Source organism: Panthera onca, chromosome B2 (assembly GCF_046562875.1).
Source record: "Panthera onca isolate mPanOnc1 chromosome B2, mPanOnc1 haplotype 2, whole genome shotgun sequence".
In the NCBI taxonomy this organism is placed as follows: Eukaryota; Metazoa; Chordata; class Mammalia; order Carnivora; family Felidae; genus Panthera; species Panthera onca.
In genome coordinates this window covers 97,524,330-98,677,762 of record NC_138343.1, presented here as the reverse complement: position 1 = coordinate 98,677,762, position 1,153,433 = coordinate 97,524,330, and the positions used below count along the sequence as shown (strand labels likewise).

At 40.2% G+C, this 1,153,433-nt stretch overlaps 12 protein-coding genes, 4 long non-coding RNA genes and 3 pseudogenes across 51 annotated transcripts; 10 read left to right on the top strand and 9 right to left on the bottom strand.

The window, feature by feature from the left end:
- Positions 1-25,439: 25,439 nt before the first annotated feature.
- Positions 25,440-26,930, bottom strand: GPR6 (G protein-coupled receptor 6). Its single transcript, XM_060614528.1, has one exon. The coding sequence runs from the start codon at positions 26,928-26,930 to the stop codon at positions 25,842-25,844; it is 1,089 nt and encodes a 362-aa protein (XP_060470511.1). The 3' UTR covers positions 25,440-25,841.
- A 101,329-nt stretch (positions 26,931-128,259) lies between these two features.
- Positions 128,260-259,755, bottom strand: FIG4 (FIG4 phosphoinositide 5-phosphatase). Of its 5 annotated transcripts, none has more exons than XM_078447201.2 (24): positions 259,460-259,754; positions 241,984-242,082; positions 241,280-241,330; positions 240,630-240,753; positions 232,235-232,391; positions 228,254-228,304; positions 222,222-222,370; positions 218,763-218,891; positions 216,052-216,152; positions 214,394-214,556; positions 213,859-213,956; positions 209,598-209,731; positions 207,550-207,666; positions 205,185-205,230; positions 204,373-204,521; positions 203,271-203,437; positions 192,576-192,714; positions 183,605-183,663; positions 182,050-182,197; positions 178,922-179,005; positions 176,988-177,183; positions 174,641-174,723; positions 170,207-170,293; positions 128,260-128,594 (listed from the first exon to the last, which is right to left on the bottom strand). In XM_078447201.2, the coding sequence occupies exons 1-24, from the start codon at positions 259,523-259,525 to the stop codon at positions 128,417-128,419; spliced, it is 2,775 nt and encodes a 924-aa protein (XP_078303327.2). In that variant the 5' UTR covers positions 259,526-259,754; the 3' UTR covers positions 128,260-128,416. The 5 variants fall into 5 exon arrangements, with proteins under 5 accessions (XP_078303327.2, XP_078303329.2, XP_078303328.2 ...); XM_078447203.2 differs by lacking the exon at positions 259,460-259,754 and adding an exon at positions 243,944-243,961; XM_078447204.2 differs by lacking the exon at positions 128,260-128,594 and adding an exon at positions 164,285-165,685 and having other exon boundaries at positions 259,460-259,755.
- A 492-nt stretch (positions 259,756-260,247) lies between these two features.
- On the top strand, positions 260,248-393,396 carry AK9 (adenylate kinase 9). 2 transcript variants are annotated; one of them, XM_078447206.2, is made up of 40 exons: positions 260,248-260,603; positions 270,706-270,833; positions 272,117-272,180; positions 274,447-274,499; positions 274,599-274,695; positions 281,683-281,795; positions 284,346-284,534; positions 288,999-289,127; positions 291,989-292,063; positions 294,788-294,886; positions 296,604-296,743; positions 296,820-297,000; positions 300,856-301,000; positions 304,613-304,711; positions 304,798-304,893; positions 310,461-310,609; positions 321,715-321,871; positions 322,680-322,794; positions 326,942-327,015; positions 330,509-330,667; positions 336,858-336,947; positions 337,415-337,615; positions 337,988-338,109; positions 344,337-344,549; positions 346,004-346,270; positions 347,416-347,540; positions 351,230-351,449; positions 355,782-355,847; positions 367,227-367,433; positions 368,015-368,233; positions 371,127-371,340; positions 377,704-377,905; positions 379,870-380,016; positions 380,120-380,340; positions 385,344-385,540; positions 387,107-387,276; positions 387,509-387,607; positions 389,660-389,762; positions 390,927-391,041; positions 391,452-393,396. In XM_078447206.2, the coding sequence occupies exons 2-40, from the start codon at positions 270,717-270,719 to the stop codon at positions 391,652-391,654; spliced, it is 5,652 nt and encodes a 1,883-aa protein (XP_078303332.2). In that variant the 5' UTR covers positions 260,248-260,603; positions 270,706-270,716; the 3' UTR covers positions 391,655-393,396. The 2 variants fall into 2 exon arrangements, with proteins under 2 accessions (XP_078303332.2, XP_081651898.1); XM_081795772.1 differs by having other exon boundaries at positions 296,601-296,743.
- LOC132666533 (large ribosomal subunit protein eL28 pseudogene) lies at positions 365,698-366,674 on the top strand (annotated as a pseudogene).
- Positions 393,397-401,043: 7,647 nt separating the features above from the next.
- ZBTB24 (zinc finger and BTB domain containing 24) lies at positions 401,044-420,368 on the top strand. 8 transcript variants are annotated; one of them, XM_060616360.3, is made up of 8 exons: positions 401,044-401,253; positions 401,559-401,740; positions 401,931-402,901; positions 405,888-406,055; positions 406,537-406,620; positions 407,312-407,395; positions 411,010-411,091; positions 416,782-420,368. In XM_060616360.3, the coding sequence occupies exons 3-8, from the start codon at positions 401,959-401,961 to the stop codon at positions 416,783-416,785; spliced, it is 1,365 nt and encodes a 454-aa protein (XP_060472343.3). In that variant the 5' UTR covers positions 401,044-401,253; positions 401,559-401,740; positions 401,931-401,958; the 3' UTR covers positions 416,786-420,368. The 8 variants fall into 8 exon arrangements, 5 of the variants coding, with proteins under 5 accessions (XP_060472343.3, XP_060472341.3, XP_060472340.3 ...); XM_060616358.3 differs by lacking the exon at positions 416,782-420,368 and adding an exon at positions 412,193-413,308 and having other exon boundaries at positions 401,687-401,740; XM_060616357.3 differs by lacking the exon at positions 416,782-420,368 and adding an exon at positions 412,193-413,308.
- LOC132667485 (uncharacterized) lies at positions 409,785-421,197 on the bottom strand. The gene is made up of 3 exons (XR_013555707.2): positions 420,865-421,197; positions 410,469-410,589; positions 409,785-409,956 (listed from the first exon to the last, which is right to left on the bottom strand). It is a non-coding gene; the product is annotated as an uncharacterized LOC132667485 (long non-coding RNA).
- A 275-nt stretch (positions 421,198-421,472) lies between these two features.
- On the top strand, positions 421,473-433,288 carry MICAL1 (microtubule associated monooxygenase, calponin and LIM domain containing 1). Of its 6 annotated transcripts, none has more exons than XM_060616354.3 (25): positions 421,473-421,621; positions 423,143-423,486; positions 423,588-423,795; positions 424,075-424,179; positions 424,511-424,615; positions 424,736-424,891; positions 425,757-425,857; positions 426,597-426,854; positions 427,125-427,240; positions 427,432-427,558; positions 427,700-427,781; positions 428,310-428,490; positions 428,924-429,114; positions 429,250-429,338; positions 429,463-429,516; positions 429,745-429,828; positions 429,956-430,112; positions 430,431-430,507; positions 430,790-431,066; positions 431,195-431,295; positions 431,591-431,704; positions 431,831-431,924; positions 432,108-432,207; positions 432,307-432,380; positions 433,003-433,288. In XM_060616354.3, the coding sequence occupies exons 2-25, from the start codon at positions 423,229-423,231 to the stop codon at positions 433,149-433,151; spliced, it is 3,258 nt and encodes a 1,085-aa protein (XP_060472337.3). In that variant the 5' UTR covers positions 421,473-421,621; positions 423,143-423,228; the 3' UTR covers positions 433,152-433,288. The 6 variants fall into 6 exon arrangements, with proteins under 6 accessions (XP_060472337.3, XP_060472336.3, XP_060472335.3 ...); XM_060616353.3 differs by having other exon boundaries at positions 421,512-421,621; positions 423,176-423,486; XM_060616352.3 differs by lacking the exon at positions 421,473-421,621 and having other exon boundaries at positions 423,176-423,486; positions 428,343-428,490; positions 429,475-429,516.
- A 126-nt stretch (positions 433,289-433,414) lies between these two features.
- On the bottom strand, positions 433,415-436,802 carry SMPD2 (sphingomyelin phosphodiesterase 2). Its single transcript, XM_060616362.3, has 10 exons — positions 436,209-436,802; positions 435,888-435,984; positions 435,699-435,775; positions 435,250-435,343; positions 435,018-435,107; positions 434,692-434,774; positions 434,431-434,563; positions 434,234-434,338; positions 433,921-434,074; positions 433,415-433,820 (listed from the first exon to the last, which is right to left on the bottom strand). The coding sequence occupies exons 1-10, from the start codon at positions 436,256-436,258 to the stop codon at positions 433,432-433,434; spliced, it is 1,272 nt and encodes a 423-aa protein (XP_060472345.1). The 5' UTR covers positions 436,259-436,802; the 3' UTR covers positions 433,415-433,431.
- Positions 436,803-436,840: 38 nt separating this feature from the next.
- On the top strand, positions 436,841-468,899 carry PPIL6 (peptidylprolyl isomerase like 6). 6 transcript variants are annotated; one of them, XM_060616363.3, is made up of 8 exons: positions 436,841-436,975; positions 440,646-440,741; positions 443,940-444,128; positions 447,226-447,288; positions 447,426-447,573; positions 452,818-452,874; positions 463,474-463,609; positions 468,700-468,899. In XM_060616363.3, the coding sequence occupies exons 1-8, from the start codon at positions 436,841-436,843 to the stop codon at positions 468,809-468,811; spliced, it is 936 nt and encodes a 311-aa protein (XP_060472346.3). In that variant the 3' UTR covers positions 468,812-468,899. The 6 variants fall into 6 exon arrangements, with proteins under 6 accessions (XP_060472346.3, XP_078303325.2, XP_060472348.3 ...); XM_078447199.2 differs by lacking the exon at positions 468,700-468,899 and adding an exon at positions 466,474-466,805; XM_060616365.3 differs by lacking the exon at positions 440,646-440,741.
- A 9,980-nt stretch (positions 468,900-478,879) lies between these two features.
- On the top strand, positions 478,880-494,811 carry CD164 (CD164 molecule). Its single transcript, XM_060616368.3, has 6 exons — positions 478,880-479,176; positions 481,967-482,050; positions 483,623-483,694; positions 485,832-485,867; positions 489,587-489,643; positions 492,242-494,811. The coding sequence occupies exons 1-6, from the start codon at positions 478,996-478,998 to the stop codon at positions 492,406-492,408; spliced, it is 597 nt and encodes a 198-aa protein (XP_060472351.1). The 5' UTR covers positions 478,880-478,995; the 3' UTR covers positions 492,409-494,811.
- A 7,112-nt stretch (positions 494,812-501,923) lies between these two features.
- Positions 501,924-679,078, bottom strand: LOC132667472 (uncharacterized). Of its 6 annotated transcripts, XM_060616336.3 has the most exons (49): positions 678,527-679,078; positions 677,559-677,724; positions 657,590-657,738; positions 654,473-654,545; positions 653,967-654,077; positions 649,865-649,978; positions 648,432-648,626; positions 646,905-647,058; positions 645,678-645,835; positions 643,781-643,933; positions 641,716-641,817; positions 637,324-637,485; positions 627,550-627,662; positions 627,032-627,167; positions 626,572-626,775; positions 612,472-612,664; positions 610,374-610,501; positions 603,073-603,273; positions 602,221-602,342; positions 599,971-600,199; positions 596,365-596,567; positions 593,931-594,086; positions 591,658-591,751; positions 590,824-590,961; positions 585,153-585,310; positions 583,971-584,082; positions 582,538-582,587; positions 581,757-581,933; positions 573,056-573,173; positions 570,200-570,365; positions 565,262-565,400; positions 557,524-557,677; positions 555,051-555,146; positions 553,824-553,994; positions 542,022-542,251; positions 540,739-540,877; positions 539,170-539,290; positions 528,674-528,783; positions 521,144-521,293; positions 520,197-520,250; positions 519,390-519,557; positions 517,381-517,533; positions 516,479-516,613; positions 515,496-515,648; positions 513,602-513,811; positions 509,798-509,918; positions 506,619-506,746; positions 503,942-504,063; positions 501,924-502,254 (listed from the first exon to the last, which is right to left on the bottom strand). In XM_060616336.3, coding segments are annotated over exons 3-49 (6,606 nt in total). In that variant the 5' UTR covers positions 657,721-657,738; positions 677,559-677,724; positions 678,527-679,078; the 3' UTR covers positions 501,924-502,253. The 6 variants fall into 6 exon arrangements, with proteins under 6 accessions (XP_060472319.3, XP_081651896.1, XP_060472321.3 ...); XM_081795770.1 differs by lacking the exon at positions 501,924-502,254 and having other exon boundaries at positions 503,636-504,063; XM_060616338.3 differs by lacking the exon at positions 501,924-502,254 and having other exon boundaries at positions 503,636-504,063; positions 516,479-516,610.
- A 1,012-nt stretch (positions 679,079-680,090) lies between these two features.
- Positions 680,091-755,526, bottom strand: CEP57L1 (centrosomal protein 57 like 1). 4 transcript variants are annotated; one of them, XM_060616346.3, is made up of 12 exons: positions 755,444-755,526; positions 710,459-710,541; positions 709,078-709,243; positions 706,485-706,664; positions 705,026-705,147; positions 690,599-690,715; positions 687,584-687,661; positions 687,028-687,114; positions 683,920-683,997; positions 683,559-683,803; positions 682,169-682,313; positions 680,091-680,342 (listed from the first exon to the last, which is right to left on the bottom strand). In XM_060616346.3, exons 2-12 carry the CDS (start codon positions 710,459-710,461, stop codon positions 680,124-680,126), a joined length of 1,440 nt encoding a protein of 479 aa, XP_060472329.1. In that variant the 5' UTR covers positions 710,462-710,541; positions 755,444-755,526; the 3' UTR covers positions 680,091-680,123. The 4 variants fall into 4 exon arrangements, with proteins under 4 accessions (XP_060472329.1, XP_060472328.1, XP_078303321.1 ...); XM_060616345.3 differs by lacking the exon at positions 755,444-755,526 and adding an exon at positions 755,127-755,213 and having other exon boundaries at positions 710,459-710,534; XM_078447195.2 differs by lacking the exon at positions 710,459-710,541 and having other exon boundaries at positions 755,444-755,525.
- LOC132667477 (ubiquitin-conjugating enzyme E2 D3 pseudogene) lies at positions 684,841-685,635 on the top strand (annotated as a pseudogene).
- LOC132667997 (ubiquitin-ribosomal protein eS31 fusion protein pseudogene) lies at positions 715,477-715,978 on the top strand (annotated as a pseudogene).
- Positions 755,527-755,835: 309 nt separating the features above from the next.
- Positions 755,836-871,166, top strand: SESN1 (sestrin 1). 3 transcript variants are annotated; one of them, XM_060616342.3, is made up of 10 exons: positions 755,836-756,903; positions 855,982-856,047; positions 856,827-857,027; positions 857,651-857,833; positions 860,027-860,269; positions 863,858-864,005; positions 865,705-865,817; positions 867,859-868,049; positions 869,292-869,436; positions 869,992-871,166. In XM_060616342.3, exons 1-10 carry the CDS (start codon positions 756,625-756,627, stop codon positions 870,076-870,078), a joined length of 1,656 nt encoding a protein of 551 aa, XP_060472325.1. In that variant the 5' UTR covers positions 755,836-756,624; the 3' UTR covers positions 870,079-871,166. The 3 variants fall into 3 exon arrangements, with proteins under 3 accessions (XP_060472325.1, XP_060472326.1, XP_060472327.1); XM_060616343.2 differs by lacking the exon at positions 755,836-756,903 and adding an exon at positions 848,910-849,121; XM_060616344.2 differs by lacking the exon at positions 755,836-756,903 and adding an exon at positions 850,129-850,407.
- Positions 785,855-824,542, bottom strand: LOC132667478 (uncharacterized). The gene is made up of 5 exons (XR_009605168.3): positions 823,211-824,542; positions 806,567-806,717; positions 788,931-789,031; positions 787,959-788,013; positions 785,855-785,970 (listed from the first exon to the last, which is right to left on the bottom strand). It is a non-coding gene; the product is annotated as an uncharacterized LOC132667478 (long non-coding RNA).
- LOC145715501 (uncharacterized) lies at positions 831,994-837,675 on the bottom strand. Its single transcript, XR_014137715.1, has 3 exons — positions 837,052-837,675; positions 832,647-834,292; positions 831,994-832,491 (listed from the first exon to the last, which is right to left on the bottom strand). It is a non-coding gene; the product is annotated as an uncharacterized LOC145715501 (long non-coding RNA).
- Positions 863,313-995,266, bottom strand: ARMC2 (armadillo repeat containing 2). 4 transcript variants are annotated; one of them, XM_078447193.2, is made up of 19 exons: positions 995,032-995,266; positions 987,568-987,828; positions 987,020-987,092; positions 977,837-978,008; positions 970,750-970,957; positions 956,904-956,980; positions 951,865-951,963; positions 947,565-947,740; positions 941,733-941,835; positions 940,202-940,425; positions 922,128-922,273; positions 918,880-918,979; positions 906,124-906,439; positions 902,710-902,832; positions 902,288-902,401; positions 899,576-899,708; positions 898,885-899,045; positions 872,007-872,078; positions 863,313-863,414 (listed from the first exon to the last, which is right to left on the bottom strand). In XM_078447193.2, the coding sequence occupies exons 1-19, from the start codon at positions 995,169-995,171 to the stop codon at positions 863,395-863,397; spliced, it is 2,718 nt and encodes a 905-aa protein (XP_078303319.2). In that variant the 5' UTR covers positions 995,172-995,266; the 3' UTR covers positions 863,313-863,394. The 4 variants fall into 4 exon arrangements, 3 of the variants coding, with proteins under 3 accessions (XP_078303319.2, XP_078303320.2, XP_078303318.2); XR_013555705.2 differs by lacking the exon at positions 863,313-863,414 and adding an exon at positions 892,128-892,343 and having other exon boundaries at positions 872,005-872,078; XM_078447194.2 differs by lacking the exons at positions 863,313-863,414; positions 872,007-872,078 and adding exons at positions 891,928-892,343; positions 989,468-989,514 and having other exon boundaries at positions 995,032-995,136.
- On the top strand, positions 985,819-991,358 carry LOC144616407 (uncharacterized). Its single transcript, XR_013555706.1, has 3 exons — positions 985,819-986,105; positions 986,998-987,121; positions 991,270-991,358. It is a non-coding gene; the product is annotated as an uncharacterized LOC144616407 (long non-coding RNA).
- Positions 995,267-1,153,433: the final 158,167 nt, after the last annotated feature.

Sequence of the window (1,153,433 nt, the reverse complement as noted above, 5' to 3'; positions counted from 1 at the left end):
CCTGGTTTAATTCTAGCAGAGTTTCTGCAAGGAAGGAACAATTAATTAAAGATGAGAAATAAGCTGATTCTTGAAGGGAAATTGCCTTGGGTAATTTTCCCTTTTTTTCCTACCAGCTATGGGAAAACCAGATCAGTGAGCTGCAGAAGTGACCCAGTTCACACTGAGCAGCCTAATGACATAGGAAAGCAGGACTGGGTTATTCTGTATTAATGTCAAATCATACGCTTTAGAATGAAGAGGACAGGGTCCATTTGCACAAGTATCCCCAAATGATGACTAGGAAGAAATCCAAAGGTGTTAGTAGTTATTTTTACATAGAGAAGAGAGTGAAAATGAAATTAGACTTAAAAAAAGAAACCTGGAACATTTAGAAATTTGGATTAGGTAAGTCTGGGGTGGGGAGGGGAGCACACATTTCTAAAAATTGCCAGGCAATCATGAGGCTGCCACTCAAGGGCCACACTTTGAGAACCACTGATTTAGAGAATTTTCTAGCCCTTGGCTGTCCCTTTGTCATTCCTGATATTTCCTCCTTCTTTTCCCCCCCAAAAAACTTCCAGGGAAAGTCAAGAACATGTCCTTTACTTTCTTAAAAAAATTTTTTTTAATGTTTATTTATTTTTGATAGAGAGAGACAGAGCATGAGCAAGGGAGAGGCAGAGACAGAGAGAGACACAGAATCCCAAGCAGGGTCCAGGCTCTAAGCTGTCAGCACAGAGCCCAAAGCAAGGCTCAAACTTGAGAACCGTGAGATCATGACTGGAGCCAAAGTCAGACACTTAACCGATTGAGCCACCCAGGTGCTCCTGTCCCTTTCTTTGCATTAGCTCCATAAAACCATCCACACACACTTCCCCCGATACTTACATTTCACAAGGGCCTCATTGCACAAAAATAGTTTTAAAATTATTATTACCAAAATGTTTTTAATAGGATCGGTACCGCCCGATAAAATGGAATTCGCATCTTTGGATAGAGAGGTTGTTGGGATACTACTAGTGAAACATACATAAGCATCTAGTCCTGTTACTTTACAGTTCCTCCTAACTAGCACCTGTATTTCCATGGAAGTTCCTAGACAGTGAATGGGGGGTGCATAAGTTGACTGATACCTAATTTCTTCCGGCATCTTCCACTGAACTCAGAGCAAGTGGGAAATGGAGGGAGAGAGATCGGGTGTGTGGTTCAGGGGAGTTAGGGGAGGGACCATTCCCTTTTCCTTTCTAGTTCACTGGATGTTTCCTTTCCCCAACCCAAATATTTTCGGAAAGAATGTTTGTAGCCAGCACTGAAAGAACTTTATTTCTGTTCAGGTCAGAAACCTAAGCTTTCAGTCATTTGTTCATTCATTCAAAGAGGGTAAAGTAACAAGGAAAAACCCTTGAGGCAAATACTTTCTCTTTTGCCTTAGAGGTGGTAACAGTATGAGTCCTCAGTCCAGGGTGCTCAGAGAAGGGTGCCTTTGGGTTCCAGGACCTCTGAACGAGAATACACTGCATATGACCTTGACCAAAGAAAAACCCAACCAGACAAAAAAAAAAAAACAAAAACAAAAAAAAAACAAAAAAAAACCTTCGTGAAAAGAATGCCACAACTTCCATCAGGAATGTATTTTGGTTTGAAATGGTAAAAATGTGATGAATCCCCCTTCCCAGCCTCCACATGCTCCCACTGGTGGCACAGGATGGTCCTCGGGTGAGCCCTGCTGGTCACACTGTACCAATTTGAGACTTCGCTGAACTCGATGTTTCTCAAAAGGCCTGTCAGAGACATTCACCTCTGAAGAGAACTGAAGGCGGGGGAGGCTTTGTTGGTGATGCAGCTGTCACATCCTATTAGTGCATGGGTGGGTCTCACCGGGTACAGGAGGTATGTCATTTATAGACAGAAATTGCATAATTAAGCTTGATAGAATTTTGACGCTTTCTTGGCAGTGCAATTTGTTCATCAAAGAAAAAGCCTTTAGGAAGCTGGTCACATGGAATTTGAAACTCCAGAGTTCAAGACTAGGTAATCTTTCCCAAGTGGGACTTGGAACTTGGGAGCTGATTTGATTTGGGGCACTAATAAGGGCCCTTGGAAAGACTGTCTCTTGTCTTTGGCTTCTAGCCTCATACATCCCGCTCTGAATGGGCAAAAGGAAGAAGGTGAAGCCAGATTTTTTTCCCCCAAATTGTTGGAGAACGTGGACCATATGCATTGATCTTAGTTGCTTCCTATTTATTTTTTTTTTAAAATATCATTTTGGGGGCGCCTGGGTAGCTCAGTTGGTTAAGCGCCGACTTTGGCTGAGGTCATGATCTTGTGGTTCAGGAGTTCAAGCCCCACGTCGGCTTGTGTGCTGACAGCTCAGAGCCCGGAGCCTGCCTTGGATTTTGTGTCTCCCTCTCTCTCTGCACCCCCCCCCCACTTGCTCTTTTTCTGTCTCTCGCTCTCTCTCAAAAATGAATAAACATTAAAAAGATCATTTTGTTGTTGTGCTGTTGTGAAGTATAACCTCCATACAGAAAAGTACACCAAACAGGAAACACATAGCCCACGTCATGATTACAAAGCCAGACCCAGTGTATCCACAATTGCTGGAGACTTTTGAACTTTGTTTTGCAAGCAGACTCAAACAGTATATATTCTTTTGTGCCTGGCTTCTTGCAGGCAACATTGTTTAAGACATTCACTCATGTTGTTGCATGTAGCAATAGCTTTTCATTCTCACTGTTGTGCAGAAATCTGTTCTGAGACTAGACGTAATGCTGACAGATATTGTGGTTGTTTCTGTTGTTTGACTACTAGCGAATAGTGCTGCTATGCATATTCTCGCACATGTCTGCCTATCTGAAGCGTTTGATAGACTCACAATGCCTGGGCTCCACCTTAGGAAACTCCAGTTTTGTGGCAACGACAATAGCTGGGGTGCAGGGTGTACCTATGTCCAACTTCAGTAGCTAAACTATTTTTTCAAAATACTAAAATATTTTAGTAGCAAAATTGTTTTTCAATTTTTTTTAAACGTTGTATTTATTTTTGAGACAGGGAGAGACAGAGCATGAACAGGGGAGGGTCAGAGAGAGGGAGACACAGAATCTGAAACAGGCTCCAGGCTCTGAGCTGTCAGCACAGAGCCCGACGTGGGGCTCAAACTCACGGACCGCGAGATCATGACCTGAGCTGAAGTCGGCCACTTAACCAACTGAGCCACCCAGGCTCCCCAGCAAAACTGGTTTTCAAGGAAACTGTAACCATCAGTGAGGTAGCGGTATTCAGGATCTGACATCTTTTATTACTGGTCATGCCATTTTAGGGGCACCACCAGCAGGTGACCACTGAACATATCTCAAGGTGTATACGAAAATTCTTGTTTAGTGAGGAGACTCAGCTCTGTTTCTAATTACAGGCTTTTAGAAATGTCTCCAGAAGAACTTGTTGGAATGGCTTTGTAACAATAAGCAACCAGAAAAAAAAAAAAAAAAAGTATGATTTGATGCTTCGATGCTTCACCTAAGATTAAAAGGCAAAAGATTTATTCGATCTGAAGAGAAACCAGAGTATTGCTTCACCTAAGATTAAAAATGTCTTTCAGTGGTTTTTTAATATTTGGCCATAAGTGAATTTATGTTTTTCTATAGGCTGATGGGGGGGGGGGGGGGAATCCTGTTTTGAATTGCAAAAGACGTAGGGTAGAAAAAGCACACATTGCTGGCAACAGGGTATTCTGGAACACTGGGTGGAACACTATACCGGCCCCTTTTAAACCTTTGTTCTGGTAGAACAAAGAATTTCGATATAAAGAGCAATAGAACCCTGGGCAGACCTGGTTCCTGTGAGAGCCGTCACTCGTGTGGGGAAAGGACAACAGGGAGTTCTTGTCCCCCCCATACGCTTTCCTAATAGATCCAGAGGTTGATATTGGCATGGATGGGTTTACACGGCAGTTCTGTGTAGGAAGCCAAAAGATTGATCGCCCCTCCCAGTGCTGTCCCAGCGGTATGGACAGTTCCACCAACTGTAGGCCAACATCAAACAAACAAAGAAAAAAGCCAACACCACCTTGAGTGTTCAGGGAACTTGTGCTTTTTGGCCTCTGCGTCATTTTGGATGAAGAAGATGGACGACCTGCGCTTTGGCCCCTTAGCGTGCCCCCAGCAGCATCTCTGGAATAGCAGCACTTACCATTTCCACGTGAGCTTTTGGCGCATGACTGTGTGCCAGTCTTCCAGCTGGCATTTTAATTTGGGATTGTATACCAGCCAAGATGGGGAAGAAATCCAAAAGGCAGCTTGTTGGGGAAAGAGGAGGAGGAAGAGGAGGAGGAGGATTCATCAAATGATAGAAGGACCCCTCTGAGGACTTTCAACAAGTCAGCAGATTGACCATGTGGCCCCAAAGCTGGCTGAGACCACGTTGGGATCTCTTCCTGTGCGGGGACGATGCTGAATAATCAGGTTGTTAAAAAATCCTAGTGTATGAGAAGATCACACTACTGTCATGGATAAATTAATTGAGCTCCCACATTCTCAAAAGGGAAGGTTCATAGAATTTCCCCAAATAGGTTGTCAGGAACTGCTTTTAAATATTTGGCAAACTCCATTTGGGCTAGAGTGATTAGGAGTAAAATCAATCAACGGTGTGTATGAACAGCTTTGGGAGGCAACGTTGTGCAGGGTTTCAGAGAGTAGGTTCTAGAGCCAGATGCTTGGGATTGAATGCTAGTATTGTTGCTTCCTAGTTTGGGTGACCTTGATAAGTTACTTAACTACTTTCCGCCTCCGTCTTCTCAGTAATACCTGCTTTATAGGGTTGCTATGAGCACTAAACAATAAAGCTGGTGCCTAACACATAGTTCCACAAATGGGAGTTGTTAATGTTAATGTGAGAGCAAGAATGCTGTAGGCACTGAGAAGATCTTGGTTATGATCTAAAGGATGGCCTTCCAGGGTTACTCAGCCTGGGTCCCTCAGAGGCAAGTTCATATTGATAGAACAGGGTAACCTGTCCTGTTTTCTGGCATCTTGCCGACATACCCACCAACACCCGGTGGCTTCTGAGATGACTACTCCTGGGGCTCTTTGCCATGAGCCCACCAGGAGCCCACTCAGTCCCACAAGTCTAGTGAGACTAGTGAGCTGGTACCACTCAGAATAAGGACCACAGCCCTCTTCCCTCAGCACGCAGCTCTCCCTTTCCCCTCTGAACTCAGATCGCTTTCATTTCTAGAATTTCAAATCGTTCCTCTTGCTTTGCTATGACTTGTTACCCATTCATGTATTTGAACGTATTTATTGGACACTGGCTATGTTCCAAGCACAGCGATAGGCACTGGGAATATCATAGTGGGCTTTTAGTTCTTGTGAGGGAGTTAGCAGGCAAATAAATAAATGATAAATGATGAGAGACATCATACTAGGAAGGAATCCAGCAACAGGTTGAGAGACGGAGGAGAGGAAAGGGGATGCTAATTTGGACTGGACGGTCAAGAAAGGGCCTTTCAGAAAAGGTGGCAGTACTGGGTTCCCTCTGATCAAGAGGAAGGAGCATCGGTGTATCGTAGGTGGTATGGAAAGGGCACCCTAGCTGGAGGGGACCACATGGAAAAGGTCCTACAGGGGAAATAAGCTTGGGATGGGGACAGCAAAGGGGCCAGTGGGGCAGAGCAGAGTGGGCCTGGGGGAGGGCAGGGAGAGGGGGACAGAGCAGATAGCGTGGGGCCTCGGAGTAGCAAGACAAGGGGATTCCCCCGTTCTTAGTGCAGTGGGCTGCCTGGCTCTTCTGGCGGGGGGTGTGTGCTATTTTTCTTCATGTATCACAGTCCCCCGCTCTTGCCGAAACTGGTCCTATCACGTAGCACAATGCCGTGGCCATAATATATACGATAATAGTTGCCAAATACAATGGTAACCTCTGGTGGTTTGGATCTACATTAAAGGATGAATTAGTCCAAAAACTTGGAAAATGGGCGCCGGGAGAACTCTCAGCTGATCATTCCTCTTTGCACTTGATTTTACATTTGGAAATGTCTCTTTCGGAAAGATAAGTACTGGATCTTGCCTAATGCTGGAGATGATTCCCTGAGAAAGCTTTGTGTAGACTAAATTCTATTTTACATACCAGGGGGCTGGCAGATTGAAGAAATCCCACTTTCTGTCATTTTCTATAATACAGAGCTATTATGAAATTGAATAATGAATCCTCCATCATTCAGATACAAGTCTATATTTTTGTACATGTCTAATGCATGACCTGGGTTTGGTGTCCTTGGTCTGACCTCACTGCCCAATTTGTTGTGAATATCCTCCACCTGGGTATGGCTCTCCTTGACCAGGGATGGGAAGAAAGTGCTGCCTTTCATAGCAAAAAGCTGGCAGGAATGAGAGAATTTTTATTCCTTGCCACATGGGGAAGGCAGGTAGTTTTTAAAAAAAAATATTGTGCATTGGGGACCCACAGGCATTGTATTAACTGCATTATATGCATTCTTTATTTCATTTCCTATTTACCAGGTGAGGAAGCCAGTGCTCAGAGACATGAAGGCTGATCTCTGAGCCTACATTAACTCCCAGACTTTGAACCTGTTTTCTCTGGTTTGAATTTAACTGCTCCTGGGCAGCCCTCACAGACACCACGTCCACCATCACACTGGCCTGGGGGTGGTGTTACTTCACTTCTCATATGTTGGCACGAGCATGGATACACAACTCCTAGGACACAATAGAGTAGACTAGAACTTCAAACAAAGCTATGCTATGGGCTGGGGGATGACAACAGGGACAGAGGCACAGAGAGGACGAAATAGTTTTTTTATATTTATAAAATACACTGCATTCATCTTCAGTCCATAGTGCCTCTGTCTAAGTGATTTCCACCTAGAAGAACTTTAAAAAAGACATTTCCGGGATGCCTGGGTGGCTCAGTTGGTTGAGTGTCTGACTCTTGATTTTGGCTCAGGTTGTGATCTCACAGTCTGTGAGTTTGAGCCCCGCGGTGGGCTATGTGCTGATAGTGCAGAGCTTGCTTGGGATTCTCTCTCTCTCTCTCTCTCTCTCTCTCTCTCTCTCTGTCTCTCTCTCTCTGTCCCTCTCTCCTTCCCCTGCTCACTCTCCCTCTCATGCATTCCTGCACCTGCGCTCGCTCTCTCTCTCTCTCTCAAAATAAATAAACAAACTTAAAAAGAAAAAAAAAGACATTTCCATTCCACTCTTAGAGATTGGCCCATAAGACTGGAGTGGAGCCTGGGAATTTACATATTTAAAAAGGTCTGTCCCAGGACCGGTGTGTGTAGCCAGGTTTAAGAATACAAAGTACCTTGGGGCACCTGGGTGGCTCGGTCGGTTAAATGTCCGACTTCGGCTCAGGTCATGATGTCACGGTCCGTGAGTTCGAGCCCCGCGTCGGGCTCTGTGCTGACAGCTCAGAGCCTGGAGCCTGTTTCAGATTCTGTGTCTCCCTCTCTCTCTGCCCCTCCCCTGTTCATGCTCTGTCTCTCTCTGTCTCAAAAATAAATAAATGTTAAAAAAAAAAAAAAAAGAATACAAAGTACCTTGCCGCTTGGCCCCCAGACTGCTTCACTAAGGCATAATCCAGTTTCCCTCTAACACCCAGACCATTCTTGGAGAGTTTTGGATTACTAGAACACCTAATTCAAGAGAGATTAAGAGTTCTTTCTCCCACAGTTATCTTGTTTGTTGCTCAGGGCAATTTCTTCTTCAAGGGAATAGTATCCATCTGTCTGGCCCTATTCAGATTTCAACCCAATGTTTAGACAAGAGACATACTTCAGGCCACGGGACTAAGGAGTCATTGTGTCATCATAACCCAAAGTCCAGAATATCCCATCCTTTTCCTCTTATGAAAAATTGTCTTCCTGGGCAATTCACTAAGAGTCCTGTTTTTGTTTCTGAGGCTGATAAACTAATATGTTGATGTGTCATTGACTTCTGATACATTAGGATCAACATTTGAATAGCTATTGTCCTTAGATAATAATGGGATGAAAGGCCTTGTTCTAACGTTAGTCTTGGAACCAGATGAATATAGGATATAAACTACCTGTAAATTTCAAGACCTCTCTGAGCAATTCCTTCCTGAATAGGATAGGAATGAAAACATTCACTTCACGAGATTTTTTTTAAAACATGAAATGAGATTACATATGCAAAGCACTGGCTTTTCAACTTGGGCTCCTATTGGAATCTTCTGGGCAATTTTTAAAAAAATACTTCAGCCTGGATTTTATCCCTACAGATTCTGATGTAATTGATCTGGGCTTTGACCTGGCCATTAGGAGATTCAAGAGGTATCCTGGCGACTCCACATGCAGCCTGGTTGGTGCCTGAACCATTGAGTGTACAATCAAGCAGGCCTACGTGCAGGGGTTTGGGGACAAGACCGATGGCCAATGCTTCACAGATAATTTGGAGAATCATCTTTTGTCTGCATGCTCAAAACTCATTTTCTAGGCTGTGCCAAATGGCTCTTAAGAGTCCTTTGTTTATCTGCGACCACATTTACTAACTTTTCATTGCTCCTGTTGGTTACTATATTAAATGTTCCCAAGCTTCTGTAATGAGAGTTACTTTAGTTAACGGACAAACTGCAGGTCTCAGGGACACAATGAGGGTGGGGCCTGGATGTAGGCATCCTTGAATTCTTAACACAATGTTAATACCTAGCCCTGATAGCTGTTTGATAATGTTGAAGGGGAAAAAATGTGATTTTAATTTCTTAATCCAGCTTAATTTGGTGTGAAATGAATTCCCACCGTTTCCATGATCCTTGGGCTCCTCAGGCTGGAGTGGCTGTGTCTGCAGCATGCCCTGCCCTGCTGTTACCCAGGCAGGTCAAGCTCTAATTGCCTGCAAACTAACAGGAGACTTTTGGCCAAGTGAGGTTTCATCTATGCACTGATTATAAGTGGGTGTAATGGAGTGATAGCCCTGCTTACGGTGCTCAAGCAGAACACTTTTTCAACTTTTTAGCCTTTGAAGGGCCAAAATCATCTTTGGAGATTTGGTTCCTTTTGCTCAAGTTTAGCAAGAAAATTTCTCCTACTATTTGATTCTGTGACTTCTCGATGATGGGTGATGAGATGACAAAGAGGAAATCAGACTAATCTCCAGCAGAAAGTGTCCTTCCAGGCAAGAGGTATCAGAACATCCATACTTACATGTGTCCTTGCAAGGCATGGGCACCTATTTCCATGGCTAAGACCAATCTGAGGAGTCTTGAAATCAGAATTTGAAGTGTATGTAACTGAGGAAGCATACAATTCTTAACAGGGCAACTTCTCTGATCTGAACCACATTTCGGTTAAAAGCAAATCTAACATTCTGTATATAAATAGGAAAGTTCCTCATCATCAGCTTGAGTGATGTGAGCCAACTGAACAAAAGGGTCTCATGACAAGGTGTTTGCCTTTTTTATGCAAATATAAGATAAATATTCATGGAGCTTTATTTTAGGGAGAGAAATTTAAAATGGCAAAACTCATTTGAGTTTTATTTCACATGTGCACAAATATCTTAAATCCTTTTGGGAACAAGGTAGGGGTATAATTATACATTTTCAAATGTGCATGTGTAGGTGTGCTTGTACATATTTGTCCATTTTCGGTGAGAATCAGGTATTGAATCATGGTCAAACCAATGAGGGGCCTGATGGCTTGGAAAACCACAGAATCATTTTTGTATGGAAATCTCATAGTGTTCACCCATGAATTCCTTGGGCCTAATCACATCTGGATGGCAGGTGGGCTGAGGCTGCCCAGAAACCACCCAGATGCTGTGGACAAGAAACCCCAAGCCACCAGTATTCTGGGACTGACTCACCTATGCTTATATGGTGAGTCTAGCAAGCCTGATGACTCAGTTCTGGCCTGAACTGTATGAACCATCTGTAGATATCCACAATATGGACAGTGAATATGTCATTAAAAAAAAATGAGGTTAAGGGGTGCCGAGGTGGCTCAGTCAGGTAAGCATCTGACTCTTGATTTCAGCTCAGGTCATGATCTCACGTGTGGTTCATGAGGTTGAGCCCCATGCTGTCAGTGTGGAGCCTTCTTGGGATTCTGTCTCTCCCTCTCTCTCTCTCTGTTCCTCCTCTGTTCGCTCTCTCTCTCTTTCTCAAAATAAATAAATAAACTTTTAAAAAGTGAGGTTAATTAACAACAGTTCAGATTCACTTTTCCTTTTCTGATGCTAAACTCCTAATTTGTCTTATTTTCTTTCAGCTGTCTTCAACATAAATAGTTTTTCCTTTTCTCTTTTTATTATGGAAAAAGTTAACATACTAAAAGCCGAGAGAAGAGTGTAACCAATCCCTATATTCTCAGCACCCAGCCTCTGCAGTTCTCAACTCAGTCTTTTTCATCCTCCTCTGGATTAGTGCAAAGCGAGTCTCAGGTATTATTTAGTCAAACCTTTTGTTTTCTAAAACAATATTTAAATAATCAATCATTTAGAAGTCAAAAGTATTAACTAATTGCTGTCCAGTTATAAACTGTTAGATGTGACCAAATCTAGTTGCTAGGGGAAATAAACTAATTTTGGGGGCTGAATTTAACTTCTTTTTCCAAAATAGTTTGTGTAGTCAGATACAACCACTGTTTGTAAACTCTTCTGAACATAAAGTAATAAGGCGCTAAGCCAATTTTAGATTAGAAAATGTTAAATACTAACCCTCACCTTCCAGATGAGTCTCCTAGATATGCTTCTGTCTACATTTGTGTGAGCAACTCCAGGTCCTTGGTAATCCCACAAGATACATGAAACTTTTTTCAATCTGTAATTTCAGCTTTTCATCTGTTTGTGATTTACAGAATGTGAAAATTGTTTTTTCAGTGTTTTAAAATAAGACTACAAGAGAAAAATTAGGACAACGAGCAAACATTTGTGAAGCTTTCGTAAGCTTTGCTGGGTGTTGAATGTATTGGGGTACATTTTTCAATTAAAATGTTGTTTGATATTTTGAATTTGACAAAGAAAGCCTTTAAAATATAATTCATATCTTGAGGTCATAAATGGTGATTATGCCCTTAAAAAATCTTCATTTTACATAAATAGTTTTTAAACTATTCAGTTATCACTGATTTAATTGTAATATAATACACAGGGGGAAGGAGAAAAACTTCTCATTAACATGGACAAACTGAGGTGGTCAGTATGAATCCAAATAAAGAAATACAACTTTTTCTTACTATTTTTTATGTACATAAAATGCAACTGAATTTCAGATGCGTCCACATCAAGAGTAATGAACAGAAAATACATATCTGAGTAGCTTCTATTTGTACAGAAGGATTTCAAAGGATTTTATTTATATTTTTTGATAGGCAAACTACATGTATCTCGCTGAAGTCTTATTTATGCTATTAGTTTGCTTGGCAAACCCTTTCTTTGTATGTTACACTAAGGCAAAATTTTAGTTATTTCAACTGGGATAGAATTACCAAAAATTCTGAACGAATTGAATGCAAATGAATGAAAATTTAAATTTACGAAAAAAATTATAGCTACTTAGATACCAGAGAGTAAGTCATTTCAGGGATCCAAGTTTTCTGGGTGGTTGAGGCTTTATCCTTTCAAGAAAATTAGAGGAGGGGAAACTGAGTTTTTAAGGACTTTTTTCTAAAATCATCCAAATACTTCTCTGTTTTCTTAAGGAGAGCTAGCTAACCATCATTTTCCTTTTCTAGGTTATTCAAAGCTTATTTTTTGAACAGCAGTTATTTTGTCATTGTTTGGGGTGCTCTGAAGGGGCCTGGGCTGTTCACCTGCTGGAACCGAGACTCAGGAAGTGTATCTGTGTGCGCATGCGTGCTCCGTGAGGTTTCCCCACACAAACCTTCATCCCCAGGCCTCACTATTGCTGCGGTCATTGTATCCACCGACGGTAAATCCTATCGTCTTCTATCTCCTTGGGAAGTTAGGTGATCACATTTATTAGAAAGGTGTCTAAAGTAAAGCAGTGTGGCTCTGTGCACGCCTGATGGCTCTCCTAAGAATTGAGTACGGGATGCTAAGTGGGGGTCTTTAGTACTTTCTGTTTTGGAGGTTCAGAGGTCATTCCTGCTCACCTCCTAGTTCTTAACTGGGTCCCAAATAGGTAAGGGCTAAGGCAGCAGTGTTCCAAGCTGGAGTGGTGTTCTGGAAGTACTATCTTGTGGTTCCTCTTCGACTGGCAGAAAGGGTGCTGATCAAAATCTTACATTTATCACACAAGTCAGAGGGCACGTATGGAGGATGTAGTGATGGTTAGAAATATCGAGATTTTAGGATACAGTAGATTCATTACGAATCGAGAAGACTCCATTTAATCAATACTTTAATTTTAAAGCATACATTTTCTTATCATTTAAAAAAAAGTGTTGGCCTTCATAGCTGAGACAAATGCTGCTTTTATTTAAAATTTCCATCTCTGTCAGAAAAATTGATGAGGCTATTAAAATGTGAGTCCTTTCTAATTCGGGCACTTTTTTATTGCCACATTGTAATATAATTATTACATATAACATATACTAAAATACTTTTGTTAACTACAAAAATGTTTCCTCTCTTTATTTTCAGAAGTTTTGTTCGTTTTAACCAAATAGAGAATTTTGGTATACATAGTGTGGTAGGTGGGACAATGACTGTCCTCTCCCCCCCCCCCAAAGTTGTTTGTGTCATATTCCCTGGAACCTGTGTTACCTCATATGGCAAAAGGAACTTTGCAGAACTTTCTAATTAAGTTAAGGATCTTGAGATGGGGAGATTATTCTGGATTAAGTGCATGGGCCCAATATAATCACAAGGGTCCTTATAAGAGGGAGTCGGGAAGGTCAGAGTCAGACAGAGAAGGCCATGTAAGGATGGAAACGGCAGGAGAAAATGCTGGGATGATGAACCAAGGAATGATAGTCTCTGGAAGGTGGAAAAAACAAGACCTGTGTTCTCTCCTACAGCCTCTGCAAACAGCCTGCCCTGCTGACTTGAGCCCCGTGAAATTGATAGCAGACTTCGGCTCCAGAACTGCAAAAGAATAAGTATGTGTTGTTTTAAGCTGCTAATTTGTGATTTGTTACAGCCACAATGGGAAACTAACATGTGTAGGAAATAAACTCAAAGGTACTAAAGACCTCCAGTTTAAAAGTCAGCAGACATTAACTGAACACAAAATTCGTGTGATCAGCTCAGATTTTACCTTCCTCATTCTGTTTATTCTTAAACAGAACAGTAAACATGAGATTTCTTGTCTTTTTCAATTTCCAAATGAATTCTTAATTTAGAACTAATTAACTTAAAAGAAGAAAATGTTCTCAAGCTTCTTAAAGCCTCCGTGGATAAAAGCTGGCCTTTCTCCTCAGTGGACTCCCATGGACTATGGCTTCCACTATTTGCTGGTATGACTTTCTGTAAAACTCCACCAGCGAGTGTATTTTTGAGTGACTCATCCTTAGTCCTAAAATGTGTTACAGGGTGGTTGTTCTTACAGAGAGATGATTGCTGTGAGCCCACGCCATCCCAGCACTCGCTATGATGATTAAGAGTTGATTAAGAGTTGACCTTGCTACTGTGTGTGGAGAATACTGGCAGGAAATTGAACTAGAAATTTGGAACAAGAGGCCAAGTACTACATTTGTAACTTTTGTAAGAAGGTCACAATACTATATTGTCTTTAATACTAGACAATATATCCCCCATTTTATAATTTCTTTATTATACCTTTTTATTTCTATCAGGAAGGTGCCACATCATAAATAGCTTGGAATACAGAAAAGATAATGAGAAATCAAACATTCCCCATATTTTGTTTAATGTTTATTTATTTTTGAGACAGAGTGTGAGTGAGGGAGGGGCAGAGAGAGAGGGAGAAACAGAATCTGAAGCAGGCTCCAGGCCCTGACCTGTCAGCACAGAGCCTGATTGGGGCTCAAGCTCAGGAACCGGGAGATCATGACCTGAGCCGAAGTCGAATGCTTACCCGACTGAGCCACCCAGGCGCCCCAAACATACCCCTAACTTAACGTAAACACTCAGCATTTGGTATGTTCTCTTGCAGTCTTTTACCCTTTGCAAAACAGTTGTTTGTAGTTGTTTGTTTTAACCCAAATGCTGTCAATGTACCTATGATTTTCATCTTTTTTAAAAAAAACAATACTGTGTGGGGCACCTGGGTGGTTCAGTTGGATATGTGTTAGACTCTTGATTTCGACTCAGGTCATGATCTCACGGTTGGTGAGTTCAAGCCCCGTGTCAGACTCAGCGCTAACAGTGTGGAGCCTGCTTGGGATTCTCACTTTCCCTCTCTCTCTGCCCCTCCCCCACTCGCTCTCTTTATTTTGACTTCATTTTTGTGGCAATAGGGAGCTAATGAGGGTTTAAGCAGAGGAGCTGACAAGATCAGTTCACTTTTCTATTCTTCATACACCTTTCCCTAATGTGGTTGGAGCTTTATGGTGAACTTCTAGAACATGAAATTCCACCAATTTTCAAAGCATTTCTGCCTAAGTCAGAGGCAGAAAGCACAGAATAGCCACTGGATGTGATGAACCCCCTCCCAAGATATTTAAGCAAGGGATCCCCTGAGATCCTGAGGAATAAGCTGATTCTCAGCCAACACGGCATCTCTCTATGCTCCAGGACAGATAGGATCTTGGCTGGTGAGCTGCTCAGAACAGAGTGGCAGGGGTAAAAGAGAACTTAGAGCTCATCAACATCGGAACTCCTCATTTTGCAGTTGAATTAGCTGAGGTCCAGAGAGGTGGAGAGCCTCATCTAAGGTCACACAGCCACTCAAAGGAAGAGCCAGCATGGAAGTTCAAGGTGCCATCCTCCAGTGAGCAGAAATCACACACCCCTGATGTACAAGGACCTTACTGTATAAACCTGCCTCCTGAAGACTATGGAGAGATCTGGGTGTCTAGGGCCTCTGTCTTTACGTTCCTCACCCCAAAGATGCCCAGAGTGATGATTCTAAAGAGGAGTGTGTAGCCTAGGGTGGGGGCTCTGTGTGCCTAGACAATCAGCAGAGAGGTCCATCTGGAAGTCTGGCCCCGCCCTTCCCTGTGTGGAAGTGGGAGGAGTTGGGGCACAGATGTGGGCAGGTGATTAAGCAGAGACCAGGTGAAGGTGCACAGGAAGGGTGGCCCATCCCCACACTTGTTCCAATGCCTAGTATCTAATGTGTCCCGGAGAACTGTTGGAGTCCTTTTCGTACCTTTCCACTGCTCTGTTTCTGGCACTTTCCCCAGTGTTGAGGTGTCAGGAGTCTGAACAAAAGAGAAAACCAAATCGTGATTAAAATGATCAGGAGACCCTCAGCCAAGAAGACTGAAGGAGATGCAGTGTCTTGATGGCTCGTCAGCGGAGCACAGGGGGACTGGTGCTGGCCCTAAAAGCCAATGTTCAAAGGCAAAGTGAGAAGCTGCAGGCAGAAGAGAGGGAAGAAAGAAGGGGCAAGGGGAAGGCCCAACAGACATCGGAGGAGGTGAGAGACACAGGAACAGCTGCCACGGTGCCGCCATCCCACCCAGAGAGCAGAATGGCCATGAGTCTGGGGGAGAGACAACCAGTCGCTAGGGCATCACAGCTCTCAGGCCACATGCAGTGTGGCACAAAGAGCCCTCTGTGTGCCCCAAGAAGTCCTGAGTGCAACACTGTATCAAAGCAGACTGCAATGGATAATTTTCGTAATGATGCCACTGAGTTATGTAAAGATGAAGCTGGGGTCGGCAAACGTTTCCTGTGGAGGTCCAGATAATAAAGCTTCAGACTCTGTAAGCCATACGGTAACAAATCTGCCTTTGCAGTTCAAAAGCAACTGTAGGCAACATATAAATGAACGACTTAGCTGTGTTCCGAGAAAACTATTAGAAAAACAGTGTGCTCTGTCTACAAAGACAGGAAAATAAGCTATATACCTTCTTAGGAGCTATTCAGTTGCTAGACGCTTAGCCTATTTAAACTAGTAGTAAAGTCAGTTTTTGTTTTTAAGGATTTAACGAGGAACTAACCTTGTAGACATCCAAAATGGGAAACGACACACAGGCCGACCCGCAAGGACCAGGTCCAGAGAATCAAGGAGATAAACTACTTCTGTCACCTCTGGTGGAGCCACAGGTCAGGTCCATTCTCGGATTCTCTCTGTGCCGATTCTCCTCGCTTAGCTCTCTTAGGGCAAAAAAAGTGCTGAAGGTGGTGGAACCAGTCCACCTCTGACTTGATATAAGCTTTCCATTCAAGTGTCTGCGTCCTCTAACTGGGTCTTTCCCAAATTCTTGGTGGAAAATATCTGATTGGCCTTGGTGTCCAGGTTTGTTCAAGGAACTGTGGCCTGTGGGGCCAGTTCATGGGGCGAAACTAAGGAGGCCAGAGCAGCAAGCAGGTGTGCGTGTGGCACGGGCGACACCACAGTGATTAGCGTCACTACTGTATCTATTCCGCTATGTGGAAAATTCCAAATACTGCTACTTCTGTGATACTGGACAACTAATATAGAGATAAAGCCATTTTGGAGAACAATAAGCACTACTGAGTCAAATTCTGAGTCAAATGATCTAGTAATTCTGCTCCTGGGTGTATGTAATTCACAGAAAATTTCAGGCTGGCTAATAAGGGGACATACCTGGGAATGTTCATGTCGATACGATTTGTGGTTGTAGAAAGTTGGAAGCAAGCTGAGTGGCATTACTGGGAGACTGGAATGTGGTGCAAGCTGAGATGAAGCAGCGAGTAGCACAATCTTTAGTCGACAACAGCCGCGATGACAGCCGAAAGGCATGGCGCTGAGAGAAACAGGTAAGAAACACAAGGTGATTCACGCCGCACAACACCATCAATGTACATGGTGCTGTACATGAAAATACACGCATAGAAAGCAGACAGTCTGCAGGAATACATCCAAACAACATGACAAGTCATTGCATTCCCTCATTAAAAACATACCAGGGGCCTATGTCTATCACAGAGACCTACCTCGTGAGAAACCACTTCTTCCACCGAGAACTACCATATAAAATATATTTGAACATGGCTTTACTTAGGAAAGGGGTCTTTGTAGATGTAATTAAGGACCTCACGAGATGAGATCATCCTGGATTATCTGGGCGAGCCCTAATCCAATGACAGAGGTCCTTATCAGAGACAGAAGAGAAGACACACACAAGTTCTAGACGGCCATGTAAAGATGGAAGCGGAGACTGGAGGGATGTAGCCACAAGCCAAGGAATGCCTGGGACCACCAGAAGCTGGAAGAGGCAAGGAAGCCTTCTCTCCCAGAGCCTTCGAAGGGAGCATGGCCCTGCCTACACCTTGATTTGACTTTGGCCTTCAGAACTGTGGAAGAATAAATTCCTGTTGCTTTAAACCACCTAATTTGTAGTAATTTGTTATGGCAGCTAAATGAAACTAATACAGCACTCTTACTATTTCCCAAACAATGCAAAGACCGTTTTTCTCCAACATGCAGTTTTTTTCCCAATTCACAAATTTCTGCTCTTAGGCAACCAAGTGTGATTGCCGTCTTACATTTTACTTCTATGTATATTGTAAACTCAATGAGACAGTGTGATTATTGTTTTGTGAATATTTGATAATTTCATTTAAAAACGACCTGACTTGCCAGGTGAAAAATGGCATCTCGTTTTAATTTACATTCTTTGGGTAATATAATTGAACAATTGTTTATCTTCCTTTGTGAAATGCCTTTCATGTTTTTCTCCATTTTCCTGTTGGGTTCATTAACATTGTCTCGGTTTGTAAAAATTCTTCAGATGTCAGAGAGTAATCCTTTTGTCACATATAGTTTTAACATATTTTCTTTACTATGTTCTTTTTCTTTTAATTTTGCTTATGGCAGAATTTGTTTTAGCACACATACTTCAATTTCTTATGTACCTTATAATTTTGCTCATTGCTTTTTAAACTCAGAAAGTCCTAAAAATAAATAAATAAATAAATAAACTCAGAAAGTCCTCCCTTCTCTATATATGTCATGGATAGGTACGCATATTTTCTTTTAATTTTTTAATAGAATAAAGATTTACCTTTTAATTCATTAATCTACATTAAACTTAATTGGGGGAGGTAAAAAAAACTCTTGAGTGATTAGGCTAAAACCTTAACCTAAAGTCCCTGAGATAGTCAACTGCATGATTGAGTTGTTGAAGATGGCATTTTAAGCACCAAACGACACACAGAACAGCTGTTGGATTGAATGACCGGGCACAAGAGAGTTTGGCTCTGGTGTTGGGGGCAATGACTCAGCTTGTCTACCAACTCATCGGATGCTTAGCCAAAAAGATTGTCATCCCCAACAATGGAGCTGGAAGCTGCCACCAAACTCTGCTTCCTGGGTGGTATCATTCTGTCTTGTGGGCTCTGACGGAAAGAAGAAGAAGCCAATCTTTGAGTTTCCAATGAATGATAAGCAGAGTCTGGGGTCAAAATTCCCTTCCCCCATTATACCAAAGAACCTGCACTCTGAAGTGGTGGGACCTTAGGTTTGTAGTCTGGAAGAGAGAATGTCAGGCTTTGCAAACAGTTCCATCAGTGCCCTCCTGCCAACGGTCAGGCCTGGGTCATCACCCCTATAATGCTTAGAGCCTAGTCCAGGCACTGAGGTTGGTGGGGTGTCCTGGCCCAACGGCTTTTCTAACATATAAGGAAGGGACATCTCTGAGCACACAAGGAGGGGCAAGGAAAGGCCGCAAGACAGATGAGAGCACCCCTGAGTCTGTATGGTTGACAGATCACCAAACACCTCATGTGACAGGGAAGAAAAACCAGGAGACTTGGATAAACTGAGTTCCAGATCTGTCTTCCCTGTTTAGTAGCGCCGCAATCTTGGGTAAGCGTCCCGCTTTCTCTGAGGCCCAATATCACCATCTGAAACCCACGGAAGCTGTACAAAATGTCCTCTAAGGTCCCTTCCAGCCCTCACCCTCTCTGATGCTACAACCCAAACTGCCAGCAGACCCAGTGGCTCTCTGGACAGAGAAGGTGGTCCCAACATGGAGAGGAAGGGAGACAGCCACAGGCTCCTGGAATTACATGCAATCTGCAAAGTCCAGGCAGGTTGGTTTTCACATGCACATTGCATGGTATAGAAAGTTCTGCTGGTTTGGTACCAGCCTATCCAGTGATACCCGTCACTGATTAAATGTCGCAGCAACAAAAGATAATGTTATCAGCTGTTGCCATTTCAGTAATAAAGTGGATGTGCATTCATGGCGGTGGAAATGTGATTTATCAAATGTTATGAAACAAATGATTATTTAGCTGTCTTTACCTTCTGCCATGGTTTTCAGAAGCATCTTTGTGTAAAATATTTGCAAAACAGATTTAACACAGTTCCAGCAAAAGAAAAAATGCTGTCTCATGCTTATTTACTGTGTGTTCCCATTAATAACAGTAATAATAACGTCTGGGGGCAATTATTCTTTTAATATAAGGCTTATTTGAATATTACAGTAACACCCCACCATCAGGCACTATAATCATTCTTGGATTTGATCACACCATGACTTCCAGGACGCAGCTCTCACCTGCACACCAAATGGCCTGTAATACATAGACCCTTTCTCCCTAACATAGATAGCATTCCCAGACTAAGTAACTGTGCTCAGAGGATTCTCTTAGTGATGATAAGTCCTTCTCCCCACTTCCTTCCACTTGCATGGCTATATTCAAATGTATTCATCTAGCCACCACTCTGGCTGGGAATGTTGACTCTGCTGGTTATGTACACGTCTGGGGTTGATCCTCCTAACAAATGTCTTTCTTATGGCTACAATTCTCTAGAAAATAATTCGGTTCTGCAGAGCATCCTTGAACACGAATGACCACTGGATGTATCCTCTTAGTGAGTGAACCTTGGGAATCATCGTGTGTGTGTGTGTGTGTGTGTGTGTGTGTGTGTGTGTGTTAAAGAGGGACAGAGCAACAAAGACAGAGAGACAGAGAGAGAATATGTGTGTGTTTGCTGGTTAGTTTTTTGTTTGTATTTCTGTACAAAGAATCTGGTTTGAGGGAAGCTGAGGTGACATAATCAGTGTCAATGTTATCCTGTTCAAAGATGCCTAAGTATCAAAGTTCTACTTGAAAATCAAAGATCCAATATTTTATAGCAAATATGTAGATCTTAATTTCAGTCCACCCGAAAAAGTGGGCATAATATTGATTTGGATCGCTGTTTTGGAGATGAATCTTCACTATGTGTCAAAAATGTTATACAAATATCCATATGTTGTATTCATATTATTTTCAGAGCCATAGTTAAAGATAATGGAGTGACAATTTTTGAGATATATACATTACTGAAAACAGATAACATAGAAAAATAAGAAAGAGGGAAACTTGAGAAGCAAAAATGCACTTAAGGCTATGAAATCTAGACTAGGTGAAATTCAGCATTCATAAAGCTTGATTAATAACAACATCAACAGGGGCACCTGGGTGGTTCAGTCGGTCGAGCATCCGACTTCAGCTCAGCCCCGCGTCGGGCTCTGTGCTGACAGCTCAGAGCCTGGAGCCTGCTTCAGATTCTGTGTCTCCCTCTCTCTCTCTGCCCCTGGACAGGAGTTCTGATCCAACTGGTCCATCTAGTAAGTTGCCAAGTGGATGATGTCTCTTTCTGGCTGGAGTTGTAGAGACAGCAGGACTCCTTGTCTGCAGGCTTGGCTAGTTCCTTTCGCCTATCCTCCCAGGCATATATGCTTTGTTTCTCTTGGCTAAATACTTACAGGAGTGGAATGGCTGGGTTGTATGGTAAGCATACGTTTAACTGTTTAAGAAATTACCAAACTATTTCCCAAAGTGTTGTACCATTTTACAGTCCCATCATCAATATATGAGAATTCCAGTTGCTTCACAGTCTTACAATACTTGGTATAGTCTGACCTTCAATTTTGATTAAATGATCGTTATCTCAAGTTCATAGCTTTGTTCCCAATGTTGTTAACTCAGGTTCTTGATACTTCTTGATACTTAACTGGCACTCCTCCTTCAGATAAATTGAGGTTGTCAGATAGGAACTCTGTGCACTTCCTCCCACCACCTATAAACTTAGCTCTATCAGTACCAATCATTCCCACCTTGCCTCCTGTCAGAGCAGGGGAGCTATGTCTCCACCTCCCTCTGCCTAAGTCCCTCTCTCCCTGTGACACTGTGCCCTAGAACCCATTCTCCTCCTCTGAAGCCTCAGTTTGTCAGCCATCTTTCTTCTTTTTGCTATCCTCTGCTTTTCTAATTATATAGTACTTGCCTCTCAGTCTAATAATGTATTCAATTCTTGCCTATATTTAAAAAACAAAACAAAGACTATCTTGTGACCCCTGATTTTTCTCTAGCGACTACTCTATCTCCTTTCATTTAAAGTTAAATTTATTGAGGGGCGCCTGGGTGGCTCAGTCGGTAAGCGTCCGGCTTCAGCTCAGGTCACGATCTCACGGTTTGTGGATTTGAGCCCCATGTCAGGCTCTGTGCTGACAGCTCAGAGCCTGGAGCCTGCTTCAGATTCTGTGTCACCCTCTCTCTCTCTGCCCCTCCCCTGCTTGCACTCTGTCTCTCTCTGTATCTCTCTCTCAAAAAATAAACAGAAAAAAATGTTTAAGCTACATTTATTGGGAAAAAATGGGAAAATTTCCATTTCCTCCTCTGTTCACTGCCATCTAGGCTTCATCCTGCTTTCCACTGAAACTACTTTCACTTAGGTTCCCATGACCAACATATTCCTAAATCTAACACTTTCTAAATCCTTTCTTACTTCACCTCTGGGCAGACTTTATGCAACTTGCTCACTAACTTCTTAAAACATTTTTCCACTTGACTTTCCAAAGGTCTCCCCTGGCTGCTGCTTCTTAGTCTCCTGGTTTTTTGGTTTTTGTTTGTTTTGCTTTTTTTTTTGTTTTTTTTTTGTTTTTTGTTTTTTGGGTTTTTTTTTTTGTTTGTTTGTTTTTTGTTTTTGTTTTTTGCTTCCCTGCATTGTGCTTTGCAGATGTTATTAAGGATCTTGAGATGGGGAGCTTATCTTGGATTACCTGGGAGGGCCCTTATTATAATCCTAAGATTTGGCTACAGAAGATGGCAACATGACCATTTAGGCAAAATAATATACCGAAGATGGAGGAAGGGATCAGCGACTAAGGAATGCTACTTTAAAATATGGAAAAGGCAAGGAAGCAGATTCTCCCCTTAGAACCTCCAGAGGGAGTTCAGCCTTGCTGATACCTTGATTTCAGTCCAATGAAATTTATTTTACACTGATCTCCACGACTGTAAAAGAATAAATGTGTATTGTTTTAAGCTATCAAGTTTGTGTTCATTTATTATAGCAGCAATAGAAAACTGCTATGGGCCATGTAGGGCCCTTCATACCTTAGAGGCCCCTGTCCTAGGACTCTTCCAACTGTGTTCTTTCTCTTGGGGTCAAAGTCTATGTCCCCGCTTGCAGGCCAGGCATCAGGTCTCCAGGACCTCAGAATTCTTTACTCAGGAAATTCTTGCTCAAGTCCTATTTTCAGGCCTAAATACTTCTTTCCCCACGTTTGTCCTTTTGAGACAGACTGCGCTGCTGGTGGGGTCATGCCTGGATCCAAAGGGTGGTCAAAGGAGCAACTGCTTGTGAGCGGTGAGCCACTGTGTAGACAATAGAATGAAGGGCACAAGAACTGAAGCCAGGAGACCAGAGGAAGTCTTCTTTGGTACTTCCGGCATGAGATGATGATAGTGGTGGCGATGGGGAGAAAAGACTGGACTCTGGGTATATTTTGAAAATAAAGACAAGTTTTGCTGATACATTGATAGGAGGTATGAGAGAAAGAGAGGGGTAAGTGTAATTCCAAGGTTTCTGGCCTGAACAGGTAGAAAGATGGCATTGCCATTAACCTAGATAGGAAAGAAGGGAGAAAGAGCAGATTTTGGGTAAATATTAGTGGCCCAATTTTAAATGTGTTACATTTTGGATGCCCATTACACAGCAAAGTGGGTAGGCAACTGGATGTTTAAGTGAATCTTGCCTTTTTCAAAGAGTGTATACTTCCAGCAACTAGCATAGTGTCTTGAAACAGGAGAGTCTTAATATTGGATACATCAAGTGAATATGTGACATTCCTCCATAGAAATATTTCAAGACCTACTCACAGTTTTATATCTGCACATCATCAAGTTGGTTAATATGAAGCCTACTGACATTACACAGCTTGGCCAACTGCGTAAGCCAGGATATTAACAACCTGATTGTTTAGCATCTCCTTGTTCTTGGCTCTCTCAAACATTTTGATTAGGACTAGGGCTGAAGTTGAATATTAATACCAAATAGATTGAAGTCAGATCCATGGTCCCTCTCTTATTATCCTAGTGTTGAACTTACTTAATTCACTGATTGCAAGAAATTTTTCTCTGTAATTATAAAATGTATAATAATATTGACTTCTTTGTTCCATCTCTAAAATTCTATTTTTTTTCTCCACCACATGTTTGGAAACGTTTGCAGCCAGGGCTTTTGTTATTTCAGTCTGCTTGAATGCATTGTGGATACTGATAGGGCCTGAAAGTGTCTGACGATGCTGAATAGTCTATGAAGGTTAGTTTTTTATAAAATGTTAATTTGATGAATGAGCAATAACACTAATCTTCCTGGCTCTAAATTTACAGACACTATAAAACCATTTGCCTATAAAGTGTACTATATTTTATAGTGTTAAAAAGGTCATACTTCTGTGGCAAGATGTTGGAGACTAGGTTGCCCATGCATTTTCTCTTGTATCTTTTATAGTTAAGCTATTTTTCCCCTTTACTCTCCAGAAGTTTCTCTTGTCAAGTTCACCAATGATATTGACATGAAAAAAATCTATAGTCATTGTTTTTAATCCTCATTTTCCTTATTCTCACAGCAACATTGACACAGTTGACTACTTCCTCAATAAATGCTTTTCCTTCTTTATTTTGTATCATTGTGCTCTCTTAGTGTAATAGTTAATTTTATGTGTCAACTTGACTAGACCACAGGATGTGCACATTTGGTCAAGCCTTATTCTGAGTTGTTTCTGTTTGGGATTAACATTTGATTTGGTAGGCTGAGTAAACAGATTGCATTCCCTAATGTAGGTAGGTTTTAGGTCTCATCTAATCAAGTGAAGGCAGAAAAGAATGATGAGCTAAAGTAAGAGGGAATTTCTGTTGCCCAATGTATCGAGCTCGAACACTGGTCTTTTCTTGCCTTTGGTCTCAAATTAAAACATCAGTTTTTCTTGGATCTTGAGCCCATGGGCTCTCCTGGTTCATAGGCCTTTCAAGACAGACTGGAACAATACCATCAGCTTTCTTGTGTCTCCAGCTTTCTGACTACACATCTTGGGACCTCTCAACCTCCAAAATTGCATTGATGAACCAATTCTTTGTAACAAATATCTGTGTGTGTGTGTGTGTGTGTGTGTGTGTGTGTGTGTGTGTGTGTTTATTTGCTTGTAGGCCATCTCCTCCATGAGAATGTAACACTATGAGCACTGAAACTTTTTGTCTACTTTGTTCACTTCTGTATTCCAAGCCCTGGAATTGTGTCTAGCAAATAGTAGGCATTCAATAAATACTCCTGGACTGTATGAAAAAATTCGTTTGTGGTATTTTCCTAAGGCCTAAGACCAGTAACAATTTGTGCTTGTGTGCGTATTTCTTCATAGATGCTCAAAATGTCCATACGTGTTATCTTATTTATCCTCACATCATCCTTTAAGAAGGAGGGGAGGGGGCCATTTGATTATGACTCATATCCATTGGTGGAATGGGAATGTTTGGTCCCCGGGAATCTTAATGCCCAGTGTTTTGAAGATAAGGCTGCTGAGCATACCTTCACTTACCTCATGAACAATGTATCTTGGAATCCTGTCTTTGAAGAATTTATTTCATAAGGCTGTGCATTTTGCTACAAGAACTGGCCAGCAAAAATATACTCAGTCAATATGAATTTTAAACATTTAAAATTCTTTCCAGTTTGGAAAAGCTACAACTAAAAGGGTTTCAGAATTGCACATATGGTAAGAGGAAGGTATGGTTTCAGACATTCTCTGGAGTTTGTCTTCCAAACGCAGAAACCAAGGGGCAGATTAATTTGCATAGATAACACCAATAACCCTTTAGTGTCCTATGAATACTGCTATGTGAATATATTACTCCCTCTCAGCCTCCCACTGCAAATCTGTGTTAGGTATCTCTGACAATTTATGAACAATGTGCAAATGCATGATTTTGTACATTAAGATTTCATAGGAGGGAGATGATACATAATAAACTTTTTAAGTAAATGTACTAATAATTCAGCTCTTAAATAGTAATTCGGTAGTCACATGCCCAAAATTACATTTTTATTATGTGTTTATTTGTGTACAAAATACGTTGTAATTTACTGACGCATGTGCAGCAAAATATTCTATCACATACAACAAAAATACACCTTTTACTTTCCTTCCCCTGCCCCTGAAAATGGCAACACTGTTTTGGCAGTTCAGCAGCTAAAAATAAAGTGCTATAATTAAGCAGTATTGGGATGTCTTCACTTGACAAATGTGATGTACAATTTGAGTATACAACCACATCTTAGTTTTTTCACAGAACAGGAAATTCCACATCCTGAACACCTCCAGAAGATACAAATATTTGTATATATATGTACACATGTATACACTGTATATGTAAAGTGCCAACGAGCCTCTTTGTCCTTTGTGAGTTTGATGTATTTATGTTTATTCTTTCTTTCTCTTCCCAAAGCCAGATTCACACTATTGGTGTCTCAGTTCATCAGCAGGCACCGAGAAGCTCACGGAAGGCTGGCTTGTTGGGGGTGTGGTGTTGGTGGGAGGACAAAGAAAGCCTTCAGACCTCACTGGGGGACCTAGAACGGAAGGGCACTTTGGACTGGAAACAGCCACAGAACAGGAGCCACAGGGCACGCTGAATCTCCTGGTTGCGGAAGGCATAGATGATAGGATTGATCATGGAGTTGTAGGTGGCGGGCAGCAGGGTGGCGTAGGTGTAGACTGCCGGGTCCTCGCGGCTGCCTACCACGCAATAGATGGCGAAGGGCAGCCAACTGGCGCCAAAAGTGCCCAGCACCACAGCCAGCGTACCCACGCCCTTTCTGGTGGCTGCGAGGTGGGGCGGCGCCAGGCAGTGCTGCTGCAGCGCGATCTGGTGCGCGTGGCGCCAGACCACCTGGCAGATGCGCATGTACAGGTGCAGCATGATACCAAAGACCGCAAAGAACGCGGCGGACAGCAGCGCCACGTGGCTGCGCGTCAGCGGGCGCACCACGCTGCAGGTGGAGCGCTCCGCTAGGCAGTTCCAGCCGAGCACCGGCAGCAACCCGAGGCCTAGGGACATCGTCCAGGTGGCAGCGAGCAGCAGGTGCACGCCCAACAGGGTCCGGCGCGAGTAGTAGGTGAGTGCGTTGTAGAGAGACAGGTAGCGGTCCACTGTGATGGCCAGCAGGCTGCTGACCGAGGCAGCGAAGGAGGCCACGAGGAAGCCCACGGTGAGCAGGCTCACCGTTTCTGAGGGCACCACGTACTGGAACACGAAGTGAAGGATCAAGCCGCAGCCCGCCAGCAGGTCGGCGGTGGCTAGGCTGCCCACCAGCACGAACATGGGCGTGCGCAGCGCCGGGGTGGACGCGATTAGCGCCACTACCAGCGCGTTTTCGCCTGCGATCACCGTCCCCGACACGCACAGGAGCACGTCCCAAGGATTCACCGCCGACAGTAGCAGCCCCGGCGGCCCCGCGGGCAGCTGAGAAGACAGCTCGAGGGACGCGTTAGCCGCGCCGCCGCCCCCCAGCGCCGCCGCTGCAGGGGGCCCCCATTCGCCGCTGTCCCGCGCCCCTGCCGCTGTGGCCGCCGCCGCCGCTCCCTCGGTGGTCACTGCCACCACCTGGGAGTCGTTGAGCGAGGAAGCGCTCGCGTTCATCGCTGGCTGACGCTGCACCCCTGCGTGGAAAAGGGAGAGCGAGCGTCAGGTGTGTGGTTCACGCTGCCAGGGAACTTTCCCCGGGCGCGGGTGCCTCGCTCATATTGCTCATCCTACCCCAGGACCCCAGAACAGAGCAAGGAAGCAGTGGCTGAGAACCTAAAATTAATAAATACCTGTTGAGTACGGAGTGAGCGTGTGAGTGAAACGCACACGACTGCTCCACGGATATCTGAGTTTTTGCACAGATATATATATACACAGAGAACATGCGCTTGCATACACACAGATCAGTCCCGTAAGTGTGCCCGTAACTGCAACAGGCACCCGTTTGCACCTGGCTAGGTAGGGGCATCAGCCCTGGCGAGTCCTGCCCTGGGCTCTGGCCGACAGGGTTAGGCTTTTTCCTAAACTAGGTGGCGGGAGTCGCTGTCCGCGGTGCTGAAAGCTAAGTTTCAGAGGTCGCGGAGTCCAGCGGGCCCTGAAGGCCACAGAGATCCCTGGGAAAGGGGTTTGGGGGAGGGAAGCTGGGGGTCTGTGTGGGGGAAGGGTGTGGAATCAAGCGTGGCCCTATTTCTTCTGCTTCAGGGAAGCCCCCTGGCCATCCTTCACCCCTTCCCTTTTCAACACCCTCAAAGTTCCTCTCGGGTGTCGGGTGCTCACCTGGGGAGTCAGGGCCTCAGGAAGTCGCTGATCATGAGCGCTGTGGCGGGGCGCAGGCTGCGCTCCCCGCGCGGACAGACTCTCCGCCTGCGGGGCGGCCGGGCCCGCGCGGAGCAGAGCGCGGGGCGCCTGTCTCTGTGCCGGCGCCGCCGAAAGTGAGAGACACGGTTAGAGGCAGAAAAGGCGGCTACGAGCAGCGCGCCCGCGGAAGACTGACTGGCAGGGAGCGGTGACGTCAGGCTCCCGGCTCCCGAGTGCGAGCCGGCACTCATTCCCCTCCACCGCCCATCAGTACCCCCCAGCTCCGTCTCTCCTCCCCCAAAGTACGTCTCCGAAGGTTCAAGGAGGGAGGAGAAGACGGAGCGGCCACCTTCTGTCCAGAACCTCCAGGAATGGGATGAGGGAACGAGGAGAGGAAGAGAGGGGTGAAGTCTGGGGGTAGGGAGGGTGAGCTGGGAGGAGAGGGGCGAGGTGTGAGCTGCAAGGCCGGGCTGCAAAACCTTGGGCCAAAGGCCACCAAGAGGGTCAGGTCGAAGTATGAGCCCTGGAGAGGGAGGAGGTTGGGGCAGGGAGATCTAATGGCAGAGTTGCTACCTTAAAAAAAAAATACAGTACTGTGTTGGGGACAGGAATGAATGAACTGGGGGTGGGGGTGGGGCGGGCGATGAGCTTTTTGAGAAGATGTTTGTGGTACAGTGTCAGTTGAGTAGAGCCAGAGGGGAAATGGAAAGTTGTGGGAAACAGAGAAAAGATGGAACATTTGAGGGAAAACAGGGTTTTTTTTGAAGTTACCTGTGCAATTCCATTCTCTCTCCCTCTGTTCTTTCCTCTCTCTCCTGCCGTCTTTCCTGTACTCTACACAGCAGGTTTCACCATGATTTCCCAGCCCAGTGTTCCCCAGTTTCAGTGCTGATAGTGCCCTTGGAACTTGCTCTTCAATTAAATACCAAGTCTGTGTCTTGTTAGAAAAGAAGAAAACAGCAAAATGTGATTTACTTTCCTGGCAACAGACTTGCCCTGTTAATTAGTACCCTATAAAACAAATTACAGGATGAAAATAGTGATAATTCAGCTGCACCAGACTTCAGTAGGCAGGAGTTTTATTTTCAGCCCAGATAAATCATCCTTTTAGTTTAAAGGTGTTTTGTTTTGTCAGTAAAATACAAGTAGTAGACTTCTTCTTTTATTCAATCAGCCAGAATCTCCAATAGTTGTACTTAGGCAAAAGCTGAAATAATTAACTCCTTCTAAAGCTCTAAAATAAACGATTGCACTTTGGCATGATGGCATTATACTGAGGTCATAGCCATGCTTTTCAGGGACCACATGCTTTGGGCAAAGTGAAAATAGACGTTTGTTATTGGTGCTTCCTCTACTTTTCCCTGTGTATCTTCTTCCCTTTCCTGGCTTCACTTTGCCTCTAGCCCCATGGGCTCTACAAGGAAAAAACAAAATAAAACAAAATTCAGACTGTCTATAGGCTGGGGTGGGAGGTAGATTTTTACTCTGGCTCTTTTCCTTTAAACATAGTGCCCGAGTTCAGATTCCTCCTGGACACTCTGCCTTAATGCAGCTGAACTTAAGTAGAGGAAAGAAGGATAGCTATAGGACCATTCAGTTCTTTGCTGGAATAGCCAATGTTGGACCACAGAATGAGTTTATACACATTTTCTCCTTTTGGGAAGTTTATAAAATTTTCCAGCCACCGTTTCCACGAATCCCCAAATTGTCTGAAGTTCTAAGTTTCCGAAAAGAGCTATTTTGGGTTTCAATAAAAGATTCTCACGTAAAAGCCAAGAATGTTATTTCAGAGCTGTCAAATGAACTGCCAAACCACATGTAATAACATGTTAATTACAAATTTTCCAAACAATTAGATAAAGGCCCAATAAAGGAGGGGAATTCTTAACGTCTGAATGTCATAATGCAGCAGAAAGTGTGAGATTGAACTTGAACAGAGATCCTGTGTTTTGGACACCCTCAGGCACTCATCATTGCCAAGAGTGGACTTTCTGGTGGTTTCAGGAGGAAGATAGCCCATGTAGAATTATGTACATAAATGCTGGTTGAGGGTTCATAGGCTATTTTTTGGTCATGCCAGTCTGTGTTTATTTCTCTCATATGCTAGGCTGAACATTGAAAGTAGACAGAACATGTTCTTTCAGGCTCCTCCTTATCTCCCTCATGCCTGTCCATCTCCTGGGAAGCAGAAGATGGGAAAGAAGAAAAGTGTGTGGTTCATTGGTAATGAATGAGTATTACATGTACTTCATTATATACTCTGCCAACAGATCCTCGCAAGTATCTGCCCTTCCAGTAGTCTGTTCAGCCTATGAACAAGATGACATTTTCCACTCTCAGCCTAGTTTATGGAAGGAGATTGACACCTGACCCAAGGTGAGATAAGACCAGCCATCCTTTGCTGGACCAGTGGCCAGATTCCTCTTCTTGAAAATTTGAACCAAGATACTTTGTGACAATCGTCAGTCAGTGTTGGGCTCTGGACCTAAGAGATCATAACAGATTAGAGCTGGAGCACTCATGTTGAGCCTTGTGTGATATGAGTAATTGGAGGAATCCAGGTGCAATGAAAGAATAAAGCAGATGTGTAGAAAGGAACAGAAATGAAGATCAAATGACTGAGAGATGGAGGGGATGACTTTAGTCATTGTCTAGTTCCTGACTCTGGGAGTCTGGATCCCTAGATGTCTTGAAATTGACATTTGTGTCTCTACTACAAACCTTCCTAATCTTGAGCTACTTTGAGTGAGTTTCTATTCTGAAATCCTTGATACTTCATGAAATATACTATTCATCTACCAGCTTGTCTGGTTTGGGTTATGTTTTGGGGCATGCAAAATTTTGTTTTCTGGCTTGTAATCACAGGTTGAACTCATCTTTGCCAACCCTGTGACATGCCCATCATATCCTCTGGCGCCTTTCTATTCTAGTACTATCCAAGCATGAACATGAGAATGCTATCCTTGTCAGAGGTTATGCCCAGAAATTACGACCTCTCAATCACAACTCTTTCTCTGGCTTCCCTGGGTATCTCTTGCCCATTTTAGCCTAAGTCAATGATTCCCAACACTGGCTGTGCATTAGAATTACCTAGAAAGCTTTTAAAAACTTTTTTTTTGGGGCGCCTGGGTGGCTCAGTCGGTTAAGCATCCGACTTCAGCTCAGGTCACGATCTCGCGGTCCGTGAGTTCGAGCCCCACGTCGGACTCTGGGCTGATGGCTCAGAGCCTGGAGCCTGCTTCCGATTCTGTGTCTCCCTCTCTCTCTGCCCCTCCCCTGTTCATGCTCTGTCTCTCTCTGTCCCAAAAATAAATAAACGTTAAAAAAAATTAAAAAAAAAAAAAAAAACAAAAAAAAAACTTTTTTTTTTAAGTTTAAAAACTTAAAAAAAAAAAAACTCCTGGATCCCTCACTCAAAGATTCTGATTCATTTGGCCTGGAGCGAGGGCTCGGCATCAGGTTTTCTATAGTCTCTAATAGAACCAGGGTTGAGAACACTCACATAAGTGATCATTCAATCTCCTTTCTTATCAGTTTAGCATGCAGGAGAACTCCTGAAAGAGTGAACTGGAGTTTGGAATAATTGCAACAAAGGAATTATAGCAACAATCCAGTCACTTAGTTTAATTTCAGATTTAAGGCACTAACCAGATCTTCTCTGCAAACCTTTGATTTTCCACACGAACCTCTTTTATGGCCCAAGATCAATGCTGACACTTGGTTCCCATTTGGCTCTGATGAGCTCAATGGCTCCCATCAGGGTCTAAGCTCTGGTTGTTCTGGACCCTCCATTTTTCTGTAACTTTCAGTATACCTCAGCATCTGCCCCCTTCCTTGTTCTTAGTTCATAGCCATTTCCCAGGTGTGCCCTCTCCTGGCCCAGATTTTTGCAAATCAATTCTGTTTTACAAAATTAGACCTACAGTCAGACAAGCTGTCTAAACCTTATAAAACTAGGTTGGAAAGACCCACGCTAGCAATTCTGGCCTATCTCTCTAGGCATCTGCCAGACGCCCCTATAGACACACACACACACACACACACACACACACACACTCCCTCTACATGGTTCTTAGAGACAAGTCGTCTAGTTTTCTACTGGGAAATTTGTCTATTTGGTGATACACAAACACTTATTCTGATAGCTTTGGAAGAGATCAGATGTTTAGTGAGATGTATGAAGCTGTTATTAAGGAAGATTGTTGCTGAAAGAGGCAGCAATCACAAAGGGCCATTGAATAGCCTACACTGTTTGTCCAGATCCAGGATATTGGATGGAGTGTAATCTTTTTGGAATACATCCTGAGGCGGATGAATGATATTCAAAATATCTCCATTTCTCTGCTTTCACCTGCCCCTAGGGTTACTTCTCACCCCAGGCATTGGAGGCATGTCATAATGTTCAAGGTACCTATCTACTGCAAACACATTAGGGATATTCCTGTTTTATGCCAGGTGACTGGTCTTTACTCCAAAGGGCTGTTATTCTGGAAGGTCAGCATAACCTGATGTTCCCACCAAATTTAGAAAAGGAGCATACCACTATTATTATGATTACATGCCCATAAGATGCAGAACATTGTGCAGGGCAGTTGAAATTTTTTTATTTAATTCAGTGGTGGACAACATTTTTTTTTTTTTTGCATGAGAAACAAATGAGGAAAAATAGTAGCATTTAAAGACATATGTCCTTTTTCATAAAGAGCAAAAATAACTTTCATGGAGTTTCATGGGGCTATGTATAATGTTACAATTTAGATTCAGTTAGATTATATTAGTACTGACTTACTGAACACGAGAATGATAAAGTTGGGTCTACTGGTATTTTTGAAAGTAACACAGAAGAAATCTAATCTGTCATGCCCTATATTTTATTTAATTTTTTAAAAATGTTTATTCATTTTTGCTAGAGAGAGAGAGAGAGAGAGAGAGAGCATGAGTAGGGGAGGGGCAGAGAGAGAGACACACACACACAGAATCCGAAGCAGGCTCCAGGCTCCGAGCTGTCAGCACAGAGCCCGAAGCGGGGCTTGAACCCACAAACCGTGAGATCATAACCTGAGCCAAAGTCAGAGGCTTAACTGACTGAGCCATCCAGGAGTCCCTGCCCTACATTTTCAAAGTGCTGTGGACCTCACACAGCAAGTCCATGCTCTATCTTATTTCATTCTCTGAAACAATTACATGGGTTTTGGCATTATTTTCTTTGCAAGTGGGGCAACTGAAGTTCAGAGGGGTGAAGTGAGTTGTTCAAGGGTACACAGGACACTGGCAGGCACATTATGTACAAGATAGCAGCAATCTCATGGGAAAGCAAAACAAACATCAATTCAATGTGTGCAAAGGTGTGTAACTTCCAACACTCAAAGAGGCTTTACTTGGAATAGACAGGCATATCCAAAATGATGCAGGTTGTATTTTATAACTTCAATATTACTGTGAATAGCTGTTTATAGATGACCTTAACATTCACAAGGATGGCCCCATCTGGATTCCTCATCATTCCTGCCCCTCCACCTGTCTTCGCAACCCTCTCTATCTTTGTTCCTGACCATCTCTCCTCCTCAAATAGCTACTTTCTCTGAAATCAGCCTTGGCCTCTCAGCCATCTCTCTCCCCTTCAGATCTCTTCCATTTATAAGGAAAAGCTCTCCCTTGAACTTACATCTCTGTCTAGCTTCTGCCCTATTACTCTCTTCCCCTTCAAGCCAAACTGCACTCCCCTTTCTCACCCCTCATTTACAACCCTTTCACTCCAGCCTGGCTGCCTGCCAGTCCTGCACTTTCAATGAAGTCACCAATAAAATCAAGTGATTGCCTTCTAATTCTTTGGGAAATTTGAGGAGGAGGACCTTAGTTAATAGACAGTAAATGAAAGGGGTCTTTACAGTTATCATTTTGATGGCTGTTCAGTATTACATTAAAGACATAGAGTGGCGTTTAATTTACCATTCTCCTACAGTTAGACATTTAGGTTGTTTATATGTTTGCTATTGTAGATAACTCCGCAAAGATTACTTTCATGCACATAATTATTTTTATTGTGTATGATTATCTTGACATGAAAATTGTCAGCCAAAGGGCAGAAACATTTCATGGCTCTTGAAATGCATTGCCAAATTGCTTTTCAAAATGACTACAATAATTTGCAATGCCAGTAGCACTCTGTGAGTATACCAGTTTCTCTTCAGCTTTTATAGCACTGAGGTTTTTTAATTTCAAAATATTCTTTCAATTCAAAGGGCATATGTGGTACCTCATTAATGATTTAAATTATATTTGTTTGATTTCTACTAAGGTAGACCATTTGTCTCTCTTTCTTTAAACAATTTGAATTTTCTCTTACTTGAATGATCTATTCTTAACCTCTCTTTGGACTTAAATCTGGTTTTATATAGCTGATCAAGTCTACTGGAAAAGATATTCATCTTTTGCATGTCAAACTTGAGGGAAATTTTTCCTCTTTTCCCTTTAGTTTTGATTGTTCTAGAGTATTGTGTTTTTATAACGTCTCACTTCTTTAGAAAACATCTCAGCTCTGGAAAGCAGACCTGAGATGTCTTGACTTCCCTGCCATGTGTGGCCTGAGGAGAAGGGAATCATTTGGGGGCAATGGGCAAATTTTGGAGGGTCCCACAGGTCAACTAGAAGAATTTGGACTTGGTGCAAGAGGAAATAGGGACTCAGGGCAGATTCTGAGCAGAGAGATGATTCGAATTGATGCTTCAGTAAGCAGTGGAGAGCAGAAAGTGGCTGCTTTTCTGTGACACACTTGTGGGGATCGAGCAAATAAAGCAAGCTTACTCAATGAGAGCAAGCAGGAATTGATGCCTCTTGAGTTGCTGCTAAGATAACTCACTGCTCTGGATGCTTATCTGAAATGTAATCCCCTGATCTTTTGAGAAGGATTCTAAAACCTAGGAGAGTTGCTAAGGGAATAAAGCCCTAAGTATCATAAACAGCTGAATCCATAAAATAATTTTCCCAAAATGTCATGAGTTGAATAATCGAGCCAGCAGTATTTGAGGGTTTGGCAGGAGTGAGGAGGAAGCCAGTGTGGCTCTGGCCTCTCCCTCTCCCTCCAGACATCCCTCCTGTGTGCACAAAGGATAGTCCTCACCAAGGGTCCTCTTTATGCCTGTGTTCTCAGGATTTCTGTAGTCCCAGGTGTTCCTTCTGCTAAGGACCCTGCCCTCTCGTAGGTTCTAACACCTGCCAGCTTTTTACCTGATGTAGATTACATCCCCACCCTGTACCCCAAACTGACTGATGCTTTAAGCAGGAATAATTGATTTGAATGACTTGGATCACATGCTTATTTTATTAGGTGGAGGTGGATTAATTAGACTTTTCTTTTGAGCTTTAAAAAAAAAGGATAAATATCTATATATAGTCATAAAGAGACATTCCTAAAATGAAAACGAACAAAAACCCAAACAGTGAATAAAGAATGGGCTCAGTTTCATAAAAGACGTTATATGTATATATATAAATATATGTGTGTATATAAATATGTATATATATGCTATATATCAAAATGTTAACAGTGATTACCTCTGAGTGGAGGCTATTTTTTATCCTTTTAATGTTGTATTTAATGCATTGGCAGAAACCAATCGCTATCTTCCGATATCCATTCTCCCTTTATTCTGGAGTAATGGAACCTCCCATTTTAGCTGGGCACATTGCCACCTAGCATAAAGCATGTTTCTAGGCATCAAGTGCAGCTCAGTGTGGTCATTCAACTGTTCTGCCCAGTGAGACATAAATGGATGTGTTATGTGGCATCGTTCGAGAAAGTGTTCTTGAAAGGAAGGGGCATGCCCTTCCCTTCTCTTTCCTCCTTCTTGCTGGCTGGAATTTGAGCATGATGGTTGGAGGCAGAGTCGCTATCTTGGGTCCCGAAGTGGAAGCCACATGCTGAAGGTGTTGGAGCAACAGAGAGAAGAAACCTGGGTCCTTGATGATCATGGAGTCTCTATACTAGCTCTGCACACCCTATACCTACGTGACGTAGAATTATTTGTCCTCTTCTGTCTTGTTTAAGTCACTACTATTTTGAGTTTTCCATCACTTGACAGCTTAATAAAATCACAGATAATACATTTGTATATTTTTAAAGCCATGAAATACATAAAGGTATATTGAGAATTCAAGTCCAAGTCCTGTACATGAAATGATTTTTCTTCTTGCAAAATTTTTCGTTGAAACCACTTGTCCCAAATTTCACTCATATCTGCTCTCACACTCCACTCAAACAATTGCATCAAGTTGGCACTTAGTGCTATGTTCAGTTTTTTATAGAAAGACACGTTGCCCAATCTTTAGTCCCCAGGTTGTCTTAATTTAATTCAAAAGGCTTCACAACTGTCCTGGGAATAAGATATTGAAGTGACTGCCCTGTGACTGGAGACGTCGTAAGCTGTGGCAAAACCAAAGTTGAGATGGTCTAGGTGGCCCTTTCCCTGTCCACATGAACTGCTTCCATCAAGACTTTGAGGCTAGGGCCTGTGAGGACCAAGAGTCACACTGTGTGTGTGTGTGTGTGTGTGTGTGTGTGTGTGTCTGCGCGCGTGTGTGTGTGTTCGGTCCATCTGTGTGTTACACGTGCTTTATGTGGGTGTGTAGTGCTCATGTGTTATTGGCACATGGGTGATGTATACATGTTCAAGAAGTGTCTGTGTGTTCATGTGTGTTTTGTGGACATGTGTTTGTTGAGACTGTGCATCGTATAGGCGTGTGTGCATACAGGGATGTGTACTGTACTCCTGTGTCACACGGGGGTGGGTGTGTGTGTGCATGCATATTATGTTGGTGTGTGTTTGCAAGTTTCTGTGTGTGATCACACGCTCGCACACACACATGTGTAGTGATGTGTTATATGACAGAGGAGGTACCTAGCATTGCGGGGTCCTGAAGAAGGTTGCAATTGCTTTAGAAGCCGGGCCAGAATCAGTGATACAGAAGAATCCCTACTCTTCCACACCCCCTCATACATTTCTAGGTCACAGGTGTCCCCATTCATTCCTAATAATAATGCAATGTTTACATTACATTTACTTATCTAAACTGTAGGCAAGTACCAGCAATTCAGTTTTAAGTTGGCTTTAATTTAGCTGGTACTTTCGCTTTTGCTGCCCCAAATGACGAAAGTCATTTTTTTTAAATTAAATTTTTTCCAGGCATTTGTTTATACTGTGAAAGGAAAATTATCCTGAAACATAAGGAATACTCAATATAACAAAATAAAAGGGAGATATCAGATGAAGAAAAGCAGATGTCACTGAAACATAGTGTTGACATTTCAGCTATTCTCACACATTTGGTGTGAAAAACGTTTTTTAGCATCCCACACATCACCACTATATCCCCACAAAGAATCCATCATCTTTGGCTCTTAAGTTCACTTACTAATGTGGCTGTCACTCCTCAGCAGGTCTGGGATCTTAAGGACCCTCTATAAAAGGGGGGAAAAAACTATTCCCGTGTATTTGTAAATTACATCTCTATGTATGTAGAGATGCCTGACTCCACAGGATCATATTGCCCTTCTGAAGTTTTTTCACACACAACATGAAGGTGCCCATGGCCTTGGGGGTGTCTGAGGAGAAAGCGCCCCCCACTGATTCTGCATTTCCATGTTATGTTGGGGAATGGCCAGGCCACCCCTAGGTGGTGCTGTTGAGGACTGGCTGGGAAGTACACTTGCTACATTTGAGATAAGGAGGAAGTAGGGTGGGGAAGGCTTTGGGAGAGTTTCTACAGCCATTTATGTTCCTCCTGGCTGGTTGTGGCCATGTCTGAAAATATGTCCAGACTGTAGACATAGGATTGTTAGCATGGGTCATTATGCACATAACCCTATGAGGAAGACTGTTATCCACATTTTAAACTGAGGTTGAAAGCCCCTTGTCCAGGGTTACACAAATAGTAAGTGTACATGTTGGGCACTTGAGGGGGGTTTGAATGTAGGCAGTTTGGTTTCAGAACTCTGCTTTTAACTAAGGCTCCCTCCCAAACACTTGCAACCGGGACCACACAGGAGCCAGGTGGAGAGAGGGGGTTTTATTGAGGCATAGGCTTGACACCTGTTCTGAGAGGCTTAGCTCATGAATGCACTTGGCCAACAGCCCAGCATCTTGGTGTGATGTTGCTGTTCATCTTATTAGGAAAAATCTCATGAAGTGAAGAAAATGCTTTTTACTTCTGGAAAGTGTTTAAAATGTTGACTTGTCACATAGGGAGAAACATGGCCCTCTAGAAAAGCTTCTTTCAGCTCCCACAGGTAATCAGGGAATCCATCAGGACACCCTTTAGGTTCTACTTTCAAAAGAAAATGAGAAACTGAGCATGCTTCTCCTCCTCCACATGGCTAACTCTCACCACCTTTGTTCTATTCTCAACTCTGACCAAGTTCATTTTGTTCCCAACAGAATAAAGCTTTTAAGATGAAAGTTAGATTCTGCCCCGCCTCTGTTCCAAAGTCTCAGTGACTCTCATCCTGCGAGGTCTTGCGGTGGCCACATGGGCTCCAACTGGCTTGCCTCTCACTCTTCCCTCTCTGAATACAGCTACTGCTTTCCTTTTCCCTGACTCGACTGTAGTCCTACTAGTCTTTTCTTCCTCTGACACACAGACATACTCCCAACCCAAGGCCTTTGCACTGGCCATTCCCTTTCCCCCCATAGATATCAGGTCTAACTCCCTCACTTCCTTCAAGTCTGCTCAAAGTCACCTCCTCGATGAGGCCCACTGGGACTACTCTATTTAAAATCGCAACTTGCCTTCTCACCCCTTGCTTTTCCCTTTCCTACCTTTTCCTGCTCTACCTTTTCCCCATGGTCCCAATCAACTTTTAACATAAGATACAATTGAATTATTTATTGTGTTATTATTTATTGTCACTCCCCCACTCCCACCCCCACTAGAATGTAAGTTCTTAGAGAGCAGGGATCAGTGCATCATTTATTAATGTATTCCAAACACCAAGTACAGGGCCTGACACATGCTATGGGCTCAGTAAATGTCTACTGAGTGAATGAGGGGGGGACCTGCAGCCTACAAATGTTCTCCTTTGTGGAGATTCCACAAAGCCTATTAAAGTCCAGATGAGCAATGGTCCAGGGCTGACAAAGATTCCTGGGCTTAGTGGGAAGCCCTGTGTATTCTGCACAAGGAAGGCGGAGTTGGGTTGAACCATCACTGTGTCTCTGCAAAAGGGAAAGACTTTATTATAGCTTCACACTGCATCTGGACACTTTTTAAAATAAATATACTAAGAACAGGAGGTTATTGGAAAATGCCATTTTTGTCTTATTCATGCAGACTGCCTTCAAGGAGGAAATGTGTGTCAAATGCTTAGCACTGTGCTTGGTGCATTTTAAGTGTCCCATAAAGGTTGATTGTTATCATGGCTATCTATCTGCCTATGTATAAGGGAAACCTGGTTACTGCTGTGAGCTTTTCTCCCTGTTTTTCCAAAGCAGCTCCCTTTCTGCCTCCTCACGTTGGAGCTATGCTGGGGCTCAGCACCCAAGTGCTGTCCAGGAAGTGACCAAAGCTGAAATGCACCATATATAAACCCACGAGTCTTCTGAAAACGTTGGCTCAGCCAAGGGGACGTGCATGGTCAGGAGGCAAGACTGGGGAAACACATCCCCTCTTTCCAAGCCCAAGGGGATCATTGGTAGATGACTCTCTGGTTCAGTGGCCTTCTAATAGCCTGAGGGACTGAAGGGGAACAGGGCCAATTTCTTCAGCATTCATGGATTCCATCACTGAAAAACATCCATCACTCCAGACCATCTCTAGATACCAGACCGAATGTCTTGGTAGCCCATCCAACTTCTTCTAGATGCTTGCTTCATATGTTGGCACAGGTTTTGCTCTAAGGTAACAGGAGTAGCAGAAGGCTCCATTTCCATGATGTTTCCTATTGGTTATTTGGGAGAAAAGGGCTTTAAAAACCACAAATTTATTATCTTAAAGTTATGTAGGTTACAAGTCCCACATGGCTCTCACTAGGCTAATGTCAAGGGGTTGGCAGGGCTGCGTTCCTCTCTAGAGGCTCTAGGGGATAATATGAGTTTTTTTGCTTTTTCCAGCTTCTAGTGTCTCCCCCATGTTTCTTGACTCCTGGACCCTCCCTCCATCTTCAAGAGCAGCAGTGTCTCTCATCCGACCCTTCCTCTGTAGTCACATCTCCTGCTGACTGTAGATTCTCTGTTTTTAAGGATTCATATGATTAGGTGAGGCCCACCTGGATGATCCAAGATACTCTCCCAGTCTCTAGGAACTTAACTTTAATTGTATCTTCAAAGTCTCTTTTGCCAGGTAAGGTGACATATTTCCAGGTTGCAGGGATTGGGATGTGGATATCTTTGGGGGCCATTATACTGTCTGCCATAGCCATCAAGATTAGGATTGTCTTTGAGTTATAAAATTATCTTTATGTGCATAAAAAGCTATATACCCCAATTTCAACTCTCATTTTCTCCAACTATGGCCGTGTTTTTTTGTTGTTGTTGTTGTTGTTAACTATTGATAGGTTTTTAGAGGATATTGTCAATTGATTTTGTACAGAATCCTCCTATCCTGACAGCTTCACATCTTCTATTAGGAGGAACATGCCATCTGACCACCATGTAGTGTTGCTGAAGTTCACCAGGGACCCTTTGAAAATGCAAAGGTGAGGAGCTCCAGCCAGTTCTGGGGAGGACACTGCATCATTAAGAAACAGCAAAGGGGTCTGGGCATGGTAACCAGTTACTTCCAGGAATTATCTGGAATGAGTGCCTTGTAGGCAGACTCCCAGTGAAGGGCAAGTCCAAAAGGGGAAAGAAAAAAGCAAAATCTGCCTTGGCTTGTCCATTGCTATGGTAAATAGACATGGAGAAAAGGGACTGATAAGTGTCTGGCTAGAAAAGTAGGTAATTTTTAATGGATCGCTCCCGAGACAGGTCTTTTGCAAGATCCGAAAGAGGGGATTTGTCCTCTAGATGCCCAAATGGCTCAGAAATATAAAATAGTTCATTTGCTGCCTTGGGTCAGAGTAGATGCCAGATTAAGGTATTCAGGTGTGGAAGGAGCAAAAAAGAAGGTAATCCCTGGACAGAAGTGGAAAATGGTGAGAAACATTAGTGAGGACTGAGATGGTATCAGAGAAGAGCAGAGTCTGAGGAGGAACTGACAGATCCCTAATGAGTCCTAGAAACCTCCTTCCTCTACTTTTGGAAGTTTGGACCAACAGGCTGACTAAAATTCTGAGGATCATCCTCCCCATCCTTCCACCCCCATTTCTGAAAGAAACACTGACTTTCTCAAAAGTTGATTTCAATTACGAGCTGTACGATATCACACCAGCTGTCTGGCAAGCTCATCTGTCATGACCCCAGACAACTGATGCTCCGCATTTTATGTACAATGGTCCTTCCATGTTAACCATAGGCAAACCTCTTTCTAGAACCTACTTTAAATCTCATCACAATGAGTAAAATCTTCAATTTTATTTTGAAGCTGCATTTGAGAAAGCAAAGAAAGGGCCTGTGACCATGTTCAGAAAGGACAGCTAGTATCCTGACCAGCAAAGATGATTAAACTATCATAACCGGGGGCCTGTGGGTGACTCAGTTGGTTAAGTGTCTGACTTCAGCTCAGGTCATGATCCTTGCGGTCCATAAGTTCGAGCCCCGCATCGGGCTCTGTGCTGACATCCCAGAGCCTGGAGCCTGCTTCAGATTCTTTATCTCCCTCTCTCCCCTTGCCCCTCCCCTGCTTGTGTGTTCTCTCCATCTCAAAAATAAATAAATAAACAAACAAAAAAGAACTATCGTAACCAGACACAGACACGGAGAGTAACATAGCTGGGACTCCAGTGGAGGAGCAAATATCCTCTGCCTCCAGACTGTCTGGGGGGCTTCCTCTCATGTCACTTATGAGAATGACCTGGAACTCATCAGGAAAAAGTTAATTTGAGCATTTTTTAGGAGGTTGGAGAGTGTGCTATGTGTTTTCGAACTTCGCATCAAATACGGTTCATGTAAAAATACTTTAGAGTTGAAGCTACTGAGAAACTCAGCTACCTGGGGATGACATATTCCCTGGGAGCACTTGAGGCCAAGATTTCTCTGTTCCATGGGAAGTAGCCGTGAGCAGGGGGTTCACACAAGTGTGGCTATTGAAGCCACATGAAGCCATCTCATGACCCCTGAATGGCTCTCTGAAGTGTATCTGAAGACATTCTCAGGTTACAGAGGCTTTGCCATGCAGTAGAGGCTAAAAACCTGGGAGTTGACCTTGACTGACTCCTCTCCTCATTTCATTTTATTTTGCCTCATTTCATTGCATTCTATCTCATTCTGTCTCATTAATTGATTAATTAATTAATCCATCCAATGTTGAATGCTAACGGTACTGTGTGCCAGGTACTATTCTAGTGCTGGGGATATATTTAAAAAATAGCAAGTCCCTCAATTTCTTATATCTTAGGGAGGGAATATAGACAATACACAAAACTCATAGGTAAGAAAGCGATAGTCTAGAAAGTGATAAATTCTATGAAGAAAAATATAACAGAGAAAAAGAGAGGGCTCAGCTTCCCATTTTAAATAGGGTGATCAGGTAGCCTCATTAAGAAAGTAATTTTTGAGCAAAAATTTAAGAGATGAAGAAGGGAGCAAGTATCTTAGAGAAGAACATTCCAGAGAATAGTAATTGCAAAGGCCCTGAGGCAGGGCAACTCCTGGTATGTTGAGGAGAAGCAAAGCAGCCAGTATGGCTAGAGAACAGAGGGAGAGAAGAGGAAAAGGTCAGAGATTTAAGGGGCAGGCTGCATTGGTACTCATAGCCATTAGGAAGACCTAGGCTTCACCATTTGGGAGGCAGGGAGCCTTTGGAAGGTTTTGAAAGAAAAGAGGCAAACTCATATGTTAACAGGGTTACTCTGGCTTCTGTATTGAGGAGGAAAGAGTAGAAGCAGAAAGACGAGTTAAGAGACTCTTGCAATAATCTAGGCAAACGTTAGGCATATAGACTAGGCTGATAGCAGTGGTCCGGGGGACTGAGATGTAGGAGGCAGTCACAACAGAACTGGTTACCTGTGTTGTGAGAGAAAAACAGAGACATCAAGGATGACTCAAGGCATCTAGAAGGACGGGTTGCAGGGGAAGATGAAGAGTTCAGTCCGAGATGTGGTAACTTTAGGATGTCTATTAGATGTCCTTCCATGTACGGTTGTTAAGCAAGAGTTGGATTTACAAACTGGGGTTTGGGAACAGGATCTGGGCTGGGGATATTCATTTGGGAGTCACCAGCTTGCAGATGGTATTTAAGACCACAGGACCAGGTGGGTTCACCAGGGGAGCAGGTGGACATAGACAGAGGAATGAGAGGGTGCAGCCCCAAGCTCTGGGGCCCTCCTATGTTGAAGGACAGAGAGATGTGGAGGAGAGAGCCAAGGAGCCTGAGAAGGAGGAGCCAGCGAGGCAGGAAGAAAAGTGGGAAAGTGGGAGGGTGCGATGTGCTTGAAGTCAAGGGCGGGAATCTTCCAAGGAGGAGTTGCTCAAGGACACCAAATGCTGCTGTGTGTCAGGCGACACCGGCAGGGAGGCCCTGCTGCTAGAAGTTTCTTGAGCGGAAGTGGCTCTTTCTCCAAATGACCTCTCAGATCAACCCTGCTGCTCCGCTGGTTGTCTCAGGCCCCACCCTCTTCCATCTTCCCTAGCCCTGGAATGGCTGGCACCCCTCAGCCAGCCCTGCCTCAGCTGGACCACGCTTCACCCCACAGCGGCCATTCGTCCCGCGTCGCTCCTGAGCACCTGAGGGGTGTCCAGCCTGAAGTGAGATGCACAGCAAGCACACGCTGGAGGTTGAAGACTTAGAACAACAAAAGGGATGTAAAAACATCTCATTAATAATTGTTTATATTGATTCATGTTGAAATGGCAGGATTTGGGGATTTTTGAATTCAATAAGACATATTATTCAGGCCAATTATACCTCGTTTAAGTTGCTTTACATTTTACAAATGTGGCTACCAGAAAATTTTAAATTACATTTGAGATTTGCATTTGTGGCTTGCGGTATAGTTCTTTTTAAATATATATATATATATATATAGAGAGAGAGAGAGAGAGAGAGAGAGAGAAATAATTTTTATCATTTTTATTTTTGAGAAGGAGAGAGTGTGTGCAAGCAGGGGAGGGGCAGAGAGAGAGGGGACAGAGGATCTGAAGTGGGTTCTGTGCTGGCAGCAGCGAACGCTGTGTGGGGCTCGAACTCACGAACTTGCGTTATATTTCTAATAGATAGCACTGAGATACATACACCCTTTTTCACTCTGCACCCAAAGTAATCTTTTAAGAGGGCAACATCCTCCATGTCAGTGTCATGCGTATTCCCTTCAATAACTTCCTGCTGCTTCAAAACACCTCATCTTTAGCCCGATCCCTGAGAGCCGGGCCTGCTGTCAGCCTCGGCTCCAGAACCTGTCTTCTTTCTCGTCTGTGCTCAGGGCAGGCCGGCCACATTCCTTCCCACCTGGGCTCTGCTCTGCTGCGGCTCTCTGGCTGGAGCCCTCTTCTTCAGCGTCTTTGCATTGTTCATACGTCTTCCAGACTCAACTTCTGTCACCTCCTTAGGGAATCTTTCCATGGTCTTCAAACTAGGTTAGGCGCTCCACTTGTAATCTGACCGCCTCCTGAACTCTTTCTTGATAGCACTTGTCTGACCTGCCCATCGCTGCATTTATAATCAGTTTTGCTCTTTCTCCAGGAGGCTGCAGGCTCCAGAGACTCAGCCGCATTGCTCATTAGTATCCTTTGCACCCAAAACGAGAGACAGAAAGCAGAGTTTAATGTTTCATGTTACATTGTTACATTATATTCTCATGTTGAAATTAATTGTGCTCTTCTCCTCTTAAATCGTTATATCAAACCTGATGTGGTGCTGCAGAGTTTAAGAAATACTCTTTTTTTTTTTTTAAAGACTTTAATTTTTTAGAGCACAAATTTTAGGATCACAGCAAAATTAAGGGGAAGGTACACAGATTTCCCCTGTTCCCACACAAGCATAGCCTCCCTCATTATCAACAGCCTCCACCAGAGCAGTTCATTTGTTACAATTGCTCCATCTAGTCACCCCTCCCCTTCTCCAGATCCTTGGCAACCACTGACCTTTCTACTGTTTCCATAGTTTTGCGTTTTCCAAAATGCCATACATTTGGAACCATACAGAATTTAGCCTTTTTAGTTTGGCTTTTCTCACTTGGCAATATGCCTTTAAGTTTTCTCCATGTCTTTTCATGGCTTGATAGCCATTTCCTTTTAGCACTGAATAATATTCCATTGTTTGGATGTACCACAGCTTGTTTATCCATTCACCTACTTGGTATTCACCTACAAGGACATCTTGGTTGATTTCAAGTTTTGGCAATTATGAGTAAAGCTGCTATAAGAAACGTCTGTGCGCAGGCTTGTGTGCATATAAGGTTTTAACTACTTTGTGTAAATTTAAAAGATCTTTCGAAGTTGAAGAGAATTGTTTGCTGGTTTGTTTTGCGGGGTGGTTTTTGTAATTTTTTTTTCTTGCTCTTTTAAAAACTAAAACATTCTTCGCATAGAGAGAAATGCTCCGATATCAAGTGTATGATTCTCTTTTGGCAAATCAATACGTTCATATAATCAACATTCCAATCAAGGTATTGAAGATTTCCATCACTCTTGGGGCACCTGGGTGGCTCAGTAGGTTAAACGTCCGACTTTGGCTCAGGTCATGATTTCACGGTTCATGAGTTCGAGCCCCATGTCGGGCTCTGTGCTGATCTCAGAGCCTGAAGCCTGCTTTGGATTCTGTGTGTGTCTCTCTCCCCCTCTCCCGCTCGTGTTCTGTCTCTCTCTGTCAAAAATAAATAAACATAAAATAATTAAAAAGACTTCCATCACTCTCAAGAAGTTCTCTTTACGTCGTATAGGCAATTCCTGCCCTCAAACACAATCACTCCCCGATTTATACCATCATGGATTAGTTTTGCCTCCTTATAAATAGATTTATATAAATAGAATCAGACAGTATGCACTTGGTTGTATCTGGCTTCTTTCGCCCAGCATCTTGTTTCTGAGATTCGTTCATGTTGCTGCTGAATCAATAGTTTGTACCTTTTTATTGCTGAGTAACTGCCTTGATATATTATGATTTTTCTGCTTGCCTCCTGATATTTTTGGAGTGTTTGTAGTTTGGGGCAATTATGAATAAAGTTACTAGAAATACTTGTGTCTGAGTCTTTTGCATACATGTTATCATTTTCATAGTAAATACTTAAGTGTGGGATGACTGGCTCATGTATAAGTGTGTGTTTAAGTTCTCAAAAAGTTGTCAAGCCAATTTATGACAGCTTCAGTTTTCCACATCCTCATTAACATTTAGTTTTATTAATTTTCAGTCTTCTTAATCTCAGCCATTCTGGTGAGTGTGAAGTGATATCTCATTGTGGTTTTAATTTGTATTTCTTTGATGACTAATGACGTTGAGCATTTTTTCATGTGCTTGGATAGCCATTCATAAATTTTCTTTTGTAAAGTCTCTATTCAAATATTTTTCCTGTTTTAAAACTGGGTTGTCTTGTTCATGTTGAGTTGTAAAAGTTGGGTTTTTTTTTTAATATTCTAGGTAAAGTACTTTGTTTCAGGTATATATTTTATAAATATTTTTCTCCCTATCTGTGACTCAACTTTTTATTTTCTCAAATGTGTCTTTTAAAGAACAGAACATATATTGATTTTGAAGTCCATTTTATCCATTTTTTTCATTTACAGTGAGCACCGTTTGAGTCCTAAGGAATCTTTGCCTACCTCAGAGTCTCAAAGATTTTTTCCTATATTTTCTTCTAGATGTTTTGTAGACTTTACATTTAGGTCTTGACTCAATTTGAATTGATGTCTGTAATGGTGTGAATGAGGTTTAGTTTAGTATTTTTGTTTTGTTTTGTTTTGTTTTGTTTTGTTTTGTTTTTGCCTCTAGGTAAATACCCAGTTGTCCCAGTACCATTTATTATAAAAATGATTTCTTACCCCACTGAATTCGGTTGATACCTTTGTGGGGGTGGGGCGGGGGGGGGGAGGTTCTGGACTCTCTATTCTGTTCCATTTACCTATATACCTGTCCTAAAGCCAGTATCACATTCTTTTGATTTCTATAGCCTTAAAGTAAGTTTTGATTTCAGGTAGTATATATAGGTCCTGCAACATTATTCTTGTTTTCAAAATGGTTTTGACAGTTTTAGGCCCTTTACCTTTCCATACAAAATTTAAAATAAAACTCAATCTTAACAATAAAAGCCTGTGGGAATTTTGATTGGGGGTGTATTAACTCTATTGATCAATTTGGAAGGAATTGACATCTTAACGATATTAAATGTTCCAATTCATCAACATGGTATCTCTTTCTGCTTATTTAGGTCTTTAATTTCTCTCAACAATGTTTGGCAGTTTCCAAACTCTTAAGTTTTTTTTAATGTTTTTTGCTGCTATTTTAAATATCTAAATTTTTCATTATCCAAATTTTGTTTACCAGAATGTTTTTAAAAATTAGTTTTTGAATGGTTGACCTTGCTACTTTGTGACTTTGCTAAATTCACTTATTAGTTCTAGGAAATTTTTTGCAGATTTCTTAAGATTATCTATAAAGACAACTGTGTTGTCTTTGAATATCATTTTGCTCATTCCTTTTCAGTTTCGGTGGTATATATTTCTTTTTATTGCTGCACTACACTGGCCAGGACCTCTACTAATGTGTTGAAAGGCTGTGGACACTCTTTATGTTCTCGATCATAAGGGGAACAAGTTCTATATTTCTCCATTAAGCACTGTGTTAGCTTTATCAAAATAGAAGTTCCCTTATTTCCTCAGTTTTCAGAGTTTTTATAATGAATAGGTGTTCAAATTTTAACAATGCTTTTTCTTTATTTGTTGCCATAATCATGTATTTTTCTCCTTTATTTTATTAATATGGTGGAGTTTTTGATGTATTTTTGAATGTTGAACTAACTGTATATTGATCATAAACCAATAAAGGGATAAAAAAGGAGAAACCTCCCTCTCATTTATTGCTCAATTCTATTTTCTAATCTTTTGTTGTATACAGGTTTGCATTTAGGTTCACGAAGATTATTGATCTGCAATTTTCTTTTCATATAACGTCCTTATTACATTTTTTAAAGAAGTTTATTTATCTTGAGAGAGACAGAGATAGCACAAGCAGTGGAGGGGCAGAGAGAGAGGGAGAGAGAGAGAATCCCAAGCAGGCTCTGCACTGCCAGTGCAGAGCCCAACACAGGGCTTGAACCCATGAAACTGTGAGAACCTATGAAACTGAAACTTGAGCTGAAACCAGGAGTCAGACACTTAACCCACGGAGCCACCCAGGCGCCCCCGTTATTAGATGTTTGTATCAAGATTATAGAGGTTTCATCTAATGAACTGGGAAGCGTTCCTTCCTATTTTCTGGTGGAAAGGTATAGCTTTACAGAGATGAGAAACAGAGGCTGCAGAGGGGGCTAGAATGTGTGGGACAACGTGCACAGGGGAGTCCCCTTGGGCCCTGGCCAGGGAGCCCTGGGGGGTGCAGGGTGTGGTTCATGAGGCCTGAAGAGGGCAACGCTCAGGGGGCTGAGGACTGAGTGGAGATTTCAAAGACTGCACAGGCCAGGACACCTAGGAGTTTGGGCCCAGTCTGACCAGAGCAAACTTGCTGAGAACCATAAGTTATGAACTGAGAAGGAAAAGTCTACCTCTTAAGAGAAAGAATCATGCCCTGGGGGAAGGGCTCTGCCTTGAAACAAAGTACAAACTGAAACAGACGAGTCCATTTCCTAAACTTGGTTGTTTTCCTAGATGCCTCTTCTTCCTCTGCCCCAATAATACTAATAAGAGCCAATCTGTGGGCTGCTTACTATGTGCCAGGGAGGCTGCTCTAAGTGTTTTACTTTTGTTGATTCAATTTATCATCTCAGCAGCCTTGTGAGGCAGGTAATTAAAGATGCAGAACTCAAAATACTAGAAGATGATGCAACTTGCCCAGCACTACAGTTAGTAAGTAGCAGAGCTGGGCCTTGAACTCATGGGAGCTGACTCCAACATCCACATTCTTCACCACAGTCGTAGACTGAAATATCTCAAGTGTCCATTCCCCTTCTCTTCATGTCCTGTAACCACAGCCTTGGTTCAGACTCTCCTCATCCCTTGTCTAGGTGTTTATCATCTTCCTATAGATTTCCTTGCCTCTATATTTTATCAGAGACACATTTTCTAAACTGCAAATCTGATCATACAAAATCTTTTTCTTCCTGCTCAAAATCCATTAATGATGGCACTTAAGGTCTGTTATGATCTGGTGTCCACCTTTCTAGCCAGCATTTTCTCCTTCCTCTTTCTTTCTCTCCCTCATTCTTCCCACCCCCAACCCAGCCTTATTGAGGTATAACTGACAAATAAAATTATAACACAATATATAATAATAATATATTGGAAAGGATGCCCACAATCCTAAAATAAATTAATTAACCCATCACCTCACATATCTCCCTCTTACGTTCTACTCTTGTTGCAAATTTCAATTATACAACACAGTATTAACCATAATCACCGTATTATATACATTAGATCCTCAGACTTTATTCATCTTATGACTGAAAGTTTGTACCCTTTCATGAACGCTCCCCCTCACCCCCACCCCCCAGGTCAGCAACCACCATTCTATTCTGTTTCTATGAGTTCCACTTTTCTCTCTCTGGCCACCTCACCTCCTCTCTCAAGCCTGTCCAGACTCCTGCCAGGCACACTTAAGCCTTCTTTCCTGCACAGGCAGTGAGCATGCTTCCCATGAGCCCCAGCATAGGGCCTGGCAGGTCTCTGGTCCCTGGTTAGCTCACTGCTGGGTCCGGGTCACGTTTCACTTATTCCTGGCACGTGCTGGGCACATAGTAGGCACACGAGAAATGCTCCTTGTGATGTGGTACACAGCAAACTCCCAGCAGCAGCTGAATGATGTTATATTGTCCTTCCCTCATGTGGGTGGAAGTGAGGGTGAAGAATGTCTTCAGAAGCCTGAATGCATCAGGGAAGGGGAGGGGGTGTGAGATGCAGAATGTGTTTTGGTTTCACAGCGTTCCGGTGGCTGGCCTTGCTTTATTAGCAGCAGGCCAGCATTCTCCCAAGAACGAGAGATTTTTCTTCCTTGTTTTTGGACAAAGCTGAGATCCCACTTAAGTGTTTCATTGTTCTCTGCCTGCCTCCTTAGCCTAATTTCTTTTCTTGAAATTGTCTTTGTGAAGGCAGCTCTCTCAAGACCCAAGCGATTACAAAGAGCTGGGTAGTACTTCCTTGCAGGGCGGCGGTGGGGGGGGGGGGGGAGGTCCTTGGCCCTGCTGTGTTCTAGCAGAGGAGCAGGGGCCCCGCACACTATGCCTATGTCCTTCCTCTTGCCCAGAGCATACACGCCAACAGGAAGGGGGCTCTGTTAACAGAGGTGCAGCCGAGTGGCTGGCCCCCCTTCCCGCTTGAACTTGTCAGAAAATTGTGTCATGGCATAACTTTTGTTCTTGTTATTTAAAAGTTTTTTCTCCTTAGGGGTGCCTGGGTGGCTCAGTCAGTTAAGCATCCGACTTCGGCTCAGGTCATGATCTCAAGGCCCATGAGTTCAAGCCCTGTGTTAGGCTCTGTGCTGACAGCTCAGAGCCAGGAGCCTGCTTCAGATTCTGTGTCTCCCTCTCTCTGTCCCTCCCCTGCTCAAGCTCTGTCTCTCTCTCAAAAATAAATATTTAAAAAAAATAAAGTTTTTCTGCTTTAAAGAAATTTTACTAAGTGCTGAGTGGGTAATTGACTAACATGCAGCTTTGGGGAGATGGGAGAGTGTCCACAGACCCTGATGACCCACGTGGGGGCAGGAGCCTTAGCCAGGGCTTACCCGGACCGATTTCACTAAAGCTTGGCTGTCATGGAGAGGGCAGTCATGGACTCAGAGGGAAGCTGGCCTGTCAGTTGGCCCCATCAGTTAGCTCCAGATTTCCCCAGCCTGGGTCAGGTACACCATTACACCCCCTCTCACATGCTGTATTTTTTCTTCATGGCACTACCAGAGTTTGCATCACATATTTGAAGGATTCTCTTATCAATGATTTCCTCCTCCAGTGGACCATGAGAGCCACAAAGGAAGAATGTGTCTGTTGTATCCAGACCCCAGTCCAATGTCTGGCACCTAATACTTGAATGAATGTTTGAATGTATGAATGAATGTTGAATGAATGAATGTTTTCGAGCAGCCTCTGCAGCTTGGAAGAGGAAGAGTTTTATAACATTCTTTTATCATGATATATGGGCCCTCATTCACCAGCAAGATGCTGACGGAGACAAGGCCTCTTCTGACCTGCTGGTCCAGCAGTGGAGGTGGTTGGGATTGATACATCCACAGTCTAAGCCAGTGTCCCCATCTTTGCTGTGGACTGTACCAGGCACTATGGTAGGGACTTGTTTCAGAGCTGAATTTTGTTCCCTCAACATTCATAGGTTGAAGCCTAACCCTTGATGTGACTGTATTTAGCGATAGGGCCTTTAAAGAGGTAATTAACATTAAATGAGGTCACATGACCTAACGCAGTTAAAGGAGGTCCTAACCTAACAAGACTGGAAAGGCTATGGGAAGATACAGTGAGAAGGTGGCCACCTACAAGGCGAGGAGATTGACTTCAGGAGAAACTAATCCTGGTGACACCTTAGCTTTGGATGGCCCACCTCCAGGACTATGAGAAAATAAAGTTTTGTTGTCAAAGCCACCTAGTCTGTGGCTACATTTGTTAATGTAGTCCTAGAAAATGAATACAGGGCTTCCCTGTAAAAATGAATGAGAGGTACGGAAAGGTGAGGGAGAGAATCATTGCTTCTGTGGGGTCTGGAAGACTGAGGAGGAGGTGGTTATAAAATCATGGCTATAACATAGTAGAGCAGTTTGAGGAAGAAGGGGGAGACTCTTAATTAACTCTTACCGATGGAGAAGGCACTGGCTTAAACCCGCCTAGCAAACTATACTAAGCAACCGTTGCTTACCATACTTTTCCTGGTTACCTTCCCATAACTCCTCCCCTCCCCTCCCCAGAAGCCCCCAATCTCTCTTCCTTTATCTGGCCTCTTGTCCATACCTTGTCACCCTTTGGGGTGACGTATAAGCTCCCAAATTCTAATTTCTTTAATGTTTATTCATTTTTGAGAGAGACAAACAGAGCATTGGGGGGATAAACTATCATAGTGGGGGGAGAGGCAGAGAGAGAGGGAAACACAGAATCTGAGATAGGCTCCAGGCTTTGAGCTGTCTGCCCAGAGTCTGACACGGGGCTCCATCCCACAAACTGTGAGATCATGACCTGAGCTGAAGTCAGACGCTTAACCTGCTGAGCCACCTAGGCTCCAAGCTCCCAAAGTCTAAATGCTTCCTTGAGCCACATTTTTCTTTGTGAACTCCTGTGCGTATATACATAATTAAATAATTTTCTCTTTTGTTAATCTGCCTTTTATCAGTTTGCTTTGTGGGTCCCAGCCAATGAATCTACAAAGGTAGAGGAAAAGGAAAAGTTTTCTTCCTCCCTACAGCTTTGGCAGCCATGAAGGACAGCTGGGACACTTTACTCACTCCAGGGGCTGCAGCTAAAGTCTTGGAATGTCTGACAAAGGGTAGAAACTCTTACTAAGTCAGCCTCACAGATCTCGGCCTACAGAATCCAATGGACAGAGGGCAGTTAAGAGCCTCTTTGTCTTGCTCTTGCCAAATTTAGATTAACAAGAGAAAAACATTGATAAGGATTCATTATCTGCATTATGACTCTTGTGAATTTGGTTTTGAGTACTTATTCATTATTGGTCTTTTCCTTCCCAGGGATGGTCACTGCTTTCCTGTTTGTCTTCCTTCACGTCCTGCGAGTTTGGGTTGGCTCCTTACCTGGACGGGCACAGGTTGGTAAGCCAGTGTCTGTAGGTGGCCAACCGTCATGTTGGGGGCCCCACAATTTTGTTGACAGCCAGACAGAAATATGGGTTGTACCCCATTGTGGCTGACTTCCTACTGACAATTTCCAGCTCTCAGAAGGTTCACCTAAATCATTCTCCTTTTTGGATATCTTTGGGAGTGACTTTGGATCATGAGAGCTGCATCTGTTGCCGCTTCTTTGGGAAACTTCTTGTGTCCATGGTTAAGCTAGAAAAAGGCTTATTGTTTTTGGTTTTGAGTCACAATTGAAATAGGTATACCTTTGGTTTTAAAAAAAGCCCCAGATCCCTTTTCCCTTGTCTAACTTCTTCTCCACCTTCTGTGCCCCTTTGGGTTGGTACATAAGCCCCAAATTCTAACCATCTTCACACATAATAAAAATGATTTTTTTCTCTTGTTAATCTGTCATTTGTCAGTTTAATTTGGAGGGTCCCAGTCAGAGAACCCAGGAGGATGAGGAAAAAGGTTTTTCCCCCCTTCCCTACAGGAGGCATTGTGTCATTGATTGAGTGAAACAAAACAAAACAAAACAAAACAAAACAAAACCCAACCAACAAATGAATAAAACCAGCTTCCTCAGTTCTGTGGTCAAAGATGAACACGTTACAGAATTAAGAAGTAAAGTATTAAATAACCCACACTCACCCCTACCTCAGTCTTTTCCCTCTTTATGAAAAGGAGGTGAGTGGCTTCCATAAGGAAGCTTGCAAAGGTTGCCCCATGCTGCGTCACCTGCTTTATTCCACATCCTCACGTCCCTCTAGTTTTCAAACCTCATTTGCACAGCTTCAGTGTATACAGGATTAAGGAAAATGTCAATTAGCCAAGAAAGTGCTGTTTAGCAGCCTTTAAAAAAAACAACTGGAAGATTTCTCCCAAATATATCTAAACATCTTGCGTCTTTTCTGTCTGGATTCCACCCCAACACACACCCCACAGCCTCATCCCAAAGGACAGCATCCTTCGGTACCCACCATCCCTCTTCTCTCTTTCCCTGCCCATCAAGGACGCTTTCTCGTCCCAACAGTCTCTGCTTCTGTCTAGAAAGTCTGTCCCGCTGAAGGAGCTGTGGTCCCAGGAGTGTGGATCAAGGGGCAAAGAGCCAGCAGTTATGGAGGGCCACCAATGGCCAGGCACTACCCTAAATGTTTTCTCTATTTTTTGTATTAAATCTTTACAATAATCCTGTAACAGAGAAACCCTGTTTGAGAAGCAAGAAAGCTAAAACTCACAGATATTAAGGGATTTGTTCTCTGTCACACAGCTGGTAAAGCCCCCAGCTGACTTCCCCTGCTCCTCAGTCAGGTCTTTCCATTCAGGGTAGAGTCCCCAGAGCAACAGGGTCTTGCTAATCCTCACAGCTATCCATGACAATCTCTGTGGCTCAAGAATTTAGACCGAGGAAAATGGAGGGTGGCAGCTGGGGTTTCAAGCCCAGGTGTTAACATTTGCAATTAGCTGGCAAACAAAATAGAACTGACCAGAGAGCCCAGAATAAGGCGGAAGCTTAAGAAAAGCCAGCAGGAGGTGAGCAGGTTTCTAGCCTTTCTGTTCCTTGGTTGTCCTTAGGAGATTTTGGAAATGCAGCCTTGAGGACCCTGGCTGTGCTTTCTGAACGGGTAGATCTGGAAGCGAGTGGAAGTTAAGGTATGCCTGAGAATGTGATCATTTCTGTTTCAAGGAGAGCTTTGGTCTGAGGAGGAAGAACGTGGCTGCTGTATTCTGTGATCCAGCAGGAGCAGCGGACTTGAACTGCCATCTTCTTGTTGCTATAGGAACACTTTCCTACACATTTTCTGAAACACTCAGGCCTGAGTAAACTGCCATTGTCAGTTCCTGTGCTTCCACTGGTTCACCTGGAAAAGAATGACCAGGTGATCACCTACCAAAGATAGAACCTGAAGACCTCCTTCCCGACTTGAAAACCAATTGGCAATCCCATTTCTAATAACAGAGGTGCCTTCACACTCTGCCCGGTGGTACACTCAAGTTTCCCCTTGGGCCTGTTTCCGAGGTGAGCAGTGATTGTGAGGGAGATGCTGTTGGTTCAGTTCAAGGAATGCATCCTGTTGACTATGACTCATCCTAGGAGCCTTGGTTCAGTACAAGCACAAAGGAGATGCAGATGAGGAGTGTTGTGTGCATGTACTCACGTCTCTCTCACTCTCTCCCTCTCTCTCTTTCACACACACACACACACACACACCCCAATTTGTTGTTGTGCTGTACCATGTTCCTTTCCTGGAGGTCACATCACATTTGGTAGGCAGAAATCCACCAGACCTTAGGATTCAGGCAAAGCTTCCTTCTCCCTGCATTGATATCCACAGTCTGCACACCATTCTTAATTTGCACTGGTGTTCAGGACATCTAATTTTTTCAAGGAAGATGAGGACATTTTTCTCAAGGTGGAATTCTCTATGTGGAAGCGGCTTCAAATAAGTGGAACGAGAACTAGAATAAGACTCATCTACCACTGATCTAGCAGTAGGACCTTGAGGAAGTCATGTAGCCCAACTGGATGACATTTTTCCCATCTATAAAGAAGGATGATCAAGGCTTCTTCACAGCCAGCTTGATATAGTTAAGTAAATTGATTTATTCATTCGGTAGTTATCTAGGGCTGGGGATATTTCAAATGAGCATGAGACAAAATGTCTGCTCTCATCCTAATGTACATAAATAAGTGAAAAAGTAATAAGTAGGGAGTAAATAGTGTGCAGATGAATAAACAGAAAAGTGTGATAGAAGGGATTGGATGATTGCTTTAGAAGGGGGGAAGGGGTCAGAGCAGCTATCTCTGAAGAAATGACATTAAAGCTGAGATCTGAATGGCAGGGAGGAACCAGCCATGCAAAGATGAGGTGGGAAGTCCTTTAGTAGAAGACACATGTAGTGCAAAAGGCTACACTTTTGCCTGCTGCTTTTGAGGCTGCTGAGGCTCCTGTTAAGGAGCTAACTTGGAGTATTTGAGGAACCAAAAAAAAAAAAAAAAAAAGAGTAATATGCTTGGAGCCTGGTGGGTGAAGGGGAGAGGGACACAGGTACCTGGTCCTGTAACTCTTTGTAAACCCAGGCAGTGAACTGAGATTTTATTCTAAGAAAGATAGAAAGTCATTAGAATGTTTTGGGAATGGGTGGGGTGGGGTAGGGAATAGCATGAATAGATATTTATTTTTAAAAGATTTCTCTGGTCACTCTGAGGAAAGTGGAAACAAGAAAAGCAGACAGGAGGTTTTTGTAGGAGTCCAGGCTGAAGATTATGGTAGACTTGTGTAGGGTGATAGCAGAGAGAGAGAGAGAGAGAGAGTGAGAGAGAGAGAGAGAAAGAGAAAGAGAAAGAGAAAGGGGGAGGAAGAGAGAGAAATGGATGCTTCCGAGCTATGTGTTACAGATAGATAGTACAGAGTCTTGCTGATGGCTTGGGTATGTGGGGAAAAGACAAATAGAGGGTAGGTTAGATTTTTGGTTTGCACAGCCAGTTGAGTGAAATGGGGAAGACTAGGAAAGGAACAGGCTTGAAGGGACTAAGAATTTTATTTTAAGCATGTTAGGTTTGCAGTAGGTCTTTTAAAAATCCAAGAAGAGACACTATCTAGGCAGTTAGGCATAAAGGTCCAAATTTCAGGAGGCAGGTCATAGCTGGTAGAAATGAGGAATAGAGGTGGTACTTAAAGTCATGGACTATATGAGGTCACCAAAGGAGAGAGGATATGCAGGGACTGAGTCATGGAGCTCTCCAACATTCAGATGATGTTGAGGAAGAGGATCTAGCGAAAGAGACTGAAAAACAAGTCACTACAGTAAAGCAGTCACAGAGGAAAAGCAGAAGAGTGGTGTCCTTGAGGGCAAGAAAAGAAAAAAGTGTCAGACCAGAAGGACTGAGTGGTTCAGCTGAGTGTCCAAGTGATTAAATAAGAAAAGCAACCCTGAATTTGACAAAATGGAGGTAGCCTCATCAAGCAGGTGTATGGAATGGAAAAGTGCTTTGAAAACCACGATGGTGCTTCTTCAAAGGAGCATTTGTGCAGAATAGTACCCAGGGAGGGCTTTTTCAAAATACACATGTCTGGGTCTCAGTCCCTGATCAACTGAATCCAAATCTTTGGGGTGTTGGAAAAACCTCTGATGCAACTCTAAGAGCCACCATTATCCAACTGTAAGTTATTGTTACTCTTCCCTCTATGTCCCACTCCCAGGTATGTCCTGTGTCATGTTTGCCCTTTTCACAGATGTCTTATAAACCTCTCTGTGGGAGGGCAGTTTATGTTCTTTGTCACCATACACACTGGTAATGTCTCACAACCATGTTCAGTGGCAGTACGGTAATATTGCACATCAAAGAGATTTTTTTTTGCCTTTTCCAAATACCCTTGGAGCTCTGGAATTAATAACTGAAGTGTTCACAGTAAGTGTTGCGGACAGAAGTCTCTGAATTAGTTTGTGAAACTTCGCTACTCAGACATGAATTCCAGTTGGTTTAGATGAGAAAATGAGTAGGTAGCCAAAAATGTCAGTCAGTCACCTTTCAAGGCACAGCAAACCAAGAGTGTTCCAACCTGTGGCAGGTAGCCACAAGTGACCCCGCAGAAGGCTTGCTCAATACCTCTCTTCTCTTTCTCCAGCTCTGTACCTTTGACTTTGGTTTTTCTATTCGTCCATTTTCAGGGCTCTGGATAAATGAGAATATGTGGACTAGTGAAGGGAATATTTTTGAAAGATCTCTTAAGTGTTTTATTGATTTAAAAAAATTTTTTTGAAAGTAACTAATAATTGTATGACAATTGCTTCCGAGGAGGCTGCTGAGCCTCTGGGAACATGGTTATGAACACATTATTATGTCAATTATCACACAAATAATCAAATGGCCTTCTTCTCACATTCATACACCTGGATGTGGCTCAGGAGAGCTGTCATGGGAGTTGCTGTGCTGTGATATCTTTATTAATGAGCAAGAGACAGAGGTAAATATTGTGCTAATTAAATCTACTGTGGATACTAATCTGGGAGGCACAGCTAGCCAGGGGGAAGCAGAGATCCCACCCTAGCTCACTCTGAGCTTTTAAGTATGTGGAATGAGAACAATAAAATGAGCTTTGACGACAGAGAATGAAAATGAGGGGGAAATATCCTAGATGCATAGATTATCGGCAAGATGATAGGAAGAAGGAAATCCCAATTATTGGTCTTATAACTCACCAAGAACACGGAACTAGTATGGCCCTGCCCACAAATCAGATCTCCAGAGAAGGCTGGAATATTGGTTAGAAAGTTAGTTTGCAAGGGCAGGAAGGAGAAACCAGGTGGCTTGAGACCATGTTTACAGAAATGGAGGTTGTTGAGGTCCAGGCAGCAGGACCCCGGAAGAAGTAGAGGCCGGCTGAAGCAGCCTGCCTTGGTGGCAGAAGTTAGGAAGCAATTGAAGAAAAAGAGAACTGATGTAGGACCTCTTTCCTAGCAGGCCCAATGAGACATAGCACCATCTGACATAGAGGCAGAGAGTTTAGGGAGAGAAGAGATTACCTTCTCACAGTGACATGGCTGCTGTGTCCAATTTCCTTAGACCTGGAAAGTTTGTTTGGGAGTGAGGTCCATGAGGAAAGACCTGACCCCCTTGGCCCCCCAGTAAAGAGCTGCATTCATTCACTCAGTGTAACTCTATACACATTTACTGGGCAACTGCTACTGTCAGGGTCTGTGTTAGGATCTTGGGACATGAGGAAGCAGGAAGAACAGATACATCAATAAACGTCAGCATGGAAAGGGAAGCTCACTGACTTGTCCATGTCCTAAGAGCGTTGTGGCACTAAGGAAGGTGCCAGCCATTCATCGTTGGGGCCTAAGGGCTGTCAAGGAAGGCTTCATAGAGGAGACACTCAGCCTGGTTTCTGAAAAGCAAGTAAAGAGAGTTTTCCAGATGGTGTGTTGACAGAAAAAGAGAGGCTGGGAAATAGGGGAAAGTAGAGAGGAGAGAAGCATTCCAGAGAGTGGGAAAGCATGTGCAAAGGCACAGAGGCATCGCAGGGCAGGGTATGCTAAAGTGGCCACAGGTTTTTGGAATACCTGGGGCGTTAGGGGCACAAACTGACATTGCTAGTGTTCAGCAGTATTTGGTTCTCCTCTCTTTCCCAGCATGTTTGAGATTACGCTTTCTACCTTCTTTGCAAGCATGTGGTATGTTGAAACATAAGACCTGGGGAGTTGTTTGTTACTCTAGTATATCCCAACCTATCCTGACTTGTAGAGTACCTGCGGGGAAGGGCGAGAAGTGAGACTGGAGAGATTGGCAGGGGATAGATCTTGGGTGGGACATTTGAGGACAGTTTCTCTCTGTGCCAAAGAGTTTGGGTACTCTGGGCCATGGAGAAATGTGCAAGGTGCTTTGGACCTAAGCGTGACGTGATCAGGTTTGGTGGCTGCGTGGAAGGATATGACGAAGGCAGAGATTGGTCAAGAGGTGACTGAAGCAGCTGAGTAGTACTGAAGGCTTGAACTAAGGCTATGGCAGTGAGATAGGAGAAGGCTAATCTGGTAAAACTAGAGGACTTAGTGGCTACTTATATAAATGGAGAAAAAGGAAAGGAAGAATGAATTTAGAATATTCTTCGGTCTTTGGCTTAGGTGACTGTATAGGTAATTTCAATATTAACTGGGACTCTGAATAGTGGACAGGTATGGACGATAGGTTGTTCATTGTTTCCCCCCCCCTGTTAACTTCCCAAAAGAGCTTAGTGTTACACCCAGTAAAAGGTTCAGTCCACAGGTTGTAGCTTCCAGATTCTTCTTCTACAGTGTTTCTCAGCCATAGCCTGGGTCCAGTCCCACAGCTAGAATCATTCTTAATGAGTCTTTCAGGACCCTGCTGCCACACTGAGGGAGAAAATGGTCAAGGCATCCCTCCAGAAGTTTGGGTGTGAAATCAGAGTTTACTCAGGATTTGCCACATGCTTGTGGCAAGTCATACCACCTGGAACAACAAATACAACAATCCAGACCCTGTCAGACTCCAAATGCTCAGATGGCACCAAAAACTAAAAGAAGGTTAGCCAGGTATGATCCTTGGCCCAGAAAAGCCACCCCATAACAGTAGCAGAAGGAATATCCTGGCTGGTGGCTTAGGACCTAATGATCATCAAAAGCCACAAGGCAGTGATTTTCCAGATGTTACTTGATCACGCATTCTCCCCACCAGTCCCATTGGTCTTTGAAATCCTATAGCTAAGTTTGTAGGTCCTGGCTATTGCTTGAAATGATCACATACCAAACCTACGAATGTATATAGTACTACCAATAATAGTAATGATGAACACTCATTGAGTATTGGCCCAATAGAAAGAGGCACCCAGAACCTGGGATCTTTGGTCAGCTTCCGTAGGTGGGTAGGTACATCCTTACCCTAGGACTGGATGTCTAGATTTGTACAGGGTTCAATCTAGGAGTTGCATGAAGAGTGGAGGGAACTGGCCATTTCTGGTTGGGATTGGCATGAAGACCACGAATCTGGTCAGAGACAAGGACATGGGGAGAAGGACAGGAAGTAAGGGAGAAAAGGTGCAGCTTGGTACCTATATAAGTGCTATCGGGCTGCCATGGGTTATGAAGGTGCATTCTAGCCTCTGCACCCTAAAAGCATTGGCCTGCTTGGCCTGTCTCTCCTGGATTTGGGAGCAGGAGAGGGAGAGGCCTGAGTCTGTGGGTGGCTGGACACCAGGGTGAACAGGGTCCAATGGTGACTTCTGGGAACTCAGTGAGAAAATACCAACCCACAGTACAGGGTAATTATTCAACCCAACAGCCTTTCTAAGGTCCCCTTCCTCAGAATAAAAAATATATGGGAATTAGGGGGTGTGACAGTTACCAGACTCTCGGAGCTAGCTTCTGTGTGTGCTTTGTCCCCCTCACAGGCTTTGAACCTCAGTACAGCGGTTAAGAGCACAGGCTGACTTCACTATTTATGTAATATCTGAAAATGGGCCTATCACCCTCTCTGAACCTTATGTTTCTCTCCTAGAAAGTGCAGATAACAAGACCTGCCTCATAGAATTACTGTTGTGAAGGGTAAATAAAGTAAGTCATGTACAGGGGAAGACCTGCAATCCCACCAACAACTTCATGTATGGAAAGGTGGGTCCAAAAAATGGAGGATGGGGGAGCCACCACCTTGGGCAGCTTTTAATCATAGAAGAAGAACTTGGAAAGCAAATATAGGATGGACCTGGTGGCCATGGACTTAGGTCAATGGGCCTTTACTCCTCTCATCTCCCAACTACAAATCTCTAGTATAAACTTTGTCAGAATCTGCACCCAGAAATCATAATTTGGAGTTTTCTTTCATTCTTGGTTGCTATGAATAAGTTCCACAGATGTAATGAATTTTGTGCTTGTAACCATCTCCACTAGATTCAATACACATTACCTCCGGCTGCAGCTCGCAGTTTAACAAAGTCTCTGAGCTCACTCCAGAGAACACGTTTCTGCTCATACCTGCCACCCCCGACATGAGCTTATAACACCAAACGGGACTGCCATTTCAAAGGAGAGATGAAGGAAAGCAGGAGGTCCAGCCTGGCTGAAAACCTAGCTGACTAGCAAAGCAGTCAAGTTGTCCAAAGATCAAGTGAAGCAGAATCTCCCAGATGTTAATATTCACAAACAGCCTAGCACAATGTTGAGCATGCAAGGGGCACTCAGTACACATTAGTTCCAAGTTGTTCAAAATGGCGCTAGTAACAATGGGAATTTGGCAAATTCAGCACAACTGCAAATGAATTTGCCCTTTGCCCCAGTCAAGTCCACCTCTAGGATCCTACCTCACAGACACATTGGAAGCAATACTTGGTGATGTATGAAGGAAACTAGTCACTAAGCGCAAAGACTGAAAACAACCCAAATATCCATAAACAAAGAATCTGTTGAATAAACTATGCAACATACTTAAAATACATACTTAAAATTGGACACAATGCTGCTGTCATAGAGAATGAGAAAGATCGCCACAAACTGCTATGGAGTAATCTCCAGGATACACACACACACACACACACACACACACACATTTTTAAAAAGTTACCATTGGGGACAAGACAGGACAGGACAGAAGGGAGTTGAATAGAGGCTAGGCCTCTCTGAACGTACCTTGTTTTTTTGTTTGATTTTGGAACCAGTAAATGTTTTACTGAATTTTTAATTAATTAAATAAAAAGAATTCCCTAAAAATGGACAGTGAACTAAAAACAAAAAGAAAAACAAAAAGAGCTTATATATCTAGCTTATATATCTAGAGCTTATATATCTAGTTGGTGGTATGCCTGTAGGAGGCATATTTCAAATGATTACGCCGCAGTATTTGCACTCTGCACCCCTAGTGGGATATATCCCAAGGACAAAAAAGAACCACAAAGATATCCAGAGACTTTACTCTGCATTCTGTAGTCTAGTTGTTTGTAGTAATATTGATATTATTTTGAAACCAGAAAATAGGATAAAACAAATATGTTTGCCCTAATCTTATTAAAAAGAAACCAAGGTTTTCAGTGCAAGGAGATAAAACATAGACATGTAAATGAATACAATCAGGAAATTTAAACAAAATCCCATTATTCTTACTTCAAATTGAAAATATCAGTATTAACTCATGATTTATTTTCCATTGTCTAAAAATTTGGTATTTCCTAGTGATGTTCACTGAAAAGATTTGAAAGCAGTGATAAGTCAATAACAACAAACACCCCAGTTCCCAGATTGTAGTTTCTAGATGCCATTTCCCACTGAAGGGAACAAGGGCGCCTTGAGCTGGAACATCTTGTCATGCCTGAAAAAAAAGGAGCTGTCAAAGATTACTATGATCACATCAAATGTCATGGCAGTCAACATGAAGGGCCCCCCACTTGCCAAGGATAAGACAGTCTGAACATAAAAAAAAAAGTACTGCAATGGATTGAAATATGGAAAAGTCCTGGGTTCATCATGATGCTCCATATGCCTGCACCCCTCCCCCACTGCCACAATCGGTAAACCCTCCTTAGTTACCTTTGGAAGTTGCCAGAACACCAACTCATTGTTCTGAAAATTGACAAATAAAGGAAAATAATCTAGTACTTATCCTGCCTTTCTCAAACTGCACCTCATGGTAACCAAAGAGCTGCTGTGGGGAAGCTCTTTACGGAAGACATGCAACCAGTCAGTGCAGTAGGAATGATAACATTGGGAACTCACTGGTTTGCAAACCCTAACAAACTGGTGAGGTAACAGTCACCAATGGCTGCTAAAGCCATTAGGTTAAATGTTGCTGGGGAATTCTATAATGTATGAATCAGGTTGACACCATCTGAACCCAAAGATGAAGGATAAATGAAGCAGGTGTCATGCACATCCTGACGTGATACGACAGCAAGTATACAACATCACCTATGAAGTATTTATTCTCCCCGCTCCCCAAAAATGAAGACTCTGAATGTAATCAAATACTAGATGTAATACCTAGTTCTCAGGAAATAGGGGGGTATAGAGGAATATGTTAAATGACACCATGAGTAATTTAACCAGAAATATTAAGTACCTGGGAAATCCTACAGGTCAAGTGACTTTAGTTTAATCTGGAAATAAATGACATTTCTTAAAGAGAAGTGGAACAATTATAGATGAAAAGAGATTTTAGACACATACCAAGATGCATAGTGGACACATACCACAGATTTTTATTAAAAGATATACAGGTGCTGGGGCACCTGAGTGGCTCAGTTGGTTAAGCATCCAACTTTGGCTCAGGTCATGATTTTGTGGTTCATGAGTTCGAGCCCTGCGTCAAGATCTGTGCTGACAGCTCAGAGCCTGGAGCGCGCTTTGGATTCCGTGTCTCTCTCTCTCTCTCCGTTTCTCCCTTGTCCACACTCTGTCTCTGCCTCTCTCTCAAAAAATAAATAAACATTAAAATCTTTTTTAAAAAGATAAACAGGTGCTAATTTATACTATTCTTTCAAATTTTCTGTAGGTTTCAAATTTTCAAAAAAAATGTTTAAATCAAAGTGAGAAAAAGACTAATCAACCAAATGAGGTGTGTGGCTCACAATTGGATGCTGATTTGAACAAGCCAATTTATTTATTATTTTATTTTATGTTATTTTACTTTATTTTATTTTATTATTTTATTTTAGAGAGAGAGAGAGTACAAGCAGGGGGGAAGGGCAGAGGAAAAGAGAGAGAATTCTAAACAGGCTCTATGTGGAGCCTGACAAGTAGCTTGATTTGGGGCTCCGTGCAAGGCTGTACCCCACAACCCTGGTCTCATGACCTGAGCTGAAATCAAGAGTTGGACGCTCAACTAACTGAGCCACCCAGGAGACCCTGAACAAGCCAATTTAAAAAGAAATATACGAGACAACCAGGGCTTTATTGTGAAGTATTTTTAATTTTGTTGTATATGACAATCATATTGTGGTTATGTTGAAAAATCCATCATTTATTGAAAGCGCATAATGAAGTAATAATAAATGAAAATATGCTAACATGGGCTAAAGTTGTAAGGTACAGTAGTAAGAATATGTTGGGTGTAGTTAGAGTTTGAAGCTGGGCTCACATCCTGGCCCCACCACTTTTTAACTGCGAGAACTTGAGTGAGTTAAACTGCGAGAACTTGAGTGAGTTAAACTGCGAGAACTTGAGTGAGTTTCTTGTGTTCTCTTAAATTCAGTTTCCACCAAATACTACCTGCCTTGAGGATTAATGAAATAATGTTTATGATAGTGCTTAACCCATAGATGATATTTGACACAACTTTTCTTTTTTTAATATAAAGGGTTATCCCAGTATAGATGGATTTGTGTTTAACCAAAGACAATATCTTTATCTAGTGGTTCATGTTAGATTTTCAAGCATTCACTATAGGTTAATGACTAAGCTATTCTTTATAGCACAGGAGCCCAGGTCGCCTATAAGGGACAGAAATCAAGGAGAGACTTTAAGAAACGGGCAGCCCCACATTGGGCATATTAGTGATGTGGTCACATAGTGGTCTGATGAAATGATTTTCTATATGTAAAATGCTTAGAACAGGGCCTGGCTCATGGTAATATTACCTAAGTATTTACTATTATTATTATTAATGACTAAGCAGAAGGTAAGCCGATTTTAACGTCTGCATATCTCTCCTTTTTCTGTTTCTCTGAACTTCCTCTCAAGTACTGAGGTGACAATCTATAAATTGATATATTTTTCCTAGGCTTAGAAAGGATGACTCAATCTCTTAATTCACAGATTCTGCTCTTGTCTTAGACTTGAGCCATTTTGAGTTTCCATTTTGACTGCATTATCACTAATGGGTCTTTGGCTGTCATAGTTAACAACTGCCTTGACCCATAATGATGAGGGAATCAATGGTCCCCATGGGGTACTCCCTTCGGCCTCATCCTGCTGCTCCAAGGGAAGTCTGGTCCTCATTGCAGTCAGTGGTAATCAGGGATAGAGACACGAGTCCTTTGCTAATACACCAAGAAGTTCTCAGAGAAGAGCCTGGACTAACTAGCACCCTAGGCAGTCTGCCAGTTCGTAGCCTTTTTGCTAGAGAGGAAATTTCTGTGTGTTTCAAATTCCTCCCCTGACCATGGGCTGCATGGTATAAGTCTCTATGTAACATGTAACATGTGAGTTGCCCTGTAAGTGGCCACTCTGGGCTTGAAGATGCTGAGAACAATGAATCTGGACTTCTGCAGGAGGATTTTGTACCGTTGGTAAAATACAGCATCCTAAAACAGACCTATGATTCGGGGGCCACATCAGTCTCAGAATATTTCATTGTCTTCACCTCACCCTGAAATTGCAGAACTTCCGCTCCCTAGAACCCATTACTGCCTCAGTTATTCCCAGGTTCCCTCAGTCTCACAATCCCAGCTTTCTTCGCAGAGTGGTGGCCAGCATTAGCCTCCTCTCTCTCTGGGTTCTCACCGCCATGTCTGCTGCCAGGCCTATGATGCTGGCCCAGAAGGAGCGGTTCCAATGCTACTACAAAGCCTCCTGAAGGCCACTCCCCTCCTTTCCCTAACTATGATGCTGCCCAATCCTCTGATGTCATGTTGCTTTAAATGAGCAGATTGGGTGATGGGTGGTGCTGGCTGGTTTGGAGAAATGCATTCAGGTAAGATGATTGGGTAGCTGGATGGCAGGTTCAAGGAGCCACTGGACCACATTTGCCGGTGTTGATTGGTGAGGCCAGCTCAGGACTTGGGTTTCAGGAAAGGAGGTCAATGGAGCCTGTCAAAGAACTTTGAAAACGTATGAGAACATTTTAATCTGACCCAAATGGCAAGGAGGAGCCCTCTGCTGAGAGAAGCCAGCACAAGCAATAACTCTGCTGGGGTTCAAGTTACCTGGCTGCTGAGTGGGGTTTTCTGCCTAGCACCCACTTTCTAGGAAAGACCTAATCTCCCCATGCGGCAACTTACACACCCATCCAATCAGCACCACCTATACCTATCCATTTCATAGTCTAAATTACACTACCCAAATTCAAATCCCAGCTCTACCACTTAAACAATATGCCTCTCGACTTATTATTTAACATCTTTAAGTCTCAATTTCATTATCTGTCATTTTTTTTGAAAGACAATAATTATACCTGCTCTGTAGTGTTGATTGGGACATGAGATATGTGCAAAGCACTTGGCAGAGAACCTGGTGCATGGTAACCGTTCAGTGAATCTCTTGATCATCATCACTACCACTAAGACCAACATCAACATTTTGATTACCCCCTGAATTCTGTACATTTTTGTATCTGACATTAATAAAGCCCCACATGGCCTATTCTCTGCATGGAGACATATTGTCCAGGAACCAACATTAAATATAAAGGTATTCCAATATTTAGTCACATTTCCTGAAGAACATTGAAGAGATTCCAGTCAATGGCCCACCCTAGTCCTTGGCAAATCCCACTTCCTGTCCCCCCCTCCCCCCCACCGTTTCCTCTAGCCCAGCTTCTCCAGAGCCTCTTCCAACTGACTTGCCACCCAACTCTCTCCCACATCTGGCCTGTTAGTCTTCCCTTCTCCTTCCCTCCCACCGCTGCCTCTTTTACAACCTTTGCAGCCTCTCCCATACAGTGTCTTTGAACCCTATTCTCCCTCCTAAAAGATGTAGACCAGAGCTGGTTAGCAGCAGGCTGGAGGTTTTCTAATGAACAAAAATAATGTCATTGGACATGTATGTAGTACTTTATCATATACCTTCTAGTTTAATTCTGAGTGGATAAAGGCAACATTCTCTTTCATAGGTAGGTGGAGAAGATAGGAAAAGTCAGAAATCCCAACAGGTTAATAAATCTTGGCCCCCGGCAATACATGACATCACCATGCCTTGGGGCCATAATTGATTGGTCCAGGCTGAGTATTTGACGTCAGCTGTCTGTCCATCCAGGGCTTTCATGGAGACCCTTAGATTGAAGACCGAGAGGGTCTTTGGAAGCCAAAACTATAGATTGTAACACTTGGACTTTTTAAAAGTCCTTATTCCTGGAGGTGTTACTATTAATTATGAAGTTTCCAGTATAGGGAAAACTTGCTGACAATATGATTGTGTTTAAAGATTCAGAAGAAAGAAAGAAAGAAAGAAAGAAAGAAAGAAAGAAAGAAAGAAAGAAAAAGATTCTGTCAAATAATACCAGCCTCCTCTACAACTGAGGTCACCAGTCAGAGTAAAAAAAAATGTTCTTAAATGCTATGAGGCATATTTTTAGAGATTATAGTTTAGACTTTGTTTTTTTAGAGCAGTTTTAGGTTCACAGCAAAACTGAGCATCAAGTACAGAGCGTTCTCACATACCCCTCCCCCTCCAACCTCCCACACCGTCAACACACCTTGCAGAGTGGTAGTTTTGTTACAACAAAAGAACTCACAAGGACACATCGTAAGCACCCGAAGTCCATAGTTTACATTATGGCTCACTCTTGATGTACATTTATTGTATGGGTTTGGACAAATGCATGATGAAATGTATCTGATACAGAATAGTCACACTGCCCTAGTCTTCTGTGCTCCATCTATTTACCCTCCCTCTCTCCAAACCCCTGCAATCCCTGGCCTTTTCACTGTCTCCATGGTTTTGCCTTCTCCAGAATGTCATATCCTTGGAATCAGACAGAGTATAGCTTTTTCCAATTAGCTTTTTTCACTTAGTGCTATTTAAGATTCTTCCATATCTGGGGCGCCTGGGTGGCTCAGCCGGTTTAGCGTTGGCCTTTAGCTCGGGTCATGATCTCACGGTTCATGTGTTCAAGCCCTGCATCGGGCTTGCTGTCAGCATAGAACCTGCTTTGGATCCTCTGTCCCCTCTCTCTCTGCTCCTCCCCTGCTCATGCTCTCTCTCTCAGAAATGAATAAACATTTAAAAAAAAAAGATGCCTCCATGGCTTGATGGCTCATTTGTTTTTATTGCTGAATAATATTCCACTGAATGAGTGTCCCACGGTTTGTTTATCCATTATGTACTAAAGGATATCTTGGTTGCTTCTAAGTTTTGGAAATTATGAACAAAGCTGCTATAAATATTTGTGTGCAGGTTTTTGTGTAGACATAAGGTTTCAACTCCTTTGGGTAAATACCAAGGAGTGGGATTGCTGGATCACATGGTAAGAGTATGTTCAATTTAATAAGTGTCCTTAATACACATCAGCTCGTTTTATCTTTAAGGTAAAACTGCAGGGTCATCTAGATGAATCTCACACTTTCCAGTTTAGCAAACTGAGACTCCAAGGGGTAAAGTGAGTTCCCTGTGGTCGCCAGACTGAACTGTGTACTTCCTGACTGAGAAGAGGAAAATGTCTTCACCACTGCTGAGTCACAGCCCCTGCCAGGTCCTGGCTCCTGCCAGGTCCTGGCTCCTGTCAGGCGGCCCTCTTAGCTGGGTCTCTTCAATGTGCCTCTCTCACACTGTGGTTGGCCAGGGTGCCTAGAAATTGGGGTCCAGCGAACCCCACCGCCCACCTCTGGCTCAGGGATTGCTTGTAGTAACCCTTTCCCATTGCTCACTGCGTCCTCCCCAGCCCACACCCCACAACCCTTCACCCCTGACCTTGGAGGAACAAGAGACCATTTTTCTCCCAAAAGGCTTGGGGAGCTGCCTGGCTCCCCACACATGGGGCAAAACTGGTTCAGACCACAGTTATCATGGAGATGGAAAAACCCTTGTCCAGCAGCGCAGTGTCCTGTAGGTGGCGCCATTCTGGGGATACCAGATGAGAGCTTGTATGACACAGGGATGAAGGGAATGGGGGTTGGGAGGGGAGTGTGAAGGGAGTGAGGCCGAACGGCAGAAAGAGAATAGTGGCTTATGGCCATTTTGCACACACTGGTTGGCAATAGAGGGAAGTTTGAACCTTGTTTTCTCCTTGAAGGACAAGCAACCTCTGACAACAGGCAATCATTTATCTTGTGGGTTTCTTCCTTTTTTTTTTTTTTTTAAGACTTTCAAGCTCTATTCTTTTGGCAATTATTTGTTTAAAATCGTTTCTTCAGAATTGCCTGTTTATACTCCCCTAATGTAGTACTTTGTGCTTCCTGTACAGTATGTCCTCTTCAGAGAACATAGAGAAACCATGCTAATGAGGGCTATGCACATTTTGTTCTCTTAACAATTTGTGTCTTTGTGTGTGCGTGCGTGTGTGTGCGCGCGCTCGCGCGTGCATGCGCGTGCACCTGGACCAATCACTCAGAATCTGGAAATTTTCTTTTTGTTAAGATAGATGGGAAAATTGCTTGTGCTATGATCAGGCTTTGTCTTTTCACAATTGTGACTGAAATCAATTTATCCAGCCCGAGTAGCCATGGGAAAATAAGAGGGAGGTGCTGTAGGAAGACACAGCCACTCATTCCTCCTCCACCTCTTGAGTTCTTTTTATTCCATGCAGTAAGGGGACAGATACAAAAGAAGGTGACACAATGCCTCTTAAAACATGGACTAAGCATCAAGCACATCTGAATCCATGGGACGGAAGTTCCTATGCTGGGGACCTCCTCACCCCCAGCCCAGGCCTGGCCCTGTTCCGTTTGGCTCTTGTCTCTTACCCGTTGGACTGTTCCTGAGTTGCATCCTTTATAAACAAAACTGTAAATGTGTGTATGTGTGAAATATATGTGTTAAGAAAAACCATTAACTAAGCATCCGGATATATTGGTCACTATGATGAGGGTGGTGAACGTGAGCCTTTGCAGCAGTCGGAACTTTTAGAAGGCAGGAGGGTAAAACAGAAGGCAAGGACAGGGACAATGACCGGCCGTCTCCGACAACGCTCATCAGTCATCATGACAGAGCGTCTTTCCGGCACGTAAACGTGGCACGCGGCCTGCGGCTCAGGGGCAGTGAGCATTGCGTTTCTGGTGATAGGGATTTATCGGGGCTGGTGACACAGGTGCCGGGAATTCCATGTGCCTGCACTAAGGGGAGCAGGAGAATTAGTGGCCGACTCTTTCATCCAGGGATTCAGGCACCTGTGGACTCAGGGGGCACGGATAGGGCCGAACAGGAGAAGCTGGGAGGGAGTGGAGCTCGGAGGGCCTCACGGTGGAAGTGACTTCTCTGTGGGGTTTTAGTCGAGACACGGTGCATCTTTGGAGGAGGGGAGGAGAAGGCGAAGCTGGCTGGGCTGGTGTGCCATCCAAGCTGACGACAGTCTTGGGGACACAAGGAGTCTTGAATGGTGTTAGATGGGGGACAGTGAGAGCGCTGTCATTCACACTAGGTAAGCAATTATTTACCTTTTAGGCCCAGAACTCTGCCATTTGAAAATGATTTGCGAATGGTAAAGAAACTATGTTAATGCTGTTGCTATTAGCCAACGGTTTTATTTTTGCTTTTTTTTTTTTTTTTTTTTTTTGCTTTTGTTTTGTTTTTGCAGAAGCAGCACAGGGAGTTTCTGCCCTTCTTTCGTTCCTTTCTCCCACTTAATAAAAAAAAAAGTGCTACATTCACCTGCGGCAGGAAACGGAACTTGCTGAACTGAGAGTGCTTGCTGCCAGCCCCCGGGGAAGTTTAAAAATGTGTTTTAAACCCTTTAAATATGTAAGAGAGACTTGCAGGATGCTCATATTAGTGTGTATTTATTTCAAAAAAATATTTAGAAGAGCTTATGATGCATGATTATCCCCCCGCGGGGTGCTGGAGATTGGGGGCATCCAGGGATTAGAGTGGGAGTCAGGACACAGCTACCTGCAGTGGGGCAGGATCAGGCTGCAGGGTGTAGACAGGAGGCCCTGACCATGGGGGAGCCAACCCTGAGCCTCCCCCTCTGCCTATCCGTCTCTGCATCAATAAACACACTCTGGGCTTTCCCTGCAGGAAAGAACCTCCTCTCCCTCAGGAGACACCATTGGCTCTTTCTTCACCCTCTGGCATCTGAAAAGGGAGGTAATAATGCCCATCTCACAGAGTTGTGTGAATTGAACAAGCGAATACAGGGAAAATGGTCAGAATGGTGCCTGGCACATAATACGCATCCAGTAAATGTGTGCTATTGCTATTAACGCTTAGGAAAGAGTGGAGGCAAATGCATCTACTCAGTCCGCCCATCTGAACCAGAACCTATTCTGTGTCTATTGGCATAGAAAGAGTACCTATTAAAAATTTTGGGAGGCGCCTGGGTGGCTCAGTCAGTTAAGCATCTGACTCTTGGTTTCCGCTCAGGTCATCATCTCAGCCCCACGTCGGGCTCTGCACTGACAGTGTGGAGTCTGCTTGGGACTCTCTCTCTCTCTCTCTCTCTCTCTCTCTCCCTCTGTCGCTGCCCCTCCCCTGCTGGTGTTCACACTCTCTCTCTCCCTCGCAAAATAAATAAATAAACCTCAACAGATTTTTTAAGAGAAAAAAATTTTAAAGCAAGCTACAAAATAGTTATTACAGTATGATTTCCATTTGGGGGGAAAGGTATGTTTTTACATAAAGATTAGTAGGCTGGACTGTGTACCCCCCAAATTCCTATGTTGGAGGCCTAACCCCTCGTTCCCCAGAATGTAACTATATTTGGAAATAAGGCCTCTAAGGAAGTAATTAAGTTAAAAATGAGGTCATTAGGGTGCATCTTAGTCCAATATGACTAATGTCCTTCTAAGAAGAGGAAATTCAGACACAGGCATGAGCCCAGAGATACGACCATGTGAGGAGACAACAGGAAGGCAGTCGTCTGCAAGGGAAGGAGAGAGGCTTCAGAAGAAACAAAACCTGCTGACACCTTGGTTTTGGACTTCTAGCCTCCAAGACCGTGAGAAAAAAATTTCTGTTCTCTCTATGTCCCCCAGCCCGTGGTTCTTGGTTGTGGAAGTCCTGGCAATTGAATACAATGAGGGAAACGTCGAAGGATGCGCTCCTAGTGGCTATTCTCAGAGTGGAGGAATTTCGGCAGGTTTCAATTTAACTTATTTTCTGATTTGAACACAACCCAGTGTATCTTATCAACAAGTTTTCACAGAGGATGTCAAGACAAAGCAACACCCTCAGACTGAGTTCCCTGCCTGGTTAGATTTCAAATCCCTGTTTGCCACCATCCCGTCATCTCCGCTGGCTCTCTGCCATCTATGCATGGGGCTGTTTACAGGAGGGACCGGCCTGGGGCCAACCCACTGAGGTCCTGCTTCACTGTCATGGGAATGAGGAGCATCCAAACCTGTAAGATTTTACCGGCAACTGAGCAGGGTTTCTGAAAATGATTCCATCCAAAAGAAAGCGATTCCATTCAAAACAAAGGATGGTCTATTTTTCCCTAATGAATATTTGAGTCTTGGTCACATATATGGTGTTAGCTTTTTCTGCGGGAATTCTTCAGGGCCCTCCAGAGAGCCGCACAGCCTGGCACTCGTCCCCGGGGTTGATTGAGCGCCAGTGCCCACATTGATAGTGGGTTTTCCGATTCCTCACCTGTTGAGGTCACTCCGAATGAAAAGATGTCAGTCTCTGAGTATCCTCTGCCCACAAAGTTCCCATATACCTTTGCCTTTTCCTTGCACAAAACAGCTTTGACCCTTCTGCAGGCAGCTGGACTTCAGACAAATGGTAGTGGCGGTGGGTGGGTGGGTACATCATGGAGGGCTACAGAAGCCTCCTCTTTCCAATGTTTCCTTTGATCCCAAGAGAAAAAAAATCAAAAACATGAAAGCAAATCTGTGAAGGAAGAAAGCAAGAGTGCAGTTTGCCTCAAGGGCCTGGCCTCAGTCTATTGCATTAACCCCTCCATGGGGCAGCACGGAGGAAGGGGGGTGCTGGCGGCAGATAGTCCCCCATACCCCACGTACCCCCTGCTCCAGCTGCTCCCCTGGCCTGTCAGCAGTGGGAGATGGAGGAGGAGATTCTTTCCACCTGGTAGATCCGTGGAGTTTCTGGAAACTGTCAGTTCCTGAGCCATTTGTAAGGAGGGGCACACAGTTTCTAGCCGGCAACAGGTGTTGAGAGTGCCTGCTGGTAAGAACAGAGCCATGGTGGGGGTCAAAGGGATGATTGGGAAGGCTGCCCCAAGTTGCCTTCTGCCTCCCTGACTGCTCCCTGAGCCAAAGAAAGCCAACCACGTCCAACATTATCATGGCTGAAGGTTGAGGATTGGTCCCCAGCATTCCTTTTCCTATCCAGAGCCCAGCAGTGAATGCTTCTTAGGGAGAGCTTCTTAAGTAGCCTCTATCCAGCATTACCTCATATCAGACTACAAGCTGGGAGTTTCCCACCCATAGTGTCCTGTAACCCCTGTGCTTGTGCTATTGTCCTGAACTCACAGTCTTTGTGACTGGACTCATTACTCAAGATTTTGCAGCCACAGTTTCTTCATCTATAAAATACAAATAAGAATGCACATACCTCACGAGTTTGTCAGGAGGATAAGCTTTCAATAAATTAGCCAGGATTAAAAGTAACGAAGGCACCTGGGCACCTGGGTGGCTCAGTGGGTTGAGTGTCTGACTTCGGCCCAGGTCATGATCTCACAGTTCGTGGGTTCCAGCCCCGTGTCAGGCTCTGGGCTGATAGCTCAGAGCCTGGAGCCTGCTTCGGATTCTGTGTTTCTCTTTCTCTCTCTGTCCCTCCCCTGCTCATACTCTCTCTCTCTCTCTCTCTCTCTCCCTCAAAAAATAAAAAACCGTTAAAAAAAATAACGAGTCAGGACTGTATGTACCAATATGGAAATAGCTATAAGACATCTTGTTTAAAAAGAGAAGGGGCATGCGGCAGCAGAAAACTCATGCAGTAAGTTCCTATTTGTATAAAACAAAAAAATGTATGTTCAGCCCTGTGTGGCTGAACAATAATTTGAGGTTTTAACTTGTCTTTGTTCTTGTATTTTCCTCCTTTGTCTTGGGCTGGCCAGGTGGAAAGAGCCAAGAGGGTGAACTTGGCAAAGGCTTCTGCACTAGGAGCTACCTTCAAGGCCCTGGAGCCCTGGGTGGGCCAGTGGTGACTCCGGAGCCAACAGCCCCAGCACCCCTTGTTGGGGACCAAGACAGCCATTCCTTAGGCCAGAAGCCTGGAAACAGGACTCCTACATCCCAGCCAAGTACCTCTCTCCATCCCCCTGGATGACCTCTGGCTGTGCCCCCATGACTTGGCTCGCTCTCTGACCAATTTAATGTATCCTAATGTGATTATATGTACGTACCCTCCACACCCCTGTAGTGTCCAACTATACCCAAGACTAGTGGGTGAGATCTGGATACCTGGGGAGGGACACCCGGGCCCTCTTCCCCCGGCTGTGGAAAGACATGATGACATCTCAGTTGTGGTTTTCTGGAAAAGGGCACTTGGGGAGCTAAGATGGGGCAGATTCCCCTTTCTTCTCCTTTTTGGGTCCAATTCCTGGGGGTTACCCTCTTTTAGGAGCCTCCCCAGCTTCTGTTCCTCCTTCACGACTCACATCTGCTCCAACGTGGTGTGGCTTGAGGGCCTGAGGGGCCTGGCTTTGAATCTCAGCTCCATCACTGTCGGGGCTCATGAACCAATTATTTGATCGGTTTTCGTTAGCTTCCATATCTATAAAATGGTGAGAATTATAGTACCTAGTTTACAGGGCCTTAGCGAAGGTTAAATAAAATAATGTAACATAACACAGTGGCAGGCATATAGCAAGCATTTGGTAAACCTTAACCAGAAATCTTTAAACCAGTGGGATAATCTAATTATGAGAGCACTAAGTACAATGGTCAGAGAGGAGAGGAAGGCCCCACAGGACACAGGGTTGCTCTCTGGAAGCAAGCAGAACGTTGTCCTGTCAGAGATTGGCTGAAAAAGAGCTGAGGTGACCTCCTGTGGTACTCCAGCTCTAGGCTACCTGAAGAGGAAGACTGTGCCTGACCCAGGGCTGGTCCTTAGTAAAGTTTTATTGGATAGTATTGGGGAAATATAAAACCTGGAAAACCTCTCCATAAAGGTAGTAGAGACCGATACCACAAAGGTAGTTGAGTAAGCATTAAACCAGAATGTGATGTGCACTGAAGGGGTTCAAAGTATGCCACCCCAAATTATGCCACTCTGGCGTAATGATTTCTTTCAGCTGGAGGCAATTGAGAAAAAGAAGACCCAGGAAAAACTCTCTGCCCTCCCCTTTCTACCAGGAAAGGCAGGACAATTCTTAGACTCTTACCAGCCTGGAGAGAGCACCAGAGGATACACATCACAAACCTTACTAAATAACTTATTTAGTTATGACAAATATTTACATACATTTGAGAAGGACAGAGAAAGAAACAAAACAGTGAGGAAGAGAGAAATCTCTTTCCTTATTTTCAACAGGGGGAATCAAGCCTCTTATTTTTAATTTGTACCTGCTCTTACAATTTATGATAAAAACTACAACAACTACAAAAATCATTGAGAGGTTGCTAAAGGACAGATAGTTGTTCATCGGTTTAATATTCACAAAATCCCTGTAAGATCCATATGAGTATGGACCCATGCTACAGATGAGGAAACTGAGGCACAAGGAGATTATTTTACTTGTCTAAGTCACTGAGAGGGAGAGCCAGGATTTATATCCAAGCACTCTTGCTGAGTGGATTGATGAAGAGAGGGAAAGATGGATGGATGGGACCTGGAAAGGGATGAGGAGTTTTTCAAACTGCGATTGAATTTGGAAAATGCTGCCGAAGGCTTGTGGGAAGTCTACAAGATAATGCACCTGTCTGAAGATCGATATTGTCTCGCGGTTCAGCAAGGCAATTCCTTTCTCATGCTCTCTTCATTCCAGTTTCTGGGTTCAGTACTCATCATCTCCAAAATGCCTCCATCAGTAACCATTTTTGATGTGTTTAAGTGGAAATATTGCAAAATCAGATGGTTGCTGATTTTAATCTTTGTACACATGTCACGCCCTCGATGATTCGTTTTATCCAACGTTTGCAGTTTGGGAGAAGGAAGCTCGGCTGGGTTTCCAGTTGCAGCACGCACGTGATGAGGCTGTTGTTCTCCAGGCTACCCACCGTTTGCAGGAGAGAAGGGCTGGGCTTTACTTTTAACACCCTCTTACCTTTAATTTCCCTTCCCCGTGATACAAAACTATGTCAGAGGATTCACTTAGGGGAGGAAATCTCTTCCTTTTCTGTTCCCAGAAATAAAGTTCTGCATTTTGGAAATATTACTTTAAAAATGTTTTTCATGCTGCTTTTTTAGAAATATTTTCCCCAAAGAACATAAGATTTGCTGAATGGCATTCTGGTACTGTGCAGTGTAGATTGTGAAATTCAAAATTGTGTTGCATCCCGTCTACAGGCTGACATTTCCATTCTAACTTACCTATGGGTGTTTTAGGGAGATAGGTGTAAAAGGCACAGGGTTACAACTGAAATGCATTTATTTTTTACTGTTTTAAAGATTTAAAAAAATGTTTATTTATTTGAGAGAGAGCACAGGCGGGGGAGGCAGAGAGAGAGAGAGAGAGAGAGAGAGAGAATCCCAAGCCGGCTCCGTGCTGTCAGCATGGAGCCCAGTGTGGGACTTGATCACACGAACTGTGAGATCGTGACCTGAGCGGAAATCAAGAGTCAGATGCTTAATTGACTGAGCCACCCAGGCGCCCTGCCACTGAAATGCATTTAGTAGGGCCCCCGGTGCATGAAATACTGCGACTGACTTGATACTGAAAGTTGCTCAGAGTGGTTTCTGTCCTGTCTACACTCTAGGAGAACCGTGAGGCAGAGGACAGCCTGAGAGAACAAGAGGAAGGACAAGAAGAAAAGAGGGTGAAACAATGAGCCCATTTATGAGCAGGCCACAAAGAATCATCACATAGAAGCTGGCCCAGAAGTCAGCACAGGAAGAACCAGTTTATTGACGAGGTGGACTGCTGTGAGTGGACTGTGTAACCACTCCCCTCCCTGCCCCCCAAAAAGATATACTGAAGTCCCAACCCCCAGTACCTGTGACTGTGACCTTATTAGGAAATAGGGTCTTTGATTATGCAATCAAGTAAAATGAAGGGATTAGGGTGGGCTTTAATCCAATATGACTGGTGTCCTTCTAAGAAGAGGGAAACTGGGCACAGACACCCAGGGACACCATGTGAAGACGCAGAGACATACAGACACAGAGGAAAGACTCCATGTGAAGATGGAGACAGAATGGAGTTACGCTGCCACAAGCCAAGGAATGAATATCTGGGACCACAGAAGCTGGAAGAGGTGAGGACGGATCCTTCTCGGGGGCTGCAGAGGGAGTATGGCCCTGCCAACCCTTTGACTGTGGATGTCTATGTTATGGCGGCCTAAGGAAACCAATGCATGGATTCTGTAGGGTATAAGCAAAAATCAACTTTATTCTCTTCCCTGTCTTTCCATACCCACACTGTTAGGCTATTCATGCCCATCCCTGATGAAACCTTAGATCCCATAGTTATCCTGGCCATTTTGAGATATGAGAAGTTTGATTCTGTCTAATACCAAAATTTCAGTCCACATCCCATTTAAAAATTCTTCCCTTTCCAATTGTAGGTTTAACTCAAGCTTGGAAACCTGCAGTGGTAGAAGGCAGCATAGTTGGTTTCTCCACTAGTTCCCCACCTGACTGGCTACCTCTTTTCCCCCCTCACTCACCATGTTGTGCATGGTTGGTACAAAGGGGCAGAGGAGAAATGGGAACAAAAGAATCCTTATTTGATATGTGCACTTATTATCTGATGGTGGATTCTCTAGATAAGACAGATGTCCATAGTCCAGCTCCTTCTTTGGTGGGGCACAGTTTCTAGACATTTCAAAATAATGGGTCCATTTTGCAGGCCCTTGTTAACTGGGGCCTTCATACGGGAGGGTACCCTAGTATGAAAGATGCTCACTGGCAGATCATTTATGACCCAACCCCCATGATACACCACTAGCCCTTATTTATGTTTGCCTCTCTCCTCACAGGAAGCCACAAAAGACATATTCTTATTTACACAGCCTTACATGGGCAGTTCTCTAAAGAAATAGAGAACTGGCTTTAAAAAAAATAGAAAAAGAATGGAAAGGAATGGAAGGAAGGAAGGCAGGCAGGAGGGTGGGTAGACAGGAGGGAAGGAAAGAAGGAGGGGAGGAAGGAAGAAAGGAAGTAAGAAAGAAAGAAAATGTTGAACATAGTCATTAAAAATGAAAATTAAGTTGGGGCGCCCGGGTGTCTCATTTGGTTAAGGGTCTGACTTCGGCTCAGGTCATGATCTCACAGTTCGTGGGTTCGAGCCCTGCAATTGGCTCTGTGCTGACAGCTCAGAGCCTGGAGCCTGCTTCAGATTCTGTGTCTCCCTCTCTCTCTGCCCCTCCCCCCACTCACACTCCGTCTCTCTCTCTCTCTCTCTCTCTCAAAAATAAATAAACATTAAAAGAAATGAAAATTAAGTTTCTTTTCTGAGAAAACACCAAATGGTGGATGACACCAGTGCCATGAAAGGGCCCAGGGGCCTTGGATACAAGAAGCCTGAAAAAAAAAAGTAAATGAAAACAAGTTGCTTTCACTCTTATGTGGATCCTGAAAAACTTAACAGAAGACCATGGGGGAGGGGAAAGAAAAAAAAAAAGAGAGAGGGAGAGAGCCAAACCATAAGAGACTCTTAAATAAAACTGAGAATAAACTGAGGGTTGATGGGGGTTGGGAGGGTGGGGTGGGTGGGTGGCGGGCATTGAAGAGGGCACCTGTTGGGATGAGCACTGGGTGTCGTATGGAAACCAATTTGACAATAAATTTCATATTAAATAAGTAAATAAATAAATAAAATAAAATAAAAATAAAATAAGACAAGTTGCTTTTTTTTCATGTGTCAAATTGAGAGAGATTGTAAACCATTAAACTATGCAGGTTTGGTAAAGATGTAGGTACCCTTTATTCTCCAGGTAGGCATGTGAATTATAACAATGTTCCTGGAAGATAGTTAGAAATACTTATCAGAGTGTTAACAAATGCACATCAGGTGGCCTGGGGAATCTCACATTCCGGAAAGCCTTGCATTCTTATTTACACAGTCATGTGTATTACATTATTACAAGCCATGAATAACAGTTTTTCTGAAGGACAAAAAGGGGACAAATCTCTGCATCCTTAGTGAGCCTCAAAGTCAGGAACATCTAGCATTTATCAAAATGACCCAGCTGCATCCCATCAAATTGCTGATGCACACAACTTGAACTGCAAAGGTTTCCCTCTTTGTTCTGGGGGTCCGTTGTTCTGAGAGCTGGAATCTGGCATGTGCTTTGCTATTGCAAGTAAAAATTCTACTCAGTACTCAAGAAACGGTTCGGGGGGGCGCCTGGGTGGCTCAGTCGGTTAAGCGGCCGACTTCGGCTCAGGTCATGATCTCGCGTCCGTGAGTTCGAGCCCCGCGTCGGGCTCTGTGCTGACAGCTCAGAGCCTGGAGCCTGTTTCAGATTCTGTGTCTCCCTCTCTCTCTCTGACCTCCCCCATTCATGCTCTGTCTCTCTGTCTCAAAAATAAATAAACGTTAAAAAAAAAAAAAAAAGAAAGAAACGGTTCGGGTTTTCCTCTTCTTTTGTAAAATGTATTTGTGTATTAATGAGGGAAAAAACGAAAGTGGTATCTCAAAATGACAAAAGGGAAAAAGAGGGGGGCATCTTTCTTGATCACGTCCAGAAAAACTAGGTTTAGGTGTTCTGCAATTACCAAAAACACAACACAAAACGGAAACCACATACCTCTATAGAGCAGGTCTGTTCTTAGTGTTCTATTCTAAAGCAATTGTTCGTTATAGTTGCTTCAAATCTCTGTCAATGGAGGAGGTAACGACTAGTCAATTCTGCCAGTTAGCTCATGCAGTTAAAATGCCAGCCTATTTTTCTTAATAGTCAAGGAGAAAAAAAAAAAAAATCTCACCAATTGACACCTCACCAAAGAAGACATACAGATGGCAAATAAGGACAGGATGAGATGTTCATGATCATGCATCCTTAGGGAATTTGCAAATTAAAATGATCATGAAACATCATCACACACCTATCAGAATGGCCGATATCCCAAACACTGACAACACAATGCTGGCAAAGACAAGGAGCAATAGGAATTCTCATTTGTTGCTGCTGGGGGTGCAAAATGAAAGCCACCTTGGAAGATGGCTTGTCTGTTTCTTACAACGCTAAGCACACTCTCATCCTATGATCATGCAATAGCATTCCTTGGTTTTTACCCCAAGGTGTTAAAAATGTCCACACAAAAACCTACACAGAGATGTTTATAGCAGCTTTATTCATAATTGCCAAAATTAGAAGCAACCAAAATGTTCTTCAATATATGAATGGATAAATAAACTGTGGTGCATCCAGACAATGGAATATTATTCGGCAATAAAGATGAATGAGCTGTCAAACCACAAAAAGATATGCAGGCAACTTAAATGCATGTTGCTAAGTGAAAAAAAAAGACGGTTTGGAAAGACTACATAATGCATGATTCCAACAATACGACATTCTGGAAAAGGCAAAAGTATGGAGACAGTCAAATATCAATAGTTGCCAGGGGTGAGGGGAGAGAAGGAGGGATGAATAGGTAGGGCACAGAGGATGTTTATGGAAATGAAACTATTCTGTACGATACTGTAATGATGGATACATTTGTGAAGCCCATAAAATGTAGAGTACAAAGAATAAATCTTAATGTAAACTTCTGTATATGTAAACTTTATAAGCCTAATGTGGACCTTAATTAGATAATAAAAATTTTAAACAATAATAAATAATAAACATATAATATTTATATAAATGTAAAATAAACTATAAATATATAATATAAACAATATATCAATATTGGCTCATCAGCTGTAACAAAAGTACCTCACTAAAGCAACAATTAATAATAGGGAAAAATGTGTGTGAGGAAGTGAGGGATGGGATATTTGAGGACTTTACTTTCTGCTTAATTTTTCTGTAAACCTAAAACTGCTATAAAAAATAAAGTTGGGGTGCCTGAGTCAGTTAAGCGTCTGACTTCTGCTCAGGTCATGATCTCATGGTTTGTGAGTTCGAGCCCCACATCAGGCTCTACGCTGACAGCACGGAGCCTGCTTGGGATTCTCTCTCTCTCTCTCTCTCTCTCTCTCTCTCTCCCCCCACCCTCCTCAAAAGAAACAAATAAACTTAAAAAAAAAAATGCCTAGGGATGCCTGTGAGGCTCAGTCGCTTAAGCGCCCAACTTTGGCTCAGGTCATGATCTCATGGTTCACAAGTTCAAGCCCGGTGTCAGGCTCTGTGCTGACAGCTCAGAGCCCGGAGCCTGTTTCAGATTCTGTATCTCCCTCTCTCTCCGCCCCTCCCCTGCTCGCATTCTGTCTGTCTCTCTGTCAAAAAATAAATAAAAACATTAAAAGAATTATTAAAAAAATAAAAGTCCACTAATTAAAAAAAAAAAAGAATCAAGCCAATTGTTTCACTGAGTTGGCATTTCAAAAAGTAGATCCAGTCTGATGTGGTTCAGGAGTAACTATACTCTATGGGATGTTATTTTTTTTTAAGGCCTTTGACATATTAATTTCACATATTAATTCTGATTTCACATATTAATTCTGTTGTGAAAATATCCATAAATTTGCTATGGTTAATTGGGAAATTTTTAGGACCTGAAAGAGTGAAGAAGTGGTTTCTCTATGAAAGTTTGTTTGTCATTGTCCTCAGGGTCAAGAGTCTCACCATCTCTGTCTCCCTGCATACCACCCCCACCCTGGAACAGTCTGATCCTACTGATGGAATGGCATTGGATTTCCTGGCTTGTCCTGAAAGCTTGGCTTCTTTGGGCCTTTTCCTCTTTCACATGCAAGAAAAAAAGACGTACAGTATTACCGGGTTCCCGTAAAACAGTCTGCTCCCACCCCCAGAGTATATTCAGGTTGTAACTGTGCATACCTCGACATTGGGCAGCCCAGGAGAACACCCCAGGTGAGGGTAAATCAGAACCCAGAACATTTATAGTAATGGCTTCACAAAAAGCTGTGAGACTGGACCTTGGAGAAGGGTTGGAGAGAGACGTGGCTGTACAGTTCGTGCAGATGTATTGGTCCTGGGCTTCCAACTCCATACATGGGCACAGTCTTGGCATTAAATGTGGGTAGGTCAGCTGCAGGAAGATCCAAATCCCAGCCGGTCCTCACTGTGAGAGGAGATAGCAGGAGACATATGGCACATTTCTTTAAATTTTTTTAAAAAAATTTTAAATGTTTATTTTGAGAGAGAGAGACAGAGTGTGAGCAGGGGAGGGGCAGAGAGAGAGGGAGACACAGAATCCAAAGCAGGCTCCAGGCTCTGAGCTGTCAGCACAGAGCCCAAAGCGGGGCTCCAACCTGCAAACTGTGAGATCATGACTTAAGCCGAAGTCAGAGGTCTAATTGACTGAGCCACCCAGGTGCCCCAACATGTGGCACATTTCTGAAAGTTTCCCCTGAAGGGCACCAAGCTTTTCCAACCTCCTGGGCTCCCAATCTCTAAGACTCCCTGGCCAGCCTGGTTCTCCTACACCTACTCCCTTTAGTTAAGTAGAACGAGGAGAAATAAGTCGAACTCTTCTTTAGCTCCTTGGTCTTCTTTTCCTCCTGTCTTTCTATACCTCTTTTTTACAGCTCTCTGATTTAGTAGCTGAAATTATAAATGGGAAGAGAGCTTCTAAAAAAAGTTTATCTGTCTGAAATTGACAAGTAGACTAGATCACGGAAGTGTTCTCTTGGCAGCGCACCTGGGTGGCTCAGTTGGTTAAGCAACCAACTTTGGCTCGGGTCATGATCTTGTGGTCTGTGAGTTCGAGCCCCACCATGGGCTCTATGCTGACAGCTCAGAGCCTGGGGCCTGCTTCTGATTCTGTGTCTCCCTTGCTCTCTGCCCCTCCCCCATTTGCACTTTGTCTTTCTCAAAAATAAACATTAAAAATTTTTTAAATAAAAAATAAATAAAGCATTAAAAGAAAAGAAAAGAAAAGAAAAGAAGGAAGGAAGAAAGGAAGAAAGGAAGGAAGAAAGACAGTGGTCTCGTGGCAAGCATGTGTCCCCTCACCCAATATGCATCAAGGCCCTCCCACGGGTGGGAATCTATACTTGGTGCTAAAGACAAAGTGAGGCATAGGGAAGTGCTGCCCCCTCATCCCAGCTCTAGAAGCCATGGGAGAGACAGACACTAAAGAGATGATGACAGTGACAGTTCTCCAGAACCTTAGTTCTCCTACATGAAAATTCTAGCATATATCTTAGGAATTCCAGTCCCAAGGGAGAGAACAAGGAAATTGGGAGCTTCCCTCAGGAGGGAGAGAAGTGGAGACGTTTATCAGAAAGGCTACCAGAAAGTACGTGCATGAAGTTATCACAGTCAGAGCCAAGGCTAAATGATCTTGTGTACCAGAGGAAGAAGTTGAGATACATCTACACAGCTAGGCTTCTCAATTCTCCAAGCTATTTTGAATAAGCGAGAGCTGGATGTCAGCAGCCAATAGCTCTAAATACAAAATCAGAAAAGCTTTGAACATTTGGGTGTCAAAGCAGGCAGAAGGCAAATCCATTTTATTGGGCATACTCATTTATAAGAAAGTGACATTTTTGCTTTTAAGCATTCCACTGAAACATCGAGGAAGGGAGGGCTTAAAGATTTTTCTCTTAACAACTGGATGTTAATCACACAATGTACATTACTACTCATGCAGAAAGTATAAATGTCGTTAGTATTCTCTTGATCTAAGATGTGATCTTTATTATTTTATTTTAGTAGATGTAACAAAATAGAGTCACTTAAACTACTTTCCAATTTGTATTTTCATATAAGGTGTTAAACTCCTAACTATTGGATTCTCTAGGGATTTTCTGATGCCTATGTTACATAGTTGGAGAGAAATCTTAGGATAGATACTATTGGAGAACAAAGAAAGGCAACCCCCTGTTGACCTGGGGCATTCAAAGGTGTCTTCTCAGGAGGTGATTTTTTAAGCTGGGTCTTGAAAGATAGAGATGATATTAGCCAGAAGACTATGATGGAGATCAGGTCCTTTTCACAACTGGGTCCTTGTCACGGCCTTCACAAAACCATTCTGCCCTTACCTGGCTGTGTTTTCAATTTAAGAGGGAGTTGAATGGGGCATCAGAGAATAATAAAAATATTAACAACCCACCCCTGCTTACATAATCTCATTTGAGCTTCATGAGACCTTATGGATAAATGCAAAGAGTTCAACTTATAAATGAGGAAATGGAGGCCCAAAGAAGTTGAACAACTTGTCTAAAATCATGCAGGTAATAAGTAATAGAGCCAGGATTTCTCCCAGGTCTATAATGCTCACACATGTATGTATATGTATATATCAATATTAGTTCACTATTACCCTACGCACGTCAGAAGGAATATACCATATTGGCACGGATGTAATCTATTATGAGCAGAAGGAGACTGGATAATATTTGGAACTATTTTAGAATGGAAAAATCCATTATTTGAAATCTTAAAAAAATATATTTTGACGCAAATGACTCCAATAAACGACAGTAAGCAAGGCAAGGGGGGAAAGAGACAGGGCCAATGCCAGCATTACATATTTAGAGTCATATTTGTTGAGCCAACTTTTACAAACCAACAAAAAGGAAAAAGTCAAGAGAGCATCAGAAATCGATAACACAATTTTAGTGTTAGCTGCATTTAAGTGAGACAGCTCTGACTCATTCAACATGTGATGTCAGGCCAAGCAGGTTTCAAGGGGCAAAAATGTATTTTGGGGAAAAGTGGAAAAAGGAATGATACATTTGAAAAGACCACATCTTGGTAATGTATCCCTGTGATGGGGATGCAAGAAATCATGAAGGACCTTCTCGGAACCCTGAGGAACCTGTACTCTTTCTTAAATCTCCAGAGCAGGACAGAGCATGCCTCGCCCTATAGGAAGCCAAGGCCATATGCAAATCACTGACAAACAAGTGGAAGATGAACACTGGGAAGTCAGAAATTTTAGGGACCAAAACAAGAGTCCTTAAAGCCCCAGTGCCTTTAATCCCTGCAGACAAGGAATGATCTAGAAAAAGAAATGACATAGAAAAAGAAGGAACTATTTAACTGCCAAGAAAAGGAGGGTTTCTGATGGTTTTTGGTGGTCCAATCCACAGTTTAATAATACTTGACCTCAGAAAGGGTCTTGTGTTATATTAACTTAATCCCGTGTTTACAATTAATATATAATTTAAGCAACTACCCTGTGGTTGGAGTCCTTATTTTTCTTTTCTCATTCTTTATCTTCTTGAGCTGACATCTATGGCAGGACTCCCTGGGTATTGTTGTTGGGAGACAGGACTGGCATATCACATGACTGATGTTGCTGTTCTACTTTGGGAGGCATAATTTGACCCAGAACTCTCTGGAGCCATGCAACAAAAGATCAGTGTAGGTTTTGTTTTGTTCTATTTGTATTTGTTATCATTTTTGGTGGGAAGGATGCTTCATCCAACAATATTAATGAGTTCGTTCCTTAAATTATAAAAATCTCTGTTACAAATATGACTTTGTTGACTATTATTTCTCCCTGCAGATTCCACAGAGCATAGAAAAGAGTGTTATGATGGTCTATGAGATTCCAACAGGCCAGAGAAGATGGGCTCTAGGGCAAAAGATATGTGCACACTGCTCGGTTTATAGCAAAATTTATAGCAAGTTCTAAGGCTGTGACTTCCAAGAACAGGGATCCCTGCGCAGGAGGAAATTTAGAATGGGCCCTTGGCTTCCTTAGAATGAACCAAGCTTAAGTCATCGCTGGCTCTCAGAGTGCCCTTCAGCTGTAAATCTGCAAAAGGTCACAGCAACTTGACTGTGTCAACAGCCGTCTGGGTTACTGCATCCATGAACTCAATGTCCATGCAATGCCTCTGGACTGACAGACCCGGCCAGTTGGCAATGGTAACCGCAGGCCACACAACTCCTTACTTTCTAAGCTGTTCAGGCTTCCCATCTCCAGCACTTTCTTGTTAGATAACTGGGACCTTGGGGTGTCATGAAATAACCAATTTTCTTTTGAAATTCATTCTTTCTTCTTTACCTAGAAAGGGGCAAATCCACCCATGCTCTTGGTGTAGGCTCTTAGGAGACTGGGAGTGATTCATCTCCACTACAAAATGAAGTGTTTTCCAGGATATGAAATACTGTTTGCATCAAGAAAGCTGCTAGATTGTTTATTCTCCTTCACTTTATTGAATTTTTTAAATACAAAAGTTATCCATGCTTGTCATTACAAATCAGACAGGGAGGAAGATGACATTCGACAGTGGTGTCCTCTCTCCACCCCCACCCATCACCCTGCAGTCAGGTGTGTCCTAGTCTGGTGTGCATCCTTTCACGCCATTCTAGAAGCACGTCTGCACGCATTGTAGCCTACCTACACGGACAGCACAAAGCTCGAGTTCTGACCTCTTCTGCGGGCCTCTCCCACCTTCTCAGCTGGAAACCAGGCTTTTAATCCTTTCTTCTTCCTAAGCATTTCTACCATGCTCAGAGTTTCTGGAGTAGCCATCACTCAGTCTGCTGGGGAAATGGGATGAAGCGTAGTGGACGAGACATAGTCCTGGGCTCCCTGGGTCGGTGTTCTCTGCTTCCTGAGGGACCAGTGGTCAAATAAATGGGGTCATTGAGTCTCTCTCTGGTCTGAGCTTGTCAAAGGTGTGAGGGTTGATGCAATGAGATACCTGTGTTGACCCTGGTGCAAAAAGCAGACTCTGGAGACATCCGACCAAGCAGGAGAAGCTGGGGAGAAGATGGTTGTTCTCCTTTGATAGCTGGTTCTGGAATATTCTGCAACAGTGAGTGGATTATTCAGGACTCTTACTTCTCCTCCTTGGCCTCCTACTGAGGACAGTGTCAGGGCTCATTAGCACTTCCACTAGAGGCGAGCCCTTGCTGCGAGAAGAGGTGAGAGCAGTCAATTTTGCCACTCATTAGCAACTCTGGACAGATACTGGTGGGAAGATTGACCCCATTGGCAAAATTAGAGTCTGCTTCTCTGGGGGCACAGCTATCCATCTAGTCCTTTTGCCATCCACATGTCACCCAGAGTTGACTATCTGCTGGTCTCACAGAGCAATGAGCAAGACAGTATTTTTTAAGGTATTAGTCACTTTATATAGTACAATAACTCTATGAATCGCCAGTGTTGTGATCCTCAATGTAATGGTGAGAAGGCAGGAGGAAGACTCTCTAAAGTAAACCAGACACCACGACCATCCTGGTACCTCATTGCTCTGACCTAAAGAGTAAGGATTGGGGGGGCGCCTGGGTGGCTCAGTTGGTTAAGCGACCGACTCTTGATTTCGGCTCGGGTCATGATCTCACGATTTGTGAGATCGTGCCCTACATCAGGCTCTGTGCTGACAGCATGGAACTTGCTTGGGATTCTCCCTGTCGTCTCTCTCTCTGCCCCTCCCTCACTCACGCACACACACAACACACACACACACACACACACACACACTCTCTCTCTCTCTCTCTCTCTCTCTCTCTTTCTTTCTCACAATAAATAAGTAAACATTGGGAAAAAAAGAGTAGGGATTGAATTTGAAACAGTTTGGGCTGCTTCAGATTTATTCACGTGCCCCACAAGATCCCACTCTGATCAGACTGCCATGATATTTGTACAATAATTTATAGTGTGCAAAGCACTTTAGCAGGTCCTTCAATTCTTACCACAACTCTGTCAGGTCATGACTTTTATCTTTATCTCACGGACAAAGGAAGATCATAGTAGTTGGAACTGAGTTGCCCAAGGTCAAGCCCGGGGCTCTTTCCCTGAAACCAAAGTACATATATTGAGATATACCAGGACTTAATAAACAGAGAGAGGAAGGGCCTCTGTTAACATTGTTTGAAGACATGAGGAATGAAAGGAATACAAAGGAAATCAAAGTGCACCCCTGTCCTCTAAAGGTGAAAATCAAACCTCAGTAAGATTGGTCATCCAGGGTGCAGGTGGACCGTTGAACCAGCTAAATTAGGTGGGAAGGAGTTCTTTTTCTTGCCTAGTCATCTTTGAAACATTGACTGGTTTTCATACAATGTAGCTCCTCATGCTACATGAATGAAGGCAGAGGACATTTTGCTAAGTGGAAAATGCCAGACGCAAAAGGGCAAGTACTATCTGATATCACTTACCTGAGGGATCTGGAGTAGACACACTCATAGAAAGTGGAGCAGACGGCTTGAAGAGGCAGAGGAGAGAATAGGTGAACTAGAAGATAAAGTTATGGAGAAAGAGGAAGCTGAAAGAAAGAGAGATAAAAAAATCCAGGAGTATGAGGGGAAAATTAGAGAACTAAGTGATACACTAAAAAAAAATAATATACGCATAATTGGTATCCCAGAGGAGGAAGAGAGAGGGAAGGGTGCTGAAGGGGTACTTGAACAAATTATAGCTGAGAACTTCCCTGAACTGGGGAAGGAAAAAGGCATTGAAATCCAAGAGGCACAGAGAACTCCCTTCAGACGTAACTTGAATCGATCTTCTGCACGACATATCATAGTGAAACTGGCAAAATACAAGGATAAAGAGAAAATTCTGAAAGCAGCAAGGGATAAACGTGCCCTCACATATAAAGGGAGACCTATAAGACTCGTGACTGATCTCTCCTTTGAAACTTGGCAGGCCAGAAAGGCTTGGCACGATATCTACAGTGTGCTAAACAGAAAAAATATGCAGCCGAGAATCCTGTATCCAGCAAGTCTGTCATTTAGAATAGAAGGAGAGATAAAGGTCTTCCCAAACAAACAAAAACTGAAGGAATTTGTCACCACGAAACCAGCCCTACAAGAGATCCTAAGGGGGATCCTGTGAGACAAAGTACCAGAGACATCACTACAAGCATAAAACATACAGACATCACAATGACTCTAAACCCATATCTTTCTATAATAACACTGAATGTAAATGGATTAAATGCGCCAACTAAAAGACATAGGGTATCAGAATGGATAAAAAAACAAGACCCATCTATTTGCTGTCTACAAGAGACTCATTTTAGATCTGAGGACACCTTTAGATTGAGAGTGAGGGGATGGAGAACTATTTATCATGCTCCTGGAAGCCAAAAGAAAGCTGGAGTAGCCATACTTATATCAGACAAACTAGACTTTAAATTAAAGGCTGTAACAAGAGATGAAGAAGGGCATTATATAATAATCACAGGGTCTATCCACCAGGAAGAGCTAACTATTATAAATGTCTATGCGCCAAATACCCGAGCCCCCAGATATATAAAACAATTACTCATAAACATAAGCAACCTTATTGATAAGAATGTGGTCATTGCAGGGGACTTTAACACCCCACTTACAGAAATGGATAGATCATCTAGACACACAGTCAATAAAGAAACAAGGGCCCTGAATGATACATTGGATCAGATGGACTTGACAGATATATTTAGAACTCTGCATCCCAAAGCAACAGAATATACTTTCTTCTCGAGTGCACATGGAACATTCTCCAAGATAGATCATATACTGGGTCACAAAACAGCCCTTCATAAGTTTACAAGAATTGAAATTATACCATGCATACTTTCAGACCACAATGCTATGAAGCTTGAAATCAACCACAGGAAAAAGTCTGGAAAACCTCCAAAAGCATGGAGGTTAAAGAACACCCTACTAACGAATGAGTGGGTCAACCAGGCAATTAGAGAAGAAATTAAAACATATATGGAAACAAACGAAAATGAAAATACAACAATCCAAACGCTCTGGGATGCAGCGAAGGCAGTCCTGAGAGGAAAATACATTGCAATCCAGGCCTATCTCAAGAAACAGGAAAAATCCCAAATACAAAATCTAACAGCACACCTAAAGGAAATAGAATCAGAACAGCAAAGGCAGCCTAAACCCAGCAAAAGAAGAGAAATCATAAAGATCAGAGCAGAAATAAACAATATAGAATCTAAAAAAACTGTAGAGCAGATCAATGAAACCAAGAGTTGGTTTTTTGAAAAAATAAACAAAATTGACAAACCTCTAGCCAGGCTTCTCAAAAAGAAAAGGGAGATGACCCAAATAGATAAAATCATGAATGAAAATGGAATGATTACAACCAATCCCTCAGAGATACAAACAATTATCAGGGAATACTATGAAAAATTATATGCCAGCAAATTGGACAACCTGGAAGAAATGGACAAATTTCTAAACACCCACACTCTTCCAAAACTCAATCAGGAGGAAATAGAAAGCTTGAACAGACCCATAACCAGCGAAGAAATTGAATCGGTTATCAAAAATCTCCCAACAAATAAGAGTCCAGGACCAGATGGCTTCCCAGGGGAGTTCTACCAGACATTTAAAGCAGAGATAATACCTATCCTTCTCAAGCTATTCCAAGAAATAGAAAGGGAAGGAAAACTTCCAGACTCATTCTATGAAGCCAGTATTACTTTGATTCCTAAACCAGACAGAGACCCAGTAAAAAAAAGAGAACTACAGGCCAATATCCCTGATGAATATGGATGCAAAAATTCTTAATAAGATACTAGCAAATCGAATTCAACAGCATATAAAAAGAATTATTCACCATGATCAAGTGGGATTCATTCCTGGGATGCAGGGCTGGTTCAACATTCGCAAATCGATCAACGTGATACATCACATTAACAAAAAAAAAGAGAAGAACCATATGATCCTGTCAATCGATGCAGAAAAGGCCTTTGACAAAATCCAGCACCCTTTCTTAATAAAAACCCTTGAGAAAGTCGGGATAGAAGGAACATACTTAAAGATCATAAAGGCCATTTATGAAAAGCCCACAGCTAACATCATCCTCAACGGGGAAAAACTGAGAGCTTTTTCCCTGAGATCAGGAACACGACAGGGATGCCCACTGTCACCGCTGCTGTTTAATATAGTGCTGGAAGTTCTAGCATCAGCAATCAGACAACAAAAGGAAATCAAAGGCATCAAAATTGGCAAAGATGAAGTCAAGCTTTCGCTTTTTGCAGATGACATGATATTATACATGGAAAATCCGATAGACTCCACCAAAAGTCTGCTAGAACTGATACATGAATTCAGCAAAGTTGCAGGATACAAAATCAATGTGCAGAAATCAGTTGCATTCTTATACACTAACAATGAAGCAACAGAAAGACAAATGAAGAAACTGATCCCATTCACAATTGCACCAAGAAGCATAAAATACCTAGGAATAAATCTAACCAAAGATGTAAAAGATCTGTATGCTGAAAACTATAGAAAGCTTATGCAGGTAATTGAAGAAGATATAAAGAAATGGAAAGACATTCCCTGCTCATGGATTGGAAGAATAAATATTGTCAAAATGTCAATACTACCCAAAGCTATCTACACATTCAATGCAATCCCAATCAAAATTGCACCAGCATTCTTCTCGAAACTAGAACAAGCAATCCTAAAATTCATATGGAACCACAAAAGGCCCCGAATAGCCAAAGTAATTTTGAAGAAGAAGACCAAAGCAGGAGGCATCACAATCCCAGACTTTAGCCTCTACTACAAAGCTGTCATCATCAAGACAGCATGGTATTGGCACAAAAACAGACACATAGACCAATGGAATAGAATAGAAACCCCAGAACTAGACCCACAAACGTATGGCCAACTCATCTTTGACAAAGCAGGAAAGAACATCCAATGGAAAAAAGACAGTCTATTTAACAAATGGTGCTGGGAGAACTGGACAGCAACATGCAGAAGGTTGAAACTAGACCACTTTCTCACACCATTCACAAAAATAAACTCAAAATGGATCAAGGACCTGAATGTGAGACAGGAAACCATCAAAACCTTAGAGGAGAAAGCAGGAAAAGACCTCTCTGACCTCAGCCGTAGCAATCTCTTACTCGGCACATCCCCAAAGGCAAGGGAATTAAAAGCAAAAGTGAATTACTGGGACCTTATGAAGATAAAAAGCTTCTGCACGGCAAAGGAAACAACCAACAAAACTAAAAGGCAACCAACGGAATGGGAAAAGATATTTGCAAATGACACATCGGACAAAGGGCTAGTATCCAAAATCTATAAAGACCTCATCAAACTCCACACCCGAAAAACAAATAACCCAGTGAAGAAATGGGCAGAAAACATGAATAGACACTTCTCTAAAGAAGACATCCGGATGGCCAACAGGCACATGAAAAGATGTTCAACGTCGCTCCTTATCAGGGAAATACAAATCAAAACCACACTCAGATACCACCTCACGCCAGTCAGAGTGGCCAAAATGAAGAAATCAGGAGACTATAGATGCTGGAGAGGATGTGGAGAAACAGGAACCCTCTTGCACTGTTGGTGGGAATGCAAATTGGTGCAGCCGCTCTGGAAAGCAGTGTGGAGGTTCCTCAGAAAATTAAAAATAGACCTACCCTATGACCCAGCAATAGCACTGCTAGGAATTTATCCAAGGGATACAGGAGTACTGATGCATAGGGGCACCTGTACCCCAATGTTTATAGCGGCACTCTCAACAATAGCCAAATTATGGAAAGAGCCTAAATGTCCATCAACTGATGAATGGATAAAGAAATTGTGGTTTATATACACAATGGAATACTACGTGGCAATGAGAAAAAATGAAATATGGCCTTTTGTAGCAACATGGATGGAACTGGAGAGTGTGATGCTAAGTGAAATAAGCCATACAGAGAAAGACAGATACCATATGGTTTCACTCTTATGTGGATCCTGAGAAACATAACAGAAACCCATGGGGGAGGGGAAGGAAAAAAAAAAAAAAAAAAAAAAAAAGAGGCTAGAGTGGGAGAGAGCCAAAGCATTAGAGACTGTTAAAAACTGAGAACAAACTGAGGGTTGATGGGGGGTGGGAGGGAGGGCAGAGTGGGAGGGAGGGCAGGGTGGGTGATGGGTATTGAGGAGGGCACCTTTTGGGATGAGCACTGGGTGTTGTATGGAAACCAATTTGACAGTAAATTTCATATATTAAAAAATAAAAAAAAAATTAAAAAAAAAAAAAAAAAAAAAAAAAAAAAAAAAAAAGAAAGTGGAGCAGAGATGACCAGGGGCTGGGGTAGGGGGAATCAGGGGTTATGGTTTAATGGGTACAGAGTTCGAGATAGTGCCAAAGTTCTGGAAATGGATAACGGTGAGGGTTGCACAACAGTGTAAATGTGATTAATGCATTGAATTGTACACTTAAAAATGGTCAAAATGGGGGTGCCTGGTGGCTCAGTTGGTTAAGCGTCTGACTCTTGATTAAGGCTCAGGCCATGATCTCATGGTTCCTGAGTTCGAGCCCCACATCAGGCTCTGTGCTAATTGTGTGGTGCCTGCTTGGGATTCTCTCTCTCTCCTTCTTTCTTTTCCCCTCCCCTGCTTGCTCTCTCTGTCTCTCTCAAAAATAAATAAATAAACTTAAAAAATGGTTCAAGTGATACGTTTTATGTTACGTATATGTCACTATAATTTTTTAAAAGAAAAACTTACAAAAATGTAGTTTGATGCAAAAAAACTTGACTTGAAGATTCTTTACAAAACATATCTATGGCAAAATCTGTGCTGCAAATGAGTTGAACTACTTCCTTTTCTGGTTGAGCAAACACTTTGTTTTTAAAATATTTCCCCCAAGGTTTTTTTTTTTTTTTTCTATTAGCTATTTTGTTTGTTTTCTTCTGTTTTTGTTTCTCACCTCAGACAAAAAGCTCTTTTGAGTTCATAGAATTACAGGTAGTTAGGTAGTTCCTCTGAAGAGAATCATTTTCTCTTCGCTAAGTGATCATTTTTTTATATTAAAAAAAGTGACAGTTAGGGGCGCCTGGGTGGCGCAGTCGGTTAAGCGTCCGACTTCAGCCAGGTCACGATCTCGCGGTCCGTGAGTTCGAGCCCCGCGTCAGGCTCTGGGCTGATGGCTCGGAGCCTGGAGCCTGTTTCCGATTCTGTGTCTCCCTCTCTCTCTGCCCCTCCCCCGTTCATGCTCTGTCTCTCTCTGTCCCAAAAAAAAAAAAAAAAAAAGTGACAGTTAGAAAATGAGTTGAAATTTCCACATGATTAGAAGCAAATGTCTCATTAGGAACTTAACCAAGTTTGGGAGACCCTTTAAAAAATACCTGAGGATTGAATCACTATATCGTATACCTGAAACTAATATAACACTATACCTTAATCATACTAGAATGTAAGAAAATAAATGAAAAAAAAAAAAACTTGAGGAGAAACTGGAGGCACCACAACATTTTTTTTTCAATATTAAAACCAAGTTTTATTTCAATCTGTTAAATTGGAGGCATACAATGACCCAGACACATCCCTTTAAAATCCTTTCCTTGAGATGCCAGAACTTAGATATGAGGGATGAACAAAGAGTCTGGCAAACATGAAAACAGTGTGTGCAAAGGGCCTGTGGCTGGAGAGAGCCTATGATATACCGCGGTAGCAGCACATCCTGAATGTGGGACTTCTTTGCTTTTATCATCTGGCAAGTTTGACATAAGTGCAGTTTTATAGATGACTCCACCTGCTCCTATTGTGATATCGGCATACTTCAATTAATAAAAGAAGTATTTAAATGTGGAAAAAAATAAACGAACTCAATAACAATAAAAAAAATAATAAAGTAAAATAAGATAAAATCCTTTCATTGCGGGGCACCTGGGTGGTTCAGCCGGTTGGGCGTCCGACTTCGGCTCAGGTCATGATCTCCCGGTTTGTGACTTTGAGCCCCACGTAGGACTCTGTGCTGACAGCTCAGAGCCTGGAGCCTGACTTTGGAATCTGTGTCTCCCTCTCTCTCTCTGCTACTCCCATGCTCATGCTCTGTCTCTCTGTCTCTCTCTAAAAAAATAAACATTAAAAAAAATTTAAAAATAAAATAAAATAAAATAAAAAATAAATAAATAAATAAAATAAAAAATATAAAATATAAATCTATAAAAATAAATAAATAAATATAAAAATAAATAAATATATAAATATGTAAATATATAAAATATAAAATAAAAAAATAATAAAATAAAATAAAATAAAATCCTTTCCTTGCAAAAAAGCAAACGATGGCGTAAAAGGAGTATTTCTGAGGTTTGATCAGAGTAACATAGAGCAGGACCTTCGGAAAGGTAGGCAAGGAAGCTGAGCCAGGATGCGCCAGAGCTGAGGTGGTTGTTTATCATTATCATTATTATTATTATTGTAAGAAAACACATAATAGGAAATTGCTCCCTTAAGTGTACATTACACTATTGTCAACTCTATGCATACGGTACAGCAAATCTTTGCTTTTCTGTCTTGCGTGACTGAAACGCTATACCCATTACACAGCAACTCCTCCTCTTGCTCCTCCCTCCTGCCCCTGAAACCACCATACTGCTTTCTGCTTCCATGAACGTGATTTCTTCAGATACATCCTGTGAGTGTTATCATTGCAGTATTTGTCTGTGACTGGCTAATTTCTTTTTTTTTTTTTTATAAATTTTTTTTTTTTTAACGTTTATTTATTTTTGAGACAGAGAGAGACAGAGCATGAACGGGGGAGGGTCATAGAGAGGGAGACACAGAATCTGAAACAGGCTCCGGGCTCTGTGCTGACAGCAGACAGCACAGAGCCCGACGCGGGGCTCGAACTCACGGACTGCGAGATCATGACCTGAGCTGAAGTCGGCCGCTCAACCCACTGAGCCACCCAGGCGCCCCTGTGACTGGCTAATTTCACTTAGCATACTGTCCTCAAGGTTCATCGTGCTTAGCCCGTGACAGAATTTCCTTTTTTTTTTTAATTTTTTTTTTTTAACGTTTATTTATTTTTGAGACAGAGAGAGACAGAGCATGAACAGGGGAGGGGCAGAGAGAGAGGGAGACACAGAATCTGAAACAGGCTCCAGGCTCTGAGCAGTCAGCACAGAGCCCGACGCGGGGCTCGAACTCACGGACCGCGAGATCATGACCTGAGCTGAAGTCAGACGCTTAATTGACCGAGCCACCCAGGCACCCCTAAATTTTTTTTAATGTTTATTTATTTTTGAGAGAGAGACAGAGACACAGTGTGAGTGGGGGAGGAGCAGAGAGAGAGGGAGACACAGAATCCGAAGCAGGCTCCAGGCCCTGAGCTGTCAGCACAGAGCCCCATGCGGGGCTCCAACTCACAGGCCGTGAGATCATGACCTGAGCCAAAGTCGGAGACTCAACTGACTGAGCCACCCAGGCCCCCCAGAATTTCCTTCTTTTTAAAATGCTGAATAATATCCCATTGTATGTAGTACATACCACATTTTCTTTATCTGCTTATCTGTCTATGGGCATTTAGGTTGTTTTCACTTCTTGACTATTGTGAATAACATTCCTTTTGAAGAGCAGGCTGCTTCTTTGGGGACGTATTCTGTCTCCAAAGCTATTAACTATAGGATTTGGGGGTGGGGTGGGGGGGAGGGATAGTTTTTTTTTTCTCTTTCTGCTGAGTTTGCTTTTTGCTGTTTACTTATTTTTATTTCTATTCTTCATGTTAAAAACTTTACTCAAACGTCTGAGAATACTTGGGCTGTTCACTGACCACTGAAAGGTTGAACTCTGTGTGCTGTGGTGAGGGTAGGGAGGACCTTGACCATGGATGTGTAGGGTTTAGGGCAAGGATCTGTAAGATGATTCAGGGAAGACTTGGGTTTCTTTTTCACTTTTGCCTCCAGAAATCCCAACTGTTATTATCTTCATACCCTTTCTTTGGGGCCATTCATTTCCTTCATAGAGAATGTACTAGTCTCCTACCTGAGGGCTCTATGCAGGTGTCCACCTCCTGGGAGTGGGGAACGAAGGGCGGGGCTGAGAGCTTCCTGGGTCGGATGCCAGCATTCCCTGTTAGAACAGCATTTTGCCCCTCACCTCTCTGCTGTGACTGTGGCCCCTCCTGGCCCTCTTCTCCAACAGGAAGTCCCCTACTTGAGTGCTGACGGGTGGCCCCTGCTTGCTGCTCCGATGGAGAGTGAGCTGGGATCGAATTTCTCCTTAAACAGAATTTCAACCAAACCTCTTGTTTTTCACCTCATCTCCACCACCCCCTCCCATCCTTCATAGTTCTGGGGTTGCTAGTTCTCCACCCTCCAGTGGGCACTTGCTGGTCAGTTCTCTGTTCCTCTATTTCCTCTCTTCTCCATCCTGCCCAATCTGATGGCATTTCTCATTTGTTGTGGGCCATTTTCCAAGTCTCTGCCCTTTTTGATGCATGCATACATTTTTTCTTTCTTTTTTAAGAATGTTTATATATTTATTTTGAGAGAGAGAGCGTGAGTATGTGCAAACGAAGGAGAGGCAGAGAGAAAGGGAAGAGAGAGAATCCCAAGCAGGCTCCACTCTGTCAGTGCAGAGCCAGATGTGGGGCTCAAACTCACAACCCTGGGATCTTGACCTGAGCCAAAATCAAGAGTTGGACGTTTAACCGACTGAGCCACCCAGGCGCCCCACATACATTTTTTCTGTTACTCTCATTTTACTGCATTTTCAGAAGGAAGCAGAGATAAACATTCATGTTCAATTCACTGTGTTTCATTGGAAGGTCGTTCTGTCCACCTCTTTAGCACACAGGTGTTTCTGCATTACACTCGGTCTCTAATCCATTGTTACTTGCCTGCCTTCCTCATAGACTGTGGTTTTTCTGAAGGCAGAGGTCTCCTTTGCCTCGCCAGCCCCTAGCATAGAGGGCATGCAGTCATTATTTACTCAATTGGAATAAATAAATATTTATTTATTTAGTTGGTGCTGCCCATTGGAAAGCTGGAAAATAAAGTAAATGACCACATAAAGCCTCACCATTCTCCCATCCTCTATTAAAGATGGTCCTGATGAAGGAAGTTTTTCCAGATTGAAGCAGAAATAGCAAAATCCTACTCATACAGTGCCTTGTTTACAGTATATACAGATTTTCTGACTTGTTCAGAGAAGTGCTTATTTTACTTAGAAGTAATTGCTTTTCAAAGGCTGGCAATTCTCATTAGTTACCAGGTGAGTGAATCTAATAAGAAAAGTCTCCTGACTGAGCTAGGAAAAGCAATGGAACAAAATGTATAGTGGGGATTTTTTCCCACCTTGCAAACCAAATAGCTCCTGTGCTACCCGTAATTGAAAGAAAATTGACATGTATTATCTAAGATGCATTTTTTTCCGTGTGCGCAGAGGACTGGGCACGAAGGGGAGAGACCTTTAAGGCCCAGAAAAGGGCTGTGCTGAGGAGAGCGTTCGCCTCTTACAGAGATGTGATGGGGCATCATCGTGATGCTTCTGGGGGAGATTTCTGAAAGGGCCAGTATGAGTCTCCTAGGACTGTTGTAACAGATCACCACAGACAGCGTGGCTTAAAACAACAGGCTTATTCTCTCACAGTTCAGGAGGCCAGAAGTCTGGAATCAGTCCCCAGGGTTGCCTTCTGCTAGAGGCTCTGAGGGAGAATCCATCCATGCCATGCCTCCTTCCCAGCTTCTGGAAGTGGCTGGCAGTCCACTTGGGGTCCAACTGGCATTGCTTTGCCAGCAGCTGTATCACTCCCATCTCTGCCTCTGCGGGCGGATAGTCTTCTTCCCCCTGTGCGTGACCCCAGATCTGTCTTTCCTTGTAAGAAGATGGGCTTTAGGGTCCATCCTAATCCAGCATGACCTCAGCTTACCTTGATTATACCTGCAAAGACCCTAACGAGATCATATTCTAAGGTTCCAGGTTGACATGAATCTTTTGAAGACCCGATTCAGTCCAGAAAATGGCCCTAAACCCGTATTCTCCTGTCTCCTACTTCTAGTTATAATGTTGGAGACTACGTTTGTAGCAGAGTACTTTCAGACAGCTGATGTGGGAGAAGACACAGAGAAGGTGCCTGGAAGATGAAGAAGATGAACGTTACAGGTGAGGCTCCCACCCTTGGGCAGAGGCTCTTAACCTTGGTTGCACACCAGACTCGCTCTGCCTTTGTACTCCTGCTGCCATGCATCAGGTGTTTTTGTTTGTTTTTTTAAACATTTGTTTGTTTTTGAGACACACACACACGGAGTGTGAGCGGGGGAGGGACAGAGAGAGAGAGGGAGACACAGAATCTGAAGCAGGCTCCTGGCTCTGAGCGGTCAGCACAGAGCCCCATGTGGGGCTCGAACTTGTGAACTGTGAGATCATGACCTGAGCTGAAGTCTGATGCTTAACCGACCGAGCCACCCAGGCGCCCCCCGCCTCAGTTGTTTTTAAAGCATCCGAGGTGGTTCCAATGTGCAACCCAGATGCAGACCTCAGCTCCAGGCACTGTCCCCAAAACACCTGCGGTAAGGCCGCCTTACTGAGTGAGCCCTGATGGCCTCTGTGGAAGCGGGTCTTGCACACGTGTGCTCTTGCTGACTGCTGAGCAGTTAGCACCGGCACGTGTGGATTTTATTTCTCCTTCATTGGCTTTGAAGGAGAACAGCTTCATCTGTACCGAACACTCAAAAGTTAATAGGGAAAAAGAACATTTGTAGGGGGATGTGGCTAAGAGGGAGGTTAATATTTAATTTTATTTTTCAGAAATAATTTTTTGTACTTCTCCAAGTAGCCTGTGCTCACAGAAATGTGAAAACCCCATAAAAGCCGGAGAAGAAAAGAAAATCACCTATAATTCTATCCCTCTGGGAAAACAATGGTGTGGTGAATATTCTACGAATGAATGAATTCTATGAAAGAATGAATTCTTTCTCTGCATGTATAAATATACAATGTGTGTTTTACAAATAAGGGATTATGTGATTTTGGGGTTTGAGTTCTTCATTTAGCAATATAATGTTAAATATACATCAATAAATACATAGCAATAAATATTCCCATTAAGTAGCCCTCAGATTTTGAATGGCTAAATTTTATTCCTTTGTGAAGAGAATAGACCATCATTATTTAACCAATTACTACAAGAGAATTTCAAATGGAACTTTTCCTATTGTCTGATTCATGGTGCAAGACCCAGTGCTGAGAAGCAGAGGCCCTATCTCTCCATCCTCAAGCGGGCTCCCAGACTCACTCCCACAGTGCTCCACTAACCTCCATGCCACCCCCCACCCAGTTTCTATAAACCCAAGATGTGGGAATTGGAGGCATTGGATAGGGAGTTCCTGGCCTAGGGCAGAGTGCTCCCCTGACCCCAAAGCCAGATGGATCATAGGATTTGGGAACGTCTGTGTCTGCGGGGAGAGACAGGCATCCTACTTCTGAACATGTGCTTAGAGTGCAATTGCTGATCTACTCCTTGTCTGACTGAGCAGGAGGAAAGGAACTGGTTAGACCGGAACAAAAAGAGGGAACAGCCCGCCTTGCCCCACCCCACCATCTCCTGTGATAAGGAGGCCTGAGCTGCCTGTGGCCAAGTGGATGCCATGATGGGAAGCCAGGCTGTGCGGTGTTTCAGGCACCCTGCTCGGAGGACCGACTGGCTACAGGGAAAAGGGCCAGCAGCAAAAGTCTGTGGGTTTTCCAGTGGGGGCTGGAATTGGGGGGGGGGGAATGAGGTCCAATAGAGGCACACCTCCCCCCGTGAAGGGAGGCATCCCAAATAATTTATCACATGCTTGACAAGACATTGATCACCTGGATGCACAATACTTAAGGGACATGCAACCCAAGACAGAAGCACACCAAGTATAAAGACTTTTGCCCCACACTCTGCTCCAGGGGACCTAGAAGCAGCAGAATGAGGAGGAGGAAAGAGCATGAAGGAACAGCTCAAGCCCTCTCCCCAAGCAGCTCTCCAGGCCTTGGGGGGAGGGGAGGGCGTTGAGTTAGTGATGCGATACAGCAATCTGGTCATGTGGATCAATAATAATAATCAATAATAAAATATGCATGTCATTTAACCCAGCAGATCCATCTTTAGGAATTAATCTTAGAAAATAAATGATCAAAGATGTGGGGAAAGATTTATTTGTAAGAGAATTGCTGTACACAAAAAGTATCTCCCCACATCCTGAAAAGCCATAATTTTTTATGTTAAAAAAATCACCTGTTCTTTCAATAACTAAGAGTTAACAAAATTCTGAGGTCTGATATTATATACAGTGGTAATACCACAGCCCTTATAATAAACAGAACTCAGATTAAAGAAAGAGTTTTAGAAAGCTGGCATTACATAGTGGCACTGTGTTCCAGTTGCTAATGCTATGAAAAACTACCCCAAATACAGTGGTATAAACAACGGCCCTTTGAATATGCTCCCGGATTTTGTGGGTCAGGAATTTAGATAAGATACAGCAGGAATAGCATGTGTCTTCTCCAGGATTCTGGAGTTTTAGCTGGGAAGTTGAATGGCTGGGGTGTCTCAAACATCTGGGGGCTGGAAACATCTGGAGGCTTCTTCACTCACGTGGCTGGCACCTGGCAGGCAATTGCCAGCCGGGCTCAGCTGGGACAGTCAACCAGGGCACCCTCGTGTGGCCCTGTTAGCTGGGGCTTCTCACAGTGTGGCAGCTAGGTTCCAAGAAGGGACATCCTCAGAGCAAGATTTCCAAGAAAGAACCAGATGGAATCTGCATGATGTTTTATGATGTAGCTTTGGAGGTAAATGGTGTCACTTCCACCATACTTTATTGGTCAAAGCTATTACAAACCTGCCCATAGAAAAGGGAGGGACATGGACCCTATCATCTCTCAAAAGAAGGGGTGTTAACTTGCCATAGACAGAATTCTTCATCTTTAACAACTGGAGTAAAGTGTACAGTTATAGTCAATTTATGCTTCATGCCTTTTCTCAATGATTGGTATACATATGGGGTGTCTTTTCTCCAACAACAAACATGATATTCTCACACCAACCATCGTCCAATTCTCTTACACCGATTGGGTGTCCAGCAATTCAATTAAATTCTGACACTGAGTATCCAGAGTAGCACAGACCCAAGTTAAGGGCTCAGTTCCACAAGTCTGCCCCTCACTTCAGATGCCATTTGCAACACCAGAGTCCCCAGGCTACCCACACTCCCATCCAACTTGGCTACACATTTGGGGGTTCCCATTACTCCCTCCCAGATTTGATAGCTAGAATGACTCAGAGAACTTGGAAAAGCACTTTGCTAATGATTTCTGGTTTATTATAAAGGATACAATTCAGGAAAAACCAAATGGAAGAGAGGCATAGGGCAAGGTATCAGCGGTGTGGAGATGCAGAACTTCCATACCGTCTCCGTGCGTACCGTCCTCCTAGCACTTTCAACGTGTTCTACAACATGGAAGTTCCTCCTCATTGTTTCAGTTTTAATCAAGACTTCCCAACCTAGACTTGACTGATCAAATCGTTTGCCATTGGTGAATGAACTCAATCTCCAGATTCTTTCCCCTCTATAGGCATTAGGGGGTGAGGCTAAAAGTTCCAACTCTCTAATCACATGGTTGCTTTTCTGGCCACCAGCCCCCATCCTGAAGCCTTCTAGGCCCCACTTTGAGTCAGGTCATTAGTAGGCAAGATATTCCTATTACTCAGGAAATGCCCAGGGTTTTAGGAACTGTGTGCTAGGAACCAGAGAAGAGCAAATATATAGCACAACATAATATGCCCAGCTATTATGGAAACTCCAAAATCTACTGGAAATCTAAAAAGGAAGATGGTACGGTACTTGCTTTGAGGATCTCTGAATGTAATGGAGCGGACAGGAACGAAACAGATTTCTGCAAATGCTGTGAAATACACACCTACCTGGACTCAAAGGAAGAGTGACTAACTGTAGGCTGGGAAACAGGTGCTTTTCAAATTGTTTTCCACTAAGGAAGAAAGTATTTACTTGTTAATATTCCCCTGACTGTTCAGAACTCAGTCATAGGATTTTATCATCAACACATTGCTTATAAAGTCACTGCTTTTCCTACAACTGTAAGAGTACAATGCATTTCCAAGTCAAACGATGGAAAATCGGATAGGGAGGAATAGAACACTCAACAAATAGAAATGATCTCTATATACAATGTTCTTTAAAATAGCCAGTAAAGGGGCGCCTGGGTGGCTCAGTCGGTTAAGGGTCTGACTTCAGCTCAGGTCACGATCTCGCGGTCCGTGAGTTTGAGCCCTGCATCGGGCTCTGGGCTGATGGCTCAGAGCCTGGAGCCTGCTTCCAATTCTGTGTCTCCCTCTCTCTCTGCCCCTCCCCCGTTCATGCTCTGTCTCTCTCTGTCTCAAAAATAAATAAACATTTAAAAAAATAAAAAAAAAATAAAATAAAATAGCCAGTAAAAATGCAGAAAGGCTCTTGATGTGAAGATAGTTGGGTTGTGTATTTTGTACATGTGGTCTGTGTGTACTTGAGCATTGCACCCGGAAACTCCACGCAGTAGTACAAAGGAAGGCCTGTACCCACAGGTCTAACTTTCAAGAAGATATAAATCAAGCTAATAAACTGCCCAATATATGTTCTATCCTCCTATTTTGACAAATATATCTTCATAACTACTTGGACGGACCAGGTTCAAGTTTAGGATACTCTTTTGTACAACAAAGTAGAATAGAAATTAGTGACCCTACCCTCAGTTTCTCTGTTCTTACTTGTGATGCGCCTTTCCAAGAAATTGTTCCATATCTTTGTCAGACAGCCTCACATCTGGCCTTTCAATTTACTTTGAAGATCAGCCAGTGAGAACCTAGGGACATGGTGGGTTAGATTATACCCCATAAGACCGGGAAAGAGGAGCCCATCTCAGTCTCTGATTTTTAGAGGGCCTACCTCTGGTCTTCCTTCTATGCTTCTCCCTGTGGACAGGAATCTACTGAGTCAGAGGGATGTGCCAACTCAGAGCCTGAGAGCCCTCTTCTTCTGGACCAGGCACCAGGTACCCAGTAGCCAGCATTCTCTATCTGCTATGGACTCAATGTTTGAGTCCCTGCACCCAAACTCACACATTGAAAACCTAGTCCCCAGTATGGTAGTACCCAGTATTGGGAGGTAATTGATTGGAGGGAGGGAGCCGTTATGATGGAATCAGTACTCTTATAAGAGACATGATGGAGATGATCTCTGTCTCTACCATGTAAGGACACAGCAAGAAGGTGGCCATCTATAAAGCAGAAAGAGGGCCCTCATAAGAGATGAATCACCTGGCACCTTGATCTTGGAATTCCCAGCCTCAGAAGTATGAAAAATAAATGTCTGTTTTTGAAGCCATTCCATCTATGGTATTCTGTTAGAACAGCCCAAGCAGACTAACTGGGGACTACTCCGGTGTCCCTGAGATCACTTCTGGGCCCTGAGCGGGCCTCTTCCTCAGGCCATCAGCCATGACTGACTGCTACAGTGGCACCTGTATCCCTGGGCCTGAGGGTAGCCAAAGGTGGCTGTTTGCACAGGTGTGGACATGCAGGTTGGGGCATCCACTTATGTGGGAGATGAAGTCAAGCATGGGACAACAAGGATGGCAGGAGGGGCGGGTGCCACAGGCCAACCCTTGCTATCCTACCACATTAAAAAATCACAAAACTGTACTTAATGGCAACATAAAACTATCCAACAGGGAAAGAAGGAAAAACACCTCTGTGACATAAAGAAATATGGCTCCCGCAGAGGGATTACAGCCCATATCACCAGTTGAGACAGAGAATATTTTTTAAGGATACAGAGATACGTGTTGTAGTAACAGGACAGAGGGGGGATTCAAAGTGCTAAATGGGCAGACTATTTTTGGAAAAGAACTTGAAGGGAGCACTGAAATGGAAGAATAAACCCTATTCCATAGCAAAAACTGGCCTAAAAGTAATACGAAAAATGGTACAGTCAAAAAAAAAAAAAAAAAAAAAATTAGGGGCACTTGGGTGGCTCAGTTGGTTAAGCGTCTAACTCTTGATCTCGGCTCAGGTCATAATCTCACAGTTCGGGAGTTCGAGACCCACATCAGGCTCTGCACTGATGGTGTGGAGCCTGCTTGGGATCCTTGCTCTCTTCCTCTATCTCTTCCCCTCCCCTGCTCATGCTCTCTCTCTCTCAAAATAAATAAAATAAACCTTAAAAAATTTTTAAAAAGAAGAAAGTGAACTTCTTGCTCTTCTCCACCCCCCTCAGGTATTGCTTGGATTCCCAGGTGGGTCTCCCATGTGCTCATGATCCCAGCCCTTGCACTCACCCAGCCACAAGCCCAGTCTCCCCTGAAGGTTTGTTGAGAGACACTACAGTTTGAGCGTGGTGGTTAAGAGCTCAGGATCCAGGGCTGAAATGTCCTGGTTCCTCTACTTAGAAGCAAATTACTTTTCTCTGGGCTTCAGTTCCTCTTGCATCAATGGGATGGTAACATTATTTATTTCAGAGGATTGTTGTGACAATTAATCGAGTTCTCACACATCAAATGTTCAGAACAGCTTTTGGTACATAGTAAGTGCTCAATATATACTTGTATTTTCACCGTTAGAGATGGCTGATTCTCAAAGACCGCAGGGCTCTCATGAAAGAGGCAGAGAGTGTTTATATCTCTGCAAAGTGTTTATTTGTGTTTGTATCTGTAGTGCCTAGCACCCACCTGACAAAGGATAGGCGGGTGTTTGGTGAACAAATGAATTAATGAATAAATAAGTAAAACAAACAAGAGCCCCGGCTGGATGGAGGAAAGCTGCTAACAGGGAAAACAACCAGAGTGGCACCACCAGAAAGACTCAAAGTCATTGGGTGGGCCCTGGGAGAGGAGAGGAGGGGCCAACAGGAAGTGCAGAACTCTGCTCAGGTCACCCCCTACATCAGTAAATCCCCTAGCCATACACCCAACGTAAAGCCAACTTGCATCAGACTCACATTTGGCTCCACTGTGATTGGCTCCTATTCTCTGTGCAGCCCTGTCCTCAAAGGGCAGAATCTAATGCTTTTCCCGGGGGGAGGACAACAGTTAGGCAGGGCCTGGGTTGGGACCTTGGGAAGGGATGCTACAGTTATTGAGGACTTTGAGTTCCTTGTACACTCAGTTGTATGAAGTTTCACTCTATTTCTGGGCTTTATGTGACAATACAGACCGAAAAAAAGTTTTCCATGGACCCAGCATTTGGACAGCTGGAGTTTTCAGACCCTACTTGCATGTATGGCAAAATTTCACTGCACATATAGTTCCTGTTCCGCCCAGGGACATGTTTACCATCATGTCTAGAGGTCGGTGATCTGGGTGACAAGCTGTGGTTCCTGAGAATATCAGCATTAGTCCAGGCTCCACAAGACCCCACCCTCCTCCCTTTCCTCTCCTCCTCTTGCCTTTCTCTTTCACCACCTACCTGCTATAACTGTATAGCTTTCATTTCCTCATCTTCCCTGCTGGGAGGTGGGGGACTGGACCACACGTCTGGAAACACTGTCCTGGACCTAGAAAACAGAGATATGCTCCTGGGGAGAAGCAGCTGGCAGCTTGGGTGCTCAGGAAAAGCAAGCGGCAGTCATCATGTGTGAACGTCATTGTCCTCCTTATCCCTTGGTTCCCACACTGCATCATTCATTGAAAAACATTAAAACTCATCATCTTCCCCGGAATGAGGCTATAGACTTGCATTACAAGTATCAGGAAAAGCAATGACATTTTAACTCAAATAGATTTTTTTCCCTAAAGGAGTCTTACCTCATTTGATCTAATGTCGTAAAGTAACAGTTGAAATTTTCTTTCCCAGTGAAGCCAGGGTTGGAAAGTCATTACATAAGTCTTAGATGCCCTGGGAGCAGTTTCATGCCAGAGTCAAACACCGAATTTTTGGGGCTACCTTCTACCGTGGTTGTTTTGCTTTGCTTCCTCTTGCTAATGGCTTTGACCCAATAAGCACTCCCCTCGGCTTTGTCCCAAACAGAACTTGACAATCTCACCAAGTTCATCTCAAAACGGATTCACCCACAGTTCCTCTAATCAGAGGCAGGCATAATCTGATTTTCAAAAGAAAGATTTAGTGAAGCACACTTGAAGTCTGAGCTTGGTGTGCTTTGGCAGAATGTGGGTAGGTGCTAGGAATATTCCCAGTCTCTCTTTTACCTTCCTTTCTACAGAAGAGTGTCCAAAAGGCCATGGACACTTGCTTCTTGAGGCCACTTAATCTGGTGCGGGAACGTCAGGCTTTGCAAGATTTGCACTGGTAAAACAGCTAGATGCTTTGCAGGAAGGCAGCCTTGCCCTGAGGTTCCAAACTTTTCAGTTGGTAGCCATCATGTGGGAAAAACTAGTTGGTACAACACAGTGCTAGTTAAAAAGATAGATTTACATCAACTGAGCTCTGGAGCAGAGCCAGCTTCATGGGTGTGGGACCTGTGCGAGCACCCAGAGCCTGACTCTTATGAGGGCCCCGGGCTAGGTCTAATGTGCTATTGTCTCTGCCTGGAAATTCTTACTAATTTTGCACTGGGTAAGTTACAGAACCAATTCTGCTCTGGAATCAGAACTTGTTTGAACTCTGATCTACACTTCTTGTTATTACTATTACCCTGCTAGCTATTATTTACTGAGCACTGCTTTCCAGTGCTTTCCAGACGTCACTTTAACGCTGTGCTAGTTACCATTAGTGCCTTCATTTCACAGATGATAACACTGAGGTACAGGGAAGCTAAGTAACTTTCTAAACTTGTGTATGATCCCACACAGTTTAATTTCAGAGCCTGTCCTCTTAGCCACTATACTATTAAGTCTTGCTTACTTTGTGAATTTGGGTAAGTTACTTAAGCCTCTCTAAACCCAAGATTTCCTAACTGTCAAACAGGTATATTCTATGGTGGTGAGAATGGAACAATCCACTCCCACACTCAGCCCACACACCCAGAACTGAAACCACCCTTACTGTCTAGTTAACGTAAGTCTGCTGTCTTCATTGCCAAATCTTGAGCATGTCTTCGTTAGCATGACTTTACTTTTTAAGGACCCTCCTGCTCAGGCAAAGTTTGATAGCGCATTACAGGAACTTCCTGTAAGACTCATCAACTCTTCAGTGGAAAGCATCAACGGAAAAGATCCCTTGAAGCCCTCTTCTCCAGATTCTCACCTTGCTGTTTCCACGAATCCTGGGCTATCATATCATGATTCTTACCCAGTCCTAATCAGCTCCTACGTTGTAAGACCCATCTTAAGCCAAATTTCTAATTCTCAATAAATTCTGACCTTACCTTTCCCTCATCTGAGACACCACCAGTGTGGAGTTGGTGTTCTCTCCTACTGTGTTAAAGATAAATTCAGCTTCATTTTATCAACAGATACTCTTGAGGGTCTTTGGGGAGGCAGCTTGTGATGGTACAGATCTTGGACCACAAACTCAAGTGTGTACGGAATAGATCTCTTTGCTTCCCTGTAACTCCATTTCTATATTTGGTCCCCATATCCCTTTGAGTTGTTGAAAACTTGCTTTCCAAGACTTTGTGTTGTAAGGGAGGAATGACTTCCTCTACCCTCTTAAGTTCTGTGACTGGACCTGAGAATTAAACTGACAAAAGACAGATTAACAGGAGAAAAGCACACTAGTTTTATTTGATGTTAATATTTTTATATGTCCATGGCGACCTTCATGTACAAGAAATGAAGACCTAAAAGAAGTAAGTAGGCCTAAGAGCTTCTATACCATTTTAACAAAGAACAACACTTTGTGGAGCTGACAAGACAAGGGAAAAAGACAAGGGCTGGGGCACGAAATTGTGCGAAAATGACTTGGAAACATATGGGGGAAATTAATGGAAGATTAAGGTTATTTAAGTGGGCTTGTTTATGCAAATTCATCTCTGCTTTGACTCCCCATTTTCCAATGATAAGAATGTTCTTCCCTTCCTAATACAAGGAGGTCACTCACCTCACCAGGAGGTCCAGGAGGTCAGGAAATTTATGCCCTGCTTTTAGGTACAAATGGGGAGGTCAGAGAGCCGTTCCTGCCTCTGATGTTTCTCAGCTGTCTTCAGGTCAAAATTACCAGTATGCCAAAGTGGCATATTTTGGGGTGGCAAGTTCTGATCCCTTCCAGTGTCTTTGCCCAATCATATTTTCCAGAATTGTGTCCTTGCCCACATTTTACTGGGGAACATGTGGGTCAATGTGCTGGGGAAGGTCCTACCTGGTTCTCAATGTGCTAGAACATCTGTCACACCCTCTGTGATCAGCCATTGGTTGGCACAAGTCACCGCTAAGACTCTCCCATTCCTTTCTGCAAGCTGTCCACATCCATTGGCAGTTTGTGACTTCTAAGTCTCTCTTAACTTGGGACTTGCTAGAACAGAGTTCAGGAATCTCCCTGGGGAAGTCAAAAGGCCAATCTGCCTAAGAAGACCATGTAGCCATTTCCCTTCTAGGCCTTCTATCGAGGACACTCTATATGCATCCCATCAGCCTTTTCCTTCCAGGTCCTGGTAGCCTACTGCAGGGAAGATAGTGAGCCCTGGCTGAGCCCACACTCACGGAGACTCAGAATTCCCACCTTTGTTCCTTCTTGTGTCCAAGATAACTCCTCCTGAGACCACCTTGGCCTCCTGTGGGCTCTTTATGGGTATGGCCCACCACGAGACTCTTGGTTTTCCTATAAGCAAAGCCAAAGAAGCATGTTTGCATCACCTCCAACTAGGAGCTACTATCCTGATGACTGCTGGATACGGAAATATAAAATGTTTCTACCTTTTCTCAGCACAATGGTTCTCCCCTGGGACTAAGATTTTGTTGCTAGTCTCTAATCTTGGGAATCCAGAAGGGGTTTGTGCTGTGTGAGCAGCACAGCCAAGGATTCTTAGTTGTGCCTCAGTTCTGAGAGGTTTACATGTTGCCAAGCATTTGGTGGGGCTGCAGCAGAGAGCAGCATTTGGTCTTCTCACCACATGGCCTCTGTCCACAAGGACTTTTTCTGAACAACCCTGTCTTACCTTGGTCATCTGACCTCACAGGTGACCATTTCTTTCCATCTCTTCCCATCCATGCCATCCTCGAGGGTAGAGGAATTGAATTGTCCTGCTAATTCCAGAGCATGCTAAGTTCTAGAATCTGAGAGGCTTCCCAAAGCCCTATCTACCACCATGCAGCCATCTGTCTCTGAAATCTTACCCCCAAAGCTCTCAGGAAGCACAGATCCTTGGTTCTGGAATCCTCTAACTCACCAATAGGATCTCAGACTTTCCTCAGCCTTGGAAAAAAAATGCTGGGCCCTGTTCTGGTTATTTCTGCATAATAAATTACCCCAAAACTTAGTGCCTTAAAGAAGCTATTGTATTATGTTCATGGAGTCTCTATAGGGACACCTTACCTCTCTCTGCTCTGATGTCTGAGGCCTCCCAACTTGACACCTGGGAGCTGGAATCATCTGGAGGTTTCTTCCCTCACATGTGTGGTTGTGGATGGCAGAGGGGACCTCAGGTGGGGCTGCTGGCCAGAACACATCTCCATGGCACCTCCCTGTGATCTGGGGTTCCTCACAGCATGGCTGCTCAGGGCTCCACAGGTAAGTATCTTGCCTCCCAAACAGAACTTCATGGCCTTTTAAGATGACTCTCAGAACCCCCATAATGCTACTGCCGTCACAGCCTCCAGCTTGCCCAGACTCAAGGAGAGGGGGCATAGACCCCATTTGTCTCTGAGAAGACTGTCACGGTCACATTGTAGGGAAAGCATGTGGAATGGGGGACATTGTTGTGACCATCTTTGGAAACTGTAACCTGCCACGGCCCCTCCAGGACCTTCCAAGTTCTCTTCTTGTTTCTCCATCATCTTTTTCTAGTATGTGGGGGGTGAGGGGGTGGGAGAAGGGTGCAAAAAGGATTCCTCTTTTTTTTTAATCCTCAAACATTTTGGTGATTCTAGTAGTCCTCTCTTTTTGCTTCTGTCACTGGCTCGTGGAAACCAACACAGAAATGCTCCTCTTGTTCCCTTTGCAATCAATGGCTGTGGTCCCTAAATGACCTGGCTGTGAGGAGAGAGAGAGAGAGAGAGAGAGAGAGAGAGAGAGTACAAGAGGGTATCTCTGCAGAGATTCTCCCACCACAAGGAAAATAAAAAGGATCTCAGAGACTTGTAAGAAATTTAAGTGAGAACACACGCAAGGCCCTGGCAATCAAACTTGAACTTGAACCTGTCTGCCCTTTCCCTGCAGAGACAACCCCACGCAGGGCATGGCCCAGGAGCGGAGCTGCTGCTGCTGCTGCTGCTGCTGAGCAGGGTTGACTTGAGGAGAGTGAATTAATATCAACTTGGACTTGATGGTAGAGACTCATAAGTAGTCCTTCAAGAGCATCTGGAGAGGGAAATGCTATTTCCTAAGGCCCTTTATGGCTCTAAACTGCCTCTCCGGCTCTCAGAGTCCATTCCACTCACTGCCTTCCCAGAGCCCCGAGAGTCACCCTGGCAGCTCCTCATTTCAGACTAAACCATCTGTGCGAGCTGACAGGGAAGCCCGCTTTGGGGGGCATTTGGCTTAGCGGTGAGTGGTGCTTTTTCAAATTCAGCGTCTCGGTCCCCCAAGAGCAGAGGCTTCAAAGCGTTCCAGCCTGTGAGGTTACTGCTAGATACCACACCTGAGGGCAATAAGGCTCAGAATATATGCAACCCCCTTCCCCCTCCCCAGGTGGGCCGGCCTACAGGAAGTACACGGCCGCTGTTTGTGTTTGCACACGGCTCCTGCCTTGGATAATCTGTTGCCTGCAGTGACAAAGAGTCAGTTAATATCTCCTCTGCCCTCTCTTCAGAAAGTGGGAGTAAAGTCAAACTCTCATCATGAAAACAATTTTTCAAAAAAAGTGCGTGGAGAAATTGTTTGGTCATTTATGGCCACAGTTTGCCTAAATCCTTCTATTGGGTGAGCGGTTTACCCTCTCAGAGCAAGGAAGAGGCGTGTAATGAGCTCAGACTGGGTTGTTGGTTGTTAACTGATGTTGGAAGCAGAAAATGTGACACCTTTGCCTCTCTGTGGTTTAGACTGCAATGTGGTAATTCTCAACTGTATGTGTGTGTGTGTGTGTGTGTGTGTGTGTGTGATCACAACATTCTGACACCAAAATCTTTGGTGATATAGGCGAAGGTGTTGAAAGATGACAACCAATACAACACCAGTCAACAACAACCTTTGCAACACAACCTTTGACCACAACACAGCTCAAGTGCTCTGGGGCCAAGTTCTCTTGCGTCCAGTAGGTGGAGTCCTCTCTGCGGAGGGGTCTTGACTGTGCTCCACTCCTCACCTCTTACCTGTGCAGCAGAGGTACCTGCTCCACATCACCCAGGCCCAATCAGCCCAGCTCCCCTTCTAACAACACAGCCCTGCTGTATGAACACTCAGCGGTCATTAAATGAGTTCTACGCACCGCGTGAAAACCAACAGCACATTTGTGAAGGGATTCCTGCACATCTGGATAATGTGTCCACACAAAGCCTTGTTTTAAGTATTAATCTCTACCTACAGCAAAATTGTGCTGGCCTGGGTGCCCTCCTGCGTGCTCTCCCCTGATACCCTGTACTTAGCAGATATTATGATGTTTGGCACTTGCCCTTTCCTCACCTGTCTTCCCTATCTGACCGTAGACGCCTTGAGGAAAGCAATGTTTGTCTTGCCATTGTATTCCCAGTCTCTAGCAAAGAGCTTCGCACATAGTAGGTGTTCAGGTCTAATCCTGTAATTAATGGTCCTACCGTGTGCCACATGGCAAGAGCTGCCTTTTCCTTTTGGGAACTGGGAAACACACTGGGAGAGGCCTGGTCCCTAATGCTACAGTCTTTGCTTCCATTCAGTGTAGCACATAGCAGATACATTAAAAAAAAAAAAAAAAAAAAAAAAAAAAGTGTGGTGAATGAATTAGCTAGAGGTGTGTTTAAGCTAAGAAGTGATGGATGCACTCATGTTACTAAGGCAGCCATCTTCTCATAGTCTTTAGGGGCCTTAGTTGGAGGAGGATGGGGACCTCCTAAGACAGGAAGAGTCACATAGAAGGCTGGTGGCTGTGTGATAGGGGGTGGGAAGGGCCAATGCCCAGAAGCATCTGGCTCAGAAGCCCCTGGGAATGCTCATCTCTGGAAGTGTGTCTGGAAGGGGAGATTTGTGGCTCACTCCTAAGGCTGAGGAGTTATTCAGGGTTCAGGTTTGGCTAGTTGGGCTACCTCCCAGGTACTGGGGCTCCCATCAGCCAGATTGGGCACCATGGCTCCACCTTCCCGCAGTGTTCCTCCTTTCATGCTCTTTGGCAGGCAACCCCCACCCCATGAAGCTGGGCAGAACTCTCCATTCCACATGGGCCCCAGAGAATGCTGCTTTCCAACAGAAGAAGGGAGTCCTCCTACGTATTTCTCCACAAGAAATGTCTGTCACACTCCAAGTTCCACATGCTGTATCATGACCTATTTCCCAAAGAAACAGCTAACACTGTTGGCCTCAGAAGTTCCATTCAGAAAGCCTTCTCATGTTGAAGAATGCATATCCATTTTTTCAAATATGTAGGCACTTTTAAATTTGAAAATGACCTCAGTGCACTGTTACGTACAAAGTAACTGCCTCATAGCCAGTTTTCATTCAAAACCCATGGAGTTGACATGTACTAAACAGGACAGTCACAAAACTGGGGCAACCGAGAGCCCCGAATCCACTCTCCTCAGAGTCCCATATTGCATGTCAGACAGACCAGGCTGCTCTGGCTCCTCTAACAATGAGCAGCTTCTAGTCAGAATTGGGCCTCAAACTGCATTTCAAGATCTGCCCCTCAGCACATGTCTGGCACCTGATAAGTACTCAAAAAATGTTTGTAGAACTGGAGGTAGACCCTCCCATTTGGGCAGATTCCAGTTGCTTAAAAGGGAATATATAATTTTAAAATGACCTAAGAATGCTCACATATAGGGTTTTTCTGGGTGCCGGATGAGCTGATCCATGACCTTAACAGAATGACTTCTTAAAATGAAAAGGAAATGGTCTCTTTGAAGTGTTAAGGGAAGCATCCAACCCCTGGTGAGGAGTTTTGCTGCCCTCACTGGCATATGCTGTTCTAAGCTTGGCCTGCCATAGTGAGCAACTTGGTCCTGTTGGCCTCCTCCAGTTACTCAGGGCCTGGCTTGCCCTGCCCCCACCCCCAATAAAGAGAAACCTCCCCCTTTCTTTCATAAACACATGCCATCCCGAGGAGTTGGAATGCCGACGTTCCTAAGCTGAGGTTAGGGGCTTATTCTATTTGTTCCCTTCTCCCAGAGAAGTTCTTGGTGGAGAGGGCCCAAGGGGTGGACTGTATCCAAAAGGCTGGAAAGCATCCTGTCCCATCCTTATCTGTGTGCTTTAAGTGGAGGGAAAGTCTTGGGGTCATTTGTCCTGAACTGTGCAGTCCAGCCACCAGAATGTCTAACTCCTGTGGTTCTGGAAGGTGCTGCATGTCTGGTCAGAGAAGCAGTCTCAGCTGTGCTTCACAGTGCTGTGGCCCAGGAGGACGGCACCAAGTCTGCAGCCTGGCTAAGGAGAGACTGGGTTGCTGTCACCACCGTTGCCCGCCCCCCCCCCCCCCCCGCAGCCCTGCAGAAACAGGTTCTAACCCAAGGCGTCAGCCCCTGTCACTGTGCCAGCTTTTGGGGAAGCTGTGCGTAACCCAAATACAACTTGGTTACCTCTAGGACCAGTCTCAGTGAGGGGCGCCTGGGTGGCCCCTGGGGTGCCTGGGTGGCTCAGTCAGTTAAGTGTTTGACTCTTGATTTTCGCTCAGGTCATGATCCCAGGGTCATGGAATCGAGCCCCATGTTGGTGTGGAACCTGATTAAGACTTTCTCTCTCTCTCTCTCTCTCTCTCTCTCTCTCTCTATCTCTATCTCCTTCCCTCTCCCTCTGCCCCTCTCCCTCACTCATGCTCTCCCTCTCTCTCCAAAATAAAATTAAACAAAAAAAAAGTAGTACCAGATATATTTTTTTGTAAAATAGGCTTATTTTAAAAAATACACATACACTTGAAACCTGGTGAAATGCCTTCTTGAACTCATTTGTTGACAATCCTTTTAAGACTCTTCTATCAGTCTCGACCTCAGCCTTCCTTCCCTGCACACCATCCCCCAGTGAAGACTTCTCTTGCCATTATGTGCTCCGTGTTTGCTTCCCCACCACGCCTCACTGCTCATGCATTCCATGCTCCCAGCATGTATATAATCTTCTTCTGGCGATTTTCCTCATGAGAATTTGCCCCCTGGGACTGCAGTGAATAAAAATGCTCCACTTTGCTCTATGCATATGGATAAAGCCAACCAATCATGCCCTCCCTGCAAGGACAGGTTGCCTCCTATCTAGTTCAGGCTATCCTTCTGAGCCCGTAACATTTTCCCCAAATCCCAGTCTTGGCAGTTCTGTACCCTTTACTTTTGCAAATATTTCCTAGTCCAGAAAAGAGTCTGGGGGGCTTGTATGGATGAAAGAACCATTCTAGGCCCCACTTTTCTTGGATATATATCCACTCGACAAGAGCACTGTCAATCGGCAGAAGTTTAGTGACACCCATGGTGGGAGGGAGGGATGTAGGGGGGAGGGAGGGAGGGATGGGTGGATGGATAGATGGGTGGGTGGATGGGTATATGGATGGAGGGATGGGTGGAGGGATGGAACAATAGGTGGATGGATGGGTGGATGGATGGAGGGAGGGAGGGATGGGTGGATGTCTGAGTCTGGACCCCTGCTCCTCAGGACCTGTGTGTTCACACTGTTGTCAGAAACTTTCTTGAGATCAGCTGCTTCACCTCTCACCACCTCCCACTGCACATCTCATCTTTAAATCAGAGTGGAACTGGGTTCTGAGCTGTAGAGGACTGCCTAATCTTTGTAGACTTCTCAAACTTTCAGCTAAGTATTCCCCAGCTGTAGGATGTCCGATGGCCTTGAGTTTCCTAGTAATGATACTAATATTTAAAGTGCTTGTTACAGGCCAGGAATTCTAAACTCTTTATATGAAATGTCTCATGTAATCCTTATGGTAAAGAAAATGAGGTTCATGCTATTGTAAAAGTCTTCCTATGCCATGTAATAGAAACAGAAAACTAGGCCCACAGAGGTTGAACACTGTCCAAAGTCGCAGTTCCCTAAGCACGGGACCACGGATTTGAACCCAGGATCTCTGACTCTAAATCCTATACCCTAACCACTATGTACGCTGCCTCAGAGAAGTAATCATACCTTTTGAAAGTCGTCAGCAACCTAATGGCTGAGCCTGGGCCAATAACATATCCTGAAATTATAGTATGTCAGCACCGCTACCTTCCTACACTGTATTAGAATTATTTCCTTCTGTTTTCCTCCCTGCCCAGCTAACCATAAGCTCCTGAAGACAGGGATGTTACCAGGTCTTACTCATGGTGGTAGTCCCTGCGTGGATACAGTCACGGGTACTTAATAAATGGTGCAGAACTCTGTGTAGTGGTGACTGTGGTCACCATGCAGGTCACCATTCAGATCTACCTTCGAGAATTTGCTGTCTAGCTGTGAGGAGTGCAGTTGGCTGACAGCCCTTAGCTGCAGCTGCACATCGTTGGAGCTGAGATGCTCTTTGTGGACAGTCTCTAGTCAATGATGGGGCTGGTGAAGGTACTAGGGTCTAGTCATCTCTTTTCAACATGGGGCTCCTTCCTGGGCAATCTTTCTCTGGAACTCCCCTTCGGGTTGGACGGAACTTTGTCATACCTGCATCACGGTCATAGTCTCTGCCAAATTCTGCTTCCTTCACTGTTTCCTCGCATGGAGGTCAGATTGACGTTGCAGTCTGAAGGCTTTCACTGCCCAGTTTTGCTTTCTGTCCTTCAATCTGTCACAGCCTTGCCTCCAATAAACCTCTCACATTCCTCACTTGGTACTGCTGCCTTAAGGACCTGAACTGACAGTGTGGCAGGGTCCCCTCCCTAAGGAAAGAAAAAAAACTTCAAGGCAACCTGGCTATATGCACATGTGACAACATCCCTCACAACCTTGTAACATGAGATCACTTGAATCAGACTACATGTTTGTGTTACCGTATACGGGACACAAGTAAAAAAATATATATTAAAAAACTACACTACACGGCGTTTGGGGCTCAGATGTTTGGGGACGAACCCAACGGATCGTTGCTGGCAGGAATAAAGTTGCTTCCTGGAAAGAAAAGCCTCAGTGTCAGGACTCTTTTTTTACGAGAATCCTGCTACACACAGTGACCAGTCTGAGGCTGTTCAGATCTCCTTCCACGGGGAGCATAGTTGATTGACAGCCTCAGCTACCGTCCCTCTGGGATCACCATTGCAATTTGCCAAGGCCACATTCCTACTGGCTGCTTCCAGATACACTGAACAAGGTCGGCGGGGGGGGGGGGGGGGGGGGTGATGCAGAACCCCTCTGATGGGTGATTTTGGCTTGAGGACTCCCCAGCAGCCTGGCCAAATCCTCCTTGAACCGTGCAGGAGTCTGGGACTCTTCTTACGCAATCCTTTTTCCGTCCCTCTTCCCCTTCACAGGTGTCAGAGACTTCTCTGGGTCCATCTCCTTTATCCTTCACAGACACATCCCCAGTAAACCTATTCTGCTTCTTGGAGACCCGAACTAACATAAGCAGTACTGGGAGGACGGTTGTCAGGTTTAGCAAATGAAAATACAGGATAACCTGTGACACTTGAGTTTTAGATTAATAAGACATTTTTAAAGCGTAAGTATGTCTCAAATTTTGCATGGAATACAGTTATGCTAATAACATTCACTGTTAACCTGAAATCCAAATTTAACTGAGTGTTTGGTATTTTCTCTGGAAACCCTCGCCAGGAATAACTCAAGAAAACGGGCATTAAGATAAATTCACACACATCCTGGTGGGTAAAGGGGATGTTGTGCTCCATATACCCGAGCGGTGCACAAATGCTGAAGATTTCATCGGTGGTGACCTGGGGAAAATGTCCTGGTAGAGGTGAAAGCCCACGCGGGTGTGGTGACGTAGGCACAGGGAAGACATGGCTAGAAGAGTGCCCACAAGAACAGTGGGGATGGCTGGTTACTGCCGGGTGGAACTGACGCTCTACAAGGGATAATGAGAAATTGCAAGCCAGGAACAACCAGCGAAAAGCTGAATGTGAGAGCCAGAGGGTCTCTTGGGTTGCCGAAGAGTGGCCTTTCCCTTCAACAATGGAAGAGCAGACACAGCCAAGCAGCATAGTGAGGTTTAAAGAGTTGAGTCACAGAGCTCCAGAAATGCTTAAATGCTCAGTCAAGGCAGGTTGGTTATGCTCCTTGGTTGAGAAACTCTGGGACTCTGAAATATGGGAAAGAAACATCGAGATGGATGCCTCTGGGTGGATACTGGCTCTGTAGACCTCCTGAACTCTCAGGGCTTGCAAAATTCTTGTTAGGAAGAGCTAGCACTTCCCTCATGCTAGAACGTTCTGCAGAGGCCTGTTCCTATCAAGGCAACAGGCGACCCCTCAGGAGTTGCCCTTACAGCTTCTGGCCTGGTCACCGGGCCTATAATCAGGGTTAAATCCCAGTATAACCTGGTTGGGGATGTGCTAGGCAGGTGAGGGATAAGAGGGACTCTACACCAAAGGAGCTATAATAGTCAGAGTGGGTGGTAGGAGCCAGGAGAGTGCGTTGGAACTGGATTTTGATGCCTAAATCATTGTATCTATCGAGGGGCTTGATCAATAGGCCAGAATGTAAGACTAGGTAAGCAAGAATACACTGACTTGGGGACTCTTTCTCAGGATACAGGATTTAGTTCCCTGGCAGGGAGCCTATAGGATGAGGCAAAATGGCCGCTAGGATGGCTATTAGAAGCCCAGGGAGAGTGATGATCCATGCTGAGCAAAGTGGAAATGCTTGAATTGCCCTGGTAGTTATTAGAGGAAGGAATAAAGAGACTCAAGGAAATGGAAATCCTGGAATGGATTTATTATTTTGTGAGGCCAGAAGACATACCCGTCAGCAAGGCCATCGGGAATGGGCTGGTGAGAAGGACACTGGCATTGCTGAGAAGTGCTGTAGAGGCCTCCTATGGCAGGCTGGGACTTCACATAGGTAGGAGAAGTGGTCGCAGAGCTGAGCTTGCTGATAACCAGGGGGTTGGTGGGGGTCAGCGGGCAGCCCTTACCTGCCCGAGCCAGGAGGCCACGATTGCTGCGATGATCAATAAAGTGGGACCAGCAGCTAAGGGGCTCGCCCCACGAGGTAAAGGTGAGAAAGCATGACGTCCTTGGGGGAAAAGTAGATGGGCGGCCAGCAAGGATGCTACTTAACAAGCAGAGAAAGAGTGAAGGAGCAGGAGGCTGAGGACACCCCAATAAAAAAAAAAGGTCACAGTAAAAATAAAAAGCCACAATCCCTTGCTCAGTTCCCAGACCTGAGTGACTTCATTTCTAGGACCCACTGACTGAGGACGTGGCTGCATCTGCAGAGACAAGGGCACTGCCACACACAGCACGTACATTCCATGGCAGTTCCTCCTGACTTCCCTCAAAGTCACCTATGGCCGTGTGGTTGCGTGACAAGACACCGGGGAAAGAGAGTGACCCAGACATTCCAATGACTCTCAGACCAGGAGCTGGGTTGACACTGACATCTGGAGATGCAAACTGTCATCGTTCCCCCGCCCCCTTGCCCCCCCCCCTCCCCCGTTAGAGTGAGTAGCCCCTCACAGAGGCCAGGTAATAAATGCAGACTACAATATAGTCCAGCTCACCTTGTGATCCCACTGGATCTGCGGTGGCCACTTCCCCAGACCTTGAGTGTGTAATTGGAACTGATATACTTGGCAGCTGGAGTAATCTCCACACTGGATCCTTGGACTCCAGGGTAAGAATTCTCAGAGGGGTGCCTGGGTGGTTCAGTCGGTTGAGCGTCCGACTTCGGCTCAGGTCACGATCTCATAGTTTGTAATTTCAAGCCCCACATCAGGCTCACTGCTGTCAGCCTGTCAGTGCAGAGCCCTCTTTGGATCCTCTGTCCCCGTCTTTCTGCCCCTCCCTCACTTGCAGTGTCCCCAAAATAAATATTAAAAAGAAAAAAAAGAATACTCAGAGTAAGCATGGCTGAGTGGAAACCCTTACAATGGCTCCCTCCCCATGAGCCAAGATCATGAATCAAAAATACCGCACCCCTGGGCATAAAAAGGAGATTAGTGCCACTATTAAAGGAAAGAGTAGTTTCCTATTTGTCCTGGATTGGTCCCAGCCCCTTGGAGTACAGGAAGGCTCCCGGGTAAGTGTTGAGTGGGACATTTCCACTTACATCAGGTCTGATTCAGATTTAGACGAGTCCTTTTACAGCACTGCCAACCCCTACAGGTTGATTTTGTTAAAAAAAAAAAAAATCTTAAGTTCACACTGATAAGTATGTAAAAGAGAAATCCTTAATGCAGGTAGTAATTTGAGTTTCCTGAATAGACAATTTTTTTTTTTAATGCAGAAGACTGAGGATTTATAGAGAAATTTAATTCCATTATCCCAAAGATTTCAATCCCTGTCCCCAAGATTTCATAAGGAAAAGATAAAATAGATTTTTTTACATAACCTTAATTGACCTAAAATGATGATTAGAAAGGTCATATACTTCCATTTACTAAATGTTTTCTGTGAACAAGCTGACCTGTGAATTTCTCTCTCTGAAGATACGGACAAAATTAAATGTTTTATTGAACTGAATTAAAGATGACTTCATAATCAGGGAAGAGAGATTCATAAAAGCTTTTATCACACGTGATTTGCCAACATGTGGTATCTTTTCTCAAATTGGTTTTTCAGAGGCATTAGACTTTATTGAGGCAATGCCAAATGTAACAAAATTATTATCCATATCTCTTGGAAAAACCCAGACCTTTACAGTTCATCTGGAAGTGGAAAGTTATGATATAATTTTCCATAGTTCAGTGAATAGTTTTTAAAAAAGCACACTAATATAATCTCTAGAGTACATTCGCTGCTAAAAAGCCATCAAAAGTAAATACCTAGGATAAAAACATATACAGTGAAGATTTTTCAACTTTATCAATACTGTTACTGTTACAATGACCTTAACCAACAAAGTTAGGGTTCAGCACTGGCTGACTCTTTTGGATGTGATAAATAAAATTAAAATCTGTATTCACATAAATCCCTTTTCTCCAGAAAGACAAGACTTATGGTCCATACACAGCACACCCCTGGTGGTAGCAGATAGAGGCATGTAACAGGTTAGGGAGTGAGGGCTTAAAGGAAGATATAGTCAAATCTCTCTTGGACGTCTTTTAAAGAGGAATGAATTAACATTGTTTTCATGGGTTAGACACTCGAAGACAAGAGGATGATTCAGGTCTCCTGCTGGTTCTGAGCTGGTCCTGAGCCTCCACTGTGTCATATGGTTGCCAGAGTCGCCCTCAAGCATTCACTTGACAGTGTGCACTGAGTGACAGCTAGAGGGACTCTGGGCTGGGAGATGCAGAGGAATGTGTCTCAGCTCTGCTCTCCCAGCACTCCATCTTCTTGGGGAGATAGACACCTAACACAGTCTACGGAACACAGCGGAATGTCAACATTTGGAAGATCCGCCTATCTCGGTGAACCAAAATTTTCCAAATGACCAATGCATGATGTCACAAAATCAAGCTTGGGTGAAAGATCCATTCTAAGATATACCAATTTTAATGTCACAGACAATGAAAAAGTTCCTTGATGTAGTTTCAGATTTCACAATACAACTAACCTTTAAGAAACTACCACTTACTGAGTTTGGGAATAGTAAGAAAGAATATCCACAACAATCCCAAAGGACTATTATTAAACTACTTTTCCTTTTGTCAACTTTGTGTCTGTGTGAGGATGGATTTTCTTCATATGCTTTAACCAAAACAACGTATTAAAACAGACTCAATGTAGAAGGTAGTAGACCCCAGCTGTCTTTCATTAAGCCAGACATTAAAAAGATTTGAAAATGTAAAACAATGCCAATCTTTATTAAAATTGTTTTTTTGGAAAAGTTAATTTTCACACACACAAAAAGACATTTCTGTTGATATGTGATGGGTTAATTTTTTTGTTTTGTTTTGGAAAGGTTATTTTTTATTAAAAATATACTATCTATGTTACCATGGGAAGGTTCTATTATTGCTATTTTTTAAATGTTTATTTATTTATTTATTTATTTATTTATTTATTTATTTTTCAGAGAGAGGGAGAGACAGATCATGAGTGGGGGGAGCGGAAGGGAGAGAGTAGGACACAGAATCCGAAGTAGGCCTCAGGCTCTGAGCCATCAGCACAGAGTCCAATGCAGGCTTGAACTCGTGAGCTGTGAGATCATGACCTGAACCAAAGTCAGATGCTTAACTGACTGAGCCACCCAGGCACTCCTATTGCAATTTTTAATGAATTCATAAACATATAAGAATTAACAGTTTCTGAATGTGGTAAATACTGGTAGATAGGACCCATATAAATAAAAGCTCTTTGGAGGTCTTGAATAATTTTTAGGATTGTAATGGGGTTCTGAGAATAAAAAGTTTGAGAACCACTGCTATTAGCCTATCAGGCCCTTCACAATCTCACCTGATGTATCTTTCCAACCTTTTTCCTGACCTTTCCCTTCCCGTCACCTTCCTTTCCTTCCACCACCATCCCTCTGTCCAGCAATGCCAAATGAGTTTCTGGTCCCCCAAATAGGCTGCTCTCCTTGCTCCTACTGTTCTTTTGAATGCCCTCTCTGCTATCCTTCCTTGTCAGGTTTCTACTCATTCATTTAAAATCAAGTTCAGTAAAGAGCACCTGAGTGACTCATTCGGTTAGGTGTCTGACTCTGGATTTTGGCTCAGGTCATGACCTCACAGTTTGTTGGGTTCGAGCCCCCACTGGGCTCTGCACTGTAAGTGCAGAGCCTGCTTGGGATTCTTTCTCCCTCTTTCTCTGCCCCTCCTCCCACTCACTCTCTCTCAAAATAAATAAATAAACTTAAAAAAATCAGGTTCAATAAAAATTTCCCTCATTGGGGCACCTGGGTAGCTCAGTTGGTTGAGCATTGCCTCTTGCTTTTGGCTCAGGTCATGATCTCAGGGTTGTGGGATCTAGCCCTGAGTTGGGCTCTGCCCTCAGCTTGGAGCCTGCTTAGGATTATCTCTCTTTCTCTCTTCCTCTTCCCACCTGCTTAGGATTCTCTCTCTCTCTCTCTCTCTGAAAAAAAAAAAAAAAATCCCCTTACTATCTTGCAAAGCTAATCACCAGGGGCTTTGCGCAGAGCAGTGATCTTGAGAAATCATTTTGTATGAGATTGTTTAGGCGTCTGTCTTTCCCTCTATGCTGCAGGCTCCTCAGGGCAAGGAACAATCTTCTTCACCCTTAACTCATTAAACTCCAGCAGCTAGCTTGGTTCCAAGCATACTACTGATGCTCAACAAATTCAAGAAAAAAAGGAGCAGAGGAGAGCAATTTCTTCTTACTCTCCTGCCCTGCCCCGACGACTCTGGGTCAGAGGGAAGGATCATAGTGGGAGGAGTGGAAAGGCACTCCACAGAAGAGGGTATAAATAGGCACACACTTGAACCCTAGCTGTCCAGCACACACACACACCTTCTTCCTCCCCCTATACACTTCCGGAAGTGTCTTCTAACATAAGCTAGAGATCCCTACGTATTCCCTCCCCAGGGGAAATCATCCAGAATCCCATCCAACTATAGTCACCAGAGATGATGTCATGACACTACTGTTCCCTGACTGCTGGATCTTTGGGATATGCCCATCTTAGATAATCTGCCACTTTGGGATGAGATGGTAAATTTTATCATCAGCCTAATCACCTCCTAAGTATAATGATTGATGGGTGAGGAGAGGGACAAGGGAAGAGAAGACAATTTTGTATTTAAATTATAATTCCCACTGTAAAAGGAAAAATGGTTACTGGGGGGAGTGCTGAAATGATTTACCTTTCAGCAGCAAAGAAAGTGCAGATGGTGGCACTTCCCTTGTTTCTGTAACTAACCTTGGGGCAACAGGATTTGTGACCTTCTTCTGGTCAGCCATGCCATGTTTCTTTTTTTTTTTTTTTTTAATTTAATTTTTTTAAATTTAAATTAGCATATAGTGCAACAATGATTTCAGGAGGAGATTCCTTAATGTCCCTTACCCATTAAGCCCATCCCCCCTCCCACACCCCCTCCAGTAACCCTCAGTTTGTTCTCCATATTTATGAGTCTCTTCTGTTTTGTCCCCTCCCTGTTTTTATTATTTTTGTTTCCCTTCCTTATGTTCATCTGTTTTGTCTCTTAAAGTCCTCATGTGATTGATGTCATATGATATTTGTCTTTCTCTAATTTCGCTTAGCATAATACCCTCCAGTTCCATCCACGTAGTTGCAAATGGCAAGATTTCATTCCTTTTGATTGCCAAGTAATACTCCATTGTATGTATATACCACATCTTCTTTATCCATTCATCCATCGGTGGACATTTGGGCTCTTTCCATACTTTGGCTATTGTTGATAGTGCTGCTATAAACATGGGGGTGCACGTGCCCCTTTGAAACAGCACACCTGTATCCCTTGGATAAATGCCTAGTAGTGCAATTGCTGGGTCGTAGGGTAGTTCTATTTTTAATTTTTTGAGGAACCTCCATACTGTTTTCCAGAGTGGCTGTGCCAGCTTGCATTCCCACCAACAATCATGCCATGTTTCTCTTGCTTTGATCAGCATCTTGGCTGCTGCCTAGTTTAGCAAATCCTACATTTACTGAGTCCTTTTTTTTTTTTTTCTCTATAAACTAATACAAGTGGTTTAGTTTTGTGATTTTATTTATGAAAAGTCTTCTTCAATTACAGAGAATCAGTTCAGACTAGTTTTTATTTATCAGTTGGATGGCAATTACATTGGAGTCCACTCAGATGAACGGACTAAAGAAATGAACCCACAAAATATTTTGTGTGTGGGTAGCAAGAGTTAAGTGGTAGCTTACTGTTCTTTGTTAGTAAATGACCCTCCAGCTTGTGAAAATGAAAAGGGGACTCAAGAGTGTTTTGGAGAAAGCTGCTCTTGTGCGTGCAGACCTGATCCTCACTAGGAGCACGTCAGAACACGTGCAGTTTCCAGAGTGATCCATCACCTCTTGCAATGGGAGTGAATTAAGTCTCAATAAAGAGGTAAAAATAGATCATTTTTCCTTCAGTAAAGGATTCATTTAGCCATAATAATAATCAGTTAGCCCTATTGTTTGTCAGGCAGGAGAGATTCTGAGAGGCAGTACAGATCTCAGCAAGAACAAATAAAACATGCCAGGGGGGCAAGCCAGAAAAAAGGGAATGAATCTTTAGATCGATTTTAAAAAAGCAAAACGTGACTTGCAAGAAAAACATGGTTGGGATGAGAGGCCAGCTTTGCCTTCGCTGGCTACTCTGAGCAATTTATTCTGACCAGCCGGCCCCAACGGCACGTGTGAGGACGACTGTAAGGCACATCGTTTCCCAAAAGGAGAAAACACTTCTGACTCAGTATGCGGCAAATTCTAGGAAGGAGAAAACTCACGGAGTTGGGGACAAAAGCTTAACTGTGAAACATATAATAAGATACGGTATGATTTTCAAACTCTCCACCTGCCGAAATCCAACAAAGTTGGAATCTCATCTTCGAGTGGCAACTGATTTATTCACATATAAGAGAAGAATAAAATCTATTTGAATTCTGACAGTTGTTTTTTTGTTTTTTTTTTTTTTTATGGAGAAATGGAAGTCACATAATATAATTTCAATATGGATCCACAACATCTAAAATCATACTCTTCTGAGGACAGGTAACAGTCAGAGGGATTTTGCCTCACGATGAAAGAATGATTTTTCATGCTGGATCATTTTTGCAGTTGATGCTTCCAGCCTTCTCAACAGCACGACAGCAGCCATATAAGCTGGAAAAGCTCAACCAAGATCAAAAGCATCTCTCAGTTTGACAAAGTAAGACATAGCTTCCACTACTGTGGTGTCTAGACAGATACAAAGTGGCTTTAAGAGAGCATGTCTCCCGCTACCACTCCTAAGAAGTTCACACTGAATTTTAATGTGAATGTTTTTAGTTTGCTCTTGGGTGGGATAATACGGTCAACAAGATTTTATTTCATAGAATGTCATCATTCTTTGCTGATATTTCAATTTATGATCTACTGTGTTTCAAGGCTCATTCATACTGCTTGATTTAAAGAATTAAAATCGACAATGCCAGGCGGAAGTAGGAAGGCTTCTCCTGTCTTAGTGACTATGGCATGGGGAGAGTGGATACATGGTCTCGCTCTGAGAGGATGCTCGGCCACCAGGTTGGCAGGTGGTGGCGAATACACATTATCAGTGATCTTATCAAGCTACATTTACTGAACATTTACCATGTGATAGATACTACGCCCAATGCTTTATAGGTATTCTCTTATTTCTTTCAACCACGCTCTATACTAGATGACAACACTGAGGCTTGGGGATTACTTATAAGTGATAGGAGTCACAGCTCATGCTCTTCACCAGTATGTGTTTCTTTTCTTTGGGTCTAAAAATTAGAGCAGCCACTACACTTTCTTTCACATATTAGCTTTTTAGTGTCTCCGTATGTGTGTTCACTTCATTTACGTGCTCCTTGGGGTCATGAACCTCTTTCCAGAGGTTTAATGTTACGTCTACTTTGCTATCAATTTGTAAGGTCTCCCTTGTACAGCTAGAGTTGAAGTAATCTGAATTAATGTCAAAATCAATAGTTCGGTACCGTCTTTGTTATGTCAAAATAATGTTAATCTGTTATGTTAAAAATCATGTTAATCATGTTTAAGCAGCTGCCTTACGCTGAGAACACTGTCTGCACGGCCACCATCACCAGCCACCCCTACTGCATCACAGCAACTATCCATTTACTGAGCCTCATTTACAGGCCAGGAACCGTGGCTACATGCTTCACATACATTACCTCTAAACTCCACATCGACAAAGTAGGCATTCTTAGCCTTACTTCACAGCTAAAGAAGGTTAGGAAAGAAGACTTTGATTCCAGATCTTCACGAGGACTGTATTCTCATCATAAGGAGATAGACCTCCAAGAAGCCATGTTAAAAATTAAGGTCAGTGGTTGAACTTGACATTTCTTAAGGAATTTGGGAATATTTTTTGACTTGGGAAGACTCAGGTGACCTCCTACATGCAGCAGCAAGCTATCACGGTAGATAATAAAACTACGCCAACACGAATTTTCTGTTGCCTGTTGTCACTCTCTAATCCTGGTTTTATGATGACATCGACTCAAAATGTCTGCTAGTTAGGGGCTTTTTCCCTGCAGTGTAGAACCTTCCACAGAATTCCAGCATCTCAGGGTTGGAGACACCTTAAAAGTCATTTAGACAGTCAGTTTTCCTTCTCTCATTAGACAGCTTGGTTTTCTTCCCTATTTTATTTATGAGAAGGGAGAACTGAGACAACTTATCAACCAAGCATAGGTGTAATGAGATTACACCATTTGTGTTAAACTGTCGGAAAATGCAGGAAGTTGTCCGTGTTACGTTTGACTATACAGAGAACAAGCCATGTGCACGTGACAAGTCACCCGACTGGACACCAAAGGTCACACTGGGCAACACAACTGCACACCACAAAGTTATGCAGGGAAACTCATTTTTAATGTTTTATTTGGATATCATTTCATATTTATGGAAAAATTACAGGAATTGTTCAAAAAATGCCATTTACTCTTTCCCAGATTTACTGATTGTTAAGATTTTGCTCCATTTGTTCTTTTTTCCTGAACCATTGGAGGGCACTTTGTTGACATCTTGTCCCTTTATCCATAAATATTTCACTGTTTAGTTCCTAAGGACAAGAGCTTTCAAAAAACACAAAGTTAACATACAATTTTTTTTTATCAAAACACAAAGCTAACATAAAGTCAGAATACATAAAAAAATATGTTAACTACAAAGAAAAATAATCTGACCGCATTTTACATGAGAGATGGGTTTTTTGGCCTGTTTTCCTTACTGTGATACTCCCAGACTCTACCATAGTGCCTAGCACACAGCAGATACTCAACAAATACCTGTTAATTTCTTAATTATGGTGTGATACTATATTGACTGCATTTCTTTTTTTTTTTTTTTAATTTTTTATTATTTAAAGAAAATTTTTTTAACATTTTTTATTTTATTTTTTGAGAGACAGAGAGACAGAGCTCAAGCAGGGGGAAGGCAGAGAGACAGGGAGACACAGAATCCAAAGCAGGCTCCAGGCTCTGAGCTGGCAGCACAGGGCCGACTATGGGGCTTGAACCCGTAAATGTGAGATCATGACCTGGCCCAAGTTGGACGCTCAATCGACTGAGACACCCAGGTGTCCCTATATTGACTGCATTTATAGAAGTATTTCTAAAATAAAGCAAAGGCATTGACAGCAAAATATTTAAGCATTTCTTTATTTCCTGTAATTTGTAGTTCACCAGTTACAAAAAGAGGAAAAACTTTCAGATGTAAAGGACTCCCGGGAAATTAATGTTTTAAGAGGAGATAAAACAGATTACAATGTAGGCAAATTCATGGGGGGACCTGTTTTCTCTTCACAGGTAGCGGTTCCTGATGTATTCTCGGTACATGGAAGTATCTTCCTTTCCAAGAGGCTGCATGATACCTTGACTGGCCTGGATGTGGGCTTGGAAGATCTCTGTAGATTTTCTGTCTACCCTTGGAGGCTGTACTTCATAGATGTTGTCTTGTGAGAAAGCTGAGATAGGTGTTCTATAGAAGAGAAGAGGAGACATGGCTACATTAAAGAAAATAAAGGAACCACAGGGAGCTATGACTGCAAAGCATTCAAGAGCCACTGACCTTGAACATGCAGACTTAATAATAAGTGGTGGTGGTGATCTCCCCTGTCCCCTCCCCTGGGCTGGCTTCCTCCCTTGCCCAGAGGACAGAGCTGGGCCAGAGCCTGCCCAGGGAGCCTTCCCTGAAGCGCAGGCTAGATGGGTACCTTTCTCTGTTCCTGTGCCTCAGGTACACCTATGTCTGTGCACCCATCTGCCTCCTTCACTCGACTAGAGTAACTTTAGGTGGGGGCTATAAATTTTTTGTTCCTTGACACACGATAGGAACCGAACTTTTTTTTTTTTGTATATTAATTTTGTAACCCTGAAACTTTATTGAGTTCATTTATTTGTTCTAACAGTCATCAACAGTTTTTAAAGGAAGATTTAGTAGGAATCAGTAAAGGGATACTAATTTCTTCCTTACATTGATAAGAAGAGCAAATAAGTTTATATGTATAATGTGCTCACTTAGCATAATGCCTGGCAAACTGTAAGTGCTCAGTAAATGTGAACTATTGTTAATGGTTACAGGTGCATAGTAATTCCTTATCTGCAATTCTGAAATCCTACAAGCTTTAATAACCAAATGTCACGTTGGTGGTAAAACTTGACCCAATTGAAATTCATTTGGTGGCACATCTAACCTGAACCAACAATACTGATCCCACTTCATGTGAATATTAATGTGTTTAATTATCAGACAAGTCCTCAGATCACACTGGGGATGTACCATCTTGTTATGCTAACAAGTCCAAAATTCTGAATTCTGAAACACATCTGGCCTCAGGCTTCTGATGAGAGATTTTGGATCTGTAACAGGCAGCTTCCTTCCTTTCTGGGGCATGGAAAAGCACACAAGAATCTCTTCATCCAAAAATATCCCTCCATTCCCATCCACCTAGCCTAACTTAATGCTTGAAATTTCCATCTATCCATTGGGGAAGGTGCTGTCTCCAGAAAAGCCTTGTCAAAATGCAGCGTGGTATCTGACACAACCTTTACTCATTGAAGGCTGAGCACCCACTAGTCATTGCATCCTTAGCTGAGAGCAGGCCCTCAAAGGATGAGTCAACCAAGTCAGGTGTGATGCAGAGTGAGCATGTGTGTAGAGTGTGAAAGAAAGGTCAAGAAGGGGGCTACTGATGGGGACGATAGTAAACTAAAATGTTGTTGGGGCATCTGGGTGGCTCAGTTGGTTAAGCGCCCAACTTCAGCTCTGGTCATAATCTTGCAGTTCGTGGGTTTGGGCCCCACATCGGGCTCTATGCTGACAGCTCAGAGCCTGGAGCCTGCTTCGGATTCTGTGTCCCTCCCTCTCTCTCCCCTCCACGCCCCCCCCCCCCTCTCAGAATAAATAAACATTGAAAAAAAAAAAACCTAAAATGTTGTTGTGAGGGACTTAGCCCAGGGATGGCCCTGTGGGGTGGGGGGTACTTCTTCTGCCAGGGAACCAAAATAACACAGAGACAAGATCTGAAGAATCTACTGTGCTGGGCTGGGACCTAGCCTTACTCCTTGTAGCAGAGGCATCAGGAAGGCATCCTGGATGCGTTAGCTGGGACCCCTGAAGCAGGGGGGAGATTCCCTACCATCAGAAGCAGAATTGGGCCTCAGCCCCAGCTAGGTCTGTACTAGGAACGTCAGCATTTCAAGAGACATTTGGAAGTGCAGACACACAGTGGAAGACAGGAGCTGTACTGTAAGGCCCCCATCCTCAAAGGATACATTTCAATCAAATGTGGGTCTTTCTTACCCAGAAAGCAAAGCTCACTGTGCTTTGCCTTTACACATCCTGCCACGGCTGGAGATGCATTAAATTACATTAAAATAAAATATAACTGGAGGTGGAATATTCTTTCTGGAAGCCAACCTCAATGGTTTTCACTTCAAGGTAAATGTATTTCAATTCAAATCTGGTATATCATTTGTCAAACACTCCCCTTTTTTCAAAGCACTTAAATAATTTCACACAATCTTAGAACGTAACCTTATTGAAGTAAAAACCAAAGGAAAATGCTTTACACAAAGTTAAAAAAATGAAAGACCAAGGTGAAAGAGTCCTGAGACATCTGAATCTCAATCTGTCCTCCAGCCTGGTTTCAGTGCGTTCTTCAAAATACACAAATTACAGTTCTTCTAATGTCTGTGGATAACACATTACAATGATGAACAATTAGGATGATTAATATGTGAACTATTCTCCTCAATCTTCCCTCACAAAAGCACAGCAACTCTACAGTCATTTACATAAGTCAAACTGAAATGCTACAATTCTTTAGTGGGTGATAATATTCAGGGTCAAACCTTTTAAACCTGAACCATTTTAAAAATGGAGACTCCACCAGGGTTTCTAGAGATTGTCATCAAAGCACCAGCCACAGCAACTACTCTTGAACCACACCATCTATACCTGTCTAGTCTCTTTCTCTTCTCAAATCTTACTTAATTTTCACACTCATCCTGGAAGGCAGGAAGCATTGGGATTATACTCTCCATTTTAAGATGAAATGCTTAAAGTCAATTTAAAAATGGGACTACTGGTTTCTGTCCTGTCTTTGAAGCCGGATCTTTGGCCAGAACTCTTTGTGCATTAACAAACACCTCTCTGGCAGGAATCACACCAGACATCCCTAGTCTGAGCACTAAACCTTAATGAGTTGAGAAAGGGTGGGAACCCTCTTGCACTGTTGGTGGGAATGCAAACTGGTGCAGCTGCTCTGGAAAACAGTGTGGAGGTTCCTCAAAAAATTAAAAATAGATCTACCCTATGACCCAGCAATAGCACTGCTAGGAATTTACCTAAGGGATACAGGAGTGCTGATGCATAGGGACACTTGTACCCCAATGTTTATAGCAGCACTTTCAACAATAGCCAAATTATGGAAAGAGCCTAAATGTCCATCAACTGATGTATGAAGAAATTGTGGTTTATATACACAATGAAATACTACTTGGCAATGAGAAATAATGAAATATGGCCCATTGTAGCAACATGGATGGAAATGGAGAGTGTTATGCTAAGTGAAATAAGTCATACAGAGAAAGACAGATACCATATGTTTTCACTCTTATGTGGATCCTGAGAAACTTAACAGAAGACCATGGGGGAGGAGAAAGGGGAAGCAAGTTACAAAGAGGGAAGGAGGCAAACCTTAAGAGACTCTTAAAGACTGAGAATAAACTGAAGGTTGATGGGGGGTGGGAGGAAGGGGAAAGTGGGTGATGGGCACTGAGGAGGGCACCTATTGGGATGAGCACTGGGTGTTGTATGGAAACCAATTTGCCAATAAATGTCATATTAAAAAAAAGAGAGAGAGAAAGGGGACATGCCAAGTGACCAAGTAATTGTTTTATCCTTCAGAGGCCTCAGCTGAATATACAGGTGGGCAGGCTGTGGGAGGTAACAGCACCAGGGCCTGCCAACTGCCCATGGATGTAGGGCCCGGACAACTGTGATAAGGGTCACAGACCAGCCACTTCTACCCAGTGCCTTTGCTTTCTTGCCAGTAAATCGGTCAGGAGTCCTCACCCTACTTCTTGGTACACTGCTTCACTGCAGCATAGAATAATGGGCACTATTACAAACACTCAATATGAAATGCCAAACATCAGCCTGAAATGGTATCAGATTGAGTGGCATGTGGGTTTAGGGCTCCAACGCTACCTCACTCTGGTGTCAAAACAAGTAGGGAGTCAGAAAATGCATTAACTATTGCCTTTGTCTTTTTTGTGCTTCTAGATTCAAAGTCTCTTTCTATTCTGAGGACTGCTAGGGCCCAAAGGGAGATCCCGGTATTGAGCCTTCCTTCTGATGCCTGTCCATGCCAAAATGAACTTGTCTTCCCCAGTGACTCTGCCTCAGACCTCATGAAGGTCGCTGGTCATTCTCATTGTCATTTGGCCCCAAGTGACTGCTGTCTTTGTGCCTTGATGCTGGGGGCACTTCTCTTCTGAGTAAAAGTGAATTGGGGATATCGTAGAAGCCCTGTTTTTTGTTTGTTTTTTTTTGATGTTTATTTACCTTTGAAAGAGATAGAGAGACACAGTGCAAGCATGGGAGGGGCAGAGAGAGGAGGAGACACAGAAACTGAAGCAGGCTCCAGGCTCTAAGCTGTCAGCACAGTGCCCAGTGCAGGGCCCGAACCCACAGACTGCGAGATCATGACCTGAGCTGAAGTCGTACACCTAACCGACTGAGCCACCCAGGTGCCCCGAAGCCCTGTTTTTTTGAAGCAACCAAAGTAGTGGGGACTTGCTCAGCACATGTGGCCCGCATCCTCTGAATCCACTGTTGCTCTTAGAAGGGTCATTTAGGGTTTAAAACAACCAGGGTATGTCGGGGGAGATGTTTCGGACCTGAAAAAACAAGAAGGTGTCAGGACATGTATGGTAACCACGCAAGGACTAGAAATCCTAAACTCACCACCATGATCTGTGAAATAAAACCAGGAGTGGTATGGAAATCTAGTTCCTCAAATAGGAGAGCCTGGAAGCCTACTGGAGGCACAGACAGGGCCCACCCTTCTGGCCTGCAGGCAGACAGCCTGTCTCTTAGACAAGAATGGTGAATGCAGTAGCATGCGAGGCTGGACTGGATGTCAGGCTAGGTTGTGACAGGTCCTGGGGGCTACGGTCGTGGTCAAAGGGTCCTGCAGGGGAAGAGCGGGTGTGAGCCAGGCTCCAAGCTGAACCAAATCTCCACTTGGGAGCATGTACCAGGTAGTGAGGACTTTGCACATAGAGCAACAGGTAGTGAGGGTTTTGGGGGTGAAGGGTCCTTTCAAGCATGCTTAGGCTGGGACCCCCATCTGGACTTCAGGGACACAGGGTACAGCCTGTCCCAGTCATGTGGACGGATTCTGCTTGCTGACATGTGGATCCATCCTGCTGTTAGCCAACAACTGCTCTCTAGCAAGGGCTTGATTGAGCCTTTACACACATCGTCCCCTGTTGGTGACAGCAGGGACAAGGAAACACTGAAGACGTCCCAGTGAGGGAAGGGCGTCCTCAAGGACTTGACCCCAGTCAAGTCCCTCCCACCCCTGCCAGTCCCAACCCCCCCCCCCCCCCCGTAGGGTCTGTTGAATTGTTTCAAACTGAATTCAGTCCATTTCCTAGCTCATAACTAGTCAAAGTGCCTGGTAGCTTGGCTGCTGTGGACGAGTACACGAAATTGGATTTACGGGGCACCTGGGTGGCTCAGTAGGTTAAGCGTCTGACTTTAGCTCAGGTCATGATCTCATGGTTCGTGAGTTTGAACCCCACATCGGGCTCTGTGTTGACAGCTCAGAGCCTGGAGGTTGCTTAGATTCTGTGTCTTTCAAAAATAAACAAACATTAAAAAAATTTTTTTTTAAAAAATCTACATCTGCAAAGTTTTTGTTGTTTACCTAAATCAGCACATGGAGGCTACTGGACTATACCTTGGGTGGTTGATCACCTTATACCTCGAGGCCTGGCTGGTTATTGTTCCTGTGTTGTGTGGTTTTGTAGGAAGAGCTGACAGGCCTGCCTGTCCCTGTTTCCAATTTAGATTCTCATAGGCATCTCCTGACAAAGATACTTAATGATAGTTCTGCTGGAAATTTCTAAATAATAAAATACAAGGCCAAAATGGTGGAAAAAAACCCCAACAAAATGATAATGAAGAAGCTTAAGACATACCCAATATTGTTGGCATAATCAGAAAAATGAGGAAGGAGAAACAGAAACACACAAAACACTTTTGTTTCTTCATTTTACTTGGCCATCAAGAAGCCAGTCTCAAGAAGCTCCCCATGGTCTTAAGGCAGTGGTTCTCCAAGTGTGGTCCCCAGACCAGGAGCACTAGCATCATCTGGGAACTTGTTAGAGATACAAACTCTCACGTCCTCCTCCAGACCTACTGAATCAGAATCTCCGAAGGTGGGGCCTAGCAAAGATGTTTAACAAGCCTTCCAGGGATTCTGACACTCACTAAAGTTTGAGACTCTGGTCTAAGGAGACCAGAATGGATCTAAAATGCTAAATAAGATCTTACTTGTGGTCGGTCAGCAGTACTGAACACGTTTAAACAAGAATTCTCCTTTCAAATATATACCGTGCTAACCTTCCATCGAGAACCCTAATTTGACGTCTAATTGCAAGATACAAGCAGTAATATCAGATGCACCACACATTTCCTGATGAGGAACACGTCTGATTTCACCATTGGCTTACACATTTCCAAGGTGGGAAAGAAATATAAAAACCTCCAAGACCCTCACAAGGGGCTGCCGATCAGCACCTTGTCTCTGAGGGTACTGGAAAGAGACAGAATACCCAATAATGCTCTCAATACTACACAGAATAGTCTTTTTATTAGCTTCGATGCCATCTGTTTCTAGATGAAAAGACCAGTATTTAAACACCAAATGATGTGGAAATTGTGAAACTACTTTCTTTTATTCATTCCAGTAGAGAGAGTTGGCCTTTTATTGCATTTTCATGGTGGAGAAAATGGTTCCACTTTTCCCTCCTGGCCATAAACACAGGGAATTTTTTTTTTCAACTTCTCCTCACAGCCCCCAAAGGGATAAAACCTACTGCCCCTAATTCAAATGCCAGCAGTATTTCTGGAGATAAAATATTATAATTACAAATTTGCAGGCTCATTTCTTTTTATCTACAGGACCTAGTTCCATCCTCAAGAAAAGCTCTGTATTTCCCCTCAAGGAATGTTAAAGTCTTATTTAAAATAATATATTTGCCCGTTCATTTATGGGCTACTTAACCCACATTGCTCAGTGCGCTCAAACACCAAGGATTGATGACATTTAGCCTTAACTGCAGTTCCCATTCACAGAAGAGAAACACTTCAGGCAGAAGTTCATAAGACACACCACGTGTTTTTAAGGAAAATGCTTTCTTTGGTGCCCTTTAATACTCTTTCTAAAAAAAAAATTAATGTTTATTTATGTTTGAGAGAGAGAGTGGGAGAGAGAGAGATTGCAAGTGGGGTAGGGGCAGAGAGAAAGGGAGAAACAGAATCCAAAGCAGGCTCCAAGCGGTCAGCAAAGAGCCCAACGTGGGGCTCGAACTCACGAACCTTGAGATCATGATCTGAGCCAAAGTCGGCCACGTAACCGACTGAGCCACGCAGGCGCCCTCATGCTCTTTCTTAAATGTTGTATTACTTGCTTGGTTATAATACGACCATGTCTGATAACAACTGTATCTTACACTTGCATGCAGAACTAATGTTTGAGTCCCTTAAATTTTTTTTTAAATTTTATTTATTCTTGAGAGAGAGAGAGAGAGAGAGAGAGATTGAAAGAGAGAGAGAGAGAGAGAGAGAGAGAGAGAGAGAATGAGTGGGAGAGGGCAGAACAAGAGAGGGACACAGAATCCGAAGCAGGCTCCAGGCTCTGAGCTGTCAGCACAGAGCCTGATGCAGGGCTCGAACCTGACCCCAAGTTGGACGCTTAACCAACTAAACCACCCAGGTGCCCCTAAGTCCCTTTTAAAGTTCAATTCCTGTTGAGGCTTTTTTTCTAACACATATTGAATAGTCAATAAACATGTTGATCTGACAAGAAAACATTTAATTGGTCAGATGGAAACATCTTCTGAATTTAGTGATGTCATGATAATTTGTGGCTGGTGATTGAAAAACTGGACAGCATTTGTATAATTTAAATAGTATTATATATGTGATACTTTTGCATATGATTAGCATTCTGGCATACATCAAACACCATCTGACATTTCCAGAAAATTTAGTAATGGTTCTGGTCACAAAGTATCTTTCCCTTCTGTTGCTACCACAAACTTCAAGTTTTTTTCCCCCAAGGTTCTTTCTTTCACATTACCAAATGATTCTTTGTTGGTCATAACTGAGTCACAGTATCAAAAGACTACTAGATCTAAAGAGGACCTTACAAAAGATCTTGACCAACCCCTTTACTTACAGATAATGGGCATTAGGTCATTTCTTTCATAATTTCCTCTGCTTTCTGAGGAAAACCATAACAAGAGCAGATTCAAAATTGATCAGATGCTCTGGTCTCAGAGGAACAAAACCTCAGCAAATGCCTTAATAGTACCAGCCCTTGATTATTGGTCTATTTGTCTTTCTGCAGGTTTTAGAATTTCTATTAGAAAATACTAGCCTTTATCACATAACCAGCAGAGGGGTCTATAGTACACATCACCGTGAAATAAATCTCTCTTTATAGCCTTTAATACTCCTCAGAGCCTTTAGCCTTCAGTGTGTGGATGCCATATATAGATATATCTAGATATATCTATATATGGCATCCACACATATATATCCACAAATATATATATATATATATATATATATATATATATATATATATAATCGTCCATTGCTTCTCTTTAGCTGTCTTATTAGATTGCTTGTATCTTTCCAGTAAAGTACTCATATATTGAAGCCTAGTCATGAATCTATTTTACCAAAATGATAGAGAATGTGTTTGCTTTATCACATTAAAAATCTAGAGAACATTGCATATTGCTCACATTCTGTGCATAAGTACAGACACCACATTCTGTGCTTAAGTATAGACACCTAACTCCAAAACATAGCTCTCGAACTGCACCTGTCCAATATGGCGGCCGTTAGCCACATGTGGCTACTTAAACTTAATTGAAATTAAATAAACTTTAAAAGTAGTTCCTTAGTAGCACTGGTCACATTTCAAGTGCCTGATAGCCACATGCAGCTAATGGCCACTGTTTTACATAGCGCAGATATAGAATTATTTCCATCACCACAGAAAGTTCTTTTGGTCAGACTGTTTTAGAATCTCTTTCCTATTTTTCCTCATGAATTTTGGGTTCTTTTATGTCTTTCTATGCCCATTATCCTAATATATCTATAGCATTTATCACTTTCTGATCTTTTATTTATATATTTATATACTTACTAGGAATGTAACCCCCATTTTGATCACCTCTTTAATTTCAATGCCCAGAAGAGCACCTGGCATACAGTAAGTGCTCAATAATTATTCATTGAATGAATGAATGATGTCTGGTTACGGAATCAGATTTTACCTTGGGTTTCTAAGTTCAGAACATGAATTTAGTGTGTTTTGAATTATTTGAAATGATAGGGAAGCTGTCATTTGACAGGATGGTGGGAAATGATAGATTTCCCATCAGAAGATTGCTCTTAAATTCCTTTCTTCAGATACTCTATAAATGGACAAACTGAAAGGAAGTTGGAGTGCTTTCCAGTGGGGTATAAAGCTATCAAGTTGCTCAAAAAACACTGGTGAGGCAGAAGGGGTGGGTCCTTATTCTTCTTTAGAGGTGAGGAAACAGTGACTCAGAGATGAACAAAGTTACTAGGCTGAAATCAAGAGGAACGTGTCAATCTTCAAATCACCTCTAATAAAACAAAAAGCAAAACAGACCCCTGTAGTCTGGGATCCAAGAAAGCAGGCACTGCCTATACTCACTTTGACATACCTGTCATGCCAAGTTCAACATGGGAAATATAGGTAAGCACTCACATTATCTGCTGCCTTGCCCCTCCAGGACATTTTCACATGTCTTTGGGTAGATAGAATAAAGGTGACAGGCTTCAGGGGTAAGCGCTTAACCCATGTACTGGGAAATTAAACCATGTTATTAGCTGCTGGTGACATTCTAACCATTATCAAGGTAAAGAAAACTTAATTTCCTTTTTATTCCTACTAAAAGACAGCAAGTCTATATTAACACACAAAATGCTATGACTCTAACACATGATCCCTAACAAAGTCCAATCATTTCGGCCTATGCCATTGACAGCTAATGAACATGACACAGAATAGTGAACAAATCTGATTTCTTTATGTACAAACATTTCCAAATCCTTTTAATAGGTGCTATTATGACAAGATGATTGGACTGTCCTTTAGCAGAAACCCTGAAAGGGAGGTTAGAAATCTCACAGGCAGGTTAAAATTCCTTCAAGAGAAGATGACAATAATGCCAGTCTCTAAACAACCCACCATAGAAGAAGCAATAGGGGCGATGAGAAGGAAGTGAAGAATACAATCTGTGATGGCGGAACATAGGATGTATCCACCTCACAAACCAGAGATGCCGGCTGCTGTCTGTAAATGAGGCCCTTCAAAGGCTCAGCAATAAGGAACCTCAACTCCACAGAGCAGACTAAGGTTGTGATTGGAGAGAAGGAGGTGGCATTTTGGTAATGGAGAGAGCACGAGGACAGTGAAACTGTTATTGTGTGTTTCCCGGACACTCATCTGCCTTCAATCTGTCAGGGAGCCATGACAATGACAGGCCAACCAGAAGGGCACTGCAGTGTCACAAAAGTGAAGGATTTTATGCCTAAGCTTAGGCAACCACAACACAGAACAATTATAGAACACAATGACCTTAATGTATCTCAAGGAAGTTATGCATGTGTAATGTCTAAGGCTGCTAAACCCTGTGTTTTGAAGACTCATTTGTCATTTCTCATCAGATCACTAGATGAAAAAATAGCAAATGTATGTTTACACACAGACATGCTACATATATAGATAAAATACTTATATACAATATATATTTATGTTTATATACACTAACTAACTAAACTATTATATATTATATATTATAATTATAACATATAATATATAATATATATATGTATGTATATATATATACATATATATATACACACACATATATGTATATATATGTGTATATATACATATATATGTGTGTATATATACATATATATGTATATATATACATATATTCTTTAAACATAATGCCGAGGAAAGGGCAATTCATACATTTCGGCCCTCCCCATAAAATGACATGCAGTAAAACCTCGGTTTGTGAGCATAATTCATTCTGGAAACATGCCTGTAATCCAAAGCACTTGGATATCAAAGTGAATGTCAAGAACCACTGGCTCAGTTGTGATCGTGTTACGTTCAGTGTCGTGTACGACTCGTATTGCAAGACACCACTCGTTTAGAAATGTATTAGAAATATTTGTTCATCTTGTGCGACACTCACAGAGCGAGTTACTCGCCATCCAAAGTTTTGTACTTCAAATGAGTCCATGTGAACTCATTTTTACTGTGTCCATTTAGTGGACATTTACAATGTGTAGATACTGGAACAAAAGTATTGCTGATGAGTGGTTGGGGTAAAGGAGCCAATAAATCTAGACAACATATCGAAACACTACTTCTTAGATACAGTTGGAACATCTTGCTCTTAAAGTGTGACTTTTTACACTGTTATATATAAAGTAATCAATGTAATACACATAAAGGCCTTAGAGGCTGTTTACAAGCTTGTCAGGGTAAAGTTTTTGGTTACATTATATCACTGCCATATATTAATGTCAATTAAATATAAAAAAATAACAATGTTTCCCTAATATTTACCATGGACAAACTACTGTGCTTCAGAATTATCAATGCATTTCACCTTTTTATTGTAAAATAAAACACAGATACAGGAAACTGCACAAAACAAACACACAGCAATATTATAAGGTGAACACCACCAGGTCAAGGAACAGAAATTCCAGCAGCTGGGCTCCTTCCATGTGCCCCATTTTTATCACAACCATAGCAGCCATTGCCCTGACTTCTATACCAATCACTTCTTTGCACTTTTAAAAACGACTTTTTCATTCACATGGGCAGCCTTAGGCTATAGTTTAATTTTGCCTGTTTTCAAAAGTGGGATATGATTTTTAAACTACAGATTCTCTTTCTTTTCCTAACAATTAATTAGCTGAAGGATCCAGGTTGTGGTTTCTCTCAGCCTGGATTTTGCTGACTGCATATTCATAATGCAGTTCAAAATGTTCCTCTGTCCTTTGTATTTCCTGCAAGTCAGCAACTGCATCTAGAAGCTTGGTGAGAATCTGCTTTGGCAAGAGTATAGGAGGTGGGTGAGTTGTTTCATCAGGAGGCCCATACTGTCTAGCTGTTTATCGTTTTTCATGTTAACAGCCAATAATGCTAAATGCTTACATCTGTTAATTCACTGGAGATTGCCAATGCTAATTATCCTATTTCTTTTTCATTTAACACTGTTTTTTTTTTTTTTTTTTTAATTTTTTTTTTCAACGTTTTTTATTTATTTTTGGGACAGAGAGAGACACAGCATGAACGGGGGAGGGGCAGAGAGAGAGGGAGACACAGAATTGGAAACAGGCTCCAGGCTCCGGGCCATCAGCCCAGAGCCCGACGCGGGGCTCGAACTCACGGACCGCGAGATCGTGACCTGGCTGAAGTCGGACGCTTAACCGACTGCGCCACCCAGGCGCCCCAACACTGTTTTTTTTTTTTAAAGGATGCTTTCCCTCACCTCTTATTTTGTTATCCAGTGGTACCATTCATAAGATTCAGAGTGTCACATGCTTCTTTCCCTTTATTTTCTAGTTTTCCAGATAATGATGGTTCCCTATAATCCTTCCAAAGTGACCAGAATTAAAAAAAAAAAAAAATTATAAACTCATGAGTTTAAACATATTTGATGAGTTCCATTCCACTGCAATTATTATTATTATTGAAGTTCAAATGATCCTATCTTTATCCAGTGGGAGCCTCTTCAAGTTCACTCCTGAGTCCTCTTGATATGACCCCAGTAATCTTTAATAGCTTTCTTGCTATCCAGATTGACAAACATGTTCCAGATTCCTTTTGTACACTGACCTGGAATCAGCTACTTCTCCCAGAGCCCTGGTTCCTGTTAGTGATGAACTGGTATTTCAAGACCACAAAGTGGGCACTAGAGGTTCTTCTTGTTACTGGAACATTGTATGTGTACATACAGCAAGTTCTTACTTGTTGATAACACTTTGTCTCTGCTTTTATACTTCAGAGATTTCAAAATAATATTCTCAGTTCACATTTTTTTCCTTGAGAATCCTAAATATATTACTCCATTTTTTTGACATAAAGTGTTGCATCTAAAAAGTATGAGGATAATCTAATTTTATTTCCCTTAGAAGTCTTCCCTTTTATTTAGATGTCTAAAGGTTTTTTTTTTTTCCCCCTTTAAGGTCTAGTTTAAAATCAAAACCACACTCAGATATCACCTCACGCCAGTCAGAGTGGCTAAAATGAACAAATCAGGAGACTATAGATGCTGGAGAGGATGTGGAGAAACGGGAACCCTCTTGCACTGTTGGTGGGAATGCAAACTGGTGCAGCCTCTCTGGAAAACAGTGTGGAGTTTCCTCAAAAAAGTAAAAATAGATCTACCCTATGACCCAGCAATAGCACTGCTAGGAATTTACCCAAGGGATACAAGAGTGCTAATGCATAGGGCACTTGTACCCCAATGTTTATAGCAGTACTCTCAACAATAGCCAAATTATGGAAAGAGCCTAAATGTCCATCAACTGATGAATGGATAAAGAAATTGTGGTTTATATACACAATGGAATACTACCTGGCAACGAGAAAGAATGAAATCTGGCCTTTTGTAGCAACATGGATGGAACTGGAGAGTGTTATGCTAAGTGAAATAAGTCATACAGAGAAAGACAGATACCATATGGTTTCCCTCTTATGTGGATCCTGAGAAACTTAACAGAAACCCATGAGGGAGGGGAAGAAAAAAAAAGAGGTTAGAGAGGGAGGGAGCCAAAGTATAAGAGACTCTTAAAAACTGAGAACAAACTGAGGGTTGATGGGGGATGGGAGGGAGGGGAGGGTGGGTGATGGGTATTAAGGAGGGCACCTGTTGGGATGAGCACTGGGTGTTGTATGGAAACCAATTTGACAACAAATTTCATACTTAAAAAAAAATAATGTCTAGTTTAACTTACTATATTGTATCATTCTGGGTTACTATTCTCATGTATATGGTGTGCTCTCTCAATATATAGTTTTAAGTAGTTATTTATTTCAGAAGGTTTGTTCTTTTTTGCCATTACAGTTTTAGTATTTTTTTTCTGTTCTCTTGCTTTATTTTTCTTCTTCAGGACTCCTATTATCCATGTTAAATCTTTGCCTGTTGCCAGTATAGACACTTTCTCTTAAATCTTTGTGTTGCTTCATTTCTTTTTTAAAAAAATTTTTAATGTTTATTCATTTTTTAGAGAGAGAGACAGAGTACGAGTGGGAGAGGGTCAGAGAGAAAGGGAGACACAGAATCCCAAGCAGGTTCCAGGCTCTGAGCTGTCAGCACAGAGCCTGACATGGGGCTTGAACTCACGAATCACGAGATCATGACCTGAGCTAAAGACACTTAACTGACTGAGCCACCCAGGCGCCCCTGTTTTTCTTCATTTCTTTTTGAGTTTTTAAGTTTTGTATTTTAAGCTCATTTTGAAATAGCATGCTTCAGTTTTAATCTCTTTTCCTGACATCTTCCTGCAAGGTCTGCAGGGAAACATCCCTGCTCTGTATTCTTCTGTTCTCCTCGTAACTTCATATGGGACTGGATCTTGATACCTTTCTGATACTCATTATACAAAATTCGTTTTCCTGAACCTTTAGAAGGTGTGGTTCAAGAGAGGTTGACTGACTTGACCGAACTTCTTTGGTTGTCTTTGTGAGGGATTTAAAACGGCGGCAGACTGCTTTCTGAGATCTCCCGCACCTCTCTCCTTTCTCTCCTCCTCTCTTCCCTTCATGTCTGTCATGGTCCTGCTCAATTTTGAGTCCATGGAGAGTCAGATGGGTCCCCTGCCCTGGAAGGGACCTTTGGCTGTTTGGTTTCAAGGGTTTATGTAGCCCAGACTGCCCCAGCTCCCTTCAGAACCCACCCAGAAGCCCCTGCACTCAGCTAGTACTGAACTGGGTAAAACATCCCGCTTTCAGCGGCTGTGCTCAAACGGGCCTGCAGTCCTCTCCAGTGCACTCCTGTTGGCTATTCCGGTGTGTCAGATACCCTGCTGTTCCCTCCCCACTTCTTCCTCTTGTACAAACGCTGACATAATGCAGGTCTGGTGGCTGTTGGTGGGTTACCTCCACCACCTGCTTATTATACTTAGGGATTTCTGGAGACACCTTATCACATAGTTTTGAGGTAAATGCGTACGGGTATTTGGTCTTGCTACCTAGTTCTGTTTTCTGTGAGGATTCAGAGAGTTTAAAACTATGTTGTTGCTGTCTTCTTCCTGGAACCAACTTGGTATAGTTATCTTAAAAAGAATATTTTTCATCTACCCCTGAGGCTGATTCCTAAATCTGGTATGTCCTTGCCTGCGTGGCCATCCTGTCCTTGCTGCTGAAGTAGACACTGACATGACACCTAGGGCTGTGCTCTGGGGGAAAGTCTACTCCTGCTCGATGCCCGCATCTACTCCATCAAGACGCGGTCTCCTCCGAGACAGCTGTATGCTGCAGATGTCCAGATGTGGAGGCTATTCAGCAACGCAGAGACTCAGGGGGAGTCGGCAGCAGGTGGCGGAACCCTTAATCTTGTGGTTCATCTGCAGCTGGCTCCCTAGGCGGTGCCTATATAGCAGCAGTAGTTCCAGCAGAGTTAGGACAATCAAAAACCACCGCCTATCAGCTACACTTCATTGCAGTGGATGGGAGAAGGCTAGTATCCCAGCTGGATTTGGGTCATGGGGCTTAACGGGCAAGGCATTCCTTCCAGAGGGCTGCCCAAGGACCTCACTCTGCTTCCTGAGCCAGGCGCCTTCACCATTCTTGCCTGATGGGAGTGATGACTGCTAATGTGAAAATGACATTTCCAATGCTCTCCCTTTCTAAATGAGGGTTTTTTTATTTTCCTTTGCAAGCACTGTATATTGGGACAGACAGGTAGTCTTTTTGTTTATAGGTCAGCAGATTACAGAAGCCTTATCTGGACCTGATGAAGACAGCTGCACAAAACCCAGAGATCCTGGGCTTTGAATGAGATGCAGTAACTTGTGGGGGAGGGAGTGGGTTCTGCTGATAACAGAGGAGTATGCATGGATCCACGGGTGGCTACAGGGACAGACTGTGGCAGATAACAGCATTTAGATTCCCCAGTATCTATCTGAAACCCCCTTCTAGTGTGCAGGGGCTGAAAAGCAGGGGGAAAATAAATCCCATAGTCCCTTGCAGTTCAGGTTCAAAATGTGATTTAGGTTCTACCCACCACCTTGTACTCACAGGAGGCTTTGATTTAGAATGGGGGCATATGGAAGGAAATAAGACATAGGGTATCAGTTCTGCAGACTGGCCACAGCAGTGATGGCTTCCTAACTAGAGCTGAAGAGGCTGGTTTTGCACCCAGCAGCTACTTGGGATAGTTTCCTGATCAAGGCAAATGTGGAAGCCATTCTGAGGGTTTGCCATATGGTTTGGGGAGTTGTTCCTAAAAGCTGTGTCTAGAGTTTTCTTCTTCAGCCCTCCAGTGATTCTGAAAGTCACTTAAAATCCTATAATGAATCACTCTGTGTTTAATCTACCTAAAATGGATCATGTTTTCTGCACCTGAACTCTGACCAACATAGCCAGCCAATGAGCAAAGCACATGCGGCTCTGCTCTCTCTCGCTTTACCAAGGGGCGGGCAGCCAGGCTTCCCAGGTGACCCCTATTCCTGGAAGGGCCTAGCAGGAAGGGGATGCTTCCAGCAGTTGGACATAGTTGGGCATGCGTGTTTGCCACCAGAGGAGACAGAAGCAACAGTCTACCACAAGCACATATGTGAGTGGCAATGGTGGTCCTTTTCATGTTTCGGCCACAGCCATCAATATTCTTATTGGCCGAGGTCTGGCAGAACAACACTGTACATTCTCTCCGAGAACTATAAAACAAAAATGTCATTTGTGTTTTTCAAAGAACTTTTGGGTTTACAGAAATGAAGCGGGATGATTTTCAGACCTAACATAGGTAAGATGCTTCCAATTTAGGATGCAATTTATAAACTGCATGGCTTCCCTCCTGTTTGTAGGGCATATTATCTATCTTAGTATAAAAAGAAGTGCAGTTTTTCTGTTTCAGACATCGGAAGAGCGGCTGGCAGTATTTGACTGCATTGTTTTTGCAGGCTACAACTTGAATGTTTCAGTTGTATAATGAAAGGACACTTGGCTTTGAGCCACAGGCAACAGGGACTGGTTATCCTGCACAGCACTAAGGCTATTGTGCTAACAAGGGACAGATTGCGCATTAAGAACATAACAGCTGTTCTCAAAGGGCAAAGAGTGTAGTTGCACCTCCCAGAGTCATCCTTTCCCTTGTGCGGCCTGTGTAGACTCTGGAGCAGCTAGTCATCTATCTGACCTTACGTGACCTCTGAGAGCAATCTGTCCCTTCTGTCCTCAAGTTTCCTAGAAGAGCAGCAGCAATGGCCGGTCCCTCCTGGAAACTCAGACCAATGGGTTACAGTAATGGTCGTGTATCTTTTCTCCCTCACAGAGGTGATGACACCCAACTTCTATTCTTCACGCCCACTCTGATATTTTTACCTTTTCTATTTACAAAATGCTATCAATGAGTTTGCTATGTCATATCGTTACATTTCTGTGATCCTGCATCTTTTCTCTAATAAACGTTTTTTTTTTAGAGCTTATTTATTTTGAGAGAGAGAGAGAGAGAGAGAGAGAGAGAGAGCGCGCTCATGCTGGTGAGCAGGGAAGGGGCAGAAAGAGGAAGAGAGAATCCCAAGCAGGCTCCATGTTGTCAGCGCAGAGCCCAATGCTGGGCTCAACCCCACGGAATGTGAGAACATGACCTGAGCCAAAATCAAGAGTTAGATGCTCAACAAACTAAGCCACCAAGGCATTCCTCTAATAAAATTTTAATTTTAGAACCTCTTCAAATTTGTACAATGATTGTGCAGAATACAAAGAGTTCCAACATAGCCACACCCAGTTTCCCCTACTATTAACATCTTCCATTAGTATGGTACATCTATTGCAATTAATGAACTGATCTTGACACATTATTATTAACTAAAAGTCCATACTTAGTTTCTACTTGATGTCTCTTTTCTATTCTAAGGTCCCTTTCAAGATACATTACATTTAGGTGTCATGTTACCTTAGGTTCTTTGTGGCAGTGACAGTTGATTTTCCTTGTCTTTGATGACCTTAATAGTTTTTAATTTTTTTTAAGTTTATTTATTTTGAGAGAGATAAAGAGAGAGAGGGAGGGGCAAAGGGAGAGGGAGAGAGAGAATCCTAAGCAGGGTCTGTGCTATCAGCACAGAGGTGGGGTTTGATCTCACAAATCCTGAGATCATGACCTGAACCAAAGTCAAGAGTTGGACACTTAACCTGAGACACCCAGGCACCCCAGACCTTGATAGTTTTGAAGAATACTTAACCTACATCTTTTCAGAGTTGTTTTGGAAGGAGGTATCAGTAGGATCATGAGTCTTCAAAAGAAAACCTAACAGTTCTGAGTTTTTAGAAAGACTCAGGCTTATGGCTTCATCTCTGTCAATATTCATCTGTGACAGAGTGTTGGGTGCACCTGCCCAGTGGATATTTAGACAGTTCCTGAGAGAACTCCTCTGGAGCAGGGGCTCCCCAACCTGGCTGATCACTACATCCAAATGGAGAACTTTACATAAAGTATAGATTTTCAGGCCATAGCCCAGTTGTACAGACTCAGAATCTCTACCAACAGGGTCTTAAATTCTGAAATTTTTATCTTTTAAAAAATAATAATAGTGCTAATTATGTTTTTAATATACAAAATTATAATGCATGGCCCATAGTCTGTTAGTATTATTAATATAAATAGAAGTATGTATGTAGAAAATTTAAAGAGTAACTAAAAGTCCAATGCCTCCCTATAGTCATTTAACCATTTTCTGGGGACATTTTGGTTGCTCCCTGTTTTTATTGTTGTCTTTCGTTTTCTTGGGGATTTGTATTTCAACAAGTTTCCCAAGATATTCTGGTGTCATCAGAAATTTAGAACCCACTACTACAGAAGAAATTCACAATTCAGCTGTGGGAGAACAGAATGGCCCTTTCAGCTGACATCCTTTATAAAATCATAAAGCCCCACTCTTCCCCTTCCTCCCCTGTTGAACAAGTCAGCCTTAAAGCTATTAGAGGGGGCAGAGCAAGAAGAGGCAGCCTGTAACAGCCTGGGGGGTGTCTAAACCCATGCGGCATAAAGAGGGCACCCACACTGGGAGGGACAGCTTGGAGAGGGTAATCAGAGCCCAAGCAGGGTAAGTCCCTACAGAGGACAGACAGAGGGGAGTTAAGGCCTGAGTGGGTGAGGAGGGCATTCATGTGCAGAGGCAGCCTGAGGTAGTATGTCAGGGCCTGGGCAGGGAGAGGCAGGCGTGGGTATCCACGCGGAGGGGTGGCCTGGGGCCCAAGGGGATGAGGAGGGTATTCATGGAGGTGGGTGCCTCTGCGATGGAAGTCAGAGCCTGAATGGAGGGCATCCATGTGGGGAGAGGGGTGCAATGCAATGGTGATGGAAGGCTGATATCAGGGGATTAATCAAATAAATAAATATAATAAGGGTAACAAAAGCCAAGTTTCTCACTACTGAAGAAAGAAGTCACTAACATGGAAAGGGAGTAGAAAAGATAGAAACTCTGGATACCCTACAATTAGAGATATCAGTATGAACTTACAGATTTAAATATATGTATATTTAAATTTGCTATATTTACAAATATATGCATTTGGATTAATACATAAAAACATATGTACTATATGCTCATATATACACATACGTATATTTGTGCAGTCTGTATTTATACATATATGTCTATCTATACATATTTACATAGATACATATGTAAATGTGTGCATGTCTTTTGAGTGGGCCTGGGAGCAGCAACACCCCCAATAGCAACAGACACACCTAGTGCCCAGACCTTGGCTTTAATACCATTTTCCACTAAAAAGAACCAGGGATCCTTGGAGAAATGACTGCTTTCAGGGCTGGGGCAGGCAAAGAACATGATGAGCTTAGAACATTTTGTGCCAAAAATCAAGGGACGTGTTCAAAGAATGATGAGGACATGTCAAAAGAACACAGGAGCCAGGTTGAAGGGGCTCAGGTGAAATTTGGGACAACTTGAGCATCAAAATAAATAATGAGTGTAACAGATTATTCCCCAATGAATAAACTAGGAAGCTGCAATCTCACACTGAGAGAAATAACTGAAAAAGTTGTATTGTAAGTTTGATAAAGAATGGGAAGTGTACATAGTTTGAAAGTATCTTCCACAAATATATTCCTCAATTAAAAGGAAAAAGAGCAACTTCACAGGGGAGAAGTCCAAAAGATACCTCTTTTAACCAAGGGATGGAAATAAAGGTCATCAGTAACGGGACAAATTGAAATTGTGTGCCATCTGTTAGGATGCAATGGAAAGAACCCACCATCGCTTCTGTGATCTTCCTGTGTATATTCATTTTGTACCTTAAGCCGACAAACATGTACTATGTCACAGTTTCTGGGGGTCAGGGATCTGGGAGTGGCTTAATTAGGTGATTCTGGTTTAAGGTCTTGAACAAGATTGAAGTGAAGTAGTCATCCAAGATGACAGTCAACCCAAGGTTTAACTAGGGCTGGAGAATCCACTTCCAAGCTCATTCAACATTGTTGGCAGTCCTCAGTTTCTCACTGGCTGTTGGCTAGGTGCTTCAGTTGACATGCTGGCCTATCCGTAGAACTGCTCATGACATGGAAGCTGGCTTCCCACAGAGCAAGTGATGCAACAGGATCACTTCATAATTTAATCACTTCTATATGCTCTGGGTCACAAAGATCAACTGTGGTATCACGTGGGAGGAGACTGCACGAGGGTGGGAATAACAGGAGGTGGGGCCCAATTTGAAGGCTGGCTACCACACTGCTGGAGGCTCATAATCTGAAGATCATCATGACAGACCCAAATCCATGGGCAAGGAGATGAAAATCAAGGAAGAATAGGGAACTGTTCCAGAGCGGGAGAGATTAAAGTGACAACTAAATACAACGGGCGGCACTGAACTAGACCCTTTTGTGATTAAGGACATTATTGGGACAAATGGCAAAAACCTGAATGAGGTTAGAGGATTCGTTGGTAGCAATGCACTGATGTTGATTTCCTGATTTTACTAGATTGCATTGTGATTTTGTTGGAGAATGTTCTTCTTATTTCCAGGAAATACCCACTCAAATGCTAGAGAGAGAGAGAGAGAGAGAGAGAGAGAGAGAGAGAACATCAGGTCTGAAACTTACTTTCAAATGGTTTGGGGAGAGAGGATGTTCTTCTGTAATTGCAACTTTTAGGTAAGTTTGAGGTTGTTTCCACATTAAAAATGTACATGAATTATAAAAACCGATGACACAAATTCAAGTGTCTAAGGGAGAAAATCCTAATTCTGCTGTAGGTAGAATTATATAATGGTGCTGCTTTTGTAGGTCAAAAATGTGTGAATGCTGGTAATTTCATATGGTTCAAGCTAACACAAGAATATCACAATAAACTGATCAATATCAAAGATAATGAAATTATGCATTTCCATAATTCAATTATGGAAATTCAATAATTCAATTTCATAAAACAATTCACAGCGTCCTTTCGAGGATCTCTCTTCTGCAACAGCCCACTCCTTGGCTAGCATCCCTAGCGTCTGCCTCTCTGTCGATGCCCTTCCTTCAGCACAAAGAAGTTGCTGGCAAAACCCGACCTTAGAAACAGTCCCTTGATTTCCTATTCCCCTCTGGATACGTTCCTATTCTTTGCACTCTTTTCCAGCATGTTCTGAAAGAATGGGTTCTATTCCCCGTGTCCTCTTACTCCCCATTTTCCCCTAAACTCACTGTAAATGGGTTTATCAAGCTACCACCCATAAACAGTTGCTCATCAAAGCCATCAGGTACTTTCCTACTGACTCCTCAGTCTTCAACACTACTGCCCACTTTTTCCTTCTTGAGACATTTTCTTCTCTTGGCTTCTGTGAAACCACATTTCTCTGGAGTTTCCTTTTCTCCTCTTTGCTTGCATCCTTGCCCCCTACGATTCATCCCCCAGAAAGTATGCACAGTCATCTTCTACAGACGTGAACCGGAGCATGCCATTCAACCGAAAGCCCTGCAGGGGCTTCACTGGACAGGGTAACGCTAAGCTCCTGGGGGAGGTCCTGTGAGATCTGGCCCCTACCCAGGCCCACTCCACCCCACACGCGTCCCTCTGGGCCTCTCACTCAGCCTTCTGCTCACTTCTCAAACCTGCCAAGCTTGTTCCCATCCTGCTCTTCCAGGCAGGTCTTCTCTGCTTCAAACGCTCTTCCCCAGTCATCTCAGGGCAGACACTTCCTCTGTGTTCTGTCTTAGCTCACATGGTAACTTCTCAAAGAGACTTTGCCTCAAAACCTAATTTCAAACAGATTCCCACCCTTACCTGCACCAATCCTTCTCTCCCATCACCCTGGTGTGTGTTCCTCAGAGCACATATCTTAATAGGAAACGGTCTTCTTTATTTGTGTATTAGTTCAGCGCTTGTCTGCCTCCCCTAGAACACAAGTGCCCCGAGTGTCTTGTCAGTCTTGTTCTTTACTGTGTCTCCAGTGTCTAGAACAGTGCCTGACACATGGTAGATGCTTCATAAATACTTGGTGAGTAAATGAATCCCCTGCTTTCTGTTTCAAACTGCTAACGATTTCAAGCCATCAGATGTCTCACGGCTATGATAACAATCACAGAATTTAAGAGATGACCTTCCTTCCAAATCATTGTGTCCACACTCAGATCAAATGAAGAACCTCTTCACAACACTGCTGACAGAGGGTATATCCAGCCTCTGCTTGGGTACTCTCAGTAATGGGAGAACTCACGATTTTCCATAATGGAATGTTTACATGTCATTGCTGACAGCACTATGTGTTGGAAGGATTTTCTCTTCAGTGACCCTAAATCTTCCTCCCTCTCTGTTCCACTTATATTGGTCCCGAAAGCAACTTAAAAAAGCCCTGCTTCACCTGACAGTGACTCAAATATTACTTGAGGGAGGGATCACATGAGTCCTACTTCTCCTCTCCGAGATAACGCTTTATGTGACATGAAAAATGAACCAACACAGCACCTGAGAAAGGCCTGCAAAATTTGAGCAACTTGGTTTTAAAACAGCAAAACCTTTCTGACATCTTATCTGAAAAATAAAACGTGAGAGTGCCCTTGAGTGTTCAGAGAACACGGCCTCATTTCTCATGACTGTCCTTCTGTTGTCTTAACAGCCTGCTTCTCCGCATCACGGCCTTCCCGGTGCTGAGAGAACCGCGGCAGTCACAGCCAGCCAGGCCCAGGAGCATCTTCTCCGAGACAAAGACCCATCTTGGTCAGAAGAGAATTGTGGCTCTATGTTCTCATCTCTGGACAAATTTTACATTTTAAGAAGGTGAGAGAGAACTCTTGTGATGTCACTATTCGTTAATGAGCCTCGTGGCAAGGGCTCTTTGCCAAGGGAATTAAACAATTTATTCTATGAGGGAAAAACCAGTTTGGATCTTACTCCCCTTTGGGCTTTCGGTGTGTATGTAGCACAGGAGGAAGAACAGATGGTTGTGGTTAAACAGGCAGCATTCTAGTGCGTATCTGTACCCTTCCCTGTGACTTTCATAAGGGAGTAAGCACTCTATAAATACTATTGAATGAAAGAGTGAGAGTGAATGAAGAAACCAGTGAACCAGAGGGTCTCAGAACTAGAGCTGTAGTCTGAGCCTTCCTTTTACAGACAAGGAAGTATGGCCATAGGGGAGTCAGAGCCGAGGAATGCCACATGCAGGACCAGACCACAGTGCTCCTGGGTCTTAGGCTCCGAACACTTGCTGAAGATTCATGCTGCCTCTCTTACCAGGCAGCTGTACAAATGAATTTCCAGTTAACTGAATAGGCACACAGGACTTTTTGTTTTGTTTTTAATAACCAAATCACTGTGGATGATTTCCTCATATCTGGGTCCCACAAAATGATTATTTTTAAGCCAGTCAGAGTAAGCCCATAATCCTTGGCAGGGACACATTTAAGGACTGGATGTGACCCCATCCTGGCCATTGAGGCATCAGAAATCTGCTAAGGAGTCCCGGGACCCCCTGCCTCTAAGGAGGAGACATAGGGAAGATGTCACTGTTCTCCCTCTGGCACTATCACGTCTGATGGTGGACCTGCTTGCTGTAGCCATCTTGCTGCCAGTCTGAGGATGAAGCTTCACTGAGGACGGGAGCACAGAGAGATGGAAAGAAACTGGCGCTTCAGGATCTTATGAAGTTCCTCAACCAACAACTCTGGAGCCTGCCCTATCTGCAATCTTTCAGTGAGGTGAAATTATAACTTATCATTTAAACCAGCTGAGTCAGATATGCTGTTATTTGGAGCTGAAAGTATCCTAAGAGGTTTGAATTGCTTAAAAAAAGTTTTTAAAAATATTTATTTGTTTTTGAGAGAGAGTGACAGAGCGCGAGCGGGGAAGGAGCAGACAGACAGGGAGACACAGAATCCGAAACAGGCTCCAGGCCCTGAGCTGTCAGCACAGAGCCCGACACGGGGCTCGAACCCAGGAACAGCAAGAGCATGACCTGAACTGAAGTCAGAAGCTTAATCGACTGAGCCACCGAGGTGCCCCGAAGTTCAAATCATTTTTGATAGAAACCTTGAAAATGAAAATATTCGCTTTCTTGATTTCTTAAACGATAAAAAAAAAAAAACAACACAGAAAATAAACATTTCTTCAACTAGTCAGGGACATCACTCTGCTGGCGAGGACTGAGCAAGGCCACAATGCAGTAATGCTTTGATTGCCTCCATGCTGCCTACTAACACAAATGCTCAAATATTCTATGCCATTAAGGTCTCAATCTTTTTAATCACAGGACCCCTTTACGCTCTTAAAACCATTACCAAGGACCCCAAGAAGCTTTGGTTTATATGGGCTGCATCTACTGATATTAAATTAAAACTAAGAAATTAAACTAAGAAATTAAAACTAAGAAATTAAAAAATATTTATTCATTTAAAAGTAACCACAGTAAACCCAATAAATGTTAGCATAACGTATTTTAATGAAAAATAACTACATTTCCCAAAACAAAAGAAAATTAGTGACAAAAGAAGTAATGTTTGACATGTTCATGATCTCTTCAATGTCTTAATATCAGACAACTGAATTCTCAAATATGCTTCTGGCTGAATCTGTCACGACATGTTGTTTTGATTCAAGTATATGAAGAAACTCTGGCCTCACGGAGATATGTAGTTAGAAAATGAAGGAGTATTTTAATCATTGTTCCAGATAATTATAAATATTTGTCTTTGATTCGACCATAACTTGACAAATTTCTAAAAGGCTAGCTGCAATGGAGATACAACACAGTATCAACATTAACAAAAGTTTGGAAGAAGCTGAGTCCAACCCTGAAGGATGACTCTGAGGGGCTCAGTGGGGGAAGTAACTGCAGAAGTGGTGAAAACAGCAAGAGAACTAACTAGAATTAGAAGTAGAGCCTGAAGATGGGAGTGAATTGCTGCAATCTCATGAGAAAACTTGAGCAGATGAGGAATTGCTTCTATGGAGGAGCAAAGAAAGTGGTTTCCAGAGATGGAATCTACTACTCCTAGTGAAGATGCTGTGAAGATTGTTGAAATGACAACAAAGGACTTAGAAGATGACATAAACTTAGCTGACAAAGCAGTGGCAGGGTTTGAGAGGTTTGACTCCAATTCTGAAAGAAGTTCTATTGTGGGTACAATGCTATCAAACAGCATCACATGCAACAGAGAAATCATTCATGAGAGGAAGAGTCCATAGATGTGGCAAAACTTCATTGTTGTCTTATTTTAAGAAACTGCCTCAGCCACCCCAGCCTTCAGCAACCACCATTCTGAACAGTCAGTCAGCAGCCATCAACATCAAGGTTAAGACCCTCCACCAGCAAAAAGATTATGACTTGCTAAAAGGTTAGTATTTTTTAGCAATAGAGTATTTGTTAAGTGAAGGTCTATACATTGTTTTTTTGACATAATGTTATTACACACTTAATAGACTACACTGTAGTATAAACATAACTTTTGTATGCACTGGGAAACAAAAAATTCATTTGCATTACTTCATTGCAATATTTGCTTTATTGCAGTCGTCTGGAACCAAACACATAATATAGCTGAGGTATGCTAGCAATTTTATTTAGAGTTCCCAAAAAGATACCTAAAATTACATTTTGCTCTTTTGCTATCTGCTAAACATTTATTGACTCTTCTGAGATTATCAGAATGTTTTTCCTAGCTCTAGTCTATTGTTAGAAATAAATGTACCTAACATATTAACTGTAGTCAATTTACTTTCCTATTTGCTAACCGAATAATAAAGGAACTATTAATTTAGCAATTCTCTTTTGAAATAAGCCTAAAAGAGTTTTATTTTCAAAGAAATATTACTTTGATGTACAGTGCTGGTTGACTTTAACATTAAGTAATGAATTCCTAACACAATTATACATAGTAAAACAAAATGGTTAAGAAAGTCAAGATCCCTTTTTACTTCTGGAGAGGAAAGGATACATTTTATTCAGGTACTTTGGTGCTTAATTAGTGTTTTGGTGACATCACACATACAGAGTAGAAACCATGACCCTTTACTAATGGATGTAAACCATCTTAGGGTTTTTTTACACGCTAATGGAATGTGGGTTTGAGAGGATTTTTAAAAATGGAAAAATTTTCATTCTTTTCAACTGAGATCAAACTGCTATAATTTTTTTTAATCATAAGCCTCTAAGAGTAAGTTAAATACAAAAACAAAGCAAAACTTTTAGAGCTTCATGTAACTTGAAAACAACAGACAAGTGGAAATTAGGAAATCATGGTTCTATTCTACGCATGCTGATCACGGGATTCTAAGAGCCAGTTACATATGGGGAAGGAATGCTTTTGAGGAATTCTTTTGAAGAGCTGCAGCAATTTGGTAGCAGCAGGGAACTGAAAATCAGGCAAGTATGGATCAAGATGGTGCCACAGATCATTCCTGACCACTCCCCTTCACAAGGCCAACTGGCAAATACCCACAGACAAGACAGCTCTGTGAAAATCTCAGGACCCAGGGATGAGGCTAAAGCACCCCCTTGGAAAAACAAAGATTGAGAAGGATGACCTTACAAAGGTTCAGAGGAGTGGCTACACTCGGACCACACTGCCCCTTCCCAGGACAGCACAATGCCATACGAAGAAGAGTCCCCTGGGAGAGAGCCAAAGCATAAGAGACTCTTAAAAACTGAGAACAAACTGAGGGTTGATGGGAGGTGGGAGGTGGGGAGGGTAGGTGATGGGTATTGAAGAGGGCATCTCTTGAGATGAACACTGAGTGTTGTATGGAAACCAATTTGACAATAAATTTCATATATTAAAAAAAAAAAAAAAAAGAGGAGTCCCCTGGGCATATGGTTTCTACACTGGGGGGAAAAGAGCCCAAAGTGGACATCCAGCACCCCCAGCGTGGCAGGGCCCTTCCCAGGAGGCCCATTTGGATCTTGCCTCACAGGGATCAGAGGAAATCTGCAGGGCTTGACCACTGAGAAGGTAGGCAGGGTTTATAGGAACCAGGGCTCAGTCTTGGCAGACTACATTTCTCTTTGCAGCTGCGCCCCTGCAGAGATCCTAAGTGGTGGCTGTGCTCATCTGCATAGCCGAGCTGATGGCCCTGTCTGGCCAGGGGGCTTAGTGGGCAGTGGAAATAAAAGGATGCTAATTAACATTACAAAAACATATGAATGTGTAATATTCAATGGTAATAGTAAATATGTAATCAAAGTCAGATCCTTTAATACTGTAATGGTAGTGTGTAATTCATTTGCAACTCTAGTTTAAAGTTTAAAAAAAAACATATCTAAAAAACATAACTATAACAATTTATTTTTGGATAGACAATATAAAAAGATGTAAACTGTAACACTGGTAACCTAAAATGTAAGAGGAAGATAGGTAAAAGTATAGTTTCTGTATGCTATTGAAGTTGTTATTAGTTTAAAATAGGATGTTATAAATATATTTTATGTAAGCCTCATGCTCACCACAAAGGAAAAACAACAGTAGACATACAAAAGAAGTCAAAGCATACTACTACTACAAAAAGCCATCAAATCACAAAAGAAGATAGCAAGAGAGGAAATAAGGAACAAAGAATCAACAAAACAGAAAGCAATGAACAAAATAGCAACACTAAGTCTTTACCTATCATTAATTACTTTAAACATAACTGTATTAAATTTTCTAATCAAGAGACATAGAGTGGCTAAATGGATAAAACACAAGATCCAACGATATGCTGCCTACAAGAAACTGGATTTGTTTTACGGACACACACAGACCGACAGTGAAGGGATGGAAAAAGACATTTCAAGTAACTGGTAACCAGAAAAAGCAGCAGAGTAGTTATATCAGCTAAATAGACTTTAAGTTAAAAATTATCAAAAGAGACAAAGAAAGTAATTATATACAGAAAAGGGGGTCAATCCACTGCAAAGATATAAGAATTATAAATATTTATGCACCCAACATCAAAGCACCTAGATATATAAAGCAAATACTCATAGAACTAAAAAGAGAAATAAACAGCAACGCAGTTACTACCCCAGTGTCAACACACAGATTATCTACACAGAGAATCAATAAAGAAATAGCAGATTTGAAAAACACTGTAGACCAAATGAACCTAACAGACACATATAGAACATTCCATCCAACGGCGACAGAGTAAGCATTCTTCTCAAGCATATAATAAAACATTTTTAGGATAGACCACGAATTAGGCTGTAAAATTAGTCTCAACAAAGTCAAGAAGCCTGAAATTTTATCAAGTATCTTTTTCTTTTTCTTTTTTGTTTCTACCACAATGGAATAAAACTAGAAACATCAATAACAGGAGGAAAAGTGGAAAATTCACAAAGACATGTAAATTAACACACTGCTGAGCAACCAATAGATCAAAGAAGAAATCAGAATGGAAATAAAAATACTACGTTGAGGCAAATAAGAATGGAAACACAACATACCAAAACTTATGGGATGCAGCAAAACCAGTTCTAAGAGGGATGTTCACAGAGATAAATATATTCATGAAGAAAAAAAGAAAGAGCTCATATAAACAACTAACCTAACACCTCAAGGAGTTATAAAAAGAAGAACAAAATAAGCACAAAACTAGCAGAAGAAAGGAAATAATAAACATTGAAGCAGAAATGAGACAGAGAATAGGAAAATAATAGAAAAGACAGACAAAATCAAGGGCTGATTCTTTGAAAAGATAAACAAAATAGACAAACCTTTAGCTAGACTCACCAAGAAAAAAAGGGAGAGGACTCAAATCAATAAAATTATAAATGAAAGAGGAGATGTTACAACTATTATCACAGAAATACAAAGAATTTTAAGAGACCATTATGAATAACCATATGCCAACAAACTGAACAACCTAGAAGAATTGGATAATTTCCTAGAGACATACAACCAACCAAGACTGAATCATGAAGAAACAGAAAATCTTAACAAACTACTAATGAGTAAGGAGATTGAATCAGTAACAAAAAACCTGCCCCCAAAGAAAAATCCAGAACCAGATGGTTTTACTGATGAATTCTATTGAAGAAGAATTAAAGCCAATCCTTCACAAACTGTTGCAAAAAAAAAAAAAAAAAAAAAAAAAAAAAAGAAGATCAGGGAACACTCCCAAATTCATTCTATGGGGCCAGCATTACCCAGATATCAAAGATAGATAAGGACACTACAAGAAAAGGAAACTACAGGCCAGTATCCCCAATGAATATAGGTGTGAAAATTCTCAAAATACTAGCAAACAGATTCACTGGGACATTAAAAGGATTATACACTATGATCAAGTGGGATTCATCCCAGAGATGCATGCATGCATGGTTCAACATATGCTAATCAATCAACATGATGCACTACATTAATAGAATAATAGATGCAAAAAAAGCATTTGATGAAATTCAGCATCCATTTATGATAAATTCTCAATAAACTGTGTATAGAAGAACATAATAATGGTCATTTATGATAAGTACGTAGCTAACATTAAACTCAATGGTGAAAGGTTGAAAGCTTTCCTTCTAACATCAGAAACAAGACAAAGATGCCCATTTTCACCACTTCTATTTGACACAGTACTGGAAGTCCTGGACAGAGCAACCAGGCAACAGAAAGAGAGGAAAGGCATTCAAATAGGAAAGGAAGAAATAGAATTATCTCTTTTTATGGATGACATTATCTTATATATAGAAAATCCTACAAGACTCCACCAAAAAACTGTTGAACTAATAAATCCATTCAGTAAATTTGCAGGATATAACATCAACATACAAAAATCAGTTGCCTTCCTATACACTAAAAACAAATTATCTGAAAAAGAAATGAAGAAAACAATCCTATTTATAATAGCATCAAAACCAATAAAATACATAGGAATAAATGTAACCAAGAACGTTACATGTAACCAAGAAGAATAAACGTAACCAAGAATTGTATACAATGAAAAGTGTAAAACATTGAAAAAAGAAACTGATGATAAACAAATGGAAAAATATCCCATGTTCATGGACTACAAGAATTAGGGCTGTAAAAAAGTCCAGACTAACCAAAGTAATCTATAGATTTAAGATAATCCCTATCAAGATTCCAATAGCATTTTTTACAGAAATAGAACAAATAACCCTAAAATTCACATGGAACCACAAAAGACCCAAATAGCCAAAGCAATCCTGAGAAAGAAGGACAAAACTGAAGGCATCACACTTCTTGATTTCAAACTTGTGTACAAAGCCATAGTAATCAAAACAGTATGATGTTGGCATAAGAAGATATAGACCAACAGAATCGTACTGAGAGCCCAGAAATAAACTCATGCATACACAAATAATATTTGACAATAGAGCCAAGAATACTTGTGAAAAAAGACAGTCTCTTCAATAAATGGTGCTGGGAAAAGTGGATATTTACATGTGAAAGAATGAAATTGGACCCCTATTTTACACTGGACACAAAAAGCAACTCAAAATGGAGTAAAGACTTAAATGTAAGATCTGAAACCATAAAACTCCTAGAAAAAAACATAGGAAAAAAATTTCCTTGACACTGGTCTTGGCAATGATGTTATGGATATGACACCAAAAGCCTAAGCAACAAAAGCAAAAATAAACAAGTGGGACTACATCAAACTAAAAAGTTTCTGTACAGCAAAAGAAATGATCAACAAAATGCAAAGGCAACTTATAGAATGGAAGAAAATATTTGCAAACCACACATCTGGCAAAGGATTAAAATCCAAAATATATATATATAAGAACTCATACAACACAAAAGCAAAAGCAAAACAAACAAAACCCCCAAACAATCCAATTAAAAATGGGCAAGGGACCTGAATAGACATTTTTCCAAAGAAGACATACAAAGTGGCCAACAGGAACACGAAAGGGTGCTCAATATCACTGATCATCAGGGAAATGCAAATCAAAACCACAATGATATATCACCTCATATCTATTAGAATAGCTTTTATAAAAAAAAAGAAATAAAAAGGGTTTGTTAAGATGTGGAGAAAAGAGAACCTTTTTACACTGTTGATGGGAATGCAAATTGATACAGCCACTATGGAGAACAGTATGGAGGTTCCTCAAAAAATTAAAAATAGCAATATCATATGATCCAGCAATTTCACTTCTGGGTATATAGCTAAAGGAAAGGAAATCACTATCTTGAAGAGTTATCTGCACCCCTATGTTCACTGTAGCATTATTTGCAATAGCCAAGACATGGAGACAACCTAAATGGGTATCAATGGATGAAACAAGAAAATGCAAGATGTATATATTTATGAAACGTGTGTGTGAGAGTGTGTGTATGTAATGGAATATTATTTGGCCATTAAAAACAAGAAATTCTGTCATTTGTGACAACATGGATGAACCTTGAGGGCATTATGCTAAGTGAAATAAGTCAGAAAAAGACAAATACTGCATGATCTCACTTACATGTGGAATCTAAAAACTCTGAACTCAATGAAACCAAGAATAGAGTGGTGGTTGCCAGAGGCAGAAGGTGGGGCTAGGGAAGTGGGTGAAGGTGGTCAAAAGCTACAAACTTCCAGTTATATACTGTATTGTATATATGAAAGTTACTAAGAGTAAATTTTTTAAAATTCTCACCACCCATGCACACACACACAGACACACACACACGTAACTATCTGGGGTGATAGGTGTGATAACTAACCTTACTGTGGTAATCATTATATAATAGATACATATATCAAATCATTATATTGTAAACCTTAAACTTACTCAATGTTGTGTCAATTAAATCTCAATATAGCTGAATTGAAATAAAATGAAAAAAGAGTATCATGGCCCTATTTTAACTTGTCCTAACATAAGGTACAAGTTAACCAATAGGGATAGAAATATTTGTCAACTGAGAAATTGATGAGATACCTGACAGGAAGTTTGAGTTGCTACATCTAAACCTGAAAATAAACTACAGATGACCCTTGAACAACATCAGTTTGAACTGTATACATCCACTTACAGACAGGGTTTTTTGTTTTTATTTTTTTATAAACATAATACTGTAAATGTATTTTCTTTTCCTTATGATTTTCTTAACAATTTCTTCTCTCCAGCTTACTTTATTGTAAGAATTCAGTAGATAACATATAAAACATATGTTACTTGACTTTATGTTATTACTAAGGCTTCCAGTTAGCAGTAGACTATTAGTAATTAAGTTTTGGGAGAGTCCACAATTAAACACAGCTTTTTGACTATGCAGGGTAGGAGGTGTTGGACCCCAACCGCCATGTTGTTTAAGGGTCAAGCATACAGTCAAATAAAAACTTAAGAATATTTGTCATTTGTCTTGCCGTTTTCTCCAATTGGTTAACCTCGGTATTTCTCCCTCACACCTAACTATTGCATGATATTACTAAAAAAGGTAAAATGATTAAATATTGAATATTATGCATTCATAATTTATTTAATGCCTGCTATGTATCAGGTATCCCCAATAACCTGGGTATACAAAAACAGATAAGCCCTGCCCTCAAGTAACTCATAGTCTTTTTATTTATTTATTTATTTATTTTTTAAATTTATTTTTTAAGATTTCATTTTAGCAATCTCTACATCCAACATGGGGCTCAAACTCACAACCCCAAGACCAAGAATTGCATGATCTACCAACTGAGCCAGCCAGGCACTCCCTAGATTGGTTTTAGATTAAAAATACCACACGTTGGGTTCTATTTACTGAGGGCTTTCTATTCCCATTAAATTGGGAGGGAATGGCAGAAGGATGTTTATAAAATATGAGCAGACTTCTAATTATGAAAACATAATGCAACTGATTTCTACAGTAGTACTCCTCAAATTTCTTCATAAGACCATAAGGAAAATGAGTGATAACATAAAATGATAAATAAGGAAAGTTACTTATATATCATTAAAAGACTACTGATGCCTGTTGGTGAAATATTAAACACAATCAGGACTTAAAGGAATTTGTACTTCATTTTTTAAATCATGTGTAAAAGCACGAAGGGGTTCTGCGTAACACAGAGGACAGTACAGCTTCAGTTAAATATAAAATTGAGAGTACTTTTTGTCTTTCAACCAAAAATTTATCTTAACTGAAAAGACTTCTCATATATGATCAAAGAAGACAAGGGCAATGAATACATCATACCTGGGCACACATTTTCGTTGTGCAAAAGTAATAGCTGTTAGGAAGCCGTGGTGACATAGCACAAGGCTCAGTAATCACTCTATCTGTCCAAAACCATCCCACTCACCTTACATACACAAAATTGTTGATAATTTGGTAAACTAACAAAATAACAAAAGGTTAAGCAGTTACAAAATGTGATTCCTGCATACAGAGCTAAGAAAACCAATGAGTAATACCCCTCACATGGCCATATCAGATATCCAAATCTGTTCCCCCGGGATTAACCTGCTTGCTTATGTAAAAAATTAGACTGTGTTTTACAGACTAAAAATACATTTAAAGCCATAATAAATTCTTCATCTCTGTCAGGAATTGAAGTATTTTCCCCCTCTAAACCGAACATGGGTCTCCAGAAAATTTTAAAAGCATGTATAATAAACTATTTCACTCGGATCCCTTTAGAGAAAGAAATTTAACTTGCTTTTTAACTCAAGAGCAATAAAACTCCCAAACTTAAATTTATCTAATCTCTGTAATCTAAAACCTCATGAATCCCAGACAAATCATCTTATATGTGCTATTACTGTCATGAATGCAACCTTAGCCCCCAAACTTAAGGATGTCATGTATCTTCATCCTGGCAACCCAGAACTAGTCAACTACACCAGAAAGTGCCAGCCTCTCACATGTTCCTCACACCCAATCTACTACACCAAGTTTTACGAAATGCTATAGATTCCACTTTTGCAAAATAATCCCTCTTCTTTATTTTCAGCTGTCAATAGCACACTCCAATCATTTTCTTGTCCTGATGTTTCTGACAGATACACTGTTTACCTCCCTGCCTCCAATCCATTCTCCAGGCTTACTTCCAGAGTGACCTTTCTAAAATGCAAATATAAGCCTATCACTCCCCTGGTTAAAACAAGCTTATAGGACCAGGGTCACTGTCTCTCACTTAGCACCTCCACCCAATTTTGTCTCTACCTGTGTTATGTCTCTCAGTGACAATCCCCTTGTATTAGACATAGGATTACGTCTGGATCTCCAAAAGTAGTGCATGGTCTTGAGCCTCTGCCCAAAGCCTTCTTTGTCTTCTTCAGCCAAATAACTCCATCTTTCCCTTAGAATTTGCCTGAGAATAAAGCCTGCCCAAGAATCTATGTCTGATTTGGGTTCTTCTGTACACCCCCAAAGTCTCCTCTGCTGTCCTCTTCATAGCACCTCCCTAACACCTAGAATCACCAACCCACAGGTCAATGCAAACCCTCAGAGGCAGGGACTATAACCCATTCAACTGTGTACCACAAACATCAAACCGGCACATGGTGAGCACGCATTAAACATCTGTCATTTACTGCCTCTGATACCCTATGAATAAGGTCCGTATACCTTACCTTACACAAGAGCTATGTTCCTAAAACTGACAACAAAACCCATGTTAAGGGGGTACTTAAGACTTCATGTGAACCTGTGAAAGCCCCCATAAGTGGGAGTTACCAAAATAAAACAGGTAATATGCACAATTAAAAAATACATAAAGGTGCCTGGGTGGCTCAGTCGGTTAAGTGTCCAAGTGTCCAACTTTTGATTTCACCTCACATCATGATCTCACTTTGTGATTTTGAGCCCCACGCAGGGCTCTGCACTGACCTTGCACTGCCTGCTTCAGAGTCTTTGTCTCCTTCTCTCTCTGCCCCTCCCCCACTTGCTGTCTCTCAAACAAACATAAAATAAACATTTAAAAATATATAATAAACATTTAAACATTTAAAATATACATAAACATTTAAACATTTAAATAAACATTTAAAAAATAAACATTTAAACATTTTTAAAAAATAAAAATTTTTTAACATGTTTAAAAAATAAACATTTAAAAAATATATAATAAAGGCATTTTGATACCTTAAGTTAATAACTCAAGTACCTACAATTAAATTTACATTTATTATTCTTTATATGCTAGAAACCTTCCAGGATAGCCCTCTCTGAAAGTTTCAACAAATTCACCTTGCTCCATTAAGTTCATCTTAACATAGTATGCAGACGCTATTGTAGGTAATATTCCAATAAAGAGGCATTCATTTTATCTAAATATCTAATGGCTCTTCTGTTCTTTCAGCTTTGGCTTCTTGCCACTTCCTTCCCTTACATGCCCATCCCAGATCTCGATTCATTTTAAGTAACGAGAGTATATTTTTTCAAGGCCTGCATTTATTTTACCTATGATGGATATACCACAGAATACTCTCATCTCTTCCTAACTCTTCTGTCTTGCTGACCTCTCTTTTCTGTTTCTAATTATTCCCAAGAGAAATCACTCAAACACACTTTCATTCAATCAACAAACATTTATTAAATACCTACATGCCAGGAACTGAGCTAAATTTTTTAAGTCATGTGGTTCTAGAAAAGGTGCATTCATATAAATCCAACCTGTGACTGTTACCTACAATAAGAAATGCACTTTGCACAGCAAACCAATATATAGCTTATTTATGCAGAGAAATAAAATGCCACTAAACAAGACAACTATACTTTTCACCATGCACTGGAACTCTCTTTTGGATTCAGTTTGGTTTTATTTTATTTCACTGTGTGGGGGCCCACTCAATTAACTTCATGGCTCACTAATGAGTCAAGAATTACAGTTTGATATGAGGGAAATACATGAGGGAAACTTCTGTTTTGGAGAGATTACTGTATTACAAAGAAAAAAAAAATTAAAAATACTCAGGAGAGATGGAGAGAGGATGGTGAGGGAGAGAAGAAGGTAAAGTAAAAAGAAACAGAAGGGGAAGGAGTGAACAGAAAGGGGTCATCTAGAAATAGAAAAGGTAAAAAGGAAAAGCCAAAGAGGGTAAAGAAAAAGAAGAGAACGAAAGAGGAAAAAAGACTGTCGTGGTAATTTCTGGGGTGAGGAAGAGGTCACAGACTAGTTTCCTTGGGCTGAGGAGTGTTGTCATTTCTCATCTCTCGCCTGTGGAGGGAATTAGCTGATTAACCATTGATCACTGCCTCCTAACTGTGCTAAATCCTTAAACCTTTAGAGACTGTACTACGGGTGTTTAGGAAAGATAACAAGAGTTACCCGTGAAGGTAGAAATACTTACTAGCCTGCAGCACAGAGACCAGAGCACTGTCTGCAGAGGACTAGATGAAATCAGTGCGGGGGGACCCCAGAGAGTGACTCGTACGTAGGGAACACAGCATTGAAAACGAGTCACGAAAAGAAAACAAAGTTGAATTAATCATGGCCACTGTGTCATGTTCATCTCATCAGTGGGAAAATGTGATGAGATGAAAGTACCCTGTGATTTGTGAAGCCCTTCCCCTAATAGAAACCCTTACCTGTGGGCATTCACCATCAGGTCAGTAAATGCTTCTTATTATGATGTGGACTTAGGGAATAAATTCAACCTGATGGTTCTGAAAGAGTAAACACACTTATTTACCTTATATTACATTTCAGCCTATCCTGTGTTGGAAGAAACGTAAGTTAGGCAGCATTTATCTAAACTCTATGTCTTATATTTTGAACAATTTCTTAGAGGTAATTTCTAAACGAGTGAGACATCTTCCTGGAATAGGTAGGCCACAGAATAGCAGGCACTAATAATATGTGTGTTCATGTTCCTTTTAACCTACACTGATTGGCATTTGTTGCTTGGTTAAAAACTCCCAGAGAACTGGTAGGAGTGTAAAACGAGAACAGGTTGGTCTTGCATGAATACAGTGAATCACCGCAGGGCCACGCAACACCTCCCCCCTGCCCTGGCACAGCCAGTCCTTCCACTCGGGTCTTTTCATTCTGCATTTGGTCCCGGGTGCAAGGGGAAACAGGATAGAGGGGGAAAAAAGCTGAAAATCTCATGTGCTTAACTTTTTTCTTCTATCAGAAGGGAACAAAGAAGTACAAGAGGGCAAAGGGCTTATGAGCAGGAAAGAGAATAGTGGAAAAACTAAAGAATGTTCAAGGATGTGGGGAGAAAGGAGCCTCTGGGAGTGTGGCTGAAAACCAGGGAGACGGTGGTGAGGTGGTTTATGGGCAGGGATGCTCAGGGGGCCTCATACAGATTCTGGCAGAAATGGGAGGGAATGGGAACGAGATTCAGTACATTTCAACAAATATTTACTGAGCACACAATTTAACAAAGTATTCTGGGCACAACAGGGGACGCGAAGATGGGCTTCCCTCTAGAAAGTTAGAACCTAGTAGGGTTGCAGTCATCGTGAACAGCAGCAGTGGCTGTTCCTATGGTGGCTAAATGACCTCCATGCCATAATGTAAGTCAAGCAAAGTATGCTTGTCCAAGAAGCATGTCCACATTAGGGACAATATGCTGGGTACTGGGAAAGAATAAAGGTATATTATTTTAAATATTATATTTAAATATTAAAACAAAATTCAAGATTAACGGAGCAGAGACATTATGTCTGCATACAGAGGTGTCTACAAACCCAGATGATGTCAGAAGATCAAAGTGAGGGCTGTCCACACTAATTACTCAGTATTCCTACCACAGTGGTTATAAAAGCAGCTGGTAACAGTAGGCATTTATAGCTTAGAGATGGGGAGTCAGCCTGTCTGGGTTTGAATCCTGCCTGGTTCTTCCCCCTGCTAGCTGTTAGACCTTGAGCAAGTTACATAACTTCTCTGTGCTTCAGTTACCCCATCTGTAAAACGAAGATGATAGAAAGATCTACTTCATAGGGTTACTGTGAGAACTGAGTTAATTCAGGTAACGGTGCATAGAACACTGCCCATCACATGCTGAGTGTCAGTAAATGTTGGCTCATGTCACTTCCCCCTAGTCACCACCCATACACTCAAGGAGTGGTAGGAGCTGAAGGGAGGGGTCACACTCAAACGAAATACAGCTTTGAGTATTGGGCTAACAGTGTAGAACACTGACCAGTTTGGATTTAATATCTACTTCTAAGAAATGTGCCCAGAACCTTGGGTGAAAGTGTCCAGCTCCTCCACCCAAATTTCTGCACCTCTGTTTCAGGGGCTCCTGCTATACTGGCTTCTTGCCAGTTGTTTACTGTCAGTAATTCTTCTATTTGGTGTTGTATTTACCTCACATTTCGCAAGGGAATACTGGTTTGCCTCAAGATCTCAAGAAAAAGTGGTAAGACTGCAAATTATCTGAAGATGTATATAAACTTAAAATTATTACTGTTTTAAAATATACTAGAACCTAAAACAAGGTGAGAATTTCAATAATCTCATATAAATCTAACTGCTCTTGGTTTTGGCATAGCTTTAGAACTCTAAAAATGAATAGTTGACATTTTAAGAACCTAGTTAGAGAATTTCAATTTACAGCAGGCACCCATGGACACACACAAAGACACGTACACTCCCAAACAACAACCCTCTTAGGCAGTTGCCATGACAACACAAGGCGGAACCTATCGGGCTCTCTGTTATCCTGTTGAAGGTACTGTGCAAAAAGACACTCATGTTAGATTCTTTACTAATTAAGTGGAAAAGGTTAAAAAACAAAACAAAACTCTAGATCCACAAGGTTTTCATATGGGCTATGACTCAGAAAAACAAATACTAAATATTTTCAGAAAAGCATTTAAAAGTAGTAACTGCAAGACCAACTGAGATACAATATTGAAGAAAAAACACAAAATACTTTTATTTTGAAAGCTATATTCATTTCATCTTTTTCTCCCAAGTTGTGCCATATCATTAATGGAATAATCAATTTGTATAATAAATTTCATTAATAGAGTCTATTCTTTTACTAACACATTTAAACACTTTCCTTTTTGGGCCACATCTACATCAATTCATTTGGGAGCCCAAACTTCCTTAAGCTAATTAGACTTAAGAAAGAAAAACAGTCTCTAAATTAATAGGGGTTTATATGTTTTTTTTTTCTTTTTTAAAAGAGGGGGAAAAAAAGAAAAAAAATAGTGACAGGGGAGAGAAGGAAGGGATAAGTAGTCCTTGATAAGGATGTGATAAACAGTGTCATTCCCTCCCCTTCTCTGATTAGCTATCTCTGCCTCCTCTGGAGTTTTCTCTCTGTCTCAGCTGTTAGATCCCCTCAAGACTCGATAGAAGACCTTTTCTCACTCTATTCTCTCTTTTTTTTGTCAGCTTATTTATTTTATTTTTGCACACATTACTTTTTTTATATTAAATATAATTTATTGTCAAGTTGGTTTCCATACAACACCCAGTGCTCATCCCAACAGGTGCCTTCCTCAAAGCCCATCACCCACTTTCCCCTCTCCCCCACCCCCCATCAACCTTCAGTTTTTTCTCAGTATTTAAGAGTTTCTTATGGTGGATAAAGAAGATGTGGTTTATATACACAATGGAATACTACTTGGCAATGAGAAAGAATGAAATCTGGCCGTTTGCAGCAACGTGGCTGGTACTGGAGGGTATTATGCTAAGTGAAATAAATCAGGCAGAGAAAGACAGATACCGTATGTTTTCACTCATATGTAGATCCTGAGAAACTTAACAGAAGACCATGGGGAAGGGGAAGGGGAGAAAAAAGTTACAGAGAGGGAGGGAGACAAACCATAAGAGACTCTATTCTCTTTTCCTAGGTGGCCTCATCCATAGCCACTGGCTTTAATTATCACCCATATGCATGTACATCCCCAGAAGGAAATGACCATCACCATTTACATCCCCAGAAGTTCCGGATCAGTTGACCTAACTGCCTCCTAAACATGGCCACTCTGATGCTACTTTAAATGCAAACTGGATTCTCCTGTAGCACTCCTTAGCTAGTAAATGAAAGCTTTGAATGATTCTAACATAGGTGTAGTCAATACCTAGCTGCTAAATGAATAAATGTATCAAGCAAGCAAGCAAGCAAACCTGTTATACAAACCAAAAAATCTAAGGGCCATCTGGATAAGGCCACCTTTCTCTCCCTCCATGACAAGTTAGTATCCACGTCTCATTTCACCTCCTAAACATTCCCCAAATCTATTCCATTTCCTAAGTCTTCCCAGCCACCAGTCTTTGCCCGAAATTATTATAACAGCCTCTTAACTATCAATCAAGAACGTGCAGATGTAGTACACAGAGAAGTTAGGCAATCAGTATGTATCAAATAATTTATTAAACAAACTGATAAAGTTGCTCTAGGAAAAGGGAACAGAACATTTGCTAAATGTCAACTATATGTCAGACACTAATCTAGACACCTCACGTATACTACGTCATTTAATATCCACAGTGACTCATTTTCTAGAAGAAACTCAACTAAGCAGATGGCTTTAGGAGACTCTCCCGGTCATAACCTTTGCTTTGTTTGGTCCCAACAAGCAGACGATAATGATGAACATGAAGATGATCACAACTTACTGAGAACTTTTTACCAGATATTGTTCTCAGTACGATGAATGCATTATTGTGTTTAAGCCTACCACTCTCCTACAGAGTATTACCATCCCATTTTGCAGATGAGGAAACTGAGCCACACAAACTTAATCAAGGTGAAAAAAAAAAAACCAAAAAAACAAGAAGAAGTAATAGAGCTGAGATCCAGGATGTGAACCTGATTCTGTTTAAGAATTTACTAAACACCTGTTTAACTTACAGCAAAGTTATTAGAACCAGTGGGGATATTGAGCAGAAATGACAAACCCATCACTGCTCCTGAGGAGCCTGTCTTCAGGGGCAGTGCTATTTTGTCATCCCACCTCTACCCACTGGAGAGCAGAGTTTATGGAGGGAAGCTTCCACCAACTCCAATCCCACCTCCAAAGGGTACATTTCAAGTCAAAGCTTCAGTCTCTTCCCCATGCCCACAGCTACCCAGTTTTCCCTGGGTAACACACCGGGAGGAGATGCTTTAGTGCTTATAGTGGTTAAGACTGAATAGTTTCTTAAAAAGTCTTTTTAAAAAGTACTATGAATGGCATGAATACAAAGATTCTTTAAAGGTCTAATCTAGTACTTACAGTTTTATAACTCCATCTGGGCACCTGGAACAGAGTTGCTGGCTGCTCTTGTCTTGTTTATGTTGACTCTGACCCAGCTGAACAAATCTACAAATTAAATGGATAAAAAGTAAGCTAAAGAAGAAACTATTTGCAATAAATTCAGTAGATTACACAAAATGGTATGAGCTTTCAAATGACAGTAGCATGCTTATTTCAGAAAAGCACACACGAGTGCCCTATGTAGCATAAGACTGTAATTACAAACGGGTACCTGATTTTACAGTGGGTTTGTTACAAATGAAGGAAGAAGAATTCTGTGTCTCAATTTACTTAAATGTGTTCTTGAAGCCAGGAAGATGATCTTTCAGGGCCTCACTTACCTAAGGGTGACTGCAGCAGGAAGCTGGGAACACAAGGGGAGGTATTTGCAGTGAGACAAATGACAAGGGAAGAGCAGGATCAGGCCAGGGATCCATCTCCCAAAGCAGGGACACTGTTGAAAACCTAGCATGTGGATTCTGTTTCCACAGGACCACAAGAATCCCCAAGTGTACTCCAGCCCCTCTTAAGAGTACTTTGAACTGTGAAGGAGGGGACTGAGGAGACCACCTGCTGAGCCTCACTGCCACACCACCCCTCCTTAGAGGAGACTGGAACAGCACTAATCCAGGCTTGAAGCTAAGAGTCACAGGGAAATGCCCCCAGCCAGCTCCATAGGATAGGAGGCTACCTAGCAATGGGCCAATGGGCTGATGGGTCAAGGACCACCTACTATTTCTCAAGTGCACACCTGTCCTAGTGTGGTCTGTGCTACATGCCTTCATGTTCCCCTCAGGGACATGGCTTGTAGTTTTGTTCTAATGTGCCCCTGGAAGGTTAGGGCGCATGATGAAAGGGCTTCCCACTTTTCTACTGTTTAAAACATTTTCTTTTAGGGCCCCTGGGTGGCAGAGTGGGTTGAGTGTCTGACTCTTTATTTCGGCTCAGGTCATGATTTCAGGATCGTGGGATCAAGCCCTGAATCGGGCTCCACACTGAGCATAGAGCCTGCTTGAGATTCTCTCTCTCTCCCTCTGCCCCTCTTCCCTGCTTGCACTCTCTCAAAAAAAATATGTATCATATAAATTTTTTTCTGATTATTGATACTTTTACAATTAAATTTTTATTAGCTTTTTTTGAAGGTCAAGAAAAGTACTGCAGAACTAACAATTACTAACTAAATCATTACATGCTACTGGAAAACTTTTAAATAACTTACTTTTATCTTCAGCAAGTAAAGATTTTTGATTCATTTTGGGAGAAGAATGTCACATGATACCTGTTATTTGTACAGAACCTTAACCTTACCTAATCATGTACACAATCACTGTCAGAATTTGTTTTTAAAAAGATTTGGCTCCTTCAAAATATAAGAGACTCTTAAAAACTGAGAAAAACTGAGGGTTGATGGGGGGGGGTGGGAGGGAGGGGAAAGTGGGTGATGGGCATTGAGGAGGACACCTGTTGGGATGAGCACTGGGTGTTGTATGGAAACCAGTTTGACAATACATTTCATATTAAAAAACAAACAAAAAACAACACAAAACAAAAACAAACAAAAGATTTGGCACGGGCCTGAGGCTTGGCGAGGCAAGCAGAAAACTTCCAGGCCTGGTTAAGATAACACACCAAAGATATCAGAAAAGCTGAGGGCAAAGGAAGGCATAGAGAACAGGGCTAAGCAATTAGAAAAAAACTATAAAACCAAGAAATCTTCAGGAGATTGAAAGTGGTTGAGACCAAACGTAGGAAAAACAGGCGGGAGAGCAGGAAGCTAGAAGACAGGCTGTTGGCTCCAGTTCCAGCTGCCTCCCTCCCTTCCCCACACTGTTCTGTGGTTGCCCAGATGGGAGCTGTGACAGGCAGGCCAGGCCAGGCCAGAGCACTGTCTTTACATGCACAGTCTCTGGTGGATACTAGCCCACTGGTTGCAGAACTGCAGTGGGAGAAGGCAGAACTTTTTTAGGTCAATTTAGGCCAGAACTACATGGGCTCTCGCCCTGCCCTTGAAGCTCTGCCATCTGGATCAGAGGAGGCACTAAGAGACCCCAGAGCCCCTAACAGAAAGAATGAAATCTTGCCATTTGCAACATCGTGGATGGAAATAGAGTGTATTATGTTTAGCGAAATAAGTCCGTCAGAGAAAGATAAATATCATATGATTTCACTCATATGTGGAATTTAAGAAACAAAACAGATGAACATAGGGGAAGGAAAGGAAAAATAAGATAAAACAGAGAGGGAGGCAAGCCATAAGAGACTCTTAAATACAGAGAACAAACTTATGGTTGCTGGAGGGGAGGGGAGTGGAGGGATGGGCTAAATGGGCAATGGGCATTAAGGAGGGTACTTGCTGGGATGAGCACTGGGCATTATATGTAAGTGATGAATCACTATATTCTATTCCTGAAACTAATAATAATAATAATAATAACAACAATAGAGACACCCAGAGCCTGGCTGGGGCAAAAAGTTCCTGAACATCCTTGGCCACCCCCCAGATACTGATGGAGGGAGGCTTCCTCTACCATAGCAATGACCACAACAGACAGAGATGGAAGATGCCCATGCCCCCTGTAGGGGCAGTCTGCCCACGGTCAAGGGTTACTCACACAGAGGGGAAGAGATGACCAGACCTCTGTTTCTCCCCTTCCCCCTAGGTCTACATCATAAGCAGGGGCAGCTGATATTATCAAGAAAATAAAGAGGGCTACACAGTCTAAAATCACAGATACCCACAAAGCACGGGGAAGGTCTCCTGAATAAGTCATTGAGTGGCACTTTCCATGCTGTTAGCCTCTAAAGAGGGATAATAATATCTTCTCAGCCTACTACAGAGTTGTCTAAAGAAAAATAAAACACTGCAAAGTGTTACACAAATCAAAGGAGGGGATGTTGTTCTTCAGGATATCAAACACAGAATCTTATTCCAGGACATGGATTCCTTCCTCCCCTGCAGTAATCCTTTCCCTATGGGCCTACCCTTGTACCCTTCTTAGACTGTTTCCCAGGAATACTATGGCTGAACAGGGCTGTATCTCACTCCCAGAGAAAGGAGGACGAAAAGTGGGCTTCAGAGGCAGTCTGCGCTACAAAGGCTCCAAGCAAAAGTCACACCTGAAGCACGAGACACTTTCTTTTTTGCTTAATTAACGTGAGCCATAAGTTCAGTCCCTGACACTCACACTGTCTGCAGTAAGCGAAGTCATATTATGCAGTCACGAACCCCAGATAATTCATTCTTCCAGACCATGTTGCTTATAGAGGCTCACTTCATATGCTGGAATTCATCTATGTTGTAGGGACAGCTGTGATGGATAAGGGACTGTGCACCTGTGTGTCCAGGGCTGAGAAGAGTGTGGCTGAATTCTGAATGGCTAAGTTGGCTTCTGTCAAGATAGTAATGCAGAGTCGTACCAGTGCTTTTGTAGTTAAGAAATGCTGTGCATTTTTATGTTTTACATATTATGTAGCTGATCTTACTGGTTTATATTTTATATTTTACATATTATATAGCCAATCTTACTAGTTTGAAGTAAAAAGGTGTCAGTTTCCAGTTTGATGGATTCAGCAAATGAAATACTCTCCTTAAAAAAGAATGGAAATCTGGGGTGCCTGTGTAGCTTAGTGGGTTAAGCGTCTGACTCTTGATTTCAGTTCAGGTCATGATCTCAGGGTTTGTGATGACTCTTTCAGCTTAGTCTGCCTAAAAAAGGTCTAGAACATTCTGACTTGACACCCTTATATCACCACTTCCTTCTTCCTCCTCAGCCACCACTCCCACCAGCACTCTAGAGCTAATGCAAATGCAAGGTCCACAATCGTCAATATCCTAGGTTCATTTTCTAAGAAGGTACCTGATCTTGGGACTTTGCTAATGCAAGAATAGAGAAATGTATGTGCACTTCAGTTTGCAGCTTATATATGGGCAGTGAAAATGCATGGACACGTCGTAAATTTTTATCATTTAGGGCACTGAGAGTCTCAGGCAGTAGTAGGTCCTTTAACTCCAAATAGAAACCAGTGTTTCAGAATTTGACCTCCTAAACACTATTACTGTATTGCAAGTGGAATTCATTTCCTTCTGTATTACCAATTTCATTTTTTTTAATGTTTATTTATTTGTTTTTGAGAGAGAGAGAGAGACAGAGAGAGAGGCAGAGTGTGAGTCAGGGAGGGGAAGAGAGAGAGGGAGGCACAGAATCTGAAGCAGGCTCCAGGCTTCGAGCCATCAGCACACAGCCTGATGCGGGACTCGAACTCATGAACTGCGAGATAGTGACCTGAGCTGAAGTCGGACGTTCAACCGACTGAGCCACCCACCAATTTCATTTATTAGAAGTTAGACCAGATATAAGTTATTGTAATAATACATTTGCATATTTTCTTAATTTCTACATGAAAGTAGTTTACCTTGAATAAATGGAGAGATCTTCTTCTGAGAGACCATCTGAGAGGTTAATTCCATATACTTCTTTCATGGGCTGGACCACATTCTGGGGTTAAAAACGACAAGGAACAAGGCAGAATTTTTAGACATCTAGCATAATAATTATTTCCAAAGGTAAAGAAAACGAACCTGTGAGATTTTCCACAAAAGTAATCACAGTATTTCTTCAATCTATTCATTAAACTTCTCAGTTAATGGTTTTTTAAAAATCTGATTTCAGTTCACTAAAAATAACTTTGTTTTAGGGTCAAAAGCTATTCAATAATTACTAGTTTCTTTGGTATAATGCAGGAATTAGAAAACTTTTTCTGCAAAGGCCAGATGGTAAATATTTTAGGTTCTTTGGGTCATGGCACTCTGCTGCAACTACCCAATTCTGCTGCACAGTACAAAGGCCGCCAGACACAACATGCAAACAAACACACATGGCTGGGTTCCAATCAAACTTTATTCACAAAAACAGGCAGTGCACTGGATTTTGACAGTTGGCTGTAGTTTGCCAACTCCCGGAATAATGAATTCAGTTCTTATCACGCTTTATTTGCCGTATCTATCTCTACGACTTTTGGCTATTTTTTGAAATTGCATGTCCCTAAAGCTAGATTTGGTTCTTTTGTAGTTTACTTTCCCTTATGTTCCCTTGTATTGGTAATGTCAAATTGAGCAGGTGAATTTCCCACTAGGGCTAGGCAAAGATTGTGAGGCTCAGGTCCAAACCCTACATTCCAGCAATGTGCTGAGTGAGGAAATGAATGGACCTCAAGTGGATGTGCTGCTCAAAATGAGACCGGATTCTCTTAAAAAATTCCGAAGTGATAAGAAATTTGCTATTATACATGGGAGCAAAAATACCGATTTCACAATGAAACCATTTCAATGAGACCTATGCTAAATGTATTCATCCCTTAATTACCAAAATGTGAGACCTGAAAGCATAAAACTCCTAAAAGAAAACACAGGCAGTAATCTCTTAGGCATCAGCCTTAGCAACATATTTATGGATAGGTCCCCTCAGACAAGAGAAACAAAAGCAGAAATAGACTATTGGGACTCCACCAAAATAAAAACCTTTTGCACAGCAAAAGAAACCATTAACAAAATGAAAAGGCAACCTGCTGAATAAGAGAAGATATATCCAATAACAGGTTAATATCCAAAATATGTAAAGAACATCTACAACACCCAAAAAACAAACGAGTCAATTAAAAGATGAGCAGAGGACCTTAATAGACATTCTTCTAAAGAAGACATCCAGATGGCCAACAGACACATGAAAAGATGCTCAACGTCACTCATCACTCAGCATCAGGGAAATGCATACCTAAACCATAATATCACCTCACACCAGTCAGAATGGCTAGTAACAAAAAGACAAGAAATAACAAGTGTTGGTGAGGATGTGGAGAAAAGGGAACCATCATACCCTGCTGGTGGGAATGTAAATTGTACAGTATGGAGTTCCTAAAAAAATCAAAAATAGAAATGCCATATGATACAGTAATTCCACTACTGAATATTTACCTAATAAAAACCCCAAAACAATTCAAATTCAAAAGATATATATGCACTCCTATGTTTACTGCAGTATTATTTACAATAGCCAAGATAGGAAGCAACCTAAGTGTCCATCAATAGATATATGGACATGAAAGATATAGTATGTATATGTATGTACACACACACACACACACACACACACACACAGTGGAATATCAGAATGAGATTTCTGGCATTTTCAACAACATGGATGCATTTCAAGGGTATTATACAAAGTGAAATATGTCAGACAGAGAAAGAGAAATAACATATGATTTCACTTACATGTGGAATCTAACAAACAAGTAAACAGAAACAGACTCAAATACAGAAAACAAACTGGTGCTTGCCAGAGGAGAAGGTAGGGGCATGAGTAATAGAAATACATGAGAAATAGTAAAGGAGATTAAGGGATACAAACTTCCAGTTATAAAACAAATAACTCACAGAGATGAAAAGTACAGCACAGGGAATACAGTCAATAATATTGTCGTATGGTTACAGATGGTGACTACACTTACCATGGTGAACACTGCATAATGCACAGAATTGTGAAATTATATTGTATACCTAAAGTTAATAAATATTGTATGTCAACTATACTTCAATAATAACAAAAAAAAATATTCATCTCTGGAAGTGCCTCAAACACCACATATTAGAATGGTGTGCATGTGGCCTTTTCTGACTCTAAGTCTTTTAACAGAAAGTAGAATTTTAGAGATCATTCTCTAGAGCCTAATGCCGGACCACACAAGCTCATCTCTTGCACACCTCAGTCACTTTGGTACTGTCTCCCGTGTCGGTCATCTTCACTGGAGTGGAGCGCTGAGACACAGAGCCCTCTTCTTCCCGGTCGGTCCCAGAGTCATCCTCAGAGCTGCTGGACACAGCCTCCTCGCTGGGGGGAGGCGGGGCACTGGCTGCTGTTTTCCGCTGTAATACAGCTTCTTCTCTATTGCTTTTGTTCCTTTAAAAAGATGAATATTGACATAAAGCATCTTTAAATCGATCCTTTGACACTCACTATGCATGACTGTCCAAAATCCTAGTGCTAGAGAAGCACAAGAAAATGGCTGTGAAAAACCAGTTTTTGGATTCAAGTTGTGATTAAGAGAAAACCTTAGCATTTTACCATGTACATGTACTGACCTTCTATGAAGTTAAGCCCTGTTATAAATTCAGAAAATAAACCAGTAAGTGGGTGTAAACCAGTGCAGAAAAGTCTTCTCACCACTTGGTTACTGTGCCTTCCTTTGGTAACTGAAACCAACACTTTCAAAATTTGTGGTACAATAATAGAAAACCATAAGTTTGGGATATTAGTAATGTTATCTGTAACCTGTAAAAGCTTCAAGAAAAGGTCAATAGCCAAATCCATGTAAATTTCCTTCCCTTATATGATTTTTATCAATCATAGCACCAGCCGATGATTTGTACCATAGTAATGAGCAACTGATGAACACAAACTAAATTTTAGTATTTGTATTGTTAGTAAATAGCTATATTTGCTAGACATTCCTTCTAATAGTAGGGAGTAGATGGAAAAAAACCCCAAAAAACTCAGAATTATGAAAGTATTTACTTTCAGTTCCAAACATGAGAGTGGTAAGAATACTATTTTTTTTAACTCAGATAATATTTTATTGTAATATTTTTGGCTTTAATGAAAAATACTTAATATTTCACTCTTCAAAAAATACTCTACAAAAGACTTAAAATATCGTAATATTTGGAAATGTTTTAGGAAAAGAAAAGGAAATACTATCTGACCATGGGTTACATGTTATAGAAAATAAACTAGTTTCTGACTTTCTGCCAAGTAAAAATTAAAAGTCAATGGTATTTCTGTGCTATGCAGTAATGTAGCTGGTCATTTACGTATTTGTTCCAGGAACTTCTTGAATCCTGACTCCTGAGGACATTTCTTTTAAATTCCTTAGTTTCTGGTCTAAGGCTTAGCATACAGCAATTTAAGACCACATATTTAAGCCACAGAAATGGTGTATCAGGAAGTAGTAATATATATCCCACTGCATAAACCACACGTAGCTAAAATCCAACCAGGATCCCATTCACACTCCCAAATACAATTAGGACTCAGTATCTACAGTCTGGCCAGGGTTTCTGGTCAGAGTCTAGAAAACATCTTATCACTGGGGTTATTCAGGTCAGTGGCAGTAGTAACAGATTCTTATGCTAGAACACATCACATTTCACTCCAGTTTCTAAGCATGAAGATGTAAATAAATAGTCTTCCCCAGAACAATGGTACAGTAATACACAGAATATGTATTAATTTCTCTACCTGAACATATTTGCTTTAATGGTTCCTTGGGATGCCAACAAAAATACAAGAAAACGAATAGAAATTTTTACCTAAGTATTTTATGTCGTGGGAAACAGAGGACACTGAGTTATTTATAGGACATAACACATAATATCTGTTACCTGTGCCTATGCCACCTGTGATATTCCTAATTTAAAATAATAAAATGCACCATGTTGCTGAAACTCCTACAAATTCTTTCAATGTTGAATTCTTTAGTAATCCCAGTGCTATGAATAAACTACCTGTAGAGATGCAATAAATGGAATGTGCTCCAAACGATGTGACTTGAAGTTATTCTTTTTGGTGTAAATTATACTGCAAGTGCCATATTATTTTACATGAATCTTTAAAATTTCATTCTATATGCAAATCTTACCCCAATACCGATTTTCCTGTTTCATCTGGTTTACGCACTGTAAATGGACTTGGATCAATGCCAACGGTCTTAGGCATAAAGTCACTGGAGAGAGGGGAAAGAAATTCCATATGAATCACTGTCCATCCTGGTTTCCATTCAATTCACATTCTTACACTATTCCTTCTTAGCCCTCAGAGCTACATATATTCTGAGCCAAATGTTCAGGGGAGCTCAGGTGATCAAAAGGCCATAAAATCCCATGAATTAATGGCACCAGGTAACTTCAATGTTATCAGTCTTCACTGTGAATTTTCTTCATGATTATGGGACCCAATGGTTTTGAATTTAAGATTTTTCTCTACTGGAACAGAGTTGATATCTAAATTACTGCTAAGATGTATACACTTTGTTTATACATCACAATTACTTCTGAGGTAAAATTAAACTCATAAAAACCCATGGCAAAACACTAAGCCACTCAGTTTTATGGACAATGTTTTTATTACACTATACCACCTAGGGATGCCGACATAATGTTCAAAACCACAGCAGTATCCATTCGAGTATCAGCATCTACCTCATTAGGCTGGGGTTAATTCATTAAAACACTATTGGAACACTTGAAATAGAAACTTTTTGTTCACCACGCCCTAAGATAAGCTGAAGCTACTCTGGCACTGTGCAAGGCCTACCTCACCATTACTGCTGAAACCGGACCAAACTCCTCAGAGAAGCCAAAAAGGCAAGAGGTGCATGATTCATGCTGATGAGACTTAGGGCTCTAGCAAGGATTCTGCTCCAAGTGCAGCCATTACATTTTTGGAAGGAAAACAAAATAATATTGAATTTGACCCAAAATGCCTATTTGACAGTTTGTAAATATTGTTTTAAATATATAAGTGGTTTAGGGGCACCTGGGTGGCTCAGTCAGTTAAGCATCTGACTCTGGATTTCGGCTCAGGTCATGATCTCATGCTTCATGAGATTGAGCTCCGCGTCGGGCTCTGCACTTATAGAGCGGAGCCTGCTTGCGATTCTCTCTCTCTCTCTCTCTCTCTGTCTCCCTGTCTTTCTCCCTCCCTGGCTCATGTGTGCACAGGTATAGACACACACACTCTCTCTCTCAAAATAAATCAATAAACATTTGAAAAAAAATGTAAGTGGTTTAGGGCCACCTGGGTGGCTCAGTCAGTTAAGTGTCCAACTCTTGATCTCGGCTCCAATCACGATCTCACAGTCGTGAGACTGAGTCCCACGCCGGGCTCTGCACTGACAGTGTGGAGCCAGCTTGGGATTCTCTCTCTCCCTCTCTCTCTGCCCCCCCTCCCCTGAGCACTCTCTCTCTCTCTCTCAATAAATAAACATTTTTTAAAAAATTGTAAGTGGTTTAATTTTTCTTTATTTTTGAACATATATAGTCGATCCTCATTATTTGTGGACTCCTTATTTGAGAATTTGCTTGCTCACTCAAGTTTTTTCATAACCCCAAAACCAATACTCAGAGCTTTTGTGATCACTTGTGGACATGTGCATTCCCAGAACAGTGGAAAATTAGAGTAACCCAATGTTCACGTTCCCAGCTGATGGAGAACAAGGCGGCACTCTGCCTTGTTTATAGCTGTCATGCTATAAACAAGTGTCCTTTTTACAGTCTATGTACTGCCATGTTTTGCACCTTTTTGTGCTGTTTGGTGGTGACCTTGTTGTCCCAAATGACCCCAAGCATAGTGCTGAAGCTCTCTAGTGTTTCTAAGCACACGAAAGCTGTGTGTTGGAAAGAAAATACGTGTTTTAGAGAAGCTTTGTTCAGGTAGGAGTTATAGTGCTCTTTGCTGTGAGTTCAATGTTAATGAATCAACAATATACCTTAAGTAAGGCATCTTTAAACAGAAACATACAACATGGTTATGTATTGACTGGTTAATGAAAATGTTGTGACCAGAGGCTTGCCAGGAACCTAAACCTGAATTGCAATGATTCAGTATTCTCTAATTCAGTTATTACAGGAACTTTATAGAACATAACTCATGCAAGTAAATAATCAACTATACAATATATACACATATGCATAACATCATTCATCCTTTGCTGAGTTGAAATATTCTGGAAATGACAATGACCTCACAGTTAAAACTTCTAAACTTTTAATAAGTTTCACTCAAAATCAACCAAGTAAATATTCTCAACTTTCCATCTGAAACTAAAGCAAAATATGGAGTGGTTTCTAGGAAACAAAACCATAGGATATGTTTCTACATGTACATTAAGTCTAGGCATACATATATCACATTGGAAGAAAATGTAAAATACACAAATGTAAACTTTATTATAAAAAATGATAATCAAGAAGTTATTTGCTTTGCCTAATTTTCTTACTCTAGTCCCATCACTTTTCTAAAGATCCCACAAAACTCTAACAGAGACACAGAAAAATGAAGCATATTCAAAAGTGACATACCAAGATGAAGAGTCTGAAAACAATGTCATGTGAATTATGAAAAGAATGAAGGATATTTACCCTAAAAAAATTAATACTGCTTCTTCAAATATCTGGAGGGCTGTCATACAGAAGAGGAACTAGACTTGTCCTATTCCTAATAAGAATAATAAAATAATGATAGCCACCATTTATTAGTCACCCACCTAGGTTGGTCACTCCATTAAGGCATTTGGCATGTACGCGTATATATGTGTGTGATACACATGCCCCTATCTACATAAAAGAAGAAGCTGAGACTCAGATAAGTTGGATAATTTTCTCAAGGTCACACAGGTAGGCAGTGGCTGATCTACAATTCACAGCCTTGCTTTTCTAGTGCCAAAGACTATGCTTTATTCTACTAATTTATGCTGGCTCTCAGTTTCTGTTCAATTTTAAAAAGTGAGTTTACTCCAAATGACAAACTAGGACCAATGGGAGGCAGATTTCAACCTACTAAAGGGAAGAAATTAACTCCAGTTATCTAACACTAGAAGGGACTATCTCCTAAAGTAGTGGGCTACTTATCACAGGGGGTATTCAGAGGCTGTACAATCCCTGCTAGCAGCCTTGCAGAATGGACTTAGGACAAAGCAAGGCTTATCTATATAAACTAGGAAAACTAAAGTTCCCAAATCTTTACAGTATCAGAGCACTCACAACATACCGTGCTGAACTTGTCATAGCCAAGCAAAAGGTATCATCAAAACTACTCAGTTCGTATGGTCGAAAGAACTCGTTGTGGATGTCAATCTCTTCTTCATATTTGTGGAATTTCTTCACTATCAACTTCTTTAAGTTCGCGGCACAGATAACTAAGAGAGATATGCCTGTTACTCTTAAAGTCTTTAGATTACATCTAGCCAACGAGGTTCAGCTCCGGCCTCTAGCACTCAGACACTTGACAAAGAGATGAGCTATGTGCACAGAATATACAGTGCAGAGCCGAGTGTGATAAGCTCCAAGGGGGCAGGAAGGCCTCTGGAAGTCGGGGTGGGAGCAGGGAGTTATTTCAGAAATCAAACATCTAGCTCTTTGAATTCTGTTTTGCTTTGAAATAAATACCCTCTGCCTTCTAGATATAAATTGTGCAGCTATTTCACTAAATTTTCCTTTATATTTCAAATCTTGTTTAAGGCCAATGTTAGACTGCTATAGTTCTTTCCTTTCTCCTGGAACAACAAATCTTCTTAGCAATAGGAATTATGATTTTTCCCAGAATTTCAAGGTTACAAATACTTTTTAAAAGTTAATTAATAATTTATTAAAAGCTAAAAATCATTTGCAATCTTCTTAGTTCATGGCCTTTACTATCAAAGTTGGAATGCCTAACCATGACTAGATGGAATCCTCAACTGGAATGTTCCAGACTGGCAGTCAATCTTACCTACTGCCTTTTCACAACTGAGAAATCTGGCTTGTTCAAGGTCAGAGGAATCAGTAACAGAATGAGGGCTACACTCTATTTAAAACTGGGAAATTATTTCAATTTGGAAACATCATTTGAATGTATTGTACATTCGAGGTTATTCATTTAATAAAAAAAATTTCTTGCCTTTCTGACAAATATACGAAATGAAATTTAAACTTTAGTGACTAAAATGTAATTTTATATACATATCTGTATATTTTTTCACTGTTTAGACACAGGAAAAGTTTTTATTTTTCCTTATGAATGGGTCTTTACTTCCTTCCCATTACCCCCAAATATTTAGAAACATAATAAGTACTAGTTTAAAATGGTAAACTAATATATTATATCCATTAAACATTTAAGGAACATACTTAACAACTGTAAAACACAATAAAAGAAATATAACACAATCCCTGGAAGTCATCTAAGATGTTAACAATCCCCTATAATAACAACAACATAAAACTGAGTAGTCATTAATTTCTTTTTAATGAAATATTATATGCAAATAATTTAATGCTTCAAGTTCATTTAGAAATATTTCCAGAATTTGGCTATTGTTGAGAGTGCCGCTATAAACATTGGGGTACAGGTGCCCCTATGCATCAGTACTCCTGTATCCCTTGGATAATTTCCTAGCAGTGCTATTGCTGGGTCATAGGGTAGGTCTATTTTTAATTTTCTGAGGAACCTCCACACTGCTTTCCAGAGCGGCTGCACCAATTTGCATTCCCACCAACAGTGCAAGAGGGCAGAATACGTTGGTATAAAAACTATATAAAAACTAAAAGAGAAACAGTGTACCTACCTTCATCATAAGGCAGCGGTAAATGTTTTATTACCTCTGGTGTCCACCAGTAAGTGTAACTATAAAATTAAAAAAAAAAAAATAAAAGAATAAGGTGAACCAATTGTAAACACTGGTTTTCTACAATTCATTGGATAAAAGGAGTTGAAGGTCTATAGTAAGCTGCTGCCTCCTACTTTAAGGTTAGTTTTTTTTTTTTCTTTTTAAAACATGTTTGTAAAGCTTGGGGCATAGTAGGTCTCCAACATGGCTACTGCTTTCCCAAACTTCTTATTTCAGCTATGTCATTGATATACAAAAATTCCATGAACACATCTGAGAGTCAAGTGCTCTGATGTTACTTAATTACTGTTAGCTAAAAAAGATTTGGGTATACCAAGCCAGACTCTAGGAGCTGCTGTTTACTTCTCCCCAGATTGTTGCCTGCATTACTCTGCAAGCCAGCGAGCAGCAGGACCTTGACTCAAGTTCTACAGCCAAGACTCTTACACATGGTTATCTGAGAATTAGATTACTTCTTCCACTCTGCTCTGCATGTATGGGTCTGTGTATAGTTAATTACAATAGTTAACCAAAATCATTAAGTGAATGGACAGTCCTGAAGAACAAGTTCCCTTAGAAAACAATATAGGCCCTGTTAATCTTTAACTATAAATATTCACTACTTGATTACAGAGGCCAGTTAGAGGAAGGTAGGGAATTTCAATCATCTGGATTTCTGCCAGAAGACTCATCTACTGTGAGCAGAGAATCTGAAAACAACAACAACAAAACCTTGAACTGCCCTCTCTCTGAACATTGGATATGTTCTGATAATCAAATTTTGATAAATTGGGTCTTCAGGGGGAAAATGCTATATCAAAGTTCATGAGCACTAGGAAGGAGAGTAATGTGAAACAGTATATCAAAATATATTAAAAACACAGATTTTCAAAACATTTATTAAAAAAAGCCTATGACCAAAAGTGCTAAAAAGATAATTTTAAATAAATGAAAGCTTTCTAAAAATAAAATGCTGACATTATAATCTTGAATAATCCCAATTATGAAGAATAGGGGTATTTAAATGAAATAGGCAACAGAGAGAACTTTCCTAGAGATGGCAAGCAGAATATATAACCAAGGATAATGGAAAAAAGGAACATAATGCCTAATGAACTGGGGGGGAGGGGTGCAGAAAGTGAGATGATAACAGGAAAGGCTCTTCAAGTTTTGCTTGAGACTGAAGTTATGTTTTAGAATAGTGCTTCTCAAAATTCAGAGTATACAAAAACAGACACACAGACCAATGGAATAGAAAAGAGAACCCAGAATTGGACCCACAAATACAAGACCAACTAATCTTTGACAAAGCAGGAAAGAGTATCCAGTGGAAAAAAAGACAATCTCTTTAGCAAACAGGACTGGGAGAACTGGACAGCAACATGCAGAAGAATGAAACTAGACCACTTTCTTACACCATACACAAAAATAAACTCAAAATGGATGAAGGGACCTGAATGTGAGACAGGAAATCATCAAAATTCTATGGGAGAAAGCAGGCAACAACTTCTCTGACCTCAGTCGCAGCAATTTCTTACTTGACACATCTCCAAAGGCAAGAGAATTAAAAGCAAAAATGAACTATTGGGATCTCATCAAGATAAAAAGCTTCTGCACTGCAAAGGAGACAATCAACAAAACTAAAAGGCAACCAATGGAATGGGAAGAGATATTTGCAAATGACATATCAGATAAAGGGCTAGTATCCAAAATCTATAAAGAAGTCACCAAACTCCACACCCAAAAAACAAATAATCCAGTGAAGAAATGGGCAGAAGACATGAATAGATACTTTTCTAAAGAAGACATCCAGATGGCCAACAGACACATGAAAAGATGCTCAAAGTCAATCCTCATCAGGGAAATACAAATCAAAGCCACAATGAGATACCACCTCACACCAGTCAGAGTGGCTAAAATGAACAAATCAGGAGACTACGGATACTGGCAAGAATGTGGAGAAACGGGAACCCTCTTGCACTGTGGGAATGCAAACTGGTGCAGCTCCTCAGGAAAACAGTGTGGAGATTCCTCAAAAAATTAAAAATAGAACTACCCTATGACCCAGCAATAGCACTGCTAGGAATTTACCGAGGGGATACAGGAGTGCTGATGCACAGGGGCACATGTATCCCAATGTTCATAGTAGCGCTTTCAACAATAGCCAAATTATGGAAAAAGCCTAAATGTCCATCAATTGATGAATGGATAAAGAAGATGTAGTTTATATATACAATGGAACACTACTTGGCAATGAGAAAGAATGGAATCCTGCCATTTGCAGCAACGTGGATGGAACTGGAGGGTATTATGCTAAGTGAAATAAGCCAGGCAGAGAAAGACAGATACCATATGTTTTCACTCATATGCAGATCCTGAGAAACTTAACAGAAGACCATGGGGGAGTGGAAGGGGAAAAAAAAAGTTACAGAGAGGGAGGGAGGAAAACCATAACAGACTCTTAAATACAGAGAACAAACTGAGGGTTCATGGGGGGTGGGAAAGAGGAGAAAGTGGATGATGGGCATTGAGGAGGGCACTTGTTGGGATGAGCACTGGGTGTTGTATGGAAGCCAATTTGATAATAAATTATATAAAAAAAACAAAAATAAAAAGCAAAAAAAAAAAAAATCAGTGCACACACGAACATTTAAGGAGATTCTGTTAAAAGACAGATTCTGATTCAGTAGGCAGTGCCTGAGATTCTGCATTGATGACAAGTTCCCAGTGATTCCAGAAGGGGTGGTCCTCAGGCTGCTTTTTGTTCTTTTTTTTTTTTTTTTTTTTTTTTTTTTTAATTTTTTTCCCAACGTTTTTTATTTATTTTTGGGACAGAGAGAGACAGAGCATGAACGGGGGAGGGGCAGAGAGAGAGGGAGACACAGAATCGGAAACAGGCTCCAGGCTCCGAGCCATCAGCCCAGAGCCTGACGCGGGGCTCGAACTCACGGACCGCGGGGCACGAACTCACGGACCGCGAGATCGTGACCTGGCTGAAGTCGGACGCTTAACCGACTGCGCCACCCAGGCGCCCCCTCAGGCTGCTTTTTGAACAGCAAGGTTTTTGAACATGAAAAGAACAAAAAAGAGTTATGCCTGCTGCTTGCAGATAATTCACATTTATTTTCAACATTTAGTAAGCACCTACTGTGTCAAACACCATTCTGTGTCTTAGAAATGCCACGTTGAAAATAATGACAGAGAAAAGTAAAGCTACTTAATTCCAGCATTGTTTCTATCTTCAACAGACATGGTAAGTTTCATGCTGGAAAGAGAAAAATGAGAGAAGAGAGAAGCATGTATAGCCCAAGAGATGGAAGGAAGCAGTGGAGCATCTCTTAAGAGCATTCAAGTGTCCTGGTCTACAGATGGGATCAATAATCTTTTTAAGAAGAGTGAAGAACGGAACTTATACTAAAAATGAGCAAATGTAGTCTTGATGCTCAAAAGTGAGAGGGTAATAGATTACAAAAACTATACATCAAAGAATGTGATGTCAATTTCAGCAAGATAACAGAATCAAGTATTAAACGGAGATGTGAATAACCTAAAAGGATAAAAGGATAACTTCTATGACTCCACATCCAAACCACACCAATCTAATCTCATTTTCTTTTCTTTTCTCATAGGAGAATCAGACTATCAGATCAGAAGAATGAGAAAGCATGGATTAATTAAGGTGTGTGCACGCACATGCATGCACATGCATGTGTACACAGGTGTAAATTCCATTTTGTAATCACTTAATCTTCACAGAGGAGGAAAATAAAGAAGGTATCAGCTAGTATATAAGAAATTGCCTAAAGAATGATGCTCACAATTAGCTTATCTAAGATAAAGCAGTAAACATTATAAAGAATACGTTTAAACTCAAAACATACCACGTGGAGGAAAAGAATTAAGAGACAGTCCTGTTTTAGCAACTTGAAACAGGCCATAGATGTTTTTCTGAATATTATTAAATTGTAATTCCCTAAGCAAGATAAAAGTAACTTAATACTTTTGAAAAGTATTTTGGATTTTGAAAAGTCCAGCTCCTCTAGGTAGGTCTCAGCACAGAAGCCCATGAGAAACACCTGCCCCAGGGAAGAAGAGCTGACACAAATGGAAGATGAGAGCATCTGAGAGGACTCAGCCCAGGACAGGGAGGATCTCTGTTACCTCCACCTCCAAGTACATTTACTCAGAGGAAGAGTCCTGCAGCAAGGTAGAACCTGTTCTGGGACCAGGGATCAGAAGACAGGAGACTGCAAGTTGGTGCCACTTCTTCCTTTGCATAAAATACCTAATATGCCAGTTGCTCTGCTCTTTTTCAGTCCCTAGAATTGAGTACTCAATTCCACAGGCTCACATAGGAAGGTGAGGGGGGACTAAAAAAAGACTCTTTTTTAATTCCCCTAGCTAACTTGGGAGCTCTCTGAATTAATATATATATATGGACTTCAGCAAAGCAATCAATCTTTGTGAATAAGATAGAGAAATGTGGGCAGGAGGACAGTACAGTTAAATGATGACAATAGATTAAGTTACAGCCATTTAAATAAGTCCTACCAAAAATCAGGTTAAGGTACAAGGAGTTGTCTGGTGGTGCCCCATACAGCTCTGCCATCTACCTTATTCTACTCAACATTTTTCATCAAGTATTTTTATCAGGATCAAGATGGCCAGCTGATTAAATCTGAAGAAGCTACAAAGATACAGGTAATACTTAATAAAAAGGATACACGTTTAACCCCCCTTTTTGGAAGCAGGCAAAGCACAGAAGACCAAGAATTCTCAAATGAGCATACAAGAATGGTACAGATAAGGCACGATATCAGGACATGTTAAAGACACTTGGGAGTTCTAACAGACAGGAAGCTCAGAGAATCAACATTATGATGGCATTGCTGAAAACAGCTAATGCAATCTTAGACTTGATAATAAACAGAGTATCCAAGACAAGAGGAGCAATGGCTCCAATGGTCCCACAATATTTGGCACAAATCAGATCAAACTCTGACCATTACTGAACCCAGGTTTGGGTACCACAATTTAAAAAGAATATTGGGGCGCCTGGGTGGCTCAGTTGGTTGAGCGTCCGACTTCGGCTCAGGTCATGATCTCACAGTCTGTGAGTTTGAGCCCTGCGTTTGGCTCTGTGCTGACAGCTCAGAGCCTGGAGCCTGCTTCAGATTCTGTGTCTCCCTCTCTCTCTGCCCCTCTCCTGCTCATGCTCTGTCTCTCTCTGCCTCAAAAATAAATAAAAACATTAAAAAAAAAATAAAAAGAAAAAGAATATTGATGTTGACTGGAATCCATAAGAGGAGAGCATTCTGAAGACAATGGGGTTATTTAACCTGGAGAAGAAGAGATATTGAGATGGTGTGAACTTCAGGTTTTTAAAAGACTATAAAGTGGATAGAGAAATCGTGTTCTTAAGGTCTCAGGGGGCTGAACTAGATTAGTAGGTAAAGTTACAGAGAAGCAGATCTCAGCGTGATAGGAGAAAAAATTGTCTGAAAAGAACTGCCCCCTCAACCAGACACATCCCAGATAACAAACCAGGACTAGTCAAGCACAGGCCAGATGACCTCTCCTGGGAAGACACCAAGGGAGCTCACATATCAGACAGTGACTAGAGCCGGGCAATCTCTCAACTCTGAGTCAATGAAGTGATTAATGTTTAATATCTAAAAACATCTTGGTGACATGATAAACACTGATTCAATAAATAACATCTTAGATGATGTATCTCCTATTAACCTAATGCAGAACAAAGTTTCATTTAGTGGTTGTAGGCAGATCAACGAAAGTGAGCCCTTTGAATAACAGAAGTAGTTACCTCAAGAGAACCTGATTTGGATGAACTCTAGTCAGAGGTAGGTTTACTTTCCCTTCCCTTATCATTCAATAAAAATATATCAGAATAATTCATTGGTAAACACAGTGTAAAATATAGGATAGTCACCAAGTTTGGAAACACAAGCAAATACATATAAAGTTTTTATTGATATTATATTATCATAAGTGATAAAATATTATTATCTAAGTTTCCAGATTTTATGGTCATCCTGTTTGATTTTTAGTAAATGTTACAACTAGGGAATGTAATCTCCTTTAAAGAACAGTAACAGTACTAACACCTATTTGATTTATGTGCTAAGCATTTATATTACTTCATCTGATGCTCAGAAACATGTACAAGTTAGGACAGTGCTATTATCTCTATTTCACTCATAATGGCAACGGAGTCTTAGACCGGTTATGTAACTTGCCCACAATCACAGGTTTTAACTGGAGGCCATCTCTCCTGAGCCTGAGAGCTTCAGAATCGTGTTTATTCTGTGTCAGACCTAGTACCAAAGAGTTCTCACACATCGAACCCTCAGAATGACCCTGTGAGTTGTGCATGGTCACCTCCATTTGACAGATGAGCAGAAAGGGTTTCCAGAGTTTAAGGAAGAGGTCTAAGGTCACACATTTGCAGAAATTCTAAATCGGCCCCACCCGACCCTGAAGTCCACACTCTCACCCAGTTGACTGCTTCCGGCTAAACTGTTCCTTTTATCTGAGAGTTATGATACTGACTTAACTGTCACCAAAATAACCAGTATAGGTGGGTGACAACAGAAAGTCCAAAATAAAACAGTGAAATTTACCTTACACACTTTGTAAGTACTGTTTTTGAGCAGTATTTACTGTTGACAACATTACCTGATTTTTGGAATTTTGACATTCTGGAGGAAAAAAAAAAACCCAACAACACAAAAACAGGAGAACAAACCAACGGAGAGAGGCATGTTATCTACTGTGATAAAACTTTATTTTCAGTGGCAGGCTTGCAGATGATTCTTGCTGAATCATCTAACTAGCTAAATATCTCAGTCAAGACACATTTCTCTCCCTTCTCTCTGCAACCTCAGTTTCCTTTTTTTTTTTTTAATAGAAAATGGGGATATAACAGCAGCTTCCTTTGTTGCCATAAATAAGCTCCACCACTGTCTGTCTTAGTGATCAGTTATGTAACTCGAGGTGAGCAAGTCGTTTAAGGTACACTTGTTATACACTAGCTAATTTCTGCAGGAGAAAATTGAGTGTTGGTTGTTCCCAAGTTGTATGTTAAGCGCTTTGATACTGGAGGGGCCCCTGGGTGGCTCAGTCAGCGGTAAGCATCTGACTCTGGCTCAACCATGATCTCTCAGGTTTGTGGGTTCAAGCCCTCTGTTGGGCTATGCACTGATAGCTGGGAGCCTGGAGCCTGCTTCAGATTCTGTGACTTCCTCTCTCTCTGTCTGTCACCCTCTTGTGCTCCCTCTCTCTCAAAAATAAATAAATATTTTTTAAAAAGAGCTTTAATACTTGGGGTGCCTGGTGGCTCAGTTGGTTAAGCGTCAGACTTCGGCTCAGATCATGATCTCACAGTTCATGAGTTTGAGTCCCGCATTGGGCTCTGTGCTAACAGCCTGGAGCCTGGAGCCTGCTTCAGATTCTGTTTCTCCCTCTCTCTCTCTCCCCCTCCCTGTGCTCGCGCTCTGTCTCTCTCTCTCTCAAAACTAAATACAACATTTACAAAATTTTTAAAAAAAGCTTTAATACTTGAAGGTAATATAAAATTCGGAAAATCACCCACATATACCCATAGTGAATTGCGTCACCAAAGCTAAATACAGGTATTTACACTCATCTCTCACCAAACCAACACAATTAGTTCCAAATTTTTTGTTTATCAGCAAAAATTCAGAGGCAATCATTTATTAATAGTAAATTTAATGCTTCATTTATAGGGAAAGTAAGCTCAAATAATACGTTGGTTATTCCACTAATATGCACTTACAGGAACAAATCTGAGAAACAGAAATTCTGACACATCCCTAATATTTTAAACATTCCTGAAGCAACACAGAATTTGGTAATAACTGCAACATCAGCACTTGCTAATTCACCAGTTGTTTGTGGTCTGGTCACACAGACAGACTGGCAGTGACCCCTGTAGTGTTTGGGAGGCACTGTTGCACAAAGTAAGAGCTATATTGAACCGATGCTGTAAGAGAAAGGCATGATGAGAGAACTTGATATTGTAGGCCCCTGAGCAGAACGCACCAGTCTCCAACCTCATATGTGTGAATTGTCTTGCTCATGTGGCAAAATGGACTATATTAGTACATGACGCCTCAATCACAACCACTAAACAGTCTTCTCATTAAACCCTCACAATGACTCTGTGAGGTATGTCCCATCATTTACATTTGCAGATGAGGAAAATGAGACTGGGAGAAGTTAAATAACTAATCGTAGGTCACATGATGACAGAGAGTCAACCTGACCCTGAGGCCACACCACACAGTGTCCTATCAAAACATATCAGGTAAACACTTCATTTCTTTTGAGAATATTAGTATCAATTTAACTGTCATCAAAATAACCCAAAATGGCTAATGAATCTAGAAAGCCCTGAGTAAAAGGGGTGATGAGAGTAGTATCTGTCACTAGAGTCACTATTCTGGTTTCCTGTCTTCACCAGAATCACCCAAGAGCTGGTTATGCTTCCTGAAGGGAAGAGCACTGGAACATTCGAACTCTGGAATTCCAAAGTGATGTTCACTTGAAAACCAAAGATTGACTCCCCACATGTGAGGGTTCTTCAGAGTTCCCCATCTGTAGGAAGCACTCGGAAATAATGTTGATAGTTTGCTTTAGTGGAACTACAACTTACATTCAATGATGAAGTTCTGAAACTTTCTATCTTATGAAAAATGCAAACCACCAATTATTAATGACAAGTTCCCAAAACTACCATCAGGACACCAACAATACTGAATTCCTCATGGCAAACATGTAGTAAGACTGACTACTTTAGCCTATGTGATTATTTCTCAAAAATGAAAGTATCTTATATTCAAAGTAACATCAAATCTGAGTTTACATAAAATACTAGGACGAAAAATACCTTCTTCTTGTTGGTAAAAGTCTCATCGTATTTTTATGATGCAAGTAAAAATCTGTTGGGAGTTCCCAGAGATGAGGTTTCCCTTCAGTGGGATGAAAAACTCCCAGGAAGAGATTAATGGAATCTTGTCTATCAGCATCTAAAAAGCAAAAATAGGCATTTCAGGAAATCCGCTACTGAGATATACAACTCAGGAGAATGTTTTCTCAGGAGGATAAAGGGTACAACTGTGATTTCATAACACATACCTTTGAAAACAACAGTATTTATACTCCAAAAGTCATACACATACCCCAAATCTAAAATAGTCACCAAGATTTTGAGCAGAATTAAAATCTTGCTTCAAAATGCTTCATGTTTGTTCCATCCCTTTCATAATATGGAGGAGACGGAACACAAACTGCTTCTTGAATTTTGAGAGACTCTTAAAAATCTTTAAGAACCGCCATAATACCACAGTGATTTTATTTTTAGGATAAGAACATATTTTCGCTATTCGTTATTCTACCTCAAACAAATACATCTTCATTTTATTACAAAGACAAGGAGAGATGTCAGAAACAAACAAGATGGCTCAACTCCTATCCATATTCTGTTGCACAACTTTGAACAAGTTAGTTTGCACAGTTTCCACTTTTAATCCTTGAAAAGGTATCTACTCTTTCTTTAGTACCGACAACGTTTACAACATTTTCTGTCCCCCTCAGTTGTGGGCCTGGCCCATTCCCTCCTGTGTTTGATAATGAAGGCAGAGTGGGCACATAGATAACAGCCTCATTCTAACTATTCAACCACCCCCAAATTACTAACTTATGTATGCATATATATTGTGTTTCCTTCCTTTCCTAATTATATTTTGATAAAAATGATGATAAGCATGAAAGGGTCTCATGAAGCACCCTTCCCATTCTGCACTGGCGTCCTTCATTCTTTCCCCTCATTTCCTTCTTTCCATTCTTGTCTCGGAGCCCTGTATATTCAAGTTTGGGGCAGGCAGCCACAATATAAATAATAACCTCTTTCTGAAAATGAGCACAGAACTAAAGACAGCCCAGTAGAAAGGGCTGCTTTTGAAACAAGATAACATTACCATAAAATCAATCTTCCAACAGCTACAGTGAACACAGATATTTCTGAAATTAGCAACACTGTTTTCATGGACTGTTTGGTCATTTCGGCAAAAGCAACAAATGAAATATGGTACATCAAACATGTATTCCCGTTACTAGTATTTTGACAGGAAGTGTTCCATTAAAGCAGCATTTACCTTTCAGGCCAAAAGTAATATATAAAAGGGATGTGTTCATATGCTGAATATATTTGGAGACTTTTTGCCACTTTTGAGAGAAAACAAGTATTAAATGATGCAGACATTACCGCCCCAATTAGCACCCTCTTTACACAGTACAAAAGTAAACAAGCTGCTTTTATAGTAATTACATTCTTTATGCTTCTTGAATAGCCTTGATGGCACTTAATAACTCATACTATGCAGGACCTCAAAATATCTTAATACTATCTAGAGAAGCTTTCCATTTTTCAGCTGCGTTTTCAAGGAGTCTTTCATTTTTTAAACCGGATAGTTGCTTCAATTTTTAGCATTTCACATTTGATAAAATGTGAGATGTGAGAAACATAACCAAATAAAAGATATGTCTTCAAAGGATCATAATGAAGACTTGTTGAATGTGCTGCCGTTGCTATAACTTAAAATATATCTATGGTGTACATGGTCCCTGAGGACTCCAAGGCCGGTTTAATGAGCCTGAGGTTCTTTTCCTGCCTACTTTTGACTGCAAATAAGACAATCACCCTAAGGAAGACAGTAATACTTTGGATATGGATAAGGGCTTAAAACAGGTAGGTTCTCTGTAGTTGTAGATAACAAGAGGACAATGATTACCTATTTTTGTACTCAATCATGCTTTAAAGGAAAAAAGAGTAATACTCCATTCAAACTCCACTCAAACAGCTAAACACTAACCAGTTTATTATGTATGTATGAAACAGATGATGCTTGAATATAACAATCCTTTTTAATTATTTTTAATTAGTGAAAAATTATTTTGGAACTAGAATATTTATTATGCTAATACTAAATTAAGTTTGTAATGAAGTAGCCTCTGAAATCAGTAATGGAAAGGAATGTTATTCAATAAATAGTACTGTTTAATTATTGCAGAGGAGGGGACAATAAAATTAGATCCCTACTTCATACTATTTATTGAAATAAATACCAATTAAATGTGAGAAAGACAGAGATCAACACTCGAATAGAAAAAGAGAAACATGCAATTTTCGAAAGAAACAGAAATGGACAATGAACATACTAACATTCAACTTTACTAGTTATCCAACAAATATAAATTAAAACAATATACGATTTCTTACCTATTTAAGGTGGCAAATAGTTGTCAAAATGGGCACTCCCATACTCTGCTTAGGGAACATTAACTGCTCGACGGTATCCATTCTCTAAGGCAATTTGGCAACACAGATATTCCTTGCTTTCTGAAAGTTTGCATTATGCCTCTTGGCTTAGGAAAGACCTACATTAGTGCCTGTTAATGCTAACAGAAAAATCTGAAGAGGATTTTAACTTTTATGAAAATAGCTGTTACTAACGTAGGACTTTCCTAAAAGCAAAGTGGTGTAACTCAGACTTCTGGCAAGTGGGGGATACTCTTCACCTTATGCCATTTCAGCTTACCAAAGTTTTCACAGGAACATTCTACTTTCCCTGAAATATCTATAGTCTCTGACCTGATATGCTTCTGGAACTTTCCTAACATCAAAAATATGCCAAAAAAGAGTGTATGTTTAAAAGGAAACTAAATGCAAAGTAATAGCAACTAAGTTACGATGTTTCTAAATGATAGACTGCCATAAGGCTGCTAAAAATCATGTTGTAGAAGAATATTTAAGGTCATAAAGATTACTCACATTATCTAAAAGGGCAAATGCAGAATATAAATATTACATGTATGGAAGAGTCATGTTCTCCTAAATATGAACAAGTGGCTATCTTTGGAAGGTAAAGATTATATGATTTTATTGTGAGCTATTCTGTACTTTCTATAATTACTTTCATAATTAAAAAAAAAGAACTACCATTCATTCACTCATCCAAGAACCTATATGTTCCACACCGGGGAAACACTAATATATAATACTCTGGCTCCAGGTGGGGTTCACATTCCAATTGGCAAATAAAAATATACACAAGTAAATAATGTATAAGGTACATTCAAGGGATGTAAGTTCTATGAAGACACTGAACGAGAGCAATATGGGAGCGAAGGGAGGGGACAGAGCCACTTAGATTGGGTAGTCAGGGCAGGGGTAGAGGCTGAAATGTCTGAGGAAGTCACATTTGAACTGTAAAAATGAGAAAGAGGTGGTCACACAAAGCTCTGGGGGCTTTGTGCTCAAGCAGAACAGACACAAAGTCCTGCTGGGGTAACAAACTGGGAAGCTCCGGGAATAAAGAGAAGGCCAGAGAGGGTGGAGGGCAGTGGACCAGGGAAACAGGCAAATTAGAGACAAAAGGCACCAGGTCACACAAGGCCTCGTAGGTTACAGTAGAGAGTTTTATTTTATTTTAAAGAGGGAAGTGATACTGTCTGACTTCAGTTTTGAAAAGATCCCTCTGGCTGCTATTTACAGCAGGGGCAGAAGCAGGGAGGCAGGAGGTGGATCAGGAGCTAAAACAGTTGTTCAGACTGCTTGCACCAGCATGGCAGCAGTCAGGATGAAACACAGCAGAAGGATTTACAATATATTCTGGAGGTTGAGATGAGAGTTGCCTAGAGATGGGGCTGGGGCGGGGGGAGGGGGAGATAAGTAAGGAAAATAAAAGGAATCGGGGATGATTCCTAGGTTTCTGAACTGAGCAATGGGTGCTGAAGTGGAAAAACCAAGTGGAGAAACACATTTGAGTCAGTCTCAAAAATGATCACTTGAGATTCTTACTGGATACCTGTGGTAGTTAGTGCATTTTTCACAGAGCTAGAACAAGCAATCCTAAAATTTGTATGGAACTACAAAAGACCCCAAATAGCCAAAGTAATGTTGAAAAAGAAAACCAAAATGGGAGGCATCACAATTCTGGACTTCAAGCTGTATTACAAAGCTGTAATCATCAAGACAGTTTTGGTACTGGCACAAAAACACATACATTGATCAATGTAACAGAATACAGAACCCAGAAATGGACCCACAAACACATGGTTAACTAATTTTCAACAAAGCAGGAAAGAATCTCCAATGGAAAAAAAAACAGTCTCTTCAGCAAATGGTGCTGGGAAAACTGGACAGCGACATGAAAAAGAATGAAACTGGACCACTTTCTTACAACATACACAAAAATAAATTCAAAATGGATGAAAGACCTAAATGTAAGACAGGAAACCATCAAACTCCTAGAGGAGAACATTCGCAGCAACCTCTTTGACCTCGGCCACACCAGCTTCTCACAAGACACATCACCAGAGGCAAGGTACACCAAAGCAAAAATGAACTATTAGGACTTCCTCAAGATAAAAAGCTCTGCACAGCAAAGGAAACAATCAACGAAACTAAAAGGCAACCAACAGAATGGGAGAAGATATTTGCAAATGACGTATGGATAAAGGGCTAGTCTCCAAAATCTATAAAGAACTTATCAAACTCCACACCCCAAAAACAAATAATCCCATGAAGAAATGGGCAGAAGGCATGAAAAGACACTTTTCCAAAGAAGACATCCAGAGGGCCAACAGACACATGAAAAGATGTTCAACATCGCTCATCATCAGAGAAATACAAATCAAAACCATGATGAGGGTCCACCTGACACCTATCAGAATGGCTAAAATGAACAACACAAGAAACAACAGGTATTAGGGAGGATGTGGAGAAAAGGAAACCTTCTTGTACTGTTGATGGGAATGTACACTGATGCAGCTACTCGAGAGAATAATATGGGGGTTCCTCAAAAAATTAAAAGTAGAACTACCTTATGACCCAGCAATTGCACTATTAGTTATTTACCCACAGGATAAAAATACATATTCAAAGGGGTACGTGCACCCCAATGTTTATATTTATAGCAGCATTATCAACAATAGCCAAACTATGGAGAGAACACAAATGTCTATCAACTGATGAGTGGATAAAGAAGATGCAGTAGAGGTGCCTGGGTGGCTCAGTCGGTTAAGCGTCCGACTTCGGCTCAGGTCATGATCTCACGGTCCGTGGGTTCGAGCCCTGCGTCGGGCTCTGTGCTGACGGCTCAGAGCCTGGAGCCTGTTTCGGATTCTGTGTCTCCCTCTCTCTCTGACCCTCCCCCGTTCATGCTCTGTCTCTCTCTGTCTCAAAAATAAATAAACATTAAAAAAAAAAATTAAAAAAAAAAGAAGATGCAGTATATGTAGACGATGGAATATTACTCGGCAATCAAAAAGAATGAAATCTTGCCATTTGCAACAATGTGGATGGAACTAGAGTGTATTATGAGAAGTGAAATAAGTCAGTCAAAGACAAATCCATATGATTTCACTTCTATGCGGAATTTAAGAAACAAAACAGATGAACATATAGGAAGGGGGAAAAAGAGGACAGAGGGGAAACAAACCACAAGAGACTCTTAATGATAGAGAACGAACTGAGGGTTGATGGAGGGAGATGAGTGGGAGATGAGCTAGATGGATAATGGGTATTAAGGAGGGCACTTGCTGGGATGAGCACTGGGTGTTGTATGTAAGCGATGAATCACTGAATTCTACTCCTGAAACCAATATCTGCACTGTATGTTAACTAAAATTTAAATGATAAATAAATAATTAATTTTTAAAAAGATATCCATGGTAGTAAGAAATCTGGCCCACAAGACCTTTTTCTCTCTAGTGTCACACACATAAATATTTTATATCACATGGCAAAGGGGACTTTGCAGATGTAACTGAGGTTACTAATCATTGACTTCAAGATAGGGCAACTATCCTGTATTGTACATGGGTGGGTCCACTGTAATCACAAAAATCCTTCAAAGGCAGAAAAGGAGAGTAGAAAGGAAGGCAGAAAGATTAGAAGCACAAGAAGGATTCAGTGTATGGTTGCTAGCTCTGAAGATGGAGTAGGCCACAAGTCAAGGAAGGCAAGGAGCCTTTGGGAACTGAGAATGACCCCAGCCAACAGCCAGCAAGGATACAGGGACTTCAGTCCTTTAACTGCACAGGATTCTGCCAACAACCTGAATGAACGTGGAAGCCTCCAGGTAAGAGCCCAGGTTCCCGACACTGACTGAATCTTGGCTTCATTTCACTTCATCACCTTCATTTTTACTTCAGCCTTGTGACACCCTAGGTGGATAACACAGCTGAGTAATTCTGTGCCCAGACTTCTGGCCCACAGAAACTATGAGATAATAAATGGGTGTTGTTTTAAGGCACTAATTTTATGGTAATTTGTTATAGAACCTACAGAAACCTCATACAACATTCAAGAAGAGATGTTAGCTAGGTCAGCTTTTAGATAAACAAGTCTGGGACTCAACAGAGAAGTCAAAGGTTAGAGATACAAAGGTGAGTGTCAAATGCATGGTACTTAAGAGCTGAATGAGATGCCCCTAAGGTAAAAATGCAGAAAGAAAAGAAGAGGGTTTAGAAATGGGGCAGGAGACATCAATAGGGAGACTGAGTGAGATATTACACAGGTGAGTTTCAAGAAAGAGGGAATGGTCAACTGTGAGCAAAGCTGGTGATGGGCCCCATAAGATGAAGGCAGAAAAGTGACCATTGGCTTGGCAATATGGAGACTCCTGGTGATTCTGAAAAGCACAGGTTCAGTGGCATGATAGGGTGGATGCCCAGTGGAACAGGTAGAGAGAACAGGATACAAGAGGAAACAGGCAGGCAGATAACTAGAGAGGTTTTGCTTAGGAATGCAAAGGAAAAGGACTGTGGACTGAGGATGGAAGGAAAAGTCAAAAGGAAAATACCAAGGAGTGCTTTCGTGCTAATGGAAATGAAGCAGTAGAGAGGGGGAAACGGATTATGTGCAGCAATGAAAGCTACAGGGAAAGCATGAAGGGATGGGATTCAAAGCATGACAGAGGGGTTAAACTGAGAGTACTTAGTTGCAACTTTTTCTTCTGCCAAGTTTAACTGCCTTGGTTGCAGGAAAGGTGAATAGTTATTGTTATTTAAAATGTTATTAAAACAAAAATTATTGCCAAGTGTCTTCTTCCTGCTATAGCCAAACACAGCTAATTCACTCTAAACCTCAGAAGGATCACCTTAGAAGGCTGTCTCACTAGTCTTGATAAACTAAAATGTTCTCCCTCGTATGCCCCTGTTCCAGTGGTGAGCAGAAAGGGAAAGAAACTGTCCCACTACTTTACAGCACTATCATAATGCTGTGTGGTGCCATCTCCATGTGTTTTCCAAGTATGGTAGGCTTTGTGGTCTTCACCTTGTGAACTTTTCTTTTTTTTAAATCTGTTTGAGAAGGATCTGATTCTCCCCTATGCATGCATGCACACACATACATACACACACAATAATTATAAATTTCACGTGTGTGCCTGTCTGTATGTATTTATGCATGTGTACAGATCTGTTAACTGCTGAAGGTATCATATATCTTCTCTTTCTTTCTTATAATAGGATTTATTTTATTTATTTTTCTTTTGGGGGAGAGAGAGAGTACATGCACGCGAGTGGGGGAGGGGCAGAGGGAGAGGGAGGGAGAAAATCTCAAGCAGGCTCCATGCCCAGCACAGAACTTGACATGGGACTCAATCCCACAACTGTGAGATTATGACCTGGGGTGAAATCAAGAGTTGGACATTTAACAGGCAGCTTAACCATTTCACCGGCCACTTAACTGACTGAGCCACCCACCCTCTTATAATAGGATTTAAATTCAACAAGCTTCAGTGAAAAAATTCAGCTTACCAAAGTAAATGTAAAAAAAAAAAAAAAATAAAATAAAATTTAGAAGGAGCTTAACAAGGTCCTTCAGACAGTTATAATTATAAAGCTCTTCCTAACACCTGAAGGGAGTATCTAGGTATCTCTTCTTTCCTTATTGGCATCCTCCAACTGCTGATGTAACCAGCTATGTTGGAAACCAAAGACAAAGCTCAGAGCATGCTAATATGTGAAGCTTCAGAACAATTTTTAAAATGAGCCTGAAAGAGACTCAGGTGGGTTGCCCATATAGCATCAATCTGTCTACACAAACCAACAATAAAATTCCTAACAACCTAGGGCAACAAATAAACAAATGGGACTACATCAAACTAAAAAGCTTTTGCACAGTGAAGGAAACCATCAACAAATGAAAAGATAATCTACTGAATGGGAGAAGATATCTGCAAATGATATACCCAATAAGGGGATAATATTCAAAATATATAAAGAACTCACACAGTTCAATATAAAAAAAAAACAAAACAATTGATTAAAAACAAACAATTGGGGCACCTGGGTGGCTCAGTCAGTTAAGTGCCCAACTCTTTGATCTCAGCTCAGGTCATGATCTCATGGTTTGTGAGTCTGAACCCCGCACTGGGCTCTGTGCTGACAGTGTGGAGCCTGCTTGGGATTCTCTCTCTCCACCCTCCTTCCCCATCTCTCTCTCTGCGCCTACTCCACTTGTTCTCTATCTCTCAAAATAAATAAATAAACTGAAAAAAAAAAAAAAAACTGATTAAAAAATGGGCAGAGGACCTGAAGAGAAACTTCTCCAAAGAAGGCATATAGATGGCCAAGAGACACATTGAAAGATACCCAACATCACTAATCACCAGGGAATGCAAATCAAAACCACAATGAAATATCACTTCACATCTGTCCGAATGGCTATTATCAAAAAGACAACAAGCTAACAAGTGTTGGCCAGGAATCAGAGAAAAGGGAATCCTTGTGCACTGTTAGTGTGAATGTAAAATGGCTCAGCCACTATGGAAAACAGTGCAAAGGTTCCTCAGCAAATTAAAACAAGAACTACCATATGATTTGGCAATTCCACTTCTAGGTGTTCAAAGAAAACAAAAACACTGATTCAAAAAGACGCACCCCTATGCTCACTGGAGCATTACATACAATAGCCAAGATAGTGAAGTTGAGCTTTCTTTCATATGTTTGGAATCCATTGCATTTTTTTCCCTACGAACTGTACATTTCATTTGCCTATTTTTTTCTCTTAAACTGTTGGTCTCTTTATTTTGGCTTATTACATCTAAAGGAAATACTGGCTCTTTATATCTAAAGGAAATTAGCATTTGATGGTAGGTTTCAAAATTCTCCATAGCTTATCTTTTGACTTAATTTGCTGTTTGTCTGTCTACATAAATTTTTTTGGTAATGAGAGGAAAAAAATTCCTAGCAACTTAATTTCAAGTATCTTCCTGCCCACCCCAGAGGAATAACGTAAGGAAGTTAAGTTTTGTAAAGTTATCTTGAGTGCTTTAAAGAGAATGGTTCTATAAATATATTGTCCTAACATAATATCCACTGTATTTTTAAAATAAGTTGTACACCCCAACGACACCATGCTTCTCAAAATAAAGTTTGTTTTAGCTACATTATTCATAAAATAATTGCTTTCATAGTAGTTCTTCTCACAGTTGTGGACAATTTTGTCTTATCTTTCCACGACCATTTTCTATCTTTTAATAGTACTCCTTGCTTTTTAAATAATGTACAGCTACACATTCATTCTCTCTGTCCCCCAGTCTTATTAAAAAACACTTTACTTGGTCCTTATATATCAATAATCATTCCCATTATAGGGACAATGATAACAGAGTACAGAAGAGTGGATGCTCCCTTTCCATCAGAACAGTTTTCAACCTTTTCCATGGTAACCCACCCCCAGAGAGATAGGAACATATTGGCAGACTACTTACACAAGTGTTACAGGTTGAACTGTGTCTCCCCAAAAGATATGGTAAAGCCGTAAGCCCTGGGACCTGTGAATGTGACCTTATTTGGAAGTTGAGTCTGCAGATATGATCCAGTTAAGATGCAGTCACTCTAGGGAAACCTAGGTGGCTCAGTTGGTTAAGTGACCTTCGTTGGCTCAGGTCATGATCTCATGGCTTGTGAGTTTGAGCCCCGCGTGGGGCTCTGTGCTGACAGCTCAGAGCCTGGAGCCTGCTTTGGATTCTGTGTCTCCCTCTCTCTCTGCCCCTCCCCCACTCACACTCTGTCTCTCTCTCAAAAATAAACATTAAAAATTTTTTTAAAAAAAAAGACGCAGTCACTCTAGAGTAGGGCAGCCCATAATCCACTATGACTAGTGTCCCTACAAGAAGAGAGGGACTCACAGGGAAAGTGCCATGAAGACACAGACACAAGGGGAAAATGCCAGGCAATGTCAGAGGCAGAAATTAAAGTGCCGTACTTGCAAGCCACGGATCACCAGCAATCATCAGAAGCTAAGAAGCAAGTTAGGATTCTCCCCTGGAGCCTCCAGGGAGAAGGAGCACGGCCCTGCTCATATCCTGATCTTGGACTTCTAGCCTCCAGAACTGTGAGACAACAAATCTGTTGTTGAGCACCTTCAAAGTAAGATTCTATTTTATTTAAACTTTCAAAATATTTAATTTTGATTTCACTTAGCCAGATTGCTTAAAAAAGGAAAATGCATAAGAAGAAAAATGCACATCAGGTAAAGTTGTAGAAATGCTTATTATTCCAGAATTACCTGAAAAAGCATTGCTGTAATATCTAGACAGGGTCTGCATGATGTCTTTTGAGTGCTGGGTCCATGGTGCTATCTTTCTGTAGGTTTTGACACGGTGAACAAGTTGAGAACCACCATACTGAAGGGACAGGGTATCCCCATGATCTTCATAGAGTTCCTCAAATAACCTAAACCAAAGAAAAACAAACATTAAAAAATTTTACCGAAAGTGTTACACACACTCTTCACTTAGCCACCTTTGAATTCCTAAAAGCCTTTCAAGTAGACTCTTGATGATAAATGTACGTGCAAAATATACACTATAGTAATAATCTAAAAAGTAACAAAATCAAAGAAAACACTGAAAAGGAAGTAAGGGCACCAAAAACGTAACCCACCAAAGCCAGACCACGGTGGTTCTAACCTTATTGAAAGACTTCTAACATTTTTCCTCTTTCTAATTGATTTTTCAGATCAATTTATCTCCCACAACAGAATTTTCTGCCTTTCTGGGACAGACAAACCATATTCTTTCCTAAGAACACATTTGAAACTCGTATTTCTTCACGTGCCTGTTAAGATTTTCAGTGCAGCGGTATCTGTGGATTTGGCCATTTGGAAGCTGATCTCTTTGCTCAACAGAGCCTTTATGACTCCATCAGATGACCAATAACAACCATCATTGTATTTTCAAGAAACAGCACTTCACGCAGTGCCATGGATCCAATGAGCAATGAAGACACAGTAATCCTTAATGAAGAATCAATCTTTTATATGCCTTATATTTTTAATTCCAAATGTACGAAGTCACATTACTTTTTCTTTCTAATGCAGTCTGAATTTATTTTTTTTTTAAACCACTAGTCTGTATTTATCTAAAGCACTTTGGATTTATCTAAAGAGCATAGTGTTTACTAATAATTAACACCAACAAAAAATAAAAACCATGGCAATAACACACAGGTCTTTAATAAAAGTATTTATTACAGAATTAATTTGAATAGTTTTAGCAACATAATTTTTGAGAAGCTAAATGAAGAAACGAGTCCATAGAATTCCTTATTACTAATCAGTTTTGCTTTCTGTCATTACCAGCACTCAAAAGGCAGAAAAGAAGATTTACCTAACTGCATCTGTATCAAACTGTAGATTAGGCTTGTCGATCAGTCCCAAGGAGTACAGCTGATAAGCCAAAGCACATTTTCCCACCATAAACTGTGCCGTGTTGGTGCGGTCTAAACAGTCCACACAGTTGGTTCGAAGAACACCAGTCTAAAGAGAAATACCTTAAGACTTTCCAACCATTATTCAGTGACCAAAACTGCTTCTATCCCACTTTAGATTTCTTTTCTTAAAAAGCAGAAGAAAAGCTGTAGGCAGGGTATTATTCCTGCACAAATAATGAAGAACATTATAAAAGGTTACATTTGCTGCTCACTTAATATTGCTGCAATGGCATTGTTATACCTTCTAGTCTATATTTGAATTTTCTTTTTGAGTTTAAGATAAAACAGATAACTAACATTTTCCACATGTACCGATTAGTAAAATATGTTGCTTTTTCCATGATAGATCTTTTATTGTAGAAACCAAATATTCAGTGGTTGGGGCCTTATTTTTATTAAAGCATGATTAATATATATGGTGATTGTATCTGGGTCATTTTCCAAAGTGATTCGAATTTATTCTTTTCCCATTTGTTTATGTTTCAATTTCCAATAATAAAAATTATAATGTTTAAGAAAAAATCCACAGGCCATTATTATTTTAGTTGCACATCATTTGTAAGAGTTAAACACTAGCAGTAAGGCTTTTAAAAATCCTGATTAATAATTTTGCATTAAATAAGAAGTATATCTCTCTCCACAACTACTTTCAGAAAACATCATGCACTGCGAATAGAGATTCTATTCACTATTAATATAATATCTATACCTGCAGGCGACCAGTGGGAATCACACATCCTCCTAGTTCATTCCACCTGTGTTTAAAAATAGATGCTTTAAAAAAATTTTAATAGCATAATCTATATTCATTTTTGGTACTAGCTCTTTATAAAGAATCAAAGTAATAGGGCTGAATGCACCAGAATGACCAGCTGATTCTGCTTACTTTCATTCTTTCTGGTAAGTGAATATGCAAATAACCAAGATGGAATGCTATCCCTGCTCTCCCTCCTCACGGAGAACCCAGGGAAACCCAGGAAAGAAGCAACTTAACTTGCCCCAGTGTCGCACAACTCAGGCATTTATCACCCATGTTCAACCAAAATCCCTGTTGCATTAATTTAAGCCTATTTCCTCTTTGGTCTCTACAGACATGAATAGTAATTGCAGGGGATCTTTCTAATAAAATCTTCCAAGCCTTATCCTCCTTCCCTCAGTGTTAAGATTCTCCACCTCCTCTAGCTTTATTTCATGGAGTTTTGTTGCATACCTTTGGTTGTTTTTGCAGACTTCCTTATTATTTTCCCTCCTTCTTATTTTCTCCATGTGCTAATGAATGCCTGGGGGTATGTTCTAAGTACTATATAATGAAATTGCTATTTTATTTTAATTATTTAAAATATTATAATTATTTAAAACATTTTAATTTCTTAAGAATTAAATTTTAATTTAACAATTTATTAATTTTAATTATTATTTTTAATTATTAAAAAAAAAATTTAAGTTTGAGAGAGACAGAGACAGTGTGACCGGGGGAGGGGCAGAGAGAGAGAGGTAGAGAGAGAGAATCCCAAGCAGGCTCTATACTGTTGAGCCTGGACCTGGGGCTAAAACTCATGAAACCATGAGATTGTAACCTGAGTCAAAACCAAGAGTCGGACATTTCACCAACTGAACCACCCGGGGAACCCCCAAGATATTTTAATTATTTAAAAGAAGGTGCAGTACAGAAAAGAGTTAACAGGTCTGACTGCTTTCCTCAGAAAGGCCTGCTAACACAGTTGGTCCTTGGCTGGCATCTGGGAACTTGTGTTCTCATTCCCCGACAGACAAGAGTGCCTCACTGTACCTAAACTGTCTGTAGAGACAATATGGTTTTGCTGAACAACCTCTTTCCTTACGGGAGTCAGGAATTTTGGTATGTGTCAAGCAGAGCCGTCTAGGGGACCAGCCTCCAATAAAACACCCTGACGCTGAGTATTTAATAATCTTCTCTGATTGGCAACATTTCACACATGCTGTGACAACAGGTTGCAGGGGGAGTTAAGCATGTTCTGTGTGACTCCATTAAGAGAGAACTTTGAAAGTTTCACCTATTTCCTCTGGACTTTGCCACATATGCCTTTTCCCTTTGCGAATTTTGCTTTGTATCCTTTGACATTAATAAATCACAGCCATGAGTACAACAATATGCTGAATGCTTTGACATTTCCTCATGAATCAAGGATCCTGGGGATGGTCTTGAGGACCACCGTCACAGATATCCCAAAATTCAAACTGTAACAAAAGGATGCTTTCTTTTATTATTTTTTTGTCTATTTATTTTTGAGGGAGAGAGAGACAGAGACAGAGAGACAGAGTGTGACCGGGGAGGGACAGAGAGAGAGACACACACACACAGAATTGGAAGTAGGCTGCAGGATCTGAGCTGTCAGCACAGAGCCCAACACGGGGTTCGAACTCACTCACGAACTGTGAGATCATGACCTAAGCCAAAGTTGGACACCTAACTGACTGAGCCACCCAGGCGCCCCAGAAAAGGATGATTTCTAAAGATATACACACGACAGTTGGTTTTTGCTCTGTGCGGTTTTTTGGTTTTTACCATTATAATTAACTTTGTTAGCTGAAAATAAAATGCTGGGAAGGTATAACATTAGTTCATTAAAAGACACATAAAACAGGATCCTTGATCTGAAGAAGCTCACAAAGTAGTAATGAAGAAAGGTTTGTGAACAATAACTATAATACAGTGATAAACATGATTTTCATAAAAATGTCATAGGAAAAAATTTACATTTCATAAATGTATTTAGTCTATGGAAAAAAATTCCTGCCCTTAATGCTAAAAAATAGAATTCATTGCAGAAAATTTTACTTGGCAGAAACATCTGATGTAATGTCTATTCCATGAATAAGAGACATTCTGTGGCTTCCATCAGAAGTCTATACAACCGCCAGAGGAAATCCCATGCCGATAGTGAAAGTTCATTCCACAATCACATGAGTAGCTTGTCTTGTCTCCCCAAAGAAATAAATTCATCCATCTTTCAAGTAATACAAACTGCTCATATTTATAATATTTTTATCCACAAGAGCAAAATTCTTGATTTAAGTTTTCACACCATACATACTTTTCATCTGGCCGCAAAATGCTACAGTAAGAATCAGGGCGGTTTACAAAGAACCCAGTTTTCTTCACCACACTTTCTGCAATCACATTCAGTCGATCAAGAACATTACACAGCTTGCTGAGGAGAGAAGGAAGAATGAGAAAACTGAGAAGAGACAAGTCTAATGTATACTTATCTTTGCATCAGAAGCAAATAAAGTCTACAGTAATGACAGGGATTTAAGGTTTTTTTTTTTAATATGAAATTTATTGTCAAATTGGTTTCCATACAACACCCAGTGCTCATCTCAACAGGTGCCCTCCTCAATACCCATCACCCACCCTCCCCTCCCTCCCACCCCCCATCAACCCTCAGTTTATTCTCAGTTTTTAAGAGTCTCTTATGGTTTGGCTCCCTCCCTCTCTAACTTTTTTTTTTCTTCCCCTCTCCCATGGTCCTCTGTCAACTGATGAATGGATAAATAAATTGTGGTTTATATACACAATGGAATACTACTTGGCAATGAGAAAGAATGAAATATGGCCTTTTGTAGCAACGTGGATGGATCTGGAGAGTGTTGTGCTAAGTGAGATAAGTCATAAAGAGAAAGACAGATGGGGCGCCTGGGTGGCTCAGTCGGTTAAGCGGCCGACTTCGGCTCAGGTCATGATCTCGTGGTCCGTGAGTTCGAGCCCCGCGTCGGGCTCTGTGCTGACAGCTCAGACCCTGGAGCCTGTTTCAGATTCTGTGTCTCCCTCTCTCTGACCCTCCCCTGTTCATGCTTTGTCTCTCTCTGTCTCAAAAATAAATAAACGTTAAAAAAAAATTAAAAAAAAAAAAAATAAAGAGAAAGACAGATACCATATGTTTTCACTCTTATGTGGATCCTGGGATTTAAGTTTTAAAATGTCCGGTTTGTATTCAACAGGAACATTGTAACAATTAATTTCTGCAATATAATGTGTGTTCAATAACTAGCAAGATTTGGTGCAAGAGACATGAAGGGCCTGTATCAACTCTTGGCAAGCCTTAATCTTGGCACATTACACCCCCAGGAGAGCTTCTCCCAAAGCCTTTCGCTACTTAAGAGTCAAATCAGTCAAGTCAATACGCATTCATAAAATGTGAGCAGAATACAATGCACAGTGCGGGTGGCAGGGGAAGGAAACACTGGAAAATAAATATAAATGGTGTCAACCTGTAATGAGTCTTAGACTCTAGGAAAATGTGTGCATGTGTGTGTGTGTGTGTGTGTGTGTGTGTGTGTGTGTGTGTGTGCATGGGTATCTAACTACACAAAATGAGTTAGAAAAAAGTACAATGAGTTAAAGTACAAAACAATACGGTAACATTAAAAAAATGAACAACACCTCAGAATAAACTTAGTGTTAATATGAACGCCTAGTAAATGAGTAAAAGGACAACGTAAGGTTAAGGAAAGAAAGTTCCCTGGATGACCAGAGTTTTGAGTCAGGTCCTTGACAGGTAAAGTAGAGGTAGGAATGCACCCCAGGGAGGTGGGGGTCAAACCACAGAAGAAAAGGCTCAGGAATGGGACCCTGGCTGCCACCCTGGGCGCTGGGCATGCAGTTTCATCTTCTAGGAAAAGAACAGCCCGGGTATAAAGAAAAAGTTACTACATTCTGGAATGGGGCTTTCACACTACACTAAGAGTTTGAATTGCCTATGAACAGTCAGGAGTCACTACAGGTTCATCCACAAGCCAGATCTGCCAAAAGTGGTATCTGAGAAGGTGACCAAATGGGGACAAGATGAAACAGGGCACAGTGAAACTAATGGCTGTAAGGGAAAGCGTGGAACAGAGATGTCCTGAAGTGACTAGTTACTTAAAAGAGAATGTGCAGGTGGTACTGGTGGTGGGCAAAGAAAAGAGTTTGGTCAATTAATTTAAGCACTCAGATTACACATCAGCACCAAAACAGCCCCTCAGTGGGTTCATGAAGGAAATTAAAAGAGAACATTCACTTTACCATAGAGAGCAGCTTCCGGCTACTTTATGTCACAAGAAAAGGAAAATATCAGAACCAAACATATGGACATCTACTCACCTCTTGGTGTACTTGGCCATATCCCAAGGAATATAAATAATGGTGTGCTCAGGAGGCAAAAACTGGTTGAGGTACGTCACAGCAGCTACAAGTTCTTCACTCAGAATTCTCTCATGCTTTCTTTTCTCTCGTTCCTTTATCAAAAATGAAACATTTTCAGGGTTCTAGTTACCTTAAGTCAGAGGAAGAGACTTTCAACATTTTTACTTTTCAGCTAAGGCAAGAAGCCTAAGTCTTAAATATACTGGGAAAAAAAGCCTAAAATAAAAATAATATAAATTCAAAGAAATAAATACTTCATTGAATTAAAGTCAACAGATAATTAGCTTCAAAAATTCAAGGAGATGAGATTTTTTTTTAATAACCTCCTGCAGCTCCAAGATGCTCGGTTCACCCTCCCAGGCCTCGTCTCCACCCTCCACACCCCACTCTGTCAGAAAAGAACTCCCCAAGGACCAGAAGAACGAAACCCTGAACTCCAGCCCACTAAGGACAAGACAGAAATCCACTAGGTCTGGATGGATAATCTCTAAACTGGCTGAGAGTGTTCTGCAGCCTACATGTGTTTCTAAATTTGATTCTTAAACACCCTGTGAGGTAGCCAAGCGAGGCACTTTCTCCCCTTTCAACACTGTGGTTGAACTGAAGTTGAGAGGTGTTCATGGACCAAATCTTACCTTCTGCCTCCCTGCCTGCTGTACCTCCTTACATATTACATGCCTCTCATTTAAGAGACATTAATGCAGGGGCGCCTGGGTGGCTCAGTCGGTTAAGCATCCGACTTCAGCTCAGGTCGTGATCTCGGGGTTCATGGGTTCGAGCCCCACGTCAGGCTCTGTGCTGACAGCTCGGAGCCTGGAGCCTGCTTCAGATACTGTCTCTCTCTCTCTCTCTCTGCCCCTCTCCCACTTGCTCTCTATCTCTGTCTCTGTCTCTCTTAAAAAATAAACATTAAAAAATTTTTTAAAAAAAAAGGAGAGAGGCTAGTGTGTTCCAGTATAGCTCTGTGGCTGGAATGCTGGCTCAGCTGCCTGCTAGCCACATAGCCTTGGGCAAGGTTCTCACCTTTCCAGGGCCTCTATTTCTTCATCTATAAAATGGGGTAACAATAGTATCTCCCTTACAGCGATGATGTGAGGTTTAAAAGAGATAAAACACAGTAATCTCTTATCAGAGTAACTGTCATGTGAGAACTATGAATAACAATCAGCCATTTTTATTGTTATCCTGATCAGGACTTCACTTAGAAATAAAGAAAAACAATTCAGTGACAGTGACACCAACATGGTGTTGAAGCACTATCGCTGGCATCAAAATGGGTCTCTGCTGTTTTCAGTCACGGTAGTAGTTATTAATTGTCATGAATGTAATTAGATAGCCACTGTGGAAACAAAAAGGGTATCTCTTCTGCACAGCTGAAAAAGTCAAATGGAGGAATTAGAAAAGAGTTGATTAAGAACAGTGTTAAATCAGTTTAGGATGAACATGTATTTAGCTGTTTACATCCGAGAAAATTAAATTATGTATCTGGAATTTTTCTCAGAAGCACTTTGAATCAACTAGGGAAACAAAACCTTTTTGAAATTTTTTGATCAAATCTGACATTTTATGAGAGGGAGAGAAAAGGTTATTTAATCAACCTTAGATCATCTCCATGTAAAAAGAATCTGCTTTATGCCTTGTCTGTCCATCGTGGATTAGTGGTAGTGGGTTTAGTCAACCTCCTTTGGGTCGCAGAGTCCTATTACAACCAGATGAAAACGTCACAAATGTAAGTGATTTTAAGTATCACTTCAAGAAGTCAGAGACTCCCCCACTGCCTGTCACCCACGGCCCCCAGACTAAACACGTTCAGTGCTTGATTCCAGGTTGACTTCCTATTGATTCCTCAGTAGTGGTACTGACCGTGCATGGATTGCTACAAAATGTCAACCAGCACCTCAAACTTCCACAACTAGGGAAGGTGGGGTAGGGGTGGGATTACAACACAGGGTAAAAAAGAAAAGAAATCAAGAAAAGCATTTCATTTTAGTGACTTCATACAGAGGCAGAATAAAGAGTGAACATCCTGGGGTGCGGCTGACTGGGTGGCTGACTCTTGATTTCAGCTCAGGTCATGATCTCATGGGTTCGTGGGATCGAACCCCACATCGGGCTCTGTGCTGACAGTGCAGAGCCTGCTTGGGATTCTCTCTCCCCCTCTCTCTCTCTGCCCCTCCCCTGTGCACACGCTCTTTTTCTCTCTCTAAATAAATAAATAAACTTTAAAAAAAAGTGAATATCCTTCAGTATCATTCAATACACACAATTGCATTCTTTGACTCTAATCACAAATTAGTACTTTTTCCAAATGAACTGAATAAACATCTTTTAACGTATGAATAAAATAACTAACAGCAAAAACAACAAAAAACTTTTTTCTATTCCACAAAATAGCGACTTAATCTCCAAACTATTTTCTACTTATCTCTAATTATTGTCAGGATTTTTAGGACAATGGAATGATGAACGAGTACAATTTTTTAAGTCCCCTGATTAACCTTTAAATATTAACAAATATATTTTGCTAATAAATGTACATTTGAGAAACCTGGGTAAGCACACTTTACAATCACATGTATCAGATGTTATTTTTGAATCTGCGTATTTAATACAGAATTACTTCAAACATCATAGACTGAATGTCCATTTAGCCATAGCTTCTAACCATATTGTACGGACTTTGTATACCATGAAGAAGAGCCAGCGTTCCCTATTTTGGTGAATGGCATCACCATCCATCCACCTGAGTAACCAGAAGCCCAGGGATCAAACCTGACATCTCCCTCTCCCTCATCTCAAATCTAGCCCATCACCGAGTCTACTGCTTCCATACACTTCTCCTCAGCTCTACCATACCACCCTGGTTTAAACCAGGGTCACCCCTTTTCTGGATAACTAGAATAACCTCCTATGTGGCCTTCCAACATATTCTTTAACCTTGTGCCAATCTACATGTTCTCTTTGTTGAGGTCAGGATGACCTTTTCAAAATATACATCAGACCACAATCCTCGCAATCATGCAAAACCTTCAATGGTTTTCCATTACACTCCCAGGATAAAGACCACACTCATCAACACACCCTACAATGCTCTGCATGGTCTGGCCAGAACTATCTCTTCAGCCTCGTCTCACAACAGGCTCTCTGGTCCTCATCAGCAAGGCCCCTGCCATAAGGCCTTCCCTTCCTCAAAGGTACCATATCCGACCCAGGGCCGTGGTACCTGCTGTTCTGAGTTGAATATTACTCCCTCTCTTCTTGGCCTAGTTAATGCCTCTTCCTTCAGTCTGTGCTGACTCATCATCTCCTTGGGGGAAACTTCTCTCCCATTATAAGCTCTCATAGCACCGTTTAGCCTGTCTCAGTACCTCTGCATTACTTCACCATCTCCTCCATTAGACTATTAGCTCTGTGAAGGCAGGAATTGTTTCTGTGACTGCCTTGGCACAAAGGAAACCTTCAAGAATACTTGTTAAATAATGAACTAAATGGACACAGGATTCCTTGGTGTTGATTAAATTAACATTTCTTAATCAACCTCTCAGAATAACCTCAGACACTACTAAGTTGTTGGCCACTGCTGTGACCATAACAAAACCCTTGCTCTTCATGCTTTCGGTGTCTTCGTGGCTGTGGACTGAGATTCTTTCAATGCAACAGATATAGATACAATTTATTACCTGCTCTCCCTGCTCTCCATCCTAGGCTAATGACCTGAGTGCCTACTTATATACACGAGGTATGTTGCCCAGACGCCTCTCACAAGGAAGCACAGAACTGTAAGGCCATGCCACCACTTTGTCCACCTGGTCCTTGAACCACAGTAGTACCCCAATTTCCGAATCTAGCCTTTAGACCCTACTACTACATATTAGCTTTCCTAAGAGATCTCTGGATTGTCTAGGGAATGGGGTGTATCAAGACTAGGCTGTGACTGTGTGATCTCCATGCTTCCTTCTCCGATCTGTCCTGGAAACTCAGAAGACGGGCAGACAGCACCACCCTCTTCCCTTGAAGACATACTGCTGATTCTCCCAGTTACCCAGGGAAGAGGCCACACAGAATCTAAGGCCAAAGGACAATGCCTTCGACAATCAGACACAGTGCTCTGTCACAACACAGAAAGTCTATAAAGCAAGCTTGTTAAACCCCTTTGTGCCAAGGAAAGATTTTTCTGGTGTGACTGAATTTCCTAAGCAAACAGATGAGCACACCATACCTTCACTAAATTCAAGATGATGATGGGGGAGCCAAACCTTTGAAGCATCTGGTCAAAGTGAAGGGCAGCCACGTGTGCAAACGGATCTGCCTGATCCACTGAGGGGGATAAAAAGGATGAATAAATAAATACCAAAATAAAAATTATAAAGCAAGAATAAAGACGCATAGGGCTTGGTTTTGTTTTTTAATGTTTAAAAAATGCAATACAACTAGTAGTTTCAATTAATTAATTCAATTAATCTAGTAGTTTCACTTCCCAAATTCCTCTTGAGCTTATCAGACACTCCTTCTACACGTATTTATTGAATTTGACTGATTCTTACATTTCTGAAGTAAAATACAATTTACTAGCAGTCAAAATTAAAGAAAACTTATAAAGTTATTGAATAAAAATAACAGATGTCCTTCTTCTAAATTATCTACCTTCCAGTAGCAAAACTTGGTTAAAATCTAAGAATTTATGAGATTTCTGTTCATCATCTCTAAATGTGGGTTAAAAAAAGGGTTACTATTAAAAAGATTGTTCCACGTACACGTAATAGGTGGTTTAGGCATCATAGTTGAAATGTCCTGAGACCAGTATAAAGGCACTGATCCTCTAACTTGTACATAAGAAGAATAACTTCCTGCAGTAAAAGACATCACAGAAGCATCACAGAGTATTTGTTCAGTCTCCACTTCATTTGCAACATCGCCCTGGAAAGAAAGGTGGCATTTAAAGATATTTTATGTTCTCAGAATTTTTTAATGGAACAAATTTCCAAGTATATAATGAAATTATAATTCCCATTTTAGAACATTTTAAAGAGGTAAATGTTGATCAATATTCAATGTGCACATTAGAAAAGGAAAGCCATTAAAATGCAACAACAAAAAAGGCAATTAAAAATAGCCAAGAATAGATTAGGAAAAAATCAAATTAAATAGCTAATAATACAAGTAGCAGACAGAGAACAGCCTGAGTGATATAAATGGCAGAGAGGGACAGAAAAGGAAAACAATTACATGAAATTATACTGGAGGTCAGCAAGACCAGCAGAATATAAAACTTTAGTTCTGAAGACTGGGGAGGAATGGAAGGGACAAAACAGTGAGATTCAAATAATGCCTGATGGAAAGAAGCAAAAAAAAAAAAAAAAAAAAAAAAAAAATTCTTGAGTTCGCTTTACTTGTAAAAGTATATAAGGATATGATGAAGAATAATTTTCATGTCTGTTTGATTATCCTTAAAATATTCAAAAGTAAGTAACATAGCAAAATTCCAATTTTTCTTAGAGCACCAGTTATAAATATTTTCATTGTGTTGATATAATTTTAAGAACAATGTTGCTATTTTTGCCCTGGATTAAAGCCCAGTGTCTCACTCAATCTGTCTACTCAAACACACATCTGCATAAGACTCAAGCTGTCTACTGCAAATGGAGATGAAACACTCAGAGGGGATTACATGACTGATGGCAGGACGGAATTTCTGTTGTGGTTATTTTCCAGGGGTGAGCTGAATAAGGAGCCTCCCTTGAGCCAACCTAAAGCAGAGGGAGTGGAATTAAGGGTTTCCATGCCTTGCTCTACTTTGTCTTCTCATCAGGGAGGCATTTCCGGGGCACCTGGGTGGCTCAGTTAGTTAAGTGCGGACTTCAGCTCAGGTCATGATCTCCCAATTCGTGGGCTCGGGCCCCACACCCGGCTCTGTGCTGACAGCTCAGAGCTTGGAGCCTGCCTCGGATTCTGTGTCTCCCTCTGTCTCTGCTCCTCCCCCACTCATGCTCTGTGTGTCTTTCTCTCAAAAATGAATAAACATTAAAAAATATTTTTTAAAAAGATGCATTTCCAGCAAGTGCTCCCCTCCACTTATTCCTCAGATGGAGGAGCTTTGCTATTTTAGTCTTTACACTAAATATGCACTACATTTTGTCATATATTACTGAAATGGCTCATTGTCCACAACGTTAGACTTGTCACAACTCCCCAAGGCATTGCATAACTTGCTCTAAGATAGCTGATTTTCCAGAACATCTGTATATATTAGTCATATTTCCCAAGTTTCAGACACTCTGGGGAATTAATTATTCTCTTGATCATGTCTCAAACTAACAAATGCCATCTTCTAGAATTCCACTTTGCTTCCTCTGAAAGCAAAGCAGATGTGAAAGGTGAAAATGTCAGCAGCACTGTTGCTTCTCCATCTTACCTCACAGTTTGCGCCTCTCTTGAGAAAGCGGGTCCCGGCAAACTTACTGGATCTTCTAGCTATTAGAGTGACATAGACTGGTCGTCCATAGATCAACAGCTCTTAGAAATCGAGTTAAAGCTGTCAGAGCATTCACACCGAACGGTCACACCAAACCAAGAGAATCATTATACCTTCAATATGCACTTAAACATACCTTGTCCAGAAGGTTAAACAAAACCAAAAAGCTCCACCCAAGAATGGAATAGCATTGGGTCTAACGGTTCCTCCAAGTTATGCAGGTATTAAAGCAAAAACAGGCCTACCTAAGGAGTGGTTTCCATGAATTCTAGAGGAAACGGTAATCAGGTATAGGGTTAGTGGCCAAGGGAAGACCTGGTCTCACCTTACAGCCAGCTAAAGGATGTCAACAGGTACAACTAATCCTTCCTTAGTCTTCAGAGATCATATACTTCTCAAAGAGAGCATATCTCACTTAACAGGGGGTTTAAACTATGAAGCAATATATGATACTTAGGGGATGGATAAGTTTAATACAGTAAATGCTTAATGCTATAAATGCTACCCAAATTTGTCACCTAACTGCAAAAACTAAACACTGTGAACTGTTTAACCTCTATACAGCTTCTGTCACCTTATTTAACTTTCTGAGCCTCAGTTCCATCTTCTGTAAAGTCGTGTGAGTACTAACAAAGTAACTAACTTTATTAGATGGTTGGGAGGACTAGGCTAGGTAATGTGTGTAAACCAGTGCCTGTCCTATGGCAAATGCTGAATAGATAGCAATTCCTTTTATTATAAAGACTTCCAAAATTTATTATATGCTTGATAACGAGGAAACTAGATTCATCATCTAAACTAATGGGCTTTAAAATTATAATCCGGGGCGCCTGGGTGGCGCAGTCGGTTAAGCGTCCGACTTCAGCCAGGTCACGATCTCACGGTCCATGAGTTCGAGCCCCGCGTCAGGCTCTGGGCTGATGGCTCGGAGCCTGGAGCCTGTTTCTGATTCTGTGTCTCCCTCTCTCTCTGCCCCTCCCCCGTTCATGCTATGTCTCTCTCTGTCCCAAAAATAAATAAAAAACGTTGAAAAAAAAAAATTAAAAAAAAAAAAATAAAATTATAATCCATGGTGCTATTCCTTATTCTAAAAACATAAACATTTTTACTGTGCTTAATATATGCCTGGCCCTGAGTTAGCTCTTGGCAATACAAAAGTTTGGAACTACCTTTTAGAAAATGCCTTTAGAAACTGTGGCACATTCCTTTTTGCGCTCTTGGTGGTGAAAACCTTGTGTTCTTTCCAGGTAGATTTCACTTTGGGAAACAGAGAAAGTAATTTGGAGCCAAATCTCATTATTCAGTGAATACACCAAGCAGATAATACTACTCACTGCTTGAAAATGATTATAAAGTAATGATCTCAAGTGTCGCACATAAATCTCACTCATTCCCATTTCAAACCTCCTCTATGTCCTCAGCCAGCCTCCCTTCTTCCCTCATTTGCCATCAAGAAGGCACCACCGGCTGCCTTTAAGGCTAACCTCTCTAGATATACCCCTGGATCCCACTCCTCCCGAATGCTCTGGTGCAAGAAGGAATATTAATTAATTACATTTACCCACTGAATGGTCTCAAAACAAAAAGTCCTTTAAAGTTTTCACTCTAGGTCTTAAAAAAAAACCAAGGCACAAGAATGTCAACCAGAAAATAAGCTAAGTGTACAAATGCCCTACATGATATCGAAAAGGGACAGGAAAAACCTAAATACCACTCCTAGAAAGTATACACTGCCTTTCTAAACCTCGTAGCATGACAGCACTTTCTTGAAAGGCTTCAACCATAGCTAGAAATTAAGTAAAAGGAAAAAAAATATTTGTAACATTGAACTCGAAATCACCTTAACCCAAGGTTCAACCTACTTCTTAATCTGTTATGTCCCTTCCCAATCCAGGCTTTTAGGACATTATGCCTGAATAATCTGTTACTTAATCTGTTATGTCCCTTCCCAATCCAGGCTTTTAGGACATTATGCCTGAACCACTGCAATGTCTTCCTAACTCATGTCCCTGTTCTAGTCTCATTTTTCTTAATCCAGCTTGAAAACAGATGTCAACTCAACCCTCCTAAGTACTCCTATCTACATTACCCTCTTGAAAAAACTTTCCAAAATTCAGGTACCAAACCCAAAATGCTTACTTAGTCTGACCAGCAAAGCAGTCTGGTGACCGGCAATCTGACTCCCCACTACCCACGACATTGTACCTCCCAGGGATTTTACATGCAGAATGAAACTACTCCCATGACTTTCTCTACCCCTACGCTCATGATGCTTCCCCCCGACCTGTGTGCTCACTCCTTGCTTGCTGCTAAGGTCTGACTTTTGTTTAGAGCCCAGGCCAAGCCTGCCCCATCCTCCCCACCTGTCAGTGATTCTGCTCCTCCTCTCAAATAAGAATGATACTTACTGCCTATATCCCTTACTGTGCATGCAGCATTTTCTTCCCTGTTGTTTATCCTTTTGTGTACAAAATAGACCTGTTCAAATGGATTGCATTCCTCTGTATTTCCACTACCCGGTATCATGGGCAAGTTTTCCTGCTGGGTGCATAGAATGGTAAATATAATCTTATAATTCATATATGGTTTCCTACAGACTGACACAGCGTAAGTTTAATAATATATATCTTAGTTTTTTTGAAAAAGGATACTTGACTGTCCACAGAACCCATGAATAATATACAACAGCCAGTCACGATGCACAGTATTCTTAATTATATCCAGAAGTTCACCGTTCCACACATACTTCATATAAGGCTCACTGGAGATCCCAAATACTCCTGAAAAATAAAACTTGGTATCAGAAAGATAAGGAAATGGGTCAACGCTCCACTCATTTTTGAGTTCTTAAGTTTTTAACTTCAAAATAAAATGCCTGGTTAATAGCACTGCCATTTTCAGTGGATATAATTCACGTCATCACTCAGAACAGCACAGAACTGTGCTGATCCTGTATAAAGTAAAAGAATAAACACATTTTTCTGATTTCTAAACACATTTTCCTAGCTTTTAACCTAGGAGAAAGGAAAACAATAGGGAAATTAAGGACACATGTACAAATACATGACTAAGGCCAAGAGACAGCACTTAAGCTGGCTGGAAGCATTGCTCTGGGGTCAGGCAGCCGGGGTCCAAATACTGGCTCTGCCTCTCATCAGCAGGATGACAGGTGTGACGAAGAGCGTTACTTACTATCTCAATGCCTCTGCTTCCTCAATCGTACCTGTGTCATGTGGTTGTTGTAAAGATGAAATAAGTTGGAAATACACATAAAGTGCTTTGAACCAGACTGGTGCCTTACTGATACTTCCATAAGTGATATAGCTATTATCACATCAGGTTTTTTCTTTGTGAAGAAATTAATTTCATCAAACATGATTTCAGCATATCCAGATACATTTATTAAACACCAACAAGTTTTATGAAACTTACATAAAGTACAGCATAAGAAATAAGTATAGTTAAAAGATAATGGCTTAAAAGACTAAAAAGTTCTGGGTAGCAGGCTATTTTCCTTCTCAAAACATGGTATGTTAAGAGTGTTTATATACTACGACAAATACACTTGGTTTGATTCATAAAAACTAAATCTTCTCTGCCCTTTCAATGCTTTACGCAAAGCATGAATAGTACACACATGAACTAGAGTCCAGTCTTTGCCACCTACCAGACTCTGTGACCTCTGGTGAGTTGCTTAAACATTTCTGAACTGTGAAATGATGATACTACTACTCACCTCAGAGATATGTTCAGATTAAATTAACATACCCAAAGTAACTAATACACTGCCTGACAGAGTAGACTTTTTAAAAAATGTATTATTGTTTTTGTTTTCTACCTACCCCATACCTTCTACCCTTACTCTCTGTTTCCTATCAGCTTCCCCCTCTGTGGTAAGAGAATAGTGTACCCACCAAAAGATGTGTATGTCCTAATCACCAGAACATGTGAATATGTTATGTTACATGACAAGGAGAAATTGAAATTCAGATGGCATTCAGGTTGTTAATTAGATGACTCTGAGATGGGGAGATTATTTTGGATTATCTAGGTGAGCCCAATGTGATCACAGGGTCATGGTAAGGAAAAGAGGAAAGCAAGAATGTGAATGTCAGAGTGACGTAACGTAGGAAAAAAACCTCACTGGCCATTGTTGGCTTTGAACACGGAAGGGACCCCAAACCAAGGAATGTGGGCAGCCTCTAGAACACGGAAATGGCAAGAAAATGGATTTTCTCCAGGGTGTCAAAAAAGGAACACAACCCTGCCAACACCCTAATTTTAGTCCACTGATACCTATTTGGAACTTCTGACTTCTGTAACATAGTACATTTGTATAGTTTCAAGCCACTAAGTTTGTGGTAATTTGTTATAGCAGCTATGAAAACCTAATACACAATGTTATTCATATCTGCCAAGTAGAACTACTCTAGAGAGAGTAAAAAAATTAAGTGGCTTTTAGAGGCTTAATTAGGATTCCAGAACAAATATTCAAATTCATATTTAGGATGACAGTGCAAATTTAGTAATACTTTAGCTTTTCTATTACGAAGCTTGGTATTTAGAAGAAATGATACAAACAAATATTCAGGCACACATTGCCTTATCCTCCACCTGTGTCTGGCAGTATAGGTTACAATTGGGGAGTCTGAACCAGGGCAAATTTATGTGGTCTGGATGTTCTGAGGTACGTGGGGTGTACTGAGTTTGGCCTCAGTATAAGAGAGTCAATCTAATAGGTTAATAATAGTCAAGGGCAATGCCAGGGATGATATCCAGTTTAAGTAACGCTCTAAGTCTACTTAGAGTGAACAAGAACCTTTGGCAAAATGTTAATAGGGCACAGCCTCTTCTTGAGTGTCCTGCAAGGACAAACTTTCTGCAGCTTTAGATTACATTCTACCTCTCCACCCACATCTTCATCACCATTATTTAAGTTGCACAGAGCAAGGAGACCAAGACACCATTGACTTACTATGTCTCCATAGTAAATCCAATTCAGCTAAACTACTTTAAGCCTGAAACGATTCCTTCACAATATTCACTTTAGCTGTGCCCCTGGCTTTAGAGTTCTAGACCAACCCAAAAATCCAGGGATAAAGGTACCAATTCTGTTGTGTGACCAGTTGGTCTAGGATTTCCAGGGTGACCCTAGACTAGTCACATGTGGTCCTGCAGTGATCCTCCAGTGGCCCTGACATAAAAAGGCCTGTCTTGATACCATATGATTTCACTCTTATGTGGATCCTGAGAAACTTAACAGAAACCCATGGGGGAGAAGAAAAAAAAAAAAAAAGAAAAAAAGAAAAAAAAAAAAAAGTGGAAGAGAGCCAAAGCATAAGAGACTCTTAAAAACTGAGAACAAACTGAGGGTTGATGGGGGATAGGAGGGAGGGGAGTGTGGGTGATGGGTAGTGAGGAGGGCACCTTTTGGGATGAGCACTGGGTGTTGTATGGAAACCAATTTGACAGTAAACTTCATATATTGAAAAAAAATAAAAATAAAATGAAAAGGCCTGTCTTGCTTGACTCTTGGGTCAAGCTGGGACCAATCAAAATAAGAACAGTTTTTGATATGCTGTACTGGTTCCTCAGCACACTGGCCATGTGATCTTAATCTCTACACCTAGGTTTTCCACTTAGTATTTATTTCTTTAAAAGTGGCATCATATCTACTGAGAAGAGTTTTTATGAGAATCAGAGATACTGCAGCAAATGTCTAGGACATAACAGATAACCCATGATGAATTTTTTCCAAAACTCTCCAAGAAGTAAAATAGTGGTGTATTCTCCAATATTCAAAAAAACCAATTTCCCTTTCAAACTTCACCACAAGTCTAGACCTAAAATGTATTCCATTAAAAGTACATGGAAATTTCCTAGGAAATGTCAGCACACAATTTTCTGGCTGGCCCACAAATGAAATCACATCATGATTAACGGTCTCTCCAAAAATGAACTGGTTAAGCTCATGTATCTGGAACAACCTCATGTAAGGACAAAGAACAATAAGGGATAGGGAAATATGAGGGAAATGTGAGTTAATTTCATGAGATGCCATTTCACGGATGCTGTATTAACATGCGTTAGATGTGCTGAAAACCACCTACCACTTCCACCCTGTGTAATTAATCCTTCATCTTCAAAGATGTCGAAACTCTCCTGGCGAGTCTGGGTTGTTTCTGACTTTAACATCTCCAGGGGCATTCGCAAGACAGTGAGATTATATTGAAGTGAGTGGGACAAATCATAGCTGTAACTAAGAACATAACTGAAACTTAGTAAGAATTATAAAAGCAAAACATATTTCAGTCTTGGCTCCTATATGGAATCAAAAACTGTCAACTATATTAGCACCTGTTCTGTTACTTGGAAGTGATGCTATTCAAGCAAGCACTATAAAACCATGAATGTAACTGGAAATTTAAAAATCACTGCATCCCTAAAAAAATTAAAAACAGAAATACTTTCAAGCCAGTAATTCCACTTCTGGGTATTTACCCAATGAAAACAAAAACACTAATTTGAAAAGATATATGCTCCCCTATGTTTATTGCAGCATTATCTACAATAGCCAATATATAAATATGGAGGCAACCTAAGCGTCCACTGAAAACAATAAAAAAGAATGAGCTCTTGCCATTTGCAACAACAAAGATGGACTTAGAGGGCATTACACTAAGTGATATAAGTCAGACAGATAAAGAGAAATACTGTATGATTTCACTCAAATGTGGAATCTAAAAAACAACACAAACAAAAACAGAAACAGACTCATAAGTGCAGAGAACTGGTCATTGCCAGTGAGGCAAGAATGCAAGATGGGCAAAAGAGATAAAGGGGATTAAGGGGCACAAGCTTAAAATTATAAAGTAAGTAAATCACAGGGATGAAAAGCACAGCATAGGGAATACAGTCAATAATATTGTAATGATGTTGTATGATGATAGATGATGACTATACTTACCATGATGAACACTGAGTAATAAGCAGAATTGTCAATTCATTATGTTGTACACCTGAAACTAATATAATATTGTATGTCTACTATGCTTCAATTAAAAAATAGGGCACCTGGGTAGCTCAGTTAGTTGAGCATCCAACTTCAGCTGAGGTCATGATCTCACAGTAGGTGAGTTTGAGCCCCGCATTGGGCTCTGTGCTGACAGCTCAAAGCCTGGAGCCTGTTTCAAATTCTATGTCTCCCTCTCTCTCTGTCCCTCCTTCACTCACGCTCTGTCTCTCTCCCTCTTTCTCTCTCAAAAATAGATAAACATTAAAAAAAACCTTTTAAATCACTGCATGACTTAGGCATTTGCACAATTAGAAATATATGAGAAACCAACATTCACTGACTTGCAATGTGCATTTTTTGCTTTACAGTGAGATCGGTATAACATCACAGCCTTGTGCAAAGCGGTCACACTCTCATACATATCTGAATAGAGTTGTATAGATGTTACAGTATCTACGCAATAGTGCGTGGTCTGTACTCTAGTTTACCTATGAACAAAAATAATTCTATTAATTTTTAGTGGCAGTTCCATTAACTGACTTCATAATAAAACAGGAATAAGAAAATAATACAGGGGCATCTGGGTGGCTCAGTCAGTTAGGCATCCAGCTTCGGTTCAGGTCATGATCTCATGATTAGTGAGTTCAAGATCCGCGTCAGGCTCTGTGCTAACAGCTTAAAGCCTGGAGGCTGCTTCGGATTCTGTGTCTCCCTCTCTCTCTGTCCCTCCCCCATTCTCTCTCTCTATCTCAAAAATAAATAAATATTAAAAAAATGTTTTAAAAAGAAAATACAAGCCATTATGATAAAATTTGTTTTAGAAGAGTAATACTCATCCAAAAAGTTATCACAGTCTTTGCAAATAAAATTTGGCTTTGAGGCCATAAGAAACCCATTTTACAATTCTGATTTCACATAATTAATAATTTTTAAAGTATGTCTAGTTATATATTTTAGCACAGAATGTCATCTAGAATTCATGTGTACCCAAATTCATAAAGATGGCTGCAATTTTGTCTGAAGACTCACAAATTATTTCAATTATTATTTCTTCTTTAATTTATTCATATAATTTGATTGAAATTTATTTTTTTCATTTGTGAAATTCAATTTTACTACATTTGCTAAATGAAGCCATTAATTTTACTAGTATCTAATCTCAGGGATAAAAGTTGTATTAAGAAGTTGGTTTTTCAATCATATTTACAATAGCATCAAAAAATAAAATACGAAGGAATAAATTTAACCAAGGAGGAGAAAGATCTTACACTAAAAATTGTAAGACACTGATGAAATAAACTGAAGATACAAATAAATGGAAAGATTCCCCATGTTCATAGATCAGAATTAATATTGTTCAAATGTCCATACTACCCAAAGTCATCCACAGATCCATATCAAAATTCCAACGACATTTTTCACAGAGGTAGAACAAACAATCCTAAAATTTGTATGGAACCACAAAAGACCACCAATAGCCAAAGCAATCTTAAGAAAGAACAAAGAGGGGCGCCTGGGTGGCTCAGTCGGTTGGGCGGCCGACTTTGGCTCAGGTCACCATCTCGTGGTCCGTGAGTTCGAGCCCCGCGTCGGGCTCTGTGCTGACAGCTCGGAGCCTGGAGCCTGTTTCGGATTCCGTGTCTCCCTCTCTCTGACCCTCCCCTGTTCATGCTCTGTCTCTCTCTGTCTCAAAAATAAATAAACATTAAAAAAAAAATTAAAAAAAAAAAAAGAAAGAACAAAGATGGAGGCATCACACTTTCAGATTTCAAACTTTTTTACAAAGCTACAACATTCAAAGTAGTGTGGTATAAAAGCAGACACATATGTAGATCAGTGGAATAGAACTGAAAGCCCAGAAAGAAACCCATGCATACAGAGTCAACTATTTGACAAGAGAGCCAAGACGACACATGGAGAAAGGATAGTCTCTTCAATAAATGGTGCTGGGAAAACTGGATAACCACATGCAAACAATGAAGTTGGACTCTTGTCTTACACCACTCACAAAAACTAACTCAAGATGGATTAAAGACTTAAATGTAAGACCCCAAACTGTAAACTTACTAGAAGAAGACAAAGGGGAAAAGCTCTTTGACATTAGTTTTAGCAAAGCTTTTATGGATATGACACCAAAAGAACAGGCAACAAAAGCAAAAATAAATAAGTGGGACTACAGCAAACCAAAAAGCTTCTGCACAGAAAAAAAATCAACAAAATAAAAAGGCAACCTATGTAATGGGAGAAAATATTTACAAACCATGTATCTAGTAAGGGGTTAATATCCAAAGCACATACGGAACTCATATAACTCAAGAGCAAAAAATTAAAAAATAAAAAATAAAAAAAAACCCAAACAAAAAAACACAACACAAATCACCAAAACGAAAACCAAACAATCCAATTAAATAATGGGCAAAGGACCTGAATAGGCATTTTCCCAAAGAAAATGCCCTACAGACACATGAAAAAATGTTCAACATCACATCAGGGATGCAAATTAAAAACACAATGAGAGTGCAACTCATATCTGCTATAATGGCTATTATCAAAAAGACAAGAGACAAGTGTTGGTTAAGCTATGGAGAAAAAAGAACACTTGTGCACTGCTGGTGGGAATGTAAATTGGTTCAGTCACTGTAGAAACTGTATGGAAGTTCCTTGAAAAACTAAAAATAGAACTACCAGGGATGCCTGAGTACTCAGTTGGTTGAGCATCCAACTTTTGATTTCAGCTCAGGTCATGATCTCAAGGTCTGTGAGTTCGAGCCCTGCATCAGGCTCTGCGTTGACAGCACAGAGCCTGCTTGGAATTCTCTCTCTCCCTCTCTCTCTGCCCCTCCTCTGCTCGCACTCTCTGTCTCTCAAAAGAAAAAAATAGAACTGCCATATGATCCAGTATTCCCACTTATGAGTATATAGCCAAAAGAAATTAAATCATCATCTTAAGAGATATCTGCATACCCATGTTGACTGAAGCATTATTCATGATAGCCAAAACATGGAAACATCCTAAGAGTCCAGAAATAGGTAAATGGATAAAAAGGATATGGTGCACGTACACACACAGGTATCATTCAACCATAAAAATAAAAGACAGAAACCCTGCTATTTGCAACAACATAGATGGAACTTGAGGGCAGTATAGTAAGTGAAATAAGTCTGATTATTTCCATATGTTCTCACTTCTATGCAGAATCTAAAAAAGCCAAATAAGCTGTGTACTGGTCACACGGTACAAACTCCCAGCTATAAGACAAAAAAGATCTGGGCATCTAATGCATAGCATGGCAACTGTAATTAACAGTAATGAATTACAACCTAAAATTTGTTAAGAGCACATCTGGAATGTTTTCAACACACACACACACCCTCATAATTATGTGAGGGGATGGAGGTGTTGACTAACCTTATTGTGGTAATTATGTCATACTATTTATGTGTATCTAAACATCACGTTGTACACCTTAAACTTATAGATGATATATGTCAGTAATATCTCAATACACGCAGGGGTGGGGGGGGGAGGGATGTTGATTTTCAACTTTTAAAAATCAATTTTTTCCTAGTTAGGGTAACTGCTTTATTCCAGCCGAATCTTAAGAATGTAGTATATGCTTTTTTAAACTTACTTATCAGACACAAAAACCTCAACCAACATATTTTACTTATGGGATGACTTGGCCAGAGAGCTCAGTGTCAGGATACAAACGAAGTTGAAATCATGGAGCAGAGGACCATTTCTAACAGCACCACCAAGTTGCAGTGATAACTTGCAGATGCTATAAACATAAAATTAAGCAACAAAGACAGAGAGGCAGATGACTGAGATAAACACAATGGAAATATACATTCAATAAACATTTGAGGAAGTGAAAGTTCTTTCTTTAGGAGCCCTTCAATATATACTACTGTTAAAATAATGAACTCCCTTCAGTTTTATGAAGACATAACCCATTCTATATAGTAAACACGTTTTTCTTTATTTCATAGGTAAACAAGTGGTTAACTGTATAAACAATTTAAAGGGGCGCTGGGGTGTCTCAGTTAAGCATCCGACTCTTGATCTCAGCTCAGGTCATGATCTCACGGTTTGTGAGATCCAGCCCCACGTGGGCTCTGTGCTGATAGCACTGAGCCTGCTTGAGATTCTCTCTCTCCCTCTCTCTCTGCCCCTCCCCTGGCTCACACTTACATGTGCTCTCTTTCTCAAAATAAATAAATAAACAAAAAAAAAGTGGCTAATGTTAAAAAAAATTTTTTTAATAAATTTAAAATAATGCATCAGTGCATGGCATCAGGAGTTACAACACTCTAGGCCCTCATTTAGTCCTTAGCACTCATGTCCTTTTTGGTGCATGCTATTTTGTGTTCTACCTTTTTAGTTTAGATATTACAGCTGAAAGAATTTTCCACTTAGCACAATAACTCTGTATCTCCTAGGCCTACATATTGGCCACATCAGTGGTGGTATAATACTCTATCACAATGCTCTGTTAAAATTTACTTGCCTGTCATTCAACTATTGGTATTTGGGTTGTCCCTGCATTGGCTGGCTTGCTCGCTTGGGGCTATCATAAACAGAGAAGCTATAAGTGTCCCTTTATAAACAGGAATTAATATTTTCTCTCCTAATTTATTTTCTTAGGATATATTTTCACAAATACTTAATGCTACATTCCTCTTCAGGAAAACTATTAATTTACAATGCCATTGGCGGTATCTTGGTATTGCAATAGTTCTTCCTATCCTGAATTTGTTTTTAATTTTGCTAGATGGTTAACTAAACATTGAACTGTGAAATGGTTACTCTGTATTAGAAGCTGAATGCAAATTTCATTTTGTAATTAAAAATTACAAAATAAGAATATTTCATTAAAATTCCACCTAAAACCAAGAGGATGTTTATAGTGAGAACAGTTACCCTTTAATTTGCCCATTCAATATTCAATTATAAGATTTTTAAAGGGAAGAAATACCTGTACCTTTATGTTTTTAGATGAAATAATTTGGCCAATAAAAAAAATAAAGGAAGTACTATTGTGTCCTCTGATTTTGTTTTTACTTCCTGGAAAATAATATAAACATTTAAGTGACTAACAAGAGAAAAACTAAGTTTAGACTTACCTAAAGTAAAAATTGCTAGATAGGTCCACATTTTGAAAGATTCGTAGATACCTAAAAAACAAAGCATATTACATTCACATAATACTATTATTTTGCATAGCTTAATTATACTCACATATACATTTATATTTGTGAATACTCTCATTACTACTGAGGAATTCAGGGGCCACCTGGCTGGCTCAGTTGGTAGAGCATGCAACTCTTGATCTCGGGGCTGTGAATTCAAGTCCCATGATGGGTGCAGAGATTACTTAAAAATAAAATATTTTTTAAAAACCCTGGGGAATTCAATCCATAGCTGCAGTGGGAATTTCATCTGAAGCAATTTCTAAGTCTGTTGATTGTCCCTTCAGAGACCCTTAACTTTATAGTTTGACCACTTCCTCATCCCTGATTGTGCCAGAGAGGGAGAGTCATGTACTGAGATGTGGAGCACTTAGACTCAGGGCAAGACAGAAGTAAATACTGTTCTTTTTTTTACAATTTTGTGCTTTGCAAATGCTTTGAGGTTGGAGAGAGGAGAGTAATGAAAACAAGCAAAAATGTTCGTGGGTCACCATGATTTTAAGTTGTAAAGTTTTTCAACTGCAAAACAAACAAACAAAAAAACAAACAAAAAAAAAACCAAACGTACAGAATAAAATATCTGCATATCTATCCCTCAGGATTAATACATGTTAACATTTTTTCAAATTCTTTCAACTTTTTAAAGACTTTTGATCACAAACGGGTACTGAGTTTGTTAAGCATATTTTCTACAAATATTGAGATGATCATAGTTTTCCCCAAAATATTTTAATGTAGTGAAGTGCTCCAGCAAAATTTTCTAGTGCTGATACAACCATGCATTGCAGGGATAACCTCTACTTCTCATTTTGTATAAAATGTTGAGTTGTACTGTATTTGTGTTTCCTAATATTTTACCAAGTCTTTTTTTAAGTTTATTTATTTACTTTTTAGTAATCTCTGCACCCAACATGGGGCTCAAACTCATGACTCAGAGATCAAGACTTGCATGCTCTTCCAACTGAGGCAGCCAGGCACACCACCAAATCTTTTAACTTAAGTGACTTATTGCATTATATAGTTTTATAAATACGTTACAAGTTTTACCTATCTAGTAATACTACTTCAGCCTACCTATAACAAACTATTAATATAATTGTATCTTGCTCTGGATAATGTCCACTGCTACACAGTATTAATCCTACAGTAATTTCACTCTTTATTTTAATAAATAATTTTAATTTTTTAATTATTTTTAAAATTTATTTATTTTTGAGAGAGACAGAGTGTGAGCTGGGGAGGGGCAGAGAGAGAGACAGAATCTGAAGCAGGCTCCAGGCTCTGAGCTGTCAGCACAGAGCTTAACGCGGGGCTTGAATTCACAAACTGCTAGATCGTGCCCTGAGCCAAAGTCAGACACTTAACCGACTGAGCCACCCAGGTGCCCCAGTAATTTCACTCTTTAAAGACAGTCAAATCACTATATAGAACAACATAATTTGTTTTACCATTCCTGGCTAAAGAATCATAAAGATGAGGTTTATAAGTAATAACCTCTTCAACTTTTTCTCACCCCTTAGATTCACATGTGCTGGTCTGATTTACTTTTTAAAAAAAATTTATTACTGAAGTATAGTTGACAAAAATGTTATATTGGTTTCAGGTGTACAACATGGTGATTTGACAATTCTGTACATTACTCAATGTTCACTATGCTAAGTGTACTTACCATCTGTCATGATACAACATTATTACAATATTATTGACTATATTCCCCATGCTGTACTTTTCATCTTCATGACTTATTTATAACTGGAAGCTTGTACTTCTCAATCCCCTTCACCTATTTCACCCATCCTCCCACCTCTGCTCCTATGGCAACCACCAATTTGTTCTCTGTATTCATGAGTCTGTTTCTGGTTTTGGTTTGTTATTTGTATTGTTTTTCAGATTCCACATATAAATGAGATCCACATGGCATTTATCTTTCTCTGTCTGACTTATTTTACTTAGCGTAACACCTTCTAGGTCTACCCATATTGTCACGAATCACAAGAGCTCATTCTCTTTATGGCTGAGTAATATTCCATGGTGTGTGTGTGTGTGTGTGTGTGTACACGCATATGCACCACATCTTATTTATCCATTCATCTATGGATGGATACTTGAGTTGCTTCCACATCTTGGCTACTGTAGATAATGTTGCAATAAACATAGGGGTGCATGTATCTTTTTGAGTCAGTGTTTTTGTTTTCTTTTGGGAGTACCTAATTTACTTTCAATCAACATACTATGTCTTCCTGTAAGATATGCAGGATATAATGTTTTTCAGTTAGTATAAGACAAAGGACTACTTTGTTAAATTCTTATTTAATCTGAATAAGTAAATAATCTGAAACCAATTATTTTTTGACAACTCCATTTCCATATATCATCAAGGACAGAATCATGAGAGTCCAAAATCCACTAAGAGGTTCTTAAGCAAGAGAGCCACACCACCTTTAAATTTTGGCTCATGTATCTAGAACAACACTATAAAAGTATAGAGTGTAACTAAAATTTAAACTTAAAAACAAATAAGCATGCCTAACTTTGTTCCATTTTAACCTTTATTATGTTCATAATAAATAAATTTATGTATTAAGATAAATCAATTCTATTCTTTTCTCTATCAACTTATTATCAACTCTTTTCTCTATCAACTTATTAATAGCCTTTTCCCACATTCCCAAGGCTCCCAAGGCTAATTTCCCTCCAAAACGTTTTAAAGATTTCAAGTCTACAGAAAAATTGGAAGGAAAAATAGTACAATAAATCCCATTATGTCCTTCGTTTGAATTCACTGTTAGATCTCTCTCCTTAAACACACACATGCACATTCCCTCTTTTTAAATACACAAGTACGTTTTATTTTCCTAAAGCATTTTCAGTAAGTAGCAGGCATGATGACACTTCACTCCTAAATATTTTAGTATATATCTATTATGAACAAAGATAATCTCCTAAAAAAAAAGAATATCATTTTTACACTTAAAATTTAATATTGATTCAGTACCTCCTAGTATATAATCCACGTACAAACTGTGCACATGAAGTTCTTTGCAGCTCTGTGTGTAAATGCACACACCTGTGTACGCACACATACGTTTTAATCCAGGATCCAACAGATATTCATGTGCTGCATCTGGTTGTCATGCCTGTTCTAAAATCTAAAACTGTCCTCTGGCTTTTTCGGTCTTTGATGACACTGTCATCTTTAAAGAGTTCAGGCCAGTTGTCTTACAGAATGTCCCACAAGATGGGTTTGTCTGATTATTTCCTCATGCTCAGATTCAAGATAAATATTGCCAGAGGGGAGGGGGTTGGATTGGAGGATGGGTGAAACAGGTGAAGAGGATTAAGGGGTATAAACTCCCAGTTGTAAAATAAATCACAGGGATGAAAAGTACAGCACAGGGAATGTAGTTAATAACACTGTAACAATGTCATATGGCAACAGACAGGAACCACACTCATCATGGTGAGCACAGCATAAAAAAACAAATACATATATATTTTTAGCAAGAAAACTATGCAGGTAATCTGTGTCCTTCCCATTGCTTCACACTGAGAGGCAGATAATGTCAGTTTTGTCACATGATGCTAAGTTTGAACATTTGGGTTAAGTATGTTTGCCATTCTTTTTTTTCTTTGTAAATAAAAAGATTCATGGAGTAGATGTTGAGACTGAGTGAATATTCTTCCCTCAATAACATTTCACCTAATGCCTTTAGTAGCTGTTGTTGATCCTCACCTGAATCAACTGTTGTAACAGAGGTTAATAATAGACCTTGGACAAAACTACAGAATTCTGAGCTAGTATTTTGCATCTTTAACATAATACCTATAATATTTTGACTGTATTTTGTTCCCTAGTTGGTCTACCACATTTAAAAACAACAACAACAACAAACAGTAGTTACCACTGCTACATACCGGGCTTCATCAGGATGAGTAATTCGTACAGAATCGTTGGGTATATAGATCATATTTGTATCTTCAACCTTATATATTGCATGACCTCCAATATCTGCCATCTTCCTCCTTTTAGTTATTAACACAATATAATAGCCTTCTAGAAACCTCACAAAACCTATGCAACAAAAAGAAAAAGTTTCCTACACTTAGTAATGCTTTTAGATATATATTTAACATTTATTTATTTTTGAGACAGAGAGAGGCAGAGCATGAATGGGGGAGGGTTAGAGAGAGGGAGACACAGAATCTGAAACAGGCTCCAGGCTCTGAGCTGTCAGCACAGAGCCCGATGCGGGGCTCGAACTCATGGACCGTGAGATCATGACCTGAGCTGAAGTCAGCTGCTTAACCGACTGAGCCACCCAGGCGCCCTAGATATATATTTAAAAGGCAGAAGTTTTCTGACACATTTCCTACTTTATTTCTGATTCACAGCCATACAAATTTTCAGTGGTATTATAATTAATCTCCATACTGACATATATCTCACTTAAAAAATACTACTCTAAACCATTTTATCTCAGTCATTCTTTTGTATTTAGTCTCATTCCAAGTAGGATTGATGTGCTTTAAGCAAAAATATACATAAGATTAAGGGGAGTTGGTTATTTAATAGGTATAGAGTTTCATTTCACAAGATGAAAAGTCCTAGAGATCTGTTGCACAACAAGGTATGTATAGTTAACATTATTATACTGTACACTTGAAAATGGCTAAGACTGTAACTTTTATGTCATATTTATAAACATATGCAAACTAAGTCAATATATATACTAGTAAAAAGTACATAAAAGCAAACAGAAAACCAAGTAAGTTTTCAGAAACTTACAGTACTGTGCTAACATGCACCTGTGAATCTCGATGGGGGATAAAGATTAAGAACCTCATCCTCTTTTTTAAAAAGAAATTAACCAGGGCACCTGGGTGGCTCAGTCACTTGAGCATCCAACTTCAGCTCAGGTCATGATCTCACAGTTCATGAGTTCGAGCCCCTCATCAGGCTTGCTGCTGTCAGTGAAGAGCCCGCTTTGGATCGTCTGTCCCCCTCTCTCTTTCCCCTCCCTGACCCCCACTCACAATCTTTCTCTCTGTCAAAAATGAATAAACATTTATTTTTTAAATAAATAAACAAATAAAAATAAAAATAAATTAACCAAAGGATAAGTTCTGAGGAACATACTTTGGGACATGTTGCTCAAAAGGAAGAATAAACTTCATAGATTCTTGATTACTAGTAGCAAAACCCAACTGGAGCCACCTTTAAAAAAAGAAATTTATATTAAGGGTACTAAGGTGATCCAAGGCACCAATGGGCAACAATATGATTGGGCCTCCGAAAAACACCTAGTGTCAAGATCTGAACATGTGCTCCATTCTTCTCTCTATATATAGACTAGCCTCCTCCACAGACCAGCCCCCTCCACCTCTCTGGAAACGTGGTGGGAAACACAGCTGCTAACAGCTCTAAGTTTTACACCCAAAAGCTTTACTGGAAAAAACAACTTTTTTTTTATCAAGTTCAATTCCAGAATTCCTAGGAAAGGACGTGGACTGGCCCAACTTGGATTGGGTGCCCAGCCCTGGACCAATCAATGGTTGCCAAGGAAGAGAGTAACACCGCATTGGAAGCCATTTATACAATAATGAGGTGACTTCAATGGGACAGGGAGAGGTGGAGCCAGATCCCAAAAAAAGTGGAGGGTTTCAGCAAACAATATATCCAGTAAATTGCATATCCTTCATGCAATCTTCCACAGGTATCAACTGTGATAGTTAAGCTTGAAAGTTGGAGCATTATAAAACTATATTTTCTGTCAAATCATTGAAGTGCACATGTTGTACATGGGTGATTAAAGACCATATGTGTTATGCTTAGTAGCACTAAGTTCTTAGCAACACCCTACTTATTCTATAGTCTTGATTAAATTTTTTTTGGCTCCCAGAACTTTTGCTTTGGGAGTGAAAACTAACTCCCTTTGGGGGGAAGGGTCATTTCCAAAATGGCAAAATGAGGAGAACAGCAGACCCTCTCTCCAGTGAAACAAACAAAACTGGTAAAATTTATAAAAACAAAACAAAACTTTTAAAGTTTCTGGAAATTGTTCTAATGGCATATAACAAATGGAGAAATATTTATTCAAGAAAATCTACTAAACCTTGGTAAGAACAGCAAGTGTGTGACATCTGAACCATAACCTACTTCCCTTTCACACCACTCTCCCAGTCTGGTGTGAATGGATATCAACTCTGGGCAGGTGTAACCAAGAGGATAGTGTTTTCCCTCTCTCCCTAGTTCTCAGTCTAAGGCCAAGGTTTCTGCTCAGAAGGTGCAGGCCACCAGAATGTCTCTTCCCCTCCAGCTCTGTGTTATAGGAGCTCTATTCCCAGGTAAGCTCTGCTGAGATTGGGGAATTCCTTCTTCTCCCCAGCTCCTACTTGTAGAGACTCTACCCCAGCATGACTGGTCAAGGATACTGGGTCCCCATTGCCCTCACCCCAGCTCACTGGTAGCAAGAGTCAGATACTATCATACAGCTGACTTCCTATCAGAAACGATGGAGGGCACAAGGCTGTAGGATAATATATTCAAAGTACTGAAAGAAAGAAAAAACTGTCAACCAAGAATCTTATATCTAGCATAATTATCTTTCAAAACTTTCTCATGTGTACATGTGCATGTTCTCACACACACCTGCACTATCTCTCTCTCTCTCTCTCTGAGTGTTATATTCTGCAACGTCTGAGCTAGGATCTTGATACTATGAATTTTTTGTTCTAGAATTGACAAATACCTAATGTCTGTGTCTTGTTATTCTCAGCTGACAAAAAAAGGAAACTAGGAATTGACTATATTAACATAAATGAGCTAAAATATACAAGAGAAAAAGCTACTGAGGAAAAAACACCATTAAAAGAGTGAAGCATACTTATATTTTAGAGATCCACAAAGTGCAAAGTGCTTCTAAAAAAAATGTTCATTTACTCCTTTCTTTGCCTTAGAGACTGGCAAAAAATTCCCTGACTAAAGCTGAAGGACACAGGAATAGGGAGGAAAAGAGCTAATGACAATCTCATTAAAAGCAAGTAAAAAAGAAGCTATCCTTTTACAAGGATAAAACTCATAAAAGTAAAGCCCTTGGAAGCAGCAAAAAAACATTCAAGGGTTTAAATAACAAGTATTTCCAAAATGAATGAGTTTTCCTTTCATTCTTGCTATATATTTACTTTTTATTGAAAAAAAATCTCTAATAATTTCTCAATCTATACTCCAACTGAATTTTAATTTTATGTGTTTTAGCTCAAGACTATTTATACCATTCTACCTTTCTCTTCATAATCTGAATACAGGGAAGTAAATATATTGCACAAAAGAGACTCTTCTACCAGCACAAATGCCTTCGGTTTATTATAAATGAAATTTTTTCCTTCTTCCTTTTTACCACCAACTGGAAATGTCACTCTCATTTTAAAAAAGTTCCTATCAAATACAGCCAACAATTAAAAGACATCAGAAAGGCACAGACATCTGCCAGGAGTTAGCCTATTCACCACTTTAACACACCAAAATCAGAACAAGTTTTTTCATCTTCATTCTGTGTACTTATGACCCCAGACCAATTTCACTGAGCACTTCTCAGAAGCCATGATGACAGTCATCTTGCAAAAGTGATTTCTCTCTCTCCCCATAGAGAAGGCATTTTCATTTGAAATGGACACCGAGCAAAGTATACAGAAAAGGACAGTATAAAAGGATGCAGTGGGAGTTCTGGTGGCTGGAGAGGACCCCACCAGCCCACCAACAGAGAAGAATGCAGTATCCCACTTCAGGGGTCACCACCATGCCAGCTAGTCATTATCTTAAAAGCCTTTAGGGAGAACAGCACTCTGGCAGAGAAGCATGAAAAACCTCCATAAGGTACATAGGATCTAGGCACAACGGAGCCCTCTAGAACCAAAGTGACTCTCTAACACCAAATCTACTGGTCCCTTACTGGTCTGAGGCTCACACTATGTTGCTGTTATCTTCATTATTATCATGGATCTGCAATCCATTTCTTTTTTTTTTTTTTTAATTTTTTAAATGCATTTTTGAGAGAGAGAGAAAGAGAGAGGAGGGCAGAGAGAGAGGGACACACAGAAACTGAACCAGGCTCCGGACTCTGAGCTGTCAGCATGGCTCGCGCTCACAAACTGTGAGATCATGACCTGAGCCCAAGTCACCCTGAAATCCATTTCTAAGTGTGCTGCTTTAAATAACAACTGTGTCTTAGTCTACAATGATACTTATTCTACTACTCCCCTTCAATATGCTAGAAACTTAGAACAGTATCCTCTAACAGGCAGAAAAAGGACATTGACCTGAAGCTATGTAGCAAAAGGGCCTGGGATGTCACAGAGCTAAGCCTAGTAAAGACTATAGGTAACCAGCCACCAACTCCATCCATGTGCCCCAAGATCAAATAAAACAACTTTGGGAGGAATGCTCTCAAATGGGAGTGATCCCAGTCAGTGGTTGCCCAAACCTCCTGCTGGCTATCAAATAACAATGGAGTGGGTCAGAAATGTATAAGGTAGACATATGACTAGATTGACTCGTATCTAGGGACCAGCGACGATCCATGAGCTTTTCGTGAGTACCATGCCCATGAAAAGACAAGAAAACAAGTGGAAAAAGTAAGGATTTAGAAACTTTAGAGCAATTTGAGATTGCTACAACATCCAAGTGTGTCATCAATGAACTTGCCTTGAATAGGGCATAGACTAGTTTGGGTCTTACTGAACTTGTGTGATAAGTCACATGTGCTCCAAGCTGCAGACTAGTTATGCACAGTAGGATCATGTGTTGGTCGGTGACATTTCTGTAGAAACAATCTGGTCCATTACTGCAGACAACTGAGAATCACTGCTCTAGATTCTTACAGATGATGAACTAAATTAACCGTGATAACAGTCTAAAAACATTCCAGCAAAATACTATTCACAAATTACACATGCTGAAAAAGTTAACTAAGAAAATATTTTGGTCACAGAACAGAAGACAACCATGCTAGTCACTTCTCATATGTGTTATTTTGACAACCAGACTATATATTTTTCAAAGATAGGCACTTTGCGTTTCACTGTTTCAGTATCCCTCACGGTTTCTAAGACAGGACTTACGAGACAAATCATAGATTTCCATTAACTCTCTATTTACTCTTTCAGTGATCCTAAGCTTCACTGACATGGTCGAACAAGAATACATAAAATATATTTCCATAAAACCAATACATCTTTACTTAGTACATTATTGTGTCACTTTACTGGTAGGTCAGTCTGTCAGTGACTTCATTATCCAAGGATAGTCTCAATCTTAAGAGGTCTCTAACCGCAAGAGAAACAGCTACCGCAACACCTACAGATGTCACCTCTATGAGAGACAAGAAGACACCTTCAGCCTTCACCCAAAGTTTCCTAATACTTGTGTATAAAATAAATTATCTGGTTACAAACCTGGTTATCAATTGATAAAAATCAAGCTCTGGTTTCATAAGTTTAGTTATCGATAGATAACTCATTTTAAAACGAGGCAAGGAAAAAATAAATAAAATAAAACGAGGCAAGGAATACTGCTAAAAGCAAATATGCCAAGAACAATGAAGGATGACTAAAGAACCATAAAAACAAAACAGTATAATGGTCTAGAGACCATTTAATGTAAAGGCAAGCTGCCCAATTCAACTCCAGAATACCCAAGGGTAGCTATTTTTAAACAGTTCAATAACTGATCTTCACTTCGTTACTCTTAATCATCGAGGAAGGTTCAATTTTGGATAATAAACCCTGGCTAATGAGGCATTCAACATTACATTCACCTTAGGAAATTTTCGTTTTAAAAAAGTATAAGTATCAGCATTGAAAGGAATAAGTTTAACCTATTAAGTAACTAATACTGAAATTAAAACCTACTATATTTTTTTTTTTTTTTTTTTTTTTTATTTATTTTTGGGACAGAGAGAGACAGAGCATGAACGGGGGAGGGGCAGAGAGAGAGGGAGACACAGAATCGGAAACAGGCTCCAGGCTCCGAGCCATCAGCCCAGAGCCCGACGCGGGGCTCGAACTCACGGACCGCGAGATCGTGACCTGGCTGAAGTCGGACGCTTAACCGACTGCGCCACCCAGGCGCCCCAAAACCTACTATATTTAAGACACATTGTATTTCCAGGGTTTTTTGTTGTTGGGTTTTTTTTTTTTTTTTTTTTTGCCTTTAATTTAAAATATACATGGGGCACCTGGGTGGCTCAGTCGCTAAGCAACCGGCTTCGGCTCAGGTCATGATCTCATGGTTCATGAGTTCAAGCACCGCATAGGACTCTGTGCTGACAGCTCTGAGCCTGGAGCCTGCTTGGGATTCTGTGTGTGTCTGTCTCTCTTTCTCTCTGCCCCATCCTTGCTTGTACTTTGTCTCTCCTCTGTCTCTCAAAAATGAATAAATGTCAAAAAAAATTTTTTTTAATAAAAAAATAAAAATAAAATAAAATAAAATAAAATAAAATATATGCAACACTGGGGCACCTGGGTGGGTTAAGTGTCAGTTAAGTGTCCAACTCTTGATTTCAGCTCAAATCATGATATCACAGTTCATGAGGTCAAGCCCCACATCAGACTCTGCGCTGACAGTGTGGAGACTGATCGGGATTCTCTGTCTCTGCCCCATCCCACTTGCTCTCTCTCTCAAAATAAATAAATTAATTAAAAAATATATATGTGACACTTAAAGTGGAATTTAACACTTACGGCATTCATGGAATTTAATTAAACACATGAACTCACTTGACATACACAGACGTGCAAACATCCATAAACATTTATCTGTTAAACATGTAACTTCAACATACTTGTCAAGACTGAGCAGAAGGTGTAAAAAAGGGGCCAGTCCAAAGAAGAAACTAAACACACCTACCACTCTTGACCTTCCCTGACAGCCACTTAGACACAAAATGGACCTGAAGGGATTATATATGAAGAGCTATGAGAGCACATGCAGAAAAACTTCAAATATGGCAGAATATAATCAAAGTTTCAACAAATAGTGTCCCAAAATAGAAAGTGCTAGTCAGAAAAACATAAGCATTTGAAACTACACAGCACAGTTAAGTCCATATTAATTTTGTTAACATCTATAGATACTAATCACTCAGTTAACATTGCATACAGTCCAGCTGGTTTAAAGAGCACAAACAGAAAGTTGTTAAATGTTTAAAAAAAAAATGCAGACTCAAAATAAGGCACTGCCATCAGAGAAGCAATCCCATACAATTGTCCTCTGCCTGGCTTCCAAAGTCCCATGCAGTCTGGCCTCACCCAACTACGTGCCAACATTCCAGGACCCAGGGATATCTTCAAGCCTGTGCCCCTGCCATCGTCCCTACTGGGGTTCTTTCCCCCTCTTCCCCACATCCATCCAAATCTCGTTCCTCCTTCAAGGTCCAGCTGGAGTCTCATTTTCCCCAGGAAATCTTTCCTGGCCATTCCTGGTCCAAGTCATCTATCTCTTACATAATCTCCACCCCCATGTAACTTTTCACTACACAGCTTGGCTCTTAACCACAATAGTGGACTTGTCTTGCACGTATTAGATTTTGTCCCTCATCCTAGTGTAGTCAGCCTAAGACTCCCAGAGACAAATCCATAGTACGGCAAAGCCAGGTGTACTGACTCATTGCAATAAGGGATGATGTACACATCAGAACTGTGGGGCATCTCACTACTGTCCCAAAGCTAGACAGCAGAATCCATAAAAGCCAAAAGTATATCTACATTTGTTTGTGAATAAATGAAGTAAAGGGGTTATGACTGAATTTGGGGGAAGGATGCAGGCTCTGTGCTGACAGCAAGCCTGACGCGGGGCTTGAACTCATGAACCATGAGATCATGACCTGAGCCGAAGTCAGTCACTCAACCGACTGAGCCACCGAGGTGCCCCAGAAATCCCTGTTAATTTAAACCAGTTTTACCAGTATCTGTTTTTCCAGCTGATGAATGGCAGGGCAGATGTTTATAACCCAAGCTAATTTTTTTCTTTTTCTTTTTCTTTTTTTTTTTTTTTTACTTTTTCATTCCTCAACATGCCCGACAACAGACTTCTTAAAGGCCCAAACCATTTCTATATTTATGCTTATCCTATATGAAATTGAACAGCACTTAGCAGATACTGTAGGCTATTTGATATCTGATTGATAGATAATGAAATTGAAACAACCAAAGCCACAGATTATGGGTTATAATTACATAACTACATAAAACTATCTTTTAGTAGTCTACGTAGAGGAAAAAAAAAAAAGTAGTAAGAAGGAGATATATTTCTTACCTACAACACCAAAAGCTGAAACAGCTCGAAATAACCCAGAGGATCCTTTCTGTCCCATCTTTGTTCTATTTCCTAGATCCAAGCGGCCAAGAAGTTCTCTCACTTCTTGCTGAGTATATACATGCTAAAAATAAACAAATTCAATCTGTAAGATTGTACTTATTCTTAAGATGATGTATTGCCTATAAGAATCACTAGCTATTTCATAGAGAAGCATATAATAGTGCACAACTAAGCTATAATTTTTAAAAGCCAACAAATTCTTTAATATTAGCAATTACAGGTAGTTATTGGATCACATGCTGCTTTACCAAAAACGTGTCAAAACTTTATCTTCTAAACCATACACTTAAAGGCTCCACAAGACAAATTTCAAGAAATCTATGAACGCCTTAAGACTGTGTGCAAAGGTTTAATTGCACAAATATACTTTTATTTTTATAAGGCCCATAGCTTTTCTTAGATTCTCAAAGGAATCTCTGATCAACCGCTTCTATCTCCAAGTAAAACCAAGAATCGATACAGTATATTAATAAAAACTCCCAGAATAGGAGAGTGAAGAACAACCTTATCCACGAATGCAGGAAATCACAATATACAATCTATCTAAAATTATTATAACACAGAAAATAGATTTACAAAGAACTTACTGAAAATGGGTTCCAAACTGTAGCTACCAACATATTTGAGAAGCCGGCAATCTACATGGATTCAAAATGTTCACAGACAGAACTTCAATACAAAGGGAGTTAGGTTCTTTCATTTGAAAGAGTTACAATGAACTGTTCAATATCACCACACTGTATTTCACTTTTGACTAACAGTCTCACGTTTTTGTGCCACCTGAATGAAGTCTGTATTCCTGCTCTAGATAATATAACATCTGGAAAAGAACAGCTTAACATTTCTCTCATGCATCAGAACATCACCTAGAGGTGATTTTTAATAGAATAAAAGTCTGCAGCCCAGACTTAATATGAAGTAGCTTCATATCAAAGCATAGTAATAAATAATCTCTTCGGTAGATGCAATATTAAGAGTTACATTAAATCCTTAAAATGTCACTTCTAAAAGAAAATATACTCATTATCTTATCCAAAGAGTTTGCTTGGTGAAACAAATCAAAATGTATCAAAGCGCAATTCCGGCATACTTTTTAACACCAATAATTTCTAGAAACCAGATTAGAGATTTAAATTCCAGCCAACCATAAGAAATAATTGTAATTTTCAGATGCCTGATTTAAAAAGGAAAAAAATATATATACATCACTAAGAGCTGTGAGGCTCTTTCATATCCTTTAAACAACAGGTACAAAAGTTTCTGTTTGTATTCAGGTTTGCAAGATACTTACCCTATCATCAATTATGACCAAATCTTTCGGTTCTGTTCTATCAATCTTCAAAACACGATATTTTGTTTCTGCATGATTGCTCCCAACTAGAAAGTATCTCTATAAATGACAAAGAAATGTCATTAGTTTTTGAATGTGCTTTGCCTTATACACATTTTATAACTACTTTGGTTTTTGAAATTAAATACTGTAATAACGTCACGTTACTTTAGAAAAGAAATATTTCTGTTAAATATAACTGGCAGATTCTAAAAGTTCAATTTTAAAATTGAAATATTCTTAGTGATGTCATGATAAACATTAGTCTGGTATCTTAAATGTATGTGGTAACCAGGTCAGATTAATTTAATCATATTATATAGAGATTAACCTAACTGATTTAGAGACTGATGTTTAAACTTTGCCAGGAAGAAGCAGCTCTATAGTAAGAATTAGAAAGCTCAACACACAATTAGTAATGTTTAGACAATTATAGCTATGAAAATATTGAAATTTTATCAAATAAATCTTTACAAATTTTCTGTACAACACCGAAAATAACTTTAATATAGCAACTATAAAAATCCCAAAGTCCTATAAAAGATTTAAAAGAGTGTAGTTTCCTAAATGGCCTTTTGAGGCTACAGGAGGAAATAATAAATATTCTTTTTTTTCTGAAATACTTCTTTGGTGCATTATACCTAAACACTTTAGTCTTCTTAAATAAACATTCAGAATAAAATTAATTGATAATGTAAAAAAATAATCTTAAAGATAAAAATACTTTTTTAAATTTTATTATTATTATTTATTTTTGAGAGAGAGAGACAGACAGACACAGAGCACAAGTCGGGAAGGGGAGAGAGGAGGAGACACAGACCTGAAGCAGGCTCCAGGCACTGAGCTGTCAGCACAGGGCCTGACGCAGGGCTCGAACTCACAAACCTTGAGATTATGACCTGAGTCGAAGCTGGACGCTCAACTAGCTGGGCCACCCAGGCACCCCTAATGAAAAATGCTTTTAAGAAAACTTAAACAAGGTGAGTAATTTTTAAGTTGAATTTAAGAAAGTAAAATGCGTTAGGAAAAATATGTCATTTAAAAATATCTTGCTCTACACTGCTAGGAATTTACCCAAGGGATACAGGAGTACTGATGCATAGGGGCACTTGTACCCCAATGTTTATAGCAGCACTTTCAACAACAGCCAAATTATGGAAAGAGCCTAAATGTCCATCAATGAACATTGATGGATAATGAACATTGATGAATGGATAAAGAAATTGTGGTTTATATACACAATGGAGTACTACGTGGCAATGAGAAAGAATGAAATATGGCCTTTTGTAGCAACGTGGATGGAACTGGAGAGTGTGATGCTAAGTGAAATAAGCCATACAGAGAAAGACAGATACCATATGTTTTCACTCTTATGTGGATCCTGAGAAACTTAACAGAAGACCATGGGGGAGGGAAGGGGGAAAAAAAGTTACAGAGAGGGAAGGAGGCAAACCATAAGAGACTCTTAAATACTGAGAACAAACTGAGGGTTGATGGGGGGGTGGGTGATGGGTATTGAGGAGGGCACCTTTTGGGATGAGCACTGGGTGTTGTATGGAAACCAATTTGACAATAAATTTTATATTAAAAAAAATCTTGCTATGGGGCGCCTGGGTGGCTCAGTCGGTTGAGCGCCGACTTCGGCTCAGGTCACGATCTCGCGGTCCGTGAGTTCGAGCCCCGCATCGGGCCCCTGTGCTGACAGCTCAGAGCCCGGAGCCTGTTTCGGATTCTGTGTCTCCCTCTCTCTGACCCTCCCCCATTCATGCTCTGTCTCTCTCTGTCTCAAAAATAAAATAAACGTTTAAAAAAAAATTTATAAAAAAAAAAAATCTTGCTCTAAAAATATCCTTTAAAAGTGGTGCCTTTGTCAACATAGCAAAAATCAAGGGAATACTGCTATGATCAACTGACATCTTACCATTTCATTGGTCAGTTAGGAAACAGATACACAGGGGTGCCTGGGTGGCTCAGTCGGTTAAGCGTCCGACTTCGGCTCAGGTCATGATCTCGCAGTCCGTGAGTTCAAGCCCTGCGTCGGGCTCTGTGCTGACAGCTCAGAGCCTGGAGCCTGTTTCGGATTCTGTGTCTCCCTCTCTCTGACCCTCCCCCATTCATGCTCTCTCTCTCTCTCTGTCTCAAAAATAAATAAACGTTAAAAAAAAAATAAAAAATAAAAAAAGAAACAGATACACAAAACGACTAAATAACAAATAAGATCCTCTAGATTAATGGCCAAACTGAAGTATGAAGACCATGGGAGTTCAGAGCAGGGAAGATTAATGCAGGGTACTTATTACAAGTGCAGAAAATGTCAGAGGGGTCAGGACTTGAATTAAGCCTTAAAGGATGGGTAAGATTTTTTAAAGTAAGACTTTAGTGTGTATCAGAAGATGAGCACTTGGTTATACTGTTTTAACACTAGATTGGCAAAAATAGGTGTAGTTTTTGTTATTAAATATAAATCCATTTATAAGGTTGGATCTAGACTTCCAGGTTATATAGAACAAAACTGTACGTTAAAATAGGACTAGTTCTGGGGGCTCCTGCCCCAGCCCCTGCACCATCCCTGCTGCTGCCAGACAGGAGGAAGGGGGGAGCATGGTACCTGTAATTATTAAACACGAATTCAGTTAAAAGATGATTGGTTAGGGGTGCCTGGATGGCTCAGTTGGTTGAACGTCTGACTTCAGCTCAGGTCATGATCTCGCCATCCATGAGTTCAAGCCCCGCGTGGGGCTCTGTGCAGACAGCTCAGAGCCTAGAGCCTGCTTCCGATTTTGTGTCTCCCTCTCTCTCTCTGCCCCTCCCCCACTCATGCTCGGTCTCTGTCTCTCAAAAATGAATAAATGTTAAAAAAAAATTTTTTTAAAGATGATTGGTTGCCCAATCTTAAGAGGAAAGCTAGCCAAAAAATGGAATCCCTTAGCTCCGAGGAGAGGTACAGTCTGAATGACACTACCACTTATAATGAAGTAGAAATAGAGCAATTTTGGTAAATATTAGTAAACTGACTTGAGACAGCCAGTGACCAGGACTTGATGTACTGGGGGAGCAGCCAGAAGGGCAGAGACAATGAGAGGGAGGAGATGGCAGGTTCTCAGCCTAGCCTCAGCTAATTCCTGTCTCTGAGACCCTACCCACCTCTGAGAGGAGGGGTGGATAACCAATCTGAAAAATTAACTTCAGAAGGATGGTTTGTAAACTCTACATGTTTGTTAACAGAAAAGGAAGATACCTTCTTGAGCACTTGAGAAAGTCCCCATGAGAGGAAATACCAAGTGCAAAGACCTGAAAGGGGAAGAGCTTGGTGCATTAGAGGAACAAGGTTGAGTGAGAAAGTGCTCATAAAATACCTAACATAGTAAACAGTATTCAACACAAGGCACTCAGTAACAGTTAGTTCTTTTCCTCTCCTTTACTTTTTAAGATGTCAGTGAGTCTATGCCACTGCATTTAGAAAGAGATTGCATGTAGAAACAGACGGAAAAAAGAGAGTACTCTAGAAAAAGAAAATCACATGCAGGACCAGAATGGAGCCAGAATGGGAGAATGCACAAGTCTATTAGTAATCGGTCTTTGTCCTCAGGAGAGTAGCACGCAAATTAACAACAGTGGACAGCGTGCCGTAAGAGAAGGGTGAACTGGATGATGGCAACATAGGAAGGGCACTTCAGCCATCTGGGGAGGGTCAGAGCAAGCGATCCAGAGGCTGGTGACCTGATGCTGAATTTGGGCTTGAAGGACCTCACAAAAGGACTCCATGTACTGAGCCATGACAGGATGAGTGATACCTATGATCTCCACCTGAAACAATCCTTTCTCACCACCTGCCTCCTCCCAAAGCACTTTCCTTTGTATCTATAGCACTTACTGTTGAAGGCCTTATCTAAATTTGCTTTGGACATGTCTGCCCCTTCACCTAATTATAAGCACCTCAGGAGACTTGGGCTAACTCCCTGACCTCTGTGGTTCTTGTTTCTAGTCTGGTAGCACAATCTGGTTCCACAGGCATTGAATAAATGCTAGGTGAAAAACCACCCCCTACCCCAGATGAATCATGTAATTTTCTGGGTAACTTTCTACAAGGTTTATGCGAACCCGTCTTCTTTGGGTAAGTCATTCTCTCAGTAAAGAAGCACATCACAGCTTTAAGAGAGGTAAAATCCTTGGGTGAAATTCCTAGAATTTTAATAGATCCTAGGACATTTATAGAGTAACTGCAGTAGGACAATGATTTGGCAGTTTGTCATAAAAAGACAGTTGTAATTCCTGAGTGCTAGGAGGTGTTATGCCTTGTTGGCTGATAGAGTACAAACATGGGAGGGCAAATCTGTACTTCTCATACCCAGGCTCTTCCAAAAACTCCATGAAGCAGAGGACCCAATAGCTAAAATCCCAGAATTTACAAACAGACCTGAAAGGGGAAAAAGAAACAGGAAGGAGTATAACTATCCACATTCTCTCTTCTAAAGTGGTCTAATAAGCCTAAAAATATTTTGTGCAGAGAAAAGCGACCTCATGTGGAGCCAGTTAGGTGGGAGAGGAAACAACAGCTCTTGGTTGGCCTGCTGTGGACAGAACCACTTGCCTGTACTGCCCTCTGGTGGGCAGTTGCCTGTCCACTTCCACACATTTTTTTTTTTTTTTTAAATATAATTTACTGTCAAATTGGCTAACATACAATGTGTAAAGTGTGCTCTTGGTCTTGGGGGTAGATTCCTGTGGTTCATCACTTACATTCAACACCCAGTGCTCATCCCAGTAAGTGCCCTCCTCAATGCCCATCACCCGTTTTCTCCTCTCCCCCACCCTCCCATCAACCCTGTTTGTTCTCTGTATTTGAGTCTCCTGTGGTTTGCCTCTCTCCCTCTGTGTTTGTAACTGTTTTTTCCCCCTTCCATTCCCCTATGGTCTTCTGTTAAGTTTCTCAAGATCCACATATGAGTGAAAACATATGTCTTTCTCTGACTGACTTATTTCACTTAGCCAATGACTACTGGATAAAGGGTTAGTTTACACCAATTTTTTAAGGAGAATAATCAATCCAATTACTTTTGTCTGGGCATGGTGGTGCCACTTACTGATGTGGGGACAGCTGCAGGGAAGCAGGTTTGAGGGGAAACCAAGAGTTCTGTTTACAACATGCCCAAAGAGATCAAACGGGAACTTCTGAGTCTGGAGCTCAGAGGAGAGATCTCAGTGTGTGTCAGCAGCACATACATGGCATTTAAAGTCACGTGACTGGATTAAGCCTCGTAGGAAGAATGAAGATAGAAACAGAGCACAAAAAAACTAGCCTGAAGCACTCTAAATAAAATTATTTTTAAAGGCCAGATATAAATAAGGAATCAGTTTAGAAGACAAAAAAAAAAAGGGTCAGTGTTTTGGGAAACCCCAGGACAGCATGGAGTCATCAAAGCAAAGGAGATCAGTTAGAAAATGAGGGGGCAGTCACATCCACATCAAATGCTGCTGAGAGGTCAAGTAAGATGAGGGCACAGAGGTGCCCAGGGGCTCTGACAACAGGATCTTGTGAGTGACCATTCTGTGTGCAGTCTCAGTGATACAGTGGTGGGGGCAAAATCCACAACGGAGTTGTTTGAAGAGCAGACGAATGGTCTTCTGGGTAAAGATGGAAGAGTGAACACCTCTGTTCTTCCCAAACACCTTACTAAAACTGTAGTAAAGTTTTTTATGTTCATTTCCTTACACATAAGCCCAAGGGCAAAGGGAAGAGTGGAGATAGCAACAACGACAAATCATTTGAACCTGAAAAGCATGCCCAAGAAAGCTGAATCCTAAACTGGCGTTGGGGAAGTCAAGAAACAATCCAATTTATACTACAGAACCTCCAAAAGGTGTGGAAATTTGTGGCATGTCTTATCTCTGGAGGTAGGAATGTAAAATTTCAGAAAATTGAAGTAAAACACAGCTCAAGCTTCCAAAGAGGAAAAAAAAAAAAAAAAAAACAGGCTTCAAACCAAAGTTCAAGAACAGAGTTAACATCAGAAATTCTCAAGAGCAACAAGAGAAGACAGAAACATGTCGTCTTCGAAATTCTAAGGGAAAATTCATTTCAATCTTTATTTTGACATTAAATCTGTCAATCAAATGTGAGAATGGAATATGGACATCTCAGAATGCACGCGCTCAAAAAAGTTACTGTCTGTGAACCCTTTCTCACGAAGCAAATAGCAGAGGTGCACCACTAAAACGAGGGCGTAAATCACTAAAGAGGAAGACGCTGGATCTGGGAAAATAAGGAAATCATCACAAGAGAGGCTACAGGATGATGTAAGGGGAGATCCCAGGAGAGCAGCAGTGCTGCAGGCCTTGGGAGCAATTAGTCCAGATGTGAGCCACAGTTTTAAGAAGATGAAACCCATAAGAACACCCACCTCCTTCCCTCCCTACTGTGTATGAATGCACTGAGAGGTTTACCTATCTGGGAAAGTTGGGGTTAAATTCACCATGAGTCCTTAGAAGGAAAATATTGGCAGCCTGAAGTTCAAACGGTGAAAAACGAGGTAAATGAAATGCCCAAAACAACGGGGAAGGACAGAGGGCAGTAACTGAAGTGTACAGGATTTCCATACATCAGGCCTGCATCAGCTAGACTGATGCCTGGACTGCATCAGCCTGAACACACACGTACACGCAGGCACACAGGACTCAACACTGCTGGGGAAAACGTTTGTGTGTTTGTAGACATGTTGGGGGAGTGGGGTCAGCAGGAATCGGGGTAGAGAAGTAAGATACTCCAACAAAGCTACATTTCAATGCCCATTCAGATAGTCTTCCAAAAGTTAAGCATCGCTGTGCAAGAAAAAGCTGAAAATTTCATTATGTGGCTGTAACCATGGTGACTTGGTATGAAGATGAATGTGTTTCTAAAATATATACATGAACTGCAAATGGAACACAATAGGTAATCCATTTAACAGGAAATTCAGTATCTACTAACATTATTATCTCCTTTTATAATGACAGGCTAATTAATCACTCACTTTTCCTCTGAGAGAAGAAAATCAGCTTTCTTCAAAGAGAAGAAATTTTAGGTTGCCTGACAGCTTCAATTAATGTTAAACTTCACTTGAACTTTCAGAATAAAGGTATTTTTAAAGATCACCATGAAGTTACTTCTCACAATCCAACAGTATTGCAGGCCTGCCTCTTCACCTATTCCAGCAATCCCACAATCAGTAATGCAGCTCGAAAGAAATAAGCCTCTAATAGTCAAAAAGGGATGTCTCCAAGTTCATTCTTTACAGCTTCAGGGCTTTACTGATGGTGCAGCTTCAAATCCCCAATAGAAAGAAGTGGAAACTTGGTCATCTTCAACCCGCCTTCTAAATCTGCTGTAATCACTATGCTTCTCTCTCCCATTTTATATCATTTGCTTCCGTGCTCCAATCCCTTGGTCAACCACATCTTACACTGTTCTCTCCCATTCCCTCATTACACAAACCAAGGCTACCATCAAGGCTAATTAAGCTGCATTCTTCATGATGTGGTTCTTACTCACATTATTCTATTTTGTATGACAGGGTAGAAAGGAAGGACAAGCTTCCTTAAGTCCTTTTGGAACAAGGTAGGAATTAAATAAATTCACACACACACATACATACATATTAACAATTTTGAGCTAGCAAGAGTAAAGATTATCCTCACCCCTACTCATGCAGACACAAAAATCCCCCAGAGTTCTGTTCAGCTACCAATTTTAAACTCAACCACTATGTATTAATTTCTTTGATCACTTACTGCAATGGTAAGACCCCTACCGCATTATATATTAAGTAAGGGCTATAAATTGGAAATCATCTAATGTAAACTGCAGTTTCATCCAGCATAACTTCAGGTTGCTAAATCTTCTGTGGGCAACTCCAATTGCACTGGGCCATATGAGCAGTAAGGCTGGATCTGACCGCAGTTTACCTGTAGGCCTGGGTCACAGGACAGACAAGGGCCATGGCATCATCACAGGAGCCAAAGGGCAGCGTGAAGGCACTGGGCACCAGAGAGAACAGGTAAGTTTGGGAGGAAGCCAACCCTTCACAAGGCCAGAACTGCACCTCCAGCATGCTATCTACCAACCCACCCCCCCTTTCCCCTCCAGAGTCCTCAAAATCCACCTCCAAACACAAGTAACAATGACAGGCTGAATGTCACCTCAGGAGCAATCCTGCCCAATTATCCTTCTAAATGAAGGCTCAGGACAAGAGGCAGCTCATCTTGTCCACTGTCTCCTTTGTTCTTTTGTTCCCCTAATTCTTTCATAACCAATTAATACACTCTCACCAACCAAATTAAGAACGCACTGGGGCATCTGGGTGGCTCAGTCAGTTAAGCATCTGACTTCGGCTCAGGTCATGATCTCGCGGTTTGTGAGTTCAAGCCCCGCATCGGGCTCTGTGCTGACAGCTCAGAGCCTGGAGCCTGCTTCAGATTCTGTGTCTTGCTCTCTCTCTCTCTGCGCCTCCCCTGCTCACACTCTGTCTCTGTCTCAAAAATAAATAAAACATTAAAAAAAAAAAAAGAATGCACTTATTCTGACTCATACACCTTGCCAACAAGGACTTTGGTCAATCTTTCCAATCTTTGCCACTTGGATAGGTGAAAAATGGCAATCTATTTTCATTTTATTGCCTTAGTTATTAGCAAGTTATGTATCTTTTTATATTCATACTTCTTTTTTGTCAGATTACCTATTTGTGTCCTTGTCCTTTTTTGTTGGGTGTTTTATTTTTCAGACATAAAATAATAAGCAGTATTATTTGTTGTTCAGGCTACTAATACTTTCTTCATAGTCTTTTGACTCTTTCTATTTACATTTACAGTTTTAAGTGCTTTCTATTAAAAAAGAAAAAATATGTCAATGGTCTAAATTCCTACTTCATAAATCTAGAAAAAGGTTAACTGATTAATCCAAAATCCATTAAGAGGAAGAAAATAATAAGCCTAAGAAGAGAAACTGATTAAATAAAAAACAACAATAGAGAAAATTAACCAAATCAAAAGTGGGTTCTCTAAAAAGTGTACTATAGTTGATAAATGCCTAGCAAAATGGATCAATAAATAATGAGAAAGAACACAAAATACCAATGTCAGGAAAGAAAAGTGAGAGTTTTACTACAAATCCTCCAGAAATCAAAAGTTTAATGAGAAAATATGAACAACTCAATGCCAATAAATTCAACGACTAAGATGAAATGGACAAATTTCTTGAAAACTACAATTGATCAAGTGTGATTCAAGACCTACTGAAAACCTGCATAGCCCTATTATTTACTATAGAAATCGATTATCAAAATTTGTCCCACAAAACAACCCCAAGCCCAAATGCTTTCAGAAGTAAATTCTAACAAACATTTAAGCAAAGAAATAACACTAATCTTATACAACCACCTTCAGAAAATAAAAGAAGGAGCACTTCTCATTCATTTATGAGACCAAGTTACCCTAATGCCCAAATCAGACAAAGATGTTAAAGAATGATAGACTAATATCCTGAACATAAAGGTAAAAATCCCTAGCAAAATATTTGTAAATAGAATCTGGCAATATATGAAAGCAATAATACAGCATGATGGAGTGTGGTATACCTCCAAAATTCATGGTTCTTTTAACCTCTGTAAATGAATTAATGTAATCCACCATACTAAACAAGTAAATGTCATATGCAGATGCAGAAAAAAACATGCAACAAAATTCAATATCTATTTATGATTTTTTAAAAAACTGTCAGCAAACTAGGAATAGAAAAGAATCTTTCTGGGGCGCATGGGTGTCTCAGTTGGTTAAGCATCTGACTTTTGATTTTGGTTCTGTTCACGATCTCACAGGTTCATAAAATTGAGCCCTGTGTCGGGATCTGCACTGACAGTGCAGGGACTGCTTGGGATTCTCTCTTTCTCTCTCTCTCTCTCTCTCTCTCTCTGTCCCTCCCCTGCTCGTGCTCTCTCACTCTCTCTCTCTCAAAATAAATAAACATTTTTTAAAAAAAGAAAACAATCATTTTCATTCTGATAAAGGGCATCTCTGAAAACCTATAGCTAACATCACACTTAATACTGAGACTGCTTTCCCCATAAGATCAGGAACAAAACAAGAAAAATGTCTGTTCTTGCCACTTCTATTCAACTTCGTACTAGAGATCCTAGTCAGCACCAGAAGGCAAGAAAAAAATAAATAAATAAAAGGCAACCAGATTGGGAAGGAAGTAGTTCCCCTTCCTAAATTATATGATTATTAATGCATAACGCTAAGGAAATGGACCCCCCCCCCCAAAAAAAAAGCTACTAGAACTAATGAGTGTGATGAGAAAAATGACTATTTTGTGTTGAGGACTAGGTATTTGACAGTATGATAACCCTGTTCACACCAAGTCTAAACATTTAGATAAGGACCTGAGTTTAGGATTGCTACCATAATTTCCCACTTTGCTCTTCCTATGATACCTTTTTAAAATAGCCACTTAGAGTTAAGCCCACAAAAAGTTAATGACCTCTGCTCCTATCACCTGTTCAGTCATAGGTATTTGCTACCCTGCTCTCTATCTCCTGCTCACAGTGCCTAGGACAGAGGACTGCTTTCCCCCCAGATCATTCCCTCCTCTCCCCCAACACTCCCACCTCTGCCATTTCTAAGAGTTGTAGCCCTACTTCCTTTCTGTGGGTGTACTGAAACTGTGCCTTCAATCGACCCTGTGGGTTTCACTTCCCCAAAGTAAAAGTTTGATGCTGAGGGAGCTATCTGCCAACCCCATGTGAGTGGCCTGTGCCCCTCAATTCAGCCGGTCACAGTCTGCATTATTCTTAATTCAACACACCAGCTCCAGCTTCTCCACATGGTGACTTTAGCAAGGTTTCAGAATATAAGGTCAATGTACAAAAATCAACTCAATTTCTGTATGCTAGTAACAAGCAATTATTAAATCAAATTTAAAATTCCATTTGCAATAGTATCAAAACTCTTATAAGATACTCAGGAATAGGTTTTTTTTAAAGACATAAAATTTCAACACTGAAAACTATCACATATTGCTAAGAGAAAATAAACCCCTAATAAATGGAGAGATATACCATGGATTAAAAGATTCAATATTACACGATCCTGCAATGTATAATTTTAGACAGTCCCAATTACAAACATTTTAAAAATTTAATCTGTAGGGGCACCTGGGTGGCTGAGTCGGTTAAGCGTCCGACTTCAGCTCAGGTCATGATCTCACAGTTTGTGAGTTCGAGCCCCACATCGGGCTCTGTGCTGACAGCTCAGAGCCTGGAGCAGGCTTCGGCTTCTGTGTCTCCCTCTCTTTCTCTGCCCCTCCCCCACGCGCACGCGCACGCGCGCGCGCTCTCTCTCTCAAAAATAAATAAGAGCATTAAAAAAATTTTTTTTTTAATTTTAATCTGTAAAGCAAAGTCCATGTGTTCTAAACTGACTGAAAGAAAATGGTCTCTGTACACATGGTTGAGTGTTCTTCCAGAATATCATCACCTAAAGGTAGCTTTATTTTTATTTTTCCAGAGCAAGGTTTACTATGCTCTGTTTTTCTTTCTTTGCTCCTATTTTCTCCATTATTATTACTATTACAATAGAGGTTTTTGGCTTAATCTTGTTAGTTTGTTTGCTTGCTTATTAAATTTCTTTATAAAACAAAGTGCTCTATAAAGCAAAAATGAAAAGAAGAAAATCTTCTTGTAGCAGGACATGGGTGTGGAGTTTCATTTTATATATTTGAATTATACAAATATGAAATATCTTAATAATTCAAATATTAATAAATCTTCATTTTATATAAGTAATTTTATGATAATATTTCAATTAAAAATAATAAATAACTTCCAATTTCAGAAAAAGATTCAATATTACTAAGATTCAGTTCTCCCCATATTGGTCTATAAATTGATCTATAAATTCTACAGCTTACCATATATGAATGACTCAAAGGTAATACCATCCTCAATTATGAAAAACTGAGAGTTTCCCCCCAAAGGTCAGGAACACAACAGGGATGTCCACTCTAACTACTGTTTTCAACATACTACTGGAGGTCCTAGCTTCAACAATCAGACAACAAAAAGAAATAAAATACAAAATAAAAGTTTGACTTTTATTCTTTCACTCTTTTTCATTTTTCATTCTTTGCAGATGACATGATACTCTACGTAGAAAACCTGAAAGACTCCACCAAAAACTGCTAGAGCTGATACATGAATTTAGCAAAGTCGCAGGATATAAAAACAACACATAGAAATTGGATGCATTTCTATACACCAATAATGAAGCAGCAGAAAGACAAATCAAGGAATCGATCCCATTTACAATTGTACAAGAAAAACCATAAGATACCTAGGAATAAACCTAATCAAAGAGGTAAAAGATCCATATGCTGAACATTATAGAACACTTATGAAAGAAATTGAAGAAGACACAAAGAAATAGAAAAACATTCCATGCTCACGTACTGAAAGAACAAATATTGTTAAAATGTCTATACTACCCAAAGGAATCTACACATTCAATGCAATCCTTATCAAAATAACACCAGCATTCTTCACAGAGCTAAAGCAAATAATCCTAAAATTTGTATGGAAACAGAAAAGACCCTGAATAGCCAAAGCGATCTTGAAAAAGAAAACCAAAGCAGGAAGCATCACAATCCCAGACTTCAAGCTATACTACAAAGCTGTAATCATCAAGACAGTATGGTACTGGGACAAGAACAGACACTCAGATCAATGAAACAGAACAGAGAACCCAGAAGTGGACCCACAAATGTACGGCCAACTAATCTTAGGAAAGAATATCCAGTGGAAAAAAGACAGTCTCTTCAGCAAATGGTGCTGGGAAAACTTGGACAGCAACATGCAGAAGAATGAAACTGGACCACTTTCTTACACCACACACAAAAATAAACTCAAAATGGATTAAAGACCTAAATCTAAGACAGGGAACCATCAAAATCCTAGAGGAGAAGAAAACAGGCAGCAACCTCTTTGACCTCGGCCACAGCAACTTCTTACTAGACATGTCTCCAGAGGCAAGGAAATCAAAAGCAAAAATGAACTCTTGGGATCTCATAAAGATAACAAGCTTCTGGGAGTACCTGGGTGTCTCATTTGGTTAAATACCCGACTTTGGCTCAGGTCATGATGTCGCGGTTCATGGGTTCGAGCCCCACATCAGGCTCTGTGCTGACCTCCTAGAGCCTGCTTCAGATTCTGTGTCTCCCTCACTTTGCCCTTTCTCCACTCACACTCTTGTCTCTCTCTCTCAAAAATAAAACATTTAAAAAAAGTTTTTAAAAAGATAACAAGCTTCCGCACAGCAAAGGAAACAATCAACGAAACTAAAAGGCAACCAATGAAATGGAAGAAGATATATGCAAATGAACTATTGGATAAAGGGTAACTATCCAAAATCTATAAAAAACTTGTCAAACTCAACACCCAAAAAAACAAATAATCCAGTGAAGAAATGGGCAGAAGACATGAATAGACACTTTTCCAAAGAAGACATCCAGATGGCTAACAGACACATGAAAAGATGCTCAACACCACTTATCAAGGAAATACAAATCAAAACCACAATGAGATATCACTTCACACCTGTGAAAATGGCTAAAATTAACAACTCTGGAAACAACAGATGTTGGCAAGGATGCAGAGAAAGGGGAACACTTTTGACTCTTGACTGGGAACGCAAACCAGTGTAACCACTCTCAAAAAAAAATATGGAGGTACCTCAAAAAATTAAAAATAGAACTACCCTACTACCTAGCATTTGTACTACTAGGTATTTATCTAAAAGATACAAAAACGCTGATTCAAAGGGGCACATGCACCCCAATGTTTACAGCAGTACTATCAACAATAGCCAAATTATGGAAAGAGCCCAGATGTCCAACAACTGATGAATGGATAAAGATGTGGTGTATACACACACACACACACACACACACACACACACACACACAGGCATGCACATATACAATGGAATATTATTTGGTGATCAAAAAGAATGAAATCTTGCCATTTGCAACAACATGGATGGAGCTAGAGTACATGATGCTAAGTGAAATAAGTCAGAAAAAAACTGATACCATATGATTTCACTCGTATGTGGAATTTAAGTAACAAAACAGAAGAACATAGATAGGGGAAGGGAAGGAAAAATAAAATAAGATAAAAACAAAAAGGAAGGCAAAACATAAGAGACTCTTAAATACAGAGAACAAACTAGAGGGGAGGTAGGTGGGGGGTGGGCCAAATAGGCAATGGGCATTAAGGAGGGCACTTGTTGGGATGGGCACTGGGTGTTATATGTACGTGATGAATCACCAAATTCTAATCCTGAAACCAATACTATAATATATGTAACTAACTTGAATTTAAATTAAAAAAATAATAACAAATTCTATTGTTTAGATTTGCGCATTCCAACTTATTTAAATTAAAAAAAAGAACCTTATAAAACAGTAAGTGGTAGGTGGGGAGTGGAACAAGTTATAGCTAATAAAGGTAATTCAGGAGCTGGTGATGGATATGTGGGTGTGGATATGTGGTGTGGATATGTGGGAGTTTACTATTCTGTTTATTTTGTATTTGCTCAAATTTTCCGTAACAAGCTAAAAAAACAAACAAACAAAAAAACACAAACCCAAAGACACACAAACCACAAACCCATGTTCTAAATTAACTGATTCATCAGATATACAATTACTTTGTCAAATAGCTATAAAAGTTTCTAATCACTGACTCTCTGTTTCTGTATGTAATCCGTCCCAGTCCAGTTACAAACTATCTATGCTGGGCACCAATTGTCAGACCACACTCTCAGTAGCACTACTGATCTTCTCTGCCTCATTCTTTTCTTCACTGAACAATAGTAGTAATAGTAGTAGTAACAAGATTTACTTCTTAGAGGTTTTATTAGGATTAAATAACAAAATATATGTGGAGTGCTTTGTGACCAGTGGCTGGCATAGAAGTGTTCCATAAGCATTAGCTCTATTATTCTCATTAACACAACCTGCTACAGTTGGGTTTTTTTTCCTTTTACTTCCTAGGACCTCTTTACTTACCGACAATTTTATGCTTTTTTTCTGAGTTATTTATGTCCCTTAAACTTTGAACTTATTACTGAAATAAATCTTTCTGCTTAAATCTTTATTTTTTTTATTTTTTAAAAAAAAATTTTTTAACGTTTTATTTATTTTTGAGACAGAGAGAGACTGAGCATGAATGGGGGAGGGTCAGAGAGAGGGAGTGACAGAATCTGAAACAGGCTCCAGGCTCTGAGCTGTCGGCACAGAGCCTGACGCGGGGCTCGAACTCACGGACCACGAGATCATGACCTGAGCCGAAGTCAGCTGCTTAACCGACTGAGCCACCCAGGTGCCCCTCTGCTTAAATCTTTAAATCCAAATATAAAAAAGAAGAATCACATACTTTACTGATGAGGAAACTGAGATTCAAAAATTAAATTCAGCAGACATTTCTCAGGGTGGTTGCCTTGGCCCAACCATTCCTGAAAACAAAAGTCATTACTGCCAGACCCCATCCTGGCCACGATGATTTGCCCACCAAGGGGCAGATTCCCAATCATAGCTGAGTCAATCATGTTCCTTCTCCTAATGCCTATGGTATGTCCTCAGCAACACCCTGAGTGGGTTCTCTAATACTGCTCTCCTATTCCTGCCTTTCCAGAAGCTGAAGAGTTAGCCTTTTCCAGTGATTCCAAGCAGTGGCTCCTCCAGCATCCTTCTGATAAACTCGCTTTTTATCTCTAAGCTGGCTGGAGTTAGTTTGCATTGCTTAGATGACTGAGTGGGGTCACAACCAAGTTCTGGAATACGTATCTCTTTACATTAGACACTCTCAAGTGTATCTAATGGAAGCCTACTGTTTACAAGGCACTGTACCACCATGTGTGCTGTGAGGACCAACAGGTTATGACAGGACAAGAAGGGGTGGGACTTTACTAGGAAAGAGCTGCAGAAAAGACACTAGGTAGGTATAAGGAACTGAAAGCAATACAGATTTACCGCAGAATAAGGCACATAAAGGCACAGCGTTAATCCTCAATAAATATTTGTTGAATTGATATTAAATTAGACATAAAATCATACAGGCTGATGACAAATCACATATAGTTTTCAATGCCAAACTAAAGGATAAAGTGTTTACTCTCCTCAGAATGGGAGCTACTGAAGGTTTGTGAGCAGAAGAGCCCTGAGTTATGCTTTGAAAAGAATACTAACATCTCAGACAGTCCTAATGAATGCTCAGCTGATTAATGGGCTGAAGTTTCTGTGTTTTGAGTGTAGTATTTATGTTTCTAACCAGGGACATTTACCAGCACATTGTACAGAAAGCAGAAGGTTTTGTTTCAATGTCAAAATGATACTTCTGTATGACTCTCCTCAGAGAACAACTCAAGATAGCTACAGATATTTGATAATTTCCTCTTCTGGCGTGGATCTAATCAAATGAAGTTGACAACAAAATTAACTTAGGTTCAACAATACTTCTCCATTAATTGTGACCTGAGGCAGACCTGATATTAGAACCAGGTTATAATCGAGAAACTGTTAAGTACCTACTTTATCAATGGAAGACAACCCAGGTTCCATTGAATGTGCCCTATGAAACACTCTACAGCATACAGGCAGGCTTCCAGCATAAGCAATCTTATTACTACAAGTGTAATTTTAAACACAGACGCTAACATTACTGTTACCCCAATTCAAAAAGTTGTACTTTATTTTCCAACCACACAAATGACAATGTGCTCCTATAAACACTATTCTGTAAATCTTAGGGACCCAGTAATCTAAACACAAAAACTGATCTTATCCTATAGTAACTATTTACACGGCCATTTGAAGTAATGAAACAAAAAGTGCAAAAAAGTCAAGTGAAAAAGCAAAATAATGTTACCCAAACAAACCAGTCTTTAAGCAAAACAAGTTTTCCTTTCCTTTCAAATAAAGAGAACCAAATATTTTAGCAATAAAAGCGTACGTAATTAACAGTATAGTAATTGGTATGCCATGGAATCGGAAAACACACAAATTACTCATTCAAAGGTCAAAAATATTTTTTCATACCCTTGCCTGTACTGTAAGTAGCGAACTACAGAACAGACTCTGAAAGTTGGAAAGAATCCATACTCGTTCAGAACTTTATGAACAGTTTCTGAGATACACCCACAAGCACCTGTTTCCAGTGTATTTCAACTGTGGCTTTTAAATGGAAACATGTAAAGGCAAAAGCAGCAGTGCCCTGGGTGCGATAACAAGGCGAAGCCCCCTCAGACACATGCCCAAGGCTGGGATTAGGGACTTAGGGAGGAAGATGCTGTCGCCGTCCTCTCTCGCGCGCCCCGCCGCGCCCCGCCGCGCCCCGCTGCGCAGGGAACTCACAGCTCTGGTCTCGTACAGAACCAGCTTCTGGACGGAGCTTATGATGGGGGCAGCGGCCGCGGGCATGGTCGGAAGAAATGGGGGCCCTCACGACAGGGCACCAGGCCGCGGCCCAGAGTGCGGCAACCTCCAGACTGCTCCAGGAGCCCGGGAGAGAAGACACCTCACACCCTGGACATCAGATCCAGACGGAAAAAACGCCCCTTGTGCACTAAACAAACAAGACCGGGAATAGCTCAGGTGTTTCCGGATCCCGGATCCCCACCTCCGGGCAAGTCCCGCCCCAGGCACGTCGGGGGCGGAGCTGGAGGATATATCATAGAGAGGTCGCGTAGAACCTGCGCGTTGTTTAGGGAGGAAGCGAAGGGCGCCATGTTTGGTGCGGGCGGGAGAAAAAGTGGGCGGAGAAAAAGTGGACAGGTTAGTCTGGGCTCGCGCTTCATCTAGTCCTCTTTGGAAAAGGAGTAGGGTTTGCGACTGGATTGCTTCTTTTGAATCGGTTCTCTGAGTTGTAGATAGATCCATTCGAAGTTGGTCTCTTTTTTTCTGCCTACCTCTGCCTTTATTTTCCTGGAAATATATCTGCTAGCCCTTCGCTGTGTGCCGGTGTTTTTCCCCTTGCGTCTCTTTATCTGTATTAACTCTTAGGAGAGTCAACAAAATCCATGCTGTCTGAAAGCTGTGTTGTTCAAGGAATTTTTTTTAAATCACCTTTTTAAAAAAATCACCGAAAGTTGGAGATTTTGTAAATTCTACAAACGGACTGTCGTGCAATGTTTAGTGCAGTGTGGTGTGGCACCGACTTTGAGACCGGCAGTTCTGGGTTAAAATAAGGCCTCTTCCATTTGATATGTGTGAACCCAAGTGGGCAATGTACATGCCCTCTCTAATCATCATTCATTTTATATTTGTCAAAAGGAATGTATTAAAAATACAAAGTTAAGTGAAAAGTGAATAAGTAAAATTATTTTAAAAAATCAATAAATTACAGCCCCACCTACAAGACCCGGTCCCCCAAGAGGCACTGCGCGAAGCCCCGCCAGGGGTTCCCTAGGCAACCGCTGCACCGACACAGCAATACCAGAGGCGGCTGCGGTCCGGCAGGTGGGGTCCTTTGGGCTCCTGGGGACTCCTCTGTGCCCAAGTAAGTAGGGGTCGTAGTCCCCCTCCCCGTCGCGTTTTGTGTCTATTGAATGGAACCTTACCTCCTGCGGGGACCCCAGGCCAGTTCCTTTTCCTACAAAACTAAACTTAGGGATTTCTCAGTAAATTACTTTTTAAAACAATTTTCCCTTCCAACCACTGATGTCATTCCACAAATATTTACTGAGCACCTACTATGAGAGTATAAGACATCGCCTAAGTAGAAGTGGTAGGTTTCCCAGGAGATGGGCCCCCTGTAAACCGCACAACCCACCTGGAGAGTTTCTCAACGGCTTAAAAGGTGAGGGAACTTGTAAAAATTCTATTGAATTATAGTATAAACCTATAACATAATGTGATATTAGAGATTATATTACATAACAATGAGATGTTAGAGATCATGTTGTAAATTTAAAATTGAGAAATTACCAAATTAAAAAAAAATAAATGTTTGATTATTTAGTATTTTAATTTTCTTTCATAGTTTGGTCCTATTTTATTAAGAACTAGAAAGATGGCCATGTCAGTTCTGGCATTTTACATTGACTTGGATCTTCCAACTGGGAAGAATATTTAGTTGTGTTTTTTTCATAGTGGAAACCAATTCTTCTGAATATGAGTTAAATATCTGCACTATGTTTTTATTTAGGATAACAACTCTTAAAATATGTGTAGAATTCTGGTTTCCAATATTTAGTTTTCAATTATTTATATTATACTGTAATATTGCTCTTCATTTGAACCTTGTCTTAGGTTGGTTCACCTGGAAGCACATCCTGAGACAAAAATTCGAGGGCAAGTGGTTCATATAGGAAGTAATCCCAGGAAACATCAGGGAACAGAAGGAAGCTGATAAAAGGAATATTATCAAGCAAATTTCTCTGTGGGCTGAATTCACTGCGGAATACTGAGATATTTGTCTCAGAGTAATTCCCTCTTAAGGGCAAAGGAGCTGGGGCATTTGTTCACTGCCTCCCATCAGTTATTGGCTGAGGCCTGCTATGGCGGAACATTAATTTCCTGGAACTTGTGATCTGCCTGTGCTCAGGCAGACTAGGTATGGCAGCTGGAAACATTCCTTAGGCAAAGAGCCACACGTGCTAGAAGTTAGAAGTCAGACTGACCATTCATGGAAAAGTTACATGTCAAGTGGTTATGGGCACTAATAGCATCTGCTACGTTCCAATGAGATATACTCATTTGCACTAGTCATTTCCACTCCCCCCCCCCCCCCCCGCCCACATTAAGTTCACACCATCCCCTCAGTGATTCTTCTCAATGGTGGTTGGTCTCAATTTCTGAAAGAAAAGGACTCACCAAAAGATGATTAGTGGGACAAGCTATAGAATCCACTACTGCAATTAATCCGAGGTCTGAAATTGATAATTCATCACTTGCCTCCTCTACCACCCATTCTAGATTTCTCTTACCCTTGGCCAGCACTTCTGCTGAGCTCAGTTGTTTTCCCAGTAGGGTAACCAGTCTTCATCCCTGAGGGCTGTAAGCCTCTTCTTACCATGTCTTTGTCAGATCGGGCTTGCTACAATTACAAGAGGAGTCTCAGAGAATCCCCTGAGTTCAAGACATACATCTCCTGCTCCAAGCAGTAAAAGCAACCCTGTCCTCACCTGCCAGTGCAGTAACTCCTTATGGGCATGTGGAGCCACAGAGGACCAGGCAGCGGTTTTAGGTTTAGTGAAACCCACCTAAAGGGGTCTCCTGATAGAAGCATCTCTCTCCCCTCAATCAAAGCCAGGACCTCCAGTCCAGCAGAGCCTGAAGTCATGAGGAAGGATGGTACAAATTCCTCATGTCAATCACTGAGAGGGATGGTAGTGTCTCAATCCCACACAATCTCAAACTGGCATTTTCATTGTACCTTTAAGAGGCCATTCCAACATTCTGTCAGACCGGTAGCTTCTGGATGAAGAGGTATGTGGTAGAAGCAGTGGATCCTTCCTATCATACCTCCTTTACTAAAAAGAGGGTCTTTTGATCCAAGGCAATATTATATGGGATCTCATGATAAATGAGACACACTCCAAACCCTTAGATAGTAGTGCTAGCCAAGGCATTGTGGGTAGGAAAAGCACACCCATACAAGGACACATGTCACCTGCTGTATTCTCCAAGGTGAAGGAATTCCATGTAATCAGTTTGTCACTGAATGGATATACCATTTTGAGGGCTTAGCCTCAGTCTCTGTAACAGGTGAGATGCTTAGTGATAGAATTAACTAAATCAGCCTGTTGAGAGGGAGATGCGTCATTGAACCTATGCAATGGCCTCCATCACCTCCATCCCTACCACCATGCCTCCTCCATTTATGAGCCCATTTTGGAAGCATTGAGGTGACCAGGGATAAAGACTGGCTAGTGTTTACTGGAAAATCAGCCTGCTTTGTGAGACTCAAAAATCCACATATTTTGTGTCCACTTGTATTTTTTTACTATGTGGTATAACAAAATTACCACAAATTTAGCAGTTTAAAACACATAACATATATTATCTCATAGTTTCCATGTTCAGGAGTCCAGGCGTAGCTTAGCTGGTTTCTCCACTGAGGGTCTCACAGAGCTGTGGTCAAGATGTTGGCTGCACGGCATTTTCATCTGGAGACTCGACTAAAGAAGAATCTGCTTCTGAGCTCGTTTAAATTGTTGGCAAAATTCATCTCTTTGTGGTTGTTTCTTTTCTTCCTGGCTGTTGTCCAGGGGCTCTCTCCATGACTGGAGGCCACCCACTGTTCTTTGCCAGCAGTCCTTTCACATCATGGCAACTTAATTCAGAGCCAACCAGGAAGTCTCTCCAGTGTGCTAAAATAGGATCTTACATAGTACGATGTAATCACAGGAATGGTATGTCTAATACCTTTGCTAGATTTAGAAGCAAGTCACAGAATCCATCTTCTCTTAGGGAATGGGATCACACAGGGTGTGACTTGGTAGGGCTTGCCATAGAGTGTGTTTGCTATGCCCCTCTCATAGGTCCATTCGCATGCCTCTTCCCCAGAACTCTTTTTCTCTTATCTTTCAATCTTGCTCCTCCCAGGCCTTTGACCAAGCCATTCAATACTGTCCTCCAAACTGAGGACCTAGGTACACTGCCTAAAACTCTGCCCACAAGGAGGATTTCCCTTAATCATCATCTTTCAGGGCTGCCTCTGAGTGGCATTAAAGTCTGGAAGCATTCCATTTACAGTTTGCACCAATATATCATGATTCATCCATGACTTTTTATAAGTTCCTAGGGAATTCCTTATGATGTCTGAGCTGAAAAAGAGACATTGATAAGCAAAAGATAGATGACATGGTGTCTGGGCTGCTTATTTATAAAACTCATTTGTACCCTCCAGACATGCTTGGACCTGATCCCAGCGTTCCATTTTTGTCATTCAGTGGATTGCCCCTGTGCCTGCCCAACTTGAGGACTAGATCTAATGTACCCAGTTCATGATGGGCACTTCCAGTTGCATAGTCACTTGATGTCCCATGGCCAGGCATTCGTTCTCTCCCAGAGCCCAGAGCATTGCCAGGAGCGGCGTTTTGAATGGGGAGTGGTTCTCTGCTGCAGACAGCAATGATCTACACCGAGAGGTTTCTGTTGTGGCTTTCCTAAGACTCCAAAAGTATTCTCACCTACTGTAGGTGTCTCCCTCTAGCATCATGGGATCTGGCCAGGTATATGGCCCAAGAAGCAGGCCTCTGGTACCATAGACTAAAACTGCTACAGAGCTCTCTGTTGCTCTGAGGTTCGCTCAAAACTGACAGCTTTCCAAGTCACCCATTATATGAATCAGAACAGTATTCCTAAGTATGCTACAGGCTGTCTCCAAAAACTAAAGAGACATAAAATACTGCACCTCTTTTTTTTTTTTTTTTTTTTAGAGGTAGAAGGTATAAGGTATAGTAAACTTGTCCTCCACCTTGGAGAGAACATCTCGGAATGTCCCAGACCACTGGTCTTTTAAAAACTCACCAAAGTAACAGGGCTTTAAATGTTTGTAGATTTATCTTCCACTTTCTGCTGCTCATGTGTCTTATGAAGCCATCCAGAACACTTGCCACTTCCTGCTCACAGGCTCTGATATTATCAATATTGATAATATATCAACAAGGGATCAAAAAGACCCCTTTGTACTATAGCTGTTAAAAGAGCAGGAGAGTCCTGGGGCAAGCCTGAATGTTCCTTGCTGACTGTTCTAAGTGAATACAAACTGTTTCTAATCTTTTCTGAGGGGGATTTTAAAAAAACACAACACATTTGCCAGATGAGTAGCTGCATACCAAGGACAAGAAGCTGTGTCTGACTAGTAAAGATCGCATCTGCACAATTACGAGTGGGGCTATCACTTGGTTAAGTTTTCAGGAGTCCCCCATCATCTGTCATGATCTATCTGGTTTTTATAACAAATCACACTGGAGAATTAAGCAGGGCTATCTTTTAGATAGTTTTGGGTAACACCTTTCCATTGCATTTGGAATGACTTACTATTTATTTCATGAGCTTCCACTTGGCTTTTCTACCACAGTGGTGCTTACTCCACAGGCAGGGAACGACTGGGAAGATTTTGCCAGCTGCAATCCCCATCACATAGTCAGGGACCAGGAAAAGAACCACGAGGTGATCCTGCAGATCCTGCACTGTAAGACAGACTTGAGCCAAGACTCCATTTATTACTGGTTCTCCATTTGCTTTCACACCAGCAGGAGGCCATGATGGCATTTTGTATCTGCTGGTGTTGGTGTCAGCTCAGACCCTATGTCCTGTAGGCTCTGAAAGAGGAGGATAATCCCATTTCCACAGTGTGTATTTCCCCAGTTAATGGTTGTAGGTTCCCTTGGAGAAGGAAGAATTGGGGAATCCCTATTGTAAATAATTGTTACGGTGTTGTAGGGTCTATTCTCGAGGACTCCTTGCCTCCCCTTGAATAAATGGGCTCTGGAGCTAAGAACTAGGCAAGGATCATGATTTTCCACTGTGGTTGCTGACATCAGCCTTTGATTCACTTGTCCTTTGTCATTTTTAGAAAAGTAAGTTAATGAACATTTTCGTTCACTGCTCATCCATTTCACCCCCTAGAAATTCCATGGTTTATTAACCATTGCCATAGATTTCTGTGGATCTTGCTTGTTGCCATTCTGGACTTCCTGCCCATTGTAGTAATTACACCTACTTTGTTTCTGATGGTTAAGTGCTGCCATCTGGCCTCCGCTCTTCAAGACCCTGTCATCCCCACTGAAACATGGAACCCCAGTATCGTAGCAGCCTTTCCCCTACCTTCAGTCCTGGCCTACAAAGAACAGCCACCACTGAGCTTATTAAGGATACTAGTGCCCCCTTACTAGTTCATTCCTTATAGCCTTAATGAGGGGAGTGTCCTCTGGCCATCCCAACAAGCAGAGTTGGCTTATGAGTTCTCTAGCCTCATATGTGAAATCCATTTAACATGTCACCTCCTCGAGCCTTTGACACACTACTCTATATTCTACCAAGGCAGTTCCAGCATTTCCACCACATTTACTACAGGCTGTTGTTCTTTTCCAAGCTTCAAGGAACCTTACCAGCAGTGAATCAGGACCCACCCCAGGTGTCCTAGTCAGGATGTTAACACCTTGAGTCATGGGAGAGAGCCCACGTATCAATAAACTCTCATCTAGTCTCCATTCCCCCACTCAGCACCCTCAAGATCCTTTTGTAGGTATGTTCTCCTGATTCCTGTTGGTACGTCATAGCCAGGCCCTCCAATTCTTTAGGTGCACAATACCTTTCTTCCTGTACCAGTGCCTCCACAGCCAGGCTGGGCTGATGCTTGACCCCAGTTACTGGTCTAAAAGCTATGAGGAAGTTGAAGCAGATCTTGTGGAGGGCAAGCATTGTTTTCTGAAGTGTCTGCCTCAGGTGATGCAAGGAGAGGCTGCTATCCTTCCAGAGATGAGGAAGGAGCTACTTCTGTCAGTGCAAGGCATTCCAGGTGCTACTGAGTGTTAGATGGAAAAGGGAAGAAGCCTGAGTTCTTTTTGCCGCCACAATAAAGAATTACAGGGGAGCGCCTGGGTGGCGCAGTCGGTTAAGCGTCCGACTTCAGCCAAGTCACGATCTCGCGGTCCGTGAGTTCGAGCCCCGCGTCAGGCTCTGGGCTGATGGCCAAACAGGCCTGGAGCCTGTTTCCGATTCTGTGTCTCCCTCTCTCTCTGCCCCTCCCCCGTTCATGCTCTGTCTCTCTCTGTCCCAAAAAAAAAAAAAAAAAAAAAAAAGAATTACAGGACAGCAAAGGGAAAGTAAAGCAGAGCAAAGTTTTACTCAAGTACACTCCAAGGGAGGAGCGGGCCAGTCAAGAGAGACAAAGGCCCCAGAAACCCCAGGGTGTAGGCTTATATCAGTTTTTTTTTTTTGAGTGGGTCCTAAGGTAGCAACATTTGGGTAACAGGCCTGGATTATATAATAATTAGCCAACTGAACATACCCTTTCCCAAGATGTATTCAAAATGCCTGCACTAGGTAGAAAACAACAACATTATTTCTATTCTAGAGGCATACACCAAATAAGGACAACAGGGTGCTGTCTGCACAAGTGCAACAAGCACAACAAACTCAATTCTTCCTCTGCTGGGATGTTGTGACCTTAGATGGGTGGAATGGGGTGGTCCCCAGGTGGTTCTCCATTGGGCATCTCCATCAGGACGTCTAAGGTCCATCCTCCTATCACTCACTCATGCCTAGCTTCCTGCCTCACACACATAAATCTTAGGGTTCGAAGTACTCAGATATCCACCTAAATGTCCCCACCCCAGGCCTTAGGGCCCTGGTTTTAGTGTACTTAAAAGAGACTCTTTAATAAATGCACCACCTCTATAAAAGGTTTAGATGCATTTTCTCCCTTATAATTAGATTTTATAGTAGCATTACTTGTTTTTTTGGTACTAAAAAAAGCTTGAAATTTTAGTTCTTTTGTCATGAGGTTTTCTTCTCAATCTTTTTAGTATACTGGTAATAATTCTTATTATGTCTTTTTTTTCATAATGACACTATAAAATAATATTGGTATATTAAGTCCATTTGAATAGTCTTAAATTCCACAGAGAAATATAATCATATCCCTTTACCTGGAAGCATATAGCCCCCATAATCCATTTTTTATTGTTTCATGAACAGCATTTCAGACCGCTGGTTCCATTTTTGAACTCTGCTCATTAAAGTCATTTCATAAGATTTTGTCATTTTTCCGTAAAGAGTTTGTATACGTTTTATAATATTTAATCCTGGTTACTTTATTATTTTGCTGCAAAAATAAGTCTTTTTTATCTTCAGTTACATTTTCTAGCAAGTCGTGGTGTATAATGGTGTATAGAAATGCAACTGGGGGCACCTGGATGGCTCAGTTGGTTGAGCATCCAGCTTTAGCTCAGGTCATGATCTAGCGGTTCATGAGTTCGAGCCCCGCTTTGGGCTCACTGCTGTTGGTGCAGAGCCCACTTTTAATACTCTGTCCATCTCTCTCTTTGCCCCTCCCCTGCTCACGCTCTCTCAAAAATTAAAAAATAAATATTAAAAAAAGGGAAATGCAACTGAATTTTGTATAATTTTGAATCCAGCAAATTGGGTTATCAGGCTAATTCTCAAAATTTATCTGTGATATGTTTGTTTCTCATGTAGACAATCATATCAACTGGGAATAATTAGTTTTCTTTCTTTTGTCTTGTTATTACCTGAAAAGAACATTTTTTTAAAGTTTTCTAATTTGTATTTTGAGAGAGACAGAGACAGTGCAAGTGGGAGAGGGGCAAAGAGAGAGAGAGGATCCCAAGCAGGCTCCACACTATCAAGCACAGAGCCCAACATGGGGCTCGAACCCATGAAACCACGAGATTATGATCATGACCTGAGCTGAAACCAAGAGTCAGATTCTTAACCAACCCAGGCACCCCTGAAAAGAACATTTTTAATATTTAATCATTAAATATGTTTGTCTTTTGTTAATACCTTTTATCAGATTAAAGAAATTCCCCTCTTTTCCTAGTTGCTAAGAGATTTTTATTAATCATTAAAGGGTGTTGAATTGTGTTACACTTTTTCTACATCTATTAAGATGATCGTGGAGTTTTTCTCTTTTGTTTTAATATGATAAATTAATTTCTCAACAACCTTGAGTTCCTGGGGAAAGCCCAACTTGGTCATGATGTTATTACCTTGTTCATATATTGCTGGATTCAGTTAGCTAATGTTTTGATTAGGATTTTTAAAATCTTGTTCATGAATGAAATTGGTACATAATTTTGCTTTCTCACACTCTCTCTGGTTTAGGTAAAGGTTATATGAGATACGTAAACTGATATAAGAAGTCTCCACTTTATCTTTTGTTTGAAAGAGTATCTGGAAGCTTGTACGTCCGGAGTTCTTCAAAAAACCATCTGGTTTCTTTTATTTTTTCCCCAAAGACACAATTTATTTTCAAACGAAAGAAGCCAAGGAGACTTTGGCTACCCCCATCCCCTTCCTGAGCAAAAACTGACAGAACAGAGGTGGCTCTCCACCTCCTCATAAAGTCTTTGGTCAAAATAAACTATGAAATTGGGGCCCAGGGCCTCTGTAAAGACCCTGGCAGGGCAGAGGCCTCCCTAAGAGAAACACACTAAGCCCCACCTTCTGGTCCTCTCACCCACTTTCCTCCAATTATACTTTTTGTGGGAAGATTTTTAGTTACTGACTCTGTTTCCTTATGGTTATCCACTTAGGTTTCCTCTTTTTTTTCTTGAGAAGTTGATTTTTCTAGGAATTTATCAATTCTTAGAAATAATATCAGTTTATTTGGGATAACCTTGTTTGTGGTATCCTCGCATTATCTATATTCTATCTGCAGCATTGTTATTCTGTAGTCCATTTAAAGTACACTGCATCAGACATAAATCACATATCCTTCTCAAGGAATCAGGGAACTTTTTAAAAAGCTACCATGCACTTGGGGTGCCTGGGTGGCTTAGTCGGTTAAGCGTCTGACTTTGGTTCAGGTCATGATCTCACGGTTCATGGGTTCAAGCCCCGCATCGGGCTCTGTGCTGACAGCTCAGAGCCTGGAGCCTGCTTTGGATTCTGTGTCTCCCTCTTTCTCTGCCCCTCTCCTGCTCATGTTCTCTCTGTCTCTCAAAAATAAATAAACATTAAAAAAAAAAAACAACTACCATGCACTAGGCCACGAGGCAAGCCTCAACAAATTTCAAAAAGTTGAAAAATTGAAATCAGAGAACATACTCTGATTAACGAAAGTTAGAAATAAACAACAACAAAAATAGACAAATCTGTTTTAAGATATAAGAAACCATACTTCTAAAAACCTAATGTCTAATATTGTTTAATTGTGCCATCTGTTTTCTTTACTTGAACAATCTTGACAGAAGTTTTCTATTTTTACGTTTTTTCAAAATACCGCTGTTTAGCTTTGGTGACCCTCTCTCTATATGTTTGTTTTCTATTTTATTAACTTCTAAAATATATTTTTCTATTTTTCCTGGGTTTTTTCCCCCTAACATCTTAAAAGTGGTGAGCTTATTTCATGTACTTTTCAGACTTTCTTTGGCTCTAATGTATTTAATGCTTCTAAATACTTTAGCTACATCTTATAAATATTGTTATATATATGTTCTTTTTTTTTCAGTTCTACATATTGGATTTGGATTTCTGTTAGACCCATTAGTAGTCCCTACACATGTACACACACACACACACACACACACACGTGTGTGTGTGTGTAACTGCATAACATATATGTGTATAGCATATGTAATTTGATCTTTAATTGAATACACACAAATATGTGTATGTTTGCATGTATGTATTTTTCCCTTAATTTAATCTCTCTGAAACATTTTGTTTTAGCTGTCTTGTATAATGTATAACTAGATTTTGGTTTTTGTCTCAAACTAAGCTTATTACTGTTTTAATAGATGAGTTTAACTTTTTTGTCAGTATGGGAAAAATCCTTGTGTTTAGTGGTGTGGAATGGCTTTGGGGCTAAGTAAATTCTCAGGATATTCTCATTTTCCCTAACCTGCCTGCCTTTTCCAACTGAATTAGTCACTAAAAATCTCATTTTTTTCTTATTGTAGTATTTTATATTATGAATTCTGAAGAGAATACAGAAGAGTATCCTTTTGCAGATATATTTAATGAAGATGAAGCTGAATATAACTTTTTGCTGTCTAAACCTGTTTGCTTTGTTATATTTGGGAAACCAGTAAGTTATCTCTTGTAACTTATTATTTAATATTTTTTTATTTTAAAAATCATAATATTATGTTACCATACAAGAATGAAAACTACATAGTATGATGACTTCTTTCAGTGTTAGACTTTAGTTGTATGACTTAAAAACTAATATAATATTGGTGGTAATTTCATAGCTTTCTCTTCTCTTCTGCACTTATAATTGGAAAGGAACTGACATTGTACTTATCTTTGTTTTTATATTATGAAGAAATTAATTAAAACATTGCACCATGAAAATTGTTAGTAGTCTGTGATCCAGGTTATTTTAGACACAATTGACATATAAAATTTTCTGTTTAATTTGTTGTGAGACTCTCTGAGTATTTGAAGGCAAGACACTATGGAGTCAAACGGGGAGCCTCTCCCATTAATATCTGAAGCTACTGAGAGGCAATGTGCCTCACCTTTACTCAAAGTGCATTAGCAGACCTATATATTATCTTTCCACAAAATAAAAAGAAACCAGAACTGGCTGTCATAAGATAGCCTGCCTTTCTAGGCATTTCTAGTAAGGACCTCTAGATGAGAGGTATTTTTAGCCATTGAGCTAGTTGGTAGTTACCATTAGAGAAACTGAGCTGGTTAATTAAAGAGGCCCCCCAGAATAGCAGAGACCGAAGGCTGAATCCCATCCTTGATTTAATTTTATGTAGACCCTGGGACAGGTACCAAGAAATAGTTCCAGTAATTTTCATTATGTTTCTTAACATATAATAGAGTTTTAAGAGTCAACAGTAAGAGCAGTCAGGTACAAATGTTACTTCATTAAAGTGATCTTTTCTCTTTAAAAGATGACACTTTTCAAAGATGTCCATTAAGAAGGAATTTTTTGCTCTTGGAAGTTACTAAATGGAAGTCTGTCAAAACATTCATAGTTATAAACTTTAGAAAGGAAATAAAGTGACGGGTTTCAGTAGAATCATGATATGTATTCAAAATTACAAAATTTGATAATCAAAAGAGGACAGTACCTGTAATGCCATAATGGTACAGCTTCCTGGTTTCAGGGATATTTTCTTAATTTAAAAATGTTATTTAAATCATTTCATAAAATGTGGCAAATGTGACTCTTATAGAGAAAAATTATGCTATAAATATCTAAGGTCTGCTGTTCATTTTTTTTGCCGACAAAAAATTTACTTGATAATATTCATGTATTGTAACCATGAATATAATCTTTTAAATGTGAATATCTGTTTCTCTGGCAAATGACTGTTCTTTTGGGTTTTAAATAACATCTTTCTTTTTTAGGGGGTTGGGAAGACAACCTTAGCCCGTCAGATAACACAAGCATGGAAATGTATTCGTGTAGAAGGTAAATTTTACCTCCCCCCCCAATATTTTATTATAAAACTTTCAAATATGCATAAAAATGTAAAGAATTGTACTATCTAGATTCTGTTATTAACATTTTGCCATAATTGCTTTATCACACGTCACTATAAACCCAGTGAATATCATTTTCATAATATCATCTTCATAATCTTCATAGCATCAGACATATTTTGCCTTTCTGTTAGTCCTAGTTTTGTTCATAGACTTTAGGATGGTTTATGAAATGTCTTTGACTCCATTCTTCTGCCTCCAATTCTCTAATTTTCTCATTTAGACCTGCTGGGGACATGTGTGTCTTAAGTGTCTCCCTATGGAAGATGGGAAGAGAAGGAACGCTCACAGCTGCTCTTGGGAGCATGTTTCAAGACTTAATATTTTTGATGATAAATTTTATTTTTTATTTTGTTTTGCATTCTTTGCAGTATATAAAATGAGGACTGACATCTTTATATAAAATATTCTTTTAATCAATACAGCTGTATATGTCCTAATAGAAAAATAAGCAGAAGGGGGCACCTGGGTGGCTCAGTCGGTTAAGCGGCCGACTTCGGCTCAGGTCATGATCTCGCAGTCCGTGCGTTCGAGTCCCGCGTCAGGCTCTGTGCTGACAGCTCAGAGCCTGGAGCCTGTTTCGGATTCTGTGTCTCCCTCTCTCTGACCCTCCCCTGTTCATGCTCTGTCTCTCCCTGTCTCAAAAATAAATAAAACGTTTAAAAAAATTGAAAAACAGTTTAAAAAAAAAAAGAAAAATAAGCAGAAGAATGAATAGCAATTCATAAAAGTAGAAATAGGGGCACCTGGATGGCATGCTGGTTAAGCGTCCAACTCTTGATTTCAGCTCAGGTCATGATCTCACAATTCGTGGGATAAAGCCCTTCTTTGGGCTTCATGCTGACAGCATGGAGCCTGCTTAGGATTTTCTCTCTCTCCCTCTTTCTCTGCCTCTCCCCATACTCATGCTCTCTCTCTCTCAAAATAAACTTTTTTTTAAGTAGAAATAAAAATAGACAAATATATGAAAAAAGAGTTTAACTCCATTTTTATTCAAAGAAATGCTAATTAAAATAATACTGATTCATATTCGCCTATGAAACTGACAAGGAATCTTTAAAGTTCCTATAATCATTTTTGGCAAGAATGGTATGAAATGAGGATTCCATGTGCTGTTAATGAAATTGCAATCTGGTACAGCACAATCCATTGATTACTAGCAGCTGGGAACATAATTTCTGAGTCCTTCCCTAGGTCATGCCCCTGTCATTTCTGTCCCAGGATGTCTTCCACAAGGGATGGAATATTTCCTCTTAAAAAGGAAACAAATCATTGGAATTCTAACCTCAGGCCCCCTTTTTCTAATCAGTGCTTATCTATTTACATTTCTTGATGGCATTCTTTCCTTTCATATAATCAGAGTGCAAAATTAATGGGTTCTAGATATAACTCTGTGGTTATAAAATTATCTGGACTACTACGATGAGCACTGGGTGTTGTAGGTAAATGATGAATCACTGAATTCTACTGAAACCAGTATTGCACTGAATGGTAACTAAACAGAGTTTAAACAAAGACTTAAAAAGAAAAAAAGAAAACATAAAATAAAGGGTTTGACATAAAAAAAGGAACTGGACTAATAATACTAGTGTATTCTTTTGAGTAACACTTTATAATTCCAAATCACTGTCATATACACAATGTTATTTCATCCTCATATTCTCTTGCATATGATACAGGGCATAAGCATGCAAAGCCCAAAGTATTTAAGAAGTTAGCTTCCTCAAGATCCTTTAGCTATCCGGGGGCAGAGACAAGTTCTCTGTGGAATACTTTCTGCTGCCTCATGCTTTGGATAGGCTTAAATGACATAATGTATGTAAATGTGTTTTGTAAACTCTTAAAGTGATATACAAATATTTAACTAATCTTTAATTAACAAAATTAATCTTTATTACCAGTTATAAAAGACACAAATATGGGGTGCCTGGATGGCTCAGTTGGTTAAGTGTCCAACTCTTGGTTTCAGTTGGGGTCATGATCTCAGAGTTCGTGAGTTGGAGGCTGGCGTGGACAGCAGGGAGCCTCCTTGGGATTCTCTCTCTCTCTCTCTCTCTCTCTCTCTCTCTTCTTCTCCCCCACTCATGTACATGTTCTCTCTCAAAATAAATAAACTTAAAAATAAACACAAATGTGTTTCTTAATTTGGCAATTCTAATATCAGTTTGTGCTAACATTTTGAATTCATATTTTAGCTTTACCAATTTTGGAAGAACAGATTGCCAGTGAAACTGAATCAGGAGTTATGGTAAATCTAAGTTTCAAAGTTATTAGAATTTTTGTTTAAAAAAGCTCTGTATCACAAATATATTATATTCTAATGTGTGGTATCTGTGCATGTTCTTAGTTGCAATCAATGCTGCTCAGTGGTCAAAGCATTCCAGATGAACTTGTCATGAAGCTAATGTTGGAGAAGCTCAACTCCCTGGAAGTTTCTCACTTTGGTATGTTTATTTTTATAAATTGGTGGCTATCAAAGCAGCCTTAAAATTCATGCTTTATCTGAGGCACGCATAAGTTCTGGAGTTGCTCTTTCCTTTGCCCTCTTGCAGGAATCCCAGAGCCTGAGTTCAGTTAAGCGGTTTAGATACTTTTCTTTGCTTGTTTACTTCATTATTCAGATTCAATTCAATTATTCAATATTCTTCAGATTCTACCCTTGTAACGTAAATAAATAGATAAGTTTAAATTGTTCAATCTTCTGCGAGCATCGTGTTATCCAGCAAAAGCATCGACACTCTGCTGTGGTACTTCTCACGGTGGTGACAGCCTCTGCTGACTGCTTTCCCATTCATTCAGTTTTATTACTAAGTCCTGTCTATGGCTAGGCTTCTCTGCATTAACCCATACTTACAAGGCAGGAGTGGGACCTAGAATGGCAACAGCTTAGCCTCTGGCTCCAGATATTGGCAGGCTTCAGTCTGTTTATCCAGTCTACCCTCTCACTCTGGACCCAAGAAGTCTCTCTACATTCAAACAGATGCTCAGCAGGGGTTTGGGGCCTAATTTCTCAAGACAAAGACTACCGAAGCTCAGAATGACTAAACAGAAAAGAACAAATCCTGTGACATTTGCAAAAGAAGGAAGAAGAATAAAGATTTGCTGGGAAGAAAATCAGCTACCTGAAATAGATTTATTGAATGAAAGAGGAAAAACTTAGAAAGCTGCGTTATAGAGAAGACATGGTGACTATTAAAATAGAGGGATAAAAATAAAATGCAGTAAAGTAAAAACCATGATTACAGAAGCAAATCAATAATGGAAGTAGCAAAAGCAACTTGTCACTGCAAACTATGTATCATTCGTATCTATAGGTAGAAAGATTTCTCTACATATAGATGATGTATGGAATGAACAATATCTATCCATCCATTCATAGATATATATGTATATCTAGTATATATATTGTATATATACTTACACTCTATCAGTCTTTCTGTTGTTCAGTGATAAAGAGGATGAACTTGGGAAAAACACCCAGAATGTGGGAGGTTAAATGAGTAAAAAGGTAAAAAGGACAATGACAGAATTCTAACACAGGTCAATAAGTGACCTTAAATAGCATAATGATTGAAACTGACACATGCATACAGATAGGTAGGCAAATATCTTTTTTGTTTACACTTCATCACACCTTCTTGAAAAATTTAGAGTATTTTACATGGTCAACACAAAGATGGTATAAATTTATAAATATTGGCAAAAAGAGAAAGAAAAAAATGAAAAAATAAACCTACTCAGCTATGCCATTTATGATGGTTATAACCTTTTTAACCTCTTATGGAAAATGTCGAACAAAAGTAAAGAGATTATATAAAATTCCCCCCATGTATCCCATCACCCAGCTTCAATGATAACTCTCATCTAATCTTGTTTTATGTAAACTCCTACCCACATTTGTCCCAAACCTACTTTATTTTGAAACTAATTCATATCATATCAGTTCATCTTTAAATGCTTTAGTATATACCTCAGAAAGTTAAGGACTATTTTAAACCTAGTTTCACATTACCATACCTAAAAAATTAATAGTAAATTACCTACTAATCACTCTGTGATTTCATTATTTGCCTTGTGTATTTTTTTTTCTAGCTGATTTTTGAGTTTTGTTTTTTTTTATTTTTGTTTTGTTGTGTTTTGTTTTTGGAAGCAGGATCCAACCAAGTTTCACGCATTGCAATTGATTGGTATGTCTCAAATCCCTTTTAATGTATAAATGCCCTCTACCTCTTTCTATCACCTTGTGTTTTCTTTTTTGAAAAAGCTAGTTATATGTGTTTAATAAGAGTTTCCTACATTCTGGATTTTGCTGACTGCATCCCCTCGTAGCATTTAATGTATTCCGCTTTCCCCTAGACATGCTGTGCACTGGTGTGTGTCCTGGGAGCTGGCAGTATAAGTGATTTCTTGAATCTGAGGGCCACACTCTCAGCATGTAATTGCATGCCTATGATCTAGGCATGCACAACTGGGCTCATTTAAAGGCTGTAGTGGGGGCAGGACCTAGAGTCTCTTCTGCCCGGACTCCCCTCACCTATTGTGTAACGTCCCCAGAGGAATTTCTGTGCAACCTTGCACTCTACTAAATGCAGTTTAAAAGTCTCTGCTCAGCAAGAATTCTTTCTGATGTCTGGTCCTACCCAACAGCCTGGTAGAAACAAAAATTGAAACAAAATTGGAAGTGAAGAGCTTTCAAAACAGGGATATTAACTCTGGCCAGGGTCTAGGTGAGGCGGGGTAATTGATGACTCTAAAATCCCTAAAGACAGATAGATGTGCACTGCTGGGAACACTGCCCAGTAGAGTATTGCCAGATTGAATCTTATTTTTTTTTTCTATACCAGAGCCTTTTATACTTGGAACTTTTATAGCTATTTAGAAGGAACTTACACAATCTATAATTATAATCCTTTCATTCACAACCTGTCATGCTGTGTTGGCCTTGGGCCAAAATCAGTTTCCTTGAACTACATCCTCACCCAAGAGAAAAAGGTAGAGCCAATGCCTGGGCATCCTAAGAAGTCCCTTTCTGCTCCCTGTTTCTGGACTCCAGAAAACTCGTTTTCTCCAGTAAGTGATAGACAGCCCTAATCTGGGCATTCCCTGCCCCAGGTGTATCACTTAGTAGATTGTCTTCGAAGTCATTGGTCACAAGTGTATCCGCTCATATCAGGCTGGCATGACATCAGGTATATGTTAGGGCTGGATGGACATAAGTTACCTGATGTCTCGGAATCTCGCGTCACTTCAGTCTGAAAGCAGTAGCATGCCATCTTCAGTTTTGCAAAAGTGGGAATTCATTCTACTGAACCAGGAAGTGAGGACAAAGTGATGGCATGGGCCAGTCAGTTTCCCCTGGGCAGCCATATGGACAGTATTTCAGCTTTTCCTTGGTGGGGGTGATGCAGGCTGAGCACTAGACTGCAGAGTGTCTATTCTGCCCATGATAGTACATCAGAGCCTTGCAGCAAGGAGTGGTGTGAGGTCTTTCATTCCTCCATCTTCAGCATTGAGGGTAAGGGCTTGGTAACGGTGTCAAGGAGATATGGGACACGGAGGGGAAGTCCTCATCTATGCTTCCATCTCCACACATGTCTCTGGGGTTAGAGAGGTTGGCAGTGGGGTTGGCAGCTCTGGTCCATCTATCAGGAAGTATCCTCATGATGTCTTTCCAGAATTGGGTCTAGAGAACTAAGCCCTTCCACTCTCCCACATCTCTTCCATAGATACATTCCTAGGGTCTGGATATTATGATACTGGCTACCTCTCAATGGGTAAAGCCCTAAAACTCATCACTCAGAAAATTCAGGCAGCCCAAATACTGGCCTATCAGGTGAGAACCAAACCCCATGGAAACAACCCATTTTTCTGCTGCTTCCACTAGGAAAGAGAGCAAGTTTTTTTATTTTATTTTCGAGAGAGAAAGACAGACCGTGAGCAGGGAAGGGGCAGAGAGAGAGAGACAGAATCTGAAGCAGGCTGCAGACTCTGAGCTGTCAGTACAGAGCCCGACACGGGGCTTGAACTTGTGAACCATGAGATTATGACCTGAGCCGAAGTTGGATGCTTAACTGATTGAGCCACCGAGGTGCCCCAAAAGAGACCAAGTTTTAAACTCATTCCAATATACATGTACGCCTGAGGTTTAGGATACCTACAAACAGTTGCACTTGGGATGCCTGATAAGCTGTTCAAGCACTGGCAGCGATTGTAGTAATACACAGGGTGCTGATGAGCACAGCACACGGAGTGTCAAGCTTCCATCATTCATTTGTAATACACAGATGTTGGGCAGCATTGCCAGCAGAGGGAATGAGAGGGACAAAAGTATTGTGTAATCCCCCTGTTGTTTAGAAGAGGAAGGCATGAACTCTGGAGACTGATGTTCTCTGGCAATATGTGATCAGGAGAGATGATCTGGACAAGAGTTGAATTCCACCTAGGGCTAGACCATGCAGTCCCCTTCACCACAGTACTCACCCTCAAAATGTGATGGCTTAATGCCAGCCATCACATCTCAATACCTTGACAAGTTCCAATAAGGTTGTTAATCAAGTGGAGGATAATTTAGCAATAGAATCCAAACCAAACTAGGGAAGGGGGAAGCCAGGGGAACAAAAAGCAAGAACAGCAGGAGGAAGCAAGTGGAGAAAGGTCTGGCTCAGTTCCCGAGACAGTGCCAATGCATGCAGTGGCTAAATTTTTGCAGGAGTGTGTTGGGTTCATTTAAGGAACCTTGAATAGAATGGATGCCTTAGCAAACCGTAAGAGAGTCTTAAATACTGAGAACAAACTGAGGGTTGATGGGAATGGGGTAAATGGGTAATGGGCATTAAGGAGGGCACATGTTAGGATGAGCACTGGGTGTTATATGTAAGGGATAAATCACTGGGTTCTACTCCTGAAACCAAGACTACACTGTATGTTAACTAACTTGAGAATAAAAAAATAATAAAAAGAATGGATGCCTTAGAATACGACCATATTTCAGTCTTTTAAAGACAACAGCAAAAGCAAACGAATAAGCCAAGTTGGAAATTAAAGATTGTATCAAGACGGGAGGGAATCATAATTATAGCTCATATATCCAAAACTAAAGATAATAAATCTCCCTTTCTGCCTTTTGAAGTCAAACTACTTAGGACTGCTTCTCTGGGTAGCATCCAATACATAGTGTTTGAAAAATCTTAGGAGAAATGCCTAAGGATTTCATGAGATTTTGGATTGCCATGATAGTTTTCGGTCTGCTTTTGTAAAATTGAAAAAACGAGTATGTAATAAGCATGTTCTCAAGTGAGGATTTTGAGGTTGGCTTATTAGACACATTCATTCATCTATCAACAGATGCTTAATAACTGTTTCTTTAGTCATACTATTCTAGACATTGCATAGCAGTTCTCAAACTTTTTAGTTTTAAGACTCCTTCATACTTATAAGATTTGTTGAGGCCCCAAAAGAGCTTTTGCTTACTTGGGTTATATACATCAATATTTATCATATTATAAATTAAAACTAAGAAATGTTTAAAATATTTGTTTAAAAATTGTAACAAAACATCACATGTTTGCATTAATAGCATATTTTATTAAAAAAATAATTGTAATCTTCAAAACAAAAAACTTAGTGAGAAGAGTGGTATTGTTTTATATTTTTGCAAATCTCTTTAATGTCTGACTTAAGAGAAGACCTAGCTGGCTGGATTCTCCTGTCTCCTTCTGCTTAATCTGTTGCAATTCATTGTTTCTGTTGAAATGTATGAGGAAAATCCAGTTTCACAGATATGTAGTTAGAAAAGGAAAGTATATTTTAATAGCCTTTAGAATAATTGATCCTACATCAAAACTCACCAAGGGTAAGTTTCTTAAAGGTTATTTACATTATAGAATCTGAAACCATATCAAGGACCTTTTCTAACTCTGTTACATTAAAATCCGTTGGTCTAAGGGCACCTGAGTGGCTCAGTCAGTTAAGCATCTGAGTTCGGCTTAGGTCATGATCTCAGGCTTCCTGAGTTTGAGCCCTGCATGGGGCTCTCTGCTGTCAGCACAGAGCCTGCTTCAGATCCTCTGTTCCCCTCTCTGCCCGTCCCCCGCTTGTTCTCTCTCTCCCCTTCTCTCTCTCAAAAATAAATAACCATTTAAAATAAATAAAAAAATAAAATCCATTGGTCTACCTTGAACTTGGAATGCATGCATGATTTGGAGGTGTACTATAGAGTAATTATTAGGAAAATATTAGTTTACTGAGTTGTGCAGATCTTCCAAATGTCAACACTTTTCATTATACAATACCAGAATATCACTTTTGTTAATTTCACCACCAAGTTCATCAAGAAAAGTTTAAGAAAAAAATTTTTTGATGTTTGTTCATTTTTTGAGAGAGAGAGACAGAGAGTGAGCAGGCGAGAGGCAGAGAGAGAGAGGGAGACACAGAATCTGAAGCAGGCTCCAGGCTCTGAGCTGTCAGCACAGAGCCTGATGCGGGGCCTGAACCCATGAACCATGAGATCATGACCTGGCCAAAGTCAGGTGCTTAACCAGCTGAGCCACCCAGGCGCCCCCATCATCAAGAAAAGTTTTAAAAATCAGGAAGTTGTAAAGCTTATGGCAATAGATACATGTTTTCTAAAATTTGAGTTTTTGCTTGAATTTTAGAATTGGCAACAAATACTGTCAGTTGAAATGACCAGCTCACTCCATTCACTTTTTATAAAATGTCTGCCAAATATCCAAAGCTGAATAACCATGATTTGTCCGTTCTTTCAAGAAAAAAAAAGTCCTATTAAAACAGGAGAAAAATTGACCTAAGTCCTTTAATTTTGAGAAAATTGAGACTTTATTAACAAGAGAAAATTTTCTCAAGCATAAGAGTGACATAATTAAAGAAATATATTAAGGAAATTAATGTGATGATGGCAAACAGGGTGAATTTCCATGAGAAGATTTAGGTTTCTGGGTAGGAATGCAAGCCAGTAAGTGTGCTAAGCAAAAATCGTATTGATAATGTTCTGGTTTTTAAACTGTATGAGGAGGTTCATTGGTGTTTTATTACTCCCCATAACTTATATAAATATTATGTACATATATATTACCCTTACTATCATCACAGGGCTTTCCTAACTGTTCAAAGAATTACTAGCATGGAATTTCCTTCCCTAGGCCCCTCATGTGCTTAAAAGAAATTGATTTGGAATTTTTTAAGATGTTTCCTCCCAGCTCAGTGATTTTATTTCTTATCAGACAAATATTATTCATAGTTATACTTCATGTGGCAATAAAATTAACTATTAATTAAAAATATTTGACAGATGATTTTAAGATCTACATTAATATTCATCAATAAGCAAAGGAGATTTATAAAGTAATAACAAGTCCATGCTCTCATATATTGGTGGCATTATAAAACTTTAAAAATTATATTTTATTCAACAGGTTATATTGTCACTGAACTACCATCACTTTCACAGGATGCCATAACTACTTTGCAGCAAATAGAATTAATTAAAAATTTAAATTTGAAACCTGATATAATAATCAATATTAAGGTAAGTTGTTTTTCTACCATAGTGAACCATTCTTTTTAACAGTGGTGGAATTCAAGGAGTATCTTCAAAAATACTAAGTAGTTAAGGAAATAACTGTTTAAGTGTCCAATGTCTTAAATGTTGTGTTTATTTTTGAGGAAAGAGAGAGAGAACGGGCAAGGGAAGGGCATAGATAAAGGGGGACAGGAGAACTAAGCAGGCTCTGAGCTGTCAGTGCAGAGCCCAATGTGAGGCTAGATCTCAGAACCATGAGATCGTGACCTGAGCCGAAGTTAGATGCTTACTCAACCCAGCCACCCAGGCGCCCCAAGGAAATAACAATTTATGTATCAATCATAGGGATTGAGTTATTCCTTCTCATGCCTCTGTGCTTTTACACCTGCAGTTCCATCCAAAGGAAATCCCTCCCGGCCTTTTCAATAGGCTTAATCATAGTCATCTTTTGAAAGTCAGTTCAGGCATCATCTGTTTCCCTGATGACCACCTCTTCCACACCAACACACATATTAACTAACTCATTCTCTCTCATTCTTTCTCTTTCACTCTCACTTTCTCCTTCTCTCTCTCCCTCCACCTCCTCTCCCTCTCTCTTCCTCCATGTCCCCTATACCTTACTACAGGAAAGTAAAATACTTCTCTGATGACCATTCACATTGCTCTCTTTTATCATAATATCTTATTATGTTGTAATTGTCTGTTTTCTTCTGGACTCTGCCTTACTCGAAGGCAAGAACTATGTCTTACTCATATAAACATCAACTAGCACAAGATAGTGTGCCTAGTAGACACCTGATAAGTTTGACAATTAAATACAACGAAAGAAGGAGCAAATGATTTGGTCATATGAATGTTAAAGAACATCATTCAGCCTTGATTAAGAGTCAGGCTGAGTCCTATCCCCAATCTCTCTATCAACAGAATTTGTCAAATCACATTTAAGAGGCTTGATTTCTTCTTTACAAAAATAGTAACTGCTTCATGTGAGAATGATAAGACTTCACTGAGGCCAAGTCTGTTTGTTTATATGAAAATTGATTATAAGCTTTTATATTCATAACTGCCTGGTTCTCCAAAAGTTTTGACAGCTCAAGATAAATGGGATGATTCTCAGCTCAGATGTTGGGACCCGGGAGTGTGTTAGGGTTAGCTGTGAGAGAGAAGAGGTATTGCAGTGCTGACTATGGTATAATCTGCCGCCTGCCACAGGTCGTGGTTGGAGACCAATCAGAATTCCTACATGGACCTTGAGAGTGTCACACATGTGAACGTGTGGTATAAGGGAGTGAAGAAAAGATCTCAGACAACTAAAACCAAATATAAAGTCTAAGCCATGGAAAACATAGATTGTATAGAACAAGAGTGTACAGATATACAGACCATTACCCTCCAAATGTTTACTAAATTTGGGGCATAACTTCTGAGTTTGATAAGCCAAAGTAGAAAGAGGAAATGTGACCATTTATATAAAATTCACATTGTCCATGAAAAGACAAGCCATTCCTCAGGAAGAAACAAAATGAGAGGAATTAGAATTAAAATTTTAAATAAGAGAAATATCTTACATGGGTGTCAATATAAAAGATCGTTAACATAGAGAATGAAGCCCTTCACCGTTTTTATGTTTTAAGTGTGATAGTGGGTATCCAAGGAAGTTTTCTATGACTAGAATGTCAACAGAGACCTAATGTGAGACAGAGCTCAGTACAACACACATTTCTCTGATGGTTTGTCCTTATTTGGGCATAAATCTTGGAATTTCTAGAGCAGAAATTCTTAGCCTGGGATCTATGAATCCTTAAGCATCTATGAAATAATAACATTTAATTATATTAATAATACATAAATTATAATAATATGAAATTATTTTATTGTGTATGTCTGCTTTTCTGAAGCAAAAGCCAATGGCTTTCCTCGTATACTCAAGGGGTCTGTATTACAAAAAAAAAAAAAAAAAGATGGCAAAGGGCCAGTGATCTACTATAGCAGTGGTTCGCAGAGTACGGTCCCAGAGCCAACTGCACCAGCAGCCCTCAGAAGTTTGTTAGAAAAACATATTCTCAGAAACCACCCCAAAATGAGTCAAGAACTCTAGGGAGTGGCATTCAGCTATCTGTGTTGCAAAGCCCTCTACATGAGTCTGATGCCCACTGAAGTTTGAAGACCACTGCTCTGAGGCATGTCCTTCAGACTCACCCTTATGGTAGTCAGTTTCTGCAAGTGAAAATAGGAGACATTTGAAGGCAGTCGTCTCTGTCAAGGGCCCACAGTATGGTTATTCTGGGTTGCTGAGTAAGGAAGGGCAAATACACATTATAAAGATGATCTGAGTGGATTGAAACCTTTCTTGTGAAAAATTAGGAAGCCTGTAGAAGTCTGTCCTCAATAAATACCCATCCCATCTCCACATGGAGATGGCCTAAAGAAATCAGAAAATGAACCAGGAAGGTTCTAAAGTTTCCTGCTTCCTTTGTTTCTTAAAGTGTGGTGCATGCACCGTCAGCATCAGAATCACTGAAGATGCTTGTTAAAATTATTAATGTTGTTCCTTAGTGCCCCGACTACGATTTATGCCAAAGAATTTCTGGGCAAAGGCAGCACAGTAGTACAGGGTACATATACAGAAGAGATCAGTGGGATCCTGAAGTCATTGAAAATCGCAGGAAAAAGAGGAAAGAAGCCCAAAAAGAAGGAAAAGGAGAAGAGGAAGGGGAAGAGGAAGAAGAGCAAGAAGAAGAAGAGGTAACATCCCAATACCATATACTACACTTTTAAATTTGCTACAATTAGATTAAACAATAGCAAGGATAGAGAAAATTATATTTCCTTTAAATTTTCATTAAGTCTGGAGGAAATAGAAAAAATATTTCATGTTTTTAAGAACTATTAGATCATAATCTAGAGGCCATCAAGTTCAACCTTCTTGTCAATATGGAAGTCCTTCCACATCCTGACAGCTAATCAGCTTCATGTCCTAGCAACAGAGACTGATTTGTCACCTACTGTGTGTCAAGCACTATGCAAGCTAGAATGAGAAGTCAGAGCAATAAAAAACAAAGGGTAATATGGGGAGCAAGTAGCCCAGGCATAATCCAGTTTATGAAATTAACATAATCCCAATTCCAATGTCTAGCAAAGAGCACGTGAAACAAAAATCGAAAGCCCAATTCACGTATACATGTTATTATAATAATCCTAAAGTCAGCATAATGCAATGGGGCATCAAAAGAATTTTCTACCATGACTTAATGAGGGAAACTTTGATGTGAAGAAATCTGTTAACAGGTGATGGGCTGGATTTGGTCCACCGGGGCATGTGGGCCACAGTTTGCTGATCCCTGCTCTACTGAAATATACCTGTGATCTCTGTTATAAATTAATTTATTTATAATTTTTAAAGACCTTCATATATTTTTGTAATTGCTACAATTTACAATTTATTATAAATGTATTATAAATAAATAGTATTTCTACTAGGGCAAAGTCAGATATTAACTTATAGATGGATACATTGCAAATCATTTGTCCAGTAAAAAAGATAACCCTCAAAGGTTACAATTTTATTGACTCATAAAATATTAAGCGTACATTCGTACACAACTTTGCAGTCTTATTTCAGTGATAGTATATACCTCAGCTTTGTCATCCTGTTGGTTTCCTCACTAATGGGTTAAATGAATCTTTGACATTGTTCTTTAGTCGTAGATCTTAAATGTTTTCATCACAAGAAAAAAAGTTGTAACTGTGTATGGTGATGAATGTTAACCAGACTTATTACGGTGGTCACTTCTCAATATATACAAATATTGAATCATTATGTTGTACACCTGAAGTGAATCTAATATTCTATGTCAATTATACCTCAATTTTTATTTTTTTAATTTAATCTTTATTTATTTTTGAGAGAGAAAAACAGCACACGTGGGGGAGGGGGAGAGAGAGAGAGAGAGGGAGACACAGACTCTTAAACAGGCTCTGAGCCGTCAGCACAGGGCCCGATGTGGGGCTTGAACTTACAAACTGCAAGATCATGACCTGAGCCGAAGTCGGACGCTCAACCGACTGAGCCACCCAGGCTCCCCATATCTCAATTTTTAAAACCATTTCAAAAGCTAAAAGAATCTTCCCTGTGCAAATAAGGCACTAGGCCATAGCCAACATCTATTCTATATTTTGTTTTTAAAAAAGAAAACCTCATAGCAAATGGGAATAAAAGGGGGTCATTTTAGTATGAATAAAGCACACCATCTTAAATCAAAGATAGTGAGATAGGGGAGTCATAGCCCACTTAGTTACAGGGGTCGCAGTTATGTCAGTTTGTGATGTCAGTCAGGAACATAATCAGGAAGAGTGAGGAGTGGGGTAGGCTAGGACTACACTCTTCAATATAGTAGCCACTAGTCCTATGTGGCTATTTAACTTCAAATTAATTAAAATGATATAAAATTTAAAATTTAGTTTCTCAGTAACACTAGCCATATTTCAAGTGCTCATGACCAAATATGGCTGTGTCTTCCAAATTGGACAGCACAGATACACAACATTTCCATTATTGTAGGAAGTTCCACTGGACAGCTAGAGGGTTCATGCCCTTCTTCAGAGGACAGTTGCCTCTCAGCTCCAGCCCAGACAACTATTGTCATGTGGGAATGCCAACCTATTCTTACCAGGTGGTGTGGTTTCTCCAGAGAATCCAAAATCAGCATTTAAAAATAAAAGTAGTTGGCAACTAATCCAAAATTTCAAAAACACAATGTAGGCCAATGCTGTGGGATATAATCAAATTAACGTCCTCAGACTGAACTCAGTCCCAGGGGCCTGGTTTGCTTATGATGTCTGCCTAGAAGCACAGCCATGTTCAGAAGTCAAAAATGCAAACATGCTGCCCCCCTTGGGTTGATGACCAATATCGGCATGAAAGCGTTCACCCTTATATATACATAAATATAAACAATGTGCCTTAACTGCTGTAATAGCTTTGTATATGTTCTCTTGGCTTCCACTTTCCTTGACCCTCCGCATCCATTCCATTCTTTGCAAAACCCAGAGCCTTGTTTTAAAAATATGACCCTTGGGGAGCCTGGGTGGCTCAGTCAGTTGGGCATCCAACTTCGGCTCAGGTCATGATCTCGCAGTTTGTGAGTTGGAGCCCCACGTCGGGCTCTGTGCTGACAGCTCAGAGCCTGGAGCCTGCTTTGGATTCTGTGTCTCCCTCTCTCTCTGCTCCTCTTCCACTCACACTCACTTTCTCTCTCAAAAATAAATAAACATAAAAAAATAAAAATAAAAAAATAAAAATATGACCCTTAGTGACTTTCTATTACCTGTAGAGGAAAATTCAAACACCCTCGCATGGTTTACAAGGCCATGGACCTGGCCCCCCTGATCTTATCCCTCCCTGGCTGTCTCTTCCTGCGTGTTCATTGTATTCCAGCTATTCCATTGGCCTTCCAGTAGTCGTCACCTATTCTGGACTCAACCTCACCTCCAGCCTTTGCACTTACTCTTTCCTCTTCCCTCTGCCTACCACACTCTCTTCCAGACCTTTGTGTGCCTGCACCTTCTCCTTGCCCAGGTCCCACTCCGTGGATAGCATCCTCAGAGACCATCCAGCAAGCGACTATATAACCCAGCACTGTGATAGAAATGTAGTCCCACCATATGTAACTTTAAATGTGCTAGTAGGCACTTTTTTTAAAAAGCAAAAAGATACAGGTGAAAATAATTTCAATGATATATTTTATTTAATATATCCAAAATATTGTGTAAACATATAATCAACATAAAGATTCTGAGAGAGACATCTCTTTTTCATGCTAAGTTTTTGAAATTTGGTGCATTCCAATTCACACTTGTCACATATCACGTGCTCAGTAGGTCCGTATGGCTAGCAGCTATTGTGCTGGATAGCACAGGCCTACCCCTTTCCTCTGCTTTATCTTCCTCACAGCACTTACCGCTTTCTGAAATTATGTTCTTTGTTTACTTGCTTATTATGTGTCTGCCCAATGTAAGCTCTATGCCGCAAGGACTATATCCCCTGTGCTTGTAACAGTGCTTGGCATACAGTAGGTGCCTAATAAGCTGTGTCCTAACTGGACACACAAGTGTGCCTGTCTAGCCCTCTGCTAGAGAGAAAAGAAAAATAGCATCTTTTGAAAAAGTCAGTGTATATTAAGCCATTTTGAAATGTGTAATCTTTGGTCCAGTAATTCTACCTTTAGGAACTCTTCTAAGGAAGAATATTAACAATATAAAGATTTATCTACAAAACTATTTGGTGAAATGTTATTTATACTTATGAAAAATTTGAAATATTCTTGTTCAACTATAGAATAATGATCAAATAATCATGTATTTAGGGATATTAATCTATTATTCGACCATTAAAACAGTATGTAAGACATTACAAAAAGATTATAAAGTGGCTTCTTTGATAGATAACATGATTCAAATAATATAAAATGTAGATGTATGTGCATTTGTAAAAACTAGAATTAGAAATTAGATAACGAATTATAAATAATAGGATAAATATGATCTGTAACACAAATGAGGCCTTGGGCTGAGAACTTTTATGTATAGGAGTCCCTCTGCCTTCAAATGTCACTTCTTCAGAGAACCCTTTCATGACCACCTGATATAAAAAAGCACTTTTACCCATCACTCTCCGTCTCCTCCACCCTGCATTTTTTCCCCTAGTCCTTATCACCACCCAACACATTTTGTATTTACTTGTCTACTTATTTGTGCTCTGTCTTCCCCAGCTGGAATGTGTGCTCTGTGAGCCCCAGGCTCTTAGCTGATTTTGTTCACTGTCTTATCTCAAGCTCTTAGAACAGTGCCTGGCACTCATCAATGAGTGAATTGATGAATGAATGAATGAATGAATGAACTGGAAGCTCAGTAAATCTGATTTCTTCATTCTCTCTCTAAAAATCAGATATTCTTCCCTTACTCTTCCCTACTTCTTGAGGAGCAAATAAATAAATAAATAAATATCCAAGTTAATTTAAAGTTTTATTCCATCTGATAAAGACCCCTTACGGTATTTAGTGTCTCTTAAATAAAAATCTTCAGTCTCCCTTCTACCTGCTTCTCTCACCCCAAAATGGCTTGTAAGTGTAAGGAGGGAGGGATGACACGGCTTGTGGATTAAGTAATCATTAACATAAAGATGTTAAAAATCTCATCTTTTTCATTTAGGCATTTATTGCAGAAATGCAGATGGTGGCTGAAATTCTTCAACACGTAGTCCAGAGACCTGAGGATTATTTGGAAAATATCGAGAACGTTGTGAAACTTTACAAGGAACTAATTCTTCATTCTTTAGAAGTAAGAACAAGATATATTGATGCAAATGGGAATATTGATATTTGTGTTCTATCACTGATGAAATAGCTTTCACATTTTTTCATCCCCCTGTATTATCTATCTGATTCTCCACCACTTAGTTTGATAGAATGCTATTAGAATTAAGCTTGCATTCCAAAGGCTGTTTCACAAGACAATATTATTTTACTCTTAATAAGCAGCAGTATTGTTGAAAAGTGATATATGAACCGCATTTTTCAAAAGTCACTACAGGAATTTATTTATGGTCAGAAGTTGGAAAACCCATGTTAAGAGACTATTTTGTAAAGACATTTTCAATCTATAATTTATGGATTTATCAAAACAGCTGTACATTTTAAAAGGAACTGTTCATTTATTTAAATTGCAATCTAAAAAATTATCCCCAGATTGGTTTCTATGGTTATCTCATTCAAAGCTGATTACATATAAACATGATTAAGACCATTACATATTAGAATAAGACAGTTTTAATTAAAATAATTAGCATTTTAAAAATATGATTACTAAAGTTACAATTTGTGAAAAGCATATTTGATTATGGTCTAAAGTCCAGGATAGACTCTGCCAAATTTGTGTTGGAGATATTCAACAAACATTTATCAAATTTGGGTATTTGGCCACACACCATGCTGAGCAACAGGGTACAAAGACAAATAAAAAAAATAGGACTCACATTGCCTCTTCCCATCTGATAGAGAAACTAAAAGAATTTATTTCATGCTTTTTTATGAAGTTTATATGTGTTTAAAGGCAAATGAGTGGATCGTTTTCATTTTCATTGTCCACCCCAAAAGAGGAGCCAAATTTAATTGTTTTCTTATGTATGACTTATTCCTCCCTACCTCCTTTTCTATCCCTGGCCTTTAAATTTTGCTTCTTAAGAGTAATTTGCATGTCTATCTATCATGTTCTTTCTTCCTTCAACAGAAATATCCTGCAGACTCCTTAAGTGGCTGGCATTGGGTGTAAAATAAAGCATAATTAAAATCAGATTCAGAAAATTAGAAAACTACATTCATGAGCATGAGATAGTCTTTTTAAGGATAAGGACCAGGTCTTCCATCCTGGAAGCCAAAACTAGACTTTAAGCTGACATGACACTTGCTGAATAGTAAAATAATTGCCTTTTATGGTAATTCCGGTGTCCTGGGGTGTGTAGAGGAAGGTGGGGAAAGCCATAAAAGGTAGGAGCCTGCAATTCTAGTCTCCTCTGACCTGGCTCAGGTGTCAATTCACTTTGGAGGCCAAGATCACCAAAATTCAGTGCTCCTCCAAAAGACATGAGGAAAGCAAGTGGGAGCATCATTTTCTGGTTTATATCTTGCTTCACCAAGGCCAAGTCCTCATTCTTGCCTGTCTTTGAATCCCAACCTAACTCCTGGTCTGATGTGGTGCATGTATCTTTAGTCTTATACTTTGGCTTAGTAAGTCCACTCTTAATAATCCTGCTTAAGAAAAGAATCTGAAATCCAGAAAAGCATTATGTACTTCCTTGTTCAGAACATGGCTATTTATGTTTAAATAAATAATATTGGCATAATGTGGTGTCTAAAAGAAAAAGAAGGGCTTAGAACCCAACCTCACATAATATTGTGAAAAACAAAATGCCTGCACAATTTAAGGAGATGATTTGTTCAGATTATTGCAATAAGGAGAACATTCATTAATGAGAACCTTCTCATCAAGGAAAAGAAAGGGAGATCTGGGGTTTTATGGATGGAGGCAGGTAAGCAAAGGGGATATCCTCGAGTCTTAGGAAATGATGGAGAAGGATGAAGACAGATCTTATCTGAGTCCTTGAGAAAGGATAGAGATGGGTCCTACCTCTCAATCATCCCTACTTCCTGGAAATGCAGGGCTCAAATAGAGTTCATCATTGCCAATGTACAAACATAAAATCTGGCAGATTTTAGATTTTAATATTAAAAACAAAAAATAATGGAAGAAAATTGAGAACACTAATATAATCTTGAGATAGAGAAAATCTAATTTAAGAAAGAGATCCAGAAGCAATGAAAACAGATATATTTTATTATAAAAATATTTTATTTTAGAGAAGATTCCATAAGCAAAGTTAAGAGATAAATCTTTTTTACCTTTAAAGGTAAAATATTTGAGGGGCACCTCGGTGGCTCAGTTGGTTGAGCATCCTACTTCAGCTCAGGTCATGATCTCACAGTGAGTTCAAGCCCTGCGTCAGGCTTTGTGCTAATAGCTCAGAGCCTGGAGCCTGCTTCGAATTTTGTGCCTCCCTCTCTCTCTGCCCCTCCCATGTTCGTGATGTGTCTCCCTCTGTCTCTCAATAATAAATAAACATTTAAAAACATTTTTTTTTAAATAAAGGTAAAATATTTGTAATTGATATGGGTTAAAGACTTCCCATGAATGTTAGAGAAAAGAAACAATCTAATAGAAAAATGCCCAGATGTTATGGTTAGACAGTGTTCAGAGATGGATATCTGAATACTGACCTCATCCATAGCCAGGGAAATAAAAAGTAGAACAAACCAATGTCATTTACAATTATCAGTTTGGCAGAAATTATTTTATGTATATATGCAGAGAGATAGATGCCCCCAAACTTTTTCTATTTGGAAGGACTCTAAAACTTTGGTGGAAAGAAAAACTGGAAAAAAAAAAAAACAGAAAGAAAATAAAATTCATGGTAAGAAGATTAGTTTAGGCTTTTGCAAAAGAGCGCTTAAAATAATGCACATTATATCATGCATAAAGCAAACAATTTAGCTTTAAAGATTTATTCATAGTATACTAAGATTCTGATCTTGTATTCAGTTTTGCCAAGGATCTGGATTATAAGGGATCTTTTCTATTTTTTGCAGGAAGTAATGGCTGAACACAATTCCCAGTATCTCATTGAGCTCGATGGAAATAAGCCCCCAGAGGAGCTCTTCATGGTAAGTGCAATGTTTAGTAAGAATATCCCACAGTTTGGAAAATCAAAAAGTTACTGACTGGATTGTACTTATCTTCATAAATATCAAAAATATATTTACATTTTAGTCTGTTTGAAAAATTCCTTTTGACACTTAAAAATTTGATGTTATATCTATTCATCTATCCATATTTAAATCAAAAGTACATTTGAATTTAAAATCTCTGTGTGATGGGGCGCCTGGGTGGCTCAGTCGGTTGGGCGTCCGACTTCGGCTCAGGTCATGATCTCGCGGTCTGTGAGTTCGAGCCCCGCATCGGGCTCTGGGCTGACAGCACAGAGCCTGGAGCCTGTTTCGGATTCTGTGTCTCCCTCTCTCTCTGACCCTCCCCTGCTCATGCTCTGTCTCTCTCTGTCTCAAAAATAAATAAATGTTAAAAAAAAAATTTTAAATCTCTGTGTGACAAAAAGTGTCTCAAATAACTGCCGATAAGCACATGATAAGATGCTTAACAGGAGCCATTAGGGAAATGCAAACCAAAACCATAATGAGATACCACTTCACATCACTAAAATGACTAACATTTAAAAAAAAACAACAGTAGTAAGTGTTTGTGAGGATGTGGAAAAGTTGGAACCTTCCTATATTGCTGGTGGGATTGTAAAATGGTGTGGCCACTTTGGAAAATAGTTTGGTAGTTCCTCAATAAGCTAACTATGGAATTACCACATGACTCAGCAATCAACCCCTTGGTATCTATAGCCAAAATAGTTGAAAACAGGTGTTCAAACAAAAACTTGGCCATGAAGGTTCATAGCAGCACTAATCACAATAGCCAAAATGTTGAAACAAGCCAAATATCCACATATTGATGAATGGACAAATAAAATGTGGTGTACCTATACACTGGAATATTATTTGGCAAAAAAACAGAATGGAGTTTTGATACATGCTACCACATGGATGAATCTTGAACACCTACTCAGTAAAATAAAAGTTACAAAAGGTCCCGTATGATTCCTTTTATATAAAATATCCAAAATAGGCTGATCGATCAAAATAGAAAATAGATCAGCAGTTGCTTGGGGTGAGGGTTGCCACAATGGGAGATCTCGGGATGAATGTGAAGTGATTACTAATGGATAAAGGGTTTCTTTTTGGGGTGATTAAAATGTTCTAGGATTAATTGTGGTGATGAGTGTGCAAATCTAAATATACTAAAAACCATTTAATTTTAGCCATGCTATACTTTAAATGGATAAATTATACTTAATGTGAAATGTATCTCAATGAAGCTTTTTTTTAAATAAAGAATATACTCCACACTGTATAGTCCATTCTACCTCACTGAACATTCTACACTCTCTCATCTGTAGAGCTGGAGAATCCCTGAGCTCGCTCCTTCTGCACTCTTCTGTCTGCCCTACTAAGTGCTGTTACTATCCCAGACCTTTCCCCTGAATTCCATGCCTATATAATCAGCTGCTACTCAGTGTATCCAATTGGCTGTCTAGTAGTTATCTCAGATTTAGCAAAAATCCCCAGATCCACCATCACCACCACCTGCCCCAGATACACTCCTGTCACAGGTTTCCCCTCTCAGTAAGCATCTAATCCACTCTTCAATCTGCTCTTTTCTTTTTTTTCACATCCCACACCCAAGCAGGCTTTTCCTTCAACACATATCCAGAATTTGGATTTTACACACCAGGACACTTTTTCTCAAGGTAGAGGGCAGAAGCTCCAATAGGCCTTGGTTGAAACTTCCTAAGCCTGTTAAGGCTTCAATTGTCATTGGCACCCTGGTCTTCCTGCCTATTCCATTGGCCAAAACAAGTTACACGGAGAAGCTCAATATCAGTGGGATAGGGAAGTGTATTCTACCTACGGTGAACTAGGGAATTAAAAAGGGAAGGGAGAGAAGGGTAAATTATGAACAAATAACACAATCCACCACAGATTACCATTGACCATCAGGACTTTGTCAGTCCACCATCTCTCATCTCAGAGTCTATGTTTCATGTTCTTCTGCATAATGTCCCTGTTAGTTTCTAATTCTGCTGTAGCAAATTAGGTGGCTTAAAGTGACAAAAATTTTATTTTCTTATAGTTCTAGAGGTTAGAAATTTAAAAAATCAAGGTGTTGGCCAGGCCTTGCTCCCTCCAAAGCCTCTAGGGGATGATCCAACTTTGCCTTTTCCAGCTTCTGGTGGTCCCAGGCATCTCTTGGATCATGGCAGCGAACTCTAAGATCTGTTTCCATCTTGACATGGCTGTATTCCCTCTTCCTGAAGGGCTGTATTCCCTCTTCCTGTATTCCCTCTTCCCACAGAACTAGATCTCTAAGGACATGAATATTTGGGGACCAGAGGGCAAACTGTTATGGATTGAATTGTGTACCCCCAAAAGATATGTTGAGGCCCTAACTTCCAATACCTGTGAATGTAACCTTATTTGGAAACAGGATCTTTTCAGATGTAATCAAGTCCAGATGAGTTCATACTGAGTTAGAGTGGGTCATAACCCAATATGCTGGTATCCTTGTAAGAGAAGAGACTCGACACACAGGCAGAAGATAGCTATGTGACATCAAAGGCAGAGATTGGAGGAACACCAAACATTGCCAGCAAACCACCAGAAGGTGGAGGCAAGGAAGTATTCTACTCATAAGCTCATCACTGTTACAGAGTATTTGAGATGTTCAAATGCCAATGTATTTAAATATTTGTTTTTTAACAAATTTAGACAGTTATGGACCGACTTAAATATCTGAACCTAAAAAGAGCAGCTGTTTTAACTAAACTTCAGAGTGCAGAAGAAGAAATTAATGACATAATGGACAATGTAAGTTATTTTTAACTGTTTGAAAGTCTATCTTTTCACTATATGTTGTGGCCTTAATTTAATGTATTCTTTCAAGGTATAAAAGGAATTTCAGGATACCTTTCACAAGAATGGGTTTGATTTTTAGGAAGAAGCTGTAATAATTAACACAAATTCTAGTAAACACTAAACACAACAAAACTCTTGATGGGGGTCCTGGGTGGTTCAGTCGGTTAAGTGTCCAACTTCAGCTCAGGTCGCATGATCTCACAGTTCCTGGGTTTGAGCCCTGCATTGGGTTCTGTGCTGACAGCTCAGAGCCTGGAGCCTGCTTCGGATTCTGTGTCTCCCTCTCTCTCTGCCCCTCCCCCACTCACACTCTGTCTCTCTCTGTCTCTCAAAAATGAATTAATGTTAAAATATTTTTAAAAATAAATAAATAAATAAAATAAACACAAAAGTCTTGAAACAAAGACAATAAAATCAAAACAACCACAAGAATAATGAGAAAGAAACTCAAGTTCATTTTAAAAATCTTGCAACACCAAAGAAAGCAGAGACATCATAAAAGCCCTCCGCTCTATAAACACTCATTTATTCCTTCAAATCATTGAACCCTTTTTTCATATAACTACTGTGTTCCTGACACTATTGTATTATGGATGTGACAATGGTTGAGAGAGGAGCGTGGTCTGCCATTCAAACACCCTTTCCTGGAGAGAATGCTCAGCGTCTGCTTTTCAAATACTTTTCCCAAGTTTGGACAGGAGGTAGAGATGATAAGGAAAGAGTGACCGCCTCCTGGCTTAACTAGATACGTTTCAGTCCCTGGTTCGTTGTCTGTAGACTCCATCGAGAAGGGTGGTAGCCTAATGTGGCCCACTGATTAGGTTATTGGTCTCATGCACCTCCTCTAAGCAACGACAGTCTCCTTAACAGTTAGCTACTTCTTTCAACCTTCAGTTTCCAACATTCATGCAGCATCCTCCGCAGTGTGCATGCCTCTTTATTCTCTGATGCTACAGAGGTCCAGGTGAGACCCCATTCTCACCTGTCCTCCACAGTCAACTCTGGAGCCAGCAGATACGTGTGAGATCTACATCTGAAGGTTGGAGAGAGCGTACCTGGATCCTTTTCCCCCCGGCAGTTGCTCACCATGCTCTCTCTCCCCGGCTCTTTCGTCCCCTGCTAAGGTAGCATGAGGACAGTGAACCCCTCAGCAATCTGCAGTCTGTGGAGAAGTGGACCTAACTTCTCTGGAGGGCACCAACAGAGGAATACTGAGGGGGACTTTTTATTTTAAAAACAAAAGAGCTAAATAAATGCAAAAAAAAAAAAAAAAAAAAAAAAGCAAGCTGTATATAACATGTTACTATTTAAAAACTTAGTTAAACTAAGAATCTGGTGCATTTTCAAACCTTTTCAGTAAGAATTTTTTTCAAATCAGGTAATACAAGAAGATCATAAAAAACATTCTATCTACATTATAGTCTTTCTACTTCATAGCACAAAATGCTTGATAAAATTTAAACCAGGGTCATAATAGAAATGACAACTATTTGTCTTATTACATTTTGGACAAGTACAGAATGTTTGCAATTAAGAAAAAAGCCAACATTTTCTTAATAAATTCTTTCTTAAATAGCAAAGCACTACCAACTAAAAAATTAAATACTTCATACTGTTAATTTTAGCAAAACGATGCCCACATTTTTAGTGTGGTATTTGTGATTAGCAGGATGAGCTGTTCCGTACTCTTGCATCTTATAAACTTATCGCACCAAGGTATAGATGGCAGAGAAGCAGATGGGGACGTACATGTCCTGTGACTTTAAAAGAAGGTAACATTAATCCAGGACTACCAGACTTTTCCGTGAGGTAAGATTTTCACAACTTAAATTTAAAACTTGTCCGTACCTCTTTTCAGTTGTTTATGATTATGGCATATTTTAAGTTTTCTAGGTAAAATGTACTGTCTTTCATCAGAAGAAGCATTAAAAAAATTTTTATTGAACCCACGTCCCTATCTTCTTCCGCCTATGCCGGCACCACCATTTAAAGTATTCATATTTGGACCTCAGTCTTCAGGGAAAACAACACTTAGCAATTTGCTTGCAGAAAATTACAAAGGAAAGGTAAGTACTCATTCAGCTAGCTAGCTATCTACCTACCTATACTTGACTATAATTTGTAGGACTTTCGGATTCACAAGATTTGTATTTAGTGTTCTTAATTTCACACCGTCAATTGGGTAATTGTTTCACTGGGTTTGGTGTGGGGAAAGCCTCCCCCTTGCTGCTTATTGCAGTTTCCGAGTCCACAGCCTTTCCCTGCTTCCCCAAAGCCCCCAGGTTTGACTGCTATGTCATGTGGACTGTGCCACCCATTACCTGTTTTGGTTTCATTCATCTCCTGTTTCCTGGGCCACAGTCCTAGCTCACCATCCCTCTCTCCATGCAGTCACTCCTGCCATCATCCTTAGTATCTGCCAAGATGACCCTCTGTGGTGACAGACACCCTGGCCTGTCCATTCCTTGGCCTCTCTCCCCAGAGATCTTGTTCTCCACCCTCAGTAAAGTGAAGAGAAATTATGTGTAGTTTAGACCAGAGTGATAGCAGTAGAGGTGGTAAGGTGTAGGCAGATGGAGGGTATAATTTGAAGGCAGAACCCAAGGATTCGGTGAGGGGTTAGAATGGACAGCAGTTCTGCGAAGGCCAGTGTGCTGGAGTAGAGAACACAAGGGGGAAGGCAGAAGATGATGAGGGCTGAAGATGTAGTCAGACAGAACACTGCAGCCCTGAGAAGAAGGAGTTTGGATTTATTTCAAGTGCTATTCCTTTGAACTCAGGGGTGACATTTTCTATTTGCTTTAACTTTTTACTCTAACATATGACAAACAAACAGAAAAGTGAAGCTCAGTGAATTACCACCAAAAAAAACCCATATAACCACCACCCAGGACAAATATGGAGTTGCCAGCACCCTGAAAACCCCCTCATGCCTCTTCCCAATGTTGATCCTCTTATTCCTTCCACAAAGGTAAGTTCTGCCCCGAACTTGATGGTATTCACTCCTACTCTTTTCTCTTATGGTTTTACCTTGGAAGTGTACATCCAATGCCATAGATTAGTTTGCATGTTTTTTTTTTAACTTTCTAGACTTAGACAATTTATGTTCTTTGTGCCTGGCTTTTTTCACTTAACATTATGATTATGATATTTATGAGTGTTGTTTATACATGTTACTGCATATAGCCTCGATCTATGTATTTTTTATTGCATTATATTGATTGTATTATATTATAAGTTATTTATCCACTTGAGTGTTAATAAAATTTGGATTGATTACAGTTTGAGTATTATGAATAATATTGCTATAAACATTCTTGTACATGTCTTACGGTGCACACATGGTATCTTTATATGTTTTGGAGATATATCTAGTAGTAAGATTCCTGGGACATTGAGTATGCAACTTGTGTAGAGAACGCCAAACTTTTCCAAATGAATTCTATCCATTTACAACTTGATCAGCAGTGTGTGAGAATTATGTTATTCCACATTCCTTCCAACTTTCGTTATGGTCAGTCTTTTTAATTTAAGCCATTCTAATAGGTGTATCTCCCTGTGGTTTTAATTTGCATTTCCCTGAAATGAATGAGGTTAGACATTTTTTCTTTGTTTATTGGTCATTCAAATATTCTCTTTTTGAAGTGTTTGCTCAAGCCTATTGGGCATTTGAAATTTTTTTTTTTTACATATTATTGGTAGGAGTTCCTTAAATTGTCTATATGCAAGGTCTTTTTAGATAATAAGCATTATGAATATTTTCTACCACTCTGTGGTTTATCATTACCACATATGGTTTGTTTACAAACCACAAACATTATATTAAAGTATGTGTCAGACAAAGGAATTATAAGTTTAAAATATAAAGAGCTCTTACAAACCAAAGTACAGATGAAGCCCTAATGGAAAAAAGTAGCAAACAAACAATTCCCAAAATAATAGATACAACAGCATAGCCATTAATCAAGAGAAAATGGTTATCACCTCCCTGATAACCAGAGAGATGCCAAAAAACCCCAGAGATCTGTCAATCTCACTGTTGGAGTTGAAAGATCACTGTTAATACCCAATATTGATGTGTGGCTAGGATGTGGAGAAGTACATTTTCATATAATGCTTGTAAGAGCATAACCATTAGGGATGGCAATTAGAAATATGTAAGAGCCTAAAGTCCTTTGCATATCCTTTGAACTGCCAATCCTATTTTATAAATTTTTGGTAAAGAAACTGATCAAAGATAGATACATAACTGTGTTCATCATAGCCTCGTTACTATTATAATAGTAAAAACATGTATACCTAAATATATATTATTAGCATTTTAGTTAAATAAGGCATAATATGTTCATCTAATATCTAATACTGTGCATCCATTAAAAATGACAGTGAAGATGTATATTTATTGGCCTGGAATAAAGTAATATAAGCATATTGAAGGAAAAGTAAAATGGAATCTAGAAGTGTGGAGGTATTATTTAAACTTAAGAGGCATATAGAAATATATTTCTAACATCCCGATATGTAGAGTATATTATCTACTCTACAATGGTCTTATATTCAGAATATATAGAGAATTATTACCCGGTTTTTTAAATGACCAAAAGTTGAACATATGAATAAAAACAGAAAGCGAGTGATTGACCAACAGCACCCAAAAAAGAAGGTCAAAATGAATTGTGATCAGGGAAATGTGAATTTAAACTACAACGAGATACTTCTTCACACCCGCTACAATGGCTAAAATTTAAAAGATTCACAAAACCAAGTGTTGGTGAAGATGTGGAGTAACTGTAATTTGTATACATTTGCTGGTAGGAAAGTAAAGTAGTTCAACCACTTTGGAAATGGTTTAATGGCTTATTATAAAATCAAATACACATTTGGGGCGCCTGGATGGCTCAGTCAGTTGAGTGTCCGACTTTGGCTCAGGTCATGATCTTACGGTTCATGAGTTCGAGCCCTATGTCGGGCTCTGTGCTGACAGCTCAGAGCCTGGAGCCTGCTTCGGATTCTGTGTCTCCCTCTCTCTCTGCCCCTCCCTCGCTTGCACTCGGTCTCTCTCTATCTCTCTCAAAAATAAATAAACATTAAAAAAATTTTGTTTTCAATCATATACACATTTACAATATGACCCAGTAATTCCACTTCTAGGTATTTGTCTAAGAGAAATAAAAACATATGACCACAAAAAGACTTCCTCACAAATGTTCATTGCTAGTTTATTTATATAACAGCCCCAAACTGGAAAAACCCAAGTGTACATCAATAGATGAATGAATAAAAAAAAAAAAAAAAACCTGCAGCATATTCATTCAGTGATACTGCTTAACTATAAAAAGGAACTGATTACTGATGTATGCAATGACACTGATGAATCTCAAAAACAGTGTATAAAGGAGAAAAGGTTGGAAAGATTACATACTAAATGGCTCTATTTATATGAAATTCTAGAAAAGGCAAAACTAATATATAGTGACAGAAAACAGAAAGTAGTGTCCAGGGCCCAGGAACTAACTATAAAGAAGCATAAGGGAACTTTCTGGAGTGATATAAATGTTCCATATATTGATTATAGTTGTTATGTGTATATATTTGTCAAAGCTCATTAGACTGTATACTTAAAATGGATGCCTTTTATTGTATGTAAGTTATCCATGAAAAATTGACTTAAAAATATGTAACTTGAATATATATTACATGATACATACATATATAAATACATCATACTACATGGAAAGTATGTCTGAATTTCTATGAAAGCATGTACTCAAAAACATTGAATTCCGAAAATAACATACTTCAAGCAGCATTAAGATGTTTGAGATAGGTAAGTATAGATCTAGAAATAGATACAGGTGAACAATGTGTTTAATATTCATGTGATTTGTGCTTTTGTTGCTTTTCTCAAATACTCTTTGCAGGTAATTGACTATGCCAAACTTGTTCAACCACGTTTTGATAAAGCCCTTCAGTCATTAATAAACGATACTATCGCTGAGGCCACCGAAGCAGCGATTAAAGCTGTGAAAGAACAGCTTCTCACAAAACTACAAGCTAAAAGACAAGGTGAACTATCTCTTTTAAATGCGTGTTCTAAGCTTAGGTCAACAGTTCAGCCTGGCTGCCTGAGGGCTAGGACCTGGTTTGCTCGCCTCGATCCCCTAGCATGTTGTACAGGGCAGCCTCTTAATAATGGGTTGAAGACATGAATATACATAAACCTGATTCATGAACAGAGAAAAGATTTCAGTCCTAGGCTTCTAAGGAAAGGAATCAGAAAGAGCTTCCAAATTTGGATTTACTATTATGGATTTGCTGGCTGGGCAGAGACTGAGTAGAATTTATATAACTTCATTTACACCAATTGTGACAACACTCCGCCTGATTCTTGTGGAGTTTACATTGTTGTTGTTGTTGCTGCTGCTGCTACTTTAGTATGTAGGTGTGTATGTCGGCCCCCATTGTAATTAAGTTTTTCTGGGGCACCTGGGTGGCTCAGTCAGTTGAGCATCTGACTTCTGATTTGGGCTTAGGTCGTGATCTCACGGTTCTGAGATTAAGCCCCACATTGGGTTCCATGCTGACAGTGTGGCGCCTGCTTGGGATCCTCTCTCTCCCTCTCTCTCTGCCACTCCCCCACTCATGTGTGTGTACGTGCCCTCTCACTCTCTCAAAAGAAATAAATAAACTTTTTTAAAAATTATTTTTTTCTATTTGGGGAATTTTAATTTCAAATTCAAAACAGTTACAAAGAGGCACCTGGGTGGCTCGGTCAGTTTACCATTGGACTCTTGATATTGGCTCAGGTCATGATCTCACAGTTTATGGGATCAAGCCTATGTTGGGCTCTGTGCTGACAGCATGGAGCCTGCTTGGGATTCTCTCTCCCCCTCTCTCTGTCCCTCTCTTGCTTGTGTGCGCTCTCTTCTGTTTCTTAAAATAAATGAATAAATATGAAAAATTTTAAAACAGTGAAGCTGGAAGAAGCCTTAGTGATCAATTAACACAGTTCTGTAACTCTCCAGATGAGGAAAACTTTTTACATAAATTGGAAAGCTTCTGTCATTTTCTATGCTTGAAATTATTTAAATAGCAAGGAAATTATCTCTTCCTACGTGGCACTGTTGAACTTTTGCTAGGAAAAAAACAGGTTATTTGCCTAACGAATCTGCCTCTCTCCTTTCTCATTAGCCTACAAACAAGTAAAAGAGTCCAACACGGTGCCCAGGGGATTGCAAAAACAACAGCAAAAAGACCAGCCTTTAAATTACCTGCCATCCAAAAGATCATCCAGATGATTCAGAATGAATTTAAATTTTAGTATGTTATCTTCAAAGAAAAACCAAAAGTTTTTAAAATATTCATGGACAACTCACAAACTAAAGCTTGAGAAATATTGACCAAGATGGCTTGTTATTCAACTTATTTAAGGCTTGACAAAATGAATTCATTAACTCACTCAACTTGAATACCCACTGTGTATTACACATGATTTAGGCACTGGGCCACAGCAGTTAACAAGACACAGAAACTCCTGTCTTTGTGATTGTTACATTTTAATGAAATACAGAGGAGGAAAAAAGAAACAAGTGAACAAATGGAAAAAATATAACACAGTAGTAGGTCAGGCGGTAATGAGGCAGGGGTGCTGGAGTGTTAGGATGAGCAGGGAAGAGAGGACATTTAAATGAAACCTGGATCAGGAGAGCAACTAGTTGGGCTCCAGTTAAGAAGAGTAGTGATCAGTAATGTTTCTTGGAGTCTGTAGTGAGTCCTTTCATATCAAATTACGGCATGAAATCATAGATTTTAGGTCTTGCCACGAATTGCTTTCTTCCACTGGAATTTAGAAACAGAGGCCATCTCTTATATACTGCAAACTTAAAAATCTCTTCCTTTCCTTTTTCAAATTCAGTAATTATTCTAAATCTGACAGTAGGGTTCTTAAAATCATTTTAATTGGAATTTTCTTGCTAGTTCCACCAATTTCCTAGTTTTGCTAATTTCACTCCCAATATACTTTTTTCTTTCATTGTTGTTTTTTTTTCAATATATGAAGTTTATTGTCAAATTGGTTTCCATTCAACACCCAGTGCTCATCCCAAAAGGTGCCCTCCTCAATACCCATCACCCACCCCCCCCCCACCCCCCATCAACCCTCAGTTCTCAGTTTTTAAGAGTCTCTTATGCTTTTGCTCTCTCCCACTCTAACCTCTTTTTTTTTTTCCTTCCCCTCCCCCATGGGTTTCTGTTAAGTTTCTCAGGATCCACATAAGAGTGAAAACACATGGTATCTGTCTTTCTCTGTATGGCTTATTTCACTAGCATAACACTCTCCAGTTCCATCCATGTTGCTACAAAGGGCCATATTTCATTCTTTCTCATTGCCACGTAGTATTCCATTGTGTATATAAACCACAATTTCTTTATCCATTCATCAGTTGATGGACATTTAGGCTCTTTCCATAATTTGGCTATTGTTGAGAGTGCTGCTATAAACATTGGGGTACAAGTGCCCCTATGCATCAGTACTCCTGTATCCCTTGGGTAAATTCCTAGCAGTGCTATTGCTGGGTCATAGGGTAGGTCTATTTTTAATTTTCTGAGGAACCTCCACACTGTTTTCCAGAGTGGCTGCACCAATTTGCATTCCCACCAACAGTGCAAGAGGGTTCCCGTTTCTCCACATCCTCTCCAGCATCTATAGTCTCCTGATTTGTTCATTTTAGCCACTCTGACTGGTGTGAGGTGATATCTGAGTGTGGTTTTGATTTGTATATCCCTGATGAGGAGTGACGTTGAGCATCTTTTCGTGTGCCTGTTGGCCATCCGGATGTCTTCTTTAGAGAAGTGTCTATTCATGTTTTCTGCCCATTTCTTCACTGGGTTATTTGTTTTTCGGGTGCGGAATTTGGTGAGCTCTTTATAGATTTTGGATACTAGCCCTTTGTCCAATATGTCATTTGCAAATATCTTTTCCCATTCCGTTGGTTGCCTTTTAGTTTTGTTGGTTGTTTCCTTTGCTGTGCAGAAGCTTTTTATCTTCATAAGGTCCCAATAGTTCATTTTTGCTTTTAATTCCCTTGCCTTTGGGGATGTGTCAAGTAAGAAATTGCTACGGCTGAGGTCAGAGAGGTCTTTTCTTGCTTTCTCCTCTAGGGTTTTGATGGTTTCCTGTCTCACATTCAGGTCCTTTATCCATTTTGAGTTTATTTTTGTGAATGGTGTAAGAAAGTGGTCTAGTTTCATTCTTCTGCATGTTGCTGTCCAGTTCTCCCAGCACCATTTGTTTAAAGAGACTGTCTTTTTTCCCAGTATACTTTTAAGAAAAATTTGTCAGTGGAGAATATTGAGGGTTTTTTTAACATAGAAAATTCTATAATAACACAGGGAATGACAGCCAACATGGATTAGGCTTCCTGTGTGCCAAGCATTTTCTAAGTGTTTGCTTCTATTATCTCATTTAATCCTTACAACAGTGCTTTCAGTTTGATAATCCTCATTTTGCCCAATAGAAATTGAAACAGAGATCAAATGATTTGCCAAAGCCACACTGTCTGAATCAGAACTCACACACAAGTCTGTCTGTCTTTAAAAAGCGGAGGATTTAATCACTATACCTGTCTCCCTACCCCCCGACTATATTTGCTAACACAATCCATTACTATCTTTCAACAGAGTCAACTTTAAGAGAACTTGAAAGGAAGGAGTATGACAAGTTCCCAACTGATGTGGATAAGAGCTTAGAAGAGATGCAGTCTTCATTTGATGAAGATGGTAATAAATATATTGCTGATGTTCTTAGCCATATCTTTCCCACTATAAACAGATTAGCTGATAAAGCATATTATTCTTTCATGCAGTGTTCACTCGTGAATACCAAAGAGAAAGCTCTTTAGAAGACAGTGAAGACAAAAAGAATTCAGAAAATATCCTCGGTGATCAAGCCTCTAAAACTGGTAAAGATGGTAACAAAATGAATGTGACTCATGCCATGCTTATGGATCTTATTTCCATTTATTTCATATTTTATCACGTTTGTATTGAAGCTTAAAATTATCCCCCAAATTGGACACTTACGTTGACATAGTTGGAATCACTAGTTTAATGAGTATGAACTTTTATAGACAGAGTCAGATTGCTTTGCACAAAAGTTATTCCAAATAATGTTCCCACAGTAATATACAAAATATGTGCTATTGTTTTCTTGATATATTCTCTTTTAAATATAATTTCTTTTTTTTTTAATTTTTTTTTTTAACGTTTATTTATTTTTGAGACAGAGAGAGACAGAGCATGAACAGGGGAGGGGTAGAGAGAGAGGGAGACACAGAATCTGAAACAGGCTCCAGGCTCTGAGCGGTCAGCACAGAGCCCGATGCGGGGCTCGAACTCACGGACTGTGAGATCATGACCTGAGCCAAAGTCAGACGCTTAACCGACCAAGCCACCCAGGTGCCCCATGATATATTCTCTTTTAAATATAATTTCAATTTTCATTTGACTATTTCTGAAATATAATTTTTAATATTTGTTAACCATTTATACTTCTTCTTTTCTGAGTTGACCATTTTGGTCTTGTGCTAATTTTTCCAAATTGTTATATCAATTATATGGTTCCTATAATAACTTGCTATATTAGTACCTTATTTTTTATATTTTTTTCCACATTGGGTGGTTTGTCTTTTAAATCATTTTGCTGTTTTTAAAGTAGAGGGATTTTTCATATTTTTGTAGTCAAATCATTACTTTCACTTTGTTTATTTCTTCCATTTACCTTCAGACCTTACAAAACCTTCATCTCAACCAGAGATTTAATATATACTTATATGCTTTTTTTTCTATTGGTCCAACCTTTTGATATTTAGTTTTAAAATGCATCTGTAGGGGTGTCTGGGTAGCTCAGTCGGTTAAGCGTCTGATTTCAGCTCAGGTCATGATCTGACAGTTTGTGAGTTCAAGCTCTGCGACGGGCTCTGTGCTGACAGCTCAGAGCCTGGAGCCTGCTTCGGATTATGTGTCTCTGCCCCTGTCCTACTCACACTCTCTTTCTCTCAAAACAAACATTAAAATAAATAAATAAATAAATAAATAAATAAATAAATAAAATGCATCTCTAAGTTATTGTGTTTTATGATATAGAGCTGGGGTTTTTTTTTTTTTTTTTTTTTAATTTTTTTTTTTTCAACGTTTTTAATTTATTTTTGGGACAGAGAGAGACAGAGCATGAACGGGGGAGGGGCAGAGAGAGAGGGAGACACAGAATCGGAAACAGGCTCCAGGCTCCGAGCCGTCAGCCCAGAGCTTGACGCCGGGCTCGAACTCACAGACCGCGAGATTGTGACCTGGCTGAAGTCGGACGCTTAACCGACTGCGCCACCCAGGCGCCCCTAGAGCTGGGGTTTTGTTTGTTTGTTTGGTTGGTTGATTCCTCCTGATTCAGACAGATGTATGCTTGGCTGTGGTATATTTTAGTATCATAGAAATTGAACTGGGCACTGTCAGACAACTATGTATGGCACTTCTCCAACACGCACACGCACACACGCACACACACACACACACATACTTCACGGGAAGACCCCAGACATTAAAATTTTGGTCAAGTAGCATCTGGGAGCCCCATCTCAGCTGCTGCAGAGTTCCTAGGACAAATACACAAAGACAGCCTCTTCCCCATACTGTCTGTTTTCTCTTTGAGGGAGGCAGTCCAAGGTAGAAGCAGGCATCAGGGCCTCTACCTACTGCTGGAGTGATGCCAGCACTTGCCAGTATGCCCACATATAAAAGCATTCTCCCTGCCCTATCTGTCTGAGATAAGCACAGCCTTTACCTGTTGGAGCTAAGAGACTGTTAGTTACAACAGGAAGGGCAAATTTGATTTTTTTTTCCAATTTAGATCCATTGGCATTATATGAAACTAAAATTACTCTTGTTTTGTTATAGGTTAAGTCACTATCTTTATTTTTCACTGCTGATATTATGTGCCCTATTGTTTACCTATTTGATTACTATGATTGTAAATTTAATTTAAAAAATTAGGAACACGAGTCCTGGCTCCCTGGTCCCATACCACACTCTTCTTTGGGAATCACCTACAATTAATACTCTTCTTTAGGTGTTAACAGAGTTTTATTCACAGATGAAACCAGTGGAACATCTACATTTAAAAGAAGTTTCTAAGCTCTAGTCAAGATCTTAAGTTGCGGACTTCAAGCTGTATTATGAAGTTATAATCATCAAGACAGTATGGTACTGGTACACAAACAGACACTCAGATCAACGGAACAGAATAGAGAACCCAGAAATGGACCCACAAACGTATGGCCAACTAATCTTTGACAAAGCAGGAAAGAATATCCAATGGAATAAAGACAGTCTCTTCAGCAAGTGGTGCTGGGAAAACTGGACAGCGACATGCAGAAGAATGAACCTGGACCACTTTCTTACACCGTACACAAAAATAAACTCAAAATGGATGAAAGACCCAAATGTAAGACAGGAAGCCATCAAAATCCTTGAGGAAAAAGCAGGCAAAAACCTCTTTGATCTTGGCTGCAGCAGCTTCTTACTCAATGCATCTTTGGAGGCAAGGGAAACAAAAGCAAAATAAACTATTGACACCTCATCAAAATAAAAAGCTTCTGCACAGCAAAGGAAACAATCGGCAAAACTAAAAGGCAACCGACGGAATGAGAGAAGATGTTTGCAAACGACATATCAGATAAAGGGTTAATATCCAAAATCTATACACAACTTATCAAACTCAACACCCAAAAAACAAATAATCCAGTGAAGAAATGGGCAAAAGACATGGATAGACACCTCTCCAAAGAAGACATCCAGATGGCCAACTGACACATGAAAAAATGCTCAACACCACTCATCATCAGGGAAATACAAATCATAACCACAATAAGATACCACCTCACAACTGTAAGAATGGCTAACATTAACAACTCAGGCAATGACAGATGTTGGCGAGGATGCAGAGAAAGAGGATCTCTTTTGCACTGCTGGTTGGAATGCAAACTGGTGCAGCCACTCTGGAAAACAGTATGGAGGTTCCTCAAAAAAATTAAAAATAGAACCACCTTATGACCCAGCAATTGCACTACTTGGTATTTATCCAAGGGATACAGGTATGCTGTTTCAAAGGGGCATGTGCACCCCAATGTTTATAGCAGCACTATCAGCAATAGCCAAAGTATGGAACGAGCCCAATTGTCCATCGAAGGATGAATGAATAAAGAAGATGTGGTGTGTGTGTGTGTGTGTGTGTGTATATATATATATATATATATATATATATATACACACACAATGGAGTATTACTCGGCAATCGAAAAGAATGAAATCTTGCCATTTGCAACTACATGGATGGAACTGGAGGGTATGATGCTAAATGAAATTAGTCAGTCAGAGAAAGATAAATATCATATGGCTTCATTCATATGAGGACTTTAAGACACAAAACAGATGAACACAAGGGAAGGGAAGTAAAATAATATAATAACAGGGAGGGGGACAAAACATAAGAGACTCTTAAATATGGAGAACAGAGGGTTACTGGTGGGGTTGTGGGAGGGGGGATGGGCTAAATGGGTAGGGGGAATTAAGGAATCTGCTCCTGAAATCATTGTTGCACTATATGCTAACTAACTTGGATATAAATAAAAAAAATAAAAAAAATAAATTCATCTTTAAAAACAAGAAACAAAACAAAACAAAATACCTAAAAGAAAGTAGCTCTCAGCCACTAATATTTAATATTTAAAAAAATCTTAAGTTGGACCCCTAAAAAGGTAAATTAATATTTGGGTTATTTGGTTCACTTCGATTGTGGATCTAAAAATCATAAATAATTTCTTAAGAATTTTGAAGGAGAAAGATGTGATTTAAAAATAACATTATTAATGTTCTGTCTTAAAGGCTACTCTATGGTGAACAGTTAGACATGCAAGAACACAGAAAAAAAGAAAATGTGATTTATTGTTTTAGTGAAACAGGGACTCTATCTTTCTGTCCTGCCATCCCTGGCATGTGGCTACCAGAAAAAGTTACAAGATGGCCAATGATGCTCCAGCCATCATAACAGTGTGCTTAGCAGGAAGAGGAAAAATGTAAGGGACAAAAACTGGCACTCCACCCAGCTGAGGTATTCCTCTTTATTTTTTAAAATTGTTTAAAAAGTTTATTTATTTTGAGAGAGTGAGAGCATGTGGGGGACAGGCAGAGAGATGGGGGAGAGAATCCTCACTGATAGCACGGAACCCCCGAGGAGCGAGGCGGGGCTCAATCTCACCGACCCAAGTGACATCATGACCTGAGCCAAAATCAAGAGTTGGGCGCTTAACCAACTGAGCCACCCAGGCGCCCCACCACTTTTCTTTTGAATTATTCTTCTTTAATGAAGTGACAGGAAGTCTCACCACGAAAAAAATATGCTCACATCTTACCTATGGGCTATCTAAGCTATAAGGGAAGTTGGGAGATGTAGTGTTTTTAGCTGGACACATTGCTGACCCCAACAAAATCCGGATTCTGTTACTAAGGACGAGAAGAATGGATAATGAGTGAACAACTAGCAGCTTCTAGAGCATTTGGTATCTTTGCCTGGCTCTTTCTGCCTCATCATGCCCCCTTCCCAAGGCTACAGGAACATCATGGGTTCTTGTCTCTTCCACTCTGGTTCCCTAGGAACTGCTGGCTCTCTCCATCCCTAAGAACAGATTCCTCACTTCGCAGCAGAGGGCAGCAGAAGCTGCTCATTGAAAGCCCTTTGGAGTTTTTCTGGGCTGGGATAAATTATGCTCTAGCAGGAGACCCTGGTGGATGGAGCATTAAGGCAGCAGCTCAGGAAGCACAACTGGAAAGGCAGAGGTAGAGGAGTCAAGTGGAGCTGCCAATCTCTTGCCTGATTAGAGGAATAGATGAATGTTTATATCATGATGCAGTCTATGAACCACCTCAGCTGTGTGAGGAGGCATTCAGCATGCAATGAGGACAAGAATGAGGACAAGAGTGCAATGAGGACAAGAATGCAATGAGGACAAGAATGAAGTATAGCACTAGAAAAACCAGCCTGTGCCACCCATTCTTCCATCTCTGCCAACCTGCCTGCTTCTTATCCACTTACTGTTTCATGTGGTCTTATGCTTATAATTGGAAGTATTCATCTTGTTTTCTGATTAATTCCCTAGATGTGCATATTTTAGCTTGAGCCCTACAATCCTTTGGTTTCTACCTCTTCTACCTGGCTTCCTGGGTTTTGACTCCTGCTGGACGTGATTTTCTTCTTACCTCATTCACTTTTGTTCCAAAACACTAGCTATAAGCCACTGCTCTGATGTTTTGTGTTTCCTAACTTAACATTTCCTCCCTAGACTATTTCCCCCTTCTTGGAGCATGTACAGCAGTAAACACAAAGATACTATTTTGGGGGGTCAAGTATTAACTATCATGTTCTATTGCAAATGGCATTGTCCACTAAAATTATTAATGGCATTAGGTTATTTTACTTTAGATTCAACAGAAGACTCAATAGAAGAGGTAACTGCCGATCATCCAGAGGTTCTTTCTATAATAGAGGAGACTGTAAAAATGACAAAGGATATGAACTTTGAACATCCATATGAAAAACATGCTGAAATCCTAGAGGAAATCATCAAAGAGGTAAGAAATCCATATCCAAACCTTTAATGCTTAGTTATTTTTAATTTCAACAACTATGCAATATAATTTCATAGCTTTGGAATTAATTCTTTATTAACTTTTGTTTAACTGAGTTCAGTTGGTTAAAATATGGTGCATAGGAAGCCAGTGCCAAAACAGATATTTCATCTATGAGCTAATTAGTTGTTAACCAAGACAAATTTTACTCCAGAGCTAAATTATTTCATCCAACCACCTTGAACATGTGTTCATAGGGGAAATGGATGGACACACAAGTGATTTTCCAATCTAAGGGGAAAATGAAGCCTCAGATGCTTTGTCTTACTGATGGTAAACCAGGCTTATCTCTGGTTTTATAAAGAACAAGATATCCATATGGGTCTGTTTTGTACAGGGACCTTGAGTAAGCATTCAGAGCAACAGCCAAAGACAACAAATCTGTTTTGGACTCTCAATGAATTTCTTTGGTATTTCTATGTAATTTGAAAGTGATATAATTAAATGTTGGGAGGAGAAAAAAAATATTTTGAGAGTATAGCACCACTCTATAACACATTGGGTAGGCTCCTTGAGTCCCAGACTGTACCCAGGATGAATTGCTGTCCCCCTCTGAGCTTCCCATAGAGATCTTTCAACTCCTTCTGCATGTCTTCAGGTTGTTTTGTCATCAACTGATTCCTTCAGAAACATTCTGACGGGTGCCTGGGTGGCTCAGTCGGTTAGGTGTCCAGCTCTTGATTTCAGCCCAGGTCATAATCTCATGGTTTGTGAGTTTGAGCCCCACATTGGGCTCTGCACTAACAGCACAGAGCCTGCTTGGGATTCTCTCTTTCCCTCTCTCTCTTCCTCCCCCACTGTGCTCTCCCCCCTCCCAACCTCCAAATAAATAAATAAACTTTAAAAATGTTTAAAAAAATAAACCTTCTGAGAACCTACTGCTTGCCCTTTAATATGCTAGATTCTAGGGCTATGAAGATGAATTAAATGCAACTCTTTAAGGAGCCATCAGTCAGGTGGGGAAGGCTGATGAAATGAGCTATCATGTACTAAGTGATAAGTAGATATGTGCAAGGTGTAGGAATCCCACTAAGGTCAAGATAGTCATCTCTGCATGGAAGGTGAGACAGAGCATCCCAGAGGAGAGACATACAAGTGAAGCAGGTCTTTAGCATGATGGAAGCCCCATCCTGACCCTTCACGGAAAAATTTCTCCATTCTCTTCAGAGTTTATTCTGGAGGATACAAATCTACAGGGAGTACCAAAGCATTTCTGATATATATAGGAATGTATGTAGTGTCACTAGATGATAAACTGCCACTCTGGGATTGTGGAGGAGTTTAAGTCACATTAGATTTTTTTTTATTATTTATTTATTTATTTATTTATTTTATTTATTTAAAAGAGAGAATGCATGAGCGCCAGTGGTGGGGGAGGGGCAGAGGGAGAGAGAGACAGAAAGAATCGTTTTTTTAACGTTTATTTTTTAGAGAGAGTGAGAGAGAGAACATGCACAAGCGGGGGAGGGGCAGAGAGAGAGAGGGAGACAAAGAATTCATAGTAAGCTCCAGGCTCTGAGCTGTCAGTGCAGAGCTCAACACAGGGCTCAGATTCACAAATCATGAGATCATGACCTAAGCCGAAGTCAGATGCTTATCCCACTGCACCACCCAGGTGTCCTGAGTGAGAGTCTTAAACAGGCTCCATGCTCAGTGTGGGTCTCGATCCCACAATGCTGGGATCATGACAGCAATGGACAGATCATCTAAGAAGAAAATCAACATAGAAACAATGGCTTTGAATGACGCACTGGGCCGGATGGACTTGACAGATATATTCAGAAAATTTCATCCTAAAGCAGTGGAATACCATTCTTCTCGAGTGCACATGCAACATTCTCCAGAATAGATCATATCTGGGGACACAAATCAGCCCTCAACAAGTACAAAAAGATCAAGATCTTACCACGCATATTTTCAGACCACAACACTATGAAACGAAATCAACCACAAGAAAAATTTGGAAAGACAACAAATAGTTGGAGATTAAAGAACATCCTACTACAGAATGAATGGGTTAACCAAGAAGTTAAAGAGGAAATTAAAAAGTCCATGGAAGCCAATGAAAATGATAACACCACAGTCCAAAACCTCTGGGATGCAACAAAGGCAGTCATAAGAGAGAGGTATATAGCAACCCAGGCCTTCCTAAAGAAGGAAAAAAGGTCTCAGATACACAACCTAACCTTACACCCTAAAGAGCTGGAAAAAGAACTGCAAATAAAACCCCAAACCAACAGAAGATGGGAAACAATAAAGATTAGAGCAGAAATCAATGCTATCGAAACCAAACAAAAACAAAAAATCAGTAGAACAGAGCAATGAAACCAGGAGCTGGTTCTTTGAAAGAATTAACAAAATTGATAAACCCCTAGCCAGTCTGATCAAAAAGAAAAAGGAAAGGACCCAAATAAATAAAATCAAAAATGAAAGAGAAGAGGTCACAGCCAACTGCAGAAACACAAACAATAATAAGAGAGTATTATGAGAAATTATATGCCAATAATTTGGGCAATCTGGAAGAAATGGACAGATCCCTAGAAACATACAAACTACCAAAACTGAAACAGGAAGAAATAGAAAATTTGTACAGACCCAAAACCAGTAAAGAAATTGAATTAGTAATCAAAAATCTTCCTAAAAACAAGAGCCCAGGGCTGGATGGCTTTCCAGGGGAATTCTTCCAAACATTTAAAGAAGAGTTAATACCTATTATTTTGAAACTATTCCAAAAAATAGAAATGAAAGGAAAACTTCCAAACTCATTCTATGAGGCCAGCATTACCTTGATTCTAAAACCAGACAAAGACCCCAGTAAAAAGGAGAACTATAGACCAATTTCCCTGATGAACATGGATGCAAAAATTCTCAACAACATACTAGTCAACCGGATCCAACAATACATTGAAAGAATTATTCACCATTATAAAGTGGGATTTATACCTGGGATGCAGGGCTGGTTCAATATCTATAAATCAATCAATGTGATACATCACATTAATAAAGAAAGGACAAGAACCAGATGATCCTTTCAATAGATGCAGAGAGAGCATTTGACAAAATACAGCATCCTTTCTTGATAAAAACCTCAAGAAAGTGGGGATAGAAGGTTCATACCTCAAGATCATAAAGGTTATATACGAAAGACCCACCACTAATATCATCCTCCATGGGGAAAAACTGAGAGCTTTCCCCCTAATGTCAGGAACATAACAGAGATGTTCACCCTTGCCACTGTTATTCAACATAGTGTTGGAAGTCCTAACTTCAGCAATCAGACAATACAAAGAAATAAAAGGCATCCAAATCAGCAAGGAGAAAGTCAAACTTTCCCTCTTCACAGATGACATGATACTCTATATAGAAAACCCAAAAGATTCCACCAAAGAACTGCTAGATAAAACTGCCAATCCATGAATTCAGCAAAGTGGCAGGATATAAAATGAATGCACAGAGATTGGTTGCATTTCTATACACCAATAATGAAGCAGCAGAAAGAGAAATCAAGTAATCGATCCCATTTACAATTGTACCAAAAACCATAAAATACCTAGGAATAAATCTAACCAAAGAGGTGAAAAACTATACACTGAAAACTATACACTATAGAAACCTTATGAAAGAAATTGAAGAAGACACACAAAAAAATGGAAAATTATTCCATGCTCATGGATTGGAAGAACAAATATTGTTAAAATGTCGATACTACCCAAAGCAATCTACACCTTCAATGCAATCCTTATCACAATAACACCAGCATTCTTCACAGAGCTAGAACAAACAATCCTAAAATTTGTATGGAACCAGAAAAGACCCTGAATAGCCAAAGCAATCCTGAAAAAGAAAACCAGAGCTGGAAGTATCACAATCCCAGACTTCAAGCTATATTACAAAGTTGGAATCATCAAGATAGTATGGTACTGACAGAAAAACAGACACCTTGGTCAATGGAACAGAATAGAGAACCCAGAAATGGATTTACAAACATATGGCCAACTAATCTTTGACAAAGCAGGAAAGAATATCCAATGGAATAAAGACAGTCTCCTCAGCAAATAGTGTTGGGAAAACTGGACAGCGACATGCAGGAGAATGAACCTAGACCATTTTCTTACATCATACACAAAAATAAACTCAAAATAGATGAAAGACCTAAATGTAAGACAGGAAGCCATCAAAATCCTTGAAGAGAAAGCAGGCAAAAACCTCTTTGACCTCAGCTGCAGCAACTTCTTATTCAACATGTCTCTGGAGACAGGAAACAAAAGCAAAATGAAGTATTGGGACCTCATCAAAATAAAAAGCTTCTGCACAGCAAAGGAAACAATCAGCGAAACTAAAAGGCAAACAATGGAACGGGAGAAGATATTTGCAAATGACATATGGATAAAGGGTTAGTATCCAAAATCCATAAAAAAACTTATCAAGGGGCGCCTGGATGGCTCGGTCAGTTAAGCGTCCGACTTCGGCTCAGGTCATGATCTCACGGTCCGTGAGTTCGAGCCCCGTGTCGGGCTCTGTGCTGACAGCTCAGAGCCTGGAGCCTGTTTCATATTCTGTGTCTCCCTCTCTCTCTGCTCCTCCCCTGTTCATGCTCTGTCTCTCTCTGTCTCAAAAATAAATAAATGTTAAAAAAAAAATTAAAAAAAAAAAAGACTTATCAAACTCAACACCCAAAAAACAAATAATCCAGTGAAGAAATGGGCAAAAGACATGGGCAGACACTTTTCCAAAGAGGACATCCAGATGGCCAACTGACACATGAAAAAATGCTCAACATCACTCATCATCAGGGAAATACAAATCAAAACCACAATAAGATACCACCTCACACCAGTCAGAATGGCTAAAATTAACAACTCAGACAATGACAGATGTTGACAAGGATGCAGAGAAAGAGGAACCTTTCTGCACTGCTGGTAGAAATGCAAACTGGGGCAGCCACTCTGGAAAACAGTATGGAGGTTCCTCAAAAAATTAAAAATAGAACCACCCTATAACTCAGCAATTGCACTATTAGGTATTTATCCACAGGATACAGGTGTGCTGTTTCAAAGGGACACATGCACCCCAATGTTTATAGCAGCTAATGGACAATAGCCAAAGTATGGAAAGAGCCCAAATGTCCATTGATGGATGAATGGATAAAGAAGATGTGGTATATATATACAATGGGGTATTAGTCAGCAATCAAAAAGAATGAAATCTTGCCATTTGCAACTACATGGATGGAAATGGAGACTATTATGCTAAGTGAAATTAGTCAGAGAAAGACAAATATCATATGACTTCACTCATATGAGGACTTTAAGAGACAAAACAGATGAACATAAGGGAAGAGAAACAAAAATAATATAAACACAGGGAGGGGGACCAAACATAAGAGACTCATAAATATGGAGAACAAACTGAGGGTTACTGGAGGGGGTGTGGAGGGGGGATGGGCTAAATGGGTAAGGTACGCTAAGGAATCTACTCCTGAAATCATTGTTGCACTATATGCTAACTAATTTGGATGTAAATTTTTAAAAAATAAAATTAAAAAAATAAATAAATAAAACTAAGGCCATTAAAAGTAAAAAATAAAAATAAAAAAAAATCAGTCAAAGGGATGAAAAGTGCAGCATAGGGAATGTAATCAGCACTATTGTAATAACTTTGTATGGTGACAGAGGGTGACTACATTTATATTATCATGGTAAAAAATTATAAACTTTATTTTGTAATGTATATAATTGCAGAATCACTATATTGTATAGCTGAAACTAATATTATATTGTATGTCAGTTGTACTTCAGTAACAAACAATAATAAATATATACATACATACTTTTACATGGATTTTTTTAAACCCACAACATGAGCATCAAGGTTCATTTTTTTCTAATACAAATATCCAGCTGTATTCCGGCACCATTTATTGAAAAGACCAACCTTTCCCCACTATCATAAATCAAGTGACCCTGGGGCGCCAGGGTGGCTCAGTAGGTTAAGCATCCAACTCCTGATTTTGGCTCAGGTCATGATCTCCTGGTTCATGAGCTCAAGCCCTGTGTCAGTAACAGCACTGACAGTGCAGAACAGCCTGCTGGAGGTTCTCTCTTTCCCTCTCTCTCTGCCCCCCCTCTCGCATGCTCTCTTTCTCTCTCTAAATAAATAGATAAACTTTAAAAATAAATAAAAATTAAAAAATAAATCAAGTGGCCCTATCTGTGTGGTCTATTTCTGGACACTCTATTCTGTTCCATTGACGTATTTGTCTATCTGTGTTCCAGTACCACACATACTAACTACTGTAGCTCTGTAATTTCTCCCAGCATTGTTTTGTAGTTTTCAGGATAGAGGTCTTCAGTATCTCTCATTAGGTTTATTCTTAGGTATTTAATGTATTTTGATGCTACTTTAGATACCGTCGTGGTTGTATTTTATTTTCCAATTGTTCCTGCAATCATTTTTGTATCCTGTTTTCCCATTTTGCTTCCCACTAATTTCACTTTCTTATCTGAAGCTCACAGCCCATGTGCAGAACAGGTGCACTTGGGCCTAATGGATGATCCAGTCCAGGAAAAGGGAATAAGTTTTATTTCATTTGCAAATGGAACAGTTAGGCATGGCTCCCTAGAGTGATGGGTTAAGGAGGCTTCTGAAACCACATCTGTATCTCGGTATTTTTAGAATCTTTTAGAGTTATAGTTTAACAGTATTTTAAAGTCTTAAAAATACAGAAATAATGATAGGTATCATTTCTACCAAAGGGAAATAAGAGTCACCCCCTTGCAATGGCGAATGCACAGAAGTTTTTTCCATGCTAAATCATTTGCACTTTTCCCTGGTTTCTGTCTTGACTGGCTACAGAGCACACAACAACAGAGGCTGGGGGACACTGGGAACTTTTTTCTGCTCCTATTGCTCTGCACACTTGTGATAACTGAAGCTGTTACACAGACTATATCAAAGGTATTTGCCCAGTACCTAGCAGAAAAATGTCTCGAGAACAACGTCAAGGGAAGTGGGGCTTTTGTGTCGAACCTGCCGCTGTATGTTGTCCAGCCCATGACTTATCTGGCTGCGTATCATATCCACAACCTATTTCTTTAGTCACTGTAGTCTTCTCTACGTGATACATTAGTTTTGCTCTGCTTCCATGGTCACACAGCTATTGCTCTAAAACATCTCCATTTCTGCCCTTGTACCTGTGTTCGTCACATGGTCATTATGTTTTTCTGTCTCTCTGTGTCATGTCCTGCTTCCTCTGATTCTCCCAGTCCCTTCTCTCAATCTCTCTCTCTCTCTCTCTCTAGATATTTTTCACAGTGATAAATATTTGTTTATACAAGTGAGAAACATATATATATATATATCTGTATATAATATATATATATTCACAAGTGATTAAAAGTAAACATGAAATAACATAGAATAAGGGAATCTAAAACAGCATTAAATACAGGGAAAAATTTATTAAGTTAAAATCACAAAAGGATAGAAAGATGAATAGTGCATTTAAATGTTACGTCATTTTTCTAAATATTACTTTCTCTCACTCACCCCTTCCCTGAGGATGTCCAAAGAGAGTGACACTATTTTCAGCACTCAGACACCTGAAAGCCCACTTCTGTGACTCTGGTGACAGCAGGGCCAGACACAGACCAAGCACAAAGGGGCCCCCTCCCTACCACTTGCCCTGCAAGGCACAGTCTCCAGGCTCAGAGTCCCACCTTCACTCTGCTGGGCCGCACACTCAGGAGTTCTTTCAGATATGAAATCCTAAGGCAGGTTCCCCCTTCTTTCCACAGTGATCTCAACTGGGGAATCTCCCTCAACAGATTCCTACACCGAAGCTGTTTTACCTATACATCCAAAACGTGTATCCTCAGGCACCCAGGTCCTTGCCTCCTGAAACTTTCCTCCCCTCAGCTTTGAAATGTCCAGGCCCGAGTGCCTTGTGCCACTTCAGCAACAGCAGCACCTTCCCCCTACCCTGTTTCAGTGACTTCCTTTCCTGAAGCAGTGTCATGTGCCCATGTTTCACTTCTCTCTTCCCTTAGAGTCACTTGAGGTCAAGTCAGAAATATAACTTCCGCATTTGGACCTGCGCAAACACAGTGGGAAAACTCTTCAAGCAAAATCTCAACAAAGAGGCTATTTAATAGTGATTCTCTCTATGAAGAAAAAACAAACAAACATGAGAATCATAATTTTAGGACAAAGATCAAACTAGGGCAAGCATTTATAATAAATAATGACATATTAATTCCTTAATATAAATATTTCTCACAAATCAAGGAAAATAGAGTACCCTAATATAAAAGCAGGCAAAAGGTATAAACAGATTATTTCATCAAAGAAGAAATGCTAATGGTTCATTGAAAATTTTCATGTTCAAATTTTGATAAAAATATGAAACTTAAAACTTTGGGATACAGATTCTTACCTGTCAAATTGCCAAAGATTTTTTAAAATGCATAATAATCTATACTAGTGAGGCTATAATGAGATAGTCACATAGAGAGAGTGAAAATTGATACAGATGTTTTGGAAGCAATGTGTCGGTGTGTGTGAAAAGCCTTTAAAATGTTCATTCTTTTATGCCTTTTGACCTAAGGAATCTGACCTGAAGAAATACATAACATTTGGGCAAGGATTTATATATACAGATGTTCATCACAGTGTTATATTAAAATTGTAAGTGATGTAAACATTTAACAGTAAGAGAATAATTAAACAAAATAAGATCTATTCATTTGATAAAATACTATGAAGGGTGGTGCCTGGGTGGTTCTGTCGTTTGAGCATCCAACTCTCAATGTCAGCTCAGGGGATGATCTCATGGTTCGTGAGTTTGAGCCCTGCGTTGAGTTCCATGCCGAGTGTGGAGCCTGCTTGAGATTCTCTCTCTCTCACTCTCTCTGGCTGCCCCTCACCCTTGCCCATGTGCTCATTCTCCAAAATAAAAAAATATATATTACGAAGGTATTAAATTTTTCAAATCCATTGAGTGAGATGGAGATATTATAAATTGCATCTCGGTGTTGCTTTAATTTTCATATCTTGAAACTGGACAGTATAATTTTCATTACCCATTGGGGCACCTGGGTGACTCAGTCGGTTGAGCATCCAGCTCTTGATTACGGCTCTGCTCATGATCTCACAGTTCATGAGTTCAAGCCAGCATCAGGCTTCACACTGACGGTGCAGAGCCTGCTTGGGATTCTCTCTCTCTCAGCCCCTCCCCCACTCACATGCTTGCTCTCTTTCTCTCTCTCTCTCTCAAAAATAAAAACAAAAATAATTTTTTTCATTAACCATTTATATTTTTTTTTCAGTTTTACTGAGTTCTTTTTGTTTCTTTTTAATTTTTTTTAATGTTTATTTATCTCTGAGGGAGAAAGAGACAGAATGTAAGCAAGAGAGGAGCAGAGAGAGAAGGAGACACAGAATCTAAAGCAGGCTCCGGGCTCTGAGCTGTCAGCACAGAGACCAACACTGGTTTCGCACTTACAAACTGTTAGATCATGACCTGAGCTGAAGCCAGATGCTCAACTGACTGAGCCTCCCAGGCACCCCTGTTGAGTTGTATTTGACATATAGCACCATATTAGTTTAAGGTGTATAACATCAGGATATGGTTTATGTATATATTGCAAAATGTTTACCACAATAATTTTAGCTAACGCCCATCACTTCACATACTTAGTGTGTGTGTGTGTGTGTGTGTGTGTGTGGTGAGAACTTCTAAGATTGACTCTCTTAGCAACTTTAAAATATACAATATAGTGTTGTAAACTATAGTCAGACCATGCTGAATATTACATCCCCAGGACTTATTCATCTTATAACGGTACATTTGTACCTTTGATCCCCTACACTCATTCCCCCACCCTGACCCCTGCCTCTGGCCACCACATATCTGTTTCCTGTTTCTATGAGTTCATGTTTTTAGATTCTACATATAAGTGAGATTGTATAGTATTTGTCTTTCTCTGTCTGACTTATTTTCATTTATACTTCTTTTTTATAGCTTTCTCTTTTTCTCTAATTCTCTATGTTAAGAATTTCAAAGTGTTTAAAATTCTTTTTTTAAAAGACTCTTCACTGAGATGGAGATTCGAAAAGTAGGTGATCTTAAATTCTGCAGAGGCCAGGGAGTTATACCCATCCTCGTGACATCTCTTCCCCTTTCACTTCTAACATCCTATGATTACCTGGTGACGCACAAACTTGAAACCCTCAGAGTAGGTGTATTCACAGATCCACATCACTAATTTCCATGCTCGTGTTGAGGCTGTTGCTACTGCACTGAGGGAGGAGGGTTGGGGGCAGAGTTTAGCAGAACTCCCTAAGCACCTGCAAGCTTTGTTTTGCCCCGATTCCTCTTACTGCTTTTAGCAACCATCTCAGTACATTCTCAGCTCTCACAATGAGGGATGAAGAGCAAAAGGGAAATGAAGAGTGTTGTCACTAAAACAGGCAAGCTGGACTGGGCCCTTGCTACTCAAAAGGTGGCCCAGGGACAACTGTCACCTGAGAGCATGTTAGAAATGCAGACTCATGGACCCTTGGTACCTAAAACCTCCTAAGTCAGGATCTGAATTCTATAATACTAAATAACAGGGGTGCCTGGGTGACTCTCTCAGTTGAGCGCCTGACTCTTGATTTTGGCTCAGGTCATGTTCCCAGGGTTGTGGGATTGAGCCCCACATTGAGCTCCATGCAGAGCGTGGAACCTGCTTGAGATTCTCTCTCTCTCTCTGCCCCTCTACCACTCATGTACGTGTGCACGCACATGCTCTCTCTCAATACTGAATAGCATATAGCAAAAATGTATTGTTCTATGTATTTAATAAAGGCTTTTGCTTCCCATTCTTAATTTTTAAAACTTAGTTTATTTCTTTAAAATTTTCTCTTTTAAAATGAACTGATTCTTTTTTTTCTTTCCAGTGAGAATTTGAAAGATAATTGGTTAAGGTCCACAAAAATGACACATCAGAGAAGTATCCTTGACTTCTGTGGCTGTGATGGTAATACCAGTGTGTCATTCTTAACAGGCTGTTGAAGAAAACACAAATAGGTCTTCTAGCGCCCCAAAACATGGAGGATGGATCCTGGACAACTGCCCTATTATAAAAGAACTGTGGATAGTCTTAGTCGAGAAAGGAATTATACCTGATTTAGTAATCTGCTTATCAGATACAGGAAACAATGGTTGGTATACATTCATCATGTAAATTTGAAAGTGAAGTTTTTCTTGATGATAATATGTTTAGTTACAATACAAAATGGAAAACTCTCCACTCTCCCTAGGTACATATTCCACCCCAACAATCCCTTCATGACTTAGAGGTACACAAAATGAGACATCCATTCACCAAGTAGATGGCCAGGGATAGCGTGCTGGACCCCTGGATGTTCCATCAGGCCCGAACAATTATTCTTTGGTGCTCAGTTTAACACCCCATTCCCAGTCAGCACTATAACTTCTAAATGAGAAATATATGAGGCTGAGAGTAGAGACTATATACCTGTTCTTATTCACCTCAGATGGGAAATATTAAGTATGTAAAGATAGAAGAACTCAATTTTAACTATTCCATCCCTTTGGACAAAGCTATAATAATCAAAGCAGTATGGTACTGGTATAAAAACTGACCCCTAGAATAAAGAGCCCAGAAATACACCCCTACACATATGGTTAACTAATTTTTGACATGGGGGCTAAGAATATTCTGTCATCTTGCCTTTTAAGGAAATATATTTGAAAAGAGTTTCAAGGGGGGGAAGTATATTATCTCTTTTCATGTTTTAATTATTTTTAACATGCCAATATATATCTCTTAGAAAGGATTTGAGATGGTCTCAGGATTTTAAAGAACCTGGGCTCTACTTAGATAAATGCTTAAAGGAAAATGTATTTGGATTTAGGCAGAAATAATTTTTCATTGTTAATTTCCAAAATATATCTCACTGTATTTTATAGAGCTTCAAAATTAATGTTATTCTCTTTATATTTCAGGAAAATATTTACTGAATAGACTGTATTTAGAGAATAAACCTGAAATTGACTCTAAGATTTTGGAAAGATTATTAGATGAACTACAAAAGAAAAAAAAAGAGGAAGAAGAAGCAAGGTAAAATCTGCCTGGCTTAATAAAACAAGTTAATGAATCTTTTATGTCTATTTACAAGCTACATTTATGAAATATCTTTAATAACAAAACAGTGGCCCACTAAGTAGATCCAATTCTTAAAAAACAAAACAAAACAAAAAAACAGTAGTTTTAAAAATACTTTCAGGGGCGCCTGGGTGGCTCAGTCGGTTGGGCGTCCGACTTCAGCTCAGGTCACGATCTCGCGGTCCGTGAGTTCGAGCCCCGCGTCGGGCTCTGGGCTGATGGCTCAGAGCCTGGAGCCTGTTTCCGATTCTGTGTCTCCCTCTCTCTCTGCCCCTCCCCTGTTCATGCTCTGTCTCTCTCTGTCCCCAAAATAAATAAACGTTAAAAAAAAAAATACTTTCAGATTCTCTAAAGTACCGAGTTGGGCATGTTTTCTCAGCCCAAAATCGAACTTAGTCTAGATCAGATGTTGACTCTCAAAAGACACTGTAAAAAAACTGAGCACAAGCAAGACTTTTTTTTACCATATTTGTCTGTGACTTAAATAATTTCGCTGACTAGTATCCACAAATTGAAGAATAACATGATAAAAAGTAAATGAAAGTACACTTGTGTGAAATAACTAAAATCTGAACCCTGACTATGTTCTACATAAGGAGAAAACAAGACTAATTATTTATAGTTGGCAGGCTCAACATCAAAGTTTATTTTCCAGTCTGGGTGCAATGAAGAGCTTTTACAAATGTGAGCACCTATCTATTTGTCCATGGCAGGGTCAAGAACTAAACTTGAATAAACTATCAGGTTCTTCAGACTGGAGAATAAAATATGAAAAGAAGCAGTGACTTAATTTGCTAATTGTTCTTTCTTGCTGAAACGTGCTTTAGATTGTAATTCATCCACTGGGATTCCTGCTTCTCAAAGTGATAATGTAAGAATTAAATTTCTTCATGCTAATCCACCAAAGTTCCTGCCGTTAAGGACAACACCTATAGACAGGACTTTCTCGAATGCTATTTCCTTTTCCCCTCAGATATCAGCAGTTAGAGCTGGGATTTAGGAGCCTCTTTGAACTCTAGAAATTACGAAGCTGGGAGGCACATAATGAGGGGCAGGGGAGGCAGATAACTGATAAGTGTATGTCAGAGGGATTTTTTTTTCAGTGTTTACTCTTCATCTAAGTTAGCCATTCCTTTAAGAACTCAATACCAAAATATATGCAGTATAATTTAGTTAGGTCATTTAATAAAAGTGTTTGATATATTGAGTACAAGATATTGATTCAGACAATAATTACAAATGTATTACATTTGCTTTCAACTTTTATAAATTTTCTTATAAATGGAGCTACCATCTGCTAAGGTTTAAGGGATTACCTAATTTTTTCCCAGTGTATGAGAAAAGGAAATATTTGAGAACAGATGAAGATTTTAACACAAGAGTAAAACAAAGTTCATGTGGGTTTTAGACTGAAGGTCTGCAACATTTTAAGGAGATAATTTAGAATACATACTACATATACATGTATCTTTTTTTTTGAGAGAGAGAGAGTGAGAGAGAGGGAGGGAGAGAGTGCATGCATAGCAGGGGGAACAGAGGGAGGAGAGAGAGAATCCCAAGCAGGCTCCACTCTGTCAGTATAGAGCTCAACGCAGGGCTTGATCCCACAACCTTGAGATTATGCCTGAGCCAAAACCAGGAGTCGGGACACTTGACTGACTAAGCCACCCAGGCGCCCCACATGCATCATTTTTTTAAAAAAGGAAAAGAGAACTCCACTTTCTCCCTACTCTACCTTCATTTCCCTTTTATCCTATGGAACTCTGTGAGCTGTCTCTATAATCAATTGTTACCTCTTTTGATTCCAAATTGTCACATCTTTGTAAACTTCTTTTTTTTTTAATTTTTTTTTTTTTAACGTTTATTTAATTTTGAGACAGAGAGAGACACAGCATGAACGGGGGAGGGGGAGAGAGAGAGGGAGACACAGAATCGGAAGCAGGCTCCAGGCTCCGAGCCATCAGCCCAGAGCCCGACGCGGGGCTCGAACTCACGGACCGCGAGATCGTGACCTGAGCTGAAGTCGGGCGCTTAACCGACTGAGCCACCCAGGTGCCCCACATCTTTGTAAACTTCTTACAGGCAAAGATTTGCCCAGCTTTTATAGCAGCAGTTTACAGATGTGCCAGTCAAGTCCAAGATAATTTCTGTCCTTCCATTTTGTCTTTGACTCATTTATCCAAGTGGTTTTGTAGAAGTGACTAACAACAGACAGCAAAATTCTTCCTCATTCTTGTCAAGTCTTAGATTCTTAGCAGTGGCTTACTATATTTAGGCTGTGGACAAGGAAAGGTTCACAAAAGAGCCCTGCCTGAAATAAACAGGATGACTGCTGATGGGCACGCAGTCAAATGGAGAAGGGGTGAAGAAAGAATATCCAGGAGTCTCAGAGGTCCTTCCTCTGGTCATGAACAAAGAGAACTCAAATTACACCATGACTGCAGGCGAGATTGCAGGATTTAGAATACCTAAATGAGAGAACATTCCCTAGTAACAAGAAATACATCTGTTGGCAAAAGAAGTATAGCAATGTCTTTTGAAAAGAATAGAAATAATTAGATTTTCACAAGATGGAGAAAAGGATGCAAAGAGCACTGAATATGGAGAAGGACAGATTTACAGAACAGTCAGAAAAACTGCCCCAGAGTGGGCAACCAGTATGAATAGGCTCTACTTAATTCATCCCCTGTTGGTGAATACTTGATACAATTTTTTGGCTTTTTTTTTTAAATGCAATCGACATTCTTATTCATGTGTCTTTGTGCAGTAGTATGTCAATTCTCGAGAGTTAATTTCTAGATATAGAATTTTAGGCCAAAGGTATACAAATTTTAATTTTAACAAGTATTGCTTTACTTCATCACTTTACTAACTTTCCTTATACCTGTCTTCATCATGAAGGCAGGCTTAGTGCTTCAACCCTAGTGAAAAACAGATTCCCTCCAGATATTTATATTTTTATATTCCAAGTCTCCACATTTCATTATTACTGTGTTGAATGGAAATGAGATAATTTTTCTGATTACAAAGATAATTATCTATTTATTCAATATAGAAAAATTTTATTTTATTTTATTATCATTTTTTAAATGTTTATTCACCTTAGAGAGAGAAGAGAGAGACAGCACACAAGCAGGGGAGGGGTAGAAAGAGAGGGGGAGACACAGAATCGGAAGCAGGCTCCAGGCTCTGAGCTGTCAGCACAGAGCCCGACACGGCCCTCAAACTTACGAACCGTGAGATCATGACCTGAGCCGAAGTCGGACACTTAACTGACTGAGCCACCCAGGAGCCCCTAGAAAATTTTTAAATGCAAAAAGTGGTAAGTAAAAGAAAAAATTCTCATAATGCCAGCATCCAGAGATAATTACTGTGAGCAGTTTGACTAGTTTTCTTCTAATCTTTTGATCATGATTTATATAAATTTTAAGTACAAAATTAAAATTAGATTATACGTAGTTTTATATTATGCTTTTTTTGTCACTTAACATTATTTTGTGAACATTTTCCACTTAATCTGAAGGGAAAATGGTACAACTTCTCCCATTTACCTTTTCAAATTGGAGTGAGACAATCCTTTATTAATTTTGACAAATTTCCCAATTAACAGCCAAAGTTTTTTATTTTTTTTATTTATTTATTTTTTTAAACGTTTTTTATTTATTTTTGAGACAGGGAGAGACAGAGCATGAACAGGGGAGGGTCAGAGAGAGGGAGACACAGAATCTGAAACAGGCTCCAGGCTCTGAGCTGTCAGCACAGAGCCCGACGCGGGGCTCGAACTCACGGAGTGCGAGATCATGACCTGAGCCGAAGTCGGCCGCTTAACCGACTGAGCCACCCAGGCGCCCCCAGCCAAAGTTTTTTAAAGTGTAACATTGCAACTTTGCTTACCAAAAAAAAGAAAAAAACTGGGGAAACAAAAACCTGGAAAATTAACTGATTTCAATATCAGGAAAGTAAACATTTACAGTGTAAAGTTAAAAAGTATAATGAACATTATACACAACTTTATTTTTTACCATCATAAGCCTCAATACTGTAACATTGTGAGATGTCTGAATTTCCAAAGATGATTAAATTTTGGACATTTTCGTTTCAGAAAAGCCACTGAAGAGGCATTGAGAATACAAGAAAACCAAAGCCTGTTGGAAGCTATGAATGAGAAAGCAAAAGGCAAACACAGATTTATATCACTAATAATGTGTCATTTAATTTTGTATTGTTACTGCAGGAAACTGCAGTATTTCAAGTGAATTACAGACAAGGTGACCATATATCCCTGTTTGCCCATGAGAGTCTAGGTTTATGCCTGTGGTATTGAAATATTTATTTGATCCACTTTCATTCTCAGTGTTCCAATTTAGATAATAAATTATATGGTCACTAGAGTAATGGAGTCATAGGAAAAGAGCTCCCACACAGATACCTACGTGTGCACCCTCTACATGGATCATATGCAGCATGTCGTAAAACAGCTGCCCTCGTCATGTATGACACACGGCTGCTGGAATTCTGGTAGAAGGATTCCTGGGGAAGTTGAGAAAACAGCCAATCTCCTGCTATACCTATTTTCTTTGAACTTAAACTTCTATCTCCATTATAGAAGAATTTACTCCAAAAGTTTCTTTTACGACTGAAGCTCTTAGCCTAGGGTTCATGGATAAAATTCAGAGGCCTGTGAGCTTGAATGGGAAAGTAACTACAACTTTATTTTCCCTAACCTTTATCTGAAATTTAATATTTCCTTCAACTGGTAATTAATATAGGCAACAAACCATAATAGTATCAGTAGTATTGATACTACAAGATATCAATAGTATCTTGACTTTGTCACCAATAGAAACAAAAATACTTTCATGTCACATTATGGTTTTATATATCCTGGTTATGCTTAGCACTATTTCAAAATGATGGTAGTTATTAAACCAATTGCTACCTGTTGTTATTTAATGCATTAGTAAAGTTCACAAATTTCCTACAGCACAGAATTTATTTTGATATCTTCATACCTACATTTCAATATAATTGGATTCTTACGAATTTTATTTTATGGGTTTGAAAGCATTATTCTAAGGAGGGCCCATAAGTTTCATCAGACTGCCAGAAGGGTCCATGATTCAAAAGAGTAAAAAGTGTCTATTTCAGTTTTCCTTTGCTGGCGACAAGCCACACCAAAACTTTAAAAGAGCTACATTTGTATTCCGTACACGTTTCTGTGGGTAAGGACTTAACTCAGGGCTAATCTCTCCCTGCTCCCTGGGAAGCTCATTCAGGCTTTGAGTGGCCACCTCAGAAGTCAGTCCTCCAGCCCCAGACAGGTTTTCAGAGACTGCAGCCTTGACCAACACCTTCATTTGACTTCATGAGAGACCCCAAGACAGAGCCACCGGTCAAGCTACCCCCAAAATCCCGACCCCAGGACCTGCAAGGATAACATGTGATTATTGTTGTTTTAATCACTAAATTTTGGAGTTCTTTATTATGAAGCAATAGACAACTAATACAACACATACTTAGTAAAATCGCAGATAGTATAAGGATCTTAACACATTTTTCAATCCATTCCTGACTTATCTGGTACACAGATTAGCCATTAGAATTCTAGAAAAAGTATTAGAACTTTTTACACTTCTCAGCATCATTATATAAACTCTTCATTTGTATATTTTATAAAGTACCTAATATGGAAAAGAATTCAATTTATAGGGGTACCTTGGGGGCTCAGTCGGTTAAGCATCTAACTCTTGATTTTGGCTCAGGTCATGATCTTGCAGTTGGTGAGATCGAGCCCCAAATTGTGCTCTGCACTCACAGTGCAGAGCCTGCTTGGTATTCTCTCTCTCCCTCTCTCTCTCTGTTCCTCTCCTGCTGGCACATGCTCTCTCTCTCTCTCAAAAATAAATAAATTTTTTTAATATTTATTTATTTTGGGGAGAGAGAGAGACAGAGAGTGAGCAGGGGAAGGGGAGAGAGAGAGAGAGAGAGAGAGAGAGAGAGAGAGAGAATCTGAAGCAGGCTCCAAGCTCTGAGCTTTCAGCACAGAACCTGATGGGCTCGAACTCATTAACTGTGAGATCATGACCTGAGCTGAAGCTGGGCACTTAACCAACTGAGCCACCCAGGTGCCCAAAAAATAAATAAACTTAAAAAAAAAAAGAATTCAACTTAAAAATAACTACATGTATGCATGTTAGGCATTTGATAATTTTTTTTACTATGAGAAGATACTCAGTTGAAAGACATTGTGAGTTTCGGCCGTACAGCACATAACGTCATGCCAAGCCCTGGTCAGATTCCGCAAACGCTACTTCTTCCTTGTATGCATCACCATAAATTCCTCTATGTAACACGAAAGAGTCACCACAATGTAAGTCACCTACTTGGAAGCCACATGCACTGTAGTCCTGGTACAGACCCAGACCTATAAGAAAAAACACTTGGGGTTGCTTTGCTCTGGGTGCTTAATCATCCAGATTTAGATTAACATTCAGATGCCTGAGGTATCTCATACCAGATAGTCTTGGAAGGTAATCAGTGGAGGAAGAAATTTCCACAAGAGTCCAGAAAACAGGCTCATTCATTTTCTCATATCATCTGCATAGAAATATCTTGTTTTTTAATTTCATGAATATATTAAAAGGAATTGAGGAGATAGGTTTTCTTTCTTTTTTTTTATTTTTATTTTTAACGTTTATTTATTTTTGAGACAGGGAGAGACAGCATGAACAGGGGAGGGTCAGAGAGAGAGGGAGACACAGAATCTGAAACAGGCTCCAGGCTCTGAGCTGTCAGCACAGAGCCTGATGCAGGGCTTGAACTCACGGACCACGAGATCATGACCTGAGCCGAAGTCGGATGCCCAACCAACTGAGCCACCCAGGCGCCCCAAGGAGATAGGTTTTCTGACACAGTTCACCGCATCTTCTTCTTGAAAGATTTACATGCAACTCCATAAAACTTGGAATTATGCTTTCAAAATTTACATTTGACATACGAATCAACATATTCCATTATTTGCAATTAGGTATAAGAAAATCTGTCATGTATACGTTAAATCTAGCCTCATGCTGCCCAATAGAAATATAATGCAAGTCACATATGTAACTTTAAATTTTCTAGTAGCTACATAAAAGCAAAAAGAAACAAGTGACATTAATTATATTTTACTTAATATACACAGAAGATTATTTTTTAACATGTAATCAGTGCAAACATTTCTGAATGTACTTTGCATTCAGTTTTTCATACTAAGCCTTTGAAATCCATTGTGTATTTTATATTTGCAGCACACCTCAATTTGGATTAGCCACATCTCAAGTGCTCAATAGCCACACATAGCTAACGGCTCCACATCAGTGCAGTTCTAGCCATTTCCTTATTGAATGGACTTCTGGGCTGTTTCCAGTTTTTTACTGTTAAAACCCTTAGCCCCATATTCCCCTAGCACTCCGAGCACATGACTATCATCTTTTACCACTACATTTTAATAGATAAAATATGTAGACATTGTATCTGTCTCCCTCATTAAACCCCATGTTCCAGGAGGGCAAGGCCATTCCTTATTCTTTGTTTTGGCCTCAGCACTTATCAGAATCCTTGACATCCAATTAAATATTTGTTAACCTAAACCGAATAATAATTTTTTTCTCCTAATTTTTTTTTTTAGAACTAGAAGAGACTGATCCAGAGACTGAAGAGGAGATTGAAGGTGAGGAGTCTGAAGCTCAGGAAGTGTCTGAGGCCCTGGAAGTAGCTGAGGAGACCAGGGGATCCTTACCTGAGGAACCTGAAGTGCCAGAGGTCCCTGAAACAGAACCTGAATCAGGTCAGACTCTACTGAGGCCATGTCCTTAATTCTACTTATGTCCATCGGGGTATGTGTGTGTGTGCACACGCATGTGTGTATTTGTGTCTTTTCTATGTTAATAAAATGGATGCAGGCTAAGAATGGTGACATGAGCTTCCAGAGAGCAACCATTTAGTCCAAATCACATGGGTTGCAATGTCGTAGAAAGGCCAAATCTTCTCTGCCCTGGTACTGGCACTCAGGAGCAGGGCTAGCTATGTAAAATGTGAGTCTCGTGGTTCAAAAAGCAGGAAAATGTGCCTTTAAATGTACTAAAATATGAAGCTTTTCCTTTTCTTCCACAGACTCTCTCTCAATTTGTCATGGTGCTTTTGGTTTGCTATTTAATCTCATTTTAACTAAATAAAAATTTTAAATTTTATTCATTAGCATGGATTTTACTGTTCATCTTTATGTCGTACAATGCCATATTTAAATGGAAATATAAGAGCATTTAACTCATGTGCAGAGTCACCAAAATTATACAATTTGTATTTTGCAGCTTGTACATGCATATGCATTTCATTCTTAACAGAATACTGTATCAGTTCCATGCATAAAACTAGCTCAGCTTTTTATTTTGCTTCTTAATATGCACATATATTCTATCAACACTCTCCAGCTTTCTAATGATTAAGGGAAGACTGAAAGAAAGGGAACTCTGGGTTGCCCTGTTTTTTCCTTTACCTCTACATCATCCTTTTCAGCCTAAATGTTTAGCTAATACAGGAAAGTAACATGAGTAAGAAAGTTTCCTTGATTATTCATGTCTCTTTGAATGCTATCACCTTCTTTCAGTATCTGAAGCAAGTTGCAGTTCAAGGGAAAGCATGGTCTCTCATTGCTGCCAGAGTCCTCCCTCCCCCCCACAACACTCAATCACATGACTCCTTCACAAATAGGTCCCTTAGGATTCTACGCTCATGATGGGGAGTCAGGAATGTTCGTGAGAACTTGAGAGCAAGGGATGGGAAACACATATTGTGCATATCTCTACTCGCATGCACTCTCTGTTGTCCCCCTGGAGTCCCTTTTTTTTTTTTTTTTTAATTTTTTTTTCAACGTTTTTTATTTATTTTTGGGACAGAGAGAGACAGAGCATGAACGGGGGAGGGGCAGAGAGAGAGGGAGACACAGAATCGGAAACAGGCTCCAGGCTCCGAGCCATCAGCCCAGAGCCTGATGCGGGGCTCGAACTCACAGACCGCGAGATCGTGACCTGGCTGAAGTCGGACGCTTAACCGACTGCGCCACCCAGGCGCCCCAGGAGTCCCTTTTGATTTTGCTTAAAAAAAACAATTCAAAGGTAAAATTACTAAAAATTTCAAAATGACAACCAAAGACCATTAATCTAAGTGTGAGGCCATTCTAAGCAAAAGACATTGTGCAAGTGCACGGGTCACACACTTGTGAGCCAGCCCTGCCTCACAGGTCCAGTTTGGTGGACTAGTGCAGGGCTCTAAGAAGGAGTCTGTGGACAATGCAAGTTACTCTCAGGAGAGTGTCTTAAAGCAGCAAGACAGGGGACCCCACTGTGGTGGGAATGAGGCACATAAATGCTTTCAAGCATGGTTAGTGTTGGATTAGAAACTAATCCTACAAACTAAAGGCCTTCAGATACCTGCAGCTACATGCCAGCCTGGAGTAATTAAGGGCTGAGAACCCGCTGTTAGCTGTAAAAGGACCAGGACTAAGAGGAATTTTTACAGTGAGAAATCTCAAGTTCAACATAAATCATTTTTACTATAGGATTGGCATTAGCTTTATGAGACAATAAGTACAAAATCAGATCCCTTGTGCCAAACAGCGGGGCCAGCAGGATGAAACATACAATTTCCTTTTAGGAGTCCCACACCTCTATTGACTTCAGCTCCTACCCAGAAACTTCATTGTTTTCTTCAGTACCTAATCAATTTGACTGATGATTCTTGTACCCACCTACCTTTCACAAGAAGACAGGCCATAAAATACCAAAAGAAAGAAAGGAAACTGACATCCATCAAATATGACATGTCAAACATATCCCTATAATTCCAGTGTCCACAATAGCTCGTAATTAGTATTTACTGATGTTATAGGTCTATGGGACAATTCAGTGTTGTTGCCTTCTATCTGATTAATTCCCCCCAGAGAACCTACTTTGGATGTTCTAAAGCCAGCATCCTATTCTAGTTAGGGTCAGTTCTAGCCCAATTCTAGACAATGTTGACATGACTAGGCTTCTCCAGAGCTGGTTTGCTTCTGTAAAATGGGTCTCTTTGGCCATATTAAACCATATTTTACTTCACAGAGGGGCTTGCATCTGGTTTAACTAGTGATTACTTCTTCTATCTAAGGGTCTCTTTCTTCATAAAGTCTTCTCCTCTAAATTACTTAAGGAGGCAATTATGAACACAGCCCAAGTGTCCATTGATAGAAGAATGCATAAAGAAGATATGGTGTGTATACACACACACACATACACACACACACACACACACACACACACACACACACAGTGGAATATTATTCATCCATAAAAAAGAATTAAATCTTACCATTTGCAACAACATGGCTGGATCTAGAGGGTATAATGCTAAGCAAAATAAGCCTGTCAGAAAAAAAAATAAATACCATATGATTTCACTCATATGTGGAATTTAAGAAATAAAACAAATGAACAAAGAGGGAAAAAAGAGACAAACCAAAGCACAGAATCTTCACTATAGAGAACAAACTGATCGTTATCAGAGGGGAGATGGGTGAGGGAATGGGTGAAGTAGGGAAGGGGATGAAGAATACAATTATCTTTTTTTTTTTTAATTTAAATCCAAGTTAGTTAACATACAGTGTAATAATGATTTCAGGAATAGGATGTAGTGATTCATCAGCTCCTCCCAGTTCTCCTTTCAACAAGTGCCCTCCTTGATGCCCATCACCCATTTAGCCCATCCCCGCACCCAACACCCCACCAGTAACCCTTAGTTTGTTCTCTGTATTTAAGAGTCTCTTATTGTTTGTCTCCCTGTTTTTATCTTATTTTTGCTTCCCTTCCCCTACGTTCATCTGTTTTGTTTCTTAAAATTCCACATACGTGTGAAATCATATGATATTTTTCTTTCTCTGAATTATTTCACTTTAACATAATACAGAAGAGTACAATTATCTTGATGAGCACTGAGTAAGGTATGGAATTGTTGAATCACTATATTGTTCACCTGAAATTAGCATAACACTGTATACCAACTACACTGGAATTGAAATAAATATAAATTTTAAACCTAAGTTTCTTATTTTAAAGGCTCCTAAGCTCCACCCAAGTCCTGGTTGAAGCAAGTATAGGATGGAGTTTAGGAATCTATATTTTAATGAACACCTCAGGTGATTCTTATACTTGCTCACAATTGAGAACTGTCATAGGGGAAAAAAAATTAGGCTGAAGAAAAGTTTTATTAATGGTTGCCTTACATCATGGAAAAAGCTCAGTATTGTACTTAGAAAAACCTGGTCCTGAAAACTTACACTCAAGGGTGACTTAGCTGCATACTGTATCCACAGGTCACAGTGAATTGATATATCGAATAGAATATAGACAAGTTGAAATTTAGAAAATGTCTCTCAGACAGTGATCATGGTTCTGATATACTTGACATTAAATTGTGTATTTAAAAATCACTCAGATATCCAGTCAAGTTTGACGTGACATGATAATTATAGGAAACATACAAATAGAAAGATGGGAGAAAATCACCATAGTCCTGCCAGCAAGAAGCAACAAATTTTTAATATTCTGATATAATTCCTTTCAGTTTTCCTAAGCTTGGTATTTTGTTTTGTTTTGACCTGTGACTTGATTGGACTCAAGCCTAAGAGAAAGGTTTTCTCTGGGACATTTCTTTTTTTTTTTTTAATGTTTATTTATTTTTGAGAAAGAGAGAGAGACAGAGAGAGACAGAGAGACAGAGTGCAAATGGGGGGAGGGGCAGGGAGACACAGAATCCAAAGCAGGCTCCAGGCTCTGAGCTGTCAGCACAGAGCCTGACGCGGGGCTTGAACCCACGAACCATGAGATCATGACCTGAGCCAAAGTCGGAAGCTTAACCTACCGAGCCACCCAGGCACCCCCATGTTCTTTTTTCTTTTCTGCAGAGATGCTCAGAAGATATTCTTCAATACCATTATGTTTTTTAACTTTGCTAGTATGTGAGCGATTTTTCCTGGAATTCAGTGAGCTCTTTTTATCTTCATACTAGTCTTTGTCTAGCTTAAAATGGTTTTCTTCAATTATACCTTCACTTATTGCTTCAGATTCCTTTTTCAGGATTACTTTTTATTATTTTTGGGTAGTTTCTGTTTCTCAACCACATTAATCTTTTCCCTGATAGTTTTGATGTCTTTTTTCTTTTTCTCTGTATTCTTTGGAAGGTTGTTATCCTCCACCTGAGATTTATTTTCTGCTTCTTTGCCTCTATCCTGCCTCTATCCTGATGCATATTTGAATCTGCTATTGCATTTTACATTTCCTTGCATTGCTTTCTTATTGGAACTAGCTTTGTTGCATTCCTGCCTTTATCTTAGGTTGGTCTCTCTTTTTTGCTTCATGATTCTTATTTCATAAGCTATGTTGTCTTCCTGTGCTTTTTGAGTATACCAAGCATGTATTTTCTAAAATTTACTCTGCTTCATAAAAGAAATCCTTTTCAAAAGCAAATTCTTCATCTAAATCTTTGGTTTAATAACTCTTTCCCTTCACTATAACATCTTTTCAAGGGCCTTGTCATTATGTTGTTGTTGTTGACTTGTCCTTGAATGGAGCAGATTATATCAAGCTCTAGCAGGTAGAGTAGGGAAACCAACAGGAAGAATAGGTGGAATATTTATAAGAATCATCCCCCAATCCACACACATGCTTGTGCATGCACACACACACACACACACACACACACACACACATTTTGCTTTAATGTTTTGCCTGGTACTCTCAGATATAGACCTGAAGGTAAAGTTAATGTGCATTGGCCTAGTTCAAGTGGTGATATTTAGTAAATATTCATCTTATCTGTCTCTCCTGCACTGCGCTGGATCTTCGTCATCTCTATTTCATTCCGTAATTAGCCAGAGAAGCTAAGACAGTTTAGAAGTCCCTGTATGTTCTCGGTGTTCTTCTTATCTTCGTCATGATTTATAATGCTTTTCTTTAGATAAGTGAGCACATTAAAATTAAACATATCACCACCAGACCAGCCCTAGGTTTGTCCTCTTCTATACCCTACTCCCTTGACTATTTTTTTTAATGTTTACTTATTTTTGAGAGACAGAGAGAGACAGAACATGAGTGGGAGGAGGGGCAGAGAGAGACAGGGAGACACAGAATCTGAAGCAGACTCCAGGCTCTGAACTGTCAGCACAGAGCCCGACGCGGGGCTCAAACCCACCATGAGATCATGACCTGAGCCCAAGTCGGATGCTTAACCCACTGGGCCACCCAGGGGCCCCTCCCTTGAGTATTAATTATAGAATTCTGTAGAAAGAGGACCCAACTGTTACTTTAGCTTGGAAGACAGTTTCCAGTGTTACAGAATGGAGCTATATATAGAATATTACATAAATATGTTATATATTTGGTCTACACAAAATTTCCATTTCAGAACTAGGAGAGACTATAAAGTGAGAAGATAAACAACTAGTTCTTCCTTCCTTGAACCATCTCTGCTGTATCTGTATGTGATGCATGTCTTCTAACATCCAGGAAAATAGTGTTCTATCTATATCTTCAATACACGCACAGCTGGAACTTTGATATGTCATTGTCTTTCATTGTCACTTTATGATTTTTTGGTGTATTTTCATGGGTGGATTAAGAAATTAAAAGAAATATCAGGAACTCCTAGTCTGATGCCATGTGAACAGAAGTCTGAATAATATTTAACAACAGTTATCAGTCAGAATTATATGTGCCATGTGTATATTATTTTGGTCAATGTCCTTTTATATATTTTTAAATATTCTTCATTTTTCACTCTATATTATTAAATATTTTATGCCATACTTTACCTGACAGGAACTGTATTTTCACTTAGACATAGTATACACAATTAAACTGTGTTTTGAAATTTTCTTTGTGCCAAAAATTTCATAAAGGAATAGTGTTTTAAAATTCAAACACTAACTATTAGCTTTATTTTTTAAGTATCTGAGCCTGGAGAGGATACTACAGTTGGAACAGACATTTCAAAAGGATCCAAAGAGGCCCTGGAAATTAAAGAATTGTCTGAAACAGGTTAGATTATAAAAGTACTTACTGTGTGAAAGTACTTTTCAAATTCTTTTACAAAGGGCGTAGTCCCTTATTTTAGGCATAGTACCAATTTCCTACTTATTTTTTTGTATGTTGTATACCAGTTGATATGTATTAATTTAGCTTATTACATTAAAAAATATGTAGCCAACTTATAGTACTGTTTTTCATCAAATTTTATTTTATACATTAACAGTTAAAGTTGCTATATGAAATTATTAATAATTATCCAAATAATTTTGATTTTATTAATAATTCATCTAAGCCATTATAAAAAACAAAGCATAATTAAAATATGATTTGTGAGCGTAATATTATTAATTAGAAAACTAAGTTTATTTCTTTCAAATGTTATTAAAATACTATAAAGTATAAATCATTTTCTTAATATGTCTAAAGATATAATATTTGAAGATTCTTTTTTCTTTCCTTTAACCTTTACTCAAAAGTTGTACTCCCTGAGTTTCCAGAAGATGCTTATCCTGATGTTCCTGAAATGGAGCCAATTAAAGAGAAGGTTAAAAATTTCAACTTTGGCTGGAAACAGCTGGAACCAGCAATCCATGAGTCTTTCATTCAAATTTTAAACTTGGAGATTGCTGACAAAACACCAGAGGAACTACTTCAAAAAGTAGTTGAGATTATGGAAAGTAAGAGCCACAATCATAACATTTATTGTCAAGAGCAGGTAATATTATTAAAAGCACCATGAAAGTTTAAAGTCTTTCTTGATGGTTTAGGAAGTAAAACATTCAGTATATTCAAGGTTGATATTTAAAATATTTAGCAACCTCATCTTGCAGGCACCTGCCAATCATAACAGTTCCGGGGCACAAAGCACTGGCCAAATTGGCCGGTTGTCATTTAAAGAATTTGTGAAGACCTGTTTGCATACACATTTAAACTAAGATCAGTCATTATAATCAGATTTCCTAATCTTTGACTACTTTTTTATGCTAATATCCTTTTATTCTAAAAATATCTTCCCAGAAGTTACGTCTTTTTTTTTTTTTTTTTAATAGAACCCTTCCAGTATGCAGGATGGGAGTTAACTGTGGAAGATTATGAAGAAGAAACAGAAGACTATCAGGCCTACGCTGAAGTTGAGGAGGAGCTAGAAGAGGAAGAGGAAGAAGAGGAAGAGGTATATGACTCCTTTATTACCTCTCATTCACATTGGTCACATCATTGAAAGTGCACATATCCAGAGTGGTAACTAGCACTTTTGGACCCCAAGAAAACAAGCAGGCATCCTCAATGTTATCAATAAGCATTTTCAACACACTTTGCCTCTACCCACGTTTGCTTGAACCCTGAAATGCCAGGGCTAGTTAGACAATATTTTATACCCATGAAGAAAGAAAAGGGAAATCTTTAAAAAATTTTTTCCACGGAAACATTTATAGGTATCAGAGACAGAAATATTTAACAGAAATGGGCGTTTTATGTAAAAAACAGATAGCAATGGCCTCTTTGGGAAGCTGCTAGTATGATAATAAGTAGCAGTATTCTCAAGTGGAACAAGTCATTTTCAGGCATTAAACTATTCCCTTAGCAAGAGAATTTTGATAAACATTCTCATTTGATAGCCACACAATTCAGGTATCTATCAATAATAAAATAAGAAGTGATTCTTTTAATTTTAGGTTTTATCAATTCTTTTTTTTTTTAATTTTTTTTTAACATTTATTCATGTTTGAGAGACAGAGCATGAGTGGGGGAGGGGCAGAGAGAGAGGGAGACACAGAATCCAAAGCAGGTTCCAGACTCTGAGCTGTCAGCACAGAGTCAGATGTGGGGCTCAAACTCACGAACTGTGAGATCATGACCTGAGCCGAAGTCAGACACTCAACCCACTGAGCCACCCAGGAGCCTCATAGGTTTTATCAATTCTTTTGAGGCTCCTAGACCCAGTTCCAACATGAGAGGAGGTCCTCCCCAACACAACACCTAGCAGTTCTCAGACACCAGCAGGGTCTGAGGATTCACTTCAATTCTGATACTGTCTACTTGGAGATTCCAGAGGTTAAGGGTTCAGTCCTAAAGGACTGCTCCCCCCTCCCAACCTAGATGCCAGTCACAGCCCCAGGTTATTTCCCATGCTTCTGACTGACGGCTACAGATTAGGGGTTCCAATAACCTCCTTAGGTTCAATTACTTTGCTAAAGCAGCATACAGAACTCAGGAAAACACTTACCTACATTTACCAGTTTACTAAAGGATGAGATAAAGAATACAAATCAACAGCCAGATGAAGCAATACATAGGACAAGGTCCTGAACAAAGAAGCTTCTTTCTCTCCTTGTGGAGCTTGGGGCCCTGCTTGGTAGGACACAGAAGCTCTTCTAAAAGAAAAGACCAAAAAGCTGTCCTCATGGATTTTTATGGAGGCTTCATCATATAGTCATGGTTGGCTAAGTCTTTGGCCATTGGCTGATTCAACCTCCATCCCCTCTCCCCCACCCCACCTGGGAAGGTGGGGGATAGAACTGAAATTTCCACCCTTCTAATCGACATGCAATAACCTGGCTGAAACTAAAAATAATTACGTTAAGAGAAAGAAGCCCAACAAAAAAAGAATACATCCTGTATGATTCCATTTACATAAAAATTTAGAAAACTAATTATAGTGCTAGAAAACAGAGCAGTGGTTGCCTGGGAATGGGGCAGGTGGGAGGCAAATAGGAGCAGGAGGGAGAGATTTTACAAAGAAGTGTGAGCAAACTTTTGGTATTCATGAATATATCCATTATCCTAGTTGTGGTGATAGTTTCACAAATGAATACTTGTGTGAAAATTTATCAAATTTTATACTGTAAATATGTGCAGTGTTTTAATGTTAGTTATACCTCAGTCAAGCTGTTAAAAGTATTAATGGTGGTTATATCTCAATGATGAACTTACAAACAATTTTTATTTTTTAAATATATTATCTGATTTTTTAACACTAGAAATATATAATTTTCACATTAGGAAAAATCAACAACAAAGATATTTCCCTTTTACCAAACAGAAAGTACAAAAAGAAACAATAGTTCTACTGCTACACCAGAGTTCAGGAATCACACCAAGATAGGCCCAAGTGTCTCTCTTTTCTTATCAATCTTGCCTATACTTCGCGTGCATTTAAATCTGTGTATTATGTCTTTCTGTATCTGTGGGAAATTAATTATTGCCTCTTTTCCATCTCTTCCTTTTTTTCTTCCATAATACCTAATACTAATTAGGTCTCTTGGATCTATCCTCCAAATATCTGTATCTTTTCCCTCAAATTCTCCAACTCTTTACTTTTTTGTTCATATATTTGTAGATATGTCTTCCATTCATTCTTCTCATTTAAGACATTCACTGGAGTCCTACTGCTGTTATAACTAACTACCACAAAGTTAGTGGCTTAAAATAACAAAATTATCATACAGTTCTCAAGGTTAGTTCTCTGAAATGAATCTTACAGGGCTAAAATCGGTATTAGCTATGTTCCTTCTGATAGAGGAGAAGACTTTTCCTGTCTTTTCCAGCTTCTGGATGCCACCTGCATTCTTTGGTTTATGGCTTCTTCCTCCATCCTCAAAGCACATTATTTCAGCCTCTGCTTTCCATCATGTTATCTCCTCTTCTGCTTTGACCTTCTTGCCTCTCTCTTATAAGGAACTTTGTAATTACATTGGGCCCACTTGGATAATCTTCCCATCTCAACGTCCTTAATCACATATGAGGTTCTCACAGGTTCTGGGGATCTTTGGGGGCCATTTTTCTACCACAAGTGGTCACTCTCCTCTTAGGCTCATTTATGTATTTTGTTGGTGCCCATGAACTCTTTCTACTGTTTATTTGCATTTCTATTAATGTCCTCATCAATTTTCTCCTCAGAGATTGGGTTCTTTCCATCTGTGTTGCAAAGTTTTGTGGTCTATTTGATCTGACTGAACTTTCAGTTAACTAGGCTCCCTTAGATGGGTGGTGGTTTTCTTTCTTCTTTTTCTTTTTGTATTCAGTAGGGTTCAGAACTGTTGCTGGAGTGCTTTAGGTGACAACATTCTCAAAAATTATAAAAGACAAAGTGACTTCTCTCCCCATAGGTCAGGAGTATAGAGGCAGATAGGGCACATATTGATTGCTATGTGTGCCTATGACAAGCCCACGTTACCCAGATTCCTCATACTTGCTCAGATTCAGGTTTGGGGAGGACTCTTCCCACCCATACAACTCCTTCTTGGTCTTCTGTGGACCAGAGAGACCACAAGCACTTCCCTGGTCGTTGCTGATGCTAACATTCCCCAGGAAATCCAGAAACTCAGGAAAACAAAATTCCTCCTAGGACTTAACATCTTAATACTCTGTCTCTCTGATGTTTGTCTCCATGCACTCATCCAGCCCATAGTGGTAAATAATGCCATACAGTTCCCTCCCCTAGAATGTTTATGGATACCAGTTGCCTGCCCCAGCAGTTACGTTTAAGAGAAAGGAAGGGAATGTCTTCATATCACCATTTTCCCAGAATCCCTTGTTCCAAGACACTCCACACATTGCCTCTATACACATACCTCACATTCTGTTTCTAAAATTTATTTAGGGATAATTCTGGACCCACCCATTGTAAGGAAAAACTGGAGTCAATGAATGTAAGCCATTTACAATTAACTAAAAAAAATTTTTTTGTTTAATTACTCAAATGGATTGAGATATAAAAAACAAATGCTAACAAAAAAAGAGAAGCATTCTGGATATCAGTAAAAGTAGAATTGAAGGAGAAATGCATTAAAATAACACAACAAGATACTTTACACTGTCAAAGATAAGCAAAACTGGGCACTGAAGTGGTAAGGACAGGTTTTAATCAATACAGAAAAAAGTCCAGTGTGAACTGAACTCTAATTTGGACAGAGGTAGGTGGAGATTTTAAAAGCAGAATTAGGGAGTAGGAAGGGGAACAGCAGGAGCCCTGGAGATTCAGGGAAGTAAAAACTTGCCAGTGTCCATTGATGGATGAATGGGTAAAGAAGTGGTACATTCACACACACACACACACACACACACACACACACACACACACACACAGGAATATTATTCAGCCATAAAAAAGAATGAAATCTTGCCATTTGCAACAACATGGGGGATCTAGAGGATATAATGCTAAGTGGAAGAAGTCAGTCAGAAAAAGACAAATATTACATGATTTCACTCATATGGGGAACTTAAGAAACAAAGCAAACAAAGGAAAAAAGAGACAAAAAACAGAGTCCTTAAATACAGAGAACAAACTAGTAGTTGTTAGAGGGAAGGTGGGTGGGGAGATGGGTGAAATAACTGAAGGAGATTAAGAGTACACTTAACTTGATGAGCACTGAGAAACATATAGAGTTGTTGAATCACTATTATTATATACCTGAAACTAACATAACACTGTATTTAAATTATACTGGAATTTAAATAAATAAATACATGCATACATACATACATACATAAAATTCTTAAAAATGCTTTAAGTAAAAACAATAAAAATAAAATAAAATTCTCGTGAAACAAAATTATATTGACATACACATAGGTCAGAATTTATACTTTCAGTATCATTTGAGAGCATATATTTTTACTGCAAATTCAACAATGCTTTGAAATAAAATTGCATCTTATAATTGAATACATTATAAAAATCATATAAATGAGAACAAACATTGAAGAATTCAACACAATTTTAAATGTTACGTGGCCTTATCTCAGATTTATCAAAATCTTTAATTTTGAGAGATTATACATTTCAGCTTCAAAATAAAAAATGTATATATTCTTTTTTCTAGCCCTTAGCCCTTCAAAAAAAAAAAAAGATTACATATAAATGCTTTGCAGTATGGCAGAAGTAGAAATTAGAGTTACCAGGAAAAAAAAAACCACATGATACCCAGTTATATTTGAATTGCAAATAAAAGAATCATTTTTATGTATGGTACATACTTATACTAAAAAATTATTTGTTATCTGCAATTCAAATAAAACTGGGAACCACATTGTTATTTTTTAAGTCTGGCAACCCTAATTTAAGTGGATTTATTAGCAGGAAAAAGTTAAGCAGTGAACTCAAGAATCCGGAAAAAAAAGCACAACAAAAGAAAGTAGAAAGGAGAGTAAAGTCAAAAATTAACAAAATAGAAAAAGAAGACAAAATAAAAACATTAGACCTAATTTCAAAAAAATGAAAAGTTGCGAACACTTGGGTGGCTCAGTCAATTAAGCATTCGACTCTTGATTGCACCTGGGGGTCGTGATCTTGCCGTCCTGAGATTGAGCCCCTCCATGCCCGCATGGAGCCTGCTTGGGATTCTCCGTCCCTCCCCTGCTTGTGCATGCTCTCTCTCTCTCTCTCTCAAAGAAAAAAAAAAGAAAAAAGAAAACTTGGTTCACTGGGAAAAGTAATAAGATAGACAAACTTCTGAGAAGTCTAGGTAAAAAGAAGAAGCAAATAACATTTGAAACAAAAATAGGTATATAATCAAGATTTTAAAACAAGATTGTTTTAAATTACAGGAACTTTATACTAATAAATTTTAACATCAAGATTAAAAAGATTTTCAAAATATGAATTACTAAAATTTGCTTAAGAAGAATGATAAAAGCTGAAGAAACAAAAATAATAGAGGAGAGTTACAAATTATTTCTAATATGCCTTTGTTGATCAGATAATTCCTATGTTGTTTAAAATCTTCCACATCACAGAAAAATAGCAATACCTCCCAGCTCATTTGAAGTTTACATACCTCTCATACAAAAATTGACAAGAATGGTGCAAGAAACGTATAGATTAGTCTCATGTTTGATCCTTTACAGAAAGTTGTTCATTATATCTTGTTTTGGAGAATAAAAGAGGTCTGTTGTAGAATAGTCATGTAAAGTATTATTCCACTGGTATTTTTTAAATACTGTATTTGTGTCTAAATATATGTCTCGTTTTATATGTATATCAGTAAGATATACCTTGAAAAAGTGGTCTGGAGGGGCGCCTGGGTGGCTCAGTCGGTTAAGCGGCCGACTTCGGCTCAGGTCACGATCTCACGGTCCGTGAGTTCGAGCCCCGCATCAGGCTCTGTGCTGACAGCTCAGAGCCTGGAGCCTGTTTCAGATTCTGTGTCTCCCTCTCTCTCTGCCCCTCCCCTGTTCATGCTCTGTCTCTCTCTGTCTCAAAAATAAATAAACGTTAAAAAAAAAAATTAAAAAAAAAAAAGAAAAAGTGGTCTGGAAGGAAACATAAAATTGTGGATTGTTTTAAAGGCATCTTATTATGGGTTAAGTATTATTCAAGATGCATTTTTTAATTACATTTCAGTCTTGCATCAAAATATTTATAATACTGTTCTCCAAACTGAATAATATTTGTAGAATGAAGAAAGAATTAAAGAGAAGAGAAGGAACTTGGGAGATAGCAAGCACTTTTGTCCAGTGGTTCTCAAAGAAAACTTCATCCTACAGCCAGGCAGCATAGAAGAAGCAGCTAAATATCGAGAAAAGATCTACTACTTTTCAAGTCCTGAGGCTAGAGAAAAGTTTCTGGAGCATCCTGAGAAGTACGTGGCTCATAATGAGCCATTAAAGGTGAAAACAATACTCCTATCCCAATAATCACTCCTGAGTACTTATTCAAGGACTTCCTGCCAACCTTCATCATTTTACTTAATAGTGAAGTCCCCGATCTGATATTAACAATATGGTGAAACTATCTAAGTTCCAAGAAGAACTTTTTGGAATATGCATAAAATAGTTATCTATTTTGATTTTTATAGTAATGCCTTGTGTCAAACCAACACGGACTATCTGTCTTTTTAGTGGAAGTAAAAAGACACAGCTGAATTTATTGCTTATATGTTAAGGGCCAGCTGTGCTGGTTAGTCCGTGTAGAGACTTCAGAGCAGTCTGCTGATCTTAAGACAGGGATTGAGTGGGATTCAAGGATTGGTGGACTTTCAGTGGGTTGACATTTGTAGAAGTGTGGTTACTCAAGCTCACACTCAGAGGCATGATCATAGGGGCACGTCTGTGCCTGACTTGGTTGACTCTCAGGAGCAAGGGCTGAACTGGTTCATTGGATTGAAAAAGAGTCCTGTTATATGGCTCTGAAGCAATCCATGTTTTCCTAAATTTGTGGTAACACTTTTTATTCTTATTTATCACCAATAATAAAAGAGCACACTGTGGTAATATTTTATCCATTTAAAAAATAAAGCACACACATAATCACACCAGGTTTAGACAAGAGCTTTCATTTTTAATTTTACTTTCTCACCCTATTCTACATGGATGTATTTTCTTTCTAGTGTATATAATATTTTATTATCTGTTTTTTTACTTAACATTATATCAATGTAAGTTTACATATTTCTACATAGATCTCATAATGCTTAATTATTTAACATACCATTTTAACATCTATTTGTTAGACATTTTTCACAGTATTTTTCATAGTGTGATTTGTCATTGTGGATATGAATTGTGGATAGTAATTCCACATTTTGGATATCCACATTGTGGATAGTAATTAGGAAATCTTTGGGCCTGTCATTCTTTTTTTCTCTTAAATTATTTTATTAGTATAATTCCCTAGCATGGGATTACAAGATCAAAGTATACAAATCACTATAGATTGTCACTTATACTTTTGAGGACACCAATGCCTTCTTTCTTCTTCTTTTTTTAGTTAATTAAGCTCCACCCCCACAGTGGGGCTTGAACTCACAGCCCCAAGATCAAGGGTCACATGCTCTACCAACTCAGCCAGCTGGGTGCCACTGACACGAGTACTTTCTTAAATAGAACATATGTAACATATAGACCATGATTTAAACTCTTCTGAAGTCCATTTCCATGAACTTCAATTTTTATGTGGTACCCAGGCAGACCATTGAAATATGTGGATGGTTGTGGCTTCTGATGCTGCTGGTGTTGTGAAGTGATAATTCAGTCTTAGGGCAATCAATAGGCCTAATGTTTTCTAAATTACTCAAAATTCCTTTTCTTCACTCGCCTCCTACTCTACCTCTCTCCTGTGGCAGGCTCCTCCAATAAGAATATGCCTTCTGGGCCCACATGGCTCTGGTAAAACTGTCTGTGGAAGATACTTAGCAGAAAAATTGGGCGTTTTTCACATTCAGTTTGAAGAATTTCTTCAAGAAAAACTAATGCTCAAAACTAAAACTGAAAAGAAAATAGGAACTGAATTTGAAGAAGATTCTGAGGAAGAACAGTTTGCAAAACAAGAACTTGAAGAACTTGCCATTCAGGCCAATGTCAAGATTGAAGAAGAAAATACAAAGAAACCGGTAGTAATATTAATACTCTATTTGCAGATAATTATGCTTACTGGTATTACTTTTGGAAGTAGAATATAAGCAGTGTAAAACTCTATAGTGAGTTAGGTCATCCTCCCCATATGTTATTTACAAATTTTACTGCTCATCTAGGATACAAAATAGTAAGTTTTACATGACTCCAGTAAAAATCTGAACAGCTTTCCCTGACAGGACTGTTTATAGCATTTATTTGGGACTATGTTATTTGATGTCTGACCTAGACTATAAGGTTTTCCAATATCATGTTCTCTGTTTTCTGACAAATACAAAAATCTGCCCCAGTACCAGCAGAGATCTCAAAATATTAATTTCTAATGATGCATCATAAGAAATTTTATGTCTTTTAGATGGTTTCTTCCTGGGGTTGTAAAGAGAAAGTTCTTCATTCGAACTCACTTATTTTTAGAGAGAGAGAGAGCGTGCGAATGGGGGAAAAGAGGAGAGGGGCAGAGAGAGAGAAAGAAAGAGAGAGGGAGGGACGGAGGGAGGGGGAGAGAGAGAGAGTCTTAAGCAGACTCCATGCTCAGCATGGAGCCTGACACGGGGCTCAATATCATGACTGTGAGATCATGACCTAAGCCAAAATCAAGAGTCGATGCTTAGTGGACTGAGCCACCCAGGCGCCCCATATCTAACTCACTTTTTAATCATTTCTGATATAGCTAGACCCTTTTATTCTCAAGTGATCCCCTGTAAATGGACCCATATAGATTGTATTCTAGATGACTGCCTGGCTCGCCCATCCTTTAGTCAGGATCTAGATTGAATAATTATAAGATAAATGACAAAAATTTGTTAAGCCTTGTGGGTGTGTGATATAGATTGAACAAGGTTTTAGCAAAAAGTAATGAGACAGATATCCGGAGGCCATGTGTGAAAGTCAGTCATGCTAATCACTAGTAACTCCTCTTAGCTATAACATATAATTTAATATTTAAAACCATATTAAATATTGATTTAAAGAAAAGGGCTCAAGTTTTAAAATGTTAACAAGTAGAGGTATTAAAAATGACCTAAAGAAAAAAGGTCTCATCCTAACCAACTATGTAATTTATAGATTATTTATTAATACAGAGTTTTAAATTTTTTGTTTTGTTTTCTGATTTTTGTTTTAGTCTCCAGAAGTACAATTTACAGAAGAAGAAGAAGCAATCAGATTAAATCTAATGGAAAATGAGCCACTGCCTCCCGAAATTCTTGAAACAATTCTTTCTGAGTGGTGGCTTAAGGAACCAATGCGGTATCTTATTTTATATAGAATTATACAATTATTGACTTTCATCTTCTTTATTCTTAAAAGTTAAAAATGTAATCCAGCATAAATTTAAGATTTTTTTTTTTTTACTTTCTTGTAAATGAGTGATTATACACATTAAAAACATTTGGGAAATTAGTTTAAAAATACTGATGCCAGGGGCCCTACCCCAAAACAACTGAATCAAAATTTTTAGAAGTGTGAGGGTAAGCGGCGTCTGGGTGGCTCAGTCAGTTAAGTGTCCAGCTTTGCTCAGGTCATGATTTCACGGTTTGTGAGTCTGAGCCCCAAGCAGGGCTATGCACTGGTAGCATAAAGCCTGCTGGGGATTTTGTCTCCCTCTCTCTGCCCCTCCTCTGCACGAGCTTGCGTGTGTGCGCTCTCTCTCTCTCTCTCTCTCTCTCTCTCTCTCTCTCAAAAATAAATAAGTAGGGGCGCCTGGGTGGCTCGGTCGGTTAAGCGTCCGACTTCGGCTCAGGTCATGATCTCGCGGTCCGTGAGTTCGAGCCCCGCGTCGGGCTCTGTGCTGACAGCTCAGAGCCTGGAGCCTGCTTCAGATTCTGTGTCTCCCTCTCTCTGACCCTCCCCCATTCATGCTCGCTCTCTCTCTGTCTCAAAAATAAATAAACGTTAAAAAAAATTTTTTTTTAAATAAATAAATAAGTAAACATTGGAAAGAAGAAGGGAAAGAAAGAAAGAAAAAGAAAGGCAAGAAAGAAAGAAGGAAGGAAGGAAGGAAGGAAGGAAGGAAGGAAGGAAAGAAAAGAGAAGAAAAAAGAAGAGAGTATGAAGTTGAGACCCAAGCATCAGTAGTTTTGAAAGCTCCCCAGCTGATTCCAATGTGTAGGCGTGGCTGACTACCCATATTCTAAACTCACTCACAGTAATGATGGGCTGGACTCTTTTCCTTACAGCCTTTCACCAATTACACTTAAGACTACTTAACAGCTGTCCATAGTATTATCCCTTTCTTAAAAGCCAGGAACAAGCCTGACCTCAAACAGGACAAGTTTAGGAATCTCCAGGGCATCACAGTTTAAAACTTCACCTCAATTTCCTAACCAGAATATCTTGCTTTGGTATCCACCAGAAGAAAGAGAAATAGCAAACACTCACATGGAACTTACTTTGTGCCAGGTACAGTTCTACTATATTTTATTCACATTAACTTGCTTAACCCTCACTACTATCCTATGGAATAGAAACTTTTATTATCTCACTTTGAAAATAAGGAAACTGTATCACAGACAATTCAAACAACTGGCTACTCCCAATGCACCTCTGGGCAATCTTTTTCACCTAATCTGTGGCATAAATAAGTGAGTGAGATTATTAATCATCAACTTTAATTTTAATTTCCTATTGCCTAAGTTAGATCATTTGTTTGATTAATTTAGGCAGGTTGACTGCAACAATGTAGTCACGGGTTGTTCTTTGTTAATTTAGCTCCTAGCCTCACAACATACATTAAAAAAATATTTAAAAGAGCATATGGATTGAAGAATTAAAAGTAAAAAGTGAAATTGTAAAAGGCCTAAATAAAATAGCTAAATATTATGCAACCATTAAGATGTATTGTAATGAAGAATTTTTAATAGCATAAGAAATGTTACTATATAAAGGATGCAAAGTTATTTACAATAGCAAGGTGGACACATGAGGAACAAACCGCAGAGAAATAAAACAAAATGTCAGTAATCTCTGGGATATGAGATTATGGATAATTTTGCCCTTTTCATGCTTTTCTATATTTATTTATTTTTATTTATTTAAATTCAGGTCAGATAATATACAGTGTAGTCTTGGCTTCAGGAGTAGAACCCAGTGATTCAGCTCTTACATGTAACACCCAGTGCTCATCCTGAAAAGTGACTTCCTTAATGCCCATCCCCATTTGGCCCATCCCCCACTCCCCTCCCCTCCAGCAACCCTCAGTTTATTCTCTGTATTTTAGAGTCTCTTGTGGTTTGCCTCCCTGTCTGTTTTTATCTTATTTTTCCTTCCTTTCCCCTACGTTCCTCTGTTGAGAGTCTCAAATTCAACATATGAGTGAAATCATATGATGTCTGTTTTTCTCTGACTGATAGTGAAGTGAGATGTTTTTCTTCTATAATCAGGAAAAAATCAACATATTTTTTAAAGGCTATTGCATGAGTCCTAGAGAGAGATAATAAGGGCCTGATCTTAGGTGTCATAACAGAAATGGAAATGTGGGTAGGGAGAGGACATATCAAGGCTTTACTCCTATGTGTGGGATGCAAGTAGGAATTGGAGGAGCCATCCAAATGTCTCTGACGTTTGGCACCCGAATACCAGTGAGTCAGAAGCAAGAGCAGTGTGGAAGTGTAACAACGGGTATGATTCTGACAGTATGATACACGAATGCTTCCTAAAGGGCACTGCGATGAAGAGATTAAGCAGCTTTTGGAAAATCCTGAATTGAAACTCAGAAAAGAAGCTGGGTATAGAGGTAGAGATTTCGAAGTCACTGACAAAAAAGTGTGACAGCTAGAATGGTAGGGATGAAAATGTTCCTCACAGAAAAGACTATGCTGAAGGCGTCTCTAAAGAAAAAGGCATACATCTTACAGCCAAAGTATAAAAAATTGCCCTCTTAAGAGTATGGGACACATTTTAAAATATCAGGTAAGAACTCAAACTGTCAAATGTTCTTAAAAGTGCTGTTCATATTAGGAAGAAAACATATATTTAAAGATAAGTACCTAAAACAAACCCAATTTTATTTTTTTTAAGTTTGTTTATTTATTTTGAGAGAGACAGAGACAGCATGAGTGGCAGAGGGGTAGAGAGAGAGAGAGAGAGAGAGAGAGAGAGAATCCCAAGCAGGCTCCACACTGTCAGCACAGAACCTGATGTGGGGCTCAAACTCACGAAACCATGAGATCATGACCCAAGCCGAAATCAAGAGTCCAACGCTTAACCAACTGAGCCACCAAGTCTCCCCAAACAAACCCAATTTTAGATAAACAGGATAAACTCTCATTCAGAAGGGGACCAATACTGACTCTCTCAGATAAAGCCAAGTTCTTGAAGCCTGATTGTTTTATAAATATTTCATAATGAAAATGTAGTCACATTTCAGTTAGTTTTCTGATCCTTACAGTTTCATCATACTTGGGCAAGTTTTATAATTCTATTTGAATGTAATCATCTTACGCATATGAGCCAGTATATATACATTAATAATTGTCATTGATTACAAGGGGACCCAGGGAAGAGAATACAAACTGTCTCGTGAGAGGAAGTATTACTAGAAGAAAAACTACAAAAAGGTGGATTCCCACAAAAGGTGGGCTGGCCAAACCCACCTTCACATAAAGGGTGACACAGTCATTAGGGTTGGCATTCCTCCCAAGCAGAGAACTTATTTCCTATTGATTTTTCATCAAATATTAAGACTATTTACAATTTAAGAGAACTTATCTATCCTATAAATATAAGTATAAAATATTACCATTTTAATCCAATTCAATACATTTAGAACACACACCATGTTTACACAAGTAGAAATATTAAAAGACATAAAAGATACTACACTAAACTTTTAAAACTATTCATTGCATATCATATATAAACTTGTGATTTATTAATTTTTTCATTTTAAATATTTATAATAGTATTTTAAGCAAATAAATTATGAAATTTCCATCTAGTTCCACAGGTTTTATATTAGATGGTTTCCCACGATATCCTGATGAGGCCCTGTTTCTGGGGGAACATGGGTTTTTCCCAGATGCTGCTGTTTTCATACAAGTTGATGATCAAGATGTTTCTGATCGCCTCCTTCCTTCCCAAATTGAAAAGTGGAAACTGAAACAAAAGAAGAAATTAGAAAGGAAAAAACTCATCAAAGAAATGAAGGCAAAAATCAAGGTACATATCCAATAAAAAAAAATATGGGAGTAAATTTGTTCAGAATCTATTTAGTTTTAAAGTGGTCTTTATAAAAATGTAGTTTTCTGATTTTAATGCCACAGTCAATATGAAAACACTTTTTATCAAATATTAAGACTATTTGTAGGGGCACCTGGGTGGCTCAGTAAGTTAAACGTCCAACTCTTGATTTTGGCTCAGGCCATGACCTCACAGTTTTGAGCCCCATGTAGGGCTCCCTGCTGAGGGCAGAGCCTGCTTGGATCCTCTCTCTCCCTCCCTCTCTCTGTGCCCCTCCCTAACTCACTCATGCTCTCTCTTGCTCTCTCTCAAAAAAAATAAATAAACTTAAAAAAAAAAGACTATTTGCAATTAAAGAGTTACAAAATTATTTGAGGCCTATGTGATTTTTCAATGTGTTAATGCTTTTCTCTCCAAGGCAAATAAAATTCAAGATAGTGGTAGCACCAAAGTATCCCTACACCAGACACAGGAGCAAAGTGGGAGAGGCATCATAATTAAACTTTTCAGTGGCTTTTTCACTAGTTCCTGGAATGATGACCCTATCCATCAAGGCCATATTGGCCTATAGTGAAACAAATCTATATATTGGTTTAGAACATCTTTTCTGAAACTATAATCTGAGGAGTATTACATAAAATCTTCAAAAGTGTCATAGGGAATCCAGCAATTCTACTTTTAGGAATCTATCTAACAGAAATACAAATAGATCCACATAAAAATTGATATATGAATGTTCATAACAGCATTATTCGTAACAGCCAAAAAGCAAAAACCACTCAATATCCATCAACTGATGAATGGATAAACAAAATGTGTTAGACATCCAGATAGAGTGCCCTAGGTTCCCACCCAAGATGGCAACATAAGAGCCTCCTGAATTCATCTCCTCCCACAGACACACTAAATCCACAACTACACATGAAGCAGTTCCCTCTGAAAGAAATTCGGAAACTAGCTGAATGACTCCTGTACATTGAGCAAATGAGAAAACACCCATATCACCCACATCAAAACAGTTGCTGCCTGAGAGTCCAGCTTCCAGTCAGCCTATGCTGTTGGCTATCCTCCCCTTTGGGACACTGACAGGTTGTGACCGCCCTTAACTACTGGGAGCTAGTGAGAGCAAAGAAAGTAGGTCCGACAATCACACAGGTTTGAGAGACAGCCAAGAACTCAGTCCAGGCTGACTGATAAGGTTCACCTCCTACCCAAGCCCACTCTGTGAAGACTAGGAAATGTGGCCCTTTGTCTAATGTGCAGAAACCAACCCAGAGTCAAAGAAAATGAAGAAGCAGAGGAATATAGTTTAAATAAACACTCCAGAAATAGACCTTATTGAAACGAAGATAAGTGATCTACCTGATAAAGAGTTCAAAATAATGTTCATAAAGATACTCACCGAGGCAGGAGAACAATGCATGAACAGAGTGAGAATTTCAACAAAGAGATAGAAAATACAGGAAAGTTCCAAACAAATCACAGAACTGAAGAATATGATAACTGAACTGAAAAATTCAATAGAGGAGTTCAATGGCAGACTAGACACATAGATCAATGGAACAGAACAGAGAGCCCAGAAATAACCCCATGCATATATTCTCAACTAATTTATTAAGAAGAGAGCCAAAGATACACGGCAGAGAAAGAATAGTCTCTTCAGCAAATGCTGAGAAAACTGGACAGCCACCTGCAAAAGAATGAAACTACCCTGTATATATTATACAAAAAATCAACTCAAAATAGACTTGGACATAAGACCTGAAACCATAAAACTTCTAAAAGAAAACATAGGGGGCAAGCTCCTTGACATTGGTCTTAATTAGTTTTTTGGATTTGACACCAAAAGCAAAAGTCAACAAATGGGAATTATATCAAACTAAAAGCCTTCTGCACAACAAAGGAAACTATCAATGAAATGAAAAGTTAATTTACTGAGTGAGAGAAAATATTTATGAATCACATCTGATTTACATCTGATAAGGAATTGAAATCCACAATATCTGGAGGACTTGTATAGCTCAATGCAAAAAAAAAAAAACCCATCTGATTAAAAAAATAGATTGAAAATCTGAAAAAAATCAGATGAACTGAATAGACATTTTTACAAAAAAAAAAAAAAGACATACAGATGGTCAATAGGTACATGAAAAAGTGTTCAAGATCACTAATCATCGGGGAAATGCAAATCAAAATCACAATGAGATATCACCTTATACTTGTTAGAATGGCTGTCATCAAAAGACAAGAGATAGCAAGTGTTGGCTAAGTTATAGAGAAAAGGAAACCCTTTGCACTGTTGGTGGGAATGTAAACTGGTACAACCCCTGTGGAAAATAGCCTGGAAGTTTCTCAAAAATTTTAAAATAGAACTACCATATAATCCAGCAATCCTACTTCTGGGATAAGTATCCACAGGAAATGAAAACAGGATATTCACACCTCCATGTTCATTGCAGCACTATTCACAGTAGCCAAAACATGAGAGCAACCTAGGAGTCTGTCAATGAATGAATGGATAAAAAAGACATTGTGTTTATATGTACGAGATATTATTCAGTCATGATAAAGAAGGAAATCCTGCCATTTGCAACAACATGGAAGGACTTTGAGGGCATTATGCTAAGTGAAATAAGCCAGACAGGGAAAGACAAATACTGCATGGTATCACTTATATGCAGAATCTAAAGAAATTCACACTTACAGAAATAGAAGAAAAGTGGTTGCCAGGAGCTGAGGGGTGGGAGAAATAGAAGTTGGTAACAGGTACAAACTTTCAGCTATAAAATGAATAAGATCTGAGGATTTAATGTATAATATGTGACTATAGCTGGTAATACTGAATTGTATAATCAAAATTTGCTAATAGAGTAGAACTTAAATGTTAAAAAAAGATAAATATGTGAGGTGATGGAAGTGTTCATTAGTTAAATGGGAGGAGTCCTTTCACTATGTATACATATATTAAATCATCACAATTTACACTTTAAATATCTTAAAATTTGATGAGGCTGGATGAATGAATGAATAAGTCAATGAAGTGAATGAATAAGTGGTATATCTATGTAATGTTGATACTATTCACTATTAAAAATGAACTATTGACACACCCTACAACACAGATAAAAATCATTATGCTTAGTGAAAGAAGAGCCAGGCTAAAAAAAAAAAAAAAAATAGTACATACTATATGATTCATTCCATTCCATTTATAAGACATGTCTTAAAAGAGTGAATCTATAAATCTGGGCTGGGGTGAAAAGAATGGGGCTTTCAAATCTGGAACTAGGAAGACTAAGATGCAACATGAGAGCAGTGTTAAATAATTTGAAGGGCTTTCATGCTGAAGAGAGCTTAGTTGTTCCATAGGGCCACAGGGAAGGAACTACTATTGGTAGGAGGAAGGTACAAGGAGATGTATTTCATTATTAGTAAGAGTTTCAAAAAAAAAAAAAATACAAACAAAACCCAAAATTGAAGGTAATGAGCCACTTGTCAATAGATAAGCTAATCAACTACTTCCAATTCTGAGATAATATGACTTAAATTATTCAATACATTATTAGGCTATTATATTTTATTATAATGATAAAAGATTATCAAACTTGTTTTTAAGTTTACTTATTTTGAGAGAGTGAGAGTGTGAGCAGGAGAGGAGGAGAGAGAGAGAGAGAGAGAGAGAGAGAGAGAGAGAGAGAGAGAATCCCAAGCAGGCTCCAAGCTGTTGCACAGAGCCCAATACAGGGCTCGAACCCACAAACTGTGAGATCATGACTTGAGCCAAAATCAAGAGTCAAATGCTTTACTGACTGAGCCACCCAGGTGCCCCTAGATTATCAAACATTTTTAACAAATTACTTCCAACTATTTCCTTATTTCTCCATATACATAATCTACCTAATTACCAAAGCAAACTAACAGATGATAAATTCAAAAAGGTGTTCTAAAATTTGTAGGAAGAGTGGCAGCCCCCAAATGTTGTTTATCCCTCTGGAGGGAAATCGCTGATCAAAAGTTCCAGAGCTACAAGGATATAGTAGCATAATTACTACCATCACATGCTTTTCTGGAAATTCACCATCCTTCCATCCAAATGCTATTCCCACCTTGGGAAACATATACATACATACATATACACATGTATGTATATATGTATGTATATGTATGTATGTATATATGTTTATATATGTATATGTATACATGTATATATGTGTGTATATATGTATATATGTATATATGATATACATATATATTAATACACAAAAAGTAATTTTATCCATTAAAATGTTTTAATGTCTCCTTCTTTAACAGGATGATATGATTTCTAAAAGAAGGGCTGAACTTATAGCAGAGAGAGAGAAAAAACAGAAAGGGGAGGTAAGTAAATAAAACTGCTGCCTTTTAAAAAAAGAATATCCCTAATATAATGTTTATATATATTATATATGTTTTTATATATCAACAATATAAAATAAAAAGACGCATAGAAAAAGTCTTGAGGGGTATATGGGTGACTCAGTTGAGCATCTGACTTTTGATTTCGACTCAGGTCATGATCCCAGGGGCGTGGGATAGAGCCCCCCTTTGGCCTCCATGCTGAGTGTGGAGCCTGCTTAAGATTCTCTCTCTCTCCCTCTGACCCTCTCCCCTGCTCACTTTCTCTCTCTCTCTAAAAAAAAATAAATTAAAATAAATTAAAAAAAGAAAAAGTCTTGAAAGAAGTACAGAGTTTACATATGAGTAGTAAGATTATATATCACTGTTTTTCTTTATACTTTTTGTTTTTCCATAATTGTTTACAATGACCCTTTATTATTTTTATAATCATAAAACTGAACATTCTTAAAGGAAAGAAAACCACTAAAGAAGTTTAAATAATCTAATTCAAGATATAATACCACATTAAACTATGCTTCTTTTGGATTTTCATTTTTGCATTCCAGCCTTCCAGCCCATGCACAGGGAGATAGGCTGGGAGCCTAGGACTGAGGTCTAGACAGAGAGACTGTAAAGCTGTGTTGGAACTAAAATATAGATTATGCTGAGATAAAGAATGGAATGAGGCAGCGCCTGTGAACCCTCAGACTCATATATTGTACAGGCTGCTCAGTGCAGCTCCTCTTCTCCACCGGCTGATTTTTTGAAAAGATAAACCTTGAAGATTGTAGATTTTGTTTTGTTTGGAGAGGAACTATTCCCAAAATGACGTAGCCTACCCCAGTGCTACAGCCATGCTCACTCAGGGTTATAGAATTTAAAGAGGAGATGTGATGAGACATGCTAGTTCTGTGAAGTTACCTGGGGCTCATATGTATAGTCAGCTTACAAGTAATCCCCGTAACCAAGGCAAACAATGAGATGCTTCCTGCCTTCTCCCATTTCCTTCTGACCATCTTTTCAACACTGATTCTCAAGACTATGATCTGATACCTAAATTGGTATCCTTTCTCCAGTTCTTGCTGACTTTGTTCATTGCTGGCTCTCCAGTGCCTCACATAGTGCTGACACATAGTAGGCACTCACCAGTTGTTTTGTTGCTGTTGTATAACCTTGAGCAGGTTTCTTAATCTCTCTGAGCTTAGGCTTTTTCGTTGTAAAATGGAACAAAATTAACAATATCTAGTTTCCTGAATTAATAATACTTTAATTTCCCTTCCCTACTATTCTTTTTTTTAAAGTAGCATTTATTGACAAATTGGTTTCCATACAACACCCAGTGGTCATCCCAACAAGTGCCCTCAAATGCCCCATCACCCATTTTCCCCTCTCTCCTACCCCCCATCAACCCTCAGTTTGTTCTCAGTATCCAAGAGTCTCTTATGGTTTGTCTCCCTCCCTTTCTGTAACTTTTTCCCCCTTATTCTTTAATTAAATCTTTTTCTTTTTTTAAATTTTTATTTAATTTATTTGTTAATTAAATTCAAGTTAGCATATAGTGCAACAATGTAAATCTTTTTCTTAAGAAAATCAGTTTTCAGGATAAATTTTAAATGTTCTTGATTTATCATTTTTCTATTTGTTAACATTAGAATGGTGGGATTTCTTACTATTTTTCATTTAAAAATTCAATATTCTATCTTATAAATTAAATCGTGGTTTTTTTAAATGTTCATTTATTTATTTAGAGTGAGAGAGAGCACACAAGCAGGGCAGGGGCAGAGGGAGAGAAAGAATCTCAAGCAGCCTCCACACTGTCAGCACAGAGCTCGATGGGGGCTCACCCTCGCGAAACCATGAGATTATGACCTGAGTTGGGCACTTAACTGACTGAGCCATCCAGGCACCCATAAGTAGGTTTTTATAAGTTAGCTCTCCCAAGACTTGATCTTTCACAAAATTGGCTATGTAGCTCACACAATTAATTTACACAAACCGACTTTGGGAAGATAATTCCTGAGATTTTTGGTGAATCAAAGATGAAAACTGTGTATTGACCTTTTAAAATTTCTTTGATGAGAATTTTATATGTCCTGCTACTGCCTCAGACAAAGAAAGACTAAACAAAATGTAGCATGTCTAGGTTCACGCAGTGTGATCACTATAACCAGTTAATGTGACTTCCTGACTCTGCATAGATGCTGGGGCTTGCTTTCAAAAGAACAGAGACCTTCTCATCATTTGCCTTTTGTATAGGATATGCAGCTCCATTACTCACCTTTTCATAACAAATTGGGGAACCACGTACAAATAAAGCCCCTCCCAGGTTTGTCTTCTCATCCTTCACAAAGATCATTGCCCTTACTGTCTGATTTTTTTCTGACTTTTTTTAACATTAGAAATGATCTTAGTCTCAAGGGAGCTACTTCATTAATTTCATAGGAAAATGTTGCCATCTTGTGGAATTTTAGTCTCCAAGTGTGACTGATGAATAATCTCTAAGCCAACCCCTTCTCATGTTTAGTTTGCATACTTTCCAGCTCCTCAGAGGCCTTGCTTCTACTCCTGTTTCTTGCTTCAGAATCTTGGTTCTCTTCCTGTTGTTCGCTGGCTCCTTCTCTGGTGCCTCAGTCTCTTCTGTCAAGTTATGCATAGCCACAGACAGGAGAAAGCCAGAAACAGCCAGTATAGTGAGCCAGGGCTGCAAGTCAGCAGAATGGTGAGGGACTACACCCAGATAAATAGTTAATTCAGATAAATACCGTAAGTACTAAGGGGAAGCCGAAGCCAGGGTCCAAATGAGGTTGAAACAAGGTTAAGGACCAAGCACCAGGCCAAGACCATTCTTGAGGCCTTCTAGGGAGAAGGCAGGGTGTATAGGCCCCCAGGTCTATGTGCAGAGAGCACTTTGGGATGGAGCAGAAAGCTAAGGTTGGGTGGGAGGGTGGGCGGAGGGTACAGGCTGGGGATTGAGTTCTTTTTAAGTTTTTATTTAAATTCTCATTAATTAACATACAGTGTAATATTAGTTTCAGGTGTACAATATAGTGATTCAGCACTCCCATAATCTCCCAGTGCTTGAGTTTTAAGGTTTTGAAAACAAACGGTTTGGAATAGTGTCTCAAAATCCAGATTTAGAAGACAACCTCACCCTCCAGCACCCCCCCCACCACCAGCCATGTATCGTAAGGGAATCTAGTGTCTGACTAACATGCATCTGTATTGGGAAGCCTCAGAACTCTGACAAGTCTTTCACTTCTCCTCTATTTCTGCCTATCTCATTTCCTCCCTAGTTGTAAGCGTTCTGACTGTAACCTCTACCACCCTCCTGGCATAACCTTCTACTCAGTTATAGCCTTGCCCCTACTTTCTGGTACTGCTAGAAAGCTATGAGACAGTTTACCCCAAAGCTAGCCCTGTTTTTCAGAGACCATGAGTTTTGTTTCCTGTTGTCCCCTTTCTTTTTTCTTTTCCCTTTCCAGCCTTCTCTGGGATTGGTTGAATGTATTTTAGGAATCCATTTTATTTATCTTTTGGCTTTTTAGTTATACCTCTCTGTGTTTTTCTAATGGTTGCTCTCTATTACATATACATCCTTACCTTTTCCCACTCTACTTAGAGTCAATATTATTCCATGTAATAATGTAGAAAGCTGTGACTGTATAAATTCAGTTACACCCACCAATATCCTGTATGTTCTAGTGGTCATTTGTTTTACAACCAAGTGGATTATAAACTCCATAAGAAAAAAAATATATAGTTTTTGTTTTAAATAGTCATATGTATTTTAAATATATTGAGAGGAAAATAAATCTTCCTTTACATTTATCCAGATATTTAACCTTTTCTGTTGTTCTTTATTCATCCCTCTGGTGTGAGGGAAATCAGAGGGATGAGAAGAACGTGGTCATCTGAATTGTTTTCCTGTATGATTTTTCTTGGCTGCTTTCAGCCAAGAAATCTTTTTCAATGGTGTGATTATGATATGCCAACAGGTCATTTTCTTTATATTTATCTAGTTTGGGGTTGACTAAGCTTCTTTAATCCATAAATGTGTGTCTTTAACTAAATTGGGGGAAACTTTGGACATTATTTCTTCAAATACTTTTTCTGTCCTACTTGCTCTCTGTCTCCTTCTGAAAATCAATTTCACATAGGTTAGATCACTCACTATTGTGCTACATGATCTTGGGACTGTTCATTTTTTCAATCTTTTTTCTCTCTTCTTTAAGTTTGATAATTTATTTTGATCTATCTTCAAATTCACTGATTCTTTCCTTTATCATCTCCAGTCTATTAAATCCATCTGATATTTTTTTTAATTTCAAATATTGTATTTTTTTAGTTCTAATTTACATTTTGGTTTGTTTTTATTCCCCTCCTGAGATTTCTTATCTTTTCATTTATTATGAGTGTATTTTCCTCTTCCTCATTGGTCATAGGGATAACAACTGCTTTAAAGTTCTTGTTTTGTAACTCTAGTACCTGGAGTGGGTATTTGTTGATATCATTTCTTATGAGAATGGGTCATGTCTCATGATCCTTTATACTTTGAATAATTTTGGATTATTATAACTTTTGAATTATGAGTGTCATGTTATGTAGATTCTGAATTCTGTTAGACAGCTCCACGAGTGTTTTTGTTTTAGCAGGCAATTTATTTGGTAAGACTAAGCCTGTAAACTCTGTCATACTAACAATTCAATTTATACTGTTCTCAAACAGTCCATATGTGCATGGTTCAGAGATGTGGAAAGTCTGTATAAACTAATTTGTTGTTTCCTTCTCTGGTTCTCTCAATTCTGAAGTTTACCCTCACTCTCCGGTATCCTGGTTGTGTCTCCTTCCTCTGGTTGCTCCAGCTGGAAAGACACTAAAGTTTCCTATCAGAATTTTAGTCTCCCTGTGCCACCACCACTCTAATGGAGGCTGCCCTCTGAGCAAGGGCACAAAATCAGAGAATTCACCTTTAACCAACTGCTCACTCCAAATTTTTGCTGCTTTCCAAAATCTGCCTTTGTTTACTCTCCAGAGCTTCTTAAATGAGTGGGAGAAAGTGGTGTGTGTGTGTGTGTGTGTGTGTGTGTGTGTGTGTGTGTTGGGGTGGGGGGAGGGGTGTTCATGGTTTATGGTTATTATCTGCTAGAGGCTAAATTAACTTATTCCTTCATACTAGAGGCAGATCTCTGAGACCATGAACTTTAGAAGATATATCTCCTAACATAAGGCCTAAAAGCTATAATTTATCAGAAAAAAAAAAAAAAAAAAGCACTGTTTCAAGATCAAGTTGCCATTTATGGAAAAATAAAAATTTTTTCCCTAGGAAGAATTAACCTGTGGAGATTTTTAGGATGTTAACCTTTAAAAAAATTCAACATTGTACTAAAGAAACTAGTGAAAGTAATACAAGAAAAAAAAAGAAATAGCATACATGTTGAAAAGTAAGGACAGAACTCATTATGTGCACATAATTTGATTATCTATTAAGTCCAGGATAATTAACTGCACACAAATTATTTAAGGCTGCCCCACCATCTCCTTATGTAACAATGACATCTGCCCCCATGGGGAAAAAAAGGCAAATAATTTCTGAAGCAAATAATCTGCCTAGAAGATAATAAGTGCCAGGGATGTTGGTTGGTGTCCTTCATCTTTTGGAGCAAGATCCAACCTGCCCACCTCTTCTCATTCTCACATCTTAAATGGAAGCACAATACAACCTGCCCTGCTCACCACCCAGAGTTTGAAGTTGCTTTGAATTAAGCAACTTGGTCCTCCATTCATAAAAATGGATGAACAACCAAGGATTACCATATACTTGAGAAAAATTATCAACACAAAGGAGCAACAAGATGAACAGAACAACTGACCCTAAAATGAATAGGCAATTCAGAAAACCTTACTAAACATTTAAAAAATTCCAATCTCCCTAAGAAAATTCAAGAACTTGTATCCATAAAACAAAAAACAGGATGCTATAAAAAATCAGAAAGCAAAAAAGAGTTCACAGAAGCTAAAATGTATCATGTAAATTAAATTAATTAAAAGTTTAATAGAGGCTGGCGCAGTTGGTTAAGCATCTGACGCAGGCTCAGGTCATGATCTCAGTTTGAGTTCAAGCCCAGCATAGCTCTGTCAACACAGAGGCCACTTCGAATCCTCTGCCCCCTTTCTCTGCCCCTCCCCCACTTGCATGGATGGCCTATGCTCACACACGTGCTCTCTGTCTCTCTCAAAAATAAATAAGCAGTTCTTAAAAAGTTGAAGAGAAAAATTAGAAGTAAAAGCCAAAGGAGTTTCTCAAATATGGAACAAAAATACAAGAAATAGAAAATATGAAAGAAAAACTGGAGATATGTGGGGTCAGTCCAGGAGGATCAACATCTAATTTGCATTCAAAAAGAAAAAAAATGAAAAGAGAGCTAATATAGGAGGAAATAATCTTTAAAATATTGAAAGAAATGTCCCCAGTATTGAAGAGAGCAGAGGATCTTCAAATTGAAAGGGCTCAATGAATACCGAACAGAACAAGTTAAAAGAGATGTACGTTAGACACACTCTCATGAAATTTGAGATTGCTAATTATAAAGAGATTTTAACTGTTTCTAAAATGAAGAAAAGATAGCTACAAAGGAATGTGGATACGTTTTGTGTCAGATTTTTCACCAACAATACTGGATGATGGAAGACAAAAACAATGCCTTCAAAATTCTGAATGAAAATGATTTTTAACTATTTATAATGTATGAGGATGAAATGGAAATATTTTTAGATATTTAAGATCTTTGAAAATTAGCCTTCTGTATATTCTTCCTGAAAAAAGTAAGCAATTGATTTTTATGAATAATACTTCTTCCATCTAAAAAACAAAACCAAACCAGAAATATGGGGTGGGGGTGGGGGACAAGAAAAGCATTATCCACATATGGGACAAATTAAATTATGCATTATTTTGCATAATAAGAAAATACAATGTTTGACATTGATACTTTAGACATTTTCCTCAAAATGGTACATGTTTGTTGATATAGAGTTGCATCCCCTCTGTCACTATCTGTGGGTGTTGTGAATAAAGGTTATATAATTAAAATATGGCAGGTGCTGTTTACTGGGTTTCAATTTTCAGAATTAATCACTCTTTATTTGCTTTCAATTCTTAGAATCAATTTTTGCATAAAGCACTAAATACCTAAGTGCTACTTAAAAACAATCATAGGACAGGAATGTAAATGTGGTAATGCTGGAGATGGAAATTTAGAAACTGAAGAGAGAGAAAAGAGGAAAGAAGAGTAAGGACATTCTCTTGAATTGTGGAGAATCAAAACATATATCTAGAAGTAATAGCTCAAGAGAAATTTGGAGATAATATTTAAAGTTATAGGCACTCAGTTGCAGAATTAAAGAATTAAAAATATGACTAACACTGGGGGATAGGCAGAAGAGAAAGAAAAGAAGAGAAATGTAAGTTAGCCAAATCCCTCATCATCACTGATATAAGAGAGAAAACAAATATCACAAGGGTCAAAAGTGTCTACCTTTCACTGTTTACTTTGTTATTTCCTAAACTGGTTTTCCCATAACAACCAAAAAAAAAAAAAAACCAAAAACAAACAAACAAAAAAAAACAAAAAACCACCAACCTTTTTAAAATGCAAGAATGGCTAAGAATGATGAGATATATGTTTTTATATGGAAAGAAACTTAAATGCATTGCTAAATTATATTTTTAAAAAGCAAGTTGTACAATATGTATAAATATAATTTTGTGTGGGTATGTGTGGGTGTAAACATCTAAAAGGATCTTAACCAAATTGTTAACCAAAATTATTTCTAGGTAGGAAAGTGGAAATAGAGATGGGAGTGTGAAGGGAGATTTTTTTTACCCTATACAATGCTGTATAATTTTATCTTTTTAACAAAAATGAATCTATGTTTAAACTTACATAGTTTAAATTTTTTTTAATTAACAAATAATTTGGAAGAGCTATTAAGTTGAGCCAAGATCTGCAACTGAGACATCTCTCATTTGCAGTGTGGACTCATCCCACCATACTTCCAATAATCCTTAGAAAATCAAATCTGAAGATTTTTTTTTAATTGTCAAAGGATAAGGAAAAGGAAAAGAACCAAATGGCTTCAAAATTTAAATAAAAAAAGAACCAGAACTGAGAAACACTGCCCCATATCCAAGCTTCTTTTGGAGAGGGAGGAGCCTGGGCACAGAGCAGGAAGGGACCCTCTCATCCTCCTCCCTGCACTTGCAAGGCCAAATTCCAGCTCCAGGTGCTCTTTAAAGGAACCAGGGTCTACTAAACGTGAGACAGGACACCATCAAAACCCTAGAGGAGAAAACAGGCATCAACCTCTTTGACCTCAGCCTCAATAATTTCTTGCTTGACACATCTCCAAAGGCAAGGAAATTAAAAGCAAAACTGAACTATTGGGACCTCATCAAGATAAAAAGCTTCTGCACTGCAAAGGAAACAATCAACAAAACTAAAAGGCAACCGATAGAATGGGAAAAGATATTTGCAAATGACATATTGGATAAAGGGTTAGTATCCAAAATCTATAAAGAACTTACCAAACTCAACACCCCAAAAATAAATAATCCAGTGAAGAAATGGGCAGAAGACATGAATAGACACTTTTCCAAAGAAGACATCCAGATGGCCAACAGACATATGAAAAGATGTTCAACATCACTCATCATCAGGGAAATACAAATCAAAACCACAATGAGATACCATCTCACACCAGTCAGGGTGGCTAAAATTAACAACTCAGGAAACAACAAATGCTGGGGAGGATGTGGAGAAACGAGAACCCTCTTGCACTGTTGGTGGGAATGTAAGCTTGTGCAGCCACTCTGGAAAACAGCGTGGAGGTTCCTCAAAAAACTAAAAATAGAACTACCCTATGACCCAGCAATAGCACTGCTAGGAATTTATCCAAAGGATACAAGGGTGCTGAGTCATAGGGGCACGTGTTTATAGCAGCGCTTTCAACAGTAGCCAAATTATGGAAAAAGCTATACGTGTCCATCAACTGATGAATGGATAAAGAAGATGTGTTTTATGTATACAACAGAACACTACTCGGCAATGAGAAAGAATGAAATCCTGCCATTTGCAGCAATGTGGATGGAACTGGAGGATATTATGTTAAGTGAAATAAGTCAGTCAGAGAAAGACAGATACCATGTTTTCACTCATATGTGGAGCTGGAGAAACTTAACAGAAAACCATGGGGGAGAGGAAGAGGGAAAAATTGTTACAAACAGAAAGGGAGGGAGGCAAACTCTAAGAGACTCTTAAATACAGATAACAAACCGAAGATTGATGGTGGGGGCAGGGGAGAGGGGAAAATGGGTGATGGGCATTGAGGAGGGCACTTGTTGGGATGAGCACTGGGTGTTGTATGTAAGCGATGAATCATAGGAATCTACCCCCAAAGCCAAGAGCACACTGTACACTCTGTATGTTAGCCAATTTGACAATAAATTAGATATAAATAAATAAATAAATAAATAAATAAATAAACAAACAAACCAGGGTCTAATCAATAGAAAGATTAGGAAACAGCGGGATAAGCAGGAGATTGCAAGCATCAGAAAATGAAAAGGCAAACAGCGGGGGTGAGGGTAACTGGAAAGGAGAGAATGTAGGGCGTTGTTTAGGATAACAGTCCTTGGAAACTGGATGTGCAGTAATGGAGAGCAAGGAGTAAGGAAAACTTCCAGGTTTCCAACTGGAAGGCAGTACTCCAACTGATACAAGGAATACTTCTGGGAGAAGAGTGTGGAGGCGGCCCAGTAGCCTCTATGTTAAAGGCAAATGTTAACGCCTATATGGCACCACTTAGTACCAATATCCTGCCATGGGTCTTTAACAGTCATTTGTGTATTATTCTCCTTTCTTCAGATGGACTATAAACTCCTAAAGGGCATGTAACTGTTCTATTAATACAGTGCTTTATACAAAGTGACAAATAATAGCTATAATGGCACAATAATAGCTATAATAGCTATCATTTCATGCTTGCCATGTGCCAGACACTTTTCTAAGTAAGGGCTTTGCATGTATTAAGTAATTTAATGCTCCCACCATCCCTGTGAGATAGGTACTTTGTTATTCCTATTTTACAGGTGAGGAAACTGATCTTGTCCAAACTGACAACAGCTAGTGACTGAGTTATCCATTTTGAGTGACTTTCAAATACATGTAACCTTCATGGATGGGGCTAGAGACTCTAATGCTAAGCAAAATAAACCAGTCAGAGGAAGACAAATACCATATGATTTTAGTCACATGTGGAACTCAAGAAACAAAACAAATGAGCAAAGAAAAAACAGAGAGAGACAAATCAAGAAACAGACTCGGGCTCTTTCTGACTTCCCCAGGCAGTAGTGAGAGGAGCTGCTGCCCTGTCCGCCCACCTGAATGGTTGGTCATGCAGAACTGCTCCAGTTTTCTGATCAAGAAGAACATGCAGACATCCAGCACCCAGCCCAATAACCTGAAGGCTCGCGACACCTTCCACCAAATGGGCTGATTCACCACAAGACTGTGGGTTTGGAGGCAGCAGCCTATGGCAAAGACGTAATGGTCATGAAGTAGAGATTTGGCCAGCGAAAACCCACTGCCTCCTACATGCGGACCACCACTAACAAGAATGTCTGGGCCACTCTCAGCAGCATCAAGCACATGACCTGCAAAAACAAGTACTGTCCAGATCTGCACACGGCTGCCATTTGCAGGACCAGTCCATCTTTCTCACCAGAAGCCTGTGATGGTGAAAAGGAAGCACCCCACTAAGAACTGCTGAGCACCTGCCCCCCACCTCCAAAGCAATAAAGATGTCAACCACCTGAGGAGGTGGGGGGAAGAAGAAGAAACAGATTCTAAATTATAGAGAACAAACATGATTACCAGAAGGGAGGTGGATGGAAGGGATGGATTAAAGGGGTCATGGGGATTAAGGAGTGCACTTGTCATGAGCACTGGGTGATGTATGGAATTGTTGAATCACTGTATTATACACCTGAAACTAACATGACTTTGTTACCTAACTGCAAGTAAAATAAAGACTCTAAACAAACAAACAAACAAACAAACGGAACTTTCTGGCAACCATAGACATAAATAGCATTTAATATCTTGTTTATGTATTTACTATGTGATCAGTATGTTGTCAGAATCTTGAAGGAATTAAATTTCTGGGTGCCATATATTTAAAACTTTACTATGTTACTAAATAAATGTTGCCATTCCATACCAACCAATATCCAGTGACATAAAATATTCCAGATGATTAGTTAGCAGAGTCATTTGGTGCATATTCTATCTGTAGAGTAAAAGAGAACATTTTCTTCCTTAGACACATAGGGAAGATGAAGATTTTAGTGAAGAAGAGCCTGAAGAAGAGGAAGATGATATTGACAACATCCTTGAAGATGAATTTCCAAAAGATGAGGAAGTGATGAGTGAGGAAGATGAAGAACAGGAAATTGATGCACTTGAACGCCTGAGAGGTGAACTGGGAGAAAAATTTGAAACAGATATGAATAATTTACAAGTAATACAGGTTATTACTTTTCCTTTTTTCATAATTCACAATGTAACATTTGAGAATGAAAGAAGTGTAGTTGGTTTATGTCTTGGTTTCTTTTTGACATTTCAAAAGAAATGTGTATCTTAGGACTATCTTCCCTTTTGCCAGCACCGCTTGCAATTATGAAAACAAATTAATAACTCAAGGGCAACATGGAAGCCACAGAGAGTCAAAAGTTTTAACTGCCAATATGCAGTCACTCAGAAGCTGAAAAATATTTATTCTCTTGACCGAAGTGGTCAGTTACCAGCAATGTGTATATGCTGTGACCAGACTTGGTCTCATTAAAAATATTTGGTTTGGGGCACCTGGGTGGCTCAGTACATTGGGTGTCCAACTTCAGCTCAAGTCATGATCTTGCGGTTCATGAGTTTGAGCCCGGCATCGGGCTCTGTGCTGACAGCTCAGAGCCTGGAGCCTGCTTCAGATTGTGTGCCCCCCCTCTCTCTCTGCCCTACCCCTGCTTGTGCTCTGTCTCTCTCTGTCTTTCAAAAATGAATACACATCAAAAAAAATTTTTTTAATATTTGGTTTTTTTATTTGTTTTTCATCAGGATGAATGTGAGAAGCTTACGATACCAGTAATTCTCATTAATGGAGCTCGGAAAATCCATATTGTACAATATAGTTTGAATATGAAACTGAAACCACTGGTAGAGAATCGTGAGAGCATTTTTGAAAAATGTTATCCAATAACATCACACCTTGCCCAGAAAATGCTGAACTACACCTATAAGCATATAAGTGCATTTGGCTACTGGGACCCTGTAAAGGTAATGTCGGCAAATGCACCTGAAAGCTGTGTTCTTTCTTTTATTTTTGTTAAGTATGTCTATGAAAAAGACAGGATAATTTCAAAAATTGTAAGCATTGTACAGTACTCAACTAGCTATAAAAACATGATTGTTTTAATTTTCTGACATCTGAAAAGTAATCAAAGGGTTTAATTTCTTTCGTGTATATCTGGAGAGATAACACAATTCCAACTTGGTTTTAACTTGGTAGCAGAAGAAGATGGGTAGTAGAAATATTTTCAAAGGACACATCTAAAGAGCTGAGCTCTGGTACTAATTTGTTACCCAATTTTAGACAAGTCATTTAACCTCTTTCATTCTTTAATGGAACCAGGCCTAAGACCTTGTACTAAGACCTAGTTCTGTACTAAGACCCTGAAAGAATAATACCAACAGGCCACTGTGATCAAAAACGAGAGTATAAAGAGTATACAGTGTGAGACACAATATGAAATGTGACATTGATGTTCATAACAAGCATTCTAAGTACAATATTTTTATGCACGTGGACAGATTTACTCCAGTTGGAATTTACTAGCCTCACATGTGGGATGATTTTCAACAAATCTTAACTAAGACCGTTCCAGCCACTGTTCTAGTCCTGGGAACAGAGTAGTGAACGAAAGGTTTCTTTTGTCATGGAGCTTACATTCTAGTTGGATTGGGGAGTGAGGATGGGCATAAATAAATAAACAGAAAAGTATATTCTTGAAAGATAGTATTAAGTGCCATAAAGACAATAAAAGAATGTCATGTGATAGTTACCTATTCACTTGATCAGTGTACCTTTTTATTTCCATCAATGATATAGCACAGTGGTGAAGATCATGGCCTCTGCCACCATTTATTAGTGACCTTGCACAAATCATTTAACCTCTCAGTCATTCCTATTTGCATAATGGGAATAAGAATAGTTTCCTACCTTATTGTATTGTTACAATGATTAAATGAGTTAATTACTATAAAGTGCTTACAACAGTGTTTTGTTTTTTGTAAGTGTTCAATAAAAGTTATTGTTATTAATACATATTACTATTATTGGTCACTGATAAAAAGTATTTTGGAGGATGGGATCCAAAAAGGAGCCATGTGCATGTTACTTGAAACCTCCTTCTTGGCTGTATTGACACAATCAGTTTCAATTTTACTTAATTGTGCTATCTTCTTTATCTTAACCATACATAGGATGTCAAGAGAAACCTTTTCAAATATCATGCTGGAATATAGAAACATATGGCAGTGTCCTCCATAGAGAATTGGATAGAGTTAAGCGTTAGAATGGCCTGGAAAACTTTTGCAAGATAGTCATGCCCTTTCTCTGAGATGAGTGAGAAAGGGGAAGAAGCAGACAAAGTCAGAACTCTATTTAGGGAGGAAGGTTTCATGTCTAAATATAATTAGAATTGTACAAAAATGTGTTATAGAGAAATGAGTGCATGGTCATAAGAAGGGTTTAAGCATATAAATAATCATTTCTCAGGGCTGTTGGGAATCTTTCTGGGTGCATGACAGTTCGATATTCTGATTTGATGACACTATGGGTATTCTGACCTACATAGGAGAAAGGATACATGCTAGATATTTTGAGCAACAGCAGAAACTGCTGTAAGGACTCTCATTTAATCTGGGAATTTGAAATAGAATCATTAAACTTTCAGCTTTTTGTATTACCAAGTGTAAGACAGAGCAGACATTCCTACACCACCCCTGAGTTTCTTCTTACTCCCACTTACTCCCAGCCATGAACTTCACTCCAGCCCAAGAATGATAATGTTGACAATACCATTGACCTGTGACAACTGTCCTGGTGTAGCTTTGGGGAAGGAGCAATCTTGAATCACATTGCTTCATACCTACTTTGTCAAGTATGGGCCGATACTTAGCCATCTAATGCTCTAAAAATGATATCCAAACCTGACTTTATTAATGACCCATTTGTCATCTTGAACAAATAAACAGATGTGGAACCACTCCTCCCAATCCTTCCATATCTGTACCTTAAGCTGCCTTTTAGGTATTTTTCCCTTTTGTGGCTGCTCTGGATATTTACGTGAGTGGGATTTTGCCTATATAAAATGTGGAAGAGAAACCTATAGGATTTGTCCTACCACTATGTCCCCAAACATAGCCCAGGACCCCATCTGTGTTAGTCTACTCAGGCTGCTATAACAAAGTACCACAGACTAGGTGGCTTAGACAACAGAAATTTATTTTCTCACAGTTCTAGAGGCTGAAAATCCAAGGTCAAATTGACAGCAGAGATAGTTTTCTGGTGAGGCCTCTCTTCCTGGCTTGAAGATGACCACCTTCTCACTATGTCCTCACATGGCCTTTCCTCTGTGCTTATGTACTCCTGGTGTCTCTTCCTCTTCATATAAGACACCAGTCTCGTTGGATTAGGGCCCCACTCTTATGACCTCACTTAACCTTTCCCTCCTGAAAGGCCCTGTCTCCAAATACAGTCACTTTGGGGATTAGGCTTAAACCTTTGAATTTCGGGGAACACATTTCCATCCATAACACCACCTTAGGAATGCACCTTTTTATGAGGATAAACTGGCCCATGAATATATCCAAACAACTTTACATTCCTTGGCAAAAACATACACTAAAGACATTATAAGGAAGTATAAAGGAAGTATGGGAACTATAATGGTCATAAACTGAAATGTATTTCAGATTTCATCAATTGCATGTGGGTATAAAATAAATTGTTCTTTTTATACAGTTTTTAATATTAAGATTAAGTTATAATTAGTTTTCTTATTTTGTAAGAAAGATATTCTTATTTTACAAATGTATTCAAATGTATTTGGGGGAATGCTGTATAACTTAAAGCTAATTTATGAATTCAACTGTGTACATATTGCAGCTAAGGGAAGGAGAGACAATAAAGCCAATTGAAACTTCAGAGAATCCAGTTTATGCTGTAATCCATCGTCAGTATATTTATTTTTTATCTAGTAAGGAATCTAGAGAAAAATTTATGAAGAACCCAATCAAATATATCCGCCAACCCAAACCTAAGCCTACTATGCCCATTAGGATTGCAATTCTGGGGCCTCCAAAATCTGGGAAAACTACAGGTAAGCATGTGTTTGCCTTTGTTATTCCTTTTTTGTTCCCCCAGTGTAGCTAACATACAGTGTTATGTTCATTTTAGGTGTACAATATAGTGATTCACCAATTCCATATATTACTCAGTGCTCATCAAGATAAGTGTGTTCTTAATCCCCATCACCTATTTCATTCATCCCTCTACCCACCACCCATCTGGTAACCATTAGTTTGTTCTCTGTATTAAAGGGTCTGGTTTTTGTTTGTCTTTTTTTCTTTGTTCATTTGTTTTGTTTCATAAATTTCATATATGAGCAAGATCATATGGTATTTGTCTTTCTCTGACTGGCTTATTTCACTTAGCATTATACTCTCTAGACCCATCCACGTTGTTGCAAATGGCAACATGTCATTCTTTTTTATGGCTGAATAATATTTCATTGTATAAATATATGAAGTATATAAATAAATATACGTGGTATAAATATACCACATCTTCTTTATTCATTCATCTATCAATGAATACTTAGGTTGCTACCATAATTTGGCTATTGTATATAATGCTGCAATAAACATACGGGTGATGTATCCCTTTGAATTAGAGTTTTGTATTTTTTGGATAAATACTCAGTAGTGCAATTATTGTGTCATGGGTAGTTCTATTTTTAATTTTTTGAGGATCCCTCCATACTGTCTTCTACAGTGCCTGTACCAGTTTATAATCCCATCAACAGTGCACGAGAGTTCCTATTTCTCCACATCCTTACCAACACTTGTTGTTTTGTGTATTTTATTTTAGCCATGCTGACAGGTGTGAGGTGATATCTCATTGTAGTTTTGATTTGCATTTCCCCGATGATGAGTGATGTTGAGCATCTTTTTGTGTGTCTGTTGGCCATCTGGATGTCTTCTTTGGAGACATGTCTGTTTATATTTTCTGCCCCATTTCAGAACTGGGTTATTTGGTTTTGGGGTATTGAGTTGTATAAATTCTTTATATATTTTGGATACTAATCCTTTATTAGATATGTCATTTGTAAGTATCTTCTCCTATTCAGTAGGTTGTCTTTTAGTTTTATTGGTTGTTTCCTTTGCTATGCAGAAGATTTTTATTTTAATGTAGTCTTAATAGTTTATTTTTGCTTTTTGTTTCCTTTGCCTCAGGAAGCATATCTAGAAAAATGTTCCTAGGGCCAATGTCAGAGAAATTACTGCCTGTGCTCTCTTCCAGGATTTTTATGGTTCCACGTCTCACATTTAGGTCCTTAATCCATTTTGAGTTTATTTTTGTATATGGTGTAAGAAAGAGGTCCAGCTTCATTCTTTTGCATGCAGCTGTCCAGTCTTCCCAATATCACTTGTTGAAGAGATTGTCTTTTTCCCATTGCATATTCTTTCCTGCTTTGTCAAAGATTGACCATGTAATTGTTGATTCATTTTTGGGTTTTCTATTCTGTTCCATTGATCTATGGGTTGTTTTTGTGCCAGTACCATACAGTTTTGATTACTACAGCTTTGTAAAATAATTTGAAGTCTGGAATTATGATACCTCTAGTTTTGTTTTTCTTTTTCAAGATTGCTTTGCTATTCAGGATTTTTATGGTTCCATACAAATTTTTTAGGATTGCTTATTCTAGTTCTGTGAAAAATGCTGTTGTATTTTGATAGAGATTGCATTAAATCTGTAGATTACTTTGAGTAGTATAAACATTTTAACAATATTATTTCTTCCAATCCACGAGCATGAAATGTTTTTCTATTTCTTTGTGTCATCTTTAATTTGTTTCCTCAATGCTTTATAGTTTTCAGAGTATAGGTCTTTCACCTCTTTGATTAAGTTTATTTCTAAGTGTCTTATTATTTTTGGTGCAATTATAAGTAGTATTGTTTTCCTAATTTCTCTTTCTGCTACTTCATTACTAGTATGGAGAAATGCAACACATTTCTGTACATTGATTTTGTATCTTGCAAGCTTACTGAATTCATTTATCAGTTCTAGTAGTTTTTTTGGTGGAGTCCTTAGGGTTTTCTATATATAGTATAATGTCATTTGCAAATAGTGAAGTTTCACTTCCTCTTTACCAATTTGGATGCCTTTTATTCCTTTTTCTCATCTGATTGCTATGGTTAGGACTTCCAGTACTATGTTGAAAAAAAGTGGTGAAAGTAGACATCCTTGTCCTGTTCCTATCTTCAGCTGAGAGCTTTTCCCCAATGAATATGCTGTTAGGTGTGGGTTTTTCATATAAGGACTTTATTATGTTGAGGTATTGTTACCTCTAAACCTACTTTGTCGAGAGTTTTTATTATGAATGGATGTTGTACTTTGTCAAGTGCTTTTCCTGCATCTATTGAAATGATCATATGGTTTTTATCCCTTCTGTTATTGATGTGTCCTTTGTTATTCTTGAGTATAAAAGAATCTCCTGAAAGCTAGTGCCACTTCACCAGAAAACCAACTCTCAGAATTGACTCAAAAGGAGATAGAAATCCTAAATAGGATAATAAGTACTCAAGAAAAGTCATTAAAAAATATAATCCCATTCCAAAACAGTCCAGGCTCAATCAATGATTTTAGAGAAAAATTGTATCAAACTTTCATAGAATTAAAAACTCAAACAATTTCTGTGTTTTTGAAGCTTTTTCAGTGCAGAGAAAAGAAGACAATAAGTTTCCCAATTTATTTCCAGTTTCTTTTGTTATTAAGGAGTGTAGTCCTCAATAAATATAAGCAAATATTTTTAAAAAATTAAAAATATATAATCAAATATTTATATGGGCAGAATTATAGTCAATATAATCAAAAGGTTATAAAGAGTACAAATTCATTTTTAAGTTAGCATAATGGTGATATCAAAACCTAATAAAGATAATACAAGAAATTATAAGTTAGTATCACTTATAATTACAGTCAAATAACAGCATATTAAGATTATGTTAGCATAAAATTATATTAAGATATTTTAATATAAGATTTTAAAAGATGGAGACATAATCTACTGTATTAATAGTTTAAAGAGTAAAAATCCATTATCCTATCATTGCTGAAAAAGACATACTCCTATAATGTTTGAATTTTGTATAACTTTGGACTGTGCCTTTTTTTTTAAAGGCAAATAGTCCAACAAAACATTAGTTTTCAAGATGACATAACAACATGAACAATGGTTGGTCACAATAAGAATTGAATGGAAAGGACAGATACAGGAGGTATTTCAAAGGAAAACAATAGGACTTAATGACTGACTAAATCGAGAATGAAGGGGAAAGAAGAGGTCAAAGAAAAATTTGTCACCAGGCACAATAAAAGGGAGTTTTGTGTTCCAGCTCTTCAGATGAAAAGTTTGTTTTGCCCATTTAAACCTCATAACATGATGAGTCTTTAATAGTCACATTCTAAATGTTCACAAACGTAATATTTCCCAAAGAAACCGAATCATTGACATTTGAAATAGGATCCCACAACCAGAGCAAAAGGTGAAAATGTGGATAAACGTTCTTATTTCTCACTTATTTTTCTGTGTGCCTCTTAATCCCCATTCACTATTTCACCTATCTCCCTACCCCACTTTGGGCAACCACCAGTTTGTTCTCCGTATTTACGAGTTTGTTGCTGTTTCTTGTTTGTTTGTTCATTTGTTTTTTTCAGATGCCACATTTAAGTGATTTCATAATAGTAGTTATCTTTCTCTGTCTGTAGGTCCATCCATATTGTCATAAATGGCAAGATCTCATTCTTTTTTTTTTAATGCTTATTTATTATCAAGAGAGAGAAAGAGAAAGGCAGAGAGAGAAGGAGACAGAAAATCCCAGACAGGCTCCATAATGTCATCACAGAGCCCAATGTGGGGCTCAAACTCATGAACAGTGAGATCATGACCTGAGCCAAAATCAAGAGTCAGACACCAAACCGAGCCACCTAGGTGCCCCAAGATCTCATTCTTTTTTATGGCTGATTAGTATTCCATTGTGTGTGTGTGTGTGTGTGTGTGTGTGTGTGTGTGTGTCACATCTTTATCCATTCATCTATCAACAGACACTTAACGTTGATTCCATATCTTGGCTATTGTAAATAATGCTGCAGTAAACATAGGGTGCATATATCTTTTCAAATTAGCATTTTTGTTTTCTTTGGGTAAATACCCAACAATGGAATTACTGAATTGTATGGTATTTCCATTTGTAATTTCTTGTGGAACCTCCATACTATTTTCCACAGTGGCTGTACCAATTTAAATTCCCAGCAGTGTAAGTTTCTCTTTTCTCCACATCCTCATCAACACTTGTTGTTTCTTGTCTTGTGATACTAGCTATTCTGACTGGTATGAAGTGATATCTCATTGTGGTTTTGATTTGCATTTCCCTGATGATGAGTGATGTTGAGCATCTTTGCATGGCCATCTCTATGTCTTCTTTGGAAAAAATGTCTATTCAGGTCTTCTGCCCATTTTTTTAAAAATCACATTATTTGATTTTTGGTATTTAGTATTATTATTAGTTGACTTGTGGTATTATTAGCTGATCTCTATATATTTTAGAAATTAGCCAATGGATAATTTAGTAGGTTGCCTTTTGTTAATGGATATATCCAGTTTAGTAGGTTCCCTTTTGTTTTATCAATAGTTTCCTTCACTTGGCAACAGCTTTTTTTTTTTTTTAATTTTTTTTTTAACGTTTATTTATTTTTGATACAGAGAGAGACAGAGCATGATCGGGAGAGGGTCAGAGAGAGAGGGAGACACAGAATCTGAAACAGGCTCCAGGCTCTGAGTGGTCAGCACAGAGCCTGACGCGGGGCTTGAACTCACGGACCGCGAGATCATGACCTGAGCCGAATTCGGACGCTTAACCGACTGAGCCACCCAGGCGCCCCTGCAACAGCTTTTTAGTTTGATATAGTTCCAATAGTTTATTTGTGCTTTTGTTTCCTTTGCCCAAGGAAACATGTCCAGAAAAATATTGCTATGGTCAAAGTCCAAGAGATTGCTGCCTATATTTTCTTTTATGAGTTTTATGGTTTCAGGTCTTACATTTAGGTCTTTAATCCATTTTAAGTATAGTTTTGTATATGGTGTAAGTGATACAGTTTTATTCTTTTGCATGCAGCTGTCCAGTTTTCACAACACCATTTATTGAAGACTGTCTTTTCCCCATTGTGTATTCTTCCCTCCTTTGTCATAAGTTAATTGACCATATACACACAGGTTTATTTCTGGGTGCTCTATTTCATTCTATTGATCTGTGTGTCTGTTTCTGTGTTAATACCATACTGTTTTGATTTCCCATTTCTTTGTTGAAACAGAGGTGAACTTTTAACAAGGTATCAAATTATAAAAGCCTTATTATTATTAGAACTTTAAAAAGTAGGTCTGATTCCAACATTTATGGCAAAGCTAAGATTAAGGGCTCTGTAGCTCTTGCAAGGGCTTCCCTTTGGGGTGGCCCTAACTGTGGTCGGTTAATCTGCATTCCCTGTGAGATAGGATGGGCTCTCTCAGTGTCCTCTACACTCTGCTGTTTTCAGACACGATGAGGCAGGGTATATAGACCATTATAGAGCATGCCTACATTTAGTAGTTACGGAAAGCCTTTGCCTATGGTCTCATTTAGGTGAAGCAGAAGTCAAAATGGATCTTGTTTCAACCAATGGCAACACCTATGTGACTTTGGACAGATTATCCCATTTTAGTGGGCATGAGTCCTCTCATCTATAAAATTAGAATTTCAATATTCATTCTATCCACCTGATGGAATGGTTGAAAATGTCAAATAAAGTCACAGAAGAAAAATTGCCTTGTGAGTTATAAATTACTATTAAAATGTCAGGTATGCCATTATAATTTTTAAAAATTATTTCCTATAGGATTAACTGAGACCTAACTGTGTAGGGATATGCTATTCTGATTGAAGCATGGATTCCATAAATAGATAGATGAGGAAACACATAGTTTCATATGTTCGGTGACACAGGAGTATTAGATTATTATTTTGGACATAATTCCAAATAGAAATAGTACACAGGAGTATTATATTATTAGAGTATTAGATTATTATTTTGGACATAATTCCAAATATAAATAGTACACATATGATGCCATGTAAAGCTCTCAAAAATTTGCTACCTTGTGCAGAAGGAAGAAAACACTTAAATATTGGTTTCGTTATGAAAAAAACCCCACAGATTTGGCTCATTAGCCACATACCTGAAATATTAATAATGATTAACCTTTGACAGTATTAGTTCAATAAAATGTAACAATTTTGACTTTCAAAATTTCTTCAGGGAATATGAAGATTAGCTCACTGTGGACATCAATTAACCAGAAATTAAAAATAAGGTTGACTGATGAATTTGTGAAATGGAGTAAGTTTAAAGTTTTAATGTTTTTCAGTTGCCAAAAAAATTTCAAGTGAATATGGCTTAAAGCGCCTGTCAATAGGAGAGGCGATGCGTTATGTATTAAACAGCCAACCAGAAACAGAGCTGGCGCTCATGTTAAATTGGCATCTTCATAAAGGAATGACAGCACCTGATGAACTGGCTATTCAAGCCTTAGAAATATCTCTGATGGAAAGTATATGTAATACTGCGGGGTAAGTGGGAGTGGGCGGTGGGGAGGAAGTTAAATCAAGAAATCACTCACAGAATTTAAAACACTTATCTTCAACAAGGTTTAAAGCTCTTGTAAAGGGTGAGATCTACTTCTCAAACCTTGGGCACCTACATGGTTATATATTTTTAATTTTCTGTCAGGCTAAAACTTGGCTTGAACACTTATATGCCAGAATAGCAAGCTGGCCACTTCATTCCCTGTAGCAACCTGTGTATCGTCTAAAAGTTTCTGGCCTTACACTGCTGACAAAGGAGGCCAGTGTGACTTCCAGAGCCTAGTAGACCTTCTCACTGCCCCATGGAATGATGGAGGAGTGGCCTTCCCCTGCCCCCCAGATGGTACTGGTCTAACAGAGATGGTCTCGCACTGGCCCAGCTCTCTGCACAGGTAGCAGTGCCCCTCCCTTAATGCTACATCTGGACAGGAGGGTCCCTTTCCTGAGCTCTCTCTTTAGTTTACACTTCTCTGCTCAACCATTACTCTCCCAACACAGCCACCGGCCAAACCCAGTTATAAAAGCCAGGGCAAGCCAAGGCCCTGCTCATGAGCCCAGGTTACTGACCTAGAATCCCACCAATTTACTTACAGTTGTCTTACGGTAGGAGCCTTTATGCCCTTCCCTGCCTCTGCTCTTTAACTAAGTCCTTGGCTGGTTCTCTTAATTTCAGTTACAGAAGAGCAGATTCTGGGGTGTGAGATTTTTCCCCAGGGAAGGCCCTGGGACTTACACAAACTGAGTTACCTCCTCCCTGGTGTTTAGCTTTGCATGCGAGGGATCTCAGTGAACACAACCCTGAGTCACAAATGTTTTATTTCATCTTAACACCAGGATAGTGACTGCCTAATCACCCTGAATGTTTCTAATCCTGACGGTCACTCAAGCAACCTTTCACAAGCAAAGAAATTGAGCTACTCTCCATTAGAAAAGCCTCAAAACATCAATGGCACTCCCATAACATTCTCTATTAGGTTTGCCTGGCTACATTAATTTACAGTTCTCTCTGCCATGGAACTTAGAACTACTGCCTAGAGACTTGGCCACAGAGCACTGAGTGAGGGGGTCCTGTGACTTCCTCTAAACCAGCCCCTCTTGAAGACCACCAGCTGGCAGGCCCAGCCTGCTCCCACCTCAGAGGGAGTTTCCAGACCTTGGGGGTCACTCCTCCCAGAATTTGTGGACAGCCTTTATTCCTCATCTGAGTTTGATAGTAATACTCTCATTATCTCAGACTGTTGGACTGACTTAAATTCTCTGTCATTTCTGCTCAGAGGCATGATGGGTCCTGATGGAACATTCTTTCTCAGATATCACAGGGCTACTCTCACCAACTCCCTGTCTCTCCTCCCACTTGCCGGCCTCCCCACAGAACTTAGTATAAAAGCAAGCTTAGAGCACCACTGTTTTCCCATATTTGCTTAATCTCTTACTAGGGTACTATTCATTGTGCCAGTTCCTGTTCTAGCTGCGTTACATACTAGATCTATAAGTCTTTAAGACGACTGTAAGGGTTAAATATCATCTCCCCTATTTTACTAAAAACTGGCACTCAGAGAGGTCAAACTAGGTCTCAAATCTAAGTCTGTCTGCCTCTGAAACCTATACTCTTTCCGCTGTTTCATTTCTTAAAGTAATAGCACCAATTGAATAACACAATGCTCAAGGTATTATGTGTGTTCTCTTGAATTCTGCCAAAGCCTAGCTCTGTGATGCTAAGTGTATGAATTCAGAGCTGTGTCTGTATGTATGCTGCCCTACACCTGGCTCTTGGGCTGACCGAAGTTAAAAATATAGAGATAAAGAGGGCAAAGTACAAAGACAATAAATCAAGTTACACAAGGAAGGCCAGGGGGCTACTCCTAAAGAGATGGACTGCTTCTAGAAAACAGGAAGGAAGGTATGAGAGAAAAGAAATCTGGAATTATTTTCATGTTTCCCCTTGTTAGTGTTGTCATCGATGGCTATCCTGTAACTAAGTATCAAATCAGCCTCCTGGAATCTAGGTCAATCATTCCCATGGTCATCTTTGAGCTGGATGTGCCTTCCAAGGAGATTTTCAAAAGATTGTTCCTGGAAAAAAAAAAGGAACCAAGGTAATGTGTGTGATGAAAGCAATGATAAAGAAATGAACTTTAATCATCCAGGAAACAAGTATGTTTTTTACAACTTTTTCCATTCATTCTGTTTCTTTATTAGTTTGCCTTATCCACTGCACAATAGCACACAAATTATGGCAGTCAAAAACTCAAAACACCGCAAAAATATTAATGAGATTAGGCAATATTATCAAGAACAACATCAGAACTGGTATGTGATTGATGGATTTCACAGCAAATGGTGGGTGTGGAATGAAGTCATTAAGAAAGTTCAAATGGTGAATAAATATATGCAGACATACCTGGAAAGAATAAACGCAGGTAAGAAAACACCTTGTTATTAAAATATAATAAAATATTAAAGTCTACACATGCCTGACTCTTGTTACCATAATTCACTCAATTTGAACATTTGTTCCCACGATCTTAATCAGCATTTTAAGTATATGGTACTATCCAATTACTGGAGCATGTAAACTGTTCTAATAAATGACTGCCACTACTCAGGCTATCATTTATTGAATTCCTGTGTGAACCTAGCACATAAAAGTAATACATAGCCTCTCACTAGAAGAGTTTATAGTGTTTGGAATGCCACGTAAGAAGCTAAGTTTCAAGAATGCTAGTCATACGAAAGCAGTGGTCTGTGGAATGACATTTGGCAAAATTTTGTTTATGAACCTAGAATTAAAGTTATTTTTAGTATTTATATCCGTTTTGGTATTAGATAAATGTTGAGTCTATAAAAAACTAAATGTAAGCATAAATGCCTTTTAATATATATTTGGAATCCATGAAAGAAAATATATTCCTCTAAGTTACTTGATTTTTCTCTAGAAATACACAAAATAAAAGGAAAGTTATCTATATCTGATATCTCTAAAAAGAGTGATAACTCCAAAGAATTCATCTGTAGAGACATTTGGTTAGCGACTTTGTTTAACAGAGAAGATGTAATGAGGTACAAGAGCAACGTGACTAAGAGAATCTTGTACAAGGAAAAATGCAATGAGGATTCTGCATCATTTAGTCTTGATTTGCTTCATTATTTGGGTATAATCAGTATCCCTGGTTCCTGTTTTTCTGCAGACCAGGAATTTGTTTTTCCCTGAGGATTACACGGCATGACGAGTACAGGGAAAAAAGAATTGAGTTTTGAGAAACCTACTCGCAATGAGTTTTGGCTAGCATCACACTAGTAAAACACTACATCACAGACTTTGAAAGCAAAAATTGTGAATCATTCATTTCTGTTTCCCGATTTCACCCTCCTTGCCTTAGATTCGGCTCCCTGGAAACAGATTCCAGATTAAAAGTTGTGTCCAGAAGCTTAATCAAAAAGTATTCTCAGGATTTGAGTTGTCAGATTAAGCAAACAAAAATACAGAATCCCCAGTTACATTTGAATTTCAGATAAATAACAAATAATTTTTTAGTGTGAGTGTGTCCCAAATATTGCCAATACTCTAATACTAAAAAAATACTGAAAACTCATCATTGTTAATCTGAAATTTAAACTCCCTTAGCATCTTGTATTTTATCTGGCAACCCTAATCAGGAGATACACCTGAGGGGAGTGAGGACACTGGAATTGGACGGAGGGAGAAACTGACCTGCCGTGTGGTGCAAATAGAAGCCTCAACAGATAGGGGAGCCCTGGAGCTAGGATGGGCCTTCAGAGTTTCCCAAATTGAGGGGAGGACCCAGGTTCTGTTCCCTCCATTGGCCTGCCACTCAACACAAATCACTCTGGAGGGTGTGGGGGGAGGGGTTAACCTATGACAGACGGGCAATTCCCATTGCGGCTGTGACCCATCAGCACTGATGTTGCCAGCATCTGGGGGATGGTCGCGTCAGCCCTGAAAGAGGGATCTGGATGAGGCACCATGGTATCCACTTTATTACTCCATATATACATGCCTCTGCCTTGAATAGTTTGATCCAAGTCTACCCTGTTGATCTTCTGCTTCAACTTCCACCTAATAATCTAACCTGTACCTGATTGTTTAAAAAAATTTTTTTTCAACGTTTTTTATTTATTTTTGGGACAGAGAGAGACAGAGCATGAACGGGGGAGGGGCAGAGAGAGAGGGAGACACAGAATCGGAAACAGGCTCCAGGCTCCGAGCCGTCAGCCCAGAGCTTGATGCCGGGCTCGAACTCACAGACCGCGAGATTGTGACCTGGCTGAAGTCGGACGCTTAACCGACTGCGCCACCCAGGTGCCCCTGTACCTGATTGTTTAAAATTAGTCTTGACTTGTTTTTTCATTCCACATTTCCTTTGTATGCTTTTCAAATGATCTTCTCCTATCGGGGAGCCAAAGTTTACTCTAATGATATGGAGCAAGGTCAGGGCTAGAAGATTAAAGAGACTCTTCTTCATTCTGCTTATTACATCAGAATAAGATACGTAGTTATTGCCAGATGTCATCAAGAATACCCCAAAATCAGGGGCGCCTGGGTGGCTCAGTCGGTTAAGCATCCAACTTTGGCTCAGGTCATGATCTCGCGGTCGGTGAGTTCGAGCCCCGCGTCCGGCTCTGTGCTGACTGCTCAGAGCCTGGAGCCTGTTTCGGATTCTGTGTCTCCCTCTCTCTCTGCCCCTCCCCCGTTCATGCTCTGTCTCTCTCTGTCTCAAAAATAAATAAACGTTAAAAAAAATAAAATAAAAATAAATAAATAAATAAATAAAGAATACCCCAAAATCAGAAGAAGAGATATTTGAGTATCTTTTAGGACTTGTAGTCATATGATTCTCAATTACCCTGTCCCTGTCATGGAACCTGTCAGGATTGGTGAGGTTAAGCACATCTGAGCTAAGAGCAATCTAGGATTGTAATACTGTAGTACCATATAGTATAATATTATAGCACTATGTAATACTATATTCTTTAATAATACAATATATTATTATACCATAGTACTGTAGTATTATAATAGTTTAATATCCTTTGTAGGGAAGGAATATTAGGGCTTAGCCTTTTCATCTGTGTCATAAACAACAGGTGAATAGTGTATTAGTTTATCTATTGCTGCATAACAAATTATTTTAAAACTTAGCAGCATAAAATACACACACACACGCACGCACACATGCACGCACAATTTCTGTGGGTCAGGAATCCAGGCACAGTGTAACTGGCTTCTCTGCTTCAGGGTCTCTCACAATCCTAATCCAGGTATTGTCTAGGATTATTGTCTCACCTGAAGGCCCAACTGAGAAAGAATCTACTACCACATTCGTTCATGTATTGTTGACAAGATTTTGTTCCTTGAGGATTGTTGGGTTGAGGGCCTCAGTTCCTTGCTGGCTGTTGGCCCAGAGACCACCTTCAGTTCCTTCCCATGTAGTCCTTTCCAACATGGCAGCTTGTCTTATCGAGTGAACAAGCTGAGAAGGCAAGAAAGAATGCCAACAAGACAGAAGTCATGATATTTTGCAATTGTCTTAGTTTCCTGAGGCTGCTGTGACAAAAGGCCTTAAACTGGGTGTCTTAAACAACAGAAATTTATTCTCTCATAGTACTGAAGGCTAGAAGCTCAAAATGAAGGTGTGACCAGGGCCATACTGTCTCTGAAGTCTCTAGGAGAGAATCTGTTCCATGTCTTTCTCTTAGCTTCCACTGTTTCCAGAAATCTTCTGCATTCCTTGGCTTATAGATCATCACTTCAATCCTAAGGATAAATTTTATGTTTACATCGTCACATAATGAAGTATGGGTTATGCTTCATAATTTTATAGTTAATTTAAGATCTTCTGAGGCATAATAATAACAAAGTATGATTTATGCTTCATAATTTTGTAGTTAATTTAAGACCTTCCTAGTCATAATAATAATTTTTAAAAGGTAAAACTTCTCACTAGTTAAAGGGACCATTAAAATGTATTGGGGGGGGGTCAAAATTTACTTACTGTAACTAAGCTGTATAAAAAATAATTTCATTTTCTAGAACATCTCATATTTTTTTGGAATCCCCATTCCAGTACGGTATTGGGGAGAAAACTCTTAAAACTGTTCATTGAAGGACCTGGGGCTCTTCCTTTTTAAAATAGACTCTTTAGGGGCGCCTGGGTGGCTCAGTGCGTTGAGTGTCCGGACTCGGTCATGATCTTGCAGTCTGTGAGTTTGAGTCCCACGTCAGGCTCTGTGCTGACAGCTCAGAGCCTGGAGCCTGCTTCAGATTCTGTGTCTCCCTCTCTCTCTCTGCACACACTCCTCTCTTATGCTCTGTCTCTCTGTCTCTCAAAAATAAACATTAGAAAAATATAAAAAATAAAATAAAATAAAATAGACTCTTTTGGGGTGCGTGGGTAGCTCAGTTGTTTAAGCGTCCAACTTCAGCTCAGGTCATGATCCCATGGTTCATGGGTTCGAGCCCGTGTGAGGCTCTGTGCTGCCAGCTCAGAGCCTGGAGCCTACTTCAGATTCTGTGTCTCCCTCTCTCTCTACCCCTTCCCCACTCGTGCTCTCTCTCTCTCTCTCGCTCTCTCTCTCAAAAATAAATAAACTTAAAAAAAATAGACTCTTTATGGTAAACCTAGTCACTTTTGTAAAATGTTTCTTCCCTTCTCATCTGAGCACACGGGAGGTTTGTGTCAGTAGCATCATGTCAACAAACTATTGGCACTTTTGAAATCTACCCCATGGAAAAATTTAAAATATGTAGCAAATTAATGTGTGTGTGTGTGTGTGTAAGTGGGTATGTATATATGCATATACATATATATGTGTAGATATTATATATGTATGTGTGGATATATATGTATAATATCTATACATATATATGTATATGCATATATATCCACACATACATATATGGCTTATAACATATATATAATTTATAAGTTAAGAATTAAAAACAAGCAAAACATTCATCAACAGATAAATGACTAAGTAAACTATATGTATATTTATACAATAGAATACTAAGCATCAATTAAAAGGAATTAGGTAAATCGTATAAAATGATATGAAAAGATGTCAAAGACCACAACTAACTGATAAAAGCAAGTTGCAGAATAATGTTTACAGTATAGTGGCATAAGCATACTATATGCAAAAAATAAATGTGTATATGTAAGTATATAGAAAAAAAAGTCTGAAAGAGATACAAACTCAACAGTGATTACTCCCTGGAGGAACGATGAATTGAGAAGATGAAAGTGTGAAGAGAAACTTTTAGTTTTTACTCTATCGTTTGGAATTTTACAATGTGTATGCATTTGTATGATGCATATGTCCTTGCATTTATTTTAACTTCTAAAATCACTGTGTTTTCTATGAAAAAAAAGGATAATAATAGTTAATCTGTTACTAATAGGAAAAGCTGCATGCATTGACAAGTTATGTATCACACCTCAAGAACTGATTTCTCGCCTGGGGGAATTTGGACAGTTCTGCCCTATCAGCCTGGCCGAATCATATGAGCTCGTTGATTGTTCTGTAACTGAGTCACTGAAATTTGCAGCAGAGTTCAGAGGGCACTATTATAAAATGAGTTCTCAGGAAAATCTGAATGTAAGTTTGTTCCTAACTCTAAATACTTACTAGGGAAAGAAAATGCCTATATCGGGATTCATCAAATAGGAAAGGGTGGGTGCAGCTGGGAACACCCAGGAACTGGAGACCGGGAGCCCCATTACTGGAACCTGTGACTTTAAGACCAATGAGGCACCTCGGAGGCCAGTCCTGAGACTGCACCCCAAGATATATTTTGGCACAAAGCAGAGATTCAGGATCAGTGAGGAGCCCTCAGCTTAACAGGTAGAGAGACCCAACAGCAACTCCCACCAGTGGTGGGGATGCTGAACATCAGGACCCAGCCCACAGGTGGTTATGGTTATGGTTGTGGTTGTGGTTATGGTTATGGTTTATTCATGGTTATGAATAAACAGTATTTTTTAAACCACCTTTGAAAGAGTAGTTACTCTCCATCCAGGAGATATTTCCCAATCAGGTCAGGTTGCCAAGAAAGGACATAAAACATACTGCTCTAGATGTGCATCAGTCTTTATAGCAAGCCCTTCCACAGCACATCCTCTCTAAGAAGGAGAACCAAATGGAATATTTCCCATGCTCTGCAATCTGGCCCACTGCAAAGAAGGGGGGGTCTCTGCACTCCCTCCGTGGCAGCCTCCCTTTTCCTCCCAGTGGCAGCTGCTTCTGGCTCAGCAGGCACTCAATATGTCACAGTGAGTTCAAGTCAACAGCTGAAGGAATCTGTCTTGTTCCTGATGATTGCAAGGTCCTTACAGTCCCGATAGTCTGCTTCTTCCCAAAATGCCCAAGTGTCCACAGGGAGTCATCATAGCTTCCGTACAGGGAACCATCATTAAATGTGTCTGTGTACTGTGAAAAAAGAAAAAAGGTAGGCAGCTAAGGGATTAAGGTCCTAGAGTACAGAAGGGAAGTCACAGTCAGTGGAAACTTCTTCATCACTAGAATTCCCTATATACCTTATATTTCTGTTTAATGCAACGGAATACAAATCTGTTCTAATATTATGTCTGTAATTTTTTGAGATAAAGGTTGGTAGCTGAAAACTAATCAGATGCCTCTGGACATTTTACTTTCCCCTGAAGAATTAGAATTTTAAAATTTTATTGAGGCATTTATTTCTTCCTGCATATTTAAATGGCAATCACAGAATTGCAAAACTGGAAGTGACAGTGCAGATCATGTATCTGGTCAGCCGCCTCCATTTTACGGAGTGCTAACTGAAGCTAGACGGCTTAATTCACCTGCCAAACAGCACCCAAGTAGATAATCACACTGCAGAGCAGGGAGACAGGCCAGCAAGAGACTGTGCACTCTCTGGTGCCTGGCGCGTAGTATGAGCTCAATAAATGTTTTATATGTGAGTGAGTGAGTGTGAGATCAGGAGAGAGATCTTAGATGTCATCACTTCAGAGCATTACTATAAGGATCTTGCAGTCAGGGAAACGAGTTACTGTAATGCAGAAAGTGGCTCTCAGATGGTTTGCTGCTGAAAACGGAGAGAACAGCAGGAGAGCCTCGGTGGATCTTTGACTGGCGTAGCACTCCTGTTTTAAACGGTCTTATTGGTGTCATCATTTTCTTTAGAAATTTTTGCAGAACCCAGAATTGTATGTGCCTCCGTTAGCACCTCATCCTCTACCACCTGCTGACATGATCCCCAAAAGGCTGACGCTGTCGGAGCTGAAGAGTCGATTCCCTAAGTGTGCGGAGCTCCAGGGCTACTGTCCAGTGACCTATCAGGATGGAAATCACAGGCAGGTCCTCACCCTCGTGGGAGTTTAGGGTGATATCTCTACTCAGAATAGGTAGTTCATATAACATTCTTAATATTTGGGTCAAAAGGTCACTATTATTTAACTATAAAATGTTCTGTTTCTTCTTCGAAGAAAATTAAACATTTTTGACATTTTATTTACACGATACTGCATAGTAATTATACAACAGGGTTTTTTTTTTTGTTTTGGGTTTTTTTTTTTAATCTTTCAGATATGAGGCCCTAATACCTGGGAACATTAACTATGCTTTAGAATATCGTGATCGTATATATATTTGTGAGAGTCAAGAAAAACTCGAGAAATTTTTGAGGTGAGACCATTCACTAAGTTACAAATATTGAACATCTTCTATATTCGGTGCACCATGCTCGGGGAGGTGTGTGCGTGTGTGTGTGTGTGTGTGAGCAAAATATATATTTTGTGTACAGACACACATATGCATACATACATATATACATGTATATATACATATATACATGTATATATGTATGTATGTATATACATACATATGTATGTGTATGTATATATACGTATGCATATATATATATATATATATATATATATATATACACACATACGTATATATACATGTATAATGATGAATAAGAACTGGTCCCTGTTGTCCCAAAGCCTGAGGCTCCGGGGTAAGATAGACTTTACGTACCTATTGACAAAGAATGTGATGGCATTTAGAGTGGGGAAATGCCAGGAGTTCTGAAAAAGTGTGGCCCCAAATTCTGATTGAATTGTCTGTGGAAGTGAGGCCTGAATGAGGAGTGGGAATTGAGTGAGTGGAGGGAAAGAGAGACAGGTTCCAAGCAAACAAACCTGGCCCAGGGGAATCACAGAACTGCCAAGAAATTCAGCATGACTAGACGTGATGTGGAGAGGAAAAGGATGGAGAGGTGAGGCTGGAGAAGGTGAGTGGGGCCAGAGGGTGGAAGGTCAAGTAAAGTTACCATAAATCATTGGAACTTGATCCAAAAGGCAGAATGAATACATTGCCTGTTATAATCAAATCTGCTTTGGAGAGAGACCATCATTGGAGTGTTGATAATGGTTTGGAGGCAGGAATGCCAGTGCTGAGGCTATTGGGATGATCCTGTCCAAAATAATACAGCCTGTTTGAGGTCAACCATGAAGACTAGTGTGGGCAAAGCAGTGGGCTTCTGACCAACCAAGCCCCGAGAAACACCAACACGCAAATGTGAGAAGAGCTTGCAAGGAGAATGATGAAGAAGAACGCACAGAGAGGTGAAGGAGAGCCAGGTCGGGGAGGCTCTGGGGAGGAGGGGAGAGAGCCGGGGGGGAGGGGGCGGTGGCCAGCAGGTTTAAATGCTGCTTAGAGGTCAAGCAAGACAAGAGCCGAAATGTGTGTCAGATTTAGGTTATAACAGGTCATTGGTGATCCTGGCAAGAATGGTTTCAGTGGAGTGAGGTGAGTAGAAGCCAACTACAGCATACCACAGAGGGGATGCAAGGTGAAGAAATGAAGACCTTGCCTAGTCCCGAGGTGACACACACAGCAGCTGAGAGGGTGACGCACCTGAGGGCAGCGGGATGGAAGTGAGACCACCGGACATGGTTGCACGCTGTAACTTGGACCGTGCATGCCCCAAGTGAAGGGAGTAGCAGCTGCTCATCTACCGCCAGACATTTCTTTGTTTCACAGGAAGTTGGGAACCAAAGTTCTTTTTAAATTTTGTTTACTTTTGGTTTTTTTGAAATTTTGATACAAATTTCTAAAACTAACATGTGGATCAGATCACATAGTATTCCGAAAATACTACGTGGAATTTGTGCCGTAGTTTGTGATCTCCACTAAAGCTCACTGTTTGAAGAAGTGTATAAGGAAAAGACACTAGTTGCTAAAAGTGGTAGAGAACTGATGGAGTGAAGGTAGTTTTTCTTTTTCCTTGTATTTTTTAATGGGGACAGTGTGAGCATGTTTAGATGCAGATGGATGGGAAAGATCCAATAAAGAAGGAAATGCCAAAGGTGGGAGGCAGAGAGAAATTACTAAAGAAACCTGGAGACAGGCCAGAGGGGGATCCAAAGTCTGGTGGAGAGGGTGGGGACAGCTCTTACATGGCAGGTAAGCTCCCCCACGGAAAGAGGAAGTGTGTGCGCCTCTGCTTGTGGTGAGCACTTGAGGAAGTGCCACTCAGATGGCTTCTCTTTGTGACGTGGCACCTACCTCTAGGAGCTCCGAGCTCTGACCTTCTCCCTTGTCACGTTCTCCCCAGTGGAGAAAACCAGCTGCTGAACTGTACCTCTTAGTCGTCTCCTGTACATTCACATTCCTATGTACTCACGGTGAGTATATGTGTGAGCATCCATCTGATGAACTTTGTGTTCTTAGGTTGCCACAGAAATACTGGAATCAGAAGCTTCCATACAAACTGCCCCCATTAAAGGAGCCCATACACCTCACAAGTCTTCCTTTGCCTGGATATCTGGAACAGGTTCAGTTACATGGTTGTCTATGTTCATATATTAGTAGAGTACAATGATCTGTTTTTTAACAATTTTTATTTTGGTAACAATGAAACTGAAGGCAGAGTTTTCTGATTTTTAAGCTGTAAATCCACTCTTAACCTATTTTGATTATGGGTGGTTGTGAAAACAAGAAGTGAGAAAAACCCTTGGTTCTCTAGCTAATCCCCAAATACCTGCAGGAAAATGAAGAGAGAGGAGATTGTCATGAAATTATTTACAGTTGACCTTTGGTTAGATTCTTATTTAAATTTTCTTATTTTTAAATTTGTAATATGAAGATTCAGTCTCTGAGAGGTTTAGTCACTGCTCAAAAGTGTGAGTTGCAAAAGCACCACAGCTAAACCACCAAAGTCATATTTTGCCCCAAATCTAGGGGCAAATGCCCCCAAATGCTACTCAAGTCACACTTTATTTATCTAAATATAACTCTTTTTACACAGAATAAAATTCACTAATAATCAACCACTATTTTAAAATTTTTTTTAATTCTATAAAATTAATGCCTGGGGCATAAATAATTTCATACCTTTCTCACAAATTCTTAGCCACTTCATTTTTTTTGACTTTCCTAGATGGTGAACCTTCAATCTGGTTTAGTATCAAAAGGCAAGATGAGGCTCACCCAGAAAGGAGTATTCTCATAAAAGGCCACATTTCACCAGGAGGGCCTCACATCTTCTCTGCCCGCTCAGGGCTTCAGAATCTACCGTAGTGACAACTGTGGTCTCTGGAATTCCTTGCCAGGTGGTCAGGAGTCCTGATAGCAGAGGCAATCTGGTCAGCTCTGGCAATGGAAATAGAAAATGGGCCGAGACAACTCAGAGCCCAGGAACCCCTTCTTTTGTCTTTAACATTCGGTTATGGAAAATGTCAAATATAAAAATAGAAAGAATTGTGTAATGAAGTCCATGTATCTATCACCTTCCTGACATTCAGCCAAGTTGTAATTTTCATTCTTCCTAATCAAATGTACTTTGTATTCCTTTCTTGTTGGTTAAGTGGGCATTTAACCACCTTTATAAACCCCAGGAGGCTATTAGAGGCAAAGAATAGCCTCTTTATCTATTTGCCACTAAGAGAAGAAACCAAATTCAAATATACATATGATTTACATTGTTCCCTACCTGCAGGGTATTGCAACTTCACTAATTAAAGCAATGAATGCAGCAGGATGCTTAAAGCCCAAATTCCCCTTCTTAAGTGTAAAGAGATCTGCACTGCTATTTATAGCTTTTCACCTAAAAGGTATGTCTTCCTTAATGACATGATACTTGGCACTAATTTAACATTAATTGTAGTATATGTGATAAATGCATAGGATTGTTGAGCTGGATTGGTTGTTTGCATTGGTGTGTGTGTGTGCGTGCGTGTGTTGATAGCAAATATTTTGATGAAAATATCAAAATTGAGTTTCTAGTTTTTAAAGCAAGGATTACAAGTAATATAATCGGCTCTCCATAATCCATGCCACAGAGAAAGGTGAATAGAGGCAATTATGATCTAAAATGGATTAATCCCTAAATCTTACGTGTGATTTGAATATCTTCTCAGCTATAGCTGTGCAACTGTCTCACACATGTAGTTCTCTTTCTTTTTAATTTAATGACTCACTAACCTAACAGAAAACATTTACAGTTCTGTGAAATTTTCTGCAGCCTACAATCCCAATGGTTCTGAATATACAAAAAGGAAGTATAAGAAGAAGATGGACCAATTTTTGGAGAGATGTGAACTCATTACATATCTGGGTGCCAAGATGACCAAAAAATACAAGGAACCTCAGTTTAGAGCCATTGACTTCGATCATAAATTACAGACCTTTCTCTCTCTTAAAAACATAGACCCAGTTAATGGATAGTTTGCTTGGGTAACTGCAACCAGAATGTCAAGAGTTATCTGAAAGGGATAGAAGGAAATAGGTTGAAAATCTGGCCCTATCGGCAGTACTTTTCCCTTCTGGTGGACTCAAAGCACTGCCAGCCAGGAGTGCGTGCACCTTCCTCTATTAGCATAAGTCTTAATATAATTTACAAATTATTGTGTGAACATTCTTCCTTTAACAAAATAGTTATTCCATTTAGAGTAAGCAACTCATTTTACTTAATAAATTTATTGTTCAATTTCCTTTTTAACATTTTCAGTCTCCATTAAAGAAAATTGCTCAGTAGGTGTTAGAAAGCTTCAAGAAATGAAATTAACATTGATATAAATAAAATAGAAAGATTGGTTACACTTTCAACGTAAAGAGTTGTTTGTAAACGTCATGAACTAGGACATGTTATCAATTTCCCAACAAAATAAATGCATTTGAGATAACTAAATGGCTGCCTCTTTTCTTTTTCCTAAGTATTCAAGAAGCAAGCTGTAAACATCATTTTGTAATTATAAATCACCTGCAATTTTGAGAATGGTGAAATCTAGAGTCTTATCATGTGACATTAACCCAGAAGTATGTTAGAGGAGAATTTACTAGATTGAATTTGAATGAGATTTTAAAAATAAGATTATCAATTTTTCAGCAGCAGTATAAGAAACCTAGGATATGAAATAGCAAGATTAGCTCTTCAAAAAATAAAAAATGCAACCATTAACTGTGTGATCTTAGGTAGATCTTGGTTTCTCTGAGCCTTTGTTTCTTAATCTCTAAAATGAGTGATTTAGTTCTTTTTTTCCAGCTTTATTGGCATATAATTGAGAAAATTATATATATTTAAAGTGCTCAACGTGGTGATTTTGATATAGGCATATATCGTGAAATATTTCCCACCATCAAGTTAATTCGGCTTATCCAACTCCTCACATACTTTGTGTGTGTCTCTATGTGTATATAGCAAGAACCCTAAGGGCCACTCTGTTAGCAAATTTTAAGTATACAATACAGCATTATTAGCTGTAGTCCCACACTGTACATTAGATCCTCAGAATTTATGCATATTATAATTGAAAGTTGTACCTTTTGACCAATATCTCCCCATTTCTCCTCCCACCCCCCACCAGCCCTTGGCAGCCACCATTCTAAACTCTGCTTCTATGAGCTTGACCTTTTTTGTTTTTTTGGATTCCACAACATGTATGATACCATGCAATATTTGTCTTTCTCTGTCTGGCATATTTTACTTAGTATAATGTCCTTCAGATTCATCCATGCTGTCTTTGATCCCTATCATTTCAACAATGTTAAAAGCTAGAAGGCTGTTCTGTATATTTTTTGTATATTTTCATAATAAAATGATGTTTAAATAAAAGCTAGAAGCCTATTGTAAAAGTTAAGAAAAAAACCCCAAAGCCTTTGAACTATTGCGATATACCCATAAATGAATCTATACCTTTTCAAGAGACTGGGAGCTGTCAGCAGCTACCAAGTTTTGCGGACAACGTAAGGCCCCAACCACCCTTCTTCCCTTCCTAGTTCTTAACACCTGTAATTTACCATCTTTCCATGATAAAGGAGAACTTTTGCATTCTTAACCAGATACTACTGTCCTCAACCTTCCTCAGCCTATGGTGTAAGGAGTTTCCTTTAGCAATTAAAACCAACTTGATTGCTTCCGTATCCTCCCCTTTATGATGGGCAGCAGCCCCTGCAAAATGCCCGCAAACATTTCTTGGGGCCTCCAGAGCTACTGGCTTTATGTACCTTATCTCATTTAATTCTTTACACACTGCACTTATACATAGAAGAAGAGGTTCTTACCCAAGATAACATGAGTAGTAGAATCCAGATTTAGCCTAACCCCAGACCCTTGCTCTTTCCTTAACATCCCCTATACTGTGAGCACAACTTGGAAATCACTGCCATGGTGTCAGTTCAGTGCTCCTAGGGCCCTTCACTGGCCTGATTCCTCTGTAGACTCAAGCGTGCATATGCGTGTGCGCGTGCACGTGTGTATACTTTAAGGTATAAAAATATTATAGAAAACTCAGGAAAATCTCCCTGGAGCTCAAGAACCCCCTAGCTCCACCCCCTATGTGTACTTACACCCCACCTATAATGTTTGCAAGTTGTTTTTTTTTTAGCAAGTTAGAGCCAGGGGTCTGTGTCCCATGAAGGTAGAATAGCATTTCTGCAATGAAAATGGAGAACATGCATCATTTTAAGACATGTTATTGAAATCCTCCTTTTGTTCAGAAATTATGTTTGCATATCATTATAAATCTATCAACCAGTGCCCCGAATATGATGAAAGAATATTCTGACTGGGTGTTCCGAGCCCCTGAATTTTTTTCCCTGAGTGAAGCAGTAGGAGGGGGAGACCAGCCCACTGTGTTCACATTGGCTCAAAACTCCCATCCTGAAGGCTGCCACCCTCAACTGACAGCTTCAGGCCAAGGCTGAGGCAGTGCCCTTACTAGGGCAAGAGACACCCTTCAGCCAGCCTGTGCTTTTCTGCATTAATTGTCTAGATGTCATTTTCACTACAACTAAAAAAATGCATAATTTCGCCCAGGGAAGAGAGATAGTATCCATTTGATAGACCTTAAGACAAAAATAACATAAGTACAGTAAATAAAGGGTGGAAAATAGGGAAAGGATTTGTGTATTTCCTTTCCTTTCCTTTCTTTGTTTTAATGGTTCCAGTCAGATCCATCAAGTAAATATACTATATCTGACCATTCCTGGTGCTGGACTGTGTGCTGTCATACTATATTAAGAACCTCTGTGCTGAACCTTTTTCCCCCATATTTGGGATTCTTAGCCTGGTACAAATTTGGGGAAATAAAAGTACTAGGTGAAAGGGCATGAATTTAAAAAATGAAGAAGATAATGCCAAATGATAGTAAAGGAGTAATAAAATTGGAGCCTTTGGGTGCTCTTGGAAGCAGCATGAATGGCTGTGGTCATTTTGGAAGGCAGTTTAGTGATAGGAATTGTGGTCCATTAGAATAAATGGGTGAAAAGCAGCCCCTGTTGCTTTCATTTGAATTAATAGCAACACTGGACATTCTTACAGATGTTAATCACCAGTTGCATTTCCTCTTTCAAGAATTGTTTCTTCCTGCCCTTTGCCTCTTACTCATGGCGTACTTTTTAATTTTTTGCATGAGCTTTTTATGTAATATATACATCAATCCTTCATATTTGCAGCAAATAAATCCTATTTTTTAAATCAAAGTAAAGCCTGTTCATCTTTCTTTTATGATACTGAATATTTTTCTAAGCTCTAGAAGTTCTTCCATCTTCAGAAATTTAATAAATATTCTACTCTGTTTTCTTCTACTGGGTGCGTGCTTGCGTGTGTATGTGTTTATACTGAATTCTTTAAGGCTTCTAGAATTCATTTAGGGATATGATATGAGCTGTGGTTTTAAATTCATCAAAACTCAAAGCACTAAATACTGTCGTTTTAAAACATTTTATTTTGGGGCGCCTGGGTGGCTTAGTCAGTTGAGTCTCCAACTTTGGCTCAGGTCATGATCTTACGGTTCCTGGTTTCAGGCCCCATGTTGGGCTCTGTGCTGACAGCTCAGAGCCTGGAGGCTGCTTCAGATTCTGTGTCTCCCTGTCTCTGCCTCTCCCCCACTTGTGCTCGCTCTCTCTCTCTCAAAAAATGAATAAACACTAAAAATAATAAACTTTTATTTTATTATGTATATTTCACTTATTCTCAATTCATTTATTACGTTTTCAAAAATTTGGTGGTGAAGGGGAAGGAGTTAAAGAACCGAGAGAGAATGAGAGATATATTTTATATATGCATGCCTCTGTCTAGTGTTCGGTGATTTTTTGTTTCATCTTTGTTTTTGCTTTTACAGATGAAGGCTTGACTAGAGATAGATCTACAAAGCCCGAAAGCCTTTAATTGTGGGTGGTTCTGGGAAGAATTCTTAGAGGGGTAACATCTGAATTAAATTGACCTTTCAGAATCAAGGCAGGTAAAAACAGAGAAAAAATAAAAATTGAGATTCTAACCACCGGGTGAAAGACATTCCAAGAATATTTACCAAACCTGTGAACCAAGCATGTTGAACGTTGCTCAGTCTATACAAGCATGTGTTTATTTACAAGAAACTTCCCCAGTCAAGGGTAGGAAATAAAAATGTAAATAGGTACACATCACCCCTATCAGATGCAGAAGAAATGGGGCCTTGAAACTGGAGCACTACTGAATTAGTGTTGTAAAATCTCTGTAAAGTGCTATATTGTCCCTATATTGTCCCTACTGGCACTGAACAATGTCAATTACTTTTCTGTTCCCCTCAAACCCATTTAAGACATAAACTTTGGACTGTAGTTTCTGCCTTGCTACAGTCTACTGTTATAGCCTGCAAGGATGTTTTGATGCCCTTCATAATGACAAAGGACTTCTACCAACCTCCAGTTGCTAGATGATCATGAACTTCTCCTTCCTTTAAACTCCTCCTGGGTTTTCCATTGACCCAATTCACCCAGAAGCCAGTAGATACTGGGCTTTGTTGTAGTCCTTGCAGCTTCCAGGGCCAAAAGATGGGGAAGAAGGGTGGAGATTGAATTTGGAGGGGAAAGAGAAAAAAAACCTGGATAGCCTCTTATCCATCGATATTCACTCTGTAAGTGATCTTATGATAACTTAGAATCTATACTCTGATAACTCCAACATTAATATTAATGTCTCAAGTTCTGCGTTCACCTCTGAACTCCAGACTCTTCTCTATATCTGCCTACTGTATATCTTTACTTGGTTATCTAGTTGACATCTGAAATTTAATATGTCCACCCCATACTTGCTATTCACCCAGCTTCTCTTTTTCCAGTTTTCTCTCAGATTAGTTAATGGTAATACTGTACACTCAGTTGATTTGGTCCCAAACAGGGATGAACCTGAATTGCATTCTTTCCTTGACTCCCCACATCTACTCTCTCAGCAAGTCCTATCAAAGACTATGTCCATGAGTCTGGGCTCTTCTCATGTTTTGTACTGCCCTCACCGACTTTCCATGCTTCTGTTCCTGTTCCTCTGAGATCTACTTTCCATCTAGCACCTGGAGCAGTCTTTAAATAAATAAATCAGGTTTCATCATTCCCTTTGAAAAACCTTCCAATGGCTTCCCACTTTAATTGAAGTAAAATCCAAACAATTTTCTCTGGTCATATGTGTGGTTAATTGTGTATGTCAACTTGGAGGGTATTTTGGGATGAGATTCAAATGTAAATCAGTGAACTAGACTAAGAAGATTACCCTCTATAGTGTGGGTGGGCCTTATCTAATTAGTTTAAGGCCAGAATAGAACATGAAGTGCAGCCTCCGTAAGAAGGAATTCTCCAGCAGTCTGCCTTCAGACTTCATTTGCACTACCAAATCCTCAGGGTCTCAAGCCTGTCAGGTGACACTGCAGATTTTAGACTCCCCAACCTCCATAATCATTGAGCCATTTCCTTTCAATAAATGTAAATCTCTCTACATATCCCCTTGGTTCTGTTTACCTGGAGAACTCTGGCTCGTATAGAATAAAACACCTTGCATGGCCTACCTCTGCCTAACTTTTCAACATCTTCTCCATTCTTTTTTATCTGTTCCCTCTTTCTTTTGGACTGACTGGAACTTTTTAATTCCATGTCTCTGCTAAAGTTTTCAAAGGTATGCACTCTATTTCTATCCACTGAGTATCTGTCACTACTCTTAACATGCATGCTTAGTCTGAAGGTAATATCTCTGTCCTTAAAACATTTACTACTATTCACCGACTTGCCATCTTAAGTGCTATTTTATTCAATATTTCGGATATAGTTTATTATCCAAATCAAACATTTTCCTTTCATAATCAGTGTTTGTTTAGATTCCCCTCACGTTTGCTGTTTTTCTCTCTGTGAGCTCTCCATCTTACATCTCAGACTTCCCTTGTAGGGTTATTTTCCTTCCTATAATAGGGGTTTGTTGGGGGTTAATGCTCTCAATTTTTGTTTTTCCTACATTGTTTTGATTTTGTCCTTGTTCCCTATGATAATTTTATGGTATATAAGAAATAGAAATAGACAATCTCAATGGTTATATCTATTTTAAAACTTGAATCAGAATAGAAAGTACCAGGCCCAGATGGTTCGCTGGTAAATTCTATCAAACATTTAAGGAAGAAATTATATCACTTCTCTACAATCTCTTTCAGAAGACAGAGGCAGAAGGCTATTTCCTAATTCATTCTATGGGGACACCACTACCCTAATACCCTAATACCAAAACCAGACAAAGACATTACAAGATAAGAAAACTATAGACCAATATCTTTCATGAACGTGGATGTAAAAACTCTCAACAAAATATTAGTAAATTGAATCCAACAAGTATAAAAAGAATTACACACCACAACTAAGTGGAATTTATCCCAGGTGTGCAAGGCTGGTTCAACATTCAAAAATCAATTAATGTAATCTATCACATTAACAGGTTAAAGAAAAAAAACCCCATATGGTCATATAAATAGATGAAGGAAAAGCATTTAACAAAATCCAACACTCATTCATAATAGAAACTCTCAGTGAACTAGGAATAGAAGACAACTTCAACTTGATAAAGATCATTTATAAAAACCTGCAGTTTATACCATACTTGATGGTGAGAAACTAGAAGCTTCCCCACTAAGAACAAAAATAAAGTAAGGATGTTCCCTCTTAGCACTCTTTTTCAATATCATACTGAAAGTCCTACCTATTGCAGTAATACAAGAAAAAAAAAGTGAAAGATATATTGATTGAGAAGGAAGAAATAAAATTGTCTTTGTTCACAGATGACATGATCATCTACATAGCAAATACAAAAGAATCAACAACAACAGCAAAAAACCTGCAATTAATAAGTTATAGCAAGGTTGCAGTATATGATGTTAGTATATAAAAGTCAGTCACTTTCATATATGCAGCAATGAACAAATAGAATATGAGTTTGAAAACACAATAACATTTATATTAGCATCCAGATAAAATACTTACGTGTAAATCTAGCAAAATATGTACAGTATCTATATGAGGACAACTTCAAAACTCAATTGAATGAAATTGAATAACTAAATTAATGGAGAAATATTCCATGTTCATGGATAGTAAGACTCAATGTTGTCAAGATGTCAGTTCCTCCCAACTTGATCTGTATATTCAGTGCAATTCCAATCAAAATTTCAGGAAGTTATTTTATGGACACTAACGAGTGGATTGTAAAGTTTATATGGAGAGGCAAAAGACCCAGAAGAGCCAGCATAATATTGAAGGAAAATAACAAAGTCAGTGGACTGACACCACGCAACTTCAAGACTTAAAACAAGGCTACAGTAATCAAGACAGTGTGGTATTGTCAAAAGAATATACAAATAGATCAGTGGAACAGAAAAGAGAGCCCACATAATTATATACAGTCAACTGATCGTTGACAAAGAAGCAAAGACCATACACTAGAGCAAAGATAGTCTTTTCAGCAAACGGTGCTGGAACAACTGGACATTCCACATGGAAAAAAATGCATCCAGACACAGACTTTACACCTTTCACCAAATCACCTCAAAATGGATCACAGATCAAAATGTAAAATGCAAAACTATAAAATCCCTAGAAGATAACATGGGAGAAAACCTAGATGACCCTGAGTATGGCAATGACTTTTCAGGTACAACACCAAAGGCATGATCCATGGAAGAAATGATTGATAAACTGGACTTATTAAAATGAAATGAAAAACTGCTCTGCAAAGACCCTGTCAGGATAATGAGAAGATAGGGGTGCCTGCGTGGCTCAGTCGGTTAAGCATCCGATGCTTGATTTTGGCCCAGGTCATGATCTCACGGTAAAATTTTAAAAGGGGCTGGTAATCACATCTTCAGTTTCAAACTCTCGGAGGCTAATATGATGGCCTGCTGGAGATCTGGACGTGGGTGTTGCAGGGGATAAATTGCAAATGGTCCCTGACTTCTGACGGTTTGACTTACAATCTCTTGATTTTACAATGATGAGAAAGCAATACACATTTAGTAGAAACTGTACTTCAAATTTTGAATTTTGATTTTTTGCCCGGCTAGTGATAGGCAGTGGGGTTGTCTCTTGTGATGCTGGTCAGCGGCAGCGAGCTGCAGCTCCCAGCCAGCCACACGGTAGTGAGGGTAAATAATTTACAACCACTCTGTACCCATACAACCGTTCTGTTTTTCACTTTCAGTACAGTACTCAATAAATTACATGAGATAATCAACATTTACTACAAAATAGGATTTGTGTTAGAGGATTTTGCTCAACTCTGGGCCAATGTAAGTGTTCTGAGCATGTTAAAAGGTCGGCTAGGCTAAGCTGTGATGTTCAATTAGATTAGGTGTATTAAATGATTACGATATTTTTAATTTATCATATTTTCAAATTACAATGGATTGATCATGACAACACCCCATTGTAAGTGGAGGAAGATCTGTATAAGCAATTAGGTATTGGTGAAACCTAGACTGAGAGAGTGAAAATGCTGAAATAGTTGGAGAGAGAAGTAGGAGGGGACTGAATTTGGCTGGGGCTTGTAGATGGTGTCAAGAAGCTTGGCCTTTATTAGGAGGGTACATGGGAGCCACAGTGGATTCTAATCAGGGGAATGCCTCCAGTCTCTGGGTGTGATCTGTACTTGATGATATCTCCCTACTTCTGTGTATTGGAGGGAACAGCACGCAACTAAGACTAGTTAGAAGCCCTTAAAGTCTATAGAAGAAAGATGATGAAAGTCTGAGTAGCAAGATCATTTTAATCATAATAGATATGAATTAAACCAGACACTAAATCCATTACCTCCCTAATCTTGTTTACCCCACAGCTACCCAACCTAGCTGACACCAGTGTTAACATCTCCATTTTACAGGTAAGGTAAACAAGATTGAGAGGATAAGCAATCTGCCCAAGATTACTCAGTATTCAGATCTGTCTGCCTAGATAGGGCGCCTCTCTTCACTCCCTTGGACTAGGCATTCTAAGTGGGATGGAAAAGGAAAAGACAGATGTGAAAAATAATTAAGAGGCACATAATAATGATTATTCTATTAGCATTACATGATGACAATGATGGTAATAGTACTGAATGTAAAGGCGATTTCATTCACTCCTCACGTATTGGAGCCTTAACGCAAGCTTCGGCATCTGGGAAGAAACAAAACTGATTAAGCTGTCGGTGAGATATATCTAATATGACATAAAACTTCCGCAATTGCCGAGTGACAACGCCACGCCCCATCCTCCGCTCCCAACTCACCGCAAACGCAAGACCCGCCGGTGATCTCTGGGCGGTGCAGCTCCGCCCCGGGCGCCTCCGCGGGCCACGTGGTCCGGCGTCCGCGCGCAGGCTCCCGGCGCCGGCGCTTCCGGGTTGGCGGCGGCGGCGGCGGCGCAGGGACAGAAGCCCGGACGACGCAGGTACCCCGGCGGCGGATTCTGCCACCCAGGGGGCCTGGGTGGCCTTGGCACGGGTGCGCCATCCAGGCGGCCAGGTGGGACGGCCGCGATCCGGACCCCGCCGGGCACCCCGACAGGTAGGTCCTCCCGAGCCCGCGGTCCCGGGCCGTGGTGAGTGCTGCCCAGCCGTATGCTCCCCTGTCCCGCCTAAGGGGCCCGGGCCGGGAGTGGGGGGCCTCCCCCGCGTCCCGCTCACCGCTCCGCGGGCCCGGGTCTCCGGGGAATCGTCCGCCCGCCCCTCCGTGCGCTGTCTGGGGACAGCCTGGGCGATCGTGCTATGCTTCCGAAGCGAGGCCCGATGAGCCTTAGGTTATTATTTCATTGCAGCTACCCCCAAATTCATTTCGTACATTTTCTTGGCCCCTTTTATATGTTTTCACAGACGAAATGTTTAATAATGCGTGAAATCGAGACGCTGTGGTTCCCATTCTGATTGTGTGCGCAGCTATGGAAAGTTGGTGCTGGGGAAGGACTTTAGAGATGGTTGATTCCCGTTCCTTCATTTTACAGAGGAGAAAACAGACCCTGAGAGGCAACAGGGATCTTGGAGACTCACCCAACTAGGTAACAGTACAAGAATGACAATCCCAACCTAAGATTTTCTTTTTTTTTTTTTTTTTTTAAATCACCTTCTGCAAGTGGCAAATGGTAAAATTCAGATAACCATGTGAAGTGAATACTAGGTTTGTTTGGGCTAGGATTAACTTTGTGAGATGATGCTTCCTCGTTTTTAATCATTATTTTCTTATTTCAGGCTTTATGCTTCTTGGCTTCTAAAGAAAATGGCAGAAACATCATCAGAGCCTTCTGGGCAGCTTGTTGTACACTCAAACACTCACAGTGACACTGTTCTGGCCAGTTTTGAGGATCAGCGGAAGAAAGGCTTTCTCTGTGACATCACTTTAATCGTGGAGAATGTGCATTTCCGGGCTCACAAAGCCTTACTTGCTGCCAGTAGTGAATACTTCTCCATGATGTTTGCTGAAGAGGGGGAGATTGGTCAGTCCATTTATATGCTGGAAGGCATGGTTGCTGACACGTTTGGTATGCTGCTGGAATTTATCTACACGGGTTGTCTCCAGGCCAGTGAGAAGAGTACAGAACAGGTCCTGGCTACCGCTCAGTTCTTAAAAGTCTATGACCTGGTAAAGGCTTACACGGATTTCCAAAATAATCATAGCTCCCCAAAGCCAACGACTTTGAGCACTGCTGGTGCCCCAGTGGTTGTTATTTCTAATAAGAAAAATGATCCTCCAAAGCGGAAACGGGGAAGGCCAAGAAAAGTCAACAGTTTGCAGGAGGGGAAATCACAGCTGCCTGCAGAGGAGGAAATACAGCTGAGAGTAAACAATTCAGTTCAAAATAGACATAACTTTGTGGTAAAAGAGGGAGACAGTGGTATACTGAATGAACAGATTCCAGCAAAAGACGCAGAAGATTGTGAGCCAGGGAGAGGGGAGGAAGTGCCTGCTGAAAAAGATGAGAATTGTGATCCCAAGACCCAGGACGGGCAGGACAGCCAGAGTCGGTACAGCAAGCGGAGGATTCGGAGGTCCGTTAAACTTAGAGATTACAAACTTGTTGGGGATGAAGATGAACAGAGTTCAGCCAGAAGGGTCTGTGGAAGGAGAAAGCGGCCTGGTGGCCCTGAGGCCTGTTGTAAGGACTGTGGCAAAGTGTTTAAGTACAATCACTTTTTGGCAATCCACCAGAGGAGCCACACGGGTAATTATACTTTTCGCAGCTTGCTGGAATGTGTTTGGGAGTAATGATGATAATGACAGCTTTCATTTATTGTGCAACTTCTATGTGATGGGCATTATAATAAGGCATTTATACATGTTACTGCATTTAATTCTCACGACAGTCCTATGAGGTAGGGAATGTTATCCCCATGGTACAGATGAAGAGACTGAGTCCTAGAAATAACTGGCCCAGGTCATCCATGTAGAGACAGAGCTGGGATTTGAACCCAGGTAGCCTGATTGTAGAACCCTGCTCTTACTTAGAGTTGTTGGTTCAAGGCTTTCATGCCCAGGTATCACACTCTAGCCAGATTTATTCTTCTTTCTGAGTCTTGAACATTTTTCATCTTGACCACAGCTGTGCTTTTACCCAGGTCTGTCTGGACAGCTTTCTCACTCAGCTATCTAGCTGTGAATGTCTTCTCCTGTTTGGTCCCTCTAACCGAGCTCTGGCCAATAGACCCTTTTGTGAGGATGGAAACGTTCTGTATTTGCATTGTCCAATATGGTGGCCACTAGCTACATGTGAGTGTGACTGAGGAACGGAATTTTTTGGTTAATTTAAATGGTACCATATTGGACAGTGCAACCCTGGCAGAAATCCCTTCCTCCTTTGAGTCCTCTCTTACACACTTAACTCTCTTTTGGGTCGGGCTGTAGTTACCAGTTAAATAACCCCTAAACCTAATTGTAAGCTAGGGACTAGTAATTAAGTCTCCTCTCATCCCTCAGCTTGCTGTCATCTGACCCAGCAGCATCTAGCCCCGTGGTTCTCACCCTGGCCACACATTAAACTTTTTTTTTAATGTTTATTTTTGAGGGAGAGAGAGACACACACACACAAAATGTGAGTGGGGGAGGGGCAGAGAGAGATGGAGACAGAATCTGAAACAGGTTCCAGTGTCTGAGTTGGTCAGCACAGAGCCCTACGTGGGGCTTGAACTCCGGAACGGCAAGATCCTGACCTAGGCCAAAGTTGGATGCTTAACCAGCTGAGGCACCCAGGTGCTCCCTGGCCACACATTAGAATCACCTAGGGAGCTTCTAAAACTACCAGTGACTGGGCACCAGCCCCAGAACTTCTGATTTAATTGGAGCCTTGGTTCGAAGGATAGATTGACAACCTTGAATTCTGGTTCTTTAAACAAAGTAGACATTTGGGAAATATTTGTTGAACTGTAACAGAGTATGGTTTAAACAGTTAAGTAGTTCTGTAAGATTTGTTAAGGAAAACAGCATCTAATATGTCCCCTCTTGCACCCAGTGTTCTCAAATTTTGCAGTGAATCACTTTAGTGTGGGTCTGTTTTCATCCATTTTGGTGGCTAATAATAGATCCACACAGGTTGGAAACTCTGTCTTTCAGTTCCAGAAAATTTTTGGAAAGTATCTCAGGGATGATTTCTTCTGTCGGTTTTCTATGCTGTTTCTTTCTGGAACTCCCTGCTATCTGGATGTTGAACCTCCAGACCCATCCTCCAATGTCCTTATCTCCTATTTCCCATCACTATTGGCTCTACTTTCTACTTTCCCCTTTATCTTTCAACACTTAAAGATTTATTTCTACTCTCACTGTTTTACCTCTAGAAGCCCTTTTTTATTCTCTAGATTCTTTTTTTTTTTTTAATTTTTTTTAATGTTTGTTTATTTTTGAGAGAGAGACAGAGTGCTAGCGAGGGAGGGGCAGAGAGAGAGGGAGACACAGAATCCAAAGCAGGCTCCAGGCTCCCAGCTGTCAGCACAGAGCCCAGTGCTGGGCTCGAACCCATGAACTGCAAGATCATGACCTGAGCTGCGGTCGGATTCTTAACCGACTGAGCCACCCAGGCGCCCCTTTTTTTAAAATTATTGTGAATCCTCTTTTTGGTTCATGGTGAGCACGTTAATAACAGCAGTCTCTTCTTTGTTAGTTTTTAATGTTTTCTTCCCCTTGGACAGCTTCTGTTTTTTGCAAATTGCTTTTTTTTTTTCTTACTTGTTTTGGTATCTGTTTCAACTACTAAAAGCCTTCCTTGAATGGTGGTTTTTTAAAAATCATATTTGGGGTGCGTGGGTGGCTCAGTCGGTTAAGCATCCGACCCTCGGTTTTGGCTTAGGTCACAATCTCATAGTTCATGAGTTTGAGCCCCCGAGTCCGGCTCTGCACTGACAGTATGGAACGGAACCTGCTTGGGATTCTCTCTCTCTCTCTCTCTCTCTCTCTCTCTCTCTCTGCCCCTCCTCTGCTGGCACTCTCTGTCTCTCTCTCTCAAAAATAAATAAAATTAATTAATTAAAAGTCATATTTAATCTTATGTTGGAATGGTTGACTGAAAGTTCCCGTGGGTATGGAGAGGGCCTGTAGATGACGGCCTCACTGGGGGTGGTGTGGCTGCACCCCACTTCCTCACTGACACCTGGCATCTGCAGCCCTCCTACCCAGGCCTGCCACATTCCAGAAGAAAACAGTCCACCCTCCCAGGCTGCCCGCCAGTGTCTAGAGCAGGAGCAGGGAAGAAGGCCGGTTATAGTCTCATCACTTCAAAAGTAAACTTGGACTTGCTGTCCCTGGGACAGTCCCCTTCCACTGTGCCTGGAGACCCACAGTGCAGAGACTGTTTTACCCTCTTCAGAGAACAGTCTCCGGCCTTGTTGGGGAGCTGGCAAGTCTTCTGGGGGGTCTAACTTTAAACTTCGAAACAGACTGTCATTGATCTCCACCCCCATCTTCAGAGGTAACAGGGGCTGCCAATTCCTGAGCATTGTGAAGGCCGTGTCTTAGGTTCCGTCGCAGCCCTTCTCACTGCTGGCATTGGATTCATCTGTTCCAGCTTGCCAGATTTTATTGCTGCTGTTTTCTCTCCAGTGCTGGGCCTTGTGGATGTATGCTATGAAGAGAAATCCCTTTATTGTCATTTTAATTTAGTAGGAAACAGAAAGATGTGCATATTCTTCCTTACACTGTGTTTCTGGGGCTCTTAACTCCAGGGGAGCGGCCTTTCAAATGTAATGAGTGTGGAAAAGGCTTTGCCCAGAAGCACTCCCTGCAGGTCCACACCCGGATGCACACTGGCGAAAGACCCTACACCTGCACGGTGTGCAGCAAGGCTCTCACCACCAAGCACTCCCTGCTGGAGCACATGAGTCTGCATTCAGGTAGCTGGGGAAGCACCAGGGGGCCACCTGCCACCGGGTTCTGGGGTGGGCGCTACCCGCGATCAAAAGGGGCTTTTCTCAGCCTGGTGTCACTTCCCACCTGGTGTCATTGGACGGCAGAATTGTGCCTTTGCCAGACTGTAGGTTAGAATTCTGCACAGCATTGAGTCTTAAAACTAGGGCTTATAAATCGGCTCTTGGGAGCTCAATGTGCAGACATTTGTTTAAGAATTTGGTGATTTGGGGGGAAACTTGAGCGTTCCACCTTTACCCCAGTCTCCACCACTCCCTACTGCCTTACATACCTTTGCACGTTTATGTTACTGTGGTGGACTCTGAAGGCATTTGGGTTTGTAGGCAAACCCAAATCATCCATAGAAAATGGGGACCTGGGCCCACTGTGTTACTTACTTTATCAGTGAACATTCTGGTTCTTTCCAGTTTTTGTGTGTTTTAGTGTCTTTATTTTTTTATTTGGCAGGACAGAAGTCTTTCACCTGTGATCAGTGTGGCAAATATTTTAGCCAGAAAAGACAACTAAAGAGCCATTATCGAGTTCACACAGGTACAGTAAAGTGAGAGAAAATTTGGATTTGGATCGATGGGGAGAAAAGCAAATACAAATTACTTCTGAAACACTAGGGTCATATTGTGGAAGATAGATTAGCATGTAAGGAAAGAATCTTAAAAAGATCTAAATTAGTTGTCTTTTCCTTGTGTTCTTCTCCACTACCTTGGGATTTATATTTAAAAATTTTGTACTACGCTTTTGGTAGCACACACAGAAACCCAGCAGAATTGGCATCTTTCAGAAATGCCACTTGCCTAAGAGGGTGCCAGTTGACTGTTTTTAATGGTGCCTGGACAGAAGTATCCTTACCCCGTAGCTGTCCGTCCAGGCCTTCTCCCACCTAGCTCTGTCCATTGTCTTTTTTCCTCTCCTGCCAAGTGATAAGAAATAAATGAGGGGTTGGGAGTGACATTTGAGACCAGTTGGCCACAGTCACACCAGCGCTTCAAGGGAAGAAGGAGATTATGTTTAGGGAGGTTGGAAGAGTCCCAGCTCTCCCAAGTAGTGTGTTGAGGTGCATAGGAAAATATTAACTGTTACCAAATTAATAAAATTACTGTTGTGTTATTAAAGTACCATATTTAAAGTGATTATTTTTCAGGGAAGTGCTTTAACACAAATCACTGAAGAAATGCAGGGAGAGAGCGCATACATGCACTGACACTTTTTTTATTGTTGCGACAAGGCCACTCATTACCGGAATGCAACCACTGCCATCGCAAATTCATGGATGTGTCTCAGCTAAAGAAACATCTACGGACACACACAGGTAAAACTACCATCTCGTCCCTCCTTTCTGGTACACTTCATGGTTTTAGAAGAGTGAGGTCGAGTCCTCCTCAGGCTCCATTTATTATAAATTGGATGGTGATTTTACGAGATCAAGGTGGAAGGCTGTCCACACCATTCTGTGGGGAGATCCCTTCTCTAATAGCTCAGCAACTTAGAGATGGCTTACAAGTCTGAGTTTGGTTGTGTTTCAGTCTTAGTGTAGTTCAGCGTGGGAGATGGCGATCGTTGTTTTTAGAAAAGGAAACAAGATGAAACAAACACAAAGGTAGCATAGGCATGGGGGTCTCCCCTTTCCTGCCCCAGTACCAGTGGTTATAACACAAGCATCGCCACCCCCAGGAAAATCTGTTCCAGGGATAAAGAGGAGGCAGGATTGATCAGGGCGGGTATATCAGATTGGTTTATGCTGCTTTGGACATTTTCTTCTTCAAACAAAGTTTTTCTCCTTGTTTTCTTAAAATAAATGTCTCATAGGGTAGGCATTCTGTGAAAATGGAGCTCTATACATTTTTTTTTTTTTAACGTTCATTTATTTTTGAAGGAGAGAGAGACAAAACGTGAGTGGGAGAGGGGCAGAGCGATAGGGAGGCACAGATTCCGAAGCAGGCTCCAGGCTCTGAGCTCTCAGCACAGAGCCTGATTCGGGGCTTAAACTCACAAGCTGCGAGATCATGACCTGAGCTGAAGTTGGACACTTAACCAACTGAGCCACCCAGGCGCCCCTCTATACATTCTTTCAATAGATATTATCGTGAATAGGTTCTGTGAAGTTTAATTCGCTCGTTTAACACATATTTACAGAACAATTACTGGGTGCCAGGCACCGCTCTCCCTAGGTCGTGAGGATACAACAGTGAATGAGGTGGCCAGAGCCCCTGCTGTTGAGGGGTTACCATTTGACCAAGGAAGACAAAGAACAAATGACTATATAACATGTTAGGTGGGGGTCAGTGCTGTGAAGAACTAAATACTGGGTAAGGGGGCAGGATGTGGGAAGGTGAGCTGCCCTTTTACATGGGGACTTGTGTGGGAAGGCCTCACTGATGAGGGGACACCTTGGATAGATATCTGAATGCTCTGGGAGCAGGGGCACCTGGCCAGCTCAGTCAGTAGAGCATGTGGCTCTTGATCTCGGGGTCATGAGTTCAAGACCCCCGTTAGGTGTAGAGACTGTTTAAATAAATAAGCTTAAAAGAAAAAAAAAATTTGTTTTGAATGCTATGGGGAGTGAGCCAGTCATTGTCGCTGTCCAGGAGAAGAGCATCCCAGGCAGGGGGAACAGCAGGTACAAAGCCCTGAAACACAAGAGTTTCTGACTTGCCAGAGAAATGCCGGGAGGCCGTTGTGACTGAGGCTAAGCCAGGGCAGTAGAGGTAGGAGGGCTCGGGTAGGTGGATAGCAGAGGTGACTGGAGTTTGTATAACACAGGGTTCCTCGGCATAGCTGCATGCTTCAGTCACCTGAGAAGCTTTAAGAGAGAAAAAGCCTGGTCCCAACCCCAGAGATTCTGACTGAACTGACCTGGGGTAGAGCCTTGAAAGTATTTGTAAAAGTTTCCTTGGTGATTCTGGTGTGTGCACTCAGGCTTCAGAATGTTGGAGGCCACGGTGAAGACTGGGTTTTCTTCTGAGCCAGAGGACTAACCAGAGCAGTGATAGGAGGTGCCTTAGAATTTTAATAGGATCATTCTGGCTTCTCTGTGGGGTGAAGTGAGACAAGGGTGGAGAGACCCATTAGGAGGCTGTTGTACTAATCAGGGGCTTGCAACGTGTGGTAGCAGTGGATGTGGTCCAGGTGGTCCAGTCCGGATATATTCTGAAGGACTATGTTCCTGGAAAGAATTTCCATTGTTTAAAACATATGTCTGTCAACAGAAAGACTTTCTGAGATGTCATAAACCCAGATAGCATCAAATGGTAATGTGAACATTGTTAATGTTTCCCACACAACTTGACAAGCAGGTAGTCAGTCATGGAGTCTGGAAACAAACTGGGAACAGGGTGGGCCCTGGCTCTGGTTTGAGAAGCTATGGAAAGATAATGGCAGTGGCCTGGCTTTCACCTTTGGAGTGGTGGGAGGTGATCATGCAAAGATGCAGATTCACCCAAGCTGGCACCCGTGTCCTCTGCCCAGATGGAGCTCGAAGTGATGTGTAGCATGCGTCTTCCAGTAAATGCTGTAGAAGGGAAGCTGCCTGGCTGCACTCCAGGTTGCCCCCATCCCTTGCTGCTACCTACTTCAGTGGGATTTTGTTCTTTCTTTTCTTTAAACTCAGTTCCCTTGCCTGCGTTAGGATCACTTAATTTTGTTTCTGGAGGATGGGACAGTCTGTCGGTAGTATGTGCAGCATACAGGCTAACACCGCATAAATGCTTTTGAAGCGTTGTGCATTCCTCGTGGAGTCTGCAGCAGTCAGGTGTGGGCCTTCGTTTGCATCCTGTGAAATTCATTCATTCATCAGGGATTTCTGGAACAGCGTGCCAGGCCCAATTCTAGGCATTGGGGTACTAGGAGTGGACAAGCCCACAAATTCTTCTCCTAAGAACGGGGGAGACAGGTGATAAATAACAAGTACAGTGTGTGAGGTGGGGATAGCATCATGAGAAAATGGATTCGGAGAAAGGGACTAAGGAGTATTAGGGGTTGGGGGACAGGGCTTTCGGTGGTGAGGAGGCCTCCTCGCTGGTAAAGTGACGTTTGAGCAGGGACTTGAAGGCAGTGCAGAGGGCGAGGGAGTCCCCGAGGGGAGCTGTGCTGGGGGATGACTGGTGGGAGCAGGAGTCCCCTATGGGGCCCACTCGCTCAGGGTGTGGTGTCCAGTGACTCTCCAGCGTGTCCGGGATGCTGAGCAGCGAGCAAAGGGGGAGTGCCCGGTGAGGTCAGAAAAGTTTAGAGCGAGGACTGGTGTGGGCGGACAGACCTGCGATGCCTCGTAGGCTTGGGGCTTTAGCTTTTATCTCTGGATGGGAGCAGGGAGCCTTTGGAGTGTTTGCAGCAGAAGTGTGAAATGATCTGACTGCCTGCAGGGTCACTGTGGTCGCAGCACTTACTGTGGGCAGCAGGGAAGCTAGAGCAGAAGTGGGGAGACCTCTGAGGCTGCCGCGGAGACAGTGGTGGGCCTGGACCAGGGGTGGCAGTGGAGGTGTTACAGGTGGTCAGATTCTGAATACACTGGAAGGTGGATAGAAAAGTCAATAATACATGAGTCACCCTAGTGCCCCGGGGCCCTTGGGGAGGTGTCAGGAGGGCTACCTCACCGAGCAGGAAAGTGTGACAGTTGTGCGTTATCTCAGGGTGGACCTACAGGAGTAAAAGGTCCTTTTGTTTCCTGCGTATAATCGTATAATCACGTATCTCCTTGTTTCCCTTTGTAAGGGAAGGAACCATATCTTACACTTTCTCTGCATCCTCTTGGTACTTAGCACTCAGTGCTTGGGTACACAGCAGGTGCTTGGAAAGGGCTTAATTCATTTGTACTCACTGAGGAGTCAGGTGCTGTCCCCTTTTGTTTTTTATACTGTGAACTGTGGGGTGATTATTCCTTTTTCCTTTATGTTGGATGTATATTTCTAAATGTTTTCCCTTTCTTAGGTGAGAAGCCATTTACTTGTGAAATCTGTGGCAAATCTTTCACAGCAAAGAGTTCTCTTCAGACCCATATCAGAATCCACAGGTAAAGATTTGCAGGTATTTTTCTCATATGGGAGTCCTCATTCAACCCTGGCATTCAGTTGGGTGACATGTTACCTATACAGTCCTTTTCCCTAATTATTACACTGGTAGAAGTTTTTATGTAGTTTACAGTTATCTTTTCAATAAAGCAGTTCCCCACTTAAGCCAAATCAGGAAAACTGGCTCTGGCCAGCAAAAGTTTATATGATTGATTTCATTTCTTGAATTTTTATTTTTGGGCTGGGGACTGATCCAAAGCTTAAGTTCTTCAGTCAAAGATAAATATTAAATTTAATGTTTCCGAATAAATGTTTTTGTTCACATAGCTTCTAGATTTGATTTAATACTTTTTTTAAAATATGTTTATTTTCGAGAGAGAGAGAGCACGAGTGGGTGAGGGGCAGAGGGAGAAGGAGACACAGGATCCGAAGTGGGCGCCAGGCTCTCAGCTGTCATCACAGAGCCTGGGAACCTCAAGATCATGACCTGAGCCGAAGTAGGACGCTTAACCGACTGAGCCACCCAGGCGCCCCAATTTAATAGTCCTTCTAAGGCAAATAATTAAGGGTTACTCAAGTTTTTAATATTGAAGTCCATCATATATACTTAATTGGCCACAAGAGTCCGAAAGTTGGCAATGAGGGGGTGCCTGGTTTGCTCAGTCGGTGTAGCACGCGACTCTTGATCTTGGGGTCGTGAGTTCAAGCCCCACATAGGGTGCGAAAATTACTTAAAATTAAAATCTTTAAAAAAGAAATAAAGTTTGCAATGAGAACTAAAACCAAAAAGGAACTTTCTGTGTGATATATAAATATTTGCTTTCTTATCTGAAATATAGACTATGGAATCATAAAATTTTATCACATCTAGCCCAGCCCCATCCACCACCCTTACTCAGATACCATCCCCACCTTTTCTTTTTCTTTTAGGATTAGAAACTAAAACCCACGAAAGTTGGGACTTGCTGTGACTCCTTAAGTTAGTAGAAGAACCCATGACTTATGACTCCCAGTCAAGTTAATTTTTCCTCTATTCTTCTTCTCCCTAAATAATCAGGAAGTAGCAAATCTGTTTTTAAGATAAAACGTGTATTTTCTTATAGAGGAGAAAAGCCATACTCCTGTGGCATATGTGGCAAATCCTTCTCTGACTCCAGTGCCAAGAGGAGACACTGCATTCTGCACACAGGCAAAAAGCCCTTCTCCTGCCCTGAGTGTAACTTACAGTTTGCTCGCTTAGACAACTTGAAGGCTCACTTGAAAATCCATAGCAAAGAGAAACCTGCATCAGATGCCAGCAGCGTTTCTGGCAATAATAACACTGAAGAGGTCAGGAATATTCTTCAGCTGCAGCCCTATCAACTGTCTGCATCTGGAGAGCAAGAAATTCAGCTTCTTGTAACCAATTCTGTACATAACATCAATTTCATGCCTGGTCCTAGCCAAGGAATCAGCATTGTCACAGCAGAGAGTTCTCAGAACATGACCGCGGACCAGGCCGCTAATCTCACCCTGCTCACGCAGCAGCCAGAACAACTGCAGAATTTAATTCTTTCAGCCCAACAGGAGCAAACAGAACACATTCAGAGCCTCAATATGATTGAAAGCCAGATGGAACCCGCACAGACCGAGCCAGTGCATGTAATCACACTCTCCAAGGAAACCCTGGAACATCTTCACGCCCATCAAGAGCAAACAGGGGAGCTCCATTTAGCAAGTGCTTCAGATCCGGCTCAACACCTGCAGCTGACGGAGCCTGCTCCCCCGACACCCACCCACCATGTGCCCCCACCCCAACCACTTAGCCAGGAGCAGAGCTGACCTGTAAATGTGTGTGATCGATCGGTCTCCTCCCAGTGAGCCAGCTGTAACTGTGCCGGAAGGCAGGCTTTCTGAAACACTCACAAGTCTTTCCAGAGGTGTGATGGCTAGCTGCTAGTTCTGATGCTTTCCATCCAGGCAACAAGACGTGTGTATCGTATCTTGTATGTAGTCCGGATTTGGATTTAGCATTCATTATTGATGAATGGTTTTCATTTTCATCCAAATCTCTTAAGGTGTTGGATGATTTTTATTTGGGGGCATTGATTTAGACTTCTCTAAGTCTTGAATGTCCATGGCCACAGCTTATGGCCTTGTGACCTTTCCATTTTTATTTTTTAGAAAAAAGGAAGTCCTATGTTGGTTGAATTGGGTAGAGTGGTTTCTTCTTTATTTCTCTTAGGCAACCCGGTTGCTTCTATAAGACAAGTCAGGGCTGAATACAGATAACAACTTTGGAGAATCTGTCCTTTTAATACTTTCTAATCCCCTAAAACAGAGTAACTCAACATTTAATCTCTGTGGTACGGTGGGCTCTTCGTGTCAGGTTTGAGGTAGATTCAGAGACATATAAACTAAAAGTCTATTTTAAATCAAAATGAATATAACAAGAAAACCAAAAAGTACAGGATTATTTTAAAAATTCTGAACTCAATTTTTCTGAGAAACATGGATTTACATATTTTTGAGGGGGTTTACATATTTTTTTAAAAGAAGGTTATTGAAAATTTAATTTAAAAGTCTAATTAAAGAGTGAAACGGATCAAGACATTCAACCCATAAATTACAAATTTTTGTCAGCAGTGATAATTGTTCTTTCTGATGAAGTTAAAGCTTTCTCAGTTATCCTGGAATATAAAATTCTATTCAGTGTATTTTAAGTATCAAATATACTCTCCTGAATTCTAATTGATCCTGAAAATGATCTGTGTATTATGTCTGATAACTTTCTGAAGATGGGACCTTATAATATATTTTTATTGCAAAGTAGGTTAAATCTCATAAAATGGACACATCATTTTAAAAAGTAAATATCTTCTACTTTTAAAAATAATTTGAGCCTCCAAACCATAGTGGCCAATCTGTAATTGTTGTACAGTTTTAGATAATTGTCAAAAGTTGAAGTTATGTTTGGGTTAGGTTTTCAAGCCCAGTGTACTTTATTGGAGACTTTGATTACTTTCTCTTAAGTAAACTGATAACAGATTTTGGAGAGAAGAAAATGGGCACTAATCTAAGTTAACATAATGCTGGTGGAGCGTAGGGGTAATCTACCCTAAAATTAACAGGATCATTACATCAGTTACTTATTTTCTCTCTGTAGACATCTTTGTTTGATTTCCACCTGAGTCAAGAACGTTTTTTTGGAGGTTAAAATAATGGGATTCTTCAGGTTTGAGAGAAGATAAAAGCTTTTTTTTTTTTTAAACATATTTGCCAAACTATATTTTAGTATATATAATTCACAAAATTTATAAAATGATATATATCTTACGTATACCAATCAAGTAATGTTCAAGTCAGGCCTGACTAGAGCCAAGATAGTAATTTTTACAAATACAGTTATGACCTAAATATTATTTCAAATTCTTAGTCATTTAAACTACTTCAATCTTACTCTTAAAATGCAAAGTTTTTGCCAGTTTTTCAAAGCTTAGTGGCCCACAGTTTCTTGAGATACAGAGTATTAATATAAATGAATTTTCAGCTACTCACTCTGGAGAGCTAGAGAATTTATTCAGGAAGTACGGTCACATAAGTCAAGTTTAACTAGCTTTACGACAGTCTACCTCTGCACTAGGAGAAATACAATGTGGGCCTCACGTAATTTAAAATTTTCTAGTAGCCACATTAAAAACAAAAAGGTGAAAATTGATTTGAGTAAAATTATTTAATACCACATTTTCCAAATATTTCAACCTGTAATCAGTATAAAAACGTATTAATGAGATATTTTTTTATTCTTTTTTGCATACTAAGTCTTCAAAATCTAGTATACACTCAATCTGAATGCTAATATTCTTTGGACATACTTGACCTGTATTTAGAATTCATGCAATTTAGAGTTGAAAACCTAGATTGACATACAAGTAGTTGCACACTGAATTTTTTTTCAATAACTGAAATGATTATCAGTTAAATTTATATTAAAATCTGGGGTGCCTGGCTGGCTCAGTCAGAAGAGCATACGACTCTTGATCTCAGGGGTCATGAGTTCAGGCCCCACACTAGGCATTAGAGATTACTAAAAAAACAACAAAAAGCCCACCACCGGTTCCTTAGTCACACTAGCCATATTACAAGTTTTTTTTTTTTTTTTAATCTTTATTTATTTTTGAGAGACAGAGACAGAGTGTGAGCGGGTAAGGGGCAGAGAGAGAGAGAGGGGGACACAGAATCTGAAGCAGGCTCCGGGCTCCGAGCTGTCAGCACAGAGCCCGACGTGGGGCTCAAACTCCCAAACTGTAAGATCATGACCTGAACAAAGTCAGACGCTTAACCAACTGAGCCACCCAGGTGCCCCGCCATAATACAAGTTCTTGACAGCCACGTGTGGCTGGTGGCTCCTGTTCTGCATGGCACAGGCCTACCTGCTTCTAACTTGAGAGCCAGTTTCAGCCATAAAAATATCTTCCGGAAGAGTTCTGGTTTATTTACCTGTCAAAGGGAAAGGAGAAAATGATAGCTTTATAAATCTAGCTTCTCTTTTGTGTCCCCAAAACACCTTCTGCCCTCCGAAATCCCAAATTCTAAAGTTCAGTGACTCTGTATCCAAAGGAAATGTCATGCACGTAAAAATGTCTCTTACGTGTTTGAGAAATTTTTGGCTCAGTGTTTCACAACTTATTTTGTATTAAACTTGTACAGTTTTTAAAATTGTTTTAATAAGTGCGGAAATACAAAGTGTACTTCTTAGGAAATAGAACATTATGCTTTGGGTTACTGAAATGCACCTTATCGCTTTCAAAAGTGAGTCTCTGGTTTTCTCTGAGTTAGAGGGCTAGCTTTGGGAAGACTCGAGCTCCTGCCATCAAAATAAGTTATTTACACATGTGCTTGTCTCTGCTTCTTGAACATTTTTCTACCTCTACTGTTTTCTGCAGTCAGTTCCTGTGTTTAGGAACTGTGAGCAACCAGTCACATAATGCTGAAAAATATAGTGATATTCCCGTTACAGATGCTTACATCTAGGTTTTCATGAATTGGATAATAATATCTGCCACATACTGAGTCTTTATACTATAGGCCAGGACTGAAGCCAAGTGTCTTAGGTCTGTACCTTGGTGCTCCTCAACGTTCTTTTGTGTCGTGGCTCACAAAGTAGGATTTATGCAGCACCCTGCAATTAGGGGACTCCAGTGCCCTCGGGCCAGGACTGGCATATTTGCTTGCTGGGGCTGCCATAACGAATACTACGGACTGGGTGCTTAAAGCAACAGAGATCTATTTTCTCAGTTCTGGAGGCTAAAAGTCCAAGATCAAGGTGTGGGCAGGGTTGGTTTCTTCTGAGGCCTCCTGACTATCTTTTCCTCCCTGTCTTTGCATGGTCTTCCCTCTGTGTGTTTTGTCCTAATCTTACAAGGACACCAGTCAGTGTTGGATTAGAGCCCACCCTAATCCTAATGACCACATTTTCACTTAGTTACCTCATTAAAGGCCCTATTCCCACACAGTCACATTCTGAGGTACTGGGGATTAGGCCATCCACATGAATTTGGTGGGGGGGACACAATTCAGCCCGAAATAACTGGCACCTGGAATGAGCAGTGTCTGGGATGCACCTATAGCCTATCTGAAGCAACATTCCTATTTTACTTAATCTTCATGACATTTGTATGAGCTAAGTAATATTGCTATGCCTATTTTACAGATGAGAACATAGAGGCCCTAACAGATGAAGTCCATTGCCCATGGTCACACAGTAATTGGCAAAGCCAGAACTGCTGCACAGCACTACTCTGATTCCGCCAGATGGGCTTAACTATCACCAGACTTTTGAAATTGAAGCTGAATTTCTCTTCACATACGATCCGCTTGATGTAATGGAAGGTTTTTGGCTAAAATTGAGGATCTGGGGCCCCTGGCAGGCTCAGTCGGTAGAGCATACGACTCCCAATCTTGGGGTCTATGAGGTCAAGCCCCAGGATGGGTGTAGAACTTACTTAAAAATTGATCTGTGTCTGACATTTTAGCACGATCAAACGTTGTACATAAAGCAATAATTGTAAAAGATGTATGGTCTTTCTATAGAAACGACTACCACATTAATACTTATATTAGTATTTTACCACTATTGGTTTAAAAACTTAACAGAAATTTACCAAGTCCATGAAAGTTACTGCTGATGTGAAAATGTCTTAACTAACATGAGCCTCTGTGAGCCCTTTTTTCGAACTCCTGACTAAGGATAGTTTATGTTTAGGGCGGACTTGTTTGACTTTTTGCTACCCTTATTTGTTAAGTATTGAGGTGAATTATCACCCTCACTTTTCAGACTAAATTAAGACTAAATTTTTTTTTAATGTTTACTTACTTGAGACACCGCATGCACACAGGTGGGGGAGGGACAGAAAATGGGGGAGAGAGAATCCCAAGCAGGCTCTGCACTGTCAGCACAGAGGCCAACATAGAGCTCAGTCTCATGAGATCATGACCTGAGCCCAAAGAGTCAGACATTTAACTGACTGAGCCACCCAGGGGCTGCTAAAATAAGCCTAAATTCTTAAAAATTAAAAGAAAACTCTTGGTTTCACTTTTGTAAACAGCAGGCTTGGAGTGACCTCTAAAAATTCCCCTTGCCTTTTGTAAACATCAGGTCTCAAGGAATGACCTCTAAAAGAAACAGGAATGTCACTGTGATAGATGATGTAACTTTCAAATTTTGTGCATGTAATTAAGCAACAAACACTTTTGTTGGCTATAATATATATATAATATATACATACACACACTAAGTATGTACATGTATATACACATACACACACTATATTTAGAATCATTCTCACGTGAAAGGTACCACACTGGGAGAGCTTTTAAACTAAAGTTCAATCATACTTTCAACACAAAATGTAGGAACTTGAACACATTTTAGGTAACATTAGCAAGAGATCATAGCCTTTTTTTTTTTTTTAACATCTGAAAGAAAGGGAAAAATCGGAGCTGGGGTCAAGTCAGGGAACTAACTTTGTTGGTCTCAGAGTATGGATTTATCATTTATTTTGAATTTTAGTATCCATAGATTAATATCTTCCATGTCCATTGGATCATTTAAAATACAGATTTAAAGATACTCCTAAAGAATAGTTTGGCTTTTGGTTTTAGTTCAGGTTACTTTTATCCTTGTTGGATGCAGGGTTAAACTGAAGCTTCCCTTAGGCTAAATTGGAGTTAAAACTCCACATTTTTTAAATCTCCCTCTCATGATTAAATGGCTTCTGGACAAGTTTGATCTATAATCTTAGCGTTTGAAGTATAAAAGTGCTCATTAACAAAAACACAGGAAAATATTTCATCCTGAGCCTGTTTGTATTTTTAACCTTTGTCTCCTGTGTTATCTTGGTGTATAAAATCAGCATGTTTTCACCTCTGGAGACCGTACCGGAAGAGAAAGCAGCATATAGAGGAATAAGTTTGCAAGGAAGAGTAGAAATGAATGAGGGACCCAAATATGCGGTTCAGTCACTCTTGTCAGCTGAGAGAGAAAGCCGGAAGCCATTCTTGACAGGGCCCTCGTCTCCTGCTATATGCCCCAGCGATCCCCACATTAAGTCAGTTTTGCCTCAAACGGTTTTGAATCCATCCACTGCTCCCATCTCCCCTGTTGTACCGTCACATCCTCTTGCCTGGGTTCCTGCCAAGTCCTAACTGACCCTTTCTGCTCCTCCCCCTCCGCCGCTTTCTCCCCTGGAAGTGGTGGTGATCTATTTGGGCTCACCATTGTGCCTTTAGCAGCGTCTCGGTCAATGAATGGATATTGTGTTATTAAGGCAAATATGATCATGTCTCTACTTCAAATCCTTCTGCAGTTTCCCACTGCACTCAGAATAAAATCTGAAATGCAGCTTCCTCTTGGGCCTCTTCCCCATTCTCACTTCTAGCCACTGTCTCCCTTGCTGTTCCCCAAACATCCAGCAATTTCCTGCCTTAAAAGCTGGCGGCGGGTGGTTTCTCAGGCCTTGAAAGGTTTCTGCACCTACTGTGATGTCTGCTCAGCTGTCTGAATTCAGTGTGTCACTTCCTCAGGGAGACCTTCCCTGACTCTCTAATTTCAATCAAGCCACCCTGTCATATCTGTTCACAGCACTCTACACTTTGCACCCAGTTCATAATTATGTTTATATCAGGAAATGTGTCTGCCTGTCACACTGCAGCCATAGCTCCCAGCCCAGGACCGTGGGTGTGCTGTTTGACCTCACAGACCTATAGGTACAAGGTCATATTACCAGGTGGCTGAGATACGTCACCTACAGTGTGAGGGAAGGCACTGCTGGGACACAGAACGTGATACGGATTAGAGGAAAGAGATCCTGTCTTCATGGCTTGGAGTCTGGGCCTTCTAGTCTCTGTACATTTCTTAGGGTCACCAACATTTTAGAATTGAAATGAGCCCAGGAGGTTGAGTAATTAAACTGCCTTCATTTAGAAATGATAAGGCTGAAGCATGGTGGTTGGTGACTTTTTCAAGGTCACACTAAGCTGGTGAAGCAAAGCTGGAATCTGACCAGAGCTTCTGGATTACAGATCAGTAAGTATATTACCCACTGCTTTATGCTCCAGTGTGTATCTTTAATTAGCAGAAAGTGAAACTCCGAGTCAGCAGATTTTCAGCATTGGAGTCATTATTGTTCTGTGATCTTTTAAAGACAAATTTTACCATTTATCATTCAGAGGGCCACATAATCCTTTCTGGCTGCAACAGCAAAGTCATCGAATTAAGGGCTAGATCCTGTGGGGCCTTTGCAAATACACTAAGTTGGAGCGGCCAGTTTTTTACCATCTGCTAATAAAAGGGACATGGGACGGTTCTAAAAGCCTGGTAACCCATTTATAGTGGACTTAAGAATACTTTTTACACTGTGTATTTAAATATGGGTGTGTCTAATTTTTGGCACATTCATTTCAAGCCAAATAACGAGTCATACTCAAGAGCTAGGAAGGGCCCGGCTGGGAGGCTGCCCTAGTTTCCTGAGTGTGACCTGGCTGAATTCCCTGCCTCTTCTGGCAGAGAGCAGGCATTTCCCCTTGCCTCCCTTCCCTTGCCTGCCTCTCAGCTAGAGCCGGGAGCAGTGAGTGTTCAGGTCTTACTGGGTCTCTGAGGGTTTCCAGAGGAAAGCAAAGGGAGAATAAAGAGGAAGGGAGAACCACAGGGCACCCAGCTCTTTCTGGTCCCTGGATCTCAAGGAGAGGGACCCTCCCATTTATTCCTCTGTTTTGTGAGTATTTCTCACATAACTGTGTCACTTCCTCTAAACAAGAAACAGCTTCGTATGATGCCAGGCTTTCGTCTGTCAGGTTGCATCCACACTGGCGTGGTGGAGCCCAAACACACCTGGGCCCCATACTAGCTCTGTCACTTGCTGTGTAACATGTTGCAGGACAAAGAATCTCCGTGACCCTCAGTCTCTTTTCCAGTAAAATGGGACTGTTTTGATCACTGAAATTATGGTTATACTCATAGTAGCTGCTCAATAAATGAGAATTGATGTATATTTAATTCGTTGAATGACCGCGGGTGCCTTCACATTCAGCCCCGTTTCCTTATCAGGAATATGAGGAAGTTGATCCCAAAGGACTCTCAAGCCCTTTTCAGCATTGACAGTTCTGCAGGTCCTCACTCCAAAGCCTGCTTTTAACACTGGGGATCTAGCCTCTCTCCCACACACCCCTCCTTTTCCCCTTTAGTAGTGGTCTAACGACACCCCCACCCCCCACCAAGACCCTCTTGCCCTCTCACTTCTCAAGCCGCTTGTTGAAGCTGCAGAGTGCCAGGTTCCCCGGACTTCAATCCGTGCCCATTGTCCTCAGCCCGGGTCTTGGGACAGACTTGTCGCAGGGCGTGGCGGACCCTAAGCCTGGATCCATCGTAGGGCGCCCGGGCCATGGCTCTCCTGGTAGGAGAGGTGAAGAGAGCACAGACGTTCCGGCGCCACCTACGGACCCGCCAGCTTCTGCAAACTTCTTGCCCAGCCCTGGCGCCCTATCCGCCCGGCGCTCAGAAGCCGCTCGAAGAGTTGGTACCGCTCAAGGGTGGGTGGCCTCGCCTGCCCGGGAACGGCTAGCTCTGCAGACGCGGGGACCGGGATGGAGGCCGCGGTGCGCTGTCGGGCGCCGGGCGGCGCAGACCCCGAACTTCTCAGTCCCAGTCAGCCCCGCCCGGGTCTCCGACCCCCAAGCGGAACAGGGCATCCGCAGCTCCACGCCCTCGGGCACCACCCTGCAGGCGTGGGCGGGCCCTGGGCCGCCCGGGCCCCAGATCGCGGGGTAATGAGATGCTAATGAGGCGCGAATAAAGGCTCACGGGCCGCGCGCCCGGCGCCAAAGCTCTTACCCCGCCGAACTCCCCTGCCCCGAGCAGCCGGCGCGCCGCCCCGCGTCCGCCGCTTTCCCCTTGCGTCTCCTTCACCTCCCCTTCCTCCGCCCCCGCCGTCCCACCCACCCCCTGGGACGCCCGCCGGGCAGGAAGCGGCCCCTCCCGGCTCGTGAGAGGCCCGGTAAGTTGTCCAGCTGAGCCAGCTGTTTGCCCCCTGCCCGCGGGGGGTGAGGGTGGGGGCTCGCTTCCGGGGAAATACGATCCTGGGCGCTCGGGAACTCGGCCTGGCGGGTCCCCGCCGTCTCCCCTCGCCCCCTGCCCTGTTCAGTTCCTCTCCAGACTTTATCGTCCAGAGCGTGGATGCCCCCCCCCCCCCACCCCAGTGCCAGTGGTCCAGCTCCCTCTCCATCCTTCCACACTGCTCCGCCCCTGGCACATCCTTTGTCCTGGCGTTTGCAGGCTGAGTCGCCCCTTCTGTACGCATTTGCTGAGATCTTCCTCCTTCCATTTCCCCTACCCCCAAGAGAGACCTTTGCCTTTTCCGGCTGCCCGCGTCCAGGTGACACGCAGCGGGTAACTTTAGTTTCTTTCTCCTGCCTCGGCCTGGTCCGTTGGGCTCAAGCTGGGACCGGTAGAGTGGCCGAGTGGGTTCGGGGGAGGGGATCATCTCTGAGGGCATGTCCTTATTGATGCCACCTAATTTCCCCGGGGGCAGCCCCGTCCTCTGTACCCTCTTCTTTCTCCCAGCCCCAGCGTGAGAAGGCCCCCTCGACATCCTTCAAGTTGTGTGGGGGCCCGAGCGAGGGAGAGGGGGACAAAGAGAGGCCTTGTCTGGGGAGATTCCTGGGAGAGCGCGCCCGGGGCGCACGGGGGAATGGGGCGGGGCCTCGATGCGAGTGGGAAGAAGCTGGGAAGAGGGAATCCGGCTGTCACCCTCACCCCCCACCGGCCGCGAGGCCCACTGGAGCAGCAGCCAGTCACAGGGGAAGTGTTTTGACCACAGTGAGTCAAATAGACCTAATCCTCCCTCACCCCAGTCAGTCGCAACATCCTCCGGCTGTTGAGGTAGTTTGGCGGGGAGGAAAGTGGAACCTACGCAGTTAGAGGCTGCCTCCCCCTCTTCAGGAGGCAATCACGAGTGCTGAGGAGGAAAACTTTGTTCCTGGCATAAGACACACCCCACACCCAGCGTGGCACTGAGGTCATGGAGGGGCGCCCGCACAGGGAGGCAAGGGGTGAGATGGGGCAGTCGGTGTGCTCTGTGGCTGGGATGGCAGGTATTAGGTTTGTCCCTGTCTGCAAGGAAGACTCTCCCTCTGGGCTGCCTGCCCTCTCCACGTCAGAGAAATTCTCCCACGCCCAGCTTCCAGGGCCTCATAAAGGCAGGATGAGAATTCCTGCTCCCAGCGCCCCAGAGATGGAGGGGAGATTGGAGCTCCCTGGAAAGGAAAGCTGAGCTGGAGATTCCCTGTCTTCCTGCCCGCCCGCTGTGCCTAAGACTGCTGATTTCTCATTTCCAAATTTGGCAAATTTCACTTGGAGTGAAATCCTTGGAGTAGAAGGATAGCAATTGTCTCTGGAGCAGATTGGGAGTGGGCTGGGAGAAAGGAGCAGAGCCAATCTGGGGTGGACCCAGAGCCCCCTGAGGACACCAGCCTGCTTTTTTCTCCTCCCCATCCTTCTCCTTTCGTCCTTCCTCCAGCCTCTTCCCCTTCTCTTCCCTCCTTCTCTCCAGCAGCCGCCTGCCTCTGTTCAGCTGCTCCGGTCCCTGGGAGCGTCAGGGGCCTCATGGCTTCACCCACCTCCACCAACCCAGCACATGCCAACTTCGAGAGCTTCCTGCAGGCCCAGCTGTGCCAGGATGTGCTGAGCAGCTTCCAGGGGCTCTGCGGGGCCCTAGGGATAGAGCCCGGTGGGGGGCTACCCCAATATCACAAGATCAAGGCCCAGCTCAACTACTGGAGTGCCAAATCGCTGTGGGCCAAGCTGGACAAGCGAGCGGGCCAGCCTGACTACCAGCAGGGCCGGGCCTGTGCCAGCACCAAGGTGGATATGCGCTGCCAGGGATGGGGCTTGGACAATTGGGGAAGGGGGGGTCAGAAGAGGGAGATGGGATGCCATGCCCATACTGCCTTGTGTGTTCACAGTGCCTGGTGGTGGGCGCGGGACCTTGTGGGCTGCGGGCTGCTGTGGAGCTGGCACTGCTGGGGGCCCGTGTGGTGCTGGTGGAAAAGCGCACCAAGTTCTCTCGCCACAACGTGCTCCACCTCTGGCCCTTCACCATCCATGACCTGAGAGCACTCGGCGCCAAGAAGTTCTATGGGCGCTTCTGCACAGGCACCCTGGACCACATCAGTGAGCACCACGTGGTGGCCTAGAGGGGTGGGTGAGCCTGGGTCTAGAGACAGTGGGGGGCTGCTGGGACAGACAGCCAAGAGGCCGAGTGGACAAGATTCACTTCAGCCAGGTGACCTGAAGGACTCAGGTTCCTCATCTGTGTAAAATGGGCAGTTGAACTGAGTGATCTCCAAGACCTTTTGCAGCTCTGACCACGAGAACACTAGTGCTGGGGGGTGGGGGAGGTGGGGTTGTGTGGCCCTGGGGTCTCTGGTCTTAATCTCCTCTCTCTTCCAGGCATCCGACAGCTTCAGCTGCTTTTGTTGAAAGTGGCATTACTCCTGGGGGTGGAAATTCATTGGGGTGTCACTTTCATTGGCCTCCAGCCCCCTCCCAAAAAGGGTAAGTACTTCTCTACTCCCAAGACTCCCATCTGCCAAGGGTATTTTGGTCTATGGAAGAAAAAAGGATGGGGTTGAGAGTCACTGGGTCACCCTTGCTATAGTGTGGCCGTGTACAAACCACACTGAACCTCATTTTGAACATCTGTACAATATGTCCTTCCTCAACTACTTTCCACGTTGTTGTAAAGGTGTAATTTGATAGCGTGTCATTGCTTGCTAAACCATAAACTGCAAAGCACCTTATGCATTTGTTTCGCTGGCTTGTCCTGGGAATGTAGGGGCCCTTTCAGACTTCCACACCTTTGTGCCTCTCATACCTCCTGCCCCAGGTTGTGGCTGGCGTGCCCAGCTCCAGCCCAGCCCCCCAGCCCAACTGGCCAACTATGAATTTGATGTCCTCATCTCTGCTGCTGGAGGTAAATTCGTGCCTGAAGGTGAGTGGTCCTTTCCCTCAAAGAAGTCAGCATCTTGGGCTCCTCCTGGGCCTTTCTAGGCTATCATACCGCTCATTTTGTTGCCAATACCCACCTACCTCCACTTGCGTGCACTTCTAGGCTTCACAGTGAGGGAAATGCGTGGCAAACTGGCCATTGGCATCACGGCCAACTTTGTGAACGGGCGAACGGTGGAAGAGACGCAGGTGCCTGAGATCAGCGGTGTGGCCAGGATCTACAACCAGAGCTTCTTCCAGAGCCTGCTCAAAGCCACAGGTTGGGACCTCCCCCTGTAAGATCTCCCCTCCCTCTGGCTGTCTGTGGGCTGGCTCCTTCCTCTCCCTGCCCACCCTGTTCTCAGTCCAGGTAACCCCACACTTTCCAACTTTGTGGTCTTGGCAGCAAAGAACCTGTGCCCCGGGTGATTCAGTAGGCATAGCCCCGCTTGGCCATCCAGCGTGATAAGTCAGAAATCTCTCACAAATGCATGGGCTTTTGCTTTGTGCTTCATTATATATGATTTTTTTTTTAATTTTTAAAAAAGTTTTATTTATTAGAGAGAGAGAGAACATGAGCAGGGCAGGGGCAGAGAGGGAGGGAAAGAATCTCAAGCAGGTTCTGTGCCGTCAGCGCAGAGCCCAACACAGGGCTTTGACTCACAAACCGTGAGATCATGACCTGAGCCAAAATCAAGAGTCGGATGCTTAACTGACTGAGCCACCCAGGCGCTCCTCTTTATGTATGATTTCACATAAAAATGATATAGATTAAAAATGAAAGCGGTGCTTCCAGAAGATGCTCTAGATTTACTTTGGCTTTGCAATGCCATGCCTCCCTGGGGTGTACACACCCGTTTGAGAAGCCTGGCTCTCATCTGCAAGCATGGTGCAGGTCTCCTAGCTGCCACCCGTCCAAGTTTCTCTCTTTACTCCCAAGTCCTCAGGCCTCCCAGGCCCAGGACAGATGGTTCATCCATTGTGCCACCAGAACTCACGGGCCCCTGTGCAGGGGACACCCACTGCAGTCTAAGCTGTGATCCCAGCTCTCAGAGGTCAAGCATGGCTGAGGTGTTTGGAGAGGTGACACAGGATAAGGAGACACACCTCCCTTTGTTTTGTCTTCCCCCTGACCCAACCCATAGGCATTGATCTGGAGAACATTGTGTACTACAAGGATGACACCCACTATTTTGTGATGACAGCCAAGAAGCAGTGCCTGCTGCGGCTGGGGGTGCTGCGTCAGGTGGGGCCCGGGCCCTGGCAGGGAGGGGCTGGGCAGTGGGCCCTGAGAGGTAGAGGCCAGCCCTGGACACAGTGTTCCCCCCTGGTGTGGAGGAGGGAGCCTGTCCTCTTCTGCCTGTGCCCTGACATTTTCTCCACAACGAGCTCTTCTCCCCTGGGATTTCCATGGCAACCTGAATCCTATTCCCATCCCCTGTACCAGTCATGGAACTACATGTGTAAGCTCCATGAGGGCAGGGGTTTTGTCTCTTTGTCCTTTTTGTTTGCTGATGATTCCTAGGGCCTTGAAGGGTGCCTGCTGTGTAGTCAGCACTCAGTGAATATTTGCTGAATGAACTAGTTGAAAACCTATGTGCTAGGTACTGTGTTGAGAATTTTATATGGATTTTCTCGCCTAAATTCTCATAAGTACCTTGAGAAGTTAGGTAGGTCATCTCTAAATGATGGGGAAACAGCCTGAGAAGTTCAGAACTCAGTCCAAAGCAAGTGCACGATGATAACAGTAATGGTACGAGGCCTTGAGGGCAGGGTGGGGCTTGGGAGCCCCCTAGCAGGGTGAGTGCTGAGGAAGGGGCTGGAGGATGGCAGGCAGGATAGTATGTTCGCATTCTGGTCCAGCTCAGTCTTCAGCTGCTATATAGTCTGAGGAAGCACTGTCTTAGGGCCTCCGTATGTGCACCTTCTCCGCCCAAGGGGATGGGCTGCCCAGTTGACCCTGCTGGTTCTGATGTGTCCTGTAGGACTGGCCAGATACCGACCGCCTGCTGGGCAGTGCCAATGTGGTGCCCGAGGCTCTGCAGCACTTTGTCCGGGCAGCTGCTGACTTCGCCACCAATGGCAAGCTTGGGAAGCTGGAGTTTGCCAAGGACGCCCACGGGCGGCCTGACATCTCTGCCTTTGACTTCACAAGCATGATGCGGGCAGAGAGTTCTGCTCGAGTGCAGGAGAAGCACGGTGCCCGCCTGTTGCTGGGGCTGGTGGGGGACTGCCTGGTGGAGGTGAGGAGGTCAGGGCTCCCTGATTGGGGGAGGAGGAGGGACTTCCAGAAACAGCCACTCCTTGTAAGGAGGCACAGGGGCTTCATGGTTGGGAGAGGAAGGTTGCCTCCTGGGAAGGAGGGGGGTAAAAAAAGGTTTGCTCTTTGTGGGGAGGAGTGAGGGCTGCTTGGTATGATGTGTGGTCCCCTCAGCTATGATTTTGGGGGCACTTGGGCTTGGGACTCCTAGCAGACTCTCACTGAACCATTTCCTTTCTTTCTGACCCTGCAGCCCTTCTGGCCCCTGGGCACTGGAGTGGCTCGGGGCTTTTTGGCAGCCTTTGATGCCGCCTGGATGGTGAAGCGGTGGGCAGAGGGTGCTGGGCCCCTAGAAGTGTTGGCAGAGCGGTGAGGCCTGAGTTGGGGGGTGGGAAGGGCGGGGGTAGAAATAGGACTAGGATCAGGAAGAGGGTGGGGGTGCTGGGTGAATAGGGTGGGGGGCACAGGCAAGAGGATAAAGAAAGGCCTGGTAGTTCTTGAGAGATGGGTGCTAATTCGTGCTCCCGCTTGTGCCCTTGCCTTTGCACTTACTCCCCCAGGGAGAGCTTGTACCAGCTCCTCTCACAGACGTCCCCAGACAACATGCACCGCAACGTGGCCCAGTATGGGCTGGACCCAGCCACCCGCTACCCCAACCTGAACCTCCGGGCCGTGACTCCCAATCAGGTCAGACCCCCTGGCACCTACCAGACTCCAGGCCTGCCCTGTCATTGCCCCTGTGGGTGAGCCCTACCCCAAGCAGGCCCCTCCCCACTGGGCTGAGGCAGACTGTCAGCCTGCCTTGAGACCTGAAAGGGGCTGCCTTAGGTACGAGACCTGTATGACGTGCTGGCCAAGGAGCCTGTGAGGAGGAAGAGTGACAAGATAGATGGAGGAAAGCCAGCCACAGGTGAGCAAGCTCTCCTCCGGGGGCAGTGTCCCAAATATTTACCACCCAGTGCGGTGCATGCACCAGCCATCAGCACAGTTTGCAGCCTGAGGCTGGGAACAGAGCGCTGGGACACAGCCGATGGTGGGGACGTCTGGGGGCCTCCTGCAGAGTGGAGAGGCAGCAGGGCACCAAGCAGCAATCGCTTGCCAGTCTGTGTGCACGATATCAGTATTTCAACAACTGCTACCGCCCCGACAGCCAGAGTGGCTGATGGCAGCCGTGCTGCCCTTCCAGCCTTGCAGACCCAGACCTGCCCTCCCTTTGAGTCTCTGGACCCTCCTTGTCCCCCAGTTTGTAGCTTCCTGCCCTCTGTGCCTAGCAGTGATTGCACCTGATTCATCCCTTCACTTTATTCCAAGAAGAGAAAATTGGGAGGAAAGCAGTGATGCTCAGTGAGCACTGAGTTGGTGCCCCTGCAGGGGTGGGTCCTGCCTCCACCTCCCATACTGACCCCCGTGCCCATCACCCGGGTTGCCTTTGAGCCAGGGCCCTTCAGCACAGCACAGCCTCCCCTCTCAGGGTCGACAGGCACCCAGGAGGAATTGCTACGCTGGTGCCAGGAGCAGACGGCTGGGTACCCAGGTGTCCACGTCACCGACTTGTCTTCCTCCTGGACTGACGGGCTGGCTCTGTGTGCCCTGGTGCACCGGCTGCGGCCCGGCCTGCTGTGAGTTGCAAATTGGGCTCAGGGGTCCCTGGCAGTCCATCCCTCTTTCATGCCTCTGTTCCTCCTCCCACCTCAGGCAGTGTGGACTGGTGGGGAGACCACTGTGTAGGAGTTACACAGTTGAGTCCCAGGACTGCCAGTTTCTGGTAGTCCTTCTGCTCACGTCACTTCCCTACCTGGGTTTTGTGAGAGTCCTGTGCATTCAGTAGGGGAGGTTTGTGAGTGGTGGAGCACCCCCCAACCCAGGCCAGAAAGCCATCACTGGGCGGGTGGGGAGCGGGAGGGGGTGTGTATAGCAGAGAATCATCCCCCCCATGCCCTATGCTCCCTTTACACCCCACCAGCCCCTGCCTGCTGCCCTCTCCCCTCCTCTCCCGCTTCAATGGGGTCAGGTTCTGGTCTCCCATTGGCTTTTCTCCCCGACATCCCACAGGGAGCCCTCAGAGCTGCAGGGGTTGGAGGCCCTGGAAGCAACTGCTTGGGCACTGAGGATGGCAGAACATGAGCTGGGCATCACGCCCGTGCTGTCTGCAAAGGCAGTGGTGACAGGGAGCGACCCGCTGGGCCTCATCGCCTACCTCAGCCACTTCCACAGTGCCTTCAAGAGCATGCCCCACAACCCAGGTAGCCTGGAGGGTAGGTGGGTGGGAAGGGGGTGGGGAAGGCACCCTCCAAGGGACAGCTAGGAGACATACCCTGGACTGGACTGTAAAGGTCTGTTCCGGAGGTCCAGTTTTGGTTTCCCATCTGTGCTGACAGGCTCTGTCACTCAAGGCTCTCTGGGGACTTCCAGTGCTGTGCTATTCCTTGGCAAACTGCACAGGACCCTGCAGCGGACCCGTGCCCAGGTGGGGAGTCTGGGCAGGGTTGCAGCTGGGCAGCGCGTTGCTAGTGGGAATCCTTGGGGTGATGGGAGGACGTTCAGAATCGGGGGAGGGCTGGGGGCTCAGAGCTCCCATGCTTAGAGTGTAGGACTTGTTGCAGGAAAATGGGGAGGATACTGGTGGCAAGAAGCCGCGCCTGGAGGTAAATGCATGTAGGGGCTAGACAGTCCCCTGCTGTATTCCCTGGGTCCTGTCCTATGTTCTGTCCCCCCATATCTTGCTCCCTACCCCATGCCCTGTAACCCACCCCCACCTCCCCCCCACATCTGGGTTCCCTTCCTGTCTTGCTTCTTTTCCAGCCCTTTCTATTCTGTGCATACAGCCACTCTCCAGCCCCTCTACCTCCCTGCCCGAACACTTACCTCCTTAGGTAGATGCTAAGACCCCAAGTACTGAGGAGCCACCTGTCCCAGAGGCTGGTGTACCCCTGACACCCCCACCCCAACACCAAGAGGTGAGAAAGGGGGCCCTGTCTGCAGGCAGAGGCCTGGGGAGGGCAAGGAGGGGTGTTTCAAGGATCGGGAAGATCTTTGCTGCTGGCCTCGACTCCAGCTGACCCTGTGGTCTGGGGTTCGGTGCAGGCTGGTGCTGGGGACTTGTGTGCACTTTGCGGGGAACACCTCTACATCCTGGAACGCCTCTGTGCTGACGGCCGTTTCTTTCATCGGAGCTGCTTCCGCTGCCATACCTGTGAGGCCACACTGTGGCCAGGGGGCTATGAGCAGCACCCAGGAGATGGTAAGTTGGCGTGGGAGATCTCCACAGACACTTTGGGCCTGTCCCTGCCTGAGGGCAAGGATCTTGAAACTGCAGGGGAAGTAGGGTACTGGGCATGAGGTGGCAACAGGCTCAAGATGGCACTTGAGTTCCCCTGGGTTTAAGGTCTCCTCTATCCCCTCCAAATCTCTAAATGTGGGGTTCTAAGGAACCAGGACACCAGCAGAAATTCACCTGCAAATCCAGAGTCCTGCCACCCCCGCCTTCCCTGATAAACTGAGTATCTGGGCATTGGGCTGCCTACATCTTATGTCTTCTCCCCTCCTCCACCCTTCCCAGGACATTTCTACTGCCTCCAGCACCTGCCCCAGACAGGCCACAAAGAGGATGGTAGTGACCAAGGCCCTGAGAGTCAGGTAAAAGCTGTGAAACTGTTGGGAGTGTGGGAAATAGTAAAGGGATCTAAGCCCCAGCTAACTTTGCTGGGGGTAACTGGATGTTCTCCAGGAAAAAAAGCTCCATGAAGGTAGGGTTTTTTATTTTACTTATTGATTTATCTCAAATGTTTAGAACACTGCCTGAACCGTTGCAGTAAATGGCATAAGTGAATGAATGCCAGAACCCACATTTATCTAAAGGGGCAGCCTCAACTCCACAATGGGCAGATCACTGACCAGACTACATGGTGGCTTTTCCAGGACCTTCCCACACCTGATGAAAACAGCATGCCATCAGGGCCCTCAGCTTCTGTCACCCCCCAGGAGGGGACCGGTCCTGTCCCAAGCACCAGCCGGCCTACCCGTCAGCGGATCCGCCTCTCCAGCCCGGAACGCCAGCAGCTGTCCTCCCTTAATCTCACCCCTGACCCGGAACTGGAGCCCCCACCCAAGCCTCCCCGCACTTGCCTTGCCGTGGCCCGCCAGGCCCTGGAAGGCAGCTTCGTAGGCTGGGGAATGCCAGTCCAGAGCCCTCAAGGTGACTGCTTTGCCCAGACACGCACACCCAGGGTGGGGATGCCATGGGTGGTACTGGGATTCCTGAAAGGGGAATGCTGGGGAATCGAAAGGGAGGTGTGGGGCCCAGGCCATGTCTACTCTGTTCAGTTCCTGTGGCTCTGGAGGAAGAGGAGGAACAGAGTCCCTCCTCCAGTGAGGAAGAAACAGAGGAAGAGGAAACTGTGACTTTGGACTCAGACACAGAGCAGGTGAGTAGGAGGAACCTGGCCACCTATTCCACTGAAGCCAGCACGCATCCACCAAATATGCCCCACGGCCCACCACAGGAAAAACCTATAGAATGCCCCCTCCTTTGAGCCAGTTTCTCAGAATGTCTTCTTACCCAGTGTGACTCCAGTCTCTAAGCCTCTTATCTTTTCTACCAGAACTTACCCTACTTACCTCCAGCTCAGGAAGCTTTGGTCCCTTCCAAACAAAGCTTCCCCAGCCCCTATCCAACACTGGGGCCAGGCCCTACCCCTGACCGGCCTGACCCTGCCATAGGCTCTGAAGATCTTGGCCAAGAACTCAGGCACCATGAGCAAGTACCCAACATGGCGTCGGACCCTGCTGCGCCGTGCTAGGGAGGAGGAGATGAAGCGGTTCTGCAAGGCCCAGGTGAGGGGTCTAGGGGTTTGCAGAATTTCTGATAGGGTCAGAGTTCTGACGTGGGATCAGACTTTCTCCGGTGCTCTTTCTTGAACAATCCAAAGACTCCTGGGCCTCCTGTCTTGCACCCCTCAGGCTGTCCAGAGGCGACTAAATGAAATTGAGACCGCTCTAAGGGAGCTGGAGGCTGAGGGCATGAAGCTGGAGCTAGCCTTGAGAAGCCAGAGCAGTGAGTAAAGATAGGAAGAACAAGCCGGGACACCCCTCTGCCTCCTAGCTGTGCGTTCAGCCCCAGCAGTCCCTCACACCACCAGGCCCTGCTTCCAGCAGACTCCACTCCTCATGCCCCTGACACCTGTGACCCTGGTTAGGGACTGCCTGACCACCACCCCTCACTCTTCCTTCCCATCAGCATCCCCAGAACAGCAAAAGACACTATGGCTAGAACAGCTGCTACAGCTCGTTGAGAAGAAAAACAGCCTAGTGGCGGAGGAAGCTGAGCTCATGATCACGTAAGGGGAAGGGGGTGGGGACAGTGGCACTAGCCAGACCCCAGCCAGCAACTTGGGCACCTGGGACAGCCGTGCCTCTTCAATCTCTGCCCTCCACAGGGTGCAGGAGCTGAAACTGGAGGACCAACAGTGGCAGCTGGACCAGGAGCTACGAGGCTACATGAACCGGGAAGGTAGGTGGGGTGTAGAGAGGTGGACATCATGAGGCTGGTGTTTGCAGCCTTGTGACCTCAGACACTGATCAAGCAATGTGGTCCTCTAGTCTGAGTGCCTCTGAAACATTTCAGGAGGAAGCCAGAGAATGGGGCTTCAAGCCCCTACTCTGCCTTCAGTTCAATCAGGGCTGCACAATTAGGCTTTTATGTAAGATTGCTTTTAAAAATGGTGCTGCTGCTGGGGTGCCTGGCTGCCTCAGGTGGAAGAACGTGCAACTCTTGATCTCGAGGTCATGAGTCTGAACCCCACGTTGAGTATGGAAATTACATATGTACATACATACATATGTATATGTGTACACACACATATATATAATTACATATTATATGTATACACATGTATCATATATATGTATATATACAAACCAATCAATCTAAACTAAAATAAAAATGGTGCTACTACTAAACAAGGCTAGAAACCACTGTTTGTTTTTTTTTTTTTTACAGTGCTCTTCCTCATTTTACAGATGAGGAAACTTACCCTACCTAGTTGTGGAAGTCACATAGGCCAGGATTAAGTTGTGCCTTTCCTGCCTCCCTGTCCGGTTCCCTGTTCTCTAAGCTTTGTCTTCTTCTTCAGAATTCCTGAAGACCCCTGCTGACCGGCAGGCTGAGGACCAGGTCCTGAGGAAGCTGCTGGATGTGGTGAACCAGCGAGATGCACTTATCCGCTTCCAGGAGGAATGCAGGCTCAGTGAGCTAGCCTCGGAGCCGGGGGCCCAGGGCTAGAAGGGGGGGGGGGGGGGGAGGGCTGCCTGCCCTCTTCCCTATGAGGAAGACCACCTCACCCGAGGACTATGCCACCCTGTTCATCTGGGCTGCCTGGGAGGGGCCTCATTGTTTACAATAAAAATGTTCCTGTCACACACAGGCCTGCCTGCAGGTGAGATGCAGGGAGGGCAGATGTATAGGAGCCTGACAGTTTATATTATGACAGTCACACTGACCGACCCTTGACCCCAATCACTGCTTCTACAACAAAAACACAGAGCCACAAAAGTGTCAAGCTTTATTGTTCCTCAGATCTGTCCCCCTCCTGCTGTCCCAGGAACAGGGCTGCCTGAGACTCTGGGTCCAGGTCGTGGGCCTCCCTTGCCCTTCCCAGCATATGCTGGAGCTCAGCCCGGGCCCTAGATAAGCCCTTGGCTTCCTGCATGTGGAAGAGGTAGACTGCACCTGCCCCCAACAGTAGTCCTACACTGGGAGTCCAGAGCATTATGGCAACCTCCCTGACCCCTCCCCCGGCTGCCAGAGCACACAGCAATGCCAGAAGGAGCAGCCCTAGACCAATCACGTAGCCGGCGAAGGTGGCCCACCAGCGAGCTTGAGCCATGCCAAGGTCCAGCTCTGCCCAGGCCTCCTTTAACACACTGATCAACCGTGACCTTTCTGCTGGTCCTAGAACAAGGCAGGGTAGTGGGGCAGGAGAGAGAGGGTCAGAGTGGAGGAGCCGCCTTATGGTGGGGAGGGACCTGGGGAGAGGGTGGGGGTGTCTTACCATGAGTAGCGCTGGGGGTGTGCTGGGGGGGGCTGTGTCTCACACACAGAGTAGCCATCAGGGCCTCATGATCAGAGAGGGGGGTGCCACTGTGAGGATCATGGCCAGTAGTGGTTCTCAGAGTCTTACAGGAGATGTAGAACCCAGAAACTGCCTAGGAAAAGTAGGGGCCAGAAAGAAACATATTTGAGGCCCTCTTCCCATTCTCAAGCCATCAGTAATCTACGACTAGACCAGATGGACAAAAGATTAGCACAAGCTGGTGAAAGACAGAGACACAGTGGGTGAAGACACATTGATGGGAGGGCCTGACCTTATATAGCACATAGTCAATACGGATGCCAAAGGGAAATGCCTCTAACTCCCTCTGATTAACGTAGCAGTTCTCAGGTACCATCGTACAGCCTTCTTCAGAGCCCTAGGCGAATAAGTGGTTCATGCTAGGACATAGGGGAGGAGGAGGAGAGAAGCTGGGGGTGTAGACATGGAAATTATCAGGCAGGTCCTCACCTTGAAGTCCCGGGTCTCAAGGTAGGCATCATGCAGCCCTGTCCACTCCTTCAGCAGGCGGCAGCCCAGGTCCTTTGGGTGTAAGTTAAGGTCCCCACACAATAGAACCACATCGGCCTTCTTGGATGTGTGGCTGGGGGAACCAGGTTGGTGAGGCAGGAGTTCTCTCCTGACCAGCTGTGCCCACCTAGAAGTGGGGCCCTGCCACCCCTCAACCCCTGAACCCATCCCACTTCCCCTGTCAAGCCCAGGCTCACACACTGGATGAACTGGGCCAGTTCCCAAGCTTGGGCCACACGATGTGCTAGGTAGATGTCCTTCTGTCGATTGTACTCGGCATGGAGCTGAGCAAGATAGGTCAGATTATAGCAGTTGAGACGGGGGGGGGGGGGGTCCCAAAGACAGGTCTGAATCATGCTGGTGTCTGTTACTTGGCATGATACTTGGTTAAAAGATGGGCAAACCTTGTCTACTGACCTTAGGAGATCCTGCCCCCACACCTCACTCCCAGGAAGCCCAACCAGAGGAGTCCCATCTCTCCCTCCCAGGACCAGGCCGCCTGTCCCGGCCCCGCCAGCTTCACTCACATGGGTCACGTAGGCATTGAGTACCAATCCACTTAGATGAAGCACCAGCAGACCCACAGCCTTCCCACAGAACCAGTCTCCGTGATGGATCTGCAGGCAGGAGGGAGCTAGAACCCAGGGCACTGCCACCCTCCTTCTGCCCGTTCCTGCAGCCCAAGAAAGGCTGCCTCCTTTACCGTGTGTTACTGGGGGGTGGGAGAGGGTGGTGGAAGAAATCTGATCTAAGGCTTACCATGTAGGGGTACCCATTGAGGGTGTAGACGTGCTGGGTGAATTCCTGAATTGGATGTTTGGAGAAGACGCACAGGCCACTGCCAATGACGCCACTGTAAACCAAGTTCTGGTTAACAGCCAGAAAAGCAGGAAGAGAAATACCCAGCTCTCTTCTCCCTGGTCACCCAGCTTGTATCAGCTACTTTTTTCCTCACTCTGTTGCTGAGATCAGCACCAGAGGAAATCTCAAAGCAACAGCCTTTGTGGGGTGATACAATAGAGTGTGACTTGGTAAGGCTGGGATGGGCTGAAGAGATAGGATCTTCCTGGTTCCACCTAGTCCTGCACCCACACACAGAGGAGAGGACTCGGGAAGACGGAGGAGGGTGCAGGTGGGATAGGGAGGGGCTGGCAGGGCCAAGAGCTTCCAGGTCTGAGAACAGACTTCCAGACCGGAAGGTTTCTCACCTCCTGAAGTAGTGTGCCGCGGGGTAGGTGGGCAACAGCTTCTGTCTCAGGTACTGGAAGTCCTGCTCACTCCACACCTGAGGGAAGGGGTGAGGATGCCTGCCTGTCTCCCCCGGGGAGAAGTCCTCTCCTGCGCCCCCAGCCGCCCCCGTCCCAGCCAGGGTTCCACACCAGTTCTGCCCTGCCCACCTCTTCCAGGAGAGCTAGGTCGAAGCTTTCCATGTTTAGAAAGTCTCCCAGGCGCTTCACGCGGTCACCCCGGTGCTTGCTCAGGTAGGGAATGCCCCTGAGGACGAGAAGGGTGGGGGGAGGTGACGGCTGGAGGCGCTCCGCTTCTCCGTGCACCACCGGAGCTGGGACCAGGTGCGGGCCTGGAGATGCGGATGCCCCCCGGACCCGACACCTTAGGGCACGGTGGAGCCGTGGCCCGGATGTGAGGAAGGCCTCCTCCCTCAGACTGTGGGTGCAAACGGAGCTGTGGCCCCCGGCCCACCCCGCGGGCGCTCTCACCAACAATTGAGGTTAAAGATCCTCAGTCGCAGAGAGAAGTTGGGCTTCATGGCGAGCGGTCCGGGGGCGCGGGACGGCGCTGCCTCCCTGGCGACGGCCGGGGCGGGGGCGGGGGCGAGCGGGCGGCACCTCCTCCCGGGGCGGCGCGCACAGGTGGTCGGCTCCGCCCCGCGCTCCCTCGAAGGCCGCGGCCTCCCAGCCCGCGCCGCGCCGGCCCTGGGCCCGGGTCCGAATCCGCGTTACCCGGGCAACCGCCCCACTGGCTGCCAACCCACCCGGAAAGGCGATCTGCTGCAAAGTTGGGCGCTGCCGGGAGGCGAGGGCCGCGCGCGAGGTCCCTGAGGGGGGATACCAGAGAGGAGTTCGGGCGGGCGTCCAGCCGAGTGAAGGCACACGGGACACGGAGCTCTCCGTCCCTTCGCGCGGAAACTCCGTCCCTGGCCTCAGCCGCCCGCGAGCCCTCTTTCGCCTCTCGCCCGGCTCAGCAGCAACAGGCGCGAAGTTGAGAAAAGACCCGCCCGTCGCCGCCCTCCCCCTCGCGTCCTTCCTCCCAGCAGGCGACGGGGGCGGGGCCGCACGGTTGCTCTGGCGACGCGCAGTGTTTGTGCTCGGAGCAGTCCCCCAGCGCCGCCATGGCTAGCCAGCAGCAGCGCGGGCCGAGGCCGGCCCCATACTGCTCGAAGTCACCGCCCGAGCAGCCGCTGCAGGTGAAGGTGGTGGGGCTCTTCAAAAGCTCCAGCTTTCACATCGCGAAGAGCGCGGCCGAGGTAACCGCGAGAAAACCACAAGTGCGGATGGGTCTCCCGTCTCCTCGGGCTCGCGCTTCCTGGTGACCCGGGTCGAAGTTCGGGGACGTAGGGAGGTGTCCCTGGCGGGCAGCGTCAGTCTGTACCTCCCAGGGGTCAGGGTCGCGTCGGGCGGACGTTCCACTACCAGAAGGGCTACCTTTAAAGGGGGATCCGAGCAAAGGAAAATTCAGAATCTTGCTGGAAGGAGGGTAATTGCTATAGACCCACATTTTATTTCCACATTTTTACGTGAATTATAGATTTTAAAAATTCATGAGAAAATGTTTAAAAATAAGTGATACCGCATAACTACAGATTTTGTTATAAACTCCCTTCCCAAGTTTTTGGAAACTTCATTTGGGAAGGCTTCTTTTCCCTCTAAATTTTCTATAGCAGTTACTGCATTCCAGTCGAATTAGGTGCTTAAGAAATTTCTTAACAAATGACCCACAAGTGCTTTGGAGAATCCAGATATTACTTTGCAAACACACAGACCGATATAAAAGGAAAAACACTTTAAGCAACTGGAAGAATTTGGCTGGGTCAGTAATGGTGCAGCACACCTATTATGCAAATGCGTAAGTATTTAAATATAGAAATGCAGAATTCAGCACATCTCTGGGGTTTGCTCCGGGAATGCCACTGTAGGATTATGCCAAAATCCTCTCCTTCAAAACCCTGCTAGACTCCAGGACCATGCACTACGTTTGTATCTCTCAAAGTATCCAGCCAGATACCTGATACAAAATGTTCTCAAACAGAAGAAATCTTAAGCAATTCCTGCCTTGTTGCCTGCTGTAAGTCCACAGTTAAGAAAAGTTTGTAACTGCATCAAATCAAGAAACAGTAACTGACCTTAAAACAGCCCGTTATTTTACCAGCAAAATGGGCTTATTTGGTAATAACACAGGAATTGCAATATGAGACATAATAAGCTATGGCAAACCAAGGGCAATATGGGAGATCAAAGGAGAGGGACATAGATAAAAGGAAGAAGCTGGTAGGGGCTGCTTTGATAGAAAGGTGAGAGTTCAGGGTGGTGATGGTTTCTCACTGGTTGAGTTGTGGTATTATCCTATTGGCCAAGCTTGTTGCAGAGTAAGGAGACATTCTCCCTTCCTTCTGCTGGAATAGTAAAATAGACTTCTTCCTGTAGGGAATGCATGGTGTATCTCTTCCTGACCTACTGTGGTCTGCAATTGAGTGGTGGTAAGGCATGAGAGCTCCCTCTTCTGGCCTCCTGACTCCATTAAAAAAAATTTTTTTTTTAATTTTCAATTTATTTTTTCTGAGAGAGCGCGCAAAGGGGAAAGGGGCAGGAGAGAGAGAGGATCTCAAGCAGGTTCCATATTCAGCACAGAGTCCGACATGGTGCTCCATCTCACGACCGGGAGATCATGACCTGAGTCAAAATCAAGAGTGGGATGTTCAACCGACTGAGCCACGTAGGTGCCCTCTGACTCCATTTTAAATGAGGCTTCCTTTATTCAATTTCACAGAAACTAATTTGAGAAGTTGGTGAAGTTTACATCAAGAGGAAGAGAACAAGTGAGAAGTCTGTTTAAATGATATGTGGATCATCAAAATAAATAGAAATTATGGACTGTTAGCTGGGCTGAGGGGATCTATAAAGTTTATGGCTTAAGTTGTATTTAAGGAGTTTAAGGGACTTTTTTCCCTTGTTTTTCTTTAGCTCCTTTTCTGAAGGCACATGTTTTCTGTGCCTGCTCCACACTGTAGAGAAGGTGTTGGCAATTTTTTTTTTTTCTGTGAAGCCTAGATATTAAATTATTAGGCCTTCAGGGCCATAGGCTCTCAGTCACAACTACTTGACTGTGTCCTTGTGCAAAATCGACCACAGACAATATGTAGATGAATGGTGCTTTTAATAAAACTTAATTAAGGATACTGAAATTTGACTTGCATATGATTTCACATGACATGGAATGATTCTGTTTCAACTGCTTAAAATCTAAAAATTCTTCTTAGCTCTCAAGTCTTACAAAAACAGGCAGTGTGCCAGATTTGGCCTGCTGGCCACAGTTTGCCACACCCTGTTGTAGAGGATACTAAGTCAAGAAAACAATGTCTTTGTTATATTAATAAGATTAACTTTCCCTTTCTTAAGCTTTTGCCTACTGTACCCCTATCTGAATATGAAAACATATGGATGTAAATTCTATTAGTTTATCTTAATAAAGGATCCTTGAATAATTTCTCAACATGATCATTTGGTGAGCAATCCTGAATATCTAATATGCTGACAGAGATTTAGATTTGTGAAGAGTAAGTATCACATAGATTCTGTTTTGGATGTAGTCTGTTCTAGACACTAAATTATGAAGAAAGTATGATTAAGTATGCTTAATTTGAAAACTACGGGGCTTATTAGTTATTCTAGGTGGTCCCCCAGTTAGAAACACAAGGGCCTCAAACTGAGCATGGACACTGGAACAAAGGACACATCGTCATCTGTTGGTTGGGCAATAGCCTAAGAAGGAAATGACCCAATTGCTATCGCCCTCTTTGGCTCCCCTTGGTCCCAAAGGCAGGATACACTCATGCCCTCGCTCTCTGCCCCTTGGAATATCCACCCCAGATGAAGCATGCCACGCCGTTGTCCTCTTTTAGACCACAGTAGGACCTCTAAGCACCTTCTTTAGTGGAGAAGGAGCCAAGTGCAGCAGCCAGCTGTCGTCCCTTTTCCCTAGTGGGCATACCTACTCGGACCCACTCAGCAAGGTGATCCCCAGTGGACACATCTACTCAGACCCACTCAGCAAGGTGAGGCCTAATTGGTATTGCCTTACCTGCCTTCTCTTGCTTTACGAGGAGGCAAAGTGCGACATGTCAGGACTCAAAACTTTTTTTGACAGGAATTGTTAACCAGTATGAATTTTCTCTGATTCATATAGACAAATTAATAAACGTGCTCAATACCTAAAATATTTAATATTTAGTATTCTCTATTGTTGTGGGGTGTAACCACAACAATATCCTTTTAGTCATTCTCTACGTATCAATAAATTAAAATAATAACATTTATTTATTTTAGTTAAAAGTATCTGTAGAGGGAGGAGGTGGGGGTGGCTGAAATAGGTGATGAGCACCAGGTGATGTATGGGACTGCTGAAGCCCTATACTGTACACCTGAAACTAATAAAACACTGCAGTTAAATAAAGTAACATTTTCTTTTCATTAAAAAAAAAGTTTAGATCCACTGAGGTTTAGTAATAATTTAATTTAGGAAAAAACTGGTTCTAAAAGAACATGGCAAATTACAAAACTATTGGCATAAACTCATTTATTTGTTCATTTGTTCATTCATTTGCTATGTGTGGATGGTCTACTATATGCCAGATGTCAAGGCCAGTGGGGGTACAGGAAAACTAGGATGTAGTCTTGGCCCTCAAGAAGCTTATACTCTAGAAGTGAGACACATAAGCCAGAGCCCCAGTGTGAACTGGGTAGTGACTTACTGGAGATCAGCACAGGGGTCTCTGGGAGCAAGCAGGGGGCAGCGAAGTTGGACTGTATGCCTGGGTATCCACTGTATAAAACCTCTCGAAGTCCCCATAAAAATTGGGGGAAAATTATTTCTACTTTAAAAGAGAACTTACTCTATAATTATTCTGTTTTGAAACCTAGAGTCTGAAGAGTAATTATCCAACCAAATTTGAAGATCCTATAATAGTTCCTCTTCAAGAATTTGCATGGGATCAATATCTACAGGAGAAAAAAAGGGTAAAGGATATTCGGGATATGGGAAATGAGCAAAGTTTTGCCTAAATTATTTGCGCATTGTTTGGGAAAAACTGAAGCAGTAATTTTAGAGCAACTAGATTTGATTTCTCTAAATCGTACACTTTCCCTAAATCATTTCAATCATTGTACTGGGCTGATTGTAAGAGAAAGCAAAACATTCACAGGATTTTCTTTTGAAAGACAGGTGATAGAGGCGAGTTTTAAACTCTCAATGCTGCTATTTACCCCCGCTGATGGTTAGCCTCCTTCCCTGCGCTTCACATACTCACACTTCCCGTGACACCTTGGCACTCTTGGCCCTTCCGTGGAAGGTTTTGGTGGTGGACAGCACAGACACAGCCGAGGGCTGGTGTGGGGCTGTGGCCTACAGGAGCTCCGATGACAGGCACCAGGACCCCACAGGGCAGCCTTGTCCTAATTCAAGCTTTCTTCTCTGCATTCTCCCCACTAACAGCACCCTTGGAGAACCTCAGGCCCCAGGGCTAACAGGCTTTGTCCCGGGACAGCAGTTTTCTCCTGGGTGCCAACACTGATCATCTGGTAATGCTGCCTGGAACACGTGACACGAAGGGTTCCAAGGTGGTATGTGGCCCAGCAATACGTCATGTTGGAGCGAGCCTGGAATGGGGCACACTTCTTGCTTGCCATCCCCGCCTGGTCTCCCTGCCCCACTCCATCTCCCCAGTGGCTGATGAAATCCCATTTCCCCTGACCAGGGCAGTTTTGATTGTTCTGTTCTTTGTTGCACAAGGATGTCCTGTGATCCTGTGGTTATCACATAGTGTTGCTTTATGGGACCACTTCACTGTGCGGTCACAGAAATGCTGCAGGACTGAGTCAAGAATACCATTTGTTAAGTCTCATGCCATTTTCATAGCCATAATACATTTTAATTGGGATTCAGATAGAATAGTAGCCAACACAGTCATATGCCAGGCACTATTCTCTTGACTTATGTATATATTAACTCCAATCCTTACAACAATTAGGGCGACCAGTGGTCCCGGTTTGCCTGGTGCTGAGGGGTTTCCTGTGATGCAGGAATTCAGTGCTAAAGCTGGGACAGTCCTAGACAAACTGGGACAGCTGGTCAGGACAGTTAGTCACCTTAACATAAAACAATTATGTTGTTAAATTTCTATCACCAAACTACCTACACTGCCTACCAGTATCATGCTCTCCACCTACAGGAAAGCCATGATCTCATGCTCTGTGGTCTGCACCCATTCCTCTTATAGAGTCCCACTGTATTCTTAAAGATAGGTGTGGATTTCATTCCATAGTTTCCCTCCATTTTAGCCTGGGTTACTAACCTTGGGATGTTTTGTGTTCTCTTCCTCCAGCTTTTCTCACGAGGCCTGAACGAGGCTTTCTCCATAATCACTGCTGCTTCTTTCCACCTATTCTTTATTGCCTATCCTTCCTTCCTCCCATCTCCCACCCTCATCTCTTGGATACTTGTCACCTTAACCTTCTGTTGTTTCAGGCCAGTTTTTGTCTTTCAATGTAAGCATTGTGCTTTGGGTCATATGTAGTACTTACTTAGCACACTTGAGGTTAGGTCTGAGCTGGAATTAATGCTTCAGCAGAATGTAATGCCACCCTTAGTGATGGCTTCTGGGCCTTTGGAAAGCCCTTTCTCTCCCCTCCAAAAAAAGGCAGCATCTTATATCTCTGTGCTGGGAAGCCGCAGAAACCACTGGGTCCAGCCCACTGACTTGAAGCAGGTGAGGAGGCCTCCTCATGTTCAGAAAACACACAAAGACAAGGCATCTGCACCCCCAGCCTCTGAGTAAAGTGCTTCTTCTACTGCCTTACTCCCACCAGGCTAACTAAATATCCACATTAGCCATACCCAGGCTAAATAAATATCCCTTTTTAAAGTTCTGCATTCTATAATATGTGATAACACTGATAAATCTAAACAGTTTAGGGACTCTTGACCTACAGGCTTCTATGAGTAATTTATAGTTCAGCATGAACAAGTTTATTCTTTTCCTCAGACCAGGTTTTGATATGGGCGCAGGAATAGGATATGAAATCTGGGAGAAGATGTGGGAGTGCAGCAAATTGGCAAGCTGAAGCAAGCTGTTCCCCCAAACAGCATTTCCCCAAGTGTGGTCTCCAGACCAGCAACGTCAGCATCTCCTGGGATGCTGTTAGACATGCAAATTCTAGGGCCCCATTCCAGAATCAGAAACTTTGGATGGGGCTCAGGAATCTGTAATTCTGCTTGACTGCTAAAATTTGAGAAAAGCTGTCCCAAATTATTTATGCTTTTCCCAGGACTGGCCCTGGGTAATAATAAACCAGATCTCTTCAGAGGGAGCATTACTCAGTGGCCACACACTGGAATTTAGAAGGTTGACCATTAGTGTGTGGATGAACACAAGAATGCGCTTCATTTTAAGGGGCTTAGCACTTCAAAGTGTTGGCAAAGGTGGGCTCTCTCCCTCAGTGCCCCTGGGGTGCACCAGAAATCCCCCCAGGAGGCATTTCCTCACTCTGACCCCTCTCCCTCAAAAAAGCATTCTTTTCATCCTTGATACTGAAAATCATGTATTACTCAGAGCTCCAAGCCTTTCCAAGTATACACACAGTAAAATGTACTTCACAAATGAAGCCAGAGACTACATTTTGTTTTCAAGTTAACATAACAAGTATGCTATGCACATAGATTTTTATTACCAGATAACAATCTACCTTCTATGTGTGTACCATTTAAAAAAAATTTTTTTAAAGTTTATATATTTTGAGAGAGAAAGAGAGCTGGTAAGGGGCAGAGAGAGAATTCCAATCAGGCTCCATGCTGTCAGTGCAGAGCCTGGTGCGGGGCTTGAACTCACGAACTGTGAGATCATGACCTGAGCCAAAATTGAGAATAGGATGCTTAACCAACTGAGCCACCCAAGTGCTGTTAATTTTTTTTTTTTTTTTTTACTGTACCATTTTTAACACTACTTTTAGGCCTTTTTTTTTTTGCTTTCAGTGATGTCAGATTTTTAAAAATGTTCTTAAGTTCTATTTGAGAACAAAATTCTAAAAGATGGCAAAAAAATTATTTTTTTAAAGATTAGGCTATAGAGTCAATCCCAAGCTCTGGCTTATGGGTTTAGCAAGGTTGGTTGCCTCCCCTCCCCCTCTGCCAATACAGCTTTTTATCCTTTTTCTTTATAGGAACTCAAGAATGAGATCTGGGAGTATTCTTCCTGCGTGATGTGTTTTGTTAATGATCAGTTCCTGGGTGATGCATTTGATCTTCAGAAATGGGCTCACAAGATGTGGGATGTAGTTGATTTTAAGCCCCCTGCACTTTATGAGGCACTTACTGTGGATTATTCTGCTAAATTCTTAAGAGACACCAAGGCAAGTTACACTAATTTTTAAAGAAAAATAGTGGAATCTTTGACCATTTATATTGATTCAGCACTAATTACTGATATCCTAACGAAGGAATATAAACAGTAGGAGACTAGGTTTTAAGTTCTCAATGACCTCTAATCCAACTGCAAAGGATTACATATAATATTACAGGGTTTGGCTCAGCGGTGTGTAAAGCAAGCATATCTTACAGCATGCAAACTGCAGGGAGTGCGGGGGAAGCATCCCTGTTCAAACATTTCTATTCCGCATTAGAGATTTATATGCGTTGATTATCCATTTTAAAACATAAAGACACCTCCCCCCGCTTCAGAGAAGGTAGAGCTTACCATCCATTCACCCTTAGTATGAAAAATTTTAATTAGTACCTTCTAACACCTGAGAGGTACTGCACTAACAGAAGGGGAAGTTTGAGAAGAAAGGTGACATTTTAAAGCATGACAAGTTGGCAAGAGCTGGACCAGGCAGGCTATGGCCCTAGGGGGGTTTCCAATGGCAAAGGACAGTCATGAAGCTTAAGGTCCAGGAGAGTGAGAGACAGACATCAGGGTGGAATGACAACAGAGGTAAAAGCACTTGGTAATTCTGCTCAGAAACTCTGTTATAGCAACAAGCACCACATGCTGAAGATCATTTCATGCTCATAGATGCCTGTGCCCACAGAAAGGCCCAGTGCTAGGATTTTACAGTGCCAAGCTGTAAAAAGGCAAAGACCTTGTTTTGTTTATCCTCACTTAACTGTACTGCCTCAAACACAATCTGAAACATAGTATAAGCTCAGGGAATGTCTGGCTGAACAAACAATGCACTTGGAAAATATTAGAAACTGCGGGTTATGGGAAGGAATTTAATGCTCACAGAAGGACAAGGGTCCCAAAGGACAAGGTTCTAAAAGTGCATGGTATATTCAGGGAATGGCAGGGGATAGCAAGGAGGCCATGATTAATAGGAAATGAGGCTGGGAAAATGAGAGTATCAGTCACCAACAATACCAAACTACTTTGATTAACTTAAGGAAAAAAAAGGTATGCCTTGAAAGGATATTGGTAACCTCACAACTGGCAGGAAAGCCAGAGAACCAGGTTTTGGGAAACAACAGGAAAACGTGGCTTGAGTCTCATCCCAGAAATGTGCAACTTCGATGCAGCTGCATCCCGACTGGCCCTGGGTTCACACTGCCACCTTCACGGAGAATTACTTCTTAACTGCTGTCTTTGCATCACTCCGAGATCCAAGGCCCCAGGCAGGAGCACCTGACTAATCCAGCCAAGGTCATATCCCCATAGCTCGGCTCTCACAGAGTGAGGAGAGGGAGAATCTGGCCCCTTTAGTGTCTTTAGGGCATAGTGGGTCCCTGTAAGACATTCCCTAAATAGGAAAGGTATTTAAATGTTAAGGAGGGGAAAAGAACAAAAACATCCACTAAAGAAAGGTTGAACTTACTGTCCATTCTGAACTAAGGAGTTAGATTTTTTTCTAGAAGAAAGTTGAGCCAACAGAACTTTTCATAAAGAGTATGACATAATCTTTGCTTTTTAAGAAAAAGTTTTAGGGCAAAAACGGGGCGGAATGGGGAAAGCTTGGTGGCAGGTTGGCCACTTGGAACACTGCTATAGTAATGTGGGCTAGAGATAATAACAGCCTGAATTAACGGCAGTGAGGAAGGAGGACCTAGATTCCAGAGAAAATCCTTAAATTTTTTGTGCAGAGGTGAGCTTTTTCATGCTGCAGGGACTTGTTTAGTTCTGGGTTGGAATGATATAGGAGACAATTATGTTTGCATGTTTGGCTGCTAGGTGACATTACCTGGTAGTGTGCTCATTTGCTCTTTCATTAGAATTTTCAGAATTATCTACTCTTGACAACTGCATAAAGATAATATAGTGACACAGAGGGAAGTTTAGTGATGCCTGAATGGACTTACCCATTTCATCAATCAATCGTAATTTCCAATATATCATCTTTTCTCCCAAGCCCATGAAGTTTACTATATTATGCCTCATAATAAAGTTATAATATTCTTTTATAACTCAGAAATTGTAGTACAGAAGCTGGGAGGCACAAAAAGCTTAAAATTATAATTGCTATGGATATAATACTTCATTCCTGGATGCCAGATAGCATAACATTAATGCAGTCTTTTAATTAAAAAAAAAAGGTTAAAGTGACATAAAGTAGTGACAGTGATATCCTAAAAGCTGGTTTCATCTATGTTTCCTAGACTCTTAAGAAATAGGGTAGGGTAAGTTATGTAGCTTGTTAAATCAGGTGGCATTTTTGTGCATGAGAATGGTGCCCAAGATCTAGAATGTATCCAATTAGATGTGCTCTGCTCTGCAAATTAATGCTACCACGATGGAGACTGGTGTTTTCATTTTAGATGCTCCACTGTTGAGCTAGACGAGGTCACACAAATGTTAGCTGTCTCTACCAGAAAGGATGTCAATTGAAAATAAGAGCTGGGGGCATCTGGGAACATAAGGACAGGACTGAAATAACGCCAAAGAAAGCACAGTATATTCTCTTCCCTTCCCCTGATAACCATACCTCCTATGTATATGGTGCCTCTGTTTTCCCACTCAGAAAGGATGTGTTCTGGCTTTGGTTAGCTAATCTGTGCTGACTCTGGAAATCCAGAACATACAGTAACCAAATCCATGGCAATCACATTGGATGTTTCCCAGAATTACTCAGAATAGAAAATTCCCAGTCTGTTTCTTTTTCCAAAGGGACCAACTAGCGTTCCTTCCTCCACCTAGCTTACACAGTAGGGGATATCTAGGCTACATGTTCTCAGTCTGGCGTGACAGGTTAATGTGACACAAAGCTTCCCTACCAAAGGGTTTTAACAAGTGTATTATTTAGGTTGTAAAGATCTGATGTAATCAAATGAAACAAACTTCTAAAAAAAAAAAAAAGAAACTTCTTTGAGTCAGTCTTTTAACTTTGCTGTTACCTTTCTACTGTTAATGCTTTTGAAATCTTATCACTGAAAGCATTATTTTGTGGTATTTTTGGTCATTTCTAAACCTTTCTTCCAAGACATTGACCTGCATTATCTTTTTCTCCCTAATTTTAATAGCATGGTTTTGTGTTCTTGGACATTTCTATTGATTTTCATCCAATTGGAAGGTTGGTTTTGGAGGTAAGAGGTTTTTTTGTTGTTCTTTCTTTCTTTATTTTTGTTGTTGATTTTTTAATAAGTGGGGGATGGATGTAGGAATCTGTCACTGTCAAAATATTAAATATTTAATCTTTGAAACCTTGTATCTTTATTTGTAGCTATACTATGATGCATGTCCCAAAACATGTAGAAATTTTCAGGTCTTGTGCACAGGAAAAGCAGGGTATTCTCAGCGTGGCATCAAGCTACATTACATGGGTTCAATTTTTCATCGAATAGTACAGAATGGTTGGATACAAGGAGGAGGTAAGTTTAAAATCTTAAATGCAATTTAATTGCAATGTGAAATCAGAATGTCTAAAGTTGTATTTACCTACCTTTGTGAAATGCATATAGAATTAGATATATTTAATATTAGACATTGTATATATTGAAAGGGTATTTTATTGGCCAAATGATTAAGATATTCATATTCTTTTTAAAAATGCCCAAGTTTTGAAATAAACCAATCTAAAGTTTTGTCACCCAGAATATTCCAAATTAAAAGGGTTAAGGTTAAGCTCTTGATTTTGGCTCAGGTCATCATCTCATGGGTTCATGAGTTCGAGCCCCACATCAGGCTCCTCGCTGACAGTGTGGAGCCTGCTTGGGATTCTCTCTCTCTCTGCCCCTCCCCAACTTGCACATGCATGTGCATGTGAGTATTCTCTCTCAAAATAAATACACTTAGAAAAAAGTGGTATAAGAAAAATAACATTTTTAAAAAATATTTTTTTTGACTTTGAGAGAGAGAGAGAGAGAGAGAGAGAGAGAGAGAAGGAGGGGCAGGGACAGAGGAAGAGAATCCCAAGCAGGCTCCGCACTGTCAGCTCAGAGCCCAACACAGGACTCGATCTCAGGAACCACAAGATCATGACCTGAGTGGAAATCAAGAGTCAGAGGCTTAACCAAGGGAGCCACCCAGGTGCCCCAGGAAGAGAACATTTCTAAAATCAAAATATAGGGAGGCCTGGCTGGCTCAGTCATAGAGCATGCAACTCTTGATCTCAGGGTCATGAGTTCAAGCCCCACACTGCCCAGTTGGGCCTACTTAAAAAATCAAAATATAATTTTAAATGCTCACCTAAATTAATAGGAGTACTTAGAAAATACAGTGATTTTAAAAGACATTCTAAAGGTAGGAATTTGAAAAAAGAAAGGAAAACAAATTTTTTCTTATCAAAAATGTTAGTTGTTACAAAGTCAAATTAAGAGTGAAAGCATTTTGGTCTCCATTTTTGCTTTCTTTTCAGATCAATCCTTTGACTTCACACAGACTAGGTTTCTGACTAACAGCACAAAATTAAATTTTCGAGGCCTTTTGGGAGGTATCCTTTTGGGAACAATCAGGCAGCAATTTAAAAATAATTGGCTTAGTGTGTAAGGAGGTTTGCTTGAATTTGATGAAATACGCAGAGGCTTAAATTAATAATGTTTATTTTTCTACAATCTGGAACACTCTGAGACTGATGAGAAAAATTTAGATTTAATCCAAGCATTCGTAGGTAAATCAACTATTTTCCCTCAGTTTCTCTATAATGAAATCACATCACCCATATTGTTATCTAACCTCATTATTTTCCCTCCTTCTCTGCCTCTCTCCCCTCCCTCCCTCCCTCCCTCCCTCTCTCTCCCTACCTATCTATCTATCTATCTATGGTATATACCTTCCTATGTCAGTAAACATAAACATATACAGTTTTTAGGGTCTACCTAAGTTTTCATCATACTGCTATACCAACTTATAGTTGGCCCTTGAACAGTAAGGGGTTTGAACTGTAGGGGTCCACTTAAACACAGATTTTTTTTACAGCACAGTGCTATAAATATATTTTCTCTTCCCTATAATTTTCTTAACATTTTGTATCCTCTAACTCACTTTATTATAAGAATACAGCATATAACACATATAACACACAAAATATATGTTAATTGTCTGCTTACATTATGAGCAAGGCTTCCAGTCAACGGTAGACTATTAATAGTTAAGTGGGTCTTAATATCTGGGTCTCCTGAAACTTAATTTAGTGTTGCCTATTATGTGCTGGGCTCTCAGATGCTATGTTCTTTGTTGTTTTATTTTTGGGTTTTGGTTAGAGGTGCCCCCTCCCGCTCCCGAGCCCCAGAGCAAGATTTGGGAAATGTAGGTCATGTTACTTGTTTGTTTACTTATTTGAAATACAATTTCCAAATAGTAAAATGCACAGATCATGATTTCAAATAATGAGGCAGCAATGTTAAGGACGTTTGGAAACAAATGCTGATTACTAGATTCAAATCCACCTGATACATACAAGTTGTGTACCACTTGGCACTTAGACACTTAGCATCTCTGAATCAGTTTCTTAATCATAAAATGGGGAAAACTATAATATCACAGGATGTGGTGAGGATTCAGTGACATGGTATATCAGGAGTACCAAGCTCTATAAACGTTGTCCTTTCACATATCGGATACCCAGAGGGCTGTGCGGAGAATTTTGGAATATGGGAGCTAAATGTGGTTTTATGCTGTGCCTAAGCATGCTTCCCGACGCTAGGGCTTGCCCGATGGGACCAGCAGGGCCTACATGGTCTGCACTGCCCCCAGCCTCATCCCATTCTCTGACATCTCCCCTGGCTCTGCTCCACACACTGGCCTCCTTGCTGTTTCTTAAGCACATCAAGGATACTTGTGCCTGAGGTTTTCTGCTGTTTCTTCTGCCTGGGACATAGCCCACCCAACTATGCCTCCAGATGGCCCCTTGCTTCAATTTCCTATCTGTTTCGGATTTTTGCCCAGGCTTCATCTCAGCAAGGACTTACCTGACCATCCTATTTAGAATGGCCACTGTCCTATCCACACAGATCTCTGCACCTCCTTCCCTGCTGCTCTCCTAGCCTCTTTTTATGTTTTTTTAATCTTTATTTATTTTTGAGAGAGATAGTGGGGGAGGGGCAGAGAGAAAGGGTGACAGAAGATCCAAAGAGGGCTCTGAGCTGTCAGTGCAGACCCCAATATAGGGCTCTAACCCACAAACCGTGAGACCTTGACCTGAGCCAAGTCAGATGCTTAACCAATTGAGCCACTCAGGCGCCCCTTATTTTTATTTTTACAATCAAGTATTTTATTTTTTCTTCATAGCACTTTTCATCACTGGACATACTACTACATATTTCCTAGAGAATTTGTTTAGTGTCTGTTTATCTTCACTAGACTATAAGTAAGTTCCATAAGGCAGAGGATTTTATCTATTTTGTTCGCTGTTCTATCCCTGGGTTCCAGATTGGGGCCTGGTATACTATATATAGGTGCTTAAAAAATATTTGTTGAAAGACTGAATGAATAAATGAGTAGATAAACCGGAAGCATACATTCTATTCATTTCTAAAGTACAAAGTGAGAGAAGATATCAGTTGTGAAGCCACTTTGGGGGAGATTCTCTGTGGCTCCCATAAGGCCCACTGTCTTCTGAAGGAGCTCTTGAGATATAGTTTAATACATTTTATCATCACAGTCATCATCATCATATTAAATATAATGATGGAGAAGATGATGATAATGAGAAAATGAACCCCATTAGCATGCAAGGCTGCAAATAATGGCCACTGATGAATGAGCAGGATGCTCTGCCAGGCAGTGCACTAAGTGCTATGAGTAGAACATGTATTTGTTTAGTCCTCAGAATTAACTGGGAGGCACTTACCATTATTCCTGTCTATACAGATGACGAAACAGGCTTGGAAAAGGTAACTAACATCAAGATTTAAATCAAAATCATCTGATTTTATTTATTTCTTTTTTCTTTTTGAGAGAGAGAGAGAGAGAGAGAGAGAGAGAAAGAGAGCAAGTGGGAGGGGCAGAGAGAGGGAGACAGAGAATCCCAAACAGGCTCCACGATGTCAGCATGGAGCCCAACGTGGGGTTTGATCTCACGACCAGGATCATGACCTGAGCTGAAATCAAGAGTCAGATGCTTTGCTTAAACTGACTGAGCCATCCAGGAGTCCTATCATCTGATTTTAAAGTTTACTTTGGCCCCTCCCCCATTCATGCTCTGTCTCTCTCTGTCTCAAAATAAATAAATGTTAAAAAAATAAAATAAAATAAAATAAAATAAAATAAATCAAGTTTACTTTGAATCACTACTCTGCATTGCTGAATTTTTTGTCAGAAGTACAGAAATAACATAAGATATATAAGGCTGAATTCAAGTATTGACTAAAGTGGTGTCAATATAAAATATTTACCTGGGAGATGTGAAGAAAAGGGCAAGAGGAATGGGCAAAGGATGTTCAAGTGAGATTAGTAAGGGTGGGGAACCACACGCAGATTTGTCTGAGCGAAGCAAACTCTAAGATCTGAAGGAATTGGTGCTGGGGGACCCTCAACTTCTCCATTTCTGGATTTAGCCTTCAGCCACTGCAGAGATACTCTCAGAGATACCTGAGAGGTACTGAGGGCTCTGGAGTGAATCATGAGGGGAGTATCAGACGGAGGAAAGTTGAAGACTTCAGGCTTAACGTGAACTTCTGAGCCCATTTTGTGAATGTAATTTAAATGCTGCATGCTTGTACTGAATAAATTATCTCCATATGCTTGCTGTTGCATCTGATTGTTAAAAAAACAGCATGCTTTTATACAGGTAAATCACTCACACTGAGTTAAAATGGCACAGTCTTTCAACAGATACGCATTGTACACTGTACTCAAGGAGGGTGAATGAGAGAGGGGAAGAAGTAAAGAGGGGCTGATGGGGGAGCTGGATATGCAGAGCTCAGAGAACTTTATTTCCACCAAGAGTCTGATATTTGCATTAGTCAGCTTTGTTTCCCTTTTAGTTGTAAATAGAGAAAAAGTAACTTGTGCATGGAGGATGTTTATAGCAGGAGCGCTGACTAAGGCAAAATATGTACATGGTACATATACTGCAAAATGAGACATAACAAATACTTTAAAAAATACCCACTTCATTATATTATAAAGGAACTTCATTTCCAAAATACTGGCTAAATAAACGAATGATCATTCTAGGGTTCCAAGGAATGAAAATTTGAACACTGATTATTTTCACAGCGACTATTTTTATTCCTGTTCCAAAAAGACCTTATTGTTCCTATTCCATTCTCTCAGTTTCATCTTTCCATTTTCCTTAAAAGCAAGATGGACTATGGAACTATGGAATAACCCGTGGAGCAAGCAGAATTTCTATGAACACTCTTCCTTTTAAATTGTGGCCACAACTGTAATTGGATACTTCATCATTTCAAAGGTTTTGCATTATAATTTAACCTACCTCAGAGAGTTATTATCAGGGGAAAAAATAAGATCATGAATGTTAAAATGCTTACAAAATATGAGTGAAAGCGTTATAGTAATATTTTCACGGTGTAGGTATTGAACAGTTATGTATATTATAACTTACTCTAGTCACTGGTATAAGTGGAATCATAGTTTAAAGCACACCCCCACCATTACTATGCTCTATTTTAGTCTCAAAATTCTGATGTTTGTTTATTGTTATTTCTCAGATATAGTAGCTGGAAAAGGAGATGATGGCGAGTCAATTTATGGACCAACATTTGAAGGTCTGTATCTTTAAATCTGTCAGTCATGTATCAGCTGATAATTCAAATCTAACAAGACTGGACAGTTCAAACTCCAAATAAGATGGTGTTTGAGGTAACATGCTAAATTATATTATTCCATTAGGACAAAGTCCTAGAATCAGTATTGTATGGTCAAAGGGAATTTATAATTTTTAAGGCTTGTAATTTGCCATGCTCATACCCAGAATTTGGTACTTTGATAATCATCCCATTAAGACTGCTACTGGGGATCCTGGGAAGATGGTAATGGTGATGGCATAGTTTTTGAATTTTTTGAAATTCCAACATAAAAACAGACCACATAAGTAGATAGAAAAACTAAAAACCCATGGATAACACTTACAACAAAACTAGGTGACAATGTATCCACATGAATTCTTAAATACAAACAGATGAGGACAAACTACCAACAGCTACGAAATCTGCATGGCGTCAGGGTCTGTGTGGGAGAAAGCAGGACATCCAATAGAGGTGAAAACAGGAGAACCCCAAAATAGCCAGCAGTGGGTGAGTGCAAGGGGTCCCTAGTAAGATTTGAGAGGCTGGAGCAGCCTAACCTCTCTGAACTCTGGAAACTGATCTGGAAGGGCACTCTTCCAGGACAGGTCCACAATGAGGAGGAGGTGCCATGAATGGAATCAGAGTCATGCAGGATACAGGGACAACGGGGACAGAGCCAGGAAATGTCAAAGAGCAAGCTGCCATTCTTCTGAACACTACATGAAAACAACACAAGAGGGAGCTTTGTGAAGGTAGAAAAGCTACCTCCCTTCTAAAACCACGCCTCCTTCTAAACGTTTAGCAATCCTAATTTTACATAAAAATAGGCAATTTTTATGTAGAAGAAATTTCAGGATTATTAGAAGAAGTAAAAGAGAATAAGGAGTAAAGGAACATCACTACGGATAATAAAAATACACTGGAAAAACATGCTCAAAAAACAGATCAAAACTGTAAAAATTTTAGGATTAGCCAGAAGACATTGAGAATAGGATACAAGACAGAAAAAACTCATAAATAAGATTTAGAAAAAAACTTAGACATGAGGTTACAGAACTAGGAAAGAATTAACAGTAAAAGAAAATTTCAGAAATAAACAAACTAGAAGGACCATATGCCAAAGAAACATGACTAACGTGTCTTAAAAGAAGTAAAAAGTAGAAGGAGGGATTTTTTAACAAGAAGAAATGAAGAAAAAACACAAGAAAGTGACAAAAAGGAAAGCTATAAAGAGGAGATCCAACATACAGATGATAAGTATCCCAAAAGAATTAAACAAATACACAGGAATAGAACAAATATTAAGAATTAATATTGAAAAAACTGTAGTGAATTTTAAAAGGGTTTGATGTTCTATCTTGGGTTTTGGTGTTGGTTCCACAGCTATACACAACGAACTGTCAAAATGCATCAACGTGAACATCTAAGATTTATGCATTTGATTTTATGTTTATACCTCAAGTAAAACTATATACATAAAAACTAGGGGTGCCTGGGCGGCTCAGTTGGTTAAGCATCTGACTTCAGCTCAGGTCATGACCTCACAGTTCATGAGTTCAAGCCCCGTGTTGAGCTCTGGGGCTCTGTGCTTACCGCTCAGAGCCTCGAGCCTGCTTTAGGTTCTGTGTCTCCCCCACTCTCTCTGCCCTTCTCCCGGCTTGCATGCTCTCTCTCTCGCTCTCTCAAAAATAAACAAACACTTAAAAAATATATATGTATAAAAACTTGACACTACTTACTGAAAGAGAACATTGCTACCTGGTAATATTAAACCAGAACAACCAACACTAAGACATATTTATTAACATCATTGGACAGTTCAGAAAGTAAAAATTCTTTGGGCAGGTAGGCAAAAAAAGCAAGTGATTTACAAGGGAAAGCAAAGTAGGTTATCATATTCTTTGACATCATATTATTATGCCACAAGAAAATGGAGTAATATACTCATGATGTTCAAGGAAAGGAAATGTGAGCTAAGGATTTTATATCTAGCCAAACAATCTGAATTACAAAGGGCACACATACTTTTCAAGATGTAAAACTTTAGAGAATAATGTTGTCACGATCCCTTCCTGATCTTGAGGAATTGACAGTAAAATGAGTTTCACACAAACAAATTGTAAGAGAGATCTTGACATAAGGATTGGTGACAAGCAGTAATCATAGTGACTTGTGAAACTAAAATTTAGTGAGGCATAAAGGGTGAGAGTATGACACGTAATGACTGAATCTGTAGTGTACCTTTTTAAAGCTGGAAGAAAGTGGGAGAATATATGCAAAAAACTGCTTTAACTATTTTCAGTAATTATACTGGTGATAGTATTATTTATTAATATTGTTATTCTGAGACTGTTGTATGTGTAATATGGAAAAAGTAAGTAATTATAGAATACTCTAATTTCACCATTTTGTATGTCCTTGAGAATTAGGATTTTCAATGTGGACGAAGGGAGACACAATGAAATATGTGAAATATTCATAGAGGCTAATAAGTAAAATATTCTGTATCGGAAATACCAGTTTAAAATCATGCAGTACATATCTACATATGTAGGTCTGTCCACTGAACTGGTCTACAATGACCAACCTAGTAGCCTTCTACGTTCCTAGCATTTAGATTGTTGTTTTGAAATGTCACTTCTCACTTGAAGAAACCAGGGCTCCTGGGAGAAATGGCAGATTCCAGTTCCAGGACAGGAAATTACAAAATGAGCCTGGAACCTCATGTTCAGTCATGCTATCATCAGATAGCAAGAAAGCTATTAAAGATTTACTAGGGTCATGTCAAAGGCCTTGGGAGACAATTTGAAGAGGCTCTTGCTGGCCAAAGATTTGAGCTTCAAAAAGAGCCATAATTGCAAATAATTGAAACCCAACCAATATTTTAAATCCATGAGTTCATAATGATATCATATCATAAAATAAAGCCTAATAGTTTATCTTTGGGGGAATGATGAGAAACAAATTCATTATCTTAAAAATGGATAAATATGAGCAAAGAATCAAGCATTTATCTTGCCTTTCCTATATGAACTATACCAAATTGTAGATAAAATTGCTAGTTATAAAAGCATTCCAATAAATAAGTGAGAAGGAAATAATAGAATAGCACCATTTTGCTGCCCCCAGTGAAATAATGGATCTAGGCTTTTGCTGCATTGGTATCTACTAACTTCACAAAAACAGAGAAAACCAGATATTATGAGCTTTCTGGGGAGACAACACATCACCAAAGGGACAAAACACGAGTCCGATTAAGGCTCTGGACCCAGCTGCCAATTTGCAGGAAATAAAACCAGTTCTGATGTAATATGGTCTTAAAGATCTCTGCACGATGCAAAATCATGCAATAAAAACTATAGGACTTATGGCAAAAATGAAGTACAAAAAAAATCCCTTCCTCAGTGACACACTGAAATATATAGCAGCCTGATAAAAATAGTAACACAGTGTTACATATATTTTATGGTCAAGAAACACATAAATACTATAATAAATTTGGCACCCTACCTTGAAAGCTCTCTGATGTTCCTGGAAGTGGCGTGGGAAGAGACGCAGCTTGTGAATGACTGTGAAGTGGTAGGAGGAGGGTCCTCTGAAACTGGAGGCAAGTTGTAACATCAGATGTGGGTGGATGCCGCTCATACGTGGTGACCTGTGAGATGTCTGAGGTGTGTGTGTACCTGTGCAGCTCGGTTCAGCTGGGTGCCATTTTCCACATTTCCCTGGTGTTTCTCCTAGACATTGCACATAAACATGGCTGAGATTCATTACGCTCAGTTGTTCCCTAATCTTTCAATCAAGTTGAAACAAACTTGCATTTTCAACAGAAGTATTAGAGCCCAAAGGACAGGATGCAAAGCAGAGAAACATACTGAACTGCACGTGCAATCAGCAAACTTCAGACTGGGAAAAATTCTAGAGGTTAAACAGCTCAGGTTCATTAACAGATAAAAGTAAGTAAAGGGGAAAGAGGCAGAACTTGAAGATTAAAGGAGACTTAAGAGGCGTAACAACAATTTTAAAATGGTAAAGACTAAACCATACTGCCTGGTAAGTACTAATAGCTGTTGACTAACTGCTAACACTGTCGACCTGAAGATTTACCAAAAACATAAATAGTCGATTAACATATATTTTGTATGTTTTATGTATTATGTACCATATTCTTACAATGAAAAAGGTAGAGAAAAGAAAATGTTAAGAAAATTGGGGTATCTGGGTGGCTCAGTGGGTTAATTGTCTAACTCTTGGTCTCGGCTGGGGTCATGACCTCATAGTCTGTGAGTTTGAGCCCCACGTCAGGCTGTGTGTGCAGGGCCTGTTTGGGATTCTCTCTCTCTCCCTCTCTCTCTGCCCCTCAACCCCCCCTCCCCAATAAATAAATAAACTTAAAAACAATGTTAAGCAAATCATAAGGCAGAGAAAATACATTTAGAGTTATGTATTGTATTTATTGAAAAACATCCACATATGAGTGGATCCCCACAGATCAAAGCAGTGTTGTTTAAGGGCCAACTGTATAAGGAAACATTAAGTATGAAAGTATGTAAAAGTCAGGGGAGTGGTTACTTTTGAAGTATTCAAGGCACTTTGGGGGAAGCTGGCAAAGTTTTTTCTTGGCTTGAGTGGGGATTAAATGGGTGTTTGCCATATAATAACTAATAATAATTCTAACTATACACTAGTTTTCTATAGCTTTTTGTGTCCATATTTTAATACAATGAAAAGGTGGTTTTTTTTTTTTTTTAAATAATATTGAAGGAATACCAAAGTGAAGGGAAAAAGAAGTCATTTTTCTTCTAAATTCACGTGGAGCCAGCTTTATTAAATGAAGCCATCCAAGTGACACCTTTTATTTACTTACTCATTAATAAAACATTAAACTCCTAGTTAGGGGCCTACATGGTGCCAGGGCCTTAGGAAAGAAAGATGATACGACCAAGTTTCCGGCCTCAAGGATTTTAGGTTTGGTGCACACAGATCTTTCAACAGATTAGCTGCAGGCACTGTGCCAATTGCTGTTACAGAGGAAGAACGGAGTGCTGTGGGAGAGAACCGACAGCTGCCTGGGAGAGTTGGGGGCGGTGGCCCAGAGTAGCTTTTGAGTTGGGTCTTAAAATAAAACATTGCAGATGGGGAAGGGACATTCCTGGAAGCTTTCTTGATACCCTTAATCCCTGATGAGAATCCACCATCTCTCTCCACCCCACAGCTGCTGTCAGATCACCCAGACTCCTGTTTGGAGGCAGAGGCTCAGACAACGTGGGCCTTCTGTCCAGCAGGAGACGGATCTCTTAGCTCAACTCCCTGCCTGCCCCCGGGGACAACCCCGTGCCTCCGTTGATTATCCCTCACTTCTACGCTCAGACTTTTGGGGAGATTTAGTCTCCAGATGGAGGCCTAGCTGTCCTCTGGTGCCTGGGGAGGCCCAGTGTGTTTACGGAGGCCTCCATTACTCAGTATGTCTGCAGGTGCAGAATTAGAAATTCAGCAACCCATCAAACGAAAACGAGAGATGCCTCTGAGGGAGAGATGAGGACTGTGCTCAGAACAGCAAAACATGGGTTTCCCTCCCTCTTTCACGCCCTGTGGGATATTTACACATCGGACAGCCAGGCCTTCCTCTGCATCTCTCTCATTGAACCCTATTACCACGAGCTGCAGAATCGAAACCAAGGGCTTGCTAAAAAAAAAAAACAAAAACACAAAACCTACAACCACAAAACTCACTTTTATTAAGGTTAACACAGTGAATTTAAAAAGAATGAAATAAATAATAATTTAACTGGATGATTATTTTATAAATTGGTTTATCATTTTTTTAACTTGAAGAAAGTCTGTTTTGCTTTGTTTTGAATCACTATTTCTTAAATTGTCTTCCCAAATCCTATTCTTAATGTTACAAACTGAATATTAACCCCTTTTTTTCTCCTTGTATTCCTTGTATAATATTCCTAATCCTTCCCACTGGCCAAGGATTGGCGACTAGGTAGTTTGGGCTGACTAGATAAAATGTCATTTATACAAAAAAAAAAACAAAAGAAAAAAGGTATATATTTTAAAATACTGTATTATCCTTGTTACATTATTAGCTTGTGCCCTAATTCACAGATACAACAGTTAAGATCCATTTGTCCAATTCTTAGATCTCCTTATCTTTAAATGAAAGTGGACATTAATAAAAGGCAAAGAACCTGATGTATTGTCAATATTCAATAATGCAACTAAAAGTTATACAAAAGTATTTTTTATTAGAAATGAGAACTGAAAATAGTATGGTCTGGGTAGCCATTTAAGGGCTATTTTTTTTTTTTTTTTAATGTTTATTTACTTTGGAGAGATAGGGAAGAGCATGAGCAGGGGAGGGGCAGAGAGAGAGACACAGAATCCACAGCAGGCTCCAGGCTCTGAGCTGTCAGCACAGGGCCCGACGTGGGGCTCGAACTCACCAACCGTGAGATCATGACCTGAGCCGAAGCCAGATGCTCAATGGACTGAGCCACCAAGGCGCCCCAAGGGCTATTTTTTTTAAATTGTGACACATATATAGAAAGTGCATATGTACAATTAAAACATTATTATAAAGCAAACCCCCACATTATCACCCTTGTCAAGAAATTAAAACTGCCAGCATGCCAGAAGCACCCCATTTGTCCATCCTCAGCAATAACTCCACCTCCCTCAGAGGTAACCACTAGCCTTTTTCCTTGCTTTTCTTGATAGTTTTACCACCCATGTATATATTCCTAAACAATATAGTTAAATTTTCCCTATTTTTTAATTTTATGTAAATGGAATCATACTACAGGCATTCTTTGTGTGGCTTGCTTCTTTTGTTCATCACTGCCTATGAAATTCATTCATGTTGTCTATATAGCTGGAATTCTCTCATTTTCACTAATGTAATATTATAAATATACTGTATTTATCCACTCAAGTGTTCAAAATGCTGGCTATTCATTCCTAATGTCACACACACAGTCAACATGCTTATAAATAAGTACTTCATGAAAGCAATAATTAAAACATACTAAGCATACTTTCTTTTTTTTTTCCTTTAAAAAAAAATTTTTAATATGAAATTGGTTTCCATATAACACCCAGTGCTCATCCCAACAGGTGCCCTCCTCAATGCCCATCACCCACTTTCCCCTCCCTCCCCCCCCCCCCCCCCAATCAACCCTCAGTTTATTCTCAGTTTTTAAGAGTCTCTTATGGTTTGGCTCTCTCCCTAACTTTTTTTTTTCCCCTTCCCCTACCCCATGGTCTTCTGTTAAGTTTCTTGGGATCCACATGAGAGTGAAAACATATGGTATCTGTCTTTCTCTGTATGACTTATTTCACTTAGCATAACACTCTCCAGTTCCATCCATGTTGCTACAAAAGGCCAGATTTCATTCTTTCTCATTGCCAAGTAGTATTCCATTGTGTACATAAACCACAATTTCTTTATCCATTCATCAGTTGATGGACATTTAGGCTCCTTCCATAATTTGGCTATTGTTGAGAGTGCTGCTATAAACATTGGAGTACAAGTGCCCCTATGCATCAGCACTCCTGTATCCCTTGGGTAAATTCCTAGCAGCTAAGTAGCACACTTTCATGTACTTTTATATAACAACAAATAATTAGTGAATAACTATTATTATTTAAATAGAATGGTAAAAGTAGAACAGTGGGCTTACAAAACTGATATTGCTGGATTCAGGTCAGATTTGTACTTGATATTATTGCCTTCAGCAAATTATATGGAAATGTCCTAAACTGTCTGATGATATTTTTACCAGAGAGAATGCATGGCAGTTTTCCCAGACTTACAGTATTTGCTTCCTTTATAACCATCGGAATGAGCTTTATTTTAAACAAATTCAGAAACTGATTTTCTTCAGCACATAAATTTCTGATTTCTCTTTCGGTTACATTTTACTCTTAATGTTGTATATCACAAATGATGCCAGTTTTGACCACAGAGCAGTAACTAGATTCCATATCTTCCATATCTTATGGTAAATGGCAGAGGCAAGAACTCCTGAGTCACAGGCAAGGTAATGAAAGGGTTTGGAGTTCCTAACATAGCTTTTAAGCTTCCTTCCACGCCTCAATTAACATGACCTAAAAATAAAACTATTACTAATTATGCTGTTAGCTGCACTCAAATTTAAAAATTTTCCTATTTTAAAGATGTTTTTTGTTCCTCCTACCTCAAAGCATTTTTTTTTTTTTTTTTTTTTGTATATTGTTGAAATTTTTCTTTTCTATTCAGGGCTACCGATAGAGTTAAAATAATTTATAGCAGTTAATTAACCCACTCAGACAAAGTGAAGGGAAAAAGAAAAAAGGTTTGGTTGACTTAATGATCAGTAGTTTTGTTTTTCCTGTCCTCAAAAAAATGTGAGCAGACTAAATTTACGTTTTTTTAAATGTAAATCAAAAGCATTAAGCTCCTACTTAGCACTCAGGATACACTAGGCATTCAAATAATATTTATCAAGGGGAACCTGGGTGGCTCAGCTGGTTGAGCAACTGATTCTTGATTTCTGCTCAGATCATGATCTCATGGTTTGAGTTCAGTTTGTGAGCCCACTGTCAGTGCGGAGCCTGCTTGGGATTCTCTCTCTCCCTCTTTCTCTGGCCTTTCCCCGCTTGTACTCTCTCTCTCTCCTCAAATAAATAAACTTAAAAATTTTCAAAAAATATTTGTCAAATGAACAAATGTTGAATTAAACCTGGGATTTTCATTCTTCATCTTAATATTGTTACTTGTAGGAAAATATCTCTCTCCCTATTAATGTAAAAATACTATTCAGATATCCATTTCTCAGGAAAGCTTCTCTAAGGACAGAGTTTTATTTTGAACTCTATTATGCCACTGGCTCCCATCTTTAAGTGGATAATATGCTCCAGCATGGCTGGGGGCCACTCATTCCCCAAGTGAGCTGTGAAGCAGGTACCAAGTCTTAGCTGCATCTCATGCCAAGCTATGGGAAGGGTCACTACAGCTTATTATTCATGGCGAAGGCCTCCACCAGTAACTGTGTAGAGAAGGGGGTGGGGGGCGGGGTGTTGGCTCCCTTCCCCTCAGTGGGATGCTTTCCAGAAGCAGGAGCAGGTCAAATTCTACCCAAGGACTTAACTTGGTTGTGGCACTGTCACTGAGGGGTTTGGAAGCAACATAGCCTCAGGTCCCTACATTCCACATCAACATTCTGTTAAAACAATTGTTAACATAGTTATTTAATTTTCGCACATCTTTTGAGGTGAACACACTTTAAATTTGTAAGTCAGGGGCTGCCTATACCTATACATTAACTTTTTAAAAGTTAATTAAGTTAATTAAGCTTTAACATTTCGCCCATAATCACAGAATGTAAAAATGTTACAACCCTACAAATTTTCTTATTGCTTACAGAATTAAAGAAAAATTTATCATAATATCTAAGAACAATGACAAATGCTATTTTGGTAAAACTCTGAATCTTTGGGCAGATTTCTATTCCATGCGATTTTCTGTAAAATTAATGGATTATTTCTCAATTCCCCTGAAATGAATATAGAGCATTAATGTAATTATATAGGACCATTTACACAAAAATGCTTTATATGCATTTCATAAGATTTCAGAGGTTTTTACTCAGTTTGCAACTTAACAAGCTAAAAGTAACTACCATAAATATGGCTTAATTGCTTAGTTGGTTTAGCTTTGAAACTAAATACTTAGCAACTGCAGTTTCAGAAAAGCTTATTGACAGTTAGTGTTCATATCTCTCAATAATTCCCAGAATTTTATAACGTTATTGACTGAAAACTTTTAGTGAATTCCTCTTCTACTACTTCCTTCTGTATTCTGAGTTTGGAGGTCAATCTTATTTCATGCTAAAAATGGCACTACCTGAAAATGGTAACCTAATTTACCATCATATAATTCTCTTTACTTGTTAACCTTACACTAAAAAAAAAAAAAAAAAAAAAAAAAATCACTTTCCACTTGGTCCATAGATGGTTTGAGATTAAAATTTATTTGAAGACTAAAAATCAGCATGAATTACTTTCATCATCAACATTTAAGACCACATATATGCCAGATAAGGTGCTAGGAGGCCCTAGGAGTTAAGCTATATTGAGACAAGGTCCCTGTCTGCACATACTAGAGAAGAAAAAACCATGTAAACAATCACACAGTGTTATGAATACTACCACAGAGGTCTGTATAAGATGCTATGAGGGGAAGGGTCATATCCGAAAGCCTTCTCAAAGGGGATATTTTTAATGATCACGCTGGTAGGCTGAATGAAGTCCTGTTGCCAAAACAGCACGAGAAAATTTGCTGACCTTTATTCCTCAGCAATGTACTTCCTTTTACATTATTAATTTAAAGTACTTCCTTTTACATTATTAATTTTCTTAGCACACTTCTTTTTAGCTACAGTAATGATAAACTAAAGGTAAAGAAATGTTCAAATAGTTCTAATAAGACTTTATATTATCTTTTTTAACAGCCCAGTTGAGTGAAGTATGAAACAGAATATTCACAATTTGGAAATATTTTAATGACCTACTATTTATTGTATTTTCTAGATGAAAACTTTTCAATTCCTCATGATAAGAGGGGAGTTCTTGGAATGGTCAACAAAGGCCGTCACAGCAATGGGTCACAATTCTACATCACACTACAACCAACGCCCTATCTAGACAGAAAATATGTGGCTTTTGGGTATGTGTGCTGTACGTTTGTCTGTATAATACTCATATATGGGGGTGCCTGGGTGGTTCAGTCAGTTGAGCATCTGACTCTTGGTTTCGGCTCAGGTCATGATCTCACAGTTCATGGGTTCAAGCCCCGTGTCAGGCTCTGCACTGATAGCACAGAGCCTGCTTGGGATTCTTTCTCTCCTCTCTCTCTCTCTCTCTGCCCCTCCCCTGCTCATTCTCTCTCTCAAAATAAACAAATAAACTTTAAACAAAAAAAATTATAATACTTACATATGTAAAAACGTGTTTCCAAAAGATTTGGTATATGGTTTATGAGTAACTGAGGATAGAATTTTAAAGCAAAAATAATATAAATATACACAAACATTTAGAATGAATATTTCATAACAAGCTTGCTATCTTTAAAAAACAGAGGGGTACCTGTGTGGCTCAGTTGGTTAAGTGTCAGACTCTTGATCTCTGCTCAGGTCTTGATCTCAGGTCGTGAGTTCAAGCCCCGCTTTGGGCTCTGTGCTGGTTGCAAAGCCTACTTAAAAACATACAAACCACAGAAACCATTTAGGCACAGCTGTTATAATGTTCTGACCATCCATCCATCCATCCACCCATCCATCCATCCATCCATCCATCCACCCATCCTTCTATCTTCAGCCTCAAGGATATTATCTTCCTATTTATTATGAATAATACCATAGTGCTTAATAATGTAGATATATCTAGATGCAAAAATGAGGTGAAGCCATTTAAATACTGTACATGAACATTTTGAAGAGATAGACGAACACTCCAAATTACAAGTAACTTTTTTAACTGAACAACTTAAAATATGGAAACATCTCAGGTAATAATTATTAGAATATATTATCAAGTTGCTTATAGGCATGTGGACCTAAAATGGATGACGAATATACTCTTTATCAATCTAATGATGTCTTACTAGTGAAGTCAATATAAATTGAAGTTTACTTGGTCTTCCCTGAAATGATGCAGAGCATTAGAACTTTTCTGAATAAGTATTAGATTATTCCAGCCACTTCATAGAAATAATTGCTGACTCTTCTTCCCATGAAATTTCACAGCAGTTTTAATTTTAACCACAATTATTCCTTCACTGTAATGCAAGTGATATTTCTAGATTGAAAAAGCAGAAAGTATATTTTCATCCAAAGATTTCTTTCAAAAAAGAGATGATTTTATATTAATCAACGCATAACCTAAAAGGATGTGTTGTCTTCAATTTTCCCTGGTCCTAATAAGCTGCATTCTAATTTTGAAAATGAGCATTCTTCAATTATTTTGAAATCCAAATAACCCTCACAATTTCCTGGATCATTTAAATATCCTCGTGCCATCTTAATCACATGGTTAGGTGATCCTTCACATCTTTCCAAAAGGTACCTCTTTCATCACAAACATGACTGCTTTAAAAGGTTTAATGCCTCCTCCTTCACCACCCCCCCACCCCCAGATGCATTCAGCTTAGAGTCTAGAGTGGCATTCAGGGCTTTTACTGTCTGGCCCCACATATTTTTTCAGCTTTCACTTCTGTTAGCCTCCTGATTCATTCATTCAACCAGCATTTTATTAGATACCTACTATATGCCAGTCATGGTGCTCAGTCCTGGGGAAAGAGTGAAGAGGCACAATTTCTGCCCTTTAGGGAGTCTCCAGTGTGTTAGAAAACCAACAGCTATAAGTCAGTCAGACCTGGGCTATGCCCGTTCTGTAAAGAGTGCACCAGGGATACAGGAGAGAGAGAGAAAACAACACCCTCCAACTCCATCAGTAAAAGTGAACGCAGATCCCTAGAGGGTGGCAGTGGAATGGAGGATGTGATCTCCTTTTGATGATTGCTGTTTTCCATGGGATTCACCATCCTCCAGGGGAATCTTGCTCACTCATTTTTGTTGTTACCACCACACTGGTTTTAGGGAGGCACTGCACCTCTTTTATTGTTCTAGCTCAAGTATGAGCTCAGTTAATCCCTGAAATCTCCAAATCACAGTGGAGTCTGAACTGAAATATTTAAACAAGACCTTAAAGACACTAGGCAGAAGCAGACAGATAATACCATAATAGGCAAGTAGATACTCCAACAAAGTGTAACTCTTTCAGGGGTACCATCCTTCCCCACTATAGGACTGCCTCTAGTGTTAATGCTTTCTCTTCCTATCATCTCAGAGCATTCCCAGGTTTATCTGACCTTTTGGAAGCCCAGACATGATTAGCAAGGTCTAGAAAGAGAAACTTCCCCTCCTTTTGAGCCCTAGTTTCTGATACATCAACTTGCCCCTTCAGATAGATGGATAACACTAGGAATTGCCTTCAGAGGAGACTGTATCAACCCACAGTCTTACCCCAGTGGTTTCACAGGGAAAGAATATCAAAATACAAAGCTGTAAAATCTCCATTCATATATGCATAAGTAGAAAGGGTGTATGTTGGGGACAGTGGTGGGGGGAATTAATTTCTTTATAGGGGATGCCCAAATGGGGGAAGGGTCATAGAAAGCTTCATGAGAAGGTGAGATGAGTACTGAAATTCACATAGAAGTTAGGCAGAGAAGGCTGGCATCAAAATGAGTAAAATAAAATTTTAAGAAGAGCAAAGAGCTTTGGCAGAAGGCTTTAAGAAGTAAGGAGAGCATCTTATCTACAAGTCATTTGATCTGGCTAGAGCTTAGTACCTAGTGGAGAATGAAGAGAAAGGAGAGTGGAGAAGAGGAGATAGGCCCAGGTCCCAAAGGGCTATGAATGCCATTCTGCTGAGCAGAGATTCCCCACCCAAAGGGGATGGGAAGCCACGGAAGAATTTTTAATTGGGAGCAACGCGACCAGGTTCTTATTTTGAAAAAAATCTTTTTAGAAGAAGCGAGGAATTAATTGGCAAAGGATGAAAATGAAGGCGGAAAGGCCAGTTAAGAAGCAATGATAATAGTGCCATAAATGAAGTCCTGGGCCACAAGGCACTGGCAGTACAGGTAAGCAAGGGAAGAACAGAAAATTCAAGAAGTAGTTGGAAGTTAGATTCAACAAGACTTTATGACCATTTAAATGGTCGTGGTGAGGTCATGGGAAGAGTCTAGAGTGGTGGTTATCTAACAGAATTTTCTGCAGTGATGCAAACGTACCATAATCTGTGCTGTCCAGTATGATAGCCACCAGCCACATGCGGCCATTGAGCACTCAAAATGTGACTAGTAAAATTGAGGAACTAAATTTTACTAAATTTTAAATTAAAATAGCCTCATGTGGCCAGTGGCTACCATGTTGGGCAGTGAAGGTCTAGAAAAACAACTAGGATTTTAGAACTGATTGGATGGTTGGTGCCATTCACCAAGATAGAGACTACAAGGAGGATATGGGAGAGGTCATGAATTCAGGATGGACAAGTTGTGTTTCAGATTAGGATACCTACACTAGAGGCAGGTGGCAACTCTGGAATACCAGAAGTGGTTATTCACACTGGGCAAAGGCTGGAAATGGAGATTTGGAAACTCAACATGGCAACTGAACTGCAGCCAGCCAGAGTACCCTCACTCGCAGAAGAGCCTCTGGGCTTTTGCTTATCTTGTTCCTTTCTACCTCCCTCTAGTCTGCCAAAATCCTGTTCAGGGCTTAGGTCAGAAACTTCCTGATTACCAAAATCAAACTGCTTCTTTGTCCTCTTTGGCACAGTGTGAAAAAAAAAAAAAATGCATCTTCTGTCCTAACACCTGTCACAGTGGAGAGATGCACACAGGAGGTGTTTCTTCAATATTTGTGAAACCAATTTGTAGAACAGGCTTCATTCACATCCTCTTTAGTCAGAGGTCAATCTGTCCATTTATCCCTTGCTCTTCATCCTCAGACTGTACCTTGTGTCAGGCTCTGTGTCACGGTTTCTGCCAGAGGCAGACAAAGAGATGACTAGAGGGTGATCAGTGTCAGCACGGCCATGTCCTTATAAAGGCTCATGTAATGGAAATCTCACCTTCCCCTCAGCCACTGTTTCCGCCCAAACACTGGCAAAGGGCATTAGTCCTATGTTTAGGGTTGACTCTCTGGTCCATGTTGCTCTCTTTCAATTGAGAGAACCATCAGAAGTCTAGCTCTACTCAGGGAAATTCCAGCTCATGGCTGGTGAATGTCTGGAGATCCAAACTACCATGGCTTTGAACTTTTAGTCATGTATTCAGTGGATGTTGATTAGGTGCCTACATTACGTTAGGCATTGAGTATTAAGTAAAAGCATGAACCATGTCTTCATGGGAGAATCAAAAATTAATCAAAGAATCATACAAATAAATGTCAAATTAACCCTGATAATTCCCATAAGACTGGGAGCTTGACATAAGCAGAGGTGGGCTCTGGGAAACTTCCCTGTGGAGTGATGCTGACGGAAGTGGGCGGCAGGAGCAAAACAGACAGATGTGGCTGGAAGGCAACATGGGATACTGAGGTACTGAAGCCAGTCCAGCTGAGGCAGAGAACGAGGGGAGCACACCATAGGACAGCACTGGAGGGCAGTGGGGAGGCCGGCCATGGCAGGCCATGGTAGACATTTTTGGTCTTTATCACAAGAATAATGGGAAATTATTGAAGTGTTTTAACAGGGAGGTGAGATCAGACTTGCATTTTTTTTTAGATTTGCATTTTTTTTTTTCAACGTTTTTATTTATTTTTGGGACAGAGAGAGACAGAGCATGAACGGGGGAGGGGCAGAGAGAGAGGGAGACACAGAATCGGAAACAGGCTCCAGGCTCAGAGCCATCAGCCCAGAGCCTGACGCGGGGCTCGAACTCACGGACCGCGAGATCGTGACCTGGCTGAAGTCGGACGCTTAACCGACTGCGCCACCCAGGCGCCCCTAGATTTGCATTTTTAAGAGATCATTCTGCCAGCAGTGAGAATGACAGATTTCAGTCTGTTCTGATCCCAGAACAGATGTGAAGGAGCCATGGCAAAGTGGACACATCTACAGCTATTTATGACAGGTGTTAATCTAATTCATACAAAATAGCCTCAGCTAAACAAGATAGGACTCAATTTAGGAATGGAAGCTAAGTGTGAAAATTTATGACTAAGTTTTCCATTTTTTCCTCCTACATAGGCAATTGATTGAAGGAACACAAGTTCTTCGAAAACTAGAATTGGTTCCAACAGAGAATGAAAGACCAAAACAACGCTGTATGATTGTTGACAGTGGAGATCATTATGCCTGATTTTCATACAATATTTTCTGACAACTTATTATTATGCGTCTGATAAGCTGTTTCTGTATTTAATTAAACAGTGCCTGATAAAATTTAATTTGAAAGCTGTGCAGACCGCTGTAGGTTGGCCCACCCAACACCTAACCCCTCCCCATTTTTCCTTCCTGCCTCTGCCATAGAGACTATAAAAGCAAAACACTTCACTCCCCAGCCTCCTTTGCAGCTAGTCATGGCCATGGGATACCATCTGGCCAGTGACACAGGAGTAGAATGCCAGTGGTCCTGCCCCTTCCCTTCATCCAGTCTTGAACGCAGACAGCATGGAGCTGTGAAGGAAAGGTCAAGAAAACTAGAGATGTCAGTCCCAGCTCTTGAGCTGCAGAACCAATTCCAGCAAGCACCTATCTCTGGACTTTTTCCTGTGAGACAAATAGACCCCTGCTTGCTTATGTTACTATTGGTTGACTATTTTGCTACTTGTAACCAAAACCATTCTTAATTTAGCAGGGTACCTAATGGCCTTCCAATCCTAAAACATTTTTAGCAGAATTATGTTGTTTATAAAATACATTTTCTACCCTGAGAAACCTGGTAAATGACCAAATAGAAAAGAGGCAATTGATAAATTCATTGTAATATTTCACTGTTTATACACAGCATGCAGAAAAGGGCATATACTTTCGATGTTTCTATATGACATGAAGAGAATAGTTGTCTCTGACCATACCAACCAAATGAAAACCAAGAGCTTGGACTGTTCATCCCAACCCAAATCAACCCTGTGGTGGTTGACACTCCTGTGATGTTATTGGGGATCTAGCTTTATCAGCTGTTCCTTAATCTAAGATTCTCAAACCCATCACCTGGGGAACATTTAAAACAGAGACTGCTAGACCCTGTCCTTGATCTACTGAGTCAGAGTCTCCAAATATGGCGTAGGGACTCTGTGCATTCATTCAGCTCAACCTGGAGCTTCTTAAGTCAGCTGGGCACTAGTCATTTGGGATTCACTGCAAGACATAAGTAACTGGTTTCAGCCCCTTCTGTGTAGTCACTGAAGTGCGTGACTCTGTTAGTGGTGACCTCGCTCAGCTGCCTCCACCACCACCGCCGGTGCATTCATGCTCTGCCCAAAGCCATTGATTGAGCTTTTCTTACCCTTAGTGGAAGGTCTGTCTTCCAAGAATGATCTCTCTTTAAGCCAATCTTAAGGAGACAGACCTCTCATTGACTTGGGGGTTGCCAAAAGTAGGCATATGCTTTTTACTTTTCAGTTTGAAATGAAATAGTACATTTCATAGGCAAAAATAGTACAGAGCAGTCTTGTGTACCAATCACCCAGGTTCTCCAATGGACATTATCTTACACAACTATAGTATAATATCAAAACCAGGGAACTGACATTGGTACCATGTGTGTTATCATTTCATCATGTGTAGGTTCATGTGACTGATGCCACAGTCAAGACACAGATCTTTTCAAAAAGACCTCCCTTGGGCTACCCCTTTATACCTACTCCCCTGCTCCCCACCACCCATCCCTAACTCCTGACAACTGGAATATGCTTGCCTTTTTTTTTTTTCTTAAATAACAGCTTTATTGTTATTTGGTATATGCTTTTATACTAAGATCGGAGATGGGTGGGGAGAAGGCATGGTGCACATTCTCAAGTGACCCAGAGGCAGTATAGTGTTAAGAATGTGTTATGGAGCCAGACAGCCTGGGTTTGAATCCTAGCTCTGCCATCCCCTGGATGCATGGACTCAGGCAAGAACCTCACTGTATCTCTATTTCTTCATGTCAAAGCAGAGGACCTACCACATAGAGTTGTTGTGAGGGTTCACAGAATCAATAATTTGTATGCAGGACCTAGAATAGGACCTTTTATGCTGTATACGCTCATCAAATGTATGCTTGACAAATTACTGGGTAGAACTTTCAGGGTGTGGCCTGGGAAGTTGTATTTTTTAAAAGCTCCTCAATGACTGATTAATAGCCAGATTTGGGAAACACTGAAGAGGAGATACCTCCTCTTCCTCTATTCTGAAGAGTTTCAGCCAACCTGAGAGGTTAAGCTGTTTGTATGAAGTCCCCAGATCCTCTCTGGGCCTTTGGATGGGTTCCTCTGGTCACACTGGTGACATCTCAAAGTGGGGCTAGGACTGCCACAGAGACTCTCACCAACTAGTGAAGCATGTGATGAATGAAACTGATGCTTTGCAGAGATCCTGCTTAAAACAAATTACAAGCATTAGTCATGTAATAACAAGCAGCAGAGCAATTCTTACTGGCAATGAACCCATATACTAGGTAATTAAGCATTTTATCTGATATGAAAGAATTGTGGTATCTGCATGGGTTAAGAAACGGATTCCACCTCCCTTTATTTTTCAACTCACTTGAAAGGTAAAGGTAGAACTCTGCCAACCTTCTAAAGGATGGCAAGTTCATGGTCCCTTTCTTTGCTTCCACTTCCTACTCTCAGGCTGTGTGGAAAGTTTAATCACAAATCTGTATATGCAGTGGTTCTTATTACCACCATTTAAGGGTACACACTGTGGGGCTCCTGGGTGGCTCAGTTGGTTGAGCACCTGACTTCAGCTTAGGTCATGATCTTGCGGTTTGTGGGTGTGAGCCCCACGTTGGGCTCTGTGCTGACAGCTCAGAGCCTGGAGCCTACTTTGGATTCTGTGTCTCCCTCTCTCACCTCCCCTGCTCTCACTCTGTCTCTATCTCAAAAATAAACATTAAAAAAAATTAATGAAGGTACACCCAGTAATACTTCTGTATTAAAATGTATTCTGTATTGGGGTGTCTGGTGGCTCACTTAAGTACTGACTCTGGATTTCAGCTCAGGTCATGATCTTACATTTCTTGAGTTTGAGCCCCATGCTGAGCTCCATGCTGGCAGTGCGGAGCCTGCTTGGGATTCTCTCTCTCCCTCTCTCTGCCCCTCCCCTGCTTGTGCTGGTGTGATCTCTCCCTCTAAAATAAATGAATAAACTTAAAAAAATGTATTCTGTATTAGGATGATGTATGTTTAGCCATGTCATTTGGAGAAACTGGTTCAAGGACTCAAAAGCTTATCCCAATTAACTCCAAGTTTTGTTTAATATAACAAAATTTTAAGACTCTCCTTTTGATTAAACAGAAGGAATTCTAGATTCTTCCATGTCTACAAATAAGAGAGTAAAGGCATTCTGGGGACTTATATACAAAATGTTAATTTTGTGACCTTTCCCTAATTGCTAGTATGGCAAAGTCTAACATGTATGCCGTGTCTTACATTAAGCCATGTGAATAAGGGGAGTGTGGTATCTGGACATTTTTCTTATTTTGGGAAATTTGAGATAAACATTTAAAATTCTATCTACCTGGGAATGCAAGCTGGGGCAGCCACTCTGGAAAATAGGATGGAGGTTCCTCAAAAAACCAAAAATAGAACTACCCTATGACCCAGCAATTACACTACTAGGCATTTATCCATGGGATACAGGTGTGCTATTTCGGAGGGAAACATGCACCCCCATGTTTATAGCAGCACTATCAACAATAGCCAAAGTATGGAAAGAGCCCAAATGTTCATCGATGGATGAATGGATAAAGAAGATGTGGTATATATAAATATATATATATATACACACACACACACACACACACACACGCACACACACACACACAATGGAGTATTACTTGGAATCAAAAAGAATGAAATCTTGCCATTTGCAACAACGTGGATGGAACTAGAGGGTATTATGCTAAGTGAAATTAGAGAAAGACAAAAATCATATTTCACTCATATGTGGACTTTAAGAGACAAAACAGATGAACATAAGAGAAGGGAAACAAAAATAATATAAAAACAGGGAGGGGGAGGGGGACAAAACATAAGAGACTCTTAAATACGGAGAACAAACAGAGGGTTACTGGAGAGGTTGTGGGGAGGGATGGGCTAAATGGGTAAGGGGCACTAAGGAATCTACTCCTGAAATCATTGTTGTACTATATGCTAATTAATTTGGATGTAAATTTTAAAAAATAAAAAATAAAAAAAAAATAAAAAAGTGTGGAAACTTAAAAAAAAAAGTGTACTAACCATATGCACTTCTGTGAGTTACTTCTTCAGGAAATTTAGCTATTTCTTTATAATAATGTAAATATTTTTCCAATATAGCAAAGACATTAAGTCTTTACCTATGTTAGTTTGAATAAATATTTCCCACCAATAAAAAAAAAAAAAATTCTATCTACCATCTCACACCTGTCAGAATGGCTAAAATGAACAACTCAATCAACAACAAATGTTGACGAGGATGTGGAGAAAGAGGACCCCTTTTACACTGCTGTGAGAATGCAAACTGGTGCAGCCACTCTGGAGAACAGTATGGAAGTTCCTCAAAAAATTAAAAATACAGCTACCTTATAACTCAGCAATCGCACTACTAGGTATTTATCCAAAGGATGCAAAAATGCTGATTCATAGGGGCACGTGTGCCCTAACATTTATAGCAGCTCTATCAACAATAGTCAAATTATGGAAAGGGCCCAAATGTTGTCCATTGTCTGATGGATGGATAAAGATGATGTGGCATACACACATACACGGGAATATTACTTGGCAATCAAAAGAGTGAAATCTTGCCATTTGCAACAACGTGGATGGAAACAGGGTGTATTATGCTAAGCAAAATAAATCAAAGATAAATATCGTATGATTTCACTCATATGTGGAATTTAAGAAACAAAACAGATGAACATAGGGGAAGGCAAGGAAAAATAAGAGAAAAACAGAGAGGGAGGAAAACCATAAGAGACTCTTAAATACAGAGAAGAAACTGAGGGTTGCTGGAGGGGAGGTGGGTAGGGAATTGGGCCAAATGGGTGATGGGCATTAAGGAGGGCACTTGCTGGGATGAGCACTGGGTGTTATATGTGAGTGATGAATCACTGTGTTCTACTTCTGAAACCAATACTTACTCTATGTTACTAGCTTGGATTTAAATAAAGTAAAAAATAAATACAATAAAAAAATTTAAAAAAATGAAATTCTATCTAAAGAATTTGTTTGCTCCAACTGCAAACCATGCCAGTTATCTGTTAATGAATGAATAGTCTGGCAACCTCAGGGTTCCATATTCTGAGTTTTTGCATTTTGTACATATTTTAAATTAGGAGTGTTTTAGTCCCCGTTGCCTAGCAATGTGGCAGTCAAATCACTTAGCCTTTCACTTTCCCCAGTCATAGAAAGAAAAGATAGAAGTAAAGAAGATATTAGCTCCCTCTGCCTCTAAAACTTTAGTGATTCTCTGACTAAATTTATAAAATCAGTAACAACTCTATCAACTTTTGGGTTTCAATTTCATTAGTAAAATAGGGGTGCTTGTATCTCACAGCAGTTTGATGATTAATTGAGATAATATGTGAAGACACTTCTGCTGATGCTTAACACACAGCAGCTATTTGATAAAAATTAGTTTCCCTTCTGGAACATTAACCTGCAAAAGCCAGTCAAGCTGCCACTGACAAAAAATATCATCATCACTTCAAGAAACATCAAGTCCCGCTTATGTTCAGTCTTAGCTATTGTCCCTAACATCACATTCATTTTCAATTGACTAAATTTATTAAAACGTATATACTCAAAATTAAAATGGATCTCCATCCTTCAGATTGTGTGCTGACAGCTCAGAGCCTGGAGCCTGCTTCAGATTCTGTGTCTCCCTCTCTCTTTGCCCCTCCCGTGATGACACTCGGTCTCTCTCTCTCTCAAAAATAAACATTAAAAAAAATTATTTTTAATGGATCTCCATCACACCTAGTGATATGCTCTCCCTATGGAAACTCATTTTTTAAAGTACTATAGTAATTATATTATCAACCACCCTTCCTAAAATGGAATCTTAAATTGGCCAATCTAGTCAGTCCATATCTGAAATAAATTTTATATCATACAAAACGTCTGTAACAAACTCAACAGAAACATATACCACATAAAGTACGAAGTGTGGAATTGATTAGAGAGGGCTTTGAAAATGTAGATCATAGGTTCTTTTGCTTCAGTATGAATAAGAAATGCTTGAGCCTATCAACAAAATACAGGTTCCTGAGCCTCACCCCCATTTCCGATTCATTGGGTCTGGTGAGGGCCAGAGAATCTGCATTTTTAACACTTTCCAAGTGAGACTCATGCTGCTGGTCTAGAGACCACACGTTGAGAACCTCCATGATGTATTAAAGACATAGATCTATGAGACCTGTGCCTTGCAGGTATGTGGAAGAAAAAGTTACAAAATACAAAATGGACTACAGAATAGAATGAGGAAAAACGATGAGACGAGAAACTTTGATTTTGTCAAGGTAGATGAAGATGGCATAGAGGTATGCCAACACTGCTCGATCAGAAGGGACAGTGACTGGAGGCCTGGTTCAGGGTCCTGGAGCTCCTGCTGGACTGGAACTCAGGCCTCCCGCCGCAGGAGAGGCAACAGGCAGAGGCATCTTGGGATGGGGGTCTGGGACACTTTGGCGGCTCAGGGCAGTGCCCTGCTAGCAGTCAGTACAAAATCACTTGAATATTTTAATAACCAGAATGTCCATCTGGGAGTGTTCTGGCTGAAATCAGCTCTCCAAGAGAGGATCAGGAGGAACACAATGAATACCTAGGCACAGAGGGAAGCAGTAGCTAGTGCAGGGTATCAGAAAGCTGCCTGGGGTGTAGTTTAGCTTGAACTGGGGTTGTTCCTTAGGAATATGTTAGAAAAAAGGATTCCATTTCCTAAAGGACTAAGTCATATAATGGAAAAAAACTCTAGCAGACCGGGTTTGAAGCAGAATAGAAATAAAAATAAATACGTCTCAGGTGCCAGCCTAGACAGAACCCATATCCAAGAGTTTTGTGTTTGTACCCTGACCTTACATTTATTTGTAATGCAAAACAAAACAAATAAAAACTTTACAGAACGTTTTGCTTAATGTCATCTTGTAGATGATTCACTATCAGGAACTGCAGCAATTTAGATACCTAGAATAGTTCTCCACAGATTATAATAAGCAGGCTTCTCAAACTTTAAAACACATGTACACATAGATGTTGAAAAAAATGCAGATTATCATTCAGGAGGTCTGAGGTGAGGCCTGAGATTTTGCATCTCTAAAACATTTTCAGGAGGTATGAGTGCACTGGGTTCATGAACCATACTTCGAGAAATAAGAGTAAAGCTGTGGTTTTCAACCTAAGTTGCAAAATTTTTTTTAACGTTTATTTATTTTTGAGAGAGAGAGAGAGAGAGAGAGCGCGCGCAGGGGGGAGGCAGAGAGAGGGAGTTTATTTATTTTTGAGAGAGAGAGAGAGAGAGAGCGAGCAGGGGAGGGGCAGAGAGACAGAGGGAGACACAGAATCTGAAGTAGGTTCCAGGCTCTGAGCTGTCAGCACAGAGCCTGACAGGGGGCTTGAACCAATGAACTGCGAGATCATGACCTGAGCTGAAGTCTGCTGCTTAACCGACTGAGCCACCCAGGCACCCCAACCTAAGGTGCAGATTAAAAACATGTGGAGAAGGGCACCTGGGCGGCCCAGTCGGTTAAGTATCCGACTTCAGCTCAGGTCATGATCTCACAGCTCGAGTTCAAGCCCAGCGTCTGGCTCTGTGCTGACAGCTCAGAGCCTGGCGCTTGTTTCGGATTCTGTGTCTCCCTCGATTTCTCTGCCCTTCCCCCCCACTCAAAAATAAATAAAGACATTAAAAAGATAAATAAATAAAAACACGTGGAGAGCCCAGGCATTTTTCCAGACTAATTCAATTGGTACTCTGGCATCAGGAATTTTCAAAACTTCCCAGGTGATTTCTATGTTCAGTCAAGGTTAAGAATAACTGCTGTCAAGTATAATGCTCCCTTCTGAAACCCTGGAATAGTTATGGAAGACATATCCATAGCCAAAGTGGAGAGCCTCCTAATGACAGGATCTCTAGTTTATCATCAATCCTAATCACAGTGTTAATAATAAGAAATTGAATCTATAATTTCAGCTTACTATTAATCTTTGATTTATTACAATCTTCTTTGTTGAAACTTATTTAAATATTACAATGTTTAATATATGTTATCAAAACTGTGCTACAGGGGTGCCTGGGTGGCTCAGTTGGTTAAGCATCTGACTCTTGATTTCAGCTCAGGTCAGGATCTCAGGGTTCTCACCCCGCGTGGGGTTCTGTGCTGACAGTGCGGAGCCTGCTTGGGATTCTCTCCCTCTGTCTCTCTGCCCCTCCCCCACTAGCTCTCTCTCTCTCTCTCTCTCAAAATAAAAACTTAAAAAACAAAAACAAAAACAAACTGTGTTACAGATGCCAGTCCTTGCTACGGAACACTGAAATGACTTTGAAAATCTTCCTTGAGCTAGCTTAACAGATGTCATGTAAAATAAAATAAGCCAATGCTTCTCTAGTTTTAAAACGAGAGTGAAATGTTCTCTTATCAAAAATCTGAAGACTAGAGTTGAACATCCAGGTGACAAATCATAAAACAATGGTCTCCACAATGGGGTGTGTTCATCCTAGGATGTAAACAAGTTGATCCACTGGAGTATAGGAAGAAAACAGACTTCTATTATATTTTTAACTTAAAAAAAAAAAAAAGTTTACTAGTGCCTTCCTTTGGGTGTCAGACAGCTGTATACATGCTGTGGGAAACATACCGTGAGAGAAGAGCAGCCAGTTCACTAAAGGCCGATAATGGGACCTCATTTAAGTACTTGGCTGCACTCTCATTCTTCCAGCCATAGGTTGGATCAACCATCATCAGTTTCTTATTTACATCCAAGCAAATCTCCAACTAGTGTAGTCAATAGAACAAATGTTCATAGTCATCAGGGTACAAAAGAGCCCCACTGGTTAGATCCTAGAAAGTAGTGAAGATGTGAAGTTGAGGAAAAAATGGTAAAATGTTTATGAAGTCAACTTTTTTGTTTTTTCATAGCAAAGCAGATCTCAAAAAAAGCAAATAACGTTCGCGCTATTTTATTAGGGTTAAATGTGAATAATTGAACTTGCATGATAAGTACAAATAACTGAAAACAGCATTAAAATACCTTTTATAGTCTAATTTTTACTATTTAATATAAGCACGGATGCAATTGTGAATATTTTGTGAGACTGGGCATCAGATGGTGCTCACCCTTACTAAAAACCTGAGCAGTGACAGAACATTAACAGGCATTTCGAAATTCAGCCCTGTTGCCAAGCACCGTTTTTCGGTCAAGTCACTTTTTCTGAGTCTCGGTTTCCTCACCTGCAAAGTGGGGGTGGGAACGGACCAGACGGATTTCCAACCCAGCTTGTCTTTGATTCTCTGTGTAGTGGTGGCGTTGACTGGCTTCTGCTACCAATGGCTGAAATAGAAATTCAGAAAAGACAGGTTGGGCAAGTGTGATAGAGGTAGACGGTGTTCGGCTCTGGCTCGAAGGCAGGACGCTTTCGGCGTTTTAGCCGCTCACCCTAGGTGGGCGGCGGAGCAGAAACTCAACCACGTGGTTTCTTCATTTCCCTGGGGGATCCCAACACGGGGTTATTTCCAGAAAAACCAATTTTCAAAGGACAGAAGCGCGGGTCCCACTAAAGTTCTGTGCAAGCACCCTCGGAATGCGGGAACACACCACAAACTTAATTCACGTCCTGATTCTAAGTGCACTCCACGAAAACCACAGCCGGGCGGACACAGATCCTGGAGGCGAGGCCCAGAAAGTCACGTGGGACCGCGCATTTACAGCCTAGCTGGTCGCTCGGGTGGACGCCGAGCGCCACCTCATGTAGGTTGTTCCATTCAAGCCAGGGTCGGAGCTTACCCTATCGCAGGAACTAGAACAGCCCAGCGGCGTCCTGGGTGATAACCTGAAGGCAAAGGAAACAGTTTACTGCATCTGCCGAGCTTCTTCGCTATATTTCAGTTGCTTTGAGGGACAGCGTCCCTCGATTTCCTCTCGATGCCCGTTTCCCCTCCCGTAGGATTCCAGTTGGTATCGTCCGCGGTCCGCCCCCGCTCCGCCTCGCCCCCGCACGCCGTGGCCTGGGGCCCCTCACGTGACCCCGTCGCGATCTCGCGGGGGACCAGACTCTCCGAGGCGGTGCCGCAGGGGACAGAGGGACTGACGGAGCGGAGTTCGCAGCAGCTTTCGCCGGAACATCTGCGCGGAGGACGTGATGTCGGGGCTCTCCCGCCAGCTGCCGTGGGCCGCTGCCTGCCTGGCCGCGCTCTGTGTGCTGACCGCGGCTCAGGACGTCTCCCCGGACCCGAACGTGACTGCAGTTACGACTTTAGCGACCACCAAGTCAGTTCCGACGTCGGTGACGACTCTAACGCCGGTCACCGTTCCAGCACAAGGTGGGGGCCGGCCCAACGGGCTTCCCGCACTGGCACGCCCGCCGAGCCGAGCCGCCTGTCCTGCCCGCGGTGCGCGCGGGGCCCGGGCGGGCCGCGCTCCAGCAACATGGCGGCCCGTCCGAGTCCAGCCGGGGCCCGGCTCGGGGTGGCGGGGGTGGGGACCGCCCCGGGGAGAAGGGGCGGTCGAGCCTCCGTGGCCTTTGCCACCCCGAGTGCCCTACGCCGACATGCTTTTAAAAAGTGCCTCGTAATCCCCAGTCTCACTTCACGCTCGGAAGAGGGGACGTGGCTTCCTCCCGCGGTGGCTGCAGTGGGGTTGATCATGGGGCGAGGCGACTCGCCTCCAAAGTTGTTGATGAAGTCGAACCCCCCTCTCTTTGGGGTTAGCCGTTTGCCCACCCAGGTCCTGCCTCCGAGAGGAGGCTTCTCCGGAAGTTGGCGAAAGAGGGAAAGAAACCGTAGACGTTAATGCTGCTAGTGTCTCCGACTTCGGTCTGAGAAAATAAGTTGCCTGGGATCTAACTATATTGATTCTGCGGATAGGTATGAGATATACTCGAGGGTTGGGCATTCGATTAATTAAAACTTTGCTATGTGCAAAGAAAAAAAGTAACCATTCGTGTACTCAGTGCTTCACGTATCCTTTTTGGTATTTAAGGCTAAACTAGAAGATAGGCAGTGAAATCTAGGAGGAAGATGGAGTTAAAGTAACTGCGAGAAGCGTAAATTTAGTTGATTGTGAAGCTGGGATTGGAACCCAGGTCTGTTGGTTTTCCAAAACCCGATCAGGAACACACCCTTTGTTAAGCTCTGCAGTAGACTTGGGTACTGGTTGAGGCATACATTGAATTGGCAATGTCTTTACAACACAAAAGAGAAGGGAAGATAAATTTAAGGTAGAAAGGTGAAGGAGCCCTAGATATTTAAAACCTGCAATTTAGTATAATTGGTGATTGTAGTTAATATTGAGTAAGGAGTAACTGGCATCTTGACCAAAGAATTGCCGTGGAGTGTCAGGATATTTACCGTGGTTTCCCCCCCCCCCGCCCCATTCCCTCAGGCTGATGATACTATTTTGCAGTGTCTTCCTTTGGTTTGTTTTATGAAAGTTTAATAAAATGTATAATTGTTTATAAAGATGTAATAGTAAAATTCAAAAATTGTTAAATGAGGAAAGTAAATTGCAGTACAATACTGGATATTCTGACTGCACTGTTTTTAAGAGGATAGAGCACAATGTGTATTGTCTCCTGCTGATTTTGCAGTTTTTTCCCAGAATTGTAGTTTTGGAGTGTTGTGTGTTATTTTTCCAAGAGAAGCTTGGAGATTCCCGTTAATTGCCTTTTTGTAATTGAAAGTTGTGCAAAGATGTTTTGTTTTCTGTAAATAGTAGTTGGATAAGCTTCAGTCTAAAATGAAAGGTCGCAAGTTTAGTTCATTGTAAATAACATTGATTATGCTATTCAAACATTAATTATCAGGCACAAAAGATTTTAGACAACTAGCTTTTTTTTTTTTTTTTATCAGTATACAAACGTCTACAGAATTTATTTTCTATTTTGTGAACACCTTATTCAGGGTATTATATATGTCCCAGTCCCTGATGAATACTAGTCATAAAATATTGAAATGCGTTGCCTCTATGCAGAACTGTTTTTTTAAGGCATGGGGAAAGCAAATATGAATGTTTTGGGGGGCATCAACCTTCCAGGAAAATGGATAGAGCCCTATTCTAAAGTCTTTTGGTCATTTGGTTTAAATTATTGACAAAAACCCTGCTAACTTGTTAAATTATGTGTACATGGATGTTGCTCCTTCCAGGTCTTGTTGTTTCTTACCCTCCATTCATGGAGGACCTTGGAAAGAGCAGGCCGTTTATGAGTTCCGAATCTCTTGAGGTTTTCAGAATGGGCATCATCAGAGCTTGGGTTCAATCTGTAACAAATCTTTATTACTATTAAAAATCCCAGTGTCTCAGCTGATGTTTTAGGGCAGTGATTTCCCTGTGTGTGGTGTTGGCCTTATAACATAGCCTTTTTTCCCAATATTTTTATTTTTTATGGATGTTTTAAAATGGCTCAAGAAACCCTGAGTGTCTGTGAAATAGCTGACCTGTGAAAAAGGGTTGCCTAGATAGGTACTGAGCCTTCTCACTAGCTTGTGGGGTTTTTTCCTTCCCTTTCTCTTGAGTTTATTTCAGCTTCTTCAGTCATTTATAATGATAGGAAATTTTTATTAAGCCAATTTATGAAGTGTTTTTGTGTGTGTGGTTAAAAAAAAACCCATCTAACATGAGGTCTACCAATCCAACAAATTTTTAAGTGTAAAGTACATTATTAACTGTAAGCGCGATGTTATACAGAGGAGCTCTAGAACTTTTCATCCTACTTGAAACTATACCTTGCTTGACCAGCAAATCTCCATTTCCCCTCCCCGCAGCCATCATTCTACTTTCTGCTTCTGACTGTGACTGTTTTAGATACTTTATATAGGTGGAATCATGCAGTGTTTGTCCTTTTTTGAATGTCTAATTTCACATAATGCCCTTAAGGTTCATCCATGTTGTAGCATATGGCAAGATTTCCTTTTTTTGTGGTTGAAAAATACTGCAAAATGTATACACTTTTTTTAATCCATTCATCTATCAATGGGCTATATAACGTTTTACCACTTCTCTGAATTAGTAAGTTCAGTATCATATGTAATGCTCACATTTGTGTAAAAAAGGTAAGTGATGCAAACTCAAAGTGAGTTATCAATTGATTGGTTTTATATGCCCCTCCCCACCAGGTATCTGTGAAAACCGCAACAGCTGTGTTTCCTGTTTCAATGCTAGCCTTGATGCTACTACCTGCTTTTGGATAGAATGTAAAGGTAGGAAAAGATTGCTTCAATTTTGAGGCTGCAAACTGTTTTGTTTTAACCTTTTAAGGTATTCTACAGGGCATTCCTGAACATTTGAAAATTATGTAGAAAATTTGGTATAGTGTGTTACTATTTATTTTGCAAGTCAAATACTTTTTCGTTAAAGTGCCCGTGGCTTCACATTTCCCCCCAAAACTCTGGTCTCCCATTCTGTCCCCACACCTTTAATTCCTTAGAGGGATAATTAAGGTTCAGTAGTTTTTATTTTTTTAAGTTTATTTATTTTGAGAGAGAGAGAGAATGTGCGTGAACACGTGAGCAGGGAAGGGGCTGAGAGAGAGAATCCCAAGCAGGCTCTGTGCTGTCATCGTGGAGCACAATATGGGGCTCAAACTCAAGGACCGTGAGATCCTGACATGAGCCAAAGTTGAGTGCGATGCTTAACCGACAGCCACCCAGGTGCCCCAAGGGAAGAGAGATTTTAAAGATTTGGAAGATGGAATGGTACAGGTACACTGAAATTAGCAGTGAAAGAAAGTTGTAAAATTTTCCCCTGAAAATAGTTGTCTAGAAAAAGGAGGCATTTATCTTCTGTCACCTACTAGATGAACTATGGAGACCTTATAAAACTTTGTTGGATACTTAAATATGAAAGAAGAATGACATGGGAAGAGAGTAACCTTTAATTTGAGGGATAAAGAGCTACTTGAAGATACTTTGAAATGCCAATAAGGTTTTTGTTAGGACTGCGGAATTATAGCATGTTCTGTTTTTTTAATGGAAGGTAGTTGCATTTTTTTCTTATCAGTAAAACAGTCTATCTGGTTTATATGTATATAAAAGAAAAAGCTAACACTATATGTTAAGCTTCTTTGTGCGTTAAAAAAATGTAAGAATTGTGGATATATCACTACATAAAAAAGTTGAAAAACTTCTTTTAAAATTAAGGTATTAGCTTAGTTTGGGGTAAAGTTAATTTTTTGTTATTTAAGAGTCCCTTTTTTTAAAGTCATAAAATGGAATTTAAGAGCACACGCCTCTTCTCCTTGGGACTTGGCGTATTTTTTTGGGCTCCAATACTTTACTATAGGATATGTTGGGGAAAGGTCTCCCTTACTCTTGTTACAAGTCTGACCATCTAGGAAAGCAGTTTTAGAAAGTGTAGATGACCAAAGCAGAGATCTGGAACAGAGGTCCTGCTGCTGCTATCCGGGCACCTCCTGTGGTGACTAAGCCTTTATTAAAGATCTTGACTGTTTCTCCCTACTGACTCAGCCCTATTTGTAGATTCTAGCAACCTTCCCTGTATGGTAGTCATGCCACAGTTCTGTGATCTGAGTGTTTTCCGATTTATCTGTTCAGTATATTTATGATGAGTTTAGAAGAATATTTGGAGGGATCCTATGTATTACTTCTTAAACAGTGGGGAAAAGAAAATAAAAGTTATTTTATCAGTCTGTGGACTTATAAAGTATTTATCCTTGAGTTTGATTTTTGGAAGCAATTCTGGAGCTTAGTAACAAAGTCAAAGATAATATAAGCAAGTGATTGGTGCTCTGTGTCTTTTCCTCCCCGTAACAGACAAAAGCTACTGTTCCCATAATTCAACAGCTAGTGATTGCCAGGTGTTGAATGGCACAAAATTCTGTTCTGGTAAGTATTCACATTGACTGTCGGGGAAAGTGGCCAGAGAGGTGAGGAAGATCTTTGCCTCAGGAAGCCTTAGTTCAGTATTTGGTTTGCCATTTCCATAATTCTAATCTTGTTAGAAATTTGGATATAAATAACATATTCATACTGATACAAAGGACAGTGTTTTGTATCTTAGTTTAGTGATTTGGCTGCACTGTGGAATGCTGCAGATAGAGAGATACCTCCTCATTTACTTTTTTTCTTTTTTTTTTTCTTAACTCTTCTGGAAACTCCCTGCATTTTAGACCTTCTCTTTATTTGCATTTTACAGGCCTAGACAACCTTGTTCTGGCACTTTTCTTGGTTGTGGTGCTGGTGATTGTCACATTCTCTAGCATAGTTTGTATTAATGGTTGAATTTTTTCTGTATTCCTCTGTTTTCTCATTTTTTTTTAAGTTTATTTATTTAGAGAGAGAGAGCAAGCAGGGTAGGGGGAGAGGGAGAGTGAGAAAGAGAATCCCAAGCAAACTCTGTGCTGTCAGCGTAGAACAGGGCTTGAACTCCCGAACTGTGAGAATGTGACCTAAGCTGAAACCAAGAGTCATACGCTTAACCTACTAAGCCACCAGGCCATCCCTCTTTTTCTCATATTTGTACTTTAATTTGAGGAAATTGATTACTCTTTAACCATAACTCTTTGTTCAGGAAATAGTTTAAATTCCTAGATGAAACAACTGATTTTTTAAATAAGATTACAAATGGATAGGGAAGTCAATTTGTAATTTGGTGCATAGGTAATAATTAAATAGAGCAAAAGAGGTTTCTGGAGTGTGTCAGTAGCCTTGAATGACTACCGGTAACAATTTACCTTTAGTAGGCATTTTCCCATTCGAACTTGAACTTTGTGACTGAGAATTTCACTAGTGTGAGGTCCATTATCCCTTATGTACAGTGAATATAGTATGGTTTAGGTGGTAAAAGAGCAAACAATTTTAGTATCTATTTTGGTATATATTAGAAAACACTAATAACTATAATCAGACCTGTGATTTCATGATAATACTTTCTAGAAACAAGTATTTTAAAAAAAAATTTTTTTTTTTTTTAACGTTTATTTATTTTTGAGACAGAGAGAGACAGAGCATGAGCAGGGGAGGGTCAGAGAGAGAGGGAGACACATAATCTGAAACGGGCTCCAGGCTCTGAGCTGTCAGCACAGAGCCCCACGTGGGGCTCGAACTCACGGACCGTGAGATCATGACCTGAGCCGAAGTCGGCCGCCTAACCGACTGAGCCACCCAGGCGCCCCAAAACAAGTATTTTTTTAAATGCTTGTTTATTTTGAGAGAGAGCGCACGCGTGTGCATGCTGGTGGGGAGGGGGTGCGTGGAGAAGAGGGAGAGAAGACCAAGCAGACTCCGAGCTGTCAGCGCTGAGCCTGAAAAGGGGCTTAGTCCCATGAACTGTGAAATCATGACCTGATCCGAGATCAAGAGTCAGATGCTTAACTGAGCCACCCGGGTGCCCCAAGTAAGACATTTTAAAAGATAGTGATTTAGAGAAAAATCAAATAAGTAATTATACTTATTTGAGGATGTATCAGTTAGAATTAGTTTGGGCTATGAAAGATAGGAAAACCCAAATTAGAGTGGTTTAAGCAACAGACAGACTTCACTCTTATGTAAAGGAAGTCTGGGCTCAGGTGTAGCTAGAGGGCTAGAGTAGCAGCTCTACAACCATTAGGAACTCGGGCTCTTTACTGGCATTCCTCAAGAATATCTCTGACCTTACTCTCTAAGGTGAGTGCTCCTATTCCAGCCATCAATTAGTCTTCCTGCCAGCGGGAAGAGGAAAGAGAGAGGCCCACATCTACCTTACAGATGCTTTCTAGAAGTTACACTTGACTACCTAGCTGCAGGGGAGGCCAAAAAAATGTCTGTCTTTCCTCAGGGGAGGGAAGTGTCAACTTAGATTGGTGCTTCCATTTCTAAAGAAGGGGAGATGAGTATTCAGAGCAACTGTCAGTCTCCTCCGCAAGGTGGTACTTAAATGCAAAAATTATAAAAGTGGTATTCAAATGACTGCAATTTGGAAAATAGTATAATAGATTGTGATATTTGAGATTGCTTGGACTTAATGTTTGTTTCTTTTAAATAGAACCCGAGCCCACTCCGATGCCAACCAATTCTACAGGTAATACAAGATAATTGATTCTTTTCCTCTTCTTCAGGATTTGCAAGGCCTTCTGATGGATAATTTGTTAGCAATTAAGTACCTAAAAGTTTAGTATAATTTAAAAAACTAGTAGATATATTTAGTTTTGGACCATAATTACATTAATATGAATTGTCTGTGACAGCGACACATAACTCCAGTGTTTCATATTCATTGTACATGGAAGGATTTGCTGTATCTTTGGACATTGAATTCACACACTGCTTTTTGTGGATTTTGTGGAAATCTTGGGAAATACAGAAGCCTAAAGGAAATTAAAATTCCCTATAATTCCCATCATCCAGAGGTACCAAAATGTTTTCAGTGATAAAGTTATTCCAGTCTCTTCTGTGGGTATATCTAAATAAATATACTTACTATGAAATTGGATGGTATGTTCATACATGTTTGAATTTGTTTTTCTTCTTACTTAAACATTGTTGTATGCGCTTTAACCATGCTGCACTTGGTTGGATAGTTAGGTCATCGGTCATTCTCCATGCAGTGGATGTCTTACAGGGAAATATGTGCTGTTAACCCTGATAGGATTGATTCAAACAGCATTTCTAGGTCAGAGGATAGAATTATTTTAAGGCTTTAAGTACTGATTGCTTTCCAGAAAGATAGGCTTTTCAGCCTAAACAGCTGGAAAGTTTTTCACTATACCTTCTTTCTCCTTCTAAAAATCTTTACCAAAGTGATAGGAGGAATAAATCATTAAAAAAAAAAAAGTCTACTCCAGGAAAGTACTAGGCTTAGATGATAGGGTTTGGAGATAGAAGTAAGACAGCATTTTGTCTGTGGTAGGAACTACGAAAAAGGTAAGTAAGCCCAGTGTGTTGAGATGTTTGTAGGAAGGTGTATATGTGGAATAACGGCATATGTGGTGAAGGAGATGAGAAAGAGTGTAATGAGGTCAGGGAATTGCATTTGGAGTACACGGTGAGGAAAAATTGAGCTGGACAGTAACAGGTCAAGAGCCAGATTGGGAGGACAGATTGGAAGGAAGACAAGAGTGGACACATGGAGATTAGAATAGATAACCTGTGGTGGGAATTCTGGGGAACTACTAGGGGAAGAGTTGCAGGTGTATGCAAATAGACTTAGGAAGTAGAAGTGATAGAACTTGATGGAGGTGATGGCACAGCTCTTTGCTAACAGTACAGATTAAGCTGATCAGTAGGCAGTAGTAGTGTCCACAGGAGCAGCTTGTAGAGAGGAGAATAGGGCTTAAGAACCAAACTCTGTGGAACAGTAACACGTAAGAGTTGAGAAGAAGAGGACTGGAGAGGAAACTGAGTAGGGATGGGCAGAGAAGTGTGTCCAAGAAACTTTTATTTTCAGAGGAAAAAGTGGTCAGATGTTGTAGTAAGGGCCAGAACTCATTTTGAAAGACATTGGCAGTGGTGAGCTAGCTTGTTACCAGGTTTTGCTTGCCAGTTGTGCATAGCTCTTCCCAGCTACACATTCAGTGATACCATGTTGGTGGCTTGAATTACGGTGGAAATATTCATGCCATAGAGATCTGCAAATGCTACAGAACTTGCGGAGAGCACACAGTAGTAGCACCATTAGAAGTCACTGACTAGGAGGATGTTAAAGATTGATGAAAGCAGAGACGTTGAGGGAAAATTAGTTTCCTAAAGGTGGGATGTAAACCGGAAGCAGGAGCGGGGGAATCAATTTCTTTAAAACCATTGTGGGTTCACTTTTAATTTCTCCTCCATGGATCTTGATGCAGTTTTCATGCTTGCTCTGCACTGGGTTCTCCAGCGAACTACGATGGAGTCTTCCTTGTTTTGTCTCTTTGGGTTCTGTAAAGTGGAAAGAAGCCAGGGCTTGCTTATAGAAAATGCACCAATTGCATGGCAATTAGTGGTTGAAAAACAAACCTTTACATGGTCTCTTTTCATACCTACCGTGGAAAGAGAGCAAGTGAAAAATTAAGGGATTATTAAAGAAATGATTCAAAGGGAATCTGATTTACTTAGAAGGGTGTTCACTGGGGTTAATTATAATAGTCTTCTATTATACATAGTCTATTATACATAGTCACATACAAAGTCATGACGTATGTATGTTATAAATAAATACGAATGTCAATAAATAATACCATAACAGAATGACTAAATTACGTTAGAAATGTGGTCGGAAATATTTGTAATATATTAAGTGGAAGACAAACTATTAAGTTTTAGCACATTTTTAAATTTTTTGTTACATACATACCTAGAGAAGTGGCTGGCTGGAAGCAGCATGAGATTACTTAATTTACTGTATTTTCTATATTTCCATCACCAGTAGCAACTTTTATAACTGCTGAATTATTTTTTTTAATGAAAGGAACTGTGGGTCAATAGAAGTATATTCCCTACTTCAGTCAAAAGTAAAAGTGTGTGAATGTTTTGCCTATTTATAAAAAAAGAATTAGTTTGTACCACGTTCAGAGGATTGTTCGTGAGAATCGGAAAATGTGTAAACTTTCTTTCTCTACCATCCATTGTCAGACAAAATTTGTTGATAGTGTTGTTTTAAGATTGAAAGGAATATATGTCTAATTTGTAAAGTGTTAGTGTGTTACACAGAATGTATAAGCAACAGAAACTTTTAAAGGATTAAAAGTCTGAAAATAATCATACCCTTTAATCTAGGAATTCTGTATAAGAATCAGTCCTATCAGAGATGAGATCAAGTATTTCCCTGCAAGATGTTTGTAGTACGGAGAAATGAGAGATGACCTAATTGTCTCTCCAAGAGCAGGGTAGGGAAAATGTATGCAGCAATGCTCATATTGAGAGAAAGGGATACAGACATGTATGAGAATATCCTGTCAGTATTGTTAACATATCTTTTATTAGAATCTGTTAGTACTAACAGAGTACTATTAGTAATATTAGTACTAACAGAGGTCTGTTAATACATTGCTTTAGTTCCTAAAATGTGTTTACATTCAGGTTAATTCTCACAAGTGTTCATTTCTTTATAGGTATTTTCAGATAAAAAAATTATTGGAATTCATGTAGTATGGTAGACTAGAGCTTACCTTTGGGCTCTTATAATTTAAATTGGGGGTCTTTGACTCCTGAGGACCTGTTCTTTTATAAATCGAATTTTATTGAAACAGAACCATGCCTGTTCAGATGCATGGTGTCCTGGGCTGCTTTTGCACTACACAGTGTACAAAAAGCTTAAAATATTTACTGTCCGCCTTTTTAAGAAAAGTTTACCACCCCCTTGAAAGAAAGAAGTTAAGGCTATCTTGATACCTACTGGAGAAGTACTGAGTTGCACCTGTTTCTTACGATGACCTTTTAAGTTAATAGTTTTTGCCACAGAAGCAAGGTTATTTATCAAAACAAAACAAACCCATATAGTTCCCTTACTTAAACACTAATTCTTGCCCTTCTGTGCGTTTCTTTGCGAGTTTTATCCAGCTGTGTACATAAATTCCATACATAAACATGTACATAGATGTTAACATGGATACAATTTCGTGCTTGCTTGATGTTTTCAGAAGCATTTAAAAGCTAGTATTCTGGCTACGTAGATAAGTTAGTGAACCATTAACTGAAACTTGGCCTTTATTCTTTAAAAAATGGAAAGCATGTGAAATTGGTAGCATTATTTTTAAAGACAAATTGTTAGATATTGAGAGGTTTGGGAATTTACGTTTTTAATAAGTTTTGTTTACATTCCAGCTAAAACCACAACTCTGCCTTCCTCTTCTACAACTACCACCACAGTTACTACATCAGGTAATTGAGGGTTTTTTAAACTAACAGTGAGGTAGGATGTGTGTGCAACATTGCCATATACTGTTTCTGCCACCATTTTCCAGTTTTATTCATGAATGGTTGTGAGTAAAACTCATCTCTTACATTTTGGAGGACCAAGACAGTTGGCTGTTAGAGCAGTAATGGTAGGTTTGCTGAGAGTCCTTCTCATTTGTTAATGTGTAACTGCATTTGGCATGACATGTTAGAGTTAAATGTGGTAATGTTTCTCCAAAACCTTTTAGTACAACTTGTAGGCGAGATCTAATTTTTTATAACTTACAAATTAAATTACTAAACAGTGATTAGTTGTGTGCTGTGTTAGATCATGGCAATTAGAGTGAAGATAATATAGCCATCTTTTTTTGAGGAAAGGTCTAAAAAGCCAAGCTAGCACTGCCAAATGTGTACCTCAGCCATATTTCTCACCATTTCTTTTTTTTTTTTTTGGAGAGAGAGAGAGAGAGAGCGCGCATGTGCCCATGGAGCGCACATGGGGGAGGGGCAGAGGAGGAGAGAGAGAGAGAAAGAGAGAGAGACAAAGGGAGAGAATCTCAGGCAGGCTCCATCCCATGACGCTGGGATCATGACCTGAGCCAAAATCAAGAGTTGGATGCTCAACCAACTGAGCCATCCAGGCGCCCCCTCACCATTTCTTTACATTCCTTTATAATTCTTTTTTTTTTTTAATATGGAATTTATTGTCAAATTGGTTTCCATACAACACCCAGTGCTCATCCCAAAAGGTGCCCTCCTCAATACCCATCACCCACCCCCCATTAACCCTCAGTTTGTTTTCAGTTTTTAAGAGTCTCTTATGCTTTGGCTCCCTCCCTCTCTAACCTCTCTTTTGTTTTTTTTTCCTTCCCCTTCCCCATGGACTTCTGTTAAGTTTCTCAGGATCCACATAAGAGTGAAAACATACGGTATCTGTCTTTCTCTGTATGGCTTATTTCACTTAGCATAACACTCTCCAGTTCCATCCACGTTGCTACAAAGGGCCATATTTCATTCTTTCTCATTGCCACGTAGTATTCCATTGTGTATATAAACCACAACTTCTTTCTCCATTCATCAGTTGATGGACATTTAGGCTCTTTCCATCATTTGCCTATTGTTGAAAGTGCTGCTATAAACATTGGGGTACAAGTGCCCCTATGCATCAGCACTCCTGTATCCCCTGGGTAAATTCCTAGCAGTGCTATTGCTGGGTCATAGGGTAGATCTAGTTTCAATTTTTTGAGGAACCTTCACACTTTCCAGAGCAGCTGCACCAGTTTGCATTCCCACCAACAGTGCAAGAGGGTTCCTATTTCTCCACATCCTCTCTAGCATCTATAGTCTCCTGATTTGTTCATTTTAGCCACTCTGACTGGCATGAGGTGATATCTGAGTGTGGTTTTGATTTGTATTTCCCTGATGAGCGACGTTGAGCATCTTTTCATGTGCCTGTTGGCCATCCGGATGTCTTCTTTAGAGAAGTGTCTATTCATGTTTTCTGCCCATTTCTTCACTGGATTATTTGTTTTTCGGGTGTGGAGTTTGGTGAGCTCTTCATAGATTTTGGATACTAAAAGTGCATCTGAAGAGTAACTTAATTTGTATTATAAATGAAATCATATTCAGGTTATGCCACAGATCATTGTAGGTTATGAATCCTCCTCTCTGTATTTAAAATACTGTTCTTTTATGTTTTTTTTATTCTTTTCGCTTATTCTTGTGCTACCTTTCTCTTGGTTTCAAGGAAGCCATTTTGTCTTCACAGGAAGAAATACGGAACAGTTGTAATTAATTTTAAAGTGGCCAGCTTATCAAACAGCCACTACAACCAGTGTCTATTTGATATTCTATTTAAGAAAAAAGAAAAATTTAAGTATGAAATTGCTTTTTAGTAAAATGGATGGTGCTCCACTGGAAACGTTTTACTCCTTGAAAAGAAATTTATGTTTTGTTTTCTCTAGAAACATTTTACTCTCTGGAAAAGGAATTCAAACTTTTTTGCTTTTTTTCCATATGGTTTGGTAATGCTCATAAAATTTGCCGAGCAAGATTTACGGTACCTTTAATAATGAGGTTTTTTGCTTGTTGGAATTATAAATTGTAGATACTTAAGGTAATTTTTGCGATTCGAAGAATTGCAACCAAATTTTTACTTACCTTATGTAGTTTAGTAAAATTCAAAAGTTGTACGAATGTTCAAGTATTTACCGTAACAAATATTAATATTTACTGTAATAATTAAGTAAATATATATGTAGTCTGAAGAAATTGCACATTTTTAAAGTACTTTACATGTTCCCAGGGCATAATTTATGTACCAGGAGAATGTTTTGCTGTTAGTTTTGTGTTTGGATTTATATGGTAGCATTGACTGCTTGATACTGCTGGATGGAGTGAATGGGATTGATAAATGGTTGGTTTCCTTAATTAGGGATAGATTCTAGCTGTAAAGACTTGACCCAAGAGCAAATGCTTTATAGAATTGAGCACATGGCCAAGTAGAAGCTCAGGTGGGTCTTGAAATTATGATAGAGGATCGTGAGACTTACCAAGTGTTATTTTTCCGCTCTTATTTAACAGGTACGACTAATACCACTTTAACTCCGACTTCACAACCTGGACGGAAGTCTACCTTTGATGCAGCCAGTTTCATTGGAGGAATTGTCCTCGTCTTGGGTGTGCAGGCTGTAATTTTCTTTCTCTATAAATTCTGCAAATCGAAAGAACGAAACTACCACACTCTGTAAACAGACCCATTAAATTAACAAGGACTGGTGTATAACTCACTGAAACCAAAATATTATCTTTCAAGATGTCCCACATGGAAGACGCTATTCCAGGATCTTTAAATTTTCAGAGGATGCATATAGGATGTTTTGGAGCATCGTCCTTGAAGAAAAATCACTTAAATCATTTTGCTCAACAGGAATATTTAAAATATTCTGCATGAATCCTTGTGGCTGTCTTCTTTTATTTTAAATGGCTGCTGCTGTGGGATTATGTTCTCTCTTCTTGACGTACCAAATGTAACTCTGTAAGTGATGGAAAACATTGTCCTGCGCAGACAACCTCATGACTCTTTTGGCAGTTTAAATTTAGTCATTTTAAAGCCTGAAAGCTGCATTATTTTCATCCTAACTCAGGATGTAGTCTAGTGACCAGAATTGAGAAGAATGTGCCAAATGAGCATCAATCGGGTGGACTTTTGGCTGTCCTTTCAAAAGTGGAATAAATCTATAAATTTAGTATCCTTAGAGTAAACTGTATCTTTAGAGTAAAATTTTGTGCTCGATAGCAGTTATTTTTTCTACATTAGAAATAAGATGCCACACAGGGAATTACATTCCAGATTTAAAGGAACGAATGGAAAGGATACAAACCATTAAAGAATAGCAGGTTATTGTTCATCCTTGTAAAGCACCTTATATCACTGAGAAAATAAAGAACAGTGCCTTAAAAGACAGACTGAAAGGTAGACTGTAACTTAAAATGTTTGTGATTTGTTCTTTTACATTAAGGAAGGTAAAGATTGGTCTGATGATGTAACTGTTGACAAGATGTAGTAAACCTGCTTTTAGATATCATACTGTTAGTATTTAACTAAATACTATTTGATTTCAGCCCCGAGCAAGTTAAGCTAAAAGATATTCCACAAAGCTTCACATATTGAACCTCCCAGCATTTTTCTTAGGCTGTTAAAAAGTATAAAGCTAAAGTTGATTTAATTATATTTTCCTTTGTACTTCAACACTGTTGTACCATGAAAGGATTTTCACCAAGCTTTCTTGAAAAGTAACTATTTTTATGAGGCAAGAAGGAAGGAAGTTGTTTTAGAGTCATTTACTAGTTCTTTAACGAGACAATCATTTTAAGTTTTGAGACCAGAAATGTGACCAGTGTAATTTTAGAAAATCTAGGGATTTTTAGTTGATTGGATTACTGTAGGTTTTTAATGATGATTGCCCAGGATAGACAGATTGTGCTTTCTCTTCTTTCTCTCTTTCTCTCCTGCTTTCTCCTTCTCTCCTGTCCTTTCTTTTTAGTTTCTGTTCCTGTAGTATAATATAAGCATGCATACTTTAATTTTTTTTTTTTAGTTTTCTTAGGCAGCACTAGTTTTTTTCAGTTTTAGAGGGAGACTTCTCCCCTGCCTTTGACATATTGGATTAGTTCAGAGGTTTACATTAGTTTTAAGAAAGTTTTTGCTTTTCTAGGTCATTAAAGGTTTTTAGTTTCTTTAGCCTCTAAGGGCTGAGTTTAGCACTTGGTTTTCAGTATTTTGTAGTAGGAGATGACAAGTTGCTTTGGTCCATTTCATTAGCCAAAATTCCTTGCATTTAGATTATATTCAAGGTTCTTAAAATGAAGATTTACTGTTTCTTTGTTACTTGCTGGTACAGCTAAAGTTTGTTTTACTTGCACATTTGTACATACACCTAATCTTTTCAAGTGCCTTAATTGTTTAAAATCTCTGGCTTCAAAGGTTTTTGGGAAAAGGTAGGTTTACCTCACATTTTTGTGTTTTCATTAGTAATATTCATTAGTAATTAGTTCTAGGAACCTCACAAGAACTTTTATTATGGTGCCATGGCTGTTAGTTTTTAGTGAGTGCTAGAAGATCCAAGATTCATTTGAAAATATACAGAATTTCCATTCCTCCCAAAGTGGCAAAATTTAGCTACAGTGGTATAATTATCATTTACATAGATGTGAATACCTTATCACACATTAATGTCCATACAGCAATTTTTGTGAAAATGTAGCTGATGGCGCCTTCTCATCTTCTGTAATTTTGAATATTGCTCTAATAACAAAACCATAATATGAAACCAGTTAGATTTTGCAAGAAGAGCTCTTACAACAGAACTCACGGCCTTTTCCCCCCTTCCTTTAGCAATTTACTATCTTGAGCCATTAAAAATTTGGTTTTTTTAAAATCCAGAAGGTATATGGAAACCTTTTCAGATTTTCTTCTGATTTGTTCATGCGGATGTAGTTCTATCAAAACACCTTACTTTACCTTACAGATATTTGTTGCACAGGCAGACACTGCTGTATTTAGAAATTTCTATTTCAGTTCATTAAAAACTGTAAAACCAACCTGTATCATGTACCAAACTGATTTAAAATAAATCTACATGTTTATTGAATCAATCTGTTCAATTTTTTATTAACTGAAGTGTTTTTTGCATTTTGATTATGAAATTTAATGATAGTGAATTTACCTTATCAGTCTGTTTGGAGATGGGTTGTCTACTCTATTGTTATACAAGACCAGCAGATAGTAACTAAGATACGGATTTGCCAGTGGAGGAAATTTGCCAGCTTTAGAAATTTTTAGTGCTTTAGTGTTTACAGCACTTTACTGATGTTGGTCCATTGTCTTCTCAATTGCATTGTTCTCTGAGAAATCAGTCATCTTCATCTTCTGTTACTCAGTACATATCTTTGTTTTCCTTTGTTGCTTTTTAAGATTTTTTTCTCTATTGCTTGTCTGAGCAATTTGATTATGACATGCTGTGCTATCATTTCTTTTGTTTGGGGTTTGTTGGGTCTCTTAGGATATATGCCTTTCATCAGATTTGGACATTTTTCAACTACTATTTCTTCATACATTTTTTTCTGTCCTTTCCCTTCTTTGTTAGGGGTTCTGATGTCACAGAGGCTGCCGGAAGTTGACACACAGCTGATCCATGCACTGTTCGGTTTTTTAATCTTTTTCTGTTTCATGTCAGATTGCTGTCTTCAAGTTCACTAATGCTACAGTCTAAACCTAATGATAGTTTCATCCAGTGTGTTTATCATTTCAGGTGTCTTCATTTTTAGAAGTTCATTTTTCATGGTTTTTATCTTCCATGTCTACATACTCAATCTTTAGTTTTTGATCATACAGTGGTATGCTTTTTTTAAATGCCTGTGTCTGCTAATTCTAATACTGGGTCAGTTTGATTTTTTTTTGTTCATTATGGGTCATACTTTTCCTGTTTCTTTTGCATGTAAGTTGTAAATTTTAAGCTGTTTGATGCTGGTTATTTTGGTTCTGGGACACAGAAAACAAACAGTATGATCAAGGTCTTGCATTTAAGTTTTGTTAGGTGAGAGCAGAGCAGCACTTATTCTAGGGTTCCCCAGTTCTGAGGCAAGACCTTTCTGTATATCCAGTGTCCCTGGATTATGGGGCCTTTCTAGTCTGGGCTAGTGGGAAAAGGCTCTGTTCCTAGCCTGGGGCAGGCTCCCAGATACTTTTTCCTGGAAAGCTTCCCCAGCCTTTGGTAGTTAGCTTGTGCACGTGCTGACCAATATGTTGCTGAGACTACATTCTGCAGATCTTTGGAGCTCCTCTCCGTGGCTTGCCACCCTGGTCCTTTGCTCTGGGAACTCCAGCTGCTTTCAACTGCCTTGACTTTAGCTCCATCTGAACTCAGGAAGTCCACTGGGCTCTGTCTGGGTGTCCTCCCTACATCATTGCTTAGAAATGCAAGGCAGTAAGCTGGGTTGATCGTTCCCTGTCTTTCAAGGATCACTGTTCTTTGCTCAAAGTCCAATGTATTGGAAACTACTGTTGGGTGTGTGTTGTCCCGTTTTTCAGTGTGAGGGTAAGTACAGGTTCTTCATCTTCGCCAGAAGAAAATGTTCCAAATGAGGATTTTACTTTATTTTATTCTATTTTCAAGATGAGCATTTTAAAGTCTTAATTTTTAATTTAAGGAATATGTAAATACATATTCTCAAATTATTTTTCCTTAAACTATTCAACATAAGTATGTCGGCTTTGACCATCCCCCAATCCCTTTCCCTTGCTTGCCCTCCACTTTGCAGAAGTAATTACTGGAACTGGTCTGGTGTGAAACAACCACCCCCCCCCCCCCCAGCATTTTTTATGTACTATTACGTACCCTTAGAAAATACATAATGTGGATTTTTATTTTAACATCATCCTGCAACTTCTTTTCGCTTACTACTTGCAGATCTTTACAAGTTAGTGTATGTCGCACACCAAATTCTTAAATTCTCTGTTGGCATATGTAGTATGAGTATCATAAGCATCTATTGAAGGATCGTAGGTTTGCAATTTTTAGTTTTTACTGACACTTCTGCAGAGAGTATCTTTGCGCCCTCCCCCTTGTTTATGTGTGAATATATCTCTAGAGTAAATGCAGAGAAGTGGAAATTTGCATCATAGGGTTTACACTTTGAAAATTTTAACAGACTGAGATTGCCTTCCAGTTCCCACAAGCTGGGGTATCAGAATGTTTTCTGTATCTTTTCCATCTGATATTGGCAAAGTTAAATTTTAATACTCTGGCAAGTGAAATGATTTATTTGCTTATTTGTACTTCCTCTGTGAATTGTGTTTTTTTTTTGTCTTAACAATTGGAGGGTTTTTTATCTTGAAATATGCTGGGAGCTAATCTGTGGTCAGTGGATTTTCATCAGTCAATATTTTCTTCAAGTCTTTGTCTTTGTGGTGTCTTTATCATTAGAGTACAATCAGGAGACAAGCCACATAATAAGAACAGAGAAAGTTCATAAAATATTAACTATAAGAGTGGATTGGAGTGATGGGGCATATTATCTGTAATATTTTAAGAAATAATTTGCCAAGCAGTAAACAATTCTAAACGATACTGGCATAGCAAGTATAAGAAGTGGCCACTGACTGTTCTCCTCAAGCTGAATTCCAGAAATAATTTCAGGATACAACCTTGGGTCTGTGGATGAAGTTAGTGGTAGCTGCAAATCCACTGCTAGGCAGCTATGCCTGGGGGAGATGTTATCCCAGTGGTAATCTGAAGTCATCCAAGGGGATGCAGGGTAAACCAACCACAGGAGGTACCACACCAGTGATACTCCACTGCTAAGCTATGTGCACTGCTCAAGTTTTGCCCAGAACCAGGGAAAAAAAAAAAAAAAAAAAAAAAAAAAAAAAATCCCTCCAGTACCGTCTGCTGACAAAACACACACCACCTAGCTAAGAAATATTCATTCATATGGTTCAGCTCCATTTTCATTCTAATGGTGGAGCAGGCAACAGGTGGATTCAAACCTTAAAGCCCTTGTTTCTGTAAATTATGACCTCCCACTACTTAATATTTATTTTGCCTTTGCTGAGAACCTCAAGTGGTTGATTGTTTTCCTGGTGGTGGCCCAAATACTACTACCAAAAGGTCTGAGTCACACTGTTCTACCTGCTTTGATTGTTACAGTTTTCATCAACCTTTTCTATTGGGTATGGAAGTACTCAGGCACCCAGAGAATCCCGTGTTCCAGATGTGGTCTTTCCTCCATTGTGTGCCAGCAGTACAATCTCCCCTTGGTAATCATGATTGACCATTCCAGCCAGTAGAGTAACACCTTTTGCTGCCTATCGGTTTAGCAGCTTATGAATCCCATCCCAAGATGGCCAAATGGCAGTCTCATCTTAGATCTTGTATCAACAGACCCATCGTTGTGTCCCTGGTTGAAACATACCTTGGGAACGAAGACCTCCAAACCAGCACAGCTTGAGATTGTTGAGATGAGAAGTATAATCATGAGGAGTCCCTTCCATTTCCACCCCTTGATTCCTGGATTCGTATGTCACCTCCTGTGAAACAGCTCCATCCTTTCAAGGTGGTATCTCCCAACAGTCACAACTGCGTTTTCAGTGAATTATTCCACCTTTCAATTAGACCAGACATTTCCATGTGTCCAGGGATGTTAATTTCGTGGGCATGAGTTCACTGCAACATTTCCTTTACTGTGAAATGGTTTATTCCTTAATTAGAAACAATGCTATAGGAAATGCCATGATAAAACATTCTGTGAGTATGTGCATCAGATGGTAGTGCTGGCAGAAGCATTATAGACACAGGAAGGCAATCCAAATCCAGAATATGTCTATTCTACTGAAGAATCTCTTCTATGATGGCAAAGGCCCAATTTAATAGCCATCACGTGGATGGCTGTTACCCATGGGAGTAATACCATATTGCAACCTCAGTATTGGTCTTGGCTCTTCACAGATTAGGCAGTTGTCAGTAATGCATGACAGCCTTAATAAGGGAAAATCCATGTTGTTGGCTGAGACCATGCATAGCCTCTAGCTCTGCCACCATGGCCACGTTGTTCATGGGTCCACTGAGCAAGCACTGGGGTAGCTGGGGAATTAGACTGATACCCATAGAGTGCATTATATTATCCACCCGATTAAGAGCCTTCTCTGCTGTAGAAGCCCTTTGCTGGGCACTGACATGGGACACAAATATCTTCACAGTGTGTTCCCATTCCAAGATCCATCCATGTACTTCTTTCCAGATTTACTTGTCACCAACCTTTAATGTTTCTTCCAAGTCCCTGACTACACAGCCAGACCATTAGCAACTACCCAGGAATTAGTGTGGATATGTACTTCGGGCCATGTCTCAGATCAGACACAGTGGACAACCAAATGTACTACTCGCAATTCTCACAGGGAAGGGTTTTCTTTCACCCCCTTTTGGTTCACCCCCGAGTGGAACATAGTGCTGCAGCTATCCTCTTTTGGGTGGAACCAATATGTCATACAGACCTGTCTATAAACCAGGCTTAAATTTTTTATTGGCTAGCTAGTTGTTAGAAACACCTAAGGCTAGAGCTATTGATTGAGGAAGAGGATGCAACAGAAGTTGGTGTTGAAAGAGTCTGAGCCACGTGTTCACGGAAGCTATCTGTACATTTCAGACCTGCTCAAGCAGGGTAGGTCAATTGTATACTATTTCCATTGATGATAGATTGCTGCTGTGCATGCTCAAGTTTATGACAAGGTGGATACTCCAACATCAAATCATGATGTGAAGCTCAGGCCACATGTTCACCTACTATCCCATGGTTGGGTAATAAGTCTCAAGCAAGGCACAAGTGGAATAGTTATCCTCAGCAGAGGGCATAGATTTGCTTCAAAATCTTAGGGTTCTGCCCTGGGATTCGGCTTGATAAAGACTCCATACATGCCAGGATACTTTTAGTATCATTGGCTTTGGACCTATAGATCTTAGGACCTATGACAGCACAGCTCATACTGTAACTCAAACTCATGACAGAGCCTTCTCTTGCTCTGGTCCCCACTCAAAGTTAGTAATCTTATACATTAGTCTATAAGTGGGTTGAAATAGCAAACTCAAATATGGTACACGTTGCCTTCAAAATCCAAAAAGGCCTACTGCACATCATGATTTTGTTTTTCATGGTACATAGTGTGAGATGAAGCAACCTGTCTTTCTTCTTGGAAGGGGATATTTAACATGCTCCAAACCACTGCACCCCCAAGAAGCTTCATTGGGATTAATAGGCCTAAATTTTTGTGGAATTCTGCCCTTTACCTTCTAGTTCTTGTAGGTCTTACTAAGGCACCTAAGCACTTACTACCTTCTACTCATCAAACCCAATCAGCATAATGTTATCAACATAGTGGACCAATGTGATTTTTGTAGACTATCAGATGATCAAGGTGTCTACAGACTATATCATGGCAGGGAACAGAATTGACAAAGCCTTAAGTCAAGACTTTGACAGAATACTGCTGCTCTACCAGGTAAAAGCAAACTGCTCCTCATGGTCCTTACAATTTGTTATGGAGCGAAAGGCATGGCAAATTAGGTCAATAACTGCATAACAAATACCAGGAGGATATTCATTTATCCCTGTAAGATACTACATCTGAGATAGCAGCTGCAATTGGGATCACTATCTGATTAAGGTGTGAACTTGATAGTCCCTAGTCATTTTCCAATATCCACCTATTTTCTGCACAGGCCAAAGTGGTGAGTTAAGTAGTGATGTGATAGGTATCATCACCTTTGCTTCCTTCAAGTTTTGATGGTGGCATTAATCTCTGCAGTTTCCCCAGGGATGTAATGTTGCTTCTAGTTTGCTTTCTTGACAGGGAAAGTTCCAGGGGCTTCCTATTATCCCTTCCTACTATAATGAGACTTCAACTCATGGGTTAGAGAACCAATATAAGAGTCCTTTCAGTTGTTAATTATGTCTGTTTCAATTATACATTCACAAACTGCAGACATAAAACCACTTGGTGGGTCCGTGGACCAACTGAGTCCACTGTAATTTGAACATGTGACTCCTTCTATTACATCACTGTAAGCCTTCAGTTTAGTGAGCCACAGTGTGTTTTGGGTTCCCAGGAATTAGAATTAATTTAGACGTAGTGTTTATTCTTCACCAAATGGTCTGGATGTTCTTCCTTTCTGATGAACAGTAACTCTAGCAAATGATGGAAGATCCCTTAGTAAAATGTTTGGAAGAAGATTTACAATGTACCTGCAGCAGTGGTATAGGGTCCTTTCTCAAGGGGGATCCAGCCTCCCCTGCAGGCAAGGGGCCCTGCTCTGTGAATTGACTTAGGTATGGAATCTGGGTGAGAGACTGTGACACTCCACTGTGCTGACTCAGGCCAGGCTTAGGCTACCAGAGTTTTTCCTCCTATATAGATGGAGTAGTATTCTAGTTGGCTGCCCATATGTTCTCATTTGGGGGAACACATTGACCAGCAAAAGATCTCTCTGTGCCAGTTCTGTAATCTGACTACTGAGATGTCCCTGCTGCCCTTTTTATAATAGACATACCCACCTTGTCCTTGGCAATTGCCTGCTGCTATTCTGGGATTGCATCCTGACCACTGAAATGAGACAGCCCATCTCAACAGCAGTGAGAAATGACAGGACTGTGAATTCAACTGTCATTGTAATTCAGCATTCTGCACAATTAAAATGTGTGTTTCATTTTTAGCAGTATTACCCCTGTGACTACAAGAAATAGATTTTTTAAAAGGCTACTGTGGAAGCCTAAAGGACCAGTACTTGTCATTTTCTTCTTAAGTGCTGAAGTGCATCCAAAAAAGTCCATCCCACACCCCAGTATTTATGGTCATCATTACTGCCCTGAGAGTCAGTGTGGTAGCAATTTGGGCTCCCAAAGCACACACTTCAGTAGGTACTTTATCACAACCTACCGTGGATAACAGCTTGGTTAATTGTCATGCCACTGCATGCAAAGGATTACTAGCATTCCATTTCCTATTGTCAAGGAGCTCAGCACCATGTTCAAGCCCAAGGGTGCAACCAAACAAATCCCCAAATCCCACCTTTGTGAGTCTGTCCCCTAGGAACCCTCTACTACTGGTATCAGTTCTGTATTATTCATGGGCCAATTAGAAGACAGACACACACAGTAATCAAACTGAGGAAAGTTTAATATAAAGACTTATTAACTATAACAAGAGATTGAAGTAATGGAAGGAATGGCTGATCAGTAATAAAGAGAGTTCTGAAGAATATAGGGAGAGCAGATATAGTGAGCAGCCATTACCCTCCAGGGCTGCCATCCATTGGAGAGGGTGTGACCTCCTTGGACAGGGTGTGACCACGGCTCACTGGATGGCAGAGAAGTTCACTGAGGCTGTGAAGCAGCCCTCACAAAAGGAGGGGCAGGAGGAGAAAGCCCTTCACGGAGGGACTCTTGCCAATGGCATCCACCACGAAGCCGCATCCACTACGGAAACCTCATGCTGCAGAAGCCACACCCGCGGCAGGAGCCTGCCTAGAGAAGCACCCCAGAATCTGGAAAAGAAACCCTCCTCCAGTGTCCCTCCAGTACTCTCTACTGACAAAGCTTAATATCTTGTAGTTGGCGAAGAAGAAATATTTTCATGGTCCATATTAATTACATCATAGCAGACAAGGATGAATTTAGAGCTAAGAGCTCGTAAGTTGATAACTGGCACCATACCTTGTCATACTGAACTAAAAAAAATTTTTTGGGGGGGCGCCTGGGTAGCTCAGTCAGTTGGGCATCCGACTTCAGCTCAGGTCATGATCTCACAGCCTGTGAGTTCGAGCCCCGTGTTGGGCTCTGTGCTGACAGCTTGGAGCCTGGAGCCTGCTTCAGATTCTGTGTCTCCCTCTCTCTCTGCCCCTCCCCCGCTCATGCTCTGTCTCTCTCTGTCTCAAAAATAAATAAAAACATTAAACAAAATTATTTTTTAATTTTTTTAACCCTTTTAAAATTTATTTTTGGGAGACAGAGAAAGACAGAACATGAGCGGGGGAGGGGCAGAGAGCGAGGGAGACACAGAATCCGAAGCAGGCTCCAGGCTCTGAGCTATCAGCACAGAGCCTAATGTGGGGCTCAAGCCCATGAACCGTGAGATCATGACCTGAGCCGAAGTCAGACACTTAACCGACTGAGCCACCAAGGCACCTGTCATGCTGAATTTTTAGCTTTGCTATCAAAGTCATCAATCTTCCTTTTGGCTTTTGTTTTTCATGTTCTATTTCAGAAATATGTTTGTATATATGTCTGTGTGCGTGTGTGTGTGTGTGTGTGTGTGCATATATATCTGGAATCCATTCAGAATTCATTATGTATCGTGTAAGGTGATAATTTAATCTACTTCGAATAGACTCAACCTTCTCCTTAATTTGAAAAGCTACATATATCATGTATAAATTTATGTATGTAAATATTTCTCTGGCCTACTCTGTTCATTCATCTACCTATTTATTCCTTTACCCAAGATACATTTTCTTGTCTGAACAAAAAGACTTGGATTAGGACTTTACAAAAGTCTAAAGAGGGTTTTAGTATTTGTAGGAAGAATAAAAAAAACTATTAAGAGAGGATGCTGTTCTTAAGTGAAACAAATAGCAATAAGTGCTTTGAAGTTTGTTTAGATGTATCTCTGTGCTGATTTTTCACTGTTAATAAATACTGCTTAGCAGCAATGACATCTCTCCTGGCTAACACACCTCGTCAGTAATCTAGAACCCATAATGTGAGGCTGCTTGTTGACCAAAGGCCCTAGGTTGTAGAAATGCAAATCAACTCTCCCGTCTTAGGACATAAGGCCAAATCCTACTTCACCTGGAACTTTTAGGATGTTATCATCTCAATCATTCCATACTATATCTTCTGATACTGATAATAAAAATTAGATAAAGGTTTAGTGGAGGTTCGAATCATGTTTATTCATTCAGATGCTCAAAGAAATAAAACTTGGAGGGGCATCTGGGTGGCTCAGTTGCTTAAGCATCTGACTTTGGCCCAGGTCATGGTCTCGCAGTTTGTGGGTTTGAGCCTTGTGTCAGGCTCTGTGCTGACAGCTCGGAGCCTGGAGCCTGCTTTGGATTCTGTGTCTCCCTCTATCTCTGCCCCTCCCCTGCTCATGCTCTTTCTCTCACTGTCTCTCAAGAATAAACATTAAAAAAGAAAAAAGAAAGAAAGAAAACTTGGAGGGCATATGATTACCAGTTGGGTCCTTCTGGGATTATGGATGGAGCCGTGTGAACTTGAAAAGCTGAAAGGTGAACATTTTCTACCACATTGGGTAGAAAGACGTTGTCAACCCTTTTTTTGTGTTTAATAGGTACCTGAAATATAAAGATTAAATAGATATTGGAGATATCATTAAAAGTCACCGTTACGACTAAGACTGAGATCATTGGTTCAGTCTGGGTTAGGCCATTTAGTGTGCCTTCTTATATTTGACACATGTCATAAAGTGAACTGATCAAGAATTAGTCTATCAAAGGAAGCCTTTCCCAGCTAAGGAGAAAAAGATATCCCATATGTGGAGTAATCTAAAAATTCCTTAATATTTTATCATTTGTGTTAGTGCAGTGTTTTGTTTTGTTAAGAAAATCATTGGTGGTCTTACATTCCAGCCATGTATAAATTATTCTTCAATATGCATTTATTTGATTTGTCTCTTAGGCCTTAAGAAGTCAGAGCTTAGATAGATTTGAAGAGGCTCCAATTCTTTTGTGCCTTTCCTGAATCTTAGGTTTATTGCTTGGGGTTTCTATTCACATGCCAATGGGCCCACAAAACACTCCCTTATTTACTAGGGTTTATTCAGACCATCACCCTTCTGAATCTTTCAAATACAGTGGCTCTCCTCTGATGCATTTGGCTACTTAAGCAGCCTCTCAACCATGGCTGTGATTGCAGACCACCCGCACAACAGCAACATTTGCTTTTGGGAGTGAAATGGGGATGGAGGGAGTCTTAAAAGCCCTTGTGGTTCCATACACATCAACTGAATATTGCTTCCTTTTGGAAAAGGCTTTTGCAGAAACAAATAGACATATACTAGAATCTTACCTTTTGGTGAAAGATGACTGCACAGAGACTGGTAAGTTGAGCCAGTGATGGGCATTAATAAGGTGGCCCTACTTGGTCAAGGATCTCAAATGCACATTCCTGACCTGTTTCTTCTCTTTCTGTGTATGACTCTTTAACTGCATGTTCAGAAATACTGCAGCAAATTTTTGGTCCAATAGCCAGACCATCAGCTGCAGAATTACACCCTCAAAAGAGACTTGAGAATGGCATATTTCTCTGACAGAATGATTAAATCTTTTCCTTTTAATTTTTCTCAAAGCAAGAGGGAAGAATTTTTTTTATTTTTATTTATTTTTTATATAATTTATTGTCAAATTGGTTTCCATACAACACCCAGTGCTCATCCCAAAAAGTGCCCTCCTCAATGCCCATCCCCCACTCTCCCCTCCCTCCCACCCCCCATCAACCCTCAGTTTGTTCTCAGTATTTAAGAGCCTCTTATGGTTTGCCTCCTAAGAGGGAAGGATTTTAAATGTGTTGACATGGAAATGTCTGGAGGGGATTCTGAAAAACAATTGGGCAAAGGTGTAATACTTATGCAGTAGAGGAGGGTGTAAATATTGTTTTACATACACTAAAAGCTGAAAAGTTAAAAGAAAATCTTCATATACATGCTATACCTGGACCTAATCTGTGTGCCAAGAATTTCTTTGGAGGGTAGATTTCTCACATGTTGTTGTTGTTCTTGTTAAGTTTATTTGTTTTTGAGAGACAGAGCAAGAGGGGGAGGGGCAGAGAGAAAGGGAGAGAGAGAATCCCAAGCTCTCAGGCTCCACCCCAATAACATGGAGCCCAATACGGAGCTTGAACCCATGAACTGTGAGAACTGCTAGTTAATTATTGTAGATGACTGAAGAAAAAGAAGAAATTCAGACACAGAACACAGCAAAGTGTGGACATTGACTTCCACATCCATTTATTTAAATAAACACTTTTTTTTAACTAGCAGCATCAGATCTCTTATCTGAGTTCCCTGGCACAGCAGAAAGTTTTAAAAACGTGTGAGAAATGGGGCACCTGAGTGGTTCAGTCAGTTGAGTGTCTGATTCTTGATTTTGGCTCAGGTTCAATCTCACAGTTCCTGGGTTCAAACCTGAGCTGAAATCAGGAGTCACTTGTTGGGATAAGCACTGGGTGTTGTATGTGAATGATGAATCTCGGGAGTCTATCTCTGAAGCCAAGAACACACTGTATACACTGTATGTTAGCTAACTTGACAATAAAACATATTTAAAAATAAATAAATAAATGTAATTGAGTAAGTGCTTTTGAGCTGAATTGTTTCGACATCAGAATTCTATTATTGAGGAGTAGCATTGGCAAGATGGCAAAGTAGGAAACCCTGCACCATCCTTCTTCCCACAAACACATCGATTTGGCAACAATTCATGGACAAAGCCTTTTTAGGAGAAATCCAGAATTTTATTATCTAGACCCAAGTATCTAGATAACAGCCAGGTATGTAATGTTTCTTAATGTTTATTTATTTTTTAGAGAGACAGAGACAGAGAGACAGAGAGACAGAGCATGAGCAGGGGAGGGGCAGAGACAGAGGGAGACACAGAATCCAAAACAAGCCCCAGGCTCTGAGCTGTCAGCACAGAGCCCAAAGCAGGGCTCAAATCCACAAACCACGAGATCATGACCTGAGCCGAAGTTGGATGCTTAACGGACTGAGCCACCCAGGTGCCCTGATATATAATTTTTTAATGTAAGTTTGAAAAAACCTAACCTAAAACCATAATTTCATATTTACATTTTTCATTGTTTCACATATATAATCAAATTTATCTTTACTTACAGTTTCTGGCCTTTGAATCCTTCTTGTTGTTTTACTGCTCATAAGATTAGTCTTTAAAAGGTGTTGCTGGGAGTATCTGAATGATGTGGAAGCAGAACTCAGGGAGTACTGAGCCCGAGATATAAGTCCTATAATGTTGAAAATGTTAAATTATATCTCTGGTTGCAATATATGGGCCTAGATTTAATCCACAAAATTTTAGAAAAGCTTGAAATGGGCATCTAATCCAACTTTGTCAATTTTGAATGAAGATGTCAAAATCTGCATGGAATCTTTTGCCTGCGGGTCACATGACCAAGTGAAAGAGAAGGACATGATAGGTGACTTGGACTATGGTGGGTAGGAGTGGACAGACTTAGGGATATTCAAGTTAATAGGACTTGGTAATTAACTGGACTTACAGGGTGACAAAGTATAGCTCCCAGATTCCTGGCTCAACCAACTGGGTAGATGTTTAATTTTAGTTTAGGGTGGATTTTGTGATCCTGGTATGTATATACTCAATAATAATGGTTGTTTACAAGATTAGAAGGGTAGTTGGGTAGGAAATATGAGTATATATAGAGAAAGCAGATAAATAATAGTTCAGAGTCCCTGAAAAGCTAGGAGCAAATGGGATCTCGAGCATTGGGACTGGCCCAGGGAAGAAACGGGCACATTTTCCATTTTACCAGAAGGGACCAAGAAGCAGCTGAGTACCTAATGTAGGTGGGCTGGGGTCAAAAAATAGAGGGGTTTCCCATGTGATGGCTTTAAAAAAATTTTTTTTAAACGTTTATTTATTTATTTTGAGAGACAGCATGAGCAGGGGAGGGACAGAGAGAGAGAGGGAATCCCAAGCAATCTCCACGCTGTCAGCGCAGAGCCCCATGTGGGGCTCGAACCCACAAACCCTGAGATCATAACCTGAGTGGAAATCAAGAGTCAGATGCTTAACCGACTGAGCCACCCAGCCATCTCTGCCACATGATGGCTTTTAACGGCTCTGTGAAACTGGAGGTAAAGTGTTGGCTGGGGAGGACAGCGTCTGAGGATCTGAAGAGGCCAGGAAGATACAAAATAGTTTCTGGGAAGAGAAGAGAGTGAGCTGACCCATCTTCAGCTCCAGGGGAGGGACATGTGAGCAGGGCTTAAACCCACCAAGCATCTTAGTCTCTGGCTTCCGTGATTTGTTCAAATTCGGGCATATGACCTGAGTCAGGCCAGTCAGGGGCTGATCCTTTTTAATTGTCCCATCTCTACACTCACTCCTGCCATGTGAGCTGGAACAGAGGATGGAAGGGACAGCAGTGGCAGTCATCTCGCTTCCCGAGGGGTTACTTCCACTTCCTTTCTGCTCCCAGCATTCTTGGAGCCCAGAGGGGCAGACAGAGGAGTCAGGCCCCGGGGAAGTATGTCAGACCTGGATCAAGCAAACTGAAGCTGCTCTACCTCTGAACATTTCACAGTTTTGTCAGCCAAGTGATTTCATTTTTTTTCCTTAAGCATTTTAAGACTAACTGCACTAGAGCATATTACAGTTCCTCAAGAGGTGCAAGATCCTAAGGGGACACCATGCTAATGCCAAGTAAGGAGAGCTTGCTCCTTAAGTCTGCCTTTGCTTCTGATGCTTCTGATGCAGAGAGCAGGGTGGCTGCTGCTACCACCGCGACAGAAAGGAGAGACCTCGGTCACTTCATGATTTCATCTGGACAACAGCTGAGAAAGGAGTGGGAATGACTGACTTCTACCTTGTCACATTAATAGTATAGCTGTCCTCTTGGAGTGCTGGGCAAAATAGACAGGTGCAACCCAGTCCTTCCCCTCCAATGAGTCACTGCAGTGGGGGACAGGTGGGGGCTGGGGCTTAGGAGAAACTTCTAGCTCTGCTTCCTGGGAAAGAGACTTCTCTTTCACTCCTGCCACATCACCAGTCTTGGGAATTAGGGTTCTGCCCCACCCTGCACCTGTCTCATGCCTCACTCTGCTTCTCCTTCATAAATGTGCAGGTGTTGGAGGACATGGAGGGCAGTTTGAAAGGACACGTTAACCCAAAAAGAGGTTAAAAAGATGCTTGGCTGGGGCGCCTGGATGGCTTAGCTAGCAGAGCAGGAGACTCTTGATCTCAGGGTCCTGAGTTCAACTCCCACGTTGGGTATAGGGCTTACTTAAAAAAAAAAAAAAAGGGTGCTTAGCTGGGCTGGAGACAGAGGGGCAAGGGATAGACAGGAAAATCCCATGGAGTGTGGAGAGGAGAGTTCAAGGTGCAGAACTGCTCAGCGTCAGTGGCCAAAATAGGGCCCTTGAGTACTTTTGATGCTCTTCCTCTTTGGACAGCACAGCTGGGGTGGGAAACCTCCCCCCGTGGTCAGGGCCCAGGCAATAGGCACAGAGGCAGAGGGGAGAGCCCTGGGCTTTACCAGCGAGCCCAGCCCTGCTCTCAGCAAACCCAAAGTAACTCCATCTTTGTTTGCTTGATCTCTGACACTGATCTTTCTGTTTGTGAAAGATCTTATATATTCAACTGGTAAAGAGCCAAAAGCAAACATAAAGGACACACAGGTATGAAAGTGTCAAAGTATAGTAACCACATTTGCAGTTATTCAGTCCTGGTTATTGATATTTGATGATATTTTTGATAGTCAGATCTAGAAAAGAACTCGGAATTAATTTCATCCTCAACTTATAGGGAAGGAAGCCAGTTTAGAGACATCCTGGGTTTGGCCTCTGCTCTATGCTACATTGCCCAGAGGGCTATCTTGATTGCCATTTGCATAGCACTCCTCAAGCCCCCAGCACCCAAGAATCATAATATATTTATAAATAACACTTGAGAAACGTGGTCATTGATGTCCCAAGACATTAAGATGCTTCAAAATATAGTAAAGTACCCAGTGTTCTTTAAGTGGTACATTACACCCTCCTGAGACCAGTTTTTATGACTGAAATCTTTTAGGATTGGATGTCAGTACTCCAAGGTGACTGGAGTCACCTTTCTACTAAAGTAGAAAGTTATGACTGCAAATCAGAATTAAGTTTTATTCATTCATGTATCATTCATTCATTCATTCATTCAACAGACATCATGGAGCACCTATGCAATAACCACTGGGTTGTTATGGCTGGCCCATGAGACCCTCCTTCAATTCAGACCCCAGACCCTGGGGGTTTGTTCTAGCTAGAGTAGGGGACATGCTTACCGCCTGGTGAGCTCATCTGGACAGACAATCGCTCAGCGTCATTAAGCTGACTTTGTAGCTCTTCTATGCGCTGGAAAGCATCCAGCTTCACACTGCGTTCCTGGACAAGCCGGCTTCTCAGCTGAGGGGAAAAGTGCTTAGGAAGCAGAGATGCTTTTTTGGTGCACACTTTAGTTCCTGGGGTTACTAGGAGAGTGTGGGTCCAGGCCACCCCAGGAATATAAATCTTCACACAGTCCTGGTCAGGCTGAACTCAGCCTTCTGAAAATCAAGAGCTCCAAGAAGGCCGAGAACTTAAACCAAAGATGAGCAGAGGCAGCCCCTGCACCCCCTTATTACCTTATGATAGCCAGGAGTTTACTCACAAAATTTATATCCTTTATGTTTATTTCACCAGAGGGGAGGGGAAGAGAAGAGATGGAGAAGGGCCCTCAGTTCACAGAGGACCTTGTAGGCCAAGCCACAAAACTACTCCAAGGACAGGAGGAAGTCTCGACAGTTTCAAGCAAAGGAAAGACTTGATCTTTCTTCCAGATCTCTGTGCTCAGCTCAGTGCAGCTCATCATCTGCAGGGATGCCCTGAGCACCATCTCCCTGGCCTTATATAAGGCCCATACTCAGAGGCGAGCTTTTGTCTTTAATGTTTTTTATTTACTTTGAGAGAGAGAGAGAGAGAGAGAGAGAATGAGAGCATGAGTTGGGGAGGGGCAGAGAGAGGGAGAAAGAGAATTCCAAGTAGTCTCCACACTGTCAGCATGTTCAGTCCCGCTAACAGTGAGATCATGACCTGAACACAGATCAAGAGCTGAATGCTCTACCGACCGAGCCATCCAGGTGCCCCAGAGAGGTGATCTTTGTGTTTATCTGGGTGGCTCTCTGCTAGCACAGCTGACCCACGTGGCCGGATCCAAGGTGCTCCTCATCTGAATAGACAGGAGGTGTCTTCTTTTGAAATTTATTTTTATTTGTATAAATATAAATGGATATAGATGATAAAAAGTAATTGAATTATAAAAATTATTCAGAAGTATAAAAAAGCAATATGATTCTAATGATATCATAAAATTATAAAGTATAAAAAGGCAATAATTGTAAAAAAGTCAGAATAGTAGGGTGGATCTAATAGTGCTCCCCCATTCATGTCCACCTGGAACGTCAAAATGTGACCTTACTTAGAAATAGTCTTTGCAGATGTAACTAAGTTATGACGAAGTCCTACTGGATTAAGAGTGGGCCTTACGTACAATGACTGATGCTTTTATACGAGGAAAGGGTACAGACACACAGAGGGGCACATAGGGAGAAGGCCATTGGATGAGGAAGGCAGACATTGGAGTGCTGTAGCCACCAGCCAAGGAATGTCAAGGACTACAGGCAGCCACCACAAGCCAGAAGAGAGGCATAGAACAGACTCTTCCTCAGAGCCCCCAGGAAGAGCCAACATCTTGATTTCAGGCTTCTGGGCTCCTGAACTGTGAGAGAATAAATCTCTGTTGTATTAAGCCATCTAGTTTGTGGCAATTTGTTACAGTAGCCCCAGCAAGCTAATCCACAGGCTAATCTCAAAAATTCAGCACACTCTTGTCTGCATAGACCCAACCAGAAGGCCTATGAGGTTTTGACGCTATAACCTACAGGCTCATCCTACAAAAGTTAAAGGGGCAGTTTCTTGTGCGTGCAGATGCTTTCAAGTGTACTGTAACTGTCAGTAGAAGATCAGATCCCCAGAGTTAGGAAAACTTCCTAATACAAATTAGGCCCAAGGTGCCTCTATGCACTGCAGGGATTGGTGTAGGCTCCTCGATCCCCATAGACAGGAACCATATCAAGACTTATCAAACTATATCAAACCATATCAAGAAAAACATTATCAAGACCTCTGAGCCAGGCTGGGGCTAAACCAATTGGAAAAATATTAACAAAGGAAGGAAACATGCTTAGTAAGGACCTTGTGTTGTGTTAGGACCTTAAAAAGGACCCCACCCCACATCACAGATGTGCCCGAGATCCCACAACCAATCCAGGTCAGTCTGTTTCCAAAAGTGTTCACCTTCATATTCCCAGCCAAAAGACATACAGTTAATATTTATCAAGAGCTGTGTATTAGTTTCTGATCTTAGTGCTTCATCTGAATTACCTTAATCCTCCTAAAAATCACGTGAAATGAGTATATCGTTCTCCGCTGTACCAACGAGAAGACTACAGCACATAGAGACCACAGATCTAGCCTAAAGTTACACAGTGGAAGGCCCTGGAGTGTGAATCAGGAAGTCTGACTCTAGAGCATCCCCAGGAACAGGAGGTAGGCAAGGACATTCATGCTCTCCAAGGTCAGAGAGTCAAAATCTGCCCTCAGAATTGGAGGTTGGAGATGGACTAAAGAAGTCACTGTAGGCCATAGGGGCTCTTGCTGGCTGAAGGTGGATTGCTAGTTGGTGAGAAGTGAGACCATAAGCCCAGGGGACAGGAGCTGCTAGCAGAGGTGGAGGGCGGTTTAGAAACAGCCAGTGATCATTTTTACATATATACACTAAAGACATGTATTTGTTGAGAGAAGCCTCAAAATGTTTTTGACTGCTTTTAGAATCTCTGCCGTTAGACAAAAATTAGCTATTAACTAGAGAGATGAACTCCTTATTTTTGTGCTGGTTTCTAGAAAAGCCTAATTTGAAAGATAAATATGTGACACCAAATGTTTCTAAGGATTCAAGTCATATTTTCGTTTATTTTTCATGAAATAAATGTGAAATTCTAATTTTTCTTTTATTCTAAAGCTACTCATTTTCTCTCCATTTCTCCAAAAATATTTTCTCTAGCATTGCCTCAATTCAATTTTTAGCCTTTTTAAAATTTTGTCCTTTGTTTTTGCAGACTTCTCCCCATTGATCTCCTCCTTGAAACACTTGGCCAATGATTTAATTTTTTTTTAACTTTTTAAATGTTTTTATTTATTTTTGAGAGAGAGAGAGAGAGAGAGAGAGTGGGAGAGGGGCAGAGAGAGAGGGAGACACAGAATCTGAAGCAGGCTTCAGGCTCTGAGTTGTCAGGACAGAGCCCGACATGGGACTTGAACTCACGAGCTGTGAGATCATGACCTGAGACGAAGTCAGATGCTTAACCAACTGAGCCACCCAGGCGCCCCGGCCAATCATTTAATTTAACTTTCCAACTTCTCTTTCCTAATATCTGGTGAACGAAGTGATTTATTCCTTCAGTGAATACATGAGAAGTGCCTGCTCTGGAAGGTGCTATTTCTTTTCCCTTCTGTATTGGATTACATTCTGTGCTCTCCTGTGTTGGAACCTGCATTAATCCACATCTACATCTATCGTTTCCTCCTCTTTTTTTTTTTTTTTCTTTTCTTGCTGTAGGGGTATATTTAACAAAAATATATTGTGTCTGGAAATCACTTTTGCCTTTCCTTTTTGTCTCTAAAATTCCAGAAACACCTTGAATAAAATCCTCTTATAATAGCTTCCATAATGCTTGCTGCTTTTCCAGATTACCGTTGGAATTTTCTAAAGGATTCCCTAGCTCAGAAATTGTAGCCAGATGGAAACATGTTTCCCACATGGGTTCTAAAGGTGCCAAGATTCTGGGCCTTGAGGCAGTCAAACCGTCCTCTCTCACCATAGGCAACCTGAGCATCACCCAACATGGGCAGAAATATTTCCGTTTTCCTGTGGGCCTAGAAATGACAAAGGTGGAGGACACCAGAGGCAGGGAGAATGCCAGAAGAATGCCAGCTCTGGCTGGTGCACCCCGATTGGCTTTCGAGTGGCTGCTACCTCCCACGGGAGTTACCTGTCGGAGTTCTGTCTGAGTTCTCTTCTGCTGAAGCCGGCCCAGTTTCGAAGCCCTCTCTGCCTCTTCAGTAAGGAGCTGCAGGTGCTGGTCCTTTTGCCGCACATCTTCCAAGAGCTTCTCCATGCCGGAGGCCTTCATTAGATCCAGCTGCTGCCTGTGGCGAGCTTCCTCGGTCACTCTGTGTTGCAGCTCTCTCAGCAATTGAGCCTGTGGCAGGAAAAGGCCAAAGGAAATGAAGAAGGCAGAGTCTTTCTTCTCACCAAAAGGTGGGGAAGAAGTTGCCCAGCACAATAGCCAACCCCTCCAGTAGGGCCCAGGGGCGCAACTCTGTGGAATATTCCCGGGCTCAGGGTAATAGAGGCTGGCCTTTCTGTTTGGGCTAGCAGGCAGCAAGACTATCAGGATCTAGGCCAGCTCGGCCTGGACTGTAAGCCCTGAGGCAACAGTCAGGGGGAGAACAAAGGAAACAAAGAGCAAAAGCCAGGCAAGTGGTAATGCCACTGTACAGGTCAAGAAATTTGGTCTTTTAATGCCCAAACTTGATGATAGTATGTATGTTACTTAACTTATTAATCACATATTTATATCTACCACAAACTACATTTGCCTTGTCATTGAGCATTTATCATGACGTAGCTGGGAAGGGTTTGCCTGGGGAGAAAGGAGTGATGTAATACAAAGCAGTGAGTGGAGAAGGGAGGTTCTAATCTTGCCTCTGTTTTGACTTCCAAAATAGCTTTGGGGAAGCCAGGTTCCAGATGGTTAATGAAGGAAAAGCGTAGTGATAATTTGGTTCTGTTTTGAAATTTTTCTAATCAGTAGCACCATAAGTACCAGATGTCCAATCCTCAATTATAATACTAATACTAATAATATTTGTATGGTGATGTTACAGTTTACATAATTATACTCCATTCTTCACCTGGTGCACAATAACAGAGGATGTCAGGTCCAAAAGGAACAAATTATATGTCGTGTTTTAAATATGCCCAGCTTTCCCAGACTCTTATTTAAACTCAACTCTTCTCTTTCTAAACCTAGGGTCTTTCTGGGGTACCTGGGGGGCTCAGCCAGTTAAGCATCTGACTCTTGGTTTCAGCTCAGGTCGTGATCTCACAGTTCGTGGATTTGAGCCCTGCTCAGGCTCTGTGCTGACAGCAGGGAGCCTGCTTGGGATTCTCTCTCTCTCTCTCTCTCTCTCTCTCTCTCTCTCTCTCCTCTTTCTCTCTCAATAAACAAATAAACTTAAAAAAAGATACAAAACTGTTAAAAGAAATAAAAATAAGAAAACTAAACCTAGGGTCTTTCTGCTTCATTCATGCTTGGAGAGCTGGCCCAGTTATTAGAGCTTAAACTTGGAAACACCTTCATTGTGGTGCCTACCCCTTATTGAGCAGCAGTGACTTCTGAAATTATGACTTAGTATGGGTGGATCATCAGGAAAGAATGCAAGACTCTGTTTGGGGAATAACGCTGATGGCTAGGCCACACTCCACGTGCAGAAGGTCACTATCGATGGAAAGCGTGCTTGGAGATGAAAGGACTGGGCTAAAGGCAGAGACCTACATCCCAAGATGCCCTCTAGGCAAAAAGATCCTCTGAGAAACACATACACATACACACTACACACCGAAGAACGATCTTTTGTAAGGGTGGTATTTCACCATCTTAGCCAACTTTTGGCCACTCTCCTTGGTGTCTAGGGCTAGAAAGGATGTAGAAGCGAAGCTGAGGTCTGGGCCATCTTTCTCTGGCAGTGCCTCCTGCTTGGCCTCAGCTGTGGAGTCCCGGTGACTGCTGCAGGAGGCAGGGTGCTGCTTCCAGGGCCACAGTCAGCTTTGCAGAGCGAGCTCAAAGGGAGGGAGGAAGAGGGGTTCTGGTGTTCAGATACCTGGTTATCCTGCTGCTTGCGCATCCTGGTGTTGGCGGCCTGAGCCCCGGCCAGGGCCTGCCGTAGCACCCCTAACTGCTGATGAAATAAAACCGCTTCTTGTTCTGCCATCAGCTTGATGCTCAAACACTCTTTTTTACTTTGCATGGCTTCCTGTGAACACCCCCAAACACAGTAAGATAGGAAATAAGTTTCCTTTCCATAGTTTTCATTTCAGAAGAGACTCTAAACCACTTCATTATCCATCATTTTTAAAAAGTTCCGGTAGAGGGGTACTTGGGTGGCTCAGTTGGCTCAGGCATGATCTCACGGTTTGTGAGTTCGAGCCTCAGGTCAGGCTCACTGTTGTCATTGTCCGAGCCCACTTCAGATCCTCTGTCTCCCTCTCTCTCTGCCCCTCCCTGACTCATGTTCTTGTTCTCTGTCTCTCTTAAAAATAAACATTAAAAAAAAAAAACACTTCTGGTAGAAACAAGCTCTAGTCGCCTTCTCTGTGTCCTCACTGAAGAACAGTGTGGCAGAGCAAATAGGGACTTTCAGAAACACTAAGTGAAAGTTTCCAAACCACTATTTTTATGTGCTTTGGTTCCAATTTGCCTTGAAGCCGATTTTCCACTTATTTTGTTACTCCATTTTCCTCAGATAATCATGTCTGAAAACTCAAAGATTTACGGTGTTTGCATGAAGCTGCCTCAAACCCTCGGGATGTCCTCCCTCCATTTTTCCCCTTTTCTCGTGCTAGACTCTCTGTTCTCCCATTTGCTTCTTTGCCATTGGCTTCTGGCTCTTTCCTATTTCTCTGGGGGCTCTGACATTCAGTCACTTCCCTGGAAAACTCCCCGACTGTTGACTGTGAGATCCGTTAAGATGGTTGGTCTTGCCAACACCAGGGCAAGACCAGCCCCCCAGGTCAGCCAGCCCCCCACCTCATCAGTCACTCCCTGCTGTGCGGGGTGGGCGGGCCTCCCTCTCCTAACACTCACCTTCTCTGCCCTGTTCAGCTGGCCCTGGAAGCGAGCCCGCTGCACAGCCAACCTCCAGTGGCCCAGGCTCCTCACTTTGCACACCAGGGCAGACAGGCGGCAGTTGTCTTGTTCCAAGGCACGCAGCTGCTCCTGCTGAGAAAGGCTTACTTTCAGAAAAGTCTGCCCCCATGAGAAGGGCACAGATGCTAACATCAGAGACAGGCCTTGGGGCACCTGGGTAGCTCAGCCTTTTTTTTTTTTTTTTTTTCTGATGTTTATTTATTTATTTTGAAAGAGAGTGAGAGTACAAGTGGGGGAGGGGCAGAGAGAGGAGAGAGAGAATCCTATGCGGGCTCCACACTGTCAGTGCAGAGCCCTGGGGCGGGATGGAGACGCTTGATATCACAAACTGTGAGATCATGACCTGACTGGAAATGTGGAAATCAAGAGTCGAAGAGTCGGGTGCTTAACCGACTGAGACACCCAGGTGCCCCAAGGGTCTGACTCTTGGTTTTGGCTCAGGTCACGATCTCACAGTCTGTGAGTTTGAGCCCCGTGTCAGGCTCTGTGCTGGCAGTGAAGAGCCTGCCTGGGATTCTCTCTCCCTCTCTCTCTGCCCCTCCCCCACTCACATATTTTTTTTCTCTGTCTCTCTGTCTCTGTCTCTCTGTCTCTCTCTGTCTCTGTCTCTCTCTCACACACACACACACACACACAAAATAAATAAAAACTTTAAAAAGAAAAAAAGAAACGTGCCTTCCAGAAGATAACACAAGTGTGCTGTGAGCCCTGGTGCCCTTTTAAAATGTCTGATGCAATGCTTTTTCAGGGAAACCAGACTGGAATGCATACAGAGTGAGCGGTAGGGTCAGATGCTGAGATGAAATGCTGATATCCTATCGCTAAATGAAATCACGTACTTTGGCTGGGTTTTCTTTCATTCCTTCATCAGGTCTGGCAGAGCCCCATTTTTTCTTTAGGGCCTTCATATTGTCAATCCCTTCTGTTCTTACTTCGCCAATGAGCTCACACACTTTCTGGATCAAATTCATCTGATTCTCATCCAGTTTTTCCTGCAAATTGCAGACTCAAGTTCAGGAAGGACAGTAGAGGAAGAGTCATTTTGCCTTCTAAAAGCTAACTTTCAGAAATGATTTCACATGAAAAAAAAATCATCCACCCAATTATTCTATCAGGTATTATCTGGAAGTCTCCGTATCAGCCCCCTTTACTATTGTCTTCAGTCCACAGGGCTTCATCAGATGGACCCTACACATCTTAGAGCCTAAGTTACCAGATGCCAAGTTAAGTTGAATGGATAGAAGAGTGGAAGGTCACAGGTGGAAAACCGAGTCACTCCTCCTCCCCCAAAGGGTTACTTGAGAATTTGAACCTAGGGGTTTTTGCAATCAGGTTGACTCAGCAGAATCTGACCAGATAAAACACTATATAGATGAGCCACTAATGAGGAACTACATTAAAAATACAGTAGAGGAAGGAATCAGGCTGGCTACTTTCCCATTTCGGTTTTAGCAGAAGTCTCATTATGAAATAGTCTGTTCTGAATGGCTTGTGGATAACAGCTTTTGGTGGAACAGCTTGATCATTGCTAAGTACAACTACAGACCCAGCATCCTCCGGTGAAGGGTAGAGTTGGGTGTCCTCTCATCTCTGAACCACTTCCCTGGAGAGGAAAGCAGGAAGATAGTGCCCAGCTGGGCAGCCATGGCAGGAAGTCTGGCTCCTGGCCACACAGAGAAAGCTTCCCCACCTACTTAGGAGTCTGGGGTAGAACAGAGAGTCTCTGCTTCAGGTGGCCTGCAGAACTAGGTTAGCCTGGGAGAAGTAGAGAATCCACTTTCTGTCTAGGAATCTGGCATAAGTTAAAAAAAAAATTAAGAAATTTTTCAATAATTTCATTCCTGGAAGATGACTTAGCAATTCCAGACTTCACTGTCTGTTCTCCTGCAATACCAGGCCCAATGCGTTTTGGTTTCGATTCTTTAATATTTGTAAGCACTTGTGTTTTATGGACCCTTCATAAGTGAGGAGGAATCTCTGGTCCTCTCTGGAATGACCAGGCCAAGGCAGAGCTCTGGTGGAAGCTCCTGTCAATGTAACAACTTCAGGGACCCAGAATCCTCCAGGAGAGACAGCGAAGTAAGGACCCACTGGGGGCTGGCTCTGGGAAACATCCACTAGCAAGAGAGGGGGTGGGTTTGTAGTGAAATTCACAATTTTGGGGCAGCTGGACCAGGCTCTGTGATGGCCCATTTTAGGCATGGGGCCTCCATCTTATAGCTCTTCAGACATCATAAGAAAGTGACAGGCTTCTACAGTGCCGTGGGCACACAGGCACCCCATTGCTCCTTTTCTGGATGGACCTTCACTTACAGGTCAGCAGCTGCCCGACACTGGACGTGAGAGAAAGACTGGTGGGCATTTGAAGGCCAGAAAAAAATCACTGACAGCTAATTCAAATTCTGAATCTGTCCAGTAAGCTTTCAGGAGGTGCCAGTTGCTACCTACACCAGGGTCTGTCCTGGCTTAGGGCATTGCACTCTCCTGCTTGGATGGTCACACTCAGTAGACAAACAGTGATATTAACCATTGGGGGTTTTGGAGAAGACACCCCCACCTGTCCTTCACAGCAATCAGATGGCAACAATGGCCCTTGGCAGCAAGTGAGGAAAACAGCAAATAACTAAATTACCTAAAATTTAGTGTCTATCATGGTAAAATAATGAGAACCCATCACTGACCCCTCTCTGCAGTGAACACTCAGAGCCAGAGAATTCTTGGGCCCAACAGGCTCTGGTTACCACAAAGCCCATTCTGTCATTGTGACCACTCTGTGTTTAGTGGCTGTGGAGGTCATTAACACTTGGCTCTCACAGGACTGCCCAGACGTCCGACACAGGTCACTTACTTTTATGTCTAAACATGTCACAAACAGAGCCTGAACTAATGCTTCATATTCTTCTTGGACTTCTTTTCTAATCTTCTCTTTGAGATTCAGATTTTCTTCTTCCAAATCTGTGAGTCGAGCTCTCAGAGCAGTGATTTCCATGATCATATTATGACTGAGCTCTGCAACCTAACAGCACAAATATTGTTTAATGGAAAATAACTCAAAAATTCCAAACTGTCACTACAAAATAGTTCTTTGCATATCAGCGTCAAATTTGCTCTTCTACCTTGAAGCTGATGAAAGAGGTGAACATCCTGTTGTACAAATATGGATGGCAGAATTGAAGGTTGGTTTATGGGTCTCAGAACAGTGCCAGACATATAATAGGTATTCAATAAATGGTTGCCTATTATATGAGGGCATATATATAAGTGTTCCCAGAAGAGGCACATTTAAGCACTTTTTAATCGGATAAAATACTTCCGCTCTCTTGGTCTCCATTTGCAAATTGGCCTTTCTTGACACCTCAGCCTCAATACCTCTTGTGTGGGGAAAAAGTCCTCTGCCCCAACCCAAAAACTAGCAAGAAAAATATAAGTCAAAGCAATACAAAAAACAAAAACCACCAAAAAGCTAAGAAAAAGAAAGCCCTTATTGCTTAAAAAGTGAAAACACACTCCTTAGGTGTTTCTGCAGTGGATCTTCATTGATGGGACTTCTACAGGGCACAAGAAAATAATGCTAGGAAGTTTCCTGTCTTCCTACTGCTGAGACTGTGGATCTGTGAGGTGGAGAAGAGAAACTTTTTGGTAATAACTAACCTACCTGACCAGCGTTGTCTTCAGGAGGACCCGAACCTCTTCGTATAAGATCTAATTCCTGAAGAGGAGAAAAGAATGTACAACAAAACTCAACCATTTGTTCTTCCAATCATGGCTCAGTTCAGGACACCATGCTCCAGACACCTCCCATTTGTGTTAATGGAGCTTCATTTTGAGCTCCTCAAGCTCCACCTGGAGTCAGGACTGTGCTTGTGGTCCCATCGGACTTTAGGATGCCCAACATGAGATCTAAACGCAGCATGAACTTCCAGGTGTCCACACTAATGCAGAAGACTTGGCTATGTGGATAAGCCAAACTGGGGGTAAGGCCAAGACTCGCTTGATATTTGAATGCTTCATTTGATTTTTTTTTTTTCAGGTTTTTGCACTTTTCTTAGGTGAAAAGTAAAATTACACCAAACCTCTGAAGCAATCCATTTTAAAACGGTGTGCAATTAGGACAGGAGAAGTGACCCTTTGGGTCCCACCAGTGGGACATCATTTTAAGGAAGTCTCATTAATGAGACCCGTGAAGTGCATCCTGAAGACAGAGTTTATTCAAGGATCTTGGCTTCTAGGCTAGACCATGGATAGCACAAGGTACTTTGGGGTTGCTTAGGTGGGAAGGTCAGTTATGCATCTTCCCTGGGGGAGCGACGGGGGTGCGGGGGTGGAGTGGTGACCTGCTCCTTTGTCGCTAACTTTTCATATTCTCCACTAGACGCCTCCAAAGCACACAACCCAGTGTTTCTGAGCCATCACTCTTGCAGCTGATAATACCAGAGCCCAAGAAAATGAGCCAGTGAGAAGAGACATTGGAGAGTACCAATCATTCTCAGTTCTTGCATAAGAACACCTCCCCTAGCCTCTGTTCTATTCTCTTTGGAGTGACTCCCAGGCTTTCCTATCCACACCTTCCCCATCACACTTCCTGTCTCTCTGGGAACGTACTTGTTCTTTCTGGCAGAGCTTCTGCCTAGCATGCTCCAACACATGCTCATAATACATGGAGTAGCTCTCGAAGTTGCTGCGTTCTCTTGCCATCACTTCACAACCCAGGGAAAGGAGGCAGGCCTCAAGGTGCTCTTTCCTGAAAGTGATCTGAAAAGGAAGGGGCATCATTCACAGCAGCTCCAGCAGGACAGCCTCACTGTGCCAGGGCTCATGGCACACGTTGCCTTGGCTCACAGACCCATGTCTAGTTCTCCTCCATAGAAAACATGGGCTCTACCCTTCCAAGTCTCTCTTTCAAGTCTGCTCTTAGTATTTGCAGGGCAGGGACAAGAGTACATATGGAGGCCCACCTGCCACATACCTAAGTATTCTAGATGCTTAAAGGTTGGAAATCAAACTAACAAACTATTAATTCTCCTACTTTGAAAAATAGATCTTCAAAATTGTTTGGAAGGCCAGGCTTGGACTACTCTGTGTTCTATGCTGAAATGTGGTGATGTGGAGTGAACTGGTCACCAACCTAGAGTTTGCAGCATGACACCCTTCTCTTTCTACCTCTGGCTTCACATCATACTGTAGATGGCCCTCACATGCATGTAAATGGACAGTCAGCTGTCTATGCCTCTACACAGCCACCCTGGACTACTCCTTAGGCCAGGGTATGCACACTGGCAGTAAGGTACACTCTCCCTCTGGGGAGCAGGATCTGGGGACTTTCCAGGGAGAATTCCAGGGTCTCAGGTACCTGAAGTGTGGTCTAGAAGGAGGGCCAGGGATCTGAGTGGGCATGTCCACTTGGCTGTAGGTATTTCTCACCCTGTGAGGAAGAGTGAAAGGAGAAGAACCAGAGGGGCTCTCTGAAGTATGAGCACCTGGCAGGGACCCCTCTAGCTGTGATTGAAGGGTCATACTGCTCATTCTCTTGGCAGTCCCATTTCTTCCCCTTTCTCTAAGAAATTGGGCATCCTTTTGAAGAGATAACCATTAAGGAAAAGAAGAAAAGTCCACCCCTCCAAGGCAAGGTTAGATTTAATCTGTGGAGAGAAATGGGAACCAATATGTAGAAGATAGGACCAACCTACCTTGACTAGGGCCTGCATGTCTATGAGTGTTTTTGTGTGTCTCTATGTGTCTGTATCAGTGAGTGCATCTGGGGTGCATTTAAGGATATGATTGTGCGTCTGTGTCTGTATGCATTAGTGTATATGTGTATGTGTATCTATGTCTCTCATGTATGTCTCTGTGAATGTCTATATATATTTCTGTGTCTATGTGTGACCCTTTGTGTGTATCATTGAGTGTATCTGGGGGTCTTTGGGGGCCCAATCCAAGACCCAGCCTGCAGGCTTACATGAGCTTTATCTGTGATACTTCAGGGTCACGAGGGCTCCAGGCCTCGTGGCAGTCTGCCACAGAAGGATCTGGGGACTTCTGGGGTGGGTCCTGTGGCCCAGTGAGCCCCAGTTCATGGTCCTATCAGTGCAACCTCAGTGTCCCCACTGACTTTCAGAGAAAGAGCAGCCAGACTTTGTCAAGGCAAGTTATTGAGGCAAACTAGCAGAGATGGAAAATAGTGATAAAATGCAGTACTGATGGAGGGAAACAGCCTGCTCACCACTGCTGATGGCAAGGGTGATCAATGTGGCATTCTGGAGGGCAGACTAGCTGTATCTGTGAAAAGATTTTAAAATGTTCATGCCCTTTGGCTCAGTAATTCCTCTTCTAGAACTTTATCTTTAGGGGATGATAAAAGCGATACACAAAAATATATGTAAACAGATGTCCTTGATCTTTCTAACAGAAGAGAGAAATGGCAACAACCAAAAGTGACTAATAAAGGGAAACAGGTTGAATTTTTTTCATCCATCTGTACAATGAAATATCAAACCGCCACCAAAAATTATGCTGTGGACATATGTTTATTGACAGGGGAACATGTTGATAACATGTACTCAAGTGAAAAAAAAGTACACTACAATAAAAGGGCATGTAGAATAATCTAACTTGGCTTAAAAAATGTTGATGAATGAAAAAAAACTATAAATGAAGTTTGGAAGGAAATATGCCAAAATACTAATAGTAGTTATCAATGAGGGTAAGCTAATGAGTGTATTTTCCAATATATGATATTTCTATTTTCTAATATAATCATAACATGTTTATATAATGAAGATAATTATATATAAAATGTACAAATAAACAAAATGTATAACCTAATGAAAAGATAGTAAAGCTTTTGTAAAGATCATGATCCACAGCAGCTTGGCAAGGCACACTGAAGAGATGTAGAATGGAAACAGTGGATGAACACTTCTGCTCATGGGGGATTTCATGAGCAGGGCCAGGCAGTCAGAGGAGGACACATAGCCTCCCTCTCTCATTCTGTGGGGCTTCCTCAAGGGGCCCCTTTTAGTGGAGTAGGATTTGGGGCAATCTAACCTGCTCTGGAAAGTGATCAGTAAGACAGTTGGATTTAGCTTCTGACACCAAGGCAAAGGGAATCAAGATTTGATGGCCCTTGACTTCTTTATGGTGAAAGGGTCAAGGCTATGTGGACTTAGTAACGACAAAGGAAATACTTCCCAGACAAAGTATGATGAAAGCCCGAAACGTTGAGACATTGCGAAACCACATTAAAGGCCATCAAGGCTGGTGACCCTTTCCAGGTGGCCTGGACCCAGTGCTTGGAATCGGCCACAGTGACTCACCCCTTGCTGTCCTGGACAGCACTGTCTGGATCCGACTGTGCCAGCCAGGCCTCCAACGGCTTTTTAGCAGGGCAAACACTTCTCAAACTAATGTTACTATAGCCACCATAGTAGATATAGGATCCCAAATAAACAGAAATGCAGACTTGAACCACAATGGCTCTCTACCATTCCCTCTTAGCCAGTGTGATATTTTACCTAGTAAGGGTGAGGCACCTCTGGGTGAGTCTCTGTGTTACACCACAGAGGTAGGAATGGCCAGGAGCCCCCTTGGGCATCCCTGGAGGCCAGAGAAATTGTGTTGCTTCCTTCCCTCAGTGGTTCTGTTGGGGCCTCAGGAGATTGAGCTGAAAGATCAACTCAAGGGGATGATGCATAGAGGGTGAGTGTGAAGGCAAGGAGAGGGGATAAGGGCCCAGCCAGAGCATTTGCAGTGGGGACATGGAGTGGGGAGCAAGTCTGAGGTGGGGCAGACAGGAAACTGTTATTGACAGGTGACAGAGAGTTGCAGGGAGACTCCTAAGCTCCTAGGAGTCTCTCTCTCCAAGTGATCTTTGATTTTGCAGACTTACCCAGCCTTCCAGAGGCAGCCTTTGGAGCTGCCTGAACAGCATCTGTTGTGGGACTACAGCCTGTGTGGCTTCTATTGACATAATTTTTCTATGAACCCTACGCGGGGCTCAAATTCACCAACTGCAAGATCATGACCTGATCTGAAGTGGGACACTCAACCTACTGAGCCACCCAGGTGCCCCCAGAGCAATTTGTTTCTTAAAAGCTGTTCTGCAGCCTACTCTTGCCTTCCTAGGTCACTAAATGCCAGCTCTGTGCCAAAATGCAGCATGAAGTGGGTTCATCTGCCAACTTCCCCTTCAAGGCAGGCCCCAGGCTTCCATAAAAACTACAGAGTGAAAATCATGTTCTCCAGTGGCCTGATTCCTTCACCAACAGTTAAATCTGAACTATGATGAATGGCACTGGCTGGAAAAGCACCAGATTGCCCCATAGACTGATCTAGAGAGCCAGCCTGGGGTGAAGCATGGCAGGTGCTAGGCCTTGTTATGGCAAAAGTCTGGCTCTGCTGGAAGCAAATTGCCCTTCTGTGGTTTGCTTCTTCTTGAAGCCCCTCATAACTCATCTAGTATCTATCAGGCACATACGAGGTGTTTTGATGATGTTTATAAAACCCACCTCTGCTGACAAGATGCTTCAATGATTTCCCGCTGAAATCTGGGATAACATCCAAACTCCTAAGGATTGCCTACAATGTCATTCAGCAACTGGCCCTGCCCACCTTTTCAGTGTCCTCTTCTGAACTCTGCTCTACTCCCTTCTTAGATTGCTCTGCCTTCCTTCTTCAGCCCCTCTTCATCTGGCCAACTCTTATTTGTGCCTTAAGACTTGGCCCAAACAACACCTCCTCCAGGAAGTCTTCCCCATTTCTTCCCTACCTGCTAGCTGGGTTATATCCCCTGTGTATGCCTCTTTCAAAGCATTTAACATGAAGTGCCTTTTCTTGACACTCCTGGGTCACCTGGTTCCATAAGTTCTTTGAGGGCAAGAACTGTACCTTTTGCCTTTAATCTAACAAAGTGCCTAGAAAAAAATAGGAGATCTATAAATACTTGCTAAATGAGTGAATGACTTTTGACATATGAATGGAAATGGTTCTGGAATCCACACAACAGACTATTATAGTTCTGATTTGCCATAAGGGTCAGTCTCTAACTTCAGGTCGGTGTGTTTAGTATGACATTTGAGCAAGATGTTAGAACTGATGGTGAAAGGCTGTTTTTCTAGAATTTGGGGAAAGAAGCAAAGATCACTAGAGGCCAATATGGACTCAAGAAAAATCAGGTCAGATTAACCTTTCCTCAGAAAATATATAGCACTTGAAGTGTATCTGGATTTCAGCAGGACATCTAAAAGGTTTCTCCACTGGACCTTGTGGACCAGTGGAGAACACAGGCTGGGTGACAGTACAACTGGATGGGCTTCTGACCACTGAAAGACTGTGCCCAAAGAGTGTGGTCAGCCTGAAGGGGACCATAGGGGGTAGCACAAGGATTGGGACCTGTCCTGGCATACACGGTTAGTAATGACTTGAATGAGAATACTGAGGGCAGGCTGACAAGAACCTGGGAGAGGGAGACAGTGCTGAATGATAAAAATCCAGATTTTTAAGGATTTTAAGAAGTTCACCGTGGACCAAGTTGAACAAGACCGAGGCTAATAATATGGCAGCAGCAGGATGCCTGAAGGCAATGTGGGCTTCAGGTGACTGTCAGCCTAATAAGTCAACAGTGACGTGGCTCCCAATACCAGGCACACTCATGGGCATTAATCAAAGGACACACAGGACAAGTGCACTCTTTGCCGGTCAGACAATCTTGAACTTAGAGGGGACTGACCAGGATGGTAGAGTTGCTCATATAAAGTGATCAAAGGAAAGGAAGGCAGTTTAGTCTGAAGAAGAGAAGGCTGGGCTCAGGTCCTCAATGTATGCGTGTGTGGTCTGTACTTGGTACAGAAGCACCGAGGTTAGGGAGGAGCGCGGCGCCTGCTCTCTTTCCTAGTCCATGTGCCCTGGCTTGGACTGCACCCGTCTGGAGGAAGGGGTGACTATTTGTAATCCACGGCGCAGAGGTGCACCTGTCTGGGTTTGTGCTACTATAGCAGGTCCCTCATTGTAATTGTACGGAGGCTTCACACATGCCAGCAGTGGCAGTAATTGAGCTTCTCTGACTGACCTGCCCTTAGATATCCAAAGGCTTGTTGTGAGGGGTCAGAACCATGATCTGTGGTGTTCCAGGGACAGAACTAGGATCCACAATGGAGGTGGTGGAAGGCCAAATCCAGCTCAGTAAAAGCTGCTTGAAATATGAGCTGCCAGGAAATGGCTGGGGATAGGGGGTGGGCTTGGAAGAGAGTGAGTTCCCTGTCTTTGCAGATCATTCAGAAAAGTCTAGAAGTCCACCAGGCATAGAATTTGGAGGGGTCTAACGTCCTGGCGTCTCATTATTCCAAGACACTGGCAGGCAGGTACCAACCTGATCAGTGTGACTTGAGTTTCAGTCATACCTGATATGGGTTTGTCCTAATACTTTCATTTCTTTCCTAGATGACCCCATCTTCAGTGTTGGAGTAAAGTGTATACATAGGAGTGGAGCAGATCTTGAGCTACAACCTTTTTGTTTGTTTTTATTGTAGTAAAATATATGTAACGTAAAATTTGCCATTTAAACCATTTATTTTTGTAAGTAGGCTCCACACCCAGCATGGAGCCCAATGTGGGGCTTGAACTCACAACCCTGATATCATGGCCTGAGCTGAAATCAAGAGTCAAACGCTTAACCAACTGAGCCACCCAGGTGCCCCCATTTAAACTATTTTTCAGTGTAAAGTCCAGTGGCATTCACACTGTTGTACAATCGATCTCTAGAACTGTCTTCAGCTTGCAAAACTGAAATTCTTATACCCACTGAACACCAACTCCCCATTCGCCCTCCCCCCAGCTCCTAACAACCACCATTCTACTTTCTGTCTCCATGAATTTGACTACTGTGGGTGCCTCATATAAGTGGAATCGTGCAGAATTTATGCTTTTGTGACTGGCTTTTTTCACTGAGCATAAGGTCTTCAAGGTGCATCCATGATGAAGCATGTGTCAGGGTTGACTTCCTTTTTTTAAAGGAGAGGCACAACAGTCTGTGCTTCAAACACGTTTCTGAGCATGCCCTGCCCTAATCACCTCTGTATCTCTGGTTGAGAATCTCTGAGCTGCAGAGACCAAAAGGGACCACTTCACCCATTCATCAGAATACACAGTACTACACTTGGGTATCATTGAAAGCTTAAATGAAATACATGTAAATCATCAAGCTCTGAGGAAAAATGTATCCCCAACCAAGCTAGTGAATTCTCTGTCTCGTAATTAAAAACTGAAGTGTTGTTAATAAAATTACGGGGAATATTTGAAGAACTTAGAAAAATATAAATTTGAGGGAAATGTTGTTTTAAAAAATTAGGTATGTTTTGCTAAATCAGGTTTTTAAAGAAATGGTTGAATTTCAAAGGCAACTGGATTTGCTTCTACCTAATGTACTTATGTTTAATTTGTTAATGATCCTAAAAGCTCTGCTATGGCCAAATATCCACATACACTCTCTTATCTTGCCTTTTCAGCACTATTTAGGAATAGTCAAGAGTAAACAGTTGATAACTTTAAGGACTGTGTGTATGTATATTGTATGTATTAAGTACATATTATTGTTAAATATATATTATATAGACTTGTTATGGATTCAAATAGATATATACCAAAAATTGTTGAAGCTGGTTTGCTTTGTGGAGAGGAAACAGGATGGTGGAATAAGGAGGGTTGGAAATGTTACCTTTCTGTTGGTTGTTTTTTTTTTTTTTTTTGTACTGTACATTTTAAAAATGTTTTCTAGTTAGTGGAATTATTGGCTATTTTAGTTTCTCTCTTTTAAGTTTTGAATATTAAAAAATCAATGCAGGAAATGTTGCTAAAACAACTCATTCATCAACAAACTCCAAGGTTACTTTAAAAAGTTGGCTGAATCTGAAATTAGTCAACATGCAAATTCAAATTTCTCTCTCCTAATTTATTAGAAATCAGTCTTTTCCCAAAATTAAAATTATAACAAGTGATTGCTACTTTAAGCCTGAGTGTTCATATATTCATTCTAAGGGAATAAGGGAAGCATTGGGAAATGGGTTAAGCAGAAAGTCTTCTTTGCTTGGGTTAATGTTACAAAAAAAATACACTCCAAAATGACTAACTTTCAATACATACCTCTAGTCCACCATCCTGGTAATTTTCCATTAATCTCTGTACAAATTTTTCAACTATTTGTGGTCTGATAACTGAAAAGTTTTCTTTCATGACATGGTGCTTCCAAAGGTCTAGGGGGAGAAACATAATGATGCTAGTATCATGAAACACTGAACAATGATTAATGGCATTACACTGGACACAAGAAGCTGTTATTTCCAAATCCACAAAACTTAACGGGTGAGGAAGGGGGAAGGGAGGAAGTGGATGAGGACACAGGGTCCTCCAGAACATAGGAATAAGGAAGATCTACAACAAGAGTCCTAATGAAAAGATTTGGAAGAGTATCTCTGAAACCCCATGAACAATATTCTGTTATCCTAACTAAAGATCCCGAATCAAATGTTATTATTGATCCTACATGATACCTATTTTCACTAAGTCATTAAGTATCTGAACAATTATTTTGGCCTAATGTAGTTAACATAAATAAATGAAGAGCTATTATAGTTACAGTTACAGACTAGAAATGTTGAGGGCTGACAGGCTATGAACTTTAGCTCCTGGATTGAAGCAGCAATAGGCTGACACATACAAGATGAGGCATATATGCAATATTCAGAGAAGCATTGTTTAGGACGGCAGAAGCTTGGACGCAACATATAAACTATGGTATATCCTTCCAATGGAATAGTATGCATCTCTGAAAAGAAACCTCCCCATGTACTAATAGGAAAAGAACCATAGATTTTTTTTCCCAATTTTTTTAATGTTTATTTTTATTTTTTTTAGAGAGAGAGACAGAGCATGAGCAGGGGAGGGGCAGAGAGAGAGATAGAGGGGACACAGAATCTGAAGCAGGCTCTAGGCTCTGAGCTGTCAGCAAAGAGCATGATGTGGGGCTTGAGCCCACGAACCGTGAGATCATGACCTGAGCCGAAGTTGGACACTTAACCAATTGAGCCACCCAGGTGCCCTAAGAACTATTGATTTCTATGTGAAAAATGCAAGGTGAAGAAAAGTGAATATAACATGTTATGTTTTATAAGAAAGACATGATAAATATTAAATGAGGGGATATCCCCTCAAGCCTACTCAAGATTATTGCTCCAGAATGCCAGTGTTCTCCAATATCACTTCTCCCCTCTTTCTTGGATCATTCACAATAGTTCATGTTATCTCTCCCACCTCATAAAATCCTGCTTTTGACCCCACTTCCCCTGTCAGCTATTGCTTCATTTTTTTCGCTCTCTTTTTAGCAAAACTCTCAGGAAGAAAGGCCTATCCTGGCTGGCTGTGACTTCTCTCCAAATCCTTCGTAAGCCCACTCACCCGGCTTTCCCCTCCATCACTCCCCTGAACCTGATTTTGTTATAAACACCAGTGACCTCAACATGACTAAAAACATTGCTTTTACCTGACTACCAGAAGCATTTCACACAATTTGTCACATTCCTCCTGCTTGAGAAACTTTCATCACTAGATGTTGGGACACCACTGTCTTAGTTTTCCTCTACCTCAGTGTCTGCTCCTTCTAAGTCCCTTTTGCTGGTTCTCCTTGTCCTCTCCCCCAGCTCTCTTTTTGTTTGTTCTGTTTTAAGTTTATTTATTTTTAGACAGAGAGAGAGAGAGAGAGAGAGAGCAGGGGAGGGGCATAGAGAGAGGGAGAGAGAGAGAATTCCAAGCAGACTCCATGCTGTCAGTGCAGAGCCTGACAGGGCTCGAATTCATGAACCGTGAGATTATAACCTGAGCCGAAATCAAGAGTCAGACACTTAATGGACTGAGCCACCCAGGCTCCCCAACCCACCCTGGAACTTAACATAAGAGTGTCCTAGGACTCAGCCCTTGGTTCACCTCCTTTTTTTCTATCTACGCTCACTTCCTTGGCTATCTTATGTAGTCTCATAGCTAAATACCATCCATATGTGGACAACCTTCAAATTGAGATCTAATACTCACTTGGCATCTCTTCTTGGATGTCTAAAAGGGTTTTCTTTTCGTTTTTTAAAATTAATTAATTATATTTTGAGATTGAGAGAGAGGCAGAGGGAGAGTGAGAGAGAGAATCCTAAGCAGTCTTGATCTCACGACTGAGATCATGACCTGAGCCAAAATTGAGTTGGATGCTTAACTAACTGAGCCACCCAGGCACCCCTAAAAGGTATTTCAAACATCACTTGTGCATAATTAATTTCTTTATTTTTTTTTAACTTTTTTAAAAAAATGTTTATTTATTCTTGAGAGAGAGACAGAGTGTGAGCGGGAGAAGGGCAGAGAGAGAGGGAGACACAGAATCCAAAGAAGGCTCCAGGCTCCGAGCTGTCAGCACAGAGCCTGACACAGGGCTTGACCTCATGAAATGCGAGATCATGACCCGAGCCGAAGTTGGTCGCTTAACCTACTGAGCCACCCAGGCGCCCTAATCTTTGAACTTCTCTCCCTAATTTGCCATCTCAGCTAATGGCAATTCTATTTTCCCAATTGCACAGGTCAAAAATCTTGGGAGTTTTATCATGGACTCTTCTCTTTCCCCCACACCCAACACACAATCCATTAGTAGTTACTTCAAAAACATGCCCTGAATCTGACCACTTAATACTTTCACTGCTCCCAACCTTGTTTGAGCCACCATCTCCCCTTGCTGGGATTATTGTAGTGGCCTCCAAAGCAGCCTCTCCCTTCTTCCATCCTTTTTTCTTTACAGTCCATTCTCAACACAGCAGCCAGAGACACGCCATTAACATATGCCAGATCAAAATCTGGGACAGGCACTGCCTCACACTCGGAGCAAACACTAAGAATAGGCCCTGCATGATCCACTCTCTCTCTTTTCACCCTTCCTCTCTGACTTCACCTCCTCCTTGTTTCCCACTCTCTCTCCACTCCGGCTATGGGTATTTCTGCTTCATAAACATGGTAGGCACACTCTGCTCGAGTCCCTTGGATGGACTGTTCTTCTGTCTGGGATGCTCTTCCCGCAGATACGCACATACCTCCTTCAAACTTTGCTCAATATGTCACTTTCTCCCTGAAGTCTATCCTGACCGTCCTATTTAAAATTGCAATGCGCTCCCTTCAAACCTCCATACGCCATCCTCCTTACTCCATTATTTTCTTACTTCTTGTGTTACTTATTATCTGTGTATCCTCTTCTAGATGATAAACTCCACAAGAGTAAGGAGTTTTACTCCATGACAGTAAGGTTGTACCCCAAAATGGTGCCTAAAATATAGTAGTGTGTAACATACTAGGTGCTCAATAAATAGATAATTGAATGAAAGAATGAATTAGTGTAGGCATAAAGAAGCACTCTTAGGATATATTAAAAACTAATAAAAATGGCTACTTGGGGTGGCAAAAAGGGATCAGTGGTAGCAACTTGATCTCTAAATATGTATATTGTTGTATCGTTTTGAGTTTTAACCAGGTGAATGTTTTAGCTGTTAAAAAAAATCAAACTTAAAAACAACAGGACGGTGCTGGAGCAGTGGAAATATGTCAACACTCCTTAACTTCCATATGGAAGAGCAAAAGCACATGTGTATGTTTAATTACGTTGGGTAGGGCCTACTTCCTTGTGGATGGCCCCAGGGGAGTCTTGAAACAAAGAGAAACCTATGGAGTCAGAGATAGAAGCCAAGCCCTGCCCCACTCCCTTTTCTGCTGTGGGGGTTCTGGCCATCAGCAAGAGTACACACAGGGCCACTCCCTGTCGCCAGCTGTTTCTAATTTCAGACGTGATTTCATACTCATACTTTCATTTTTCTGACAGGAGACTCGGTACACACAAGAGGAAACATCCAGCACAGTCCTCTCAGAAATGTGGATATGACAATGCAGGAGTACCTGGTATTTGCAATTACGTTGTTTACTGGGTGGTCCTGAGTTTGAAAATGGGGTTCCACGATTCTTCTACAATTGGCTACTTTCCATCACGAACATATAAATCTGACTTTGTTTTTCCTTTAGGACAATAAAGGTGATTAGACATAACACCATTGTCCTGGTACAGCTGAAGTGGAAAATCTAAAAAAAAGTTAATGTGCCTAGAAGTTCACACTTCTTAAGATGTTTAAGACTTTTGTACGTCTAAGCTTTGACAAAATGGAGTTCATGTATGCTTCAGAAATTTTTCAGACACAGAATTGGATACTTTTTCCAGGGTACTTGAGTGGTAGGTCTCTGGGTTATGGAAAAGCTTGGCAAGGGACCACATCTGCCACATATTTCTGGTTTGGGGACTGTCAGCTGGCAAATGCCCACAGAGCTGGTTTGGGTTTAGCTCTGGGGCTCAGCTGAAGGGGAAGTATTTTACCAGAGTGCTGGAAATCTTCCCACCATGCTTCTTCCTCATGAGTTCAAGTTCAGACATACAAGTACATCTGTAGGCAGGCGTCAGGGGAAGCCAGGGAGAATAGAATTCATCCAAGAGAAGTAATTTCTGGCCAAGCGGAGTTGGTGGTCTCTAAATGTGTCTCATTTTCATTGTGTGTTGTGTTTGTGGCTTCTCTGAGATGAAGCAGTTTTTGACAGTAGCATGGAGGTGGGAAAGAGACAGCACACTGGGGGTCAAATTAGGGTTTTGTTCTTTCCTCTCATTCTGTGCCCAGGTCCTTTGGCTGGAGGAAACTTTGACTTCCTCCTCGCCAAACCACTTCCCCTCTCTCCCTCTATGAATGCTCCCCCCACCCCTATGCAGCCTCCTCCCTCTAGGAAGCGTATCTTGGTTTGGTAGCATTTCACTTCTCTAACACAACCACCGGCCTCTGTGCCTGAGTGGCTCCTGGGTCCTGAGCCAAGCAGAACTGAAACTTGAAGGCACACAACTGCCAACCAAGGTTGTTCTCCTGACCACCAGGGTTCCCCCAGAAGGTGGGTAGGTTGAAACCTTATTGCTTTAAGCAATGTATTTTGTACTCCTGTGTTTCTCAAACTGCTCCCCAGAACGGTTGAGTTGATGATAGATATTCCCAAGGGGAGAAAAGGGTTCTGTGGTCAAATAAAGGTAAAGAACATTTCATACTCTCTCTCCTGGAGATTTACAGTGCACAGTAGGATAGTAAAGGCTCTGAGGTCTAGAGCAAAGAAATCTTTTTAGCATTATTTACCACAAGTTTCCCAAACTTCTTTGACAACAAATAAAACCTTTCCCCCACAACCCCTGCAAAACGCAGCAGAAATCCTCTTATCCAATCAAGACTAAGAGTTGGTTGATCAAAAGAAGTCTGATAAACCAGAGAATGCTTAAAAAATGACATGTAGTACCTTAAACATTCTATTTAACTTAAAAAACATAAATATACAAACATTTGCCAATTTTCTAATATAGAACTTAGGTCTTTCCTTTGTATGTGCCCACACATTGGAGTTCTGTACTATCTTTCTTCTATAAACCATAACACATAGTACATGGTCTACAATTCCTAGTGTGTGTTTTGTTGTTTTTGTTTGTTTTTTTACTTGTTTCTTTTTTTTATGAAGAAAAAATAAAAAGACCATGAAAAATCCAAATGTGTCATTTTTTAAGGGCAGTTTTAAGTCCATAGAAAAATTGAGCAGATGGGTACAGAGAGTTCCCATATATTCCCTGCCCCCTTCACCTCCAACACACAGCCTCCCCAACTATCAACATCCCACACCAGTGTGGTATGTCTGTCATAACTGATGAGCATACACTAACATGTTATTATCACCCAAAGTCCATAGTTTACATTACAGTTCACAATCTTGGTGAAACTATAGGTTTGACAAATGTATAATTGGCATCTATCCACTATTATATTATCATAAAGAATAGTTTCACTGCCCTAAAATCCCCGTGTTCTGCCTGTTCATCTTTCTCTCCCCTCTAACCCTTTGGCAACCACTGATCTTTTTGCTATCTCCATGGTTCTGCCTTTTCTCGAATGTCATATGGTTGGAATCATGCAATGTGTAGCCTTTTCAGGTGGGCTTCTTTCACTTAGTAATGTGCATTTTTATCCTTGTCTTTTCATGATTTGATAGCTCATTTCTTTTTAGCATTAAATAATATTCCATTGACTGGATGTACCACAGTTTATCCATTTCAACTTTTTTTTTTTAAGTGTATTTATTTATTTATTTATTTAGAGAGAGAGAGACAGAGAGACAGAGCGAGAGAGAGAGAGAACAAGAAGGGGAGGGGCAGAGAGGAGAGATAGAATCCCAAATAGGCTCCATGCCATCAGTGCACAGCCTGATGCAGGGCTCGATAATGACCTGAACCAAGATCGGGAGTTGGACGCTTAACCAACTGCACCACCCAGGCACCCCTCAACTTGATTTTTATTGAGAAGATCTCTTTTTGTACTCCCATTTCATTGGTTTATATAATACTTAATTAAATTACCCACACACAATGACAAATAAAAGTGGCATAAACCGGTTTGAAGCAAACAATGATCAGTGAAGCTAGGTAAACACAGGCAATCCAAAGACTGTGATTAACGACTATTTTGCCGGCTTGTGTTACGAAGGGAATGGGAAGCTTCAGGCAGCCTGGGAGTCTGTTAGTGCAAAGTGCATGAGAGAACTCCTGCCCTAGAATGTTGGGGAACTTGCGTTCTAGGGCACACTGCTGGGAATGCTGGCCTCGGCCACCCTCTTTTAAGTGTTTGGATTGTGCTTCCCTTAAGCAAAACATTTTTGTCCGCTCACTGTTAACATATGTATATTTGTGTATTTCTAACTACCTACAACACTATCACTGGCTAATACTGTATAGTATGATGTACTCAGGGCCAGGCTCATTAACAATGAGAATGGAGCTCAGTCTACATTCCTAGAGTTTTCTTGACCTTTTGAAATTTTTTGTCTGACTTCTTATCAGATGTGGTTAACTTATCTTTTTTAACCTCATACTGTGGCTGAAGATAAGCATGTACCAGGATTAGAAATGTCTTTACTATTACTTTTTTCTTTTTTAAAAAGTTTTTTTTAATGTTTATTTTATTTTTGAGAGAGAGAGAGAGAGAGACAGAGTGTGAGTGGGGGAGGGGCAGAGAGAGAGGGAGACACAGAATCCGAAGCAGGCTCCAGGCTCTGAGCTGTCAGCACAGAGCCTGACGCAGGGCTCGAACTCACAAACCATGAGATCGTGACCTGAGCTGAAGTTGGACGCTTCACTGAGCCACCCAGGCACCCCTGTCTTTACTATTTCTTAGTGCTTGCTTGTGGATTGCCTCCAAGTGGTCACTTCAGGACACCTCAGTGTGTAGTGTGACATGTGACTTCTTACATATGAATTTAATCTACTTAGAAGTTTTAATGTTTTCTTCCCACACTCCTGGGATATACGCACTCCACTTTGGAAACTGCTGACCTTATAAATGTTCAGAGAAATTGAGAAAATCAATTAAAAATGACTTGAATGCTAAAATGCTAAATATGGAGAATAGCGGAGCCTTTTTGAATCAGTGGAACCCATCTCCATGCTAAGCCAAGCCCTGAGGCTGAATAAGATTGTCTGGAGCTGCTTTTTAAAGCTCCCAGGGGAGCACTAGTTCAGCTATCACAAACCAACACTGGACCAGGTGTGGCTGCTGCATTTTCGGATGCTCACTGACAAACTGGAAACCCATTCAGAAGCTCTAGAAGAAGACTAAGCTCCAAGACAAGGTGGGAAAGAGGGAAACGATTGAGAAGTATTAGAGGGCTAATTTCTGGCAGGCACAAACATAGACACCAGAGTTGTCCAACAGGGAAAGAGGAGACCCTGAGGGAAGGACAAGAGCCTGGCATGTCCCCTGGGTCTCAATAGTCTCCATTCCTAACTCCCTCTGTAGAAATCCCTAACCCCAAGGTAACCTTGACCTCAAAGGCGGCCTGTGTCCGAAGCCCCATCCACTATGGCTGCTTTTTGCCGCTGAGATGAGCAAAAAGCATCTCTTGGTGGAGATTCCAAGGTTTTATTGCCTTCTTCGAAGTTTCCTAGCCCACAGAGGTCTCAGGAAGACTACACTGAAGAACACCGGGCATACGGTGGGGACTCCATCACTTGCACTGAGGGAACTCACTACAGGAGGACACTCACATTGAGTCAGCAATAAGAAAATACCCTCACTATTGGCATTTACATGTACATAAGTACAGAATCTGAACAAGAGTTTACAATTGGCCCGTACACTCTAGCCAAAGTAAGTTTTGATAATATCTTTTTTTTTATTAACGTTTACTTATTTTTGAGACAGAGAGAGACAGAGCATGAACGGGGGAGGGTCAGAGAGAGAGGGAGACACAGAATCTGAAACAGGCTCCAGGCTCTGAGCGGTCAGCACAGAGCCCGACGGAGGGCTCGAACTCACGGACCGCGAGATCATGACCTGAGCTGAAGTCGGACACTTAACCGACTGAGCCACCCAGGAGCCCCTAAATTTTGATAATATCAATGTTAGCACCATTAAAAATAACTCTACCCCAGAGCAAAAGCATAAGAGACTCTTAAAAACTGAGAACAAACTGAGGGTTGATGGGGGGTGGGAGGGAGGTGGGGGTAGGTGATGGGCATTGAAGAGAGCATCTTTTGGGATGAGCACTGGGTGTTGTATGGAAACTAATTTGACAATAAATTTCATATAATAAAAAAAATAATAAATAAATAAATAAATAAATAAATAAATAAAACTCTACCCCGCCCCTCTGCCTAACTCCCACCAGCTCCTTATGGAGGCTCTTTCCAAGCACAGCTGACAGCACCCTGCACAAGGCAGCACACAGAGCCACAAAGCAAAAAAGCTTTGTCCCTTGCCCCCCATCTGGGCGTCTCATTAAACCACAGCCTGAAACATGAAGATGGTTGCACCTGCTGTGCACTTGTGGATTTTCTCCCAAGACTCAGAGGGGAGTTGCCTGGAAGCAGCCATCACAGCACAATAACACGTGCTTTTTGTGTCTTGTTAAATGTTCTGTAAATGAAGATCAACCACACTCAGCTTTCTGGTGACATTCAGCTCTCTGGTGACACCCCTAGCCAAGAAGTGGCTTGCCTTCTCACTGCATAGCCTTCTGCCAAAGCCCTGTTTATAGAATTCAATTACTCGAAGCACTGATAAAATGACAATGTCTTAGGTGAGGACAGATGTTATTAATTAACATTATAATGTCTGTGGACTTTGTCTCAAGAAGAAAATCTAATTTAGTTTGCTAGTCAAACAACCCCTCCATGGTTCAAATGTTGTGAATTTTCCTACAGAATTAGTAGGAGTTAGGAGTAGACAGTTCAGACAGGACCAGCTACGTAATCTATGGCACGCTGTGCAAAATAAAAATGCAGGGCCTCTTTTCCAAAAAGCAGGGAAGAAAAGCACCATTATAGATACTAAAATATAGTGTTTTCTTTCTTCTGCAGTCTCTTTCTTGACCTGTCATGGTGTTTTTATTTGTTTTTAATGTTGTACTCCTTAGGCATGGGAATGCTTGTGAGGAGAGTGAGACACTCACTCCGAGGAGTTCTACCCTGTGACTGGGAGCATGACTGTCTGTGTAACTACTGAACTGAGGTTCTGTGCCCTGGCCAGGGGTGGAGAAGTTGAACCAGGCATCTTTCCTTCCCAGGGGCCCACTGTGGACAGGCAATCCCTAGGGTATTGTAACCTCTGTCCTGGGATATTGTACAAATCTTAGGATAGGCAATAGGCTTGCTCCCACCGAGTCACCCATTAGATGTACCATGATGTTGCCAGACTAGGGTCATTGAGATATTACTAGGTACACATATCCCCATCCTCCTCCTGCTCAGCAACTGCCCCCCCCCCCCCGGAGTGGAGGGCAGCAGCAATGGCCTGGTGGGGATGGTGAGGGGGAGATTAGGGGTGCCCAGGGTACTAGAGAGCAGACGAATAGGTAGCTGAGAGCCATTCGGCAAGGTGGGGAGGCAGTAAGAAGCAGGACTTCATGTAAAGCAAGGCTCCAAGTCTTGGTGCATTCTCCATTGACTCACTGGATTCCACTTACAAAACACAAACTCTTAGTCAAAATTAAGAGTTTCAAGATGGCAGCCATAGACTATTAAGCCCCAAGTACCCCTGAATCCTGTGTGAGTGTGCTGATCACATGTCCATGAAGTGACCCTGACTTTAGAGCTCAGATGAAAGGAAATAATTTTGATTACCTTCCCACCCCAAATACATGTTTGTAAGATTTTTACATTTATATGTTATATATATATGTATAATACATACGTGAACTTAAATATATTACAAGTAAGAAAAGCTTATATGTTTTCCCCATTTCAACTTTATTTCAGTTATGAGTTAATCAACAGAGCTGAAACTGAACTTAACAAATGTTTTCTATTTAAAAGATTTTAAGTGGAAGGAAATATGTCAAAATGTTAATAGTTCTCTCTGGGCCAAGTTATTAAAAAGTAATTTTTATATCATTGTTTGGACATTGTAGTACCTCTTTACCATGAAAATGACACATGGATTGCTTTCATAATTAGGAAAAAACCAATAAATGCTATTTTGTAAAGTAATAAAATAAACATACTTTACCTGTAGGGAGAGTACCCTGGTCCTTGGACTTTTCTGATACAACCAGTGCTCTTTCTCTCTTAACTTTTCTTAATACTTCCTGGATCATATGAATTTCAAGATTTTCCAGAAGCTTCTGAAGCTAGAGTAAGAAGTTTGAGTCACTTTCTACACTCAGCTTATACTCTGAGCTCCCAAGTCACATTCCTGCAAAAGGGTCTGGGATTAGGTGCTGTCCCTTAGCTACTCTCTCCCGGGGAAGACGAAAGGGTTCCTTTCTTGGGTTTCTAAGTACTTCTGCGACCGTAGATATACCTCTTTGGGGATCAGCATCTTTTCCTGGTCCACATCCCCACTGATAAAACATAACCTTTTATTTATTTATTTTTATTATTTTATTTTATTTTTTTAAACCAAGTTCTGCTAAATTGCAAAGTGCTCAATGTCTGAGGTGACCTCATGTGTTTGGGGGTCTCTAAATGTGGCCAGGAATTTCATGAGCTGTTATTACAAGAGAAACCCCTGGGCCTGAAACTTGATTTAGATATCAAGAGGGATTTCATGAGAAGATTAAAATTCTAAACATGACCAATAGAAAATTTTCCCAATAACCATGAACTCTTACTTTATCCATTATGCTTGTTGGGCCCACATTTCTCCCTGTCAGAGGACCCCAGGTACTAGAGAGAACCAGGATTCAGAAGGGTAAGCAAGGGGATTCGGGACTGGGATGTGTGTATGTTGGAGGCGGGGGAGCTGAATTCTCCTTGGTGTTCAGGGGACGTGAATCTCTGCATTGACACTGAAACAGCTAGAGGTTTTGTTTGCCTGTGACAGTGAGCACAGCCACATTGGGTCTATGTCCTAGGACAAAGGTAAACAAACACTTGGGAAAAGAGCCTCTCACATAGATCATCTAGCATATACCAAATGGATTAGTGCATAAATTGCGTGGTCTTACTCTCAGAAAAAAAAAAAAATCACAGGAGCTATTTTAAATACATTCCATTGCCATGGGTGTGTGTGGGGGGCAGATAATTGTGTGCCAGATTTTATGTTTTTTTTTTCAGTTTATTTATTTATTTTGAGAGAGACAGAGACAGTGCGAGTGGGGGAGGGGCAGAGAGAGAGTGAGAGAGAGAATCCTAAGCAGGCTCTGCCCTGTCAGAGCAGAGCCCCACGTTGGGCTTGAACTCATGAACTGTGAGATCATGATCTGAGTTGAGATCAAGAGTCAGATGCTCAACCAACTGAACCACGCAGGTACCCCTAGATTTTATGTTTAAGATGCTAGTGGTTATGTTCTCTATCATGGTCTTTTTTTGTGTGGTAGTCCACCTTAATTTGAGGAAAATCAAAATATGAAGATTCAGACTTACAAAATGGGAACATTAGGGGTAGTTATTTGCTTAATCAAAGCCCTACATGCCTTTAGGTACTTAGTTCCTTCTGAGCCTGTTCAGTGATTTACACACCTACAATCTACACTTAATGTCTTAGAAAAAAAACCACTTGGGTGTATCTGTAGTATTACATGCTTATGCCATAAAGCAAATTTTCAAAGTCAAATTCAAAATGGCTCTTGCATACCTGTTGAGTTTTTATTTCGATTTCTGAAGCTCCTTTAGGGGGAAGAATAGACTGACTACTTATTATGAGATCTTCAAATTCATCTTCTTTCCCCATCCGCCTAGCTATAGCTTTCATGCTGGGGTAGAGGATGTCAGTTCTATTAAAGAAGAGAGACCAAAATTAGTAAACAAACATATTTTTTCTCATTCATATTCTCTGACAATTATTTTCATTCATGTTCTGTTTCCTATCATCATGTATAAACCTCCCAACCCATTTTAGATACTCACATCGACATCTAAATTCACTATAGTTGTTGCACCCTTAGTCAATATTAAATCCTAGGCCTTTTCCCACTGGGCACATTTAATTTTTGTCTTCATTTAGTCTTCAAAATATTGACAAGTTTTGGGGCACCTGGGTGGCTCAGTCGGTTAAGCAGCCAACTCTTGATTTCAGGTCAAGATCTCATGGTCTGTGAGTTCAAGCTCTGCATCAGGCTCTGCACTGACAGTGCAGAGCCTGCTTGGGATTCTCTCTTTTTCTCTCTCTCTCTCTCTGCCCCTCCCCCTACTTGTGCTATCTCTAAAAATGAATTAATAAACTTTAAAAAAAATTGACAAGTTTTCTCATTCCCTAGTTACCAGGAAAGCTGACTGTGATAATTCATAAAATAGACCACAAGGACTATGGCACCAAAGAGAATCTTCTTATGCCCAGTAAGGTCCAAGGATGGTAAATGCTTGTTTGATAACAGACACATGGAAGAGGCAACATATCTTTTCTGACAGCTAATTCATCCCAGCCAGAGCCTGAAGTGTGAAAACACCCTACCATCCCACAGACCTAAGATCTCATGTTGCACCATATTATACCTCTGGCTGTAGTGGGTGAAACTCTCAGAGACTCAGCACTTGGGTCTAATGGGGTAGAAAGTAGGGAAGAGTTCACAGCAGCAGCATCTCCCTACCCAGTGCTTGCTGGGATCCTATGAACTAAAAAAGCTTAGAATCAGCACCATGGGAACACTTGAGAAGCACAAGTTCCCAGGGACAGAACTCTGGGTAAATGATGTACAGTATTGCTTAGTGGAACCCAGCACTGTCCCTGAATTCAGTAGAACCCAGCTTTTCCTGTAAAGCACTTTTTATAGAGACATATTGCCCAGCTTCCTCTGAGCTCGGTGGGGCTGGGCATACCAGAATTCATGGACCAAATCTCTCCCTCAGAGCAAGGGGCAGGAATGTGCCAAGCCTCAGATTCCACTCGTCCACGAGAATTTCCACCTTAGCAACACTTACCCGTAGAGTTCTGAGAACTGGTTGTGGAGGGAGACAGAACTGCCGTCCTGGCCTTGCAGTTTGAGCTGGCCCCAGTGGTCCTTCAGCACTTCCAGCTGCTTCCACAGCACCAGAAATGATCTCAGGAAAGCAAGAGACATCATCGTATTGCATGGGCCCCTCAGCAGCTCGGAGATCTTGGGGCTGCTTTGGAACTGACTTCTGAATCCTGGCACTCTGGACAAATCTGGCTGAAAGCATTATAGAAATTCTTCTTTATTGATCATAGGTCAATATGCGATGACATTTTACATGCAGCCCATGCAGAATGAACATTTTGGAGAAGGCCTATTCTCCCCAGGAGGAATGGTTTGCAGGCCTATAGCACATTTAAAGCTTAGAGAGAGTAAACATTCTTCCTAAATAGACAGTATACAGAAAAGAGGAAAATGTCTCCATTTCAGCTTCCTGCTTGGGTCTTGAACCACTCATTTTAAAAACTCTTTACTTGGGTACTAACATTTTATCTGCCTTTGAAAAACGGAGCCTTTCATGTTCAGCCTCTGCATTCTGGAAAGTGCCCTTCAACACACTTGAGATTTAATTCCCCGTCACGGTGGAGCTGTAATAAAACCTTAAATTAGGGGTTTTAGTCATTTTGTGGGTGAAGAAATGGAAACTTAAATTTACCTTATCTCCTATTCCTTCTCTCACCCTTTAAAAGTTCACATGTCTCTTAATTTGAATTTATTATTCACTAGGCAATTATACTTTAGGATTATTTGTTCATTTATTCATTGGTGCTTTCCTTAAGTGTTTGTTGAGGGACTGCTATGAGCCCTGGAGGATTAGAGGGAACAAGGTTTTCAGGTCCCCTCTCCGGCAGCCAGTGGTGTGAGGTCCAGGGTCACCCAGAGAGTGACAGACAAAATGGGGACCTGTGTCCAGGAACCTCAGCCTGATGACAGTGTCTCAGTCACAGGAAAAGGAATATTCCTTTGCAGAAAAGGTGGCAAACCTGGATCATAATGTTATGACAAGAAGGGCCTCAGAGAACATTCAGGTAACAGCACCTCAGGTGCTCAAGTTTCTTGGCTCAGAACTGGAAGAACCACCACCCAGTGTAACTGGATCCCAGATCAGTACTAGTAACATATCTAAAGAAAGGCATGGCTGCCAGAAAGAGGCTTGGTCAGAGGCAGAGTTGGCCAGCCAGACCCAGGGGACAGCCAGCAGCTCCTGCACACAGCTGACAACCCCTCAAGTGACCTACCTACTCAACAGCAAGCTAACCCAGGCACTTTCAGATTTGCTTTATCCTCAGAAAATTTTCACCAAATGACATCTTATGCAGTGGCCAAAAATATTCAACAGACCAAGGCTGAACATGGTGACTGGGAGGGGGCAGCGTAGAGGCCATGTAATTGGCCCCTCTGCTCAAAAAGCCCCAGGATGCTCCTTTTAAAGGGCTTGTGTGCAGTTTCACCCAAAGACTCAGTTAAAAAATGCCAGTTTAAAAAGCGCCTAGACTATATGTGAAGGCGATTTATTTGCTGATCTAAAAGCATCTGCTGGAGGAGCAGGGGCAGTTGGACTTTCCCCAGAGATGAAGGATGCCACTGGCAGATGCCAATATTTCTCCCTCCACCTATCCTGCTAGCACAGGTGGGTGAACTCAGATGCAAAATCCTCTCCGCCACCACCTTGCTAAGACAAGCGGGGCGATGGACTGTGGCACTATCCCCTTTGCCTTGCTGAAGCCAGAGCAGGCATCAGTGCCAACACTTCCCTGCTCCCCAGCTGGGGCAGGCAAGAGCAAGCAGTAGCAGCAGTCTCCCACTCCCGAACTAAAGCTGGTTGGTGAGCACAGGTGGTTGCAACACTCCCCCACTCACTGGTTGGGGCTGGCAACTGTGAGCAGTCCTGGCATTTTTCTGCTCTGAGCCTAAAGCCAGAATATGCACCCAGACAAGGCACTCTCCTGCTGCATTCCTAAAACCCCTGGGCACATGCAGTCAAGACCCTTTCCTGCTGCCTTTCTAAGCTGGAGAGTGTGCCCCACCCCCTACACTCTCTAGCTGCTTAGTTAAGCCAGTGGATATGTGCAATCCATACAGAGGATGCTCCTTGACTGCCTGGCCCTCAACGGCCAAGGGGGCTGACATTCCTGAGCTCCAAGGGAATATAAGAATCAGAAAGACAGTACTTGGCAGGCCACCACTCCAGGCACTTCAGACAGCCAAATGAGACACAACCTTGCCTTCCTGTGACAAAAGCCCATTTACTTATCCTGGGGCTTCAGGCTGAGGAACAGGCTTCAAGTTTTCCATACATCTAGAGGCTACAGAAGTGCTCCCAGGGAACATAAGCAGGAAGACACCATCCTTGTGCACCCCCTTCACCTTGATACAGCTCAATAAGACCTCACAGAAAGGAGTTTATATACTCGTCTAGAGTCCCACATTTTGCAACTGTCACCCAAGGACACCTTCAGATCTTTTGGTTTGGAGGCAGCAGGGATTATGACTGTGGCCCCACAAGACTATATTTGCATATTTTAAAAGCTGCTACCTGAGGGTCTGACTTCCGATTAGCCTGAAACTTGGTGCTAAATGAAATTCCTCCCCTTAGAACACTGACAGGCTCTGGTACATCTCGACCATAAGGACATTATCAATAATAAATCAAGTTGATCCAACAATCACAAAGTCGCAAGAAACAACCAAGAGCTAGGGCAAGGTTGAATGAGAACTTTCATCAACTGCACAAGAGCATGCCAAGGCTGAGAGAGGTAACTGTCTGGCCTAATATATAGAAACAAACACAGAGAGTCAAGCAAAGTGAGGAAACAGAAAAATATGTTCCAAATGAAAGAATAGGATAAAACCTCAGAAAGAGGTCATAATGCTATGGAGATAAGGATTCTATCTGATAAAGATTCAGGGTAATGGATGCTTACCAAACTTGGGAGAGGAATGGATTTACATAGTAAGGACTTCAACAAAGAAATAGAAAATATAATAGTATGAAACAGGAGCCATAGAGCTGAAGAATATAATAACTGAAAAATACACTAGAGGGGTTAAACACCAGACTGGATGAAGCAGATGAACAGGTCAGCAAGCTGGAATACAAAGTAATGAAATTCACCCAGACAGAGCTGCAAAAGGGAAAAGGAATTTTAAAAAATGAAGATAGCTTAAGAGACCTATGAGACAACATCGAGCAGAATAACATTTGCATTATAGAGGTCCTAGAAAGAGAAAAGAAAGAGAAATGGGCAGAAAACTTATTTGCAGACATAATGACTGAAAACTTCCCTAACCTAGGGAAGGAAACAGATATCTAGGTTCAGGAATACCAGAGAGTTCCAAATAAGATGAACTCATTTTAATTAAAGTGTCAAAACTTAAAGAGAGAATCTTAAAAGCAGCAAGAGAAAAATTATTATTTACAAGAGAAACACCATAAGGCTATCAGCAGATTTCTCAGCAGAAACGTTGCAGGCCAGAAGAAAGTGGCATGATATATTCAAAGTACTGAAAGGCAAAAACTTCCAACCAAGAATACTCTACCTAATGGTTATCATTCAGAATTGAAGAAGAGAGAATTTTTCAGGCAAAAGCTAAAGGAGTTCATCATTCCTAAACTGGCCTTACAAGGAATGTTAAATGGACTTCTTTAAGCAGAAAAGAGATGTCACTAATTAATAACAAATATACATACAAAAGTAAAAATATCACTGGAAAAGGTGAATGTATAGTAAAGATAATGAATTAATCACTTATAAAGCTACTATGGAGGTTAAAAGACAAAAGTAAAAAAAAAAAAAAAAGACAAAAGTAAAATTAACTAAAACTACAATGATTAGTTAAGAGATACATAAAATAAAAATATGCAAAATATGATATCAAAAACATAAAATGTGAAGGGGTGTGGTAATAAAAACATAGAGTTTAGAACATGTTCAAATTTAAGTTGCTATCAACTTAAAATTGATAGTTATATACATAGGATGATATATGCAAGCCTCAAAATAACTGTGTAGCAAAAACTCGTATTAACTACATAAAAGAAGATGACAAAGGAAACTAAACATAACACTGAAGAAAGTCATCAAACCAGAAGGGAAGAAAGAAAGAAAAAAAGGAACAGAAAGGAACTACAAAAACAGCCACTCAACAAGTAACAAAATGGCAATAAGTACATACCATCAATAATTAAAATAAATGTAAATAGGCTAAATTCTCTAATAAAAAAACATACAGTGGTTGAATAGACAGAAAATCAAGGCATATTTATATACTACCTATAAGAGACTCACTTCATAAGTAAGGACACACACTGACTGAAAGTGAAGGGATGGAAAAAGGTTATTCCATGCAAATGGAGATGAAAAAAAAAAAAAGCTGGTGTAGCTTTAAACAAAATAGACTTTAAAGCAAAGACTATAATAAAGGAAAAGCATTTCTAAATATATATTCATCCAGTGTAAAGCACCAAAAATATAAAATAAATATTAAGAGACCTAAAGGGAGAAATTGACAGCAGTACAATAATGGTAGGGGACTTTGACATCCCACTTACATCAATTGATAGATCATTCAGACAGAAAAATCAATAAGGATACATTGGTCTTAAGTGATAGAAAGAAAGCCCAAGTTAGTAAAAGGAAGAAATAATAAAAATCAGAGCAGAAATAAATGAAATCAAGACTAAAAAGATAATTTTAAAAATCAATAAAATAAAGAGGTGGTTCTTTGAAAAGATAAACAAAATTGACAAACCCTTAGCTAGACTCACCAAGAAAAAAAAGAGAGGGCTTAAAGAAATAAAATCAGAAATAAAAATCAGAAGTTACAACTGATACCACAGACATACGAAGTATCATAGAGACAATTATTAACAATTATACACAAATAAATTGTACAACCTAGAAGAAATAGACAAGTGCCTACAAATTTACAATCTTCAAAAACTGAATCATAAAAAAAACAAAAAACAAAAAAATCAAAATAGACCAATTACCAGTAAGGAGATTAAATCAGTAATCAAAAACCTCCAAACAAAGAAAAGTCCAAGACCAGACAGCTGGTGAATACTACCAAACATTCAAAGAAGATTTAATATCTATCCTTCTCAAACACTTCTAAAATATTAAAGAGGAGGGAATGTTTCCAAACACATTTTATGAGGCCAGCATTACCTGATACCAAAAACAGACAAGGACATCACCCCTTCCAAAAATCATTACAGGCCAATATCCCTGATTAACACAGATACAAAAATCCTCAACAAAATATTATCAAACCAAATTAAACAATACATTAAAAGGATCATACACCATGATCAAATGGGATTTATTTCAGGAATGCAAGCATGGTTCAACATCCACAAATCAATCAACATGATACACCACATTAATAAAATGGAGATAAAAATCATGATCATCTCAACAGACGCAGAAAAAATATTTGAAAAAACTCTCATCCATTTATGATAAAACTCTCCACAAAGTAGGTAGAGAGGAAATGCTTGTCAATGTAATAAAGGCCATATATGACAAACCCCTAGCTAATATACTCAATGGTGAGAAGATGAAAGTTTTTCCTTTAATATCAGGAACAAGACAAGGATGCCCACCTTCCCCGCTTTTATTCATTATAGCATTAGAAGTCCTAGCCAGAGCAATTAGGCAAGAAAAAAAAGAAATAAAGGCATACAAGTTGGAAAAGAAGAAGTAAAACTATCACTGTTTGCAGATGACATGATACTATATGTTGAAAACCCTAAAGATTCCACAAAAGAACATTGGAATAAATGAATCTAGTGAAGTTTCAGGGTACCAAATTAATATACAAAAATCTGTTCCATTTTTATACATTAATAACAAACTATCAGAATGAGAAATTGAGATTACAATTACACCAAAAAGAATACTGAAGAATAAACCTAACTGAGGAGGTGAAAGACCTGTACACTGAAAACTATAAGTTGTTGTTAAAAGAAATTCAGGAAGACACTGATAAGTGGAAAGATATTCCATGCTCATAGATTAGAAGAATTAGTATTGTTAAAATATTCATACTACACAAAGCAATCTACAGATTCATGCAATCTCTATCAAAATTCCAATGGCATTTTTCACAGAACTAGAACAAATAATTCTAAAATTTATATGGAACCACAAAGGACCCCCAAATAACCAAAGTAATCTTGTTGTTGTTTTTTTTTTTTTTTGAGAGAGAGAGAGAGTAGGGGAAAGGACAGATGGAGAGAGAGAGAGAGAGAGAGAGAGAGAGAGAGAATCTTAAGAAGGCTCCATACCCAGCATAGAGCCCAATTCAGGGCTCAATCTCACGACCGTGAAATCATGACCTGAGCTGGAATCAAGAGTCAGAGCTTCACCTGCTGAGCCACCTAAGCACCTTAAGACCAAAACAATCTTGAGAAAAACAAAGCTAGAGGAGGTATCATGCTCCTTGATTTCAAACTACACTACAAAGCTGTAATAATCAAATAGCATGGTATTGGCATAAATATAAACACATAGGTCAATGGAACAGAACAGAGAGCCCCAAAATAAATCCATGTATATATGATCAATTAATTTGTGACAAAGTAGGTAAGAATATAGAATGGGGAAAGGACTGTCTCTTCAATAAATGGTATTGGGAAAACTGGACAACTACATGTGAAAATTAAAACAGACCACTATCTCGCACCATATAAAAAATAAACTCAAAATGTATGAAAGACTTGAATATAAGACCTGAAACTTAAAACTCCTAGAAGAAAACATAGGCAGTAAGATCCTTAACATTGGTCTTAGTAAGGGGCATCTGGGTGGCTCAGTCAGTTAAGCTTCTGACTTCGGCTCAGGTCATGAACTGACTGTTCATGGGTTCAAGCCCCACATCGGGCTCTATGCTGACAGTGCAGAGTCTGAAGCCTGTTTCAGATTCTGTGTCTCCCTCTCTCTCTGTCCCTTCCCTGCTTGCACTGTCTCTCTCTCTCAAAAATAAATAAAGGTTTAAAAAAAAAACCCAAAACATTGGTCTTAGTGATATTTTTTGGATCTAACTCCAAAGGCAAGAGAAAAAGCAAGGTAAATAAAAGTAAAAGTAAACAGGTGGGGAAAAAACGTAAACAAGTGGACTACATCAAACTAAAAAGCTACTGCACAGTGAAGGAAGCCATAATAAAACAAAAATGTAATCTACTGAATGGGAAAAAAATATTTACAAATCACATACATAATAGGAGTTAATAGCCAAAATACATGAAGAAGTAATACAGCTTAATAATAAAAAAAAAACCAGAAAAATCATGTTAAAAATTGGTCAGAGGATCTGAATAGGTGTTTTTCCAAAGAAAACATACAGATGGCCAATAGGCATATGAAAAAATGCTTAACATCACTAAGCACCAGAGAAATGCAAATAAAAACCAGAATGAAATATCACTGTACACCTGTCAGAATAACTATTATCAAAAAGACAAAAAAATAACAAGTATTGGCAAGGATATGGTAAAAAGAGAACGCTTGTGCATAGTTGGTGGAAATGTAAACTGGTGCAGCCACTATGGAAAAGAGTATGGAGGTTCCTCTTAAAAATAGAATTGCCATATGATCCAGCAATTCTACTACTGGGTATCTACCTGAAGAAAATGAAAACACTAATTTGAAAAGATATATTCATCTCATGTTCACTGTACCATTATTTACAATAGGCAAGGTACAGAGAAACAACCTAAGTGTTCATTGATGGATGACCAGATAAAGAAGATGTGGTTACACACACACATAGAAATATTACTCAGCCATAAAAAGGAATCAAATCTTGCCATTTGTGACAATATGGATGGATCTTGAGGGTATAATGTTAAGTGAAATAAGTCAGAGACAAATGCTGCATGCTTTGATTTATATGTGGAATCTAAAAAACAAAACAAAACCAAGACTCATAGAGACAGAGAACAGATTGGTGGTTGCCAGAGGAGAGGAGGTTTGGGGGACTAAATGAGTAAAGGGGATCAAGAAGTGCAAACTTCCAGTCATAAAATTAAAAAAAAAATCATGGGGATATAATGTCTAGTATGGGGAATACAGTCAATAATATTGTATTAACTTTGTATAGTGACAGATGGTAACTAGACTTATTGTGATGATCATTGCAATGCATACACCAGACACTAATATAGTATTGTATGTCAGTTACATCTCAATTTAAAAAGGCATTATAAATAAAAAATACACAAAAAACCTCCAACTTGCCTCTGAGGAACCCAGGGCTCCTGGAACCACAGTTTTAAAGGCCCATGACTTCCATTTTAGAGACTGAGGTCTAAGAGATCACAGCACGGGTTGCACAGCGGGGCCAGGAGACCCAGGGTCCTATCTCACAGGCAGTATATATTCCATTGCCTCCTGTTATCTATGAATATTAAATACTCTTAAATAAAATAAATCATATCATTAAACTAGTTAAAATAAACCATAACTTTAAAGCAAACTTCCCTTGTTAATATATTCATATTAAGAGAAGTCTTCTCTTCCTAAGTGTTTTAAAGGATGGAAGAAGGAACAGGAGACAAGGTAAAGAACAAAGGTGGGGGACAGTGGGGGTGTCAGGGAAGGATGGCAATCCATCAAAAACAGGACTAAGAAATAGTCAACAGAGGGCCCAAAGGCCCAACATGCTTCTTGATCTTGGTACTACTTGGTGCCAATGCTTGCTTTGCAAATGCTCCATCTGAGTGGAACATCTAATTCTGTTGTGGAATTTAGATGGCACATCTAAACACTCTTCCTTTTCCACGAATTTTCCTGAAGTAGACTGGTGACTCAATTGTAGCCAATAAGACACAAGGAAAATCTATTACAAGGTTATTAGAAGGCTCTGGAGAGGATTTTCTTGGTAAAAAGATAAAGCCCTTTAGGAGAAAGCTTTTTTTGCTCCTGTTTTCATCTTACATGGATGAAGGAGACATTTTGCTGACATACCCATAATGGCAGAGTGGGAGCATAAACCAACCTGAGTGACTGCACCAACCCAAACTGCCTCATTAAGAGGCAAGTCTAAGGACTTGCTTTGCAAGATTAATACCTTTTGCTAATTTAATTCATGGCTAGTAGGACAACCTGTTACTTATAGCAGGTGCACCCTAATTGGCACAAGAGGGCATCACCTCAAAGGTGGAAAATCAGAAAAAGCTTCGGAAAGAGTGACGTGGAAGTTGAAACCTGAAGGATAAGTAGGAATTAATCAGATGATGACATAGAGAGGTAGGAGAAGGAACTTTTCCACCAGAGGGGTTAGCTTGCACAAAGTTACTGAGGAAAGAAAGCACGGTACATTTGATAAAATGAAAGAAGTTGAGGGTAGAAATATCAGCAGGAGCTAGGTAGTAAAGGGCTGGTTAAGGCATTTGGATCCTATTCTAAGGACATATGGAGGACACTGAAGGGCTGTAAGAGGGAAGGGACATAATCAGGTTTGCATTTTAAAATATTACTCTGGTAAGGGGTGCCTGGGTGCCTCAGTCGGTTAAGCATCAGACTCTTGATTTCGGCTCAAGTCATGATCCCATGGTTTGTGAGTTCAAGCCCCACATCAGGCTCCACACTGTCAGTGCAGAGCCTGCTTGGCATTATCTCTCCTTTTCTCTCTGCCCTTCCCCACTTTCTGTCTCTTTCTCTCAGAATAAAAATAAACTTAAAAAATAAAATAAAAATAAAATAAAATAAAATAAAATAATCCTGGTGAATGGCTGGAAGAAGGCAAGAGTGAATATAAGAATCTAATTAGAGGTTATGCACATAGCCTAATAGTAGGAGATGATGCTGATTCGGGGGTGGTGATGGAAGATGGGGAATAGGAGACAAACTTGAGAGATATTAAAATAACAGGATAGTAAAACTCAGTGTCTGATTATGGGGTTTGATAGAAGTCAAAGACGAGCATCCAGATTTTTTGGCTTGGGCAGTTGGGCAGGTGGTGGTTAACTGAGAGGGAATATGGAAAGAGGAGCAAGTTTTGGGCTGTGGAACAAGCTCACCTGGGGACACAGTGTCTCTGGGATGGAACAAGGAAGTTGAACGCATGAATCTGACAGGATTGAGATTCGGACAAGACAGGTAGATGGTCATTGCATGAGTTATAGCCAGGAAAGTCATCAGCAGATGAGCGTGCCTAGGGAGTGGAGTGGAACAACGTAGAGATACTGTGGAGTGGAACAACGTAGCAGATAAGAGTAGAAGGAAGCTCCAGGGCAGACTGTCAAGTTGGAATGTGGGTTTCCTGCCTCAATAGGCATGTGACTTCGGGCACATCATTTAACCTTTCTGAGCTTCAGTATTAAATGAGAATAATTAAAGCATCTATTTCATGGAATTACTGGGAAGATTAAAGAAGCTAATAATTACTAAAGCATTCTGAAAAGATCTCAGTCATAGCCAACAGTAGTATTAATAGCATTCAGGGGAAACTTCTTGATTAGACACAGAAGGCACAGTGCCCAGGGCCCACAGAATGTTTTAATTTCTTTCTTATATTTTTAAATTTTATATAGAGAGACTGTGAGTGAGGGAGAAGGGCAGGGGCGGGGGAGAGAGAGAGAGAGAGAGAGAGAATCCTAAGCAGGCTTCACGCTGGGCATGCAGCTTGATGTGGGGCTCAATCCCACGAACCTGGGATCATGACCTGAGCCAAAATCAAGAGTTGGATGTTCAACCAACTGAGCTAACCAGACACCCCTTAATTTCTTTTAAAATCAGAGGAAAAGGATACTGAGGCTGAATAAAGTGTTTTAATATATGATATTAATTTTTGTATATTAACACAGTTGTAAACTATAACTTTTAATGCTTTCTTATGGAGGAAAGGGCCTACAAAGACAGAAGTGGCTAGCGTTGTGGAAGTCAAAATGCAGCCCTGCTGGTGGTAGTAGCAGGACAGAACCCGAAAAAACAGTACTTTGAGGACTGGCAGAGGAAGAAGGGAGGCAGGAGGCAGGAGAGAGTCTATGGGGAAGTCTGAGAAGGCATGGCTACCGATGCCAGAGGAAAAGGAGGAAGGGAGCTGTGCTTTGGAAGCCAGCAGCAGGGAGGCTGCAAGAAGGATACACTGTGTCAAATGCTGACAAGGGTCAGGTTGGAGGGGCACTGAAAAGTATCCAGGGGATTTAGTGACAAGGACCATGGTGCTTTTGATAAGGGTGGTCTCAGTGGTGACAAAGCACAGTTTCTGAGGAGTGGGTTGAAGGTGAGGAAATGGAGATGGCTGCTGCAGACATCTCTCAGAAAGTTGGGCTCTCAAAAGGAGGTTCTTTAAATGGGAGCACCAGCTAGCTCACCCTGTGTCCAGACAAGTCTCTGTCTGGTTCCCACATATGTGCAGAATTGGTTCCAGTTATGACACCAAGTGGGCCAGGGGCTCTTGCTGCCTTAGAGCTCCAGGGATAAGTCCAGAGGAGGGAGTGCTCACCTAGGAGTCCATAAGGCTAGCTGAGTAACGAAGATGAGAGCCCGGGGTGCAGATGTTCACCCAGGGCCTCTGACCTACCCCTCCAGTCCTCCCAACTCCAGTCCTAAATGTGTATGACTCACAAGGAAACCCAGCCAGTTGGATTATTTGTCCCGTTTGATTTCAATGGACCTCTTACAACCTTTGTTCTGTTTTTAAAACGAAAAGAAATGAATCCGCTGCTCCCATGTGGCATTAGCCCAGTCTTGGGACGCACTGGAAGAGGCTGTCAGACAAAGGGGGAGGAAGGTCCTTCAGTACACTACAGCACTGGCCAATTAGGAAGACTGCTCACCAAGAGTACCTGTGTGTTTTTGTCCAGTGTGTCTTGCTGGGGGGATCCTCCATGATCCTCCATGATCATATGATAGTTGCTCAGAAGCACATCTTCCAAAAGCAGCTGCATGCCCACCAGCTCTCCATGAGCCACCTTCAGATCATGGTCACTCAGCCTACAGAGGCACAGCTAAAAACAAAACAAAACAAAGAACAAAATGAAACAAAACACCCATCTTGAAGATTTCTATGTATCCCTTATACATGATTTGGGGGGAGAAAACTAGGAATAATTGTGTTTACAAACCCCGCCCTCTCCACTATTAGAAAAATCTGTAAAAATCAGAGTAACATTTCTAGCCGAAAGTCCTCCTTGAACATATCAGACTTTTGGCCTTGTATGGAAGTCCATTTCCCAGCACTTTACAGTGAGTGGTATTTGTATATGGTGAATGCATAGTGTGATATCAATTTTCTTTTGAAAGTACAGATAGAGACACATGTATGCATAGGGAAAGTACTAGAAAAAATAAACCAAAATGTGAACGGTGATTGTCTCCTACTGGGGGAAATACGATTTATTTTTTTTAACCATTCTTACTATGTTACTTTAAAACACCCAAACCTTTTTAATTTTGAGCCTATACAGAAGTAAACAGTAGAGTTCCCACCACCCAGCCCTAAGAACCATCAGCCTGTGGCCAATCCTGCCCCTATCTTCATCACTCTCCACTTCTGTATTATTTCGGAGCAAATTTATGATTGATTTTCATGTTTAATACTTTTCCATATTTTCTATTTTTAAAAATGAAAACACAATATTTGCTTAGGTAATCAGGGAGGAAACACATAATTGAAAGAAATTCTCCTTATGAATCCTGCTTAAAGAGTTCTCTTCCTACCACCATTCACAGGCAGACCGGGAGTTACAGACCCCTGAGCTTCCAGCCTGGGTGTTTCTCTAAGAGGTGCAGAGAGTGACTGGAGATGGCTGGTCACTCTCCCAGGTCATTACTGGTCATGAGAATTGCAGCTGAGTCTACAACCAAGGCCCATACCAGCTGAGACCATATTCTCTTCTGTCATAAGAAAACATGACTCACCTGGTAGCATTGGATTTACAGCTTCATAATCAAACATCCTGCTTATCTCATAAATTATTCACCATTGACCTATGGACCCAATGAAACCTGCTTTGCAGTCTGCATTCAGTTCTTTCTGCCATGAGTGGGAAGAACTATCCTACCTGCATATTATACTCTAGGGTATCTGGGCTGCTACCCATAACTGGAAACAGTCCTCCATCTTCTAGAAATGCTCTCCAAGGGAATAGCACAGATGCCTAAAAGAACCAAATGAGAAACATGATAATGTTGTACTGTTGTCCACAAATAATAAATATCTTATATGAACAGGATTTCTGTGTCTGTACTCCAAAACAATGTGGGATGATTTATTTATTATATAGAAATAGTTACTGGGGCACCTAAGTGGCTCCGTTGGTCAAGTGTCTGACTCTTGATTCTGGTTCAGGTCATGATCTCATGGTTCATGAGATCAAGCCCCACATCGGGCTCTGTGCTGACTGAGTGGAGCCTACTTGGGATTCTCTCTCTCCCTCTCTCTCTCTGCCCCTCTCCTGCTGGTGTGTTCTCTCTCTCTCTCAAAATAAATAAATAAACATTAAAAAAAAGAAGTAGTTCTGGATAGAAAGTCTCTGATGATGTAGAGGAGAGAGTAATATTCTTTTTTTTTTTTTTTTTATTCCCCAAATCTGGATAAACAGAAGGGTACTTAATTAAGACTTCAGTGTAACTAGTCAGCACCAGTGTTTGGAAATTCCAGAATACCATAATAATAATGGGACACAGTTACAATCAACAAAAGTAAACTTATTCAAATGTTCTAGACATAAGGAACGTTAAAATGTTTTCCTTCATCACCATTGTGTTCCAATTCTAGGTAACAATTCAAAGCCAATGCCACAATGTTAATATGTGGGCCTCTGTCTTCTCCATATCACTGTCCAACAGTCAAGGCATGCCCTACTAGTTGTGGCATCACATGCAGGCCTGGACATAATGGACCTATCCATCTGACTCCATTCTACATTTGCAGACTTGGTACTGGCTTCGGACAATTCCTAGAATTGGAATTGATTCAGGTAGCCAGAAGCCAGGACACTTCCATCTACCTAATCCCAGGCAACATTTAAAGGCAGTAGGAACAGGACTAATGGTCATGGTCAATCTTGTATTCCAGGACTAAATGAGGGTCAAGGTTTGGACCAAGAGTCATTGCCTTGTTGCTAGGGAAGGTAAAATGGTAGGACTTACATGGGGTTGGTGTTGGCATTACTTGGCTTAGCTTTGTAACATAAAAAAATTACATTGGAGGTTTTGGAGTCAGAAGACTTGGGTTTGTGAGGTGGTTTTATTTTATTTATTTTAATACATATATTTTTTAATGTTTTTTTTTCAGAGAGAGAGAGACAGAGACAGAGACAGAGTGTGAGTAGGGGAGGGACAGAGAGAGAGGGAGACACAGAAACCAAAGCAGGCTCCAGACTCTGAGCTGTCAGCACAGAGCCCGAGTTGGAGCTTGAACTCACAGACTGTGAGGTCATGACCTGAGCCAAAGTTGGACACTTAACCCACTAAGCCACCTAGGCGCCCCATGAGATGGCTTTAAATATAGGTGGTCTATAATTTCTTTGATACTTTTCCCTTAAAATGTGGAGTTTAATTCTTCTCCCCTTGAGTGTGGGCTAAAATTAGTGACTCACTTCTAATGAATAAAATATGGCAAAAATTATGGGATGTCACTTATGAAATTAGGTAATAAAAAGACTGTGACTTCCACCTTGGGTTCTGTTTCTTGTTCTCTTTTGAATTGTTTGCTCTGGAGGAATCCATCTGCCATGCTGTGAAGAAGCCCTGTGGAAAAGCCCACATGAATAAGCTTGAAAGTGGATCTTCTGATGCCTCCCGAAAGCCCATGAGTGGGCTTGGAAACAGATTCTCCTCCAGTAGACCCTTGAGATGAGTACAGCCTGGGCCAATACCCTGATAGTAGACTGGCGAGAGATCTTGAGCCAGAATTACATAGTAAACTGCTCCCAGATTCCTGAGCCTCAGAAACTGTATGAGATGATGAATATGTATTGTTTTAATCTGCTAAATTTTGGGGTCATTTTTTATGCAGCCATAGATAAGTAATACAGTTTGTGATCTAGTGCTGTCATGAATGCCCAGCAGTCTGATCTCTGACCTGCCAGAACCTTACAGTCTTTAGTTGTAGAGGGTGGGTAATACTGTTGGTACCTAGGGAAAATAATAATTGCCAGGATTACATATGATAATACCTGCTGTAACCAGGGCTATTAAAAACTGAGCGGCTGACCTAATTTTTGTATTGTAATTGCTATTATTATTTATTAAATGGAAAAGATCAACTGTTGGTTTTGCTACCAGCTGGGAGCAGATAAGGTATTGCCCCCATTTGCTTGTTAAGCAGTTTGGAGGCAAAGACTCTGACTGGGAATAACAGCTGGCTATGGGGGCCCAGGCTGTTCTACTATGTCAATGAAGGGGAGCCAAGCAAGACTAAAGAGCACTACAACATGGAGAACCCCTGCAAAATTTAAACCAAATGGAAACAAAGTGCCAATTCCCTATGTACAACATTGTTTCTAGGTATAAAAATACTTCTTAACATACCTGGAGGCTCTGTGGATCTAGTGGCTGAGGCACGCTGAGCTGTGAAGCAAAAATGCTCTTCACGAGAGAGTTGCTCAGTGGTGGCAATCCATGGTACATGCCGTCTGTAACAGACTGGTAGGCAGAAGCATTTCCAGTTGCCAAAAATGTTCTTCTACCAAAACATGGAGGGAATCTCATTAAAAGCAGTTACTTAAGCTTCTGAAGCTCAAAACTTTCTTCAAAGTTACTATAGCAAGATAATATTTTGAGATAAACACAGGTTTCCTCCTCAATGACCTCATCCTTCATCCTCCTTTCTTTACACACTGCCCTTCACTCTCATGATTCACAACCCTTAAAGGGAAAGGTAGATATATTATAGACTAGCATTGTCCAATAGAACTTTATACAATGTGGAAATGTTCTTTTTTTTAAAAAAGTTGATTTATTTATTTTGAGAGAGAGAGAGAGAGAGAGAGTGCAAGCACATGTGTGAGCAGGGGAGGGGCAAAGAGAAGGAGAGAGAGGATCCCAAGCAGACTTCGTGCTGTTAGCGTGGAGCCCAACTCGGGGCTCAATCCACAAACTGTGAGATCATGACCTGAGCCGAAACCAAGAGTTGTATGCTTAATCAACTGAGTTACCCAAGCAAGCGCCCCGCAATATGGAAATGTTCTGAGTTTGATTGTCCAGGATGGTAACCACTAGCCACATGTGACTGTTGAGCACTTGAAATGTCGCTACTGTGATTTGAGGAATTGAATTTTAAATTTTACTTCATCTAAGCCAATATCAATTTGAGACTTTAAATTAGATAGCCACATGTGACTACTGCATTGGATAACTCAGCTGTAGCTCTAGAACAAAGATATGGATTGTTGAATTATTTTAAGACAATAGCAGAGACAATTCTTGATATGCAAAACCAAATTTTTAAAAAAAATTTTAATGTTTATTTATTTTTTAGGGAGAGACAGAGTGTGAGTGGGGGAGGGGCAGAGAGAGAGAGAGAGAGGGAGACACAGAATCTGAAGCAGGCTCCAGGCTCTGAACTGTCAGCACAGACCCCAATGTGGAGCTTGAACTCACAAACCATGAGATCATGACCTGAGCCCAAGTTGGTCACTTAACCGACTGAGCTACCCAGGTGCCCCTGCAAACCAAATTTTAAATTAAATAATAAAACTTTGGGGTTTGAGAGAGGAAGATTTTTGTTTTGTTTTGAATAAAACTTGGTTTTGCATATCAAGAACCAAAAATCCTGAAGACTAGTGCATGAAATTTATACCATTAAGTTGTAGAGAAGGATGTATGCATGATAAATTACAATGACATTTTTTTGTTCAAATGGAAATAAGAATTTAGTAAGCAAGGAAAGACTGTTTCTAGAACTTAGATCTAGTGGATACCAAAAAAAAAAAAAAAAAAAAAAAAAGATGCTGACATAGGGTAAACTGAGGAGAGGATATCCTAAAACAGAAGGGACCGTTTGTCTGGATCTTCCATGGGCTTGGCTCAAGTCTTGCATAAAGCAGACATCAAAAAGGAGATTAGCAATGACTGAGGAAGATACTAGCCCTGAGGGAAATGAGGTAGCCTCCCAGAGACTAGCAGACAATCAAAGTGTTGGGGAAAGCCCTGAGGAGTGCCAGAGCCCCCACAGAAGGGTATCTACATGGAATGCTGAGCATCAGGCCAATCAGAAGAGATCTGAGGTTGAACAAGATAATCCAGAATGGGTAGGTGACCTAGCCATTCTTCCTCAACTGCTAGGATGACTTATAAGCACCCCCAGGAGCTTACATCATCTCTGAGAGGAATGAAGGAAGAGAAAAGTACAGTGTAAGACCTAAAATTTAGGTCCAATATTATGGTAAAATGAGGAGGGCCTGGAATGGCCGAACCAAAAGGTTTCCTCTCCACTCTGCTCTCACAGATAAGGTCCCTTAGTCAAATAATCTTTCTTATTGAAGGGACCTAGGGCAATCCCTGCTTACCCCCTTAGTGGTTTCTGTCTGTTGCCAGACCATGAAAGTATTCAAATGAACCAATCACATCCTCCTGCACAAATGAGGGGACATCATACCCTCCTGATACCACAAAGCCTGTCTCCCATAGTCCCTGGTTGTTCACTTTGTTCCCCGGGTGCAGTTCCTCTGTGGCCCTGCACAGCATGCAGTGTCCTCTTCCCCTGGGATGTAGACGACTGGTAAACTGCTGTTGATCTCCTCTGCCCAGCGTTTAGTGTCCCTGGAACACTAGCGCAGAATCCCTCACTTACCAACAGGGTGAATAGGAGGCCATCAAAACAAAGGGAAATGGGGATTAATTATTCTTAAATTGACTTATTTTAAATCTCCAACCGACCACTTTTAAGCTCTACCTGTGGCTGGATGAGGTGGAATTAGGAAGTTTCATCTTTTTTTGCCATCAGCAGAAGGGGCTTATGAAGTTAAGTTCAAAGACAGATGAAGGGAGCTCCATACTTTTACATCAAACCGCAAAAATCATACCACCTTTTCACATTTTAATGAGAATTAGCAAAAGATAGTTGAATAAATGTTTTATACTGAGAGACTAGATACAATCATTGACTTATCCTGATACCTCAAGGATGGAGCCTGGAGTTGCTCAATGAGAACATTTTCTCCTGTTGCTCATGTCTTTCACATGTTTTCTAATGATTCTCAATGGGCCCTGCCAGGGACACATTACTCACTTGCTACCCATGTGACAGTGATGTATCAAGCACCAATTATGCACAAGGCAAAGTGCAGGAACTGTCCCAAATACAAAAATGTGTTTGACTTTTCAGCCTAGTAGGAGCCCCAGTGAGGCAGAGCTCATTTACAGCTGCTTCTGACCTTCCTCTAAATGACCATGGTACTTTCCACACCCACGTCTGTCTTCTGGCACATATAGATCATATAGATCTACTTAAAACAGTGGTACCAAATAGCAGAATACTCTAATAGAAACATTTATTTTCAGCCCAAACCAAGAGTTCAGAAGTCTAGTAACTTGTACAACCTCTTCCTGGTTGGCTCCTTTCCCATCATTCCTGCTCTCCTCTCCCACCAATCTATAAGAAGGATTTCTCTTTCTCTCAGTCTCTGGGTCCCGCTTTGCTCATGTCTTACTAGTTCAATCCTTCACTACAGTGCTTATATCTTAAAATTTACTTTCTGTTTATTATGGATATTTTGACATCTTCAAAGACCTTTCTGGCTAAGGATGATACTGCTCCTCCTTGGGCTAGATAGTTCCTAGAAATAGCAAAGGACTTGGCAGGGAGCATGGCTTTGATATGCAAACCAACCATCCAGAGCCATACTTCCTCTACCTGACCCTTGCACCTGAGGAGGGAATATTCCTCTGCTTTATTCATCCCAGGCTAGTTAATAGACTACTAGAGATCACCTCTACAACCCAAAGCCCACTGGAATTATTCAACCCAGCCCTGCCATGCCTTTCAGGGTATGGTCTCAGCACTCTCCTTGCTCCTGGCCCACACAGATGCTTTCCCATGTGGCTTTGTGTGGTGTGGCATACATCTTGTTTCTAGGAACTGTGGATATAATAAACTTTGTTTTCCCAGGTCCCTTCTGTTCCCTTCTTGTGGCTATACCTGACTGGTCATCACATAAAAGAACACAGAACACCGATGTGCTCTCTTACCCTGACAAGTTTGTGCAGAACTTTGTAACTACCAAGTGCCACAAATGAACACAATTCCTGGCAGGGTTCTAGAGCCCCAGACATAGCTTTGTGCACATACCAAGCCTATTAATTTATGGATGCTTGGAGACTGTTCAAAAATACAATGCAGTTCAGATGTAAATGTGGCTGCTAGTCTAAGCTACAGAATCATAGAATATGGTATACTTTCTAGAGAGGCCAGAGTCAAATTATAGGCACCACCATTGACCAAATCATCGGTATTCTTTTCCCTACTTTCCTGATTCCTTAGTTTAGATCACCATGCTTTGTAGGCGCCATCTCCCCTCTATCAATAGAACTGTGTCTAATACCATGTGAAAAAAAGGGTCTCAAGATGATACTCAATACTTTTAGCACTAAATCCTCTTTTATTTCCCTCCTTTCTATGGACTCCATATTTTGAAAGATTTTTCTACCAAATGTTCAGTAAATATTTTCTTCTCTAACTTGATACCACATTAGCCTCCAGCCCAAGCTCCAAGCTGCAGGAAGAGACGAAGAAACATGATATAAAGGAAGAATAGGGCTCCGGAGTCTGAAAAACTGCACAGATGCAAGTTCTGCTACAATAAGTTGTGTGACCCTGGGCAAGTTATGCAACTTCTGTGAATCTTTATTTCCTCCTCTGTAAAAATGGGGGAAATTATTTCTACCCACAGAGTTGGCACATGGTGAGAACTCAACCAGAGCAAATTTCCTCTCCCCCTTATCTCAGTTCTTAGAATTCCAGAATTTCTTAAAAAAAGAAAGAAGTGGAGCGCCTAGGTGGCTCAGTCCGTTAAATGTCCGACTTCAGCTCAGGTCATGATCTCACAGTCCGTGAGTTCTAGCCCCGCGTCCGGCTCTGTGCTGACTGCTCAGAGCCTGGAGCCTGCTTCAGATTCTGTGTCTCCCTCTCTCTCTGTCCCTCCCCTGCTCATGCTCTGTCTCTCTCGGCCTCAAAAATAAATAAAAACATTAAAAAAATTTTAAAAAGAAAGAAGTTTGACATTTTGTTTACTTGCAAAGCTTTGGGACAAATGTGTCTTTTTCATCATGCCTTTCGAAACATTGATAACAGGTCATGGGTTCCCATCTCAACTCAATCAGACGCCTCATTTGATAAACCCTGGCCTGTGTCTTCTGCTAGGGTGGGTCTGACCAGCACAGCTTGCCCAATAGCACTCAAGAAACAGGGAAACGCTGTTTAAATCTGGGTGTGGCAAAATCTTTCTTAAAAGGTCAGATAGTAAACATTTTCAGCTTTGTGGATCATATGGTCTCTTGTGCAACTACTCAGTTCTGTGTGGAAGCAGTCTAAGATAATTTACAAATGAATAGGCATGACTATGTTTCAAAAACCTTCATTTATGGACACTGAAATTTGAATTCCATATAATTTTCATGAGTCACAAAATACTACTCTTTTCTTGAAATTTTTCCCCCAACCATTTAAAGATGTAAAAGCCATCCTTAGCCCACAGGCCATACAAAAATCAGGCCTATGACAGAAGTTTGCTGACCCCTGACTTAAATAGTTAAGATGGATTAGAACCACTGTACCACCCAAGCATTTACTTTCAACACAAATGATTACATCACCTGAAATTAAAGATAAGCTCACTTCTTAGGCATTTCTTGCACTGGCTAATAAATAACTTCTACAGGTTGTTGGACATGCGCAGAGGTGACAGGCCCTGGGCAACGTGGTTCCAATGGTATTAGAGAACAATACCAATTTCTGCCAGGAGCTTGGTAGGTGATGTGGTTTGGAGTGATGGTAGGGTCCGGAGCCAATGGTCAACAAAGAATTCTTGAGACAACTTAGGTGCAAAAAGGTGGTTTTGTTAAAGCAGGGGACAGGACCTGTGGGAAGGAAGAGCTGCCTGGGGATTGTGAGGAGAGACTGATTATACACCTGGGAGTTGGGAGAGATAAAGTCCAGGGGAAGTTTCCAAAGGTATTTTCACATGGTAAAGAAGACTCATGGATACTGGAGGCCTAGCTATTGTCAAGCGAAGGTTGTTTTTCCCCCTAGCAAAGTATTAAAATGAAGACAGTAGGGAGTTCCTGGAGAAATGTTATACTCTGCTTGCCTCAAGTATTTATCAAAGGGCTGCAGGTCATAAGGAAATTTAATTTTATCTGCCATTTCCTTTTGCCTTTGTTTCCCGCATCAGAGGACAGGTTGACAGGGGCAGAGTGAGACTTCTGTGCTTAGACTGCATCTACCCTGCAACCAGAGCTGATTATGCCACATAGAAGCAGGAGCCAGATATTAGGTGATTAATGGGCCACTATCTTGATGTCCTTGAGCTACATCCTTCCTCAATTTCCCCCAGTCGATAGAAGCATGTTGCTCTCATTCCAGGTAAAAGTTCAGTTCTTTCTTTTCAAATTCTGGAGAAGTCTTGAGTTTCTATAAGCAAAAACTTCCCTTGGGTAAACAGTCATGTTTGCTCAGAGTTATGAACTCTGGGGAAGGGTGAGGGAACTTCCCTGTCCTTCCTGCCTCTTGATTATCTAAGGACTTTTCCTTGTTTGCAGGTTTAGCAGTGAAATCATCAAGTGGGATGACATTTATCCCTTAGCTTCTCTTTTCCTCCTGTTCCCTGCCTTCTTTCCAGAGTCTATTTTTTGATCCACACTGCTGTCTGGCATCCATCCTAGTTCTAAGACTTTAGAGTCAAACGCACCTAGGTTCTACTTGTAGTCTGCCACTTACTAACTGTGCGATTCCAAATACACACAAGCCCGGAAGAGCTCTGAAGATAAAGGCTGGAGGAAATGTGATGAATAAAGGCCTAGTGGAGACATACCGTCCCGAGTGGTTCCCTCCAAAGTCTTTTGAAAAATACACTGAATATACTGAAACCAGACATAGAACACAGTGCCCTCTATTCCTGAGCACTGAGTGTGCCAGGACAAAGGAAGCCCCTCAAAGGAATTCCTAGGGGAAGCAGAATGGTTCCTCTGGGAGAACAGTAGCAAGCTGAACCCTGCACAGCTGGAATCCAAACAGAACCTCCGGGGTATAGCTCTGTCTTCACCCTACGTGAATTCCTTCCAAATTCTGACCTGGGGTTTCAGAGTCAGAGGACTAATGAATGGCCATCCTGAAAAAATTGGAGCCTTTATATTCTACCTGCTCAACTAAGCTACAGCTCAGAAAGTTGTTTATCAATAAAAAAGAAATCAATTCGTCCAATTGTTTTCTTCTGCTGAATTAATTTGAATCCAGAGATCCTTGATGCTCAGAGTAAAGAAAATGCAGAGTAGGAAGAGAAAATACAGTTCAGTTCAAACCCTACATTTACATCCTCTATGGATACCCATGCTAGTAGTGAAATGTGATTATAATCCACAGGTAAGAGCACAGCCTCTTGAGGTCTTCCTCCTTGGCTAAATACTTATACTGGGAATTAATCAAAGGAAGTTAATTGATATTGATGATTTAAGAGTAAGCAGAGACCCTTAGGCCTGACCTCTTCCCTTCCCATACAAAACTTATTATTTATCCTAGAAACAGTGTGACTCTCAGTCCCAACTAATTTTCTCATCAGTCATGATTAATTAACCAGATAGACATTCTTTTTTGTATGCAGAACACTTAATACCCACAATTTATTTATTTGAATTTATAAATTTAACTCAGCCAGTTCCACTGGCTTCACACGTGCAGTGAAAATTCTGTTCTTTTGAAAGGTGATTAAGGGCTGAAAAACATAAACAAAACTCTTAGAATCATCTTCAGAGGTATGAAAAACATCATTCCCAATTCAACAACCTGAACATTGAAAGCAGTGATTGTTGTGCAAACTAACTGTATTTAAGGCACATTTAATAACATTGAGAATATTATGATCGGACAAGAACACACACTGCTTGGACAGCCTTTGCAGCAGAATGCTTTCGGTAGCCACAGTGCTCTGGCTCAGGTTGTGCCCTATTTTAAGCTCGGTATTCAATCTTGCCAAGAGTGGCCACCCCCAGTGGTCACTCAGAAGCACCTGCCCTACACAATGAACTGGACAGGATCCGGCGCTCCAGCCCTTACCGGATGAGGTGCCGCACCGCAGCATCAAACTGCAAAAATATAACCTCCCTTCGAAGGAGGAGTGCCTGGGACACGTGGGCAGGGTCCTGGGGGCTCTGGAGGCTGTCAATCATTTTCTGCAGTTCTTGAAGCTCAGACCCTGGAAGATGGATGACATTTTCGTCAGGTAGTGTGACCTACAGGCTACCGTGGCTAACCTAATGAGCCATCATTCACCTCCAAAGCTAACTTTTTACCTAAATGTACTTCTCTTTGTTTGTGAACATGCTAATTATATGTTTTGCAAGACTAGCAAAGTTATATTGTAGAGCCCAAGGTCTGATTTATCTTCCCTTCCTTCCTTCCTCCCTCAATAAGATAAAAATTTGCTTTGCTTTTCAGAATAAGAACATGCTGTTGAATGAAAGTTTTAAATTTTACAAGGCTATAGCCTCTAGACTGAATAAAAGAATGACAAGGAATGGGAAAGTATAGGTCTCAGTAGAGCTGTTAGGGGCTTGAAGTTATTATAGATTACAAACCAGCATTCATTTCCCACAACCATGCCATACAAATCAGCCTCTCTGTCACTGGCTCATTCTCTCACTGGCTCATGGATTAAAGACTCAAGACCATCTAAGGCAAGCAAGAAATATGCACACCCATATGTGTGCATGTGCGCACACACACGCACACACACCTTCTTCTAGGAGATTATCATCATTTTAGGAGGTGTGAGAGATCCTAAACTGACTTGTTTCTTGGATCCTTACTGCAAAAGTGGACTGGACATAAGTAGACTTTCATGTGTTTTGAATGGAAATCTAAGTTAGGGACCTTTTGCAACACTCAGTACTGGGTTGAAGAAACTGGCCTGGGTATAGATGACTTAATAGCATCTCTATTATTGGCCCAGGAGAGGAGTTAGTCAGAATGGGAGAGCAAAGCAAGAAAATGATGAGTCCTTAGGGAGCACTAGTAGGGTAGTAGGTGGGCCCACACTTCCAGGGCTATTGGAATGTCAGCTGATCTGAAATGTTCGCCAACTCCCAGCGAGGACAGTGATAGCTTTCTAGTTGAGAGGACATCACAGTTATGGGAAGAAGACTATGGAAACTGATCTCTGTGCCTGATATGTAGCCCAAGGCAGAAGACAGATGGGATATTCATGAGGCATTTGCAGAGTTACTCTCTCAATAGCTTGTCCAGTCTTGAGCAGCCTTCTACCCTATCTGGCCTGGCATTGGATTTCTTCCCACATTTCTAGATGAAAGAGGAATTGAGGGAATGGGGAAGATGTCCATGAGAGCCTGACCAGGGCAGAACCAGGACTGAGAATAGTTGCTAACACTTGTGATATATGCTTTTGGCTTTAGGAAAACATGAGAAGTCCAGATTTCATATCCATTTGATGCTTTACATAGAAGAGAAAAATGGTTTTTAGGTACTTTTCCAGCCGCTGCAAAATTGGACCCAATCACCAAAATTTTTATGACTCCTCTATAAATCTGATGGCCATATCGGACTGAAAAGAAACTTCCTCCAGAAGAGGAGTCATGTTAGAGTGAACTGCACAAGAATTTTGGTGGTGGATGGAAGCCCTATTTAGTGGTAATCAGTGAACCTTATTTGTTCAAGGCCTAGTGGGATGGTCTGCAAGCATTACATGCTGTCAGGTGAAGTAGCAACCAGGGGGGAATGGTTTATAATCCTCTGCCATGACAATGAAAAAGGAATATAAAGTTGTATATATCCCGCGATTAAAGCTCTGTTAAATGTAAAGTGTGTTTGGACAAGGGCTAGAAGGCAGTAAAGGTAAATAAAAATATCTCACTTGTTAGAATGGTTGGATTGCAGGTAATTGTTCTCTTTTCATTATTTCCATTATTGTTTATATACGTGATGTGTGTGCATGTTTATATGATCACTTCCCAGCAAAATTGTTCTGTGTTGATAGGTAGTATTATCATTAAAACACAGATGCAGAGGTGGGGACTACCCTTTCTTTGTTATTAACTGACTTTACCATCCTCATTTAGGCTTCCCTTGTCTCATGGCATCAAGCAGCTGCTTGGTGGGAGGGGAGGTGGCTGGCGGGCAGGGCAGACAGCCTGACTGTGAGGATGGGGCAGATGGTTACCATGTAGTTGTGGTGGGGAGGTTGGGAGGAGACCCTGAGCCAGGAAACATCAGGAAACAAATGAGACTTCCCCAGGAGGGTCTTATTTGGGAAATCAGAGAGAGAGAGAAGTGGGGGCAGGGGAAGGGGTGAGGTGGAAATCATAGTGGCCCTGTCTCCATGTGAATACTCAGAGCCAGCACACTTTGTTCTCAGCTTGTCTCTAGAGTTTCTGAAACTCTAAGTTTAGTGGACAGTATTTGGGCTTTAATTGGTCTCCTAAACCTTTACAAGGAAATCACAGTGTAAACTCCCACAGGCTGATTACATCCTCTGCTGACTCCAAAGGGAGTTGCTGACTTTCAGGGAAGGAAAGGATTGGGCAGGTCCACAGAGCTGGTGCACAGTGTCTAAGAGCTGCTTCCTCAGTCAAATGGCAGGGCCAAAGCTGAGATCTGGAGGGTCCCCTTAAAAATTATTTTAAAATATATGAGCCCACAAAAGTCAAACTCCAAATAGCTTGGCAATAGCCAAGAGGAGGTGGGCAAGGATATGAACAGACCCATCTCTTTTCACCTTAGCTCTCCTTGTCTCCTCTGGGAAGCAGGCCAGAAACTGAGCAACCTAGGCTTTTTAAAAAGATGATTATCACAGAGTGGGATTTTTCTTTTTTTAGTTCAGTTTGCTCTTTATCTATTTTCAGCAGAGTATGCAAAACTTTGCACATTCTCCCTGGAGCACAAATGTTTTTGCTGGCAACATGACAGGGTTCATGCCTCTAATTGCACACCTTGGAAAGCCTGGGCCCCACATGTTTCAATGGTTTCTGGTTCATAAGCATATAAATAGTAAGAAACCAATTTCCTTCATCCTGAATTCCAGGTCCTCAACAATTTGGCCTCATTTCCTACTGTTCCTCAGTATCACACCAGTAGGTACGCCATTCTCTGGATTAGCCATGTGCAGTCTGCCTGTCACCTTTGCCAGAGTCCTTTTCTTGTCTTACCAGGACCATCCCTCCTAGCCTTCTCCATTGATTCTAGTGAGGGCAAGTACCCCCCACATCACCTTCCCCACAGGCTCCGCCCTCCCAGCTGCTGTAGAAGTTCCTATGCAGCCTCTATGGAAAGATGACTCTGGCTCTATCTAGGCTTCTATCTCATCTCCGTGTGTCTCAAGGACAGGGATGGCATTCTTTCTCCTGTCCCTCATCTAAAGCCCGGTCCCCATACCCTCCCCAAATCTAGCAGCTCCTCTAAGAGTGTCTTAGTTTATTTTCTGAGTAAACCCCTTTTATAACAGTCCCCGAATCAGTAAAAGGAAAGGCTCTAAGCATGCTTTGGAACTTCTTTCTTCTCTTGATTCTTACATGGAAGATTTGCTAGTAGTTTTGCAATCTCATTAGCCTGTGAAAATTCTGTGTTTTCTGCTGAGTCAGCATCAATCCATCCCTTCTTCATGCTGCCTGTCCTCAGATACAGGCATCAATCTTCCTCCAGGATCACCACTCATACGCTCCCCTAGGGTCTCCTATCTGAATGTTTACAGATTCCTTCCGTGCTCATTAGCGCAATGCAAATCTACCAGCAAACAAATCAGGGTCTCCCACAAACATACTTCCTTTATACACTGGCCAGAGAGGAATAGATTCAGAGTATATTACACTTGTTTGAAGACCACTAGGTTAGAATAGGCATATTATTAGCTCATTTTGTTGGCTCTTCTCATCCTTTAAAATCCTTGGCTAAATGGGGTTAAGCATCTGACTTCGGCTCAGGTCATGATCTCATGGTTCATGGGTTTGAATGAACCCGTGCGGCAGGCTCTGTGCTGACAGCTCAGAGCCTGGAGCCTGCTTCAGATTCTGTGTCTCCCTCTCTCTTTGCCCCTCTCCTGCTCATGCTCTCTCTCAGTCTCTCAAAAATAAATAAACGTCAAAAAATATTAAAATCCTTGGCTACTCTGTTACAATATGTTATCACATTTACATTAACTAATGACATAATTTGACTGGGAGTCAAATTATTAAAATAACAAGATCAGTTTCCCTACTTTTGATTAACCCAGCTTACTAAGCATTTCAGAGTCTTTAATTTACCTTGTGCATTTATCTTAGAACTTAGTGCTTAGTTAGGGTTTATGGATTAGCACTTGGCAAATAAAACTAAAGCCTCAATCATTCTTACTTCAGGACCATCAGGCTACTGTCAGCTCACAGAGGACTGTCTGCAAGAATTCTTGACAATAAATGCTTGGTTCTGACCTTGCCATGTTAGCTCACATAGGCCAGAAAGGGAATGAAATAAAACTATTGTGCAGTAGGGGGATGTACATTCTTGTAGAAATTTTACAGAGATTTTAATCCACAGAACATCTCCATGAAACAGGTATTATCATCCCCATTTTATAGATGGACAAAGATCCACAGAATAAAATGTCCAGCTTCCAGTAACCAAGTGGCCGATACAGGGTAAAAAGCCAGGCTTGCCACTCTTGACTTGCTTTACCTTGTGGATTAGCCTATAAATGTGGAATTAATTAGTTTGGAGACACTATATTATGATGTTTTGCCCTTTGCCCTTCTTCTCACTGTCATTTATGAAAAAATATTTTAGTTCTGTCTTTCCAAGTATTAAGAGCTTCATATTAATTAACTAGATGGGAGAAATCTTTTTACAATGTGTGAGCATATCAAGTTATCACATTGTACACTTTAAATAGCTTACAATTTTATTTGCCAATTATACTGCAGTAAAGTTGGGGCGGTGGGGGTGCAGGAAGAGCTTCATAGAATTTCAAGTGAATATTGAAGGTGATTTGAATCACCTTTAATCACTTACCAATGCCCTCAGTTCCTCCCCAGTCACCTTTCAAAGGGTTAGCACTTAGAGGAAATTTAAAACATGTTGAGCAATTTCCAAGTTTAGCAAAACTGAAAAGGTAGGCCACAATGTCATGGAGAGGGGCTATCAGCTGTAGAGTTAGCTTTAAGGCTTGAAAAGCTGCCTGTGGGTATAACCAACACAAAGAAATATTAAGAAGTTTCTAAGACACATATAAAAATATATGAGCATTGATGGGGATAATATCTTTGAATAAGAATATTGGTTAAACATTTTCACGATATAATATAGGATAATAATTACAGGTTAATATCTAAAAAACAGAACAACAAAACTATTCATGAACCAGGGTATATGCCTTTGGACAAGGTAAGTCCTGGAGTGAGGCATTTAAAGCAATATGTTTCTCTTTGTTTAAAACCACAGTGACCATAAACACAGCACAATGTGTTTGTATGACCACTGATAGGTTACAAGGATCACAAATAAATTCCTAGCAGGAACCCATATTCAGACAACATTGCCCTGAGGGAATACCTATAAGCAAAGCATAGATATTTTTCAATGTATTTTAAACATGCCACCTAAACCCTGTATCTTAAATATTAATGTTCAAGTGAAGAAAAAGTAGAAACGTATGATCTAACTGAAAGAAGGTAGTATTTTTATGTATATCTCAAAAACACATAAAATTCTTCAGTGAAAGAAAGAGTGGTTGTATTTTTAATTATTTGAGGAACCTCCACACTGTTTTCCATCATGGCTGTATCAACTTACATTCCCATTCACAGTATACAAGTGTTCCCTTTTCTTCACATCCTTGATAACACTTGGTGGTCTCTTGTGTTTTGACAATGGCCCTCCTAACAGGTGTGAGGTGATCTCTCATTGTGGTTTTGATTTGCATCTCTCTGATGAGTAGTGCTGTTGAGCACCTTTTCATATGCCTATTGGCCATGTGTAGGTCTTCTTTGGAAAAATATCTATTCAGGGCCTCTGCCCATTTTAAAATCAGATTTTATTGTTGTTTAGTTGTGGAGTTCCTTACATATTTTAGGTACTACCCCCTTATCAGATACATAGTTTGCAAATATTTCTCCCATTCTGTAAGTTTCCTTTTATTTTTGTTATTTCCTTTGTTAAGCAGAAGCTTTTTAGTTTGGGGGTAGTTCTGCTTATTTATTTTTGCTTTTGTTGCCCATGCTTTTGGTGTTATATCCAAAAAGTCATCACCAAGACCAATGTCAAGGAGCTTTTCCCATTCTCCTCCGAGAGTTTCTGATGTTATTTTTAGTCTCTAATCCACTTCAACTTAATTTTTGTGAGAGGTGAAAGATTTTGTGAGGGGTCCAGTTTCATTCTTTGGCATGTACAACTACTATATGATCCTCTCACTTCTGGGTATGTATCCAAAATCAGTATCTCAAAAGAGATTACTACACTCTCATGTCTATTGCGGCATTGCTCATAATAGCCAAGCTATGGAAATAATGGAAGTGCCCAGTGGATGGATAAATGGATAAAAAAAAATGTGAAACACACACACAGAGAAATATTATTCAGACATGAACAAAAAAAGAAACCCAGCCATTTGCAACAACATGGATGAACCTGGAGAATATTATGGTAAGTAAAATAAGCCAGATAGGAAAGACACATATGGTACAATGTCACTTATATATGGAATCTAAAAAAACAAGAAGTTGAGCTCATAGAAATGTGGTTACCAAGGGGTAGGAAATGGATGGGTGTTGGTCAAAGGGTACAAATTTTCAGTTAGAAGATGAATAAATTCTGAGGATCTAATGTACAGCATTGTACCTAGAGTTAATAATAATGTATTGCATATCTGGAAGTTGTTAGCAGAGTAGGTAAGTATTCTTACCACATACAAAAGAAGGTAACTATGTGAGGTGATTGGTATGTTCATTAATTATGGTAATCATTTCACATTGTACACATATGTCATATTGTACACTTTATTTATTTATTTTTTTTAACGTTTTATTTTTTATTTTTTATTTTTGAGACAGAGAGAGACAGAGCATGAATGGGGGAGGGGCAGAGAGAGGGAGACACAGAATCGGAAACAGGCTCCAGGCTCTGAGCCATCAGCCCAGAGCCTGACGCGGGGCTCGAACTCACGGACCGCGAGATCGTGACCTGAGCTGAAGTCGGCCGCTTAACCGACTGAGCCACCCAGGCGCCCCTCATATTGTACACTTTAAATATATACAATTTATTTAGTAGTTATATCTCAATAAAGCTGGGGTATAGGGAAAGAAAGGGTAAGAAACCTAGGTTGTTAAATAGGTGTTCACTTACATAGAAAAATTAGAATGTTTCCAAATTGCCATTTTTCAACACTGTACTTAGTAAATACATGAGTGCCCTGTGCATTTCTAGATCTACTCCTTTTTTTTTTTAATGGTTACCAGTAAGATAGGCACACAGAGCAACCCCTCAAAAAATAGGCTGATTACCAGGATTGTGATCTCGACCTGTCATTAGCTTCAGGACATCAGAGTGGCATTTTCATGAAGGGTTTGGGAGGAAATTGAGGATTAATAAGGAATGTGGGAAGCTTGAATTGTGTTCATTAATGACCAGGGAGAAACAGAACTCAGAAAATAATAAGGCCTAAGAGAAATAATAATAAAGCAGGCAAGAATATTGGGGGGCTGTGTGAAGATTTCAGTTATTAGATATCCCTGGAAAAAAAACAAGAGATGTTCTCTGAAATTGATGTGCTTATTAACCACAAGACATTAAAAAACAAAAAAAACAACAACAACAAAACAAAAAACTCAGCCAGTTTTCATTCTGGTACACATAAAAAAAAAAAATACAAACCTTTTCTGGCAGAGTTTTGAACATAACCAGCACTTCAGAAGGATGGGGTATGAACCATATATTGAGGAAGACTTTCCCGTCAGCAGACAGCAAACATCGTGGCCGGGGCTGAAAACTCCTGCAGCATTATAAGAAAGTTTGGGTAGGCACAGCATTTCTCTCTAAAAAAGAGGTGGCCCCAGTGTGAACTATTTATATCACTGCCCTTCAGCCGCAGCGCCAGAGTCTGGATTGTGGTGACACATGAGCCGGGCGTCGGAGCCTGGGCCAGCAGGCCTCTGTTCCAGGCCGCTCACAGGTGGCCCTGGCTATAAATAACTGTGGAGAAGAGCAGTGGGGCTGCTTTTAGACTCAGCTGTGCTGGCGGAAGGAGTGGGCACGGAGCGAGGGAGAGGTGAGGTAAGAAAGCAAAGGGAGAACGTGAATTAGGTGGCTAACACCATTCTAGGCGCTACATGTTTTCTCACTTAATTCTTATGACAACCTTGGAATGTACCTCTTTTGTTCTTTTACAGATGAGGAAACGGAGGCACTCTGAGATCTTGCCTGTCCAGCTCCTAAGAGATGAAGTTTGAGATTTAAATGCAGATCTGTCCGGGTCTAGAATCCAGGCTCTAGAGACCAGCCTCTATTTTCCTCCCTAGCCTGCCATGTTTTTTGCCAGGTTCTCCAGACTCTTGCCTTCTTTTCCTTCTTTTCCCTCTGTGCTCTCCTCTTCCTCCGAATACCTTATTATTTGTAGGCAGCAGTATAGCTGTCTCTTTGTTGCAGGTTTATGTACAAACACATAATTCACGTATGTCTGGTTTAAGAATTTATACAAGCCCAGATACCTACTACCTGGCCTGAGGAATAGAATGTCGCCAGCTCCTTTGATGGCCCTCTGAGAAATCACCATCCTGAATTTTACATTAACCAATGCTAGCTTTTCCTTGTAGTTTTACCACAGGTGGATAAACCATTAAAAGATTATCTTGTTGGGTTTTGCCTGTTTTCGACCTTCATACCAATGGAAGCTCGTGATCTTTGTATTATACCCACTGGAGGAAGCTGGCATCTTGACTTGGTTTCTATATCATCTCAGGACTTAAGTGGCCCACTGTAACAGAGGGTGGGGTGAGGGAGCGGTTTCCCATTTGAATGGATTCGATGCCTTTATGTCTGTGTTCATCTGGTGTGAAAATGGTGCTATGGGCAGTTAACAGGTGTGGGTTCTAGCATCAGAGGACCCCATTTTGAGACCAACTTCCATCACCCACAGCTGTGTGGCCTTAGATGAATTACCATCTGAGTCTTTTCATACATAAAATGGGGATAATGATTCCTAACTCACAGGATTGGTGTAAGGAATATTTTTTTAAGTACCAAAAAACAAACTAAAGATAAAAAAGAGTGCCAAGCATGTGAAAAGTATTTTATAAATTGTGAGGTGCTATACAAAGTTTGTTATCATAATTTATATTATAACATAAAGTTTGTCTAGCAAAGTGGCCAAGGCTGGGTGGGGAGCAAGGGATGCTTATGGCCTGGTAGAGGGACACATAGGAACCCCCAGGGTTATTTGTCAAGAAGTAGGAACCTGTCCATGCTAATGAGAGGATGTCGTAGAATTGAGGGTGACAGGGAAAGGCCAGAGACTAGTGCCACCTCAGGCCTGTCTTGGTTACGCTAGACAAGGCAGTCCTCACAGACAGACAGACAGCGGAAGGAGGTGTGCAGTGGGTGTGGAGCCCCCACCCTCACATCGTCCCCTGCCCAGGGCCCCTGGGGTCCACCTCAGCCTTCTACTCTCCCCCTAGTCCTGGACAGCTGTGTTCACTCTTCTGGCCAAAACCACCATCTATTTGCCAGTGACATCTGACTTCTCATTTGCACACCTGGTCCCCTCCACAGCTCCAGGCTTCCAACTTGCTTCCTTTTGGCTGGCAGTGCTTCAGGTCATCTCAAGCAAAAAAAAAAAAAAAGCAAGAACTGAACTCCTTACCCTCTTCCACCCCAGTCCTGTGTCTCCTCCCATGTTAAAAGAACCACAAGCCCCAGTCCCAAAAACCAGAAATCAAGGAGTCATTTTTAGACCCTCCCTCCTCCTTTACTCCTCAGGTCCTACTGATTTCATGATCCCCTCATACTTGTACCCGGTTTTCATTCCCACTTCCATTGTCGATAGCAAGGACTCTCAGTGGGAGAGTCTCACCTTCTATGGGACATTTTGGAAACCATAGGGGTGGTTTTTGGCTCTTGTTACCGTTTCTGGGTCACTGGGAGAGATTCAGATGACCCCTTCCACTTAAGTAAAATGTAATTCATTTTACCTGAGGGCTGAATGTTTTCAATATCAAACATTCTGAGTATGAGACTTTAAAAATCATTACAACTCTACGTGAGGTGAATCATTGGCTTTAAACCTACCTTTCAAGTCTCAGGGTTTTAATCAGGTAATTTGAAGCTTGGGAACAAAGGATGGTGTTAGTTTGGAGAATTTCCCTTATTTCAGCAACCACAAAGTCAGACTATCCTGTCCTGCAGCAGATCAAAGTCAGTGTATAATCCAGTCTTATCTCTATTGTTCAGTTCACAATGTCCAAAGGTGCCCCAAAGAAACATCGAATAACAACAATAAAAAGTCACCAGGCCTGTGGCTGAGCACACAGAGGTTGCAGGCCAAGGGGCTGGCAGCAGCAGCATGGCTGAACCAGTCCTTAGCCTCTGAGGAGCATATAGATCCCAGGAGCTGCAGGGCCCTCTTCCAAGTGTTATCCTGTATTTCTCATCCACTATGTCCTTCCATTTCCACCCCTGCCTGCAGCTGAGGAAGGGCAGAGAGAGTAGCAGGAAGTTTTGGTTCCAAAGTTCAGGAGTTTAGCCTGGTTTTCAGCCCTACAAGGAGGATTCCTCCCCTTACTGGTAGATGACCCATCAATTCCCCAGCCTGCCAGTTCCTTGACCTGCTCAATATCATCCCCCTTAAACTTAATTCTCCTTTAGCCACTCACTTGGGGGCCACATTCCAGACCTTGTCATTACTTGGGACCACATCACCTCCAAAGACTTAAACTCAACATCCTAAGTTCCCATATCAACCTTTTATCCCTGTTTTTTCACTCACTCACTCTCAATAAACCTCCTTTATCCCCCCAAACATATGCTCCGTGATGTCATCCAGCCCTTTGGTCCTTCCCTCAGCCCTTCCATCTGTCAGTTCCATTTTGAATTCACTCCCTTCCCTGCCCAGACTGGGTCTTGCGGTCAAGCACAGGAAACTTCCAGTCTCTACTTCTTTGTACTCACTACCCAGCTACCTAGCAAAAGCCCAGCTCTGAATCCCACCAGCTATTATGCTTTCTGCTTCTAGTTGCATTCTGCTGAGCACAGCTGGAGGAGATCATACCACTAATTGCACTGATACAACAACAAGTAAATGGTTTCCAGCCTGAACAGTGTCACCCCAGGACAACCCTTATTCTTTCTTTTGGTCAGCTTTTATGCCCATTTCCTTTTCTAATAATTCCAAGTCTTCTTTCAGCCTCATACCAAACTCCTGCCAGCAGATGATGACAAGGTCTGTTATTACATAATTGAATTAAAGGCTACTGGCTGGAACCCCCCCTACTTCCTGTGGGCCCCTCCCCACCCCCCATCCTCCCGTCAAAGGTGGAAGTACACACCTGGGATATGAAATGAAGGCAGCCACTGCCCTCAAGGTTCTTACATTTCTGAGGCAGCTAGATATGCAAGCATGATTTATGATAGAAGCATGGTGTAATGGAAGTACACTTGACCCTTAAACAACACAGGGGTTAGGGGTTCTGACCCACCTCAAAGGTGAAAATCTGTGCACAGCTTTGCTCCAAAACTTAACTACTAATAGCCTATTATTGATTAGAAACCTCACTGATACATCAACAGTCAATGAACACATATTGTGTATGTCATATGTATTATATACTATATTTTTATAACAAAGGAAGCGAAAGAAAAAATGTTAAGGAAATCATAAAGAAGAGGAAATACATTTATAGCACTCTAATATATTTATTAAAAATCCATGTATAGGGGTGCCTGGGTGGCTCAGTTGGTTGAACGGCCAACTTCGGCTCAGGTCATGATTTCACGGTCCGTGAGTTCGAGCCCCGAGTCGGGCTCTGGGCTGACAGCTCAGAGCCTGGAGCCTGTTTCAGATTCTGTGTCTCCCTCTCTCTGACCCTCCCCCGTTCATGCTCTGTCTCTCTCTGTCTCAAAAATAAACGTTAAAAAAAAATTTAAAAAATCCATGTATAACTGGACCCTTGCATTCAAACTTGTGTTGTTCAAGGGTCAACTGTAGAAGAAAGTGCAGTGAACATCCAGAATAGGAAGTATCTGAGACCTAGTGGGAGATTATTGGACGAATTCACAGCTGAGGCTTCTGAGCTGTGATTCTTTATCTCCCTCTCCACATTTCTTCTTCTTCTTTTTTTTTTTTTAATTTTTTTTTTAACGTTTATTTATTTTTGAGACAGAGAGAGACAGAGCATGAATGGGGGAGGGTCAGAGAGAGGGAGACACAGAATCCGAAACAGGCTCCAGGCTCTGAGCTGTCAGCACAGAACCCGACGCAGGGCTCGAACTCACGGACCGCGAGATCATGACCTGAGCCGAAGTCGGCCGCTTAACCAACTGAGCCACCCAGGCGCCCCCCCACATTTCTTCTTAATGGCACTGCCATTTTTTCCCCATTTAAAGAAATTGTAGCAAAATATACATAACATAAAATTGGTCATTGTAACCATTTTTAAGGGTACAGTTCAGTGGCATTAAGTACATTCACGTTGTTGTGTGACTGTCATCACCATCATCTTCAGAACTTTTTTCTATCCTCCAAAATGGCAACTCTGTACCAATTAAATAATAATTGTACTGCCATCTTTTTTTTTTTTTTTTTTTTTTACCCAAGTCAGAGACTCCGGGCGACACCCTAGATTCCTCTTTTTCCTTTAGCCTCCCATAAATCCAGGACCTGGCCAACTGATTTCACCTCCTAAACATCTCCTGTCTGTACAGTGTCAGTAGCTTGCTCCCCTTTTTCCTGTTGTTGAAAGACAAACACCAGACTTCTGGATCTTGCCCATTGTTCTGTACATTTTACTTCCCATTGCTCATCCCCCCATACCCTGGGTGGGAGCCACTCAAGAGTCCACCTCTCTGTGCTTTCTCCCAGCTTGAACTGAAGTTCTTTTCCTTGTCCACTTGAAACACCAACCACCCTTTAAGACCCAGGTTTAGTATCCCCTTTTCCCTGCAGCCTGCCTTGCTCCCCATCCCCACCTCCCCAATCCTTTAGATAACACTGAACATTTCCTGGTGGATACTTTCATTATACTCTTATCATATCTTATTCTTTATCACAGTGTACTGTAATTACCTATTTTCCCTTGTCTGAAGGGCAAGAACCATGTCTATCCATTGCTGTACAGCACTTGGCACCAAGGTTGCCATGTACTGCTGTTCAGGTTGTGTCCTGAGGCAGCTAGCAGTGGTCAATATCCAGCCTATCTTTTGCTTGCCAAGCTCTACACCCTGCCCAGAAGAAGGAGTGCCTTCTTCTAATGTCCATAAAGCACCATATGGGATCATGGTGGCTCTACCTGTCACACAGTAAGCGTTCGATTAATGTTAGTATTCTCTCTCTCCCTTCTTCACTCCTCCATCAGCCAACTGCTCTTGGAGAGTGGCCAAGCATCATCCCAGTATCCAGATTCTAGTCTCTTCTGGAGCCATGAAGAGCAAGGAGCCCTCAACGGACATCTTTCTTGGGAGGAGAACTCCCTCTGGCTCCTCTTCTAGAGAGACTTTGGTTTGAGGATATGGTAGTCTTTGTTAAAACTAAACACAGTACATTACAGCCTTTAAAGGATTAAGTAGCATCTTAGAATTTTAAACCTACCAAATGCATGGGGTTCTTCTGGTTAAGGGATGGCAAACAGAAGCAGGGAAGGCACCTTTCCCTTGTCTTTGGCCATGGCAGACATCGCCAATCAATTACAACACTCTCATAAGCTTGGAACATCTCAGAATCCTCAGCAGGGCATTAATTGTTAGAACTGATATTTAAAAGAAAACTTATTTTTTATCTTCCACCTAATCCAACTCCATATTTTAGGAATGCAGTGAGTGAGGACCTCTGTCTTCCATGACCCTCATTCCCCAACCGTGTCCTGGGGACACCTCTAGTTAAACTTGCCCTGGGGTGATCCCCATCTATCATTTCATGAACTTTCTTCAATGGTCCCTTTCTGGGAAGTCTTTCCATAGCAGTTCCATTCCTTGGAATCAACCTCTAGATACCCTAACACTAAAGATCTTAGCATGTTTAACTTCAGAGAGCTGCTTCCATTTCCTCACTCATCAGATGAAGAGTTTGAGGTTCAGAGATTGAAGAGAAGCAATTTGCCTGAGACCTCAGGGCACCTTATGACTAAGCTGGGTAAAGCCTAAATATTCTAACTCCCAGGCCATGGTTCTCTCTACCTCCTTGTGGCTGATGTCCATTTTTATGAATACTCAGTACATGGAACCACAGACTTTGGAGTTAGAAATAATCTTCTATACTACTTCAAGTTTACAAAACTTCCACAAAAGACAGAAGTTCCTTTCTCTATTGCTCCATTTTCTGAGGTGCAGTAAAAGGGGCATGTTAAAGTCTAGATAGTTTAGGGAGCAGGACACAGGTATAGTGGAAAAATACTGAATCTTTATCAGTCACTGCTCATCCACTGCCTGACTATGACTTGGACTCTGGGTGTGTGCTCAGTTTGCTCACACTTTTATTGACCAAACCCTGCCATGAAATTACCACACACTAACTGGCTAGGCTCATTCCCCCTTAAATGTCTGTTTCCCCTAATCTTTAGGAAACACACAGTCATCTAAAATAAACAATAAAGGAATAGAGCAAGACCTGCAAGTTAGAGAGATTTTTTTTTTTTCTTTTCTACTTCCTGACCTCATTTGGTTGCTTCAAATAAAACAGATCAGAAACAAAAACAGACTTCCTAAACACAAATGTAGTGAACTTGTGGTTAGAGTTCTGGAAACTATTTTAAAAATTTGATCCCAAACATAGATTAGGCTTACAAATGGCTTCCTTGGCTAGTGGGTAGATGAAATAATGAAACTAAGAAATCTTAGGGGATTATCCTGTGATCTTTCATATGAGAGAAAGACACACTTCAGCCTCATTGGGAAACAGGTGCCCAGTCAAACCCTTCAGCAAAATAGTCAGTCTGCTGAGGTATATTTGCCCTACCCCTCCCTTAAATGCATTCTTCCATTAGGTAAATCCTCAAGTCTACCCAGGTGAATGCACTGCCTGAGCTCATGAGACAAACACTGGTATCCACAAACTGGGTGCCTTATAAGTATAAGGTAGGCCTGGTCGCTATTTTGGTAGCCAGCTGTCAGTCAGTCAAAGGCTTACAAACTCAAGTTTGTTCCTTCTCCAGTACTCTCTAGCCTGTTCTACCATTCCTCCCCCTTTTTTGGTGAGTTCCAACTTACCTGTCACCTCCTCTTTGAATTTCTCCCTGAGGCCCTGGGCTACAGTTAAACACTCCCTCTTGTGCGTCCTCACAGAACATTTCGCATAACTCTAGCAGGTTATCTTTAAAATCTTTGAAGTTACTTTTTTGTTCACAGAGCTTTCCCCCACTAGACTGAATTTACTGCCAGAGTCCATGACTTACTCACCTTCGTAACCCTGGCACATGGTGAAATGTCTGGTACTAAGTAAGCACTAAATAAGTAGTAGTTAAATAATGCATGAAGAAATAAGTGAGCGAAGGAGTGGTCTGATACAAATGTTCTTTCAATTCCCTTTCATCTGTCTGTTCTATGATCATATTTGTTGAATATCACTATTACTTGGCACTAAGCTCTGTACCTTATGGGAAAGAGTAAGGAGGAAACAAGCTTACCCTACAGGATGTTTTGCTCCCCCTTGGAGGCTGCATAACCGTGTAATACCCCCCACCTTTTTTTTTTTTAAAGGAAATGTGGTCGCTGACTGCACAGGTATGCTAACTCCTCCATCTACTTGAGTGAACTCTAGGCAAGGTGAGTTAAGAATAATTGAGAAACTGGATAAGGCATGAAAAGGAAGTATGGGAGCAGCTCTGCTCTTATCATTTAATATCATTCTACATGCATTGTTTTTTTCTCTGTAAGAGAAATACAGAAGGACAGATTTATCCAAGGCACTGGGGTATCAATGTTGTGTGTGGGGGGTGGGGGGGTGGGGTGGGGGGGGTGTTTCTTATTCCTTCTGCTCCATTGGGTAAAATATTTGAAGCCAGGACAGCTCAAGATCAAGTTTACTTATTTGTTTGCTCATTTTAGATGCTGGCTTATGTAAAAGGGTGTGACTGATGAAAATCTCTGGGATATCCAGGGGAAAACAAAACTACATAGATTGAAAAAGCAGCGAAATAGCCCATAAACAGAGAACTTCTTCTGGGTTCAAATACAAAGATACTGTTATTCTTGGAGTGTTAGCTCTTTCTTCTGCCCTTCTGAACCAAAAGACCAAGGTCAAATGCAGTAAAGAAAGCAATTCCCATACCAAATGTAACATGTCTCTTCCTTCTTCCCTGGGAGGCATAGGGTGCGTGGGGGCGGGGGGGTGGGGTGCTGCTGGGAGTAAAAAGCTCTAAAGGAATTTACACACCTGGGGTCAGCCTTGAGGCCCTCCTTGGAGTCTCTCAACCCTTTCTTTTCTCGTGGTTGCCCCACAATGAAAAAGGTGTCCCTGATAGCAGGGAAATCTTCCAGCAGGGCTCTCAGGCTATTGCAGTATGCCATGATCTGACCCCGAAGAGCATAGTGAGACATACGGCAGTTCAGTCTGAAAAGTCAGAAGAGATGATATCCAGAAGGTGAACCAAAGTTTTTGTGTCATTCCTAGAAAGATCTACTTCCTTGAAAGACCTTTCAAAGAGAATAGAGGACCTCATCCAGAAGAAAGTTCTATCTGGGTCAGGTTGCTATTGCCTGAAGGCAGAGGCATGGACCTCTTCAAAGCACCTCCTAGCATTCGCTTCTGATGCTCTTCTGTGTGTCAGAGGATAGTTTGGTTTGGTTTTACCCAAGAGAATTGTGTGTTTATTTAAAAACCAGGGGCGCCTGGGTGGCTCAGTCGGTTAAGCGTCCGACTTCGGCTCGGGTCATGATCTCACGGTTGGTGAGTTCAGGCCCCGCGTCGGGCCCTGTGCTGACAGCTCGGAGCCTGGAGCCTGTTTCGGATTCTGTGTCTCCCTCTCTCTGACCCTCCCCCGTTCATGCTCTGTCTCTCTCTGTCTCAAAAATAAATAAACGTTAAAAAAAAATTAAAAAAAAAAAACAAAAAACCAGCCACCTGATTCATTGTCTGGATTTCTGTGTAACACTGCAGTTTATTGACTTCACAGTCAGAGAAATCAGCATATGTTGTTCATATATACTATACTTACTTCTGACAATATTCAACTATAACGTCTCTCTTGACTTTACCAATTTCATCCTGCGATAAAAGAGAATGACAGTTCTTCTATTAGAAGGTTGGCTATAAAAACTCTCCATTCTAGTACATGTATACATACTTATAGCAAACTTAAGGCAGGAAAAGCCCATGCGGTTGAGATATTCTTTCTGAAGGCCAACTTGCTGTGAGCCTCTGTGGTTCTCTCTCCTTCTTGTAGACCTTGCTGAGTATGCCAAGAATGCAAGACCCTGACTAGTCTTTACCTGGGCCATTTCTCAGGGTTCTGTTTGTAAAGAGCAACCTCAAGGGATAAGGGAATGTCTCCCTCCAGGAAAAATAGTAAGCTTGCCATTTAAAAAGAGGTGGATTCCTCAAGTTCAGTGTCATGAACCCAATGAGTTATGACAACTCAAGCTCAGTGTCATGAACCCATTGGTTGTGACAAAAACCCAGTGCATGAATCTAGGCTCCTCCATGTTGCCCCCTTGGGACTTGGGAGGCAGAGGGAACTGATAGAAACATGAAGCTCATGTCACCTGCTCTGCTGTGAGTCATAAAGTTCTTTGTCCCTGATCTAGGAGTCTTGTGTCTTCTAATCTGACAGGCATTGGATAATCCTGAAGAGCAGTTAATGAGATATAACATTTTTCACTTGGTCAATATTTTTTGAATATTGTAGTAAAAAAGACAATTGAATATCTCAATTACTTATTAAAAGGAGTCCTTTGCCTCCATTATTACTCAGCAGTAATCTAGAAGTCTGGCCTCCCTTACATCCCATTTGTAGAACTGGATTAGGGAAATTTAAGCCTTTCCTTTTCAGTCACAGATAGGGAAAAAGCTTAGAGTTGTAGACTTGTGATTTCTCTCCCAAATAACTATATATTAGTCTAATGACTTCCTCCTCAAAAAAAAATTAATGAGCAATGAAATGATATTCACAAAATTAAGCAATACTTTTAACTGATTAAAGGCTTAAATTTTATAATATTTTCCAATAGATTATGCTAGCATAAAACCCTTAAATAAAAACATGCATTAACATCTGGAAAACCAGATAACACATAAATTCGATAGTAAGAGCCCTTGCTCACCTGTCTAAACCCCTGAACACCTGTGGGTTATTCAGGAATGGGCTAATGTTCCAGAGCAGGTGTTGAAACTAGTTGTGTTTAGAAAGTGACAAAATAAAATGTGGTCTTGGAAAAGTGTATGTATTTTTAAAAGTAGACTGCAATTACCTTGAATTACTTCCTCTCTATTTCTTATTGAATTCCCTTTTTATAGTTCTTTATATTTTCAATAGTCCTATCTAAATAGGCTGAAAGCAACAGATTACAAGTTAAGAATTTTTATTTGCTCAAATGTAAAACACAATGAGAGCTTTATACTCATTTAATGTGTCCTTCTCACTAAACTCACATGGTTCTTCATTCTGTCAGCCATCGTTTGTTTCCTGAGGAGGAAGGCATTCAGCATCATGTCCCGCAGCCCCACCTTTTCTAGTTGAATAGACACAAAAGCCTCTGGCACCCTGACAAGTGAACAGAGACATCTGAGCCCAAGGCAGCAAGTAAGTGGACATATTATAAAAAGACAACTCAACAGCTTGCTGGAGGACAGGTATACCTGGGGATGATACTGGGCCTTGCAACAGAAGAGCTGGTAGCTCTGTCTCCATGCTGTTCATCTTCTTCAAATGTTTACAGTTATAGCCACTGGGGATGCTGATGTGTCCCCACCCTCCTTGGGGCTCCCATGTGCCTGAAGCATGTGTCAGCAATCCCTCCTCTGTTCCAAATTTCATTGCCTGGCTCGGTGCTTGTACTACCCAGGTCCCTTTGTGCCCTCCTGGCCTCTACTGCAGGGGTCCCTAGACTGAAGAGGACTCTCAAGGGTCCTCTTGGCTAGACATATTGGTCTTAAATGTTCCATCCACATGTTAGGACTGTGAACTCTATTCGAACTCTGGCCACGTGTCAAATTAATGGCATCTTGGGTAATAGAGCAGTTTTGCTTATTATTTTTTTCCATTTAAAATCTTCCAGAATTAAACTATCATTGGAAATAGTCAGAATATTTATTATAAAATACAAATATCTCTCTCTGTCTTAGTGAAAAGAGGTCAAGACATAATAGGACTTCCCTGATTTACAGCCATCTCTCTGTAGAGGCTGTGCCTTTCTGATAATGCAGCACCATATCATTCTAAGCAATAGTAAAACCCTTGAATAGTAAGGTTAGTTCTGTGTTTTTCAGTTTAAGATAAACACGGAAAGTTTGGAGAGGCCGAGATCCTTGTGTTCTGTCTATATTTGAAAAATATAGAGAGAGGGAAGACAAAGAGAAAGGAGGAAAAAGGAGAAGAGAGGAGAAAAGGGGTTGAAGTAAGGAACCATTGATAACTGTCTTTCATAAACTGTATATTGGAAGAAGTTGAGCCTACTTAGTGTTCATACAAGGTCTTCATCACAAGGTCTTAAAAATTAAACACGTGCTAGTCACTTTGGGAACTTAGGCATCCTTCAATACCATAATACTATGTTATTAATTGATTTAAAAGAGAACACTTTTGTTATTTTAAACAAATCTCTAGTGAAGTACCTTTTGGTAGCCTGGAATCTTTCCGAAGGATGAGTGAGGGTGTCTGGAACTTTAGGAGTTGGGGCTAACCGCAAGTTTTCTATGCCATTCACAATTCCGGAATTTCTTTTTCTGGCTGGACCCATTCCACCATGATTTCTCAGATCTGAACTTGTTTCCTAAAATGTTTTAAACCGAAGAGAATGGAATTATTAAGTTTGTTGGATTTGTAAGCTCTGTAGTACTGGCTGTGAAATTATCTCACAGCCGCAACTGACCCCAAACACATGTAAATGCTTGAGTATGTGGGGTGGGGACGGGTTGGAGTAGAAGGGAGAGAAGAGAAAGGAAACCGAGGGGAGAAGAAGAGAGAGTAAGAGAAGGAAGGGAAGAGAGATTTTGTACAATCTAAGGGTGAGGGAGTAAGTGTAACTATTTTCCAGAATAAAGTACAGTTGTCTAAATTGCCCTGAAAAAAGTTCTTCATTCTACAAGTTAGCTAGTTGGAGTGCTCTGTGTAGAGTGGCCTGTTAAGAAATACTGCTGATAGATTTCATGGCTGCAAGGTCTGAAAAACTGAGGCAGGGTACTCATTGTGGTTCAGCATAAGCAAATGGAGGTGGGTTATATATGCTGTCATGCACAATGTAATGATAAAGGGCAGGGGAAGGGAGGGTGTGGAAGAAAAACTTTTCTGTGGTATTTTGTTGTGGCAACATAGGTGGACTGATGCAGGAGCAGTAAACGTAAACACACACTGCTTCTATACGTCTATCACCCTCTCAGTCCTTAACTCTGAACAGTCTTGCTTTCAAGCAAGTCTTGCTTTCAGCCCCATTAGAACTTCTCTCTCAGTTGGCAATGAGCTTTTGAGGATGTCAAATGACCTCATCTTCATCCCTGCTCTTCTGGCTCTTCCCTCTACATTTAACTCTATCAACTTTCAACTTGTTATTTTTTTCCCCTCTTCTTTTAAAAACAATAGTTTCATTGACATATAACTGACATTTAATAAACAGTACATATTTGAAGTGTACAATTAGAAAGTTTTAGCCTATGTATACAACTATGAAACCAACTCTGCAATCAAAATAATGACCATCCCTCCCATCCAGCCCTCTTCCTCAAGCAACCACTGCTCTCTGCATTTTATGTAAATGGAGTATGTACTCTTTTTTTGTATGGCTTCACCCATATTGTTGCGTATCTCAATAATTCATTTGTGTGTATTGTTGAGTAGTATTCCATTGTATGGATGTACCACAATTTGTTCATCTATTCACCTGATGAGGGACATTTGGGTTATTTCCAGTTCTTGGCTATTTTAAATAAACATCTGTGTATGTTTTTGTATGACCATGGGTTTCCATTTCGCTTGAGTAAATACCTAGGAGTAGAATGGCTGGATCATATGGTAAGTGTATGTTTAACATTTAAGAAACTGTCAAACTGTCTTTAAAAGTGATTGACCATTTTACATTTCCCTCAGCAGTGTATGTGAATTCCATACCTTTCACATCCCTGCCAACATTCAAAACAGCCTGTCTTTTAAATTGTAACCATTCTCATGGGTGTGTAGTAGTTTCTCATTGAGGCTTTAATTTGCATTTTTCTAATAACTAATGGTGATGAGCACTTTTTTTCTGTGCTTATTTACCATCTGTACATCTTATTTGGTGACTCATTTCTTCTTGAAACATTCCCCTCTTTTGGCTTTGGTAGAAATGCACAATTTTGTTTCCTCCCTGTCTCTCTTTTTCCTTCCCTCCTCCCTTCCCTCATTTCCTCTTGTTCCTTTTCATTGTCTCCATCATTATTCCTTCTTATTATACCATCAGCTGTCTTTCTGTCCCACACTTATAGGAAAGCATATAAGCAGACACACACATACACACACACATATTTCTCTATATATTCATATATTACTATATATTCATATATAAATATATCCATATACCTATAATGATACCGATATTGATATAGATATCCCTAATGTCTTTACACCCATGCCCCGTGCCCTATCCAGTGACTTTCAACATTTGCTTCTTGAATAGATCTTAAGGAGTGACTCATAATCCTCTCAATCTCCATTTCAACAAGAATAACTCCACTTATATTTGTTTTATATACTGGTATTCTTTATAAGATTAAAGTAATTGAATAGAGAATTCCTATGTCAACTATGTATGAAAACCACCAGTGATGGTCAAGCTGGGCTCCTCATTTTTATCTAGTACCCATCTGCCCTCTCTTGTTTCCATGCCTGTGTTATCTGAAGCTGTTCTCTCTGCCTGTCAAAAAGCTCATCCTTTGGGTTTTCCCAAATGCCCCCTCTCTAGGCTGCCCTTCCTGGTTCCCCAGATGTGACCTCTCTTTTCTTTAAATTTCTTCTATAGCTTGTTGAACCTCTTTTATACCTTGAGCTTAAACCCCTTGTGAGTCTGTCAGCCTTATATACACTGGTCTAGAAGTTCCTTAAAAGCATGAATTGTTCCTCAGTATTATCTGATGAACCTAACTTACAGGATGTACTGAATTAAGATTTTGGGGGTTGAATTTTTAAAAATCAATATAACTCACTCTATCCTTATTTCCTACTTCAGTATTTAATTTTATGGGGATTATTATCTAGCAGTAGAAGCAAGGAATGAGTATTCTTGCCATACTCATAAATTTGTACTCTCCTATTAACATGAAGAGTAGAAATAGATAGAAGTTGACAAATGTGATAATGGATAAATATGGTATATTTAGGGCAGCTATACAGAATCTATAAGACTTAAAGAATGCTTAAGGACATTTGGAAAGTTGATTTCCTGAAACTATATTTAACTTTACTGGTGAATATACATACACATGAGAACTATACTATTGTTTAAAAAAAATTGGGTAAAAATCCCTATGAACTGATTTGGAGTGATTCCCAGGATATATTGTTAAGTGAAAAAACAAAATCCAAAAGAGTATATATGTAAATAAAATCCCAAACACCTTAATGATAAAATCATTCAACAAATTAGGAATAGAGGGAAATGCCCCAACCTTATAAAAGGCATCTATGGAAAAACCATAACTAACATCATAATTAATGGTAAGAGATTGAAAGCTTTCTCCCTAAGATCAGGAATAAGATAATAATACCCACTCTTGCCATTTCTATTCAGCCTTGTACTGGAAGTTCTACCTAGGGCAATTAGTCAAGAAAATGAAATAAAAGACATCCAGATTAGAAAGGAAAAGGTAAAATTATTTCTATTTGCAAATGACATAATCTTGTGTATAAAAAATCCTAAGTAATACATAAACACAAGTAAACTATTAAAACTAATAAACTAGTTTAGTAAGCTTGCAGGATACAAGGTCAATATTCAAAACTCAATTGTATTTCTATACATTAGCAATAAATACTCTGAAAATGAAATTAAGAAAACAAGTCCAGCAATATAATAAAAAGAATGAGAGATATTTTGAAATTAATTTAACAAAAGAAGTACAGAACTTATACACTAAAAACAACAAAATACTGTTGAAAAAAATTAACAAAAAAACCCTAAACAAATAGAAAGACATCCATGTTCATGGATCAGAAGACTTAATATTGTTAAGATGGCAATAGTATCCAACCAAACTGATCTACAGATTCAATGCACTCCCTGTCAAAATCTCAAATGGTGCTCTGTGTGTGTGTGTGTGTGTGTGTGTGTGTGTGTACAGAAACTGACAAGCTGATCCTAAAATCCATATGAAAATTCAAGGGACTCAAAATAGCCAAAGTGATCTTGAAAAAGAACAAAGTTAGAGAACTCATACTTCTCAATTTCAAAAATTAACACAACTCTACAATAACCAAAACAACAGTGGCACTAACATAAAAATAGACATATAGTATAATGGAATAGAATTCAGGGTCCAGAAATACACTGTTCTGTTTCAAGCCAATTTATTTTTGACAAAGGTGTCAAGACAATTCAATGGGGGAAAGATCAGTTTTTTCAACAAATGGTGCTGGGACAGCACACCACATGCAAAAGAATGAAGTTAGACCCTTTCCTCATACGGCATACAAAAATCAACCATAAATGGTTACATGCAAGAGCTAAATGCAAGAGCTAAAACTACAAAACACTCAAGAAAACAGAGGAGTATGTTTCAGATTCTGTGTCTCCCTCTCTCTGACCCTCCCCCATTCATGCTCTGTCTCTCTCTGTCTCAAAAATAAATAAACGTTAAAAAAAATTAAAAAAAAAAAAGAAAACAGAGGAGTAGATCTTTGTGACTTTGGATTAAGCAGTGGTTTCCTAAATCTGATACCAAAAGAATGAGTGGCAAAAGAAAGAATAGGTGAATTGGATTCATCGAAATGAACAGCTTCTGTTTCAAAGGATACCATCAAGAAAGTGAGATGACCCTCAGAATGGGAGAAAATATTTGCAAATCATATACCTGACGAGGGACTTGTATTCAGAATATATAAATAACTCTCACAACTCAATAATAAAAAGACAAATTCCATTTGACATAAAGGGCAGGGAATTTGAGTAGAAATTTCTCTTATGTGCCAATATGCACATGAAAAGATGTTCAGTGTCATTACTAATTAGAGAAATGCACATCAAAACCACAACAAGATACTATGTCACTCCTAATAGGATGGCAAAAATAAAAAAGAGACAATAACAAGTGCTAGTAAAACTCCAAACGTATGTCCTTGCAAAAACCTGCACATGGATGTTCATAGCAGCATTATTTATAATAGCCAAAAAGTAAAAACAAGCCAGTGTCTGTCAACTGAAGAATGAATAAACAAAATGTGGTATATCCATATACTGAAGTATTCATCAGTAAAAAGGAATGAAGTACTGATACATGCTACAACATGGATGAAACTTGAAAACATGCTAAGTGAAAAAATCCAGATATAAAAGTCCATACATTGAATGATTCCATTTATATGAAGTGTCCAGAAAAGGCAAATCTATAAGCCAGAAAGTAGATTACTGTTTGTTAGGGGCTGAGGGAACAGGGGGGCATGGGCACTGACTGCTAATGGGTATAGGATTTCCTTTGAAAATGATGAAAATGTTCTGGAATTAGATAGTGGTGATGGTTGCATGATCTTGTGAATTACGTACTTTAAAGGAGTAAATTTTATGTTATGCGAATTATATCTCAAAAACAACCTACGAAATCTGGGGAGGGGGGAAAGGGGGTATGCATTGTTTGTTACCTTTTGTAGAAAAAGAAGGGACAAATGTCTCTGTTGACTTTTACAAAAAGAAATGCAGGAAGAATAAAACAGAAAACAAATAAAATCATATCTCTACAAAGGGTAGGGGTAGAAGTACAATATTTTCTGTTGGATGATTCTAACTAGTCAATGTTACAGAGTTACATACAAAGAGAAAAACTGTTAGCAAATCATGAGAAATTAAGAGACCCTGTAAAGATTTGGTCATGTGTTGACTCACATTAGGAAAAAAAGGAAAGAAGGGAAAGAGGGAAGGAGAGAAGATAAAAAGATAGACAAGAAGGGGAAGAAGGAAGAAAGAGAAGGAGGGAAGGGGAGAAGGGGAGGAAGAAAGAAGGGAAGAGAGAAGGGGACAGGCTAAAGGATAGAAGGAATGGAAGGGGTATCCTAGCATTAGCTGGCATATAGTAGCATGCCTCAGGTTTCTCTATCTTACAAGCTGACCTTCACATCAGCAGAACAGCCCCATCGGGACGTGTGATAGAAGGATGCCTGTTGGACAGCCACCATCAAAGCATTTTTCTGAGCAGCTTGGCATGCAAGGGTCACTTGCATGTTTTCCACTCCTGAATGGAATAAGAGCTAAAGGAAGAAAATGTGAAATATTAGGAATTTCTGTCATAAAGCAAGAGGTGAAGTTGAGGGTTTGAGATCAACACTTATTTAACATGTAAACATATGAATCCAACTGACGGATGTGCTGAGATCCTTGTTCCTCAGACATGGGACTGAACCTCTCTCTAAGCACCATTTCATCCCATGAAGGCAGCCTGCAGGCCTGATTTGCTCTATTGCTGGACACCATCAGGTTTCGGGTCAGAAAAGGATGAGTAGGTTCTGATGAACTAGCAAACATGTGCTCAGTGGCAAACTTTTAAAACTGCCAAAATTAGATTAATGTTTAAAACACACACATGCAAATACAAACCTATACATACTCACACAGAAGCAAAGAAATCCATCTAAATGGAAGGGGGAAAAAACAGCACCAAGTTCAAGAAGATCAAATAAAATCTCCAGTAACATGTACATATTTTAAAAATTTGGTATAAAGATGGTTCACTACATGTGCTTCTTTAAGATAGCTAGCAGTGGTCATTGCATGGGGTGTTGCAGTCTCTATGATTTAAACCAGGCCAATGTGCACATCAAATAAGGTAAGGCTAGAAGCTTTTCTTACACAGGGGAGCTGAGCTTATATAAATTAAATATTATTTTCTTTAAAGAAATACATGAGCAAATTCTTTAACTTTAGTTTCTTTAAAAACAATAATTTACCTTAAGGATGGCTTCCTTCGTATAAAAGCTAAACTTGCCAACCTGGTTATCATCCACCTCAGAGATGGCTAACACAAGAGTAGTAGGAAAATATCTGCAAGAAGAAACATGACATTGTCTTGATGTACCATGTTTTAGTGAAGAGATGCCCATTCTGATGGGACTGCATGGCATGTGATCAGTTCTAGGTGATCCAAGTGCAGATGTTATACAAGACTTGATATTTCTGCCCAAAGACCGAAGGGCTCAGAGGTCTTTTCAGTCCTTACTGGACTTGATCTCCTTTCAGTTTCATTGTGGTGACCACCTACTCCAAACTCTTTTCTGTTGATCCCCATTCCACTGTTTTATCCTGTTTCTGTTCTTACCTTCGACCTCATGTCCTCAGCCTCTTCACTGACTTGAACCCTTTCCTCCACTCCCTAAAGGCTTTCCAGTTCTTGCTCTCTTCCATTGCCCCAACAATCATCTAAATGTTCTTTGCAACCATGTTTATGCCTTGGGATATGGTCCTTTGTCCATACCTATGACGCTTTGTTGAGTAATTTAATACCTATGAATCTTAGTTTCTTCATCTGTAAATGGAGATATCACCTATCTCATAGGCATATTCAGAAATTGGTGCATTAAGGCTGAACATAACATAGGGTTATGGCAAATATTAAGTGGGATAATATGAACAAATGTGCTTTTTAAAATGTAAGTCACTATGCTCATGTTTGATATATGTTGTTATAACAGCACTCCAAAGTGGCAACTCTAAGAAGTTAACATACATAAAATAAATGCAAACTCAAGAGACAAGATCCTTGGGTGCATAAACCTTCCCCTGCTAATTCAGAAGGCTCCTCAGATCTTGCAAGATCTTTGGGTCATTGTTGCGAGAACCAGTCACAGCTTGGCCAGGCCACAGATCATTTGGGCACTTTCTGGTGATTGGTTGATTCCACTTGAACAAAAATATGCCCTATTTTACATCAGTGTAAAATACCAGCTCCTGCAGGAGGCCCGTAAAGACCCAGAGAATAACTTGGCTCAAGGTTGGAGATCCAGCCTCACCTGAGGCCTGCTCACACTTCCTGCCTTCAGTTTCTGTGAGACATTTCTACATACTTATGACAAATTGTTTTTGTTTAGCTAGCATGACAGGATAGAGCAAGAAATATTTTGCCTCCAGGGGACATTTGGCAATGTCTGGAGACATTTTTGGTTGTTATAAAAGGGGAGAAGGGGTACTACTGGCATCTGGTAGGTCAGGGATGCTGATAAACTACCTCTGATACACAGGACAGCCCCCTACAAGAGTTATCCAGCCTCGAGTTTCAATAATGCCAAGGTTGAGAAATTCTGGGATACCATATTCTGTCATCCTAACCCAGCCCAAGGTCTCTTTGGAGAAGAGGAGACCTTTAACATATCAACACGTCAAAGTTAAATTTTGACAAGTGATCCACACTAGCAAAACAAAGGTGACTTTTCCTCCTTGGAATCAACTTTGCTTTCCTGGGGGTGGGGCCAGTACCATGAATCTCCAGGGATAGAAAGAAAGGACCCTCAGGGGAAGGGCAGACTAGAAAAGAAGGAAAGAAGAGGGAGACAGACGTTTCTCCTCAGCACATATCAAAGGCTGATCCTGCATGGAAGAAAAAGATTCCTCTCCCCGACTTATAGACTCATGATCTGTTACTAGTAAGAGTGTTCTCTTTCTGGCAATGGGCTGAACATATGGGGCATGAAGAAGTTTCAAGGGTTTGAGTACACTTCTGTTGCTGGTCAACAAAAGAATCTGACTGAGATACTGCCATACATGTTAGATTTGTACATTGTGTTAGAGTTTCAAGGAAAAAGCTGTTCAAAAATTTTAACTGACTTCTTCCTGGTCCCAGGGAAAGTGAGAGAAGGGATCTGGACTTCTGATCCATGGTTCTTGCCCCATGAGACAAACTCTCACACCCCTTTCTACCTAGAAGCAACACAGTCAACCTGTGCTGCTAAGTCTGTGATCTTATCTCATTTGAGCTCCCTGATCAGATTCTTCCATTACTTGCTGTTTTTAAATTCAATTATCCCCCTTCATTGAGTTCTTCCCCTGCCTTATTAAAAAAGGAAAGAAAGAAAAAGGAAAAAAGAATGGCATCATAGTAGATAGAATATAAGAGGGGGGATTTAGAAATACAATTGCATTTGTGAGTCCAGTGGTGGTAGAAATTATTTTTCACTGGCCATTCATTCTACCATTGCATTATTTTTACTTGGACCTTCTCAAGGCTCACCTGTCCACTCGATCACTGTCCTCCAGCAGAGAGGTGATAAAAACAGGAGGTGGATGGTCCACTTTGTCCTTGTGTGATGCAAATTCAAAATGAACAGGCCTCAGATACAAATGGTACTCTTCAAAACCCATCTCCCATGCCAGTTCCTTATAGAGACTAAAGGGGGGAGGATAAAGAGCCAAGAGCATTTGCTATTATTTTCCACTAGAAGCAAAGTACGTGGTAAGAAAACCCACAAAATCTGAATAAGCACAAAAGCAAAAGTCAAAACAATAGTAAGCCAAGTCCGGAATGAAGTCAATGAGTCACAAAGGTCTTGTGTCTACTCTACACTATGACAGTTAAAAATAGCAGTTAAAGTAGGAGGAGATGTGCTTGGACACTTCCTCAACTTTCATTTCCTGCTGGCTTCTATCCTCAGAGCCCTCATGAGGTCACCAATACTGCTTTCAATACAAGGTTCACTATTTTCTCTCAGAACACTTCACAGCTGGTCTTTGTCCTCTCCTCAAGGAACATCTTTGTTCCTTTGGATCCAGGATCTCCATGCTCCCACCTCATGACCACTATCTCTCAGTCTGCACTGGCTTCTCTTCCTCTTCATTTTCAAATTCTAGTATTTCCTGGGGTTCCAAACCCGGTCCTCTTCTCCTCTTCTCTGTCCCCTTCTTGGGGAGTTTGTCTTCCAACCACATGGCCTAATGATAGCCCCCTAGTATAAGAGCCTATGACTGTACCTCTGTCCTATCCCAACTCTGAGCTCTACTCCCACATTTACATGGCTTGCAGCAAGGCTCCATTCAGATGCACCTCTGGCATTTCAGCCTTAAGAGTCTAGAATGTCTTCCACTCCTCTCTCACCCACATCCTCACACATTTCTCCATTTTCAGAAATTGGTGCATTAAGGCTGAACTCAAATGGCACCTACATTAATTTGCTAGGTTGATGTACCAAAGTACTATAGACAGAAATTTGTCTCTCAGTTCTGGAGGTTGGAAGTCTGAGATCAAGGTATTAGCAGGGTTGGTTCCTTCTGGGGGCCATGAGGGAAGGATCTGTTCCAGGCCTTTCTCCTTAGTTTATAGATGGCCACATTCTGCTTGTGTCTTCACATCATCTTCCTTCTCTGTGTGTGTCTGTGTCCAAGTCTTCTCCTCTTATAAGAAATACCAGTCATATTGGATGAGGGCCCACTCTAATAATTTCATTTTAACTTGACTCCCTCTGTAAAGACCCTACCTCCAAATGAGGTCACAATCTGATGTATTGGGACTGAGGACTTGAACATATGAACCTGCCAGAGGACACAGTTTGTTCCTCAATAGTGCCTCTGTTATGAAGCTTTCCTTGACCCACTTACAAAGAATGAAACACTCCATTTTCTGAGTTCCCATAGTATTTTGGTTATATGACTAAAATAGCATATTAAACTATAGTAGAAGTAACTTTTAAATTGTGAGATCCCTGAGATCAAGGATCAAAGATTATGAGGAGGTACTATCATAAAGGTTAATAAATATCTTGACTCATGGTTGGAATTCTGTTTCTACTATGTTCTAGGTATGTGATCTTAGGTCAATAGCTTACCTTTCTGAGCCTCCACTTCCTTGCTGGTAAAATATTAGTAAGCTACTTATTAAGAATATTCTGTAAATTAAATGAATGAGTACACATAAAGTCCCCAGCACAGACCCTGGCCATAGCAGGCCCATGGTAATGGTTTGTGGTAGATGATTTCACTCTTCAGGTATATAGGGACTCTCGTGGGGGACTAGAACACAAGGGAATTCATACATGTTTGCAACAAACCCTTTAATTCCATATTTTTCCTGCTTATGGAACATGTCCACTTGGATGTCTTTGCATCACTTCACACTCATACCTAAAACCTAACTCATTTATCTCTCTCTCTTTCCGCCCCTGCCCCCAACCTGCTTAACCTTCCAAACCTCTGTAAGGCCTGGATACTGTCACTAACTCATCCCTCTCCTTTCTCTAATCCCTCTATTGCTTCTGCTCTGCTATTCAGCTTCATCATAGTTAAGAGCAAATCCAGTAAACATTTGTTGAGTGTAAGTCAGGCCTCATACCAGGTGATGGGACACCATGGAAACCGACATGGACAGTGCTTTTGCAATCAGGAGCTTACACTAGCAGGAAAACTGATAAACCAGTATTAAGCATCTGACTGAAAGGCAATGTGCTGAATAGAGAGGAAACCCAGGTCCTAGGAGGAGGGCCTAGCCTAGCTGAGTGGTCAGAGAGACATGAGGGGGAGGCCTGGGTGGAGAATGAAAAAGTGGGGAAGGGGGTCATTTCAGCCATTTAGAAAGCTTGCTTTGACTGCTCTGGGGCACAGAGGGAGCAAGGCTTGTAGGCAGGGACACCTATGGTCTGTTCTTCCCCATCTGGATCCTCAGTCCCCCTACTGACCGAGCTAAGTGTACACTCTCCAGACTCATTTCTATCAGCCGGTGGCGGAGGGTCACGAGTTCCAGAAGTTTGGAAAATGTCTCCAGGAGCAGCATGTGAGAATCTTGGCTTTGGTTCTGTCTTTCATCTGCTGCGGACTTGAGTGCAAGTAGACCTATCTCCTCCATGAGAAAGGGATCTTCCATTACTTTAGCTGAAAACAGCTGAAAGAAAATACTTTTTAAAGTATAAAAAAAGAAATTTCACATATTAAGAAAAAACACTCTCAGTGGCACAGACTCTGAATCCAGATTTCCTGGACTCAAGTCCTTGCTCTGCCACTTAGAAGCTACAAAATTTTGCTATTTCTCAGTTTCCTCATCTGTAAAGGATGGATAAGAATAATAACAATACCTAAGAGTAACAAGTAGACAGTAATTACCTAAATAGGTTATTGAGAGAGTTCATTGAGTTAATATATACAAAAGTGCCTGGTACATAGTATTTGCTGTTATCATTATTATAAATATTTTAAGCCAAAATAAAGAATAGAAGTAGGAATCTGATCTTTTCCAAGTATTTTAGAAGCCAATAATAAGAATAATTTCCTATAAACTCTTCTAAGTGCAATTTCAAAATTTCAAAGTGTTTTCGTGTACATGAACTCAAGATCCCCATGAAGTAGGAGTCACAGATACCATCATTTCCATTTCATTAGTGAGAAATCTGAAGCAACACTGAAACTTTCCAAGGTCACACAGCAGTACCAAGAATGAACTTACACTTCCTAACTCCAGTCCAGTAGTTTTATAGTATGCTAAACTGCCTTTACATGTTCCGGGCAATTTTTGAAATAACCTCCTTGCTCTTTACAGCCCTCCTGCCATGGGGGGCTCCTTTGCTCTGACATCGTTGCTACACCCTCGTATACCATTCCCAGCAAGGACCCAGTTTGGGGACCCCCAAATCTGCCTTTCCTGGCTTGGCTCCTTTATCTACCTTTTCTGCTTTATCTCCCTTATCTGCCTTTGCTATCACAGATTCCCTTATCTGTCCACTGATCCACCAAAGGCCTTTTCTACTTGAAGATGCAATTTCTAGATTCTTGAAGTCTTCCAAAGTGATAAAAATTTTTTATTAAACTAATTCCTATTAGAAACTAATTTCTAAGGACAATGTCTCCCCCATTTTTTGGCCTAATACAAAAGATTAATCTGAGTATTTACCATTTCTAGATCCAAATTTGAACACATTTCAAAAGTAAGAATAATTAAAACTGCATATGGCATCAATGGGAAATTAGGGAGGTATCTCAAATACTCACTGTGAGTTATAAGAGAATTTAAAATACATTAAAAAAATCTGGTAACATAATACAATGTGAAAAGAATCTGCAGTAAATGGTAGTAGATACATGACTGGTAATTTTGGGGAAAATTCAAATTTTTTAAATATTTATTTATTTTTGAGAGACAGAGCGAGCAAGCAGGGGAGGGGCAGAGAGAGAGGGAGACATAGACTCTGAAGCAGGCTCCGGGTTCTGAGCTGTCAGCACAGAGCCCAAAGCAGGGCTTGAACTCACGAATCACAAGATCATGACCTGAGCCGAAGTTGGATGCTTGACTGACTGAGCCACCCAAGTGCCCCAGGAAAAATTCAATTTTGAGCCATCTTCATACCCATCTCTCTCTCTTTCTCTCTCCCTCCAGGTGGAATACTAAAGAACTTAAATATTTTTAAAATAAAATAAAGACTTAAGAAATTAGAATAAAGTAAGACAAATATAAAACATGTGGAAGATGATTTGCTTTCTGGACTTAGGAAGATAAAAGAAATCACAAAGGAAAAGATCAACAGAGTTAACTCTATGAAAATAAAACAGAAAAAGATAAATTGGGAGAAATATTTGCAGAAAATATCATGGACAAAGGGTTAAAATTTTTATTGAAGAGAGCTCATGGAAGTGAATACGAATGACATTAGGATTCTAAGAGATAAATAAAAGGAAAGACAGAAGATTCACAAAAAAATACAACTTGTAACAAGACATTTGGAAGGATATTTAGTCTCAACAAATACCAAGGAAATGCAAATTAACAAGGCAATGCCACCTGTTTTATACATATATATAAAGCATATGTCTGTATATACGCTTTATATATAAATATATGCATATACATATATATTATATATATATATATATATATATATATATACACACACACACACACACACACACACACACACACACAGACATATGCTTATACCTAATACTGTACAGTGTGGCAGAATTAGTACTCTTACAAATTGTTGGTGGCATTATAATTTGTCCCAACTCTTTTGAGAAGCAATCTGCCAACTTGCATCCAAAGACTTAAATTTTGTTTCAGTAATTCCACTCCTAAGAATCTATCAAAGGAACTGATTTAAAATATAGAAAAATCTGTAAGTATGGAAACATGCATTATAACAATTTTAATACCAATGAAAAATTAGAAATTACTTGAATGTCCAACAATAAGGAAAGAGGTGGAAAAGTTATGATCATCCTTTAAGGGAATTATAACCATAAAGGTGAGTATAAAGACTAGTTAGCAAAATGGAAAAACATATAATACAATGTTAACTGAGAAAAACAGTGTATTAAGTGTATGAAAAGCAGTGTATGAAGGATGTGATTATAACTATGTAAAATACGCATGTGAAGAATGCTTGAATTCAGAAAAGTATTGTGAATGCATTTGAGTGATTATGTTTAGGGTAATTTTTTTCATTTGCTTTTTTCATTTGCTAAAATTCTGTATTACATTATTTTGATCAATTTAAAATGAATTAAAATAAAATAAAATTTTAGTTTAGGAGGGAATAGGAGGTCAAGGCAGATGCATGGAAGAGAGATTTTTGGTAGCTGAAAGTTCCTTCATCATACACCATGTACCCACACAGAGTAAGGTCAGATTGGAAATATAGGCTCCACTGTGCTGGCCTTAACAGAAAAAGAAGAGAATTAAAATCTAACTACAAATACTATGTAAATCATTAGGCCATAGTTTGAACCATAGAGTTCTAAGCTGAAAGGGGCTTTAGAGACCATCAGGCTCACTTCCATCTCCCTCCCCTCAAATACACAAACATAAGGTTACAAAATAGGAAAAAGAAGCTCAGGGAGGCTCAAAGACTTTCTCAGAGTCACACAGCAAGTTAATGGCAGGGCGGAACTTGAGTCCAGGTCCCTGTCTCCTCACTCAGCCACTCTCTCTCTCATACCAGATCTCAGGTCAGGACAAAAAGAGGGAATTTCAGGAAGAGCTTTAGTGCAAATAAAATACATAGCTTTTAAATTAAAAATGTGTATTGTTGAAATATAAATAAGCCAGAAAACATCTCCCACATACGTATGTATATCTCCCTTCTAACTGTAGCAGTATTTTGATAAAATAGAAACTTTGACCGAAAATGAAAAAACCATTACATAAAAATGTTGGCAAAGCCCAGCACTATGATCTGTCTCTGGCCAAATAGGGGAGGAATAGAGCCAAACAGAAAAACAAAGTTAAGTAGTAACATCTGCCTGGAAACATTCCCTTGGACAAGGAGCTCCCCCATCTCCCCTTTCGGAGAACCTACATCTTTGTGGAGACGTGGGCTGTACCAGGACTCAGGCTGGGCCGGTGTGAGCCACATATCCAGGGCCAGCCGCAGCACGCGTCTCTCCAGCAAGGTGAGGCTGCTGGCTGATGTGGGTCTGCAGGTGTGACGGGCCTCCTGGAGAAGGTGATCAAGAGATCGGGGGATGAGCGATGCCAGGCCCAGGGAAGGGTGGAACTCCAGCAGATACGTGTTTTTCAAAGACGGGCTTGAAAAGAGGATGGATCAATGACAATTTTACACAGTGAAGAACTTGATCTGTTTCAAAAGACATTTGAATTTTACATTTTTTAAGACCAATAAAACAGCTGTTTTAATCCAGGACATTATAAAAAATTGGAAGCTTAAAGGGGCCTCAGAGGCCATCCAGGGAAGCCACCAGATTATGCAACATGCTCTTTGCTTTAATGTGAACCCTTTTAAAATTGGGAGCCATAAGAATTTATTCTAAAAGCCCAATCTGATTCTTAAACTGTATATGGGAAACCTATAAACATTCCAGTAATCAACATTTAGTCAAATATCTGAAAACAAAATAACTTATCAGTGACTAAATATTAAATAAATAATTTCCATAATTGCTTTCTATTTTTCTACCTGAGTCTTTATCCTTTTCCCTGAAAATGTTAATGAACAAAGACACATTTTAAATTCTGTACACAACTGCTAGAATCATTCACGTTTGCCATAAGAATGTTCTATTTTATAAATGGATGAAGCCAGAAATAACAAAGTGCTTGTCTGTGGGTATTCCTTTGAAAATAGAGGATACAGCACAAGTCAAGGGCCTTTCTATACCTACATAGAACTAAAGAACATAAATACTTCTTAAATCTATACAAATGGGATTCCTCTTAGTTCCAGATCTTAAAAATTACAACCCTAGGGCTGGAAAGGAATTTCATCAAACAAATAACATTTGCTTTTGAGACTGTTCTGACAGGTCTTGGTATCCATACAGTCCTAGCATGTTCCGCCAAGAACCATTTCCTCAACAGTAGATTCTTGCCATAGCGAGCCGCACACAGACAGCTGATGTCTCAATCTTATGACAGAGAAGAAATCAGTCCTTAGAAAGGTCTGTGGAGAAAATGCAGTCTTGTGCCTGGAACTCCCAGGGCTCTTTCTCAAGGGATAAGGTTAGAATCTAAGCTACACGGGACACCAGGGTGGCTCAGTCGGTTAAGTGTCTGACTTCAGCTCAGGTCATGATCTCACGGTTCATGAATTCGAGCCCCGCATCGGGCTGACAGTTCAGAGCCTGGAGCTTGCTTCAGATTTTGTGTCTCCCTCTCTCTGCCCCTCCCCTACTCATGATCTGTGCCTCTCCCTCTCTCAAAAAAGGAATAAACAATTAAAAAAAAAAGAATCTAAGCTACGAAATCCCATGGCATCCTGCTACTCCCCAAGAAGATACCATAGCCCATTGTGGCCATATCCTAGTGAAAGTGCGCCTGTACTGCTGACCTGTGCGCTTGATGGGAGCACAGGGCCATGCCTCTATTGTTCACTACTGTGTCCTCACCTCCTTGCGCAGCGCCTGGTACTTGTAGGTGGCTCAGCAGATATTTGTGACATGTTGAAAGGAGCTGGATGATTTCTCCACCCATTTGAAGGCAATAGAGATTGTGATCATGGGCCATACAGACCAACTTGGGGCTTGCCACCCACTTCCTGATTCCCTTACCACTCTCAAAGGCAAGGAAGGAATGGCGGGGAGGGGGTGGCTCAAGCTGCATACATGTCATGGGGGTATACCTTCTCTGAGTGATCTTAGGAAATTTAGTTTGCTCCTTAAAGGGGTAGAGGATCACAAGGCGAGTTTGCAGAAATGGTGACACTTACTAGAGTAAAGAAATTCCTTTTTGAGAAACTTTTAAGCACACCCAAGTTTCATGCATGTCCGCTTGTGTGGCACCTCTGAATAAGTCCTCTGATAGCATTTTTAAGAGCAACTTCTTTCTTTCTTATAGAGCTTCTCATGAGAATAAAGATTCTGTACCCAGTGTTTTAACTTTTAAATTCTAGCCTCCTATTCTTTATTACTTACAAAGCAAATGGATATTGAGTATGCAAGAAAATCCCTCTTCTGTGGCTTTTATATCTACTTGTCTCATCTCCCCAGATACTTGAAAGGTACTTTATAGAATAGTATTTAGACTTACCATCATACCCTTTAACTTATCTAAAAGATTAAATGTAAAATGTCTAAAGACAATAGCACCATACCAGCTATTGTTGATGGAAATAAGTTGTTTGCAAATTATGTTAAGGGGAAGTCCAAAGTTACTGCTATCATCTGGATGGCCTCTTTGCCAAAGCCTCTGGACATACTCCCGCTGGCGCTCTATCTAGAAATGTAACATAAAAGTTAAAATTAGAAAAGTTAAACTTTCCCATGGGTGTGAATTATGAGCCCTGGCATGAGAAGAACAGCAGTCCTTTGCGTCCCTTCATTATTTGACTGATTTTCACCCAGATGTGGTTTTGAGGATCCATTCACACGAAGACATGCTGGTGTCTCAGTCTGAGCCTGGGATCAGCCAATAAAAACAAAGGCAACCAAGTTGAGACACTCTTAAGAGGCCCAGGAAAACTTCTCTTTGTCAAATGATTGACTACAAAGAAAAAAATCTAACCAGGTCTCAGGTAAACGCACTGCAACAATTTATCCCTTGCTTACTTCCTGCCACTGGCTTTTCCCCAGAGGATGTACACTAATTTTTCCTTTAGTGTCCTAAAAATAGCCACAGCATTAAAAACAAATTAATAAACACAACTTTATACATTAATGGCTTGTAAAGGGGTATGTTTAGTCCTCCTTTCAGTACCAATAAACTCCATCATGTAGTGAAAATAAGTTGTCTATTCTTTGCAGACCATTAAATGTAATTAGGGTTGGAAACTTCCATTTAAGACTGTAGTTATGCTTGGAATTCGACAATGCAAATGAGCTTACAAATAAACATGCTCAACGTGCTGCCCTAGAAAACCTGGATTCTGAACCTGCAATGAAAGGAAAACACTATTTTCAGTTATGGCCTTCTCACATGTACTATTTTAAAATCCAAATGTACTTACGTGCTGATTGAGGATGCCCCTCACCAGCTGCAAGTGAAGCCTCAGGCAGGTGCATTCATCTTTGTAGGCCTTAATGAAATAAGGGTGGCTGAAATCAAACCTTGGGCACCTGTGCATGATGTCAGTGATCACTTGTGCTAAGGCAAACCTCTCCTCGGGGTCCAACACGTGCTGGTAGGCTTCAAAGTAACTGTCAAGAAGCTGCAAATAAGGTTTCTAGTCAGGCAACAGCAGAGGCAGCCGTAGGGCCCAGCAAAGAGAGGTGAGGCCCCACCCACTCCATGCTTTGGAAAGCCCCGGGGCATCAGCAGGAGAGAAACCGCTCAGAACCTCGGGGTACCGCGGGGTACCCCGGCCTGGTTCGGGCAGCTGCAGCACCAAAGTGACTCAGAGCAATTAGTAAACCCACAGAGGGAGGGAGGGCAAAGGAAGGGACACTAGTTTTGCCTGTGTCCCCTCTTCCCCTGCTCTCCACAAATAAAAGGAGCCTTAAATAATGAATAATATAACATGTGATAATGATAAGCTCTAATGAGACGGTGCATGCAATGTCACTCCATCAAATATATTTGTCTGTAACACCTTTCTCCACAGGCTCATTCTCCTGCCTCCATTTTACTCTTTCACCAAATGGAGGCAGGTGGCCTCCTCTCCTTATCCTCATTTCTGACCCCTTTTCTTTAACAGTTTGCTCAATTTTACCTAGAAATTGCTAGGAAGGGCCTGGTGTACAGAACTCTGAAAGGCATTTGGGGGAGCTTTTCTTTTCTTTTTCTGGTTTTTTTTTTTTTTTAGAAGTGAGAATTAGTAATTTTGTTGGAATGTTGCAGTGTATAAAATCATTTATATACTTTGATTATTGATAATTTGATGAAAAATTATTTGTATTACTTTCTTTTTTTAATTGTTTAATTTATTTTAATTTTTTAATTTATTTAAATTAAATTAAATTTAATTTAATTCCAGTGGAGGTCACAAGCCTTTCCTAAAAACCAAAGAAAGCTTCCAGACACTAACCATTGAAGAGGGTTCCTAATGTGAGAATCCAGAGAGAGATGTTCTTTATTTTGCTTTTACATTTGTCTGTGAGCGTAAGAAATTTCTGTTCTGAGTGTAAATTCTATTTGTGTGTAATTAGTCATGGTGCTAATCAGGAAAAGGCTCTTGAGAGATCACTGGGCTGGAATCCCAAACAGGGACCTGAGGGCAAGATAATTAAGCAGTTCTGAACAGTGTGATTACTGTTCAGGCCTTCATAGGCCTTAGACAATCTTTTTTTGGAGACCCTATCCCACATTATATCAACTATATTAAGACATACTCACATCCCATTCAAATTTTTTTTTCTGTAAAAATGTTAAATGATATTTAGAATTTTGCTTTTCAATTTGGCTACAAACATCACTTTGAGTTAATGATTGGCTATGATTTCTGGGCAGTATATATTCAGAGATTCTTAAGAAGTGAGAAGATCTGATCTAGAAATTTTCAGATGCAAAAGGAATGTTTATAAGTGCTCAGTTAACAATGTTTTTACATTTTACTGACGTGATTAAGCATTACTGCTTTCTATGTTGTATTTTCTTTTCATATTTCAGAGTAATGCATAAGGTTTTTTTTTCTCAAATCCCAAACATTTTCAATGGTACCTGAAAAGCTCTTAGATCCTAAACACCAAGTCCACATTGCCTGATGGATAAATCAGCTTTCACTGGAAGCTTCTGAAGTTTTATTCCATTCATTTCACAACAGAACAGATTCCTTTCCTCTGCTGATCTAATCCAACACTTCCTCCCTCAGAGTTTTAGCTCAAGATGTCCCTTCCCAGTCTTCTTTCCCTAGCTCCTCTTATGGAGGTTTCACTCTTCTGGAAGGTGTCAGCTCCCATTGTAGTCATATCACCAAAGCACTAGGAATTTATCCAAAGGATACCGGAGTGTTGATTCATAGGGGCACATATACCCCAATGTTTACAGTGCTATCAACAATAGCCAAATTATGGAAAGAGCCCAAATATCCATCAACTGATGAATGGATAAAGAAGATGTGGTTTGTATATATAATGGAATACTACTTGGCAATGAGAAAGAATGAAATCCTGCCATTTGCAACAATGTAGATGGAACTGGAGAGTATTATGCTAAGTGAAATAAGTCAGAGAAAGGCAGATATCATATGTTTTCCCTCATATATGGAACTTGAGAAACTTAGCAGAAGACCATGGGAGATGGGAAAGGGAAAAAGTAGTTTCAAACAGAGAGGGAGGCAAACCATAAGAGACTCTTAAATAAAGAGAACAAACTGAGGGTTGATGGGGTGGGGGGAGTGGGAGAAATGGGTGATGGGCATTGAGGAGGGCACTTGTTGGGATGAACACTGGGTGTTGTATGTAAGTGATGAATCATGGGAATCTACCCCCAAAACCAAGAGCACACTGTATATATACTGTATGTTAGCTAACTTGACAATAAATTAGCTAAAATTGAGCTAAAACAATATATATACATACACACACACACACACACACATATATATATATATATATATATATATATATATACACATACAGACATATATATATATACACACATACAGACATGTATGTATATATATATATATATATATATATATATATATATATGTATGTATATATATTTTTTAAAGACACACAGGCTTGCCTAGTGTGTGCATTTAATTGGCAGAAAGGAGTGAATTGCTGAGATTGCAATTTCCACCAATCTGACAGCCTAGCACACTTTGAGATGCATCAGAGAAAGAGTGTGTTTTGTTTCCTTGGGTGTTGGTCTTCCTGGTGGCTTGGGGCCAGGAAGTCAACCCTCTTCTTAACAAAATAAATTTCCCTGAAGGTGATAAAAAGCCCCTCTCTTTGTGTGGAGTCCATAGCTAAGAAAAGAATACAAAACCAGAAAGAACTGAGAAAGTGCAAGCACTACACGAATACGTGGCAGGAAAAGCCAGGAGTGTCTCCATCTTGCTAATCATGGCTTCCAAGACTCCCTAGAGAGGTAAACACTCAAGAATCAATAGCAGAGTAGGAATCAAACGCTGCCTTATTAACAGATGTGCAGTATCTGGGCTTCAATGCTAAAGCACTAGGAGGGAGATCCTAGGGCACTTTATTTAGCATCTGGATTTGCAGGATGCCCTTTGGGAAACATTGGTCTCAGGGACCTTAGGTCAACCTTAGCATGAAAGGGAAAGCACCAAAGGAGGCTAAAATCTCAGAACACACAATGCACTCGTAGGTTAGGAACTCACACATCTCAGAGCAAGGAATGAAGAAAGGTGGAGATCTCCCGCCCTGTAAGTGAGCCTTGGGGAAAATTGAACAAGCAGGGTTATCTAAGTTACCTGTTCCCTCTGCTGAGCTCTAGTCTAGAATAACATTCAATAATTAAATAGTAGAGGACAAAACAAAAAGGAGGGAGTGACAGGTAAGAAAGGTGTCACTTAATAGCCTAGGTGGGGAGATTAGGAAAGAAACAATTACTTCCCTAAATCATTCTGGACTAACTTGAACCTTTTTCACTGAGCCAAGGCAATCCCAGGAGCTGGTTTATAGTATTTGTATGCCTTGACCTGTTTTTTGTACAAAGAGCCCTATTGTTTGGCTATTTGGTAGAAGTTTGTGGGGAGGGTTCTTGCTGGTGATTTCAATCTGCTGATACCAGGTTGCAGAGGTTGGTGCTAATTTGCCAACCTCGCTTTGTTGTTTACAGGATTGCCAGATTTAGCAAATAAAAATAGAGGTCACCTAGTTAAATCTGAGTTTCTGATAAACAACAAACACTTTTTGAGTATAAGTATGTCCCACATATTGTCATAATTTAATTGGCTACACTAGTTGTTGAAAAGGAAAACGTGGCTCTTTTTAAAAATTCATTAGGCTTTTTTAAGCTTTGGCCTCAACCTCAAGAAACTCTCAGATGGACCCTTGCATAATTTTATTATTAATACTTTCCCAACAGGGGAAAGACCAGGATCTTTCTGCCTCACAGGTTCTATGTATTATCTGTTTGCTAACTGGCCCATTTCCATTTAAACTCTAGGCTGGTTATTTGTCTAAGAAGTCTTCCTCGCCTGTCAAATGTCACCTGTGTGTGTCAAGGGCCAACTCTCAGGCAAAACAATGCATGGTACACACTGAGGGTAGGCATCAAATATTAGAGAAAATGGGAAAAAAACAAAACAAATAATCTCAAACCTTTCTGTGTTTATATTATTTTTACTTCAAGTGTCTTATATTTCTGGGACTTAAAAAACTTAAAAAAATAACATTTTAGATCAAATGCAAGTACAAAACAGAAAATCAGTGCTAGCCACAACTGTCACAGGTTTTTATTTATTTATTTATTTTAGTTCTCCAAACACTAATTCAAATTACCCTGAAAATGTGTCCTCTGGTGGCTGTAGAGAGAATTAGCATGTGGAGCAAGTGCCACTTAGGAGCCAGGACAGCTAATGCCTGGCTTCTCTGAGTTCCTTAATTCACCTGAATTCACATCAGCCCTAATTTTATGAGAGTTTACACACAAAATGGTTACTTTCAGGATTTAAGACAGCCCAGTGTGTACTCTAGATTTGTACTCTAGATAACACAAAGGTTTATCCATTAGAAATAGGCTCTTTTGACAGAATTTCTGGTTTAGAAGGCCACGTTTCACAGCTTTGGCACAGATAGCTAGCTCAGTTTCTATAGAGAACTTATTGTCAGGGTAGGAAGCGGGGAGGCGTTTTCAATGATTTTTTTAAGTTAAAATAATTTCATTTACCATAGAGGAAACTAGTGAACAGCCCTGGTAGCTTAGCACAGAATGAAGTGTATGCCAAAGTGTGGAGAAATCGATTTTTCAGTCCTCTCTGCCCTTCTGTTCTTCTATTGCCATTGAGTCCTGCCTGGGGCCTCCATAGAAGGCCTGGAAGCACTGAAAGGGAAGGTGGGGAGACAGAGCCCAGAAAAGGGGGGCTGCATAAAACTCATGTTTCGACAATAAACTTGTTGAGTTCAGGGATTCTGTCTTATTTACATTTAATGTAGCCTTTTCAGTCACTACACTCTGAGTCTAGATCTCTCACTTAGTTGATCAAAGGAAGTTTCTAACTGGCAGATGAAGGGTGCAGATGCAAACTCTGTAGAGGCCAGTTCCCTTTGAAAAGAGGAACGGTTTTCAAAGCCCGAGGCTCTCACCCTTTAAGCCCAGCCAGGTGTTTTCAAAAATTGGGTGACCTACATCTCTGTGAGTAATAGACCAGAGAGTAGATGAAATGGTTAACCATCTAATCTACTAGAAAAACAATTCAAAGAAAACATTTCCACTTCCCCATCTTCTGACCACATCATAGTGCACTGTAAGCTGGCTTCCACCCCCATACCTCCTCTGAGAGTCCTATGAAGCTGGCAATGACCCTGGGGACTGACCCCACTGCCTGGTGTTTAGGAGTCCTCTTTCTTGATGTTTCACTGCATGCCACACTAGTTAGTAACTGTCCTCTCCTAATTAAAAGCACCCCCCCCCCCTTCATTGGCTCTTATCACACTATCCCTTCTTTTTTTGTCCTCTAGTTTCTTTGGCTACTTCTTGTTCCCCTCAAGGATTCTTGTTCTGTGATCTTCCCCTTAAATTCAAGAATTACCCAGGGCTGCATTTAAGACATCTCTGGCTTTTCCTAGTCATTTGATTCATTACTGTGGCTCAACGTTCACCTTCATACCTCAGCTCATATCTGCTCCTGACCTTCAAACCTATACATCCCACAAAACATTCACACCTGAGTTTTAGCAAACTCTCCTCACATGCCTGTTGTGGCAGACTCGGTATTGCCTTCCCCTCCAAAGTGCCCCTCCTCCTGCATTCCATTTCAGTTAATAGCCTCCTCCCTGACCCTGAGAAAGTCCTTTTTAATTCCACCCTTATTAAACTCTCACCCCAGCGTCTGGTCTTCAAATCCCAACATTTCCATTTCTACAAAGTGCTCTCAAGTCTGCCCTCCTTCCTGTTCTCACTGTTCCATCCTTGGTGTAGGTCCCGTCTTCCCTCTCCAGGTCACTGTTGCAATAGCTGCACTGCTCTTCTGCACGAGCTCCACTCTAATCTATTCTCCCCACGAATACCCCAGCAACTGGTGAAAACGGAGCTATGGTCGTATTTCTCCCTTACTGGAACTCACCGATGGCTCCTCTTTGCTCATAAAATACACTGTAAATGTTGTATGGATTAGCAGGCCCTTCACAGGCTGCACCCAAAACACATTCAGCTCGTTTCTCATCATGCCTTTATAGCCTAGCCATAGAAGTCCTCTTGTTCTCCAAATTCACCATCCTCATTTTACACCTCCCTGACATCGCTAATGCTGTTTCCTCTGCTTAAGGATTTTTCCTTCTCTGACAGACAACATCTTACACATCTCTTAGTAACAGGATTAAATATCTATTCCTCTGAGAAGACTTGCCAATATTTCCTTTACTCCAATAGCCCCCCACAGGACAAATTCCTCCCTCCGCGGTGGTCTCTGGGGATCTTGTGTGTGCTTCAGTTGTAAGCTGTGAGTCACCTGTAATTTTTACTTAGAGACTGGGTGAACTTTTATAGACTAGAATTCCTTAAAGACAGAAATTATCTTCTCTTATTTATCCATATGTTCCTAATGTCTAGAATAGTTCCTGAGACAGAGGAGATACTTAATGTTTGATGAATAAACTCCCAAGAGTTGGTGACCATCAGAAGGGCTAATAATCCATGCTGTGGATACAAATGAAGAGCAGTGTTTCATTTATTACTAGGATATGAGCCATTGATGGTATGATGATGAATTTAGCAAGATGCCATCTCATTGCTTTAAACTCACCCTCGTAACTTGCTGCGCTGAGCATACCTTGCCCAACTGCCTGCCCCACCCACATGTGGTGTATTTCTAAAGGCCATAATAAAGTCAGGGTGTCTGTGTGTAGCAAAGTGAGGCTCGTCCCTGACAGGACAATGAATGTGAATGGAATCATCACCCATTCTCACTAAAAACATATATATAAGATCCTAAATTATACACCCCTCTAACAAATTATGCCTATAAGATAAAGTAGTACCCTTCACATTTTATTTTTTGTTAACAAGGAACCACAAGAAAATAAACTTATTATTCACACCCTTACAACTAGCTGAGATTATTTAAATAGAATAATTACTTTATTAGGAGCTGCCCCAAAAGACAGGCTTTTTGTTTGTTTTAAATACTGGGTTTTGTAAGAAAGTTTAACAGATGTTTTGTTTTCTAGGGAGAAATACCTGGCGCTTATTTTCTAGAAGAGTTGCTTCCCAGGTCCATATGTCATACAGCACAGCAAATCTGTCCACGCTTGCATGGGCCCATCCCCAGTCCTGGCCAGTATTTGACTTGCTGCCCTCTTTGTGACCTGGGAGAGAAGGGGGATGAGAATGACCAGAGACAGGCCTTTCCACGGAGCTATTCTCATTTGAAAAGCAGCCCTTGAACTGTCAGCTCCATCTCAGGAATGAAAACACTGAGTCAGTCACAGGGGTTCCTAAGAATCAGCTGGAGAGCCATTGGCCAAGACTAGGACCTAAGTTCACACTTGTTGACTTCTAAGTCAATAGAGGTTTTTGTTTCCACTTTTTAATTTTAGTCTTAAAGGCTAATTTTAGAAATACAACCAAAATTCAGTTAATATGAAATCTTCACGAAAATATCCTCAAACCTGTAATTTAAAGGCAAAACATACATTTCACCTTCTCTAAAAATAGGTCCCTGGTGGTTTAACCACAAACCCAGGTTAACCCCGCTCTTCCAAGTGAAATTAGCCAAGTAAAAACTTCTCAGAGAAGTTTCTAAGATATTCCTTAATTATGTTAATTCCTAACTTAAATCAATAAAGGTAAGTAATCATTGTCATTATATTCAGCTAAAATATTTTCCCACTATATTAATGCTAATTTTTCATTACCAGCATGAGTATTGCTTTCAATTTTTGAGTGGTCTATTTCAGACTGAAATATCAAAAAGTAAGAGAGTTTCAGGTGCTGAACTTTGAGTTCAATAATTATCATGTATATGATGGGTACTGAACAAGAAAAAGACTTTGATCAGGAATTTCTTCAGCAGAGGTTGGGAAATCATTCCACGATGGATGACTACATATTCACTAGCTCAGTTGAAAGATGGTCTTGTTCATGTGGCTAAATAACTGCTGACTGTTTCAATCAAATTAAATTCTTAGCAGCTTGAAACAGTTGTACAGTGTTATAAATTAATATCAATAAAAATGATGCCATCAGTATGTAGAATAACCAGTAAAGATAAAAGCTAAAAGTTGAAATTAAATGCCCTAGAATGTTGGATGCCATCACTGCATCCCATGATTCAGACACCCATGGTCTGTAACAAAGAGGGCAGAGTTCAATCCAATGTTAAGTTAATTCTGTCAGGCTCTGAAAGGTTAGTTGTCAAACATTCTTTGAGCAGTATTTTATATCAATATTAAAATTCTTTTTTTTAAGTTTATTTATTTTGAGAGAGAGAGAGAGAGGGAGGAGTAGAAAGAAGGAGAGAGAGAATCCCAAGCAGGTTCACACCGGCAATGCAGAGCCCAACATGGGGCTTGAACTCATGAACTGTGAGATCATGACCTGAGCAGAAACCAAGAGTCGGACGCTTAACTGACTGAGCCACCCAGGCGCCCCAAAATGAATTATTCTTAATTACCAACCACATATATTACAAAATAGCACAAACCCTTGCTAAATTTCCTTTTAGGTGTTGCAATATGTCTAGAAACTCTGAGCTCTTTCCAAATATAATGCTAATGTCATCATATTATTCCAAAAGGATTCTTCTTTCCTCACCTATTTCTAGAATTGCATACATTTGAGTGACGCCAGAAGGAAGAAGAGAACCCATAGTATAGGTTATTTGATTACCCTGAGTAATGATTTCTCCTTTTGGTGCTTATCCTGCTGGATTTTTGTTAGGAACTCCAGGGTGTCTCTGCTTCTAACTGCTGTTTCCCCAAGGTCAATCACTTTTTTGTCACTTAGGAAAAAAGAATTATTACCTTCACTCCCTTACTTTGTTTCCCTTGGGGCCCTGCATGACACCCCCTTCACCTGGTGGGGAACAAACAGAGTCTAAACAACAGTCAGAATTATAACCACGCTTTGAAAGAGTAGTCACAGTCTCCAACAAGAAGAGGGACTTGAGCTAGAAGCAGAACCATATCTTCTCTAAAGCAGGGGAGGTGTATGCACTTACTGAGTTTTCAGATACTATTGGATATGCATTTACGTTTCCAGGTGGAAGGTGTTAAACAGAGCCCTTAGTGTTTATTATTTGTTTGGCTGGTTGATTTTTTAAAATCTGACTTCTGACCTTTCTCTTTCTCAATGTAATGGCTGGCTACAAGCAGCATTTCTGCCTCCAGCTCCTTCAGATCACTCAAGGCTTCATCATACATGACATGCACTCCTCGCTGGTCCTGGGTGTAGACGTAACCCGCGTCTATGCTGTAGTAGTCATCCTGGTTCTCCACTTCTGAGAACTCCATGAACTGGATGCTGTGGACCTGGGGAAAGAAAGCCAAGCCCAGAAGTTACCGGAAAAGAAAGAGTTATATTTCGCCAGCCCAAATGGGCCAAACAGTAGGCTTCTGTTCTCATGCAGTGGGCTATCAGTATGGAGCTGCAGACATGCTGAATGCATAAAGCACTGTATGTAGAGAAAGACATATGAGCAAAGAATGCTGGCGGGGAAGGGTAGTGACATAGATAAATAGCTGATTAAGTTTTGTTCTGATTAACTCCAGGTTACCTGGAAAAAGGCAGGCAATAGAGCTGAGTGTTATTGGTCAGGGTGCCTGTGTTCTGGGCCTAGCTCTGCCAGGATCTCACCCTAGGCAAGTCACTCAGCTACTCTTGGCCTCTGTGTCCTCACCTGTAACATGGGGACAATGGCGATACCACAACAGTTTTACAGGGGGCACGTTGACACTGTGCTTATGAAGCACTTGAGATCTATACACATGAGCTGTTAAAGACTTTTTCATTTTAATTATACAAATACTTTAAAGATGCATTAACACAATCTCATGTCTTAGTAATATATATACTGAATTGAATAGTGTTCCCCTAAAATTCATGTCCACCTGAAACCTGTGAATGTGACCTAATATGGAAATGGAGCCTTTGCAGACATACATAGGTTAAGATGAGGTCATAGTGGAGTAGGGTGACTCCAATGACTGATGTTCTTTTTTTTTAATTAATTAAAAAAATTTTTTTTGAGAGAGAGAGACAGAAAGAGGGAGCACAAGCAGGGGAGGGACAGAGAGAGAGACAGGGAGATAGAATCTGAAGCAGGCTAGAGGCTCTGAGCTGTCAGCACAGAGCCCTATGTGGGGCTTGAACCACCAGCTATGAGATCATGACCTGAGCCGAAGTCAGACGCTTAACCGACTGAGGCCCCCAGGAGCTCCCAATGACTGATGTTTTTATAAAAAGAGGAAAACATGGAGACCGACTCAGAGGGGAGAAAGCCATGTGAGGACAGGGGTGGAGATTGGAGTGATGCATTTAGAAGCCAAGGATGCCAAGTAACAGCCAGGATTACTAGCAACTGCCAGATGCTAGGGGGGACAAGGAAGGATCTTCCCCTGGAGACTTCAGAGGGAGCATGGCCCTGCTCATACCTTGATTTTGGACTTGTAACATCCAACACTATGACAGAATAAAGTTCTCTCCTGGTTGCTAGGAGCCACTCACTTTGTGGTGTTTTGTTATGGCAACTCTAGGAAAGTAGTGCAAGTAATCTGGGTATTCCAATCATAATTTCTCTCAGATGACTGAGGAACTGTTGCATCCTGAGAATAATTTTTCTGATAATGATCCTTACAATTTCAAACTTCACTCTTCTCAAGCCCACCTCATGCCCACTCTTCACTCTGTCTCAGCAGAAGCCCCTCTGCTTCTCCACCTCCCCTCACACAGACCCCCTGGCTCACACCCTCCTCTCCACTTCCTTCTGTTCTATGGGGAACAACCCTGCTCCCCTTCTCTGTGACCATTCCCTCCCATCTCTGAAGCTTCCCTTTTTCTTGGATACCCAACTCCTTGCAGCCAGCTATTTTCCCAACTGAAACTGAAACATGCTCACATCCCTCTCCTTTATTTTATTTTATTTTTATTTTATTTTATTTTATTTTTTAAATGTTTATTTATTTTTGAGAGAGAGAGAGAGAGCATGAGCAGTGGAGTGGCATTGAGTGAGGGGGACAGAGGATCCAAAGCAAGCTCTGTGCTGACAGCAGCAAGCCTGACATGGGGCTCAAACCCATGAACTATGAGATTGTGACCTGAGCCGAACTCAGACACTCAACCGACTGAGCCACTCATGTGCCCCTCACATCCCTCTCATTTTTAAAATATCCTCTTGCCCTTCCCCAGGTACCACCTTTTGTCTCCCCTCCTCCCTACAATCTAACCTCCCAAGATGTGATCTGCATTCACTGTCTCCATTTCCTCATCTCCTACTCCTCGCCCGTCTCCATCTGACTCCTGTCTCCATCAAAGCAAACCACTTTCACTAAGACCAACAGTGACCTTTTCTCCACATCCAGCAGACTTTCTTTAGCCATCTTATGTAATCTCTCAGGAGCATGTGACACAGTTTTACATTTCCTGCTTCTTTTATTATTTATTTATTTATTTATTTATTTATTTATGTTTTTTATTTTTGAGAGAGAGACAGCATGAGCTGGGAAGGGTCAGAGAGAGGGGAGACACAGAATCCGAAGCAAGCTCCAGGCTCTGAGCTGTCAGCACAGAGCCTGACATGGGGCTCGAACCCACAGACCGCGAGATCATGACCTGAGCTGAAGTCAGATGCTTAACCAACTGAGCCACCCAGGCGCCCCTATTATTATTATTTTTAATTTACATCCCAGTTAGTTAGCTTATAGCGGAATAATGATTTCAGGAGTAGAATCCAGTGATTCATCCCCTACATATAACACTCAGTGTTCATCCCAACAAGTGTCCTCCTTAATGCCCATTGCCCATTTAGCTCATCCCTCACCCACAACCCCTCCAGCAGCCCTGTTTGTTCTCCATATTTAACAGTCTCTTATGTTTTGTCCCCTTCCCTGTTTTTGTATTATTTTTGCTTCCCTTCCCTTATGTTCATCTGTTTGTATCTTAAATTCCACATATGAGTGAAGTCATATTTGTCTTTCTCTAATTTCACTTAACATAATACGCTCCAGTTCCATCCACATTGTTGCAAATGGCAAGATTTCATTCTTTTTGATTGCCGAGTAATACTCCATCATATATATATATACACATCACATCTTCTTTATCCATTCCAAAGCCGATGGACATGTGGGCTCTTTTCCATATTTTGGCTATTGTCGATAGCGCTGCTGTAAACATTGTGCACTCCCTGCTTCTTGACTCACTCATTTCCCTGGCCTCCTGAGACCCCACCTTCTCTTTGGTCTCACCAACTTTCCAGCCATCCCTTTGCTGATGCTTGAGGTGTATTTTTCTCTATCGGGTCATTAAACAGGAGTCACACTTAAGACCCAGTCTTAGGACCTCATCTTTTCCTCCTATACTCCTGCCTTGGGAGGCAGTATACTTTCACTGCTGAGATTACCTTCTTTAGACCATTTGCTCCCTGGTATCTGTAATCCAGGCCTCCTAGAGCTCCAGACCCACATATCCAATGACCTATTTGGCATCTGTTCCTGGGCATCTCAAAGGCCCCTCAAACTTAATATGATAAAATTGTGTTTCTCCCACAAACCTGGGCCATCTCCAACTTGCCCATTTGGTCAACAGCACCATCACCCAGTCACTTCCTCTAGCATGAATCATTCCTGCCATCTCCTTCTGCCTCACCCTACATGTTTAGTCTATCACCAACTCCTGTTGATTTGACTTCCTATCTTTCCAATCCATCACTTCTCTGCATCTCCACCACCCACCATCCTAGTCCAAGCTGTAATTAGCTTTCACCAGGAAAGTCTAGGAGCTTCTAAACTGGTTTAGCCTCTTAATTGGTCTATCCACATTGCTTCTGGCCCGAGTTTCTTTTCCCTCATTTTACTCACTGCTGACAGATCTTTTAGAAGTGCAGTTTTGAGGGGTGATCAAGGTGGCTCAGTTGGTTGGGCTTCCAACTTTGGCTCAAGTCATGATCTTACGGTTGACAAGTATGAGCCCCGCATCAGGCTCTGTGCTGACAGCTTAGAGCCTGGAGCCTATTTCAGATTCTGTGTCTCCCTCTCTCTCTTCCCCTCCCCCACTCATGCTCTGTCTCTCTCAAAGATAAATAAACATTAAAAAAATTATTAAAAACAAAGAAATGCAGTTTTGATTGTCTTGTTTCCTCCACTTTAATATCCCTGAAAGGCATCCCATCACTTACAGAATAAAGCAAAACTCCTTAACAGGACCTACACAGTCTGGCCCCTGCCTATCTCTCTCCAGTGGTTCTCAACCAAATGTGATTTTGCTCCCCAGTGGACATTTGGCCATGTCTGGAGACATTTTTGGTTGTCACAACTTGGAGGTAGGTGCTACTGGCATCTAGGGGGTAAAGGCCAGGAACGCTGCTAAATATCCTGTAATGGTTGGGACAGCCTCCCACAACAAAAGAATTATCAAACGCAAAATGTCAATAGTGCCAAGTTCAAGAAACTTTGGGCTAGTTTCATTTTGCATCACTTTCCACCTGGATCACTGTGTCCCAGCTATTCATGTCTTTTGGTTTCTTGTGAGTGCCATACTCTCTCTCTGCACAGGTCCTTTGCACAATCTATCTCGTCTCCATTGAAAGATCTCCTTCCTCCTTTGCCTAGTTAAAGCCTTTTCGCCTTCCAACCTCAGCTCTATCATTACTTTCACAGGGAACTCCTGCTGGCTTCCCTATAACACCAAGTATCTCTTTTGAGGCACTTACTGAGGTTGTTGTCTTACATTTATTTGTGTGAGTATTGATCAATATTTGTCTCACTCACTGGATTTTAAGTACTATGAGGGTAAGGAACATGTATATTTTTGTTCATTATTGTATCCTCAGTGTTTATTAGAGGGCCTAACACATAAAAAGTTAGAAAATAAGTAAAAGAATGGATGAAGAGATAGTTCTTTATATTTTTGTACACAGATTTCTTTTAGTCTATGATTTTATGATGCTTACTTGTACTTCTAACATATACCAGTCAGAAATCCTGTATTTGGCCCTCATGGATTCTCACCTCATGTCATTACACCTAATAAATGCATTCTCAATGGGGGTGATAATGTCCAGGGTAAAAAGTAGTTCTTGGAGGGGCACCTGAGTGGCTCAGTCAGTTAAGCATCTGCCTTTGGCCCAGATCATGATCTCGTGGTTTGTGCGTTCGAGCCCCATATCGGACTTGCTGCTGTCAGCCTGTCAGTACAGAGCCTGCTTGGGATCCTCTGTTCCCCTCTCACAGCTCCTCCCTCTGCTTGTGCTCTCTCAAAAATAAATAAACATTTTTTTTTTATTTTTTTTTTCAACGTTTTTTTATTTATTTTTGGGACAGAGAGAGACAGAGCATGAACGGGGGAGGGGCAGAAAGAGAGGGAGACACAGAATCGGAAACAGGCTCCAGGCTCCGAGCCATCAGCCCAGAGCCCGACGCGGGGCTCGAACTCACAGACCGCGAGATCGTGACCTGGCTGAAGTCGGACGCTCAACCGACTGCGCCACCCAGGCGCCCCAAAATAAACATTTTTTAAGGAAAAGTATTTCCTGGAGGACAAAAAAATCTTACTTTTTTATGGTATAAAGCACAGATATACATACTATACACATATGTGGCATATCTCTGGTATTAACATTTCTTTGGAGGGGGACTGTTGGGGAAAAAAGTCTAAAATGAGTCCTTGTGGGGGAAGCAATAATGAAAAAAAGGTTAGGAGACATTGGCCCAGTTTTTCATATATACATGAAATATGATATAAATAATATTTATCATCTTAGCTATTTTTCAGTTTACAGTTTAGTGGCATTAATTATAGTCACATTGTTGTGCATCCATCACCACCATCCATCTCTAGAACTCTTTTCACCTTGCAAAACTGGAATTCTGTATCCATTGAACAATAACCCCTATTCCCTCTCCCCCCAACTCCTGGCCTCTACCATTCTCCATATTGTCTCAAGTGAATGTGACTACTCTAGATACCTCATATAAATGGAATCATACAGTATTGGTCCTTTTGTGACTGGCTTATTCCACTGAGCATAATGTTCTCAAGTTTTATCCATGTTGCAGCATGTGTCATATTTTCCTTCCTTTTTAAGATTGACTAATTTTCCATTTTATGTATATATCCTATTTACCATCTGTCAATGGACACTCGAATTGCTTCCACCTTTTGTCTATTGTGAATAATAGGCAAATATAATAGGCAAATAGAATAATAATTATGAACATAGGTGTGCAAATATCTCTTTGAATCCCTGCTTTCAATGCTTGACCAGAAATCGAATTACTGGACCATATGGTATTCCTATCTTTAAATTTTTGAAGAAGCATACTGTTCTTCTGTAAATGGTGGCTGCATGATTTACATTCCCACCAACAGTACACAAGGGCTCCAATTTCTGCTTTTTGCTATTCTTTAGGCATACAAATTTTTTTTTAAGTTTATTTATTTTTGAGAGAGAGAGAGAGAGAGTGAGTTGGGGAGAGACAGAGAGTGGGCAGGGAAAGGGAATGCAAAGTGGGCTCATGCTGTCAGTGCAGAGCCTGACATGGGGCTCGAACTCACAAACTGTGAGATCATGACCCAAGCTGAAGTCAGGTGCTTAACCGACTGAGCCACCCAGGCACACCTAGGCATACAACTTTTTAATAATTAGGCGCCTCCTTTGACTAGGAGTTCCCAAACTGAAAGTATTGTTTCTTATAAAATGATAAGTACCAATGAAAAACAGAAAACATGCTGAGAAAATGATATCACATACAAAAGTTAAACAGCTTGCTTAGGTTTATAAGCTAGTATATTGGCTTTTGCTGTTGGCATTTTAGCTCCTATCACCTGTTATGCAAACTGGGCTCTTGTTTAAGGAGAAAGGGACAACTTAGTGTGGAGTCCTTTATCCACTTTATCGGAGAAAAACTTTCCCGATGTTCTTGTGCTGGGGCATTTTCTAAAACTAAAGAAACAGCTATTAGATTGAGTTTCTGAAGCTGATGGAAAGCATTGCAGTGTCAAGATGCTGACTGTACTACCATTATCTATTTAAATTGCCTTTTTTTGCACTCTCCCCACCAGTGCCTCATTGTTCAAGCCCTCTACATAGACATACATATTCCTTCTCTTTTCTTCCCTCAGTTCCTGTCTCTGAAATGTGTGCTTATGTCCATAGGAGATGAATTTCAAAGACTAGATGGACAAATTACTTCATGCAGGGTTATGTCTCAGCCATTATCATATTTCCTTTCTAATTTCTTCCACAACTATGTGGAAGGCTGCCCCTTCTAAAGTTTCTGTGGTCTAGACAGTTGGTCCTTCAATATTATACTTAGAGGAGTGGCAGGAAGGGGAAGGCAATAATTATCTGTTTGGGTAAGAAATAATCTGATCTTTGGAAAGATTCATATGTTTTTAAGACTGCAAATTAACTAATGCCAAGATAACTATTTGACTATACAGTAAATATAGTAGAACTGGTGGCCCATCATTTGTTTTCTTCATTCCACTGGTTTCTACCATCACTTGTTCAAATATGAATTTTAGGCCTTTTGGCAATTAGACAATATTTCTCTGACCAGCTTACCTTTTTCTAGATAATCTTTACATTGATTGCAGATAATAATAGCCCAGTATAAGAATTTCACCAAAAATTGTCAATTGTTGAATGACTCAACCCATTGGCTAATAATCTTTCAAATATTTTTAAAAGAAAATTTAAAAATCTATCTCTGTCTCCCCTGATAAGTATAATATTGTTATTGTAGCAAATTGTTCTTCATTTGAACAGCATGATATACTTTGCAATTTCATGTACACTGTCTTTTTGTGATGTTACAACTATTTTGTTAATGAACAGAGCCTTTCTTCTGCCCAATAAATATTTATTTAATGCCTACTGTATGAAAGATACATATCCAACTTTCGGTTTCTTTTTGCCACCTGAACATCTAATAAGCATCTCAAAATTTCTAAATCCTAAACTGAGATCCTGATCTTCCTAACAAACCCATTCTAAGATGGCAGATGATGGCAACTCCAAACTTCCAGATTCTGAGACCCAAACTTTGGAATCAATCTTGATTTCTCTTTTTCTGTATTCCACATCCTATCTTCCTGGAAATCATACCGGCTGTACCTTCAAAATATGTCCAGAATCTGACCATTTCTCACCGTGCTGTCTTCTCAGACACATTGCCTCTAGTTTGATTAATGCAATAACCTCCTAGTCTACTTTAGTCCTACAGTATCTTCAGTCTATTCCCAATGCAGCAGCATAGATGTTAAAATGTAAATCAAATAACATCACTCTTCTGCTCAAAACTCTCCAGTGGCTCCCATTCTCACTCAAAGTCAGAGTCCTTGAAATGGTCCACAAGGCCCTACACAACCTGTTCCCCACCCCTCCAATCTCCCTACTATAATTTCGGCCAATTTCCCCCTCATGCGTTCGAGCTGTGCTGAACTCCTTGCTGTTCTTACAACAATGCTATCCTCGGTTCTGCCTCAGGGCCTTTGCATTGGCTTTCCCCTGTCTGTCACTCTTCTCCCAGTCAGTCATGTGGTTTCCTTCCTGATTTCCTTCAGGTCTTTACTCAAATAGTACCTTCTTAGTAAGGCCTTCCCTGACCACCCTACTTACAGCTTCAACATCCCATCACCAGCCTCCACCTCTATCACCCTTTCCTTCTTAATTTTTCTCCACAGTGCCTATCACCATGTTCACTAGTCTACAAAGGCTAGGTTATTCTGTGAGAACTCCAAAGTTCAGTGGCCTACAGTTAAAATTAATTTTTGCCTTATGCAGAGTCCACTGCAGAACATGTTGCTTTCTAGGCAGCCATTTTCCAACAGTGACCCAGTGATCCAGGATGTTTCTATTTTGTGGCTCAATAAGTGCCTTCCAATGGCTACAGCAAGTGAAAAGAGCTCGAGGGTCAAGGACCAGCTTTTAAATACTTTGGTCTGGAAGTGACATGTCATTTCTGCTCACAGCCCACTGGCCAAAGCTCATCACTAGGCCCCAACTGCAAGGAACTAGGAAGTCTGAGGAAGCTTTGGTGCCAAACCATCTGACATTCTATATATGTCGCTTATTTATTTAATGTCTGTCTCTTTCCACTAAAGAGTTCCATGATGGCAGGGATTTGTGCCAGTTTTGGTTACTGCTGTATCCTCAGTGCCTAGCAAACTGATCAGAACATTTGTGGAATGAATGAGGGAATGAATGAAGCAATGAATGAGCTGAGTGCTATAATGGAGTTAGACCATGGGGAGAACCATTCAGCTTTGCATGGAGATATAAGGAAGGCTTCCAGAGAGGTGTTATTTGAATGGACTCTTGGATAGGGTAGGTACTTACCAAGGAAAGAGGAAGTGAGGGACAGAAGGGCCAATATGTACAAGGCCCAGAGGCATGAACAGCTCTGCCCATTGAGAGGAGGGCCAGGCCCAGATCCAGAAGAATGGAAATATAGAGAGAGTGGAGGGAAATGAGGTCCAAGAGGTTGGGGGCCAGATTGTGCCTGGCCTTGAAGACTATGCCTAGGAGCCTGAACTTTATCTCAGGAGAAACAGGATACTCCTGAAGGCCTTCAGGCAAGGGAATGAACGTGATCACATTTGGGCAAAGATCGTGAGAAACTTATAAAGCGATGAAGAGGGCCATTCTCTTACTTAAAATTCTCTGCTCCCCACCAACCTTGGAACTGGTCCCTACCCTAAAGAGCACCTAGCCTTTAATGGACTGGCCTGATCTTTTTCTGCAGCCTCCTCATTCCCTCCACTTACTCATAACAGCCTCTGCTACTAGCATGCCAAGTCCAGGCAGATCCTGAACATGCCATGGGATGTCAGACCTCCATGTCAAAAGAGACTTGCTTACGGTCAGATGTGCAGGAAAAGCCTGTTACGTCTCATATGGGGGCTCCTTCTACTCTGCCACATGCTTAAAGTAAACTCATAAAGTGCCCATGATGGGTGGTAGGTGCTTTCCTTTTTGGGTATTGTCACAGAGTGAGCACTTATTAATACTAGCTCAAGATTTTCCTCCATCCAGGGAAGAGGTCTCCATCTTAGGGGCTTCTCCAATGTCAGCTCCCCAGGCTGGTAAGGACAATGATCTTGGCCCCAGTTTTGGCCCTGGGCCTTGTGAGATCACCCCCAACAAACTAGCATCTGTGCCTCCCATCCCCAACAGGGGAAAGAATCACATAGTTAGGCCTGGACATTCCAGTTTAAATGTTGACAAGGCCACACACATGGAGCTAAACCACAAGGTCGTACTAAAGACCCTGAAAGAAGGCCACCTCCTGGAGTTTCTCACATATAGCAGTAGCTTCTGGCAGCTTCCAAGGGAGCTGTTATTCCTGTCATTTATGAGAGCAGAGAACAGTAATACTGCACACCCTTCAGAAGCTCCTCCTACCATTGATGGGGCAGAATAGGATTTGTTTCCCCTCCCTTCCTTTGTGTCTACCCCCAGACTCCATCCCAGAACAAACAAACTGAGAGAGAGCTCCGTGGTAAGAAAAATTCTTTTTTTTTTTTTTAATCTATTAGCAAATAACAGCACAGCTATGGTATGAGGTCAGCTCAATATTAACAAGAGAAAGATGTGTTTGTTTTATAGGTGTGTTTGTTTCAGAAGCATCTTACCCTGCCCTCTAGCTCCACTGAGGGGCATACTTACTGGACTTGACTAACGAGCTAGGATCAAGTGAGAGGGGCAGAGGGGTAACACTGTGTATGAGGAGCGGATGGGGGATGGTACTTGTTAGCGAAGGAGACCAAAAAGAGAAGTCTCCTATATACTGAGTGAAGCTTGGACCCTAGGCGACTGGATGGAAAAATAAAATGTTTTTCAGTATCTAGAGCTGTTCTACTCTGTAATACAGTAGCCTCTAACCACATGTGGCTATTGAGCACTTGCAATGTGACTTGTCTGAGTGGAGGTGTGCTGTACATATAAGGTAAGCACAACATTTTGAAGACTTAGTATAAAAAAGATGTACATTAGGGGTGCCTGGGTAGCTCAGTTGGTTAAGCATCCAACTTCAGCTCAGGTCATGATCTCGTGGTCTGTGAGTTTGAGCCCCGCACCAGGCTCTGTGATGACAGCTTGAAGCCTGGAGCCTGCTTCAGATTCTGTGTCTCCCTCTCTCTCTCTCTCTGCACCTCCCCCACTTGCACTCATCTCCCTCTCCCTCTCTCAAAAATAAATAAACATTAAAAAAAGTACGGTATAGGAGTACTGATGCATAGGGGCACTTGTACCCCAATGTTTAGAGCAGCACTCTCAACAATAGCCAAATTATGGAAAGAGCCTAAATGTCCATCAACTGATGAATGGATAAAGAAATTGTGGTTTATATACACAATGGAGTACTACATGGCAATGAGAAAGAATGAAATATGGCCTTTTGTAGCAACGTGGATGGAACTGGAGAGTGTGATGCTAAGTGAAATAAGCCATACAGAGAAAGACAGATACCATATGTGTTCACTCTTATGTGGATCCTGAGAAACTTAACAGAAACCCATGGGAGAGGGGAAGGAAAAAAAAAAAAAAGAGGTTAGAGTGGGAGAGAGCCAAAGCATAAGAGACTGTTAAAAACTGAGAACAAACTGAGGGTTGATGGGGGGTGGGAGGGAGGGGAGGGTGGGTGATGGGTATTGAGGAGGGCACCTTTTGGGATGAGCACTGGGTGTTGTATGGAAACCAATTTGACAATAAATTTCATATATTGAAAAAAAAGTACGGTATCTCATCAATTATTTCTTTATATTGAGTATATGTTAAAATGATAATATTTTGGATATATTGGGTTAAATAGATTATATGATTAAAGCTAATTTCATATTTATGCATTTATTTTTTATTTTATTTTTTTAATTTTTAAAAGTTTACTTATTTATTTTTTAATTTTTTTAGTTTATTTATTTTTGAGAGAGGGAGAGAGACAGAGTGCGAGCAGGGGAGGGGCAGAAAGAGAGGGAGGCAGAGAATCCAAGGCAGGCTGCAGGCTCTGAGCTGTCAGCACAGAGCCTGACGCAGGGCCCAAATTCACAAAGCGTGGGATGATGACCTGAGATGAAACCAAGAGTTGGATGCTTAACTGACTGAGCCACCCAGGAGTCCCCAGTTTATTTATTTATTTTGAGAGAGAGAGAGAGAGAGAGAGAGAGAGAGAGTACACAGGAGGGGCAAAGAGAGAGGGAGAGGGAAAGAGAGAGAATCTCAAGTAGGCTCCACACTGTCACAGTGCAGAGCCCAATGAGGGCCTTGAACTCAGGAACTGTGAGATCATGACCTGAGCTGAAATCAAGAGTCAGTAGCTTAGGGGCGCCTGGGTGGCTTGGTCGGTTAAGCATCCGACTTCGGCTCAGGTCATGATCTCATGGTCCATGAGTTCGAGCCCCACGTCGGGCTCTGTGCTGACAGTTCAGAGCCTGGAGCCTGTTTCAGATTCTGTGTCTCCCTCTCTCTCTGCCCCTCCCCTGTTCATGCTCTGTCTCTCTCTGTCTCAAAAATAAGTAAACATTAAAAAAAAAAAAAATTAAAAAAAAAAAGAGTCAGTAGCTTAACCGACTGAGCCACCAAGGCACCCCTCTTTATACTTTTAAAATGTGGCTACTAGAATATTGTAAACTATACACGTGGCTTGTGTTGTATTTCTATTGGACAGAGCTACTCTAGACTGCCTATGGATGACAGTTGATAATAAGATTTCTCAGCCTTATAGACATGACAAGCTTTAAGTCAGGGGTCATATGAGCTTAAAATTCAACTTGCTTGGTAGCAAATTAGATTTTATTTTTCACATTTGTCAAACTATCTTTTAAGAAGATTAAGTTCCTATAAAATCCTACCTTCAGGAATAAAATTTCTAGAGATTGAAATGAAAATATTGCAAGAGTGTCTGCCATATTCCAAGAAACTGTAGGCACTTTTAACTTTATTCCTAAAGAAAGGGAGTTGATATGAATTTTGTGAGCTATAGAAAAATATATTCAAGAGATATTAAAAGTACCAACGGGCAAACACGCTCTTACAGGGATAAACGATATTTAATTGTCCACCTCTTTCCAATTTTTTTCTACCTTTGTTTTCTAATCCATATTTTCACTTGGGGCTTGCAAAACAGGAAAGAGGCAGAAGGGTACCTCTAACAATGTCAAAAAGGGTCTTATGAGAGCGTCTCTGTAAAGACATGTGGTTCTCAGGCTAGGATAACATAAAGGCCTCCTCATGTTCTGCTCACTATACAGTCAACAAACCTGCAGCTGAAATGCCTTCCTTCCTCATGTGTCCTCCAGGGCTGCTTTTACTGCTCTCTGCCTACTCTCAAGTGGACACTGCATTTTTCTAAAAAGCCATAACCCTGGGGCGCCGGCTGGCTCAGTTGGTTAAGCATCGGCTCAGGTCATGATCTCATGGTTCGTGGGTTCAAGCCCCATGTCGGGCTCTGTGCTGACAGCTCAGAGGCTGGAGCCTGCTTCGGATTCTGTGTCTCCCTCTCTCTCTGCCCTTCCCCCACTCACACTCTGTCTCTCTCTCTCTCAAAATAAATAAATATTAAAAAACATTAAATTTTGCAGAGAAGAAACTGAGGGTTGACGGGGGAGTAGGGGAGAGGGGAAAATGGGTGGTGGGCATTGAGGAGGGTGCTTGCTAGGATGAGCACTGGGTGTTGTACGTAAGCAATGAACCATGGGAATCTACCCCCAAAACCAAGAGCACACTGTACTAACTGTATGTTAGCCAATTTGACAATAAATTATATTAAAACTTAAAAGGGGCGCCTGGGTGGCTCAGTCGGTTAAGCGTCCGACTTCGGCTCACGTCATGATCTCGCGGTCCGTAAGTTTGAGCCCCGGGTCGGGCTCTGTGCTGACAGCTTAGAGCCTGGAGCCTGTTTCAGATTCTGTGTCTCCCTCTCTCTCTGACCCTCCCCTGTTCATGCTCTGTCTCTGTCTCAAAAATAAAAACGTTAAAAAAAAATTTAAAAAAAATACAGTAAAAACCATTAAATTTTATTTTAAATTATTATTATTATATTTTATTTTAAATTAATGTTTAACTAATAAACATTAAATTTTTTTTTTAAAAAGGCATATCCCTAAGAACCCCCCACCTGTTATTCTATCATGTTAACCGATTCCAGGTGCTACATAAGAAGAAGGGCACTTGGGAGACAGGATAATCAAGGGAGAAAAAAATCTCGAATCTTGACCTCACCTTGTGCTCAGCAGATGTCCCGTGGACATAGCAGTGAGCTCCCAGGCCTTGCAAGATGCCCAAGCCTCCTTTTGCCATATTTACCCGGGAACTGTCTTCTATGGTGGGGACCAGACTCCCTGCAACCATGGTAAGGCCTGAAGTGTTGATTGTCAGCGTTCGTTCAACAGATCTGAAATAGTTCAGAATTCCTAAACAGACGCGCTGAAACAAAGAAAGACCAGGTTAGGCCCCTGCCCTTTGCTGGCCCCACACAACAGAGTAAAACTGAATGGGGTTGCCAGGTCAACCCTACTGCTGAGAAACACACCACCCCCAAAATGGCCTGATTTTGTGGAAAAATATCCAAACAAAGAACAGGTGTAAGGATGCATTGCTACTGGGAAAGCAGGAAAGCTGCCTTGGGAGACAACCCAACATTTCAGACACCTGAAGCCAGCATGCCATGCCATCCACATACCTGCAGCTCCCTGATTCGCAGGTGGCGCAGATATAGAAAGGACAAGTAGGTCCCCCTCGTCAGGACAGGATCCCTATCACTGGGCCCAGTCCCATCGTCCAAGCCGAGCCGTTGTAGGGCCATTGCATAGCTGTATCTTTAGCAGGCGGGAAAAACAGAATAAATGCTTTCCACCTCAAAGTGGTTCGGAAAATTCATCTACACCAAATTGAAGTCACTTTATTTAACTTAAGGGAGTTTCACAGTAGCTACTCTTTAAAAATGAACTAGAATAAAAATAATTACTATGTATAAATATAAAAAGAAATTTCTCTTAGCAATTACTCTTGTTAAAAACCCAGTGCTACCTAGGGTGAAACATTAATTTAGTTGTCTGACCTGTTTCAACAGTCTTGCTTTTATTTCAGCTTTAAATATTTTTGAGTTAACATGTAACCTACTTATTATTCAGTCACTCAATTTCCTCCACAGTGTTTAATCCATTTCCTTGAGTCCCTAGTAAAATGATTTAATTTTACCCTTTCTCTTTTTTCTGCTTGACAGGCTTATCAGCATGTTGGCAGAGACTTATTTGTGCTGGGTCATTTGCATTTTGTTCCATCGCAAGGTCATCTTCCTTCATATTTTCATTCTATCAAAAAAGTAGTATCAGTTGAATGACATCAACATTTGCAATATTATTAACAAAAATCAGAGCTGGGTCACCACAAAATTAAATCCTATGATCCAAGGCATATTTAGATGAGCAAACAGAAGAGCATCTTGGTCCATTGCAACATGACATATGAAAATGTGGATTTCCAAAATAAATTGGAAGGCACTGTTTTTATTATTATTTAGTCTCTGTTTTATAAAACTCTTCACAGCTTTTAAAAATTGCACCCCACACACACCTTTTACATGATTCACTTATGAAAAGTTGATACACACATTTGTAGATGCTTGAAACCATGAACGTCTCTAATCTAGTCTTGTTCCAGGCTGAGAGAGATCAGTGGATTAAACACCTCTTTCTACTTTTGACCTCTATGATTTAATTGTTTATAGTCTTGATCCTGTTTTCACACTTGTAAAATGGCATAATGATACAAAATAAGCTGCTGTGAGAATTAACACTTTGTGACTAGCACCTCATAGGTGCTCAATTACATGCTGGCCATGGATTGCAATAGTCAGTTAGCCCTGTAGGATCTATCACAGAACTCGTGGTTTATACTTAAAAAATCCACAGGCATTTTTCCTGATGTCAAGCAGGATGAGATCACACACAAAGGGCCCTAGGAAAAATTGTGAAGAAGGTGGTATTGATGAATGATCATGTCCTTGGCCCTCTGAGCAGCCCCTTTCTTGGCTGTCCTTTCTGCCTGCCCCTGGGCATAAACGCCATTCTCATAAGACATTCTTTTTTCGTAGCGGTGCTGATACCCACAAAAATTCTGAGTGGCAATGAGTTAATTTGGACCCCCACTCTTTGGGTTACTTATATTCTAATAGTTCTTGGAATTCCAATAAGGCCCTATGGCAGAGACTGCTGGTTGTTCCCCCATATCCGCTTTCCTCTTTTTCTGTAGTAATTGAATATTTATCTTGACACATAGCCACCCAGATGGAGATGACGTTTCCAAGCCTCTTTTGCAGCTAGGTGTGGCTATGTGACTAAGCTCTGGCCAATGGAATGAGAGTGAAAATGTCAGGTGGCAGCTTCTGGGAATTTCCTTGAAGTGGCAGCTTCCTCACCCCCATTGTCCATCCTGCCACTTATATATGAATGTGACAGCTGGAGCTCCATCTCAAACCAGGTGTTGATCTTGGATATGGAGGCCACATTTGTTGGAACTCCAGGACAGAAGGAGCATGGGTCCCTGAGAACTCCATGGGAGCAATCATCACACTGTCTCTGTACTTCCTACCCCTGGATGTTAATATGAGGGAGAGAAAAAAATTCCCATCTCCTTTCACCCTCTCTTATTTTGTGTTTAACTATGACCAACAGCCAAATATAATTTTAACTAATACAGTACCTAAGATTCTAAAGATACACAATTGGTCTTTATGACAGTGGAGGAGAAAATTTGGAGCAGGGATACTAGGAAGAGTTGGTGAGAAAGAAAATGGTCTAATTGGGTATCGTTAAGTAGCTTCCCATTCTGCCTGTGGATAGTTAACTCCTGCCTGTTTTGGGTAAGTATGCACATCAGTGTATTTCTGTGTAAACATCCCACAACCCTGGGAATGGAAAAGGCTTTAGGAGGCGACATGGTGTACTCCCGTTCCTGAATACAGAAACAAGATCATTACCCCAAATTAAGAGAATCTCTGTTATTTTAAGAAAATCTGTAGGGTAGAGTGTACTCTATGAGGAAAGCTGAACTTTGACAGTTTCTATTTGGCCCAGAATTTTGGGTAAGAGGGGCTCTACTGAAGACTTTTGCCCCCCAGCCTTATGCTGCTCTTATGCTGCAGTTCAGCATTGCTGGGCGTAGGTCCAGAGGGCAGGCTCAGAACCACAGCCTTTCTCTGATGGGACTGTGACTTTTTCAGCTGCTTCTAAAATTACCCAGAATTACATAGGAAGGAACAGAAAGTGACATCAAGTTACAGTGAAAGACACTTTGAAGGAATGACTGAACAAGCCACAAAAATACCCAGCAGACTGCCAGGAAGAGAGGAAGGGGGCACAACAGGGTAGGGTGAGTAACGGGAGAGAGCCCAGCACCCACCGGAAAAACAGAACAACCACAGCCCACTGAAGTAAACTGCTTAGGAAATACCAAAGGTGCATGAGTGTATCTCCCTAAGAAGGCTGGACACTGAGCAGGTAAGCAGCAGGGCTGACCGGAAAACAGAATGTCAACACCACCTGCGTTTGTACTTTCTTCCGAGGCAGGTAAACCCTTTGACATTTACTCTCCCTGGTGGCTGGGTCTTTGCCAGCACGGCTGAGTTCGTGTATTTGGACAGTTCTGAGACTTCTACTGATTGCAAATCTCATTTTATTCTGGGAAATTGGCAGGGGCAATGGAGTGGGAGTGGAGGGGGAAAGAATTAGAAGGAAAATATGTCTATTATGTATTTCCCACCTCCTAAATGTCCCTATAGCTTCCTTGTGTGTACCTACAGAATATATGTATATGAGGGAGGGATATATGTATACCAAATGTTAACAATACTATTGTTATATTTGGGTGGTAAAATAATGGCTGGTTTTTATTTTCTTCCTTGAACTTTTCTATATTTCCCAAATTTTTTTATGACAAATACATGTAATTATTGTCAACAGAAAAGGTTTGTTTTTAAAATGCCTTATTGAATTGATGAGGGAAACCAGAAAAGAAGTGTTTTATGTGTCCCTGAACTTCTTGCACACTGGAGCTACTGTATACAATAACACTTTTGTGAGGGCACACCATGTACTCATAATATCTCTGGCAATGGAGGGGAGCAGTAACACAGGGGGAAACAGCTGTCCCCTTCTCCTCTCCTCCGTATGGCCAGTAAGAAGAAGCAAAAGTAGAGGTTGGGGGCACCTGGGTGGTTCAGTCAGTTGAGCGTCCGACTTTGGCTCAGGTCATGATCTCGTGGCTTGTGGGTTTGAGTCCCGCATCGGGCTCTGTGCTTACACCTCAGAGCCTGGGGCCTGCTTCAGATATTTTGTCTCCCTCTCTCTCTGTCCCTCCCCTGCTCATGCTCTGTCTCTGTCTCTTCAAAATAAATAAACATTAAAAAAAATTTTTTTTAAAAGGAAGCAAAAGAAGAGGCAAAGTTGATCTAGTGTTTTCTGCCCCTTCAGCATTCCACAAAGCTAAAGAACAGTGACCATTTAAACCATACCTTTAGAAATATGATGGTCTAAGGGACTCTTAGATATAGAGAACAAACTAAGGGTTGCTGGAGGGATTGTGGGTGGGTGGATAGCTAAATGGGCAATGGGCATTAAGGAGGACACTTATGATGAGCTCTGGGTGTTATATGTGAGGGATGAATCACTGGATTCTACTCCTGAAATCATTATTGCCCTATATGCTAACTAACTTAGGTGCAAATTAAAAAAAAAAGATATATGATGGTCAATAGTAGTATTAAATGTCTGTACATAAATAACCATTTGAGTAAACAGGGATTTTCTTGGGGAAAAGCACTGGATACAAGTAACTTGATATGATACAAGTTTGGAAGGTTTGGGAAGATCCACATAGGGCTGCCTGGTCTATTCCTTCTCCTGGTTAGGACTACAGTTAAATTATTTTTAAGTTTTTTCAAAAGACTATCAAAAAATGCAGTCCATTTGGACCAGAATTACCTCTTTCTAGTTATAAATTACCTTCAATGAACAATTATAAGAAGATTTGGTATTTTTTTCTTTATCCCCCAAACCCAGATCTTTAAGTGAATTTGGAAATAGAATTGTGTATAAAGAAAAGAGTGGCCAGCCTTCCATGCTGATAGTAAATAAAAGGCCAATTCAAACTGTGATAGAAACATTACAAATATTATCAATGTTCAGACAAACACATTCCGTGTTAAAATGGATGTGGGAAAGCAGGTTCTCTCATAAGTTACCGGTTGGGAGAAAAACGATATACCACTTTAGCAGGAAATTTTGAATGTGCACATTCTGTGACCCAGGAAATCCACTTCTAAATATCTACTCTAAAGAAACACACACGCGCACAAGGAGGCATGTACAAGAAAATTCAGTAGGAATGGTTTCTAATGGAATAAAAAATGGCAACACTTATCCACAGGGAGGTGTCTGTGTGATCTGTGGTATATAATAAAATATAGTGCAGCCATTAAAAAGAACAACAGAGACAGATCTCTAAGACATATTATTGGGCAAAAAAGAGCAAGTTGCACAAAGATCCATGGAGTATGACAGATCATGTAAATAATTTTTTTAAGTTTATTTCTATTTTGAAAGAGAGAGAGCAAGTGAGGGAGGGGCAGAGAGAGAGAGAGAGAGAGAGAGAGAGAGAGGGAGAATCCTAAGCAGGCTCCATGCTGTCAGCGCAGAGTTGGACACAGGGCTCGATTTCACAAACCTTGAGATCATGACCTGAGCAGAAATCATGAGTTGGACACTTAACCAACTGAGTCACCCAGGCCCCCCAATGATAGATTATTTATATACAAAACTAAAACACAAAATTATGCTATATATATATATATATTTATATTTTAATGAGAACATGCGTTTAAATGTAAATGCATTAAAAAGGCTTGAAGCCAGGGGCGCCTGGGTGGCGCAGTCGGTTAAGCGTCCGACTTCAGCCAGGTCACGATCTCGCGGTCCGTGAGTTCGAGCCCCGCGTCAGGCTCTGGGCTGATGGCTCGGAGCCTGGAGCCTGCTTCCGATTCTGTGTCTCCCTCTCTCTCTGCCCCTCCCCCGTTCATGCTCTGTCTCTCTCTGTCCCAAAAATAATAAAAAAAAAAAAAAAAAAAAAAAAGTTGAAAAAAAAAGGCTTGAAGCCAATAACCATGTTAACCTCTGAGGAAGTAGAATGGGGACCCAGTATTCGAGTTCCCATTAGCTAAAGTTAAAGCATTAACTTTTCAGTGATGTTTCCACTTTTTACTAGGAGGAGACATTTATTTATTATTTCTGTAGTTTAAAATTAATTTCTAACAACTTCTTAAGGAGAAAAATGGTAACTTTACAGTGGAAAACCCTGTCAAACATCATTAGCCTAACCACATGATCAAGAGTAACATCCCCAGTGATAAATCAGGTTGATAGCATCTGCTTCAGATATGATGTGATGAGAAAGGCACTTCACCTCTGAGGTGCTCATCCTCCAAACTTATAACCCCAGTATAACCATGAGAAAAACATCAGACAAATTCAAATTAGGGAACATTCTACAGGTTGCCTGGCCAGTACTCCTAAAGACTGTCAAGGTCATGGTAAACAAGGAAAGACCGAGAAATGGACACAGACCTGTGGAGACTGGCAAACAGGACACTTAAAGATAATGTGGTACCCGGGAGCACAAAGAAGACATTCATGGAAAAACTAGTGAATTCCAAATATAGTCTAGTTTAGATGCCAGTAATGTACCAATGCTGGTTCCTTAGGTGTGACAAAGTAATATAAGATCAATGTTAATAATAGGAGAAACCAGGGGCACCTGGGTGGCTCAGTCAGTTGAGTGTCCGACTTCGGCTCAGGTCATGATCTCACAGCTCATGGGTTTGAGCCCCACATCGGGTTCTGTGCTGACAGCTCAGGGCCTGGAGCCTGCTTTGGATTCTGTGTCTCCCTCTCTCTCTGTCCCTCCCCAGCTTGCACTCTGGCTCACTGTCTCTCTCAAAAATAAATAAACATTAAAAAAATTTTTTTTTAAATAATAGGAGAAACTGGACAGGGATTCCTGGGAACTCTTTACACTATCTTTTTAACTTTTCTGTAAATCTAAAACTACTCTAAAATAAAACATTTATTTTCTTTAAAAAAAAATCCCTAAGGAAAGGCTTCTGGTGTTCACAGAAAATTGATCAGAAATTGTTCTGAAGTTGTGCTATACATAATTAGTGCTTATATTCCTTCAGAGCTGTTAAAATGGACAGTCCTACCAGGTTTGCTTTCCTTCATGCAGAAGGCGCTTAAGAAAGTCATTTTTCATGGGCTATTATCACTTGCCAACTTCAGAATCAGAATGCTGACCAGCATATAGATGTTAAAATTCATACTTGACTGCTACATGCTTGCAAAATAGTAACAGAGCTTTAAAATTCATAGCCACATTCCTATGACTCCTCCCAGCTGCCACCTTCCACTTAATCCTAATCTCATCCGACTAGCATTCAACATTCAGAATGGCATCACACTACTATTGGTCCCCTGATACTGTATAAAGTGACTCTTGACCAGAGCAGATATACCCAAGGAAGTCACAAAATAACACCCACAGGAAACTGTGAAGGAAAAGTAGAAAACTGTTGATTGTTGCCTCAGAATTTCCTTTCTCAGACACTGTGCTATTTTCCATTCTCTACTTGGAAAACTCTTCTCCAGTATGGCTGACTCATTCTAATTCATCAGATTTCAGCTCAGATGTCCCCAACTGTGAAAGAGCTTGGCTGATCATTCCGAGAGTGCTCCTTTCTACCCTACTGCCCCCTTTTCCTGTGGTTTTCTTCATGGAACCCACAAGTTAGAGGCGTAGATTTACTTTTTCGTTCACTTGTTTATTGCATGTTTCATTCCCTGAGCAGCACAATTCCTGGCACAAAGGCAGCATCCATGTAATAATCATTGAATGAATGAATGAATGAATGAATGCCTGAGAAACTTGCATGACACTAACATGCAGGTTAATCCATGTGTGTTATATGGCTCCCCTCATGATCCACCTCTAAAATCTATAGGTATTCTAAGTCTCTTTAGGGTCTATTTACCATAAATCAACTTGAAAAGAGGTGCTCACATTTTTCTCCCTTTGGCTAATTCCAAGAACAACATTTACAAGTCAGTCAATAGCCAGAGGAAGTGGTTTTCTTCCTTTTCTTTTTTTTTCCCTCCTATTTAACACTAGGCAATTGCATTCACAACAGATTTTGGTGAAAGCAGACTGCATTTCATCATACCCTGCTTGACTTTCTACCTCATCTGCAAATGGAGGAAAGCAGTAAGAGAGAATGGCAGAAGTGTTAGTTCTCTCCACTGGGTGGCTGGGCACCTCTTAGTGTTTTCTGCCTTTCAACATTTACTTGAGCCAGCATCTCCTGCTGTCACCATGCACCTTCTGCTTTCCCCTGGTAAGTTCCTTTGTCCCCTAAATACCCATAGGCATTGCTACAACTCTGGCCTGCTGGTCCAGCCAGACCCTGGACCATTCTCCATGAATTCAAACATGAAGCTCTTTGCCTCCGACTCCCTCTTCCTTTGCCTCTCACCACTTCCTTACTCATATTCACCTTACTCATATTTCACCCTCATCTGGCCCCCAGGAATTTAATTGCCCCTATTCTCTCAGTCAAGGAGAAAAGCATATTAGTGCTAATGGCCCTCAAATATTAATACCAGAATTTCAGGTAATGGAGGATTATATCAGCATCAAGAGGTAGACTGTCCAGGATCCTAGGAGCAGGGGTCTTATTCTGAGATACCTGGGCTGACTTTGCCTTCGCCCCCTCCCTTCTTTCCTACTCCCTACCTCCTTTCCTTCAAGCTTGGTTCAAGAAACAAAAGAGCCAGATGTTTTTAAATGTCCCCTTGTTAGTATAAGGTCTTCCTGCAAGGTGACATATACCTCAGTATGAAATGGCAATGGAATAGGAAAAATGTGGCTATTTTCTCAATTTTTGCAGGTTGCTAGCTGAGGAGTGTCGTTGGTAGTCATGCCCTATCAGAGAATTCAGAGGCCAGGGAGATCCATGCCATGATATGCTGTATCTGTTCCTGATCTGTGTGACCAAATCATTTTTTATTAGGTTCTCTAGATCCTTACCTAAACAGATTGAAAAGTGCATAGAAGTTGTGGGGTGTGTGTGTGTGTGTGTGTGTGTGTGTGTGTGTGTGTGTATACATACATGCACTTACAGGTTTGCTTCCAGCTAATCTGTAACTCATTTCAAGTTTCGCTTTCTCCCATACCCAGTCTGAGATGATGGACCATGACAGTGCTCTCTCTAGCATTCTACTAAACTTCTCCATACCTTCGACTTTATGTATAATTTTTAGTCACTCTACAATTAATCTTTAGGGGTGAAAATAATAGGATTATTATGCAGATTGGGCCCCAGACAAATTCAGGCCCTCTTACTTCAACTGAACCCACTAGCTACATGGTCATCCTTATATTCTTTTCTCACTGGTGGCCCTGTGGTGTTCCCAGCAGTGATATACCTCCTCACCTGTCACTTTCACCTCCCACCTCACTAATGCAGACATCCTCTCCCTCTTCTCTCTCTCCTGGAGACAGCCAGGGCCATTTACAAGCTACCACACCTTATCTCTTGGCACGTGACAATTCTATATACCTCATTCACCTCAAGGGAAGTGATGCCATTCTCCCTTTCTCAAAATTACTCCTTGGACTGGTTTCTTCATTCCATTCCCTCCTCTTTTCCCAGGGTCCTTTTCTCAGATTTAACCATTCATATCTTCCATCCCTTCCTCTCCACTGCTCATTCCTCTCAGACAATGAACATATTGAGTCTTCCCATCTTAAATAAGCAAAGGAAACAAAACTCTTCCTTTAGAGCAACAGAGAAATAATAGCAGATTATTCAAAAGTGATATAGTACCACCGTGAAGACAAATATCCAATAGCTTTGTGTAGAAACTGATTTTCATTGCCAAGCCCCAGGCCCTTCTTATGTAGTAGCTATCTGGCTGGCTTCCCTGCCTCCAATCTCTCCCTCTTCCCATCCAACTAACACCTGCTACTAAATTAACCTTCCTACAAAATATAGCTATGTATATATCACTTCCCTTACAGGAAAAGTACAAATTCCTTGGTCGGAAATTTAGAGGCATTCAAAACCTACTCTCTCCCCTCCTCTTAAAAACACCTCTCTTCCCTATATTTATTTCCACATGAATCTTTCATGCAGCCAAACTGGACTTGAACACTCCACGCACAGTATCTACTCTGCATTGTTGTTCATGCTTCCCTCCCGAATGTGCTTCCCTCTCCAGCACCACTGCCCCGAGCCCCACAATTCCGTCAAGTCCAGGCTCAATTTCCTCCTTTTTCCAGAGGCTTTTTCCCAAAAGAACCAACACTGGGGGCACCACTTTGCCTCTAAAACACACACAATATTTAACAACTGTCCAACTCATTTGGTGTTTAGCACTAAGGAGTGGGGGCCCCTGGGTGGCTTTGTCCGTTAAGCACTGAAGTGTGAAGCTTTGCATTTGTATGTATAGGTCCCGGCAGCAACATCTTGTATTACACTTCTTTATATGCCTATTTTTAATTAGCATTTAAGTGCATTAAATGCTAATTATATATATATATATATATATATATATATATATATATATATATGTGTGTGTGTGTGTGTGTGTGTATGTATATATATAAATGTGTATATATATGTATATACATATATATGTGTGTGTGTGTGTGTGTGTGTGTATATATATATATATATATATATATATATATATGTGTATATATATGTATATACATATATATATGTATATAAAATAAAAACAAGCCTGGCTGGGTAGTAAAGCTTTTAGGGGGAGGGTCTCTGCAAAACTACCAAAGTAAATTTCTAAGGTGTACACACAGGTGGTACGTAGAACAGAAAGGCACATTGGTTATTTCTTCCTGTTGTACCTGGTACAGGTTGATGTTGTTATAAATGTCCTCCCAGATACTGTCATAGTTGCACTGATGCAAACTCTGGGAAGCCACGAAAGCTGGATGAGATGGAGCCAGCATGACTGTCTTCGCCGCGTGGTCTTGGAGCACTTGCATAACTCGCTCAGGGCTGGAAATCTCAAGGAGTACAAGGGGAAAATGAATGGTTGGGAAAGCGTTATTCCCTTCTTTTCAGCAAGAATGTGGTCATGTACACACGAATAGGAAAGCAGTCCCAAGTGGGGCTTTATTCAGTTAACAAATAAAATCATACTCAAACATCACGATTCCCTTACATATGTCCATCCATTTAACATTGTAAGTATTCAAACACACATAGGAGCTCATTTAAAATTGTGTGACAACCCTCTAAACACAATAGCAGGTTGCTCCCCTAGAGGTGTTGTGGGACCAGTGAAAAGATGAACACCCATCATTTTGGGTACAAACCCTGTTTGCTATTAGGAAGCTGCCAGGAGATGGAGGAAGAGGAGGCTGGGTAGTGTGAGGGAAGCACAGGCTTTGTAAGGACGCAGACTTGGGCTTGCATCTCTGCTGGAATCCTGTTCTTGTTCTGTCCTAACAAGAACACTAGGATGTATCTCCCCAGATTGCTTCAAGAACGCCTCGCATGTAGTAGGTACTGAATAAATGTTCCTTCTTTTCCGGAAGTAAAGAATCAAATAATAGTCCCAACGCTGAACTCCTACTGCAGTGATACAAGTATTATGGAATTTCAATCATTTTAATATCACAAGGAACTTCAAATATCATTTAATCCAATCTCTAATCAAAATCCCAATGGCGTATTTTGCATAAGTAGAAAAATTCATCTTAAAATTTATACAAAATCTCAAGGGACTCCAAATCGCCAACATAATTTTGAAAAAGAAGAACAAAACTGGAGGACTCACACTTTCTGATTTCAGACCATATTACAAAGCTACAGTAATCAAAATGGTGTGGTACGGGAATAAATTGGACATATAGACCAACAGAATAGAATAGAAAATCTAGAAATAAACCCTCGAGTATGTGGTCAGATGATCAAAAGATGTCAATGTCATTCAACAGAGAAGGGACAGTCTCTTCAACAAATTGTTTTAGGACTGGATATCCACATGCAAAGCAATGAAGTTAAACCTTTATCTTATACCAGACACAAAAAAATTAACCCAAAATAGATTAAAAATCTAAACATAAGACCTAAAACTATAAAACTCTTAGACAAAAACAGGGAAAAACCTTCATAACATTGAATTTGGCAATGATTTCTTGGATATGACACCAAAAGCACAGGCAAGAAAAAAGCAACATAGACAAATGTGACTACATAAAACTTTAAATTTTTGTGCAACAAAGGATACAATTAACAGAATGAAAGTCACCTAGGGAATGAGGGAATGTATTTCCAAATTACATATCTGGTAAGAGTTTAATATCCAGACTATATGAAGAACTCCTACAACTCAACAACAACAAATAGAATAACCCAATTTAAAAATAGGCAAAGGACTTCAACAGACATTTTCCCAAATATGATATACAAATGGCCAATAAGCATATGAAAAGATTCTCAAAATCACTAATCATCAGAGAAATACAAAGCAAAGCCAAAATGAGATATCACCTCACATCCATTAGGATGGCTAATATCAAGAAAGACAGGAAGAAGGAGAAGAAGAAGGGGGAGAGAAGGTAGTTGGGGAGGAGAGGGAGGAGGAGGAGGAGAAGGAGGGGGAGGGGGAGACAGATGGGGCATTGAAGGGGAGGAGGAGGTGAAGGAAGAAAGAACAAGGAAGGAAGGAAGGAAGGAAGGAAGGAAGGAAGGAAGGAAGAAAATAACATGTGCTGATGTGGATGTGGAGCAATCGGAACTCTTGTGCACTGTTGGTAGTATTGTAAAATGCTGCTATTTCTATGGAAAATAAAAATTAAAAACAGAATTACCTTATGATCCATCAATTCCACTACTGGGTTTATATCCAAAAGAATAGAAAGCAGGATCTCAGAAAGATATTTACACATCCATGTTCATAGCAGCATTATTCATAATAGCCATGAGGTGGAAGCAACCCAGATGTCCATCAACAAATAGATTTTTTAAAACATGGTAGATACACACAAGAGAATATTATTCAGCCTTAAAAAGGAAGGAAATTCTAATGTATCCTACAACACAGATGAATGTGGATGGGTAAAATAAGTCAGTCATAAAAAGACAAATACTGTATTATTTCACTAATACATGGTACCTAGAGTGGTCAAACGCATAGAGACAGAAATTAGAATGGTAGTTTCCAGGGAATAGGGAGAGGGAAGAATGAGGAGTTATTGTTTAATGGGTCTACAGTTTCAGTTTGCTAGATGAAAAGTCCTGGAGGTGGACGGTGGTGATGATTATCCAACATTATGGATGTACTTAATACCACTAAACTGTACACTTAAAAATAGTTAAAACAGGGCACCTGGGTAGCTCAGCTGGCTAAGTATCCCACTCTTGGTTTCAGTTCAGGTCATGGTCTCACAGTTCGTGGGATCAAGCCCCAAATCAGGCTCTGTGCTAACAGTGCAGGGCCTGCTTGGGATTCTCTCTCTCCCTCTCTCTCTGACCCTTCCTTGCTCATCATGAAGTCTCTCTCTCAAAATGAATAAAGTATGTATATATATATGTGTGTGTGTGTGTGTGTGTGTGTGTGTGTGTGTGTGTGTGTAATGGAATATTACCCAGCCATCAAAGAGAATGAAATCTTGCCATTTGCAATGATGTGGCTGGAGCTAGAGTTTCTTGTGTTAAGGAAAATAAATCAGTCAGAGAAAGACAAATACCATATGATTTCACTCTTATGTGAAATTTAAGAAACAAAACAGATGAACATAGGGGAAGGGAAAAAGAAAGAGAGGGAGGCAAACCATAAGAGACTCTTAACAGTGGAGAACAAATGTAAGGTGATGGAAGGGAGGTGGTTAGGGTTGATGGAGGGGTGTTGGGTGGGGGGATGGGCTAAATGGGTGTTTGGCATTAAGGAGGGCGCTTGTTGGGATGAGCACTGGGTATTCTATGTAAATGATCAATCACTAAATTCTACTCCTGAAACCAATATTACACTATATGTTAACTAACTAGAATTTAAGTAAAAACTTGAGACAAACAAAACTAGGTAAAATAGTAAATTTTATGTCTATTTTACTACAATCAAAGAAAAGAGGGGGAAATAATATAAAGAGATCCCATGTACTCTTCACTCCATTTCCGCCAATGTTAACATCTTGCAAAACCATGGTACAGTATATCACAACCTGGATATTGACCTTGATACAGTCAAGTTATAGAGCAAATGCATCACCACAAGAATCCCTTATGTTGCTCTTTTATAACCACACTTCTTTCCCTTCCTCACCAGCCTCTCCTTAGCCCCTACAATCCACAAATCCATTCTCCATTTCTATACTTTGTCATTTCAAGAGTATTGTAGAAATGGACTTATACCATCTTTATGCGATTGACTTTTTTTCAGTCACATAGTTCTCTGGAGATTCATCCAGGTTCTTGGGTATATCATTAGTTTGTTCTTTTTTACAGCTGACTGCTATTCTATGGTACAGATGTACCACAACTAGCTCATTTACCCTCTGAAAGACATCTGGGTTGTTTCTAGATTTTGGCTATTGTGAATAAAGCTGATAAAATGTTTGTGAAAAACAAAAGGGAGAGGAAATCTGGCCACATGCTACCACATGGATGAATCTTGAGGACATTACCCTAAGTGGAATAAGCCAGTTACAAAAAAGACAAATACTATATGAGTCCCACTTATAAGAGGTATCTAAAGGTAGTCAAATTTAGAAACAGAAAATAGAATGGTGGTTGCTAGGGGTTGTGGGGAGGAGGAAATAGGGAATTGTTGTTTAATAGGTACAGAGTTTCTGTTTGCCAGGTGAAAAAGTTCTGGAGATCTGTTTCACAATAATGTGAATATACTGAACACAACTACATGCACGTAACATGATTACTATGACAAATTTTATGCTGTGTGATTTTTGCCACAATAAAAATAAGATAACTTCATCTAGTATTTCTGTTTCACAGATGAGGAAACAAACTCAAGGACGTTTTGTGATTAGACCAATGTCACACAGAGCATTAGTGCTGAAGCTGGACTGAAATGCAGCTCTTTTGACAATTGTTACTTTCTACTGAAAACTAACAGGGCTATAAAACTTTTGCAATTAGATTAGAACGTTCCAAATAAAGCTTTCATAGAAAATCCATGGCTAATATTTCTTTAAAAGGAAAAGAAAATTTAATTTTCTGAGAATGATTTTAGCAAGAATTTTATCTACAAGGGAACATGGTTATTTTCTTACCTTCAAAAACTTTGCTTGGAGTTGCATTAATGCATCAATTCTTTTCCGTTCTTTTAGTTTGGTCAACATCTTCTTTTGCCAAGGATCACATTTTGGCTTAATCTAAGGGACAAACATGTTCATACAAAGTTACAACATAACAGAATGGTTCTTAAAAAAAGTTGCAAGCAAAGAGATTCAAGGGCCTTCTGAAATGGGATCTAATCTTGGTGCTAGAAAGTTTGCCAAGATCATGGGACATCTTGGAAAGGGTCTGCATGGGTTCACAGATCCATGGAGGGAGATGGCAGCAGCAATTCCTGTTGGTGCCTGGCCTATGAGATACATTACTAGCTTCAACCGGGACAACACAGGACCATCCATGAGCAGGAGGGACCCTAAATCCATCAGTGTTGGGCACCACACTTGATTTATGGGGGAAGAAAAGTGTACCCACAAATACTCCACAAGTAAAAATTTACCTTCTGCATTAATAGGGTATATTTCAAAAACTAGACCCATAGCTGTAAATACATCAACATACTCATAACTCTCAAATTTATATCTAGCTCTAAGCTCCAGTCTATTATATCCAACTATCTCCTTGATATCTATAGTTGGAAGGCAAATGTAACAATCTAAAACAGAAAGTCTGGCTGTTCCCACACCAACCACCTATTTGCTCAAGCCCCAGGAGATTTCTCTCCTTTCCCACCTTCCATCTTACCATACAAGACTTTTCTTTCTTTCACAATTAGTTGATCCTCATTATTCATGGATTTTGTATTTGAAAACTTTCTACTCACTAAAATTTATTTTTAAAACCCAAACAAATAGTAGTAGATCTATCCAGGTTATTCATGGACATGCAAAGGATGGTGAAAAATTTGAGTCATCCAACCCCACATTCCCAGATGAGGTCAAACAAGGTGACATTCTGCCTTCTTGTTTCAGTTCTCATACTGTAAACAAGTTCTTTTTATTTCTACATTTTCATGTTTTTTACTGATGATGTCACTGCTTAAAATGGCCCCTAGGTATAGTGCTGAAGTATTCCTAGTGTTCCTAAGTACAGGAAGGCTGTGATATATGTTATAGAAGATATACATATGTTTGATAAGTTTTTTTCAGGCATGAGTTATAGTGCTATTGGCCACGAATTCAATGTTAATGAATCAAAAACATATATTAGTCTTTAAACAGAAACACACAGGGGCGCCTGGGTGGCGCAGTCGGTTAAGCGTCCGACTTCAGCCAGGTCACGATCTCGCGGTCCGTGAGTTCGAGCCCCGCGTCAGGCTCTGGGCTGATGGCTCGGAGCCTGGAGCCTGTTTCCGATTCTGTGTCTCCCTCTCTCTCTGCCCCTCCCCCGTTCATGCTCTGTCTCTCTCTGTCCCAAAAATAAATAAAAAAAAAAAGTTGAAAAAAAAAATTAAAAAAAAAAACAAAAAAAACAGAAACACACATAAATCAAGGTTATGTATTGATCAGTTGATGAATAAACTTTGTATTTTCCCTATGAACAATGGTTCTGTATTTGTTAATTCAGTGTTTGTGGCAACTTTATAGAACATAGTAACCCCAAACAATGAGAATCCACTATACTTACCACTACCCAAAATCATCTTGTTTAATCTGCTTCTGTATTGTTTGTAAATTGTGTATCTCCAGCACCAAGGGTCATGCCTCAAACATAGTATATACTCAATGAATAGTTTTTGACTAAAAAGCTGGATTTACACAGCTCACTTATACCTTTGAACGTTATTCTTTGTTCTAGCCAAGTAGCCAAGACCACTAACAACAAGAGAGTTCTGACTCAATACAGAGTACAGGATCATGGGGGCTTTTCAGAGAAGGCAGGTCAACATGGCTAACTTCAACATGGACCCAAGGCAGGAAGGAGCTGGGGGAGATTGGTGTACCTACCGTTGGTCCTACGGGACAGTTTGCTTAGGGCACTGAGGCGAGGGGAAAATAGGGACCCGACAGACCTGGTGCTACCAGGTTGCTTGGCCTGCTTGTAGGATACTTTATGACCATGCTGACATCACTGACAGGTGACTATCACTACAGGTCTCCTTACCTTTATAAAGGAAATCCAGTTAGCTTTCTTTTTCAAGGCCATACCAGGTCCTGCCAAACCCAAATTCTCCATAGTAGCTATCTTCGCATCATAGTCTGGAAATGTTTGCATTCTCTGTTGCTCCATAAAGATGCTTTGAAATTTTTGGGAAACCTAAACAGGATTAAGGCAAAGTTTCTCTTAAAGGGTCAGATAGTAAATATTTTAGTCTTTGCAGACCATATATATGGTCTCTGTTGCAAATACTCAAGTCTGCATTTGTGGTATAAAAGCAGTCATAGTAATATGTAAACTAATGGGCATGGATGAATTCCAATAAAACTTTATTAAAAAAGAAAACAAAACAGGTGGTGGCCTGCAGCTGTCATTTGCTGACTCTGCTCTAAGGAATTAGAGAACCAGAATAAACAGTACCCAAATATAAGAACTCTTCCTACACACACAAAAAATTGTTGTAATGTGATTGATTATCTTGTGAGCACAAGCACTGCACATAACACTGTTACAAGAAAATCAGAAGTGGAGGGGGAGCCTGGGTGGCTCAGTCGGTTAAGCATCTGACTTCAGCTCAGGTCATCATCTTGTGGTTCACGAGTTTAAGGCCCCGCATCTGGCTCTGTGCTGACAGCTCAGAGCCTGGAACCTACTTCAGATTCTGTCTCTCTCTTTCTCTGCCCCTCCCCTGCTCACACTTGGTCTCTCTCAAAAATAAATTTAAAAAAACGTTCAAAATAATCAGAAGTGGAAAGTATTGCTATGTAAAGGAAACAAGCTGTTCTTTTGGAACAAGTTTGCTCAGCAGCTTCATGGGTTGGTTGGTTTGTTTGTTTGTTATCATTGATGATAGCTACTGTGTTATCATTTATTTTTGTTTATTTTGACTCTTTTAAAAACACCGTCTTATTCCAATTCCAGTTTTTGTTTATCACAATGCTTGCTGACAATGAGGGTAAGGTACTCCCTAGAAGCGCTCTGCTGCAAAGAAAGGCAAGAGCTGAAACATCATCACCTTCAAAGAAACCAGAGGACATGTGATACCACCGGTTTCAGGAAGCATAAAGAGACCATGTTACATATTAGTAGAAATAATCCTAGTAAAATCATGCTGGAACAAGCACACATGGAAGTGAAAGTTGAATGTCATGGCAAATGGTGACAGGGAGGACAGTGGCTCCTTCTTACACAAAGAGCATTCAAACACATTCAGATTTTAGTTTTGCCTGTTTGGATCAATCAATTTACTATTTTTCCCTAGCGAATACATATGCTTGCAAAATTCCACGCCCAGACCTAAAGTAATATCTTTATTGTTGATGCTTTGGCTGAAAACTTTATATTCTAAATTTAAAGCTATCCATACATAATTTTATTTTTCCCTTTGAAATGAGTTTTAACATGGTTTCTATTAATACGAGTTTTTTTTTTAAAGGAAGTGCAACACTGTGTTATAGTTCAGCAGACTGCATGACTTTAAAAAATCACTACATAATATAAAACTCTATTGAATTTAAAGAATTTTTGCCAATAGGAGAGCTACTACAACACATTCCGAGAATCGAAGGGCTCAAGACACTAGACAACTCCATTATCTAGTTGTCTTCTCCATTATCTTCCAAGTCTTGGCTACTTTTATACCATCTACTATGGACTATAAACTACTCTTTCTTCAAATTCTACAGAAAAATAAATCCTGTGATCCCTCTGTGTTGTATATTCAAGAGACCCAGTACTCTTACAGAGGGGAAGTTCAAGTGCTAATCTAAATCTCACCTATTACAATTAAATTTTATCACTCTAGAAACAATTGAGGCAGCATAAATATCCAACTTTGTGGCAAACAGTAGTGTTTTCTTTCACGAACACCTATCTTCGTATTAAGAAAGAGTCCATCAAGTACCAGGTTAAAGAGTTCCATTTCCTTAGTAGCATCCCTTAGCTCTTCCACGTCATATGGGATATTAAAATGGGAGAGCAGGAGCCTCAGCTGGGGTTTCAGTCCTTCTCTTTCAGTCATGTGTTGGGGCAGGGAGAAAGCAGCTTCTGTTCTTGTCAGCCCTAAAAAAAAAAAACAAAAACAAAAAACAAAAAAAAACAAAAAAACCCAAAACCAAGAACACTAAGACCAATAAACACTAATCAGGGAGGGAAAATGGAGTGCTCTGTGAGATAACTAAAGGCAGGAGCTTCTCTGTTCACAGGGAGGCCCATTCTGCTCTTTGCCCAAGCTTCTCTGGCACAATTTACAGACCAGGCCATTCTGGGCCATGCCTATCTGACAAACCCTTGATGCTGGCTTTCTGGGGGAGGTAGCAAGGACCACTCACCTTCACACAGCCTGTAGGAGAAACCCAACAGACCCTTTGAAGAATGACTTAGTGGGAGAACTACCTATAGTCCTTTGTGGTAAACAAAGATTATGATTTATAAATTAACCAACAAATTAGAAGAAAGTGAGAGCTTTTATCTCCTTTTGCCTGGCTCACTCCTGCTCATTTTTAAGGACCCAGTTCAGACGGCCTTCCTCTGAGACGCCTTCTCTGATTCCCTACAACTAAGATGGCTGCCACTTCAGGTGCTCCTGTGTCACCCTGTACATATCCCAAGCAAATATGCCACTCAGAGTAGAAACCTGATTAGGTTTCTTAGTTATCTATAACACAAGGTAAGGGCAGGAGGACCATTAAATTGATTCAGATAAGGAAATTATTTTTTAAGCATGTAATATTAAAACTGAAAGAGACCTTAGGTATCACTTAATCTGAAAGGTGTATTTTGGAGATGAATAAATTGAAGCCCAAAGAGATGAAATGACCTGAACAGGCCCACAGTGAGGCCACTACAGAAATATATCTGGAACCTAGTACTCTCAACTTCAAGTTCATTGCTTTTCTCCCTCTCTCTTTATTTGTCAGTTATAAAGAGGGAGATAATAATGTCTAAGAAAAGTATTTTTCTTATTTTTTCCATCATAAAATATTAAATTAATACTTGTTTATTAAGAAGATATAACTTCTTGGCATATAGAAAAATGTCAAGCAAGATCAATGCCATAAAACAACACATGTGCAAAACCACAATCTTCTTTCTCCACATTACCCAAGGAGAGAGAAGACTGATATCTTACCTGAAATGCTAGTATCCACAGGGTCTAGAGATCCAGAACTCTGGATATTAGGGTCGATGTCATCAACACATACATTTTCATTCTCCTGACAAGCCTCAGGAAATTCATCAATAGCTACACTCAGCACTTTGGAGATGGGCAAATACTGGAGGGACTATAGAAGAGCACAACCAAGAGGCCACATGTCAACTCAATTCTCACAGAAGCTTCCAGACTTAGGTTCAGAAGCAGCCCTTTGCTTTGATAGAGGAGGAGGAGATAGAGGCGGGTCTTAGTAACCTGCTCAAACATGGGGTGCTAAATGTGGATCTGGGAGACTTGTTGTGGTCACCAACACTAAGCAACCTGAACCTCTAAGTGGGTCTACATTGATCAAGCATCCATTATGGACAAGACACTCTGTGAGGTATTAGGGATACCAACAAGAATAAGAGATGGACTTGGGGCACCTGGGTGGCTCAGTTGGTTAAGCATCTTGACTTCGGCTCAGGTCATGATCTCGCGGTCAATGAGTTTGACCCCCGCATCGGGCTCTGTGCTGACAGCTCAGAGCCTGGAGCCTGTTTCAGATTCTGTGTCTCCCTCTCTCTCTGACCCTCCCCCATTCATGCTCTGTCTCTCTCTGTCTCAAAAATAAATAAAAACGTTAAAAAAATTATTAAAAAAAAAAAGAATAAGACATAGACCAACCTCAAAGAGTTCACAGTTTAATGGGGGGACAAAGACTTATGAGCACAGTGTTATTATGTCATGTGACTGGGGAGAGAGGATTCACAGGTAGACACCATAGTGACCAACTAGGGAAGGACTGAAATTAGGATGATGGCCAGTTTTCTGGTTTGGGTAATTCAGTGGATGGTAGTATCACTGAGATGAGCCATAGACGAGTAGGAAAAGATTTAGGTAGCAAAATAATAATCTTCCTAAAATAGACATATGATCACATCACTCCTTTCTGATGCCTCTAGCCTGGGTTACAGCCTCTCATTGGTGACTCTATTTACTCTGTGATTATACTTATTCTGTTCTTTTCTATTCCGTCCTATTCTTTCTTACCACATGGTATTTCAGTTGAATATTTACTTGCTCATTTCCCTTCCAGCCTGGGACCCAGTTACTTTTTTCAGCAAAGCCCATATTGTTGTTTCATGGCCCTGGACATGTACCTGGCATGTATTAGACCCTTATTAGATACTGCTGAATAAAAAAGCAGATCTAAAGGGGACATCATAAATTCTGAACAAGATGATGAGAACAAGAACTTGCAGAGTGAATATGAAATAATACAGCAGACACATGTTTGAAAAAACTAAATTAATGGAGTGGTTTCATTAGAGCAAGTTTTCAAAAAAAACATTTTCAAAGGTTTCAAAGAAAAAAAGCTAATGACTAATTATTTTCCTGTCATTCGTAGGGCAAGTAGAACACAGAAGCAGTGACAATCCAAAAGTAGGTGACAGGTGTGAAAAAACAATGCTGACCATCATGGGAGGGCACTATATTATCATATAACTATGTTTCACATACCCGTAGGTAGTGGTGAACAGTCCTGAGCGAGTGTAGGTGACACACAAGCCACTTTGTGTAAATAGTCAGGTCTTCTTGTGTCACTAAGTTAGAAGGATTGTTTTTTCCCAGAAGGAAGTTTTCTCGTGCAACAGACAATCTTTCAGCTCTCTGAAGGGCATCATTGTATTCCTGCATAATGTAGGCAACTTGTTTCTTTTTAAGAGGAAGGCAGAGTCAGAACACGATTATTTGCAAGCTGTTCTCTTGTGTCATTTGCTTCCAAGCATAGGCTAATGCTGTTTGGGGGCCAAATAAGAGGCTCCTAGAATATCAAAATTCTTTCACATTCTGAATTTGACTGACAAGGGCAGCAGTCATATTCTTAGGAGAGAGAAGCAAAGAGTCAGTGCATATGGATGTTTGGTAACTATAGGGGGTTTCTTAGCTTTTTATCTATAGCACAGGAGGCCAAATCCATGAAGAAAAATGCATTTTCTATCATACAAAAGTTCCTTTAAATCTCATCCTTAAAAATAGGTGCCATTATCTTCTGCCACAGGCAGAACAGGTAAATAGGTACATCCATTAGTTCCTTTACCATCTTTAGCCATGACTTAAAAAAACTGAAAAGCTACACTGTTGAAAAACAGTATGGAGATTCCTCAAAAAATTAAAAATAGAAATACCATATAATCTAACAATCCCACTTCTGGGGACATATCTAAATAAAACAAAATCAGTATCTCAAAGAGATATCTGTATTCCCATGGCCACTGAAACATTATTCTCAATAGCCAAGATACAGAAACAGTCTAAGAGTCTGCTTATGGATGAATGAATAAAGAAGATGTGGTATATTACACACAATGGAATATTATTCAGTAATGAGAAAGAAGGAAATCCTAACACCTGTGACTGACATTAGGAATGGACTTGGAGGATGTTATGCTAAGTGAAATAACTGAGACAGAGAAAGACAAATACTGTATGATTACATGATGATTTTTTTTTAAAAAGTTGAACTCATAGAAGCAGAGAGTAGAACAGTGGTTACCAGGGACTACAGAGTGGAGAAATATTGGTCAAAGGGTACAGATTTGCAGTTGTGCAAGATGAATGAGTCTAGAGATCTAATGTACAGGTATGATGACCATACTTAATAATGTGTATTGACAAGCTTATTGATCATTTTGTTTCATTATAAAAAAGAGGGGTACCTGGGTGGCTCAGATGGTTAAGCATCTGACCCTTGATTTTGGCTCGAGTCATGATCTTACAGTTGTGAGATAAAGCCCTGTGTCAAGCTCTGTGCTGAGTGTGGAGCCTGCTTAAAAAATTCTCTCTCTCTCTCTCTCTGTGTGTGTGTGTGTCCCCCACACCACTCTTTCTCTGAAAAAAAAAAAAAAAAAAAAAAAAAAAGAGCCCATAGGTTCTGTTCTTGAGATTCCTACCTTGTAAAGAGAATAAAGTTGCTCCATAATCTTACTGTGCTGGCAAAACCTCTTCCATCTAAGCATGTGTAAATATTTACTCTGGGCCAGCTGGGTAATTCTCTCTGTATAATACTTTAACAAAAACAATGATAAAAATTAACACTTAGAATACAATTATAGTAGAAAGACTGAAGTCTTAAGAACACTAACAATAGGAAAATCACTCTCTGGTTGCTTCAGAATGATGGATTTTTCCTACACGAAGATCATAAAATTAAGAAACCTGGCTCAAGACACCATTAAACTTTAAATGAGGCAAGTAGTTATTTCTAAATCTATATGATATGTTGCCAATCTAATAGATGGTACTTTATCATTTAGTCAACAATTTTAGCAGTGACATAAAAGCCTGTACAATTGTCTAAGGCTACACTGAAAATTTCTTAAAAACTGAAGTTATAAGTCTAAAAATACGAAGCACATTATAGGTAAGATTATAGCCTTTAATCTTAGACCAGAAATTTTATTTATACTTAAAAATAGTCAAATAAACCAACCATTTTTAATGTTTATTTATGATAATAAATATAATACTGGCCATGATGGAACAGGTAGGAACAGACTCATCCTTCCATCATAAATAACTAGAAAATAGGACAAAATAAACAGGACAACTATTTTCTGACATAAAACAACACACAATGCAGGACTGTGGTCCTTGAAGGACACGAATGCTATGAGCCCTACAATCACCTTGGTTTTCTGCCTGAAGAAGGCAGTTTCTGAACCACAGAATAAGAGAGGAAATCCCAAACAGAGCACGGCAGTCTCTCTGAGTTAAGGAGAGAGAAATTGAAGCTTCAGAGGCTGAGTCAGCTGGAATTTACAGAGCAGAGTACTGGAGAGAGGGATGTTGTGCAGAGAAAGGGCTCCAGAAATCTGCATGGAGATCTCTTTGAGCTTTTTGCTGACTATTAAACTATGCATTACAGAGGGTGAAACTCCATGAGGCCATGCAAAGAATAACTGACTAGGGAAGTATAAACTGAATAGTTCTCACAGTTCATACAGGGACAAGAAATGTTCAAGTTCCAGTTAAAGGGAAGAGTCCTCATTGCCACCTGACACGTTCAGTGGAGACACCAGAGAGTCACACTTTAGTAATAAGGATAAATGATCCTGAGTGAAAGTTAGTCTAAACTTGATCTAGCTTGATACCAAGCCTTGAAAGTATGAAGCCGATCTACAACTTAAATGCCTGTCAGAATAAACTCCAATACTCTTTAAAAGGAATTTAAAAAACCAGCATTCATTGCTGGAGGGGTTGTGGGTGAGAGGGGTGGGCTGAAAGCATAAGGGGCATTAAAAAAGACACTTGTTGGGATGAGCACTAGGTGTTATACATAGGGAATGGATTTCTGGAATCTACTGAAATCATTATTGCACTATATGCTAACTAACTTGGATGTAAATTTAAAAAAATCAGCATACAAAAATGTAAGATTGAAATGTCCAGTGTCAAAAAAAATTACTAGACATGCAAAGAAGCAGGAAAATGTGACCCAAAAGCAGGAGAAAAATTAATGAAGAGAATCAGACCCAGAAATGGCACCAGTGATGAAATTAGCGAATAAGAACTTTAAAAGAGCTAATATACTAATATGCACAGCATGTTCAAGGACTGAAAGGAAGGGGCACCTGGGTGGCTCAGTCAGTTAAGCATCCAACTGTGGCTCAGGTCACGATCTCATGGTTCATGGGTTCAAGCACCGTGTCGGGCTCTATGCTGACAGCTCAGAGCCTGGAGCCTGCTTTGGATTCTGTGTCTCCGTCTCTCTCTGCCCCTCCCCTGCTCACATTCTATCTCTCTCTTTCAAATATAAATAATCATTTTTTTATAAAAATGATTAAAAGGAAAATGTGAACATAATAAGGAGAGAAATGAAAAATACCAAAAAAATCAAATAGAAGTACAAAAGAAAACTACAATATATGAAATGAAAAATTCATTGGATATGATTAACAGCAGCTTAGTGCAGAAGAAAAGATTAGTGAACTTGAAGATATAGCAATAGAAACTATACAAAATGAAGCACTGAGGGAAAAAAAAGACAGGATAAATTAACAGAGCTTCGTTGACTTACAGAATGATACAAAGTGATTGAACAAATGTCTAATCAGAGTCCCAGCAGGAAGGAAGGAGATGGAAAATATATTTAAAGAAATAATATTTGAAAACTTTCAAAAACTGATGAAAATGATAAAAATCACAATCCAAGTAGGTCAACTAACTCCTAGCAAGAGAAACATAAGGAAAAACTCATCAAGGAAAATACCATAGTCAAATAGCTTAAAACCATTAGAGAAAAATCTTTTTTTTTTAATTAAAAATTTTTTTAATGTTCATTTTTGAGAGAGAGAGCAAGCACAAGCAGGGAAGGGGCAGAGAGAGAGAGGGAGACACAGAATCTGAAACAGGCTCCAGGCTCTGAGCTGTCAGCACAGAGCCCGATGAAGGGTTTGAACTTGAGAACAGCAAGATCATGACCTGAGCCGAAGTTGGATGCCCAATGTACTGTGCCACCTAAACACCCCTAAGAGAAAATCTTAAAAGCACCCACAGAACAAAAGGACACATTGTGTTAGGAAATGAAAACTATCTATGCCAGAAGACAGTGGAGCAACACCTTTAAAGTGACAAAGGAGAAAAACTATCAACCTAGAATTTTACATTCAACAAAAATACCCTTCTAAAATGAAGGCAAAATGAAGACTTTTTGCAAAAAAAAAGCAAAGACATTATTCATGGCCGATCGGCAGTACAAGACATGTTAAAGTCTGTTCTTTTTTTTTTTTTTAAGTTTATTTATTTTTGAGAGAAAGCAAACACAAGCAGGGGAGGGACAGAGAAAGACACAGAATCCAAAGCAGGCTCCAGACTCTGAGCTGTCAGTACAGAACCCAACATGGGGTTTGAACCCACAAACTGTGAGATCATGACCTGAGCTGAAGTCAGAAGCTTAACTGACTGAGCCACCCAGGCGCCCCTAAAGTCTGTTCTCTAGGCAGAAGATAAATTATATCATATGGAAGCTTAGGCTACACCAAGGTTTCTTAAACCCAGCACTATTGACATTTGGGACTGGATAATTCTTTGTGGTGTGGCTATTCTGTGCATAGTAAAATATGTAGCAGCATCCCTGGCCTCTACCCACTAGATGCCAGTAGGAATCCATTCCTCTCCCAAATTATGACAAAATGTCTCTAGACGCTGCCACATGTCCACCATCTCCAGTCTCCCCTTCTCTCCGCTGACAATCACAGATATACACAAAAGAATGAAGAGTGCCAGAATGATAGGAAAGTGAATCTTAGATTACGGTAATGACAAAAGTTTAGGTGGCAAATAGAATCTCAACATCTTTTATTTCTTTGTGATTAATTTATTCATTAATTGCTAGTTGCTAATGAACTAATTTGCATGCAGAGTGAGAATATAACTCATAACATAAGAGTAAAGAACAAAGAGTTTTAAAAACCAAAGCAATACATGCTTATTATAAGAAATTTAGAAAATATATAAAAGTAAAAAGAAGAGATTCATTGTTCTGCCATCCAAAGATAGTGATTGCTAACATTTTGGTCTATGTCCTTCAAGTGTTTTTTCTATATATTATATGACCGTTATTATGACACACACACACTTTAGTTTTTGTCAACAAATATTACATAATAACAGAATAGTTTCTTATGCTAAAAAATGTTTAATGGTAGAACAATATTCTATCCAGTATTATGCTATTTTTCTTAACTCTCCTATTGTTTGATATTTAGGCAATTCTGATTTTTTCACTTTTATTGTAATGTTGCAATAATAATCTTTATGGAAAATGTTTTCTACCATATTTTGAGTTATTTTCTTAAAATACATTTTCAGAAATATATTCCCTAGCTAAGTCAACAGCTTTTTGAGGGCTGAGACTTTCTTAGTATTGTATTGCTTCATAATACCAGCACAGGGACTAATTGATAGAAACTTAGTCAATAGTTTAGTGAGTATAACTAAATTTCTATTAATTTCCAGATCTGTTTTTCAAATTGCAGCATGACTCTTACTTACCTGCAACAGAAGCAAAGGTAAATTTTCAGGAGTGTACTCTCTTCTTAGGCAGCTCTCTAGCTCCCTCTGCATGACATCTGCTTGAACAACAAGGGGCTTTGACTCGGCCACCTGAACCCCAGGCAGCAGAACAGGCAAACAAAGAAATAAGGAAGAAAAATTACCATTGTTTACGACAGCAAATGATATTCAATTTCTGATAGTTTTTACACAACATGTTATACTGTTATACCTCGGTTTCCAAATAAAGAATTGTAATAGCACAAATCAAGAAACTGTAAAATTTCAAAACATCACAAAAAATAGGTATCTCCAAAGAAGTAGTGGCCTACTCTGATCTAGCAGTGAGCATTGGGCTGTTTTGCTCTCATAACACTGTCAATAACATCAGCTGGCGTTTGCTGAAAATAAAGTTTTCTTGCTAAATGTTTCAAAAAGTTAGCAAAATCCAGTGTATTGTTGTATTACAATACAATTGTGTATTACAATTACACTCTCCTACTCACCTGTAAAGTTTTCTTTAGAGCCAATTCCCTTTCTCTTCGAAAGTAAGAAATGTCCTTGGGCATTCGAATAGAGCTGCAGAAAGATTTATGCAATAGAAGCTGTAATTATAGAAACTGTAATAAACCAAATTATAGATAGGCCCTGATTACTCTTCAGAACTGCTCATTTCTAAATAACTATGTCATATTATACTGGATTATTGAGAGCATGTAAAGACCATGTGCTTCTGTCTTAGTCTGAATCTCTCTTGTGTCTAACTCATGTTTGCTAAGCCTTTCCATGGGCCAATTTTCCTTTCCTTCACTCTAACATGGTTTTTCCTACTCTCCTTGATTTACCTCTCTATTTTCAATTCCAGAGTACCGGAAGAAGCACAATGATTAAGATTCCCCCCCACACACATATTTCCTCCAGTAACCTCATCTCTAACGAGTACTATGCTTATCAGACATCTCTTTCACCCTACACAAAACTAGTATCAGTTTAAACAAGATGTTTTTATTGTTGTGTTCTTGCTAATTTATTAAACATGAAATACTTTGAAAATTATTTTAACTGAGTTGTACTGTCTGAACCTAGTCACGAAGTTGTTTGCACCATGGGCTCTGATATGAGAAGGCACAAGTAGCACAGCCGTGGGGCCCAGTAATGAAGGGGGACCCTGTGAAAGGAAGAAGGGAGCTCTCCCCATTGGGGGTAAGATACACTCCAAGGCTTGGCAGCTTTGGGAACATCAGAGTACAGCAACCCTGGTATAGACATCACTTTCTCAAGATAAAACTTTGCAGACATTGGCAAGGAAGCCACAGCAGGTAGCTGTGAAACACATGTGAGAAACCACCTAGAGATTTGAGAGGGATTGTAGGCAATGAAATTCAGGTTAATGTTGTTCATATGACCCTATTAGTCCCCATGGGTAGGTTTTAAGGAAAGATGAAAATAGACTGTTAGTTTGTATACTTGTCAGCAGTCCCTCTACCCCCACTTTAGGCAGTGGTCCTGTGAAAAGACCAGACAGGAGGTCCCTCAGCTACATAAGTCTAAGCAACTCACTGAGCCATTTGTGTTGAATTCCCAACTGAAGTTGGAGATAATGCCTCCCTATCTCCTCATATCTTGGCTTTGATGAAAAAAATGAGGCAAGTTCTGAAAAAGCCTTAAGAGTAAAAGCACTAATAAATCAAAGCTGTAGTTTCTGTGATTACTGGGTGCCTGAATCCTGGCTGCAACCTCATGGAGGTGGAGAACCAGTAACCAACTAGAAAGGGAACAGGCAGTCAGGGAAACAGAAGAAACCCATCCCTTTCCTTCCCTCTTGTCTTCTGATTTTTTTGGCATGCTGGAAGATTGAGCAGTGTCCTGGGCTTAGCTGCCTAAACCTTCTCTTATTCAAATCATGTTTTTCATCTCAGTTCATCTCCAAGTGTCTATGAATGACTTAAAAGAGTGGTGTGTACCTGAACCCATAAAAATCCACCCATGTGTTCAATCTAATATTGTTTATTCAGCATACAGTCATTCACCTATTCACTCAGCCAAGCACTTATGAGACATTTAACCACTACAAAGACCTGGGTTTGGGGGTAAACTGATAATAGATAACCAGAAAAAAAAAGAAAGAAAAATTACCAAGGCACCACTATACTACAGTTCTTAATACATTTTTAAATCTAGTGGGTAATGAGAATACTAAAGTGATTATTTGAAGTGTACATTTTCCATTTTCCTTGGACTCCAGAACCTAGCACAACACCTGGCAAATAGAAGGTGCTCAGTATTGATCGAATTAATAAGTAGATTCTTCCAGGTGCAGTGATAAGTGCTTTGGGGGGAGTAGAGAAATACAAGTGTCCAGAGATTTCCCATCACTCTATTCTAAAAAATAAAAGAGACTTCAGGAAGACTTTCTAACACAATGTACAAAGATCAGACACTTGTTTGACCCTGAGACACTGAAGCTGTAACAATATTGACACTTGATCTTTGTACAGTGTCTTCTAGTTTTCAAAGTGCTTTAACATGCATTACCTCACGTGATCCTTATAATATAGGCAAGGTACATATTTGTAACCTCATTCTTCACAGAAAGAAACCAACGTTGAGAGAAATAATGACCTGCGTGGTTCCATTACCTTTTCCCTTCATCATACAATCTTTGATCTGCTTCCTACAACCAGTGGCTTCAAATACAAATTATAAAACACACTAAATACTAGTTCTTCAGAATCATCTTTGGAATGAGGTAGTAATGCATGTATTTACTGCTTCTTCCCCTGATCTTCTTTCCCCAACCCTCACCATCCACATTATGTTTACTTGGCTATTCAACCTAACAGGGACCTCATATTGTTCCTCTTGACCAATTGTAGCAATAATAGAAAGAGAGGGATTTGAAGATCCTGAGCCCATGAGACTTGCCACTTAGGGGCTGATCTTTTTACCTTGTTTCTTCAAAAGAGATTGCTATCATTGGATGCATTTACCTATAGAAAAGCTCCTAATAAAACACCATTTGCAGAATTCATTACCAAATATCTAGCATTATTTCAGTTTTTATATGCCTCATCAAAATCAAGGTCAAATTCAATTAAAATATTTTTGGAAAAATGAGACCTCTTTGCACTTAGCATGATTTGTATAATAGCATCTGGAACTTTAAATTTTTGTTTATTTTTTTTAATTTTTGAGATAGAGAGAGACAGAGCATGAGCAGGGGAGGGGCAGAGAGAGGGGGAGATACAGAATCTGAAGCGGGCTCCAGGCTCTGAGCTGTCAGCACAGAGCCTGACACGGGGCTTGAACTCACGGAGCATGAGATCATGACCTGAGCTGAAGTCGGACACTCAACCAACTGGGCCACCCAGGCACCCCATAGGATCTGGAACTTTAAAACAATGGTATTTGTGAGCACTTTTCTATTTTCCTTGGTAGGATATTGCCTCTAAATGTCTTAGCAATACTAGAATACAGGAAAAACTCATGGCCAGCCGTAAAATCTGAGCTTGAGATAATGCCAATTGTCTATATAAACAATAAGAGGGAGATGATAGAGATTATGGGGTGAAAGTGGGAGCTGAAGCCCCTGAAGACCATGCCTTCTCACTACTACTATTTACCTGTAAGCTTGATGAGTCTCCTGTTCTTCTATCTCAGACTTTAGTTCAGTCAGTTGCAAAGCCAGTTCTTTTTCTAACTGCTGGATCCTTTCTGTGGAAGCGATCTTATACATTTCATCCATGATTTGCATTTACTGTTTTACCATATCCTGAAAAACAAGAGTACAAAGTTTCTGTGGCTGACTGACTCCCTTGGTAACCTTTATCCAGTGTATGAAACTTTGTCCCTCTTTCTTCAAGAAGTCATGCCAACTTTGTGATAATGTATGCTTTTGCAATTTGAGGAAACAGGCTGACTAGACTGTTGTCATTTATGATTTAATTACCATTTAGTAAATAGTAGAGAAAACAGAAATCAGAACCTCCATTGACTATGTTCAGCCCAGTTCACCTTCAGAAACATCCCTACTCGAGCTCTGATGATGGTGGTTTATTAAAACAAGAATGCCTCCCTCTGGCCCAACCTCTGCAGTCTTCATAAAGGCTTGTGGGAATTACACACTAAATGTTATTAACGGTGGTTAATGTGGTTAAGGTTGACTTATAGTATCACTTCAACTGGAACAAACAATAGGTGGGTACGGGATCCCTCTACATGCCTAGAGCATTTCTCCATAAGCCTTTTTTGAAGCCATGGACTTCTGACTAGGGAGAACATACTGAGGATGGAAAGCAACCTAATATGATCATGATCTTTGCACTTTGGGATTTGCAAGAAAGTCATACTTATGCATTTAAATGTGCTTTCTTAGCTCTGAATGCTTATATTTGGCATACTGCTTTTACCATTAAATAAAATAGTTGATAATGCTTCAGTCCTACCCCATCCAGTTCACAGCCTGTCAAATACAACACAGTTATTTACTAAGAACTTAGTCAGTAATTCTAATTACAACACAAATTAACTGCATGACCCAGAATGGAACCCACGATTTGTAGGGGATTCAGAAGATGATGTGTTTCCTGTGCTACTGCTGCTACTGTCCTGGATATGTGGGATAAAATAATTCTTGGGTCACATTAGAGAGGTTTAAAATATTTAACCCTTCCCTTTTTTGCTTTGACATTTCTAGATTTTCATTTTTTCTTTCAGAGATATTTCATTTTCACAAGTTAATCTGCTGTCATTCCAACAAATAATTAAGCTGTAGAGATGTTTTCTGTAGAGGCTTCCTTTGGGGCTTATTTATTCTTTTTATAAATATTAGGAATGGAAATGAGCATGCATGCTCAGTCTAGGTTGTGAACCTGCTGTAATAAATCTGTCATGTTTGGCACACTGCTGGAGCTCAAAAAAATGCATTGCTGTTCCTAGCAAAAGTAAAATGTTGTTATGAAAAATATTTGCCACTTGGCAGTGTCCTTTCAAGTTGGGCAAACAGTGAAACAGCTGCCTTAACAGCTGCATTCCAATCAGCAGCCAAGAGTGGCAGCAACACGGGCTGGCTGATTCTTCTTCCAAAGGATGGACATTCTGCCTTCATTTCCTGATCAGTTTCAACACTTCGCAGCTCAGAAATGAGAACATTTAATCCTGCATCGTTTAGCTCACTGCACAGTGAAGTAAAGTATTCACAAAATTAACATCAGGAGAGGTCAGTCTTTGACAACTATCCATGAGATGGATCCAACCCAGAGGAATCCATGCCTGTTGAGCGCACACATCTAGTGCCAAAGAGACAAACAGCTCTGTGTATTGGAAGACGGGATAGAGTGGATCCCATTAGTGAGTACCTACCTGTTCTGTATCAGGCAGGCACTGGGCCCTCTTTTAAAGTTCCCACAAAGAGAGTCTCAAAATTATTCAAAAGCTTTTTAAAAAATAAGTAAATTTAATTAATTATTGATTGTAACAAATAAAAAACCTGCTTAAAAATGGTAAAATCTAGGGGCACCTGGGTGGCTCAGTTAAGTATCCGACTTTGGCTCAGGTCACGATTTTGTGGTTTGTTGAGTTCAACCCCGCATCAGGCTCTGCAATGACAGCTCAGAACCTGGAGCCTGCTTCTGATTCTGTGTCTCCCTTTCTCTGTCCCTCCCCTGCTCACACTCTGTGTGTGTGTGTCTCTCTCAAAAATAAATAAAAATTTTTTAAAAAGTGGTAAAATCTAAGCTCTCAGACAAAGATAGTAAGATTAGCTTGAGCAGTGTTTGTGGGTGTTCAATGGGTGGTTAAGGTGGGCTTTGATAGACTTAAAGAAGGCATGTTTAGAAGAGAAATACTGAGTAACTAGACTCTTCAGGAAAATACTGTGTCAAAAACTTCAAGGTGACTGACTACTAAAAGAATAAAAATGCAACACAGACCCTCTCAAACAAGTAGAGGTGGGAGGTAGGAATGAGTTTAATAAATCCAACAGAAATCAGGAAAAGAGAGAAAAAAGAAAAAAAGTATGGTAGAGATAAGTTCAAATATATCAATAATTATAATAAATGTAAATGGATTAAGCCCATCTATCAAAGTAAGATTGGTATTATTTCTTCCTTAAATGTTTGGAATAATTCACCTATGAAACATCTCAGCCTGAAATTTTCTCTATGGGAGGTTTTTAAATTACAGATTCAATCTCTCTCTTTTTTTTTGATGTTTATTTGTCTGAGAGAGAGAGAGAGAGAGAGAGAGAGAGAGAGAGAGAGAGGCAGGGGCAGAGAGATAGTGAGACACAGAATCTGAAGGAGGCTCCAGGCTCTGAGCTGTCAGCACAGAGCCCAACACGGGGCTCGAACCCACAGACTGTGAGATCATGACCTGAGCCAAAGTTGGACGCTCAACCAACTGAGCCACCTAGGCACCCCTACAGATTCAATATCTTTAACAGATTATGATTATTCATATTTTGTATTTCTTTTTGTGTTTATTTTAATAAATTTTTAAAAGAACATTTCATCTAAGTAGATAATTTTTTTGGCATAAGTTTGTTCATTCATAATATCCTTTCATATTTTGAATAGCTTTTTAAAGATATAATTAACACAGCATACAATTAAACCACTTATAATGTACAATTCAATGATTTTTAGTGTATTCACAGTATTGCATAACCATCACCACAATCCATCTCAGAACATTTTCATCCCCCCAAAGAAACCCCATATCCATTAGCAGTTTCTCTCCATTTTTCTGAGTCACCCTACCCCTAGCAATAGGCAACCACTAATCTACTGTCTATCTCTATAGATTTGCCCATCCTGGCAATTTTATATAAATGGGATCATCCAATATGTGGTCTTTTGTGACTGTCTTCTTTTATTTCACATAATGTTTTCAAGGTTCATCTCTGTTTTGGCATGTATCCAGTTAGTTAACATACAGATAGATCATTCATTTTTATGGCTGAATAATATTCCATTGCATGGCTATACCACATTTTGTTTATTAGTTCATCATTTGAAGGAGATTGGGGTTGTTTCTAGTTTTTGGCTATTATGAATAATGTTGTTACGAACATTCATGTAAAAGTTTTGCCAGACTGTCTTTTAAAGCAGCTGCACCATTTTACATTCTCACCAGCAATGTGTGAGTGTTCCAATTTCTCCACATCTTTAACACTTATTATCTTTTTTATTTTAACCATCCTAGTGGATGTGAAATGGTATCTCATTGTGGTTTTGATTCCCATTTCCCTAATGTCAATGATGCTGAGTATCTTTACATGTGCTTGTAGGTCATTTGTTTATCCTCTTTGGGGAAATGACTATTCAGATTCTTTGCACATCTTTATTTTTTTTATTTTTGAGAGAGAGAGAGACAGAGTGCAGGTGAGGGAGGGGCAGAAAGAGAGGGAGACACAGAATCTGAAGCAGGCTCCAGGCTCTGAGCTGTCAGCACAGTAGCCAATGCAGGGCTTGAACCCACAAACCATGAGATCATCACCTGAGCTGAAGTTGGATGCTTAACTGACTGAATCACCCAGGTACCCCACTTTGCCATTCTTCTAATTGAGCTTTTTGGTTTTTTTACTAATGAGTTACAAGAGTTATTTATATATTCTAGATACATATTTTATCAGGTACATTATTTGCAAATATTTGCTCCTGTTCTGTGGGTCTTTTCACTTTCTTAATGCCCTTTGAGTCTTTTTACTAGTTTATTATCTGTAGGATGTATAGTGTTGTCTCCTTTTACATTCCTACTATTGATAATTTCTGTACTTGTTATTTTATCTTGATCAGTCTTATTAGAGATTTAATAATTTTACTAAGTGAGCCATACTTAGTTTTATTTTATTCTAACAATTCTTTAAAAAAATTTTTTTTTAATGTTTATTTATTTTTGAGACAGAGAGAGACAGAGCATGAGTGGAGGAGGAGCAGAGAGAGAGAGGGAGACACAGAATCCGAAGTAGGCTCTAGGCTTTGAGCTGTCAACACAGATCCCCACGCGGGGCCCCAGTGAGCTGTGAGACCATTACCTGAGTCTAAGTCAGACGCTTAACCGACTGAGCCATGCAGGCTTCCCTATTCTTCTTCTTCTTTTTTAAATGTTTGTTTGTTTTTGAGAGAGAGAGAGAGAGACAGAGCACAAGCGGGGAGGGGCAGAGAGAGAGAAGAAGACAGAATCTGAAGCAGGGTCCAGGCTCTGAGCTGTCAGCACAGTGCCCCACGCGGGGCTTGAACTCACAAACCGTGAGATCATGACCCAAGCCGAAGTCGGACAACCAACAACTGAGCCACCCAGGTGCCCCAAGTTTTATTTTATTCTAAATGTCTGTTTATGTCTGCTTTATCTTTCACTGATTTCTGCTCACTTATTATGATTCATATATTATTTACATTCATTTACTATACCAATTAATTCAATAATACCAATTATATTGAATTATTATTCATTTATTATTATTTACATGTTTTTTATTCCTAATCATTTATTATACATTCTTTTTAGTATCTTGGATTTAAGCTCTTGAGATTAAAGTTTTAGACCAATAATTTTTAACCTATCTCCTAAATGTATGCATTTAAACTATAAATTTCCTTCCAAGCATTGCTTTAGTTACATCACCATTTTAGATGTGCTTTCATTATTTCTCATTTTAATATTTTCTAATTTCCACTGAGAATTCTTCATTGACATGTGAATCATTTAGAATTGGTTCCAGTTTTTGGCTTCAGTTTTCAATGTGATTCCATTGTGGCCTAAGAACATAGTCTGCATGATTTCAATTTTTGAAAATATTTTAAACTTGCTTTCTGCTAACATATGGTCTATTTTGGTAAATGTGTCATGTACTTTTGAATATATATTCTGTTGGGAGTGGTGCTCTACATAGATCAGTCAGATTGAGTTGTTTCATAATGTTGTTTAAATCTCTTATATCTATATCTTATATCTTTACTGATTTTTTTGTCTGACTTTTAATGAGATATTGAGATATGTACATTAAAATCTTTGGCAATGACTGGTTTTTGTGTATTTCTCCATTTAGTTCTGATATTTTGGTTTTACGTATCTGAAGTTATTATTGGCTGCTAGTAGGATTGTAAGGTTTTTTTTTATTGAATGAAACTTTTGTCATTATGACATCTTTCTTCATCTTTAGTAATATTTTTTTGTAAAATTTTTAACTTTTTAATTCATTTTTGAGAGACAGAGTGCGAGTGGGGGAGGGACAGAGAGAGAAGCAGACACCGAATCTGACATCTCTAAGCTGTCAGCACAGAGCCCAATGGGGGTCTTGAACCCACAAACCATGAAATCACGACCTGAGCTGATGTCCAACACTCAATTGACTGAGCCACCCAGGCACCCAGGCAGTATTTAGTAATACTCCTTAAAGTCAAATTTATGTCTTAGTAATACAATCACAGAACATTTTGGGTGGGTAGTGTTTACATGGTATATATATATATATATATATATATATATATATATATATATATATATTTAAGTTTATATATATATATATATACATATATATATATATATAAGTTTATATATATATATATTTAAGTTTATTTATTTTGAGAAAGAGCATGAATGGAGGAGAAAGAGAATCCCAAGCAGGCTCCACTCTGTCAGTGCAGACCCTCGTGTGGGGCTGGATCTCACCAGCCAGAATTAAGAGTGCAATGTTTAACCTACTGAATCACCCAGGAACCCCTACATGGTATATTTTTTTAATCCTTTCAAATTATCTGTACCTTTTTGTCTCTTGAGTCAAATCTGAAAATCTTTTTAATTGAAGCATTTAATTCATTTACATTTAATGTGAGTACTATTATAGTTGGGTTTAAGTTCACAATCTTACTATGTATTTTATTCATTTTATTTTTCTATTTGTCCTATGTATTCTCTCTTCCTTTATTCCTTTTTTCCTTCATTACTTTGGATTATTCAAGTTTTTTATTATTGTTTTCTCTCTTCTATTAGGTTTTTAATTATACTTGTTTGTTTTCTTTTGGTTATTACCCAGGGCAATGGTTCTGAGACTTTAGTGCACATCAGAAACACCTAGAGGACTCTTCAAACATACAATTTCTGGGCCCCACCTCTGAAGTTTATAATTTAGTAGGTCTGGGGGAGGAATTTTTACTTCTAAAAAATTCCCAGATGATGTTTATATTGCTTTATACTGCTACTTTGATAATACTTATACTTTGATAATCATTCCTTTAGATTACAATATGTATCCTGGGCTTGTTACAGCCTACCTTAAACTAGTATTTTTTTTTAACCACTGTCCAAAGAATAAAAACCTTACAATGGTTTATGTCCATTTACCTTTTTCCTACAATTTATGCAGCTGTTTTTTTTTTTTTACTTTACTTCTGCATATAAATTCCACGTTTTATTTTTGCTGCTTCGAAACTCAATTTAAAAAATTTAATCACATATTTTATCTTTTCCGCTGCTCTTTTTTTTTTTCCTGAGGACCCACGTTTCCATTTGAGTTAATTTTCCTTTATCTAAAAATAACTACCTTTAATATTTTTTATGGTGTGGGTCTGCTGATAATGAATTCTCTCAGCTTTTGTCTGAATAAGTATTTATCATGATTTCCAAAGGATATTTTAATTAGGTATATAACAGATATTTTTTTTTGTAGCATTTTAAACGTCTATTCTTTTTCCACTTCCATAATTTCAATCAGAAAATCAGTCATCTGTCTTATTGTTCCTTTTTTACAAAGTAATGTGTCTTGTTTTCTCTTGCTGCTTTGAAGATTTTATGTTTGTCTTTCAGCATTTCAGCTGTAATGTTTTTAACTGTGGCTTCCTTTGTATATATCCTCCCTGTGTATTGGGGTTCACTGAGCTATAATGTTTGGGCTGATAAGAGTCATCAGTTCGGGGACTTTCATGACTATTATCTCTTCAAATATTGCTTCTGCTCCATTCTCTTTCATTCTTATCCTTCTAGGACTCTAAACATACATTTGATTACTTCACTATATTCTTTTACTCCATTTAATTCATCCCATTCTTTTTGTCTCTGTGCCTCATTTTCAGATATTTTCTATTTTCCTGTCTTAAAGTTCACTGTTTTTAGCTCAGTCTAAGCTCTTAAAACTACCCAGTGAATTCTCAATTTTAGTTGTTGTATTTTTAAGTTCTATAATGCATATTTTTATAGATTCCAATCTGTGAAAATTATGCATCACTTTATCCAATTTTCCCATCTTTTCCTCTTTTACTGTGTATGTGTGCATATGTGCATGATATGTATATACATATGTACATAGTAATTATTTTAAAGTCCTTGTCTGCTAATTCTAACATCTGGATCATCTATGGGTCTGCTTTTACTATCTGCTTTTTCTCTCATCACTCATACTTTCCCACGTCTTCTCAAGTCTTATAGTTTATTATATGCTATGTTTGGTGTATAAAAGAACCAATGGGACTGATAATGTTGTTATTCCCCCCCCCCCACCCCCCCCCCCATAAAGGTTCTCCCTTTATTCTGTCAGATGTATAATTTGAAGGGCTAGTCATCTTAATCCCATCAGGAATGGAATTAGATTGGGGCTGGATTCTGGTTTTAGTTAGACTCAGTTTGCCTCTGTCTTTTTTCTTCAGGTGTGGCTCACCTGGACTTCTGATTGACAACTTGGCAAGTCTCTCTCCTTCACCCCTTAAACACTATGGGAGAATCATAGTGTTTATGATTTTAGAGATTTTAATTTAGCTCATTAGCCTCCTACTTCAATGCAGCTTCAAAATCTGGCAAATGTCTTGAGAGGGAGAACTAGCCAAGTATATCATGCTAGCTTTCTGTCTCTGGTGGGACTTTGTCTCTTAATCATTGTGGACAGAGTTAACTCTGCCCTTCCAATCCAGTTTCCTTTGTGAGTGTGGCCTCCTGAGGTTTTTGACTGATAGCCTGGCTTTTCTCTTTCTCTTCATCCCTGGCATTCTGTCCTTCAAAGGTTTTGAGCTTAGTCCCCCACAACATCAAGTTCAATATCTGGCGAAAACTTGAGGGAGAGATCTGTCATGTTTGACACAGTCCCTGTTTCCAGAAGGAATTTACCTCCTAAGCACCAAAAAATTGAAGATTTTTCTGGGCCAGTTCTCTAGGCTCTTTTATACTCTAACGTTCAGCAAATATCCATGGTATATTTCCAACTTCTTTAGATTCAAATCTGGTATGTTTGCACCCAAGGTCTTCAAAAACTCACCTGGCTTCTCTTTGTCCCAGTAGAGTCTCTGTGCCAAAAACAGAGTCAATATGACCAGAATTGGTAAATTATTTAAGGAATAAAACATCCAGGGATTGTCAGCTCACTCATGAGAGCTCTTCCTTTTCTAGAAATTTAGTTCATCTAGGCTTTGTTGTGTCCATGACTTTCCAATGACTTTACACATATAATTTCATAATTTATCTGTTTCAGTGGACGCCTCGTCTTTCTACTAAATCCTACCTAAAGTAGAAGTCTCAATAGTTACTTGAGAAGTACCACACATAATGTATTCTGATATTTTCTACTCTATTTCATTAAAAAATGAGGGCATCTGGATTGCTCAGTTGGTTAAGCATCTGACTCTTGGTCTCAGTTCAGGTCATGATCTCATGGTACGTGAGTTCAAGCACTGCATCAGGCTCTGCTCTGACGGGGCAGAGCCTGCTTGGCATTCTCTCTCCCCTCTCTCACTGCTCCTACCCTGTTCACACACACACACACACACACACACACTCTCTCTTGAATTAAATAAACTTTTAAAAAATTTAAAAAATAAAAACAAACTTCTGGTCACAATTCGCTACTAATCAATGTCAGGATCCACTAATGAATCACAGCTTCCATCCTGAGAAAAGCTGGTCTAACAAGTGTCTGGGAAAAACCAAGGTGTCTGGCTGTTTGGAAGAGGAGGTTCATGAAAGGGATATGGATTAAATGAACCTAATCCTCTTAATATTTACAAATTCTTGAAGTATGGAATTCTACCTGTATTTTTTCCTTGAGTCTGACAAAGTCAGACTCAACTTCTCACTGAAAGGCTTGGCAAATTTAATTTTGTTCTACCCCTTCTCTCTTTTTCCTCAATCAAAATCAAATTTTTGTGATTTGTCTTAGTCATTAGTATTATAATCCCATTAATCCAAAGTTTCTATTATTTTGTCCACAGAGATATGGCAATTTCTTTTTAAAAAAACCGACTCTCCAAACTACCCCCTTAAACTTGGGCTTTTCCCGCTGTATTGTTAGTTCTTTTCCTTTAAGTTATACTAACTACCTCAGTATTTGTTTGTGAACGGGTTTTCAACTACCAAGGACCAAAAGAAGCATGTGTTGAAGGAAAACTTGACACATTGCTCTGCTGCGTCAGTGTGTGTATACATCATAATCAGAAAATAAAACAACTTTAAAAGCCTTCTTTCCTCCTCAAAAAGGAAGGTACAGCTTTCTACAATAGTCTATTTACAATTATAAACTTTCTCTGTCCCTTGGGATACTATTAGAGACTAACAGGCCATAAGAGCTGTCATTTGAACACACTATATAAGGATATCTAATTCCAACAGACAAATTTACCATGAGAGAGGACAAAATATACACAATGAATAAAATTTGAAATTGTTTTTAAACGGTTTTAGAGCAAAGGGTAGAGACTTTGTGTTTTGCTTGAATGGTACAAGCGTTCTACAAATAAGCCTGAATTTGTGATGGAGAGAGAATGATTGCTTTTGACTTGCTTAGAGCTTAATGATCCCTGCAAGAAATCTAAAAAGTTCTGGGTGCATAACTTTTACTTTCTCTCCTCTCAAAAGAAAATAGGAAAGCATAAATAAATGAATAATCCAGGTAAAGATGTACAAAAGAGCTTTGTGCCCCAAAATAAGGTGTTAATAAATCTAAAGTTGTGCTTCTAGCTCAACCCACAATTTGACTGGAAAATTACTACAAAAATAGCCTTGTTTACAAGTTGACAAGATAAGTAATGAGATGCAAATTGACAACAGAGAGAAAAATAGAAAGAAAACTTTAGTACCTTTAAACAAAACTTGAAGACTTCCTAAATATTTAGTATGAAAAACAGAAAAATTTAAGTAATCATGTTCCTAATGAGCATGCAGTTGGACAAATTAGACTGGTTTAATAATGCTGTTTTAGATGTCTCCTTTCTGATTTAATTACAGTGAGAATTAAAATGTTGTATACTCTTCTAACTTATGCAAGACAGGTTTGTTTTCTCATGGAAAGCCTAAATAATTATACTTTATAGATACTTTTCTAATTCCTAAATGAATATTAAACTGAGTTACTTATTTAATTAGTAATGTTTGGATATAAATTATATCTAAGCAAGTCATTTGTACAGAACAAAATAAATACTAGGTCAACAAACATAGTTTTTACATACACTTGCCTTTTATTTTTATATATTTTAAGTGACCATTAATTAGTAGGTTGAAAAGATATATATGAAAAACTGAGGTATGTTGGTATACATGTTCTTTTTTGAAAGAAATGTTTCAAATTGCCTGTAACCTTCTTTAGTCACTTAATCATATCTTTTATCCTCTGATAACTTTTTTTGACATGGCATTTCGCAAATTCAGAATAATAAACTATTACTATGTCTTCTATATAAAATTTTCTTTGGGGTTTCCCAAACAGTTGCTAGACAGCTCCAAAGTTTTGTTAATTTATCCTATAAAAGGAGGAATACTAAAAATCATTAGATATGTTTGGTATACTGCAGATTTTTATTAGCTCAAAACTATTGCAAAAGTCATCCTGCTTATTGAGTCCTACATATGAAAAGAACTTGCACAGCAGTTCAGAGGAGCTTAAACTAAGTTAATTACATTTAAGTAAATGTATTACTATAAATATAAAATAAAGATATTTTTAGCAATTGTGTAACTTTCAGGTTGGCCAGAAGCATACTCATGTCTCTATACAAAGATTGGCACAGTAACGATTTTTTAAACTTTATTTATTTATTTTTAAAGTTTATTTGAGAGAGAGAGAGAGAGAGAGAGAGAGAGAGAGAGAGAGAATTTTAAGCAGAGTCTGTGCTGTCAGCATGGAGACCTACGTGAGGCTCAATCTCATGAACCATGAGATCATGACCTGAGCCTAAATCAAGAGTCAGATGCATTAACTAACTGAGCCACCCAGGCACCCCCCAAATTGATTTTTTTAAAGGAATATTTTATTTGCAGTTGACAATCCTAAAAATATTTTGAGATAAAAGAACCTGGAGACTTTTTAATGCCTACTCAATCCATAAATTATCCTCTCAGGATAATAATTGACTAAATCCTTATAAAATGATTATGTGTCACTTCAGAAAAAAGATTCTACTCCCCACTATTCTAGTATTGTTGGCCTTTACAAAATTAACCTAAGCCATTGAGCCCTGTCATCCACGGACAGTTTCTGCTTTTTCATCAAGTCCCCATGATAAGATACAGAGCAAAAACGGAGTCTTCTGGAACAAACATGAAAAGAATGAAAGCCTCAGTAAACACCTTACCATACTCGTAATTGTTGACTCTATAGGGAGCGGACTCATGGAAACAGATTTTTCAGTGTAAACTGGTATCAGCATGACAAAAAGATACCTGTCAGACTATCAAAAGATAGAGTCAGGATTTCTAGGATTCTTTAAATCCAGAAGCAAATGACTTCAAGAAATTGAGTGCTTCACCTCAAATCAGAATAACAAGAATTTATCACCTAGGACTAAATGAGTTAATTCTGTGAATGCTTTCTTTCTAAGGGACATACATTATTTTGATCTATCTATTGGCTACACTTATATAAACTGGTAGAAACATTCCTTAAATGGTATTATGTTCCAACTGACCCTTCAGAATTACAGAAAAAAAAATATTTGGAAATATTTAATGGAATTTATAAGTAAGAGACTGGCAGGAAAACAAAAATAATGATTCTGGAGAAAATCATATATCAATGTACCACAAAATGGTAAAAATTGTTAAATATTATACAAAATGCCTTTACTAAGTTTCCTTCCTTTTCATAGCCATGTAGCTATTTAGCATAAGTTCAATCAAAACCTGTTCTCCTTATTACCAAGTAGTAATTGAAAAATTGCTTTACTGTCTGTGGCTATGCCTCAAATCCCATTAAAGTAGGTATGGCAAGCCCATTACTAAACAAGTTCCAAGCAACTTGACTGAGGTGAACTGAATGGCCCTTGGCTTCGGATTTCAGTATAAGAGCTTATGGGAGCAGTATCTTACATATAAAGGAATGACAGCCTTAAAGACTTTACAAAGTCTCCAAAGTTAATCCCTAAATTGTGGTATCACATGTCTCTAGTTTCACTAACCAGATTATAAAAAGGTCTCTGTGCATTAAGCATCACCTTTTGTCACATCCATATAATAAAACTGACCAAATAACACAAAATATCAAAGTAATGATACTGTATCATAAAATCAGTAGACAAATTTATGTGGTCAGAGCCATGCTTTAGGAGGAAATTTGGAGGCAAAATTTACATCTTAACCAGATTGGTAAGCAATGCACATCACATACCAGAGTAGAAAACAAAATGAAACAACAGTGTAAAGGGTCAACACAACATGTCTAAGTTGTGTAAACCTTTCACATTCCAAAGAAAGGTTTGGTCTTTACTCAACTCCCAGGAGATGACCTCTAAGGCCTTGGAATATCCTGCCTGATGATGTTTTTGTTTACCTAGGGACCGCAGGCCTCCCAGATAGTTCATGCTAACAATGTGATTTATGGTCCACTATGGCCTTAGGCCATGCAGTATCAGCTTGACCTACAGAGGGGCTGGAGACTGAAGGTTGGCCATATGAGCAGTCAGCCATGCTTGTGTGATCAGTCCATACTGAAAAACCTGAACACCAAGGCTTGGAGGAGCTTCCTTGCTTGGCAATATTGCAAGCATATCACCACACATCATTTTGAGGAGAATTAAGTGCTTGTCTGCATGATTTCACTGGAAGAGGACAACTGGAAGCTCATGCCTGGTGTTTCCTAGACTTTGTCCAATGTCCCCTTTCCAGTTGCTTATTTAAATCTGTATTCTCTTGCTGTAATAAACCAAAACTGTGAGTACAACAGCTTTTCTAAGTTCTGTGTGTTGTTTTAGTGAAATCATTGAACACAAAGGTGGTCTTGGGGAATCCCTGCAAACTTACTTTGCAACCTTGAGATAAAGTAACATCAGCAAACAATCACCCTGTCTAGTTCTTGCTCCTCAAGTAAATGAAATCTTGAGTCTTTCTTGTAAGTTACTCTCTAATTAAAACAACTATATCTCTGATTTTGGAAATGTCTGAAGATATGTGATGACCTTTTTGGATACGGCAATTATGTGAAAAAAGTGCTGTTTTCCACCTTAAAGACAGTGCATACAAACTTGGTGACCTTGGTAAGTTTGCAGGTATCTTTTTTCCTCTAAATGCTTGTCATATTTTTAATTTGTTAAGGCTGTCCTTCTAAAGCTTGGACTCCCTTGTAGATCTTCTTTGCATATGAACTCCTTTTCTTTTCTAAATGCTTTAGTCTCTAAGTGGCTTATGTTTTATTTCAGCAGCTGGAAGTTTGAATCAATAGCATTTTAGTAGACTCCTTAAGAGAAACTCTACTTTTTCTGGAACATTCATAGGAATGTTAGGAAGTTGCTCTGAGAATTTGAAATCACAGGCAAATATCCTACCCAAATACCAAAGGCACAGCCTTCCATCTACTTGAAACCTATGCTATAAAAGAACAAAAAGAAAAGTACTTTATCTGAAAATTTAGCTCAGTGCTCATATCATATGAGAGAATCAAGATATGTATTAACTGATATAAATTCTCAAGCAGATAAGTTATATACATAAAAATATAGAATAAGTTTTTAACATACCATTTAGTTTTGAGATTAAAGTAAAAGTAGAAATTCCATACCTAAAAATAACTTATTTTAACTCTGGTACTGAATTTCCCAGCTTTAAATTTGTTAGCTCAGTTTATTTTGGGAAAAGCAAAGATAATGATGCTTTTTATGTTGTGTTCAAGCATTCAATAGTTAAGATATTAATAGCATTATTCTCTCATATGTATTACATATTTTAGATTTGGCTGTCTCTGAAAAGATATTTTTAAGGTATTAAACATTTTTCTTTTGCTAGAAATTATAAACTATAAAACCAGAAATGTTCCATGGAATTCTCAGGAGTGTTTTTAAATTTAATTTTAAATGGGTTTCCTGTGTACCAATATGATTTATGTTTTAAATAACACATTTGTAAAGTTGAAAGGACCTACAGTGAAAAAAAGTGAAATACTTTCCAGTTCAGCAAGAAGATTCTGGACAACTGCTCTGTAAACATCAATCTTATATTTCAGACAAGAAATGATTCACATTCTGTACTAGTTCAGTAATAGATTTTTCTAAGAAATACAAGTCAATGTACATTTAACTTCAAAGAAAACTAACCAAAAAAATACCTTTCAATGATTTCTGAACTTATCCTAAAATTTACTTAATCAGGCCAACTAAAATTAGGTCAACAGTGTATTATTTTAGCTATGACTAGAAGGTCTATTCATTTTACAATCTTCCTTTTAAGATCTCTTTATTTAAGCAACTTTAATAATTTGTAATGAATAAACTTTTACAAGTAGGTAGAATCCCATTATAATGAACATCATTCCAGTGTTCACTTCCCTATGGCATTTCTCCCTATGTTCTAACCATAACCCAGAGCTGATATGGCTACAAAGAAATACATTGAAGAGGATATCAAAAGTCACAGAAATACAGCCTCTTAGTAGTACTTTATTTAATGAAGCTATTTTCCAGGTAAGGTTTCTTTTTTTTTAATTTTTTAATGTTTATTTATTTTGAGGGAGAGAGAGAGAGTGCAAGCAGGGGAAGGGCAGAGAGAGACAGAGAGAGAGACAGACAGACAGAATCTGAAGCAGGCTCTAGGCTCTGAGCTGTCGGCGTAGAGCCTGATGTGGGACTCGAACTCACAAACCGTGAGATCATCACCTGAGCCGAAGTTGGATGCTTAACCGACCGAGCCACCCAGGCGCCCCTCCAGGTAAGGTATTTATATATTTCACCCACTCACTCATTTAAAAATATTCTATCAGGTCTAACGCTCAGTAAAATGACATAACTTTAAAGAGCACCACACTGATAGTATATCAATTTTTAATTTTTTCAGTGCTGTTGTATGTTGATGTTCAGATTTGACATGCACACAGTTTTTCTCTCATAAATCTCATATCTTTATGAATTTAAAAACTACCCAGAGGTGCCTGGGTGGCTCAGTTGGCTAAGTGTCCGACTCTTGATTTCAGTTCAGATCATGATCTCATGGCTCTGCGTTGGGCATGGAACCTGCTTGGGATTCTCTCTCCCCCTCTTCCTCTGTCCCTCTCCCACATGTACATGCACACCCTATCTCTCAAAAAAATTTTAAAAGTTAAAAATTAAAAAAAAAATTGAAATTAAAATTACACACACACACATGCACACACAAAACAAAATGTCTTAAGCACCTGCAGAACAAATTTCTTTCCTACCCATAGGACCCATGCTTTGCTAGATTGCACAGAAGCAGTGACTAGATAGAAACAATGGATGAAGAATAATGAGGTCATTTGTTAAGGGATTCACTTTGAATATATTTATTTGGGCCCACATTAGAAAAGTGACATTTCTCTAATATAGGTTGGTTAGTATTTGAAAAGAGTGTTCTATAGGCCAGTAAATGTAATGGTGTTAAAACAGGACATCTATCTGTAAAATATAGAAAACACATCTGTAATAGTATTTCTGGGATAAATAGTAGATTGCCACAAACCATAAGGGATATTTGGGAGTATTCCTAATTTAAACTGGCTGTCTTTCCTCCACATCTTTCAAATACATTCCTTTTAAAGATTTATTAAGAGCCAACTTCTTCTTCCTTAAATAACATTTAGGACTACATTTTAAATTATTATCCAGTACTCACAGAGTTTCACAAAAATATTGACGACCTTCTCTGTGTGTGATGTACCCTGATATTTTCAATGCTATTCTAATATCATTTAAAAAGTGTTCATAGTGACCCACTAAATGGATTTCACAATCCATTAGTAGGATAGGACCTGCAGTTTGAAAAACACTGACTTGGTCCAACCTATGGGGAAGCTGAAGTGTGAAGGAATTGAGTGGCTTAAATTCATAAGAAAAGTGAGTGGTAATCATTTGCATAATTCTGTGCAAGTCAAAAACTATTACTTTTCTGTTTTAGTCTCAGTCATTATTGCTTGATTTTTTTTACCTTCTTTATTCTCTACTCCCTTATTTTACTTCAGTGTTTCATACCTATTTTTTCTACTCGTGTCTTGATACATAGTTATGTAGACAATACATCTTTGAAATTTATATTAAGTGAACTAGTATCTTCAATCAACAAGAATTAAGAATCCTAGTCCAATACTGCCATGAGGTGAAAAAGCAAATGAAAGCTATATATATCAAGAAAAAAAATGAAGAAATACAAATAGGCCAACTTTATCTATCAATAGATGAGAAATTTAGTAGACAAATATTTAAGCATCTTCTCTGGGATGGTCATTATACCTCTATGTCAACTATTGTTTTCTTCCTTCTGTTATATTTCTGTACAGTCTCCTCTATCAGACTTTAAGCAACGTGAAGAGAGAATTCATGTATAATGTGTCTTTGAATCTCCCATAGCATCTAGCACAGTATCCTGGAGATCAACAAATACTTGAGTAGAGATCAGTAACTACTTCCTGAATGAACATGTCCAACACACCAATACACAAATAAAGAACTACCTTTGTTCTCTAATCTCTTCCTCTTAGCATTATAAAATCAAAGAAAGCATGATTCTGAGTGCCTGTTGTCTGTACACCCAAACAAACAACAAAATACTGGAATATTTTAACCAATGATTATGTAAAACTTGGTCACATATCCTTGAAAGATGAAACAGCAGCACAATTGAACTGGTGTCTAAAACAGCAGTACCTGACCCATTATGCTTACTCTGATGAGACCATCAAAGAAGGTTAACTAAGTTTCATGACAAGCAATTATCAAATATTTATTGAGAGGTCTACTTATGGGCTAGGTATTGTGCCAAGTGCTGGGCTACAGTGGTAAGCAAGGCAGGATCATGCCCTTAGGGAGATTTCAGTCTATGGGAAAGACAAACAAATAAACGATAACAAGAAAGTATACTAAGTGCAAACAAAGGAGAAATACCAAGAAGAGGCAGCTGAGCCAGATTTGGGAGAAGCCGGGGCGGGGGGGGGGGGGGGGGGTATTAAGGGGAGATTTAAAGAGAGCTTCCTAGAGGAAGCAGTAAATTGAGACCTGAAGAATGAGGTAAGGCTAGACAAGCAATATCTATGCAGGAAAAATCTAGGCAGAGAGTACGATGGATAAATTCACCCTTATTTTAAAAGATTATTCCAGAAAAATGATTATGTCACAGAACTTTTTATCTTTAAAAAATTTTTCAAATTTTATTTAAATCCAGGTTGGTTAACATATAGTGTAATAATGATTTCAGGAGTAGAATTCAGTGATTCATCACTTACGTATCTTTTTTGACAGCTAACTCATAATTCCCAACGTTCCTCCTCCAAGCACATTGGATTCAGTCTCCCAACACTACGGACTGCTGAACTGGTCATTAACAAGACCTATATTGTCACAAAACTGCTTTAGAGCATTAAGTAACAATTTGCTTCTCTATTATTTTCTGCTGAAACTATCAAAGCACATAGGTACACAATGAACCATACATACATAGTAAAAAAATAAACTTCTTCATAGTAAAAGATAAACTTCTATTTCTTTAAAAAATAAACCCCTGAATTGGGGTGTGCTAATTTATAGTTCTAATAATTGCCTATGGCATCTAGCAGGATCTTGCACCAAATGAGAATTCAATGACTCTATACCAATAAGGAGAACACTCCCAAAAATTCTACCAGGAAAAAAAAAATCCACCTGATTCTTCAAATGATTCACAACTACAATAAAAAAAAAAAAAAAAAACAAACAAAAAAACAAAAAAAACCTCTGACCTAGACAATATTTTAAAACTTTAAACTTTACAATTTTGTTATGACTAATTCTCCTTACATAACAAAATATGAAAAAGGAATTAAAGAAGTTACATGAAAATAAGCATATAGATTGTGAAGAAAAAGGCTGAAGCATTGGCCAAGTATATTCAATTACCAAGAAGTAAATTTAGTTTTACATCAATGACAGCCAATATAATTTTATCTTCATTTCATCAAAAGGTGCCATGGAACCCATAATGAGTTTTTTTTTTCCCCCTCACAGATGCTATTATGCCGTAGAGAGTTTTGTCTTATTATACATCTGGGAGTCAGCTTAGTTATCTAAACTTCACATACAATTAAATGTTCTCAGTGCAGACAGCTTTAGTTACAGCTGAATAGAGTTCCAGGAAACCCCATTAGGAGTTTCACTATTTACTCTACACCAACAATGGCAGCTGGCACATTTTTGGCCACGGTGAGCAGTTCTTCCACTGTGCATAACCAACTAGACTTTCCCCCTTAGTTTGATTCTCACCACATTGCAATCAAATTTTAATTTAATTTTTTGATGTCCTGTTACAGACTAAGACTACTCCTTTATAGTTAAAAGTTGTAATTTTTTAGTTGTATTGTTATATTTTTTTAAATATTTTTTTTTTTTTTACATTTTATTTATTTTTGATAGAGAGAGACAGAGCACAAGTGGGGGAGGGGCAGAGAGAGACGGAGACACAGAATCTGAAGCAGGCTCCAGGCTCGGAGCTGTCAGCACAGAGCCCAACGTGGGGCTCGAACTCACAAACCGCGAGATCATGACCTGAGCCAAGTCGGAAGTTTAACCGACTGAGCCACCCAGGCGCCCCTGTATAGTTGTATTTTTAAAGTAAAAAGTCTATATAAAAATCTCAAAAACAACTTTTTTTTTGAGAGAGAGAGAGAGAGAGAGAATGTGCACTAGTGTGCATGAGCAGCTGAAAAGCAAAGGGAGAGAGAGAGAATCTTAAGCAGGCCCCACCCTGGGGCTTGATGTCATGACCCTGAGATCATGACATGGGCCAAAATCAAGAGTTGGATGCTTAACTGACTGAGCCACCCAGGCATCCCTCAAAAACAACTTTTAAGTACACCACCACCACTAGCTAGCTCCCTATTTTAAGTATCTCCTTTTATCTTATACTGCTGAAAAATGAGCATGTCCCTTCAACCCCTCTATATTCAGCTAATACCCAATAAAAATGGCTAGGCTGCCAATGACCCATACAAGTACAGTTAACTCAAGATTCCAGGAACTGCTATTTCCAGAATTAGAATATTCACAATACCTGCTGTTTTAAACACTCACTTTCTAGTTTCACAGTTTCATCGAAGTTGAGACCTGTCTTGGCTAGACAGTTCCAATTTCATTTTTTTCAATTTCTGATTAAATAAAAAACAAACAAACCTGTTTTTCACTTAAGTGAACAAAATCCACGATATCCTACCGAGTCTCTGCTAGGCAGAGCGCAGCTGCAGGGTTGCCATGGCAACTCTTGTACACTGGCCACAGATTGCCCTTGTCCAAGAAGGAAATCATTTGCTCCACCCCTGAGGAGTCAAAGGCTCTGGTAAGCTGCAGTCTGTGAGCAGGACACATTTCTAGTTCAGTAGCTGTGACGGAGCAACAAGAGACAATTCTTTAGTGTTTCTCCATAATGTCACCCAACAACCAAAACAGATTCCAAATCAAGTTGCCATGTGTGATTATGTATTTCTACACCATGGTAAGATTATATTCTTTACCCACTCTCACTAGAAACCTGAGCTAGGGAATAAGCCAGAACAATTTCCTCTCAGACACAGAAAAGAAGAAGAAAAAAAAAACCCAAGTAATTAGAATATTCCCACTTTTACAAAGAATACGTTTTGGCTCTCGCTTTCAGGCTTTAACACATGCAAACTCAGGTTGTCTGACAATTTTTGGTGGGGCAGGGCAGTCAGATTTAACATTTATTGAGTTTTTACTCAATGCCAACCCTCTGCTGGGTGGTTTCTATGACACGTTACTTCCATTTATTCCTCACAACAACGCTGTGAGTTAGGTAGCAATACAATCCCTACTTTACAAATAAGAAATGGAGGCCCTGAAAAGTTATTTGATTGTTCAAACTACTAAATGGTGGAGTCACAATTTGAACCCAAGTCTTCTAATTCTGAAATCTTATGGTTTTTCTTCTATGCTACATTGATTTTCCAAGAAAATTCTCAATTCTTAACTAAAATATTCAAGTGTTCCTAGAATGACTTTGTTTTTGTTTTACCAATACAGTTTCACAAGTGATGACTTCACTACTGACAATCTAAGTGTAGTCAGCCACTTTCCTAAGTGCATGGAAAACAAAGACACAGAAAGAGACAGGGCTGCATTACGGCCCTGGTGAGTTTTTTGCTAAGTTTAAACTACAGCACTCACATTCTCAAGGAGGAAAGGCAAAGTTGAAAAGTAGGTAAGGTGATGAAAATGAATTTAGATGAAGAACTCTGTGGAACGTCTCTGGGGCTGAAGAAGCTGCAGAGGGAGAGGGAATAAGAGTGGGTGAAGGACACATGCAGTATTTAAACCAGAGACAACCTTTCATCTCCATCATTAGTCACTTTCAAGGATAATTTCAAGTATCCATCTGCCCATTTTCAGTCATTTTTGCACTTCAGGTTTGGAAAGTTCTTCTAACTTAGCACCTCTGCTCTCAGTGAGAATGAATCAGTTTTCTTCTTCCCTCACCAGAGATCTACAATTACCACCTTCCCCCCGCCCCCGCCACACACACACACTTTTAGGGAATTTCTTAGGAGGACTGTCTTTAACATAATTGCTTTTCCTAGCTCCCCAAGATCTTGACCTGAAAATTCTTTCATACCTATAGCTTGATCATTCCCCCAGCTGTAGATAAATGTACCATCAATTCTGACCCTTTGGAATCACCATCTCTTAAACTGCTACCCTAGCTTCTGAGTTTCTCCCTTCTATTATGCCTTTTCTGTCAGTCTTCTATTTCTACTTCAGCTGATGACTTCAGTTCTCTAGTTGGCCCAAAGGATTTCAGTGAAAAAAACAAAAAAGTTCAAGAGTCATAATAGTTTCCATAGGTTTCTGGAAAGATAGGTCAACAAGTGTAAATTTATTATAAAGCATACATATACAAAGACATTGCTTATGACATCACTGACTTAAAAATATATAAAAAAAAGATATTTCTCTGAATTGTTACTGGATAAGGTAATAAAACATCCAATTTCATTTTCCTGTACTTTCCTATAAAAGTGGGTCCTGGAAATTTACATTCTCAATTTATACTGATGAATATTATACATAATGCAAAGACTAAAACTCATCAAAAGTTTTAGTGATAAAGGAATAAGATAAATAGATCACTGGTGTTAAAAAGCAGCACTGGATTTGTAAAAGAGAATAGTAATTGCAGAAAACGGCTTCTGCAGTTAAGTTATTGACATCTAAAAATTAAGTAACCATGAGTTCCTATTTATAATTGTCACATAAAAACTTGGGCTAAAGGCTTCTTTACAGGGCTCTTCCATTTACAAAAAAGAAAAACATTTCATAGCTCATAAAATAAGATAGGGAAGAAGCACCAGGAAAGGTAAAAGACGTTTCCTTACTCTGTTCATTTTATATTGGTTCTTAAGGTTATAAGCCTACTAAATAAAAAAGTGGAATGGTACTTGTATCTCAACTTTCACTTAATTTTGAATACCATCAATCCAGTATAATTTCTTAGATTTAGCTTAAGAGGTCTGCAAAATGAGCAATGTGTCTAAAACATGGTGAGATTAGGTATTTCAGTCAGAGAAACAAAAACGCAGTCATTTATTATTTGGGACTCTTAGGAGGTTGTTACGCATTAATTTAAAAATATTACAACTTGACACTTTATAAGGACTAGAAACATAATTCAAAATTTCATAAGGTATATTAAATTAAAACCACTTTAGACAATTCAAGATCTCATTGACAAGAGTTCATGTAAGGTGATAGTTTTACTATTGTGTTATTACTGTTCCCACATGATATCATCTCTTCGCAATTTCATTTGAAGATTATGGACTCGTACTGGATGAAAGTTGCTGTTCTTCTGAAGAGAGTTAGTTAGCAAACATTTTCTGGGGCTATTTTTTATGTTCTTTGATCCTTTAGGGCTGCTATCTTCTCGCTGAATACCTGAAGCTTCACTCATCTTTGAGTTTTGAATTTTTTGCTGCAGTTTACGGACCTGGAGAGAAAAAAATCTAACATTTTAGTAAAAAAAGATATAAAAAATATACCCTAAAATGGATTGGATTGACGGTTTAAAGGTTACATGAAATTTTTAAAAAGTTCATTAGGTCTTTACTGAATACCTATCATATGCCTAACACTATGCCAGTTAGGTAGAAATATAATGAATAAAACAAACCTTGCTCTCAAAAAGCTTATAGCTTTTATTAGTGAAAGAAAAGCATATATGTGACAAGTAGAGAATAATTCAGGCTGGGATAACTCTGAGTGGGACAAAAGGTGTTTATTTGAGAAGGCCAAAGTAGGACAAGATCAATGTGGACTGAGAAGATCAGTGAAAAGCTGCAAGGAAGATTTATAAGGGATATGAAACGAGTAAAAACTGGAGAACAGAGACAAGAGAAAAAGACCTTTCAGGAATGAGCACTGAATTTATAGAGTTGAATGTACATATACATATTTTACTTGAAAGTATTCCTGAATTTAAAGTATTACTGAATGCCAGTTAAAAGATGTCTCATTGGGTGGTATCTGGTAACAGTTGATGGAATTAAATGAAACAAAACCTATCAACTAGCCAAAACCTATTTCTGCCAAACCCAGTCCATTACTTAGTCTATTTCACTTATGCATGGGCCTAATTTGTAGATCTGATCCAGATATTGGCTAAGAACCTAGTATGTGTCCAAGGCCATTTAAATTTCAGAAATTAAATTTATCATGATAAAATGCTTGAAAATTTATACTGCTATAGCTATTATGGAGTAGAAATAATATTTTTCAAAATTTAATTTATGTATGTTAAAAATATGACTATTTTTGTATTCCCTTCAAATTTCTCCTATGCAATTCTAAGAAAGTGTATGTTTTATAATCTTCACCCTAACACAATCATACAAAAAAATTTACTTACTATAGCTTTAAAAGCCAGTAAAATGAAGATATTTGCTTTAAAAGTTTCATTTCCTCTTTTTCTCTTTATTGGTCATAGAAGAATAAAGGCAGTAAAATTCTGAATCCTTTATCACTTTCCTATAAAAGCGGGGAAGGCTGAGTTGTGAGGTTAATATATCACCAACTTATATGAATGCTGACTATTCTATATAGGCAGATAGCTACATGATGTGATTTGAGGGTTCCTGGAAAGACTTCTACCTTCTGCTCCAGCAGGGTAATAGTGCTAATAATCCAACCTATGGAGTCACTGTCTTGGGATAAAATATTATCATATTCCATGATTCTTCTGTTGAAATATTAAAATTGCTATGCCATTCTTAGTTATTAAGCATTTGCATGCAAGGACAGAGTCCCCCTTACCACCACACTATAGCTAGTTAAGCATAGGTCCCCAGGGAATGGAACACAGCCTAACTTGTTCTGGGAAAGTACAAACAATGGTTTTAGCATTAGAGTACTGCTTGCGGAGCCAGGTTATGTACGGGTACTGAAACAGAGACCTGTCAACATAAGAGTCTTCATTAAAGCATTAGGGGCAGGAAAAATAAAGGGCAAGAATGTTAAAAGGGTAACCAGGAGGGCTGCAAAGCAAACTTAGCCTCCCTCAAAATTTTCCCAAGGTCATTTCTGAATACATAACTAAACATTCTTGTTCCCCTTACTTTACAATTATCTTGGAGAGTTATGTAGGAAGCCATGTTATTCCAATGGGACAGATGGCTCTATAATAGGCCTAATTTCTATCTGTCATCTTTTCACTAAACCACATATACAGACCTCAAATTTGAAAGATCATGCAGAGATATAACATTGACTCCAAATATGTTATCTTTTTATTAAAATCTTTAACTAAAGCCTTCTTACATTATCTTGATGCTTCATCAGTTTGGAAATTTGTTCTCCTTTAATTTCCATTTTCTTGACTAAATGCTCTAGTTCACATTCTATGTCTTCACAGACTGAATGACTTTCAGTCTCCTTCATTTGATTTAGTAGTTCTTCGTGCTCCCTATGAAAGAATAGCAAATATCAAGTACTATTATGGTTTATATGTTATATGTCTTTGGTATAATTAAACAATATTCTGTTCAATCATAAATTTTTGCCAGTTAAATATTAATCTTCAAAGACAGTCTCTTTATGTAGGGTTATCTAATTAAATCTACAGTAAATATAAAAGGCTCTTGTGATTTGAGATTAGATAAATTTAGAAATATCCTAGACTTAGGGTCTTAAAGAACCTTAGAATAAAGTCCAAATTTTTGATACTCATAGCTAAATGTAATAAAACATTCTGATGTCCTTAGCTAAAAGTATTAAAGGATTCTCTTTAGTTCCAACTTTGGAATTCTTAATATAGGGTGTTTAGGAAGAATTACAGCTATAAAAGTATTTGCCTGAGAAACCCCTAGATTTGGTGATTGCCTACTACTGTCAAGAGAACTAGCTATATCTTCTACAGAGGTCTTATTTCAACTAGCTGGCTACCCAAATCTCGTATTGTCTGGGATTTTTGTTGAATATATATTTAAACTTGGGGCTTAAAATATGTATCCTATACAGAATCTTGTTTACTATGGATGCTTCAAAACTTATAATGCAGACCAGACAGAGTTTAAAACAAGAAACTGCTTTCCTACTTGTCTAATGAAATGCCACTTAATTAAAAAGATTATAAAAAGCAAAAGGAGAATCTTTCTTATAAAAGCATTTGTGAGTTATAATTTAAGGTCACCTGACCCCATTTGTTAGGACAGTAATAATTGTCTATAAGTTCAGATCTTGGGAACACAGAAACTCCTTAGATTGGAAAAGCAGTAATTATACACAGTTGAAAATTTAAATACTATCAGTAAATACAATGAAAAATCAGTGGCAACTCTGCAGATGAAAGTAAGTCCCAATCTAAGTGAGGCCTTTAAGAATTTATAAGTGGCAGGGGTGCCTGGGTGGCTCAGTCAGTTAAGCGTCTGACTTCAGCTCAGGTCAGGATCTCATGGTTCATGAGTTCAAGCCCCGTATCAGGCTCTGTGCTGACAGCTCAGGGCCTGGAGTCTGCTTTGGATTCTGTGTATCCCTCTCTCTCTGCCCCTCTGTGCTCTGTCTCTCTCTCTCAAAAATAAACATTAAAACAATTTTTTTTAAGTTTAAAAAAAGGTAAAGAATTCATAAGTGGCATTGTTCTTAAGACTGAGAAGAAAAAAGATGCCTACATATCTTGCTACTTCTTCTGATAAAGAATAAAAATACTTACATACTCATTTGGTCCAGTTCACCTTGCATTGCCATCAAAAGTTCAGACAAATTGTCACAAATAGAAAGGGAATTTTTTGAGTCAAAAGGTTCAGCTTTACACTGGGCACTTGTTCTAGTAGGCTTGTAGAGACATCTAAGCTCAGTAACTTCAGTAGGTTTCCGAAGGATATGTGGCCCATAATGTTGCATCATCTGCAGGAGGCTTTGCATACTTCTATTCACAGAATGGCCTGCACTGGCAGACTTTAGGGGAAAAGAAATAGCTGAGAACAATTTTAAATGACTCATGGTATTTAAATAGCACTTACAACAAAACAGGAGTGTGTCAGAACAAGTATCTTCATTTTTTCCTCTCTTACCTTCTCAGCCATAATAGGCAGTGATTCAAACTTGGAATAAATTTGCTGATGTGGTCCTCTCTTTAAACATTTAGTTTTCTAAATATTAACAAAGGAAAAAGAGTAAACAAAAAAAATTTTTTAAGACGTTTATGATATGAAGAAGTTTTGAAACTCAACAGTGAACAATCTGATTAGAAAGAAGCAAAAAATATGGATAGACATTTTGCTGAAAAGGTCATATGTACGGCAAATAAATACATGAAAAGATCTGCAACACATTAGCCATTAGGAAAATGCAAGTTACAATGAAATATCACTACACAGCTAACAGGATGGCCAAAATGGAGAACAGTGACAACAAATGCTGGCAAACATACAGAGAAGCCAGATCACTCATGCATCACTTGTAGGAATACAAAATAATATAGCCACTTTGGAAAATAATTTGGAAATTTCTTGTAAAACTCAACATGTACTTCTCATATGACCTGGCAGTTATACTCTTGGATATTTATCCCAGAAAAATTAAAACCTACATTCACACAAAAACCTATATGCAAATGTTCATAACAGCTTTATTTGTGATAGTCAAAAACTGAAAACGATCCAAATCTCCTTCAACAGGATCCAGCAAATATCAACACATTCTTTTTATTTCTGTGTAGTATTTCATGTTATAGATGTACTACAGCTTAATCACTGATAGCAAAGCAGGATGAGCTGGACCAAATAACTATGTTAAGTATTTTTATTCTTTATCAGAAGTAGCAAGATACGTAGGCATCTTTTTTTTTTTCTCAGTCTTAAGAACAGTGTCACTTATGAATTCTTAAAGGCCTCGCTTAGATTGGGTTTTATTTTCATCTGCAGAGTTGTCACTGATTTTTTATTGTATTTATTGATAGTACTAAATTTTCAACTGTGTATAATTACTACTTTTCCAATCTGAGGAGTTTCTGTGTTCCCAAGATCTGAACTGACAGACAATTATTACTGTCCTTCTAACAAATGGGTTCTGGTGACCTTAGATTATATAAAACTGCTTCCAGGATCTATTGTATTGTTATCATCTGTTGTGTCATTTAGTGCCACTTTTATAAAGTATTGCAGAATACGTTTCTCTGAGTTTAGTACTAGGGGCAGCTTGAGGGAAGCCCTGGCCCCTCCCTCTGTGCCTGTGTCTGGCAGAACCAGTGTGAGACAAAAAGACAATCCTTCCCTGTGCCTAGATAATCAAGAGTTTTGGTCCAGTCTTTGAGCACCCATTGAGAAAGTGAGGGGCCAGACAAAATGCACAAGTTATGGGATTGAAATGGATTAATAAGAGTGATTTGGCCCATGACCCTCTAGCACAGTGTTCTGCAGGTCCAGTTGGGGAAGAAATGTTTCATCAGCAAGCCACAATTATGGGACCTAATGATGGCTCATATTGAGGCAGTGTATTCTTTTTGACAATTCGTTTTCCTATAGACTCTTCCTTGAAACCACCTAAGGTTGCATTTACAAGAAGAATTTATCAATCAATATTTTTCAAATATTACAGGATTGGTAGCATTTGCCTTGATATTCGAAGATCACAGTGATCTTCTGCTTTAATTATTTCTAAATTATCCATTTGTTCCCTGCTATATGATCCAAACCCAGATGACACCCTAGTGCCAGAGACTGCATGGATCTATAAAATAGAAGTACAACAGAGTATCCTGGAAATGGACTCAGAAGTATGCTATGTGATGCTACCTTAAAGTCAGAATAGCCTGCATTATAGCTGGAATAAACTTTAAATTACTGTTCCTTTTTTGATTTTCTTATCTGGCTACTCCCTTATCAGACTTCATCTTTTAAAATGTTATTTTTTGTTTATCTCCCTCCATTCATTTGCATACTCATCTGACAAAGACCAGCTTTGGACAACAACTGCTTTTAGAAACTAAAAAGTAGTTATAAGGGAACAGTTGCCCAAGATTCAGAATTGTTTTTTTTAAAAAGGAGCATGTGTATTATGTGGCCAGTGTCTTTACTCTAACTTGGTTATGAGACTAAAACCATCCTGCACTGCTCTAATACACTGAAGAAATCACCTGAGCGGGAGGGAGGTGGATGCTCGGTTGTCACATCAAAGGAAGCAGCATTATTCAAGTACCCATTCTTTTTTTAAACCTTCTACTGTTAGAGATACTTTATGCTCAAAAATGATGTGACTGGGGGGGCGCCTAGGTTGGTTCTGTTGCTTCAGGGTCCGACTTCAGCTCAGGTCATGATCTTGCAGTGCATGGGTTCAAGCCCAGCGTAGGGCTCTGTGCTGACAGCTGGGAGCCTGGAATCTGTTTCAGATTCTGTGTCTCTTTCTCTCTCTCTCTGCCCCTCTCCCACTTGCACTCTGCCTCTCTCTCTCTCAAAAATAAATAAACATTAAAAAAAACTGATGTGACTGGAGAAATGGTATTAATTTATGGCATCAGCAGAACAGAAAATGTGATGTATTTTATGCATGTTAATATAGGAATGACATGCTCTTGTTCTATAGAGAATGGAAACTGGAAGCCAAATACCCTTTGTATTCCAAAATGGGGTCTCAAACATTTTTAAATTTTCATTTAAATTGTTAGGAGACTTGGAGCTATTTGTTAATCTATCTTCCAATACACCATTTAATACAGCATTAAATAAATGATACAAGCTGTCAATGGATGAGTAATCAACTAATAGCTCTGCTAGTAACTGATTTATTTTTCTTCAATAAAGTTGTACATACTGAAAAAAAAAAAAGAGTTTAGAACTAGAAAAATGTCTGTCTCTCTGGAAAAACTGGAATGCTCATTGTTATTTCACAAAGACAGATATACTGACCGTTACATGCTCCTTTTTGCTTTGATTGTCGAGCAAGCTTGGAACTAGGTTTTGTGCTCAACTATGGATACTTTCTTTAACCTAGGTTTTATAGAATATTCTATCCTCAAACCTAAAACCATCATCACTCAACTTATGTTTTAATCCACATTTCATAGCATTATTGCATGCCTTTTATTATAAATTTCTTCAAATTCTTTTTGGAAATAGATAGATATAAATATTAGAAGAGTAAAGAAATAGACATTAGCAAATAAGAATAAAGTATCTGCCTACCTTTGAAGATTTCTTCTTCTCCTTGGAGCATTTTTTATTTGATACTGAAGACATTAAAATTCTACTGATTTCAAGTCCAGTTTGAAGCTACAATATTAAAGAACAAGCTTTATAAAACTGATTTTTAATAAGCTCTTCAAAGACATTATAATGAGAAATCAAGTCTCAGTTTATAAAGACAAAAATGCTTTCTGAGGAAGAAAACTCCAAATACTATTTTTTGTATGTGAAAGCTACTAAGTCTATTGATAATTACAACCATTTTCTGTTTATGAGAGAATGCATTACTTAATACACGTATACCAATCAACTGAAAATCTATATCAGGAATTCTTTTGTAGATATATGTCAAAATTTCAACACTACAAGACCTCTCTTGGCAGTGCATCCAAGTATATAAATATACTGGCTGACTTACTAAGAATTTCATTAGTATAGCAAAAAGAGACAAAACTAACAAGCAATGAAGCAGAAATTATAGGCTTCAGACAATGAAAAATAAGTATAATAAATAATCTGTGGTTTATTTTGATAAATAATATAATGCTCTATTTACTTCTGATGCTTTGTCCTGAAATAGCTTACGCTGATGTTCTTCTTCCTTAAGTTTTTCTTCTAAATGTTTAATCTTGCCCTGCAAAAGAACAAAAAAAACTGGGATTGTTATATAAAACCTAGAGTCAAATATCCTTTGTTCTTTTTCCAAATAGAGTCTTTGGAGTCTTAATTCTTAATAGTTCAGCAAATTAAACAGAAAGAAAGAAAAATAAAGGGCAAAAGATGCTAAGATTTTTCCTGGCTTCCTTCCTATGCTTCTTTATCTGCTATTACATATAAGAGGAACAAAGGGAAAGCAAAGAATGTACATGCAAAGACATTAACTTCCAGCAACAAAATTGTAATGATGAAACTTCTGAGGTCTAGAGGGTCAAACAATTATAGCTTGGGTCTCAGTGTTTCATTCAAAACATAGACAAATCACAATAAATTTCTACTGTGTGCATATTATAAGGGTGCAGTTGTTGGCAGAGGGAATTCATAGGAAGACATATAATAAATATAATATATAGAATATATCATAATAAAAAGCTTTTGTCCAGTGAAGGAAACAATCAACAAAACTAAAAGGCAACCTATAGAATGGGATAAAATATTTGCCAGTGACATATCTGATAAAGGGTTAGTATTCAAAATATACAAAGAACTTATAAAACTCAACACCACAAAAATGAATAATCCAAGTAAAGGGGTAGAAGACATGAATAGACATTCTTCCAAAGGAGATATCCAGATGACCAAAGACACATGAAAAGATGCTCAACATCACTTATCATCAGGGAAATGCAAATCAAAACTACAATGAGATATCACCTCATACCTGTCAGAATGGCTAACATCAACAACACAAGAAACAACAGGTGTTGGTGAGAATGTGGAGAAAGGGGAACCCTCTCGCACTGTTGGTGGGAATGCAAACTGGTGCGACCACTCTGGAAAACAGTATGGAGTTTCCTCAAAAAGTTAAAAATAGGGGTGCCTGGGTGGCTCAGTCGGTTAAGCGTCCGACTTTGGCTCAGGTCATGATCTCACAGTGCATGGGTTTGAGCCACAAGTAGGGCTCTGTGTTGACTGCTCAGAGCCTGGAGCCTGCTTTGGATTCTGTGTCTCTCTCACTCTCTGCCTCTCCCCTGCTCGCATTTTCTCACTTTCTCTCTCAAAAATAAACATTAAAAAATTAAAAAAAAAAAAGTTAAAAATTGAACTACCCAGAAATTGCATTATTAGGTATCTAACCAAAGAATACAAAAATATTAATTCAAAGGGACACGTGCACCCCTATGTTTATAGCAGCATTACTATAACAGCCAAATTATGGAAACAGCCCAAGGGTTCACGACTGATGCATGGATAAAGAAGATGTGGCATGTGTATATACACAAACACACACACACACACACACACACACACACACACACACACACACACACAGGAATATTACTCAACCATAAAAAAGAATGAAATCTTGCCATTCGCAATGATGTGGATGGAGCTAGAGAGTATAATGCTAAGTGAAAAAAGAGAAGGACAAATACCGTATGATTTCACTCATATGTGGAATTAAAGGAATAAAACGGGTGCCTGGGTGGCTCAGTTGGGTAAGCGTCCAACTCTTGATTTCGGCTTAGGTCATGATATTATGGTTTGTGAGATGAACCCCGCGTCAGGCTCTGCATTGACAGTGTGGAACCTGCTTGAGATTCTCTCTCTCTGCCCCACCCCTGCTCTCTCTCTTTCAAAATAAATAAACATTTTTAAAAAATAAATAAATAAAACAAATGAACAACAAAAAAAAAGAGAGATAAAGTAAAAAGTAGGCTCTTGGGGAGCCTGGGTGGCTCAGTCGGTTGAGCGCCTGACTCTTGATTTTGGCTCAGGTTGTGATACCAGGGTTGTGGGATCGAGCCCCATAATAAGCTCCGAGCTGAGCATGGAGCCTGCTTAAGATTCTCTCTCTTTCTCTTTGACCCCCTCCCCTGCTAGCACTCTCTCTCTCTCTAAAAAAATAAAAAAAACAAATAAAAAAAAAAAAAGACTCTTAACTATAGAGAACAAACTGATGGTTAGCGGAAGGGAGATGGGGGGAGGGATGGAGGTGATGGAGATTAAGGAATACATTTGTTGTGATGAGTACCAGCTGATGTATGGAACTGCAGAATCACTATATTGCATACCTGAAACTAATATTACACTGTATGTTAACTAACTGAAGTTTAAATAAAACCTTAAAAAAAAAAGAAAACAATTTTGTGACAATGTATGGTGAGGGATATTAATTAGACTTATTGTGGTCATCATTAGGTTGTACACCTGAAACTAATATAATGTTTTTTTCAGTTATAACTAAATTTTTAAAATATGAAAAAAGCATAAGATATGTTCCTTGTTATTTAACAGTTTACACTGTATGTAAAGAAATAAAAGTAATATGCATGAAACAATTAAACAACAAAACAATGAATATAATTTGACTCAGATTATATACACACTCATATATATATATATGTATTTTATATATAATATACATATGTATTTCATCTTATATCCATGCTATGGTTCAGAGTGTGAAGACAGTACTATTTCAAAGGGAGAGCTTCCTGAGAATTGGAGAACTCAAGCAGGACCTGAAGAAGGTCTTATGAAATGAAGAAAATTTGGGTGGAGAAAGGAGAGGGCATTTCAGGATGGGATATAGGATAGACTTGACTGTAAGTGGTGAAAGTCAATCTTTTCAATATCCTTTAGGCAAATTATCTGACTAATGAAAATGTTCTGCCATTTCAGAAGAAGCCCAAATTACAATTTTACATCAAAAGGCAAGCTCATTCATGCCATGACAGAATGCATTAACTTTTTATCTCCACAGGCAGAAAATCATATCTGGATTACTAAGAGCTGTTAAAGAAGTTTTATAAATCAGATTTACTGTATATTCACACATAAGGCCAATAATGCTTAATACTAAAGATTTATTCCTGGCATCATCACTTCAAAGAAACAAATGGAAGCTTACCTCAGCAGTTTTCTGAGTTGCTGTAAGTTTAAAACATTCTTTTTCTAAGACATCAAGCTTTTCAAGTTTTGCTTGCAGCTTCATATGATCTTGCTCTTTTTCCCTTTGAAGCTGGGCCTGGAAAGGATAAAAACAAAACCTGAATTTGGCAAGTAATGCCAATGGCTCAAGAATAATACAACTTCTGAGAATTAAAGCACAATAAATCTGTCATAAGAAACATGTATATACATGTACATAGGTGCTTATGAGTAAAAAACAGAAAAATAAAAATACTTTTAAAAAACAAACATAATATTAAAAAATGAGCTATATTAGCATCAATGAAACAAACTCTTCTATGTATGTTAATATGACATTTATACTAAGGAAAACATCATCAGTGAAACATGTATTAAATAAACTGTTATTTGTAGGGTGACCAAACCTACACATTGATATATCTTTTAATTTTAACACAGAAAATCAGCTATCAGAGAAATAAAGTATATAGAGAAACTGGAGAAAAGGAAAGTTATACATATATTTTCACATCTATACATTGTTTTGTAATGGTTATTTATTATCACACTAATGAAAGGTACTAATAATAGGGGCAACTGTGAGGAGGCAGGGGGTATATGAGAACTTTCTATACTGGCTGCTCAATTTTCTATAAACTTAACACTGCTCTAAAGAACAAAGAATATTAAAAAACAAAAAACTGAAACAAGCAATAAACAGTCTCAGTGACCTGTGGTCTAATATTCAACTGGCATTACAGAGGGAGAGAAGGGAGAAGAATTATTCAGGCAAAAATAATTATTTGAAGTTATGATAATGGCTAAAAATTTACCATTTTTTAAAATGTTTATTTTTGAGAGAGAAAGAGACAGAGTGTGAGATGGGGGGGGGGGGGGGCAGAGAGAGAGGGAGACACAGAATCTGAAGCAGGGTCCAGGCTCTGAGCTGTCAGCACAGAGCCTGACGCAGGGCTGGAACTCACAGACTGTGAGATCGTGACCTGAGCCAAAGTTGGATGCTTAACCAACTGAGCCACCCAGGAGCCCCCAAAATTTTCCAAATTTGATGAAAAATATTACTGGACAGATCCAAGAATAATAATAACAAATTAAAAAACCCAAGAAGAGTAAGTACAAAGAAAACCATATTTGGGCACATCATCATCAAATTACTAAAAACCAGTGATAAAGGGAAAACCTTAGAAGCAGTCTGAGAAGTGATGATTCATTATGCACAGAGGAATGAAGATAAAAATTCTCATTAGAAACTATGAAATTCAGAAGACAATTGAGATCACATTTTAATGTGCTGAGAGAACAAAAGCTGCCAACTAGAATTTTATATCCAGTGAAAATATCCTTCACCAATAATAGTGAAGGAAGGACTTGTCCAGAAAAATATATGCTAAGAGAATTCTCAGCATACTTTTAAAGGATGTACTTTGGACTGAAGGAAATGACACCAGACATAAGATCATATCTACACAAAGAAAGAAAAACATTGGAAATGGTAAAAATGTGAATAGATACGTATTCCATCTTATTTCTTTAAATTTTCTTTAAAGGACAACCTTTTAAAGCAAAAATAATAATGATGTAGCGTGAGTTTTATAACACATACAGAAATAAAATTATGAAAACTGTAGCACAAAGGGGACAAGTGGAAGCACACTGTAGTAAGGATTGTACATCATATTGAAATGTTTTAATACTAATTTTTGGCTAACTGGTTTAGTTAAAAACACATATTTTAACTTGTACAACAGCTACTACAAAGAGGAGAGAAGTATCAGGAGGAAGAGAAGTCAATAAAATTTAAAAAGAAATCACTAGAGAAGTTAGAAAATATTTTTTAGCTGAATGACAAGAAAAACACAAAACATCTGGGGTGCCTGGGTGGCTCAGCTGGTTGAGTGATCTACTCGTGATTTCGGCTCAGGTCATGATCCGAGGGTTGAGGGATCAAGCCCTGCATTGGGCTCCGCTCTGAGCCTGCCTAAGATTCTCTCTCTCTCTCTCTCTCTCTCTCTCTCTCTCTCTCTCTCTCTCTCTCCACCCACCCTTCCTCCCCTTTCTCTGTCTTGCTCTCTCTCTAAAATTAACAAAACAAAACAAAACAAAACATCAAACTCTGTGGGAGGCAAGTAAAGCGGTTAAGAGTGAACTCAGTAGCTTTCATCATAAAACGGCAACATTTAAGAGAAAGAATAAAAGTTTTAAAATCAATAAGGAAGGAAATAATAAAATGGAAATCAATTATGTAGGAAATAACAAAAAAACTATAAATAAAAAGCTATTTTAGTTATAAATAAAAGTTTAAATAAAAGTTTAGTATAAATAAAAGTTATAAATAAAAAGTTTGCAACAGATATAGGGGAAGGGAAGGAAAAGGAAAAAGAAGATAAAAACAGAGAGGGAGGCAAACCATTAGACTCTTAAATACATAGGACAAACTGAAGGTTGCTGGAGGGGGGTGGGCTAAATGGGTGATGGGCATTAAGGAGGGCACTTGTTGAGATGAGCAGTGGGTGTTATATGTAAGTAATGAATCACTAAATTCTACTCTTGAAATCAATACTACACTGTATGTTAACTAACTGGAATTTAAATTAACAAAAAGGAAAAAAAAGAAATGAAAAAAAGATGCTTTCTCAAAAAAAAATGTTGCTTTTTTGAAAAAAATCAATAAAATTTATAGAAGTGATAGGTAGATGGATAATTTTTAAAAGAGTAAAATTATAAATTAGTAATATCAGAAATGAAAGAAGAGACATCTCTAAAGATACAAAAAGAAACAGAAAATCCAAGTAGCCCTATATCTGGTAAATAAATTGAATTCATAATTTAAAAACTGTCCACAAGAATACTCCAGATCCAGATGGCTTCTACCAAATTTTAATTCTATCAAACACTTAAGGAAGAAATAACACTAGTCTTATACAAGGTCTTTCAGGAAACAGAACAAGAGATCTTTCCAAGTAATTTTACAAGGGCAACAAAACCATGACACCAGAACTAGACAGACATTATGAGAAAATTACAAAGATCCTTCAAAGATACAGTCACAAAAATACTTAGGCAAAAATTTAGCAAACTGAATCAAGCAATGTAGAAAAAGAATAATGTATCAAAATCAGCTGGGGTCCATACCAAGAATGCAACATCGATTAACATTTGAAAATCAAATAATGTAACTTACCATATTAACAGAATAAAGGAGAAAAATCATATGACCCATCTGATGAGATGCAGAAAAAGCACTTAGCAAAATTCAATACTCATTCATGACAAAAACTTTCAGCAAACTAAGAACAGAAGGTAATTTCCACAACTTCATAAGGGAGAGCTACAAATAACCTATAGATAATATCATAATTAACAGTGAAAGACTGGCATCTTTCCCCAAAGATCAGAAACAAAGCAAGGATGACAGTCTTTACTACTTCTACTTAAAAGTGTATTAGCTGTAATAGCCAGTGCAGTAAGGTGAAAAAAGGAAATAAAAGCCATAAAGATTGGAAAAGAAGAAATAAAACTGTTTTTATCCACAGATGATAGGATTATGTATACTGAAAATCCCTAAAAAATTGAAAACTACTGGAACAAACAAATTAGCAAGACTATAGGATGCAAAGTCACACAAATATCAATTTTACTAGCAATAGAAAAATGGGAGGAAATGATACTGTTCATCATAGCATTAAGAAAACATTAAATTCTTAGAGATAAATTTAACAAAAGATGTGTAAGACCTCATTAAAAACTACAAACCACAACAAAGAGAAAGTAAAGACTGAAATAAACGGAGAATTACATCATGCTCATAGACTGAAAGATTAGATATTTTTGAGATGTCAATTTTCCTCCAAATGATCTCAAGATTTAACAAGACCACAGACAAAATCCCAGAAGACTTATTTTTTAGAAAATGCCACACTGGATATAAAATGTTTATACAAGTGCAAAGGATCTATAATAACCACAATAATCTTCAAAAAGAACAAAGTGGGAAGATTTGCATTACTTGATTTCAAGACTTATTTTACAGCTACATGGTATACAGGGTCCCAGAAACAGACTTTATCTATATAGTCAATCAACCATACACAAAGCTGCCAATACAATTCAATGGGAGAAAGGATAGTATTATAACGAATGGTGCTGGAACAACTGGACATCTACATGAAAAGAAATGTAACCTTCAACATTTTCTCTCGGCATACAAAAATTCCAGATGGAGCACACAGAAAAATGCAAACTAATAACTTCTAAAGAAAAATATTTTGGAAAACAGTTTAGAAGTTTCTTATAAAGTTAAACATGCACCTACCTGTGGCATCACAATTTTATTACTAGATATTTACCCAAAATAAATAAAACATACATCCACAAAAGATTTGTACAAGAATATTCATAATAGCTTTATTCATCCTATCCCCAAACAGAAAACAAGCCAGATGTCAATCAAAATAAAAACAAATAGCAATCCCTACCCAAATAACACCAGCATTCTCCACAGAGCTAGAACAAACAATCCTAAAATTTGTATGGAACCAGAAAAGACCCCGAATAGCCAAAGCAATCCTGAAGAAGAAAACCAAAGCCGGAAGCATCACAATCCCAGACTTCAAGATGTATTACAAAGCTGTAATCATCAAGACAGTATGGTGCTGGCACAAAAACAGACGCTCAGATCAATGGAACAGAATAGAGAACCCAGAAATGGACCCACAAACGTATGGCCAACTAATCTCTGACAAAGCAGGAAAGAATATCCAATAGAATAAAGACAGTCTCTTCAGCAAATGGTGCTGGGAAAACTGGATAGCAACATGCAGAAAAATGAACCTGGACCACTTTCTTACACCATACACAAAAATAAGCTTAAAATTAATGATAGATCTAAAAGTAAGACAGGAAGCCATCAAAATCCTCAAGGAGAAAGCAGGCAAAAACCTCTTTGGCCTTGGCCGCAGCAACTTCTTACTCAACACGTCTCCAGAGGCAAGGGAAACAAAAGCAAAAAAGAACTATTGGGATCTCCCTCATCAAAATAAAAAGCTTCTGCACAGCAAAGGAAATAAGCAGCAGAACTAAAAGGCAACTGATGGAATGGGAGAAGATATTTGCAAATGACATATCAGATAAAGGGTGAGTATCCAAAATCTATAAAGAACTTATCAAACTCAACACCCAAAAACCCCCCACAAATAATCCAGTGAAGAAATGGGCAAAAGACATGAATAGACACTTCGCCAAAGAAGACATCCTGATGGCTAACAGACACGTGAAAAAATGCTCAACATCACTCATCACCAGGGAAATATAAATCAAAACCACAATGAGATACCACCTCACACTGGTCAGAATGGCTAACATTAACAACTCAGGCAACAACAGATGTTGGCGAGGATGCAGAGAAAGGAGAATCCTTTTACACTGCTGGTGGGAAAGCAAACTGGTGCAGCCCCTCTGGAAAACAGTATGGAGTTTCCTCAAAAAATTAGAAATGGAACTACCCTACGGCCCAGCAATTGCACTACTAGGTATTTATCCAAGGGATACAGGTGTGCTGTTTTGAAGGGGCACATGCACCCCAATGTTTATAGGAGCACTATTAACAATAGCCAAAGTATGGAAAGAGCCCAAATGCCCATCGATGGATGAATGGATAAAGAAGATGTGGTATACATACACACACAATGGAGTATTACTCGGCAATCAAAAAGAATGAAATCTTGCCATTTGCAACTAAGTGGATGGAACTAGAGAGTATTATGCTAAGCAGAATTCGTCAGTCAGAGAAAGACAAATATATGACTTTCATCATATGAAGACTTTAAGACACAAAACAGATGAACATAAGGGAAGGAAAGCAAAAATAGTATAAAAACAGGGAGGGATAAAAACATAAGAGACACTAAAATATAGAGAACAAACAGTTGCTGGGAGGGTTGTGGGAGGAGGGATGTGCTAAATGCCCTTCTTTAAGGGGCATTAAAGAAGACACTTGCTGGGATGAGGTCTGTATGTTATACATAGGGGATGAATCACTGGAATGTACTCCTGAAATCATTGTTGCACTCCTATGCTAACTAACTTGACTGTAAATTAAAAAAATAAAATAAAATAAAATAAAACCTGAAAAAAAATGTAACATATTTCTATACATTGATTTTGTATCCTGTTTCTTCACTGAATTTGTTGATCAGTTCTAGCACTATTTTCATGGAGTCTTTTCAGGTTTTCTATATAAAGTATTGTCATCTGCAAATATTAGAAGTTTTACTTCTTCCTTGATGAAACACTGATGAAAGAAATTGAAGATGACAGAAATAAATTGAAAAACATTGTTAAAATGTCTATATTACCCGAAGCAATCTATATATTTAATGTAGTCTCTAACAAAATACCAACAGCATTTTTCACAGAACTAGAAGAAACAATCTTAAAATTTGTATGGAACCACAATAAGACCAATGGAATCTTGAAAAAGGAAAGCAAAGCAAAGCTAGAGGCATCACAATTCCATACTTCAAGTTATATTACACAGCTATAGTGATTAAAACAGTATGGTACTGGGACAAAAATAGACACATAGATCAATGGAACAGAATAGAAAACCCAGAAATGAACCCACAACTATATGGTCCATTAATCTTTGCCAAAACAGGAAAGAATATCCAACAGAAAAAAGATAGTCTCATCAATAAATGGTGTAGGGAGAGCTGGACAGCAACACACAGAAGAATGACACTGGACCACTTTATTACACCATACACAAAAATAAATTCAAAATGGATTAAAGACCTAAATGTGAGACAGGAAGCCATTAAAACCTAGAGGAGAACACAGGCAGTAACCTATTTGATATTGGCCATAGCAAACTTCTTTCTAGATATATCTCCTGATATATCTCCTGAGGCAAGGGAGACAAAAGCAAAATAAACTATTGGGACTTCAACAAAATAAAAAGATCTGCCCAATGAAGGAAACAATCAACAAAATTAAAACGGAGCCTACAGAATGGGAGAAGATATTTGTCAATGACATATCTGATAAAGGGTTAGTATCCAAAATATACAAAGAATTTATAAAACACAACACTACAAAAATGAATAATCCAATTAAAAAATGGATAGAAGACATGAATAGACATTATGTCAGAGAAGACATCCAGATGGCCAACAGACATGTGAAAAGATGCTCAACATCACTGATCATCAGGGGTATACAAATCAAAACTACAACGAGATATCACCTCACATCTGTCAGAATGATTAAAATCAACAACACAAGAAACGTGTTGGCGAGGATGTGGAAAAAGGGGAACCCTCTTACACTGTTGGTGGGAATGCAAACTGGTGTAACCACCGTGGAAAATAGTATGGGGTCGCCTCAAAAAGTTAAAAATAGGACTACTCTACGATCTAGCAATTGCACTACTAGGTATTTAACCAAAGAATACAAAAATACTAATTCAAAGGGATACATGCACCCTATGTTTATAGCAGCGTTATGTACAATAGCCAAAGTATAGAAAAAGTTCAAGTGTCCCTTGACTGAAAAATGGATAAAGAAGATTTGGGTGTTTGTGTGTCTATATATATAATGAGATATCAGTTGGCCATAAAAAAGAATGAAATCTTGCCATTTGTAATGATATGGATGGAGCTACAGAGTATAATGCTAAGCAAAGTAAGTCAGAGAAAGACAAATACCATATGATTTTACTCATCTGTGGAATTTAAGATACAAAACCAATGAGCAAAGGAGGGAAAAGAGAGATACTAATCAAGAAAAAGACTCTAAACTGTAGAGAAAACTGATGGTTACCAGAAGAGAGGTGGGTGGGGAGATGGGTCAAGTGGTGAGAATTAAGGAGTGCACTTGTTGTGATGAGTACTGGGTGTTATATGGAACTACTGAATCACTATATTGTACATCCGAAACTAGCATACTGTATATTAACTAATTGGAATTTAAATAAATTATACTTAAAGGAAAAAAGACACTATGAAAAGAAATAACATACATAACAGACTATATAAGCACTCTTACAAGTTAGCTCCAACTGGGTGCTGGCTCTGAAAGACAAAAACATAGACTTTAAAATAATTATACTTGCTATGATCGAGGAGATAAAAGATGATTGACATTTTCAACAAAGCATTGAAAACCATAAAATGACAGAGCAGATTTGAGAAAGAACCAAATAAAAATTATGGAACTGAAAATTATGGTATCTGAAATTTGAACTGAATGGATGGATCCAGCAGTAGATTGGAAGAGATAATCAGTGAATGGGAAGGCAAAATCATCCAGATCAGCAAAGAGACAAAATGAAAGTAAATTCAGAAAATAGATCAAGAGGCATAAGTTAGAGTGTGAAGGTCAAACTTATGTGTAATTAGAGTTCCAAAAGGAAAGGAGAGAGAATGGGACATAAGCAATATTTGAAGAGATAGTGATAGAATTTTCCAAAAAGGGATTTTAAAAAAATCACACCACAGATTCAAGAAAACCAAACCTATAAAACCTATAAAGCTAAATCAGGAATAATAAAAATAAAAAGAAATATATACCTAGACACCTCATAATGAATAATAGGCATAAAATCCTAAAAGCCGCTGGGGGATAAAAGATTACATTCAAAGGGACAATTAAAGTGACATCTGACTTCTCAACTGAAAGTACTGAATTCAGAAGACAATGGACTGGTATAGTTAACTATTAAAAAGAAAATACCTGTCAACCTAGTATCCTAAACCTGGGGGAAATATTCTTTAGAAATAAAGATGAAATAAAGACATTTAAAGACTAACAGAGACCGAGATCATTAGAATGGAGATCCATTCTAAAGGAAACACTAAAGGCCATTATTCAGACAGAAGGATAATTATCTTAGATGGAAGGTCAGAGATGAGGAACAAAAGAAGAGCAACAAAGATTGTGCGTGCCTGTGTGTGTGTATGAATAAATCTAAATGAATATTGCATACAAGCAATTATAATGTTTTATGTGGCTTAAAGTTATATAAAAGATTAAAATTAATGAGAACGATAGTTTATAAATTAGGAAGGAGTAAATGTAGTTTAAAGTGTTGTAAGGTTTGGGGCAACTGGCTGGCTCAGTTGGAAGAGCATGCAGCTCTTGATCTCAGGATTGTGAGTTCAAGCCCTATGTTGGGTATAGAGATTACTTAAAAATAAATTAAAGACTAAAATATAATATTAAGTGTTGTAAGGTTTTTGCATTGTTATGGAATGGTTAACATTTCCAATCAATACTGTATTTTAATGGGTCAAGTATTTAATATTTTTCAAGGAACTATAAAAGTTGACTCCAAAATTTATATTAAAAAGTAAAGATCCTAGAATAGCCCAAATATTTTGAAGAGTAAGGTGAGGTCTTGCTCTACTACATGTTGAAACACATTGTAATGCTCTCAAAATTTACATATTTGTATGGATGGATAGCCAGAATAAAGGAATAGAATAAACTCAGGGACAGACTCACTTACATGGAAATTATATACAACAAGGGTGCCATTGCAGATCATTGGAGAAAAGATAGACTGCAATAAATGGTTTTGGGAAAATTGATTAGCTACGTGAGAAAAAAAATGAAATTGGATGCCAGCCTTACATTATACACAAAAATAAATTCCAGATGGATTTAAGATTTACATGAAATCTTTGTAATTTTTAGAAGCAAATGCAGAACAATGTCTCGATGACTTAAGAATGGAGAAGGATTTCTTAAACAAGACAAAAAAGTAACTAAACAGCAGAAAAATGGGCACAGTATAGGAAAAAGGAAATCACAAATGGTCATACATTTATAAAAGAGTTATCATTCTCATTAGTAACTAGGAAAATGCAAATTAAAACCACAAGATACTATTGCATATCCACCAGATTGGAAAAAATGTAAAAGTCTGACAATTCTGAGTTGTGTAAATAAGGGTACAGCAACCAGAGGAGCAACCACTTGATGAAGTTCACTTATTTTATCTTCTAAAATAATCTCAAAATTCCTATTGTAGCTAAGTATTGTTGATCAGTGACTTTTAACAGTTTTAAATGTTTTTATTGAGTTATAATTTACATATAAAACCCACAGATCTGATAAATAAGTACATAATCCACAGCCCTATCAGACAATAGAAATTCTCTCATATCTCTGTCAAGATATTTCCTCCTTTCTCCCACCTACCAACAAGACAACTACTATGCTGATTTATTCTACCTGAGAGTTTTTGCCTGTCTCAGAATTTCATATAATTGTATCATAGGAAATGTACTGTCTTGTTTAGCATAAAGTTTTTTATTAATCCATGTTGTCTGTATCAATAGCTTTTGCTTTTCATTGCTTATAGAATTTATTACATAGATATAAGCATGATTTGCTTATTTGTTTTTTTTTTTTAACGTTTATTTTATTTTTGAGACAGAGAGAGACAGAGCATGAACGGGGGAGGGGCAGAGAGAGAGGGAGACACAGAATCGGAAGCAGGCTCCAGGCTCTGAGCCATCAGCCCAGAGCCCGACGCAGGGCTCGAACTCACGGACCGTGAGATCGTGACCTGAGCTGAAGTCGGACGCTTAACGGACTGAGCCACCCAGGCGCCCCTGTTTTTGTTTTGTTTTTAATTTACTATTATTATTTTTAATTTACATTCAAGTTAGCATATAGTGCAACAATGATTTCAGGAGTAGATTCCTTAATGTCCCTTACCCATTTAGCCCATCCCCCCTCCCACAACCCCTCAGCAACTTTCTGTTTGTTCTCTATATTTAAGAGTCTCTTATGGTTTGTCCCCCTCCCTGTTTTTACACTATTTTTTTTAACTTTATTTTTAAAATTTACATTCAAACTAGCATGTAGTGCAACGATGATTTCAGGAGTAGATTCCTCAATGCCCCTTACCCATTTACCCATCCCCCCTCCCACAACCCCTCCAGTAACCCTCTGTTTGTTCTCCATTTTTAAGAGTCTCTTATGTTTTTATCCCTCCCTGTTTTTATACTATTTTTGCTTTCCTTCCCTTATGTTCATCTGTTTTGTGTCTTAAAGTCCTCATATGATGGAAGTCATATATTTGTCTTTCTCTGACTGACGAATTCTGCTTAGCATAAACCCTCTAGTTCCATCCACTTAGTTGCAAATGGCAAGATTTCATTCTTTTTGATTGCCGAGTAATACTCCATTGTGTGTGTATGTATACCACATCTTCTTTATCCATTCATCCATCGATGGGCATTTGGGCTCTTTCCATACTTTGGTTATTGTTAATAGTGCTCCTATAAACATTGGGGTGCATGTGCCCCTTCAAAACAGCACACCTGTATCCCTTGGATAAATACCTAGTAGTGCAATTGCTGGGCCGTAGGGTAGTTCCATTTCTAATTTTTTGAGGAAACTCCATACTGTTTTCCAGAGGGGCTGCACCAGTTTGCTTTCCCACCAGCAGTGTAAAAGGATTCTCCTTTCTCTGCATCCTCGCCAACATCTGTTGTTGCCTGAGTTGTTAATGTTAGCCATTCTGACCAGTGTGAGGTGGTATCTCATTGTGGTTTTGATTTGTATTTCCCTGGTGATGAGTGATGTTGAGCATTTTTTCACGTGTCTGTTAGCCATCAGGATGTCTTCTTTGGCGAAGTGTCTATTCATGTCTTTTGCCCATTTCTTCACTGGATTATTTGTGGGGGGTTTTTGGGTGTTGAGTTTGATAAGTTCTTTATAGATTTTGGATACTCACCCTTTATCTGATATGTCATTTGCAAATATCTTCTCCCATTCCATCAGTTGCCTTTTAGTTCTGCTGCTTATTTCCTTTGCTGTGCAGAAGCTTTTTATTTTGATGAGGGAGATCCCAATAGTTCTTTTTTGCTTTTGTTTCCCTTGCCTCTGGAGACGTGTTGAGTAAGAAGTTGCTGCGGCCAAGGCCAAAGAGGTTTTTGCCTGCTTTCTCCTTGAGGATTTTGATGGCTTCCTGTCTTACTTTTAGATCTATCATTAATTTTAAGCTTATTTTTGTGTATGGTGTAAGAAAGTGGTCCAGGTTCATTTTTCTGCATGTTGCTATCCAGTTTTCCCAGCACCATTTGCTGAAGAGACTGTCTTTATTCTATTGGATATTCTTTCCTGCTTTGTCAGAGATTAGTTGGCCATACGTTTGTGGGTCCATTTCTGGGTTCTCTATTCTGTTCCATTGATCTGAGCGTCTGTTTTTGTGCCAGCACCATACTGTCTTGATGATTACAGCTTTGTAATACATCTTGAAGTCTGGGATTGTGATGCTTCCGGCTTTGGTTTTCTTCTTCAGGATTGCTTTGGCTATTCGGGGTCTTTTCTGGTTCCATACAAATTTTAGGATTGTTTGTTCTAGCTCTGTGGAGAATGCTGATGTTCTTTTGATAGGGATTGCACTGAATATGTAGGTGGCTTTGGGTAGTGTTGACATTTTAACAATATTTGTTCTTCCAATCCAGGAGCATGGAGTATTTTTCCATTTTTTGGTGTGTCTTCTTCAATTTCTTTCATAAGCTTTCTATAGTTTTCAGTGCATGGATTTTTCACCTCTTTAGTTAGGTTTATTCCTAGGTATTTTATGGTTTTGGTGCAATTGTAAATGGGACTGAATCTTTGATTTCTCTTTCTGTTGCTTGATTATTGGTGTATAGGAATGCAACCGATTTCTGTGCGTTGATTTTATGTCCTGTGACTTTGCTGAATTCATGGATCAGTTCTAGCAGTTTTTTGGTGGAATCTTTTGGGTTTTTCAGATAGAGTATCATGTTGTCTGCAAAGAATGAAAGTGACTTCCTCCTTGCTGATTTGGATGCCTTTTATTTCTTTGTGTTGTCTGATTGCTGAAACTAGGACTTCCAACACTATGTTGAATAACAGTGGTGAGAGTGGACATCCTACATCCTTGTCTTGTTCTTGACCTTAAGGGGAAAGCTCTCAGTTTTTCCCTCGAGGATGATATTAGTGGTGGGTCCTTCATATATGGCTTTTATGATCTTGACGTATGATCCTTCTATCCCTACTTTCTTGAGGGTTTTTATCAAGAAAGGATGCTGTATTTTGTCAAATGCTTTCTCTGCATCTATTGAGAGGATCATGTGGTTCTTGTCTTTCTTTTTATTAACGCGATGTATCACATTAATTGATTTGCAGATATTGAACCAGCCCTGCATCCCAGGTATAAATCCCACTTGGTCATAGTGAATTATTCTTTTAATGTATTGTTGGGTCTGGTTGGCTAGTATCTTGTTGAGGACTTTTACATCCATATTCATCAGGGAAATTGGTCTGTAGTTCTCTTTTAGTGGGGACTTTGGTTTTGGAATCAAGGTAATGCTGGCTTCATAGAATGAGTCTGGAAGTTTTCCTCCCATTTCTATTTTTTGGAACAGCTTCAACAGAATAGGTGTCAACTCTTCTTTAAATGTTTGGTAGAATTTCCTTGGAAAGCCATCGTGCCCCGGACTCTTGTTTTTTGGGAGATTTTTGATTACTAATTCGAAGAAATCTGTTGCATTTCTATACACCAATAATGAAGCAGCAGAAAGAGAAATTAAGGAATCAATCCCATCACCAGTGCACCAAAACCAGTAAGATACCTAGGAAAAAACCTAACCAAACAGGTCAAAGACTTGTACTCCGAAAACTACAAAACACTAATGAAAGAAACTTTCATAGTGTCTTAATTCCTTCTGCCTGGTTATGTTTGATTGAAAGTTTTTCACTGTGTCAAAGAAATGTTTGTAGAAATAATTTCAGATCCCTAGGAACATTAGCTATCCAGGATGACTTCAATCCAATTTCAAAGACTAAGATTTTCTGGATTACTCTGATCGATTAATCTGGGTTGTTTTCTTTCTTGTTCATCCCTACAAAGCATTCAGAGCACAATGGATCTATCAGGGTTCCTACTCTTGCTAGGCCCTGGAATCTAACTTCAATTTCTTTAGCCCCATAGCTTTGAAAAGCATTATCTGGCCCCTCAGTTGAATCTCTGGAATCAGAAATGCCCTAAGAAGGATAGGGCCTGAAACTAGCCTCTCTAGAGGCCAACCTCTTTGGAGGCCAACCACTTTGGATTTGAGTCTACACCCATTAATTTTTAATTGGTGATTTTTCATCACTTAGTTAACTCTCCAATGCCTTTATGTATTTTTTCCCTTTCTTCCTCCCTCCCTGTCTCCCTTCTTTCCTTCTTTTTTAATATCTTGCCTAGTTTTTCTTGTTTCCTTCTACAGAAAGCTTAGTCCAATGACCCAGTCAGCTTCAATGTAAGTGGAAATCTCAATATAGCTCTTTATCCTACTTAAGATTATAATACAATCTTCCCATAACATTATTCTCCCAAAACATATTAAATTATATTTTATTCATATAAAAATATGTTCACCTGTTGCTCTAGGATCATATTCTTCTCTCGCTCTACATTGAGAACCATTCTCTTTGTATATTCTAGTTGCTTCTCTAGAAGAGTACAGCGAGACTGGGCAGAATTTAACTGTATCGTAATATCTGTGAGAAAGAAAAAGTAATAATGTGTTGATTATCACATAGATTACAGGTTTGGCTATCATGAGAAATACATTATGTAAATTCAATCAAGACCTAGAAGTTCAAGAAATCTTTAGTTCTAATACTGGCTCTCTAAGAGTTATGGACACACATTTTGTGAATTTCTCATTAAGTACATATAACTAGTTTAACACTGTCTCCCCCTAAAGATCCACAGGGTACACTTATGAAAGAGTAAGATGTCAGTGACTTACTTGTGGGATGATAGAAATCCTGGATGTTCCTGGGAAATGACAGAGGACCTAAAGTCTCTTTCTTATCTATATAGTTTTCTCTTTCAGGAAACTCGGGTATATGCATTTTACCATTCCCATTTCCTCTACTCTTGACTACTGACAGCATAGTTAATGTCCTAAGAAGCAATCCCTTCTAATCCTTTAGTATTTTACTTTCCTCAGCAGTTTCTTCCACTTTTATCCAATTACCTCAGAAAAATTTTTCTCATTTCTTCACTCTTTTTGTAAGTTGACACACAATTTGAACCTTATTTATGATAGTGAATGTAGTACAAGGGAAAAGAAAGTTACACATTATGAAGTAAACTTATATAAATAACTTACTTTTTTTTTTTTTTTGAAAATTTTTATGTTTATTTTTGAGAGAGACAGAGGGCAAACAGGTGAGGGGCAGAAAGAGAGGAAGACACAGAATCCAAAACAGGCTCCAGGCTCCGAGCTGTCAGCACAGAGCCGGATGCAGGGCTTGAACTCACAGACCGTGAGATCATGACCTGAGCTGAAGTTGGACACTTAATCCAGGAGCTCCTAAAGAATTTATGTTCTAAAATTCAAAAACTTATGTCCTGATGTTCTTTTGTAATTTCCACAGAAATCTCTACTTACCTGTCCATTTCCTCTAATTAACCTTTTAAGTTAATAAAAAAATTGTATTCATTTTTATGGTTTCTGTATTGTTTAATTACTAGTGTTGCTTTATATTTTCAAATTTAAAAAATCAGTGTTGACTGAAAATGTAAAGTATTTCAATTATATTATGGGTAAAACTAGATTTTTTTGGTATTCTGAAAATGTCCTAATTTCTAAACACAATTTGTCTAAAAACTAAATTTTTCTTTTAATCTCAATAATTTATGAACTGGGATAATATATGTAAGCTCAATATTATATCCATTTAATGCAAATTATTGAGAACAAGCCCTCAAGGTTTGAATATACATAAGAACAAAGATATTTGAGTAAATGTTAGACTGGGCTTATTATTTTCAAGTTGTAAACTCTGATAATCCCTTGTTTTTGAGAACTATTGAATTTTCTTACCTTTTTTCTGCTTTTTCAGTTCCTGGTGTACCAGATTTCTCTCATTTGTTTCTTTCTCCAAGGCCTCTTTATACTGTGCTGCTTCTCTGGAAAGAATGTTCAGGTTGTCCTCAGCTTGTGTTCTCTCCAACTCTAAACGATGAATCTTTGCCTGAAGAGTTTTTAAGGCTAAAATTAGAGCTGTTGAAAAAAAAATTTGCTTGTTATTTTAATGAAAATTTTTGAACACTTACACAGTATCATATAAAAGTGAACAGTATATTTTTGTTAGTAAGCCAGAAAAACGTACAAGTAATATATATTCCTCAAAAAAATTCACTAAAACTCTAAAGAGAGACAAATTTTTTCTAACATATCTTATAAAAACAGTATATTTGTGATTGTATGTAGTAATTTTCTAGGTTTGAGACAGCTAATAATCACAATTTAGTTCAATAAAATATATATCTTCAAATAAAAAGACTTAAAAAAGATATAGTCTAGGAGGCGTAAGAGTCTGAGCATGGATAAAGAAAATTTAAATGTAGTATCCACTAATTAACATGGAAATTTAGGTTTAATGTTAAAGGTTTTTCTCAGTTCTTGATATATTCAGTTTAGCTAAACCACAAACACGTTATGATTCTTTGTCTAAGATTACAGTATTAATAATCAGAACATATGAGTTAGAACACAATTTCTTCCACTAGAAAAAAAATTATACCCTAGTGGTTTGATTCATATCAGGCTTGAAAGATTTTAAGTGGTACACATATACTACTTTGATTTTTATTCAGCTATATTAATATCATGATGATTCAGGTAAGCTCAGAGTTATAAAAATTTCAAGTAATAATGTCTATTCAGTTATAACTTCAAAGTATACAACTAGAGGGGAATGGAATACAGGTAAATGTTATAGGTTATAGGTTAATTTTTACATACAGGCATATTTGGTCTTATTGTGCTTCACTTTATTGCACTTAACAGATACTGCATTTTTTTTTTTTTTTACAAATTGAAGGTTTGTGGCAACCCTGTGTTGATTAAATCTGCCAGTGTCATTTTTCCCAACAGCATTTGCTCACTTCATGTCTCTGTGTCACATTTGGGTAATTCTTGTACTATTTCAAACTTTTCATTATTATTATATTTGTTACGGTGATCTGTGTTCAGTCATTATAACTCACTGAAAGCTCACATGATGCTTAGCATTTTTTAGCAATGAAGTATTTTTTAGTTAAGATATGTAGTTCATTGTTTTTTAGACAATGCTACCGCAAAATTAATAGACTACAGTGTAGTCTAAATGTAACTTTTATATGCATTGAGAAACCAAAAAATGCATTTGACTCACTTTATTGTGATATATTCACTTTATTACAGTGGTCTGGAACCAAGCCCACAATATCTCTAAGGTATGCCTGTAGTTTATGTCCAATTAGAATGATGTTTGCTAGAGATCACCATTTGTTTTTTGTTTTGTTTTTTAAAATGAGATCAAGAAATTACATTTATTGCTCTTTAGATGCAATACCTGGCTTGCTGATTTGGAATATTTCTTACAGCTTTTTACACCACACTGCTAGTCTATTTAGTAATGGTAACTATAATCACAGAATATTAAAAAACAAGGTGATAGCATCTTAGCAGGTAATTTGTATGGCACAGGCATGCCTAAATTCATAAATGTTTTCCTAATTCAATTATGAGATTCTCCTAAGTTTATATTTTAAAAGACAATACTTACAATGTACTTACAATGTATGGACTTCCCATAAAATTTTCAAGGATAATTTTGGAAACAGGCAATTTCTGAATTTAATCCTTGAATCAGACACAACTTTACTCAATTCACTATTATTCTAATCACCTAGTTTACAAGGATTCCAAATATGACCTTTTATTCTTCAGAGTATTTTATAGTGATTTTTTAGGATAAAATTGTAATATGTGTCTAGCTGGTTAATCTTCACCTTATAGCTGAAGAAGCCAAAATAAAAAATATTAAATAACTTATCTATGTTTATAGAAACTTTAAGCAACCGAGTCAAAACTAATAGTTTTATTAAGATTAAACACATAATATTATTTTCTACATAAAAATGTAAAATTTTAGGGGAGCCTGGGTGGCTCAGTCAGTTAAGCATCCAACTTCAGCTCAGGTCATGACCATGAGTCATGATCTCACCATCCAGGAGTTAGAGCCCTGCATCAGGTTCTGTGCTGACAGCTCGAAGCCTACTTCGGATTCTGTGTCTCCCTCTCTCTCTGCCTCTCCCCCATTCACACTCTCTCTTTCAAAAATAAACATTAAAAAAATTTTTTTAATGTAAAATTTTATATAACATGTTTTATACCATTCCCCAATTTTAAATAAGATTTTAAATTAGAGTTACCTTGGTTATTTGGGGCACTAGGTGGCTCAGTTTTTGTTAAGCATCTGACTCTTGATTTAGGCTCAGCTCAGCTCGGTCATAGGATAGAGCCCTGTGCCAGCTCTGCACTGACAGCATGGAGCCTGCTTGGGATTCTCTCTCTCCTTCTCCCTCTGCCCCTCCCCCACTCTCTCTCTCTCTTTCAAAATAAATAAACATTAAAAACACAGAATTACCTTGGCCATTTGGACTATGAAGCATTTTAGGAGAGGTAACTTCTAAGTTCGCAGAGCGGTAAGTCTGGGATGATTCATTATTCTGGGCAAATGATGGAACAAACACTCTTTCTGGAGGTTTAAGATAGCTTCCTACAATACTATGCATTAATTCAGAATCCATTATCTGTAGAGAATAAAGGAATAATACAGTATAGCATCATTCTTTCTTACTTGAATGACAAAAAGATTAGGCAAAATTTCAGGTAAAACTTAACATAAACACATACTCATATACTGTGGAGTTGTTTGTTTATGAAGTTAATTATCACAAATTCAACTATAAGAAGCTTAGTAATACAAGAAAGAAAAATGACTATTTACCATATAAATAGTATAGATAATTCTACCTGATTTTCAGTGAGCATATGCTCTGGAGTGAGTGGTGTGAATTTGCTCATTTCTCAGCTGATCGTAAGTTCATACACCCTCATCATCTGAGCACCACTCTACAAATAGTGTGACTCTAGGGTTCTTAGAGGAAGTATATATTCTAAAAGACAACATAGCTTTGAAACACAAGCCACCCGTTTAATACAATCCTTGAATCCTAACTGTGGAACTCCAATGTCCTGGCTTCCTAAAGGATTTTCAAGGGTAATTTTGTATATATCAGATTTTGTATATATCAATTCTGTATATATCCTTGAATAAGACACAACTCCACTTAATGCACCAGCATCCTAATCATAGTTTACAATGGTTCCAAATCTGAAGAATCTAAAATAGCTTTATTTTGCCATTCTGGAGGTTTTTTTTTTTTTTTTCCAATTTCAATTTTTTTTATTTAGGAGAGCCCTTTCAACCATTTCAGCAGGTAATTTTTTGTCTAATTTTCCTAAATCATTTATTTTCCTTTCTGTAATTTAAAGACTGTAGAAATGTATTCTACTTAACAGATTCTAGTTAATGTTAATTCATAGCTACATTGGAAGAAACAGGGTAACAACTGTTCATACACACACGCAAAACAATTCATAAGCACAATTTTAAGAAAGAAAACTCATTTTAAAATGTAAACTTAGAATTCCATTATATAATTAGCCTATTTTAATTTTTGAGAATTGCAAATTTTCAGTGATTTCACTACCTTCCCAATTCATAAGGCAAAAGTAGATACTTCCCATGAATGTAATTTCTGGCAGGGTACAGAACCCAATTAACTCAGTAGGATTTTCTACCTTACCTACTGCTGTGATTGGATGTCTTTCAGGGCATTCTGATTGGTCTATTCTAAAAGTTATATAGCCTAGGAAGCTTTCCTAGAATACTTGCTGCCCTTTGCTCTCAAGAAGCAATCATTTTTTGCTACTATTATTAGCACCGGCTACCATCTACTAACCATGTCTCCATCCCTTGGGGTTGTTGCTGCTCAGACACTGTCGGCTCCCCATGGGAGACTGCATCTATCTAAGTTGCTGTTCCCTCAAAAAACAAGAGAGCAAAGTTAGTTACAGTTGGCTCACATGAAGCAGAGGTACAACACCAAAGTACAAAAGTTCTGAACACGGTTGTACGTGTTCAGGGAGAGGTGTGTAGCTGAAACTATCCCACAAACCTTGGAATTACTCAAGATAATTCAGTTTTTGGCTCCTGGTGAGTTTCTCTAATAATAAAAAGAATGAAATTTTAACATTAGTCACTATACCCTGAAGTCCTTGGGAGGACTCTGTCTGCTTCCTCTTTACCAAATATAATATTTATTTACAAATGGGATTTTGCATCAGTTAAAAAAACAAATTCAAATTGGAGGTTTTTAATGTAAATGAAATGACTCCTTAGAAGATGGCATTACATTAAAAATCAGACTAAACGGGGGCACCTGGGTGGCTCAGTCGGTTGAGTGTCCGACTTCGGCTCAGGTCATGATCTCACGGTTCCTGAGTTTGAGCCCGACACTGGGCTCTGTGCTGACAGCTCAGAGCCTGGAGTCTGCTTCCAATTCTGTATCCCTCTCTCTCTGCCCCTCTCCTGTTCCTGGTCTGTCTCTCTCAAAAACATAAACATTAAAAAAAATTAGACTAAAGATCATTTAAATGAAATGTGTAAATACATCTTAAAGTGGGCATAAGCAGAATAGCGATACACTGATAGGTGGTGAAAAAGAAAGGAAACAGTAAAAAAAATGAGAAGACATGCTATGATGTGACATAGAGCTCAGGGGTTTTCACTGTAATAGAGGTCCCAGCTTAACCTGTACAATCTAGTCCTGCTTTATAAACAAGTGCATAAACCCACTAGAAGTTTCTTTACACAAAGAACTGTGACATTCTAGGAGAAAAACTCACTCTGAGGCAAGATGAAAGAAATACAGAAAGCTTGATCCAAAGTCAAAGCCTAACTTGATGGAGGAAGAGAGGAGTAATTCTGAGTAAAGTACAGTGGTAAACATTCTAATTCATCTCTGACCCAGTCTCATGGACTCAAGCATGGGTGTTGGGAATGGAGAGGGTTGTTAAGTAAAAACTGAGAAACATTTCACCAATATCTGTACAAAAGATTGGGACATTAGCTGTCCTGCTTTGTATGGGATGTTATATTCCAATGAAGAGGGAAGTTGCTAGAGATCACTCACAGTTTTGGCATTTTGAGGGCTCTGGTGCATTGGTAGTCTTGTTCAGCTAGAGAGAGAGAGAGAGTGAGAGAGAGAGAGCGCGCACCAGGAAGGGATATATTCATGCGTATATATGACAGAAATTTCTAGAGTAAAAATTTCTGAGAATACAGAGAGGTGCCTAAGCCCTGAACTCCAAGGATTCTGACATATCTGGTATGGAGCATCGCTGTAGGTAATTGAAAAGACCTCAGAAAATCCTGTAGAGCATTTTAGAGGATCTGCAAGCGAGGGCAAAAGGCTGTGAAATGTGGACCTCATTTGCATCAAGAGCGTGGTAAAGCATAAGGAAACTCAAGTTGTGCCTAGAACTATTCCTGACAGCTTACAAACAACCAGGAAAATTATCCATTTTCTCTATGGTAAATACAGTTAAGACACCTTCATGAGCTGCAACTAAGGAGCCACTGCATACAGAAACACCCCCACCTCCCCTCCAAAAAACTGTGCTAGACACAAATACTGTACTGAAAAGTAGTTTTACTTGTTCTTGAGGGAAGCAATTGTTCCAAAACGGTCCTTTTTAACAACCAATGTCTATTCCAGCTAGTGGCTGACTGTGCCATCACCTCTGCATAATCCCATACGATTGTTAGGGAGACAGCATTAGGAGACGGCCAGAGATACTTCAATGGGTTCTTGGAATGGGATACTCTCTGTTTCCTATACTGCTAATTCTTTCAGGTTTAGGTTTTTCCTTAAAGAAAAATATCAGCAGCTGTATCATTTACCTGGTTTTCTTTGTGAATGCACCTAGGTTAACTTACCTTAAGAGCAAACTCAATAAAAGGTTGGACTAAGTCTATTTTATTTTTTAATATATAGCATTTTAAAAAGTACTATAACAATTGAGTTGGATAACTTTGATTAAAGAACTTGCCTTATAGATGCCCTAATAGATACTACAATCTATTATTTATAGTATACAACTAAAATGTTAAGACAATGATATAAAAACCAACTGCTCAACGGAAACCAGTACATACAAGAATTTAACATAAATACTTCCACTGGATTCAACAAATGATGCATTTGTTGTTCATTCAGTGTTAGAAAAATTTTAGGAAAAAAATCCAATTAAACCTTTATCTCATTCCATATATCAATACAAATTTCAGGTATGTTACAGAGTCAATTTTTTAAAAAACTTTAAAAATTATTTAAAAAATCTGAATAATTAAAACAATCATAGAAATGGTAAGATGTTTTATGTTTAGAACTATGGTAAAAATAAAAGATACAAAGGCTACATTAAAATTCAACTATACCATATAAAAATTATGCACAAAACCAAAAGGCAAAAGAACGCAGAAAAAAAAAATATGCAATGAAGGACAAAGGGGAATATCATTGATACAGAAAAAGCTTTTATAAATCAGAAGAAAAATACTAGCATCATAACAGAAGAATGTCAAGTGGTTATAAACCATCAATTTAGAGAAAAATGTAGCTAATAAACAATAAACCTTAACAATAATGAAAGAAAACCAGTTGTATCCAGATATCAAAGTAACCTTTGGAGTTTGAACTCAGTTCAAATTCTGATCTCCAACTTACCATTTTTCTGACTTTTAGAAAAACTTTTAAACTTTTCTGGGTCTCAATTTCCTTCTCTACATAATTAGGATGGTAGTATCTCATAGGGATGCTATAGACAAAATATGATAATGTATATAAAGCACTTAGAATTTATGTCTGCAAGTATGCACTTTCTGTGAGCAAAATATGTATTTGATAAATGGTAGCCATATTTATTTTAAAAGAAAACATATTTCAGATGAAGTACAATGGAATGGAACAGAATTAAATCTAGTAGGAAACAGAGTGTGTCTCATGTGGTAAAGGTAAACAAACATTTATTTTAAAAGAAAACAAGGAAATATCATTTTTTACATTTCAAAGCTCTTTTAAAGGCAAGAAAATAGGTAAAAGGCCTAGAATCGTCAAAAGATTTTTGAAGAACAATAAGATGAAGAAACTTGTCCTGTCAGTTATCAAGACTTACCATGAAACTAAAATAATTAAGTCAGTGAAACAGTCAGGAGCGATTAACAGACTAAAAGAACACAGCTCAGAAACAGACCAAACCCTGTATAATAACTTGATATATGACAAAAAGGGAACTTCTTATCAGTGGAGAATAGTTAGGCTATTCATAATTGGTGAGGGAAAAACTGATTCTCGAAATTTAAAAACAACTGGATCCTTATTTCAAAACTGTATCAAAAGTTAAATCCTATGTGTTAAAAACCAAAATGTACATAGAAATATGTCTGGGAGAGCATATAGGAGAATGTCTTTAACAACTTTGGGCTTTGAAGGCTTTTGAAAACATGACATAAAACCCCTAACTGTAAGTTAGAAGACTGATTATTTTAACATAAAAAATATACATCACAAGATGCCATTACAAAGGTAAAAAGAAAAGCCATAGCCTGAGAGAGGGTACCTACATGCACATAGCTAATAAATTATTAACAAAATAAGATATAAAGCCCCCACAAATTAAATCTTTAAAGATAACATACCAGTAAGAAAGGGACAAAAGTTATTCATTGGACTACTATGCAGCAGTAAAAAAGAATGAATGAAACAGCAACGTGTACCCTCGTGGACAAATCTTAAAAACATGTTGGAGAAAAAAAGGGAGATGCAAAGAATATGTTCAGTATGTTATCAGACATGTAAAAAAATATTATACATTGTTTAGACATATATTCATATGCATCAAAAGTATAAAGACAAGTATGAGATAATAAATACCAAACTCAGGATGGTAGTTAAGTGGGTGAGGATGCAAAAAGACAGGTGATTACAGAGGGGTATACAGGTATTTGTTATATGATTTAGTAAATCTTTTTATATAACTGAAAGACTTTATTTTTTAAAATGTTAGAAGTTAGCAATTTGAATAAAGACCACTCTTGCTTCTGTGCAAATCTGAGAATGGCCAACTTATATTGAATTTTTAGCTGTGATTCTAAGCCCTGTACATGCAGTATCTCATCTAATCCTTGTAACAATCCCATGAGGTAAGGATTATTGTTGTTGTTGTTGTTATTATTACTATTTTTTTATAAATAAAGAAATAGAGGCACTAAGAAGAAATAAAGAAATAGAGGTCACCTAAGTTCATACAACTTGTAAGTGGAGGAGCCAGGATTTAAACCTAGCCAGTTCAATTCCAAAGCCTGGGTTCTTAATCACTATGTGAAACAGCCTATAGTTTGGGGATATTTGCAGTTAGCCAGGTAAGAGATGATGCTATGTTTGGATTAGGGTGGTGAAAATGGAGATGAAGAGAGTGTATACAAGCAAGATGTATCCTGAAGACACAAGTGATGAACTGGATTAAGAGGAGAAGAAAAGGGAGAAATCAAGGTTTCTAGCTTAAATAACTGGATAGATGATAGTGCCATTTATTAAAAAGAAAACAAAGATAATGGCTAATACTTATATAGTACTGATATGTGTCAAACACTATTCTAACTGTGAGACATCCAAGTTAAGATAAGAAATAGGTAGTTTGACTGAAGAGTCTAAAGCTTGGAGGAGAGTTCTAGTACAGAAATATAAACAATGAAATTGTCAGCATATGGATGGTATATAAAACCATAGAATAGAAGTCACCTAAAGGAAGAGTCTGAATACAAAAGATTTCAGATAAGGAAAACAAAAGAAAGAGAAACCTATGAAGGAAAAGAACCAGAAAACTATGATGTCAAAACAAAGAGAGGACCTTCTGATCCACCATCTGTGGTGGAGCCACTGCCAAGAGGCTGATTTTCGTGAAAACTCTTATGGGGAAGACCATCACTCTTGAGGTTGAACCTTCAAATACAATAGAAAATGTGAAGACCAAGATTCAGGATAAGGAACTCTTCCTGATCAGCAGAGACCGATCTTTGCTGGCAAGCAACTGGAAGATGGATGTACTTTGACTACAACATTCAAAAGGAGTCCACTCCCCATCTTGTGTTGGGACTCTGTGGTGGTGCTAAGAAAAGGAAGAAGTCTCTTACACCATGCCCAAGAAGAATAAGCATAAGAGAAAGGTTAAACTGGCCATCCTGAAATACTATAAGGTGGATGAGAATGGCAAAATCAGTCACCTTTGTCGGGAATGCCCTTCAGATGAATGTGATGCTGGAGTTTTAATGACTAGACACTTTTATGACTAGTCACTTTTGACAGACATTATTGTGGCAAATGTTACACTGTTGCTTCAACAAACCAGAAGACAAGTAATTGTTTTTTTGTTTTATTTTACTTTAATGTTTATTTTTGAGAGAGAGAGAGAGAGTGTGTGAGCGAGGGAGGAGCAGATAGACATGGAGACACAGAATCCAAAGCAGGCTCAGGCTCCGGGCTGTCAGCACAGAGCCTGACACAGGGCTTGAACTCACAGACCACAAGATCACAACCTGAGCCAAAGTCGGATGCTTAACTGACTGAACCACCCAGTTACCCCTGGAAGACAAGTAATTGTATATGGGTTAATAAAAGACATGAACTAACAACAACAACAACAACGACAACAACAACAACAAAGAAGAGATTGTTTCAAGAAGGAGAAAGTAGTTTAGATTAAAAAAAAAAGTCAATTGCTTTTGAAGAGGAAGAGACCACTGATGGTATAATGTAAGAACTAAAGATAGTTCCAAGGGCCCCATACTAAAAGGGCAACTAGAGGAAGATAAATGAGCAAAAGACATACAAATTCGATTCAAATTACGATGTCTTTTTGAAGAGAACTTCAATTACCTGACTTAAAATCACAGAGCACTCATAAAGTGCGTCCTATCATTCATCCTGAGTTAACCTGCCATAAGTCACAGTGCAAACAAACAACTATACAGAGCATGCAAACCACTTGCACAGAATCAATAATTTTCATTCTTGAAAACTTCTATGGCAGGTAAGAAAACCATATACAATTTCATTGACTGTACCCCCCAAATTCATATGTTAAATCTCTAACCTTCAGTATTTTAGAATGTGACTATATTTAGAGTAGGGCATTTAAAAAGGTGACTCAGTTAAAATAAAACCGTTAGGATGGGTTCTAATCCAATTTAACTGGTGTCCTTATAAAAAGAGGAAATTTAGATACACAAATAGACGTATCAGGGATGTGTGCACACAGAGGAAAGACCAAGTGAAGGCATGTGGGAAGACAACCATCTGCAAGTCAAGGAAAGAGGCCTCAGAAGAAACCAAATCTGCTGACATCTTGATCTTGGACTTGTGGCATCCAGAACTGTGAGAAATAAATTTCTTTATTTAAGCCACCCAGCCTGTGGTATTTGTCTTGAAAGCTCTATTAAAGCTAATACACTGACTGCAACTCATAATTTTGTTGCAGAGTGAAACATTAAGAATAGTGACAAGGACATAATAACAGAAGCCTAAGGTTTATGCAATTTAGAGGATGTAATAAAGTTATTCGCAATTTAGAGTTTCCTGCTTGATAAGATGTGAAACAATTATGTAATTCTGCCTTGATTTATTTTCCTCTATAATTGACCTTTAGTAACTTCTTAACCTTAATAAATTGAATGGGAAGTTATTAATGGACTATCCTGTATGCAATAATTTAAAATAATTAAAAATTTCCCAGCATAATCAAATGGAAGAATAAAACTAAAATTATGCTTTTGACCCATATTTAATTTACATGTAATTTTATTAGTTTTTGACCCAAATATTAGCATTTTTACCTAATATACTGTAAAATATTCCCTTAATAGTTTATATTAAAAGTGCAAGAATACTGCTATAGACTTAAGAATTAAAGTGTCATTCAAAAATTATAGTGTTGTAAAATTAAAAAAAATATGAGACATTTGCGTTGCAGGGATATTCAAAATAACTAATCTGAAGGTTAAGTTACAATCAATTTCAGAACACAGTGAAATAGAGTCTGTTTTTTAAAAAAACATTATCTTGTATTTTCCTCTGAAAAGTATTAAGAGGTAACAAAGGCTATTTCAGTTTTTTAGTTTTCTGAAAACAGTAGTGACTATATTCAAAATGTTTGAGAATATATGGAGAAGTCCATGGTACCATAAGTCTGTATAAGTCATAAATATTTGGGAGTTCTAGAATTGATAGGAAAATTTCACATATTCATTTAAAACTTATATCAGCTGCAATCTTCTCATTTTATAGATGTATGAGCCAAAGTCCAGAGACACTAATTAATTTGCTTAAAGTCACACAGCTCAAGTTTCCTGCACTCAAAAATCCATGACACTAGAGAAAAATATTCTCTCTTAAGAACTCTGGTTGATTTACATTTATTAAACAAAGACTACCCTAATGGAGAGTCATCAGGAAAATGCCTCCTGAAGAGAAATGGGAAGTAAGAAACACTGAATCAAACATAAAAGTATGTAATCTTAGTAAAGTCTAAAAGCATCTTAGAGGCTATCTATTCTAACCCTTTCTTTCAATACAAACTTATTCTCACACTATTTTTAACAGGTCATTTAAGCTCGACTGTATGTCTCCAGAGAAACAGAGCTCACTATCTTCCTGTTGAATTCAAAGCTGCTTTCTCTGATTTTTATGGATGAGACAGATTTTAAGAGAAAAAAGTAGAGCTTCTATATTTATTGATGTAGATGTTGCATTGAATATTTACTGTGATAACTATTATATATTGAATTCATCTAACAAAAACTTACTGCAGAATTTAGAATCATTTTCAAACTTCAAATTTCATCATTTACTGGATCTGAAAGGCCATCCCCTGAAAGGCAATCCCATCCCCTGTTTGAGGGCAAATTTGATAAATCAAGTGGAGATGACTCAATCATATAACTGATCATTCATTTCTGATTAATTCTCAGTAGACTTGACTGGATCCAGATTAGCACAACTGAATACTAACCTAGGAGATAACTTTAGCATACTTTGGTCACCAAAACCAGCAGATTTCTCCCTTCTAAATACCTTAAACTCTACTTTAATAGAGTTTTTTAAAAAATAATTTACTACATATATAATACATATATGTATAGTTAAAGGAATTATAATAAAAAAAATTTCTGTGTATCCACACCTAGATTAAGAAATAGTGCTACAGTGCTATGGAAGCCCTCTGTGTGTCTTCTCTAATTCTTGCTTTGAATTTTGTGTTACTCATTCTAATACCTGTTAAGTTTTATCATATTTGTATGTATCCTTAATATACAATATATTGTTTGGTGTTGATGGTTTTTAAACTTTACATAAATGATATCACACTTTTTCCATTCAAAGAATCTTGCTGTTTATGTTGGAACATGAAGCTGTATGGCATTCATTTTTCCCTGCTGTATAGTATTCTACCATGTAACAGATCTTAGAAGGCATTAATTCCAATCACTCCCCTCCAAATACTATGATTCTGAAATTTTTAGCTCTATTTTTATTTTAACCACACAAAATAGACAATATTATTTTGATTTATAAAGTCAGTGTTTGCTATGTTCACCTATAAGTTTTCTTTGCTCACTGTGGTAGACATTATGATGAACTACCTGGATTCCCTTTCAGGAATGTGAACTTTTTCCACAGCTGCTGGGAATCCTGCCAGAAAGTGGCTCTTGGCTATTGGCCCTCTTTGGGGTTGCTTTGTCTAAAGAATACTGTCTCACCTAAGGTCAAGGCTCCTTCCAGGAGCAGCCCACATCCAATGAGGGCTGCTTATCCAAAAAGGCCCGACCCTCTTGTCCTAACTCAAGTGAACTCTGAAGGATCACCCCATCTCCAGAGCTTTCTGTAGTATCAGTGAAACCTTTGTTGGGTCTTCAATGAAGCTTGACTTCTCTGCCTAAAAGAGCTTCCTTCCTCTCCCTACCACATGTGTTGATCCCAAGAATACGCTCTAAAGGTATATGCTTAGAACTTTAACTATGGGGATACTTCAAAGCCAGTATTTAAAGCACTTTTCTTCAGAGAAGATTTCCATCTTAGGGCACCCAAACCCAAGGCACCATTAAACTGAACTTTTATATTGAGATTTGTTTTTGCCAGTGTGAATTCCAACTCCAAACCCACATCGGAGTAGAACTGTGATGAGGAGAGATTCTTTTTGTCCACTCCATTCACAGCCAAGGATGAAACAAACAGTGTCATTCTGTTTTGTCTTTGTTTTAAGTAGGCTTCACGCCCAGTGCGGAGACCAATGCAGGGCTTGAACTCACACAACCCTGAGATCAAGACTTGAGCAGAGATCAAGGGTCGGATGTTTAACCGACTGAGCTACCCAGGTCCCCCAATGGTGTCATTCTGAAAGGCGGTTATTTTCCCGTCATTAACAAAGTTTTATCCTTTGGGGATCCCAGCTTTACACTGCAGTGTCCAGACTTACCTCTGAGCATGCCCATAAGAACTTATCTCCTGCCCCATGCAAGCAGAAACACCTCCTTAATGCCCAGGTGTTGGGCCATGAGGGATCAGAAGGTGACCTCAAGGAAAAAATGGGTTCTAGAGCTCCTTTATCCCCATGGAACTGGGCTTGCTCATTGCATACAGCCTCATATTTTCCACTTACTTTGCTTCCAACTCACCCATATATATATGTTTTAACCTATAAATGTTTTAACATTTTATACATCATTTCTGTGTTCTTTACCAGAGGTTTCTCTGAACATCATATCTGCCATATTGCTTGAAACTGTAACAGCTTTAGACCTACTTAAGAGATGCTAAATGTTTTAGACAAACACAGAATGAGACTTATGCTTTAAAAAGGAAAAAGAGTTTATAACTTTCCATTCAGCTAAAGTTCTCAAAGCTACTCCATACTGTAAAGTTTTTCTTCAATAGCAGAAGGTGACTATTATTTGGCTGCTCATTAATTAAATAGAGTTCACTAAGAGGATTCAGACAGTACAGTTCCTGGTAAACAATCTGTAAACTGAGAATAAGAAAAGCACACTATAGGGGCATCTGGCTGGCTTAGTTGATACAGCATGCAACTCTGGATCTCGGGGTTATGAGTTCAAGCCCCATGTTGTGTATAGAGATTTCTTAAAAATGAAATCTTAAAAAAAAAAGTACACTATATATCTAAATTTTAAAAATATGTAATGACTTTATAGGAATACTATAATTATTATATTCTAAAATTTCAGAAGCAGTTTAATCATTATACTTCAATGATTATCATGTATAATATATATATTTAATAGTAGCAGCAAATCTTACATTTAATATATTGACCACTTGACATTCCAATTGATCTATTTAACACAATTCATAATTAACTTTAAATTAAATAGCCCTTATTGGATTTGAAAAATCATTTTTTGAATGGATAAAGATGTGGTATATACATACAATGGAATATTACTCAGCCATCAAAAGGAACGAAACTTTGCCATCTGCAACAACATGGATGGAGCTAGAGTGTATCATGCTAAGCAAAATAGTCTGTCAGAAAAAGACAAATACCATATGATTTCACTTATATGTGGAATTTAAGAAACAAAACAGATGAATATATGGGAAGGTGGGGAAAAAAAGAAAGAAAGAAAGGGAAATAAACCATAAGAGATTCTTTACAATAGAGAACAAACTGAGAATTAAGGGAGGGGGGTGGATGGGGGATGTGCTAAATGGGTGATGGGTATTAAGGAGGGCACTTGTGTTGAGCACTGGGTGTTATATGTAATGAATCACTAAATTCTACTGCTGAAAACAATATTACACTATATGTTAACTAACTAGAATTTAAATAAAAATTTGAAAAGAAAACATCATTTTTCATAGTAAAGACTGATTTAGGCAAGAAGCATAGTAAAAGTATGCTATGCATAGTATGCAAAAGCATAGTAAAAGTAAAATTTTTCATAGTAAAGACTGATTTAGGCAAGAAGCATTAATGCTAAATTCAAGGGTAGAAATTTTGATGAGAACTAGAATATCTGCATGGCCTTAAGTGTCTCTTCCACAGATTGCTTATAAGATGCAAGAAAAAAAAGTAGTAACTATATAATAAAGAAACAGAACACTTTGAGTGATTAAAATTAACATAACCCCTAAGAGGTTAAGGGGGACATTGTGCCTCTGAATGTGAAACTCTGAAAAAGACATGTCACTTAAGCAGTATTCTGGCCAGGAATGTATAACCTGAATCTCAACATAACAAAACATCATCAAAGCTCCAAAGGAAAAACATTCTATTTTTTATAAAAGGGGAAACTGTTTTCTTTAAAAAAGAAATATGTCTTTAATATCTTAAAAGACAATCACACTTTTGGATACATCCAAAAGAATTGAAAGCAGGGTCTCTTGAAAACGTATCTGTACAACCATGCTCATACCGGCATCATTCACAATAGTCAAAAGGTAGAAGCTACCCAAATACCCATCAATGGCTAAACAAAATGTATACACATACAATGGAATATAATTTGGTCTTAAAAAAAGAAATTTTGACATATATGAAAACATGGATAAACATTGAGGACAGATGTTAAATGAAAAAAGCCAGCTACAAAAAGACAAATAATGTATGATTCCCTTCTAAAAGGTGTCTAGAGTAGTCAAACTCATAGAATCAGAAAGTAGAATGGTGGCTGAGGAGAGGTGTATAAAGGGAGTTAGAGTTTCAGTTTTCCCAGATGAAAAAGTTCTGTAGATTGGTTACATAACAATGTGTGGTAGGGGAGACAAGTTAAAAACAACATATGACTTGGGGCGCCTGGGTGGCGCAGTCGGTTAAGCGTCCGACTTCAGCCAGGTCACGATCTCGCGGTCTGTGAGTTCGAGCCCCGCGTCAGGCTCTGGGCTGATGGCTCGGAGCCTGGAGCCTGTTTCCGATTCTGTGTCTCCCTCTCTCTCTGCCCCTCCCCCGTTCATGCTCTGTCTCTCTCTGTCCCAAAAATAAATAAAAAACGTTGAAAAAAAAGAAATAAAAAAAAATTAAAAAAAAAAAAAATAAAAATAAAAACAACATATGACTCAATGGGATCACTTCCGTAACAAAAGCATACACAGAGTGTCATGGGAATACAAGAGAGAGATCATCTAACTCTTCCTGATTGGTGGAAAAATAAGTAAAGCCAGAAATAATTTAAACTTCCAAACAGTTTTGAAAGAGGAGTTTAGGTAAATATGCCAGAGTGGACATACACACTAGCTTTTGCTCCCTCTTGGAAACACACTAAAATAATATTAAAATGCTTTTTTAAAAAAGATATAAACTGCAAGGACAATAACAAAATTTTGGAAAAATAGAAAACAGATGTACTAATAGTAACAGATTTAGCTAATGCAAAAGAGGCAGTCTCCTAACCCAAGTAAGAAAAGTGATTTTTTAAGTTTACCCTGCAGAACCTCCAAATGGCTCAGAAATCAGCTGTACTTCTCTAAGAGTTAAGATACAGCCAAACACTAGGAAACAGGATGAAAGTTTAGTTTAGAAGTAAATTATATGCCCAAACTCCCTTCACCTCTTTATGGAGCCAGAAGACTCCTTTACCCCCATTTGGGAGACTGATTTTTTTTTTTTTTTTTAATTCTATGAAGAGAGAATTACAGAGTATATCTGGATTGAGGGACACTCAGCACAGGTGACGGTAGGGTAGACTCAAAGCAGGAACATTCAGCTCTGAGAATACTGATACTCTATATACTTAAGTGGAGAGGGGACGGTCCTTAGGGACAGAATATGACTAGCTCAAGTTAACAAAGATACTAAAGACGATAAAATAAATGGATTGGATGGATTTAGTTTCCAATCAGTTTTTTAGTGCCTGACTCTGAGGTAGAAGTTGTTTGTTTAATCAAGGCTTAGCAGACATTGAGGAAGAATGTGAAAGAGACCAAAACAAGCAAACAGTGGCTTAACAGGAATACAAAATTTGGATATACTGACTTAGTAGAGATAGAATGTAAAATAATTGACGGACATGATAGACCCTAGTGAATCTGGCTGGAGCAAAGTAAATAAATGTTGGCAGTAACAGATGGCTAAAAAGGTATGCAAGGGCCAAACCACAAAAGATTTTGTACATCACACTAGAGTTTGTCTTTTGTAGGATCAGGCAACGTGGAGCCAATGAAATATATAAAGGAAAATAACATGATCATGTTTGCATTCTCACAAGGTTATTCGGATAGCCCTGAGATAGACATACTGGAGGGGGAAGAATTATTGGCAGGGGCACAAATTAAGAGGTTGATGAAGTAATTAAGACAAGGAAAAATATAGGCCTGAATTAAGACTGGTGTAGATGAGATAAACATGAAAGATACTTAGGAGATACAATCGAGGGGCACCTGGGTGGTTCAGTAAGTTATCATAACAAGTGCCCTCCTCAATACCCATCACCCATCTAGCCCATCCCTCTGCCCAACACCCCACCAGCAACCCTCAGTTTGTTCTCTATGTTTATGAGTCTCTTATAGTTTGTCTCCCTCCTTGTTTTTATCTTATTTTTGATTCCCTTCCCTTATGTTCATCTGTTTGGTTTCTTAAATTCCACATATGTACGAAACCACATGGTATTTGTCTTTCTCTGACTTATTGTGCTTAGCATAATACACTCTAGCTTCATCTACGTCATAGCAAATGGCAAGATTTCACTCTTTTTGATAGCTAAATAGTATTCTATTATATATAAATACCACAATGTCTTTATCCACTCATCAGCTGATGGACATCTGGGATCTTTCCATAGTTTGGCTATTGTTGATTAATGCTGCTATAAACATTGGGGTGCATGTGCCCCTTCAAATCTTTATTTTTGTATCCTCTGGGTAAATACCTAGTAGTGCAATTGCTGGATCATAGGGCAGTTCTATTTTTAGTTTTTTGAGGACCCTCCATACTGTTCCCCAGAGTGGCTGCACCAGTGTGCATTCTCACCAACAGGATAAGAGGATTCCCCTTTCTCCATATCCTAGCCAACATCTGTTGTTTCCTGTAATGTTAATTTTAGCCATTCTAACAGGTGTGAGGTGGTATCTCATCAGGGTTTTGATTTGTATATCCCTGATGATGAGCGATGTTGAGCATCTTTTCATGTGCCTGTTAGCCTTCTATATGTCTCCTTTGGAAAAGTGTCTGTTCAGGTCTCCTGCCCATTTATTAACTGGGCTATTTGTTTCTTGGGTGTTGAGATTGACAAATTCTTTATAGATTTTGGATATTAACCCTTTATCTGATATGTCATTTGCAAATATTTTTCTCTCATTCCGTAAGTTACCTTTTAATTTTGTTGATTGTTTCCTTCACTGTGCAGAAGATTTTCATTTAGATGAAGTCTCAATAGTTCTTGTTCACTTTTGTTTCCCTTGCCTCTGGAGACATGTCTAGATGCTATGGCCAAGGTCAAAGAGGTTGCTTCCTGTGTTCTCTAAGATTTTGATGATTTCTTGTCTCCCATTTAGGTCTTTCATCCATTTTGAATTTATTTTTGTGTGTGGTGTAACACAGTGGCCCAGATTCATTCTTCTGCATGTAGCTGCCCAATTTTCCCAACACCATTTGTTGAAGATTAGTTGACCATACAGTTGTGGGTCCATTTCTCAGCTCTCTACTGTGTTCTATTGATGTATGTGTCTGTTTCTACCCAGTACCATACTGTCTTGATGATTACAGCTTTGTAATACAGGCTTGAAGTCTGGAATCATGATGCCTCCCACTTTGCTTTTTTTTTTTTTTCAACATTATTTTGGCTATTCAAGGTCTTCTCTGGTTCCATACAAACTTTAGAATTGTTTGTTCTAGCTCTGTGAATAATGCTGGTGGTATTTTCATAGGGATTGCACTGAATGTGTAGATTGCTTTGGGTAGTATAGACATTTTAATAATGTTTGTTTTTCCAACACATGAACATGGAATGTTTTTCCATTTCTTTGTGTCCTCTTCAATTTCTTTCATGAGTGTCCTATAGTTTTCAGAAACCAGATCTTTTACCTCGTTTGTTAGGCTTATTCATAGGTATCTCATGGTTTTTGGTGCAGTTGTAAATGGGATTGATTCCTTGATTTCTGTCTCTGCTGCTTTATTGTTGGTGTATAGAAATGCAACATTTCTGTGCGTTGATTTTATATCCTGTGACGTTGCTGAATTCATATATCAGTTCTAGCAATTTTTAGGTGGAGTCTTTTGGGTTTTCTACATAGCATATCATGTCATCTGCAAAGAGTGAAATTTTGACTTCTTCCTTGCCAGTTTGGATGTCTTTTATTTCTTTATGTTGTCTGATTAATGAGACTAAGACTTCTAGTACTATCTTAAATAGTAATGGTGGGAGTGGACTTCCCTGTCTTGTTCCTGACCATAGAGGAAAAGCTCTCAGTTTTTCCCCATTGAGGATGATATTAGCTGTGGGTCTTTCATATGTGGCCTTTATGATCTTGAGGTATGTTCCTTCTATCCCTACTTTCTTGAGGGTTTTTATCAAGAAAGGATGCTGGATTTTGTCAAATGCTTTTTCTACATCTATTAAGAAGATCATATGGTTCTTATCCTTTCTTTTATTAATGTGGTGTAGCAAGTTGATTGATTTGTGAATATTGATCCACCCCTGCAGCGCAGGAATAAATCCCACTTGGTCATGGTGAATAATTCTTTTAATGTACTGTTGGATTTGATTTGCTAGTAACTTGTTGAGAATTTTTGCATCCATGTTCATCAGGGATATTGGCCTCTCATTCTCCTTCTTCAGTGGGGTCTTTGTCTGATTTTCGAATCAAGAATCAAGGTAAAGCTGGCCTTGTAGAGGGAATATGGAAGTTTACCTTCTGTTTCTATTTTTTGGAACAGTTTCAGAAGAATAGGCATTAACTCTTCTTTAAATGTCCAGAAGAATTCCCCCAGGAAGCCATCTAGTCCTGGACTCTCATTTGTTGGGAGGTTTTTGATTACTGATTCAATTTCTTTACTAGTTATAGGTCTGTTCACATTCTGTATTTCTTCCTGTTTCAGTTTTAGTAGTTTGTATGTTTCTAGGAATTTGTCCATTTCTTCCAGATTGCCCAGGTTATTTGCATATAATTTTTCATAATATTCTCTTATGATTATTTGTATTTCTGTGGTGTTGGTTGTGATCTCTCCTCTTTCATTCGTGATTTTATTTGGGTCCTTTCTTCAAAGAGTCACCTTTATTATTTCTTTTAGGGTTGGTTTAGTGGTTACAAACTCCTTTAGTTTTTGTTTGTCTGGGAAACTCTTTATCTTTCCTATTCTGAATGATAGCTTTGCTGGATTGAATATTTTTTTGCTGCAGAATTTTCCAATTCAGCACATTGAATATATTATGCCACTCCCTTCTGTTTTGCCAAGTTTCTGTTGAGAGATCTGAAGCTAGCTTTATGAGCCTTGCCTTGTAAATTAGGGACTTCTTTTGTCTGCTACTTCTAGGACTTTTTTTCTTTATTGCTATATTTTGCAAATTTAATTACACTATGTCTTGCTGTTGCTCTGCTTTTATTGATTTTGATGGGAGTTTTTGTGTCTCATGGACCTGGATGTGTTTCCTTCCCCAGATTAGGGAAGTTTTCAGCTATTATTTCTTCAATTAAATTTTCTGCCCCCTTTTCTTTCTCTTGCCTCGGAACTCCTATACTACAAATGTTACCTTGTTTGATGGAGTCACTGAGTTCCCCAAGTCTATTCTCATGTTCCATAGCTCTTTTTGTCTTTTGTTCAGCTTCATTATTTTCCGTTATTTTATCTTCTACATCACTTATTCATTCCTCTGCTTCTTCCATCCTTGTGCTCACTGCATGAAGACCATTTTGAATCTCAGTTATTATATTTTTCATTTCTATTTTTTAACTCTGTGGTAAGGGCCTCCCTGAAGTTTTCCATTCTTTTCTCAGGCCTAGCAATATCCTTATGATTGTTAATTTAAATTCTTGATCAGGCATGTTACTTATATCTGTTTCACTTAGATCTCTGGCCCTGACCTTAACTTGTTTTTTCATTTGGGATGGATTCTTCTATCTTGGCATTTTGTCTAAATCTCCGTCTTCTTTGTATTAAAAAAGCCTGTTAATGTTTCCTGCTCCTGAGCATAATGGCTTTATGAAGAAAAAGGTCATATAGTGTCCAGGGCCTGGCCCTTCATAAGAAAATTCTGTGTGCACTTTGCTGCTGTTTTTGGCTGCTCTATCCTTCAGGCCAGTTGTCTGCATGGGCTCTCCTAGTCTACAGTGGGCTGTGTTTGGTCCTTGGCCAGAATGTGGAGTGTTTAACTAGATGTGTTCTGGTCTGCTTGTTAAATGAGACCTGATACTACTTCCACTAGAACTGAAGCACTGCATAACTCTCTGGTTGGGAGACATGATGTGGGCAGGGGTTTCTGCTGGTCTTCTGGGGAAGGTGACCACCATGAATGGACCAAGGCAAACTTGACCAACAAGAGTAGTACCAACAGAATGCAGGGATGTGAGACTTGGTATAAGCAGGCTAGGCATCCAATATTGTTGCTATGTTGTTTACTGTAGGTGGCTCTGTGTTTATGCTGAGGGGCAGGAGAGGCAAATCGTGCCAACCTGCTCCTTTGACCCTGGAGAGGGGTCTCCATGCCTGCTGCCCTCAGGGAAGTACTCCAAGAAGGGAGAATAATCTTCTTTCTATGTGTCCTAGGCATTAGTCAGATCACTGTTTCTGCCCCCAGGTTGTTTGCCTGCCTTCTCTCTTGGAGCAGCACAGTGCCCTCAGGGCTAAGCACACAGACCTTTGAAATTCCAGTCTTCAAGCCTTGCTGGTTACTTAATGAAAATCATCCCTCTTGTTTTCTCAGCCAATGGCTTTGGGGAGGTGTTCTTGTACATTCCCCTCACACTAGTTATCTTAAATGAGTTTGAATAGGAGAAATATGATTACATGAGTATAACAATACTTAGGTTTTTTTTATGCCAGTCTTTTACTATAAATTAAAATATAGCATCTAATTTTTATGTGCACAGTTAATTCAACTCAATACCATGCTATAAGAACTAATTGATTTCCAAGCAAACTCATCAATTGCTGAATTTAAAACATCTAGTGTCATGAAAATTTTATCTAATAATTAGAAAGTTAGATTTTTCCTTACTGAACTTGAATCGAGTAAGTTTAGAACCTAACAATGTCTAAGATTACTTAAATGATTAGACTTCATCAGCTTTACCTGTAGTTTACCTTGAATATTCAGTTCCTAAGAAAATGCTTCTGATTTAATATAAAGTGAATAAAGAAGAATATAAAATTGTATAATTATAGTCCAATTTTTAAAAGGAATAAAGAGAATCATATATAAAAGACTAGTAAGTGTATTAAAATGTTAATAGGTGAACAACAGGAGATTTTCATTTTCTAATTTCAACCTTCTTAAACATTCTTTACAATAAACACATATCAGTTTTCTAATAAGCAACAAATATCTTTACTAAAATAGTTTCCTCTTAACTAGATTTCTGCAGGGATAAACAGCTGAAGATATACAGTATCAATTATTTATACAAATATCTGTTGGGACACTTACATCTCCTTTTTAAGGGTCTTATGCCTCCTATATCAATATAAACTCAGGGAGGGCAATTATGTTAATTTCTTTTTTAAGTTTCTGCAGTCCAAACTGCTGTGTTCCGCAGAGGGGCATTGTATCCTCAGGGCCTAATAAAAAAATATTGTAAAATGAATCCCCTGAAACTAATTTGTTAGATCAACAAGTTTTCCCTACTTCCCTGTGCGAATATTTGTCATGGCTAAACTTAACAATTCTGTAAATACTATTTTAAGTTTTAAAATAACCACATATTGTACTTTGGTGTATAATTTTGCATACAATGTCTTACTATAATATCATTTTATTCAAGTAAATCTTTGACAAATAACAATACAAAACAAATAAATGTTAAATAATAAACACTTGACAAATCTTAGGATTTTAAAATATTGCTGGTAATACTTCTTCAGAAAGTTCTAACTTTCTTTTTAATAAGTTATTTTGAAAGAATTTCAACATTCTTTTAATGTTTATTATATTTATCCATTGAACGTAACTGTTTCTAACCATTTCTCTTTAGAAAGGTTGATGGCAAACTTATTAAATGTAGAAAGAATTTCTAAATTCAATCAACAAATAATGAATTTTAAAGTTAACAGTACTCCTGATGCATAGGGGCACTTGTACCCCAATGTTTATAGCAGCACTCTTAACAATAGCCAAATTATGGAAAGAGCCTAAATGTCCATCAACTGATGAATGGATAAAGAAATTGTGGTTTATATACACAATGGAGTACTACATGGCAATGAGAAAGAACAAAATATGGCCCTTTGTAGCAATGTGGATGGAACTGGAGAGTGTGATGCTAAATGAAATAAGCCATACAGAGAAAGACAGATACCATATGTTTTCACTCTTATGTGGATCCTGAGAAACTTAACAGAAACCCATGGAGGAGGGGAAGGAAAAAAAAAAAAAAAAAAAAAGAGGTTAGAGTGGGAGAGAGCCAAAGCATAAGAGACTGTTAAAAACTGAGAACAAACTGAGGGTTGATGGGGGGTGGGAGGGAGGGGAGGGTGGGTGATGGGTATTGAGGAGGGCACCTTTTGGGATGAGCACTGGGTGTTGTATGGAAACCAATTTGACAATAAATTTCATATATTGGAAAAAAAAAAGTTAACAGTACTCATATTAATTGCTACAAATTCACTTCCTTAGCCTATAATCTCCCCCCACACCCAGCCCCACCAGTGTCCACAAATGCAGACTGAACACATTCAATAGTCAGAATTAATTGAGTGCACTGATTACTCAGGCAGACCAAGGGGGGATGAACTGTTGGACAATTATAAATAACTAAAGCTCACCTATTTAATTGCCAAAATTTATTTCAACTAGTTTTAAAAGAAATATTTCTAAAATGTTTAACCTACTTTCCTTCCTTTTAGGCCAAGTACGCTCAACATAACTTAACCTTTGGGATGACTTAGGATATCACATAGCATTTTAATTATATACTATGATACTTAGAGAACCGCACTGATAACATGTTGGACTATTTGTCCCTTCACTGAAATGTTCCAGACTTACAGATTTTGTTTTCTGCTTTTTCACCTCTTGCTATATCTTGCTTTCCAGTCTCCTTATGATTGTTTACCTGTCTCTAATAGAATATCCTTCCCCTTTCTAATTGGGTTTCCCAATCTATAGCAAGTAAGAAACAATAAAAGTTTTCATTCATTGGCCATTTAGAGATGAAAAATATAGTCCTGGGTAGTTCTTAAAATATTCAGTTTAATTATAGTACAAAGAGTGTTATGGGAACCCAGAGGATCATCATCTAAGAGAGTTGACTTCCTGGAGGAGATAGTTCTTAAAGTGAGATATGACAGATGAATGAGTAAGATTTGATAGGCAAAGAAAGTGAGAGAATGGGTAGCAGAGAAGATCAAGTATACAGTCAAAGGAAACCACATAGTAATAAAGATAATGATACCTTACATTTATTGAACACTTCTGTAAATTAGTAAAATTGTTATAACAACTCTATGATGCATAATGATTCCCATTTTAAAGAGTAGGAAACTGTGGCACAGAAAAAGTGTTTTGCCCAAGTTCACACAACTAGTTAAGTGACAAAGCCAGGATTTGGACAGAGCCAGAGCAGTCTGGCTCTGAAGCTCACACTTTTAACCACCATGCTATCTTGCTTAATTATGCAAAGTTATGAAGGCAAGAGAGAATCTGCTGTTTGGGGGAATCTACTACAATAATAAAAAAGCTGGAAGACTACAAATGCGTCTGACTGTTGCAGAACAAGAGGGCAAAAACTAGCTAGGAAGGGGTCTGTATGCCAGCCACATGTGTTTGGATTTTACACCATAGGCAACAAGAGGCATCCAGCAGAGGAATAGTAAGATCAGATTCCCTTTGATAAAGATTTCTGTGAAATCTGAATGAATAAAAACAACCAGAGGCTAGAAATCCATTTAGGAGGCCATTCCAAAACTCTACGTGAGAAGTGATAAAGACCTGAACCAAAGCAATAGAAGAGGGAATAGAAAGGAGAGGACAAATTAGAGACAAATAGGATGTTGAATTCATAGAATGTATGACCTAGATGAGGAAAATCATGAGTGAGAGGGAGAAATTAAACAAAGCTGTAGTCAAGCCAGAAAATAGATGGATGGTGGTGAAGGTGGTGTAAAAGGTTCATTTTAGGAATAGAACAGAAAACCCAGAAATGAACCCACAACCATGTGGTCAATTAATCTTTGACAAAGCAGGAAAGAATATCCAATGAAAAAAACTCTCTTCAACAAATGGTGTTGGGAAAACTGGATGGTGACATGCAGAAGAATGAAACTGAACCACTGTCTTACACCATACACAAAAATAAATTGAAAATAAATTGAAAATGGATGAAAGACCTAAATGGGAGACAGGAAACCCTCAAAATCCTAGAGAATACAGGCAGCAACCTCTTTGACCTCGGCTGTAGCAACTTCTTTCTAGACATGTCTCCAGAGGCAAGGGAAACAAAACCAAACATGAACTACTGGGACTTGATCAAGATAAAAATCTTCTGCACAGTGAAGGAAACAATCAACAAAATTAAAAGGCGACCTACGGAATGAGAGAAAATATTTGCAAATGACATATCAGATAAAGGGTTAATATCCAAAATCTATAAAGAATTTGTCAATCTCAACACCCAAGAAACAAATAGCCCAGTTAATAAATGGGCAGGAGACCTGAACAGACACTTTTCCAAAGGAGACATATAGAAGGCTAACAGGCACATGAAAAGATGCTCAACATCGCTCATCATCAGGGATATACAAATCAAAACCCTGATGAGATACCACCTCATACCTGTTAGAATGGCTAAAATTAACATTACAGGAAACAACAGATGTTGGCTAGGATATGGAGAAAGGGGAATCCTCTTATCCTGTTGGTGAGAATGCACACTGGTGCAGCCACTCTGGGGAACAGTATGGAGTATGTTCCAGTATGATCCAGCAATTGCACTACTAGGTATTTACCCAGAGGATACAAAAATAAAGATTTGAAGGGGTACCCTGATGTTTATAGTGTGTGTGTGTATATATAAATGTACATATATATATGCATATGTATATGCATATATATATATGCACACACACATACACACAAAATGGAATGGAATATTACTCAGCCATCAAAAAGAATGAAATCTTGCCATTTGCAATGACATGGATGGAACTAGAATGTATTATGCTAAGCAAAATAAGTCAATCAGAGAAAGACAAATACCATATGATTTCATTCATATGTGGAATTTAAGAAACAAAACAGATGAACATATGGGAAGGGAGGGAAGGAGAGAGAGGGAAACAAACCACCTGAGACTCAATGATAGAGAACAAAATGAGGGTTGATGGAGGGAAGTGAGTGGGAGATGGGCTAGATGGGTGACAGATATTAAGGAGGGCACTTTGTTTTGATTAGGACTGAGTATTGTATATAAGTGATGAATCACTGAATTCTACTCCTGAAACCAATATTGCACTGTATGTTAACTAAAATTTAAGTTAAAAAAAAAAAAAGGTTCATTTTAGACATGTTTGAGGTGCTTGTGGAATAATAACAACATAGAAGCTGTTAACACTTAAACTGAGCTTATCATGTACCAGACTCTGGTCAAAGAACTTTGTATGTATGGATCTATAAAATCATCACAGTGACCCTCTGATACCTGAGAAGCTAAGTAACTTTGCCCAAGGTCATACAACTATTAAGTGGTTGAGTTGAGAGTTGAACCCAGGTAGACTGGGTCAGAATGAATTCTGCCTTTAATAGAGACATGTCAGTTGTATAAATGAATTTGGCCTAGAAGAAAAATGGTTTAGACTAAATATAAAAATGTGGAAGTCATCAATAAATACAGATGGAAGCTGAAACCATGAGTATTCACTTAGTTATAGAGTATGCAGGTAGTTTTTCTCTAAGTGTGGTCCTTCAGTCACTTACGTATGAATACCTTGTGGGTTTTTATTAAAAGTACAGATTAGAGGGCATCACCCAGGTCCACAGAAACAGAATCTCTGGGCCCAGAAATATATAGTTTTCACTCACCAATTCCAATGCAAATTTAAGTTTGAAGATCACCAAAGAGAAATGAACAAAGAAATGTGTAACAATGACATTAAGTTTATCAGAAGTGTGTCTACCTTAAGAATAAACAAGTTCTGCAAAAGGATGGTAAGTAAAGGCCTAACCAAGTGTCTGAGGGGTCTTTTCTCAAATCTAAGCCACCACCTTATTATAAGATGCATTGCTCTTTTATGTACCACAAGAAAAGAAAATAGGACATCTATCAGTTAAAGGTGAAACGGGCACCTGGGTGGCTCAGTTGGTTAAGCATCTAACTTCAGCTCAGGTCATGATCTTGCAGTTTGTGGGTTTGAGCCCCATGTCAGGCTCTGTGCTGACAGCTCAGAGCCTGGAGCCTGCTTCAGATTCTGTGTCTCCCTTCCCTGCTCGTACTCTCTCTGTCTCTCTCTCTCAAAAATAAATAAACATTAAAAAATATTTAAAAAAAATAAAGCTGAAACAAAAGAAAGGCTACAAATGAAGAGAAGGATAAATGGGAAATAAGTGCACTATGCAGAAAGAGACAGCAAGGAAACTTGAAAGTCTCTATCTTTCAAGTGCCAGGCACCAAGGAGAGGGAATTTTATCGCAAAGACAGTTCTTACACAACTTTGTACTGTGAATTCATACTACCAGTGAGATTAAAAACAAACTCTTAAACAGAGAATTTAAAATGGCTTCAGGTTGGTAGTAGTGCTAATGAGTGGTAGAGGCAAATGCAAATCCTCTCTGAAGTAATCCGACTTTATTCCAGGCCAATAACAATTATAAGACATATCACTATTTTAGAATTTTTTTTTTTAAGGAAGAGAAAAAGAGAGAGGGAGCACATGCATGAGTAGGGGAGAGGGGCAGAGGGAGACAGAGAGAGAGAGAAGCTTAAGCAGACTCCATGCTCAGCACAGAGCCTGATGCAGGGCTCAATCCCATGACCGTGATATCATGACCTGAGCCAAAATCGAAAGTCAGGCGCTCAACCCACTGAACCACTCAGGCGCCCCTAGAACTTTTTTTAAATGTGAAAAAAAAATGTCTTACAATCACAGTAAATGGAATATATACCAAGGTATTCTGAATGCCTAGAAACTAGGATGGAGAGGCTATTTTCTGGTTCTTAAATGTATCCCATGCATAATTTCATATAGGTATTGATTAATAGTAGTAGGAATTTTTTTAGTAGTAAGAATTATATAGTAAGAATAAGAATTATGTAAGACAGGATGTTAAAAATTATAAAAAATCCTTTTCCTTCCCATATTTAACCATCTTTTACAATTTCCTCAAATATAAAAAGTTTCACCCATAAAAGCCTAGAAAACAAAACAACAAGTGAGATCAGACCACTAGTACCCCAGACTCCATGTAAATGTTTTAACATTCTCTGGGACTTTGAGAACTAGATTGCAAAGTTCACCGCAGGCCCTGGGATCTGTCCAGACACAACAGGAGGAAGAGCAAACTTTGCTCCTGCCAAGGGTGATGATGATGTACAGTCCCAGTCCAATACTCGGTATTCCTTCTTCTACTCACAGGCTACTAACACACTAAATATTTTCATTATATGCAGGTACTCTGGCCATTTCTAAGAAAAATTAATCCCTTTTCAACAATGCCACCATAAAAAATATTCCTTCAGCACTTTTATAATTTTCCTGAAAAGCTGTGTATTCGTGATTCAGACATGTAATTTCCATCTTTTCCAAGGGTGGGATAAACACTGCACAAATCACACACCATATTTGTTCTGGGATCTTATGAAACTGCAATTTCACTACATAGCAAGCATATTATCTAAACATCATTAGAAGACTAAAATGGCTTTAGACAATAAGCACTAACTGATCACTGTTAGGAGTTCCTAATTAAAAAGTTTTAAATGTTTATTTATTTTGAGAGAGAGAGAGAGAGCGAGCAAGCAGGGGAGGGGGAGAGGGAGACAGACAGAATCTCAAGCAGGCTATGTGCTGTGCACAGAGCCAGGTGCAGGGCTTGAACTCACAAACCGCATGATTATGACCTGAGCTGAAATTAAGAGTTGGGTGCTTAACCGACTGAGCCACCTAGGTGCCCCCTCAAAAACTTTTTTTATAAAGAAACCAGTTATTCAACCAACCACTGCCAGCTTCTCCCTACTTTTAGTGGGTAAAGGTCCTCAAAGTCCCTCTCATAGCACAGTCCTATCTAGAGCAACTGACAGAAGAATTCAAATGTGATTCCCACTCTTGCCACACCCTGGCAGAGCATCTTTTTCACTCAGGAAAACTGTTCCCTACCCCAGGAGCAAACGTGGACTTGCATGTATGAATGTGAGTATAGGGATTTTCTAAGACTGTGGAAAATGAAGTATCTCACATCCTTATCTATAATTTAATATTCCCTTTTCCACAGAAACAAGGGAATAATGGTTTTATAGTGGCACCGCTGTCCTAACCATGTTATAAAAGTGGTTTCTAGGTGGATCTTATGGAAAATCTTATTCTGTCATTGTCAGCCTACTTAGTAGTAACTTTTCAGATGAAACTTGCTAGTATAGTTTGTGTACTATATAATATTTAATTAAAAATTTTTAAGTGGACTATAATCCCACTATACAGAAGCTCCTATTAATATGGTTTTGTTCTAAATGGTAATACATCCACAGGTAATAAAACTTAAACAGCATAGAAAAGCACAAAATAAAAAGTAAAATATTTTCTATCTACTCTTAGACTCCTGATTCCCAACCATGTCTACTGCTTTTCCCTCTCTGAAGATAACAAATATCAACAATGTCTTGAGATCAGAAAGAAAAGAGAATTATTTATATACCTACACACTTTTCTTTAGCAACTCTCCTGTCCTGTACATCAATCAGCAGGCAATAGAGGAAAAGATTCATCAGATTCTAGAAGCATGGTAATCTTTTTGATTACGACACCACTGGTTCATTCTTTACCATTACATCCCTTTAAACTCTTGATATTCTCTTGGATTTAATGATGAGAGTAAACTTTTTTCTTAGGCATTTCCCCCTCCATTTCTATAGATTTGAGAACTAGACTGAATCTGCATGGCTTCACTAAGGAATATGACATAATGGAAAGGGGTCTGGATAGAATCAGCAGACCTAGATTTTTTCCTGTTTCTGACACTTATACAGCAGGCAATCTTAGTTATATCATTTCCTTCCTCTTAGTTTTGAAAAATATACAGTATTACGTAAATATACAGTAGTGGAAAGTAGCAGTGATAATAAAAAAGATCATTCTTTTCCTGCAGTTTCAGTTTCCTTACACATTATTCCTTACAAATATTAATCTCTGATGTAAACTCTTCCCTTCATTACTGTAATACTTCAACTTTCTGTATTTATATTTCCCTAATTTTTCTGACTTGTCAGGTTGCAATAAAATTCCTCTTTAAAGAAAATACATATTCTTGACAATGAACTATTCCTTAAGTTCTTATAACTTTACATTTCTAGTAATGTTACCGTTACAGGGACTTTTGTTCATATAATGCATTTCATGTTTCCATTCTCTTTTGTAAGCAAATGTACCTATAATCTATATTATTTTATAATATAGTGATTAAGGGGTGGGGTCTACAGCCAGACACCCTAAGGATGAATCCTATGTAATCTGAGGCAAGTTTCTGAAAATGTCTGTGTTTTCCCCCCATCTACAAAATGGGAATATTAAGATTATCTATTTCATAGAGTTATATACAATGAATCAATAGAAAGTTCTCAGAAAACAGCTTGGCTCACAGCAAGGACTCAATAAGGCTTAGTTATTTTTTTTTCTTCCTGCCTTTTTTCTTTTTTTTTTTTTTTAGTATAGTTGACACATAATACTACATTAGTTTCATATGTACAACATGGTGATTCAACAAGCTTATACATTATGTTATGTCCACCACAACTGTAGCTATCGTCTGTCAAATTTTAGTTATTACTGATATCTAAAAATCTTTATACTTTGGGTATCACATCCAAAATGTTGCCAGTATAATCACTGATGTGCATAATGATACTGAGAAACCACAAAATCCTAAAATCCTTTTGAACTATCAAAACCTAAATTATATCCAGTATTGTCTTAATATTATGCCATATTTTGTACTAAAGTCTCCAAATAGGTAATCCATAAATACCATACAAGATGACTTTTCATAAATATTCATAAATATTCCCCACAATATTTAACCTACTTACACAGTAACTTTACACTGCTACAGTACAAACCCAATTTGTAAAACTAACACCTTCTCCATGCCCAGCCCTTCCCAGTGACAATACTACTTTGGGGGCTGTTCTAATTTATTTGTTCTTTATTTCTGCCCAAGATGATTTTTTTTAAATTTTTTTATTCTTTATTTTTGAGATAGAGACAGCAAGACAGAGTGTGGGGAGGAACTGAGAAAGCAGGAGACACAGAATCTAAAGCAAGATCCAGGCTCTGAGTTGTCAGCACAGAGGCCGACATGGGGGTTGAACCCACAAACCATAAGATCATGACCTGAGGTGAAGTCGAACGCTTAAACGATGTGGCCACCCAGGTGCCCCACAAGATGATTATTTTTTTAAATCAAGTACTGGCTACCATTTCTCTGAAGTTTAAGAGTTCATATCCATTTGAATGTCCTAAAAGCACCTCAAACTCATATCCAAAATTAAAGATATTATCTTCCTCCTAAAAACTGTTTTTCTTCCTTCATTTTTAATCAGTTAATAGTATCATCCCCCTACTCTCGAATGCTCAAGTCCCAAGGACTCAACACCTAAAACGCTTCTCCAATCAACTATGCTATCCCATCTTTACCACCATTGACTGGGTGCCCCAGACTAGGCCCTTATTTTTTTTGCCTGGACTATTACAATGGCCTTCTAAAGTGATTTCCCTGCTACGAATTCTGTCCCACTAAAACTATCCTCTCCTCTGCCTCCAGAGTGATCTTAAAATTACAACCCAGTGGCATGTAAGCCACTTTAATGCTTAAAACTCCTCAGTGACTCCTCACTGCCTTCAGAATAAAGATCAAGCATGTTCTTAAGGCATATAAGGCTTTACATGACTCAGTTCATTTCTCTTTCTTCTACTGAGTGAATACATGTTTCTAGCATTCATATTGTTCTTTTCCTAGAATAGTCTTACTCATCATACAAGACACAGTAGTTTATCAGTTAATCTGTCCATGGAGCTTTCCCTTTCTTGGCTCCTTATGGCTGGGATAATTAACTCTCCTCTTGCATACCTATATGCTTAATATATTATATTGAAATGATCTGTTCATGTTTTTCCCTTAAATGGCAAGCCCTAAGGACAGGAATCAGGATTCATTCATCTTTGTAACCTTAGCACTTAATTCAATATTTAATAAAGACTTGTTAAACTGAAATGAATTAAAAGCCATGTAGAGCTCCAAGATAAATCCTGCTGACAACTCATTTCAATATAAAGTAAAAGGAAGCTGTTCATGCCATTCAGACAAAAGTGGGTTCTAATCACTAACAGTAGTGTCTGAGTTATTCCTTCAAAAAGCAACACAAACACGTAGGTTTGTCCTAACATTGCTTTCCTTGGCATTCAGAAATCCATATTCATAGTTCCAATTTTTTCTAAAAAGTATTTATTTATTTTGAGAGAGAGAGAGAATCCCAAGCAGGCTCCACACTGTCAGCACAGAACCCAACTCGAGGCTCGATCTCATGAATCATGAGATCATGACCTGAGCGGAAATCAAGATGCTTAACCGGCTAAGCCACCCAGGTGCTCCCATAATTCCAATCCTTATTCCTATTAGCAAGCTGCAGTATCTTAACTATACCACATAGCTAATCCATATAGCTGAAGTGAACAACTGTTCTAAAGGGCTGAAGTAATCTACTGATGGACAGAGTTGCTGACAGGCTGATAGATAAAGACACACCACTAAACCCTTACTTTTTTTTCAAACCGGACTTGTTGGCACAGCTGCTAAGGTCTTAACATGAGAAATAGCATATGTTGTTGAACAGCACAGAGGGCAAAAGGACAGAACCTGATTTTCCTGCCTAGCTGAGGTAGAAGCTTAACTAAGATAATCAAAATATATATTACTTAAAATGCACCTATGAAAATTGGTATTAGCCTCCTTTTAAATGTTCTAGTTCTTTATCAGTTTTCAATGTACCTACTTTACTTTTAGCTGACAGTGCTAAATGCTGAAAGTGCTGCAGACCTTCCAATGTATCCCTAACAGCCAGAATACAAGTGGCATAGAAAAGACCCTATGATGTCTAAACATGGAATCTTTATTACTCCTATGAACCTCGCTTGCATCCAAACAGAGGCTGCCTGTGACTGTGTCTGCATAATTTGCTTCATTTAAAATTGAGATGACTTTTCAGTAAAGCTAATGTTAAGAATCAGCATAATTTTCAGTTTTCATTCCATTTTAATTCCAATAGTACTTGCTGAGTATCTAACTTGTGCCAGAGTTTTTGCTAAGAGATGGAAGTGAAAAGAGAAAAAGATCAGTCTCAGGGGAAATAAATGAAATGCCTCAACAACTCAGGGCTTTGAACTTGCTTTAACCTAGTATAAATTTGGTGCCTCACAAAAAGTGCAGCTGACCATTCAGTGCTGATTTCATCATGACAGTTGGCCAAGTTTGCCAGTCTAACCAAGAACAAGCCTGGCTAAGAGACCTAGCCTCCTTTAATATGACCAACTTCCTATCAGCTGCAAATTACAGCCCATCAAAAGATAGAGAAGGGTTTTAACATGGCAAAACCAAAAGGTACAGCTGAAGGTATTTGCAATGGTAACTTCAATCATTGATAATACTCTTATGTACATGAATACTGCATACAACTACTTTTACTTACATTATATATAAATCTATGATACTTTACTGTGCTAGCTGAAAAGAGTGAAAGTATTTAGAAAGAGGCTTGATACTGAAAAAATACATTTTTATTTTTATATTATATATATGTATTTCTTTATTACAAAAGTAATACATGCTCATTTACAAAATTTGGGAATTACAGAAGAAAATAAAAATCACTATAAAGCTTACCAGTCTGAGACTGTTAGAATTACTGGTATTTTGTTGCCCCTTAAATAAATCAGTTTTTTATTATTTAAACAAAAATTAGGATTACACACACAACGTTTGTGGAAATTGCCTTTCTACTTAATAGCACATGATAAACATTTTCTTATATTATTGTTTCTTTAAAGTATTTTTTAATTTTTTATTTCATTTTTTTTAATGTTTATTTTCTGAGAGAGAGAGAGAGAGAGCGCGAGAGCAAGCACAAGAGGGTGAGAAGCAGAGACAGAGGGAGACACAGAATCCAAAGCAGGCTCCAGGCTCTGAGCTGTAGCACAGAGCCCGACGCAGGGCTCAAACCCACGAACCATGAGATCATGACCTGAGCCAAAGTCTGTTGCTCAACCAACTGAGCCACTCAGGAACCCCTTGAGTATTTTTTTAATAGCAGTAAGCGAATATTCATGTAAAGTACCACTTTTTTTCATTTGGATACAGTCTAGAAATGATATTTTTAGGTTGAAGGCAATTTTAACAGTTCTGATACATATTGTTAAATTGCCTGGAGCTGTTTTAAATTCAGACATTACTGGAACTTTGCTTAGACTGAGACAAAGATCCTAACGTTCAAATACCTCACTAGATCTTGAGAGTATTTTTCCAGTCTATAATACTGTGTTTCAGACAAAGTTTCCCTTAGTTAACTATTAAAGCTTTGTAACAATCTGACCTGGATAAAAAAATAAAAACAAAAACAAAACTGTACATATATAAAGATAATAATATATTTATCAATATCCCCACTACATTGTAAATAGAAGTATCTCTGAAATGCTTAACAGAGAGAAAATGAGATTCTAGGAAATATCTCAAAGAAATTTACATCACTTTTTTTTGACTAATGTTCATATAAATACAGACAAATCAAAAGTCAATTCTGCAAAATGTATATAGTCTTACATCGTATATTCCTCATATCACTACTAAAAGCGATATCAACTAATACTTGAAAAGTACTATAATTTATAAAACCTTTATACAATCAAATTTTTTAAAAATTTTTGTTTAACCTTTACTTATTTTTGAGAGAGAGAGAAAACGCATGAGCAGGGGAGGGGCAGAGAGAGAGGGAGACACAGAATCTGAAGCAGGCTCCAGGCTCTGAGCTGTCAATACAGAGCCCAATGTGGGGCTTAAACTCAAGGACTGCAAGATTATGACCTGAGCTGAAGTCAGACACTTAACTGAGTAGGTCACCCAGGTGCCCTACATCAAATTTTAACTTAGCCTTACAAAGTAGTATACTATCATTATAGTCATTTTTGAAAACAAGAGGAAACTAAGGCGAAAAGATTAAGTGACTTGCCTAAGGTCACATGTCTAATAAGTGGCAGAAACAGAATTCAAACTCAGGTCTCTGGACTCTAAATGTGTTGCCCTTTCTGTTTCTGCACTGCTTTCCATAAATCGTAGTAAATCCAACTTTCCCTATATTTAGCCTCAGGTAAAAAAAAATTAATAGATTAATTTTCTTAATGCTATTTATTTAAGCCAAAATTAAAATAAGCTTGCATTCCCTAAGTGCACCCACTGAAAGTGGGCAGACCAACCAAAATAGCTGTAGCAGACAGATGCCAACCTAAGGTTAACACTTTTCCCTCCTATAAATCCACACACAGAGAAACATGTTTGGCTGAATATAATTCAATTTGTAAATTTTCCAACGCAAACAAACATTACCATTATCAGAATTGTTTTCCCTTGAAATAGACCTCCTGTGGAGATAACAACCGAGAAAAACAAAAAACATCTTTAAAACAAACTCTATTCTCTCCTTTAAGAAAAACATACACATATATACTCCCAAATAAACATTTCTTTACATTTCTCCCTCCTATTCACTAACCGCTCAACTGCCTCTGACAACAAAAGAATAAAAAATTAACACTAGATGGTTTTTGAAGCTGGTAATGTAGAACTGTTACAAAGCTATCAGCTGTCATTAATTTAGCAATAGCTTCGATGTACTTATTACAGTTTGTGATTTAACTTAGTTGCCTTAGCAAAAATAATTTTATTTTAGCAACGTCTGCACACATCTGTCTTCCTCTGTAGTTCCTTAAGAACAAGGGACCATATCTTATTCATTATTCTATTAACCACTGGACTTATATGGTAGTCATTGAATAAACATTTGTTGCCCTTCAATCAATTAATGTAGTAGAAATACATAAAACAAAATACATTTAAGTCTAACAGTTAACATTCACAAATGTACTACATACATTTTACATCTCTGGTATCAAAATTCACCTTTAAATTATATTTGGCAACATGTTTTCTTTCATTGTGGTACATAAAGTAAAGCTGTGCCTTACAATCTTTGGCATCTTAGGTTCAATGAATAAAGTCTTTAGAAAACTATACATTAAGAATACTTTTCTCATGCTATTAAATAAGTAAGTGCAAAGTGCTGATCACGGATCTCTAAAATTACTTAAAGATGTGAGGGGGTATCCCTTACAGATGGCTCCCCTGCTCTATCAAATCAGAGTGCTTGGTCTTCAAAAGCCAGAACTTTATTTTATTTATCTTTATATTTCTAGTATGTGCTCAATTAAGTGAGCTAAATGACTAAAAACATTTGGTCTGGGGAAGAGAATGATTGGGGTAGAGGGGATGACCTGTGCTGTAAAGGAAAAAAACCAAATGATAAAGATAACTTGACTTAAAGAAAAATAAATATACTTATTCTAATATTTAAAGATTATAGATCTACCACTCACTAAAGATTCATACTATTATACAGTATTTACCAAAATACTAGTTTCAAAAGATATTCATTGAGGTTACTCCTTAAATTAAACAGATTTCCAGACAAATAAATCTGGGCAAATGGGTAAAACAAAATTAGCCAACTTCTTAACCTGCAAGTTTTGTCAGTATATTTAATATTCTACTATCACTGTGAATTTCCAAACCAGCAATAAACCATGCACTTCCCAAACTTGTTTGCAACAGAAACCTTTTTGGGAGATCTCCTGGAGAAATCAGCATTTCATAGAACAGATTTCAGGCAATATCTATTTACAGAATCTTCAAAGCAGTTCTACAGAGGAGGCAACTATCAAAATATTACAAGGTATGTAATCAATAATATGAAATAACAAGTGACAATAGAAAAAGAGAAAATTGTCTAAAACATCCTGTTACAAACAGAAATTCATATTCCCAGTGTAGGAGGGTAAAGGAAGAAAAAGAAAGAGACTTCTTTTATGGGGTGCCTGGGTGGCTCAGTCGATTAAGTGCCCAACTCTTGATATAGGCTTAGGTCATGATCTCACAGTTCGTGAACTTAAATATATGAACACTACAATCTTTAACTTTTTTAAAAAGGAAGTCTCCTTTTAAAAAAAATGTTTTTAATGTTTATTTATTTTGAGAGAGAGCGAGCGAGCAAGAGGATGAGGGGCAGAGAGAGAAGAAAAGAGAAAATCCCAAGCAGGCTCCACACTATCATTACAGGGCCAGACATGGGGATCGAACTCACTTAGTGAAAGCCTTCCTTTACTTATTATCTAAAGATTCATAATGAATATATTTCTTTTTCAATTATAAAATTTCTGGAAAAGAAAAAAAAAAGACCTTTCTTTCACTGCTGAGACTCCCCTTCTTCATCACTCTCCCTTTATTTCTCCTTCTTTTTTTGTTCCATGAAATGGGAGCGATTTTGTGATAGAGGACTGTACAACAACAGTCACAAATTAGTATCTAATTTAATTACCTTTATAGTCTTTTACAAATCTAAGTCAGTAGGAGGTAATAAACAGAAAATTTAAGAAATGTTATTAATCTCCTAGGTAATAGTACACACTTCCCATGAATTCATAATATCATGCTGGGCTTTTGATTAAATATGCAACTCAAGTCACATGGATGATAACACAATGAGAATATGTACTTCTTATATTTGATGTGATCACTGTAAATGTATGTTAAGAAGGTCAACAATTTTATCATCAATCCCTCATGGCAGGTCTACCTCTAAAATTATAATGTGCAATGCAGTAATCTTACTCTAATACAAAATAGTAAAATTCCATTTTCCTCTGTTACTTAGAAAAAGAAAGAAAAGAAAGACTAAGCATTTGGAGACAAACTGTTCATGTTACTAAAAAGAAGATAATTAGAATAATTTCCTTTACAAACTTAAATTAAGTCAGTCATTATATAAGGAGATATTTAAGGTTCAGATGGCTTCAGTGTTTCATGGTACAGAAAGGGAAACTATTGGGGAGAAATCATTGATGGATTTTTCCAAAACTGTATGACCAGGCAGAAAAGTAGCAAAGAAATGGCAATGTGGACAAATAACAGGTATCTCAACATTCCTAACGATAGGCAGTCTCCCTGACAGTTTACACCTCTAACACTCATACCACTGCTGTTAATAACATATAACAGTAAAGCAGCACTGAAATGGAACCGTTAGTCCCATTTCCTAATATGTTCCTCTCCTTGACCATATTTTTGGGCTGACTTCAAGCCTCTCCTTCTGAAGGAATAGTTTTGAAGGATAACACTTATACGGTTATAAATATTCAGTATACTATTTTTTAAAGTTTTTTACCTCTTAGTATTACTGATCAAAATAATTAATAATTTCAGAGCCAGCAGAAACTTTATTAATGAAAATATCAATAAATCTTGGCACAGACATTATAGCTTTCACAAAAAATTAACTCAAAATGGGTCATAAACCTACATGTGAAACATAAAACTATAAAGCGTCTATTAGATTAACATAGGAGAAAATGTGGGTGACCTTGGTTTTGACAATGACTTCTTATATACAATGCCAAAAAGGACAATCCATGAAAGAAACACTAACAAGTTTGCCTTGTTATTTAAAATTTAAAACTGCTTTGCAAAAGACACTGTCAAGAGAATAAAAAGTTAAGCCACAGACTGGGAAATATCCGCAAAACGCTTATCTGATAAAGAACTTGTGTCTAAAATATACAAGCAACTCTTAAAACTCAATAATAAAAAAAAAAAGGAACCACCCAACTTCAAAATGGGAAAAAGATGTGAACAGACACCTCACCAAAAGAACATAAATACAGGTGGAAAATAAGCATATGAATAAATGCTCAATACTATATTAGGCATTTGCAAATTAAAATGAGATACCATCATTTACTAGAATGGCGAAAATACAAAACACTGACAACACCAAAGCTAGTGAGGATGTGGAGCAACAGGAACTGTAATTCATTGCTGATGGAAATGCATAATGGTATGGTTACTTTGGAAGACACTTAGGAATTTATTACAAAGCTAAACATAAGATTACCATACAATGTGGAGCACCTGGGTGGTTCAATTGGGTTAAGCAATTGACTCTTGATACTGGCTCAGGTCATGATCTCACAGTTCATGGGATTGAGCCCCACATCAGGCTCTGTGCTGACAGCTTGGAGCCTGCTTGGGATTCTCTCTCTCCTTCTCTCTCTCTGACCCCTCCCCCCCCCCCAACTTGCACTTGGGCACACAGGTGCATGCTCTCTCTCAAAATAAATAAACTTAAAAAAAAAAAAAATTACCATACAATGTAGCAATGATGACATTAGTTATTTATTCAAGTAAGTTGAAAACTTATGTCCACAAAAAAACCTGTACAAATAAATCAGGCAGCTTTATCCATAACTGCCAAAAACTAGAAGCCATCAAGATGTCCTTCAAAAGGTGAATAGATAAACTGTGGTATTATTCAGTGATAAAAAGAAATGATCTACCAAGCCATGAAAAGACATGGAGGAAACTTAAAGGCATACTGTGAAGTAAAAGAAGCCAGTACGAAAAGGCTGCATACTGTATAATTCCAACCACGTAACATTCTGGAAAAGGTAAAACTATAGGACAGTAAATACATCAGTGGTTGCCATGGTTTCAAGGGGAGGGAGGGAGGCATAAATAGATGGAACACAGAAAATTTTGGAGAGTATTAAACTATTCTATATGATCCTGCATGGGCGGGTACATGACATTACGCACTTGTCAAAACCCTTAGAATGTACAACACAAGAGTGAACCTTAATGCAATTATGGGCTTCAGTTAAAAAAAGAAAATCTACTCCAACTGCCCTCATTTCACAGATGAAGACTCTGAGGCCCAGAAAGATCAAAAGACTAGACAAAAGTTACACAGAAAATTAAAAGCCACAGCTGCAATCTGTTATTTTGAATAAACGGCAAAAATAGGGCTGTAATGGCTATTGGGAGTTGTTAATACTAACCCTGTTCATACTTGAGTCAGGCTACCTTTAAAAGTTAGACCTTTGCGGGTTTCTGACACTGTAAGACATTAAATACAATATGGGTACAAAGAATAAAGAATTCGTGCTGACTCAGAGCCTGGAGCCTGCTTCGGATTCTGTGTCTCTGTCTCTCTCTGCCCCTCCCACCTCCCTCTCTCTCTCTCAAAAATAAACATTAAAAAATTTTTTTAAGTAAAAACATTTAAGAAGTTGGCTTAAGTTTTGTTTCTTCCATTTTCAATACAAATATAAAGAAGCTGAGCAACTGCAGCTGATGAGATGGCACAGCAAGAAGGCAGAAAGCCTTTCTTTGGGGAAGGTAGAAGAATGAACATTTGAGCTCTAACTTGGTGTTTAAGCTCTATAGTTGATACACTCCCCACTCCCTAAATTGTCACGAGAAAAGAGTGACTGCACAAAAGTTCTCATTTACTTAATACTTACCCGTTTGGGGGAAGTGATAAAGCACTGTAAAGAAGTTAAGAATATGAGTTTTGTCAGGTATGGTTTCCACTTCTGGCTCTGCCATTTACTTACTACCTTATGTGTTTTGAGGCAAGTTATTTAAACTCTCTGGGCCTCAGCTTCCTTACCTATAAAAATGGGGATAATAAGATCTACTTCATAGAGTTAATGGAAAGAAAATCCATATAAATCAGCTAGCATAATACAGGCACAGAATGAACACATTATGAATATTAACTATTAATAATAGTAGTTATAACTATTAGATTTTACATATGTGTGTGTGTTAAGCCTATGTCTCAAAAATTTTAGAATTAGGACATAGGAAAACAAATATACAAAATATACAGAGAAAATGGTGCCAAGCATATACGTGCATTACATACATTATTTTATGGAGTCTTCTTAATAAGTCTATGAGGGAGAGTCAGACAGTGGGTCAAGTATTTGAGGAGCATTTACCATGTGTGAATCACTGTTTGAGGCACTGAGAGTATAGTAGTACACAAGACAAGAGTCCTTCATGCAGAAGAACACAAAATAAGCATAAAACAAACATATACAAGTGGATAACTGAATTGATGTGATGAAGATTAAAAAGGGAAACAGGTGGTCTGCTTTAGCTAAAATGGTCAGGTAAAGTCTCTCCGAAGATAGGGCTTTTGAGATGAATCCAAACAGTGAGGAAGACAGCCATGTGAAAATATTTGGTAAGGGCACTGTGAGTAGAAAAAAATAAGGATCTTAAATTTGGTATATTCAAAGATCAGAAATGGATAATAATATGCTCTGTATTTTATAGACAAAGAAAATGGGGTTTTAGAAAGGTTAGCAACCTGTATGAGGTAAATGGCAGAAGAATTTGAAGGTATTAACTTCAAAGTCAATGGTCTTGCAGAAATGCTATGCTGCTTCTCCCCAAAGTGAGCAAAACATCTCAATATTTTCTCAGCCATGGAAAAATCCTGCTTCTCAAACAGTCTTCTGAATGTACTTATGAAAATTTACCAACTGGAAGCAGTTCTTCTAAATTCCATAACATCTGTTTATTTGTTGTAGCAAAAGGTAGACATTATGAAACTAAGAACTGTAAATTAAACAGTGTAAAACTATATCCTGTTAAATAAAATTTTATGAGTGGCACTTAGATCTCCCTAAGCTATACATTCTTTATTTTTTTTAATATGAAATTTATTGTCAAATTGGTTTCCATACAAAACCCAGGCTCATCCCAACAGGTGATCTCCTCAATACCCATCACCCACCCTTCTCTCCCTCCCACCCCCCATCAACCTTCAGTTTGTTCCCAGTTTTTAAAAGTCTCTTATGTTTTGGCTCCCTCCCTCTCTAACCTTTTTTTTTTTTTCTTCCCCTCCCCCATGGTCTTCTGTTAAGTTTCTCAGGATCCACATAAAAGTGAAAACATATGGCATCTGTCTTTCTCTGTATGACTTATTTCACTTAGCATAACACTCTCCAGTTCCATCCACGTTGCTACAAAAGGCCATATTTCATTCTTACTCATTGCCAAGTAGTATTCCATTGTGTATATAAACCACAACTTCTTTATCCATTCATCAGTTGATGGACATTTAGGCTCTTTCCATCATTTGCCTATTGTTGAAAGTGCTGCTATAAACATTGGGGTACAAGTGCCCCTATGCATCAGCACTCCTGTATCCCTTGGGTAAATTCCTAGCAGTGCTATTGCTGGGTCATAGGGTAGATCTATTTTTAATTTTTTGAGGAACCTCCACACTGTTTTCCAGAGCAGCTGTACCAGTTTGCATTCCCACCAACAGTGCAAGAGGGTTCCCGTTTCTCCACATCCTCGCCAGCATCTAGTCTCCTGATTTGTTCATTTTGGCCACTCTGACTGGCAGGAGGTGATATCTGAGTGTGGTTTTGATTTGTATTTCCCTGATGAGGAGCGACGTTGAGCATCTTTTCATGTGCCTGTTGGCCATCTGGATGTCTTCTTTAGAGAAGTGTCTATTCATGTTTTCTGCCCATTTCTTCACTGGATTATTTGTTTTTCGGGTGTGGAGTTTGGTGAGTTCTTTATAGATTTTGGATACTAGCCCTTTGTCTGATATGTCATTTGCAAGTATCTTTTCCCATTCCGTTGGTTGCCTTTTAGTTTTGTTGATTGTTTCCTTTGCAGTGCAGAAGTTTTTATCTTCATGAGGTCCCAATAGTTCATTTTTGAGGCATACATTCTTTAAATGTTTTATATCATATAGACATGTCATTGATGAAATATGGTGTTTTTAGTAATTTTTATAATAAAGCTGGACATGAATTCCTTGCTCAAAAATGTAATCTATTTATGCTGCTGTTTTATGAGAAAAATAATTGCCATATTTTTACTTATTGTAACTTTTCCCAATTAAGTAGCTTAAAACACAAAATATTATTAAAAATAAATTGCAAATTTGAGAAAAATGAAATATAATTCAAGGATCTCATTCTTACAGAATGTCAGCAATACGATTATACAAAATAGCACCCTTCAGTTCAACTACAAAATACTTTATAAACATTTCATTAATTTCGATCAAACTGAAGGACAAATATTACTTTACATATCGATGACTATTTCAGAAGATACGGTTTCTTGAGTACCAATATATGCCAGATGCTAACCTAAAAGCTTTATATATGTTATCACATTAAATCTTCACAACAGTCATAAGAACACCAAGGCTATCTCATCTCCCACATCCAAAGTCAGGGAGGTTGAAAAAAATTGGCCAAATTCACACTAATAAAAAAGCAGACTTGGGGTCCAAAGCCAAGATTCTGAGACTCTGAGGTCCATGCTCTTCTCACTATTTGAATATATAGCTACATCTCTCAACAACAGTTAAGGTTTCGTGCAGAAAGGTTGTCCAGAAGCAGTACTAGGTACTGTTCACCTGCATGACTCTTAAGTCCTTCAAACAAGATGATTAACAACATGTCCAACCTGGACGCAGTATCTTCCCATCCCAAGACTGGAATTCATAGTGTATTCCCTACTCTAATTAATGGAAGGAGTTACTCTTCACCATCTGGATAGCAATCAACCCAGGAACTCTGGTACACTTAGCAAGACTGTGCTTCTAAGACCACAAGACTTAGGAGTGATTTTTTTATAGTAAATTCATCAATGAATTTCATAATAAAGGCCTCTTGGGAGACCAGCCAGTCAGCTTTTTCCTGGACTAAAGCACTATTCATTTAAAGCAACAACTTCTCTACATATACTATACTCTACATATATATACTTTACTATCTTGCAACAACATGAGGTATGCAGGAATATAGTAAAAATGTTAGCAAATTCAATTTCACAAGGGTGAGCACTGTAATTCACTTGCAACAGAAATTCTGCTCTTTTAAGACAAATTTTCAAAAATGTTTTCGTTATGAAGTCACTTCTATCAATTATCTTGTGTTTTTGTAAACAACAGGTAAATATGCAATGCCTTTGAAAATTTTGTGACATTAGTCTTCCATTTATCCATCAAATATGTACTAAGTTCATATTAGATGCCAAGCACTGTACTTGGAGCTGGAGATGATGAGCAAAAATCGGTACAATCACTGCTCTTCTGTGCTTAAACTTTAGAAGCAGACAAACTTTCACACACCATTAGAAAACTGTATTTGTAACTTATTAGCAACTAAAGATATATGGTAAAATAAAAGTTATTTATGATAGGGACAGTCAACAAGATAAGGGAAACTCAGAGAAAAGTGGATTTGACCTAACATCTACAGGAAGGGGAGTCAAAGACAGGCTAAAACAGTCTGAACAAACAAAACAGTACCAGAGGTGCTGTATCCAGACTGTCTCCAGTTCTCCCATTCTCTCTTAAATATGTCCATCTGACTTTTATACTCTTTACTCCACCAAAACTGCTCTCAAGATCTTCAATGACCTCCACATTACTAAATGTAGTGGTCAGTTAATCAATCCTTATCTCATTTGATCCAGGACAGCACTTCACATACTTAGCACTCCCTCCTCAACCACTTTCACTTGGCTTTTAGGACACCACACTCTGTGGGTGTTCCTATCCGTTCACTGGCTGCTCCTGCACAGTGCCCTTTGCAGATAACTCCAAATCGACCCAAATTCTATGGAGTGCCTCTTTCTGTGACACCAACTATTCTCAGGCTGTAACTGCTGTCAAAACACTACTGTGAAGTCCAGTATTCTATCTACAACCAGATCTTTCCCGTCATCTCAATACTCATTTATACAACTGCCTACTCTGTACTTCAACTTGAATAGCTTAGAGGCATCTCAAACTTTACATGGCCAAACAAAACTCTTGATTTCCACCTCTTTACCTCTGTACACAAATCTGGAGACTTTCTCACAACATTAAATGGCAATTCCTTCCTTTTAGCTGCTCAGCCTAAAAACTCGGGACTCACCTTTGACTCTTATATGCTCACACCTCATGACCAATCAGCAAAACCTGTTGGCTATACTATCATAATAGATCCAGAGTGTGGTCTCTTCCCACTACCTCCACTGTTATCACCCTGGTCCAAGCTACCATTATCCTCTCTCACCTGGATTATTACTTGAGCTTCTTAACTAGTGTCTCTACTTCTAAACTTCTAAACTGTTTCCCTGTGGTCTATGCTCAACACAATTTCAAATAAGTAATCATTTAAAAAAGTCAGATCATGCAGCTCATCTGCTCAAAGCCCTTCAATGGCTTCCTATTTGTTAAAAAGTCAGCAGAGTCCTTTCAATCACCTACATGACTTCCTTCCTCTGTAACATCATGTTATTCTCCCCTGCACTCATTGTGCTCCAGCCTGCACTGCTATTTTTTTGCTCCTGCCCATATGCCTTTGCACTGGCTGTTCTCTGCATAGGAATGTTCTTCCTCGAGGTATCTGCACAGCTTATTCCTCCTGCTTCAGATCCCCTCAAATGTCCCCTTCTTGATTAGGTCTTCTCTGACCACCTTATTTAAAATTGAACCTTGCCCCCCACAATCTGGCACTCCCTAGTCCCTTTCCTGGTTTATTTTCCATTGCATTTGTTTTCATTTGCCACATATATCACATATTTATTGTTGATTTCCCCTTAACAGAAGGCAAGCTCTAGGAGAATAGGGACTTTTGCACAGCTGTACAGTTGACCCTTGAACAATGTGGGGGTTAGGAGTATCGACCCTCCACCAGGAAGTAAAAAAAAATCCCTTAACTTTTAATCTATATAACTTTTGACTCCCCCCAAACTTTACTAAAAGCCTACTGTTAACCAGAAGCCTTACCGATAACATAAACAGTTGAGTCACACATATTTTGTGTATTATAGATGGTATTCTTACAATAAAGTAAGCCAGAGAAAAGAAAATGTTATTATGAAAGCCATAAGGAAAATAGATTTGCAGTACTGTACTTACCAAAAAGAAAAAAAAAAAAAATCCACACATAAGTGGACCTGTGCAGTTCAAACCTGTTGTTCAAGAGTCAGTGTATATTGTGCTCAATGATATATCTTCGTTGTTCCATTGCACACTAGATACTCAACAGATATTTGTTGAGTGTATGAATGGATGAAAGGGAATATGAGAACCAATGACTGAAGATCTGCAGGGCTGATGCAGAGATAGGTGGAGAGTGGCAGGTATACAAAGTGAGGCTGGAGAGGTAGAAAGGGACCAGGTGACATTAGGCTTTACAAAGAAGCTTTGCCTTAAGAATACTAAAACACCAATGAATGATTTAAGAGAAAATCTGGTCAGATTTGCATTTCAAAAAGATCATTATGGCTCCTGTGTGGAGAATTAATGGATAAAGGTCAGAGTGAATAATCACTATTGCAATGGTCCTGGCAAGAGATTATGGCAGATTGGAAAAGACTGTGCTTCTGTAGATGGTGGGGAAAGGATGGATTTGGAGGGTATTTGGGAAATGAGATTGACAGGATTTGGTAATAATTGGCTATAGAGGTACGAAGGATCAGAAGAAATCAAGAATAAAGTGTAGTTTTCAAATTTTCACAAGTGGATGGTAGGATCCTTAACTGAAATGGGGAACACTGGAAAAGAATCAGGTTCATTAGAGATAACCATGCATTTGGTTTTAGGCATGTTGAGCTCGAGGTGCTTTTGAGAATTCCAAAAAGAAATATAATGGAAATAAATATATGAAAGCTGGAAAGATAAAGTTGGATGGAGCTATACATTTAAAAGTCATAAGTGGTAGTGAAACCATGGGTATGGATGAGATCATATTCAACTACACAGCAAAAAAAAAAGGACATAGATTTAAGAATGACCCTACTCTTTGCGGGCTGGACAAAGGAGGATGAGGTCAAAAAAAGGACAAAAAAGGAATGTCTTTTTTATTTTTTAAATCGTACTCATAAGAAGTGCACGTTTAAAAATAAAATCTGATTTAAACCAGTAGCATTGAATGTAGCAAGGCTACATTAGACTAATTCATCAAAACTATAAATCTGTTGAAGGACAGGTCATTTTCAGAAACTATCTGGTAAATTCACAGTACTTGTCTCTTTGCAACTTCAAAATACATCAATACACAAATATTATCCTTCCCAAAATGTATACGATTTGGCTTACTGCAATTTTCCTGAAAATATCTCATCTTTCTCACTTCTGGGACTCACCACATGCTATTCTTTTGGCCCTCTTTCCCTGGTATAAAGATTTTCCTGACTTTCCAAGATCAAGCTAAGTTATCTTCTTTCTAGCCATCCTAGATAGCCAGATATGACATCATACTATAATTGTGTGTTTAGCCATTAGATTCTGTAACTAGGTAGAGGCTGTGTCTTTTTCACTGTTGTATACTCAGAACCTAACAAGGCTATATTTTTAGAAACACATCTATTCTGCAACGTTTAGAATTAAAATCTAATTTGGTTCTCAGTCCATTAACTGCCTTTCACATCTTGACTTTTCTCATAAGGAATGACTTTTTAAAAACGGTAACTTAAAAACAAATGACTGAATCCTTTAAATATACTAAATTTTGGATATTTTTATAGGTCTTCTTTCATAGAGTATCCTTAAACCCTGCAAACATTGATTTCTAGGAATATTGGGGATTCTTTTCCCCTTAGTCTCACACAAAATGGATTTGAAAACTCGCTTTCAAAGCCCTGCCTGGGATTTCATTCGGGCGCATAAAGCACCGAACTCGCCTACACGATGGCAAACAAAAGTGCAACTGCACAGGGATACCTAATCCCTCGGCGCGAGTCCGCAGCAAGGTGCACTTGTTTTCACAGCATCTCTGTTGCCCGGCCTTCTGCCGCTCCCTCCGACCCTCGGGACTGCGACCATTTCCCGCGCCAAACGCGCCCTCGGCCTTGGGAACCTGGACTACTCCTTCCCACGCAGATTATTGGACAAAGTCCCTTGGCTACGAGGATAGCCCTAGATGGCGTCGTCTCCAAAATCCCTGAGGAAATGAAGGAAGGAAAAATCCTGTCCAAGGAAAAGTGGCAGGCAACTCTACAGTGCTCACCCAGTCGACGCTCTCAACCTCCGTTCGCGCAAACCGTTTGCTTGAAGGCCGCTACGGACAACGTCGCAGTGGCTCCTGGGGACTGTAGTTTCTATCGCCAACAGAATGCGTCGGCCGCATCAAAACTACATTCCCCAGAAGTCAATGCGAGGAAGCCCCGTCTCCTCAAACCGCGGGTTTGGCGTAATAGACCGTCGCTATTTTCAGGCTAATCTTAAATTTGGATTCAATTTCTTCCAAGTGTGTGTCTACGCCCGCTTTCTTTTCCGTGCTTGCCTTGTCTGTAATTGTTTCAGTGTACTTCAACGCCTCCTTACTTTTCTTTCCCCTACTCCAGTCCAGAGAATCCAAACGTCAGGGCACGGAAAACGCCCCCGACGCAAAATGCCCCTTAAGCGCCTGCGCCCTGCTCGCCATCACGCATGCGTAGCAGCCGGCAGCGGTGGGAGGCCGCGCGCGGACTTAGGGTCTGGAGGTAGCCAGCGGGAGGGCGGGGCTTTTTCCAATGGCTTTGCCTCTGCGGGTCGCGTCTGCTTGGGCGGGGAAGAGGGCGCTGGGGCAGGGGCGGCTCCTGGTTTATGTCGGGCGGAGAAAGGGGAGGGGCTGGTGGGGTGAGGACCCCATCTCCCCTCCCTGCTCCCGCCCTCTGGGCCGAGCCCCACCGATGGGGCTGGACGAAGGGGCGGGCTCTGCGCCTCAGGCCTCGCTGCTCCGCCAGCTTCGCGGCGCAGCCCGGCATTTAGAGATTGCGGGCCAGCCCTTTGCCTTGCAGGCTTAGTGGGAGGTGGTCGAGGACGCAGGAATAGGAAAAGAAGTGGCGTCCGCCTGGGGGTCCAGAATCGTCGCGGCCGGAGACGCTTTCCTCCAACACTGTAGTCGAGACAGCGGCTGCCGGAGGCTGCCGTCCCCAAGGAACGCCTGGGTCTCCAGTCGCGGCGGCCAGTGAGCAAGGGTTTGGCGAGATTTCCCCACTAGCTCTTGGCCGGCCGCTGAGGCGAAGGGAGGAGCTGCGGAGGGCGGGGATTGAGGAGGGGCGGGGTGGGAATGCTCTTGAGAACCCGGTGGCCGCCCAGACCAAAAAAACCCGAATGGCTGGAGCGCGTTCAACTGTTACCAGCCTTTTTGGGCAGAGCACGGATTTGACAGCTCCACAACGTGAAGATATCCGCTGACCCCGCGAGACAGAGGAGAGCACTTCCCTGAGACTGCCTGTCCAGCAAAGCCAGCGCTGTAGGGTTTCAACTTTCGAACTTTTTTCAGTCTCTGACAAGGCTTGCCCCTTCATGTAGGAAGAGGGTAAGTTCTGTCTTGTAGATCGCTTGAAAGCCATCAATATAAAAGACACTTCTTGTTCCAAATGTCAGCCAGACATCTGTGTTTTCATGACGATTCGGTTTCTCTGATTTTACTCTTACATTCCTCGTTTTAAAAATACGAAGTGCTTTTGGGGACATGCTGAAGGGTAACTGAAGACTGCAAAGAAAAATCTCCAGTTGTCATGGCTGAAGGAGAGAATGAAGTGAGGTGGGATGGACTGTGCAGTAGAGATTCAACTACTAGAGAGACAGCACTGGAAAACATTAGGCAAACCATTTTAAGAAGAACCGAGTATCTTCGTTCGGTGAAAGAGACACCTTTTCGTCCATCAGACGGGCTTTCAAATGCTGTTTCTTTGGATGGGTTGAATAAGCTTCTTGCTCATCTGCTTATGCTTTCTAAGAGATGTCCCTTTAAAGATGTAAGAGAGAAAAGTGAGTTTATTTTGAAGAGCGTCCAGGTAAGAAAACATTGTAATTACAACTGTCCATCTAGTAAAGCGCAGTTTTGCTTGCAGTTGTATTTGCTTCTAAGAGGTGGTTAAGTGAACTCATTACGAGTTCATTCTACATCTTATTGAGTGGCTTGTAAAACATTGAATTTGGGGCCAAAATTGAATAAGGTGAATTAAAGTGAAAGCAATTTTCAAATATAAGTAAATAAGCATTGTCTTTCTAGAGAGTTTTGGAAGCTGCATTCCTCCTGGAAAAATAAGAGAGAGTTACAGTTAATGGCAAGTAAAGACTTGCTTTTTCATTTTTACATGTTGTTAGGAAGTATAGCCAGTGTACTTTTCACATCAGTACAAACAATATTGTGTGGAAAGTTTCTCGTTTAAAAGCCTCTAAAATGATAAATGTTTCTTGTTCAAGATAAATGGTGAAACAATTTTTCTCTTGTTCTTAAAAGCAAAACAAAAAAATCAGGGTCTGTTCTCTAAAGGCAACCTTTCTTTTAAAAAAATGAATTATATAAAATAATAAGTCTATATTATAAAGAAGCTAGCTTCTTTATAGTTGAAAGTTGAACCCAGGTTAAGTGAATGATAGAAACACTCCTGTAGTAAATTACTTAGTTTTCTCTGTGTTTGCCTCAATTGTTTTCTTCACATATATACCTACTTAAGTTTTGAGTGCAACCAATGAAGAATGTTAATTTTCCTCCTCTTCTATACATAGTCAAACTCTCCTGTTTTATTGGAAGATTTATTAGGAAGGCTTTGGTTTGGTTTGAGAAAGGTTTTTATATACTAAGAATGGTCAGTGACACTATGTCTAAGTTACTGAATCGAAGTCATTTATGAGGAGTTCTTAATTTACTTGGGTATATATGTCAGCTAAGATTAATAGTTTTTCTATTTTGGTTAGTTTGAAGCAATAGAAAAATAATCATGTCCATAAAATGAAGACTCTGTTTAAAATCTTGGGATATTTCTTCTCACAAACAGTTTGGGAACAATCATTACAATTCATTTATCCAGAATTATCAGAGAGGAATTAATTTTCTAGATTCCTGATGTTTACCCTTTTAAGCATCCAAAGTTATTTCTCTGTTTCTTAGACTGTAGCATCTACAACAATCATTTTTCATAATAGAGTCATCATTATGCACATCAAGTACTGTTGTATAGGTGAGGGTAGAGTATACAGGACTATATGATCCACGTTTTTTGAATTTTTGTGTTCAATTTTAATAGTTTTTTTGTTCCCTCCCTTACTGTCAGTACACTTTGTTCTCTTCCTGAATTTTTAATTTTGCTGCTTATTTATATCCAAATGGGAAACCAGATAACCAATTTGGTTAAGAATTATATTAAAAACAAAAGTAATTAAGCTCTGGGGAGTGCAGGGTCAAAGGACTGTGGTATATTGGTAAGTAAATGGGTACTGGAGCCAGACCTGAGCTCAAATTCTCCTCCTTATTAATGTACTGCATAACCTTGGACAAGTTAAGTTACTTGATCTCTCTTAGCTTGGATTTCCAACATCTATAAAATGGGAATAATAACATAGAGCTGTTGTGAGAATAAATGAGATGTAAAGTGCCCCAGTACATAATGGATGCTCCTCTCCTTTATCGTAAGTGAAAGACACGGACTACATGATACATATTTCAAGATTCATTCCTCCTGCAAAAAGATTCAAGAATCGCCTCCACAGTGAAGGTTTTCCATAAATTTATACTTTTAATCTCTGCATCTACTGCACTTAATTCCTGCTACTATTATAACAGGTACTTTACTTATATTGTGCTATAATCACATGTTTATGTGACTGTCTCCTCGGAGGGCTGTAAGTTCTCAAGAGTATTGACTGGGACCTGGAAGCTACTAAATAAATATCCAGTGTCTGAACAAATTTATATTTGGCTTCTTTTTATTTTTTATCAGCCTGAATAAAGTCACCAGATTAGGGAGTTTCCATCCCCACATCCTTAATTCATGCCTTCATTCAGCGATTGTTTATTGAATCCATGGTGAATGCCATTCTAAGAACTAAGAACCAGTGGTAAACAACTTTGACATTCTACTGGAGAGGGACCATAAACAATAAACAAATAATATAATTTTAGATAGTAAGGGAAGACTTCCCTGAAGAGATGACATTTAAGCAGAGATTTGGTGAATGAATAAATATAATCCAGGCAAAAATGAAATTTGTGAGGGGGACATTCCACACATAGGGAACAGTTGTGTGAAGACCTCATGGCAAGAGAGAGCAGATGAGGTCTAGGACCGGAAAGTAATACAATGTGATTGGAGCATATGTTTGAAGGGAGAGTGAAAGCTTAAGCACATCCTCTGTAGTCAGACCTAGCTCTAATACTTTATTAGCTCTACAATGTTGAATACATTTCTCCTTGATTCAGTTTTTGCTCACAATGAGAATAAAATGAAATAATGGTTGCAAAACATAGCACAGTGCCTAGCACATAAGACATGCTCAGCAATATTAGGAATTCTTACTGTTCTTAAGCAGGAGTTGGATAACAGGATCTTGAAGGCCAAGTTAAGAGTTGTGGACTTGGGGCGCTTGGGTGGCTCAGTCGGTTGAGCGTCCGACTTCAGGTCACGATCTTGTGGTCCATGAGTTCGAGCCCCGGGCCCAGAGCCTGGAGCCTGCTTCTGATTCTGTGTCTCCCTCTCTCTCTGCCCCTCCCCCGTTCATGCTCTGTCTCTCTCTGTCTCAAAAATAAATAAATGTTAAAAAAAAAAAATTAAAAAAAAAAGAGTTGTGGACTTTATCCTAGGAACAATGGGAAGCCACTGAGGAGTTTTGAGCAAGACTGTGACATGATCCACGGTGTATTAGGATTACTTTGGAAGCAATGCAGAGAATGAATTTCAGGGGTGAAGAGTGGATATGCAGCATCAGGAGATAATTCCACCAGTCCAAAGCAAAATTATGGTTGGATTAGGGTGTAGTGGGAAAAGTGGGAAACAGTGAATGGGCTTGGGAGATAGCTAAGAGTTAGAAACAGGAGATAGTATTGAATTGGATACAGGAGATGAAGAAAATAACAAAATAAAGGATGCTCTCAAGTTTCTGGCTTGAACTACTTGATTACTAGTTCAGTCAATTCCTGAGACAGAAGAGTGGTAAAGGGTCAGTTTAGGAGGAGCGGTGAGTTTTGTTTTAGACATGTTGAGATTAAGTTACCTGTGATGCACCTGATTAGAAATAGCTCCCGAAGGGATTTCTGCCCCTGCTACTACCATTGTAGTTCTGCTATTGTTATCCGTCACTTCTCCAGACTTAACCCATCCTCCACCTTTATATCCGTGCTCCACATAACTGCAGAGTCATTTATCTAAAATGAAATCTGATCATGTTACTCTCCTGTCTAAAATCCTTGAGGATAGAATTTAAACTGCTTGAGAATGTCACATAATGTCCAGCATCATCTGGCTTCCACATACTGCTCCAGCCTCACATGAGAAACCAGATAATTAAATGTGGTACTCCATAATGCTTTCTGTTATTCATTGGTAGATCAGCAAAAGCTGAACTGAATTTGCAATCCCTACAGCTGTTCTGCTCTTGATTGTTTTAGGTCAGCTCAGAGGACTGTAATCAGGAGCAAAGTTGGTGGGGCAGGGATAAGATGGATCAACTCAAAATGGCTAAACCTGTATATAAAAAAAAAAAAAAAAAAAAAATGGCACATTGGGAAAGAGCATTCTCTGTATTCCTGTTCTCAGTTTATTGATTTCACAACAACATACGTAAATCCATTGAACACATTTTTGAGAACTGTTCTGTGCCAGGCACTGTTCTTCAGACTGGAAGATCAGTAAGATTTGTTCCCTGCTTTGGAGGAAGGTCTTCTAATAGGCCTTATTTATGCTGGGTTTTTTGTTGTTTTTAACCCCATAATATCTTTTCGATATTCTTGATTCTCTGAACAAAGGAACAGAAGTGTTAACACTGGCCTGATACACTATTATAGTCCACTGGTGAACTGTAGTTTTAGGGTGCAGGTAATTAAAGGAGGAATGTGAGTGTGTAAATATTCATCAAAAGATTATGAAGAGTGTTCAAAATAGTCAAGTACTTTTCTAAGAATGGTCGTTTGATCATTTTCATTTCTGTACTGTGAAAAAGGGAATCTGTTAAGTTTTTTTTATGAGATTGCCAGCAATTAACACTGTCTGAAAATAATTTGGCTTTAGAAAATTTAGACCAAGTAACAAAGTATGTTTGTTAAGTGGGGTGGAGGAGGCTTTCCTTTAGTGAAGTGATTGTTACCCCCCCCCCCCGGGGGGAAATGAAACTTTAGCTGTTGGGCATGATGCACATTTCAATTGTTAAAGCTGCAGTTGGAGTATCCATTTGATACCAGTTTGGGTAATATATAGTTTGTAGGTTTAACAATAAGAGATTTATTATTTAGTATAATAAATCTTGAGGTTGGGCAATTTCAAGCTTCATGGATTGATTGATTAGCTCAACTATATTCGTTTTTGCCTTCTTTCTGCTCTCCTTTCCTCAGCAAGTACTGTCTCTGCTCATGGTTGCAAGTTGCCTTATTCCAAGCACCATGTGTAGTCATGACTCTGTGTAGCTGAGAAGAGTTTCTTCACATGTGTTTATCAGGGAAGAAAAGCTTTTCTCAGCCTCCAGCAGACTTCCTGTCCATTTTTATTGACTAGGGTTGGGTCACATGCCCTTTTCTAAGCCAGTCATTGGCAAGGAAATTGGGCATTTCTGGTTTTGATTTGAACTAATCTGCATTCAGCCATTAAGAGCCAGGAGAGCCCCATCACTTGAACAAAAATATTTCTGTTGGTGAGGAAGAATGGGGATAAGAAGGCAGATAAGTTTAGTCAAAGGCTATAAAAGTTGATCTTATATCTAACTAGATAAAATATTGCTTTGGCCTATTATAATTTAGATTCTATTAGGTTGAAACATAATTTATAATGATGCTATAAAATATACCAGATTAGGAACATTCTAGAAGCAGATTTGGCCTTTTGAACTGATTGTTTTGATTTCTTTTTTACTGCTATGCCTAGTCAAAACCAAAAGTTTAAGGTGGTGCATTTCAAACAATTCACTGCTACTCTTAGCCACAGCAAATACGAGTCTTCTTTCAGTATTTGCACTAAACTTCTCTCTTCCATATCCACTATTTTCTGGCCTTATTTTATTGATACACTGAGAACTCAGTCCCTTTCCTTAGGAAAGCCTCCTGCCTTTTCTATTCAGTGCTTCCTCTCATTCCTACCTTTGACCACTTTCTTTAGTAGCTTTTGAACTCAGAGGAGAATGCTATTTACCCTCGGGTTGTCCGTGTTTCTTTGGATAGAGAATGTGAAGAAATTGAAAGCAACTATTAACTTTTTTTTCCTAAATGGTTTGAAGACAAAGTAAGAGCTTATCTTACCCCCCCCCACCCCCTTCCCCAACACTGGCTTACAGGATGAATCATATCTGTACTATCTGTCCTCAGTGTCCTCTTTGTAATATATAAATACATCCTGTCCTCTTCCTTTGTTCTGACTTTTCAGAAAGACTGAAACTAACAAGGACACACTCTTTTTTTTTTTTTAAGTTTTCAGATTTCAAATATTTAATTCCTATTACAGTGTCCCAGATGGTCTCTACTACCATGAGGAAAAAAACAACAAAAACCAGAATGATTATTTTAAAAAATGGTTTCTAGTACATTGTTTAATTTATAAATGGGATGTAGTGTTTTGTAGGAAAATGAGATGTTAAACACTTATTAGATTTCAATTTAAGGTCAAGGGTTGCTCATGGCATCATGAAGGACCCTCTGAAACAATAGTTTAGCTTAATTAAAATTACTTTCTCATGTTTAACACTTTGTGCCCTTTAAGTGCTGTATAGATCATTCATGAAGTAGAACATTTATGTTCTTTTTGTTTTAGAGTTATTTTTTCCTTTTGGTGACTGGTAGAAATTTGTGGAATATCTTTTAACCATTTCAGTGGAAAATAAATTAATAAGAACCAACTTAAGGATTTATTGAAATTTGACCTGACAGAAAATAGCCATGGAATCTTGGGTATAATAAAGGATTATCAATCACTTAAACTTTGATACAGAAGGGTCCTATTTGGTGTCACATCATAATCATAAAGAATATTCATATTTGAAAACAGGCAGTGTTTATTTAGAAGCAAATTAACATGGAGGAACCATAGAAATGGGAAATTTTTAGAACTTGTGGAAGGACAGGGAGATAGATGCTAGGGGAGGGGAGGCAGTGCTTAAAGTGCACGGAAGGAAGAAAGTCCTGTTGGAAATACATTAGCACCAAGCAAGCCTTACCACCAATTTTTAATCTCTGTCACAGTTTCTCAAATCAGACTATTTTTTTCGTGCCATGGTAAAATAACCTGCTTTTTAAATGGAAGTCAATGGAAGATAGGCTTTACTTTGGCCCAACTTTCCTAGATCACATTTATTACATTAATGGAGACCTTCATTGACCTTGATGAAATTACCTAGTACTTTAATTATGCAGGCACAGTATACTCAGGGGCATCTGAGAGTTCTTCAGAATTTTGATGGTGGTATTGTTGGGGGCATTGGGCAGACTGGAAATTTCAGTATGAAAACCTCAGCTAGATAGGCAGTCTATGGGAACATTTCATGTTTTGCTTTTTTTCTTTTTCCTTTTGGTTATTACACTGAGTTAAACTAGTGCTGATAAAGATGCATTTACCACAATGTGCATTTTAAAAAAAGTCTTTTAAAAGATGCTTATTTTTAAAAAATGTTTTTTTTTTTTTTTTACTGGATATACTTAGGGAGTTATGTAGGATAACAACTAGGACCATTTATTGGATCTTCCCAGTTGGCATTGTTATTGTTAAAAGTCTTTGTGTTACTATAGACTGCCACAGGTTTGACATTTTTCAATTTATAAGGAAAAAAACTCATGAAATTTGGCAACACAAAAATTACGTCTTCTCATGTTCTAATCTCTTTTATATAACAAAATAGGAAAATCTTATAAGATTGCAATGAAATATGTACTTACCTTAGAAAAATGAGACACTTTTAGTTTTATATTTTATTTCTTACCCTGTTTTTAATTTTAAAAGGGAAACAGCTTCATCGATTTATAAATTATTACTTATGAAGTTACCTTAAAACAACTTCCTAAGCTTTTAAACCATACTAAAGGGAAGTAACATTTATGATGTGAATTTTGTGAGTTATCTTTTCCATATCAACTGTCATATATGCATATTCATTAACTGAATAGTATTCAGTTAGTGTTTTAACTTAAAAATTGTTTAGATTGACAAGCTAATAAATATGCTTTTTAAAAATTAGGACAATTTGTCAATTATATGTAATATTCAGTAAAGTCTAATTAAAATCTTAGTTTATCCCACTAAAAGTAAGCATTTACTGTTTTGATACTTCAGTGTTTGACAAGCATTGCACACTTGTCTTAAAATTTTACATGATTTCATTTTCTAGCAAGTTGGCAGGTGTTAGCTGTCTATAATTATAACTGAGTGATTTTTCAAATGCTATTCATAGCCTAAACACAGTAAGATATTCTTCCAATCATGTGATAAAGACCAAGCCTTGCAAAATAGAGGTAGAGTGGTCTGTTCAATGGTACTGAAGGACATATTTAAGAGAAGCCTTTCAAAAGTAAAAAGTGATTTAAATGATAGGGAGAGTTTTCTCACAAAATAAGGTCTCTCAGAGTTGTTGATATACCTCACCAAATTAAGCTGAGTCTACTTTTTTACCTAACCTTTTTACCTAACAAGTAATGTATGCTTTGGCAGACCTAAGTTATAAAATATAATCTTTATTGGTTCAGTTTTGTTGATGATAGAGGTTCGAAGTGCTAACAGCTCAGAGCCTGGAGCCTGCTTCAGATTCTATGTCTCCCTCTCTCTCTGCCCCTCCCCCTCTTGTGCTCTATCTCTCTCTGTCTCTCTCTCTCTCAAAAATAAATACACATTAACAAAATTAAAAAAAAAAAAAAAAAGACCTTACTGGATTTTCTTTGCCAGTAATATGCTCATGAATAAATTAACCTCTGTAGTTTCAGTTTCCTCATCTGTGAATTTACATAATTTTATTATCTACCCTGTGGTGTGATTATAAAGATCATATTGGTAAAGCAGTTAGTTTGTAATCTTCAATATTTTGTAACCTACAAATTTATTTATTTTAATTTATTTTTGAGAGACAGCACACAAGAGGGGGAGGGGCAGAGAGAGGGGGACAGAGGATCTGAAGCAGGCTCTGCACTGATGGCAGTGAGCCCAGGGCAGTGATGGGGGTCGAACTCATGAACTGTGAGATCATGACCCGGACCATAGTGGGATGCCCAACCGACTAAGCTACCCAGACTCCCCTGTAACCTGTAAATTTAATTATGAATAACTCTTTGATACTATTTACTTATCTGTAAGATGAAGGTAATAATAATACCAAACTCAGGGTAGTTCGGAGACTTAAATGAACACGTAAAGCATGCAGAAGTACATAGTAAGTGCTCAAATATTGGCAGTGATGTTGATGATAAGCTTGCTTTTGGTGCTTTACTTAATAAGTCATACTCCAAACTGGCATTGCTTTAGGATTTTTCTGTTTAGAATTTAGGATTTTTATGTACTTGACTTTCATACATCCCACATCTTTTATCCACATATATTGACACTCCTAATTGCCTTTTGTACATTGAATGTTCGTATATAAGCTGATTAATGCTGATGTCTAGCTTTAGCAGAGGATGCCTCTAACCAGCCACTGCCCAGGGTAGTTGGCCTGCCCAGAGGTTTGCCCTAGATGTGATGGCAGATATGTAGCATCCATCTCCTCCTTGGAGTCCAACACCATTCTGCTATGTCAGCATGGCACCAGCAGGGAGGAGTTGCAGGCAGGCAGTTACTTGTGTCATCCAGATGGTCAAGTGTACATGGAGAGGTCCATGGCCAAGGCCTTTGCTTCAGTATCTGGACAGCATTAGAGTATAATTATCAAGATCATGGGCTTTGGAGTTAGTCAGACCTGGCTTTCAGTCTTGCTCTGCCAAACTCTGTGACCTTGGGCAAATTACATAACCTCCTTAAACCTCAGTTCCCTCACAGAGTTGAAAGGATTAAATGAGGTAACATGCGCAATGCTTACTGGAATCCAGTAAGCACTGAGTAAATGTTAACTATTAATATTCTGTTCTGCCCCCATAGTGCCATAGAGAAGAGATGGAAAATTGAGCCCTGTGGCACCATACACTTTTTAGGGTACTCCCAAGTTTCTGAGCAACTGGGAAAGTTTTCACTTACTTTCCAGGTTCCCTGACTCAGGAAATAGCACTCTAGAGGAAATAACACCTCTAGGAACCAAATTAAGGATTGTATAAATATTGTTTTAGCCATCTGGGAACTGGATTCCTCCTTTGATATGTTAGTCTGTTATTCCACTTGTGAACGTTGGACTTTCAAATACATCTTCAGGTACACATGATATAGGAAAAGCAAATCATGGCTTGTACACCAGTGTTGTGAGTAAGCAATTAAATCTTCTATGCCTGGTCGATTCATGCCTGATACTTTAGGCAAGTTATCTACTCCAGAGACTGTTAGCCTTGAAGGTCTACTGAGGTGATTAGAGCTGCACTCTCGGTATTCCTACTCTGCCCACTGCAATGGGAGCCTGACATCTTAAACTGAAAGTCCCTGAGGCCTTTCACTCTTGCCTGGTAACTGGCCTAGCTTAGACAGCTTGGTATGATTAAAACAAAGTAACTAAGCAAAGATACATTGCCAGAAAGTTACCTCAGCAAAAGTAACAAGGCTTGAAGAGATTTTGTATGTACCATGTTAGATTTCTTGAATTTGCTTGGTTATGTGTGGGTGTGTTTGGGGGCTCCTCCTAAGCTGCCATGGCATTGGAACCAAGTCATCTTAAATTATCGTCAGTAGTCTTTTAATCTTTCTTGTTTGGCAGAATGTATACTTTTGAATGTCGTAAGAATAGGCATTCTCTATGTGCAGCCTAATTCTTTGCCCTTTTTGTATATTATTTCATTCAGTCTTCACAACACTGTAAGAGTAAATATTATTATCCCTATTTTATGCATGAAGAAAAATCAGAGCCCAGATAGGTTAAATAACTTGCCCAAGGTATCATAGCTAGTAAGAGGAACCAGATTTCAAACCCAGGCATTGAGAGTCCAGAGTCCATGCTTTTCACCACTACACTACACTTTCTGGATAAAAATTTAATATAAAACTCCTAGCAGTGAAAATATATATTACTTTTTGTTCCAAATTATTTTTCCTTCAGGATGAAATGTAAAACTTTGGTGTTTCTAGGGGAAACTACATTCTTAGATGTTAATAAATTGCATACCAAATTCTTATTTAAACCCTGACCCATCTTTAAATTGCATTTGGACCCCGATTGATCTTCATGTTTCGTTGTGGTGCATAATTTTTATTATGTTGTCATTATAAATTTCAGCTGATTGCATGGAGGCTCTGGCTCTTGGAAATATGGTGTGTGAAAGGTTTGTTTTTACATTAAGAGATTACTAAGTAAGATGATTTCTTTAGTGAACTGCCTAAAAGAAAATTTGGTATATTTCCATGAGTAATAGACTCTGGGTTAGCTTTGAATGTTAAAAGAGCATTCTCCTAGCTAGTTCATTGTTGCCATGACAGTGCTGGCAGTGTGAGTGTTGTAGTAACTCCTTGCAATGATCTTATTTTAGACCCTAACGTTTGCAGTGTCAAACATCCCCTTCCCCGCCCCGTAAGTAACTCTAGTGGAAAAGTACTGGTTTTATAACTGGCTTCTGGCTTTGTAGCTGAAAGACTGCACTATTGTGGGCTTAAAAAAAAAAAAAAATAGTGTAGGAGTGTTGAGTATTTTTCCTGTGGATTGTGAATGTTTGAAATTTCCCAAAATATGGTATTGCATTACATACAGCAAGTTGTTTACAGCTAAAAAGGGGCCTCAATTGTCTTTTTAGAAATCAAGCCCGATTTTATCATTACTTTGAGCTCATATAGAAATCATTTTTCCGTTTGTATGTCTCCCGTGCATACTTTAAAGTTTTTGGATTCTTTTATTCCATTATTGTGGAAAATTATCATTAGAACCATAAAGGATTGTGTTTAAATAATGTAGAAAGTACTTTTTTCTTATTCTTTCCATAATTCAACATTTATCTGATCAAAATGGAACATCTTAATCTTGATTTCTTAAATTGTGAAGTAACTTATGTAATTTTAAGAAATTACTCAATTTGAACTGCGTACTTAACATAATTGTTGAGGTGTTTTTATCTTTGTTGCCTATATGTTATAAATTAAATTTTAAAATACTTTATCGATATTTTCTAATTGTAAATCCCATCGTAACTGTACTGTTAAGCACACAATATTTTCAAATTCATTATAGTGCCTGCCATTTTCTATCATTTTGTATACCACTTGTTAGGTCAGAGTTTTGGTATCTATGGTATGTGCACTAAAAATCTAGTATAGCATGATGAATCAATGATTTTGACAACAAATCTTGTCGAAGAAGATGGAAAATCTAAATACTATATACTTCATTTGTTAACAACTACTAACAAATAATTCCATTGCTTTTCTCTTAAATGCTCCATTAAAAGTCTAGTTCATCTTCCTTAGATGCTGAAGATCTAAACAAAGTTTGCACAGTTGCACCTGTACTGAGTATTGGTGAATGGATGTAAGGCAAGCCCTGTTCTTTCTTTCTTCAGTTTAACATATAAAAGTAATTTTCTCAACAAAAATTTGACCCCAAGTTAGAGTTACTTTTGTCTTTTCCAACACACAATGAATGTTTTAATCCTTATTTTCTATTATTCCCTTTAGTGCATTATATTATTATCTCCTTAGTGGTAATTATTCAGATTAAGAAGTATCTAATTCCAATCTATCCCAGTTTTTAATGACAGCCTCTTTGAATTTGGGAGTTAATGTGTTGTAAAATGTGAAGAGTCAAACCTTAAAATAAATACTCTGTTATTTTTGTACTATATATTTATATTAAATGCTTTTGATTGGTTAGAATGAAACTTAATTATAGTTAGTGCCTTTTCCTTTGTTAAAACACTTTATGACAGGGTTACTGTTTTTCCTCCTGAACCCCATAGCACCTCCAGCTGACCTCCCTCTCCACATAAGGCTGAAATGAGTATACTTTTTAAAAGTAAGCATTCATTTAAAATTTTTCTTTGTGCCTGACACTGTTCTAGTGCTGTGGTGGGATATAAAAAGTAGGAACAACCACTACCCTTAAGAATTTTGTGATGATGTAGAGAAAAAAATTTAAGAGCAAATCAAGGCTGTGACTAAAAATGTTACATTTTATGATAGTATGTTGACAGCAGTGCAGGTGTTGAAAGAATGTATACATAATAGCTCCACATCTAGGAAACCATCTGAAAGGTTTATGTATGATGATCACTACAGTGCTATGTGCAATGTCAGTGTATCATCTATATGTGTTTCTATAGAAGTGGGTAATAATCTGAATATCCAATAATTATGGATAATTAAATTATGCTGCATCTTTATAAAGGACTATTACACAGTTAATGAAAATTCTTTTAAAAATATATTTATTAGAAAAGATTATGTATTTAAGTGGAAAAGAAATTCTTAAGGTAGTGCCAAATTATATTTTATAAAGAGGGGGGAAAGGAAACCTATGTGCACCAAAATATGAACTATAGTTCTCTTTTAAAGTGGGATTATTAGGGGGCGCCTGGGTGGCCCAGTCGGTTGAGCTTCTGACTTCGGCTCAAGTCATGATCTTGCGGTTCATGAGTTTGAGCCCCACGCCAGGCTCTGTGCTGACAGCTCAGAGCCTGGAGCCTGCTTCAGATTCTGTGTCTCCCTTTCTCTCTCTCTCTCTCTCTCTCTCTCTCTCTGCCCCTTCTCTGCTCGTGCTCTGTCTCTCTCACTCTCAAAAATAATTAAGCATAAAAAAAATTTAGAGTGGGATTATTAGAAATTTTGGTTTTTCTTTTTATAATAGTTAATAAATACTTAAGTTTATTGAGTGCTTACTATGTGCAAGGCATTGCTATAAACATTTTATATATAACATTTGCAAAGTTTCAAGTGGATTATAGGTTTTGAGGATGATATCTTCCCAAAATAAATATACTAATATGAATGCACCCACTTGTTGTAAGATTAAGTTTCTGATTTATTTAGCCAAGGAAACAGGAACTTCTCAAAATCTAGGCTTTTTCGTTAGGAGACAGTTTTAATCTGCCCTGATACTGCTTTCCTTGGCCCCCAGGGTTCCTAAGGGGGTGCAGCTGCTGGAGACATTCTCTGGGTCACACCAGATCTGCAAAACCCAAAGTTTGCTGTACTGTTCCTTTTTATATTTGCAGTTTATACCCACATTCTGAAAGAATTTAAACAAACTATTTATGCACTTTGTTTGAAGGTTCATTTCCCTATATTATCTAATAATATTTCTAATATCTAAATATATATCTAAAATAATATCTAATGATAATTATTTGTAGGTATTTATACCTACAACAATCTGTGAGGTGAATTTTACATTTTATAGATGACATGAGGAAACAGATTAAGTAACTTAGCTCAAGCAGTGAGAGCAGGAGGCATGTCTGACCCCTCCTGGAATGGAGGAGGCATGTCTCCCCACTACTGGGAGAGCAGGAGGCATGTCTGACCCCTGAGTGTCTATGTTCTTAAACATTAATCTGTTTTCCTATAGCTTTGGGTTTTTGTTTGTTTGCTTGTTTTTGTTTTTTTTTTTTTTTTTTTTGCAATGAGTATGTATTACTTTTATATTGAAAAGTGACTTAAAATAAGTGTGTAAAAATTATATAGAGAGTGTTAATTCAGAGCAAGGAAAGATCAGGATAGGTTAGGATAATAAAGGCAGCTTATTGGAGCATATAAATTTTAATGTAATAATTAACTTTTCTCTTCAACTCCTCTGTTTGTTGACACAAGTATACATTCCTTCTATCCCCAACATGCCCAAACCAAACCTCCAATGACTGGCTGGAAATAATTAATGCTCTATTGTACTTTCCTGCAGACTAAGTTTTGGCCTCATTTTTGTTTCCTTTTGTGGCCCCCTTTTATTTTTCTTTTGCCATCTGTCAGTGCGTGTATGAACATGTAACTATGACTTTTGTCAAAACTCCTTCTCAGGACAGCATTGGGCATTATAAATAAAACCATTCCAGCTTGGCACTTTTCATGTGGTAATACCATTGTAATTTAAAGATTGAGATGTTCAAAAGAAGTTGTAAAAATTACATTAATTAATTATATTTAAAAACAAATTGAAAGGAAGGAGAACTATGATCTTGAATCTTGTCTGGGGAATTAACCTTACAGCATAAACCAGGGTTGGTGTTCATCCAGGATGCATTGGCACCACAATACTTGTTAAAACACTGATGTATTTTCAGACCAGTTGGTAAATGGTGAAGAGAAACTTCAAAAAGCAGTAAAATTGTAATACATAGTCAAGATGGGTGGTTTAGCTTAGAAGCCATGCATGCACTTAGATTCCAAGATGGTCTGGTCACTGAAGCATAGAGCTAGAAAGTTTGCTCAGATGTCCTGTTATTTCCGATATTGAAGGTACAGAAGCCCTTGGGTGGGAGAGAGAGACGAAGCAGATGAACTAAGGGGACCCTAATCTATAAACCCGCAAAAGAAGTGCCCACTTGTGCCAAGAAGAGAAACAAGGTCCAGGCCTTGGTGGTGACTAGGGAGATTGCCACAAGCAGTGGGCTGCGGGGGGTGTGGGGGGGGGGGTGGGGAGCAAGCAAAGACTGTCAGGGTGTGGTCAGTCAGGTGGGCTGGAGCAGCTTTTTTTTTTTTTTTTTTTTTTTTTTTTGGTTTAATAATTGAATTAGTTATCTACTGCTTCATAACAAATTTGGTGGCTTAAAACCATACACATTTATTATCTCACAATTTCTGGGAGTCCAGAATCTGGCTACAGCTTAGCTGGGATGTCTGCTTTGTGGTCTCCCATGCTGCATTTAAGGTGTTAACCAGGGCTGTGGTCTTATCTGAAGGCTCAAACGGAGAAAGATATGCCTCCAAGCTCACAGGATTCAATTCAGTTGATCAGATTCAGTTCTTCAAGGGCTTTTGGATTAAGAACTTCAGTTTCTTGCAGGCAGTTGACTGGAGGCTGCTTTTAGTTCTTTTCCATGTGGATTTCTCTACTTCCTCATGAAAAGCAACTGAGAGGAGCCTGAGAGAGAGAGAGAGAGAGAGAGAGAGAGAGAGAACCAGCAAGACAGAAGTCACTGTCTTACAACCTAATCTTGAAAGAGACATGCCATCACTTTTGCCTCAATCTGTTCATTAGAAGCAAGTCACTGGGTCCAGCCCATACTCAGAGGGAGCAGATTACACAATGGAGTGAATACCAGGAGACAGGGATCATTGAGAATCATTTTATAAGCAGCCTTTCACAACAACATATCTCCTGAAGCTAGGAGTTGGGAAGAGTGGGGTTTCCTGTATACTGTGAAGAGAGTTGTGTGTTAAATCATATGCCCAAGAACCTATTTAATGCCTTGAAGAGAGTGTGGTCAAGCAAGTGATAATATGACCCCAGAATCTGTCCTTTCCCCACCCTTGCAAACATTCTCCACTTAAAGGAGACTCATACCACCAGCCTGGCCATTGGATGCCCTTCCCTAGGCCTTGTCCCTTCAGTGGCTGGGACACCAAGGCCCACCTCCTCTAGCAGCTTTTTGATCTTTCTCTTTCATCCCCTCTGACCCCTATAACTCTTCTATGCCTCCCCCCCCCCCGCCCCTTACTGCATTATTCTGTGCAATCTTAGGAAATTCCCTACTTCTCATTCTTTGTACTAAAAGTAAAAAGTACTAAAAGTAAAATAGCATTAGTCCAAAAGGTAGAAAGTGGCAAACAGCTTTCTTTTCATCATTCAGTGACTAATAAGCTGTGAATCAAATCTCAGCTGTGTCTGTGATTTGAGGGGGAAAAGGAATTAGAAATAAAGCCCCAAACTTATGAGCATTCTCTAATGAATAATGAATGAGATTAAACATAATTGTAAACCTAAATTTTTATTCAAATCTCTGAAACTCAAGTTGGTATACTTTATGTCAATTTAGTGGTGTCTGAAAGGAAACAGATGAAATAATTTATCTTTTTTTTATTTTATAAGCTCCAGCTCCTTATGGATTTTGGCTGTTGCAGAACCATATCAAAATGATTACATAACTGATAGCAGTTTAAAAACAATTTTACCCCACTGAATACAATGTTTAGTTGAGGCTAGGTCTTTTCATTTGTAGGGAAAGCTCTTGGTTTCGGTTTTTAAAAATCATTGTCATTATGATTTTCTCTTATTCATCTTTAATATCTTGGCCAAATATTTGATTAAAATTAAAATATTTTACCCATATATATTTTAAATCTAGGACATATATATATATATAAATCTAGGATCTATATATTTATATGTATAAAACATATAAAACATGTTTCCACATGATAACAGTGGCTACTTCTAGGCCATGGTTTATGCTTTTCTACATTTTCCAAAATTTTTATGAGTACTTCTATTTTTTCTAATAAGAACAAAAAATACATGTCATTAAAGAGAAAATAAGTTCAATAATACCACTTTCTATTCATAGGAGAATTACTTTTATGGTAAGTACAACTTCAGTATACTCTGAAATAAATTTTTTCTAATATGGTATATATTTTAAAAGCTGTTGTTCTTTAATTTCCTTTAGAATTACCTTTCTTTCAGAGGATTTGGCTGTTGATAGAGCAGATTTTATCCTAATGGATTTTGCATTCCTGTTTTTTTTGTTTTTTGTTTTTTTCTCTCTTTGCCTGGATGAAAATTTACTCCAAATTTTCAGCTTATTATAGTTTTTATGAACACTAGATGGCACTCTTGCTCAACTGAAAACTAGTTTATTAATCATATTTTGGTGCTATGGGCCTTAGAAGAGTTGGGTGTGCAACTCAAGAATGCTTATATTTCCATTTTGTTTTAAAGGAGGGAGTTTGGGGAGAAAGGGAAAATTTCCAAGTTTAGACAGCTGAGCTTAACGGGTTTAGTTTTTCCATCTGTGCAAATATCACCATGTTAATAATAAGAATGGTGAGCATTCCACAAATATTTATTGGACCTACTGTCATTAGGCACTACATACATTAGTGAGCAAAGAAGGTAAAAGTCTACCCTCCTAGAGCTTATATTCTAGTGCTTGGATTCCCGTCCCCCCCTCCCCCCCCCCCCAACCATACTTGCATTCACCCGTTAACTCACCTATTTAATAAGAGGAAGCTGAGAGAGGTTATCTAACTGTCCCTGTTCACCTAGCTCATCTACACAGCAGAGCTGGGATTCAAACTCCAGCATTTGGTCTCCAGAATTTGTTCTATTAATCTCAACACTCTACTGCCTTTCAAAACTTAAGAATATTTTATTACTTAATTTGTTAAATGCAAATAACATTTGCCTATTTCTTGCCTATTTCTTATTTTAAAAAACTTTTAATGTTTCTTTTTGAGAGAGAGTGTGTGCACACAAGTGGAGTGGGGACAGAGGATCCAAAGTGGGCTCTACACTGACAAAGCACCACCTCCTCACCCCCGGTTATGAGGTTTGAACTCATGAACTATGAGATCATGACCTGAGCCAGTTGGTGCTCAACCGACTGAGCCACTCAGGGGCCCCCAAATTTGCCTATTTATTTATAATTGTTCCTAATCCATTCAGTTCAAATGTTTTTACAATTTTTTATTGAAAAAAATACTAAATAAAATACCTATTTTTTAAATTGAAGTATAATGTACAGTGTTATATTAGTTTCAGGTGTCAAATGCCTACTTTTTTTAAACGATTCTACTGTCAACTATCATAGCCTTCGCTCTCTTACGAGGTCATGTAGGTCAAGTCACAAACACAACTTGCGTTGTTTGAGTATGTATTTAAACATCCTTATAGTCCTGTTTACCTTAAGCTCCTTTAATTAGCCATGTAAAAATTTGGATATGATGTATTAATGAGAGCTCTGCCAGATTGTAATTCAGTTATTGTATAATGAGACATTGATTTAACAAGTATCAAAAGTTACTATTTTACTTGCCTGCTTGCTCCATTGTGTTGTTTTACATTTTAGTAATACTCTGTTTAAAAAATACAAAGTCAATGATACACTATGAAACTTGAAAGTGATATAGAACCTTAAATCATTTAGTAGTCTAGAGATGCACTTCATGATTTGGCGGGGAGGGGGGGGAATATCTTCCTCTAAAATAAAAGCTATTATATGTAACTTAGGATAATTTACATTATACTTGTATTTTTCAACAACCAGAGTTGTATTGAACAACATTCTTATTGTAAGCTACTGAGTATAGAGGGAAAATCAGCTACCATAGAATAAAAATATTGATGACTAATTTATACCCAGGTAATAGACACGTAAAACTTGCCTTTAGAGAAGCTGAAATAAGTAGTTCTTAACAGCTAGCTAGACCCTTATTCTTTTTTGGTATAGAACTGTTTTAGATAACAGAACTATGTATTTGCTATGCTAATAATTAGAATCAACTGTCTTTTAATTAAATAAAATAATTAGTAAAAAATAATCACTCTTGTTTACCAGAGAGTAGAAGGAAGTTTTCAGAGCAGAGATTTATTTTGGAAAATGCGACAATTTAAGGTTTCTCACATTGAGGATTATAGCTTTTCTAGGAGCATATGTGCCCCTTAATTGAATGCAAAATTGTGTAAACTAATGAGCATTTTATTTTTCTTAGGAGAAAGCCCACATTTTATCAGATTATCAAAGAGATTGTGACCCCAAAAGACAGCCCCATGACTAGAGTGACCTACTGTATATTAAACTTATTTTCCTTGAACTTTAGATAAAAATTAAATGATTGAAATTAGGGAGTTTTAAATCAACAAAGGGGAGAATCTTGCTGATTCAGTGTTGGCTTATCCCTTTTGGTCTGCTGATTCTCTTGTGGCATGCCTGGTGGTATTTGTACTTGAGTTACTTGTGATATTTGTCATGAACTGGTAGGCCCCTGACAATCTAGAGCTAACAAGTTCAAACCTTGCTTCAAGAATGTTAGAAAACAAGGAGCCCAGCTGTGCATGGTAAAGCTTCAGCCCTCACATAGCATAAGCAAGAAATATATATGCAAGCCACAGATTTGGGGGTTGTGTTTTTCCTTAGCAAGCTAATTAATACAGAAATTGGTAATAGTCAGACTGCCAGGGTCCATATCCTAGTTCTGCCTAGCTGTCTGACCTTGGGTAAGTTACTTAGCATATCTAAGGTTCGTTTTGTCATCTGCAAAATAAAATAATAGCACCTCATATCACTGAAGATTAATAGTGCCTTGATCTCTTTAAGGTACTTAACACAGTGCCTGCCTTAGTACTTAATGTGGCAAAACAAAACAAAAAAAAAACAAAACTAAATTTATTCTTGTATATGCATTAGCTGTTTAAGATAACACCTGTTCTTCTAGCTTCTTGATTTTTCTTCTTAGTCCCAAACACTACCTGACCTTATTTATTTTCATGTTGATTCTGTCTACCTTATTAGGTTGTAAATTCCATGAAAATGGGCATTTTTTCTTGTTTACTACTGGGTTCTCTAGGCCAGTGGTAGTACATACAAATAGACATTCAACAAGTATTTGTTCAGTGAATGAATAAAGGTTAGCGATTATCATTACTTGGCAATTTCTGTCTACCCTCCCTCCCATCTGCCCGGACCAACTGCAGCTTCTTTTTAGGCAAGGCTGGTAGGCTAGAAAGAAAAGTCTCTTTCCCTAACTGGGTTAGCTGACATCACAACTTAAAAAGGAATATTAATCTCTTATAGGCTGTCTCTCCTCAAGGTGTGGCCTACAGATCAGCAGCATCTGTATCGCCTAGGAGGTTGTTAGAAATGCAAAATCAGACTTGAATCCCCAGGTGACCATGATGAACATTATTACAGTTTGAGAAGCGCCATGTTGATCATTTTAAGGAATTTGGATTTTATCCTAATGGTAATGGAGAACCACTAAAATATCTCAGGTTGGAAATTATATTATCAGATTTGTCATTCAAAATGATCACTCTTGTATCCGAAACAGTGGTTGTCTCTGGGAAAGGAACTTTTTTGGCTGGAGACATTAACAGGACTGAAGCTTTTTGCTGTGTACCTTTTCCCAGACCCATTCTGAGATGGTGGGCCCTGGCCAGCATATGTGTGGCCTCTCCACCCTGTCCTCCCACTTCAACCCCACTCTCAGACCTTTACCATGAAGGATGGACACCTGACCTCACATCAGGACTGTGCCCATCACACATACAGCTACCACTTGCCTACTCCCAGGGCATTAGGGGTGTGCCAGTGGGCCCTTTGTTAGGCCATAGGGAGAACAACCCATGTGCAGGCCCTGGGAGTGGGCTTAGCCCATTTGGGTAGAGGCTCCCAGGGTTCAGGCACCTGGAGCATGGTCTGGGTGGTTATATGCCCTAGGCTCTATGGACTCTTTGCCTACTGGAAGAGTGCAGCTAGAAGAGGCCTATAGTGAGCCCTCTAAAGTCCATGGACCCCATGATCTGAGTCTTAGGGATGTATTACCTTCTTGTACCTTATGTTTTCAAATCATGTGAATGTATTTTAATCAATGTGAATACATTACCTACATTAAAAAATAAAATGGAACAGTAAAATAAAATGACATTGGTTCCTGTGGGAATGGATAGGAGGAGTACAACAATGGAGGCATAAAGACCTGTTAAAAGAATATGTCAGTATTTCAGCAATAACTGATACAATGCTTGGTTGAGTATGAAAATGTAGTTTCAGCTAGTTTTTCATTTAAAGACTCACTGTTATTAATTATTATTTCCTAGTGTGTGGGAGTTTTCTGGCCCTTGCATAGTTGAAAGTGTTTTTACCTTGTCCTCAGCTTTCATTATAGTTCACTAGAATTCTAGGTTAAAATCATTTTCTTTCAGAACTTGGAAGACATTGTTTCACTATTTTATCGCATCTGGAATTTATACTGAGAAATCTGTATAGGCAGTCTGAGTCTCATTCTTTGTTTATGAAACCTATTTTTGTTTATTTTACCTCTCTTTGAAAACCTTGTTTTTCTTTTTTCTCTAACTTAAAAAAAAAACAAAACTATTGAACAATTCAAAGAATAATACAGTTAAATACCACATACTATTCACCTAGATTCACATATTAACATTTTTCCATAGCCACTATCTCTAATTTTTTTCTCTTTTGCTATACCTGTTGAAAGTTACAAACATGTCACCTCTAAATACTTTATCATATATCTCCTAAGAATAAGGACATTCTTGGAGCCTAAGATGTTTTTATGCTTTAAATCTTGAAATTTTATTTTATGAGTGTGTGTCTCTACCTATGTACCTTTTATTATTGATCCTTTGCATGTGGGCCCTTTCAGTACAAAGATTTGAATCTCAAAGTATTATTTCTTTTCTTCCATTATCTTTGTTATATCTGTCCTTTTTGACCTATTGTTAGTATTATACCTTCATCTACCTTTTTTTGCCAAATGTTTATTTTGGGGGGGGGAGGGAAAGGGGAAGGGGGGGGAGAGAGAGAGAGAGAGAGAGAGAGAGAGAGAGAGAGAGAGAGAGAGACACAAAGAATCCCAAGCAGGCTCCGCTCTGTCAGCACAGAGCACTATGCAAGGGCTCAGACTCATGAACTTGTGAGATCATGACCTGAGCTAAAACCAAGAGTCAAGACACTTAACCGACTGAGCCATCCAGGAGCCCTTCCATCTAATTTTTGCCATATGTCTGTTCTTTGTCTTTTCACTCTACACCTTGAAGAGTTCCTTGAATTTGTCTTCCAAATTACAAATTTGCTCTTTAGCCTGGTTCTGTTATTCAGTACTTCTATTGACATGTTTATTCAACAGTCATGTTTTTCATTTTCAAGAACTCTTTCATTCTCTGATCCTTTCTCAGAACAACCAGTTCTTGTATAATTGGTATTTTACTCTCTGTAATCTCTCTGAGGCTGTCAATATAACTTTTAGTTTCTTTTCCTCCATGCTAAGTCAGCCAGGATACTGGCAGGAAATAGATGACACACTCAAATGGGGTACCTGAAGAGTTCAATGAAGGTGTGGGCAGAGTTAAGGGAAACCAAAAAGGGATGATAAGCATTTTGGACTAGTAACAGCTGCAAACCTCAAGGGGCAAGAGTTGGGGGTTTTTACTGGAACCCTGTGAATTACAGTTATCTAAGAAGCTGCCTGCCTAACGGGATCTGTGACCTTCAGCAGAGGAGTATACCTATTGCTGACCGTCAGCCTGGGAGAGAGAGGGAAGTGGGGTGACAAGTACTCTGACCTTCTTCCTTCTGCAGAGGAGTATACCTTTTGTGACCTTCAGCAGAGGAGTATACCTATTGCTGACCATCAGCCTGGGAGAGAGGGAAGTGGGGTAACAAGTTCTCTGGCCTTCTTCCTTCTGCCCTTCAGTTTGTTTGTACCTTCCATTTGAGAGAACCTAATTATAAGCCAGATGGCAAGGGAACCCCAATGATATAGTCCCTAGAGATGAGCGTTCTGAAACACACAATGAGGTAGAGTAGGTCAGAGAGATGTTTTGGAGAAACAAATAGACAATATCTAGTATGCCTGTATTTAGGAAGACCTCTTGATGGGTGGTTTGGGGTTGTAAAAAGATTAGCACTTTGGGCTGATCTGGTAGAAGACAGCTGCAAAAATAAATTGCTCTTGTTGAGTAGTCAAGATGAGAGCATTGCGGGGGAGGGAGTTTTTTATGATGTAAGAACTAAGAAAGAAGGAAAGGGGGGGGAGAAAAGTCTGGAGAGAGGAAGAAGATAGGGATATAGCCATTGGAATGACTGGATCACCAAGGTGAAATGGATCACCTTGAAGTGTTTACATTCATTCTTGTTTTCTTTGAATTTGGAGGACAATCATATTTGGCATCCAATTTTAGAGGATTTATTCTATCCATATTGTAATTCTTTTACTTACAAAATGTCCATAATAGACTTCTTCACTCAATGGCTACATATTAGTGATGCTTTGGGGAATGATGGTGCAGGGGCACTGTGTAGGGAGAGTGCCATGAGAGCTCAGGGAATTGGGTTACAGTGAGGAGGAGCCCACAGTGAAGGTGCAACAATCCCTTTGTACCCAGATAGACTAGATCTCTGTGGATGGGAAAGGGAAGTTGTCATGAGTGGGGAGACATCGGGGTTCAAAGTATTTTGTTGAATAATAAGGGCTACAGGACAGTGGGACATCCAGACTGTAGGCTCTTGGGTTTATATGATCCTTTATTCATCAGAAAGGCAACTTAATGAAGTGGTAGTAGAATGAAGGGTTAAAAAAGAAGGCATTTTTAAAAAACTGTCTAAGGAAACAGAACTGATTTTGTTAATGCTGCACCAGAAATAACCATGTCCAAAGAGGTAATGAGAGGATGATAGATTTTTACATTTATTTCCCCCAAATCTAAATGTTTCTTTTGTGTTCTGGGCATCTTTTTGCTACTTCAAATGTGATTCATGTCTACTGTACTACAAGTCTTCATTGACACTTGACCCAGGCAAATCAATTTCACTCTGCACAAATTCTTTAAAACATTTAACACTGTATTTCTGTGTTGTAATGTGTTCATTTTGGTGGGAGTAATTTTTTCTTCTTTAATTTTTTGAAAATAACTTCTATCTGTTGGCTATTCAAGTGGTTTAGTCATTTGCACCATTTTAGGTGTCTTTGTGGACCCCTTATAGTCTTCCTTCCTCTTTCTGGTTTTAATACTTGTTCATTAGACTTAAGTTAACTAATTTAGAGTTGTGTCATGTTTTTAACTTTATCTTGTTAGGTTTTTTATTTGTTTTTCATTGATTCTGATAGTTCAGTTCTGTGGTAGATTTCCTAAGAATAATCATTTAGCTTATACCATCATCTTCCTAGAAATCCCATTAGCTTTTTTTTCCCTAAAGTTAAATAACCGTTTGTTAAATTTATTGCGTTTCCACTCTGTCACTGGGTTAAACACTTTGCCATCATGTAGCTCTTCAAAGTCTCCTCCAACATGAGTTTCCTGTTCTTTGTTTCATATCACACATTACTGAAAATAGAAGACTATCTGCTTGACTTCTTTGGGTTTATCTTATATTTATTAAGTGTAAATGCCATCAAATAATTTCAGTACTATCATACTTGTCCAGATCTTAGTTGCTCAAATTGGTCAAAATTTCCTAAGGGAAATAGAATAAGCCCACATATGGTTTCTGCTTACTTTCTTTTTCATCCTATCCTAAAAGGATTCACTGCCTCCCTTACCCTCACTATAGGGGAAGAAAGAAATAGACCCTCCACCCCCTGCCCCAACAAAAAAGAGAAAAAACCCCATAGCAATTTAAATCAGTGATTCCTAAGCAGGCTTGTGTTTTATTCTTATATTAGGAAGCTATAGCAAGGTTCTTGGGGGGAAAAAGAGGTATTAATAGAAATTGTCACTTTGTGTATTTTTGTTATTAGTTTACAGATATATTATTAAGCTAGAAATCAAGATACAGATCAAGCAAAAGATTCTTACTACCTATCAATATGATTATTAGTTGGAGAGAATTAATTTGAATGCAAAACCAGGATTTAGACTATTATATTAGTTTTATAATTTTACTTTCCACTGTATGTATAGTAGTAATTCTTTTATCCATCCTAAATGTGCCTCTTTTAAAATTTTAGGGTGGTCTCATTTTTTGCTATGTCAGGCTCTTCTTATCTTACATTAGACTAAAAGTTCTAATTGTTGTAAAAAAAAAAAACAAAACTCCTTCAATCTGTTGAAGTGTTTTGTATTATAATTAATTATATATTGTATTTTAATTTTAGATAGTATTTTGTATTATAATAGAAAAAGGTATTACTGTATTTTAGAGAAAATTTATTTTTTATGTTTTGTATTTTTCTGTCCTTAATAAATGGACAATATTTTGTGGCACAAAAAACTATTGCTATGGCAATATCACTCTGTCCACAAATGTCTGAAAGACAAATGTGTGATCCAGAGCCTTTTCTACACCTGAATACACATGTATTTTATTTTTTGGCTTGCAGCCTTGTCCCTATTAGGCCCAATAGTCTTGTTCTTTTTTTTGTTGTTATTTTTTGTTGTTTTTTGATCTTCCGGTCATCTCATTGCACCTTTGAAGCTACTTCAGAAAGAAGAACGACCCTGCTTAAGAGTTTCCTCTTCATGTCTCCATGATCAAATAGAAGGGAATGTGTGAGAGGGACAGTTGAATGATTTTAAAAACTAAATGAGTTTATATTTTTGTTATTTAATGCACAGTAGATTATTATTTCTTTTAAAATTGAATAATAAAAAGAAACATCCCTGAAAATCGAATGAGTAAATGGAAATAGGAGAAGGAGAAACTAAATAACAACATTCTTATAAAGTCAAAAAGCATCATAATAAGTAATAACTGCATTAAGGGAAAGTAATATTTTTTATAAACCTATAAGAATACCAGTAATGATAATGATTCTCAAATCTGCTAATACTTATAGAAATATATACTTAAATATATACTTACAGAAAATATAAGCATATGAAAGTTAAGGTAATAGTTGTGAAAATAATAGGAAAAGAGAATAAAAAGTTAATGAGTTTGACTGAAGGAGAGAGATACCAAAAATAAGTATAAAAGTGTAAGGTTGGCTGATTAGGAGTTTGGTCCAATAGCAAAAGTAGTTGGGGTAAAACTTAGGGTAAAAAATTACCCTAGTTATTTCATGTGTCTTATTCAGATAGTACAATTTCTTAAGTGAAAGGTAACCTATTTGATGCACTTGATGAAAAAACTGAGGACACACTGGACTATGATTGGAAACTATTTCTTTATTTTTAAATTGTCACCATTTATTTGGTAATCTGAAGGTTTGCAGGCTGATGGATTGGTGTAGCAAGTGTAAAAGAGGACTGGCTGTTGTATTTATTTATTTTTTTTGCCTCTCTACATATGTAGAGATTGTTGAAGTGTTACCACCTTATCACCACACAGATTTTGCCAACATTGTATCAGTGATGTAGACTTATTTACACTTGATAGCTCTCTGTGGGATTTTCTTTCCTTTTTTATCCTTTCTTTCTAATGTTTGATATTGTCTAAGATGGTTTAAAAAAAAAAAAACAACTGATTATGACCCATGTTTTGATTTGGTGATTGATAATGCCTTGTGGCTTTCAGATCTTGCCTGTTGTTCTCAACTACATATTGTCCTTAAATTATTTTCTATTTTGGTGTCAGTACATCATGGGGCAGAGTATTGTCAGTATAGGTGAATCCATGATGCTTGGGAGGGTCAAGTATACTACCTCCCATTATAGCCTGATGGGTGGCCTGAGTCACCTTCAGGTTTATTGACTCTGAGCTAATTCTGCAGTCATCCATAAGCCATATTCTATCATATTGGTATATAATGCAAGAACATAAGAGTATAGCTGTTTGGGGATTTGGAATGATCATAACGTATAGGAAAAAAGCAGGGGCAAGTGGCGTAGGGGGAGGGTTAGAGGTTGACAGATAGAAAGCCAGTTTAGTGACAAGGCTAAATATTAGTTCACTAAGATTTTAAGACCATTTATTTTTATCATGATTTTACCATATATTGTTACTTTCCATGTACTTAATTTCAGTTAATTCTTTGGATCCAAAATTACATACATGGCTCAATTTTATTTCTTCTGTTTAATTTAGCATTGATATGAGTAAAGTAAAAGGCCGAAAGTTGGGATGAAATGGGGGAAACCTAAAGTTTTTAGGTTTTCAAGAGTTTTTTTTTTCCTCTTTAAAAGTGTCACTGTTATATATTTTTAGATACCAAATGACTTGTGAAAGTTCCCCCCCCCCCGCCCCCATCCTTAAAATGCTTTATTAACTTAACAATATAAGATAAACATCTTTCTATGCAAATGGTTAAACTCCCCTGCTGGGGATTTTGTACACTGGATAGAAAGATAATCAGATTAAAAGATACAGCAGAAGACTCACCTGATACAGAGTAAATCAGCAAATGTACTCCAGAAAAATGCAAAAGGAAAACAGTAATGGTCATGGTATTAATCTCAGAGAGGACTTTAGGATTCAATAATTAGGCAGATGTCATGATAGTGAGTTTAAGACCCATAATTCCTCAGCAGTATTTCCCCAAACTTTCTCTTGATTGCTGTCATCTCCTTTGTGAACATTTATTTCCATCTTACCTTCATCTCCTCCCATTGCATCTTTGTCATTCAACTGTCCGCTGGGTAAGGCCCATGAGGAATTCGGGGCAAATTGTTGGTCCGTTACTTCCTGCAGCCTGCTGGCCTTCCCCCACCCTAGGCTTTCTCTCTTTTATATATTCTCTCTCCTTCCTTCCCCCCACTCTCCCCCACACCCACCCCAACAACTTGTTTCTGTTTAAAAAATTACTCTTGAGCCTGTCCTGGCAGTCTTCTTCTCTGTTTCTTATAGATGTATATAGCGTCATCACTGCAGCTGACCAACATACTGTTATCCCTCATCTTCAGTCCATAAGCCCACACACCCTCTAAGGGCAGTGAGGAACCAGAACAGTCAGTGACTATGCACCTAAGGGCAGCTTCTCTTTGCTGGAAGGTTTTGTTGCCCATTCACTGGGCATAATTTCAGATTCTCGTTTTCCCTGAAACCAACTATGAAGTGCATTTCAGAGTTTACAGGTGGGAGGATCTATTTATTTTACAGAGAGAAAGAGAGAATATCCCAAGGAGGCTCTGTGCTGTCTGCACAGAGCCCAACATGGGGCTTGACGTCATGAACTGTAAGATCATGACCTGAAGCTGAAATCAAGAGTTGGACGCTTAACCGACTGAGCCACCTGGCGCCCCTTACTTTTATGTTTAAATTAATGTTGTAATATGGCTATTTTTCTGTGTCTCTATCTCTCTCTCACACACACACAGAATTTTAAAGAATTTTAATGTTGCCTGGCTGGCTCAGTTCATAGAGTTTGCAACTCTTGATCTTGGAGTTGTAGGTTCAAGCCCCAAATTGGGTGTAGAGATTACTTAAAAATAAAATCTTTAAAAAACATTCCTTTATATGATTTACAGTGGTATTTTAGGCAAGGGCAAAATTCTGTATATGGCCTCACATAATTTGTCATTTAAACTGAGACATTCATGGGGTGCCTTGGGTGGCTCAGTTGGTTAAGCGTCCGACTTCAGCTCAGGTCATGATCTCACCGTTTGTGAGTTCGGGCCCCGTGTCAGGCTCTGAGCTGACAGCTTGGAGCCTGGAGCCTGCTTTGGATTCTATGTCTCCCTTTATCTCTGCCCCTCCCCTGTTCATGCTCTGTCTCTCTCTGTCTCTCAAAACTGAATAAAAGTTAAAAAAAAATTTTTTTTAAACTGAGACCTTCATTTTGACAGTATGGATTATGATGCCAGGTCAACAAAAGTAAGCCAGAATGAATAGTCACTCTTCCTGTAAGGCCCTGTGTGGTTTGGCTGCCATTGACTTCTGTGCCTCATCTTGCAAAGTACTCTTCTTTGCTCCGTGTGGCCCAGGGTCACAGGCCGGCTGGAGTTCCTTTTTCAGGTGTACTGTGCTTCTGAGTGCTTACTCTTACAAGAAAGCCTCTATACCTGCTTTTCCCTTCCCCTGGGAAGAGCTTCTCCTCTCTCTGTCTTTTTCACCTAAAGACTCCTCCTACTCATCTTTTAGATCTTACTCAGCTGTAACTTCTTCAGGTAAGCCCCTCAGACTTTCCTGACTAGATCCGTTCTCTTTCTCATTCCTGAGAGCACCATACTTTTATACCTTTTGTTGGTTCTTGGATTAACCTCTGTCTTCCACTAGAGTAAAGTTGCATGTAGGTAGAGACCATGCCAGGTTTTCTCATCATTTATTTCTCCATCACTCAGGAGGTGCCTAGTGAAAGCTAAATAAATATCTGTTAGATTAATTTAAAAGAGGAAGAGATCAAGTTTACCGTATAACCCAAAATATCTAGGTGAAATCAATTTGATATGTTCCATTTAATTTTTTAATAGTACATTTATATTTATAATTGAAAGTTCAAAATTAAAAATTTTTCGCTTTTACATGTTATAAATAAAAAGTTACAACACTCACTAAATTTGTTGAAAAAAATTTTTTTGGCCAAGTCTGCTTTTTCCTTATATAATATGCCTTTCTGTTATTTAGGTTCAATCTGTGGAATCAGATGCGGTTCACAAGTATCTGTATTAGTTCACTGTTCTGTTTTCCTAAGGGAACCTTAATTTAGAAAAAACTTGTTGCTTTTCTTTTTATTTTAGTTTATGTATTTATTTTGAGAGAGAGTGAACATGAGGCGGGGGATGCAGAGAGAGGGAGAGAGAGAGAGAGAGAGAGAGAGAGAGAGAATGAATGAATCCCAAGCAAGCTCCACGCTGAGCCCGATGCAGTGCTTGATCTCATGACTACGAGATCATGACCTGAGCAAAGTCCAGAGTCAGACCCTTAACCTACTGAGCCACCTAGGTTCCCCCAAAACTTGTTGCTTTTAGATTATGCACATTTGAAAATCAGGTATATATCTGAGTTATGAATAATATGGGTAAAATATTTCCCAAGGGTTGAATGCATTTTTAAACAAAATGTTAACTTTCTGTTAATTTTAATCACAAATTAAATCAAGGCTTATACACATTTATTGAATTAACGATTTAAATTGATTTGATTTGAAGGCAGTCTATTCTGATGAAAACATCAGGAGGGAAAGTTAGCAAGGAGTATATACTTGCCCCTTGAGATATCGAAAGGTACTTGGCATAAATTTAACAAAGAGGAAGGGGAAATCTTGTGATTAGTCCTAATACTCTTGGTCACTTGTCTTAGGGAAAAAATTGCTATCTGCCAGTAACAAATTTTTCGGAGGCTTACTAATAGCTCAATGACATCATCAGTACTGATTTCATTTAATCATAATTTAAATATTAATTTATTCTGTGTAAAATAGAATGGAGCATCTTACAGATGCTGTACTCATTTTAGTCATTAATGACCTACTTTTTCTGATCCAAAAAGGTAAGCGAGGGAAGGAATTATCTTTACCTTTGAGGGATTTTCCCTTTAAAAGAGATCAGTTTACTGTCATTGCTATTTATTTTCACATGACGCTTTTCTAGAATCTTTATAAAACTCCACAGAACTGAAGTAGTCCATAGAAAAGGCAGTAAATATCTTCTCCCATTGGACATATGACTTGGCAGGTTAGATCTCTCCCATCGTAATTAGAAATTGTAAAGTTTTATAAACAGACTCTTTAGGCAAAAGATGGGCTATATGGATCGGGAATGCATATATGAAGCTTTTAGTTTAAAAATGCTATTACAGGGGTGTCTGGGTGGCTCAGTTAAATGTCTGACTTCGGCTCAGGTCATGATCTCATGGCTTGTGGGTTTGAGGCCCACATCAGGCTCTGTGCTGGAGCCTGGAGCTTGGAGCCTGGAGCCTGTTTCGGATTCTGTGTCTCCCTATCTCTCTGCCCCTTCCCTGCTGACTTTCTGTCTCTCTCTCACTCTCAAAGATAAACATTAAAAAAATAAATAAATAATAAAAATAAACAAAAATGCTGTTACAGCATTTCTTATAATACTTCTCTTAAAAGTCCCCTTTTAAGTGTTCTAGAATCTATTTCAGGAAAAACAACAAATTATCCTTTGTTAATGTTTTCTTTAGTGGTGTGGCTTTCTCTGCAGATTACACGATGCTTCTTAATACAAATGTATGTGCGTGTTGTTATTGTTCATGAATGCACAGTGCTCAACAGAGGCCTAGTGTTGGTGCTTTCAGGCTGAGAACGAAGGGAGTGATTTGTAAAGAACCAAAGTAGGTCAAAGAGGACCACAGTATAGCAAAGGGGAAGTCCCTGGGTTGACTCACATTGTCTTGCCTCTGGTGGAGTTCACTTTCATTGTTACAGTCTAGGCCTGTCTTCCTGTGAATGGAAGACACAGTCAAATACAGAAAAGTCTCAGGAATATTATCATAAGTAACATTTTAGAACAATATGTTATTGTCAGTTATTAGGAGGGTTGATGGGGGCAGTGAAAGAGAGATAAAAATTAGAACTGAAGTTAATCCTAAATTCTACAGATTAAAAGCAAAATTGTGCATAAATATGAAAGCTTCTCTAAGTATAAGGAGTGCTGTGTGGGTCTCTGTGAGATGGGAATAGTATTGTAAATTTTGCCTGCCTGGTCTGCTTTTTTATATGTAGCTATTGTGGAAGTGGCTATGTTTTAGAATCAAGTTGCTGTTCCAGATTTATCAATCCATGTCATATTGGTTCTGAACATATGCAATGAATACGCTTTAAAAGTAAATCTCCTCATCATTGGAACAGCAACTCTCACGTTTCTGCAAAATATCATTTTGTGCCTGCCTGACTGTGACTAAGCTACCATTAGAATTTAAGAGTATGCTGCAGCTGCCTTCAAAGACCCTAGAATGTTTTTTATATCTCAAAGTTAAAATGCAGTTTTTCTAAAATTAAATTTTAAGAAATGGCTTCCTTGGGTTGGTTTAATGTTAAGATGTCATTATCTATAAATTTTATATATTTGAAGTTTACATAATTTTTTTGGAAAACCCTATCTTAATGTTTCCTCAAATATAATATGCCTGGTATCTTGGATCATGTTATCTCTTAGAGCAGAAGGTTTACTTTCTGACTAAATTTCCTTTCATAGATCCTTTCCACCCCCTCCCCCCTTTACTTTTTACTAAGGACAAGAGACCCATGAGAAAACTAAGCCTTTTAGAGCTCAGAGTTGCTAAAGTTACTTTCTATTCTTATATTTGCCAAGAATTGCTGACAACTTAAAAGCTATCATATGAGTGAATACCAGTTACCCAGATTGTTTGATGATTTTGGACAAACGTAGGTCAGGATTTCCTGTAATTTTTCTTCCTCTTCTGGGGCTGTGTTGCCTCTATCTCTGAGCAGTTGTACACTTGGAATGAAAAAACAAAGCAAGGTCACTGGATCTAAATTACTTTTACTTTTATGCCAGATGAAACTTTCCTTCTGTTATGTGTTATAGTTCTGGCATCTTTTGGCATCTAGAGAGAGATTTGCAATTAAGGGGGGGGGGGGCGTGAAGATTGTAGGAGACATTTTTTTGGAACTGAAGCTTACTTTTTCTGCATTTCATTCAGGGTAGAGACAGCCAGTTTCTGTTTTTTGGCTGAAACATGTTCCAAGAATCCATATGATAAAGTATCATCAAGAGAAACCCATTTTCCTGTAGATCATATAATCCAGTTCATAATCCATTCCTGAATTCTTTTGTATTTCATCGTATAGCCAAATGCATTTTTTAAAAGGATACTCAAAGGGAAACCTCTTTTAAGAAGTAGGCTTTCTACTAAAAGAATTGTGATTGCTTGCTGAATGAAAGGGATCATCTTAGCCCTTGCCTTTCAATACCAGGAATGCCTGCAGGACAACCTGGGTATTTTTTCTGTAGCAGGAAATGAACAGCTGGGTTCTAGAAGATAGGAGAAATAGGAACTTCTGAGCAGAGGCAGATCTTTGAATAAAAGAAATTTCAGTTTCTTTGGAAACTGAAATTGGGTTTTGGGAATTGAGTATGTCAGTTAGGAATGTGTTTGGCTGCAAATAACAGAAAACTTGATTACGTGGCTTAAAAAGATAGAAGTTTCCCATTACAAGAGAAATCCTACTGTAGGTAGTCCAGAACTGATGCTCAGCTATGTCAATAATGACCTCCACCATCTTTAGAATGTGGTTCTTACCCTGGAGATCACCAAATCGGTGTTATACCTTAAGGCATAGCACCTTGTTATCTATTGCTGCATAACAAACTACCCCAAAACATATGAGCTTAAGACAATGAACATTTATTATCTTACATGCTTTCTGAGGGTTGAGAATTGAGAATAGTTTAGCAGGGAGGTTCTGGCTCAGGGTCTCTCATGATGCTGCATTCAAGATAACAACTGGGACTGTAGTCCAATGAAGGCTAGGGTGAGCTAGAGACCTGCTTCCAAGCTAAGTCACATGACTATTGGCAGGGGGCCTCAGTTCCTCACCACATGGATGTCTTCTTAGGGCTGCTTATGACCTGGCAGTGGGCTTTTCCCAGGGCAAATGGTCAGGGGGTGGAGGGCTGTTAGTCTTTTATAACCTAGTCTTGGAGGTGAGATATCATCACTTTTTCCATATTCTATTGGTCACACACACTGATGCAGTTGGGAGAGGACTTCACAAAGGTTTGACTAACAGCAGGCAAGGATCACCAGAGCCATCTTGGAGGTTCCTTATACACATCACAAATATGTTCCTGTCATTAAGAAGGAAAGGAAAAAGTGCTAATACACTCCTGTTTGTGTCTCATTGGCCAGAGCTGTGTAGTATGGCCTCTCAATTGAGAGGGAAGCTGGGAAATCAAGTGTTTACCTTTTACAGCTTCTGTTGTAGAGACAGGCAGGGGAGAAGAGGGTGAAAAATGGAGTTTGGGCAGGCCTGAAAAGGTCCTTCCTTTGTCTGCCACTACCAGGGAATTTGATGACTATAACTACTTTTAGTTTGCCTGTATTGCCTATTATTAGAGTTAACAATAACTTTCTAGAAGATTTAATCAATAAAAGTGTGAGTAAGAGGACCCTGAAAAAATTTTTTTAAAGTTTTAAATGTAGTGATTCCACTAGTTGTTCAGGATAAGCTCTTACCGGTGGCTAGCTACCAGAAAAAACCTGAAGTTTACTTATTTATAAATCATAATGTAGTTTATTATAAGGAAATTTTAGGTTATTTTCTCTGTATTCTTTTATATTTGTTTGCACAAAATATTCTGACCATAAAAATTCAGAAACTTGAAACTATGCTCAATGTCTATATTTCCAGACCTAAAAAGATATATTTTCCCTACAACCAACATTTACTGAGGGTCTACTATATATCACATGCAGTAACTTACAAAATTTTTGGAAAATTTGAAATAATCTCTTCCAGGCACAATTTCACTTGGTGATCTTTTCCTTTCTGATGATTATGAAATTTTTGAGAACCAGATTGTTATTTGGACTAACCATATTTTCTCCCATGTATTTTTTCAGTAGTTAATACATTTAAAACATTTTTATTTATTTTTATTTTTTAAATGTATTTACTTTTTATTGAAGTATAATTAAACACAGTGGCACACTAGCTTCAGGTATACAACCCATTGGTCAAACAATTCCATACATTACTCAGTGCTTATCATGATAGATGTGCTCTTGATACCCTTTATTTCACCCATTCCCCACCACCACCACCCACTTCCTCTTTGGCGATCACCAGTTTGTTCTCTGTATTATTATTATGGGGTTTTTTGGTATCTTTTTTCTTTTGTTTATTTCTTAAATTCTACATACAATATTTGACTTCTTTCACTTAGCATTATACTCTCCAGTTCCATCCATGTTGTTGCAAATGGCAGCATTTCATTCTTTTTTGTGGTTGAGTAATATTTCATTATATATATACATATATATAAATATAGATACATACATACACCACATCTTCTTTATCCATTTATCTGTGAATAGACATGGGTTGCTTCCATTATTATCATTATTATCATTATTATCATTATAAATAATACTTCAATAAACAGAGGGTTGCATGTATTTTTTCAAATTAGTGTTTTCATTTTCTTTGGGTAAATACCCAGTAGTGGAATTACTGGATCATATGGTAATTCTATTTTTAATTTTTTGAGGAAACGTCATACTGTTTTCCAGAGTGGTTATACCAATTGGTATCCCCACCAATAGTGCACAAAGGTTCCTCTTTCTCCACATCCTCACCAACACTTGTTATGTCTTGTCTTTTTGTTTTTAGCCATTATGACAGGGTGAAGTGATATCTCATTGTGGTTTTGATTTGCATTTCCCTAATAATGAGTGATGTTGAGCTTCTTTTCACGTGTCTGTTGGCCTTTTCCATGTCTTCTTTGGAAAAATGTCTGTTCAGGTCTTCTGCCCATTTTTAATTGGATTATTTGTGAGTTCTGTTTTTGTTTGTTTGTTTGTTTTTATTTTGGTGTTGTATTGTGCAAGTTCTTTGTATGTTTTGGATACTAACCCCTTACGGGATATTATCATTTGCAAATATTCTCCCATTCAGTACATTGCCTTGTTTTATTGATGGTTTCCTTTGTTATGCAAAAGCTTTTTATTTTAGTGTAGTCCCAATAGTTTAATTTTGTTTTTGTTTCCCTTGCCTAAGGAGACATATCTAGAAAAATGTTTCTACATCTGAGATCAAAGAAATTACTGCCCATGTTTTCTTCTAAGAGTTGTATGGTTTCAGGGCTCACATTTAGGTCTCTGATCCATTTTGAGTTTACTTTTGTTTATGGTGAAAGAAAGTGGTCCAGTTTCATTCTTTTGCTTGTTGCTTTCCTGTTTTCCCAGCGCTATTTGTTGAAGAAACTGTCTTTTCCCCATTGTATATATATTCTTGCCTTCTTTCCTATAGATTAACTGACAGTCAATTGACCATGACCATTAACTGACCAATAAACCATTGGATTTATTTCTGGGCTCTCTGTTCTGTTCCATGGATCTATGTGTCTGTCTTTATGCCAGTACCACATTTTTTTTATTTCTACAGCCTTGGAATATACCTTAAAATCTGGGATTTGATACCTCCAGCTTTGTTGTTCTTTGTCAAGATTGCTCTGGCTGTTCAGAGTCTTTTGTGGTTCTATATGAACTTTGGTAGTATTTGTTCTAGTTCTGTGGAAAATGTTGGTATTTTGATGGGAATTGCATTAAATCTGTACATTGTTTTGGGTAATATCAACATTTTCACAATATTGGTTCTTCCAATGCTAATACATAGTTAATACTTTTTTAAAAAGTAAGCTTTATGCCCAACATGGGGCTTGAACTCACAACCCTGAGATCAACAGTTGCATGCTCTATAGACTGAGCCAGCCAGGCGGCCCCCATAGTCAATACATTTTAATTTAATTACATTTCTGAAAAATACTGTACAACTTGAAAACATGAGAGTAGAATCCAAGAAGGATTGGAGAGGAAGAGAGAGTTGGATGCAAAGAATAAATTAAAGGGAAATTAAGACCAGAAATATCCTACTCTCACTCTTTTCACCCAGAGACCAGGTTGGAAGGAGGTTTTTCTCTGCAGAAAATAAGCCTGAAGAGGAAATGCACCACTTAGCCATTGGCAGGTAGAAGTGAGGATCAGTACCTAAAGCATCAAAAACATATCCCATTGGGAAAGGGGGTTTGTTCCATAAATGTGCTGGAAAAGCTCTTTTACTTCTTGGGGAAAATAATGCAGTTTACACTTGTGCCACACTAACAAATATAACTGGTATATAATTTGACCTCTAATTAGGGAGGGTCCTTTACACGTAAAGATAAGAGAAGAAATTTTTAACAGAAAGGATGATTTTAATTGCTTAAAAATTAAATACATCAAAAAAATAAAATTAAAATATAAACCACAAATTGGAAACAAAGTTGAATTATGTATGAAAAAAATATATTAATGCATTAAAAGCTCTTAAAAATCAGTAAGAAAAATCAAAAGACAAAAATAGATAAGTTATAAATAAAATTGCTACCAAACGTGCAAGGTCAACTTCATAATAGTAGAAGAAAATTTTAAAGTGATAGTTCTTCATGGATAGGTCAGGATATACTTCATGTAAATTGATGTAAAATCACTGTTCTTCCAAATCTTTTTATTCAATACTTCTGCTTAGAACAAAAATAGTATTTACCATAGATCTCTAACAGAATGCTTTAATTGTATTTTTAAAGGATTATAAAAATCAGATATAAAAAATATTTTAAAATTTGTATATGTTTGAAATTTAGACTATACTCTATTAAACTGAGAAAATTAATGAACTACCTCTCAATTTCTTTTTAGTCAAATTATTTTATATTCTTAATATTTATGACATTTAAATTCTATTCCATGAGCAAAATTGCCAGAGTTAGTCTTAGTTCTATATTTAGGTGAATTTGTGGTTCATCATTGATATAAATAATTAATAGAAAGTTAAATTGAGGATAACTTAGAATTGTGTTCATGGAGTTTTAGTCAGGACACACACCCCTCCCCACACATACCCCACCCCCCAAAAAAACCTAAGAGAAAAGAAAAGAAAAGAAACATCTTGCTGGTAACATTAAAAATGGGAAAATTGACAAGGGAAAACTGGGACAAGAGATAATCCCAAAATAAAGATGAAAACTACTAAAACTGTACAAAGTAAGTTTACCAACAAAAGAAAAGCAGTGTTCTTGTCACATTTGAGAAAATTAGACTTGGTATAAATAATGGCCACAAAAGAAAACTCACAGTGGTAGAATCTATAATTTGACATGAATGATAAAATTTGATATGGACAAAAACATGACAGATGAATCGAGTCTTCATTGTAAGATATATGGGCAAAGAATTTATTTCAGTGAAAGTAACTTAAGAAAACTGAAAATTGAAAGAAATTAGATATGATGTAACTATACTGTATAGATGATTGATCGTAGAATTCAGTTGCTTTAGAAAATACCTTTTAGAGGGGAGGGGCCAAGATGGCAGAGCAGCATGAAAGTTCTCTGCTTCTTTCATCCCTGAACTGCAGCTAGATCAGCACCAAACCATTTTGCATACCTAGAAAATTGATCTGAGGATTAACCCAACAATCTGTGTAACTTGAGCCACAGAACTCAGCAGGTACATGGTACATAGAGGTGAACCAGCGGAGAGAAAAGCTGTGGAAGGTAGGGAGCTGGTTTTGCAGAGAGGGGACAGAGAAAGGGGGAAGAGTGCAGGAAAAGCACTCCCCCAAAAGTAGCTGGAGAGAAAGAGTGGAAACACCCAAAGAGACCGAACAAGAAAGGGAGAAAGGAGAAAGGGTTTCAATACCATTAGGACTCTATAAACAGGGGAGAGCAGAGTCGGAAGGTGGGAAGGGTGAATCCCCAGGAGCAGGCAGTGAGATCTGAGGGGTTCATGGCCACATGGGGAAAAGTGGTTCCCTTGCGAGGAGGGCATTTGGCAGAGGCCTCACAGCCTACCTACAGGCACAGGTTTCAGTGGGCCTGGAGAACAGCCATGTTTGCTGGTATTGGAACAAAGATGCCAGGGTGCAGTGAAATCTGGTACCAGCTGTGTGTTATGTTTTGCCATAATCTCTGAACATCTGCCACACGATTGCACGAACTTTTTCTGGGACAAACAGGCACCCAGCCACAACCTCTGAACCCCCGCAGCAGTGAGACTTCACAAATGTTCCTGGGGGCAAGCCAGCATCCAGGCATTGCCTGGCAAGACCTCCCCTAGAGAGTCAGAGCAGGTCTAAGCTGAGGGGCTCTCAGAAGCAAGGAGTTTGGAAGCACAGTTCCATATGAGATATAATTCAGGAGGGAGGTGCCGCCTGGCAGGCTGACAACTTGGATACTGACAGTGTAGAAGGGGGGAGTCAATCGAAGCTGGAGACAAAGAAGGTGTGCTTAATTGCTGGTTGGTGAGAGCGCAGAGTTCTGGGGCCAGAGACTGGGAAGCTGGGTGATAACATTTTCACCCCTCCCCAGCATGCGCATAAACATGCCTGTGTGCCACAATGATCCATCCCAGTAAGCTAAGCAATGCCACCTAGTGGAGAATGGAGCCATTACACCAAGCCCTATCCAATTGCACCAACCACGCTCAGGCCCTAGAGGTCCACCAAAAGTCTCTCCGCCTACTTAGTATATAGACTATAAAGTGCTTCATAATTGTTAGACTTCTAGGGAAATTGGATGTAATTTCATTTGGATTTCACTGTTTACTCTTCCACCTATTTTTTTTCTTTTTTTCTTATTCTTGGATACAGAAAGAAAAAAATTATTTTTCTTTTGTTTTTTTAATTTTTACTGTATTTTTTACTTTTTTGTAAATTTTTAATTCTATTTTACTGTCTTCAGTTTATTCTATTGTGTACATTTTTAAAATTTTTTATACATTTTCTTACTTTTTTCCTTTTCGTTCCCATTTTCTCTATTCTATCAAGCTGCTTTCAAACACCAGACCAAAACACACCAAGGATCTAGCTTCCTTTATTTTATTTGTGTTGTTTTTAATTTTTTAATTTTAATTTTATTCTTTTTCTTCCCCCAAAATGACAAAATGAAGGAGTTCACCCCAAAGAAAGAACAGAAAGAAATGACAGCCAGGGACTTAACACAGATAAAAGGAAGATGTCTGAACTAGAATTTAGAATCACAATAATAAGAATACTAGCTGGGGTTGAAAAAAAACATAGAATCCCTTTCTGCAGAGATAAAAGAAGTAAAATCTAATTAGGGCAAAATTAAAAATGCTATAACAGATGCAGACTTGAATGAATGCCACGGCAGCAAGGATGGATGAAGGAAAGAACTGAATCAGCAGAAGATAATCTAGATTTTAAAATAGAAGACAAAATTTTGGAGAATAATGTAGCAGAAAAAGGGAAACTAAGACAAAATAGCATATAAGAATTAGAGAACTCAGTGACTCATTAAAAAGGAATAACATCCAAATCATAGTACTCTCAGAAGATGAAGAGAGAAAAAGGGGGAGAAGGTTTATGTGAGCAAATCATAGCAGAAAACTTTCCTAACCTGGGGAAAGACACAGACATCAAAATCCAAGAAGCACAGAGAATTCCCATTAGATTCAACAAAAACCGACCATGAACATGGCATATCATAGTCAAATTTACAAAATACACAGCTAAGGAAAGAATTATGAAAGCAGCAAGGGAAAAAAGTCCTTAACATATAAGGAAAGACTGATCAGGTTCACAACAGACCTATCCACAGACACTTGGCAGACCAGAAAGGAGTGGCAGAATATATTCAACGTGATGAATCAGAAAAATATGCAGCCAAGAATTCTTTATCCAGCAAGGCTGTCATTCAAAATAGAAGGAGAGATAAAGAGTTTCCCAGATAGACAAAAATTAAAGGAGTTTGTGACCACGAAACCAGTCCTGCAAGAAAATTTAAGGGGGACTCTCTGAGGGGAGAAAAGATGAAACAAAACAAAAAGAGACCAAAAGCAACAAAGACTAGAAAGGACCAGAGAACACCACCAGAAACTGTAACTCCACAGGCAATACAGTGGCAATAAATTCTTATATGTCAGTACTCGCTCTAAACGTCAGTGGACTAAACGCTCCAATCAAAAGATACAGGGCAACAGAATGGATAAGAAAACAAGATCCATCTATATGCTGTTTATAAGAGACCCACTTTAGATCTAAAGACACCTTCAGATTGAAAGTAAGGGGATGGAGAACCATCTGTCATCCTAATGGTCAACAAAAGAAAGCTGGATTAGCCATACTTCTATCAGACAATCTAGACTTTAAAATAAAGACTGTATCAAGAGATGAAGAAGGGCATTCTATCATAATTAAGGGATATATCCACCAAGAAGATCTAACAATTATTAACATTCTGCTCCCAACGTGGAAGCACCCAAATATATAAATCAATTAATCACAAACATAAACTCATTGATAATAACACCATAATAGTAGGGGACTTCAACACCCCCACTTAGCAGCAACGGATAGATCATCTAAACAAAAAATCAACAAGGAAACAATGGCTTTGAATGACACAGTGGATTGGATGGACTTAACAGTTATATTCAGAACATTTCATCCTAAGGCAGTGGAGTACACATTCTTCTTGAGTGCACATGGAACGTTCTCCAGAATAGATCACATACTGGGACACAAATCAACCCTCAACAAGTACGAAAAGATCAAGATCTGCATATTTTCAGACCACAACATTGTGAAACTCAAAATCCACCACAGGAAAAAAATCTGGAAAGACAACAAATACTTGGAGATTAAAGAACATCCTACTAAAGAATAAATGGGTTTAGCAAGAAGTTAAAGAGGAAATTAAAAAGTACATAGAAGCCGATGCAAATGATAACACAACAGCCCAAAACCTCTGGGATTCAGCAAAGGTGGTAATAAGAGGGAAGTATATAGGAATCCAGGCCTTCCTAAAGAATGATGAAAGGGCTCAGATACACAACCTAATCTTACACCGTGAAGAGCTGGAAAAAAGAACAGCAAATAAAACCCAAAGCCAGAAGAAGATGGGAAATAATAAAGATTGGAGCAGAAATCAATGCTATCAAAATTTAAAAAATAAAAATAAAAAATAAAAGAAATAGAACAGATCAGTGAAACCAGGAGCTGGTTCTTTGAAAGAATTAACAAAATTCATACACCCCTTAGCCAGTTTGATCAAAAAGCAATAGGAAAGGACCCAAATAAATAAAATCAAAAATGAAAGAGGGGAGATCACAACCAATGCTGCAGAAATACAAAAAATAATAAGAGAATATTATGAGCAATTATATGCCAATAAGTTGAGCAATCTGGAAGAAATGGACAATTTCCTAGAAACATATAAACTATCAAAACTGAAATAGGAAGAAACAGAAAATTTGAACAGACCCATAACCAGTAAAGAAATTGAATTAGTAATCAAAAATCTCCCAAAAAACAAGAGACCAGAGCTTGATGGCTTTTGGGGGGAATTCTACCAAACGTTTGAAGAAGAGTTAACACCCATTCTTTTGATGCTTTTCCAAAAAATAGAAATGGAAAGAAAACTTCGAAACTCTTCCTATGAAGCCAGCATTACCTTGATTCCAAAACCAGACAGAGACCCCACTAAAAAGAACTACAGACCAATTTCCCTGATGAACATGGATGCAAAAGTCCTCAACGAGATACTAGCCAACCGGATCCAACAATACATTAAAAGAATTATTCACCATGATAAAGTGCGAGTTATACCTGGGGTGCAGGGCTGGTTCAATATCCACAAATCAATCAATATGATACATCATGTTAATAAAAGAAAGGACAAGAACCACATGATCCTCTCAATAGATGCAGAGAAAGCATTTGACAAAATGCTTGATAAAAACCCTCAAGAAAGTAGGGATAGAAGGATCATACCTCAAGATCATAAAAGCCATATATGAAAGACCCACCGCTAATATCATCCTCCATGGGGAAAAACTGAGAGCTTTTCCCCCCTAAGGTCAGGGGATGTCCACTCTCACCACTGTTATTCAACATAGTGTTGGAAGTCCTAGCTTCAGCCATCAGACAACACAAAGATACAAAAGGCATCCAAATCAGCAAGGAGGAAGTCAGACTTTCACTCTTTGCAGACAACATGATACTCTATCTGAAAAACCCAAAAGATTCCATCAAAAAACTGCTAGAACTGATCCATGAATTCAGCAAAGTCACAGGATATAAAATCAATGCACAGAAATTGGTTGCCTTTCTATACAACAATAATGAAGCAGCAGAAAGAGAAATCAAGGAATTGATCCCATTTACAACTGCATGAAAATCCATGAAATACCTAGGAATAACCTAACCAAAGAGGTGAAAAATCTATACAATGAAAACTATAGAAAGCTTATGAAAGAAATTGAAGAAGACACAAAGAAAAATGAAAAATATTCCATGCTCATGGATCAGAAGAACAAATATTGTTAAAATGTCAATACTACCCAAAGTAATCTACATATTCAATGCAATCCCTATCAAAATAACACCAGCATCCTTCACAGAGCTAGAACAAACCATCCTAAAATCTGTATGGAACCAGAAAAGACCCCGAATAGCCAAAGCAATCCTGAAAAAGAAAACCAAGTCTGGAGGCATCACAATTCTGGACTTCAAGATATATTACAAAGCTATAATCATCAAGACTGTATGGTACTGGCACAAAAACAGACACTGAGATCAATGGAACAGAATAGAGCACCCAGAGATGGACCCACAAACATATGGCCAATGAATCTCTGACAAAGCAGGAAAGAATATCCAATGGAATAAAGACAGTCTCTTCAGCAAATGGTGTTGAGAAAACTGGACGGCGACATGCAGAAGAATGAACCTGGACCATTTTCTTATCTTATACACAAAAAATAAACTCAAAATGTATGAAAGACCTCCAGTGTAAGACAGGAAGCCATCAAAATCCTCAAGGAGAAAGCAGGCAAAAAGATCATTGACCTCGGCCGCAGCAACTTCTTACTGAACATGTCTCCAGAGGCAAGGGAAACTAAAGCAAAAATCTATCAAGATAAAAAGTTTCCACGAGGCAAAGGTAACAATCAGCACAACTAAAAGGCAAAGATGGAGAAGATATTTGCAAATGACATATCAGATAAAGGGTTAGTATCCAAAATTTATAAAGAACTTATCAAACTCAACACCCAGAAAACAATCCAGTAAATAAATGGGCAAAAGACATGAATAGACACTTCTCCAAAGAAGACATCCAGATGACTAACAGACCATGAAAAAATGTCCAACATCGCTCATCATCAGGGAAATACAAATCAAAACCACAATGAGATATCACCTCACACCTGACGGAATGGCTAAAATTAACAACTCAGGCAATGACAGATGTTGGTGAGGATGCAGAGAAAGGAGAACCCTTTTGCTCTGCTGGTGGGAATGCAAACTGGTGCAGCCACTCTGGAAAACAATATGGAGGTTCCTCAAAAATTAGAAATAGAACTACCCTACGACCCAGCAATTACACTACCTAGGTATTTATCTGAAGGATACAGGTGTGCTGTTTTGAAGGGGCACATGCACCCCCATGTTTATAGCAGTGCTATCAACAAGAGCCAAAGTATGGAAATGTCCATCGATGGATGAATGGATAAAGAAGATGTGGTATATAAATACAATGGAATATTAGTGAATGAAAAGAATGAAATCTTGCTATTTACAACAACGGGGATGGAACTAGAGTGTATTATGGTAAGCGAAATTAGAGAAAGACAGCTATATGACTTACTCATATGTGGAATTTAAGATACAAAACAGATGAACATAAGAGAAGGGAAACAAAAGTAATATAAAAACAGGGAAGGGGAGGGGCGCCTGGGTGGCTCAGTCGGTTAAGCGTCCGACTTCAGCTCAGGTCACGATCTCACGGTCCGTGAGTTCGAGCCCCGCGTCGGGCTCTGGGCTGATGGCCCAGAGCCTGGAGCCTGCTTCCGATTCTGTGTCTCCCTCTCTCTCTGCTCCTCCCCCGTTCATGCTCTGTCTCTTTCTGTCTCAAAAATAAATAAACGTTAAAAAAAAAAAAGGGAAGGGGACAAAACATAAGAGACTCTTAAATATAGAGAACAAAGAGGGTTTCTGGAGGGGTTATGGGGGGTGTGTGGGCTAAATGGGCAATGGGCATTAAGGAGGATACTTGTTGGGATGAGCACTGGGTGTTATATGTAGGGGATGAATCAGTGGCTTCTACTCCTGTAATCATTATTGCACTTACGCTAACTAACTTGGATATAAATTAAAAATAAATAAATAAGTAGAAAAGGTTAAAAAATAAGTAAATATTATCAAAGGAAGCTGCCATGTATATTCAAATGAATGAATAAATAAATAAATAAATATGGCTTTATCATTTATAAAAAATACCTTCTAGATGAAATGCATTTTTATTGCCATAATTCATAATAACTCAGAAAAATGGAAGTGAAAACATACTGAACCTATGGGATTGGAATGAATGCATAAATGCATATCGCAACATCTGCATGTTAACAGAGATCACAAAAGATTACTCAGCGGTCAAATCCATTGAAGTAGCAGTTTCTACACAACATACAATCTTGTTGTATTAGAATTGTTGGCCTATAGGGAGGATATTTTAAGACCATATCTTGGAGACTTCCCCTCTGGCCTCACCTCTCAAAGCCTGATGAATAGCCTAGTTTTTTTCAGCTTATTCTCTATGGTATGTTTACTGTTTTCATTTTCATAACTCTGTGATATCATCATTCATGGACTACTATGTGTGAAATTGCTGTCAACTTTCTCTGCTTCTAGCTTATCCCTGGGGCCTCCATATGCCTCTGCATTAAATATCAACTGATTAATTATCAGCTACATCTGTTGCAACCTAGCCCAAAGTCATTTTCTAGTACTCTCTCTTTATAGAATCCTCTTTTTAATTTATCTTCATTTGATTTCTTTTATTTTTTATTTTTTTGAGTTTATTTTAAAAGGTATTTAAAAGCCACCACTTTTGTTCCCGAAGTATTCAGACTTATTGATACAGATACAATAGGTCCCAGGAAATATTTTCCAAATGAGCAAATATTCATCTTTCTGTACCTTCATTAAATCCAACTTTGTGAATTTTCTTCCCCTCAAAATTTTGAATTTCATATAAAAGCAGTGAAAGCATCTTGTGCCTTTTCATTACATTTAGGACTGAAGTCACCATCCTTGATGTGGCCCATGAGGGTTTTCATTGCCCAGGTGCTGTCTGTTCTTCGTCTCATCTCCATATTTCCCCTTAGTCTGTGTTCTGCTTAGTTCGCTGGCTTTGAACTGTTTTTGTTCCCTCTTTGATTCACTGTAGTCCCTCCTATCTCAGAGCTTTACTCATGTCTCTCAGTTTGCAAGGAATGTTCTTCCCTTCTCCCCCACCCCCACCCCTCATGCTATATTAACTTAATCTACTAATCCTTTACATTTCAGTATAAATGTCAATTATGCTGGAAAGTGGAATATATGACATATAATATGACTTTAAACCCTGCTGCTTATTGTCTGGCTCACCCTCCCAGGCCATTATTTACTGGCAATATAATCCTAAATAACTTATTTGACTTCTCTCTGAGCCCCAATTTCTTTATCCGTAAAATGGGGGCAAATCACTCTGATTCATATGATACTGTGATTATTAAATGAGAAAATGAGATACACTGTGTAAAGTACACAACATAGTACAGGGCCTGATTACCATTGGTGAGTTACTCAATAAATGTTAGATAAAATTACTTCCAGCCCACCACCTGCTCCCAATTCTCTGACACACACACACACACACACACACACACACACACACACCCCACTACCGAAATGTCTAGGCCAACTTCTTTTATTATATAGAGACATCTGACCATATACCTCTTATTCCTGACATTTACAACTTATCACAATTGTGAGTTTAAATTGTTGATCAGTTAATGTCGGTCTCCCTTCCCTTCATTAGATTATAAACTCTATAACCCATAGTAAACCCATAATAAATATTTGTTGAGTGGTTACACAAATGAATGAACTAGAAACATATCCTGTCTCCTCTCAAAACAGCATACATAATACTAATGTTTCCTATAGGATAGTCTTGCATTCAGCCTCTAGATTACAAATTCAGTACCAATGGCTAGAGAATAATCTAGTACAAGTACCTTATATAAAACTGATTTGTCCCTAAAAATTGTTTTCAAGTGTTTCAGAATGTTTGAGTAAACATTTAAAAAGTATTAAATAAAGAAGATTCTTGCTTTCAATAACATCGGAAAAGACTTACACTAAAAATATTATGTACAAATGCAATGTAAAATGCCCATTTGTTTTTTTAAAAAGATTTTTTTAACGTTTTATTTATTTTTGAGACAGAGAGAGACAGAGCATGAACGGGGGAGGGGCAGAGAGAGTGGGAGACACAGAATCAGAAGCAGGCTCCAGGCTCTGAGCCATCAGCCCAGAGCCCGACGCGGGGCTCGAACTCACGGACCGCGAGATCATGACCTGAGCTGAAGTGACCTGAGCTGAAGTCGGACGCTTAACCAACTGAGCCACCCAGGCGCCCCTGTAAAATGCCCATTTGTACAATGAAGCCTAGCTAGACTATTTTAAGCAATTTTTTTTAATTTCAACTATGTAAAAATAAGCATAAGAAAAAACTAGAAGTATATCATATTAACAATGACTTTTTATCTCTGAGTGGTAGAATTGTGATCAATTAAAATTGATCTGTATCTATAAGGACATCCTATGTTTATAAAATATTTTCTCACAGCAAAACTGTTTTATATTAACAAAACTTATCTTTAAAACTTTAAGTATTTCTAAACTTTATAGGGGGATACTGTACTTTTTGTTCGTTGATTTATTCAACAAGTATATACTGAGCAGCTGCTAAGTCCCAAGCACTATCCTGGGCCAAAGGGATGAGGCAAAAATCAATAGCCAAAAATCCCTGTCTTAATGGAATTTCCATTTTGAGATATTACAGCTATCTGTGTGACTTTGGTTTGAAACTCCTCTTCCACATCTTTCCTCGAAACTATTGATATCACATTAAAAAGAAATGTCACAGAAAAAAAGAAAACCAGTAGCTATGATTTCCAGACTCTGCAATTTTACTGTTCTTCTAATGTTTTTCATACCTTAGATTCCTATCTTTGACAGAATAGTCCAGCACAAAGGTGATAAGGGGGACCCGATTTAAACATTCTGTAAAGGGTTACATTTTTTTTTCTTTCAGAGTCAGTTCACATGTTGTTACTCAATACACAATGTTGCCGCTTATCCTACTCCCTTAATGTTAAAATAATCAGCTGACTTGTTACATTATCACTAAAGTTGGCACCATTATAGTCTGACTCATTTCAAGTGTTCAGTAAATAACTTTTAAATCTTTCTAATTCTCTTTGAAACTTTATGAAACCCTGATATTTTGTAAAACCAACTCTAAAGCTCCTCATCCAAAAGAATTGTTAAACCACTGTGAAACTAATCTCTAAAATGAGTTTTTCTGTGTCTTAACAGGTTTCCTGTTTGTTCCAGAAGTTAGTTTGTATATCAGTTATTTAGGACTGCCGCTTATATGTCTGTGTATAAGCAGTATTAATACTTGGTGATTAGCTTCAAGGATCAGCTCACACAAAAAACATTCAGCCCATTCTTATTTGCTGTTATGCTGATTGAACAATTTTTACCATAATAAACTACCGCTTCTAACAATATTCCTATGGTAATGTGTATTTTAAGCACCACATATCCCCTATCTAAGCAGTAGAAGCTTGTTGTTTTTTCCTTCTTGTCTCCTCATTCTCAACTGGGATCCAGAGACTGGAAAGGGAGGCTAGTAGTGGGTAATTATTTGTTGGCACTAGTACTTTATTAATTCTGCATGCTTACTAAGAGAAGATAGGTCTCTTGGAAAGTTGCCCTTCCTGTGGTCAAACTGGAAAACAGAACATTTGCCATTAGGCTTAGAGAAGTTGGTTAAGGATTTTGTAAGTCTGGTGTTATGATCTGGATAATGGGAGGTAACTTCTGCTTGTCCGTTTGTATAGATAGGTTTTGTGAAAGTTGGAGATTGATTGGGTGTTTATTTCTTTTAGGAAGCTAATTTCACCAAATTTTCAGACCATTCCAAATAACTTGATTCCTCTTGCAGTAATTTTTATATTTTTTAAAGTCTACTTTTAATGTATGTTTCTTTCCTTAGCCAAATAGTAACTCTGTAACCCACTGTAAGTTGAAATGTTTTTTTTTTCAATGATAAAAAAAAATCCATGTCTTTTCTAAGCTTGGAATGTGTTTACTGCTACCTAGTAGGTGCTGTTGCAGATAGACACCACCTTTAAAGTTTTATGTAAGGGGTGCCTGGGTGGCTCAGTCGGTTGAGCATCCGACTTCGACTTAGGTCATGATCTCAATGTTCATGAGTTCGAGCCCTGCGTTGGGCTCTGTGCTGACAGCTCAGAGCCTGGAGCCTGCTTCGGATTCTGTGCCTCCCTTTCTCTCTGCTCTTCCCCTGCTTGCACTCTGTCTCTCTCTCTCTCAAAAATAAATAAACATTAAAAAGTGTTTTCAAAAAGTTTTACATAAGTTAACTTCCTTTCAGTTCTATGTTATTAAAGTATATACATTAATATAATATATAATTTACTTCAGTATGATAGATGTGATATATCAGTAGATACTATTATGAAATATATTAATATAAATAATAAATATCTTCAGTCTTCTTTTTTGGATACCACTTTTCCCTCTTCTGATGTGCCAAGATATTTTCCAGGTCTTATAGAGATTGAATGAATGAATGAATGAATGATAGACTTATATACATACATTCTACAAATGTTTGTTGAAAGTAAGCTTTGTGCAAAAAAGTATGCTAAGCAAAAGGAATAGAAATTCTATATCCCACCCCTGTCCTCAAGAGATAAGGGCTGTTTAGTAGAGGAAATAGAGAAGTAAACAGTTAAAATGTTTTAAGTACTTGCCCTCTCACTTTTTACAGGCTCAATTTCATAAATTGGAATATGATTACAGCCTAAGGTCAATGGCTATATATTAGTGAAGTAAATATTTGACAAGCCATGACTTGAATCTGTTGCCTTGACTTTATTACATGTAAATTTTGAATTATGCAACCAGTGATTTGGGTTCTATTTTGTATTTGCAGAGTTTGTCATTCATAATAATTAATACCCCTCTTATAGAACACTCCTGTTTATATCTCAACAAATGCAAATTTCCTTCATTTGCCCTACAACCTTTTTGGTACACTTAGAAGTAGATTTCCTTTTCATTGATGGTACTACTTTTTAGTGTTTTAAATTAAAATATATCTTACCTTGTGAAGCTTTTAAGTTTCTCCCAGATGAAGTGCTGTTGTCTAACATGTTTGGAATCCTGCTACTGCCACTCTTATGCCAGCTGTGCTGTCCTTTCCAGTATGATTTTCTCTTGCACCTTGTAGTGAAATCTGTATATCCTCTTTTCACCTAGAATAAATACAACATACCTTCCTGGAATTTAGAATGGGATGGGCTTTGGAGGGAGAAAAGAAGGGCAGGTCTGGTGATGAGATAGATAATTCAACTGGTAAGTAATTAAAAACATTATTTTGTGTTAAAAAATAAGCATGCCTATATTAAAGACTGAGATACAAAATTTGATATAAATAATTGTCCTACTTGTGGCCAGTTACTCTTGAGTCAATCACCACTTTATCGCCCGTGGAAGGAGCTCTCTCCCCTCAGAGATTAAGATGCCTCTGTGGAAAATTTTGACAGGCCCTTCCTACTGGATCTTACAAATATGTTTGTGTTAAAGGGAGAGACTAGAGAAGGTGGCCGCCTTTCAGAGCATAACCTTATTTCCTTGGTAGTTGCTATATTGTAACAGCAGCCCTTGAGAAGTAGTCTTAACTACTTTGGTGACTAAACCCAGTGAAGCAATACTGACGGTATAGATCTCAAGGTAAATAGGCAAGGTCGTTGGAGGAATGTTTTAGGAAGGTGGATCCTCAAATCATTCATCTGTGATAAACTGCCTACAACACCTATTAGGAGAGCCATTTGGGGGTGGTTAATGTTTATTTAAGTCTTTATGATCTTAAAAGACAAAAGCTTACAGGGGGTTATTTATGAAGGACACTTTTCTTACCACTGTTTCACTGAATGTTAATAAGAGCAAAAATGTTACATTAGATTTTTTAAATCTTGTGAATGTAACATTTTCTACTTCCTGTGTTCCAGTGTGAATTATTGGATGTTTAGGAATTGGTCATTCTTTAAAAACAAATAATGGGATACATTTTTTTCAATCTATACAGATTCAAAAGCAAATTCTTATTTCTGTTGAGTTCTCTACATCATGCTTCACATTAACTTGTTTATTTAAGGAACATTTTTCTTATCTACCCTGCGCACTGGGGGAACAGATAAGACAAAAGCCTAACCCTTGAGGAGCTCACAGAGGGCAAGATAGGTAAATAGACAGTTGTAATACATAGCAATAAGTCCTCTGAAGGAATGTTCTACTGTGGGCTTTGAATGGTTGGAATAAGGGAACACAGAAAGTGAATGCCAGGAAAGACTGTAGAAGGGTAAAAGCCTCAACTGGCTCCTAAAGCCTGAGTGAGGAGTAGCCAGTTAAAGAGGTAGAAGATAAGGGGCTCCAGTCAGAGAGATCAGCATGCACAAAAGCACAGGATTGTGAGAGTTGCCATGTCTGAGAAACTGTAGGTTGTACTCAGTATGAATGGAGAGGCAGGCAGAGACAAGATCTAGATGGGAATTGTGTGCCATATGAAGAATCTGGATGTTATTTTGAAAGTTAAGGGGAGCCTATGAAGAAGTGCAATATCATAGATCTGCAATTTAGAAAGATTGTGAAGAAAAGAGGCTGCTGTTATAATCCAGGAGAGACACAGACAGGGACCCCACTGATGGGGTTCAGGTTGAGGGTAAGAGAGTAGATTTGACAGTTTTTCAGTTGTGGAGTATTTAGAACTTGGCAAGAGATTGGTAAGGGAGACCTCGAGGCCTAGATAAGGACTTGGAGGTTTTTGCACCTGGACAACCAGATGTACAATGATGCCTTCATGGAGAGAATAAAACAAATAATACTGTAGCGGCATGAGTGGGAGAAAGGTGATGAGTTTGGCATTTAATATGTTAGATTTCAGATGGCTGTGGGATAGCAAGGTGAAATAGGTAGCTAGAAAATTGGGTCTCAAATTCAGGAGAAAGGACTAAGATGTAATTATAGCCTTGATCAGTATTCATTGTTGAAGTTATGCAAGAGTGAGATCACCAGGGACAAGATACACAATAAGGCAGCTGAGGATAGATGTAACACATCTATTATAACATCTATTACAAGAACACAGTGGAGGAAAAAGAATCCATAAAGGAGATTGATATTGAGTAGCAAGAAACAGAGGATGAAACTTGAAAGAGGATCTTTCAGGATAGTAAGGGAGGAGAGACTTTAGAAAAAATTGGTCAACATTGTCAATTGTGAAAGAAATGAAGTAAGACAAGACCTTTATGGTATCAGTTCTTGGGATGGAAGTAAAAGAAAGAAACAATGGGGCAGTATCTGAAAGACCCAAGAAGAGGAAAACCCTAAACTAGCCAACAGATATTTATTGGAAAATACAGCTGGCCAAGCTGCAAACACTGGCTGATACTGGGAGGAATTTTGCTCATTCCAAAAACAGGTAAGTGCAAAATATCCACCATAAGAACCAAAAAGGCTGGAGTGGTACAGCTTTTATGAACTCTTAAAACCCACATTTCTGTGGCCTCTTTCTAGGATAGGGTCTTATTATTAAGGAACTGTTGCTGGGGGTGGAATAGAAATGAGTAGAATAGGAGCAATATAGTTGAAAGGAAAAGAAAGTCTATGGCAGAAGAGAATGGAGCCCAAACACTTGCCGAAAGCAAACTGCTTTAGTTTTGAACACTACACAAAAACAACAGAGGAGGGAATTCTGTGAAGTTAGAAAATCTATGCTGACCCAATCTCATTCAAAAAGTTCAAGAAAGCAAATTTCACATAAAAATGAGCAATATGCTATTATAAGAAAAAAATAAAAATTGAATAATACCTACAGAAAATGAAAGCATGTTTGAAAGACTAGTCAAATACTGTAACCTATTTTAAATAAGTTAAAAGACATTAAGAAAATGATTTAACAAATGAAAGAACAACAAAAATCAGAATTAGAGAAACTCAGAAGTGAGGTAACATAACTCTGCAAATAATTGGAAGTAAAAGAAAAATAATAACAAGAAATGAATTAAACTAGAAGGAACGCAAGTCCAAATAAATAATGCCATAAGAAAAATTGAAGGAAGAAAAGAAGAAACCTTTAAGAATAGAAAAGAAGGGTGCCTGGGTGGCTCAGTTGGTTAAGTGTCTATCTGTCTCTTGATTTTGGCTCAGGTCATGATCTCATGGTTTGTGAGATCAAGCCCCGTGTCAGGCTCTGCACTGACAGCACGGAGCCTGCTTGGGATTCTGTCCCTCCTCCACTCATTCTATCTTTCTCAAAATAAGTAAATAAACTTCGTGTTTTTTTTTAAAGTCTAGAGGGGCACCTAGGTGGCTCAGTTGGTTAAGTGTCCAGCTATGACGCAGGTCATGATCTCACAGTTGGTGAGTTCGAGCCCCACATCAGGCTCTGCATTGACAGCGAGGAGCCTGCTTCAGATTCTGTGTCTCTCTCTCTCTCTGCCCCTCCCTGGCTCACACTCTGTTTCAAAAAATGAATAAAACATTAAAACTCTTTTTAAAATAATAAGAAAAGGATAGACAAGAAATGGCAAGGGGTGCCTGCATGGCTCAGTCGGTTAGGCATCTGACGTCAGCTCAGGTCATGATGTCATGGTCTGTGGGTTCAAGCCTCATGTCAGGCTCTGTGCTGACAGCTCAGAGGCTGGAGGCTGCTTCAGATTCTGTGTCTCCCTCTCTCTCTGCCCCTCCCTGCCTCATGTTCTGTCTCTGTCTCTGAAAAATGAATAAACCTTAAAAAAATTGTTTTAAAGAAAAATGGCAAAAAAAAATGGAAAGGATTTGTGAGAAGTGACATATTAAGGATAGGCAGAGAATATCCAACATACAGATGAATAGAAAGCAATGAAGAAAAAATTAGAGCAAGTGAACAGAACGAATGCTAAAAAACCGCAGTTCAAGAAAACTTTGTGACATTAAAAAAACCTGTATGTTTAAAGAATATACTGTGTGGCCTAAAAACGTTGACCCAGAACAACCATTACCAAGACATAGTCGTACTAACTTATAAGGGAAAATTAGATCAGCTTTAGATTTTTCAATAGCAATACCAAAAGAAAACAGAGCAACATTTTTAAGATACTTAAAGTGTGAGCCAAGAATTCTCTAAGTTTAAGGTAAAAACAATTAAGTTATCAATATGTATGAGCTCAGAGAATTTATTTCCTATGAACACTTCTGTAGAATCTACTTAAGAATGAGCTTTAGACTACCAAAATGACTAGAGAGACATCAACTAGGTGTGCGTTTTTGCTAGTAGAGTGTCATTCATTGATTTGAGGCCCTCTTAGCAGACAAAGCAAGGAAATATATATGTACAAACCAATATATATGCATATATCTTTAAATATTGTATATGTAACCATCTCTATGTAAGCTAAGCATGACTCTGAATGATATCTCTAACTCTGTTACCACAAGGATCGTTTTATATTCCTCCTCTTACTTATCTGTAAATTCCCACTCCAACAGGAGATATCTGGCTCATACCATCCACCATCCACTTACTTGCTTTCATCATAAATGTATAGCAGTATAGAATTGTTAACCCATATGCCCATGAGAAACAACTTCATCAATGAGAGCATAGTTCTTACATGCATTTCCTTTTGTTTTAGTCTTACAGACTCTACTCACTTTCAAAGTTGCTTAGGTCAACACATTTTTCCTCTACCCCTGTCAGTAAAATTGTTTCATGCATTTGTTAATTCAGTTAGGTTATCTTTTCACAGTCTGCATTGCTTCCTGGGATTCCCCCAACCTTCTAAATGTTTTTTTTTTTTTTTTTTTTAATTTGCGTTAAGTTTTACTTCTGTGCTGTAAAGTTCTTTGAGTTTTCCCAAATGCATAATGTCGTATATATCTATCATTTCAGTACTGTACGGAATAATTTCACCACCTAAGAAATTCCCTGTACTTCAACCTATTCAACCCTCCCATCTTCCTCCAAACTTGTGGCAGCCACTGATCTTTGTACTATCTCTATGGTTTTGCCTTTTCTAGAATGCCACATAGGTAGAATCATACATGTAGTAGGTAGCCATTTCATACTGGTTCTTTTCAGTTGGCAATTCACATTTAAGGTTCATCCATGCCCTTTTATGACTGGATAGCTTCTTTCTTTTTATCACTTAATATTCCATTGGTATTTGTATCATAGTTTGTTTATTCATTCACTATTGAAGGACATTTTGGTTGCTTCCAGTGTTTGGCAATTAAGGATAAAGCTGCTATAAACATTCATGCGCAGGTTTTCAGAATAGTTGTGTAAAAGCATATGAACATGATTACTGGATTGTATGGCCAGATTATTTTTAGCTTTGTAAGAAATTAGGAAACTGTCTTCCAAAGTAGCTGTACATTTTGCATTCCCCTAACAATGAATGAGAGTTCTTATTTCTACATCCTCACCAGCATTTGTCAATTTTTTTAATTTTTAGTTTTTCTAATAGATATTTGATGATACTTCATTGTCATTTTAATTTGTAATTCTCTAATGACAAATGATTTTTTTCACATGCTTTTTGCCATGTCTATATTTTCCTTGGTAAGGTATATGTTTATGTATTCTGTCCACTTTTTAATTTGGTTGTTTTCTTATTGTTGAGTGTTAAAAAGTTTTTTAAAATATATTTTACATACAAATCTTTTCTCAAATAAGTGATTTGCAGATATTTTCTACCATTCTGTGGCTTGTCTTTTCATAAGTTTCTGCCACAAAACAGAAGGTTTTAATTTTAATAAAGACCAACTTATCAATTTTTTTAATACGTTATACTTTTGGTGTTGTATCTAAAAAGTCATCGCCAAGTTAAAAGTCATCTAGATATTCTGTTTTCTTACAAAAATTTTTATGGCTGTCTGTGTTACATTTAGGTCTGTGATACTAAATTTAAAAACAAGAATATTTTGAGTTAATTTTTCTGAGAGCTGTAAGGTCTGTGTCTAAGTTCTTTTTTCTTCTTTCTTTTTTTTTTCTTTTTAGCATGCAGATGTCCAATTGTTCCAGCATCATTTGTTGAAAATATTATCCTTATTACCTTTGATCCTTTGTCAATCAGTGATCAGTTGACTATTTGTATAGGTCTATTTCTGAGTTCTCTGCTGTGTTCCATGGAAATACGTGTCTATTCTTTTACTAATACCATGCTGTCTTGATTACTGTAGCTTTATAGTAAGTCTTAAACTCAGGTAGTGTGTTCTTCACCATTCTTTTGGCTATTCTAGGTCTTTTGCCTTTTTTATATAAACTTTAGAATCAGTTTATTTATTTTTTTAATGTTTATTAATTTTTGACAGAGCATGAGCGGGGGAGGGGCAGAGAGAGAAGGAGACACAGAATCCAAAGCAGGCTCCAGGCTCTGAGTTGTCAGCACAGAGCCTGATACGGGGCTCGAACTCACAGACCGCGAGATTATGACCTGAGCCGAAGGCGGATGCTCAACCAACTGAGCCACCCAGGTGCCCCAGAATCAGTTTGTTTATATCTACAAAACAGCTTGCCAGGATTTTTATTGGATCCTATATTGAATCTTCTAATCCATGAACATGGAGTATTTCTCCCATTTATTTAGATCTTTTTTTTTTTTAATCAGAATTTTGTAGTTTTAAGTGTATATATCCCATATGTATTTTGTTAGATTTATACCTAAGTATTTTATTTTTTCCTGTGCTGGTGTAATTTTTTTTATTTCAAATTTCAGTAGTTTATTGCTGGTACATAGGAAAGCAATTGACTTTTGTATATTAACCTTATGTCCTGCAACCTTGCTGACCTTTAATGATGGAATGACCACTCCTTCTTGTGTAGCTCTAAAAGTGCTCCTTCGCTGGGCCACAGTGGCTATGGTCACTTTGGATCCCTGGCTGCTTCTGTCGTCCCATCTCACACATGGGTCTGTGGGGTGGTAAAGCGAGCCTAGGGCCAGTAAAAGCCTAGAGCCCGGACATGACCTTCTACGAGGCCTGGCTGCTGGACTTTGCCATGAGAAGTAATACTTTCCTGCCTTGGCCCCTGAATCTGGAGCATTAAGCTCAACTGCCTCAGCATGGTGACTGGTTTCAGCAGCTGCATTTCTGTTTTGAGCTTAGCCATCCATATACCACCATGGGGGCAAGGACTGCGAATGCTTTCATTAAAGTTACCTGAGACTTAAAAAAAAAAAAAATTATTCTAAGAGGATTTTTTTTGTAGATTCCTTGTGATTTTCTGTATAGACAATCATGGCATCTGCAAATAGGAACAGTTTTATTTTTTCCTTTATGATCTTTATGCCTTTTATTTCATTTATTTCTTACATTATCATATTGACTAGAATGTCTAGTACTATGCTAAGTAGGACTGATGACAGTAGATATACTTGCCTTGTTTCCAGTCTTAGGGGAAAGACAGTCTTTCGTCACTAAGTATAAAACAGCTGTAGGTTCATCTTGCTTAAATATCCCATTTTAGTTGGTTTTGTCTAAAATTTCTCCAGAAAGGGAAAGAGCAGGCACTGCTTCCCCTCCATGGTGGAAGTAGAAATCCAGGGTCCCCAGTTGGCCTCCATCAACACCCAAGCAGAGGGCCAAGGGGACCTCTTTCTTACTTGTGGGAAAAGGTACAAGTTCCAGCTCTCTACCAGATCTCCAATGATACCTTCCTGGCTGGAAACAGTAGGATTGCCTTGTTACTGCTCCCATGGCACAACAAGGTAGGGGTAACCTCATGACCACTGGGCTATGTTGAGAGTCCTGACTTTCCTCTAGGCCTCCTCTGACCCTACCCTAGCAGAGAAGGAGGGATGTTCATTTCTTGTGGTGTGAATGGATATCTGGGTTCCCCATGAGGTCTCCTCTGCTGACATTGCCAGTTGTGGGATATAGTGAGGAGCATTACTGTTCAGTGGGGATGAAAATTCCAGTTTTTTTTTTTTTTTTGAAAACTCGACATTCTCTGACAGTATCCTGGCAGGGGATACCTTGTTACAGCCTGGTGAGGGTAAAAGATTACTCTTCCCACTTAGTCTTTGCTGGTGTGAGTAGGAGTTAGGCCATAGTTTTGTTACTGTTGTTGTGGTGGTGGTGGTGATGGTGGTGTTAGTGTTTACAGTAAAGTGGCTATTGTTTAAAAACCTTCTGTCTTGCTAGGGTGTCTGTTTCCTTATCCTTTGGCTAGAGAGAATAGGCTTTTATATTTCTCATGTATAATAATTGATCTAAAACATTCTTAGAAAAAAATCCTTTCCTGATGGGTCTAAATTTATAGTGTCTATATTGTTTCAACTTTTGTGGTAGAAAGACACAGGCATACTGAGTTCAAATACTTGCAAATATGTAATTTGTGGTAGATTTCCTATCTGGTATGTGTATTTAATAAGATATACCTTATGCACCAGAAATCATCCCATTTTTCTGTGGTACTTAAGCCAAATTAGATATATTTATGTATTTACCTTTCTAAGCATTCATATATTCTATCTTCAGTATGCTAAATGGTTTGCATAAGCTCTTGAGTATGAGGACTTTAAATATATGGAAAATTATATGCTAGACTCTATTAATTTGATTAGCTTTACTCGATCTAATGCCTTTTTCTTACTGCTATTATTTAAAATATTATTTCTCAATGCTATGTTGGAATATTTTGCTATGAAACTTTAAAACATTTCAGGAATTATGACATGGCTTAGGAAAGGAGAGATCCCAGGATTCTTAGCGACATAATCAATTCTAAGCTGATCATTGCTACATTATTAAAATCTATTATTCACATATTAATTATGGGCCCTATTGTTTTCTCATGACGTGAGGAATTTTTGTAATTGAACTTTGATTCTATGTTCTGGAAACTTCTATCACTTATTCATTGCCCTCAAAATCCCTCCTTTGGGGGGCGCCTGGGTGGCTCAGTCGGTTAAGTGTCCGACTTCAGCTCAGGTCATGATCTTGCGGTTTGTGAGTTCAAGCCCCGCGTCAGGCTCTGTGCTGACAGCTCAGAGCCTGGAGCCTGCTTCCAATTCTGTGTCTCCCTCTCTCTCTACCCCTCTCCTGTTGATGCTCTGTCTCTCAATAATAAATAAACATTTTAAAAAAGTTAAAAAATCCCTCCTTTGGCTCAATGATTACTTGTTAATGGCCCAAGTATTTGTACAGGTTAATGCTGAGTTGCTCTTAGAAAGAAGAAATGGTAAAATGTTGTCTGCTATTTTTATGTTTTAGCTTAAAATGATGCACACTTTGCCAACTGAGGATATGTTATTTAAAAATGTATATAGTTTATCTTATAAATGTTAAAATTTTGTTTTTAAGAAGTCAAAATCAAGGAAGTGATACCAAGGTCTCCTGTTTTAATTTAATCATAATAAGTTACACCTGATATAATTTGCTACAGTTTCCCCATGAGTCCTTGGACAAATATTTACACAAAGAATAGAGTGGCATGACTAAATTGAAAAATTCCTAATAACTTTCCCACATTTAACAACTAAGCTGGCGGAGAAATCAAAAGCCTAAACATCAAGTACAACCCTTTCATCCTTTTTCAATACCCCTCACTGCCTTAAAAACCTTCAACCTGCTACTTTTGTGCCTAAAGAAGCATGTTTAAGTATAACAAAAAGTGATATCCTATATGAATGAGAGGAGACCTGCCAAACTGAATTATTTCTTTTGTGAAAAAAAGAGGAAGTTGTTTGTTGTTATTGTTATTGCTTAAATAACTTTCATTAGTGCTATGGCTGAGGACCAGCAATTCAAATAATAATCTCTAATCCCATGACTGAAGTTTATACATGCTAAAGATAATACTTGGTATCAATAGGCCATGTGTTTCCAGTTAGTTGTTTTCCCAGTCATGGTTCCTAAGTGAGCTCAGCCATCCATATTCTCTCATAGTTCTCCTTCGGACTGATGGTATATACACACATTTGTGAAAACCCAGCTACAACTGTGGTGCAGTGTGTGGCCATGAAATAACCCCCTTCAACTGTGCCTTCTCTTCTCTCCCATCCCTGCTTTCTTTTCAGATTTGAACCCATAATAATTCACTTGACTTCTTTTCTTCATGAACAAGACCATAGTTAGGGGAAAAAAAAAAAAAGAAAAAAGAAATATCAACAGTTTTTGAAAAACTGAACTTGTAGCCAAAACATCTCTTAATAGAAACTTAGTTTGTAAATTTGTGAAAATACTTGTTCCCATTTCTAACTTTATTTTGCTTTATGGTCAACCAGTTTGGAATCTGTAAGTGTAAATTGTCTTTATATAATTTGGTGTCTGAGGATTTTTAAGACTAGACAAAGGACTATGTTCTCGCCACTTGAGGTACTCTAGCAGTACTGATCAAGATAAACATAGCTGGCATTTGCTGGCAGTACTGAATAAGAAAAGTTTATGAGATAGCTCTGTGGTTTGCAATTGGATGTTCTTGCTTCCAAGTTACTGTAAATTGGACCTCATCTTGAACTGAAGTAAAATATAAAGATGACACTTTGACACTAATCGTTACTATTTGCAAAAGTGAAGGGAAATTACAGTAAACTTGGTTATCTTTCATGTTTGAGAATGTGGGATGTTATGGTTAATAAGCTATTAAGACTTATAGGTTTTATGCAACATATGCATACCTATACTCTAAGTAAATTTGTAAAGTAGGCCTCTTTGGCCATGGTTTTTCCCCACCCCCACTGTGGAATCCTTCCTTGCTCTCAGATTATATTCCTTTTCCTTCTGCCCTAATATGCCATCAAATCCTACTTTTTAATAAAGTTTTTAACTTTTTTAAAAATTTTATTCACCCAACACTTATCATGACAAGTGCACTCCTTAATCCCCATCACCTATTTCACCAATCCCTCCACCCACCTCCCCTCTGGTAACATCTGCTTCTTCTCTATTAGTCAGAGTCTGTCTTGGTTTGCCTCTCTCTCCCCACTCCCTTTGCTTATTTGTTTTGTTTCTTAAATTCCATATATGAGTGAAATCATATGGTATTTGTCTTTCTCTGACTGATTTATTTCACTTAGCATAATACTCTCTAGCTTCATCCATGTCGTTGAGAATGGCAAGATTTTCTTCTGCTTTATGCCTGAGTAATATTCATTGTATGTATACACCACATCTTTTCTATCCATTCATCATTTGATAGATCCTTGGGCTGCTTCCTTTTCTTGGCTATTGTAGATAATGCTGGTCCACGATCCCTTTGAAGTAGTGTTTTTGTATTCTTTGGGAAAATACCCAGTAGTGTGATTGCTGGATCATACGGTATTTCTATTTCAAATTTTTTGAGGACCCTGTATACTGTTCTCCAGAGTGGCTGCACCAGTTTGCATTCCCACCAACAGTGCAAGAGTGTTCCCCTTTCGCCACCTTTATTCACCAACACTTGTTGTTTCTTGTGTTACAGATCTTAGTCATTCTGACAGGTGTAAAGTGATATCTCATTGTGGTTTTGATTTGATTTGCATTTCCCTGATGATAAGTGATGATGAGCATCTTTGTGTGATGTTTCTTGGCCATCTGGATATCTTCTTTGGAGAAATATCTATTCATGTCTTCTGCCCATTTTTTAATTGGGTTATTTGTTTTTTGGGTTTTGGGTTTTATAACTTTTTTATATATTATGGATACTAACCCTTTACCAGATATGTCACTTGCAAATAAATTTCTTCTCCCATTCAATAGGTTGCCTTTTAGTTTTGTTGATTGTTTCTTTTGCTGTGCAGCATTTTATTTTGATGAAGTCCCAATGGTTTATTTTTGCTTTTGTTCAGTTTCTTTCATCAATGTTTTATTGTTTTCAGAGTACAGGTCTTTCACCTCCTTAGTTAAGTTGAATCCTAGGTATTTTATTGTTTTTGGTGCAATTGTAAATGGGATTGTTTTCTTAATTTCTCTTTCTGCTGCCTCATTATTGGTGTATAGAAATACAACACATTTCTGTAGATTGTTTATATATCCTGCAACGTTACTGAATTCATGTATCAGTTCTGGCAGTTTTTTGATGGAATCTTTAGGGTTTTCTCTATATAGTATCATGTCATCTTCAAATAGTGAAAGTTTTAGTTTCTTTCTTACCAATTTGGATGCCTTTTATTTTGTTGTCTAATTGCTGTGGCTAGGACTTGCAGTACTATGTTGAATAAAAATGGTGAAAGTGGACATCCTTGTCTTGTTCCTCTCAGTTTTTCCCCATTGAGGATGGGTTTTTCATAGATTGATTTTATTATGTTGAGATATGTTCCCTCTAAACCTACTTTGTTGAAGGTTTTTATCATGAACAGGTATTGTACTTTGTCAAATGCTTTTTTTTCCATCTGTTGAAATGATTACATGGTTCTTATCCTTTCTCTTAGTCATGTGATGTATCATGTTGATTGACTTGAGAAATATCGAACAATTTTGCAACCCAGGAATAAATCCCACTTGATGGGGTGAATGACTTTTTAAATGTATTGTTGGATTGGGTTTGCTAGTATTTTATTGAGGATTTTTGCATCTATGTTCATAAGAGATATTGGCCTGTAGTTCTGGTTTTTTGTGGTGTCTTTACCTGGTTTGGTATCAAGGTGATACTGGCTTCGTACAATGAATTTGGAAGTTTTCCTTCCTTTTGTATTTTTTGGAATAGTTTGAGAAGAATAGGTATTAACTCTTCTTTAAATATTTGGTAGAATTTGCCTGTGAAGCCATCTGGTCCTGGACTTTTGTTTCTTGAGGTTTTTTGATTACTGATTCAATTTCTTTGCTGGTAATACGTCTGTTCAAATTTTTTATTTTTCCTGTTTCAGTTTTGGTAGGTTATATGTTTCTGGGATTTATCCATTTCCTCCAGGTTGTCCAATTTGTTGGGATATAGTTTTTCATAATAATCTGCTATAATTGTTTGTATTTCTGTGGTGTTTGTTGTTATTTCTCCTCACTTGTGATTTGGTTTCTTTGGGTCCTTTCTCTTTTTTCTTGATAAGTCTGGCTAGAGGTTTGTCAATTTTATTAATTTTTTCAAAGAACCAACTCCTGGTTTTATTGATCTGTTGTATTGTTTTTTGTTTGTTTGTTTGTTTTAGTTTCTATATCATTTATTTCTGCTCTAATCTTTATTCTTTCCTTCCTCCTTCTGGTTTTAGCTTTTGTTTGTCATTCTTTATCTAACTCCTTTAGGTGCAAGGTTGGGTTGTTTGAGATTTTTCTTGTTTCTTTAGGTAGACCTGTATTGCTATAAACTTCCCTCTTAGAACTGCTTTTGCTATGTCCCAATGGTTTTGAACTATTGTGTTTTCATTTGTTTCCATGTACTTTTTTATTTCTTCTTTTGTTTCCTGGTTGACCCATTCATTGTTTAGTAGCATGTTATTTAACCTTCCTGTATTTGTGGTCTTTCCAGATATTTTCTTGTTTTTGACTCCTCGTTTCATTGCATTGTGGTCAGAAAAGATGCACGTCAAAACCTACTTTTGAGGAAGGAACTGACCCTACAACGGAGTTAACATCACTCATACATTTAACTTACACAAATACAACTATTATTGCTCATCAAAAATGTTTAAATGTGAGGCAGAAAATATTTTTAATGTAAATATCATGGGCAATTCTACCTGACATCCTACTCAATGAATATATACCAACTGAGTGTGAAATAAGAAACAGAAACTGTAGTGTTCTCCATTGGTCTGAGTTACTCCTTGCTTCTCATTGAGTGAGCATCTCACCATTCTGAGGGTATTTCAGATGTTAAAGACATGTGATTTTTTACACAAGGCACCTAAATACAAGCCAATGACTCCAACTAGTGCTGAACCAAATAAACAGTCATTTGTTCTAATACTGGAGGACAAAATGTCTACTTTGGACTTACTAAGAAATGGCTTATCAGCCTCCAGTCTGGTACCTTCCAAAGAGATTTTCAGGGATAATTTTATCTGCATGATTTTAACGCACATGCCTATGTGAGGTTTGAATCCATTATATATAGTTCAGTGAGCTTTCTCTTTTGCTGAGTGTTTGCATCTTAACAGGAAATAATAGAATTAATCAGATTATTAAATTATAGACCCTATTTACACCTCAAATATGTAAAAGAAATACAACTATGTATCTTTTTACCATTTTCATCTCTGAGGAAGAACTTGGATGACAAGTTTTTATATGTTTTTTTATAATAGCATTTCTAAATTTACATCAAATAAGCAGCCACTTATTCTACCAAATCCTGGAGGCAGCCCTGATTTTACACACAAATTTCCAAGTTTCTTAAAAAATATGATAATACGTAAAAAAAACTATTTAACCTTTAGTTCTTAGTTTCTTCATCTATAGAATGAGAACATTGCCACTTAGACACTCTCCAAATTCCCATCCTAGCTTTACTCAGTTTATTTTATAATTATTTTAGCTCTGAAATTCTATGATTATTACATCAAGTATGAACTAGATGATGAATATAATTGCACTGTTTAATCTGAGGAGTTTTAACACTTTGCTGTATTTCAGGGTTATCCCCATGAATTAAGATTGCCATAACTATTGCTATGAAAAGATACTAATTGGTAGAGAATTATAGTTTTAGGGCCTAGTGATTTTACTATGAAATAAAAACATACTTTTTTTATGTGCCTTAAGTCCAATTTGAAAGAATAAGAGAAAAAAACCTAGATTTTTAGGATTTTCTTGTACAACATTTGAGCTAAGATTTTGATTGAAAGAATACGTTTTTATAGAAAATAGTAGTTCAATATTGTTGCATCACAGAATCTTAAATAGCATGGTTCATAAATGAAGTAACTTGTTTTTCTGGACTTACGGTCCACTGGGGAGGGGAAGATTGTATTTACTGCCTAGAATGTTTTCATGCTTTTTTATGCCGTATCAGGAATATAACAATTATTTACATTTTGGCTGCATGTTATGGTCAGGGACCTTGTTGAAAAAGAAAAGGGACTGTGATCAGTAAGAGTCTCTGGACTCAGGTGCTGAACAAAAACCAAAGAACGTTTTTAAGCATCCTGTAAGCCTTTTTTCTAGTACTGATGGGTCAGTGTTCCTCTTTTTATCTGTCTTGTTACAAATAATTGTTACAAATAAATTACAATTTATTTGTAATTGTCTTATTATTTGACTATGATTTTTTTATTAAATAAACTCCACTCCAGTGTGGGGCTCGAACTCAACGACCCCAAAACAAAGAGTCGCATGCTCTACTGACTGATCCACCAGGGTGTTGCTTACTATGATTATTTTTTAAGAGCATTTATCTTTTGTTAGAAAGAGAACTGTAAGCAAACATATGATACTTCCCTACTGGAGAAAAGCTGAGAATAATATTGCTCAACTGGAAACAAGAAAGCTAAAATTGTGGTAGCACTTCCTCCAGGTATTTAGCTCAAGATTAAACAGAGTTGTCTGAAAGTTAACAGGAAAAGAAACTACTTGTGATGTGTTAAAACCACAATCTAAGAAAAAAAAATTCACAATTTCATATTATAGAGTATGAAGAACTAAAGGTCATAGTCAAACTGCTTTAGTAATATTACATAAATATACTTTCCCTCATCTAAGAGAAAAACAACAATGACAAACAAAAAGCACCAAATCCCAATATAAGATGCTGAGTTGCTTGTATTTTGTTTGTTTTTGTTTTCATTCTTCTGGGGCCATGTGTCTAACAGCAGTGGTACTGTCTTCATATTTGAGACAAAGAATGGTCTTCAGATTTTCTGTGTCTCACTAAGGGACTACAGTCCAAAGTTTAAATTAATCTTAATTATGGGAAACTTTGAACTTATTTTCTCACTCTGGTAAATCTTAGAGACAACCCATAAAAGCCAATTTTAACCACATAAGCTTGCTGAACTATAGATTTGGTAGCATAAATGGTGTTTGCATTCTATTATAGCAGTGTTTCCATGAGATCATTAAACAACCCAAATTTTAACTGGGGATTTCAACTACACTCCTCCTCTCTTCTGAACCACCTCTTCCCTCAGGAGACACTGATAGAAGATTCCAATGAGAGGTAGGATGGAGTAGAAGTCCTGAATGGGGGCTAAAATTGGGAAATAATAGGAGCCTTTTGAGGGTTTCTGAAGGTCTTTGCTTTTAGCATTGCAAAAGGCAGATATAATAATGAGGGCAGTTGCTATGCTCTAGAAGTTCCAGACGTCTAACAATAAGCTTGTCCCTATTAATCATTAATACATGAAAGAGGTTGTGATGGTATATGAAGCCCAGTAAAATTCAATGAATGTATGTTTCTTTCTGTTCTCTCTCCTTCTTCCTTTGCTAGTTATGCCTTTGCCTTTGTCTCTGAGAGTCCTTCTCCACACCTCCCGAGTCCCTGCTCCCTCTCCATATATCCTGCTTTTTCCCAATCTTTTACATTCATTTATCTTTCATTTTGATCTGTCAGGAAAATTTGGGACCACAGATGTGTAGTACACAAATAATAGAACATAATTCAATCTTCATTTAAAAATATTGCCTAACATAGTTCTCTGAAGTAAGGATCTGTTTTATTACCTAACAGAATGCCTAGCACACAGCACTCAAAAATCTGTTGAGGGAGTAATAAACAAATGAATGCTATTTTTGAGGACAGTTGTGGAGTTGAGCTTCTAGGATAAAGAGCAAAATGGACCCTAAAGGGGTAGATTAAAGGATAGATTAGGAGTATGATATGAACTATGACAGTGGTGAAGCAAGTGAATGAACTCACCCCTTCTGTCTCCCTCCTTTAGCACCATGGAAACGAATCAAAGGTAATGTCTACAGGAATCCAGAAGTCCACAGTGGGAATATGATCAAAAAGAGATATAAAAAGACTAGGCATGTGTAAATTGAGAACAAACTTATTAAGAAAATAAGTGAACTTAAAATTTGGCTTTCATTTTGTCTATATTTTTAGGCTTGAATTAGATTAGGTTGCCAATGACAGAAAACCCAATAGATTTCTTATACAGGACAGGTTCTTTCTCTCTTATATAAAGGAAGGCAGTCTGATACTGATTTAGAAGCTCCATATAATCAGGTACCCAAAGTCCTTGGATATTTTTCCAGTAACTTCAAGATGAGGCTTCAATCTCTTAAGACTGATGCCCAAGATGGCTGGCTGTTCCATTTCTAGAATCACATCCACATTCCAGACAGAGGAAGAATTTACAAGGAGAATGAACATATGCTTCCTCATTTTAGTGACGTTTACTGTGCATACTCCATTTCCTTTTATAATTGCACTGGCCAAAGCTTACTAACTTGGTCACACCTAGATGCAAGGAAAACTGGATAATATTGCTTTATTCTTTTTTTTTAATATAATTTATTGTCAAATTGGCTTCCATACAACACTCAGTGTTCATCCCAACAAGTGCCCTCCTCAATGCCCATCACCCACTTTCTCTGCCCCACCCCACATCAACCCTCAATTTGTTCTGTGTATTTAAAAGTCTCTTATGGTTTGCCTCCCTCCCTCTCTGTAACTTTTTCCCCCTTCCCTTCCCCCATAGTCTTATGTTAAATTTCTCAAGATCCACATATGAGTGAAAACATACGGATCTGTCTTTCTCAGACTTATTTCACTTAGCATAATACCCTCCAGTTCCATCCATGTTGTTGCAAATGGCAGGATTTCATTCTCATTGCCAAGTAGTATTCCATTGTATATATAAACCACATCTTCTTTACCCATTCATCAGTTGATGGACATTTAGGCTCTTTCCATAATTTGCCTATTGTTGAAAGCGCTGCTTATGAACATTGGGGTACATGTGCCCCTATGCATCAGCACTCCTGTATCCCTTGGGTAAATTCCTAATAGTGCTATTGCTGGGTCATAGGGTAGTTTTATTTTTAATTTTTTGAGGAACCTCCACACTGTTTTCCAGAGCAGCTGTACCAGTTTGCATTCCCACCCACAGTGCAAGAGGGTTCCCGTTTCTCCACATCCTCGCCAGCATCTATAGTCTCCTGATTTGTTCATTTTAGCCACTCTGACTGGTGTGAGGTGGTATCTCAGTGTGGCTTTGATTTGTATTTCCCTGATGATGAGTGACATTGAGCATCATTTCGTGTCTGTTGGCCATCTGGATGTCTTCTTTAGAAAAGTGTCTATTCATGTCTTCTTCCCATTTCTTCACTGGATTGTTTTTTGGGTGTGGAGTTTGGGGAGTTCTTTATAGATTTGGATACTAGCTCTTTATCCAATTTGTCATTTGCAAATATCTTTTCCCATTCCGTCGGTTGCCTTTTAGTTTTGTTGATTGTTTCCTTCACAGTGCAGAAGCTTTTGTATCTTGATGAGGTCCGAATAGTTCATTTTTGTTTTTAATTTCCTTGCCTTTGGAGATGTGTAGAGTAAGAAATTGCTATGGCTGAGGTCAAAGAGGTTGTCAGACAATAAAATGAAATAAAAGGCATCAAAATTGGCAAAGAAGAAGTCAGACTTTCACTTTTCACAGACAACATGATACTCTACATGGAAAACCTGAGACTCCACCAAAAGTCTGCTAGAACTGATACATGAATTCAGCAAAGTTGCAGGGTACAAAATCAATGTACAGAAATGGGTTGCATTTTTATACACCAATAATGAAGCAACAGAAATAGAATTAAAGAAACTGATCCCATTTACAATTGCACCAAGAACCATAAAATACCTAGGAATAAACCTAACGAAAGATGTAAAAGATCTGTATACTGAAAACTATGGAAAGCTTATGAAGGAAATTGAGGAAGACACAAAGAAATGGAAAAACATTCCATGCTCATGGATTGGAAGAATAAATATTGTTAAAATGTCAATACTACTCAAAGCAATCTATGCATTCAATGCAATCCCAATCAAAATTGCACTGGCATTCTTCTCAAAGCTAGAACAAACAATCCTAAAATTTGTATGGAACCAAAAAAGACCCCAAATAGTCAAAGTAACATTGAAGAAGGAAACCAAAGTGGGAGGCATCATAATCCTGGACTTTAGCCTCTATTACAAAACTGTAATCATCAAGACAGTATGGTACTGGCACAAAAACACATAGACTAATGGAATAGAATAAAGAACCCAGAATTGGACCCACAAATGTATGGCGAACTAATCTTTGACAAAGCAGGGAAGAGTATCCAGTGGAAAAAAGACAGTCTCTCTAACAACAAATAGTGCTGGGAGAACTGGGCAGCAACATGGAGAAGAATGACACTAGACCACTTTCTTACACCATACGCAAAAATAAACTCAAAATGGGTGAAAGACCTTAATGTGAGACAAGAAACCATCAAAACCCTAGAGGAGAAAGCTAGCTTTATTCTTAAAGTGGCAATATGCCCAGCTAAAGATTTAGAGCTTTATTAACCATGGAAGAAACAAAGAACAGACTCTAGGGACAACTAGCCTCCTCTAGCACATTGACAAATGGATATTCTTGGAAAAATATTAGTAATAAAAAGTTACCAAAGAATTGTTAGAGAAGATTTTCAATATTGTATTATTTTTTAATGTTTATTTTTGAGAGAGAGAGAGAGCGCGCGTGCGTGCACACGCGCGTGAGCGGGGGAGGGGCAGAGAGAGGGACACACAGAACTCTAAGTAGACTCCAGGCTCTGCGCTGTCAGCACAGAGCCCAATGCGGGACTCAAACTTGCAAAACATGAGATCATGACCTGAACCGAAGTCAGACGCTCAACTGACTGAGCCACCCAGGTGCCCCGATATTGTATTTTTTTTTTTCAAAGTAATTGTGCCATTTTAAGTGTTTTTCAAAGTGATTGTGCCATTTTATATTTCTACGAGCAAGTTATGAGTTCAATTGCTCTACATCCTCACCATTCTGATTTTATTTTTTTTAGTTTTTTTAATGTTTAGTTTTGAGAGATAGACACACACACAGGGTGCTAGTGGGGGAGGGGCAGAGAGAGAAGGAGACACAGAATATGAAGCAGGCTCCAGACTCTGAGCCTGTCAGCACAGAGCCCAAAGCAGGGCTAGAACCCATGAACCATGAGATCATGACCTGAGCCAAAGTCAGACGCTTAACCAACTGAGCCACCCAGGTGCCCCTTGTATTATTTTTAAAATGTATATTCTACTTAATATTTAAAATCATTGAGGCTAGGTTATGCTTCACATTAAAATTATCTGCAGATACATGGTAAATATTATAACTAGAAGAATTATACAAACACTAAATTTTATTTAAAAGAAAAAAAATTTTAATGTTTATTTTTTGAGAGAGAGCACGCAAGTGGGGGAGCAACAGAGAGTGAGGGAGACACAATCTGAAGCAGGCTCCAGGTTCTGAGTTGCCAGCACAGAGCCCAGTGCAGGGCTCAAACTCACAAACTGAGATCATGACCTGAGCCGAAGTTGGACGCTTTACTGACTGAGCCACCCAGGTGCCCCACACATACTAAAGTTTTAAAATTACATCAATACCTGGGGTGCCTGGGTGACTCAGTTGGTTAAGTGTCTGGCTCTTGATTTCAGCTCAGGTCATGATCTCACGGTTGTGAGCCTGGCATCAAGCCTGGCATCAGGCTCTGTGCTGCACAGAGCCTGCTTGGGATTCTCTCTCTCCCTCTTTCTCTGCCCCTCCCCTGCTCATACACATGCATGTGTGCGTGTGCTCTCTCTCTCTAAAATAAACATTAAAAAACAAAAATAAAAAATTAAAATTACATCAATACCTAATAATTTTTATCCTAAATACACATTGTTCAAGCCCAAAACACCAAAAGAAAAAAAAATTGTGTATTTCACAAATGCTGTGCTGAATAGTTGTTTACTTTATATTCTGAGTATGACAAGACTGCTGGTTCAATGTATTGTAACTCTTACTATGTAGCTCCCACTGCTAATATTTACTGATCATTTACTATTTACTGACCACTTATAGCCACTGTGCTTGATTTCATGTAATCCTGTGGCCCTCTAAAGTTGCTATACTATCATTCCCATTGTACAGGTCAGGACATCAAGGGTAAGAGAAATTTAATTTATCCTTGGACCCCAGAGTTGTTGGACTCTAATGACAAGGGTTTTTAGTCATTATACTTTACTTTTTCTTTATAAATGTTTAATAGTATAGTCTATCTGAGTATCATTTTGTATCTACATAGAAACACAGCTGGAATCAATTGTGAGAAGACCATGCTTACTAAATGCTTGTTTATGTATTATGAATGTTTCTCCTGTCCAGATGGCAACCTGATAGTATGAAGGTGTCAAAATATTGGCAGTCAATATTGTAAATTATTTATTTCTAGCAGTTTTCATTTTATCGTATCTTGTTCTTATAGCAAACCCATCAAGTAAGTAACTCATTTTACAGATGAAAATTCTAAGACATGAGAAGATAAAATAATGTGCAGGGGTTGGAATCTAGATTTTTCATTTTAAGTTCAGATTCTTTTCATTTAATTGTATGCTGCTTTAAGCTCTAGAGATAATTGCAGAAGGACATTTTGGAATGAAAACAAATAGAGGCATCCATCCACAAGTGCACAGTTACAAGTAAACTAATGTTAGTATTCTGTCTATAAGCATCTCCATCAAAACCATCTTTGACAACACCACCTTGCCTTGTATTTGTTTAGGTATAAAGTAGAAGGAAGCAATAGGCTTCTTGAGAGTCTGCTGTCTTAGATCTACTGAATGTGTCTACTACATTCCATTTCTACCGTCGTCTCTCTGGTTTATACCCCAGTTGCCTCCTGACTAGATCATTGCATTATCTTAAATTTAGCCTACCTGCCTTTAGCTTCCGCTCACAACTCAAACCATCTGGGCAATTTCTCCTAATCTTCTAAAATCAAATCTCAGTAACCTCATTTCCCTGCTTGAAACATTTTAATGATTCCTTGCCTTCTTCCTTTCTTAATTCAAAGCCCTACTATACCTGTAACATAACTCCACTGTATGTATTTATTGGATTATAAGGCTCCTTAGGACTGGAATTGTGTTTCTTTAATCTTTGAATACTTTGAACTATTTTGTGTGGGTTCTTGCAAAGCACTGTGCTCTCTGTAGATAGTTGCTAAATGGAAATTATTAAATTATTTGATCCTGTTAAGGCCAAAATGTGATTTTTAAAAAATTATAGGGCTGTTATCCTCAAACAGTGGTTATAAAAAGTTTATGTTCTTCCTACCTTTGTCATGACCCTAATCCAACTCTCCCCTTCATTAAGGGGCTTGGGTAGATAGAAGAAAAGGTTTGCAGTATCTCCTCACTAAGATTGAGGCCATCTTCCAAATAACATTCTTTTCTATTTTAGCATGCCTACATATGTATCTGTCTTCTCACCTGTTGATATAGTTTTAGGGAAATGTTTACTGATCTTATACCCCTCCTTAATTCTTATAATTCACCCAAAGGGATTCAGTGCTGGAAAAGATGGGCCATTTCTTACCCCTAGAATTTTTGGTTTAATAAAGGAGACTGGCTAGCCCATTAGCTTTGACAGTGCAGAGATAAGTGCTGTGACAGAGGAGGTGCATAAGGGGAACATCTAACCTGCAGAGAGGGGTTGAGGAAGGCTTCTCTAAAGCAATGACTTCTAACTTCAGACTGAAGGTGAGACATGGGCCGGGGTCAGAGGGAAGAGCATGTACAGAAGTCCAAGAATGATTCCTTTGGGTGACTGTCAAGTTAGGTAAACTTGTGAGGCTGAAGAGGAAGGGGAGCGGTTAGCCTCACTACCTCTTCCTTAGATGTACAGTTTCCTTTGCTGTGTTCATCTCGCACACTTGTGAAAGTCCGTGCTTTCACCACTTTTGCCACTACTCAGAAATCTTTTAGGGTTCCATTATTGCCTCCTACTTTGTCCAGTCTCCTCCTTCACTGGTTTTCTAGGCTCCCTACAACCGACTCTTATTTCCCACCGCTTACTAACTTATCCTCCTGCCAGAGCCAAAATAGTCTCCTTATAGTCTCTTGAGTTCCTGCAGCTTGTTTTCTCCTCAGTTCCATTCCCCTCTAGCTGCCTTTTAAGACTTTACTGATAGTTTCTACTCCTGAATATTTGCAGTTTGTGGCATGTCATTTAATGCATAATTATATGTTGCCCAGTATTGTCTTCTGTTTCCCAGTCTTTTATTATCAACTCGATTGTAAGTCCCTGAGGGCTGGCTCTGAAACTACATTTCATTTTATTTTATTTTTAATAACATTACTCAATTATATATGGAATGTTAAATGAGGAAGTACACTATGCTGAAATCAATAGCATCTTCACGCAAAAAGATTACAGAATTGCACTCAAATGATAGTGTAGGATAGTTTGAGCAAATAGAATAAATTCTAGAGTTCTCCTCACAATTTGAACACTCCCCTGAGAACTTCTGACAGTTTTTAAAACAGCATGATTACTACATGTTTTGTTCTCATTTTACAACCAATGAATGTAAATTTGAAAGTATGCTAAATGAATGTAAAACTTTAACAACACATATGTATATACTTTCTGAATTTGAAAATTAAAGAAGTTTAAAAAACAGTAAATTAAAATCATTAGTGGCTTTGGTAAAAATTAAATATTTGAACTACATCTCTTCAGTTTTTAATACATTTTCAATTACATCATTGTCATGGGAAAAGAATCAGTAAGGCAAGTGTTAAAATCATACATAAGGGAGCATCTGCCTTCCATGGTCAGACACTGGTTATACTTCAACTGGAAGGTCCCAGAACTGTATACCTATCTCCCCTGTCTGTAAATCTTCCTCGGGCCTCCTCCATGGAAACAATCTATTTTTTAAATGTCTAGTAGAAAGCTCATGACAGCCCCTTCCTCAGCTGTCAGGACTGTGAACAGGAAACCTTTTCCTTCTGCTGGTCTCAGCCCCAAGTTGTCCCAAAGTTCCAGCAGTCTCTCCTGAGTCCAGAGCAATATGTCCTCACTCTGGACAATGCACTAAAGTTCTGTAGTTGCATTTGTAACTGTTGAGAGATGGAAAGGAAAGGGCACTGGATCCGAAGGCACACAGACTTACTTTTGACCCATAGCTCTGCCACTTTTCAGTTTCATGACAAGTTTCTTCTTGGGTAACACAGGAGTGAGATCCATCTCACAAAGTTGTTGTGAGAAATTGCCAAGTCACTCTATGTGAAATTTGTGGACTGTAAAATTCTTTATACGTTTTACTTTTTATTCCACAGTCCATATGTAGAGTCATATTCAGTATATAACATGAGATTTTATGGTTCTTTCCAATACTTGAGGATCTTGAGAACTTCAGACATACATTTTTCCTGTGTGACTTATTGCTTTCTAATCCACGTTGGTTATTTTTATTTTTTATCTCATTCACTTATTCTTACCTACCCTATCCTCAAACTCATGGATGAAATCATTTTAGGCAACTAAGAAAAGAATATTTTGAGACATGAAAAAAGTTCAGTTGCCTCATCTATAGAAACACTAAAGAATTCTCCCACTGTCTTTTTTCCCATTATACTCTGCATGCATAAGAACACATTATTAGCAGTCTGTATCTTTATATAAATGCTCTGGACATAGAGCACTGTTCATGCCTCCGTGGACATTTCATAGTCCTAAGTAGTTTTCTGATATCCTTGCTTATCCAGAACCTATTCTTCTTCTTGATTTTCATATCTCTCATTAGACCCGATTCTCCAATCACAGGGACCCTAGCAATGACTTCTTGTCAAGTACTAATGCTTAGATTCTGAGAGTCCCAGAGCTAGGGATCTTGTTCATGCTAATACAAGACCAAAGAATGGAGAATCAGAGGAAGCAGACATGTGAGTCTAAGTCCCAATTGTCAGGAAGAGCTACAGCCAAGTTAAAAGGCCATTTTATTAATGTTAACCTGCCACCCGTGCTGGGGTGGGATGGGAAGGATGGCATGGGGGGAGGGCAGTCCAACATTCTGAGGGTAGTTAATGTCTAAGAACTTGTGTTATCTGTCACTCTTTGTATCTAAGAATCTTACTTTTAGTCATCAGTGGCTAGGAAAAAGTCTTTCTAGGACACACAGCTCTATTATCCTTAGAAATAGTAGCTCTCTGAAATTCCTTGTAGCATTTAGGACCTTTCTTGCTACTTTATTTCCCCCATTTACTGCTTATATTATTGCAGATGTTCTGTAGTAAACAATTTTCTTAAGCAGAGAAGATAGAAAAGTATCCTGAAATCATAATTTTTATACACTAAATCTCTGTTTTGGAGTAGGCATGAAACGGTAAGAATTTTAGACTATTAAGTGAACAATTTAGAATCTAAATCTACATGAGATAGTTAATGTACATTTTTCAAAGTAATCTTCAAACTCTGCTCAAAGATGTCTTTTCTTTTTTTAAATGTTTGTTTATTTTTGAGAGAGAGTATGAGCAGGGAAGGGGCAGAGAGAGAGGGGGACAGAGGATCCGAGGTTGGCTCCTTGTGGACAACTGTGAGCCTGATGTGCCGTCCAAACTCACGAACTGTGAGAACATGACCTGAGCTGAAGTCAGACTCTCGTCAACTGAGCCGTACAGGCGGCCCCAAAGATACCTTCTCTAATGTCACCAATATCCACCATTGTGCAATTCCAGCATCATTTTTCATTTCTTCAACTGCAGGTCTTTTGGAATGGTTGGGGGGTTATTTTTTGATACAAATAGCCATGGCTTAGGGGACTTTTTAAAAGGATTTCATTGTCCAACACACTGCTCCCATGGACTGTTCCTTTTCCTGTGTGAGGTCCTGGGACTGAGAAATTTTTAGGTAGTGGATTCTCTGTTTCTGTGGTATGTGCTGCCCAGTTTTCCATGTGGCATCAATTAATACTGCTTTTAAGAAATGCCTTTTTGTGACCCAAGGATACTGTAAGTAAAACTATGCTGTTTAACCCTGTTTTACTCCAGTATTTGCCTGCTCGAGTCTCTGGAAGAAAGACCATTTTACTTTTTGCTGTATGGTGTTATATAGTAGAAAATCATCAGAATACTTAATTTAACATGCATATGTACAGTGTACCAGCGGACTTCAGGGTCAGATCTGGTCCCTAGAACAGAAAAGTACAAATTAGCCCTGCTATTAGAGTTATGCTTCTCCCTCCCATTCTCCCCTCATCCCAAAAAGTTATCTGTACGTGGAATTTTTTATCATTATACAAGAAGATGAATACAATAGATATGTAAGAAAGTAAATACCACCCACCATAATCCCATTTCCTGGAGAGAAACACTTTATCAGTTTGATTTTCAGATGTAATAAAATTTATATAATCCAAAGGTATAACTTCTAGAAGAAAACAGGAAAAAAAATCTTTGTGACCTTGGGGCAGGCAAAGGTTTCTTAGAATATACAAGCATAAAAAATTAAAGAAAAAAAGTTGATAAATTGGATTACATCAAAATTAAAAACTTTAAAATCTATGCTCTTCAAAAGACACCATTAGGAAAATGAAATGACAAGCCATAGACTGGAAGAAAATATTCACAACCACATGTATCAAACAATTTGTTTTCAAAATGTATAAAGAATACTTACAACTCTGTAACAAGAAGACAACAACCCAATTTTTAAAAATGGACAAATGAGGGGTGCCTGGATGGCTCAAGTCAGTTAAGCATCTGACTTCAGCTCGAGTCATGATCTCGCGGTCTGTGAGTTTGAGCCCCACATCAGGCTCTGTGCTGACAGCTCAGAGCTTGGAGCCTGCTTCGGATTCTGTGTCTCCCTCTCTCTGCACCTCCCCCACTTGTGCTCTGTCTCTCAAAAATAAACAAACATTAAAATAAATTTTTTTAAGTGGACAAATGATTTGAACTGAGACTTCATTAAAAAGATATATAAATGACTAATAAGCACATTGAAAGGTGATCACTATTAATAGTTACCCAAGATAGGCAAGTTAAATCCACAGTGAGATATTACTACATTAGGGCTTCTTAACCTCAGCACTTAAAGTTTGGGCCAGATAATTCTCTGTTGTGAGGGGCTGCCCTATGTGTTCTAGGCTATTTGGTAGCGTCCCTGGCCTCTACCAGCTACATGCCAGTAGCAAACCACCCACCCACCAGCTGTGAAAATGAAAAATGTAACCTTATGTCAAATGTTTCCTAGGGGGCCAAATCATCCCCAGGTAAGAACCACCACACTATACCACTAGATAGCCTAAAATAATATTTATCATGCTAACTGTTGGTGAAGGTGTATAACCACTGGAACTCTCAGACGGCTGGTAGTAATATGAAAATGGTACAACCACTGTAGAAAATGGTTTGGCAGTTACTTAAAAAGTTAAACCTATATTTATTATGGGAATCAGCCATTTCTCTCCAAGTCAAGAGAAATGAAAGCATATGTTCACATAAAGCTGTTCAGAATCCTTAGAGAATGTACTCTTTATTCTACATAGGTGAGAATTTACCCATGAAGTGAAAATCTCAAGTACAAGGAACCTTTTCTTTGTTGACTATATAGTATTTTACACACTTCCTTCTAGGATCATTTTGCTTTTTCCTGAAAGGAAGCTCCCTCAATGAAGACTTATTGGTGGTAAACTTACTTTTTATCTCTTAAAATGTGTTTCTTGCATTAGCTTTCTCAATAGACAGTTTCATATATTAATACAATTGAAGAGTGGCCATTTTCTCTCTCTGTGCTTTGAAGATACTATTCCATTGTCCTCTGACTTCCATTGTTAAAAAATAGTCCATTTAGTATCCCTTTGTAGATAATCTGACTTTTCTCTTGGATAACTTTTAAGGTCTTCCCTTTTTCTTGGAATTTTTCAGTTTTACTATATGTCAAGATATGAATTTCCTTTCTGTTATTCTGCATGGGATTCATTGTGCTTCCTGGAAAAAATGAGGATTGGTATCTTTAATCAGTTCTGGAAAATTCTCAGTCATCATCTCTTAGAATATTGCTTTTCTCCTTCTAAATATATGTATACAATATATCATTACTACATATATACTATGTAATTATATGTATACATTACACCTTCTATTTCATTCTCCATGTCTTTTCTTTTTCTTTTATATTTTTGATCTCTTTGCATTGTATGCTACATTCTGAGTCATTTCTTCAGATTTACTTTCTAGTTTGCTAATAATTTTCTCGTCAGCTATGCTGAATATGCTGTTTATCAATTGAGTTTTAAGTTTTAATAATTATAAAATCTGTATTTGATTCATTTTTAAATCTGCTTATTTTTTGATGGTTTCTTGTTCCTCACCCATACTTTGCACTTCCTTTAAAATAATAAAAGACATATAAAACTGGTATTCTGTATCTATAATTCTAACACCTCAAGTCTTACAGGTCTGAGTTAAGTGATTATTGTTTCTTCTGACCCTTACTAATGGTGCCTTTTTCATGGTATATTTTATTACTGTAAGCTCCTATTCATTCGAACTTTATCTTCTGGGATGATCTATATATCTGATTGGAGCCTGGGAACATAACCGACCCCCTTTAACTGAATCCTTGCATTAGTTTTTGTTTAAGACCAGAAGGGTAATAGTAAGTTAAAGCCCCAACTTCTCATGTGCAAACCATTGTGTGTTTATGAATTTTCAGGGGATATTTCATCCCACCAAGAACAAAAGTTGAAACAGGCAAATTTTCTATCTCCTTTTGTAGATGGGGTATTTTTCCTAGTTCATTTGTTCATTGGTAGTATAACTTCTTGGGGTTTGGCTTTATAATCAAGTCTCTGGTTTACCCCCCAGTTTCCCAAGTCCTAAGCTTTGTCTTCTCTTCCCATGCTATTGCTCTAGGTTACAGGATCCATAACTACCAGCCCCAGTAATTGTTACCTCTCTGGATTCCTCCTATTGGTCATTTTTTACTTCTAAGGATTTCTGTTATTTTGCCAGCTCAGCCACTATATTTTTTATAGAAATATTGGTAGGTGTTTTGTCCAACGAGTAAGAATCACTATTATGGAGGTTAGTTATTACCCTAATCTGTCAGAGAGTGGTGCTGTCAGAGCTCCTTAAGGCTTAGGACTAAGAATCTTTGTAGTAAATGGCCTCCTACTATCATGCTGTCCAAGTTCTTATTTCTGCTTTTTAGAATTTTTATGACTATTCCCTTGTGATTAAATGGTTGGCCATCATACTTCCTCTGCTATCAATTTAAACAGTAGTCCCTATAAATTACTGTGAACTTAGAAACTAGATAAATAAGCTTGTTGTAATTTTGCACAAAGTAAAATTGTCTTTAAGAGAGGTGGGCCAAAGGTTTTCCTCCAAGTATAGTACATACTCTTTAATGTATAAACTCTGTGGCATCTATTTTATGTCTTTTTTTGCTTGTTCTAGATTCTGTTCTTGAGATTGACCCCAAAAAAAGTCAGTTTGGTTATAATGAAGTATTTCTATATCAATAGTCTATAATCATCAGCTATTTTGGCCAAATTTTTAAATGTGGGAGGAAACAGCGCAAGGGGTGTGTGTGTGTGTGTGTGTGTGTGTGTGTGTGTGTGTGTGTGTGCTTAAGCAAGCATTGGATTTAATCCTACCACACAAATCACTGTGAATTCTTTTTTTTTTTTTTTTTTTGAGTAGGCAATACAGTATTTAGCCAAAGAGAAAAACTGCAGTATTTTCTTATGTTTTAGGTCGATTAAAGTGACTATTCCTTTTTTACTTGAAAAAGTCTTTAAGTTTATATTTAAATTCTAGTTAATAAAGTGACTTTAATAATGATTATGGGCCAATTTGTCTTCATTTATGTTTTTGTTTTTTTTCCTTTTACATAAAATGTTAAATTTATGCTAAAAGATAATTTTACTCATTTAACTATTTTGATGATGTTTTAGTTAGACTCAAGCCTACAGCTTTCTCTTTGGTGTCATGTGTACAAATCTTACAATATAATGAAAATGTGTTTTCAAATACTTGTGTCATGTGCTGGTAGTTATAATTTCAAAGCATGATTAACATACTTCCACTCCCCAGATCTTTGCATCTAGAACAGAATGTACTCTCAACATAGCCCAAAAGGGGCATATAAATACTCTGAGGTTATACTTTAAAACAGTGAACACAACATAAGTACATCCACAAATAGTAATTATAAACTATATCCAAAACATAGTGCATGGTATTTTGTAGATTAAGAGACAGTATTAGTGTGGTAAATTGTCAAGTGGTAGAAGATATTCCTCATTCAGCATGACAAAATTTACAAAATTTTGTAAAGGTTCAGAGGGGACTGGAAGTAGGTAAATGGAATAAAGGAAACTGGGATCTGATTTACATATATAAGAAAGGCAGTAGCCAGGGAGAAGGGATATTGAGAAATGCTATGGAGCATATCCTATTTTGGCAGTAGGCTCAGTCGGGAGCCAGTTCAGATTTCCTGGAGAAGAATGATGTTCTAAAGTTTTTTTGGGTGGGGGCAGTCCACAGAGGGTGGGATGAACAGTCAGTCATAGAGAAGAGATTACACGTAAGGTAGGAAGGGATTAAGAGAAAAGTTCATGGTCCCTTGACCTCTTTCCTGATGGATACACAATCACTGGAATATTAACAGTGGAAAAAAAAAAAACAACCCAACTAAAACCATTATCAGGCAGCATCATGGTATAGTAGAAAGAATATACCTTTGGAGTCAGGCTTGAGTTCTAATCTTTACTTAAGCTGCTTGCTTGTTATGTGACCTTGGGTTAGATACTTTCTCTGTTTCCTGTTTCAAAAATGAAAAGAGCATCTACCAAAAGGGTTATTATGAGGGTTGAATGAGTTAAAATGAATTAAATATTAAATGAGTTAAAACATATGTAAAATGCTTTAGAAGAGTACCTGATACATACTAACAACAATATGTGTTAGCTATTCTGTTAATATTATCAAATCTGAAACCACGAAGTATAGCATATATCTGCTTCTAGAACCAAATCTGGGACTAAAAATCTGAGTTATTGGTTTTAAAGCTCCTCATCAATTGGTACACAATTACCTAACTGCTACAATAACTATCAGATGTTCACCATAATACACAATCCTGCTTTCCAAGCCTTTTGACCTCTTTGCGTTTGTAGTTTAAGGCATTCTTCAGTCCAGGTGCCCCTTTAGAAGCAAAAAGACGTAGTGGGTCTAACTATAAGCAATTACAAAAAGAAGAGGGAGGAAAAAGGAAGATGTGAATATTGTTCTCAAAAACCAACCGATTGGGGAAAAATACTTGTTTAATAATGCTTAATTAATATTGATTGAATGAATGTTGAATAAACTGGTCCAATATATTCATACATATAGAGGTTCATGAATTTAACCAAAAGATACACAACCAATCCCTGGTGTATAGAAATATGAGTATTAAGTAATTGATGAAACTTTCAGTAACATTTGGGTGGGTACTGTTTAAAAATATTAAGATTTAAGGGTTCAAGGAAAATATGAGCTTGATGTAAAAGTGTGTCTTTCCCAAATAATGTATTGAAACTACCTTTTTCTTTCTTTCTTCTTTTCTTTTTTTTTGCAGAAGGCATCTTTATTTTTTTTTCTTCCAAATTTTTATGTAAATTCTAGTTAGCATAGAGTATAATATTGGTTTCAGAAGTACAATTTAGTGATTTATCATTTACATATAACACTCAGTGCTCATCCTAACAAGTGTCCTCCTTAATTCATTTAGTCCATCCCCCACCCATGAAACTACCTTTTTCTTGATTCAACATAGCTTTGTTATCTGTGACAATTGAGGATAGAGGAACAGAATGAAGTGAGGGTATTGCCAATAAACCCAGAACTAGTCTTCAAATATTATTTAATCCGCCCCGCCCCCCCCCACCTTCCTGAGGTATATAGAATACAATGAACTGTTGAGGGGAAGTATACATACATACATTTTGGACAGCATCTTACAGTATTAGTAGCAAACCTCCTATGTCTTACAGTACAGGAAACAATTGATATGACAAGTCAAGCTGATCTACTTAAAATAATTATTTTTTAGGGAACTAAAACCAGCAAATGGTTTAAGCAGCACTTGAAGAAAAAACAAAAGGTGGTTCTTGAAGGTTTTTACAGAAAATATTGGTAACTGCTTTAGAATATAGATTTAGCAAGCCAAAAGCAAAATGAGGAAAACTATCAAGTATCGTTTTACAATGTTTATGTGTCTCTATTGCAAGTAACACTCTCAGTTTAAGCAAATAACGGAGGTTAGCACTAAACATTACAGTGATGAAGTATGTAAGTCTTTGAAAATCTCTTCTAAATCCTCAGAGAATTTTCTTCTCAGGAGAATATGTATTGAGTGATAAAGAGGAAGCATTGCATAGAATAGCACTATGGGGTCTGTTCAGTTTCCTTGCTTGCTTTGAAGGTTATATTTATTTGTATGTGACTGTCATGCTCATATTTTTGGATTTGGACAATAACATTTCATTGTTGGCTGTACCCCGCCCCATGAATTTTGGAAATTGAGTATTAGGGAATTTAAAAAGAGAAGAATTTTTTCTTATGGATATTTCCACCCTTATCCTCTATCTACAAACAAGAAAGAAAATTTCCCAAAAAATTCTATATTTTATTACACTAATATTTTAAAGGTGACTTTAATGTATACAGTATCTGGCACAGTAAGGATAAAAACAAAATTATCACTGTTATTAAAATCTATTTTTTTAAGGATTGGTGAAAAGATTTTAAATCTTTGTTACTTTTAACTGAGGACAGTATATCCTGTCTTATCACAGTGCTCTGCTCTGACACTATATAACTTTTTTAAAAAAACATTGAAGGTTGGACCTCATTGGTATCTGGAGTGGTTGAGTCCTGATCTGTCTGCTTTGTGGTTGGCTGACAGCTGTTGCTAAGCTTGTTTTTTTTGTTCTTAGAGTTAAAAGTTGAGTGTGACCTATTTGAAATGCACCCTGCTTTTGACTCTGCTTTGCTCTTTTTCCTGGATCCACATACTTTTTTTTCTGATGTCTTTTGAAGTTTATATATTTTTCAAACCCACAAATTTGTAAATTTAATATACATTATTTTAGGGTTCTAAGGTTTTAATTGTATATTTGTAATGTTCAAGTTAAAGTATTGTGGTTTAGTTTTTTAAAATTTTGTTGAATACTTGAAAGTTGAAGTTTCTGACCTAAAAGTAAGTTCTTATTGTAAAGAACACATGTATTATTTAAGAACTTGCCTATTAGAAACACAAAAGATGTAATATCTTCATTGTTAATAAAAACCGTCTCAAAGTACTTCATTGTACTTTTGCTTCATTGGACATTTCTTAGGTCAAATTTTTGTGATTTAGGATAAAAGCTATTGGTCACACTGGCATGTGTGTCACTGAAGGGTAAGATTGACTTTATTCATGTTTTTTGGAGAAGGGCTAGAAGGATTGATAATCCTTTCACAGTTATAGACCAGATCCAGGACAGACTAAATATAAGTTCTAATGGAAGGCAAGTTTGGTTTGTAATTCAGTAGACTGTCATAAACCATTGTGATTCTAAGAGCCTTTTCTCTTTAAGGCTCTATTTAACATTGGTGGGAATGAGATTTTGAGCTAAATCCCCCCCTGCATTCTGCTGGAATCAGCAGAAATCCATGGATCATTCTCTGAACCTTAAAGCCTGACCCAAGCCTGGGGGAATAATGTAGGGAGCTACAGACTAGCATGGATCCTCCAAACCCACTATGAGTTCTAGTGGGCCGATCCGGAGATATGGTGTATATATAAGGCAGTGATACTCAAATGTGTTACTAATTTTTTTTTGTCAGCGTAGTCTTCAGTCAAACAGTATTACCAGAGTTATGATATATGCAATATATAAAACTGGCATGTTATTAATGGTCTTTAAGTTCAAATAAATAAAGTTAAATTATTAAGTCAGTGAGAACAATGAGGCTATTTTATGTTTTAAACAAATTTGAAATTAAGGGCTATGGATTATGACTGCAGTATTATTTCTGTACTTTTTTTTAATGTTTATTTTTGAGAGAAAGCATGAGTGGGGGGAGGGGCAGACAGAGGGGGGTACAGAGGATCTGAAGCTGACTCCACGCTGACAGCAGCCAGCCTGATGCGGGGCTCGAACCCACAAACCGTATGATCATGACCTGAGCCACAGTCAGATGCTCAAACGACTGAGCCACCCAGGCGCCCCTCTGTATTTTCTTGTATGCATAATATCCAGGTAATCTGGATTCACACAGCAAAGCACCCTCACTGTACCTTCGCTGTAGCAGTCCACTCACTGCTAGTTTTACTCCAGCACATGCAGAGACGCACGAATTTTTTTAAAGGCTGGAACACATTATACCCTTTCTAATCACTGACACATTTACAAAAATGTTCAAACATATGCTCACAGAGACGGTGAAGGAAACTTTACTTAGTCCAGGAACTGAATTATTAAACAAATTACTATTAGGGTGGTTCCCAATGCATTTAACGTTGATTTACATTTGTAGTTTGCCTTGAAAAAGAAAGTTTAAATTTAATATTTTATAATAACTCTAAAGAACTTGTAAGGAATGGATCCTAAGAAAAACAATTTGAAAACCACTGATAATGTAACAAACAAGCCTGGTGTAGGAGGAGGCCAGATTCTAGTTAGCTTAAAGCATATAACTCTTGATAAAATCAGGAATTATATTAACAGAGCTGAAATAAAAGTTTGAGAGAATATGAAGTTCACCTGCCCTTCATTTTAAATTTGAGGGGGCTCAAACTGGAAGGGCTGTTAAGAGATTTATAAACTGGGTTTCTGTTTTTTGTTAGTCTCTTTGTTTCAGGACTGGGCAGTAAACTAGATGACTCCCCATTTAATGCTCCCTAACAGAGTCCCAAGCTATCTGCCAATCTGTGTGACTTATGTGAGAGGTGTAAGTCTAAATAAAATAGACACCCAAACTCAAATTAAGATATTTCTGCCAGTTCATAGGATTTAAGAAATTAAATGCATATAATTTGGCATTCAGTAAATATCTATAAATAATGATTGAATGCTAAGTGCTTACATAATATTAAGATTTCTGTTAATTGCTAAAATAATAGCATTGACCTCTGTACATAAACCTATGCCAAAATGTACTTTTCAGATTAGAGTTACAACAAATTAAGAAAGAATACTGCCTTCTCCAATTTGTAATATCTGAATAAAATCCTGTGTTAGTATTTCTCAATTGTTTGCCAAAATTTAGGAAAACCATATTTTTCTGTTATTACAAATGCTCTTGAATTATGTTCAAATTTAAGTTCATGTAAAAACAATTTTAAAATGGCATTCTCTCTGGGTTTTTTGTTTTTGTCTTTGTTTTTTAGTATTTTTAGCTATACAGAAAGATAGTAGTGATAAGTAAAAATAAACATCTCTCAGGGGCGCCTGGGTGGCGCAGTCGGTTAAGCGTCCGGCTTCAGCCAGGTCACGATCTCGCGGTCCGTGAGTTCGAGCCCCGCGTCGGGCTCTGGGCTGATGGCTCAGAGCCTGGAGCCTGTTTCCGATTCTGTGTCTCCCTCTCTCTCTGCCCCTCCCCCGTTCATGCTCTGTCTCTCTCTGTCCCAAAAATAAATAAAAAAAAAAAAAAGTTGAAAAAAAAATTAAAAAAAAATTAAATAAAATAAACATCTCTGTTGAACTACATTGGCCTGAACATATACGTATTCTGTGTACAAAGGGGAAAATGGCCCAGAGGTGCAGTGAGGATTTTGGAGGGCAGAAGAACAGATGGGAAAGTTCAGTGAATGGCGTTTTATTTCTAAGATGCTTAATAACATGCAGGTAGTCTCTAGATGTGGCCTTGTACGTTGTGACCAGGTTTTACAATTTAACACCCTCTTGGAAAACTAGAGATCTCAGAGGGAGGCAAAGAAAGAAGGTAATTTAAAGGATTAAAGGACCCACAACTAGAGATTATTACAGGGATGGGGGGCCTGGGTGGCTCAGTCGGTTAAGCATCCGACTTTGGCTCAGGTCATGATCTCACGGTCCATGAGTCTGAGCCCCGAGCCCGGCGTTGGGCTCTGTGCTGACAGCTCAGATCCTGGAGCCTGCTTTGGATTCTGTGTCATCCCCCCACGCCCCGCGCCTCCCCTGATCGTGCTGTATCTCACTCTTTCAAAAATAAATAACTGTTAAAAAAATTAAAGATTATTACAGAGGAACTGAGTGGGGGTTTTTGAGTTCTATAAGAAAAGCACATATGTAGATCCCTATTCACTACATGTTAGTAATAATCATAGTGGGGGTGGGCAGGAATAGGGAGGTCAGGATAGTTGTTACAAATAAAAAAATAAAAATAACCCGATTAAAAGATTTTAGGAGCACCTGGCTGGCTCAGTCAGAAGAGCATCTGACACTTGATTCTTGATCTCTTGGATGTAGAGACTAGTAAGAAAAAAAAAGAATTTTTAAAAAATTATAGGTTACATACTAAAACCAGTTCTTGCCTTGTGCCTACAAACAGAAGTACTTTGAGAATTAAAAAATATATATATATTTTTCACATATGTTTTTAGGTAGAGTTGAAATCCAGCTCCTCAAAAAGCATTTTAAAAATTATACAATACAGTAGTATACGTGCACAGAGAAATATTTTCTACTTGAATATGTCATATATTTAGTATCATTGGTTACCTTTTTTTTTTTTTTTTGAGTTTGTATCACTTCCTTTTTCTCTTTCTTTAAAGCTACAGTAGTAATTCCTACATACATATGGGATAAAGTCCAAACTCTCAATTTCCCACCACACCTGAACCTCAACCTATTCCAAATTATACCAATTCCTTCTTATTTAACTCAACAATAATGCTGAAAAGTAATTCACCTGTAAAAATTGTAGCATTTTTGTATGAGTTCTCCCATTTAATTTTGAGATCTCAACAGACACTTTCTTTCCTATCATTTCACCTTAGGCCTAAAGGTGTTTAAAGCCAAATTTGGTTACAGAATGTTCATGAATCTTGTCAAACAATGGTATGTATTCAGGCAGTATCTGACTTGTAAGTACCTGCCTGACTTAACAAATGAACCAAATACTCCATTGCCCAAACCTATATAGCTAGCTTAGCAGTGCAAGCAAAGAAAAATCAAAGAAGCTTGGGAATATCTGTGGATTCCCAAGAAGAAGATGAGGAGAAACTATGAAAAACAGTAGTTGCTTTAGCAAAGCTGAACCCAAGGACAAGCTGATTCCCAAGCACAGCCTGCCTGCCTGGATAGTGGACCCAAAACCTCCAAAAATGTTTGTCTAGATGGCCCAAATCTTTCATAAACTTAATATCATTATTGAGGTAAGTTGTTTTTTTTTTTAATAGAAAAATCTCTGTGAAGTTCATTCATTATATACTTATTGAGGGTCTGCCATATGCTAGGCACTTGGCCATTGGAAATACAGCAGTGAGCAAAAAAGACAAACATTCTGATTTTACAAAGCTTATATTCTGTTGAGTCAGACTAAATAAATTACTATGAGATATCAGTACCTCCTACAATGAATAGTATGAATTGGTTTAGGAAGACTGCTTTCTTCCTAGCACTTAACCAGTTATTCTAAGAGGAATAGGATTGGTATGAGGACCTTTTAGTAGACTTAGGTAGAGTCTTAGGGTAGATTTAGGTGAGTTCTGTAGTGAAGGAGCTCTAGGTAACATGAGGTCACCAAAGGCCTGGGAAAAGACACCAGGAGGACAGGGATAGAGTAGAGGAGATAAGCTCTCAAAGACCAAGCTCACTCATTCCATGATTTTATTTTTTAATGAGATCTTATCCTGAGTATAAGAAGGGAAGATAAATTTTTTCTTCTTCATTCCCTCTTTTCTTGTCCTCAGAATCAAGAACTATGACTAATACTGGAAACTAGAGTGTTTTATGCTAAGCAAAATTAATCAGAGAAAGACAGATATCATATGGCTTCACTCATATGTGGAATTTAAGATACAAAACAGATAAACATAGGGGAAGGGAAGCAAAAATAATATAAAAACAGAGAGAGGGACAAACCATAAGAGACTCTTAAATACACAGAACAAACTGAGGAGCTGTGGGGGTGGGGTGGGCTAAATGGGCAATGGGCATTAAGGAGGACACTTGTTGGGATGAGTACTGAGTGTTATATATAGGTGATGAATCACTGGATTCTACTCCTAAAATCATTATTGCACTATATGGTTAACTAACTTGGATGTAAATTAAATTTTTTTTAACTTTTTTAAATAAATAAGAATGGTGAGAGCTTAAAAAAGAAAGAACTGAGACTAATACATAGTTATCAAAATTTGTAAATTATTCATTAAAAGAAGCAACCCAGCTTCTGCTGCTTTGGATTCAGATAGACCTGGGTTCTAATCCTTAAAGGCAATTTACTACTTTTATAATCTTGGATGATTTACCCATGCTTTATGAATTTCTGTTTTATAAATTTGAAAATAGGAATAATTATCTGCTTTATATATGTCAATTGCTTCAGTGTCTAATGGGTAGGAGTAAGTAAGTTACTGGTCTTATTAACCTGGAAAACCTGACCACAATTTAACATGCTTGTTCTTTAGGGGAAAGTGATTTTCTAATTTAAAGCTACTGACATTGTTTGGAACACTGCTTGTTTACAAATGTGGGTGATGGCCTATGTTTCTAAAACCCTATTAGAGATTTAAAATTGTGCATTTCTAAAAGAAGAAGCCCTAAAGGAAAGAATAAGGCAAAGATCTGTCAACATTCTTGCTCCTTTATAAGTGATAAAATTCTAAAAATTAAATTGAAGAAGTGAGAAAAGTAGAGGACAAATAAGAGAACAATGTAAAATTAAAGTTCAGTGCTAAAAGGATCTCAATGTACTCAAAACATGTCGAAAGGAAAAAAAAGTGCTTAGCAGACAAGCTATATATATAAAAACAGGAAGATATGAGCTGGAGGAGAAAAATCTTGACAAAATTAGTAAGCAGAAGTAATCTTATAAACCAGCATTCATTCTAAATAAAATGTTTTAAATGACAATAGGACATTTTTCAATAATGCTTTAAGCCCACTCTTAAAGGAGTTCTTTGGCTTAATGGATGAAATCACTGCTATGTGTGTTTTCTAACCAATTACTAAATATAATTCCTTTCTACTGAATAGATCTACAAATCTGTGGTACTTTAATTCCTTTGGTTAACGGGAAAATTCAAGGTTTAATATGTGGTCCATGTAAGTGTGATTATGCCTTTTGGCCTGATAAGTATTCATTCTACTAAAACGTATCTATTATTTTCCATGAATTAACTATATTTTCAAAAGTCTAATGGATGTAAGGAAGTCACTTAGGAGAACAGCTAATTTGAAATTTATTTCCTCAATTTCAAAAATAAGAGTATGAGGCATGATTTCCTTTCTCAAGAAATGTATTATTGTTGGAGAGACAAAATCTACCTTCATCCCTACACTTTGCTTCATTCCCATTGTTCTTCAGACCTCCCTGTTGCCTTGCCACAATTGCCTCAACAGCCTTCCTAACCATCTTTCTGCCTCTAATTTTGTCCCTTCCAATATATTTTTTTAAACCTTAGCTGAAATGCAAGTCTGATGTCTTTCTACTATTTAAAACTTGCAAGAACTCCACAGTACTCTTAACAATGAAATTTACATTCTTTAAAATAAAGCTTGAACAAGGTCCCTCCTTACTGTTGATTTTTTACTTGAACTCTATCACTGTCTTCTTCCAGACCCAATAAACTTCCTTTATTCTGCTTCCCTATTTGGACCATTCTCTCTCTCCCTGGCCTCTGGGCCTTTGCACATGCTGTTTCCTTTGTTTAGAACTCTGTCTCTATTCTCTCAAGTCCCCTCTCCTACCTCCCCCAACCCCCAATTTCTTGCCAAAGCCTCTCCACTAATCCTATAAGTCCCAGCTCAGATGTTCTTCCTTCAGAAAGCACAGCTTCAAGTCCAGACTCTCTAATACATCATAGTTCTTAGCTCACATAAAGTCACTTAACACCACTCTGCTTTTACATAGTATATCAGCTTATTCTTGAGAAAATTAGAGTTGAGACCATTACTACTAATGACAAATGCAAAAACCTCACTTTGATACAACTGTGTAAGTCTACCAAAAGATTTTTAGAGGAAAGGAAATATTTCAGAATTACTATTACTTCTTGTATTAAATATCAGGTTTCTTCCTAGAAATAAATAATGTTAGAAATGTTTAAGTAGCAGACTTTGTAAAGTAACTGCTGGCCTATAATGATAACCTGTGGTAAATATCAAAAGTTTAGTCCTTTCCAGTTACTGTTCCATGCTCAGTTTTCATTTTTTTAGCAGATGTTTATTGCATGCCTATGACATGCCTAACACTAGGGGTTCATTAGGAGAAACACCTTCAGGACATCTGGCCTACTCAAGAAGTGACACAATGATATTTTCAGGTTAATATTGGTTGGAATTCTTGGTTACTATAGATTTATTTGGAGGCAACCCTTTTATGTTGAGAATAAAGTGACTAATTCACCATGCTGCTCTATTGTAAAGAGCAGAAATTATTACTCTTTGAAGAAATTATGTCAGTCTTTTTAGAGACCATAAAGGAATCTTGACATTTAATGGCTTAAAGGTCCTCAGTAAACCATAGAATTAGAATATGAGTTAAAATTATCTTTCTTTTTATGTAAGTCAGCATCAAAGTACATAAACTGAAATTTTCTGGGGGGAAAAAATCCTAATTGCAGCTTCCTATACAATTTCAGTGTATACCTCTTCAATAAATATTTATCAAGCTCTAAGTATCAAACACTACTCTATATATAGTTTGTAGTTTTGATTTGTATTTAATTATTTTGAACCATTTTTGGGTTAGCTAAATGCTAGTCTCTCATTAAAAAATAGAAAGGTAAGCATTCTCCATTTTGCAAATGACATAATTTTAATGTCATAAACAAGGTTATGCCCTACTAGACAACTCAGCCCCATTGTTGTATTCCTTCCAGAAAATAAAAATCACAGCTCAACTCTTCTAGAAGCAAAGTCATCATTTTCACTTATTTCTCATTATCTAGCATTATAGCTCACAACCTCATATATCAAGTCCATTTATGTTTCCAAGGTATTCATCTACAACCAGTTTATTTTAGAGGGTATGTCCTATTGCTGCAAACTGGATGATTTACTGGGCTTATTTTTGCTGCTTGTTGGTTTGTGGCTGAGTGGGCATTTGATTATCCTGTTTGCTTTTGTGGCTGTGCTCAGAAGAAGAGAAAGCTTGGAAGCCTCTGTAGCCTTTTCTTTTATGTTATTATTAACCCAAAATTGCTTTTCTTGACAGCAAAAATATTTTGTGTGCTTTAGCAATTTATAAAAACAGTGTATGAGAACATACGGTATTTATCTTATTTATCTGGAGAAGATTAAAAAAATAACCATTTTAACTTGCTTTTAAAATACATTTTAAGAGCTGTAAGAGTAACTTAATCTTCTCTGAGACATTGTAACCTCCACTCTTAAGACTGAAACTTATTTGCATTTAGGAGTCCTGGTTCTGTGTCTGTCAGTATTTATTGATTTAAACTCCGCTTTTTTCCTTTTGTCATGATGTTCCAACTTTTTTTTTTAAACCTGGACATGTAAGCTTTTGAAAACACAAGAGCAAACGTGCAAAAAGAGATCTAGTTTAGGAGGTGATTTTTTAAAAGAAGTTAATGAATCCATTTAAGGAAATAGTGTTCACACAGGATTTGAGAGATTTGCGACCCAGGTCCAACAGTGTCAGTTATTTATGCTCCTTTTTAACCTATATTGTCTCAAGTTCCTCATCGGATTTCAGAGAAATTCTTTCTTTAGAACCCAGGGCACTTATGGGAGAATATTAGAAATGTTAAAGCCTTGGAATATACTTGCGAGGAAAAGGGAAATGCAGAGATTGGCTACCAAGCCTTATTATCTGTGTAGGAGAGTGATATTTATAGTTTCTACATAGCTTACCAAAAATAATTTTACATTGAATATAGGCCATGGTCCCATACTTGTTGCAGCATTCCGGGCGCATTCAGCGTTGTTTGCGCATTAGTGGAAAGGCTGAAGGGGATTTCAACAGTTTATAAAATGTAAAGCGAACTTGGTTATTCCTCGTGGTGCAGGGTCCGCTTAGAGGTGGGCTGCTCTTCGGATCAAGGTAAATGAATCCGAGTGGGTGGGAAGGAGGGCAGTCTCTCCGCTGCTGAAGCTGGGGGCAGGGGCGCGTTCGCCTTTCCCTGACGCCTGAGTGCTCGCGCCCCACCCCAGCCTTAAAGCAAGCCCACCGAGCCAGTTCTGGACGCGAGAATCAGCTCCTGGCGGAGAGCTCCGCCGCTCGAGGTTGTTTTTCCCCCGGCCGCGTCTGACCGCCCCCCAACGCCCGCCCCTCCGCGTCAAGGGGGCGGGGCTCCGCGGCGCCGCGGGCCGGCATTGGCGCGGGGGGCCGCTGGGCCGGCGGAGTGACGGCGGGGGCGGGGCCGCGCGGCTTGTTTGTTCGCGCCGCGCTGCCGCCGAGGTCCGCGCTGCCTGAGGCGCTGCAGCCCGGAGCCCGGCCGTCCGGTCAGCGCTCGCCTTTTCCGCGCCGCCGGGCTTCTCCTGCGCGTCCGCAGCCGGTCCCCGCGCCGACATGCGCCTGGCCACCACCGCGAACCAGGCGTACACGGCCTCGCTGGCCGTCTCGGAGCTGCTGGGCTGCAAGCAGTGCGGCGGGGGCCGCGGCCAGGACGAGGTATCCGGGCGAGGGGCCGGGCGGGCGGGTACCCGGCACAGCTGCCCGGGCTGCACGGAGGTCGCGATGCCTCCCCGCCTTCGTACCTAACAGCTGCGGAGAACGCTCCGCATTGGAGAGTGCCCCGGGAGCAACCGCCCGGCCGGCCGCCCTGCCCGGCGGGGGGCGTCTCGGGCCGGCCCGCGCCCCTCAGGTTGAAGGGGCGGCCTGTGGTGGGAGGGGAGACGGTTTCCACCGCGAGCCGGCCCGGGGAGAAAATGCTGAGGCTGGCAGACACAGCTGCCTCGGTCATTTAAATGGAAGTCTCCAAAACGTAAATAACGTCGTCTTGTGTGCAAGTCTCCACAAGTCAGAACCGAACAAAGCTGCAGTCTTAGGGTAGAACAGCCTGTGGATTTTTCTCCCCTCGGCGTCTTGTCAGAACATTATCGGTGACCCTCCCCCCCCCCCCCCCTTGGCCTCCTACTCAAAAAAAGGGGGCAATAACCTTTGAGTCGGTTAAAAGATGCTGCCGCCTGGAACACGTATGTTCTGCCGGCTCTATGACGTTATGCACCGCGCTTACCCCTGGTTGTTAACCATCCCTGTTGCGCCCGAGACGGCCTTCAGGAGAAAGCGGTTCAGTTGTGACATTTTGTCTTTTTCCCAAGGGGTTGTAAATAACGGCCCCATTTGAAAGTTGCTAGTACAGCTAACCGAAATTTTAGCCTTTAAAAGGCTTTCATTCAAAAGGTGACAAAGGAGAAAGTCATTAAAATTTGAATTGAACTCACAACGCTGGGTTGCCATCGGTCACGAAATCTAGGAATTTCTCCGCAGCGTTGCCCACTTAGGGGACTCCGTTTAATGTTTCTGTTGTTTCGTAAGTGGAGACTGCGTCGCGAGTGGACTGCATGGATTCACGCAACTTGAAGAGAAGACCTCGTGGGGGCTGTAGAACACACTTTCCTGGATTTTAACGTTAGTGGGTACATGATACGCTCCTCATTGTGTACAGATCATGCAGCAACCTAAACACCAACAAAACTTGCCCTGCCTGTTGCTTTGGAAACTCTATCAAAGAAACAAAACCGTGTGGAAGTGTTGACATCCCATTTCTGGTTTCCGTTTGCAGGCCATAAAAGATCTTTTCTCATTTTGACTAGAGGCGATCCCCAGTCGCGGAGCTTGAATAGCTGTTATTTCTGATGGTGTTTGGGTGCAGAATCCCGGTTCTCGCCCAGATCTAGAGTCTCTAAATATAGCCACGAAAACTGGAAGATGAAGGGATACATTGTAGCTTGCTGGTTGGTTACCGTGCCCGTGGGATTGTGTTTAGGAAACTAGGAAGCCTTGCGGCGTTGTATTTTATCACTTTTAACACATCCGACATGTGGGAAAATAAGTCAGGAAGTAGTGCTTTATAGGAAAACTATTCATTTTACAAAAGAATTAATAACATGGCTCTTTCAACTAGCATGCCTCCAAATAAAATGCTTTAAAATGAAACACTTTTCAGGGATGGGACTCCTGACTAAAATACAGGGCACACACATGGCCTAAGTCAGCCTTACAAATCCAGTACTTTGAAGTCAGAGAGGTTTTTGTTTTGTTTTGGTTTTTTGTTTTATAGTTTTTTTGAGTTTTTTTTTTTTTTTTTTTTTTTTTTTAATATGTTTTATAGAAGACCAGAGACTGGAAAAAGAGGTACCTGAACTTTCAGTATTTCTAAGTTCCCAAGTAGAGGTAATGACAATGTTAAAAGAAGCACCAGTACATTTGTTATAGCAGGAATATATTTTTGTTCCTTCTACATCTTTTCATTTCTGTTCAAAATTTTTGAATGTCAGAAGCCTAGCACCAGCTCTAGGAAATGATTCTCCTAAAGAAGGGAGAGTGGGGCAGGAGCTTTCACTTTTTACACAATTTATCGTTGCCTAGTTGAAACACATACTGCTTTTGTAATTTTTTTTTCAATCAAAATTAATATGAGCGTTGTGGTTATTGGTATAAGATGTCTGGACATTTTTTTAAAAGTGCCCCAAGCCCAGTGAGAAAAATGATTCAAATGACTTAATCATATTTACTTTTCCACTTGTTTTGCAAGTGGGTAGACACTAGAAGCCAAGGAATGCTTTTATTTTGCATTTGTGGCACATCACTGTCTCACTTAAAGGAGGATATTGCTGTAGATTCCTAAATGTATCTCTGACCAATTTGGAAATGATCAGAGCAGTACTTTTAGCATGCCAACACTGATTCGTAAGGTGATACAATACAGATACAGTGTTTCTGTGGTACTGTCGACATTTGCTAAGAATTTTCATATTGTGAAAATGAGTGTCTTAGTATTACATGCTACTGAAGAAATAGATGTTATGTCAGAGATTTGCAGCAGTGTTGTCATGGCAGAGGCTGTTGCTGTCTTTTTCAAAATGCTGATTAGGAGAATTGTTGAGAGGAAAGAACTGTTAGTTCCCATGTTAGTTTTACCAGCCACACCTTCACCAAAGGCCTGTGAGGTTTGTGCTGTGATTAGCATCTACATCTGCTTTTTAAACAAGGCCATTTGCTATCGGCAGTTCTGTGTCTTAGAATCTGGATTGGCCAAAACGTATTCAAAGTCTGTAATTAATTTTCTTCAACAGCAACAGATAAGGCATAATTGAAATAACGTTTAGGAAATTATGAAATGCAGTTAGTTTGGCTTATGATCACCCTATTGAAGACCTGTAGTAGCTTTTTAAAATCAATACCTGCTAGAAGATAGGGTAGTAGCTAATTTGTCATGTTGACTAGGAAAAGTATTCAGAAAATGAGTTTTCCAGAAAATTAGCCTTTTAGAAACCAAGAATACTATTGCATAGCAACAGTGATATCCAAAAGGACCTTTAAGGTGTCAAAAACTCTTACAGAGGCTCAAAAGAGTAATAATGACAACTCTAGAACCAGATTTCCTAGATTCAACCCCTGTCTGCACCACTCGCTAATACTAACTGAGCTAGGTACTTGATTTCAAATTACATACATACGTATAATTTATAAATTATTATATGTGATTATTTCATGTTTATAATTATTGTATGTTACATAAACATTACATAGAATTTGATATATATAGAAATATGTATAATTTATAAAATCATCTCCTTCCTGCCTGGATCTGGACTAGGATATGGTGGAATGGAGTCTTAGAGCTCATCAGTTGATATTCTTGTATCTCTCTCCTGTACCTCATCTATTAAGAAACAGAACAAAGGACATTGAGTAAGCCTTCAAATATGGAGAATAAGTTGATGTGAGTCTAGAATAGCACTCACTATATTTCCCATTAAATTAGTCGATCAGTCCTTTTTGGGAAAGACTTGATTTTTTTTAAGTATATCAGTGTCTCCCTTCCCCCAGTCTTTTCTTTCACTTCCTCTCGTTTTCCTTCCTACCATTTCCCTTTCTGCCCTTAAGGAATGGCACAGACCTCTCACAACTTCTTCATCTTAATAGGAAATTGACCCTGGTAGTCTGGATGTGAGCTGGGTACAATTCTATTTTATCCGGAACTAGACTTAGGTAAAATAATGAAATTGGAATCTTGAATGTCAGAGACTTCTTTCCACTCCTTTCCTTTCTTCAGTTTATCTTCTCTTCCATCTCCAGTTTTCTTGCCAGACTGGTACCTCATCAAGGAATTAATGTAACCTCAACAATAAGAGATTATTAGCATAATTGGTCTATAATCCATTCCCAAGAATGTTTACTTTTAGTTAACATCCTGCTTTAAAACACATAGTTTTTCACTCTGAAAGAATGTTTGTCTAAAGGAACTGTGAAGGAAGGTTTTGCCCACTGAAGGGAAGGAATAGGGGAGACAGTGATACAAGTATGACCATTAAATTTGACTGTAGGGGTAGACTTTCAAAGACTTGAAAAGTATATAGGACCATTGGGAAAGGTCTTTGCTATACTTATAGGAAAATACTCCATTCTGAAACACTGATAGCCACTTTCTTTGAATTCTAAAGCTATTGTTTTATGATAGTTCAATATGTAAAGTATATATTTGGTATAGAAACAAAACCAAAATAATATAATTCAACCTCTTTGTTTTGAGGTCCATGTGCTGTCCGTCTTGTTATTAAAAATATGTATATGCCACCCACATGTTGCTAAGTTAGTTAAAATAAAGTCCTATAAATGGAATTGCTAATGTTTTTTTCTCTCCTTATAGATAGTAACAAAACATATGCATCTTACGCACTTTGCCCTCCCCTACCTCACCCCCCTGATGCACACTCAATATATATCTTGGAGGTCTTTTAAAGCCAACTCATACAGAATTGCTTCATTCTCCTTGTAAGGACTGCATGTAATTCTAGTCTGTGGTCATACTACATTAAAACAGTCCTGTTAATGAGAGCTCAGGTTGTTTTATATTTTGTACTATTACAAACAATGTTGCAGAGATTATCCTTTTACCTATGGCATGTCTATGAGTACAGGTCAGCATTTAAAATGAAATTGTTGACTCAAAGGATTTGTGACTTTTTAATTTCAATCATTATTACAAACTACCCTCTCTATAAGTTGTAGTGATTTACACTTATGTATTCCTTGATCTTACTTCCTCACACTTCACAACACTCCCATGAGAAATGTGTAAGTAACAAATATTTATCCACCTCCTCTTCAGCACAGCCTACTATTAAACTTTTGATCTTCAGCAATCTTTTAGGTGAAAAATAGTATCTCAGTGTAGCTAACTTAAAGTTTTATTGTGAGGTTGACCATTTTTCAGCCATTTGTATTTCCTTTTCTTTGAACTGTCCGTGTCCTTTGTACATTTTTCTATCAGGTTGTTGTAGGTTTTCTTACTGATTTGTAGGAGTTTTCATGTACTCAAGAAATTTAGCCCCTTTGATTTAGAAACTGCAAATATATTTCCCGATTTTCTGTTTGCTTTTGACTTTTTTATATGTTTATTTTTCCCATGTGAAAGTCTTTATTTTTATGTCATCAGATTTACTAGTTTTCTATTTTACGACTTCTGGGTTTTTATGACATTCTTAGGCCTAACTTCATTCCATGAGTGTTTTCTTCCAGCACTTATGTTTTTTCGCTTGGGGTGTTTGTTTGTTTTTTTTAAAACTTACCTCTAATTTAAGTATGATTTATGGTTCTAACTTTACTTTTTTCTGAGCGGCTATCTAGTTGTATCAAGATCATTTGTTGAATAATCCATTTCTCCTCCATTTGAAATACTACATTTTAACACAGTACAGTCTCAAGAATAGTAGTGTCTCTCAGGTATAAAAAGAGTGATAAACTCTTGAAATGGGCATTTTCCTAAAATGCATTTTATTTAAATAATATAGTGAAGAAATGAAGAGGGGTAAATATTGAATGTAACCTTAACATTTTGCCCAATATATCTTGATATCTATGTAATTGGATCAGAAATTCAGCAGTTAGAAAGGCTAATAGAGTCATTGTTTTATATAAATGGCTGCATTTGTGTTAAGATGATGTATTGAATAGAAGGAATGTGGAGGTTTTTTTCTTGCATTTATTACAGGCTAATAAAATTAAGACATGCCTGTGGCCAGACCAGTGAATTGAGTGCCTCTTCTAGTGAAGGGTATAGTTAGAGCATTGCTATGTTCAGTGTAAGTGTATTGGCAAGTGTATTTGAATCGACATCTTAAGTTATCCCAATAAAGATTTTCTTCAGTTTTGTCCTGCCTGCTTAATTTTTAAAAATCCACTCTGCTCAAAAGGTTTTCATTCACTTGGACCAGATTTTTTGAATTGCTGCCACATATCCTTCTCTGTCTGCAAACCACCCCCCCCCCCCCCCCCCCGCTTTTTTTTTCTTTAAAAGGAACATCCTGAAGGACTTTTGGAAGCAGTAGAGGGTACAAATAATATTTGTATGTAGTTATATAAGCAAGGGTTTAATATTTAGATGTGTAAACTTCAGGAATTTGGGGGGGATTTTTTTTGTTGTTTTTTTTAGAAACCAGATTGATAGGACATGAGCCTTAAAAAAAAAAAAGTTATTATTTTAGTTTTGTTTCTCTAATCACACAGTATTGGGGAAAAGATGGACCTTTAATACATACTTGTCACTTTTTGTTAACCACACTACCCTGTCACATCAAATATAGTAGACTCTCAAGTACAGGGTTCTAGATTCACTATGTCAAAGGGCAGAAAACCTTTATTTGTTAATCAGTTGAGCTTCTCTAAAATATAAGCAAAATTGATAACATACTATAAATAAAAGATTTAAAGCAAACTCGCAAAGTTAGTTTCTCGAAGATTGTTTTACTCAGCCACAGAGAAAACATGCCCTGCAGTACTTACTTTTATGGGTTTAAGTAACTACTTTTTATTTTTCATAGTATTTCTTCTCCTATTGTGAAGTGTTATTGTAGATGTAATAATAATTAACACTCCTTTCAACTTAAGACATCTAGGCAGAGGTTAGTGAGTTTTCATTTCCTGACAAGATACACAGGGGTTGATGTTTTGGTTGGTTGAGTTTTGGATGTACAAACACATTGGTCTTATTTTGTATCAGTGACAGTCCACAGGGTTGGTTGCTATGTGCTGAACTTTCTGTTCTAGACTTTCTGCCAAGTACTTTATGCAAAACTCTGGTTTTAGTGAAACAGGTTTTATTGTTTTTAGTCTGTGTCGTATTATAAGCTCTTGTCAGCCATATGATGCAAACAGAGGAGTTGGTATGTATATATGGCCATGAAAACAAACCACTAAAACAAGCCTGTCTCTGTTCAACTGGTTGTTTTTCCTCCCATTCCTGTAGCCTCAGTTCATGTTGTTTACTGCTGAGAGGCCTGAGATGGTGTAATTTTCTTTTCTAGGAACTTGGAATTAGAATTCCTCGACCACTAGGACACGGACCAAGCAGATTCATCCCAGAAAAGGAGGTATGTTGTTTGTGAAAGTACATAGTGAACTGTATGCTTTTAAGGAAAAGCTTTCATGACCCACATCTTGGCATCTGAACAACTGTTGGACAACAACATGTTTTACGCAGAGTTGATCGCAGTTAATCATCATGCTTTGGCAGTGAATCTGTGGGATTAGAAAGCTGTTATAGTCATGTTGATTTCTAGTATTTCATGACGCTTTTCTAACACCCATATTTAATCTAGGAAAGGCAAGACTTGTTTTTGACCAGTAATACTCCATCTCTTTATATTTAGATGTTTAGTTAGGTGCATGCTCATAAGCTGAGTTACTTGGTCTTGACCATCTCCACAGGCTGGTGTCAGTGCTAGATTGGATGTTTAATTCTAAATATGTAAAACTCCTATGCTTTAGATCTCCTTAAATTTTGGTTCTCCTTAAATTGAGACTAGGCGTTATAAGGAAAGGGTAAAGTCTTTAGAGTCCGTTTGCAAGCTCTGCAAATTTGATAATCTAAATCTGCTTCTTTATCTGGATTCTGGCCAAGTCTGCAAGCAGCCTATCTAGGTGGCCTTTAATGTTCGGCCTTTGTTTTTTATCTACTACCTACTACATAATATTCAACTGTTTATTCTTCTGTCTTGCTGCTAGTTGAGTTAAAGTTTCAGAATTATAACCTTTCTCTCAAGCCAAATTTAACCTGCTTGTAGATGACACTTAAAAAAAATACGTATGCACTGCATTCTAACACCAATTTACAATTTATGTAACCATGGTTTTCCTCTCTTTCATACAGATTCTCCAAGTGGGAAGTGAAGACGCACAGATGCATGCTTTATTTGCAGATTCTTTTGCTGCTTTGGGTCGTTTGGATAACATTACATTAGTGATGGTTTTTCACCCACAGTATCTAGAAAGTTTCCTAAAGACTCAACACTATCTACTGCAAATGGATGGGCCATTGCCCCTACATTATCGGCACTACATTGGAATAATGGTTTGTAAACATTAAATGAAAAATTCCTTCTGCCTCCTTTATTAATCGTTTTAAGAGATGGTTAATGCTTTAAACAAAGGGATGAATACTTATATTCTGACTTCTAATTGGATTCCTGTTAGGTAGTATGTGGTTTTCCTCTTACTAAATAAGTATACTCTCAGATGTATCTGTAAAAAGAAACAAGTGTTTATACATTATTAAGAACCATTTTCCATTAAATGAGAATAAAGAAGAACACAGGATCTATTCCACTGTTACAAATAGTTCACATTGACATAAGTGGCACTACTCCTGTTCGATTTGTAAATTATACTCCATTATTTTATGGTTGGCACCTTAATTGAAGTTAATCTGAGGATCTGAAAGTTATATAAATACAATTCCTAAGGCTCAAATACTTTTATCAGCTATTCAGTTTGTTTTTGGGATATTTCTGAGGTCTTTCTATGGTGTGTGTGATTTTTTTTAATGTTTATATGAAACTGCATTTCTGTGGTTTATGAAAAATTTGCAAACAGACTAATCAAACACTTGCTGTTTTACCCATTATAAAGGAAAAATATTCATAGTTTAAAATTTTAATATTTATAGTTAGATTGATCTTTTTGTTTTCTCTTAAGGCTGCAGCAAGACATCAGTGTTCCTACTTAGTGAACCTCCATGTAAATGATTTCCTTCATGTTGGTGGAGACCCCAAATGGCTTAATGGTTTAGAGAATGCTCCTCAAAAACTACAAAATTTAGGAGAACTTAATAAAGTGTTAGCCCATAGACCTTGGCTTATTACCAAAGAACATATTGAGGTAAGTAGAAGTGTAATGTATCTAAGGTGTCACTTAAAAAAAGATTTTTTTTTAAATAGACTTTAATCTTTAGAGCAATTTTAGGTTTACAGAAAAATGGCACAGAATATTCTCATATTCTGCCCTCCTGAGACTCCCCCCAAGTCTCTTTTACTAACATCTAGCATTAGTATAACATTTGCTATAATTAAAGAATCAATATTGATCAATTAACTATTAACTAAAATCTGGGGCTTACCTTATGGTTCACTCTTTGTGTTGTATAGTTCTATGGGTTTTGACAAATGCTAATGTCATCTATCCACCATTACACCATCATACAAAGTCGTTTCACTACTCTAAAAATCCTGTGGGCTCCACCTATTCATCTCCCTCCCCTTTTCCCTGAAACCCTGTAACTACTGATGTTTTTACTGTCTATAGTTTTGCCTTTTCCAGAATGTTACATAGTTGGAATCATACAGTATGTCATCTTTTCAGATGAGCTTCTTTTACTTATCAGTTTGCATTTACAGTTCCTCCATGCATTTCCCATGGAAAATTTATTTTATTTATTACTGAATAATAATACACCAGTGTATGGAGTTACCATAGTTTGTTTGAAAGCCATCTTGGGTTACTTCTGGTTTTGAGCAGTTACAATATAGCTGCTGTAAACATTCACATGCAGGGGTTTTTTGGTGAACATAAGTTTTCAAAACAGGTAAATAATTAGGAATGTGATTGTTGGATTGCATGGTAAGCCTGTGTTTAGCTTTGTAAGAAACTGGGAAAAGGTCTTTCAAAGTGACTGTACCAGTTTGCATTCCCAGAAACAGTGGATGAGCATTCCTATTTCTCCATATCCTCACCAGCACTTGGTGTATCAGTGTTTTGGATTTTAGCCATTCTGATAGGTGTAAAGTGGCATCTTGTGTATCTTTTTAAAATGCCATTTAAATCAGTGCCTTCTGGTTCTAAGTAGATTGACATTCCCTAAAAGTATCTACCATGCAGTAGAAATTCTTAAAAATACAACATATTTTTGGGCTTATCTTTCTATTTCATAAAACATTTTCAATACGATTATATAATTGAAGCATCTTATTAAGATATAAGATCTGAAATTGATTAATGTAGTATCTATTATATTGTCTGGTAATGCAAAATTACACAGGATTATAAAACAAATAATGAAGCAGAAGGGATATGATATGCAAGACTTTGAAGAATCGTAGACTTTACCTTGAACATAATTTTTTAAATAATTATAATTTGATGATTTAGGAATATGCAGAGTCAAGTTCAAACTACTAACTTTAAAATTCCTTGAGACAGTTTGATAATAAAGAAAAACACAGGCATATTTTATACAGTAGCTTCCACTTTAAATACAGATTTATTACATTTAGATTGAGACTTTGAACTAACAGTGAAAGCATTCAGAATCCGGCATCTGAAATATGGCAACTGCTTTTAAACAAAAAACATTCTATTACATTTTAAAATCAGGATTTCAGAGAATCAAAATAATAATGAGTATGTCATTATCAGGTTATGTTAAGCTCTGTTTGTAAATACATAATTCATAAAAAATTATATTAGCAAACTCTGGGTTCTATGTGTCTCAAATTATAATTGTATCCTAGGTTTTATACAGTGACTACTCCTGTTTTTAAGTTTATTTATTTATTTTGAGAGAGAGCACATGCGTGCACCTGCACACATGAGCAGGGGAGGGGCAGGGAGAGAACCTCAAGCAGGCTCAATGCTGCAGGCTCAACACTGTCAGCTCAGAGCCTGATGTGGGGCTCAAACCCATGAACCATGAGATCATGACTTAAGCTGAAATCAAATCAGATGGATGCCTAACCGACTGAGCTACCCAGGTGCCTCCTAATCCTAAATTTTTTAATTTTTTTAACGTTTATTTATTTTTGAGACAGAGAGAGACAGAACATGAACGGGGGAGGGGCAGAAAGAGAGGGAGACACAGAATCAGAAGCAGGCTCCAGGCTCTGAGCCATCAACCCAGAGCCCGACGCGGGGCTCGAACTCACGGACCGCGAGATCGTGACCTGAGCTGAAGTCGGACGCTTAACCGACTGAGCCACCCAGGCGCCCCTGTTTTAAATAGATTAAATACCAAGATGAACTATTTACTTTTACCAACACCATAACCAGTATAAAAGTATGTTCTTTTTTTTTCTTAAGGGACTTTTAAAAGCTGAAGAGCACAGCTGGTCCCTTGCAGAACTGGTACATGCAGTGGTTCTCCTCACACACTATCATTCTCTTGCCTCATTCACATTTGGCTGTGGAATCAGTCCAGAAATTCATTGTGATGGTGGCCACACATTCAGACCTCCTTCTGTTAGTAACTACTGCATCTGTGACATTACAAATGGCAATCACAGTGTGGATGAGATGCAGGTCAACTCAGCAGGAAATGTTTCAGTAAGTATCTATTATTTGTTACAGGATTGTCTTAAGACTAATCATAATGATTGCTGCTATATTATTTTTTCATGTGACTTCTTAGAAAACCTACCCTGTTAAGCCCCTCTACCTGTTCATTCAGCAAGTATTTACTGACTGCCTATAAATGCTCAGCAGTAGTTTAGTGCTAAGGGACATATAAAATTATAAGACCCTTTAGGAGGTTACACTCAAGTGTAATTTTAGGATCAAGAGCCACCAGCATATGCCCCATGAGAGCCAGCTAGTGTTGAATGTGTGCTGCAGTGAGATGAGGGGAGGCTGAGACCCTGCAAGTTAGTGGTGGAGACTCCCTGATGCTGATCACATTCTTTTCCTCTCTTTTGCATAAAAGAAACAGGCTGGTTTCTTAATTATATTTTAGAAGAGTTAATCAGCCTTTATCTAGAAATTTCTCCTTTTAAAATTCTTTTTCATGTTTAACTTGGCACAAATATATATGTAAGTGAAAGTAAATTTATTAAAATGTTTTCTATTCCTTCTCTGGGTTTTATATTTTCTCAATTTTGTTATTCCCTTGAAACAGATTAGAACAAGTTGAATGTTCTATAAGCAGATTTTAATTCCTGAATACAATGAGTCAAAATCCCCTTTGCATTCTTTTGCTATAGTGAAAAGATTTCCAAAGAGAAATCACAGAAACAACATCACAGTCTTCTGAATACTTTGCATGCATACATTTTTCGGTTATATTATTCCTTTGAAACAGATTTGAACAGGTCGAATTACCTTTAATGTATATATTTGACTGTGGGCAGGTTGCCTCCCTGAGCCTCTGTTCTTTCATGTCTAAATAGAGGTCAGACATAAGGTTATTTGAGGTGTAAATGAAATGTCTCTAAAGAAATAAAAGGCCTAGTACAGCTGGTATTATTTATCAGGTGCTAAATAAAAAGTAGCATTTACATATGGTGAGATTAGCACATGAAGGAAAATAATTTTCCCAGGATTGATCACTTGTGAGCTGATCACAAGGCCCAAGACCATCAGTTTCACCCTGTTGAGCCACCTGGATTAATGTTATAGGCCGTAATATTGGCCACTGATCATTTATTAAAACTTATATGAGATGGTCTAAGGAAAAATATATATATATCAGTTGTTAGGATGCTTGGAGTTGGATTGTGGTCCTTCCCCACCTTTGATTTAGGACAAGGCTGAAGAAAATAATGGGGTTGGGGGTAGTCTTACAGTGCCTTTGGAAGGGCCAGAACTTGCCTTAAATCTTCCTCAACCACATAAGTATTTCATGTATTAGTGCTTGAGAGAATTGGAATGTAGGATGGGTTCAACTACACAAAAGGAAAAGATATCTACCACTTCTTTTTAATATGAAGTGAAGAGGCCACCTCTTAGTGCTAAAATGGTATGTAGTACATGAACACGCCTTCTTTCATTACAAAAAATTCCAAAATTTGTACTTTTTGTGTGGGAGTGTAGAAAGGCAAGAATGCTTTCCTGAACAACGGATGAATTAGCAGTAGCTTTAGTTTGTTTGTACATAGGTACAGTTGGAGCACTAGGTATGTATGTACTCTGGACTACTTAGAAGTAGGTTTTTGAATGTAACAAGTCAACTTGAGTTGTAATATATTTTGGGAAATCAGTTCAGTATACATTGTGACTGTAAACATTGTACTGTAAATGTTCTGTAGTTTTTCCCTAATAAAATTTTTGGGGTAAAGGGTAAAAAAAAAAATAGCACAAGGCTAAAAAAGTACTTGCTTGTTTCTAGTTATTCCTCTGTTACATGAGGTTAGTAGTAAAATAATAGAAATTTTAAATTTCTCTACTCGTCCCTGAGTTTGCTATTTAAAAGGTTTATGGCCCACACTGAGGGCATTTGTCAGTGAGCTAATATAGTTTATTCTTCAGGTATGTATCAGATGTCTGACTCAGTTCAATTCAGATACAAGTGGTTAAAAAACCAAAAGAATTTCCTCATACGATATTAACATTTTAATATCAAAATTAAATGCCTTTTTTTTTTTTTTAACACTAACAACTTTAATAGATTTTTTAAGGAGCAAAAGAAATGTACTTTATTTCCTTTACTTCTTCACTTTAAATCAATCAAGAATTGTCTTTCATAAGAATACTTAAAATTTGGGCTGTTTTAGGAGAAGGTAGCTACACAAAACAGGTAGTATAATGAAGGATAATGTGAGTTGACAAAAACCTTAATATTTTTTTATATATATATATATTTATATATATATATATAAATATATATATATATATATATATTTTTTTTTTTTTTTGTAAACCTTGGGTCATTCTTTTCAGCCCTTTATTTGGCCACTGACTCTCTCTGAGGAGTAATTAAGGAGAACTATGTACCAGAAGAACCTTTAATACATCATAGAAACACTTTCTATCATGAAATTGTGAGAGGAAGTACTCACTATAGGGTGCTTCAGTATAACTGTTAGGATCATACGAAAATATAAAGCACCAGTAGTATAGATTTTTTGTCTCTTAATGTAGAATTATCCTTACAAGCTTTCTGCAACAAATATTTTGCAAATATCTACTATGTGCCAGGTACTATGCTGGGCTCTGAATATATACTCGTAAATTAGACAGGTCCCCTGTCTTTATGAAGGTTTGGTTTGAGGGAGGCAGGCATTAAACCAGTATCATGCAGTAACAATTACAAATTGTATCTGGTGCTCTGAAGGAATGAGCAGAATGCTGTGTGAGAATAATTAGGGTGGCAAGGTTTGGGATGGGGGGACAGGACAGGAAAAGCAAGTAAGCTGACATGAGTAGGACCAATGGGTGTAAACCAGGAAAAGAGTATAAGAGTAGGGGAAGAACATTCCTAGCAAAAGATATGTATAATGAGGAAAACATTAGTTTTGTGTTTGAACACTGAGATTTGAAATTGGAAGATTTCTTACTGTTTTATAAGATAAATTCCACAGATTTGATCCCAGTTCCATAGTAAGGATGCAGCAGGGTATTGTTTGGCTAGTTCAAGTCCACTGGCCAGTCCTCCTGTGTCTGTCAGACCTATTAATACAGATGTCACTGCTCTAGTCATCCCAGCAAGTGACAGTTGCCAACCCCATTTGCAGAGGTCATGTGGAGAATTCCAGCCCTGTAAGGACACATTTCATTCTTAATTGGTAAATTTGAGCTGATTACTATAATTTGAAGATGATAGACACGTGTTGACAGTGTGCCCAAATGTGCATAGTTGAAGCAAAACCACTTAAACTTTGTATCTTATTTAAGCTGTTGTAAGTTGATGATTAGTGTTAAATTTTAATTCTTAAAACTTAGCATTAACAGTAATGACATTATTACTAATTTTTTAAGGTAAAAATATTGTGTTCTTAAAAAACTTATTTTAAAATCTGTAGACCTGTATATGTACACCAAAATATTTTCATTTTTTTATTCATTCACGTACATTAAAATTATAAGATCTATTTTTCCTATATTCTGTTGTCTCATAAGAATTTGTGTCTTAATAAAAGAAAATTTTTAAATTTCATCCTTTGTCTGAAATATACAACATTAATTATATTTTCTCTTCAGGTAAGTGATTCCTTCTTTGAGGTCGAAGCCCTCATGGAAAAGATGAGGCAGTTACAGGAATGTCGAGATGAAGAAGAGGCAAGTCAGGAAGAGATGGCTTCACGTTTTGAAATAGAAAAAAGAGAGAGCATGTTTGTCTTCTCTTCAGGTAAAAGCAATCATTACATAGGCAACAAAATTTCTATTGCTTACAAAAAAGATCCCCACTTTTTTTAATGTTTGTTTACTTTTGAGAAAGAGAATCCCAAGCAGGCTTCACGCTATCAGCACAAAGCCCAACTTGGTGCTTGATCTCAGGAACCATGGGATCATGACTGAGCCAAACTTGAGTCAGATGCTTAACAGAGTGAGCCACCCAGGTGGGGGTGAGAATTTAGATAAATTTTTATCTTTTTTTTAACTTTTATCTTTTAATTGTATTAGAGAATTTAAATAATAGTTTTAAAACATAAATCCAAATATGTTTTCCTTTTAGATAAGCTATTATTGCATAGGTGTTCCTACCTATAAATAAAGCAGGCAACCTAGAAAAAGAAGTTATAGTATAAATAGCACTAGACTAAAAGAGGACATTTGATTTGGGTTTTTATACTAAAATCACTGCTAATAAACTTTGTGAATGTAAGGCACTTAACATATGAATGCTCTCTTTTTTCTCTTCTTTAAAATTAGGATATTGGGGGTGCCTGGGTGGCTCAGTTGGTTAAGCGTTTGACTCTTGAGTTTGGCTCAAGTCATGATCTCACAATTTGTGAGATCAAGCCCCGAGTCAGGCTCTGCACAGCCTGCTGAGGATTCTCTCTCTCCCTTTCTCTCTGCCCCTCTCCCATTCACATACTCTCTATAAATAAATAAACATTAAAGAAATTAAATAAAATTAGGAAATTTTATAAGCCCTGAGATTACTTTTTAGCTTTAAAATAAAATGATTTGTGAAATGATTTGTCAGTTGTTAGACAACTGATGACAAATGTAAATTCTTTATGTTTGGCCTTTATATACAGGCTATACAATTTAATATATAAATCAGGTAATTTACAGGAAATGTATTTTGATAACAGCGAAAGAGTGTATGTGTTAAATACCAAGTTTCCTAATAGCAAACAAAAAATCACATTTTTTCTTAAAGTTTATTTTGATAAAGCAGGAGAGAGATCCCAAGCAGGCTCCTTGCTGTCAGCACAGAGCCTAGTTTCACAAACGTGAGATCATGACCTGAGCCAAAATCAGGAGTCAGATGCTTAACTGACTGAGCCACTGAGGCGCCCCAGAAAAAATCAAATTTGTATAAATGAAGGTTGGATGTTATCTTGTTTCTCCTTGAGGAAAAGTTTTTGTTTCTATTTACTTCAAACGAACATGAAAGCAATCCAGAAAGGCTTTAGAGCATTTCAGGAAACACTGTAAAAATGATTCACCATTGCAGTATTGTTTCTAGAACCCTTTGAGGTGTTAGATCATATTATATATTGTAGGACATTAATATTTAACCAGAAATCATTCAAGTGCTAAAGTATAGAGCATAGATGATTTATCACCATAAAGATTATCCAAAAGGGTGTTCAGACTTTAAGTACATGCTTTTAAGTAGAACTGGGAACACAGAGGGTATATAGGAAAGAGAAAAATGCAAAGCATAAAAAATTCAACCATGAATATTTTTATAATAGATACATTGCATTTATTGGTAAGTAAGCTACTTCTCTTTATGGTTTTAAGACTTAAGTTGGTTACTCACTGTCAGAGGGCTATCCTGTTTTTACTTATTATAGGTAAAATGAATTTTAACTAGCATTCTGTTTTTGAAAAGCTTTAAGTGGCTTTTTTTTTTTTTTTAATTATTTCAGATGATGAAGAAGTTACACCAGCAAGAGATGTATCTCGTCACTTTGAGGATACTAGTTACGGCTATAAGGATTTCTCTAGACACGGGATGCATGTTCCAACATTTCGAGTACAGGTAAAATTGCACATGACTAGTTAGAAATAGTTCAGTCTGACTTAAAATAAGAAAAAGCCCCCTGGATTTGAGAATTCTAGAATGTTGAAGAAGTAACTTTTCTTTATCAGGCAATTCCTTTAAATATATTTATTTTATTGTTGAAGTTCATAAATCAGATATCAAAACACGTTCACCCATAAAACTAAATGACAGTAATGGGTTAGGTTCCCAGATGGTGTGCCAAAACTCAAGTTCATAATATATCTAAACAATGAATAATACTAGCATTTATAGCATTGGTTTTTCTCCTCCTCTCCTATTGAGCCCCAGCATTAAAGTGAGGCCCTGATATGCACCAGGCCTGAGTAACAAGAGAAATGTCCCCAGCATCCCAAGCATTATGTAAAAGTGAGTAGAGGGAAAGAGGATGAAAAATTCAAAAGTAAAAGATGTGCTTTATTTACTTTTTTAGGGAGAGTAAGCTTTTGCTTGGTTTGTTTTCTTTATAACTTGGATGAGTTCTTACAGATAGCACAGACAGTAAACCATGACAATTACAGTATCCTAATTCCCTGTGAAATATGTACTGAATGTTATTTGGAGCAATGAACATTTTTGAGGGCTTTAAATTAAACTTTGAGAGGATTCACATAAATAGTGATGTGGGGAGTAGAATTATTTTTGGTAGACCCAGTTTCTTTAGCTCCAAAATCATGAACTCTGAAATATACATTAAAACTTCCTCTGTATAATTCTGTATCTATTGAGTCTATGGAAACTTAGGGACCTAGTGGTCGTCTAGGATACTACTAGGCTCCTTTGTTCTTGCTTGGTAGAAGGCACGATGCTAAAAGTGCGTTGCAAATATATCTCGGGAGCAACAGTAGCTGTATTCTCTGTTTCCACAGTAAAAGTTAAGAATCATCAGTTAATCAATTATTGATTGATTAATTCATCAATTCTGTTCTTTAAGCTTTGTAAGACTGCTCTCAATCCAGTCCATTAATAGAAACATCAGCATAACTATTTCTTAAATAGCCTATTGTATAAAAATTTAGGTAAATATTTAATTCAGATGAGTTGTTATTCCCAACTTCCACAGTTATTGTGAGGGTCCAGTGTTAATAACTATTTTATCAAAATTATGAAAATTTGGGAACTAGAAAATTGTGTTTCTTCGCTCAAGGGATGAAGATGTTTAAAGGGACAAAAATTAGGCACAAGGAAGAGTTACAGAATATTTCTACTTGATAGTATAATTGTGTCATGAAATACAATAATTAGAATTGAAGAGATCATGTGGGTTGGAAATGTTATGGCGTGAGTTAGGATTTGAGAGATTTGCATGGTCCAAAAGCATGGGCATTGTAAAGCAGAGGAGACTATAAGCAATAATTGAGCTTAGATTGAGGGAAGCGATCATAAAGAAATTGGCTGGGCTGCTGAGTGCTTCAAGCAAAGGATTCCTACTTCTGATTACTGTGAAGCTAGTTCAAAATCGGTCAGGTTTGTAGGTTTTAACCAGAGTAATAACATGTCAAAGAGGTGTTTCAGGAAAATAAACATGAGAGCAACGTAGAAGTAGCATAGGGGCTTATTTTGCTTGAGGTAGAAAGAAAGGAAGCAGGGAGATTTAGTGTAAGAAAACTAATTAGGAGATTCAGTTAATTATGCTAAGAATTAGGAGGTAGGAGGAAAAGGAATGAGTGATGGTTGTATTAAATTAAAAATTTACAAACTTTGAGGACCATTTAAATAGCTGCAGCAATGGAAAAGGAGAGAGGACTTCCAAGATGGGTCATCTCTGGATGCTGAGTGAGGAGACGGGGAGAGAGAGAGAGCGCGCGAGCTGAAAATGGGTAGCCTGTGTTTAGGAGAGAAGAATTCCACTGGTTTTTAAGCTCACTGAATTACAAAAGGTTTGCATGCTGCAGAGAACATACTAGAAAGGCAGTGGATTCCAACTGCCAGTAATCTCACCTAGGTCTACTGCTTTGCCATATGAACTATACTTGGCCACATTTTAATTATTCACATTTGTTCTGTTCTCTGTATTTAGGACTATTGCTGGGAAGACCATGGTTATTCTTTGGTAAATCGCCTTTATCCAGATGTGGGACAGTTGATTGATGAAAAATTTCACATTGCTTACAATCTTACTTATAATACAATGGCAATGCACAAAGATGTTGATACCTCAATGCTTAGACGGGCTATTTGGAACTATATTCACTGCATGTTTGGAATAAGGTTAGTTTGTTATGTTTACAAAGAAATATTTTCCTTTGAGCTAAATTATTCAAGTGCTTGGAACATATATACACAGAGATGCACTATATATATGTATATATATATTACATATATGTATAATATAATAGTCATAAACCATTCCTTCCCCAATAGCTTATTTTTATGCCACTTATGAGTCAAAGAACCAATTTAATGCAGCTTGGTTTATTTCCTCTCTCCTAGCTAGGCAGAAGGGAAAGTTAGGGACATGGCCTCTGGCCCATAGAGGAAAAGTTTGTCACCAGACATCTTTGATATCTTTTCTCTTTGTATCATCGTCTTGGAACTAAGTACCCTTATAGTGCCCTCCTGGCTATTCTCAAGCTCCTTCTGAAGAGTACCTGCTCCCATGATACTTCATCAAAATGCAAAACTTTCATATCCTGTTAGGTATTCAGCCATATTATGTTATGCAGGAAATGCAGCCATTATATACCACCTTCTAACAGATGTACATAAACACTATGCTATAGGGTTTTCTGATTATTTCAGCTGTAAAATCAGGTTTTCTCTTGCTATTCATTTTATCAGTGACTGGACTATTAGCTTCCAGAATAGTAGTAGAACCAGCTTTGCAAGAGCTGAAACACAAGAGACTTCAGTCCCTGGATGTTCTAGAAACTATAACTCAGTGGAGCAGAGCAGACACTTGTGACTGTAACCATCTTGGCTTAAAGCAGAACAGCTTATCCTAAGTGTAGACACTGTGAGGCTGACTATAAATCATCCTTCCCTCTGGAATAATCATCTGCCAATCCCCCACCATTTTTTTCCTCATCTGATACCAGAAACTCCTGGAAACATGGGGAAAAATAATTATTAATTATTTTCATTTACACAAGTGGATTATGATCTATATATCATGCAGTAGTAACCAGAAATATTAATTTGTGGACTTCTTAATTTTAACAATACTCAAATTGTTTCCACAATTTCCTCAGTGTGATTGCTTCTTTGATTATAAATATATACTGTTGCTTGGGTACTGGCAAATTTTCTATTCATTTCCCTAACTTCTCTGTTTCTTATCCTCTTTATATTCACTCATTCACCTCCAATTAAACATTATAAAGCAGTTGTTTTTGAGAGATAGCTGCCTACACAGGGAGGGAAGAAGAATACAGCATTTATTAATGTCCATACTTTCAAAAGAAATCAAACTATAAATTGAAAATATATAATTCTCACTTTATCTTTTAACAGATATGACGACTATGACTATGGTGAAATTAACCAGTTATTGGATCGTAGCTTTAAAGTTTATATCAAGACTGTTGTTTGCACTCCCGAAAAGGTTACCAAAAGAATGTATGATAGCTTCTGGAGGCAGTTTAAGCACTCTGAGAAGGTATGTACCTATTGTGGTTTGCCCTGTAACTTAGCAGTGATTCTTACTCTCCTTCATCTAATCTAATGGCTCTCAAATCTTTTCCAACCCAGAGAAGAACATTCCAGCACAGCTGTCTCTGGTGTCCCTTGGAAGGGAATCTCATTATAGTGCTAGAGTAAAAGAATAAAAGACAGGGCATCCAGGGCCCCACTTCAGAAGTGCTGGCGTGGCTGTCACTGCTTGGGAGAATTGTTTATAGATATAAATGGTCTGGTCGTTGAACCATCTTGGTTATTAAACTATTAAGTGATGATTTGGCAGGGGAGGTTGGTATTCTAATAAAGCAATGTCTAGATTTTCTGAAATATAACAAACCTCTAAGAAGAGATGTAATCAAATATAAGCTCCGTATCTATCCAAAAAGAGCATCAGATGGCTTTCATTTTGAGACAAATTCAAGACTTCTAAGTTATTCAGTGGCACACAGAAAATGTACTTATTTTGGGGGGATACTAGCACTGAAAAACTGGGAATGCTTACAACTGTACCTTAAATAATGTGTTTTATATTCAGGTTCATGTTAATCTGCTTCTTATAGAAGCTAGGATGCAAGCAGAACTCCTCTACGCTCTGAGAGCCATTACCCGCTATATGACCTGATGCCTTTCCTCCATTAAAGATAATGGAATGATCAGCAGATATAGTCTACAAGGGGAAGGTACTAAGCCCCAGGACCAATGGTAGATAAAAGAATTCAGAAATCCATTGTGCCATGATTCCTTTAGTTTCTGCTATGTTACTGTGGAAATACCACTGCTGGCACGAGCAGTGAATGCTTGGCAGCTTCAAGTGTAGAGCTGTGAAGAAGGGCTGCCATTCACAGTATTCACAGTATTTTGCTTTTTGACAGTACAAGATGCTGTATAACTGTTTTAATACAGCAAATAGTAACTCTCCAAATCCTGTTGCTTTTATGTTAAATAAGATAACAAGAATTGGAGCATGCAAAGAATGGGAGTTGGATAATGACATAAGCTTTTTATACATAAAGAATTTTATTTAGATCCTGGTGCTGCTATTTCTGCTGGTGGAATGAATAGAGTGGCTGTTCCAGTTAAGCTATTAGTAATAAAAGTGAACACTGCTACTATCTGAGCCTACATACATAATTTGCGTGGTTTCAAATTAAACTTGCATATGTGTTTTTTTGCATCTAAAAAAGCCTAGAATTATTACAGCTCGGCAAAGACCATTTCGATGGTAACAGTTCATTTCTTTCATTATAGTTTTTTTTTTAATTCAGCTATTGGATGACATTAAATTACAGTGGCATTCTTAAAGATTTTCTTCAAAAAGCAATCTTAAATGAAAGTGAATAATTATAAGAAAAGCTAGCTATCTTTTGATATGCTGTTTCCCAAGATTCTCGGACACTGGAGGGCAGCTGTCTTGTGCAGTATTTTGTTTCCAGCACTGAAGTTGTGGGAAATGTTGCTGTAGACTGCTGCGCAGTCCCAGGTGCATTCTGCCCCTCTGCTCCTGCCCACCTCGTGGTCCCCACTTTAAAGATTGTGCAGCTCTTTAAAAATAAAGCTGGAAAATATTTTTAGTCAGGTTATCAAATTTGATTTACAAAAATGCTAACTTTGGGAAAAAATGTATTAAGTACTTTGTATTCTGGAAGTGTGAATTGCTTTTGAAGTCTGTCAGTATTATTGGTATTTTTCAATAAATCATTTTTTCTCCAATTTTATGTGCTGTCTCAATCTCATGTAAAATTATGACTTCACAATCAATTACCATTCTGAAGTTCCGTTTACTTTTAATAGCCAAGCAGATTCACAAATAATGCTGTAATCAGATGAGAGACTATTAAATGGCAAACTCTCAATGCCATTTTAAAGGTTACAAAGAGTGGACTTTCATGATCTCCTGTAAGACTTTTATGACCCCATGCCTTGTCCCTTTTGAATGGAGATGTTTTAGAGTTCAAATAATCATTAGAAACAGGGGCACCTGGCTCAGTTGGTGTATGTAACATGCAGCTCTTGATCTCAGGTCCAGGCCCCACATTGGGTGTACAGATTACTTAAAATCCTTTTTAAAAAAATTATAAACAAGGACTAGAGTGACAACAGGACAGAAAATGGCACTGTCAAGTAGAAATAGCTCTAGTTTTAGAACAAACTGAGGGTTGTTGGGTGGAGGGACAGGCTAAATGGACAAGGGACATAAAGGAGGACACTTGTTGAACACTGGATATTATATGTAAGTGATGAATCATTAAATTCTATTACTGAAATTAAAAAAAGGGGGGGAGGTGCTAACATCTTGTTTGATGGTAATAAACACACGTTATTGCTTGAAAGGCCCTGCAAGTAGCATAGGTGGATTTAGCAAATTGTGACTTTGTCTTTACAATAAAGATTTGCCACCAAATATTTTATAGTACATATACATAGCTACAGTTTAAATCCTGGAACTTTATTAATTTGTAGTATGTTTTAATTTTAACATATTTATAAATAATTTTATAGTGTTTTAATCTATATATCATTACATTTAGTAGACTTATAAGCTTAATTTACCGTTACTGGTTAGGAATGCATATTTAACTTCTTCAGGTGAATAGTGTTGATATGCTTTTACTTCAGAGGACACTAAAAAAAAAAAAAAATGTAGCAGGTAATAAAAATATTCATGTCCAGAAAGGGAAAAATCTAGATTTAATCAAATCTGTTATAATAACTGTTACTCATCAAAACATTTTAGCTCAATCTACTACCTAGTAATTTATAATGTGTGGGTGAGAGTAGGGAGGCAAAATGGTTCCTACCTTCAAAGTTCTATATCCTGGTGAGAAGACAAGACTATTAAGTTTCTTTAAATATAAAATATATTGATAATAAGTCCATTTCTTTTTTAAATATTTTTGAGAGGGCAGAGAGAGGGAGACACAGAATCCTAAGCAGGCTCCAGGCTCTGTCAGCAAAGGGCCTGATGTGGATCTCAAACTCATGAACCACAAGATCATGACCTGAACCAAAGTTGGCCACCCAACTGATTGAGCCACCCAGGCACCCCACATAAGTCCATTTCTAATTAGCTTACAATAATATATACATGGTCCTACACATTGAATTTACATCATGCCTTTGCCCTTTTCTGTCTACTGTAGAGTTATAGCAATACAGGTGAACCCAACAAGTTTACATACACTGTACATAGTTAAAATTTTATTCATTTTGCTTAGTTCTTTGTACTTCTTAAAAATAGAAGATCAGGGCACCTGGGTGGCTCAGTTGGTTAAGCATCTGACTCTTGATTTCAGCTCAGGTCATGATATTGTGGTTATGTTAAGCTCTACAACTTCCTCATAAAGTCACAACTTTCAAGGGCAGAAGACACAGCTGACTTTCTTGACACATAGACACAGAGAGGCAAGACAAAATGAGGAGACAGAGAAATTTATCCCAAATGAAAGAACAAGCCAGGACCACAGTCAGAGATCTAAGCAAAACAGATATAAGTATACTCACTGGACTTGAGAAAAGAGTAGAAGACATGAATGAAACCCTTAACACAGAGATAAGGAAAAACATAGCAAAGATAAAGGGCATAAGAAACACACTTGAGGTAATGAACAGCAGGATGGAAGAAGCAGAGAAATGAGTTAATGACATAGAAGACAGAGTAATGGGAAGCTAAACAAAAGAGAGATAAAAGAATTATGCAAAACAAGAACAGACAGGGAACTCAGTGATTGCACAAAATATAGCAACATTCATATTATAGAAGTCCCAGAAGAAGAGAGAGAAAAGGGGACAGAAAATTTATTTGAAGAAATAATAGCTGAAATTTTCCCTAAACTAAGTAAGGAAACAGATATCCAAACCCAGAAAGCATACAGTACCCACAACAAATCGACAAAAGCAGACCCACCAAGACATACTATAATTAAATTTGCAAAATACAGCATTTAAAGAAAACATTTTTTAATTTAGTACTTACTTTTGAGAGGGAGAAAGAGGGACAGAGTGCGAACAGGGGAGGAGGAGAGAAAGAGGGAGAGACAGAATCTGAAGCAGGCTCCAGGCTCTGAGCCATCAGCAGAGCCCAATGTGGGGCTCAAACTCATGGACCGTGAGATCATGACCTGAGCTGAAGTCAGCTGCTTAACCGACTGAGCCACCCAGACACCCCAATAAAGAAAGAAAATTATAAAGTAACAAAAGAAATCATTAACTTACAAGGGAAAACCCATAAGGCTACCAGGAGATTTTTTTTTTTTTTTAAACCAGGAGATTTTTCAACAGAAACTTTGTAAGCCAGAGGGAGTAGCATGGTATATTCAAAGTGCTAAATGGGAAAAATCTACAGCCAAGAATACTGTATCCAGCAAGGCTATTATTCAGAATAGAAGGAAACATAAAAAGTTACCCAAATAAAAACTAAAGAACTTCATGGCAACTAAACCAGCTCTACAAGAAATATTAAAAGGGACTCTTTGGAAGGAAGAGACAAGGGGCACCTGGGTAGCTTAGTCGTTTGAGCATCTGACTCTTGATTTTGGCTCATGATCCCAGGGTGGTGGAACTGAGCTCCACGTCAGGCTCTACACTCAGGATAGAGCCTGCTTAAGATTCTCTCTCTCCTTCTGCCCCTCCCCACCACTTTTGGGCTCTTTCAAAAAAAAAAAAAAGGGAGAGACAAAAAGTGACAGTGTAGAGGTGGGAAACACAAAAGCCATAAAAATGAATATTTCTGTAAAAAATCAGTCAAGGAACTAATGAAAAAAGGATATAACATATACCTAAAACATGGGGAGGAGAAAAGAATGAGTTCAAATGACCATCAACTTAATATAGACTGCTATATGCAGAAGAAGTTATATACAAACCCAATGGTAACTATGTATCAAAAAATACTAATATGCAAAGAAAAAGGATGAAGAAATCCAAATATATCACTAAGGAAAAGCAGCAAAACATGAAAGGGAGAAAGACAAAAAAGGATCAGAGAAATCTTCAGAAGCAACCACAAAACAAGTAATGAAATGACAACAAATACATCAATAAATCAGTAATTACTTTGAATGTAAATAGTCCAATCAAAAGACACAGGATGACAGAATGGATAAAGGAAAAAAAAAGGCCCATCTATATGCTACATACAAGGGACTCATTTTAAACCTAAAGACACCTGCATATTGAAAGGATAGAGAAACATCTATCATGCCAAAGGATGTCAAAAGAAAGCTGGATAGCAATTCTTATATACAACAAAGTAGATTTTGTTTTAAAACAAAGACTGTAACAGGGGTGCCTGGGTGGCTCAGTTAAGTGTCCAGCTTTGGCTCAGGTCATGATCTCACAGCTTATGGGTCCGAGCCTCACATCAGGCTCTGTGCTGACAGTTCAGAGCCTGGAGTCTGCTTTGGGTTCTGTGTCTCCTTCTCTCTCTGCCCCTCCCTGGCTCACACTCTGTCTCTGTCTCTCAAAAAATAAATAAATGTTAAAAAAAATTTTAGTAAAAATAAAACTAACAAAAGACAAAGAAGGACACTATATATCAATAAAGGGGGCAATCCAACAAGACGACATAACAATTGTAAATATTTATGCACCCAACATAGGAGTGCCCAAATACATAACACAGTTAATAAAAAACATAAAGGAACTAATCAATAGTAATACAATAGTAGGGGACTTTAACATCCCACATACAACAATGGACAGATCTAAACAGAAACTCAACAAGGAAATAATGGCTTTGAATGACACACCGGAACAAATGGATTTAACAGATATTTTCAGAACATTCCATCCTAAAATGGAATACATGTTCTTTTCAAGCGCACATGGAACATTCTCCAGAATAGATCACACATGTTAGCCCACAAAACAAACCTGAACAAATTTCAAGATTGAAAATTTTTTCTGACCACAACACTATGACACTAGGAATCAATCACAAGAAAAAATTGAGAACACACACATGGAGGTTAAATAACATGCTACCAAACTATGAATGGGTCAACCAGGAAATAAAAGACAAAATGAAAAAGTACATGGAAACAAATGAAAATGAAAACACAATGGTCCAAAACCTCTGAGATGCAGCAAAAGAAGTTTTTAAAGGAAGACTATAGCAATACAGGCCTACCTCAAGAAACAAGAAAAATCTCAAATAAACAACCTAACCTTGCACCTAAAGGAGCTATAAAAAGAACAAAACATAAAACCAGGGGCGCCTGGGTGGCTCAGTTGGTTAAGCGTCCAACTTTGGCTCCAGTCATGACCTCACAGTTCATGGGTTCAAGCCCCATGTTGGGCTCTGTGCTGACAGCTCAAAGCCTGGAATCTGCTTCGGATTCTGTTGTCTCCCTTTCTCTCTGCTCCTCTCCCACTCATGCTCTGTCTCAAAAATAAAACATTAAAAAAAAATTAAAAAATAACATAAAACCAGCAGAATGAAAAAATAAAAATAGAGCAGCAATTGATGATATAAAAGCTAAAAAAACAATAGGACAATCAATGAAACCAGGAGATGATTCTTTGAAAAAAAAACCAATAAAATTGATAAACTTCTGGCCAGACTTAGCAAGAAAAAAGAGAAAGGACCCAAATAAAATCACAAACGAGAAAGGAGAAATAACACCACAGAAATACAATAACATCATAAGAGAATATTATGAAAAACTATGTGTCAACAAATGGGACAAACTGGAAAAAAATTGATAAATTCCTAGTAACATACAAACTACCAAACTGAAACAGAAAGAAATAGAAAATTTGAACAGACTGATAATCAGCAAAGAAATTGAATCAGTAATCAAAAAATAACCAAAAAACAAAAGTCCAGGACCAGACAGCTTTACAGATGAATTCTACCAAACAGAAGAGCTAATATCTATTCTGTTCAACCTATTCCATAGTCTTAGAAACGAAAGGAAAACTTCCAAATTCATTCCATGAGGTCAGCATTACCCTAATACCAAAACCCGATAATGACACCGCAAAAAACCAGAACTACAGGCTAATATCTCTGATGAACATAGATGCAAAAATCCTCAACAAAATACTAACAAACCCAGTCCAATAATACATTTAAAAAATAATTCACCACAATCAAGTGGGATTTATTCCTGGGTTGCAAAGATGATTCAATATTTGCAAATTAATGCAATATATCACGTCAATAACGGAAAAGATAAGATCCACATGATCATTTCAACAAATGCAGGAAAAACATTTTTACAAGGTGCAACATCCTTTCATGATAAAAACCCTCAACAAAGTAGGTTTAAAGGGAATATATCTCAATAAAGGCCATCCATGAAAACCCACAGCTAACATCATCCTCAGTGGGGAAAAACTGAGAGGCACCTGGGTGGTTCAGTTAAACGTCCAACTCTTGATTTCAGCCTAGGTCATGATTCCAGGGTCATAGGATCAAGCCCTGCATCAGGCTCCATGCTGTCAGCACAAGAATCCTGCTTAGGGTTCTCTCCCTTTCTCTCTGCTCCACCCCTCTCTCAAAAATAAACTTTTTAAAAAATGAGGAAAAACTGAGAGCCTTTTCCGTAAGGTCAAGAACAAGACAAGGATGTCCACTGTCACCACTTCATTCAACATAGTATTGAAGTATTAGCCACAGCAAATAGACAACAAAAGAAGTAAAAGACATCCAAATTGGTAAGGAAGAAGTACAATTTTCACTATTTGTAGATGACATGATACTAATATAGAAAACCCAAAAGACTCCACCAAAAAATTGCTAGAACTGATAAATTCAGTAAAGTTGCAGGATACAAAATCAATCAACAGAAATCTATCACATTTCTATACAACAATAACAAAGCAGCAGAAAGAGAAATTAAGAAAACAATCCCATTTACAATTACACCAAAAATAATAAGATACCTAGGAATAAATCTAAACAAAGAGGTGAAAGACTTGTACTCTACAAACCATAAAACACTGATTAAAGAAATTGAACATAACACAAAGAAATGGAAAGACATTCCATGCTCATGGATTGGAAGAATATTGTTAAAATATCTATATTGTTAAGTATTGTTAAAATGTCTATACTACCCAAAGTAATCTACAGATTTAATGTAATCCCTATCAAAATACTAACAGCATTTTTCATAGTACTAGAACAAACAATCCTAAAATTTGTATGGAACCACAAAAGACCGCAAATAGCCAAAGCAATCTTGAAAAAGAAGAGCAAAGCTGGTGGCAAATACAGTGCACAAAAATAGACAAATAGATCAATGGGAAAGGCCAAAAAATCCAGAAATAAACCCACAATTATATGGCCAATTAAATCTTCGACAAAGCAGGAAAGAATATCCAATGGGAAAAAAGTGGTCTCTTCAACAAATGGTGTTGGAAAAACTGGACAGCAACATGCAAAAGAATGACACTGAACCACTTTCTTACACCATACACAAAAATAAATTTAAAATGGATTAAAGACCTAAATGTGAGACAGGAAACCATTAAAATCCTAGAGAAAGAACACAGGTAGTAACTTCTTTGACATTAGATGTAGCAACTTCTTTTTGGTACATCTCCTGAGGCAAGGGAAACAAAAGCAAAAATAAACTATTGGGATTGTATCAAAATAAAAAACTTCTGCACAGCAAAGGTAACAATCAACAAAACTAAAAGGCAACCTACAGAATGGGAAAATACATTTGCAAGTGACATATCTGATAAAGGGTTAGTATCCAAAATATATAAAGTACTTCTACAACTCAACACCCAGAAAACAAATAATCCTACTTAAAAATAGGCAGAAAACATGAACAGATAGTTCTCCAAAGACATCCAGATGGCCACATGAAAAAGTGCTCATCATCACTTATCATCAGGGAAATGGAATCAAAACTACAAAGAGATATCACCTCACATCTGTCAGAATAGTTAAAATCAACAACATAAAAAAAATAACAGGTGTTGGTGAGGATGTGGAGAAAGGGGAACACTCTTACACTGTCGGTGGGAATGCAAGCTGGTGCAGTCACTTGAGGAAACAGTATGGAGTCGTCTCAAGAAGTTAAAAATAGAACTACCCTACAATCCAGCAATCATACTACTGAGTATTTACCCCAAGAATACAAAAACACTAATTCAAAGGGATACATGCACCACTATATTTATAGCAGCTTTATAATAGCCAAATTAGGGAAAGAGCCCAAATGTCCACTGGCTGATGAGTGGATAAAGATGTGGTGTGTGTGTGTGTGTATACATATATATGTATATACACATATACATATATATACTTATACATATATATACACACACACACACACACACACACACACACACACACAATGTAATATTACTCGGTCATTAAAAAGAATGAAATCTTGGGGCGCCTGGGTGGCTCAGTCAGTTGGGCAGCCGACTTCGGCTCAGGTCACGATCTCGCGGTCCATGAGTTCGAGCCCCGCATCGGGCTCTGTGCTGACAGCTCGGAGCCCGGAGCCTGTTTCAGATTCTGTGTCTCCCTCTCTCTCTGACCTCCCCCGTTCATGCTCTGTCTCTCTCTGTCTCAAAAATAAATAAGCGTTAAAAAAAAAAAAAATTAAAAAAAAAAAAAAAAAAGAATGAAATCTTGACATTTGCATCAACATGGATGGAGCTAGAGAGTATAATGCTGAGTGCAATAAGTCAGTTCACAGAAAGAAAAATACGATTTCACTCATGTGGAATTTAAGAAATGAAACAAGCAAAGAGAAAAAGTAACAGAGAGAGAGAGAGACAAATCAAGAAACAGACTCCTTATGAGCAATTATATGCCAATAAAATGGACAATCTGAAAGAAATGGACAAATTCCTAGAAACATATACACTACCAAAACTGAAACAGGAAGAAATAGAAAATTTGAACAGACCAATAACCAGTAAGGAAATCGAATTAGTAATAAAAAATCTCCCAAAAAACAAGAGTCCAGGGCCAGATGGCTTTCCAGGGGAATTCTACCAAACATTTAAGGAAGAGTTAACACCTATTCTTTTAAAGCTGTTCTAAAAAATAGAAATGGAAGGAAAACTTCCAAACTCTTTCTATGAAGCCAGCATTACCTTGATTCCAAAACCAGACAAGAGACCCCACTAAAAAGGAGAACTATAGACCAATTTCCCTGATGAACATGGATGAAAAGTCCTCAACAAGATACTACCTAACCAGATCCAACAATGCATTAAAAAAATTATTCAACATGATAAAGTGGGATTTATACCTGGAATGTAGGGCTGGTTCAATATCCACAAATCAATCAATATGATACATCATGTTAATAAAAGAAAGGACAAGAACCATATGATCCTCTCAATAGATGCAGAGAAAGCATTTGACAAAATACAGCATACTTTCTTGATAAAAACCCTCAAGAAAGTAGGAATAGAACATACCTCAAGATCATAAAAGCCATATATGAAAGACCCACAGCTAATATCATCCTCCATGGGGAAAAACTGAGAGCTTTCCCCCTAAGGTCAGGAACAAGACAGGGATGTCCACTCTCACCACTGTTATTCAACATAGTATTGGAAGTCTTAGCCTCTGCAATCAGACAACACAAAGAAATAAAAGGCATCCAAATCGGCCAGGAGGAGGTCAAACTTTCACTCTTCGCAGATGACATGATACTCTATATGAAAAACCCAAAAGATTCCACCAAAACACTGCTATAATTGATTCATAAATTCAGCAAAGTTGCAGGATATAAAATCAACACACAGAAATCGGTTGCATTCCTATACACCAACAATGAAGTGACAGAAAGAGAAATCAAGGAATTGATCCCATTTACAGTTGCACCAAAACCCATAAAATACCTAGGAATAAATCTAACCAAAGAGGTGAAAAATCTATACACTGAAAACTAGAAAGCTTATGAAATAATTGAAGAAGACACACACACACACCAAAAAAAAAAAAAAAAAAAAAAATGGAAAAAAATTCCATGCTCCTGGATAGGAAGAATATTGTTAAAATGTTGATACTACCCAAAGCAATCTATATATTCAATGCAATCCCTATCAAAATAACACCATCATTCTTCACAGAGCTAGAACAAACAATCCTAAAATTTGTATGGAACCAGAAAATACCCCGAATAGCCAAAGCAATCTTGAAAAAGAAAACCAAATCAGGAGGCATCACAATCCCGGACTTCAAGCTATACTACAAAGCTGTAATCATCAAGACAGTATGGTACTGGCATAAGAACAGACACTCAGATCAATGGAATAGAATAGAGAACCCAGAAATGGACCCACAAACGTATGGCCAATTAATCTTTGACAAAGCAGGAAAGAATATACAATGGAATAAAGACAGTCTCTTCAGCAAATGGTGCTGGGAAAACTGGACAGCGACATGCAGAAGAATGAACCTGGACCACTTTCTTACACCATACACAAAAATAAGCTTAAAATTAATGAAAGTTCTAAAAGTAAGACAGGAAGCCATCAAAATCCTTGAGGAGAAAAGCAGGCAAAAACCTCTTTGGCCTTGGCCACAGCAACTTCTTACTCAACATGTCTCCAGAGGCAAGGGAAACAAAAGCAAAAATGAACTACTGGGACCTCATCAAAATAAAAACTTCTGCACAGTGAAGGAAACAATCAGCAAAACTAAAAGGCAACTGACAGAATGGGAGAAGATATTTGCAAATGACATATCAGATAAAGGGTTAGTATCTAAAATCTATAAAGAACTTATCAAACTCAACACCCAAAACCCCCCCCTCCAAATAATCCAGTGAAGAAATGGGCAAAAGACATGAATAGACACTTCTCCAAAGAAGACATCCAGATGGCCAACCGACATGAAAAAATGCTCAACATCACTCATCATCAGCGAAATACAAATCAAAACCACAATGAGATACCACCTTACACCAGTCAGAATGTCTAACATTAACAACTCAGGTAACAACAGATGCTGGTGAGGATGCGGAGAAAGAGGATCTCTTTTGCACTGTTGGTGGGAATGCAAGCTGCTGCAGCCACTCTGGAAAACAGTATGGAGGTTCCTCAGAAAACTAAAAATAGAACTACCTTACAACTTAGCAATTGCACTAGTAGGCATTTATTCAGGTGATACAGGTGTGCTGTTTTGAAGAGACATATGCACCCCCATGTTTATAGCAGCACTATCAACAATAGCCAAAGTATGGAAAGAGCCCAAATGTCCATCAATGGATGAATGGATAAAGAAGAAGTGATATATATATATATATATATATATATATATATATATATATATATATACATATATATACATATATGTATGTGACATATATATATATATATATATATATATATATATATACACACATACATATACATATAGATACACACACACACACACACACACACACACACACAATGGAGTATTACTTGGCAATCAAAAATAATGAAATCTTGCCATTTGAAACTATGTGGATGGAACTGGAGGGTATTCTGCTAAGTGAAATTAGTCAAAGAAAGACAAAAATCATATGACTTCATTCATATGAGGACTTCAAGAGACAAAACAGATGAACATAAGGGAAGGGAAACAAAAATAATATAAAAACAGGGAGGGGGACAAAACAGAAGAGACTCACAAATATGGAGAACAAACTGAGGGTTACTGGAAGAGTTGTGGGAGGGGGGATGGGCTAAATGGGTAAGGGGCACTAAGGAATCTACTCCTGAAATCATTGTTGCACTACATTAGCTAACTAATTTGGATGTATATTTAAAAAAATAAAAAATTTAAAAAAAAAGAAAGAAAAGAAACAGACTCTTAATTATAGAGAACAAACCAGAAGGGAGATGGGTAGGCAGATGAGTTAAATAGGTGATGGGGATTAAGGAGTGCACTTCCTTGATGAGAATTGGGTGATGTATAGAAATGCTGAATTGCTATGTACACCTGAAACTAATATAACATTGTATGTTAACTAACTGGAATTAAAAAAAAAAAAAAAGACATTACAGAGAACTATAGACCAATATCCCTGATGAATACTGATGCAAAAATCCTGAACAAAATCTAGCAAAAAAAATTCAACAGCACATCAAAAGTGTGAAATAGGATTTCTTCCTGGAATGCAAGGATGGTTCAACACACAACAAATGATCAATGCAATCCACCACATTAACAGAATGAAGGAAGGACCAAAAAAAAAAAAAAAAGATTATCTTAATTCAGAAAAAGCATTTTACAAATTTAACACCCTTTCATGATTAAAAACACTCAACAAAGTAGAATTAGTAGGAAACTATCTGAATATAATAAAGCCCATATGTGAAAGGCCTATAACTAACATCACATTCAATGAAAAGACTGAAACTTTTCTTATAAGATCAGGAATACGACAAGGATCCCTACTTTCACCACTTCTATTCAACATTGTTTTCAAAGTCCTAGCCAGGACCATTAGTTAAGAAAAAGAAACGGTATTCAAATTGGAAAGGAAGAGTCAAATTATCTGTTTGTAAGTGACATGATCTTATATGCAGGAAACCCTAGAGATCACACGCACACACACACACACACACACACACACACACACACACACACCTATTAGAACTAGTAAATTCAGCAAAGTTGCAAGATACAAAATCAACACGCAAAAATCCATTGCATTTTTATACACTAAAAATGAACAATCTGAAAAGGAAATTAAGAAAACAGTTCCATTACAATAGCATCGAAAAGAATAAATAGAAGTTTCACCAAGATGAAGGATTTGTACATGGAAAACTACAATTAAACTTCTGTGAGAAATTAAAGAAGACACAAATAAGTGGAAAGACATCTTGTGTTCTTGGATTGAAAGACTTCAGGATATTGTTAAATCTACAGATTTAATGTAATCTTTTCAAAAATGCCATTTTTTGCAAGAATAGAGAAATCCATCCTAAAATTCATATGAAGTCTCAGAAGACCCCCAAAAGCCAAAACACTCTTGAGAAAGAACAAAGTAGGTTTATTCCAGGAAGATGGCAGAGTGAAGGGGTCTTGACCTTACCTCCTCCCGTGGACGTATCATGGCAATAGCTACATATAATGCAACTCACCCTCAAAACAACATGAAGAATGGCAGAATACATCTGTGACACTTAAACACATAAAGAAGAAACCACAGTGAGAAAGGTAGGAGAAGAGACGTGGTCAGGAATGAAACCTCCAAGACAGCCATCCATAGCAGGAGGGATATCACAGGTGCCGATGTCCTCCCTGAAGAGTAAACAGACTAAGCCCCACACTGGACATCCTGGCCCTGAAGACTTGCACTAAGGAAACAAGCACTCATAACAAATGGACTTGAAAATCAGTGAGGCTTAACTCCAGGAGAGCTGGAAGGCTATAGGAAACAGAGACTTGGCTCTTAAAGGGCCAGTGCTATATCACTCTTTCTAAAATCCAGCACAAAAACAGCAGTTTAAAATTGCTTGGATTATGCATGAAGGAGATTAACTAATTTTATGGTATGTGCCAGAGAGGCAGGCATATGTAGGAGCTTTCTCCAGGAACAGAAATGCAAATTGGCACCATTTTTCTTGCCTACCTTCAGCCTAGCTGGCCAGAAGCTGGGAGGAGCCAGTTCTATTGTTTTCCATCTGCCTTGCTAGCACTGCTCATGGTGCCCTGGAGTTTCTCTGAGGAGAAACCTCAAGTAGGCACCCCTCCGAAATTAGCTCCTGTCCCACCACACCTGAGTTGGGACCAGCATCCCCCCAGAGTCACTAGTGCCCCCCCAAACCCTGTAGGCAGCCCTGGCAAGACTGGTACCCTTCCAAAGCAAATCCTTCCCTAAGAAATTGGAGAGCCTCACCCACCAGCATGCTCACAATGGTCATGCCAGTCAGCAGCCAGTCACTCTGGTGGGGGGAGGTCTGTCCACCAGTGCACCTGTAATAGTTATGCCAGTCATTGTAGTCACCCACCCCGGGAACCAACCCTGCCCACCAGTGTGCACACAGCAGTTGTGTCATAATGGGAGGGCACATGCAGCCCACACAGGGGACACCCAAGAGCACCTGCTTCTGGTGACCAGGGAGGATTGTGCTACTGTGCCCCACAGGACACTCACTGTCTACATAAGGTCACTCTTTTCAAGACCAGGAGATGTAGCTAACCTACCTAATACATAGAAACAAACACAGAGAGTTAGACAAAATGAGGACACAGACGAATATGTTCTAAGTAAAAGAATAAGACAAAAAGCTCAGAAAAAGAACTAAGCAAAATAGAGGTAAGCAATCTATCTGATAAAGAAATCAAAGGAATGGTCATAAAGATACTTAACAGATTTAAGACAAGAGTAGATGAACTCAGTGAGAACTTCAACAAGGAGATAGAAAATATTAAAAAAAGAACCAATCAGAGCTGAAGAATATAATAACTGAAATGAAAAATACCCTAGAGGAAATCAACAGATTAAAGGATAGAGAAGAACGGATCAGTGATCTGGAAGACAGAGTAATGGAAAACATCCGTGCTGAACAGCAAGAAGAAAAAAAATTTTTTAAATGAGGATATGCTAAGGCAACTCTGCAACAACATCAAAAATAATAACATTTGCATTATAGGGGTCCCAGAAGGAGAAGAGAGGAAATAAAGGAACAGAAAACTTGTTTGAAGAAATAATAGCTGAAAACTTCCCCAACATGAGGAAGGAGGCAGACATCCAAGTCTAAGAATCACAGAGCACCTCAAACAAGTTGAACCCAAGGAGGTCCATACCAGGACATATAAAAATTAAAATGTCAAAAATTAAAGATAAGGAGAGAATCTTAAAAGCAGCAAGAGAAAAGAAAATAGTTATAAGGGAAATCCTATAAGGCTATCAGCTGGTTTTTCAACAGAAACTCCGCAGGCCAGAAGGGAGTGAGTGGCATGATCTAGTCAGTGCTGAAAGGAAAAAATCCTACAGCCAAGAATACTCCACCTGGTGAGGTTATCATTCAGAATTGAAGGAGAGATAGAGTTTCCCAGACAAAAGTCAGAGTTCATCACCACTAAACATTAGAAGAAATGTTAAAAGGACATCTTAATTTTTTTAAATTTTATTTTGATTTTGTTTTTAATGTTTATTTATCTTTGAGAGAGAGACACACACAGTGTGCACAGGGTAGGGGCAGAGAGAGAGGGAGACACAGACTCTGAAGTAGGCTCCAGACTCTGAGCTGTCAGCACAGAGCCCCATGCAAGTCTCAAACCCATGAACCGTGAGATCATGACCTGAGCTGAAGTCGGATGGTCAATGAACTGAGCCCCTGAAGCACCCCAGAAGGGCACATTTAAATGGAAATGAAAAGGTCATACTTAGAAGTTAGAAAATTATGGAAGAAAAAAATTCACCAGTAAAAGCAAACATATAAAGATATAGATCAATCACTTATAAAACTAGCATATAGGTGGAAAAGATAAAAAGTTGTACAATTATATCTATAAAAATTAGTTAAGGATACATGAAATAAAAATATGTAAAACATGATATCATATACACACATGGGGTAAAACGTGCATGGGGTAAAAATGTAGTGCTTTTATTTTTTTTTTTTAACGTTTATTTATTTTTGAGAGAGAGAGAGAGAGAGACAGAGCATGAACAGGGGAGGGTCAGAGAGAGGGAGACACAGAATCATTCTATAAGGCCAGCATTACCGTTATACCAAAACCAGACAAAGACACTACAAAAAAAATAAAATTACAGACCAATATCCCTGATGAACATGAATGCAAATATCCTCAGCAAAATTTTGGCAAACTGAACTCAAAAATACATTTATAAAGTCTCACTTATCACCATCAAGTGGAATTTATTTCAGGATGCAAGGATATTCAATATCTGCAAATCAGTCAACATGACACACCATATTAAAATGAACGATAAAAAAATATATATACAATCATCTCAGTAGCTGCATAAAAAGCATCTGACAAAATTCAACACCTGTTCATGATTAAAAACGCTCAACAAAGAGGGTGTAGAGGGAACATCCCTCAAGATATTAAAAGCCATATATGACAAACCGACAGCTAACATACTCAATGGTGAAAAATTGAAACCTTTTCCTCCAAGACTAGGAACAAGACAAAGATGTTCACTTTCATCACTTTCATTCAATATAGTACTGGAGGTCTCTAGCCACAGCAATCAGACAACAAATAAAAGGCACCCACCCAAATTGGTAAGGAAAAAGTAAAACTATCACTATTTTCAGAGGATATGATACCATATATAGAAAAGCCTAAAGACTTCACCAAAAACCTAGTATAACTAATAAATGAGTTCAGTAAAGTTGCAAGATACAAAATTAATATGCAGAAATCTGTTGCAATACTATACACTAATAACAAAATAGCAGAAAGAGAAATTAAGAAACAATCCTATTTACAATTGCATCAAAAAGAATAAAATACCTAGGTGAAAGATATGTACCTTGAAAACTATAAGATGTTAATGAAAAAAACTGAAGACAGTACAAATAAATAGAAAGACATACCATGCTCATGAACTGGAAGGATATTATTAGAATGTCCACATTACCAAAGCAATCTACAGATTCAATGCAATTTCTATCAAAATAACAATATTATTTTTCACAGAACTAAAAGAAAAAAATCTTAAAATTTCTGTGGAACCACAAAAGATCCCAAATAGCCAAATCAATCTTGAGAAGAACAAAGCTAGAGGTATCACAACCTCAGATTCAAACTACACTACAAAGTAATCAAAACAATGTGGAACTGGCACAAAAACAGACACTTAGATCCTAACAGAACAGAATAGAGAGCCCAGAAATAAACCCACAATTATATGGTTAATTAACCCATGACAAAGGAGGCAAGAATATACAGTGGGGAAAAGACAGTCTCTTCAATAAATGGTGTTGTGAAAACTGGACAGCTACATGCAAAAGAATAAAACTGGACCACTTTCTTACACCATACACAAAAATAGACTCAAAATAGATTAAAGACCTAAATGTAAAATCTGAAACCATAAAACTCCTAAAAGAAAATATAGGCAGTAAACTCATGGATGTCAGTCTTAGTAATATTTTTCTGGATTGGTCTCTTTAGGCAAGGGAAACAAAAGCAAAAATAAACTGTTGGACTATATCAAACTAAAAAGCTTTTGCACAGTGAAGGAAACCATGAACACAAAACAACATACTGATTGGGGAAGACACTTGCAAATGCTATGTCCAGTAAGGGGTTAATATCCAAAATATATAAAGAACTCCTACAACTCAACACCAAACAAACAAACAAAAAACAAAACACAAAGAATCTGATTTAATAATGGGCAGAGGACCTGAACAGACATCTTTCCAAAGACACACAAATGGCCAACAGACACATGAAAAGATGCTCAACACCACTAATCAGGAAAATCTAAATCAAAACAATGAGATAGCACCTCATACCACACAGAATGGCTATTATCAAAAGGACGAGAACTAACAAATGTTGGCAAAGATGGGGAGAAAAGGGGACCCTCATGCACTTTGGGGAATGTAAATTGGTGCAGTCACTATGTGAAGCAGTACAGAGGTTCCTTAAAAAATTAAAAATAGAAATGTCATACAATCAAGTAATTCCACTACTGGGTATTTACTCAAAGAAAAAGAAAACACTAATTTGAAAAGATATATGCACCCCTATGTTTATTGCAGCATTGTTTACAGTAGCCAAGTTATGGAAGCAACCTAAGCATCCACTGATAGATGAATAAAGAAGATGTGGTATATATACACAATGGAATATTAGTGGGCAGTAAAAAAAAAATGAAATCTTGCTATTTGCAGCAACATGGATGGACCTAAAGGGTATTATGCTAAGTGAAATAAATCAGACAGAGAAAGACAAATACTGTATGATTTCACTTATATGTGGAATCTAAAAAACAAGTGAACAAGCAAATAAAAAACAGAAACAGACTAATAAATACAGAGAACAATCTGGCAACTGCCAGAGATGAGGACATGGGAGTATGGGCAAGGTAGGTAAAAGGGATTAAGAGGTACAAACCTCCAGTTATAAAGAACTTATGGGGATGAAAAGTACAACATAGGTAATATAGTCAATGATGTTATTAGTAACTTTGTATGATGACAGATGGTAACTACATTTATTTTGGTGAGCATTTTGTAATGTAAATAATTGTTGAATCATTATGTTGTACACATGAAGCTAATATAATATTGTAGGTCAACTATACTTGCATTAAAAAAAAAAAAGTTGGAGGTCTCACATGTCCTGATTTAAAAATACATTACAAAGCTATAGTAATCAAAGCAGTGTGGTACTGACATAAAGACAGACATACAGAGCAATGGAATAGAACAGAGAGCCCAGAAATAAACCCTCATGTGTATGGTCAAATTAAGCACAAGCGTGCCAGGACTGTTCAATGAGGAAAAGACAATCACTTTAATAAATGGTGCTCAGAAAACTAGATATCCACATGCAAGAGAATGAAGTTGGACCCTTACTTTATACCATACACAAAAATTAATTAAATGTATTAAATACCTACATATAAGAACTATAAAACTCCTAGGAGAAAACATAGGGAAAAAGCTTCAGGGCATTGGGTTTGTCAATGATTTATTGGATATAACACCAAAAGCAAAGGCAAAAGAAACAATAGACCAATGGAACTACATCAAACTTAAAAACTTCTGTGTATCAATGGGGCACCTGGCTTGTTCAGTCAGTAGAACATGTGACTCTTAATTTTGGGGTCATGAGTTTGAGCCCCATGACAGCCATACATAAAAACAAACAAAAAACTTCTGTGCATCAAAAGGCACAATCAACAGGGAAAAGACAACCTATGGAAGGAGGGAAAATATTTGTAAATCATATACTTGATAAGGGATTAATAACCAGAATATATAAAGAACTCCTTCAACTCAACAACAAAAAACCCAAACAGACCGACTAAAAAATGGGCAAAGGACTTGAATGGACATTAATCCAGGAATGATATATAAACAGTCAACAAACAGATGAAAATACACTCAACATCACTGACTATTAGAGAAATGCAAATAAAAACCACAATGACATTATCACTTTACACCCATTATGATGATTACTATAAAAAACAAATCACAAGCATTGGCAAAGATATGAAGAAATTTGAACCTTTGTGCACTGTTGGTGGTAATGTAAAATGGTGGAGCCTCAATGGAAAACATTATAGACATTCCCCCCAAATTAAAAATAGAACTACTATACGATCCAGTAATTCCACTTCTGGGTATATACCCAAAAGAGTTGAAAGGAGGAGGATCTCAAAGAGCTATTTACACACCATGTTCACAGCAGAATTATTCACAATAGCTATGAGGTACAAGCAACCCAAATGTCCACTGATGGATGACTGGATAAACAAAATGTGGCGTATACATACAAGGAAATATTATTCAGCTTTAAAAAGGAAGAACATCCTGTCACATGCTTCAACAAGAATCAACTTTGAGGACATTATGCTAAGTTAAATAAGCCAGTACAAAAAGACAAGTATCGTATGATTCCACTTATGTGAGGTATCTAATCAAATTCATAGAAACAGAAAGTAGAAGGGTGGTTGCTAGGAGCTGGGGGGAAGAGGAAATGGGGATTTTTTTTTTTAATGAATATAGTTTTAGTTTTGCAAGATGAAAAAGTTCTAGAGCTCTTTTGCAGAGCAATGTGAATATAACTAACACTACTAAACTGTACACTTAAAAATAGTATGGTAAATTTTATGTGTTTTTTTTAATCACTTAAAAAAAAAAACAACAAGGGTGCCTGGCTCAGTCAGTAGAGCATGTGACTCTTGATATCAGGGCTGTGATTTTGAGCTTCATGTACAGTATAGAGATCCCTAAAAAAATATTTTTAAAAAGTGAAGGGGAAGGCAGATAGGTGGTTCCAAAAGGTCCAGCTTGCACATGAGTGTGAGGGTGAAGAGTTTATATGGAGAATAGGAATAATGGTATTCCACCATGAGTTATTATATTAGTTATAAATACTGAGGGAGCTGTTTTGGGGGGAGAAATAGTTTGATCTTTTTCAGTGAAAGTAGAATATATGGCCTGCTATGGATTAAAAAAAAAAAAAAAAAAAAAAAAAAAAGACTTAGACCCTTAAATGGTTTTTTTTTTTTTGTTTTTTTTGTTTTTTTTAAATTTTTTTTTCAACGTTTTTTTATTTATTTGTGGGACAGAGAGAGACAGAGCATGAACGGGGGAGGGACAGAGAGAGAGGGAGACACAGAATCGGAAACAGGCTCCAGGCTCTGAGCCATCAGCCCAGAGCCTGACGCGGGGCTCGAACTCACGGACCGTGAGATCGTGACCTGGCTGAAGTCGGACGTTTAACCGACTGCGCCACCCAGGCGCCCCGACCCTTAAATGGTTTTGAGAGATCAGCCCCTCAGACTATACAATAAGGTATACAATAAGTGTCCCTAGGGGATTTTGCTGAGCCCTTGTCAGAGACTAGGCCCAGACTAGAAGGGCCCTTGGAAAGTCTATTTATTCCTGAAAATTTAGATATTATATTCTAATGGTCTTTGAGAGCCCATCCAGTCTGGAGTACATGCCCTCTTCCCATTAGTCCTGGTATTTTGTAGGGTGAGAGATGAGCCATTCATAACAGCTTTTCTCCAAGCAGAGTAGTGCATCTGCTTTTATTTCCAAATCTTCATCTGGCTAATATAGAATAATCATCTCAATTTCTTTGGTTTTTATCATTTTTTCAAAGGCCAAACTTACCCTGCAAAGAATAGTAAACTAAAAAATTACCATCACCATTCTATAATTTATTGAGCACCTACTTACACATCAGACACTGTGCTAGGCAACTTGCCCATTTAATGTTTTTGTTATTTTCCCAAACTGCACTAGAATAAAACATTCCTATTTTACTATTCCCATTTTACAGTTGAAGTTAAAGAAATTAAGTTCCTTGCCCAAGGTCCACACAGGAGATAGCTAGGATTCAAGCTGAGATCTGCCATTTACCTAAGCCTATACCCTTTGAGGATGTTCTATCACCTCCCTAATCACAGAGAGTTACAACTAGAAGGACTGTGTGGTCTAGTCATTTTATTTCAAATGAAAAGAAAGAGGTAAAATACTCCCTTTTTCATCTATTTTACTTATTTAATAGAGTAGATTGCCCAAAGCAGGTGTCTCTAAATTTTTCTGCTTACTCCCGCTCTTAACATGAAAACAAGAAAAATACTGGTACCTGACCAGAAAATTATTATTAGAGGACAAAGAGTTAGTACAGACGGTTATGTAGTGATGTGTTCCTCACAGTGTTGATCACCGTTCTGCCCAGATACAAAATCTAGGAGTCTTCATTGCACGGTTCACTTACTGAACTGACAAACACTTAAATTCCAAAGTTGTTAAATCCAGATTTTAAGACTGGAACCGAAGTATTTAATACAGAATAGAAGAAGAAGTCATGTACTTTGAAAAACTGTGAATATATTTTCATCTTACATTTCTCATAGCAGAGAGCACATTTATATTCATTTTTCCATAATACCTACCTAATGAGAAGAAATGCCTATTTCTTCTAAGATACTTAGACTACTCACTAAAATCAGTATCTGAAAAACTTCCACTATTTGTCCATACTGAAAAACAAATGTTCATGCATGTTACCACTCCGTAAGAATGAAGGAGACCTGACTTCTTGCTTCTGTTGTTAATCTACATCATGTTAGAAAGAAGGAATAGGCAGTGGTTCCAGGAAGGTATGATGACTCTGAATTCGGTTCAGGAGCTGCTGGGCCACAGGTTTGAATTCTGTTTCCCACTGGAGTTTGTGATAGTTTTTTAGGTCTTGATCAAAACTGCCATCCAGTGCTAGTTCTTCATCTGCACCCAAAAAATTAAAATTACAGCAATTATTTTGGCATGTAATCCTACTGGTTAAAGTTTAAATTTTGATGGCATAAGTTAAATTCATCCTGGGTCATCTCTAATCTCAATATGACACAGATATGATTTGGGGGTTACATTTGTTTTTTATAGGAGTAATTCTTGGGGCACCTGCGTGGTCCAGTGCCCAACTCTTGATTTCGGCTCAGATCATGACATTCCGGTTTGTGAGATCGAGCCCAGAGTTGGGCTCCACACTGGTTGTGGAGCCTGCTGAAGATTCATGTTCTCCCTCTTGCCATCCCCCACTCGCTCTCTCTTTCAAAATAAATAAATAAATTTAAAAATTAAAAAAAAAAGTATAAAAGTAGTTCTTCACTATAAAAAGGACAATAATCTTCTCAAAAGAAAAAAAAAAAAATCCTGGATTAAGTTGAGCTCTTATTTCAACTAATCCCCAAGTGTTTATATCCACATCCAAAAGTCAGATCACAGTTTCTCAGGAGAAACAAAATATTAATAGATATTCCTTATCTGCACATTAGAAAAGTGAATTACTTCAGTGGTTGACAGATCTAAAAGGAGTCAGGAAATCTTTTCAGAAAGTAACACAGTTGAATTTGACACTTGATTTGAAAATCAATTTTGCTGGCTTTAAAGCAGCCTCAGTGTACTTCTTTGTAAAGGCCCCTATGCTCTCACCAATAACAGTGAAAAGTGGGAGACTTTGAAAATCTGAAGTAGTGAAGTAGTATTAGAATCCCAAGTGAGTCCACGTATAATGTAGAAAAGCACTAGTAAAAAAAAAAAAAAAAAAAAAAAAAAAAAATTACAACCTTAATTTGCTTCTTATTCCAAGGGCACCCTGAATTCTGTAAACACTGAAAGTCTATCCAACCCAAATAGGAAGATAAACGGCCACTAAGCGTTCTGTGCCAATATTTTGCTTGTTTATATTGGGCCTCACACCCCGTATGTGAAGGATTTTAGGAAAATGGATTGGCCTGCTGGTCAGAAGACCGGCTCTTCCACTTCCTAGGTCTGTGGCTGAAGCAGACATGGTAAGTGGTAACCACCAAGCCCTTAAATGACCACAAATATTGCTACTTACATAACTTGCAAACTTTTTAATAGGGCCAATTAAAATCCCATTATCAAATGCTTCATTACTGTTTACATCAAATTGTCTGCACTGTGTATCTTCATATATCCTTTGTACCTTGGCACTGTTGGTGTTAGTGTCAGTACCCTGAGTAAGATAAGGCAGCCCGCAATCCCAGTTTGGACCTCCCCCACCTCTCCTCCAACCAAGAGGACAGCCGCGCCGCTCAGAGATAAGTTCTGGACAGACACAAACACTTCAGCAAGGCACTCCCTTTGAGGCACTCCCAGCTCCTGTAGGCAAACCTGGACCTCCCCACCCACAAGCTAACCAGGGCCTCGAGGGGAGGAGAATGCCAACGGCCTTCTGGGCCTTCAAAGCCAATATTGAGCTACTTCCAGACATGAAAAGCCTGAGAGATTTCTCGATCCTCTTCCTCCTCACTCTTTTCCAGGTTTTCTGAGCATAAACTCATGTCAGACGATGAATTCTCTTATTTAATGCCCTTCTTTCCAAAGAGGCTTAGGGCTGCCGGCTGCCCAGGCACTTGGCAGTTCCTTCCTCTGCACAGGTTTTAGTTGGATTTAGTGGATTTAGCAAATCTCTATTTGGGTGTTTTAGGGCTTTTTTCAATCTAATGTCAAGACTGTGTTACTTTTCTTGAGGTCTGGCCTATGATTAGTTAATCCACACTCGAACCCTATTAATTGTAAATTGGTTTAGACAAGGAAACAAAAGTGGCCCAAAAGCTACAAGTAAAAGCAAAAAGCAGTCTGAAGTTTGAAAGTAAATACAGCAAATACATAAGAAAGTGCCCTACTACACTAGATATTATATTTTGGAATGTGTAGTCTTTGCACTAAAGAATAGCAGAGGGGGCGCCTGGGTGGCTCATTCGGTTGAGCGTCTGACTTTGGCTCAGGTCATGATCTTGCTGTTCTCGAGTTCAAACCCTTCATTGGGCTCTGTGCTGACAGCTCAGAGCCTGGACCCTGCTTTGGATTCTGTGTCTCCCTCTCTCTCTGCCCCTCCCCCACTCATGCTCTCTCTCTCTCTCTCTCCATCAAAAATAAACATTAAAAAAAATTTTTTTTAAAAAACAATAGCAGAGGCAAATTCAAGAACAATTTATATCTATGATTTTCAAACTCTTGACTGACCTAAAAGATACATACGTCAGGACTGTACATTATGACTTACATATTTACAATTAACAACCATTTCACAATAGAATACTTAGTCTTACTGCATGTAATATATTCTGATATTTTCTTTCTTTGCTACCACCTCATTTTTTTAAAGATGTTGGACACAGGATGGAAAGCACTGATTTTGATAACCAATCATTCTTAAGCTTTCTGTGTGAACAGCATACTTCTAATACTAGAATTTAAAGGAAAGTTTTAGAAAGGTATAGAAAGGAGTAAAGAACCCAAAACAATAAATTCCTCAGTGATCATTATATCACGATTTCTGTTGTAGTTTAAGTATCCTGCAGCATCAATTAAAGCTTCTCTTACTTCACTATCTCCCAGTTTTCTGTGCAGCACCAGGTAGCTCTAAGAAGGTTTGATTATTTTCCTATTATGAGGCCCAGTCCTCACAGTCCATGCTCTTCAGTGTGGACTTGTTAATGTCATCCTTTATTTTCTTCTAATTTTTTTAGAAAAACATTTTTAAGTAATCTCTACTTAAAACATGGGGCTTGAACTCACAACCCTGAGATCAAGAGTCAGATCGTCCACTGACTGAGCCAGCCAGGAACCCCTTTAATGTGATCCTTTAACTTGAACACCAGGCCTCACTCTGCCCCTTGTCTCACAACCTAGGTGCTAAGTTGAACATATGTTACGATGAACATAAAATAACCTGTGTTCTTTGTGTTAATAAACTGCACACACTGATCACCAGTTACCAGCTCTCCTGAGAGAAGCTCACGGTAGAACAGTGTGCCAGACTTGTGTACATCACTTAAGATAAACATCAAGATAAACACACTACTGATGAGTTTATAAGAAGTGACTGCAATACATCAGGACGTTTCAGACAATTTTCTTTTTAAGCTACTTTCCAAAAAGAACATCAACGTCCCAATGTCCCAACCATGTAAAGGACCATTACTTTCTCCTTTTTTTGTCTTTCCTCAGTCACCCATAAAAAAAAAAAAAAAAAGTTAGCTAACTTCTATTACTGTATCAATTGCCTTGTTATTTCTAAAAGCAGTGCACACTTCAATGTGGGCTTTGTGATTTAACAGCTCATTCTGTTTTCAAAATGGCCAGCTTTTTAGCTATCTGTGTAAAACAGCTGGAATTCCAGTACACTCTCACTCACCTGTGCATACTAATTGCTGCATCCTGGCTGGTCAGACATACTACAGCCCTGTCAGAGGTAAGGGTCTGAGGCTGGCACCACACAGGCAAACACCAGGAAAGAGCTCAGTCCTTAGAATTTGTAAGGAGGGCCTAGTGATCACGTGAGAAATCCCTGACACACTGTGGCTCCCTGATCAAATGTGTTTATTTTTGCTCTCCACAGCACAGTTCCCTTCCATGGGTTTGGGTGAGGATTTACAAAGTTAGTCAATCAGAGCACCTGGGTGGCTCAGTCTGTTAAACATCTGACTCTTGATCTTGGCTCAAGTCGTGATCTTATGGCTCCTGGGACCGAGCCCCGCCTCCAGCTCTGTACTGACAGAACAGAGCCTGCTCGGAATTCTCTCTCTCCTGCTCTCTCTGCCCCTCCCCTGCTCATGCTCTCTCCTTCTCTCTCACTCACAAAATAAAAAAAAACTTGAGAGAAAGAAAGAAAGAAAGCCAATCTACAGGCATCTATCAAGGACCTACTTCATATGAGGCAATATCATTTCCCTAAAGTGGTTCAGTTGGAGTGGGGAAACAAGATAAAAGTTACAAAACAATAACACAGGAGAAGTTACACAGTTCACGATTGCTATTTAAGAAGTACAGATTTCCTATGACTACACTGTGGGCTTGAAAAGCTGTGTGAGAAAGGTCTGCAGGGACGGGCAGCACCTGGCTGGGATAGGCACGTGCAAAGGCTCAGAGGTTGGGGAAGCACAAGGAGACGCCTGCCCTGGTTCTAAGGGAAGCCTGAGGGAGGGGCTACTAGAATGAAGTGCCTGCCGCCTGCCGGGTACTACATTCTGCTGAGAAGCTGCCCATGCCCACAGGGGGGTTAAGGGGGCCCTTATGTGAGGCACCTGGGTTACTCGGTCAGTTAAGCACCTGATTTCGGCTCAGGTCATGATCTCAAGGTTCGTGAGTTAGAGCCCCACATCGGGCTCTGTGCTGACAGCTGGGAGCCTGGAGCCGGCTTCGAAGTCTGTGTCTCCCTGTCTCTCTGCCCCTCCCCCACTTGCACTCTGTCTCTCTCAAAAATGAATAAACTTCAAAACAAAATTTTTTTAATTAAAAAAAATTCAAAGGGGCCCATATGTAACATGTCCCCACCATTTTGTTATTTATGGTTGACCGCTCTGGACCTATGTGCCAGGGAAGGAAGCCACAGGTAGGCTGTGGTACAGGCAGCTGCTGCCTTAGCCCTGAAAGCCCTACACCCCAAGGGAGTGATTCAGGAAAGCAACCACACCTCTTCCCCAAACAGGAGACACATAGAAAGATATGCCAACAACAGAGGAGACACATGCTGAGGGCAGCACTAAGAAGCCTCGAGAGAGTTGAAGCATGACCAAGCAGGAGCCTCTAGGGACTTTTTGCATCACAGCAGAGACTGAGCAGAGTTGAGTCTCAAGCAGGGTGGAGCAGATGATGGCCTGCCACTGAAGGGGTCACTCAGGGAGTCTGGTTTCATCTGGAACGACCTTCTAGGTCCTGAGTGCCCCTCCAGCAGGCTTTGGGCAATGTGCTTATTTCCTGGCTTCCTTCTTCCCTGTGCACCCTTCCCTGAAACTCCTTCACTGAGCAGGTAGGGGTTCTCAAGCCTGGTTGCATAGCAAACTCACCTGTGGAACTTTGAAAAAAAACACAGACAATTGGCCTCACCCTGGAGTTCCTCAATCAGCATGCCTGGGGATGGGGCCAGGACAAGAGTGTGTGTTTTTTAAATTCCACACCCAATTCCAATGTTCTGCCCCACTTGAGAACTGAATTAAGGCAAGTTGAGCACAGACTTCTGCTCCTGGCAACCTGAGAAAGCTCAGTGTTACCAGAGCAGACTGTGAACCTCAGTGATTTAAAATCATGTTCATTTTTTTTTTTTTTTCTTACTCCTACACCCACAAAATTATATTTACCTGAAAAGAGCAAATTTCACATCCATCTAGCAATCCTGATTCTTTCAAGTAACTTCTGGTTCTGAGTTCCTGTTTAATAACATTGTTACAACACTTAGCATTTACAAAGCACTTTCACAGCCCTGTTTTGAGGACTCCTCGTGTGTCAGGTACTCTATCAGGTTCTCTGTACAATGTCTCCTCCTTTATATTCTAACAACTCCACAAAGTGGCCATCAATGGTCCCTAGCTTAGAGATGAAAAAATATAAATTCAGGGAGGTTAAGCCCAACATTAAAAGTTTATATGTGACAAAAGCAAGGGCTTAAACTCTGAATGGTGTGCTATGGGCCCTGTGGTCTTTCCATTATGCACTCAGATGCTTATTTGATCCTCACTACTCCCCAGAGCAGGGCTAGGGTTATCATGTCCCCATCTCAGAGATGAAAAGACAGGTCCTGAAATTATCTGGTCAAATCACACCACAAGAAAACACCAGCATTGGAATCCACAGCTTCTGAGCCACACTGAGAGCTTCCACATGGCCTTGCAGATGCAACACGGTGGCTGGGCAATGGTACAGACATGGTCTCCATTTTGAGAAAAAGGATTATTGAAAACATTCACTTACTTATTTAAATCATTGTTTTTAGACCTAACCCAGAATGAAAAAAATTCTCCTAAAAAAACTTTTTTTTTTTAACATAAGAAACTATCCTTTCCTTTGATTTGTATCAGTGATTTCTTCCCTTTCAATGGTCTGAACCCCACTGCAATGTCAAATAATTTCACAGACCCTCCTCCACATAACATAGTTGCTAATTAAAATGTATAGATCCATTAAAACCATGACTTGAGAGTAACTTTTAGCCATATTTTATCAATTCCAATGTTATATATTTTTAAACACCAATAATTTATGCTCACATCTGGTATTTAGGCAGTTTATAAAAAAATTCAGAAAAGAAAAAAATGAGAAAAGCCACAGAAAAAAACCATGACAGAATCCAATGAGTTGGAGTCCTTGTGTCCCCATTGTAAATAACATTCTGCCTCTTCTCAGATATTTCCAAATTTACACAGCTACTCAAACACATACCAATCTTTACCCATGCTGGTCACAGAAAAGAACATTTCTCCTACTCTGATAAAACTCACAGACTCACAGTCTGGAGTCTTACCTAAAAATGATGGTAGCAGGACTAACAATGTGTTGGTGTCTTCATCTCCAAAACATGATGAAGCGTTGGTGATATTTTCACTGAAGTTCCATAAAGTTTTGCAAACCAAGCAGGCCAGCTGCCAATCGGTAGGACCAAAATGTCTTAAACAATCCACCAACCTAAGTCAATAAAAGTCAAATTAAGAAGTTGTTAGGGGGGAGCCTGAGTGGCTCAGTCACCTAAGCGTCCAACTCTCGGTTTCGGCTCAGGTCATGATCTCACGGTGCATAACTTGGCTTGGGATTCTCTCTCTCTCCCTCTCTCACTGCCCCTCCCCCACTCGAGCTGTCTCTGTCTCTCTCAAAATAAATAAACTTAAAAAGAAACGTTATTGGTCAGAATCTCTTTAATTTTTGTATTTTTAGCATAATGACGATCATCCTGTATTATTTAATATGTATTATATGTAATTCAGTGGTTTTTTAACATTTCACATCTATAAATTTAAGTAGCTACAAAGTAGCAATAACCTACTTCTGAATGGTTTTAAGAGTCCAGTGGCACCTAAATTTCCTCTTCAGCCCGTAGCTTGGCAGTTCCAAATGCTGAAATACCTCCACCCCAGAAGAGTGATGAGAGGGGCCCAAGCTCCATGGGAAACCATTCCCTCTGACATCTGAGAGTCAGGACTCCATGCCTTGAAACTTACTTTTTAATGCCACCTCCTTCTTTTAGGATGACACGTTTGTTTTTATCCACAGTGAGATTTAGGAGAACGCCACAGGCAGAAAAGCAAATATCCTGATGCTTAGCATCGAGCAGTGCAATCATGAACTTGTGTACTGGGAGGACAGAGAACAAATGTGGACCAATAAGGCTCAGGGTTCCCAGCTGTACCTTAGATTATAAATGGCAAAGGGGGAAATGGGGAGTGGCTCGAAAAACCGGAAACTCTGCTAGGGGACTTAATCCATTCTACCTAAGGCTTTACTCATGCCCAGCTGTGGGTTTGCCAACATCCACTGCATCTAGAACTTGCTCCCCATCCCCCAAGTCCTTGGTCCCCCAGCAGTGCTGCATCTGACCCAGGCAGCAGCTCCCTCCCCGGGGCAATGATATAGTCCCTTCCAGTAGAAAGGGAAAAAAAAAAAAAAAAAAAAAAAAAAAAATCACAAACTCCAACCACACAGGTGACATTCATCTCTACCATCTGATTCTTCTCAAGGGCCCCTTTGAACCTTTGCAGCAATTTTCTTTAAATACACAACCCCTGGGGGTGCCTGGGTAGCTCAGTCAGTTAACCATCTGCCTCGGGCTCAAGCCATGATCTTGTGGTTCGTAAGTCGAGCCCTGCAAAGGGCTGTCAGCGCAGAGCCTGCTTCAGATCCCCTGTCCCCTTCTCTCTCTGCCCCTCCCACCACTGGTCCTCTCTCTCTCTCTCTCTCAAAAAAAAAAAAAAAATAAACATTAAAAAAATTTTAAATACAGAACCCCGGAGGGGGGAAGTAGGCTCCTGTTGCGATCTCTAAAGTCTTCCAGGGCTTGTAAAAGAACTGCTCAGATGGCTGGAAACTGGCCTGTAGCAAGGCAGGACTTCCAGGGTAGGGGGCAGCTCAGGGCAAGACAGGCTTCCCACCTCTAGGAACCATTTTCCTTTACACCTAGGAAATGGAACCATCTATCCTGGTTTCTTATACCCCCAGAAGGGGCTGGGCAAAAGATTGGGGGAGGTTGGATAAAGTGTGTTCTGCCTCCACCCTATCACCTAAGAGGTGGCCATCTTGTTCTGACTTTGGTCCCATTGATGGGTCAGACACATACATGTGTGTGTTTAAGAGTCTAAAGAATGCGCCAAAATGTTAACAGTTATCTCTGGGGGAGTGAGATTATGGGTGACAGTTTGCTGCTGCTGCTTTTTCCCCTTAATATCTGTATTACCTAAATTTGCTACCATGGATAATTAGGAAGTTTTAGGTATTATACTTACATGAAATATTTGAGATGTATAGAGGTGGTTATCTTGTGTACCTGCCACCCGGCTTAAGAAATAAAATGTTACAGGGGTGCCTGGGTGGCTCAGTCAGTTTAGCATTCGACTTTTTTTTTTCTTTAAATTTTTTTAATGTTTATTAATTTTTAAGAGCGAGAGAGAGAGGCAGAGAGTGAGTGGGGGAGGGGTAGAGAGAGAGGGAAACACAGAATCTGAAGCAGGCTCCAGTCTCTGAGCTGTCAGTACAGAGCCTGACAAAGGGCTCGAACTCACAAACTGCAAGATCATGACCTGAGCCAAAGCCAAAGCCTAACTGACTGAGACACCCAGGCACCCCTGGACTTTTTTTTTTTTTTTAAGTTTATTTATTTATTTAGAGAGAGGGAAAGCATGAGTGGGGGGAAGGGCAGAGAGAGAGAGAGGGACAGAGAGAATCCCAAGCAGGCTTCATGCTGTCAGCACAGAGTTGGACTAGGGGCTCGATTCCACAAACCCGTGAGATCATGACCTGAGCCAAAATCAAGAGTCAGACGCTTTACTGACTGAGCCACCCAGGTGCCCCAAGTGACCAACTCTTGATTTCGCCTCAGGTCATACTCTCATGGTTCTTGGAACTGAGCCCTGGATGACAGCACAGAGCCTGCTTTGGATTCTCTATCTCCTTTTCTCTGCCCCTCCCTACCTCAAAATAAAAAAAAAATAAACTTAAAAAAAAATGTTACAGATCCAATTTTGTATCTTTGGGCACACCTTCCCTTCCAACGGTGACTTCTATCTTAAGTGTGGAGTTTACAATTTCCAAATGTCATTTGTACCTTTACATCATTACTATACATTACATAAACAATACTCAAGATCGTTATGCATGTTCTAAAACCTATATTAATGGCATTATTCTGTATATACCCTCCAATCACTAGCTGTTTTGCTCCTATATTATGTTTGAGGTTGATCAATGTTGATCCACGAATCTCTAGTTCATTTATTTTAATTGATGTAGAACTTTTTGTTGCATGAACATATCATGATGTATGCACACTTAGGTTTTTTCCATTTGTTGCTATTACAAGTAGGGCTGTAATGGACATTCTAGTACGTGAAGGAGAATGTCAACTGAGTCCATTCTCATGGACAGTAATAATGACTATAGATTGTTTCCCTTACACACACACACACACACACACACACACACACACCATCTCAGAACTCGGAAGACCATGCACAAGGGAGAGGGGAACCCTGAGAACACTGGCCAGATCTATCCTGGCATATCGAGTGGAGAGCCTTCCACATGCATGGAACAGCATGTCAAGCACTGCGCATCCCAAAGCAGAAACAAGCATCACATTGTCATGACCCAAGCTCTAGAACTGCTTAGCTGTTTATTGGCAAGAAGTACATGCTGATGAACACGGAGTATCATTAACTCACCATTTTTCTGCACAATGAAATCACAGATGTCATGGTCCTGGGAGAGATTTCCAAAAACACGCACAGCTTCAAGGATTCCATCCATGTTATTACTCACAAGAAGCTTTATGAGCACTGGGTTTGGGGACCAGAGAAATAAAACCAGTGAATTTAAGTTTTAATTTAAAGGCTATTAGGCTCCAGTATTATACTAAATACTGATAACTCAAAATCTTAAAGCAATAATAAAACACAAACTGTAAGACACTTTAGCAAGAACTTGGCCACTAACTTTTCCCCATATTCCAATGTCTTAGAATTGAATGAGGCTCTTTGATATCTGTACCAGAAATCGGAAAATAGGAATGCCACCAGGTCTGTGTTTAGCAAATAGAGTCAAAATGTTAAATATTCATCCACCCAAACCCAACACTGAACCTTACATTCAGCAATATATAGCTTTTTGTCTTGAATTATGGAATTCTTCACTTGGTAGTAAGATAAGTTGTTGATTGTGGCTGTAGTATTGATCACCAGCTCCTCGCAATCCTCAATTGACTTGTATTCTGAAACACAGTAAGGAAAAGGGTACCAAAGGCTCATTGCAGGGGCAGAAACAACGACATCCTAACTGCAGCAACAGCAGCCCCAGGGACAAGCCACTGTCCCAGGCAAGGTCTGTGCAAGGGCACTGTTTGCTGCTTTATTTCCCAGGACGCTTCCTGCGTGGAAGTGCATCAAAAGCAGAGGACCACTCCTGGCCAGGTTTTAGAACACTCTAAGCTCGCTCCCTCCAGCCAGGGGGTCTGGACAAATTGGGCTGATCTAGGCCCTGTGTTTGTAGTAAAGTGGAGGTGCCAACACACCAGCAAGCTGAGCTTCTCTCACCCCCACTGGTTTGCCGTATTCCTGAGCTCTCTGGGGGCTCCACCCTGTGAGTCTGTTCCCCACACTTCCAGTCTGCTCCCCACACTTCCAGTCTGCTCCCCACACTTCCACCTCGCAACAGAACGATCCTGGGGGCAAACTCTATCCATAACTCCTATCAGTGCTGCCCTCCAAACACGCAGACTCTGATCACTTCTCACCTCCTCTAGTACCACCTAGCCCATCCCTCACCTCTTAACTGGCTACTCTTCTTCCAGCTTCCTCCCTGAGTCCATCCTTAACATGATGATCCTTGAATAGTAAGTCAGCTAAGGTCACTTGTCTTACGTGGGCATCAGGTCCTACCTGGGCAGCCCTAATCTTGACGTCTCTGGCCTCACTTGATGTTCTAGCCCCCAGATCCCCAGTGCCAACCACACTGGTCTTCCTGCCCCCCCCCCCCGTTTTTTTTTTTAACATATCAGCATGATCCTGACTAAACCTTTGTACTGCTGCTACTCCCTCTGTCTAGAATATACTCTGTTTCCAGTTATCCACTTGGTTCACTCCTCACATCCTCCAGGTTGTTGCTCAGACATCACCTTATTGAGCACACATTCCTTAATCACCCTATATAAAATAGCATCCATTATTCTCTTCCCCTTACCTTACTTTTTAAAAAATTGTTTAATGTTTATTTATTTTTGAGAGAGACAGAGCATGAGTGGGGAAGGGGCAGAGAGAGGGAGACACAGAATCCAAAGCAGACTCCAGGCTCCGAGCTGTCAGCACAGAGCCAGACGGGGGGCACGAACACATGAACTGTGAGATCGTGACCTGAGCCGAAGTTGGACACTCAACCGAATCTCCCAAGCACCCCTCCCCTTACCCTACTGTTATCTTCTCCATAGCACATATAATCACCTGACCTGTTCAGTGTTTAATGTTTGTCTTCTAGGACTAAAATGGAAGCTCCACAAGACTAGGGATGTATCTGTTTTAGTCACTGTTGCATTCCTAGCACCTAGAACAGAGTCTGGCACATAGGGGTGCTCAATAAATAATTGCTGGATGCAAGAATGAGTGAAGGAATGAACTCTTTATTTAGCATATAAGGCCCTTAGTCATTTTGTCCCTGCCTTCTACTCAGCATTCAGACTCATCTCCTGGCAGATGTAGCAATGCCAGTTAGGAGCCCTGGTTCCTGCTACCCCCCACTAACGACGCTAGACCATGGGCAGTGTTTGGGAATCTGTTGTTTTTTTGTCTCTTGCCTTGGTAGGACAATTCATTAGCTTGTCCAGAAAAAAAAAAAGGGGGGGGGGTACCTCTTCTGTATCACCACCTTCTGTAGGACTACACATTTGGCCAGAAGGAATAGTGACTGACATCAGGAGCAAGAGGGTAGGCATTCACAGCTATGAGGCATCTATCATGAACAGCACCAAGCACTTTATGTGCATTTAGCCCCACAAAAGTAAATAGTTAATAATGCTTTACATGTGCTTACAAGCATTTGAACCCACAATAATTAATACTCAAAAGGTGCATCTGTCTCAGTCAGCTCAGGCCACCGTAACGACATACCACAGATTTGGGCTAAAATAACAGAAATCTATTTTCTCACGGTTACGGAGGTTGGAAGTCTGGGATCAGGATGCCAGCACAATTGGGTTCTAGTGAGAACTCTTCCCGGCTGGCAGATGGCCGCCTTCTTGCTGTGTCCTCACATGGAAGAGACAGCAAGAGCAAGCTCTCTGGTGTCTCTTCTTATAACGTACTAATCCTACCATGAGAACAGATTATGAATTTTGGGCAGGGGGCCAGGAGCAGAATACTATTGGCTGAAATGCAGCCCCTTCCCCAAATGCACATGTTGAAGCTCTAACCTCCAATGTGATTGTATGTGAGATAGGGGTTTTAGGAAGTAAAGTTAAATGAGGTCGTATGGGTGGACTCCTTATCTGATAGGATTGGTGGTCTTATAAGGAGGGGGAGAAAGGGGAAAGAAAGGGAGAAAGGGAGAAAGGGGGAGAAAGGGAGAAAGGGGGAGAAAGGTGGGGATTGCGATCATTCTCTTTTTCTTGAGTGCACACTCTGAGGAAATGCCATGTGAAGACAGGGTGAGAACGCAGCTGTCTGCGAGCCAGGAGGCGAGCTCTCATCTGGAACCCAACTGGCAGGCACCTTGACCTTGGGCTTTCAACCTCCAGAACCATGAGAAACAAAGTTCTGTTGTTTAAGCTACTAAGTCTGTGGTATTTTGTTATGGAAGAGTGAGATGGCTAATAAAGGGGAGAAATGGGACACAAATGATTGGGGGCCATAATTATAGATACCATGAAAGGCTGAAAAATAAAAATATAAACTTTAATCACATGGACTAATCCAGGAAAAGTTAAGGATTTTAAACTCTTTGTGGTTAATTTGGCCAGTCTTTGGTAATTTGATTGGTATACTTTCTTTATTATTTTAGAAAGAGAGAAAGAGAGCACGCAAGCGAGGAAGAGGGGCAGAGGGAGTGAGAGAGAGAGACAGAGAGAGAGAGAGAGAGAATCCCAAGCAGACTACATGCTCAGAGCTGAGCTCGATGTGGGGCTCCATCCCACAACCCAGGGATCATGACCTGAGCAGAAATCAAGAGTTGGAAACTCAAAGAACTGAGCCACCCAGGCGCCTCCAGTATACTTAAAAAAAAAAAAAAAAAAAAAAAAAAAAAAAAAAAGATAAAATTCACATACCATAAAATTCAGCCTTTCCAGGTGTACAATTCAATGAGATTCAGTAACAATTTTTTCTTTTTCTTTTTTTCTTTTCTTTTCGCAAATTTTAAAAAATATTACCTGTATTACCTTTGAGGAAGTTCTGCAGAGTGGAGGAATTTTCCTTCCTGCAGCTGTGAAGGCTCATTAAAGCCAGCCAGTTGTACCACTAAACCCCTAGGGGCACCGGAGCCACAGAACTGTCTCCCCTGCTGGGAGCAGCCTTACCTAACGTGGCGAGGAGCAGGCCCACGGCGTGCGGGTTGGTGGCCAGGGCCGGGCCGATGCCAGGGTGGATGGCTAAGTTGGCCAGTACTCGGGTCAGCTTGATGAGCACGTCCTCCGCTGGGGCCCGCGGCCTCTGCACCTTGGGTTGCTGGGCTCCTCCCGCCTGCTCCTTGGCGCACAGGTCCATTTTGTAGAATGTATGGAATAACGACAGCAAGGTCGGAATGCTCCCTTTCTCTTTGGAAAACTGTTCACGAGCCTGGTGATTTTTCGCTGTCAGGTTGCCAAGAATAAAGACAATACGGACAACTAAATCCTGCAATAAAGGGAAGACCATTACAAGTGCATAGGGGCTGGGACAAGTTGTTGGAAAGGGTACAGTATTTAATTTATTCACGACTTAATTAATAGCAAAATGGAACACATCTGGCTTCTACTAACTTGTCTAGTATTTGAGTCCCAAGACTGGTGCAAATTGACAGAGGAGATTAAAAGCATTTGGCAACAATGAAAGAATACAAACCGATTGATACTATTAGCAAGGGCTATTAACTTCAGATCCTTCATCTGAAATTCTGGCCGGCTTTTTTTTTTTTTTTTTTTAAACCCCCTAGAGAACAATTAGTTGAGTGGCATAGGATTACTGATATTGTGTTATGTAAATCTAAGTATTGATACTAACAGGTTTCTTGAGCACCCAAATCTTTTCCTAAAAGTTCACCTCCTGCTGAAGCATCGTGTTTCTAAGAATCGGGTGTTCTGCACAATGGCTAATCAGATTGTGTTACAGCAGGCTTTCCTGACTCAGACATCTGGGGCAGGATAATCTTTGCTGTTGGGGGGCTGTATTTAGTAGCAGTATTCCTGGCCCCTACTACTAGGTGCCAGGAGCACCTCCTTAGATGCCACAACCAAAAAGGCTCAAATGTCCCCTGGGGGCAAAATCAGCCCCAGCTGAGAATCAAAGCACTGTGTTATATAAAGCCACCACTTAGTGATGAGGGAACATAAGGCAAACTGAGGGCCAAGCACAGTCTAGCATTACCCAGCCCTCCTAGGTGGGATGTGTGTGGCATTCCTCAGGCACTCCAGGCTGCCCAAGGACAAAGGAAAGGACCAAAAACAAATGGTTAAACTGATAAAGTCTCCATCAGTTCACAACTATCTTAGTAAATTAGAAGACAAAGGCAATCTTATCAACAGCCTAATCTCCAGAAACCTATAGACTGAGTTTCCTGGAGCCCCAGCATCAACCTCCCCTCCATAGTGATGTGGGAAACAAAGGCAAGAAGGAAATGGCAGATAAAATTAGATTTCCTTATAACCCGCAGCCCTTTGACACACACTTAAGGCAGGCAGAGTAAAACCTTTCTTCAGGAACTCCCTACTGTCTTAATGTTAATGCCTTAGCTTGACAATAGCTAGACCTCCAGTAATCTGTGAGTCTTTAGAATATGAAAATCTCTTTGGAAAGTTCCCTTTTGACTTTACCTCCCCCAGCCCCATAGCATATAAGGAGCCACTCTTCACAACCCCAGCGCCCCTCTTTCTGCTCATGGGTCCTGTCCCCGTGCTCTAATAAAATCACCCTTTTGCACCAAAGACGTCGCCAAGAATTCTTTTTCGGCCATTGACCCACTATCACCCCAAAACCTCATCACTTGTTTTTCTTGATCAGGGTAGTGGTTACATGGGAGACACCTTTATCACTATTTGCTAAATTGCACATGTGTGTTTCATGTACTTTTCTGTGTATAAACTATATTTCACAATAAATAAATATTTCTTAAAGTCCCAAGCTGAGAACAATTTACAACTAAGCAGAATGCAAAAATAATTATGTTCTTAATTCGACAACGACAGACAGATGAGTACTCTTGGCCTCACCCATACCCACGGAGAGTGAGGAAACTCCTGTGGGAGGAAGAGACTTTACAGAGACACTCACTGAGGGGCTACCACTGACCTGGGTGCTAATTCTCATTGTGCCAGGCACTGTGCGATTTGACAGGCAAGAAACTGGGCTTCGTACAAGCTGCCTGGTCACACAGCTAGTGAGAGGTGAGTCAGGATTGGAAACCAGGATTCTCCTGATCCAGAGTCATTTCTGCAGCCAAGCCCTGCTTCCCACATGGCCTGTCATTTAAGGATCTCCTTTGCCTTGCCATATGTGGAGCAGTCAAGGAGTTATCTCCTTTTAAAACCCAAATATGTCACCAGGAGGGATTCCCTATAAACTGGACTTTGTTGATCAGATCTGTAGTAATTAGCAGACTTAAGAACTGGGGACAAAGGGCAGAGGCCCGGGCCTGTTTTAATCGGGGAGCCAGGTCTAGGTGGGTCCTGGGGCTGGGGGATGGGCAGCACAGAACTGTGAGTGGCAGAGAGTGGAAGGTCACAGGCAAAGGACAAAATGGGATTTGCCTGGGGCTCCTCTGCCAATACCAACTTGTTCCTGCTTGTTCTTGAAAGAAAAGTTTTCCCTGGCACTGGCCGAGAAGAAGCGAGGCCACTGCTTGTGCAGCTGGGAACCATTTGTCAACATTAAGAAAGTCGGAGGCTGACACACCAGCAAGAACTGGAGCGGGTCCAGGAGAGAGTTCACACTGGGAAAAACCTCAGCTCAGCCCGCAACCAATGGCACCCAGTCATCCCAGTCAGGAGAACCTGGTCCTGGCCCACCGCGCGCCTGAAGCCCTTAGGGAACTCTGAATGCTGGGAGCCTGGGAGAATACACTCGAAGAAACAGGGTAAGGCACCGTGCTCTGAAGAGCTCCTAATCTATTTGAGAAGACAAGGCTAACAAGCGTGGGGGAAGAGCAAAGACTAAAAGGGCCAAGCAGGAAGCTAGACACGGAAAGGGATTGTAATCTCCAGCCTGAAAGCCAGGCAGTCTGGTTCATACATGTGACTTTGCTTAGCCTCTCTATGCCTCTATTAACTCATTCGTAGAATGGGGGAAATATTGTGTTGTAGTGTATTGTATCGTATTGTACTCTATTGAGGGTAAATGAGACAAAACAGGTAAAGCACAAATCATGAGGAATGATTCAGGCACTGCTCTGAACCGCTTTCATGTACTATCAGTAACATGTTAGTGGCATTTAACTGTGCAGGACGGACCCGACAGTCTCCGAGAAATTTAGATCAGAGGATGCCCAGAGAACAGTGGTGGGGGTTGGCAAAATAACCTCCAATGAATTTGAGTCTAACATTTAAAAATGTATAAAATGCAGATATATGGAGGGGAGGACGGAGTAGGTTAGCCAGGCGAAAAGGAGTGGGTCTTGAGAAAGTACCTGGGACAGTCCCCTTCCTGGGTACTGGGCTCACCTTGTCTGTCTCTGATCACCAGGCAGTTCCCTAAAAATGCTGAAGTCTGTGGCTCTCAAATCTTAAGTAAGGACACACAATTTCATTATGACACTCATCATTTCACATAAAGGCGGCGGTTACTTCACATAATTCCCGATGGCAGAGGTTCCTCCCTGGGCTCTGGACGGAAAGCCCTCCTCCACCCTGGACACACCCAGCAGAGAAGCAGAACCCTTTCCAACCAGGGCAGAGGGTATTTCTAAGAATTAGGCTCCTCGAAGGATATTCCACTTCATATTTTCTAAGCTGAGGAATATGAGCTTTTTGCATAAACTCTGATAATATAATTTCTGATTAAAGACACTCTACATGACTCCTACCTCTGAAAAATTCTAATAATCAACCATAATAGCAGTAGCAGCAGCAGCAGGAGGAATGAACACACAGTGTTTATGACGTGCCGGGCCCCGTCCCAAGCATTTAGATATGCAAATTCATTAAAAGTCATAATTTGTAGCCCTTTAATCTGAACAAAGTGTTCCCAATCTCTACCCGTAGTCACCTCCCTCAGGCACTTAACAGTAGTCTCTTGATGTTGCTGGACCTCATGCTATTCCCCGGATTGAGCTCCTCCCTCATTTCCTCAGGAGCATGTGAAGCAAGACAGGAAAGATGTTATATGTGATTTTGAATGACTTCCTTAAAAACTTAAAAAGTGGCTGCATCCTCTTTGCTCATTCATATCAGGACTAATCAGTTTACCCTGTAAAACATCACAGCTGCCTTCTGAAGGATGCTACGCTATTCTCCCTTCTCCCTCTTCCTAGGCCTCTTCTTCCTATGTTTGTTTTCCTCCTTAGCAGAACTCAGCAGGTGTCTCTGGCCCTGTTCCATCTCTACCCGTCACTGCTGATCTGCCAGGTATTCAGACCAGATCCCAGGCTGGAGGCGAAGGCAGCTTTCCTTAGAGATCATCATTCTTCCAAACTCAAGTTTCCTCCCTCCACGGTCACATGTGGTCTAATCTGGGAAGACTGAGTGCTGCTTTTCTCAGAAAACTCCCTCGGCCCCTTCGACTTCTGCAGTTCTTTTTTTCTAATACCTGTGTGGATCCTACCATGGCATACGCTTCACGAAGAAGAGACTCTAGGCTTTAGGGCAGGAAGAGTTAACACTGCCACAGTACCTCTCTCCCTGCCTTCAGATGGAAAAAGGAGGGGGTGGTTCCTGGCAGCAGCAGGGCCAACTGAAGGATGGCACGCGGGATCAACAAATGGGGGTGGCAGATTGCGCTGTTTGCAGCACCAAGCTTCCAGCAACTGCTACGCTCACTGTTTCTGTCCTCTTTCTCAGGGTTGGCTCAGGCGTCTTTTCGTTCCCCCCCACCCCCTTTCACAAATCTATTCTCTGCAAATCTAGGGAACGTGGAACAGGCCAAAATAGCAGCAGTCTCCCGGGAGGCTGGCAGAGGTGGTGCTTCCTTATCCCCACACCAGTGCCGATCTTAACTCATCTGGAGGCCCGAGGACACCGGCTGAGCCAGAGGGCTTTGCAAGGCCCCATGGCTCACCGTGGGCAGCCCGCGCCGTGAAGAGGACCGCCTTGGACAGTGTCATAGAGAGGTTTATTCACTGGTCCACAAAGAGAGATTAAGGATTGTTGCCAATCTTTTGCAAGTCTCCAAAACGTCACTTAACTAAACATTCTATACAGATTTGAAAAAATTAGACAAAGGCCAACATCAGCGATTTGTAGAGACCACTGACTGACTCCATAGCAGAAATTATTTCATCAGTATACAATTCTCCATTGAGATACAGATACTCTCTTTTATTCTCTGACAGTATCTGACAGCCACCTATAAATCACCCCTGAACTTTTAGAGCATTTTTATCAAATTTAATACAATGTTGCATATATATATATATATATATATATATATATATGCAACAGCTTTTGTAGTTTGGAAACAACAAAATGAAGATGAATCAGGAGAGGTACTTTTTTTTTTTTAAGAAGTCAGTCTAGTATAACTAGTTCATACTGACTTTCAAATTTTGCATAAAAATGGAGTCAGCCTAGCAACAGTTACGGCCAACCAGAACTCAGACAAACAGGTACACCTATTGCAAGAAACCTGACCTCAACTGTACTCTCCAGTTATAGCCTGTGGGATATTCTCTTTAGTTTCAAATACATTGTGTCTTTGGGAGCCAGCACGTTACTCGGTCTCAATGGGCCCCTCACTGCTGTAAATGAAATTGCTTTAACTGGAACAAAGCCAGGAGCAGGACACGGCTGAGTGGCCGGCAAGCTCCCATAGCAGCAGTTGTTGATGTGACTGTCCATGTGAGAGAGACTGGCCTCAAGTCAGCGAAGGAGGCTCTCCTTCTACCCAGAGATGTGGAGACTCAGGCTTCACGGGGCTTGCTGACCCCAAAGTCCAACCCTGGTGAGGAAAAGAGGCAGGACCTTGGCCATCTGTGCTTACAGACGGATTCCCAAACTCCTCATTCACCATAACCCTCATCTGCCAGATCCCCCAGACTTGGTCCTACAGGCATCTTTGATTACTCACTCCCCTCACCAACCAGTCACTGAGTTCCCTTTGCTCTGCCATCTCAAAATCTCCCCCCACTGCCTCCTTCCCATGCCTGTTCTGGTTAATCTGTCTGTAGCCTCCTGTCACAGACCCTTGGTGGGATCCTCCCTCTGTGATCAATGTTAATGCCATTTCTTTTTTTTTTTTTAATTTTAAAAAAATTTTTAATGTTTATTTTTGAGAGAGAGATAGAGAGAGAGAGAGAGAGAGAGAAATGAGTGGGGCAGGGACAATGAAAGAGGGAGAGAGAGAATCCCAAGCAGTCTCTGTGCTGTCAGCACAGAGCCCGACATGGGGCTTGAACTCACAAACCTTGAGATCATGACCTGAGCCAAAATCAAGAGTCAGACACTTAACTGACTGAGCCACCCTGATGCCCCTGTCAATACCACTTCTTTTTAAAAAACAATTTTTTTTTAATGTTTATTAATTTTGAGAGACACAAAGCATGAACAGGGGAAGGGCAGAGAAAGAGACACACACAGAATCTGAAGCAGGTTCCGGGCTCTGAGATGTCAGCACAGAGCCCGACGCAGGGCTTGAACCCCTGAACCGTCAGATCATGACCTGAGCCGAAGTCAGACACTCAACTGACTGAGCCAACCAGGCGCCTCACTGTCAATACCACTTCTTGAAGCACAGCTCTTACATCATTTCCTTGCTCAAAAACATCCACTGCCTGTTAAATGTCAAAGCCAGTGTCCAATGCACCATCCAGCCCCATGTGACCAGTTCTGCATTACCTGACATTATTACTCCCCGCACATAGCCAGCCAAGGTGAACACATTCCTCCTCATTTCCCACACCCTTCCCACCTGGCCTGAAAATAACTGGTGTGTATAATGTTGACCATAGGGAAGGAACTATATCAAACTATCACAGAAAGAATAAACTATGTTCATCAGACTCCACTTACTTAGGAGAGAACTACTTCTACTAAGTAAAAGAAAACATTTTAGAAAGATTTTCAAGATGCCCCATTTAAAATGTGGTTAGGAACTTCTCATGCAATCTGGATCTGAGAGCTGAATCACAATTTGCAATTTTACAACATTTACCCAACTTCCCACCTTCGAACGAAACCTCAACATGAATTGAACATACAGGTGAGCTGAAGAACAGATAAACTTTACCAATCTGGAACACACACTGCACCACGGCAAAAACGCTAATTAACCCTGTGGTGCTGAAAGTGGGTCAGCAGTTTGCCTAAGTGCTGAACCATACAAAATGGCAGGATCTGGGATGCTGGTGACTCAATACCCAGAATCTAAGTAGAGGAGCATTTAAAAACCTGCAGGGATTATACTTGATGCCTCCGTTCATCTATCCATTCCATCAGCAGCCATTTCCTGAGCACCAACTATATGCTTCTGGACGTGGCTATCCCTCAAAAGCACCAGGCGAGGCTAGAATTTCACTGTGCTCTGTTCTGTTCTGTTCTTAAGTCCGCAGACAAAAGTCAGGCGTTTGGGTTCCGTGCTGAGCGGGGTAGAGCCAGTTCCACAAGGGCAAAGCAGCAGGAGCTGGAAAGAATGAACAAGCTAAGGGCTTACTGTGCTGCCCGCCCGGTCAGGGGTGCAGACCAAGGCCAAGGCTGAAAAAAGGAGCAAGCTCAGCCAAATGCTAGCAGTGGGAATGTGTCTGCAGAGGGGCTGGGAATACAGCCACAGGGCACGCTCCTGCCAGGCAGGAGGAAGAGGGTGAGCCAGGAGCCAAGTTACCATATAAAGGCTCCAGGGGAAGGGGTGGAGGCGCCTCCCTAACAAATCCTCACTGGCCCCAAAAAAGATGGAGGGGAGAGAGAGGTCACGTTATCTCTGGACTGCTGCATGGCTGTGGCTGCATCACAGAGGAACAGCGAGAAAAATGGCAGATGTCTGTGCTCTCAGCCCATACCCTTCAGACATTCCAGGTCTCACTGTCAACACCACGATGCCTGAGCATTCCAAATCAGACAGTGCTCGCTGTGCGTACGTGGCCGAACATGATCGCTTACCCTAAAAGAAGTCTAAATGGAATGAGAGAGGCATGACTTTAAAAGCAGCACAAGCAAGGACATGTCGGGCAATTCCCAGACAGTGTTTTTGAAGGCTCTGATGAGGGTCCTGCCTCTGGATGTTCTGTTTTAAAAAAACAAAAACAAAAACAAAAACAAAAACAACAATAACAAAAAAAAAACACAAGAAATTGGCCATATCTCAAATGGAGAGAGTCAGATAGTCAGTTGCTCAACGGGCATGTGATGGGAATGTAGATAAAGGTTATTCTTTTTAGACCATGACCTCCGTAAAAAATTGCCCATCATACAAATCTCATTTGAGGCATTTTATTGGATCCCTTGCCCAGTAGATATTTACAGAAGAAATGGGGAAAATCCCTTCATGTTCTTCCAAAAAACAAACCCAAGCATATTTTGGGGAGATGCTAAATGCAGCAATGGTGACGTCAGAGGCACCTCCTAGGGCAGGCCCTGATTTGCAAGGCTGATACTGACCCTGCTCATCCCTGCGTTACTAGGCCCATCTGTTTGTACATTTGGTTTGTACCAAATGTAGTTTACACCAGAGAGCATACAATATGTGCACATTTCTTAAATGAGATTTGTCATTTAATTGAATTTGGGTTACCATTTTTAATAGAGGCTTTACCTAATGCTAAAGTTTAGCTTTCAAACTGCATCGAGCTGACCGAAACGTTGTGCTTCGGTCTCCGTTTTTGTGTGTATGGGAACTGGAGTGATTAGTCGTACCACGGATTTTGGACCAATTAACCTCCCAGACAGGAGCCAAAGAAGTTTCCCTTGTTCTCCCTGAGGAAGTCCTTTGTAAGAGCTGGGAGGGGTGGATTCCTTTTCTCTGAGACTGTTGATAAACCAGAAACCCTGGCTGGTAGCACACAGCCTTCAGACACAGGCCCACGTCACAGAAGTGCAAAGAGGGGTGGAAAAAACTGGGCCATCATTTGATTGTATATGCACTAATCTTCCTCAAATTTATCTGTTGCAAACTTACAAAATTTCAATATGGGTATATACTGAACTTTCTCAAAGCAGGACATTGGTAGGAATATTTGGTGATTATCTTAACAATAAAATTTGGGGATTATTTCACCAATTACGAATCAGCAACTCATGGTCTGTCTAGCTAACTGAGGTTAATGAGCCCTGCCTTTTGCAAGCCATTCTGAGGGTCCTGCAGGAGAAGACCTGAACTCACCTGAATGAATCTAAGTGGTTCATTCTGACCAGTGCCTGAAGCTTCATCAGTGTGATTGGCTGTGTTATCAAAGCATTATCAATGTTATCACTGGGTTTGGTCCCAGGACTAGTTTTTTTGTTTGTCTTGGTTTTTCCAGGACTACTAGTTTTGACACAAGTCTGGCAGAAAAAATTCATGGAAGAGTCTAATAAACCATCTCATTTTCTCTAGCTAAGAAAGGCTCCAGCTATTGGCGCAAAAAGCAGAAGACATGAGGCTTGGTCACTTGAGCGTCTGACTTTGACTCAGGTCATGATCTCAAGGTTCATGAGTTACAGCCCCGTACCAGGCTTGCTGATGTCAGCTCAGAGCCTGCTTGGGATCCTCTGTCCCCTCTCTCTCTCTGCCCCTCCACCACTCATGCTCACTCTCTTTCTCAAAAATAAATAAAAACAGACTTCTTTTTCTTAATGTTATATTTATTTTTGAGAGCGAGAGACAGAGTGTGAGTGGGGAGGGGCAGAGAGAGGGGGACACAGAATCCGAAGCAGGCTCCAGGCTCTGAGCTGTCAACACAGAGCAGAGCTTGAACCCATGAACTGTGAGATCATGACCTGAGCCGAAGTCTGACGCTTAACCGATGAGCCACCCAGGTGCTTTTAGCTGATACTTTTAACAAGTTTTATTATGAGGTTCCCCTACTAATTGCAAGCCAATAATTGCAAAAGGAAAGTAAAGACAAGTAAAGACTACCAAGGACAGAGTTAACAATCAATAGAAAGGGAAGAGAGAGAAATCTACAGAAAGGACAAAAACATTTAAAGAATCTCATCAGGGATGCCTGGGTGGCTCAGTCTGTTGAGTGTCTGACTTGGGCTCAGGTCACGATCTCACAGTTTGTGAGCCTTGCGTGGGGCTCGGTGCTGACAGCTCAGAGCCTAGAACCTGCTTTGGAGTCTGTGCCTCTCTCTCTCTCTGTCTGCCCCTCCCCCGCTCACCCTCTGTATCCCTCTCAAAAAAAAAAAAAAAAAAAAAAAGAATCTCATCAACAGACTCATGCTCGCACTATGGGACAAATAGCCTCTAGAGCAATAGTTAATGTTTGTAATATTGACCTTTGGCATCAAGAAGAGATTAAATTATTCTTAGTGTCTTCTAAGAAAGCAAGGAAATATGTAATATATTTTAATATGATCTTCACTGCAATGATTAAAATAATTTAATAAATTATGCATTTCCTTGATGGTTCTGGAAACAACATGAACTGTACATAGTTTGCAAGGTGCTCTTCATTCTTCTTCTAACCAAAATAATTTTAATAGGAACACAAAATTATCATATAGGTCAATAGAGAAAAAAGATGGCTTTGAAACACCAATTTTGCTTTATGAGAACTTTTGGTCCAAAGTGAAAAGTAGTTTGCTAAGAGCCACAGTAAAATTTTATGCAGATTAAACTTTAAGATATATAGTCCCTTACAGCAGCAAAAGCATACCCTTAGCTGTGTTGACATCACAAATGTCTTATATTGGCAAGATACCAGGATTTTTGTCTGTTTATTTAACACGGCCATCATCCAAGCTATAATCAGAAAAACAAACGGTTATTTACTAGTAATGCTACAAAACAATAGGGCTATTTATCAGTACTGAACTGATGTGTATTCTTCCTTTTTAAAAATGTACAGGTTATGACATAACTTGAATTCAAGTTGTTAAACCAAAATGCATTCTTTAACCCTCATTTGAAAATTCTAGTGCAAGCAAAGATGCCTTCTCTGGTTATAGTTATCTAAATCATCCAAAATCAAAACACCAAAGCAAAAAAGAATAATGATGGTAAAATAAAATTACAATGAAAATCATAAAAGCACATTTACAAACAAAATCCATAACTAAACTTTTAAAGTATAAGATCTAAAAGAATTCTTTTAATGTAAAATATATTTCTGCCATTTTATTCTTTTACTTAAAAAGAAAACCAGGAATAGGAGTGCCTAAGCTTTTCACCAGATTAATTCACTTGCCCTAAGATTACAGTTATGATAATACATTATGCCAAGATGCTTATGGACAAATGCTTAATGGACACTTAACAGCAATGGAGAATCTTTCGGGTAGATTAATCAAATCATTCTTCACCTGACGTAGCAAATTCTTATACCTTGAAATCTTTCAAAGTATGTAATTTAGAAAAAATACAAAATATGTAGGTGAAAGCATTTGTAACCCAAATTCTCAGAATCAGAAACTCAAGTACACATTTGTAAATCAGTGTTTAAAAGCCAAATAAAAATTACTAACACTTTAAGCAAGGTTTTACCATCTTTAAAATGTAGTAATAGTGTAATATGAGCATAGATAGATACTTCTCTGTCATCTGTATAACCAAAAAGAGACTAGTAACATTTTAATAAACTAGCTAATAATAGCATAAAATCTGACAAACTTAGTTATTCTCAGCAGAAGTACTTGGCTGGGTAAAAATAAATTCAGCGCTATTTGTGGAAACATGGGTTATATTTTGAGGTGGTTTTGAGATGGCCAATATAAACAAACACAAAAGCTTTATATTAAAATGTTCTTAGTATACATATAAATTATTTGGTTTAAAGCTGATGAAACTTAGTGTGCGATTCTGAAAGTTTACCATATTTGAAATATATATTGTGTTCATGTATCAAATATGTCACCAAACAGGTGATGTAACTGTAATCATTTATAAATCTGAATAAACTGCATTTAATGAATATTCAAAGACTCATAATAAAACTTAATGTCTGTACTATTATGATTATATTAAGGTGGAGTCATTTGTGACATCTTCCCTTTTTTAAATAGCTCTATATATTGTTACCCAATTCATTAAAACCAAATTATTTTCTTTCTAAAACTTTTTTAAACGTTCATTTATTTATTTTGAGAGACAGAGTGAGAGAGAGTAAGCAGGGGAGGGGCAGGGAGAGGGGAGAGAATTCCAAGCAGGCTCTGGGCTGCTAGCACAGAGCCTGATGCAGAGTTCGATCTGACGAATTGTGAGATCATGACCTGCACTGAAATCAAGAACCAGATGCTCAACAACTAAGTCACCCAGGCGCCTCTGTTTTCTTTCTAATATTTACGTTTGTTTGGAATGATTCATCTTCTAAATACTAAAGTGTCAAAGAATTAGAAAATTTCCAGTCTAGAAGAATCTTTAGAGTATACCCGTGCAGGGGATCCCAAACTGTGCTTTGCATCAGAAGTCCCCGTGGTTCTCAGTCAAGTGCGGATGGCCAGGCCCCTTCCCACCCACTCAGCAAGCCTGGGACTGGGCCTGCAAATAACTCCCATCCCACCCCAGGATGACTCTCGTCTAAGTGTCCAGGGATCACTGGCAGCAACAACACTGTGCACCCATCCTCTTCCCTAAACCAGGGATCCTACCGCATCAACATCCCATGGTAGCCATTTCTCCCTCCAACTAGTCTCTCCTCAACTCCTACAGATAACTCTGACTCCTGGGGCTGCCCATTACACATCAAATGGAAGCTTCTGATAGAAACCTGTACGTTCAAAACATAAGGTCATTTAACATGGGCTTATACAAATACCCCAACGCAAAGACAAACTGAAGAATTAAATACATAAAGAACTGACCTGTTTCTTCTGGTATTTGTTTATCACTTTCAAAAACAAGGCATAACATCTGGAACAGTTGGCCAAGGCTGCACAGCAGTCATAGTAAGAAGTAAGTTTGCTGCAGAAATGCCAAATGGGAAAATAAAAATAAACTTTGGTTTTTTTGTTTTGTTTTGTTTTGGTTTCCAGAAAGCTCAAATACACATAGGGTTACTTTATTTTTTTTTAAATATAGTTTATTGTGAAATTGGCTTTCATACAACACCCAGTGCTCATGCCAACAAGTGCCCTCCTCAAAGCCCATCACCCACTTTCCCCTCTCCCCCATCCCCATCAACCTTCAATTTGTTCTCTGTATTTAAGAGTCTCTTATGGTTTGCCTCCCTCCCTCTCTGTTTGTAACTATTTTTTTCCCCTTCCTTTCCCCCATGGTCTTCTGTTAAGTTTCTCAAGACCCACACATGAGTGAAAACATATGATATCTATCTTTCTCTGCCTAACTTATTTCACTTAGCATAATACCCTCCAGTTCCAACCATGTTGCTGCAAAATGGCAGGATTTCATTCTTTCTCACTGCCAATATTCCATTGTATATATAAACCACATCTTCTTTATCCATTCATCAGTTGATGAATATTTAGGCTCTTTCCATAATTTGGCTATTGTTCAAAGTGCTGCTATAAACATTGGGGTACATGTGCCTGATGCATCAGCACTCTGGTATCCCTTGGGTAAATTCCTAGTAGTGCTATAGATTTTTATAGATTCCTATAAAAATAGAACTTGTTGAAACTAACCCAAGAGGAAATATGGCTGGATATATAGCCACTAAAGAAAGTGAATCTGTGGTCAATGATACACACAAATCTTGCACTTTCCAAGCAAGTCCTACAAACTTTTCAAGAAACAGATAAGTTCAATTTTCAGGAATTCTTCGATAATAGAGAAAAAGTGGGAACACTTCCCAACTCATTTTATGAGACTGGTATAAACTTGCCACTAAAACCAAACAAGGACAATGCAAAAGGAAAAGTACAAGGTTCATCTAACGCATAGATGAAAAATCCTAAACAAGATATTAGTCAATTCAACCTAGCAATGTATAGCAGCTTAACGTCAGACAACCTATTAATCTGTAATCTACTATATTAATGAATTTAGAAAAGAAAATCTACATAATCAAAATAGATACTAGGTAAGCATTCAAGAAAATCTAACACCCATTAGTGCAAGAAAATTCTTCCTTAACCTTCTGAAGGGTATCTACAAAAACCTGCAGTAAATATTATTTTTAACTGGTAAAACCACAAAAATATTTCTTTCAAATATTTTCTTTCAAATATTTCTCTGCAGGAGAAAGGCAGCAGGTTCAACACTCTTACAACTTTGTATGGGACATCCTGAGTGATACAATTAGAAAGAGGTGGGGACAGCAGGGAAGAGTTGTAATGATGGGGAAAAAAACCCGAAACTATTCTTATTTGCAGACAAATTGCATACAGAATCCAAGACAATCTATAGACTAATGCTTAGATGTAAATTTCATTAAGATTCCTGGATTAAAATTAATAAGCAAATATTAAATACTATTTATGTACACCAGCAACAGCCTATTAGGAAATATTTTATATACATATTTTATAGTCAGCATGTGCTATTACATTAGTTTCGGGTCTCCAACACAGTGATTTGACAATTCCATACATTATAACATATTCACCATGATAAGCGTAGTCACCATCTGTCACCACACAAACTTATTACAATATTACTGACTGTATTCCCTATGCTGTATTTTCTTCCCCATGACTTATTTATTTTATAAGTAGAAGTTTGTACCTCTTAGTCCCCTTAAAAATATGTTTAGAGATTGCATTCATAATTGCAGCAAAAGCCATGAAGAAATAAATCTGACAAAAGATGTGCAAAATCTTTTTGGAGAAAAAAATAAAATTTTATGGAAAAATGTAAAAGAAGACATCATAAACGTTTATTGGTGGAAGACTCAGTATCATAAAGGTGTCAATTCTCCACTCCTGCATCCCAATTGCTCTACATACTCAGTGCTGTTCTGTGAAAAATGCTAAAGTTCCTATCCCAGACCTTAGCTGATTCTCCAGTTCATGAGAAAGAGGGAAGAATTTGGACCTTAAAGGAGAAAAGAGGCAAAGGACTCATCTTGCCTTATAGCAAGACTTAAATCTATAACACTGGAAACTGTGTGGTACTGGTCTGAGGATGGACCAAACAAAGTGCCTAGAAACAGACCTACAAGTATAAGGAACCTTGCTTGTGTTTAACTAACTAGGCATTTAGAATCAGTGCAAAAACAAAATGCCATGTTCAATAAAAAGTGCTGGGACAACCGACTATCCACGTGGAAAAAAAATGAAAATTGGATTCCTACATGCCACCATGTATAAACACAAAATTTATGATTTTACAGTGCTTCAAAATGAGAGTGATAAGTACCCCAAATTAAGTATCCAGGCAGGAAAGCACAGTGCTGAAAATCAAATCTGGACTCATCCTCATACTGTGGTCAATTACCAATTCAGTGTTCGGGAAATTTTCTATTTTGCTAAACAATTACAGTGAAGTTCAAGAAATGCCCAGGTCTCTTGAGAAGGATAATTATGTTAAAACATTGGCTCAAGGAGCAGTGAGGGAGGAAATATAATAATTTAAAGACTGTTCTGAAATTAAACATCTTGCTTTAAAGCAACCTGGATTCAGATGGTCATCACTCCTGGAGTGAAGTGTGAGCATGATTAGTGAATGTGTGAGCCAAAGTTCAGTCAAACAACTGAAATAAAATAACCTTCTCTTACAAATCAGGTCAGATGAGACTTTGTAAGCAATGTTCCCCTTTTTGAGTTAAAACCCTTAAGTACCGTTTCTAAGTATACTAGAAAGTTTACCATGTTTTGTGATATAGCTATTTATCTCCAATAAGCTAAGAGGAATTTTTGTTTGTGTAAAAACCCTAGGATAACTCCTGACTCACCAAAGAACTAAGGTGACTTACAATGGATGAATTTAGAATCGCATTAGAAAACCATATGAAATGGAGTCATCAGTTTAAATCATTTTTTTTGAACTTAGGCCATTAGATTTACTTTATTTTTTTTAGGTGAAGTAAGAAGCAAAATAGGATTCCTTGCCAGCCACACACACACGAATATTAAAGATACCGCCCCCCCCCCCCCCCAAATTTAAGCCTTAGCATTTGTGTAAGGCTGCTTTGTTTTCCTAGTCCACCTACCTGAATATTCTGGCAATATTGGTGCAGACATCCTTGTCAGCCATGTACTGTCCCATCACCGCGCAGAGCTGGGGGAGGGCACTGATGCTTAGCAACTTACTTCTTGCTGGTGGTGAATCAACCAAGTTTCTCAGTGTAGCAGTCATCTGGGATAAAAGCACATTTGCGCCATTTTGTTTTTAATTGGAAAATACAGCAATACTGATCAGTACAACACGATTCATCCTACAAGCTTCATTAAATCAGTAGCAAAACCAAACCCCTTTTAAGCATCTCCTACCAGAGAACATGGGCCTAAGGACAAGTAGCACGAAATGAAAAAAAAAAAAAAAATGGATACAAAGAGAGCCTACTTTGGTTCAAAGGTGAAGAATGAGAAATTCATGTTAATAAGCAATTATTATACCAAAACCCTAGGGTTAAATAGATCATCATCCGGGTTTGTTAGCTGTCCATAATAAGACTTTCACTTCACACTGAGACATGCGACATCAGTTCCACAGATTAGAAATCTCATTTCCAGGGGCATCTGGGTGGTTCAGTCGGTTAAACGTCTGATTCCCACTCAGGTCATGATCCCACGGTGTGATTTTGAGCCCCGTATTGGACCCCACTAGCAGTGGGGAGCCTGCTTGGGATTCTTTGTCTCTCTCTCTCTGTCCCTCCCCCACTCACATGCACACACGTGCATGCACACTCTCTCTCAAAACAAATAAACTTTTTGAAAAATATTAAAAAAAGAAACCTCTCAGTCCATAGTCTTTTTTTTTTAATATTTATTTATTTCTGAGACAGAGACGGAGCATGAGTGGGGGAGGGGCAGAGAGAGAGGGAGACACAGAATCCAAATGAGACTCCAGGCTCTGAGCTGTCAGCACAGAGCGCGACGCGGGGCTTGAACTCACAGACCACGAGATCATGACCTGAGCCAAAGTCAGACTCTCAACTGACTGAACCACCCAGGTGCCCCTCAGTCCATAGTCTTAAGAGTAGCATCAAATATTGCTGTGACCAAAGGATATTTAAGACTGTTAGTTTCATTCTCTTCCAAGAGACAAGTATTTATTTCTTGCATATTCGTCTTATTTTATAAAAAATGTTTAGGAGAGCTATCTTTGTCTAAAAGTGAAGAAGAGAATAATTTAGTAAATCCAATTTAGTAAAGTTTAGTAAAATTAATGCTGCTGTTACCTAATACCTAATACCTAATTAATGCTGCTGTTTATTTTTTAAGTCTCTCCTTTTCAATTTAAATTTTAGTTAGTTAATATACAGTACAATATTGGTTTCAGAAGTAGAATTCAGTGCTTTTTCACTTACATACAACACCCAGTGCTCATCATAACAAGTGCCCTCCTTAATACCCATTACCCATCTAGCCCATCTCCCCCAATCCTCCATCAACCCTCAGTTTGTTCTCTATCATTACGAGTCTCTTGTGGTTTCCCCTTCTTCTCTCCCCCCCTTCCCATATGTTTACCTGTTTTGTTTCTTAAATTTCACACATGAGTAAAATCATGTGTCTTTCTCTGATTAACTTATTTTGCTTAGCATAATACATTCTAGCTCCATCCACATCATTGCAAATGGCAAGATTTCATTCTTTTTTATGGCTAATATTCCATTGTATATATATATGCCACATCTTCTTTATCCGTTCATCAGTCAATGAACATTTGGGCTCTCTCCACAGTTTGGCTACGGTTGAAAATGCTGTTGTAAACACTGGGGTGCATGTACCCCTTCAAATCTGTATTTTTGTATTCTTTAGGTAAATACCTAATAGTACAAATGCTGGGTCATAGAGTAGTTCTATTTTTAGTTTTTTGAGGAAGTTCCATAATGTTTTCCAGAGTGGCTGCTCCAGTTTGCATTCCCACCGATAGTGCAAGAGGGTTCCCCTTTCTCCACATCCTCGCCAACACCTATTGTTTCTTGTGTTAATTTTAGCCATTCTGACAGGTGTGAGGCGGTATCTCATCAAGGTTTTGATTTGTATTTCCCTGATGATGAGTGATCTTGAGCATCTTTTCATGTGTCTGTTAGCCATCTGGATGTCTTCTTTGAAAAGTGTCTATTCAGGGCTTCTGCTCATTTCTTAACTGGGTTGTTTGTCTTTTGGGTGTTGACTTTGATACTTTTTTTATAGATTTTGGATATGAACCCATTATCAGATATGTTGTTTGCAAACATCTCTTCCCATTCCTTAGGCTGCCTTTTAGTTTTGTTGGTTGTTTCTTTCACTGTGCAGAGGCTTTGTGTCTTAACGAGGTCCCAATAATTCATGTTTGCTTTCATTTTCCCTTGATTTCAGTGATGTGTCTAGTAAGAAGATGCTGTGACCAAGATCAAAGAAGTTGTTGCCTGTGTTCTCCTCTAGGATTTTGATGCAGTGTGATCTTTCCTCATGGAACAGTACAGACAGGCTCTTGGTTAAGAAGAGTCAGCTCAGGATTTGGATGCCTGGTCAAATCCCAGCCCCACCACTCACTAGCTTTGGTTAGTTTGTGAACCTTCTGGGGAACATTTTTCTCATCGATAAAGTGGGGATGGTGATAATTGCCCTAGAGTTGTGAGGATTCAATGAGACAAGATGTGTGAAGGGCATTACCAATGCCCATCACCAAACAGGAGTTCAAACATCGTATGTCCCATTCCCAAATTTTTTTGGGACTTCACACCCAAAATACAGAAGAGAGATACCTATCCTTAGAGTCAAATGGTAGAGACTCAAGTCCCAAATCTCTTTCTGGTTATGTGACTGAGGCACCCACTCATTGCACAACTTCCCCATCCTTTCATCTGTGAAAAGGGGTTCCTAATCCCTGCTCACCTCTTGGGGTGGTTGTGTGTATAAAATGGAAACATGGGACAATGTTTTTGTGCATTGTAAAGCATTATGTAAATATAAGGCTTCATTATAGCCATAAATAAACTTTAAAAACAATTATTAAGGTACATATCTTTGATTAGTTTTCCTTTGTAGCAACAGCAACAAAAAGATTTTGTTAAAATATAACTACCTTGAAATCAGAGAAAATAAAAATAATGCTTCAAGTAAATGTGTTCAAGCCTTTTGAAGTCAATTCAATTACACAGCAATTCAGTAAAGTATTCCCTGAAAGCTTCAGCATCCAAAACATTGGAGGGGAAAACAAACCACTTGAGCATTCCACTTCACCGTGGATCTATACAATATAGTCTCCTAAGCTAAGGAATGGTCTTGTGTGAAGGCTAATAAATCATTCTAGGCTTTCCAGGCCATCACCACCATAAAATGGAAAATTCTCATCATCAGACCCTGGCTCTATCTGTTCTCCTTCTCCAGAGACAGCCCAGGCACTCACTCAAGCACCGCTGTTTACATCAACCCGAGGAATGACTCACAAGCTTTCCCAACTCAGAGTCCAAAGAGCTCAGATGCTCATGTGAATCCTGACCTGAAGCCAGGCCATCAGACGCCAGGGAACATGCATTCTAATCATCATGCACAAAAACATGTCCTCTTCCCTGGTCCCTAAGGCTTCACGGATTGGGCACCTTGATCTACTGCCATCCCCTTGTTCCCCACATCCAGCCTCTGGCAAGGGATGCCGTCAGCAAAAGGAACAGTTTTCTTAGGAGCTTTTATTTTCTTGTTTCGGTCTCAGTTTTTCCCTCTCTCGACCATTTTTCTTACCTCATTAGAAAAAGTTAAAACAGCTCAAGGTTCTTCTACTCCCAAATGCAGCTTTGATTCAATGGCCCAAGTCAAGAGAGGAGGCACACGTTTACATGTGACATGGCCTCTCCATGTACTGCAGTGTCACATTGTGGGGAGTGTGCAGAGCTGAGTGAGATGTGACATCAAGTATTGCCAGGTGTGTTAGCTGTGATGCTGGTAGAATAACTTAAGTGCAACATGAGCCACATACTTGAAAAATACACAGTAACACCTCAATCTATGCCACTACCGTCAACCTGGTTGTTCAAGCCCCAACCTCAGTGACATCCCAGAACCATGTCTTTCTGCTTTCTGTCACCACAAGCCCTACTAGCTTTTTGTCCACTTCTCCTGGGATAAGATTCCATCTTCAGACCATGGTCTACAAGGCCCTGTATGATCTGACTCTCACCAACCCCTCAAACTTCATCTCCTACCTTACACCCCCCACAAGCTGTTTAATGTTAGGTTATTTAGTATTATGTTTTATTGTCTGTCCACTCCTCTATACTCGAAGCTTTAGTGAGGGCCTATGCACGGTCTTTTCATCATTGTGCCCCTATGCCCAAATCCAGTGCCTGGCACACAGTGGGTCCTCAATAAACATTTGTGGATGGAATGACTGAATGGGTGAATACCTATGAAGGAAAGACTGGGATAAATAGAAAGGTTAGGATATCAGAAAGCCATGAATTAATCAGACAATATCTCTGAAGTAGATTTTAAGGTGATTTTAAAGGAGCAGAGGAATAAAAAATAACGGATGAAAGAAAAATGGACTTCCTGGAGGGGGCCCAGTTCTCTGTGCATTCTCTATTCCATCTTATTGATTATAGCAGCTCCTTTCTAGGCGCTAAACTCTTCCCCCTTTACACCTAAGGGTCACCTGTTCTTCCTCTTCTTTCCACCACCAGGATTGCTGGTTCCATTTAAGCCTGTGTCACCTCCTTCCCAAACTCTACAGACCTCTCAACAGGCTCTTTCCAGCCTCTCCCCTGCCTTGTTCATCTCTCCACATGACTCCCTGTGGCCACAGGAAGCATCTCAAACTCTAGCCTTCCCTGTTCAAAGGCCTCCTCTGACTTCTGCTGGCCTATCAGGCACAATGCATATCTTAAGGGTGCTCACTCTTCACAGTGTAGTTCACGCCTCCAAGCTCACCTCTTGTCCCCGTTCCTCTTTTCAAATGCTGCACCACACTCACATCCTTTGACAAGTCCAGAATGGCCTCTTCAATCCCTTTCCCACCTCTTCTCCAGCCTGCCCATCCCCTGGACCAGCTCAGGGTTACTTTTCTGTGGAAAACTTTTCTGTGCAGACTTTTCGGCACCTGGTCACGATCTCCTCTAGGCTAACAGACCATCCTGTTCATGCCTGCACCATGCCCAGCACAGAAGCAAAGCCACGGTTTCATGCACCCTCTCTCCCACTGTGAGCTCCTTTGTATACAAATGGTTTCTTATCCTTCTTTCTACTATGAAGATAGTAAATAAAAAGCCCACAAAAAGCTGGCAGGATGAAGCACAGAAGAAGGGGATAAAAAGGAGATGAGGAGGAGAAAGAAGAAAAGGAGGACAAGGAGCTGAAGAGACAAGGGAGCAGAAAAGGAGGACCTTCCCCTTTAAGAAGACTCTGGCAAAAAAGTGCAGGGGATTAACAGAGGCCTGGTGGTAAACCAGAGCTCAAAGCCCTGAGGGCTGCAGATCGGGAGGAGGTCACCAGGGGGAGGAAGCAATGCAGGCCCCCCATTTTGAGAGGCTGGCAGGGAGCCACCAATCTCACTGCTGGGTGGGGGTGGGGCTGACCACCGAGCACAGACAAAGGGCTGTTTCTGGGAAAAATGTAAAAGATCAGTGGGAGGAGAGTCTAGTTAAATACTGCCGTGACAGTTAAAGGCAAATTTCTAGTCAACTCACTTAACTCTCAGCCTTGCTCCAACTTTTAACAGAGATATATTTGCAGAAATCACTAATGAGTTTTCCATCCCCCCTGGAAAGCCCACCCAATGGGCCTGTCCCTAAAACAGGAGTTCACCAAAGTCCAAGCTTTATGCTCGGGGAAGTGTATCCATCTCTTAACTTTCCATTGTAATTTATATTGTTCCTAACCCTAGTTATGTACTTTTCTGTTTTATTTTGGGATATAAAAAAGAAGCGCAAGTGACATGGTTACACAGATGCCTGTTGAGCTTCTAAAGGAGCAGTTCCCAGGTGTCATCTCACAAAGAAATAGCAAACCAAAGAACATGAGTTTCGATTCTTTTTTTCCTGTCTCCTAACAGTGCAACTGCATGGGGGCAGCGAGGCAAGCAGTGGGAAGAAGAAAAAGGAGAAGAATATAGAACTGATCATCTCCCAAGATGATTAATAAGAATTTAGTCGTCCTTGCTTATCAGTAGTGGTTAGATGATGTCTGAGGCATCGCCCACATTTTTGGTATATATCAAGAAAGAAACATTCTGGTGTGATTCCCGTTACTAATTTACTCCTGAAAAATGACAGAGCTACACTCTACAACTTTATGGTGCTCATTTTTTCTGAGGCAGCTTCTTCTCTCCAGTTTCCCCAAATTTCTTGATCATAAGAGGTACTGGACCTCACCCTCCATCAGAATCTCCAAGAAAATGCCTGATGGCTTTGGCAAAGCTGTCCTATCTAGCACTGAACGTTCTCACTGTGTAGTCAACACTGGGAGACGCATTTTATTTTATTTTTTTAATTTTTAAAAAATGTTTATTTATTTTTGAGACAGAGAGAGACAGAGCATGAGTGGGGGAGGGACAGAGAGAGGGGGAGACACAGAATCTGAAGCAGGCTCCAGGCTTTCAGCTGTCAGCACAGAGCCCAACGTGGGGCTTGAACTCACAAACCGTGAGATCATGACCTGAGCCGAAGCTGGACGCCTAACCAACTGAGCCACCCAGACGCCCCATGGGAGACACATTTTAAAGGGAAAGATTACGTGGAGAAGTGATGAGATGATTCATGAAGCTTTTATAATTTATAAACAGCATTTCAGTACAGTAAAATTAGAATTCAAAAGCACCTATTTTTTTCAAATACGCACTTTTTCATTATAGGCACTTAATTATCAATTTCAAATTATGTTCTCAACTATTAATTGAAATACTTCAGCAAACACAAGAAATCATTGTCTTAAAATATGAGGCCTTCCTGATTTACATCACAGGATTTAAGAATGACAGCACAGGGCACCTGGGTGGCTCAGTCGGTTCAGCGTCCGACTTTGGCTCAGGTCATGATCTCACGGTTTGTGAGTTCGAGCCCCACGTCAGGCTCTGGGCTGACAGCTCAGAGCCTGGAGCCTGCTTTGGATTCTGTGTCTCCCTCTCTCTCTGCCCCTCTCCTACTTACGCTCTGTCTCTCCCTCTCAAAAATGAATAAAGATTAAAAAAAAATAATTAAAAGAATGACAGCATAGGCCCAGCAGCTGGGGCCTCATTCCTGCAGCCTCTCCTGCAGGGGCAAGGGGCAGGGGGGCACAAGGCAGGGTGGGCTGTTTGGTTGACTTGAGCCTCTACGTACTGTGCATTTCCAGAGAGGACAGCCTTCTCTCTTCCCTTTGGACCTTCGTCCATCAGAATCCTCAGCCCCCAGGGGACTAATCAGCCTCTGCCCTAGAAGGCATTCCACCCTGAGGACTGCTCCAGAGCAGAAGGGCTTGCAGATCACAGTCCACCACAGAACTCCCGTTGCGGTGCAGCAGAAGTTCAACAGGCTTTTTGGCTGGCCCTGGAACTTCACCATCAATCATGGTATTGTTCCTTGGAGAAACACTTTTCCCTATTTCAAAAAAACCAGGTTTCAAAGAAACCTTTTGAACACAACACAACTGAAGACTGCACCATTAATTTGAAAATTATTATGTTTCCTCTACCAAAATCGGCATCAAGATTCAGTTTTAGTTATTTTTCTATATTGAATGCTATCGTGGAAAGAATTTGAGCAGCTTACTTTATGGTTTTTAAATCTATCCTGTGAACGTGATCTCATTTGCTCCCTACACCAGCCCCCTAAGGCAGACAGGAAAGGTATTATGAGCCCCACTTTTCAGATGAGAAAACTGAGGCTCAGAAAGTCCACCTGCTACCAGGTAGGTGAACATCCTAAGCTCTGACTCCTTGTTTGTTGTCTCCCCCTCTCCTTTTGGCTATCTCTGAAAGCATTCATTTTATTTCTCAATCACCTGGAATATCCATAACCAAAATCCCTCGAGCTTTATCTCGACTTAACTGCCAACTGCAAAATGGTTCACTTCTCGCTGATGATGTGAAAGAATAAACACAGCCACCAGAGACCACAGACAGTGTAAAATGATTTAAGAGCCAAAGCCACACCATTTTCCAACCTCAGCAAAACCATCTCCCTCTATTAATAAAAGCACACTCATTTTTTGGATGTGTGCCCAATTGCGACCACAATATATGCCTAAACCAGAGTCTCTGTGGTAACCCAAGAAGTTTCATACTGTCTCATATATGATTAATACAGTTCTGGCTGAGATGAGAGGAATCAATGATGCCACCTACACATGAAACCACTAGCACCTAAATTCCCAAGTGTTTTATTGGAGTTAAGATATATGCACATGAAAGTGATAATAATTCATAATCCTTGATACTGCTTGGTGCCTGGCTATGGAGCCCACTTGGCACATTCCTATCATGGGTGTCCTACTTCAGCAGGAAGTGGTTCCGTCCTCCTCAAACACCCAATGCCTTACTCAGAGACTAACACTCGCCTGTGTTCGTGATTGTTTCTCCATTTACTGTCTCTATGTCAGTTACTTTGGTAAAATGAGGAGGTAGCTGATTCTGCTAGTTGCAGCTATTACATGTAACAGCATACTTGAAATTTTGAATGTTGTATAAACTATGTAGTATGTCAATATGGTAAAATGAGGAAAATGAATCGGAAAAAGATAATGTAATACCAAGAACTACCAAGTAATAACACCAATTTTCCTAATCACATGTTGAAGTTAGTGACATTTCTTTTTTTTTTTTAATTTTTTTTTTTTAACGTTTATTTATTTTTGAGACAGAGAGAGACAGAGCATGAACAGGGGAGGAGCAGAGAGAGAGGGAGACACAGAATCTGAAACAGGCTCCAGGCTCTGAGCTGTCAGCACAGAGCCCGACGCGGGGCTCGAACTCACGGACCGTGAGATCATGACCAGAGCCGAAGTCGAACGCTTAACCGACCGAGCCACCCAGGCGCCCCTAGTGACATTTTTTTATTGCCAGAACTGATATGTCTACAACGAAGAGATGAGGCTGAGCAGTTATGACATTAATTAAGAAGCAAATGTCAGATGCCTGGGTGGCTCAGTCGGTTAAGCACTGGACTTCGGTTCAGGTTATGATCTCACGGTTCATGGGTTTGAGCCCCTCGTCAGGTTCTGTGCTGACAGCTCAGAGCCTGGAGCCTGCTTCGGATTCTGTGTCTCCCTCTCTCTGCCCCTCGCTCACTCCCACTCTGTCTTTCTGTCTCAAAAGTAAATCATCATTAAAAAAATTTTTTTAAGGGGTGCCTGGGTAGCTCAGTTGATTAAGTGACAGACTTAGGCTCAGGTCATGATCTCACAGCCCGTGGGTTCGAGCCCCAGGTCGGACTCTGTGCTGACAGCTTACAGCCTGAAGCCTGCTTTGGATTCTGTGTCTCCCTCTCTCTCTGCCCCTTCCCCACTGAAGCTCTTTCTCTGTCTTTCTCTCAAAAATAAGTAAACATTAAAAAAAATTTTTTTTTAAAAGAAATAAATGTTTCTTCCCAGAAACAGTAGGCATAGGAATATTTACTTCCCACTCTTGATGTTCCTTCCTTGTGAAGAGATACTCTCTAGCATAATACTCCTGACCGGTCTCCATCCCTTACTTCCTGACTAGGGAGCACAGGATGCTCTCCTCTGCTCCTTCTGAGGAGATACAGCTTGTGATGGTCTAATTCAGGGATTCAGGTTGAGAATGTATGTCTGCCTCACCTATAAATTACAAGTTCCAACCATGATGATAACTTTCTCCCCATCCCCATCTGCCTTAGTTTTTCTCTTATTTCTAGGTTCAAACCCAAGACACTACATTACATGTCTGGGGTCTCTGAGTCTCCTCAAATCTTTTTACTTGTTTTATTTATTTTTTTAATGTTTATTTATTTTTGAGAGACAGAGAGACAGAATATGAGTCAGGGAGGGGCAGAGAGAGGGAGACACAGAATCTGAAGCAGGCTCCAGGCTCTGAGCTGTCAGCGCAGAGCCGGACGCAGGGCTCAAACTCACAAGCCATGAGATCATGACCTGAGCTGAAGTCGGAGGCTTAACCCGACTGAGCCACCCAGGCACCCTCCCCAAATCTTTAGATATGCTAATCCCTGGAGAATCTGAGGTGAGCAAGAGTTACCTATTCATAGGTCTTTCCCAAGAAAGGGAGGAGAAGTGAAGAGGAAGAGCCAGGGCTATGACTGCCACCACCCCCCCCCCCCCCATGCCAGTTGATGATTAGGTTTTTTAGTTATACTGGGTATTCCTTATAGGAAAGAAGCCTCCTAAGTAGCAAATGCTGGTCCCCTCTTCACTAACAAATACATCATTACAAAATTAGCAAGCCTAGTGGCCAATACCAAAGATTGTGACAAAAAAAGTTTCATTTCATCTCAAAAACAATATACTGAGAAGCAAATTGAGCCAGAAATAGTACTCTAGTTAACTGTACTATACAATTCAATTTCCTGGTTTTCATAATGTACGATAGTTATGTAAAATGTCACCACTGGGAGAAGCTGGGTGAGGGGTACACAGGACTCCTCTGTACTATTTTTGCAACATCTTGTGAACCTATATTTGGTTCAAAATAAAAGTTAAAGAAAACAAGCCAGACACAAAAAAGCACACACCGTATATTCCATTTTTGTTAAATTCTAGAATAGGTAGAGCTCATCTATGGTGAAAGACATCAGAAAAATGGTTCCCTTTATGAGTGGGAGAATGGGAATTAACTGGGAAGCTGTGGGAGGAAATTTCTGAGGTGATAGAAATCTTCTGAATTTTGACAGGGGTGTGGATTACATGGCTGTATGCTTTTTTTTTTTTCAATATATGAAGTTTATTGTCAAATTGGTTTCCATACAACACCCAGTGCTCATCCCAAAAGGTGCCCTCCTCAATACCCATCACCCACCCTCCCCTCCCTCCCACCCCCCTGTATGCTTTTGGCTCATCAAACATCGGGGGAGGGGAAGGGGAAAAAGTTATAAACAGAGAGGGAAGGAGGCAAACCATAAGAGACTCTTAAAAACAGAGAATAAATTAAGGGTTGATGGGGGGTGGGGTAGAGGGGAAAGTGGGTGATGGGCATTAAGGAGGGCACTTGTTGGGATGAGCACTGGGTGTTGTATGGAAGCCAGTTTGACAAGAAATTATATATAAAAAAACTCATCAAACATATAAGATCTGAGCATTTCATTGGATCGTAAATTATATGCCTCAATTAAAACAATAAGAAAATAAATGACCTCATTTGCCTCTTCCTACTCAAACAAAACCTTTAAAAAAGATGCTTTAAAAATATTTCTGCTTAATCATCAAATCTCCAAGAAAATTATAAGAATTTAAGAAATATAATCATGGGAATATTTGCTCTCATTTTATAGGTATGCAGTTTATTTCCTCCAATAACCAGAACAAGGTTCCATCAGGTGGAAGTTATTGCCTTGGTTCTGATTTTATGGTCTGAGAGGTAGATTTCCCATAGGCAGGGTAAGCCACAGAAAGGGAGTTAACATACTTTCCTAGTTAAGTGTGCATACTCATAATAATTAACTACCTAAATACATCTTAAAATGACTAAATATAACTAACACGAGATTTAAAGGACCCCAAGCAAGATTTACAGGTACAGTTGTTAATTACTAACATAATGTAAATCACTGCTTCACTGAATCTCCAGCCTTCAGTCAAAGGCATCACTTAAATTCCCTAAATCCTTGAAGCAGAGAATAGTTGACTCTGAGAATTTGGGGTCCGTGAAGTACCCAGAATCCTACGTTGCCAATATAGCACCCCCTTCCAGATTTTAGTTTCTATTCAGCACGGTTCTCCACAGAGCTTGTCAAAGACGGAAGAACATAAAAAGATCCAAGATTTGAAATCTACTTCTATCATCTTAATTTCTTGCGATTAATTTTTTTTCTCATCAGAAGAAATTGCTATTCAATTAAAACTTCAGGTTTGAAACTCTGATTTTATTTTATTTAATAAATTTCTGCTGAGTACCAACTATGTGCCATATCCTATTCTAGTGCTTTGATTAGCTCATTAATTTTCCCAACTACACGTTACGCTGGTCCATTAAACACGAGGAAAGCGGGGCTCAGAGGCTGAGAAGCGCTGCTAGGGTCAGAGACGAAAGGCCAGCTCAGGCGTGTGCTCTCTTCACTAGACAGCCCTGTCCCAGCACTGGGTACAAAGCCAAATGGACCTTCAGGCTTTTGAAGACGGGGTGGAGGAGGGCCACACACAGAATACAGCAGTGAACTCCCATGACTCAAAGCAGGGAGTCTACTCTGGGGCTTAGACATTTTTTTAAAAAATCAATGACATCAAAACACCTTTTCATTAAAAAAAAACAAAAACAAAAACAAAAACAAAAACAAAAACAAAAACACATGGATAAAGAACTCCTACAAGCTTCCAAGACAGCACGGAGCACTGGAGCATGACTCCATCGCACCCGCCTACTCCAACTTCTCCACAAGAAGAACACGTGCCCTCCCGTGGGTGCTCTCCACAGCATTTCCCGGAGCTGACCAACCCAGTCCGTGCTTTTAAGATCTCTACTCTCCTGTACACGGTCCTTTCTTAGTTTCCGGGCCTCTGCATTTTCTCTTTTCTTCCCCCATTCCATAAATGTGGCCATTTTATAGAATCTGTTCTCTGACCTCCTCTACTAACTTTCTATACTCTTCCCTTGGTCTTTCTTGACTTCGACTATCACCTCCATGCAGAGGCCCTAAATCTGTTTTCTCAGCTTTACTTTCTCTGCTAAGCACCCGTTCAAAACTGCAGTCGCTTACTGGACAGCCCCACTTGGCTATTCTGCTGGCACTTTAAAATTTTCAGTTAAGACTAATTACGTAATTAATTTCCTTCTCTCACCAAATGAGTTCCTTGTATAACTCTCTAATTTCTAATGATGATAGTATCATTTTCTGAACCATCTGGGCTCAAAATGTCTGAGTCATCTCTCTTGGTTTAATTCACTTTCCTTCTCCCAAACGCAAGCCAAAGTGAAGGAATGGAGCAGGGAATGACGAGGGCCATGAGGACTAACATTACTAAGAAATTTTCTCTGAGAAAAAGGAAGAAGATAACTCAGGAGATGCACTGGGCAAAGGAGGGAGGCGACTAGGGTGTGAAGGACCCTCTGGGGTGACACTTGAAGGCTTCGAGGCCAGAGAAGTGAGCCGGACATGAGAAGAGGGGAAGGAAGCGAACCATGTTATCTGGATGTCACAAAACAGTAAAAAATGTTGTATCTGAAGCAGGGAAAGAATGTATTTCTCTATGGATTAAACTCAAAATCAAATGGGTCAAGCTGTAAAGCAGAAAGGTTGGAAATACAAAGGAATAAGAAAAAGTTGGAATGTTAGTTCAAGACAATCTGGGTTTTAACAGTTACATTATAGGGGCTCCTGAGTGGCTCAGTCCATTAAGCAACTGACCTTTGGTTTTGGTTCAGGTCATGGTCTCACAGTTGGTGAGATCCAGCCCTGGTCGGGCTCTGCACTGACAGTGTGGAGCCTTCTTGGGATTTTCTCTCTCCCTCTCTCTCTCTGCCCCTCCCTGGCTTGTGTTCTCTCTCTCTCAAAATAAATAAATAAACTTAAAAAAAAAACGTTAAAAAATAGTTACATTATATACCTATAAATTACCTAACTATAAATGTGATACCTTGAGATTTCTTCAATTACAGTAAAGCAGCCGTGTACATGATGTTCTCAAAACGCAAGAGGACAGACAAGACACCAGGGTAATCAGAGCTTGGTTGTGATTATGACATATATAGACTTTTCCCCATTCCCTAGGAAGGCGGTATGATGGAGACCACAACAAACTTTATGATGGAGGTGATTCTAGCAGTCTACCTCCACTCCCATGTTATACCAAATGCTAGGCTTTAGAAGTCACACATGAACCTAACACCTCCTGATAATTCATTCAAGACCAACATTGACAAATCCCTATTTCTGTCTGTCACCTCCTTGGGTGATACAATTTACTACTGGCATTTAGGGGGCCTTGCCTTTTGTCTGGCCTATATTTGTCTTTTTCCAACTTTTGGGGGGCTCTCCTGAAATCCCAGCATTCTAGAATTCAGTAAACATACACAGTTTAAACTTCTTTACTCCTGCCATTTTACAAAGTCGTATCTCCAGTTCTGTATTAATACTTGTACTTGGCACACAGGCAGCGATGCCTCGGTTCCTCTGAGCAGCTACAGTCACCCTCTCAAAATGCTATTAAGTACATGGTAGGCAGAACTGAATGCAGCATTGAACGTGTGTAAATACCATGATTTCCATGATAGAAGAATGCGGCATCAGAATACTATTATCTGGACACGGGGTATCTCCAGACGGTAGGCCCCTACTGGCAACTGTGTTCCTTACCCCATCCAGAACACGCCTGGCACAGAGCAACACCTGTGAAATCAATGTCTCTTGATTTCAGCCACACAGTGAACAACATAAACATATATACATACATATACATATATATATATATATATATATATATATATATATACATATATCCCTCTCCCTCTCCCTCTCCATATATATATACAAGTGAGAAACAACATAAAGAAAACCTTCAAGATCTCAGAACTTCGTGTTTTCCTGTAAGCAGCTTTAGCCCAGATGCTGTGGAGGAGTCTTCCTTCCACACCCACTCCTTGACCTCTTCCCTTTAGCTCTATTATAATCTGCCCCGACCCTAATAACTGCAGCAATGCCTCTTAACTGGGGCTGCTGTGTGTGAGAGCTCTGCCCTCCAACCAGTCTGTGCGACTGACACAGTCCCCTCCCATCGCTTGTCAGCTTCTCGGTCTTTTCCAATTTATTGTCTCGTGCACGTTCGTCTTTCTGCCACTCTGATCTCCCCTCCTCCTCCCCACCTCCAGCGGCTCCTCCAAGTCCACACTCGATAGCCTGGTGTTCGAGACTCAGGGCTGTGGCCTCTGAACCTCACAGAACCTCTCGGCTCTGGACAAGCCTACCTGCTTGGCATTCCCCAAACACACCTTATCCCATTCCCTTCGTGCCAGTTTCCCAAATCCTACACAAGCTTCAGGCTCCAGCTTCTGGGTGCCCAACAGGGCAGCTTTGGGGAAACAGAATGACTCCAGCATTTGGGCCACATGCTAGAACCTATAGTTCTATAACAGGAGGTGCCCAGAAAGTGTGCTGAAGCTACTGAGGTTCTCCGGGTTGAAAGTCATAGAAGAGAGGAAGTCACAACTGTGACTACCCTTGTAGTCACAGTTACCTACCCTTGTCGTTTTGGTCTTGCCAGGTTCTCTCTGGCTTACATTTTATTGGTACAGCCACTGTAATCAACTTATTTTTTCTATTGAACAAAGTTGCTTTTTAAAAACGTCTCATGAGCTAGAGTTACCAAGTTCTAAAAACTAGTATGAACAAACAGTTCTCTGCATGGCCAGATCTGTTTGGTTGAATTTGCACATGGGCCGGCTAGTGAACAGCCAGTCAGTGTTACACATTCACAGGAGTAGAGATTTTCATCTGCTCCTATAATGAAGTCATGTTGCTTACATTTTATCAACTGTATGATACACAACAGCTTTTCTTCCTTTTAATTAAATATGAGGGAATGTCTAGTTCAGGGGGTCCCATGATAAAATAGCCTAAAACAAGATCTCCTTCCTCCCAGATCTGTAAACACACACACACACACACACACACACACACACACACACACACAGAGTGACACTGTGTAGATGGTGCAAATGGGGCCTGGTGACCATCGCAGGAGTGCATTCTCAGGTGGTGGCACTTTCTCCTGCTGGATTGTGCTCCAGGGAGAAACCTCAGGCATGTAAGCCCTGGCTATGCCAGATCCTAGACAGGTTCAGAGGAGGGATCTGGGGACAATGACAGTGCCTGGTGAGTAGTGGCAGGCAGAGAGGAAGAAGTTACTAGAGTGCCCCTTGTTACACCACCTAGCGGGGTGCATGGATGCCAGGAAAGGAAAAAGACATCTAACCTAGTGAACCTAAGGATGCTGAGTGTAGGTGGAAGGGAAAGAAGGGGAACATGGGGATTACACTGTACTTACTGGTATATACTTGTCCTAGTTCTGGACTGGCGATCCAGGTTACAATAATACTCAGTGCTCCTTGGGGCACCTGGGTGGCTCATTTGGTTAAGTGTCCGACTACTGATTTTGGCTCAGGTCGTGATCTCACAGTTTGTGAGTTCCAGCCCCACATCAGGCTCTGCGCTAACAGCCTGGAGCCTGCTTGGGATTGTCTCTCTCCCTCCTTTCTGCCCCTCCCCCTCCTCAAAATAAATACATAAATATTCTGAAAAACGGTCAATGTTCCTTTATACCAACTGATCCTACTTCTATATAGTATATATTTTAACATATATAAGTATATAAATAAATATAAATATAAATAAACATATAAATTTGCATATATTTTATTTTGTTGTATATTACAACATATATTATAGTATAGTATATTTACATATATATTTATATATGTGTATATAAATGGGTTGGAAAGAGATTTTTTAATCAGACAAGAATTCTAAAAGCCATTGCATAAAAATTAAAAAGAGTGAATATCCCAAAAGGAGAACAGTTCGGAATCTGAGGTACATCCTTATCACAGAATATTGTGCAGTCATTAAAAAAAAAGTAAAATAAGTCTCCAAGGGGTTCTTACAATGTATTGTTAAATGAGAACAGAGAAGTGCATAGAATATCCCATTTTTGAAAACCTATGATTGCATTAAAAGGTGCTGAGCACATCAGTGTGGACAATAACTGGTTGGAACAGGAGAAATGAGGAAGGAAGAGGGTAATGGAAAATAAGGGAAAATAAGTGAGAAGAGCTATTAAAAATAAGATGGTTCATGATAAAAACGTAAGAATTATATGAAATTATGCATATGTAAGTATATATACGTAAAATGCATGGGAAAATGTTTGCTAAAATGCTGGAGGTGTGTTATCTCAGGGTAAAAATATTTCAGGCAATTTTACACTCTTCCTTATACTTTTTTTGCATTTTAATAAGGAAATATAATTATATAACCAAAGTAATTATTTTCATTGAGGAAAACTTTTGAATAACTCAATACCACTGGCAGTAAGAAAATAATGTTTCTAAGCCTCCCTAGACAAAAGATGGCTCATCCCATATAATTCTGCATCATCCACGACTAAAAGGGGTTTTCATAATCTTTTTTCAAAATGGAGACAGACCACAAAGTCCAAAATTAATGATCATCATAAACACTTTAAGCATCTTTAAGGCAGGGCTCAAATCTAATTTTTAACACACTTTCCCCAAAGCTGCCAGCACCCTGAGTGCTCAATCAATCCTCATTAATTGGCAGGCACATTTCAAATCTCATGAAGTATTACATCAAAGATGCTATTATCTGATATACAAATCCTATTAAAAAGTAAAATCTCATCTAAAAATGAACATGAGAGCTGAAGCATCTCCAATGAAAATAATTTAACTATGAAATTTAATCTGCCACAAAAGAAGTAGTAAAACTAACACGGAACCAATCTCTTTTTTCTTGCCCCCGGTCATGTTAAACAGATCTAGTTTTGCTAACCCTCATGCTTATAGTCTCAGGCCTGTGGGTCATCTCCACACCCCCGTATTGTTAACTTCTGCTTTTTACTGGAGGTACGAGATCCATGACATTAGCTACCATGAACAATCTTCAGTCTTTGAAGCTCTAAAAGTTAAAACTCTGCATGTTAAAATTCTGGTAAGAGCTTGCAATTGTTTTGCAGAGAGAGGCTACTTTTTATTGTCTCAGGCCTACTTTCTCTGCAGGGTAGCGGAAATGGATTTCAAAGCCACAGAGAGCTGTTTGGTGAAAAGCCATGGAGTGGCCTTTCCAGGGAAAATGGGCACACACGGGGGCAGAGGTGGAGCAGTGGCTGCTGTTCTTGAACCCCAAGGCCAGGCACCCCCAGCTGACTAGGTAAGAGCCCCCTTGTTACCTGTTACACCTGGCAGGTAACTAGTGTTAGGTAACATAAAAACTAATTTTACACATATAACCTTTTCAAGTAAAATACTCACTTGGACTAACAAGTGGCCTGAGTTAGGCAGACATGTGCCACATTTCCTGGTGTTCTCATTGATTTGCTTTATCAAATTCACCAATATTTCCACAGCACCTTTGCTGATCATTTCATCGAGAAATCCTGGGTTTCCAGAAATGAATTTGATAGCCCCCATACAGTATAAAAAAGCTTCAGTGTTAGTGTGCAGGTCTTCATTTCTCAGGACCTCCAGTAATGATTCTGTCAAGAAGATGAATTATGACAAATGTATAACAGCTGGAGAGAGACTTTTTTTTTTAAATTTTTTTTTTTTAACATTTTATTTATTTTTGAGACAGAGAGAGACAGAGCATGAACGGGGGAGGGGCAGAGAGAGAGGGAGACACAGACTCGGAAGCAGGCTCCAGGCTCTGAGCCATCAGCCCAGAGCCCGACGTGGGGCTCGAACTCACGGACCGCGAGATTGTGACCTGAGCCGAAGTCAGACGCCCAACAGACTGAGCCACCCAGGCGCCCCGAGAGAGACATTTTAAAGCACTTGCATGTGAACACCAAATATAATTTCTAAAATGTTAGTGAGAACCTACATACAGATGCTTGTTAAGGGTTACTCATGTGGTGTAAAGAGGAAAGCTTACGTGTAGCAAAGACAAATCTCTGTAATAACAGTGACAGCAAAAGGATGGGATAATTAATATATAAATAAGAACATGTTCTTGGGGCACCTGGGTGGCTCAGTCGGTTGAGCATCTGACTTAGGCTCAGGTCATGATCTCACAGCTCATGAGTTCGGGCCCCGCATCAGGCTCTGTGCTGACAGCTCGGAACCTGGAACCTGCTTCGGATTCTGTGTCCCCCTCTCTCTCTGCCCCTAACCCACTCACATTCCGTCTCTGTCTCTCTCAAAAACTGTCTGCTGAGGTCAAAAAAAGAGGTCATTTATCCTATGTTGCAAAAAAAGAACTCCGCTGCCTTCCCTTAGATCAGCAATACTAATTCATAAAAGATTTCTATTTAGATAACTATTGAAGCATCTTAATTATTTAATGTTTAAGATTTAAACATTATTAGCTATTTAAACATTATGTAGCTAGCTACAGGGCAATAAAATTTCTCTACCTACATATTTGAAACACATTTGAGACACTTTGATGTCAAATGCCTACAACACCTGTCTTCCAGTTTGTCTTCCAAGTTTTTGTCATTTCTACTACATCAAAAGACCAAAAATTTCAATTATGTTAAATACCATTAAGTGTATTTTGTCTGACAGTCAATCCAAGACCAGGAGATGAATTTTTAAATAGGCAACACTTGATAGTCACATGATGTTACTACAGACATTGAAAACAAATAGCTAACGAGGATACATTCAAAGGAATATGGAAAACACAGAGACGGACAGAGCAACAATAGGCATCGCATCACTTCTGGAATTAGTAGAAAATAAAGATATTCTGGACACCATTAGTGAGAACTTTGCTCCCCAAACTCCTCATTCACTCAAGTGTGACATTCACTCGGTGGTGGTGCTGAGTGATACTCACCCAGAATGCTGTCATTTTCAATCAGAGAGTCATTCTTCTCACTTCTGCTAATTTTGAATATAAGTTTGCAGACATTAAGAAGATTCTTTCTACTCACTTTAAGCTGCGGAGAAAGGAAACACTTATGTTTTTATTGCAGAGGGAAATAAAGACGCGCCGTAATTTTTTAACACGCACATCTATTTTAAAAGTGCTGTAGGAGTATTTTTAATTTTTTTTCAACGTTTTTTATTTATTTTTGGGACAGAGAGAGACAGAGCATGAACGGGGGAGGGTCAGAGAGAGAGGGAGACACAGAATCGGAAACAGGCTCCAGGCTCCAAGCCATCAGCCCAGAGCCTGGCGCGGGGCTCGAACTCACGGACCGCGAGATCGTGACCTGGCTGAAGTCGGACGCTTAACCGACTGCGCCACCCAGGCGCCCCTGTAGGAGTATTTTTAAAATGTAAAGAAGAATTCTAAGTTTAGGCTACAAACTTGCCAACTATAGTATTTAATTAACTCATTTATGGTAAATACAATATAAATGATCTTCAGCGTAAGCATGCTTTAATGATAAGCCTTTATTTCTCAGTTCATAAAGTCTCATCCTTGCACGTGTGGTTATTAGTTACTTTTTAAAGAGTATGTGAGGATAAAAGCGGGGAGGATGTTGAGAAACTTAACTAAATGGGGCGATTGCTGTAACATACAAGAGTAAAGGAACACAGATGCCAAAATTCAGATCGAATTAACTTAGAAAAGAATACCTAGACGGGGGAAAGTACAATTCTTATCATTTAAATAAAAGAAAACCAAAAAAGTAATACTCTTTGATTAGATAGTACCTATATATTCATTTTTAAGGCTATTCCTGTAATGCTTTGAGATAATGGCGTGTGATGTTCAAAGCTTAAAATTACCTTCTAAATCATAGAAAAATATTCAAGTAAATTAAGCACAGGGGAAATAAAGTATACGTCAAATAAGCACAGTAGAGGGGGACTAACTACATCAAATGGTCTCAATCAGCTGTATGTCTCTCTAAAGTAGTGAAAATTAAAAATAAAAAACATCCTAAGTGATATCAGGAAATAGTTTAATAAACTGTGGAACATCAATACTACTCATATTAAGCAGTCATAAAAAGTGTAACTGTGAACACAATGTTAAAAAAAGACATTTATAATCTACTGTAAAATGGAGATACTATGTGCCCTCATTGCAAGAATGTAAAAGATGTCAGTAGGAATGAGGTCATCTAAATAAATATCTGTGTGAAAAGGATGGCATATGGGTCATTATTTTATCATTAAAAAGTATCCTTAAAATTATCTTCAACGTCAGTTCGTTAAAAAAAAGATAATGGGATTTGTCAGACATGTTTTTAAAGATTCATTCTGTGCTTGATCCGCAAATACTAATGGGCTCCTACCGTGTATCAAGCACAGTGCTGTTCACTGTTGAAGCACAAGGACGAACATGGCCAGCCCTGTGCCGGAGGGGCAGAGGGATGGAAGCATTTATCCAGAGAGTGGCCTCCATGCACCTCCCTGCACTGGGCCCCTCCACATGTTACCTCCGAGCCACCTTGCACTTTAGGTGTTGTCATTTCCATCTGGCACCTGAGGAATCTGGGTGAGTATTAGAAGTGCAGACTCATAGTCCCCACCCAGCGGCTGCTGAATCAGAATCTGCATTTTAACAAGCTGCCCAGGGATCCAGTGCACATGCAAGTCTGGGAAGCTCCCTTGTGGAAGCCTCACAAACTGTTAACACATGGCAGGATGGGGATTCCTTCTGTTCTCAGGAGGAAAAAGGAAATGGAAATTAAACAAAAAATTGTAATGCTTAGGTGTTTAAAAAATTATTTAAAAACTGAGAAAATAAACTGATTAAAGAAAATAGAAAGAAATTCTAAATCAATGGAAATATATATTGTCCTTGATATTTGGGAATATATTTTAAGGTTTGAATTAAATTCTAGTTAACAAATTTGATAAAATTGGTTTCAGGTGTAGAATTTACCAATTCATCACTTATATATAGCACCCAGTGCTCATCACAACAAGGGGAATATATTTTAATCAGTTAACAGTCCCCTATGACACTGTGATATGTAGCACGTGTTGTGTACTTAATAAAACTTGTTGAACAGGGGCGCCTCGGTGGCTTAGTTAAACGTCTGACTCTTGATTTCCGGTCAGGTCATGATCTCGTGGGTGGTGAGTTGGAGCCCTGCGCGGGGCCCCACACTAACAGTGCGGAGACTACTTGGGATTCTCTCTCTCCCTGCCCCTCCCCACCTCTCAAAATAAATAAATAATCTTAAAAATAACATAACATAAAACTTGATGAATGAATGAATGAATGAATGAATACAACTAACCTCACCCCCCTCCCCCCACCCAAGTCTTACATTTTTAGTGAAAACTGACAGAGGAAAAATTACAACAACTCATGTCAGGGTTTTCATTAAAAAAATCAATCAATCAAACAAACAGTCAGTCTACAATTTCCAAGTCTGCTCTAAGGTCAAATTACTTTCAAAGTGCATTCCTATACCTTCTCTTTTGATCACTATAAAATTATGACTCTGGGGCATGAAAAAGTAATCTTAAGTTGCATGCAAGGAGCACAGACAACCTCACGTGAAACAGCTCTTTCCCCCACACTGTCCATCCCCTTTCCTGTGCGGTGCACTTGGCCCCTAGTACTCATCCTCCCTGTTGGGCATTTTCTGCGTTTAGCAGAATCTCTCCTGCCACAGTGCCAGCCAGGAAGGCAGAGGCTACTTCATTCACTTGTATCCCCAGGGTCAAGGGCCCCTGGCACAAAGTAAGTTCTTACAGTGGGTAGTTTATTTCTTACATTCAAGACTGCAGTCTTTTCTCTATAAAGCAAATTTGGAAAATTAAAAAGAAGTTTAAAAACACTTATAATTCTACTTACTATGCATAATCACTGTTGACATATTGGTGTTTTTTGGTTTTTGTTTTTTTTTCTGTTTCTCCCCCCTGTACAGAGAACTAGATTTTCCCCCCTCCTGAATATAGCTGCATTCATTGTGTATACATTTGTACTAAAAAATATCTTTTTTTAAAAGTTTATTTATTTATTTTGGGGGTGGGGGAGGGGCAGAGAGAGAGAGAGAGAGAGACAGGGAGAGAGAGAATCCCAAGCAGGCTCTGTGCTGTCAATGCAGAGCCTGATGCAGGGCTCGAACCCATGAACCATGAGATCATGACCTGAGCCAAAGTCAAACACTTAACCAATTCACTTAACCTGAGCCACCCAGGTGCCCCTAAAAAAATCTCTTAATGTAGACTGATAAATTTTTGAAAGATCTTTTTTTTTAATTTTTTTTTAACGTTTATTTATTTTTGAGACAGAGACAGAGCATGAGCGGGGGAGGGGCAGAGAGAGAGGGAGACACAGAATTGGAAGCAGGCTCCAGGCTCTGAGCCATCAGCCCTGAGCCCGACGCGGGGCTCGAACTCACGGACCGCGAGATCGTGACCTGAGTCAAAGTCAGACGCTTAACCGACTGAGCCACCCAGGCGCTCCAGAAAGATCTTTTGACACAAAGGTTAAAATTAAAATCGCTGTCTGGCAAACCCCCCAACTTACTTAACCAGAAAGAAAAAAAAAGGCAAGAAATCAGAAACACTGACATTATGCTCACCAAGTTTTTTTTAACTATAAATAATTTTAAATGTCTGAATTGTAATACTACACTGGTAGGTAAAATATTGGCAGACACTAGAGAAGATATTAAAAACATCTTGGTTCCATATATCTTTAAAATTTTTTTTTTTTCAACGTTTTTTATTTATTTTTGGGACAGAGAGAGACAGAGCTTGAACGGGGGAGGGTCAGAGAGAGAGGGAGACACAGAATCGGAAACAGGCTCCAGGCTCCGAGCCATCAGCCCAGAGCCTGACGCGGGGCTCGAACTCACGGACCGCGAGATCGTGACCTGGCTGAAGTCGGACGCTTAACCGACTGCGCCACCCAGGCGCCCCGGTTCCATATATCTTTATTATTACTATTATTTGCTTTTTCGACAGCTTTTTATGATGTGGCCTTTTTAAAACTTACATAGAATCCCAACACCAAGGCCCATGCAAAACAGTGTCTTGCTTGGAACATTAGGGGAGATTCAGGTAGCAGATGGGAAGTTGGGATTGATGGCCTTGGAAGTCCCTCCTGACCTGGTTCTATAGTTAATCAGAAGGAACAACCTGCCCATCTCTGCACTCTGGAGTGCAGCCTAGCCAGTCTTGACTCTGATTCAGCAAGGCAGTCAATGTCACAGAGAGAGCCTTATCTAATCAAATTTAGTTCAGAACGCGATCGCTGCCTGGCAATCACTTAGCCCTTTACCCTAAAATAAATGGTGTCATGTGTATAATTAATTTGAATGGCACCTTTTATAACCAAAATGATATTTTCTCGGCAAAGCACTGATTAATTTGTGGCATTTTCCTCCTCCTCTCTAATTTTTGGCTTGGTTTGGAGCAAAACGTCTAGGATCCAGATGAAAAACCAAAGGCAGTCAATCCCTCAGCAGCTGGCATCTTGGGGCAGCTACACTGTAGAGGCTTCCAGCTCACAGGGGCTCTCCTGGGCCAAGGGAGTACCCCAAACCCAGGGTCAGAGAGGAAACAGGGTAAGCAGGCAGATATCTTTTTGCCTCTACCTACAACTTTTTCTTTTCTTTTTCAAGCTTATGTTTAAATTCCAGTTAGTTAACATATATAGTCTACCTACAACTTTTGACTTGAACTATCTCTGTGGCTTATGCTCTTTTTGTTTCATTAAAACTGATTGACCAGTTATCCTCAATGAGGGGATTAAAATACTGCTGAAATCACTATTTCAAAGAAATGCTACTTTCTGAGTCACATATTACAGTTTTTTGTTTTTTTTTTTACAAGAGGGTGAATAGTTTTTGATGACAGCTGAATAAGAATGTAGCTTCTTCAAAAAATTACATAGAGTACATAGTCAGAATATTCTGCTTCATCAAAGACATCAAACTAAGGAACAGTGGGCACTCTTACTAAACTCTGAGTAAGTATGCCAATGCTTACCTTCCCTGTGTACTTTCAGATTTTAAATTATATGAATTATGGGTGTTAACATAATAGCTATCACTTTTATGAAACTAGGTCAACAAAGCTTCATTCATTTGTTTTAGCGGCTCTTTTAGAACATTCTATAATAACTGTGTCTTATCTTTTGTTTCCAACTGTTTATGGCTGTGGCAACAAAGCGTTCCCCTCAAACAATGATATCATTTTGTTCGAGACAGAGTTTCTACAGACTTTTATTTGGTGTCTGGCCTTTTCTTCTAACACCTCACGGGAGCCTTCTGTTACCACCTTCCCATGACCACATGCAGCTGTTTCTCTGTTTCATACTGGTTCATAAAGCACCTGGCCATTGTGTCCATGGCCCACATTATCCTAAGTTATTTATTAAATCATGTAGCAGAATCAAGCACCGAGCAGAAACCATGGGGCAGAAACCACAGCCTGCATGCTCCGATACTGATCTCAAGTTACTTGACAAGCTGTTTTGCATGTATTTGCCTATTGTCACCTTTTTTTGAAGCTTAGCCACAGTCCAAATGTAAGCATTTATTTGAGCATTTTCCACGTACTCAGCCTTAGTTCCTTAGATAGTACTTCCCAAATTCTGAGATGTCAACTTATTACCTTAATTTCTTTTCAAGCTTCTAAATGAACACACTGCATTTCTAATCTTCTTTGTAATATTTACAAACAAAGAGTTAGATAAAACTTTTAAGTGCTACAGTCTACTAGACCAGAGGAAAGAAAAACTTACTGCTAGAATAAGTTTTGCAAGTTTAAGGCTGAGCAAGTCTGAACCAATATCAACTAGTTTATATAGGGTCTTCAGGAGAATACTTCTTCTCTTAAACTTATTTCCAAGCATGTTTCCTTCCGCTAAAGCGTGATGAAGTTGTGTGCAAGCAGCACAAATTGTTTCAATGTTTTCTTCTGTCAGAGCAAAGAGAGTAAAGCGGCACTTACTAATTAAGGTCAAGCTTTCAAGTGTGTCAAACACAGTGTAAGTAAAACCCCATTGTTATTTCCCAGAACATCTTCAAATTCCTGAATGTTTTTTTCCCCTTTTCTTGTAATTTCCATCTACCTGCTTTTTTTTTTTTTTTCCTTTTTGTTGATCCACCCCCTATAATGTTGACTTATTTACTCATCGGTCAGCTTATCTAGAACACACAGTCTTTCAAAGAGTGCAGTAAAGAATGAATTGCACCTATTCCAGTTGGGTCTGCTTTGTTCCAAATGCTTTCCACCTCACAGTGCTTGGTTGGTTCAGTCTCAGCGAAGCACAGCATTGTGTCTCTGCCTCCAACCCTTTGTGGCATAGTTCCACTGGCCTAGAATATTCTCCTCATCTTCATTCCTACTGATTTTGGTCCTTTAAGGCTCTGTTTATATTCTGGCTCCTCCAGAAAAGTCGCAGCCTTCTACATTCAACAAACATTACTCTGTAGCCTGTTTTTTTTTTTTTTTCACATACACACGAGTGTTGTGTTATATGCCCAGTGCTCTCAAACAGATGCCATGCTAAGTGAGTAGAAATTGTGTCTTTGTATCTTTGTATCAAACAGAGCATGGTACAATGAGAATACTGTACATATCTTTGCATCAACAGAGCATGGTACAATGAGAATACTGTACTGACAATCTATAACATAGTTTCATATATACTGGCTTTCTAATATATCTGTTGATGAAAACAATGATCAATGTTTTTCTCTGAGAACAATGCTCATTATCTGAGAAAAGAGGGCTCAAATGGAACAAAATCTCAAAATGTCACCTCACCCACCATTATTTACAGGTGGTTATTACAAGAGAGGGGAGAGTAAAAAAAAAAAAAAAAAAAGGCATTAGTTGGAAAATAGGAGAAACCTAGAACATCTTGTTTTATAGTTAGAAGTCCGAGGGCAACAATTTTTGAAAGTGGTATCCATACCAATAGGCATAAAGGAAGAAAATTACCACACAAAATGGAATATGAGGGGAAATATAAGAATCCAAGGTCTAAGATATTCAGTTGAAAAATATTATCTGGTAGATTCCATCACAGAATTTAAAATTAGGAAACCAATCTTAAATAAATACCATAATGTGCTCTTAAAAGCCCACATAGAGGAAGTGTGTGCCTGAAGAAGGAAATGACTCAGGCCATTTTTAGCTCTTTTCAACAATAACATCTAAGAAAAAATTTTAAACCTCAATAGCTCAGTAACCTTCAATGCCTTTCAGTTATGCACTTAAATAAATGAATTTTTGGGAAATGACTTAGACTAACTTTAAATAAAGGGGAAAACCTGAGCTCCATTGTAAGAACGCTTTTGTTTTGTTGTTTGATTCTTCTGTTACTGGCAGTTTCTTCACAAACCCCAAGCCCAGGCCGTGGACCACTCTCTGGTAGTGGGTAGACCTCAAGGCATTTGTCTAATACTTCCCTCTGCAAACTCTTCAGCATCGTGCATTCAACTAGGAATAGCTGTTTTAGCTTAAAATAAGTTAAAAAGGAAAGGCTCACGGGTCAAATTTTAAACTGTTGATCAAATTAACTTTACACCAGTTGGTTTGTAATAAATGCCATATAGCCTCAAAAGACAACTTGAACTTAAGAGCTTTCAAGATTCTCAAAGGGCTGAAGCTAGTGGGTGAAAGTTTGATAAGTAACAGAAAGCAATGTAGCCTCAAAGTAACTTCTCCCCCATGAGATACTTATTAATTGCAAAGGAGAAAACAGTAACTTCACAGTGGAAAAACCTAGATGCCACCTTCCCCAAGTGATCAAAGTTCATATCCCCAGTAATGGACTGGATCAGCATCATGTGCCTTCTGCTATGATGCACTGAGAAGGACACAGCAGTACTCATGCCACACACCTTCCCCAAATGCCTTGTCTGGGTCTAACTGTGAGAAAATACCAGAGAAAACTAGCTTGTGGGGCAGTCTATAACATAATTGGCAAACATGTCAAGATCATGAAAGAGATATGACAAATAACTTGAACTTATGATCCGGGATTTTCTTTTTCTATAAAGGAAATTATTAGGGTAACTGGAAAAATCTGAATATGGTTTGTATAGCATTGTAGGATAATTTGCAGATATGAAACAGAATGTCCTTGTTTCTTAAAATGTGTGCCAGAGTCCTAGGGATATGGGACATCGTGTTGGCAATTTGTTCTCAAATGGTTCAAAAAAGGAAAAAAACAATGCTTATGTGTGTGTGGTGGGGGGAGATACCAAGAAAAAGAGAGTAAAAGGGGGGGGGGGATAAGAGAGAAAGAAAATAATGAAGTAAATGTGGTAAAACATTTATATTTGGGAAATCTGAGGTAAGGGCATATAGGATTTCTTTGTACTATTCTTGAAACTTTTCTATAACTCTGAAATTATGGAAAAATAAAAAGGAAAATAAGAATTAAAGGAAGGGAAGGAAGGGAAGAGGAGGGGAGAGGAGGAAAGGGGAGGGAAGAAGAAAGAGAGAGAGGAGGAGGGAGGGAGGGGGAGAGGGCAAGGAGGAGAGAGAGGAAGGAAGGAAGGAAGGAAGGAAGGAAGGAAGGATGGAAGGAAGGAGAAGGAAGAAAGAAAGACGCTCAAAAGCTCAAGTAACCCAGTCCTTCCCCCATGTACTATTCTTAAAGTTGCATATGGGAGAGGGAGAGATGCCATACTTCAGGGCCAACAATCCTCCGAGAAGGCCGATTCACCCACATTTCAAATCCCAAACTCCAGTTCAATTTTCTCTGTTGGTGTTCTCAGAACTCTCGTAAAATCTTTCAGACTGAAGACTTCCTCTGAGACAGGCCTTCATGCCACAGGCCACTCTTCCTACTGTGCTCTCCCTAGCATGTTCTCCTTTTTTAACCTTTGCCCAGACCGATTGCTCTTGTCACTAGTTTTTGCACACATCTCCTAAAATAAAGGGCCCAAACTTAGGCTGGCTCGCTAATCTGAGGGTGAAAATTAGTAGCTGCAGAGGGAGGAAAGTCATCACTCAGAGGTTTTGAGCTGCAGTGGACAGAGATGATGGTCCAGTCTAAGCCACCATCACCTGGCATGAGAACACTGCCGTGCAGAGATTAGGTGGTTCCCCCACAGCCACAGGCTTAGTTGGTAGCAACACCGGAGCCAGAAACCCTGCCCAGGGCTCCCGCATGAACCACAAACACAGCCAAGTACAATAGGGAGCCAAGGAGCCGTGAGGCCATTCGAACCTTTTGGGAAGTAGGTCTTTTACATGACTTCGTTGCTTGCTGGGGAGGACTTACTTACCCTGCTTCTCTGAGGTCCTCTTCCCAAGGCTATCCTGCGGTTTGCTCCTCCATGGAGCACTCATTCCACAATGCCTGGTGAGGGCCTACTGTGTGTGTGTGCCAGTTGCTGAGCTTAGCCCGGAGTCGTGACTACAGCTCCAGAGGGAGCCCATTTTCACTACAGAAATGGAATCCCTAAGGAGCCGCAAAGGAGAGACGGCAGGGGTCATTCTCCTGACAACCTTTCCACAGGTCACCTTTTGCAGAGACCCACTGATCACCGGCCTTTACTGCTGGGACACTTCAGAGTATGAGGGCTGGGCACACTCCAGGTTGCTTCCAGCTCTGAGTGGCATTTCCAACAGGTGTGGGAGCCTTACAAGAGTAGGAAATACACCTTTGGATCTAGAAAACCATCGGCACACCTGCCACAGATGCCAGTCTATGAGACTTAGTAAAGTTTCAGAGGCCTGAAATCTGTTTTAATCTTTCACTTTCATGTATTAACTGTCACCCTGGAGAGTTCAAACCAGCATTTCCTTGGGTGGATAGAAGGTGATGAATTCATTTATATTCCATGCGGGATTTTAGAAGTAAGCTCTCTTCCAGCATTTAAAGTGTAATTTTTAGTCACTAAAAATTAGGTTTGCATGTACTTCATATATACATTATTAGGTGAATAAAGAGATAACTCCATTTGTTTTTGAACATGTTCACAGAAATGGTAGTCAAAGCATACTAAAAATAACAGTGCAATGGGGAACATATAAATAACTACAGATATTCTCAATTTAAAACAAACTTTTTTTTTTACCCTTTTCTAATTCATGCAAAATCGGTACGATCCTTGTATTCCAAAAGACTTCGTCTACTTCTATTTCTGTATCCTTTTCTTGCAAGTTGGCTTTTGAGACTGCAAAAGAAACCCAGATCAGGAGAAAGCTGTGAAAAAGGAGTTGTACCTAGAGCACCATCCCAGGTCTGCTATTCATCACTAAAATTAACCAACTCTGTAATTAAATTATACCTCGCCCCCTAAGCCCAACTAATTCTAATTAGAACTATGTGTCTCTTAATAAAATCACCTCAAATCAAACTCAAGATAAGATCATGTAAAGAAATTAGAACTTTAAACTCTGGTTGGGACATTGTGTAATGTCTTAAGCTTTGTCAGTGTTGGAATTATTGTAAGGCAAACAGGTGGTTTTTGTTTTGTTTGTTTGTTTGTTTTTAAGTAAGCTCCACACCCAACACGGGGCATGAACTCATGACACTGAGATCAAGAGCTACATGCTACACTGACTGAGCCAGCCAGGTGCCCAGGAAGGCAGATAGTTTTGAGTTATTTTTTATTTTAAATGTACCACTCTGTACTCTCCGTAATATGGAATAAATAGAAAACTATAGATATGTAAAGAATAAGGATTTTGAAAATGTTTGATGAAAATTTTTCTCAAAGGAAGAAGGCCTGCAGAAACTTTCTTTCCTATAGAAAATAAAATGTCCACATCATTGTGGGGCCGTTGAGATTTTGTGCAGCGTGGTGGGAAAAGCCTGTGCTTGGGGCATTGACAGATGTCAGTTCAGATCACAGCTTCATCACAGATGTACTGGGTGACCGGGGTCTGGTTTTTCACCCTTTCTGAGCCTCATTGGTGAAACAGAAGACGAAAACCTTTGCCTTCGGGGTTATGAGAATTAAAAGACATGATATAGGTAAAGCTCAGAGCCCAGTGCCTAATGTCTAGCAACAACAAATGTGAATTTCATTTTCCTAATTAAAAAGCAACAGGCCACTGCTGTCTGAAGTTCATCCAGCTGCATGATACCAGCGAATTATCAAAAACAGATGCTGCCCATGAATGAAGGCTGTAGAAGAGTAATAGCTACCATTGATTGGGTACTTTAAGATGCAGCATGCCTCTATTTAATTTTTGTAACAACATTATGAGGAGGTGTCCAAATTGTCTCCATTTCCAGATGAAGAAAGTGGGCCTCAGGGGTATTAAGTTACCTGCCCACGGTCATATAGCTCCATAGCTCTTGCACTTGACCTCTCTCTATGCTATTCTACCCCTACAGCAAAAACAGTAAACTGAAAGGTAGGAGGGAAATGTGAATCATATTAGAAACTGCAAATCATGATTACATTCCACACAGGCTATATCTCACTATCTAAAGCAAGACAGTGTAGTTGGAGGAGGCACTGCTGTGCGAACCCTCAGGAGGAGTGCTTAGCCTCCCTTCTCTGAAGTCTGCCCCATAAGGCCTTCACATGGTGCCCAGTCTATACTGGTTTAGAGTCTGTGCCCGCTCAGAGTGGACCCGGTACCGACCAGTCAAGTGTCCACAGTGAGTGCCTAGATCCTACATATATCACATGAAGACTTAGAAATGATAGAGATGGGGTGGTTCATCTGGTTAAGTGTCAAACTTCAGCTCAGGTCATGATCTCTCAGTTCATGAGTTCAAGCCCCGCACCGGGCTCTGTGTTGACAGCTTAGAGCCTGAAGCCTGCTTCAGATTCTGCGTCTCCTTCCCTCCTTCCCAGGCCCCTTGCCTGCTTGTGCTCTGTCTCTCTCAAAAATAAATAAACACACAAAAAAAGAAAAGAAATGATAAGTACAACGAGGGTTTCATAGAGAGGAAGGAGAGAGAGAGAGAGCAATGAAAAGGTGTATGGCCTATTTATTTTTAGATTGTTTTAACTGGGCAACAAAACAAAACAAAACAAAACAAAACAACCAGCTGACCAGGGAGGCCTGTTAAGAGCACAGGTTCTAGATTGACTGTCTGGGTTTGAATCTTAGCTCTCCCACCTACTAGCTGGTAGACTGTGGGCAAGTCGCATCACTTTGCTCTGTAAAATGAGGTAACAAGGGTCATTTCCAAGTTAGGATTAGGGGTTATTAATTTCTTTTGTGCTCCTGTATTTATATTACTCTTAAGAAGAAAAGAAATATACAATACAGTCTAAACTTCCCAGGTGCACGGTGACGATGTCACCCAGGAGAAGCAGGAAGACTATGCAATTTACCCATGCCTCCCAGTGCACGGAGGCCCCCTCTAATCTGCTCCACCCTGGCAATAGCCATTCCAGTTGCAGTGAGTCCAGGCTTGCCTCTTATCAAAGCTTCCTGATACGAAGAGGGGATGATGTACACTGGGTGTGAAGAGCATTTGAGCAGAAAAAGTAGACAGAAAGGGGTTGTCAACAAAGCTATAATTAAATAGTGTAGGTGTGCTGTCAACAGTTTTCATAGCACAGCTTCACATAATCTGTCTAACCCATAAAGAAAAATTCACCATAATACACAAAGGTGCAATGTCTTTAGGACAAAATCGGTCCACGTTAGTACGGGTTCACAATCCCTTATCCAAAGCCTTTGGAGCAGACGTGGTTTGGGATTCAAAAAGTTTTGAACCTTAGTAAGGCAAAATGGTACACGCACTGCATATTACACACCACCCCCAGTAGGGTCTTCCGGCAGCACCCTGCAGCAAGATATGTGCATATTCACACCAATAAAAGAAAGACTAATCTTAGCCTACCATCAGTTCAGGTCAGGCACGGCCACTAAATGAGTCTGAAAAATACTTCAGCTTTCAGAGCATTCCCAAGCTGCAGCTTTGGGATTTCAGAACCGTAGGTAATGGATGCTAGACCACCATCTCAATCTTTTGGGTCATTACTTTTATGAGCCTACCCTAACCTTGATAAATTACAGGTACAGAGTCTAAAAGTAAACCTGAATATTCAAGCAGAATACATGGCTGCTCATAGTCCCAAGTATCTGACACAAAGTCCAAAGAATGTGAATAAAGTCAACATATATCAAGGCAAGTGAAAAGCCAGAAGATAATAACTCAGACAAATAATTTAATCACCAAATATTTATGACATACTTAAGTTTACTAGAAATACAGACTCCAAGTCCAATAAGTCCAAATCAGCATTTTTACCTCCTATGCAATACGCTGTTAAATAAAACAGCTCTGCGAGAAACCGTGATTATTAATCTGTTTCTCAGGACAAACAAAATCAATAACATGCTCACCCTGGGAAGAACTGAATTACAGGGGGGAGCCAGAAATCACCGAACAGTTTGTTTAACCTTGGGAAAGGAAAGGTTCTTGCAGGCCCTTCCGACGTGTCTCCTCTCAGAGAAGTGAACCAGACACTGTGGCTAAGGGTTCAGCTCTCTCCCAAGAATCAGTGTGAGTGGTGGTGCCCAGCCCCAGCCTTTCCACGTCTTCCCCACCTTGTGCCCCTCCCCCAACTCTGCTTTCCGCAAAAATCCCATTTTATATACTTAACCAGTCTCCATTCTAGCAACTGAAGCATGGAATCCTGTGATTACTCTTTAAGATTTACAAAAACTAAATAAATAAACTTTGCCTCAGTCTTGGGCAACAACCTAATATTTTAGAAAGCACTTTCCTCTAGGTTCACAGTTTGCTAAATATAAAAATTATGATTCAACAGGAAATTGGGTAAGTCAAGCAGAAATTTCAGCATGTTTTTGACGATTTTGCTGTCTCAGTGGTTATAGGTTTTAACCACAGCTTTGAGTTCTGGATACAAAAACTTGACACAATGTTTATTGGCTGATGTTTTTAGCAAGTAAGTGTAAAATCCTTAGCAACAATTCTGATGTGGAAATCAGTCTAAGATTTTCCTGAGTGTTACAGAAATTCCCATTGGCCACAAAAGTCATTTTATTGATAAGAAGTTAGTTGTGAAAGTAATAAAATACTTTTCGAGCTCGATAGTTTGGTTTCATAAAATTTCATGTGCACAAAAATAGTGCGAAGAATATAACAAACACCTGTGTACCCACAAATAGTTTGGTCAAATATGAATTGTATTTTTAGCCTCTCCCTTATTTCAAAGAAATAAACATTACAGATATAGGTGCCTCCCCCTGTCCATTCCCCCTCCTTCCTCTCCCTCCAACGGTCACTGCCATTCTAAATTTCTTTGTTTTTAGTGTTTATTTATTTTTGAGACAGAAAGAGAAAGAGTGTGAGTCGGGGAGGGGCAGAGAGAGAAGGAGACACAGAATCTGAAGCAAGCTCTAGGCTCTGAGCTGTCAGCACAGAGCCTGACGCAGGGGCTTAAACTCACGAACCATGAGATCATGACCTGAGCTGAAGTCAGACGCTTAATTGACTGAGCCACCCAGCATCCCGGGTCACTGCCATTTTAAATCAGGTGGTTATTTTTATCATGTTTGACTTTACATGTCACCACCTGGATCTGCATCCATAAACAGCATAATGTCATTGTTTCTGCAACTTAATGTTTTCATGTAATATTATGTGCACTCATTTCAGTCAATATTATAAGTGTAGTCTAATTCATGTTTCTAACTGCTATATTTCATTGCATGAATACATTTTGCATCATTTCTAGCCTGTGATTTATATTGTCATATATTTTTTTCTCAAACAGATTAAAGCCCCAAAAGGCTGAATTCACACAGTCAATACAGTTTCCTTTAAGTGAGCAATGATTTTGAACTCAGGTTTTGAACTTAAGAACTATGTCAGTGTCAGGTTTTACAATTTTCCAAGTGCTTTTACAAAATAATTTCTTGTACAATCACTAATACTGTAATCTATAAATGTTTGGGGCACTAGAACTGGGTAATGGTAAGAATTTTAAGACTTGTAAAAATAATAAAAAATTTATAAAAACAAATGTGGATGTGAGACCAAGTTGGACAAAGTTACTAGAGTTTTCAAACAGAGAGCCGACAGCAGACATGTTCAGTGTAAATGTCTTTCCTACAAATGGAGATGCTGATGAGGAAGGAGCACTGGAGACCTTTAAGAACACAAGCACCTCACCTGCTCTGGCTTCCAGTTGGCTCACGTCTGAGCTGCTGGAATATGATGAGGCTCTCGAACACCTCTTCCCCTGCTCCCTAGGAGGAAGAGGAATACGCACACCATTCAGTACAAAAACCAAAGTATTTCTCTTTCTATAAGTGTAGAGCTGGTTATATGTAGCTTGTCAAGAAACCACAGAGAATTGTTTATAAGATGTGGTTTGATACTCTATATCCCTTTAATCATAACATTGATTTCCAACTAAGATTTATTAATCAAAAAACAAGTCGGATTTGCTTAAAATATTAAATATAGTTACTAGAAACACCAAAAAGTAAATAAATAAATAAATACATACATACATACATACATCCTAAGTTTACTTTGCAAATCAAAAAACTGATAAGGATATACACCACAAGAGGTCACTGTTACAATAAGAAAGAACTCTGGTATGCAGGAATCACAAAAGACCAGCATTCAGGAGCTATAAGAGGCCCTTCTTCTCTCTCCCTGCACACAAGAATTATTCCCAAATTGGTCAGATGTGCCCAAGGTCAAAAAGCAGGGTCAGGTGTGGAGCCCAGGTCTCATAATTTCCAATTCACAGTTCCTTCTACTTCATCACAGAGTATCCTGTTTCCATTTTAAAAATTCATTAGTGTTCCTCAAAATGCTTTATTTTTAGAAACAGTCTAAATGTGAAAAAATTGAAGGTAAATTCAGGAAGCCCCCAGATGATAATATTTTGTGTTCCAAATAAAAGACTAGTGGCTAGCCATTAGCAGGATTATATTGCCCCCGACTCCACCCCACCCCCCCCCCTCACCCCGCCTTTTTAAGGTTATAGTTAATGTAGAGACCATCTGGGAAGGATACAACTTTTCTTTAGCTACAGTGATACTTAAAAGCACTTATTTTAAACATCTGTACAAAATTCCAAGGTAAAAAACACTGAAAGCAAGTTTTACAACATTTTTTTTTATCAAAAAATCACAAAGAATGGATATACTTGTGGCCAGGGTCACTCACAAGCATCCAAATGTGTGCCTGTGCAATAAGATTCCTAGGAAATGTTCAAAGCTATGTCCTGGCCCTTGGCTTTTACTGCTGCCCTAAAGATTAGCTTCTCCAAATATCACTTTTTTCCATAAAATGTCCTTTTTTAAAAAACATTTGACACTTCTTTTTATCATTTAGTAGACTAAAGATCAAGCTAATCTTCCTCAAAATGTCTAATTATTTCATACTCTGAGACAATTGCTTTATTTTTATTCAGTGTAAAAACATAGATCTGGTAGCAAGATCTCCCTGGCGAATCAAAGAAAGAGTGTGGGGTTGAGATGGATCTTCTTTGTCAACACTCTAAGAGTTGAGATTCAAATGGAACAGATCTCAAAGAAGACAAAAATAAAGTAAATCTACCCTATGAAAAGGTAAAATACCAAGAGTGTCACAGGGTGTGAGGCCAAGGAAGTTCTCACACTCATCACTCCTAGAAATACAAGAAAGTCTGAGAACAATAGAGGCAAGTCCTTCTTTTCACTATTGTCCTAAGCAACTACTGAAATCAAGCAGGATAGTTTTCAACTAATAGCTTTCCAAAGTCACTGGTCCACTCCCTCTGAGTCATGGCCAGTGATGAGGTTGCCTCCCTAAATACCACATTTATGTATCCCCACTTCTGGGTGGGGGGAAAAAAAAGAAGGGTCCTTTTTCTTATGATATACCAAAGTTCAACAGTGCTGGGTCTGACTAATTCTCAAAAAGAGCATGGATTGGGATCTACTAATACCCTCCATGATCATCAGTATACAGTGATTGAGTTTGCAGGCTCTGAATCCAAACTCCCTGGGTCCTGGGTCCAACACTTATCAGCTATGTGGATTTGGGCCACTTACTTAAGCTTTTAGCCTTGGTTTTCTAATCTTAATATGAGGGCAATTCCTCTCCTTAGTACAGTGACTGGTACGTTTGAAGAACTTAACAGTCAATGTTAGTATTTTCTTTTGTTCTGGGTCAACAAGCACCTGTCTGAATAATCCAATGCTGGATGTTATTGTGATAAAGAATATATGAAGAGTTGCCCTGAAGAAGTCTAAAATCTACTTGAAGGAATTAAGCACCTTTTTTTTTAATGGAAAATTCCAATGGAGTCTCTAATCAAGTACTAGACTGTGAAAGTCAGCAGTTTATAAGAACTGGAGGGATGCTGACAAGGAAGCGATTAGTGAGAGGGAGATGTGGGCCACAAAGGGGGTCTTAAAGAATAAAAGTTGAACCAGCAAGTGATAACACTACTCTCAGGAGAGAAGCATGAGCAGCCTGGTACTCAGAGTAAGGGATAATTGCACAGGGCCAGCAAGGAAGGAATAGGAGGTTTCTGCTGGGACATACAGGGAACAGCTGCCTGAAACTCTGGGTAGAGGCAATGGGCTGGTCTGTTGGGCAGTAAGGAGCTGTCTTAGGTTCTATCGCAAGGAAGTAATGGGATCTGGGGTTGTGCCAAGAACATTTAGGAGACTTGGAGACAAGGTAACAAGAACTAATTCTTCGGGGGCGCCAGTGGGACTGGAGAAAACAACAAATTGAAGAGATTCTATAAATGAAAAGCTGATAGGATTGGTGGTTGATTTCAGGTAGAAGAAAGGACAGAAAGTGCCCTTAGAGAAGCAGGATAGCAGGGTTGCCATCAACAGAAATGGGAACGTTAGGGGGTAGAACAGTTTGAGGAGTAAAGCACACGTGAGGTTTGCCATATTGATTTCAGGTGAAAAATGGAGTATCGGCAAAGAAGATGTGGAAATCAGGAAAAGAGTTCTGTTAAAGCTCAGAGTGGTATATAGGGACTAGAGTCATCAGGTTTGTGGCTTGGAGACCAGAATCTCAGGACAAGGCCTTGTCAAATACTCATATAAAGGATTGCAAGGGGAAAAGGAGTGCAAAGGAAGAAGAGAAATAAAATATGTTCTCATGCATCTCAAGCATGCTGAGAAGATAGGCATGACTAACTCAGGTCAAAGAAGACGAAAACTGAGGAAGAACTGTCTAGTCTGACCAGGGTATGCTTTACAGGGTTCTGGGGAGCAGTACAGAAGTCCCACAATAGGAGTGAGGTGGGGAGAGGGGCATCAAGAAAAGAAAATCCTCTCCCTGCCAGAGAAGAGAAGAATGGGTGGCCTTATAGTTAGTGGAAATCTGTTATCTGTTCTCCTGTAACTTCCTGGTTCTATGTACTAAATGGAGCCATATGAAACACATCTTTATCCTTCTTCCTCTTGACAATCCTTCACATATTTAAAAATGTGGTGTGACCACTTAACATCATCTCCTATGGTTTAAATCCCATGGTTCAATTAGCATACTAATTAGCTGTGTGACTCCAGGTCCGTTTTCCAAACCAGGAAAGCTTTGGTTTCCTCATCTATATATGAGGGGGTGGTAAATAATAGTAACCCTCTATATAAGGTTGTCGAGAGAATTAAATGATCCAATGTGGGATTGCTAGCAGAATTCCAGGTACCTAGTAAGTACCCAGTAAATGTTTACTGTTATTACAGCTGCCATCACTGATGTCAGCGACGAATTTCTCCAGTCCCTCAATGCATCCTCATGGGATGTGGTTTCAAATCTCTTTGCCAGCCTATTCAGTTACTCTGAGTGAGTGGCAGTTTGTCGGGATCCATTAAGAGTCTGGAACCCGGCACTGAGATAAAGGTATGGCCTGAGGAACAAAGAAGAGAGATTCTAAATAATGCAGCCTAGAGCTACATTAGTGGTTTTGGTGGTCACATCACAGTGTTGGTCAATTCTTGTTTTTTTCTCACATATGCAGCAAATGCAGATTTTCTCCATCCATGGTGGATTCATTAAATTTCACAGTTATATTTGGCAAAGGGTTCCTGTCTATCAGATGTTTCTGTATTTTGATTCAGTCATCCAGTATAATTGTTCTTCTTCCCAGCTTCCTGTCCCATGTTGTCAAAGACCATAATTAATTTTCGTGCAATGATTTTTGATGTCCAATAATAAAACAATTCCAAAAATCATTCTTTAAAGCTCTTTTGTGAAATTCTTCTAGGAGGCAGAATAACACCATTTAATTAGTTATGGTGTCTTCATCTACAAATAACAATAACAACAACAAAAACCTAATTCTAACAGACTTACCCCAAAAATGGAATATACTGGCTCATATAATCTAAAAGTTGAACACTAGGGTGGGTTTTAGGTGTGGTGTGATCAGGGCTTTGGCTCCATCTTTCTGCAGTTCTATCGGTTCTGCCCTTCCTTCGTTTTGTAATCAGGCTGGAGTAGTGAAGAAGGTGAAATGGCTGTATGGCATTCCCAGGCCTCTGATCTACTACCGATCAGAGCAAAAGTAAGGTGTTCTCTTCCCAGTCACTGACTGGAGTCCTACATTTCACTCTGAACACCAGAACCAAGTTCTGTCGTCAAGGCAATGCCACACACAGGCTGACTGCTCATCCACCAATCAGTCACAATAGCAACACCTACTTTTGGACCACATATGCACTGAAGAAATAGAGTCTATTTCTTTAAAAAAATTCTAAAACTCAGATTTCTCTATTATTTAGACAGGTTTTTCAATTATTTTGATTAAGTCAGAGTTCAGCAAACGTTTTCTTAAAGAGCCAGACAGTATATATTTTACACTTTGCAGGCCAAATGGCAAAATAGAAGCTATTATGTAAGTACTTTTGTAACCATTTAAGTGTAATGACTTAAAGATGTATAAACCATTCTTAGCTCAAGGGCTGTATAACAGAACAAAACAAAACAGGTGGCTGGCCAGATTTGGCTCCTGGGCTGTAGTTTGTTGACTCCTGCTTTAAAGCAGAACTATAAAGACATTAAGAAGGATTTGGAAGCGAGGGGGAAAAAAGCAATAAATTTATTTCCATTTGGAAAAAAATCACATGTAAGAAAATGGGAAAGAAAATTTTAAAGGTACGTTTAAAATTTTAAAGCCTATTTAAATTTTAAATGGCTAATTATCATAAGCATACGATAAAAAGAAAATTTAGCAAATTTTGAGCTAAACTTTCCTTACCCTAAGAAAAAGACACTTCATTTTTAGAATTAGACTCAAGTTGTATAGATTCAAGTCAGGAAGTAAATATTTTAGGCTTTGCAGCCACACAGTCTCTACAGCTACCCAACTTGGCTGCTGAAGTGGGCAAGCAGCCACAGACAATAGGTGAATGAATGGGTGTGGCTGTGTTCCAATAAAACCTTACTTACAGAAACAGGTAATAGGCTGGATTTGGCTCACGGGGCTCAGTTTGCTTACCCCTGCTTTGTAATCTCTTTAGATTCTTTGACTGCAATTTGAGAAGGCCATCACCAAGGAGTTGCGGTGGGGGGGGGGCTTTAATCATGTTTTCATAGCCTGAAGCCTCAGACATATAGTTTCCAGACATATTAGCATTCTGTCTTAACAACTAATGTTAAAAATAGAATTCTACTTAAACAGCTACATACAAACATAACGAAATTGAAAAACATGATTTTAAAGAAATGCTCATACGATCAAAATTTTAAGTCTTCCAAGGTTTGTGGCCCAAGATTTAAAAAGCACATATTTAGAAATTCTACAGATAATCTCAATACCCTGTTCGGTAATCACTAAGAGGTTATTCTTCGAGTGGTACTTGCACAAACTTGATTAGACATGGCTTCGTAGCTAACCATGTTAGCTTAACTTAGTGAAGCTCAAATTCCCCTAGCTTATGCCCACCAACTCCAGTTATTCAAGACAGCACAGGGGAAGTGCCCTGCAGGTCTGCACCATTCCAGGGACTATCCAAAATGACCAAACGGAAGAATTCCCCTCAAAAGAATCTCCAGGAAATAACAACAGCTAACAAACTGATCAAAAAGGATTTAAACAATATAACAGAAAGTGAATTTAGAATAATAGTCATAAAATTAATCACTGGGCTTGAACAGTGTAGAGGACAGCAGAGAATCTATTGCTACAGAGATCAAGGGACTAAGGAATAGTCAGGAGGAGCTAAAAAATGCTATAAACGAGCTGCAAAATAAAATGGAAACGACCATGGCTCGGATTGAAGAGGCAGAAGAGAGAATAGGTGAACTAGAAGATAAAACTATGGAAAAAGAGGAAGCTGAGAAAAAGAGAGATAAAAAAATCCAGGAGTATGAGGGGAAAATTAGAGAACTAAGTGATGCACTAAAGAGAAATAATCTATGCATAATTGGTATTCCAGAGGAGGAAGAGAGAGGGAAAGGTGCTGAAGGGGTACTTGAAGAAATAATAGCTGAGAACTTCCCTGAACTGGGGAAGGAAAAAGGCATTGAAATCCAAGAGGCACAGAGAACTCCCTTCAGACGTAACTTGAATCAATCTTCTGCACGACATATCATAGTGAAACTGGCAAAATACAAGGATAAAGAGAAAATTCTGAAAGCAGCAAGGGATAAACGTGCCCTAACATATAAAGGGAGACCTGTAAGACTCAAATTCCCCTAGCTTAGAGTGCAAGTCCACGGCTTCAAGACACCTCAGGCGAAAAGCCTGTGACTTCCCACGGTGGTAGCTATGGGGGCTTCCTCGTCCAGGAGAGGAGCTGTGGCTGCCCTCTTCCAGAGCGAGTCACTGCCCATGCTGGTTCTGGGCACCTGCACCTTCCGTTCTCTGTTTCCTCCCTCACGTCCTAGCGGGGTACTGACACACGGCCATCTTCTGCCAGAACTGCTGCAACCACTGCTTCTCAGTGGGCTCCTTTGTCCCAGGCTCTCCCCTCTCCCTGCCCTTCACTCTGCTGCCAGAGTCCGTCTTGTCTTCTGCTGAAAACCTGTCAGTGGCTCCCTGCAGTCTACAGCCTCCAGACCCATGCTCCTGCCGCACCGGGCCACCTGCCTTTCTTTGAACCTGCTGCCACCAAGTCAAACATCCTCAGCTTCTGCCGTTCTGTTAGCAAAAAGCACAATGTCCGACCTCGACGGAAAGTGAGCCACAAGAGGCATCCCAAAACCACGCACCCCAGGTCGCTCCCCTGATCTTCAGGTCAGAATGAAGTGCTCTCACATCTAAACTCCCAGGGCACAGCTTCCAGCTCTGCTTCCGTTCCCCCAGCATCGGAGTTCATCACTGAACAGTGCTTCCAAAACTTTCGTGTGCATTCACTTCATCTGGATATCTTCTAAAAACGCAGATTCCAATCCAACAGGTCTGGGATGGGGCCCGAGATTCTGCATTTGTAACTATCTCCCAGGTGATGCTGACGTTGCTCTTCCAGAGCCCACACCTGAGCAGCCAGCCTGCTGCCGTGCAAGCGCTTCATGGGCAGGGTCCATTTCTCTGTCTCCCACCACCGCCCCCCCAACCCCGACCCCTCAGCTTTGCTTACCAAGAAATGCTTATCAAATGGAAACGGTGGAGTAAGGTGGGACTCTACAAAATCCTCCTGGCCAGTGCTTGTTTTTTCCAAATGGAAACAGTTTTTCAGGCACATTACCCTTAACTTCTTAAAATAATAATGACTTCATTATTTTTGAAAACAAAAATGATTCATTTATTAATTTTTTAAGGCCAGGCAATATAAGAAAGTACAAAGAAGATTTTTCAAAAAACCATCCAGGACCCAACCACCCATAAGTATTAATATGTGGTAAACATCATTGCAGACATATTTTGCATATATTCAGATGAAAAGAGAAAAGAAAGAAGAGGGACTTGGAGGGAGGGCAGTAAAGGGCACATATAAATGGGATCATACCATACATGTCATTGTAATTTTAAAGTATTAAGTATAAATTTTACTTGAATTTAACAGAGAAACAGAAATTGAGATGAAACTGAAGGAATTGTAGAACTTCAGATGAATGGGTCTTCCCAAGAGATATTAGTTTCTAAAAGATCTCTCTGAAGTTAAGAAAAAAAAATAATGAAAAACATTAGGATGCTGAAGTATTCTTTTTAAAATTTATATTTCACTTCCAGACTGTAGCTACTGACAAATCTACTTCCTCTCATGAAGTGAAATAATTAGTACTCACACTTCTTCCCAAGTACTGGTTTCGGTTATTTACATTACTATTACATCATCGTTTCTGTTCCATAGCCATCATTTTCAGACTTTTAACTCACTATGAAAATAAAGTCAATACTCACCATGAATGCCTTTACCATAGCTTCTTCATTTCAGAATTTTGACTTGTCATTTTGATGTCAAGACTTTTCTAGAAAGTGCATGTGTACTATAGTCCCCATGTTCATTCACATCTGGAAATGTCTGTCTGTGGTCTTTGTACTGAAAAACAACTTGGCTGGCGATACAGTCTTGGGTTATCCTTCTTATACTTAGAACTTCATTGACACTACTTCACTGTCTTCTGACACTCAGAGGTGCTCTAATAAAGCCAGAGGCAGCCTGCCTCTTCCTCCTTCTATGTGACTCACTTGTGCAGCCTGAATGGTCATAGGATACCTTCTTCCATTTATCCACCCAATCAACAATTACTAATTGAGTGTGTACTATGTCCCGGGTATTCTAGTGCCAAACACTGTCGGAAGTATCTCAGTGTGGAGTATTCCGCCTCAAACTTTGTTGGGGCAGGATGTGTCCATTGAAGTTCAGATTCAAATTTTTATTTCAGAAAGTTGTCTCTTCCGTTCTCAATTGGTTCTTGTGAGTACCAAAGGAGTTAATGTATGTAAATCACTTGGAAGAGTGGCTGGCACTTAGCTGAAAGTAAGATAGTACTAGGAGGGGGCGTGGAAGAGGACCCTCTCCTTCAGGAATACCAATGCCATGCCTCCCGTATCAATTTCAATTGCTCCACTCATTTCATACCTTTTCATTCATTTCTTTTTGTGTGGTTTCTTCTAACCTGTACACCATGTCTCATTACATTTTCAACTGTTTTCATTCTCACTTTATTTCTAATATGACTTTATTCTCCATGTTTACACATTTTTCTTTCATTTCTTGAGAACTGAAAACATATTTTTCATCTCTTTAGGTTGGCTTAGAATCTCTAATTTGAATTCTTATAACCCAAAGAAGAGCTCCTTTTTCCTTTTTAAAAAAAAAATTTTGACACTATGGAAAACTGTTCTAACTCTTGTTTTTAGAGGGCAGTTCCTTTTGTGATCCATTTTCTTCATCTGTCTTTTGTTATGTTTTTTACATATCTATGCTTGAGTCCTCTGTTAATGCTTGTCCTCATATTATTTATCTTTAAACAGAACAATTTATTTGTTGAAGAATGAACAGGATCCACCAAGGCAGAGAGTTAGGATGTTCCGTGACTTCAACTTTAGTTAGCTTTCTCGAACAATCCATTTTCTGGTTTTTTTCTTAACCTGAAGCATGTGCTCCCTTGGTCTGGGTGTAGCAAGTTTCTGTGACTCACAGAAAAGCCCTGTTACATGATAGGCTGCTTGAGTTCTAATCTAGCAAACCCTCTTCCCCATGTATACAGACGCGCACCAGCTGGAGGAGACCATCACCCTCAGCACTGTTCCCCTGTCTTTTCATCATCTGGATCTTGAATGGGGTCTTAACAGGGGCATCCTCCCTTCTTCTGTGGCTGGCCCACATCCTTAGGTTTCATTTCTTTAATTAAAGACTATTGGATATGTACCTTTCTGAACTAAGAGACTCACTCTTGGGGAAATCTGTTTCTTGCTCTATGTCTGAGGAGGTCAATGTCTGCTCTCAAATTACCCCTTGTTTTCATCTACATTCCATAGACTCTGGCAGGTTAACTAGACTCTTCTGGTTGCAACATTCCAAGTGACAAAAACCTAAAGTACCGTAAGCCCTCCCTGTTAAAATAAATAAAGGAAAGAAGAGAAAGGAAAGAAGAGAGAGAGAGAGAGAGAAAGAGAGAAAGAAGGAAGGAAGAAGGGAAAGGAAGAAGGAAGGAAGGAAGGAAAGAAAGAAAGAAAGAAAGAAAGAAAGAAAGAAAGAAAGAAAGAAAGAAAGAAGAAAGAACATATTGGTTCACAAAACAGACCTATCTACAATGTGGATATGGTGGTCTCAGGCACAGCTAGATCTAGGGGTATATAAATATATCATCCTTAAACTTGGTCAGTAGCTCCATTTCCTTGGCTCTGTTTACACATCACTTCCCCTCTCAGAGTTATCCTCCACGAGGCAATGAAATGGCCACTGTTGGCTCTAAGACCACATGATCTTTACCACTTACGAACTTGAAAGAGCACTTTCCTCAAAGGCTTTGGCAAAAGGCCCAGAGAGGAATTCAGCTGGCCTGTTTGGGATCATGTGCGCACCCTGAGACCAACTGCTGTGACTGGTGGGCTGGAGAACTCTGATAGCCAGTCCAGGGCCTCATAATCACCCCTGGGAAGGTATCTAGGGAACATAGAGTCCCTCTCTAAACACTGACTGAGCAGGACTTATTATACGACACAAGGCGGCTCGCCCTCCAAAAAGAAGTATGCTAGGTAGACAAAAATAACCAAGCCCATACGCAGTGTAAAGTTTGCTCCATGTTTTGTAGTTTGGGGTTGGAACTATTTCTCTATTTCATTGATGGCATTTATTTCTGTGTTTTTCATTCTCTGCTGCTTTCGTTCAGTTTCTGCAGAATGCCTTTGCTTTACCATCTTTAACCAGAAGCCCTCATTTCTTATTTTTTTAAATGTCTATTTATTTATTTTGAGAGAAAGGGAGAGAGAGCATGCAAGCTGGGGAGGGGCAGACAGAGAGGGAGAGAGATAATCCCAAGCAGGCTGTGCACTGTTAATGCACCGCCCCACACAGGGCTCGATCCCCAAACCATGAGATCGTGACTTGAGCCGAAATCAAGAGTTGGCCGCTTAACCAAATGAGCCACTCCGATGCCCTCCTCTTTTCTTATTTTTGACTCCCAAAACACTATTGTTACTTGACAACTTACAAATAAGGCTTTTAAGCCTTATCGATCATTCTACCATCTACAGTGAAAACTGGGAGGAGATGGGAATGAAGGAGCACAGTTGTTTCCATTTTACAGATTAGAAAACTGAGCCCAGCATGCAGATAAATCAAATGGCTGAGAGAGAAGTGAACCTAAATCCAAGGATCACAGCTCCTAGCAAAGAGTTCTTGACTGCTCTTGGGCTTTCCTCCTGAAGACTGCATTTCCAAACCGCAATAGTTTGAATATTTACACAGAAAGCCTTAAAAGGTTTTTAAGCAGATATATGAAAGGGTTCATCAGACTGAACCACTGGATGGATGGATAGATGGATGGTTGGACAGATGGACAGAGATATATATACATATGTATTTTAATGGAAGCTTTATTATTTTCAATCCACATGCCAACTCAAAGTAAGAGACAGTGTAGTGTTGCTACGGGGCAGGCCTGCCAAACCTTAAATGGATCCTTAAATGGACACACAGAGACTGGCGTAATTGCACCACTGTTTGAAGATGACAGGTTGATAAGTGCTTGAGAGTATGTTCTCTTTTGGAAAGTTAAATAGTCCCCCAAGATCTTGTTTATGATGATGCCTTGCTTAGCAAATCCTTTTTCCATCACGACTGGCATAAAGTGAAACTCCAGTCCATCCCAGGTCTGAGTTGTCCATATTCTAAGTGAATTCTCGTTCACTGGAACAAACTGACCCCTTTACTCCCCAGCTGAGAAGCACTCAGCGGGAAGGGCCGCTCCCCCATTCACGGTGTAAGGACCGTGCACAGGCAGCAGGTGCTCACTTCCTCTGTCCCCTTGAAGAGACCTGCTGGTCTCCTCAAGCCGGAGTCATCTCATGCCTCCTCCTTTTCTACTTTGCATTCCCTTCCCTTCCTTCTCCTGCCAGCCCAGCTCACTGACAAGAGCCTTCATTTTCCACATTATGGTTTAAAGATGGAAAAATGTTAATTGAGTAAGGCTTTAGCATCAAAACTGGGAATACTCCACTGCATAGCAAAGATCATTTCTTGGAATTATTCACTTAAATGTTTACAAGAAACAATTATCAAGTGTCCCAGATTGATTCACAAATGCAATTAATGAAGGAATTGCTAATAGTTTCCATTTTCCGGTTTGTTTTAATCCTACTGTATAAACTGTCTTTTTGGCGCCACTCCACCAAAAACCCATCGATGATGAAAGGAGGTACAGATTCATAAAACAGAAATGTTACTGGAAGTTAAACTTGCCAGGGTGCACTGCAAACCCAACTCAGACACAATCATTACACGACGCAAAAGCCATCCTAACAAAACAGAAAAAAAACAATTAGTGCCGCTGCCAACACCTCATAATTCTGGGCAGTCAGGAAGAGGTGATTCCAGTCCCTAACTGATTTCTCCTTTGCTGTTTGTGGGATCAAATATGTAACTGAAAATGCCTTTGCTGTCCCTGATGGAAGACATAATGAACTCTGGCTTGCCAGATGATTCTGCAACATCTGAAGGTTTGCAAAATAAAATAAAGTACAATAAAATAAAACAGCTCTTGTCTGGTTTTTCCTCGTCAACTTTAATTACTATAAGGATGGGTGCAGCAAGAGAAATGTTTCCTTTTCGCTTCAGTGCTGGAGCAACACGAGCTCTCCCGCAGTCTTTCATGTGCAAGCTCTGAGGTCTGCAGCCTATTCTTACTCACCGACTGGAAAAGATTGGTTGCAATGGCCAGTTTGATGTTTTGTGCTCAGCTCCCAAAGTCCCAATTGGAAGTCATTCTCTTCCACTTAAGGAGACATTTCATTTTTCCTTTAATTTAAAAAATGTTCTGAACGCAAAGCAACATTACAAGGACCGCTGGGTTGCCTAATATAAATTCCACATGCGCGACACTCTTCAGGCTGTGTCAGCAGACAAGGTCAGTTTAGCTAAACTAACCAGCTGCCAAGCAGCCAGTTCCGGGAAAATTTTAAGCACGCTGCGTGTGTACAAGCCAAAGTCAGACCCAAAATCTAAAGTGAGGGCAACAAGCACTCGGTCTTAAAATGGCCCATGGAATTTAATCTTGTTAAGCAAATTTGAACCAGGCAATTGTCCATAATGACCCAATGGAAAGTCAAAGAAAAATATCTCTAACTGAATGACCCTGTCCAGTCCAGGACCTTCTGCCTATCTTGGCATCATTATTGGCTGGGACTGGAGAACAGAGGCTTCTCTCCCAACTCCACCCCTGACCCCCATCCCTAGTTATTCAAGGCTTCTTTAGGAAAACACCAGGGTGAGAATTCACATGGTCTATACAGTGAACATTTCTCCACAAATCTTTAATATGATAAGAAAATTGTTCCTCAATTTTTTAGGGGAAGCCCTAGAAAGCCCTGCCTAGGAACGTGGTATGAAATAAAGTAATTCCCAATAATTCATTTTATGAGGTATTAGTAGACAGATACCATGGATAACAGAAATCTATAGGATTCTTCTGTTTTAACTGTTTACCCATTGACAAAATGAATGTTTAAATCCAAGTATCTACTGGAGAATAAAATAAGTGTCCACTCTTCAATGGAATTAACAACAGTGAACTAGTCCAAAGGGAGGGAACAAGAGATTCCAGGCCAGGCAAGAATCCCAAATAACGCACAAACAGAACAATCACTCATTACTCAAGGGCTGGCTGGAACAGTCTAAAGCAAAGACTACTGACAGTCCTATCAACGCAGCATTTGGCAGGTATGAATAAACGTTTTCCCAAGAATTAAATAGGGAATGATGTAAAATCAACTCCATCTAGCCATGAAGAAAAAAAGTCTTTCCTATTCATGCATCATTAACTTAAAAATTTGTTTATGTAAAAGGGAAAATGCAAATCAATCATCTCCATAAGATAAGGAAACAAACTGGTATTGACAGTTATCCAGACCAGAAAATCAAATCAAAAGAATACTGACCCTCCACTTCTGAGATGAGATGGCAAGGATGTTGTCCCTTTAAACATTTCTTGCTCCTGAATTTCACTGAAGCCTCCATCGTAAGTTAGCTGAAGTGGGTGACTCTTTAAGTGGCCCATGGCGTTTGATTCTGTTAAATAAATCCCATTTATTTTCACCATAGGGTCCCCCTTCACAACGGTTTCTTTGGATTCCACTGTCTTCTTTGCTGTAACAATCAAGGAAATGTTTAGTCAAAGTATTTCTTACTTTAAGAATCACTATTTCAATGTTTTTTTTTTCAGTCTGAGAATTGGCACAATGTAAGAGTTATATGTTACTTATAACATATAAGTTATAACTTATAACATATAAGTCTGGAATTGTACGGCCAAAGCCTACCTGGACATCTACAATACCTCACCACTATTTCAGGCTTGGTGGCACCAATTCATCAGAAACGAGTGGGATCTTCTCTTGACTCTCTGAGTCTACCAGAGGACAAACACTCAAATTAGGTTTATGAATAACTCCATCCACATTTAAATACATCTGCATCCCAGAGTGATGACTCCTTTTCCTGAATTTGATCATGTTAATAATTTTTCATTCAAAAAATCTTGAGTGCCTCCATGATATCAGGCACTGGCCTACACATTCAAGATGTAGCAATGACAAAACAAAGATCCCTGACTTCTTAGGGCTTATATCCTAATAGGTATGAAGAGATAATAAATAATATACCATGATAAATAAGGTATATTATAGAATAACTGCTACGGAAAAAAAAAAAAACAAAGCATAAGTAGAAAAATGGAGAAAACTAAAGAGGATTGGGGATGGGGGCAGGTAGCAGTTTTGAACAGGGTGGGTATGGTAGGCAAACCCTTAATGGAGGCAAGGCATCTGGCTATCAGTTGATGAGGGACAATCTTCCTTGCAGAGGGATTAGCAGGTATGGAGGTCTTAAGGCAGGAGTGTGCCTGGCATGCTTAAGGCACAATAGGAGTGGAGTATGTGAGGGAGAAGAAGAAGAGAGGTGATCAGAGGGGCGGCAGCCAGATCGTGGAGGCCTTACACACCACTGCTAGGTGGTAGGAAGACAGCTTTGGCTTATAAGGCTTTCTAAAGAGGAGTAAGATAATAAGAGTTGCAAAAAGTCCAGTCTCTAAACTGAAACATCTATTGTGTCTATGACTGCAGATTCTTAAACTTGTGATACAACAGTGTTTCTTTATCAACAAATGGCCATTAGGCATAGTTCATCTGTGATGCTGCCACCACGTTTGAATCTCTGAGAGAATATTTTTTTCAAAAGGGCAGGGAGGGATCAGGTTTTATAGAAAAACACTGTTTTGCAAACACCCAAAGTGTCTTTTTCTGCACTTGAACGAGCAAACCAATAAAAACCAACAAAACCACTTGGTCCACTCTGACCAAGCCCCCTGCTTTCAAAACAATGCATTTCAAAACTGAAAGAAACTTTAGAGATCAGCTAGCCCAAATTTCAATTTTCAGATGAGAAAACGGAAAACCCAAATGTTAAGTGGCCAGTCTCAGTTCACAGAGCAAGTCTGGGGAGAGCCGGGACCATACAGTAGGAAGAGCGTAGGCTTTGCCCTTTCCATCAGACTTGGGGTCAAGGACTGGCTGACCTACGCAGGCAGGTCACTCAACCTTTCTCTCACCTTTCTCAGTAGTCCCCGCCTCTTAGGGATGTGGTGAGAATTAAACAATTTGGCCTAGTAAAGTGATTTACTCAAAACCCAGAAGTTATTTCATCATCATTAAGGGAACCCAAGAATCCCGACTTCTGGTCCAGGGCACGCTCAGTAGCACCACTCTGCCTTAAATATCTTTCCTACTGAATAACAAAGCACATGTTTTGTTTTAGGTCACAGAGCATCTTTAGCCTATTCCTGTATTTTAACATTTGTTTCTTTCCTTCATTTACTCCATGGATATTTACTAGGCACTCACTGCTACATGCCAGGTGCTGCTCCAGGTGCTGGCGGTCTAACCAAGAAGTCCCAGTGGTCAGGGAGCTTCTCTTCTAGAGGGGAAACACACCCATACTCATAGGGGGCGTTGCTGCGGCCCCCTCTAACTTCACAATCTATTGGAGTGAGCTGTCACTTATTACTACAGCAAAGAGCTGCCCTGGGGCTCAGTCTTCCTCCTGATGGATGTCCACCATTAAACTGAGCATTCGTAACAATGCCCTGTGTGTCCCTGGTAAATATCTGTAGCACATTTTACTAATTTTGTAATGGATCATGGCTCAACTTCAAAGTCTACAACAGGGGTGATTCAGTCAGTTAAGTGGCCTACTTCAGCTCAGGTCATGACCTCATGGCTCGAAGGCTCATGAGTTTGAGCCCCACGTCTGGCTCTGTGCTGACAGCTCAGAGCCTGGAGCCTGCTTCAGATTCTGTGTCTCCCTCTCTCTCTGCCCCTCCCCTGCTCGCACTCTGTCTCTCTCTCTCTCTCTCAAAAATAAACATTAAAAAAAAGAAGTCTACAACAAATAGTATTACTATACAGGAACGGTTCCATTTCACAGATATTGCTTTGGCACCTACTATATATTAGACCCTGTTTTAGGTTCTCAGGCTCTTTTCCTACTGAAAGAAATAAAGAAAACCCCTCTTCCTACTGAAGCTGCTCAGTCCAGTAGGGGAGATAGAGAGGCGGACATGTAAAGAGAGAAATGCAGTACAGCATGGTCTGAGCCAGTAAGGGTGGTATAGAGAACAGGAGAGTCCTGAGGGGTGTGGAATTGGTCAGGGAAAGATTCATAGAGGAGGCAGAGCCTGAGAAGTATTCTTCAAGGATTAACAGGAGGCAAAAAGGAGTTCTGTGAAAAAGGAACAAAAGTCTGGAGTCAGAGTTAGCTTTATGTGCATACATGCTGTATAGTCAAGCAGGGCCCCACACAAAGAAGGGCCCTATGCTTGGCTGTTGCCATCTTGAAATTCCCAATAATTTAATAAAGAGCCCCACATTCTCATTTTGCTCTGGGTCCAGCAATTATAGAGCAGCTCCTGCAAGAGGCTTGAATCAGCAGGACCAGGATGGGAAACTGCAAGGAGTTCCAAACCGCTGGTGCACAGGCTGTGGAGGGTAGGAAAAGGAGAGTCAAAAGAAGGGCCTGGAATGTTAGGCTAGATCACTATGGAGCTGTGCATGATGAGGAGCAGAGATTTTATCCCCTAGGCCAGGAGTCAGCAAACTAACCACCAAATCTAGTCTGCCTCCTGTTTTCGTACTGCCTACAAACTCAGAATGGTTTTTACATTTTTAAATGGTTGGGAAGAAATCAAAAAGAGAACACTATCTTGTGTCATGTGAAAATTACAGGAAATTCAAGTTTCAGTGGCCATAAATTAGTCTATGTGGCTTTCCCACTATAACAGCAGAGTTGAATAGGTTGAGCAGAGACTATATGGCCCATGAGGTCTAAAATATTTACTCTCTGGCCCTTTACAGAAAAAGTCTGCCAACTTCTGTGCTAGGTCAGCATTTCCCAAACTGCATTTTTCAAAAGATAGATTCCACAGTCAAGTACATTTGTAAAATGCTGGGTTGAATTAAAATTAAATAGGCATCTTTACTGACCCTCAAATATGCCCATGTGCGCCAGGACTCTCCAAGAGGGAGAGGAAGCAGGCAGATTGATTTGAGTGCTGAACCACTTTTCCAAGGGAATGCTGGAGCTCAGTTTGGCAAACACTCCTTTAAGGCACAGGGAGCCCTCCAAAGGGTTTTCAGCAAGAAGATGATGCAATTTGATTTTTATTTGCTTCCTGGCCCATATGGCACACACAGAAAATAATCATTTTCACGGTCCACTGGGATGAAGGGAGAAGGCGGCTGCTCACAGCCATGTGTGGTTGGCAGCTTGGTTTCTCCAGGCTCTTCTGGCTGCTCTAAGGGCTGAGGGTCATCAGTGAGCTGAGGGAGGATGAGAAAGGGGCCTAGAAGGCCAAGCACAAGGCAAGAGGTGAGAACAGAAGTGCAGCAGTGGTGGGAAAGGGAAATGCAGACCCAGAAGATGCTTAGGAAGCCTATTTAGGAAGCCTGTCGAGGGCTCTCTCTGTGAAGGCAAAGAGGGCAGGGATTGGGGGTGGGGGGGAGACTGCTCTGAGGTCTCTGTCCAGCTTGAGTAACTGGGGCAGCCTTAGCATCACTGCCATGTCCAGCTGAAAAGCCTATTTCAACACAGAGCAATTAAACTGCTGGTCCTGTGAAGATCACTACACACCTCTCTTCCCCTTTCATTTTCTTAAATCAGGAATTCCAAGCCTGCCACCACACCCCCAGCCCTGCCCTCGGCAGAGTCGGCTACAGATGACTTCACATCAAAGGAAGGGGCACACCCTCTGTCTCCAAGCACGGCTGCCTTTACACCCCAGTCACCCACCGAAAGACACCTTTACTAAACAATAGAGTCTCTGACACAAAGCCCAGGGAGCTCCTGCACAAATGACAATAATTCCAAGGCTGCAGCATTAAAATATACATGTATAACATATATAATAATATGTAACATATTTTTTTAATTGGGCAACGGTGCTTTTAAAATGACTCCGACTTTTTACTGCCATTGTTTCCTGAGTGCTGACACAGACCCCAGGGCTGATGAGCAGGGAGCACCTGCAGACAGGGTGGATAAAAGGACGGCAACAAAGACCTGTTTCTGACCGCTCGGAGGCGTGGGGATGGCCTCGGTGCTGGGAAATGACAGCCGCAGATGGCACCTCCCAAGCACAGGTGTGCTGTGGGTGCACAGTCGAGGGCCAGGCGGCCTCGAAGGGAAGGCACAGAGCCACAAGGGAAGCAAAGAAGATGGGGATGGTGGGTGAAGCACCGTCTCTCCGGTCACTCACCTGTAGACGTGAACAGCTCAGGAAGCAGCAAGGCTCCCAAGGTGAGCAACCAGGAGTTAAATGCCGCGGAGGCGGCATTCAGGCTTGATAGCAAAACATCTAGCAAACAACAGTACCGGCACACCAGCTCTACCACCCATTTACAAGGAGTGACGCTGTTCCCCTCTAGGTCTGACCTCAACCCCTGACCCCGGACTCCAGATCCCATCCCCTCTCCTGCTGGCAGGGGCTTTGCTCCTGCAATTACCAATCCTTCCGGATCTAACTGGTCTAACTGGGGCCCTGGTGGGGGAACAGTTGAAAAGTTCCTCAGGTGATCCTAATGTGCAGCTATAGCTGAGAAACTGAAGTCAGATGAGGTCTCTCCCTCACTTAAACCCTGCCCTGGCTTTTCAGTGCAAGCAGCATAAAGTCTGGACTGGTTTCCACAGCTCGGCCCTGCCGGGCTGTGGCCTCCGCTCCTTTCACGTTCCCACGGTTAACCACCTTCCCGCCACACTGGCCTTCCCAGCCTCCACCATCCGAGCCTCCCCCCGTCTCGGGCCTCGCTGTCCCTCAGTACGGGCACCTCATCCACAGGTTTCTATATACCTGCCTTTTTCTCCCTAGTCACGTTTCGACCCAGGGGTCACCTCCTCAAGCACATTCCAGTGCCACCTGAGCTACTCCCGCCATGACATTCTCCATCCTGTCATCTTGCGTATCTTCTTCATAGCCCTCGTCAGACCCAAATTATCTTATTTCTTTGTTTTCCCGTTTACTGTCTATCCCCCCTCACAAGCTCTTTGAAGGCAGGACCCTGTGAACCTCGAATGGTATCTGGCACTTAGAAGGGGTTCAATAAATATCTGATTGGCTGACTGTTAGAAAGGAAACAAATTGGGACATCGAGGTAAAGCAAGTTGCCTAATTATATATCCCGTGACAGCATCTGTTACCGTGCAACTTGAGTGCCCTGGATTGCCTATTTCCCTTTCTTCAGGACTTCTTCATGAGTCTCTTTGGCTATGTCAGGGATTACAGGGATCAGAGGGACCAGAACATGAGTAAAGTGGGCTGGGGAGACATAGGGAACTGCAGCCCATACCCCGGGCTAATGGGAGTGGATGGGTGCTACATGAAACAAAGGCCCAGGACTGCCAGATCTTCTAATTTTTTCATAAGAAGTCATAAATCTGGACGCTTCCATGAGATCTTCTACCTTTAAGTGTTGGTGACTCATTAAAAGAAAACCCTTGAATATCAAACAAGTAGGATCCTCAGGCAGTGACTTGTAACTTTTGGGATCCATCTTCAGATAATCTCCTCTCTGTGACTGTACACCTACCCCTATTCATCTTATTGATTGAAGGAGGGCCCATTCTGCAGCCCCTAGTAAAGCGGTTTTCCACTTTTTGGACTACATGCAGTAATAATAAGTTCATAATATAAATTAATATAAGTGTAATATATAATAAATTAATAATATGACCCTGAACACACATGTACGTGACCACAGTAAGGTCTCCTTGAAGCAATACTTGCCCTACGATCTGTGATGTGCCCTGATGTCTTCCATTCTATTCTATGCTATTTCATTTTTTTTTTTTTCTCTCAATACTGGTGTGATGCTCTAGACTGATTGTCATCCCACTAAAGAGACATTTCCTGCAGAATCTGAAAAACTCTTAGTGTACTCTGGACAGGGGTTGATTCCAATGGTTGGGGCACACATTAGAGCTTGAGGTTTGTAGCACCTCTGCCTCCAGGTGTAGATACCTGCCAGCAATTCTGTGGGAAAGAACTGGAAAAGCCTCCAACTTTAGCTTACTTTGTCACATGGGATTGGAAAGGTATCCTCAAAGACCTAAGCTTAGGGCACATTGTATGAATCTTTAAATGTGCCTAATGAAATGAACAACTGTTTGAACTAATTTAAAAAATCACTTATTTCTTATAGGTGAACTCCTTCATTAGAAAACACTTAACCCTAATATTCTTTTTCTAGCAAATAACTTTTTTAAAAAAACTGTGATATTTAGGTACTGTTCATGAATGCCCAGAAAAATATATGAATAATGTTTCTTCACCAGCTTTTGCATAATATTAACTAAGCGTTACTGTAAAAATCCTGTGGGGTTTGAAAAAAAGTCCTGTAAAAATAACTTGTATGTGCAAATTCAAATCACCTGCCCACCCCCACCCCACCCCCCGGTTTAAAGGATGTCACCCAGCCTTACGCTCAGCGGGAGGAAGCGTCCTGTCAGGCAGAAGAGCCCCCTGGGAGGCCGCCCTGAATAAGCGCGCCCGGGCACTGCTTATTCTTCTCATCTTTGCAGCATCCACTGGGGGTTTGGGAAAGGAAAGGCAGGGGTCCTCCTCCGGGGCGGGAGATGCCGGAGCTTTCGGTCTCTGGAAAGAGATTTTTCAAATGATTGGCATGAGTTTCCGCATCTCAAATAAGACCCCCACCCTGGCACTGGCACTGACACCTCCAGGGGGGCTTCCAGCTTCGCTTCACCCCGGCCACTCGATTCTACACCTCACGGGCCATTTTATCTCACGTATGTGTATGTATAGCAACTTCCCATTGCTTTTGTCAAATATATTGTATTAAATCCTCTATCGGGCTTAGCATATTTGAAAAAACAATTTATGCACGCTAGGAAACAGGTATCTGTATAAGAGACTGTAATATTGACACAGTATACTCAAAATGCTTTGTAAATTTTTGTGTTCCTGCCAGCTCAGAAAACAGTTACTTAGCACCTATACATGTCAAGAATTATGTGGAATATAAATACTGCCTTAACATATTTTGGACTCCAGAAAAGTATTTTTTTAAGAGTATAAATATCCTTGAATAATTTAGATTATAAAGTCATAAAACCTAAGAGCAAGAAGTTGTCTTGGACTTATGATATAAAAATGTTTTATTTTCTACCTCTCAGAATTCTATGCTGATACCCTTTGAAAAGGAATATTATGGGCTACATTCCAATTCCTTAAAGACTTTTAAAAGTACCAGCACAACGGGGCACCTGGGCGGCTCAGTCAGTTGAGCGGCTGACTTTGGCTCAGGTCATGATGAGTTCAAGTCCCACACTGGGCTTGCTGCTGTCAACATGGAGCCTGCTTTGCATCTTCTGTCCCCTTCTCTCTCTGCCCCTCCCCTGCTCATTCTCTCCCTCCCTCCCTCCCTTGCTCTCAAAAATAAATCAAACCTTTAAAAATAAATAAATAGAAATACCAGCACCAAGCACTGTGCCACCCAGAGCACCCTGTGGTCCCACTTTCAGGTGGTGGTGTCCTCCAGCCCAGCGCCAGAACCTCACGTGGGCCTCAACTCCCACTTCTGGTGTGGCTTGGTGATCCACCCTGCCTCCCTCCAACCTTAACAAGATCATCTGCTTATGAAAGAGCAATTTTATGGCAGCAGGTGCTTTTAGCTCTCTAACCAAAAACAACTGAGTTAGAGTTCCTGAAGTTACTTACGTAATATGTGAAATGAGTGATTCTCAATCTAGCAGGTTAATCAACAAATTTCTTAAAAATCCAGTGTGAAATTTAAGTCAGATAATTTGGAAAAATGAGTGAGGTTATCTATCATATATGGCACATAATTCCCAACACTCATTTTCTCGTATACATTAATAGAACCTCGACATCTATATTAGACTTCTCCTTCCAATAAGTTGCTTCTTTCAACACTGATGATATTTTTCAAAATATTTTTTTTGTATCATTTCATTCATTTGCAATTAGAATCAACCCATAAGCCAGATAGAAAAATATTAGCTTCATGACTTTAGAGAAGTGTGTCTTCTCTAAAGGTAAATAAAGCGGCTTTAAATAAAGAAGGTAAATAAACCTTCTCTAAAGGTAAATAAAATAATCAGCCTAATATAGGGGAAGAGTAAATGACTCTGAGATCAAACCCAAACTGGAGTGCAGTCGATTTACTAGTAGGGGAGTGAACTTGGGCAGGCCATTCCTTTCTCTGAACTTGCCCAGCTACCAAATGGAGATAGGAGGCCTCTTCTTTCAGGGACGCTGACATACATACAATTCCCTCTATGGAAACTGAAGAAATGAAGCTCCCTTCCCTATGTAAGTTGCTCACCCTTTATTAACCAGATTTGGTTCCAAGTTACTTTTAAGTCTCAAAAGTCAGGGCCCTAGCCTCTGATACAACTTGGCTGGAAAAAAAGATTTTGAATTCAGAGGGGTCTCTTCTGAAGGGGCAACACTCATTTGTCTGTATAAATTATGCTATATTTACTTAATAGTCCCTTTACTGTTTAGTTTAATTGTTACAAAATATTCATAAGAATGCCACCTAGGTCATGAAACTAATAGTAACAAAAAAAGCAAAAAATATAATACAGGAAAATAAGAGCTTTATGAAAGGTGAAGTATATAAGGATAATGTCAATATTGAATGTAGATAGGAGGTTTTCTTATCTCAGAATGCCAGTGCTCTGCAGGTACCCTGAATCTGAAACAAAGATTGAGAAGTCTGCCAATTAATAATAATGTAAATAAAGTAGATGACTTCTTTGATAGATGCCCTAACAGTTATAAATGTTTTGGGTACTAAGTAAAAGATCTTATAAAAAGGGAAAATATGCAAAGCTAATTTTTATCTGAAGGAAAATAACTCAATTATCTCTGGATGGCAAGATAAATCCCTTTAACTGCCCCTTGATAAAAGATATCATTTTCCTAGTGCAAAATTAGTCATTGTATAGTGAAAAATGAGTTCCATTTGACTATTGTCCTTAACTAAAATCATGTACCCCATTTAAACATATATCTCACCGGACTACTTATAGGTAATACATGTAAGTGTTTTTAGTTCTTCAAGGGAAAACCACTGAACAAGACATCAATTTCTGTCCTGCCAGGTTCTACAAAATGTTCTTCCACTTTGTAGAGCAAACTGGCTTTTATGAAGCAAAACAGTAAAAGAAGTTTTTTTCTTATAAGATTCACTTTATTTTAGAATTTCAGAGAACAATGTAAGTAAGTTGAAATTTTCACTTGAGAACCTCACCTCAGTCACTTTGTGTGCCATGACACTAACCAGTGACTTGAATATAATCAAGGACACTGAGAAAGTCAGATTTTAAGCTCTGTTCTGGCTGTTCAAACTGTTAGAGCTTGTTGAAGAAAGAAAGAATTTTCATAGAATAACCCAATTGAAAAAGACAAAATTCCTAGAACACTTAAGGAATCTGCCTGGCCTTGACTTTTCTCCCAGTATCGTGGGCCTTGACCAATTTTTCGCATGGCTCCTCTAGACCACCAGATGGAAAGGCAGGGTCTCCCCTATTCTACAGGAAGGAGAGTCTGCCATATCCCACCTCAGGAAGTTGCTATGATTTAATTTGCAGAGCAACAAAACACACACACACACACACAAGACCTCTTGGAAGTTAGAAAGCAAATATTAAAAATTCCTGGAAATGAAGAAGGGTGTTTTTGCCCTCTCTGCTTCAGCAGGAACATCCCATCTTTTTCCCCTTGGACACCAATACTTCCAGTTCTCGAGCCTTCACATTCGGATGGGGACTCACACCACTGGCTACCTGCTACCCTCTCCCCCCAGCCCACCCCTCCCAGTTTTTCAGGCCTTTAGGCTTTGACTGGAATTAGGCCACTGGCTTTCGTGGGCCTCCAGCTTGCAGACGGCAGACCGAGGGGGACTTCTCAGGCTCCTTAATCATGTGAACCAATCCCTCAAAATAAATCTCTTTCTATATATCTATCTGTGTCTGTCTATCTATCTATCTATCTATCTATCTATCTATCTATCCACTGGTCTTTTTCTCTGGGAAACTCCGAGTCTTGATACAATTGTATATAAATTATACCTCAGCAAAGCTGTTAAAACAATTCCTTCAAGCCTATAACCCTTGGATATGGTAACTGTATGTGCACCTCTATTACTATGATTTTCTCCACAGGTACGCTGGGCTCCTCTGTCACTCTCAGCATGTGATTCACTGTTGTAATGTTCCCATTCAGAAATGGGGACAGAAAGAACATTGCTTTGACATTCTCATTCTCATTCTTTTTCTTACCCCGGATCTCCCCTATCCCCAAGGTACATATGGGATTCCAAGTCCATTCTTTTTTTTTTTTTTTTAATTTTTTTTTTTTTAACATTTATTTTTGAGACAGAGAGAGACAGAGCATGAAGGGGGAGGGTCAGAGAGAGAGGGAGACACAGAATCTGAAACAGGCTCCAGGCTCTGAGCCATCAGCACAGAGCCCGATGCGGGGCTGGAACTCACGGACCGTGAGATCATGACCTGAGCCGAAGTCAGATGCTCAACCGACTGAGCCACCCAGGCGCCCCTCAAGTCCTTTCTTTTAAAAATAAACCACATTGTTTTCCTTCTCAAATAATTGGAGCATGGTTCCTATAAAATATTTTAAAAATAGCTCAAGTTAATCTATGCTGTGATTAATCAAGACAATATTCACCCTAGGGAGGCAGTTTCTGGGATGCTGGTAATGATCTATTTTTCCTTTCTGAATGCTGGTTACAGAGTATGTTGAGTCTGTGTAAATTTATCAAGCTGTACTCATGATCTGTGTCTTTTTGGTGTGGCAATAAAAAGTTTAATAAAAAAACACTTGGGGTTTAAACAACTAGACTTTGTAAGTTTAGGAAACACAAGAGAATTCAGTTTTGACAATAATAATGATGAAAGACAAAACTTCCTATTTATGCACAGGGCCACATCTCTTTTCCTACTTTATACAATCCAAAGTAAGAGAGCAGCTGTTCCTGTGTAAATATAAATCTGAACACCAGCTATAACCAGGAGAGCAGAATGAAAGCAGCCATAACAACCACTACCCAGCAGCCCCACATGTCGAGTTGTCGTGGGAACGTGGGGCACTGCTACGAAAGAAAACAGGGGTACCAGGGCATACTGATATAGCAAGTAGGTATACATGTTTACTTCCTGTCTTATAGGATTACAGGTGCTAATGGGCAGTCAAGGCCTGGGTGGTCAGGAGCCAGCGTGCCCCTGAGTAGAGACAGTCCACCACCTGCAGGAGGATGGGCAGTGGGAGGAGCACAGGCCAGATCCGGGGGGGTAGAAACAGGGAGAAGGGAAACATTTATGCTCAAAGAAGTAGAGCTGATTTGCTAAATGTAGGAGCTGGAATGGGTTGCTTTCTTGGTCCCTCTTCCTCGATTGACTGATAGTCAAGGCATCATTAAAAGCCAAACTAGCCTGAGAAAGGAACCTAGAGCCAGAAAGTACTGAGGTTCTGTTGATTAGGTCTTCACAGATTCTTTCCACAAGTGAGCCCCTTATCTGTGAGCTACCCCAGCCCCAGCCTCCAGCTGCCTCCTTTTTCCCCACTCCTTCCTCCTCCACTCCTACTTCCCCACTTTACCAGGATAGTAGTCCCCAGGTTCTCTCAGGGGTGAGATGGAAAAGAGGAAAGAAGGTGGAGGGGCAATAGCATAAGTTCACTTTTAGGATTTTTTTGACTGGGGGCTCCAAACTTTAATTATGTTTAAAAAGAAATATACTTAAGACCCTTACATAGTCTGCTATAACAAAAAGATTTCAAACTAAAAGAGCTATTTTACTTGACATGGGGATTTCTGAGGCCACTTTTACTTTGTACATAGAACCTAGCCATTCGGCAGTAAAGAAATATAGTGACCCTAAAATATAATGAAATTATAATGACCCTAAACAGAGGCAAATGTCCATATTATCTTTGTCTAACATCTAATCCTGCAGTCCAAAGACTGTACCAGTGTAACAAGGACCAGGTTAACTCTACAACTAAAAACTTTTAGAAAACAATAGGCCTATTGAGTGAATCACCCAAAACTACAGAATGTTAAAAACAATTCATAGGAGTCCAATGACAGAATCATAAAATAGAGAGCCACTTTACGATAAGGTGGACCCACTGGGCTGCCAAACAGGGGTTCCCTCTTGTTGTAGCTGGCCCAGAACCCAAGTGGTCTCCAAGACTGTAAGTGTAAGAAACTACATATAAATAAATGGCTGGCAAAAGTATTTATTGCATATTAGTTCATGCTTACTATTTTGGAACCCTATTTTTGCCATCTGCAATATAAGAACAAGCATAAGAATATAAGATACATTTTGAGACAGTTGGGGTCATTTGGACATGGACTGTGCATTAAATGATACTACCGAGTAATGTTAATTTTCTGAGCTGTGATGATAATGTGGTGGTGATGTAGGAGACTGTCCTTGTTCACATGACATGTAAATTAAACTTTTATGGATGAAGTCTTAAAAGATCTGCAACTTGCTTTCACATAGTTCAGCAAAAAAAACACAAATAGTTCATCAAAAACAAACACACACACAAATATGCATACATGCACAGTAATAAAAATTGAGAAGCAGGGGCGCCTGGGTGGTTCAGCTGGTTGAGCCTCCAACTCCTGATTTCAGCCCAGGTCATGATCTCAAGGTTCATGAGTTTGAGCCCCGCATTGGTCTCCACGCTGATAGCACAGAGCCTGCTTGGGATTCTCTCTCTCCCTCTCTCTGCCTCTCCCCTATTCATTCTCTCTCAAAAATAAATAAAACTTTAGAAAAAATTGAAAAGTAGCTTGACTAACACCCCAATTCCATGAAAGTCTAAAGGACTGGTATCGCCAGGTACTTATGCAGCAGGGCTATAAGGGGAGGTGACTGAAATAAGGAGGACTGGGTAAAAATCTGTGTAACTCCTTCCCTCCCAGTTCCGTGAAGTCAGGCCACATGGATGGGAGATTTGTTCTGTAGAGAAGGTAAAACAGAGGATCTCTTAATCAGGCTAATCATACAGAGTTGAGTGTCACAGCGGGCATTGGTGGTATAGTGCTAAGCATAGCTGCCTTCCAGAGTTGAGTGCCAGGGTACTTATTATAAACATAGATACTAATTGAATATTTACCTACTGAATGGTAGACATTCCTACCTTCATTCTCCAGCTGGTTCTTGTAAGTTAGCAACCAGCTTTTATCCTGTAGGCAAGAGCTTGGAAGATATTCTAAGATACTTCCAATAAACTAGCCACAAGAAAATTCCTAAAGTTACCACCATTGGGGCTTTCACAAACAACACAGTCCAGCTAAACTTCCCTGATATGAGTAGGTATCACCTACCAGTTGATCAACCCATTTCACATGCTTCTACTTCCAAATAAGAGCAGCCAAACAAGCAGCATGAGCTATCAGGGGAGAGCCTCTGATATGAAAAACAGAGAGCAAAATAAACATAAAAATGCAACAGAGACACAGAAGGAAAACCATGTAAAGACACAGGGAGAAGATGGCCATCTACAAGCCAAGGAGAAAGGCCTCAGTAGAAATCAGCCCTACTGCCACCTTGATCTTGGACTTCTAATCTTCAGAACTGTGAGAAAATAAATTTCTCTTGTTTAAGATGCATGCACACACACAAACAGCAAAAATTTTAAAGGGAGAAGGAAACAATTCAAAAACCAAAATTATCACTAATATACTCAGACAAGATGATACAACCATGAAACACAAGAATACTATATACATGTGTGTGTATATATACATATATATATATGTATATATATATATATATATACATATATATATATGTATTGTATGTGTGTGTGTGTGTGTGTGTGTGTATATATATATATATACACACACACACACACACACACACACACACATATATACATATGAAAAGATAACTGGGGCACTTGGGTGGCTCAGTCAGGTAAACTTCCACCTTCAGCTCAGGTCATGATCTCGTGGTTTGTGAGTTCGAGCCCCACATTAGGCTCTGTGCTGACAGCTCAGAGCCTGGACCCCGCGTAGGTTTCTGAATCTCCCTCTCTCTCTGCCCCTCCCCCACTCATGCTCTGGCTCTCTCTCTCAAAAATGAATAAACATTAAAAAAATGTTTTTAAAAAAAGAAAAAACTTAGAGTGGGGAAAAGCTTCTGGAAAATTAAAAATAAATTTTTTTTAAATATGATAGCAGAAATGAAAAGAACTCAACAAAAGGATTAGAAGATAAAGTCTCTTCCAAAAAGAGAAGGGAAATAAAGATTTAAAAAAAGAAAAGAAAATTGAAGTACAAGTCCAGGGAATCCTATATTGGAATAATAAATTCCAGAAAGAGCAAACAGAACAAAAAAGAGGGGAAGAGACACCAAAATAATTTAAGGACCTTTCCCAGAGTTGAAGGGCATGAGATTCCATTGAGAATACCCATCATGACAGACAGACTAATACAAAGGTCCATTGTCATGGAATTTCAGAACACTGGAAACAAAGAGAAAAATCTTACAAACTTCTAGAGAGCAAAAACAGCCATCAAGGTCTCAAATAATGTACTTCCCATACACCCTTTCTCTAGAAGCTACTGGAGCAAGTATTCCAAAAGCAAATCAAGACAGAGAAAAATCTGGGATACAGGAAACAAGAAAGCTATCACAAGAAGGAGAGCTACATGTGTGCCAGGTGCCCAGGGTAAATGGTCTGAGAGAAAGTGGGCAAAGTTCTCCAAAGAGATTAATCAATAAAATACCTCATGTACCTGAATATATGAAGGAGATTTAGATCTTGGAGAAGAGTTTAGGGTTGAAATGGTAAAAACTAAAAAAGCAAGGCAATTATTAATACCAGGGAAAACAAAAAGTGGTACAGGGAAGGAGAAGTAATCATCAATAGTTCAAGGCTCAGTTATAAACAGGGTTTATATAATCACAGAGAAAAGAGATTAACCAAAATTATGATGTATCTATATTGAGAGTAGCAGTGGGGACAGAAAAGATGAATGTGTTGTAATGATGTGTGGGAGGACAGACAAGAGTTAAATCTTCATCTTCCTTAGTGAGATGTCATTAGATAATTCCTCAATCTCATAAGCCAGAGAGGAGCAAGACACTGTTATTTAAAATTTTGGATGTAAATACCAAAAGAATGTGCTAAAAGAGTTTAAAGTGAGAACCAATGGGAAGGATAAAATGAAGAATAAGAGGACAGGAGACCACTGGAATGTTTTGGGTAACAAATCTTTGAAACTTTATGTACACATATATACAATTTATTTGTATACATAACTATTAAAAATAATATACATGCATAACTTTAAAAAAACCCAAAAAATTGTGAAAAACAAAAAAATGTTGCAAAACATTCTGTTTGCCAGGTCACTGTATATTTCTAAATTCTTCTTTATTATGAAATTATAGATAAATAATAGAAGTGTTTCATTAGACATGAAATATATTTGAAAAAAATAATAAATTGCTTTCATATTAAATTATTAATATACTTAGGTCTATGTGATCCTTTTCTTAGCATATATAGGTACTGATTCCAAGTATTTTGGGCCAATTCCATTTCACAGCACTTAAATATAAAGTACTCACAAGCTCTAGCGGACTGAGACGAGCACTGGAGATAGGCCTGGAATCAGAGGACTCAAAACTGGATGCATGGAGGCTAGCAGAGGAGATGGAACAGAAATATTAGTTTGTGAAGAATCATTTATTTCTAGTATGTTAGTTAACTTTAGCCCAAAACAAGTAAAAGCATTTAATGCATAAGCCTTGAGGAAGAAGCAATTTAAAAAAAATCACAGTACTTAGGACATTTTATTAGTAAGTCTTTTCATTACTTTTAGGGGGATTAAAAGTTACCGAATAATGAAGAGAAGAAATGTATACAGTGATTTTTTAAAAAGCTTTGTTCATATTGCTTTACAGATTTGCTATGACAACCACTATTTACCATTTTAAACCAAACAACTTCTGGGACCCGAGGTCTGGACTTAATCTTTAGGAATCTTGAATAGATACAAGGGGTGCAATTAGCAGACATCTAACTTTAGAAAGCAACTATCCATAACTAGAATTAAGGGAAAATGTCATCTGGTAGCTTACATATCCAAGTGTACAGGCAAGAGAAATGTCATTACCTAAAGGAGGAAGGAGGTCTATTTTCTGGTGTTCTTGAAGATGCAGGCCCAAATAGCTTTCTTTGGTCTTCCCGTGGTGTAAATGGTCGTTGGGTCCTAACTGTTCTTAATGCATTTCGTGCTTCACTTATGATCTCTGCGCTGGTCTTCTGCTTGGACATAGAAGGTCGATAAAATGGATCCAGCTTTTCTAACTTTTTATCATTTGGAGATAGCATCTTTCCTTTTAAAATAAAATGTTCTTCAGGTAGACACCACACTCTGCAAACACATGGTACAAAATGTTAACTGTTTTCATCCAGGACTTTAGAAAGGAGTGCTTACAAGAACAGACACTCAGATCAATGTAATAGAATAGAGAACCCAGAAATGGACCCACAAACGTATGGGAACTAATCTTTGACAAAGCAGGAAAGAATATCCAATGGAATAAAGACAGTCTCTTCAGCAAATGGTGCTGGGAAAACTGGACAGCAACATGCAGAAGAATGAACCTGGATGACTTTCTTACACCATACACAAAAATAAACTCAAAATGGATGAAAGACCTCAATGTAAGACAGGAAGCCATCAAAATACTAGAGGAGAAAGCAGGCAAAAACCTCTTTGATCTTGCCCGCAGCAATTTCTTACTCAACATGTCTCCAGAGGCAAGGGAAACAAAAGCAAAAATGAACTCTTGGGACCTCATCAAAATAAAAAGCTTCTGCACAGCGAAGGAAACAATCACCAAAACTAAAAGGCAACTGACAGAATGGGAGAAGATATTTGCAAATGACATATCAGATAAAGGGTTAATATCCAAAATGTACAAAGAACTTATCAAACTCAACACCCAAAAAACTAATAATCCAGTGAAGAAATGGGCAAAAGACATGAATAGACACTTCTCCAAAGAAGACATCCAGATGGCCAACCAACACATGAAAAAAATGTTCAACATCACTCATCATCAGGGAAATACAAATCAAAACCACAATGAGATACCACCTGACACCTGTCAGAATGGCTAACAACTCAGGCAACAACAGATGTTGGTGAGGATGCGGAGAAAGAGGATCTCTTTTGCATTGTTGGTGGGAATGCAAGCTGCTGCAGCCACTCTGGAAAACAGTATGGAGGTTCCTCAGAAAACTAAAAATAGAACTACCCTACAACTCAGCAACTGCACTACTAGGCATTTATCCAAGGGATACAGGTGTGCTGTTTTGAAGGGACACATGCACCCCCATGTTTATAGCAGCACTATCAACAATAGCCAAAGTATGGAAAGAGCCCAAATGTCCATCGATGGATGAATGGATAAAGAAGTGGTATATATATATACAATGGAGTATTACTCGGCAATCAAAAAGAATGAAACCTTGCCATTTGCAACTACGTGGATGGAACTAGAGGGTATTATGCCAAGTGAAATTAGTCAGTCAGAGAAAGACAAAAATCCTATGACTTCACTCATATGAGGACTTTAAGAGACAAAACAGATGAATATAAGGGAAAGGAAACAAAAATAAAAACAGGGAGGGGGACAAAACAAGAGACTCATAAATATGGAGAACAAACTGAGGGTTGCTGGAGGGGATGTGGGAGGGGGCATGGGCTAAATGGGTAAGGGGCACTAAGGAATCTACTCCTGAAATCATTGCTTCACTATATACTAACTAATTTGGATGTAAATTTTAAAAAATAAAGTTAAAATATAAGAAAAAAAGAAAGAAAGGAGTACTTAAACTCATCCACACATGCTTAAGCCATTCCTCTATAACTAAACTAGAAAAAGTCACAAACATTTTTTAATTAAAAATCTACCAGACAGTTACAGTTACAAGATCAGGGTGGAAAAAAAGCTTTCAAAAATATAGGTTGATGTGCACAGTTATGCCTGTGGGAATATACTTACTCGAGGGAAATGATGTTCAAGGAAGAGAGCCAAGATGAAAGCTAAACCTGGAGAGAAAGACGATAAATCGTGAAAGAAGACAGACTAGGAAGAGAAAATCATCTCATATTCTCTAATATGTTAAACAACAACAACAACAACAACAACAACAACAACACTGGGGGGATCTGTTAAAATTTTAACTAAAGTTTCCTTTCCCCCCCTACTGTCCTCCACACAAACTGCTAGTATAAGGTTAGATTTAGGCAGATGAGTCCTATTTCCAAGCTATATTTGCTTTTCTAAATGTGGTTTGTAAACTCAGGTTAAGTTTCTGCCCCACCTTTGCCCATGATGTATTTGAATGAATTGATTCAAGTCCCCTTCAATTTGAGATAGTGTCTTAGATGAATAAATGCTAAATATCAATATCAAATATCCTTTTCCAGGCTCACTCTCTCAGTTAAGGAGTTAAAGTCATGTTCAAGGGCAATGAGAATGCAGATCCTTCTTTCTTTTTTTTTTTTTTTTTTTTTTTAAGTAGGCTCCGTGCCCAGCATGGAGCCCAACACGGGGCTTGAACCCAAGACCCTGAGATCAAGACCTGAGCTGAGATTAAGATTTGGATGCTTGGGGTGTCTGGGTGGCTCAGTCGGTTAAGCATCCGACTCCAGCTCAGGTCATGATCTCACAGCTCGTGGGTTTGAGCCCTGTGTCAGGCTCTGTGCTAACAGCTGGGATTCTGTGAGTTGGATGCTTAACTGACTGAGCCACCCAGACACCCTGAGAATGCAGATCCTTCTTAAATGCTGATGTGTCCCCATGGAGGTCTGGTTAACATGGCAAGACACTCTACAGCTCTAAACTTTAAAAAGGGATTTTAAAAACATAACTCTAATTAGTATATGGTAATAGGTGTTCATTTAAAAAAAAAACAGTAACAACTCAGATGTCCTGAAAATGTTATATCTCTAAGGAGAAAGAGGACTGGAAATTATTCCTATATTTCAGTGCTCAATTTTAGAATAACTTCTGCAAAAAAGAAAAAAATTTTTGTGACATATGCCCAAGGAAACTAAAAAGACTTCATTTCCATAAGTAGAGTCAACAGATGATTCCTTAGACAAGTAAAGAGGATTTACTATATTATGATTGTATACATTAAGTTGTTATATAACAACAGACAACAAGAACATGTGTTTCATTCTACCCAGGCCCTACCCTAAAAGTTTTTGAGGAAAAGAGCATGATGAAAACCACAAACAATATGCCATTCCTTTCATATGGAAAGGCCCAGTGAGGTAAAACAGTAAAAAATTACTTTGAGCAGTCATATTCTAGGAATTTTTGATCTAGGATTTTGAATTTAAGCAAAGTCTCCAAAATCATGTACATTAATACAACTAACAAAAACTATGACAGGCCAGGGGCGCCTGGATGGCTCAGTTGATTTGTGATTCCTTTGGCCCCACATAGCACTAATAAGTCTAGCAATATCAAAGGTAATCTGGCAAACAATAAAGATTAGAGAAAGTGCTTTGGATGAGTGATAATGGACCATCATTCCTGACTGAGGTTCTGTATTTTAGTTTGCATAGAAAACTATACTCTTTGATGGAGTAAGGGAGCAGGAATATTTACTCAGGTCAAATGCTAACAATTTTGTACTTTATTTGGGCACACAGGAATTTAAATTGATTAAATATTGGAGGAAATAATATAGATAATGGGCTTAAAAATATTTTTGTACATAAATTTTACCACTAATTCTAACACAACTTTCTCTCTCCCTCTTCCTTTCTCCTCCTCCCAAACCTTAACAGTTGCATTGTGAGAAGCAGTTTCAATAATGTAAGATCTACACAGTTAATCTATTATTATTATATTAATGTTAATATGTCATTAAATAAAATATGGAAATGTTCAGTGATATAAGTGAACTGAGTTAGAAGTGTGTTTTTGGGGGGTAGGGAAGTATTTTTTTTCTTTATATTTGTTAAATTACAAATTCTTATCAAAGAGGATTTTTGCCAACTTAAACAATCACTCAGAGTTTGAAAGCTTGTCAGTTTATAGTAAAGTACACCTGAACTAGAAGACAATAGTATCACAGAAATTTTAACTTTATAAAAATTCTCCTAACAATTGGAACAAATCCATTCAGTTAGTATGGATTAAATACCAAACACTATGCTAAACAGTCTCGAGTACATCCTCTCAGTTAATCCCTACAGCAGTTCTGTGAAGGAGGGAGTCTTAGACAATAGTACAAAAGCTATGACATATGCCCAGAGATGATATTCAAACTGTTACTTATGAGATGGGGTGGGAGGAGCAGGGCAGTCAGAAGCCCTGGGGCTACAGCTATTTATGCACCAATATAGAGACACGCCAATATTTTCACAACAGGAGCGGCTTCCTTGGAGTGTGCAAGTTAAATGTCAGCCCTGCTTCCAAATAATCTTAATACAATGTAGAAACTGATGGGGTCAATGAAAAAAACTGAGATAACTCCCATGTTATTACAAAAAAAGGAAGGGATTTCTGACTGGGAGAAGGTGTCAGGGAGACTTCCTGGAGGAGCTGGTCCTTGAGCTGGGTTCTGAAAAATGCTGAATTTGAAGCATGAGGCAATGGCTGATATCAGGGCTGCAGTAGAGAAGGAATTTCCAGGAAAGTCAATGAATGAGCCAAGGCAGAGTGCCAAGAACATATGGGGTGTGTGCTGGACAAGAATGAGCTCTGGAAATATAAACTGGAGTTGGACCAGAGAGAGAATGGAATAGCAGGTCAAGAAAATAAATAAAAGCTGCTGAGCAAATTAATTAATAGATTTTGAGGCATGATGTGATCCGGCAGGGGTGGGTAGGACGGAAAGGAAAAAGACTAGAAGGGACAAAATCAGGTAGTTCTTGTGTAATCAGCCAACTAACTCTTAGAGGTCCTCAAGGAAGCATTCCTGGACATGCCTCTCCCCCTCCTCCAGCCTCAGTTAGGTGTTCCTCCTCCATACTCTGCAAGGTCACTGGTTGGCCTCTATCAGTACACCTTCCCACTGTGCTCCTGGTGCTGCCTCACCAGACTCTGAGCCACAATTCTTTATGTGAGGCACAGCTGAAGGTGTGGAGGTCAACACTCGTAGAATCGCTGAACTTCATTTTCAAATATAGATCTAAGAAATATCCAGCTGAAGGCAATATGGCTTCTTTCATTGGAGACATTTGTTACAATGGATTAGAAAGGCATATGGGACTTTATCTCAAATGGTATCTGATTCTTGATGCCATGTGGTGATATGAGATCAAATTCAGTCCCCTTTTCCTTCCTTGCCTTTTCTTCAAGTTGCCTGGCATGGAGTAAGACTTGATAAACGGGGTGATCTGTGAATGCAGCATGGAAAGCCTGAGATAAAGGAGTAAAGGCAAAACAAAGGGAAGAAGAGAGATGAGAATAAGTGAGGGACAACAAGAACAGAAGAACTAATAGGATTTGGTGTCGGAGAGGACAGGAAGGAGCCAGAGGTGACACTTTATGCAAACCTGAAGGGGTGGGATCAGAGGGCAAGGGGATCTTTTTTAAAAGAAAACAGGAGTAGACTTTGAAGGGAAAGAAGAAAAAGGTTGCGTTCTGTCTTGCATCATTGTCCTGAGTTTACGACGTCCATAGGATCCCTAGAGGATGAACACCACCCGCAGTAGGATACTGGAAGCTGGAGACCTTCATTTTTAACAAAATATTTCTCACTCGTTGGGGGAACATTTCAGAGTCATTATTTGTAAAAATTCATAGTTCATTATAAAGACCTGTCTTTACCTTTGCTGCCAGTAGTCACCTGAACCAGAGCCTTCTTGCTAAACGCAGCACTGCACTATCAAGATGTCAACAACAAGAGAAAGGCTGACCATCTCCACCCCTCTATTCCTTGCAAATCAAATGCAGATCATCCTCAGTTTATAATAGAGTGACATCCTGAAAAACCCGTCGTGAGTTGAAAATATCATTAAGTTGAAAATTCATTCAATACACCTAACCTACTGAATATCATAGGACAGCACAGCCTAAACATGCTCAGAAAGACTTACATTAGCCCCCAGTTGGGCAAAATCATCTAGCACAAAGCCTATTTTAGATTGAGGGTTGAAGGTCTCATGTAATTTATTGAATACTATGCTGAAAGTAAAAACCAGAATGGCAGTATGAGTACAGGATGGTTGTAAGTGTATCAATCATTTACCCTCATGATTTCATGGCTGACTGGAGGGCTACCACTGGCTGCCACTACCCAGCATCACAAGAGAGTATCATAGGACATAGTGCCAGCCCGGGAAAAGATCAAAATTCAAAGTATGGTTTCTACTGAATATATATTGCTTTCACACCGTTGTAAAGCTGAAAATTTTTAAGTTGAACCACTGTGAGTCAGGGCCATCTGTACTCAAGACCCTTTCCATGATTTTGAAATACTTTTCTGTTGATCTGAGCACCCAGAGGGGTAGTGGTTAAAGTGCAGTGCTGGAACAGGGGCCCAAATACTCTCTGGCAATTCACAGCTAGGTGACCTTGGCAAGGATTGTAATGACTCTAAGCTTCCTTTTCCTCATCTGTAAAATGACGACGGTGACAATAATTGATTGCCCCATAGGATTGTTCTGATAACTAAATGACATAATTCATGTAAAGTGCTTTAGCATGGTGCCTGGCCCTTAAGGAGAAGTTAACTACTACCCAGGCACTATGTCATAAAAGGATACAATAAGAATTCTCCCATGCATAAAAAAAAAATGCATTTAAAATAAGAAATGGCAAAATGAAAGTAAATGATGTTTCTTCAGTGTTTCCATAAATTTTACAAGTTAAAGTTTAAATGAGGAGTGTTTTTTTATGAAAAGGGAGAATTTTCAATAGGTATTTTATCGAATATCAGGTAGGCCAAATCAACAACTAATCAGCTTTGTAGATTCACAAAATAGGATACAAACAGAGTGCTACTTGCTTTTCTACCAAGTTAAAACAATTCTAGGGATGGAAGGCCTGCTGTGATAGTCGTGGGAACTGACAATAAGAGGCATTATATGTACATACGATATAGTTTAATGTATATTGTTACACACACCTTTATTTATTTATTGGGGCCCTCCTCATCTGTTGCCTAAAAGGGTACAATCTGTGTGACGGTGGTGAGGTCGCTGTCTAGACAAAGCCCCTTGGTTTACCACTCTGGCATCCAACAAGTATTTCCAAGCTTCTGTTAAGCGCCATGCACTTAGCTAAATGAGCAGTGTGCAGAAGAAATAAGGACAGCCGCAAACCGACCCCGAGAACATACACAGGGCCTCTCTCCCCACATTGGGGGCAGAAAGGCGCACCAGGGCAGGAGAGGTCCCCGGTGAACCCACGAGGGACGCCTCACCTCCCGTGCGGACAGCAGCTTCCCCACTCCTGGCAATGCCCCCTCCTCCACGGGTTCAGGCCAGGGTACAGCGTGGTCACCCTGCCTGCCAGCCCACCCTCCTCCCGGCCCGCTAGCCCGCCCGCTCCACTAGGCCTGCCAGCGTCTCCATGGTAACCGTACACAAACTACCTACCCGGGGCGCCTGGGCCGCCTGCCTGCTGAGCCAGGTCGCTGCTGGGCGGGCGGAACGGGACAGGAAATGAACTGGGAGTGGGCGCAGGGAAGGGGGCTTCCGGCCAGCCCCAAAGTCCCTGTGATTAGCGCTGGTGACATTAACAGCTGCGGAGGTTCAGCTCATCCTTGAGCTCTCCCGAGGCAGCGTCTGCCGCGAAGGCGCGGGCAGGGTGGGGCGGGGCGGGGCGGAGCGGCGTGGGGTGGGGCGGGGCGGGGCCCGGAGAGGCAAGACTGGGAGGTCTCCCGGCGTGGCTCGGCCACTGGGCCTGCGCGGGTCACCCACAACACCCACCCCCCCCCGCACCACCGCCCCCGCCCTTCACCGCGCGTGCGTAGAAATGCTGAGGCTCTGGCGGGTCGGTGCGTTGGCGGGAGGATCCTGGGCAAGAGCTGCGAGCCGGGAGTGCGCTGCATCCCCCTGGAAGACGGGTGGCTAGGAGTTACCTTTTAAATTAGCAGCTTAGGAACCACATTTGTTGACACCCTACGAGAACTCAGCACCACTATTAAGTAACAATATGCAGGACGGCAGCTTAGTGCTTTAGGGTTAAGAGTCAGGGTATACTCATTCAAGTTGCAGGGCTGTATAGACTTGACCTCTCAGTTTCCTCATGTGTAAAATGAAAGGAATTAGGAGTACCTAGCTAGGTCTTGTGGCTGTGGCAAGACTGAATGAGAAAATAGATACAAAGCGCTATGCACGTGGCAAGGAATGAATGTTGAACTGTTAGCTATTTTTAAGCCCTTGCATGGGTGCAGCGCTTTAGAGTTACAAAGGGTGTATATTTTCTTTTGAAGCGTCCCTGCCACTCTGACCTAGCAAGCCTGGTGTCCCCATTCACAGGAGACAAAATAGGGTTCCAGGGTGTAGTGAGTGACAGTGATAGATTCAAGTCTTGGCTTCCCATAGGCAAACATTTTTTGTTCTTATTGCGCCATTACCGTTGGTTGGCAAAAAGTACCTCATTTATATGTTTTTGGTTTAAATTCTATTCTCTCCTATTTAGACTATTCAGCAACACTTTATTTACAGTGTTAAATACAAGTGAGACCATAATCACTCCATTCAGGTTTGCACTGCGTTTTATAAATATGGGGATTTTTCAGCTGAAGTGTTGTCAACATAAAAAATGCCACATGCCTTGGTGCTAAGTATCTTGTAAAGAATAATTAAATTGAAAATATTCTTGAGTGCATATTATGTGTAAGGCATCATGCTAGCTGGGAAATACTAACCGAAAACTAAAGGAATGTAAGTATTCTTCAAAGTATCCAACAGGACTTTACACACAGCAGACAATACACACTTAGTTGGTTGGGTAATTTTAAGATCTGAAGCGAAGTATTTGTGTTCTTCCGGGTTGGAATTTTTTTCCAGTGAGTCAACATGACTTATCACATCATCAACTCCCTTTTACTTGCCACTGGACTCCATTGTGCAAAGGGAACTTTGACTACTTAATATAAAACCATATCTAATGTTTTGAATTCACAACTTGTGACATGTAATTAAAATGCAACTATATTTTTGTGTCTCACAGCTGTTTTAAGATATATTCAGTGTTGGTTATCTTCCCCTGACCCCACATGGAAAGTTGGGTCAAGTCCTTGTATTTTCTGCTCATTTTTAGATACCTGATAGTCGCCCCCTTCATTCCCCTCTCCAGTAACAGGTCTCCAGATGAGATTCCCAGCAGGGATGCAATTGGCTTAGGCTCCACTCCCCCATTCACTAGAGGCTACTTTAAGACCCAACCTGGGTGGGGGCCCCTGGGTGGCTTATTCGGGTGATTGTCTGTCTGGCTCTTGATCTTGGCTCAGGTCACAATCTCACGATTGGCATCTGGCTTAGCACTAACAGCGTGGAACTTGCATGGGATTCTCTCTCTCCCTCACTTTCTGCCCCTCCCCTGCTCTCTCTCTCTCTCTTAAAACAAATAAATAAATAAACATAAAGAAAAAAAGACACCACCTGGACGGAGGTGAGCAGGAAGTGGGGAGAAGAGAAGCCAGGAGATGGAGCACTTCTTCCTGGATTTGAATAGCCTTGAGCTTGCTGTGCCTGGGCTACTAGTAAAGCAGCCCATGCAGGTCACTCCTGGGTTCTTCAGAGTTTCCCATTAATGAAGATCTCTCTCCAAGGGAACTCTTCAGGTGGATGCAGAGCTATCCACCGCTTGCTTACAACTCCTCCTCTGACCCTAGAAATCCAGGGTTTACTCCAGCCCCTTGATATGGGTCCCAAGATGGCACCACATCTTGTCCAAGAAAAACGACAGACATCTCTTTCCCCGGTGACTCTGAGAGTGAGAGGGCAGGCACATCCTAATGCAGCTTCCTGTGGCCTACCCCCATGCTGTCACAGGGTGGAGCTTTAGCTTTCCCAGAGTAAGTCAGACTCCAGTCCTCTAGACTACCTAACTGCAGTCTCTTGCAGACCCCTCTGGGAAGTCCTCACACTGGGTTTGAGATGAAGGAGTTGGCACCCCACACTATTCTCCAAAGAAGTCTCCTCACCCATCCTCCCCACACATTCTCTAGCTTCTCGTGTTTAGCTTCAGCCTGGACACTTGGGTCCAAGGAGTCTATATAATTCCTTATAACTTGCCCTATGGAGACTCTGCCTTACCGTTACTTTGGGACTGGTGATTATTCAATTACCATCTCAGCTGAAACTGCAGTTTAAAAAGCTGTGGTGCAGCCAATTGCTAACTATGGTTTTGCACCGAGGGTCTTGGTCTAAAATACACAAGAAAGCTCACTCCTGGACCCTGAAGCCAGCCAACTCAGATAGCCAGGAAAATGTCTGCCAGACAGATTAGAACAATTGAAAAGAGTGACAAGGGAAGACTTTTAGGAAGAAATTATTTAAAGCAATAAAGCTGCCCAGATTATCTCACTGATAAGACATGACATGAGAAAATATTGAGGCTATCATAACAATGGACTGTTATACTGACCTGGCTATTCCTACATGGCTACCTGATGGCTATTTAACAGAATCTGACATAATGAAATTTGCAAGTGGAATTATTTTAGACACAAAATTGCTGTTTTTTATACCTTAGAAAGATTAAAGGGGAAAACAAAATATTAATTGTAAGTACCTGACATTTATAAAGCATTTAATAATTTATTTCCAAATTGCATCTATTTGAAGCATTTCATTTTCATTGCTTTATTTGGAGTTTACAATTAGCCTGAGAGGTGATTAGTTCTGGGATTATTATCCCAATTTGAAACTGGCCAAAATTGAAGTTCAGAGAAGGTAAGTGATCTGATCTGCCCACTGCCACAGAGCTAGTAAAGGGATCTAAGACCTGGTGTTTTTGATGCCCAGTCCCATGTGCCACCTGTCATTGTACACAGATAAATGCAATTTTTCAGGCTGACGCCTCTGAGAGGCACTGAGAGGTACTTCCTAGGCTGCTGAAACAGTTAAGATATGCTGTTCATTTTCTCCTTTCACTTATCTCTGAGTACATCCTGTGTAGGGCTATAGGGATCAAGAGGAACTTAAGAATCTTTACATTCACTTGAAAATGCCTCTTGAGGGGCGCCTGGGTGGCTTGGTCGGTTAAGTGTCCGACTTCGGCTCAGGTCATGATCTCACGGTCCATGAGTTTGAGCCCCGCGTTGGGCTCTGTGCTGACAGCTCAGAGCCTAGAGCCTGTTTCGCATTCTGTGTCTCCCTCTCTCTCTGCCCCTCCCCTGTTCATTCTCTGTCTCAAAAATAAATAAACGTTAAAAAAAGAAAATGCCTCTTGGACTTTTGGATTTTGAGTTAAGATGAGAATTACACAGGTGTTAGGATGGGTAATAATGTTATCTTACACACTCCACGATGCAAAAATGCAACAAGATATTGAACTCATATTTTTATCCACAGGCTACCAGTGGATTTTATAGTTTATATTATAGTGTCCATTACACACATCTTGTATTTAATATCTGTAAGTTTGTCTTGGTTTATATATTAGGTATATTCTTGAAAAGATGCATGTTAGATAAATACTTCCCTAATGCTCACCATTCCCCCAGTGATTTTTATGACATAACAGAGATGGACTCCCGGGGGCGGGGGGGGGGGGGGGGACTGCTTCTGGCATGGAATAAAAATCACCAATTTAGAACTCTAACATTCACTTCAAGACACTTTCTGCTGTTGTCAATATGGAATCTCGGTGCTTTAATTATATTTATCACATAATTTCTGTGAGGAGTTCATCAAATTGATAGCCTGTGCAATCTCTGCATACAAATTTCAAGGTACAAATACATTAAAATGCAACTTGGTGGAAATTTACAATGCAATGATAATTAACTAACTTCAGTGGAACTGCATAACTACAATACTGTGGAATGGTGCTAAAATTTATCAGCTGAAAAAAAAACTACATGAAAATTCTCTATTTAATGGGGCTCAGCTTTTACCTGTGCATCTTAAGTGTTACTTTGCCTTTAAGCACCTCATTCCCACCAGAGCAGCCCTACCACCCTAGGCCATGTTCTCAGAAGTAGTCAAGTCAAATTGTTCCTAGGGATGCTAATGAATGAGGGTTCATTTAATTACCAGTTTATTACAAAGAATTTCTAACTACTTAGGATTTCATTGGAGGAGAGAGTGTTCCAGTTTTCAGGGATTGAGTCAGTAGGAGTCTTTTCTTAAGTTTATTTATTTATTTTGAGAGAGAGAAAGAAGGAAAGAGAGAGTGGACACACAGAGAGGAGGGGCAGAGAGGGAGGGAGAGAATCCCAAGCAGGCTCCATGCTCAGCGTGGAGCCCCACATGGGGCTTGATCCCATGACTGTGAGATCATGAACTGAGCCAATATCAAGATGCTCAATGGACTGAGCCGCTCAGGTGCCCCTGAGTCAGTAGGAGTCTTACGTCTGAATTGCTTCATCTTAAATTGCCGACTGATATGTTGAAAGAGACCTACTAAGACCAGAAACCAGCTTTTTTTTTTTTTTTTTTGGTCATTCTCACCTGTGAGACTCCTTAGATTACTAAGATTACTAAGTGAGCATGCCTGGGAGCTTGGGCCTGCAAATGACAGAATGCCCCATCCAAAGTAGCTTAAATACCAAGGACATTTATTATTTTAACAATAAATCTCAGGGAGCCTGGGTGGCTCAATCGGTTAAGCATCCAACTTTGGCTCAGGTCAAGGTCTCATGGTTCATGAGTTCAAGCTCTGCATCTGGCTCTGTGCTAACAGCTTGGAGCCTGGAGCCTGCTTCAGACTTCTATCTCCCGCTCTTTCTCTGCCCCTCCCTCATTCTCACTCTGCTTCTCTCTGTCTGCCCCTCCCTCACTCACACTCTGTCTCTCTCTCCCAAAAAATAAACATTAAAAAAAATTTTTTAATGAAAAAAAAAAAAACAATAAATCTCAAAGCAGGCTGCTTCAGTGTTGTTCCTGCAACTCAGGGATGGCATTAAAAACTATCAGTAATGCCTCCCCACATGGTCACAAGATGGCTGTGGCAGGACTAAGCTGTGCATTCTCACATGATAGCATCTCAAAACAGGGAAGACAGAGTAGGGGCAGGGCACGGCCCTCTCCATGTACATCTCTTTACATGGGGGAAGGGAAAATTTTCCCAGAAGCCTCTTAGCTGTGTTTTCCTTACATCTTGCTGTTCAGAACTGTGTCACATGCCCACAGTGCCAGTTCCTGCCAGAGACGAATGGATCACTATTACTATGATTGATTTACATCAGTCAATGTTCATCCCCTGGGGTTTGGGGCCTCCTGGGGGATTCCATCTTCTCTGCATACTTTGCTGCCACAACCTGAACCAAATGGGAGTTCTTTCCAGCATCTGTTGGGTTAGATGCTGACATCAGCTGCAATGGCCTGGGTGAACTTAACCTAGTGAAGAGTGTCTCCTTTTTTTTTTTTTTTAATTAATTTTTAAATTAACTTTATTTTTATTTATTATTTAGTATTTTGTGAGGGAGAGACAGAATGCAAGCAAGGGAAGTGCTGAGAGAGAGGGAGGGAGAGAGAGAGAGAATCCCAAGCAGGCTCCTCACTGCCAGCGCAGAGCCCAACATGGGGCTTGAACTCATGAACCATGAGATCATGACCTGAGCCAAAATCAACAGTTGGAAGCTTAACCTACTGAGCCACCCAGGTGCCCCAAGAGTATCTCCTGATAAGAGATTTTGAAGGCTACTCATTCTGATTAGAAGGAGAGAGCTGAAAGTAACACCAAGGCCAGATACCCTAGTCTGGTGTTAACTCCCAAAGTGAGGCCATGGTCCCTGGTCTCACCACTGCTCAATCTTAGCTGCCATTTAAATTACCCTGGGAGCTTCCAAAGCCATCTCTGCCCAGCACCCCAGATGTTCTGATTCCATTGCAGGAGAAGGGAGCACAGGGGAATGGGTTTTGCAGTTTTTAGGGCCGTGGAAAATGCTGGAATGTGCAGCAGCCAGCATGGAGAAACCCAGCCTTAGGGAAGACCAGAGCTCTCCTACCTGAGGGCCTCAGCCAGGACCCAAGAAGAAGCAGGGATGTAAAAAGAATCCTTGGCTTTCAGAGAAAAAGATTAGGACTCAGCATGACCAGAGATGAAAGAATGGATCTCACTGACTCTCATGCTATCCTCGGTATCCCTCCCTTCTGTTTCACTGCCGTCTTGGGCACTTTTTAGATCTACTCTCCAACTAGGCCCTGTTGATCCCACTCTATTCTCCACCTGCTCCAAGGCCACCCTACACTCCACCACCAAAGTAACTGTCATAAACCACATTCCTGGATGTGCCTGTCTCTGCTCACAAGCTCTCAGTGTCTGCCTGTTGACTACCAAATTAAATCCCAGATCCTCTGCAATCTGTACTACAGCCTATACTTCTGCCTTATTATGATAACTAGGATTACTTTGACAGTTCTAACAGACCCTGTGCTAGGTGCTTTGATGACTTTAAACCAGTAAATCTTTCAAAACTAAAAGCACAAGTATTATCCTCACTTTACATGCAAGAGAATTGAGGTTTGGTGCCCTCACCTGCTCAGGTCACATGGGTAGTAAAAATGGTGGATCTAGGTGTCAAGCCCAGTTGGTCTGACTCTGAAGGCCATATCCCTACACACACCATGTGCTCAGCCAGACTGACTACTGCCACTACCCGGACTCTCCCTGCATCTCCCCACCTTTGTGCCTTGGCTTTGGATGGTGCCTCTCTCTTCGAAACCCCGGGCACTCAGCCATGATGTTCATGGAACATTGGAAGTATTGCAAGGAGGCACTTACCTTGGAGTAGTCCATAGGAGAGACAAAGAAGATGAAATATATCTGCCCATTACCTCCTGCCTCCTGTTTTCCACTGGTCAAGTTCATGGTGGATCTAGTGAAGACACTTCTGTGGCTTTCTATACAACACCCCACAGCCCAGAAAGAAGAGCAGTACCTAGGACTGGGGATGGCTCAGAGGGTAAAGGCAGAAAGCCTGGGCTGCACGGGGAAGTAGAGTGAGAGGGGAGTATGCTGGTCTGTGAGGTCTGGGAGAGGGTGGAGGACTGAGGCCACACCAGGGCCCAGAGCAGATAAGGCGGTTTGAGGCGGGCAGTGAGAGGTGTGCTTTGGTAGAAAGAGCCCTGAGCTGAGAGTCAGGAGACCTTAATTCAACTGCTGCTTCTGCCGCCATTCAGCTGGGTGACTATGGGTGCATCACCTAATAGCTGCAGTTTTCTCACCTGTGAGATACGGAGGTTGAACTAAACAACCCCCAAGAGACATCCAAGCTCTAGAATTCTCCAGAATGGGACAGGCTATAGTCAGAGAGGGGACTGAGGGTTAGAGATTTGGGAGGTGGCTCAGTTGTGAGAGCCAAAGGAGGTCCAAGGTGTGGCCTGGCTGGCCGCTGCCCTGGAGAAAGTCAGGGAGGCAATGATGGAGAGGGAGTAGGGGAAGAGAAGAACCGGACCTGTCAGTAGTGTGCTCCTCAAGACTCTTGTGCTATGCTAACACCTGTGTACTGGGGCCACCCTACAGAGCCTTCAGCCCCCAGGGCTTGGGACTCCAGGAGAGATAGGCCTCCTGTTTCTCCTGGGTGATGATAGCAGTGGGTTGCCCTGAGAAGGAACCCTCTAACTAGTGTGGAGACCCTGTGGGCTTAGAGAGGGCCACCCAGGACACTGATTTTGCCGTTTCTTGGAGCTCGCAAATTTAGCTTTTTTTTTCTTTCTTAAAACAATATGCTTACACACTATTGAGTTATCAGCCCAAGAATGTATTCTCTTGGCAATATGACAAGAAGGAACTTTAAATAGAGGAAAACAAAGCGTAATTTAACTGTGGGAATTCAGGTGATCAAGGAAATATGGAGTCCAGCTTGAGGTTTAAATATTCAGACAGGAGGAATCCCAGAAGGCCCTAAATCTAACTGAAAGTATTTGGGCTTCTTTTTTTTTTTTTCTTTAATGTTTATTAATTTTTGAGAAACAGAGACAGAGTGTGAATGGGGGAGGGGCAAAGAGAGAGGGAGACACAGAATCCAAAACAGGATCCAGGCTCCAAGAGTCAGCCCAATGCTGGGCTCAAACTCATGAGCTTGAGATCATGACCTGAGCCGAAGTCAGACACTTAACCGACTGAGCCACCCAGTCGCCTCAAAAGTGTTTGGACTTCTGATAGCAACATCTTTAAGAGCTAAAGATGTTAAACACACATGTTCACTAGGAAGAGAATAGTCACGATTCTTTATGCTATTCAGACAGAAGGTATTAGATAAATAGGTATATACAATATTATCTACCAAGAATGCAAAAGTAATAGCCACAAATAAATTAAAACCTCATAACAATCACTTGTGCACTCACAAAACACTTTTCTTCATCAGAGCTCAAAACACATTTCATAGAACTAAATACACACACACATACGCACACACAAGTGAAACAGAGGAAATCTGAATATGGTGATGGACTGAATCCATGTCAATATCCTGGCTGTGATATTGTGCTATGTAGTTCTGCAAAAGGGCACCTTTGGGGAAGCTGAGCAAAGCGTGTGTGGGACTTCTCAGCACCTCTCTGTATTATTTCTTACAGCTGCATGTGAATCCACAGTGATCTCAAAAGAAAAAGTTTAAAATAAGCTGCTTCACTCTCACTTCCTATGTCATTTCCTCAAGGCTCCTAGATGCCAACGTAGAGGAAATAGAAATCGGGAAATAAACAGGATGATTATTCCACGATGAAGTCTGGATAAAACAATTTCTGTCTGGAACTTGGAAAGCAGTGGATTGGCCTCAACTGACCAAGAAAAGTGGATTTCAGCACTGAAAACCTCAGTGAAATGATTCTTTCTTGACGTTTTCAAAGTTCACACCCAGAGATTGTTAAAATGAACAGTGTGTCAATCACAGGGTTTTTTTTTTTTTTAATTTTATTTTTAAAACTTTCAGCTTTATTGAGTTATAATTGACTTATAATTTTTTTTTTTAATATCAGTGTCACAGTTCTTATTAGGGTATAGAAAGAAACAAACTTTTCAATTTTTAAACCATGTTTGATTTGGGGAGTTCAGACTCAAACGAAGAGAAGGAATTTTTGGCATAGACAGAAGTGTTCAAAGCAGCTCATTTTCCACCAGGAGTGGAGACCCCCCTCCCTGGCTCCACCAGGCCCCCCGCTGCTCTCTGCCCATTGGCTGCAGCTGTTCCAGGCCCCACACTGGTCCTATGTCCCTCTTAAGCTGCTGGGGCCACGCCCCCAGTCAACCCTGGCTCACCACTCCACGCACCACCTCCTGCCTCGGCCTAGCACCCACATTAAAGCACTGCCAGGCTTTGCACTAAGTGGCTTAAGTTCTTAAGCCATGTGACTGCATCTTGTACCAGCTGGTCTCCTAGAGCAGCTCCAGACGGAGGGCACTACGGTTCTCCAGCCAGAAGCCACCCTGAGGTCATGATTGGTTTCGAGGAAAGCTCATCCTGAAGGGAGCAGCATCATTTCATGTTCCCCAAGCACTCAGTACAGGAGTCCTATGCTGACACATAGTCCTTGCTTTCAAGCGGCTTACCAAGAAGAAAGATCCATGCCTCTGCAGAATGTTTTAAGAGATGGTCCAAACCATATCTTTTTGGTTACTGTGTTTTTCACCCTATATTATGCTTTTTGTGCATTTGGGTCACAGAGAGGAGAGCCCCGAGAAGAGTAGAATAGGAATGCTAAGCTCGGGTAAGCACCTGAGAGCAGAGATCTTGTCCTCTTGCTCACTTTTGGGTATCCTCACTACAGGCATGGTGGCTGGAACATGTGGATGGTCAATATTTTTTGAATAAGTGAACAAATGAATGTGGGCTTGAGAACATGATATTCAGGGTCAGAATATCATAATATGTAGCCCTTATGAGCCAGGATATCTTTCCATTGACAGTCACCCTTAGTCTCCTGCCAGTTATTTCTAGGCATGCCCATGGCTCTGCTGTCTCACCTGTGCTTAGGAACAAGCCTGCTCATGCTCCCCTACTCCCATCATCTCAAGGGCCCCTTGCTGCCCCAGCCACGGGAGCCCTTCCTTCAGGAAAGTATGGTTCTGCCATCTTCCCCACTGGTGCCACTCTGGGGTGGGGCAGGCTCCCCCGATTCTGTGCACACCTGCCGCAGAGCCCTGGGGCAGCAATGCTTCTGCCCAGAGTCTGACACAGCCACTCACAGGCAGCACCCTCAGCTTCTCCCTTGCACCTCCCTCGAGGGGCTCAAAACCAGTCCACAGGCCTGGCTAAGGGTCAGACTCTCCTCCATCTCTCTCACTTCCCTCTCACTCCATTTTTTCCCCTCTCCACACCAAAAAACTCCTTCCTTTTACACCAGCCAGAGCCAGTGATGCTCCTGCAAGTAAGTACCTGGCCTCCAGCCTCCCAGATTCTATACTCAGCAGAGTGCCGGTATGACATATCCAGGAAAGAGCCCTGGACTCAGGGCCTGGGGTCCAAGGGCAAGCCTCACATCTTTCTCTCTTTCAACCACTTGGTAATGTGGGAGAAAGCATGGGAGCTCTGTGGCCCTCAGTTCCTGGGTCTGCTAAATAAAATGGGTTTTATCAGTCTATGGTCCCATGGGATATATGAGAGAGAGTGAAGACAAAAGCACAGAAAGGAGACTGAGTGGTGGGAAATCAACGGTTAGCCAAGAAAGGCATGTCAGGAGGGTTCGTTCCTCTGGGCACTGAGTGGAAACAGCCCACCCAGAAGCTAACCACGGCAGCTTACGTAGCCAAGTGCAGAGGTAGAAGTCAAAGTCACCTCTTAGGGTAGGTTCACCGATCCAGCTTCCAGGAGCTTCTGCAGGTGGGAGAGCAGACGTCACTCTTTGTGCAGTCATACAAGATGGCTGGCCACACTCCAGGTTTTTTTTTTTCTTCTTTTATTGCTTGTGCTTTCGGTGTCATATCTAAGAATCCATTGCCAAATCCAAGGTCATGAAGATTTTCTCCTCTTTTCTTTTTTTTTTAAATGCTTATTTTTGAGGGAGACAGAGTGTGTGTCTGTGAATGGGGGTGGGGCAGAGAGAGAAGGAGAGAGAGGATCTGAAGCAGGCTCTGTGCTGACAGCAGACAGCCCAATGTGGGGCTCCAACTCACAAACCTTGAGATCATGATCTGAGCCAAAGTCAGATGCTTAACCGACTGAACCAGCTAGGCTCCCCTCTCCTATTTTCTTTTAAGAGTTTTCTAGTTTTAGCTCTTTTTTAGATGTCTTCAACCCATTTTGAGTTCATTCTTATATATAATGTAGGTAACGGTCACACTTCATTCTTTTACAGCGGCTATCCAGTTGTCCCAGCTGCTGAGGAAGGGGAAAGGCTTTGAGGCTATAAAACATTGTGCCACTTAAATGTCCTTTGATCCGGGGCCAGGGGAACCACCTGAGTAGAGCGTTTCAAGAAAAGGGGCTGTAAGATCCTCAGGATGTGAGCTTATCAAAGAGGGCCTCCACTGGAGTTGCCATAACACACTGAGGAAACAAAGCCTGCTCCTCCCTCAGCAAGACACCTGAGGCTGGCAGGAGGGTGGGGGCAGTGACAGAGAACAGGTGGCTTTTGCACAGCAACAAGGTCAAATTGAGTGGAAGCAGAAGCAATGGTAGCCTGAGGCCACCACGGGGTGGAGCTGAAGAGGATTCTAAGTCGAAGCATAATAAACAGCCAGGTCACCACTGTGCAGGTTTTACCCAGAGGGGCCTCTCCTAGGAGAAGGAAGGATTTTGAGGACATGAGTTTCAGCATTTCCACTGGTGGGCCCTTGGAGCCAAAAACTATTTTTGTTACTTTTTGCCTGTCCGCCCCCAAGAGGGCATAGCCTGGAAAAGCAAGAGTTACAATTAATTTCCCTTTTCAAAATGTGGTTCAAAAAAGAACATTCTGTTTCCAGGACCTGGGAAATTCTATACAAGCATTCAAAATTAAGCCACATTTGCCAGAATATAAATTTCTTTCAATGGCAATTTTTTTTTAAGTGACTGCTAATGTCTATAGTGGAGAAAATAAGAAAAAAAAAAAAGGAGGAGTAATTTATCTGGAAAAGAGCAGTTTTATTTTTGGGAAGGGATGTCCGAGAGAACCTATGTAGTTCTGTAATATTAATCTATTTTAAATGTTTCAAATGCCAAAAATACAGTTTGCGTTCACTCCTATGAATTCGGTGAATGTTTTCCATTATGCACTAAGCAGAAAATTTGAAATTAAATGTACAACAATGTTCAGACAAATTGAAGAAATCCCCTCCCCCAGGCCATCCTTTGACATAAGTAGGACAATCCAATATAATAACCCTCTAAAAGGATTAATTCTGCCTAAAACCAGCTCCTGAAAAAAACCACATGGCACTGTCTGAAACATTCTTGATAATGTGCACATCTTTATTATATTTGCAATCCACGAGCCTGGTGCTCACTCTGTCTTAGAACATTCTATGACAATATTGAATGAGGGACTCTACACCTGGAATCATAGGAAAACCTCAACAATAATTAAAACCTACAAAATAGAAGAGCAATAATGTTCCATTCTGCTTCTATTAAATTAATAAAATATTTAAAACATACCCATTGCTGGAGATGGTGTAGTAAAACTGGTCCACACGTACATTTCTTTTTTTTTAATTTTTTTTAATGTTTATTTATTTTTGAGAGAGAAAGACAGAGCATGAGTGGGGAAGGGGAAGAGAGGGAGAGGGAGGCACAAAATCTAAACCGGCTCCAGGCTCTGAGCTGTCAGCAGAGAGCCCTATGCGGGGCTCGAACTCGGAAACGGCGAGATCATGACCTGAGCTGACAGTGATCGCTTAACCCACTGAGCCACCCAGGTGCCCCTCCACACATACATTTCTGATGGCAATGCAAAACAGCAATTTTAGGCAAATGCATTCAAAATAGTCATGTGATTCAGTGACTTGCATTATTCGAAAGGAGGACAATGTTTTATACCTGTTTAATATCAAATTAAAATAAGAATGTTTATAAGCTGGCAGCCTCCTAAATATCTAGTAGGGGTAGTTGGTGGTTAGGTAAACTATGTTGAACTCAGTGAATATAAAGGTCCAGTGGGGATATGCAAATAATGCAATGTTAAGAGGCACAAGTGACCCTGTCAAGGCCAGGAGACAGAATCATAAAAGCGGTTCCTTCTGTTACTGGAAGTTGCATTCGCTTCCATGATTTTTTTTTTCTTAATAAAAATGTGAAATAAATTGCAAGGGAGCTTCATTTCCTTTTCGTTATTTGTAAGAGGATACAAAATTGAGCATATACAGTACCTCAGTTTTTTAAATTGATGCTTGGCTTGACTTGGTTAGACTGGTCTGTGATCTCTTTGGGATTAAGTTACACCTACCCATTAGGCAAAGGGGAAAAATTCTCAGGGTGTGAAGCCATTCATCAGAAACACTTAAGGAGAGAAGTAGGTAGAGCAGATTTCCAGAGAAAGGTAAAAGTCCTCGGGTCATCCCAAAGGAAGCCAGGTTGGGCAGCAGGACACCACTTCTGGGGCGTTGTTTACCTTTCCTTCTCTGTAAGTGGGGTACCCCCAACAGAATACAGCCCGCTGGTATTTTATAATGCCAAGTACATATTGATCCCCTACTGCAGTAGACATGGTTTTGCCCACCCAACAGCATCCTTCACTTCTTCCTTGCAGAGTTCCTGGTAGCGAACAACAGAACCAACTCAAGCTAGTTCAAGCCGGAAAGGAATTTATTTAGGAACATAGGGAGCTCATGAAATCCCAAGGAGGGCTGGAAACTCAGGCTTGAAAGCTATATAACCTGGAATAGTACCCAAATTATACCACCAAACTGCTCCAGTGGAGACCAGGGGCCATTGCTGCCTATAACATGGATGCGATGCGCAGAATGTTCCCACGCAGTTGTCTCCGAAAAACACCCTGCCTTTCTGCAATGCTCCTTCACCTTCACTAGAAAAAGGATCCTGCCTGGCACCTAATTCCTTACTTTGTTCTGTTCTGAATTTAAGACTTATGTAAGTGTGTCTTATTAGTGGAGTTCAGGTAGCATACATGTAACCCAAACATACCTGCCTACTGGTGAGTTTTGCTTCCATCTTAGGTAGGCAGGACTCTTAATGGGGGAAATTTCTCAAATGCAGGGAGCCATAAATATGACAAATGCCCATAAAACTTTACCCAACTTTGTCTAGGTGGACAAAAAACTTTTTTAACTAAGCCAGTTGTGGAAATTCCATTCTCCTTGATGCAAAAGAGGCATATGACCCAATTCTGACCAATAAGGCATGGAGAGACATCTGTTGAGGGACTTCTGAAAAAGGTTTCTTAGCTTTTAAAAAGAGACACAAGGACATAATAATCCCCTTGTTCTGCTTCTGGATAGTGGTGTGTGAGGATTTGAAGCCTGGAGCTACTGTAGCCATCTAGTGACTGACATAATTAAAATGGCAGAACCGAAAGATGGAATTAATCTAAATCCTTAATAATGTTACTTAGCTATTGACTCAACCAACCCATCTTATCTCCAGATTACTTGTTATGTGAAATAATACTTTTCCATATTATGGAATTGAGGCTTTCCTTGCAGCTCCAAGGACCCTGATCTACCCATTCTGTCCAGTGTTGCAAGGATGGCTGAGAGAAACAGGAACATTGTCATGACTATCTTTGGGGGCTGGCAGAGCCTGAGGATGTTACCAGTGAAAATGAAATGATAGGTAACATGTGGCCATATTAAAAGCGTTCCTTCTAAACAGCTTTCCCTCTCAGAAGTAGACTCAGTATCCACACCCTTTCTGCAACAGCACCGTATTTCCTTTTGTGAAATTTCATTTCCTCCATTATGTTCAGTAACTGGAGACAGCCTATTCTATTACGAAGAAGGCTGAAGGAGTTCCTGGAGGTTCTTTCTGGCAGAAACCTCCTGTTACTCCCCAGAGCAGCCAGGGGCGGACTCAAGACCTAAGTTCAGTCAATTACACTCTTTCCCTCAGGACTTTACATCTCCAGCGAAGTGACTCAAGGACAGAATATAGCAGTGGGTGTTTATTCATTTCAGAAAACTCCCACTCCAGTGCTACTATCCGGCCAGGTCTGCTGAGTTGTTCCTGATCCGTGGTTACCCAAAGCTGCCCTGGAGGAATATCTGTTCTGTTTCTAAAACCACCATGTTCCCAGGAAACAGAGATTTCAAAACCCCCAGCAGCCCAGCCAGAGACATTCCAGTGTGAAAGCTTACACACTTGAAGAAAATCTAAATTAGAGCCTTGTGAAAAGTCAGTTCAACAATTCTACCTCTTTCTCTAAGGATTGCTTCAGTGAATTTATATGGAAATATTCTTTATACATGGAATCCATCCTGTTTCTTCTTCTTGCTCCCACCCCAAAATTGGGACTTGTAAATTATGAAATAAAAAGACTGGTATAAAACAAACTGCTAAACTTAAAATCATCAAGAAGCGTAAACAGACGAATCAACTATTCATGAAACATTTATGTTTATAAATTTCAGGGAATGTTGGTATCCCAGATCTTTGTTGGAAAGTTGACAATTATTTGAAATATTTTTTTAAGTATTTTATTTCCAGGAACTGTGACAGTGAGTCCCGTGTGACATCTAAGGGCAAGAGAAATAAATATTTAGTATATGGAGGAAAAAGGAAAACATTTCATTTCTTCATTTGGAACTTTTACTTGCATAAATATTTTTAAATTGTGGCAAACGTAACATAACATAACATAAAATTTAACATCCTAACCACTTTTAAGTGTTGTAGTTCAGTGGAATTTTTTAAAAATCAGAAAATGTAATGTTTTGGGTTTATTAAATACATTCTCATGCAGTTTGCTAAGATGAAGACTTGTGAATTTTCTGATAAAATCAGATTCTTGAGTCTGCTCTCTGAGGAAATGTTAGTTACAAAGCTCAATACACTTTCTTGTAGAGTTCCAGCCTTCCTGTGATCCCTTCTATTTCTGAACATGGAAACAAATGAAGATGATCCAAGAAATAAAGAGAAATGCATTCCTGATGCAAGCCACTTAATTTCTTATTTTTAACCTCCAGCTAGTTAAAAATAATAGTGGGGCACCTGGGTGACTCAGTCGGTTAAGCAACTGACTCTTGATCTCAGCTCAGGTCTTGATCTCAGGGGCGTGAGTTCAAGACCCGTGTTGGCCTCCATGCTGGGTGTAAAGCCTATTTAAAAAATAAGATAAAATAAAAAATAAAAATAAAATAAAAATACTAGAGAATGTTCAGTGGGTCTTGCTATAGCCAAAAGGAATTACACATTGACTATTATATTTTTAAAACTTTATTATGGAAAATTTCCAATGTATACAAAGCAAACAGAACAGTATCATGAACCCCCAAGTTCTCAACCCACAGCTTCAACAATTATTAATATTCTGCCAAAATTGCTTCATGTGTATCTTTATCCCCCACTCCACCAATTATTATAATTTTTGCTGTTCATTTTTTAAAGTAACTTCAGCACATTAAAATATACAAATGTTAACTGTACAATTTTGACAAATGAATACTCCCACATAACCTGCATCTCTATCACAATGGAGAACATTTCATTTCCCCCAGAGAGCTCCCTCATGTCTCCTCCTTGGAGACAGCCACTGGTTTGACTTTTCCACTTTGGGTTATTTTTGTCTGTTCTAGATCTTCACATAAATGGAACCATACTCTTTTGAATTTTCCTTCTTTCATTTACCATAATGTTTGAGAGATTCATCTATATTTTTTTACTCTTTTTTTTAAGTTTATTTTTTACTTATTTTGAGGGAGGGGGAGGGCAGAGAAAGAAGGAAAGAGAGAATCCCAAGTAGGCTTTGTGCTATCAGCTGGACTGGAATTAAGAACAGTGAGAGCATGACCTGAGTTGAAACCAAGAGTTGGACGCTTAACCAACTGAGCCTTCTAGGTGCCCTAGTTCATCCACATTTTTTAGTAAATCCTTCATTATTACTGCTGAGCAGTATTTCAGGGTGAGAATATTGGTTCTTTTTTTTTTTTTTTTAACGTTTATTTATTTTTGAGACAGAGAGAGACAGAGCATGAACAGGGGAGGGGCAGAGAGAGAGGGAGACACAGAATCTGAAACAGGCTCCAGGCTCTGAGCTGTCAGCACAGAGCCTGACACGGGGCTTGAACTCACGGGCCGTGAGATCATGACCTGAGCCGAAGTCAGACGCTTAACCGACCAAGCCACCCAGGTGCCCCGAGAATATTGGTTCTTACAGTGGAAGAACCATAGTAAGATGGGTCTTACTATCTGATTGAGGGCACGGATTTGCTTCTAGCTTGACTGTTGAGGAAAAGGCTGCTGTGAACATTCTTGTACAAATGGTGTGTGTGTGTGTGTGTGTGTGTGTGTGTGTGTGTGTAAGTTTTCATTTCTCTTGGGTAAATAAATATGTAGGAATGGAATTGCTGAGTAAAAGCGTAGCTCACTGTCAAGCCATTTTCCAAGTGATTGTACTATTTTATAGTCCAACATATATATCCAACATTATACATCAACATATGAAGGTTCCAGTTACTCCACATCCTGGCTAACATTTAGCTTTATTGATCCTCTAAATTTTAGCCATTCTGATGGGTATAGTGTGGTATCTCATTGTGGTTTTAGTTTCCATTTCCCTGGTGACTAACGAGGTTAAGTACTTTTTCACATGCTATTTGTTGTGTGTCTTCATTTTTGTGAAATGTCTGTTCAAGTATTTTTCCTTCCCTTTAATAAATTATGTTGTTCGTTTTTTAAATTATGGAGTTGTAAGGATTCTTTTATATATTCTAATGTAAGACCTTTGTCAGAACATATTTTATGAATATTTTCTAGTCTGTGCTTTGTCTATTCACTTTATTAATGATGTCTTTTGACAAGCAGAATATTTTAATTTTGATAAAGACTAATTTGTTAATTATTTTCTCTTATGGTTATTACTTTTAATTCCTATCTGAGCAATTTTTGCCAAATCCAAGGATGTAAAGGTATTATCTTACATTTTCTTATATGTATTTTTTATTTTAGCTTTTATTTTTTACCTATAGTCCATCTCAAAATAATTACTGTGTATTATGTAAAGTGAAGGTTCATTTTTCAAGTGTACATATCCAGTTGTTCAGCACCATTTTGAAAATACTACTCTTTTCCCATTAAATTACCTTGGCACCTTTCTGAAAAATCAATAGACTGTATATGTGGGGCTCTATTTCTGGATTCCATTTTGTTTCATTAATTGTGATGACTATTTCTATGCTAATATCACACTGTCTTTATTACGTAGCTTTCTAATGTATATCTTTTAGAGTAGTATTAGTAGTATTAGTTTCTAATCAGTCTCTTAAAGTTGTGGAGGTTAGAAGTCTGAGGTGAGTGCTAAGGGCTAAAATCAAGATGTTGTCCAGGCTGGTTCCTTCTGGAGCCTCCAGGGGAGAATTCATTGCTCGCCTCTTTGAGGTTCCAAAGGTTGCCAGCATTCTTTGGCTCATGACTATGGCATTCCCATCTCTGCTTCTGAAGTGATATCACCTTCTCTGACTCTAATCCTATTGCCCCTCTTACACAAACCTTCAGATTCATCCTGCCAGAACCACCTACAATATTGTCCTATCTCACAATTCATCTGCAATTAATAAACGTTCATCTGCAAAGGCTCTGCAAATTCATCTGCAAAGACTCTGGTCAAATAAGGTAACATATTCACGGGTTCGGGAGATTAGGACATGAACATCTTTAGGGGGCTATTATTTAGCCCACCACAGTAGGTAAGTCCTTTGATCTTATTCAAGAACGTTTTGGTTATTTTAGGTCTTTTCAATTTTTAAAAAAAATTTTTGAATGCTTTTTATTTTTTGAGAGAGAGAGAGAGACAGAGAGCAAGTGGGGGAGGGGCAGAGAGAGAAGCAGACACAGAATCAGAAGCAGGCTCCAGGCTCTGAACTGTCAGCTCTCTGACTGCAAGATCGTGACCTGAGCTGAAGTCAGACACTTAACTGACTGAGCCACCCAGGTGCCCCAGGTCTTTTGCATTTTTATATGCATTTTAGAACCATTTGTCAATTACTATCACAAAAATCATAATCCTGCTGGGATTACAGTTGGGATTCATTGGACCTATTCATTAATTTGGAGGAAATACTCACCTTAAAAACATCAAATCACTCAACATGTGGACATAGTATACCTTTCTATTCATTTAGGTGTCCCTTAATTTCCCTCAGCAGTGTTTCAGAGTTTGCAGTGCAGAGGCTTTGTACCCACATAAAGGGTCCTTTGCTAAATTTAATGTGAAACATTTTATAATTTGTTACCATTATAAATTACATCATTTGAGGTTTTCATTGTCTCTTCCAATTATTTTCCGCTACTATATAGAAATACAAATTATCTTTGTTTATAGATTTTTATGAACATCTGCAAATAGGGACAGTTTTGCTTTTTCTTTTCTATTTTTAGAATAGAAATTCTTTTATTAATTTGAATTTCACATCTTGCTTTATAACGATGGCTAGCAGCTCCAGTATAATGTCGAATAGAAATGATAAGAGCAGATATTCCCCAATATCCTAGAGAAAAGTATTCATCTTACAACAATAGGTATGGTATTAGTTGTAGGGTTTTCATAGGTGCCCTTCATCAGATTGAGGATGTTCTGTTTCATTTCAAGTTTTCATGAATGAGTGTTGAATTCTGTCAACCGACTTTTCTATTGATCATCCGTTTGTTACTCTGTTATTACAATAGAATATATTTATTGGAATTTTAAATGGTAACCAATCTTGCATTCTTTGGATAAAATTTTCTTTGTGATAATGCATTATTTTATTAGGAATTTTTGTGTCTTGGGGCACCTGGGTGGCTCGGTCAGTTAAGCATCCGACATTCCATCTCAGGTCAGGTCTTGATCTCAGGGTCATGAGTTCGAACCCCACATTGAGCTCCACACTGGGTGTGAAGCCTACTTAAAAGAATTTTTGTGTCTTATATTCGCAAGATATGTTGATCTTTAATTTTCTTTTCTGTTAATGCCTTTGTCGGATTTTGGTACTAGGATTATGGTGGCCTCTAAAGAGTATTTTTCTCCTTGTTTTCTAAAGGATTTTGTATGGAGTTGGTATTATTACTTCACTAAATGTCTGACAGAATTCAATAGTGAATGGGTTTATTTCTTTTTTCAGTTCTTTAAAAATTTTATTCCATTGTCTTCTAGTCTCTATTGTTTCTTAGAACAGGAAAAATGTAATTTGTATTGTTGATCCCCTGTATGAAATGTATTGTTTTACTCTGAAAACTTTCAAAACTTTCTTATATTGCATGAGATTTTGTATACTATGCCTAGATCTGTTTTCTATCCCACTAGATGTATATTTATTTTACTTAAAGTTTGTTCAACTACCTCAACCTGTAAGTTTGTATCTTTAACTACATTGGAAAGTTCTGACTTACTTCTTCAGATACTTTTTCTTATCGATTCTCTCTCCTTTCCTACTTGGACTCCAATGATATGTTAGATGATTTGATATTATCCTACAAGTCTATGACTATTTATTTTTCTTCAATTTTTTTTCTCTCTGTTCTTCAGATTGGATTGCTATTCAATTACCTTCCAGTTATTAACTCGTTTTTCTGCCAACTCCAATATGTTAAATCTATTGAGTGAATTTATTGTTTTAATTGTTACACTTTTCTCCTTTAGAATTTCTATGTGTTTTATTTGTATAGCTAATTTCTCTGCTGAGTTTCACCTTCGCCTGTCTGTTTATTATGTATTGTTCTCTTTCACTCCTTGAACATATTTATAATAGCTGCTTTACTTAAAGTCCTTTTCTACTATTGCAACTTCTCAGCATTAGAATTTATTAATTTTATTTTTCTTGAGTATGGGTTACATTTTCCTGTTTCTCTCACTTTTTAAAATGTGACTTTTTAAAAATGCACACTGGACATTATAAATGATTCAAAACAGGGTCTCTGGATTCTGTTGTGTTACTTTAAAGAGTGATTTTTGTTTTAGCAAATAGTTAACATTATTGGATCAAACTTCAAGCTTTGCTTTCCCTGTAATGGGAAGCAGCTGAGATTTAGGCTGTTAATTTTGTTTTATTTCCAGCTGCTGTTTTTCCATCAGGGCCCTAAGATTTCTTCACAAGTACATCATCTAATGGTCAGTCTAAGATTTTCTTTTTTTTTACAGATTTGGTATTCATTGCATCTAGGTCTCCTTCCCTTCCTAAATCTTTCCTCTCCCCCAAACCCAGCCATTTGACTCCTCAACTTAGTGAGACTGTGGTTGTCTGCTGCCCCTGGAAGAAAGCTGTGCACATATTGAAAAGTTATCAAATGACATGATACTCTGTGTGGAAAACCTGAAAGACCATCAAAAAATTGCTATTCATACATGATTTCAGCAAAGTTTCAGGGTATAAAATTAATGTACAGAAACCAGTTGCATTTCTATACACCAATAATGAAGCAGCAGAAAGAGAAGTCAAGGAATTGATCTCATTTACAACTGCAACAAAAACCATAAGATACCTATGAATAAACCTAACCAAAGAGGTAAAAGATCTGAATGCTGAAAACTATATAACACTTACGAAAGAAATTGAAGAAGACACAAAGAAATGGAAAAAACGTTTCATGCTCATGGATTGGAAAAACAAATATTGTTAAAATGTCCATACTACTCAAAGCAATATACATATTTAATGCAATTCCTATCAAATAACACCAGCATTCTTCAGAGAGCTAGAACAATTTTAAAATTCAACCCTAAAATTGAACAAAAGACCCTGGATAGCCAAAATAATGTTAAAAAAGAAAACCAAAGCTGGAGGTATCACGATTCCGGACTTCAAGCTGTATTACAAAGTTGTAATCAAGATAGTATGGTACTAGCACAAATACAGACACATAGATCAAGGGAACAGAATAGAGAACCCAGAAATGGACCCACAAACCCATGGCCCACTAATCTTTGACAAAGCAGGAAAGAATATCCAATGGAATAAAGACAGTCTCTTCAGCAAATGGTGCTGGGAAAACTGGACAGCAACATGCAGAAGAATGAACCTGGACCACTTTCTTACACCATACACAAAATAAACTCAAAATGGATGAAAGACCTAAATGTGAGAGAAGAAACCATTAAAATCCTATAGGAGAAAACAGACAGTGACTTCTTTGACCTTAGTAGCAGCAACTTCTTACTAGACATATCTCCAGAGGCAAGGGAAACAAAAGCAAAAATGAACTCTTGGGACCTTATCAAGATAAAAAAGATTCTGCACAGTGAAGCAAACAACAAAACTAAAAGGCAACCGATGGAATGGGAGAAGATATTTGCAAATGACATACCAGATAAAGGATTAGTATCCAAAATCTATAAAGAACTTACCAAACTCAACACCCAAAAGCCAAATAATCCAGTGTAGAAATGGGCAGAAGACATGAATAGATGCTTTCCCAAAGAAGACATCCAGATGGCTAACAGACACATGAAAAGATGCTCTCAACATCACTCATTATCAGGGAAATACAAATCAAAACCATAATGAGATACCACCTCACACCTGTCAGAATGGCTGAACTGAACAAGTCAGGAAATAACAGATGTTGGTGAGGATGTGGAGAAAGGAGAAGACTTTTGCATTGTTGGTGGAAATGCAAACTGGTGCAGTCACTCTGGAAAACAGTGCGGAGGTTCCTCAAAAAATTAAAAATAGAGCCACCCTACAACCCAGAAAATTGTACTACTAGGAATTTATCCCAAGGATACAAAAAATGTTGATTTGAAGGTATGCATGTACCCCAATGTTTATAGCAGTGCTATCACAATAGTCAAGTTGTGGAAAGAGCCTAGATGTCCATTGACTAATAAATGCTGATGAATGGATAAAGATGTGGTGTGTATCTGTGTGTGTGTGTGTGTGTGTGCGCGTGCGTGCGTGTGTGTGTATACATATATACATACAATAGAATACTACTCGGCGATCAAAAAGAATAAAATCTTGCCATTTGCAACAATGTGAATGGAACTAGAGTGTATTGTACTAAGCACAGTAAGTCAGTCAGAGAAAGACAAATACCATATGATTTCACTCATATGTGGAATTTAAGAAACACAACAGATGAACATAGGGGAAGGAAGGAAAAATAAGATAAAAACAGAAAAGGAGGCAAACCATAAGAGACTCTTTTTTTAATATAATTTATTGTCAAACTGGATAATATAACAGTGTGTACAGGGTGCTCTTGGCTTTGGGAGTAGATTCCCATGATTCATTGTTTACATACAACACCCAGTGCTCATCCCCACAAGTGCCCTCCTCAATGCCCATTACCCATTTTCCCCTCTCTCCCAACCCCCCAGCAACCCTCAGTTTGTCCTCTGTATTTGTTCTCTTGTTCTCTGTATTTAAGAGTCTTCTCTCTTAAATACAGAGAACAAACTGAGGATTGCTGGGGGGGAGGTGGGTGGGGGTTGGGCTAAATGGGCACTTGTGGGGATGAGCACTGGGTGTTATATGTAGGGAATGAATCACTGGGTTCCAGTCCTGAAACCAATACGACACTATATGTTAACTAGCTTCAATTTAAATAAATAATTAAAAAAAAAAAGAAAAGTTATCGAAAGCAAAAATCTGCTGCAAATAGAGAATCTCACCAGGGTAGATTCTTGTCCAGTTTCTCTCAGCTTTGGTTATTCTTCAGTGCTTTCTAATAGTCATTTTTATAAAAAAAAATTTTCTCCCAGATATCACTAGTATTTGAGAAGGCTTTTTAAACCAATGAACTCTGTCACTACTGGCTATTACTTTTAAATATGTCCAAAATAAAAAGAAGAACAAAACTGGAGTTATCACAATTCCAGATTTTGAGATATAGTACAAACTTGTAGTAATCAAGACAGTATGGTACTGGCACAAAAGTAGACCCATAGTTCAATGAAACAGAATAGAAGGCCCAGAAATAAATCCACATTTATATGGTCAATTAATCATCAACAAAGAAAGCAAGACTATGCACTGAGAAAAAGAGTCTCTTCAACAAATTGCATTGGGAAAATAGACAACTAAGTGCAAAAGAATGAAACCACTTTCTTACACATACATGAAAATAAACTCAAAATGATGAAAGACCTAAATGTGAGACCTGAAACCATAAAAATTCTAGAAGAGAGCACAGGAAGTAATTTCTCTGACATTGGCCCTAGCAACATTTTTCTAGCTATGTCTCCTAAGGCAAGGGAAACAAAAGCAAAAATAAGCTGTTGAGACTACATCAAAATAAAAACCTTCTGCAGAGCAAAGAAATCAACAAAACTAAAAGACAGCCTACTGAATGGGAGAAGATATTTGCAAATGATAAATCCAAAAAGGGGTTAGTATCCAAAATATATAAATAACACATAATTCAATACCAAAAAACCCCAAATAACCCAATTAAAAAATGAACAGAAGACATGAATGGACATTTCTCCAAAGAAGACATCCAGATGGCCAACAGACACATGAAAAGATGCTCCACATCACTAACCACCAGGGAAATGTAAATCAAAACCACAGTGAAATATCACCTCATATCATACCTGTCAGAATGGCTAAAATAAAAAACACAGGAAACAACCAGTATTGGCAAGGATAGGGAGAAAAAGGAAACTTGTGCACTCTTGGTGGGAATGTAAATTGGTATAGCCACTGTATAAGACAGTATGGAGGTTCCTCCAAAAATCAAAAATAGGATTAATCATATGATTCAGTAACTCCACCACTGGGTATTTACCCAAAGAACATGAAAATACTAATTTGAAAAGATATATGCACCCATATGTTTATAGCAGCGTTATTTACAATAGCCAAATTATGGAAGGAGCCCACGTTTCCATCGATAGATGAATCTAAAAAGAAGAGGTTATATGTATACATACAATGGAATATTATTCGGCCACAAAAAACAATGAAATCTTGTCATTTGCAACAACATGGGTGGACCTGGAGGGTATAATGCTAAGTGAAATAAGTCAGTCAGAGAAAGACAAATACCATATGATTTCACTTATATGTGGAAATTAAGAAACAAAACAAATGAACAAAGAAAAAGAGACAAAAAAACAAAACAAAACAAAAAAAACAACCAGACTCTAAGTACAGACAACAAACTGTTGGTAACTAGAGGGGAGGTAGGTAGAGGGATAGGAGAAATAGGTAAGGAGATTAAGATTATACTTATTGTGATGAGCACTGAGTAATGTATAGAATTGTTGCATCAACTATATTGTATACCTAAAACAAATATAACACTGTACATGAATTATACTGGAATTTAAAAATAATAAATAGAGTGTGTTCAAAATATTGGAAATTGTTTATTGAGAAGTTCAAAATGACCCCAAATGCACATCTCTGGAACCTAGCTATATATAGGACAAACTATAGCAAAATTTGGGCCTCAGTACAAAAAATTGCACAGAATATACGTATCTCCACAAGGTACTGTCCCTTGATAATTGCTGCCGACAATTCCATTGGCAAGTGGTGCAGGACAGAGCAGTCTGGGGCAGGTGGCACGGGCCACCTTGAGTGGTAAGCAGTAGTACCCCACATCTAACCCCTTGACACAAGTACCCTACCATCAGGATTATAGCCTTAATTGCAAGACAACACCAAATTGGAATGATTTATGTGGAAGTTGGACAGTGGAGTGATACATGAGCAGAAATGGTATACTCTCCAGAAGCAGAGCAACTTTAGGAACGGTATAAAGGAAAGTGCTTTGGGGTGCCTGGGTGGTCCAGTCAGTTAAGCTTTAGACTCTTGATTTTGGCTCAGGTCATGATCTCACCGTCATGAGATCGAGTCTCACAATGGGCTCCTTGCCCAGCTCGAAGCCTTCTTAAGATTCTTTCTCTCTCCCTCTCTCTCTACCCCTGCCCTGCTCTCATGCAAACTCTCTCTCTCTCAAAAAACAAAATTAGAAAAGAGAAAAGTGCTTTTAAGGCCGTTCATTTCAAGCATGAAACCAGTTATTAATCAGGTTTACATTGAAAAATTTTTAAACGTTTATTCATTTTTGAGAGATGGAGAGAGACAGAACATGAGTGGGGGATGGGCAGAGAGAGAGGGAGACAAAGAATCCGAAGCAGGCTCCAGGCTCTGAGCTGTCAGCACAGAGCCTGATGCAGGGTTGGAAACCACAGACAACGAGATCATGACCTGAGGTGAAGTTAGACCCCCAACCAACTGAGCCACCTAGGCGCCCCAATTAGGTTTACATTTGACAACGGGATGAGGGAGGTAGGGTAAGTGATAGGAAAAGAGGGAAGAGAAAGTATTCCTATTACTCTCATGTCCAAATTTCCTGAAATGATTCTATCGTTACTCCCCTTTATAAATAAGATCAAAGCTTAGTGAGGTAACTGGCTTAGGTGACCCCAGTATGTTTCATGTACCACTAGGGCAATAGCTATAAATTTTTAGACATTGGAGTTCAAGTTGCTGAATGCTTTGCCTTTGACGGATGACAAAATGGTCACTAAAATGTGTGAGAGATACAGAGAAGATGCCATTGTTCTACGGTCTCTAACTCTGCTCTATACGCTCACAATCTATTACTCAATCAACCTTCTAGTCACTCAATTAGAGTTGTAAGTGGGTTAAAAAGCCACTCTTAAAAAATAAAATCTATTCCCGGGAGGCTTATGTATCAGTCATGCACATCATTGTATTAATTGTTTTGCTTACATGGCTTTCCTCCTCCCAGCCATCTGACAGAGAATGTGTCATCTTTCCCCCCTTTGGAAAAGGAAGAGAGGCAGTCATGGGGCCAGGGGCACCTGGCAGAGGACTCTGAGAGAAGCCCACTGGGACTTTCAGCACCAGAGAATCTCCTAGTTTTTGAAAGGCAGAGAGAGGAAAGATGTCAAGTGCAAAGGATATGTTAAAGACTCTTGCCTCTTTCAACTTTTCTGGGGTCTTTTTGGGAGTAACTCTCATGTCTGTGACCACTGCTGACAACCCTGTATGTGCTACTGTCATGGAGAATGAGTTCTTCTCTCTCTGGCCTTTCTCACAAAGCTAACCTCGTTGGGGTGACTCATGAAAAGAATGGGCATGGTGCTTATACACAGGACAGCTGCTCCACAGACTGGCCTGAGGGCTCCCCTCCACACTACAGTTTCAAACACTTGTGATCCACCATGGCAGGTATCAGATTAACTAACCCTAAGCGGAGAAAAACGCTGAGAAGTGGTATGCAGTATTTGGCAAGCAAACACAGAAGAAGTAGGTTTGATTTTAAACACACTGTGAAATTCATTACCCACTGTGTTCCCTTCTTTGCTTTGGTCCCCAGGAAACTCAGATCCAAACTGAGAAGTTCAAGAATTTTTAGCATACATGTCTGCATACTAACTTTATCCTTGTCTTTATCTTACAATTCTGTATTCATTTTCCTTTTCCCTATCTCTGTTCATTTTTAGTTCGCTACATTGTATATATTTATAGAAAGTCGGCTGAGATCCTTAGGCGAGTGAGATGGCAGAAATAAATAAGTCTTCTTTAGATTGTCTGACAATATCCTTAGTATGCATCATTATTTGGCACAAAAGAACTAGAGCTTTTTGGTATGCTTTTGTCAAATGAGTTATGGAGTAAGCCTTGCTTTTAAGTAGGAAAATAATTTTTTTTATTATTAAAAATGTTTTTTAACATTTACTTATTTTTTTTTTTTGAGAGACAGACAGAGAGCGAGTGGGGGAGGGGCAGAGAGAGAGGAGACACAGAATCAGAAGCAGGCTCCAGGCTCTGAGCTGCCAGCACAGAGCCCAATGCGGGGCTCAAACTCACAAACCATGAGATCATGACCTGAGACAAAGTTGGTTAACCGCTTAACTAACTGAGCCACCCAGGTGCCCCAAAGTAGGAAAATAATTTTTAAATGTGCCCAATGCACCTTTTGGGATGAGCACTGGGTGTTGTATGGAAACCAATTTGACAGTAAATTTCATATATTAAAAAATAAATTAAAAAAAAATAAAATAAATGTGCCCAATGGTCTCCTGCCCATCTCAAAGCCCAGTGTCCTTTAGGGTTTTTGATTCCTTCTTATTCAGACTAAATTGCTTTCCTAGCTTCTTAAAATTCTGATTTAATATCTTGCTCCAAGTTTATAAAGGGTCAACTAGCATCTAACTTTATGAAAGTGGAAAGGAGAGAAAATAAGAAAAATTGCAAAAACATCTTACTCCAGTTTGCCAAAACAATAAAAGCCTGTTGTGAAAAGTGATTAATGTAAAAAGTAGGCTTATCTAGTAGGCTGTGGAATTCTATCCCATGTGCCTTCCACAATTAGCACAGACAATTGCCATCAACAGTCGAGGTGCCACTTTCTTGACAATGTCCTTATAAAAAGTTGGACCCACTATCAATCAACATATATTTATCAAGAGTTAACTACGTTCAAGGTATTATTCTCAGCATCCAAAGGGATTGCGAAGATAAGTAACTTCAGTTCTTGCCCTCTGAGGGCCTACAATGTAGGGTTGGGAGGTGTTATAGGTGGAGAGGTAGACATAAAGAGAAGTAAATACATGCGTTGCAAGACAAAATCAGAAAGATGCTATGAAGAAAGACAAGCCTTTGTGAATGTAGAAGAGGAGAAGGTCTGGTTTGGGAGCTGGGATGCACACTGGCTTCATGGAAGAAGGAGGTTGCTATTTCCAGTTGGGGAACAGGGAGAAAGGATCAATGAGGCTGCTGAGACCTGCCATAGAGATCCTCGAATTTACGATAAAAGCATTTATTCTCAATTTTGCAGTAAGTAGTGGGGAGGGGACACTAAAGACTTTGCAACTGGAGAATTGTGTGTTTGACAGCAAAGAAATTATTTAATTTTATTTAGACACTATATACTTCCAGATTAGGTTTTGTGGTCGCTTATGACAAAACCATAAAACTATTAAAAAAAAAAAAAAAAAGAAAAAGAAGAAATGGAATGAAAAGCCTAAGTCCCAGCTTACACTTCTGCCAACTGATAATGAACCAGTTTATTCCTGAGCTATCATGGTCTTGTTTTGATTCAATGCAGTATGTAAATAACTTGAATCATGGAGAAAAGTAACCAGAAGTCAAATAGCATGTTTGGGAGGGCAGTTCCCCTTAGCCAAGCAGCGTGACATTTTAACCTGCCTGCCTTCATTTGGATTGCTTCAGTCTACTTCCAAGAAGAGTGCTGACATTTTAATAGTATTGTTACACAACAAGCCTCCTTTGATTTTACCAAATTCTTCCTCTGATTTGCAGCTTTCCTGACATAACTGAATTCCCTGTCAGGAATTGCCCTTAAATTAAATTGCTTCCTTCACTTCTCTGCCCCCTAAAGTTAAGGACACAATATGTTTCTAATTTCTCTTTTGGGTTCTCATTCTCCAGCCAGACTTTCTGCTCTAGTATATATTTTATATTTATATATGTGTATATATATATATATTTTTTTTTCATGTTTATTTACTTATTTTTGAGAGGGAGAGAGAGCACAAGTAGAGGAGGGACAGAGAGAGAGGGAGAGAAATTCCCAAGCAGGCTCTGTGTTGTCAGCACAGAACCCCACACAGGGCTCGATCTCACAGACCATAAGGTCATGACCTGACCTGAAGTTGGATGCTTAAGTGATTGAACCACCCAGGCTCCCTGTTCTAGTTATATTATTGATGTGGCATTTTATGTACCCATAATGGTTCCATGATTTTCCTATAAAATAATACCGGTATTAAGAAAAATGATGATTTCAATGACATTCCCATCACAGACATTTTATTAGCAGAAGAAAAATGAACATCGAAGGAGAGGAGAGGTAAGGTACAGGAAAAAAGGCCAGGAGGTTTGGTACAAAGAAGTTATTATATATGATCTAAAAAGCTGTCCCTTGTATGATAATGCATGTATCTAGGAGTCTCAGGGTCAAAGACAGCAAGGCAGGGACTGATGTGAAGAGACAGGAAGGAGGTGGGTCCGCCTTTAGGTCAAGAAGTGAATGTGAGAATTCTCTCATTGGCTCTTTTGGGGCCAGGCCCCATCCTTCCTCGGCCACCTGGTTGGAGGAAGCAGAGGACCCTTAGGCTCTGGCTCCCTATGGCAAGGTTCCCTATGGGCCAACCAATCACCACACAAGCGAGGGAAAATTCCAGGAGCACGCGTGGACCCAGGGCCATTGCCCTTAATATGGAACATCTCCCTTGCCTACTGAGACCTAAAACCCCATTAAGGAAAGAAAAGGCTTTCATTTCATTTAATGATAGAAGCCTTAACATGCAAAGCCTGCAGGGACAACACTTCTTATGAATAAGCAGGTTACCGTATCCTTCCCTGTAGCCAAAGGTGGCGGCAGGGAACTGGAGACTCACCCACAGAGAGGAGGAACATTTGCAAAGTGAAGAATCTGCCTCTGGAGGGGGACCTGGAAGGTATCATGACTCTGGGGAGTCCCCTGTTACCTTCAGTGGACCCAAGACAGAACACGCTGTGCCTGGGATTGGTCCAAAGAAGGCAGTGTTGGGTCACATGACCCCCCTTTCTTTGGTTACATAAATTCACCCATTTATTCTAGCCAGCCATGTTTCAGATGGGCGAGCTTCTACTGGTCTTTCCATTCCTTCAGTCACCTGATGGCAGACTTCACTGGGTTGGCAGAATTGGGAGTGTGGGTCCAGGCCCCACTGGCTGCTGTTTCATGCAGGATTCTCATCTCTTTATTTTGATTTTGTTACAGAAGGAGCAAGTGTCCTTGGGTGTGCAGGTTGATTTCAATATTCTTCACCATTTTCCTGAGAGAGATGCCCTAACCAGTCCGGTGTCTGCTGACGATTCAGACCTTGGTGCATTCAGCCATGTCTCTGCAAGCTGTCTCAGAGTTCTGAGAAGAAATGACCCCTTTATTGTAGCATCAACCAATCACTGTATAAATTGACTTTGTCCCCAGAAGATTTAGTAATTGAGGTAGCATAAAATCTACTCTTTGAAGAAATGGTTTATTGGCCAATCACAGTAGGGTATTTCAGTCATTGAAACATTAACAAACAGATACAGAAAGAGCAGAAAATTAGGCACATGGCCCATTCAGGGTGCTGCATGGGGATGGGGCAGGCTGGCGTGAGAACTCTTAGCGAGCAATGTGGCCACGCCTGCTTCACTAGCAAAGGGTAGTTCTTTCTTCTCCACCCCGGCTTTCCTGCCTCACGAAGGAGAGGAGATGCTTGCTTTGACAAAAGCCTTATGGACCATCACTGCATCCCTGTGAAGCGTGAATTGTTCTGGTTAGGCAGTGGTCAAGGTCCTGGCTTGAAGCCACACCACTGCTAAGTACAAAGATGGGGATGAAGCCAGGCCTGTGAGACTGTGGAACCCATGGTCCTGACCACAGCACACACCCCACCCCCTACCCTGGCCAGGACATCCACTGTTCTTCCAGGGCCTGAGGAAGCAGCACGGCCTCTCTGGGAGGACATTTGCGCCCTGTACCCCACCCCCAAGATGTTTAGCTCACAGGCAGAGAAAGAATCTAGCTTGTATCTTGAACATCTTTTTTCCTCCCCTGAGCCAGGAGTTTTGCCAGGGCCCCAATATGGCTGGAGCAATATTCTGGAGCCAACGCTGTGGTGGGCAGCCTGGCCAGGGCCCAGAGGGAGAGGGTGACAGAGACTCAGAGGTGTTTGTGGTGACAAAAAGAGGCAAGAGGAGCCCAGATCCACGGCAAGGGGCAGCAGGACCTCAAACTGGCTGAGAAAGAATGCACCGGGAGTTCATGCGCAGCTGAGATCAAGAGAACACCAAAGCAGCCCAGCCACAGCCTGGGGGTCATGGAGAGTGTTCACACACACCAGGGGACCCTCCCCATCCCCAAGGCCATGACAGCCTATAAAGCCTCTCCTGCCACCCCCTCCACTAGACACCTTCCAGGAGAGGAGAAGAGGGAGAAGAGAAGTCTAGAAGACTGACCAACTGAACCATGGAGGTGAAGTAACCCCAAAGACAGTATTTAAATCATTGCATCTAAGTCTTCAACTGGTCAAACTCAATCAGCTTCTCTTTATCACCATCCAGTGAGTGGAGGCCTCAGGAGGACGAGGATAGACATTTTCTTTGCACATGTGAGTGTAGTAAGTAGATCAGAAGTCACTGCTATTGCTCCCTGGGCACTACCTAGGCTGTACTTGGCAACCTCATCCTGTTTATTTTCCATAAACTGTGTCACACGCCTCTCCTAGAGGAAGCCCAGATGCCATCTGGAATTTGGTGTGGGATGTCAGGTCTTCTTTGGTGCCGTCTTCGGGATCAGGGTAGATGCCAGGCTCTCTCAGTGTCCTTATGCTCCCCCCTTACTAAGTTATATCTTCAACACGTGGTCTCAACTTTAAAAAAATTTTTTTTGAATATTTATTTATTTTTGAAAGAGAGACAGAGCATGAGTCGGGGAAGGGCAGAGAGAGAGGGAGACACAGAATCTGAAGCAGGCTCCGGGCTCTGAGCTGTCAGCACAGGGCCCAATGTGGGGCTCGAACTCACAAGCTGCAAGATCGTGACCTGAGCCAAAGTCGGATGCTTAACCGACTGAGCCATCCAGGTGCCCCAACACGTGGTCTCATCTTGAGGCACCAAGGCATCTGGTTTGCTCAGCACTGGACGTTCCAGAGGGCTAGGGTAGAGGGTATAGAGCAATGCCAGATTGCGAGGCAGTTAGTTGTAGGACACAAAAGCACTAGAAATCCCTAGAGGTCTGAAGCTCAGAGCTCATCTCCAACCCTCTCACTTGAAAAAAAACCAGGAAACTGAGGCTAACCAAATTGTAAAATCAAGACTTGAGCCCATGTTTGGGGGTTCCCAGTCCTTTGCAGCCCTCCCCTAGGATATGGGACACAGCATGAGTGGTGGCCTCCCAGGAGGGTCACATGGAGGAGACCAATTCTGCTCACCTTTTACTTCCTTTCAAGCCAGGGACCTGCTTCCAGTTCCAGCTTGTTCTTCTTCTTCTTTTTTTTTAATGTTTATTTATTTTTTAGAGAGAGAGAGAGAGAGAGCAAGTGTGGGAGGAGGGGACAGAGAGAGGGAGACACAGAATCTGAAGCAGGCTCCAGGCGCTGAGCTGTCAGCACAGAGCCTGATGCAGGGGTCGAACTCACAAACTGTGAGATCATGACCTGAGCCAAAGTCGGACACTTAACCGACTGAGCCACCCAGGCGCCCCAGCTTTTCTTTTTTTTTTTTTTTTAATCAAAATTTAAAATGATCTTTCCAGGGGCACCTGGGTGGCTCAGTCGGTTAAGTGTCCAACTTCGGCTCAGGTCATGATAGAACCCCATATCGGGCTCTATGCTGAGAGTTCAGAGCCCGGAGCCTGCTTAGGATTCTGTGTCTCCCTCTCTCTCTCTGCCTCTTCCCTGCTTGCACTCTGTCTCTCTTTCAAAAATAAATAAACATTAAAAATTTTTTCAATGAACTTTACAATGTTAATTAACTTTTCCACTGTTTGGCATCCTCCTAGTCCTGTGCTCTCTATTCCCCAACAACAAATCATACTGTTTGCCTATTGATCAGCTGTAAATCAAAACTTTTACAGCCTATTAAATCACACCAGATCGACTAGGTCGTTTTCACAAATCAGCGTTTTGGACAAACATGGCTCCTTTCTGACTACCAGCTCTAAAGAGGGGGAAGATTTCTCCGTGTTGAGGCTACGGACATTCTAAAGCTGACCATATTTAAGGCTCCAAGCTAAATTTAGCCCTCCCAGCTGGTTGTTATTCCAGCAGCTAAGTGTGGGCTTGCCCAGCTGTATTTTAGGCTGAGCCCCAAATTTCCCTCTGTTTGGCTTTATTGTGTTCTGCAGGATTTGGGTTTAGCTACCAAAAATATGATGGGTTTCCTTGTGGGCTTTTAAGTGAATAAGTTCCATCAGAGAGAGTAAAAGTGGACTGTCTAGTGCTGACATGGGAATTTGTGATTTTAGGGGCCTGTCCAGCCAGTGGAGTACCTTCTCTGACCACCCAAGTTAAGACCGAGGAGGAAGGAAAGCTGTGACTACAAATGTTCACAACCAAAAAACTTACTTTTTGTATGTCAGTCAATTATACCTCAATAAGCTGGATTTAAAAAAAAAAAAAAAAGGCTTACAGTTGGGGCAACCTGGGTGGCTCAGTGTGTTAAGCATCTGACTTTGGCCCAAGTCATGATCCCACAGTTCGTGGGTTCGAGCCCCACATCAGGCTCTGTGCTGACAGCTCAGCGCCTGGTACCTACTTCAGATTCTGTGTTTCCCTCTCTCTGCCCCTCCCCTGCCTTTGCTCTCTCTCCCCAAAATAAATCAAGAAGCTTTAAAAAAAAAAGTTCACCATTAAGAAGCCCTTGCCAAAATTTTAAAACCCCTATGCTTATGCACAAAACACTACATAGCACGGTACCAGCTGTGTAGGGAGATAGGAAATATATGTTTGTATCTGCAAATAATATCTCTGGGAACATTCACAAGGGCCTGGCAATGCTGGTTGCCTCTGGAGAGAAAAACTGAAAAGACCAAAGGCCAGAAGGGTCGTGTTAAACTTTTTTCCTGTGTGTATGGATTATTTACAGTTTTCATGCTTTAAAAACGTATCATTTGGATAGGACATTCCTTACGTTGACGTGTGAAGTCCTGGCTTCATTACTCCATTGTTGCCACAGCAGTTTGTAACATAGCACATTCCAATTCAGAAACTCTGGGGAATTACAAGCAAAAGCCACAAATGTGTGAGCATGGATTTGTGAGTTCACACTGTGCACACATGTGTGCACACACACTGACACACTTTGTATTTTTCCGGCATCACGGCACTCCTGTAGCTTGTAAAAACAGAGTACTGAACGAAAAGGCAGGAAGCAAATACGTCCAGATGTTAATAGTACTTAATTCTGCATTAAGAATATGGGTCATTACTATTTTCATCTCTATATCTGTGTGCCTTTAAAACATTTCAGGGGTGCCTGGGTGACGCAGTCCAAGAAGCGTCTGACTCTTGATTTCGGCTTAGGTCATGATCTCACAGCTCTTGAGTTTGAGCCCCTCTCCTCAGGCTTTGTGCTGACAGTGCAGAACCTGCTTGAGATTTTTGCTCCCTCTCTCTCTGCCCCTCCCTGCTCTCTCTCTCTCTCTCTCTCTCTCAAAATAAATAAATAATTAAACTTAAAAAATAACTCAACCCAGGGGCACCTGGGTGGCTCAGTCAGTTGAGCATCCAACTCTTGATTTTGGCTCAGGTCATGATCCCAGGGTCCTGGGAGTGAGCCCCGCAAAAGGTGCCGCACTGAGTGTGGAACCTGCTCAAGATCCTCTCTCTCTCTTCCTCTGCCCCTCCCCTGCTCATTCATGTGCACGCACCCTGTCTAAAAAATTTTTTTTTCAACCCAAAGTTTTCTCTTAAAAATAAAGCCTAACCCTGCGTCTTTAAAAAGCAGTATCTTTTTAAAGCAGGAAGACAGTAAAGGAATCCACAGAGCAGCAAATCACCACATATTAATATTCAGTATGAGAAGCACCAGGATTTTCACTTATTTGACATCATTCACGGATAACTCATATTTGCCAGTGTCTACCCTTAGATCATCTCATCAGTTCAGCAAATGCTCATTGAAGGAGTAATTAGGGCTTAGGGTGGGCTGGGTGCTAAGGGTACCAAGATGAATGAGACCCAGAGTAGCTCTCTTCCTGTAGGAGATAATTATCCATTCCCTAAGAATTTTCTGAAGAAAACTTCTGCATTGACTCTAAGTTTTAAATGAAACACTTCTCAATCATCAGAATTACATGCAGCCAGGGCTTACGTACTCCTCCTGAAGTCATCCCACACAGGATTATTATTTCTGCTACCATCCTTGCTCAAAATTAATCCAGGAAACTGAGAAAGAAATTATTTGCCAGACTAATCACAGTATCTTCTACTTAACTTCCGCATTTTAATGTCCTTGACCAGTTGTGAACTCAAGGTCAGTGAACTGTCAATAACTCACTTTAAACTGTGTCTGGAAATGGGGCCAACCACCCAAAGGAGCTTGACACACTGGCTGAGGTAAAGGCTGAGGAAGAGGTCAAGGTGAGAGAGGTCTTGGTACTTGAGGAAGGGTTGGTGAGAACCACTGGAAGCACCAGGAGGTTCTTAGAGGTAGGGAGGGGACTTCAGGGCCTCTAAGGGAGATCCTGGCTCTGCTTCTGTGTGGCAGTGTCCCCAGAGAGGCTGCCTGGAAGCCCCACAGCAACCTGATCCTGCATCATGGCGGACTGCTGGCCTTCCCAGAGCCAGGCCATCCCAGGAACGCCCAGACTTACTTTGGAATAGTTGGTGAAGTAGAAATGTGGAAGTAGGAAGCAAAAAAAATGACTCTGAGTCACTTGAGTTTCTTTCTTAGCAGCACCATGGAGACTCTTGACTCTGACCTTTTGACACACCCAGCCCTGGGCCAATCCTTCCATCCATTAGTTTTCTGAAAATAGGGCACCATCTATTGCTAAAGCAAATAACCGCCAATTGGCCCCTAAGCAAATCCGCACTTTATTCTTCTTTTTTTAATGTTTATTTTTATATTGAGAGAGAGAGAGAGAGAGAGAGAGAGAGAAGGGGGAGAGAGAGAATCCCAAGCAGGCTCCATGCTGCCAGCACAGAACTCGAGGTGGGGTTCGATTCCACAAACCCATGATATCATGACCTGAGCTGAAATCAAGAGTCAGATGCTTAACTGACTGAACCACCCAGGTGCTCCAGCAAATCCACACTTCCTCACCTGGCTGGCCCTGTGGTGCCTTTCAGGAGACACCTACTCACCTCGCCCTTTCCTTGTCACATACATTTTCCCCCATTCTTTTCCATTTTGACACTTTCCCTCTCAAGGGGTGACCTCATCTTTCTTCACTGGGAGAGAGGCCCTCTACTTTGTTTTAGCTTCCTCACTTTCCCTTCTTTGTATTCAAAAATACATTTCTTCATTTTTGCTTGTCACAGACAGACCCTATAATGGGTCCCAATAATCCCTTCCTCCTGGTATTCAGACCCTTGTGAAATTGCCTTCCCTTTGGGTGTGGGTGGGACCTCTGACTTGTTTCCATCAGTAGAATATGGCAAAGGTGATGTTACTTCTATGATCACGTTACTTAACACTGTAACTTCCTTCTTGCTTGCTGACTCTATTGACTCTCCTTTACAGGAAATAATCCACTATATGGAGAGACCCACATGGCGAGGAAGTAAGGGAAGTCTCCAGCTGACAGCTAGCAGGGAAGGGAGGCCCTCAGTCTCATAGCCCACAAGGAACCGGATCTTGCCAACAGCCAGGGAGCTGGGAGGTGTACCCTTCCCCATTCAAGCCTCAGTGAGACCCCAGGCCTGCCTGACACCTCACTGCAGTCTTGTGAGAGACCCTGAAATAGAGGACCATGCCCAGATTCCTGACCCAAGGAAACAATGGGATAATAAATGTGCATTGTTTTAAGTTGCTACCTGTGTGGTAATTTGTTACATTGCAGAAAATAACTAATACACCCTTCCTTCCTTTCTCAAAATCATAAATGTCCCCCTCCAATTCCTCCCCAGGTCCCAAACCATCCACATCTGTCCTTGATCCTACTCCCTTCTCTCTCTCTCTCTCAGGTTATTTGTCCAGCTTCTGAGTTCTTTAAATCCACATCCCCACCCAGGCTGTACCTGCACACCCACTGTGGAGACTAATTTACAATCCTGATGATCATTTAAATTCACGGCCACTGGACTCAGGGTACGTGAGGGCTGGCCTGACACTTTGTCTCTTTCCCTAGTCCCCATGTATTCCTCCCCTCTCAAACCCCCAACACCCCTTCCTCCATTCTACCTTTCAGCTGGTGATCTTGCTCCTGACTTCCCAGAGGAAAAAAGAAACAATTGGTAGAGAATGCCACTGCTTCTGCCAACTTACTTGCACCTATGTCCACATGTGCTGCTCCTCATTTTGTTTCTCCCAGCTCTGGATGGGGACCTCATGTAAAAGCAGCCTCGTTCTCTGCAATAGATCCCACTTCTTTCCATCCATCCATGTCCATAACACTAATATCCCCATTAGCTCTCCTGCATCACCACTTTGTCTCTCTTCAGCGGATTCTTTCCATCAGTATACAAACCACTATGATTTCTCCTGTCTAGAAAGAAAGAAAGAAAGAAAGAAAGAAAGAAAGAAAGAAAGAAAGAAAAGAAAAGAAAAGAAAAGAAAAGAAAAGAAAAAGAAAAGAAAAGAAAAGAAAAGAAAAGAAAAGAAAAGAAAAGAAAAAAGAAAAGAAGAGAAAAAAAGAAAAGAAGAGAAAAAAAGAAAAGGAAGGAAATACTTTCTTGGTCTCCTCTCTCTTCTGTGATTCCTCTCCTCCAATTCTCTTTTGAGCCTCCTTCTGAGTCAGGCTTCTCTACCCACCCACCCCATTTCCCTACATTGCTCTTGTCTGGTCATCGGTGACTTCCCTGTGGCTAAGCCAGTGGACAATTCTCTGTCTTCAGCTCACTTGACCCTGTGGTAGCAGGTCCTCCTCTTTGAAACACTTTCTTCACTTATCTGGGGGACACTGCTCACCACTGGTTCTCCTCTCACTCTCTGCCTACTCCCTTCCTCTCCCTTGATGATTGATCTTTCTGTCCCCTGCTGTCAGTGTCGGGAGCTCCAGAGCTCAGAGCCCAGACTGCCTTTCTTGATTCACATATTCCCCAGGTGATCTTCTCCATGTTCACAACTTCAATACTACTCACCTGCAGGGAACTCTCAAATGTATGCACGCAGCCTGGATCACTCCCTTGAGCTCTTAGGCTCACATTTCCAACAGCCCACTTCATATCTCTGCTTGGATGTCTCAGGGCATCTCCAAGTCATCCTGCCTAAAACAGAACTCCTAACTTCTGACCCCAAACTAGCTCCTCTTAAAGTTCTGCCATCTCAGCAACTCCATTGTTCCTGCTGCTAAGGCAAAACTCCATAGAGTTATTCCTGATGCCTCGCTTTCTCTCATAGGCCACATGAAGTCCATGAGTATATCATGTTGGCTGCACTTGCAAAATATGTCCAGGATCCAATCTCTTCTCATCGTTTTTGCCACCTGTCAGCTCAAGCCATACCTCACCTAATTCTGCAACAACTTCCTTTATGTTCGCCCAGCTCCTACACTTGCTTTTTATCCATCTGTTTTCAATATGGTAACTACACTGGTCAGTTTCAAACACAAGTCAGATTACATTACCTCTCTAATCAAATTTCAGGAGCTTCCCGTAGCACTTAGAATAAAAGTCAAAATTCCTTCCATGTCTGCCAGTGAGGCCATATGTGATCTGTCCAGCATCCCTCTTCCACCTCTCATTACCTCTCTGAACTTTTCTACCACTGACCTCCTTACTCATTCTGCTCCAGCCACTGGCCTCCTTGCTGTTCCTCTAAATACAAGCATGTTTCCCTCTCAAGGCCTCTGCCTTTTCTGTTCCGTCTATCTGAACTGTTCCCCCAGCAGTCACAGATACCTTGCCCCTCTTTAAGGTCTTATGCTCACATGTCATGTCTTCAACAAGGCCTACTCTGTTGAAACTTGCAGCACCCCCAACCCAGTGATCCCATTCCCTTTTCATGTTTTGTTTTTGTCTTTATCACTATAGGATAGACCCATATTTTACTTATTTATTTTGATATTGGTTAATGTCTGCCTCCTACCATCAAACATAAACTGCTTGAGGGTAGAGATAATTTATGTTCTTATTTACTCCTGTACCATGAGTACCTGGCCCCTAGTAGGTGCTCAATAAATAATTTTGGAATAAATGTTGACAAATGTTTGGACTTGGTCTTTCTAGGACAATTGGGGGCCGGGGGACTAGAGTAAAGCCCAGAGCCCGTGCTATGCTTCTTCCCCTACACCCACATGTTCGACTAGTCACCTCTATTTGAGTGACCCTCACAACTACATCTCTGATCTCCAAACTCGTATCTTCAATGCCCATTCAATGTATCAATGAAAAACTCAGAATGCCCATATTCTGAATTTGTACTCCATGTAGTACTGTCTTCAGACTTCTTATCTCAGAAATAGTGCCTCATTGCTTGCCATTCGCTCTGGTATCCAGATGAGAAACTGATCAGTTACACTTGTGTAAACAGGTGAGTACCTATCCTGTGCCATGCAGTAGGCCAGACCCTAGTACCACAGGCAATGCACATAGCCCCTTCCTTCAAGGAGCCAAGTTTGATGAATAAGCATTGTGATAGAGATGCTACTGTGTACAAGATGCTACTGCTCATTCTTCCAAAGTGGAAATATCCATTTTTATGATTAAGATAGCATATGTTCAAAAAATAGAGTATGTTCATTATAAACAATTTGATTAAAGAAATAAGTGAAATAGAAACTATAAGTCACACATAATCTCACATTCATGAAAAAACTGTCATTAAGGAGTTGGAGTGTATTTCTTCAGACAGATTTCTGTGCATACTTAACGATAACTAACACTGAATTCTTCTTATGGACTAGACGCCATACAATGTGCTTTAAAATTAACTCGTTTTAACCTCACAATGATCCTCCAAGGTAGGTAATATTATCATCTCCATTTTATAAGGAAGCTGAGGTTTAAGAAGGTCAAATAAGATCCCATAGGTTGTAAGGTACCTAGCAGTCAATATAGACTGTTATACCATGGTAACAGCGTCTTCAATATCTCAGTGGCTGACATTAACAAAGGTGTGTTTCTTGCTTATGCTCATGAACTGGGTCAATCACGTCTCTGTTCCGTGTTGTCTTCATTCCAGGACACAGGGTGATGCCCAAAAGGCACCTTCTATTGGGAACTCAGCCAATCGCCAGAATACAAAGAAAAGAGAACAGAATTGAAACAAATGATGGCTCTTAAAGTGCCTACTCACAAGGGGCATACGTCACCTCGCTTCTGATTTCATTAGCCAAAGCAGGTCACATGACCAGCCTGTTATCAATGAACAGAACAGAAAGGAATAACCTTCCCCCAGGGAGAGACAGTAAATATTTTCAATAATAACACAATGCATTGAAAGTACTGAGCTTACTTTTTAACACAGTCTGCCTCTGGAGCTTAAAAGCTCCACTATTGTGTGTGTGTGTGTGTGTGTATTTTAACTCTAAAAGTAAGAATTCTACACACATTGCTGAGTAATCTCCTTTGATATGTCGTCTATATCAGAGAGCGTGTTCTACGTGTTGATATAGACTTAGAGTACCCTTTTTTTAAGGCTGCAGATTCTCATATGAGAAATCTTCCTTTCTGCCTGTTGAAACCCTCTTTATCTCTAAGGTCCAACTCAGAGGCCTCAGTCCTGGAATGAATCATTGCCTCTTTAGAACTCTTATTGCATTTAGTTTATGCTTCACTTTTGTCATGTACATGCCTTGTCTTACAGTCATTTGTATATGTGTCTGTTTCCTTCACCAGATTTTGAGTACCTTGAAGCAGGAATTGTGTCGATCTAGAGATAAAGATTTTATCTTCCTGTGCCTGGGCATGCTTGACAGAGATGAGATACTGTCTGTTGATTTTGCAATATTGTGTACTCCTTGCTATCTCTGTCACTTCAGACAGACTTCTGAGTATCCTAAACTGGTTCTTTTGTATCATTTAAATTTAGTGACCACTGAAGAATTCATGCAGAATTTGTTGGCTAGAAGGGTCCTTGGATAGTTCTGCCTTCCCACACTTGTTAAAATTACAGAAGCAATAACAACATTAAGGGAAACAAAATGGCAAATAGATATTAATGCCTCCCTTCTTACTCTTAAAGAAAGAATAGTGCTGGAGAAACAAAACATAATAATTGCTCTAAATTCATATCATCATCAAGTTTTCCCATCTCCTCTCTGCAGCAAAAGTTACCAAATGAATAGTAGCTCATGTTTAAGAATAGAGATGTTGGGGGTGAGGGCACACCTGGGTGGCTTAGTTGGTTAAGTGTCCAACTTCGGCTCAGGTCATGATCTCACGGTCTGTGGGTTTGAGCCCCGCATTGGGCTCTGTGCTGACAGCTCAGAGCCTGGAGCCTGTTTCAGATTCTGTGTCTCCCTCTCTCTGCCCGTCCCCCGCTCTCTTTCTCTCTCTTTCTCAAAAATAAATAAAACACTAAAAATTAAAAAAAAAAAGAATAGAGATGTGGGAACAGTGCTGGAGGAGGAAGCATGGAATAATGTGGAGAGCCAGGAGCACTTGCTAATTACCTAAGACGGGGTCTTGTCATATGTACTCAAATACACTCAACCCTCTCAGGGTTGCAAAGCTCCCATTCTTGTACCCAGCATGTTTATGTTTTAAGAGTGGCAAGTAAAACTGGATTCCTAATCTGCATCACAACCTGGAGCACCAGACCTTGAAGGAAAGCCCTTCTCTGACAAAAGACCATGGCCATCTGGAAGAAGAGCTACCCTCCTAAGCAGATGGGTGGCAGATTCCAGCACAGTGGGGCAGGTTTCCCCAGAAACAGACGTCTTGCCGCTATTAACCTACCCGGTGATTAACAGTAACCAGTGTGTCCTCTCCACCTAATTCTGTTTGAGCACCTGTGTAAGTGGCATTGTGCAGCCTCTCCCAGAGGGACCCTGAGGACAACACTGCATTCCCATCTCTTTTTGTTCCCAAGCCAGCTTTGTCTACAGCAGGTGCTTTGGCAAAGTAGGTGTTAGCAGAGCCCCAACCAACCAAACCCGGCATAACTTTTCAAAGTGTGATGTGTGTACAGGTGGAAGATCGAGTCCTTATTGGTAAGAAGGTGCTCTTGGGGGCCTCAGCCATCTTCCGGGGGCCTCAGCCTCCTTCCTCGTGGCCTGTCCCCTGCCTCAGCCCCCCCAGGGGCATGGCCAGATTTCCGTTCTCACCCCGCAGTCCAATGAGGCTCCTGTTGTGGGGACTCGGGCTGGGTGTGAAACCAGCTCCCTGCCTGGCCCCAGGGGACCGTTATCTCCACTCACACGCTGCTTCCCGTCACATATCCTGTGCCAACGCCGTGTCAAGCCCATCTTACATTTTTCAAAATGTCTTTAGCATCATTTCCTGAGCCTGAACATTTGCTCGTGCTGCAAAACAACAGCCAAGCGGAGAACCCTTTTTGCAAGTTTCACACAAAGTTATTGGGACCACAGACTTCCAGAAGCAGGAGCAAATGCTTTTCTCTTATCAGAGTGAAAGTCAGCCCTGTTTTCCTGTGAAACCAAAGCAATTTGCAGACCAGAGTGGGTTTGCGTGTTTTTATCTTAGAGACCCGCTCTTCCAGTTGACAAAAAATCATGTAAGAATTAAACACTCCCCACATAATTTAGCATTGGATTATTTTGTACAGCCATCCCTCCTTTCTGGACGCTAGACGGAGGCAGCATGTAGGGCTGGGAGTTTGACTCAGTGCACAGGTGGTGGGGTGCCTTAGTCTCTGCTTAGCCTCAGCACAGCTCTCTGTAAATCATGCAGCCTGATAAAATGTCTCCTTTCCCTTACCCTTTCTCCTAGCCCCTTCAGCTCTGTTTGCTTATATCACCCCATTTGGAGGTAAATAGCTAACTGTGCCATGTTCTCCTGGATACAAGTGGAGGCATTGGCCACCTCCCCAGCTGGCCTCTAGCTACTGAAATGCAGGAGGTAGAGCTTTGGGGCCAATGGCTGTCACGGCTCAGCTGCTGCTAGAGTCCAATGGGTTCTCTGTCACTAAGGGAGGGAAAAACATACAGGCACAAGAGGTCTGTCTGTTCATGGCGATACTTGCATGCCTGGACAATGAACTGTGTTGTGTTAATCTTACTATATCCTGGGTATAAAAGGAGAGGATCATGCACATCCTTTGTTCCCTCCTGTTGAACTGCAAGCAGATAATACAGTCAAACCTGGTAATGAATGGATAGAATAATTTTAGCTCAAAAAAAGAAAAAAAAAAGGAAAAGAAATAAAAGATGGATAGGAAATCTCTGGAAACTACAGCCTTTCTCTTTTCATTTTAAGGATAAGTTAGCTACCTCCTTGGAGCAGTAAGACACTGCATAAATATCAAGCTGAGTTTAACTTCACTGTACTCAACAACGAACACTTTTAATTATTTTAGTGGTTTTTTTTAAAGTAATGAATTATGAGTTAAGCAGTCTGCTAGGCTATCATCATCTTCAATAAGAATACTTGCACAGAAAAAGGCTGTAAGAGAAAACTGATTGAAGAAGGTAAGAGAGAGACTAATGTAACCCACTGGAATCATATCATTCTAGAATTTTAATTAAGTAAATTTAAAAGCGCTGGAGTGCCATCTACACAAATAATAGGCTGAAAGTTAGCAGGCTGTGTTTAATACAGCAATCATCATTCAAAAGGAAACTGGAAAACCTTAACCCTATCCATTCAACCTGCCAGTAAAGTGAACATAGTAGAAGGAGAGATGGGGACAGACAGAACCCCTAGTTTCCTATTTTCCTATTCAGAAAAGTACTATCAAAATCTTTGTAGAAGAAATGAGTTCTGCCATCAAGTATAATGGAAATTACACACACACACACACACACACACACACACACACACCCCTTCACAAAGAGATTCAACCACAATCAATTTAAAAGATAAGAATAAAATTGAAAACTCATTCATTTTATAAGGAATAAAACTAATTCCCATAAAGTCACTTACTGATACGGCTGGATTCTGGGGGTGGACTCTATGTGGCCCAAGTCACTTTTTAGCTAATTCAGGTCTCTTTGCAGCCTTACACATCGTCAGGCCAGGCCTAGATACTCCCACTGAGTAGGGCCAAGCACACCAAAGAATTATATTGAGGAAAACACAGGTGATGATTTAGAAAAAAATAATCTACTTTGGACATCACTGAGGCCACATTTTCCTTGTTGAGATGAAATAATGCTGGGTAGATTAATCACATTAATCTTTACATCTTCTTGTATATTTCAACTATTTTGCAGCTCTTGAAGTATACATACCATGGATCCAATAATTCTACTTAAAGTAATGTGGTCTATAGATATGCTTATATATATGGGCATTGTTTGAAATAAGGAAAGATTGCAAACAACCTAAAAGTTCTTTAAAACAAACTGGTATGGGGGGTGCCTGGGTGGCTCAGTCGGTTAAGTGTCTGACTCTTGATCTCAGCTCAGGTCTTGATCTCAGGGTCATGTGTTCAAGCCTCTCATTGGGCTCTGTGCTAGGCTTGTATTCTTACTTAAAAAAAATAATAATGGGTATGGATGCTGTGTTATATCTATACAGGGGAAAACAATGTCTTTGTCAAAAGAACGAGGCAGTACTGACTGTATGACAGGGAATCATATCAACAATTCATTATTAAAAAGACAAAAGCGAGGAGAAGAGCATACAAAATACTGTCATGTATATTTTGTTGTTGTTACAAAAGATTCTAAATGTGTGCAGGGAATATCTCTGAAAGGCTATTCCCCAGTTCCTACCCACCCTTCACCCCCCACCCCCAAATATGTAGCTGTGGCCTCCAGGGAGGCAATAGGGTGTCTGGGTGACAGGAATGTGAGAGGAACTTGCTTTAATATCATAACCAGGCTTTTTTTCCAGTTTAAGTCACCTTCATTAAGATACATTGGATGAGGTTTTACAAATGAATGTTATGCTCTTTTGTACTCTTTGACTTTGTAATGTATTACAAAAAATAATTTTGAGGAAAAATATCTGAGTTAGGTTCTTCGGAAGTTCTATGGAATAAAATATTTACATAAGATACCTTCTTTGCTCTGTGAACTAGTAGCAGACGGGGGCCAGTTTGGGAAGATAGTTATTCTGATCTTCTAGGTAAGTGTCCCACGTGGTAGTAAACCACGTGAGAAAGCATGGAGGCCCTGACAGTGGGGAAGTGGTTGGCAGGTTTGGGGAGGTGACGAGGAGAAGCCAGAAGGCTGCTCTCACTTCTAAGAGTGAAAAGTACCTCCTCCTATGTTATGGTCTGGATGGTTGTGTCTCTCAAACACGTATGTTGAAGCCCTAACCCCTGATATGATGGTATTGGGAGGTGGGGCTTTGGGGAGGTGTTAAGTTTTAGATGAAGTCACGAGAGTGGAGCCCCATGATGTCATTACTGCCCTTACGTAAAGAAGGAAAGACACCAGAGCTTTCTCTCTATGCTCTGTGAGGACACAGCAGGAAGGTGGCTGTCTACAAACCAGGAGAGGGTTCTCACCAGAACCATGCTGGCGTCTCGATCTCAGACTTCCAGCCTCTAGAACTGTGAGAAACAAATTTCTTTTAATATAATATACTGTCAAGTTAGCTAACATACAGTGTAAACAGTGTGCTCTTGGCTTTGGGGGTAGATTTCCATAATTCACTGCTTACATACAACACCCAGCGCTCATCCCAACAAGTGCCCTCCTCAATGCCCATCACCCACCTTCCTCCTTCTCCCCCATCAACACTCAGTTTGTTCTCTGTATTTAAGAGGCTCTTACGGTTCACTTCCCTCTCTGAAACAAAAAAGTAAATTTCTGTTAAGACACACAGTCTATGGAATTTTGTTATGGCGGCCCCAGCTGACGAAATACAAACTAGAACAGAGGATGAGACCAGAAATCTCCTTATTTTATAATCAGCGTATCAAAATTTAAAGAGGTATTTTTGAGGGCGCCTGGGTGGGGCAGTCGGTTAAGCATCTGACTTCAGCTCAGGTCATGATCTTGCGGTTCACAAGTTTGAGCCCCGCATTGGGCTCTGTGCTTACAGCTCAGAGCCTGAAGCCTGCTTCAGATTCTGTGTCTCCCTCTCTCACTGCCCCTCCCCCACTGTGCTGTGTGTGTGTGTGTGTGTGTGTGTCTCAAAAATAAATATTTAAACATTTTTTTTAAAAAAATAAAGAGGTCTTTTTGAAATGCTGCCTTATGGCCCAATGTTTCCAGATCCTTCTAAAGATATAAGCAAATTAGTCTGTGTACTAAAACCAATTTATTTTTATTTTATTTTATTTTTTTTAACGTTTTTATTTATTTTTAAGACAAAGAGAGACAGAGCATGAACAGGGGAGGGGCAGAGAGAGAGGGAGACACAGAACATGAAATGGGCTCCAGGCTCTGAGCTGTCAGCACAGAGCCCAACGCGGGGCTCGAACTCACGGACTGAGATCATGACCTGAGCCGAAGTCAGACGCTTAACCAACCGAGCCACCCAGGTGCCCCGGCTAAAACCAATTTAATGTTCTTTATTTTTTAAAATCTTTTTTCAGTTTATTTATTTATTTATTTATTTATTTATTTATTTAGAGAAAGAGCACAAGAGGGGCAGGAGCAGAGAGAGAGAGAGAATCCCAACCAGGCTCTGCACTCTGCACTGAACCCAACATGGGGCTCAATCTCATGGCCATAAGATCATGATCTTGAGCCAAAATCAAGTCATATGCTTAACTGACTGAGCCATCCAGGTGCCCCCCAGTTTCATGTTCTTATTGTATCTCCTGTCAGCTTAGGAGGTAGAATTCCATTTCACCTCAAGTGGTTTGAAATTTATGATACCAGCTTGGTCAGGATACTATGGCCTCTGCTCTATCAAGAAGACCCTATGAGGTCCAAGAAAAGGAAGGAGGATTCTGGCGAGTCAAGGCAATGGGTCTGGGAAGGTTACAGAGCGTGGACATGGTGCATTAACACCACCAGAGAGGGGTGAGGCTAGAGGCCAAATTTGCATGAAGAAGAGGCTGGTGACATTGAAATGGCCCTGCCCGAGCTACCTGACTCATGATCAGCTTGTGACCAAACACTGACATGTCATTCCCTAGTTGTTTCACATTCATGCAGCCTGTCTCCTAACCTACAATGCAAGCTTCCCAAATGAAAAGTTTTTTCCTCCTCCTCCTCCTCCTTCTTCTCTTTTTATCCATAAGCACTCAGCAAACATGAAGAAAGGAAAAGGAAGGAAGGAGGGAGAGAGGAAGGGAAGGGAAGGGCAAGAAGGTAGGAAGGAAGGATGGAGGGAGAAGAACTATTGCCTAAGTGCCAGTTAAGTATAAGGTAAGGTAAGTACAAAATTGAAATTCAGCAGAGCTAAAATGTCTGAATTTCAGCTTTTGGAACAATATATCTAGAGGTATTACACACTAGACTAATAGGTAGAAGCATGGAGGTGGCTGCAGGAATCACTGAACATGGAGAGGCCAGCCCTCTGCACTGTTGAGTCTCCCCACATCCACATGGAAAAGGTAAGGCAAATTTCCTGGTGGATCCAGCTTCACCACGGCTCAGTTGTGCAACCTTGAGCACTTAATTAAAGCACTTGACTTGAGTGCTTCGTTTTCCTCGTCTGTAAAATGGGACTAATAATAGTACCTCCCTCACAGAGTGACTATGAAGACTAAATTTAATATATATTATATACATATAAATACATATTAATATGCTTAGCATATTAATATGCCTAGCATAATATCAGATACATAGAGACCATACGGTAAGTATTAACTCTTATGATTACTAATATCACTAAATTATTTAAAGTTTCCCCACTTTAAATAGCTTAGTAATATGAACAATGGGATCACCCTTTTGCCAATGGCAAAAGGTCAAGCATTCTCTGGGTTCCAGGTAGCAATGACATGTGCAATAGTGGGTTGCAGATAATAGGCTAATTGATCTTGTTTAATAAAAATGGGATTTATTCTATGTTCTGGTGGCTGTACAATCCAGAATCCCATCCATAAAAAGTCCTGAATACACTACACATATAGGGATGTTAGTCACTAAAATGTGCTAACAGGAAAAATCCCATTTCCTGTCATAATTATCACTAGAGAAAGAATTCATGAGAGCAGCCTAGTAAAGGCAATATCTGCCGTCACACCCTGAGCAGAAAGCAGCCTCAGCTTTTGGAGATACTGAGGGCCCCCGCCAAAGGCAGAGTGATTCCTGCATCAATACATTATATTCTTCCAATGGATTCATCTATCTAATGTGAATTCAATTTAGAGGACGCTGCCAGACAGAATTAAATACATTAGTTTGAAAAATTACAAAGAAAGCGTGTTTATAGCAGTTCCATTTTGATGGAATCAATTTTCTAAGCGTTTATCTTTTAGGAGTCCTAGAGGTCTTGCTTATAGGGTGTGCTTCCCAGATAGGCTTTGCATGACACCATCTGCTGCAAGAAAGGACCCACAATGTTTTATCCTGGGCCTTCAATAGGTATCCAAGGGGGCTGCTCCAGGAGAAAAGTGCGTGAAATATCACTTAACCACAGACATTCCCACAAGCAATTATTCTACCCCTCACCTAGATTAATTATTAATCTGTGTATTTTAGGGAGATCAGAGTTACAGCAAAGGAGTTATGATGGGACATGACTAATGAGATGATCTCAAATACTAAATGGGGATAACCCATATAATGGCACCAGTTCTGATTAAGATTCTCATGCAAGAAATAATAATAACCCTTTATGAGGAACTCGCCATTAGCTGGACTTTGCACAAGGCATTTTGTACATACCTTATCATTGGCTTCTTGTGTTGATACTGATGGGTTTATTTTACAGATAATGAAATTAAGATTCAGAGAGACTCAGTGAGGTTAAAATGAATTGTCCAACTCCCATACCTGGTTAATGGCAAAATAATGAAACCCAAGTCCAGCTGACCCCAAAGTGTATGTATGCTCTTTAGCATTCTACCGATCTCTCAGGTTCAACAGCTAAAAGTATAAAACATGTGGTCTTTTCTCCCAACCATTTTCAGAGATATTCTCCTAGCATAGATCTAATAATTAACAAATATTTATGTTAAAAAAATTATAGCCACTGTAGGACCACTCTATTTTTAAAAGGTATAACTGGAGAAGGTATAATGTCATTAATGGCTTTCCCCCCCCTGGATTTTAGTTCTCCTTTCCAGATTTAATATTCTTTTTTAGGAGAGTGAGTTCCCCTACTTTGTATTAAGTCAAAAATCACAAGAAATAACTAGAATATTCAAAGTACAATTCAGAATGAGATTTTTTAATGACAAAAATAAAGGCAATGAGAGAATAAAATGGAGAAGTATAATATTTACAGGAGTTTTAGAAGGAGACTAGAGAGAATGGCAATATTCAAATGCTAGTAGCTGAAAATAAGAAATAATAAGAAAAAACCCCTCAGATTGAAAAAGCATAACAAATATTGACTAGAATAAATAAAATAAAACTTCCTAGGGTGTCGGGGTGGCTCAGTTGGTGTCCAGCTCTTGATTTCGGCTCAGGTCATGATCTCAGTTTGTGATTTCGAGCCCTGTATTGGGCTCTGTGCTGTCAGTATGGAGCCTGCTTGAGATTCTCTCTCTCTCTCTCTCTCTCTCTCTCTCTCTCTCTCTGTCCCTCACCCCACTTGTTCTCTCTCTCTGTATCAAAATAAGTAAACTATAAAAGAAATTTAAAAAAATAAACCTTGGGGCGCCTGAGTGGCTCAGTCGGTTAAGCGTCCGACTTCGGCTCAGGTCATGATCTCGCGGTATGTGAGTTCGAGCCCCGCGTCTGGCTCTGTGCTGACTGCTCAGAGCCCGGAGCCTGTTTCATATTCTGTGTCTCCCTCTCTCTCTGACCCTCCCCCGTTCATGCTCTGTCTCTCTCTGTCTCAAAAATAAATAAACGTTAAAAATAAATAAATAAATAAAAATAAACCTTACTTAGGTATATCTGGTGAAACTATGGAATATCAAAAATAAACCTTAGATATCTGTGCTGACAGCACAAGATCATGCTTAGGATTCTTTCTCTCCCTCTCTCTACCCCTCCCCTGGTCACTCGCTTACTCTCTCCCTCTCAAATAAATAAATAAACTTTAAAAAATTAAAAAAATAAACCTTAGGAAAATGTAAAAACAGCTGGTAAAAAAGACACAATGTCTACAAAGGAACAACAATTAAACAGAGAGTTGACATTTCAGCAGCAAAAACTGAGGTCAAAATAAAATAGGAAAACATTTTAAGAACTGCTGACCTAGAATTCTATGCCCACTTAAATTATCATTTAAGAATGAGGATGAAATAAACACATTTTCTATTTATTTATTTATTTATTTATTTATTTATTATTTAAAAAAATTTTTTAATGTCTATTCATTTTTGAGACAAGAGAGACAGAACATGAGCCAGGGAGGGGCACGGAGAGAGGGAGACACAAAATCCAAAGTAGGCTCCAGGCTCTGAGCTATCAGCACAGAGCCTGATGCAGGACTTGAACCCATGAACCGTGAGACCATGACATGAACTGAAGTTAGACACTTAACTGATTGAGCCACCTCAATATATTTTCAAACAAGGACTAAGAGAATTTTCCACTCACAGAATCTATATGAAAGAACGACATAAAGTTATACTTCAGGGAATAGGAAAAATCAACCCATAAAAAAGGGATTTAATAAGCAATAAATTAGCAGTGAACAATCCAAAAATAAAATTAAGAAAACAATTCTATTTATACTAGTATCAAAAAGAATAAAATACTTAGGAATATATTTAATAAAAGTATTAAAAAGTATAAAAGTACAAAACCTGTACTCTGAAAACTAAAGACATTTTGAAAGGAAACTAAAGAATTCCTAAATAAATGGAAGGACATCCCATGTTCATGGATTCAAAGAGTTATATTGTCAAGATGGCAATACTCCTGCATTCATCTACAGATTCAATACAATGCTATCAAAATCCCACCTGAATTTTTGTGCAGAAATTAAGATGATATTAAAATTCATATTTAAGTACAAGAGACTCAGAATAGCACTCTGAACAAGAAGAACAAAGTTGGAAAACTGGATTTCAAAACTTATTACAAACTTAAAGTAATGAATATAATGTGATACTGGATTAAGAATAGACATATAGATCAATGAAATAGTCCAAAAATGAACCCTATAGTTATGGTCAATTGATTTTCAACAAGGGTCCAAAATACTCAATGAAGAAAGAATAATCTTTTCCAACAAATGGCACTGGATAACCATATGCAAAAGAATGAAGTTATACTTCTTCCTCACTCTATACACAAAAATTAACTCAAAATTAATCATAGATGCAAGTGTAAGAGCTAAAACTATAAAATCCCTAGAAGAAACATAGGGATATATTTTCATGACATTGGATTAGGCAAAACATTCTTAGATATGATACCAAAAGCACAAGCAAAAAAGAAAAAATATGTAAATTGGGTTTCATCAAAATTAAAAACTACTGTTCTTCAAAGAACACTATTAAGGCAATGAAAAAACCCCACAGAATGGGAAAAAATATTTGTAAATCATATATCAGATAAGTGGTTTGTATCTAGAGCATACAAAAACTCTTACAACTCAACAATAGAAAGACAAATAACCTAATTTAAAAATGGGCAATGGGTATGAATTCCAAAGAAAAATATACAAACAGCCAATAAATCCATGAAAAGATGCTTACCATCTTTAGTCATTAGGGAAATACAAGTCAAAACAACAATGAGATACTATTTTATACAAACTAAGAAAGGTTATAATAAAAAGACTGATAGTAACAAGTGTTGGTAAAGATATGGAGAAATTAGAACTCTCATACATTGCTGGTGAGAATGTAAAATAATACAACCTCTTTAGAGAACAGCCTGGCAGTTTGTCAAGAGACTAAACTGAAGGTTACCATTTGGCCCAGTAATTCCACTTTTAGATATACATCCAAGGGAAATTAAAGTATGTGTCCACACAAAAACTTGTCCACATATTCATAGCTGCATTATTTATAGTAGCTAAAAAGTGGAAACAACCCAAATGTCCATCAATTGATGAATGGATACATAAAAGGTCATATATCCAAACAATATTATTCAGCCATAAAAAGGAATGAAGCACTAATGCATTGTATAACATGGATAAACCTTAAAGACATTATGGTAAACAAAAGAAGCCAGACACAAAGACCATGTATTTAATAATGTCACTTCTATGAATGTTTAGAATAGACAAATCTGTGGATATAGAAAGCAGATTAGTGGGTGCCTAGGATTGGGAGGAAAATGGGGAGTGACTCCTGATGGATATGAGGTCTCTTTTTGGAGTCATGAAAATATTCTCAAGTTGATTCTGCTGGTAGGTGCACAACTCTGTGAATACACTAAAAACAATTGGGTTGTAAACTTTAAATGGGTGAATTGTATAGAAGGTTGACCTTTGAACAACTTGGATTTGAACTGTGTGGGTCCACTTCTACACAGATTTTTTTTTCATATAAATAAAGGACAGTACTGTAAGTGTATTTTCTCTTCCTTAGGATTTTCTTAACATTTTCTTTTCTCTAGCTTACTTTAAGAATACAGTAAATAAAATAACATACACAACATGTGTTAATTGACTATTTATATTACTGACTAGTCTTCTAGTCAACAGTAGGCTGTTCGTAGTGAAGTTTTGGACAGTCAAAAATTATATGTGAATTTTTGAGTGTGTGGGGGGTTGGTGTCCCTAACCCCTATGTTGTTCAAGAGTCAACTTATATATTTCAGTAAAGATGATTTTTAAAAAGCAATAGAGAGTAAAGAAATTCGTAAGTATGTAGTCAAATCTAAATTAGCATTGAATGTATGAAATAGTAATAAAAGCACTAACAGAAGTTGTTAAAAAAGATGGAACTAAAATACTGAAACAATAATATGTGAGAACAGATGAAGGATTAGAGATAAAGCATTCCAACGTCCTTATTTTGTTTACAAGGAAAGCAAGGGCAACTGATCCACCTACAACATTGTAGAATAGTGCACTTGCTAAATTTAAAAGTAAACAGGAAAAAATAGCAATAGAATCACTTGAAAAAAAAAATAAGATCAGTTCTACAGCAGAAAAGGAGAAAAAAAAACCAACATGGTGAACAGAAAGCACACAAAAAAGAATAAATCCATCACAGTATGTAATCACAATAAATAAATGGACTAAATATGCCAGTAAAGAGACTGAGACTCCAATTTAATTTAAATAAGTCCAGCTGTATGTAGTGGGTTTTTAAAGGAAATGCCAATTTATTTATTTTGAGGGGAGTGGGGAGAAAATGAGCAGGGGAGGGGCAGAGAGAGAGGGAGAGAGAGAGAATCCTAAGCAGGCTCTGTGCTGTAGCTTGATCTCAGGAACCATGAAATCATGATGACCTGAGCCAAAACCAAGAGTCGCACACTTAGCCAACTGAGCCACCCAGGTGCCCCTGTAGCAGGTTTTAAAAAATTACATTTTCTAACCATCTGTTTCAGGTAATTAGGATGAAATTGCATTTGAATATTTTTCCTTGTCTTGTTCCTGACTTTAAATGGGATGCTCTTAGCATTTCACCATTAAGAATAATATTTGTTTATGGTTTTGGTAGATGCTCTTTTTTCAGGTTAAGGAGTTTTCCTTCAATTCTTAGTTCACTAAGAGAAATTATATTCAGAATGTGGAGACAAAATAACTGTCAACTTAGAATTCTATACACAGTTAAACTGTCACTCGAGAATGAGGCTGAAGTCAAAAGAATGCAACACTATAAAAGAACTAGATGTTACCTAGATGTAAATATAACAAAAGATGTGAAAGCTTTTGTGAAGAAAACTCTAAAAGCTTATTGAGAGACATAAAGGATAACCTGAATAAATGGAGATAGGACATGTTCATGTACGGGAAGACAAGAGCTTAACAGCAAGCGTTCTTCTAGGTTTACACTATAAATTTAATAAATTCTATTAAAAATCCCTGGGGAGGTTTTTTTTCACTGACCTGGATAAGCAGATCATAAAGTTCATGCAGAAAAATAGCCAAAACAATTTCGAAACAGAGAAAGGATTCACCCTAACAAGTATCAAGCCTCATCATAAATTAATAGTAATTAAAATACTCTAGTATCAGTATCTGAATAAACAGATCAATGGGACAGATTTTCTGGAAAACCCAGAAACATTACCATATAAATAGAACTTGGAATATGACAGAGGTGACATTACAATCAGTAGGGAAGGCTGACTAATAAATGGCATGGAGACTATTTGCTAACAATATTCTTAAGGGGAAAAATTATATTCACACCTCATATCATGCACAAAAGTCAATTTCAGATATGTCAAGAGAAAGTTGTAAACATTTAGACCAAATGTAGGAAAATACATGTGATATCCTAGAAGGGCAAAAAGCAAAAAATCATGGGAAAGGGATAAACTGAACTGCATAATCTTTAAAAACCTCTCAATGACAGTTGACAACAATCACAAGGTAAAAAGGCAAGCACTTAGAGAAGCTATCTGCAACCTCCATTTCCAACCAAAGATAGGTACCCAAAATCTATATTAAGTTCCTAAAAATAAGCAAGAAGAAGAGAAATAATGAAACACCAAAAAGGAAAAGACATGAAGAAGCAATTAGCAGAGGAGGACATTTAATGGTCAAGAGACACACGAAAATGTGCTCGACTTCACTAGCAGTCGAGGAGACAGATCAACGTTATTTCACAACCATTAGAGTGGGGGGAAATGTTTAACACTGATATGACCAACAATACAGGTTGGTGAGAACAGAGAAATAAAAACTTTCATCTGCTGCTAGTGGGAGTATAAAATTATATAACCGCTGCAGAGAGCAATCTGGCAATGCCTGGTAAAGTTAATGTATAACCTATGAACAATGGCTCCACTTTTCTGTATCTAGAAGTTCCTGAGAGATACATGGGCCCAAGGAGATACAAACAAAAAAACATTCTTTCCAGTACTCCAGGCAATAGCTTAAAAAGTGGAAACAAGTACCTGACCTTCCCAGGTAAGATAGGGGAATAAAATGTGCATTATTTACAATGGCATTATATTAATGCCATACTGCACGGCAGCTAAGATGAGTGAACTAGTTCTATGTCATATGCACGGATAAACCCAAAATGTATAACAATAAGCTAAAAAGATGCAAGATAAGTATTTATATGTGATGTCATTTACATAAAATGGAAAATAAGTAAAAATAATAGTACCTATTATTTACAAATACATTGAAGATACCCAACTCTTGCTGGTCCTGCTACTACAATACCTAGAGAGGTCCTTGAATTTACACATAAAAGATAAGAGGAATTTTTTTTTTTTAGAACTGAGCCACTAATGAGCACTATTTATGTGCTCATGTACAAAGAACCCTAAAGGCATTTGGTGGTTCTAGTATCAATGGCTAGTTCCTCTTCACTAAGGAATCAAGAATAATAACCCTCCATGAGCAGGGCTAAGAGAATGGCTCTAGCCTAGCTCCTGTCTACTCCTGCAGACTCCAGGTTGTTCTCTGGCACCCAGCCTGGTTTGCCCTGGGAACTCTCCTTCTTGTGTTTCCTTAGACATCCACCAGAAGTACAGCCTGACACTCCAAGTTTTACCAGCTGGCTTCTACAGAAGATTCCATAGCTTAGCTCTACCTCTGACCCATGCCCAGGGCCCGTGCTTGAGCTTTTCAGAGGAGGTGTTGCTTCCCTGGGTTGGCCAACCTTTCCTGAGCTACAACGATCAGCAGAGGGCCTTTAAACTCCCTTTGGCTTGGAGTTGCAGAGCTGTGATCCTTCCTGAGTTCCTCCATTAAACATGTGCACACACATACTTTCATATTCACACACATTTCTATACATATACACACCCATACACAAACTTGCATGTACAAAGAAACACACACATACATACCTACACCACTCCTTTCTCTGCAACAGGAGTTGGGCTTGCTTAATCACTCAAATTCAATCTTGTGTAGACATTGTGTGGCAGATCTGATTTCATAATGGAACACAACGGGAATAATAGAATTTACTATTCGCGAACGCATAGATCTCAAATATCAATGATACCATTGAAACCATTATGACACAATAGACCCTTCCTCTTACACAAGCTCAAATCCTGTGAATTTTCTTTTCTTTTTCACTTTGGGAGCAGACTCGATTCAATTATATTCTTCAATTCTTACCCCATTACCATGACCGTTATGTGAGGCCCCTCTCTAGTTCTCTTTTACTTTATTTTTCCCCTTTGTGCCTGATTCCATTTTTTCCGTCCCTCCCGTCCCTCACACGCATCCTCTGTAATGTGTTTGATGTCTGCTCGATCGTTATTTATCCTATTGCTTGTCTACTAGGATGGCACAGCAAGATGATGTTTATCTCTGACTCATTCCTGATTCATTTTTATTAAGCAGCCATAAAATTTTAGGTGTTGTGCTGGAGTGGCATCTGCTGGGGCATCTAGAAGCCAAATGATGTGAACATCTGCTCAATTTGACAGCGGGTCCAGAGGTATCTGTTATCTTACTTTCTTTATACACAGAACTCAACTCACCAGATCATACCCTTGCAGGAAAAGAATTTTCCTTAACTCAGGAAAACGCTCATTTGTCACAATGAGTGTTTTTGTCTGCAGAGAGGGTGCGGTGACTGTGCCACGAAGAAGACCCACTTGTATGGGGAGATCGCGCCTGGCCAAGCCCCATGTGCGGGCTGCTCCAGAACTTGGCCCATAGGTGGCAGTCTCCCTTCATCGTTCCTGGACCACAAACCTCAGAAGGGCGGACTGCAATCTAGGTTTCCTTTGCTCTTTTCTTCCGTTTTCCTAATATTTAGTGTTCCCCCTGCCCCCACCAACCCCCCCTCCTCCCCACAGCGGGTAGAGCCCACAGCTGGGGAGTGCAGCAGTGACAAAAGAAACTTCATCTGGATCCCGCCAAAGACAGAAGGACCCAGTTGTGCCCTCCTCTTTGGGATTGGTTTAGAACTCCAGAGAAGCCCTTTCGCAGAATTGCTCTGTAAATGGCAAGGAGTGTCTTTCACTCCAAACAGAAAATAAAGCCTTCTCAAAAGGTCATAATTTTTAAAAAGCAATCATGCCAATACAAGTCTTTATCCTCCCTGTTTTGTCTTGTCCCTCACCTCTCTGCCAACACACACCCACAGATTTGGGATTAATCTTTGTGAATGGGTTGTGACCAGACAGTCTTCCCCAAATATGCCCGAGCCCTCACCTAGCCTATTTGACAAAATAGAGAAGAGTCAGAAGCAGAGATGAAGGGAGTGTGTGTGTGTGTGTGTGTGTGTGTGTGTGTGTGTGTGTGTGTTAAGAATCCTCCTACCCGTCTTGGCAGAGAATTCTAGCAGATAGGGAGTCCAAGGGAAACCGAGAGATCAAGAAAGGGCACCACCTTTTCACCTTCATTCTACCCCACTCACTCCACACCCAAGAAGAGAAGACAGCTGGGATACTAAACCAGCCCTAGGCCTTTCTAGGAGAGCCTGCCCAGTGGGCTTCTAATCAGCCAGCACCAATTGTCTGCCCCCCACCCCCACTGTTTATGGAGCCAAAGGGAGTTTCAATCATTAGCAAGCAGTCAAATTGCCTGAGGATTGTGCTTGTCTAAGATGCCAAATGGAGTGGTTCATTAGCATTTGTAAAACTCGCCTCAACAAAAATCAGAACCTAGTGCTGGGGTGGGTTTTGTGTATTCCACTTGAATTAACAAACAGAATATCTTTTTAATCTTATTAACACCTGGGTTCTGAAAAAGACACTGCTAACGAAAGGACTTCCTTGTCTATGCTGGAAGGAGGATTTCTCTCCTTCTAGGTGCTTCTTCTCCCCAGACTAGAAACCTAATTAGATACCCTGTCTCCTCCTACTTCTCCAGGGGTGGGTAGGCTCAGAGATTGTTGGTTAGGTTTGGAGGAAGGAGGTTACGCTTGAAAGTCCTGAGTGTTAGAGAAAGCATCCCTGAATCGGAGGTAGCTGGTGGTCGGTCAGCCTCTTCTAAAGGGGAACAAATTCATATTTCTCCAGAGGACTAGAGCCTGGGTTGGTGGGGTGTCAATGGTGGTGGAGGTGGAGGAGCTGGTGGAGAAGTGAAGGTAGAAGGGATAGACATGGAGGGGTAGTGGCGGTGGAAATGGTTGAGGTGGAGGGGTCAAGATAGAAAGGGGCAGGGGGTAAAAGAGAGAGTGGAAGAGGCCTGGCAGAAACCTGGTTCAAGTTGGAACGTGACAGAGCAGTGGCCATGACGGGGAAGCCTCTGCCACCACCAGGAGTCTTCTTTTAGGATACTGTCTGAGATACTTGGCCAGTCTATGGCATGACTGGGACTCAATGGGTGTGGTTCTGAGGAACCAAAGCCAATCTCTTCTTGCTAGGCTGACTTCAAGGGAGAAGGTCCCCATGGTCCAGCTGGTGGTGTTGGCTGGAAGCCTGCGAGAGGGGCAGCCAGTCAGGAGTGCTGCCCTCTAGACACAAGATCCACAGGGCTGTGGTGACTTCATTTTCAACCATAGTTGAGAATTTCTGAGATGGAAAGATCTGGTTATTTACAAGAGAGATTCTATCAGGGAGGTCCATTGTCTCAGTGGCTATATTCGTTTAGGATGTAGGAAATCATTGGATGAAACCAATATTGCACAGATGCTGTAGATGAAAATGTTGTCAAAACAAAACGAAACAAAACAGGATTTCAGATTAATTTCTTCTCTCTGAAATCAGACCCTGGTTGATTATACCTCCATGATGATTTACCATTCTGCATTTTCCATTGACCTTGGGGGTGCGTGTCAACATGTGGAACGAATGCGGGAGATCTAAGAGCATACAATCTTCCCTCTCTTTAGACCCGTTCCTTTGAAAAGCTCTGTGAATTCAGATTTTCTTTCTCATGTGCGAAAAGAAGTGCTTAAAAGCACCTCCAATCCTCAAAGTCTATAAAATAAAGCCTTAGCTGGGTATTCAAATTCTGCTGGAACACGAGCGAGCCCAGCAGCATTCCCACTTCATCTCCTACTACTGACCTTTTGTCAGAGTCTTCCCAGTTCTTGAAATACCAGGAGCATTTCCACACCTATACGTATCTGCTGGGCCCTCTCACCCTACTTCACTTGCCAAGATCCTACTTCTTCCTCAAGGCCTGTCTCAAATTTCACTTCCTTCCTGAAGCCCGATCCCTCTGGAGTAAGTTCCCCAGCCCTATTCTGTGCTCTCCAGGGCCCTTGGAATCTTTTGTGCACACAGCCTGGCGGGTGAGCAGGCTGTGCACGTGGCATTTCTCCTTCACAATCTTAAGCTCTTGGAGAGGGTCGTCCATGTCTCAGTGTATCTCCTCTAATACCCAGTCCAATGTTGTCCAGTTAGAAAAGCTCAACAATTGTTGGTGGAATTTGCAGTCAAACCACGTTAGCTTATAAAAATAAACACAAATGTCAGGTCTAATCCTTCCCTATTCAATGTAAGAGGCACCACTAATTCACTTTTAACGGAAGAAAATCAGTAATTTAAAGCTAAAAATGAATTAGCTAATGAAGAGAAAGACAAAGAATGTTCAGTCCCCCTGAAATTCAAAGACTTGTCCGTGAAAATAAGGAAATACCAAATTTGGCAAATCAAATTAACAAATTTACAAGAAATTACAGTGGTCATTGTTGCCAGAGTCACAGTGAGACCCACACTGTCAGGGCTGCTGGCGGTGCAGCGAGGGCAGCCTTTCTCAAAGTAATTTTACGAAACGTCACAAGAGCCTTAAAAATCTCCATTCACTTTGATCCAGTAACTCCAAGGAGAATGTTTTGTACGGTAGCAAGCTGGGATGCAAACGAAGATTTGTGTTTATTATTATGTTCATTGCAACCAGCATGATTTATAGTACTGAAAAGTTGAAAATAACCAAAATCCCCAACACTATGGAAAAGGTTCAATAAATGATGGTGAATCTGTACCATAGAATGCTGCTGTACATTATGACGCTTTTTAAAAACACTTATTATCATGGGAAAATGCATGTGATGTAGTGTTAACTGAAAAAAATAAGACAGAAAACTGAATATACTTAAGATCTCAGATATGATGTTACATATTTATGCAGACGCATATTTATGTATCTATATATGTGTATATAACCTGTATTATCTAATATGATCGCCACTAGCCACATGTCGCTATTGAGTGCTTTAACTTTGGCTAGTACAAAGTAAGAGATGCTGTAAGTGTAAAATACATATCGGATTTCAAAGATTTCGTATGAACAAATAATATACAGTACCTTATTAATAATCTTTATACTGATTATGTAATGAATGATAGTATTTTAGACACATTGGGTTAAATAAACTCTATTGTTAATCTCACCTGTTTCTTTTTACTTTTTCTAAAATGTAGCTACTAGAAAAATTTTAAATTACACATACAGTTCAGATTCTATTTCTTTTGGACAGCGCTGTATTAGACAATTGCATTTTTTATTTTTTATTTATTTTTAATTTTTTTTTTTAACGTTTATTTATTTTTGAGACAGAGAGAGACAGAGCATGAACGGGGGAGGGTCACAGAGAGAAGGAGACACAGAATCTGAAACAGGCTCCAGGCTCTGAGCTGTCAGCACAGAGCCTGACGCGGGGCTCGAACCCACGGACCGTGAGATCATGACCTGAGCCGAAGTCAGACGCTTAACCGACTGAGCCACCCAGGCGCCCCGACAATTGCATTTTTTAAAATGAACAAAGTTACTGGTTGAGGCTACCTCTGGGTTTTAGAATTACAGGTGATTTTACTTGGGTTTTTTAGACTCTTGTCCTCCGTTTTCTGAATAAGCCTATATTTCTAGTGTTTCGCTTCTTTTGGGGAGCTTTCTCCAACCTCCCAAATTGGTGTTAGATGCATGCACGACTTACTCCACTTCTTCCGTACGGCACTGACTAGAGTTTGAAATTACATGCTGTCTGATCATCTGATTCACGTCAGCCTGCTCAGACCATAAGGTCCAGGCGTCTGGACCCATGTCTGTTTTGCTCACCTTTGTGTCCCCAGCATTTAGCAAAATGCATAATATATAGTAAGTACTTAATAACTACTGGTTGGGGTTGCCTGGATGGCTCAGTCGGTTAAGCCTCCAACTTCAGCTTAGGTCATGGTCTTATGGTTTATGAATTCTAGCCCCACATCAGGCTGTCAGTGCAGAGCCTGCTTTGGATCCTCTGTCCCCTTCTCTCTCTGCCCCTCCCCCACTCATTCTCTCTCTCTCTCTCTCTCTCTCTCTCTCTGTCTCTTTCTCAAAAATAAACATTGAAAAAAATTTAAATAAATACTATTGAATGGATGGATTAATGAATTAATGAACACATGAACGAGTGAATGATTAAAGAAAAAAGCACTCAACGCCAGAAAAGCCCAAGTCACACAACTATAAAATCAAAGTAACTCATCATATAAGAGAAGTATTTGCAAACATGGGCAGGAATGGTTAGAACGGAGTTTGGAGCCGCTGTGGCCACCGGATCTGCTGCAAGGAGTGCAGTGATCAAGAACTCCAGTTGCTGTCTCTGAATCCACCGCAAGTTCTGAGGCTGCTTTTCCAGGGGCTTCTGGCCAATGACCAAGTGCAGTGGGTAGACTAAGGCACACCCATTCCTGCACGAGGTGGGACTCTTCTGACTGGGGTTTTAGCTCAAGGACTCCCATTGGCCTTGCCAGAAATTAACTAACTTCCTTCCTTCTTCCCTCCCTCCCTTCTTCCCTTCCCTCCCTCTCTTTTTCTCAGGGGTCAGACCTTCATCAGCATCTGAGGGCTCTCCTTGATGCCTCTGGCTCCCTCCCCATTTTTCCCAGTACATCACCTGAGCATCTTAACTCATCTGGAGTTTGCTTCTCAGAGGACCCAAATAACGCATTTGCTTCCAAATTTTAAAAACATATATTATTTACTTATTTGAATGGGCAACCCATACCCACTTTACAAAATTCAAACAGCACAAAATTTACGAGGGTATATTAGAAAAGGAAAGTTGTGAGGCACCTTGGTGGCTCAGCAGGTTGAGCATCTGACTTCCACTCAGGTCATGACCTCACAGTGAGTTTGAGCCCCGCATCGGGCTCTCTGCTGTTAGCACAGAGCCTGCTTCAGATCCTCTGTCTCCTTCTCTCTCTGCCCCTCCCCTTTTCTTGCTGTCTCTTTCAAAAATAAAAAGAAGGAGAAGGAGAAGAGAAGAAGGAAGGAAGGAAGGAAAGAAGGAAGAAAAGGAAAGTTGCTCTCACATCCCTTTCCTTCAGCCACCTAATTACCTTCTAGCTTCCCATTCCTCTCCCAGAAGTCAGTCTCTGTTCTACTTTTCCACACTATATATACACTATTCTTACATTGCCTCAGTCACTTGAGAGTGTATATTAACTAATGCTCTATGACTAAATATTTTACACCTCATTCTTGTTATCGTTTTACCTGATTCCATTGTATTTACCTGTTACCACATTGATGAACATTTAAATATTTCCAATCTTTCACCATGATTATTGTACTGTTGTAGTTTGTCTTTTCATTTATGTACAAGTTTATCTGTATGTAAATTCCTATAGAAAATGTCTAGAAATGGACTTACTGGATCAAAAGATAAGGATATGGTAATTTTTACTGCTGAATTGCTCTCTGCAGAGCTTAGACCAATTTATACCTTCACCAGCATGACCTCACACTCTTGCCAACACGTTATCAAATTTTTCCTCTTTGCCAGTATGACAGGTTAAAAATGTAGTTTTACATTTCTCTTATCATAAGTGAAGTCAAGAATCTCTTCCTACCTTTAAGAACCATTGCATTCCTTTTCTGTGAACTGTAGGTTTCTATCCTTTGCTCATTACTCTACTGAGTGTTTTGCCTTTTCTAAAATTGATTTGTAAGCATTCTTTATACTTTAGGAAATTTACACTTTGGTTGTGTACATGATTTCAACATGCTAGATTTTTCCTAGTTGGAATTTTACTTGTCTTTACTTTGTTTATGGTGTTGTGTTTTGTTTGGTCAGGAAGAATATTTTAAAATTAGTTACATTTATCATTCTTTGGGGTGCCTGCGTGGCTCAGTCAGTTAAGGTCCAACTCTTGATCTCAGCTCAGGTCATGATCTCATGGTTCTTGAGTTCGAGCCCCGGCATGGGAGTCTGTGCTGACAGTGCAGAGCCTGCTTGGGATTCTGTCTCCCTCTCTCAAAATAAACATGTAAACTTAAAAAAATGTCACTCTTTTTAAGACTTCTACATTTGGAGGCATACTTAGAAAGGCTGTCTTCATTCTCAGATTTTTAAAATAATTCCAAAAAATATTTCTGAAGCTTATTTAAAAATTTTTTTTAATTAGAAAAATTCTTCCATGTTTTCTTCTTCTTCCCTTCCTTCCTCCCTCCTTCTCTCTCCTTTCCTTTTAAATATTGTACCCTTTCATCATAATTAATGTTGGTATAAGGTATGAGGTAGGGATTTGTGCAAGAAACTGACTAGTTATTAACCAAATCCATCTTCCCTTCTTGGCTACAAGGCTAGACTACATTTCCCCTCTTGTCTTGAAGTTAGGTGTGGACATGTGACTGAGTCCTGGCTAACGGAATGTGAAGGGAGTCATGCGACCCCCTCATCCTCTCTCTTTCTCTATCTGCCATGTCCACTCACCATGGTGAAGACTGGGGATCCAGAACAGTGCTGTCCAATAGAAATAAATGTGAGCCATAAGAGCAAAACATATTTATCATTGTACATTTTCTTAGTACCATATTAAGTAAACAGAAACAGGCAAAGTTAATTATAATAATCTATTTTGTTTAACCGGGTATGTATCTAAAATACACTCATTTGAACAAGTGATCATTATAAAATGTATTAATGAGAAGTTTTTCCTTTTTTTCATACTATGTCTTTGAAATATGATGTGTATTTTATACTTACTTCACATCTCACTTTACAATGGTCACATTCCAGGTGCTCAACAGTCTTATGAGCTTAAGGGTCAATATATTGGGCAGCTCAGCTCTAGAGAATATCCACATGAATAGAACGTGGGTCCCTGAATGACCACGTGGAAAACTGTAGAACAGTAACAGCCAATTTTATTTTATATACACAAGAACAAACCTTGATCGTGTTAAGTCACTGATAATTTGGGGTTTGTTAGGATGACTTTATGTAACTACTATAGGATCCTAATCTACTTTTTCCGGTTGGCTTCCAATTTGTTCCAATATGACTTATAGAATAATCTATTATTCTCAGCAGTTATTTGAAAATCACCTTTCTCATGTTCTATGTATTCATATTTTAGGGTTTATTCCTGGACTTTCAACTCAGATTTATTCATCAATCAATCAATATTGACCTATATTTCCACTAGTATCACACTGTTTTAACTATTACTGATTTCTTACTCCCTGTGGTAGGCAGAATTCTAAATTGACTCCTAAGATTCCTGCTCCCTATATATATCCTTTATAACCCCTAGGATTTGTGAATGATGGGCTAGTCACCCCCATAATTAAGTTACAATGTTTGGTATAAATTTAGTTTAAGCAAGGGGGATTTTCCTGGGTGGGCCTGACCTAATCAGGTGAAACCTTAAGTGGGACTTGGCTGTTCCTGTAAACAGAGTCAGAACATGAAAGGAAATCACTATCAGGGAGATTCCCCACTGCTTGCTTTGAAGATGGAGGGAGCTCTGTGGCCAGTAAATGGGAGGTCTGTAGGAGCTAAGAGCTCTTGGCTAATAGCCAGTGAGGAAATGGGGTCTTCAATCTTACAACCACAAGGAACTAAAATCTCACAACAATCTGAAGGAAACTGGAAACAGATTCTTCCCCAGTCCATACTCCAGAAGGAAATGCAGCCTGGTGGACATCTGAATTTTAGTCTCACTAGATCCTGACCTGAGAACCCTGTTACGCCATGCCTGGACTTCTGACCTACAGAACTGTGAGCTAATAAGTAGGTGTTGTTTTAAGCTACTAAATTTGTAGTAATTTGTTATGCAGCAATAGAAAACTAATACACCTATTACATCTATTCTTTAGAAATTTTTTCTGGTTACTAATTTTTTCAGATAAACTATATAATCAGCTAATCTAATTGTAAAAGATTATTCTGATAGTATTTTTATTGTCATTGTTTGACATTTAGAGATTAACTCAGGGAGACTTGTCATCTCTATGATGTCAAATATTCCTATCCATGAACATAATACATTTTTCCATTTTTTCAAGGTCTTCATTTGCATTGAAAGTTTTCTCTACATGTCCTTGCACAATTTCCTTTAAAATTTATTCAATTTATGCTTTTGTTTCTATTGCGCTTGAGGTCTTTTTTTCCATCACATATTTAACTGGTTATTGCTCCTACGTAATCAGATTACTAATATCCTAATGTTAACTCTGTACCAAGCTTCCTAAATAAAATTTCTTATTACTTATAATAGATTTTTAAATGGATCTCTTGGATTCTTTAGGTAAACAACATTATCTTCAAAGTGATAATGTTACTTCCTACTTTCAAGTTTTTATACCCCTAATTTTTTTCATCTTGTTCAATTATGTTGGCTAATGCTTCCAATCAATTGTGAAATAATAATGATAACAATACACATTTTTAGCTATCTCCTGGCTTTAATAGAATTGTTTCTTTTATTCTGAATTTTTACATCAATATTCATAGGTAAGATTGGGCTATAATTTTATTTATTTGGGGCCATCATTGTTGTTGAGTTTTAATACCAATGTTACATGGGTCTCATAAGAAGAATATACACCTTTGGCTCTTTTCCTTTTTTTTGAAACAGTTTAGCTTGCATTGAAGCTACCAGTTCCTTAAACATTTCATAGAACTTGCCTAAGAAAGTATATGGGCCTGTTGCTATTTGTGGGCTAGTTCATTAACAATTTTGTAATTCCTTCGTGTTGATTGCTTTGTTTAGATTTTCTTTCTGCCCTGACCAATTTTGGCAATTTATATTTCCTAGGAAAACATCCACGTATCCATTTTATTTGCATAGAGTTCAGCAAACTTATCACTTATGATTCCATTTCATCTAAAACTGTTGTATGTTTGTGTTTTCTTGATTAGATTACCTGACATCTATATATATTTTATTTTTTTCCACTGAAGAAACAGTTCTAGATTTCATTTATTCATTGGTATTACAATGTTTCTGTTTTTTAATGTAAAACATTAGGCTTTGATCTTTAGTGTTTTTCCATCTGCTTGGTTTTACTGCTCTTTTATTAACATCTAGTACTGGATCTTTCATTTATTTTTATTCTTTCTTGTTTACTGATATGAATATTTAAGACTTTTAATTTCTTTCTGAAATTCACTGATTTAGCTATACTCCATACTTCTGACATGTAATATACAGCATTATCATTACTTTGTAGATTTCCTATGCTTCAATTTCCTCCTAGATCAAAGGGTTGATGGAGAGTTTAAAATCTCCAAATGGTAAGGTTTTTAGATTTGTAATTACTTAAAAATGGATTTAATTGAAATGCTGTTAGAGAATATATGTTTTTCAAGTAAATGAAATATTCTTTCAGTTTAATATTGAGTCACATTTTTGTGACTATTGCATGGGTTCTTTAAAGAATATGTATTCTCTAATACATGAATATATATTCATGAGCTCTATCTTATTAATTATGTTATATAGGACTTTACTATTTTTATTTTTATTTATTTTTAAAATGTTTAAAAATGTTTATTTGGGGCGCCTGGGTGGCTCAGTCGGTTAAGCGTCCGACTTCAGCTCAGGTCACGATCTTGCGGCCTGTGAGTTCCAGCCCCGCGTCGGGCTCTGGGCTGATGGCTCAGAGCCTGGAGCCTGCTTCTGATTCTGTGTCTCCCTCTCTCTCTGCCCCTCCCCCGTTCATGCTCTGTCTCTCTCTGTCTCAAAAATAAATAAACGTTATAAAAAAAATGTTTATTTATTTTGAAGGAGAGAGAGACAGAGCACAAGTGGGGGAGGGGCAGAGAGAGACAGAGAGAGAGAGAGAGAGAGAGAGAGAATCCAAAGCAGGCTCCAGGCTCTGAGCTGTCAACACAGAGCCCAACATGGGGCTTGAACTCAAGGAGCCTTGAGATCATGACCTGAGCCAAAGTCAGACGCTTAACCGACTGAGCTACTCAGGGACCCCTACTATTTTATTTTTATGTATTTGTCTGGGCTCAGATAAAAAAAATTGAAATCTCTTACCATTAATATTTTTCTTTCTCTTCTCTTTATGTTCTGTAGCCTTTGCTTCATGAATTTGTTGCTATATTATTAACTACATATTTATAATTGTTAGATCTCTATTGCGATTTACACCTTTATCATTCTAAAACAGCATGCTCTGCTTTAATTTTTTTTTTTTAACGTTTATTTTTGAGACAGAGAGAGACAGAGCATGAATGGGGGAGGGGCAGAGAGAGAGGGAGACAGAATCGGAAGCAGGCTCCAGGCTCTGAGCCATCAGCCCAGAGCCTGACGTGGGGCTCGAACCCACGGACCGTGAGATCGTGACCTGAGCTGAAGTCGGACGCTTAACGGACTGAGCCACCCAGGCGCCCCAGCATGCTCTGCTTTAATGCTTACTTTAATGCTGAACTTAATGCTTCTTGCCTTTAATTCAACCTTGTTTGATTTGGGGTATATTAAGCCTATTTTCCTGTTATTTGTCTTTGTCTGACTTTACCTGTCTTTCTGCTTTCAAGTTTTCAAAGACACACTTTAAGTTTCAAAGACATGTGTGTCTTATATATATACATATATACATATCCCATAGGGGCATTTGACTTTAATATTTAGTTCAGCCTGGCCATTTCTAGCCACTGGGATGTTCTCCTCCCAGCTTTCTGCCCCTTGCCTCCAACACCAGTTCCCCTATATTTCTTTCTTAATGTATTTCTATCCTGCTTCCTTGTGAAATAGCATGTCAGCCCCCCTGGCTATGGGTATCATACTAGACCACCATAAACACCCTCTGAGCCTAAGTCAAAATGCAGAACACTTACTTGAAAATTGAGAATGAATACGTTATGTGTATGCTCCTATTTCAGTCTCATGAGTAATGTTTACATAAACAATACAATACAAATGTACACATATTTGGCTCTTTGGGGTAGAAACCCTGGAAGGAATGTTGTATTTAGGAGATTTCCATTTGAGAAGCCACTGAAATTGACATCATTTTACCTAGGGTAAATAAAACTATTAGATACTAAATAGACACATATTTGAAGCATAAAAGCAAATGTTTGTTCATGGTGAGAGTAGTTGCTGAAAACTATGCTCTGATAAAAGTTCTAGGGCTGTTTTCAAGTATCTACTTTTGTGTAACAAACTATCCCAAAACTCAGCAGTAAAAGACAGCCATTGTAGTACGTTCAAAGATTCTGTGGATCAGGAATTTGGAAAAGGCCGGGGAAGAACAGCTTGTTTCCACTTCAAAATGTCTGTGGTCTCAGCTAGAAAGACTGGGAAGTGGAGCGACTCAGCAACTAGAGATAGAAATCATCTGCAGGCATCGTCACTTGTTTGTCTGGTGGGCCTTCAATTGGGTCTGCTAGCCAGAACACCTACGCTTGGGCTCTCAGTGTGTCTGGGACTGCCTCACAGCTTGATGACCTTGGACTTCCTCATGGCAGCTCAGGGCTCCAAAAGCAAGAATCCCAAGGGAACCAGGCAGGCGCTTCATTGATTTTTATGACCCAGCACCAGAAGACACAGAGTATAATTCTAGCCTTATCCTATTAGCCAACCAGCCACGAAAGTTGATCAACAAGTCACAAAGGCCCAGATTCAAGGGGAGGGGATACTCACCCTACCTCTCAATGGAATAAGCATCAAAAAATTTTCAGACATGTTTTTTGTTGTTGTTGTTTAATGTTTATTCCTTTTTTTTTTTTTTTTGAGAGACAGAGAGAGACAGAGCGTGAGTGGGGGAGGGACAGAGAGAGGGAGGGAGACACAGAATCTGAAGCGGCCTCCAGGCTCTGAGCTGTCAGCACAGAGTCTGATGCGGGGCTTGAGCTCATGAACTGCGAGATCATGACCTGAGCCGAAGTTGGCCACTTAACAGACTCAGCCACCCAGGCGCCCCTTCAGACATGTTTTAAATCCACTACACTCACTCTGCTCATCGTTGGGCTCTGTCCCTCTGTCTGTCTGTCTCTCATTCTCTCTCTCAGTCACACACAATCACACCCATACGCACAAACTTACACAGTTGCTTATTAGCACTAGCTATCAGTATACGTAACTAAACAGTAGTGGTTACTGTGGTACTTTGTAAACAAAAACACCAAAAAATGGAATATATTGGTTATTCACTAATAACAAATATAATATTATTCCCATTCCCAAAATACCTACAAAATACAAGGACAGAAATTTTAAATGAAGTTACACAAGATAAAAGGCCAGAGTCATCACAAGACTTTTATAATAAGCCTCCTTTTTAATCTTCCATGTGCTGGGCTGGCTTCGGAGCCTCCTTGGCTTCACCCCCATTAACTTTTTCCTCAAACGTACCAGGACTTTTTCTTCCTTGAGGAAATTGTGTATCTTTTGCTAAAATGTACTCTAGACGGACATGGTGTTTTCTCTCTGTTATTCCATGATTGCTACCCTTGCTGTACCCACACCAACTTACCATCCATTATTACTTTGCTTCTCCCACTCGATGCTTCACTCAATGGACATTTATCAAGCACTGACCATGTGCCAATCTCCGCAATAGATACCGAATGACAGGTAGACAGAGCCCGGCTATACTAGAGTACTGGATATCTGTAGGCAGCTGGTGTTGGGGTTCTGCTAGTGGAAGACCCCCCCCAAATGGTAGATAATGAAGAGTTAGCAAGGCATGGAGGTCGATGGGGCAGGTGGCATCAATAGACCAACCAAAAGGATGGAAACAATGGCTATGAAGGAAAGGGAAGGCTTCAGCTAGAGGAGAGGAATGGTTGGGACCCTATAAGTGGCAGAAGTTTAATGTGATCCACTCCTCTTCTTGCTTGCGGGTTCTTGGAGCCATACAAGGGAAGGAGGGACTTTGCCATTTGGTTGATGGAGGCTGTTGATCCCAGAGACATCAAAACACACTATTAATATGATCCACTTTAATAAGGATGCTCGAGCTTATGGGGTCTTATAGTTATACCTATTTGAGACAAATGTAGCTTTCTGTCTCAAAAAGAATTAAGTTAAACAACCAAAAGATAGATATATGACAATGAAAAAAAATACAGAAGATAAGCATGGAGCAGTTTGAGCAGTTTGTCCTTAACTTCCCTATTACCATTTACAGTGTCCAGGACCCACGTCCTTAGATTTTGAATTGCATCCAGTGAGAAAGAGCCTATCATCCCTGAATATGGGATCCTCATGTGTGTTTGACTTTTATGTGTTTGTCTTTCTCTCTGTTTCCTCTTTTTCCATCATCCCTTCCCTAGTGGTATTTTTTATGGTTCTTGTGAGGCTCACCTCTCTTCATATTCTGCTCATTCATCAATAGCCTTAGCCTCAACTACTACCTATCATCTGCTGTCTTTGATCAGGTTTCTTCAAAACCAGAGCCTGGGGCAAGGATTAAGTACCAATACTTTATTTGGGAAGTAAGACAGGGAAGGATGTGAAGCAAATGCAAGATAATGCATCACCACACCAGTCATTGCTTCACAATGAACTGTAAAGAGACACACAGGTTATTAGCAAGTATGTCTGCTTGACCACGTGGATATTTCCAAACAGGCTATCTAGACACACTATGCCTTGTATTAGTTCATAGGACAAAAGAATTTCCTTTGCTCTCCTATTACCCCTTGGTCATCATTTACTCCATGGGGAGTTAGCTCCCCCATATTTTCAGATTATATCATTGACCTCTTTGGTGGCCATTTGGAATGCCAGGACCCATGAGCTATGATGAGCCATTTCATCCAAGTCTGGAAGTGTTGGGGGGAAGCCATAAGCTACAGTATAAGTATGTTGTTGTTTAGCATTACTGTACAATGGCAGCCAAGGAGAAGGGCCTGGCATAATTGCCTAAGTGCGAGCAGATTCAGTCAACTGGTGATGGCTCCATCTGGAGCAGAACAAGTGGTTGAGGGTCCTAAATAGGCAGTGGTACCAAGAGAATCTGAGGAGGTACATAATATGCATGTCCCATACACATGGTAACTCCCAAATCTACATCTCTGCTTTGATTTCTCTCCCTATCCCTAGACCTACATTTCCAATAAGAGGTCCCAATAGCAGTTCAAAACTGATGTGCCCCAAAATAAAATTCATTATTTTACCCTTCCACCAAAACATGCTTCCTACCATGTTCCTTAACTCAATGAAGAATTTCACCATCCACTCATAATTCTTAGAATTGTATCTAGACTTGTACTTTATTCTCTCGGAGATCCAATCCCCTCCAGTCCTGGTTGCCTTGACATTTCTCTTTGCTGACAGACAGCTGTATTTTCAAGGACAGCTTTTATGGTTGTTCTTGACAGGAAAGTAGTCTGTTAGGAGCCACTCCCTTATAGCCAGAAGCAGAAGCCCTTTGCAAATCTTCCTAACACAATTCCATTTAAAACAGAAGTTTATTATAAGAAATCTATATGACAAACACTTACTGTGCAGAGTTTATGTAAAGTGAAAATCTTACTTCATGAAGCAGAATCCATTTGACTGTAGTTGAGAGAAGACATGACCCAAATTGGGTCAAACAAGCAAACAAATAATTTTTTGCTCATATAACTGAAAATTTCAGGAGGAAGATAATTGTATACAAGATTTCAAATGAAGTTTATCAGGATTCACTTTTATCTTCATCTCTGCTCTGCTTCATGTAGAATAATGATAAAGCCATTTTTAAACAAATTTATGACCATAAGATGGCTGGAGCTATGACCATAAGAGTCAGCAACTCCCTGAACTCCCTGAACTACACGATTCCAGGTCCACACTCAGCAGAAAAAGGAATGTCTTTGTCTTGGCATACCTAGGAAAATCTCATTGGCTCTAGTTGGGTCACTGCCCATTTCTAAACCAATCACTTTGCCCAGGGAAATTTGATAGTGATTAATCTAGGCCCAGGTCACTTCCTCGATTCCCAGGCCAGGGCTAAATTCAGTTCCTCCAGAAATCCATAGACTGAGGATGGAGTTAGTGGTAGTTCCCAAGCAGGAAGTTAGAATGTGGTTCCCAGGAGAAAACTGAACTGATATTGGACAACTGAAATAACAATTGTCCACTTTCCTGGCCAGATCCAGTCTCTAAGTCCACATTGCCTAAAGCTACTTGGAAGAACATAGTCTTCCTGCTTTGGTCCTCTAACGCCATTTCCATGATCCTGGCTCTGGATCTGTGACCCCACTCCCTTTACACTGCCGCGTTCTTTACACCCATCCTCTCCAGGACACACACACAGCTCTTCCAATGGTAGCATGTCCCTAACCTGTGTGATCCCTTCTTCCTGGTTACTCTGAAGTCTTAGCAAGAATTGAGATGGGGTATTAGGATGATGACATGGTTTTATTACCTCATTGTCACCATTTTCCTTTTCTCTCACTATCTTCTCAACAGAACAAGAGTCAGATGACCAGATTTAGCTCCACAATTCTGCCATTTACTGCTGTAATTCCAAAAACCTCACTTTGCCACTCTGAATCTCAATGTCCACAACTGCAAATGGGGTTGGTGATGTTTGCTTTACCTCTTTTGAGGCAGTTTCTCTAAAAAAAAAGTTGCCTAAAAGAGGAAGAGGAAGAGAGTGACAGGTCTGGAGACTTCATCCTTTTGAATGGCTGTTGAGCTTCCTGGTGATAGTTCTGATAGAAACATCTTAAAATGTGGGATTTTTCAAGCATGTCAATGACTGTGAAATGAAATATTTTGAAAATGTTTATAGACTCTAAAGCTCTTAAGGGATGCTCAATTGTATGATGGGCCCCACATAGGTCATTGAAAAGCTCTTGTTCCACCTTAAGTGTTGTTTGTATATAACACTTGTCAAGGGTTTCCATCCTATGAAACAAAAGCACAAAAGTTTCACTGAAGTCCTCTGGCCTAATCCTCTTAAGAGTCATTGAAGCCTCTCTGAATTGATCCAAAGGTAGTCAAGTGCCTTCTGAAAACAGGAGGCCCTTTCAAATTCTCTTGCTGTTCCTATTTCTGACAAATTCACTCAAGTGTTCCTTGCTACCCATCACCATTGTTCACACACAACACTTGGAGCCAGAGATTTTGATGAAGGTGACGGTGACATGAAATGGCTGGACAGGGATCTTTCCAGTATCTGCCCTAACTCCACATGGCCACGGGAAGCTAAGACTGCATAACCACAATGGATGCAGGCTGTGGGGCAACTGAAAAACACAGATTTTGACCCACATCTTGTGGGAAGATGGGGAAGAAATGTCTGAGTAAGGGTTGCATGCACAAGGAGTGGCAGGTCTGAAGGTAGAAACAGGAAGATTAGCTCTTCAGCTGTGTGAGTGCATAACCCAGAACTGAAGTCCTGCAACTAAGTGCCTTAATGATCTTTGCATACATAGAGCCTAGCACAGTGCCTTACTTAGTGGATGTCAAATTGGACTGATGGCTGGGGTGGAAGGAAACAGATAGATTTAAGAGATACTCTGGATAGTAGGCAGATAACATTAAGGAGTGGTTTAACATGAAAAATAAAAGGTAAGAAAGAGAAAACTATGGCTTTTGGTCTGGAGAACTGGCAGACACAGGGATGTCTGGATGGGACGATTAAGAATCTAATGCATGGTTTTAATTTGAAATGATGGTAAGTCAGCTGTGGAAACCCTATCAGAGATTTTACAATATTATGTGAAAATTTTATATGAAATTCTCATAGGTTTTAACTATAAAATGTTAAGCCAATAGAATGCTTCCTACAGAAATATTTCTTTAGACACAGAGCACAGACTGCTGGATAACCCCTCCCCGCTTCTTTTTTGCTAATAGAACTCTAATTTTGTCTGAGGCAGCAATGAGCCAGGCTGAGGATTTCTATATTCTTGCCTCTCTTGCCAGATGACCTTGGAACTAAACCTAGCCAATGAGATATAAGTAGAAGCTACTGGGTGGGACCCAACTAACTGGCATGCATAGTTTGCTCTTGGCCCTTCCCCTTTTTCCATTTGCAATGTGGCCCTGATGGCTAGAGTTCCAGTAGCCATCTGATGTCCACGAGGATGGAAACCACATGCTAAGGATAGCAGATGGAAGGAAACTGGGCCGTGAAGCTACCATACCAAGCCCTGGATGCCACCCTAAGGTTTCTGTTTAATGTGAGAAATAAAGCCTCTGATTTTGTAGGTCTGTTTTTCATGTCGTTGTTTCTCACAGCCAAGTACAATTTCTTGTTGATATACCATTATCTTAAAAATGATGAAAACCCTTTAATCTCAGAATGAGTTTTCATGTTTTGTGAAAGTAATAACAAGAATAAGGCATTAGTACCTGATTCAAAGTAATAAGCATCAGCCCTATTAGCATGCCTATCACTTAAAAAACCTGAATAGAAGCCTTTGGGGAGCCCTGTGAGATTAGTCACTAACACAGCCCCTGGCCTACTTGTACCTCTCTTCTAAAAGGCTGAGGAAGCAGCCTGTCTCAAACAAAATTCGAGGTTATAACACCTGTTCGTGACTATCAGCTTGAACTCAAAACCACCTACGTGTACTTCTAGTGACAGGGAGTCTAATAAATTCCAATAGCATCCAGGTTCTTATTGTGGTAGAATTCAGTCGTTAGCAGTCACACCCTAGGGAAATCACAATTACTGAGTGGAAGAAGGAAGGCATCCTTGTCCATATCAGGTTCTCTCTTAGCTCTTATAACTGAGAGGGAGATTTTTGTTTGATTGAAGGCACAGGTAGAAATGTCTGGTTCAACCCTGGCTCCATTTCATGCCCGGCTCCAGCCAGCCACTGACCTGACTGGCCAGGCCCAACACCATTCTCCAGGAGACATTCTCTGCTTGGTCCAGCCCAATTTGAAGATGGCTTCCCCCAGTCAAGAGTGGGGCAGGCCCTTTTGATGTAAGCCTGCCTCAGAAGCACACCCCTATGGGTTTGGGCAGGGGCAGTAGCAATTCTTAGAGCAAGAGATGATGGGCTAGAGGTGGGGGGGGGGGGGGGGGAATCCAGATGAAACCCAACTGTGGGTTATGAGGAACAAACAGCATGGGTGTGCATACCACAGATATTTTCCTGCCAAAATGCAAATACATGCTCCGGAAGGTCCCACAGTCAGAAGCCTATCTGGTTTCATCCCTGAAGCTTCAGGCATGATTTCCACACTGTTCTCAGCCTAAGAGGTAAGCTTCATTGTGCCAATAGCATTTAGTTCATTACTCATGCACCTAAATACTTCTGTTTGAAAGATAAATTTCTTTTCTCTAGATTCATTAGGCTGATCTATTAGGTAACCAAAAAAACCTCTAAAAAGAAAAATAGAAAAATCTCAACCCTTAATTATATCACTCCCTTAAAAAAAGATACCCCAATAAATTCATGTTCACAAAGCTTCCAACCCACCTGACTTACTTAGAACGGACTCACACTCAAGGGTGAGCTCTTTTAGGAGCTGCCTCTGAACTCTTCCCCATCATGAAGGTTTTAGAACTTCAGTATCCTCAGTTGTTAAATGGAAATAAAACACGATCAAAAGTCTGGTCTGGACGACATTATTGTCTCCAGGCACGTTCAGAGGGATGGGCAGAGCATAGAGACTGACTCTAAGACTAGTGATGAGTGAGTGTAGACAGATACTTCTCTCTTGCCTTGAGAATAATGTGTGTTGATGAAGGCAGGCATGGGCAGCCTCCACGGCTCCTCTCTCAGACAGTACAACCTGGGCAGAGCGTTTATATGTCGTGTCACACACATTCTCTCATTTCCTAGATTGCTAGTGCCAGTCAAGTGACCTCCCTTAGCTCCAACCCCACACAGGGTGGTCCTTGCCAGGAAGGCTGCACATGTGCTGGGAAGGAGCTCACTGCTTCCTCCCAGGGCCTCCTGCCCCCAGTTTTACTGTTAAACTCTGAAACCTTCTAGTTTCCATTCACTTGCCTAGCTCTGATCCTGCAGCTTTCTGCATAGACTCTGTTTTTTTTCATTTTCGTGATCATTTAATTATATAAAGACCACCATCAATTCACCCCATTGAGTATTCCCCTTTACAGGCCATATAACCCCTGACATAGACTTTGATTACCCCACCATTTGCCCCATCTCCAATCTGTCAAAGACTCTCTCAAAGGGCATTCTTTTGGAGCCCAATGCCCACATGGCTGTGCATGCAAGCTCAAGGTGAGTCCTCCTAGGCTCTGCACCTCTGTCATAGAGTCTATGGTTGCACTAACTTTGTCAACCCCAGTCATATTGAGCTTCCAGTCATCAACCGAAACTCATCAATATTCTCCAGCCCAAGCATGTGACTTTTGCTTTCCCAAATCTTTTTTGTTTTGTTTTGCTTTACTTTAAGTAGGCTCCTTCCCAACACAGGGCTTGAACACACAGCCCTGAGATCAAGAGTTGCATGTTCTATTGACTAAGCCAGCCAGGTGCCTCTCCCAAATCCTTTCTAAGAGTAAGAAAGGTGTGGATCAATAACAAATGCTCCCTCTGGTGCAGTTATTTTTAAACTTGAGTGTGGTTCTGCCCATTTACCTTAGGGTTTCATCCTAATGTTCCAACCAGTCTCAAGATCATCTAGAAACCTGATCTTTCATGTGTCATTATAAGCTACACTCTCCAGCTGTGTGGCATTCACAAACTTGATGGGTCGGTTTTTATTTCTTTATTCCAGCCACGGATACATTGCAATAAAAGTTGGCTGAATAAACCAGGGGAATGAGCAGATGTGATCAAATTTCTCTCATGCGGGGTCTGCTCAAGGTCACACAACTGACCTACACACTGTGGAGCTGGCACTGGAATTCCAGTCTCCTGAAGCCCAGGGTGGAAATTTTCCCACAGTGCCATGGGGCTACCATGGGGATGCTTACTTCCCACAGGCCCTGCTATACCTGAGTGGGTGCCCATTATCCATTCAGCAGGTGGGGTCTCCACATAGATTTCAGGACAAGAATCTATATCTATTACCTCGTGTTGGCTGACACAGAGCTCTATGGTCAATAACAAAGTTTCTTTCCACTCACTTTTGCTTCTAGACTTCAAGAGTTTCTGACCAAACCCAGCCAGATCCTTCCCCTCCATGGACCCCCCTATACCTGCCCAGGTCGCCACATGGAATAGACATGATTTGACCTAGGTATTAAGAGACTCAGGCCCTAATGCTCATTGCACCATATCCAATTCCTTGACCTTGTTCAATATAAGCCATTTAATTTCTAATCATCTCAGTTTTCTCACCTAAAATAGGGGGCCACTCCTCCCTACCTTACAGGGTTGATTTGAACATGAGAGGAAGAGAACAAATATAAATTTTTTTTGAAAGCTATCCAATGCTTTGCAAAGTTTATTATTATCAAATGAGCACAGAGAACTCCAAAATGACTCAGTACCTCTTAAAGTTCCTTTTTAAAGCAGTTCATTGTATCCTAACCTATTTATTCATTTCTTTCTCCTTTTTCTCTTAAAGTCCCAACAAAAACTGAATATTAAGAATGCATGCAGGGAGAGCACCGAATACAAATTAGCTATGCAATGTTCTGTAGTCACTTTGGCAGGGAAATGATACACCTATTAAAATACCCCAGTCAGAGCTGGCACGTACTCTGCTGATAACCCCAGCAGGCAACGACCTTGGCACCATTACAAGGGCAATATTTTCAAATGGATGAACTATTCCTGAACAAAGTGTCCAGTGTACTAGGAATAAACAGGCTTTTCATCAACCAAGCCTGTGTGTTTTCTGGTTCCAACAACCTTTCCCAGAGACAGAGTGGGGAGGACCAGGAAGCAGCACCTAGAAACCTGCCCAGTCTTGCTCAGCTGTGACTGAATTGGCCTCCAAACCTCCATCCTCTCTTCTGAAAGTTTCATGATTTCTTGTCCGCACTTTTTCAAAAGTTAGAACCCAGTGCCACGCATTGGTCTTCTGGTCAGATCTTAAGGTACTCCTGGTAGGAGAACAGCTTGGGGAATCAGCATCTCCCCCAACCCCCACCCCACCCGGTGTAAAATGGAGCCCTGGAGCCTCGTGAGCAAGAATCTGTGCTGGAGGCTCACACAGGACGTCACAAGTGTCTGTGAGTCCTACTCTGGGAGAAGGTGGACACGTCTCCCAGGACAACTCAAAGTAGAATACCCAAGAGGCTGTGAAGACAAGATTCTTAAGATGAAAATTTTGGGGAGAGCAAGAAAGGGTTCCAGATTCTCCAGGGATAAAGCACACATGCAAAACTCAATTAGTGAAGCTTGTTTCCTCACCTGTGCCAATGAGGCTATAGCTGGCCATTTAGCTATTCGTCCTTTCCTTTATTCTACAATTGTTTACTAAGCATCTACTATATGTCTAACATTGTTCTATGTCCTGGGACACAGAATAAACAAAGTTCCTGCTCTCCTTAGATTCTGGTGGGAGCAGGCAAACAATAAACAGATAAATAAGTGAATATAGAGTGTGCCAGCTGGTGGTAAGTGCTAAGAGGTACAAGGAGAGTAGGTGTGGGTGACCTTGAGTTTGTATCAGGGAAGGTGACACCATTAAGGTAGGTCTGAAGAAGTGAGACAGTGAACCATGACTATCTGGAGGAGTGTGTTCCTGGCAAGAGCATGCCTGAAACAGCAGAGAAGATGGTGTTACGGGAATGGAGCGAGCCAAGGAGAGAGTCAGAGGAGATGAAGTCAGAGAGGTAATCGGGAACCAGTTCATATAGGGCCTGAGAGCCATTTTAAGAACTTTGGTTTTAATACTGAGTGATCTGGGAAAACACTGAGTAGGAAGGGGAGAGGTTGGAACAGAAGAGTGAAATAATTCATATGTATAAAGCTCTTCCTGGCTGTTCTGCTGAGAACAGAATGTAGGCAGGAAAGAATGTGAACAGGGAGAACATTAGGAAGATAATGCAAAATGTAAGCAAGAGAAGATAGCGGTGGCTTGGACTATGACAGAGCATAGGGAGATGGAGGGGAGGATCTGGATTTTTTAGGTAGGCTCCATATCCAGCCTGGAGCCCAACACAGGGCTTGAACTCATGATCCTGAGATCAAGACCTGAGCTGAGATCAATGGTCAGACGCTAAACCAACTAAGCCACCCAGATGCTCCCGATCTGGATATTTTTAAAGCAAGACCTATAGGAATTGATAGTAATAGGATGTGGGAAATGACAGAATCAAGGATTTGCCCATGGCTTTGGCTCAAGCAGTTGGAAGACTGGCATTAACATTTTTCTGAGAAGAGGAAGATTGTGGGTGAAGCAGGATGAAAGGCATCAGGAGTATGGTCTCAGATACGCTAAGTCTCAAGTGTCTGTTAGATGCCAAGTGGACATGTCTGGCAGGCAGTTGGACAAGCAAGTCTTGGGTCCTAACAAGAGATGTGAACTTGGGAGTATCTTTGTAGAGATGGTATTTAGAGCCAAGAGCAAGGATATTACCAGAAAATTGAGTACTAATAAAGAAGAGGTACAAGGGCTGAGCTCTGGGGTAAGCTAACACAAAGGAAGATTAGCAAAGGAAATTAAATGGAGTTAAGAATTAGAAAAAAAAAAAAAAAGGCCTAAAGTATGTGAAGAAAATTTCTCAAAAAGAAACCACTGATTAACTTTGCTGATCACTGCTATTTGGTCACATGTGAAAAAAACTGAGAATTCACTATTAGATTTAGAAATTTCAAGGTCACTGGTAATTTTATTAGGATAGGCTTACTTCTTTAACAACCCCCAAGTCACTGACTTCACACAATAAAAACTTATTTCTTGCTCATGTTGTAGTCCAACCAAGTGTTCGGTGGATGGCTTTCTGTGTGGTAACTTGGGTACTCAACCTCTTTCCATCTTCAGCGTGTGGCTCCCAGATCACCTTGGAAAGGGAAGAGGCGGTCCATACTGGAGCACTCCCATACTCAAATGTCTCAGCCTGAAGGTGGCACATTACCCCTACTCATGTTCCTATGGCAAGAACTTGTCACATGGCCTCATTGAGATGCAAAGAAATTAGGAAACATCATTTATTTGTGTGCCCAGGGAGAGGATACAGTTTTGTGACTATCTGGCCAATTTCTATCATAATGTCCTTAGCAAGATCAGTTTTGGGGTCTGGTGGGAGCAAAAGACTGATTGAGGGGAGTTCAAGGAAAACAGAAACGTCGAGAAATGGGGTGGTGGCTAAACTGGGATTTAGGGTCAAGAGAGGTTTTTGTTTTTGTTTTTTTAATTTCCGGGATGTTTATATGATAATAGAAAATGATCCAGAAAAGAGGGACAAAGTGTTATGATGTTGCAGAGAGGGGGCAACCTCTGGAGGGATATCCTTGAGCAGGTGTGAGAGAAAGGGATCTAGCTCAGTGCTTCTTAAACCTCATCATGCACAAGAATCACCTGGAGAAACAGTTGAAACACAGATTCCCAGACTCCACCCCAGAGAGGCTGATCCAGCAGGTCTGGAGTGGGGTTGATAAATCTACATTTCAGACAATCTCCCAGGTGATGCTGATGTTGCCAGTCAGGACTGTAGACCACATTGTACCACTGAAAGAAGCTTGGGAAATTCATCCTATCCTAGGAGGGAAGGCAGAATGGGCAGGCAGAGATGAAGGTGAGAAGGTGGGTATGTTGGTGGAAACATGGAATTTCTCAGTTCATTGTTCTATTATCTCAGTGGATCAGAAAACAAGGCCATTCTTTCTGGATGAAGAAACAAGGCTGAAAATGAAGATGGGGAGGAAGACTGAGGGCTTAAAGAGGGAGGAGAAAATATGAAATCATCGTCTTGAAGAATGGGGGAATAGCGGTGTAGGGAAGTGAATAGAAGTGCAGTTGAGCACCAAGGACCCACCTGCCGCTGTGATACTGACTTTAAAGTAAGAACAGGGGGGCACCTGGGTGTCTCAGTCAGTTAAGCATCTGACTCCTAATTTCAGCTCAGGTCATGATCTCACTGTTTGTGAGTTTGAGCCCTGCATCAGGCTCTGCACTGGTGGCATGGAGTCTGCTTGGGATTCTCTCTCTCTTTCTGCTCCTCTCCTGCTTGTGTGCTCTCTTTCTCTCTCAAAATAAGTAAATAAACTTTAAAATTTTTTTTAAAAAATAAAGTAAGACCAAGCAGCCATACCCAGTTGTGCAGGTACACTCATATTGGGCAGAGTGTAGATTCAACCAAGACCATAGTTTTGCCAGGAAGGTACAATGAAGGGTCAAAGGATATTGACTATATATTAATGGGTGTGGGGGTAATGAGGGACCACAGAATCCAAGTGGTAAGGAAGACAGGGAGGACTTGAGGCCAGTGGTGGGAAAGTAAGGAACAGTGAAAATGTGGGAAATCAATCAATTGTGGATCTCAGTGAGGTTGAAGAATGATCAGAGAGAGCAGAGGATTGAGGGATTGTGACAAGAGAGCAGGATACTTGAAATTGAGATGATGAAGGGAGCACAATTGTTGGCAATGATAAGGTCAAGGGCATGGCCATGGGTGTGAGTGGCCACAATGCCATAAAGGGCAAGATTGCTGGAGAGGAAGTCAAAGAACAGGGAGGCCTGAGAAGGACTGTGCTTGTGGATACTGAAACCACTAAAGATTGGTACCAACTCTTGTTGGAAAGAGTACTGAGAGCTATTGTTTTCAAACCCTCCTACAGAATCTGGTGATCTAAGGAGGGGGAAGAGTTCTAAAATATAAATTCTGGGCCCCCAAGCAAAAATTTCCCCATGAGTCTCCTTCTAGCACTAATTGCAAAATAAACACATAAACCAGCAGGGGCTGCCTGGAGAGAGACGGTGAGCCAGCAGAGGAGCCTCACTCTAGCTGACTGGTCTTGGCCTTAAAAGAGCCCAGCTTTCCTCAGCTCTTTCTCTGCTTCATTTGAAGAATGAAGAGTGATGGTGGCATCCTGAGAACCTGCAGTGACTCATCACTCCCCGGGAACACTCATGTCCTCCACACGTTTTCTATGGAGTAGTAGGCTGCTAGTTTGTGATGTCTTAGATTTCATATTTAACTACTATGTGTGTTCTAGTGCGGAAAATACTAAATATAGACGCTGAATTAAGAAATCTAAAAGCAATACCAAAGTAGCGTCTGTGGTGAGCACTGGAGGAACCGTGAGTTGCCGTGGCAGGCACGTGGCCAAGAGGGTGGTGTCCCCACCTGAGGACCTGCTCCATGACCCTGCTGTGCCACAGCAGAAAAGAGCAGCTTCAATAATTATGGAGAATGAACATCCTCCCTCCCTTCACTTGTCTGAGAGGAGCTGTAGTTTGGGTCCTCACTGGAAGGGAGCCACAGTGAATTCCACCCAGAACTGAGGAGCGCATTCCCCTCTCCTCCAGGGTCAGACACACCCCTCAGGCAGAAAGGGGGCCAGACTCCACGCTGTCCACTCCATTTACCCTCCAGGCCTGAGAATCCAAACACAAAACCTGGCCTCTTCCCTATGTAGACCACCGCTGCAAATCAGTGCAGGGGGTGGGGGTGGGGGTAGTGGCCAATTATACTCTGGACACATATGGATCCCATCTGGGACCTTCACGCGGGTATGCAGCTGGGTATGAAGTCAGAGCTAGAAACAGAAAGGACAGGCAGGGAGGATTTAGAGCTAAAATCAGCTATGGCTATCTGGGTAATAAGGTTATGGAAGACTTTTCCATTTTCTTACCTGTAATTTCTAAATTTTCTAAAAGGAATGTATGTTATTTACGTGTGTATTAATGTATGTGGAAAAACTAATAAACTTGTTTCGTTGTTTATAAAGCATTTAGTTGGATGAGTTTACCTTGATAAGGACCACACCAACTGTACAACACCAGACAAACGGCAAAGGGCTCACCTCACACACAGCCGGAGCTTAAAGCCAGCAAATGGTGCACAACAATGGCAAGTGTAAAAGAGTTTGGTGACTCAGAGTTAGCATTGCCTTACAGGCACGCCCTTTCACGCACCAGTTACAGATAGAGCCCCAAAACCTAAGAGGATGGGAAAGGCAAAGAAGCGTGGAAGGCAGCGGTGGTGTTCCCAGGTGGGAGAGGACACTTAGTGTCCCCTCTAGTCTGTGATTCTCCGTCTGGCCCAGATTGTGTGGGCCAGAACATCCTCCTGCGATTTACCTGCCTTGTGAGCATAGGGCAAAGTTACATTGCTGCAGGCCAGTATAACAAAGGGAGATCCTGGCACACCCAGCCTAAGCAGATTTCATTTTTCCCACCTGGAAAAATAGGTTGTCAAATTTGACTGCAGTACCCAAAATGCCATATTAGCTTTGACCTGAGCTTTGAGATCAGGTTCAAAGACCTCTGGTCTTAGATAAACACACAGTGACCTCCGATCAAGGACAGGCCCTAGATAAAATTGTTAAATGAACAAAATGTATCTTTGGACATCTTCCTAAAAAGGAAAGAGAAGTTATTTCTTACCAGGGAACCTCATTTTCCAGGGTTCCATGCAGCTACTCACTGCAGTGCTTCCCCAACCAGACTCCCTGTCCCTGAGAATTCTCTCCCTGGATGGGCTCCTTAATCTGAGGGACTTATGCACATGCTGAGCAGGTAGCAGCCCAATACGTTCACACCTCTCACCATATTGAAATTGTATCTGAGCTCAGGCCTCTTTCTAGAAAGATGTGACTTACCCCAATAAACAAAATGCTAATGATAGAATTTTAGGTTGACCAATAGGGAGCTAGTTAAGAAGAATTTAGGGGGTAGAGTGGAAGGTCAGGAGTCTCCCTAAAACAATAACACTTTACTTAAATATGTCAACAAGAATATTGACTTACTGGAAGAGTCAGTTACCTTAAATCCTATGAGACAGCAAGGAATTTTTATATGACAAGAAGAAACAAGGGAAGAGAAGTAAGAAAAAAAGGACAATAAGGAATGAGTAGAATGAGTAACTGATTCTTAAACACACATCTATATTCTTTTGTTTGCTTTTCTCTTTTATCCCTTGCAAGGGGCAAGATGATATTTAGCTCCATGATAATGTGCTTCAGGTCTTATTTTTTAAGTCTTATTTTTCTAGGAGAGCAGTTCTCAAAGTGTGTTCCAGGGAACTCTGAGTGGGAGAGGTCTTAGTCCATTTTAGGACATCTTTGAGGTCAAAACTATCTTCATAATAATAAGACACAATTTGTGTGTTTCACTCAGTTGAGGTTTCCAGAGGCCACGTGATATGTGATGAACATCATCTCATCAGAAGGGATTCTGTGGTCCCAAAAGTTTAGCAAGTGCCTTTAGATACTCTTAGAGAATTCACAATGTCCACTAGCATATTAAAGGCTCTCAGAAGTTCGGTAGTAAGACAAACAAAAACAAAAACAAAACCCTGTTTGACATGGTTTAATACAGCATTGCAAATGTATTCCACCATGGAATTTATTCCTGTTTTTGTTTTCAGAAATGCTCCTCCAGGGTTAAGATACTAAACCAGTCATCCTCTGGCCGAGGAACTTATTAAAGACAACTCATCCAGACTTGGAGTGAATACTCAAAGACTGGACATTAGTATGTCAGTATAATGTACTGGTAGAGAACAGAGCCAGGTTGCCTGAGTTCGGATCCTGACCCCACGACTTCCTAGCTGTGATTTTGGACACGTTACTAACCCCTTTCTGCTTTATAATCTTCATGCACAAAATGGGAAAGACTAAATATGCCTGTGTGTGTACACACGTCTTACAACGGACCCTACCCATTTTAAACATTATAGAAGACTTAGTTATCATTTGTTACTGGGCCAAACATGTGGGCCAGGACCTAACGCAAGGCCACCAACTGGTGATGTGCCCTGAGGTCATCTCTCTGGCACAGACTTCAGTTTATCCAAGTGTCAAATTAGAAGGCAAGATGAGGCAATCTCTGAGGCCCCCTGTACAGTGGATATTCTCTGGTTCCACCCATTTTTGCGGAAGGTGGCACTAACCTGGAGCGTGACAAGAAAAAGAATGTCGGGGGCCAAAGGGTGGTCTAAGAGCCCCTCGGCCCTGGGCTGCATCAATGGGGGCTGAAAGGATTTGCATAATTATGGCTGGTCTTTGAGGATGGAGTTCATCTGCTCCAGAGCCCTGTCTCTCGCTGACCTGGGTCCTCAGCCCACCCAGGTATGAAGCAGAAAGAAGGTGGGGTTTCCTATTTCTGCCACCACCACCTCCATGGTACCACTATCATGGAAACTGGCTGCTGGAGACGAGGGCCTGGCTACAGAGAGGAGTAGTCTCTTTAAAGGGGGCTAACAGCAAATGGGGCTTCTGGTTTCATGGGCAACCTTTTCTTCCTTCTTCTGAGGACCTTCCCACCACCTCAGAGAAAGCTTTTGGACACCTGATCCTGATGAGACACAACAGACAGCCTCTGTAAAAATTCCTCCAATGTGACTTCACCAACCACTCTCTGTACTTGGGGGTGAAGAGAATGCACAGTGTTTAAAAACACTAAAAATGTCTGTAGAAGGGAGAGCTTTGAATTGCTGGCAGCTGTGGGCCAAGGTAGAGGCGCCCAACATTATGCTTAACAGGCTAAACTGGGAACATTTGAATGCTTGGTTTTACTTGTGCTTAAAAAAGCAAGTAGCATCTCAGCTGCCAGATGTTGGAGAACTTCAGCGTGTAGCGCGTGAGCATGGACCAGCAATGCTTTCGCAGGTGACTACGTGTCAAAGGGAGACGACTTGCTTTCCTAAAACTCTCGGAGGGAGCCCAGTGGCTTTCATGTTTCACTTTCACTGAAGAAGTTAAATTTGGGCACACCGAAAAGGATGTCACTTCACCCAGAGAAGATTGACGCTGGGACTTGTCAGCAAAGGAAAAAATTCTGAGAACTGTGGCTTCGTAAGAGCTCGATTCCCTGTAGCTAAGGCCTTTGAGTATCACTGAACTACCTTCTCTCTAATTTGGCGTATCGATTAGAGAGTTGCTTTTGGTCGCTAGTAACAGAAAACTGACTGTAGTGGCTCAGACATATAATTTTTTTTTTTTCTCCTCGGTCTTGAGAAATGCAGACATGGGTAATTTCTGGTCAATCAAAAAAAAAAAATCAGGAAAATCAGGGCTGAGTCTTTGTGATTCTTCCAGTCTTTCCTTCATGGTCTCACTCAATGTGGCTGTTGCAGTTCCAGCCATCATAGCTACATCCCAAACGACAGGAAGCAGGTAGGATAGAATGGCAATAAAAGCTTTCCCAGAAGTCCCATCCAATGATTTCTGCTTTCATCTTCTACAAGAGAGGCAGAGAAACAGTCTTTTCGCTGGAGGCATGCCATCCAGAAGGTACTGGGGCTCTGTTACTCAGAAAGAAAGAGTGGAAATCACATAAGAAACTAGCACTCTCTGTATGGGACTTCCTAGGGAGCCGTGCTTAGACAAGAAACTGCTGCCTGGACTGATCCCTTTGGGATGGTTTGTTATGTGAAAGGGTAGGTGTCTGGGGAGCCTTAGTTTATCCACGATACTGACTTTCGGGCCCCTCTCACTCTGACAGGGGCAAAACTGGCTTCCATTCTAGAAGTGCCCCTAGTTCCCAAGGCCACCTATATAGGAAAAAAGTATTCAGAAACCAGGGAAGTCTCTGAAAAGTGGTGGATTCATTCCCTGATCAGAGACAGTGTGCTCAGCACAGAGCATACAAACATGAATGTGTTCACAGACACAGCAGGCACTACTTGCTGATGGAGTGGGGCAGGCAGCGGATGAACAGAACATGGTTCTGAACCTCCATCATATTACAATTTAGAAGAGAGAGACAAAACATGTAGATTCATAAGTAGAAATGTATTCCTCCAGTATGATGGTATTAGGAGGCGGTGGGGAGGGCTCTGGAAGGTGATGAGGTCGTGGACATGAGAATGGAGCCCTCGTGAATGGAATTAGTGCATGTACATATATGTGTGCATATAACACAGAGCTCCCTCGGCCCTTCTGCCATGTGAGAACACAGCGATAAGACAGTCGTCTGTGACCCAGGAAGCAGGCTCTCACTGTACATGGAATCTGCCAGCACCTTGATCTTGGACTTCCCAGCCCCCAGAACCGTGAGAAATAAGTTTCTGTTGTTTATAAAGTCACCCAGTCTCCGGGATTTTTGTTATAGAAGCCTGAACAGACTAAGACAGACGCTAAGTGGAGTCAGCCGCAGGCACAGAGAAGGGAGTGGTCATCATCACCAGGATGCTCCCGAAGGTGTCCGAGAGGAGCAGGAAGATGCAGGGTTTGCTGGCTGAACAGAGTGGGAGGGGACCGGGAGCGAAGGCTGTTGCCTAGCACACAGTAGGGCTCCCTCAACTGGCAAGAGAAACAGTGTTTATCCTGAATTCCCAAGGGCCACCATAGATTCTAGACAAAGTGCCATCCCTACATTTCCAACTCCCCATCCAGCCACGTGAGGCAAACAAGTGGCCTTAACAAGATTGAACAAAATCCAGGGAAGGGCACAGTACATTAGAAACACCATAGCTGAGAATCAAAACACCAACTTTTTCTGCAGGAGCGGGGAAGCCCTTACACTGATGCATAGGGTGTTGAGAAAAAGGGGATATTTTGTCCTGTACTTTCTTCCTGGGCTTCCTTCAGATTTGGGAGCATTCTGTGGCTTGTGGGAGAGGCAGCGGCCAAGTGGGGAAGGGGGAGTGTCTGGTTTTGTCCTCCAGTCTCCACATTTCCAACTGCTGTTCTGTGCTTCCAGCAGTTACCATATGTTCACAGATTTTTAAGTCACAATAAACGTCAGTGAGCTGCTAGGGAATAATTCCCACCTTTGTTCATGTTCCAGCACCTCCCCTCAGATCACATTGCTCAAATAACGACCCGGCCTTCCTCCCCCTCTTGTACATCAAGGTCACAGCCCTTCTCCGTTACTGGCAGTGAGAGCGGCCAGTTGTACCCTGGTGGGAAGTTAGCAGAATGGCAAACTAACTGCCAAGCTTTGGATAGGTCATGAAATGTTCAGCCACTAAAAGTACTTTTTCCAATGGTTAGATTTTTAAAATAATTTTCCTCTCTAGTGGCAACTAAAAAAAAATTTTTTTAATGTTTATTTATCTTTGAGAGGAAGAGAGAGAGAGACAGAGCATGAGTGGGGGAGGGGCAGAGAGAGAGGGAAACACAGATTCCAAAGCAGGATCCAGGCTCCAAGCTGTCAGCACAGAGCCTGACGTGGGGCTCGAACCCACAAACTACAAGATCATGACCTGAGCCAAGTCACTTAACTGACCGAGCCTCCCAGGTAGCCCTCTAGTAGCAAGTTTTAATCAAGCAAATTATCACAGGCCCGTGAGAGCAAAGATTGATTCCATCCCGTCCTGTCCGCAGTGTTCTTTTTGCATCCTGGGAGGCTGATAATGTGGGAGGGAGTTTGTGTAGGACTCTGGAGGTAGGCTCTCTGGGTTCAGACCCTGGCTCTGCCACCTATTTGCTGGGTGAAATTAGGCATGTTATATAATCAACCTCTGCCTCCAGTTTCTCATTTGTAAAATGGACTGATAAAAGTGTCTACCTTAAAGCACTATGAGGATTAAATGAACTGATCGATGTAAACTGACTGGTGCAAGGACCAGATATCAGTTACTATTCTTAAATAACTAGCCATGAATGTAATCATTTACTTGTTTAACTTTGTGGCTTCTTTAAAAAAATTTTTTTTAAAGTTTATTTATTTATTTTGAGAGAGAATGAGAGAAAGAGAGGAGCGTGAGCAGGAGAGGCGCAGAGGGAGAGAATCCCAAGCAGGCTCTGCACTGTCAGTGCGGAGACTGATGCGGGGCTCGAATTCACAAACTGCGAGATTGTGACCTGAGCTGAAACCAAGAACTGTGAGATCATGACCTGAGTAGAAAAACCAAGAGTCGGATGCTTCACAAACTGAGCCACCCAGGCGCCCCCTACCTTTGTGGCTTCTTAAGGGTTAAGTCTTGCAGGGAACTTTGCCCAGTTTGATCCAGGGCAAGGAAAAGTCTTCTGCTTGGCCTCACTCTTCCATTTGGCCTTCCCGTCACCAACATCTTTGACAGTAGCCGGAGCAGGTCTACTGGCCAGGGTTAAGTCACTGGCTCACCTGTGCTCAACAGCAGAGGAGGATAGAAGAGACTGAGGGTTAGCATAGAACTGAGTGGGATAAAAGAAGGGTCCTCAACTGAGATTTTCTTTTTTCCTTTTCTGCAAGCCTCCTAGAGTCGCTACCTCACACCACTGCAGTCTATCCGGGGCATCCAATTATTTGTGCATCTGTTTGAAAAGCAGCCTGCTCTGGGGGGCAGGGACACCAACCAGGCTAGCAGTGCTCTTGGGAGCCCTGCCCAGTGGTCTGGCCTTGGAGGAGCTGCCAGCTACCCAGAGAGAGTTGGATCTTTTCCATGTAATGAGATTGACTCAAAAAGAACAAAGTTGCTCTCAACACCTGCTCACCCTCTCACAGCTATGAAGGCCAAGAGGGGAATGGGTAATTGCAGACCACAGGCAACGAAAGAAAAAGAAGGGGAAAAAAGAATCAGCGGCCCTTGGTTCAGCATCTTCCCACTGCCCTTTCATGGGAGATCAATGCAGAGCCTGCAGTGTCTGTCTCTGGTGGAGAGCTGGAAAATAGAATGGCTCAGAAGACAGCAGTCAGGAAGAGATAGAGGGATCTGGAAGAGGAGCCCCTGAATAATCTCCTTTTTTGTTTAAGCTAACTTAAGATGAGTTTCTCAGACGTGTGCCCACTCTCCTTTGTAATACGTTTTGTGAGAAATGCAACACAGACCCCTTGGCACAAGCAGAATAGCCTGATCACATTGAGGGAGCTTCAGGATCCATCAAGGTGGCTGCAGGACCCCAAAGGCACCCCGTGGGCCCTCCAACCTCACCTTTGTTCAGTTTGGCCTCAATGCACAGCTGTGGCCAGCCTCTACAGAGCTCATATGCTAGAACTCACAGAAGACAGCAGAGACCGGGACACTATGAAAGGAGTTTCTCAAAACCGAATCTTACTCTTCTAATGACTGTTGGAATCATATCACTGGTATTGTCATAATGTTTGTAGATAGTACCTCTCCTGATACCTGCCCAGCTCATCCCCACAGTGATGGACAAAGGATGGCTGAGTTTATCCTATGTGACTCCTGCCCACACTTACAACTCATCAGAGAAGGAGCGAACCCCCAGCCCAGGCTGAACCAATCTGAATTAGGACCTGATATAAACGGATGGGCTCATGGCTTGAATGTAGGGTGTGTAATCATATTGCCATGGGGTGACCACATTCGGCCCTACAAGCTAGAAGAATAAAAGCCAGCCTGCAAAGAGAGAGAGAGAGAGAGAAATGAAAACCAGAGAAGCCAAAGGGGGTGGGATGCCTGTGGTCCCAGCTCTCCAGACTCCTTTTCTGGATCCAGCCTCACTTCCTGCCCATGGTTTCTGAGAGGTTTTCCAGTATCCTTCAACTCAGTGCCTTCCTTTTTGCTTATTTATTGGGTTTCTCTTACATGCTTCCAGAAAAACTTCCACGAAGGCAGTGCGTGATTCACAGTTTACTGAACACTTTCACATGTTATCTTGTTTGGATTTTGTTTCTCATGCTACTCCAGGGAGAAGGCAAGGGAAGTATCATCATCTGCATTTTATGGCCAAAGAATCCCAGGTGAGGACAGTTCAAGGTCTCCCAGGTAGGGAGGTAGGTCTTTGACCCAGACCCAGCATCACCTCTTCCTTGAGCCCTTGACATTTGGTGGTGTGCTTCCAAGAACAGGAACTCTGGCCCCAAGGTATAAGCAAAGGTGATATGCTGCATTTCTAAGCACAATCAGATATTTCAAAAAGAACTAGGAGCTTCGGCTTGGTCACCACCACATGACCATTACTACATCTTCATGAGCCTATGCAGGCACAGCTGACCACGCCTCTGACTTTGAAGACAAAGTACATACAGAAAGCAGAACTGGGCATGGACTTTGTGGTGTGGAATCCTCCCTCTTATAAAAATATGTGGAGCCTGTACTATTATGATATCACTTTAGCATTTATTGTATTTTACTTCTTTCCTCCTCTAGAGCACCTGTAAACAATGGGCAGACAGGTTACATTTCTCCTCCCTGTCTTTGTCTGGTCCTCACTGACATTTTCTACCCAAGGTAGACTAATTCAGAAATTGGCAGTTGGCACATGTGTGTGCACACAAACACACGCGCACGCGCGCACACACACACACACACACACACACACTGGTTGTGGATGCCATTTTTTTTAAAAGGCCTTTTTGATATATAAATTCAGAGACCATATAATTCACCCACTTAAAATGTACAATTCACTCAAACTCTTCCAAAAATAATAAAAGAGGAAGGAAAACTTCCAAACTCATTCTATGAGGCCAGCATTACCTTCATCCCAAAACCAGATAAAGAGAAACTACAAACAAGAGAACTACAGGCCCATATCTCTGATGAACATAGATGCAAAAATCCTCTGCAAAATATTAGCAAACTGAATCCAACAGCACATTAAAAAAATAATTCACCACAATCAAGTGGGATTTATTCCTGGTATGCAAGGGTGCTTCAATATTTGCAAATCAATCAATGTGATATACCATATCAATAATAGAAAGGATAAGAACCATATGATCATTTCAAACCAAATGCAGAAAAAGCGTTTGACAAAGTAGAACATTCATTCATGATAAAAATGCTCAACAAAGTAGGTTTAGAGGGAACATACTCAACAGAATAAAGGCCATATATGAAAACCCCATTGCTAACATACACTCAATGGTGAGAAACTGAAAACTTTCCTGTAAAGTCAGGAACAAGACAAGGATGTCCATTCTCACCACTTTTATTCAACAAAGTACTGGAGTTCCTAGCCTCAGCAATCAGACAACAAACTAAAAGAGATAAAAGGGATCCAAATTGGTAAGGAAGAATTAAAACATTCATTATTTGCAGATGACATGATACCACATGTAGAAAAACTGAGACTCCACTAAAAAACTGCTAGAAGTGATAAATGAATTCAGTAAGGTCACAAGACACAAAATCAATGTAAAGAAATCCCTTGCATTTCTATACATTAATAATTAAGAAGCAGAAAGAGAATTGAGAAAACAACCCCATTTACAATTACACACAAAATAATAAAACACCTAGGAATAAACTTAACTAAGGAGGTGAAAGACCTATACTCTGAAAACGATAGAACGTTGATGAAAGAAATTGAAGACACAAACAAATGGAGATATTTCATGCTCATGGATCGGAAGAACAAATATGGTTAAAATGTCCATACTACCCAAAGCTGTCTATAGTTTTAATGTAATCCCTATCAATATACAAACAGCATTTTTCACAGAACTAGAACAAACAATTATAAAATTTGTATGGAACCACAAAAGACCCCAAACAGCCGAAGCAATCTTGAAAAAGAAAGCCCAAACCAGAGAAAATGGTATCACAATTACAGATTTCAAGTTATACTACAAAGCTGTAGTTATCAAAAGAGTATGGTACTGGCACAAAAATAGACCTGTAGATCAATGAAACAGAATAGAAAGCCCAGAAATAAACCCATGATTATATGGTCAATTAATTCTCGACAAAAGAGGCAAGACTATGCAGTGGGAAAAAGTCCCCTCAACAAACTGTGTTGGGAAATTAGACAGCTGCATGCAAAAGGATAAAACTGGACCACTTTCTTACGCTATACACAAAAACAAATTCAAAATGGATTAAAGACGTAAAAGTCCTAGAAGAGAGCACAGGAAGTAATTTCTCTGACATCAACCATAGCAACGTTTTTGTAGATATGTCACCTGAGGCAAGGGAAACAAAAGCAAAAATAAACTATTGAGACTATATCAAAATAGCAAGCTTCTGCCAGCAAAGGAAATAATCAACAAAACTAACAACCTACTGAATAAGAGAAGATATTTGCAAATGACATATTCGATAAAGGTTTAGTATCCAAAAAATATAAAGAACTTACACAACTCAACACCCAAAAAACAAATAATCCAATTAAAAAATGGGCAGAAGACGTGAACAGACGTTTCTCCAAAAAGATATCCAGATGGCCAACAGACACATGAAAAGATACTCAACATGACTCATCATCAGGGGAATGCAAATCAAAACTACAATGATATATCACCTCACACCTGTCAGAATGGCTAAAACTAAAAACACAAGACACAACAAGTGTTGACAAGGATGTGGAGAAAAAAGAACCCTTGTGCACTGTTGGTGAGAATGCAAATTGGCATAGCCATTGTGGAGAGCAGTATGGAGTTTCCTTTAAAAATTAAGTATAGAACTACCCTGGGTCGCACGGGTGTCTCAGTCAATTAAGTGTCCAACTCTTGATTTCAGCTCAGGTCATGATCTCATGGTTGTGAGTCCAAGCCACGTTGTGTGTGGAGCCTGCTTAAGATTCTCTCTCTCCCTCTCTTTTTCTCTCCCTCTCCCTCTTTCCCAGGCACATGTGTGGCAGTCTCTCAAAAAAAATAAAAAATAAAAAAAAGAATAGAACTATCCTATGATCCTGGGTATTTACCCAAAGAATATGAAAACACTAATTTGAAAAGACATATTCACTCCTATGTTTATTGTGCATTATTTACAGTAGTTGAATAATGGAAGTATCCCAGGTGTCCATTGATGGATGAATGGATAAAGAAGATGTGGTATATATATATATATATATATATATATATATATATATATATATATATGCAATGAAATATTATTCAGCCATAAGAAGAATAAAATCTTGTCATTTGCAACATGGATGGAGCTAGAATGTATAATGCAAAGCAAAATAAGCAGTCAGAGAAAGACAAATATCATATGAATTTACTCATATCTGGAATTTAAGAAACAAAACAAATGAACAAAAGAAAAAGAGAGAGAGAGAGATAACAAAGCACTCTTAACAACAGAAAACAAACAGATGGTTACCAGAGGGGATGTGGGTGGGGAGATGGGTGAAATAGATGATGGAGATTATGGAGTGCACTTATTGTAATAAGCACAGGATGATGTATGGAAGTGTTGAATCACTATATTGTGCACCTGAAATTAATAGAACACTGTATGTTAACTATACTGGAATAAAAATAAAAGTTTTTAAAAATTAAAATAAAAATGTACAATTCAATGAGTTTTGGTATATTACAGTATTTTTTAAATTGTGGTAAAATATATATAACAAAGTTTTCATTTTAACAAAAAAAAATTTTTTTAACGTTTATTTATTATTGAGAGACAGAGAGGCACGGAGCGTGAGCAGGGGAGGGGACAGAGAGAGGGGGAGACACAGAATCCGAAGCAGGCTCCAGGCTCTGTGCTGTCAGCACAGAGCCTGACACGGGGCTCAAACTCACAAATCGTGAGATCATGACCTGAGCCAAAGTCAGTCGCCTAACCGACTGAGCCACCCAGGTGCCCCATTTTAACAATTTTTAAGTGTACAGTCCAGTGGCATTAATTACATTCACAATGTTGGGCAACCATGACCAGTGTCTACTTCTAAAGGGTACCATTTTTTGCTCTTGCACTCTTTTCTCCCTCTCTCTCTCTCTCTCCCTTTCTTCTTTCCTTTTTTGTCTTTAAGTAGAGAAGGAAGTGCATCTCCCCCAAGCTCTGGCTTCTCCATGCATGTGAATCTCCACTGCACTGCTTCACTTTCCATTCTTCTACTGAACCAACAAAGGCCAAGACTTGAAGGCAAGATGCTGACTTGATCATATGTGAATTTCTGCAGCTCCCAAGTCTCCATGATGCAGAGAGAACATACTGCTTCTGGGACATTTCTGATGCCGAGCTCCTCTGTCCAAAAGGGAATTGCTTGAGGGCAGGGCTATGTATCTTCAGTCTGAACCCGTAAATTTATTAATGCCTGCTGAATGGCCTTTGGGGCCCTGAAGCTCTCCCCTCTACTGTGTGGCACAGATACAAGCATCTACAGAGATTCCTGAAGGAATTTCTTCCCAGCTGAATGTCAGATTTTGACCTTTCTTCTCTTCAACATCTTTACTTGCCTCCTGTTACTTCTTACCTGCCCTAACTGGTATGAGAAGAGAACTTTCCGGAAATATAGTCTAGTTGGATGTTAATGTGGGCTCAGCATTTTGATGCTCTGCTCTGTGGCTGATGGGGGAAGGTGGGTCTTTGGTGCTGGATCCTTATTTCTGGGTTCTGGGTTGGGGGATGGTGCACTCCCTCCTGTCAACCTACTCAGAGGGGGAGAGAGGGAAGAAGGATGGTGGCTTTCCAGAAGGGAAAGCACCGTTCTCAAGCAGAGCCTCGAAGTCTCTCTGCACAGAACTCACTTGTGAACCTGTCTGGAAGGCTCCCAATAAGCCCCCTGCCTGCCAAAAGCCATCCTTTGGGGGATGTCATTACTGCCATTCACCGTGCATATGGACAATCAACAGCAGAGTCTCTTGTGAGGATCTTTTGTGTAATTAAATGTACTAGCCTGACAGCCCCCAAAAGAGGGGGTAATATCTCCTAGATGTAAAATGGCTTTTCTCTAATCCTGAATGATGGCATGCTGTTGCTAGGTGCCTATTTTTCTGCCTTTCAAATATAAAGTGACTAATGGGGTATATTTCATAACACATCTGCAAGTATGTAGTTATTCTTATACTTCGATGCCCTTTAAAATATTATTATCTGCCAACACTTGGACTATGTGCTGGTATGCAAATTAGACATAATAAAGGAAGAAAGGAGAAGTTCCTTGCTTTCAAAAAGTCATATTTATAAGGTTAACAAGATTTATATATTACATCAGGGAACCGGGGTTAGAAAGCAAGACTTTTTAAAATGTAATGGTTGGCAACAATAAAGATTCTCTGGTGTTTTTCCCTGTACGAGATCAAAACTTTTCATCTCTGCTGAGGCTTAATGAGATGAAAAAAAAATCCCACAAAATCAAAACACATAGAATCTAACTTCAGGAACAAGGCAGCCATTCTAAGTTGAATGTTTTTGAGTGGCAGTCCCAGGAACAGAAGCAGTGTTTTAAAAACATAGGACTTTGCATTTACAAAATCAAGTTAAATTAATTATTTCAATGACTTATCCATTTTTTTTTTTGATAAAAGGGAAAATTTCAACCAGGAAAACTCAATCTAATAAAAGAAAATACACCAAACAGTAGGAACAATTTACAAATACATATACATATATGTCTTTTGTTGAATTACAAACTACTTTATAAATAAACAGGAAAACTGAACTCAGTCTCTCAAATAATGGGGTGTTAGGATTTTGCATATATTCTGATTATAGGGAACCACCTCTGCCTTGGAGCATGCATCTATTTAGTATTAAGACAGAAGCACAGGGAAGTTTATACTTGCTAAAGAATCAGATATCAACAACATATACTCAACACCAATGATTAAGTTATTAGCAATGACTCCAAAGGCATTTTGGGATCTTGCAACAATTGGGACCATTATTACAAACATGAAGATCTCTCTGTCTTTGTAGTCACACACCCATGAAGAATAATAGAGTTCCAGTTGGTAGGATGTTGCGATAATCAAATTTAGATGTTTCAAGAGGTTTCAAGAGGCCAGCATTTGGTATATCCACCTAGCATACCCAGAAGAGGGCCAAGGCCAGGCCAGTTTTGCTCCTTCCTGGGTATACCTGGGCACATGGTACATGCTGGGTAAGTGTTCGATGAATAAATATTATGAATGAATGGATTAATGAATAACAGAAAGTTAAATTGAAATGTTTCTGTGGTTTGAGAATGTCTGCTGATACCCAAAGCTGAGATGGATAATAGGTGACCCCATATTCTAAAGAGAGATGCAGCCTTCATCCGTGCAAGACTTGTTAAGAGCTGGCCGAAACTGGGGCAGGGCACCTGGTTGGCTCAGTCGGTTGAGCATCTGACTCTTAATTTTAGCTTAGGTCATGATCTTGTGCATGGGATAAGCCACCACGTCGAGCTCTACACTTACAGCTTAGTCCCTGCTTGCTCTCTCTCTCTCTCTCTCTCTCAAAATAAATAAATAAATAAACTTAAAAAAAAAAAAAAAAAGAGTTGACGAAAACAATAGATGTGAACCTAAATGTAGTTTTGGATTGAATGTAAGGAAGTTCTAGTAAGAAGTATCATGGCTTTATTTCCTTTTAGTCTCATTGGAGGAGGGGAGGGAGTGCTTGTCCTATCATTGAGTCAAGTAAAGATGGCCCTAAGAGGACCATTCAGAGAATGGGGAGTGTGCCAGGAGCAGAGATTAAAATCTCTGGTGGATGCTTGCTGAACTGCATGGCCTTGTAGGCCTGCCCTGGCTGCCACCATCTTTGGGAACAAAAAGTTCTCAGACGAGGCCTGCACTTCCAGAATTTGCTGGGACAACAGGTGAAAAACTTCTCTGTGGATGACGTGGACCCTGTCATTGGTAGCTAGGCTTAAATCCTCTTAGTAGGACCAGCCAGTGGCCTTACTGCCAGAGAGAGGTGAACCTGGCATTAGATGGCCATGTGGAGTATCCCACTGGCACTGGAACCGGAGTGGAGTCATAAGAGTCAGCCAGAGGGGCATCATTCCGGGTCCAGACACTTCAAGACATAGGCCCTGGGCTGGGTGGGGCAGGTCCATGGGGCCCATCAAGGTGCCTTTCGAGAGAAAAAAGCAGTATCTGAGCATCTGTATTTAGAGGACACCAATGGCTAGATTACAGCAGGCCCAGCTAAGTAAAAAGACCATTTGCTTCTTTTCCTATTCTCCCCACTCTCTGCCCTGCCTTGGGGAGTCAGGAGCAGCTAACGAATGGCAAGAGATAACACAAAGATTAAAGACCGGCTGTGCAAGCTTTCTGAGGTTGGGTCAGGCCTGAGCTGGGAGAGAGCAAGGGACTGAAAAGTATGGGATCTGCCTGAGATGCTGACCAGTGGAAGATCAGACAGAGCAGTTTGGAAGGACAGTGATGAAAGAAAAAAAAAGAAGAAGCTGTTTCCCGTTAACCCCATCAAGTCCAGCCCATTTGATATAATAGTTATAAGCAAATGGAAGGATGCATGCATGCATGAACGAAAGAAAGCATCTCTAACTTGGTTGACTCTATGGCCACCGTCAAGTGCCCTGCTCAACCTATATCCAGACAGCATCCTCCCCTCAGCTTCAGGCAGAGGACAGGAGATGACCTCTCCACAAACTGAGATGTGGCCGGGAAAAGCCATCAAGTCAGTGACTCAGGGAAGGCTGACTGACTTCTCCCAGGTGCGCTGTGGGTTGATCATTCACCACCACCTTATCAAACACTGTAACTGCTTAGTGTGACTTTGGCCCCAGTGAGAAACGACTTTCAGCAGGTAAGTTAGCAAAGTGCCCAGGTGTGACATCACCTTACGTCGGGTGCACTTTGCTCAGGACAGTCTCTGTACAATAGGCCTGACACCCCTATAAGAAGTGTAGTAACCTCCTCCCTGGGGCTCTGCGTGTTGTGGAGACCAACCCCATGTGAGAAGAGCAAATGGTTCCCGCTTTCACCATTGCTCCTTAACGAGCACGGCACAGGTTCTTTTGCAGAGGGGTCAGTGAAATTAAGCAGGCAAGAAGGTCCCTTCTAAGGCCGCTATTTAAGTGCAGGGCTCACGGTGGCCTCCATGGCATCATCCCCACGTTTCTTTGTAACCTAACTGCCTTGCCCTGGAGCTGACCCATCATTCTGGCTCTTCTTCTAGGGCAGAAGTTTTCTTTTATTCATAACCCTACCCTAAGCGCCAGGCACAAAGTAGACCCTCAGTAAGTGCTAGCTCAGCGAATGAATGGGATTCGTTCTGATGGGTCTCCCTAAGACAGGTGGAGTTACAGAGCACACCCATATTCCAGGGGGAGTAGCTGAGGCACAGACGGACAGGTGGGGTGCTTTGGCCAAGGCCCCAGATGAAGCAGGAGGGCAGGGGAGACTAGACTATGTGGATGGGCCTTGAAAAATAACCATGAAGTTAAGTGTCTCAGTAAACACAAGCCAAAAGCTTGTTGCCTGGAGGCCAGGGCCCTCTACCAGAGCACAGATTCTTAGCACAGAGCCCCCAGACAGTTATAATGGCACGCCACCTCTGTTTAATGACATTTCACAAATTACCAAATGCTTTCCTAGCCACAGACTGTCTTACTCTTCCCAGCAATCTGGAGGGAGGTAGAGCTGACATTATTATCCACATTTCACAGGCCCAGAGTGGTTTAAATGGTGTCCTTAAGGACACACAGCTAGTAAAGGAGGAAGTATGATGACCTCGTGGGTCAGCTTCTCACCAGACCTGGTCAGACCCAACAGGACGAGAGCATAGGGCACATCGCAGGCCCCACTGGTTGCCCTTTCTGGTTACAGGCCAGTGTTGGGTCTCCCCCATTTTAGGAGTTCTTCAAGTCTGCCCCTTCGGGAGCACAGCCAGGCAGTGCCCCCCTTCCCAGCGAGAGCTGCACTTGGTCCCTCCTCCTGGCTCCCTGTCGTAGCCCAGGAGCCTGTTTGCAGAAACTGGTTCCAAGCCGGGCCTCCACAGCTTGCGCTGTGCCTGGGCAGGACAGATTGCTGGGACGCGGAAGTGGCTCTGGAGCCAACACACTTGCCGTATGGGAGAGGCTACTGTGCCAACACTGTCATTTTCCACTCCAAAATGTCAGGTGAGGAGTGACACGGGCAGCATTCTCCCCTTGGTGCCTCAGATGCACATGCTTTTGTTTCTCCCCGCAACAGCCCATAGGATCGCCTTCTCTTCGGAGGAGCATCTCGGCATAAAAACAGTTCCCGAAATTTGGCATAGTCAGGGGTCTCATTTGCAAAGCTGGGACGGCTTTCGAGGTTTTGTTCAGACTGTTTAAAAAAGATGCCAAAAGATGTCTTTTTTATGTTCAGTTGGCTTCATCTTTTAATGTCAATACCAGCTTAATGCTGAAGGTAACAAATGGCAGGCCCGGTTAATTTTTAAAAGGAAATTTAGAGGGAGGCCTGAAATTACTTTGTGCTTGTTTGTTTTTTAATGACCACGCATATTTAGACAGACGGAATGTGGCAAAATAAACAAATAAGTAAATACAAGTTCAGAGACTTTGATTTACTGAAACTCATTTTGAAAGCAAGAGGAGCCATGAAAGGCAAAACTTGCACTCAAATTCAAACAGTTTCCAAGGAAAATTCCTGTAACCTTGAAGAATAATAAAGGCTCACGGATATATTTGGAATTTCTGAATGGTAGGACTGTTTCCCGAGAGCATTTTAAACATCCCAAGTGAAAAATGAGAACAAGGCCTAAATTGTTTGGTAAAGAGCAAAGAACCCTTTGGTTTAAGAAAAAGAGAGGGAGATTGTAAGTCAAAAATGCTGTAAAGGCCTGGAGCTTCGCATGAAATATGGACGACGGTAGTTTTGTTTTTTGGGGGTTTTTTTTGTTTTGTTTTTTGTTGGTTTTTTTTTGCCAGAAAACTTTTTACTCAATGCAATATGCAAAGAATGTATATTACGATCTTTAAAAAAAAAGCAAAATCCATTTCATGCCATCTTGCATCCTGTGGTTTTCCCTTTGCTTTTTAGTCCCGCACAGGGTGTCAGGATCTGGGGCTCTGCTGGCCATGGTGGGGGTGGGGGGGGTCCTGCCAGCACACACAGCCACGCCCCCTCTTGCATCTTTGTAGGACTCCAGGCATCTGTAGTTAACAGTCTCATCCCTGCCCACAGCCCTGCCAATCTTGAGGTAGCTAAGATTTTTCTGCCGTTACCATTTATTCTCTCCAATCTCCTAAGCCCCTCAAACCTTAAAGTTGGCCATTACCCTGGACCCTAAGTACTATTCATACGGGGAACACACCTGAGGACACTGCCTGCCCTCAAGCGGCTTATCCTCCACTGGCATGGATAGATGTCATATGACGCACCTAGACAGCGAAGTAATAGCCAGCATCATATGACAAATATACTAAAGTCCAAGCACGCAGAGATTGTTAAGAAGAGAGCAAGTACTTCCTTCTGAGAGGGCTGGGGAAGACCTCATTTAAACAGCGGGGAGCAAAGGAAAACTGAGAGGTGGCTGGGGCTCAGACGGGGAGAGCAGGTATTAGGAACAGCAGCCCAGAGCCTGAGGGTGGCCATACCAAATGAGCTACGGGAGGGGCTGGGGAGGGAGGTTGGGGCCCTGCCATGGGAGGTTTTGAACACTACGATGAAGACTCAAGAGTTGATTCTGGAGGTGAAGGGAGGCCAAATTTGGGGGAGCAGAAGAATTATGAAGTGCTCAGGGCCCTTGGGTGGGCTCAGGGGAGCCAGGAGAGCCTCTGTCTACGGTATGTGTGGGTGAACACAAAGGGAAGTCTATAGCTTTCCCTGGCTTCTCAAAAGGCCTCCCTGTTCTGAGGCCACATTCCAGGGCCAGGCTTCAGAAGAGTCTCACTACCACCCTCTTCCCCCGCTCCCCATCCTCAGCCCAGATGAGGGGCACAAAAGTCACTTCATGCCCTCCCTCCTTGGACACGTATTAGCCATGAAAATAAAGACCTGGGGGCATTCCGGATGCAGGTGGCCCCATTGGGCCTCTGGGGCTTCCTGGGTTTCCAGACTACCCAAGGGTGTTTATTTACACCACATTTTAATGCCAAACGAATGGAGAATTGCCGAATAACTTCTGCCACAAGGTTCAGATTTCAAACTTTCCCCCTTTGGTAACATCATCCTAGTTGTTTAAAACGAAGCAACAGACTCCACCCATGATTTCTAGTTCCTCCAGCAGCTCCGAACCAGACCCTAGCCTCTCCTCTTGCCCTTGCCCTCACCACCACTAGCTTTCAACCGACAGAAGTCCATCAGGCCTTTTGGATTTTTCTTTTCCTGAGAGTAAATGGGCCTCCTCCCCTTCACCCTACTCCTCTCAAGCTCTTCCTCAGCTGGCCAGGCTGTAAATCCTGTCTGCAGATCCCCTTGCTCTATAGACTCACAGTAGTGATGGACTTCTCCAGAACAAAGCCCACGCCCCACCTGAGATTAATTTTGGCTGTTTTACTACAACCGCTACCCATTGTTGCAAACAGCGTACACATTTGTTCTTTAGAAGACCTCTGCCTCTAGAGCTGTGGGCTAAGTATCCCCGGGCAAGGGCCACGGGAAATGGGAAAGAGGTGCCACAGAATCTAGGGGAGGGTAAAAGGGGCGTGTTTTAGATTCAAGCCAAAGACCCCACAAAGACTGGAAAGAGAAGGGACTCATCAAAGTGCAGCTTCCAGAGTGACTTGGCTGATTTTAGGAGTATGGAGGTTAGAAGGCTGAAACACCATTCAGAAATCTTGGATTTAAAACATGCCAACTTAACCAACAAGCATCTTACTACTATGTGCATGTGTATGTGCACCTGTCGGCAGATGCCATTTCTGCCTTGAGAGCCACAGTAGATGCCTTTCCTCTCCCTCACTTGACTATGACCTTGCAAGGTGTGGGTGCCGAGTCACCAGGGCACTCCTCCCCCCGACACACACAGGCCTGAGTGTGGGCCTTGCATACAGTTGAGGACAGTAACCATGTGCTCGTTTGAATTTGCTCGTTCAAATATTTGTTGAATCCTCATTATGTACTGGACACTGCCTCAAACCCTGAAGACAGACTTAGGTAAATCAAGCCCAGTCCCTGCACTCCAGATGGCTCTCTAATCATGTCAGACATGAAGAGGAGAGCTAACGTTGAGATAAAATGACCTAAGATCTTCCACAAAGGAGGCAGTAAACAAATGAGCAGGCATAGAATGCGTCTGGAAAACTTTGATTGGCAGGGCAAAAAAACTGCTCATGCTACCTGGGACTGGGGACAAGGACCTATTCTACTTACTTCCCCCTTTTGGTAGAGCCAAAGGGAAAAGAGAACCACATTCTAGCCCCAACAGGAGAATGTTTCTGGACACTAGCCCCTTCCTCTCTCCCATATCATCTCTGTGGCTCTGGCAGTCGGGACACTCACCATCATGGTTTTGCTCAGAAGCACAGAAAGGTCAGGACAGTCCAGTGTCCTGGAGATAGGTGCACTAGGATGAAGAAGACAGGAGGAAGTTCATTGGCAGAGAAAATTCAGAGGCCCAATGGCAAATTTTTAGAACTTTCCCAAGGTTAAATACACACACACACACACACACACACACACACACCCCTATCTGTCTGCCTGTCCGTCCGTCCATCCATCCATCACTTTTTGCTTTTAGAAGTAAAAATAAAAAGAAAATAGAGAACTAGAGTATTTGACAGGTAGGAAGAATTGGGGCAGGGGGTAAAGCTTCCTACTTTAATGTAAACTAAATTAAGGACCACAGTTCTCTTCTCATACTCTCCCTGGAAGCACATCTCCCCCCACCCCCACCCCACTTTACTCTTCTTACGAAAGTCCCTGGCCTTTATGAGAATAATAAAACAAAACACACATTACACAAATCTGTACAATCCCATCTAATTTGAGTTTCTGAGTAACTACCATCAGTCCTACACTCGTCACCACACCCCCCTTCCCTGAAATACTTTCTAATTTTAGCGCTAAGAGCTTGGAACTTGACACTGGATATGTTTCCATTTACCATGAAAGGCCTGTTTCTCCACAAACAACTGGAGGGCAGGCTTGGAAAACAGGTTTAAAGACCAGACTTGTGGAACTCTGGCATGGCAATTTTCTGGAAACGTCTACCATCTCACCAGGAGGCAGGAAGCATCAAGACTAAATATGAGTTCTGGCTTCTTTCAAGTGAAATGATTTAATTTTAAGAATTTCAATTCATAAAATAGCCCCAGCTAATTTCCCAAGGAAAATGAACATACTTTGTGTCCCATTCGTTCTTTAAGGAATATTTGAGCCATGCAAAGAATTCATACTGAATTACCTTAGAAGACTTAATTGGGCAATGCCCCCAGTGTCTTTGAAAGAATATAGAATGGTGAAAAAAAAAAAAGCAAGTTTGATAGAGATATAAACTTTTGTGATTTAGAAATTAGAAATCAGTTTCGCCGCCCTGATATTCACAAACAAAAAACAAACCGGAAGAAAATTCTTTAGCATGTGATAGTTCATTTCCATAGTTGTATAAATTTATAGAATTAGCTATTTCTACAGAAGGAAAAGCAAAGTCTTCATTTGTGAAGCTGATATTTTCATACCTACATGGATGTCCTCTTTGCCCAAAATGTAAGTCAGCTCTTTTTATTGCCATAGACATACCCAAACTATCAATATTTCCTGTTAACCATCACCTCATAAAAGTCAGAAAGCATGATGATTGTAGTTAAAGAAAAATCACACAGGACTCCTACCTGTTCAGTCTCCCTGTCACCCTCTTCTCACCTGCCCACCCCCTTCATCATCACCTGTCTGCCCAGGTGGGCAGCACGTCTCCTGGGACACAGGCCCCAGGCACTTGACCTGCTTTTCTTTCCATTCCAGAGCTGCTACCGGACAAAGGGCACTTTTCTTCCTCCATGACCAGCTTCTGGGCAAGGCACAGTCTCCCTAGCAACTCCTTTCTGCCTCATTCCTCAAAACAAGCAAATCAGCAATAAATTCCCCATTAAAGAACTTACGGCTAATCCCACTGTGGAAATGGATGGTGGGCGCCCAAAGTAACAAGCATGAGGAAGCCACAACAGCTTAAGGAATCTCCTCAGCTCTCCAAGGCATGTCCCTGATTGGAGCCTTTTCCTTTTTATGCAGCCTCCAGGAGTTTCTTTCAGGTGGTGTTGGGTGTTGGGCAAACCTGTGGAATTGGAGGCCAAGTTAAATTTGATCTGGCTTCCCTGCTGGAAAAATTGAGCAGGAGAATTCTTGGCCATTGTCTAAGGTACACCTACCCAGGATGCTAGATACTTCTGCACCTTCATCTGGAGCCCACAGCAGACCCAAAGAAACAATCACAGATCTGTTTCCTACGGAGTCTGGACAATGCCCCAGAATACCTCTTAACAAGTGCTATAAGTGGCCACGAGCAGCTCTTTAGATTTGGCACATAAGGGGCACCTGGGTGGCTCGGTCATCTAAGCGTCTGGCTCTTGATTTCAGCTCAGGTCATGATCTCACGGTTCATGGGTTTGAGCCCCTCACCAGGCTCCATGCTAACAGTGTGAGCCTGCTTAGGATTCTCTCTCTCCCTCCCTCTCTCTCAATAAATAAATGAACTTTAAAAAAAAGTATAAGGCATATGAGTTAAACTTCTTTGTCCTTCCTGTCCCACCCTCTCGCATACCCTAGGTGCTCCGAGTGAGAAACATTCATCAGCCAGTTACAAAGACTGCATCCACCTTGCAGTAAAAGCTTGGCTTCTTTGCCTCTTAAGGGTCATCCGACAGATAGGCATTTGTCTTTCCTGTCCCTACTCCTCTGCCAGGGTGCGTCTGGCCTGAGGTTCTTAGCAAATCTTAACATTTACCAAGTTAGTGCATATGAATTAGTCGGGGACTAACTACCTGCCTATAAGATGGGTATTGAGGAGGGCACCTTTTGGGATGAGCACTGGGTGTTGTATGGAAACCAATTTGACAATAAATTTCATATATTGAAAAAAAAAAGAACTTTGAGACATTTGGTCTCAACGTGAAAAGGGAGCCCACCTGATGCAGAAGGAACGGTTTATTCAAATTCATGGAGAAGGCAGCTGTGCCCACTTCCTGTTGGAGCCTCATCAGAAGACCTGGAGACCTGGTGAGTCAGGCTCCTTGCTGGTATGAAGGGTTAAGGAAGTGATTAAGGTGGTGAGTTTCCCTCACACTCCTGGCCTCCAGTGCAGCCGGTTGTGGGACACTTGGAAGAAGTTAAAGCAGAGTACGCACATTCAGTTTATTTTATTACAGGCAAATGGCTGGGTTGCAGAAACTTGGAGAGATCTACAAAGCAGCTTCCTCAGATCCAGGTCTTGTTAGCATTAATGTGCTCTGATGTGGCTCACAGGGTTGTACTTGCCTACAATGATATAAATTAGCTGAGCACGTGGAATTGACACCGCCAGGGGAAAGCGAGCATTTCTAATGTGAACGTGGGAGTATACAGGTTTCCAGATTCACGTGGGCATGTGGTTTGGAAAGCAAACAAAAACAGCCTTTCTTTCCCGTTCCTGAACTGTTTTGGGTGCCACAAAGTGACAGGTTCGAACCACTGCAGAGCTATTTGGTAGAAATGAAGTCACAATTTAAGAAGAGAGTCAAAGATTAAGTGATGTGAATCATGCATAAGTTTCTCTCCCCGCCTCTGGAGTTTAAACTTGGGGGTGTGGCTGAATTATCAAGCATCTGCCCCATGAGGATGACTCAGTTTCATTGGATTGACCACCTAGAGGACAGGATAGTTCCAGAAGCTTGGAGATACATCGGAGAACAAACAGTACTTGAATTGTCTGCTATGGGCCAAACTCTAAGCCTCATGTATACCATAAATCAGAATGAAGTTAGAAGTCACCACTAGTAATAGAAATCTACCTTCAGAATTGAGACTGAAGGTATTTTTATTGTATTTTACAATACAGTGTATGTATGTATTTTTCAAAAAATACAATGAATGTATTTTTACGTGAATACATCCCATAGTTCTTGAGGATAGTTTAGTCTTCTAAATACCAATAATCTCTTGGCCACATCTGATTCAAGACTAATTCTAGGCTTCTAACTGTATAATATGACCCGAAAAAGTGCTTTTGACAGTTTTTGTGTTTCTGATAAATATCTACATCTTTGAATAGCTAAAACCATTTACTATTGAAACATTTCATTCAGCAGCATCTTCCACATATGAATTTCTGATAGAATGGTTTACAAATTAAAAAAAAAAAAAAAAGAAAACCTTTCCCTCCTAAGGTATTGCCTAGCCTAACTTCTCTGGATTCTACATATTCTAAATGTGTTTATCCTTTTAACTCACTTTTCTTTCAATTTCCAGCCAAATAATTTTTATTTAAATTCACTATGTCCTAAAGTCTTAGGTTCCTGATTTCAGTGTGAAAGAAAAGACCTTGTAAGTTCACTTCCATGTGCCAAGCTGAAATGATTGACACATCCTGTAACTAAGGAGGGCCTGACCTTTCTGGTTTCAGATCCTTAGCCTCTCCCGCCATCCTGGGGCCCCTCAGGTTTTCTGGAATGACTCACTCTCCTGCTCCTCACAGGCCCTCCTCCTCCCCTCCCCACAAGTGATCCTTTGAAATTACCATTTTAATGGATATAAATAGAAGGAAAAAAAATGAACTTTTCTACCAAAACAGGGAGAATCTTCTCAGCGTATCCTTAAACGAAATACCTCAGCCTTCATTCTGAAGCCTCTAAGGACTTGGAACAGTTCCAGGGGCTCATTCCATGTCGACTCTCTGCCATCTTGCCCTCTATTCCTGGACACAACAGGAGTCCTGACTGGCATCTTCCATCCTGCCAGGCAGGGTTCTCTGGTTTTTCTGTGTACTTCAACCTCTGACAAAGGGATCTTGAACCTCCAGAAAATTTGGCACCTTTTTCCATTCTTGTGTATAACAGGAAGAATGGGGAAAAGAATTTATTGAAAAAGAATCCCAGAGAGTACATTCTTGGCTTGCCACTAACTCCCTTGTGGCATTTAGAAGGTCACGTCCAGTGTCTCTGGTTTCACTTCCTCATCTCTCACAAGGAGGTATTGGACCAGAAGACCTCCAAGGCCCCGCCCAGGTCTAGCAAGATAGAATCTACCCTCCCTTGAGAGTCCTGGAAAGTGGCCTCCATAAAACTGACCCCTCATGGCTGTAGGGACTGAGTGGCTGGTCCTACTCTCTGAATGTGGCAGAGGGGCAGTGAGGGGGAAGGGCAGAATTACAGAAGTCGGTGGGTCAGCCAATAAGAGCTTTAAAAATGGACCTATAAAACAGTACAGAGGGAGAAAGACAAATACTGGATGATCTCACTTATATGTGGAACCTAAAAAAATCAAACTCATAGAAACAGAGAACAGATTGGTGGTTGCCAAGGGTGGGGGTGGGGAAAATGGATGAAGCCGGTCAAAAGGTACAAACTTCCAGCTATAAGATGAGTAAGTTCTGGGGATGTAATGTACAGTGTGGTGACTATAGTTAATAATACCTTATTATATACTTGAAAGTTGCTAAAAGAGAGTAGATTTTATTTTTTATTTTTAAAAAAATTTTTTTAAACATTTATTTATTTTCGAGACAGAGAGAGACAGAGCATGAATGGGGGAGGCTCAGAGAGAGAGGGAGACACAGAATCTGAAACAGGCTCCAGGCTCGGAGCTGTCAGCACAGAGCCCGACACGGGGCTCGAACTCACGGATCGTGAGACCATGACCTGAGCTGAAGTCGGCCGCTCAACCGACTGAGCCACCCAGGTGCCCCGAGAGTAGATTTTAAAAGTTCTCACCACACATGCAAAAAATTGTAACTATGTGATGTGTTAGATGTTTTCACTAGCCTCGTTGTGGTAATCATTTTGCAATATGTGTGTGTGTGTGTGTGTGTGTGTGTGTGTGTGTATAAAATTACCACTGTGTTGTACACCTTAAACTTATACAGTGTTATACATCAATTGTATCTCAAAGCTGGGAGAAAACAGTAAGGATGAACATTTGTATGACCTTTCACAGTTAAGTCAGGCTTTCATTTACATTATTTCATTTAAAAGTAGAGACGCACTTTGAGTACAATCCCCATTTTATAGATCATAAAACTGAGGCTCAGAAACTATGTGAGCTATTCTAAGTCATGCGACTAGAAAATGGTAGGGCAGAGTCTACAATACAAACCTGTGGTTAGATCTGATGTCCTTTTTCACTGGGCCAGGAAGACTTGCTAAGTAGTAACTTTGACTATCCAGACATAAAACCCCTCACCCTGGTCCCTGGGGAGCCAGTAACCCTTCACCCTGCCAGGCCACAGGGTGCTTTGTGGAAACACTTCTCTCTCTCTCTCTCTCTCTTTCTTTCTTTCTTTCTTTCTTTCCTTCTTTCTTTCTTTTTAAATGTTTATTTATTTTTGAAAGAGAGACAGAGAGAATGAGTGGGGGAGGGACAGAGAGAGAGGGGAGCAGAGGATCCAACGTTGGCTCTGTGCTGATAGCAGCGAGCCTGGTGCAGGGCTCGAACACAGGAACTGGAAAATCATGACCTAAGCCAAAGTCGGACACTTAACCAATTGAGCCACCCAGGCGCCCCTTTCTTTCTTTTTCAATGCCTTTTTACCCCAGTTTATTATAATTTATGTTCTTTGATTCCATTCATCAAAGCTTCTCATCGTGTTCTTGTAGCTCAATTTCACCTCTGTAAAATGAGTCGTGGCACTTGGGATTTGCCTTCCCCATCCCTAGAGATCCCACTATATAGCCTGAAAGGGGGAAGCATGAATAGAGAATTTCTTAAACTTAGAAAAAAGTATGTATCTCTGTTTAATAAACAACAGTGGCAAACCCTCAAGCCCCTCAGTATTGATTTCAATGATTTTCACTATGTTTCTTGACTGTGTCCAAACTAAACGGAAGCTAAATTCGAAATGTCATAAGAAACTTCTTAAACTTCACGGCTCTTAGGTTAGCGTCTGGCTTTGCCGAAACTAAACTGCCAATGCTAGGTTAAATGTGTGGGTCCGCATCTGTTTCTGCATTTGGCCTTCGCGCCACTTTTATTTAGCACGTGGTGCTGTTCTCTGGACACGTTGTGGGGAAACAACATTATGAATAACCTCAGGGCTCTTTGGCCACTTCTGGATCTTCAGACTCATGCCTAGCCAAAGCTCTGCCAGGAGCAAGCCTTGAGAGCCTTGAAGCCAGTTCTAACCGCGACCATCTGAAACTTCTGCCTTTTCCACTTGAAGATAAGGTTCCCGTCCTGCTGGCCAGAACTTGCTGCAAGCCGTTAGATAAAAAACAAGGTAAAGATACAGATGTGTGAGACGTGTCTGCAGGCATGTGAATGTGGACTTTTGAGTCTGGCAAGCTTTTCCTGCCACGTGCTCTGGGTAGGCCCAGGTGTCCCTCACCAGGGGCAATGCCTTCACAGACACAAACGCAGAGCCAGCGGCACCCAGGCCTCCGTGGTCACCCAGATGACCTAGAAAAGACGCCTATCATTTGGAGGGATCATAACTGCAGAAATCTCAGTACTGCACAGACCTGTTGAGAAGTAGTGTACATCTTGGGTTCAAGTTCCTCCTATGCTTTCTGAAAACTCTGTCACCCAATCACGAGTCACCTAACCTCCCTGCAAGTCAATGTGTTCATCTAAAGGATGGATTGGGGCGCCTGGGTGGCTCAGTCGGTTAAGCGTCCGACCTCAGCTCAGGTCACGATCTCGCGGTCCATGAGTTCGAGCCCCGCGTTGGGCTCTGGGCTGATGGCTCAGAGCCTGGAGCCTGCTTCCGATTCTGTGTCTCCCTCTCTCCCTGCCCCTCCCCCGTCCGTGCTCTGTCTCTCTCTGTCTCAAAAATAAATAAACGTTAAAAAAACATTAAAAAAAAATAAAGGGTGGAAACAATAATCCCTGCGCTACTAATCCTACAGGATTGCTACAAGGCAGTGATTCGCCAAGCGAGGTTCCCAGAACTGCAGCAGCAGCACCTGGGAGATTGTTTGAAATGCAAATCCTCAGGCCCCACCCAGACCTCCAGAATCAGAAACTCTGGGCTGTGGTCAAGCTAATCTGTGTTTGAACAGGTCCCCCAGGTGATTCCAACGCCCTGTGGAGTCAGAGAAGCACTGCTATTGAGCAAGGAGATAATGATTGTGAAAGGGGTCTGCAAACTGCACATGCCAACATCCTCACTTTGAGAACCACAGCTCTACAGAGATGCTGGTCACTGCTGTATCACCCAGGCTCCTAAAAAACACGCTGTTACGCTTTAACAGGTGTCAGTCATCTGCAACAGGTGTAGCAGGCAGTTAGTTAAGAATAAACCCTTTCCAGAAGAAAAAGCTGGAAAAGTTGAGAGTTTCTGTGTGGTGGATAAGGGGCCAGGAGGGAGAAGGAAGAAAGGGCTTGGAGCCACACAGACGTCAGTCATGTTCCAGCTCTTACCAGCTACACGACCTTAGGCGAGTTACTTGAAGGACATCATAATTAGGACAATGACCTCCATAGTGTTATTGGATTGAAGGACACAATACATGCAGGGTTCTCAGCGCAATGCACGGTCCCTGTAGGCATTCAATAAGTGATGGCGGCCATGATTAGTAGCAGGGCATCCAGGCTACCTGAGGCTCCACCCAGGACCCCTCTTCTCTCCCTTGTTGCTCACTGCCTCTCCCAACCATCCTATTATTGCTATTACTGTCATTATCACCATCAACATCCTCACCCCTTCCGCCCCACAGGCCCATGACCTTAGACTTAAGACTGCCACCCTAAGATATCCTGGAAAGGTTAACTGCCAAGGAAGGGAAGAGGCAGGAGGTATTTCCCAGAGTGGCCTGGCTGCCTCAAAGGGAGACTGAGCCACGCGCTGGTCTCCAGAGGTGGCACTGCTGTGTGCCACACTTTGAAGCCAGAAAGATGGCAGGCTACCGGAGGAACAGAGTTCTTCCTCTATGTCCATCCCCTTTCCTGGTCTGGAGGTGTGGCAGGTACAGCCTGAGGTGGGCAAAGTGGACAGGAGACGAACCACAGCCTTTGTCCATTGTTAACCACTGGCAAATCCGGCCAGCCCAGATTTTATCTCTTGGGTGGCTCCAGGCACCTGTCTGCCCAGGTTCAGGCCTCTAAGATGGGTCATGTGGGCTTGGCTTGTCTTCCCTGAGATGACTCAGGGCCAGCAGGCCAAGAGTCGCCCTCAGCTCCCCTCCCGATAATGAGAGGTCAGATTCCTTTGGATTTAGTAAGGACACTCCTTGAGGCTGTCTTTTGTCACTCATCCACAATGGGAATTCTCCTTTAATTACCAGGGAGCCACACCCTTCCCCCATCCAGAAATGGGGGGTGGGTGGCCTTTCCAGGTGGCACGTGAGCAGGGCTGATTTCACAATGGCCAGCCCAAAGGTGAGGGACCAAAGACAGGCCTGGCCAGAGTAGTCTCAGAGGGACATGCCTCCTGGGCCTGCTTGGTCAGCCCTCCCCGCCTTCCTGCCCAGGCAGTAACTCCTACACACCCCACCTGCCCAAATAGCTACAGGGAGACACTGTTGCACTCGTGGGAGGCAGAAGAATGGTGGAAGAGCTGGGGTGCTGAGTGCTCGGTGATACTTGATCGGAAACCAAAAAATGCCAAGGCCTTGCTGGAACGTCCACGCTCCATCCATCACTCCACTTGGAGCCCTGGGGAGGCCTGACCTTCAGCTAGTGCCCTATGTGTACACATTCACAAACTGTCTCACCTTGATTCCTCCCAACTGCAGGAAACTAGAATGAACACTTCTCTGCAGCTCAGGACAGATAAGGGACACACCGGGTCACATGCTGGTCAGGAAAAGAATTTGGATTGAGTCCCATGAGGCCTGGCTCCAAAACCCATCCATTTTCTTCTACTATGCCATTGGCTTTTAAACTTCTTTTTTAAAAAAAGATTTTTGAACATCTGAAAAGAATGCCTCTCTGTATTCTCTTTGTAACTTCCTGGGAACCTATAATTATTTTAAAATAAAAAGTAAAAAAAAAATATATCTATGTGGGGCCCCGATATATAAAATACATCAATGTGATGCTACTAGAAGTCGGGAGAATGAGTGGCTCCCTTTCAGGGGCAGTTTGAAAGGAGCCTGTGTGTTCCAGGGGACCAGGAAATGTTCTATTTCTGGAGCTGGGCTGGTGCCACAGGTAGGTGCAGTTTGTAAAGCCTCATTGAGCTCTACATTTATGACCCGTGCAGTTTTCTTAATATATGCTAAACTTGAAAAATTAAAAATCAAAGTGGAGATGCTCTGGTTGGACAGGAAGAGGGGGCTGGGATTTGCTCAGCCTTTCCCACCACCACCCTCCCCTTCACTCCCTAGGGACCCCAGGGTTCTGCGGAACCCCACTTAGAATCTGGGTCCTGGGGCGCCTGGGTGGCTCAGTTGGTTGAGCATCTGATTTTGGCTCAGGTCATGATCTCTCAGTCCGTGAGTTCGAGCCCCGTGTTGGGCTCTGTGCTTATGGCTCTGGGCCTGGAGCCTGCTTTGGATTCTGTGTCTCCCTCTCTCTCTGCCCCTACCCCACTCATGCTCTGTCTCTCTCTCTCTGTCAAAGGTAAATAAACATTAAAAAAAAAAAAAAAAAGAATCTGGGTCCTGATTCCTCCACATTATAGAATATGAATGGCTGGGTCAGAGGCCTTCAGCCCTCCAGGCCCTGTGCCCAAGGTTCTATTGTGACTTCTCATTAGCTAGTTATAAACCGTAGCCCTCAAGTTAAAAACCACCATTCAGATGTGTGCGAAGAAGAGCTTCACCCTGGATGTGGAGGAGACCACAAAGGATGCTGAGTGAGAAAGGAAACAACAGACTCTGGGTCTCCCACAGAAAAGCTGTGGGCCCTGCTTGGGTGGGGCAGCCTTACACAGAATGCCTAAGCTTAGAGTGAAGGATACCCAAAGAAAACTGGGTTGTTAGAAAAAGGCTTTTTTTTTTTTTTTTTAGCAAAAGAAATTGGTTCAGACTTTCCTTAATCACAGGGAGCTGGAAATAATAGCCAATCAACATATTCTAAGTAAAAGACGACTGACAATATGAAACAAACAAATCTCACTCACGTTTGAAGTTGGCCATGGACTTCATTTCCACTTGATTTGGCTTTTGTGAAGATTTCTGGATGGATTGTGCACTTCTGATCAGCCTGCCTCAGCCAGGTTGTTTGTTCTCTTGTGCTTGGAGACATAGTTAGTATTTTTTCCTGTAATACACTAAGTTTCCATTGTACCCTGCCCACTACTGTACCTGGAATCAGCAGTAGCTGCCAACACACAGCTAAAGGCAGAAGTTAGCCCAGTGTGAGGTTAATTGGACCAAATTGAAGCCATTACAGCTTAACAGACCCTCTCAGAAGCCTACGGGAGGAATGCTTAAGTGGGTTCCCCCAAGACTTCAGAAAGTTTGGAAGTGAACTTGCTCTTGCTATTTACAGTAGCAGAGTCTGCTATTTTTTGGGTCAAACAGCCACTCTCCAGGATGCTGTAGGATACAGCTGTTAGACAAAGGAAAATCTTTTATGAGCTCCTGTTCTAGAAGAGGCTATTCTCTGAGGTGTTAGGAAATGATAAAAACAGTAAATCAGAGCAATAAACCAACCTAGGAGGCAATGGTGGGGACCAATAAGGCATGCAGGTGTCAGGGTCTCCTTCGTGGTGATATGGCTTTTCCATGAGGCTCTTTCCAGTTCAACAACACTGCACTTAACCTCAAGGAAAGCAGAGTTTTGTTTTACTGAATTTTCAGGTGAGGTGGGAAATTCTTTTTAGGTACACCATGTGTCATGAGAGAGCCATGTTCTCTGCAATTTCTGCCCAGAACACTCTCTACCTTGGGACTCCTCCTCTGCAGAAAAATGGCATGGAAACCCCAGGTGGTCAAAGTTTAAGTAGCCAATTGCAGCACTTAGCTCTGATAGTAAAAGCCAACCCCACTTAGACACATCCATCAAAGGGTTCATCTAACAGAGTGAGGTAATAGCGTGGTCCCTCTGTACTTTCAGGAGATCAGGTTTGTTGGGTACAATTGTGGGAGGCTTATTATAATCCTGACACATTAGAATCCTTCCAGAAAAGAGGCCAGCATGGTAAAATACCTAGGAGCTGAGTCATTTGAAGAGAAGGGACATGTACAGCCCAGAGAAGAGAGGACTTATCTGGGGATGGGGTAGTTCCTGGGGGAAGAGCTAGGACTCTTCCGGGTCACGATCATCCATGTGATTCTAATGAGGGATGGTTCAGTACAAACTCCGAGATAGGGTTTCCACGTGGCCCAGTCACTGATCTGAACACTGCACGTGCTAGAACTCATTTAATGCTCACAACAGCCTTATGGGGTACTAACCACTATCATCCTCATTGTGGAAACAAGCCCAGAAAAGTAACTGACCTGCCCAGTGTCACACAGCTATAAATGACACATCTGGAATTTGTACCCAGCTTTCTCACTAGCCCAGGGTTTCTCAACCTTGGCATTACTACCATTTGGGGCTGGGGAATTCTTTGTTGTGGGAGGATGTCCTGTGTATTGTAGGATACTTAGTGGCATCTCTGGCCTCTATCCACCAGATGCCAGTAGCACCCCTAGTCATAGCCATGAAATGTCTCCAGAGATTGGCAAGCGTTTCTCGGAGGGCAAGTTTGCCCTCGGTCGCAAACCGCTTAAGTGAGAATCTCTTGGAATGGGACAACCGGCCTCCTGCAGGAGAGAGGATCTATACTTCTGCTTTCCTCTTCCACTTGTGGGGGCCATGAGGACCTCTCTACCTGGAGGCTCTATCGTGCTCATCCTAACTGAACAGTGTGATTGCACGCAGTCCTACAACTGCCCTGAGAATCCTAGCCCTAGAGGTTGTTTGATTTTTAACAGGTCCAATATGGTCTAGTTTTCCTATCATTTGCCTCTGTGTCCCAAAAGTCGAAGGCCAGAAAGCAATTCCAACTCAATGGGGCAAAATCTGAGGAAAGGCCAAAACCAAAACCCACACATGTTTTTAAGGGGTGCAGGTTGAGACTCTCAGAGATCAGCTCAGACGGACAATGCTCATGGCAATACAGAACGCCTGAGCAGGAGGGGTGGGTGTGGAGACAAAGGGTAGGAGACCTACCTTTTCCATCCTCCTGGGAGACCGCTTAGTGTCACAGGCTACTGTGATAGGGGCCAAGGACAGGATTGAGAACACATTGTCCAACACAGGCCCCATCCTCTCTCTTCTGGACTACCGGCCTCCTCTGCCTTCACTATCTCCCCTCCAGAGCCCAGGGAAGGCTATTAAAACTCCCCACCTATGTCACTCCCCTGCTCTAAATCCCCCATTGCTGCTCTGCTCTCAGAGTCAAAGTCCAAATTGTCCAAGGCTAGCTCCCTTGGACTCCCTATAGGGAGTATAGGGAGTATAGCTCCCTATACTCACTCTTTCTCGCTGTTCCTAGAATTCCATGCTTTTTCTCTTATGTGTACCTGTCAAATCAAGCTTTTGAATAGAGTATTGGTGAGTATATCAGTTTCACTTCCTTTCTTTATTGTTCAAGCTCCAGGTGGCTGGGTCATCTCCTCCCATGACCTCTCAGGTAGAGTAAGTGCTCCAACTCAGCTCTCTTTAAAGTTAGCTTTGGTTGTCCTATGTGTGTTACGTGTCCACACACATTTTAATTTTTTTTTAATGTTTATTTATTTTTGAGACAGAGACAGAGCGTGAATGGGGGAGGGTCAAAGAGAGAGAGAGAGAGAGACACAGAATCTGAAGCAGGCTCCAGGCTTCGAGCCGTCAGCACAGAGCCCGACGTGGGGCTCGAACTCACAGACCGCGAGATCATGACCTGAGCCAAAGTCGGACGCCCAACCGACTGAGCCACCCAGGTGCCCCTAATTTTTTTTTTAACATTTATTTATTATTGAGAGACAGAGGGACACAGAGCGTGAGCAGGGGAGGGGTAGAGAGAGGTAGAATCCGAAGCAGGCTCCAGGCTCTGAGCAATCAGCACAGAGCCCGACCCGGGGCTCGAACTCACAAACTGTGAGATCATGACCTGAGCCGAAGTCGGTCACCCAACCAACTGAGCCACCCAGGCTCCCCGTGTCCACACACATTTTAGAATAAGCTTGTCAATCTTTAGAAAAGAGCCTCCTAAGATTTTGATTGAAAATATGTGGGATCTGTAGACCAGTTCAGGGAAAATACTGGATCTTCTGATCAATGAACACAGTATAGCTTTCCATGTAATTATATCTTCTTTAATTTCTCTCAGCAATGATTTAAAGCTCTCAGCATGGAAGACTTGGACATTTCTATTAGATTCATTTCTAACTTCTAACAATTTTATGTTTTGTGGTGCTGTTATAAATGGAATTGCTTTTTTAAAATTTCATTTTCAGGGGCACCTGGGTGGCTCAGTCAGTTAAGCGTCCGACTTCAGCTCAGGTCACGATCTTGTGGTCCGTGAGTTCGAGCCCCACGTCGGGCTCTGGGCTGACGGCTCAGAGCCTGGAGCCTGCTTCCGATTCTGTGTCTCCTTCTCTCTCTGCCCCTCCCCCATTCATGCTCTGTATCTCTCTGTCTCAAAACTAAATAAACGTTAAAAAAATTTTTTTTGAAGTTTCATTTTCAAATTCTTTGCTGCTAGTACTTAAGAATATAATTGATTTTCCTATAATAACTTTGTATCCTGTGACCTTACTAAATTCAATTATTAGTTCCTCTAGTTATTTTGTAGATTCCTTGGGATTTTATATATAAACAATCATACCATTTGCAAAAAGGTAAAATTTTATATTTTCCTTTTTTTTTTTTAAGTAAGCTTCACACCCAGCATGGAGCCCAATGCGGAACTTGAACTCACCACCCTGAAATCAAGACCTGACCAGAGATCAAGAGTCAGATGCTCAACCAACTGAGCCACCCAGGTGCCCCTTATGTGTTTGTTCTGTATCTTTATGTCTTTTATGTCTTTTTCTTGCCTGATTGCAATGTTTAGAACCACCAGTACAATATTAAATAAAAGTGAAAACAGTTATCCTCGTCTTGTTTCTGATCTGAGGGAGAAAGCACTTAATCTTTCACCATTAAGTATGATGTTAAGTGTTGGTTTTCTGTAAATACTCATTATCAACTTGAGGAGGTTTCTAGTTGCTGAGAGGTTGTTTTTTTTTTTTTAATGTCTAATGTTTATTTATTCTTTTTGAGAGAGAGAGAGAGAGAGGGAGAGAGAGCACAAGCAGGGGAAGGGCAGACAGAGAAGGAGAACCAGAATCCAAAGCAGGCTCCAGGCTCTGAGCTGTCAGCACAGAGCCCGCCGTGGGGCTCTAAGTCATGAACCGTGAGATCATGATCTGACCTGAAGTCAGATGCTCAATGGACTGATCCACCCAGGTGCCCTGCTGAGAGTTTCTGTCATAAATGGGTGCTGCCTCTTATTAAATGCTTTTTCTGCATTGATTGAAACGGTGAAATGGTTTTCCTCCTTTACTAAGTGTCTTAGTCCATTCAGGCTGCTATAACAAAATACCAGATTGGCTTATAAACAATAGAAATTCATTTCTCAAAGTTCTGTGGGCTGGGAAATTCAAGATCAAGGCACCAGCAGATTCGATGTCTGCTGAGGTCTCACTTCTGGGGTCACGGATGGCTGTCTTTTTGTTGTGTCCTCACATGGCAGAAAGGACGAGGGAGTTCTCTAGGGCCTCTTTTAGAAGGGCACCAATCCCATTCATGAGGGCTCCACCTTCACGACCTCATCACCTCCCAGAGACCCCACGTCCTAATCCCATCACACTGGGGATGAGACTCCAACATCCGAATTGGGGGAGTGGTGCCGGGGGACACATACAGTCTGTGGCACTAAGAGAGATGTAGTTTCATGGAGGTAAGAAAAAGTATGGCATATGAGATCCTGCCATCACAGAAGGCTCCAGACTTCTTGGGGGGAAGAGGTGTGAAAGTATCCTAAGGACTAGAAAGAGCACAGGCTTTTCAGTCAGCAGACGTGGCCTTTGAGACCTAGTTATACATCTGACCATCAGCAAGGTGACAGAACCATTCCGGGCCTCCGTCTTCTCAGATGTAAGATAGAGGGAATGATACCTACGTGGGACAGTTGTGGTGAGGGTTAAAGTGCACCACGTCGTGTCTAGCAAGTAAGAACGAACGGTGGACACCATTGCACACGCTGCTAGACCTGAAGCTCTGGCGTGGGACCTCGAGAGTGAAGACAAAGTGCTCACCACGGTGATGACAAACACCCCAGTGCCACTTCTACTCAGGGCGGAGAAAAATAACTCATGTGAATATCTGAATGAAGGCCTCTCTACTTCTTTCCTGTGTGCCTTGATGATCCCGAGTAGCAGACCAATTAGATAGAAAGGCATATACATCCCCAAATGGCATTTTTTTAATGTTTCCTTATTTTTGAGAGCGCGCATGAGAGGGGAGGGGCGGGGAGGGGGGGGCAGAGAACCCCAAGGAGGCTCTGTGCTGACAGCAGAGAGCCCGATCAATGTAGGGCTCGAACTCACAAACTGTGAGATCATGACCTGAGCCGAAGTCAGGCACTTAACCAATTGAGCCACTCAGGCGCCCCCATTGTTTTTTGATTGAACAAAATGCTCAGATGCTGGCGTATCTGAATCCAGAAGGTACAAAACCCATCTTTTGTAAGAAGACCGTCTTTCAAAATCATAGTTAACAGAAATTCCTGATGACTAAATATACAGTCACAGAACACCCCCGTTTTGGATTTCCAATTCAATTTAAGATCTATCTTTAAAATTATCACAGCAATTAGTGTCATCCAATCCTCGGAATAGCTTACACTGGGAGTGGGGTAATTTAGCATATCTCAAAGCGCTGCATCAAATCAGGGACATTAACAGTGTGACACGAATAAAAGGGTCCTTTTTATTAAGTGGTCAAATCAATGTGCAAACACTGAGTTAATCATAGTTAAACATTCTTTTTAAATCACAGGACTCTAAGATACTAGTGCACAATGTGAACTTTCAAGAGGAATACATAGGCTATAGAGTCTCCAAATGCCACATTTGATTTCAGAACTCTTTCACAATCACGGTCTCTTCGGTTCCAAAGGTACAAGCTTTAGGGAGGCAATTTTACATATGTCTTAGTGACATTATACTTCAAAAGTTTCAACCTCCAAGTCAAACATTTTTAGAAAAACTCAGTCATGTTCACTCCTTGCAGTTTTCCACAGAACCCAACCCTTCGTAGGCTATTAATACATAGGATGATATTATTGTCAAGTATTATCATCCCGACTCTACAAATCAGAAGAAACCTAACATAGAACGCTAACCACTTGATACATTTCATACAAGTTAATCACCTCGGCACCCCAGTAATGTAGGCGTCATTATTGCCATTTGACAGTAGTGGAAGGAAATTAAGTGACTTGTCCAGGGTCACACAACTAGTGGCAGAGAGAAAGAAAGGGAGTCATCATTACCTCCATCCACCCGAGGTGAGCCGGCCACTGGGACAAAAACGGACACAGACACAGGTGGCAGTCCCTCAGGAGGACAGCACCGTGCGGGTGCTAATGACCCACCCCCACTCGGCATCCCTCCCAGGTGGGGCTTTGAGGGGAAGAGGGAATGAACATGTAGGTGTTAAAGAGCTTTGAGCTACCTGAACAAGGGGGCTTTGTTTTCTGGAGACACCAGATAGTAGCAGGAAAACCGTCACTCTGATCCGCAATTCAAGGCTCACAAACCCGACCCAGCTCTCAGATTTGTGAGGCTCTTTATGCAGCCCTTGTTGACCTCACTGCCTATGCCTCTATGACTACTACACGGCGGAAGGAAGTAGGCAGAAGTCCTTCGCCCAGATGTTCGCATGAACATTCCTCACTACCCCAGCCCTGCCCGGTTTTCAGCTGAATATGAAGAGGAGAGAGAGGAAAGCCCAGGCCTTGAAAATTCAGGAAATTGTGGGTGGAAGAGAGTGAAGAAAATGTACAACCTGATATTCAAAATTAAAAGTTGTTCATGCAGCGGTTACTGGATTGTATTAATTGGCAAGTGATTGCCAGGGTGTGGGAAGGGAAGACCTCATCAGAGGGAGCTAAACGTAATTTAGTAATCCCACTGAGACACGAAACAGACACTGTCCTCAGATGTTTGGAAATCTGACTTTAAATGTAATTTGTGGGTGGAGGGGGGAGCTCGGGTTTGCCTCTATTTTGAAGACGCTGAACATTACCACACTATTCCAGGTTTAGATGTGAACATTTTAATGTTGGGCAGGGGAAGGGAGGAACAGGCAGTGAGGTGTTAGCTTCCCAAACAAGTGATGCAGTTTCTTACTTAGCTGCAAAAACAGTTTGATAAATCATCCGGCAGTTTTCTTGGGTCCATCTACAAAAGCCACCCAGGGTAAGGGGATAAAAGCAGAGATCAACATGGAAAATTAATCAGAGCTTGTAGAAATGGTTCTGTAAAATGAATGGTACCAAACCCCCAGGTAGGTAGTTTTATCCTCTGTAGGGCCGTGGATCCAGTGGGAATCTGATGATGATTGATACAAATGCACAGAACTTTATGTAAACCCAAGGCACTCACTGTCTGTCTGTGGCCTCACCATGGACCTTCTGGGCATGTAGATACCAAATTAAGAAGCCCTATTCTTGGCAGAAACCAAATTTAACTGGCAAGTGGCATTATGACTCTCTCCTTTAGTTTTGAGATAATTAGCCAAGACAACTTTTAGAGCTATCTCTGGGACCACTCCAAGAAATCATTTCACTTAATCATCCGAGGTAGTCTATTAAATATTGGCTGTTCTGAAAAACTGGCCTGCCATCTGCCAATTCTTGTGACTTATTAGGAATGATAAAAGACAATCGCCTGCAGGATAGATTTAAGTCCCATTGACCCCTACCTGGATGTGGTGCAAATATTGAACAGAGTGCCCTGGTTTGCTGAGATGGGGTTTGGGATAGGCTCTTCAAACACCACCAACTATTGATTGGTGGGAATTGATTTTGTCCTTGGCGAAGCACACAGCAAAATAAGCTGTGAATTCCTTGTGTTTAATTTGACAAGAGTCTTCTTCCCTCACACAGGGGGTCATCAGCAAACATCTGGGGGAGGGAGAAGTTCAGGCTCCAAAGGAAATGTTCAGGGATTCTCCAGGCCATGGACCTGACACAGACTCACCAGGCTCAAAAGGTGAAACTGAAGAGCTTTACCAATCCACTCATAGGTCGTGGCCACCTTTTGGGTCAGTGCAAGGAGTGATGGAGAGAAAGACATTGACCAACAACAGAGCCTCTTGCCCCATACCTCAGCAAGGAAGGCATTTCCTAAGTCCTTTCAATGCTTCTAGGTCACTCCAGAACAATGCCCTCCAAGATGTGTGTGGGTCATCCTACCTGGAGCAGGTTCCTCTACCTGGGACTGCGATATTTTCTGAAACAAAATGGGGGCCGGGAGGACTCCCGGTCTGGTGTGCAACAGTAGATGCGGAGGGTCACATGAGTTGGGGCTGGGCTAGTTCGGGAAGCTGGGAGACACCATAACTGTACCTCACAATGTCTTCCCTCCTAAAATGGAATCCGAATAGTGCATGTAGGCAGGCGGCCATATTGGCGTGCCTTTGAACGCAGTGGTTTGTGAGGTTGTTTTTAGGGCAGCGTGACTGCAGCCCTGCCACTCTGAGGCATATTTGCATACTTGCATATGGCATTATTCCCAAGTACACTCCTGATAAATCAAATGGCACCTCACACTAGAGTCTAGATTTTGGCTTGCATAAGCACCTCAGGTCGTTTTTAAGAAAAATTAAATAAGAAAATTCTTCAAATTGAAGAAAATTATACCAGGAATTGAATTTCCCACTTTCTCCTCCCCCTCTCCCCCCCTCCAGCCCCCCATGAATTAGGAAAAGACCCAGGTTCTTTGCCTCAGGAAAAAATCACCCCAATCTGGCTTGTGATGCACCAGCATCAGCTGGGAGCCATTGGTTTGAAGGAAAAAAAAGAGAGAGAGAAAGGGGAGGGGGGAGAATTATTTCCATGTGTATTAAGTGGATGAAATCTAAAACTGTCTAATGATAGCAGGCATTTCCTTTCAGCCAGGATTCTTGTTTCTCAAAAAATCAGTGTTTCACCCAGCTTTCCATACAGCTTAACAATTTACATCTATTTCCAGCAGTCTGAATGGAAGTCTGGGGTGGACTCCGTGGGATTTCTTGCTATTCAGATATCTTGAAAATACTTAAAATGAGAAATTTTTAAAACTTTTTAAAAAATGTTTATTTTTGAGAGAGAGAGAGAGAGAGAGAACAAGCTGGGGGGTGCAGAGAGAGGGGGCCAGAGGATCTGAAGTGGGCTCTGTGCTGGGAGCAGACAGCCTGATGCAGGGCTCAAACTCATGAACCATGAGATAAAGACCTAAGCTGGAGTCGGATGCTCAGCCAACTGAGCCACCCGGGTGTCTTAAAATGAGAATTTTTAAAGTTATACTTGTTTATGCTTCCCTAACATCAAAGAGGTGTCTGCTGGAGTAATTTGGGGAGTTCAAAAGCCATCCTCGCCCCAAAACTCTCCTTCTACTGGCTTCCCACACTGCCTCAAATATTTCCCGACATGTTGTCCAAGAAAGCAGTAAGGCCTATTGCAAAGAGAATAGACTTGGGGGTGAAGCAAACTTAGATTCAAATCCTAGCTGTTCTACCACTTATTAGCTGGTAATCTTAGACATGTATGTAGCTTAGACATGTATGTTGTATCTTACAAACTCAGTTTTCTCTCTCTATATATAAATGCTACATGCATTCATTTGGGTCTGAATATTAAAACTGACGATATATGAAATCAGCTGATACATAATAGTGCTCAGTGCATGGTTTCAGGAAAACAGAAACTGACTTTTGAGCATATGAAACTGGAGGAATTTAATGCAAGGAATTGATTTCGAGATGATTGGAAAGTTTAGGAAGTCAACCAGGGGACAGTGAGGCAACCCAGGGAGCAGCAACAGTTGGAAGCCACCACTGCCTGAGGCTGGAGTGTCACAGGAAGCACTCACTCTCCAAGCAAAAGCACGAAGGTCACTAGAAGGAAAGTGGGGCCACAGGGGAGCCAGGAGCATTCGAGAAGACAGCTGCCAACAGAGATGACACCCAAGGCAGAGGGGGAGTGGGGGGAAATGCCCTGCCTCCTCCCATCCCTAGCTCTCTCTCACCTCTTGCCACACAGAGGCCTCTCCGGGCTCAAGGCTGCCATCTCCCTGGCTGTCTCCAAGGCCTCAGGCATTGCCCCTGCTATCCCTCTCTCCAAAGTGTCACCACCTTATATCCTTCTCTAAACTGACCCCACAGTAAATAGGTTTATCTTCCTCTTTCTAAGCAATGCTCCCTGGAGGCAAACATGTGGCCCCACTCTAAACCCATCATGTTGGGCAGGATGGGCAGGATGCAGCTAGACTGGAAGCACACAGGCTTTTGAGGATTCATAGGCACAGTGCTGCCCTCGGACTTGGGCTGGGGTGCCCCCACTCTGATTCTTGGGGCGCCTGAGTCGCTCAGTTGGTTGAGCCTCCAACTCTTGGTGTCAGCTCAGGTCACAATTTCGTGGTTGTTGGATCAAGCCCCACATGGAGCTCCGTGCTGGCAGTGCAGAGCCTACTGGGGATTCTCTCTCCCTCTCTCTCTCTCTCTCTGCCCCACCCTCTCTCACACATATGCACATGCGCTCTCTCTTGCTCCCTCAAAATAAATAAATAAACATTTAAAAATAATAATAAAAGGCCATGGTTCTAAGAGCCAAGGGGAACTGGCAACTCCCATCCCCCACCTTGCTCTCAGTGATCAAGACATCAAATTCCCTACCCAAGGAGGCTGGAGCACATTTACAGGGCCTCATTGGTCTTTCCTCCTGCTCTGCCCCACCTGAGGGAGGACCATGCCTACAGTGCTAGTAAGGGGCAACCATTCATGGAGGAGTGAGGAGGCAAAGAAGGATTATGGTTAAAAACACGGCTTACACACCACACTCCCGGTGTGTCCACACACCTGCATGTGAAGCTCCTCATGCTGAGGGATGTAACTGGGGGTGTACAAAGAAGGGGTACAGGCTGCCTTCCAGGGGTTGGGTGTTGGGGTCAGCTCTCCACGTGCCATGACACTCTGGCACAGAATTTCAAGGAGTTCTCAGTTTGAGCCTGTAACTGTTGAGTTATAAGGATAGAACATATTTTATTTAGTGGTTGTTAGCTTGACTTGTAACTTTCATATATTAGGGGCTGCCATACTTGTTAAGTGCAGACCTGGGCCAGAAGTGGGCTGGTTCTTTAACCAGAGGCTGGGCTCTGGAGAGTATGGGGCTCAGGCAAAGAGGGAGAAAAGATACTCATAGGCCCGGGATGCACAAGAGCTCTATACCCACACAGGCAGTGGGTCCAGGGCTTCTGAATCTGGTATCTACAGCACTCTTGAGCAAACTCCTTTAGACTTTGCAGGACAGCACACCCTTTGATATTTCTAAGCTAACATTTATGGAATTTTGGCATATTTGGTTCTAAACACATTTGACGTATTGTCATATGTAATCCTCCTATGAGGTGATCAATATCATTATCTCTATTTCACAGATAAAGAAACAGACAAGAAGGTTAAGCAATTTGCCCAAGGCACAACCAGGATTCAGATCCACAAGTCTGAGTCTCAAGCTGGACCCTTAACCACACCTTAAACTGCTTCCCATTCCATGAAAGCACGTGTGTGTGTGCGCGCGCGCGTGCGCACGCGTCCAGAGCTTCACTGAGTGCTTAAAGAAGTTTCTGACACCCCCACCTGCCAAGACAGTGAGGGGCCATTCTGTCATTCTCCCAAACATTGAAAGAAAGACATTCCTGTGTCCTTGGCCAAGATCTTCTCTTTTCCTGGCTGAACGTTCCCATCTTTTTGCTTTTCCTCACGTGATAGAGCATCTAAATCCTTTACCCCCCAGCTTGGGGTCACTCCATCCCATCTCATTGTCTCTTTTGAACAGTGGGACCCAGAACTGAAATCCATATTCAGGTTGTCTGATCTTCTATGTGTGAGCAGAATTAGGAAATCATTTCTGCCCATCATTCTTGTTTTGTATACAGCAAAAGATAGGATTAGCCCTTAGCGAGACCCTGTCCATAAACACTTGTTGAACACTCACTCTGTGAATGAGAAAGCCCTTGTCCTCAAGGAGTAGATAGTCCAGTGAAGCAGACAGACAGGGGAATGGGTCATTGGAACAAAATGAATGTGAGTGCCATGAGGGAGCCCAGAGGAGCAAGTGCTCTGTGGCAGGTGTGGTTGGGATATGGACATTAAAGAGTGAACAGGGAACCCATCAGGTGAACTAGAGAAGGAAGTGGGAACAATGTGTGCAGAGGTAGGGAGGTGGGCAAGGCCACAGCACATTCCCGAACCTGTCGAATAAATGGTAGTCAGAACCCATCTCAATCTGATCCTATGGAGGGCTCTGACACCCTGAAGGCAGAGGGGAGCCTCACGCCTTTTCCTATGGCTTGATTTCTATTAACTCATAGAGTTTTTAGTCCACTAAAATCCTTAAGTCCTTTCACCCTGTGTCATTGATTAGTTAAACCAAACTCCAAAACTTTTCATTTATTCCAATACACTGTCATCCTATTAGATCCTGCCCATGATTTCAGGCGGTCTGGATCCTACTTCTGCATCCAGGCTGTTAATTATCCTTGCCGATGCTGCATCACCTTCCCTTTCTGTTCTTGATAAAATTATCCAAAACCACAGCCTTGGGCAGAGACTCGTGGCCCACCACTACAGACTTCCTCTGAGTTACATTAGTCAGCGTTCATCAGGCTACATAGTCAACTGGCTATGAGTTCTTCTAAATAAAAGCACATCTAGCTCACAATATCCCAATTTTGCCTACAAGAAAGTCATGAGAGATATTACCAGCTGTCCTGCTTAACTCTGGATATACCATCATTCACTTCTCCTTGACCTACCAGCCCAACAACCCCATCAGAGCAGGAAATGAAGTGAGGCCAGCATGATTTGTTTCGAGTGGACCCCCACAGCTTCTTTTTTTTTGGCACTCCCCCTCAAGACTGTAGGTATCTAGTTTGCAGAATCCAAGTACTGTCCCTTTTGAAAACAAGGACTTTTGCCCACCCCAGTCTTTGGATCGCTTTCACATTTGCTACAGTCTATGAAAGATTAACAATAGCCACAGAGCAAGCGGGGCTCCCGTCTCCACCTTGCGCTGGGGCTGACGAGCAGTGGAAGGGAATCTGGACTCTCTTCCAACCCTGTCTTGGGCATCTTCGCACCAACCTCAGGCTCCAAATCCAACTCAGTAGGCTTATTTTTCCCTTTCAGACCGAAGATCATTCTTGAAAGTGAAAAGAGCAACAGGAGTTCATGGTCTCTTTACTGCTTTGTACCGCAGGCCAAAGAGTTTGGGCTTGATCTGGTAAGTAGTCGTTGAAGAGTTTTGAAAACAGGACTAATGTGATCCTACCTTAGGTGAAGAGCTTTAAAGTTTAAAATTTTGACTGTTTTACATCCTGAGTGCACTGCTCTCAGCATTAACATTTAACACTAGAATTGCCTATAAGCATATGACAGGCAGGGCAAAACGTACTAGCCAAGTGTAGTAGCATCAGATCATCTTACCTTCAGGGTGAGGCAGAAAGAGGAAGCAGCTATGAGTAGAATTTGCAGTCTGACAGACCTGGGTTTAAAGTACCAACTCCATCATTTACAGGCTGGGAGCCTTGACCAAGCACCCTACCATCCCCGAGCCTCAGTGTTCTCATGTGTATAATGGGCATAATCATTGTACCCACCAATTGGAGCCAATTGTAAAGTGCCTGACTCCAGAGACAAAGTGCTCAAGGCGTGGTCCTTTATCCAAATCCTTCATCCTTAGGTGTTAACGATTACACGGTGGTCACCTTGCAGGATTCTGAAGCTCCCCCAAACCAGGGGGCATCCCCCTGAAGTAGCCTGAGGAGGCCGTGGGCTGTGTGAAAGGAGCTGCCTCCCAGACACAGAGGTGGGGCCTGCTTGCTGTGTGGCAAGGCCCCAACCCCTGAGTGACCTGCGGGGAAGCTGGCACCAAACCCCTAGGAGTCCTGATGGCCCATCTCACCCTAATTAGCTCCACCTGGGTGTGTGTTTTGTCAGGAGTTGCAGGGTGAATAGCTGGGAGAACCGGTTTTAAGATGCGCCCTCAGGAGTTGGTCTGGGTGATTCTTCAGAGGAGACTGGAGCTTGGATGGGAGACGCCAAACCCCAGAAATGGCATGTGTCCCGCCCCTGCCTGAGGGGCTGGCAGCTTCCTGCACGTGTGGCCTATCACCTCCCACACACCTGGGCCACCTCCTCTGAGCCGAGAAGGGGAATGAAATATGCCCAGGGGAGGCACGGTTGGGGAGGGCACCGGCCGCCTCTCCCTCCTGCTCTCATTCCAACCTGCCCTTAGGTTGGCCTCCCAAGACTGAACAAAGTGGCTTTGGATAGTGCATGCCTTCCAACCTGGAAGTGTGGAAGTAGCCACACTTTCTTCCCACTGAACCCATGTCCACCCAGAGGCCCGCTTCTTCAGATGCAACGTGAATTCTCCCACACATGCTTTAACCTGGTCAAGAATCCCTGACCTTTCTTAGCAGTAACATAACACACTAGGCAATAGTTGAAGGGTTTTCATAGGATGACTATTTAGTCCTCACTCTTTGCTTATGACGTATTATTACTGCCCCCATTTTACAGATGAAGAAACTGAGGCACTTGAGAGCTTTGGTACTGTGCTGAAGGCCACTTATCCGTAAATGGCAGAGGCGGGATGTGGACTCTTGAAAGCTTGCTCTGCACTGTATTCTATTTCTTCTCTTATTATAGTAAGTTGGGGACCTTGAGACCTGGCAGGGACAACCACCAGGCAGTGGGCCCTGATTCACTCCCTCTGGGGGCCTAGTCCGAGTCAAAATAACCCCAGACTCCCTGGTGACCAAGTTAATTTCAACATCTAGGACCTCTAGAACAGGATGGAAGTAGAGCAGAACCCACTCCCACTCTTCCTCCTCCACCGACCCCCGACCCCCCCTCCCCCACACACACCCTCGCTCCTCCATTTGGGTCCAGGCAGCAGCCACAGCCTTTGGCCACTAGAGCTTTAACTCTTTTTCTTTAATTGTGATAAATAATATATGTGTATAATAAAATCTAACATCAGCCATTTTTTTTTAAGTTTATTTATTTTGAGAGAGAGTATGCATGCGCGTGCAAGTGGGGGAGGGGCAGAGAGAGAGGGAGAGAGAGAATCCCAAGCAGGCTCCTCACTCTCAGCACAGTGCCCGACGTGGGGCTTGAACTCACAAACCGTGAGATCATGACCTGAACCAAAATCAAGAGTCAGACGCTTAACCAACTGAGCCACCCAGGCACCCCTAACATCAATCATTTTTAAGACTATAGTTCGGTAGTGTTAAGTATATTCACAATGTTGTGAAACATATCTCCAGAACTTTTTCAACTTGCAAATCTGAAACCACACACATTAAATAGCAGCTCTTTTTCACTCTCCCACTCCCCAGTGCATAGAAACTACCATTCTCCTTTCTGTGTCTATGAGTTTGACTATTTTAGAAAGCTCATAGAAGTGGAATCATACAATATTTGTCTTTTTGTGACTGGCTTATTCCACTTAGCATAATGTCCTCAAGGTCCATTCATGTGAGAGCATGTGATAGGATTTCCTTCCTTTTTAAAGGCTGAATTCTATTTCATGGCCTGTATATACTACCTCTTGTTTATCCATTCATCTCTTGGTGGACATTTGGTGACTTCTGTCTCTTGTCTATTGTTAATAATGCTGCTGTGAACATGGGTGTGTAAATATCCCTTTGAGATCCTGTTTTCAATTCTTCTGGTTGTATACCCAAAAGTGGGGATTGTTGTAATCATATGGTAATTCTATTTTTAATTCTTTGAGAATCTCCATACTGCTTTCCATAGCTGTGATACTATTTTATATTCCCACAGATCGTGCACAAAGTTTCCAATTTCTCCACATCTGCATTTGCTATTTTCTGTTGTTGTTTTTGATTTTTGCTTTTTATTGTGATCATCCTGATGGGTGTGAAGTATGGAGCCCTAACTTTCGAGCATGGAGTCCTACACAGACTGACAGGAGTCTTGGGCCTCCCAATGCCAGGATTGAGACTCACACATGATAACAATAGTTCCCGTCACATTTTCTCCACGACCAAAGAAGCCAAGTGATTCTTGCTGACTTGCTTAAAATCCCTGGACACGCTACAACTTAGTGTCAGAGAGAATCCCTGAGGATCTGCTATGGTTCCACGAACCATTCCCCCTCGAGCAGTGTTTTCAGTAGGTATTGAATCCATAGGCGTGAATATCTATTGATCATAGAATGTAAGCTCCCTGTAGGCTGAGACATTTATCTTGGTCACCTCTCCATCCCCAGCACTTGGCACACAGTAAGCGCTTAGAAGATTTAGAAGATTTGTTGAGTGAACAAAGAAAAGAACAACAAAGAAATAAACAAAGAGCAAACAAAACAAAGAAAGGAATGCTAGCTTTCTAAGCACGCGTAAAGCAGTCCCTCTGAGCTCAATTGGCCCACCATGGTAGCCATTAGCAGACTGCCTTTCCTACCTCTGGCAGCTTGCAGACTCTTGTGCACGGTAGTCACAGCTGTCCCTCCCTCCTCACCGAAGCACTATGCACCTGGCTTCAGGCTGCCAGTCCAACCCTGTCAACTCCTTTCTCACAAAGGACTCTGGGCCCTGTTGTTCTGGTGGGGCCGTCAGGGAGAGGGTTTACAAAGTTTGAGAAGTGATGGCTTAGCAGAAGATTTTGGCAGGCAGTGATAAACTGTCAGCTTTGCTTCAGGAAAAACAGAATGTATCTCTTCTCGATCCTCTCCGGGGAGATTTTTAAGGATGTCAGCACTTTTTTGTGCAAACAGTGAGATCTAGCAGCCCACCAACCCCACCTCCAGCTACAAAGACACTTTAGCGGAGAATGAGAATGAGGGGGTTTCACGCTAATACAGACACAACAAAACTTTAGGTTTTTTCTAGTTTTGTTTCCTCTAGTCTGGTATAAGGAGAGGGCAACAATCGTGAGGAGGGTATCCCAACCCCAGGGCCACACTCTGATGTCACAGCCTGTAAGAAATTCAATGAAATAATACTTACTGTGTGCCTGGTACTGTTGTGGGTACTTTGCTGACTCATTTAATACTAACTCATTTAATCCTCTCATCGATCTTGAGGGCTGTTGCACCCATCGTACGGATGGAAAAAGCGAGCTCCTGAGAAGTTAAGTCACCTGCCTGTGGTCACACAGGTCCTGGGGTTTGGATCCAGGCTTGTGGTTCCAGAATCTGAGCTTTTAACCCTGAACTATACGGGATCTTTTTTGTCATTTATCAATCTGTTTGTTAAGTCAACACCATTTATAAAGAGCCTACTATGTGGCAGGGCTCCATCCCAGGAAGTGAATAAAACACAACCCTCACCACCAAGGCTTTTAGTCTAACAAGGATGTTCATTCCATATGTGTCTTGTCTGGGAGAGCAGACCAGGATGAGTGGGAACTAAGACTCACAAATTGCCAAACCAAATTCAAATTCACTTGGTGATCAAGATTCCTGACAAACTACTTCTCAGGAGCCAAAATTTAATCTTCTTTGAAGAAAACAGCTCTAAGCATAGGTGTGTTTTATTGGTGACTCTGGGCTCTGGAAGAGATTTTGGCACATTCAAAAGGATGCGGAAGCCCTTAACGTCACTGCAGTGCTCCTCAGGAGGGGCCCACCTATTGACCCAAGAACTAAGGAAAGCCATTAGCAAAATCAAGTGATACTGTTATCAGCCAAATTCTTGCACTGGAGTAGAATCGGTGGAGCTTCTGGGGCTGCCCTGTGGCTTCCCTGGAGGGCCTAGCCAAGTAGCATTTTCTTGTCAATTCAAATAACCCATGGATTCTGTGTGTGCAAACTTAAAAACCAGAATGGCAGAAACCCTGCACCCCACAGATATACTGGGGGAGAGACGGAAAATTTATGTGTCTCTGCTTATGGTATAGTAGGCAGGTCAGAGCACAGGCCTGGATGTAACCCCGGCCCTTCAGCTCCTGCAGCCAAATCACCCTCTATCCCTCAGTATCCACATCTGTAAAATGGGACTAATAAACAGTAATCATACCTTCTGCATGGGCTGGATGTAAGGATCACAGGAGGGGCTCTTGTGGAGTATGCAGCACAGTGCATAGCCAGAGAAATACACCGAAAGTGTTAGCTATTGTTAAGTTACTGTTGAGCCTCGAGTAACATGGGTTTGAACTGGACAGGTCCACTTACATGTGGGGTTTTTTTTTTTTATAAATACAATGTAGTACTATAAATGTATTTTCTCTTCTTTACAATTTTCTTAATAACATTTCCTTTTCTTTCGCGTACCTTATTGTAAGAACACAGTATATAATACATACAATGTGCAAAATATGTATCAGTCGATGGTTTATGTTATTGGTAAGGCTTCCAGTCATCAGTAGGCTATTAGTAGTTAAGTTTTGGGAGAGTCAAAAGTTATACATGAATTTTCCCCCATGAGGGTGGATGTCCTTAAGGTATGTTCACATTGTTCAAGGGTCCACTGTATATTATTAAATATTATTATCTGCAAACGATTAAATGCTTAAAATTCATGACATTTAAATAAATGTGCCATGAGTACTTTATGAGAATAGTTTTTCTGTATTGCTCAAAGTTAAACATGATCCCTGTCAGACATAGGATAAGGCTGAGGCCCCATTTTTTGGGTTTTCACTGAGGTGACAATAGTGGTGTGACCCCCACCTTCCAGTTTGAGGTTCTACCCAGTAGCTCAAACTTCCTTCCTTTCACCCTGACTTCACTCCACTTTGTCTTTTCAAAATGGGGGTGCTTTGTCCACTCCCACTTTGTCATGACCTCCAGGCCTGTCTTAGGTTGGCTTCCCCAGAAAGCAGACTTTGAGTGCAAATAACTCATCAAGTTGGTGCTCCCAGAGGTAACCTTAAGGGAGTAGGGGCATCAGAACAGGGGAAATAAGGAGGCCACACAAGGGTGAGGTCTCAGCAGTTCCACAGAGGCCAGCTTTAGACTGACCCTGCAGGGGGACCTGGAGCATATGATTTGTCCCCACCTGAGGGGAAGGGAGCCTGGGGTACAGACAGGTAAGTGGGCATGGCTCTGTTCACCATCATTCCTGGTGATCTACTTGGGAGAAGTTGTGTTTCCCATTGGCCACAATTCCCCTGGATCTGTGGGTCTGGAGACACTAATCTCCAGAAGAGAGACCACACTTTCAGCAAGAAACATGGAAAGAGTTCCACTAAACCAAAATCTCTGTAACCACTTGGTCATTTGGGGGCCTCTCATACTGGGAAACCATTGGCCAAAGAAAGGAGCTGCCATCCTGGCAGGAATAATTAAGGGAAGTCTCTGTCCCTCTACCACGGGCCAGGCAGGAGTAGGTGTGGAACTCTGGGCAGCTCCAGGTTATTTCCATGCCCAGTGTAACTATGACCTGACAATTCTAGCAAGCACCGCCATGGTAACCAGGGACTCAGACTCCTCGAGGATGAAGGGCCGGGTCACCCTGCCAGGGAACAACCAGTACCAGTGCCACCTAGCCAAAGGTGAGGGGTAGAGGAGGGCTATGAGAAGATCAGTTTCTTCTCCAAACCAGCTGTAGCAGGTGAGGACCGTAACTTGTCCAACCAACCCTCCTCTTGTAAGTTTTCCCATAAACTGTGGTCAATCTCCATCATGGAGACTCTGAATTTGAATGTGGGATGCTAGCGGGCAATGTCTATGCTCTGCCAGGTCCTCTTGGAGTCCTTTTTGTGGTTTTTGTTCACTCCTGGCTTCAGTGTGCTTTTGCTTCCCAGTTCCATTCCTGACACCAACTGTCTTAGGTCAGGCCCTCGAAGCAGGCCCCAGGTGAGGATTTGTGTGCACACGATAACAAGGATACTGGCAGGGAATGGCAGGTGCAAGGCAGGACTGGGGAGGATTGCAGGACTGGGGAGGATTGCAGGCCAAGGCTCCCAGAGAGTGGCCTCAGCCTGACCCCATGGGCCGTAAGTGTGCTTGGGGCCCTCCCTCCACGCAGCTAAGGCAGCTCCAGAGCCCTGAGGACCATGCCAGAAGGAACCACAGGGCTCGCTTTGAAGCAAAAGCGTACCAAAGCCTGGGCGCACAAGACATGGTAACAAGGATCGGGGGGGGGGGGGGGGGTGTGTGAGTGTGGGTGGGGCACTGGCATTTTCTGCTACCAGCTTTACTACAGAAATGCTTTTGGAGTCACTTTGCTCTCACAGTAAGAATGAATTCAGGCCCCAAACAGAACCAAGAGGGCACAAGTCTGTTTCTACAAAACAGAAGGCACACGTACCCAGCCTTGCCTCTGAGGGCCAGGGTGCACGGGAAGAGGGATACCCAGTCCTGCCCTCCAGAACATCCCCTTTGGCTGTGGAGAGAAGCCACCTGTGGACTTTTTAAACCCCAGGCCAGTAAGCCCCCAGGCGGCCTATTAGTACAGGGCAGAAGGGAAGTACGTGACCCCGGAGATTACAGACTGGCAAGGTCCCTTGGAACCCAAGAGGTGAAAAAAATAAATGAAAATAGAAAACTGGCATTGACAAGTTCAAGACACAATTTGCTTCTTCAAATTACACTTCCTTCAGTTTTGCTTGGGCTCGAAGTTGTTTTCAAGCCAGGCAGATTTCCAAGGGTCAAAAGCTGTTTTGAGAGCAACCACATTCATTGGTTAATTTGCTGTCTTTCTTTCAGTACACATTTAGGGAAGGTCTGCTCTATAAACAGATATTGGGCTGAGCACAGGGTTGGTGAAAAATAGGCACTGGCCCTGCCTTTATGGGGTTGATGATGGTTTAGCAGGGAGATAACTGCTAAATGAATAAATACATACACGGTATGGAAGTACAAACGGGGATGAGCGTCTTGAAGGAAAAGTGTGGAATGCCACGAGAGGGAATAGCGGGGTGACCTAAACCTGATTTGTCAGCAAGGACCACCCTGAAGAAGCCGCATGTAAGTTGAGGCCTGAAGGATGAGTGGGAGTTCAACCATAGCAAGAAAGGAGGTTAGGTGTTGGGTGGGGTGGCCCTCCCAGAAAGAAACAGCCTGCACTAAGGCCTGAAGTTGGGAAAGAGAGGGGCTGACCTGAGGATCAAACCAACCAGAGCAAGCAAGAGAAAAAGAAAACACCCCAACTCCCCCAAAGGACCCAAGCAAAAGCTTGAGTGTATTTCTGTGCGAGTGCAGTGGGGGTGGGGTTTCGGGACGGGAATGGGAGCCCCCAAACCCCAAGCTCTGGGTCAGACTTAAATCAGACAGAAATAAAGACAAGGCCGAATAGTCTTGGCTCACAGGGCCCTGCCCGGCCCAGGGGTGCCATGCACACTGCAGTCTCTGTGAAAAGGGCCTCGTAGGATGCATGTTGTGCCCCAGTCATAATGTCAGTTTGGAAACGGAGCTCATGGGAAAGAGGCTCTTTGGAAATCACTGGGGAGAAAAGAAGGGAGAGCTTACCAGTTGAATTTTTATTTTCTGAAGAAGCTGGAGGCAAGTGAGGCAGGACAGCAGAAATCACACACGTGAGATGTGTTGAGAAGAAGAGATTTTTTTCCTACAACGAAAAATATTTGTGAAACTTTCTGCTAGATAGATAATATGGAGTCAAATAGGCAAGGCCCTACCCTCATAAAGCTTGTGGTCTAGTGAGGGAGAAGAGACATTCATTTCTTTTTTTTTTTTTTAATTTTTTTTAATGTTTATTTATTTTTGAGAGACAGAGACAGAGAAGAAGCAGGGAAGGGGCAGAGAGAGAGGGAGACACAGAATCAGAAGCAGGCTCCAGGCTCTGAGCTGTCCGCACAGAGCCCAATATGGGTCTCCAAATCACAAGCTGCAAGATCATGACCTAAGCCAAACTTAAATGCTTAACAAACTGAGCCACCCAGGTGCCCCTAATTTCAATAATATAAAAACAAATATGGAATTGTCATTTGAGCAGCTGCACAAAGGAGAGGCCCATGGCAGATGGGGTGGTTGGGTGTATGTCAGGACAGCTTCCCTGAGGATGTCGGATTCAGGTGAAGATCTAAAGGTTGAGCAAAGGTTATTTCAGTGAAAGGAGTGGAGTAGGGGCAGGGTGAGAACATTCTAGACATTGGAAAGGACATAAGCGAAGGCACTGCTGTGGGACATCTGAGAAAATACAAGAAACCTGGTGACCGGGGCACTGAGAACATAAGAACAAGGAGAAATAATAACAGGGTTTAAGGTAGGAATTAGACTTGGTTTCTAAAAACGTATCCTACATGTTCCTGGAAGATGGAATTGAGAGGGCAGGAGAGCAAGCAGGGAGACCAGGTAGAGAGCTCTCAGAGGGGTACACATGACAGCTCAAGGGGTGATGGACACAGGGCTACAGAGAATGGGATAGGTTCAAAACATATTTAGATGTATATTGGGGAGGAATTTGTGATAGAGTGAACGTGGGGGCTTTATAAGGGATGATAGGGAGAGAGGTGTGAGGTTTCTACCTGGGGAATTGGGGGGATGCTGGGGCCTTTCACCAAGTTAGGGAGCCCTTGAAAAGATCCAGGTACGGGATGGAAGGTCTGATTTTAGACATTTTAGACAGATAAAGTTGGAGTTGCCCTTGAGACTGCCAGGTGGAAGCCACAGGATGAATAGATCTGAACCTCATGGGAGAGGCCTGGAATAGTAATATCAGTTCGGAAGTGACTGGTGTATGAGGGTTATTGAGGACGTGGGTATGAATGAGGCCACATAGGCAGAATATGACAGTATGAATGTGTACAGAGATGTGGCTTTGTTGGTCAAATATGTTTGAATGTTGAGTTAAATATAATTAAACTGATTTCTTTCCTGCAGGAACTCTTGGGGCAGTGGGGCGCGGGGGGTAGGGGGTGGACTTTAAAAGGCTAATGAGTGTATTTCTGGAAGGGATAAAAAGGACTAATGAACACTGGGAATCTCTAAATGCAGAGATACCTTGGAGCACCTGGGTGGCTCAGTTGGTTAAGTATCTGACTTCAGCTCAGGTCATGATCTCATAGCTTGTGAGGTCGAGCCCCACCTCAGGCTCTGTGCTGACACTCAGAGCCTGGAGCCTGCTTCAGATCCTGTGTCTCTCCCTCTCTGTCTGACCCTCCCCCGTTCATGCTCTGTCTCTCTCTCTCTCTCTGTCTCAAAAATAAATAAAAACATTAAAAAAAATTAAATGCAGAGATACCTTAATTCAGAGATCCCTGAACTTTTTTGGCCACAGAATCCTCCTATCACAGGGCATCTTACTGATAGAAAGAAAAATCTTTCTGACAGTAGAGTATGGTAACCAGAGCACTATCTTTTTTTTTCCTTTGTGAATAAAACCAATAGTAATACCTCACATTTAAATAGTGTGTCACAGGGGCGCCTGGGTGGCTCAGTCGGTTGGGCGGCCGACTTCGGCTCAGGTCATGATCTCATGGTCCGTGAGTTCGAGCCCCGCGTCAGGCTCTGTGCTCACAGCTCAGAGCCTGGAGCCTGTTTCGGATTCTGTGCCTCCCTCTCTCTGACCCTCCCCCATTCATGCTCTGTCTCTATCTCAAAAATAAATAAACGTTAAAAAAATTTTTTTTAAATAGTGTGTCACACTTGACTAAGTGCTTTCATATCACTTCTTATTCAACTCCCAAAATAAGCCTCTTGGGGTGGTCTCAGGATCCCTACTCACAGATGAGGTTCAGCTACGTTAAATGGCATGCCCAATGCCCAGTGTCTCACAGCTGGTCGGGGGAAGACCTGGAACCAAAGCTGGGACAACCAGGTCACTGAGTCCAACATCATGTTCAGTTTTATGACCTTGGCTGCTCCCACATGAAAACACATGGTCTTTAACAATATTATTAATTTAATAGTTGTGAGGCTGATGCTTGGATCCTCTGAGACTTCATCTGGTAGCTGCAAAGCCTATGCTTCTGATCAGGTTGCTGGCCTGCTTCCTCTTAATAACCTAAGAATGGCTACACTGAGTCAGACCTAAGGTCCGTTGTCAGTGGAAGCACATGATTGTCCTCATGAGGTCAAGTTTAAGGGCCAGAGCCATACCCCAAGCATCCTGGCTTCTCTTTAATAGTCAAGTATGGATCTAATGCCCACGAATTTATCTAAAACTTACAAAAACCTATTTATTGTCTTAATCTTGTATCACCACTTGAGATAATGAGGTCTCTAAGTTCATCCTTCCTGCTATAAAACCTTTTGTTAATCTTTTATATGTTGATTGAATATTAGGCTGCTGGAAGAAATAAATTTCTCAAAGAGGGAGGATTATACTTAGAGATAAGACAAGCCAAGACTACTTTCTAACATGAGCACAGGACTCCTCTTTTCATAACATGAAATATATGTTCCTATTAGTGATGTCCTTAAGTGACATCCGGGAATCACTCTTCTGCTCAGCTATTCTCTCAACAGAGAGAATTCTCTCAACTCCTCTTCCTGGCAAAGGTCTGTGCCGGCTATAGTGGGGGAACATAGAACATATTCCCCAATAAGGAATTTTTGCTTTCTTTAATATATAAATTTTTATTGAATTATATATTCAGAAAGGTACGCAAATCATACATTTCACAAAATATGCTCATGTATCCACCACCTACATCAGGAAATAGAACATTATCAGCTCCCCATACCTGGGCCCCCTCCCTTCCTTCCTATTGATAACCAGGGTTCCAACCATGTATCAGTTTCCTATTACTGCTGTAACAAATTAGCACAAACTTAGTGGCTTGAAACAATATTCTCTTATAGCTCTGGAGAACAGAAATCCCAAATCAGTCTCACTGAGCTAAAATCAAGATGTTGGCAGGGCTGATTCCTTCCAGAGGCTCTCTGGAGAGAACATCCTTGTCTTTTCCAGCTTCTGGAGGCCCCCTCTACATTGCCTGACTTATGGCCCTCTTCCTACATTTTCAAAGCCAGCATCATAGCATTTCTTCTCTGACTCTGATCCTTCTGCTTTCCTCTTATTAGGATCCTTATCATTAGATTAGGTCTACTTGGATAATCAAGGTAAATCTCCCTATCTTGAAACCTTTAATTTAATCACAGCTACAAAATCTCTTTTACTATATACACAGTAATATATCCCAGGGTTCAGGGGATTAGGACAGAGATATGTTGGGGGGGGGGGGGCACTATTTAGCCTACCTCAGACCATAAAACCATAGATTCATTTTTCCTATTTTGAACTTTAAGTAAATAGAATCATATACCCTTTTAATGATGTTTTTTTTTTTTTTTTTTTAGTTTAGTTTATTTATTTTGAGAGAGAGGGCGAGAGAGTGCAAGAGAGGGGAGAGGCAGAGAGAGAGAAGGAGAGAGAGAATCTCAAGCAGACTCCACACTGCCAGCATGGAGCCCAATGCAGGGCTCAAACCCATGAACCGTGAGACCACGACCTGAGCCAAAATCAAGATGCTTAACCAACTGAGCCACACAGGCGCCCCTTTAATGATGTCTTTTGATTTCAAAAAGTTTTAAGTTTTAGAGTAGTCTAATTTATCAGTCTTAGTGCTTTTGTGTCTCTTGAAAGAAATATTTGCCTACCTACCCCAAATAATGAAGATACTCTATGTTTCCTCTAGTTGCTATATTATTTTACCTATGGCATTAAAACCTACAATCCATCTAGAATTGTTTTTTGTGAATGGTGTGAGCTCATTATTGAGGTTCATTTTGCCTCATATGAATCTATATGGATTCTCATATGATCCAGTATGATTTTGAAAAGACTGCTTTCCCCTCCTGGTCTGAATTACCATTTTTATCTTAAACATCTGTTTAGCACCATACCACACTATCTCAATCACTGTAGTTTTAAATAAAACTAGATAACCACTGGTATAAGTTATCCAACTTTGTCATTCAATATTATCTTGGCCCTTCCTGGCCTTCTGCACTGTCATATACATTTTAAAATCCGTTTATCAATTTCTGGGAATTTGACTGGGGCTGCACTGAATCTGTAAATTATGTGGGAGAGCATGTTTATAATACCTAGTCCCCTAGTCCTTGAACATTTATTTGGGTCTTCTTTAACTTAGTTCAATGACATGTTATTCTTTTTGCATGAAGGTGGTTGTACATCTTCCACTGATTTTTAGGTGTTTAATATTTTTTTTATTTTTTTATTGTTTATTTATTTTTGAAAATGAGAGAGACAGAGCACAAGCAGGGGAGGGGAAGAGACAGAGGGAGACACAGAATCCAAAGCAGGCTTCAGGCCCTGAACTATCAGCACAGAGCCCGACACGGGACTTGAACCCACAGACTGTAAGATCATGACCAGAGCCGAAGTGGGATGCACAACCAACTGAGCCACCCAGGTGCCCCTGTTGTTATTATAATGACATATTATCATTTAAAATTTTTATTTTCTGATTTATTTTTAGTACATAGAATATAATTGATTTTTTATATTGATCTTGCATTCAGCTACCTGGCTAAGTTCATTTGCTAATTTATTTGGTATGTAGGTTCTTTTGGATCTTCTCTCTATAGCTATGTCTATATAAATAATATGTTTTACATACATACTCATATATATTTTTGTATATTATCCATGATGCTGATGAATAATGGCAGTTTTCTTTCTTTCTTTCTCTTTCTCACACCAATTTCTTTTTCTTGCCTTATTGCATTAGCTGTGCGCCTCCAGTCTAATTCTGAATAGGTGTGATAACAGACATCTTTGTCTCATTTCCAAATTAGGGGGATTATGATGTTTGCTGTAGGATTATTTAGAGATGCCCTTTATAGGAGGCAGGAAATTCTTTATATTTCTAGTTTGCTAAGAATTTATTTTTAATCATAAATGAATATTGAATTTTTTAAATGTTTTTTCTGTATCTTTTTGAGACAATCATAAGGTTTTCCCTTTTATTCTGTTCATGTGATTAATTACATTGAGCTATCTTGATTTTTTATTTTGAAATAATTTTACACTTATGGAAGAGTTGCAAAAATAATAGAGTTTCCATATATCCTTCACCCAACTTCCCTAATGCTCATTTTATATAACCATAGGACAATTGTCAAAACTTAAATAATATTGGTACAATACTTTTAATTATACTATATACTTAGTTGGATTTTACTTGTTTTTCCACTAATGTTCTTTTTCTATTTCACAATGCCATGTTGCATTTTGTGGCATCTCATTAGTCTGCTCTAATCTTTGACAGTTCCTCAGTCCTTCCTTGTCTTTCACAACTTTGACACTTTTGAAGAGAATTGGTCAGGTATTTTGTTAGACTATCCTTTATTTTTATTTTTTTTTAATTTTTTAATGTTTATTTATTTTTGATACAGAGAGAGAGACAGAGCATGAGCAGGGGAGAGGACAGAGAGAGAGAAAGAGACACAGAACCAGAAGCAGGCTCCAGGCTCTGTACGGTCAGCACAGAGCCCAACGCGGGGCTCGAACTCACAGACGGTGAGATCATGACCTGAGCTGAAGTTGGGTGCTCAACCGACTGAGCCACCCAGGCGCTCCTTGTTAGACTATCCTTTAATTTAGGTTTGTCTGATGTCTTCTCAGGGTTAGATTGAAGACTTTCATTTTTTAGCAAATATACAACAGAGGTGATATGCTCTTCCCAGTGTAGGACCCCAGGGGATGCATGATATGTCTTCTTACTGGCGATGGTAACCTCGATCACTTGGTTAAAGTGGTATCTGCCAGTGTTCATTGAATTTTAAACGTTAAACCTTCCTTATATTTTCAGAATAAACTCAAATTGGCTACATTTTTTCACATATTTTAGGCTAATATTTTGAAAGAATGTTTCTATGCTTATAACAAAGTTTGGACTGTAATTTTCCTTTTCTGAAGATCTTTGTCAGGATTTAAGGTTAAGTTGGCTTCATAAAACAAGGTAGTAATTGTTACCTCTTTATTCTGTAGGAGAGTTTATGGTTTATGTAAGATTGTTGCTATTTCTTCCCTAAATTCTTGAAGAAATCACTAATGAAGTTATGTGGGGCTGGAGTTTTCCTTGAGGAAGGAAAGGTTTTAAATTATAGATTTCATATATATAGGACTAGTTAGATTTCTATTTACCCTTGTCTCAGGTTTACTAGTGTCCTTTTTCACATTTATTTATTGTTGAGAGACAAAGAGAGACACAGAGCAAGCAAGGGAGGGGCAGAGAGAGAGGGAGACACAGAATCTGAAACAGGCTCCAGGCTCTGAGCTGTCAGCACAGAGCCTGACGCGGGGCTCGAACTCATGGACCGCGAGATCATGACCTGAGCCGAAGTCGGACGCTTAACCGACTGAGCCACCCAGGCGCCCCACTAGTGTCCTTTTTCACATTTATTTATTATTGAGAGACAAAGAGAGACAGAGCGCAAGCAGGGGAGGGGCAGAGAGAGAGGGAGACACAGAATCTGAAGCAGGCTCCAAGCTCTGAGCTGTCAGCACAGAGCCTGACGTGGGGCTCGAACCCACAAAGCATGAGATCATGACCTGAGCCGAAGCTGGACACTCAACTGGCTGAGCCACCCAGGCACCCTAAAGTGTCCTTTTTGAAGAATTTATTTCCTATTTTCAAATGTGTTGGCAGAAAACTTTTCAAAATATCCTCATAGTCTTTTTTTTTTTGGCGGGCTTCATGCCCAACATGGGGCTCAAACTCAGGACTCCCGAGATCAAGAGTTGGCATACTCCACCAATTGAGACTGCCATGTGCCCCTCCTCGGATTCTCTTGTAAATGTATTACTGTGGCAAGGTGCTCTTTTTCATTCCTGATATTGATACTTTGTTTCCCACTTTTTTCTCAACTATTCTTGGTAGAGGTTTATCAATATTAATTGATCTTTTTGTAGAACCAACTTTTGGGTTTGTTGATTCTCTCATTGTACATTTGTTTACTATTTCATTAATTTTCTGCTTTTATCTTTCTTATGTTTCTACTTCCTTGGGTTTAATTAGCTGGGTTCCCCCTTCCCCCTCCATTTCTTGAGATAGATTCTTATATAACTGATTTTTAGCTTTTCTTCACCATTTGCGTTTAAAGCTACAAATTGCCGTCTCTACCCAAGCACAGCTTGAACCGGGTCCCACCTGTTCTGATATATTTTTATTGTCATTTAGTCAAAATGTTTTTTCTCATTTTTCTTTGACCCACAGATTATTTAGAAGTTTATTTTCTGAAATTGTGAGGATCTTTCTAGGTATTTCTTGCTATTGATTTCTAGCTGACTTTTACTCTGGTCATAGATACATAAATCGTCCCAAAGAAAACAAATGGAAAAAACACTTACCATTCATTTTACGAGGGCAGTTTAACCTTAATACCAAAACCTGACAAAGATAGTATAAGGGGGGGTGGGGAGGGAAGGAAAGGAAAAGATTATTTAAATCTTCTGAGATTTGTTTACGGATGAGCATACAGCCAATTTTGGTAAATGAACCATGTGTAATCAAAACTTTAAAAGTGTATCCTGCAGTTGTGTGCAGTATTCTATACATAATAAGTAGATCACATATGCATTTGTTAATTGTATTATTCAAATTTTTTACATCCCTATAGTTGGTTTTTGTTTTCTGCTGCTTCTTCTAAAAGTTAACGAGAGAAGTGAAAGGTGTATTAAAATGTGCCATTTTGGGGGCGCCTGGCTGGCTCAGTCAGTAGAGCATGTGACTCTTGATCTCAGGGTCATGGTTTTGAGCCCCACAGTGGGCATGGAGATTACTTAAAAAAAAAAAAAAAAAAAAAATCTTTTATTTAAAAAGTTCCATTTCTCCTTTTAGTTCTGTCAATTATTACATTATAAAATTTGAGGATGTGTTATTAGGTACAATTAAGAATTGCTGTATCCTTCAGATGGACTGACATTTTTATCCTTATGAAATGTACTACTTTACTTCTTGTAAAGCTTCTTGCCTTAAACAGTGTCTGATATTAGTATAAACATACCAGTTTTCTTTTAGTTAGAAATATATTTCTTCCTCCTTTTACTTTTATTCTTTCTGTATGCTTATATTTGGGTGTAGGGGTATGTTTATTTTTAATCCAGTCTCACAATGTTTATCTTTTAATTAGAACGCTTAGTTTACATTTAATACACTTACTGACATATTTGGATATAAATCTTTGATGTTTTTTCTCAAAAAAATTTTTTTAATGTTTATTTATTTTTGAGAGGGGGAAGGGCAGAGAGAAAGGGAGACACAGAATCTGAAACAGGCTCCAGGCTCTGTGCTGCTCAAACTCACGAACGAGGAGATCGTGACCTGAGCCAAAGTCGGGTGCTTAACCAACTGAGCCACTCAGGTGTCCCAAATCTACCATGTTTTTATTTTTTAGTTGTTACAATTGTTCTGTTTTCTTTTCCCCTTTCTTAACTTCTTTGGAATAAAATATTTATTATTATTATTTCATTTCCCTCTTCTATGAACTAGTCATTGATTCTTTTATTATGTTTATTGGTTAGCCTCGAGCTAAAGATTACAACATGCATCCTTGACTTATTAAAGTCCAATTAGTATTTTTTTTCAATTCATGGATAAGGACATTGGAATACTTTAACTCCTTTTTCCACTTACATTTTGTGTATTGTTACATACTTTAATTCAACATATATTCTATACATATATATTTATACAGTCAATACTAATTTAGATTCCCTCATATGTCTACTCTTTACAGTGCTCTTTATCCCCTTCTTCATCTTCTTGCTTCCATTTGGAATTCTTTCCTTCTACCTGAAAAACTAGTTTTCCCACTAGTGTCTGTCAGCAAGCTCTAAATCATTTCAGTTGTTTGGCTGGTAATGTCTTTTTTTCGCTTTCATTTTCGAACGATTTGCTTTCATTTTTGAACGATACTTTCTCTGGGTATAGAATTTTTAGGTTAGTAGATATTTTCCTTTAGCCTTTGATTTTTGTTTATCCTTTTGAATATAAACTATTGACCACTATTTACCAATATTTACAATAAAGTAAACAATATATAGTTGGATGACATTCTGATGATTGTTTTTCCTGGTTTCTGCTGAACCAGGAACTCAAATACTGAGAAGATTGAGCCTGCACGTAAGGAGTGAGCTGGGGTAAAGAAAACACATGCAGGTCAAGAATTTACAATACGGAAGTTTGTCCCCCCATTTATTCCAGCAGGTGCTAAACTGTCAACATTTCCAACTATCTGATTATGATTACGTTTCCATGAACAAAGTCTTAGACATTCCATAAATTGTGACCTTTTAGTCAATATCGCAGAGATTTCAACCTCTTGCAAAGGAATGATTCACCAGAAGGAAACTTTAAATGTCCACGTAACTAAGTTTTGCTTACCTAATAATTTAAACACACCAGGACTTGTCTAGTTTTCTCATGTGGGTGGGGAGGTTGTTGGTAATGTTAAAATTTTTCTTTCAGGGATCTTGCAAATAAAGTTGCATTTATATGACTATAGATATGGATATGGATTCTGATATGGCTACTTTTAAATTGTCCAATTTAAATTGTTTACGGTATATTTAAATTGTCCAATTAATTATGAAATTTTAAAAGTTAAGGCCTGTTCAGGAAAAATTTCAATTTACTTTAAGTGATTTATATCTTAGGTTGTTGAAAATGACGGCATCCCAGAAACATGGGCTTATCCATGGTCATGAAATTCTGCTTTTGTTTGGGTGAATGTTTTTTTTACAAAGAAAACTATTTATGTATGTATTTTTATGTATACACTCACACACACAAAAAAAACCCCAAATAAACAAAAAGCCCAGAATGGTCCTTAGGCATGTAGGAATTAAACACAAATTCTGGTTGAGTACCAACTATGAAGATTTCCCCCAGCATTAAGAAAAGGTGCTCTCTAATGCAGGGGAATAATATACCATGGTCTCAAATATTCTTTTCTGATAAAGGAAGCAACTATAGAAAGCTTTTATTTATTCAAAGTAACCAGTGCTAGAGATGCAAAAAATCCCTAACAACTCCCCCAAATGATATATCATTGAGCTTCATCTTCTAGACAAGAATGACAAGTTAATCTCCTTCATAAAAAAGAATTACAATTTGGGGTGCCTGGGTGGCTCAGTCGTTTAAGCGTGGACTCTTGATTTTGACTTGGGTCATGATCCCACAGTTCGTGAGATCAAGCCCTGCGTTGGGCTCTGCACTGATAGTGAGGGGCCTGCTTGGGATTCCCTCTCTGCTCTTCCCCTACTCGTTCTCTCTCTCTCTGTCTCAAAAGAAATGAACTTTAAAATAAAGAACACGCAATTATAATTTGAAGACGCTTCATAGTTGCCTCCTTTGCCAATGCCGACTCTGCCTCTTCTGAACTTTTCCATTTCATGAGAAATGTGAATTCTCCACTGCTGTCTGCAGCACCAATTATTTGTTCAGGATCAAGACCTCTGGCAAAGCCTGTTGGTTTATCAGCAGCATCTCTTTTCTTCTTGGATTTGCCATCATCAGATTCACTGTCGGATAAAGAGTCTTTTTTTATACCGTCTTTTTCTTCACCAGCTTTTTGAGAATTAGGAAATGCTTCAATTAACTCTGGACGATCTAAAGTTTCTTCAAGCTCCCAAGTATTGTCAACATCTGTAAATCCCTTCCACTTCAGGAAATACTCTGTCTTCCCATTTACTACTTTCTCCACCACAAATTCTTCCGGCTCTGCCTCTTCTACTTTACTCCTTCCTTTCTGTTTCTTTCCCACTTTTTGCAATGTAGTTGTATTAGAGGCCATTTTTTATTGCAGGCGTTCAGGGCTATTTTTCACCGCCTCTAGGCTGCTTCAGGTCTCAGGTCTGCAGCGTCGCTGGCCCTGTGCTCCTCAAACTCCAGCCACATCCTTTCTTTTGGCCTTTTAAAGATATCATTTCATTATTTTTTGGCTTCCATTGTTTTTATTGAAAATTTGGCTGTCTTATTTTGTGCCCCTGAACAAAATGTGTTTTATTATTTTTTTATACTAACTGCATTTATAGTTTTTGTCTTTAGTTGTTTGTTACCTATTTTACAATGATGGGTCTAGTAGTAACTTTCTTTGTATTTATCTGTGCCTCTATGTCTTTTATCAGTTTTTAAATCCTTAGATTATTTGCTCTTCAAATATTGTTTATGCTACACAGTCTCTCTCCTTTTCTTCTAGGACTCTAATTACACAAATGTCTACACCGAACCCCATATATCTCCCAGTCTTTCTTTTTGGTATTTCATAAAAATTTTATCCTGCTGTAATTGTGGTGAAGTCCACATATTTTTTTCTAGTCTATATTCAAGTTCATGAATCATCTCTTCAGTTGAGTCTAATCTGCTTTGAAATCTTTCCTCTGAGTTCTTAATTTCAATCCTAGAATTTTTATTAGATTATTCTTAAAATATATTCAACATATCTGTTTAAATTACATTTTTTTTCTTTTGGTTTTCAGTCATTTGTTCCTAGCTCCTGTTATGCCTGGTTTTGTTGTTATTGTTATCATCTATTTGTTTAATGCCAGACACCATATGAAAAATGTAGCGATAATTTGAGAGCCTGGATGATGTCATATTCCTCCGAAGAGGATTTGCTTTGCTTCTGGCAGGCAGTTAGCAAGGAGTATAACTTCTTAGTCTAATCGGAGATTGGTTTGATTCAGATCTGAGTTACAGTCTCTGTGAGTGCTCGTCTATTTTCGGGCTAGCTTTATTACCAGGGTGTAGTCCCTCAAGGTTCCCAGCTGAAGACTGGGCTGTTTACCAGGTCCCCTCCTTTTGGAAAGCTCTGAATCCCAATTTTTGTCTCCTTACCCCTGTAAGACTGCCAACAGTCCTGTTCAGCTGCTCAGCTTCTCTGTACTTAACTTATTCAGAATCATCAAATGTCTCTTGGGAGAAAGTAGCTGCATATATTAAGCTGCTCACCTCTCTTTATTTCCTTTTTCTCTAATACCTTAGACTCTGTCTTATATGTCTCCAATGCTTTCAAATAGATGTTTCTCACTTTTAATAAAATCTAGGGGTGCCTTGGTAGCTCAGTTGGTTAATCTTAAGTCCAACGTCAGCTCAGGTCATGATCTCCCGGTTTGTCAGTTCGAGCCTTGCATCAGGGTCTCTGCTGTCAGTGCAGAGCTCACTTCAGATCCTCTGTCCTCTCTCTGCGCCACCCCCCCGCCCCCCCCCGCAACTCGTGCTCTCTCTCTCAAAAATGAATAAACATTTAAAAACAAAATCTAGGTTTTTCTAGTTGTTCTCATGTGGAGCATTGATCTGATACAAGCTAGTCCATAATAACTAGAAGCAGAAGTCTTCCCCTAATTGGTTTATAACTAGTACTGCTCCATATTATCATCCTTGGTTCCTGTCCTTGAGGAAATTTGCTTCAGTCCTGGTTGCTATAATGAAAAATATCAGGACAACAACAAGAAAAAAAAATTGATGCCTTCGATTTTGAATATTATTTTTTCAAATACATCTTCTAACATCAACAATAATAACTGACAATTATTGGGTGTTTGTTTTGGGCCAGGAAATGTCCTAGTATGTTACATGTATGAATTCATTTAATGAGATACAGTGAGAGTCCAGTGCTATCCATATTCATCAATCATAGAATTTGACCAAGGGGGGATCTGGGTAGAAGATGACATATAATTCACAAACACAACACAACAATTCAACAAACACAGCCAAGGACCAACTAAGAAAAAAGTTTAGATGTTATCTAGGCTATCAGATGACAGGGAATGCACACACAAAAAGGTAAGGTACAAGCCTCAAACTATTTCCCCACTAGTCTTTTTCTAGTGGGAAATACTAACAAAGTTAGTTTATAGCAAAAGACTAATAATGAACAAACATATTTTCCACTTGTGTGCTCCCTGGTGGAGGTGATAGGGAAGAAGTAACAGGAGAAGAGAGAACAACCAAGATCTTATGTCAACTGTCCCTGGGTGTCAAGAATCAGTTTTATTTGCATTCAATAGACATCAAGTAATTGCAGGTTTAGGTCACAGAAATGAGTTGGGTGACCAGTATAAGAATGGGATGGTGGTGATAGGGTATTAATGGCCCAAGACCCTGCCAAGGAGAAGTGAAAGGGATATTTAGGCTATTTGCCCAAAACCCAGAAATGTACACCCAACACCGTGTTCTGGCATGGCAGAACATGGCAACCTCACTCCCAACTTCAGCTCTCAGCCAGACACCCTCCAGGGCCTAGCACTCCTCACCCTTTTGTATCCTTGAGCCTAGGTGATAAACAGTATGGGCCTCCTTCCTGCTGTTGGATGAAATTCTATTTAGCGTCCTCTGCACTCCAAAGAATTTTACTTCCACCATTGGAAGCAGCCTGAGGTGGGTAACACAGAAGTTGTAGAATAAGTCTCCCTTGGTTCAAGTTGTGGCTCTTACTGTCACTTAGGTGACTTTGGGAAAATTACTTAACCTCTCTGAGCCTCAATGTCCTCGTTGTGAAATGGAGATGATAATAATAATCAAGATGATATGGGATAATGCTAGTGAAGTGCTTGGCCAAAACCAGGCCAAACCAAAACAAAACAAAACAAAAGCAAAATAAAGGTTAGGTATAGCCATTATTTAACTTAATTTGGGGTCCTGGAGTGGGTAGGAAGGTCTTAGACTATTGTCATAGGATTCCTCATTTGAGAGGCAGCCTCGGAGTGTTGTGGGAGGGGAAGAAGTAGAAAACAGGAGGCTCCTTGGTTCTATGGGGGAGCAGGAGTTTACTCCAACAGCGATGGTGCTCCTAAGGCTGGTTTCCAGACTTTTGTGGGGAAATGTTGCACAAATGTATGAATATGGGAAGCCATTAGCCAGGTTTCCTATTTTCACTTCTCCCTCAGAAGAAATTGGTTCTATTTTAGAGACATCACAGGTCTCATCTTCCCTTCACCGCCACCCCCTCCCCCCCCCAGGAACACTGAGGCTCCCATGGTCTTAGGTTGATCATAAATAGATGATGCCTCCTACCCTTGTGGTCAGAAGTGCTGCTTCAGGGAGCTCAGGGGTCTCTCACTCACCAAAATCTCTCCTCAGTAAAGTATTAAACATCAATTATTTAGTTCTTAACGTGAACTGAATTAACGTGTCATTTACCCAAGCGTATTTGCATTTTATGCCTACTCTTGCTCCGGAATGAAAGCCCAGAAACAACAGTAAGAAAAGGAGATCTAGAACAGCCATCTTACAGACGTCAGAAGACGCCACCCCCCCTCCCATCCCCAGTTTCGGTTCTCATTAGCTGTGTGGCTTTAGGTCATTTCTTTTTTCTCTATTGTCCTTGACATCCTCATTAAAGGGTCTCAAAGTTCCTTCCAGCTCTAAAAACCGTATTTGTTTGAGTGGTATTATTTGGAGGACCTAAAGCCAGCCCAGAAATCACCCACAGGCATATACAGTCACCCTATACCCAACCTGACCCAGGAAGCTTTGAACACAGTCAGTGTGCCCTCTCACCCACCATGCCCCAGCCCCATGTGAGTCTTCCCCACTCCCCTTACCTTCCCCTGGGGACAGGGCCTCGCCTAAGCTGGGCTCTGAGGGTGGTGGTAACCAGCCCCCACTCCAGCCTGGCTATGCAGTCCCCTCCCCCTCCCAATCCCCATTTCCTGTCTAGCAGATTTACAACACAGTTCAAAGAAGGAAGGATGATATAACAGCTTTCCTGCTATGCTCCCTCTCCCAACTGACTTAGTCTAACTGGCACAGGGCCAAGTGGTTTTGTTCTCCATAGCCTCCCATAAGTAAAAATACTCCAGGCCCCAGCCCTCCTGCCTGTGACATGGCGTCAGCTCCCAAACCCACTGGTCAGGCTTTCGTTCGTGGGCGGGAAGGAGGCAGCCCTGTGCAGTGCTGGAGTCTAATTAAGTGCTGAGGAAATAAACCATGGGCTTCAATTTTAGTTCTGAAAATAGCTATGGCCTAGGACTCCTCTCTCTGGCCTGAGCTGAGAGACTTCTCCCGCTGCTTATTCTCCTGTGGCTGGGCTTCAGGGTTTGCAAAGGGAACCTAGGTGCTGGAGGAGAGGACAAGGGTCTGAGGAGCAGAGGCAGCCCTTGGAGGCCCAGGGGTTTAGAAGTCAGTGGGAGAAGCACGCGTCAGGGAAAAGGGGATTCGAGCCCAGGGGCATAGACTATTTATTCCATACCCTCCATCCCTACTTTGCATCCTAGTCCCTGCCTCTAGAATGTGCTGATGCTCAGGCTGCAGGGAATCCAGAAGTTCTGGGTCCCACTGTATGTACCTCCGGAGCCCCATGTGGCTAAGAATGCTAAGCTCTGGCCAATGTTGAGGTAATTCTCTAGGCAGATCATAGAATACACATCACAATTTCGCGTATAATCAATCCTCTTGGGCAATGAGAATGAGGAAAAACATCAACAAATGGATTTGTGGAAATAAAAGCTTCTGCAAATCAACTGAATGTCCAACTGGCTCAGTTAGCCTGGATCCTGAGCATCTTCCTGTCTGCCTCTCTGCCTGGGAGGAGAGAATCAGCCTGCTGAGGGAGACAGGCCACCCACATGAGTCCAGATGAAGAGGGGCAGGCCATGTGAACTAATGCAAAGTCCAGAGGGGTCACAGCTTTGCCATTTGGTCATTCACCACATCCTAGCTCTTCTCACACTATATGGTCATTAGCTGTCGTCTCCACATTAGACCATGGACATGGGCTCTGTATTCTTTCCTTCCTTCCCCCACTACCCAGTGCACAGTAGGTATCTCATTTAAGATGCTTTTGTTCAGCCTCCCTTTTCAATGGTCAGGACTGAGCTCACTCCATATTGTCATGAATACTGTTACTTCAGCACCGAAGGGGCAGGGCACGAAGCCACGGTCAAGAACAAGGTAAATGAGTTCAGTGAACAAGTTTACCTCATCTGCCTGGCTGACCAGAGGGGACCGCAGAACTGGGGGGAGGTCTCTAACATCAGTGGTGGCTTTGAAGAGAAACATCACATCTTCCTGAAACCAAGCCAGTGCTCACTGCTTCTAGAAAATAGTTGGAATAAAAAGGAAGGAGAATTTCAAAGGAAATCGAACTCAGAGGGCAGGAGTGAGGGCTCTTAGCTGCCACTCTTCTGTGAGAGGATTTCCATCAGGGCAAAAAATGCAGAGCAAGTGGTTCCCTGTCCAGAAGCCCCTTCAGCTCCTTCTGGGAGCTATCTTCAGATTTCTTTTGTCTCTTCAGATCCATTCAGTCACTCCATCAATGTGTTCTGAGCAGCTGCCATGGCTGCGTGTAGTAGGTGCGGTGGGGACACTGCCAGCCCCATGAGTAATTACAATACACTGACAAGGGCTGCATAGAAGAGGGGACACAGGGCTGAGGGAGGTCAGGGCAGAAGGCGCCTCTGGCTGTCTGGAGGACATAAAAGGCTTCCCAGAGAGGGTGGAGTGTACTTCTCCAGGCCCACCGCCTTTCCACCTCTTGTCCCGGGTCTTGTACAGGGCCCTGTGCTGTGGGAGACAGGCAGGCAGAGCATATGGTTCATCCTTCAGAGAGCTGGCACCTTGGTCTCCCGCTTTTCACTCTCAGGAGCCTCCTCAGGGTCCAGTTGTTCCCACACAGCCCCTTCTCTTGGTGGAGTCTGAGCCCACGATATGGCCACACAGGGCCGTGGTAATGCTGCTGAGAAGGGGGAAGGAGCGCAGTGGCGGAGAAACACCACTTCACCCTCAAGCCCCACCCTGTGGGTAACTGTCTCAACCCCCAACTGTGCTTGTGGAGGCACAGCTCGGTGTGGCCAAACCACAAAGTCCCCATTTGGAAGATCCCGTTTCCTAACCACCCTGGCCCGACATCAATAGCAATATTGCCTCACAAAGAATGGCGAGCCATTGACTGCGGGAACCACCAGCGCCAGGGCTCAAACACCAAGCTCAGACGTGAAGAACTCCCCTCCGGAGTGTAAAGCCAAGTACAGAAATAAGAAACACAAAGCTTTCAGCCCAGTGTCCTCCACGGAGACACCCTCAGCGTCCCTGTGCGCAGCTGCCTCAGCTGTGTCCCTCAGCCCCTCCTCAGAAACTTAGAAACGAATGGCCCACAGCTGTGCCAGCTTCCAGGCCTCCTCCTTAACCCCTTGGTTTCCTCTGTCAGTGCCAGAAAAGTCAGGCCTCGGATATCCTGCTCAGGGGCAGAGTGCACCCGCCACACGGAGTTCATGGTGTACACATTCTATAGTTTCTCCTAAGAAACCATGTTGATAATAATTGCGGCCACTTACAGACCTTGTATGCCTTACCCACTTGCATTAGCTCTTCTGAGACCTCTCAGCTTTGAACACTAAGTAGGAGGTAGTAACAGTGTCACCTGTCTTGTGAGAACATTGAGGCCATGCAGCCAGCAAGCAAAGGTAGGATTTGAACTTGGCTTGGTTCTCTTTCTGCCCACCCCATCACTTACTCTGAGAAGAGTTGATTCTCAAATGTGCAGATTCAAGAGATAAATCACCATTCTAAAAAAAACTTTAAAACCGGAAACTGCCGGATTGAGGATTGGAGTTAGGGTTTCTTCCTCACCAAAGGGACTCATTGACTTTGGACAAGTACCAGCTTCCTTGAGCTCCTACAAACTCATCTTCAAAATAGTGCAAGTAAAAATATCTTCCTTTCTTCCTTCTTGGGTCTGTTGGAAGATCAGATAGATCCAGTTGGGCAAAAGCATCATAAACTGTAGAGAAGGATGATGGTGCTTGATGACTCTCACTCTGCCACAGGACACAACATATTCTAAGACAAGAGAGGCTCACCCAGGTGGTTTCAGGGGGAATTCTGGGGTCTGACATGCCAAGAGCCTTTCATTTCATTTGTCAGAAATAGGCTCTGAGGCACTCTGTAAGACCCTGTTATTTTTATGGTTTTGGAAGACCAGAAGGTTTATCATAATGACAAATTTAAGTCCTGAACCTGGCCCATTAAACAGATGACCCACTGGCAGGAACCGTATGTGAGTTATTGCCTTCATTCTACCTACTACCCTCCTTTATCACTGGTACTATATGAGATTGCTACTCTTCCATGGAAAAGAATCAGTATAATTAAATTTGGATCATTGAGTTTATCATCAAAGTCCAGAGACAACCCAAATGTCCTTCAGTTGGGGGAAAAGATAAACAATCATGGTACATTCACACAACAGAATATTACTCAGCAGCAAAGGAATGAAATACTGTTACGCTCAACAAATGCTTTATGCTAAATGGAAAGAGCCAGATTCAAAAGGCTATGTATTATATGATTCCATTTATATGACGTTCTGGAAGAGGCGAAACTACAGGACTAGGAAGAGATCAGTGGTTACCAGAGGTAAGTTTCGGGAAGGATTTGACTAGAAGGGAGTGACTCAAAGGAGTCTGGGGGGATTATGACCTGTTCCGTAATCTGATTGTGGTTGGGGTTACAGGGTTACATTTGTTAAAACTCCTAGAACCATATATCAAAAAGAGTGAATTTTACGGTAGGTAAATTAAAAAAAACTTTTAAAAGTTAAAAAATAAACTACTCAGAATTTTTACAAATGGGTCATTGAGAAAGTAGAGCGATTTGGCAGGGAGTCCCATAGTATAGTATAATGCTGCAGTAGGTAGAATAGTGTACCTAGTGTGGTGTCATAGTCTGGGAATTTAGCCACTGGTTCTCTGGCTTGGGTTAGGAACAATCACCTGGGTAAGGTGTTAAGAGGGGCCCATCCCTTGGTGACCTGATTCCCTGGTAAACCCCAGAGTCTACATTTTATTTATTTTTTATTATGTATGTATGTATGTATGTATTATTTTTGAGAGAGAGAGAGAGAGCATGTATGAGAGGGGCAGAGAGAGAGACAGAATCCCACACAGGCTCCATGCCGTCAGTGCAGAGCCCAACACAGGGCTCGAACCCACAAACTGTGAGATCATGACCTGAGCTGAAACTAAGAGTCAGACGCTTAACCAACTGAGCCACCCAGGCGCTCCAGGAGTCTATATTTTAAACAAGCTTTCCAGGTTGTTTGGGTTCAGGTGGCTAATGGCCCACATTTTGAGACCCACCATTCAGCATTTCTTCATTATTTGGGAATAATGTGCACGTCCCTGTATGCGTTGGAATTTCTACCAGTAAAATGAGGACAATTAGCCTGTCTCCTGCTTCAGTGGTGACTTGGGGCTTGAACTTATGTCGAGGATCAAGAGTCACACGCTCTTGCCACAGAGCCAGCCAGGCCCCCTTCCCTTTGTTTAAATTTTGTATTTTATCGAACACATCTATGTTTCATCATTTCTGAAATATAAAGCTAAAATAGGACATTAAGGGGGCGCCTGCCTGGCTCTGTCTGAAGCCCCACATTGGGTATAGAGATTACTTAAAAATAAAATCTTAAAAAAAATTTTTTTAAGGTTTATTTATTTTGGGCAGAGAAAGACAGTGTGCAAGACGGGGAGGGACAGAGGTAGAGGGAGACAGAATCTGAAGTGGGCTCCAGGCTCTGAGCTGTCAGCACAGAGCCCGATGTGGGACTCAAACCCATGAACTGAGAGATCATGACCTGAGTTGAAGTCAGATGCTTAACTGACTGAGCACCCAGGCGCTCAAAAATAAAATCTTTTAAAAATAAAGTAAAATAAGACTTCAAGAGTGTCGAATAGTCAAAGGGGATGAAGTCCTATTCACACATTTAGTGAGTAGTAAACTAGGAAAATTTCACGGCGATTTGGGATGGGAGAACATTCAGGTACATGATGGGGTGCTCCGAAGCGTTACCTCATTCCAGCAGCAGTAGTCTTGCATCTCTAACGATCTGTTCCTCTGGGGCCTGCACCTTGAACATCTTTTCCAGTAACCTGGCATCTCGGAAAATACCCAACCTCTTGGAAAGTGGTAGCTCTGACCTTAAGGATATATTCTTAAGATGAAATTTTGTCTCTCCGAAATGCTTTGAGTTTTTTCACAGAAACTCAAAGCCAGAGGCTTGCCTTCTGCAATGACCATAATTCTGAGCTCTAGAACCATTCAACTAGAAGACAGGATGAGAGCCTGGCTTCAAACCTCAGTTCTGTCACTCACTGTCTGTGTGATTCTGGGCAAGAAAGTCCATTTCTTAGAACCTCAAACTCTTACATTCAAATCTTTCAGGTGGTGGGGCGCCTGGGTGGCTCGGTCGGTTAAGCGTCCGACTTCGGCTCAGGTCACGATCTCACGGTCCGTGAGTTCGAGCCCCGCATCGGGCTCTGTGCTGACCGCTCAGAGCCTGGAGCCTGTTTCAGATTCTGTGTCTCCCTCTCTCTCTGCCCCTCCCCTGTTCATGCTCTGTCTCTCTCTGTCTCAAAAATAAATAAACGTTAAAAAAAAATTAAAAAAAAAAAATCTTTCAGGTGGCAACTGGGGCCAATACCTGTACTGACTTTGCAGGGATCCTATGGGGTTTGAAAGATGAATGCCGAGGTGTTGAGAGGTATTATGATGGCTGAGCTGTCAAAAGATTTGGCAAAAACAAAACCATACACACCTGTGTTATATATGTGTTAACCTGGCAAATGTTAAGGATTGTTGAATCTAGGGGCACCTGGGTGGCTTGGTTGGTTGAGTGTCTGTCTCTTGATTTTGGCTCAGGTCATAATTTCATAACTCGTGAGATTCAGTAGCACTGCACAGCACTGCACTGACAGCCAGGAGCCCGTTTGGGATTCTCTCTCTCCCTCCTTCTGCCCTGCTCGAATGCATGCGCTCTCTCCCTCCCTCAAAATAAGTAAAGAATTGTTGACTTGAGGTGACAGGTAATATGGGTCATCACTCTTCCAACTTTTCTGTATGTTTGAAGACTTTCATAATAAAATCAGGAGAAAAAAAAGATGATGCATGTAAAACCATCAGAACAGTGCCTGCCACTCAGTGGGTCTCAGCAGGTCAGAGAGCGGGTGAAGCACGAGGTGGCAGGGAAGGGAGTGGCAGGGGGAGAGGAAAAGAAGGGCTACAGGCTAGCCCAGTGCCAGAGGAGCCCCTGGAGAGCAAAGAACCAAGGGATGTGGAAGTCCTGGCAAGGCCCACTCTCGGGAGGGTGTGGGTGTGAAAACTGCTTTTCATCTTCCCATCTCCAGAGAATCTTGGTGTGGGGAAGGAGTGTTCCACTCCACTTGGGAGGTTCCTGGAATGTTCTTTTCCCTCTCCTCAGGGTTCTGGGTCATTTGCAGGTGCTTCAGGCCCTCTTGGTTGAGGTGGGAAACATGACAGAGATCCCCTGGGCCTCCAGATTGTTTGCAGTTTGTAGACACTCTGAGCCTCCCTGATGTA

Excerpts from the sequence above, each read along its gene's own strand:
- GPR6 (XM_060614528.1), bottom strand. The coding sequence starts at position 26,930 with ATGAACGCGAGCGCTTCCTCGCTCAACGACTCCCAGGTGGTGGCAGTG.
- FIG4 (XM_078447201.2), bottom strand. The coding sequence starts at position 259,525 with ATGCCCGCGGCCGCTGCCCCCATCATAAGCTCCGTCCAGAAGCTGGTT. Across the intron at positions 228,305-232,234 it reads ACTCATCCTGATGAAGCCCG|GTATCTACGAATCTTTCAAA; the intron begins GTATGTAGCAGT and ends TTTGTTTTTTAG. Across the intron at positions 170,294-174,640 it reads GATCTCTCCATTTATTCAAG|ATTTGTTCAGCTGGGTCAGA; the intron begins GTAAACTACTTT and ends TTTAATTTGTAG.
- AK9 (XM_081795772.1), top strand. The coding sequence starts at position 270,717 with ATGAATTCTGAAGAGAATACAGAAGAGTATCCTTTTGCAGATATATTT. Across the intron at positions 322,795-326,941 it reads AAAGAGGAAGAAGAAGCAAG|AAAAGCCACTGAAGAGGCAT; the intron begins GTAAAATCTGCC and ends TTTTCGTTTCAG. Across the intron at positions 344,550-346,003 it reads CTCATAATGAGCCATTAAAG|GCTCCTCCAATAAGAATATG; the intron begins GTGAAAACAATA and ends CTCCTGTGGCAG.
- ZBTB24 (XM_060616358.3), top strand. The coding sequence starts at position 401,959 with ATGGCAGAAACATCATCAGAGCCTTCTGGGCAGCTTGTTGTACACTCA. Across the intron at positions 406,056-406,536 it reads GCACATGAGTCTGCATTCAG|GACAGAAGTCTTTCACCTGT; the intron begins GTAGCTGGGGAA and ends TTTATTTGGCAG. Across the intron at positions 407,396-411,009 it reads ACATCTACGGACACACACAG|GTGAGAAGCCATTTACTTGT; the intron begins GTAAAACTACCA and ends TCCCTTTCTTAG.
- MICAL1 (XM_060616354.3), top strand. The coding sequence starts at position 423,229 with ATGGCTTCACCCACCTCCACCAACCCAGCACATGCCAACTTCGAGAGC. Across the intron at positions 427,241-427,431 it reads CTAGAAGTGTTGGCAGAGCG|GGAGAGCTTGTACCAGCTCC; the intron begins GTGAGGCCTGAG and ends TTACTCCCCCAG. Across the intron at positions 427,559-427,699 it reads GGGCCGTGACTCCCAATCAG|GTACGAGACCTGTATGACGT; the intron begins GTCAGACCCCCT and ends GGGCTGCCTTAG.
- SMPD2 (XM_060616362.3), bottom strand. The coding sequence starts at position 436,258 with ATGAAGCCCAACTTCTCTCTGCGACTGAGGATCTTTAACCTCAATTGT. Across the intron at positions 435,985-436,208 it reads ATCTTTAACCTCAATTGTTG|GGGCATTCCCTACCTGAGCA; the intron begins GTGAGAGCGCCC and ends TCTCGTCCTCAG. Across the intron at positions 434,075-434,233 it reads TTGACTATGTGCTATATAAG|GCAGTTTCTGGGTTCTACAT; the intron begins GTCAGGCCCTCC and ends TACTTTTCCTAG.
- PPIL6 (XM_060616363.3), top strand. The coding sequence starts at position 436,841 with ATGGCTAGCCAGCAGCAGCGCGGGCCGAGGCCGGCCCCATACTGCTCG. Across the intron at positions 452,875-463,473 it reads TTATGGACCAACATTTGAAG|ATGAAAACTTTTCAATTCCT; the intron begins GTCTGTATCTTT and ends TGTATTTTCTAG. Across the intron at positions 463,610-468,699 it reads AGAAAATATGTGGCTTTTGG|GCAATTGATTGAAGGAACAC; the intron begins GTATGTGTGCTG and ends CCTCCTACATAG.
- CD164 (XM_060616368.3), top strand. The coding sequence starts at position 478,996 with ATGTCGGGGCTCTCCCGCCAGCTGCCGTGGGCCGCTGCCTGCCTGGCC. Across the intron at positions 483,695-485,831 it reads TGGCACAAAATTCTGTTCTG|AACCCGAGCCCACTCCGATG; the intron begins GTAAGTATTCAC and ends TCTTTTAAATAG. Across the intron at positions 489,644-492,241 it reads CACCACAGTTACTACATCAG|GTACGACTAATACCACTTTA; the intron begins GTAATTGAGGGT and ends CTTATTTAACAG.
- LOC132667472 (XM_060616334.3), bottom strand. The coding sequence starts at position 657,720 with ATGCAAATCATGGATGAAATGTATAAGATCGCTTCCACAGAAAGGATC. Across the intron at positions 654,078-654,472 it reads CTCTAAAGAAAACTTTACAG|GTGGCCGAGTCAAAGCCCCT; the intron begins GTGAGTAGGAGA and ends CCTGGGGTTCAG. Across the intron at positions 612,665-626,571 it reads GGACATCTGCTGAGCACAAG|GTCCACAGCATCCAGTTCAT; the intron begins GTGAGGTCAAGA and ends TTCTTTCCCCAG.
- CEP57L1 (XM_060616346.3), bottom strand. Across the intron at positions 682,314-683,558 it reads GAACTGGACCAAATGAGTAT|GGAGCACGAAGAACTACTAA; the intron begins GTAAGTATTTTT and ends ATTCTTTCATAG. Across the intron at positions 680,343-682,168 it reads TGATGAAGCATCAAGATAAT|GTCCGTAAACTGCAGCAAAA; the intron begins GTAAGAAGGCTT and ends TTTTCTCTCCAG.
- SESN1 (XM_060616342.3), top strand. The coding sequence starts at position 756,625 with ATGGCTGAAGGAGAGAATGAAGTGAGGTGGGATGGACTGTGCAGTAGA. Across the intron at positions 857,028-857,650 it reads GGCACTACATTGGAATAATG|GCTGCAGCAAGACATCAGTG; the intron begins GTTTGTAAACAT and ends TTTTCTCTTAAG. Across the intron at positions 864,006-865,704 it reads CATGTTTGTCTTCTCTTCAG|ATGATGAAGAAGTTACACCA; the intron begins GTAAAAGCAATC and ends TAATTATTTCAG.
- ARMC2 (XM_078447192.2), bottom strand. The coding sequence starts at position 995,171 with ATGTCACCAGCGCTAATCACAGGGACTTTGGGGCTGGCCGGAAGCCCC. Across the intron at positions 987,829-995,031 it reads AGGCGGCCCAGGCGCCCCGG|AGTGTGGTGTCTACCTGAAG; the intron begins GTAGGTAGTTTG and ends ATGTGTTTGCAG. Across the intron at positions 970,958-977,836 it reads GACGCTTCCTCCCGCTGAGC|CAAAGAAGACAGTGGAATCC; the intron begins GTAAGGCTGGGT and ends TGATTGTTACAG.